At 46.9% G+C, this 968419-nt stretch overlaps 17 protein-coding genes, 2 long non-coding RNA genes, 1 other non-coding gene and 2 pseudogenes across 33 annotated transcripts in view; 10 read left to right on the plus strand and 12 right to left on the minus strand.

Annotated features, from left to right (window-relative positions):
- Positions 1 to 59360: 59360 nt before the first annotated feature.
- On the minus strand, positions 59361 to 61176 carry LOC146207176 (ADP-ribosylation factor-like protein 6). Its single transcript, XM_084606761.1, has one exon. The coding sequence runs from the start codon at positions 61017 to 61019 to the stop codon at positions 60450 to 60452; it is 570 nt and encodes a 189-aa protein (XP_084462887.1). The 5' UTR covers positions 61020 to 61176; the 3' UTR covers positions 59361 to 60449.
- Positions 61177 to 111777, plus strand: LOC146207177 (uncharacterized). 3 transcript variants are annotated; one of them, XM_084606642.1, is made up of 11 exons: positions 61177 to 61679; positions 62690 to 62932; positions 64849 to 65011; positions 68285 to 70268; positions 71390 to 71413; positions 71508 to 71558; positions 72065 to 72268; positions 74323 to 74393; positions 78658 to 78961; positions 107578 to 107678; positions 109607 to 111777. In XM_084606642.1, exons 1-11 carry the CDS (start codon positions 61514 to 61516, stop codon positions 109728 to 109730), a joined length of 3435 nt encoding a protein of 1144 aa, XP_084462768.1. In that variant the 5' UTR covers positions 61177 to 61513; the 3' UTR covers positions 109731 to 111777. The 3 variants fall into 3 exon arrangements, with proteins under 3 accessions (XP_084462768.1, XP_084462620.1, XP_084462691.1); XM_084606494.1 differs by lacking the exons at positions 71390 to 71413; positions 71508 to 71558; XM_084606565.1 differs by lacking the exons at positions 61177 to 61679; positions 62690 to 62932; positions 71390 to 71413; positions 71508 to 71558 and adding an exon at positions 63891 to 63974.
- LOC146207178 (uncharacterized) lies at positions 90159 to 91229 on the minus strand (the record flags this gene model as incomplete). The annotated part of the gene is made up of 1 exon (XM_084587585.1): positions 90159 to 91229. A coding segment is annotated over one exon (684 nt), but the record flags the coding sequence as incomplete, so codon positions are not given.
- Positions 94219 to 94878, minus strand: LOC146207179 (uncharacterized). Its single transcript, XM_084587586.1, has one exon. It carries the CDS (start codon positions 94876 to 94878, stop codon positions 94252 to 94254), a length of 627 nt encoding a protein of 208 aa, XP_084443712.1. The 3' UTR covers positions 94219 to 94251.
- A 37976-nt stretch (positions 111778 to 149753) lies between the features above and the next one.
- Positions 149754 to 156136, minus strand: LOC146207180 (uncharacterized). The gene is made up of 3 exons (XR_014708059.1): positions 155998 to 156136; positions 154508 to 154633; positions 149754 to 149927 (listed from the first exon to the last, which is right to left on the minus strand). It is a non-coding gene; the product is annotated as an uncharacterized LOC146207180 (long non-coding RNA).
- Positions 156137 to 163762: 7626 nt separating this feature from the next.
- hyd (E3 ubiquitin-protein ligase hyd) lies at positions 163763 to 427869 on the plus strand. 7 transcript variants are annotated; one of them, XM_084607224.1, is made up of 47 exons: positions 163763 to 163979; positions 165001 to 165124; positions 165318 to 165394; positions 172307 to 172574; positions 177581 to 177640; positions 186461 to 186557; positions 188152 to 188289; positions 197049 to 197236; positions 206065 to 206178; positions 216767 to 217035; positions 224933 to 225175; positions 229804 to 230113; positions 230381 to 230591; positions 230716 to 230870; positions 231306 to 231500; positions 234637 to 234718; positions 240940 to 241065; positions 256045 to 256123; positions 273306 to 273490; positions 283294 to 283414; positions 289248 to 289503; positions 312566 to 312804; positions 314986 to 315107; positions 322198 to 322448; positions 329621 to 329787; positions 330428 to 330605; positions 330759 to 330902; positions 339916 to 340033; positions 340134 to 340241; positions 345311 to 345553; positions 350933 to 351237; positions 355809 to 356025; positions 360667 to 360890; positions 365376 to 365627; positions 369874 to 370248; positions 375920 to 376113; positions 386594 to 386804; positions 386944 to 387220; positions 391834 to 391968; positions 398329 to 398552; positions 405389 to 405519; positions 405840 to 406052; positions 409164 to 409392; positions 409746 to 409871; positions 425727 to 425871; positions 426871 to 426956; positions 427549 to 427869. In XM_084607224.1, the coding sequence occupies exons 1-47, from the start codon at positions 163918 to 163920 to the stop codon at positions 427759 to 427761; spliced, it is 8487 nt and encodes a 2828-aa protein (XP_084463350.1). In that variant the 5' UTR covers positions 163763 to 163917; the 3' UTR covers positions 427762 to 427869. The 7 variants fall into 7 exon arrangements, with proteins under 7 accessions (XP_084463350.1, XP_084463157.1, XP_084463292.1 ...); XM_084607031.1 differs by having other exon boundaries at positions 216770 to 217035; positions 386567 to 386804; XM_084607166.1 differs by having other exon boundaries at positions 186461 to 186533; positions 386567 to 386804.
- Positions 180474 to 183162, minus strand: LOC146207182 (uncharacterized; annotated as a pseudogene).
- On the minus strand, positions 222106 to 222179 carry TRNAS-GGA (transfer RNA serine (anticodon GGA)). The gene has a single exon. It is a non-coding gene; the product is annotated as a tRNA-Ser (tRNA).
- Positions 244970 to 247213, plus strand: LOC146207184 (uncharacterized; annotated as a pseudogene).
- On the plus strand, positions 285681 to 289086 carry LOC146207185 (uncharacterized). Its single transcript, XM_084607462.1, has one exon. It carries the CDS (start codon positions 286289 to 286291, stop codon positions 288221 to 288223), a length of 1935 nt encoding a protein of 644 aa, XP_084463588.1. The 5' UTR covers positions 285681 to 286288; the 3' UTR covers positions 288224 to 289086.
- A 5483-nt stretch (positions 427870 to 433352) lies between the features above and the next one.
- RpS18 (ribosomal protein S18) lies at positions 433353 to 447255 on the minus strand. Its single transcript, XM_084608097.1, has 5 exons — positions 447123 to 447255; positions 446855 to 446953; positions 446694 to 446780; positions 446399 to 446592; positions 433353 to 433463 (listed from the first exon to the last, which is right to left on the minus strand). Exons 1-5 carry the CDS (start codon positions 447123 to 447125, stop codon positions 433385 to 433387), a joined length of 462 nt encoding a protein of 153 aa, XP_084464223.1. The 5' UTR covers positions 447126 to 447255; the 3' UTR covers positions 433353 to 433384.
- Positions 447256 to 447353: 98 nt separating this feature from the next.
- On the plus strand, positions 447354 to 480182 carry Vps52 (vacuolar protein sorting 52). 2 transcript variants are annotated; one of them, XM_084607641.1, is made up of 18 exons: positions 447354 to 447533; positions 447714 to 447792; positions 447880 to 447932; positions 448029 to 448104; positions 448224 to 448291; positions 448365 to 448478; positions 448571 to 448632; positions 449119 to 449269; positions 459330 to 459563; positions 462340 to 462397; positions 463188 to 463321; positions 467947 to 468102; positions 470582 to 470700; positions 474740 to 474863; positions 474961 to 475164; positions 477249 to 477426; positions 479170 to 479313; positions 479847 to 480182. In XM_084607641.1, exons 1-18 carry the CDS (start codon positions 447507 to 447509, stop codon positions 480119 to 480121), a joined length of 2256 nt encoding a protein of 751 aa, XP_084463767.1. In that variant the 5' UTR covers positions 447354 to 447506; the 3' UTR covers positions 480122 to 480182. The 2 variants fall into 2 exon arrangements, with proteins under 2 accessions (XP_084463767.1, XP_084463837.1); XM_084607711.1 differs by having other exon boundaries at positions 479170 to 479288.
- A 3727-nt stretch (positions 480183 to 483909) lies between these two features.
- Positions 483910 to 533153, minus strand: adp (WD and tetratricopeptide repeats 1). Its single transcript, XM_084607778.1, has 15 exons — positions 533014 to 533153; positions 532130 to 532227; positions 531403 to 531486; positions 521604 to 521650; positions 521418 to 521529; positions 519597 to 519784; positions 513570 to 513765; positions 512986 to 513067; positions 510102 to 510305; positions 509479 to 509629; positions 504099 to 504278; positions 496356 to 496591; positions 491871 to 492063; positions 490287 to 490479; positions 483910 to 485724 (listed from the first exon to the last, which is right to left on the minus strand). The coding sequence occupies exons 2-15, from the start codon at positions 532190 to 532192 to the stop codon at positions 485527 to 485529; spliced, it is 2127 nt and encodes a 708-aa protein (XP_084463904.1). The 5' UTR covers positions 532193 to 532227; positions 533014 to 533153; the 3' UTR covers positions 483910 to 485526.
- A 93-nt stretch (positions 533154 to 533246) lies between these two features.
- LOC146207189 (proteasomal ATPase-associated factor 1-like) lies at positions 533247 to 559420 on the plus strand. Of its 4 annotated transcripts, none has more exons than XM_084607874.1 (11): positions 533247 to 533458; positions 533651 to 533691; positions 533753 to 533856; positions 534230 to 534319; positions 534433 to 534528; positions 537470 to 537620; positions 539300 to 539491; positions 553363 to 553454; positions 556052 to 556167; positions 556401 to 556483; positions 559185 to 559420. In XM_084607874.1, exons 1-11 carry the CDS (start codon positions 533394 to 533396, stop codon positions 559343 to 559345), a joined length of 1191 nt encoding a protein of 396 aa, XP_084464000.1. In that variant the 5' UTR covers positions 533247 to 533393; the 3' UTR covers positions 559346 to 559420. The 4 variants fall into 4 exon arrangements, with proteins under 4 accessions (XP_084464000.1, XP_084464057.1, XP_084464168.1 ...); XM_084607931.1 differs by having other exon boundaries at positions 533651 to 533688; XM_084607989.1 differs by having other exon boundaries at positions 533363 to 533458; positions 533651 to 533695.
- A 3102-nt stretch (positions 559421 to 562522) lies between these two features.
- On the minus strand, positions 562523 to 565644 carry LOC146207190 (peroxiredoxin-4-like). Its single transcript, XM_084608237.1, has 6 exons — positions 565401 to 565644; positions 564947 to 565064; positions 564721 to 564837; positions 564154 to 564276; positions 563899 to 564064; positions 562523 to 562811 (listed from the first exon to the last, which is right to left on the minus strand). The coding sequence occupies exons 1-6, from the start codon at positions 565570 to 565572 to the stop codon at positions 562755 to 562757; spliced, it is 753 nt and encodes a 250-aa protein (XP_084464363.1). The 5' UTR covers positions 565573 to 565644; the 3' UTR covers positions 562523 to 562754.
- Positions 565645 to 567232: 1588 nt separating this feature from the next.
- Positions 567233 to 569946, minus strand: LOC146207191 (CWF19-like protein 1). Its single transcript, XM_084608146.1, has one exon. It carries the CDS (start codon positions 569782 to 569784, stop codon positions 568246 to 568248), a length of 1539 nt encoding a protein of 512 aa, XP_084464272.1. The 5' UTR covers positions 569785 to 569946; the 3' UTR covers positions 567233 to 568245.
- On the plus strand, positions 568474 to 589432 carry LOC146207192 (ADP-ribosylation factor-like protein 13B). Of its 2 annotated transcripts, none has more exons than XM_084608207.1 (7): positions 568474 to 568605; positions 570547 to 570617; positions 580516 to 580768; positions 587005 to 587110; positions 587181 to 587389; positions 588474 to 588576; positions 588776 to 589432. In XM_084608207.1, the coding sequence occupies exons 2-7, from the start codon at positions 570563 to 570565 to the stop codon at positions 589037 to 589039; spliced, it is 990 nt and encodes a 329-aa protein (XP_084464333.1). In that variant the 5' UTR covers positions 568474 to 568605; positions 570547 to 570562; the 3' UTR covers positions 589040 to 589432. The 2 variants fall into 2 exon arrangements, with proteins under 2 accessions (XP_084464333.1, XP_084464313.1); XM_084608187.1 differs by lacking the exon at positions 568474 to 568605 and adding an exon at positions 570161 to 570254.
- Positions 589433 to 591854: 2422 nt separating this feature from the next.
- Positions 591855 to 593232, minus strand: LOC146207193 (uncharacterized). The gene is made up of 4 exons (XM_084608246.1): positions 593041 to 593232; positions 592786 to 592927; positions 592540 to 592697; positions 591855 to 592311 (listed from the first exon to the last, which is right to left on the minus strand). Exons 1-4 carry the CDS (start codon positions 593105 to 593107, stop codon positions 592208 to 592210), a joined length of 471 nt encoding a protein of 156 aa, XP_084464372.1. The 5' UTR covers positions 593108 to 593232; the 3' UTR covers positions 591855 to 592207.
- A 4265-nt stretch (positions 593233 to 597497) lies between these two features.
- Positions 597498 to 601843, plus strand: IscU (Iron-sulfur cluster assembly enzyme). Its single transcript, XM_084608275.1, has 5 exons — positions 597498 to 597742; positions 598236 to 598349; positions 599353 to 599463; positions 599910 to 599988; positions 601605 to 601843. Exons 1-5 carry the CDS (start codon positions 597656 to 597658, stop codon positions 601712 to 601714), a joined length of 501 nt encoding a protein of 166 aa, XP_084464401.1. The 5' UTR covers positions 597498 to 597655; the 3' UTR covers positions 601715 to 601843.
- A 12160-nt stretch (positions 601844 to 614003) lies between these two features.
- LOC146207195 (uncharacterized) lies at positions 614004 to 665015 on the plus strand. The gene is made up of 4 exons (XR_014703313.1): positions 614004 to 614186; positions 623100 to 623221; positions 662759 to 662951; positions 664321 to 665015. It is a non-coding gene; the product is annotated as an uncharacterized LOC146207195 (long non-coding RNA).
- LOC146207196 (testicular acid phosphatase-like) lies at positions 629515 to 645287 on the plus strand. The gene is made up of 2 exons (XM_084587587.1): positions 629515 to 629659; positions 644350 to 645287. Exons 1-2 carry the CDS (start codon positions 629515 to 629517, stop codon positions 645285 to 645287), a joined length of 1083 nt encoding a protein of 360 aa, XP_084443713.1.
- A 50438-nt stretch (positions 665016 to 715453) lies between the features above and the next one.
- Positions 715454 to 968419, minus strand: part of LOC146207197 (metabotropic glutamate receptor 5-like) — a 386410-nt gene continuing 133444 nt past the window's right edge. Inside the window, exons 2-13 of the mRNA XM_084608314.1 lie at positions 958685 to 958913; positions 952677 to 952872; positions 947884 to 948192; positions 933130 to 933319; positions 793817 to 794063; positions 776647 to 776879; positions 772266 to 772509; positions 759237 to 759411; positions 741192 to 741318; positions 739095 to 739416; positions 737226 to 737852; positions 715454 to 716544 (exon numbers count right to left, since the gene is read on the minus strand). Coding sequence (XP_084464440.1) covers positions 715593 to 716544; positions 737226 to 737852; positions 739095 to 739416; positions 741192 to 741318; positions 759237 to 759411; positions 772266 to 772509; positions 776647 to 776879; positions 793817 to 794063; positions 933130 to 933319; positions 947884 to 948192; positions 952677 to 952872; positions 958685 to 958758 — 3696 coding nt within the window. The 5' untranslated portion in view covers positions 958759 to 958913 and the 3' untranslated portion in view covers positions 715454 to 715592. The remainder of the gene's footprint in view (positions 716545 to 737225; positions 737853 to 739094; positions 739417 to 741191; positions 741319 to 759236; positions 759412 to 772265; positions 772510 to 776646; positions 776880 to 793816; positions 794064 to 933129; positions 933320 to 947883; positions 948193 to 952676; positions 952873 to 958684; positions 958914 to 968419) is intronic.

The raw sequence follows: 968419 nt of genomic DNA on the forward strand, positions 1-968419 counted from the left end.
TACAGCACCATGGACAGAAACATTGGTAACAGATCCAAAACCCCTTCCAACCAACACCAAAGGGCCAGGAAGAGATCACCGACAACGCCACATAATTGATACACAAGACCAGCACATCGGTCTCCGCACTTATACCGACGCCGCCCTATATCATGACGATGACACCGGCATCACGTTTGCAACCACCGCTTACTACCAAGAGGGTTCACAGCTGCACGCTACTAGCCACAGTGGTCGCAGGTCATCATCATCATCAGCCTGATTATACCCACTGCAGGGCGAAGGCCTCTCCCATATTTCTCCACTTAACCCGGTTCTGTGCTAGCTGCATCCACTTGACCCCTGCGAACTTCTTAATCTCATCCGCCCACCTAACTTTCTGCCGCCCCCTGCTACGCTTTCCTTCCCTTGGAATCCAGTTTGTTACCCTCAGCGACCATCGGTTATCCTCTCTTCGCACTACATGTCCTGCCCATGTCCATTTCTTCTTCTTAATTTCCACTAGAATGTCGGTAACTTGAGTTATTTATCTGGCCCACTCTGCACGCTTTCTATCTCAATGTTACCCCTACCATTTTTAATTCCATAGCCCTCTGGGTTGCCCTCAACTTAAGTAGAACTCTCTTGGTTAGCCTCGCAGGTACTGCATGGTTCGCAACTGAACTCGAATTAACAGCCATCGACGAGGCCCTTCAACACTGCACCAAAGGAACAGATCGTTTCATCCACATCTACACCGACAGTCAAGAGGCTATAAAAACCCTGCAAGCCCGTTCTTACAAGACCTCAGTACAACACAGCATCAAAGAGTGCTGCCGATACCTGCGAGAGACTTCACAAGTCTCGGTACGAATTCATTGGACACCTGGACATCACGCACAAGGAACTGGGAACAGAATGGCCCACGAGGCCGCTGGCGCGCAGCTAGAGGAAGACCGGCGGCATAGACTTGATGTGGGCCCGTCCAACTCGGACCACCCTTACTGTTCTCCCGTCTCCTTCATCATACCGGACTCTGTCATCACGCGGCTTAAACATGAGCGGAGGGGTTTGTTGCGGGACTTTGTCCCCGGTATTACTCCTCCGATCCCTTCCGGCAGCGAGCCGAGCCGGCGGCGTCCCAGTGTGTGTTTTTCTGCCACAGATGGCGTTGCCCAACAGGTGCGCGCCGCGAGGGGACGTGTGCACCATAACGTGTGTATAGACCGTTTTCGCCGCGAGGAGGAAAATAGCCTCGAAGCGGCGCGCGCGGAGCCGCTCCTCCTCTCCCCTTTCTCGCTGGTATGCGCGGGCGGCAAGGTGGCCATAGCATTTGCATTGAGAACTTGCCTTTCGTGCTGTTTTTTGCGCGATAAAACAGCTTTTACTTGGTTTTCACGCAAACTGTGACCATGAATCGTGAGCCGAGGTCATCAGGATACCATTGCGCTGTTGTTGGCTGCTCCAACAACTATCGTAAGCGAAAAAAAACTAGGCGCAGAGCCATGTGCACAGCATCAACAGCTGCGGCATCAGTGCGGGTGCGATCTGTTTCAACTGCATCGTTTTCCGTCCGATGAAGACGAGCGACGGCGTTGGCTGGCTAGCGTCAACAGAAAGGATTTCGTGCCATCGACCGCCTCTCGTGTGTGCTCGAAACACTTGTTGGTGGACAACGTACTGCCATGAACTCCATACCTATGCTTAAGCTGGACTTTGAACGGAAGGTTTATAATGTCACCACTTGTGCAGCACACCCATGCTTCGTGAAGAACTTTGACTGACTGTGAGGCTTGCACTGGGCATTTCAGCAATGTCAATTGCTCATCTACTGTATGCATGAGCACCGTCCCAACCCAACCACTCTGCAAATACGAGTACGACTGCATGCTCCTGAATGATTTCACCTCCTTGAGGTCGCACGCTTTCTTCTCAGGAAGGTAAAAAATAATGTGTGGCATCTGCACGCGTGGCCACTTCTTTATGTCGTCACTCCAGTCAGTGACAGCTTGTCACCTGCTGTACAGCTTGTCACCTGCAGACAAATATCAAGGGCACATAATCAGAGCAATGGAAGGAAGTAGCGAAGAGAAATAGAAAAAAAAATACACTTCAAAATTCTCGTTGCATGCTATATCACCTAACTACATGCCGAGGAAGCAATGTAACAGCAAGGTTATTACCGCAAACAATGGGCCTTGGCAAAACAAGAGTGCGCTAACTGCCCCAGTGAAGATACCAAAGCCTAGAAAACTCGTGTGAAAAAGCGTAACTTGGAGAGGACTGCAAGCGCTCTAAGTGCTCGCCAAAACACAATAGAAGAAAGGGAGGCGCGGCGAATTTCTACTGCCGCGTAGCTAGTAGCCGCGCAACCTGTGATCTAACTTCACTTGTTCAGCGTGAGTTATTTACTGCCGAAACACTCCTCTTTCATCAAGTGAAAAGAGAACGCTACGTACGAGAAAAAAAAACGAGGCAGAGAGAACGGTCATTGATCGTTCAGTGGCCAAATCCCCAAACTAGCGACGGGGGCATACGCGACGCCAACAAGTGTAGACGTTGCTTTCACTCGGTGTCTACACGCTCTAGCTGAGCAAACAATCTCGTACCGATCACTGGATCTGCTCGTTCGTGAGTATTTATCTCATTGATAACCCGCTGAAACACAGAGCGCACAGAGGATCGAGCGCTTTATTTTAGCACGACACGTATCTCGCCGAGAAGTGCACTGTAGCACGTGTTCGAAATCGTGAATTGTATACCGCTCAGCTTTCACGAAACGAGTTCAGTATCGGTACTGATCAAACAATAAAAATCGCATGTACACACCAAGTGTACTCAAGCAAAGTAAAGTCCCGCTAACGTGACATTCATGAAATAGCTGCGTTATCCTGGCTGGCAATCGTAGTCTACCGAACGCAATTAAATAGCATAAAAGAAGCTTGGCGCTGTCTGTGTCGCTTCCTCGACAGCCGTCGTAGATAGCAGTGCGACAATTGTAGTGCATTAGTTCACAAACTCAATAAAATCCGCTTACCTATGTCAATCATCGGAACGCCGGTAAGAGTGCCACTGCCTCCGGCCCCGTCATCTGCCGAAGTTCCGGCCATCGCTCCACGAAACGGCGGCAGTACTGCTAGAAAATGCTTTGCCGTAATCCAGGAGCTCTTCTAACGCAAACACACACATAAACAGAACAGAAACGTCTATATGCGGCACCGCCGTCCTGCACTGTGGGTATATAACAAATGTGTGCGCGAAATGTGTGCGCGCATACCAGCATGGCGCTAGGGACAAAAACAGAACATAGACGGCGCCACATTTTCAAAGTGGCGACCTCCTAAATAAAATGGTCTCCTCGCCAATATCGCCGGAAGAGGGCAGTCATCGTTCCCTATCTGTATGTGCGCGAAAGTCGAAACGTGCCATGAATCCAGGGGCCCATTAGGATTGATTTCCATCCTGAATTGACACAGCAGTGATCGCCGCGACCAGCACCGATGTTGCTCCGGACTCAGGCCTACCTGCTTGTTGTTGTTGGTTGTTGGGAATTTTTTGATATTCACGGGGGGTGGGGGGGGGGGGACCGGACACGGGTTATGCCGGCCTAATATCGCGGCGGCACTCTTGGTGTCCGGGAGGTGGGGAAGTGGGAGGTTGGGAGGGGTGGGGGGGGGGGAGATCGCCTTGTCGTCGTGGCCCGCACCAAGCAAATAGCCCGGTGAGCATCGGCAGGTCAGTGGTCCGGTGCGCAGCCTCCGGTGCAGCAGCGCTTCTGGTTGTTCCAGACGAAGCCTGGTACTGCGCCTCTGCGAGGCACAGGAAGGACTGCTGTTGACAGCAGGACGCCACGGCGATTGGAGCAACCGCCGCAGCAGGAGGGGACCGCGATAGACTGCTGCCAAGGCAGCAGCGCGGCGGGTGGCGCTGAGGTGACCGTCAGTAGACAGCGCGCCGAGGCCCGCGAGCAGGGAGCCCACGGGGAGCTGTCCCGGAGTATCCAGGTAGCAGCAGGAGGGGGTGCCAGGATTCACGAGAACACGTGGTCCATGGCGGCGAGGTGGAGCCGCCTCGGTGCACACAAGTGGTGCTGCGAGGACGGCGGGTGGCTTGCACGTGGCAAGCATGCTGGCTTGGCTGGAAGCGCGAGCGCAGCGAGGACTGCGGCATCACAAAGATGTCAGCAGGGAGTCACCGCGACGACGAAGTCGGGCGGCAACTGGGGGGGCCGCCGGGAACTGCTGTAGCAGCAGCAGCGCGGCGGGTAGGTCGCCGGATCCACAGCAACACGTGGTCCGTGGCGATGGGGGGAGGCAGGGTTCTCGCGCCACGAGGGTGCAGCGAGAGTTAGCCGGGGTGCGTCCCAGATCCAAGGAGCTGCAGGAAGCCGCGGGCGGTTCTGCAGGCTGCTGTCCATGAAGTAGGGAGGGGGCCGCCGCCGCCGCAGCAAACGACGGCGGCCCCGAGGAAATCCTTTTTCGAGGAGTAGGGCGCCGCGGCCGCCGAAGCGGCCCGCCGAGCTAGGCCTCTAGGAGAGGTAGCGGGTGGCCGCTGACGCGGCCGACTGCTGGGAAGACCTGCTTCAAAGGTGAGCGACACGACACTTACTCATCCTCCTCCCCCGACACTCCCAGTCGAGCGTGCAGCTGCCACGGCGGATCAACCGGTTCTCCCTTCTGTGGGACCATCCCTCCCGCGTTCCCGCACCTACGAAGGCCCGTACGCGAAGATGGGCAAGCGCGCGAAAAACGAACAGGATGGTCCGTCGATTAAATGCGACTGTTGCGACCGCTGGGTCTATCTGGACGAGACGCCTTTCGATAGCGTTGCCTCTGCCACGGACAAAGCTTTTGTCTGTAAAATATGTCTGCGGATGGAGGACATCTCGGCTCGAGTAATGACAATACCAGCTGAATTGTGTGGAACTCCAGAACAGGGTGGATGCACTGGAAGCTATGGTTAGGGAGCTAGCCTCGAGATTGACATTGAAGCGCACAAATACCATGCCACGAGAAATATCTGACACTAGTGATACAAATACCAGTCAGGAGACATTCTCGACAGGACAAGGAGGACAAGTTATGAGGGAAGATCCTTCAGTTCGTGAGACAAACGACATACCAGATAACCAGGACGCGCTGACGTCGCAAACAGTGCAGGATTGCGTCCATGGCGTGATGGGTGGCGATGCCGATCTAGAATCAGAAGCCTCGCCGAGGCAATCGGGTACGATGGCATTAGACACGCTGAAGGACAGTTCAGCTGCTGGTGACGTGTCAAGAACGAACGAGATGGCATCTATCGGGGACACCCCGATGGTGAAAGTGCTAAACCCAGTCAACGTCCAGATGAATCGACGCAGGGATGAAAACCATCCGCACACAGGGAGCCGGGAGAAGGCACCCCATAGCCAGCAAAGGTCAGGACAGCCGCCTCGAAATAGTAAACGACGAGCTCCCAAACAAAATAACAGAGATAAAGGATACCCCGCATCCGATGTGGCACGAGAGATCATCCTTGTCGGTGATGAGAACGTTAGTAAACTCTCAGCAGCCTTGCGGGAAGCGGTCAGTGTCCCGAAAACACTTGGGTTCCTATACAATAAATGTGCGTCAACCGATGAAGCAATAAAACGCATCAACCACTATGAAGACCAGGCCCGACATGTACCGCGCCGATATGTGATACATATAGGACTGGCAGAGGCACTTCAGCGTAAACCGGAGCTTATCACCCAATCCCTGGAAGCTGCCTGGGCGGACCCCCCAGCGGGCCTCATAGTATGCTCAGTGCCCGAAGTTACCACTCGAGGAGGGGAGGTTCGCGCAGCAGTACTGACCGCTAACGCTCAGCTAAAGAGATGGTGCAAGCGAAACCGACATCGCTTCATTGACCTCGGCAAGGGCTGGACCCCAACAATGCTGGACAGGAACGGAATTCACTACACCACCGAGGGTGCCCAGTTCGTTGCAACGAGGGTGAGCGAGGCCACGAAGAATTTTTTAGGCCCGCGCCCTCGCTACGAACACAAGGACAGAATAAAACAGCCGCAGCACACCCGGACACCGCAAGCCCGACAAGTCCAGCAACACCAACAGGCCCCACCCGCAGAATGCACCAGTCAGACTGCAGAGTCGCAGAGTACTCCTCAGCTACAGACAGCAGTGCAACCCCCCCACCAGCAGGCGCAGGGAATAGCCAACATCCACCCTCCCCCGCACTGGGGTGCTACACCAATCCCAGTGTGGAGCCCCCAGGCCACACTACCGACAATGTACGCCGCTGTGGGAGAGTTAATCAGGCACCACCTGATGCTGGCTCACCGCCTGGCTCAATAGGGCGCCGACGAAACCACGCACGTCGCTGCAGACATCCCGCCGCAGTTCGCATAGGCTTCCTGAACCTCGACGGAGCACGAAAAGAGGCAAAGTGGGAATAATTGTTCGAAACACTAAACAACGAGGACTTCAGCCTGTTCGCGGTAGCTGAGACTCATCTTAGGGACTTAGAGGAACCCCCGGTCCACGAACGATGGCAATGGGTTAGAAACAATCGCGAACAGGGGTCCCGCAAAGGAGGAGGAGTCGGGATGCTGTGGAGAAGCGACTCCATGTGGGAAAGACTAATAGGCGCGTGCTGTGAGCACATATGGATTACTGGCACCATCCTGGGTATGCCCGTGATCGTCGGCGTGGTATATCTTGCCGTGACGTGCGGACATCACGATGGGAATTCCCAAATTATGCAGTGCCTCACAGAGGATATTCAGAGGTGGGCTTCCGGTAAAGAGGTGATACTCATGGGCGACTTTAACGGGCATATACAGTCCTTGGATGGCTACCAGGATTACAATGGCCAGATCATGATCGACTGGGCCCACAAGCACGGCCTGGAAATTGCCAACCTGCAGGCCGACTGCGAAGGACAGTTCACTTGGAGTGCCAGAAGCAGCCGTTCAACAATAGACTACGTGCTTGTGTCGCCTAAGCTGGCAGCCAGCATCACGCAGACACACATCGATGAAGATGGCTGGTTTAGAGTCGGTAGGACCACAACCGCATTCGACTGTCTATGGCAACCACCACACACCGCACTTCCGAGATAGGGAACCAGAGCTCGGAAAAACGCTATCTTCGAGTGGTCTCATACGAAGCTGTGGCCAATTTATTTGAAAACAGCAACTCGCGCAGGGAGGCCACCACGTACGCCGAGTACGTCGGAGAGCTGCTGCGCATCATGAACCAGCACGCAGTTCGCGCTACATTTCGGGGAGGAATGCGGCGCAAAAAGTGGTGGGACGATGAGGTTAAGTTGCGATCGGAGCGCGGCGCACGGCCAACCGCCTGCATCGCAGAGCGGTCAAGCAACTCCCTGTGGAAGACTGCCAGCTGGCCTGGCAAGAGTACCTTTTTCGCAAGAGGGAGGCGCAACAACTTGTCCAGGTGAAAATGGCAGCATGCAATCAAAAACAGCTACAAGAAATCACGAAAGCCGGGCGCAACGCTCCACGCAAGTTCTGGGCATATGGGACCTCCCTGGACAGGAAGCCATCAGCTCATGTGCTACGGGACACTAACACAGGTGCAGTGGTCACCGAGCTAATACAACATCTCACAGACCACCTTCACTCAGTATACGGACAGGCTGATCACCGGGAAGAATCCGACACTGGGGCTGAGACACGTGTACCAACATCGTGCGACAGCGGTACTTCAGATCTCAACTCCCGGTCGGTGACAACTAATGCGCTTGACCGCGCCATCGCCCACATGGGGGTTAACACAGCTCGAGGACTGAACGGCATTCCCGCTGGGTTGATTAAATGTCTTGGCAAGGAGGCGCGCGAACAGCTTGCTGAATTATACACTGGAATCATCGCCGGCGACCCTATCCCCAAGGACTGGCTCCGCGGCAAGGTATGCCTCCTCCCAAAAAAAGGCGGGGATCGAGGTTCCATCAGGGACTACAGGCCGCTGACCATCTCTAGTGTATTCTACAGGGTGTTCGCCAAGGTACTGAAGACCTGGATAGTAGCATGGGCCGAGGCGAAGGGCCTGCTTTCGGAGCTGCAAAATGGGTTCCGACGGGGTCGTCGCCTGGAAGACATCTTTGTACTGACGCAATGTATTGAAATAGCGCGCAAAGAAAATCGAGGGCTTGTGGCATGCTTCCTGGACGTAAGTAGGGCGTACGATAGTGTCCCCCACGAGCATCTACTCCATCGAATGGCTTCTATCGGGTTGCCAACAAGATGGACTGTGCTGCTACAGCGCCTATATAGCGACAACACCGTGGTGGGATACTTCGCCGATGCCTGCTCCGACCCTGTCCCCGTACGGGTAGGACTGAAGCAAGGATGCCCAATGTCGCCGATCCTGTACATGCTGTACACAGCAGAGCTCGAACACCACTTGATCCGCTCTGGCGTCGGATTTGCCCTTCCGTACTTGCACAATGGCATTCCAGAGTCCTGGACACTACTGGGCCTGGTATTTGCTGATGACAGTGTGCTTCTAGCCGCGGAGGAAGCACAGCTGCAGAAGCTTGTCTCCATCTCCGCCGAACATCTCGGAAACCTGGGGCTAGCCTTCAATGCAAGGAAATCAGCTGTGCTGTACTTTGCGGGCGCCAGCACCTCACTCTCCATGCTGCGTCTGCCAAGCGGAGAGCCTATACCCCAGACCACCACCTAGAGGTACCTCGGCATGAACATCAGTGCCCAAGGAGATATATATGCAGCACACAAAGAACACGTGCGACGTTCCTCCCAGCGAGCGTGCTGTATTTTGCGCAAACGGTGCCTGTGGGGATGCAGCCGATATGTAATAGTTCGCGAATTGTGGAAGGCTGTGCACGTTCCAGCCCTGACATTCGCGAATGCTGTGGTGTGCATATCGGCCTCTATGCGTGCTTGGCTGGAGCGCGGACAACACGAAGTTGGCCGAGTAGCCCTGGGGTGTCACGGGCGAGTTGCCATTGAGGCAATCCAGGGCGACCTCGGCTGGTCGTCGTTCGAAGCTAGAGAGGCAAGGAGCAAAATTGCACTCGAAGAACTGCTCCGCATATTACCCTACTCACGATGGGCACGACGAGTGTATCGATACCTCTACTTTAAGGGGACCAGAACGCGATGGTGCTCCCGGGTACAGCGGTTGCGCTGCAAGTACAGTCTCTTGGAAAATTCCGCCCAAGAGAGCGAGCTAACTGAACGCAAGAGCGGACGCGCGGTGTGGACCCGGGTGCAAGCAGCAGAGACCGGCCGCTGGCAATCCGCTATGGAGACCAAATCAACGCTCCAGATGTACCGCACTCACAAGCAGACAATTGCACCAGAACTCCTGTACGACAACAGCGGGGGTAGTGCCCTTCTTTTCGAGGCGCGCGCCGGAGCTCTGCGCACACTCGTGTACCGCCGGCGCTTCGATGATTCCGCCGAGGCACAAGCCGCCACCTGCAGAGCCTGCGGGAGACATGAGGAGCTCCTACAACACCTGGTGCTCCACTGCGACGGGTTGTCTCCTCGACACGCAGATGGTGCCACCCTTTTGCGCGCATTGGGCTTCAAGGCGGGCGACAAAAGCGACGAAACGAACGCTGTCGCAACTTCGAAAGTCGAAGTGTTTCCACTACGAAGGCTAGGCTACAAAAGTGGTGGCAAATAACTCGGCGATGACCGCCAAACGACTGAACATCGCACTCAGTGACTGCCACAGCGTGTGTGTGTGTGCCAGTGCGTGAATTTGTGCCAGTGTGTGTTTTGTGCGACAATGTGTATGCGTGTTGTGAATGTTTTTTTTGTTATTTTTTTTTACTTTTTATTTTTTTACAATTTTTTTGGTCTGATCCGGGGGACCCCGTTGATCTCCCGATACGAAGGGAATGACCTCAGACTCATCATCATCATCGCTAGAGTTACTGTATATGCTACCAAAGGTAGCACCTTTGGTAACATATACAGTAACTCTACGCCGTTGATGATGATGATATATCGGCCGTGCCCTTTGCAACGGGTGGACGTCGGGCTAACCGAGTCCGACCAAAATGAAAAATTAAAGTACAACGCCAAGAAAACAGTATGTGCGGTGCTAGCGGTGCTCCGGGCACCATCAGTCAAAACCACGCACCACGGCGCACCACTCAGCCAGGCGGCGCTTGCAGGCTGCTACTGCTGCCGGTTTAACCTGTCCAAACCCGAGAGCTTCTGACGGCGTAGCGCCCTCTAGGGTCGGTGTCTCGAGTCCGCGACAATGGAGGACGAGGTGCTCCACTGTTTCTCCCGCCGCCCCACACACCCGACACTGCGTGCACGACACTGCTGTTTCGAAGCGGCTGCGGTACTTCAGCGTACGGAGAGCCCCAGCCCGGGCCTCGAACAGGAGGCTGCTAGCACCGCTGTTCTCATATAGCGGCACAGGCGCGATGTCTGTCTTGTGCAGGTGGTAGAAGAAGAGAGTGGACTTCTCCATATTTGCAGCCCACACCTCCCGCTCAATGTGTTGCACACGATCTCGCACTTCAGCCGTCCACTTCATCACGGTGTCGGCCACAATTCGATCCCGAAAAATGCCGCAGTCCTTTTCTATCGCGTAGAGGCGACGTGTCCATGCCGTGCGGACGCATGTTCTGCCATGTATTCAAACACACGGCGGGCCCACCGGTCTCGGGGCAGGAACCGCAGGCGGCCAAGGTAGACCAACTTGCTCTTGGCCTCCCGGGCTTTGAAGGTCGACCATCCCAGGTCGCCTTGAATGGCCTCGTTCGCCACCCGGCCATGGCATCCGAGCGTGGTGCGGCCCACATCTCGCTGTCGCCGCTCCAACCAGTCCCGCGTCGCCGCCGAGAGGCACACCACCGCGTTGGCGAATGTAAGGCCCGGCACATGCACCAGCTTCCACAGATCTCGGACCATGATGTAGCGGTTGCATCCCCAGAGGCAGCGGCGGCGAAGTATGGACTGCGCCTTAACAGCGGCCTGTCGTGCGCCTCGTGGAGGTCATACAAGCCCGCTCCTGCGCTTAGCCATACTCCGAGGTATTTAAATGCCCTGCACACCGGGATACTCTCTCCGCCCAGTGTGAGATCCGCCGCTTCCGCATCTCCTCCCGCCAGCCAAACGACGGCAGACTTCCGGCTGCTGAACCTCAGGCCGAGGCGCTTGATTTCGGCGGAGCAGACGTCCAACAGAGCTTGCATGTCCGCCTACGATTCCGCCGTTAGCACCAGGTCATCTGCGAATGCCAGGCCCGGCAACCGGTGGTCCTCGTCACAGCCGCTGGTCGAGTACGGCAAGCGGAAGCCAATGTGTGCCTGCAGCAGGGCCCGCTCAATGCTCGTGGCATACAAAATGTATAGGAGTGGGGAGAGGGGACATCCTTGGCGTAGGCCCTTTGCTACAGTGATGGGAGCCGATACTGCGTCGCCGAAGTGCACGACGATTTCATTTTTGTCGTAGAGGCGACGAATGGTGCGCAGCAATTCTTCGGCCTCGGGCATGTGATGATGATGATGATGATGATGATGATTTATTGACTCTACCCTAGCTTCGTATCGGGCGGGCACCATGTTGGCGCCGCAGTCGTAAAAAAATTCATAAACAATACAAAGTACCGTAGACACAACACCACACTTAACTCTCTCACACACACACACACACACATACACAAAAAAAAAACTACGGCTTGCGTATTGCTGTCCACCACTCCGTTAGTCTCCTTTTGGACGCCTGCACGAAGGGAGTTCTGTTCGCGCCACTCTCGCCACCACCCGGAGGACAGTCCGGCGGGTCAAAATCGAGCGCCTGCTTAGCGCCTGCGCGAGTGTAGCGCCCTCTAGGAGCAATGTTTTGAGGCATGCGCACCGCAGCACTACGTGCTCCATCGTCCCGGATTCGGCACCGCACAGCCGACACAATGTACATGTAATAGTCTCATCGTACCGGCTACGGTGGGCAAGCGTTTTAAGGGCTCCTGCTCTTGCTTCAAAGAGCAGAGCACTGCCGACGCTGTTGTATCGATGCTCCTGAGCTATGTTCCGCTTGTGGTTCCGGTAGAGAGTCAGGGTGGCCTTGCCTTCCATGCTGGCGCACCACTGTAGGCGTTCGGGTTCCACCACACGCTCCCGCACTTCGGCAGCCCACTTTCCAGCCGTTTCTGCCGCTACGGGGTCCTTGAAAAATCCGAACTTTTTTTCGAGCTGGTAGATCCGGGCCGTCTAACTCGTTCTAATGCATGTGGCCAACAAATATTCGAACACTCGGCGTGCCCAGCGCTCCGGTGCCATAAAAATGAGGCGACCGCGGTATCCCAGCTTGCTCGTTGCCTCCCGGGCCTCGAAACTGGACCACCCCAGGTCTCCTTGTACTGCCTCGTTAGCAACCTTACAATGGCAGCCCAGTGCTACTCGCCCCACTTCACGCTGCCGCCGCTCCAGCCAGTTGCGTGTTGTCGCCGAAAAGCAGACCACTGCGTTCGCAAATGTGAGCCCGGGGACTTGGACGATCTTCCACACGCCGATCTTCCGTCGGCGGAGTATTGCTTGGGCGCGCGTAGCTGCCTTTCGCACCGATTCTTCCTGGAGGCTGCAGATTCTACCACTGGTCGAACAGAGTTTCACCCCGAGGTATTTGTACTCCGTAAGTACTGCCAGCCTCTCTTTACCAAGCCTCAGCTCTGCTTCCTCTTTGGCGTGCCCTGCAAAGCGGACGACGGCCGTCTTTTTTGCACTGAATTTAAGTCCCAGGGAGACAAAATCCGAATTGCAAATGTTCAGCATGGCTTGCATTTCCGCTGGCGATTCTGCCATGATGACCAAGTCATCTGCGAAGGCCAGCCCCGGTAGACGGCGATTTTCGTCGATTCCACAGGTGGTGAACCGCAATCGGAAGCCAAGGCATGACTCTATTAGTGCCCGCTCCATCCTGGACACATAGAGCAGGTATAGCAGTGGTGACATAGGGCAGCCTTGGCGGAGACCTTTGGTGACGGAAAGCGGCGCAGACACTGCATCTCCGAAGTGGACGGTCACTATATTGTTCGCATATACCCGAGCGATCGTGGATAGGAGCTCTCCTGGCACATCGAGACTGGCCAAACAGCTGAGCAGGGACGCGTGGGGAACATTGTCATATGCCTTCTCCACATCAAGGAAGCAGCACAACAGCGACTTCCGCTTTCTCTGCGCTATCTCTGCACACTGGGTTAAGATGAATATGTTGTCGTCCAGTCGGCGCCCGGGGCGGAAGCCGCTCTGAAGCTCGGTGAGAACGCCCCTCGTCTCCGCCCATCCACTCAGCCAGTCCCTAACTACACGAGCGAAAAGGCGGTATATCAAGCTGGTCATCGTGATGGGACGGTAATCCTTGATGTTGCTTGGGTCCCCGCCCCGCTTCGGGACAAGCGTAACTCTACCATGCTTCCAGTCGTCCGGGATTGGTGCTTCTTCTTGGATGATGTCCGTGAGGATGTTTGCCAGCTGTTCTTTTGCTTCATCCCCAAAGCATTTGACCACACGAGCTGGCAGACAGTCTGGACCGGTGGCCGTTGCCGCGCTGATGTGCTTCAGTGCACCTTCCACAGTCCGCTTAGAGACCACCCACTGTAGAGCGGTTTGGCTCTGGGTACTTTGATTCCCAGCTTCGGTAACAGTGCGCACAATGTCTATCGGGCGAGGATCGACAGCATCCGTAGACCCAAATACTGCGGTGAAGTGGCCTGTGAGGAACTCTCCAAGTTTGTCCACTGTCCGGCCAGTTGCTGGGTCTGTTAGCGGGGGAGTAGGCGGGGGAGGCCTATCCAGCGACTTAACATACTTCCAAAACTTCTCTGATGCACTCTTTTTATCTGACGACAGTGAATGCATCATACGCAGGTTGTGGTCCGCAAGCTTGGCCTGCACTAAAGTCTGTACCTCATGCTTCAAACATAGATACAGGTCCTAGGCTGCGGCGCATGTTTCACTGTCGGAATATTTCAGTGCCCTTCGATGGTCCCGATTTGCCCATCGGTGCTTTTGCCATGCGGCTTTCACTTCCGCATCCCACCATGGGTTCTTCAGGGTGCGTGCACCCGGCCTTGTGTGTGTCATATACCCATCCATGATCGAGTATAGCGCACTCATAAAGTCCGCATATGACTTGGCTTGTTGTCTACGAGGGCATAGCTCAAACTTCTCCATCACGGTAGTGATGTCTCGACTCGGAAGACGAAACCCGGCCTTGTCCCGTCGGTGGTTGCGTGCGCCTCGCCAACCAGAACAGCTAAAGTCCGGGAGCAGACGATTGTGATCACTGCTCATACTGTGTAGTCCCTCCTCGTCGATGGTGATCTTGTGGAGCAAGGCGTACAGGCCAGTGGACACCAAGGCATAATCGATTGTAGTGGCACTGCCACGTGCGCACCATGTGAATTGTCCTTCACAGAGCGGGTGTAGATTGGCAATCTCAAGCTGAAGGTTCTCGGCCAGCTGCAGCAGAAGCGTTCCATTTCTGTCCGTGTCACCATCCAGCTCACTTAGGTGCCCATTAAAATAGCCTATTATTATGATTTGCTTTCCGTGTGCCCATGTGATGGCATCTTGGCGGATGCATTCAACAAGTTGCACGTTTGTGGCAAACTTGCGGCTAACCGATACGTAGACCACACAGACTGCAGTAGGCATACCCATCACCTCGCCTATTATCCACATGTGGTCGTTGCATGCAGTGTGGTCATCTGCTCGCCAGTCCAAACTGTGTTTCCACAAGACGCCGACACCACCACCTTTACGCATGTTTGCCGCCCTGTTCTTGCCCGCCCACACCCACTTGTTGTTAACGGGTGGCTCTTCCAGGTCACGTAAGTGGGTTTCCGCAAAAGCAAACATGTCCAGATCCTCGGCCTCGAGCGTCTCGTACACCTCCGCCCATTTCTGTGCATTGCGAGCTCCATTCAGGTTTATGAAACCCAACCTGAAGTGGGGCTACTGCTTCCACCTGCAGCGTCGGTGTTGTCGACTTCTGTCCGCCGCTGCATTGGCAGCTGGAGCTCCGACCCGAGGGGCCGCTTGGATCTGCACCTGTCCAGCAGAGTGGACAATTCGCACCGAAGGGGTGGCCTGTCGTGCTTGCTGCAGGGGGCGCGCTCCCACTACTGGGTCAGCAGGGGCCACTGTTGAGAGAGGTGATGTCCGACCAGGTCGGCCACCACTCTGTATAGCTCTGAACTGCTCTGTCTTTCCCACAGAGGCCCCGGGAACTGTTGCGACTGATGCCGTCTCTGGAACAGTGGGGGCATCTGGAGGGCTGTAGGGACTCCATGCGGTGACGTCACGGGTATCTGCGCCGAGACAGTGGGCCATACATTGGCTGTCTGTATCACAGGCTGCGTCTCGTTGGTTGGCTGGTCCCATAGTTGCAGCTGTGTCCCGCTGGGTTGCGCCTGTGCGAGACGCTGGGACGCTGGGGTGTCTGCATTCCCCAAGTTCACCTGGCTGTGTGCCTGGTCCGACTCCCTGGTGCTCCTGTCGGCAGGGCTCCTTTTGTCTTGGGGTGGCCCCTGTTTTCCTCGAGGGGGGCGACCTCGCTTTGAGGCCGGCCCCATGTAGCTGTGGTTCTCTTTCCGCGGTGCCTGGTGTAAACCTAAAAAAGGGCGAGCCACGGATGCCACCTCTTTTGCTACCTGCCTTGCTGTGTCGGCCAGGTAGTGAACTCCATCCTTCGCCAGCCGTCTGTCACCCTCGAGTACGCGAGACACATCGACGAACACGGCCTTCGCCTCCGTACATAGCCTTTTGAGCTGTGCGTTTAGGAGCATCGCTCTTGCCTTTACCTCTTTGCCGCGTGTCACGATCTCTGGGACAGAACAGACTACAATCTGTTGCTTGTATGAGGCCATGAGCTGGTGGATTGTCCGCACGATTGTTTCCGGCTGGGCGTCTTCGATTATGTCCGCTACTCCTACGTGTAGGACTAGCAAGCGACTGTTGCTTAATGCGGCGTCTTGATGCTCGCTCAGTATCCGCTGCGCATCGGTCACTGACATGTGGCGCTCATAGATGCACCTCACCTCTGCGTTCTTTCCCAGCTGGCGGCGGAGTCCTCCAGCTACTCGCTGCGCATTGCCATTTCCGATAATCCACACTTCGCAGGGCGGGCCCCTCTCTGGTCGGGTTTCTCCGGTATGCCTCTTGCCGGGTGGTCGGTTTTTAGGCGGTAGTTGCACATCTGCGCCGTGTGCTCGACCTCTCTTTTTCCTCCAGCGCTTGCTGTTCGCCTCCGGATGGATCCATTGTGGGTGTTGCAGGGGACCGGGTACGATAGACCGAGCCTGAACGTCCGATTCTGAGGCTGCCGTGACTTTTTGCGCCTTATCCGTTATTGCGGGTGGTGACAGGTTCGCGTCTGACTGCCCAGTTCGTGGGCTCTCTTTCGCTTGGCCCTCTACTTCGGCTTGAGGTGGTGCGTGCTCCTGTACCTTCAGACCGTTGGGCTGCGTGACCCCGATCGGGGGGATATCCGCCTGGTCCTCGGAGGCCGCCGCTGTAACGGTGTCGCATCCTTGAGTGGATTACTTTGCAGGGCCCGGAGTTGATCCTGCTCCCCGCAGCAAACTCGGCCTGTTCACAGGCACAAGTTGACACACATGGCGAGATACGAACGGCGTACAAACATTCTGTAGTGATTTAATTTTAATAGTTCATAAAATGTACAGTCAGACATTACATCGCCACAACAATACCTAGTCCGTAGATATATGCAGTGATTAAGTGATTTTACATTTTCATATAGTCAGAAAGCACAATTTAATTCTTTAAGTTCCTGAACTGCATGCTGTGTGATGTGCTGCTGCTCCATTTGCTTTGGTCCTCAGGTTTTTTTGTTTATTGGCGGAAATGTTTTTTTAAGAAATTAAGCTTCAGTTCAATTGGTACTGAAGGAGGTCGAAAGCTAATCTTTCGAAGGGACCTCCTATAATAAAAATCCCAGTATAAATTACACAAAATACATATCCATTTCATTTGCTTTCTTGCTTCAGGGCCAATAGACTCTTCCTGTCCAGAACTGGGAAAAGAAAAGAGAGTACTGAATCTTAACTGACTTTTACGGCGTATAGAATGTAGCCATGTTATAACATGGGTTCAGTGTATGCCTTCTGGCCGTCCTCAACAACAAAGCTGTGACACCACGCAAACGTTTTGATAGCATATGGAGTCCTCCCGAAATAAAAGTGTTTAGCAGCAAAGGTGAAATGCCTTCATTTAATTTAATGCCCTTTTTCACATTGCGCTATTGTGTCTGTGTCTGGTGCTCTTGTTTTTTTGTGTCTGTGCGAGTTTTCATGTAAACAAAACACTTACCCAACAGCTCAGGCAAGTGAGCTATGCATTCCTTTTTTTTTGCTCTCTGGGTGCATGCTACAGTTTAAAATATTGCTTTCATTTGTTCTAGGAAAAACTGGTGATGCATACATACATAGGCACCTACATACATAGATGCATGCATAGGTACATACATAAGTGATGCATCCATATATAGATACATCATACATAGATTTATTTCCTCTTTACATATGTCGAACGAAACCCTTGGCAAACTCAGAGGCAGAAACCTTACCCAGCATAGAAAGTACTCTCAATAAAAAAAAAGGAATGTATAAATCAGGAAAATGATGGTTCTCTTCAGGTGTGTCTATTGGTGAAGAGAAGAAAATGTTTTAGCCTTAGAGGTCATCAAGGAGTTCTTAATATACATATATTATTCTCAGCACTATTTTGTGCTGCTAGTGCATGTCTTGGTTAAAGATATATCTATTGTGTACTCAGTACTCTCAACCTTATGTGACATATTTTGAGGTTAAATTCTTATCCCATAGTGGAAACTGCGCCAGTGTTTTGTAGTCAGTGGTTTGCTTTATTAAACTTCACAAGAAATCATTAAAGCAATGGAACACCTTGCAGGTTGCCAACACTTCCACGGCTGCCCAGCAACTATCCTTTTCCTGTCTGCGCTGCAAACACAACTTAGCGATGAGGGCCACGGGACTGACATCTCACTGGGCAGTCGTGGACTACTGACTGAATACACAGGTATTGTTTGACTGTGCCAAAAACTTAGAGTTACCAACAGTGGGACTTTTTCCTTCTGTTTGAGAGCTCATATATCTAAATCCTGCTTTTGATTTTAATCCTGGCAGATGTGACATGGAAAGCCTTCAACGCCAATGAAACTTAGTTTTGCCGACGTCACAAAAGAGTGGTTGGTGTTTGCCTTGTGACCAAGACCAAGTCCTCATCTAAAGGTGCTGCGCAGCCACCATGAACAGTGCCACAATAGCAAGCAGCTGGGATCAAAGCACCTTCTGTGCTCAGTTACAACTCAAGATTGCAGCATTGTAATTTCTCAAAGATAGGCCTCCCACCTTTGACAGAGAGGAGCCTCCCAATCAAGTGAGCCTCAAAGGAATTCCCCTTTCACCGCAATAGGTGACAAAAAAGAGGCAGTGCAGCTGGTGTTAGTACTGACAACGAAAAAGCTGCCCAGCCTAATTAGCTATGGACAAGGGCTGGAGCGGTACCAGTGTTGAGAACGATCTGATTGGCAGAAAAGCCTCCTTTGAGGGATATTCGCCCCTTCATTCTTAATTTGTAACTGACTGCAGTAGATGTGACAGCCCCGGCAGTTCTTTTTTTTTTTTCAATTTTCTTTGCCCTCTAGGGCTTGTACAGAATAACAGATGCACAACCCATGCCAGCTCCCTCATTTTACAATGCTTTCATGCCAGAATTTTGGCAGTAGTATTCAGACCTTGTTTGGTTTTTTTTTTTCAATGCCTTTTGTCCATGCATAATAACAGACTATTTAGTATAACACAGTCGCACACGAGACAGAGGACACCAGCAGCACTTACTACAACTGTTCAGCGGAAAGCAGCCGCTATACATAGCCTGCTCAGGTGATGCCCACGGGTACAAGGCAACATGGAAAAAGCACCAATTTTGTCAAACTATGCGTGAGAGAAATTTTTGTTCTGTCTCATGTTGTGTCCGAGCTAATTTATTGCTCAGAAGGCATCGGTGTGTCTGCGTTCGCTTCACGGGCATCTCAGCAAGCTTCGTCTGCAGATGCCCACCCGGTCTGCACGCACGCCTCAACAGCCGCTGTCCTCACCCATGGCCATTTCGAAGCGCCGCTTTGGTCGCTTTGTGAAGAAACGGCCTGACTTCCCAAGAAGAGCCTGGCCTGTTAATGACCTACAGAGGGGCGCCGGCGGAGCAAGCGACCGTCGTCGGAGCCGCGCGGTGTCGGGTTACGGTACTCGACATTGGACAAAACGGAGGGAGAAGCCATTGTCGGCTTCGTGCGAGCTCTGGCCTGCTGGCTGAAGTGTTTGCCGCTGAGGGGGAGACCCACAAGGCGCCGGACCAAACAGACAAAAACAGAGGCAAGCCGCGAGAATAGAACGATGGGGGGTCGCTTGTGAACTGGCGATGTGTTTGTTAAAGTGTAATGGCACACGTGCAAGAATGTGTGGGGCGGGGCTCAGTGATGCAGTGCGCAATCTGTCACCTCGCGCTTTGCCATTGGCCCGTGCCAAAGATGAACTAATTCCCTGCCTAGGGACCTAGGGAGAGCCAAGAGAAGAAAACCTGGTGTCAGACAACGGGAGAGGGCTTCCTTCTGAAATCTCCAAAGTGTACACATGTAAATAAACTACTTGTACTCAGCTCTATATGAAAGCTCCAAGTCTCCCCGGTTCCTCGACGCCTCGCCGGTCAACGCTACCCTCGGCTCCGGTCCTGTGCGTCCGGCGTCGCGACAACTGATTGGCAGCGTGGTGGGATCGAACCTGGCTGACTGATGGAGAAGAGCACACCGAGATCACGGAGACTGGCTGTAAGGTATCGCTAGGCACCCCCGGATTAGCGGCTATGTACTCAGTACCTCGTGGGTTTGCTTGTAGCATGAATTGGTGCTGGCTGCGTGCAGACGAGAAGGCGCCGCGAATCACCGGATAAAGCAGGGAAAGCCATTAGAGCGACGAGTGTCACCGGGCGGCTGACAGACGATCGAGTCCCCAAGCGGGGGAAGTTAAGCTGCTTTGTGCATACCTGCAGTATGCTTTTCATACGAGCCGACACGACACCGCCGTCGCGGTTGAAACGTCCGTTCATAGACACGCCGCGTCCAGACAGAAAGGTGACATTCGGCGCCGGGGGAAGAGTGATGGGGAACGTTGAACAAAGGGGAAGACGTCCGCGGGAGGACCGACTGACCGGGCGTCTTTCCGTCGCGCCGCCGCTAAGCCGGAGATCACGGACTTTACAAGTTCTAGGAAGAGCGGGGGCGAGAGATGGCGGCGGTCCGCTAACGACCCTGCTCATTTGCTTTGATGATCTTGACGCGAGAACGCGGCAAGGTGTACATTGGAATGTGGACAGCATGTGACATTTTGTGTTTTGTGTTTTTCTTTCTTTCGTTGTGGGGAAAGGGTTTCACTCACACTGCTGAAGTTGCACGTGGCCACGAACCAATCATGTTGAAGTTCGTGGCGATTGGACGCAACTGAAATGTGGGCTGGACACGGAGGGCTTAAAACCAGGCCGAGAGACCAGTCTGATGTTCTGAGCTATGGCTTGATGTGTACATCTTCGGCTAGGCCGAGCTAGCCAGATCCATGTATATTTTGCCTAACCTTGCTGTAAATATTGTAAAATTTTGTATATAAACTTCAGTTAATCTCTTTGTAACTCTGAATTGTCGTTATCCATATTTCGTCGTCTCTGATCACCGTCTTGGACGGGGCGCGCACCTGTGGTGCAATTTGCCACGTCTTCAAGTCACCGAAAAGAACCTAATTTCGAAAATAACAACGAAAATTGACTGGCGCAGTCGACGAGGATCCTGTGGGAGCACAGGGTAGAGACGACGACGTTCCTGCAACGCAGACGCAGGAAGGAAGCGGCATTCCAGGAGAGCAGACAAGAGAAGCAGCAGCAAGGACAGCGGCAGCCAGGAGGCTACCGCTGAGGCGAGCAGCGGCGCGTCAAAAGGACCGGCTGCTGAAACCAAGATCCTGAGGTGAAGAGTGCAGCGGCGCGTCACAAGGACCGGCTCTAGGCACCAAGGGTTTGATTTGGAGCAAGCAGCGGCGAGTCAAAAGGACCGGCTGCTGAAACCAAGATCCCGAGGTGAAGCGTACAGCGGCGTGTCAAGAGGACCGGTTGCAGGCACCAAGGGCTTGATTTGGAGCAAGCAGCGGCGCGTCAAAAGGACCGGCTTCTGAAACAAAGATCCCGAAGGGGAGCTGCAGCGGCACGTCATCAGGACCAGCTGCAGGCATCGCGATCCTGATCATCGGCTACAAGGAGGCTGGAGACAACGACAGTAGGAAGGACAAGAGAGAGGCGACGAAGGTCGGAAGCCAACTTCTGCTCCGACAAGCGAGTGAGTCCTCTTTGCCCTTCATTTTGGCGTAAGCATTAGTCTGTGTAGGATTCCGAGGGGTGCATGAACACCCGGTTCGCACATTTAAACCCGGACAGGCGAAAGGCGGGAAAAATGAGCGCTACAGATGAGACGGTGCTAACTGAGGACAGTTTATCTGTAACTGAGATTCCCGATAGCCAGACGGCTATGGAGGTGAAAAGGGAGGAACTGAGAGTTCGAGCTCTCGAACTCGAGCTTGAGCTAGCAAAATTTTTAGCAAGTAAGGAAGGAAGCGCGGCTAAAAACACCTCTGTTGTGGAGAAAAAAGACATTCGCGCGGAGTTCGGTCGCTACTCAAAATGGCTGTCAGGTGCGATCCCAAAGTTCCCAGCAGAGGCAGAAGTTCCGGTCTGGTTCGAGTCCGTCGAACATACGCTAGAGGCTTACGCAGTACCAAGGGACTTGTGGGGCCATATTGTATTCCCGCTGGTTGCGGAAAAAATTCATTTCCTGTCAACGCGCTTGACACCGGCACAGCACGCGAGTATGAGGTTCTGAAGAAAGTGGTTTTGGAAGAGCTTAAACTTTCTGCAGGAGAGTACCGCAGACGATTCATGGGGTCTCAAAAATTACCCAACGAAGGCTGGAAAGCGTTCGCAACCAGCCTGCAGAGTTATTTTAACTTCTATGCAGATGCAAGGGGAGCCAAAACGTTTGAGGAGCTGGCCGAATTGCTAGTGGCCGACCAGTTAAAAAACACACTGTCGGAAGACGCCCTTCGCTATGTAACCTTGCAAGAAGGTGAAAGGTGGAAGAAAGCACCAGAGCTTGCCACATTGTTGCAAAATTTTGAAGAGGCCCAAGCAAAGAATAGCGCGGTCAAAAAGCGCAAACCGGGAGGCGCGGGAGGCTTTGGCGGGCGAGAAGGAAGGCGAGACGCGGGCCCCCCTAAGCGAGAGACAGGAACCGAGCAGCGGCCACACGTAAATCAGAGGAACAAAGGGTGCTTCTCGTGCGGCTCAATGGGGCATAGAAAGGCTGACTGTCCACACGATGGGGGACCAGCTGTTCAGAAGGCTCCCCACACAAATGGGGAAAAACTCTCGGCACGCGTAGCGACGCAGGACGGAGTTGTCGCAATGAGCGAATTGAAGCCGATTTCTTTGGCATGCCAGAACCGACGGATTAACGCAATTCTCGACACTGGGGCCGAAATCACAGTAGTGCGCGAGAGCATAGTACCGCCAGAGTTGGTTAAGCCATGTGGAGCTATCGAGTTGATATCGGCTTTCGGGGAGAAGTTGCAGGCCAAACTTGCTAGTGTTCCCTTCACGATAAACCGCGACTCGGGCATTTTCGCTGACATTAAAGAGGCAGTGCCGGTGGTGTGCGCCCTGACAGACAAACTTGGGTCGGGGACAGATTGCTTACTCTCTGAGGAAGCTTGGGAGTCCCTTAGAGACGAAGATGATAAGCAAGGCTTTGTAGCAGCGAGTAAGGCAGAAGCCACAGACCAGATGAAAGTTGACCTGACAGAACTGGTGCCAGGCGCGCAGGGAAGAGCAGCCTATGGGGTCATTATCGCACAGGAAGTAAAGACGGTAACCAGTAAGGAAACAAAAGGCGGTGCTCGAGATACTGAAGACACGGCTCTTAGTACAGCCGGAGAGAGCAGCGCGTATGCAGTTTTCCAGAAGGGGCAAAAGAGTGACCTCACGTTGATAGAAGCTTGGAACAACAGTCGGGAAGGGAGAGGAGGCATGGCAGAGATAGATGGCTTGCTCTATCATAAGGAAAAGTTGCTTGGAGAACAAGTAATTCAGCTGGTGCTCCCGAAATCTCGGCGTCCAGAAGTCCTAAAATTAGCTCATGAAGCTAGCCGGGGTGGACATCTAGGAATCCGAAAAACAAAAGCTTGGATTAAGTACCACTTTTATTGGCCGGGTATTGAAAAGGACGTGCGTGAGTACTGCAACAGCTGCCACGGATGCCAAACGAGGTCCGAGCGTCAGCAGAAAGAAAACTTTAAGGTTAAACCGGAAAAGTGCCAGGTAGCGAAAGGATTAATCAGTTGTTTGGGCCAAGTGGTTGAGTCGGGAACCCATGCTGCCGTTCCCGACAAGTTTTCAGCTATTAAGAGACTGAAGGCGCCGAAAACGAAAAAGGAGCTTCGTAAAGTGCTCGGGTTCTGCGACTACGACAAGGGCTACATGCCTAATTGTGCAGAGGTCGGAACGCCGTTGATGGAACTGACGGGACAAAAATACCGAACACAATATCATGGTCTGCGAGAGCCGAAAGCGCGTTCCAAAAACTCAAGACGGCGCTCTGCGAAGCCGTTACCCTTGGGATGCCAGAACCGTGCAGGCCATTTTGACTGTTCAGAGATGCCTCAGCGGTGGCAGCAGAAGCCTGTCTCGCTAAATGCGTGGAACATGGCTTGGAGCGACCGTTCGCTTTTGCGAGTCGTCGATTCACGGAGACCCAAAGGTGATGGTCAACTTTATATAGATAGAGGAATTCGCAGTGATTTGGTGGCTGGGAAAGTTCGACTTCTGGCTGTTCGGTGCCCAGATTGCGATGGTGTCTGATCATAACCCCCTCTCTTTTCTCACCCGGACCACCCCTCAAGGCGTAAAGTTGACATGCTGGGCACTTGCCCTGCAAAGATGTAATGTGGTGGTGGAACACCAGAAGGGAAGCGCTCACGGCAACGCGGACGCACTGTCCAGGTTAACAAACGAAAACTGGGAGACAGACAGTGGTGATTGCGCCGGGATGCAGGGAAGGGAGGAAACGTCTGATGCTGACAAGGCTCAGTGAGGTGTGACGTGGGGGACACTGTGAAACTGTGTGGAACACGTGACAGACGTGCTGCATGCCTTATGATGCCAGTGTTTGATGTCGACATGCAAGCAACAGAATTTTCCAGTGTTTCCCTTTATTGCATGCACTTGAGTTGTGTGTGCTGTTCGCGAGCAGTACGGGTACGTGCGTGAAAGTGTGAACTGAACGCCGCGCACGAACTTGGACTTCGAACAAGTGTCATGCATTTGTGTGTGTGCATACTATCTGTGTTTCTCACCCAGCAAGGTTTTGTGGAGTGTATGAGTGAAGCTGTAACAGTGGTTACATTCTAGAGCTACGTTCACCACCCTCAGGGGAGTTTCGTGACGTACGCCAATACCTTTTGTTGGTTGTAATTTTAAAGGTGTCATTTGGGCCCCTTGTAAAATCTTGGGAGGGGCGTGTAAGGTATCACTAGGCACCCCCGGATTAGCGGCTATGTACTCAGTACCTCGTGGGTTTGCTTGTAGCATGAATTGGTGCTGGCTGCGTGCAGACGAGAAGGCGCCGCGAATCACCGGATAAAGCAGGGAAAGCCATTAGAGTGACGAGTGTCACCGGGCGGCTGACAGACGATCGAGTCCCCAAGCGGGGGAAGTTAAGCTGCTTTGTGCATACCTGCAGTATGCTTTTCATACGAGCCGACACGACACCGCCGTCGCGGTTAAAACGTCCGTTCATAGACACGCCGCGTCCAGACAGAAAGGTGACATTCGGCGCCGGGGGAAGAGTGATGGGGAACGTTGAACAAAGGGGAAGACGTCCGCGGGAGGACCGATTGACCGGGCGTCTTTCCGTCGCGCCGCCGATAAGCCGGAGGTCACGGACTTTACAAGTTCTAGGAAGAGCGGGGGCGAGAGACGGCGGCGGTCCGCTAACGACCCTGCTCATTTGCTTTGATGATCTTGACGCGAGAACGCGGCAAGGTGTACAGTGGAATGTGGACAGCATGTGACATTTTGTGTTTTTCTTTCTTTCGTTGTGGGGAAAGGGTTTCACTCACACTGCTGAAGTTGCACGTGGCCACGAACCAATCATGTTGAAGTTCGTGGCGATTGGACGCAACTGAAATGTGGGCTGGACACGGAGGGCTTAAAACCAAGCCCGAGAGACCAGTCTGATGTTCTGAGCTATGGCTTGATGTGTACATCTTCGGCTAGGCCGAGCTAGCCAGATCCATGTATATTTTGCCTAACCTTGCTGTAAATATTGTAAAGTTTTGTATATAAACTTCAGTTAATCTCTTTGTAACTCTGAAGTGTCGTTATCCATATTTCGTCGTCTCTGATCACCGTCTTGGACGGGGCGCGCACCTGTGGTGCAATTTGCCACGTCTTCAAGTCACCGAAAAGAACCTAATTTCGAAAAGAACAACGAAAATTGACTCTGGCAGTTGCGGACTGGTGAGTGCTGGCATTGCTTTTGAGTTCCCAGGGTAATAAGATAGATGTGTAATCTTATATCTGGGGAGGCCAGCCGCAGAAGCGTAAATTAAAGTACTTCTGGGTGGAGGCCAGGGCATTGTCACACTGCTGTCATGGATTTGAAAAAACTGCTCAAGTCTCAACTCGTGAGTCTGGGGGAGGAGCTAGACATCAATGTTGGCCCTGAAATGACAAAGAATGAGGTCATGGTGGCAATAGAAAGTTCGGATGCCGAGAGTAAGCATGTAGAAGAGACATGGTTGAAGATTCAGAGAGCCCAGGCGGAAGAGAAAAAGCAATTAGAGCTTGAAGTAGAGAAACTCCGCCTGCAAGTTGAACTCAGAAAGACGAGCGTTGTTCAAGGAGTAGAAGTAGCGGTCCGACAAGATCTTTATGATCTATCAAAGTTATTGCAACCATTCAAGGTTGGGCAGGACATAGGCCTCTATCTTGTGAACTTCGAGAGAACGTGCGAAAAGGCACAGTTTGGTCGCAGCTCTTGGCCGCGGCGTTTGTTAAGTTTGTTGCCTTGCGAGGCAGAGGATGTAATTGCTCGACTCTCTGCAGAGGACTCTGACGACTACGATAAAGTTAAGAGCCTTCTAAAGAGATTTCGTCTATCGTCAGAGGCTTTCAGGCAGAGATTTCGGAGCATTACAAAGAAGCAAGGTGCTAGCTATGGAGAGTTTGCCTATGAGTTAAAGGCAAACTTGACGGAATGGATGGTAGGCGCCAAAGCCAATAATGAGTACCTCAAGGCCTTAGAAATCATTGCTATCGAGCAATTTCTTTCTAAACTTCCTGAGGCAATGAGAATTTGGATTCAGGACAAGGCGACTGTCAGCTCGGTGCAGGCAGCGGCAGAACTTGCGGACGAATACGTCTCCCGCCGAGGGGTGCGAGAGGAGCTTTCTTCCGCTATGCCGACTGATAAGGGAAATAGCGTGACAGGGTCAGGACTGAAAAAGCGCCAGTGGAGTTCAGGATCTAAGCTGGGAAATGTGACAACGGACACTACGAAAACGCTTAGTGTTGAAAAGTCAGAAAGTGAGCCTGAAAAAAAGGGGGCGCACGAACGGTTACGGAGGAAGATTTTTGAAACGCGCAAACCGCCTGTCTGCTATAACTGCCAAGAATCGGGGCACATTGCCGCGGGATGTCGAAAACCCAAAGTTACGTTCGCATACACTTGCGATTTGGTGAAGAATGAGGAAGTACTCAATCATTATTTGTTTGATTTGACTGTCAATGGGAAAAAATATGCCGAGTGCTTAGGGACAGTGGGGCAACAATTAACCTTGTACATCCTGATTACGGGGAAGAAAAGCAGTTCAGCGGGAAATGTGCGTGGATAACGCCGATTCTGGAGGAATCTAGTGTTTGCCTTCCAGTAGCGGAAGTCGTAATCACTGGACCTTTCGGTGAAGTTCGTACTGAGGCTGCAGTTTCAAACAAGCTGCCACCACAGTACCCCTGCTTGTTTTCTAACCGAACGGACCAGTTTCTGAGAGCTCAAGGGAAAAACTTGACAGAGGGAGTCGTTCAGGCGCTCACAAGAGCTGAGGCGCGTTCCCTTGCTGCCAAGCTAGAGAGGAATGAGGCTGACTCAGGGCAGGAGGAGAGAGATGTCGCGGGTGCACAGTCTCCGACATCGCAGAGGAGCGATGAACAAGGGAGCAGTGAGGGGGTGCCAAACCGGCAGTTCAATGAAATGAAAAACAAGCAGGCCCCATCACACTTCGATGAGAGAGAAACGGGAGACAAGTCAGACAATACAGGACAATCGGAAAGTGTTGGAAGCGATTGTAAGGGGTTGTCTGTGCTTTCTTCGATAGTGTCGCTCGATCGAGGACTGGGAAAGGTGAACAGCGAAACGCTCATTAAGGAGCAGCAAGATGACGAAAGTCTAAAAGATGTGTGGGACGCAGCCAACATGGAGGAGGCACAGACTAGGGCGGAAAGTTGCTACGAACGAAATGCAAACTTGCAGTCGTATCAAGAAGGCGCCCAAGTCCTTGTCCTGCGCCCATCGCGAGCGAATAAGCTCAAAGATCAATGGGAAGGGCCGTTCCAAGTGGTGAAAAAGCTTTCAGAGACGAACTACGAAATCGAGCGGAAGCGAAGGCGCCTAGATGTCACTATCTATCACCACCACCTCTTGAAACAATATGAGGGTGAGATTCAGGCAGTCAGCATGGCTTTTAACGTCCGTGAGGAATTAGCCACCGAGATTACTCAGCTGGCCATCTCTAAAGAAGAGAGGAGGCCTATAGCGCATGCGAAAAAGAAGTGGTTGCCTGGTTTGGGCATCCCAAAAATTGGCATGCTACCTCTACGGAACCCCGTTTGTCTTTGTGACAAACCACTGTCCACTAACGTGGCTTTCGCAGATGTCAGGGAAATATCCTCGACTATTCAGAGGGAGCCTTGCGCTCCAAGATTTGAGCTTCAGCGCGCGGTACGAAAAGGGAAAGACAAATGCTAAAGTCGATGGCTTGAGAAGTGCATAATACTCTTTTTACCGCTTCAGTGAACGAGGAAGATACAAATGTACCCTTTACTGTGTAGGGCTCGTGGCGCGCCGCGCATTCGAAGGCCGCGCCACTTCCCGATGCTCCCTGCGCGCGGCCCGTTTCCCTTTCCCAGCTCGTTCGGGGATAACCGGTCCCGCGCGAGGGGGCTATAAAAGAATGCACGCGCCGCCGTCTCGCCATCTGTTGGTCTCTGGCTGCTTGGTCCCTGGCTCTCCGGCTTCGCTCCTGGCGCTCTCCACGGAAACGACCCGCAGCCACCCGGACGACGACACCGACTTCGACGATCCCCTATCCCTGTGAGATTAAAGATGTTTATCATACGGCCCACTGTGTGTTTGTCGTGCGCATCCCTCGGGCAGAAAAATCGCCCACAACTGGCACCCAACTGGGGCTGAATTAGCACCCATGTGGACGATTTTTCTGCCAAAGTGGCAGCGCACGGCAACACGACGGGCCGGTCCTTTGTATGTTAGGCGCGACGCCATTTTGAGTTTAGGGCTATCGTGTGTGCAGATGACACGGAGTGTAGTATAGTAGTGTTTGTACAGTGTTTTAATTTTGGTTTGGGTTATGTGTGTGTTTGTTAGTGTCGGGCGGTTTGTGTTTTATATTTTTGTGCATATGTTAGTTTTATGAAGTGTTTAGCCTTTGTTACTAGCCTCTTGATGCGGGCTAGGTGGTAGTCGTGCGCGTTTAGGCTCCCGACCGGTCTTAGTTGTTGAGTGCAATGCCTCCGAGAAAAGACGTGCCAGATAGGGCCGCCGCTTCGGACGCCAGTGCGTCCGGAAGTGAGGTAAAGGACGCGGTAGAGTCTGCGCAGGTTACCGATGCGGCCGCCCTGATGAGGCAGATGAACGAGGTGTTGTCGGTTTTCACCCTTCAGCTCGGTTCGGTGGCTAGCGCCAACCAAGCCACAGCTGCGGCGGCAGTCTCGCGTCCGCAGATAAATGTAGAGGTTCCCTCCTTTTCCGGTTACACGGACGTAAAGTCAGTCCACGAGTTCCTGCAAGAACTCGAGGATTATCAGACGGCACTGGGTTCCCCAGACGACGTGGTGCTAGCGCAGATAATCCCCGTGGCACTTGTTGAGAGCGCGGCGCGGTGGAGACGCTGCCAGCCGGCCTTCCAGTCGATGGCAGACTTCACAGATCGCTTCCGCGCCGAGTTCTTGCCGCCCGATTACGAACGCCGGATGCTTGAGGAGCTAGCGTTGCGCACACAGCACCCAGAGGAGAGCCTCATCGAGTATGTACGCGCAATGCAGGAGCTCTACAAGAGGGCAGATCCCACGGCAACCAATCTAGAACAGGTCACGCGCGTGATGAGGCAATGCCATCCGCGCTTCAAGCCGTATTTGCGGGGACGTGGTTTTGCAAACCTCGAGGCCCTAGCACAGGAAGCGAAGGTAGTACAGGCGGATTTACTCGCTGAATTGCGCTACCAGCCATCCCCCAGGCCAGCCGAATCGCTAGAGCCGCGATGCGCCTGGGCCGGAGGCCAAGACTCCGTGCAGCGCGCCAGAGTCGCGGACGTAATGACGGTAGGGCAGGAAAGGCCAGCGGAAGGCTCCGCGATTCCTCGCGCTCTTGACCCGTATGCGTTCGAGCAGCGGCGTCGAGCTGGGCTCGCCAGCGACGTCCGCACAAACGCGGAGAGAGGGGAAAGACGTCCCCAGCCGCTTCGTGGAACGCGGCATCCCCCGACCGCGCGGCAGGTGAACGATCGGCTTTGCTGGAATTGCAACCAGCCGGGCCACGTGGCACGAGAGTGTCAAGCAAGGCGTATGCAGGGAAACGCGGACCGCCGGCGGCCATAATTGGTAACACCAGCCTGTCGCCGTCGGCGGGAGAATTTCGTGGTAGCCACGGCGGAAAATGGGAAATGTACTCCCACGCCGCGTCACCGGGCGACCGCCCCGGGGGCGCAGAGGCTTTTGTCCCCCTCGCCTGTAGAGCGCAAGGAATGTTGTCGCGCTCGAGCCCTTTTATGCTAGTGCGGTTAGTTGGTCAAAGCTACTCGGCACTCGTTGACACGGGCTCAACTCTGTCATTGGTCGGTGATGATGTTTTCGAGGCCTGCCGTAGATGTAACATCCGTGTCAGGCCAGCCGAAACCCCTTTGAGCTTAGCAGCAGGAAAGACAAAAGCGGAAGGAGCGGTACGTCTGGTCCTGCGTTTTGACGGCAGGAAGCGGAGGCATCGCTTCGTCTATCTGCCCGGCTTAGCCATACCAGTTATTCTAGGAAGAGATTTTCTTTCGAGCGAAGGCATTGTGCTTGACATGGGGGAGAACGGCTATCGCTACAGCCCCTTCACCCCCCTCATTCCCTTTGTTAGCGCGCCCAAACAGGAATGCGTCGCTGAGCGAGCGAGCGTCCACGCTTTTGTGGCAGACAGCTCCCCCGCGACACTGAATGGTAGCCCATTAGAATCAATTATCGCGTCCTTCTCAGGAACCGGTAGTCAGCGCCGAAAGCTCGTGGAAACTTTACTCCCGTTTTCGGATTGCTTCACAGAGAAACCAGGCAGAGCCGACTTGCTTCAGCACGAGATCGAAACGGGTGATGCGCGCCCTTTCAGATGTAACCCGCGGCCGTTAAGCGCGCATAAGAGACAGCTTCTCGACAGCGCCCTTGACGAGATGATTGATACCGGCGCGGTGAGACCCTCACAAACTCCCTGGGCGTCCCCAGTGGTTCTAGCGCCAAAGAAAGATGGTTCGGTCAGGCTGTGTGTTGATTATCGAAAGCTCAACTCACTGACGCCTACGGTTGCGTACCCTTTCCAGTCGATCGAGGCTGTAATGTACGCGTTAGGGAACGCAAGGTTCTTCACAGTCCTGGATGCAAGCAGAGGGTACCTGCAGATTGAGGTGGCGGAAGGTGACATTCAGAAAACCGCATTCACCTGTCACCGCGGGCTCTTCGAATTTACTCGACTCCCGTTTGGTTTGTCTAATGCACCGAGCACGTTCATGCGATTGATGGACATCGTGCTGGGCGATGCAAGGTTCAACTACGCGATGGCGTACCTCGACGACGTCGTGATATTCTCACAGTCGTTCGAAGAGCATCTCATTCACCTGAATTCCGTTCTTGAAAGAATGAGACGTGCGGGATAACGATCAACCCAAAGAAAGTGCAGTTGGCATCAAAGAGAGTGAACCTCTTGGGATTTGTGGTTGATGATGGCACATTGAGACCGAACGATGACGAACTGCAGGCAATTCTGAACTACCCCTGCCCGACGGACGTGAAAAGCTTGCAGAGGTTTTTGGGAATGGTTGCCTTCTACAGACAATTCATCCCTAGTTGTTCAGAGCTCGCTAGGCCGTTGAACCAGCTGTTGCGAAAAGGCTCGAAGTGGGTCTGGGGCAAGGAACAGAACGACGCTTTTGTTGCCTTGGCTCGCGCGATAACGAACACCGCTAGTTTGCGCCTCCCCGACCTGAACAAGCCGTTTGTCTTGCAGACAGATGCTATTGATGCCGGTGTAGGAGCTGTTTTGTTGCAGGAACACGAGGGCAAGCTGCGCCCTGTCGCGTTCGCTAGCCGCACGCTCACATCGGCGGAGCGGAATTACTCCGTGACCGAAAAGGAATGCCTGGCGATAATGTTCGCATTGTCAAAGTTCGACATGTACCTAGACGGAGCGGTTTTCACCGTGCAGACAGATCACCAGGCACTTTCGTGGTTAAAGAGGCTGAAAAACCCCGCAGGCAGACTCGCGAGATGGGCGCTGACGTTGCAACGTTACGCGTACGCCATTGAGTACCGCCGGGGCAGCATGAATAAGGTGGCCGATGCGTTATCGCGCGCACCGTTGAAGGCTGGCAGAAGCGCAGAAAAGGCGCAGACCAGCATTGCTGAAAGCGGCGTCGCCGCTAGTGGAGAGGAGGAGGAGAGGGCGGACGCGAGTGTCGCGCCCTGCGTAGTTAAAGAGAGAAAGCAGGCGGACAGAGTCTCCGCGCGGTGCTGCGAGAGAGAGAAGGCGCAGCAGCTGGTGGCGGCGACTACTCGCCTGCCAAGAAGCGAGGCAGAGAGAAATCTGTCATGGGGAGTAGCGGTCAGTAGGGAAGAGCTAATTGAGGCCCAGAAAGCAGACGGTCTATGCCAGCGGGTGCTGACAGAGCTTGCGAGTAGTGCAGCTTGCACCGGGAACGCTGAGGGAAAGTACGACGCGTATCTGCTGGGCGATGACGGCTTACTGCTCCGCTACATCCCCCAACTTGACGAGGAAGAGGCGATTGTATCCCCCTTCCGAGTCGTGGTCCCGAGGAAGTTGCGGAAACGATTCCTCCAGTACTTCCATGACTCAGCGCTGGCAGGCCATGGCAGCGGCAGTAAGACTTACGATAAGTTATGCCGTGTCGCGACCTGGCCAGGTATGAGAAAGGATGTGCTGGGTTACGCCCGTACATGTCCTGTTTGCCAGGTAGCCAAGCCTCGGGCGGGGAAACCCGCTGGCATGATCAAGTCGGTAGTTAGCAACTATCCGTGCAAGTGGTCGCGTGCGATATCATGGGACCCCTCCCTCGCTCCGCGCGCGGACACCAATATATCCTGGTAATAACGGACCACTATTCCAAGTGGGTTGAGGTTTTCCCCCTTAGGAAGCTTGTGTCAGAACGGATTTGGGAGGAACTGTTGGAGACATTCATTCGTTTCGGTTTCCCTTCCGACCTGATTACAGACAGTGCCTCGTATTTCACAAGCAAAGTCTTTGTTGATTCCTGTCGGGCGCTTCAAATCCGCCACAGGAAAACGAGTCCCTACCACGCTCAGAGCAACATAACCGAGAGAGTGAATCGGAATGTTAAGAGTATGCTGGTCGCGACGACCGAGCAGCACAGAGATTGGGACGCACGGCTGTCCGAACTGGCTTTCGCCACTAGAACAACCGTGAACAGGTCGGTAGGTATGACACCTGCTTACTTGAATTTTGGGAAAGAGATCGCTTTTCCGCTAGAGAACGCCCTACTTGACGCGGCGGGGCCCGCGCCCCCTCCGCTTACACAGTACGCGGCAAAGCTCCGCGAGCGCCTTGAGGCAGCGCAGCTCGCGGCTCGTGAAAACCTCGATGTCGCGCGCATGAAGCAAGCGGATCAGTACAACGAAGGTCGGCGTCACGTCGTTTTCAACACGGGCGACTTGGTACTGAAAAGAACGCACCCGCTTAGTAACGCAGCGCGTGGTTTCGCCGCGTCGCTAGCGCACAAGTGGGTTGGACCGTTCGAAGTTACGGCACGAACTACGCCACTCACCTACCAGCTGCGGTTTTGGCGAGCGGTGAAACCTCTGGTCCGGTGCACGTCGCAGACTTGAAAGCTTACCACCTTCGCAAGGACGATAACTGCGAAGCGGGGGAAGCTCAAAGCGATGCAGCGATCTCCCCCAAAGTAAGGCGTACAGGTAGCAACCCGGTTCGCAACCGACGCTATAACCTAAGGCCAAGGTAGTGCACTACTTTGTCTAACGTCTTTGCTTCTTTCAGAATGCATTCTGATAAGATTTTGCAGCAGCCAGATGAACCACCGTCGCTGGGGCGGGAAACCGCACCCAGCGCATGGTTCAAGGAGGGGCCACTTAAACAGGGGGCGCCCCCCTAGTTTGTAGTGGTTTGTGGCCCATCATTGTGACCAGCGCGGCCATGCTGGCCGTCTTCAACGAGTCTGGAGTGGAGCCCGCTGCCCAGGCCTGGAGTACGGGCCTCAGGAAGCCAGGTGTGCCCGGGGCGGAAACGCCTGCTGCAATGTGCATCCAGCACGGCGCCACGTGGAAATGGGTCAACGATGTAGAGCAGCAGCTCAGGGCCGCTGCCAGGCGTATCCGTGGCCGAGCCCAGCTGCGCTGTGACCCCGAGGATGTGGCCGCTGCCGGAGAGGGACCAGCCGGAACAGTCCCGCCATGCCTGCTGCTTCTCCCGTCCCACGGACCAGCTGAGATGGCATGGCATCCCGCCAGAGCCTGGCGACAAGGCTTCATATTTTACGCCGACCCGGGCTCGGACATAGACATGGCCCGGCTGTTGGCGGAGCCCGGGTCGGACGCTGAGGGGGGGGGGGGGAAGATGTAGGGCTCGTGGCGCGCCGCGCATTCGAAGGCCGCGCCACTTCCCGATGCTCCCTGCGCGCGGCCCGTTTCCCTTTCCCCGCTCGTTCGGGGATAAACGGTCCCTCGCGAGGGGGCTATAAAAGAATGCACGCGCCGCCGTCTCGCCATCTCTTGGTCTCTGGCTCCTTGGTCCCTGGCTCTCCGGCTTCGCTCCTGGCGCTCTCCACGGAAACGACCCGCAGCCACCCGGACGACGACCCCGACTTCGACGATCCCCGATCCCTGTGAGATTAAAGATGTTTATCATACGGCCCACTGTGTGTTTGTCGTGCGCATCCCTCGGGCAGAGGAATCGCCCACAACTGTTCTAAGTGTTTAAGTTACGTATTGTTGTACTGAAATTTTCTTAGCAGTTTTCCTAAGTGAGTGCATTTAGCTTTTTGTGAAACGAAGAGAGGGAGTCAGATAGAAAACAGAATGGGTGACAGGGCTCGCAAATATGATACTGGGCAGATATTTTTGTTTATCATGCAATAGCCTGGGAGCTTGAGAGCTTTTGCTGGCGCTTGCTTGGTTTGTGGCGCCAGTCTTTGCGATTTAGGAGTGGCCCAACCACCGTACGAAGAAGCTGATCTCTAACGTCGAGCAGCGGTAACTCCTCGCCGTCCGAGATCTTCCCGTCGGCGGAGGAGCTGTTGTGTCCGAGCTAATTTATTGCTCAGAAGGCGTCGGTGTGTCTGCGTTCGCTCCACGGGCATATCAGCAAGCTTCGTCTGCAGATGCCCACCCGGTCTGCACGCACGCCTCAACAGCCGCTGTCCTCACCCATGACCATTTCGAAGAGCCGATTTGGTCGCTTTGTGAAGAAACGGCCTGACTTCCCAAGAAGAGCCTGGCCTGTTAATGACCTACAGAGGGACGCCGGCGGAGCAAGCGACCGTCGTCGGAGCCGCGCGGTGTCAGGTTACGGTACTCGACATTGGACAAAACGGAGGGAGAAGCCACCGTCGGCTTCGCGCGAGCTCTAGCCTGCTGGCTGAAGTGTTTGCCGCTGAGGGAAAGACCCACAAGGCGCCGGACCAAACGGACAAAACAGAGGCAAGCCGTGCGAATAGAACGATGGGGGGTCGCTTGTGAACTGGCGATGTGTTTGTTAAAGTGTAGCGGCACACGTGCAAGAATGTGTGGGGCGGGGCTCAGTGATGCAGTGCGCAAACTGTCACCTTGGCACGTGCCAAAGATGAACTATTCCCTGCCTAGGGACCTAGGGAGAGCCAAGAGAAGAAAACCTGGTGTCCGACAACGGGAGAGGGCTTCCTTCTGAAATCTCCAAAGTGTACACATGTAAATAAACTACTTGTACTCAGCTCTAATGAAAGCACCACGTCTCCCCGGCTCCTCGACGCCTCGCCGGTCAACGCTACCCTCGGCTCCGGTCCTGTGCGTCCGGCGTCGCGACACTCATAAGAAAAACCAATTTGCTGCTGACACAGCTGAAACCTGCTTTTTTATATGAAGGGCTTCTAGTGTTTCATGAGCCATTACCCAGTTTTCACAACTGGTGCAAACCTTACAGTGCAAGACAAGTCGCTCACCTTCATTGTTAATGTCTCTTGCATGTTCCCTAAGTTGGCCATTCACGCATAGTCCTGCCTGTCCAAAATAAGGTTTTTCTACCTGACTGTAGAATTTCATAAATGGTGGTGCACTTTACGAAATTCTGGCCATGTCTCTTCTGACAGCCGACCTGTTTGCTTTCGTAGCTTATGTGATGGCTTAGCTGAGCAAGCTTTCAGGGAGCGGAGGATACCACCTATACATTAAACAGGTTCAAGCTGTCTCAGCGACACCTCCGTTTTTTTTTTTAGGCTGAACAGATATTTTTCTCATACCTGCTTTGATAAGATTGGTGCTGTTTTCCTGTTGCCTTGTACATGTGCATATCAGCAGTGAAAGCTATGTGTCGATTGCTTGCCCCTGAATAAACAGTTGTAGTAATTGCACGTGGTGTCTTCTTGCTTGTGTGTGTCTCCATCATCATCATCATCAGCCTGATTATACCCACTGCAGGGCGAAGGCCTCTCCCATATTTCTCCACTTAATCCGGTTCTGTGCTAGCTGCATCCACTTGACCCCTGCGAACTTCTTAATCTCATCCGCCCACCTAACTTTCTGCCGCCCCCTGGTACGCTTTCCTTCCCTTGGAATCCAGTCTGTTACCCTCAGCGACCATCGGTTATCCTCTCTTCGCACTACATGTCCTGCCCATGTCCATTTCTTCTTCTTAATTTCCACTAGAATGTCGGTAACTTGAGTTATTTCTCTGACCAACTCTGCACGTTTTCTATCTCAATGTTACCCCTACCATTTTTCGTTCCATAGCCCTCTGAGTTGTCTCTGGGTGTAACTATGACAGACATGCAGCCATTGCATTTTTTTTGTGTGTGTCTGTGTTACGCTAAATACATTTTTTTATGTCTGAAAACCAACAATCGCAGCAGTTAACCCTTCTCATACCAGCAGAATGTGAAGAGCAGTACCGTGTGCAACCCTGAATTTTATTCTTTTTTTTTTTGCTGTGCCTACTGTACTCCTCACAAGCTGTTTGCTGCACTACAAAAGGTAAGGGCAGTTTGTGCCATCTTGGCTGGTTCATGCTGCCCTTATCTTTTGTAGTGCTGCAAACAGCTTTTGAGATGGAATATAGTGGTTGGTGTGTACAATAACAGAGATGCAAACCTTTTGCTCCTTCCTTTTTTTTCCTTATGGTGCCTTCTAGTGTTTCTTGTAGAGTGATGTGCGTCCCTTACCTGCTTCCTTTTCCTTAGTGCTTTTTAGTTACGATAGTAGAGTGTAACTATGACAGACATGCAGCCATTGCATTTTTTTTTTCAGTGCATTCTAGTCATGCTAATAGGAACAGCAGCAGTGAAGCAGTCTTGGCTTCCTTTTTTGCAGTGTAGATTTTTAATGGATTTGATGTCGTGCCTAATGCTTAAGTGTTTATACAGTTTTCACAAGATGTAAGTATGACCAGCATTCAGTTGTTGACATGCATGCACATATAGTATTATGAAATGCAACACTGGTGATGATGGTCCTTTGTAAAAGCACCCTTTTCTGTATACTAAAGCTTTTTCATTCGAATTTGTCGCTTTGTTTCATTTTGTACAAACATTATGCAGATAGTTTAACCACTCAATCAGTTTTGTACACTTTTGCATACCTATCCCTGTTTATTTCTTGTCATTTCCTGTTCTTGTTTGGAGTATGGATGTTTTCGTTTTCATTGTTTTTGAAAAGAGATCATTTAAAGCTTGGAGAGAACTGCATTATTATCTTGTCATTTTCATACTACTTGTAGTGTCTAGTTTCTGTGCCTTTAACTTCGTAGTGCATTGTTGAAAAAATCAAATATATGATTTACGCATTTTGTTTAATAGCACCTTTTGCAGTTTTTGCCGAGTCTCCCAAAGAGTACCTAACGATGGCTGTCCGCCGTGCAGTGTGGCATGTTTTGTAACAAAAAATATGTACAGATCTCACCTACTGTTCGCAGTTTCAATGTCTGTGAGAATGAATGACAATGTGCATCATTTCTTTCATGTCATGTGTTCATGAGTTGGCTCTTTCTGGTGTTTCCTTCCTTGGTACAATATTAGGCTTCGGAGAACCACATTTTGTCATTTGTATACTGTTGCTTGTGGCTTTCTTTGCTTTTAACTGTGGGAATTCAACATTACCCTCGCCTGCACGACGCGGCGAACATCCTCTCTTTCTCTGGGAGCCCTCATCTTTCCCCTCTTGGCCTCCTTCCCCTGGCGCTGTGGCGGAGAGGGCGGGGGTGAGAGAACGGCCCCTCCTGCCTCCTCCCCTCTCATCTCGGCGGACAGCAGCAGACAGCAGCAGCACCGAGAGAGACGACGCCGCGACGCCGTAGCGCGCGGATGCCGCTGTGACACCGAGGGAGAACCACTTGAGCTTGCGTTCAGCAGTTAAGAGCTGTCAGGGGTTAGTAGGAAGGCTCATATTTTTTTTTATTATTGTGTCGTAAGAGGGTCGCTAGTCTTATTGAAGAGACAGAACCCCGCGACGATGCAGGCCAAATTGCGCTGTGAAGCCACTTGTACTGTGGTTGGCGTTAGTTAACTCTAGTGTAGCTGGTATTGCTACGAGTGAGTTGGAGACTTCCTGCTGATCTATGATTAAGCTTTGCTACATACGTGCTAGGCAATGACGCCTCAGATGAGGGCAGAAAAGCCGTTATTCGCAAAGGAGCGAGCGCCGATATCGGAATATAGAGCCGCTCTAGGGTGAATATGCGCAATCGCATAACTACCGGAATGTGCACTGGCACGCCATTTCCTTAGCTCTGCGCATGAACGCAAAGGTCGAGACCAATGTCGACGACTACGCAATGTGATTGCGCGAGATTGTGGCCAATGCTAATGGGAAGGCGAACCGCAGCCGCGGTAAGAACATTGCAAGTCCGATGGCTAGCTATGCTTACGCAATCAGCGACGTGAACGCGAGATCGAGACGAGTCGAGCGCCCAGATGGGTGGGACCGTCAGAGGTTGCTGAGATTGTTTGGCGGCTGCAAGCTGAAAGGCCCGATCGAGGTCGGGCGGAATCGACGGACCCATGCCAACAGTACTTCCTTTAAAAGTAACTGTAGAAGCGGACCCTGCATGCGCATAACAGCGCATATGCAAGCGATCCCGAGAGCGGTCTCTACGGGCAGCGCTGCAAAACCCGAATCCAGCGCAGTCGCTGCGACAACGGGAAAAATGCCGCGCAAGTGCAATCACTCAAGCAGCGGCTCTGTAGCACCCACAGCCAGCGAAATCGCTGAAGGATTGTCAAATGCTGCGCATGAGAGATCACGCGCACAGCTACTCCGTGGGCATCGGTATACATCACCCTCCGTCAGCGCGATCGCTGAAAGAAGGGGGAGTGCTCCGAGCGTGGAGGTCACGCACGCAGAGCAGCGCCGGCGGCGTCGGCTGCCTGTGCAGCATGAGCTGATGACGGACAAACTCCAAAAGCGCGAGTTCGCGCGAGCGGATATAAGGGAAGGCAGTCCTTTCCGCGATGATACAGTGCGGAAGGCAGGCGCAGTCGCCTAATGTCAACCGCAAGGGCACGAGCGCTCTCGTGTGAAGTTATCCGGCACGTGTCGATACACAAGCCGGCAGTGTTCCTGTACGCGAAGCCTGTGCTGAGCACTGTTACGACCGTGCATCATCCGCACTTGCGCGCTCTATTGTTCGCCTGTGGGCATGGATAAGTGCTGTGGATATGTGCTGTTGGTACAAGGGCGCTAAGCGAGCCTGTTTCCAGGAATTCTTTTGTGTAAGCCTGTTTTGCTATGTGGACACCCTGCAAATCCAAATTGACCCTGTCAAGAGAACGTCTAGAAAAACACAAAGAAATGTCCCCCTGCGGGAAATAGCCGGAAGTGCTTTCGTTCAATTGTTCACCCTTCCCGTCGAGAAGTGCTATCGTCCAGTGAGGAATGCCTACTGTCCAAAGGAGACGACAGAGTGACACGTCCGCTGACGTACAGGACAAGAAAGGAGCAAGGTGATTACGGCCATTAGAGGATTTCCTGGGAATGCAGGAAAGATTTGCAATTGTTGGAAAGGGACAATGCTGGGAGCCGTATGCGGCGCGCACGTGCACTTGGGTTTCTGGGAAGTAAATCCACTTGCCGGAACCAGCCTATCGATTCTTGGCTGAAGAATAGAAATGTACCTCCTCGCCGTTCCCAAGCTTTTCCCGCCAACAAGTGACCAGGCCCAACGAAACAATGCCGGACCAGTCAGTGCTTCAGACCATCGGTGCAGTGATGTGTTCGATTGGATGCCGATATCTGAGGGGCGTGCCCTGGATTTGGTTGGTCAGCATCTTCAGAGAGGGGCTGGACATAGGGGGTTTTAAGGACGCTGCAGAGCACGAAATGTCGCTCTGAGCCCTGGGTAAACGGCTCATCCAGTCGCTTCTCGCTATGAACTCTTAACGCTTGCCATTTTGCTGATGTACCCTTCTTTTTCTTGTAAATAATCTTGTAAATAAGTTTTCTCAAAGTGCCATTAAACCTGCTTGTACATATTTCACCAACTTCGAAGATTCAATCCTTCATGAACCCGGAGTCTCTGCACGCTACCAAGTGAAGGCCGGGTCGACATAGCCCCAGCGTCACGACAGCACGTTCAGATGGACCTAGCCCGCCGACTGGCCTTATTTATGACACCGGCACTCCGGGCGCATGGGCCACGCTGTCTGCATTCAGGCGGCGGGGAGCGGCGAAGGTGATGTTTAGTCTACCAGCCCAATGGCTGCGCAGACATATAGTGGTTTCCGAAAAAAAAGCTCGAATTCGAGCTCGTTCATAGAGCAGCTCGCATCCGAGCTCGAATTGGAGAAGAACTCGGCCCGTGTAGATATGCAGGCCGGAGTGGTTCCTGTACGCGGAGGGACGGAGCCTGCTGCCCTGATTGACGACCTGGGGGAGTCGGCGCGGTCGTAGGCGATCAGCGCACTGCGGGCGCGCCGGCGGCCCGCAACCGGATGGCGGGCCAGCGGACTTCGCCCCCTCTTCATCCCCGTGACGGCAGCGGCGGGGATTCGTGCGGCCTGCACGCGGAGCCAACCCGACGCGGGGGCGGCGGTTCCTGCTTTGGCCGCCTGTCCTGCGGCATGGACCTGCTGAGGGATCAGCCGTGCAGCTTCAAGGGGGAAAACGGCGCCCAGGTGGAGGTCACGATTAAGGGAGGAAGGGTGTGGGAATCCAACATTTACCTCGCCCGCGCGACCCGGCGAACACCCTCTCTCTCTCTCAGGGAGCCCTCATATTTCCCCTTCTGGCCTCCTTCCTCCGGTACTGTGGCGGAGAGCGCAGGGGTGAGAGAACGGCCCCTCCTTCCCCCTCCCCTCTCATCTCAGCGGAGAGCACCCAGTGAGACGACGCCGTGGCGCGCGGATGCTGCTATGACACCGAGGAAGAACATTGGGCGTTCCCAATAAACAACTTGGCCCGCTGGCTATAAAAAGTTCTGTAGTTTACTCATGTCATTTTCTAGCATTGGGTGCAGTTACTATAAAACTTTCCAAAAAGCATCTAACTGATGGCCGTTAACTGTGAAATGTGGCTCGCTTTGTAATAAAAAACACACAGTTCTCATTAACTAGACAACAGGTGTAGTGTGTGAGAATTAATGATCTAAAATTGTACATCAGTTTAGCTTGCATCATAACTGAATGTGTGAAAGAGCACTGTGGGTGTGTGACAGCAATGCAGGTTTAGTTGTAGTAGCATCTGATGAGGCTATATTTTATGTATGGCAGTGGTGTTGAAAACCTCTGCAAATACATAAGCCTTTCAGACAGTTTTGCTGGAAATAGCAGTGAATAAATAATTTAGAGCATTGCAGGAGATTCTAGAGCTCATTTTAGACATTCAGAATCTATTTTAATGATTTCTGGATGATGTCTTGCAAGATGTCTTGTAGCTTAAAAAAGTGGGTGCATTAGCTGAGCTAGAAGACAGCTACAAGATCTACCAATACATGTATAAAGACGTCATTCATATCTTGTCAAGGCATCTTGTAAATGTCTATCAGCTTTCTTGGGTGCCACTTCAGATGTCTATAAGGTGACTTGTTTATCTTGGGCAAGATGCCTTATAGCTATCTGGTAGACTGACTTACGTTTAGTATGTTATTTGTCTTCCAGATTTCTAGGACATATCTTGCAAGACGTCTTGTAGCCTAAAAAAGTGGGTGCATTAGCTGAGCTACAAGATCACTACAAGAAATATCAAGACATCTGGCAATGTCTTGCATATCTTGTCAAGACATATTATATACGTTTAGTAGCCATCCCAGAGGTCTACTGAGACATCAATCAGGCATCTTGCTTGTCTTGGCAAGACAGTTTATGGCCGTCTCATAGATGGGTTGGTGTTTACTGGGGTAGATGCTCGGGGGGAACACTATCGTACTCCCTACTTACGTCCAGGAAGCATGCCACAAGCCCTCGATTTTCTTTGCGCGCTATTTCAATACATTGCATCAGTACAAAGATGTCTTCCAGGCGACGGCCCTGTCGGAACCCATTTTACAGCTCCGAAAGCAGGCCCTTCGCCTCGGCCCATGATACTATCCAGGTCTTCAGTACCTGGGCGAACGCCTTATAGAATACACTAGAGATGGTCAGCGGCCTGTAGTCCCTGATGGAACCTCGATCCCCGCCTTTTTTCGGGAGGAGGCATACCTTGCCGCGGAGCCAGTCCTCGGGGATAGGGTCGCCGACGATGATTCCAGTGTATAATTCAGCAAGCTGTTCGCGGGCCCTTGCCAAGACATTTAATCAACCCAGCGGGAATGCCGTCCAGTCCTCGAACTGTGTTAGCCCCCATGTGTGCAATGGCGCGGTCAAGCGCATTAGTTGTCACCGACCGGGAGTTGAGATCTGAAGTATCGCTGTCGCACGTTGTTGGAACACGTGTCTCAGCCCCAGTGTCGGATTCTTCCCGGTGATCTGCCTGTCCGTATACTGAGTGAAGGTGGTCTGTGAGATGTTGTATTAGCTCGGTGACCACTGCACCTGTGTTAGTGTCCCGTAGCACATGAGCTGATGGCTTCCTGTCCAGGGAGGTCCCATATGCCCAGAACTTGCGTGGAGCGTTGCGCCCGGCTTTCGTGATTTCTTGTAGCTGTTTTTGATTGCATGCTGCCATTTTCACCTGGACAAGTTGTTGCGCCTCCCTCTTGCGAAAAAGGTACTCTTGCCAGGCCAGCTGGCAGTCTTCCACAGGGAGTTGCTTGACCGCTCTGCGATGCAGGCGGTTGGCCGTGCGCCGCGCTCCGATCGCAACTTAACCTCATCGTCCCACCACTTTTTGTGCCGCATTCCTCCCCGAAATGTAGCGCGAACTGCGTGCTGGTTCATGATGCGCAGCAGCTCTCTGACGTACTCGGCGTACGTGGTGGTCTCCCTGCGCGAGTTGCTGTTTTCAAATGAATTGGCCACAGCTTCATATGGGTCCACTCGAAGATAGCATTTTTCCGAGCTCTGGTTCCCTATCTTGGAAGTGCGGTGTGTGGTGGTTGCCATAGACAGTCGAATGCGGTTGTGGTCGCTACCGACACTAAACCAGCCATCTTCATCGATGTGTATCTGCGTGATGCTGGCTGCCAGCTTAGGCGACACAAGCACGTAGTCTATTGTTGAACGGCTGCTTCTGGCACTCCAAGTGAACTCGCAGTCGGCCCAGAGGTTGGCAATTTCCAGGCCGTGCTTGTGGGCCCAGTCGATCATGATCTGGCCGTTGTAATCCTGGTAGCCATCTAAGGACTGAATATGCCCGTTAAAGTCGCCCATGAGTATCACCTCTTTACCGGAAGCCCACCTCTGAATATCCTCTGTGAGGCACTGCATAATTTGGGAATTCCCATCGTGTTGTCCGCACGTCACGGCAAGATATACCACGCCGACGATCACGGGCAAACCCAGGATGGTGCCAGTAATCCATATGTGCTCACAGCACGCGCCTATTAGCCTTTCCCACGTGGAGTCGCATCTCCACAGCATCCCGACTCCTCCTCTTTTGCGGGACCCCTGTTCGCGATTGTTTCCAACCCATTGCCATAGTTCTTGGACCGGGGGTTCCTCTAAGTCCCTAAGATGAGTGTCAGCTACCGCGAACAGGCTGAAGTCCTCGTTGTTTAGTGTTTCGAACAGTTCTTCCCACTTTGCCTCTTTTCGTGTTCCGTGGAGGTTCAGGAAGCCTATGCGAACTGCGGCGGGATGTCTGCGGCGACGTGCGTGGTTTCGTCGGCGCCTTACTGGGCCAGGCGGTGAGCCAGCATAATGTGGTGCCTGACTAACTCTCCCACAGCGGCGTACATTGTCGGTAGTGTGGCCCGGGGGCTCCACACTGGGATTGGTGTAGCACCCCAGTGGGGGAGGGGGGGTGGATGTTGGCTATTCCCTGCGCCTGCTGGTGGGGGGGTTGCACTGTGGCAGTAGCTGAGGAGTGCTCTGCGACTCTGCAGTCTGACTCGTGCATTCTGCGGGTGGGGCCTGTTGGTGTTGCTGGACTTGTCGGGCTTGCGGTGTCCGGGTGTGCTGCGGCTGTTTTATTCAGTCCTTGTGGATCGTAGCGAGGGCGCGGGGCTAAAAAATTCTTCGTGGCCTCGCTCACCCTCGTTGCAACAAACTGGGCACCCTCGGTGGTGTAGTGAATTCCGTTCCTATCCAGCATTGTTGGGGTCCAGCCCTTGCTGAGGTCAATGAAGCGATGTCAGTTTCGCTTGCACCATCTCTTTAGCTGGGCGTTAGCGGTCAGTACTGCTGCGCGAACCTCCCCTCCTCGAGTGGTAACTTTGGGCACTGAGCATACTATGGGGCCCGCTGGGGGGTCCGCCCAGGCAGCTTCCAGGGATCGGGTGATAAGCTCCGGTTTACGCTCAATTGCCTCTGTAAGTCCTATATGTGTCACATATCGGCGCAGTACATGTCGGGCCTGGTCTTCATAGTGGTTGATGCGTTTTATTGCTTCATCGGTTGACGCACGTTTATTGTATAGAAACCCAAGTGCTTTCGGGACACTGACCGCTTCCCGCAAGGCTGCTGAAAGTTTACCAACGTTCTCATCACCGACAAGGATGATCTCTCGTGCCACATCGGATGCGGGGTATCCTTTATCTCTGTTATTTTGTTTGGGAGCTCGTCGTTTACTGTTTCGAGGCGGATGTCCTCACCTTTGCTGGCTATGGAGTGCCTTCTCCCGGCTCCCTGTGTGCGGATGGTTTTCATCCCTGCGTCGATTCATGTGGACGTTGACTGGGTTTAGCATTTTGACCAGCGGGGTGTCCCCGATAGATGCCATCTCGTTCGTTCTTGACACCTCACCAGCGGCTAAACAGTCCTTCGGTGTGTCTAATGCCATCGTACCCGATTGCCTCGCCGAGGCTTCTGATTCTAGATGGGCATCGCCACCCATCACGCCATGGACGCAGTCCTGCATTCTTTGCGACGTCAGCGCGTCCTGGTTATCTGGTATGTCGTTTGTCTCACGAACTGAAGGATCTTCCCTCATAATTTGTCCTCCTTGTGCTGTCGAAAATGTCTCCTGACTGGTGTATCACTAGCGTCAGATATTTCTCGTGGCATGGTATTTGTGCGCTTCAATGTTGTGGGATTCGGGCTTGCTGCGGCTGCCCTTTGCGCGGCCGCTGCCCGCTTCCCAGTTGTTCTCCTCGTTCCTTTTCTCCCGCCTGAGGCGACGGAGAGAGGCTCGGACAACTTGTCACTGTCGTTCGGGCCACAGCTCTGCCCTGGCGTCCAAGCGGCTGTTCTCATTGGCGCCTTTTGGCGGGAACACAGCACCGCTTCGACGGCCGCGCTTGCGCGACCGTCCGAGCGGAGGTCTGGGAGAGACCCCTCCGAGACATCGCAAGGTGCGTACGCAACTGTTCTTGGCTGCCGGCCCTTGTCCGCGCAGACCAGTGTGTACTCGAGTTCGTCCACTCCGGGTCGTACCTGAGAGCGCAGCTCGAGCCTGTCAATCGTGATCCAACGATCCGCGACGGGCGTAGCTTGCGGTGGTTGCCCACTCTCTCTCAAAGGAACCCTCTGGTCACTGCGAGAGAGAGATCACAGCACGCCCTTGCCTGCTTGTGGCGCGCACTCCGTGTCACTTCGTGCGCGCAGGGGAGCCTTGCTCCTCGCGCGCGCCAGGGACAGGGTGACTGAGTATGTGTGTGTATGTGCGTTTGTATATATGTGTATGTGTGTGCGTGTATGTGTGTATGTGTGTGCCGCTGGAGGATGGCGTTTCAATAAACGTCTCCTTTGTGAACTTGGAGGCTTGTGTCCTTGCAGCGAAGTGCTCTCCTCCCGGTGGAGGTTGAGTGCGCGCTGCGGTGTTTCAGTGTGCGCGTGGTGACGGCTGATCGGGGCTTCGGCTCGCGCAACGCTCGAACCCGCGGTGGTTGATGGCCTATGTCCACGTAGAAACCACAACTGGCGCCCAACGTGAATTGTCCCTGGCTCCATGAGTCGTTGGACAGCACATCGGCCGAGCCGGTCGCCTTGACGATCAAGCTCATGCGCCATGCCTGCCGCCCCCTGCGCGGCACTCGGCAAAGGCACTGAAATAGGCTACATGGTTCTTCGGACCACCCTGCGGTGCGACCGTTGACCATATGCCTCCGCTGTTTCAGCTTTACGCCGTTGCGGAAGCAATGTGCGCGACGCCGCCGCTGCCGGCGTCTCCGCACAACAGCACCCGTACCCCGCTTGCAGTCATTTCTGTTCGGGGAAGGGTGAGGCGTCGGCCGGGCTCCCTCTGGAAACCGCGCCGACAGGGCGCTCAGTTGGCTGATGCGGCTCCGTGAACTTGCGAGCCGGCTGACGCGCCATTCTCTCCTGGTACAGCATTTCGACTTTTCGATGCAGTATCTACAGGGGAGAACGAACGTGGTAGCTGACGCGCTGTCCCGTGCCCCACTCGCCCGCGGCGGCGTCTTTACGCCGGCAGGCGAAGGGGGCGAAACAGCGGACGAGCCGCAGATCGGCACGGAGGGGACGCCCGCAGAGTTCCCCATTCCGCTATCCGGGTAAGCAGCGCTTCGCCAAGCAGGCGAGGGTGAAAGCTCTTTGTGAGCACATCTGAGACGCCGATGCCAGCGGAAGTTTTGCTGCGAACCTGCGGGGGGACGAAACCAGGCTCTCCTTTGGGATAAGTTAAATTGGTTCACAGGAAGGGAAAGGCGCAGTAACTGTCACACTTGCTCTCTGAACACCCGAACCGCGCCGTAAGGGAAGGGAGGAAGGTGGGAGTGAAAGTGGAAAGAGAGAAAGGGGAGCCGTAGTGGAGGGCTACGGAGTAATTTCGACCACCTGGGGATCTTTAACGTGCGCTGACATCGCACAGCACACGGACGCCACTTCGTTTCGCCTCCATCGAAACGCAGCCGCCGCGGTCGGGTTCGAACCCGGGAACTCCGGCACAGTAGTTCCCGGGTTCGAACCCGACCGCGGCGGCTGCGTTTCGATGGAGGCGAAACGAAGTGGCGTCCGTGTGCTGTGCGATGTCAGCGCACGTTAAAGATCCCCAGGTGGTCGAAATTACTCCGTAGCCCTCCTGGGATCGTTTTCAGCCATGAAGAGCTATGACGGTCCAGCAAAATGACCCGTTTTGTCGCGATGTCAGCGACGGTCTCTGGGAGACGGAGCGCCGTTACGCTGCTTGTATTGCAGCGGGCGCAGCGCCGTTACGCTACTTGTATTGAGCGGGCGGAGGGGGGCACGAGCCAGCGTGTGTCGCGGCGTGCCCCGAGGATTCATATTTGCTGGGCCATGACGAGCTCGCGCTGAAATACATAGCCACGGATGATGAGTTCATGAACCATTTTAAGTGGCTATTCCCCAATGTCTGAGCGGCGCTCTGTTGCGTTTCTCTCACGAAAAACCATTGGGAGGTCATCTGAGTGGCTCCAAGGTTTCAAGAAACTGAGTCAATCGGTGACTGCAGCCCGGCATGAAGCACGACATTTTCCGCTGTTGCCGTTCCTGCCATGTCTGTCAAATGGAGAAGTCGAGGGGTGGCAAGCCACCGGGCATGACGACACCAACTGACAGTGTGCGTCCGTGGCAGATGGCCACCTGCGATTTCATGGGGCATTTCCCCAGTAACAAGCAGGGGCTCATTGCTGGAGAATCCCCCTATGTGGAAAGCCAGCCGTGCCTACATCGCAGACCTGAAGGCCCATGCGTAACGGTCTGACGAGCTTGCGCTGGTGCCCATTGTCACCACAGGCAAGTGCCAAGGCACAACCGATGCGGTGGAACGCAGCCGTGCCCCGCACCGGTACAAGGTGAGGCGACGTTCACCTGTGTGATTGAAGCCGGACGATGGGCCTTTTCCGCAACCGAAGGCATACCGCCTCACCGAGCGAGCTTGCTCGTCGAACCCTACCCGGAAGCAAGGTTGGTCTCCCCTTTTCTGGCTCTCTCAATTCCAGCCTGTGTGCTTTATTTTTTATTTTTATTTTTTTGTGTGTGTGCCTCTGTTCCCATTTTTCGCTTTCTTCTGTTTCCGTTCTTGCTTCTTATCTTGTAAATGTTGTACAGCGAGTGCCTTCTTTTGTACAGCGCGTCTTCTCTCCTCTTCTTGAAATTGCGAGGGTTGCTCATATAGGCAGCCCCGACGCGCGGCTTTTTCGGTGTGTGTGGAAATGAAGTTGGGGCCGTTTGGGGACGGGGAGCATGGACGATGCCCCTTTCACCCAAGGCCGCCGCGGTTGCGAAGGTGCTCGGGACAGGTTCGCCGCTGAAGGTATTCCTTCAGCCATGTATTCATTTGGCGCAAATAAAACCATTATTATTATTATTATTATTATTATTAGGTCGGCATCACCCTTTGTTTGGTGTGTGAGTGGCTGTGCGTGTGCGTGCCTGGGCGTGGAGGCGACGACGTCGCGCCATGTGTGTTTGCCGGCGTGTGCGGAGCGCGGTGGAAAGGAAGCCCCGCGCGGTCTTCCCATGTGCGCCTTGGATCGCCACGGAGTCACGGACTTTCCACACCCGGGGCCCCTTCGGCGTGTTCGCTGTCCCTGCACCTAACCTGTACCACCACCGACCGAGGTCGTTTGCAGCCAAGGATGAACGTTGGCCACCCAGAAGTCAACGAGCGGTGAGTCACCGCAGGCTCCCTGAGCTGCACCGACAAACTTTGGGACTTCTGTACATAGTTGTGTTTGTACATAGTTGTTCTGTACATAGTTGTATTCTGTACATGATTGTGTTCTGTACATAGTTCTTGTTACTTAGCCTCCGGAATTTTGTACATTATTCTTCATGCCATCTTGTTCTTGTTTTTTTTTTTGTGCGCCTTGCTGGTGTTTGTCTTTCTGGAGTGTCTGTCTTTTCGAGACATTTTTGGCTGGAGCTGAAGCGTAGTTTACTGGTTGCGTGAGGATAGCATTCTTTTCTTCATCCTGGGGACCTGCCGCGTGCTTTCGCTAATGGGTAGGAGGGCAATTAAGGAGAGGAGGATGTAGGATTCGGGCTTGCTGCGGCTGCCCTTTGCGCGGCCGCCGCCCGCTTCCCAGTTGTTCTCCTCGTTCCCTTTCTCCCGCCAGAGGCGGCTGAGAGAGGCTCGGACAACTTGTCACTGTCGTTCGGGCCACAGCTCCGCCCTGGCGTCCCAGTGGCTGTTCTCATTGGCGCCTTTTGGCGGGAACACAGCACCGCTTGACGGCCGCGCTTGCGCGACCGTCCGAGCGGAGCTCTGGGAGAGACCCCTCCGAGACATCGCAAGGTGCGTACGAAAATGTTCTTGTCTGCCGGCCTTTGTCCGCGCAGACCAGTGTGTACTCGAGTTCGTCCACTCCGGGTCGTACCTGAGAGCGGAGCTCGAGCCTGTCGATCGTGATCCAACGATCCGCGACAGGCGTACCTTGCGGTGGTTGCCCACTCTCTCTCAACGGAACCCTTTGGTCACTGCGAGAGAGAGGTCACAGCACGCCCTTGCGTGCTTGCGGCGCGCACTCCGTGTCACTTCGTGCATGCAGGGGAGCCTTGCTCCTCGCGCGCGCCAGGGACAGGGTGACTGAGTATGTGTATATGTGCGTTTGTATATATGTGTATGTGTGTGCGTGTATGTGTGTATGTGTGTGCCGCTGGAGGATGGCGTTTCAATAAACGTCTCCTTTGTGAACTTGGAGGCTTGTGTCCTTGCAGCGAAGTGCTCTCCTCCCGGTGGAGGTTGAGTGCGCGCTGCGGTGTTTCAGTGTGCGTGTGGTGACGGCTGATCGGGGCTTCGGCTCGCGCGACGCTCGAACCCGCGGTGGTTGGTGGCCTATGTCCACGTAGAAACCACAATGTCAATCTCGAGGCTAGCTCCCTAACCATAGCTTCCAGTGCATCCACCCTGTTCTGGAGTTCCACACAATTCAGCTGGCATTGTGTCATTAGTCGAGCCGAGATGTCCTCCATCCGCAGACATATTTTACAGACAAAAGCTTGGTCCGTGGCAGAGGCAACGCTATCGAAAGGCGTCTCGTCCAGATAGACCCAGCGGTCGCAACAGTCGCATTTAATCGACGGACCATCCTGTTCGTTTTTCGCGCGCTTGCCCATCTTCGCGTACGGGCCTTCGTAGGAGCGGGAACGCGGGAGGGATGGTCCCACAGAAGGGAGAACCGGTTGATCCTCCGTGGCAGCTGCACGCTCGACTGGGAGTGTCGGGAGAGGAGGATGAGTAAGTGTCGTGTCGCTCACCTTTGAGGCAGGTAGGCCTGAGTCCGGAGCAACATCGGTGCTGGTCGCGGCGACCACTGCTGTGTCAATTTAGGATGGAAATCAATCCTAATGGGCCCCTGGATGCATGGCACGTTTCAAATTTCGCGCACATACAGATAGGGAACGATAACTGCCCTTTTCCGGCGAGATCGGCGAGGAGATCGGCACCTACACATGTGCCATAGGAAGTAGTCTCCGGTAGCCGACTTTTTACAGGAATGCATCCGCGCCATCTTGTTCTCCGGCAACTGCCCAATCAGCCTCCGAGATCCGCACCTCCACACTCGCACACCACTCGGCCTCCAAGATCTGCACTCCTACACGCGAGCACATTCTCCTGCGTTTTGAAGCCGTCCAAGCAGCTGTTGGTATCGGTATCGGTATCGGTATCGGTATCGGTATATCCCAAGCAGCTGTTGGTATCGGTAGCGGAGACTATTTTATCAAGTATAAAATCTTCTCAGGCGAGCCTGGAGAGCCTATCCACGAACCAGCGGACGAAAGAAAAGATAGTGGTCATTCCGTATATCCATAACCTCTCGCATAGACTCAAACGTATAGGAAATCGGGCAGGTGTAAAAGTTGTCCTTTCGGCTCCAGATAAATTAGGGAAAATGTGTAAAAAAGTTAATAGTACGAGAGGCATAGGTCAGGGCTGTACCATAAAACACAAAGACCCTTATGTGGGTTGCCAGAAGGGGGTTGTATACTCTGTTCCACTGTCTTGTGGAAAACATTATATCGGACAGACGGGGCGTTGTATTAATGAAAGACTAATGGAGCATCACAATAATGTTTTTGGTACGGTAAAAGAAACTATGGGCATACACTGCAGGGACTGTAAAAGCGACGCTTGCCAGCCATTTCTACAGGAAGCAAAAATAATCAATCGGCATAATGACCAGACAGTACGGGAGATTTTAGAAGCAAAAGAAATCAACAGGATAAAGGAAACTTGTATCAGCAGCCCGTCTATAGCTTTATCGGAACGTGAAGTAAGATTTATGAACACGAGAAAATGATGCGTTGTGAAAATCTGGATGACACATGGTTCGATTGCATTCTTACACTTTTCGGTGTTTGTTTAGTTGTTCTTGTTTCGTTTATTGTGTGAACGTGTTCATATATATGGATGCAGGCATGCAATAAACTTGTCAGTTGAAAGTCAGCGCTCGTCTTGTTGTCTTCGTTCGTCCCTGTCGTGTTTTTCGCGCTGTTCTACACAATGAATTACCAACATGCCCAAGCTTCTGTTTTAACTGCTTCGCTCTCCCGCATCGTTATGCATTGGCTTCCCATGTCGACGTATGCCTTAATCTGCTTCCCGTTCACGTTGGCACTCATGAAGTACTTCTGATTTGGCACCATGCTGCCCACTGTATCGTTGCTCCCTTGCGCGAGGACAGCTGGTTTCGTCCCGTTGATAGTTGTCGAGCCTTTGTTCGAATATCAATCTTTGGTCTCGTGGCCCGATTTTCCACAATTTGTGCATCGCGGTTTACGCTGAGGTTTTGGGCATGCTGCCGAAAAATGTCCGTATGAAGAGCAATTAAAACAAGGCTGTGGCTAAAGGTACGTCGGACGGACCCGATCAATGGTCTTAAAGGTACGTCCGACGGACCCGGTGCGTTTTTCTTCGGGATCCGTCCGACGGATCCGGCAAATATTTTTCAGAGGTACGGCGGACGGACTCGATCGGTAGGGTTCTTCCGACGGACCCAACGCATTTTTCTCCGATATGGGCCTTGGGATCCGTCGGGAAAGCCGGACGGATCCGAGACATGTCCGAGATCCCCAGATGGTAGCCATATGTAGCCAAATCGAAGTTGGTATGAGGTGTACGTGCGAGGTGCAAGAAGTATGTACTACATACTGCATGCGTGAAATGTGAAATTACAAAGAATAGTACAGTGGCAAGAATAGTGCCTAGAATGGGTGATATACTACGTGATGGCATGATGATAGGTTTACGTGAGTTGGACCGCGGCAGGGTGGCAAGCACGACCAGAGCGCAAGCGCATGTAATCGCGGTGTTGACGGCCAGCCCGCGGCCCGCACGCCCGCTCATTTGGTCCTCGTTATTATGTGGATTAACGTCTACGACGGTCGTTATGTAATTATGTAGTTTTGATTCTTCAAAGTTTCCTCACTTCCATCTGTGATGAGATGCGTCACGTAACGCATCGCTTTCTGCTCGCATTGAGGTTTGGTGCTGCAAGTTCTACGTAGTAGGCGCTGAAAAAGCTGGGTGCCGCCGGCGTGTCTCTAGCCCAAGCATCGCGTCATTCGTGTTTGTTGGAGGTGTGGTTTGTGCTTACCGTGAGATGCTGTGATTACGGATTACGTTCTACTAGAGTGCTGTGTGAGACTACGAAGAGTGCTGTGATGAGTGCGCCGATGTCCGGACGGACATCAGTGTGTCCGTTTATGATCGGCGATGTTGCACGTGCATGTCAGTGTTTATTAGGTGCAGTGGTAATTTATTTACACGCGCTGTGCAACAATCAGACGAAAATAAGTCATCGACAATTTGTTAGCCTGTACTACAGAGCTCAAAACTCGGAAAATGGGAATGCACATGATGCAGTTTTCGCATGTTAGAGTGGACCGAAAAATAAGTGCCCAGCCCACACCGCCGGGATGCGCATTACTACAGGTGAAATGGTTCAGGTTTCTGTAAAATAGCTGCCTGACACAGCACCTTTCTAAATGTTCAGACTTTGTACTATTGTTGAAGGCCACTTTATCATTAATAAAGGAACGAATATGCTTTATGTGTTAATGACTAGTGCTTTTTCAATATATTATGTTCATTTTTTTTTTCGTTTTTCCTTAGTTTCCTTTGTTTTTCATGCTAGACAAAACACAAATAGCACACTTTTAAACTTGTCAGTCCAAAGCTGAACATGAATATCTGCCATGCATGTGACAGCTTTAATGCTAGAAAGGTTGACATGTATAGCATGTACGTACACGCTGCGACATCTTAGTGGCACGTTAGACTACTTGCCCCAAGGTCGTGATGTTTAATACCAGTGATGGCAGTTGCACTTTGGTCCAGGTGAAATGCAAATGCTTGTTTTCTGCAAGATGTCAATGCAAAGTACAAAGCCCGGGCAGTCAAATTAGTCTGGAGCTCTCCACTACGGTATTCTTCATAGCTACATATGTCACTTTAGGATGTGAAACCCTACATGCCACAGGTAGGCTGCATTGTTTTTTAGATTTTGTAACCTCTCATCTATGTTTTGCAACATTTGGCTAATTTTAGTTCCCAAACAGTTGCTAAAGATGAAACCGAAGCAGTTCTTGGCATGGTTTGCTGCTTAATTTGCTAATTGCAGTTCTTTGAAACTTGCATCAATGCTGGACAGTTCAAATAGCAAGCAGTTGAATTACAGAAATGATGTGGATCATGCATTCAGTTCTGACAAGTGGAAAGTAACGGTCCCCTCCTTGCATGCATAGGTGCCTTTAGACAAATACATACTCGGGTGTGTGATTGTGACGCATATCAAGGGTCAACAGGAGGCCATGTGGAGCCAGTGTGATATTCTTCATGAAGGCTAAAGTAAAATTGTACAACAGCTGCTGTACCATGCAGAAAAAAATTGATCATTTAGTGTATGATTAACTGACCATGAATAGCATCTTACTCAGAGTGTGATGTGATATATATCTGGTTTAGCATCCCAAAATAACTACGGCTATGAGGAACACAATAGTTGAGGGCTCCGGTATAATTTCGACCATCTGGGGTTCTTTTACATGCACTGACACCGCACGGTGCATGACTGCCTATTGTTTCGCCTCTATTGAAATGCCCCTGCTGTGGCTGGAACCAAATCTGCATCTTTGGGTTCAGCAGCCAAGCACTCTAACTACTGAGCCAGCACAACGGGGCCAAGTATCAAAATGCATGCCATTACATTTCTTTCTAGCCTGTGGTTTTCTTCACAGAACTAATGTATACAAGGAAAAGTAAACAGCAAGAAAACACTAGTTTTATTGCACATTATATTCACATTTCAGCGAACATTCTCTAGGAAAAAATTTCTCATAATGTTTTCATGGAAACCATGAACAAAACAAAACAATGCACTTACTCCACTCGAATTATTAATGGGCAAGGTTGCATCTATGCTACTACACTGCACTTATCACAAAACCACAAGCCCCATCTGCTTTGGCCAATCACTTGATGAAACTAACGGAGACAGATGTCGCACACCACAGACTGGTCGTCTCGCAACATATCTCTGCATATGTTGCATTTCAATTTCATGCCTTTCCACTTAGTTTCAACTGTTGCCAGCATTACTAGTCACCCATCTTTTCTGAAATTCCTTTTTACGCTGTTGGGATCAGCATCCTTGTTAACGATGGTCTCTGGCATTTTGGATGCTATCATTTTCACATCTTCCTCATCTGGAAGAACGAAGGAAATGACAAGCTTTGAGCAGACAAAAAATTAGGGAGACTCCTAATCTCCACCTGTAAGGGTATGGTGTGCCAGCGTTAATGGTTCTCGTCTGCACATCCCACTGTGGATTCTCGTTAATTTACATGCCCTTTGCTACAAACATTATTACTAATTCCTTAATTCATGTCTCTGTTATCTCAGATATACTCATTAGCATACGGTTGTAGGCTGCCCTGTTAGGTGATAGGCAACCTGGCATAGACCTCTGTAAGCCTCAACCTTTCTTAATTGGAGCTGAAACGTTGAAGCTGAAATATTTCAAATATAACTTTGTAAGCTTGGCTTAACAACTCCTGCCATGTAGTGTGGCCTCGTGACAATTGGCTCGTGGCACTTTCGGCTTGTGCACAGGGGTCATCTGTTAAATACTGGTTAACATGCATGAAAAATACATTTTCACACAAACTGGTGGCAAATGGTCAAGTGGTGCACTGCAGATTCTGAAATGTTTACCTATATTCATGCAAGGATCGCATCATCACATAACATGATCAAGAGTTCTATCAGTACCTGTAGTTACATAGCATTTCAATGCCCATTAAAGGACCACCTCAGACAATGGTTGTTATCTCAAGACCTGTTCTAACAGCGTACTGACGCCATTCACTGAGCGATGGACATGTATATGCATACCCTAGATAGCTCATGATTGTGGATCTCATTTATTTCTATGGCTTCGAAGGAGTTCCTGTCGTCAGAAACTTTATGAAATCGGGACAGTAGTCTTGAAAGGTGATGAAAAGAAATAACCAGGTTACCTTGATGCAATGCTAAATTACAGAGGGTGAATATGCTGCATGAAGATACCAAGAAGCTTGTACAAAGAAAAGTGAGCGTGAAATGGCAGGATTTTTGAAACATTCAAATAAACTACAAACTATACTTGTCAAACCTGTCATTAAGGAATGGAAATCATGCAGTAATCAAAAACACAACATGGAGGACATTTTAGGTCATTTTCACAAAACACATACCCAAACCTCACACACAGCTTCATACTTATGAAAGAGGACAAACCAATATGCAAGGAGTGTGGAGATGAACTAACAATAAACCATATCTTACACGTGCGCCAGAGTCGAGAAAAGAGGAAACATTTTGTACAATTTGCAACAGATCCCTTTCCATCCCAGCATGATCCTAGGAGAGACGTGCAAATTTCCTGCATTTTTGGTTCCCTAAAATGTTCCTAAACAAGCTACATCATGAAGAACATTTTAGTCATTACACACAAAATAAATACATTAAACCTTGTTCTTGGTGCATGGCAGCATTAGTCGCTTAGGCACCATAAAAATCAACACAATGCTGTAAGGTATACCTTGGTTAGCTATGTTATATGAGACAAGCTTTCGGCCTGGTGTGGTCCTTATCCACGTGACAGCGCTGTCATGAGGGTCTATATCCCAGCGATCGGAAAGTGACCTATTCCAATAATTTTACAAACTGAAGGTGATTGTACAGATATCTAAAGACTGGAGTGCTCAACTGTTTTATCAACGTCCGCCTGCTTTGACAGCCTGGAGTGAAACTGTTGAAGAGAATACAGTTTTGAACATTTAACGCGTTTCTGAAGGCGTTGCTTTCAATTACGGGGCCCACAAAAAGCAGCTGAATGTCAAACGCCGCCTAGGTAGGCTTTCTAGCAAGACAGCGGTGTAGCGTGGAAAATCGCTCCGCCGGTCCATCGCTGGCGGCGCTGACTTGACAGGCGATACTGACCACGCCTGAAACACTGAATTGCGCATGATCAAGGCAGAATTTCTCTAACACTGAGCACTGGTAGCTATCGATTTCGCGCCCAATATTGTGAAAATCTGTCCTCTCTTCGATCATTGATACGTCCACGGTTGAACATTTATGCGCCTCGGGGTAGGCCAGCCGTGGGAACATGGACGCGTGGTTGTAGCAACGATCACTTGCATGGCACACTCTGCAAAATTCTAAGAGTCAGCTTCTTCAACGAAATGTGCAGCGCACATTTTCTACCGCGTACCTAAGTCCGGCGATGCATGCATATGATCCTGATCGTTTCAAAGCTGCGCGGCCGTTCAGTCGGGTCACGCTAACCTCGAGCATGCGGGGGTTTAAACTACATGTACGCAAACTTCAACGACAAGAAAAAGATGCAGCCTAAGCACTTTAGTCTAGTCTTCCCCTATATACCAAAGAACATTGCTGTTCACAGGGAATTCGGATCATTCACGCTTCCGGCTTTCCGGTTGTGCACTCTTGCGGTTCGGTGCAGTAGGTCTTCGCCTCGACGAGTCGATGTGCAGGCCTCTAGTAGATTCAGCATGTCTTCTGCCACGGCTCTGAGGTAGAATTTAAACGAAGAATTTAGCTAAAAACATCCTGTTTCCTCGGTCTGCATGTGAGGAACGAGCATAATGCCATTTCACATACATACTTTGGACTGCCGAATGTTCAGCTGCACGGCGAGGCGTGTGTTGTGCCGGCGCTAGATCTTCGGAGGTCGATGCAGGACCTTAGACAGCGTAAATGCTAGGAATAGCTCGCTCGCATTACGGGCAGATCGAGGTGATAGTTTAGTGCGAAGCGAAAGCTGCTCGTGAATGTGCGTATCTCGATGCCAGCTGGTGGAGCTGGTGCAGTACGTAGCATATCGCCTGCAGCTATGTGCTTGACAGCGATGTTTGCCGTACACAACCCTAAGTGAAGACCGTGATCTACGTTAGAACGGATGCACTCTTCGTAGCACCTCATCGAGAGTCGCGGCTAGCTGATATCATAGAGGATGAGATCCATTCACGCGTAGCAAGCGGAATGTGGCCGCGTTCGACGTGCATATAGCCATGAGCCTGTATATCGGCGTCCGCCGTATCTTTACGAGAATCGAATGGATACGTCGGACGTACCTTTAGACACTTCGTTAAAACAAAGTGGCTCGCCTTTTTCGTTATATTTCCGTCCGGATGCCTTTGCCGATTCGCCTCCGGTGCGAAGTGGACGTTGAGCAGTTGCCGACGCAGTCGTTGACGCGTCTTGGACGCGGTGTGAACGTCGAGCATCCAACGGCTGATAGAGCGTGGTCTCGTCTGCTTCATGGTGTCCGTTCTGTCGCAGAGCCGTTTCATGCACTAGAGCAACTCATCTGGGCTTACGTAGTCTCGAACGCTGAGGGTCCGCACCAGGTCTTCGTCGTTGAGTCCAGTACTCGATACAAGCCGCTTCACCGATGTTGCAGCGCCTCAATTGCTTTGGCCAGCTTGTCGTAGAAGTACGCTTCGACACTTTCGTGTCGCTCTTTCGTTCGTGATTCCATGTCCCGGAATGTGCGTTGGAAACTGGATGCCGAAGGAAACGCCCTCTTCATTTCAGCTTTCCAGTCGGCCCAAGTTCGTTGGACATCTGTGAGCCCATCATACCACGTTTTTGCGACGCCCTGGAGCTTCGTGAGGGCGAAGCAAGTGGTCTGCTGGTCGCTCCAACTGTAGGCTGCAGCCAGATTGTCCACTTTGTTGAGCCACGTCTCGACCGTTGGCTGATCGTGCAAAGATGGGTCGAATATTGGCACCAGTTGCGCGCTCGCCGTCGCCAATCGTCCATCCGCGACGCCCGATGCACCTGCTGACGGGTTTTGGTTTGGTAAAACTTTATTTCCCACAGTATGGGTCCTGGAGGACACTCGGCTAGGCGCCAGGTGTAGAGGGCAGCTCCCACGTCGGCACAGAGAGCCCGAAGCTCTCCGCCGCCGCGCGGGCCTCGACAGCCCGAAGCTGATCATGTAGTGAAGCACTTTTTAACACTTTGTCCCAACGTTCCTTGTTCTTGGCGTAGACGTCGCTCGATGCACAACCACACAGCATATGCATGGTTTAAGTCTACACGGTCACTGCACCGTTCACACACATGTTGTCCGTCGTAGTCTAGGTCGATGTGCTTCATGCGCCAGGGGTTGGGGTATGAGGTGGTGTGGTGGCGATTGAGCCGATTGCGTTAGCTGGGCTGCTCCCTGCACCTCTTGTACCGCCGTCTGGATCGCCGCCTGCATCAGCGCCTGGAAGTCGAAGGCACTGCAGAACGGGCACTGCTTCGTTGGGGCTGTCCATGTCGTGGCTGCTTGCCGTTGCAGTGTTCATGGATCCCCTTTCGACGCTGGGCTGCGTCTCGCCTTCGTTCTGTACGCTCTCGTTCGTCGAGTGAGCCGGTCGTGATACCTCGCCCTCGGGTCCTCCATTCGTTGTCTTCGAACGTAGCATCATCGTGGCTTTTCGTGGTCGAATAACTTTAGAGGCACTCGTGGAGGAAGGTAGTTGGTTGAAATCCCACTTCTGAGAAAAGTTCTGTAGTCGACACAGTCGTGAAAAACAAAACAACGGAACAGATTTATTGTCCCTTCGTTTACAATACTCGCTCGCACTGCGTACAGAACACACACTGACCGAAAAGGGTCAGTTTCGGTGGCGGCACGGTCCACTCGGTCCCTCTCAGCACACCCTCTCCCACCAGATGTCTGGGGTCGAAATGGCCGAGTAAACCGAGAGCTACAATTCGCAGCGCGGAGCAGAGCACCCCGTCGAGTCCGAGGCGCGGGACCCCGGAGAGGGTCTGCGCGCATTCCGTCCGTGGGCCGAAAGTGCGTGGCGTCTCATGGTCGACAACATTATTTACAGTACAAATAATCAGGGTCACGTGCAACATTCTGTTAATTGAGCATAATTTCTTCATCGACAATAAAAATAAAGCGATTATGTTAGGGCTCTTGTGCTCTGCGGAAAAGTGTGGTGCCACATTAGTTGTGCGAAACGAATTTGGGTACCGGGATATCTGGATGCCACGCGTAACTATCGCAATGTATTCATTTTCGTACTTAATTGTGATTCATATCGAATCTTTACCCTCGTGTCATAATAGGCTGCGTATAATGCAGCATATTGCATAGCCTTTTATATATTTCTTTCCATCGTTTTCCAGGAAAAATATCTCTCTCCCCCACTTACATGTGAGATACTTATATATTGCACACTTCGAAGTATCTATATTCATATGTTGCGCGCCCATCAGTGTATATAATAATTCAGATATGATGTCGCAGCTCAGGAAAAGGAATAATTCGAACGTACACAGGAAAATCTGCCATATTATAAGTATAATAGTTTATAAATTCTGAAATATTTTTAAAAATTACAATAACAATCGTAGGCGTTGAAGCCGCGTATCAGCAATCCAGCTAATGGGATTTTATGGCACATAACAATCCAGATAGACGGCAGGGCAAACAGATTATATATGAGCGAAGGTTCTTTTGTTGATTAGGTGTTCACTGCACAAAACGCCAATCGTGGTTCGGTAAGCAGAGGCGGACGCGTACAGTTGCAGCCAGAAATGTTACTCAAATCCCAAAGCTTCTGCTGGGGGCGCCGCGGTTGCACGCGTTAAAAAGTGTATGACTACCTCTTCTTCTGTAAAAGCATCTGTATTTGTTCGCTAAGCCACTCTAAGCCTTCCTGTAAGCCTTCGCCCGTTAAAGCGTTACTTGCACAAATGTGCCACGGCTTTGTCTTCAAGACATCCAGTCCCAGAGCTTGGCTTACTTTCACACTCGACAAAGCTTCCCTGAGATCCATTTTGTTTGCAAAAAATAGAACTGGCACTGGGCGATCCTTAAAGTCCTTGTGCTGGAGCATCATGTCGAGTTCGTCCTTGGCTACGACCATTCTCAGCGCATCTGTGCTGTCCACGACAAAAATGATGCCGTCGGTGTCCTTGTAGTAATGCTCCCAAAGATTGCGGTATCTTCCCTGACCAGACATGTCGAAAGCCGTAAGCGCCAAGTTCTTCAGCTTGAATGAATCGACGTTGAATCCCACTGTAGGTACGATGTCCATTGCCTTCTGTTCATCGGGTTTGAAATGATTGAGTATGGTGCTCTTGCCGCTGTTGTCCAAACCAACCACCAAAACACTAGCGTGCTTTTTCTTCAAGCCAAGGAAGCTTACAAGCTTGTCAAAAAAGCCCATGCCTTGTAAGGTCCCTGCACAGCAATTGGCGACTTATCTTTCGCAGAGGTGTTGACAACTTGAAGCGCAAAATAACTTCTTTTAGGAAATTTAGATTAATAACGAAAGCGCCGGCGTGTCACAGTAACAGGTGAGCCGTTTGTTGTGTACACACTTTACGTTGCTATGCGACGGTCCCTTCCCAGAATGCGTTATAAAAGCGCCGGTGCTGCCCTCTAATAAACTTTAACAACGAGTTCAGCATGGCGATTTGGCGATTGTCTATTGCTAGTAATGTGTTACGGGGTTTGTTTCGTTTGAAATATGCCGTGGTGGTCGCGTTGAATGTCCTGTGATCGGTTCGTAACCTGTGGTCTGTAATCGTGTCGTCAAGTGTATCAAACATGGCGTGAACTGGACTGTTCACCGTGAGAAGATGCTTGAACGATGCGCTTTGTCGTTCTACGGGAAATATTATAGCGTTGGTCTACTTTTTATGTCTTTTTCGACGTAGAATGGCAGCTCTGTTTAGCCGTAGTGTCCTGAAGGTTTCAGTTGCTCAGATATGTCAAAACATTGGCTGGCATGCCGTGCATCAGTCAACGTTGGAGTTGCTTGCTGACATACTTCATCGTTATGTACTTGAAATCGCCAGGACAGCGCAAGCCTACTCAAATCAAGGTGAGCGCGCTTACTGGCTACTTAGAAATAACCCGGAAACACCCTTCCCGTCTTTTACTAACCTGCTTCGTTTCTATACAGAGGGGATAAACCGGCGATAGTGCCTTCGGTCGCTTAACCGCGCACATGCTATTGTTTGTCAGCGCTTCGGTGCATTCTCAATGGTATTTCGGGTTACACACGAGTAGAAGCGTTTGCAATACAACAGTGCCAATAACATGATCTGTATTTTTACCCGCCCTGTTGCTACCACAGAGTAACCTTGCCCAGTGACTTCGCGTTCTTAGTCGTTGGTAGTGTGGGGTTTCGTTCGCAGTACGAGCGCGCCTTTTTATACATTTGCCGCTCCTTCAATTATCCGCTACGTTAAGGTGCCAAAAGCTCTTATTTATCTTTAGTGTTAACGCTTGCTTTGCAATCTCGCGCCGAGTATGAATCGGTGTTAATTGGTAGATCCGTTTTGTAAACATCGTACACAAAACACTAAAAACATGTCTGAATTGGATTGCCTTCTTTGCATACCTTGTTATTGCATCCTATCAGATTGTCTAACAAATTTTTGTTATATGAACTGATCCTTTCGAGCTTGTAAAGGTGCTGCATGCTCTAGAAAATTAGGGCATAGTATATATAGGCATAATATTATGGTTAGCAGTAGAACAGTGTTCAGTCTGTGTATTTAGTGTAGTGGTTTTAGCATCACATGTTTGAACCATGTTGTCTAATATTGCATTTATATTCTCACTCATTAAGTGCTGTCTAGTAGGGTAAGCTTGGTCTTTCGCAGCTTGCCGTACTCTTCACAGTGTAGCAGGTTCACTAAGCTTTAGATGAAGCAGTTTTTATTCTGGATGCTCTCTGTGGGCACCAGTTTTTTTTTCTCAGAATCATTACATGTCTCAGCCATCATAATTTTCAAGCAGTGCTGTGCCTGCTGCTGTGCTTTAAACTGCGCAGAGATCAGCTTTGTTAGCCTCCTAATATTGGGTCCATTTTTGCCTTCATTGCAGATGGGCGGACCGAGCCCAACTTGGATGACCTTTCGCTAGCATTCAATGACTTGGGCATCTTGCTAAACGAGTTGGAAGAGTATATTAGCAACGTTGAGCCCGTGGCCTTTGCAAAGCGGGTGCCTCACTTCCCTGTTGCTCGGCCCACAACCCTGCAGCACCCAAAGCCTGGCAGCCGTGAGCTGCTGCAAAGGCCTGAGTGGGTGCACGAGTTCCTGCCTCCTATGCACCCTGAGCTGGAAGGTGTGACTAGTATACCGAATCATTAGTAAGGCTTAAAGGTGTAGACACCAAATTCTTGGTTGCCTGTTTGATTTTTCGCGTGATGAGTAGGGCATTACTAAGCATGGATTACCACATGCTCTTTGGCTATGGCGACTAAATAATTTATAATCAAATTTCTTTTCTCACTTGCCTCTGCTTTGGTTTCAACTTCCATGTAATGGCCGTGTTGTCAGAGTTAAGTTTAGGTCACAAGAGGGATGAAGAAACTTCTATATTATTGCTCCGTCATCTTTTTCACTCATTTTACGCAATTTAATTCACACCTCAACAATACGAATCACGAGTGAAACGGCAATGACTTACCGCAGTTTTTTCATCCTTCATAGTAGCCATTGCTCAGCTGTTGAAACTGGAACTGAAATAGATTAGAAAAAATTAATATATAAATTATTTAGTGGTCGTAGGCAAAAACTGAGTGGTGATTCATTTATAGTAAGGTCTTGTGGATCATTAACAACAAAAAAAGTGCAAACAAAATTTGGTGTATGTGCTCCTTTAAGGGTTGCACAGACACATTTTGTTAAGACAGTTGTTTTACCGGTATCCCACAGTGTGATGAGCATGTTGGAGTGTACTGGCGACAGTCCCATCCTGCACGCAAGTATGGCCTAATGTTTCTCATTGTGGCCCAAAATAAAACAGTTGCAATCTATGGATAAAGTAATGATGATAGTTTAGTGAAAGTGTTCTCAAACTGGTTTTGCAAACCCTTAGGTTTCTAGATATACGTGTGCCTCAACCCCCACCTTTCCTGTTACATTTTGAGACTAATCGAGCCGTAATTGCTTATAGCAGCCTGCTTCACAGTGCAGCCCACTGTTGACTAACTCAAACTGAGTATGTTTTCCAAAGCTATTTGTCTGCATAGCATTCTTTTTTTTTTTATGCATATTAGGTAGGAAGAGATGGCAGGCAACACACGCAGGGTTCCTCAGCACCCTTTTGAGAGTTGTTCGGGGCTGCATAGCATGTATGCTTGCATGCACAGGATGTGCTGGAGGTGAATATATGTATGTATTAAAAAAAATCTTGAGTTGTAGTGCCCAAGAATCCAAGAGGGGCATTGGTGGCACAGTGCTGCCAGAAGTGTGCCACCATGCTTCTGTATTCTTTACAACGGAAAACGGAAGTTTACAACGGAAAACAACAATGTTAATAAACAATGTTAATAAAAAATTGTCATATAAATTGTAAGCTTGAAACTATAACGGCAGGATTTATGAAGGGAACACACTGGCAGTTGTGAAATTATTTTGTGTTTCGAAAGTGCACATGGCACAAGAAATTCAAAAAAAAAAAATGCGACCTATACTAGGGGGTAATTCTGTTGGCAAAAAAAATGGGAGACATGCTACCAACTTCACCACCTTGTAAAGTATTTCTTGCTGTGTTTGCCAGTTGGAATAGTAATATGAAAAACATCCTGTTTGCAAGGTGAAGGATGCACAATTTGCCTGAAGCAAAGGAATTAGTGCTAGGTAGAGTGCACCCTGCAATAAGAGCTGCAAGTTTGTAATGCGCAGGTGCAGATATAAGTAAATGGAGTATGCTTTCCCGTTCAAATTAAAGTTACACCGTCTGCGTTAGAGATAAGGAGCCATTATTTATCCTAGTGAAAGCGCACTGACATCTACTACCGGTGTGTACATACAACGACTGCCAGTTTCAATTATGGAAAGCGTGAAAAATTTTAGCAGAAAATAGTGTGCTCCATTTACTTTTGTTCACACCGATACAGAGTTTTCAGTTTTGCTTTTAGTCATTTAGAATCACAAAGTAATATGCCAGTTTGTCAACTATTCTCTTGTTTGTCACCTCTACTATATAGCTTTAGAAACTACTTCAGCCTGTTATTTTTTCTCTCCGCCACTCAGAGGAGGAGAGTATGCTGTTGTCTCCTGGATCTGCCAATGAGGGAATGAAAAGAGACATGGCCTCGAATAGTGCTGGCGAGGAGATGTCATCACCGCACGGAAGTCCACAGCCTGTTAAGCGAAGTACTGATGGTACAGAAACCCCAACATCAAAGCGCTTCAGGTGAGATATGAAGTTGTTGGCTAGTGCACTTGTGTTTCTTGGCATATCAGTTCTTGTTTTATTTGTGCGAACCAGCAATTTAAAGACCTTTATTTATTAAAGAGCTATACCAGCGGGTGTAATTTCTGAAAATGGCATGAGCCACTTTCGTGAGCTAGCCTGCAGTGAGAGTGTATACAAAAAAATTAAGGGGACGCTCAAGCTCGCCTTAAGAGTAGACTCGATAGTGCCTTTTTCGTTATGCAAATTCTTTTGATGGCAAAGTTCATTAGCATGCAGTCGTGTGGCAAAGTATATACACTAGGCACACCTTTTGTAGTCTTTGCGTGACATCTGTACTGCGGCAGTGCAGTACTATCACGGGTTTTCCTGTGGGCACCGCATGCTGGCGCTGATTTTCAAGTTACAACAGTGGAAAACAGCAACGACACTGAAACCGGCTTTTCTGTGGCATGGGACCCTTACGCTACCACATACTACAGTTACGTCACCCTTGCACCAAATGCGCCAAACTGTGCCAAACCAGAAAAGCTGCACCATTTTGACAATAATTAAGAAAATGAAGAAACTCACTTCTCTTGTATAGAGGGATGCTATGTGCCATCAGCTCGGGGAAACGTAAGGTTGTTTTTCACCGCTTTTCAAATTGTTAGTATGCCTTTGAAGCCTTCTTATAACAAGCGTGACTATCTTATGGCAATGAAAATTTTTATGGTGTCGATTTTTGCCAATACACAGGCCACCATCATTCCGGCAAAGTTTAAGTGCACGTTTCAACTTGGTGCCACTTTCTCTCTCTTTTAAAAAACACTAGCAGCGCACTCACTGAGATGGTGGCCGATCGGTGTCCTAAGGCCTGAGTGTCTTTGAATCTAACTTTTGTTGTCATAATTCCAACCAGTTAGCCAATTAGACCTGTTTTGAGTCAATTGATGGAAGTTGCATTTAAATATGATGCAGCGGTAATTTAGTGGTGTAATTCACATGCACAGATATGGCAATTTCTGCTGTATGGCACATTATATCTGCAACGATACTGTCTTTGCTGAGCATTGATAAGCAACATTTGAGGGGAGAGCCTGCGCCGACACTACTTGTGGGTACAGCATGAGCAGCGTTCCAGGCCATGCAGTCAGATTTTCGAATTGAATGACTTCGCAGTAATTCCTGTAAACTCTGCTTGTGGAAACCGTGGCTGAGAACGATCTGCCATGTTCTATCCTCCAAATGTGTCTTCCTGCATTTGCATTTTGACATTCATTTTGGTTGCGCAACAGGGTGACCCTAGTGCTCCGCTGTTTTAAAAATTGAAGACTGAGCACAGATGGCTCTGGCTTGTGTGCACTGGAGGCAGAATAGTGGCAGCCAGCATAAGGACCTGATCAAGACTAGCCTGCCCTACAAGGGTTGTAAAGATCACTGAGCACATGGATAAAACTATCTGACATAAATGGAAAATTGGAGAGGTTTTAATATGGAAAATTTGGAAAGTAAAGAGGCGATTGCATGCCAAGGTTCGGCCGGCACTCCAAGCTATCGCAGGCAACCCCTCACCGCATGCTTTTCACCTTTGCTGTACCAGGCCATGGCTGTAGTCGCTACCAGCAGCGCATCGGTGGGCCAAACCCAGCTACACGCTATCTTGTGCTCTAATTGGCAAGTTAGTCTAGTTAGTCTTTTTAGAAGGCATCTTGCTGTTCGGGCACAAGCATGCATTCCCTTTGCTTCCATCTGTGTGGTTTTCCTGGGTTCTGAAAATGCGCACTCATCACGAGCTGCTTGTTCTTTTGTGTGGTGAAGCCATCTGCACAAGAACATCATTGCTTGGAGGGGTGTTCTACTCTTATTGCTATTCTAAACCAGTTTTGCTCTGTTATTCCTGGCAGCTGACATGAAGTACAGTATAGTAAAAATGCCAAAAAACCATCATTTTTGCATATAGTTTTCACTCAAAAGCTGACCATAGCCAATTTTTTCACCATTTGAACTTCCTACAGAGCAAAACAAGTTTTTTAGTGTTTCAGGATATTTTGTAGCTATTCAATGATTTGACCCTTGGATTATTTTTGCTTTTTTATTTTTTTTTCCCAGCCCTATAATGCCTCAATAAATGTGGTTTTTACTCTTTTGAGAAACTAGGGCAGTATTGATAACCTTTGAAGCACTCATCCAGTTAAAACTGCAGTTCGAATGAATATATCAGTAGTTTCCAATCTTAATTTGTGTATAATGTACTTGTTCACATCTTTTCAATAAAAAAATATAGTTAAAAAATGCTATTTGTATGCATAGATATGTTCATAAAAGAAACAGCATTGTGTTGAATGGACTTCTGATAATCCATACAGGAGGCTCTGGCTCCTTAAGAATTGAATTATAGTCTATTGTGTTTGCCAAAGCTGTCTTCTTAATTATACAAAGTAAATAAAACTTGTAATTGAACACCTCTAAGGTGTGATTCTTTGGTAGTAAGGACGTAGCACTGTTTGCGTCACAGTCTGAAATTTTCCTGCCTTGTTTGCCCACCTAAGAGACTTAAAAACTGAATGCCGTATGCTCCAGGGTGGTTCTTAATCAATGTTTCATTGCTCCAAAGTGGTGCAGCTTTTTAACTTTTATTACTGGCTTAAAGCGTTGTTGGGCTTTTAGGCTTGCTAGATGGCCACTCGGAAATTTAAGTGCTTCAGATTGCTCCTAAATTAGCTGTTCTGTGCTCCAACATTTTCCAAATTAAAAATTTTTGTGCTCCAAAAATTGCTCGAAATTGCATTTTTCACTAGCCTCACCGGTAATGGTTTTCTGGCACCTAAAATCAGATGCACAGCACTGCTGCTGGGCTGCTTCCCTGGAGGAGTGGACTCACACTGAAGCAGTCACTTTACAGGCCTATTCGCACATCACATATGTACAGGGATGCACTACACTGCGGCCACTTAACAGGGCTCTCATCAGTCCAGGTTTCATATGTTAGCTGTTTGGCTTTTTTCGTTCAAGAGGCTCACAATTAGTGTGCATTCGCTCCTTTATTGTCATAATTTTGTTCGCATGTAAATAGGACTTGTAAGGTGGTAGATCTGTTTAGATTTCTTATCTCCCGTCTTAATTGCTTTTCCAGAAGATATTGTGTTCATGTTTTTCTGGGTATATCTATTGTATCGTGTACCGTATTTTGCATTTCTGCGTGTAGGAGAGTTGCCAGTAAGTGGAATTATTTGAAAGCATAAACTTTCCGTGCAATCGAACGATGAGAGTGAACACTGCATTCTCTTTCAGGCTTTGCACAGAGGAAGAAGGCCAGCCTATGCGGGAGGTGACTAGTGTGTTCATGACCCCTTCCGGCTTCATATCACCGGCACGAGAGGGCAAGCTCCCTGAGCCCAGCGCTCCATCATCCTTCATCAAAACATTGCCTCCCGGCATGGCTTTTGACTCGGATTCTTCAGACAGCATTATCATGCCACACAAGGAGGTGAAGCTGAAAGAGCCTAAGAAGTCGCTGAAAATAAAGAAGGAAAGCAAGGATGGCAAAAAGGCCAAGACGAGCAAGAAGGACAACAAGGAGAATGCTGTCAAGAAAGCTGCAGCACTCTACGTTCCCTTCATCAGCAAAAAGAGTTCAGCGAGTAATCCCATGCTGAAGATTAAGAAGAAGCTTGCCAAAGGGCTGAAGCTCTCAAAAGATCTCAAGTTGTCCAAGGATGGCAGCAGCAAGATTTCAAAGATCAAGTCTAAAAGCAAGGAGGGCAAAGTAAAAGAGGGAAAGAACAAAGAGGGGAAGGTCAAGGAAGGCAAAAGCAAAGAAGGGAAGAGCAAGGAAGGCAAGAGCAAGGACGGTTCGAAATCCAAGTCCAAGAGCAAGAACAAAGGGATGGTGATGCCTGGAAGCACAGGTGGTCTAATGGCTGTGGCAGGCCTGACACAAAAATCTGCCAAGATTAAATCGCTCAACAAGTCCAAGAACCTGACAAGTTCAAAAATCTCCAAGGCAGAGAAAAAAAAGCAGGCAGCGGCAGCTGTGGCTGCCGAACCTCCTGTTCCCTTCTTATTTACTCGGTCACCATCACCACCTCCTCCAGCTCCGGTTGTGGTGCCACCGCTGCCGTTGCCACCGCCTCCACCCCCTGCTCCATCCTCGCCCCCAGTTCTGTCCCCACCTCATTTGCCTCTATCATTGACGTCAATGATTCCTCCTTTCATGCTTTCTACCATGACACCACTGCAAGTGATGGCCTGCAAGGCAGAAGAGGAACGCAGCAAACTAAATGCAGCTGCGGCTGCTGCACAGGAGAATGTGGCAGGTGACGATGACCCGTATGCAGGCGAACCATTATCTCGGGAGGAATCTCCTGAGCCGAGGCTTGTAATTGATGACTCTCCTGAAACATTGAGCAAGCAAGAGAAGGAGATGCGGTTAGCTGGCATTGATCAGTGCATTGACGCCGTGATTCAGAAAGCCCGTGAGGAATCTCGGCTTGAGGAAAAGCGGGAGACTCTGGAAGCTGCCATGTCTGGAATGCTGAACCGCAAGCTGGAGCCGCGAGATGTTTATGACTTCACTGATTCAGATTCCTCACCACCTCCAACACCAAAGACGCCAGACCCCGTGGGCTCTCCAGCTCCCAAGAAGGAAACCAAGGAGCCTTCTCCGGAGCGCCCTCCAGGACCGCCTGTCAGCAACGAACACAAAAAGTCAAAGGAGAAGACGAAAGGCAAAAAGAAGTCGGGAAAGAACAAGTCGACCTCAGGGACACCATCTCCAAAGAAGGGCCTTCCAAAAACTCCAGAAATGAGGGCGTCGCCTCTGGTTGCTCTATCTCAGCGGTCAGAAACATCGCCAGAGCCAGCGCCCAGTTTTTCGGGTGTGTTTCCATTTTCCCAACAGCCACAGCAGCAGCCATTACCACAGCCACAGCCTTCAGGCCCGCTGTTCTCACCAAAGTTCCCAGCGTTTGGGTCCCCTCCAACACAGGGTTTCTTGCCAGCTTTTCCATTCTCCTCACAGCTTCGGGCAGGCACGTCTTCCCACTTCCCGACGCCGCCACTTTTCGTGCCCCCACCTGCGTCCCGTGATGACATGTCTCCAGCCTCATCGCCTCCAGCACCACCGGGGGGGAGTCTTATGGGCCCCATGGTGCTTGGTGGAAGCCCCTTTGCTGTCAAGACTCTGGCTGAAAAGAAGGCCATACCTCCCATTGTGCCATCCACCAGTCGAACGGATGAGGACAAAGTCTCTAAACCTGATAAAGATGGCGAAAAGGTGAGTTTAGTTGCAGCCATAAGTTGTTTGTGTATTGCAGCAATTTTGATAACTTTCTGGTGTCAGTTTCATAATGCTGATCATTAATCCCATCAACCATGCTTAATGTGCTGCTTCTGTGGCAGCCCTGATTTGGAAAAGAGGATTAGGTGTGTTGATGATGTCCTGGTGCATTTTACATCACATTTATGGGAAGGCTAGTTAATCCAAAGCATTGCCATGGGGTGTGATTGTGAAAATATGCTACAAATACATTACTTCACAGTACTGAAATGAAGAAAAAAAAAAGTCATGTACAATTCCTTCTTTTGAAATACAAAAATTTCTTTGGAAATGTCTTAGCGGCTACAGATATATAGTGCTATTTATTGTTTGACCAGCCACCACTTTTAGGTCCGTGCTTCTCGACAGCAGTTTCCATTTGGCATCCACTATAAACTACACGGCTGTTGAGGTTCCCAGCTGCTAGCACTGATGGCACAGAACTTGATGTAACAGTGTGTAGGCCTGAGACTGCTCCTGCAACATTGTGAATGAAATTTTCATTATTGCAGTTATGTACAGTCACGTCCACTTCTAGCTGTAACACGCTCACCACCTTCAAAGCGCTGTTGCGTTCGAACCGGCCACACAATAAAGCTAAGTGGCAGGCCATGTGAAGCAGCACATCCGGGTCCCTGTGTGCGTGCATTGATTTGCATCGATATGTGGCTGTTTCGTACGTAATGTCGATTAGAAAGCAGTGTCTGTGTTATAGCTAGAAGTGGACGACCCTGTACATCATTTGTAGAATAGGAAGTATCGTGAGGTGTTGTGTGCTCTTGGCATTGCACATGTGTTGTTTTGACCAGATTTTGCGCTATTTTTGCACACTGTTTGCCTTCAGAGACACTGTGTAGACATTGCATTCATAATGATCCTCAATAAGGAATGTTGAGAAGAAGGAAACTTACTATTATTAAAACCAGCTACTATACCTATGCTACTCTCTGCATACCTGTCTGTCATTAGATGTTTATTCATTCTTTACTTTGTCGTGCATGTACATGTCCAGTCTCACAGAACTGACTGTTGTTCTTTTTTTTTCTCTCTCTCTCTCTCTGTCTTTGTTTCTTGTTCAGTTTTCAATGGACAAATACTGGAAGGTAATATGGCTCACTGATTTCTTTCCATCCTAGATAGTTCACCTTTCATATCCCTTGAAAACTGTAGTAAAATTGATGCTTTTGTTGCAAGCAGCCAGGACTAAGGAAAGGCAGACTGTCGGCAGCTGTAAGGCGTGTCGTAAAGGTTATTACTTACAATATATTTATTCTGTTCTTGCATGACAGTTTGAATTTCTCAGAAACTGGTGGGTGCATGGAACCTGTGTTTTCTCAAGTTTTTCTGGAGGGTTCTTGTATTGAATGCTTTACTTGCTATTTTGGGTGTAGTGTGTTCATTGTTCTGCTGTTCTGATATTCTAATTTCATTTCTGGTGAAAGCTTGGTGACAGCATCCCTGGAAAGAAGCATGTTGCATCTTATTTTAAAATGTGTTTGTTTGCCTGCACACTTACATGGTGCAATTGTTTTTACTTTTTCATAAATTACAGATATTGTCAGTTACAATATTTTTTTCATGCCAATTTGGGAAAAGGTTGTTTACTCTGAACCGCAGTGTCAGAGCAACAAATGGTGTTGCATGTGAGTTCAGGCTTTGGGAACATTAAGCTTTGTGTGTTGTGTTCTCACCTTTGGTGAGGTAATTTTAACATTTTTTTTCTCCTTTGAGACACTGTTCAATAATCATTGCAGAGCAAAGCCAAAGAGAAGAAAGAGAAGAAGCTTGACAAAAAAGACCACACTAAGAAAAAGCTAAAGGAGAAGTTGAAAGAGAAGCCTCCCAAGGAAAAGAAAGAAGGCAAGGCCAAGCTCAAGGCCCCAGAGAAAGCCAAGGCAGAAAAGAAAAAGACAAAATCTGGCAAAGAGAAAGAGAAGAAGAAAACGAAAGAGGAAAAGGTGATTTGCTTCCTAGAATGGCTGATGTAGTGATTTGTAGCATAAAAGCACTTGAGGGGCTTTGCAAAAGGGTATCTCTGGTCTAACCAAAACGAAGCCTACACTGGGCTATGTGGTCGACATCTTTTGCTACTGCTCTTTTTCTCGATAACCAGCAACAGTTCATGACAAGATTAATTTGCCTTTATCTCCAATAACTCTGACAAGGTGTAGTAATATGAATCACCGTTTTTGTGTTCCTAGTCTTGTTTTTTCGTTCCTAAATGTCCATCTTGTTTCAGTTGAGAGCCGGATAAAAGCGGCAAATGTTGCTTGCCTTGGCTCAGTGCCGGAACATTACTGTGGCTTACCACGACCACTGTCTATTTTGTAAACATTTTTGTTCAGTTTCTAGGCACAACGATCGGAGGATGGTGGTTTTGTTGGTCTGGAACCAGCAGCATAATTCTGGGACAGCTATCTGATATGCAAGCATTAATACTTCCCTGTCCGCGGGGAAAGTGGTGGTTTTTGGATGGTGTCAATATTTTTTTTTTTTCTTTAACAAAACTTGCTTGGTACAGGAGTGTCTAGTACCAAATTGTAAAGGAGGAATTCATTTTCACAATGATATTAGTGACAATCAACATATTGTGATGAAGAAAAAAAACTATCAGCAAAAAATTGGAGTTAAAAGCACAAAAGCATCAGTTTCTTGACACAAATAAAAAAAATATTTCTCAATATACACATTTTTTTACAACAGGGACCAATGCAACATTGTAAATTCTAGCTTTCTGTGTACAGTATTCGCTGAGTTAAGAAAGAAAACAGTAGTTGGGGGCGACTACGCCGAGGTCGATCCCTGGCTGTCTTCTAGTGGAAAACATGACTCCCTGCACTGCCGGCGGCAAGTAATACTCCCCAAAAGACATTGTCACTCTGCAGATAACAGTTGTGAGCTTCAGAATAGTGATCTCTTCCGATCAGCATGCAGCAAAAGCAGAAATTATCGGGGGCAAAAGAAACTTATCGGGGCATGGCTGTCGACGTTCCGGGTCTGTTTGACATAGTTTCGCTGTCAGAGCTAAAGTCTGAAGAGCTGAATTAATCTTCCGCATCATTACTGCTGCTGTTCGCATCCAAATACGAGCTCTCCAATGCGTCAACTTCCGCGGAACCGCACCGTTTCCTTGCAGCAGGAGCGCGCGACGTCGACGCAATGACGTAAACAAGGAGTGCCGATCACCTGACTTTGCCGATCACGTGGACGGGAGCAGTGCGGCAGAAAAAATAAAGCCAAAAGCAAAACCTAAAGATGGGTTCCTCTGTTTCCTGCTGGATAACGCCACTTGTCAAGGAGCGCTTCGAAAGCAGGAAAATTCAAATCGTGAAACCATCGATGGCGGTCTATCGATGGGAATAGGCGTGGACAGGAAAGTGTTAACTGATTAACTGAGCTTCTCACTTCCCTGACTCTTGGCATTTGTAGCAGTTTCAGACATTGTTCAATTATGTGCGCATAATTTATCCTAACCATTTTGAGCACAGGAGAGCAAAATGGTGAAACAGCAGTGCAAACGATGAGACCTCTAGAAGAGAATACATCTCGTCCTTTGCTGTTATTTCATCATGAAAAACAAAGCCTCCTGTTTCTTCATCCTGTGTAAACAAAAAAAGTATGTTTTCATGTCGTGGCTCGCCTCTTTGTTCTCTGTTCTTATTTATCCCTAAGACACTGGCCTCTTAAAAGAACCTTAAACACTTTTTGGAGCCGCCATTCGAAAAGTCTGCCCTGATTTCCAAGACCACAGTTTTTTTACTCTCATATTAGTTTTTTTTTTTTTTTTTTTTCTGTTCTCCGCATGCTTCTCCAACCACCTTTTCCCTCCTCCCATCCCTATTCCTATGCAGTTTGTTGTCATTCTGATCTTTCTTTTTTTTAATATGTCTCTTTCTATATGCCTTTTAACTAAACATTGCAGTTTCTGGGTGGTTCTTGTCTCTTTTTCCTTGGCATTTTGTTTTTCTATTCCCGGGTCTCAGTTTCCCCATTTGCTAACATCTTTATGCAGAAAAAAGATGACAGCATTCCCAAGATTACTGTGAAACTTGGCTCCACTCCCAAGCCCAGTGCCACAAAAATGTGAGTAATACTGCTCCTGTGTGGTTTGCATCCAGTTTGGGTTTAGGGTTTTTTTTACGTTCAGGTTCAGTGGCAAGGTAAGTTTTTCTGGTTGTGACAAATTCAGACTAGCTCATGCACGTTTGCGATTTAAAAAAAAACCAGCAATGAGATATTTTTCGGGTGGTGGTTCTTAGTATTAATAAGAAAATTGTGAGATATTTGCTGCAGCCAAAAATTTGAATTTAGAAAAATGCTGTTTCGAAGCTGCCCGAGCTCCTACTTCGGGGCTGCAGCAAGGTTTGCAGCTGGAAGTTGAAGGGCACGGGTGAGGAGATAGGAAAGCTTAGGTTGGAAGAGCCACTGCATAAACTTGTTCGTAGCCAAACAGGTAATCCTGTTGAAATGTTCAGTTTACAATGCACCCTGATGCAGCTATATTCATTTCATAACACTTTTTAAAGCTAGTACTAAGTTGTGTCTAGGTAGAAACGAATACAGATGAGTGAAGACTTGCACTAATTTGCTATAACAATTTCATTCTCTTTCCATTTTATGGCCCTTTTTGTTGTTGTTCTTATTTAACTGTTGTTTTAAGAAACTGCATGCTTTATTATTCTGGGGTTGAGCCAGTGATGCACAAACAAAAGTGGTACAGTTGAACTTCGCTGCAACGAAATTGACGGGATATGCAGAAAAGTTTGTTGTAGTGAAATGTGCCCAAAAACACTTTCAAATTTGACTGCATATTTTGCAAACACAATTTATTTCTGAAAAAAGTTGTTCTTCTTTGTTTGCCTCTGTCCTTTGGATATCAGTGCCGTGTTGCGATGTTTACACTCTGTCAGTAGCTGCATTGCGATGTCGTCGTGCGTGCCAATGAAGTTGCACATGTCAAATGCATTCATTGCATCCAGTGCAGGAGGCGGGGCCAATTTATATTGTGCGTCACACCCATCATCCGATGGCGCATTGTTGTGGACTCGTCATTTAACTCTTCATGAGCAATCCGCCTTTTTCACAAAATGTGGCGCCCTCTGGGAGTGGTTGAAAATTTGTCTGCTACTGGTTGAAAACGTCTTTGGGAGATGCAGCCGCCAGTGAAATGACGGTGTGTGTTCTTGACAGCTACCGCTATCTATCGCATACGCCTGTCACAAATATTAACTACACATGGCCTCCGAGATAAGCTACGGCTGCGCCGATCGCGGAGGCCAAGAACTGCGCATGCGCAGCTTGGGTTGGTGGTTTGTTTTCAACCAGGAGAGAGGCGCACATGCGCAGAGCGGCCTTGTGAGAAAGGCGGATTACATCCGCGTCAACACAATTTATTCATTTATGCTGATGTCCATTGGAACATTTCTGGCGTCCTGAAGAGCTGCCCGTGCCACAGTAGCTTCCGTGGAGGGTGGCTCCACTCTGAACCAAGCATCTTCATCATCCGTTGTCAAAGCTAGCATGCGCAGAGCAGTTTTTAGTATGCTTCGTCGGGTCGCTTGTAGGGCCATGAATAAGTTCACTTTTGTCAGCCGCTCGATTTCACTGTTCAGCAACAATCGCTGAATCAAACGGAAGGAAATTCCATTTTGTCGCCATGCTGCTGTCGAGTGCAGAAGGGACACAAGCACAAATGAAGAATCGGTTGAATTGGGCCAATGCTGTGTTGCCGCCTGCCGTGTTGGCCTGCGATCATGTGATCTAGAATGGATATCGATTGGCTCCCACTTGGCAAAGCAGGCCTGCGCCTTGTTGAAGGTGGCCAGCCATGTCATCCTCACCACACAACAGTGGGGCCCCTCTGTGAGTTTGTTTACGTGGGCTGAAGTGGGCACACATTTTCGTTGAAACTAAGCGGGGTGAATGTAGAAGTAGTTACAGACTGTTGGCGTTGTGCTTAAATAACCTCAAAATAAATTTCCAAGCCAAGCTCACTCACCGAAAATTTCGATGAAGCAAAAACAAGCCTGAAAAATGGTTCACTGTGGCGAGAAATTCGTTGCATTGACTTTGATGGCTAGCTGACGGTGAATTAGAAATATCGCGTTGAAGTGAAAATCTTGTCGAAGTGGCGTTCGTTGTAGCGGGGCTCAACTGTAGAACGGTCATAATATCCTGGCCCTGAAGCATTGTGCAAATCTGATTCAACAGTTTTGAAGGTTCTGTCATGCAATTAGCCAAAAACATTTTGTTTATGCGAATTAAACTAAGAAAGCTGTTTGTAAAACTTTCACCACATAAAGTGGTGTTATGCTGCACAACACGAGAAATAATGCAATATCGGGGGGAAATATGAATGTTATTTTTCCAAGCATAGGAAAGAAACAGCCATAGCGCTGGAAGATAGATGGATATCTCTGCATTTTAATCTCTCCAGATCTGAAAATGATGACGAAGAAGAAGGTGAACCGTGGTAAGCAGAAATAGCTGGCGTCACAAGCTCAGCATAGTTCACACTTGCTTTGCTTCTAGGCCTAACCGAATGGTCATGTTAAAATTACTCTTGTACACTACAACTTACCTTGTAGTCTACAAACACTTTCACACTGTGCAGGCTTTTGTGACACTGTATTGCTTATGTGCTCATAAATGGTTTTCTGGGAGGAAAAAAAAAACCTTGATTCTTTCTGTACTGAATGCTTTGCAGCATTTACTTGCATAATGAATGCAGCCGTATAACAAATGTGCTTCTCGTGTTAGTCATAATAAAGATTTGAGAACGCATTGGTAACTACCAGTGAGATATGAACGCTATAGCATGCGGGGATCTCTTTGCGTAAAACCCTTGTGCGAAACTCCTTAACAAACCATTAGTTGCCCATCTGGGAGCCTCACTTGCATATATCTTTATCTCATGCATTGCCAGTCCCATTGTCTCCTTTAATTGCTTTTGATGAGGTGGCGTGCCTACTTCATCACGAGGAACCCAAGTTTGGTACAGTTAGACCTGCTTGTAATAAACCTCCATGTAGTGAATTCCTCGATGTTACAAATTTTTTTATTCCGCAATGCCACCCGCTTTGAATTGCACATATTTGAAAGCTCCATGTAACGAACATGTTACTGCAATTGACCTTGATATAACAATCTCGTGGCACTGACTACATCTTGGTTAGTGCTGATTTACTGGATATTTGGCAGAACCCTACAAGTTTCATGTTGATAACGCGAAATGACGTGACAAGAACGTCCGTAAGATCGCAGCTAGTGACCACAGTTGATACACAGCATCATGTTTGAGCACAAATGCAGCAGTCTCCACTGCTTTCGACTTTGGAACGTGAACTACAGCAGCTACAACAGTTCGTGCTCAGAATTAGCAAAAAATAACAGGAAAAAAAAAAAAGAAGAAATGAGGCAAGCAGAGAGAGAGTGCGCCCATCGCCACCACATGGTTGCACGCCAACTCTTGCTCATAGGTAGTGGGAATAATGGAGCGCGCCGGCGAAGCGAAACAAGAGTAGGTTTTCTGGGGCAATGGTGGAAAGCGGGCAGGAAAACGCGTGAAGATGCAGCTACCTCCTTGCCCGGTCGGTCGTGTGCACTCTTCTCCCGCACTCTGACTTCTCCGCCACGCTCCTTTCCCCACCCCTCTCCTAGACGCCTCATGCAAGCCGCGATGGAATCGGAGGCTGCTGCCGTAGTCGTGCCTTTCAAGGTGGTTTCCCTTACATTCAGTTCTTAATCTGGTTTTCGTTCTGCATTGTCCTTTCGAATCTTCACGCGGAAACATGGATGTAATGAAATCGCGGACATTTTGCAGTTTCATTAGAGCCAGGTTTAACTGTATTCACTTTCCAGTGATTAACCAATTCAGTTTGTCATGCAATTCATTTCAGTTATTTTCTCACCTGACCCTTGACCCGTGGTTTGATTTCATAGCCTGCAAACCACTGTTGGCAGGTTATCTGTGGCATCAAGGTGAAAGGTAATTCACCATGAGTGGCGTGACTTCTCAGACCTGTTTAGACAATCCACATTTAATGTGACACTGGCTTTAATAGGACACAAGAAGCTTTCAGAAATAGATGATTTGATAAAGCAGCACCTGCGCGTCACTATCTGAGCTAGATTTCAAGATTGTTGCATTGATTAAGGGAAGTTACAAAAATAAACAGTAATGGCAGCATGATGTTTTTGACTGAACACTTGAGGTTATGACTGTTGTCTGTTCAGTTGAGGGCTGCTTTCAAGCCTAAAGCCATGAATGCCAATGGGTTGTGAGTGATGATGTGCTGTCACAGCTTAGTTTGGTTCAGCAAGGAATGCTTTTGGTCCCTGCACACAGCTTGTTCAAGGCTCTGGCCCAGGGGAGTGGTGGCGACTCACCCCCCGACCCATTTGCTGTGTCACCGCCATCCTCGCCACGTGCCCGGAGTCCATCGCCGCCTGTGCTGACGCCCGTTGCTGTGCCTCCTCCTCCTCCTCCACCGCCCCAGCCGCAGGCGAGTGGCCGAGGCAGCAAGGCATCCAAGGCCTCTAAGGGTGCGGCCGCCGCACCCCCTGCCTCCCAGCAACCGCAGCTGGCGGAGGCTACCTCTCCTCTCCCCACGGCCAGGATGGTCATCACAGAGACCGTTGGCACCATTGTGGTAGGCTGTTGCACTTTTGAGGAATTCTTTGTTGGCTTTGGCAGGTGACCAGGTAACTGTAATAGGAGCAGGAATGGTGGTGCATCGGCAGCATATGGGGCAGTTGAAGAGAGGCCTTGTGTACTACACTTTGCTTTGGGGGTGATAGCAACATACCTGCCAACTCTTCCGAATTTTCCGTAAAATGTACGAATTTTGACCAGTCTTACGATTTTACGAATCTTGCGGGAAATTTTACGGAAAATGTTTTATTTTCGGGGAAAAAAAAACGTGCGGACATCTATTAACATCATGGCCTCCGAGATAACACCACACGCGGAAGGGTAATTTCGGAGGCCATGTTAACACTATTATGGTACCTTTGGCGGCCACGAGAGGGCAACACATATTTGTGATATCATCATCAGCAGCTGCAAACATTGTAATGACTTTTATCGTCTACTCGGGGGAACACGAATCCATATCCAAAACTCTATACCGCCTCCGCCAGGCTAGTGGCTGTTCCTTTGTTTACGTGTTTGGACAACTTTGGTGTTGGCCTCTGTTTTTGTGTGATCTGCGGCTGCGTCCGACTCAGTGTGACTCTGAAGTTTTAGTAGTAGCGGTTTCGCAGTGCAATGGCGGGCTCAAAGTCGTGACAGTACTTCCAAGTATTTTTGAAGTCGTACGCGGCAGAATTTCCGTGCTTCGTGCCGTCTAAGAAAGGAGAGAAGTTCGGATTTTGCACCACGTGTGCCTGTGATGTTAACATTTCACATGGTGGCAAGTCCGACATAAAGATCCACATCGCTTCGAAAAAGCACCAAGGGTACGTGCGAGCCGCGGACAGCCAGCCGAGCCTGACAAGTTTTGTTCGCAGTGACAGCGACCTCGGTGTGATTCAAGCAGAATGCCATTTCACGGCGTTTTTAGTTGAACACAACATACCGCTCAGTGTCAGTGATCACGCTGGACCACTTTTCCGGAAAATGTTCCCCAAGTGCGAGGAAGCCAGATGCTACTCCTGTGGACGGACGAAGACAACGGCAATTGTTCGTCAAAAAAGCAGGTATTTTCGATTGCTGTGGACGGAAGCAACAATAGGGATACGCAGCTTTACCCTATTGTTGCGACATACTTCGTTAAAGAGACTAGTAGAGTTGAAAGCCGCCTCCTTTGCCACGGTACAATCCAAGGGGAAGCGACGGGTCAGAAAATTGGAAATCTGATTCTGGACGAAATGAAGTCCCGAAGTTTGCCTCTTGAAAACCTGTTGGCATTGTCTTCGGACAATGCCCATGTCATGATTGGCAAAAAAAAACAGCGTTTTGACTGTGTTGAGGGAGGCCCAACCAGCTTTGATCGGGGTTGGTTGCCTATGCCACCTCATCAACTTGGCCGCCCAAAAAGGAGCTGCATGTCTTCCTGTAAAGGTTGATGAGGCCTTGGTTGACATTTTTTTAACTTAGAGAAAAGCTCAAAGTGGAAACATTGACTGAAAGACTTTCAAAGATTGCACGACGTCGACGTCAGGAAGATGCTGAAGCATTCGCCGACACGTTGGCTATATTTAGGGAAGTGTTTGAAGAGGCTGCAGGACCAGTGGAAACCACTACTCAGCTTTTTCTTGAATGAAACAAAACAGTGCAATAAGCAGAGCTTGTTTTTGGAGTCTTACCAGATTTCCAAGACTTCTCTACAAATCGCCAAGAACCCTGCGCCGGCCTCAAATACTGCTGCACACCTTCCCAAGGCTGCTGCAGGTGTTGGAAAAAAAAACACCGACTGTGATGGACCTTCACTAAAAAGAAAAGGAGTTCATTCTGCACCACAAGCAAAGAAACTGAAACTTCAATGCGAGGCATCTGCAGAAGCTAGCCACGTGACCCGTGAAGAGTGCCTATTTCTTTTTTTGTCATCGGAGCTAAGCAGGGCATGCTGTCTTTTTCTCCAAAATGTTATACCTCTTTGAGAAGACAAACTGCCTACTTCAGTCACAGGCTCCTCAGATTCATGTGCTCAGGGGCCTCTTGAACCGCCTTCTCGTGGATCTCTCGACTCGATTTGTGCGGCCAGGTGTTCTCAAGGGATGCCATTCATAGCCTGAAGTTGCCTATGGAGCTGTAGAGAATCAAAAAGATGATAAAGACATTGTCATTGGCATGACCTCCTCTGTAGTTGAGACGCTGACATCAAATGAGAAAGAGCAGTTCTTCTCAGCTGTACGTCTCTACTTTACTGCAGCATGTGATTATATTCGCCACAAGTTCCCGCTGGAAGACGTCAGCCTGAAGATGGCTGAAGTTGCCCAAGTGCAGGCTCTAAAAACTGCTTCATTGAGCAGTGTACTTCATTTCATTATGGAATTTCCTGCTATTCTGCCCCAGCAGAGTGGGGAAACAAGAGAAGAAACAATTGATGCACTCGAAGTGGAGTTTGCCAACATACAAGCTTACCAGATTCCAGCAGACATACTCTATGAGCCAAGGTGCAACATGCAGTGGTCGCAATTGGGAAGCATTCGAGATGTCGATTGATCGCCCAGATTCCGCAGAATCTCAATGGTTATGCCGGGCATACTCTTCATTCCCCACAGTAACACTGAATGTGAGAGAATATTCAGCTCTGTCAACAAAACTCGGAGTTTCGCTCATCTGTTTCCGAGAAAACTCTAGAAAGTCTGCTGATGGTGAAAGGACACCAGAGTGGCACCTGCTTTGAGCAAGCCTACACAGAGAAGTTTTTGAAGCAGACGAAGTCAGCAACTGCAAAAGCGTTGCACAAATAAATCGGGACACAATGGAGTTGTCGCTCATTACTCTACGAGACACGGATTTTGCTTGTGGGTGAGTGAGCAAGGGTGTCGCTGAAGATAAATTCTTGGAGTAAAAAAAAAAAAAAAAAAAAAAAAAAAAAAAAAAAAAAAAAAAGCTCCCCCCTTCCGGTCGCGGAGATTTTACGAATTTTGAAATATTCAGCTTGGCAGGTATGTAGCAATCTTTTGTGTGCTTTATCCATTTTGATATTGGTGAAGATGGTTAAGCATGTGCAGGCTCGTTAAAACGCTGGTTGTGTGGAAGTACCAGAAATTTCAAATAGTTTTTGTGTAGTATTTGCTATTTGGTTCGATTCGCATTGTACTCTCACTATTCAAACTGTTTGCGAACAGTTCAATGAGGGAAAGTGTGGTTCACAATCCTCCATATGTTCAGAAGTTATGAACATTTAATTGGGAGAGAAACATCACGTTTCCAAATGGCAGTATCATGCACTTGTCGCATGATTTATCTTGCTCTTTTCTCAACTAAGGCTCAGCATGTTGTGGGATATCACTGACGCCCGTAGAGAGGGGGGTTTCCATGCGCTTGCAAGTTGGGAAACAGAGTGGGCCGCCCCACAACATGTCATTTTATCTAGCCACAATGTAGTTGACAACTGGCTGTGATCCTAACTGGCGGCAGTAGTCTCGTTTAAGGGGGGACGAGGGTCTTAAAACTAACTTTTTTAGTTATGGCTAGAATCTCACGAAACTTTGCACACAGATGTGGTTTTCTCTCCTGATTTCAAAAATGTAATTATAATTGAACTGGTGGTATTAGATCAAAAGTTATCTAACAAAGTCCAGAGCATAATTAGTGAATTTCTTACGCAGCTTTAATGAACTTTCTCATTGCATTTCGTTGCTTTTAATTACATAGATTGATAGCCAAAGTCTTCCCATACCCGATGACATCCTTCGTTTTCCTCAAAAAGGCATGTCATTCTCACATATTATGGTGAGAGTAAAAGGTTGCATTATCTGAAACGAACTCATTAAGCTAATCTCAAATTGACATTTATCCATTGCCTAAACTAAAGAACTAAAAATGTCATCGGGTACTTCATTTCTCTCTGAAGAAAATGGTACCAAAGTTATTTGTGTGAACTAAAAAGAAGTTGTCAATACCCTGCGTAAGGCTGTAGAGATCGACCAAAAATATGAAACTGAGAAAACGGCATTTGAAGTTTGACCACATATTATAACTCGAACAATCAGTAGCCTCACTGTGATATTTCTCACCAAAAATGTCATGCTCTTCCCATTTCCAAAACTGTCTTTGGATTTTGAATATGTCAACTAAAACTGGAACTATCACCATTACACATGGCCAAGGTAGTGTATGCCATTAGGAAATCAGCAAACTTTTTGACATGCAATATTATTTTAATGGCAATTTGAAAAAATCTCGATAGAGTGATGTAAGTGTTGGATTACCCCCTGATCTTTTCAATATGACTGCAGTGGTGCTAAATTTGTCATTGTCACTCGGCGACAATGTAGAGAAAAAGCACAGTAAGACTGAGTGCAGTGTCCAGAAACAGCACTGAGAAAAACGTATTTGCATTTTGAGACAACCTTTAACTTTTGCTACACTGCAGCTATGGTAATATAAATGGAATTGTTGTGAGGCTTTGTTCTTTATGAGGAAGGCTATATACTAAACATATAACAGTACCCTTCCCAAATACTGGTAAAAGCTTGCCACAAAGTCTAAATATACCGCCACTAGAACCAGCGGGAGAAGCTTTATTTACAACTTCATATGCCTGTGGCAGTGCCCTTCAAGGCATACAGATACTCAAAATTACGATAAAACGGTCTTGCAATATTAATAAACCTGCATAAAGTTTAAGGCTGAAGCACAGCGGCATACTGGAATGACATAATAAATTGGCTAATGTTGCAAAATGAAACTTTGCTACTTTGCTGTACAGCGCATGCAGGGCCGCACGCGGAGTCCCTTGCTGGAGCTAAAGCTCGAACTTTCACACCCCTTGAGCGCAGCGACGCGATTACTTAGACAATCTGAAAAAAGAAAAAAGAAAATAAAAAAAAAAATGAAAAACACGAAACCGTCCGCGGAAAATGAACGCGGGCAACGGCGCGATGTCAGGCTCGCCTGTTGTCTGAAGCGACGCGATAAAAAAGCAACGAAGTGGTAGCGTCGGTGAGGACCATGAGTATCAGCTGAACAGTCTATCGATGCTATCTTTGATGCCTCTGGACCGCTCGCAAACGATTATATGCCGCCGGACGTGCTGCAGCTAGGTCGAGACCACGCCACGCGACCCTGGCAGCGCGCCGCCGCACTCGTTCTTCGACGCGCACTCGCTAGGCGCTTCTGTTTTCAATACACTCCTGATACGGCTACGTCTACCGAGCTAAGTCTAAAGACCAGCACCGGCTGCGGGAACGACTGATAACGATCGCGAAAGCGCATCATAAACGAGCGAAGCAGCAGCCGCGACGAAGAACGTTAAAAACAAACAAAAAAAAAATGGCAAGTCAGTCGCGCTGGCCAATGGGAAGCGCGAGACGAGGGGCTCGCTTCGCGAGCGCGCGCTCCAGCCAATCAGCGGACCGGAAACGGCTTTCGGAAAACCCGCGACGGTGGTCGTTCTGTTTGAGCGACGTCATTTGGAGATGTCGCAAAATGCGCACAAAGAAACAAGCTTCAAAACAAGTCCAAGATGGCGGCGGCCAGCCGGCTGCTTCACCCGCGGCGCGCGCGGGAAGTTCGAACAATTTTCACCCCTTTTTCGGCCATTTCGAGGCTCCCGTGGCGTTTTAAAAGTCGATTTTACCGCATTTCCCGATCGAATTCAGTGTTGATATTTTGAAGGCTAGTGCTCAAAGGTACAGACATTCCGAAAATGCATTTTTCTCAAAATCAATTTTTCGCCCATTTTTGACCAGTTTAAGACCCGCGTCCCCCCTTAAGATCAGCATATGCGCTTGCATGGAGGTGACCCAGCTTGTGAAGAACAGCATAAGGGAGCAAAACTACAGCTTGCATGTGCTGCTGTGTTTTGTGGCAACTACTTTGACCATTCTCAGTTTTTGTCAGAACCTAAATAATGTGTATCTTAGGCCATAGTGTACAATAAAAAATTTAGTACTGAAATGTCTGGCTCAAAGTCAGTTCACGCAACCACACCTCACACAGTGCAGTGCATGTGCTAATGGCGCACCTAATGGCATGGTTTCATCTTCACGCCTTTGCAGTTCGCAACAATATTTACTTGGCTGAGGTAAAGCGATATGATATGCGATATGCCTACGGTCAGGGGGCGATTCTCGGTGACGGCGGTGGTCTCCTCGGCGGAAATCATGAACTGTGCATGCCCAATTGCCGAATAACCCCGAGCGAGTTGCTACAGGGTCTCCTCGATTTGGCTGCACTTTCGGCACTAGTTCTCAAAAGTGCCGTGCTAGTGCAGCGCCAGTTCTTGCGGTGCGAGTTATGGGGGTGTTACTCCCGCAAGAATGCGCCACGAGGGGACTAGACGCTACAGTCGCCTTCTAGCCCCGACGTGCAGCCCTAGCAGACAGAGCTGTGACCCCCAACCCGCGGTGCGAGAAGTCGCTACTGCGGCGGGTTCGAGCCAGAGGGGACAGACACCGAGTTCGTACTCGAACAGTTTATTATGCTCGAGTACACGGCAAAGGAAAACACACTAAAGAACAACCGCCGTGTAGCGAGCGAAAGCCGCGTACGGGGGTGAAAAAGAACCACCTAAGGGAGAAGCACGCACGAGGAGGGAGAGGTACTGCTCACCTGCGTGCGGCTTCGTGCTCACGGCCCGCGGCAGTCAGTGCGCGCTAGACCGGGAGCAGAGGGTGAAGGCGGCGGTCTCCCGACGGGAATGCTGAACCGTGCGCGTGCACGCCCAACCGTCAAAAGACGCCGAGGGAGTTGCGACAGACGCGCATCTCACCTCGGCTCGGGGAGAGGAGGTTTCCTGGGTATCCGGTAGGAAAGAAGGAAACCCGTGCGGTGTCGCCGCGGGAGCCTGGGAGGATGGGAGGGTGGCCAGTGTGCCCTCTCCTCGCGGTCCTCCCCAAGAGCGCACGTAATCACGCATGGTAACTACGCGCAGCCCTTTATAATGGGGGCAGGGGATTATGAATCCCCACATCCCCCCCTCCTTAAAACCGCCGTACGGATAAAAGTAACCGCGTTCACCCAGAGATATACTGAGTGGGGCCGGCTAGACGCCGCGTAACTTTTAAACCCGTTTAAAGAAAAGCGCCAATATATAAAGAGTTGCAGACAGCTCACAGCCATGGGTGTCGGAGGGGGAGGCATGGCCGATGACCACAGGAGGCGACCATGGAGCAAGGGTGGAAGTGTCGATGACCGCGGTAACCACAGGTCCCGCTTCTTCGCCGTCAGTCAGCCAAGCACGGAAATATCGATGGCCGCCGGCGGGCCTCTCCATTCATCCTTGGTCAGCCAGGGCAGCCCGCCGGGGAACGGTTAGGAACTGCGTCTTCGCGTAGCGTAGCGTGCTGCAGGCCCCCCTCAGCGGGTCGTCCGCTCGCTCCCGGCCGGCCTCTTTTCCCTCCGTCGTTGACGCCGCCGGTGGCGAGGGCAGCGGGGTGCCAAACTGCTCCCGCTGGTGAAGCCACGGCTGCGAGCACCGAACGGCGCCGAGGCGGTACCTTTGCTGCAGCTTTTGTCGTGCTAGACGCAGGGGCCCGTTCCACGAACTCCGGCTGGCTCGCTCCGTAGCCGACCGGAAACCGTTTGTCTTGGCCTGGTTGACGGCGACAGCAGGCCCTAGGTGCAGGAACGCGGCCACTCCTTGGACGGCTTGCCCTTCGCTGCTGCAACGGTCGTCGTGGCCCCCGCCGGCTCCCCTCCTGGCTGGCTGCAAGACTGTCTTTTTCCTAGTTACATTTTTTTTTTTTCGTTTACGGTATTCCTCCCCCTTTTTTTTTTTTTTTTTTTTTAATCTAGCCCCTCTCAGTCTTTTCCAAAGAGAAAGCGCGTGCTTGCTCTGGAAGCAAAATGTACTGAATATCGACAGGGCGTCGCGCCCGTGTTCAGCACGAGAAATTACTCCCTGCGCGTTGGTCAGAGTTACGTCTGCCGTGGGCGCAAGTTGTAACGAGGCGCGATGTTCAAACGACGACATCGGCCTCCCGGTACAGCTGCCTGCTGGCGAGGGAGTGCGTCCTCCTCGGGCCACTCATTCCCTCTGTCAACGTAGGGTTTGAGATCACAGACATGCACCGGTCCGCCGGTCGGTCTTAACTTCAAGTCCGCCAGCCTGTACACGAGCGAAGAGACCTTCTGCCAAACTCGGTACGGTCCTGACCATTTCGGCGCCAGAGAAGCGGAGAACTTCTTACTGGCGTCGCTCAGGACATGACTGCGCCTCAACACGAGATCACCCGGTTTGTAGTGAATTTCTCGGTGAGAGCGGTCATACTGCGCTTTCTGCTCTGCACGAGCAGTGCTCAGATTCCGTCGTGCTTTGTCCAAAGCCTCCGTCATCTTCGCGCGCAGCCCGGTCGCGTAGTCGGCGCGTGCCGATCGAGCGTTCGGGTTGTTGCTACGAACCTGTAGAGTACGGTCTACGGGGTTCGACAGCTCCCTGCCGAGGTTGAGGGCGGCAGGTGTGTACCCAGTTGAGCGATTCACGGTTGATCTGAGAGCAAACCCAATCTCGGGGAGACGGGTATCCCAGTCACTGTGCGTCTCCGCAAATGCAACTAGCATGTGCTTGATGTTGCGGTTCACGCGTTCCGTGGGATTCGCCTGGGCGTGGTACGTGGTTGTTCTCTTGTGCTTAATGCCGAGGGCAACACAGGAGTCCACGAACAGTTTAGCAGTGAAGTACGACGCATTGTCCGTTATCAACTGCTCGGGGTAGCCAAACCGTGTAAACACCTCAACCAGCTTCCCCATGATTACGCGTGCCGTCAGCTTTCTCAGTGGGAAAAGCTCCACCCATTTGCTGAAATGGTCTGTGACAACGAGCAGAAAGTGGTTCCCGCTCGGGGTCCTGGGATAGGGTCCCATGACGTCACAAGCCGCAATCTGCCAGGGAGCCTGGCTATTGATCGGCTGCATAAGCCCAGGTGTGCGTCCACCACGTGGCTTAACCCTTTGGCACACGTCGCACGAGCGGGTGTAGCGAATCACCTCCCGCTTCATGCCAGGCCAGGTAGCGAAGCGACACAACTTAAGTAAAGTCTTAGGGCCGCTCGCATGCCCAGCGATGCACGTGTCATGAAAGTAGCGTAACAACGCCTTTCTCAGCGTGCGTGGGATCACCGCCTTGAAGGACTCGTGGGTATCCTTCTCGGAGGGGAAGTATCTCAGCAGGACGCCGTCAGAGTCAAGCAGATAGGAATCCATCGCGCTCACAGCATTACCAGCTGTGTTCGAGCGCCCCGCACGGGCAGCAATACCAGCTGCCTCCATGTGCGCCGCGGCCGCGCCGCCCGGCTCCCTGAGCCCGTCAAACACTTTCTGACAAAATGGATCCTCTCGCTGAGCCTCTAATAGCTCCCTTCTGCTGAACGCGCTCCCCACTGAACTGATGCAGTCCAAGTGGTTAACGCTTTCGCCCAGGGAAGGCGGGTCGGCCGCGCTTCCCTCGGAGCTATGACCGAGCGTAGCTGCAGTCGCGCTGCTCCGACTGAGGGGCGTCGCGGAGGGGGTAGCAGGGGTACTGCCCCCGCCGCCAACGGGTGCGCGCGAAAGCGCGTCGGCTACCACGTTGTTTTTACCTCTCCTGTAGCGAACGGTAAAGTCGTAACGCTGGAGAAGTAGCGCCCATCGCGCTAGGCGTCCGCACGGCTCGCCTAGGCGTCTCAGCCATGTGAGTGCCATGTGATCTGTCTCAATCACGAAAGCGACTCCATCGACGTAGTAGTCGAACTTCCGCAGAGCGAAGATAATCGCGAGACATTCCTTCTCTGTCACGGAATAATTCTTCTCTGCGGGAGTTAATGAGCGGCTGGCGAACGCCACCGGCCGCAGGCTACCTTCGTGCTCCTGAAGCAGAACTGCTCCTAAGCCCAAGTCACATGCATCCGTGTGGATCACAAATTCCCTGTTCAGGTCAGGCAGCCTCAGCTCTGTGGTTTCCGCGAGCGCATTAGTGAGGTCTCGCAGTGCAGCCTCTTGCTCGGGATCCCAATGCCACTTAACACCTTTCCTTAACAAAGTCGTCAAGGGGGCTTGCAGAGCGGCGCAATCTGGGATAAACTGGCGATAAAAGTTCACCATCCCCAGAAAGCGTCTCAGTCCGCCTACATCTGTCGGCGAGGGGAACTTCCGAATCGCCTGAAGTTTTTCCTCGCACGGCAGAAGGCGTCCATTGTCTAGCGTGAACCCTAACAAGGTTATTCGGGTCGCCGCTATCTGAGTCTTATTTGGGTTCAAAGTGATTCCCGCAGACCTCAGTCTTTCCAGTACGTCCCTGAGATGGCGTAAGTGCTCATCAAAGGTTGCCGAATACACCACAATGTCATCTAGGTAGGCAAGAGCGTAGTGCCACCTTGCATCACCTAGGACACGGTCCATAAGACGCTGGTACGTCGCCGGAGCTCCAACCAAGTCAAATGGCATTCGGGTAAACTGGAAAAGACCCCTGTGACAGGTGAATGCAGTCTTCTCTCTGTCACCGGGATCCATCTCCACCTGAAAGTATCCTCTACTGGCATCGAGCGTAGTAAAGTACTTCGCTCCGCCAACATTGGACACGATCGAGGGAATACTCGGAAGTGGATAGGCATCCTTCCGCGTCACCTCGTTCAGGCGGCGATAGTCCACACAAAGGCGGGTAGTTCCGTCCTTTTTGGGCACCAGCACCACTGGAAAACCCCAGGGGCTGTTTGAACGTTCCACGACGCCTGTATCGACAAGTTCATCCAGAGCGTCATCAAGCGCTTTCCTCTTAGCCAAGCTGACTGGCCGGGGATTGCACTTCCAAGGAACGGCGTCGCCTGTCTCAATTTTGTGCCTTACTAGTGTAGTACAGCCAGGCCGCTCAGTGAATACTGCATCGTACTCGTTCAAGAGCTGAGACAAGCGCGCTTTTTCCTCCCTTGACAAACTGCTCACGTTGTTCAGCAGAGGGTGGGGAGGCCTGCCTTCCCCCGCGGCGCAAAGTGCAACCGCAAAAGGGGCAGGGGGTCGCGCGGGAGGGGAGTCAGTCCCCTCCGCGCCTTTTCTCTCGGCGCGGTTGACCGGCGAATTTGTCTGCCAGGCCGAAGGCGTTTCGAGAAGCTTTTTCGGGCGCTTGTTGCGTACGTCTGCGCGCGTAGCATCTGATAGCAAGTGTACTTCTGATGCTTTTTGAGGTTGAACGAAAGGTTTCAGGGTGCCACATGCTCGCTCCCTATATCCTCCGTTGCAGACGTCAATAACAATGCCCGTCTTAGCGAGGAAGTCTCTGCCAAGAATGATTGGGACCGACAGGCCGGGGAGGTGGGTGAGGCGCTGGCGCCTGACTCGTTTCTCCCATCGCACCACAAGCCGCGCGGCACCGCTCGCGTGCGCCGTGCCGCTGGCTAGTCGGAAGGCGAGGTTGCTCTCTCGCAATCGGATCCCACTCCGACGGAGATGTTCGCATACCTCGTCGCCAAACAACGAAGCGGACGCTCCTGTGTCTAGCAAAGCCATGAACTTACGCCGGACGACAGTAAGCTCAATAAGTGGCACTGGCGTGTCGTTGGGGGGACCAAAACGACAAGCCAACGGGGCCAGGAGTTCGTGTGACTCACTGAGCACCGCTGTTGACGCCGCCGGCTGTGCAGTCGTGCTCAGCGGCGGCTCCGCTCGTTTCCCGAAAGCGCGTACTCTCGGGCAGCGGGGCGCCTGCATTCCCTGGCGTAGTGCCCTGGGTGGTTGCACCGGTAGCAGAGGGCAGTCGGCCGTTGTCGGGCGGGGCTGCTGTCGCCGCGCGCCGATTGACCGTACCTCTCTGCAGGGTTTACCGTTGCAGGTGCGCGTTGCGCTTGCGTGCTCGTGTCGGGATGCCGACCACGATTCTGCGTGTCTTGGCCGGGCGTAGCGTGTGCTGTACGCATGGCATAAGTGTACGGGTCGAGAGCTCGGTCAGACAGGTTCCAACCGTTTCTCGTTTGTCCGTCACTCAATGCAACCAATTCGGCTCCCCGGGAACGAGGTCGAAAAGTGCCTCCGTTCCAGGCGCATCGCGGCTCAAGTGCGTGCGACGCCGGCGGGGGTGGCCGATAGGTGCGCGAAGCGAGAATGTCCGCCTGTATGCGCTTGGCTGCCGAGGCGAGCTCGTCCAAATCTCTGAACTGAGCTCCTCGCAGGTAGGCTGCGAAGGTAGGGTGAGCTTGTCGCGTAACACGCTCTACCTTCTCAGCGTTCGGAGCCGAGGGGTATGCGAGACGATACAACTCGTCCATCGCCCTCACGTACTCGAGCAAGGACTCGTCCGGATGCTGAGTACGTAGCTCCAGCTCGCGCCGCAGACGCCGTTGGTATAGTGCCTAGAATATACTGGCTAGTGTGCCGTGCGGAGGGCTCTCTCAATGGGAGGAGGTGTCCGCGCCGGCGATGCCTTCCAACTTTGGCCGCCAGGGGCGCTGCTCATCGTAAAGGTGCCGTCGACGCCGTCGGCCGCCGGCGCGCCCTTGATTTGCCGCAGCTGCGCTGGCCGAGCCATCAGTGGGTTCGAGCGCCTTGGACGCGTCTACGCTGTTCTTTTGTTTTAGTCGTTCTGTTTCTTGCATTCATATGAGATAATTAAATTTGCAACGACTAATGATGCTAAAAATAAAGCATCAGGGCAGGGAAAAGACATGTTTCGTGTCGCTCTACCGCTCAGGACTAGGTTTCTATGTTCGGTGTGCCATCGGACCCTGCGCAGCTTGCGTAGTGGAAGCGGCTGATTAAAAGACAGGACCGCAAGTTGACTTCAACGTGTGTTGTCTGCGAAAAATATTTTGAGGAGAGCTACATCGAGAGAACGTTCAAAGTGACAGTAAACGGCATCGTCAACGAGCTCGCTAGAGATAGACCACGAATTAAGCCCGAAACCGTGCCAACGCTATTCGACCATTATCCGAACCATCTTCTGCCTAAGAAGACATCGAAAAGAAAGTTGGAACCTCTGTGACCAACCGGCCGCTAAACGACAAAAACGCAGTGCCGTAATATGCCAGTGGTGCAGACGACAGCCATGCACGCACCGTCAAGGATGTTTGACAATGCTTCCAAGGAGCTGGCAGCAGAAGAGCCGAGCGAGAACTCATGCCCGCAGCAGCAGACGTGCAGCTTTGAGCCTCGGGATCCGTTTGACTCAATTTACATACCTGCAACTTGGACCAAATTAACCGAAGCACCTGCTGGATCTGTAGCCTACGCGCGTTATCGAGCCTAAAAAAAAAAAAAAAAAAAAAGAAAAGAAAAAAAAAAGAAAAGGAACTTTGTCACTTTGTACATAGAAAAAGTGATAACTTTTGGAAGCCTGAACGCAGTTCTGTGGACACAATAGTGTATATTCTCGGAAAAGAAAAAAAAAACAAGCGCGTACAATACAACAATATCTAAAGCTGAAGATAGAGCTATATAGGTAGAGTGCACTGGAGGGTCTTTGTTCCGAATGTGGCCTGCAACCAGCTGATTCAGGAAGCACATATCATTCATGGGAATGTATTTTGCAGAAAAAGTGTCGCTTGACCGTCAACTCTGAAGGGGTTAGCTGCGCTTAATGCAAATACCAGCGGAGGCTTACACAAGATGCGCAGAAAGAAGGAAAAAGCATGCAACTAGCCAAATAAATGCTGCAACCTTTCTCGCGCTCTGAGAAGAGCTAAGAGAAAACTGGCATGGAGCGCGGAACAAGTGGCTCTATTGAAAGCGCAAAATGAGGAGCTAATAAGTGAGTCTGCGGTTGAAGCTTTTTTTTTTTTTTTTTTTAATCCCGCGCGTGACCTATACAATTGTGACCGTACAACAACCGCTCGGCTGCTGAAACCGCGAAGCCGAAACTGGTGAAAAAAGTAAAATTAATTATAAATTACTTAGCGGTGGTAAGCGAGAAACCACGTGGAGAATTATACACGAATATCTAGCGCATCATTAGCAAGTGAAAAAAAAAATTAATATACCACCAAAAATTGGTATCAGACTACTTTAAAATTATTGCGGTGTCATATGTGCGGCCTTTCTCCAAAACCTTTAGCGGTGCATTTCTATATTTTTACTTGTTTATTGTTGCTGCGCCTTTTTGCTCAAATTTTACTATATTGTAGACTTTGTAAAAAAAAAGAATCAGTGATACAATCACCACTTTTGTTTCTTGCCTTTCCTTCTGTTACAAAAGAAAGCACACCGCATAATAATCATTTATGTATGAAGCAACAATTAAGTGACTTCCTAATAAAACAAATGAATAAAGAGTAAGAACAAAAACTGAAGTCAGATTCAGACTGCTTGTGTTTATTGTCGCATATGCGATCTTTGAAAACATGCGCGCGTGCAATATACGTTACGAAAAAGCAAGATCGCCCTTCTTTTCTGTAGCATATATGTGACGCTATAAAACGTCACTAACCTGATATATATCACCTTAGCAATAAGCATGACTGAATTGCAGAAACGTCGACGTAACCTATCCGAAAGCATGAGGCCCGTATACGTATTGACGTTCGTAGCACTTGACTGCGGCATCGCGATATACCATGGACCATAAGAAAAGACCGAAGAGTAAATAAAATTCAAAGTTGGATTAATGAACAGTGTAAAATATTAAGGGTATTTTCTGATACCTGTGTCACACGGACAATAACAGTCGTCGTCGATCCGTTCCGGGTTAGATCGCGATTGAGAATATATAGTTCCCATAATTCGGGACAACCACCTGGGCTGACTGAGCGCTCACTCAGAAGGAAGATGCATACGATACCTTACATCCGCAATCGCGATACGTGGATCGCAATCGAGTGGCCCTAGATCAAATAAAATCGTCATCGGAATATTTCATAGCAATATATTGAATCCGGCCCGGACTCGATCGTTTAATCAAAGATTAACAAACTATTGCAACCAACGTGTCAACTTTAGGTGGTTTTCTCAAATTTCTTCTCTCGCTGGATATCAGGAAATCAATATGTGTTCTGCTTAAGACCTTATCCGGTTCAGCTGAATAAATAAAACAGATATATAGCAGACATGGACCAGACAGTATTTGTTAAACGCTTCCTCGAGCGCTATTTGAGCGTATGATTTTCTCCGCACAGTACTAGGACGGTATGAATGTCTTCCACCAAGACTGTTTTTAGACACAAAGTGCGCTTAAACCGTCAAGAGACAGGTTTCGCAGTGAAAAGCGCAGCACGCTATCCGGACCTATATGCCGCCTATGCTGCCGAGGCCGCGAACGCGGAGCGATAGCACCTTAGCTATTGGTAGCGCCGCCCCGCGGTGGCGGCGGGAAGGCATCACCGCGGCGGACACGCCAGCGCGTGCCCTCGGCACACTAGCCAGTATATTCTAGGCACTATACCGTTGGTAATCTGCGGGCAAGAATTCCTCGCGAAACCGCGTTCGGAACTCATCCAGCGTGCTTGACCGGTGGCCAGTGAGGCGGAACCAGCGGGCAGCCTGATCGGTCAGTGAGACTGGCACAACGCGTCTCAGAATCTCGCCATCGGGTAGCCCTGTCGCCTGCTGGTAAGTCAGCATGCGGTCCAGGTACTCGTTGGCACTGACACGATCATGATAACCGCTATAACTGGGCAAAACCACCTCTAACCTCGGTCTCGCAGCTGGCGCGGATGTGTGCAGAGTCGTCTGCACGACACCCGTGAGGCTTTCTATGAGGCGCAAAGCGTCGCGCAGCATAGCCTCTTGGGGATTGGTCTGGCCAGAGAAATCTGGCTGAACGACCGGCTGGGATGTGCAGGGTATCGGCCGCTCCGTGCACTCCATACCTCGCGGCATAGCGCTTGGCGAAAAGTGCCCTGCGTCGCCGCGCGTCTGAGTGAGTGCGTCGGGAGAAGCACAGCTCGGCTCAAACGATATGAGGTCACTGGGGCTAGCGTCGCTAGCGTCAGCCTCTGTGATTGGACCGGCTGTAGCAGATACAGCCGCGCCAGTAGGTTGCCGTTGGGAAGCCATATCGGAAAGCATTAGCAGCGACTGAAAGTCAGGCATGCTCGCTTCCATGGCCTGTCTGTGTCGAAAACCCGATGCACAGACACTCGGTTTGTCACACCTCTGGCCCCACGTTCGGGCGCCAAAATATGGGGGTGTTACTCCCGCAAGAATGCGCCACGAGGGGACTAGACGCTACAGTCGCCTTCTAGCCCCGACGTGCAGCCCTAGCAGACAGAGCTGTGACCCCCAACCCGCGGTGCGAGAAGTCGCTACTGCGGCGGGTTCGAGCCAGAGGGGACAGACACCGAGTTCGTACTCGAACAGTTTATTATGCTCGAGTACACGGCAAAGGAAAACACACTAAAGAACAACCGCCGTGTAGCGAGCGAAAGCCGCGTACGGGGGTGAAAAAGAACCACCTAAGGGAGAAGCACGCACGAGGAGGGAGAGGTACTGCTCACCTGCGTGCGGCTTCGTGCTCACGGCCCGCGGCAGTCAGTGCGCGCTGGACCGGGAGCAGAGGGTGAAGGCGGCGGTCTCCCGACGGGAATGCTGAACCGTGCGCGTGCACGCCCAACCGTCAAAAGACGCCGAGGGAGTTGCGACAGACGCGCATCTCACCTCGGCTCGGGGAGAGGAGGTTTCCTGGGTATCCGGTAGGAAAGAAGGAAACCCGTGCGGTGTCGCCGCGGGAGCCTGGGAGGATGGGAGGGTGGCCAGTGTGCCCTCTCCTCGCGGTCCTCCCCAAGAGCGCACGTAATCACGCATGGTAACTACGCGCAGCCCTTTATAATGGGGGCAGGGGATTATGAATCCCCACAGAGTGCAGCGCGACACTAGCGCTCTTCGTGGCGCGGCCAAATCGAGTGCACAAGTGCAGCAGTGCAAGCCTTGTCGTCTGCTGGGCCCGAGTCGAACGCCGGCGCCCCGGCGCTGTGCCACTCTCCTTTGTTTGCATCGGATTTTGCGTTTGCGACTTGTGTAGCTCGTGGATGAACATGGGTGAAATTGTTCAGTTTGCCATGGAACTTGTGGAGGACGACGAGAGTGACGACGAGTTCGACGCTGAGTTCGAAGCTGCATTTTCTCTTGCGGCGTGCAAGCTTCTGCGTGTGGACCGCAACCGCATCAGAGGTTATTTCCAAAATGTGACCTCCAGGTACTTTGATTTCGAGTTCAAGACACTCTTTAGGTTGTCCCGAGAGACTTTTGACAATGTGTGAACGCTTCAGGCGCTCCTCCTTGTATCGGAAGGCTGTGAGCGGGCGTCGACAAATTTCTGCCGAAGAGACCATCTTGATCGCCCTCAGCTATCTCGGAAGCCAGACTAGCATGAACGCCATGGCAGATCGATTTGACGTTACCGAGTCGTCTGTTGTGCTGGACTTCCTTTTCGAAATCAGCGACGATGTGATCGCTTGACCAGACGATGCTGAGATGGCCCGTAGCAAGGCACGTTTTCTGGCCAATAGTGGTGGGACGACGCTCTGTGTAGGTTGTGTGATTGCCATAGTGGCTTAGTACACCGCAAAACTAGTGCCAAATGCAACAACAGTCATAACGATTGCATGTTATTAACATGGCAAAGTAAGAGGCTGCAGACGCCGCTACCGCAGCTGCCTCACCCTCGCCGTCAAGTTCATCTCGAAAGATTATGCTTACGCGGACGCCGTCTACGAAACAAAGAAAGTGAAGAGAGTCAGCAAGCCACTGTAGTATGGGCAGCATGCCTACCCTTGCCTTCCTAGACAAAAAAAAAGTTGGTTTGTCAACCAAAAAAAAAATGTGTTACTAACCCATCAAAACCAGCACTCACCATCCGTTTCATAGAGCAGTCCTCCTTCGTCTCCAATTGCGTTAAACCCGCAATCATCAAAAACAGGGACCACTTCCCGCTCCACGCCATTCACGTCCACGCGCATCTCAACTGCTGTCGTCTGCTGCACACCTCGTGCACGATGTGAACTGACAACTCCGGGCGTGCAAGCGTGCAAAGAACTCGTGCCCCAAAATGCCTGCACGATGTCAAATCGAGGATGGCAGTGCAGGTGGCGCCAGCTGCACTTGTCAAATCGAGGGCCAGAGTGCAGCACCTGTGAACTAGTGCCGAAAGTGCAGCCAAATCGAGGAGACCTACAGTCGCGCTCCTCGACACAGAACGGGAAAGGAGGTCTCCCGGTTACGCCAGCAGGAAAGAGGGAAGCCCGCGGCAGCGTCGCCGCAGGCCCGGGAGGCGGCGAGGGGTGGCCAGCATGCCCTCTCCTCCGCCAACCTCTCTGCCAGCACGTGTAATCACGCGTGTTAATTACGGGCGGGCGTTATAATGGAGGAAGGGGATTGTGAATCCCCACATCCCCCCATCCTTAAAACCGCCGTGCGGCTAAAAGCAGTCGCGTTCATCATCATCATCATCAGCCTGATTATACCCACTGCAGGGCGAAGGCCTCTTCCATATTTCTCCACTTAACCCGGTTCTGTGCTAGCTGCATCCACTTGACCCCTGCGAACTTCTTAATCTCATCCGCCCACCTAACTTTCTGCCGCCCCCTGCTACGCTTTCCTTCCCTTGGAATCCAGTTTGTTACCCTCAGCGACCATCGGTTATCCTCTCTTTGCACTACATGTCCTGCCCATGTCCATTTCTTCTTCTTAATTTCCACTAGAATGTCGGTAACTTGAGTTATTTCTCTGACCCACTCTGCACGCTTTCTATCTCTTAATGTTACCCCTACCATTTTTCGTTCCATAGCCCTCTGGGTTGTCCTCAACTTAAGTAGAACTCTCTTGGTTAGCCTCCACGTTTCAGCCCCATAGGTGAGTACAGGCAAGATGCAACCGTTGTATACTTTCCTCTTGAGCGGTACCGGTAAGCTGCTAGTCATAATCTGCGAGTGCTTGCCAAATGCGCTCCATCCCAATCTTATTCTTCTTGTTATTTCCTTTTCCTGGTCCGGATCTGCGGTTACTACCTGTCCTAAGTAGACATATTCGCCTACTACTTCCAGTATTTCGCTACCTAATGTAAACTGCTGTTCCTTCCCGAGGCTGTTGAACATTACCTTAGTCTTCTGCATATTGATTTTCAAGCCTACCTTTCTACTTTTTCTGTCTAGGTCATCAATCATTCTTTGCAGTTCATCCCCCGAGTTGCTTAGCAAGGCAATGTCATCAGCAAATCGCAGATTACTGAGGTATTCTCCATCTACCCTTATCCCTAACTGCTCCCATTCCAAGTCTCTGAATACTTCCTCTAAACAAGCTGTGAATAGTACTGGGGAGATTGTGTCTCCTTGCCTAACACCTTTCTTTATGGGAATTTTGTTACTTTCTTTATGCAGAACTATGGTTGCTGTGCAGCCACTATATATATCTTCCAGCACTTTCACGTACGGCTCGTCTACCCCCTGATTTCGCAATTCCTGCATCACCGCCGAGGTTTCAACTGAGTCAAATGCTTTTTCGTAATCAATGAATGCTATGTATAAGGACTGGTTATATTCCGAGCATTTTTCTGTCACCCGATTGATGGTGTGGATATGATCAATAGTAGAGTACCGTTTCCGAAACCCTGCTTGATCCTTTGCTTGATTGCAGTCTAAGGTTGTCCTGATTCTATTAGCGATTACCTTAGTAAATACCTTATACGTAACAGACAGTAAGCTGATTGGTCTGTAATTTTTAAGGTCCTTAGAGTCCCCTTTCTTGTGAATGAGGATAATGTTTGCATTCTTTCATGGTTCCGGTACCGTCGATGACACCAGGCACTGCGTATACAGGGTGGCCAGTTTTTCTAGCACGATATCCCCCCCGACCTTCAGCAAATCTGTAGTTATCTGATCCTCTCCAGTTGATTTCCCCCTTTTCATAGTTTCTAGTGCTTTCTTGACCTCGTCCTTCGTCACTGGTGGAACGTCTGATGGTTTTTCCCTACCGCCAATCTCATTACGGTCCTGACTACTTTGGCTACTGTAGAGATCTCTATAGAACTCCTCGGCTACTTTGACTGTCTTGTCCATACAGAAACGAAAGGCAGGATGGAAATTTGTTTGGACACAGGGCGGAAAAATTTGCGCAAGGAAGACAGATTCATCAGATATGGTAAGAATCACCTGCCAGGAAGATTTGAGCAAAATGCAATAGGACTAAAAATGCTTTTTAAACTCCCTTTCGCGCAAACAGCGATATGGCTACCGCACCAGAGTGTAAATACTATGAACCTGGCAATTTCAACAAAGCACTGAAAGTGCCGTCCCACTACTTCAGGGCATTTTACCTAAATGCTCGAAGCATTAAAAATAAAATGGACGATCTGAGCATGTTCTTTGATGACCTACGAGATAAATTTGATGCGATATTATTCACAGAATCCTGGCTTTCTGTTACTAATAGTCCACCGACAATACCAGATTATATTTATCACGGCATCGTGCGGCCCGCAAACCGAGGTGGTGGAATTGCTATGTTCATCAAAGCCACAATTGCCTGTGAAGTTGTCAGCGAATTGACATGTATTGCACCAAATGTTGAGTGCTTTGTGGTACGGTTAAAAAATATTCTTATAGCAGCTGTCTATAGGCCACCGTTAGGATATAAGTCCCAATTTTTTGTATTCATGGAAACTTTGCTGTCAAGCCTCCATTCAATGCAAGGAGCCTTCTTAGTTATGGGCGATGTGAATATCAATATGCTTGGCGAAGATTCATCTTCTGAACGCCTAGAAACGATACTTCGCACTTTCGCTTGTTCAAATATAATTTCTTTGCCTACCCGTGTTACCGATACCAGTGCCACACTTCTAGACATCTGCATCACCAATGTACCTTGTGACCAGTGCTTATCAGGTGTGCTTTCCCTTGATATCAGTGACCACCTCCCGATTTTTACATGTTTGCCGACAGTGATCGTCAAGCAGAAAGTCACTTTTAGCTCTACTATAGGGACATTAGCTCTGCTTCGCTCGAGAAATTTTACACTGAAATAGAAAATATTCAGTGGGAAGGTTTCTACGCCAAATGCGATCCTAGTCAAGCATAGTCTTTTTCTGGGTATATTCAAGGCCTGCTATGAGAAACATTTTTCCTTGGTGCACAAGTCTAACCGAAGAAAAAAAATACGCAAGCCTTGGATTACGACCACCCTGCATAAGAGAATAAAAGTAAAAAACAAAATGTACCATTCTTTCCTCCGATCACGTGACACTATCCTACTAAAACAATACAAGACATTCCGTAATAAATTAAATGCTGATTTAAGGACTGCAAAAACGTACTACTATCAGTGTCTGTTTGCTGAGATATACAACAACCCAAGAAAGCTATGGCAGGAAGTCGGTAATTTGACCAATAACCTTAAAGCTAAGTGTCCTCTTAATATTGCAGCTTTTGCTGATGGGAAGACTGATATAGAGGCGTTGGACACAATGAATGAGTTTTTTGCTAATGTTGGCGAATACGTTTCCCCAAACAGAGACTGTACTAATTCGTTTTCGAGACTTCGCCCAAGACTTGAGAATTCAGTTATGCTCTCCCCAGTTACTTCCCAAGAAGTCATCAGCTTCGTGGCCAGAATTCGAAAGAATGTCGCGGCTGGACTAGATGGCCTGAGCAGTGTCCCTATCAAACATGTAGCACCTATTATAGCCAAACCACTCGCATCTATAATCAATCAAATGATTGAAACTGGTAATTTTCCTTCTGACCTTAAACAAGCGCGTATAACCCCGGTCCACAAAGGTGGAAGTGTTAGTGATATATCAAACTATCGCCCAATATCCGTTTTGCCCATATTTTCTAAGGTTTTTGAGAATGTTATTAATGCTCAACTTACAAATTTTCTTACTAAATACCATGCTATCAGTGAATCGCCGTATGGCTTCCAGAAAGGAAAATCAGTTGAAATGGCCTTATTACAAATCAAAGATGAAATTCTTAAAAATATGGATAGCAAAAAATTCACTGTAGGTTTATTCATTGACCTCAGGAAAGCATTTGACTGTGTAAACCATAATATATTACTCTCAAAGTTGCAAGATTATGGCATACGTGGTGTTGCTCTTGACCTTATCACAAGTTACCTCTCAGACAGAAAACAATGTGTAAAAGTTAATGACCTGACTTCTTCGATTACAACAGTAAGACATGGTGTACCTCAGGGATCGATCCTAGGACCTTTGTTGTTCATTTTGTATATTAATGATATGTGCAATTTGCCTCTTTCACCGAAACTGGTCATGTACGCTGATGACACAAATATTTTTTTCTCCGCACAAACCGTAACCCAATTGAACACTGTCATAAATAGTTATTTGACTAAACTTGAAGAGTGGTTGCATAAAAACAGATTAACCTTGAATGTTAAAAAGACTAAATATATTATTTTCAAGCCTTATAACAAAGCCTGTGACACTGAGCTAGTCCTAAACTTTCAAGGCACAGCGTTGCAGCGTGCAACTTCAGAAAAATTTTTAGGCGTCTGGTTTGAAGAAACCATGTCGTGGAACACACATGTTAGCAAGCTGGCGATAGAATTAAGCAAAACAGTTGGCTGTCTCTATAAGCTGAGAAAATTACTTCCAGTGAGGCTCAAAAAAGCAATATATTTTGCTAATTTCTACTCTCGTCTTTCATATTGCATTTTAGTTTGGGGAGTTACAACCGTCCATAATTATAATAAACTCGAGCGGCTACAAAAAAAGGTGCTACGAATTCTTGAAAACTTCTATGGAAACCCTAGCCAGCTATCTACTGATCCCTTGTTTACTAAACATAGTATGCTTAAAGCAACTAAATTATATGATTACAAACTGTCTCTCTATATGCATAAACGTAACCTTCCCAATGATACGCACCGTCCCTTGCATGCTTACAGCTTACGCAGGGAACTAACGCCAGTGCCACATACACGAACAAATTATGGCCTGGCCACTCTTGACTACCGCATACCATCACTTTATAATAAACTTAAAGCCCACATTGACTTTACTGCCCCGCTTAACACATTTAGACACAAATTAACAAATTTTATGATGAGGCAATGAATAAATACTGCGATGTTCATATTCATTTCTGATATCTGATGTGTGTATAATTCGTTTGATTTTGATCTCATGTACATATCCATTTTTTGACTGTGTTGTGAAATCCTCTGCGAGATGCTGCCTGTAGGCCCCCAGGGCCCAGTCAAGCTGTCTGTGACAGCTTTTTCCCTGGGGGCCCCCAACTTGTAGGTTGGAAATAAAGTGGATTTGGATTTGGATATTAGTGATGACGTTGCCCGCCTTGTCCCTTATCGCATACATCTGATTTTTGCCTATGCCCAATTTCTTCTTTACCGCTTTAAGGCTTCCCCCGTTCTTTACAGCATGCTCAATTTTCTCCATGTTATACTTCCTTATATCGGCCACCTTGCGCTTATTGATTAGCTTTGATATCTCGGCCAATTCAATCTGGTCTGTTGGATTGGAAGCTTTCATACTCTGGCGTTCCTTAATCAAATCTTTCGTCTCCTTAGACAGCTTACCGGTATCCTCTCTAACTATCCTACCGCCTACTTCTACCGCGCACTCAGTAATGATATCTCTGAAATTATTGTTCCTTGCTTCTAGGGTAATGTCGCCATCCTCAGTTAGAGCTGAATACCTATTCTGTAGCGAGATCCTGAACTCTTCTGCCCTCCCCCTCACCGCTAATTAGTTGATGGGTTTCTTTCTTACTAATCTGATGCGTTCCTTCTTCAGATTTAGGCTAATTCGGGACCTCACCATCCTGTGGTCACTGCATCGCACTTTCCCGATTACCTCTACATCCTGCACAATGGCAGGGGTTGAACACATTATGAAGTTGATTTCATTTTTAGTCTCTCTATTAGGACTTTTCCATGTCCATTTCCGGTTCTTCCATTTGCTGAAGAAGGTATTCATGATTCGTAAGTTATTGCGCTCTGCAAACTCAACTAGTAACTCCCCCCTGCTATTCCTAGAACCAATGCCATAGTCACCTACTGCCTTGTCTCCTGCCTGTTTTTTCCCTACCTTGGCATTGAAGTCGCCCATTAGTACAGTATACTGCGTCTTTACTTTTCGCATTGCCGATTCTACATCTTCATAGAAGCTTTCAACTGCCTGGTCATCATAACTACATGTAGGTGCATAGGCCTGTACAACCTTCAGTTTATACCGCTTATTAAGCCTAATTACGATGCCAGCAACCCTCTCATTAATACTATAGAATTCATCTATATTACCCGCTATATACTTATTGACAAGGAAACCTACTCCTAGTTGTCGCCTCTCTGGTAAACCTCGATAACACAGTACATGCCCATCCTTCAGTGCAGTATATGCCTCATTCGGCCTCCTAACCTCACTAAGCCCTATGGCATCCCATTTCATGCCCTCTAGTTCCTCTAACAGCACTGCTAAACTAGCTTCACTAGTTAGGGTTCTAGCATTAAACGTTGCCAGGGTCAGTTTCCAATGGCGGCCTGTCCAGCGGAGCCAGGCTTTCTTAGCACCCCCTGCTGCGTCACAGGTCTGACCGCCGCCATGGTCAGTTGTTCCGCAGCCGCTGGTGACTGAGGGCCGGGGTTTTATGGAGCTTATCATAGGAGGTTGTGGCCAATTACTGCACCAGGGTGGCCAACTCCTGTTCTGGTCGCGTTCACCGAGGGATATACCGAGAGGGCCGGCTAAACGCCGTTTAACTTTTAAACCCAGAGAATACCGTTTAAACGGAAAGAAAAGTGCCAATATATAAAAAGTTGCAGACAGCTCCCAGCCACGGGTGTCGGAAGGGGAAGGCAAGGCCAACGACCACAGGAGACGACCTTGGAGCTGAGGGCACACGTGCAGCGGCCGCAGGTCCCGCTTCTTCATCGTCACTCGGCCAGGCTTGGAAGTGTCGATGGCTGCAGGCGCGCTACTGCATTCATCGTTGGTCAGCCAGGGGAACCTGCCGGGGGACGGGCAGAAACTGCGTCTCCGCGTTGCGTAGCGTGTTGCAGGCCCCCCTCAGCGGGTCGGCCGCTCGCTTCTAGCCAGCCTCTTTTCCCTCCATCGTAGACGCTGCCAATGGCGAGCGCAGTGGGATGCCAAGCTGCACCCGCTGGTGAAGCCGCGGCCGCGAGCACCGAACTGCGCCAAGGCGGGCTCATTGCTGCAGCTTTCGTCATGCTGGAAGCAGGGGCCAATTCCACGAACTCCGGCCCTCTCGATCGGTAGCCGACCGGAAACTGTTCGTCTTGGCCTGGTTGACGGTGACAGCAGGCTCTGGGTGCGAAAACGCCACTCCTTGGACGGCTTGCTCCTCGATGCTGCAACGGTCGTCGTGGCCTCCACGGGCTCCCCTCCTTGCTGGCTGCAATGCTGTCTTTTCCCTAGTTACATTTTTTTCAAATCTACCCCCACTCAATCTTTTCCAAGAGAAAGCGCGTGCTTTCTCTCTGGAAGCAAAATGCGCTGAATATTGACAGAGCGTCCCATCCATATTCAGCACAAGAAATTACTTCCTGCGCATTGGTCAAAGTTACGTCTGCCGTGGGCGCAAGTCGTAACGAGGTGCGATGCTCGAAATCCCAAGCCTTGCCTCTCGCTGCAGCTGCCTGCTGGTGGGGGAGTGCGTCCTCCTCGGGCCACGCAGCGGGGCTCGAATTGCGGTGCGCTTTGTGTAAAGTCTAGCTCCACCATCTTTGCTTGCAGCTCTGTCGTGCATCGGCGTGTGCCCAACGCAGCAACCGTGGCGTTGTTGCGAACTTCCCATTCGGCAACGTCACCATGCACATCACAAGGCAGCGAAATGACACAACTTGAAGAAAAGTCTTAGGGCCGCTCGCATGCTCAGCGATGCACATGTGCGATATAGCTCGTCTCAGCGTGGCGTGACCAACCTCGAAGGACTCACGTGTATCCTTCGCGTGGGGAAAAATGAATGCGGTAGGTGCTATCGGAGTACAGCCGGCAAAGATCCAACGCGCTCACAGCAATACAAGCTGTATAGCGCCCGCACAGGCAGCAATACCAGTGTGCCCTTATGTGCGCCGCGGCCGCACCGCTCGGCTCCCAGAGCCCGTCGAACACTAGTCGACAAAATAAAATAAAAACAGGATCCTACCGCTTTCTTAAAGCTCTCTTAAGGCTGACTAGGCTCCCCACTGCACTGATGGAATTAAAACGGTCAGCACTTAAACTCGGAGAAGCCGGGTAGGCCGCCCCTTCTCTGAGGCTGCGAGCTATCGCGACGAACTGGCTAACGGGCGCGGCAGAAAGGATAGTAATAACACTTCTCATGCCGTCAACGTGCGCGCGCAAAAGTGCATACGCTACAATGTTGACCGTCCTCCCGTAAAGCATGGTAAGTCAAAACACTACGAGAGAATGCCCATCACGCCATCGTGCGCGTCACCCTGCTGCAGAGCGGTGGAGTCATGTGACATCCTGCTCTCGCAGAAAATTACAAAATCACAGTGGCTAGCGTCAGCTCCTGATCTCTCGCAATAAGAACAGTTAAGGTGGTTTTGCTTGCTTGCCGTTGTGCAATCACCACTGCAGTATTAGAAGAGACTGAAAGGTCAGTCTTGCTCACTGCCATGGCTAGTCTATGTGTCGGCGTCGTACACACACAGACACTCGATCTGTCACACCTCTGGCCCCACGCTCGGGCGCCAAGAATATGGGGGTTAATTCTCGCAAGATGCGCCACGGGGGGGCTAGACGCTATAGTCGTCTTCTAGCCACGACGTGCAGCCCTAACAGACAGCTGTGACCCCCAAACCGCGGTGCGAGAAATCACTACTGCGGCGGGTTCGAGCCAAACACCGAGTTAGGCACTCGAACAAGCTTTAATCTGTCCGAGTAATCATCCACAGCAAATCAACAGTACACAAATACAACTGCCATGTAGCGAGCGAACGCTGCGTACGGGGGTGAACTAAAAACCACCTAATGGGGAAGCTCGCCAAGGAGGTGAGAGGAAGAGTCTTCTCACCTGGCACGGCTTCGCGCTCACATCCCGTTGCGGTAAGTGCCTACGGTCAGTGGGCGATTCTCGGTGACTGCGGTGGTCTCCTCTGCGGAAATCATGAACCGAGCGCGTGCGCGCCCAATCGCCGAAGAATCCCAAGTGAGTTGCTACAGTCGCGCTCCTCGACACGGAACGGGAGAGGAGTTCTCCCGGTTACGCCGGCAGGAAAGAGGGAAGCCCGCGGCAGCGTTGCCGCAGGCCCGGGAGGCGGCGGGGGGTGGCCAGCATGCCCTCTCCTCCGCCAACCTCTCTGCCAGCGCGCATAATCACGCGTGTTAATTACGCGCGGGCGTTGTAATGGAGGAAGGGGATTGTGAATCCCCACACTCTCCAGAATAGAGTTGTCCGTCTTACATTGCTTCATGGCATTGTAAGATGGCAAGAGCCCAGAGAATTAAGGGGTACATGTCCGGGTTCGGTTCAGGAGGGCAACCTTCCATGCCTCTCAGGAAATGGTAGGGGAAGCAGGAAGGTCACGATCTTGAGTACATGCCAACACCAGGTGTAGAATGTACTTGGAGAATGTACTCTGTATTGATGAATGGTAATAAAATTATGTATGCATGTAGGTATGTATGTATGTATGTATGTATGTATGTATGTATGTATGTATGTATGTATGTACCATGTGATAGATATCGTAGATCCCTCTAGAGAGCTAGTGTGAATAGACCTTTTCACAAATTGCACTGCTGCGCCATCCCCTGGCAGATCTGCGCAAAGCATGATGGGAGAACGGAGCGATCCCCTCCCATTTCAGCTGCTGGGAAACATGTTGGCATGCTGCGCAGCTGGTTTCTGCCATTATGCCTCTTCTTGTGCGCGTTGTTGGTGTTTCCATACAAAATGCAGCAAGCACGGGATTGCTTTTATGGTTAACTGCTGGTCTTTCTGTAATTTTGCTGTGACTTTTAAAGCAAAAGCTTCAAGGCAATGAGCTGCGCCGTTCCACAGGTGTTCCACCGCTGTGCTCGCTAAAGGGAGGCTGCTTTTCGTGCCAGCGTAGAAAGGAGCAGAAGGATTGTTTCTGCGCATGAGCACGCCGCCACAGAGACCTGCAGTCAGTGAACGCCGGTCTTTTCTTGTCGGCTGATAATACATGGATTGAAAACGCAACACCCAACTGTGCAACGCGATGCTAACAACAGAAGTAACAGAAAACAGCAGCAGTGCTGAGATGGCAAAGAAAAGTTTGCCTCAAGATATAAAGAGGTAAGCGGCGGCGCTGCGTTTTCCCAGGCGGCGGAATTACTGGAAAGGGGAGCTTGGAGATGGAGAGGTGCTCATCTGCAGAGTAATAGTGTGAGAATGGCGACACTTTGAAATCATTGAGTCAGGTCTCGACTGAAATTGCAAAATTGCAAATTGCACAGCTGAATATATCTGTGTGTGTGTGGAGGGGGGGAGCCTTTTCTGTGCATTTGTGGCATGGTTTTAAATAAAAACAGATTTTTTTTGTTTGTGTAATAATATGTGCCTGAAGGTGTAAATATTTACTTGCATAACTTATCTGATATGGAGCATGCTACTTTATTTAAGGAAAAGCAAATACATGTTAGGAGGTTACTGCTTTTTGACTATAGCTAATCCCTTCTTTGATGACATTGACTCTCTGTGTGAGTTGGTGTCTTATGGTTGCGGGGTGTTGGGGCATAGTGCTTGGGCTGTATTGGGGGTGCTTATTACTCGTATGTTCTGCTTGCAGGATGAACGAGGAAACAAAATCTGGATCTGTCCTGCGTGCGCCAAACCAGATGATGGCAGTCCCATGATCGGCTGCGACGAGTGTGATGACTGGTATCACTGGTATGGTTTGCCTATTTTTAGAGCAGAATCACTGGTATGGTTTGCCTATTTTTAGAGCAGAAGCACTATTCATGTGGTCACACCGAACCAAGAGCGTTGTGGCTTGCATTTGCCAGGCTTGGGCAAAAAAGACCTTTCCGCAGGAAAATTTCTATTCTTTGTCTTTTTCACAAACTGTACTTTAACTTTCCAGCACTTCGAGAAAACCTTCTACGAGCTCCGGTACGATCATCTCGCCATTTATTTAACTCTTTAAGCATACATCGTTTGCACGGCTCCACCAATTCTTTCAATAAATCCTTCCTTCCCAGTGCGATAGAAAGCTGGAATAACCTCCCCGAACACATTGTCATTGAGGCTAATCCTTCTAGATCAGACAGCTCCTAATCGACTATCTCAATGAAAAATAATCTTCCTGTACCTTATGTCAGCTACCAAGCCCTGCAAACTGACCAGCCGGTTTTACTTCCATAGCTGTAATTTGATTTTGTTTTATATTTTTGCCACTCTGCCATGATTATGGTTTGATTATCTGAATTTGTTACTCTTGCCTTTTTTCACCTTGTTTTACCTGCTGTTTCTATTTTGTGTTTTTATCTTATCTTGTTATTTTCTATATTTTTTTCTATACTTCTATATTACTTTTATATTTATGATCATGTATGACTGCTGAACAACCCTGTACCACCACCCTCCCCTCCCCCCCCTTATGTAATGTCCCTAACGGGACCTCTAAGGGTTGATAAATGATGATAAATGATGATGATAAGAGGGCACTCAACTCATGGAATTTCTTGTGGGAAGCGAGTATGGAAAATAGTAGCAATCACTCTCATGTCCACTCACACTAACTTGCACTCACAAATGTGAATGAGTAGATATGGGTGCACTTATGATGCCATTTAATCATATAATAACCAAATCTCATGATATGGATCGATAGATGTTTAGTATATATCCTAAGTGCTCAGACCTGATCAAGTTGACACCTGTACTAGTCTAAAATATGCTTGGTCACCCTACATTTTCTTCATCACAGGCAGCTGCCGATTTCATTCCAGCAGCGGTCATGTTTCGATAGAGGCAGATTTCAACGTGAATGCATACTCTCTAATATCAGTACATGTGTCGGATGTCAAAATTATCCAGAGTCCTCCCCTACAGCATCTTTAGTAGCTGAGTTGTTTTGAGATGTGAAACACCATACCAGATATGGCACATTCAGCGATGCCTCTGCCCTGCTGTGGTGGTACAGTGGCTAAGGTGCACGACTACTTACCCGGGTTCGATCCTGACCTCTGGCTGCATTTCGATGGAGGCGAAACGCAGAGGCGTGCATGTGCTGTGCGATGTCAGTGCACATTTAAAATCCCCAAGTGGTCGAAATTGTTCTGTAGCCCTCCACTACGGCTTCTCTTTCCAGTGGGAGTGAAAGTGAAAAGAGAAAGAAGAGCCGTAGTGGAGGGCTACAAAGTAATTTCGACCACCCGGGGTTCTTTAATGTGAGCTGACACCGCACAGCACACGGATGCCTCTCTGTTTCGTCTCCATCAAAAGCAGCCACCGGCAATTATTATTATCAATTACTATTATTCAGCGATGCCTCTGCTCAGTTCATTATGCTTATTTGACAACACATACACTCACATCCACTCACCACCACTCGCTCCCACACCCGACCACTTCCACTAACTGTGAGTGCGAGTGGATGCTGGTGTGAGCGATTGGCTATGAGTGCACTCATGACTGAGTGTGCCTACCCATGTCCCAAGTAAGTGTTATATCTGTGCATGCCAAGTAAGGTTGCCAGAGTTTGAACTTATGTCTGGCTCTGGGTGAACCTGTGCTGTACAGTGCTTTGGGCAGCCTGGTTGGAGCAAGGCTAACTTCTCAGTGCCCACATTGTTGCTGCTTCTTCACATATGCAGGGTGTGCGTGGGTATCGTGGTGCCCCCGAAGGAAGAGGAGAGCTGGTATTGTAACCGCTGCATTGCCAAGAGGCAGGGGGCGCTGGCCAAGAAAAAGAAAAAGAAGCACCGCAAGGACAAGTGAAGTTGCGGCGCCTCTTTTCCCTGGGACGACGGCAGCAGCAACAGCCCCAGCATGTCGCACCCAGGCTGCGGAAAAGACCCTCCCCCAGCTCACTACGTTTCGCGTCACCCATCTCCTGCTTTGTTTACAAAACGCGCGCCATGGTCACAAGACAAACTTGTGGCTGCACGGTGAAACGTGGTGACCACACCAACGCTACCACGCGCGATGAGCCTTCCTGGTGCCCCTCCTTGTTTGTTTTAAAGGGAACAGTAACACTTCCTTTTGGACTCCCGCCACATGACTCAGAAATGTGTTGTTTTCATCTTGCTGTAATCGGCTGTTGTGGACTTTGACTCTGGAGGTCTCTTAAAAACCTGGTGCCCCACCAGAGACCATGTTCCTTTCAGAAGTGTAACGTGTTGAATGTCCCAAAGGCAAAGTGTGTCATCGTCACTTAATTCACTGTCCCTCCTCTTTATTCTTTTTGTATAGACCTTTGCATCGGGTGAGGAGGTTGTTGAAACACCCCCTCTCTGGACTGTTGCAAACCGGTTCTGCTGCCGCCTCCACCGTGTTGGCGTCAGGCGCACACAACAGCCCAACGAGCAATATGGTGGCGCCTAGGAGGCCTTCGTTGCAAAGGTCTATGCATATATACACATACATACATTCGCACCACTGCTGTTTGTCATTGGAGATTTTTCACCCGGTTTGAAGGCATGCCAATTGATGGTGGAAATTTCAGCTTTGCGTTTTCAGACAGCCGCTGATCTCTTGTACTCCGAAAACCTGAGCCGCCATTCCTCTCCTTGCTGCATTCCTTCTGTTATGCTTGACAATGGGAGATTGTAGTATAGTGCTGATTACTTCATAGCTGACTTTAGTGCTGTGTATACAGTGTTGTGCGTCCTGTGTCTCATGTGTACTTTCCAGTTACATTTCTCCATTTAGATCCTAAAATAGAGACAGATGAGCACACAGTGTTTCAACCATTTGAGGCATCTTTGTAGAAATGAAGATGGCCATAGCGTTATTCAGTTACATTTCTCCATTTAGATCCTAAAATAGAGACAGATGAGCACACAGTGTTTCAACCATTTGAGGCATCTTTGTAGAAATGAAGATGGCCATAGCGTTATTATTCTTTTGTTACTATATCACTAGACAGTGCGTGCTATGTTTGCACCTGTTATGTAATTATGTATTAGGTGGGTTTATTGCCTATGTCACTATGTTGTACTGCTTTAACCTCATAATTACACATTGCGTACATAGAGAATGGATTGAAAAAGCAGTGCCTGTAAATAGCTTGTGCTTTATTTATTTAAACTAAACAGTTTGTTCTGTCACTATCAAAAGCATGTTTATTGGACACGCTTCATGGCTGACATAATGCCAGCTTAAAGCTAAACACTGCAGTTTTAGCTCCTGTTTGTCAAGAAATATGGTTCAGTGTCTCTCTGCAAGTAAAAGGTTTGCACAGCACAACTGGAGGCAAATGGTGCTTGTGTCAGTGGTTAAAAGCTGCACATCGTCACCTTTTGTTGTGATGGTAATTTATTTTTGTGCTGATGTAATTGCATTGGTGATACATGTGTAGGGCACCTAAATGCATCTGTCTCTCGGTTTAAGAAGTGCTTTGTTGTGGCCACTCGTTCTTTACAGGTCTTTGTTTGTTTATATGCATGTCTGTTGCTAGATATCCTTTCAGTCTAGAATACTTTCTGACCTTTAGCTGATGTGGTGCAAGTGTTGCATAGCAGTTTGCATAAATAAGCTTACAATTTGCTCTGTGTTAGGAAACTGCGTATGTGACATTGTAGTGACAACAGCGCTTATGACAGCATTTTTTTTTTAAATTCGTTTCTGCATCTTTGTGCATCTAGGAGAGTGGGGCAGCACATTTTTAGTTGCTTCCACTCCGAAACATTCTCCTGTTCTTTTGTTTTTACTTTTGTTTTATGCTGATGTCTGTTGAAGGATTCTTATACTTTGTTATTAATGCATGCAGAGTTTTAATGGAGGCTGACTGTGGGTAATTGCATTTTTTTTTTTTTTTTTTTTTCAGTGGAGATTTATTTTCCTGAACTGGTCGCAAGAATTCGGGATTTTTAGTAGCCTTGCATTATAAAAGGGAATGCTTCTACATTTGCTAGCAGTCAATACTATTTGCTTTCCAGCCTCATGCCTCATGTTGCAGTTTTATCTATTGCAACGTCATGTTGATGCTTACGCAACAAAAACTGATAAAATATTTTCTTGCCTTGCTAGGTTCTTAGTTCCTGGTATCGTCCATCGTCCCTGGTACCTGTGCGTACAGAATTTCAATTTGTATTGTTTGTGCTAATGGAAGGGTAACTGCAGAAGAACGGAAATCTGAGCTAGTTGGTGCATTGCAAGATCAAAAAACAGCGCGGCTACTTGGGACAAACAGAGAAGGGACAAACAGAGAAGGGCTCTGTTTGTCCCAAGTAGCCGCGCTGTTTTTTGATCTTGGAAGGGTAACATGAAGCCTAAATGTGGATGCTTTGGCCATCATACAGTCTGAATGCTCTTCCCATAATTAACTTGTCCACCATTCCCTTTCGCTCCTATGTTCTTGTAAGCATAAGAATGAAAAGCCGTGTGTTGAATGGAAACTTTTCTGTTAGTTTCTTACACCAACATGGCTAGTAGGCTGAGAACTTGCTCTTAGTGTTGCTTGAAGATGGTTTTGACTGTGAATTATGTATGCAAGTGTACTGTTGTGTTCAAAGGGATCCTTGTCCATTCTTCATTGATGGGCAGACACATCAACAGAATTTGTCGTGTGATCGCAGGGAACCATCTTTAGGTGGTGGCATACTTGCAGTACTGGGCCTTTGTTTTACTATGCATGTGCCTGTGTGGTGGTGTGCTTGAACAAAGTGTTTGCCAGGTCACATTCATAGAGAGAACGTAATCTGTAGATTAATTGTTAATTTGCTCGCTGTGACATTGCGTGCCTCGTGGAAATTGGTTGTGTACGTAAAAAATCACATAGGTGGAGTGCAGTCCTAGTGACAAAACAGGACCTCTGCAAAAGGTTTGTATTGGATGACACTGCAGCAGCTCCCACTGAGTGCATGTTCAGTGGAGAGAAGTAAAGCACCATACTTCAGTGTTATTTTTGACAGCTTAAAGGAACTGCAGGTCATGTCGCCATCACCCTATCCTACTTGAGACACGGAATTCAGTTATTCCTATCTGTGCTGCTGTCAAGGGGCATCTGCCATGATGTTGCATTGTGTACAGGCCTGAAACAGTTTCTTTCAGTACCCAGTTTTTGTTACCAAGGAGCATTTTAAGCTGCCTTGTTTTTTGTTGTCCATTTCGTGCAATTAATTTTAATCACATGAAAACTGGTGATTTTTAAGTAAGCTTTCTTTTTTAAGAAGCTTTTGTAAGAATTGTTTATCAAAATTGATAAGGGTCAGTGACTTAACACTTGTATTTATCTTCTATCTTGCTGTTTATATCAAATCTCACCTCCTTGTATAGCACTCAAGGATGGAATCTTTGTTCCTGCTAGATATTATACTATCTGTTACTAGGTAAGGACAAGTGGTGGGGTTGCATTGTTAACTTTGGCAGTTGGACAGACATTACGCAGGCTTTCATTGAGGCTTTTGTGTTGAGCATTTTTTGGTCTAGTGCAACTTTTTGATAATGATTGGTGGTGAATTTATAGGAATTATACACTTTTATGTAGAGCATAAACAAAATGCTTGCCACATTGCAATTCAATTGAGAGTCCCATACACTGGAATGTATAATGTCAGAGTGTGGTAGCTGTTAGCACTTCTTTGTCGTGTGCTGCAGTAAATATAACTGTTTCAAGGCATCTGACGTGTAATAATAGGCCACTTCTAAACTCTGTAGTTGCAGTGGCAAGCATTAGTTCTGGTGTTTTGGTGTGGAGTTTGAATATGCAGCAAAATAAATCTTGTGCATAGCATTCGTGCCACTTAAATTCATGTAGAAAAGCAGTGATGAACACATATGGACGCTCCGCAAGACTGCACTCCAGATGAAAGACATTCAAGGGCTGAGGAGACCTTTTTGTTTAGTCTTGCTGTTTATTATGCTGGTTTCACCAATTTGAAAAGAAGTGCCCGACGTTTAGAGTAGTGATGCATTTGTTATAACCAAAACTGTTGTGGATGTCCATTGTTGGTCAGAGTATCAAGCAAAATAAGCACGATTCGATACATATTGAAACACATCATCTGCAAAGGACTGTTTGTGGGATGGAGTACGAGATATCAACAAGATAATTACGTTTACAAAACTGTGGATATATGTTCTGTGATGTTAACTGTACCAATTACTTGGGCATCTGGCACTTGGGAAGGAAGGAATTGTAAAAAAACAGCATAGAGAGGAGGAACATTGTGTACATATGAAAGCAACTATCGGTAGCTTTGTATCTTCTTTGTGTGTGTATGTCCGAGTATTGTTGTAGGCTTATTCCTCCTGTCATCATCTGTTAACTTGCTTGGAACTGTTGCAGGAGTGTACACGTTTCACAAATATGTAATTTTTTATAAGTGTCAGCCTTTGGCTCCGTTTGTATGCAATAACTTACTGACAGATTTGGTTTCATTGATTTCATGGTGTGCAGTATCCGTATAACTCTTTCAATTGTTACATTTTGGTTGCACGCAGCGAATTCCAAAATCGGTAGTATGTTGCATACAAAGCTGTTTTCTGTTTGTTGTTTTTTTGTCAGTCTTCGTGTGTATAGGTGCAAGTGGTGTGAGAGGAAGCATTTATTGCGCTCTCTAGAATGAAATTTGGTTACATCTTTGTGTCAATCCTGAAAGTGTATGATGGAAATAGTATAGTATCTTTGCAGCAAAATTATTTAGAAAAAAAAAATGCCTCTATATGTGGAGACTCATTGTAGGTTGCATGCTAATGGGGTGTTCCTCTTAGCATGCTTGTACTTGCTCATTGTCAAGCTTAAGTTCATTCCCCACACTACAGTTCTCGCAATATGCACATACTCCTGTAGATTCACACCATAGCTTATGTACTTATGTCTTTTGTCACATGAATGACGGACTGTCTTCATTCATCCTTTCTTGGTGTGCGGCTCAAGACTCAAGTACATACTTTTTTTTTTTTTCATTTTCAACCAGCCTTTGAATTTACAAGAAGAAATCATCTCAATCCTGAAAATACATTTGTTGTTTAGTTCACTGTGCTGTACGAATGACATTAAAGAAATTTTATGCATTCTATAATAGCAACGTTTTGCCTGTTCTCACTGTTTCATCTTGGCTTACTACGATCCATTGAAGGTTCGAGTTGCGCTGGCACAAAAAAAAAAAGACATGGCAACGAAGCTTTTGCTACGGGCCTGGAGAGTATGTCTTAAAAATTTGGAGGCAGACTAAGCATGGCAGCCCGTTTAGAAGCTGTAACTCTTAAGCTACTCTATAGAAGCCACTGTCTTCTAAGCGACCACTTCATGAAAGTAAATACATCTACCCCTATGACTCAGTTAGGAGAGGAGTTCAAGGTTGCTGGTTTATTGCCTGGTCACACCAGCTACATTTCATATCGATATTAATTGCAAGTATGGTCATATACTAAAGTCGATGCATGTTCAAAGAGCCCCAGGTGGTCAAGTTAACTGATCTTTAATGACAAGGTGGTAAAAGCTTTTTGTTCCTAGCAAGGTGATTGTAAAGTGCACTTCGCATGCAAAAGTGCTGGCACATAGTGCTCTTGAACTTGGATGGAGTGGACTCAAACAGTGCTTCCACACAATAGAAACCATAGTTCATACCGTGTGCTTATTAATGGCTGGCTCACTTGGCTTGCATCACTATCACTCGGGGCTTCCTTTCACACATATTTTGTTTTAGTGTTGAAGAGGCGGCAAAAAAAAATTTGCTCTGTTTTACAATGAATGCATTCTCGAATAATGCTACTCAATGGTGAAAATGGCTTTGTTGGTTTCTCCTGCATTTTTAAGCTCTGTAATGCATATGTGTGTTAAATAGCTTCGGTTGGTCTATATTACCTCTTTTGTGTCCGAACTGCAGGAATTAAAAATTAAAATAGTTTTGATATAAAATTTTTATTTCACTTAACAATTAAGAAGCATTTTATTGTGGGAATATTTCCCTCCATACTGATTTTGATGTAGGATGCTAGGCATTGGTATTTGCGTAAAGCTTCAAACATTTAGCAAGGCCTCCAATATTGCATTTATCACATGTACTAGTTTTATCATGAGAACGTGGTTTTCTTGCTGCATTCATTACAAAACATTTGAAGGATATAGTTCAAAGCCTTTTGAACGTGTGATAGTGGGCACAAGCCTCTGCGGGATAAACATTTAGAGTTACAAAAAAAAAAAAAATGTCCTACATATGGTATATTTTAATCTGAACCGCTTCTTCTTTTACTCCAACATACCTTCCTTCATTGATGCAATTCCCCCCCCCCCCCTACCATTTTATTTTTTTTCTTGAGGCGAGGTGGACTGTTGCCTTCTGATGTTCCGCACCTTCCAGTCTCACTACCTTCGTTTGCATGGCGTAGACGTTGTTTGTTGTGTCCTTGTAACTGCGTCTTTCCTTTTACTGAACCTCATCCCATCCCGCCGCGGTGGTGCAGGGGTTAAGGTGCTCGGCTGCTGTGACCAAGGATGCGGGATTAAATCCCGGCTACGGCGGCTTGCTTTTCGATAGAGGCGAAGAACAAGGCGCCTGTGTGCTGTGCAATGTTAGTGCACGTTAATGGGGAAAGGCTAAAATCACAATTTTCATTTTTAAAAAGTGGTGTTTTTAAATTTTTCTTGTTTTGGATTGTGCATGTATTAAAGAAGCTTCTCGCCAAGTTCGGTTGTGATCTGCCTAGTAGAAAAATTAGAAGTAATTTTTTTTTTATTTTTTTTTTGCGTGATAGGGTTCACTGCGGAGCTCGAGAACCTGTCAAGCTCATGGGAGCTTTTTTCTCTCAATGTTCCCTAGCTCTCATTGTTGAGTAAATAAAATTCATCTTAAACTTCAACTCACTGTCGAAAGCGCCTATAAACGCCGATTTCAAGACGCAGCCACATATATAGTGGCCAAGCAACAACGCGGAGTACATCCCCAAGTTAGAATGCTTGTTTTTCACCCTCTCTGCCAAAAAGGACCTCCCAGTAAAAAAAAAAAAAAAAAAGAAAATCAATGGCTTAATTTGGGAATTTTCCAATTGAAATGAATGGGTCAAAAACCAATTGTGTTTTTGCCACCCATTGGGCCTGACCATTTGATATGAATTGGTGCTTCCAATTGCAAATAATTTACCCATGAAAACCAAATGGTTCAAGTTTGAAGTTTCGTTTATTGTACATAAAAGGTTAACAAAACACGAATACAGAAGGAGGTCCCAAAGTTAAGGACTGTGGACTGGACCTCCTATAATTGTAAAGAAATATATATTGAGCAGTTGCAAAATTTATACAATATTTCGCATCAGTGGGTTGGGGTGAACGAAACGTGAATTTATTACAGGCACTATTGTTGTAATGAAAACGGTTACACACCTAATACATAATGAACATAAGAAACAATTCATAAAAAGATATAACACTGGAACAGTTTACCTTGAAAAATATGATTTGAAATCGCACAATTGGAAAAAAGAATATAGGTGTAACTTCAATGTTTTCTGTCGAGGAGTTAAGGGGCGCTGACTTTTACATAAGTGGACTGAAATTACTAATTTTGTACAGAAATCATGAGACAAGCATGCATAACGCACACGGAGCTAACACAGATTCAATGTATATGTCTGCAAGATACTTAGAGACTTATATACTCCATTCATTGAACAGTGCTGCTATGGGACCAGTGACACATTTCTGTTATCCAGAGGTGACTTGTGTCCACTTACAGTGGACACAAAGTAAGATTAAGCGGCACATACTTTTTTTAAGAACCTAAATTTTTCCCTGTTGTCTCTTTATAGAGGTAGATATATATATATATATATATATTGTGGCAATTCAACATTTCCCTCGCCCGCACGACATGGCGAACACCCTAGCTTTCTTTATCTCAGGGAGACCTAATTCCCATAGAGTTAATACAAAGACTCTATTAGCAATTAACTCTATGCTAATTCTCCTCCTGGCCTCCTTCCCCCCGGCGCTGTGGCGGCGAGAGCGAGGGTGAGAGAACGGCCCATCCCCTCTCATCTCAGCGGACAGCATCCAGAGAGACGACGCCGCGACGCCGTAGCGCAGGGATGCTGCAATGACACCGAGGAAGAACATTGGGCGTTCCCAATAAACACCTTGGCCCGCTGGCTGTGCCTTGGTGTGTCATTCTTCACGGCCACGGCTGTGGTCAGAGATAGCGGTGTGGCTTCGGTTCTCAGAGCAGAGCCCGAGTCCCGTGAGAACCCCCAAAAATGGCGCCCAACGTGGGGCCCCACTGGCAGTCTAGTTGGGGAGGCTAGCTCACGAAGAATAGTGGAATTCCACGCAGTAAGTCGTCCGAAGTCGGCTGGGCGATCCTGGCCGATATGCGAAGCCTAGCCCAATGGCAGGGGCTTCAACCGCTATAGCGATACGCCTCAAGTTAAATCGCAAGTGTGGTGCGCAGAACGAGTCATTCTCAAGGAGATCCTGAGCTACTCGTCAAGCTACTGCCAGTTGCCTACGCTACCCCCCTTACACCCGCTCGGGAAAGCCGGCCCGTACCACGAAACACAAAAAGAGCTAATTGACATCTAGAATATGTCTAGGCCAAGAAATGGGCACTTCTAAAAGAAGACTCATTTGAGACGTTCTGTAGACTCAAGAGCTACAAGCCTTCCTGTAGCTCCGATTTAGCTCTGCTAACGCTACGCCAGTAGAAGTCTTGAAAACTTCTCTCCTAGAAAATTTTTATACTTGTTCTAGACATTGCTTCTAGCTGTAGCTCTGCTATAGCTGTGCTAGTAGACATCTTTAAACCCTCTTGGCTAGAACGTTTCTATTCTTGTTTTAGATGTGTAACAATGTGCAGTTTGTGCTCATTGTCCTCAATTCTGCATGTGAGGTCACAGTGCTCTGCTTTGAGAGCATTTTTTTTCTAAATTTAATGAAATGACACAGTTAACTAGGGAGAAGGCGAATTGATGAAGGCTTGCACTTTGTACAACGCAATAAGACACAGCTAGAGATGGCGAAAAATCAGTTGGGCTGAAGAGAATTAAAATTTTAATTTTTTTATAGAATTTTCAACTTTACTCCTTTAACACCCCACCGATTATGTGCTATCTCTAGCTGTTTCTTATAGCGCTGTAGAAAACGCAAGCCTTCAACAATTCACCCCCTCCCCAGTTAAATGTATTTTAAAATTTAGAAAAAAATGCTCTCAAAGCAGACTATTGTGTGATCTCACATGCAGAATTGAGGACAATGAGCACAAACTACAAATCGCTACATTCAATAGTGAATGCACATGCTGAATGTATGAAGAACACATGCTTCTCCAATCAGAATTTTTATTGCACTCCATCTACAAAAGTAAAAGCAATCAGCAAATAAACTTGTTGACAATATGGATTTGAGAAACCTTTTTTGAAGGTTCTTCTGCAAAAGTAAATTCCAAACAACCTGCACTGGCAAAAAAAGTTAAGTTACAGACATGCATGCAAATGCACTGGTGTAAACTCACTGGAACCATCCGCCCAGAAGGTTCGGCATAAAAATATTTTTTTTATAACTTGCATAGATATATAAAATCATAATGCACACTCAAGGCATTGGCTGATGAGCTAAATTCAATGGCTTATCGTAAGCTCCAGGTTCTGCCTTTTCCAGGGGTCTTTAAGACAGCCCAGGTGGAAATTTTCTGCTGGTTTCTTGCTGGAAGCTGCTGGTTTGTGCTGGAACCAGCAGGTAGCCTGCTGGATTTTTGCTGGTTGTACTGGTTCCAGCAGGGTGCTTGCTGGTTTTCCACTGGTCCCAGCAGGCGACCTGCTGGTTTTCCACTGGTCCCAGCAGGCGACCTGCTGGCTGTGCTGGTTCCAGCAGTGAGCGTCTGCTGGTCTCAGCAGGCAACCTGCTGGCTTTGCTGGTTCCAGCAGGGTGCTTGCTGGTTTTCTTTGCTGGTTTTAGAATTTTGCTGGTTCCCTCCTGGAATGCTACTGGAACCAGCAAGTAACCCACCCAAGTTTACAAACGCATGTAATGGAGTTCATTTACGCACGTGAGAACTTGTTGCATTGCCCTATCGCGAGCTCATTCATTCTACAAAAACGTAGCACGGAAAGTATATACCCGTTTTTACACCATGTTTCCGCTCCGTGATCAAAATATCACCGTAGCTGCGAAAGACACCTTTTTAAAGAAGCTATGCTTTTTTTTTTCGGCCGGTAGCCGCAGTGTTATACCGCTATGAGCTATTGCAAACATCAAAGATGCAAAAAATGTTATCTGATCTTTACGAATTTGTTTATCACGGCGCAATGCACGAGGCTGTTACTGCTGTCACCATTATCTGCTAGCGTAGCAGACGATGCGCCTTCGAACGATCTGGTGCAACGATCAGAGCAGAGCGAATACAATTACGTGTAAGATGGTATACAAATAGTAATATTAGCACAATTTGAAATATTTAAGGAGTATTTTTTCGTAACGTGACAAACGCGCATTTTCAGCGCTTACAACACTATCGTAACCAGTCTCCGGTTGACGCTCAACAAGCCAAAAGAAGCCGTTCCGAAGTTTAGACATTTACATAGTGAGCTGTTCTGTGCTGGCTCGTGTTTGCGAATGCAGGAGTGTTTTGTGCTTTTTACAATATTTAAACGTCGTCGTCAGTATGAATTATTTAAGGCATTTTACCTGAAACATCTACGTAAGTTTGAACCGGTCAAGGTGGTGTAACAACTTCTGTCAAGACTGAGAAATGTGATGTGACATCTGCAAGACCTAGGACCTGCGTGTGTTTGGTAAGTAAAAAAGTGCATCTCATTTTTTTTTTTTTTTTTTTTTTTTTGTAGTCCTCGCGTTGTGTAACGTTTAGTGGATTTGCGAGAGCTTATTATAGGCACAGAGGAAAAGAACAGTGAAGCAAGCGGGAACTGTGACTCAAGCGCGCACCACTGCCAGCGCAGTTCGGCAGTGATGAGATCCGCTTACTAGTCGAGTGACTAGTAATTGACTAGTAAGTGAGCTGGTAATTTTGTCGTCCCTAGTTTAAAATAGGCCATATCATTTTGCCGAAGTATCATTGGTGCTATTTTCGGCAAGTAAAATATCTTTGTCGCCCGATTGTTTTTCGCATTGTACGAACAATGGTGAACAGCCAAGGATTCAAAGAACGTCTAATCGCAAGTTAACACACTGTGCAAGTTAAAACACATTCGATACGGTTCGTTGCAAATAGACTAACTAGACTGTCTTTCCATGCCAATCCATTTGCAGGGTATGGGTGTATGACGAGTGGCATACCAAACAAGGTTAAAAGAATATGCCGCTAAACAGTCATGTCTGGCTAGCAATGGGTATACCTCTGACATCTCTGATTTAATTTAAAGGAGCGAACAGTCTACGACTCCAATGTAAACGTTGGGTATAATTTTTTTTTTAGGGTTGTTGTTATTAACAAGAATGAGTCTCATGATGATTTTGGGAGAAATAATATTGCATGAAAAGCGGCATTGTTTTTCCTTCCACATTTCATTTAATATTCTTTCTCCCTAAATCATCTTAACACTCATTCTTATCAACATCGACAACAAACCTAAAAAGAAAAATTATCCCCAATGTTTACCTTGGACTTCTAGACTGTTTGCTCCTTTAAATTGTATCATAACGAGCCCCTCATTTCATCTAACCTTTCTGGCAATACCACACCAGTTGTTACGTTGCATCTGCCTAAAGCAATGCAGACACTTTCCTAGGAGTGGCGTTCTCATGGTTGAATGAATGAAACGCCATGGGTGCGTGTGGGCATTGGTGCAGCCTGCACAGGCACATGCAAAAGCTAGCCATCCACACATTAGTAGAAGCGCTGCTCATTGAAAATTTTCTCTAAACGTGGTTTGCATCCCACTTGACCAGTTCTCATGTGGATTTGCACCAAATATGTGGTTCTTGGGTAGATGCTTTCAATTTCCATTATTCATATTTTATGTGCAGTAGCATGGTTTTGGTAGCATACTTTTCTGGTCTGTTTTTTTTTCATGCAGCTACCTTCATGGCACCATCCGAGTTGGAGCTGGAGCACACCTGCTGCAGTACCACAGTCTCGAAGGGAAAATGTGTCCATGCAGATTGCAGAATTTATATGGGCATGGAAAATAAAATTAAACTGAGTCATGACTGAAACCTCTGCTGTTGCCATTATTTTCTTTGTGCAGTCCAAGGCAGTCGCTGCACCAAATTCTCGTAGGCTGACAAGCCCCCAGAGAACCAATCCACCAAATTCTGACTATATGCAGCCCTCGGTTGAAACCTAGCAGCCAATGGTTCCAATAGCTGCTGGTCCCAGTGGCTGCTGGTCCCAGCAGCTAGTGGTCCCAGCAGCTACTGGTTCCAGCAGCTACTGGTCCCAGCAGCTACTGGTTCCAGCAGTGCTGGGTTATTAGCACATTCCCAGCAGCTGCTGGAACCAGCAGCTGCTGGTTCCAGCAGCTGCTGGGAATGTGCTAATAACCCAGCACTGCTGGAACCAGCAGGATCCCAGCAGGAAACCAGCAGAAAATTTTCACCTGGGAGACAAGATTCCAGCAACCTGCAAAGACAAAAAAAAACTCAAAATAATCAAACGAGCCAAAGGCAGTGGCAGTTGAGCTACGTGCCTGAGTTTTGTGGGGTTTTTAAAGAAAAATATGCACGGAGAAAGGAAACACCAAAATGCGGTGATACCACTAGCATCTATTCAAAATGCCCGGACCTACCATGAACGCCACTGAAATCATTCACCTAGTAGCCCCCTCCCCCTCCCCCCATGCATGAAAAAAAAAAACACCTAGTAGCCCCCCCCCCCCCCCCTCCCCCATGCATGAAAAAAAAATCCCTCATAGCTCGCACCATAAAACGAGGTCGAGGCAGTGGCCTTATGCTTCGGGCATTGACCTACTGTGAACTGAACAGTCTTTTCTAGTGTGTTTTAAGAGAAGAAAGTTTTAAGCGGGAAACGCATGTGAGCGAAAAAGTGAGCGAAGCGACAAGGCGACGCGGCGTAAGCGATCATGGTTCGCTCCGTCGCCTACTGGGGAAGACGCATGCACGCGACAGCGCGAACCGAGCGAAACGGCGGCAACGCTCTGTGTAGGTTGTGTGGCTGGCATTTGGCTGGCATAGTGGCTTAGTACACCGCAAAACTATTGCCAAATCCAACAACAGTCATAACGATTGCAAGAATTAAAGTTATTTTGCGACAACATGGCAAAGTAAAATGTATTAACAGCAAACCGTATCGAATGTGTGTGAACTTGCACTGTGATCGGCACGAATAGTCACATGACCCCTTGGTTCTATTGTTGTTTCGGTTGCGATTAGACGTTCTTTGAATCCTTGGCTATCCACCATTGTTCGTACAAAGCGAAATCTTCACGCGGTAATGCACAATCACAATGCAACACAGCAAAATAAAGAAAGCATGCGAAATGAGCGGCAGTGACGTACGGTTACTTCCGGGCGAAGGAGCGAAATTTTCTATTTCGGCAGATCCGAGCGACGAGCCAAGCGACACATGCATTTCTGTTCGCGCGAAGGCTTCGCGCGACGCGTGCCGCCGTCGCGTTCGCGTGAGTTTTCGCGTGCATGCGATTCAGCCTTTATTCACCCTGTACATACACAGAAAACCTTAAAGTGAGCTGAGGTTACTGATTTGAAAACGCTACGGTACAAAGATGACAACAAAAACAAATAGCACTCCATATGCGCACAACTACCAACTATTTATTGGAATAAAACGCGAATATTCTACATCTGATGTCAGTGAAGTGCAGGAATTTTTTCAAACAGACTCATATAATTCCACATCTTTAACACGACCATTAGCAACAAAATAACTCCTCAAGATATATTACTTCAGTTCTACATTTGCTACCGCACATAATTAGCACGCATCAGTGAAGTTAACAAAGCCAACACAATACAGATAAGTTGCTTGTTGGGCGAGTTGGTTTGACAGTACGTTAAAACAGCGCTAGAAACATGGACAGATAGAAAGACAAACACGCATTGCTATCACCCGTGTTTCTAGCGCGCTAGTCAGACGCATCTGCGGTTCAATTTCGGCGCATTGCATTCACCATACAAGAGAAGTGGAAAGTTACTTACTGTTGAGAAATATGAGCTCCATATCACAGCGCTGCAGTGGTTGTAAAATACAGCGCGGGAAAGCTGCAAAATCAGCGTAAATGTCCAAGCGCGGGAAACAAAGACAGCACACCGAACACACACCATCAAGAGCACGTTGAGCAACCGTTGAGCATGTCTTCAGACATCTTATAGTAGCGCGAACAAAAACACACACAAGACAGGGTACAGGACGAGCGCTAACTGCCAACTGTTTATTGGAAGAAAAGAGGAACGTATATTTAAACCCTCGGCCACTCAGGTGTTCATAGCCCCCCAACGCACTCACCCCACCCGGTATCAAAATTCATCTATGACAAGCCTAGGCATGTGTGAATAAACACAACAAGGAAGCGATAAATAAATGATACATATCTTAACAACAGTCAAACGTAGCAAAGCATTGTGAAGACTTCAAGCAAAAGCAGTCAAAACTAAACAACGTAAAAATTAGAGCTCACAACAAGGTAATAACCAAAGGTAACTAGCAAAGAGGCAATAGCAGTCAATCCCCCGTAGCAAAAGCAGTGTCCATAGCAAAGCAAAAGCAGTCTAACAAAAAGCCGTAAAAACCAGAACAAACAACAAGGTAACAAAAGCATTTTAACAAAAAAACCAACAAGGTAAGACCAAGGTAAAAAAAAACCAAACCCAAGGGTAACCAACAAAACAAATTGTAGCAAAAGCAGTCAATATCTCGTAGCGAAGGCAGTGTCATGTATACGAAGCAAAAGCAGTCAAAATCTAAAAATTAATCAAGGTAAAAAAATCTATATATAAAAATATATATATATAAAAAAAAAAAAAAAAAAAAAAAAAAACGCCACTAATACCAAAGACAGGTCGTCCGAAGCAGGTTACAAACAGTGGACAATGGAATACTCATTTCAGATCATATTATCGAGGAAAGATACCTCACTGCTGTAGAGCACTACAGAAGACTCACTGATACAGTCAGTCCCTCTTATCTTTATAAAGTACGCTTCCATGATTTCACGTGCGAGTGAATTGCGGCTCTTGCCAAGAATCCTAATCTCATACAGCCGAGGCTGGCAACCCCTACAGGACGCGCAATGCTTAGCCAAATTAGAACCTTCCCCCGTTGTTAATGATAAGTCATGTTCCCGTGCACGATCGTTCACGCAGCGTCCCGTCTGGCCTACATACACCTTTCCACAAGACAATGGTATCTCGTAGACAACTCCGATGGCGCATTCCGCAAAGGGCCTAGCATGTTTCTTGCCACAGCCGCTCTTCTTTGCTCCTTGTTTGGCGATACGGGGGCATAGCTTTGCCATTTTGAAAGGTGCTGAAAACACCATCGGCACTTTGTACCTCCCCGCCACCTTCTTCAAGTTGTGCGACACCTTGTGCACATACGGCATGACTACAGGTTTGCCTCTGCTTTCAGCCCTTTGCCGCGCTTTTCCCTTTATCTTTTGCAGCAATGTCTCAGCCACAGCCGCCACGATCGCACAGGGGAAACCGGCAGAAGAAAGCCTGCCCACCTGATCATTAAAACTTTCCTGCATTTTGTGCGGACATGACTTCATGAGGGCGGATTCCAGGCACAGAGAGACAATCCCCCTTTTAACTATTTTCGAGTGTGCCGAACTATAGGGCAACAGACCCTTCTGAACTCTGGGGTGATACAACCAGCAAACATGGCTGTTCGAAATGATTATGCGGATGTCTAAAAACTGTAGGCAGTCCTTCGAAGGCATTTCATGGGTAAATGTTAAACCTTTGCCATGCTGCCTAAACTGATTTAAAACATCATTCACCGTATCCTGGAACGTCATAGCATGGCTTATGCTCAACAGAACTAGAAAATCATCCACGTATCTGAACACTTTTAAAATCTTGGTGCCATCTAGGGCTGTCGTCAATGACTGGTCAATATGCGATAAAAAGATGTTGGTTAGTACTGGTGCTACGCATGACCCAATGCAAATGCCGCGGCGTTGCAGATAATGCTCTTTGTCAAATGAAATAAAGGTACTGCTGAGGTAAAATTCCAGAAGAGTCATAAAATCATCTAATGACATGCCTACAGAATTCTGGAATGACACTTCTCCATGTTCTTCCACACATGCCCTTACCGATGCGAATAAATCCGCGTGTGGTATGGAGTAAAAAAGGTCTACGACATCCACTGAAAACGCGAACCCGATTGATTGGTTGTGCCCCAGGTACTCTGTTACATCTTTCGAGCTTTTTGTGACGAAAGGGTCAGTTACCTGCAGCTTGTTCAATTGTTTAAGAAGGAACCGACTGACCTGGATCTGCCAAGAGCCCTTTTCACTGACAATTGTTCTAAACGGAATATCCGGTTTGTGAGTCTTGTGGGATTCGGGCTTGCTGCGGCTGCCCTTTGCGCGGCCGCCGCCCGCTTCCCAGTTGTTCTCCCCGTTCCCTTTCTCCCGCCTGAGGCTGCGGAGAGGGGCTCGAACGACTTGTCACTGTCGTTTGGGCCACAGCTCCGCCCTGGCGTCCCAGTGGCTGTTCCCATTGGCGCCTTTTGGCGGGAACACGGCACCGCTTCGACAGCCGCGCTCGCGCGACTGTCCGAGCGGAGCTCTGAGAGACTCCTCCGAGACATCGCAAGGTGCGTACGCTACTGTTTTTGTCTGCCGGCCTTTGTCCGCGCAGACCAGTGTGTACTCGAGTTCGTCTGCTCCGGGTCTTACCTGAGAGCGAAGCTCGAGCCTGTCGATGGTGATCCAACGATCCGCGACAGGCGTACCTTGCGGTGGTTGCCCACACTCTCTCAAAGGAACCCTTTGGTCACTGCGAGAGAGATCACAGCACGCCCTTGCGTGCTTGCGGAGGGCAATTAAGGAGAGGAGGATGTGGGATTCGGGCTTGCTGCGGCTGCCCTTTGCGCGGCCGCCGCCCGCTTCCCAGTTGTTCTCCCCGTTCCCTTTCTCCCGCCTGAGGCTGCGGAGAGGGGCTCGAACGACTTGTCACTGTCGTTTGGGCCACAGCTCCGCCCTGGCGTCCCAGTGGCTGTTCCCATTGGCGCCTTTTGGCGGGAACACGGCACCGCTTCGACAGCCGCGCTCGCGCGACTGTCCGAGCGGAGCTCTGAGAGACTCCTCCGAGACATCGCAAGGTGCGTACGCTACTGTTTTTGTCTGCCGGCCTTTGTCCGCGCAGACCAGTGTGTACTCGAGTTCGTCTGCTCCGGGTCTTACCTGAGAGCGAAGCTCGAGCCTGTCGATGGTGATCCAACGATCCGCGACAGGCGTACCTTGCGGTGGTTGCCCACACTCTCTCAAAGGAACCCTTTGGTCACTGCGAGAGAGATCACAGCACGCCCTTGCGTGCTTGCGGCGCGCACTCCGTGTCACTTCGTGCGCGCAGGGGAGCCTAGCTCCTCGCGCGCTCCCTTGACACGGTGACTGCGTATGTGTGTGTATGTGCGTTTGTAAATATGTGTATATGTGTGCGTATGTGCGTTTGTAAATATGTGTATGTGTGTGCGTATGTGTGTGTGTGCCGCTGGAGGATGGCGTTTCAATAAACGTCTCCTTTGTGAACTCGGAGGTTTGTGTCCTTGCAGCGAAGTGCTCTCCTCCCGATGGAGGTTGAGTGCGCGCTGCAGTGTTTCAGTGTGCGCGTGGTGACGGCTGATCGGGGCTTCGGCTCGCGCGACGCTCGAACCCGCGGTGGTTCGTGGCCTATGTCCAAGTAGAAACCACAACTGGCGCCCAACGTGAATTGTCCCTGGCTCCATGAGTCGTTGGACAGCACATCGGCCGAGCCGGTCGCCTTGACGATCAAGCTCATGCGCCATGCCTGCCGCCCCCTGCGCGGCACTCGGCAAAGGCACTGAAACACGCTACATGGTTCTTCGGACCACCCTGCGGTGCGACCGTTGACCATATGCCTCCGCTGTTTCAGCTTTACGCCGTTGCGGAAGCAATGTGCGCGACGCCGCCGCTGCCGGCATCTTCGCACAACAGCGCCCGTACCCCACTTGCAGACATTTCTGTTCGGGGAACGGCGAGGCGTCGGCCGGGCTCCCTCTGGAAACCGGACCGACAGCGCGCTCAGTTGGCTGATGCGGCTCCTTGAACTTGCGAGCCGGCTGGCGCGCCATTCTCTCTTGGTACAGCATTTCGACTTTTCGGTGCAGTATCTACAGGGGAGAACGAACGTGGTAGCTGACGCGCTATCCCGTGCCCCACTCGCCCGCGGCGGCGTCTTTACGGACGGCGGGCGAAGGGGGCGAAACAGCGGACGAGCCGCAGATCGGCACGGAGGGGACGCCCGCAGACGGGTTCCCCATTCCGCTATCCGGGTAAGCAGCGCTTCGCAAAGCAGGCGAGGGTGAAAGCTCTTTGTGAGCACATCTGAGACGCCGATGCCAGCGGAAGTTTTGCTGCGAACCTGCGGGGGGACGAAACCAGGCTCTCCTTTGAGATGACTGGGATCGTTTTCAGCCATGAAGAGCTACGACGGTCCAGCAGAATGACCCGTTTTGTCGCGATGTCAGCGACGGTCTCTGGGAGACGAAGCGCCGTTACGCTGCTTGTATTGCAGCGGGCGCAGCGCCGTTACGCTACTTGTATTGAGCGGGCGCAGGGGGGCACGAGCCAGCGTGTGTCGCGGCGTGCCCCGGGGATTCATATTTGCTGGGCCATGACGGGCTCGCGCTGAAATACATAGCCACGGATGATGAGTCCATGAACCATTTGAAGTGGCTATTCCCCAATGTCTGAGCGGCGCTCTGTTGCGTTTCTCTCACGACAAACCATTGGCTGGTCATCTGAATGGCTCCAAGGTTTCAAGAAACTGAGTCAATCGGTGACTACAGCCCGGCATGAAGCGCGACATTTTCCGCTGTTGCCGTTCCTGCCATGTCTGTCAAATGGAGAAGTCGAGGGGTGGCAAGCCACCGGGCATGACGAAACCAACTGACAGTGTGCGTCCGTGGCAGATGGCCACCTGCGATTTCATGGGGCATTTCCCCAGTAACAAGCAGGGGCTCATTGCTGGAGAATCCCCCTATGGGGAAAGCCAGCCGTGCCTACATTGCAGACCTGAAGGCCTATGCGTAACGGTCTGACAAGCTTGCGCTGGTGCCCATTGTCACCACAGGCAAGCGCCGAGGCACATCCGATGCGGTGGAACGCAGCCGTGCCCCGCACCGGTACAAGGTGAGGCGACGGTCACCTATGTGATTGATGCCGGACGGCGGGCCTTTTCCGCAACCGAAGGCATACCGCTTCACCGAGCGAGCTTGCTCGTTCAACCCTACCCGGAAGCAAGGTTGGCCTCTCCCTTTTCTGGCTCGCTCAGTTCCAGCCTGTGTGCTTTATTATTTTTTTGTTTTGTTTTGTGTGCCTCTGTTCCCATTTTTCGCTTTCTTCTGTTTCTATTCTTGCTTCTTATCTTGTAAATATCGTACAGTGAGTGCCTTCTTTTGTACAGCGCGTCTTCTCTCCTCTTTCTTCTTGAAATTGCGAGGGTTGCTCATTAGCAGTCCCGACGCGCGGCTTTTCGGTGTGTGTGGAAATGAAGTTCGGGCCGTTTGGGGACGGGGAGCATGGACGATGCCCCTTTCACCCAAGGCCGCCGTGGTTGCGAAGGTGCTCGGGACAGGTTCGCCGCGGAAGGTCGGCATCACCCTTTGGTGTGTGAGTGGCTGTGCGTGTGTGTGCCTGGGCGTGGAGGCGACGACGTCGCGCCATGTGTGTTTGCCGGCGTGTGCGGAGCGCGGTGGAAAGGAAGCCCCGCGCGGTCTTCCCATGTGCGCCTTGGATCGCCACGGAGTCACGGACTTTCAACGCCTGGGGCCCCTTCGGCGTGTTCGCTGCTCCTGCACCTAACCTGTACCACCACCGACTGAGATCGTTTGCAGCCAAGGGTGAACGTTGGCCACCCAGAAGTCAACGAGCGGTGAGTCACCGCAGGCTCCCTGAGCTGCACCGACGATCTTTGGGACTTCTGTACATAGTTGTGTTTGTACATAGTTGTTCTGTACATAGTTGTGTTCTGTACATGATTGTGTTCTGTACATAGTCGTTACTTAGCCTCCGCAACTTTGTACATTATTCTTCATGTCATCTTGTTCATTTTTTTTTGTGCGCCTTGCTAATGTTTGTCTTTCTTGAGTGTGTCTTTTCGAGATCGTTCTTGCTGGAACTGAAGTGTAGTTGACTTGTTGCGTGAGGATAGCATTCTTTTCCTCATGCTGGGGACCTGCCGCGTGCTTTCACTGATGGGTAGGAGGGCAATTAAGGAGAGGAGGATGTGGGATTCGGGCTTGCTGCGGCTGCCCTTTGCGCGGCCGCCGCCCGCTTCCCAGTTGTTCTCCCCGTTCCCTTTCTCCCGCCTGAGGCTGCGGAGAGGGGCTCGAACGACTTGTCACTGTCGTTTGGGCCACAGCTCCGCCCTGGCGTCCCAGTGGCTGTTCCCATTGGCGCCTTTTGGCGGGAACACGGCACCGCTTCGACAGCCGCGCTCGCGCGACTGTCCGAGCGGAGCTCTGAGAGACTCCTCCGAGACATCGCAAGGTGCGTACGCTACTGTTTTTGTCTGCCGGCCTTTGTCCGCGCAGACCAGTGTGTACTCGAGTTCGTCTGCTCCGGGTCTTACCTGAGAGCGAAGCTCGAGCCTGTCGATGGTGATCCAACGATCCGCGACAGGCGTACCTTGCGGTGGTTGCCCACACTCTCTCAAAGGAACCCTTTGGTCACTGCGAGAGAGATCACAGCACGCCCTTGCGTGCTTGCGGCGCGCACTCCGTGTCACTTCGTGCGCGCAGGGGAGCCTAGCTCCTCGCGCGCTCCCTTGACACGGTGACTGCGTATGTGTGTGTATGTGCGTTTGTAAATATGTGTATATGTGTGCGTATGTGCGTTTGTAAATATGTGTATGTGTGTGCGTATGTGTGTGTGTGCCGCTGGAGGATGGCGTTTCAATAAACGTCTCCTTTGTGAACTCGGAGGTTTGTGTCCTTGCAGCGAAGTGCTCTCCTCCCGATGGAGGTTGAGTGCGCGCTGCAGTGTTTCAGTGTGCGCGTGGTGACGGCTGATCGGGGCTTCGGCTCGCGCGACGCTCGAACCCGCGGTGGTTCGTGGCCTATGTCCAAGTAGAAACCACAGTCTTTGCTGTAAAAAATACACTTAACGAGTCAGATTTACACTTTCCAATCGCTGCTGACAATTGTGAAAGGCCCAAGTCTTTGCACAATCGCTCCGCCTTGCTCTTTACTCTTGTAACGCTGCTCCTGACTTGTCTAAAGTTCTTCCTTAGTGCTTCAGTTGCCTTCATATTGAAGATACCGGTGGGTACAACGACAAATCCCCCCTCCTTGTCAGCCTGCATCAAATGTAGGTCATTTTGCCTGAAGAAGCGAACCACAGCTCCCATTTCTTGTCGCATTCTTGCGGAAGAAGTCATGCCAACCGATCTCGACAGAGTATCAACGCCTTCTAAAAGGCACCTCTGCTGGTTCTCTCCATCTGCTTTCCTGGCCACACCTCGATTCACCGCCAGCAATTCGTGGGCTTGTACTGAAGCTTCATAACTATATTTTGGTCCTTTCTTCAGCACACTGGAAATCTTCTCAGGGATAGCCACGTCTCCCAACACCGTCAGGCCATGATTGGCGGTATGCACAGCCTTTCTCGTTCCTGTTTGTTTGAGCAACTGGCTAAGGGTGCAGTTCCACCATCTCTCTGTCATCTGAGCGGCGACGCGTCTATGTACACGTAACATATGCTCGGCAAGCCACCCTGGATGCTGGGCATAGCAAGCTAAACGTAACCAGTCCTGGAAAAGCCGGACTTGCCGCCACATTTCGGACCTTAGTATCTTGCACACACGCTTAACATGCCCCGGTGATGGCTTAACAATTCCAAAAATCGCACTTACATCCCCCGGCGTCGAACCGTTCCTGAGGCAGAAAGTGAGGCTCCTTGCTCGAACCGTGGAAGCGACTATGTACGTGACCAAAGTGTCCACTTGAGGGTAGGAAGAGGAAACACATAAAGATGGGCCCGCAGTAGAAGAAATATGCTTCAGTAAGATGTGTTGTCGGCCTAGTTGGTGCAGTACTTCAGACATCTTATAGTAGCGCGAACAAAAACACACACAAGACAGGGTACAGGACGAGCGCTAACTGCCAACTGTTTATTGGAAGAAAAGAGGAACGTATATTTAAACCCTCGGCCACTCAGGTGTTCATAGCCCCCCAACGCACTCACCCCACCCGGTATCAAAATTCATCTATGACAAGCCTAGGCATGTGTGAATAAACACAACAAGGAAGCGATAAATAAACGATACATATCTTAACAACAGTCAAACGTAGCAAAGCATTGTGAAGACTTCAAGCAAAAGCAGTCAAAACTAAACAACGTAAAAATTAGAGCTCACAACAAGGTAATAACCAAAGGTAACTAGCAAAGAGGCAATAGCAGTCAATCCCCCGTAGCAAAAGCAGTGTCCATAGCAAAGCAAAAGCAGTCTAACAAAAAGCCGTAAAAACCAGAACAAACAACAAGGTAACAAAAGCATTTTAACAAAAAAACCAACAAGGTAAGACCAAGGTAAAAAAAACACCAAACCCAAGGGTAACCAACAAAACAAATTGTAGCAAAAGCAGTCAATATCTCGTAGCGAAGGCAGTGTCATGTATACGAAGCAAAAGCAGTCAAAATCTAAAAATTAATCAAGGTAAAAAAATCTATATATAAAAATATATATATATATATAAAAAAAAAAAAAAAAAAAAAAAAAAAAAAAAAACGCCACTAATACCAAAGACAGGTCGTCCGAAGCAGGTTACAAACAGTGGACAATGGAATACTCATTTCAGATCATATTATCGAGGAAAGATACCTCACTGCTGTAGAGCACTACAGAAGACTCACTGATACAGTCAGTCCCTCTTATCTTTATAAAGTACGCTTCCATGATTTCACGTGCGAGTGAATTGCGGGGGAAGGTTCTAATTTGGCTAAGCATTGCGCGTCCTGTAGGGGTTGCCAGCCTCGGCTGTATGAGATTAGGATTCTTGGCAAGAGCCTGTCGTGACGCTGGGGCTACGTCGACCCGGCCTTCACTTGGTAGCGTGCAGAGACTCGGGGTTGAAGAAGGACTGAATCTTCGAAGTTGGTAAAATATGTACAAGCAGGTTTAATGGCACTTTGAGAAACTTATTTACAAGATTATTTACACGAAAAAGAAGGGTACATCAGCAAAATGGCAAGCGTTAAGAGTTCATAGCGAGAAGCGACTGGATGAGCCGTTTACCCAGGGCCCAGAGCGACATTTCGTGCTCTGCAGCGTCCTTAAAAACCCCCTATGTCCAGCCCCTCTCTGAAGATGCTGACCAACCAAATCCAGGGCACGCCCCTCAGGTATCGGCATCCAATCGAACACATCACTGCACTGATGGTCTGAAGCACTGACTGGTCCGGCATTCATTCGTTGGGCGTGATCACTTGTTGGCGGGAAAAGCTTGGGAACGGCGAGGAGAGGAGGTACATTTCTATTCTTCAGCAAAGAAACCACAGGCTGGTTCTGACAAGGGGTTTTACTTCTCAGAAACCCGAGTGCACGTGGCGCCGCATAGGGCTCCCAACATGGTCCCTTTTCGACAATTGCAAATCTTTCCTGCATTCCCGGGAAATCACTTAATGGCCGTATGAGTCATGCTCCTTTCTTGTCCTGCACGTCAGCGGACATGTCACTCTGTCGTCTCCTTTGGATAGGAGGCATTCATCACTGGAGGATAGCACTTCTCGACTGGAAGGGTGAACAAAAGAAAGAAAGCACTTCCTGCTATTTCCCTCAGGGGGACGTTTCTTTGTGTTTTTCCAGACGTTCTCTTGACAGGGTCAATTTGGCATTTGCAGGTTGTCCACAAAGCAAAACATGCTTACAAAACAGGATTCCTGGAAACAGGCTCACTTAGAGCCATTGGACCATCACCACATATTCACAAAACTTATCCATGCCCACAGGCGAACAATAGAGCGCGCAAATGCGGATGCTTGGTCGTAACAGCCTCCTCCCCCGCCAGAAGAGTCTCGGAGGGCAGCAGTCCCAGCTGCTGCATGAAGAGACGACTTAATGGCCTGCACGTGAACGCTTGAAGCTCGCTGTTGCTTGTCGCGTTGTCTTGATTGTTGTAGGCCAAATTGTTCGAGCTGTCTGAAACTCAACCACATGTCGAAGCAAGCACTCGGCTCCCGTCTGAAGAGACCAGGTCAAAAGAAAACTGCCATTGTTGTTCGAGAAAAGCCCACTCTCAAGACGTTCAGGACCCACGTATTCCTAGAAAACCAAACGTGCTGCTTTACATAGCCACACATATACAAGCGCACGAAAAAAAAAAAAAAAACCTGATTATCAATTTGGATACATGGTGAGGAACATCTCGGACCGCTTAGAAAGAGCGGCTAAGCGCGTCGGCATTCCCATTTAACTTCCCCTTTTTGTATCTTATTTCAAAATTGTACTGCTGTAAAATCAAGCTCCACCTAAGAAGGCGACTGTTCTTCGATGTCGCAGTTTGCAGCCAAGCCAGGGGACAATGGTCCGTCTCTACGGTGAATTTGGCCCCTCCAAGATAGCACTGCAATTTTTGAATGGCCCATACAATGCAAGCGCATTCTTTCTCTGACGCGCAATAAGCCCTCTCTCTAGAACTCAGTTTTCTGCTCAAGTAGAGCACGGGGTGCTCATTACCGTCGTCATCTCTCTGGCAGAGAACAGCACCTAACCCTCGATCACTGGCATCACACTGGACCGTGAATTCTCGGTCATAGTCTGGAGCTCGCAATACCGGACGGCTAATCAGCACAGCCTTCAGGTTTACGAAGGAGGCTTCCTTTTGTTCGTCCCAGACTACATTTGTCGGTTCTGTCTTGCGGAGAGCGTCGGTCAGAGGGCTAGCCAAAGCTGAATAGTTAGGGATGTAGTGATTGTAGTACCCAGTCAGACCCAGGAATGCTCGAATTTCCGTCTTCGTGCTCGGCCGCGGGTAGTCTGCTACCGCAGAAATCTTAATCTCGCTGGGTTTCCTGAAACCTTGACCTACATTGTGACCCAAGTAGTCCACGGTCGCCCTTGCCAGGCAACATTTCTCGGCCTTTACGGTTAGTCCAGCTTGACGCAAAAGGCTCAGTACAGCTCTTAGATGTACCATATGGTCCGCCCATGAGTCGGAAAAAACCGCCATGTCATCTAAGTAAGGCACTGCGAATGTTTCACACCCCTTTAAAACCCTATCCATGAGTCGGGAAAAACAAAATGGAGCATTTTTGAGCCCGAAACTCAACATTGTTGGCTGGTAGCTGCCCGTCGGAGTGACGAAAGCCGCGTATCTGCTGGCGCGTTCAGTGAGCGGTACTTGCCAGTATCCTCGAGTAAGGTCCAGCGTAGTCACATATGCCGCTCTACTGACCTGTTCTACTCTCTCCTCAATATTCGGAATAGGATACACTTGATCCCTGGTGAGAGAATTTAGCTTTCGGTAGTCTACCACAGGCCTAGGGTCTTTACCTGGAGCTTCTACTAAGATCATAGGCGAAGCATAATCGCTTTCCGAGGGTTTTATTACTCCTAATTCCAGCATGCGAGTTACTTCCCTATCCAGAATTTCTCTTTGCCTTGGAGAAAATCGGTAGCACCTTGATCGCACTGGCACGTCTGAAGTCAGCTCAATATCGTGCTCAGTCAAATCAGTTCTGCCTGGCCTGTCCACGAAGCAGGCCTCAAACTCTGTTATTATCTCGCCCAGATCGGACAGCTGGGATTTCTTTAGTTCTCCTCTCTGCTCCGTCTTTTTGAGAAGCTCCTGAGCGTTGCTTCCTTTTCCGCTGAGGCAAATCAAGTTGTCCCCCATCTCCTCGGGAAGGTTTAACGTTAGATTTACCACGGCTTCCCTCTGCACATAAGGCTTCATAAGATTGCAATGATAAATGCGCACTTCTTTACGCCTACCGGGAATTTTCACTGCGTAGTTAGTGTTAGAAAGCTTTGCAACGACTTCAGCCGGTCCTTCCCACTGTACTTCGAGCTTATTCTGCCTTGAACTTCTCAGCAACATCACCTGGTCCCCGATACAAAACGTCCTTTGACGGGCTGTCTTATCATAGTACACCTTGGAACGAGCCTGGGCTGACTTCATGCTGGCCTCAACGAGTTCCTTAGTGTTATGTAAGCGATTCAAGAGGTTCAGAATGAATTCTACTACTGTTGGGTCTTCTCCGCGCCCCTCCCAGGCTTCGCGCACCATTCGCAAAGGTGAGCGCAGTGACCTTCCGTACACCAACTCGGCTGGGCTAAATCCAGTGGATTCGTGCGGCACTGACCGCAAAGCGAAAAGCGCTGCAGGCAGGCAGGTATCCCATTCGCGCTTGTTTTCATAGCACAGTCCCCTCAGGACTCGTTTGAGAACAGAGTGCCATCTTTCTACGCTGTTGCTCTGCGGATGATGGATCGAGCTATGCACTACCTTAATGCCGCATCGCTCGAGAAATGAGGTGGTGAGGACACTCGTGAAAACGCTACCCTGATCACTTTGGACCTCGGAAGGGAATCCAACTCGTGCAAACACTGACAGCAGCGAATCCACTACACTCTCGGACGTCACCTCGCGCAGCGGAACAGCCTCTGGAAATTTCGTGGCTGGGCATAACATAGTGAGGATATAACGGTACCCTGACTCTGTCACAGGAAGTGGCCCAACTACATCTATTACTAACCGGTGAAACGGCTCGGTAATGATTGGTACTAACACCATCGGAGCTTTCCACTTATCTTGCGCCTTTCCAACCCGCTGGCACGTGTCGCATGACCGTACAAAATTTTCCGTGTCCTTAAAACATCCAGGCCAATAGTATTCTTGCAACAGCCTCTGCTTTGTTTTCTTTATTCCAAGGTGACATGACCATGAGCTGCCATGGGAAAGTCGCAGTAAGTCTCCGCGATACTTTTGGGGAACGACTAATTGGTCCCGCTCTACTCCGCGCTTATCCTTGAATAAGCGATACAGCACTCCCTTTCTCATCTCGAAAGAAATATTGTTTGCTGTCTTAGTGGCGCGGTGGCGCTCCCTTATCTCCTGTATCTTGGGATCATTGGCTTGCTCTATAGCTAAGTCCTCTCGGGTTCCACTTAAAAGTCTCGTGAGATTACTAGACACTGGCGGCAAGAGGTTACTCTCAAGAACGTCCTCATTCCGCGTCTCATCAAGCTCCCTTTCAAGTTGACATATCTGAGATGCCTCGCTCTCAAAGTTTTCTGACCTGCTATCTTCCGCATTTACCACTGTTTTAACTGCCGTTTCCTCCGCTGTGGATTTTTCTGGAATGAGCAGTGTAGCTAGTTCTCGCGCCTTTGAACGTGTTAAGGCTTGCACAACTCTGTCTCCGAAAAGGATGCCCCTCTTTCGCAGCAGCATGTCCGATTTGTTGGAGAACAAATACGGATAGCACTTAGGAAGCTTTCCTGAAACGGCAGCCTCGGTTGTTAACTTGCCGAAAGGGCCCTCGATGACCACGTTCGCGATTGGCAAGCACACACTCTGTTCCTCCACTACCTGGCGGATCCATGCACACTGTCCTGTATAGTCGGAAGGCGACACATACGCCGGATGGACAACATCCATCGTTGCGGCCGAATCGCGCAGTACCTTGCAAGGCTTCCCGTTGACTACTAGGTCATGCAGGTAGGGTTCTAAAAGCTGCATATTTTCATCGCAGTCACTGACATACGAGAAAGCAATCTTTTCTTTCCGGCAGTTGACGGCAATGTGACCCTGCTCATTACACCTAAAGCATGTGAGCGGCTTCCTAGCCTCAAGCTTATTCTTTGTGTTCTGTGCGTTGGTCACTTCCCCACTTTTCTCACTGCCGTCCTTTCTAGGGAATTTGCCTGAAGAAACCTTCATTTCTTCGTTTCCAACTCTAGCAAAGTGCCTTTCCTGACGGTTATTCACCCTCAACTTGGGATCGCGGGGCCTATCCACTGCTGGGTTGCTGAATTGTCGGCGCGAAGCATACTCCTCAATGAGTTCGGCAGCTTCAGTTGCCGACTTAATTTCGCCTCGGTCCTGTAACCAATTTCTTTCTTTTTCTGGGAGGCAGTTATAAAACTGCTCCAAAAGAATTCGCTCGACTACAGCGTCCCTATCACTGTAGGAATCAGTGCTCTTTAGCCACTCGCCCAAATTTACTCTTAAATTGTACAGGAATTCAGGGTAACTCTCGTCCCTGGACTTAGTAGCGTTCCGAAAACGTTGTCTGAACGCCTCGGCGCTAAGCCTATACTTTCTCAGAAGGCAAGCTTTGACCTTCTCGTAGTTGTCCGCGTCCTCCTTGCTTAGCCGCGCGACAACCTCCGCTGCCTCGCAGGGCAGAACCGTCAATAATCTCTGAGACCAAGTGTCTCGCTGGAAGGACAGTTTTTCGCAAGTTCGCTCAAAGTTAGCCAGATACAGACCGATATCCCCTGATATCACATATGGCTGCATGTACTTTGACATCTTGAAATCTGCCTCCTTGTTGAGACGAGGTACCGCTAGCTGGGGACAATCGCCCGACCTCTTGCTCAACTCTAGTTCTAATTTCCGGAGCTCAATGTCTAGCTTCTTTTCCGCTCTTTCCCTCTCACGTTCGCGCTCCTTTTCCTCTTTTTCCCGCTCCCTTTCCTCTTTTTCCCGCTCTTTCTGCTGTCTGAGCTGCTCCTTTTTTTGACCGATGAGGTTCCATGCTTCACTGAGCTCCTCATCATCGGTTCCCAAATCTGTGATTGCCTTTATAATCAAAGGTTTTCGTGCCAAACCACTTGTATCAATTCCCAATTCCTCACACAATTGCAACAGTTCCGGTTTCTGCAGCTTTTGTAGGTCCATGATCGCTCCGAGTGTCGGCTACTTCCAAAACAACAGTGCAAACTACCAAACCTAAAGGCGTTTCAACACTTTTTACCAGTTCTAAAATCTAACCCTGTTCTAGAACCTGGTCCACATCAGAAGAAAAGCCAAGCACTCACCCACACATGCGGTCGATGTTCCGAGCTGCTTTCTTGTTGGCCGATTGTTGCTCCTGCTTGTTGCTTGAGATACCACGTCAGATCACCAGATGTTGTAGCTTGTAGATCCAGATCCCACCTCCAGTCATCAGATGTTGTGGCTTGTAGATTCAGATCCCACCGCTGCCACCAGTTGTCGTGACGCTGGGGCTACGTCGACCCGGCCTTCACTTGGTAGCGTGCAGAGACTCGGGGTTGAAGAAGGACTGAATCTTCGAAGTTGGTAAAATATGTACAAGCAGGTTTAATGGCACTTTGAGAAACTTATTTACAAGATTATTTACACGAAAAAGAAGGGTACATCAGCAAAATGGCAAGCGTTAAGAGTTCATAGCGAGAAGCGACTGGATGAGCCGTTTACCCAGGGCCCAGAGCGACATTTCGTGCTCTGCAGCGTCCTTAAAAACCCCCTATGTCCAGCCCCTCTCTGAAGATGCTGACCAACCAAATCCAGGGCACGCCCCTCAGGTATCGGCATCCAATCGAACACATCACTGCACTGATGGTCTGAAGCACTGACTGGTCCGGCATTCATTCGTTGGGCGTGATCACTTGTTGGCGGGAAAAGCTTGGGAACGGCGAGGAGAGGAGGTACATTTCTATTCTTCAGCAAAGAAACCACAGGCTGGTTCTGACAAGGGGTTTTACTTCTCAGAAACCCGAGTGCACGTGGCGCCGCATAGGGCTCCCAACATGGTCCCTTTTCGACAATTGCAAATCTTTCCTGCATTCCCGGGAAATCACTTAATGGCCGTATGAGTCATGCTCCTTTCTTGTCCTGCACGTCAGCGGACATGTCACTCTGTCGTCTCCTTTGGATAGGAGGCATTCATCACTGGAGGATAGCACTTCTCGACTGGAAGGGTGAACAAAAGAAAGAAAGCACTTCCTGCTATTTCCCTCAGGGGGACGTTTCTTTGTGTTTTTCCAGACGTTCTCTTGACAGGGTCAATTTGGCATTTGCAGGTTGTCCACAAAGCAAAACATGCTTACAAAACAGGATTCCTGGAAACAGGCTCACTTAGAGCCATTGGACCATCACCACATATTCACAAAACTTATCCATGCCCACAGGCGAACAATAGAGCGCGCAAATGCGGATGCTTGGTCGTAACAAGCCGCAATTCACTCGCACGTGAAATCATGGAAGCGTACTTTATAAAGATAAGAGGGACTGACTGTATCAGTGAGTCTTCTGTAGTGCTCTACAGCAGTGAGGTATCTTTCCTCGATAATATGATCTGAAATGAGTATTCCATTGTCCACTGTTTGTAACCTGCTTCGGACGACCTGTCTTTGGTATTAGTGGCGTTTTTTTTTTTTTTTTTTTTTTTATATATATATATTTTTATATATAGATTTTTTTACCTTGATTAATTTTTAGATTTTGACTGCTTTTGCTTCGTATACATGACACTGCCTTCGCTACGAGATATTGACTGCTTTTGCTACAATTTGTTTTGTTGGTTACCCTTGGGTTTGGTTTTTTTTACCTTGGTCTTACCTTGTTGGTTTTTTTGTTAAAATGCTTTTGTTACCTTGTTGTTTGTTCTGGTTTTTACGGCTTTTTGTTAGACTGCTTTTGCTTTGCTATGGACACTGCTTTTGCTACGGGGGATTGACTGCTATTGCCTCTTTGCTAGTTACCTTTGGTTATTACCTTGTTGTGAGCTCTAATTTTTACGTTGTTTAGTTTTGACTGCTTTTGCTTGAAGTCTTCACAATGCTTTGCTACGTTTGACTGTTGTTAAGATATGTATCGTTTATTTATCGCTTCCTTGTTGTGTTTATTCACACATGCCTAGGCTTGTCATAGATGAATTTTGATACCGGGTGGGGTGAGTGCGTTGGGGGGCTATGAACACCTGAGTGGCCGAGGGTTTAAATATACGTTCCTCTTTTCTTCCAATAAACAGTTGGCAGTTAGCGCTCGTCCTGTACCCTGTCTTGTGTGTGTTTTTGTTCGCGCTACTATAAGATGTCTGAAGTACTGCACCAACTAGGCCGACAACACATCTTACTGTTGAGCATGTCGAAAGACGAGAAAAGATGAGCTGAACGATCGGTGCGCGCGGGTAGCAAGTAGTCGCTAGCGACTGCAACGCCAAAATGCTAATAAAGCAATACCTGCCTACAAAACCCAACTATTACAAAAACAATTGTGCGTTTAATTTTATTTTGTTTTTCAATTTAACCTTATGCTTTGCAAAGGAACAAAAAAAAACTTGAATTAATAAAGCAATGTTGAAAATTGTAAATTGCATCGGCATCGAGCAGAGCGCCACTACTCAGCAGGCTTCAGCGTGCGGAACGATGTTTGAGCGTACGATCGGCTCTCCTGCTGACTGTTCTCTTGCCCAAGCAACAAATTTCCGGCGTGCGGTGGTTTTCTTGTGCTTCCAAGCAAGCCGGAGTAGAAGGTAGAAGCATGTCATTCGCGTTCCTCCCGTCTTCTTTCAGGACCCGTATGCTACCCCAGTGCGGCCTTACGAGCGGCAATACGGTGGTTTTCTGGTGTTGGCCAGGCAAGCTGGAATGAAGATGCAGCATAAAAAAGTGTTGTCATTCGCGTGCCTCCCTTCGTCTTTCAGGACCGGTGTGCAACCCAGTGCAGCCTTACGAGCGGTGGGTTAGCTGGACCGTAAATGACGGGGCTTTGGTTCCCGCTAGAGGTTATTTTAAAGTGGTCTCTTACCTTCTGTTCCTGATTATCAAATAATCAAGTTGAGTCATTGGAGTAATGCAAAGCGTTCTAACAATTTGTGCCGTAATTATTGCTTAATTCCGTGGCTGCAATAAACCATGCGTAGAAAATGTTCGCTGTGATTCGTGAACATTCTTTGAATAGGGATTCAACATTCTGAACAGGGGAAACATGGAGTATTTTTTTGTGGACTTTTAGAAGTTAGTAAACCCTTTCTACAATAGTATTTGTGAAACGTTTCTGAATAAACATCGCTGAGAGGTCTTTGGAAAAATATCTAATTCATGTCTCCAAAAAACATATCTGAGACGTCTTTGAAAAGGCGTCTTAATATAGACGTGCTAACGAAGTTTTCCAGGAAACTTCTTTCCGTCAACGTCTGTGAGAAGTTTTGTTCTAGAACAAGATGTTTGTAGCCTTCCAGAGCTGTTTAAAGAAGTTTATTAGACGTTATGTGTTTCGTCCAGCTCACGATAAGTGCCCATTTGCCTACCTCCGCCCAGAACCGCCGATGCGGTAGGTCCGTTTTGCCCGTTGGCTCAAAACCGCGCTGTCTGTACAGCGGAGAATGCGGGTGAGAGCGCTGCCGAAGCGCGCCTAGCACAGGTTCAAAGTTCACCGGCTCAGGAGAGTCGAGAGCCAAGTTTACTGGAGCGGCGTCGCATGGATATGCGGTGAGGTCACTCGCATTCGGCAGGTCAGTTCACGAGCAGCCAAATGCCGTTCGGAAAGGGAGCGTGAATTATAGTCGCCTGTGCGATGTCACTAGGAGCCGTTGTACACCAAATTTGCGGAAGGAGGTCGCAGCGGGGAGCGCCCTATTGCGGAAACCTCCAAAACACGTGCATATCGTAAGAGTGGGGACACCCACTTGAGCCCTTGAGCTTGCGTTCAGCACTTAAGAGCTGTCAGGGGTTAGTAGGAGGGCTCATATTTTTTTTTTTGTCGTAAGAGGGTTGTAGTCTTATTGAAGAGACAGAACCCCGCGACGATGCAGGCCAAATTGCGCTGTGAAGCCACTTGTACTGTGGTTGGCGTTAACTCTAGTGTAACTGGTATTGCTACGAGTGAGTTGGAGACTTCCTGCTGATCTATGATTAAGCTTTGCTACATACGTGCTAGGCAATGACGCCTCAGATGAGGGCAGAAAAGCCATTATTCGCAAAGGAGCGAGCGCCGATATCGGAATATAGAGCAGCTCTAGGGTGAATATGCGCAATCGCATAACTACCGGAATGTGCACTGGCACGCCATTTTCTTAGCTCTGCGCATGAACGCAAAGGTCGAGACCAATGTCGACGACTACGCAAAGTAATTGCGCGAGAGTACGGCCAATGCCAATGGAAAGGCGAACCGCAGCCGCGGTAAGAACATTGCAAGTCCGATGGCTAGCTATGACTCAGCGACGTGAACGTGCGATCGCGACGAGTCGAGCGCCCAGAGGGATGGGACCGTTAGAGGTTGCTGAGATTGTTTCACGGCTGCAAGCTGAAAGGCCCGAGGTCGGGCGGAATCGACGGACCCATGCCAACAGTACTTCCTTTGAAAGTAACTGTAGAAGCAGACCCTGCATGCGCATAACAGCGCGTAGGCAAGCGATCCCGAGAGCGGTCTCTACGGGCACCGCTGCAAAACCCGAATCCAGCGCAGTCGCTGCGACAACGGGAAAAATGCCGCGCAAGTGCAATCACTCAAGCAGCGGCCCTGTAGCACCCACAGCCAGCGATATCGCTGAAGGATTGTCAAATGCTGCGCATGTGAGATCACGCGTACAGCTACTCCGCGGGCATCGCTACATCACCCTCCGTCAGCGCGATCGCTGAAAGAAGGGGGAGTGCTCCGAGCGTGGAGGTCACGCACGCAGAGCAGCGCCGGCGGCGTCGGCTGCCTGTGCAGCTTGAGCTGACGACGGACAAACGCCAGAAGCGCGAGTCAGTCCTTTCCGTGATGATACAGGGCGGAAGGTAGGCGCAATCGCCTAATGTCAACCGCAAGGCGATACACAAGCCGGCAGTGTTCCTGTACGCGAAGCCTGTGCTGAGCACGTTCAGAGGGACCAAGCCCGCCGACTGGCCTTATTGATGACACCGGCACTCCGGGCGCATGGGCCACGCTGTCTGCATTCAGGCGGCGGGGAGCGGCGAAGGTGATGTTTAGTCTACCAGCCGGCTGCGCAGGCATACAGTGGTCCCCGAAAAAAAAAAGCTCGCATTCGAGCTCGAATTGGAGAAGAACCCGGCCCGTGTAGATATGCAGGCCGGAGCGGTTCCTGTACGCGGAGGGACGGATCCTGCTGCCCTGATTGACGACCTGCGGGGAGTCGGCGCGGTCGTAGGCGATCCGCGCACTGCGGGCGTGCCGGCGGCCCGCGACCGGATGGCGGGCCAGCGGACTTCGTCCCCGTGACGGCAGCGGCGGGGATTTGTGCGGCCTGCACGCGGAGCCAGCCCGACGCGGGGGCGGCCATCCCTGCTTTGGCCGCTTGTCCTGCGGCATGGACCTGCTGAGGGATCAGCCGTTTCAACGGGGAAAACGGCGCCCAGGTGGAGGTCATGATTAAGGGAGGAAGGATGTGGGAATTCAACATTTCCCTCGCCCGCACGACGCGGCGAATACCCTCTCTTTCTTTCTGGGAGCCCTCAACTTTCCCCTCCTGGCCTCCTTCCTCCGATGCTGTGGCGGAGAGCGCGGGGGTGAGAGAACGGCCCCTCCTTCCCCCTCCCCTCTGATCTCAGCGGACAGCACCCATGGAGACGACGACGCCGTATAGCGCGCGGATGCTGCTATGACACCGCGAGGAAGAACATTGGGCGTTCCCAATAAAGAACTTGGCCCGCTGGCTATGTTTGCCTCGGTGTGACGTTCTTCACGGCCACTGCTGTGGTCAGAGCTAGCGGTGTGGCCTCGGTTCTCAGAGCGGAGCCGCAGCCCCGTGAGAATCCCCACAATATATATATATATATATATATATATATATATATATATATATATATATATATATATATATATATATATATATATATATATATTATGGGGGTGTTCAATTCTCGTAAGAGGAGAATGCGCCACGAGGGGACTAGACGCTACGGTCGCCTTCTAGCCCCGACGTGCCAGCCCTAGCAGACAGAGCTGTGACCCCCAACCCGCGGTGCGAGAAATCGCCACTGCGGCGGGTTCGGGCCAGAGGGGACAAACACCGAGTTGCGTACTCGAACAAGAGTTTATTGCACTGCTCGAGTACACGGCAAAGGAACAGCAATTAAGAACAACCACCGTGTAGCGAGCGAAAGCCGCGTACGGGGGTGAAATAACAACCACCTAATAGGGAAGCGCGTCAAGTAGGTGAGAGGAAGTGTCTGCTCACCTGACACAGCTTCTCGCTCACATCCCGTTGCGGTGCCTACGGTCAGTGTGCGATTCTCGGTGACGGCGGTGGTCTCCTCGGCCGAAATCATGAACCGCGCGCTGCGCGCCCATTCGCCGAAGAACCCCAGCGAGTTGCTACAGTCGCGCTCCTCGACACGGAACGGGAGAGGAGGTCTCCCGGTTACGCCGGCAGGAAAGAGGGAAGCCCGCGGCAGCGTCGCCGCAGTCCCGGGAGGCGGCGGGGGGTGGCCAGCGTGCCCTCTCCTCCGCCAACCTCTCTGCCAGCGCGCGTAATCACGCGTGTTAATTACGCGCGGGCGTTATCATGGAGGAAGGGGATTGTGAATCCCCACAATATATATATATATATATATATATATATATATATATATATATATATATATATATATATATATATATATATATATATATATATATATATATATAGTGGGAATTCAACATTTCCCTCGCCCGCACGACATGGCGAACACCCTAGCTTTCTTTATCTCAGGGAGCCCTCACTAATTCCCATAGAGTTAATACAAAGACTCTATTAGCAATTAACTCTATGCTAATTCTCCTCCTGGCCTCCTTCCCCCCGGCGCTTTGGCGGCGAGAGCGAGGGTGAGAGGACGGCCCATCCCCTCTCATCTCAGCGGACAGCATCCAGAGAGACGGCGCCGCGACGCCGTAGCGCAGGGATGCTGCAATGACACGGAGGAAGAACATTGGGCGTTCCCAATAAACACCTTGGCCCGCTGGCTGTGCCTTGTTGTGTCATTCTTCACGGCCACGGCTGTGGTCAGAGATAGCGGTGTGGCTTCGGTTCTCAGAGCAGAGCCCGAGTCCCGTGAGAACCCCCAAAAATGGCGCACCAACGTGGGGCCCCACTGGCAGTCCAGGTGGGGAGGCTAGCACACGAAGAATGGTGGAATTCCACTCAGTAAGTCGTCCGAAGTCGGCTGGGCGATCCTGGCCGGTAAGCGAAGCTTAGCCCGATGGCAGGGGCTTCCAACCGTTATTATGACTTCCTATTTCGCTATTTTCCTAGCCGCTATTTCGAGGCGATACGCCTCGAGTGAAATCGTGGATGTGGTCCGCCGAACGAGTACATAATTCTCAAGGAGATCCTGAGCTACTCGTCAAGCTACTGCCACTTGCCGACGCTACCCTTTACACCCGCTTGGGAAAGCCGGCTCGTTGGTCCAGCTCACGGTAAAGTGCCCATTTGTGCACCGCCCAGAACCGCCGATGCGGTAAGTCCGTTTTGCCCGTTGGCTCAAAACCGCGCAGTCTGTACGGCGGAGAACGCGGGTGAGAGCGTTCAAAGTTCACCGCCTCAGGAGAGTCGAGAGCCAAGTTCACTACAGCGGCGTCGCATGGATATGCGGTGAGGTCACTCGTATTCGGCAGGTCAGTTCACGAGCAGCCAGGTGCCGTTAGGAAGGGGAGTGTTAATTATGATCGCAGGTGCGATGTCACTATAGGTGCGATGGTACACCAAATTTGCGGAAGGAAGTCGCATCGGGGAACGCCCTGTTGCGGAAGCCTCCAGAGCAGGTGCATCTCGTATGAGTGCGGATGCCCACTTGAGCTTGCCTTCAGCAGTTAAGAGCTGTGAGGGGTTAGTAGGAGGGCTCATATTTTTTTATTTTGTCGTAAGAGGGTCGATAGTCTTATTGGAGAGACAGAACCCCACGACGATTCAGGCCAAATTGCGCTGTGAAGCCACTTAGTGTGGTTTCGGAGTTGAATTCACTCTAGTGTAGCTGGTATTGCGTATTGCTACACGAGTGATATCGAGTTGGAGACTTCCGGCCTGCTGGCCTATGATTAAGCTTTAACCCAGACAACCCACATACATCCCAGGGACATCCCAGGGATTCTGATTATGGGAGTTCCGGATGTCCTAGGGAAGTCCAGAAACGTAACAAAAATCCCCAAAACATCCCAAAGGAAACAAGAAGTGACTTCCTCAGGACGTCCCAAACAATACCGAGGTGGGACATGTTTGGGGTATTTTAGGAGCTTATTGGGACATTGTTTAGGAGACTTTCCTCTGGTTGTTATTCTACGCCCTGTCTTGTCGAGGCCTCGTAAGAAGCATGCAATTATATGAATCTCAGCTCATGTTGGTGTTATGAGCAGACTTAAGTTGCCATCTTTAATTTGTATTGGGGCAATTAGGGCAGGGATGATTTGGAAAGAATTGGAGGTAGATTTGAATTTCAACGAGAAAACCACTATGCTGGAGGTGACCGTTCTCAAAATTTCTAGTTATAATTATTTTGTGTTGAACTAACTATTCAAAACATATATAATAATATTTACCTAAAAAACATTTTACTTACTCGATAAACGCCCATGTGCAAAGCAATATTCGCGGGCGTTGAACACTGCATGCTGCAACCTGTACTATACACGTTTTCTGCATGTGCCTATACTGGGTGTTGCATCATATGAATAATAACCACGCAGCAAAAATCTTGCGCTTCTTGAGAAATTACACACAGAACTTACACACATATTCACTGCAAAGAACAGAGGAGTCACAATTTTGAGATCACCGCACTACTCAAGCACTTCAATATATACTCCACAACAAAGGTGTCCTGATATGTGCAAGCTATACACTGCATATAAGCAAAGCTATATCAAATTATTTCTTGGATAGTTATATATTTTATTAGCAGTACAGTTAACCAAGGTCACATATGTCACATTCTGTTAACTGAGCCTCTTCATTGCTTTGTCGACAATGAAAATAAAGCCATTAGTTAGAGCTGATTTGTGTTCTTCACAGAAGTTGGGCGCCTCGTGCTAGTTGGGCGCCACGTTTAACTATTGCAATTGTCATATGTCCTTTTTGCGAACACGATTCCCATTGAACCTTACTTCTCATATCATGGTAGGCTGCATATAATGCAGCCTATTTCGTGACCGCCTTTTATATATTTTCCAAAGGAACCAAATGCAGTTATGAGCTTACATTCGCTGTTCATATGCTCTGACAAACCGCGATGAACAATCAGTTGCAACCCCCCAAAATAGCCTCTTGGAAAAGCGCAACTAAAATTTAGTTAGCAACTGTTGAGTGTCGTAGCAGGGACGGCGCTAATTTCTAGTTATAGTGATGATGCCTTTTGTTTTTGACATTTCAGGCGAATTTGTGTGGTTTTTGTTCACTAGCTTTCGTGCGACAAGGTGCATGATCCCTTACAACTGCCGTGGAATGTTTAGCATGGTCTTATAAAAGGACAAGTAAACGGGACGTCCCACGGAGATCCTTCTTTGGAGGTTCGAACATAGCCCAGAAGGGAGCTAGCAGGGACGTCCTGCGGATTACCCTGTTAGGATGTGGGAGGTAGGGATTTAAACGGGACGTCCCTGGGAGTTGGTGTGTTGTCTGGGTTGCTACAGTACGTTAGGCAATGACGCCTCAAATGAGGACAGAAAAGGTGTTATTTGCAAAGATGTGTGCGCCGAGGTCGGAATAGAGCCACTCTGGTGAATATGCGAAATCGCATAACTACCAATGTGCACTGGCACGCCATTTCCTTAGCTCTGCGCATGAAAGCAAAGGTCGACACCAATGTCGACGACTACGCAAAGCGATTGCGCGAGATTATGGCCAATGCCAATGGGAAGGCGAACCGCAACCGCGGTAAGATCATTGCAAGTCCGATGGCTGGCTATATACGCACTCAGCGACGTGACCGCGAGTTCGCGACGAGTCGTGCGCCCAGATGGGTGAGATTGTTTCGCGGCTGCAAGCTGAAATGCCCGAGGGCGGGCGGAATCGGCGGACCCATGCCAACAGTACTTCCTTTGAAAGTAACTGTAGAAGCGGACCCTGCATGCGCATAACAGCGCGTAGGCAAGCGATCCCGAGAGCGCGGTCTCTACCCAGACGGCCATAGACGTCCGACGGTCGACCGACGGACGTCCGTTTTCGGACATCCGACGGAAGTCCGGTTATGTTCGATATACGTACAGCGGACGTCCGTCGGACTATCGTTCGTGGATCCGGATCGCGTCCCACGGACGTCCGACGGGCAGCCGGAGGCGGACATTCGGACGTTTCCCGGAACATGCTTGCAGGGCCCGCTATTGGTGTAAAAACTTGCCAATAACATTCGTGTAAAGCTCAGCAAGCATGTGCCATGGAAATTTCAGTCACATACTAGTGCTCAATGCTTATGTCGTGAGAGTAAAGCAGACAATAGAATATGCAACAGGTTCAAGTTTCCTGTTGTCTGTTTCACTTTCACACACAAAGCACTGAACAGAAGTGTGCAATTAAAACTTCCATCAAAGAGGCACATATGCTAGCTGAGCTTTACACAAATGCACCATTCCTGAAAACATGCTAAGTGCATAGGCATACCAGCATGCGAGGTTGTAAAAAAAGCTTTTTTTTGGCTTTATTGCAAAAACTGCATGCATAAATAGTCTACACTAAAAAAATATCGATGTTAAGGAATGGCATGGTAAAATGCAGGCCAACTGGAGTATTAAGAATCTACTTGAATAATTTTTTTAATTATCCTTGGCCGTGACAGCTCTTCCCTTGGGGAGGTGGTGGAGGAAAAGGTATTTATTGAAACCTAATATTTCTGAATTAGCGAGGATCGAGTTCTCTGTGGGCGGCCTCCGCAGGCCGGGATTCCAGGAGCAGTTACTATCCTGTGCATTTGCTCGATCAGCTGTTGCTGGTCTTTCAGGCCTAAGATGGAAAGAGCAGGCTGGGCTCCTCCTGCAATAGAAGGGAAAATGAAATTCAAGTTATCTGTGCTGAACTTTGATTACACATCTCCAAGGGCAACTGCCAGTTTCTCTCAATTGCTTTTTCCAGATGGCACTGTACGCATGCATCTCCATTCAGAACTGTCCCATACTATATAGAAAGGTCACATAACTGCAGCAAAACCCATGCAGAATAACAAAAGATACAAACGTAGTTTGACCAGAACCTGGCATTCAGTATTTTAATGTTTTTATGTCGTCTCTTTGAACATGCCACTCTGACCAAACATGGCATGTTATGCTTGCTGCTATGCGCTCTCAGCAATGCCCAAGACATGGAGTGCACATGCAGAGAAACTAAGCATAAAGGATGCTGTATATGAACATAAAGCACAGCCAGAGCATTGCAGTATTACACAGGTACGCATTGGCGGCAGAAACCTGCATTTTGAGCGGTTTAACAGGCAGATTTCTAAAGTCATTGTTCCTGCTCTGAAAAGAAGTGATCAATAATAACATCATTTAAAATTGTTACCTTTTTGTTCTGTAAATTGCACATTTCGCTGGTTTCCATGTACCCTCTACCGAAGACATTCCCTGGGCGTGTCGGGGGTATATCGACATCAACATCTAGGCTACAAGCGTCTCCTTAGAGCAGCTGCGACGAAGTAACTTATCTGATAACATGCAAGCTGCTGCAGCAGAATAAAGATAGACATTTGACATGTGGCTAAAGCCCAATGTGGAAGCATAGCCCGCCGCAGTGATTGCGCAGTGTTCATGCTTCTAGAAGAGTTAAAAGTAAAGTTATTTGTTTACCCACAGCGCTATATGTGACATTACAATAGCAAGGCTTATAGTTACACAAAACACAAAAAGGTGACAACCACGAGCTCCTGATGTATTACCGGCAGCATGCAGCATGGATGTTAGTTACTGAAATATGGTTGCATAATTCTGGCAACCAGCTGTGCATGTATGTCATGGATTTCTCAACTACGCACAACAAATTACAAAAAAAATAATGGTATTTATAAATGCAGCCAGCTGTTCACAAGAAACACTGTAGTTTTTTTATGGGGAAGGTAGTGGGCACCAAAGAAACTGCCCCTGTAAAGGCGCCTAATTTGCCCCTATGTAATATCGGGGACAAGTGTGTGGACTACACAAACTGCAATCAAAGCACATAACTTTCACATCGACCAGGAAACTCGGACCATACTTGTCGATGTGAAAGTTGAGCGTTAGTTCTTTCATGTGTGCAAGAGAAATAAGGTCACAATTCGTTTACATCGCGATTCTAGTCCAAAATCTCCAGACATATTGTCCAGAGACTTTCGCCCCCGCAGTATAAGCCACCACTTGGGTAAGAGATTAGTAAAAGAAGTGTATAAAAGACATTAGTGCTGTTGGACAGCCATAGCTATAAAAATGGTATTGACATTGGAGTACTGCCTTAAGGCGGGGCCTCGGGCATTACAAAAGCAAGAGTTACGCTGGTCCTCATTTGAACGAACAAAAAGAGGGGGGGGAGGAAGAAATCTACCTCAACTACATGTTTTGAGTGACACCAAGCCACAGTTAGTATTAAAGATATCACACAATTTTGTGGAAGATTTGGGAGCGCTTTGCTGCTTTCTTACAGGATTGGACAAAAGAGCTCACCATCTTCAGAAAGGCACGTTATATAGAAATGAAAATAGTGAATTTACTGCATCTCACCACAACAACTTGCACACGGAGAGGAAGATGAACTGAAAATTTTATACATGAATGTACGTATTTACAACACGTGAAACAATGACCATGATCTATGTCGAAGAGGAAAGAGATCAAAATCTAGCTCAGAACGAGTTCTCCAGGCCGCGGGGCCGTTTCATTAACTTCGGGACTCTGCCCACATTTCTCATCCCCAATGACAACGAACTCACACATGACTGGCTAACAAACATTTTGGCATGTCTTTCCACTTTCATAAGTTCTTCACCCTCTCCCTAATAGAAGCAATGCAAAAGGGACAACAAATTCGTTTTACAACAAACGGAATTTAGAGAATGGACCTCGAAATGATTGGCTCACTAGGTCACATGCCAAACTCTCTCCCCTAGGAAAAAAAAAAAGAAAAACAAAATTAGAACCCATCAAAACGGTGTCCCAAGTGCGCAACCATTGCCCAAAGCTTGCATCCTTGGCGGCTCCTTTTACAGGGCAGTTATTGCAATTATGGGCGTCCGAGTCAGCACCATTGCGGACCACATCAGAAGAGCCAACCCACATCCTCCAGCTCCGCATCATACCGTCACTGTTACACACTTGCCCTTTTTCAACGCCGCCATCTCCCACCATTGTTGACATCCAGGGTTGGAATCCTCAACGAGACCCCACTCAGCGCGCCTGCACTGAATAATTGTCACTTTTATGGGCTCCCCAACAAGGAAGACGGCCTTACACCCTTCAACCTGACAGTGTTTTTTCTTTGAACGATAAGCAGTTCTTCCAAAAGAGGTGCTCGTTTCAAAGCTGTGCTGCCTCCGGGTGATGGGTCCAGTCAGCGTACTAAGGACCCATAGTATGCTTAGTACTAAAGACCCCTTAGTTGTATACTGTTCATAAAGCTCCTTAAATAAAAATGAGCCCCCTACATGACACAGCAACGAGAACAAACTGCCTGTCCCCGCGTCTTCGAGTGCGACAGCAAAGTCCTCGGAAGAGGGGACTTCTTTCCCTCTCTGCCTACGTTTCCGTTAAGCACTGTAGCTGCTACAGCTGCCTCTCTGTGCGCGTCTCTCCGCCTCCTGTCCGAGGGCAAGTGGGAGACGGCCGCAGCTGGGCATTGAACAGGTGACCCAAAAAGAGCAGACTAATAATGGTGCCTAGCATACCCACCGGTCCCTTACAGAAATCATTAAAGAAATGAAAACAAACCATCATATAACGCTACAATGTTTCTAAGTGCAAAGTCGACAACTCCAAGTCATATAAATATATGTAAATCTCCGCACATTAACTAGACAGAAACAGTGCAGAGTGAACTAATAATTCAGTGCCTAACAACACTATTAAAAGGGGATAAAGGCCATGGGGGGCTACGATTATTAGTACCGTTTTGCCTTTAAACTACAATAACATACTTGTTGCAAGCTTAACATCAAAGATTCACACCTGTCCCACCCACAGCAATGGAACACACATCTGACTCTAGTCTGCAAAGAAAGAGCAAGCTAGACTATTACAGACGCACCCTTGGTTATTTTTCTGGCATTTCTGAGGGTGAAGAATCTGACTTGTCAGTAGCATGTATATGAATAAGAATCCTATGACAGTAAATGCATCAGATTTTCTGGAGTGGCTTTTCTTTGCTGACCACATATGAGGTGAGCTATAATTTATCCAACTTGGCCTAGGTTTATTCTATGAATAACAAAGCTATAGCAGGTACACAGTCGTCCACTCAGGCAGAACATGCGAGTGCGTGGCATGCACTTTTTGAGATGCCACTGCATCCATCGCAGCTGCACACCGTAGCGAAGAGGCAGGCAGCGTGAAGTACCAGCCTCTAGTCCCTCTACCACCACTGGGGTCCCAAACTAGGGACCCCTTGTTTTTGTCAGGACAGGCCCCCTCAGGGTCAGCTAGTGAGTAACCTCCTGTATTTGTATCTGATGGCAATGTTTTCCACCACCACCCACAATACGCAGCTGCACATCATAGCAGATGTGAAGCAACAGCTCCTGGTCCTTCTGTGCATAAGCCACTTTGCCTTGATGCATGCCTGCGCGCCATAGTAAAGAGGCAGACGACATGACGCAGCAGCTCATGGTATCTTTACACATGAGCCCCCCCCATTGTACTTCGATACGCACCATAGCAAATATACAGACTACGCCACACAGCAGCTCCTGGTCCCTCTATGCATAAGCCATTTTGCCTCAATACGCACCTGCGTACCTCAGTGAAGAGGCAGAGGTGAAGCTGCAGCTCCTGGGCTCTCCATGCACAAGCCACTTAGCATCAATGCACGGCTGTGCACTGTAGTAAAGAGGCGAAGGACGTTAAGCAGCAGCTCCTGGCCCCTCTACACATCAGCCATTTTGCCTCGATGCGCATCTGCACACCGTAACAAACAGCCAGATGTGACAAAGAAGCTCCTGGTTTCTCTACACATAAACCACTTTGCCTCAATGCACGTCTGCACACCGGAGCAAAGAGGCAGATGACGTGAAGCTGGAGCGGCTGGTCCCTCTACGCACAAGCCACTTAGCCTTGATGCATGGCTGTGACGGATGCATTGCTATTTTGCAAACTGCATGCCACACATTCCCATTCAAGCTAAGAGTGGACGACTGTGTAAACCTAAAATACTGGTTATTTACTTCAATGGACAATGACAAAAAGTAACATGGTGGACAATGTAAAAAGAATTTTCTGCATAAAGTTTGTTGAAACCAGATCTACATCCTACATGTAAACAAGCTAAAACCTTAATGTCGAAGGGATGTCCTGTGTGTTTAAAATCATCACGCTCAAACAACTTCAACACTGACAATCATGATTCAATATTAATAATATAGATAATGATACAATACTCACTTTTAGCCATACCAAAGAAATGAGAATGCAAAGGGATGTTGCTGTTTTTCCCCCGTGGATGACAGTTTTCCATGTTCAAAGTGCTGCTTCCTGTTGGCCTACGAAATCGGCTACAGCAAATGGCACCTGAAAAATTTTTGGAAGCCTCATGCTAGTCTTCAAAGAGACAAGCATTGCCATACAGAAGCAGAACACAAATACTTTTACAACACACTAAAAGCACCAACTGCGGTGCTGTTTTTAGGATGACTAGGTAGAGGTTTTGCTGTAGCAAGCCAAATGTTAGCCTTCAATAAGGACAGCATTCCCATACAGAAACAGAACACAAAAACTTTTACAACACATTAAAAGCATCAATTGCACAAATGCTCGTAAGATGACCAGGTACAGGTTTCTGCTATAGCCCACATCATGTGACCAGCGGTTATCAGAAGCCTTGTATGTGAGCATGATGCCCTAGATTCAATTTATGGCTATCACTGTATTAACAAGCATGGGCTTAAAGCTACTTTAATATGATAATCTAAGAACATGGTAAGAGCTTTCAGTGCGAGACATAAGCTCAGTATCATGCACTATAAGGTGCTGCATGGCTCTAGTGTAGCTTTGGCATTATCTCGCTGTCAATAATGCAGTGAAGTTCTGAGGAGCCTTTGAATATCTGTAAGGACAAAGCAACAACAATTTTGTTTTCATCTCACTTTTGCACAGCTCTCTTTTTCTTTTTTTTTTTGAGCCCGCGGCTTGCATGGTCTCCCAGTATGCCTGTTATGCATAAAAGAAGGCGTTGCAGGCACCAGAGCTCACAGCCCAACTCTATCGCGGCGGCGGTATGTCAAATTCGTGCCAGAACAGCGCAGAACAACGGGTCAAGAAAAAGACAAGTGCTGACTTTTTTTTTTTCTCTCATCTCCTTGTCCGGTTGTTCTGCGCGGTTCGGTCCCACATGCATAACCAACATGCGCAAGGTGCTGTCCTGGTCTGTCAAAGCTGAAGGAGAGTACTAAACCTTTAGTTATTTAGTAGCTACAGCCGTTCCTTCTAGAAACTGTAGTTGCCGTAAAGCTCGAGAGAGAAAGATCAGCGGCTGACCATTAAAAAAAAAAAAAAAAAAAAAAAAAAAGCTCGCGACGTTTTCACAAGTGTAGGCATGTCGCAGGAGTGCAAAAGTTTTCTCGTATAGTTTTTACAACTCAGCACGTTGCGCATGGTTAACAAATTAACTCCTTTAAAGCTCAGGCAGGCACTCCTTTAGCAGAGACAGAGAAGTTGCGCGGCTTACTGGCGCAGCGTCCAGTAATGCCGAGAAAGATGGCCCTCAGACTAGAGGCTGCACTTTAGTTAGTCGGCGCGGAGCCATCCTGTCAGTCTCGCCTAAAACACTCGACCGTTCGGCTGCTGTACAGAGCTGTTTCCTTACCCAAAAGCTCACCACTATCGGTGCATAGAAAAGTTCCACTAAAGAAACAAAAGTTCGGTGAAATACTTACTTTGGAATCGGCGGGTGAACAAAGTGTGCCAGCCGCACCAAGCCACAGCAAAAACAATGCTAGCAGTGCATTACAGCCGTAGGTATTTGTAACTGCGCAGAAAATGCAGAACACGGAAACGTGAAGCCATCTTTCATGACTAAACTTCAACTTGTCAGGTGGATTGGATTGGCTCATTTCAGATTTTTTTGAGGATAGGTTCGGTTTCGTTCTTTTTGAGCTTGCTGCTTGCTGCGTCTATTCAGCCACTGATTAAAATTTCACCGAAGCATCATGATAGAAAAATGTTTAATGGTCATTTAACTTTTAATCAAAAATTTTTGATGGAAGAATTCAACGATGAAACACGCGGAAAATAAAAAAAAACTGTTTAATGGAAACGCTTTCTAGCGCATCGATTCGCTCTGGCATCATATAATGCAGACTTGACGGCATTACTGATTTATACGCAGTTCAGACGAGCACGACATCTACAAACTATATCATAGCTGTGTAAAAGCAAATCCAGTGGCGGACGTACGGCGGCTGTCCGCTGGGCGAACGGATTCGACCATACGCCCCGGACGTCCGAAATCGGCCGCCGAGTTGCGGCCGAGTTCGGTTGTCCGTCGGACGTCAGTGGCCGTCTGGGTATATACGCGGGCACCGCTGCAAAACCCGAAGCCAGCGCAGTCGCTGCGACAACGGGGAAAAATGCCGCGCAGGTGCAATCGCAGCGGCTCGATCTGTAGTACCCCCTCAGCGAAATCGCTGAATCATTGTCAAATATATACTGCGCATGTGAGATCACGCGCACAGCTACTCCGTGGGCATCGCTACAAAACCCTCAGTCAGCGCGATCGCTGAAAGAAGGGGAGCGCTCCGAGCGTGGAGCTCGTCACGCACGCAGAGCAGCGCCGGCGGCGTCGGCTCGGCTGTCTGTGCAGCTTGAGCTAACGACGGACAAACGCCAGAAGCGCGAGTTCGCGCGCCAGCGGATATTAGGGGAGGCAGCCCTTTCCGCGATGTTACAGTGCGGAAGGTAGGCGAAATTGCCGAATGTCAACCGCAAGCCCAGGAGAGGTCTCCTGTGAAGTTATCCGGCACGGCACGTGTCGATACACAAGCCGACGACGTTTACGCGAGGCCTGTGCTGAGCTCGATCAGAGGGACCGAGCCCGCCGATTAGCCTTATTCACGACACCGACACTCCGGGTGCACGTACGGGCCACGCCGTTCGCGTTCAGGCGGCGAGAGAGACGAAAATGATGTTTAGACGGCGCGCGCTGTGGCTGCGCCAGCTTAAAATGGTTTTTTGAGCAGCTCGCATTCGAGCTCGACCGAATAACGAACGGGAGGACGAGGAGATACCAGTGCACTCTGACCTCTCCCGACGCCGTCTGGGATTTCCCGTACTCGAACACGCTGGTTCAACCGGAGAAGAACCCGTCCCGTGTAGATACGCAGGCCGGAGTGGTTCCGGTACGCGGAGGGACGGAGCCTGCTGCCCTGATTTACGACCTGCGGGGAGTCTGCGCGGTCGCGGTCGTAGGCGATCAGAGCACTGCTGGCGAGCCGGCGGGCCGTGACCAGATGCCGGGCCAGTGGACTTCACCCCCTCTTCATCCCCGTGACGGCAGCGGCGGAGATTTGTGCGGCTGCACGCGGAGCCAGTCTGACGCGGGGGCGGCCGTCCCTGCGGCATTGACCTGCTGAGGGATCAGCCGTGCAGCTTCAAAGGGGAAAACCGCGGCCAGGTGGAGGTGTAAAAATAATGTTGTTATCATCATGATCAGAGGTACCTTTAAGAGGTGCGCGACTCTTCTTCATTAAAAAATAAATGGTAGTACCCATCCTGGAATCTAACCTGCATCCTTTGGATCCCCAGCCGAGTTCTTCACCGCTGCGCCAAGCCGCGGGTTTTCTATAATTCGTTTATAGGAAAGGAAAGGCGCTGCATCTGTCACTCGCGGAAGGCAAGCGCCGGCCTGCGGCGTTGGAGCGCACTCGTTCCCTTGTGATCCTCATAGCTGACGCAGATGGGTGACGTCACGTCCTTGATGTAACCCGAATTGATACTTTAGAATTGCTCTTCAATCGCAATATCTGTCACTCGCGGAAACGCGCTATCATCCACACGGTAGAGGAAGGGTGTGGGAATTCAACATTTCCCTTGCCAGCACGACATGGCGAACACCCTCTCTTTCTCTCGGGGAGTCTTTCCTCTCCTGGCCTCCTTCCCCCCGGCGCTGTGGCGGAGAGGGCGGGGATGAGAGAACGGCCCCTCCTCCCTCTCCTCTCATCTCAGCGGACAGCATCCAGAGAGACCACGCCTTAGCGCGCTATGACACTGATCATCCAAGAACACTGGGCGCTCCCAATAAACAGCTTGGCCTGCTGGCTGTGCCTCGGTGTGTCGTTCTTCACGGCCGCTGTGGTCAGAGCTAGCGGTGCGGCTTCGGTTCTCAGAGCAGAGCCCGAGTCCCGTGAGAACCCCCACAAATGGCACAAGAACCGGACGCCCCGCCGCTAGCTCTGACCACAGCCGCGGCCGTGAAGAACGATCACACCGAGGCATACATAGCCTTCTGGCCAAGTTGTTTATTGGGAGTGCCCTATTCTCATCATCGGTGTCGTAGTAGCATTATAGCAGCATCCGGGCGTTGTTGTTGTTGTGGCTGTAGGAAGAAGGAAAAGAAAATCACGGGCCTGCTACTGGCTCTGTAGCTGAGCCATCTCGCTGCCTCGTGCAGACAGAAGAGACAATAGAGAGAGAGAGAGAGAGAGAGAGAAATAACATTTATTGCACCCGTCAAAAGGTTGGTGAGGATCCGAGGCGAAGCTCTGTCCCAACCATGTCCTCCCCCTCAGCCGTCGACCTGGATCCCTTGGATCTGAGCAGCGGCCAGAGCAAGACGGATGACTTCTCGTTGCCCTTTTTCGTCCTGCTTGAGAAGTAGTGCCTCCCAGGACTCATCTGTTCGGTCAGGTTCTCCAAATCTAGGACACGTCCATATCATATGGATCATGTCCGCTATGCCATCGCAACGTTTGCACCTGGGGCTAAAAAATTCCGGGTGCCACTTGCTGTAAAGCTGGGGGTTCGGGAATACTCCAGTCTGTAGCTTACGCCACATAACCTCCTCGCTTTTGGTGAGTTGCTTACACGCTTTTGGTAGTACTGATCTGCCTAATTTGTAATGATTTAGGATATCTTGGTAGGTGTTAAGGTCATCGTCGAACTGCAGGGGCTCCTCATCGCGCAAGGGGTACGGGGTTGCGCATAAGTCGTCACTGGGATCCCGGAATGTAGCTAATCCTCGGGCCAGTACGTGCGCTTTCTCGTTCCCCCTCAACCCCTGGTGCGCCGGTGTCCAAATGAGCGCGACCTGCTCTGCCGGTGGTGAACCACTGGCCAACACTCTTGCTGCTATGGCCGAAATGCGGCTCGCGTCAAAGTTTCTAATCGCTGATTTCGAGTCTGTAACTATAATTTTGACCTGTTGTTGTGTTAGAGCTAGCGCGATGGCCACCTCTTCCGCCTCCGTTGTGGTCGAATTTCTGGTGCTGCAGCATACTACCGAGCCCCCGTCTTCTCTAGTTGCTACTGAAACACGTCCCCTACCGTTCGCGCATTGTGCGGCATCTGTATATAAAACGTCCTGTCTTCCCTCAAAACGGGCTTGCAGCGCTGTTGCTATCTATCACTCCTCCGGCTCTCATGGTAAACGGGGTGCATGTTTTTGGGGAGCGGAGGTATTTTTAATTTGTCTCTAACCTGTCTAGGTACTTTTTCTGTACGTCTGGAGCATGCTTGCGGCTCATACCCCAGTTTTTCCAAAATGCTCCGACCAGTACGACTGCGCAGCAGTCTCTGGTATTGTGAAGTCCTTGCAGCTTCAATGAGCTCTTCGAGGGTATTGGAGACCCCTAGTCTCATAATCTTGTTTGTCGATGTATTGGGTGGTAAACCTGGTGCCGTTTTTATCCCTTTACGAATGAGAACGTCAAGTTTCTCCTTTTCTGCCTTGTGAAGCCGTAAATACGGCGCCACGTAGACTATCCTACTGATTATAAAAGACTGGACTAGCCTAAGGAGGTTAGCTTCTTTCATTCCCGCATGTTTGTTTGCGATCCGCTTCAGGAGTCTACAGGTTTGACTGGTGCTAGCGTCTAGCCTCTGTATCGTTTCCGAGTTCCTGCCGTTGGCCTGAATTCGTAATCCCAGAACTCTAATGGTTTCCACCGTTGGTATAACGTTACCGTTGACCCTGAGTGTTATTTTCGGGTTATCCTGCTTTATACGCCGACGATGGGGCGATCGCATTGACGTGAGAACGAGCGCTTCCGATTTCTCGGCCGAACATCTGAGCCCGATCGGTTCTAAGTATCTTTCTATAACTTCGATTGCCCGCTGGAGTGTCTGTTCAATTTCACCGTCACTGCCCCTGCACATCCACAGAGTCAGGTCATCTGCATATAATGTATGGTGTAGCCCTTGGATTTCGTCTAGTTTTGGGGGGAGACCAATCATGGCGATATTAAACAGCGTCGGGGACAACACCGATCCCTGTGGTGTGGCTTTGTTTCCCAGGCGAATACCTTCTACTGTGTGTCCCCCCATACTGATAGTTGCCGTTCTATCGCTGAGGAAGTCGCGTATGTAGTTGTACGTGCGAACTCCAACATCTAATGCACTGAAATTCTGCAGAATAGCCGAGTGCTTCACGTTGTCAAAAGCTTTTGACACGTCTAGACCAACGATCACCCTGGTGTCTACTGTTGAATTGTGTATGATCTGTTCTTTTAGCTGCAGCATGACATCGCATGCGGCCAAATGCGGTCAAAATCCTATCATGGTGTTCGGATAGATATCGTTGTCCTCCAAAAACCGGTTCAGCCGGGCCTGAACAACATGCTCCATTAGTTTCCCCACGCATGACGTGAGCGAGATCGGACGCAAGTGTTCGAAACCCGGTCGCTTCCCCGGCTTCGGGAGGAATACGAGGTTTGCGGCCTTCCATGTCGCCGGCAGCCGACCGGCCTCCCAACACTCCTGCATGAATGCTGCGAGGTGTCGGATCGACGCGTCGTCCAAGTTTCTTAGCATTCGATTGTTGACTCTGTCCGGACCTGCAGCAGTCTTTGTTCTCAGTCTATTTATTTCTGCCCGGACTTCGGCAACCGTTATCGGGCTATCTAGCTCCGGGTTTTCCTGGCCCTTGTAATCAGGCATTTGTTGACCTATACCCTCTGCACAGTTCAAATACCTGTCTCGGACTTGGGCTATGAGAGTAGCCGCGGTCCCATCAAAGGTATGTATTAGTCTGTGAATTTGCTGCCTGGCCTCCAGTTTAGATTTGTCGGGATCTAGAAGATGCCGAAGTAAGTGCCACGTACTTGCGTTCCCGATATTCCTGTCCAGTTTTTCACAAATGCTGCCCCAGTTTTGCCTCGTTAAAACAAGCGCATATTCTTCAATTTCTTTGTTAAGCACTGCCAATTCTCTGCGCAAGTTCCTATTCCCTCTTTTCTGTGTGAGTCTCGTTTCTAGATCCTTCTTCTTACGCCAGAGCCTGACCATGTGACGGTCTACTCCTTCAATGTCCTCGTCAACCTCCACCTCCTCCGTTGCTTCGTTGACCGACTGAATGACCTTTTTATTCCAATCGTCAATGTTACTTATGCCTTCCTCGTCACCTGTGCGGCCATTTCGGAAAGCCTCCCAGTTCACCAAAGAAAAGGAAGACGGGGAGAAAGACGCGCGGCGCAATAACAGCCGTCGTCCACCACCGAAGCGGTGGCGGGTGCAATGACGGCCTACAACAGATAAAAATTCGGTGGCAGGCTAGCCTACGCTGCAAGCGGTGGCGACCTACCTGCCCCAGCCCCCTCCAGCATCCGGGCGCTCCGGCGACGCGGCGTAGTCTCCGGGTGAAGCTGCTGTCCGCCTAGATGAGAGGGGGTGGAGGGCCGTTCTTTCACCCCCGCCCTCTACGCCACAGCGCCGGTGGAAGAAGGCCAAGAGGGTCCTTCTTCCTCCGGCGCTGTGGCGTAGAGGGCGGGGAAGAAGGCCAAGAGGGGGCCCCGCCGGGGTGGTGCAGTGGTAAGATGCCCGACTACTGTGCCGGAGCACCCGGGTTCGAACCCGACCTCGGCGGCTGCGTTTCGATGGAGGCGAAACGAAGAGGCGTCGTGTGCTGTGCGATGTCAGCGCACGTTAAAAATCCCCAGGTGGTCGAAATTACTCCGTAGCCCTCCACTACGGCTCCTCCTTCTCTCTATCCACTTTCACTCCCATCTTCCTCCCTTCCCTTACGGCACGGTTGCGGTGTCCACAGAAAACAAGTGAGACTGTTACCGCGCCTTTCCCTTCCTATAAATTAAATCAGGCCAAGAGGGGAAAGATGAGGTTGGTTGGTTGGGGTCTTTGGGTTATTCTCGGGGGGGGGGGGGGATACCGACACGGGCTATGCCGGCCTTAATTCGCGGCGGCACTCTTGGTGTCCGGGGGGGAAGGGGAGATGGGATGTTCCCCAACATTTCCCTCGCACGCACGACGCGGCGAATACCCTCTCTTTCTCTCTGGGAGCCCTCAACCTTCCCCTCCTGGCCTCCTTCCTCCGGTGCTGTGGCTAAGAGCGCGGGGGTGAGAGAACGGCCCCTCCTTCCCCCTCCCCTCTGATCTCAGCGGACAGCACCCGGGGAGACGACGCCGCGACGCCGTAGCGCGCGGATGCTGCTATGACACCGCGAGGAAGAACGTTGGGCGTTCCCAATAAACAACTTGGCCCGCTGGCTATGTTTGCCTCGGTGTGACGTTCTTCACGGCCACTGCTGTGGTGGGAGCTAGCGGTGTGGCCTCGGTTCTGAGAGCGGAGTCGCAGCCCCGTAGAGAATCCCCACAAAATGGCGCCCAACGTGGGGCTCCGCTCTGACCCCAAGCGCGCCTTACGTTCTGCGCATGCGCATTTCGACGCCCCAAGCTCCCTGGGGGCCCCAAAGCTTGGGGCCCCCTATTCTAAAACTCTCTATTAGGGAGTTTTAGAATAGGGGGACCCAAGGCTTGGGGCCCCCAAGGAAATAGCGTGCGGCGGCGCAACGTGCTAGCCGAGCGAGTTTTAGAATAGGGGTTTTCCCGACGCAGCCGAGCCGGGCTTGCGTTCGTCGATTGCAGCGGCAATAGTAGCACTTTTTGATGAACAAAATAGCGTTGTTGGCTCTTATATTTTTAAATGCGTTTTCTTGGTTTACCGTCGTGGCGCTGCAATCGACGAACGCAAGACCGGCTCCGCTGCGTCGGGAAAACCCCTATTCCACTCGGCTAGCACGTTGCGCTGCCGCGCGCTATTTCCTTGGGGGCCCCAAGCCTTGGGTCCCCCTATTTTAAAACTGCTAAAACTCCCTATTTATAAATGTGACACGTTTTACACAGATAGAAATGGCCGAGAGAGGCCGTTAGAAAAAAGTTAAAATATTATTATAAATGTGACACGTTTTTTCTTACGCAAGAAACAAAAACTGCATTCATTCCTGAGCGCGAATATTATGTTTACTTTTTAGTTCTTTGGAGTTCTGGCAGATCTTATTTTCTGTGCTCTAGTAATTTGCCTCACAGTTCGCCCTCATCATCGAGTTGATGCCGCTGGCAGTAGGCAGCTGCACGCGTTGTACATAGACCTTGGTACTAACGTTGGGTACTACCGTACGGGTACTCGGAAGCTTTTACGTAGTTAGCCCGGTAGCGCCGCCAAGTAGCCAAGTGGCTCAGCAGGCGAAGAAGCACCGGAAAGGGCTGGAAACGAGAGGGTTTTTAGCGTTTGTTGATTGCTCCTCTTGTGGTGAACGGCGGTTTGACTTCAGTGTCGTCGTTTGTTGATGTGCCGATTCCCGTTTGTGTCGGATGTGTAGCTTGGATAGACTCATGATACACCTGCAGTCATGTCATATTTGCATTTCCTGGCATTTCCTCTCCCGGGAAGTGAAGATCAACTGAACGAAAGGTATGTTGCGGTCTAATGCTGGCGCAGTGCACTTGGGGAAGTTAGGCTTAAAGGCTTTGCGTTTGTCGTTTCCTTAGAAATAAGCTCATGCGTTGACGGAAACAAATGTATGACAGCTTCTGTGTGGGCGATTTGGGCGTTGCCACTAGCCCAACGTTTTCATCCGCTTCGCTTACTGGCAGGTATTGCCAACGTGACTAGTGGATGTGTTCGAATCGGGAGGAGCGAACGTGCGCTCCTGTTTCAGCGGCGAGTTTATGATCTGGATCGCGTCTTGTGCCATCGTTTTTGTTTGTGCGTCACCTAGGAGGTTTCTGTACTATTAGTTGCTAGAGAGTCAAACCTCTCGATGGATAATCCGCACTAGTCTAACTGAAGCGGGGCACTATTGCGACCCGTACACACTACAGGCACGCGTGAGCGTGTTCAGTGATATAGATCGCCGTATTTTGTGGTTTTCAACCTTACATCACGCATTTCACAGCCAGTAACCTCAGCCCATAATCAGGGATAGGTGTAGTTTTCGAATATATGTATGTGTCGTACTGTGTGTACGCGTATGTTGTGCGACCTAAATCGCTGTTGCGGTTATGTAATGCTGTTCAGGTGGTGCTCTGCAGTGCACGTGATGAATAGATCTTGTCATCTTGCTGCGTGAGATCCGCAAGTAATAGAGACATCAGAAGTTATATACGTTACGTTGGAATTTCAAATTCCTAGAGGCCTCGTGATTTAGTGGTAGTCTGTGCTGCTTTGGTAATGCCGAGAGTGGCATTTCACGACGTTAGTGTTTTCATTTTGTCGCATTCCTGGTGAAGATGTTAGTCGGCTTTTCTAGAGCGCTCGCAAAGGCGCGAGCGCCGGTCCAACAACGTTACGCATTCGCCGAGGTCTCCCTTTATATGCCCAGCAGTGCACCTTTGCAGCGTTTCACAAGTCGGGTGACATCTTTACCGCATTAGCACCTTGTAAACGACTTTTGCATTGTTTGTACTGTTCAGTCATACATGATTTTTTGCAGATTAAGAGAAGTTGGTGAAAAGCTTCGCAGTGGATATTCACCTCCTGCTGTTGTTAACAACTTCAGAAATTCTAATGTTATCCAGTGTGTTGTTGGACCATCACACATAGCATTTCTTTTTGAGGTAAGACCCCTGTTGCTGCGTTTGGCAAGATTGACATACTTTTCCATTGCATGACCGAAATTGTGGTTAGGATTATAAATATTTCCATAAATTATTTGTCTTGTTGAGTAGCCTTTGCATTGTCAGGGTGGAATTTTTTTCTGTTTTTGTTGCTGCTTTAAGTATTTTATCAGTTTTGCCTGTTATATTACAGGATGGCAAAGTCTGCAGAGTTGCATTTTCTGTTCTAACAGACCGGCTGGACCTAAGTAAAAATGAAATATCAAAAGTGTAAGTAAATTGTTTTTTGTTTGCATATTTACTTGGGAAAGAGCTCTTCTGGGCCTCCTAAATAGAATTTGTGTGCAGTGTTGGAAGTTTGTCCTTCACAAGTGGGGCAGCTTGTCCACCTCAGCAAAATTTATATACTGAACTTGGATAAACCAACAGAGGCTGTGCTCTAATACAGGGTTATGGTGCAAGGTATGTTATCAACAAGGATCTCCTTGGATATCAAACGGTATGGGGCTGTGGTAGTTGCTGGACTGATTCTCAGATTAAGTGATTTGTAGTTGTCTTCATGGGAATTAGTAAAAAATTGTAAATTGTGGGATTCAGCATTTCAAAGCAACACGTGAGCTATAAGGATGTGCCAATGGAGGGCTCAAAATGCCGCCACTATGGCTGCATCTGAACCTGGGTCCTGTGGCTCAGTAGCCAAGCTTCCAAACTATTGAGCCACCATGGCGGGTTCTTATATGTAATGCCAACTATGTATGTGAACCTAATGTTATATTGGGGTTTTTCACAGCGTTGCCATTGTACTATGCTATGAAACGTTGCTGTGCTGACATTTTACTGTTGGGTGGAAAAAATATTTAATGCATGCCTGCGGTGACATTGTTTTTGTGAGGAAATGGGTGTACATATTAAGGAGCATCTGCACTAACATATTTGCTAACCAAGGTAAGCATTTAGACTTTCACATCCTTGTTATCATGTTGGAGTGTACATGTGGCTTATGAAAGGGCAGACAGTATATTGAGAGTACTTGTCAGTTCAAAAGACAAGTCGAGAACATTGAAGAATCTGACTTTTCTCAGCCCAGAAATGCATACCTGCCAAGTTTTAAGATTTTTATCGTAAAGTGCCCGATTTTCAGTGCCCACTTTTCTACGATTTTTCTCAATTTGTGCGTTGACTAAAAAAAGGTAGCAGGGTTAGACCGAGTAGACGTGCAAAAACGCGAACCCAGCTGGTTTTGTGCCGCGTGCGCCGTCTCATGGCGGGCTGTGTACTCCGCGGCTCTCTTATTTGTTTGCCACATCCCTTGTCGGTGCCTCTTCTCCAATTGGATCATGCCCGTTCAATAAAGTACGGCTACATCGTCATCGTAGTCGACTTTTCGGCTAGTCGAGGCTGTGAAGCTGTTAGTTAGGCTCACTGTGTTGGCAGCGTAGTTGCTGCGGGTGCGATTGTGAGATGTCTACAAGAAGTATTTTCAAGTGTTCATGCCCAAATATTCAAAATTTCAAACGTTTTTGTGCATACTAAAATATATCAAAAGTTGTGGCGATTCCTCTGCCCAAGGGATACGCAAGACACACACACACAGCGGGCCGTGTAAGAAACATCTTTTATCTCACAGTCGGGTGCCCATGCAGATGCGGGGGGGTCAGGGGTCGTTGCCAGGAGAGCAGTTTGGCAGCGGCCAGCGGGTCATCCAAGAGCGAAGAGGGCGAGGCGACGGCGTGCGCCTTCCTTTATAACCTTCGTGCGGGACTGGTTATCCCGGGAATGAGCGGGGAGAGGGAAAAGGGCAGTGCGCAGGGAGTGCTGGGATTTGGGGCGCAGCCTTTGAATGTGGCTGGCGCGCCGCTGCCAGTGGAGCGGGGCCCCACATCTTCCCTCCCCTCAGCGTCCGACCCGGGGTCCGGTAACAGCCGGGCCATGTCCATGTCGGAGCCCGGGTTGGCGTACAATATGGAGGCTTGTCGCCTGGCTCTGACGGGATGCCATCTCAGCTGGTGCGTATGGCGGGAGAGAAGCAGCAGGCATGGCAGGACTGTTCCGGCTGGTCCCTCTCCGGCAGCGGCCACAACCTCGGGGTCAAAGCGTAGCTGTGCTCGGCCGCGGATACGCCTGGCAGCGGCCCTGAGCTGTTACTCCACATTGCTGTCGACCCCTTTCCACGTGGCGCCATGCTGGATGCACCGGGACCCCTTTGCAGCAGGCGTTTCCGCCCCGGGCACACCTGGCTTCCTCAGGCCCGTACTCCAGGCCTGGGCAGTGGGCTCCAAAGCCAGCCTTTTTGAAGACAGCCAGCATGGCCGCGCTGGTCACGATGACAGGCCATAGACCACCACTACAAACTAGGGGGGGTGTCCCCTGTTTAAGTGGCCGCTCCTTGAACCATGCGCTGGGTGCGGTTTCCTGCCCCAGCGACGGTGTTCCTCTGGCTGCTGCAAAACCTTAGAATGCATTCTGAAAGAAGCAATGACGTTAGACAAAGTAGTGCACTACCTTGGTCTTAGGTTATAGCGTCTGTTGCGAACCGGGTTGTTACCTGTACGCCTTACTTTGCGGGAGATCGCTGCATCGCCTTGAGCTCCCACCGCTTCGCAGTTATCGTCCTTGCGAAGGTGGTAAGCTTTCAAGTCGGCGACGTGCACTGGACCGGCGGTTTCACCGCTCGTCAGCCACAGCGGGTAGGTGAGTGGCGTAGTCTGTGCCGTAACTTCGAACAGTCCAACCCACTTGTGCGCTAGCGACGTGGCAAAACCACGCGCTGCGTTACTAAGCGGGTGTGTTCTTTTCAGTACCAAGTCGCCCGTGTCGAAAACGACGTGACAACGACGTTTGTGTACTGATCCGCTTGCTCCATGCGCACGACATCGAGGTTTTCACGAGCGGCGCGCTGCGCTGCCTTAAGGCGCTCGCGGAGCTTTGCCGCATACTGCGTAAGCGGAGGGGGTGCGGGACCCGCCGCGTCAAGTAGGGCGTTCTCTAGCGGAAAAGCGATCTCTTTCCCAAAATTCAAGTAAGCAGGTGTCATACCCACCGACCTGTTCACGGTTGTTCTAGTGGCGAACGCCAGTTCAGACAGCCGTGCGTCCCAATCTCTGTGCTGCTCGGTCGTCGCGACCAGCATGCTCTTAACATTCCGATTCACTCTCTCGATTATGTTGCTCTTAGCGTGGTTGGGACTTGTTTCCCTGTGGCGAATTTGAAGCGCCCGACAGGAATCAACAAAGACTTTGCTTGTGAAATACAAAGCATTGTCTGTAATCAGGTCGGAAGGGAAATCGAAAGGAGTGAATGTCTCCAACAGTTTCTCCCAAATCCGTTCTGACATAAGCTTCCTAAGGGGGAATACCTCAACCCACTTGGAATAGTGGTCCGTTATTACCAGGATATATTGGTTTCCACGTGCGGAGCGAGGGAGGGATCCCATGATATCGCACGCAACCACTTGCCACGGATAGTTGCTAACTACCGGCTTCTTCATGCCAGCGGGCTTCCCTGCCCAAGGCTTGGCTACCTGGCAAACGGGACACGTACGGGCGTAACCCAGCACATCTTTTCTCATACCTGGCCAGGTCGCGACATGGCATAACTTTTCGTAAGTCTTACTGCCGCTGCCATGGCCTGCCAGCACTGAGTCACGGAAGTACTGGAGGAATTGTTTCCGCAACTTCTTCGGGACCACGACTCGGAAAGGGGATGCAATCGCCTCTTTCTCGTCAAGTTGGGGGATGTAGCGGGAGCAATAAGCCATTATCGCCCAGCAGATACGCGTCATACTTGCCCTCAGCATTCCCGGTGCAAGCTGCACTATTCGCAAGCTCTGTCAGCACCCGCTGGCATAGACCGTCTGCTTTCTGGGCCTCAATTAGCTCTTCCCTACTGACCGCTACTCCCCAAGACATTTCTCTCTGCCTCGCTTCTTGGCAGGCGAGTAGTCGCCACCACCAGCTGCTGCGGCTTCCCTCTCTCGCAGCACAGCGCGGTCCCTCTGTCCGCCTTCTCTCTCTTTTTAACTACGAGGGTGCGACACTCTCGTCTGCCCTCTCCTCCTCTGCAATAGCGGCGACACCGCTTTCAGCAATGCTGGACTGCGCCTCTTCTGCGCTTCCGCCAGCTTTCCACGGTGCGCGCGATAAAGCATTGGCCACCTTATTCATGCTGCCCCGGCGGTACTCAATGGCGTACGGGTAACATTGCAACGTCAGCGCCCATCTCGCGAGCCTGCCTATGGCGTTATTCAGCCTCTTTAACCACGAAAGTTCCTGGTGATCTATCTGCATGGTGAAAACTGCTCCGTCTAGGTACATGTCGAATTTTGACAATGCGTACATTATCGCCAGGCATTCCTTTTTGGTCACGAGTAATTCCGCTCCGCCAATGTGAGCGTGCGGCCAGCGAACGCGACAGAGCGGAGGTTGCCCTCGTGTTCGTGCAACAAAACAGCTCTTACACCAGCATCCCTAGCATCTGTCTGCAAGAGAAACTGCTTGTTCAGTTTGGGGAGGCGCAAACTAGCGGTATTCGCTACCGCGTGAGCCAAGGCAACAAATGCGTGTCGTTCTGTTCCTTGCCTCAGACCCACCAAGAGCCTTTCCGCAACAGCTGGTTCAATGGCCTTCCTAGCTCTGAACAACGAGGGATGAATTGCCTGTAGAAAGCAACCTTTCCCAAAAGCCTCTTGAAGCTTTTCACATCGGTTGGGCAAGGGTAGTTCAGAATTGCCTGCAGTTTATCATCGTTCGGTCTTAAAGTGCCATCATCAACCACGAAGCCCAAGAGGTTCGCTCTCTTTGATGCCAACTGCACTTTCTTTGGGTTGATCGTTAGACCCGCACGTCTCATTCTTTCAAGAACGGAATTCAGGTGAATGAGACGCTCTTCGAACCACTGTGAGAATATCACGTTGTCGAGGTATGCCATCGCATAGTTGAACCTTGCTCCGCCCAGCACAACGTCCATCAATCGCATGAACGTGCTCGGTGCATTAGACAAACCAAACGGGAGTCGAGTAAATTCGAAGAGCTTGCGGTGACAGGTGAATGCGGTTTTCTAAATGTCACCTTCTGCCACCTCAATTTGCAGGTACCCTCTGCTTGCATCCAGGACTGTGAAGAATCTTGCATTCCCTAACGCGTACATCACAGCCTCGATTGACTGGAAAGGGTACGCAACCGTAGGCGTCAGGGAGTTGAGCTTTCGATAATCAACACACAGCCTGACCGAACCATCTTTCTTTGGCGCTAGAACCACTGAGGACGCCCAGGGGCGCTGTCGAGGAGCTGTCTTCTATGCGTGCTTAACGGCCGCGGGTTACACCTGAAAGGGCGTGCATCACCCGTGCATCAGGAGAGCAGCTCGGCAGGGCCAGCGGGTCATCTAAAGGCCCAACTCCAACGACATATCCTGGGCGTCGGCGCTCAGCGTCGGCGCTGTTGGCGTATGCAGAAACAGGTTTGAGCATGCGCACGGTACGAGACGCCAGCAAACGTGAGCGGAGCGCCGAGATCTGTCCGCGCTAGATTTCGGCGTCAGCGTTCACACAGGCGCCGAGCTGCTCAACCGCGTAGGTCTCTCATTGGCGCACGTCTAGGCGCCGTACACCAATGAGAGGACAGGTTGGCTGCGACCTCTGAATTTTGAATTTTCTCTCGCGCCGAGTCTTCGCGTGCTTTTTCTTTTTACTTTTTTTTTGTCATCGCTTTGCATCGTCGCACGTGGCCGTGATGGCAAAACCCTTCGCCGCCCATCGGTTGATCTCAGCTGTGGAGGAACAAAACTCAAAAGACTCGTCTCAGCTACGGTCGCGGAAAACGGGACAAATTGATGTTGCATCGATGGCGTTGCAGACTGTATTGAAAAGCCGAGAAAAATGTGGAAAATGTATACGTTTATTTGTGCAGAAGTAGAAAGTGTAAACTGTAATTAAGTTCCATGTCTAAATTACATCTCTTAACGCTTTAAAAGGCAGAAATTATTGAGTGAATATTAAAACTGCAACAACGCACCAGCGCGAATACAAGCGTCAGCAGTGAGCGTCAACTGCGCCAGCGCCGAGTCCCATGGAGATGCGCACCGCTTGTGACGCCCACTGTGGCACGGCGCTGACAGCGCCGACGCTGAGCGCCGACGCCTAGGATATGTCGTTGGAGTTGGGCCTTAAGAGCGAAAAGGGCGAGGTAACGGCGTGTGCCTTCCTTTATAACCCTCACGCTGGACCGGTTATCCTGGGAACGAGTAGGCAGAGGGAAAAGGGCAGCGCGCAGGGAGTGCTGGGGTGTGGCACGGCCTTTGAATGTGGCTGGCGCGCCGCTGCGAGTGGAGCGGGGCCCCACAAAGTGAAAGGTACGCTTTCTGCATCTACTGACGCTTGATGTGAATATTGCGCATGCCGGTCGGCGAGAAATTCTGCTCCATCTCAGTACAAATAAGAATTGAGTATCGATGACACCAACGAGAAGATTTTAATTCTGAAGCCGAGTGTCTCCTCTTCACGGCTTTTCTGAGAAGTAACCATTCAGGGGCGCATAGACAAGCAGGGCACTTTGTTGCCAGTCTTCAGGACATTGATCATACTTTCAAGTATGATAAGCTCTTACCCATGCAGTAATGTAGAGTGTGAAAGAATGTTTAGCCAAGTCAAGAAGACGTGCACCAGGTTTTGCCCCTCCATGTCAAAAAGGGGCCTAGAACAACTGTTAATTGTCAAATAAAAGGAGTTTGGAGTTAGTCACAATCAGGTGTTCGACAAGGACTTCCTGCGGAAGGCACCTCTTCAGTACTATCCCAGCCTTTCACTTCAGATACGTCTTTCTGAAGTTTTGTTTATGTGACTTTTCGGAACTCTAGTTTAGACTGCTCTGTTTTTCATCATTCAAAAAAGATTTTGAGTAATAAAAAGATAGCATTTTTCACCGAATCTTAGTATTTTTTGGCATCCTCTATAATAGATTGAGTATTGTGCGGTTAGCAGATTTGGAAATGCTGTCAAAGCATAATTTACATTATAAAGAAGCACTTTGATCTAGTTGGTACTCATTTTGCAACATTTGCTGCGAGTTTTTGTGGACGTAATCGTCTTAGACAAATGATCGTGCTATTAGTGCACTGCTGTAAAGCTGCTTCAGTTGTCTGATTAGGGTTAAAGAGAGAGAGAGAAAAAAAAATTCTTGCTTACAGGCTGCTGTCTAGTGCTGCATCTCATCATCACTCCCGGCTCAACCTCAAGGGGAGTGGCGGAGCTGGCGGTGCGTCCGGTGGGGGCTCTGGAGCTGCAGCCCCCTCGGGCTCCACCTCCTCCTCGGGTGCCTCTGGATCAAGGTCTGCGGCTCGGTCACGAGGGCGCATCCTGCGCTCCACTGCATCACGCGGCCGAGGTTCTGGGGTCATCATGGGGTCGCGCCCGGTAGTTCCTGCTCCTTATGTGCCAGAGGAGCTTGTCTCGCAGGTTAGCCTCACTTTCGCCTGGTGTGCGTAAGACATTTATCTTACTGCTATTCATTTTAAAAATGCATGTTTTATTTCTGTCCAAAGTTTGCTCAGCCTTCATACTTTGCATATGAACTGGGGCAGAAATTGCACTGAATGTTATAATGCATTCCATTAGAGGAATGCGTGTAATCAAAGCCATGCTGCAGTTTTTGTGATGCTGCTTTGCATGTTTATGTGGATTTGTACAGTGAAAGATCTTTGCCTGTACCAGCCAGGATGGTGGTTGTTCTCGTGATTTGCACACATACTGCAACTGGACATGTTGCTGATCGGCTGATTTGGTGGAACTGTTGACTGCTATCTTATCACAGGGTGCGCACAGGTCCTTGAAACCCTTGAAAAGCCTTGAATTTGGAAATCTGATTTTCATGGCCCTTAAAAGTACTTCATTTATTTTTTAACCCTTGAAACGCCTTGAAAAATTGTTCTAAAGATGGGAATCACGATTCATGCTAAAGGAAGCTTGCAAAACTAGTATAAAATAGAAAATTGTTTATTTTCTCGTCACATATATTTCCACTTGATGTTTGAAAAGAAATCCTTGAAATTTTCACAAGTTTGGTGGATATGCTTTATTGGTTGGTCATATTGAGGTGGTAAAATCGTTTGTTCCAAAGAGTAGCCATATCGCCATCGCCATCACCGACTGCATGGCGTATTGCTGTGTTGCATTCCAGGTGCGTTGGCGTTTGACTAGTTGCAACGATTTTGCATTGACAAGCTTTCAGATATTTCTCTACGTGTGAATGCAGTAGTTCCTCGATGCAAAATAACAATACCTGAAAATTGCAAAATTTCAAAACGCGTGGCTGAGCCACATTGACTACAAGGACTGGGTGGCTCTGGATGCAGTGAATCCTCAACGAGCGAAATGCAAGTCATGCAGGAAATCCTTCGACCTGGTTTCCATGGGTGAGAGTGCATTGAAAAGTCATACGAAAAGTGGGAAGCACAGCACTCTGTCGCGGTCATGTGACATCGACAGCGCATGCAAGGTCAACGAGCTGGTGACAGAAGTGATGAAGTTAATTTCATCCCACTGCTCCTACAGATCGTTGTCTGAAACAGGCGAGCTGTTCAAGTGCATGTTTCTTGACAGTGAGATCGCTAAAGGCTTTTCACGCAGGTAAAAGAAATGTGCTTATGTGACATGTCACGGCCTCCGACCCTTTTTTTTCTGTCATCGTTGTAGTGAGATATAGACCAGTTTAAAAGCTATTTCATACTTTTTGACGAGTCTGCGAACGAGTGCCTTCAAGAGAAACTAATGCATGTACGCATAAGATATTGGGATTCTCGAAAAAAAGTGGTCACAAGATACTACACATCTATGTTTACTGGGCATTTTATGGCAGCCGACACCCGAAAGAAACTGTTGAGTGCACTGGAACCTTTGCCATTGGCAAAGATCCTTGAATCTCAGTGCATGGAATGTGATGTGACCCTTAAGTTCTTCAAAATGCTACAATGCCACTTACAGGTCTTGACTTGGGCGCTTGTGGCCTCCACACAATCCACATTGCCTACAAAGCAGGCATCGTAGTGAGTAATTAGGAACTTGACACCTTTTTGTCTGTCTGTATGCACTGTTTGAGGATGCCCAGCTTGGAGACAGGATTTTTCAACAGTCACTGGGCAGGCAAATATGTTGCGCATCGCTGGGTTGAGAATGTGCCTGTCATTGAAAGAGCTGTGGAACTTTGGAACGATGTGCGGAAATATGTAGAATCTGCAAGGAAGAAGCAAGTGAGCCTGCCAAAGTGTGTCTTTTTAGAACATTGTTGAATTCAGCCGGGGCACATTAGTAGTGGCAAAGCTGAACTTTTCTCTCAGTGTCGTTGCCATACTAAAGCCTTTCTTAATGAAGTACCAAACAGACAAGCCCGTGTTGTTTCTTCTGGCAAGAGACAGAGAAAAAAATCATCAGGAAGTTGACAAAGTCTATGACGTGTTCAACATTCTCTCCAGCTACAGAGAATACTGGCTTGCTGCAGATTGATGTACAAGACCCAATCATGCGCCACTTGAAAAAGTGCACCTCAGTTACACAGTCGAGCAAATTGTGAAGTGCAAAGCAAGTGCACATGATGTATTTCAGTTAGGATGGACTGCAAGCTGTTCCTAGTCGCAGTGACGAAGAAAGTCCTTGAGAAGAGCCCCTTGAGGTTCCAAGTAGTTAGAAGTCATTCCTTTCTTGACCCTCGGCACGTGCTGCAGGCCCAACGAGTGCTTAATAGGCCTCAAGAAACTGTTGGAAGACCTCATAGCAGCAGGGAGATCGACAGACCAGCAGTGAGACACGGTACTTGCAGAGTACACTGAGTTGTTGCAAGAACGACGTTTTGAGAAATCTACCAGTCTTGACACATTCTTCAGTGAGCTTTTGTTGTTGAGGGCTTATGCAGAACTTCGGAAGATTGTAAAATTATTGCTTGTGTTGAGCCATGGTCAAGCAACTGTTGAGAGAGGCTTGAGCGTCAACAGAGAGATCTGCGTAGAGAACTTGAGAGGCCTGTCTTACATCTCGCAGCGAATTTGCGATTTTGAACATTGTCATCACAGAGGATTTGTGGAAGGCTGTATTAGCTGCCAGACATCATTATAGTGCTTACTTGGAAGCCGATAAGAGACACCAAGAACATGTTAAGCAGTCGCAAAAGGGCTGTGCTGAGGAGCAGCTTGACAGTCACAACAAAAAAAAAGTCAATGGTTTAGCTCGGCTATGCCAGGATATACGTAGCGAGAGGTTAGTTTCCCTGGCTGAGCTTGTTGTGGTCATGTATGTTTAGCAATGAGAGACAGTGGGTATACACATCTTTTATTCATTTTGCTTGACAGAGACGAAGATTGCCCGATGATTTATGAAGTAGCATGTAGCGGTCTCAATTTTGCCTATACAGTATTTGGATTTGGTAAAGTCTCCAAACGCAATCTCATACATTGGATTGCTCACTGGTGTCAAGTCCATTTGGTGGTGCCATAGTCTCTCGCACACACTACATGTGTCCAAATGAATTGTTCACAAAAATCTGCTTCAAATGTCTGGGTCGCAGATGCACTTTCGGAAACTTGAATGGAGTGATCAGTCAAACGACGTGCCTTTACATCCTTTTCTGTTGGTTCCCATTGACAACTCTTCCATAGGCCCCATCTCGGCGGCTATGCACCGTCTGTTACGCTCGGCAGTCTGGCATCACAGTTTGGCAAGCCTTTCCTCTCTCTCGCTCGGCAGTCTGGCATCACAGTTTGGCAAGCCTTTCCTCTCTCTGTTTGGGCGTCTCCGCTGCTCTCTTAGCCTTCTTACGCTCATTCTCTTTTTGCTGCTGCTATGTACTGTTTTTTGTACTCTGCCGGTGTCTGCATTTTGATGGAGGTGAAATGGAGAGGCGTCCGTGGTGCTGTGCGATGTTAGTGCACGTTAAAGATCCCCAGGTGGTCGAAATTACTCCATAGCCTCCACTAACTTTCTCTCTCACCTTCCTCCCTTCCCCTACAGCGCGGTTTAGGTGTTTACAGAGCAAGTGTGACAGATACTGTGCCTTTCCTTTCCTGTGAACCAGTTTATTGCTATTATTATTATTACGCTCTGCATCTTGGCGTCTCCGCTTGGCAAGGCATTCTTCTCTTTGTTCGGACGTTTCTGCTGCTCTGTATCTCGGCGTCTCCGCTTGGAAAGACATTCTTTTCTTTGTTCGGGTGCCTCACGTCGCTTTCGATGCAGCTGTGGTTTCGTGCATGCGCACTTGCTGACACAGCGAATTGCGCTGCTGTCTACCGTAGTTTAGCTCTTGCTACAAAAAAGGAAGATCTTTGTAGCAGCAATTGGTGACTTGACTGCATCAGCAGGTGACTATGCTGGGAAGGCAGAAACAGCTAATGACCTCACCTGCATTATAAAATCAAACTCGTCGAGAAACATTGCAAAGGCTAAAGCCGAAGAATAGTTAAGTCTGAAGAAAGAGATGGAGACGCCTTGGCCTGTGAGTGCAATAAATGTGATGGCTATAGTTTCCTGAAAATTTTTTCTATCGAAATTAATAGAGCTGCGTTGTAGGCCTTTCAAAAAACTTCCAGGAAGGCCTTGAAAGTCCTTGAATATCCTTGAATTTTTGTCTCTGGAGCCTGTATGAACCCTGTATCATCTGGCTATTCCAACTGATCTCATTTGAACTTAAGTGCCATGGAACTTTTAGTGGTGGTGAACACTGGTATGTAATGCTGCCCAGCTGTTACTGAAATGAAAACCTGATGGATGATCAGCTACTGGAACTGCCAGTGGAAGAAAATCCAGAGATTGAACAGAGATTGTGACAGGTCTGGGGCAATAAATTTGGAGTCATGCAACATTACCTACTGCACAGTTGTAAAGAATTAACAAACATGGTATAGAAGAGGGATCGCAGGCGTCTCGCTGCTTTTAATCCTGATCCCGAACATTGCTCTCAGTTGCCTTCATGTGCCCCAGACCCAAATCCTCGTCTTCCTCCTCTTCGTTCCGCTTGCAAATGCACTGGCGAACCTTCTGCACATGACAACCAGGAATGATGGAAAAGACGAGTTACATGAGGCTCCGGAGTATGCACTTTACCACTGATTAGTCGTGTCCCAGTTTTTTTGAGGTGAAGCTGTTCCGGCATTGAAATGTGTGTGAACAGGAAGACTATGACCCTGCATTCCACAGACCTGAACGCCAAAGGGTTATGTGCAGTGCCTGTTCGAGACCATCTTGTTTGATGTGTGATATGCTTGCATGATGGGTATGATCTCCCATTTTGGGTGACTTGGAAGCATGTGTAACCTAAATGAATGAACCTTATGCGTATTGTACGTAGACACCGTAGCTTGGTGGTGTTGAAGACGGAGTGGTTTTCTGTATTGCTCAATTTGCAATTGAAACTTGCCGAGTAGACTGCATCATAAGCCTTATGTGGTGGGTAGTGATGTATGATGTTCTCTTGAAAGGCTCAAGTGGTTCTCCAAGGAAAGTCACGGAACCTTATAATTCGAGAACTTCAGCGTACGGTGAGTGTGTCTTCCTTTTTCTTTTCCTTGCATTTTGGTTAGTGGTGTGTGAATATTCGAAATTTCAAATACGAATTGTATATGTTTGTTACTAGATTTGTATTCGAAAAACTGATATTTGGAATTTTTCGAACATTCAAAAGTTGCTGAATACACACAGTTTCACTGCACTGCATGCTTCAACAACAATTCTTGACAGTGTTGACTGTGCAGTGAATGCGATGGAGCTGTTTTGTAAAGGGGGTCCTCTCGTTTTGTGAAAAGGTCCATACTGTACAAAGTAAAGCACTGGATGAAACCAGGAAAAAATTTCGTTCTCACATCTCTTTCATCTCAAATGCAGACAACCATCACGCATATAAAGCCACTGTGATGCAAACAGTTTTTGGCAGCTTTTTCAAGGTCTATTCAATAATGCTTGCTATTTCTTTAAACGAGTATACAGTGTAGTCCGCTTGTGGCTATATTGAGACAACCTGAAGTTGTGATCTTTTTAACCGATGATCGTTATATTTGGAGCAGCGAAAACAAAAAACAAAAACACACTCATATATTTTTCCATGCTACATTCTTGCCTATGATGCGTAAATCGGGTTGAACAACACTAATCATCATAAAGAGCACTAAACACTTTACAGTCGAACCCACATATATCGAACCCGGATATATCGAATTTTGGTTATATCGAACTCACGAAATATCCCCTTGAAAATTCCATGTAAAAGTATAGGAAAGCCGCGTCATATATCGAACTCAATTTCACCGGTCGTTCTATATATCGAACTCCGCACCACGCACTGGAAAATGTGCCTTCCCCAAAGACGATCGCATCATCCTTGGCCGTTTGCCGCGTGACGTTTTCAAGCCATGCGCGGAAGGAATGAGAAGCAACAGTTCGGCGACGGCTGTTCTGGGCAGCGCTGCGCCCATTCCCCAAAGGCGCGCGCATCTGCAGTTATCGTTTCCCGCGCGCCAGCACATCACGTTTGAAAGCCATGTGCATGGGTGTGCCCTTTCTTTTGCCGAGCTATCTCTCTCCTTCAGCACGCGCTACACATGCGCCAAGCCAGCTCAGCCTGTTTTCAGACAGACGTCGGACGCTTACTCCAGCGTGTGTTGCGAACCCTCTGCGCGTAGCGACTGCCGTGGCAATGGCGCCTGCGGACGTTAAGAAGCGGCAGCTGTCTGTTTTTTTTTTTTTGAGAGTCATCCTTTCTTATTGTTGTACTGTTCAGACGTTAAGCGGCGGCAGTTTTTTTTTTTTTTTTTTTGTGGGAGTCGTTTATCCTGCATGTATGAATCAACGAAAGCACGTGGTCAGCTGCTGCGATCATGACGCCAGCCCCAAGCGCGGTGTGGTTTGTGCAATCAAGTCATCACGGGCACTCTGCCAAGTTCGCTCACCGCCACCGCAGGAGCTACCAAAAGATAAACGTGCCCGGATGTTATCGCTGCGCAGCATCTTGAGACGCTGCCAAGAAATGAGCTGTGGATGAGACCACTGACACAGAATGACGCGCGCCATCAACATGCAAGCGAAAACGCTCGCAATTTCTGCCGCGGCGTCACAGAAACCTTGTTTTGAGCTACCGCAGTGGCTCGAGCGTCGAGAGGGACGCATTTCCAACAAGTCTGAAATTTTTCGCTCTGTCGCTGCCGCTCGTCGCTGAGGTCACTCAATCGCTTGCATGTGAGCGAGCTGGCCTTTACGATTTTTTTTTTTTCAAATTCTTGGGTGCAAAAGTGGAGGGTGGGTTCATTATGCGAGTGGGTTGATTACGCGACAAATACGGTATCGTTTTTTCGCATCGTAAGTCCCGTGACAAGCCAATTTTTGTATATCGAATTATCGATATATCGAACTATTTCGCGATCCCCTTCGAGTTCGATGTATCCGGGTTCATCAATAGCCATAAAATAACTTAAGCATACTTTGAGAAGTTGGAAATTCGTGCTCGCTCGAGCAGCTGAAGCTTGACAATTGCTGTGAGCAGCACTTCCAGTAGCGTGTATGCTGGCGGCAGTCCTTTTTGCGTGCACGAAATCGATTAGCGACTGGATGAACTGAAGGACATCCCAGCCTTGATGATCGTTAAAATCGTAGAGTGCGAATGTCCGTATTTTTTCACGAAGCTTCCAACTTTGAAACCCTGCCAAAAATCCCGATGAATTTGCCGTTTCATCCCTTGAGCTATCACGCCGTTCGTCAATATGGTCGCTGCTATCTTCCACGGACACAGAATCGGCGATGGCGATGACGATACGGCCGCAGCGGCACCCTTTGCGCGACTGCGATTGCGATGATGATAGTGCTCATTTCCTTCTGTTTTCACTGCTTATGTCGAGTTTTCACGTCATTGTCTTCATAATATTTTATCTTTTATTGAATATCAATCAAACTTTCTTGGTATACACCTACCGGGCGGCGATAAAGCTATCGCTGTATCCGATGTACCGCCGATAATCGATCTTTATATCTAGTTTATTTTTACATAGGGTCAATGGGAAAAATGATAAATCTCAAGAATTTGATCGTTATAAGCGATATATCGCTATATCTGGTATCGTTATAAGTGGACTGCACTGTAGACACCTATTTTTGAAGCGTCTGTGAGAATAAGATTGCCTTCCTGGTTATACAGAGATGCTCCCCAACCAATCCCAACCTCTCATGGTACCACGAAGATATTTTAATTTGATTTTAAGTGCAAGCCAGGCAAATACTCAGTTTTTCAAAACCCATTGACAGTGACATCTCTGACGAAAAAGCGTACATTGGTAAACAACATGTTGTCAGACAACTGCGACATGGAGTCAGCGAAGCAAAGAGTAGTCACAACACAGGATATCTCACCATGCCTGACTCGAACGCCTTGCGAGTCCAGCCCTGCCCTGCATGAGAAATTTCTGCGCTTCTGCTCACTTGACTCAATGGCCTTTCACACTGTCTTCGTTGGTGCATGTTACAGTTACTTCACCTGCCGTTGATTCCGCGGTCGGCATGTTTTTACAGCACGAAGCTTGGGTATACTTTGCGCATGCGTGCGGATACATCGATCAGAGTCCAGAAAAGTGGAAGCAGGGGAGCTCTTTTCATTTTATGCCCGACTCGTACAACTTGAACTGGGTACATATGTAGACTGGCTGCTATACTCGGGTCCCAACATCATGCCTGCGTAAGTGCAGAGCTTTCGGCAACGGCGCCTCCCACTGGCGCGCCGGGAGACGAACTGCACCGCTTTCCGCCTGCCATCTAGCTGGTTTCACATTGAAGCAGCTATGGATGGCGCTTCCGAACAGGCAAACGCTGTAATAATGTCAGACTTTCGCGCCGCTTTACTGGAAAGCCCATCTCATAATAAAATATTGTTACGAGGCAAGGGAGCAAGGGAGACTCGATAAGGCCTTCGGTAAATGGGGCTGGCATCACCAGTACTGATGCGATGGATAACGAGAGATGTCTGGCCCAAAGGTAGTTTCCCAAAATCAAATATGTCTCTGTACGAAAACAAAAGGTCGGAGAGAGCTCTGGTTTGCTCAGGTGTCAAATCCGCTGCTATCATGGGACTAGAAAGGGTCAAGCGAGAAGCTGATACGGGGGGCTCCGAAAGGGGCACAGGCTTGAGGGCAGAAACTTCGCAGTCAGCCAACGGAAACAAGTCAGCGAGTGCAATGCCATGGGGCAAAACTTGGACGGATCGGCTGAAGTTAAGGATGGGAAGATAGGTTCTGTTATCTGTGACGGTCACGACAGTGTGAGGGAGAATGACGTTACGGTAGAGAACAACATCGGTGATTGGACAAGTGACGTATGTACCATCAGGAATAGCAGGAAACGGGGCCAGAGGAACATACATGGCAGCTTCGGGCGGTAGGCAAACAAACTCGATGGAGCGAAGGCGTGGCTTGATGTCTGTGTGGTCGGAGCAGAAAGGCAGGTCTAAACGAAGGAGGCCACTTGAACAATTAATCAAGGCAGAGTGGGCTGTCAAAAAGTCGATGCCAAGGATCACATCATGAGGGCAGCAGTCGATTACAGTGAAGAGCACTGGGGTAGTTCACCACATATGGTCACGCGCGCAGTGCACAGTCCCACGACGGCAACGACGCCTCCATCGGCGACACAAACAGCTGATGAAGAGGTGGGTGTGACAACTTTTTTGAGTCTGCGGCGAAATGAACTGAGAATGAAAATTTGGGCACCAGTGTCAATGAGGGCGGTAACAGGGACACCATCTACACAGATATCTAGAAGATTGCGGCGATCAGCGAGGGTCTGCAGAGGATTTTTGGCCGGGTCGTCAATGCAGCTTCACCTCCGGGAGCTGCATTGATCAGTTTTTCGGGAGAGGGCCAGAAAAGTGAGGAGATGATGAACGGCGAGGTTGGGGCGAGCGGGAACGGCGGGTCTGGGGAGACTGCAAGCGACTGGACATGCTCAGGGATGGCGAGTAGAAGTCACGAGAGGACGTATCACGGAGAGAGCTTGGATGTGGTTCATAGGTGGCGCTGCGATCATGATAGTAGTGAGGTCGAGGTGATGGGACCCAACGGCTGCGGCAGTGGCGAGAAATGTGACCGGCACGTGAGCAGGGTAAGAGATGGATCAATTGTCTAAGGTCCGCCTTTCTTCCGGGTTGCGGTAGTGGTATCGCGTCGGGAAGGGCGCAGTCGGAGCCACAGCAGCTACCACCGGAACGGTGGGCTGGACAGATGGCTGTACGAACGGCTGACCAGAGTTGAGGCTTACGTTCGCATTAAGGCCTGCATTCGCGAATTCTTGGCAAATGACAGCTTGGATAAGTGCTATGGTAGCGTCCGCTGGCTGAGGTGTGAATGTGATTGGGGCCATTGCCTCCAGCTCTCTGTGAACGATCCTGGTCAAGTTTGGCTGATGGGACGGCTGCTGCAGTGTTGGCAGATCCTCGCACGAAAACGTAGCAACCGTGTTTGGTAAGCGGTCGAAGCGGGGAGCAATACGACAATGTTTAGCTTGCTCAAACCGCTGACACAAGGACGGAGTCGACCGTCGTGCAGTCTTTGCAAAAGAGAAGATTAAAAGCATCGTCAGCAATTCCCTTTAAGATATGGCCCACCTTGTCACACTCGGGCATGGCGCTGTTCACTTTGCGGCATAGAGCTAGTAGGTCTTGTATGTACGACAGATTTAATTCGGTCGACGATTGTGTTCGCGATGCTAGGTCCTTTTTAGCGCCGAGCCTGCGTCCGATCGGCTTGCCAAAGAAATCCCGAAGCTTCTCTTTGCACATGTCCCAGGATGTCAGATCTTCTTCGTGCGTCTCAAATCAGACCCGTGCCGTACCAGCAAGGTAGAATATGACGTTCGCAAGCATCAATGTTGCGTCCCATCGGTTGTGCTTACTGACTCGCTCGTACGTAGCGAGCTAGCCTTCGATGTCGACGTCATCGATGCCACAAAAGGTGCCCGGATCACGAGTCTGCGCCACGACGACTGTGGGCGCTGGTTGTGCCGCTGTAGAAGGGGCTTCGTAGGACTGCATAGTGCTAGCACCAAGCTGGCGACCACTGCGGAGATCCAGATTGTAGTATTGGTTTCGTACCCCGCACCTCCACCAAGATGTTACGAGTCACAACATGAGGTTACGAGGTCGTAGCCGCAACAGTTCGTAGTCAGGAACACACTCGCAGGACCGTCCAGAGCCTAGCTTCAGTGTCTTCATTCTTCACCAAGTCCAGCACTTCGTCGTCGTCCGTGACTGCATATCGTAACAATATGTTCTTGATCTGCACGACGCCTTCAGCAGCGGAGCTAGCTGACGCCATTGTGTGTCGCACCGGCAGCGGCAGCAAAGTGACTGAGAAAAAAAGCTCGCTTGTATCGCTGTACTAACCTTTACCAGCACCTTCGTATTGGCCAAAAAATCCTCCCTATTTAATCGTCATTGATAGTCATTTGTACAAGGACTTGTTATGTAAGCATATAAACAGAGATCAAGCTTTCTAAGGAGATGAAATATTTGATTAAGAAACGCCAGAGTATGAAAGCTTCCAATCCAACAGACCAGATCGAATTGGCCGAGATATCAAAGCTAATCAATAAGCGCAAGGTGGCCGATATAAGGAAGTATAACATGGAGAAAATTGAGCATGCTGTAAAGAACGGGGGAAGCCTTAAAGCGGTAAAGAAGAAATTGGCCATAGGCAAAAACCAGATGTATGCGATAAGGGACAAGGCGGGCAACGTCATCACTAATATGGAAAAGATAGTCAAAGTAGCCGAGGAGTTCTATACAGATCTCTACAGTAGCCAAAGTAGTCAGGACCGTAATGAGATTGGCGGTAGGGAAAAACAGTCAGACGTTCCACCAGTGATGAAGGACGAGGTCAAGAAAGCACTAGAAACTATGAAAAGGGGGAAATCAGCTGGAGAGGATCAGATAACTACAGATTTGCTGAAGGACGGGGGGGATGTCATGCTAGAAAAACTGGCCACCCTGTATACGCAGTGCCTGGTGTCATCGACGGTACCGGAACCATGGAAGAATGCAAACATTATCCTCATTCACAAGAAAGGGGACTCTAAGGACCTTAAAAATTACAGACCAATCAGCTTACTGTCTGTTACGTATAAGGTATTTACTAAGGTAATCGCTAATAGAATCAGGACAACCTTAGACTGCAATCAAGCAAAGGATCAAGCAGGGTTTCGGAAACGGTACTCTACTATCGATCATATCCATACCATCAATCAGGTGATAGAAAAATGCTCGGAATATAACCAGCCCTTATACATAGCATTCATTGATTACGAAAAAGCATTCGACTCAGTTGAAACCTCGGCGGTGATGCAGGCATTGCGAAATCAGGGGGTAGACGAGCCGTATGTGAAAGTGCTGGAAGATATATATAGTGGCTGCACAGCAACCATAGTTCTGCATAAAGAAAGTAACAAAATTCCCATAAAGAAAGGTGTTAGGCAAGGAGACACAATCTCCCCAGTACTATTCACAGCTTGTTTAGAGGAAGTATTCAGAGACTTGGAATGGGAGCAGTTAGGGATAAGGGTAGATGGAGAATACCTCAGTAATCTGCGATTTGCTGATGACATTGCCTTGCTAAGCAACTCGGGGGATGAACTGCAAATAATGATTGATGACCTAGACAGGAAAAGTAGAAAGGTAGGCTTGAAAATCAATATGCAGAAGACTAAGGTAATGTTCAACAGCCTCGGGAAGGAGCAGCAGTTTAGATTAGGTAGCGAAATACTGGAAGTAGTAGGCGAATATGTCTACTTAGGACAGGTAGTAACTGCAGATCCGGACCACGAAAAGGAAATAACAAGAAGAATACGATTGGGATGGAGCGCATTTGGCAAGCACTCGCAGATTATGACTAGCAGCTTACCGGTATCGCTCAAGAGGAAAGTATACAACAGTTGCATCTTGCCTGTACTCACCTATGGGGCTGAAACGTGGAGGCTAACCAAGAGAGTTCTACTTAAGTTGAGGACAACCCAGAGGGCTATGGAACGAAAAATGGTAGGGGGAGATAGAAAGCGTGCAGAGTGGGTCAGAGAAATAACTCAAGTTACCGACATTTTAGTAGAAATTAAGAAGGAATGGACATGGGCAGGACATGTAGTGCGAAGAGAGGATAACCGATGGTCGCTGAGGGTAACAAACTGGATTCCAAGGGAAGGAAAGCGTAGCAGGGGGCGGCAGAAAGTTAGGTGGGCGGATGAGATTAAGAAGTTCGCAGGGGTCATGTGGATGCAGCTAGCACAGAACCGGGTTAAGTGGAGAAATATAGGAGAGGCCTTCGCCCTGCAGTGGGTATAATCAGGCTGATGATGATGAAACAAAGATCGGTGATAGGTTATAGCTTGGGAGCTAGTTGCGGCGGCCACGGCTTTACATGCCCAGTTTGCCTTGACAGCGCCATGTGCGATTGCTTGCACGTGCGATTACAAGCAGACGAAAAGTGCTACCCGTATGCGTCATTGGATTCTGTGGTTACGTGTCACCAGCCTTGCCAGTAAGGGGCGCTCATGTGGCGTTTTCGCATCTTTGATGTCATTGTGCGCTCGTGGTTGGAGAGATGAAACCGAAACTGGTCCTGATAATTGCCCTTATAATTAATTCATTGAGCTGTGTTGGGGGCTTTTTTGGTCACATTTCCTCTGTTCTGGACCATCATGGATTGATTAAAGCAAAAATATCGAAAGTGAAAATGTATGCGTTGAAACTCTTAATTTTCTTTTTTTTATCAGTTATCAGATATTCGATTCAGTATTCCACGGCATTTTTTTCCTATATTCCTATTTGATTTGTATTAAAAAATTTCAATATTCATGCACCCCTAGTTTTGGTTTTTCATCCATTCTCGGGCGTCTAGTTTAATGTTACTGAGGCATCTGTCTAAACTTGTTGATGTGAGCAACAAATAAGTCTTCCTCCTATCAGCTGCTTTCTTCTGTAATGTGTTTTGGAGGATGAAATATTCTTTCCCACGTTTAGCGATTTCACTTAAGGGAGTGGCATGTGGTTTTTTGCAAGCAGTGGTGAGTCCTTTTATTGTTCTATGCAAGTTAGACTCTCTCTGACTCCTGGCTCTTTCTTGCTAATACAACAAGACACTGCTGCTGAAGCGGTATATATATCACAGTTTGTAATGCAGTTCTTGATGGTGGCATGTCAGCTTTACAAATGCTGTGGGGAAGGCTTTGCTAAGTTTCGATGTGCTCCTTTCTTATTCACAGGCTGTGTAACTAATGCTACCTCCGTTGCTCTCATTGTCGTGTTGTGACAAGTATAATATGAGCACTGGATTCTCTTCCAGAACCTTGATGTAAACCTGGCGGTGAACAACCTGCTGAGTCGGGATGATGAAGATGGAGAGGATGTGGACGATGGTCAGGAGTCATACATGCCTGGAGGCTAGTGCCACAGTTTTCACAGTTTGTTCTTGCTGGCTCAGCATGTGTCACTTGAGGGCCAGCAAGGAAATTCATGACCACTAGTTTGGGGAAGAACATTGGTAGTAGTCATTGGGGACATAGCCAAGTTAAAGCTTTGCTTAATCATTATTGTTGTTCAAGACTCATCCAGGTGTTCGCAGCAGGAGTGCTTTATAGAGTCAGTTCTGTCTTGTATTTGTTGTGTTTCTTTGTGAATATTATGTCCCTCGAAAGTGTCTTGACTGCCTTTTTACAAACCCACAGAAGCTGAATGCAGACTGATCTGTACTGGAAATTTTATAACACACAAGTGATACAGTCGAACCCGAATAATTCGAATTTTGGTTATATTGAACCCACGGAATGTCCTCTTGAAAATCCCATGTAAAAAGTATAGGAAAGCTGCGTCGTATATCGAAGTCAATTTCACCGGTCGTTCGATATATCAAACTCTGCACCACCCACGCATCGGACTGCGCGCCTTCCGCAAAGATGATCGCATCACCCTCGGCCGTTTACCGCGTGATGTTTTCAAGCTGCGCGTGGAAGAAATGAGAAGGAGCAGTTCTGCGACGGCTGGTCTAGGGCATGTTTTCCACCACCACCACCCTTTCCCCAAAGGTGCGCACATCTGCAGTGATCGCTGCCGCGCTATCACGTGACGTTTGCAAGCCATGTGCGTGAAGGAACGAGAGGGAACCAATGCAGTCGTGCTGTTCGGGAGAGGGGAGAAACGCAATAGAGTGAAGCGCAAGGGTGTGCCCACTCTTCTGCCGATCTTTATCTCTCCCCTTCCCTCCTCTCTCTTTCCCAGTCTTCGTCCGCAGCAGCACGTACTATGCATGTGCGGACAAGCCAGTTTAGCCCGTGGTAGACGCTTTTTTCTTCTTCTTTTTTTGCGGCTGCGGACGTTAAGAAGAGGCAGGGTTTTTTTTTTTGCGAGAGTCGTTCATTCTTACACCTATAAATCAACGAAAGCACGCGGTCAGCTGTGATCATGACGACTTTTAGCATTGTTCGCTTCAAACGGCATTTACAGCTATCACGCTTTCCAATGATTTTGTGGCAGTGGACTATGCCCGCCCCAAGCGCGGCGTGATAAATCGAACCAGGCTTGTGCAACCAAGCCGCCATGGGCGCTGCCAAGTTCGCTTCCTGCCACCATAGGATCTATCAAAAGTATAGTGAAAAGATAAATACGCCGTGACGTTATCGCTGCGTAGCATCTTGGCGCGCTGCCAATAAATGAGCTGTGGATGCGATGGTTGAAACAAAGGGACGTGCCACCGAACAATTTTTTTTTTGTCAAATTCTCGTGGGCAAAAGTGGGGAGTGGGTTCATTATGCGAGTGGGTTGATTACGCGACAAATACAGTAATGTTTCATTTTTCACGATCGCAAGTGGCGTCACAAGCTAATTTCTGTATGTTGAACTATTTCTTAATTCTCTTTGAGTTCGATATATTCGGGTTTGACTGTATATTGCTATTTAAAGTGGTCCCTCCAGAACAAACTAGTTTCACTTTGCTTTTAACACTAAGTGGGTCGTAAAATGTAGTTTCCTGACTTACAGATGACTTGATATCTCTGCTGGATGCTGGGATCCATGGAGACCACCCCAGTGTGATAATAGATGCTGATGCCATGTTCTCTGAGGACATGTTTGGCTATGCTAATCTGCGAAACCGCACTGGCAGCAGAGGGCGTTCTGGTAGGTTGATATGAGAACTTTGAACTTGGGTAGGGGAATGAGTGTCACATTTGCATACTTAGCAACTTTCCGAATTGCCCGGGAGGCTCCAGAGTTTTGACCGGTCCTCCTGATTCTTCAAACAATTCTTATATCTTAATTCTTTTTGCAGCTACCTGCAAATTTTGGTTGAATGAAAAATACCACCCAATTCACACATTACAGCATTCCAAAGTTGCGAATCTGAATGCTTGACCCTTAAGTGAGGTCATATCGCACTGTGTTTTGATCGGCCGCAGATCGAGAAATATGCTTCTACTGGCACCATTTTGGTCTCGTTCGAAAGATTGTGATTCAAGTTATTTCCATGTCACGATTGGCATTTGTGAGTGTACACCTGAAGCTGGAAACAAAGGGACAAAATTTCAAAAGCATGTGACCCAATTGGCCACTTTTGGTTGGCGGTCGGTGTCAGCTGCTTGTGGCTTAGCGCCATTTTGAAAAAGTCGCGCAGCTGGTTTAGTGACGTTCCGTTGTCACGACCACGGCATAAAACGCTGAAAATTTAGGTTCGGGCATTATAGACCGTTTTCGCAGCGAGGAGGAAAATAGCCTCGAACCGGAAGTGCTGCGCGGCTTCTCCTGTCTGGTATGTGGGGACGCGGGGATAGCAGCGGGGGCAGCAGGGCATTCTACGGAGAAAGGGCACACGTTGCAGTCTTTTGCACACAGAGTGTCTTGAATAGCGGCAAAGTATCTAAGCTGATTAGCTGATGTGAGCGATGTGCTTTCTTTCCCTGTTCTTTCTTCTTTTGCCCCTTTCTTTCCTACATTTCCCTGATCGTTTCATTTCTGCCGGCCGCAGTTTAGCTGCTAAGAGCTGCCGAGTTAGCACAATCTTTTTCTTTACTCAGTTGTTTGCGTTAACAAAAAATAACAACCAAAAGGAGATGATTAGCAGAAGATAAAAGATTAACAGCGGTGGTATGTGCGTGTGGCGCTTCACACTGTTCCACTTGCAACTCACTCAAATGGTCTAAGACGAGCAGCTTCTGAATTTCAAGCCCCAACCAAAAATGTTTAGCTTAGGCAGCCTTTCGTGCGAGTTCCGAACACTGTGTTTGTAGAGTAGCGACCGGGAAAACGGAATACCTGTGCAACAACGGCAGTCTTTGGGCAACAAGCGGATGATATTCCTTGCGGCAAATATTTACGAGATGCTGCCTGGTAAAGAACTATTTTGATTCAAGTCACCTGAGGTTAATGCAAGTATGAAAGAGCCTGTCCCACTTGAAGACGATATATTAATAAATTGGTTGTCAACTTATTTAGTACGAGATGCTGCCAGGTAAAGAACTATTTCGATTCAGTCACCTGAGGTTAATACAAGTATGAAAGAACCTGTCCCACTTGAAGACAACGATATACTAATAAATTGGTTGTCAACTTATTTAGTGAAACAGTGCTGCAATAATTTTTTTTGAAAACACGCATCTCGTGTAAGATTTAGCTGCCAATAATAAAGGAGAATATGATCATAGGAATAGCAGCGATTGCTTGCAGTGAGCAAACCTTGCGACGAAAACTGGACTCTATAATTGTTGACAAAAACAACTTTCGACGAGGTCATTATGGGACATAATTTAAGGTCACTATTCCATAGGTATCAATTGTTCATTTTATCTTGTATTTGGATCTCAGCATGACGGCAGCGTCAGACAAACGCAACTAACGCCCACTCAGAGAAATTGCAGGATAGCAGCTCCCGCCATTGACAAGTCATCGCCACTCCCCGCACATACCGGCAAACAGGTGGTTGAGTCATGTAGGCAATGCTGAAATACGATTGCCTGGTAGTGGGCGCTTGAACACCCTGCCTGAATGTCACCCAACAAAAGTAGCCAGGGTAGAATAAATGGATCCGAAATGGATAATGGATACTTAAGAATAGAACCCCAGTGGAGGTGTGGGAACTCCCGCAGTAGCCGCTCAAGCAGTAAAGAGTATATGAATGAACGGTTGACCCAACAAATGTAGCGTGATTAGCATTGCTCCTAAACGTGACATGAAACGGCTACCGTATTTACTCGCGTAATGAACCCACCTTTTTTCCAGATAAGTTGAAATAAATTTGGGGGGAGGGTTCATTACGCGGGGAAAAAAAATTTAGATATTTTTTAGGTCGAAATTTCATGTCACAATGAAGATAGGAAAATCGCAATCCCAACCTTACCTTTATAGTAAAAACACGTACGCGATGAATGTGAATTAAAAATTCATTTTTATTTTCATGCTGCTGGCTGCTTATGGTCTGTCTCACTCGGGCTCGCTATCTGAATCCACGCTTGAACTCATATCGCTTGCGACTTCGTCGGCGTCGTCGTCTTCCCACAGCGCGTCGTCTTCACTGCCGTCGAGGCTGTTGGAGATGCCAGTCTTTTTGAAGCTGCGGACGACCATCTCGCTGGGAATCACACTCCATGCTTCTAGAATCCATCGACAGAGCATGTCGATGGTGGGCCTTCTAATCTTACCTGCGGGAGTCAGGTCGTGGTTTCCCGCGGCCATCCACTCTGTATAGAGCCGGCGCACGTTGTCCTTAAAGGGCTTATTAATGGAAACATCAAGGGGCTGCAGCACTGATGTCAAGCCACCTGGGATGATAGCGAGGTCCGTGCGTAACTCGCTCATTCGGCAGCGGACATTTTTTTCCAGATGGCCGCGGAAGCTGTCCATAACAAGCAGCGATGGCAGGAGAAGAGCCCCGGGCCGCCGTCCCCAGACTGTTTTCAGCCAGTCGGACACCAGCTCGGCCGACATCCACCCTTTCTCCTGGGCGCGAATGTGGATACCGGCAGGAAGAGTTCCCTTTGGCAGAGTCTTTCTTTTGAAGACGACGAACGGCGGCAGCTTCCTGCCGTCCGCTGTTACAGCTAACATCACGGTGCACCGCTGCTTCTCGGCGCCCGTCGTCTTAACCTGCACACTTTTCGCACCTTTCATATCAACAGTGCTGTTTCTTGGCATGTCAAAGTTTATAGGCGTCTGGTCCGCGTTCCCGATTTGCGACAGCAGGAACTTTTTGTCCTCACGGATCCGAATGACAAAGCGGTGGAAATCACGCACTTTGTCACCACAGTCTGCCGGCAGCCGCTGGCATAACGTAGTACGCCTTCTGAGGCACAACCCGTTCCGGCGCATGAAACGAGTCGTCCAACCACTGGTCGCCTTAAATTCACTCGCGGCAATGCCGTGACTTCTTGCAGTGGCCCGCGCGTGATTCTGTATCAGCTCGTGGGATACGGCACATCCTTCGTTGCGGAGCCTCTTCACATAGCTCAGAACTTCTTCCTCGACGCGAGGAAACTTGCCCTGCTTCGGCCCGCGAAAGGCCCGGCGATCTTTCTTCGTCGCTCTGAGCTCCTCTTGTTGATTCCTCCAGTAGCGCACACGCACGGGGTCTACACTAAAATGCCGTCCAGCCGCGCGATTGCCATGCTCCAAAGCATGCTCCACGACTTTGAGCTTAAAACCGGCCGTGTAGCTAGCGTAACGCCGCATCGCACAACGCGCAGAAAATGCACAGCACGCACGAAATAATGCAAAGGTCGTAGCGAAGCACTTAAACAGCAACAAAATAGGACTGGCGAAATGGCGACCGACGCTGTCCAAGTGCGTTGTCTTTACTTCGTTCTGCCGCCGCCGCGCATGCATGGCGCTATAAGCAGAGGTTTGCTTTGCATTTAATAGATGGCACTCGCAACCTGCATCATCATCATCATTGTAAAAAAAAAATCTAGAGAAGTTTGACAAATTGGTTCGAGAAATACAAAGAAAATAGCCGAGCGTGGTGGAAACTGCCGTCACCCCATTTCAAAGAGGACGCCCCAGTAAAGCCCTTTGCGCATCCACCAACGAATCATGCAAGGTCAATGAACGATCAACGAAAGCGTGCAGTCGACGCCCGCGTCACCCGCGTTCGCGTCGCCGGTGTTCAGCATATTTGGCTTCAAATGATGTTTATTTTATCACTGCGCGATCAGACAATTTTATGATCGTCGACAGTCGACAGCGCCGGCCAATTGAGCCGAGATAACGCGAACATGCTGAACACCGACCCTGCGGGCGGGTGCGCGTTATTTACGCGACGTAAAAAAAAAAATTCAATTTTCGACGACAAAAGTGGGGGGTGGGTTCATTACGCGAGTGGGTTCATTACGCGAGTAAATACGGTATATTCACTTGCTTTCTTTTCTCAAATTGTTACGGTAAGCCATCTCTGGAAATCATTTCAGAATAAAAAGTAGATCGAAAGCTGCCCTCACGGCCTGTGGTGCACCACCGCCTCTCTGTGCCACATAAAAGTTGCACACTAATTGTAATCAGGCTTGTAGCCTTCAGCCAACCTGATCAGGAGCATAATTTTTGTCATTTCTGACCGAATAGCTTCGCTGCTACTGAATTTCTTTTTCTTTCAGCTAGGTACTTTCAGAAAGCACAACATTGCATGCGAAAGCTCCAAAATGCCGATTTGCGCTGCTTGTCGCCTGTTTCGCGGATGGGACCCCACATACCAGCATGGCGGTTGTTTACAACTCGGTCGCCATATACACAAAATGGCAGCGCCCATGATAAAACGGTCTATACTGGCCTAAAAAAAATTAGCTGTGGTATAGCTTGTGGTTAAGCCTGGAGTTACATGAGAGCAATCTGCACGGCTACGCTTAGGTTCTGCTTGAAAGTAAAGGCATGGCTTGTGCACATAGTAGATTACTCTATGGTTTCAGTTTTATTTATGTTATATGGAAATCACTTCATGTAAGACCACCCCTTGCCTCTCATCGTTAACCATCCTCATTCGCATGTAGAAGACTTCTAATGGTACGACATCGTTTCTACGTCAAACTCCGGGGCACGGCCGCTGTCACAACGTTCAAACGAAAAGTCTGTCCTAGCAACTCACGGTTGTTGTTTACCTCTACCAACTACAGAGTTATCTGTCTTCTTTTTTTGCTTCCTCTTTTCCTTTTTCCTTTTCTTCTTCTTTTTCTCTTGCTTTTTCTTCTCCTTTTCCTTTTTCGTCTTCGTACAGGCACATGCTCTTCGGACAGGCACGGCGAAATGGCGAGACTGGGGCACTTTCGACCACTAAACTGCGATGAGGCGAAAGCCTCTATCGCACGGTGGTCTGAGGTCCTCCACTACGGCACCTCTTTCTCTCTGTTTTCACTCCCACCTTCGCGATGCCGCGATAGTGTAAGCTACCAACAAACAAATAAAGCCCCACTTTAACCGAGCCATATGAACATACTTGTGTGGCCTAGGGATAATGGGAATGTAAGGGTTTTGGCAGGCTGATTGTGATATTACCCTCCCATATTAAAGGAGAGGCCCGTGTTGACAGCTCCTGCCAAACATAATTTCAGGAATCCCTACGTCCAGATAGTGCTCAGCCATGTCATCTACCAGCTACCGCCTCCCACTGCTTCTCCTTCTTTCTTCGCTCTTTGGACAGGCATGGACAGGCACCCATCGGCCAGGCACGGATAGGCACGGCGAAATGGCGAGAATGCGGCCAATGTAACTCTCGCTACAAAATCGAAGAAAAATAGGGATAAGAGGCATGCCAGTGACGCAGCATCCTGTTATCCGCAATTGGTGACGAAGTGCCGACGCTCTACGATGGGTTGATAGCTGCATAGCAGGTGGTGCTCAGCACCACAGATAGGAGAGTGAACAATTTCCTCGAGGAGATTCCTGCCGCGTATGAGTATCATAATCGTGATGATGCAGACGTAAAAGTGATATCTAAGCAGTTTTTACGGGCGCGACAGATCGAGCGCTCAGAAAAGGTAGCGGTGCAGCGGCAGCAGCATTGCAAAATGGCCTCACGCGCGACTTGCGAAATCGCAAACCTTGTCGAAATAAATTTTGTTCTGAGTTGTAGGGGCAATTATCTCAACGGGTAAGGTGTATTCATACCGCACACCAGTCATAACTCATTTTATCGACTTGCTGTTAGCCTTGGTAATGCAGAAATATGTCAAAACATTTTTCGCCGATTTCCCAAAATTGAATTTTGGACAAAGTCACCATTTTGGAGGAGCGATATCTTGGCAACTATTGCTATAGTTTTATTTTTGCCAGAAAGATACTCAAACAGGGTGTCTAGCAACCAGGAAAACCAGGAATTGTCAAGGAAATTTTATGCACCGGGAAAAGTCAGTGAAATGTCGAGGAAACCATAAAAAAGTTTGCCAAGTCGGGGAAAATTGCACTATATATTCTGCAGTGCATTTTCATTTTAAGTTGCGCAGAGCAAGTATGTTATTCATGTAGACTTTTTTTGTGCTGTCTCGTCAGCGCGCGGCTGCTACGGTGGCCGCGCCGCAGACTGAAGCACAATGTATTACTTTGACGCCAGCTCATGGCAGAGCTGCCACAATAGAAGAACCAATACGCACATGAGGTGGGTATTCTATAAAATATGCGGAAGCGCTGCGTGAGAGTAGTACACGACAAAAGGCAAGAATAACCGCGCCGACAGCGGGCAGCGCAAAAGTGACAAGCGCACGTGCACGCAGCCATATTGGATTGGATTGGCTCGGCTGTCTGCATGTTCTGAGGCTGGTATCAGTGCGCTTTTCATTTTCGTAAGCTTTTGACATTCTTAACGGCCATTAACACTAATGACGGCCTTTTCACTATTATGAATTGCAGGATATTATTAATAAATAGTTTTTCAGCATGAATTTTTTGTCTGCTCATTATCATCAGCAGCTACACTTTTTAGCCTCTTCACTCATCAGGGAAGTTGAACTGAAACAATCAGGGAAAACTTGGAAAAGTACGGTATTTTGAAAATGGTGGTTTGCTTGACATAAGATTTGCAGCAGTACTGCTTTTCAATCACTGTATTTTTTTTCCTCCAATATTATTAAAATATATCATTTGTCCCAGTCACCACAACAAGTTTTTTTTTTTTTTTTTTTTTGTTGTTGTTTTGCAAGTTTGCCAAGCCATAACTTTCTTCCAAATCATCCTAGAATGTTCATTTATGCTTTATTGCAGTCCTTTGGGATTGTAGATCATTTGAGGATTGAAATCTTCTCCTCAAGGTCTAATGTGTACTAACCATGCTACTTCCGAACAAAAGACCAGTTTTCCTTGTATTTAAAACTACCTGCATTAGTTAAAAACTTTTTGCAGTTTTAGAATGAGCACGAGAAAATGCACAATTGGTGCAAATCTGCCCAAAACATATGGTTCTGAAAGAGAGTTAACCTCTTTTTTTCTAGTTTTCTCAAAACACCCATTATTGACTTTTTGCTCATTTGCGGAAGTGATACATATGCCTTCAATGGAGGCAGAACCATAATTTTTGTCGTGGCATGTAGCTAAAAGCGCAAAGCATACAATGTCAGGAACAGATTTTGCAATTTACATTTCAGTTTTGCTCTATATCGGACAGTAGGGCACCCGCATTTGGAATAGTGAACTTTAAACTGCTATAACATTGGTAATATTTGTTATATCCAAAAAGTGCTCCTAACATTGTATTCCTTATGCTTTCTAGTACCTAGCAAAGTGTCCATGTGAATTTTTTATAGTGTGGTTATTATTTCATTGTTTCTCCAAATTATGAACAATTAATTTCTTTTGAACTAATTGGTCAATTGCAAAAATAGTTACATATTTGAAATCGATGCAAGAAACTGAATCAGAATACCAAATTTTATCAAGTTTGGTCAGAAATTAAGAAAAATAGCTTTCAGAGCCATGTTCCCCCTTAATATTAGTAGCTTGAAATAGAATGTGCATTTTTGGTGCTGATGCTATGGTGTGGAAGCCTTCACTTTAAGCATTCTTTTGATTTAGTGCTTTTCTATGAGCTTTAGTGGCTCGTTTCAGGGCTGCTTGGCCGTTTCCATGTGATTGTTGGGATGCGTAGTGAGAAAGTGGAAGATGGGTGGGCAGGCTTCACTAGAGAGCATGATGGTCGCCAGAAAAAATTAATCGTCCTCACAGTAGTCAAAAGGAATGGTGCAGTGTGCGCAGCCTGCAGTATCATTTGCACTGCTTTGATTTTGCACACGTGAATTCTGCTAATGTGGCTTTTTTCTTTTAGTCCGTTCACTTGAAGACAGATTCGTGGTTCTGTCACGTCTAGCGAGGGTGATAGCCTGCACTGTTAAATAAACTGTCTGTGATGGTAACTTTTGGAGAGAGTCCATTATTACTCAGTAGTATGGTGTGAGTTGTTGCAGCAATCTGTGAATTGTGCTAACATGCTAACAAATTACCTTCAGATGCTTGCTGCCATTCCTTATCTGTGTGAGGTTAGGCTGGGGAGGAAAAAAAAGAAAAGGGCACCAGAGGCTGCTAGGTTGTAACTTGGTATTGTGAAATTTTTTTGGGGAAGCGCTAGTATTAGTAATAGTAGTAAGCATTTTTTTCAGAATACTACTGTGAAAGATTTCTGAAGTAAACTTGTATTGCAAAGTTGAAGAGCGCAGTCCCTAGAATTGTACCTCACAGTCGTCATGTGTGCCTCCCCTCCGCTGATATGGGAACATAACGCACTTGACTCTTTTAAAAATTGGAATTTGAGTTTTCATGACCTTTCATGAGTGTTTTTAAAGATGGGATATGTACCATGCCCCACATTTAATGAAAAAACAATGCGTGATGTCATTTTGGACGGGGGGGGGCTAAAGTGTTTTGCTGTTTTTGTTTGTATGCAGAGATTTTTGCATGGACATTGCTGTTTTGTGATGCAGGTGACCAAGACAGAGACAGAGATAGAGACCGTGATCGTGAGAGCATGTTTCGAGTGCGGGAGCGTCATTATTCTGGCTCTCGGCGTTGGTTGGAGTCGGCATTGCGTGACAGCAGCTCAGATCTTGCTGATGCTAAAAAGATGAGCCCTTTGTGGCTTTCGGAGGAGCCGGAGTACTGGCCTGACAAGGCAAGTGTGACGAGTTCATTTGTGCTTTGTTCAACGTAAGAACTGCACCCTCAAGGGTTACGAGTAGTGCTTAGGAAGGAGACAGCTTTGAGCAATGGTGATAGAACACAACGGTGCATAGCTACAATACCGTATTTATTTTCTTAGGCGCTTTCGTAATGAGCACATCCCCCACTTTTGTCATTAACTGGTTTTTAGGTTTGCTTTTCTTAGTGCAGGGATAGAAGCGCTGCTCCACCCTGCTCCACGAATCACTAATCATATCATGAATCATATGCGCTTTTGCGTTCAATGCCACCCCGCGCTAGGCATAGTGCCATGCACCTTTATGTGCCGGTGCTTTTCTTCTCGCGCTGACACGTTTGATTGAAGAATTTCACATGGTCCTCCTGTTGGTGTAAACCAGTAGGCCACTTCCAGCTCAAACGCGGAACGGCAGCACACGAGTTACCGTTTAGCATGCGCTGCGCTCGTGCCTTTTCGCGTCTATCACCACATGCAGGTACACGTTCTCTGCGCGCATTGTAAGTGCTTGGATTCCGTGTTTTCGTGATCATTGTCTTCGGCAGTATCATATGCCAAAAGTTCCTTGCTAGAGATATATTTCCATGGAAATTCATTTTTTAGGTGCCTCAACGCGTTCATTATTTTGCATTTTCCAAAAACGCGACCTTGGAAATGCTAGTCAGGGGGGGAAGTGGGTCTTAAGGGGAGATGCTACTCGAAGACACTTTCTTTAATGCTTGACTTAGAGCTATGAAACTCTGCTTAATAATTCAGTTTTTTTATGCTGATTTCAAATCTGCAATTAGTTTTATTGTAAGTTGCATAGTTTTTGTTCTGTTCAGTGACAGTGTGTAAAATATACACTCTTTTGCCCCCCCTATTTTTCATACTAAACTTCCATAAACACACATCATCGATGGCTCATTTTGATCCATATAAACTGTAGAGTGCCAAAAACTAATAATAAAGTACAGTGAAACCTCGTTATAACGAACAGTTAAAAAATCTGAAAATAGTTCGCTCTATCCATAATTCGTATTATAAAATTTCATAGAAAATCCATGCAAGAGCAGCAAAATTCAATCAGAGAAGGCACAGCAACTCGGAGGGTGCCTTGTTGGGTCACGTCCGTTTATTTACGCGCAAAGAACTGCGTTATCGCGGCCTGCTTTTTTGTGTTGATCGCGTTCCGTATCACGCCCTCTTCCACAGTTTGCAAACGCTCAACAAGGGCAAACCCACTGCTCTCAGTAGCACTGTAGTGGCGGCGCAGTAAATCCAATGCAGCAAGCGCTTCTTGTGAAGCCGGAATGTTCTCATCGTTTGCACGGTCAGCCTAAGCTTCGTCTGCGGGATGTTCAGAAACTTTCACAGCGATTTCGGCGTTAGTCAGTACAGCCGTGTACTACGTACACCCGCACACCACACTCGACACGGCGACCGACGTAGCCTCCGCCGAACGTTACGACGGCCACGCCGCTCCTAACACTAAAACCAAAAAACTCGAATGGCGCAAAAACCAAAAGAGCAAGTTGTTTCCTTCCTCCATGCAAAAAGGCAAAAAACAACATTCGATCGTGCCGCTGCCGCTGCTGCTGAAGCGGCGCTGTCGGCGATTGTGAGATGCAAACAATTTCTTATGGCCTTCGAGATAACCTCCGTGCGCACAAACAGGCACGCGAAGGTAATCTCGGAGGCCATAGATTTCTTCGGCTGTCAACTCCCAATGCCGTCGTGGCATCTGTGGCGCTGTCAGCGCCTGCGAGGTAATCCTGAACGTTTGCTGCGCCACATAACACACATGTAGTGCAACGAAACCTGCCTCCTGCTATTAAAGTGAGGTTGTGCTTGGCGTCGCGAAGTTCGTAATATCCGTTTTATGCCGAACCGCGTTCGCTATGGGAAGTTAAAAATACATGTTTGACAAAAATATTTCGGAAGAGTTCGCTATATTCAATAATTCGTTATATGCGTGGTCGTTATATTGAGGTTTGACTGTACATATAAAGTATGTAATGACGTGAAAAATTTGAACCTGGCAAGTAAGTCTACATTTTCAAGATACCACCATGTGGTGCTTATTTTTTTTCCAAATATCTGATCACTATTTATTCTTAAAGAGATAACTGCACCCCTCATACCTCAGAGAAAATGTGTGCAATACAGTCGAACCCGGTTATATCGAACCCGGATATATCGAATTTTGGTTATATCGAACTCACGGAATATCCCCTTGAAAATCTCATGTAAAAGTATAGGAAAGCCGCATCATATATCGAACTCGGTTATATCGAACCCGGATATATCGAATTTTGGTTATATCGAACTCACGGAATATCCCCTTGAAAATCTCATGTAAAAGTATAGGAAAGCCGCGTCATATATCGAACTCAATTTCACTGGTCATTCCATATATCGAACTCCGCCCCACGCACTGGAAAGTGTGCCTTCCCCAAAGACGATCGCATCACCCTTTGCCGTTTGCCGCGTGACGTTTTCAAGTCACATTATCGTTTCCCGCGGGCCAGCACATGACGTTTGCAAGCCATATGTGTGGGTGTGCCCATTCTTTCACCGAGCTATCTGTCTCCTTCAGCACGCGCATGCATGCGCCAAGCCAGCTCAGCCCATTTTCATACAGACCTCCGACGCTTTCCCCACAATTCCGTTAACCAATTAAAGTTCTCTCCAGCGTGTGTTGCGAAGCCTCTTGCGCAGCGGCTGCGGCTGACGTGGCTATGGCGCCTGCGACGTTAAGAAGCAGCAGCTTTTTCTCTCTCTCTCTCTTTTTTTTGTGAGTCATCCATTCTTATCGTTGTGCTGTACGCGCAGCGTAGCGTAAGATATGGCGGCTGCGGTCGTTTAAAAGCAACAAGTTTTTTTTTTTTTTTTTTGAGGGAGTCTTTTTATCTTTGCATATGTGAATCTACGAAAGCACGCGGTCAGCTGCTGCGATCATGACGGCCACCCCAAGCGCGGCGTGATAAATCGAACCAGGCTTGTGAAATCACGCCATCACGAGCACTCTGCCAAGTTCGCTCCCCGCCACAGCAGGAGCTATCAAAAGATAAACACGCCCGACGTTATCGCTGCTCATCTTGGCACGCTGCCAAGAAATGAGCTGTGGATGAGACGACCGAAACGGAATGACGCGCGAAAACGCATGCATGCAAGGAGTGACGCATGCAAGCGAAAACGCTCGCGATTTGTTTTGAGCTGCCGCTGTGACTCGAGCGGCAAGAGGGACGCAGTTCCAACAAGTTTGAAATCTTTCGCTCTGTCGCTGCCGCTCGTCGCTGAGATCGCTCAATCGCTTGCATGTGAGCGAGCTGGCCTTAACGCTTTTTTTTTTATTTTCCAAATTCTGGGATGCAAAAATGGAGGGTGGGTTCATTATGCGAGTGGGTTGATTACGCGACAAATACGGTATCATTTTTTCGCATCGTAAGTGCAGTCACAAGCCGATTTCTGTATATCGAATTATCGATATATTGAACTATTTCGCGATCCCCTTCGAGTTCGATATATCCGGGTTCAACTGTATTTCATTCAGATATGAGCATCAGAAGTACCAAAAACAAGAAGGGCAAACTCAGAAAATTGCCCAAAATTGCATTCTGAGAAAAACTCATTTGAAGTTAAAACTGCATGTTTATCTAAAAAAGAGGGCTTCAATTCTTATCAAACTTTGGCAAAAAAGAAGAAAATTGTCCATAAAGCAGCCGCTGGCACTAGAAACTTCCTGCAGATGTCGCTCCCTCACGACCCTCGCGAGTGGACCCTGACGTGCTTTTTTCTTCAGTGTGCGGCGATTTGCGTTCGCTTCCGCAGTCAGCTTCAAAGACATTTGTTTCTGCATTGTTATTTCTCTGGATGTGCCAAGCTATGATGCATTGGCTTGTGGAGTTCAATAATTGAGGAAAATCGCACTAGCTGCTCATATCCAATTCCTATAAAACAGGCCGCCACAGCAGCTTTGACGTTGACGGTGAAGCTTTCATCCGAGCTCCCGTTGCCAATCTCGGCCCGCATCCTTGCTTTCGTCCCTGCACGCCGCAACTCTCTGCAATCAGTATGTTGTGGAAAGGACGCATTGCGGGTAGGCAGCGTTCTCACAGAGTAGTTCAAGGAACGAAGCGAGTCAACGCTTTGCGGCCGGTTCCCGGACACGGGAAGTCCTGAACGCTGGCTTAGGCAAATCGCGCCGCCCACAAGAACGTTCAGCGCTGTGAAGTCATAATGACAGATGATGCCTCATTGCAGGCTAGTTCAAGGAACGAAGTGAGTCAACGCTTTGCGGCCGGTTCCCGGACACGGGAAGTCCTGAACGCTGGCTTAGGCAAATCGCGCCGCCCACAAGAACGTTCAGCGCTGTGAAGTCATAATGACAGATGATGCCTCATTGCAGGCTATTTCCTCACCTTAGAAATGCCCAATCTTTTTTTCCGAGGCACTCATACAATCTAACGCCGCTTCAAATTCCCCGGAGGCATCTGAAACGCTGGAGGGATCGGCGTCTGTTCCACTAGGCCTAACTGCCACAGGTCGAGTTGTCACAGCACTAGCCTTCGCTTTCGATTTTCGCCAGCGTCCTCTATATTTGTGAACAGAACGGTATTTCACTCCTCGATGACTGCGTTGGTTCGATTGTGCTTTATCCATGACGAAGATAAAGTTGCCGAACGATTGTCACTCGGAAACGCACCTCGATGTAGCATGGAGCCAGCAAGTGGGCTTCGCCACATGCGCGCGCACGGCGGCCAATGGCGATGCCCAGTTTATACCACGTGATTTAAAAACCAGTCCCAGCGCTCGCAAAAAGCGACGAAGGCATGCTCTTTTTTTTTTGTTTCTTGCGTTGTAGACCGCCGGGCAACTGTGGTGATTGGGAGAATGTGGCTTGGCTGATCTCCTCACGTGATCCGCAGCGGCGAGAAACCGCGCCATGCCGGCCGCAGGGCGCTCGAAAATAGCGTAGTTTCGGTCATTCAACAGCCACTGTGAGCTCTTTAAACGCAATTTCAGTCCATTTCCTGATTAAATTCAGCCTTGATTTTTATTTTCATGAAAGTAGAGACTAAACTTGACAAAACAAGTAAAAACAAATAATCAGTCATTTTCGAAAAAACCCGCGTTTTTCGACCCGCATCTCCCCTTAAAATAATTTTTTTTATTACAGTAAAAGCTCGTTAATTCGAACTTCACGGGACCGGGAAAAAAGTTTGGATTATCCGATGTTCGAATTATCAAATGGCCTCGTAAAAACAGATAAGAACCATGTGCATTAGGGTAAATTTGCCGTATTTACTCGCATAAAGAACCCACTCGAACCCACCCGCGATTTTTACCTAAGAACTTGAGAAAAAAAAAAGGCATCAGCTGTTAGTGCGTCCCTTTGTTTCGCGCTGCAGCGGTCGAAAAGGCATTTCTTGGCAGTGCGCCAAGATGCTGCGCAGTGATTAACATAGCGATGTGTTTACCTTTCGACGTTGGCTCTAGCAAAGGGGAAGCGAACTTGTCAGAGTGCCAGCGCTCTTCCGGTTGTGCAAGCGTCGTTTTCAGTACGTTCGCTTTATCATACCATAGGTGATTGGGGCGGGCGCCCTCTACTGCCACGTGCTTGGATTTTTGATAGCTGCACTGGTTCAGGGACTGCTGAAGTTTCAAAAAGTAATTAAAAGGTACTTCTTACGGGACATTTTGGCAATTTCGCCTTGCCAAACGCTAAAAGTAAGTGCATTAGCTCGGTGCCAAAGACATGTTCTAGGGGGTGATGCTATTTTTATTCATTTGAAAGCAAATTATAGACAAGGAAACAGACCAGCTCTTACTTCATACACTTTTGCTTAATTATGTCTAATTACAATGCTAATTTTTAATTAGCACAATTGCACTAGTGCAGTATGAATAGCATCACTCCCTAGATCTTTTTAGTGCAATTACAATGATGCCTAATTTGTGAATGTCATTTAAAAGCAAAACAGAAAAAAGCCCCGTTAAGACTGAGTGCAGTGCTCGAAAACACCGAAATGAGAAAAATGCGTTTGAAGTTTCAGACAACTAACTTTTTTTAGAATGTAGTGACAGCAAAGTGAATGACATCAATGTGTAGCTCTGCTCTTGAAGAGAAAGTCTATAGTAAATATGTGAGAGCACCATCCCCCAATATTGCAAAAGCTTGTCATAGAGCCATGTATTACACCTGGAAACAGCATGAGAAATTACATTTATCCTTTCACATGCCTGTTCCAGTTCCCTACAAGGCAAAAAAATACCTAAATTGTGCAGTAATGTTTTATCATCATATTAATAAGCCTGCACTAGGTTTATTCCTTTGACTGTCGAATTATTCAGAAAAATAAAAAATAAAAAAACCCCAGTGTTGAATTTTTTTAGACGCTATGTGTTTAGTGCAGTACCCGTGCGGCAAAAATCCCGCGGGATGGAATGCGACCGCAGTGCCCGTACGGCAAAAACAGTAAAAGGGTTAAGGTCAAAACACTTTGGCATATATTTCTCAAATTGGGAATTGTAGTGGTGTTGAAGTATCAGCGCCAGGTTGAAGACAAAGACTGACGCCACAGTTCGTGGGCGGCGGCATTACCACCAACTGACTCGTTTATTCTGATGACGTTTATATAGAGATGAATGTAGGTGATGCTTGCAACATTAGCGCCCTCTACACACAAGAACAAAAGAAATGCATGCAATAAAAACTCCAAAATTGCTTTAGGCATAAGCAAAAAAGAAAAGAAAACGGAGCACATAACTAGCAACTTCAAGTTCCTGGTGCCGCATGGGCACTTCCCGTTGACGTCGAGGTCTGCGCAGCACTTTCGCAGCCACGTTTTCCATCTGCAAAGTGGTCCTTGTTGTCTGTGTTCCGTTTGCGATCCACCATGCACATTCTGCACCATGTTTGGCGAAACTTCTTGGTGCCTTGTGTCATTTGCCTGCATTGAATCCTGTACCGACTCATGATCATCATCAGCTGCTTTGGTAGTGTCTGTTGCTGCCGAGGTCGTGTTCCGGGAGTGTGGCAAGGCTGTGTCAAGGCCTGCAGAAGACTCAAAGTAGGACAGACCAGTCTCCAAATCAACCTTTCCTCCACAATGCCTCTTCACCTTCTCAACCAACATCCGTGCGTCTTGCTGGCCTCCCAAGGCAACTACTGTCAGCTTTAACGCATTCCACTTGTATTTCTTGGAAAAAGGCCATTGGCGATAAAGCAAGTGAAGCCATCGCGTAGTTGACACGCCTTTCACATGTGATTTGTCAGGGTCCCGTGGTCGAGATGGCAGAACTTCAAACTACAGGCTATCATCGACTGTGCCAGTATGTCGTGGCTGCCAAAGTATTGGCGCGAGGGTGAACAAAGATGCCACAGTTCGTGGGTGGCGTACCACCAATTGAGTCATTTATTCTGATGACGATGTTCATATACAGCGCGTTGCACAATTAGAGGCGCGATATAGAATGCTTCTCCCAGCTAAACCGTGGAATCCTCGCAGTTAAAATTTTGCACAGAAAGGGCATTTTGTCGTTAGTATTTTTTAATACGAAATTTGTTTGAGGTACTTGCCTGATTCGATCAAAAGAAGTCAAATGTTCCCATCTTATGCGGCGGCGACGACGCCAGACGAGCCGCTGCCCCAGCAATGGTACTGGTGGCGCCACTTCATGCTACTACAACAACTCTGTAGCAGGAAAAGAGGGGGCGTTGGGCGAACGTTTCTAGCAGAAGGTTTGAGTTGTTGTAAGCAGCATGAGGTGGCGTCACCAGTACCATCGCTGGGGCTGCGGCTCGTCTGGCGTCGTCGCCGCCGCATAAGATGAGAACATCTGACTTCTTTTAATCGAATCAGGCAGGTACCCCCAAAAAATTTGGTATTAAAAAATACTAGCAACAAAATACCATTTCTGTGCAAAATTTTAACTGTGAGGATTCCGCGGTTTAGCTGGGAGAAGCATTCTACATTGCGCCTTTAATTGTGCAACACGCTATACAGATGAATGTAGGTGATGCTTGCAACAGTAGCGCCCACTATACACAACAAGAATCATTTGTGGAACGATCACCTTGGAAGGAAGGAGAGCATGGTGGGAGCAGAGGAATGTACCACAGTCTGCCTGCAGAAGTGCTGTGAAATGTGTTGCCTGCTAAAGGATCGCGCTGAGCAGCAGACTGGAGAGGTGTGGTAATCGAAGAGTGAGCATGTGTAAAAAACTAAAGATGGCACTTCGTAACTATAAATATGTACAGTCTTTACCAAAAGTATACGGCCCAAGGATTTTTGTTCTAAGCCCAGTAACGAGGCTGGTAAAGCAACTCTAGCGTTATAGATGACAAATCTCGCCTTCATTCTCCTCTAGCTTACATTCATATTCCAGTATTGCTGCCAGCAGCTGTGTTACAGTGCTTAGAATCGAACCTCTTGGGCCGTATACTTTTGGCAAAGACTGTACATGCTGCTCTCGAGTTTTTTACCTTACTATGATGTGCAGCAAAAATGCTCCAAAGAGTAGTCACTTCGTCTCATTTTACACAGTAAACCACCCTGTGAGTTTTTCCCATTTTGAACACTTCATTGTGACAGAAGGGGCAGTGGCGCTGGTACTTCATTGCTGCACAGAATTCAGAACTGAAAATGTTTGCAGTTTCTTTTTCCCTGACCTTGGCAGGTGTGGAATAGAGCACTACTCCTAGATTGTGCTTTACTTTTATACTGAATAGCCTGTTCTGAAGTGTTTGGATGCGCTTTGTGGTTGAGTGTCTTTCCTCTGTGCGGACTGGCACAATGTTCTTTCCCCATCTGTTCCAGGGTGCCAAATTTGTTCACATTGTGGCCCTCTACTCTGAGCTTGTTGCCCTGAGCTCCACGGGGCAGCTACACCAGTGGAAGTGGAGTGAACCGGAACCTTACAAGAACACTGAAGTAAGCACATTTGTCTCTGGAAAATTGAAGGGAGACTTCAGGCATTGGCACTCGACAGCAGGACTGAGTTTTTGTTGTGCGAACATGAGAACACAATGCGTAGTTGTGAGGTGGGAACATGTCCTCGAATGACACTTTTGTCTCCATTCTGTTCTCTGAAAACTGTCAGTCATAGCATTGCTTTGCTTTAATACCTGAAAGGTGGTGGCCTATGTAAAACTTAAATGGGACAAATATATCTCAATTCGTACCCTTTGTTGTATGTGTACCTTGCCATCATCTTAGGTGGTGCTTTGGGGAAGTTAAACCTGCTTATGATTTCATTCTGTGGTTGCTTTGCTTAGGAGATTAAAGTTAGTCTTTTTTGTGCATTGTACCGCCATAGATAAATTATGGGAGCACAACTAACGAGATTGACAGTAATCTGCGAGCACACATGCATTTGATCTTCCTCGACTCTCAGAGGGGTGCAAAAAATGTGGCATTATGTAAACTTGGCCTGCATTATATTGTCGTTTCAGCATCAAGGCCTGTAAGGCCCTCGCTTTGAGACAGAGGAGTAGGTACTACAAATCTTGCTTTTAGAGAGATAACTCTGCATACTCCAGGTGCAAAGCCAGAAAACAGCTCATTCCGTTAACCTGACTTTCAAGATTAGCCAAGGTCAAGCTGGGACTTGGCCTGCTTAGCGACAAGTGTTGCTTGTGTAGCGGGCTATGGGGAACTAGTGCATGACCATGACTTACTGGCTGCTTATGACCGCATGAATGCTTTACTAATTATGCATTGTGATTAATTACAGTTAACTGTGAATAAAAGTCGAACATTATGGCGCATTAAAGAGGGACACGGCTCTTTGTGGCCAAAAATTCGTCTAAAAATCGCATTTTCGATTTCATTTTCGCGGTCCTGAGACGTTTCCACAACTGGTATCTGCAAATTTGGTTGATTATGACCACCTATTTCTCATGCTGCAGCGTTCCAAAGTTGCGAATCTGTACGCTTGGCTCTTTAAGTTGAGGGCAAATTGCGTTGAGATTTGATCGGCTGTGGTTCAAGAAATACGTGCTCCACCGGCATCTATTGATCTAATTCGAAAGAGCATGATTCAGGCTATTCCTATATCTGGATCGGCGTCCGTGAGTGGACACCCGAAGTGGGAAACAAAGGGAGAAAATTGTGCGGAACACATGCTGCTATTGGGCGCCAAAAGCATGTGATCAAACTGGCCACTTTTGCTTGGCTGTTGGCATCAACTGCTTGCGGACTGGGGCCATTTTGAAGAGGTCGTGCAGTTAGGCCTAGCTGGTTTAGCGATGTTCAGTCATCACGACCACAGTGTAAAATGCAGAAAATTTAGATTAGAGTGTCATGTTAGCCTAAAGAGCAAAGAAAGGTAGATATAAGGAGCGCAGAGGTGATGCGGCAATGCCGCATCCTGTTATTTGTAATCAATGATGAAGCGCGGACGCTCCGCGATATGCTAAGAACAATGTAGCCGGCAGTGGTCAGTGCCACAGAGAGGAGCACGAATGATTTCCTCGAGGCGATTCACTGCTGCGAAGGAGCACGAATGATTTCCTCGAGGCGATTCACTGCTGCGAAGGGGCAGCGCAGTTGTGACAGCGCAGATGAAAAAATGATGCCTAAGCAGTTTTCACGGCCGCACCAGAATGAGCAATTGAAAAGCTAGCGGCACGGCAGCAGCGGTGGTCGCTGAACAGCGTCACGCACGGCATGTGAAGTCGCAAATATTGTTGAAATAAACTTGCTCCCGAGTTGCAAGGGCAGGTATTCTCGACCTTAAATGGTGCACCCACACTGGAAACTAGTCGTAACTCATTTTAACGAGTTGCTGTTAGCTTTGGTAATTCAAAAATATGCCGAAAACAATTTTTTGCCGATTTCTGAAAAATTAAATTTTGTACACAGTCATCATTTTGGAAGAATGTTATCTCCGGTTTTATATCAGCTTTCGCTATACAGTAGAACCTCAATATTACAAAGTCGTACTTGCAGCCGAAAATTTCGTTAAATCGCAAAATTCGTTACATTGAGGTTGCTATGTTTTAGGCCCAAATGAAGTAACAGGTTCATGGAACACTGCTGGGAACTTGTAAATTACGAATTCAGGAAATAAGCAAGAAATTCTAGCAATAATAGCGCTAACAAGGGCATCATACGTTATTTTATATATCAGAAGCACATAATGAGTGATAGAAAATGGACGCGAACGCATAATTTTTCTTCTCATGTGCAAAGAGCGAGCGCAGTGCTTAGTACTCAAAGCCGCCGCCAGATGTCGCCACTGGTATCATCATCATTCATTTGCAAACTGAGAAAAGAGCCAGTAGAGATAATACGAGTCTCTAGATCAGCTGATCTAGGGATTGCATGCCTGCATCGCCCATGCGGCTACCTTGGGCACAGCAGTCGTTTGCTCAGGGTGCTATATTTGCTTGCATACGTCCACCTCCCAATATTGTCACTGCGAACTTGAAAAAAAAAAAAGAAAACTTCTTCCTCCATGGGCATAAAGGATGCTAAAGCTGGCGTCGTGATAGCGGCTGACTGCCTACTTTCTTTGATGATTGATGGCTGTGATAAATGACCCGTAAGAAAATAAATAAAAATAATTAAAAAAAAAAAAAACAGAAAAGAAGAATGCAACTTTTCCTGCATATTGAATCCGCCCCTCAAACTAACGTTGATTTTTCTTGAAAAGAAAAGTGGGTTCATTATGCGAGTAAGTATGGTATTGCCAGTATGTCGGTCCGACTGGCCACTGACGCGTCCTAAAGCTTCCACAGCGCGGGTTTTGTATGCACACAACGGATGGCGCAGCGGTACGCCTCTGTCATCATCATTTTGTTTCGCTCGCAGGTTCCAAACCACCAGCAAAATTGGCTCGTAAGAGGGCAGATGTAAAATGCGGTGTGTCAGGGCTAAGTTCGTGAAAATGTACACATTACTAAGTGGCGCTTGACGGTTTCTGAATCAAGTTCGAAGTAAATGCAAGTTCGAATGATTGAAGTCCGAAATATCGATCGGTTACTGTGTTTGAAAATGCTGGATTTGATTTGATTTGCGGTTGTTTATAGCATTTTTTTTAAGATAGTCGATTTGTGATGTTTTGATAATGTCTCCCTTCTGTTTTGCATTTAAGGGGGGACGCGGGGATATCAGATCGCGAAAATCGCGTAAAAAATCGGTTTTTGGAAACCACGCGTTTCGGATTCTACAACACCTAATCTACGTTGTATCAAAATGGTTTGGCTGAAAACGCACTAAAAGTGCCTGAAAAAAAATAATTTGTCAGTGCACAGGGCGAAAAAGCAGCTTTAAATCGCGCAAAATCACCGAAGTTAGCGGAGCCATATCTCGTCGTTCCCGCCATCGAGTGCCGCCATCTTGGTATCGTTCGAAAGCTCAGCCTCTCGCCGTGCTGTTTGTGAATTCTTCGGTCGTAGCCATCTTGTCACAATCGCACAAACACGAAAGAAGCGTGGGTCTGCCGGGGGTGGATCACGCGAGCCCTTCGATGAAAGCGCGCCTCCGATTGGCTGCCGTGTTGAAAGGCGCCTTCCCATTGGCTGCTGCTGTGGCAGTGGGCAAGTTGGCAACCGCAGCGGAACGCTGCTGTGCTTCACGAACCACGCCGGCGTCTTCATTTCTCGCAGCTCCCATAATAGAGATGGATCGTCGCTCGTTTGAGAAGAAATTTTTGACGAAGCACGCCTTCGGAAAACGGAAGCGCAAGCCTCCTACGGCGAGAAAAATACGGCGGCCAGCACGAGACGCGGAGCCGGCGGAGCACCCGACTGAACATGCGGATAGCGTGGCGTGCTATCTTGCACTGTTCGACAGCAGCAGCGAAGCTGGTAATCGCCCTATGCTATCAACGCCGATCACCCAGACGACGAATGACGCACCAGCGGAGGCTCTCGCACCGCGGCGAGCGGCCGTGATAATCAGCAGTCAAGATCGCGTTGTTGCAAGCGACGCTGGTCGAAGGTCACCATTGCCAGCAGAGACGGTGTACTCTGTCTCGGACGCATCGCGTGACTTGGACATTCAGCCTGCGGATGAGCCCCAACCGTCGACGAGCTACAGTGGGGTACCTGAAAATTCACCGGATGATTCGTCACCCGACCGTCGCACCATTCAGGCGCGCCACGAGCCGCGTTTCGTGTCTGCGACGACGGCAGAAGCGCAGGCATGCGGTGTTCGCGACTCCCTTCGCGCAGTGTCCGCAACTCAACGGAAGTTGAGCTTGATGAAACAGCAAGGCGAGGAACAACTTTTGGCTCCTTCTGACAGTGAGTTTATTCTTGTGCAAGTTTCAACAGTCAACTCTTTGCTCGCTAAAACTTTGTGCCCAAATTGTCAACAGCGTTCTATGAGTGTACTCTGCAGTACAAGACTCGGTTTGGCCGTGAAAATGGTGCTGTCATGCACTGCTTGTGGCCCAATCGAGTCCCAGTGGTCATCTCTAAGGAAGGAAGGTGCACGGGTGTTTGATGTGAACATTTGTTCAGTGCAAGCTGTTAAAACAATAGGGAAAGGGCAAACAGCTCCGAACAATTTCTGGGCCGTCATGAATGTGTCCCATCGTGGATTACACCACAGGACTTTCCAAGGTCACTTGAAGGAGTTATTCAAGCCTGCTGCAGAGGAGGCTGCCGACAGAGTCTTTAGGGAAGCCGCAACTGCTGTGAAAAATTTTTACAGAGAGATGGAGGTTGGCTTCACAAAAAATGTGACTGTTGTTTATGATGGCACGTGGTTGACGCGCGGTCATAGCTCCCATATTGGGGTAGGGTGTATTACAGAGTTTTATACAGGGCTTGTGCTGGACAGCATTGTTCTTTCAAACTTCTGCCTTGGGTGCAGTTTAGGGCCAGCAGAAAGTGACCCAACACACCTTCAGTGGAAACAGCAACATCGGTGCCAAAAAAACACGGAAGTTGGCGCTGGCAGAATGGAAGTGGAGGCCGCTTTGCAGCTTTTTGGCCGTTCATTGGCCAAGAACGACCTGCGATATACGGCAGTTGTCTGTGATGGAGACAGCCGTGTTTTCCAGGCATTGCAAGATGAACAGCCCTATGGGTTCATACCAGTCACAAAAGAAGACTGCATAAATCATGTCAAAAAAAGAATGGGCACAGGCCTTCGCTCCATAGTGAGTAAGGCCAAGAAAGGCGAACCACTCGGTGGCAGAGGTGGGCTCACGCAACAGTTGATAAAAAAGCTCACCAACTACTACGGCCTGGCCATCAGCAGGAACACCAATGATGTTTCTGCGATGCACAGAGCTGTCATGGCCACATACTGGCACGTAACATCTACTGACAGTGACCCTCACCATGAACTGTGCCCCCCTGGTCCACTCAGCTGGTGTGAGCAGAGAGCAGCAGAAGCGAAAAATGAAGCACAGCCTGCTCATAAATATAAGCTTATGAGCAGTTGCCCAAGCCATGCTGCCCTTGTATCAGCGCCTTTCAGACGTCCGCTTGCTAGAGCACTGCAAGAATGGAAGGACACAGAATGCAGCTGAGAGTTTGCATTTTGTTATTTGGTCCACATTGTCAAAGGACGAGCATGCCTCACTTTTTGTAGTCGAGACAGCTGTAAATGAGGCAGTCATAAAGTACAATTCAGGGAACCAAAGAGCGTACTCTGAAATGTGTGCCAAGTTGGGTGTACATCCTAGTGCCCTTGCCGTCCGGAGGGCTCAAGAAAAGGACTACGAACGCTCAAAGAAAGCTTCAAAAGCTCACCAAACAAAGAGGCAAAGGTGTAAGAAGATGCCTGACAGCAGTGATGCAAAATATTACAGCCCTGGTGCCTTTTAATAAATGTGCAGTGCTTGCAAAACTTTGCAGGCCGTTTTCTCAATTTCGTTTTTTTTGTCGATCACCTCGCTCATAGAAAGCATAGCACAACAATGGATGAACCGATTTTGATCTAGATTGTTTTGCTGTGATCCTTAAATTGTGCTGCATTTAAAGACAGTCTTGAAATGTTTCTTTATCTTTTCATTATTTTATTATTTCACAACAAGTACATGGCTCTATGCAGTGACGCTCAGTCGTGTGCATGTAATGTTTGATAAAAAATTATTAGCGCTTGAAAAAAAAAAAATCTAAGCATGGGCAAGCATGCAAAGTATTCTTGGCTCTCTACCATGTTTTGTTACTGTGCCAGGCTTTCCACGAGCAGCGAACATATAAATTGCTATAAAACAAACACTAATGAAGATATCTTCATGAAACTTTATATTTGTCTTTTTATTGCAATCTGCAGTTTCTGTGCCAAATTTCAGCCCATTCTGTCAAGAAATAAGAAAGTTAGTTTTGATCCCCTCCTCGAAATAAACGCGAACTTGTTATCGTTCAAAGCGGATTATATTGTTTTTATTTTTTTACATGCTTACTAGAGAATGCAGCGGTTATGTAGGTGCAGCGGCGGCGTAGCGGCAGAACATCCGTCTTGCATGCAAGAGGACCGAGGTTCAAATCCCGGTTCCGCGCAATTCTCCACCAGGGAAAAAAATAAAAAATCTGCATGTCGATGGAATTGCGTAAACAGGTTTGGGGTGCGATGGTGCAGTAATTGGCCGCAACCTCTCATGGTTAGTTCCAACAAACCTGGCCTTCGGGCACCAGCAGCTGCGGAACAACTGACCACGGTGGTGGTCAGACCTGTGACGCAGCAGGGGGTGCTAAGAATTCCTGGCTCCGCTGGACAGGCCACCATTGGAAACTGACCCTGGCAACGCTTAACGCTAGAACCCTAGCTAGTGAAGCTAGTTTAGCAGTGCTGTTAGAGGAACTAGAGGGTATGAAATCGGATGTCATAGGGCTTAGTGAGGTTAGGAGGCCAAATGAGGTATATACTGTACTGAAGGATGGGCATGTACTTGTGTTATCGAGGTTTGCCGTAGAGGCGAGAACGAGGAGTAGGTTTCCTTGTCAATAAGCATATAACGGGTAATATAGATGAATTCTATAGTATTAATGAGAGGGTGGCAGGCATCATAATTAGGCTTAATAAGCGGTAAACAGGCTTATGCACTTACATGTAGTTATGATGACCAGGCAATTGAAAGCTTCTACGAAAAACTAGAATCGGCAATGCGAAAAGTAAACTCAGTATACTGTACTAATGGGCGACTTCAGTGCCAGGGTAGGGAAAACGCAGGCTGGAGACGAGGCAGTGGGCGACTGTGGCATTGGTTCTAGGAATAGCAAAGGGGAGTTACTAGTTGAGTTTGCAGAGCGCAATAACTTAAGAATCATGGATACCTTCAGCAGATGGAAGAACCGGAAGTGAACACAGAAAAGCCCTAATGGGGAGACTAAAAATGAAATTGACCTCATACTGTGTTCAACCCCCGCCATTATGCAAAATGTAGAGGTAATCGGGAAAGTGTGATGCAGTGATCACAGGATGGTGAGGTCCCAAATTAGCCTAAATCTGAAAAAGGAACACTACAGATTAGTAAGAAAGAAACCCATCAACGAATTAGCGGTGAGGGGGAGGGCAGAAGAGTAAATATTCAGCTGTAACCGAGGATGGTGACATTACCCTAGAAGCAATGAACAATAATTTCAGAGATATCATTACTGAGTGCGCTGTAGAAGTAGGCGGTGGGATAGTTAGGATACCGGTAAGCTGTCTAAAGAGACGAAAGATTTAATTAAGAAATGCCAGAGTATGAAAGCTTCCAATCAAACAGACCAGGTAGAATTGGCCGTGATATCAAAGCTAATCAATAAGCGCAAGGTGGCCGATATAAGGAAGTATAACATGGAGAAAATTGGGCATGCTGTAAAGAGCGGGAGAAGCCTTAAAGCTGTAAAGAAGAAATTGGGCATAGGCAAAAATCAGATGTATGCGCTAAGGGACAAGGCGAGCAATGTCATCACGAATATGGACAAGATAAAGTAGCCGAGGAGTTCTATACAGATCTCTACAGTAGCCAAAGTAGTCAGGACCGTAAGGAGATTGGCGGTAGGGAAAAACAGTCAGACGTCCCACCAGTGACGAAGGACGAGGTCAAGAAGGCATTAGAAACTATGAAAGGGGGGAAATCAGCTGGAGAGGATCAGATAACTACAGATTTGTTAAAGGACAGGGGAGATATCGTGCTAGAAAAGCTGGCCACCCTGTATACGCAGTGCCTGGTGTCATCGACGGTACCGGAACCATGGAAGAATGCAAACATTACCCTCATTCACAAGAAAGGGGACTCTAAGGACCTCAAAAATTACAGACCAATCAGCTTACTGTCTGTTACGTATAAGGTATTTACTAAGGTAATCGCTAATAGAATCAGGACAACCTTAGACTGCAATCAAGCAAAGGATCAAGCAGGATTTCGGAAACGGTACTCTACTATCGATCATATCCATACCATCAATCAGGTGATAGAAAAATGCTCGGAATATAACCAGCCCTTATACATAGCATTCATTGATTACTAAAAAGCATTCGACTCAGTTGAAACCTCGGCGGTGATGCAGGCATTGCGAAATCAGGGGGTAGACGAGCTGTGTGGAAAGTGCTGGAAAATATATATAGTGGTTGCACAGCAACCATAGTTCTGCATAAAGAAAGTAACAAAATTCCCCATAATGAAAGGTGTTAGGCAAGGAGACACGATCTCCCCAGTACTATTCACAGCTTGCTTAGAGGAAGTATTCAGAGACTTGGAATGGGAGCTGTTAGGGATAAGGGTAAATGGAGAATACCTCAGTAATCTGCGATTTGCTGATGACATTGCCTTGTAACTTGGGGGATGAACTGCAAATATTGATTGATGACCTAGACAGGAAATGTAGAAATCAAGGCTTGAAAATCAATATGCAGAAGACTAAGGTAATGTTCAACAGCCTCGGGAAGGAACAGCAGTTTACGTTAGGTAGTGAACCACTGGAAGTAGTAGGCGAATATGTCTACTTAGGACAGGTAGCAACTGTAGATCCGGACCATGAAAAGGAAATAAGAAGAATAAGATTGGGATGGAGCGTATTTTGCAAGCACATTAAGAAATGGGAAGCATGCAGAGTTGGTCAGAGAAATAACTCAAGTTACTGACATTCTAGTGAAAATCAAGAAGAAGAAATGGGCATGGGCAGGACATGTAGTACGAAGAGAGGATAAGCGAGTGTCGCTTAGGGTAACAAACTGGATTCCAGGGTAAGGAAAGCGTAGCAGGGGGCGGCAGAAAGTTAGGTGGGCGGATGAGGTTAAGAAGTTCGCAGGGGTCAAGTGGATGCAGCTAGCACAGAACCGGGTTAATTGGAGAAATATGGGAGAGGCCTTCGCCCTGCAGTGGGCATAGTCAGGTTGATGATGATGACTAGAGAATGATAGCATCAGGCAGGATTTTGTCAGCCCATTTTAGCATAAGACAAAGTACTGTGTCAATCAAGGAATTTTCCATATGCACTTGAGTAATTTGGAAATACGGTCGAACCTGGATATTTCGAATTTTGGTTATATCGAACTCGCGGCACGCGGCACCCCAACTCGCGGCACCCCAAGCGCGGCACGATAAATCGAACCAGGCTTATGCAATGAAGCCATCACGCAAGCACTCGGTCAAGTTCGCTCCCTGCCACTGCAGGATCTATGAAAAGTGTAGTTAAAAGTTACACGTCATGGCGTTATCGCTGCGCAGCATCTTGGCGCGCTGCCACTTAATGAGCTGTGGATGCGACGGTCGAAATGGAGGAACATGCCACCGAACATTTTTTTTTTTTTTTTCAAATTCTCGGAAATTTTCGGGGGCAAAAATGGGGAGTGGGTTCATTATGCGAGTGGGTTGACTACGCGACAAATACCGTATTATTTTTCACGATTGCAAGTAGTGTTTCAAGCTGATTTCTGTATATCAAATTATCGATATATCGAACTATTTCGCGATCCCCTTCGAGTTCGATATATCCGGGTTCGACTGTATCAACTTGGTAAACACCCTGATGTGGCTTGCAAACATCATGTGGTTCTGCATGCCAAACGAACGCAGCAGATGTGTGGTTCTTCGGAAAAAAATCGTACTTTCAGGATCTGGCGCTGCCCTAGACAGGCTCTTACGAACAGGTTCTGTGTCGTTCCTTCCACATGTGGCTTGCAAATGTCATGCAACTGAGGGTGATGTGATCATCTTTGGGGAAAGTGCACCTTCGAGTTTGTGGTGCGGAGTTCGATATATCAAGTGACTGGTGAAATTGGATTGAGACATATGACTTGACTTTTCCTGTATTTTTACATGGAATTTTCTAGCGGATAATCTATGGGTTTAGTATAACCGAAATTCGAAATATTCAGGTGTGACTGTATATTGTTGGATAGCTTCTGTTGAGTATAATTGCAGGTCCTAATAAATTGCCATTAATTAGTTAATTGTGGTCAAAAATTTAACTTGCACTACAGCATCAAGTCATATGTTGTTGGATAGGTTATATCGAGTGTGATTAGACTGCACTCATCGCAGGTCTTTGTTTAATGGGATCCTAAAATCGATCATCACTTGATTTTTGGTGGAAAGAGTGTCAAACCCCCATGATTTTTTTTGCAGCAGCCAGGCGTCCACCACCCGAAGACGTTGTCACTTGGCTTGGGTGGGGAGCGGTGCCTGCTTCTGGAAGCACGGTGCGTGCGCGCCACAGTGGTGACAGAGTCGGGCCGTGTGGCCACCTGGTTGGATGACTCACTGGCCCCCGTGGCACCCAAGCTGGAGCAGCCTGCGCAGAGCTTCCCAGAGTTCCAGCAGGATCCTGTGGCGGCACTCTATGTATGCTCGCTCTACTCCTGTGTGAGGCTCCAGTCGGGCGCCCTTTACTGGTGGTGAGTGCTGCACCCACCATGACTGTCATTTCTGCGCTCAGGTCCTAATAGGTATTACTCATCCTAAAGAAAAGAATGTTTTAGAAAAGAAGGAAAATGTGTGCCTATGACTAATATTCAAAGTGGAATACTTATTGGTTTGGATGTTCATGTATCTCAAATTCCTGCCACCAGTATGTAGTGATGGCCGGAGCAGCAGCACAGAGCAAGATTGATTGGTTGGTTTGTGGGGTTTAACGTCCCAAAGCGACTCAGGCTATGAGAGATGCTGTAGTGGAGGACTCCAGAAATTTCGACCACCTGGGGTTCTTTAACGTGCACTGACATCGCACAGCACACGGGCGCCTTGCTTTTCGCCTCCAACGAAAAGCGGCAGCTGAGGCTGGGATTCGATCCCGCGTCCTTGGGAGCAGTAGTCGAGCGCCGTAACCACTGCGCCACCCTGGCGGGGTCAGAGCAAGATTGAAGCAAAACCGGGTGTGGAAACCTGGTGTATGAAAAAAAAGCATAGAGTGAAAAACTTGAATTTGCACCAGGGAACATTAAGCAGAGCATGCATTTGATTAACACTTTCCTTTCCGTTGGGAAAGGGGTGGTTTCGGGGTGGTGTCAATAACATATTTTTTTCTTTAGCAAACTTTGCTTGATACAGGAGTGTCTAGTATCAAATATTAGAGGAGGAATTCCTCTTCACAATGGTATTAGTAACAATAAATATATTGAGTAAGTGATAAAAAAAAGATAGCAGCAAAACTTTGTAGTTAAGGGGGGACGCAAGCTTCGAAAGTCGAAAAATCGCGAAAAAGTCGGCTTTTCAAAAAGTACATATCTCGGCTGTCCATCTTGTGGCGCGCGTCCACACACCGCTGTCCATCTTCTGGCGCCACCAAGTGGCCGAATGTCGTGGCACGTGGCTTAGTGTCGTCCTCGTCTCTCTCGAGCTTCGCTTGATTAAAAAAGGCCAGCTCGGTTGTTCTGCTGCTTGCTACGTGTGTTGGTGACAATATGTTATAAACTACTTTTTCTATAATTATAAACACCTAATTCATCGTGGAACTGCTTTAAATTAAATATACAACTGGGCATGAGTGAATGGCAAAAGTACCCAAACTTCGTGCGCGCCATTTCTTTGCCGCTGAACCGAGCGCCGCCATCTTAGTCTTGTTTTGTTTGTGAATGCCTTTTCCATGCTGCCTTCGCCGGCGGCGTCCGCGGCGTAGCTAGAAGCGTGGCTTGCTTGTGATTGGGGGCCTCGCAGGGATTGTTGAGCTTCCAGCGTCTCGAATTCAGGCTGGGATTGAACGAAGCGCGCTCTCCATGAGAACGCGGGGGATCTCGCGACTGCTATTGGCTGCTGCGCGTGCTGACGTGGTGGTCCCTTCCTGGCGCGTCGTCTGCTCCGGCTGCCTACTGAGCTGGTGTTCTTTGTGCGCTCGCTGAATCGCTTGAAGTTTCACCACTTTTGAGATGGCCGTCATCATCGCTCGTTACGAACTCTGGTGGCGTGTTTTGAACGGTTTTGTGCACCTTATGGATCGTCGCACGGTCGGTCACGATGCGTGCTAAGAAGTTCAAAACACTGCACATTTCGTCATTCTGTGAATGCCGTCCGAATCGCGAAGTTAGCGAAGCGCGTTGCCAACGGTCGCAGAGACGCTTCTAGCAGTACTGCCTCTGCTACACCACTACTAGACCGACTGCGCTGCCACTTCCAACCGGGTATCCTTCGCGTCAACGTAAGGAGACGGCGTTTGAAGCGTGCCTGCTGTACCGATCATGTCAACCTCGGCGATCTCGGCCTCCCGTATCACGTCTGTCATCACAAGCGATCACGCGTCATTAGCGCCGTCCACTATTCGCATGGAAATGCACTTTGCGAGGGAATCGAGGAGGGGGAGGCGCAACCTGCTGCTGTGCAAAAAAAAAATTTAGACTTGAAAATGTTGTTTTAGCATAAGAAGACGGCATTTGAAGCGTGCCTGCTGTACCGACCCTATCAACCTCAGTTATCTCGGCCTCTCTTGTCTGTCATCGTATCGTGTCTGTCATCGCAAGCGATAACGCGTCGTCCACTGTTCGGATGGAAATGCACTCTCCGAGGGAATCGAGGAGGGAAGGCACAACCTGCTGCTGTGAAAAACAAACTTTAGACTTGAAAATGTTGTTTTAAACTTCAAAGGCCATTTTCTCAATGAATTTTTTTCCTGGTATGGTTGCTTATACTCGCAGTATCTCTGGAAGCGCTAATCTGATTCCCACCTTGCTTTTTTTATTGTGTTCCTGAATAAATTTCTGAGGGCAAGACAAGCTTATTTTTCCCCTCCCCTCCTCCTCTTTCTGCATGGCAGCGACGGTGTTCTACGCAGTCACGTTCTCTTGACTCGCTAGCGGCGGCAGCGGCATCCGTCTGTCGCTGCTAGCGCTGCCTCAGCAAGCCGTTTTGAGCCGGATCCATCCATGTGCGGATCCAGTGTTTTGATCGCCATTTTTTGCAAACGTTCCGTTTCGCTGGTGTACCCAGAAGCTGCGTTGGATTCAGGCATTCACCCACAGCACAGTGACAAGATGGAAAGGCAACGGCGCTTTCATTAAGTTATCCTGTTAGTAGAAAAAGAGGGGAACCGGGCAGCATCCCGTGCATTAGATGTCCCAGAGACATGCGTTCGCGATGACCATTTGTGGTCAGTGGACAATGAAAAAGAGCTGTCTTCCGACTCTTGATGGCGAGTAGACTATAATGTTGCCATCTCGTGGTTGTGTTCGTATGTTCCGATTTGTGTTCTTGGGTTCGATTATATGTTTTAGGCAACATTCAGACGCTTGCTGACTGCGTCATTCAGTGTGCGCGGTAGAATTGGCTCCAAGCTGTTTTTGTGGTTTCCGGGCCTTAAATACTACTGCGCGTTACAATCGGGGGTGCGTTAGAATCGTGCAAATATGGTATGCGATAAAAAGTTGCCATCACGGCCTTTTACATTTCTTCAATTTTTTTTATTTTCGAACAGGGCCTTTCCGTAGTAGTTTGTCAATTTCTTTATGAGGTCTTGAGTAAGGCCACCTTTCCCGCCAATAGGTTGACCTTTTTTGCCTTTTGCGACCAGTGCACGAAGGGCTGTGCCCATGCTTTTCTTCACATGGTTCACGCAAACCTCCGTAGTGAATGGGATAAAACTGTAGGTTTCATCTTCGCTGAGTGCATCCTTTAGAGAATGCTTGGCCCTCCTCCCTCGTCAGTTCCATTTTCTACGCAGTTGCAGGCACGGAACTCTGCTTAGCTTGCACTTTCGCGGCGACTTCCTGTGACGCTTCTGGCGATAAGAAGCGTGGCTGCAGGTTTGTCTGGATGGTGCGCCCAGTGCTTATCGACAGCGTGACGACATTCGTGAAGTTTTGAGAGGAGCGGTGCGATGACCTGATGATGTTTCCAGCGACCCAGAGCGCGGCGTGTAAATTTCATCAGTGTCCCTAGTGCTTTCAAGCGATGTATCGTCCGCGCAGGGAGCACTCGGCAGCGGCTCCTCATTGGCACCACAGACACTCGTAGTCGCGCACAAAGCAATCGCCTCCACACCCATAACTTCGGTCACACTCGTAGCCGTGCAGGAAGCACTCGCATCTACGCCCGTAACATTGATGACACTCGTAGCCACGCACATAGCATTCACTTCTGCGCCCGTAACTTCAGTAGAGTGTTGAACATCAGAAGTTCTTGAAACAGATGACTTCATCATTGGCGATTTTCGCTTACGCGTGCTGTAGGCTTGAGCGGTCTTGTTCTTCAGCGGTAGACCCATGACCACCAGTGAAATCCGCTTCCGAAACTCTGTGTCGCGCGTACGTGCGAACATGGCGGCCGCATAATCCGTATTCGAAAGTATGCTCTGTGCAAATAACAAACATGGACAGGTGGCGAGTCTGGGCAAATGACTGGCACGGCGAGCCGAGTCAAGAGGCGCGCGCAGCAGGCGCCGCCGCTGCAGGGGGCACGTGTAGCAGACAATGCTACCGCCGCCGAGGAGCCCGATTGCGGAGCACGCTGCTCTCGCATGATGCACGCCACCAATTAGGGATCATTGCGAGACTCTTGAACTTTTGCTTCTTATGCATTTGGTTCCGCTCAGGAGACCGCTGAAGTGGGAAATTTGAAGCTAAGGAGCTTGCTTTCCATACAGACCAAGATGGTTGCACTCAGTTGGTCTGTTGCAGAGATATCGGGACTTGAAAAATGCCCCTTTTTTTTTTTTTTTTGCTGTTTGGAAGTAGTTTTTCGCTACCTTTTATCATATAAACAGTGATTTGGAGTATTTCTATATGGTTTTCAGCGGCGAAAAATTTTAATTACATAAAACAAGAGTTGTCGAAGCAGAAATTAAGTTTCAAAACACTTTTTGACCATTTTCCACCTTTTGAAAGCAGAGTGCTCAATTAAGTTCAGTGTACAAAGTGTATGTATGAAGTCAGTAAACTCATCAAAATAAATTTTAAATTTCAAAAACAAAAAAATCTGCTCCCAACATGTCACACAGCATACATTCAGCTTCCCATTGCAAAAAAAAATTTCAGCTCTCTGTGCTTTGGGTGCCAAGATATTGAGGCCGCAAAACTGCAAGTGGTCGACAATGCATGTTTTGAGAAAAGAGCAAAAAAGTAACAGTGGAATAGTAACAGGGGATTATTTAATGGACATTTGCTGGTGCAATGCACACATTTAGAATTTAAAATGGCTAGAAACCTTTAGGGATGTAATCTCTTTGCTTTCCAACGTCCAAGTGTTGCCTCTTTCATTTTGATTTGCAGTTGCAGCATGTTAGTTGTCACTTCTTCGGCTGCGCAAGTCACATGCAGGCAGCAGCTTTTTTTTTTTTTTTCTTGTCATTTTGCCACGTTCTCGCATCAAGACCATTGTGAGGGACGTTCATTGTGAAAAAAAATGTCATTTGGAGCTGTTTGCTGCTTTTCAGTACTCTAATAAGGGAGTAATTACTCATTTCATCCACCCAAGCGCAGCCATACGGCTACAAAGGAAAGGTATACAGCTTTCTCAGAAACTTCTTAGTTAAAGAAAAATTCGTCCTGATCCGGGAATCGAACCCGGCACCACCGCCTTTCCGGGGCAGTCGCTCTACCGACTGAGCTAACCAGGACGGTCAGCAGATCAGATGGTAGGGCGAGAGCGAATTGATCTATAACTCGAAGTGGGAATGGTGTTGGTCAAATATTTAGGGGAATCCCCCAAGGTGGAGTAGATTTGTAATAAGGGAGTAATTACTCATTGCATCCAGTACTCTGCATTGCACAGGAGGAAAGTGCATTCACTATGGACTATGAATGTGATCCGATCGGCGCACAGGCGCGGCGAGCCCTATGAAAAGATGTCCCCACAGTTTATGTTCTGGAGAATAAGTTTGACGGCAATTTCTTATTCATGATTACTTTCTTCAACACGAATATCACCGCCGTATGTTTTACACTTCGCCAGCCTCCGGAAACTGTTAACATACTCCAGGCGGACGATTGTGAAATTTGCCTTTCTGACTGTCCGCTGCGCTGCTGTCATCATCAAGAAAACAATCCGACTACCACTTGGTTGCTGGAGTTGCCACGAGTTCAAGTTTTTTCTGTTTTGAGCTCGTCTTTCTGCCCATCTGAGGCCTGCAATATAACTGTCGCGGCGGGTTGTTGGTTGTCTCGGGACCGTTTTCAGCCCAAAGTCGTGCGACTTCGATTATATAAATTGCATTGTGACTGAAATACTGATCCTAGAGATGGAAAACCTTAGCAGATAGGTAGATAAAAAGCTGTTGATTTTGAAAACTATTTTCTAAAAAGTGATTTTTTCGTGATTTTTTTTGTCCCAAAGACTAGCATAGTGTAAGACAAAACAGGGGTTTGGAAGATTTCACATTACAGCCATATGACTTTGAAGACTAAGTGGCACAGGGCATGCTTGCATGCATGATCAGTATGATTTCATACTCCCTTTTTTATTTTTGTAACGCTGTTTACTGGTATGCACCTGCTAGCCGTACAAATTTGTCAGCGAAAATTCTCACCCAGTTCAGTTTCACATGTCACGTAGCTGCTACGGGGGCTGAGGGGTTAGGGTGCTCCTCGGCTACTAAGAACGGGTACCTGGGTATGATCCTGGCCACATTACATGTTTAAGAATCCCAGGATGTTGAAATCGCCTAGATCACAACAAAAGAAACGTGAAACTCGGGGGTCAAGACACTTGCTGACTTGATGACATCTGCTGACAGCTATGCTGAAAAAGCCGATGCCGCAAAAGACGTCGCATGTAGTGGGAAATCAAAGTCTTAGGAGGACTACAAGGAGAAGATGCAGGCACTTCAAACCATTGACCGTGAAATAGCATAGAAAGTTTTCTTATCCAGAGGGTCAGAGCCTAGCCAAATCGCTTAATGCTTGTGACGTCACTGATTGGCTAAGCTGTTTCTTGAGGTCCCAGTCCCATGGCTTCACACGGGTAAACTCTGTTCACTATAGCAGCTTAAATGCGTGAGTCTCCCCGACGAGTCTTACATGTTCACCAGCCGTGCGTTCACACTAAAACCATTGTAGCATATTCGAACTTGGGTACTCTGGTCCAGTATAGCCGAGCGTCTTAACCTCTGAGCCGCTCTAGGAAGGGTTCTCGCTCGTTATAACTAGATTTAAGTATGGTTGAACATCTGCCATTTTTACGGGCGGCTCCCGGATGGCACCACAAGTACAGTTAAACTCGTGGCCTCCATGATCAGGCACTCCTCTGTACCAGAGGTAATGGTTAAACCTCTGTTATTTGATGTGGAAATTCCTAGATAGAACAACATGTACAGCTGAAGTTGCAGTGCACGAGTCCCATAAGCCACACAAAGTTTGTGCAACCCTGCTTTCGCACGATATGAGAATTCTAGCCAGAATTCTTTGTGTTTTTGCGATGTCAACAAGGGCTGAAAAAGCATGAAGGAACTAAAATATGCAGTTTTAATTAATCTTGTGTTTCAAGGCATTGTGCGCTTTTTTTTTTTAACAATATTTATTGCCTCAGGGCATCAGTAAGGTATGAAATGAATAATGAGCTAATGAATAAATGAATGGAAAAAGGTTGGCTGATTTAATGAAGTCCAAGAGTGAGCGATGATGTGGTCCCTGAGTCCAAGCGAGACACGAGGCATGATTGTTGGCTGAAAGGCCAGCTGCCGTCAAGTGCCGGATACGTGTTGGTTTCAAAGCTGGGCAGACCCACAGCAAATGGTGAATGTCGGCTTCAAAATTTCCGTCTTTACATATCGGACACCCTGGGCGGAGATACAAGTATCGAAAATGAGACCACGTCCGAGTGACAGCTGGTGTGAGGGCAACCCCTACCCGGATTCTCCTAAGTGCAACCTCCTCTGCACGGGTAAGACCGCGGGGGAGGGATACCGCACACGGAGGGAGGCGCCGAAGGTGTTCCTGCTTGATAAAAGGAGGGTAGCGTCGTCCACATCAAGGAGCCGTGGTAATGATGAATCTTGAGTCACGAGGCGCGTCGCTAAATCAGCTTGACTTTGTGAAGGCAGAAGGTCTCGTGGGACCCACTGATTTTGTTTTATTTTTAATTTTTATTTTCAGTAAACACCAGGGGTCGTTTTCGAAGGCATGATTTCCTGTTCCAAGGTACTAAAAGCAGCATTAGTTGAAGTCCTTGCAATTACTACATCAGTGCCTTGTAAATACTTGTGAACCTTTGATGTTTTTCCCGTTAAAACTGTTATGAGCCGTGATATTAATCGAGAGCTTCATTTATCTGTTGTGTAACTTTGGCTGTGAGATGCGTATGTCGGTAGAAAATGCAGTGGCCCGACACATGTGGTATAATGTGCTTCTCTTCCCCGTGTTGCTGTTAATGCAGGGGTGTGCTGCCCTTCAGCCAGAGGAAGAAGCTGTGGGAGAAGGCGACCTCGCGGGCCAAGAAGCACAAGGTGTCGAGCCATGCGTCCGAAATTGTGGCTGGGTCGCAGGTTTGCATGCGCAACAGCCCCATGTACCATCCCGGTGCCCTGGCGTTCACCACTGCGGGTGGCTTTCCAAGGGTTGGCCAGCTTCTCTCGGCTGCATGGAACCTCCCTGACTCCTGTCAGTTCAAGATTCTCAGGTGAACTTTCAAGTTATTGCCAGTACAAGAGTACACTGCAAGAAAGTATCCATGACAAAAAGAATTTCCGAAGTGGTAGGCTGCAGTGAGACATCTTGGCGAAAAGCACATGAAATTAGTAAATATTGCCATAGAAATAAATGAACATTAAATGCAGCAAAATAACAAGTAATAAACAAACTAACCAATACACACATCAAAGAATAGCAGAGAAGAACATATAAAGCATATATGGGGTGTGTGCAAGTACTGAAATCATCAAATACAAATCAAATGTGACTTTAAAAAAAAAAAAAAAGTAAACACTGCGACCAAGATGGCATCAATCTCTGCCAGAAAATGGCAGCTGTATGACGCAAAGTAGCAGTTATTTCTTCAAAATTTGTCCGTCTAGAGTAATTGTAGACTTGTAATGCCGCACTTTCGATTTAAGGGGGAGCCGGGTCTTGAAGACGAAAAAATCGCGAAAAAAACGATTTTTCAATTTTGTTATATTTGGATTCCTCACGACTTCCTGCATCTATTACTGAAACTTAATCGCCAAAAGACGCCTTTTTAATTTATTATGCGGCATTAAAGGGCCAAAGTGACGAGAAATATGCGCGAGCAATGCGCGAAAATCTTCTGTTTTGCAGCGTCCGTAACTTCGAAACTAGTTGCCGGATCACGGCCATCTTGGGCTCATTCGAAAGAGGCTCCTTTTGACTTGCTTTCCCGCCAAGTCAAGCCAGTCCAAGCCGCCCAGCAAGCAAAATACAAGTCAAAAGCTGAACGGAGTATAGGGCTATGTTATTGGTTCTCACGCGTCACGTGGTAAATTCTCTGCATGTGATTCGAGCGCAGCCACCGAGACGGCGCCATCTTGTCAAAACATTGATCGCTGCTATGCCTCGCAAATTTCATACTGTGCACAAGTTTGGCAAAAAGCGAAAGAAATGCACCCAAAAGCGTCGCAAACTGCCGGTGTCATCAGTGGTAACCTCTGCGGACCCGCCTGGAACGCCGGAGTGCTCGACGTCAGCTGAACGCGACACGGTAGGCGAGACAGCCGTTGTCGTGACAGTTGCCGATCCGCCGGTTTCCGTAGATGAAAACTTTCAATCAGAGCGCAACAAATGTGCCGAAAACTGGCGCAAACTGCCGCCGTCACCTGCGGCAATCACTGTGGACACGCCTGGAACGCCGGAATGCTCGACGCCAGCCGAACGCAACTCGGGAAGTGAGACGGCCGCTGCCATGAGAGTTGCCGATGCCACGGTTTCTGTCAGTGAAAACCTTCAACCAGAGCGCAGTAGAATTGACACGCACTTTTTAACAAGTGAAGAATGTGATATTTTGATGACGCGAGCCGCGGAAGCAACTACAGAGCTGGCATCTGTTTCGGCGACGGCACGGAAAACAAACAGCTTCTTGCGCCGATGCCTAGTGCGCTGAGCTCGTCATCGACGGCATACACGCTTGTGGATCTCCGCGCAGTGAACAGTTTGCTCGAGTACGCTGCCTGCAGGGTGTGTCGTGGGACAGTAAAATTAACGAAAGATGAGCGGGAGTACGGATTGGCTGGAAAGCTAAAAATGGAATGCAGCAACTGTGGTGAACGATGTACGGAATGGAGCTTTCCTCGGGTCGCAACGAAGTCTGCATCAAACTGCAAGCCATCTGAAATTAATCTACTTGCGGCACGTGCTGTTCAAAGCACAGGGCTGGGGCAGGCAGCTCTAAATGACATTTTTGCAAATCTTGGAGTGTCGCATAGAGGCCTCCACAGAAAGACCTACCAGCACTATTTGAAGGACAAATTAAATCCAGCGGCGACACGAGCATGCAGCGAGAGTTTGGGGGAATGTGCGAAAGCAGTTACAAAACTCTACCAACAGCTGAACTTCGGAAACCCTGGCAACATAGCAGTTTGTTTTGATGGGACCTGGCACACACGTGGGCATTCATCAAATCATTCATCAACAAGCAGCAAATCAGGCCAAATGGAGTCTGAAGCAGCCCTGATTCTGTTTCAGCGATCACTCTCCCGTCATGGCCTTAGATACACAACGATGCTGTATGACGATGACGTGTCCCCGCAGTTTACGCACTGGTTACGCACTGGAAGTTTGACGGCGATTTCTTTTTCATGATCACCATTTTCAACGCGAATATCGCCGCCGTATGCTTTATACTTCGCCAGTCTCTGCAAACTGTTTACATCTGACGATCGTTAACACCGCCTCGCCAAGCGGACTGTGCGCCGCGCTGCCGTCATTGTCACGAAAACAATCCGACCATCGCTTCATTGCTTAGTTGGGACGATTCCAAGCTTTTTCAATTTTGAGCTTATCATTCTGCTCATCTGTGGCCTGCGATATCACCGTTTCGCGGTGGGTGCGACTGCTGGCAGTAGAATTCTCCCGTGCTGGGGAACACGCTAGGCCTACTTCAGGCTTTTACGTTTGATCGTTCGGTGCACGACTTTCGTCGGCCTGAGCGCACTCAGCCGGGGCAGAGCATTACTTCAGTCAGCAATATTTTTTCTATTTTTCTTAAAATCTTGCCGTGAATGCACGTCGCGGTTCGGAACCAAGTTAAAAATGTTCTATTTGATTTGAAGTTGGTTGCCGTTTATATGCGTGTATGGGCCACACTCCCTGTTTCCCAAAACAAATAATTTTCTTTTGAAATTTGTATAAGGGCCGCACCCAAACATTCCTTGACCTACGCAAGAATAGCCTTCAAAATGCACAGCCACAGGAGCTTCCAGATGCCGCCCAAGGAGTGCCCGAAGTCACAGGTTAACATCATCATATTTTCCCTCTGCCACGACTGTGCTTGGCTCGATTTTGTCCGCGTGGAGCTTTGTGTCTACGGATATATTATCCTATAGCTTCAAGGTGATCGGGATTTCAAACAGTATAGACGGGACTGAAGACGACTTGTGGGGTGAACGTGCACCAGAGCACAGCACCAGCTTGGAGTTGAGACTCCGTGAGTGACGATTGAGTGGTAAATAAACGGCGCACATTCACTAATTTGTGATGACCCGAGTTGCTTAAAGTGGTCCCGGGTCCACACTGGGCATGAGGAGATGGAGGCACAGACTCTGGATATAATTTTAAGCATATTTGATTAAAACAATTGGCTCAGTTTCGCTTACGGCTCGCCTTCACTGGGCTGCGTCGCTGCGTTAGCGTGGTGCTGCACGGGCTCTGAAGAAGGGCTGGGTGTTTGTCACGGCGAGGTGGTCTGCCGCAGCTTGCTTGTTTCCAGCTGGCGAGGGGGCGGGGGGGCGGGGGGGGGGATGAGCCGCCGGGCGTGGAGGCAGGATGACAGGGGCCGAACTTGAACGGCGGCTAGACCCCGGGCTCGCAGGTCGTGGCGCAGCCCCAGTCTTCTGCCCTGCTCATCTTCTGTTCGACCGTCTCGTCCGCTGCCTGCGATCCTGTTCCCGCTCTCCCGTTTGCCTCCTCTTTTTAAGCCCTTTCGCTCCATTGTTGCGCCTCCTTTTCATGGGTTGACTGGTTTCTGCGGCAGCCGACTGCCGTTGTTAGCTTCCCTGCGGCTTCTGCCTTTTTGCCCTTGTGGGTTTACTATGTGAGTAAACGCACGTACAGTAAAATCTCGGTGATACGAATTTCGGGATGATACGAATTCGTGAAATTCTCTGGCCAGAGTGCATTGTGTACAATGTGCAAAATTTCGGATGTTCCGAACAATCTCCCGCACCACTGCGGATGATACGAAAGCGCTAACTGCGACCGCAACCTTGACCACTGCGCACTGCTCGCACATTTGATTCCGCGATCGCCAGTCGCGCTGTTTGCATACATCTCAAGCAGTATGTGGTAATGCGTAGTCCGTACTTTGGCGACGTCTCGATTTTCTGTCGGGCTCACGGTGCGAAACGCTTTCAGCGGCGCGTGGCCTACAAACCGCAGACGTCGCCACCGCCGTGGCTGGCGGCGGCGTACGCGGCAGGCCCGCATAGACCAGACATCGCTGGCTCCGCGATAGTGATCCGTGAGCAGTTTGTGACGCTGCGTGGCAGGCATGTCGCGATCTCCCGTCATGCTGTACGCGCCGTGAGAAGTACGTGAAGGCGGGTGGACTGCATATTGCCTGAATCGCGATCGTTTTCCACACCGCAAAACGTTTGCAGCGGTGCACGGGCGCACACGGGCTGCACATCGCAGACTTCGTGACCGCTAGTCGTGCTGTACGCATCTCGAGAAGTCTGCGGCGCCGTGTGGCTGGCACGTCGCCATCTCCTGTCGTGCTGGAGGCGCCGCGAAAAGTCTGCGGAGGTACACGGCCTGCGCGTCGCCGACGTCGCGATCCCCTGTCGCGCTGTGTGCGCTGCGGGTAGCGAGCTGTGACAGTGCGATCGTATTAAACCTTCTCGAACGTAAACAGATATGCGCGACTGCCTTCCCTCTGCTTCTGCATACCTATTTTCGTTCGTTTTGAGGATACAGATGTTCGGATAAAACAAATATTTTCGCGACCCCGTGATATTCGTATCACCGAGGTTCTACTATATTCCCAGAAAGCTATGCTCTACTATTTAGTTAAACCAGATGGCATATATATTGATGCATTATTCTTCACGGAAATTGAAATTTGAACGCACATTTTTGCAGTGAGAAGAAGGCTGACACAAGTGAAAGCTCAGCAGCAGGGAGCAGCGGTGGCAGTAGCAGTACCAAGGTTGGCGCATCCAGTGCGGAGAGCAAGTCATCGGACCGCACGGAGATGCCGCCCCCACCGTCGCCTGCCTCGTCGACATGCAGTGAGCCGGCGCACAGTCCACTGCCACATAAGCGCAAGCATAAGGCGAGCACTTCGTCGTTGGATGCAGCATCCGAGCGCCGAGACGAGGAGGAATGGCACCTGCGGGACGTTGTCTTTGTGGAAGACGTGAAGAACATCCCGGTGGGACGAGTCATCAAGGTGGGCGTCCTCTGTAAAGAGTCAACTGAGCACTTTTTCAAACCAGGCTTTCTGGGGCAGCAAGGAAAGGAAAAGGCATTTTTCATTGCGATCTGCGTTTCGGTTACTCTTTTCTTTTTTTTTAGAGCACAGCACGGAATTCGTAAATTGATTAAGTGCTTTGGTTTTGAGTCTCAACAAATCAGTTTATCTACACTGCTTGTGAGCTTGGAAAGCTCTCATTCTACTAGACTTGGGCATTAACTGTACTGACCATCTACCACCCAGGTGGACGGGGCTTATGTGGCAGTGCGCTTTGGTAGGGAGAGTGGCCCAGGAGAAGATCCCCTGGCCGAATGCCGGCTCCTGCGCCGTGATGAGCTGCAGCCTGTGAGGGGCTCTGCCACGCCGCGCCTTCCAGACTGCCTGCAGCGCATCCCGCGCCGCGTCTGCCTGCCTGATGGTGTGCAATTGCTGGCCATGGCCATTGATTCCCAAGGTGTGTCTTGCAAAATAGTCGTGCTTTTGTGCCTGAAGCGTCCAAGGGGGAACAGACTCGGTTTCGAATCAACACGTCTTCACTGTAAAAACTCCGGCTCTTTTTCTTTTCTCTGCTCAATTAGGCATCCATGCTGTGGTGAAAAATGGAGGTCAGCTGAGCTACATGGTGTACAACATTGTGACTGGACGTGCGGAGCAGGACAGTCCCTTCCCCACTTACCTGCAGTCATTCCTTGGCCTGGACCAGCGCCAAGTTTCCCTGTCTATCAGTGGAGAGGTTTGTCCTAAAAGGAGCAACTTTAATTTTACTTTGTCTGTGTGACTAACGTTGAAGTTCATGTGGGCCTAGCTGACTGTTGTCACTACAGACTCAGTGCGGGCATAAAAAGGGTTGGAATTGGTCTGAGTTCAAATAAAGCGAAGCCTTCTTAAAAAATGTACATCTGCTGATGAGTCCGTAATGTCAGTGTTAATAAATTGAAAGTTGGATTTGATCCTTGTGCTGCCAGGTGGGTACCAGCGACATAACGGCTGCAAGCTTTATTCTCGCCAGGTCCTTGGCATCTCTGGGATGAAGTTCTTGAAAAATGAAGAATGTTGATGAAAATATGTCTCATGTCGTGGTGTTATTTAATTTAACTAAAGCTGCCTTCATTAAACTGGGAATTCGGTTTGAGCAATTGTAAGCTGATGGTAGCCCACCTCTATGCAGAATGAGGTCTTGACGCTGCTTCGTGATGGCAACAGCACCATTTACCCCCTTGCCAAAGACTGTGTGGAGAGCATCCGAGACCCCCAGTGGCTGGACCTTCCTCCTGTTCGGGCTCTGGGCTTGGGCGTTCACCCACTCAAGGATGCTGCAGCCAACCAGAAGAACCAGATAGGCATTGTGGTGCTTGCTCTGGAGGTGAGGGAGGAGCTAGTTTTTCCTCATGGTCCACCAATAGGGGTTAGGACAACATCTTTTGGCTGTATAGTGCTGCAAATGCTCACTAATATGTATTCCATCAAGGGGGGAGGCTGCCCTTGAGCACCAACTTTTTTATTTCTTGAGATATTTGAATAAACTTTTCAGGGTAGGCTCATAGTACAAACATTTGAAGAGCTACCATGTTTCATGGAGCTGGGATCATTGGTTGTCATATCAAGATGGCTTACATAGGTTACTTAGGAGAGGTGTGGAGAATTTGCAAAACGTGCTGGCACTGTGAAATTCATTATAATTATTCCTGGATAGTTAATAGTTAGTTGATAGTTAGTAAGACAATTCTCTTTTTCAAAATTTCTTTGCTGAAAAATTTTAGTACAGCCCAATCATTGTTATTAATCAGACCTGCATTAACCAAGTTTTAATTTTGTCATGGGAGGCTGCCCTTGAGCACCAACTTTTTTATTTCTTGAGATATTTGAATAAACTTTTCAGGGTAGGCTCATAGTACAAACATTTGAAGAGCTACCATGTTTCATGGAGCTGGGATCATTGGTTGTCATATCAAGATGGCTTACATAGGTTACTTAGGAGAGGTGTGGAGAATTTGCAAAACGTGCTGGCACTGTGAAATTCATTATAATTATTCCTGGATAGTTAATAGTTGATAGTTAGTAAGACAATTCTCTTTTTCAAAATTTCTTTGCTGAAAAATTTTAGTACAGCCCTATCATTGTTATTAATCAGACCTGCATTAACCAAGTTTTAATTTTGTCATTAATTTCAGACACAATGTCTTAAAAAAAAAATGAAATTGTCTTGCCCTCAGAAATTTATTGAGGTATGGAATAAAAGAAACTTCATGAAAATCTGATAAGCGGTTCCCGAGATACGGCTTTCCTAAGCAGCCACACTAGGCAAAAGTGATTCGAGAAAATGGCCCTGGAAGGTTGAGAGAACACTAACTTTTTGTTTGTTGAGATATATCAATTAAATTTTTAGAGTAGGCTCATACCGTGGACATTTCAATAACTACCAAGTTTCATAAAGCTTTGCACGCAGGTTCTCAATTTACAGAAGTACATCATATGGGTTACATGGGTCCAGGCCTGGAGAATTTTCGGAATGTGCTGGCATTGTGAAATTCGGATTGGTGTCACAGGGCAAGACAAGGCCCTTTTTCTAAATTTCTTGTTTTCTAAGTTCCACTGTAACGGATGCTAGGATGCTGCAGGCGTCGATGCAGTCATCGGTGGCGCGTTTCGCCATGTGGACGGCCTTCGCTTCCGTCGCATCTCGAGGCATCGTGAGCGACCACGCAACGTTTGACACATTGCACGAAACCGTTCAGAGGGCACGACGAGAGATAGTAAATATGGCCTTCGTAAAAATGGTGAGAAGCGAACAGAACGCACAAAGTACAAAGACAGCCAACAACAAGAGCACAGGAGCAGACGATGCCGCGTGGGGCAGCCGGTGGAGACCATCGTGTCAGCGGGCACAGCAGCCAATAGCAGTCGCCGATCCTCCGCGTTCTTGCGGAGCGTGCGCTGTGCCCATTTGCAGCCTTGAATTCAAGCATGGGAAACTCGAAAGCCGCCGTGAGGCTCCCAATCTGAAGCAAGCCACGCCTCGACAGCGCCAACGTCGCCGCGGCTGAGGGTGGCAAAAGAAAGCGTAAGAATTCACAAACAAAACAACACCTAGATGGCTGCGCTGGGCTCGGAAGGAGAGGAATGGCGTGCAAAGTTTGGGAATTTTCAGTGCTTGCTTGCTACTGTGCCGACTACTGTGCCGGAGTTCCCGGGGTCAGTCCAGATTGCCGGCAGCTGTGTTTCGATGGAGAGGGGAGGCGTATGTGTGCTGTGTGATGTCAGTGCACGTTAAAGATTCCAGGTGGTTGAAATTACTTTGTAGTCCTCCACTACGGCTCCACTTTCTCTCTTTCTGCCTTCTTCCTCCCTTACGGGGCGGTTCAGGAGTCCACAGAACAAATGTGACAGATACTGCGCCTTCCCTTTCCGGTGAACCAGTTATTATTCTGTGCTTGCTCACAGCTCCACGGCTGCTGCCACTTGTTATATAATTAATTTCCAGTATTTCTATGACGAGTAGGGCATTGATAATTTGCGTCCTCTCTTAAAGGTCCACGGAAACGGCCCCCAAGAAGGCACTGACAAACGTGTTGAGTGTGTAGAATACATCCTTTTGTGCATTAACGCAAAGTATAACTCCTTGGAACAAAGCCAGCGATTTATTATTAATTTTTAAAAACAGCGTTTTTTGAAATTCGCGGGCAGAGAGAATGTCGCTTGGCGGTGTCGCATGTCGCAAGTTGTGCATAGAAGCCTTGTTTGTCTCTGCACAACTTGCAAAAGTGCTAGATACATCCTGATACACAAGTGCATCCACCTGTGCTACTACCTCTGCCAGCCCTGGCAGTTCCAATACCAAAGTTATTTGATAGGAGACTGTTAGAAAACTGCGCTGGTAAGGAGGGGGCCCAAGACGATTCGCCATTCTGACATCAGCGAATCCTAAAATGACCACAGTGCCCCGTGCGTAATCTGCTACCTTAGCCCGGAGATAGCTGACTACGCGGATGGGTGCCTGCTTCTTATGTGCTAGTTTGGTGGCAACAGAGTTATATGCTTCCCTGCAAAGCTATCCACACGTGCAGCCAAAACGCATCTGGATGCTTATGGGACACTGAGGACACAGAAATTGGCCTGAATCAGTAGCTCTTATGACTTTCAGAGAAAGCGTTGAGAAGGCCTTAAAAAATTAAATTTGATGTTTTGCCACCCGCTAGCAAACTACTGGGAAGCAAACTACAGGGCATCGAAGTTGGTTTTGGGCATGGATACCCGACACCATGCAGCGGTCACTCAGTCCCTTTTTCCATTGTCGACATGGATATCATTAACTGGAATCTAATGTCAGGAAAATTTTAGGAATTTGATTTTTTCAACAATGAGTGTCTTCAGTGTGACCTCAGAGTCAAGTTTTACTAATAGCAAAAGGCCTAATTGACCCTATAAAGTGGGTGTGCACAATTGCCCCAAGGTTTTTGTTAGCTCGTTATGTGATCTTTGGGGTGCTTGGTCTATTACAGGCACAGACACTGATGTCTTCAATCCTCAGAGGAGATGTTGAGACGGTTCGCCAGACATTGTACAGCTTGGAGAACTCCTGTGGTAAGTTAAAGGCTCTCGGGTGAAAAGGCATCAGTCTTCTTTACAAGAGCGAGGTAGTGCTTGTTGCCCATTATGCAGCCGAACTTCTTTACAACGAACATGAATATAGCGAATTATCGGAGAATCAAAGTGTGATTGGTCTGTGCTTTATTTTTATGGGTGTTCTATCTGTATAACGAAACAAAAGAATAAAAAATTTGACATAAGTTATTGCACTCGCATTGCTAAATATGCATAAAGGAGCCAGGGAAAGATTTAAGAAATGCAATGTATTGATTGTATGAATCGCCCACTGCAGAAGTGCGTTTAAATTACAGCTGAACCTCGTTATAAGAGACAGGATATAACAGACAATCGGGTATACAGTAGAATCTCGATGATACGAATTGCAAGGGAGCACGCAAAATATTCGTATCATCCCGAATTCGTATGATTCAAAACAAGTCAACATCCACATGGGAATGAATTGAAAATGAACCAAAGTTTATTATGGCGAACTACTTGCGGCCGAAAAAGTCCGTAATGCTTGTCTGCACTTTTTTGCTGTTGATGTCGTGGACAAGCTCCGCCTGAAAGGCATAAAGCCGTGCCGCGGTTTCGTCGCTCACGCTGCTGGCACTTACGGTGCGGCGCAGAACGTCCAAAGCGTGAAGAGTATCTGCCTTTGACGGTGGCTGATCACACTCGTCATCAGCGTCACCATCGCTGTCAGGCTCACTTTCGCAATCATTCGCTTCATTGACCAAGTCTTCAATAGACCTCAGCCCACAGGTCGCGACATTGTCGTCCGCGGTAACGAAGTCCCGAACCGAAGCTCCAGTTTCCAGATTGTCCCAGCCATCATCGTGAGGTCTTCGTCTGGCTCTTGACAATCTCCTGCCGAAGCCGCAGCAAGTCCGATGGCAAATCCGCACTTTCTAAAACAGTTCGAGATTGTGTCTGAAGTTACACTATCCCACGACATGGCTAGAAAGTGCAAAGCATCTAAGAGACTGATCCGCAAGTTTGCTTCTTTACGGTCAATTTTTGCCAGCAGACGCCTCACTAGAAGTCCTTTGAAATGATGTTTCACATTTCTAATTATCCCAGCGTCCAGTGGCTGAAGATGGCTGGTAGTGTTCGCCGGCAGGAACCTGACTTTCACGTTATTGAATGTCATTTCCTTTGGGTGGGCAGACCACTGGTCCACGAAAAGCAAACTTTTCCGGTTTCTTGACGCCATTTTCCGATCAAGGCTTGTCAAGAACTCGCGGAAAAAATCTCCAGTCATCCACGTCTTTCGGTTGCCTTTGTAAAATACAGGCAAACGCTCCGCCGATCGGAAACACCTCGGTTTCTTCGAATTACCGATGACGGTAAGCTGGAGTTTCTCTGATCCATCCGAGTTGCAGCAAAAGAGTACTGTTACTCTCTCCTTGCTTTTCTGGCCGCCCTGGCATGCCTGGCCTTTTACGCACAAACTTCTTTCTAGTTGAAGGTTGAAAAAGAGGCCCGCCTCGTCGGCATTAAATATGTCACGTGGCGCGCACTCCGAAATCAGCGCCGGCAGCGTGTTCAGCCACTCATCTACAGCTGACTGATCCACTTTCTTGCCTTCACCTGAGACGACCCGGCAGACAAGTCCGTGCCGCTCCTTAAACCGGTGCAGCCATCCCTCAGACGCTTGGAAATTTTCAATTCCAAGCGAAAGCGCGACGGTGTCGGCTTTTTCACGTAGCACCTTGCTGTCCACGTTGACACCGGCCGCTGTCACTTCGGGGAACCAAGTCAGCAGAACCTCTTCCAGCTTGACATGGGTCGCTGTTTTAGCCTGCTTCATGTTCGCACCGAAGTGCTGCACATTCTTCAAGATGACATCTCGCTACCCAACAATGGTGCAGAGTGTTGACGGTGCCAACCCTAGCTCTTTTGCTAAGTCGACACTCTTCTTCTTAGGGTTTTCGTCGACCCTCTTCAGCACTTCAAGCTTTTCCTTAAAAGAAAGGGCTTTACGCTTCCGCGACATTTCGGCAGCAGCGAACGCTTGCGTCTTTCTAACGTTTGGGCAGTTCACGTCACAACGAACGACAGAAAGAAGCGGCGAACGGAGAACCGGAGAACTACTGTAGCGGCAGCCAGCGTCACAGTCCTCCTGGGAACAGCCGGCGAGACAACTTTTTGATAGACCAATGAGCTGCCAGCGAATGAGTGACGTACACGACTGGGCACGTGCTTCGCCTTGGCCGTCCTTGTCTAGTGCTCGTCGGTTTGCTACGAAAGGGAGGGGGGAGTAGGGTGGCTAGTGGGGTGAGAGGCAGCGGCCGCGGTGGGTACCCTCTCCCCCTGTGAGATCTTGCGCTGAGCTGCTCGGTGGCTTTGTGCCTTTGTACAACGTTCGTTTCTATCATTCGCGGCGGGGGGAAGGGGGGGGGGAAGGGGGGGGGGGGGAGGAGGAGGGAGTTGGCGGCAGCCGCGTCGGTTATGTTACCCTCTTGAGGCCAGCCGCGCCGGCCCGCTCGCATGCACGACTGGTTTGCACGTTCGTATCAACCGCGGCAGGTTCAGAAACTCTTCGTATCACCCTGAATCTTAACGTATTCTATACAATGTAGTCCGTTCAAAGCATTCTTAAAATTCGTATCATCCCGAAATTCGTACCAGCCGTAATCGTATCATCGAGATTCTACTGTAACAGACACCATTCACTCAATTGGCTGGCCGCCCTATGGCTTGATTACTGCCAAAGTGTTCAATGCGGGCTCAATCGCAGGCTCCAAACAGGCTACGCATTAGCGAATGTGGCCTGTACCACGGCCCAGTATAAATAGCAGAAAGAAAAAAATAAAAAAGGAAGAGAGTAGTTTACCGAGCAATGGGCCCATGAGAGAAAAAAAAAAAAACTACAGCGCTTGTAAGGCATGATCTTTTGCATGTTTCTCAAGCTTTTGAGCTCCTTCTTGCTCTGTGCATAAATTAGCCGAGCCCTCGGTCATTGCATCACTTCCAGAAATGTTTACGTACAAGTAAGATTTAGTTACAGTGACAGCTCGTTAATTCGAACCTCGATAATTCGAATTTTTGGATAATTCGAACTAGACTACTTGGTCCGGCCAAGCTCCATAGAGATCTGTGTATAAAAAAGCTTGTTAATTCGAACGCAAGTCGGTTCCGCTACAGATAATTCGAACTAGGCACCGCCACGTCTGGGCGCCTTGGCGCACATCACGCGGCCTAAAAAGAAAGTAAAGAAACACCTCCGCGATCGGAAGGCATAGTTAAAGGCTTCGCACGTCCAAAACGGGGACAGAAGATGGAACCAGGTAAAACCATGGAAAAGTGGGTAAAACTTAAATGGCGCCATGACCGGCGCGGCAGCCGGCGGTGTTGGAGGGAGGGGACGGTGGCCGCGGCAAGGTCAGTGCATGGCCGCCGCGACGGCGGCTGCCTGCTCTGTCTTCTGCACAATGTAGCTTGGAACTAAATACTCGTTAATTCTAACCCTGTTAATTTGGAAATAGGGATAAGTACTGTCTCAACAGAGCAGAGACATTAGTCTGCCAACCAAGATCCGTATAACTCGTGCTATGGTCTTTCCACTTGTGATGTATGGATGCGAGAGTTGGACTGTGAAAAAGGCTGACCGCCGAAGAATTGACGCGTTTGAATTGTGGTGCTGGCGAAGACTCTTGCGAGTTCCTTGGACTGCCAGAAGATCAAATCAGTCGATATTGTCGACCATAAACCCTGACTGCTCATTGGAGGGTCAAATTCTAAAGTTAAAGCTCAGCTACTTTGGTTATCTGATGAGAAGAGAGGAGTCGCTGGAGAAAGATTTGATGTTGGGAAAGGTTGGTTGTTTGGTTTGTGGGGTTTAACGTCCCAGAGCGACTCAGGCTATGAGAGACGCCGTAGTGGAGGACTCCGGTAATTTTGACCACCTGGGGTTTGGAGGTCGCCGGAGAAGGGGTAGGCAGCGAACGCGATGGTTAGATGGCATCCTCGAGGCACTGCAGATGAAGTTATGTGATGTTAGGAAGATAGTGAGAGACTGGAAAGCGTGGCGTGACATGGTCCATAGGGTCACGAAGAGTCGGACACGACTGAACGACTGAACTGAACTGGACTGTCTCAACACACCATGAAAGGCTATGATCTGGGTCGGGCACTACGGGTCGAACTTTTTTTTCCGATAGCCATCCGTCCTTCCAATCAGCATTTCTCAACAGAAGCACGCGAGTCAGCAGCACCGTTCGCTTCCCGCTTGCTGCTATCGCACGTTTCCATATATTAGAGTGGCAGTAGAGGCGCCCGCCCCAGTCGCTCATAGCACGATAAAGATAAAGCACGTACTGAAAAGGAGAAACCGGACAAGCGCTGGTACTTTGCCAAGTTCGCTTCCCCTCACTCTGCTGGAGCTAAATTCAAAAGATAAATATGCCGCTGCGCAGCATCTTGGCCCACTGCCAAGAAATGTGTTGTGGACCGTGACGTGGCGGTTTGTGATGGCCGGAAACGGAAGGACACGCTAGCGACTGACGCCTTTATATTTATATATATATATATATATATATATATTTATTTTTTTTTTCAGATTCGTTGGCACAAATCGGGGCTGGATGAGTTCATTATGCAAGCGAGTTCGTTACGCAACTAATACGACTAATACGGTACATTTACAGTAATACAAATGGTTCTTGTCAGTTTTTTCGAGGTCATTCGATAATTCGAACATTGGATAATTCTTTTTTCCCGGTCCCGTGAAGTTCGAATTAACGAGGTTTTACTGTACCAGTAAAATAGTGTTCTTGCTGATGTGTTGCCGGTATTGAAGCGTAGTCGCACTTTTTTCCTTGAAGGTTTCGGCTGCAGCTTCGTGTTCAGCGAAAATTACGCCCACGGTAGCAGAGCACCATTGAAGAGCCGGCGCTGCTAAATTTGCCAGCGATGCCAAACTCGGCGTGTTAAAATGGTTCCAGTGCACAAAATAGTGCGCATATGCATCCAGAACATTAGCTCGTCTTGTGTTTCTTTGCTCTGGTGCTTGTCTTTTGCGCTGTTTTTCCATCCAATTAGTTGCAATTCGTGAGAGCAGGCAGCAAGCTCTAATGGTGACGATGGTCTGTACACTTCGAAACAGTGCCAACCTTATGAATGCGATCATGACATAACATGCAAAAATGTCCCACTGGTTCGCTTCCTCGGCGTGGCCGAGTGGTTAGCGTAGAAAGCTACGGAGTAAAAGGTACCGAGTTCGAAGCGCGCTAGTGGGGATGTTTCTTTTTTCGCTTAATTTTTTTTAGCTCTTTTTTTAATGTAGTTGAGGTGCTTCGTTACTTTTTAGCTTTTACTTTTTATCCGAGGCATTCTTTTGCTCCGGGCGACCAGTGCCACCAATACGGTGCGTGCCAGTATGCCACGTCCTAGTACGCCCAGTCTACAGCGTCATACTGGGCCCATAATCAGGTATAGCACTGGGACCCATGCGGCACTGGTTTTTGCAATAGGGATGCAGCAGTGGAACACGCTATTTTAGCTTTCATGTGTGCATTGATCCACAGCATTATATACGCAATATTGCTTTGCATGGTTATGCTCGAGTGGTAACTATACGGGAAGCTTGACGCAACAGATTGTCGAGGCTTGTAGCCGCTGGTGGAAACCCTCCTTCCGAAAGGGAACTGCCCAAATTCGCTCGTGGTCAATAAAAAAAAAAAAAAAAAATCGGGTACATGCCTGTTGCTCGTCTGCAATTTTTTTCGCGCGAATAAACTTATTTTGCCTTGATATTTGGAGAAATTGCAGCTGAAATTGCAGACATTGTGTGTAGAAGGCAGTTGTCTTTAAAGGACAAATTAGCCTTAAAGTTTGGTGCTCAGTCTTGCTTGTAACAGATATTTTAAATGAGTATAGAAACATAATTTTTGGATTCAGCTTTTATCCTTTGTAATGATGCCTAAGACATTACTGTACACGTTACTGGGAACTGGGGTAACACTCCTACTTGAGTGTTCAGGTTTGCTGTCCAGCATGGCATGAAAGGTGGGATTTTATGTTTATATTAGGATTTTCATTACAGAATTGTGCATCGTAGCATATTTGCATTGTCCTTACTAGAGTGCATTTTGCTGAGTTTTATTAGCAGACTTGTTTGCAGGAATTAGTGCACATACTAGATATGATCAACAAATTGTCAAGCCCAGTGCTTGTATAATGCTAAGGTTATTGACATTTCATGTTTGCAGATACTGAGGCAGGTCGGGCCACCCTCAGCAACATTCTCAATGAAAGATGGGATGGGAACCGCAACATACTTCATGCTGCTGTGTCAACCTGTTTTCCAACATCCAATAAGGAGAATGAATCTGGAGGTATGATTTTGTGACACATTATTTCAAGTGCCTGTTGGCATGTTCTTAACTGAGTACATCCACCACAGACATTTTACCTTGGAACAATGCCATGGAAAGGGTAGTGAAAGAATAGTATTTTAGAAGAGTTCTGTCATGAGATTTTCACATTATGCAGTTTGTTTGTAGAAAGTATTAGCAAGTACATTGTACTGTATCCTTCTGCCACCTTTTATTCCAGTGTTATACTTGTTGAGTTTAACTTTTCTATGAAAAGTGCATTTTTCATCTTGCAGTCTACAGACTCAAAAATTTACACTGCGATTATCGTGCCAAAACGATATTATTCATTGGGGGACATAATGGAGCTCACATTTCATGCCTTTCGGAAGTATGGAATAATGTGTGTGCACTCACTCCGGTTTCTACAATCAGCAGCAAACTGCGACAGCTACAGTGCCCAAGGGTCTGATTTGTGCTCCTTTCTACGTCATTTCCTGCTCTAAGTAATGGCCACCTTTTTCCTGCTTCAGTTCTTTCCTGCTTCAGTTGCAAGATTCCCAATTTATGCAAGAGATTCCTGAAACCTTCGATGCAATCACAAATACCGTAATTTTTTTTCAATACTCTCTCCATGATGTACTGTCAGCAGCAAAACTTTACACGATGCAGTTTTGCCGTCGCTCCGCCTTGCGCTGGAGATCCCACTAACTTTTGCTACTGGCAGTACTACAGTGCAGTCCACTTATAACGATATTGAGAAAACCCAAAAATTCGATCGTTGTAACCGATTATGGTTATATCTGGACCGCCGAAAAAAAAAAAAAAAGAAAAGGCACACCCACATATTTTTTCATGCATGTAGGCTTGCCTACTTACGATGAGTAAATCGGGTTGAACAAATCTAATCACCGTAAAGAGCACTAAACACTTTATTACAGTATACATGAATAGTCATAAAATAACTTAAGCATACCTAAAGAAGTCGGAAATTCACGCTCTCTTGAGCAGCAGCTGAAGCTTGAAAATCGCTGTGAGTATTGCTGTACGCTGGTAGCAGTCCCTTTTGCGTGCACGAAACCGATTAGCGACTGGATAAACTGAAAGACATCTCCAGCCTTGATGAACGTTAATCGTAGAGTGCAAATGTTCGTATTTTTTCACCGTGAAACCCAGTCAAAAATCCCGATGAATCTGCCGTTTCATCTCGTGAGCTATCGCGCGGCGTCTGTCAGTGTGGTCGCCGCCATCTTCCACAGACGCAGAATCGGCGATGGCGATGACGATACGGCCGCAGCAGCACCCTTTGCGCGGCAGCGATTGCGATGATGATAGTGCTCATTTCCTTCTGTTTTCGCCGCATATGCCGAGTTTTCACGTCATTGTCTTCTGAATATTTTAAGTGAATATTCAATCAAATTTTCGTGGTAAACACCTACAAGGCGGCGATAAAGCTATTGTTGTATCCGATGTACCGCCGATAGCTGATCGTTATATCTGGTTTATTTCTACATAGGGGCAATGGGGAAAATACTAAATCTCAAGGATTTGATCGTTATAAGCGATATACAGTCGCCAACCGATTATTCGGACCTCACGGGGACCGCCGAAAAATCCGAATAAACAGGAGTCCGAAAAAACAGAATCAGAAAAAAAAATAAAGAAAACTTTATTTCTATGCATTGGCATGCCCTGTGCACTTATTCAGGCCCCGCAATTGACTGGAAAAAATCGTGAATACGCTGCTGGACGCTCCTCCGTTTGGGGAGCAATCAGATCGGCTTGAATCTCGGAAAGGGTCGTGCTGTCACTGTAGGCAGCTGCAAGCATCGTCACCGCATTCACAAGGTCCGCCTGCGACGGCAGCAGAACAGGTGGTGCGTCGTCCTCTGACTCAGATTCGTCGTCAGGCGGGACAGCAGACACCTGACGAATTATCTCGTCATCGTCCAGCTCCGCGCATGTGAGTGCTGCACTGTCGGCATTTGAAAAGTTCTCAAATGTGACTGCGTCTGGGATCACCCTGCCGCCACTGCGCAAGTCTTGCAGCACATGTTCGCTATCTGTAGGAAGCATGTCGGACGGGAGATCCTGGGCCGCGGCATACGCTTCACCAACTCCAACAAATCCAGCTTGCCGAAAGCAGTTTCGGAGTGTGGCTGCAGTCACTGCCTTCCAGGCGTCAGCAAGCATGCTGACCGCCGACAGCAGAGTTACAGCATACTGCTTGCCGGCGTCAATGCACAGAACCATGCGGCTCAGCAAGCGTGCTCTGTATACTGGGATGGAAGTGCTGCACCAATTACGCCATTCTGTGCCAATCTGACTTGCTGCGCCTAAACGGCAATTTATGCGATAGGTGCGCATTGCAAGTATACAACGCCAAATTTAGCAGCGTGTTATTTTCAGCTGAGCAACACTGGGCGCTCACTGCAAAAAGTACGCAGCAGAGACATGCGTAGACGTAGCCGTAGCCACATCCACGAAGCTTGATTCATCCATAGGCTCATGGTGCATCACGTGCGTGTCCCAAGATTGCTCTCTGCTCGGCTTTCACGAAAGTCTGGTGGCATGAGTAAAAGTAAGTACTTATAACTATCATCTAGTGATATAACTTGAGCGTGTTGCTAGTATAATTCAATTAACCAGGACAGCAGCTTGTGCATGTTGGTTATTCATTTGTGACGGAACAGCGCGTCTGTCCAGTTCCTTTGTTCTGCGCTGTTCAGTCACAAATATACCGTATATACTCGTGAAAGGGTCGGGCCCACAATTTGACGGCTAGTAATACGTTCAACAAAATCTGTTGCATGTGTGCACAATTTTGGCCGCCAAAAATCGCGACGGCCACGAACGCATCACCCTGCTCGCCAGACTCTGCTTGGAACCCGGACACTGAGCCTCGGCAATGCTAACTCTGCTTGTGTGCTCGGCGTTCGCACCTTTGTCGCCACATAAAAAAAAGTACCCGTAATCAGGGCTGCGTTGCAGTCACCAAATTTCAATGAAAAATGCCGGGCCCGTCTATAAGCCGGACCCCGCCAGGATCACAGAAAAAAGTACGGCCCTTACCCGAGTGTCTACGGTAACTCAAGCACAGCCGGTATTCCGGACTTACCTCGCATGACAAGCTCTATTTATTGTGCAAATAGGAATTTCGGAATTTTCGGAATTTCAAAATCCATAGGTTGGCAATATGCATGTTGTGCATTGATCACTTTGCGTTTAAACTCCGTTTGTTTCGGAAGATTAAACTGACACTTGCTGCTGGTCTTGTTTGAAGCTGTTTTTTGACATTTTGGCTTTATTTCTTGTTTTAGAGCGGTGCACCAAGCTGAACACCGATGTGTTTACGAAAAAGGATGGCAATGGAGATACAATATCGCTCTGGTGTCGGCCAACTTCCAAGGACAGCGATGCTTTTTGCACGCTTTGCTGCACCACTGTGCATTGTGGCCAACATGGCACTGCAGCTATATACCGTCATGCAAGTTCTCAAAAGCACGTAGCACAACCGAAAAGACATCGCAATGAACAAGGTGTCCTCACCAAAAGTGAAATGATTCAAAGCACACTGGATTTACACAGTGCGACTGGGGTGTCATTTCAAGAAAAGGTCACAAGGGCAGAAACTCTTTTTGCCCTCTCTGCGGTAGCAAACAACCTCCCATACACCTATGGAGACGTAGCAACCATGACGTACCCTCACATGTTTCCGGATTCAGAAACGGCGAAAAGCTTCCAGTGTGGACGCAAGAAACTTTCATACATTATTTCTGATGGCCTGGGGCCGTATTTCAAGGCAAAAGTAGTGCAAGAGCTTGACATGCCTGACACATTTTACAGCATTATGATTGATGAGAGCCCAGTCACTGAGGCCAAGGTGCAGCAGCTGGACATGCTTGTCCGGTATTACTGTGCAAACACTGAAAATGTTATAGTGGAGCATCTCCAGTCCTTTCATTTGGGCCATGCGACTGCTGATGAGCTCTTTTCCTGCACTGAGGATGCCCTCTGTGATGTTTGTAAGAAGAACATGATGTTTTTACAGCGATGGCCCTAACGTAATGAAAAGTCTTAAGCAAAGGCTAAAGGCGGAAGTGAGCCCCAACATGGTCGACATCGGTGAATGCGGCCTCCACAAAGCTCAGAATGCTTTTGCTGCTGGGCTGGATATGTTCTGCGTGGAAGTGGAGTCTCTTGTAACTGATGTCCACTACTATTTCAAGTTTGCCACAAGGCATGCGGACATGAAGAAGCTGCTGAATGAGCTGGGACTACTCCAACTAGAGTTTTTGCGGCACGTGAACAGCAGATGGCTGACGCTGCTTCCTAGTATTGAGCGAGTGCTGAAGTCATATGATGCCCTCGCGGCATTCTTCTCCAAAGCTGGACAGCCAAGATGTTCGTCATCTGTGAGGCATGGTCGCCTGTCTTCTGCGTTTTCTGACAAAACACTGCGAACGAAGTTGTTCTTTCTTCAAAACGCTGCTCAGCTATTTGACAGGTTCCAAACACTCTTCCAAAGCAAGGACCATCTCCTACATGTTTTCTATGATGAGATGTTAGTTCTTGTGAAGCAGGTCCTTGGGAGGTTCCTACGCCAAGAGTCATTTGCAAGTGCTACTGGTTCGCAACTGAAACTTAACGTAGAGTGCTCTGCAAATTGGAAGGCAAAACCTGGGATTGGCCTGGACACAGAGCAGTCTATGGCACTGTGGAATCCTACTGAGAAGAAAGCATTTTACATAAAGGCAAGAGCATTTTACATAGCTTGTGCAAAGTACCGGATCTCGAGGCTGCCACTGGACAACAAGCTGTTGTTTCATTTAAGATTTTTAAACCCAAACATAGGAGGGAATTCATTCATACAGTCACTGCGCTATGTGGCTAATGCACTGCCTCAGGTCATTCCACCCAATGATGTGTCATCTCTCACTGATGAGTGGAACTCTCTCATGTGCGAAACCAGTGACTGGGAATTGTCGCCTAATGTTGTCACCCATTGGGCAAGTGTGTTTGCGCTACAGACAGCTGCTTGTCAGCCTAAATACACAAGGATTACTAAGCTTGTGAAAGCAGTGCTTTCACTACCTCATGGCAACGCTGACTGTGAACGAGGCTTCAGCGAGAACAAACAAGCAGTCCACCATCGAAGTAATTTGTCCATAACAAGCATTTCCAGTCTTCGTCAAACCAAGGCCTTCATGAAGCGGTACAGTGGAGATGCTACAAAGGTGCCTCTGACCAGGGACATTTTCAGGAGCGTTGAAAAATCCTACAGGGCGTATCGGGAGCAAACAGAAGCAGAAAAGACGGCAATGTCCCAAAAGTGAAAGCTTGAGGAGGAGGAGGAGCAAACTGAAGTCTCTCAACGAAAGAAGTTGATGGATGAGAAGTCCAGCCCGCAGCAACGACTGTCATCCCTCAAATCTCTACTCGCGAGTGCACAAGAGCTTATAAACAAAGGTGTGGCCATGAAGGACATGCACAAGGCAGAGAGTGGAAATATTCTGTTGGGTGATGTGAACTCTGAACTGCCCTCGGTGCTAGAACAAATCAAAGCTGTTGACTCTGCTCTTGAGTCTATGAAGGCTAAGTGATTCTTTGTTAAGATGACCTTTGTGGTATAAACTGCATTACGCGGCTCTGTTCATGTTTTTAACCTTTGTGTTCAAACTTCATTACGCGGCTCTATTTGTATTTTATATGGCAGTAATGGGTTCTAGTCCACCTTGCTTCTAGTCACTACAGTTACATTCGATAGTAAACCACTTCAAATCAATGCACCTTAATTGCCTCGGCAAATGGTGTGCATATTCATGTTTTTAATGTTTAGCGGCAAGGTCTTCATATTTTGTGTGGCAGTAACTAGTTCTAGTCCACCTTGTTTCTAGTCATTCCAGGTACCACCCGTGGTTCTTTTTGCACTTCTGTTTACTTTTATACATTCCACAGTAAACCAGTTCAAATTAATTACCTAGTTCTAGTCCACTTCATTTTAGTCACTACAGTTACCACCTGTGATTCTTTTTGCACTTATGTTTACTCTTATACATTCAATAGTAAACCAGTTCAAATCTGTTTACCTTAATTTCCTCGGCAAATGCTGTATTCATGTTTTTAATGCTTAGCGTCAAGGCCTTCATATTTTGTATTGTCACGGACAACAGGGCTAGACTTCACTAAAACGCCGGGACGAAGCTGTACCAGCAGGCGAAGTTCGGCACACAGCACGCGAGAGTCAACTTCAGTGTCCTCTTCTTTCAGGCGCAGCAAGAACATGGGGACACCAGGTGGCATTACTCCCCCTCTTAAAAACGAAATAAGGGACGGAGCGCGAGCGATGGCCAATGTAAGCGAAACGAAAGACCAGCACATTGACAGCATAGATAACGGAGGCGGGGTAAGGTGCCCTACGCGACAACGAAACAAGCGCACAGCGCACTACCGCGTGAAATAGGGCTTCATGCGGACAACGTGCACGACCTCGGAGCGTGGTTGCCGACGCGAGGGCTGCACAGTACCCACTGGACGAACTTCGTAAGTCACTTCTGTGACTCGGCGCAGAACTTCGTAAGGTCCGAAGTAACGGGAAATCAGTTTATCACACAAGCCGGGCCGACGCACCGGGGTCCACACCCAAACTTTCTCTCCAGGATGGTATGCGACGTGTCGATGACGGAGGTTGTAGCGGCGTGCATCCGTGCCCTGCTGTTGTTGAATGTGAATGCGGGCAAGTTGACGTGCTTCCTCAGCGCGCTGAGCAGACTGCTCTGCGTCTGGCGTGAGTGGATGATCATCTGTGCAGCTCGGAAGCATGGCATCCAACATCGTCTGAACGTCACGTCCGTAGACTAGGCGAAATGGTGTAAAACGCGTCGTCTCTTGGGTGGCCGTGTTGTAGGCATATGTGATGTAGGGGAGAATTTCATCCCAGTTTTTGTGCTGCGAGTCTATGTACATTGCAATCATGTCGGCGATGGTTTTGTTGAGTCTCTCCGTGAGGCCATTCGTCTGCGGGTGATATGCAGTAGTTTTTCGGTGGCTGGTATGACTAAGCTCGAGCACGTCATGCATGAGCTGTGCCGTAAACGCGGTGCCTCGATCGGTTACGACTAGGGACGGTGCACCATGACGCAACACGATTTGCTGCATAAAGAATTGGGCGATCTCAATTGATGTGCCCCGCTGCACTGCCTTGGTTTCCGCATAACGTGTGAGATAGTCAGTCGCGACTATAATCCATTTGTTACCCATCGATGACAGCGGAAATGGGCCCAGTAGGTCGATGCCGACTTGGCCAAACGGTGACCGAGGTGGAATAATAGGTTGGAGCAAGCCCGCGGGCTTGAGAGGAGGCACCTTTCGACGCTGACACTCGCGGCAGCCTCTGACGTAGCGATGGACAGCGTCAGAAAGTTTAGGCCAATAATAGGCTTGACGAACTCGAGCGAGTGTGCGTGCAAAGCCCAAGTGGCCGGATGTGGGCTCATCGTGGCAAGCAAAAAGGATATCGTCGCGAAGGTCGGCCGGCACGACAAGGAGGTGCGCTCGATCAACAGTGCTGGAGTTTTTCTTGAATAAAACGCCATTCCGAAGACAGAATGCAGACAGGTGCCTTCCAAACTGACGGGGGATGTCAGCAGCGCGACCCTCCAGGTGGTCAATGACAGGTCGAAGTTCTGGGTCAGCTCGCTGTCGGGTCATTATGTCTGAGGCATTCACTAGTCCAAGAAACCCTCTGTCATCCGTGACGTTATCGACAAATCCGATGGGTGCCCGGGAGAGCGCGTCAGCATCTTCGTGCTTCTGATCAGATTTGTACACAATGGAGTAATCAAATTCTTGGAGGCGAAGGCTCCATCGTGCTAGGCGCCCCGATGGGTCACGGAGATTGGCCAGCCAACACAAAGAATGGTGGTCAGTAACGACTTTAAACGCACGGCCATAGAGGTAAGGCCTAAATTTCATAGTTGCCCACACAACCGCGAGGCATTCCTTTTCCGTAGTGGAATAATTTGTTTCAGCGCGGGAGAGCGTGCGGCTGGCATACGCAATGACCCTTTCCACGCCAGCTTGGTGTTGTACGAGTACAGCGCCAAGGCCGATGTTGCTGGCGTCGGTGTGGACTTCGGTGGCAGCGTCTTCATCAAAGTGCGCAAGAACAGGGGTAGTTTGCAGTCGTCTGCGCAGCTCCGCAAAAGCCTCCTGCTGCTCGGCAGCCCACACGAACTGTGTATCATCCCGCGTGAGGCGGGTCAGGGGTGCGGCTATCTTGGAAAAGTCTGCGATGAAGCGGCGGTAGTACGCACACAAACCCAGGAAACGTTTTAAACTCCTCTTCGTGGCAGGAACGGGAAATTTGGCGACAGCGGCAGTTTTGTCGGGGTCTGGCCTAACGCCTGCGGCACTCACAAGATGACCGAGAAACTTCAACTCTTTGTAGCCAAAGTGGCACTTCTCGGGCTTGAGCGTCAAGTCAGCTGACCGGAGGGCGTCTAATACTGCGCGAAGGCGTTCGAGGTGTTCTCCAAAGGTTTCAGAGAACACGACAACGTCGTCGAGATAAACTAAACAGATTTGCCATTTGAGGCCGGCGAGAACGGTGTCCATCATGCGCTGAAAAGTAGCCGGCGCTGAACATAGGCCGAATGGCAGCACTTTAAACTCATACAGTCCATCTGGGGTGACAAAAGCTGTTTTTTCGCGGTCCCGCTCGTCGACCTCAATCTGCCAGTACCCGCTCTTCAAGTCAATGGAGGAGAAGTACTGGGCACGGCGAAGCTTGTCGAGCGAATCGTCGATACGGGGCAGCGGGTAGACGTCTTTTTTAGTGATGTCGTTCAACTTTCGATAATCAACACAGAAGCGAAGGGTACCATCCTTTTTTTTCACCAGCACGACAGGGGACGACCACGGACTGTTGGAGGGTTGGATGACACCATCACGAAGCATCTCCTGAACCTGTGTCTGAATCGCTTCACGTTCCGTCGTTGAGATGCGGTACGGCTGCTGGCGTATAGGGCGGGCATCGTCGGGAGTAATTATGCGGTGCTTCACAAGAGGCGTTTGCCGAATTTTCGATGATGTCGCGAAACAAGCACTGTATTTTAGAAGGAGAGAACGCAGATCGTGCTGCTGTTTTTCCGAGAGATCTGTACTAATATCCAGACGATCAAGGGATGGGCGCACATTTTCAACTTCTCCGAACGTAAAACATTCAGAAACGCCCGCTAAGGCGTCGGCGAATGCGATTGCAGTAGCGCGGAAAAGATGGCAGGGTTCGTTCGTAAAGTTAGTCACCAGGAGTTTAGATCGGCCGTTACGCAGATGGATGAGACTCCGCGCCGAGGTGACGCCGTGGGTGAGCAAAAGGGACTGGTTGCCCTCAGCGACCGCCGTTCCGTCACGTAATTCATCGCAGTTAACAGTCACAAAAACACTAGAACGTGGCGGAATAGAAACGCTCTCGGCAGAAATTCGAAGAGGGGCACGGCTTTGGCGGTCTGCGGTGTCAGTATCATCAGCTTTCTCGGTCGAAAAGGTCACGGTGCGCTTCCGGAGATCGATAATGGCCCCATACTCTCGGAGAAAATCGACACCAAGGATACAGTCGCGGGAGCAGTCAGGTATCACAAGGCAGCTGACAACAAACGTGGAGTTGCGAATTTGGACTCTCGCCGTGCACTGACCGCTCGGAGTTACGACATGTCCGCCAGCGGTTCGAATCTGCGTGCCAGACCATGGCGTCATCACTTTCTTTAGAAGCGCCGCTAGCTTCCCGCTTAAAATCGAAAAATCAGCACCAGTGTCTACCAATGCGCTAACCTTATAGCCGTCGAGGAGCACGGGTATATCCAGCGAGAGTCTGTCTTCACGTGTACGAACTGTTGTCGGGGCCGTCAAGTCGCGGTCACTCACAGGTCGCGTTGTCGGGGGGTCTTCGTCGCGTCGATTTGAAGCGGCCTCGCCCCCTGAGGTCGCTGTCTTTAGTTTTCCCGGCTCGGACTAGGCGACCGTCGCTGCACCATCCCGGATGAGCTGGGCTGCGAGGATAGTCGCTGTGGAGACGGAGATCGTGACTGTCGTCTAAAAGTTGGCGCCATGCGCTGCTGGGCTACGTAGTCCTCAATATCCCGGGGTCGTTGGCCTAAAGGAGGGTTACGCATGTCAATGGGGAAACCCTTCAGTCCCAGTTGTCGATATGGGCACTGTCGATACAGGTGACCAGCTTCTCCGCAGTGGAAGCACAATCGCTGCCGATTTGGGGCACGCCACAGGTCTGCCTTTCGCTGGGGTGGTCGGCGGTTGTCGATGTACGGCTCGGGGTGGGCTGAATAAAGTGAGCCTTGGTCGGGTGGCAGTAATTGCGTGGAATCAGTCGGGGGACGTCGCAAGATTTCCGCATACGTTGGCCGACAGGCCTCGGTGGAAAAGGATGGCGGGTTAGCAGCTGGTACCGAAGGCCGAAGTGCTTGCTGGAGTTCTTCTCGGACAATACTAGCGACAGAGCTGACCGTCGGCTGGGGAGCACCGAAAAGCTTCTGGAGCTCTTCGCGCAAAATGGAGCGGATGATGTCGCGAAGAAGATCCGGACTAGCCCCGAAGGCAGAAGGCGGCTCAGTGAGCGAAGCGGCGAGTACCGGCCTGTCGTAGGTCGCAGACCGCTGCTGGAGCATCCTTTCCATCGTGATTGCTTCCGAAACAAACTCGGCAACTGTGCTCGGCGGGTTGCGCACGAGCCCAGCGAACAGTTGTTCCTTAACGCCGTGCATGAGATGGCGTACCTCTTTCTCTTCGGGCATGGCCGGGTCAGATCGTCGGAACAACCTAGTCATGTCCTCCACGTACATGGTTATGGTCTCGTTCGGCATCTGTATTCGAGAGCGTAAGGCCCTTTCTGCTCGTTCTCGGCGATCCGGGCTGGTGTAGGTGTCCAGGATGCAGCGGCAGAACTCGCGCCACGATGTTAGCACGCCTTCACGATTCTCGTACCAAGTACGAGTGCCATCTTCCAGGCTAAAGAAGACGTTCCTGAGCTTTGCGGCGTCGTCCCACTGATTAAATGCGGCGACCCGTTCAAACTGGGTGAGCCAGTCTTCGACGTCTTCCGTCTGACAGCCGTGGAAAGCCTTAGGCAGTCGTGGGCTCTGTAGAGTGTAGTACGTTGGAGTTTGCATGACAGGTCGAGGGGCGGCTGTGGTGGTGAATTCCAACGGCCCGTGCTCAGGTGGTAGGCCTAGGTTCCTCCGGCTAACGCGGTGAACAGGAGTGTCGATTGGCACAGGACCTGAATCCTGGGTATGCGGAGGAGTGCGGGACATATACTGGGATTGTTGCCCTGCGCCGACACCAAAATATGTCACGGACAACAGGGCTAGACTTCACTAAAACGCCGGGACGAAGCTGTACCAGCAGGCGAAGTTCGGCACACAGCACGCGAGAGTCAGCTTCAGTGTCCTCTTCTTTCAGGCGCAGCAAGAACATGGGGACACCAGGTGGCAGTATGACTCGTTCTAGTCCACCTTGCTTGTAGTCACTACAGTTGCTACTCATGTTTCTTTTAGCACTTATGTTTATTCTTATCCAATAGTAAACCAGTTCAAATCAGTTTACCTTAATTGCCTCGGAAAATGCTGTATTCATGTTTTTAATGCTTAGTAGCAAGGCCTTCACATTTTGTATAGCAGTAACTCATTCTAGTCCGCCTTGCTTCTAGTCACTACAGTTACCACCTGTGTTTCTTTTTGCACTTATGTTTATTCTTATACAATAGTAAACCAGTTCAAATAAGTTTACCTTAATTGCCCTTCCAAATGCTTCACCAGCACCGTGATAGACCTTTGTGTGGTGTTTTTTGCAGCAATGTGCAATGGCATTGTTTAATACATGCAGATAAAACTCTTTCCTAATCATGTTGCTGTGCTTTCTTTTTCTTCTCAGCTGAAAATATTAGCAGCTAATCTATTACAACTGCTGTTTTTAGTAGCTGCATTTGTATTATTTTTTCATGAACTCGAGCAAAAATCTTAAACCATTGACTTCCTTCTAAATAATTTCAGCCAGTGGGATGCAGAATCAATTTTCATTCAGTTTGTGGTCTAGTTTCGAACAACAAAAATGAGTTCAATTGCATTTAATGCCGTCAGAATGCTCCAAAAGGGCTCCAAAATAGCCCATAAATTGCTCCTAGCCTGCTCCAAAATGGTACTTCTGCTGCTCCAAAGCTGCTCCAAAATAGAACTTTTGCTACTCCTGTGCCTGCTCCAAAAAGCTAGACCCTGCATCCATCCCTGTGTATAGCACCTTCAAATTTTTAATCACACCCTGGTCCATGGGTTGAAGGACGCTCGTTGTGTTTGGTGGCAGGAATTCCAACTGAATGGATTCCAGGTCATCACTATGGCCATGTGCACCGCAATTGTCCACAAAGAGTAACACCTTGCGATTTTGGGCCTTGAATTTCCGGTCCAGCTTGCGTACAGAGGCAGCGAAAAGATGCTGCGTAATCCAAGCTTTCGAGTTGGCTTCATACCACACGGGCAATGTTTTTACCCTCTTGAAGCATCTCGGGCTCATTGATTTCCCAATCGCAAGAATCGGGAGCTTTTCGTTTCCCGACATGTTGCTGCCAACCATCACTGTGACCCGGTCTTTGCTATGCCTTCTGCCGTGGCAGGGGTCGCCAGACACGAACAGTGTCTTCTCGGGTAACATCTTATAAAAAAGGCCTGTTTCATCACAATTGAAGACATCATCAGGCGAAAATCGGTCCAGCAGTGACTCCAGTCTGTCAGAGCGGTAATTTGTTACAAGAGTCTGGTCCACGGCACCGCTCTCGCCGCACATCTTGAAAGTGAGGCTGTACCTCTTCTGAAAATTACGGAGCCAGCCATCGCTAAACTTGAAGCCTTGGATGTTCATTCGCAGTGCGAGGGCCTCTGCCTTTTGTTTCAGAAGATCGCCCGACACTGGGATCTTCTTTGCAACTGTCGCACACAGCCACATGTGGAGCGCTTCTTCGAGCTTCGGGTGGCTGCCCTCTCTGAAATTTTTTCTTTCCAGCACTGAAGAAGACTTCAATGATTCGTTCAAAATCTTCATTTTGTTTTTCATATAGTCCGACACAGTCTGCTTCGAGACGCCGAACTCCCGGGCAACTTTGCTCTGCAGGCGGCCATTCTGCACTTGATGGATCATGGCGATCTTCTTCGCCATTGTCATCGTTGCGTATTTGCCGCGCTTCTTAGCTGAATTCCCCGGCGCTGACTGCCTCTATGTTGGTGCCATTCCCGTGTGCTTCGTTGGTCTCACTGCTAGGCGTACACAACACACAAGGAACACAAATAGAATGAACACTGCACACTATAACTACACCGCACGCCGTCACAAAGAAGAAAGAAGAGATGACCGGTCCAGCGGCTACTGGATTTGACCTGGATTTGGATGGGCCAGACCGAAACTAGCCATTGTGCCGAAACACACAAAAACGATGATGATGAGCGGACTCCGCTCCTACCGCCACCTCTTGGAGCGGTAAGGAGGCTCATTCCAAAACAGGAATGGTGCTTCATGCTTCAGACAGCGTCAGTGTGGGTAGCTGCTGTCGATCGAGTTGGCTCGAGTAGGGTCCGAAAAATCAAATGAGAGGTTGTGAAGTGTCCAAAATTTCGGTATTTGTTATGCATTATGGCCTATGGGAAGGGTGACGGTGCCGCGAAGCAGTCCGAATAATCGAGTATGTCTGAATTTTTGGAGTCCAAAAAATCAGTCGGCGACTGTATTGCTATATCTGGTATCGTTATAAGTGGACTGCACTGTACTTTTAGAAAACACTCCTTTTATGGAACCAAACGTTAGTTGCTGTTGGCCATTAATCATCTGTATAGTCTCCTTTTTGCAAGATTCTTGTGAAACCGAAAATTTTCTCATTGCCAGCAATTTAGCTACTCAGAGAGTCAGTTGTAGAATGCTCGGCCACCACTTCACAAAGTACAGTAGAACCTTGGTGATAGGAATATCACGGGGTCTCAAAAAAATTTATATCATCAGAACATTCGTATCATCAAAGGAATGAAAATAAGTATGCAGAAGCATAGGAAAGCCAGTCGCGCATATCTGTTTACGTCCGAGAAGGTTTTTACGGTCATGCGGTCACAGCTCGCCACTCGTGGTGCACACAGCGCGACAGGCGATCGCGAAGTTGGCGACGCGCGGGCTGCGGACTTATCGCAGTGTGTACAGCACGACAAGAGATGGCGACTTGCCAGCCGCGCGGCACCGCAGACTGCTTGAGATGCGTACAGCGACTAGTTGTCGCGAAGTCTACGATGCACGGCCTGTGCGCACTTGCTACGTGCTCCGCCGACTACTACTCACGGCCGCACCACTGTGAACCTTTTGTGACGTGGAAAACGATCACGATGCCGGTGCGGTCCGCCAGCCTCCGCATACTTCTTGCGGTGCATGCAGCATGACTGGAGATGGCGACATGTGGGCCGCGCGGCGCTGCAAACTGCTCGCGGATCGCAATTGGGGAGCCAGCGGTGTCCGGTTCGTGCGCACTCGCTGCGTAAGCCGCCGCCAGCTACGGTGGTTGAGACGTCTGCGGTTTGTGGGCTACGCGCCAGTGAAAGCTTTTCGCGGCGTGAGTCCGACAGAAAATCGCGACGTCAGCGAGGTGGAGATGAAGCGTCGCCGCAAACTGCTCGTGATGTGTACATACAGCGCGGCTGGCGATCGTGGAGTCGATGTGTGGGCAGTGCATTGTTCTCAAGGTTGCGGTCACAGTTTGCGCATTCGTATCATCCATAGGGGCGTGGGAGAGTGTTCGGACCATCTAAAATTTTACACATTGTATACAATGCACTCTGGCCGGGGAATTCCGCGAATTCATATCATCCCAAAATTCGAATCAACTGGATTCTTATCACCGAGATTTTACTGTATATAGCATAAAGTAATTGCTTGCGTCTGGCTCTCTTTCATTTTTTTCAGAAAACACATCTGGTAACATGGACTCCTTAGATCTTCTTTCAACTTCATCTTCGAGCATTGCCGTTTTATCTGGTCGCAAGTAAGTGAATATATTAACAATAATAAGCATGAACTCTGCTTTGATTTTTTGATAGCTTTGCTGCTATGAGACGGTCAGTGCAACTACAGTGAAAGCTCATTAATTTGAACTATGTTACTTTGTCTGGCCAAGATGTCTGTGTACAGAAAAGCCCGTTATATCAACGTGAGTCGGTGCCCCTGCTGTTAAGGGGGGACACGGGTCTTGAACTGGTCAGAAATGGGCGAAAAATTGATTTTGAGAAAAACGCATTTTCGGAATGTTTGTACCTTTGAGCACTAGCCTTCAAAATATCAACACTGAATTCGGTCGGGAAATATGGTAAAATCCGGGAGCCTCGAAATGGCCAAAGGGGTGAAAATTGTTCGAACTTCCCGCGCGCGCCGCAGGTGAAGCAGCCGGCTGGCCGCCGCCATCTTGGACTTGTTTGAAGCTAGTTTCTTTGTGCGCATTTTGCGGCATCTCCAAATGACGTCGCTCAAACAGAACAACTACCATCGCGGGTTTTCCGAAAGCCGTTTCCGGTCCGCTGATTGGCTGGAGCGCGCGCTTGCGAAGGGAGCCCCTCGTCTCGCGCTTCCCATTGGCCAGCGCGACTGACGCCATTTTGTTTTGTTTTGTTTTGTTTCTTTTTTTCTTTTTTTTAACGTTCGCCGTCGCGGCTGCTGCTTCGCTCGTTTATGATGCGCTTCCGCGATCGTATCAGTCGTTCCCGCAGCCGGTGCTGGTCTTTAGACGTAGCTCGGTGGACGTAGCCGTATCAAGAGTGTATTGAAAATGAAAGCGCCTAGCGAGTGCGTGAAGAAGAACGAGTACGGCGGTGCACTGGCAGGGTTGTGCGGCGTGTTCTCGACCTAGCTGCAGCACGTCTGGCGGCATATAATCGTTTGCGAGCAGTTCAGAGGCATCCAAGATAACATCGATAGATTGCACTGTTCAGCTGATACTCATGGTCCCCACCGACGCTACCACTTCGTTGCTTTTTTATCGTGTCAATTCAGACGACAGGCGAGCCTGACATTGCGCCGTTGCCCGCGTTCCTCACCCGCAAATTCCGTGGACGGTTTCGTTTTTTTTTTTTCTTTTGCAGATTACCTAAGTAATTATGTCACTGCGCTCAAGGGGTGTGAAAGTTCGAGCTTTAGCTCCAGCAAGGGACCCCGCGTGCAGCCCTGCATGCGCTGTACAGCAAAGTAGCAAAGTTTCATTCTGGAACATTAGCCAATTTTTTAGGCCATTCTAGTATGCCACAGGGTTTAGGCTTAAACTTTGTGCAAGTTTAATAATTTTGCAAGACCGTTTTTTTCGTAATTTTGAGTATTTGTTTGCCTGGAAAGTACTGCCACAGGCATATGAAGTGGTAAATGATGCTTGTCACGCTGGTTCTAGTGGCGGTATATTTAGACTTTGTGGCAAGCTTTTACCAGTATTTGGAGACTATATAGCTTTTCTCATAAAGAACAAAGCCTCACAACGATTCCAGTTATATTACCATAGCTAGAGTGTAGCAAAAGTTAAAGGTTGTCTCAAAATGCAATTATGTTTTTCTCAGTGCTGTTTCTGGACACTGCACTCAGCCTTACTGTGCTTTTTCTCTACATTGTTGCCGAGTGACAATGACAAATTTCGCATCACTGCAGTTATATTGAAAAGATCAGGGGGTGATCCAACACTTACATCACTCTATCGAGATTTTTGCAAATTGCCATTAAGGGGGGACGCGACATTTGAAAACCGAAAAATCGCGAAACAGTTGATTTTTGGAAGCTGATATATTCCGCTAGTATGTCTTATAAACTACCATTTCTGTAATTATCAATGCCCAACTCGCCGTAGAAATACTCGAAATGAATTATTTAACAAGCGGCGGCAGCCGCGGAGCAGCGAGCAAGCGCCAAACTTCGCGCGCGCGCCATTCCTCTCCCACTGAACTGAGCGCCGCCATCTTTGTCTTGTTTTGTTTGTAAATTCCTGTGCTTTCTTCTGCCACCCTTGGCGGCGGCGGTGCGGTTGAGACGTGGCTTGCTTCCTCTTGGGAGCCTCGTGGCGGCTTTCGAGTTTCCCGCGCTCAAATTGAAGGCTGCAATTGGGCAAAGTGCGCGCTTCGCAAGAACGCGGGGGATCGGGCGACTACTATTGGATGCTGCGGCCGCTGACGCGTCGGTCTCCCCCTGCTACCTCCCTGCGTCGTCTGCTCCGGCTCTTTGCTTGCTGTTGTTGTTGGCTGTCTTTGTACTTCGTGCGTTCTGTTCGCCTTTCGCCATTTTTGCGATCGCCGGATTTACAATCTCTCGTTGTGCCCTCTGAAGGGTTTCGTGCAACGTGTTAAACATTGCGTGGTCGCTCATGATGCCTCGAGATGCGACGTGCGTTCAGTGCAGACGTGGCTAGCTTTTTTTTTTCTTTTTTTTTTCGTTTCGGCGCTTATGCCGCGTAAGATAACCCGGGAAGTCGCTTGCCGCGTTTGGGCCGCTCCTCATTCCTCCGGTGAGATGCCGCCAGAGATAAACCGGGAAGCCGCGAGAAATAAACCGGGAAGCCGCTTGCTGCGTCTGCGCCGCCCATTATGCCTTGGGCGAAATGCCACGGGGGAATCGGGAATGCCGATTGTCGCGGCTTGCAGAGCACAGGATCTACGGATCTCAGCATGTGCAAAGTGGTCCGCGGCACCAAGGCGTTCGCTGTAGCCGATCGGCTAGTCGCACAGATGTTCGTTGTAGCCAAGACGGAGCGCCATAGCCCTAATGTATATTTTGACGGCCGCACTGGACTTGTTCGTGATAAGCGATTGTTCGTCTTAAGTGGGGCCGTTATATGTGGGCTCGACTGTACCTGAATAAATTTTTGAGGGCTAGGGAAGCCCATGTATTCAAAATATTATGTCTGAAATTCGTCATAATTAATTTGATTAATCAAGATAGGTCTAATTGATAACAAAAAATCCAGTGCTATGCTATTTTTCAGCAAGAAAATTTAGAAAAAAGGGCTTTGTCTTCCCCTGAGGAACCTATCTAGGAATCAGCATGACAGATTGCACAATGCCAGTGCCTTTTGCAATTTCTCCAGGCCTGATATAAAGGACCTATTCGAACGAATTTGATATTCTTCTGTAACTTGAGAACTAGCATGCACAATTCTATGAAACTTGGTGGTTTTTCATTTGTTAACCCTTTCACTGTCACGAACGTACCGGTACGCATTCGCGTTTCCTCCCCGCAGTGTCAATAACGTACCCGTACGTATTCTATCTTGCGTTCAAATCTTCGCTCCACACCGTAAAGCTACCGCGCTTGGACTTGCTCTGCCATCTGTTGAGTCTTTCTACAAGCTGATATGCTCGCTCTGCGCCGATAAGACACATATATGGAAGAGTATGGTGCGACCGCGCCCGCCCGTTCTTTGCTCGTGGGAGGGGGCGTGGTCGCTCCGTGACACTACTCTCTTGAGCGAGCGATCCTTCATGGCGCGCGTGCGGTTATGGGTTCAAAGTTTGTTCTGCCATCTGCGGCAGGTTTGGAGGTTTTTATTTTTATTCTTTGTCGCGCTTCCGCTACGGTGTGGTAAGTTCAGGGCCGCACGCGGTTGTCTCTCTCCGACCGACATACGACTCGATTGCTGCATTCGCTCTCTCCACGCGCCCTCGCTTGAGGACAGCTTGCCGTTAGCAGCAGCAGCATACAAGTGTTTTAGCCTCTTTCCATCTTTTTCTCTTTCGACTTCACTACGCGCCGTTTCTCTCCCTTGTGCTGGCCACTGAATGTGCGCCCTCCGCGCGCGCTTACTTTCGGATGGCGGACCGCGCGGGACCTTCGACGGCTGACTGGAGCGATGGCTCTTCGGGTTCTGATTACCAGCCAAGCTCGGATTCGGACTCAGGATCTACCACACTCTGAAGAAGTATTGAGCGTGTTTTTTTAAATTTTATCATATATCATTTATAGTCAGACTGATGATGATGATGTTTATTTAAACACCTGCAGAACACTGAAATGTACAAATTGCATTGACTAATTTATTTGTATACCCATCATAATGCAAAATAAATCTTTATGCTCGTTCCCTGATATGCTCGTTCTCTGAAACCAAGCCGACACTGGGGGTGCGTCCCGGTCAGAAACAGCCGACAGTGAAAGGGTTAATGTCATGAGCCTGTCCTGAAAATTTCACCATAATAACTTGAGAAACAAAAAAGATATTGTTCTCTAAACCTTTGAGAGCTGTTTTCCAGAATCAATTTTTTGCACAGTGTGGCTGCTAGGGAAAGTCATATCCCAAGAACCGCTTATTGGATTTTCATGAGGATTTTTTTGTTACATACCTAAGTAAATTTCTGATCAAAATATTTCATGTGTAACTAGGGGACAACCATTGGACAACATTTTCGGAGCCCACCGAGTGCAGAATTGAGGCGCGATTTGACCGTAAATGGTGAGCTCACCTGCGGTTGGAGTCGAGCGGCGGCGGCGCAGTCTCCGTGGCTCGCCCCGCGCGCTGCCACAGACGCCGTCAAACTTGTGGGGGAACAAAGTGTTGTATGCAGTAAGCTGGGGAGCACTGGAGGCGCGGTGGGACTGTGCGGACATCTGTGCTGCACTCCGCGCATCAGTGGCTTGCATGTCGCCCGAGGGTACGTACGCGCGGTGCTGTCCAGGGAGCGTGTTGGTGTGCTCGTCCTGCGGAGAGATATTCGCGGCCAACAAAGAGCATGGCTTTTGAAACACGTTTTCAATTAGGGCTCCCTACTTGTTTGGAAACCTCACGCGGCATTTTCTTCTGGAGAGTCGAATTCAGTGTGCATGTGCTGCAATGCGCTGCGAAGCAGAACGCATGTTTAGCAGTTCAGCTCGCCTCCGAGCAGGCCAGAGCCATGCCCGTAGGAGTTCGCGGCTTGTACTTTTTTTCCTGTAATATATTTTGACGTCTGTCAAAGCCTGGTAATAAAAGAAAGCCTGTCAAAGCCTGGCAATAAAAAGAAGTCTCAAGCCTAGCAATTACAAAAAGGCAAAGTGGCAAAGGCCGAGCGTAGATCTCATACCAAAAAATAAACCGAAGTATTCACACCATTTCTCGAAGCCTACGTCACCAGCAGCGACTGTTGCCAGATGCAAAAACATTTTCGACCATTCAGCTCACAAAACAAGTTACACTATGCTGTTAACGTCGAAGTCGTTTGCGAAAGTTGTTTAGAAGACTTGACATGAAAAACTGAGCATGTTACACAGTTCAGCACGCAGTTTTCGGGCCAAAAGTTCATCTTAATCTTGTTCCCATATGCCACTTGCGCTGCTCCGAGTGGAGGAGGTATTCTCGAGGAGATCTTGTCGGAGGAAACGCCGAGGGGCGTTTCCTCCGACAAGATCTCCGCTGTATTCTCCGCAAGGAATGGAGGTGGAGCGTCGAGTCGAGGCGCGTTTGTGAATACGGGCGTCAAAATCCAAAGACAGTTTTGGAAATGGGAAGAGCATGACATTTTTGGTGAGAAATATCACAGTGAGGCTTTTGATTGTTCAAGTTATAATATGTGGTCAAACTTCAAATGCCGTTTTCTCAGTTTCATATTTTTGGTCGATCTCTACAGCCTTACGCAGGGTTTTGATAACTATTTAGTTCACACAAATAACTTTGGTACTGTTTTCTTCAGAGAGAAATGAAGTACCCGATGACATTTTTAATTATTTAGTTTAGGCAATGGATAAATGTCAATTTGAGATTAGCTTAATGAGTTCGTGTCAAATAATGCAGCCTTTTACTCTCAACATAATACAGTCGAACCCGGATATATCGAACTCGAAGGGGATCGCGAAATAGTTCGATATATCGATAATTCGATATACAGAAATCGGCTTGTGACGGCACTTACGATGCGAAAAAACGATATCGTATTTGTCGCGTAATCAACCCACTCGCAGAATGAACCCACCCTCCCCTTTTGCACCCGAGAATTTGAACAAAAAAAAAAAAAAAGAAGCGTTAAGGCCAGCATGCAAGCGACTGAGCAATCTCAGCGAAGAGCGGCAGCGACAGAGCGAAATTTTCAAACTTGTTGGAACTGCGTCCCTCTGGCCGCTCGAGCCACCGCGGCAGCTCAAAACAAGGTTTCTGTGTCGCCCCGGCGGCAGAAATCGCGAGCATTTTCGCTTGCATGTCGATGGCGCGTGTCAGTCCGTTTCGGTCGTCCCATCCACAGCTCATTGGCAGCGTGCCAAGATGCTGCGCAGCGATAACGTCGGGGCGCGTTTATCTTTTTATAGCTCCTGCGGTGGCCGGGAGCGAACTTGGCAGAGTGCCCGTGATGGCTTGATTGTGCAAGCCTGGTTAGATTTATCACGCCGCGCTTGAGGCCGGCGTCATGATCGCAGCAGCTGACTGCGTGCTTTCGCTGATTCATACATGCAAGGATAAACGATAAAAAATAAAATAAACATCCGCGCAAAAAAAAAAAACAACAAAAAAAAAAACAAAAAAAACTGCCGCTTAACGTCCGCAGCCGCCATATCTTATGCTACGCCGTGCGTACAGCACAACGATAAGAAAGGATGACTCGCAAAAAAAAAAGAAAAAGCAAAAACGAAGAGAAAAACTGCCGCTTCTTAACATCCGCAGGCGCCATAGCCACGTCCGCCGCCGCGCTGCCGCGCGCAGAGGGTTCCCAACACACGCTGGAGAAAGCGAACGACGTCTGTCTGAAAACGGGCTGAGCTGGCTTGGCGCATGCGTTGCGCGTGCTGAAGGAGAGAGATCGCTCAGCAAAAGAATGGGCACACCCACGCACATGGCTTGCAAACATCATGTGTTGGCGCGTGGGAAATGACAACTGCAGATGCGCGTGCCTTTGGGGAATGGGCGCGGCGCTGCCCAGACCAGCCGTCGCCGAACTGTCCCCTCTCATTCCTTCCGCGCGTGGCTTGAAAACGTCACGCGGCAAACGGCCAAGGGTAATGCGATCGTCTTTGGGGAAGGCACACTTTCCAGTGCGTGGTGCGGAGTTCGATATATCGAACGACCGGTGAAATTGAGTTCGATATATGACGCGGCTTTCCTATACTTTTACATGGGATTTTCAAGGGGATATTTCGCGAGTTCGATAAAACCAAAATTCGATATATCCGGGTTCGATATATGTGGGTTCGACTGTAAAGTGTTTAGTGCTCTTTATGATGATTAGTGTTGTTCAACCCGATTTACGCATCATAGGCAAGAATGTAGCATGGAAAAATATATGAGTGTGTTTTTGTTTTTTGTTTTCGCTGCTCCAAATATAACGATCATCGGTTAAAAAGATCACAACTTCAGGTTGTCTCAATATAGCCACAAGCGGACTACACTGTATACTCGTTTAAAGAAATAGCAAGCATTATTGAATAGACCTTGAAAAAGCTGCCAAAAACTGTTTGCATCACAGTGGCTTTATATGCGTGATGGTTGTCTGCATTTGAGATGAAAGAGATGTGAGAACGAAATTTTTTCCTGGTTTCATCCAGTGCTTTACTTTGTACAGTATGGACCTTTTCACAAAACGAGAGGACCCCCTTTACAAAACAGCTCCATCGCATTCACTGCACAGTCAACACTGTCAAGAATTGTTGTTGAAGCATGCAGTGCAGTGAAACTGTGTGTATTCAGCAACTTTTGAATGTTCGAAAAATTCCAAATATCAGTTTTTCGAATACAAATCTAGTAACAAACATATACAATTCGTATTTGAAATTTCGAATATTCACACACCACTAACCAAAATGCAAGGAAAAGAAAAAGGAAGACACACTCACCGTACGCTGAAGTTCTCGAATTATAAGGTTCCGTGACAGATGCGCGTGCCTTTGGGGAATGGGCGCGGCGCTGCCCAGACCAGCCGTCGCCGAACTGTCCCCTCTCATTCCTTCCGCGCGTGGCTTGAAAACGTCACGCGGCAAACGGCCAAGGGTAATGCGATCGTCTTTGGGGAAGGCACACTTTCCAGTGCGTGGTGCGGAGTTCGATATATCGAACGACCGGTGAAATTGAGTTCGATATATGACGCGGCTTTCCTATACTTTTACATGGGATTTTCAAGGGGATATTTCGCGAGTTCGATAAAACCAAAATTCGATACATCCGGGTTCGATATAACCGGGTTCGACTGTATGTCAGGATGACGTGACTTTTTGAGGAAAACGAAGGATGTCATCGGGTATGGGAAGACTTTGGCTATCAATCAATGTAATTAAAAGCAACGAAATGCAGTGAGAAAGTTCATTAAAGCTGCGTAAGAAATTCACTAATTATGCTCTGAACTTCGTTAGATAACTTTTGATCTAAGACCACCAGCTCAATTATGATTACATTTTTGAAACCAGGACAGAAAACCACATCAGTGTGCAATGTTTCGTGAGATTCTAGCCACAACTAAAAAAGTTAGTTTTAAGACCCTTGTCCCCCCTTAATTCAAACTATGTGCCGCCACATCTGGGTAGCCTTTCGCCCAGCGCGTGGCCAAAGAAATTTCCCTGCGAAAGGGCGGCATAGTTGAGGTTTTGCACATCCAAAACTTGGATGGAAGGAGTAAACGTCAGGTTCTTCTTCTTCTTCAAATCTTCCGCACCTCTCCAAGGGGCTCCTTGATTCGGCAGGCGAAGTGTAGTTCCCACACAAACACACTGTGAGACGTAGGACGACGAACTTGCAGCAACAAAATGAAAATTAACTTTATACGACACAAACACAAGATACAGAAAACTTATTTACACGAGGCAGTGAGACATCCCACTTTACAAAGGAGATTAGGCGAGAGACTAACTGCAAACTGAGCGCATCACTCTTTTTACGACTTCTCAGTCGGGGCCTGCCTGCTACGCTGTCTTCTTCAACGACTAGCCTCAGCACAAGAATGAGAACCGTCGATGGCTGCGTGGCGCGCTCTTAAACAGCCAGCGCAGAGCTGATTTATTTGAAGAAATCAATTATTTTCTTCTGTCGCGTGCAGCAAACACGACCACGCACTACATTACACCACTAGTGCACATACACCTTCCATTTTGTGCAACATCCCATTGGATGTGTGTTGCACCGAGCGATGAAAGTACGAATTTTGTCCACATGCAAAAGAACATCAGAGCTCGAATGACCTCATCTTCAGTGCTCCCTGAAGCTTGAAAGTCTTGTCTCGGTCTTTCAAAATGATCGTAGCGGTCGATGGGGCAATGCTCTAGTTGTCTGCAGAGGCCAATTCGCTTCTTTTCCTTCGTCGATTTTTTTCAGTGAAAGCTGCATTCCTATCTTCTCGGCTCTTCTCGGCACTTCGCTGGCTGCAATCACCGTCAGGCTTCGCACAAACTTGGCAATAAGATAATCAGAGGGGGGGAAAAAAAAAAAAAAGTAGCGTCTTGCACCTGAGAATGGCACGAACGGCTGATCGTCGAACGGCACCCAACACAGGAAAAAACGGCAGGCGGCTAGGCCTGCTCGCTACTGCGTAATGAATCGCAGCTTTGTGGGGGTGCTAGGAGCTGGCACCAGGAGCTGGCACCCGATATGCTGATGATGATAGGTACAGCCGAGCCATGGCGCTTTTTTTTTTGTTCACGCGAGAGTTGTGAACTGCAGGCCGTTAATTTTAGACGAATTCATTTTATTCATGTTCCTAGATTATAGAAGGAAGAATAAAATACCTACGTTATTCTGACATATACGTTATTTTGAAATTCGTAATTCTGAACAAGTTTTACATTGAAAACATAGGAAATCTGCTGGGGATTTTTTAAAAATTCGTTAATTTGAAAAATTCGTTAATGTTGTGTTCGTAGTAACAAGATTTCACTGTATAACGATAACCTGGATGTGATGAAAATAGAGGACACTTTACAGTTTTGTTATAACCAGGTTAAGGGGGGAGGCTACCCTTGAACACCAACTTTTTTATTTCTTGAGGTATTTGAATGAAATTTTCACGGTATGCTCATAGTACACACATTTGAAGAACTGCCGAGTTTCATGGAGCTGGGCTCATTGGTTCTCAAGTTAGAGGAGTATATCAAGATATTTTACATAGGTCCCTAGGGGCGGGCCTGGAGAATTTGCAAAATGTGCTAGCAGTGTGAAATTTGTTATGGTCATTCCTGGATAGTTTCCCCAGGGCAAGACAATTTCCTTTTTCCAAATTTTCTCTCTGAAAAATTTTAGTACAGCAGCAAATTTAGTGTTTAAATTTACACCTGACTTAACGATATTTTAATTGACTGCCCCTAATTACACATGAAATATATTGAAAAAAACGAATTGTCTTGCCCTCAGAATTTTACTTAGGTATATAACAAAAAAAACCTCATGAAAATCCAATAAGCGGTTCTTGAGCTATGACTTTCCCTAGCAGCCACACCGTGCAAAAAATTGATTCTGAGAAAACGGCTCTCAAAGGTTGAGAGAACAATAACTTTTTTGTTTCTCAAGTTATCATGATGAAATATTCAAGACAGGCTCATGACATTAACAAATGAAAAACCACCAAGTTTCATAGAATTGTGCACGCTAGTTCTCAAGTTACAGAAGCATATCAAACTGGTTCGAATAGGCCCTTTACATCAAGCCTGGAGAAATTGTGAAAGGCACTGGCATTGTGCAATTTGTCATGCTGATTCCTAAATAGGTTCCTCAGGGCAAGACAAAGCCCTTTTTCTAAATTTTCTTGCTGAAAAATAGCATAGAATTGGATTTTTTTGTCATCAATTAGACCTATGTTGATTAACCAAATTAATTATGACAAATTCCAGACATAATATTTTGAAGACATGGGCTTGCCTTGCCCTCAAAAATTTATTCAGGTACAGTCGAGCCCACTTATAACGGCCCCACTTAAGACGAACACTCGCAATTATCACGAACAAGTCCGGTGCGACCGTCAAAATATACATTAGGGCTATGGCGCTCCGTCGATCTCGGCTGCAGCGAACATCTGTGCGACTAGCCGATCGGCTACAGCGAACGCCTTGGTGCCGCGGACCACTTTCCACATGCTGAGATCCGTCGATCCTGTGCTCTGCAAGCCGCGACAATCGGCATTCCCGATTCCCCCGCGGCATTTCGCCCTATCATGATGGGCGGCGCAGACGCAGCAAGCGGTTTCCCGGTTTATCTATCGCGGCATCTCGCCAGAGGAACGAGGAGCGGCCCAAACGCGACAAGCGACTTCCCGGGTCATCTTCCGCGGAATAAGCGCCGTAACGAAAAAAAAAAAAAAGGCTAGCCAAGTCTGCACTGAATGCGTGTCGCACCTCGAGGCATCGTGAGCGACCACGCAACGTTTAACACGTTGCACGAAACGGTTCAGAGGGCACGACGAGAGATCGTAAATCCGGCGATCGCAAAAATGGCGAAGCCAACAACGATAGCAAGCAAAGAGCCGTAGCAGACGACGCGGGGAGGCGGAGACCGACGCGTCAGCGGCCGCAGCAGCCAATAGTAGTCGCCCGATCCCCCGCGTTCTCGCGGAGCGCGCGCTTTGCCCAATCGCAGCCTTGAATTCGAGCGCGGGAAACTTGAAAGCCGCCACGAGGCTCTCAATCGGTAGCAAGCCACGCCTCGACCGCGCCGCCGTCGCCGAGGGTGGCAGAAGAAAGCGCAAGAATTCACAAACAAAACAAGACCAAGATGGCGGCGCTCAGTTCGGCAGGAGAGGAATGGTGCGCGCGCGAAGTTTGGGAATTTTCGGCGCTTGCTCGCTGCTCCGCGGCTACCGCCGCTTGTTAAATAATTAATTTCAAGTATTTCTACGGCGAGTTGGACATTGATAATTACAGAAATGATAGTTTATAAGACATACTACCTGAATATATAAACTTCCAAAAATCGACTTTTTCGCGATTTTTCGGTTTTCAAAGGTCGCGTCCCCCCTTAAGCTGTATTTTTGTTCCCGCAGATGTATTGAAGAAAAAGTGCATTAGCTTGAATGTGTAACTTAGACACCTAATCAGCACTGGTTCACTGAATGGTCCACTGAAATGGGTCACCAAGAAGGGTAAACAATGCCATAACACTGATAGATATTGAACCACTCATCATTCTCCCGCACAAATTTTCGATCTAGCTTCTGCAACACCAGAGATATCGGCGATTAAAAATGACCCTTCCAATTTCCCCTCTCAACTCGTATGCCGAAGGGAGCCATAAAAAAATAAAGAATACAAGCAAGTTCAAAGCTCCGCCCAGAAATACGTCACTTCGACGAACTTCCGGTTGCCGCGCGGTTGCTCTCTGGCGTACTCGCGTCAAACCGTCCTCGCTCGCTCACGCCTGAGGAGTTCTCCGGTTCACGCAGCGACGGTTAGTGTAACCACGATCCCGTGGTTAGCCCATGTCACACAGCGGACCAAATCATAGTTACACCACTAACCGCGGTTATCGCAAACCGTGACCTCGGTTTGCGTCGTTAACCGAGGTTATGGCGGCGTCTGTACGGAGGCTACTCGTCGGCGCCCGAGTGTGCGAAACGTACAAGCGGGTCTACTTCACTAAGTTAAATCATTTGCCCACTGTATCACATTTATAACGATCGATGTATAGAATATGGTGCTGCCCGACCTTCGATTACGGCCAACTGCATACTGAAGCCTTGTCTTGCCTGCAGTATCGTTTGAACGGCTTGTTGCTGAGCAGAACGTTAAAAAATGCGCGGCCTTAGCTATGAAAGTACACGAGTTTGCAACGCTTGCAGCACGGGATGTCGCGAGCAGGCTCAGGCACGTTACACAATTACCGCGGGGGTGGGGCGTGTGAGCGCGGTGAACGACGGCGCCGTGCTTGACCGTCCCTAGTCGTCGCTAGGCCTATATTGTTTTGCTTCAAAGCCGCGGCGGTCGGCGCTTTGGAGCTGATCAACACTGTCGTAAATCGTTTACTTATGAAACTGCCTTATGAAAATGCCATAGTAAAATAATTATAGGATTAACTCTGGCGACGCAATAATCGCAGAGCTAGTACGAGCAGATCGGATGAGCCGAAGTGCACCAGCGGCAGCTGGCTTGAGCAGAAACTTGCTTGTATCACGGCTATCGCTCTTACCAGCAATTTGCTGCTGGTGAGCGATCCTCACGAGGGCTTCATACTTGATATTCGGCTCAGTATTCCAGAGGCCAACAAATTTTAGCACGCTTTATTTCGGACATCGGTGCTAACGATCCGCCGTGTCGTTCGCGTACGGTATGCGGGAGGAGGGGCCACAGCGGTGGTGTTTACGGCGGTCGAGGAGGTGCTGCCATCGTGCTGTGCTTGACCGTGCTGTTGACGCCTCGTCGGACGACATTCTGGTACTCCTGGAACCACGTTATATAAATAAGATATTTGTAAATGCAGCTTCGTTCCGCCGATCACTGCGTCGCTTCGCACAGGGTTCGAGCAGCGCACGAGCAGACGACTTTCGCAGCTACCGGAAGCGTGTCCGTGAGGTCATGGCTGCAGTGGCCGCAGCGAATGGCAGCTTCTAGCAAGCCTTGCCAGTCAACTCACCCGTGACGTCACGGTTTAAGCAAATAGTTCCATGCGACACCCCAAGCGATGACCTCTCTGCCCGCGAATTTCAAAAAACGCTGTTTTAAAAAATTAATAATAAATCGCTGGCTTTGTTCCAAGGAGTTATACTTTGCGTTAATGCTCAAAAGGATTTGTTCTACACACTGAACACTTTCATCAGTGGCTTCTTAGTGGCCGTTTCAGTGGGCCATGGAGTACTAAAGTTTATGATATGACCAGTGACCTTCAATGCGTGTACTTTACATACTGGGTAGTTATGCCACACAGACATGCAGGTGTGCGTTGCGTGTGTGCATGCACCCTAGTAAAACGCAAAAAGCAGTACAATCGAACCTCAATATAACAAAGTCCTACTTGCTGCCAAAAATTTTGTTACGTTGAGGTTCCCATGTTTTAGCTGTCCAAATAAAGTAACAGGTTTGTGGAACGCAGCTAGTAGATGGAAACTTGTAACTTATGAATTCAGGAAATAGCAAGAAACTCTAGCAGTAATAGCTTTAACAAGGGAACTGGATCTTCTTTTGTATATCAGGAGCATAATGACTGATAGCAAATGGACGCGAACACATCATTTTTCTCTTCGTGCGCAAAGCAAAGAGCGAGTGCAGTGTCTTAGTACTTAAAGCTGCTGCCAAACGTCATCACTGGTATCACCAACACCACCACCGTTTGCAAACTAGATCAGCTGATCTAGGGACATTAACGGGGACGCTGCCGAATGTTCGCATCGCCCATGCGGGCCCAGCTATTTGGGGTGCCACGATTTTTTGCTCTGGCCTCACGTACACATGCTGGATTACTCACCTTTGTGGCTTAGAACTTTAAAAAAATTAAAAAAATAAGATAAAAGACAATCCTCCATTTTGCGCCTTCGCAGTCACAGAGCATTTGCTGGCAACGGCCAAGATGCTGCGCAGCAGCGCGAACATGATGGTGTGTCTCTTGACATTAATTAGCTCTAGGGGTTGGATAGGGGGGGGGGGGGGGGGGGGGCCACCTTGGCACACTGCCAGCCGCCTTGACAGGAGAGCCGACGGTGGCTTGCTGGGCTCGCGCAAGCCTGGTTTTCAGTACGTTCTCAGTGATTGGGGTGGTAGCAGCAGCTCACTGTGCGCTTTCTTTGCTGATTGATGGGTGGAAGGATGGACGACTTTCGCAAAACAAAAACAAGAGATGTCAACCTTTTTATGTGTACTGAGCCATCCCCTTAAACTGATAGATTAAAAAAAAAAAGTGGGTTTTTTATGCAAGTAAATACAGTATTTCCACTTAGCTCTTTGCTTTTCCGACTGGCCGGTGACGTCATGGCGTGACACGTCCTGAAACTTCCGCACTGCAAATTTTGTATGGACATCCCCATCATCATATTGTTGTGCTCGCAAATTTCAGACTGGCGACAAAATTGGCAGGTAAAAGGGCAAATGCAAAATGCGGTCTGTCTCTGCCAAAGTTCTCATAAGATTGTTAAGGGGGGACACGGGTCTTTCGGACCAAAAAATCGCGAAAAAATCACTTTTTAGAAAATGTGACTTGCGAAATCAGTAGCTCTTTATCTACCTATCTGCTAAGTTTTTCATCTCTAGGGTCGGTATTTTAGTCACAATGCCAATTTATATAATCGATGTCGCCCAAATTTGGGCCGAAAAACGACCCCCGAAACAACCATTTTCCGCGAGGCGTAGCTCCCATTTTGTGCGCGGCACCGTAGCCATCTTGGTCTCATTCGAAAGAGCCGCCTTTCATCTTCTAATTGCTGCCTCTGCTGTTTACATTCGCCCATTGGTCGCATAAAAAATAGCAAAAAAGAAAACGTGGCATTTGCAATCCCATTGGCTTTCGGGGTGCACGTGACGATGAGGCGTCACCGCATTGGTGGAGCTGGCTGACGGCGTCTGCTCAGCGCGCCCGAGCCGCGGGGAGACGGCGGAGACGTGACGCCGGCCGCGCTTGGTTCCGAACCGCGAGGTGCGTTCACGGCAAGAATTCGTGAAAAAAGTTGAAAAAATAGTTGATTAATCATCTGAAGTGATGCCCTGCCCCGGCTGTGCGCGCTCAGGCCGACGAAAGTCGTGCGCAAGCCTGTGTACGATCGTGTGTACGAGCCTGAAGTAGGCCTAGCGCGTTCCCCAGCATGGGAGACTGCTACTGCCAGCGGTCGCACCCGCCGCGACGGTGATATCGCGGGCCGCAGATGAGCAGAAAGATAAGCTCAAAACAGAAAAAAAAACTTGAACTCGCGCCAACTTCAGCAACGAAGCGGTAGACGGATTGTTTTCGTGATGATGACGGCAGCGCGGCGGACAGTCCGCTTCGCGAGGCGGAGTTCACGATCGTCAGGTAACAGTTTGCCAAGATTGGCGAAGCGTAAAACATACGGCGGCGATATTGGCATTTAAAAATGTGGACAGGGATAAGAAATCGCCGTCAAACTTATTCTCCAATGCGTAAACTTCGGAACACGTCGTCTTCGTAGAGCTCGCCGCGCGTTTTCGCCGATCGGACCTCGTTCATAGTCCTTAGTGAATGCACTTGCTTCCAGTGCAATGCAGAGCACTGGGAAGCAGCAAACAGCTCTAAATTACATTTCTTTTCCGCAATAAACGTTCTTCACCGCGGTCTTGATGCGAGGACGTAGCAAAACGACGTACGTAAAAAAAAAAGAAATTAAAAAATAACTGCATGTGACTCGCGCAGTCGAAAAAGTGACGACTGAATGTGCTGCAACTGCAAATTGAAATGAAAGAGGTGACACTTGGATGTTGGAAAGCCAAGAGACTACATTCCTGGAGGTTTCTAGCCATTTTAGAATGTAAATGTGTGCTGCATTGCACCAGTGAATGTCTGTTAAATAATCCCCTGTTTCTTTTTTGCTCTTTTCTCAAAACATGCATTGTCGACCACTTGCAGTTCTGCGGCCTTAATATCTCTGCACCTATTGCAGATAGAGTAATAATTTCTTTTTCAGCATGAAGCCAAATATGTGGAGCACACAATGTTGCAAGTAGATTTTTTAATTTCTTGTTCAGAATTTTTAAAATGGCTTTGTTTTGTGATCATTATATGCTATATTTTGAACTTTGTTATGCAATAAAACAAGAAATAATTGCTCAATCAAAAAACTGCTTGCAACATTGTGTTCCTGATTCTTTCTAGTGTCCAGCAATGTGTTCATCTGAAGTTTTTCTTCAGTGGTCATTTTGTAATTGTTCTTGTAAGAATTAGACTAATTGATGCAATTATCTCATGAAATAATTGGATCACAAAAGAAATAATTGCAGTTTTGGAATCTGCACAAAAAACTACACAAACCCACCAAGTTGCACCAATTTTGATTGGTAAATAAGGAAAATAGTTTTAAGACCAGTGTCCCCCCTTAAGGTGTCTGGTGGCACATGCATGAGTTTCTCGAAGACTTCATTAAATCAGACGTGCGGCATAACATTGCTTCTTATTGTGGAAAAAAATGTATGGTTTTCATTAGGGCAGAAAATGGCAAATAAGAAAAAGATCATTACATTTAAATTGAGGTTCGTATATTGAGGTTCAACTGTAAGTTATTTTAAACCTGCAGCTACTCTTTTTTGTGTGTGGGTATTTAGGATTGATTGCCAAGCCGTCCCTTCTTATTACTTTCATTTGCGGTGTTTGTCAAACAGTCTCAAAACACTGGCACTATTTGCAGCATGTCGCTGTGCGAGATGATGCGACGGGCCACATCAGCTGCGTTAAGCCTGTCAGGGCTGGAGTCTCAGGATGCCGAGCGGGACTCGGAGTTCCCCATCCCAACTCTTACCTGGCCACCCGAGCCATCAGACTCCTCAGCTTCCTCCTCCTCGCCAGGCAACTGTCGCAACAGTAAGGGCATGGGTGAGTAATCTTGTCATTTGCCAGGCTTCAAAGCTATATTGGCTCTCATTGTGGTGGCGAGAGCCACTGAGCATCTGCCATAGATGTCGAGATATGCTAGTTTGGGATCTGCCGAGTAGAAAAACAGCAAAAACAAAATGCTGTTTATGGAAAAATACATCAAAATTTATTCACATACTCTCATTATCAGCTGCTCAAAAATTCTTGGGATGTAGTCATTCTGACTTAAGTAATTGAAATGGCCCTTTTTCAGTGTGCATTGCAAGTTTTCTGCTGATTTGCACTTCTCTATAGACGCACTTTTCCTCTAATCATCCTTTTCTTGCATCCGTTGACTGGGGCTAGGTGATAGACTGAGCTCTTGCAGTATACGAGCAGCAGTTGTTTCGCTTCCTGCATTGAATTTCATCATGGCTTCAGCTGCAGCAGCCTGAACTAAAGAGAGAAGCATGTCGTTCTTTTTGGGCAAGTGCCCATATCGAATGCAAGCACTGGTTGTTGTTTTATGTCCTGTCCCAAAGCCTTTCATAGATAGGTAGTAAAGGTTTACAAACATAGAGAGGAAGATTGTACCTGTGATGTGGCTGAGCTTCGCCTGTGGCCTTTGCCGCATTCTGCCGGCACCAAGAATGAGGTCCTGTTGGACATAGGCTGTGGCTGTAGGTAGAGTCGTTGGACGTCTCATAATGGTAGTTGGCCATCACAGCTTTGTGTGTCGCCTCTACATCTATGAATAAAAGGAGCTCATTTTACTGTTTAAATCTCCCACCAAGTTATTTTCCAAGAACTCTTCTGTTTAGTGACTGTGGGGCTTTAAGGGGGGACACGGGTCTTTCGGACCAAAACGCGAAAAAATCACTTTTTAGAAAATGTGATTTGCGAAATCAGTAGCTCTTTACCTACCTATCTGCTAAGTTTTTCATCTCTAGGGTCGGTATTTTAGTCACAATGCCAATTTATATAATCGATGTCGCCCAAATTTGGGTCGAAAACGACCCCCGAAACAACCATTTTCCGCGAGGCGTAGCTCCCATTTTGTGCGCGGCACCGTAGCCATCTTGGTCTCATTTGAAAGAGCTGCCTTTCGTCTTCAAATTGCCGCCTCTGCTGTTTACATTCGCCCACTGGTTGAATAAAAAATAGCAAAAAAGAAAACGTGGTATTTGCAATCTCATTGGCTTTCGGGGTGCACATGACGATAAGGTGTCACCGCATTGGTGGAGCTGGCTGACTGCGTCTGCTCGGAGCGCCCGAGCCGCGGGGAGACGGCGGAGACGTGACGCCGGCCGCGCTTGGTTCCGAACCGCGAGGTGCGTTCACGGCAAGCATTCGGGAAAAAAGTTGAAAAAATAGTTGTCTAATCATCTGAAGTGATGCCCTGCCCCGGCTGTGCGCGCTCAGGCCGACGAAAGTCGTGCGCGAGCCTGTGTACGATCGTGTGTACGAGCCTGAAGTAGGGCTAGTGCGTTCCCCAGCACGGGAGACTGCTACTGCCAGCGGTCGCACCCGCCGCGACGGTGATATCGCGAGCCGCAGATGAGCAGAAAGATAAGCTCAAAACAGAAAAAAAAACTTGAACTCGCGCCAACTCCAGCAACGAAGCGGTAGACGGATTGTTTTCACGACGATGACGGCAGCGCGGCGGACAGTCCGCTTGGCGAGGCGGAGTTCACGATCGTCAGATAAGTTTGCCGAGATTGGCGAAGCGTAAAACATACGGCGGCGATAGTGTCATTTAAAAAAGTGAGCGGGGATAAGAGATCGCCGTCATACTTATTCTTCAATGTGTAAACTGCGGGACACGTCGTCTTCGTAGAGTTCGCCGCGCGTTTGCACCGATCGGACCTCGTTCATAGTCCTTAGTGAATGCACTTGCTTCCAGTGCAATGCAGAACGCTGGGAAGCAGCAAACAGCTCTAAATTACATTTCTTTTCCGCAATAAACGTTCCTCACCGCAGTCTTGATGCGAGGATGTAGCAAAACGACATACGTGAAAAAAAAAAAAAAAAAAGCTCGCTGCCTGCATGGGACTCGTGCAGTCGAAAAAGTGACAACTGAATGTGCAGCAACTGCAAATCAAAATGAAAGAGGCGGCACTTGGACGTTGGAAAGCAAAGAGACTACGTTCCTGGAGGTTTCTAGCCATTTTAAAATGTAAATGTGTGCTGCATTGCACCAGTGAATGTCTGGTAAATAATCCCGTTTCTTTTTTGCTCTTTTCTCAAAACATACGTTGTCGACCACTTGCAGATATGCGGCTTTAATATCTCGGCACCTATTGCAGATAGAGTAATAATTTCTTTTTCAGCATGAAGCCAAATATGTGGAGCACACAATGTTGCAAGTAGATTTTTTTAATTTCTTGTTCAGAATTTTTAAAATGGCTTTTTTTTGTGACCATTATATGCTATATTTTGAACTTTGAACTTTGTTATGCAATAAAACAGGAAATAATTGCTCAATCAAAAAACTGCTTGCTACATTGTGTTCCTCATTCTTTCTAGTGTCCAACAATGTGTTCACCTGAAGTTTTTCTTCAGTGGTCATTTTGTAATTGTTCTTGTAAGAATTAGACTAATTGGTGTAATTATCTCATGAAATAATTAGATCACAAAAGAAATAATTGCAGTTTTGGAATCTGCACAAGAAAGTACACAAACCCACCAAGTTGCATCAATTTTGATCGGTAAATAAGAAAAATAGTTTTAAGACCAGTGTCCCCCCTTAAGGGGGACACTGGTCTTAAGGCACGAGCGAGCAAAATCCGCTACCGCCGACATGCTCCTTCGTTCACACTTCTGCGCCAACATATCGCCGCCATTGCCGCTTCGACTGCGACCTGACCGCTTGACTGCAGCTACGTACGCCACGAAAAGCATACATATGCTAAGTATCGAAGGAAAAACGCATTATCATTCAATTGTTCACTAAATCATGGCACATCTGACCAACATATACTGCGTCAACAAGGCCTTCAAAGTACCGAAGGAAAAACGCATTATCATTCAATTGTTCACTAAATCATGGCACATCTGACCAACATATACTGCGTCAACAAGACCTTCAACGTGCTATTTGCAGGCGTCGTAAACAAAAGGGGCATACTTGCCGCTCATACCAAGGAGAGCGTCGATATATTGCGCTCATCGCCCGGCGAAAAAAAAGGGCCTCGGGTAAAAAGTAAAAACTAAAAATAACGAAGCACCAGAAATACATTACAAAAGGTTAAAAAAAAAATCGATTTGTAAAAAAAAAAATCCGCCAGTAGCGGGAAGACTCGAACTCGCTACTGCTTGCTCCGTAACGTTCGGCGCTAACCGCTCGGCTACGCCGCGCCACAGGAACCTTGGAAATATTTGTAGTTTTTATGTCATGGCCCCATTTACAATAAAGTGTTTCTGCTGCCGGTCTAAAAATTCTTGATTATCGGCGCACGCTGCCTGCTCTCACGTCTTGCAACTAATGTTCTGGATGCCTATGCGCACTATATTGTGCACTGGATTCATTTTAACGTGTGCAATTTCACAGCGCTGGCAAATGTAGTGGCGCCGGCCCTTCGGTCATGTTCTGCTACCGTGGACGTAATTTTCGCTGAACACGGAGCTGTAGCACAAACCTTGAAGGAAAAAAGTGCGACGAAGCTTCAAAACTGACAAGCGCATCATCGAGGACACTATTTTGCTGGTAACTAAATCTTATTTGTATGTAAACATGTTGGGAAGCGTTGCGGTGACTGAGGGCTCGGTTTGTTTATACACAGTGCAAGAAGGAGCGCAAAAGCTTGACAAACATGTATTGTGCATTACAAGCGGTTTTTTTTTTCTTCCTTTATGGGCCCATCGCTCGGTAAAATACTCTCTTCATCGTTTTATTTATTTCGGCTGAGGCCGTCATTGCGAGTACGCTGTTGCCATGTTGGCCCTTGAGGGATGCGACGCCGCGGGCCGCGCCGGCTTGCTAGTTATCACGGAGTCTCCGCTTACGTCATAGTGTGCGTCACTCAGCTTCAACTACGTAGTCGGAGGGCACTTTTTGAATTCGACCAACGGGAACAAGAAAAAATCTCAACTTCTTATCGCAATATCTCAGCAATTATTCGATTTTTTGCTGCCGGATATGCGGCGACAGTGTCACCAAATGTAGTTTATTAGATTTTCATACCATCTTTGGCTGTTTTTAGTGTCCCTTTAAGGGGGGACGCGACCTCTGAAAACTGAAAAATCGCGAAACAGTAGATTTTTGGAAGATTATATATTCCGCTAGTATGTCTTATAAACTACCATTTCTGTAATTATCAATGCCCAACTCGCGATAGAAATACTCGAAATTAATTATTTAACAAGCCGCGGAGCAGCGAGCAAGCGCCGAAAATTCCCGAACTTCGCGCTCGCGCCATTCCTCTCCCGCTGAACTGAGACTTGAGGTTGATTAGGAGGGGGGTGAGTGAAGAAATTGGGGGCACAGCCCTATAACTGTCTCCTAGTGCAGATTAGGGACCACCGCAACGGGGCTGTGCAGGGGAGGGGTAGGTGAAGAGAAGTTATAAATAGTGAGGGGGAGCGATGGCAAAGGGTGGCAGGGGGAAGAAATGGTGCGGCAATGCCAGAGGGGCTCGCACCTGCGGTGTTAGAGGCGGGGGCGAAGTTGGGTGTCCTCCGGAAAGACAAGGAGGAGGCTGAGGGCAGCAGTTTGGCTGACGGGTGCAGCAGTTCACTGAGGGTTTAGGAGGGAAGTCCCAGATGACGGTAGCCCAGTTGAAGGGCAGCTCGCTGTTGTTGCAGGGAGGGGCAGACACAGAGCAAGTGCTCGAAGGTTTCTTTGGGGGCACTGCACAGAACACACACTGCATTGGGAACATGGTGGAGGCGCGACATTCGTTCTGCAGTCCGCACACAACCGATGCGCAGACGCAGGAGGCATACAAAGTCCCCACGGTCGATGGCTCTCGCGTCGAGTAGTCCGATGCGCTGGTTGGTGGCCACACGCTTGTCAGGGTGTTGGCGGCGAACGTAGCGAGCGATGATGAGTCTCGCTGCATCGTAGTGCGAGGCTGTTGACGAGAGGGGCACGGGGATGTGGTGCGCTTGGAGCTGCGCGGAGCTCAAGTCGTCTTCCAATGGACGCCCTCACGTGCTGGCGTCCATGAAAACGAGACCGCCGCTGAACTGAGAGCTGCCATCTTGGTCTTGTTTTGTTTGTGAATTCTTGCGCTTTCTTCTGCCACCTTCGGCGGCGGCTACGGCGGCGCGGTCGAGGCGGGGGCTTGCTTCCGATTAGGAGCCTCGTGGCGGCTTTCAAGTTTCCTGCGCTCGAATTCAAGGCTGCGGTTGAGCAAAGCGCACGCTTCGCGAGAACGCGGGGAATCGGGCGACTACTATTGGCTGCTGCGGCCGCTGACGCCTCAGTCTCCGCCGGCTACCTCCCCGCGTCGTCTGCTCCGGCTCTTTGCAGTTGTAGGCTGTCTTTGTACTTCATGCATTGTGTTCGCTTTCGCCATTTTTTGCGATCGCCAGATTTACGATCTCTTGTCGTGCCCTCTGAACGGTTTCGTGCAACGTGTTAAATGTTGCGTGGTCGCTCATGATGCCTCGAGATTCGACATGCGTTCAGTGCAGTCATAACTAGCTTTATTTTTTCTCGTTTCGGAGCTTATGCCGCGGAAGATAACCCGGGAAGTCGCTTGCCGCGTTTGGGCCGCTCCTCGTGTGTCCGGCGAGATGCCGCGAGAGATAAACCGGGAAGCCGCTTGCTGCGTCTGCACCGCCCATCATGCCTTGGGCGAAATGCCGCGGGGGAATCGGGAATGTCAATTGTCGCGACTTGCAGAGCACAGGATTGACGGATCTCAGCATGTGGAAAGTGGCCCGCGGCACCAAGGCATTCGCTGTAGCCGATCAGCTAGTCGCACAGACGTTCGTTGTAGCCGAGACGGAGCGCCATAGCCCTAATGTATATTTTGGACGGTCGCACCGGACTGGTGATAAGCGAGTGTTCGTCTTAAGTGGGCTCGACTGTACCTGAATAAATTTTTGAGGGCAAGGCAAGCCCATGTATTCAAAATATTATGTCTGGAATTTGTCATTAATAATTTGATTAATCAACATAGGTCTAGTTGATAACAAAAAATCCAGTTGTATGCTATTTTTCAGCAAGAAAATTTAGAAAAAGGGCTTTGTCTTGCCCTGAGGAACCTATCTAGGAATCAGCATGACAAATTGCATAATGCCAGTGCCTTTCGCAATTTCTCCAGGCCTGATATAAAAGACCTATTAGAACCAATTTGATATGCTTCTGTAACTTGAGAACTAGCATGCATAATTCTATGCACTTCTACTTGGTGGTTTTTCATTTGGTAATGTCATGAGCCTGCCCTGAAAATTTCATCATGATACCTTGAGAAACAAAAAAGTTGTTGTTTTCTCAACCTTTGAGAGCCGTTTTCTCAGAATCAATTTTTTGCGCGGTGTGGCTGCTAGGGAAAGTCATATCTCAAGAACCGCTTATTGGATTTTCATGAGGTTTTTTTTGTTACATACCTAAGTAAACTTCTGAGGGCAAGACAATTCGTTTTTTTTTTTTTTTTTCGAAATATTTTATGTGTAATTAGGGGCATTGAATTAAAATATCGTTAAGTCAGGTGTAAATTTTAACACTAAATTTGGGGCTGTACTAAAATATTTCAGAGAGGAAATTTAGAAAAAGGGTATTGTCTTGCCCTGGACAAACTATCCAGGAATGACTATAACAAATTTCACACTGCTAGCACATTTTGCAAATTCTCCAGGCCTGGCCCTAGGGACCTATGTAAACTATCTTGATATACTCCTCTAACTTGAGAACCAATGAGCCCAGCTCCATGAAACTTGGCAGTTCTTCAAATGTGTGTACTATGAGCATACCGTGAAAATTTCATTCAAATACCTCAAGAAATAAAAAAGTTGGTGTTCAAGGGTAGCGTCCCCCCTTAAGGAGGATGGACTTCCGTCTTGCCGCCACTCCGCGGGTGCAGCATCCTCGCTAGCGACCCGCAGAGGGGAACAAAGGGAAAAGGACGGGGAAGACACAGCGTTGATACTCCAATGCTATTTATTGCACTTGCAAATAATACAGAGCATGCTAGCTAGCTATACATCAACAAGGTTTTCCTTGGAAGGATAAGGCTACATAAGGAGGACTTTTGACTCACCGGCTGGGGAATAGGAGTGCTACTTCGGCGGCGGACATTTGCACGTGCCGTGAATATGGCGGCCGGGATCTCCCGTGCGTGCCACATTCTTCGGACAAACCCATACCACGGCGTCTGCCGTGGGAGGTGGTGAGATCGTGCGATATTTACCGGTCGCTTCGCCATTGGTCGGGCACGATGGTCCTCCCGTGTGTGCTGCATACTCCGTGCCCGCTATCCCCCGGCGTTTGCCGGGAGAGGGTGGCGGGAGACAACCGCTCTCGTTGCCGGCTGGATCCAGAAGCTCTTTATCGTCTTGGCGCACCCATCGCTGGTCTCCTCTTCCAGCCGGCACTGCAACGAAGCTCGTTGGGGTGGTGGTGATCGGTCGCGGCAAAGGGGGAGGCAACCGGTTTTCCACATGACCTGGTTGCAGAGCATGATTTACGCAATCTTCCTTCTGGATTTCGATATATTCATACAGTTCCACTTCTTTCAATGTGGTAAACATGCGATTGTCTCCGTCCGAGAGCATTGTGGTATAACGGAGGTTGTGCTGCTGTAGTGACAACTGAAATAAGATCAGGGCAGACTCGGCCTCCTTCTTGTTTGTATTTTTTGAGATGTAGTTCTGCTTCCTTGCTGGGTATGTAGGGACGTCCTCTTTTGGAGCGGCGCAAATATTGCTTATCTCAACGAAGTTGAGAACAAGTCTCGTGAACAATTCAGTGTGATGGCAAGTCTGTATTCTATTTTGGATTTGTCAATGCTTATGTCACTGTCACACACTTTGCATTTTACAGACGTCTTTATCTCATTCGCTAACTGCAAACTAACAATAGTGGGGGAGTGTGAGTCCTCGAGAGAACAAACTGCCTAATTATTTGATGTTATTAATTTATTTCGTTTTTGGATCTGTTGTGCACATAATGCTCAATATGGCAACAGTGTAATTAGTCCTAACGTTATTAGCAAGGAAGAAAAAAATATGAACGATTGCACGCCACAGGCAGACTTTTCGCGCACATTGCTGTGTCCAGATTTTGCAATGAAGTAAACAAGTAAAGTTATGCAAGCCGTGGTTAATATATTTTGTGCAGTCAAACTATAAATGACAAAGAGTAGGTTAGGCCTTTTTTCGCCATTCTCAAGCAGCTTTTGCTTCCAAGAAAACGTTGATACCTGTGCGAGATTATGAAAGTATCACTAAGATATCTTGTGTAACACATTTTTCTTCTTGTCAACATTGTTTGGTTTTTGTTGTACCTTCCTATTGATTTGGGCTTTTGTCTATAATAAACTTCAGTTGTGAGTTAGCGCTCATCTTTGTTTTTTCTCTCTTGTCTTTGTGTCCATGCACAAACTTCTCAGTATGCATGTAACCAACTAGCCCAACTTTCCGCTCTCATTGCAAGGCTGAAGATGGAAAATCATCAACTATCGCTCTCTTCTGAATCATTCCAGCCTACTGTTTTTTTCATTTTTCACAAACTAGCTCTAGACCATTGCGATTACTGCTATTGCGGCGTCATCGCTTCAAGGCTTGGTGATAATTGATCTCCTGGTGGTTTTCGAAAAAAAAAAAAAAAAAGATTGCTGCGTAGTATCACGCGCAGGTCATGTCACCGAGGATGTTTTCAAAGGCGTTCCTAATGCAAGGCAAAATCTTGCCCAAGCGGCATTTCCGAGTGTATGCGAAAAATATCATGCACCGGGCAGTTCTGAAAATGCCCACTCCCTGCCGAGATCGGCTTTTCTCTTTTTCATGATTATCCTGGTCAAAAAAACGATTACTTAAGCTTTGAAAGCCACACCGCAGAACAACGGGTAGAGACTTGCACGAGTGCGCCTCCCTGAATGAAATCGACCGCGTCGCTCCGCTATGTCGGCATTCCGCTAGCACACGTTTTCCCGCAGGTGGTGCTCTTCCGCCGAGGCGATGGTGGCGCCATACGACGGGCGCCCGGTCCCTATAGGTGTGCGTAAAACTGCTGCTTATCCGTTTGGGCCATGTCATAGCACGTAATGAAATCATGTTTGTTGCGTCCGAGATAGATAACAGCAGAATGCTACTATGCTCAACCGTTTTGCACGCCAACTTCTCTAGGAAATAACAAATGGCGGTCTTGGTGGTTGTATTTTGATTCCATTTAAAGAAAACGAAAGCTGAAGACAAACCACTGTTGGTCAGAAGAGCACATTTTGCCTAAGTAAACATTTGCGCGAAGCCCGCCCGTCCGGTTAAATCGCACCATGGAGTCTGGTGCAAAAATTTGCATCCTCGTGTACAAAATCAAAAAGTAAAAAAAAAAGAAATGATTTTTTCACATGGGTAGCGCAACCCCTCTCTGTTCGTAGAACTGAAATGAGCAATAACTAATTTAGTTAAAATGAAGGGTGTTGGCATAGCGTTTAATAGAACTTCGGTGGGGGGATTTAATAAAGTTCGTACAACTGATTACTTCGTATAAGTGACTTTCGTTCAAGTGGCATTCCTCTGTATCTGCAAAATCGTTTTTTTTTTTCTTTTTGTGTTTTTTTTTTTTTTGCCTCCAAGGTCCCTCTTTCCTTTAATTGCTCAAGTGCAGGGAGAGTTTCACGTGTTAAGGTGCATCGTGTCTCATGATGGCAATGCAGGTCTTCTGCCACAGGCAAGCAAAGGGGAGCACGGGGACCGCAATGCTGCCCTGACCATCCTGTTCTTCCTCTGCGATGCTGTTGCGCTGAGGCTGCACCTAAAGGAGCTGCTGATGGCCAGGTGAGGTGATACTCAAGCACAATGGCTATTGGCTTGAAGGCCTTGCATTAGCTTTAGGGCCTTCAATGATCCTAAACGAGGCTTTGGAACAGGGGGGAACTGGTAGCACTAGTTCAGTGCCTGCTGTATGATGTGTCCGACTGGCTGTTCCTTTCCTTAAGGGGGGACACGGCTGTTTGAGACGAAAAAATAGCAAAAAAATCTATTTTTTGAAACTGACATTTTCAGAATCTGTAGCTATTATTCCTTTAATTCGCCAGGTTTTAAATCTCTCGGTGCATTATTTGGGCCAAAGAATCAATCTATGGCATCACTGTCAGCTGAAATCCGCGAAAAAACGTTTTTTTCCGAGGCGCGTAGGTCATTTTCTACACGCGCGATCACAGCCATCTTGGTCTTGTTGGAAAGAGCGGCTGGTGACGTTGAAATCCGAGCATAAAAAAAGTCCCAACGCGCGGTTCTATTCGTCGAGCTAGCACACGTGATTGAAAAGTGCGCTGTGATTGGCCGTGCAAAGTTGCCGTCGTCTGCTCCTCCGCAGGCGACACGTCTCTCCTTGTTCAGACGTAGGGTTGTGACGAATACGGCACAATGTCGGAAGCAACGCCGAAGTTTGCCACGAGTCACAAGTTTGCCAAAAAGAAGAAACGATCGGCCTACAACTTCAAGAAGCGCTCAGTTCCTTCGGCCGGCATCGAGAATAGTCTGCCGCCAACAGCAAGTGATGCCGAAACCGTGGACAGTACCGAAGTGGACTTAGGCCTAACCGGATCGCCGACGAGTGAATGCATTCCGGACAGCAGCCGCATTCGGCGCGACGCCGAAATATTGCAGCCCCTCACCCTCTTCCAGAGATCACTGCAACGGCACAATCTGAGATACACCACCCTACTCTCAGATGGTGACAGCCGCGCTTTTCTTGCGCTGCAGGATGCCCGGGTGTATGGGTACATTTCAGTTGAGAAAGGAGACTGTATCAACCATGTACAGAAACTGATGGGCACGAGCTTGCGAAACCTCATCACAAAACATAAGGGCCCTGGTTTGGAGAGCCTTGGTGGTAAAGGCAAACTGACCGCGGACCTAGTGGCAAAGTTGACAAGCTACTATGGCTGGGCCCTGAATACTGACACTGGTGATGTGCTAGGAATCAACAGGGCAGTGATGGCCGCTTATCACCACATAACATCAAATGACTTGGTGTCGGACCACAGCTATTGCCCACCAGGACCAAGCTCATGGTGCCGGCAAAATGCAGCAAGAGCTAAGGGTGAGACAGCCCCTAAGCACCGCTAAAATCTGCCTCAGCACGTACGTGAGGCCTTATTGCCCATTTATGTGTGCCTGTCTGATGAAAGGCTTTTTTAGCAGTGCCAACGGGGCAGCACTCAAAACACCAATGAATGTCTCCACTCACTCCCTGATATGGTCACTGGCACGAAAAGAACAGCATGCCTCACTGTTCACGGTGCAAGCTGCTATGGCTGAGGCTGTAATGAGATATAATGCTGGTTGCCAAAACTCCTCTGCAGCAATATCGAAAGAGCTGCACCTCAACCCTGGGACACCAAGCATGAAGCGCATGGCAGAGGAAGACCACTGCCGAGCAGTGGCATCTGTAAACAAGTGTGGACATGCAGCATGCTTTCAAAAAACGCCATTTGGTTGGCCATAGTCAGTCTGACTACATCCCTGGTGCCTTCTAGTCACTTACATTGCAAAATATTGCAGTATTTTCTCTACATTTTTAATTAAAAGAGAGCCAATCTCTTTTTTTCTCGTTTCCTCAAAACACCGATTCTTGACTTCCTGCTTATTTGCAGAAGCGATATCTCTGCTTTCAATGGTGGTAGAACCATAATTTTTGTTGTGGCATGTAGCTAAAAGTGCTAAGCACACGATGCTAGGAGCAGATTTTGCAATTTACGTTTAAAAAATGTTCAAATTTTGCTCTAGGTCAGACAGTAGGGCACCCACATTTGAATGGTGGACTTTGAAATGCTATAACATCGCTAATATTTGTTTTATCAAAAAAGTGCTCCTAACATCGTATACATTATGCTTTCTGGTACCTAGCAAAGTGTCAAATGAATTTTTTTAGTGTGGTTACTTTTTCATTGTTTCTGCAAATTGTGAACAAATAATTTCATCTATCTTTTGAACCAATTGGCCAATTGGAAAAATAGTTACATATTTGAAATCAGCTCAAGAAACTGAATCAGACTACCTGGTTTTATCAAGTTTGGTCGAAAATTAAGAAAAATTGCTTTAAGAGCCATGTCCCCCTTAAGGGGAGACGCGGGTCTTAAAACGGTCGAAAATGGTCAAAAAGTCGATTTTGGGAAAAACTCATTTTCGGAAGGTTTATCCTTTCGAGCATCTACAGTAAAATTATTAACGCTGAATTCGGTCGGGAAATGCGATAAAATCGGCTTTCAAAACACCACGGCAGCGACGAAATGGCCCCGAAAAGAGAGACTTTGTTCGAACTTCCCGCGGGCGCCGCCGGCGTTGCAGCCGGCCGATCGCCGCCATCTTGGGCTTGTTTTGAAGCTGGTTTCTTTGTGCGCAATTTGAGCTATCTCAAAATGGCGTCGCTCAAGCAGAGCGGCGGTTCGGGCCGGTTTCCCGAAGGCCGTTTTCGGGTCGCTGATTGGCTCGCACGCGGCGCGCGCGCGACGCGCGCCGTTCCGCGCCTCCCATTGGCTGGTGTGACCGTCTACGTCATTTTTTTTTTCTTTCTCTTGCGTTCGCCGCTGTGGCTGTCGCTTCGTGCGCGTCTGTTTTTCGCTTCGTGCGCGTCTGTTTTTGCGCTCGTGTTTCTTTACACGCCGTGTTTCCGCCTTGTGCCGGGAGTTTCTCTTTGCGATCGAGATGCCGGGAGACAGTCGATTGAAACCGAGCACGCAACGAGCTTTTGGAAGCCGGAAGAAACGTCCGTGGAACAAAAAACAGCAGGCAGCGGCCACCAGTGCGTCGCCGGGGCCTGCAGTGCCGGACTCGTTGGATCCGCCGGGTACATCAAGCACGCTGCCCGATGACGACACCGCGGGACCAAGTTGCAGCACGAATCGTAACTCGGATCGTGGTACACTTCGTGTTGATGCTGTGTACTATTCGTCGACCGAGCAGGCGCAGCGTGTTGAGCGATCGGCGCAAGCAAAGTCCGTTCTGTCGGAAAAGTCTGCAACCCAGCGCAAGTTTGATCTTCTTGGCGTCAGTTCGAATTACCAGACAGCTGATGCTGGTACCCAATTCGTGATTGTGGACTTGAAGGTTTTGAACAATTTTTTCGCGCAAGCGAAGTGCGGAACCTGCGGCACAGGAAGTCTGCGTTTGAGCAAGGCAGCAGATAAGGAGTACGGCCTTGCTGTAAAGCTTCTGCTTGTCTGCGAAAACTGCGATTTCGAACAGAAGCAGTTCTCTTCCCCAAGAATAAGCGGAGCTGCCACCATCACTCCCTTCGAAGTCAACATGAGGGCAATGAAGGGCATACAGACAATTGGCAAAGGCGTGACTGCCCTTGCGGACTTCTGTGCTTGTATGAACCTCTCACACCGAGGCCTGCACCACAAGACCTTTCAGGGACACCTGAAAACTTTTGTGGAAGCCTGTGAGAGTACAGCGACCGCAAGTGAAGCTGCAAGTGCGGCAGTCGTCAAGAGTTTGTATGCAGACTTTTTGAATCCTGTCGGGAACATTGATGTGATATTTGATGGTTCCTGGATGACCCGTGGTCGTACCTCTCACATCAGTGTGGGCTGCATTGTTGAGCTGTACACTGGTCTCGTGATTGACCACGTTGTATACTCAAATTTCTGCCTTGGATGTGCCTTGGGGCCACAGCCACAAGATGAAGGGTACAGTGCCTGGCTCGCCACCCACGAGTGCCAACGAAACATAGACTGCAATTCTGGCCGCATGGAAGTGGAGGCAGCACTGACTATGTTTCGGAGGTCGCTGGCCAAGCACGGGCTGCGCTACACGACCGTGCTATCCGATGGAGACAGCCGGACATTTCATGCCTTGTCTGAAGCAGAAGTGTACGGCTTCATTCCAATTGAAAAGAAGGACTGCATCAACCATGTCCACAAGCGAATGGGGACTGCACTCCGGAATCTTGTCGAGAGGAAGAAGGCTCTGGGTGAGTCTCTTGGGGGAAAAGGCAAACTGACTCAGGACAAAATGAAGAAAATCACGAACTACTACGGCTATGCCCTGAGGAGCAACAGGAATGACGTTCCAGCCATGAAGAAGGCAGTGGAAGCTACACTCCTGCACATGACATCCACAGACGATGCCCCAAACCACTCGAAGTGCCCCGAGGGTGCTGACTCTTGGTGCAAGTATAATAGAGCCTTGACTAATGGTGACGTTCCACCTCCGCACAAGAGTGCCCTCCCGGCTTCGGTTAGGGCCGCTCTGGAGCCAGTGTTTGCCAGGCTCAGCGATGAGCACCTGCTGGCACGCTGCAGTGAGGGAAAGACGCAGAATGCGAGTGAGAGCCTACACTCTGTTATCTGGACCCAAACTTCAAAGAACGGGAATGCTTCACTGAAAAGTGTGAAACGAGCTGCTGCTGAGGCGGTTGCTGTTTACAACCAAGGGAGAAGGGCAACCAACGTAGCCATCGCTACAAGTCTAGGCTATGAAGCTGGAGATTGCCATGTTCGCCGAAGCATCGAAAAAGATGCACTACGTTTGCGCAAGGCAAATGAAGCTCAACAGAAGAGCACCAACACAAAAGAGGCTCTTGCAAGGCGGCACAAAACGGGAGCCACTGGAGACTACAGCCCGGGACTCCTTTGAAGACGTTAGCGGCCAACCGCTCGAGCATCGCACCCAACGGTCCTTTTCAGGGCCACCCAACTGTTTGCCTGGTGGAGCTCTAGTCTCCTTGGCTCCGGTCCTCTTTCACCTCAAAAAAAAAAAAAAAAAAAAAAAGTAAACCCCTAACTTCTCGAAAGTAACCTCTATAATTACATCACACTTACACATTCGACATTTTTTTTTTAAATGTTTCCTTGGATGGAATAAGACACTTTTTGTTTTGTTTTGTAGGGAAACTGATAGGGAACATCTGAGTAACATCTGTTGTCGAAGATTCTTTCCAATATTTTCTGCACTCGGTGTCAAAACTTCAAATGAGTTTTTCTCAGCTTCATGTTTTTTGGTGACATGACTAGCCTTACGGAACTTTTCATTGGGTTTTTGTGGTGCAATTTTAATAAATCTTATACCGTTGAATTCAGAAAGGTTTGAACTGTGGAGCTATGCTATTTTTATATTGCTAAGTTGAACATATCAAATTTATTGAACAATAGTGTCAGCTAATTATATTTTCGAATTGTGGGGCATCTACATAATTGAATATTTTTATACTGTGATGTACATCAATGATAATATAAATAGCATAGCTCCACATGGCAGGTCTTTGGCTACAACTACATTTTAATCGGAACGAAAAAATATTGAGGGAAACTGTCCTAACGACCCGTAAGAAATTACCAAATTAGGCTTTGGTTATTTCCCAATAACATTAGAACTAATTGAGATAGAGTAAAACTAATTACATTTTTGAAAACAGGAGGAAGAAATACATATACACACCCAATTTCGTTATTATATCTCTAAAAATAAAAATTTTCATTTTAAGACCAGTGTCTCCCCTTAAATAGAGTTGTATCATAGCATCTCCTCGTATCCACGATGCTGCACTGTTCTCTAACAGACACTTCTAAAAGCTTTGAAGACATCTGTCCTGCACTGCAGTCCGCCTTTCTTGTCGTGTTTTGCTAAGAATGTGATGAAGTGCTTGCATGGCTGCGTGCAGGGATGCCCAGGGCTGCACGCCTTTCATGACAGCGGTGTGTGGGCGGGCATACCATGCTGCCCTGCTGCTGCTGGATGCAGCGCAGCGGGTGCTGCAGGACTCTGGCGGAGCAGGTGGAGGGGAGGGGTCATCACGCAGAGCCCTGCAGAACATGCTCTACCCTCCCGGCTCAGCCCCCGATGACTCGCCCCTGCACGTGCTGTGCTGCAACGACACCTGCAGCTTCACCTGGACAGGGGCCGAGCACATCAACCAGGTGAGGAGGACAGCAGAAGGCAGTGAACTTCCTCCACAGTACCGTAAATTGCCGATTACCGTATTTACTCGCATAATGATCGCACTTTTTTTTTTAAAATACTGACGCAAATTTCGGGGTGCGATCATTACGCGGGGTAAATTTTCTACAAAAAATTTTTGACCACCGAAAACGCAAACAAGTTGCAGGTCAGACGTCTTGGAACATATATCTCGATTACAACCAAAAATAAAAGCTGAGTAAGGCTTACCTTCGCAATAAACACGCACATTAAGCATCACATGGAGTGCACAATGCCCATTTATTTTTTTTCGTCAGTACTCTAATCAAAGTCTGAATCCTCACCATCCTCGCTTTCACTGCTGCACGACTCATCGGAAACGGCAGTGTCGTCACTGGGAGCATCTTCACAATCCCACAGGAAGTTATCTTCCGTTCCATCCAAAGCGTTAGATATGCCTGTCTTCTTAAAACTCTTAGCCACTACCTCGTCGGGGATACTGCTCCACGCTTCCGTGATCCACGAGCACAGCATCTCCACGGATGGCCTTCTAATCTTTCCGCTCGGCGTCAAATCATGCTGGCCCATCGCCATCCACTCAGCATAAAGTCGTCGAACGTTGTCCTTGAACGGTTTGTTCAAAGACACGTCGAGAGGCTGCAGCAGCGAAGTCAGGCCGCCAGGAATGACTGCAATGTCTGTGCGCAGCTCTTTCAGGTAACCGCATTTTTCGCGAAGCCTAGTGACGATGTGATGGAAGTCTATCACTTTGCTTTCATACGCAGCTGGGAGCCGCTGGCACAACGACGTCCGCCGCCTCAGGGAAAGTCCATTCCGTGGCATAAAGCGAGTCGTCCAACCGGAGCTAGCGCAGAAATCCTTTGCGGCGATTCCCAGCTTCCTGGCAGTTCTGCGCGCCTGAGTCTTTATCATTTCTAATGACACAGCACAACCATCCTTGCGCAGGTCCCTCACGTATTCTAGGACCGCCTCCTCAACACTAGGGAACTTGCCCGTTTTGGGTCCACGGAAAGCCCGCAGTGTCTTGTTCGTAGCCATCAGCTTCTCGCGTTGCTTCTTCTAATAGCGTATCCTCATTTCGTCCACGCCGAAATGCCTACCAGCAGCGCGGTTGCCATGCTCCAGTGCATAGTCGACAGCCTTGAGCTTGAACGCAGCGGTGTAACTGGCATACCGCCCCATGGTGAAATGGCGTAAACTCTCACAAAAACACAAAGCACGCTACGACGCTGCCGAATTGCAAAATGGCGAACGCCGCAAAGCATGGAATCATGGGAACTCCAACGTTACTAGACTAGGTTGGGAACTCGTCGGAATGCATTCGCTGCGGGATGACTGCAGATCAACCACCAGGCGGCTCCATGTTCGGGGTGCGATCATTACGCGGGGAATTTAAAAAATGGAATTTTGACCTCAAAATTCAGGGGTGCGATCACTACGCGAGTGTGATCATTATGCGAGTAAATACGGTATAAGTCGTCTCCGATTACAAGTCGACCCCCTATTTGCAAAAAAAAAAAAAAAATTAGGTCGACGCTGTCGCACCCTGTGGTCCTAGCTCACACAAAAAGTATTTCAGAAGGCTGAGTCATAAAGAAACATTTATTCGTTCACGAGACATCTGTCGTCGCTTGTGAGGACACAGTCGCGATCATCATTTTATGAGCCACTGCTGCTGCTGGTCGTTGGAAGCGGTGCCGAGATGCCGCATGTGGAGAATGCCGCAGAGACCATGTCTGTTGGTAGTCCATACCAGGCATCGCATCGTTGACCCTTTGAGCCACTTCGCCCAAAGAAGCTCGCTTCAGCCACCCTGTTGGTGTCTGGGTTTTCTTGCTGGAGCCACTCGTTGTAGAATGCACCGATGCAGTCTTTGAATGGCTAGTTCAGCGCCACATCCAGTGGCTGCAGAATAGGTGTCAATTCGCCCGGAATGATGACCAGGTCGCATCCCGCGTACGCTACCGCTTTTTTCAGACGGTCGGTTATGTAGCCGCGGAATGAGTCTAGGATAAAGCGTTCAAAGCGTTCGCTTTATCATGCTGTGAGCGACTTGGGCGGGCGGCGCCGTCTACTGCCACTCCAATCATCGTAGCGAACGGTGCTAAAAGCCGGCGTCATGATCGCGGCTGACTCGCGTGCTTCCGTTGACGACTGATGGGTGGAAGGATGGATGGCTATCGCAAAAAAAAAAAAAGTTTAACCCATAGTGCCCATTCGAGATCATAGCCTTTTATGGGCATTGGCTGGGACCGCGCCGACAGTACTTATCCCCATTTCCAAATTAACAGGGTTGGAATTAACGAGTATTTAGTTGCTAGCTACGGAGGTTGCGCAGAAGAGAGAGCAGGCAGCCGCCGCCGCGCGGCCATGCACTGACCTTGCCGCGGCCGCGTCCCCTCCCAACGCCGCTGGCCGCCACGCCGGTCATGGCGCCATTTAAGTTTTACCCACTCTTCCATGGTTTTACCTGGTTCCTTATTCTGTCCCCGTTTTCGACGTGCGCAGCCTCTAATTATGCCTACCGATCGCGGAGGGGTTTCTTTACTGTTTTTTTTTTTTGCCGCGTGATGTGCGCCAAGCCGCCCAGAAGCGGCGGCGCGTAGTTCGAATTATCTGTAGCGGAACCGACTCTCGTTCGAATTAACGGGCCTTTTTTATACACAGATCTCTATGGAGCTTGGCCGGACCAAGTAGTGTAGTTCGAATTATCCGAAAATTCGAATTATCGAGGTTCAAATTAACGAGGTTCATATTAACGAGCTTTCACTGTATTTCTTGGATCGAAACAGTCAAGGATGAGGTATTAGGCTTATGAAACACCAAAGCATGAAAAAGAGCCATTCAAAAACTTTATGCAGCCGACAGCCTGTCTATTATGCATGTGTCGTCATGGCAGCTGGCGTTATTTCTGCAGTGTCTTAAAGAACTTGTCGATCCTTGTTTGGATGGCGTTCCGCTTGCATGCGATCATTGCGATCCGGCAGCATCTTATAAAATAAGCCAGTTTCGTCGCAGTTTAAAACATTGTCAGCAGAGAACTGCTGCAGCAAAGACTGCAGTTTTTTGTTGCGGTACTGCTCAATAACTGCAATATCGACGACGCCGCTCTCACCGCACACCTTCTTGAACTTGAGGTCATTCCGATGTTTAAGGGGGGACACGGCTCTTTGGCACCGAAAATCGGCCTGAAAATCGGATTTTCAATTTTTTCATTTTCGTATTCCTCGCACTATTCCGCATCTGCACGCAAATTTTCATCCTTATACCCCGCGTATTTATGAAGTTATAGCGATTAAAAAATGCAGTACCACACCCACTGCCCTTTAAATTGTGGACAAACGACACCCAATTTCGATCGCCCGGTGCATGAGAACTACGCGCTCCACCGCGGCGATTTTGGTCTCGTTCGAAAGCGCGCGTTTTCGGCTTATTTTTTCTTTCGGAAAGCAACCCTGTGCGCTCCGCCTTCCCCATAAAAAACAAACAAAAAGATAGCATGCAGCGCGCGCTACTATTGGCCGGTTAAGGCACGTGATCAAAATGGCGTCGTTTGGTTGGTTCCGGCAAGCTAGCCCTGAAATGCGGACTCCCAGTGACGCCATTTTGTCTTTCTGCCGACCACGCTAGTGCAACGCGAGAGTCATGCCAGGCGCGAAGAAGTACCGCTCTTTGCACAAGTTCGGGCGAAAGCAACCAAAGAAACGCGTTAAGAATGCGACTTCGTTGCATATTGTGCAAGAAGCAAGTGCCAGTGCTGCGGGATTGTGTGACGATCACGTTGCGGGCGGCGACGCTTCTCCGATTCCGCTGGACAACGGCGCCGTTCTTCGTGCCGACTGCAGTCGTGTACGTATTGATACCGCGCCTGTCACTAACAGTGACATAACTCAAGTGAGTGCCCGTGAGCAGGCTACGCTTGATAGACTGGTATCGACGCCGGCGACGGCACGAAAGACCGCGCTGTTCGCCGATGCAAGTGGTGCGTCCGCAGAGTCAGATGCGGACGGAACAGCCTCCTATGCGGAAATTGACCTCAGCATTGTGAATATCCTTCTGGATGCCGTGCGGTGCAAAACGTGTCGTGGATGCGTGCGTTTAATTACCAGCGACCGGAGCTATGGCCTCGCCGTAAAACTGATCGTGCTGTGCGACAACTGCGGTGAGATTGCGGCCGAGTGGAACTCGCGGAGGGTTGACGGCGAGAAAAGGTGCAATCCTTTTGAGCTGAATATTCTGGCTAGTCGAGCAATGCTGTCGACCGGTAACGGCCAGACAGCAATGAACGATATCTTTTCGGCGATGGGGTTGTCGCGGCGCGGGATGCACAACAAGACGTTTCAACGGCATCTGAAGAACACACTGCAACCCGCTGCTACCCGAGCCGCCACGACCGCTATGACACAAGCCGCGCAGGCAGTGGCGAAGGTCTACGATGACTTGTGTTTTGGGCATAGGGAGAACATTGCCGTGTGCTACGACGGCACATGGATGACGCGCGGACACTCATCACATATAGGCGTCGGTGCCGTGGTGGAACTCTTCACTGGTTACGTGCTTGATTATGTGGTGTTGTCAAACTTTTGTCTGGGCTGCGAAATTGGTCCCAAGCCAAACACTGACGGCTACGAACTTTGGAAATCACGCCACCAGTGCCAAAAAAACACCAACTCCAAGGCTGGTCAAATGGAAGTAGAGGCTGGCAAAATTCTGTTTGAAAGATCTCTGCAGCGCCACAACATGCGCTACACAACCATGCTATGCGATGGGGACAGTCGCACGTTCAGTGCTCTTAAAGATGCTGCAATCTATGGCTACATTGAAATAGTCAAAGAGGACTGCATAAATCACGTGCACAAGCGTATGGGAGCAGCTTTGCGCAACCTCTTGCAGAGACACAAGGGTGCAGGGAAGCAAAGTCTTGGCGGCAGAGGAAGGCTGACAGCTGATCTAGTTGACAAGCTGGCAATATATTATGGCCGAGCGCTTCGATCAAATGTAGGTGATGTGGATGCCATGCAGCGAGCTGTGATGGCGACATATTACCACATCACATCTACTGATGACTGCCCCAAACACAGTTTGTGTCCTACCGGTGAGAAGTCATGGTGCCGCCACAACGCTGCAAAGGCAAAAGAGGAGCCTGCACCAAAGCACAATTACAGTCTACCAAGAGATGTGGCTGATGCTCTTTTGCCTGTTTATAGTCGTTTATCAGAGAAGAGCCTGCTGCAGAGGTGCATTCGGGGGAAGACCCAGAACTCGAACGAAAGCTTCCACTCGGTCATCTGGACCTTGATCCACAAAGAGCGGCACTCATCACTGTTTGCTGTGGAAGCAGCCACAGCAGAAGCTGTGCTGCGCTTCAATGCCGGCTGCAAGCATACAGCAGCAGCAATTCTGCAAGAATGCAGTACAAATGTGACAGCAACTGGGTCCAGGAGAGCTGAAGAAAAGGACTTGCACCGTAGCGTACGTTCTGCAAAGAAGCGGGCGGCTTCGCTTGGCGTTGCTAAAACAGAAAAAAGAAAACACCGTGACAGCATGCACCCCGACTATGCTCCTGGTGCATTTTAATAGCATGAGGTCTTTGGAGTTGCCCTTCCTGATTAAATGCCGTGAGGCTTGAGTGCTTCCGACAATCCCCCAATTTTGGTAGTGTTGTATTTTTTAAAGATCAATATCTCTGGTCCTGTTCTTGCTATTGCTTTAAAAATTTTTTTTCTAGAAAGGGAATCCTGCGAGTCTCATGAAACCAAGGTAAATGCAGTGACGACAAAAGAAAATTTGCTGAGAAGGTTATGTTGTCTTCGGTACCCAAATGGAATTTTCCTTTCAAGCGTTTCCTATTGCGTAACTTTGGCTCAAATTGGCATAGGCCATTAATTTTCGCTTCAGATCACTTTCCACCTGTTTCTGATCTTGTTGACATATCAATCATTGACATAATTTACACCTACATGCTGTGAAGTGTTTTTCCTCGTTTTCTCAAAACTGCAATTTTGAGGGTGCTGCAATTTTGGAGGAGAGATATCTCTTAGTCTATTTGTGCTATAGCTCTCATTCTTGTCTTGTTAGAAAGAGAAAACCTTCGACAGTGCCGTAGGACAAAAATATGTACAGTTATTATGCGGCAACATTTACCGAATTAATTATCAATCTTAGGTGCCAACCTGGGCTTTTATTCATAAGAGTTTGACTTATTGTAACTTTGGTTCAAATTCTTCTACCACGTTAATTCATGACTAGCGGCACTCTATGATCCTTCTAGATCACTCTGGCAGGGCTATTCTCCTCATGCCATAAAGTGTTTAGTAATTAACTCACCTCCAAACGAAGAACATGAATTAGGGATTATTTTGAAAGCTATTTCATCTACAAGAAAACTAATCAGATATTTGAAATCAGCATGCAAAAGTACATTAATGGTGCAAGTTTCAGTCAGATCCACCCATAAATAAGGAAAAAAGTTTTAAGAGGGGTGTCCCCCCTTAAAGTTTTCAGCCACCCATCACTAAACTTAAAATCGTCAATGGCCATTTGAAGATCTAGAGTTTCCGCTTTTTCTATCAAGACTCCGCCAGAGGCCGGCAACTGCTTTGCAATTATTGAATTAAGCCAAACGATGGGCTTCTTAATACCCAGAAGTGTGGTGCAACAAACACAAACACAAGCGAAGAAACACAACACACGCGCACACTATCAACTGTAATAAGGATCTGAAAACACTTCCTCTTCACCACTCCTCTTCTTCTGCACTCAAGTACATCCTTATTACAGTTGGTAGTGTGCGCGTGTGTTGTGTCTCTTCGCTTGTGTTTGTGTTGCGCCATATTTCTGGGTATTATGCAGCACCAGCTAGCCCCTCAAGCCGTTATTTTGAGATGGGCTTCTTCAAGCCTTGGGTGAACACCTTGGCTTGCATTCTTTTTTTTGGCATTGGATGGTCTTTCGGCCGCTTCCAGGATCTCGCCCTTGTTTTTGAGAAAATTTGAGACTGTTTGCTTGGAAATGCCGAACTCCTTACCCACGTCAGCCTGCAATCGTCCGCTCACAACTTGTTTAATAATGGCGGCTTTCTTCTCCATCGTTAACCGGTACTATTTTCCGCGCTTCGATGCCATCGGCGAGGACGGCGAGGACAGTGGGGCCCATCGCAAGCAAGCAAAATCTTTTTGTTGCGATGTGTTGAAGCACTTAGGCCTAGTGTCGCAGAGCACACTTGACACAATACGTAGCACGTAGCAAAACCATGCACCAGCTTAGCGAAACACCATGTGGTCTGCGGTGAGTCTGTGCAACAAAAAGGCTAAACAGTCGCAGCGTCGATGGCGCTTCCGGAAACTCCGGAAGAGGCGCTGGTAGTGTGATCTAGAATATTGGGTAGTGTGCTCACAGGCGCCGCTCGAGGTGTCCCCGCCGGTGTCGACGGGTAGCGGTGGCGCGCGTCTCCACGGTAGGGTGCCTCGAAGCGCGCGTGCTCCGCGGGTAAAAGGCAGTGCCGCGCTCGGCCGGCGTCGCAGTAGCCGAGCCGACAAATTGAAATATTACTTCGACATTTGTGTGGGTTTTGCTGAAATGGCTAAGCGGACCTTGAATTGAAGTTTACTTCTGCGCTGTGCACATGTTCAAACAACGTTAATCAGTGCACTTGGCTCGTTGGGAGGATCACGTAGTGTATGTCACTCGTGCCTGCATTGTTTCCCTGGAAAGAAATTATAATGCACTGCATATCCGGGGGTTATGCAGCTCTTTCGATTAATGCTTAACGTTATGGGGTTTCAGTCTCGCAAGAGTGCGCCACAAGGGGGGGGGGGGGGGGGGGGGGCTAGACGCTACGGTCGCCTTCTAGCCCCGACGTGCCAGCTCTAGCAGACAGAGTCGTGACCCCCAACCCGCGGTGCGAGAAATCGCCACTAAGGCGGGTTCGGACCAGAGGGGACAAACACCGAGTTACGTACTCGAACAGAGTTTATTGTGCTCGAGTACACGGCAAGAGAATAGCAATCAAGAACAACCACCGTGTAGCGAGCGAACGCCGCGTACGGGGGTGAAATAAAAACCACCTAATAGGGAAGCGCGTCAAGTAGGCGAGAGGAAGAGTCTTCTCACCTGACACAGCTTCTCGCTCACATCCCGTTGCGGTAAGTGCCTACGGTCAATGGGCGATTCTCGGTGACGGCGGTGGTCTCCTCGGCGGAAATCATGAACCGCGCGCGTGCGCGCCCATTCGCCGAAGAACACCGAGCGAGTTGCTACAGTCGCGCTCCTCGACACGGAACGGGAGAGGAGGTCTCCCGGTTACGCCGGCAGAAAAGAGGGAAGCCCGCGGCAGCGTCGCCGCAGGCCCGGGAGGCGGCGGGGGGTGGCCAGCATACCCTCTCCTCCACAAACCTCTCTGCCAGCGCGCGTAATCACGCGTGTTAATTACGTGCGGGCGTTATCATGGAGGAAGGGGATTTTGAATCCCCACATCTCCCCCTCCTTAAAACCGCCGTACGGCTAAAAGTAGTCACGTTCACCGAGGGATATATCGAGGGGGCCGGCTAAACGCCGTTTAACTTTTACACCCAGAGAAACCCGTTTAAACCCAAAGAAAAGTGCCAATATATAAAAAAGTTGCAGACAGCTCACAGCCACGGGTGTCGGAGGGGGAGGCAAGGCCGACGACCACAGAAGACGACCTTGGAGCTGGGGGCACACGTGCGCCGGCCGCAGGTCCCGCTTCTTCACCGTCAGTCAGCCCAGCACGGAAATATCGATGGCCGCAGGCAGGCCTCTGCATTCATCCTTGGTCAGCCAGGGCAGCCTGCCGGGGAACGGTTAGGAACTGCGTCTTCGCGTTGAGTAGCGTGCTGCAGGCCCCCCTCTGCGGATCGTCCGCTCGCTTCCGGCCGGCCTCTTTTCCCTCCGTCGTTGACGCCGCCGACGGCGAGGGCAGCGGGGCGCCATGCTGCTCCCGCTGGTGAAGCCACGGCCGCGAGCACCGAACGGCGCTGAGGCGGTCCCTTTGCTGCAGCTTTTGTCGTGCTAGATGCATGGGCCCTTTCCACGAACTCCGGCTGGCTCGCTCCGTAGCCGTCCGGAAACCGTTTGTCTTGGCCTGGTTAACGGTGACAGCATGCCCTGGGTGCAGGAACGCGGCCACTCCTTGGACAGCTTACCCCTCGCTGCTGCAACGGTCGTCGTGGCCTCCGCCGGCTCCCCTCCTTGCTGGCTGCAATGCTGTCTTTTCCCTAGTTACATTTTTTTTTCTTTTTTTCAAATCTACCCCCGCTCAATCTTTTCCAAGAGAAAGCGCGTGCTTGCTCTGGAAGTAAAATGCGCTGAATATCGACAGAGCGTCCCATCTATATTCAGCACAAGAAATTACTCCCTGTGCATTGGTCAGAGTTACGTCTGCCGTAGGCGCAAGTCGTAACGAGGCGCGGTGCTCGAAATCCCAAGCCTTGCCTCTCGCTGCAGCTGCCTGCTGGTGGGGGAGTGCGTCCTCCTCGGGCCACGCAGCGGGGCTCGAATTGCGGTGCGCTTTGTGTAAAGTCTAGCTCCTCCATCTTTGCTTGCAGCTCTGTCGCGCATCGGCGTGTGCCCAACGCAGCAACCGTGGCGTTGTTGCGAACTTATAGAGCAAGTTTACCGGTTCGACAACGTCACCACCATGCACATCACTAGGCATCGAAATGACACAACTTGAAGAAAAGTCTTAGGGCTGCTCGCATGCTCAGCGATGCACATGTGCGATATAGCTCGTCTCAGCGTGGCGTGACCAACCTCGAAGGACTCACGTGTATCCTTCGCGTGGGGAAAGGATTGCGCAAGGTGCTATAGGAATACAGACGGCAAGGATCCAACGCGCTCACAGCAATACAAGTTGTGTAGCGCCCGCACAGGCAGCAATACCAGCGTGCCCTTATGTGCGCCGCGGCCGCGCCGCTCGGCTCCGAGAGCCCGTCGAACATTAGTCGACAAAATTAAACGAAAAAGTATCCTACCGCTTTCTTCCTAAAGCTCCCTTAAGGCTGACTAGGCTCCCCACTGCACTGATGCAATTAAAACGGTCACCACTCAGAGAAGCCGGGTAGGCCGCCTCTTCTCTGAGGCTGCGAGCTATCGCGGCGAACTGGCTAACGGGCGCGGCAGAAAGGATAGAAATAACACTTCTCATGCCTTCAACGTGCGCGTGCAAAAGTACATACGCTACAACGTTGACCGTCCTCCCGTAGAGCATGGTAAGTCAAAACACTACGAGAGAATGCCCATCACACCGGCATCCGCACGTCACCCTGCTACAGAGCGGTGGAGTCGTGTGACATCCTGCCCTCGCAGAAAATTACAAGATCACAGTGGCTAGCGTCAGCTCCTGATCTCTCGCAATAATAACAGTTAAGGTGGTTTTGCTTGCTTGCCGTTGTGCAATCACCACTGCAGTATTAGAAGATACTGAAAAGTCAGTCCTGCTCACTGCCATGGCTAGTCTATGTGTCGGCGTCGTACACACACAGACACTCGATTTGTCACACCTCTGGCCCCACGTTCGGGCGCCATAATATGGGGTTTCAGTCTCGCAAGAGTGCGCCACAGGGGGGGTGGGGGGGGCTAGACGCTACGGTCGCCTTCTAGCCCCGACGTGCCAGCTCTAGCTGACAGAGCCGTGACCCCCAACCCGCGGTGCGAGAAATTGCCACTGCGGCGGGTTCGGGCCAGAGGGGAGAAACACCGAGTTACGTACTCGAACAGAGTTTATTGTGCTCGAGTACACGGCAAGAGAATAGCAATCAAGAACAACCACCGTGTAGCGAGCGAACGCCGCATACGGGGGTGAAATAAAAACCACCTAATAAGGAAGCGCGCCAAGTAGGTGAGAGGAAGAGTCTTCTCACCTGACACAGCTTCTCGCTCACATCCCGTTGCGGTAAGTGCCTACGGTCAATGGGCGATTCTTGGTGACGGCGGTGGTCTCCTCGGCGGAAATCATGAACCGCGCGCGTGCGCGCCCATTCGCCGAAGAACCCCGAGCGAGTTGCTACAGTCGCGTTCCTCGACACGGAACGGGAGAGGAGGTCTCCCGGTTACGCCACCAGGAAAGAGGGAAGCCCGCGGCAGCGTCGCCGCAGGCCCGGGAGGCGGCGGGGAGTGGCCAGCATGCCCTCTCCTCCACAAACCTCTCTGCCAGCGCGCGTAATCACGCGTGTTAATTACGCGCGGGCGTTATCATGGAGGAAGGGGATTGTGAATCCCCACAACGTCAATAGTAATAGCATGGGATTCATGCCAGGGACAAACGAGGAATGAAGGAGTGTAGGCTGCAATAACTGTTTATTCACAAGCAACCAAGCTGCAGCACACAAAAACAAGAGGGGCATGGCGAATACAGGTAGAATGAATTCATGTAATTCAGACAAAGTAAAAGGAAAGATGCATTATTTACAATTCGCGTTTTTCGCAGAACAAGAAGCGCGCCACAAGGTTTTCGAACAGCATTAAAAGCTACTACATACTTGGTTTTCAAACAGCATTAACAGCTACTGCATACTTATTTGGAGAGACATAAGGTACTGCTTTATGAAACATATGAACAGATTTGTCACCGTTGCATATATTTATGTTCACGCTTTTTGCCGCTTATTTCCTTCACTTGCACCACTACTACACAGCAGCCTTAGCAACGGCTTAGTTTGAGGTGTTTCGCCCGTTCTCGTTTTTCTGCCTTTTTTGAATTAACCCCTTTCACATAAAAATGCAGTCTGGGGACTAAATAAAACCTTATTATTTCTTCAAATAGGCCTTCTGCGTGAACGGGGCAACCAACTTCTTTGTGCAGTCTATTTCTAACTACTTCCAAAATATCAAGAATACTCTCGGAATACAATTCGTTGCAGCTAAAACACTCTGTGAAGAGGTTTTCTAGTTTCGACACAAAGCCATAAAGCTGTGCCGACGGGTACAGCAGTCCTCCATGGTCGCGGTATTTCGTCAGCCTCGCAAGGAAGAAATTTTCATCGGGAGATTGCATTGTAAGCAAGGCCATGCACATTTGGCACTTTGTCTTCAATACACACTTCCGTGCAACATAGCCTGCTACATAGAAAACAAGTCTAGAGTCACTTGTAGCTACGTGCTCATTGTGGTCATGCCCAGGTATGCAGGCTAAACTCTGTTCTTTAGCTGACGGCCTTGACACTGCATTTGAAGGCTACTTATCTGGGCATACTTCATTACATCCGTCTTCGACATCTAGGAGGGAATCTAGCTCTGTCCCAGGATGATTACCTTGTGATACACATTTTACGAGCCCATAAAACGAAAGACAGTTTACTAGAATTGAAAATTGGGTTTGAGTAGGGTGCTGGTTGCATCCTGAAGACTGTCTTATGATTCCAAATAGATTCTCTAGTTGATCACTAGTGGATGCACTCAAAAAACCTCGGCCACTTTTTGCATGCGTCTCCCAGTCGTCAAGGAAAGTTAAAAATGTCTTCAAAACATTGTGATGTTTTGATCCCGGCCGCAGAGCCTCCAGTGGAAACCGGGAAGTCATGGCTTCTATGAGCTCGTGGATCTGTCTGCACCACACAAAATAAAGAAACCCTCAGCACTTGACACGATGATAAACATTCATTGTAGCAGCAGTCTGGAGCTTCTAAACCCAGTTTTACGATGTATATAGGTTTTCAGGTAGTAGCTAGTATTATTGTATTACAGTCGAACCCGGTTATATCGAACCCGAATATATCGAATTTTGGTTATATCGAACTCACGAAATATCCCCTTGAAAATCCCATGTAAAAGTATAGGAAAGCCGCGTCATATATCGAACTCAATTTCACCGGTCGTTCGATATATCGAACTCCGCACCACGCACTGGAAAGTGTGCCTTCCCCAAAGACGATCGCATCACCCTTGGCCGTTTGCCGCGTGACGTTTTCAAGCCGCGCGCGGAAGGAATGAGAGGGGACAGTTCGGCAACAGCAGGTCTGGGCAGCGCCGCACCCATTCCCCAAAGGTGCGCGCATCTGCAGTTGTCATTTCCCGCGCGCCAACACATGACGTTTGCAAGCCATGTGCGTGGGTGTGCCCATTCTTTTGCTGAGCTATCTCTCTCCTTCAGCACGCGCAACACATGCGCCAAGCCAGCTCAGCCCGTTTTCAGACAGACGTCGGACGCTTTCTCCAGCGTGTGTTACGAACCCTCTACGTGCGGCAGCGCGGCGGCGGACGTGGCTATGGCGCCTGCGGATGTTAAGAAGCGCCAGTTCTGTTTTTTTTTTTTTTTGCGAGTCATTCTTTCCTATCGTTGGGCTGTACGCTCCGCGTAGCGTAAGATATGGCGGCTGCGGACGTTAAAAAAACGGCAGGGATTTTTTTTTTTTTTTTTTGCGGGGATGTTTATTTTATATTTTTTTATCGTTTATCCTTGCATGATGAATCAGCGAAAGCACGCGGTCAGCTGCTGCGATCATGACGCCCGCCCCAAGCGCGGCATGATAAATCGAACCAGGCTTGTGCAATCAAGCCATCACGGGCACTCTGCCAAGTTCGCTCCCCGCCACCGCAGGAGCTATAAAAAGATAAACGTGCCCTGACGTTATCGCTGCGCAGCATCTTGAATGAGCTGTGGATGAGACGACCGAAACGGACTGACGCGCGCCATCGACATGCAAGCGAAAATGCTCGCGATTTCCTGCCGCCGCGGCGACACAGAAACCTTGTTTTGAGCTGCCGCGGTGGCTCGAGCGGCGAGAGGGACGCAGTTCCAACAAGTTTGAAAATTTTCGCTCTGTCGCTGCCGCTCGTCGCTTGCATGTGAGCGAGCTAGCCTTAACGCATTTTATTTTTTAAATTCTCAGGTGCAAAAGTGGAGGGTGGGTTCATTATGCGAGTGTGTTGATTACGCGACAAATACGGTATCGTTTTTTCGCATCGTAAGTGCCGTCACAAGCCGATTTCTGTATATCGAATTATCGATATATCGAACTATTTCGCGATCCCCTTCGAGTTCGATATATCCGGGTTCGACTGTATTATGCAATAGTAGTGACCATAATAGATAGCTACCAGAATCAGGAAAGAAGGTTGGTTGCATGAAATTGGCAAATAGTTCTGCTCACCTGAAGAACGTTTGTGTTCCAGCAATAGATCCAAACTTTTTCTTCAATTCTGGCTCGTAAAGGTGAAGGCCTTGCTGGACTTTAATTCCAAAAAAAGCTGGAACGCATAGGAAATCGCACCTTTTCAAAACTGTTCGGCTCAAGGTGGCTTCGCGTGATTCCAGGCATAGCCTTGAGTGTCACAGTGGTGGAATCCATTTTGAATGCCTCCTTCACATGCTCCACAGCTACCTGTTCAAACGGATTGTAGAGACATCAATGTAGGTAGAAACTATTTGAAGCTGGAGGGTGAGAGTGAGTGAAACTTACTTGTCCATCTGGAGTCTGAAATCCAGTCTTCAGAAGGCAGTTCCGTAGGCATTTCAATAAATGAGGAAAATCTGAGATAAAGCACAAGCTCCTTGTGGGTTCCACTGGATGGTGGACTTTACATTTCACGGACTGAGCAGGGCCTTGAATACCCATTAATCGCCACATCTTGCGATTCCAGGTCGCACCATCGCACGTAATAAAGTCAACGAAAAGGCCACTTTTCTCAGTAAGAATAGTAGCTTCTATGACTACCTTTGTCATTGTTTCAGCCTTCATGTTGCCGCTGGTAGCAAAGCAGCCAATAATTTGGCTCCATTTACCCACAAAAGGTACAAAGAGAACGACCATGCCATGATCAGATGGCACATGCTGTCAGATGGTGAAAGGGCCAAGGTCTACAAAGCCTTCAATCAAGCCGCCACGTTTCACAGTCAAGCTTTCAGAGAGCTTCAGCTCATCAATAATAAGGCCACCATGCCTTTTGTAAGGGTCAATGTCAGCAGCCTTTGCCTTGATTTTTCTCAGAACTTTCTCATTGAAAGCGAATGATGATCGGTGTGAAGCAAGGTAACGTTTCAGGGTAGACTTGCTTGGGAGACATAAGATGTCATTTTTTCTTATATGCTGATAAAGCTGTGGGCTCTACATTTTCATTATTATGCATTCAAGCACCCATTTCCTGCTGTAGCGCATTCCCTTCGGTTTTACCCGTGCAGCCGCAAAGCATTGTCGAACAGCCGCTTGCTGCCCTGAAATTTTTTCATTTAAAACGTTCTCCCCTATTGAGGCTGCATGTTTCTGCGCCTTTTCCAAGGTTGCAGTTACACTCTGAAGACGCTTCACAAGTCGCTTGTTCTTCCGTGCCAAAGCTTTAACTTTCTGTGCAGATGACCGAGTTGATCTGGTAATTTTCCGTTGAACCCTTGAACGGCGCGTCAACACAGCTTTTCTAAGTATCGACAGGAGACACATCGTGCACCTGCAAAGAGCAACGCAATACATTATTTCCAAGCGTTTCCAAATGGCGTCAGAATATCTGCAACATGTCAAATGGAAGAAAAGATTCAACGTAAAAAAAGTGTGATTACCTGATTCAGTCACTGTAGTTAAGCAGGTGCTGCTGTAGCATATACAGTCGAACCCGGTTATATCGATCCCGGATATATCGAATTTTGGTTATATCGAACTCACGAAATATCCTCTTGAAAATCCCATGTAAAAGTATAGGAAAGCCGCGTCATATATCGAACTCAATTTCACCGGTCGTTCGATATATCGAACTCCGCACCACGCACTGGAAAGTGTACCTTCCCCAAAGACGATCGCATCACCCTTGGCCGTTTGCCGCGTGACGTTTTCAAGCCACGCGCGGAAGGAATGAGAGGGGACAGTTCGGCGACGGCTGGTCTGGGCAGCGCTGCGCCCATTTCCCAAAGGCGCGCGCATCTGCAGTTGTCGTTTCCCGCGCGCCAACATATGACGTTTGCAAGCCATGTGCGTGGGTGTGCCCATTCTTTTGCTGAGCTATCTCTCTCCTTCAGCACGCGCTATGCATGCGCCAAGCCAGCTCAGCCCGTTTTCAGACAGACGTCGGACACGGCTATGGCGCCTGCGAGTGTTAAGAAGCGGCAGCTCTACTTTTTTTGTTCCTTTCTTTTTTTTTTTTGCGCGAGTTATTCTTTCTTATCGTGGTGCTGTACGCGCGGTGTAGCGTAAGATATGGCGGCTGCAGACGTTAAGAAGCGGCAGGTTTTTTTTTTTTTTTTTTTTTTTTTTTTTTTTTTTGCGGGGATGTTTATTTTATTTTATTTTTTATCGTTTATCCTTGCATGTATGAATCAGCGAAAGCACGCGGTCAGCTGCTGCGATCATGACGCCCGCCCCAAGCGCGGCGTGATAAATCGAACCAGGCTTGTTCAATCAAGCCATCAATGGCACTCTGCCAAGTTCGCTCCCTGCCACCGCAGGAGCGATCAAAAGATAAACGCGCCCAGACGTTAATTGCTGCGCAGCATCTTGGCACGCTACCACTGAGCTGTGGATGAGACGACCGAAACGGATTGACGCGCGCCATCCACATGCAAGCGAAAATGCTCGCGATTTCTGCCGCCGCGGCGACACAGAAACCTTGTTTTGAGCTGCCGCGGTGGCTCGAACGGCGAGAGGGACGCAGTTCCAACAAGTTTTAAAATTTTCGCTCTGTCGCTGCCGCTCGTCGCTGAGATCGCTCAGTCGCTTGCATGTGAGCGAGCTGACCTTAACGCATTTTTTTTTTTTCAAATTCTCGGGTGCAAAAGTGGAGGGTGGTTTCATTATGCGAGTGTGTTGATTACGCGACAAATACGGTATCGTTTTTTCGCATCGTAAGTGCCGTCACAAGCCGATTTCTGTATATCGAATTATTGATATATCGAACTATTTCGCGATCCCCTTCGAGTTCGATATATCCGGGTTCGACTGTGTCATCACGGATGACAGCATGACCTCTAAGGCTTTCAGTGAGGTAGGCGTTGTCGTACTCCTGGGTCTTCAATGCGCCTGTACAGAGCTGAAGCGCGTCAACATGCTCAAGGACACCCTCTGCTTCCAATTTTGAAGAAATCATTTTTTCTTCTAGCAAAACTCCTCTTGCATACACTTTGCAGGGGTGCAATGAATGGCCAGAAAGGAATATCACGACCTTCTCTGAGACAATTTCCATTTTAGAACTCAGTACTGAAGTGCAGTAGAAAACTGAGTCATCCTGGCCCGGGAACACGTGCTTTGCCCAAAACTTCGAGGGCACCTTCAAGCTTCCAACATATTGCTCATCTGATGTGGAGGCAGGAGAATGCTCAGTCGAGACACATGCCGAGGCATGACATTCTGAGTCTGGGCACGCTGAGGTCTGGTCTGTTTCTTTCTGTTCTTCTGGGACCGATTCCTGCTCTTCTGTTACGGATACATCGGGCAGACTTGAAAATTTTGTTTCCGAGGGCCCATCAGTTTCAACACCAGTGGGTTTCCTCTTTCTTTGTTGTCTTTCTTTCGGTATCTTTTTTGAAAGATGGGCCGGCAGATTCGGCAATAGCGTCGGTACGGCATCGGGGGATAATGCTGGCTTCCCACGAGGGATGCGGACTTCTTCCCCGTTCACAATATGAACATAGTCCCGTAGAACGAAACGAGGTTCGAAATGAAGCTCACAAACAGCACAGCTCTCATCCAGCCGCTTGTCCGAGCGACGGAGGTTGATCTCCCACTGCTTCCTTAGAGCGTCATCTTTGGAAGCGCCGAACAAGGCTGTTTTAGGGCCACCTTTAGTATGCACATAGCCAGTCTTGCATCCAGGCGCGTAACAATGGTTTTGACGATGGGCCGGCATATTAGCAGTCTGTCCCAGTGAAGCAACCAGTTAGTACAAGGCACATGTCCGCTTACTCCGTTAGGTGCGAAAGAAAACCGCATATAGTTCTGATCTCCAGGCAGAACACGCATACATCTTTTATTCCGAGCCACTCACCAGCCCAAACGCCACTTCAAATTCTCCGGAAGCATCTGAACTGCTGGAGGGAACGGCGTCTGTTCCGCTAGGCCTAACTGTCGTGGGTCGAGTTGTCACTGGACGAGCCTCTGCCTTCGATGACTGCGCCGGTTCGATTGTGCTTCATCCATGATGAAGATAATGTTGCCGAACGATCGTCACTTTGAAACGCACCTCGACGTAGCATGGAGCCACCAAGTGGGCTTCGCCACATGCATGCGCACGGCAGCCTATGGCGATGCCCGATTTGTGCCACGTTATTTATAAACCAGTCACAGCACTCGAAAAACGCATCAAAGGCGTGCTTTTTTTAATTATTTCTTGCGTTGCAGACTTCAAGCAACCGTGGTGATTGAGAAAATGCGGCTTGGATCTTCTCACGTGATCCACAGCGGCGAGCAACCACGCCATGACGACTGCGGGACGCTCGAAGATAGCGTACTTTCGGTCATTTAACTGCCACCTTGTGCTCTTTAAATGCAATTTCAGCCCATTTCCCGTTTAAATTCAGCTTTGACTTTTATTTTCATTTTTATTTTTATACTAAACTTGATAAAACAAGTAAAAACAAAAAACCTGTTCTTTTCGAAGAAAACCCGCGTTTTTCAACCCGCATCTCCCCTTAAAGCAGTTCCACGATGAATTAGGCGTTCATAATGATAGAAAAGGTAGTTTATAACATGTACAGCTGAGATATGTACTTTGTGAAAAATCAACTTTTTGATGACTTTTCGACTTTCAAAGCCCGCGTCCCCCCTTAAGGGTCTTTTTAAAAGAATTCTGGTGTTTATGGGTCGTTGCCTTGATGTGACCCCCCCTTGCTCTCCTTGTCTGAATAAACTAATGTGAGCCTGCCCATATCCAAATTAATGAGCGTCCAACGCCATAGATTGCATGAGCTTTGGCTGGGACTGCGGTCCTAACTTGAATTATCTGAATTTCCAAATGAAAAGGGTGACATCATTATATTAAAGTCCAACTGTATTGGAACGTGCAGGAAAAGCACCTTAATTTAACCCTTGTTTAGCTTGAAATCCAGATAGAACTGCCACGGCCGCTCTATGGAAGCGCACTGGGTGCGGCCTGCTGCGTCGCGCCGCCGTCAATGGGCAAGCGCGTCCTTGGGAAGTTTACAGTTGCGCCCGCTATTTCTGCTGTGGGCGCCACTGTTCGGGGACACGTCGCCACCGGGGTCGCCGGCTCTGAGCGCGCGGTTTGCTTCCTTTCTGAGCGCGTTCGCCTCGCGTCTGCGTGATAAACGCAAACATTTTTTGTGCGCGCGTGTGCAAGCACGTTAACGTTGAGACTGGATGCGTTTGTTTCTTAAGGCGAAAGCCGTTCTAGGTCCATGGAACGAAAATCTATGCGCAGAAGCTGTGCCTGTTATCTGTGCGTCGCATCTGTGCATTGGTGTGCCAGTCGCAAAAGCGGACGTGCAAGAGATTAGGAATGAAAATGATTGATGGTGATAGGTAATCAATAAAAGTTAGACATTGATAGAGATAATGACTAATGCTAATAAGTAATAATGGTTAATAATGACTAAAATGATTTGTAATGACCAGTATATCAAACTACGACATGTAATGACCGCAATTGATTAGAAATGAGTAAAAGTGCTTAGCAATGTGTGGTAATGACTATAATAGCTAGGCATGACTCATCATTACGGTTAATGACAACGAAATGATCAATATGCGAAACGACATATAATGACCACTGCTGATTCTAAATGAGTAACCTGCTTAGTTATGAGTGATAAGGGCTACAATGACTACGCAGGCAGACTCATCATGACTGAGAAACGACCAATATATCAGACGACGACTTGAAATGACAAACTGTGGCAAACGACGAGAGGCAAATGTTAGGAGAAGGGTAGGCCTTCGCCGTCCTGCGCTTAAGAGACATCTAAGAGACCCTGTAATTTTATCTGCTGAGCTCGCTTCAGGCAAAGACAGCAGCGAGGAGTGGAAATGCACTCGCTTCCTTTGAAGTGAAAGCGGCGCTGCGGTTAAAAAGTCCAGATGCTGAAGCATTATGCCCTATCAGCTGCCATTGAATTTGCTACAAGGGACAGCAGATTGAACTTGTTGGATTAATTATAGGTTAACCGTGCAAACAACGTGATGGGAACACAGGAGAAGAAAGAAGACGGCATAACCGCACTAGTTGTGTCGTCCTCTTTTCCTGTGTTCCCGTCACGTTGTTTAACCTATTTAGTTACCAGGGAGCTGGTCAGTGAACTAGGATTTTTAACTATGTGTTGTGAAGCAGATGAACACGATGAGGTAGCACCAGAAGCATTTCTCGCAGGTTATGTTGCGAGGACATATCAGAAAAAGCTACGAAGGTTTTTTTTATATAAGCATGCAATTTGTTCTAAATTTTGCCGCGCTAGTCTGAGTGGCCTTGCAAGTAAAGGAGCTTGTGCATACAACATTTGTTTATACTGTTGAGACTGTTTGAGCCGATGCGATAAATTGAAAAGCCACGTTCCACAAAAAATCCGGCACCCGCTCTGTCGGCGGACAGTCGGAAAAACACCTCTCTGGTAAGAGGCACTTTAGTTGGTGATATGGCCAGACACCTTTGGCGCAATGAGAACACATGACATGTTCAATGTGGCAGGGGCTGCCAAACCAGAGAGAGTCAATAAAATGTAAGGGTGAAATGGGAATTATTGAAAGCGGGACCCTTAGATCCCAAGTCAGGCACACTATACTCCTATAGGGCACGTTCGTACGGCTGCGGTAAAGAGGAGCTTTATATAGCTATGTGTAGGGTGCTATTTAATATGATGCGGTGGCTTAAGGCTGCATTCTAATGATATGAGACAGAGGCAGCAATTACGGGATACGGTGAATAAGCAGGTAGCAAAGTGCGGGCCCTCTAACAAGGCTCCTCAAGGAGACTTAAGAACCCCAAGTTTTGTTTATCACTACCAGGTTGTTGCTTAATTTATGCGATATTTGGTAATGATTTTGAGGCGACATGTCAGTCGAGCAAGAGCCTGTTGCAGGAAATATAGTCAACTGGACCAGTTACAGGTTAATGAAAACCAAGGACAATGGAGGCTTGATATATACCGCAAAGAAAGTAATCAAGCTTTGTCAGCTTATGAGCACCTTCATTAACAGGATGATGAAGTCTGAGGAGGTCCGGTGAAGTAGCAAGCTGTGTAAACTTTTGGTTTCATCATTGTTTTCTCACTGTACACAGTACCTGCAGCTAATCTATAAAAACAATGATCGTGCCCATGCTAAGGCGCTATGCAAGATATTTTTAAGTTGCTGCTCCCACTGATAGCGAGCTGGGCTGGAAATGTCAACTCAACAGTGGAGCGATGTGTATGGCTGTGGCATAAACCTCTCTCAAGAAAGGTTTTCCGTCTGTGATTGGTAATTTTCTTCCTTTTTTTTTCCGTGGCGATTAAATAAGCGTACTTGGCTGCTCGCTGAATCTCGGCTGCAGTTGCGCTCTGACGCGTGAACATTCTTGTGATCACAGCTAATAGTTTCACAGCAGCAACACTCGATGCGCGTTCTTCCATTGAAAATTACGAACCAGCAAAATTGTATGGGTTTGCTAGCAGCCAATAAAAATATTAAAAACTTTCGGCGCATATACGTAGCACCTTGAGGCAGACCGGCTTTATCAAGCGCGCTTACTTTGTCCGGTCATGCAAAATGCGGGAAGCCATGACGGATAGCGTTCTGGCTTGCAAAGTTTAAGGTCTCCAACTGAGTCGAAGATCCCTGGTTATCATCTAGATTTAACCTAATAAACATCTTCATATTTCTACTGTAAAATTTGTCACAATGAGATAGAAAGGTTGGTTACATGTCGCATTTTCACAGAGGTTGCTCATAGTAGGACATTTTTTTATTGAAAAGCGCTGGCAGCTTAGAACAGGTTGACATCAATTTGTGTATAAAAGCTGTATGCAGGAATGAGTAAATGGTATGAAAATGACACATGAAATTCGCGACACAGTTAAGTGGTTATGCATTAGGCTACCATGGCAGCTGAACAGCTTCGAATTGTTCACAGCCGGGTCACATTTTAATGTGACGAACAATTGGATCCGATGCAACATCACGGTAATGTGAGCTCTCCATTCGAGTGGCCTTCAACCACCGTGACTATAATTTTTTCGGGGTACACTCCAGTGTACATCCTTGCCGAGCAAGCGCTAAGTGCTGACATGGTCACACTAGACATGACAGTATATACTGATTCTTGTTGCCAAATTGTGTGAAGCGGAGCTTTTATATCCTTAAAATAAAGCGCTTCTACCACGAGGACGCCTCCGTCAAAGCGCAGCCAGGCGCAGCCCTCCGCGCGCGGCTGTCCCCGAACGGTGGCGCCGCGGCGGTGGCGACCGGAAGTAGGCGCCTCCCGCCGGTTTCGGGCGATGTAGCAGGCCGCACCTAGTGCGCTTCCATCGAGTGGCCGTGGAACTGCTGTCTCAGTCTTGGCCAATGTCCATGTGAATCTACAGCCTTCGGCGCTCGCCAATTCAGATGCTACAGGCTGTGTGGCTGTTAAATCGAACAGTATCCTGTATCCATGGAAGACCTGCATGATGAGAGATTGTTGAAATATTCCCACTCAAAACTGGAGTTCCATGTTTAGTGACTCGTGTGCCATAAACATGCATGAGATGGCAGGCATGATGCCAAACTGATGGTCTTTTTTCCTAGACCAATTTGACGGGTAATTTTGGTTGCACATTTCTGAGCATATTGTATACCCTCTGCGAAGGCAGCCAGCCAACCTAAACTCAACTGATCTTTATTGACGTTTTTCTGTCCAAAAACGAAAGCCGGATGTAAATCTAGCTTCCGTTCATTCCAGCTGCACTGCTGATTGGTTGCCTGTTTGCGATCAGCAGCCGCAACAGTGGAAAATCGAGCAGGGCTCGTTCGGCCTGCAACTTGCTTTTCCACCAATGTGACCATTCTTGACAGTGGCAAGTGTTAATAGGCCTTTGTTTGCTGGCATTAAACGGATATCTTTTTCTACGAAAGTGCAACCTATGGGACCCCCAGATGGACTTTGAAAAGAACAAGTGGCTGTGTTCTGTGTGTGCAGGACATCTTTGAGTGCCGCACCTGTGGCCTGGTGGGTTCGCTGTGCTGCTGCACAGAGTGTGCCCGTGTCTGCCACAAAGGCCATGACTGCAAGCTGAAGCGCACCTCACCCACGGCCTACTGCGACTGTTGGGAGAAGTGCAAGTGCCGGGCGCTGCTTGCGGGCCATCAGGGCATGCGGGCCACCTTGCTCAACCGGCTTGTCACTGACACCGACTTGGTCACCCTGCCCAATAGCAGGTTCTGTTGCCTCTGCATTCTTGTCGTTTCTCTAAATCCCACTTCTGGTTCGTTTCCCTCTAACCTCATCATTTGTCATCACATTGCTAGAGGAATGCTGCCTAGCTGGAAGCTGTGAATGTAGCTTGGCAGGCTGCCCTTGTGTCACATTGGGACCCACACGAGTGTGTCGAATTTCTCCTTTTCTTTTTCGGTAGGGGTATTGGAATTGATTCAGCAACTTTTAAGGGGGGACATGGCTCTTCAAGCTATTTTTCTTAATATTTGACCAAACTTGATGAAACTTGTTATTCTGATTCAGTTTTGTGCACCGATTTAAAATATGTAACCATTTTCCCATTTGGCCAATTAGTTCAAAAGATAAATCAAATTGTTCATAATTTGCGGAAATAATGAAAAAATAACCGCACTTCAAATTATTTACATGAACACTTTGCTCGATACCAAAAATCATAAGGAATACAATGTTAGGAATTTTTTTGAAATAACAAATATTAGCAATTTTATATCGTTCAAAGTCCACTGTTCCAAATGTGGGTGCCCTACTGTCTGACTGAAGACCTTTTGAAATGTAAATTGCAAAATCTGTTCCTTCCTAACGTTGTGTGCTTTGCACTTTTAGCTACATGCCACAACAAAAATTATGGTTCTACCTTCATTAAAGGCAGAGATATCGCTTCCACAAATGAGCTAGAAGTCAAGAATGGGTGTTTTGAGAAAATGAGAAAATAGAGATTACTCTCTTTTAGAACTATTTTTTTTAATTTATGGTTTTAATTTATGATCTAGAATAGCAGAGGACTGCAATAAAGCGTAAACGAGCATTCTAGGCTGATTTGAAAGGAATTTATGGCTTGTCAAACTTGCTTAAGAAAAAGCTCATTTTGGCGACTTGGGCTATTATCGGCCCAATGCGCGGAGCATTGGCGCTTCGCCACTGATTGTTGATAACATGATGGCGTGGTCGTGACAACTGCACGCCGCTAAGCCAGCTAGGCCTAACTGCTCAACCTTTTTCAAAATGGCGCCAGTCTACAAGCAGTCGACGCCGGCAACCAACCAAAAGGGGTCTGTTGGGTCACATACTTTCAGAGCCCAATAGCAGTGCTCGTTTCGTGCAATTGCGTCCCTTTCAGGTCTTTGCTCACAGATGCCAATCAGGACATGGGAATAGCCTGAATCACAATCTTTTGAACGACACCAAAATGATGCCGATGGAGCGCGTATTTCTCAATCTGCGGCCGACGAAAACTCAGCGCGATTTGAGCTCAGTTTAAAAAGCCAAGCGTTCAGACCCACAACTTTGGAGCGCTGTCACGTGCGAAATAGGCGGTATTTTTCAACGAAAATGTGCAGGTAGTTGCCAAAACGTCTCAGGACCGCGAAAATGAAGAAATCGAAAATCTGATTTTTATGCCGATTTTCGACCGCAAGGAGCCGTTTACCCCCTTAATATGGTAGCTTTCAAAATTCATTACACCAAAATCCCACTGCCAAAAGAGACAAAACAATTTTTTGATTGGTTGAGACAGTGATGACAGCTCATGTAGTTCACGTGACCATGGACTAGTCGCAGAACACCAACCACAAGAGTCAAATCAAAAAATGGCTTTGGCCCACCTGAAAAATTTGTACTGCTAGCTCAACCACCATTGTGTGTGGAAACTTTTGGCTGATGTGAACACAGCAACAGAACTGAAAAATGAAGTGCAGCTGAGAGCTTGGACTGCTATTTGCTCCGAAAGTCTTAAGGGGTCCCATTGTTTTTGGTATAAATAGCTGCATTTTTATGTAGCACATTTCAGCTCAGTTTCCAGTATTTTTATTGGGAACCGCCATTTTTGCAGCATAGTCTGAACCTTTTTATGATGCCCTAATAACATAGGAGGTTTCTGCATGTTGCTTTAGAACTTGATTGATGCACCTGGTTAGTAATGTCTCATTTGCTCACATGTGAACATTGGTTATGCGAGCTAACATGCCATGTTTAGATGGGGAGGACGCTGTAGTTGAATGATGTGTGAAAAGTGATCTTTTAATGGTCGGAGGGAAATGAGACTAACGACACAACCCTTCTGGCTCATTATTCTGTACCATTTCTTTACTTTGTTTTTCTTGGTCAGTTTTCTTTGCCTTAGGTAACCAGGCACCTGCTTACTTTGCAAGATGTGCCTCTTGCAGGGGTGAGAACATCCTGCTGTTCCTGGTGCAGACAGTTGGTAGACAGTTGGTGGAGCAACGTCAGTATCGTCCTTCCCGGTCCCGGTCTAGTGCCCCAAGAAAGATCTCAAACTCTGAGCTTGGTAAGAGATTTAGGCCTTGCCACAAGTTTGCCATCTTGAAAAACAACCTCATGATTGCTGTAGTTTGCATGGTTCTCAGAGTTGGATTGCAATAGTTTGTAAACGTTAAGAATCTATTCAGTGATTATGGCTTCACTGGTTATGGATGGCATGAAAGATACATCGCCGGCCATGTTTTTGTACTCAGTAGGGCCTGGGAAAAGGTCCGAATAATCAAACAGTCCGAAAAATTTGTAAATTGAAAAGAATCAGCTTTCTGTGGACGCAGCTTTCCATGTTTTGTTTATTTGCATAACCGTGATCTGCCACTACTGTGATCAGCTTCTGCGTGCCGCCCATGCACACGCATAAGCATGATCCGATACAGTGAGCGCAGAATGGTGCCGAAGCGGCACGATTGCACGCCGCCAGGAAGCATGCAGCTCACTTAAGCGGTCACCACATGCGCTGGTGCCCCAAAGAAGTGGATCATGCTAAGCTGTAACTACTATAAACCTCTACTTACAATATCTCGGCTAGTCATGCTTTCATCATGTCCGTGCCGTTACACAACGTACAATGACGCAGCTGCAGGTTATGATCATGCCGCGAATGAATGCACACGCTGCACGGAGCAATAACATTCAGTTTCCATGGTTAACAGCAGTAGCGAAGACTGCGAGATTGAACTCGCGGTAAAAATGCAGGCGGAAGGAACGAAAGCCTCCGTGAATGCACCGACAGAGCTCACGTTCCATTTTCATTCGGATTGCACGCTTTTTGTAGGCTATCACAATGACGAGCACGACTATCTTTCACGGCCACGCAAAACCGGTTGTTTATGACAATGGTGCCTGCTCGCTTCTATGTGCAATAAAACGTTGTTAATCCGGATCTCGAGGGACCAGCAAAAACGTTCAAGTTAACCAAACTCCAGATTATCGAATTTACCATGAAAACAAACAAAAAAAACCCAAAAAACTGGCATACACATACAGTTGAACCCGGATATATCGAACTCGAAGGGGATTGCGAAATAGTTCGATATATCGATAATTCGATATACAGAAATCGGCTTGGAACGGCACTTACGATGCGAGAAAACGATACCGTATTTGTCGTGTAATCAACTCACTTGCATAATAAACCCACCCTTCACTTTTGCACTCGAGAATTTGGAGAAAAAAAAAAAGCGTTAAGGCCAGCTCGCTCTTTCTGTGACAATGAATAACCAACTCGCCCAGCAACATACCCTGTTAGTTCGCTCACGTGCAAGCGATTAAGCGATCTCAGCGACGAGAGGCAGCGATAGAGCAAAAAATTATCAACTTGTTGGAACTGCGTCCCTCGCCCTTAGAGCCACCGCGGCAACTCAAAACAAGGTTTCTGTGTCGCCCCGGCAGAAATCGCCAGCGTTTTCGCTTGCATGTCGCACTCTGTTTCAGTAGTCTCATCCACAGCTCATTTCATGGCAGTGTGCCAAGATGCTGCGCAGCGAATAATGTCCCGGCGTGTTTATCTTTTGATAGCTCCTGGGGCGGCGGGGAGCGAACTTGGCATACTGCCCGTGATGGCTTGATCGCACAAGCCTGGTTCGATTTATCACGCCGCGCTTGGGGCGGGCGTAGTCCACTGCCACATAATCGTTGGAAAGCGTGATACAGTAGCTGCAAATGCTGCTTGAAGCGAAAAATGCTAAAAGCTAGTGTCATGATCGCAGCTGACCACGTGCTTTCGTTGATTTACACATGCAAGGATAAACTACTCCCGCAAAAAAAAAAAAAAAAAAAAAAATCGTTTTGTAACGTTATATCTTACGCTACGCCGCGCGTACAGCATGACATTAAATATAGAAGACTCTCGAAAAAAAAAAAACGATTTGCCATTTGTGGTTTCTACGTGGACATAGGCCACAAACCACCGCGGGTTCGAGCGTCGCGCGAGCCGAAGCCCCGATCAGCCGTCACCACGCGCGCACTGAAACACCGCAGCGCGCACTCAACCTCCACAGGGAGGAGAGCACTTCGCTGCAAGGACACAAACCTCCAAGCTCACGAAGGAGACGTTTATTGAAACGCCATCCTCCAGCGGCACACACACACACACACGCACATACATACACATATTTACAAACACACATACGCACACATACGCAGTCACCGTGTCAAGGAAGCGCGCGAGGAGCAAGGCTCCCCTGCGCGCACGAAGTGGCACGGAGTGCGCGCCGCAAGCATGCAAGGGCGTGCTGTGATCTCTCTCGCAGTGACCAAAGGGTTCCTTTGAGAGAGAGTGGGCAACCACCGCAAGGTACGCCTGTCGCGGATCGTTGGATCACGATCGACAGGCTCGAGCTGCGCTCTCAGGTACGACCCGGTGCAGATGAACTCGAGTACACACTGGTCTGCGCGGACAAAGGCCGGCAGACAAGAACAGTTGCGTACGCACCTTGCGATGTCTCGGAGGGGTCTCTCTCTGAGCTCCGCTCGGACAGTCGCGCGAGTGCGGCTGTCGAAGCGGTGCCGTGTTCCCGCCAAAAGGCGCCAATGGGAACAGCCACTGGGACGCCAGGGCGGAGCTGTGGCCCAAACGACAGTGACAAGTCGTTCGAGCCCCTCTCCGCAGCCTCAGGCGGGAGAAAGGGAACGGGGAGAACAACTGGGAAGCGGGCGGCGGCCGCGCAAAGGGCAGCCGCAGCAAGCCCGAATCCCACATCCTCCTCTCCTTAATTGCCCTCCTACCCATCAGTGAAAGCACGCGGCAGGTCCCCAGCATGAGGAAAAGAATGCTATCCTCACGCAACAAGTCAACTACACTTCAGTTCCAGCAAGAAAGATCTCGAAAAGACAGACACTCAAGAAAGACGAACATTAGCAAGGCGCACAAAAAAAAAATGATAAAGATGACATGAAGAATAATGTACAAAGTTCCGGAGGCTAAGTAACAACGACTATGAACACAATCATGTACAGAACACAACTATGTACAGAACCACTATATACAAACACAACTATGTACAGAAGTCCCAAAGATCGTCGGTGCAGCTCAGGGAGCCTGCGGTGACTTACCGCTCGTTGACTTCTGGGTGGCCAACGTTCACCCTTGGCTGCAAACGATCTCGGTCGGTGGTGGTACAGGTTAGGTGCAGGGACAGCGAACACGCCGGAGGGGCCCCAGGCGTGGAAAGTCCGTGACTCCGTGGCGATCCAAGGCGCACATGGGAAGGCCGCGCGGGGCTTCCTTTCCACCGCGCTCCGCACACGCCGGCAAACACACATGACGCGACGTCGTCGCGTCCAAGCCTAGGCACGCACACGCACAGCCACTCACACACCAAAGGGTGATGCCGACCTTCAGCGGCGAACCTGTCCCGAGCACCTTCGCAATCGCGGCGGCCTTGGGTGAAAGGGGCATCGTCCATGTTCCCCGTCCCCAAACGGCCCCAACTTCATCCCCACACACACCGGAAAAGCCGCGCGTCGGGGCTGCCTAATGAGCAACCCTCGCAATTTCAAGAAGAAAGAGGAGAGAAGACGCGCTGTACAAAAGAAGGCACTCACTGTACAATATTTACAAGTTAAGAATGGAAACAGAAGAGAGCGAAAAAATGTGAACAGAGGCACACACAAAAAAAATAATAATAAAGCACGCAGGCTGGAACTGAGCGAGCCAGAAAAGGGGGAGACCAACCTTGCTTCCGGGTAGGGTTGAACGAGCAAGCTCGCTCGGTGAGGCGGTATGCCTTCGGTTGCGGAAAAAGCCCGTCGTCCGGCATCAATCACACAGGTGAACGTCGCCTCACCTTGTACCGGTGCGGGGCACGGCTGCGTTCCACCGCATCGGTTGTGCCTTGGCACTTGCCTGTGGTGACAATGGGCATCAGCGCAAGCTCGTCAGACCGTTACGCATGGGCCTTCAGGTCTGCGATGTAGGCACGGCTGGCTTTCCCCATAGGGGGATTCTCCAGCAATGAGCCCCTGCTTGTTACTGGGGAAATGCCCCATGAAATTGCAGGTGGCCATCTGCCACGGACGCACACTGTCAGTTGGTTTCGTCATGCCCGGTGGCTTGCCACCCCTCGACTTCTCCATTTGACAGACATGGCAGGAACGGCAACAGCGGAAAATGTCGCGCTTCATGCCGGGCTGCAGTCACCGATTGACTCAGTTTCTTGAAACCCTGGAGCCACTCAGATGACCAGCCAATGGTTTGTCGTGAGAGAAATGCAACAGAGCGCCGCTCAGACATTGGGGAATAGCCACTTCAAATGGTTCATGGACTCATCATCCGTGGCTATGTATTTCAGCGCGAGCCCGTCATGGCCCAGCAAATATGAATCCCCGAGGCACGCCGCGACACACGCTGGCTTGTGCCCCCCTGCGCCCGCTCAATACAAGTAGCGTAACGGCGCTGCGCCCGCTGCAATACAAGCAGCGTAACGGCGCTTCGTCTCCCAGAGACCGTCGCTGACATCGCGACAAAACGGGTCATTTTGCTGGACCGTCGTAGCTCTTCATGGCCGAAAACGATCCCAGTCATCCCAAAGGAGAGCCTGGTTTCGTCCCGCCCGCAGGTTCGCAGCAAAACTTCCGCTGGCATCGGCGTCTCAGATGTGCTCACAAAGAGCTTTCACCCTCGCCTGCTTTGCGAAGCGCTGCTTACCCAGATAGCGGAATGGGGAACCCGTCTGCGGGCGTCCCCTCCGTGCCGATCTGCGGCTCGTCCGCTGTTTCGCCCCCTTCGCCCGCCGTCCGTAAAGACGCCGCCGCGGGCGAGTGGGGCACGGGATAGCACGTCAGCTACCACGTTCGTTCTCCCCTGTAGATACTGCACCGAAAAGTCGAAATGCTGTACCAAGAGAGAATGGCGCGCCAGCCGGCTCGCAAGTTCAAGGAGCCGCATCAGCCAACTGAGCGTGCTGTCGGTGCGGTTTCCAGAGGGAACCCGGCCGACGCCTCGCTGTTCCCCGAACAGAAATGTCTGCAAGCGGGGTATGGGTGCTGTTGTGCGGGGATGCCGGCAGCGGCGGCGGCGCGCACATTGCTTCCGCAACGGCGTAAAGCTGAAACAGCGGAGGCATATGGTCAACGGTGGCACCGCAGGGTGGTCCGAAGAACCATATAACGTGTTTCAGTGCCTTTGCCAAGTGCCGCGCAGGGGGCGGCAGGCATGGCGCATGAGCTTGATCGTCAAGGCGACCGGCTCGACCGATGTGCTGTCTAACGACTCATGGAGCCAAGGACAATTCACGTTGGGCGCCAGTTGTGGTTTCTACGTGGACATAGGCCACAAACCACCGCGGGTTCGAGCGTCGCGCGAGCCGAATCCCCGATCAGCCGTCACCACGCGCGCACTGAAACACCGCAGCGCGCACTCAACCTCCACAGGGAGGAGAGCACTTCGCTGCAAGGACACAAACCTCCAAGTTCACGAAGGAGACGTTTATTGAAACGCCATCCTCCAGCGGCACACACACACACACACGCACATACATACATATTTACAAACACACATACGCACACACATACACATATTTACAAACGCACATACACACACATACGCAGTCACCGTGTCAAGGGAGCGCGCGAGGAGCAAGGCTCCCCTGCGCGCACGAAGTGACACGGAGTGCGCGCCGCAAGCACGCAAGGGCGTGCTGTGATCTCTCTCGCAGTGACCAAAGGGTTCCTTTGAGAGAGAGTGGGCAACCACCGCAAGGTACGCCTGTCGCGGATCGTTGGATCACGATCGACAGGCTCGAGCTGCGCTCTCAGGTACGACCCGGTGCAGATGAACTCGAGTACACACTGGTCTGCGCGGACAAAGGCCGGCAGACAAGAACAGTTACGTACGCACCTTGCGATGTCTCGGAGGGGTCTGTCTCTGAGCTCCGCTCGGACTGTCGCGCGAGCGCGGCTGTCGAAGCGGTGCCGTGTTCCCGCCAAAAGGCGCCAATGGGAACAGCCACTGGGACGCCAGGGCGGAGCTGTGGCCCAAACGACAGTGACAAGTCGTTCGAGCCCCTCTCCGCAGCCTCAGGCGGGAGAAAGGGAACGGGGAGAACAACTGGGAAGCGGGCGGCGGCCGCGCAAAGGGCAGCCGCAGCAAGCCCGAATCCCACACATTTCTTTAACGTCCGCAGGCGTCATAGCCACGTCAGCCACCGCGCAGAGGGTTCACAACACACGCTGGAGAAAGCGTCCGATGTTCTGTCTGAAAACTGGCTGAGCTGGCTTGGCGCACGCGTAGCGCGTCCTACTGTGAACGAAGGCCGGGAACGAGGAAAAAGAGAGATAGCTCGGCAAAAGAATGGGCACACCCTTGCGCTTTGGTCTGTCGCGTTTTTCCCCTCTCGTTGCCACCGGTTCTCTCTGGTTCATTCACACACATGGCTTGCAAACGTCATGTGCTGGCATGCGGGAAACGATAACCACAAATGAGTGCGCCTTTAGGGAATGGGCATGACAAACGGCTGAGGGCGATGCGATCGTCTTTGGGAAAGGCACACTTTCCATGCGTGGTGTGGAGATCGATATAACGCGGCTTTCTTATGCTTTTACATGGGATTTTCAAGGGGATATTTCGTGAGTTCGATACAACCAAAATTTCGATATATCTGGGTTCGACTGTACCTTTATTTCGTGAAAAACTGCGTTATTTTTGTTTGTTTCTTTGTAGGAGTTTGGGCGATATCTCATCAAGTGGGCTCACGCTCGCATGATCTGATGCAATATTCCTCCAGCACAGCGAGAGCCTCGGCGACTTCTTCTGCTGTTCCTTTTAAAGCTCCTTTAGGATGTCGAGGCTTCCCACTGTGCTGATCAAATTAAAATGGTGACAACATTGTGCTTTCTCCCGTAGAGCATGGTAAAGTAAAAAACACTAGAAAGAACGCCCATTGCACCAGCGTCCGCGCGTCACCCTTCTGTAGAGCGGTGGAGTCATGTGACCTCCAGCTCTCACAGAAAATAACAAGATAACAGAAGCTAGCATTTAAAAGCGTTTCAAAAAACAATGTCTAGCTGCTGTTGGACTTTCATATTTTCAATGGAAAAAGTTGAATGTATAAACGAGCCGATAAATGTAATTTTTAGAAAACTCTTTCGCATTTCTTCAGAGCCTGACATGCCAGACCATGATTTGGAGCCTCCACGTTTCTCGAGGCGAGCCCTTGAGAGGCTCCTGAATGACTGGAGTGCTATCAAGACCACCATTATGGCTGGTTACAAGGAAGATGAGTCCACGGCCTCCCGTCTAGCCACTGGTGGATCAGTGCCTGATGACCAGCAGCCCCACCTTGTGGCCCAGAATGGCACTGCCCTACTTGACAAATTTGTGCACTGCTTGCTGGTCAAGTGCAGCATTGAGGTAATTCTATTTTTTGGTTCAGTTTGGTTTCATGCTGGGCATGTTGTTTAGAAGCACGGTGAGCCTCAAAGCAGGATCATTGTCCCCATTGGGCACTATCTGGATATTCAGAAACGAAAGCTTCACTACGCTAGGGAAAGCCAAGGTCACTTCGGCCGGGAGTTCGATCTTGAAGTTGCCTTGACCTAATTAAGGGCAGGTGCCCATAATTCCGTGATGTCCACCCAAAAGTATACTCTGTCTCATCAGTAGAGTTAGTTGTTGCGCTAGTTGGTATTCTAGATTTAAGGACATAGTTCTCAGCGCAACATTGCAGTGCTGTGGAAGCTGGGAGCACTTAGAAGCCAATCACGAGGGATCGTTAAGCATGTTCTTGCCTGCAGTGTCTTTTTCATGTGCTTGCAGCTTATGCAGATGTGGTTTTAAAGAGCACAAATTGATCTTGTCTATGTACCAAACTTTGAAAGAACATTTGTAAGCTTTAGATAGGCTTTTGAGCAATGTTATGTTTTTTGCCACATCTGCACAAGTGCATGGTACATAAACAAAGCCGAGGTGGTAACTTTAGCCTAGGGGCGCCATCTGGCAACCATTTTGTCACCAAACCAACTTACTTCTTTAAGCCTGGCAGAGGTAAAATCGTTCACCGAAATTAAAAATAAAGGTAATTTAAACGCTGATGAATGTTGGTATAGGTGAGATGAGACCAAATGAACGACGGATACGCCATCTACAGTCAAAACCCGATTTAAAAAACTCAATTTAACGAAGATACAGTCAAACCTCGTTATAACGAAGTCTCATTTTGTGCGGAAATTCGTTCGTTATATTCGATATTCGTTGTAAAAGTACACACAAATTTCTACAAAAAAAAATTCTGTTCATAAACCCAAGTAAAGGCTACCCTAAAGTGGAAAGCACAGAGCTGAAAAAAAAGCATTTTTTTTTTAAAGTGTGGTATAAGCACGCGAAACCTTACCTTTCATTTTGCGCTGCCAAGCAAAAATGAGCACACAAATCAGGATTTAGGCCACGCAGAACTGATTTATTTAAAAAACGATGTAATCTTCATTTGGCGGCACTTTGGCAGCACTATTCGATAGAATAAATTTCTCAACGAAATCGACACTGTGCAGCGCTTTCCCAATGTCAGCTGATTTGGCCACAGGTAGGTTCTCAAGGTACCTTCTAAATTTCCTCGCCATATCGGCGGCCTCGGTGCTGCTGAGAGCTCGCTCTTCGCCTTCTTTTTCACTCTCATCGCTGCTCGTAGCATCATCTGTAGGAAGCAGCTGATCAACAATTTCTTGGTCGGTCGATTCGGGCGCCACAGCCAAGTTGTCATCGGCAGCAATAAAGTCCTCGAACGTAACATTCGGAACCGCCAGTTGACGCCATGTCGTCTCGTCGAAATTGTCCGCTTCACCTTCAGAATAGTGGGCGTCGTTGGGCTCAATCTCGCTGGTGGATGGGGCTAGGCCAGCATCAACAAGGCAATTTCTTATTGTCGACTGTGCCACTTCGTTCCATGCACCGTACAGCATGTCCAGCGTAGTTTTGAGGTTTATGGTCGTTGATATGCCCCTGTCTATATCAAATACGAGCCGCGTAACCAATCGCTTTCGGTAGCAGCATTTTAGTGAGCGAATGATGCCCCTGTCTAATGGCTGCAGCACTGAGGTCGAGTTTTGCGGCAAAAAAACTAGGCGGACCGCTTCAAGTGGTACAGACACCTTATGGGCAGAGGAGTTGTCCAATATAAGGAGCACTTTCCTGTGCTGCTCTGCCATGTCTTTGTCGAAGGCCTTCAGCCATGCTTCAAAGAGTGACGACGTCATCCACGCCTTTTTGTTCGAGCGATAGTCCGCTTGGACATTCCGGGCGTTGCGCAGGCACCTGGGGCGAGCAGATTTACCAATAACAGTTAGCCGCCTTTTATCTGACCCATCCATGTTGACACAAGCAACAACGGTGACGCGGTCTTTGCTTTTCTTGCCTCCTCGGCACAGTTCGTTCTTCGCAACGAGTGACCTTTCCGGGAGCAGCTTAAAAAAAAGCGCAGTCTCGTCCACGTTGTAGACATCGCGCATCTCGTAGCCATCCAGCTGCATGCGGAAGCTTTCTGCCCACTTCTCGCAGTTCTCTACATCGGCGGCTGCTTCTTCGCCCGACAAGGTGTGGCAAACAATCTGGTGGCGGTCTTTAAATCGCTGCAGCCAGCCACTGCTTGCATAGAAATCATCGTGGCCTAAGACGCAAGCGAGACTTCTTGCCTTCATTTGAAGCACGGCACCAGACACAGGCAGGTTGTGCGCTCTAACGTCCTTGAACCACGCGAACAAGGCATCTTCAACATCCTGGTGGTGACAATACCTGACGCGCTTCCTGTCGTTCTTCACGGCGCCTGCAGAGTGCACGTTTTCTATCTTCTGCCTTGCGCTCAGTATGGTTGACAGAGTGCTAGGCGCAACGCCGAAGTCCGCGGCAAACTCTTTCTTCTTGCGCCCGCTGTCAACCGCCCTGAATATTTATATCTTTGTTTCAAGAGAAACTGCTTTGCGTTTCGGCGCCGCCATGCTGCAAGACGACAGCACGACCTCGAGGAAAGTCAGCACACGCGCGGGTCGGCAAAAAGTTGGGGCAGGGGCATGCGGGCGGTGGTTCGATCACGTGCAGGTCACATGCCAGGCAGCCGTTGATGCTAGATTCACTCGCGGTCCCTAGATGGTGTGGCGTGCGAAAGCGCGGGTGATTCAAACACGATCACGTGCCGGTCACATGCCAGGCAGCCGTTGATGCTAGATTCACTAGATTCATTTGCGGTCCCTAGATGGCGTGGCGTGCGAAAGCGCGAGTGATTCAAACACATTTTAGGTGGAAGCGATTGATAAAACCGAAATTTAGCGTTCTGAAAAATTATTTTTTTTGCTTCTTTGCGGATTTTGAGTCGTGTGAATACGAAATATCCTTCGTTATAACCGATTTAGTGTCAAATTTTCAGTTTTTCATTTCGTTATACAGATAGAACTCCCATAGAAATAAATCGCAGCCAACCAAACTTTGCTTTTACTTCGTTTTATCCGATAATTCGCTCTATCCGTGTTCGTTATAACGAGGTTCGACTGTATCCCGAATCCCCTTCAGACGCCCATATGGGGCAGTGCTTTGGCTAACTCGAAATAACTAAACCAGCTTAGTGATCTGTCCCACTTTAACAAATCATTTTTCTAGAAATGAAGGTTAAAATGTTAATTTCTGGGCTGTTTGGTAGAGAAAGTTATTGATTGTGGATCAACGGCAACATCGTGGAGTGTCTTCTTCCCGTTTTTACCAAACTGCACTGTGCGAAGCAAGATTTATAATTTTAAATTGAATTCGCTTAAGGCGATGGTGGATGCCCATTGTCTGCTGTGGCAATTTGCTGGAACACACGAGGGGACAAAAGGCTTATGGGACACACTTCGAACTTGGAAAGAGTCAGTGCGGTCGTTGCTTACAAAGGGCACGCAAACAAAGATTACCGACATCTTTGCTGGGAGATAAATTGTATTCTCCTGGTGCTGTTCTTGTTAATGTAAGAATTTTTATTGTTTTCAATGCTCGCTAGTGATGTAGGTTGTTTCCGCGGCGGCAGGCTGCAAATTCATTTTCAGAGCTGTTACGATTTGCCAAAGAAGTGCCAAAGTAGCTTTGTGGTTGCCGCTACACTGCATAATTGAATTTATCAAACTAAATAGCCAAGAAATGTCTCTCAACATAAAAAGTTTCCCGATTTAACGAAATAATTTGGAGCTCCCCTCGAATCCGTTAAATTGAGGTTTAACTGTAGGACCAATGAACAAACAAAAAACCTAGTAACAATGACAAGTTGGCAGCGATGCGAGGGGGCCTGCTTTGAGAAACGCCGCCATTTCGAAAACGTGTTTTCAACATAGTACACAACAGCCTCAAATGCTAAACTCTGGAAATAGCTCATGCAAATCGAGTTTATGTTAATGTTTGATATAAAATAGTGGTTTGTGAATGTGTGCTTTAAAGCATTTCCTTCCATATGTTTTATGGCCATTTTATACTAGCACTACTTTCCGCAGTACCTCTGCACTCATCGTAGCTCTGGAAGTGCTGCAAGGAACTACTGAGCTAGAGTATATGCTGCACTTTCCTTTCCTCAGAATGGAGAGGCAGCCCTGTGTTTTGCGACGTGAAAGGCCCCCAGGTGGCCGAAATTACTCGTAACTCTCCACTACGGACCTCTCGCTCTTTCCGCTTTCACTCCTATCTTCCTCCCTCCCTTCACGGCGCGGTTAGGTGTCCACAAGAAGTCTGGACAGATATTGCGCCTTTCTTTTCTTAAAAATCTATTTAATATTTACAAGAAAAAAATATGAAAACATGACCTTGACCTGGTTTGGCACCTTCCGTGCATGTTAAAGAACCCAGGGGATTGAAATTTCCGGAGTGCTCCACTAGGGCGTCTCTCGTAGCCTGATTCGCTTTGGGACGTTAAACACCACAAACCAAATCTTTCCCCAAAGCCTAACTTGCAGAAAAATTATGGAAAAACCACAAATTGAAAAGGCAGTGTTACAGAGGCTATCACTGCAGCACTCACAGCTAGTGCTTTATCACTAGGTTCAAGCCATGCTTAAACCCACACAATTTTATTTTATTTTTTCATAATGAACGAATTTGTTTCGTAACATTTAGAGTGCAGTCCGCTTATAACGATATTGAGAAAACCGGAAAATCCGATTGTTATATCTAGACCAGCGAAGAAAAAAAAAAAAGAAAAAAAAAGACGAAAAAAACAAAAACAAATCACACCCACTTATTTTTCCTTGCATGTAGGCTTGCCTACTTACCAGCGATGAGTAAATCTGGTTGAACAGCGCTAATCATCATAAAGAGCACTAAACACTTTATTACAGGATACATCAATAGTCATAAAATAACTTGAGCATACTTAAAAAAGCCGGAAATTCACGCTCGCTTGAGCAGCAGCTGAAGCTTGACAATTGAGCTTCCAGTAGCACGCTCACTGGCCGCAGTCCTTCTTGCGCGCACGAAACTGATTAGCGACTAGATGAACTGCAGGCATCACATCCCCAGTCTTGATGATCCTAAAATATTAGTGTGCGAATGGCCATACTTTTTCACCAGGCTTCCAACCTTGAAAACCTTGAAAATGGCCTCACCCTTTGCTCAGCAACAGGCAGTGATTGCAATGATGATAGTGCTCATTTCCTAACCGCACACAATACCATTCAAGGATTTCTCCACGACAGTCCGTTTTCGCCGCATTTGTCGAGTTTTCACATCATTCTCTTCTTAGTATTTTATTTTTTATTAAACAGACAAATTTTCGTGATAAACATCTACCATGCGGCCACAAAGCTATCGTATCCGATGTACCACTGATTATCGATCGTTATATCTGGTTTATTTTTACATCGGGCCAGTAGGAAAACTGATAACTCCAGAGATTTTGATTGTTATAAGCGATATATATCTGCCATCGTTATAAGTGGACAGCACTGTATTGTACAAATGACAGTGTAATTTAGCTTGGTTATGATGAAAGTAATTCAATTTCCCATTCTAATTTTTCCATTTATCAGTACAACTTGGGTTTAGCTTTAACTAAGTGCATGATATAATGAAGAGATTTTGTACTAGATGAAAAAAAAGGCATCAGTTGGAACACTTTTATGCCTTTCACGCAAATGTTTATGCTAAAAAGGGCAAAATTTGGCTTATGGCCAGGATTCAGGGTATTCTCTGCACTCTTGCAAAGCGAAAGGTGGCTTCACTGTATTCCTTGGCTCATTACCTTTATGACGATGTCCTTTGGTTCTGTCCTTGAATTGTGTTGACCTGGTAGCGCAGGAGAAAAAAAAAAGGGTAGAAAAGGTGATTTTTTTTTTTATGTCATAGTGCAGTGGCCAACTAGGCCAGTTATAGTTATTGAATTTCTCTCCTCTCAGTTCTCAGTGCAGGGAGAATTAGCGAGAGTGCTGTAGGGCTTGAGAGTGCTGCCCCTTTCCTCTGCTTTCGTAGCTCTTTGCACTCTTTGCGCTTCTTACCTTTAGGATGGCTTTTTGGGCTTGTTGGTTCATAGCTTCAGGACACTGTAGCACAATAAAAGACGAGGACACAACAACAGAAAGGAACACCACATGCTAGAGTGTATTGAAGTCCATAGCTTTGATATCTCATAACCCCTGATTTCGCCTGGACAATTTTTGGACGGCAGATCTGCTAAGCTGTCCCCTTTTTTGGGACCATCTCAGACTGCTCACTTTTGATCCTCAATTTGTTGTCTACATTGTCTTACGAGTCCCAGTACCTCTACAGGCTAGAGAAAGATGTGGTCTTCTATTTTGGACAAAGTGCACTGATGCGTAAAGGAGAGCGATATCGCACAAGTATGAAATCACAACGATAATCAAGAGCCTAAGCTACAAGACGAAATAGGTGATTCGAGACATTTTGGGGCAGCTCTCTGAGTCCTACCTGTGTGTTTGACCTGTGACTCCGGCATCTTCAAGATTGTTTTATTGCGCTCCACTGTTCAGCCAATGAAAAGGAAAAAAAAAAAAAGCATGGTTTTTTTATCATTTGTAATAAGCTTTGGCATAGCAAAGGAGCACGCAACCACCACCAGCCACCTACCGCGCACTAAAATAAAGCAATTCCCATAGAGTGTTACCTTTGATGTTGCCTGGTGCGCGTATAGAAAAAAAAAAAGAGGCCACTAACCTTCCTACGACGGGGGAGGTTTTCTGTTGGATGTGAAAAAGTACCTCGCCTGGTGCCCCATGCCGGCGCCCAAAGGCATCTTATTTTGATGGCGAGTATGCACAACTCCCTACTCAAGAAGGGTGGAGTGCTCCCACGTGTGAATCCAGTGTCAAATGCCAGATTAGATGGCTTTTATGCATTGAATGTGTTAAAGGTAGTTAGGAACAGCTTGACATTGCCAATAAATTTTAATAGTATGCATGTTCATTTCCCAAGGTTTTATCGTACTGTGTTTGTAAAGGGGAAAGCACTTTCAGTTAGCATTTGTTTATTTTTTTATACAACATAGTCCACAGCTGCAGCAGCCATGCTGCTGCAATGTGTTTGGGTTCTGCCCTCGTGCTATTTTGAAGGAATGGGGAATTTTGCAGATGCTGGATACGCTGCTTACCACTCTGGTTCGAGAAATCCAAAACGAAAACATTCCAGGCAGGGCGGCTGAGGCCCGCAAAGTCGCCCACCGCTTTGTGCGCAGTGTGACACGCATTTTCGTAATTCTGTCCGCCGAGATGGCTCCTAATACCAGCCGTAAGAAAAGGTGAGAACATAGATATGCTTCAGTTCATGGAAATGATTTTCTTTCTATTCTTATTTCTCATTCGCTTATTAGTCACCACCTTGTTGCACAGCAGCGAACCCTACTTGTCGACACATAAGTATAACTCCTCTACAGTCGAACCCGGATAATTTTAATTTTGGTTATATCGAACTCGTGGAATATCCTCTTGAAAATCATATGTAAAAGTATAGGAAAGCTGCGTCGTATATCGAACTGAGATGCTTAATTCTTTTGAGGGCTCAAGTCAGCCCAATAAACAGCTAATTTAACTTCCACATCAGCCTATTCGTTTGCTGTCCTTGGTGTTGTCCTGACTGTGACAATAGCATTGGCCAATTTTGGGGTTTTTCCAAGATTGGAACACTCTAATAAGTAAATCACTCATCCATGGCAGAGAGGGCATGTTATCTTCGCCAGAAAATCTGCTGTATACAAAACAGCATCATGTACGTTTCTGCGAGTGCCGCTGGCTGCCTATCCGCTCTAGCGGAGTGACAGTGGCGCTAGGGCCAGGTTGATCTTGCGGCCGATTGCCAAAGTGGCTAAAAGCATTGGGGTTCGCTGCTTTTGCAGTCGGTATACAGTCCTTTTCTCCTTTTAACACTCCTTTTCTCGGCAGCATGTCTGGCACAACTCAGCCACTGATGAAGTGCCGTCGAGTATTCCAGTCCCTGGTGACATTGGCAGTGGAGGAACTGTGTGAGGCAGCCGATGCCCTCATTGCCCCTGTGCGACTGGGAGTGGCTCGCCCAACGGCCTCCTTCAACTTGGTCTCTTCGTGCATTGATGCCATTCAGGTTAGTCTCTGCAATTCAAGCTGTTGCGCTTGAATCTGTCTCATGAAAATTGTGGAGTTTGCTGGTTTGCACGTCTGACACCAAGATTGTGTTTATTCTGGTCTTTCTCATTGTTAAAAAAAGAGAAATGTTCTTTTTTTTTTACTGCTGCAGGGAAGCGAGGAATTGTTTGTTGTGGAACCAATCGTTCCTCGGGCGAGCCAGCCTGAGATGGTGGCTTCACCTACTGAGCCTCCATTGGGCCAGAACCCTCTGTCTGCCAGGCAGCCACTCAGGGACACGTTGGATGACGATGAGGCACGTATCTGGGGTGTTTGGTGCTGGCTTCTGAGCTATATCTGTGAGACCTTTTCTTGTGTGGCTGACATAAATTCGAAATGACGGTGACAGTTTTATAAAAGCTCTGGCAAATGCTGTCATTTTTCCAAAGATTCTTAAGAACTCCTCGTGCCTCAGCCTTCGCCATTCCTGTCTAATACGCATATAAAAAGAAAAATGCTTACACTCACATAATGCTAGCACCCCTAACATTGGGCGTCAAAAATTGGAATTTCTTTTTTTTCTCGCTTAATCATCGCACCACCAATACAGTCGAACCCGGATATATCGAACTCGAAGGGGATCGCGAAATTACGAGCGCACGGGGCATGATATTATCCGCGACTCGGTCGAAATTACTTTTGACCCCGCATATAAGCCGACTTTAAGACTCCGCATATACCGTATTTACTCGCATAATCCTCGCACTTTTTTTCGCAGAAAATCGGTGCGAAGTTAGGGGGTGCGATAATTACGCGGGGAAAATTTTTGAACAATGCTTTGGAGTGTTGAAAGCAAATGTAAATAGTCTGTGAACCGGGGTTCTCAAGCCAGCTATTGTAAATTTAACCAAAACTTCAATTGCAAGCAGGACTTACGTTTGTAATAAAACCACAGAGACGACAAACACTAGCTGCAGAAACACTTTATTTGCGAAGGCTGGCCGCCCGCAACATCACCATCACTCAGAGTCCGCGGAGTCCACGTCGACATTGCCATCGCTATCGCTGGTCGCTGCTTCGTCGGCTTCCTCAGCTTCACCCTCTTCATCTTCGTCCCACACCAAGTGGTCTTCTGTCGCGTCCAGGGCGTTGGAAATGCCAGTTTTCTTGAAACTCTTCACGACCACGTCAGCGCCAATCATGCTCCATGCATCTGCTACCCAGTTGCACAGCAGCTCCGCAGATGGCCTCTTTATCTTGCCACCCGGCGTAAGAGCGTGTTGGCCTTCGGCCATCCATTCTGCATACAGCCTCCGAACGTTATCTTTGAACGGCTTGTTCAAAGACACGTCCAGAGGCTGCAGCATCGATGTGAGGCCACCTGGTATTACTGCGATGTCCGTACGCAATTCCGTCAACTTCGCGCGAACAGAGTCCATGAGGTGACCGCGGAAGCTATCAAGAACGAGAAGCGACGGACAAAGAAGTGCTCCCGGTCGCCGTGCCCACACCGTCTTCAACCAGTCGATCATCAATTCTGCCGTCATCCAACCTTTCTCTTGCACCCGCACGTGTATTCCGGAGGGCAGCTTTCCTTTTGGCAGGGTTTTCCGCTTAAAAATCACATATGGTGGCAGCTTCCGCCCGTCCGCAGTCACGCCTAGCATGACCGTGCATCGTTGTTTTTCGGCACCAGTCGTCCTTATGTGCACAGACCGCGCACCTGTCTGCTCCACTGTAGTGCTGCTCGGCATATCAAAATTGAGGGGCGTTTGGTCCGCGTTTCCGATCTGGGAGAGCAAGAAGTTTCTTTCCTGCCGAATTCGTATCACGAAGCGATGGAAGTCCACAATCTTGTCTTCATAGGCTGCAGGTAGCCGCTGGCAAAGCGTCGTCCGCCTCCTGAGCGAAAGTCCATTGCGCCGCATGAACCGCGTGGCCCACCCGTTACTTGCCTGGAAATCTTGCGCCGAGATGCCTTCTTTCCTTGCAATTACGCGCGCCTGGTTCCGCATCAGCTCTATTGACACGGCGCAACCATCCGCCCGTAGAGCCTTAATGTAGTCCAGGAGTGCAGTTTCAACCCCAGGAAACTTTCCCGTCTTCGGACCACGGAAGGCACGCCGAGCCTTGCTGGTTGCCTTGAGCTTGTCGTGCTGCCGTCTCCAGTAGCGGACACAAAACTCGTTGACTCCGAAGTGTCTGCTGGCAGCGCGGTTGCCGTGTTCCAAAGCGTACTCGACAGCTTTTAGCTTAAAGGCAGCGGTGTAGCTTGCGTATCGCCCCATGGCGAAGCGGCACAGAGAGCACGGTGACAAAAGTAGCACGCACTGAGCGAGGCCTACGAAAGTCTTCGCAAAATGGCAGAACTATGCGCGGAACTCGGGAGAACGTGCGGCGGTACTAGCGGAACAAAACTGACGAAACACCTTGACGTTTCCTTCTCGAGGCGCTCGGAGTGGTCGGAGCTGGTGATGATGATCGTCGGTTGGGTCGGGTAGCGCCTCCTGGTAGCGCACGCACCTAACGGGGCCAGCTAGTTTCAGTAGCACTAGAAAGATGGCGCTCGCTACGCGTAGTCGACTGCCGCGGTGCAACATGTCGACTCTCGCGGCAGTGATGTTGGGGGTGCGATGATTATGCGAGGAAAAAAAAATTCCAATTTTCGATAGGCAATGTGGGGGGTGCGAGCATTATGCGAGTAAATACTGTCGACCACAATTATAAGTCGACCCCCCAACTTTTGGAAGGACATTTAACAAAGAAGTCGACTTATACGCAGCAATATACGGTACTCGCGTAATGTTCGCACTTTTTTCGTGGAAAATTGATGCTAAGTTGGGTGTGCGAAAATTCATCATCATCATCAACAACCTTACTGTACCCACTGCAAGGCGAAGGCCTCTCCCATATTTCTCCACTTAACCCGGTTCTGTGCTAGCTGAATCCACTTGACCCCTGCGAACTTAACCTCATCCGCCCACCTAACTTTCTGCCGCCCCCTGCTACGCTTTCCTTCTCTTAGAATCCAGTTTGTTACCCTCAGCGACCATCGGTTATCCTCTCTTCGCACTACATGTCTTGCCCATGTCCATTTCTTCTTCTTAATTTCTACTAGAATGTCGGTAACTTGAGTTATTTCTCTGACCCACTCTGCACGCTTTCTATCTCTTAATGTTACCCCTGCAATTTTGCGTTCCATAGCCCTCTGGGTTGTCCTCAACTTAAGTAGAACTCTCTTGGTTAGCCTCCACGTTCCAGCCCCATACGTGAGTACAGGTAAGATGCAACTGTTGTATACTTTCCTCTTGAGGGATACCGGTAAGCTGCTAGTCATAATCTGCGAGTGCTTGCCAAATGCGCTCCATCCCAATCTTATTCTTCTTGTTATTTCCTTTTCATGGTCCGGATCTGCGGTTACTACCTGTCCTAAGTAGACATATTCGCCTACTACTTCCAGTACTTCGCTACCTAATATAAACTGCTGTTCCTTCCCGAGGCTGTTGAACATTACCTTAGTCTTAATATTGATTTTCAAGCCTACCTTTCTACTTTTCCTGTCTAGGTCATCAATCATTATTTGCAGGGGAAAATTTTTGAGCAAATGTTTTGGTGCGCTAAAAGCAAATTTAAATAGGTGCGAATCGGGATTCTTAGGTCAGCTATTGTAAATGTGACAAAAACATTACTTTCAAGCAGAACTTACCCTTGTTATAAAAGTACAGGGTCGCCAAAAGCACAAATTGCTAAACCACTTTATTTACCGTACGCAGCCTCATCATCACTCCCCGCGTTCCATGGTATATTGCTCACAGCAGACCATACAGTTCTACTCTTGATCAGAGACTTGATCCGAGTACGTATCGGCACTTCAATCGCAGTCTCCAGTAGCGCACTACGCAGAACTCGTTGACGCAGAAGTGTCTGCTTGCAGTGCGGTTGCTATGCTGTAGCCCGTACTCGAAAGCTTTCAGCTTAAGGGGGGACACGGCTCTTTGAGACGAAAAAATCTCGAAAAAATCAATTTTTTGAAACTGACATTTTCAGAATCTGTAGCTATTATTCCTTTAATTCGGTAGGTTTTAAATCTCGCGGTGCATTATTTGGGCCACAGAATCAATCTATAGTATCACTGTCACCTTAAATCCGCGAAAAAACGTATTTTTCTGAGGCGTGTAGGTCGTTTTCTACACGCGCGATCGCAGCCATCTTGGTCTCGTTGGAAAGAGCGGCTTTTCTTTTCCCATTTCCCGCCACAAGTGCCTCCGCCGGCTTACTGGTGACGTTGAATTCTGAGCATAAAAAAAGCCCAAACGCGTGGTTCTATTCGTCGAGCTAGCACACAAAATTGGAAAGTGCGCTCTGATTCGCCGCGCAAAGTTCCCGTCGTCTGCTCCTCCGCAGGCGACGCGTCTCTCCTTGTTCAGTCGTAGGGTTGTGACGAATACGGCACGATGTCGGAAGCAACGCCGAAGTTTGCCACGAGTCACAAGTTTGGCAAAAAGAAGAAACGATCGTCCTACAACTTCAAGAAGCGCTCAGTTCCTTCGGCCGGCGTCGAGAATAGTCCGCCGCCAACAGCAAGTGATGCCGAAGCCGCGGACAGTACCGAAGTGGACTTAGGCCTAACCGGATCGCTGACTAGTGAATGCATTCCGAACATCAGCCGCATTCGGCGCGACACCGATATATTGCAGCGTACAGAGTTGTTGTTGAGAGAAATGGAAGCCCAAGAAAAGCTACAAGTTCTTTCTTCAACACCGGCCACCAAGCGAAAGATGCATTTCTTCACTCGCGCTGACGATGTTGCGGCCGCACCATCGGACATCGAGACGGGCTTCGTTGTCGTCAGTTTGGACTCAATGAACGCGTTGATGTTGTTTGTGAAGTGCAAGGTGTGCGGCGGTAGCGTCACGGTAGGGAAAGGTGAACGTGAATATGGCCTCGCCATAACGATTATTATCGAGTGCGCGTGTTGCGGTGATGTTGCGTCGGCGTGGAGCTCGCCCCGTGTGAACGGAAAAGAGAAGTGCAGCCCGTTCGTTGTGAACATCCTTGCTGCGCGCGCGATGCAAGCCACCGGGAATCGACAAACGGCACTGTTATGAGATTTAATGCTGGTTGCCAAAACTCCTCTGCAGCAATATTGAAATAGCTGCACCTCAACCCTGGGACACCAAGCATGAAGCGCATGGCAGAGAAAGACCACCTCCGAGCAGTGGCATCTGCAAAACAAGTGCAAGACCACTGCGGACATGCAGCACGCTTTCAAAAAACGCCATTTGGGTGGCCATAGTCAGTCTGACTACATCCCTGGTGCCTTCTAGTCACTTACATTGCAAAATATTGCAATATTTTCTCGGCATTTTTGATTAAAAGAGAGCCAATCTCTTTTTTCTCGTTTTCTCAAAACACCGATTCTTGATTTCTTGCTTATTTGCCGAAGAGATATCTCTGCCTTCAATTGAAGTAGAACCATAATTTTTGCTGCGGCATGTAGCTAAAAGTGCAAAGCACATAATGCTAGAGCAGATTTTACAATTTACGTTTTAAAAATTTTTAAATTTTGTTCTAGGTCAGACAGTAGGGCACCCACATTTGAATGGTGGACTTTGAAATGCTAACATCGCTAATATTTGTTTTATCAATAAAGTGCTCCTGACATTGTATACATTATGCTTTCTAGTACCTAGCAAAGTATCAATATGAGTTTTATTTAGTGTGGTTACTTTTTTATTGTTTCTGCAAATTGTGAACAATTAATTTCATCTATCTTTTGAACTGATTGGCCAATTGTAAAAATAGTTACATATTTGAAATCAGTGCAAGAAACTGAATCAGACTACTCAGTTTTATCAAGTTTGGTCGAAAATTAAGAAAAATAGCTTTTGGAGGCATGTCCCCCCTTAAAAGCAGCTGTACAACTTGCGTACCACCCCACTGCGATGCGGCACCAAGAACACATTAGACTGTGGAACAAAGCCGAAGGAACAATTACAACGAGACGCAGAGACACCTCGCAAAATGTCGACGACTATGAGCATCATGGGGGGAAAAAAAAAAAAAAAAAAAAAAGACTAGCATAAGCGATGATTATAATCTACCCGAGCACGCTATCGCCGCCTGGTAGCGCGATCACATAACGAGGCTAGCTAGGTTCAGTAGCGCTCCAAAGATGGCGCATGTTACTACTAGCAGACGACTCTCGCAGTGGTAACATTGGTGGTGCGATGATAATGCAAGGGAAAAAAAATTCCGATTCTTGACACCTAATGTTGGGGGTGCGAGCATTATGCAAGTAAATACGGTAAGCATTTTTCTTTATATATGCATATTAGGCAGGAATGGACAAAGGCTGAAGCACGAAGAGTTCTTAAGAATCTGGAAAAATGACAGCATTTGCGAGAGCTTTTTTAAAAAAGATCGCCGTCATTTCAAATTTATGTCAAGCAAAAAAAAAGAAAAAACTTTTTCCTGCGTATTGATTTGGTTTTTTTATTTGGAAACCTGTAGCACCCGTCCGACCTTTCATGGGTGTTGGCTGGTACTGCGCCTACGAAATAGTTATTCGTATTTCCAAAGTAACGGAGGTTGAATTAACCGGGTATTTAGTTGCAAGCTTCGGATGTTGTGCGGAAGAGAAGAGCAGGCAGTCTGATCTCCCGCGGCCGCCAACCCCTACCCGCCGACGCCGCCTACCGCTGTGTCGGTCATGGCGCCGTGTAGGCTTTATCTACTCTTCCATGGCTTTACCTGGTTTCCCCTTCTGTCCCTGTTTTGGTCATGCACAGCTTCTAACTATGCCTCCCTGTTGCAGAGGCATTTCTTTGGCCTTGTGGTGGGTGCCGGTCTGCCCAGACACGGCGGCGCATAGAGTTATCTGTAGCTGAATCGACTTGTGTTCGTATTAAAGGTCTTTTTTATACACAGACCGCTGTGGAGCTTGACTTGACCAAGTACAGTTGAACCTCGGTGATACGAGTCTCACGGGGTCGCGAAAAAGTTCTTATCATCGAAAAAAAAATAATTACGCAGAGGCATGGGAAATGTAGTTGCACCAAGTGTCTGAGAAGGTTCATTACGGTCGTGCGATCACAGCTCACAACTCTCAGCGCAGACAGCGCGACAGGCGATCGCAACGTCGGTGATGTGCAAGCCGCGTGCCTCCGCGGACTTCCTCGTGGTGCTTACAGCCCAAGAGATGGCGATGTGCTGGCCGCATGGCGCCACAGACTGCTCGTGATGCGTACAGCACGAGTAGCAGTCACAGCGCCGGCTATGTACGGCTCTTGCGCGTGCGCCGTCGACCATTACTTACTGACGTGTGCCGCTACCACTTTTCTCGGCATGGAAAACGGTCGTAATGCTACTGATGTGAGATCTGCCCGCCTCCGCATACTTCTAACTGCGCGTACAGCACGACAGGAGATGGCGACATGCGGGCCACATGGTATCGCAAACTGCTCGTGGTTGCGACATCTGCGGTTTGTGGACCACGGGCCGCTGAAAACTTTCTGCAGCATGAGCCCTACAGTCAGTCGCAACGTCGGCGAGGTGTGGGCCACGTGTCACCGCAAACTGCTCATGATGCTTACTTACAGTGACTGGTCATCGCGGAGTCAATGATGGGCAGGCAGTCCGTAGAGCTCAGTTGCGGTAACAGTTCATGCGTTTGTATCATCCGTAGTGGTGTGGGAGTGGTCGGAGCATCTGAAATTTTGCACATTCTGCGCAATCTACTCCAGCCGGGGAATGTCACGAATTTGTTTCATCCTGAAATTCATCCTAGCCGGATTCGTATCACCGAGATTTTACTGTAGTGTAGGTCAAATTTTCGAGGTTCGAAATAATCAGCTTTCACTGCAGTTGTAGTTGTCAAATGGTTCGTCCCTATGCCCTTAAGGCACTACAAAAGAAGCCACCGCATTTTTCCTTATGAAGTCATGTTTGCGTGGGAATGGGTGCCTCGTATGTTGGCTCGTTGGCTTTCTTTGATGCTTCGCCCTATTGCACCTAGGCACTGCAGGAAAGCAACTGTGACAAGTGATTGCCGCTGAGCAGTTTTTCACGTCATGAGTGCACTTTTCGCAAAACGTATTGTACAATTAAAATTTGTAGAAATTTCGAATACCGTATACACGCGTGTAATGGCAGCACGCATGTAATGGCCGCACCCCGAACTTTAGAAAGAAAATTGGGAAAAAAAAAACTTTTTAAAAATTTCCCGAGTAAAAGCCGCACCATGAGTTTCAGGAAGTTGGGCAGTGCAGTCTACTGTGCGGTGCAAGAAATACGGAACGTTTTGTGGTTACTGCCGCCAGGTGGGGCCCAAAAATCAAGTGAAGGCCAAAATGAAGCGTAAGGTTAGAAGTAGAATTGCCAATAAGAATTAAGAACAAAATATTTGAGGAAAATAAAAGTCGAGCATGGGGGCAGCGGCCACCATCTCCGTTACAAAGGGGGCGCTCCTAGCCGCAGCGATGCCCGCCCGTTACAAAAGGTGAGGCCAGAAAATCCAATCCAATCCAATCCAAGTCTGTTCGCTCCTCCGTTTTACAGCCATTTCCTGAATCGCCTGAAGCATATCACGTGTGATTTCGCAATCGAACGGGCATCGCTTGTGGCCGTTTGCCACTGGATACTCGATGCGTGGGCCACGGTTTCGTTCGAGACTGTGGAAAAAAGTTTCAAGGTGACAGGGATATCAAACAGGCTGGACGGTACGGAGGATGACCTCATCTGGGACAAGGTCAAGCGTGAAGTCCCGATGAGTTCGGAGGAGGAGGAGGAGGACGGCGAGGAGTGATGTTTTGGACACGGGACGAGCCTGAAATCCCGACGAGTTTAGCGGAGGAGGACGAGGAGCTTTTTTGACAATAATAAAAGCAGGTACCACCGCAAATAATTTTTTTCGCTGTCTTTTTTCTCATGTAATCGCTGCACCCCGATTTTCACACCAATCTTGGAAAAAAAAGTGCGGCTATTACACGCGTGTATACGGTATATTAACCGGGAGAAAAATAGTGTCTCTATGGGATGTTTTACTGCCCGTGAGTTTGAGCGTATGAAATGGGAAATCGCGTGAACCAGGAACGTATCAATGAGGTTTTACTGTACTGTTTATGAAGTAGGTGCTTCAGATTACTTTGCTGAAGGAAGCTAGATACATCAATGAAATGGGATCCAGACCTATCATGTGTCACGGGCAGGATAGCTTGATTACAGGCTACAGAATAAGTGGTTCCCAGTCACTTAAGGTCGTCGCTATGCTGTTCTGCATTTTCTTTTCCTCACGCCTGTTGACCTTTCTGTGCTTGTGTTGCAATTAGGTTGATGTCGTGGATGGCAATGTTGGGGAAGACCCAGACCATGAGGAGAGTGAGCGGGACGAGCGCATGGAGGCTTCAGAGCATGATGGCATACCGGCTCTTGAGCACAATGACGAAGGTATGCAGAGCTGCTTGCTTGTGCTTTTTTAGGAACCAAGCATCTGTGGGCAGGGAGTCTCGACGGGAAGTTTTCCGACTTCCTTCCTCCTTTTGTGCAGAGAGTGACAGTGACAGTGATCCAGACAGTGCATCATACCAGAGCAACCAGGACAATGCCAGTGCCCAGAGGAGTGCTACAACTGGTGCCACGGCAGGGTCTGACGCTGGTGAGCAATCATGCATACAGTAGCTGAAAAGACTACTGTGAAGGAATCCACGGGGCAATTTCAGTGGAAAAAATTTAGTGCAAAAAGACATGGACATAGAAAGAAAACACTCGCAGCACTATTGCTATATGTCTTCTTTCTCTGTTATTTTTCTTTCTGCTACCTTTTTTTTTTTTATGAAATCATTAACCAAAAATCCCAAGCATCTAGCGCTCATTAGATGAGTGCCGCAGTTATTTCAGCTGTCCTTCTCTCACTTGTTTCGTTCCAGAAACAGAGAGGCACTGACAAAGTTGTAATCTATTTTGCCATCTGAGAAGCCATAACCGCTGAGCACTTGACTGCCTCTCCCATTTTGAACTTTGCCCATTGTTTATTGCTGTAGGTCTCAGTTGTCTTAGCTTGGGGAGCCCTCAAACGTTGGGGAAAAACCTTGCCTGTCTTCGGCTGTCATTCCTTCCTCCCAAACATGCATGTGCCTGGCTGCTGAGAAAGTGCTCAAATTTAGTTTATTGTGACTGGCTGCACATTTGAGCAATGCACGGGCTAGAGGTGTGCACGGGCCGAAATATTTACCACGAGTCAGGCCCGGCTCTGCGCTTGGATTTAAGGCCAGTGCTTGGTCACTGACAGCTACCAAAGATCTTTTTACGGTGGGCAGGAAAGGAGGGTCAATGCAGTGAAAGAACTCTGAAGCTCTCCTGTGGGGAGGGCACTGGAAAATGCTGTGCATTCTAGACGCTTACTGCACTATTGCCTTATTCGCGCTTTCGCAAATGTAGCATTGTTCGTGATCAGGCTGTCCGACCTGGTCTGGCCCGCCCAAGACATATATTCATTGGACAGGGCCTGGCCCAAATCCGTGCACACATCCTCCTGAGCCGAAGGCGCCATCGAAACGCAATTATCCTGGGGCCTCTCGAAACACCTTTCTTTTTATTTATTTTTTTTGTTAGTTGGAACGTGGGCTGCTCAGATAAATCAGCATGTGAATAGTAAAACCTCGTTACAAGAGACACTTAAGGGACCTGAAAATGATGTTACTTGTAAGCAAGGTCTCTTGTAACCAAATATATAAAAGCACTGTGTTGGTCAGTTTCCTGCACATCAGCATATAAATACATTCACACGCATTAACAAGAAATTGTTTAGGAAAGCTTAAAGAAGTTATTCATAAAGTTATTCATACTAGTAGTATGTATTTTTGTGAGTGCAGAGTGTATTGCTTCCCGAATTCTGGAGGTAAAGCACATCACTTTGCAAGCCTTCCTGTTGCTCTAATGCCTTTGAATCACTCTTACATGCTTGTCACCCTCAGATGCTTACACTTTTCCTCTGAAATGACCTCGTAGTCACCCTCTATGGCACATGTGCCATTTACTTGCGCGAGAATTGCACAGTCTGAAAGCTCTTTGGGAGCACACAAGATCCACATCTGCAGATACGAATTCCTCAAAACATTATGGTACCTCAGCAGTCTCTTGGATGCTCGCCCATAGGGACCGGACAGCTGAACGGGTGGCGCCGCCTCTCGGCGCATCGCTCAATCGCCGGGGCCGGCGCATTGGAGGGTACTGTTTGTCGTTGGTTTGTGTGGAAATTAGAAATCCTAAGGTTTAGATGACGTTGTGCCTGAATGTATCCTCAAGAGAACAGAAAGTTGGGCTAGTTAATTGTGTGAATATGTCCAGTGAAATGAAGTCTGGTCGAACAAGGCTGGCGAAACGCGGTGCGTTGTTGGCTCCACTGGCAGCTACGCAAACTCGTCGGGACGTTTTTAAGTCGATTCATTTCTACGGGTTTCCACAGAAGCATGAGTGGCGGGTGACCTAAGCATGGTTCTTTGAAAGGCAAAGGCACGAATCTACGTATTTGGTTACTGTGTGGTCATGGAAAGCGCCGAATTTTTAAAATTCCGCTTGCTACCGGATGCTCTGTGCCTTCTGTTCCCCAGGAGTGACGGCACGAGAGTCTCGGAGCCGAAGCCGCACTCCTTAATCTGTAGTCACTTTATTGACAATTGGAAATCGAAGTAACCCAACAGGGTAAGTTACAACGCTAGCATTTCCCCGCCTGTGTACAAGAAAACCCCAGCACGGAAAAAGAAAAGGCAGCTTCACCATCGTCGTTGGGCTGCATTGCGATCTTCAGTGATGGGCAGAGACAATGTTTGTGCGGATACTTTCGCTGACATAGTCAAAGATAATTTACTTTTTTCTCTTAACAGAAAGAGCACATAGGAGACATGAACAATTCCTATTGACATGATCTTGTCATTTTTCCTCTTTTCGTTTGTCAACCAATGAACATGCGCTGAAAGACAATTTAATTTGTGGAAACGAGCATAAACGTAGCATTTTTTTTTTAATTTCGAAGGCCGTGTAGCAGTTTTTTTTTTTTCGCATTCACGTTGCACCTGACACGGCTTTACTTATTTTCTCAGCAGGGTTCATTTCCTGGCCTGCCTAAATACATGTGTTTCTCATCGGCGTTTTAGTGAACGTGAGATTTCCTGATTGTGGCGTAGTATGACAAGACCGTTTTACCTCTCTCAGAAATTGCTTCTAGGTATGGCCAATGTAAACAGATTTAGCAGCAGTCCGGCAAGCTGCAGTGACAAAGTTGTAAAAGGAGTGGCTTTCAGTTATCCAGATTCCTTTACGTGCAAATAGAAAACTACATACATGGTCGTGTCCCCTCACACTCATCAGGTATCGAGGTCAGCTAGGTATCGGCCCCGCAAGTTCGTGGTACGCTGAGAAAGTAGACCACCTTAGCGAACGAGCCATCAGAGTGATTCATTTAACAATAGAACACTCTCTTAGTTGTCGGTGGCTTATCTTACAACACATCACACTGTGCTTTTTTTTCGATTGTATTTAACAGTTTGACAGTATTGGACTATTGCCTTCAGATGTTCAAGGCAGGTGCGGTCAATCGCATTGAACTTTCTGCGCTGAGAGAACGCTAGCAGGAAATTTAATTTTTTTTTCTTTTCACAACCTCCGCAGCATGTCGGGAGAAAGGCATGCATAGTATAATATTTTCTAAGTCAATTATATGTAGCAGCTCCGACGTGTTCAACAAGAGCATTGCCGTATATGTAAAAATGATGCTGAGGTGGTATTACTCATTTGGCTTATATTATGATTAAGTTTGATGGTCTCAAGGCCGAGTTCAAGTGAGCTATTGTGGCGTAATTGTGCAGGAAGTCCTGGAAGTATATCTGTGTTTGCTATTCCAACCATAAATAGGATGCTACTTTAGTCTTGCTTGTTTATTTTTCTCCTTTTACAGCTCTCGTTGCAAGGTTGAAACTGGAATGTCATTTGCTATTATTCTGCTCTGAATCGTTTGAGCCTACCTATTACCAAAAAGACAGGTGCAGCATTTTTTTCATTTTACATGAACGCTGACCATTACAACTACCACTACTACAGGGCTACACGGCTCGGCGGTATTTGATCTTCAGGCAGATTCAGACTAGACCTAATATAAGATAGACGCGCAGTGCAGACGCAATTCCCGTCTTTGAAGTCGCCTTAACAAGTGCCTAACGAAGGTGTTCCTAGCGCATGGTGAAATCACGCGCGCGGCATTTTCGAGTATATAACAGAACTACCATGTGCCGGGCGGTTTCAAAAAAAAAAAAAAACAATAAAAAAACATGCACGCCCTGCCAAGAACGGTCCTTTTCTTTTTCAAGATTTCCCCGTCAAAAAATACTCCTTGCGATTACTCAAAGCAGCTCAAAGCTCTTAAAGCCTCACCGCAAAACGACAGGTATGGACAGGCTCAAAAACGCCTCGCAGAACAGAAACGACTGCGCCGCTCAGCTGCCTCGCCATTCCGCTGTTTCGGCACTCCGCCGCGGGCGGCGCTGTTCCACCGAGGCGACGGTGGCGCCATACAACGGGCACCCGGTCCCTATGCTTCATCTTCAAGGAAGCTTTCTACAGTATCCATATATGGGCCCTCTTACATCATGTCGCCACATATAAAGCCTACTTGTCTGAAACAGTTTTTCACAGCTTCACTTCTCAGGCCATTCCAGACACCTGAAATCACCTGAACAGCAAACTTCGTATGAATTACTTTTGTACAGTCTTGCTGCCTGTCGAGCAACAGGCGTTCTGCCAAACGTGTTTTGTACAACTTGACAGAGCGCGCAATGTCTTTGTCTATTGGTTGAAGTTAGGGTGTGGAGTTTGGAGGGAAAAAATAACTTGGGTGGCTTTGAGCACGAGAACTTTGGTGCTGCAAGAAGCATTGTCCACAAAGAAACATCAGGATTATGAGCTTTCATCTTGTGATGAAATTTTAACAGCGAGGAGTTAAAAATGTTGGATGTCATTCATGCATTTTGGTTAGTTTCGTAGGTGACACTAATCTGATGCCAGTGGCTGAAACAATGGGGTCGTTTTGATCTTCCAATGATAGGGAAGCACTCCTTCTCAGTTTCTGACATATACAACAAAAAAGATGCTGATATGGAACAGAATTTAGCTGATGGAATCGGAAGGGCGTCATGTACGAGTTGGTATGCTTCAGCTGCATTGCATGAGCACACCTGGGTTGTGTCTCTTCTAAATAGTGAAGATTTTACTCCAGGAACCTGAAAAAGTGGTCCTTAGTAACCGAGTGTCTCTTGTAACCATGTCTCTTGTATGCAATGTTGTTAACATGGCAGACATAGGAAAACCAACCAAACCAAACCATTTTTTAAATGTCGTTCTTATAACCTAGTGTCTCTTGTAACAGTGTCTCTTATAAAGAGATTTAACTGTATCCGCTAGAACAGTCTGCTGCTATAAGCAGTTGCTCTGTGGTTACACCCAAAACAAAAAGGGGAAAAGGAAAGAAGCTGGTTGAGGCATATGGGGATTGAGGGGCTCAGTGAACCCAAAAAACACCCGGAGGGAGCTAAATGGTGTTCAGAATACCCGATTCCAAGTATGAGGCATCCCAATATTCCAAGACCCCTGCAAGAATTAAACCGTGCCACACACTGTCAACACATGCTCAGCAGGGCTCCTCTTCTTGCCCTCATCCTCTTTATTAATGTTCAGAGGATGAATCTGCTGAGTCATCCAACATGGAGGAAGAAGAAAGTGAGGCTGGCGACACGGAGCCAGACACGGAGGAGCTGGCTCTGCTGGACGAGCAGCTAGAGCGGCGAGGAGGGCCCTCAAGCAGTGGTGGGGGACCTGGGGGCCTTGGGGGCTCACGTCCTGGAAGCCTGGCCCCCCAGCACCTGCAGTGGGCCTTACGCCAACGGGACCCAGCTGGTCGTTCACATGTCTCGTCTTCTGGTGAGTCCTCTTCTATGTCTACTTCTGTTTTCACAGACAAATGTGTAGGAACCTAAGGCCTGGGATTGTGCTGGAAAGTGGGTCACAATTTGACAACAGAAATTATGCTGAACTTATTTAGGACTACAGTTTTTGTTAGGCTTATCCTATGGGTGTGCGAATATTGCACTTTTCGAATGCAAATATAGTCGCGGATCGATTTTTCGGGCATTCAAGGTGCTTAAAATCATCTGGAAAACCAAGCAGTCCGCAAAAATAAATTTATAGCGGTTTGAAAAACTGGTCAGTCTGTTTCTGTGGAAAAACCGTGCAGCGGTTGGAGCGGCATGATGTTGAAAGAGGCGGCAGACAATGGCAAATTGCTGCTCCCGCGTGACTCAACACCGGCCCTCTTTTGTAGTGAGAGCTGCATTGGCCACAGTCTTGCCATTTCGCTGTGCCTAGTGTCTGTTTGTGGCTATCCGAAGAGTGAAGAAAGAACAAGAAGTTGTGGGAGGCGGCAGCTGGCAGCTGACAAGGCCGAGCACTATCTAGACATAGGGCTTGGTGACATTCCGTTTGGCAGCAGCCAACTCAGGCTTCTCCTTTCATATGGGAGGGTGATACCACAAACAGCCTGCAAAAACCCTTGCATTCACATTGCATTCACTAGGCCACAGAAGCACATTCTTACGGCTCGGTTTAAAATTTTAGAAGGTACTTTGGACCAATAAAGTGTGATGAGGCAAAATCCATTGTACAGTCGCCGACTGATTTTTCGGACTCCAAAAATTCGGACATACTCGATTATTCGGACTGCTTTGCAGCACCATCACCCTTCCCATAGGCCGTAATGCATAACAAATACCGAAATTTCGGACACTTCGCAAACTCTCATTTGATTTTTCGGACCCTACTGGAGCCAACTCGATCGACAGCAGCTACCCACACCGACGCCGACAGAAGCATGAAGCGCCATTTCTGTTTTGGAATGAGCCTCCTTACTGCCCCACGAGGTGGTGGTAGGGGCAGAGTCCGCTCATCATCATCGTTTTTGTGTGTTCCGGCACAATGGCTAGTTTCGATCTCGCCCATCCAAATCCAGGTCAAATCCAGTAGCCGCTGGCCGGTCGTCTCTTCTTTCTTTGTGACGGCGTGCGGTGCAATTATAGTGTGCAGTGTTCATTTTACTTGTGTTGCTTGTGTGTTGTGTACGCCTAGCAGTGAGACCAACGAAGCACACAGGTATGGCGCCAACATCGGGGCAGTCAGCGCCGGGGAATTCAGCTAAGAAGCGCTGCAAATATGCAACGATGACAATGGCGAAGATCGCCATGATCCATCAAGTGCAGAATAGCCGCCTGCAGAGCGAAGTTGCTCGGGAGTTCGGCATCTTGAAGCAAACTGTGTCGGACTATATGAAAAACAAAATGAAGATTTTGAACGAATCATTGAAGTCTTCTTCAGTGCTGAAAAGAAAAAAATTTCAGAGAGGGCAGCCACCCGAAGCTTGAAGAAGCACTCCACATGTGGCTGTGTGCGACAGTTGCAAAGAGGATCCCAGTGTCGGGCGATCTTCTGAAACAAAAGGCGGAGGCCCTCGCACTGCGAATGAACATTGAAGGCTTTAAGTTTAGGGGATGTAAACTGGGGATGTAAACTGGGGATGGGGATGTAAACTGACCTCCTCCAATCCTGTGGCCACTGGAGGGTTGTCCAAATTTGCAGACATAATGTATACAGAACGTTAACAGCGTCATGGTTGAGGTTGAGGGGGAGTAATGCCGCGAACTGTTCAAATCTTTATTTGCTCCTGTTCGACAGCCGCCGGCATGCGGCCTTATCATTGTTATTCTGGCGCGTTTATCAATTCTGTATCCAGTGTTTGTTCATGCTCGTTGTCGCGGTACGACACCTTATCATTTTCTTTGTCGCGAACGATGCGCCGAGATCTGTCTCGAAGATTCCGATCGCTGGCATATGTTTCTACAATGTCCCAGGTTGTGCTACTAGCAGTTTGCGATGTTATCTAGATTGTTCTGAGCAGCATTTAAGTTGAGCGTTGACGAGTGCGACAGGCATTCTTTGTGTGACGATTGACGAGCACGTTTGTTGCTATCGCCGCCGCCGAGTTGCTTAGTTCTTTTGCGGGCGCAAGTCAGTCCAATAAAAAGTCTTCAGTGCAGTCACAGACTCTTCACTTGTGTCATCGACCTTGTCACCACCACGTGACAATACAGTTTATACGGTAGGCGAGCACCGTAACAACTGCAACGACAGGTCCTGGTAATTTGATCCCCATTAATTTGGCTATTTGGATAAATCAATCTGTTGTTGGATTCGTGCATTTCTGCACTAACGATGTCTTACTATCCATTATCTTTTTAGTTCCAGCCCTATACACCATGCGCAACGCTTATAGGGGCGCCACTGAAAGCTGCGTAGCGGCAGCCGTTGGAACCCGAGGCGGGCCTCATGCGGCAAGCAGTGGCCGTGGTGCATGCATGTGATCTGCCGTTTGTGCGCGTCTCGCGGGCACTTCCTCGGTGACAGTGTGCACAAGGGGATCGCACTTTATAATAGTGGACATATGTTCGATATCACAGCCATCTGGAACTACATCGCCTCCATATGCAGTCAAGTGTCTGCTGCAGACGAGCGTCAACAAGGTTGTGTACGAAATGGAGCTCATTTTGAGTATCCCGCTTTTATTGCAACGCCACGCTAATTCGTTCATTCCTTGACCTATGAAAAAATGTTCTTTCTTTGCTTAATGGTACATGCTTGCTTCGTTTACATGCAATATATTGCTAAAGTAGCTAGGCAGCGTCGTCGAAACTGCGGGCTGTTTCGTACCGGTGCGACCGCAGGCAAAGCTAGCGAGCTTGCAAACCAGCATTCTGAGCATCAGAAAAATAGCGCGTATTGGGCTCCTGTAATAAGAGTTCAGATTTTTCATGCTTGCGCTTTATCACTGCCTGTACGGCATAGATTTCACGTATTCCGTCGTCAAAAAAGCAGAGCGGGTAGATAATTCCGTGGGGGAGTGAGATATCAGCAGAGGCAATATCTGAAAAGCTGCATCATCACAGGTTAGCCAAGAGCATATTAGATGTAAATTTTATACCTATCATCTTCATTTCATTTGTGTCACCCTCGCGCCCAACTGCAGAATTGCAGGGCGCTTTAAACAAGCTCTAGAGCCCTTAGTCTGAATAGCAAGTGCAGCGACATGTTATGTTTTCGTAATCTTGCCAGACAACAGGAACACTGGCTCTGGTCTTCAAAGTAATTGCATGGCAAGTTTCAAAACGCATATTGGCAAATACTTGTTCAATAACCCGCCGCAGTGGCTCAGGCTACTGAAGAGGATAGAGTTATCTGGATCGAAGTCGACCGCGCCGCCCGCTCTTTGATGGAGGCGGAACGCAAAATGCAACCGTGTGCTGTGCGATTTCAATGCAGGCTAAAGATCGTCTGCTGCTGCGTATTTCATCTTCCCGGCTAGCGGACGCGATCAAGTTTAAATAAGAAGTGTTCACGGAAGGTGCAATGACAAGCAGAAAACACTGAAAAATAGTTATGACTCAGCTTTGCCACAAGTCAAATTTAATGCCTTTTCCATCAAATCACACTCGTTCAAAATGATATTTGTTTGCTGCTACACGAGATAATATGACATTCGATGAAAACGACACTGGTACTCATCCGAATGCGATCAACGAGGAAATGTGTTGTGTCGACACCAGAGACTCGGTGAGAAGATACACCCAAAATAAACTACAAAAGTGCCACCTGCATTAAATACCACTCTGCTCCCATAATTTTGCAACTAGTCATCTATGAGAAATATGTCATAGCATCGTAAAAAAAAAAAAATAAAAAATAAAACGAAACTGGCATCCATCACTGCCAGCTAACCCGTAACCATCGCACTCAGCGCGGGCGGAACAGGTCACTCGCTGCCGTGGTTTGTCGGTGCAGAGTCGCCGACACAGCGGATTTCTTTTGCCACCTTCAGAAAAACATGCTCTGTTCATCTTAAATAATATGCGCTTAATTTATCTTTACTGAGGAGCGCTGTTATGTAGCTAGATTTTGGAAGAAGTGATAACAGCAATAAAAGCAAATTTCTGCTTTAGCAGCTGCCGCCGGTGTCACGCAGCTCATCCGATTTTGTGCTCTAGCTCCGCAGCTAAGGCGTTGCCGAAGTTCCACTTTCCGTTTACATGTAAGACAATTTGTGAGACAATTGAACTGATAATAAAGCAGTTTTATGAATGGGAAATTTACTATTTCCAAAGCACTTCCAGCTACGGCTTTTATGCAAAACCGTTTAGGCCTAGCGACGACTAGGGCCTAGCACACGGTCAGAGTGCCGTCGTCGGCCGCCTTCACGAGCAGCGTCGTTACGGTAAGCTCGCAGCATCCGATGCAGCAAGCGTTACGAATTTGCGGTATTTTTTCTTGATGAGGCTAAGCTCGAGCATTTTTCGACGGGCCTTAATACGCCAAGGGAACGATTTGGCGAAAACGTACGGGAGTCAACGGGCTGTAGTATGCTGTGCCGTAGGGCGATAATCAAAGGTTCTATTAAATCGCCGTCGGACAGTACACTAGATACTGTCTATTGTACGTGTTGCTCTTGACACTTGCTTTAGGGTGGAAAGTGTACGTTGTTGAAACTCGTACGCGTTTCGCAATCGAGCGCAGACGTGCGCACCTTCCGTACCCTTTCGTAAACAAATGCCGCCGACACAGCCGCTAATTTCTTAATTGACAATCCTAATCGAAAAGTTGGTTACAAGGTATGCAAGACATCAATGTCAATTTAAAGGCTGCTTTCGCTTACAGCGCCTTCATCTTCGCAACATATTGAAGGCACTCCAATATTTGCATATCAATCACAGTTACCATAATGACATTAACCTGAACAAATGTCATTCAGTGCGATTGCTTGCTTTCTGCATCGAACAGCCGCGATTCACGGCCCCCGCCGTTGTCGTGAAGCATCACTGAAATGTATACAAACGTGCTCCTAGCAAGGTTTTATGCGTGTTTAGAAAACCAACTACGCAGTAATTCTTCCTGGACATTGCTAAATGTTGACACCGGCGTTATATCTGTTAAACCGCGACCAACGAGGAAAACACAACGCGCGCGCTTTGACGCTGACGCGAACAGCGCCCGACCGAGCCAGCCTACGCTTTGCTGCTTTGGCGACAGGCGGCGTTGTCGGCGTTTTGCGCATTGCATATTGATAACTAAATTTTCACCTGGCAAATGTGCTTTGTTAATTGCTCGTGCTTAGATTGTATAGAGAGATATTCGAGCCGCTTTGTGTTAACATTGTGAGTGGCGTGTGCAACCCATCCTTACGGTGAGCCTTTGCCTGGGAAGGGTCAGTGTCCTTGGCAGGGACGGGCGGCCTGGTGTACATCGACCCAGGCTCCTTGCGGCGGTCGGCAGCCGTGGCTGCAGCTGCAGCTGGTGGCTCGGGGTCCGGCTCGTCTGTGACTGCTGCCGCTGCGCTGGCTCCAGAGCTGAGCCCAGGCACAACAGCTGTAGGCTTGGCACGGGCCTTTGGCGCAGTCTTGAGGCAGACTGCAGACTTGCTGGGCACGTTGCAGGACAGCCAGGGATCACCTGGCCTGGGTCTCCCCAAGATGCTGGAAGTCTCTTACCAGGAGTCCGTCAACATGCAGGTGAGGTTGTTGAGGTGCTGGCCTTGGTTGCAATCAAATTGAGGCAAAAGTCAGTGCAAGAATTATTGTTTATTCGCAGTTAGTCTAAATGAAGGGGGGGGGGACCATGATCTTTGTGGTTTCACCTGAAAGAAATTGTGGCACTATCTGTAGCTAAAACAGTTTTATACAGTTTTGTACAGAAAGTTAACTGCTGAGCCTTACTGCGCCAAATGTAAGATTGTGCTGAATAGTGTTACAAAATCAAGTTCTTGGCCATTTTTGCTCGACACCTAACATGAGAAATAACTGAAGTTACTGACATTCTAGTGGAAATCAAGAAGAAGAAATGGGCATGGGCAGGACATGTAGTATGAAGAAAGGATAACTGATGGTCGCTTAGGGTAACAAACTGGATTCCAAGGGAAGGAAAGCGTAGCAGGGTGTGGCTGAAAGTTAGGTGGGCGGATGAGGTTAAGAATTTAGCAGGGGTGAAGCGGATTCAGCTAGCTCAGAACCGGGTTAATTGGAGAAATATGGGTGACTCCTTCGCCCTGCAGTGGGTATAGTCAGGCTGATGATGATGTGGTGCCAGCTTCCTGTGCCAGATAGTCATGGAAAAACCTTTGCAAGCACAAAACCCTAACATGAGCTGGAGCTGCCGCATGCTCGCTACAGTCGCCGACTGTCTATTCGGACTCCATGAGGCCACCAAAAGTCGGAATAAACAAGGGTCTGAAAAGGTCATCTGTTGACATGTTTTATGTATAAAAACTGTTTCATGACCACTTTTGAGTTCAATATCAAACCTCGATATAACAAACACGCATATTACGAATGATTGAATTTATCGAACTCTTCGGAAATTATTTTGTCAAACACGTGTATTTTTAACTTCCCGTAGTGAACGCGGTTCGGCATAAAACGGATATTATGAAGTTCGCGACGCCAAGCACTACCTCACTTTAATAGCAGGAGGCAGGCTTCGTTGCACTACATGTGTTTGTGCGGCGCAGCAAACGTTCAGGACTACCTCGCAGGCGCTGACAGCGCCACCTATGCCATGACGGCATTGGGAGTTAACAACCGAAGAAATCTATGGCCTCTGAGATTACCCCCGCGCGCCTGTTTGTGCACGCGAAGGTGATCTCGGAGGCCATAAGAAATCGTTCACATCTCACAATCGCTGACAGTGCTACTTCAGCAGCGGCGTCAGCGGCGCGATCGAAGGTTGCTTTTGCCTTTTTGGTTTTTGCGTCTTTCGCGTTTTTAGTGTTAGCAGCGGCGTCACGGCGTGGCCGTCGTAACGTTCGGCGTAGGCTGCTTCGGTCGTCGTGTTGAATGTGGTGCGCGGGTGTGCATAGTGCTGTGATGGCGGTGAAGGTGAAAAAAAGAGCAGCTCTGACATTAAAGGGAAGCTGCACCGGTTTTAGAATTTGATGCGCTTCAGAGGGTCGAATCTGCAGGGTTTTTATGTTAAGTATACGAAATATTTTGGCTTTAGCTTTTGAAATAGTGACGTAATCATCGATTAAAGTTGCTACCCCGTTCAGGCTTCTCCGCAGTGCACAGCGCTGGAAGGGGGATGTCAGTAGCAGACGACAGGAGTACGACAGGCGGTAGTGACGTCAAGGACGGCGTCTACCTCTCTTCCGCTTCTATTGCCCGAGCAGGCCATGCATCACCTGTCGCTTGCAGGCTACGCAGTGCAACCTTTTTCTTGTCTCGCGCTTGTTTTCTTCTTGCGAACGTTACCGCAAGCTTTTTCAGTGCATCATGCACCGTTCTTCACGAAAAGAACGACCACGCCGTGGTTCTGCGCAGCCTATGGCTGCACGAACACTGGCGGCCGAGAGGATGCCGCGTTTCATAAATTCCCAAAGGAGCGCAAGCTATCAGCGCAGTGGGTTGCCGCGGTCAAGAGGAAGGATTTCAAGCCTACAAAATCGTCGGTGATCTGCTCAGATCATTTTCGCGACAGTGACTATCACCAAAGCTTGTCGTTGATGCGATCTTTTGGGATACCGATCAAATCTGCGCGATTGAAAACCGGTGCTGTGCCTTCTGTCTTCGCACACAAGAGCACCTCTCCGCCGCCAAGAGCTGCTTTCGCAAAAAGAAGAAAACTCGCTATCACTCTGCTCAGCTTGGAGTTTGCAAGTCAAACCTTGCAAGTCAAACCTTAAAGTCAAACCATACTTGTCCTTTTCAGTACACCCACTACTGATGCTATTGTGAATGGTAAAATTTGACCACACCTCAAACGTATGGCAATAAAACAAGAACAGCTCTGGGGGCTGACAATGACTATATTTCAATGTTTCGTCAAGTCCTTTGCTTCTCTCATACTATTGTAACTGTCTTCCCACGGCCCTTTTCACAATGTGATGCAGTAGCAGTGGTGCCTATTTGCAAATGGTCCTTTTGCATTTTGAGGATACATGAGGAACGAGATAGATCAGCATACTTGAACCACGGAGGAAGCATGAGGATGTAAGAGAGGGAAATATACTGAAGTGCTAGAACAGCATTATGCCATTACAGATAAGGTCGGAAAAATCAGTGATGGAGAAAGCAATACAGTCGAACCCGGATGATTCAAATTTTGGATATATCGAACTCGCAGAATATCTCCTTGAAACTCGCCCCGCCGTGGTGGTGCAGTGGTAAGGCGCCCGACTACTGTCTATGGTTCAAGCCCGACCACGGCGGCTGCGTTTCGATGGAGGCGAAGCGAAGTGGCGTCCGTGTGCTGTGCAATGTCAGCCACATTAAAGATCCCCAGGTGGTCGAAATTACTTCGTAGCTCTCCACCTACGGCTCCCCTTTCTCTCTTTCCACTTTCACTGATACTGCGCCTTTCCCTTCCTGTGAACCAATTATCCCCTTGAAAAAATCCTATGTAAAAGTATAGGAAAGCTGCGTCGTACAGTCGAACCCGGATAATTTGAAATTTGGTTATATCGAACTCACAGAATGTCCCCTTGAAAATCCCATGTGGCGTCCGTGTGCTGTGCAATGTCAGCCACATTAAAGATCCCCAGGTGGTCGAAATTACTCCGTAGCTCTCCACCTACGGCTCCCCTTTCTCTCTTTCCACTTTCACTGACACTGCGCCTTTCCCTTCCTGTGAACCAATTATCCCCTTGAAAAAATCCTATGTAAAAGTATAGGAAAGCTGCGTCGTACAGTCGAACCCGGATAATTTGAAATTTGGTTATATCGAACTCACGGAATGTCCCCTTGAAAATCCCATGTAAAGTAAAGGAAAGCTGCGTCGTATATCGAACTCAGTTTCACCAGTCATTCGATATATGTCAAACTCCGAACCACGCATTGGACGGTGGGCCTTCCCCAAAGACGATCGGGTCACCCTCGGCCGTTTGCCGTGTGATGTTTTCAAGCCATGCGCGGAAGGCATGAGAGGGCACAGTTTGGTGACGGCTGGTCTAGGGCAGCGTCGCTCCCTTTTCTCGAAGGCGCGCTCATCTGTGGTGATCGTTTGCCGCCAGCACGTGACGTTTGCAAATCATGCGTGAAGAAACGAGAGGGAACCAATGCAGCCGTGGTGTTCGGGAGAGGGGAAAAACGCGATAGAGCGAAGTGCAAGGGTGTGTCCACTCTTTTGCTGAGCTTATCTCTCCCTTCCTCTCTCTTTCCCGGTCTTCGTTCGCAGCAGCATGCACTACGCATGCGCGGACAAGCCAGCTCAGCCCGTGGCAGTCGCTTCTCCAGTGTGTGTTGTGAACTGATAGTATCTTTGATAAATAAATAAATAAATAAAACGCTCTGCGCGTGGCGGCTGGCGTGTGATGAGCGTCTCGTGTCGTCGTGCTGAACGCGCGTAAGCTACGGCGGACGTTAAAAAGCGGCAGATCTTTTTTCTGTTTTCGTTTTTTTTTTTTTTTTTGCAAGAATCATTTATTCTTGCCGTTGTGCTGAACGTGCGACGTAGCATATGCTATGACGGCTGTGGACATTAAGAAGTGGCAGATTTTTTTTTTTCTTTTTTTGCAAGAGTCAGTCATCCTTGCATCTATGTATCAACGAAAGCATGCGGTCAGCTGCGATCATGATACCTGCTTTTAGCATTGTTCGCTTCAAACGGCATTTGCAGCTATCACGCTTGCCAATGATTTTGTAACAGTGGACTACACCCGCCCCAAGCTCAGTGCGATAAATCGAACCAGGCTTTTGCAATCAAGCCATCACACGGACACTCTTCCAAGTTCGCTCTCTGCCATCGCAGGATCTATGAAAAGTATAGTCATAAGATAAACACACAGTGACGTTATCGCTGCGCAGCATCTTGGCGCGCAGCCAGTAAATGAGCTGTGGATGCAATGGTCAAAACAATGGGACATGCCACCGAAGTTTTTTTTTTTTTTCTTTTTCAAATTCTCGGGGGCAAAAGTAGGGAGTGGGTTCAATATGCGAGTGGGTTGACTACTTGACAAATACAGTATCATTTTTCACGATCGCAAGTGGCATCTCGAGCCGATTTTTGTATTATTGATATATCGAACTACTTCACGATCCCCTTCGAGTTCGACATATCCGGGCTCGACTGTAATAGAATATTATTGCTACAGGCTTATCTGGACTACCACCTGAAGCCCACGTGGGACTGGCTGGTGGCTGTCATGGATTCTACCGAAGCCCAGCTTCGATTCGGCTGTGCCTTGAGCAACCACTCGGACCCTAGTGGCACCCTGGCCATTCCGAGAACACGGAGGGGCCTTTTTGAGGACCGCATGGCTGCGTCTGGGAGCCTGGAAAATCGCCGGAGGAACCGTCTCACTGCCTATGGTAGGGAATGCAGCACTTGGAAGGCTAGTAAGGGGGGGACACCCCTCTTAGAGCTATTTCTTTTTCTTGATAGATCTATATGAAACGTTTCTGGAGAAAAAAACAGGCAGTTTTCAAAATAGTACGTAATCACTGTTTGAAGCATACAGGTAATTTAAGGGGGGACACGGGTCTTGCGGACCAAAAAATCGCGAAAAAATCACTTTTTAGAAAATGTGATTTTCGAAATCAGTAGCTCTTTATCTACCTATCTGCTAAGTTTTTCATCTCTAGGGTCGGTATTTTAGTCACAATGCCAATTTATATAATCGATGTCGCCCAAATTTGGGCCGAAAACGACCCCCGAAACAACCATTTTCCGCGAGGCGTAGCTCCCATTTTGTGCGCGGCACGGTAGCCATCTTCGTCTCATTCGAAAGAGCCGCCTTTCGTCTTCAAATTGCCGCCTCTGCTGTTTACATTCGCCCATTGGCCGCATAAAAAATAGCAAAAAAGAAAACGTGGCATTTGCAATCCCATTGGCTTTCGGGGTGCACGTGACGATAAGGCGTCCCCGCATTGGTGGAGCTGGCTGACGGCGTCTGCTCGGCGTGCCCGAGCCGCGGGGAGACGGCGGAGACGTGACGCCGGCCGCGCTTGGTTCCGAACCGCGAGGTGCGTTCATGGCAAGAATTTGTCAAAAAAGTGAAAAAAAATAGTTGAATAATCATCTCAAGTGATGCCCTGCCCCGGCTGTGCGCGCTCAGGCCGATGGAAATCGTGCGCCGAACGATCGTGTGTACGAGCCTGAAGTAGGCCTAGCGTGTTCCCCAGCACGGGGGACTGCTACTGCCAGCGGTCGCACCCGCCGCGACAGTGATAACGCTGGCCGCAGATGAGCAGAAAGATAAGCTCAAAACAGGAAAAGCTTGAACTCGCGCCAACTCCAGCAACGAAGCGGTAGACGGATTGTGTTCGTAACGATGACGGCAGCGCGGCGGACAGTCTGCTTGGCGATGCGGAGTTCACGATCGTCAGATCTAAACAGTTTGCCGAGATTGGCGAAGCGTAAAACATACGGCGGCGGTATTGGCATTTAAAAAGTGAACGAGGATAAGGAATCGCCGTCAAACTTATTCTCCAATGCGTAAACTGCGGGACACGTCGTCTTCGTAGAGCTCGCCGCGCGTTTGCGCCGATCGGACCTCGTTCATAGTCCTTTGGGAATTCACTTGCTTCCAGTGCAATGCAGAGCACTGGGAAGCAGCAAACAGCTCCAAATTACATTTCTTTTCCACAATAAACGTTCCTCACCGCGGTCTTGATGCGAGGACGTAACGACGTACGTTAAAAAAAAAAAAAAAAAAAACCGAAACGAAAAAGTGACAACTGAATGTGCTGCAACTGCAAATCAAAATGAAAGAGGCGACACTTGGACGTTGGAAAGCAAGCAGACTACATTCCCGGAGGTTTATAGCCATTTTAAATTGTAAACGTGTGCATTGCACCAGTGAATGAGAGCAGAGAGGAAGCGTGCTTCCTCTGCAGCTCTTCAGACTGCAGCAAAACGAAAGCAGAAAGGCAAACCCAATGCAGATTACTGTCCACGAGCCTTCTAGGCCACAGTGGCCTGCATTTCTACAGTTTTTGTTTGATTAAATTAGTGTTTGACATTGCAATTCGTTTTTTCCATTTTTCTCAAAATGAAAATTTTGCCTACCCTTCTATTTTGCGGGTGGCATTGTGGCTCTCCTACTCGTTAGATTGTAATGATTTTTATTTTTACTGGCTCGTGAGTGTTAAAGGAACACAATAAAGCTATTATACAAGGTCTCAACTGCATGAAAAATTTTTAAACATATAAAGATGTAGAAAGGGGGTGGTTGCACTTGTGAAGCTGAAACTTAAAACTTCCATAACTTTGGCTTGTAGTAAGGCAGGAGCACAAAACTTGTTTTATTGTGTTCCTTAGACATTCAGGGACAGATCCATGTGCATTTTAGCAATTTCCCTTCAGTAGATATTTTTACAAGCTTCCCGCAAGTCTGGAACAGCAAAGTTGCTGTAACTACTCAGCAAATTTATGTAGAAGAAAACTAACAACATATTTGAAACCAGCACAAGAATTTACATAAACCCTGCAAATTTCATACTGACAGGACAAATATTAAGAAAATTTTGCTCAAGACCCATGTCCCCCCCTTAAGTAAGAACAAAAGCCACAGCAAAGCTCAGCACATAGAAATGATCTAGAATTCCCACGGAATGCAATAAGACATAAATGAACGTCTTAGGCTCATTTGTGCAGAAGTTACAGCATGTTAAACATTACCAGGAAAAAAACTCAATATGGAGGCTTGGACAAATTGTCTTGTTTTAAAATTTTACTAAATTGTGATTGGTCTTGTCTTAGTCTTTATGCTCACAACGAAAGTTTCTAACAAAAAAAGAACTATGAAGCTAGCCAATCTAGAACTCGAAATATTTTCCCTGCACTACTGCAAATGGGTCAAAACTGGATTTGAGAAAATGTGAAAAACATGTCAAATCATTTTTATGCACACGGATTAACTTCAGACTCATAGATATGCACCAGGGGCATAATCATGACGCATTGCATCTCTTTGCCGCCTTTTGGCTATCTTGGTGATGCCAAGTTTTGACTCGCTTTTTTGTGGAGCTGGAGCTGCGGTGCAAGTCTTTCTCTTTAGCTCTTTTTGAGGCTGTGCTGCTGGTGTTCATGTCCAGCACATCCAAGATTGCGGTTGTGGTGTATTTGTTGCCAGTGTTGAATCGGAGCACTGCTCTAGCAACAGCTGCAAACAGTGAAGAATGCTTTTCCTTGGACACAAGGCTCCAGATCACTGAGTGCAAGCTTTCATTGGAGTTTTGTGTTTTGCACCATTGGCATCTCTGAAGCTGGTTCTTCTCAGCCAGGCGTTCATGGATTATCAGTAGAGCTTCTCCAACATTCGTAGGCAAGTTGTACTGGTGCTTAGGCTGAGGCTTATCTTTTGAATTTGCAGCATTGTGGCGCAACCAAGAACTCTCACCAGTCGGACAGAGGTTGTTATTTGGGCAGCTATCAGTTGACGTTATATGATAGTATGTTGCCATCACTGCCTGTTGCATGGCATCTACATCATTATCATATGACTTCAAGGCACAGCCATAGTATGGGCTGAGGCAGGTGATGAGCTCCACAGTCAATCTGCCTTTTCCGCCAAGGCCTTGTTTTTCGTCTACCTTGTGTTTTTGAACTAAATTGCGGAGTGCTGTCCCCATTCTTTTCTGAATGTGATAGATGCAGTCCTCCTTCTCCACCTCAACATAGCCATAAACTTTTGCTTCCTGTGTAGCATTGAATGTGTGGTTATTGCAGTCACTCAGAATGGTCGTGTAGCACGTGTTATGCCGTTGGAGTGACCTTTCGAAGATAATCGGCCCAGCTTCAATTTCCATTTGTCCAGCTTTAAATTCACTGTTTTTCTGGCACTGGTGGTTGTCTTTCCACTGCACATAGCCCTCACTGTCAGGTTTCGGACCATTTTTGCATGCGAAGCAAAAGTTCGACAGAACGTATCGGCCCGAAAGAGTCGTGTAACATATTTTGAGATGACAGCACAGCATTATTTGTCAGCAATAATTGTCCTGTTGCCACTAGTAGCACCTTAGGCTTTGTCAGATATCTGCTCAAAATCAAGTGCCTCATTGCTTGGCTGGTCATTTAAAAATCAGCTGCTTACCGATTTTTCGGACTCAGCAAGACATAAAAAATAGTTTGAATATCGCATTTACTCGCATAATGAACTCACTTTAAGTTTCGTCCCATGCAGTCCCGCAAACAGCTGCGCTGTAACTTTCCCACTTCACTCGATCTGCCTTTTGTAATGGCAACAGAAGCAGCAGCCGCGTGGCGCCTCCTCGCCCTAGCGCTCTTTTCCTATAATGCCCTCTCCCTCCCCACCTTGGCCGCCTCCCACCAATACGATACTTTAAGGAGGCACTGGCAACCGGGGGTGCGCAGAGACATCCATTTCAAGCAATACTGAAGTATGGCGTAGCCCTAGCCCTACTTTTTTCTGGCAGCCATTACCGCTCCAGTACAACGTTTGCAGTGGCTCTTATTTGCTCATTTTTTGTGTATTGCGTTTCGCTATGGTCCGCAATGTCAGTTACATGGCTGGCTTCAAGTTACAGGCTGTGGAGTAAGCAATTGAGCACATGAATCGTGCAGCCGGTAGGCATTTCGCAATAGACGAAGTCCGCGTCCGTTACTGACGGTAGCAGCACGTCTGAATACTTATACTCTGAAAAATCGATCGGCTATTGTAATCACACTCTTGGTCAACTCAACTGCTTCTGTTGCATTAGTAGGATAATGGGTTTATGGATGGGTAAGGATGTTAAACGTATGATGAATTCTAAACAGCATTCCAGAGCACTCTCCAAATTTGCGAGGGAACAAGATGTCTAAGGAGTCTAGGGACTGAGCTTGTCACAGTCCAATCAAGACTGAGGATTTCAATCCAAAGCACCCTTTGAAACAGTTCTTTGGCTTTGTGGAGCAAGGAAACTTTCTCCAGGTCGTTGCTTGGAAATTGCCATTGTTTTTTTTTAAAATCCCTGTTATCTTGAGCCTTTCAAACCCTTCTGCTTCAGGTTCTGAAGGGGTGTCAGCAAGGAGGGACTTCCTGTCCTATGCGCTCTCACTTATGCGTGCCCACAACAATGAGCACTTCGACTCGCTGCCGGTGATGGACGTTGCTTCACTCAAGCATGTGGCGTATGTCTTCGATGCACTCATCTATTTCATGCGGTCAGGGGCGGATGACTCTGAGACACTGCGTGATGGTTTTCTGCTTCTTGACCCCTGGTATGCTGAGGTGAGCTGTTTGCATGTTGTTTCAGTTTCATTCACTGCTCATTTACGGCTAAGTGCATCTATATTCGCTTTGCTTGATTAGATATAACTAAAGCTGTTCTTAGATGTGAGCACTGGCATGCTGTCGTGTTTGTTGTCTTTGTTTGCTCTGGTTTATGTTCATGTGCGTGCATACACTATAACATGCACCAGTGAACCTACCGTATTTGTGGCAATGTATTTTTTTTTTTAACTTTTACTGGTGTCGCTAAGACCTAGTTAAATTGTGGGGATTGTGTAACTCAAACTACCTAATTTAAGTATAATTAAAGGGGAGCAAGTGCCTTGAAAACTAGTATTTGTCAACATATCTTGTTTAGTCTTAGTATGCAGCTGCAGCATAGAATGCGTATTTCAAGTACAGTAAACCCTCATTAACTTTAAGTTGTAAAATCCGGGAAAACTTTCGAGATAAGCGGAGTTTCGAGTTAAGCAAAATGCCGAAATTTCTGGCAACAACCTCTGGCGATTCGTCGCGCGCCGCCGCTGCCAACACCTGTCGTTGCCGCTGGTGCACACGCACACCGCACGGAGCTATGGGACTCTGTGACAGAGGCACGTTTTCAGCGTTGCTTTGTTACCGCCCCATCGTCGTTCAGTCACGGAGAGTACAGTTACACTATATCCCGTTTCTAACACTATACAGCTTGAGATACAACAACACTGATGAAATTTTTTATGCATTGCGTTAAAAAAAAATAAATAAATAAAAACGGTCTCGGCGCAGCGGTGTGCTGCTACAGATGCATACTTGCATTGCAAGCAGTGGCTTTTTCCTACTCCTTTTGAAAATTAACAATATCTAGCCACTGTAGCCTTTTTATTTTCCTTTACTACCCTACCGTGTTTTTACTGAATCATCTCGATGTGCTCATATATGCACGGATCAGACGAAGTGAGCGTCTGCAGGTTCTTCGCTCAAACCGGACTAGGAAAACAAACTTCGCTCGCAAAAAAACAAAAAACAAAAAAGGCAAGGAGGGCAATTGAGTAGCCCAAAGACTTCTTCGATTGGCTGCCTCGTGAGCTGCTTCCAGGTGAGAGGCGAGATTTTCTAAAAACCCAGAACTTGATCGCGATAGCGATGAGTGAAAATGCTTTGGCGGCTCTCGGCCTGTCGCGCGCCCATCAACGCTTCACTATGCAAGGGGAGCTTTTGTAATAAATGCACGGCGCTCTACTACTGTTCCCAAGGACGCGGGATCGAATCCCGGCCTCGGCGGCCGCTTTTCGATGGAGGCGAAAAGCAAGGCGCCCGTGTGCTGTGCGATGTCAGTGCACGTTAAAGAACCCCAGGTGGTCGAAAATTTCCAGAGTCCTCCACTACGGCGTCTCTCATAGCCTGAGTCGCTTTGGGACGTTAAACCCCACAAACCAACCAGCCAACCGCAAAAGAATTCTCTGGAAAAACTGAATTTTATTATTTTGGAAGGCAAACTGGGTAGTGCTTGCCTGCTTCGTGTTGGCATTTGGTCCGACAAAAGCGTCCTCAAGCTGCTGAACACATCGCATAAGCCGTTGGTCGTCGCCGCTGCATTCATCTTTGTTGCAGAACAAGCGTTGCGGACACCACATACACAACAGAAATCGAAGTCAACGCTTCGTGCACATAGTGCGACAAAACAGAACCACACAATAACTAAATCGCTCTTGCTGCTATGCGCGTGCAAGGGGCAGCTGACCGAACCACGCTGAACTGGCTGAACCGACTGCCTGATAAGACCCATCAGTCCCCGCGCGCGCGAGCGGCGCTCATGTGCTTGCTCCCAAGGCGAAATACGGCTGCATCCACGGGGATTTTGTATTCGCTCTTCGAACGTGACTGTGTTCAGCATTTAGTATAGGAACAAAATGCTCACTCGGAGCCCCTATCACCTTTCGGTAATGACCTTTGCCTTCCGTTGTTCCCGTCAAAATTTCGAGATGTCCGCATTACGCCCGAAAAATGCTTAGATAAACGAGAGCTAATACATAGCACCTATGGGAGGTGAAGGCACGGCGTGGAAAATTTTCGACTTAACCAATTTTTCGAGATATGCGAGTTCGTGTTAATGAGGGCTTACCGTATCTCACCCCTAAGAAAAGATATGGTATTCATTTATGGACATGCAGACATAACAAATATCAGTCGGAAAGAAAATAAGAGTGGCAGTAACTAGGCCAAATTGGATTTTTTGCTAGTAGCTAAGGGTGGGACACAGCTCATTGAGACGAAAAAAATTGCAAAAATGTTGATTTCTTGAAAACCGTATTTTCAAAATATACAGGCAATTAATGCTGGATTTGGTCAGTAAAGTTGGCTTTCGAAAAACATCATGGCAGCCACGAAATGCCCCCTGAGAGGAGGAAATTTGTTTGAAATACCGTGCGCGCCGCGGGTGTTGCAGCCGGCCGATCGCCACCATTTTGTGCTTGGTTAAAAGCTGTTTTCTTTGTTTGCAATTTCCGCTATCTCAAAATGGCGTCATTGAAGCGAAGTAGCTGCGTGTGCCGTTCCGTGTCTCCATTTGGCTGGCGTGACAGGCGAGTCATTTTTTTTTCTTTCTGTTTTGCACTTGCCCTGGACGTCGCTTTGCCTAGCTGGTTTCACATCAAAGCGGCAGCGGACGGCGCTTCACGTTGAACTTTCGCGCCGCTTTACTGGGAAGCCTATCACATAAAAAATAAATTCTTGATTCACAAGACGCCTTGAGCAGTGGAGCTAGCAGACACCGGGCGAGTCGCCCCGGGCAGCAGCAGCAAAGTGGATATGGAAAAAAAATAAAAAATTGCTTCTATCGCTATAATCACTCTACCAGAGCCTCAGTATTGGTCAAACAATCCTCCCAATTTATTCGCTATTCATGGTTCTTTTCTTTGTACGGAGTTGCTATGCACGCGAATAAACAGTGATCCGCAACAGATTACAGATAGCGGAGGCTATCTGTAATCGGAGCCGATCACGACGGCTGCTTTGCGTACCCAGATCGCCTTGACAGCGCCAGATGGCGCCGCATGCTTGATTGGTCCAGACCTGCCGCGTCTGGACCAATCAGCGCGTGAGCAGGTGTGAGTAGGCGTGAGCATGGGCAGCTTTAGCATGATAGCAGGTCATGGTGGCCGACATCATCTAATTAGGCCACGGATTTTTTTTTTTTTACTGATAAAACATTTTTCTTTTCCGGAAGCCAGCTTGGAGCTCACAGCACCGGCAAACTGGACTGAGAGAGCAGCATCTTTATAATAATCAGTACCTTTGTTTAGCATGTCTAACCAGCTGATATTTCCTGCAAGCCAACCGCCAAGCTTTCGTGGCTGCTGTCGGTTCCTGCTTTTTCACTTGAGTCGCTGGCGAGCGGGTCGAAATCAAAGTGCTCGGCAATGTCAATAACATCAGCGCCTTCGGGAGAAACAGCATCGAAGGATTAAATGCTATGTTGAAACACTGCTCGACGATGACAGTTTCTTGCACAAGCAATCACAAGCATACGAAAAACTCCACACGTATGCATCATTAGATTGTGTGTATACGTGTTGCCAGTCTTGCCAGCAGGAGGCACTCGTGTGGTGCGCTCGTATCTTTGACGTCATTGCGTGCTCCATGCTCTGAGAGCTCGAAACCGGAACTGGTCCTGATAAAGGCCCTGATAATTAATTAATTGAGGCGTGTTGGGGCTTTTTGGGTTGCAGTACCACTGTTTTGGATCATCGTGCATTGTTTAAAGCAAAAATCCCGAAACAGATAATGTACGTGTCAATACTCCTTTAAGGTTGTAATAGCTTCTTATTAGCGTTTATTTGGCACGTGTAATGCAGCAGTTGCTCGGGAGACGATAACGCGAGTGGACGATAGAGTGCGTAAATTTTATTAATTCAAAATCCCTGTGGGTGGCGAGTGTGTTTAGTTGCAACGATCCAGGGACAGAAGTGATTGAAAAGTTACGGTAATATTTAAGACTTATGAAACAAATTCTTTTGGATAGCTTCATTAGTAACATGTTTTTTTTTTTGTTTTTTTTTTTTGTTTTTTTTAGCCTGAGTTAAGTTTATCTAAAATATCCTAATTTTCTGAGGGTTTTATTACATATGAAATCAATATGTTTGGACCATGATAATTTCTCTGTAAAGATAACATATCTGCACTATAGGCAGCAGATAAAACAAAGTAGTGGCATCTTCTTGGGGAGTCGACGCATACCATCTTGAGTGTGGACAGAGTCTGCTTATCACTTATCGGAACAGCCTGCCAGAGAAGGCTCTCTGGAGGAGCAGGAATGCCCTTTCCATCTCTTGTGTCTTATGGTGGAGCAGTCGACGGTTGCATAGTACTGTTGAACAGTTGGCCAGGTGTATATAAAACCGAAACCTGTGAAGCAGGCATTCTCGAAACATCACGGCATACTGTCGGGTCAAATGGAATATGAAATATTGTCGCAATTTGTCAGTGGCTGGGCTCTCCTTTGTGCAGGATTACAACGAGAATGAGGACCCCGAAGAAGAGGCTGGGGGGGGTAGTACAGCCATGCAGGTGGACATGGACAGCTGCTGTGAGGAGGACAGTGCTGCGGGAGCCTCTGCAGCAGCTGAAGGGGGTGCCTCGGCCAGCACGGTAGCTGCAGGCAGCAACCGTGGCCGACGACACCCCTTCTTCCAACGCTCAGACTCGACCCTCTGCCTGGGCTGCCAAGCCCCCGACCCCTTTGGCACACCTCTCTCCCAGGTGCACTATTAAGACACCCTTCTTGGAATCATTTCTTTATTTATGGGCAGATTTGCACCAGATTTTTACCACTTGTGCATGTTCTCGTGCTCATTTCAAAACTGCAAACTGTTTTTACCTAATGCAGGTAGTTTTAAATATATAAAGAAAACTGATCTTTTGTTTGGAGGGAGCATAATTAGTAAATATTAGACCTTGAGAAGACTTTGATCCTTGAATGATCTAGAATCACAAAGGACTGCAATAAAGCATAAATGACCATTCTAGGATGACTTGAAAGGAAGTTGTGGCTTGTCAAATTTGTCAAAGAAAAAGCTCATTTTGGTGACTGGGACAAATGATATATTTTGATAATTTTGGCAAACAACCGGTTGAAAAGTAGTTTTATTACAGAACTTATAATTTTATCTTTCTGGCAAAAAAAACAACAACAAAGAATTATAGCAGCAGCTGCCATGATATTGTCCCTCCAAAATGGTGACTGTGTCCAAAATTTAATTTCGAGGAATCTGTTAAAAACGTTTTTGGCATACTTGACTGGTTTTGACTTTGGCATAATTATGACTGGTTTTTGGTGTGAATACATTGTTTCCCATCGAGATAATTGTCCCTGCAACTCTGAAGGAAATTTATTTCTACAAGGTGTGCGATTCCTCATGCCGCGCATGACGCCGTTTCGCGATCCGCCGTTGCCGTTGTGCCACTAACTTTTCATTTACTGCTTCCTCGAACGCCTCACCACACAGCAAACAGAAATAGACCCAGATGTCTAGGAGGCGTTAGTACAGCAGGCATCAGGGGCGTTTGAAATTGATTTACAGGATAGAAAAGGCGCAGTATCTGTCACAATTCTCCGCGTAGACATGTACCATGCCATAGAGGAAGGGAGGAATGTGAAACAGTAGTCACCCTCTTTACTCAAAGCATCATTCACCGCCACATTCGCAACAAATGCGTAGCAGAATGCGGCTCTCAGGCTTTCACCTTTCACCACTTAGTCGCCAAAATGTCTCGTAATTTTTGCGCATGGCCGCACATTCCTCATGTTACCGAGCTGCACTATTCCCGATCATGCCCAACAACTATTGCAGACGGCATTGCGTGTACAGCTGCTGTCTCATTAAAAGACTGAAATGACGGCGGCAGCGCCAATGAGTTCGCGTCGGCTGCGAAGGCGTATAGCATTTGGCGGCGGCGTGCAGATGTTTCAGCGTGATTCTCTAGGGCTCTCGTCTTTTGGTTGCTGTTGCTGCTTATGGGCATGTTTCAGACGTTTAAATTGACAATGCCCCCCCCTTTCCCATCCCTTGGCGCAAATAAAAATCTTCAGATTTTTGATTTCGTCAGGTTGGCAGTTATGGTACTGTATTTGAATATTGCTGAAATGCACCCCTAGCTCGCCATTATGAAACAATGCTTTAAAAAAATGGGAGGCACTGTGCTACGAGCATTGAAAAGGCCAATAGTGTACCCCTTCGGCCCGCCCCGTGGACCGGCTTGTCGGCTGTTATTTTGGCCAGCCGTGTGGATGCTGTTGCGGGCCGGATCGTTCGCGTCTCAGTTCGTGGTCCGTCATCTGTATGCACCTTTAAGGGACACAGCCTTGCTGTGCAGTTGTGTCCTGCATTGTTTGAAGGACAGCTCTAGCATAATTTTGTGTCAGCAGAGTTTGTTATACTTTTTTGTGGCTGCAGCATAAAATGCATTTATTGATTCCAAGTTGAAAAGGTCTTCCCAGTGCTCTGATTCAAGCTCAATTGTCTTCTAGTTCGCTCTGTGTATTTGTGTCCTGCATTGTTTATAGGGACAACTCTAGCATAATTTTGTGTCAGCAGAGTTTGTTATACTTTTTGTTGCTGCAGCATAAAATGCATTTATTGATTCCAAGTTCAAAAGGTCTTCCCAGTGCTCTGATCCAAGCTCAATTGTCTTCTAGTTCGCTCTGTGTATAGCAAGAATTACATGTGTACTGAGACGAGGACAGAACTGCAAAGCTTACGAAATTGGAGCATCCGGAGATACCTCTGCAAAATCCAATACTTATTAAAGATGTGCGACATCGGTGGCACTGCTTAACAGCCGGCAAGAAGATACAGCAGGCTTACAAGGCAATCGTTCAGCTACACTGCAGTTTCGACACTTCAGAAAAATATAAACCATAGTTACACAATGCAAGTAAAAGCAATGAAAAACATTTCTGAGCTCAGCGTGGCACAGTGGTAACACATTGAAGGGCCAAGATTCATATCCTCTTCTATGTTGTTGTTTTTTCTTTCTCTTTCTCAGTTTTTTTTTTTTTTTTCATTTCCTTGATAATATCTGTGATATTTTCAAGTTTATCATACTTCTTTCAGGCCTCGTTCATGACATGACACTGTATTATCTGCCTCGGGTAATCTCTGAGCCAGTGCAAGCTGCTGGCTCAAATTGTTCAGTAAAATTTAATTTGCAAATTATGGCTAAGTTCTGTGAATTATCTGGGGTTTTTATAAACTGTTGCCTGTCATTGGGCTTTTACAGCACATGAAATCTCAACCTTATGCAGTTTCTGCTGGTTTCAAGTGCGCTACAGTGTACTTTTAGTGCTGGTTTTTTAAAACTAGAAAAAAAGAAAGAAAAATTGCAAACGATAATTTTTACATTGGTTCATTATGTACTCAGATAAACAACATGCAAGTGCAATATGTTAAAATAATATCTGGGATCGCATCTCGTTTCAGGAATTGTTAAATCGTTTTTTGTTATGCCTGCTCTTGCTTCTTCATGGAATATTCAAATAGCGCTTACGTCGGCAAAAGAATGTAAGGGAATCGCCCAGACATTGCGCCCTTTTGTTTCATCTGATCGGAATGCCTGTTCAAAAGACCTAGGCAGAGCCCACTTAAGTACACCTGGTTGATACATATTTTAAAATATGTGGGAAAAAACGTATTATCTGGGAAAACATATCATCTGAACTGCCTGATTTTGAAAAAAGAAATAACTTTTGGTTGAGTGAGGAACAGACATTAGAGTTGAGACTTTTACTGCAAAAAAAAAAAAAAAAGGAAGTGTAGGTTAGCATTTTGAGACAAAGTATGAACAGCTTCGTTTTTTAGCTCTTGCAGAATTCTGTCTATATTTGTGTTGTCTGAAGCGTGGAAGAGATTTAGTAACAAGTCCAGTTAGTAGAAGGCAGTGACAAACCAGGATAGCTTTCTTGGTTGCATCTGGATGCTTTGCTTCTTGCATAGACATGTGGAGAAGCCATTGCGATGGCGTACGTTCGTCGCATTTTTGGGCATGCTGCGTCTGTCAGGCAAACATATAGTTGTGGTTATGAAATGATTCACCCCTATGCCCTTATAGGGCCACTGACCACCCTCCGGTCGAAAATATTTTCTTCCCCGGTGACAGTGAGGCTTCGCCCCCAGAACCCAAAGCCGAAAAAATGTTTTTGAAAAGAGTAATTAATAAAGCAGTTACAGCCACCGCAATCACCCAATTCTGTCGTGTTTCTCTCCTCCCGTTCCCTAGCAAACGTTTTTCACTCTCTTGCTTGGTCGTCTAGCCTCCGCAAGCCTAATTCCCCTTCCTCCTCCGCGTTTGGCGGGAGGGTGCATGGCACTCTATGTGCGCGAAAACGAAATGGGCGAGGAAGCGGAGGGAAGAGGGGAGGAGGAGATGAGAGAGCTTTGGTTTGTATTTTTGGTGCCTTGCGGCGCGCGTATCGGTGTAGCATTTTGCACAGACTATCTCCGGTACCTGATCATACCCTGGACAGTGGCCCTTTAAGGCACTGCAATTGAAGCCGCCCCATTTCTCTTTATAAAGGCATGCTTTCGCGGGAACGGGCACGTCCTGTGTTGATTTGTTGGCTTTATTTGGTACTTTGTCCTCTTTGCATCTAGCCACTGCAGGTAAAAAATCACGGTGGCTGGCTGGGCACTGCATTTACGTTTTTTGTCGCAAGTTTTCGTTATCACATATCCGGTTGATCGCAAGATGTAATATGCGACCTTAATTTGTCGAAATATCAAATGTAATAACCAGGTAATCGTGTTATCTAGGAATGTATTAATCGGGAGAAAAATAATTAACTCCATGGGAAATTTTTTTACTTTACTGCCCACGATTTTAAGCATAGGGTTCTACAGTATGCATAGGCCACATCTTCGAGGACCTTTTCCAACCTGGACAAACTTCCTCAGTGGCCTGCATGCAATGCAAGATTTTGTTACGGGTTTATTGGGATTCTTTACTGCAGGCCCTGCCTCTTGCCGACCGTCCACAGCTGCTGACTCCTACGGCAACACGCCAGGAGCTGTTTGGGGCACCTCGTGCTCCGCAGCCTGCCGGAGGAGGCGAAGGGGGAGCCACACCCCTTCTTCCTCCCCGACTGGGCCTCTCAAGGGGCTCGGGAAGCAGCCTGCTGACCAACACGAGCCGCCTGGCTGAGGCCACTCGGGCACCCATCATTGTGGCCGCACCCTCATCGGTACGCAAAGGCCCACCACCTATGGCATTGACGGGTGCTGCACCATCCCAGGAAGGCACCACTGCTGCTACCACCTCGTCAGTGCCTCAGGGAAAATCCAGCGTGATTGTCCTGGCTGGCTCCCACCGGAGCCAAGGGCAGTCGGTGAGCAGCTTTTCTTCCTGGCTACTCCTTTAAGGGGGGACCCGGGTCTTTGCAGCCGAAAATTGGTCAGAAAATCGGATTTTCAACCTTCTCGTTTTCGCGATTCTGAGATCTTGTCGCAGCTATCTCCGAATTTTCGTTGAAAAATATCGCCTAATTTACATGTTACAGCGTACCAAAGACGAGAATCTGCGCGTGTGGCCCTTTAAACTGAGGTCAAATCGCGCCAAATTTCGTTCTCCCGCAGTTCGAGAAACACGCGATTCGCTGGCATAATCTTGGTGTCATTCGAACAATCGCGATTCAGGCCATTCTTATATCCCGGTTGGTGACCATGAGCGAGCCCACCGAAGCGGAAAAAAAAAGAAACAAAATTGTGAAACACGCCCTGCTATTGGACTCGCGATCCGGTGCCATTTTGAAAAGGTTTCTCCTTTAGGCCTAGTCGGCCTAGCGCCGTTCCTTAGCCTAAAAAAAAGTAGCGAGAGAAAATAAACGCGCCGGGGACGCTGCATCGCCGCATCTGGTTATCTGCAATCAATGACGAAGTGTACAATGCACAGAAAGGTTACTAAAGACGCAAAAAACAATCTTTCAAATCTGCCCGCGCGCGCTTGACGAGGTGCGCACTCGACAGTCACAGCGAGCATTCCGGTGCATGCCGTAGCAGGTTTTCGCTGCCGGGTGCCGCCAGGCTCCATCACACCAACGGTCCGGCGCAAGCCGTTGCAGGTTTTGGCTGCACCGCGGTTGCTGGGTGCGCTTTTGACAAGCCTGTTCTCTTTTTGCCCTGTGGTCACGTTGTGTGCACAACGCAGTTGTCGGTGTCGTGCATTTGTTCGTGCCGCGATGGTCCAAGTTTTACCACTTTCGTTGCCTCACCGCTTTGCCAGCGACGACTCATCGATTGTGGCAGCCATGGCAAACCGCGGTAAATACACGGCAAAGGACCTCAAGACGAAAATGGAGATTTTGAGTGAGGTGGAACGTGGTGTCCTATCCAAGACGGATATAGCCAAAAAGTACGACATCAAGAAGAGCACGTTGTCAACATATCTCAGGAACAAGGAATCGATCAGTGCTGCCTTTCGTAAAGACGTTATGGAGCCCTCTCGCAAAAGGCTACGGACGTCGGCCCATCCCGAAGTGGAGTGCCGTAATAGCATGGATAAAAGAAGTTCGCAGCCGGAACATTCCGTTAAGCGGGCCCATAATTGCTGCGAAGGCTGCAGTCTTTGCCAGCCAAATGGGCATCAGCGAGTTCGGCGCGTCGGAAGGCTGGCTGTCGCGTTTCAAGGCGCGTCACGGGCTGACATTTAGAAACGTTTGTGGGGAGTCAGCTGAAGTCGACAAGGAAACGTGTGAACAGTGGGTCTCCAGTGAACTGAAGGAACTGCTCGCTGATTATGCGCTCAGCGATGTATTCAATGCTGACGAGACGGCGCTGTATTTCAAATTGCTCCCCAACAAGACCGTCACTTACAAAGGCGACACTTGTGCTCGCGGAAAGAGAAGCAAAGAAAGAATCACTGTCATGATGTTTGCAAATGTGACGGGCACGGAACGGTGCCGCTTCCTGGTGATCGGCAAGGCAGAGAAGCCTCGCTGTTTTAAAGGCATCAATACGCTTCCTGTTGATTACACCGCAAACAAAAAGTCGTGGATGACACGGGAAATTTTCACCGACTGGCTGCGCAAGCTAGACAGGAAATTCGCTGCACAGAACAGGAATGTTCTCATGTTCGTGGACAACTGTACAGCTCATTGTGACGTGAGTGGACTGACAGCAATCTGCTTGGCATTTTTGCCTAAAAACACGACTTCTGTGCTCCAGCCTATGGATCTTGGAGTTATTCAGAACTTAAAAACGCTATACAGGCGTCACCTCCTAGAGAGACTTCTTTGTTTGGACAGTGGCAAGTCGTATGACATCGATTTGCTTGGAGCTGCCTGCTGGCATCATCGTGGAATACCGTCAAGCCGGAAACTATCAAAAATTGTTTCCGCAAGTGTGGCTTCGGTGACGCCCAGAAGCATGCAGCGCGGAGGTAGCGGAGGCTTCGTCTGATGATGTCTCCATCGTGCTCGACCGTGGCTACGCGGCTTTGTCGGAAGGTGTCGCCTTTGAAGCTTACGTTGACGTTGACAACGGTGTGGAGACGTCTGGGCCCTTGAGTGATGAGGATATAATCGCGGCTGCATGTGCTCCACAGGGCTCACGGGTGGCGAACACGGCTGAAAGCGATGAAGAGTCCGACGAAGGCGACTATCCGGTGCCACCCCCTAGTGCATGTGAAGTAGCGTCGGCGCTCGATCTCGCTGCACGATACTTCTCCGCCGATGAGAATTCGGATCCTGCGCTGGAACTCTTGGGCAAGCTGCAGTCTATGCTTGTGGAGTCGTGGCACAAGAAACGCAAGCAAACGCACATTACCGATTATTTTTCCGTGTAAATAAACATGTTTTGAAGCTCTCTACTCACACGAATGCATTCCAGTTCTTGTTTGCGGCGCATGACTGACCGATTAGTCCCGTTCATTCGCCGTTGCGGCTCGATTGCAAAAATTATCGGAATCGCCCTCCGTAAACGTGCAGTAGCACCTAGCCCTCTTTACTCGTGGAAATGAGTCAACATGTGGGCTCGGCCAGCACGGTGGGCCACGATGGCGCTCATTCCAGTGCCCGACTGTTAATTCGAACGCCGCTTAATTCGAACAATTTTCTCGGCCCCTTCGAGTTTGAATTAACGAGCTTTTACTGTATTGAGGTCGGTACATGTTTGGAGGTGCGATATTGTAACGTAACGTTACACAGAAGGCGCTCTGGCAGTCTGGCACCGAAGAACACCAACAGTCAGACAGGGCAGCCCAAAAGCGGAGCACCGATTCGCTTCGTCGTCTTCTCCGAATCGCCCGTTCAAATCTTCGTCGTCTATGAATGGCATGTGTCATTGCCCCCCTTCTTGGCAGCATCACCTCGATGCTGCAAATGCTGCTTGATGCGATGAGCTGACAGATATTATGCTAGGTTGGTGTGGGATACGACAACACAAAACGGGGCACCAACAGTCCCAAGAATAGTCAGCGGGGCGATCGTGGTAGGGTTTCATCCGGACGACGTGTACAACATCAGTGAACTTGCATCGTCTGCGGCTTGAGGGATCTTGGGTCGCGGATTCAACTTCGTAAGTAACGTCGCTGAGGCGGCGGAGGACACGATATGGGCCGAAGTACCGGCGCAGCAATTTTTCAGAGAGCCCACGATGACGAACGGGTGTCCAAATCCAGACATAGTCTCCAGGCTCGTAGGCAGCGAAGCGCCGTCCCTTGTTGTAACGGTCAGCGTCTACTTGCTGTTGTAGGTATATGCGCTGCCTTGCCAGCTGCCGCGCTTCTTCCGCACGCTGGGTAAAACTAGCGATGTCCAGGTCAAGCTCATCTTCGTCGTCGGTGTATACTTGGTAATTGGTAATTGGTCTTGGTAATTTTCTGCGAGAGCAGAAAATTACCAAGATCACAGTGGCTAGCGTCAGCTCCTGAGCTCTCGCAGTAATAAAAGGTTATGGTGGTTTTGCTTGCTTGCCGTTGTGCAATCACCACTGCAGTATTAGAAGAGACTGAAAGGTCAGTCCTGCTCACTGCCATGGCTAGTCTGTGTGTCGGCGTCGTACACACACAGACACTCGATTTGTCAACACCTCTGGCCCCACGTTGGGCGCCATAATATGGGGGTTCATTCTCGTAATAATGCGCCACGTGGGGGCTAGACGCTACGGTCGCCTTCTAGCCCCGACGTGCCAGCCCTAGCAGACAGAGCTGTGACCCCCAACCCGCGGTGTGAGAAATCGCCACTGCGGCGGGTTCGGGCCAGAGGGGACAAACACCGAGTTACGTACTCGAACATAGTTTATTGTGCTCGAGTACACGGCAAAGGAATAGCAATCAAGAACAACCACCGTGTAGCGAGCGAACGCCGCGTACGGGGGTGAAATAAAAACTACCTAATGGGGAAGCGCGCCAGGGAGGTGAGAGGAAGAGTCTTCTCACCTGACACTGCTTCTCGCTCACATCCCGTTGCGGTAAGTGGCTACGATCAATGGGCGATTCTCGGTGACGGCGGTGGTCTCCTCGGCGGAAATCATGAACCGCGCGCGTGCACGCCCATTCGCCGAAGACCCCGAGCGAGTTGCTACAGTCGCGCTCCTCGACACGAAACGGGAGAGGAGGTCTCCCGGTTACGCCGGCAGGAAAGAGGGAAGCCCGCGGCAGCATCGCTGCAGGCCCGGGAGGCGGCGGGGGGTGGCCAGCATGCCCTCTCCTCTGCCAACCTCTCTGCCAGCGCGCGTAATCACGCGAGTTAACTACGCGCGGGCATTATAATGGAGAAAGGGGATTGTGAATCCCCAAAACACCAAATTTACTTCCATTTAGTAAATTGCTTTACTTTTTGGCCAGAATAGACTTCAGTGGCGTCTCCAGAAGGCTGAGGTCACGAGCGATGCTGCCTTTTATTGCATCCGTTGTTTTTTCAACCTCTTCGATAATATGGAGCTCATCTCAGAGGGTTAGCAGTTTTCGACTTCGCGACATGGTGAATCGTGCTGCTCAATCGGAGCCGAAAATTCCATAACTATTTTGCTTCGGAAGACTCGGATCATGTTCGGATAATCGGCACGAGTGGATTACCAGCAGTGTCCAGCAGATTGATTCAGTGTGGTCGAGCGGTGACAGTTTCGTATCTCAGAAATAAAATTTAGGCGAGCCTAAATTCATTTCCCGCTTGCCTCTTAATAAATGTTGGATTTGTCCTTTATTTTCAACGTCTGAAATTGATCTTTTTTTTTTTTTGTTTGTTTTTTCGTACTAACATAAACACAGCATATTTTTGCCGCTAGAGAGATGGTTACTGGTTTTCAACAACAACATACAAAATAAAATGTCCGTTGAGGGCGCGGTTGCCGTATGGAGCAGTTTGGGTGCGTATCTTGATAGGTGAAGTGATAACGTGCACATGTCATCAACTGGCTGCAGTGAACCTGTATGCCAGCCTGTGTTTGCGGAAGACACTTTTTTAATTTCTAAAAGCATGTCTAAAAGTTCAGCCCATTGGTTCACGAAGCAAACCAAACCAGCTATGCTAATTTTCGGTGACCTGCTGCTTGCATGTCTAGTTCCCATCAGCCTGCAAGAGCTTGTGACAGGTTGCAGGGTTGCTTGACGGGGTTGCAAAGTTCAGCGACGCTGCTTGGTTTCATATTTGGTGAAAATGCCCCCTTTGTTGCAATCGATGCGTCAGTGTGTGATGCTCTGCATTTATACCAACAGTAATAAGTCAAGGTTTTGAGATGTTCTTTTAGTTTGGTCAGAATATACTTTGAGGGTTATAATACTGCTCTACTTCGCAGAAGCTTTATTATGCTACTTTTGCTGCTCGTTTTGCTTGGTACTTCTTCTAAAGTGTCTTAAATCTTGCTTGAGTTCATATCCTATACTGTGCACGGTACTGACATCATGCCCTCTGGCCTTCAGTTTTTGTTGTGGAACAAGTGCTTTTGTGAAAGTGGCAGAACCAATGCGACTTGCGGTGGTCATGAGAGGCTGTAGTGGGCATGGAGGAGCTCTGTCTCTCTGATGCAGCAACTTGCGATGTCATTTTGTTGATTGCTTTCCAGTCACAGCAGTCCTCTGAAGCTCATGTTCCTGCGTCATACTCTGGTGCACCTAGTCCAGCTGCAGAAGTGACCGTCACTTCGAGCAACAGCCTACCACCACTGACCAGGGCAGAGGGTTCCTCCTCCTCGGTGGCCAACTTGGGTACCACGCAGTCAAGTTCGAGCAGTGGAATCAACAGCACCTCTGCTTCGAGGTGTGTCCTGCTACTTTCTCATTTTTGCTAGCACTGGTGAAACAGTATTCGTTTTTTACTGTCAGCGACAGCATGTCTTGCATGACATGCGCATTACTAATGAGGTCCCTTCGATTTGGCTTGCATTGGCTGCCCTAGTTTTGAAAAGAGCTGCAGTGGTGCCAAGTGGTCACGTGAGTGTGCAGTTCCGACAACAGCGTGCTACGGCAACTGCCAAAACAAGTACACAAGTGTAAGACTCTGCAGCCTAGCAGGCGCCGATGTGCGCACAGTACATGGCAATGTATCGCTTGCCATGACACAATCTCTGTGGCCAACAAGGCTGCTATATACCGTTATCTGGAAAGTGACGACTTGACGGCAGTGATGTTGACTGCAACAAGTTCTCCAAGGAACGCACGGCTGCACGATCGTTATTCAGTAAAACCTAGATACATTTTTTTTTTTAAATGCAGGGGAAAAAAAATATGTATTACAGTCGAACCTCGATATAACGAACCTTAATGTAACATAATTCGCAATGCAATGAATTTTTATTTCCCAATCTCTCGCCCATTGAAAACCATGTTTTTTTTTTTTACTAAACTGATTTTATGCTGCATGTTTGATTTAACGAAGGCTTCGTGCATTGCATACATGTACCGGCGGCCACGGTGACAATCTGAGGAGAACTAAAACTTCAGCCCTGACACACCGCATTTTAAATCTGTCCTTTTATGTGCCGATTTTGCCGGCAGTCTTGAAACTACGAGTGCACCAAATGATGACAGGGGTGTACTGCCGCGCCATCCATTGCGTGCATACAAAACCCGCGGTTACTAGCCAGTCGGAACGACGAAGGGCTAACCAGAAATACCATAATTACTCGCGTAGTGAGCCCACTTTTATTGCGAATAATTTCGAGCCTTCAGCGTAGCGTGGCGGTAGCCACGTACGTCTTACCCACGTGACGCTGTGACGTCACACCCCACATGACACTAGGGTGTGGGCTGAGCTACCAACTCAAGCGGTTGGCGTAGCGCGGGGTAGCCATGCCTTACCCACGTGACGCTGTGATGTCACACCCCACGTGACACAAAAGCGAGAGATGAACTCCCAACTCAAGCAGTCGGCGTGGCGCGGTCGGAGCCGCGGCTCAGTTGGCAGGAGCTGTCAACTTGGGTCGCTCATTTCACATGGGATGGTTATGTCAGAATCAGCCTGCCAGGACCCTGGCATTCACGTTACCCCGAAAGACCACTAAGGCACATTCATAAGGCTTGGTTAAAGCGGGGCTTTATATGTGGGCTTAAGAAGAAGAAAAAGAGATGAACACTCGGTCACCCGCAGCTAATGCTTTCGCTCAGTAAAATCGAACCTGGATATATCGAACTCGAAGGGGATCGTGAAATAGTTCGATAAATAGAACTATGTTCGTGCTGCAGAAGGGCAGGGTACTATCGGCAGTTTCTTCTAAAACAATAGCGAAGACAGTGTGATCCGTGCAGAGTGCCTCTTCACAGGAAAAAAGTCAACTGCCAACTTCAATCCCAGGCACCTCAATCTCATCAGCTCCAGTCTCTCTTGGTGCAGCTCCTAAGGGATCTTATGGCTAGGTTTGTCAAACCCTCTGCCACGAAGGCATGTGCTTCACCACTGGAGGTTGACTACCAAGGTATAAAGAACCAAAAAGCCAATTAAGATCTGGTCCTTGGGAGCTGCACATCATCTGTTGTGGAGAGGCTGCCTACCAGCGACAAGGAGCAGTTCTTTTCTGCGGTTAGGCAGTACTTTGTTGTGGCATGTGACTACATAAGGCGCAAATTTCCACTGGAAGATGAAGCCTTGAAGAAAGCAGAAGTCGCCTATTTGAAGTTTTTTAAGGGGGGACACTGGTCTTAGAGCTATTTTCATTATTTTAAAGCCAATCCTGATAAAATCATACCCTCTTGTTCAGATTTTTATGCTGATTTCAAAAATGTAACTTGTTTTTCTCTATGTCAGTTAATTCCCGAGATAATAATATTAATTATTCATTTAATTAGTACTTCCGCGCAAAAAAAACGCCTCTATAAAACATCATTTTTAATGCATGGCGGTACAGTACAATGACCAAAGAGTGCAATGATCAAAGCAGTTTTTCCATTTTACCCTTATTAGCAATTTTGCTGCACTTTGAAAGTTGTCCTTCAAGACGTGCCTATCATGCTTCAATTAACTTGGCAAAATAAAAAATTTTTGAAGCTTGAATAAAGAATTCTGCTTCGATCATTGCATTCACTGCACCTTCAGCTTTATGTAGAAAAAGGAATTACATCTCTATCTGTCCTAGATGCAGAGATATCGACGAACTAAACCAGCCAAGTGTCCAAAATTTGAGTTTTGAGAAAATGGGAAAAAACAAACTAGGCACAATTTATTCAAAATTTCGAAAAGATATATACATATTTACACTTGCAGACAGCTAATATGCACCAGGCATGTAATCTGACTGCTTGGGCTGACTAGAATGCCGCTTTTTCAGTGCCCGATGCATGTTTTCCGCAGAGGCACGCTTGCGTACTGATTCGGCTGTTCGGCGCCTGTCCTTCTCAGCCATCCTCCTGATATTCTGGACGCCAGGGTTCATATTTAGCTCACTCAGTATTTTTGAGCATGCTAGTAGGTTTCCTGCATTGAAGCGGACAACAGCCTCCGCAACAGCTGCTTGAACGGAGAACAGTGACGCATGGCGCTCCTTTGGTGCGAGTGACCATATTAGGGAGTGCAAGCTTTCATTACTGTTCTGGGTTTTTCCCTGCTGGCACCGCTCTAGCAGCTTTGGGTCTGCCAAACGCTCATAAATAGGCAAAAGTGCTTTGCACACATGTGGTGGCAAACTGTATCTGTGCTTGGGAGCAGGCTCTCCCTTGGCTGCAGCAGCATTCTGGCGGCACCACGAGTTTGCGCCTGTCGGGCAGAGGGTGTGATTTGACACGGTATCATTGGAGGTTACGTGATGATAGGTAGCCATCACTGCCTTATGCATTGCCCCAACATCTCCAGCATGGGACTTCAGGGCCCAGCTGTAATACGATGTCAACTTGGTGACAAGGTCGCCTGTCAGCTTTCCTTTGCCACTCAAGCTCTCTTTTGCATCACCTTTATGCTTGGCAATTGCATTGCGTAGGGCCGTTCCCATCCGCTTCTGCACATGGTTTGTGCAATCTTCTTTGCTGATTTCGATGTAGCCGTACACAGCTGATTCTTGCAATGCAAGAAATGTGCGGCTATCGCCGTCTGAGAGCATGGTCGTGTACCTAAGGCCATGTTTCTCCAGTGACCTTTCGAACAAAACAAGTCCGGCCTGAACTTCCATTTCACCGGACTTTTTGTCCGTGTTCTTTTGGCACAAGTGGCTTTCTTTCCACGCCTCATAGGACGGGTCACCTTCTTTGGGCCCACGCTCACACCCAGCACAAAAGTTACTGAAAACTACATAGTCAAGTACCAGTCCAGTAAAAAGTTCTACTACGGCGCCGACACCGATGTGGGATGAATGACCCCGGGTCATCCATGAACCATCGAAAGAGACAGAAATGTTCCCGGGGTTGTCAAGGTTCAACTCGTTATAGAGTTGCCGAACAGAACGGGCGCTGTCTTTCAACACTCCTTCGGCTGCGCGTGTTGCTGCGGGCGTCAGCTTACTCTTTACGTAGTCCTGCCACGTTTTCGTGTGCAGGCCACGATGAGATATGTTCATCGCCGCAAACACATCATTCAGCGCCGTTTGCCTATGTCCGGTACTTTGCATCGCGCGTGCAGCAAGGATATTCACGGCAAACGGATTTATCTTCTGGCTGCCTTGCACGCGCGGCGAACTCCATGCCGATGAAATGTCCCCGCAAATCACGCACGCGAGAGAGAGTTTAACGGCTAGACCATATTCACGATTTCCTTTTGAAATATGGACATCCCCGCCACACACTTTACATTTCACAGCAGACAACAGTTCGTTCAGCGACTCCAAACTCACAACAGTGAACGTCGTATCGTCCGCACGGCAACCGCCGGTCGCGTCAAGAAGACGGGCGTCAGAAGTGGCGATGAAATCCGCTTTCCTCTTCGTCGCTGCGGTTGAACCCAGCTCCTGCAGCATTCCTTCGGCTTTTCTTTTCTTTTCAATCAAGTCCGAAGGCTGCAGCATCGTCGTGTCGTGGCGGACGCGTCCGCTGGGCGTAGGCGCCGCCGAGCTCGCTAGGCCTATTTCGGCCGCGGGGACTTCTTGACTTGCCGCTGGCTCCTGCACATCCTCGGAGCTTTCGGGTGCCGCAGGACGGTTCCGAAAGTTGTCGCCGCGCGCACTCTTTTTCTTTTTGCCGAATTTGTGGCGCGAGCGGAATTTACTGAGGGGCATCGTCTCGCCTCGGTCTCGACTCAGAACAAAATGGCGTCTCGGACGCTTTCAACGGCTGCTGGCCCGCCGCAAGCAGACGACGTGCGATAGAATCAGCCAATCGGATGGCTCAGTTGCAGTCACGTGCGCTCAGCAGCGAATCAGATGCCGCGTTTTCCTTTTTCTTTGTGGTTATTTTTCTCAGTGGCCATTGAGGGCAGGCAAGCGCTAGCGGCGGGAAATTGAAACCCAGAAAGCGCTCTTTCAAACGAGCCTAACATGGCCGAGATCGGTCCGGCGGAACGGCAGTTGCGCGCAACGAAAAATGTGCCGTTTTATCGTCTGCTGCTGCGCAAATTCAGCCCGCGCGATGATTTCAATTCGTTATTATGCTGAAAATACTGACTTCTGGAAGAAGAAAATTGGTGAACTTGTAGATTAATAGCCACAGATTCCAAAAATGCCATTTTCAGAAAATCGGTTTTTTGGTGATTTTTTGGTCCCAAAGACCCGTGTCCCCCCTTAACAGCGCATCGTTCAAGAGCCTTGGCTTCATTGAGTCTTTCCCGCAACTTCTGTCCCAGGAGAAAAACGAGTAGAGAGGAGGCCTTGGATGCACTGGAGAATTTGCAGAGCTCCAGGCATATGATGTTCTTGAAGAGATCTTAAATAAAGAGAGGATTGATATTCAGTGGTCAGAAGTAGGAAGTATCACTAGCATTGATGGAAGAGTGAAGTTTGGCAGAGTGGCAAAGGTGATGCTGCAACTACTTGCCATTCCACACAGCAATGCTGAATGTGAGCGGATCTTTAGCACGGTTAAGAAGAGAAGAACCGAATTCCGGTCTTCGCTTTCCAACAAGGCTCTCGGTGACCTCCTCATGGTGAAGGGTTGCCAAACCGGACGTTGTTTTGAGCGGACGTATTCTGACAAGTTGTTGAAGCCTGCAAAGGCTGCGACTGCCAGGTCACTTCACAAATAAAGTTGCCCCCCCCCCCCCCCCCCCCCCCCCTCTCCACTGCAAGCACCAGGAGTTCAGGGGCTTTCATGAGCCTATAAATAGAGATAATTTCAAAATAAACTATTGGGCCACCACTCTCACCTCTTTCTGATGTTTCAGTCTCAATAATTTCCGAGTTGGTAAACTTGGAAATTTCTCATCTGGGCACCCACCCTTCACCTCTGGCTTTACCGCGGTGTGCTTTTTTTGGGCAAAATTTAGCAAAGTGTCCGTGGCCATAACAGTTAAAACACTGCCTTCTCACACAATGTTCCGCGTTGTCCTGCCTAGCCTGAGCTGCGCTACCCTGTTTTAGCTCAACTAGCTCCTTCTCCTTCGTCAACGCGCTCGCTGCTGGCTTAAACCTTCGGCTCTCTTCAAAGTTTCCCGCCAGCTTCACGACCTCGCTAGGTTTCAAGAAGCCTGGCTTGTCACTGAGGGCGATATGAGCTCTCGCATCTGCACTCGGGGCTTCTTTCAATCGGTCCGATGTGGTTAGTTGTTTGAACCCTTCGAGAGAAGTTACCTGGCAGCTGTCTAGATAGTATTCAAGGTAGTTTTCTAGACGCACCGCAAACTGCTCCCATGTCTCCTTCGCGCCTTTGCACGCGGATGAGAAGGGACGCTTGTCTTCGGCAGCTGTTAGCCTCAGGCCGTGTAAAATTTTGCTTTTCAGGAGCGCATACTCGCTCCGCTCCTCAGCAGACAAATGCGTGAGCAGTCCGCGTGCCCTATCGCTCATTCGGGGCAAAATTAGCCCAACCCACCACTGGGTCGGAACTTCGTACGACGCCAGTGTGGCCTCTGCGTTTTCAAACCACCCTGGCACTAGGGCTTCTTGAAGCGGCATCGGTGCGAGGACCTTATTCAAAAGGTTTGCAAACTTTAACCTTCTGTCCTCATCTGTTCTCCCGTCTGCTTCCGCGCTAGCGCCAAGTCCGTTCGCTGTTGCACTCTGCTTGGAACGCAGTGTTGCGTTTTCCAGTGCCAATTGTTCTTTTTCAACCTGCAATTACGCAATTCATAATTGCATCTGCAGCTCTGTCATTTGCTGCCCCGACGCCATAACTGTAGGAGGAATAGTCTGACTTTCCTTTGTCTGATTCTCAGCTGCCAACTCTCCGCTTCCCGCCCCGTTCTCCATCTCTCCCTGTTTATTCCTGTCGCTCCTCAAAATCTAAGGCTTTGACATAAGCACGAGCCAGACAGAAACAGAAAGGTACTCGCCTGGCTACCGTAGCTCCGCTTTACGAGGCTGTCGGTGCCCCAACATGGATGAAATGGCAGGGAAGTTTGTCGTTGCGCAGCCTGGTCCTGATCAGGGATTCACCTCCTTCACCAGCATTGCCTTTGCCGAATCCAGCTTCTTCCTCACTGGGAAATCGCAGCATCGAGAGAAGACGCAGCATCTCGTGGTCAGCGTCAGAGATGCGTGCGTCTTCACAGCCTTCTTTCTTGTCTCCGTAGCATGGCCGGTCTGCTTCAGTCGGGATTTTTGTCAATTGCGGCAGTTATGCTAAACGAGGTTCTTTTGTTTTCTTATACTTCGTCACCTCCCGATTTAACCGGACCACGTACACCACAACTTGCTATATACAAACGACGTGTATTTTACATTATTTACGAGCTAAGACAGGCTGGACGTCTTCAGGGTACAGCCTCTCTGCACGGCACCCGACTCGCATCGCCTCGCGTCTTGTTTCCTCCAAGTCGTCCTCCCTCCTCTCCGGGTCCTCCTCGCAGCTGCCCGCGATGACTGTGTCTGCATGCGCTCCAAGCCTCGCTCGCTTCTCGGAAGACGCGCGACCATCCCGAAGACCCTCCGCCACTCTGAGGCGTGGACCGCGGCCAGCGGTGCCACCCCCCCACGGGGCCACACACACAGCGGGGCGCGCGTTTGCCGTCCTCAAGGCGCCGGCCTGCAGCCTCCCTCGGCGCTGAGTTGGCGTTCGCCCGTGGTAATAAAACTGGGCGCACCGTTCGCGCACGGCGCACAAACACGAGTCGTCCCCAGCATTCGTTCACAAGCCGATTCGAGGAATCCGTCCACGATGATGATGATGATTTATATAACCTCTGTGAGTAACTTCTGTCAACTGGCAACATCATGCTAAATATATAAAACAATTCAACTAAAGGGCAGCAATATGGCATAAGTGAATTAGCAAGCAAACACTGCCAAACGAAAATTGTGTACACATCAAAAAGGCAACAAAGAAAGAACACTGCACAAGGAGCAAAGCAAGTATGTGTATTTTGATGCAGCTGCTGAAATCATTCGAAGTCTTCTCTCAACATTCTGGTTTTTTTAAGTTTATTGTAATGTAAAATTAAGGGGAGACACTGGTCTTAAAATGAAAATTTTTATTTTTAGAGATATAATAACGAAATTGGGTGTGTATATGTATTTCTTCCTCCTGTTTTCAAAAATGTAATTAGTTTTACTCTATCTCAATTAGTTCTAATGTTATTGGGAAATAACCAAAGCCTAATTTGGTAATTTCTTACGGGTCGTTAGAACAGTTTCCCTCAATATTTTTTCGTTCCGATTAAAATGTAGTTGTAGCCAAAGACCTGCCATGTGGAGCTATGCTATTTATATTATCATTGATGTACATCACAGTATAAAAATATTCAATTATGTAGATGCCCCACAATTTGAAAATATAATTAGCTGACATTATTGTTCAATAAATTTGATATGTTCAACTTAGCAATATAAAAATAGCATAGCTCCACAGTTCAAACCTTTCTGAATTCAACGGTTTAAGATTTATTAAAATTGTACCACAAAAACCTAATGAAAAGTTCCGTAAGGCTAGTCATGTCACCAAAAAACATGAAGCTGAGAAAAACTCATTTGAAGTTTTGACACTGAGTGCAGAAAATATTGGGAAGAATCTTCGACAACGGATGTTACTCAGATGTTCCCTATCAGTTTCCCTACAAAACAAAACAAAAAGTGTCTTATTCCATCCAAGGAAACATTTAAAAAAAAAATGTCGAATGTGTAAGTGTGATGAAATTATAGAGGTTACTTTCGAGAAGTTCGGGGTTGACTTTTTTTTTTTTTTTTTTTTTTTTTTTTTTCTTTTTGGGGTGAAAGTGAGGACCGGAGCCAAGGAGACGAGAGCTCCACCAGGCAAACAGTTGGGGAAGAGAACTGCTTCGCTTATTCTTGGGGAAGAGAACTGCTTCTGTTCGAAATCGCAGTTTTCGTAGACAAGCAGAAGCTTTACAGCAAGGCCGTACTCCTTATCTGTTGCCTTGCTCAAACGCAGACTTCCTGCGCCGCAGGTTCCGCACTTCGCTTGCGCGAAAAAATTGTTCAAAACCTTCAAGTCCACAATCACGAACTGGGTACCGGCATCAGCTGTCTGGTAATCCGCACTGACGCCAAGAAGGTCAAACTTGCGCTGGGTTGCCGACTTTTCCGACAGAACGGACTTTGCTTGCGCCGATCGCTCAACACGCTGCGCCTGCTCGGTCGACGAATAGTACACAGCATCAACACGAAGTGTACCACGATCCGAGATACGATTCGTGCTGCAACTTGGTCCCGCGGTGTCGTCATCGGGCAGCGTGCTTGATGTACCCGGCGGATCCAACGAGTCCGGCACTGCAGGCCCCGGCGACGCACTGGTGGCCACTGCCTGCTGTTTATTGTTCCACGGACGTTTCTTCCGGCTTCCAAAAGCTCGTTGCGTGCTCGGTTTCAATCGATTGTCTCCCGGCATCTCGATCGCAAAGAGAAACTCCCGGCACAAGGCAGAAACACGGCGTGTAGAGAAACACGAGCGCAAAAACAGACGCGCACGAAGCGACAGCCACAGCGGCGAACGCGAGAGAAAGAAAAAAAAAATGACGTAGACGGTCACACCAGCCAATGGGAGGCGCAGAACGGCGCGCGCGGGAAGCGCGCCGCGTGCGAGCCAATCAGCGACCCGAAAACGGCCTTCGGGAAACCGGCCCGAACCGCCGCTCGGCTTGAGCGACGCCATTTTGAGATAGCTCAAATTGCGCACAAAGAAACCAGCTTTAAAACAAGCCCAAGATGGCGGCGATCGGCCGGCTGCAACGCCGGCGACGCGCGCGGGAAGTTCGAACAAAGTCTCTCTTTTCGGGGCCATTTCGTCACTGCCGTGGTGTTTTGAAAGCCGATTTTATCGCATTTCCCGACCGAATTCAGCGTTAATAATTTTACTGTAGATGCTCGAAAGGACAAACCTTCCGAAAATGAGTTTTTCCCAAAATCGACTTTTAGACCTTTTTCGACCGTTTTAAGACCCGCGTCTCCCCTTAACCCCTGAATAGAGTTAGCTTAAATATAATATTCAAATTATATTTCCCTTGCTCGCTTGCTGGCGCTGATGTTCGGGCTGCTCCTTTATGCAGCTTGAAGGCGCTGATGATTGCCTTTTCCGCCACGGCCCCTTATGCAAAGGTCTCCAAGTTTTGTCGTGTAGCTGCATGTCAACCGCCTTCAGAGCAAAGAAACATAACTCCCAAGGCTTTACAAGTGTCCATGTGACGGGCATAAAGCTGCCCAGGCTGATTCTTGAGTTAATCAGCATCAGCTGGATTATACCCACTGCAAGGCGAAAGCCTCTCCCATATTACTCCAACTAACCCGGTCCTGTGCTAGCGGCATTCATTTCACCCCTGCGAACTTCTTAACCTCATCCACTAACCTAACTTTCTGGCGCCCCCTGCTACGCTTTCCTTCCTTCCCTTGGAAAGAAAGTGCACAGTACACAAGTTACAAGAGTGTATAATATGGGTCACATGGGTCCAGTCCTGGAGAATGTGCAGAATGTGTTGACATGGTGATATTCATTGTGGTAATTTCTCGACAGGCATCACAGTGCAAAGCAAGGTCCTTTTTTTAAATTTCATTGCAGCAAATGCTAGCTGTTGCAGGCATCAATGCAACTGTTTGGGTCCCGTGAAGAAATGTGAAGTGTTTGAAAAAAATAAATGGGTAATTAATGCTTGATCAGTTCGGTTTGGCTGATGATGTTGGCAAGCATAAAGCTGTGTGACCTGAGCTCTTAGTGACTAAGCCAAGACGTATTTAGGTTGCACCCTTGTGTTGCAGTCGCGGTGCCCCCTTGTCCTCTGGCAGCACACTGGGCCAGCTGGTGTCCCATGAAGTGCTGCTAAGCCGCTGGCAGCTGACGCTGGAGCTGTTTGGGCGGGTCTTTGTGGATGACGTGGGTGCTGAGCCAGGCTCGGTCATCAGTGAGCTGGGTGGCTTCCCGGTCAAGGAGGTACGCTTCCGTCGAGACATGGAGAAGCTGCGCAACTCCCAGCAGAGAGACCTCACCCTATCCAAGGTGTGTGCCTGTCTCATTTCCTTTTTTCACCTTGCCAGACAAGTTGACCAGGGAAGTTAGTGGTATACAGTTTTCTCTGGGAGCAAAAATAATGCACTACAGTGAGAGCCTCTTGTGACATGCACCATTGCCATTACAGATAGAGCGTGAGCGCAACAGCCTGCTGCAGCAGACGTTTAAGGAGCTGAACAGCCAGTACAGTGCCTTCAGCCGCCGCAGCATGGGGGGCACCCCACCACTGGCCATGAACAGGGTCAAGGTGACCTTCAAGGACGAGCCAGGAGAGGGCTCTGGAGTGGCTCGCTCCTTCTATGCAGCCATTGCAGAGGCCATCCTATCGCCTGACAAGCTGCCCAACCTGGAGGGCTGCCAGGCGGGCAACCGGTCCCTGCAGTACAGTGAGCGTCACCTCCCTTGTAAGATTGAGGGCACGTTGGGGGCTAGCTGGGTTGCTTATGTAGTGACGAAACACTTGCGTGTTAAAAGTGGAGTAGCTTCTCCTTTCGCTGGGTAATTGCTGTCTCCACAATCACTGCTTGGAAGGTCAGTGAAGAAATGATGTACCGTAAAAACCTGCATATAATACGCAGCGTAACTTGGGGGTAGCAAAAATGAGGGGAGTGATTTCCATCTGCATGTAACGCTGGTTGTCGTAGGGTATACATTGTTTTAAAAATCCCTTGTCAGAAACATCTTTCCTTTTTTTGGCACTTTTTGGAAGCATTACTAAAGGACTCCTCGGGAGTACTGGCCCAAGCATGTCTGCATTCCAGGTGCAGGGTGTGGCCTGTTTTAGCCATCTGGCAGCTGTACTACCAACAGGCTTTCCCTACTTCATCCAGTCACTGTAGCAGCCCTTGATGAGGTGTGCTTATGCTTGCGCCAGGTTAATATTACTTTCCTTTTAAACCTGAAAAATTCTTGCCTTTGCGTGGCTTTTTACAGTACTTGAAATAAGAGTAGTTTCCCTATGAAAATGGATGGTGTCTACGTCTACCCTTGTACCATTTGTAGGCCTTTTCCATTCATAAAAGCTTCGTTTTGAGAGAAAGTAGCTTGTTTATCATTAGGACGTGGTACCGAATTGTCATAAGTGAATTCGAATTCGTCTTTTTCGGAAAATACATGCTGCTGCTTCTTACCAGGCTGAAACACTTCGCAAAAAATGAGTTCTGTGCGGCATTTCATACAGTAAAACCTCGTTAATTCGAAGTCATCAGGACCATGAGAAATCTTCGAATTTACCGAGTTTTCGAATTGACTGAACACACCAACAAACATGACTCGGGCAAAAAATTTGTTGCTGGGACACACTACCGTCATTCGGCATATTTCAGATTACTTAAAGTGAGCAGAGAGCGCTGCTTTGCCACGTCCTGTAGTTTGCGGCTCCGAAGGTAATGTTCTCGAGTTGGATAACCAGGTGAAACATTTTATAACTTCCACCATAGCATTCAACAAAACTGCGGGTAATGTTTAGCAATCCGATAACTTCACTCAGAGTGGGTGCTCGAGGATGCTCGTCGCTGTCATCGCGTATGTTCGTAACAGCAGTAACCTCACTCTCTAAGTCCGAGTATCCTGTCTGCTCATAATTCTCAAAGTTCAGATACTCGACAAAGCCAACTGTGTTGGACTCACCATCCTCTGCGCAGAGTTCATTGATGCGGTTGCAATACTCTGTTCCTCCTTCGTCAAGCCTACATGGGTTGTCTTTCATTGCTTTCACTGGAAAAACCAGCGTGTTCAAAACACCGCCTGATCAATGTGGGCTCCACTTGTTTCCAAGCTTATGCCAAGAGGCATATGGCTCCGAGGAGGTCGATGGAGCACTCCTTGCCATTGTAGCAAAGGAGCATGCGCTTGAGCAGGTGGTGGTGAATGACTCCTTGGTCCATCGGCTTTGAGATTGAAGTGATGTTCGGAGGTAGAAATACTATTCTGATGGCCTTAATTGATGTGTGGGATGGGTCCATGTGCCGAGCAGTTGTCGATGACAAATTAGACATTCCTGCCTATGGTTGCGAACTTGCGGTTAAGTTGCCGCACATACTCCTCAGATATTGCACCTGTCACCCAGACTTTCTTATTGTGCCTGTAGATGAGTTCTTCCTTTGAGGCCAGCCACGCATTTTTGAAGCAGCGAGGCTTCTCCATCTTCCCAACAACCAGCAGTGGCAGGTTGTGTTTACCGCACATATTTGTGCCGAACAGCACAGTACTCCTGTCCTTCGCCTGGTTTCTACCTTTGATTACGGTGTCCTTCACTGTGATTGTTTTTTTTTTTTTTTTTTGGCATCATCTTGTAAAAACGGGCAGATAGTCACGGTTGTAAATGTCGTCTGCACCATATTCACTGAGCAGCAGCGCCAAAGTGTGCTTCTTGCAAATCTCGACAACGCTCTCGTTAGCACTACTGCTTTCATCACACACGGTGAGAAGTGTCAAATTACTGCGTTCTTTAAAATGGCTAAACCATCCATTACTTGAATTCTTCGTGCCCAAGCTGCAGAACCAGGTCGTTGGTCTTCTCCTTCAGTATAGTTCCATTGACGGAAAAATGGGCTCTGCTTGCTTTCTGCAGCCAGCGAAGCAGAGCAGTAGTGTTGACAAGCAGAACTTCTGCTGCAGCGTTAAAGGAATACTGAACAAAAAAATTGCCGCCGAGATTTCTAGCACAGATGGTTGCTATCGTATTGAGAGTAACCAAAACAACACACTTTATGAGCAGAAATTAGCGGAAAGTAAGTATTTTAATGAATATTTCTCAAATCGCCGCACCTAGCAGCCTCATGTGAAAGCTCTGACAAAACCTGATATCGCGTCACTTTTACCTGCATCCGCTCATTTTGTTTACTTCGTGAAGCTAGATGTGTTCTTTTTCTGTTAAAGTGCAACGCGTTCTAAAACTGCTGGTCTTGTTCCTACGAGACAGCAGACTCAGTGCACAGCTTTAAACCATGCTGCACGCAATTTATCCTTCCCTACCAGCGTGCAAGCAATTGCCCGCAAAGCGTGCCCTCTGTACGCGTTCCCCTCGACCTCCCTCACCTGTAGCATTCCACACTCCGCAGCATTGTGCATGGCGCAACTTGGGGGAACTGACACTGCGCCTAGCCGGTCAACCAACTCAGGTGCGGGGGCGGCGGGGCCAAACACCCCAGGGCCGCGGGGCCATGATGTTGCTGAGGGTAAATGTGACGTCACATCCTCCGGCTCATAGTTGGGAGCACGCTGCCTCTGACCCGGCGGCCGCTTAGAAAACCTAAAAAGTAAAGCCATCCGCTCAAAACTAACCCGAATTATGTGTCTGCTCAGCCAGGGTGGCGCAGTGGGTACTGCTCTCGACTGCTGTTCCCAAGGAGGCAGGATCGAATCCCGGCCTCGGCGGCAGCTTTTCAATGGAGGCGGAAAGCAAGGCGCCTGTGTGCTGTGCGATGTCAGTGCATGTAAAGAACCCCAGGTGATCGAATTTTCCGGAGTCCTCCACTACGGCGTCTCTCATAGCCTTAGTCGCTTTGAAACGTTAAATCTCGCAAACCAAACCAATTACATGGCTGTACTGGTGTAATAATGTCTTAAGAAGGCAGTTGTGGGGCTTTCTCAATATTCTTAGATATTTGTTCAGTATACCTTTAAAGTCTTGTACTCATTTCGTTCACTAATACAGTCACAAAGCTAGCACTTCTGCACAGCACATAAAATACAATGTCACAGCAGCCAACCCCTTAAAGGGCCTGTCACACTAGCCTGACACGACGGCGATTTGGTCTGCCAACAGCGCGTCTTCCAGATGTCTGCGTCTATGTCACACTGCGCCGACAAAAACAGTCAGCTGACAGTCGGTGTCGGCGCTGCCCAACTCCTATGTCACACTAGCTAGACAGCAGGTGAAACTTCCCCACCGACTAGGCCCTCTCATTCTCACTCCCTTCTTGCGTCATTATACTGTTCCTTTTCTTAATCCTTTTAGTTTTTCTGCCATGCGAAATTCTCCTTTCTGTAGCTACTCCCTATCTTATTTTATTTGCTTTATTCTCATAACTGCTAAGTTAACAAACGCTTAATTTTGATTCTTTTTCATAAATTCGACCATACCAAAACAAGCGCCTCAAATATCGTGGTTATGGGCCGAGATTGAATAGTGCCTAGTATTTTACGGCTGTGGTTGCCGGATCAGAACGTCAGTGTTCGAAAAATATAAGCTGTCCGAGGCGAATTAGAGACAGTGTATATTAAAAAGCTAAAAAAAGAAACGAGAAAAAAAACCTCTACCCGCTGCACTCTATGCGGGATCGAACTTAGACCTTTCGTTTGATAGCCAACTGTGCTAACCACTGCACCACAAAAGTTTTGTGGTTTTTCCTGCTACTGAACTACACGGCATGATTCAAACTATCATAGCCTGAGTTGCTTTGGGACGTTAAACCCTACAAACCAACCAACCATCAAACTATCAGCAGTGTGCTCTCAGCAAGCTGGACAGTCTACAGTTAAGCGGTTAATGTTCCTACTGCCTTTGCGACTTTCACACTGCAAGACGGCATATAGGCTAAAAACATATCTTAACCTCTGAAATCACTAGTGTGGTGCAGTAGGAACATTTGTGTTACGTTTTTTCCAGCATTTAAAAAAAAACAGTATCAACGAGGTTTTACTGTATATGCAAATTTTGGTCAAAAAGTAGCACTTTATCCATACACTACAGCCAAATCTGCATTCTTTAATCGCCTGCACTTAGAGAAATATGCACTATTCCAGCATTAATTTGGTCTTGCTTGGAAGGAAACGAGAGCGATGCGTTTTCTTGCGATGATGCGCTCCCTCCTGGCTTGGGTGCCAGCACGATATGCATCCCACGACTGTGCCGTTTGCTCAGCTACGCTAGGCCTAACATGTGTCATAACGTGCATGCATTGCTAGTTGTAACCTTGTTCTTAGTTTAACGTCAGACAGTAATCTCCCAACAAAATGAAAATCTATAATTGATTTCCACAAGACTTTGACAGCAATATGCACGGAAATGCAGCCCAGGAGAAGGCCAACCCACACCGACAGCGGCCGTGGGTCTCACGCGTGCTGCGCCGCTCCAAATCGTCGATCAAGCCGTCACAAGCGCCGGACCTTAGGAGCATCTTAACTTCGGATCACGTGACATTTGCCAGTAAAGTAATACAGTGCTAAAGCAACGGCTAGCAGCCTGTTTTACTGCGGATGGTAACAGCGCAGGTCGCACCAGAACACGCCGTATATCATTCATAGTTTTAGTGCATTATGTATCCAAAATATTTGCCGCGCCTGCACTGATTCGTCATAAAATTGCATATGACCATGTAAACAATAGGCGCAAAATTACGGCTGTGCTGTAGTCTGGAAATTTTTATGGTAAATAACATTCCCATGTAAAGGCCGTCCCCATCAGAATTACGGGAAAAAAGTGCGGTCCTTATACAAGCGCATACAGTATACAGTAGAATTTTTGCTGATATGAATCTGATGGGGTCTTGAAGAAATTACTGTCATCAGAACAACCAAAAATTTGTGCACAGAAATATGGGAAAGGCATTCGTTTATGACTGACAGAATTTATTTACGGCTGGGTGTTGCTGCGATATTCTCTGGGTATGTATCGCACGACAGGTGATTGCGATGTCGGCGCTGCCAGTTACGGCCTCTCATGCATAATGTGAGTAGCAATCATGGAGTCAACGATGTGCCGGCAGTGCATGGTGCATGCGGTTGCAGCCACAGTTCATGTAAATGACACAGGAGAGTATTAAGAACAACTGGAATTCTGCACATTGTACACAATGCACTTCTGGCGGAGAAATTTAAGAATTCATATCATCTTGAAATTTGCACCAACCCGGTTTGTATCGTCGAGATTCTACTGTAATTACATTCATGCATCATTACTGGCCTGAAAGGGAGTGAAAGGCAGCGATGAGATTCGTGCCGGGGCAGGGCATTGCCACATTCTGTTAGCTGCAAATCAGCCATTACATGCAAACGCTCCGCATTTTTGCGCTAACAGTGTAGTAGCTGGTGGTGTTCGGCCGCGACTGTGAGGAGTGAACACTACCGCCTCAAGATCGTTTTTTTTTTATGGGGCATCGTAAAGGTGGTGATGAGAAAGTGATACCTGGGCTTTCAACCGCGCGACAGAGAGATGCTTCAAGCAAGTTTTGTGCCATTGGCAGCGGCAGTAGCTGCGAAAATCACAAACCTTGGCAAACGTGGCTTGAGCCTGTTTGTCGTACAGTGCAAGATGATCTATAGGTGTCTATCACTAGCTATGGAATTAGTGATTGCAGCCTGATTGGGATGTCTTGCTGCATTTGAGTTTTTCTTTTTTTTTTTTTTAATTCTAATTTTGAATTGCGTAGGAAAACTGCCAAACAAGACTGGGACAGAGGGAGCGCACAAGGATGAGTGCTGCTCCATGCGTTCTTCCTTCGTTCCAGTCTTATTTTTCACTGTTTCTGTGCAATGGATTGCCAACTGGCCCAAGCTTCTGTTTCAGCAAATTTTAGACATCTTGTTGTCTTAGGTACAGTGAGATCACAGCATCCGTAAAAGATAGGTAATTTTGCTTGCTAAAAGAAATTAAAGGTGCAGGGATTGCAATGATAACAGCAGTTTCTTGTTCAAGCTTTAAGAATGAATGATTATGCTAAGTTAAATGCTTGACAAGCATATCTTGATTGTTGATATTCAAAGTTCAATTTAATTACTTATATTAGAAAACTGCTTTGATTATTGCATTATTTACTGTTACTTATGTAGCCATGCATTAAATGTTAATTTATACTGAGCTATTTTCTCTCTGCGGAGGTACACTAGAACCTCACTAATATGTTTCCAGTTCATATTACAGTCGAACCCGGATATATCGAACTCGAAGGGGATCGCGAAATAGTTCGATATATCGATAATTCGATATACAAAAATCGGCTTGTGACGGCACTTACGCTGCCAAAAAACGATACCGTATTTGTCGCGTAAGCAACCCACTTCCATAATGAACCCACCCTGCACTTTTGCACGGAGAATTTGAAAAGAAAAAAAAAGCGTTAAGACCAGCTCGCTCACATGCAAGCGATTGAGCGATCTCAGGGACGAGCGCATCGACACAGCGAAAATTTCAAACTCCCTCTCGCTGCTCGAGCCACAGCGGCAGCTCTAAACTAGGTGTTTGTGTTGCCGCGGCAGAAATCGCGAGCGTTTTCGCTTGCATGTCGATGGCGCGCATCACTCCGTTTCGGTCGTCTCACCACAGCTTATTGCTTGGCAGCGTGCCAAGATGCTGCGCAGCGATAACGTCGGGGCGCGTTTATCTTTTGATAGCTCCTGCGGTGGCGGGGAGCGAACTTGGCAGAGTGCCCGTGATGGCTTGATTGCACGTACAAGCCTGGTTCGATTTATCACGCCGCGCTTGGGGCGGGCTTCATGATCGCAGCAGCTGACCGCGTGCTTTCGTTGACTCCCACACACACACAAAAAAAAAGGAAACTGCCGCTTTTTAACGTCCAAACAGCACAACGATAAGAAAGGATGACTCGCAAAAAAAAAAAAAAAAAAAAACTAACGAACAGAGAGCTGCCGCTTTTTAACGTCCGCAGGCACCATAGCCACCTCAGCCGCTGCGCGCGCAGAGGGTTCGCAACACGCTCGAGAAAGCGTTTGACGCCTGTCTGAAAACGGGCTGAGCTGGCTTGGCGCATGCGTAGCGCGTGCTGAAGGAGAGAGATAGCTTGGCAAAAGGATGGGCACACCCACGCACATGGCTTGCAAATGTCATGTGTTGGCGCACGGAAAACGATAACTGCAGATGCGCGTGCCTTTAGGGAATGGGCGCGGTGCTGCCCAGACCAGCCGTCGCCGAACTGTCCCCTCATTCCTTCCGCGCGTGGCTTCAAAACGGCACGCGGCTAACGGCCAAGGGTGATGCGATCGTCTTTGGGGAAGGCACACTTTCCAGTGCGTGGTGCAAAGTTCGATATATCGAACGACCAGTGAAATTAAGTTCGATATATGACGCGGCTTTCCTATACTTTTACATGGGATTTTCAAGGGGATATTTCGTGAGTTCGATATAACCAAAATTCGATATATCCAGGTTCGATATATCCGGGTTTGACTGTATTTCCTTTCTTATACACGAAATTGGGGGCATTAAGAACCCTCATGCTAATCTGCACTTTTGCACAGTGAAAGTGTCAGCTCTTTATGCATTTGTACCTCATTCTACAGTTATTCAAAGTCAGGCAGCTTAGATCATATATTTTCCCTGATAATACTTTTCTGCCCTCATTTGTTTCTTCAAAGTCATATCAACGAGGTTTTACTGTACTGATTATCTAATTGATATTGTATTAATTGGAAATTATTTTAAAGAAGAAAGTGTCATATTTGGAATCATTGGAAAAAACTCAGCAAGCTTGGTTTAATTTCATTATTATTGGCCCGGAAATAAAGAAGAAAAAAAAAGATTTAAAACATCAGCAACCAAAGCACTGTTGCTTGTTGTTATAGAGTATAACATTATATTAAGCTATCTTGTCAGATGTCTCATAATTCCCGATTGCTTGATAAGATTTGATAGAATCTGAAGGAGGTCTGAATACTGGAACTTTTTAAAAATTCATTGTAACCAAAAGTGAGCTTCATTGTTGTGTTGCAGTTGCTGCAAAAAAAGAAAAAAGTGTCTTGTGACTTCTGCACATAGACATGACCACTTTTGCTTAAATTTCACTGGGTGACACGCTGTTATTAAGCACTGCTGATATTAGTGCTTATTGTGAAAGCTCGTTAATCCAAACCTCGTTAATTAGAATTTTTGGATAATTCAAACTACACTACTTGGTCCGCCCAAGATCCATAGAGATCTGTGTACAAAAGAGCCCATTAATTCGAACGTGAGCCGGTTCCGCTACGGATAATTTGAACTATGTGACGTCACGTCCAAGTGGCTTAGCGCACAGGAAAAAAAAAAAAATAGAGAGAGAGACCTCCCCGAAAGAGTGGCATAGTTAGAGGCTACACACATCCAAAACGGGAACAGAAGATGAAACCATGTAAAACCACGGAGGAGTGGGTTCACGCCGGTCACGCCCATGACCGGCGTGGCAGCCGGCAGTGCCGGGGGGTAGGCGTTGGCGGCAACAGTGTTGGCTGCCTGCTCTCTCTCCTGCGCAGCCTCCGAAATTCGCAACTAAAAACTTGTTAATTCGAGCCCTGTTAATTCGCAAATACGGATAAGTACTGTTGGCGCCGGCCGTCTCAGCCAACGCCCATGAAACCTGGCTATGACTTCGAACGGCCGCTACTAATTATGCGGCAAAACCGTTTTTTTTTTTCCTCCCGAGAGGCTTTCAATGCTTTTAGCATCGTTCACTTCAAAAGGTGTTTGCTGCTGTGGCGCATTGCAATGATAGTGGCAGTAGACGGTGCCCGCCCCGATCGCCCTTGGCATGATAAGGCGAACTGCTGAACACAAGGGTTGCACAACCAGAAAAGCGCTAGCACTTAGCTAAGTTTACTTCCCCCCTTTCTAGAGCTGATGTCAAAAGGTAAAGACACTGTGATATTATCGCTGCGCTGCATCCAAATGCGTTCCGGACTGTGACGACGTGAAGCGGAGAGACGCGATAATGACCGACGCCTTCCTTCCTTTTTTTTTTTTTTCAAATTCGTAGACAAAAATTGAGGAGTGGGTTCATTATGCGAGTAAAGACGGGAAATGACCATAATGCAAATGGTTCTTGTCAGTTTTTTTTCGAGGCCATTAGATTATTCCAACATCGGATAATCTGAACTTTTCCCGGTCCCGTCAAGTTCGAATTAACAAGCTTTTTGGTGTTTCTTGAGCTTAAAAAGAAACAAATGGTATAGTAACAAATTTTTACTTGCAACAGCTTCCAGCACTCACCTGTTCTTCCTAAAGTCGCTCTGTAGTGTTAGTGCACACATTGAAATAGCCCTTTTCTTTGCCTATTGCAAGAGTGAAAAGCAAATTTGATGCAGTAAACACGCCACACTTTTGAGTGGAGCAGATAGGAAAAATGTGTCTGGCAGTGCTAAGGGCATAAGGGTTGTACCATTTAATAACTACAACCATTCGATTGCATACTAGCAGACAGGTCTGGGGAACATAGCATGAGCAAAAATGCGGTTACTGTAACTTATTGTGATGGCTTCTCCACATGTCACAGGTGTAAAGGGACAAAGCATGCGGAAACAACAAGAAGTGATCCCGGTTAGGTCATTATCTTCTACGAACCATGATTCGTTTTTCTCTTCCGCGCTTGAATTCTACAGGTTGAATCCTGCGATAACTACGAAAGGAGCTGTGTGTACTGGATGTCGATAAATGTTAATCTGCAACTTTTATGCAGTGAAAGTCTCAATTCTAAATGCCTTTGTATCTCATCCAGCGGCTAAATTTTAAAAAATCAGGCAGTTCAGATCACGTGTTATGCCAGATAATGTGTTTTATTCTCGCATTTTTTAAAATAAAACATCTCAACGTTGTTCTACTGTATTAATTTTTCGTAAAAATTTTCCAATGGCCTTGCAATTATTTAAAAGTGCAAGCTTTCTGTGCTTCCTTGCAGCACTTTGCAGAGGTAAAGTGGGCAGCATCCTTTGTCACGAATGCCCCCCCCCCCCTCCCCCCCCCCCCCCCTTTTTTTTTTTCGCGTAGCAAATGCTGTAAGTATATGCGAAAAATTGAGCGGTGCGCCATGTTGCCAGCCAATTTTATGCAGACACACTTTTCCTCTGCCAGCTATGTTTTGTTTCTCTCTCTTCCTCGCTATGTAGAATATGAACTAGGTCTGCAAAGCAAAACGATTCCATTATTCTTCGCCTTTTTACATGACAAGTCCTGTGTTGCTATGTTGCTATTTTCATTAGTTGTGGAATATTCCATGGAATTTGTCGTACTTCTCTAGAAAAATTAACCACTTTCATTTCTTGCTACAAAAGTAACAAATTACCTATCCTCGAATGTGCGTTTTTTTTTTCTTTTTCTGGGAAAATATAAAATGGCGCCTGAAAGGGTCAGTGTAGAGAAACGTTGTAAAGAAAACAAAATGGCCATGGTGGCACAATTTATACTCAACTTTGAAAGAACCACCAGGTTTTGAAACTAGTGTTTAATTACAACACTGAGTTAACCCACTCGGTATAAATGAGGCTGCAAGATGTGAGCTCGACTGTTCTTGTTGGCCTGCAAAGAAGAAACTGTAGTCGAACATTGCTGAAATGCCATTGCAGGAGCAATAACAGGAGGACAGCTGGGCCTGACACAGGTTGTTTTTCTGGTGAACCACCAAGGGATACCAAACTGCCATAACCAATTATTTCATTGCTTGCACTTAATGTCAGTGACCTTTCTCCAGCAGTACTTTGCTTGCCTGTGAATTGTGCCTTGTGGTCCTCTCTGAAGATGGTTTTTGTCAAATGTTTTGTGATTTGCCAAATGGCCTTCACCACTCTGCTGCAATTCTCGTCCCCTCAGACATAATCCAGCGGCTGAGGTCGCGTGAACGGGACAAGGAACGGCGCAGCAGTAACACTGGCAGCCAGGCGACCAAGTCGGGTGGCGGCCTGCGCTACGATGCACCCCCATTTGTGATGCCTGGCGAAGCAGGCGGCAGTGGCCAGGCATCCAACGATCACCTGAGTCCCCACCGACAGCAGCTGGGCCAGCGGCTCTACCCACGTGTCCACGCCCTTCGCCCTGTGAGCACACCCTCAAATCAACATGACAGAACACACATACCATCAATACATGAGCATACTACCAATGTAGTGTGTGGGCTGAGCTCATGTGAAGCACAGAATCCTAATTAGGCAGAACACACAGACTGCAAATGCATCCGCAGGACAGTTTGCAGAACAAGGGGCTACTTGCAGCCTTAGTGACTATGTGGAATGGCAATTTCACAACCTTCCGAAAAAGCTCTGTGCCTGCACAAAAGTGCTGAGAGGAATTACCATTTTTGGACAATAGCTGATAGGGATGGTGTGGCGGAACTGGTATGATTATTGGAGATGCACGGATATCAACATTTTGGGTGGGAAGCAAAATTATACAGTGTGAAACGAATAAAACAGTGCTTTTCAAGTACTCCCACTGTAAATTACAGTTAAAATCTTATGTGAAATGTAGGGCCAGAAAAGAAGCAAATTCATTAAAATGTATATGTGAGGTTTTTAGGTTTGAAGCAAACGCAAATAATAAAAATCGGTCACAATTAAGGTGTTTTTGAATGTCGGTACAGACAGTAAAAAAAGTATCTATGTTATAAAAATTGGTGCACTTAATTGAAAATAAAAAAAAAATCTTTACACAGAGTGCATTTTTGAAAAATGTAAATACAGGCATTGAAAATTGCAAACACATTTTGTTTTCAGCCATCATCAGCATGAGTTCTTATACCTGTATGTAAGGCCTATCATGAGTTAAGAAAGTGTTAATCATGTAATAGTGATAATAAAATCAAGTTTCATTGGCTAATCATAATCATCATCATCATCAGCCTGACTATACTCACTGCAGGGCGAAGGCCTCTCCCATATTTCTCCACTTAAGGGGGGACATGGGTCTTGAGCAAAATTTTCTTAATATTTGTCCTGTCAGTATGAAATTTGCAGGGTTTATGTAAATTCTTGTGCTGGTTTCAAATATGTTGTTAGTTTTCTTCTACATAAATTTGCTGAGTAGTTACAGCAACTTTGCTGTTCCAGACTTGCGGGAAGCTTGTAAAAATATCTACTGAAGGGAAATTGCTAAAATGCACATGGATCTGTTCCTGAATGTCTAAGGAACACAATAAAACAAGTTTTGTGCTCCTGCCTTACTACAAGCCAAAGTTGTGGAAGTTTTAAGTTTCAGCTTCACAAGTGCAACCACCCCCTTTCTACATCTTCGTATGTTTAAAAATTTTTCATGCAGTTGAGACCTTGTATAATAGCTTTATTGTGTTCCTTTAACACTCACGAGCCAGTAAAAATAAAAATCATTACAATCGAACGAGTAGGAGAGTCACAATGCCACCCGCAAAATAGAAGGGTAGGCAAAATTTTCATTTTGAGAAAAATGGAAAAAACGAATTGCAATGTCAAACACTAATTTAATCAAACAAAAACTGTAGAAATGCAGGCCACTGTGGCCTAGAAGGCTCCTGGACAGTAATCTGCATTGGGTTTGCCCTTCTGCTTTTGTTTTGCTGCAGTCTGAAAAGCTGCAGAGGAAGCACGCTTCCTGTCTGCTCTCATTCAGTGGTGCAATGAACAAGTTTACAATTTAAAATGGCTATAAACCTCCAGGAATGTAGTCTCTTTGCTTTCCAACGTCCAAGTGTTGCCTCTTTCATTTTGATTTGCAGTTGCAGCACATTCAGTTGTCACTTTTTCGTTTTTTTTTTTTTTTTTTTTACGTACGTCGTTTTGCTACGTCCTCGCATCAAGACCGCGGTGAGGAACGTTTATTGCGGAAAAGAAATGTAATTTGGAGCTGTTTGCTGCTTCCCAGTGCTCTGCATTGCACTGGAAGCAAGTGAATTCCCTAAGGACTATGAACGAGGTCCGATCGGCGCAAACGCGCGGCGAGCTCAACGAAGACGACGTGTCCCGCAGTTTACGCATTGGAGAATAAGTTTGACGGCGATTCCTTATCCCCGTTCACTTTTTTAAATGCCAATATCGCCGCCGTATGTTTTACGCTTCGCCAATCTCGGCAAACTGTTTAGATCTGACGATCGTGAACTCCGCATCGCCAAGCGGACTGTCCGCCGCGCTGCCGTCATCGTTACGAACACAATCCGTCTACCGCTTCGTTGCTGGAGTTGGCGCGAGTTCAAGCTTTTCCTGTTTTGACCTTATCTTTCTGCTCATCTGCGGCCAGCGTTATCACTGTCGCGGCGGGTGCGACCGCTGGCAGTAGCAGTCCCCCGTGCTGGGGAACACGCTAGGCCTACTTCAGGCTCGTACACACGATCGTTCGGCGCACGATTTCCGTCGGCCTGAGCGCGCACAGCCGGGGCAGGGCATCACTTGAGATAATTATTCAACTATTTTTTTCACTTTTTTCACAAATTCTTGCCATGAACGCACCTCGCGGTTCGGAACCAAGCGCGGCCGGCGTCACGTCTCCGCCGTCTCCCCGCGGCTCGGGCGCGCCGAGCAGACGCCGTCAGCCAGCTCCACCAATGCGGGGACGCCTTATCGTCACGTGCACCCCGAAAGCCAATGGGATTGCAAATGCCACGTTTTCTTTTTTTGCTATTTTTTATGCGACCAATGGGCGAATGTAAACAGCAGAGGCGGCGATTTGAAGACGAAAGGCGGCTCTTTCGAATGAGACCAAGATGGCTACGGTGCCGCGCACAAAATGGGAGCTACGCCTCGCGGAAAATGGTTGTTTCGGGGGTCGTTTTCGGCCCAAATTTGGGCGACATCGATTATATAAATTGGCATTGTGACTAAAATACCGACCCTAGAGATGAAAAACTTAGCAGATAGGTAGATAAAGAGCTACTGATTTCGCAAATCACATTTTCTAAAAAGTGATTTTTTCGCGATTTTTTGGTCCGCAAGACCCGTGTCCCCCCTTAACCCGGTTCTGTGCTAGCTGCATCCACTTGACCCCCGCGAACTTCTTAACCTCATCCGCCCACCTAACTTTCTGCCGCCCCCTGCTACGCTTTCCTTCTCTTAGAATCCAGTTTGTTACCCTAAGCGACCATCGGTTATCCTCTCTTCGCACTACATGTCCCGCCCATGCCCATTTCTTCTTCTTAATTCCCACTAGAATGTTGGTAAATTGAGTTATTTCTCTGACCCACTCTGCATGTTTCCTATCTCTTAATGTCACCCCTACCATTTTTCGTTCCATAGCCCTCTCGGTTGTCCTCAACTTAAGTAGAACTTTCTTGGTTAGACTCCACGTTTCAGCCCCATAGGTGAGTACAGGTAAGGTGCAACTGTTGTATACTTTCCTCTTGAGGGATACCGGTAAGCTGCTAATCATAATCTGCGAGTGCTTGCCAAATGCGCTCCATCCCAATCTTCTTGTTATTTCCTTTTCATGGTCCGGATCTGCGGTTACTACCTGTCCTAAGTAGACATATTCGCCTACTACTTCCAGTATTTCGCTACCTAATGTAAACTCCTGTTCCTTCCCGAGGCTGTTGAACATTACCTTAGTCTTCTGCATATTGATTTTCAAGCCTACCATTCTACTTTTCCTGTCTAGGTCATCAATCATTATTTGCAGTTCATCCCCCGAGTTGCTTAGCAAGGCAATGTAATGTCATTAGCAAATCGCAGATTACTGAGTTATTCTCCATCTACCCTTATCCCTAACTGCTCTCATTCCAAGTCTCTGAATACTTCATCTAAGCAAGCTGTGAATAGTACTGGGGAGATTGTGTCTCCTTGCCTAACACCTTTCCTTATGGTAATTTTGTTACTTTCTTTATGCAGAACTATGGTTGCTGTGCAGCCACTATATATATATTCCAGCACTTTCACGTACGGCTCGTCTACCCCCTGATTTCGCAATGCCTGCATCACCGCCGATGTTTCAACTGAGTCAAATGCTTTTTCGTAATCAATGAATGCTATGTATAAGGGCTGGTTATATTCCAAGCATTTTTCTATCACCTGATTGATGGTATGGATATGATCGATAGTAGAGTACCAATACCGTAGCAGTCTGGGCGTGTTGGTTATTCATGATGTCCTTCTCTGCGCTGTATTTTTCCATCATGAGTAGAGTACCGTTTCCGCAAACCTGCTTGATCCTTTGCTTGGTGGCAGTCTAAGGTTGTCCTGATTCTACTAGCGATTACCTTAGTAAATACCTTATACGTAAGACAGTAAGCTGATTGGTCTGTAATTTTTAAGGTTCTTAGAGTCCCCTTTCTTATGAATGAGGATAATGTTTGCATTCTTCCATGGTTCCGGTAGTCGATGACACCAGGCATTGCGTATACAGGGTGGCCAGTTTTTCTAGCACGATATCCCCCCCGTCCTTTAGCAGATCTGTAGTTATCTGATCCTCTCCAGCTGATTTCCCCCTTTTCATAGATTCTAATGCTTTCTTGACCTCGTCCTTCGTCACTGGTGGAACGTCTGACTGTTTTTCCCTGCCGCCAATCTCGTTACGGTCCTTGCTACTTTAGCTGCTGTAGAGATCAGTATATAAGTTCTCGGCTACTTTGACTATCTTGTCCATTGTCCATAATACCTGTTTACAATTTTTGATGCCAGTCGCTGTGTTTGAAAGAAAAGTCTGATAAGTGCAAGATACTGTCATTTGGAAATGTCGAAATGTTTCGCTGCCAGGTTAGGTAATCTAGATACCGTATACCCGCGTCTAATGGCCGCACCCCGAACTTTAGAAAGAAAATTAGGAAAAAAAAACTTTTAAAAAATTTCCCGAGTAAAAGCCGCACCATGAGTTTCAGGAAGTTGGGCAGTGCCGTCTACTGTGTCTACTGTGCAGTGCAAGAAATACGGAACGTTTTGTGGTTACTGCCGCCAGGTGGGGCCCAAAAATCAAGTGAAAGCCAAAATGGAGCGTAAGGTTAGAAGTAGAATTGCCAATAAAAATTAAGAACAAAATATTTGAGGAAAAAAAGTCTAGCATGGGGACAGCGGCCACCACCTCCGTTACAAAGGGGGCGCTCCTAGCCGCAGCGATGCCCGCCCGTTACAAAGGGTGAGGCCAGCAAATCCAATCCAATCCAAGTCTGTTCGCTCCTCCGTTTTACAGCCATTTCCTCTATCGCCCGAAGCATATCACGTGCGATCTCGCAATCGGAACGCATCGCTGCTCTGATTTGTTCTGCGCTCGTGAGCTGGAGATTTTCTTTTTCCTTGATAGGAAAATACGTTAGTTATATCGCTCACTTTAAGCTGAAAGAGATTCACTATGTGAAAGAAGAAGGAAAAAGAGCGGCTGGACGAAAGTTCGGCGTTGACGAAAAATGTGTACGGCGACGGTGCTCCCAAGAAGGTGCCCTCAGGAAAACAAATGGTCAGAGGCGCGCTTTCCAAGGGAAGCAGATGTTTTGGCACGGGACGAGTCTGAAATCCTGACAATAATAAAGGCAGGTACCACCGCAAATAATTTTTTTTGCTTTTTTTCTCATGTATCGCCACACCCTCTGATTTTCACCCCAATCTCGAAAAAAAAAGTGCGGCCATTACACGCGTGTATACGGTATTCATAGTTTCAGCATGTTTATATGTATCTCTGGTTCAAATACAGTGAAAGCTCGTTAATTCGAACCTCGATAATTCGAATTTTCGGATAATTTGAACTACACTACTTGGTCCGGCCAAGCTCCATAGAGATCTGTGTATAAAAAAGCCTGTTAATTAGAAGGCGAGTCGGTTCCGCTACGGATAATTCGAACTACGCGCTGCCGCGTCTGGGCGACTTGGCAACACATCACGCGAAAAAAAAAAAAGAAAAAGAAAAAGAACCTTCGCGATCGGTAGGCATAATTAAAGGCTGCGCACGTCCAAAACGGGGACGGAAGATGGAACCAGGCAAAACCATGGAAGAGTGGGTAAAACTTAAATGGCGCCATGACCGGCGTGGCGGCCGGCGGTGTTGAAGGGAGGGGACGGCGGCCGCGGCAAGGTCAGCGCATAGCCGCTTGGCGGTGGCTGCCTGCTCTCTCTTCTGTGCAATCTCCGTAGCTCGCAACTAAATATTCGTTAATTCCAACCCTGTTAATTTGGAAATAGGGATAAGTACTGTCAACGCGGTTCCAGCCAACACCCATGAAAGGCTATGATCTCAGACGAGCGCTATGGGTTACTTTTTTTTTTTTTTTGCGATTGCCATCCATCCTTTCACTCACTCACCAGTCGTCAACGGAAGCATGCAAGTCAGCCGCAATCATGACGCCGGCTTTTAGCACCGTTCGTTCCGATGATTGAAGTGGCAGTAGACGGTGCCGCCCGCCCCAGTCGTTCACAGCATGATAAAGCGAACGCTTTGAAAAGGAGGCTTGCACAACCGGACAATCGCTGGCACTTTGCCAAGTTCGCTTTTCTCCCTCCTGCCGGAGCTAAAGTCAACAGATAAACACGCCAGATAAACACGGCTCAGCATCTGGCGCACTGCCAAGAAATATGTTGTGGACCGTAATGGCCCAAAACGGAGCGCTAACGACTGATGCCTTTATTATTTTTTTTTTTTCCAGATTCGTAAGCACAAACTGGGGCTGGGTGGGTTCATTATGGGAGGAGTTCGCTACGCGACTAAATACGGTACATTTACCGTAATACAAATCGGCTTTGGTCAGTTTTTTCTGAGGCCATTCGATAATTCGAACATCGGATAATTCGAACTTTTTTTCCGGTCCCGTGAAGTTCGAATTAACGAGCTTTTACTGTAGTGAAATTGCAATGGGAATCGGATGGGATGGCAAGCACTGTTAGAAAGCTATTCAGTACTGGCACACCTGATGAATGCATCTTTCTTGGCATATTGTCGTTTTTGTGAGAAGGTCCTCTTTCCTGGTGATGGGACTGAAGCCTTGTCCTATTCTCAGTCCCTAGCCAGCAAGATAACGGGCATGCTTCTGGAGCAGTCAGCCGCTCAGCTGCTCCTCCTGTTGGCCTCCGAGGACGCCCTACGTGAGAAGGTGGACGAGGCCTTGGAGATCATTGTTTCACATGGACGGTGAGCAGCGTTTGGAGTTGCTACAGGGCTCACAGGCTTTGCTTCATGCAGTTTCTTTAGCAGGGGCTAAACATGTTCTATATCTATAGACACCAGATGTAGGACACTTGTGTTGCTGCCTGGCCCCAGCTGTTGTGCTGCAGCCAGGCATTAGCCTTAACAAAGCATGGGAGCTGCATGTAGCAAAAACCTGAATTTGATGAAAGGTTTTGGAGTTTTTTCTACTTTGCATTGTCTCTTAGCGAGCTGCAGTTGGCTTGCACACAACTACAAATATCTTTAGTGGGTAAAGTGTTTGTTTTGTTAATGGCCCATTACAGAGAAGCTGAGACGCTCCTAGACTTGGATGTGTTCAGCCTCGGGGAGAGGAGTCGGCGGAGTGCGGCAGCGAGACGGAGTGATGCGGAGGAGGAGGAGGAAGATGGGGAAGACTGTAGCCCTCTCGTGTACCAGCCAGGCAAGAGGGGCTTCTACTCTCCACGTCAGGGCAAGTGCACACCAGACCGGCTCAATGCCTTTCGAAATGTTGGCAGGTAAGTGTGCTTCCAGCCTTGTGGTGGTGTACGCTGCGGCAGATTTTTTTCTTGGCTTTAGCACTCTGTATTTTTTTACTGTACTGTTGGCTACCGTTTACAAAGTGTACTAGTAATTATGTCAGTTCCATGCAGCACTAGAGTTAACTGAAAACAGTGCTAGAAAGTAGCATAAGACTGACCAATGGAGGGGGAGGGGTAGAGCAGAAAGAAAGGCATTGTAAATGGGGGCGAAGGGGAAATGACAGACAACAGTCTGGTTACTTCAAAATGAGAAACTGATTAGTCTGCATCGCCATCTTGTTACACCACTTGATTGGTCTGTACTAAAGCAACAGCATACATACAGTCATCGACCAATTTTTCGGACTTGGTGGGACCCGGGAAATGGTCCGAATAATCAAACAGTTCAAAAAATTCATGAACTGGAAAAACATCACTCTAGTGCGAAATATCAGTTTTACAAATCACGATGTTCGCCGCTCCCTAGGTTTTATTTGTAATAGGGAGATTTTTTTTTTTTTTTTTGAAAAATTTGCCGCAAGGCGTAAGTTGAGAAAGGGGGAATGGGATGCAGGAGATAGAAGGTAAAAGAAGGAGTGAAGTCCAGTTCCACTTACGTATTCGCAGAGGTTGGCGGTGTGGTTGTCCATTGTCCACTTCTCGTAATCACAATCGCGGTTCCACCGCAGGCCCACCTTCATGAGTAGCCATTGTCTAAATGGAGCCATAGCTGGACACGTCCAGTACCTGTCAGTCACTGGCAGATCTTTATCAAGCCAACGATGACATACAGATTGGGTCAGAGCCGCCCCTGCCCAAATTCGGAAGGGGGGGGGGGGGGGGGGGGGGGGGGGATAATAGGGAGTTCTAGCATGTTGTGGTCTGCTACAACGACCTCCTTCTGGGCGCCGCCTTGCGCACGCGCTAGCACAATCTAATATGGCGGCGGCAGCAGGCATGCACGTTGCCAGGAAGCATGCAACTCGCTCAAGGTGGTCGGAGCAGTGGTGCCCCGCAAAAGCAGATCGTGCTAACCACTATAGCCCTCCACCTAGAATATCTCTGCCAGTCATGCATTCTTTATGGCTATGCCATTTCACGACGTACTGTGATGCAGCTGCAGGTCATGCTCGTGCCACATACGACTGTACGCACCATTCAAAGCAATAACAATGTTTCCATGGTTAATGACTGCAGCGAAAACAGTAAAATGGAACTCGCTGGGAAAAAAATGCGAGCAGAACGTGACTGCACATCCCCCGCCCTCCGCTTTTGCCAGCAGACAGTGCTCGCGTTTGATTTCAGTTTAATTCTGCGCTCTTTGTAGGCTACTACGATGACGATGATGAACATTCTCTTACTGCCACTGCCTCAAATGCGACGAACAGAGTGCCAAGCTAGTCAGTCCGAATGATTGCTTTGCCTAGCCACGGCCGCACAAAGCCGGTTGTTTTTAGATAGCAGTGCCTGCTCACATCTACATCATGCCAAAAAAAATGAGCTTTTGGCCAAAAAATGATCTCTTAAGTATTTCTGGCAGCAAATTTGGTTCGAAAAATCAAACTTTTGGACACCATAGAGTCTCAGATATCTCTCGTGAAAATTTACACATTCCTATGGGACGCGCGATGACTCCTTAATGAAGTCCGAATTATTGTAGTCCGAAAAATCGGTTGGGTACTGTACGTGGTTGTGACCTGGCATGTTGTTTGCAAACTGCATCGCGCTCATACCTTGCATCTTTTACCATACTGGATGCATTACTTTTGCTGCAGATGTTGATGCAAATACTACATCCCAGTAGTGAGGCAAGCACTCACAAATCACTGGCATGGAAATTAAAGTATGTCGCAAGACACTGTGCAGCATATCATGCACACATTGCTTGGTGGCCTCTTACTGCTTCCATTTCTTTTGTGTGCTTTTCACTTGTTCTCAGAAGTAGCTCCAAGATTGCAGCAGATGAAAACTAAGCCTTGTGAAGGCAGCCACTGCAAAAATGTTGCTGGAGTGCATGCCTTAAGCTGATCGCCAGAGCCCAGGATGCTGTAGTTCCGTCAACTAATTAATGTTTATTCCCAGTCATGTGTCTGATATGGTTAAAAATAAAACAGCGCTAAACACACAGACGAAAGAGAATAACACAACACAGGCGCTGACTCTCAACTGACCTTTAAATGTGTAATGTTGCAGCGGTAGCGCGAGAAGAGAAAATACCCTAGTAAAGTGGAGCCTGGCAGGAGCTTTTTTGCCGTGAAAACGAGCAGCATGTGTGTATGCACACAGATGTAAACTGCTGCAGCGATGGCATGCACTCGTCATCATCGGCGCATTCCAGATAAAATTTCTCGCTCACACGGGAAATGGCAAGACGTTTACTATTGTCATGAAGTATTTATTTAGTGAATGCGTGAGCTATTTGGTGAATAAGTGGTAAAAAGTGAGCATTAAGTACCGAAATCAGTAGCCCCGGGGTCTGCAGCAGACGCGAGACATGGCTGTGGGCAGGGCGAGGTCAAGGCAGCAACGGCTATTGGTCGGCGCGGGCAGTGGAGCATCGCGGCGTTGTAGTGTAATTAGGAAATCTGCCGATGGCAGCCCGATCGCTTCGCTTTCGGCGTCGGACAACTAAAATCCCCGTCGGCCAACCGTCGGTGCGCTGTCGGCGTCGGTGCCGTGCGACAAGCACGACGACGATGCAAAAAACGCGTCTGGCGATGGTCGGCCGACCTAGATCGGCCTAGTGTAAACGGGCCTTTAGCGTGTATGTCTGATTGATCGCAAGATGTATTATACAACCGCAATTTGTTGAAATTTCGACCGTAGTTACCGGGAAATTGTGTCATCCGGAAACGTATTAACCGAGAGAAAAATTGTATACTGTACTTGGGACACGCACACTCAAGTCAGTCTGCAACAGAAAATGTAGCACACGTATAGCTGTGTAGAAAACGGCATATCACTACACATATAGTGCTAGGTAGGTGCATGCAATTGCAAATTTTTACTGTCAACTTCACATTCGGTCTTTTTAACAGGAATTTACGAGTGATTATATCTTTCAATGGAGGAGGGTTGGCTGTGCTCACAGGCGTGGTGCCCTTTCAGGATTGTCGGCCTCTGCCTGCTGCAGAATGAGCTGTGCCCCATCTCATTCAACCGGCATGTCATCAAGTACATCCTGAACAAGCGCATTGGCTGGCACGACCTGGCCTTCTTCGATCCCCTCCTATACGAGTCGCTGCGACAGCTGGTGTTGGAAGCAGAGTCTCGAGACTCGAGCACAGTGTTCTCAGCACTTGACCTCACTTTCTGCATTGACCTGGGTCCCGAAGAGGTGAGAGGTAGCACTGGAAGATTTTAGCGTAGAGATGTTTTGCAGTCAATTTGCCCCAGCTGAACTTCTCCCTCCTGCTTTACAGTTGAATCGCATTTTTCATGACCCTGGATATGGCAAACAGTCAGATACAGTTCATTTCTATAGGAGTTAAAATTGTATAATGATATGAAAAATTTAAAATATGACACTCTTACAGTTAAAATGAAGCAGCTTTTTGTATCCACATGGCCCAATATGCCAGTTAAAACTTGACACAAGGAATGTGCAAGCTCATGAGAAGTGTTCCATTGTGCTGCTACACAATATTCTGTGCTTAGCTATGTCAAAGTCGCTTTATTTTTCCCATTTAGGGTGGTGGCACTGTGGAGCTGATCCCAGGAGGCAGGGAGATGGACGTTACTGCTTCTAATGTCTACCTTTACGTTAGGCGCTATGCTGAGTACAGGATGATCAAGTCACAGGAGAGGGCCCTTGGGGTAAGGCTGAGAGCATGCATTTTTTTCCCCCTTTTTTATATTGCACTGTGAATCGGCTTTTCTGGCTGCATTTTCTCAAAATAAATTAATGCAGGTGTGTCCGCCAATCAAGTCACTGTGGAAAAAAAATATAGTCAAGCCCACTTATACGCACCTGACTGTCACACTATTTGCTTTCGTTATATCTTAAGTTAGTCAATGGACTTATCACACTATACAGACGAATATCTGCGTCTGCTTTTTGAAAGCACACCCTATCACAGCATCTACTAACCTCTCCCCATGTACTCCTCTCCAAGGCCGTTGCTCCCAGCAAACTGTTTCAAGGACGCTTGTAACTAGCCGCTATTGAAGCGCTCATGGCAACTAGCAGCAAGTCAGCGTCCTCAATGTCTTTGTCTTTGCATTCGGCTGCTCGCACTTCACGCACTACGGCTTTATTGGTACGTGGCTCTGCTATCTCAGCGTCATTGTCCACCCCCACGAAGTCAACATCAGGTACGGCCAGTTGCGTGTCAATGATGCGTTGCCACATATTCATCTGTGTCTGATCGCGAGGCAGTTCAACAACCTCCTCCGTCACTCTGGGGCCCATAAACCCAGCATTTTGAAAGCAGTGAGTTCCAAGAGGCTTCAAGCATTCCCATACCTTCAAAGAGATCCAAAATGAGGCTCCGGCACCTGGTCTCTCAATTGCTATCAGCATCTGATGAGAAACCTAGAGTGCATGAATGCCCATGTCCATGGGCAGGTTGCATTTAGTAGCAGGAAAAGTGTAGTCATAGCAGTCAGGGAAGGGTCTTCCTGTTTTCTTTCATCATGTCATGATCGAATTCAACCAGCCACTCGACAAACATTATCATCTATGGGGGTTATTACTCCCGCAGGAATGCGCCACGAGGGGACTAGACGCTACAGTCGCCTTCTAGCCCCGACGTGCCAGCCCTAGCAGACAGAGCTGTGACCCCCAACCCGCGGTGCGAGAAATCGCCACTGCGGCGGGTTCGGGCCAGAGGGGACAAACACCGAGTTACGTACTCAAACAGAGTTTATTGCACTGCTCGAGTACACGGCAAAGGAATAGCAATTAATAACAACCACCGTGTAGCGAGCGAAAGCCGCGTACGGGGGTGAAATAAAAACCACCTAATGGGGAAGCGCGCCAAGGAGGTGAGAGGAAGAGTCTTCTCACCTGACACAGCTTCTCGCTCACATCCCGTTGCGGTAAAAGCCTACGGTCAGCGGGCGATTCTCGGTGACGGCGGTGGTCTCCTCGGCGGAAATCATGAACCGCGCGCTGCGCGCCCATTCGCCGAAGAAGACCCAGCAAGTTGCTACAGTCGCGCTCCTCGACACGGAACGGGAGAGGAGGTCTCCCGGTTACGCCGGCAGGAAAGAGGGAAGCCCGCGGCAGCGTCGCCGCAGTCCCGGGAGGCGGCGGGGGGTGGCCAGCGTGCCCTCTCCTCCGCCAACCTCTCTGCCAGCGCGCGTAATCACGCGTGTTAATTACGCGCGGGCGTTATAATGGAGGAAGGGGATTGTGAATCCCCACACATCCAAGCCTTTCTGTTGTGTGTGCAGCGGACTGGAAGCATCGCGACTTCCCAAGGACAAATTGCAGTCGGCTGTCATACGCGTACAGGACGGTTTTTCAAGACAGCATCTGTTAAGAGTGCAGTTTCATCTGCTTTGTACACATTCCGCCAAGCGTAGCTTGCTATCATTGGAATGTCATACCTGCCAACTCTTCCGAATTTTCTGTAAAATGTACGAATTTTGACCAGTCTTACGATTTTACGAATCTTGCGGGAAATTTTACGGAAAATGTTTTATTTTCCGTAAAAAAAAGTGCGGACATCTATTAACATCATGGCCTCCGAGATAATGCCACACGTGCGGAAGAGTAATCTCGGAGGCCATGTTAACACTATTATGGTACCTTTGGCAGCCACGAGAGGGCAACACATATTTGTGATATCATCATCAGCAGCTGCAAACGTTGTAGTGACTTCTATAGTCTACTCGGGGGAACACGAATCCATATCCAAAACTCGATACTGCCTCCACCAGGCTAGTGGCTGTTCCTTTGTTCACGTGGACAACTTTGGTGTTGGCCTCTGTCTTTGAGTGATCTGCGGCCGCGTCCGACTCAGTGTGACTCTGAAGTTTTAGTAGTAGCGGTTTCGCAGTGCAATGGCGGGCTCAAAGCCGCGACAGTACTTTCAAGTATTTTTGAAGTCGTACGCGGCAGAATTTCCGTGCTTCGTGCCGTCTAAGAAAGGAGAGAAGTTCGGATTTTGCACCATGTGTGCCTGTGATAACATTTTACATGGTGGCAAGTCTGACATAAAGATCCACATCGCTTCGAAAAAGCACCAAGGATACGTGCGAGCCGCAGACAGCCAGCCGAGTCTGACAAGTTTTGTTCGCAGTGACAGCGACGTCGGTGTGATTCGTGCAGAATGCCATTTCACGGCGTTTTTAGTTGAACACAACATATCGCTCAGTGTCAGTGATCACGCTGGACCACTTTTCTGGAAAATGTTCCCCAAGTGCGAGGAAGCCAAACGCTACGCCTGTGGACGGACGAAGACGACGGCAATTGTTCGTGAAATGGCTGCGAACGCAGAGACTCCTTTGCTGGATGCCCTAAAAAAGCAGGTATTTTCGATTGCTGTGGACGGAATCGTGACACAATGGAGTTTTCGCTCATTACTCTGCGGGACATGGATTTTGCTTGTGGGTGAGTGAGCAAGGGTGTCGCTAAAGATAAATTCTTGGAAAGTAAAAAAAAAAACAGCCCCCCCCCCCCCCCCCGGTCGCAGAAGTTTTACGAATTTTGAAATCTTCAGGTTGGCAGGTATGGAATGTTCTTAGAAAGCCATGTGCAGATGTCTTAATGTTCGCTGAGGCTTCTTCGCCGGCGGTGATCTTGAAAACTGTTCCATGGCAGGCTTTAAACTGATGCAGCCACTCATTGCTTGGGCTGAGATCGGGAAAGTCAAATACGGAGGCGAAGTCTCTTGCCTTGGTAAGCATCAGTGGACCACTGACGGGTGACTGGACTGTTTAGGGACGGGGCATCAACAAACTATTTAAGCAACGCATCTTCAACATCCGCATAGGTAGCTTTCCAAAGTGCTTTCTCGGCGTCAGGTCAGCGTTTATGTTTGCCTTTAAGGGGGGAGGCTACCTTTGAATACCAACTTTGTTGTTTCTTGAGATAATTGAATGAAATTTTCAGGGTAGACTCATGGCACAGCCATTTGAATAACTGCAAAGTTTCATGGAGCTGCGCACATTGGTACTCAAGTTAGAGAAGTATATCAGAATGGTTCACATGGGTTCCTTGTTCCATGCCTGGTGAACTTGCAAAATGTGTTGGCACTATGAAATTCATTATGAAGGTTCCTGAATAGGTACCACAGGGCAAGACAGAGCCCTTTTTTTAAATTTCCCTGCCGAAAAATTTTAGCAGTGCATTGAGGTTAGTGCCACTAATTGGACTTGCATTAGCCTAATTTTGATTGTTTATTATAAATTCCAGACTCAATAATTTGAAAAAATGAGCTTGTCTTGCCCTTGGAAATTTATTCAGGCACACCATAAAAAAAACCAGGTGGGAATCCGATTAGCGGTTCCAGAAATACTGCGGGAATAAGCAACCATACCATGAAAAAAATTCATTCTGAGAATATGGCCCTTGAAGTTTAAAACAGCATTTTCAAGTCTAAAGTTTGTTTCTCACTGCAGCACGTTGTGCCTCCACCTCCCCGATTCCCTCGGAAAGTGCATTTTCATGCGAACAGCAGACGATGCTGACGACGCGTTATCGCTTGCGATGACAGACGCGATACGGGAGGCCGAGATCGCCGAGGTTGATATGGTCGGTACAGCAGGCACGCTTCAAACGCCGGCTCCTTACGTTGACGAGAAAGATACGCCGTTGGAAGTGGCAGCGCAGTCAGTCTAGTAGTGATGGAGCAGAAGCAGCACTAATAGAAGCGTCTCTGCGCCCGTTGGCAACGCTTTTCGCTAACTTCGCGATTCGGACGGCATTCACAGAACGACGACGTATGCAGTGTTTTGAACTTCTTAGCGCGCATCGTGGCCGACCGTGCAATAATCCACAAAGTGCACATAACCGTTCAAAACACGCCACCAGAATTCGTAACGAGCGATGATCACGGCGATCTCAAAATGGTGAAACGTGAAGCGATTCAGCGAGCGCACAAAGAACGCCAGCTCAGTAGGCAGCCGGAGCAGACGACGCGCCGGCCGGGGAGGGGCCACCGCGTCAGCGCGCGCAGCAGCTAATAGCAGTCGCGCGATCCCCCGTGTTCTCACGGAGCGCGCGCTTTGTCCAATCACAGCCCGAATTTGAGACGCGGGAAGCTCAACAATCCCTGTGAGGCCCCCAATCACAAGCGAGCCATGCTTCTGCTACGCCGCGGACGCCGCCGGCAAAGGCAATATGGAAAAGGGCAAGCATTCACAAACAAAACAAGACCAAGAAGGCGGCGCTCGGTTCAGCGGCAGAAAAATGGCGCGCGCGCGAAGTTCGGGTACTTTTGCCGTTCGCTCGCGACTCTTGGGCTGCCGCACCCAGTTGTATATTTAATTTAAAGCAGTTCCCCTGTGAATTAGGCGTTTATAATTATAGGAAAGGTAGTTTATAACATATACAGCCGAAATGTGTACTTTTTGAAAAGCCGACTTTTTCGCGATTTTTCGACTTTCAAAGCCCGCGTCCCCCCTTAAAATCTGTCCTTGTCTTTCGCACCTGTTAAAAATGTTGACTTTGACTGAACTTATATGTTCACCCAGTCTCAGCTCTTCGCTCTTTGACCATTTCTATTGCTTTCTGGGTCACCTCTTTTTGTTTCTTCTTCTTCATGGAGATGGGCTGAAAAGTGGAGGAACAGGAGGAGATCATTTTGCCGGCATAAGGGCAAATTTTTCGGCAGCGGGTCAAGTTTGACGCCTTACTTCGCATTCGCTCTAACAGAGTTGAATGGCTGCTGCTGTTCGTTATATCTCAAATGCAGTGCCATTCCTGTAATACAGTTAAACCCACTTATAACAATATAGAAGTGTCATGGAAATACCATATACACACGTGTAATGGCCGCACTTTTTTTTTCCGAGATTGGGGTGAAAATCGGGGTGCAGCGATTACATGAGAAAAAAGACAGCGAAAAAAATTATTTGCGGTGGTACCTGCCTTTATTATTGTCAAAAAACTCCTCGTCCTCCTCCGCTAAACTCGTCGGGATTTCAGGCTCGTCCCGTGTACAAAACATCACTCCTCGTCGTCATCGTCCTCCTCCTCCGAACTCATTGGGACTTCAGACTCGTTCTTGTCCCAGATGAGGTCATCCTCCGTACCGTCCAGCCTGTTTGATATCCCTGTCACCTTGAAACTTTTTTCCACAGTCTCGAACGAAACCGTGGCCCACGCTTCAAGTATCCAGTGGCAAACAGCCACAAGCGATGCCTGTTTCAGTCGGCCGGTTGGAGTCTTCTGGTGGAGGGCCGTTGCCAACCACTCACTGTACGCACGGCGAAATCCACACTTAAAAGGGCGGTTTACGGACACGTCCAGCAGCTGAAGCATGCTGGTCATGCCTCCAGGTATGACGGCCAAGTCCGTCTTAGATGCGCGGAGCTGTTGCCGCACGCTCTCTGTCAGGTGCCCCCTGAAGCTGTCTAGGACGAGTAGAGAACGCGTCGCAAGATTCGCCCCTGGTCGCTTCTCCCAAACACACTTCAACCAGTCTGTCACCAGCTCATCCGTCATCCATCCTGTCCTGTGCACGAACAAAGATGCCATCAGGGAATTTTTCCACAGGTAGACGTTTCCGCTTAAAAACTACGTAAGGCGGTAGTTTTCGTCCATCCGCTGTGATGCAAAGCATGACAGTGCATTGCTGCCTTTCACTCCCCTATATAAGCACACGCACGCTCTTCTTCCCCTTCGCCTCGGCTGTCACATTCTGGGGTGCGTCAAACCAGACCGGGGTTTGATCGGCATTACCAATCTGAGAGAGAAGGTGCTCATGTTCTGTGCGCTTGTTGATAACAAACTTGTGGAACTGCAGAAGCTTCTCACCATACTCCTCGGGTAGACGTTGACACATCGTCGTGTGACGGCGAATGGGCAGGTTTTTCGCTTCATGAAGCGCTTCATGAAACCCATTGCTGGCTTTAAGGGGGGACACTATTCTTTCGGACCAAAAAATCGCGAAAAAATCACTTTTTAGAAAATGTGATTTGCGAAATCAGTAGCTCTTTATCTACCTATATGCTAAGTTTTTCATCTCTAGGGTCGGTATTTTAGTCACAATGCCAATTTATATAATCGATGTCGCCCAAATTTGGCCCGAAAACGACCCCCGAAACAACCATTTTCCGCGAGGCGTAGCTCCCATTTTGTGCGGGCCCGTAGCCATCTTGGTCTCATTCGAAAGAGCCGCCTTTCATCTTCTAATTGCCGCCTCTGCTGTTTACATTCGCCCATTGGTCGCATAAAAAATAGCAAAAAAGAAAACGTGGCATTTGCAATCCCATTGGCTTTCGGGGTGCACGTGACGATAAGGCGTCCCCGCATTGGTGGAGCTGGCTGACGGCGTCTGCTCGGCGCGCCCGAGCCGCGAGGAGATGGCGGAGACGTGACGCCGGCCGCGCTTGGTTCCGAACCGCGAGGTGCGTTCATGGCAAGAATTTGTGAAAAAAGTGAAAAAAGTAGTTGAATAATCATCTCAAGTGATGCCCTGCCCCGGCTGTGCGCGCTCAGGCCGACGAAAATCGTGCGCCGAACGATCGTGTGTACGAGCCTGAAGTAGGCCTAGCGTGTTCCCCAGCACGGGGGACTGCTACTGCCAGTGGTCGCACCCGCCGCGACAGTGATAACGCAGGCCGCAGATGAACAGAAAGATAAGCTCAAAACATGAAAAGCTTGAACTCGCGCCAACTCCAGCAACGAAGCGGTAGACGGATTGTGTTCGTAACGATGACGGCAGCGCGGCAGACAGTCCGCTTGGCGATGCGGAGTTCACGATCGTCGGATCTAAACAGTTTGCCGAGATTGGCGAAGCGTAAAACATACGGCGGCGATATTGGCATTTAAAAAAGTGAATGGGGATAAGGAATCGCCGTCAAACTTATACTCCAATGCGTAAACTGCGGGACACGTCGTCTTCGTAGAGCTCGCCGCGCGTTTGCGCCGATCGGACCTCGTTCATAGTCCTTAGGGAATTTACTTGCTTCCAGTGCAATGCAGAACACTGGGAAGCAGCAAACAGCTCCAAATTACATTTCTTTTCCGTAATAAACGTTCCTCACCTCGGTCTTGATGCGAGGACGTAGCAAAACGACGTACGTAAAAAAAAAAAAAAAAAAGTGACAACTGAATGTGCTGCAACTGCAAATCAAAATGAAAGAGGCGACACTTGGATGTTGGAAAGCAAAGAGACTACATTCCTGGAGGTTTATAGCCATTTTAAATTGCAAACGTGTGCATTGCACCAGTGAATGTCTGAGAGCAGAGAGGAAGCGTGCTTCCTCTGCAGCTTTTCAGACTGCAGCAAAACGAAAGCAGAAGGGCAAACCCAATGCAGATTACTGTCCAGGAGCCTTCTAGGCCACAGTGGCCTGCATTTCTACAGTTTTTGTTTGATTAAATTAGTGTTTGACATTGCAATTCGTTTTTTCCATTTTTCTCAAAATGAAAATTTTGCCTACCCTTCTATTTTGCGGGTGGCATTGTGGCTGTCCTACTCGCTAGATTGTAATGATTTTTTCTTTTACTGGCTCGTGAGTGGTAAAGGAACTTAATAAAGCTATTATACAAGGTCTCAACTGCATGAAAAATTTTTAAACATAAGAAGATGTAGAAAGGGGGTGGTTGCACTTGTGAAGCTGAAACTTAAAACTTCCATAACTTTGGCTTGTAGTAAGGCAGGAGCACAAAACTTGTTTTATTGTGTTCCTTAGACATTCAGGAACAGATCCATGTGCATTTTAGCAATTTCCCTTCAGTAGATATTTTTACAAGCTTCCCGCAAGTTTGGAACAGCAAAGTTGCTGTAACTACTCAGCAAATTTATGTAGAAGAAAACTAACAACATATTTGAAACCAGCACTAGAATTTACATAAACCCTGCAAATTTCATACTGACAGGGCAAATATTAAGAAAATATTGCTCAAGACCCATGTCCCCCCTTAAGGGGGGACATGGCTCTTTGCGGCCTAAAATCGGTCTAAAAATCTATTTTTTTATTTCTTCATTTTCGTGGTCCTGAGACGTTTCCACAGCTATCTGCAAATTTAGGTTGAAAAATACCGCATATTCCGCACATTACAGCGCTTCAAAGTTGTGAATCTGAACGTTGGCCCCTTTAAATTGAGGTCAAATCGCGCCGAGTTTTGATCGGCCGCAAATCGAGAAATGCGCGCTCCACCGGCATCATTTTGGTCTCGTTAGAAAGATGTGATTCAGGCTATTCTCATGCTATGGTCGGCATCCGCGAGCGAACGCCCGAAGCGGAAAAGAAAGGGACAAATTTGCGCGAAACGCGCGCTGCTATTGGGCTTCGAAAGCATGTGACCCAGACGACCACTTTTGGTTGGCTGCCGGCGTCGGCTGCTTGCGGGTTGGCGCCATTTTGAAAAGGTCGCGTAGTTAGGCCTGGCTGGTTTAGCGAAGTTCCGTCGTCACGACCACGGCGTAAAACAGGGAAAATTTAGGTTCGAGCGTCATACTAGCCTAAAAACCGAAGAAAGGTAGAGAAAAGAGGCGCGCCGGTGACGCGGCATCCTGTTATCAGCAATCAGCGACGAAGCACCGACAAGGTCTATGTACAACTGGTCGCGCAACTTGGAAGAAAATGCGTGCAGCTGCCTACTGCCAGCGGCATCAACTCGATGATGATGGCTCCTGCGAACTGTGAGGCAAATTATTAGCGCACAGAAAATAACATCTGCCAGAACTCCAAAGAACTAGAAAGTAAACATAATATTCTCGCTCAGGACCGTATGCAGTTTTTGTTTTTGCGTAAGAAAAAACGTGTCACATTTATAATAATATTTCAACTTGTTTCTAACGGCCTCTCTCGGCCATTCCTTATCCGCTGCGTAGTTGCCCAAAGCTCAGAAATGGCTCAGACCAAGGCTTTTTTCATCCGCGGTATGGGTGCGTCATCGGCCCCGGTTCAACGTTCATCGTTGCATGCTGCGTACAGAGTGGGTTATCTGTACCAAACAGTATTTCATTCTGCTGGTTGTGGTAGAGCTTTACAGCAAGGCGAAGACTGTGTGTGCTCGATGAGAAACTGATTGCCGCTGCATGTGCGCATTTCCGGACGATGGCACGATGGGACAATGCTGCGTCACAGCTCGGCGGCTCGGCTTGGCCTCTCAGGCATGTCGCAAAAGTGGTGGCTTGTTTTTCGGATACACGTCTGCATGAGCGGCGTATCGCTGCATGTTTTAATTGAACGGCGAAGGTGAGATTTTATTGCCCCCAAGACGCCTGTCGCATTGCTCAAAGCCTTCCGTTCCACTCCCTTTGCTGCGTGTTTTGCTTACTGCGTCGTATTACCGCACCAACGTTTGCTGAACGTGCTTTAGCTGCACAATACGATTTCAGAAATCACGGAAGCGGTTAAAACCTCGCAACTTGAAAGACTCAGCACGACGCGAGTGGGAAGAGCTACGCTAAGTAACCTTGGAATAGCCACAGACAGGGGGCAAAAGGAAAGGGTTGACATTGACAGGAAAATCAGGGCGCACCTAAGAATCCCTCCCCTACCCAAAAACATGCACCCTGAGTTTAATAGGGAAAGGCGACAGAAAAGGGCGGAAGCGATAGAAACAATATATCGGAGCAAACCCACAAATGAAGTTGCCTACGTAGATGCGGCAGGAAACAGACACAGTCGATACATGACCATAGCGGCGGTAGATGGGGGAGGCACCCTCATCACGGTGGCTACCATACTAGGGAAAGAAACCGAGATAGCGGAGGAAGCTGCGATAGCGATCGCTTGCGTTGGCACCAAAGCTAGATATATTATTAGCGACAGTAAAACTGCAATCCAAAATTTCAGTAGGGAGAGGGTAAACCCCCTCACCACCAAAATTTTAACACAAGGAGTGATTGATAGGACGATCAACATCATCTGGACCCCGGCGCACGAATCTGTCAGCGGTAACGAGGCGGCCCACAGTGCAGCTCGAGATCTCTACCTCCGAGCTGTACAGGATGGCTCGGCTCAGGCAGAACATAATAGAGAAGGGCGATTAATTTCGTATCAAGACATTACAGAACACTACAGGCAATGCCGGAGGCGTTTCCCCCCACCAAACACGGCGTTAAATAGAGGTCAGGCAATGGCGTGGAGACGCCTGCAGACTGGAGTATACCCAAACCCAGTACTAAATAAACATATCCGATCGGACTGCGAGGACGATAAATGTAAAAAGTGTGGGGCGAGAGGAACCCTCGACCATATAATTTGGGAGTGCGCTTACTCCCCAGGCAGGGCGCAAAACATTAGCAGTAGGGAAGCCTGGGAAACCTTATTGCGAAGCTCGGACCCTGAGCTCCAACTCACCGCCGTCCAACTGGCAGCAGAGGCCGCCGGCGAAACCAAACCGGCCAGCATCTAATGCGACCATCCCGTGCGGCTGGGCCGCTAAGTCCCCTCCCCCTTACAGGGGGGTGAGACAGAGCGGCCCAGGCAGTGTGGTCCTTCTCTGTTGGACAATAAATGTTTTCAACAACAACAACAACAACAAGCTGTTATCACAGTGATGTTCCTATTGTAAATGGGATCTTTCTCATGAACATGTTAAATACTGAAGTTGTAAATTTGTAACCTCACATTGACTCCTCTCAGTGGCAAATGAAGCGCGAGTAAAATAAAGAAATCGTGAACAGGGCGAGATTTATTGGAGCGAAGCTATATCGTAGATATTTTCACTTCTCAGATGCATTAACTTCTAAATACTAGCAATCCCAATTTGAATTGCTTACCTAAGCTCTTAAAGGTTGGCGTTCTAGCGCTAGCGTTAGTTATTCCGTTCGTTTGTTTTTTGTTCTTTGACACTGATATGTGCTTTGTTTCTTAGCAAGATCTTTTACCCTTTTATAATCTCACCGCGTCTCGTTTGAAACCTACGCTCAGGTCATTTTGTTATCACGAGGATTTCATGAAGACTGTGACGAATAGCGGTGGTCGCTTTCCTACACTTAAATATTTCATTGTCGTGAAGCGTTTATGTGAGTAATCTTGAATTAATAAAGCCTGGCTTTCTATGCAGCACAGCTTCACTCATTTATGCCCTTAGTGAAATGCCTCAAGCCATGTGATTCTATCCATGTGCTTGCCGAATTCACTTGAAAACCTTTGTTCACAAACGTGCCCAAAAAAATAAGCCCCAGAATGCGTTTACATGACGCACGACGAAAGACTAGGCTAACGACGACGGAGGCAGAACGATGCTATGATAAGGTGGTTAAAGATGCCTAACATTTTAGTTAACGTGAAACTTGACAGTAGAAATCCATGTCTAGTAAAGTTGGCTGAACAGTTACGGTGTCCATTTTTCTGCCTTACCCGAGCATCGTTCTGCCTTCGTCGTTGTTGGCCTTGTTTTGCGTTCATAAGTAAGAAGACAACCAAATTCCCCGCCAAATGTATGTCACTGTGACGTCACAAGCAACGTCACGTGTTTGTTTTGCCTCACAGTTCGCAGGGGGCGCTGGGAAACTAAAGCCTTGCTCAGAGTCGACACGCAGGCTTCTATGGGAGTTACGCTACCGCTACCATTTGTTCTTCTACCATGGCACCGACGCTCCGTGATGGGCCGATAAGGGCGAAGCCGATGGTGCTCGGCACGACAGATAGGAGAGCGAACGATTTCCTCGAGAAGATCTCTGCCGCGTGCGAACATCATAATCACGACGATGCAGATGAAAAAGTGATACCTAAGCAGTTTTCATGGGCGCAAAAGATCCAACACTCAGAAAAGTTAGTAGCGTGGCGGCAGCGGCAATCGCGAAACAGCATCACGCACGGCATGCGGAATAGCAAACTTTGTCAAATGAAACTTGCGTCTGAGTTGCAGGGGCAATTATCTCGATGGAAATTGGTGCATTCACACCAAAAACCAGTCATAACTCATTTTATCGAGTTGCTGTTAGCCTTAGTAACTCAAAAATATGCCCAAAACGTTTTTCGCCGATTTCTCAAAATTGAATTTTGGACACAGTCAGCAGATCATTATTTCTGGTCCTGCTCTTGCTACAGTTATTTTCTTTTGCTAGAAAGCTAACCTCATGTATCTTTTGACACCAAGGTAAATGTAATAACCGTAGGGGAAAATTTACTGAAAAAAGATTTTCAGATTGTCTTGGCACCAAAATGGACCGCCTTTATTTTGTTTTTGTTTTTTATGGTGAACTTTGACTCTGACCCAAATTGAGATAGAACTTTAATTTTTGCTTTAATTTACTTTCCAACCATTTCTGATCATACACTGATATGTCAGACCTTGCCGTAACTTAAATCTAAATTTTCTGAACTGTTTTTCGTTGTGTTCTCAACAGCACCCTCAATTTTTGAGGGTGCTGAAATTTTGGAGGAGATCAATATCTCCGGTCCTGTTCTTGCTATTGCTATAATTTTTTTTTAGGAAGGGAATCCTGCCACTCTCATGAAACCAAGGTAAACGCAGTGACCAGAAGGGAAAATTTACTGAGTAGGTTATCTTGTCTAGGGCACCCAAATGGACCTTTGCTTTCAAACGTTTCCTATTGCACGACTTTGGCTCAAATTGGTATAGGCCATTAATTTTTGCTTTAGATCACTTTACACTTGTTTCTGATCTTGTTGTCATATCAGTCATTGACATAATTTACACCTACATACTGTGAAATGTTTTTCCTCATTTTCTCAAAACTGCAATTTTGAGTGTGCTGCAATTTTGGAGGAGAGATATCTCTTTGTGCTGCAGCTCTCATTCTTGTCTTGTTAGAAAGAAAAACTCTTGGACAGTGCAATAGGGCTTAAATATGTACAGTTATTATTTCTAGCACCTTAATTCATGGCTAGCGGCACTCTATAATCCTTCTAGATCACTCTGGCAGGTCTATTCTCATCATGCCATAAAGTGTTTAGTAATTAACTCGCCTCCAAATGAAGAACATGAATTAGGTAATATTTTGAAAACTATTTCGTCTACAAGAAAACTAATCACATATTTGAAATAAGCATGCAAAAATATATTAACAGTGCAGGTTTCAGTCAGATCTATCCATAAATAAGGAAAAAAGTTTTAAGAGGGGTGTCCCCTTTTAAACACGGTAGCCGCAATCCTCTTGCTGCGTGCAATGTCTAGCGCTTTCATGCGCAACATCTCAGTCGAAACAGCAAAGCCGTTGCGCCGCGTCTCCGTCACATACTCGAGAAGTGAGTCTTCAACTTCCAGAAACATGCTCTGCTTCCCACGGAAAGTGCGCCTCTGAACATTTGTTTTCCTGAGGGCATCTTCTTGGTAGCACCATCGCCGTACACATTTTTCGTCAACGCCGAACTTTCGTCCAGCCGCTGTTTTTCCTTCTTCTTTCGCATAGTGAATCACTTTCAGCTTAAAGTGAGCGGTATAACTAACATATTTTCCCATCAAGGAAAAAGAAAATCTCCAGCTCACGAGCGCAGAACAAATCAGAGCAGCGATGCGTTCCGATTGCGAGATCGCACGTGATATGCTTCGGGCGATCGAGGAAATGGCTGTAAAACGGAAAAGCGAACAGACTTGGATTGGATTGGATTGGATTTGCTGGCCTCACCCTTTGTAACGGGCGGGCATCGCTGCGGCTAGGAGCGCCCCCTTTGTAACGGAGGTGGTGGCCGCTGCCCCCATGCTCGACTTTTTTTTCCTCAAATATTTAGTTCTTAATTCTTATTGGCAATTCTACTTCTAACCTTACGCTTCATTTTGACCTTCACTTGATTTTTGGGCCCCACCTGGCGGCAGTAACCACAAAACGTTTCGTATTTCTTGCACTGCACAGTAGACGGCACTGCCCAACTTCCTGAAACTCATGGTGCGGCTTTTACTCGGGAAATTTTTTAAAAGTTTATTTTCCCAATTTTCTTTCTAAAGTTTGGGGTGCGGCCATTACACGCGTGTATACGGTATCATTGTTATAACCGAGTTAGGCCGAAAAAACAAAGAAACCATTCTAAACTACACATTTAACGAGGACGAGGTAGCTTACACTTTTTATTTCGCAGTGGGAAGAAACCCGTAATCCATAAGCGTTGTCTTTCACAGCAATCTGGCCGACATCTTTCTGCAGAGGATCCAACTGCTGAACATAGTGCAGTGGAAGGTTCTTAGCAAAAATATAGTCCCGCATGGAGTCTATCATTCTCGAAGCCTCCTAGTGAGACACAACCTGCACAGGTTACGGTTCGTCGTCTTCGCTACTGTCACCGTCCTCCACGTTTCACTGCTGCTACACCAGCCTCGCCTATCAGCTCCTCATCTGTTGCGACTGTATTGTCAGCACGTGAAAATTCCTCAAGTCCTGACATGTCACCGTCACTACCGCTCAAAGTTCGGTCATCACTGTGTCGGCAGAAATTATGCTAAGTGCTTTGTCTTCTTCTCTAAAATCGGGCCACTAATCGGCAGGTTCGCTGCGCGGGCGTTCGAGAACCACTGGTAGAGCGCCTGTTATAAGTGTTTGTAGGCCCAATGTCGAACCCTTTTCCGGCTGCCAACCATTGCATGGGCAACACTGGCATCACTTTTGTTTTCAATCTTGAGCGCATCGCGGATCATTGTTGATACTGTCGGTTTCGTCAGGCCGTACTTGTGCACCAAGTTGCACACGTTTACGCTGTCCTTGTGCTTATGTACAATGTTCTGCTTAACTTCTAGCAGTATTGCCGTTCGCTTCCTCTTCTGCGCCGGTTGTATCGCGCTTTCTGAAGGAGGTTCCTCCATTGCTGTTCACGAAAAATCCAGGACCAGCAAGATCGTGGTAACGCTGGTGGCACACTACAAAAACTATGCTAGAAAGACACATGCACGAACGCTGTTGCATGCCTGCCACAAAACATGTGCAGCAGCTAAGCAGGGGCCTGGACAAAGCAAATAGGGGAGGATAGTGCAGGGCCCCACGGTCAGCGCACCTTCAGAATGGACTGCTCCACCGTGCATAGGCAGAGAGGACGCGAGTTGTCTAGGCCACAAGTGGTGTCGTGCTCAAAGCTCTCCCTCAGAACGGCCGTGCCTAGTAGCAGCGCCTTACGCCTTCCCTCCTTCTCTGCGTGAGGAAGCACTCCGTCCTCCCCCACGTGTCCGCGGCTGAAAAGCTTCCCCTGCGCACCCGACTTACGCATTTGCGCAATGTGCTCTGTCCCAATTTTTTTTATTAATATTGTCGCTGCATCGGCGTTGTCAACGTCTCCGCGTATGCGCGCGCTTTTGTGGTCGCCGTGTTTCCGCGTTGACTTTCAGTGACCATGTTTGACTGCTGTAACCAAAAGCATAATATGACACCATTGTAATAAGCGGTTTATTTTACCATAGAACACGTGACAAACCTGACGGTACAGTGGCTGCCCATTGTTATATCTGTTATAGTATTGTTCAAATTGGTATTATAAGTGGGTTTAATTGTATATAATTTTGATGGTAGCTTTGCTCTCGTTCGTGATAACCAAGCATTCGTTATAAGTGCGCTAAACTCTAGAAAGAAGGCAGTGTGAATTAGGTTGACAAACACAGCTTACAGTATGTTGTGTTTTTTTTTTGTGTGTTTTTTTTTTCTGCAGGCAATTCGGATGGGAGTGTACGATGTACTTCCCAATAACACCCTGGAAGGTCTCACGGCAGAGGATTTCAGACTGCTGCTCAACGGCGTCGGAGAAGTCAATGTACAGGCACTCATCAGCTATACATCATTCAATGATGAAAGCAGTAAGTGCGAAATTCCCCCACCCCTTTTTTTTTGTCTCCTCTCTCTCCGCTCTCATTTTTTACATGTGATTGGCAGTATTGGTCTTTGTGTGGCAACACCAAGTGTGGCCTTTCTTTTGCTCTTTTTTTCTTCACGTGGTTACATATGGTAAGTTAAGCTGTGCAAATGATGTGCCAGTTATGATTGCACACCGAAAACAAAGAGGCAAATGACAGTATATTTAGATTTATATATCTGCTGGCACTATTTCTGGCCACTGAATCTGGATAGCCATGTTTGGAACCATGCCTTCACACCATTAATTTGTGCAACTACAGTCATGCTTGCATTTCCTGTCCATAAACCAGCTTGGTGAGTGCAGCTGCTGTTTAATGTGACATTAGCGTACACATTCAGAGAAAAATTCAGTGCAGTCTTTACCTCGAAATTCCTTTATTGGTTGAGACAGCACACGGGGTCTCTTTATATATCATACCCTGCTGACCTGTTAGCACTCTGCTAGGTCGCATGACCTTATGACATCATCAACCTCTTGTCTAGCGAGGAATTGGCTAGCCCATTTGGCAGACATGGCATGGCTCTGCAGAGTTGTGCTATCATCCACAGGGTTACAATGTCAGCCAAACCACCAGAACACAAAAGAAATGGCACGAACATCAATGTAGCAATAAATTTACAACAGTACTGCATTGCATTTCATTCTTCAAGTGCATTATATTGTGCCCCCCAAGTTTTTTTGTGTGTATGGTATCTGGTCTGTTTATCAACTTAACCTGGAGCATGTACCAAGTCCCCTCAGAAACAATTCAAACTGCATCGCACTTGAGCGGTAATACTGGAAGACTATTCGCAGTTCAATTTTTTTTGTTTGATATGTTGTTCAACTTTGTTTACTATAGGTTCATTTGTTGAAGCTTTATGTGTGCCATTAATTTTGATCGCTGCGTCATGGAGTTTTGCCTGATTACATGTTGATGTGGTGTTCCCCTCTCTTGCAGAGGAGAGTAGTGACAAAATTTTGAGGTTCAAACGCTGGTTCTGGTCTATGATGGAAAAAATGCCAAACCAAGAGAAGCAGGATCTGGTTTGTATTCTATACTTTCCTTTTCTTTTTAAACGGTGCTAAAATTGTAACAATCTGTGCTGCTTTGTAATATTTCTGGATATGAAGCTACCAGTGTATCAGTAACCTGACATTGAGCGTAAAAGAAAAGTTCACAAATTCAGGCATGTGCTAGCAAAGCTTTAATACCCCCCCCCCCCCCCCTCCAGCATTCAAAATAGTTTTGGTGGTTGTCGTTTCATTTATTTCATAAGCACCCTCTAAGCTCTGTCTGAGAAAGGTGCAGGCAAGGTCTCATGCTTGTTGCTGTCCACTGTATAGTCTGCCTTACAATGTCGGAATTCTGGTAGACAATATTCAGTGAATGCAAAATCTTGTGGTCACTAGCCCATTTCTGCATGGTGTGTGGAGCAGACTAAAGATTGTGCATTTCAAATTCAGGATACAGTATACATATTGTGCAATACACTGGTCTTGGAAACAGATGTATAAATAACTCAACGTTTAACATGCTTGTTGGAAGGAAGTGTCATTTCAGCTGTCAAACATTACTTCCTTTCCCGTGCCAGGCTGAGAGAGGGCATGTGGTGAAATGTCTGGCTCTGTTCCTCAGGTGTACTTCTGGACAGGCAGCCCAGCACTGCCTGCCAGCGAGGAAGGCTTCCAGCCTATGCCGAGCATCACCATCCGGCCTCCAGACGACCACCACTTGCCGACAGCCAACACATGCATTTCCAGGCTATACCTGCCACTCTACTCGTCCAAGGCTGTGCTGCGGGCCAAGATCCAGATGGCCATTCGCACCAAGAACTTCGGATTTGTCTGAGGGAGAAGAGTGACCACCAGCCAGTGTATACTTTTGTGTATAGTGCCACCACACCATAACTAAATAAACACTCCAGAGAGTGGTGGCAGCTTCTCTGACCAAACGGGACACTGCTTTTGTGCATTTCTCATTGATAACATCGCCTGTTTGGTCACTGCGCAGAGATGTGCAGTCTTTCACTGCGGTCTCTTCACCATCAAGATGCAGAGAGCTGGTTGTGTTCAAACGAGTCATTTGATTGGACGCCTATTGCAAACTAATAATCCAATGTTTTCAGCAATGTCATAAAACAACATTTTGGGCGAGTTGGTTACATACATTCATTATTACAGGGTAAAGACGGCACAGAACAAGAGGAGGACACAACAGCGCTGACTGTCAAATAAATTTTATTCGAGACAAGTAGGGTTTTTATACCGCCTGGCGATCAGAAGGGGGGGGGGGGGGGGGGGGGGAGAAAAAAAAACTGAAAACGTGAAAGAATAGCAACAGAAATGTGCAAGGGTACAAGAACGGAGGTTAGCCGACACATATCAGATTTCACATTCTAGATATTGACCTCTTTCTGGGACAATGCCACTGATGGTCCTGCAATCTTATAATCATACAAGCTTCTATAATCTGTCTTGCTAATGCGTCTCGGTGTTTCCCTATGACACTGCATTGCCTGTACATAGGTTCACATTGATCGTCACTATCAGGTTCTGCGCAGCAGTCCCTGCAATGTTTGGCTACGTGGCCTGAGGTAGCAACACGTGCGACATTATCACTGTGCTCTTTTAGCCTTTTGTTGAGACAGCGGCCAGTCTGCCCGATGTACTTTTTCCCGCAGGACATGGGCAGAGAATACGCCACACCTTCTTGACACGGGACAAAATGATCCCAGTGTTTAACTTTGCACCTGCGTGACTCGATAGCCGTGCAATTAACTTTTTTGCACATCCTGGAAAGTTTTTCCGGCGCTGAAAATACTACATCAACCCCCACCAGACTTCCAATTTTTCGGAGGTTGTGCGACACCTGATGGGAGGTAAGGCAAAACAACAACCTTCCTTCTTTCCCTTTGCCTAATCAGTTCGCTAGTGTGGCGAGGTCTCAGGTTCTTCAGCTGCTTTTCTGCCACCGAAACTAGCACATCGGACGGATGTTCTTGTTCTGTGCAGTCTTTGCGCTGTAATAATGAATGTCAGAAATGTCAGTTGCACTGAAAAAGCACAGAAATGTGCCAGTGCCATCGGAAGCAGCACATGCAACACTCCAAAAAGCAGTCTTGAAGGAGAATGGTTCTGAAATTCTGGTCATATTGAGTGCCTCAGACTCGGTTGTTTAGTAAACTAGCTGTACAGACATTTTGCTTCACAGCTTCGTATTGTGTACAAAGAAATGCAGCTGTTCAATTTGCCAGGATATTTAGCCTAATGTGTATGTATTCAAGAATACACGGGCAATAAGAGGGAAAGTTTTTAATCATAAAAGATAAGAAATCTTTGTATCTCGCCCTCTCTAAGGCTGTCACTACTTACTTTTCTGAAATGTGCGTTTTTTAAAAGTGAAAGCTTTGCCAGCCACATCAACGAAAAAGCCGTCAACGACGTGTAACTTTCATGGTCTGTCGAGAACAGTCCGAAGGGAGTGACTGAATGAGGAATGTGGCCCTTCAAACAATGCAGTCTTGGGTGTCCAAAGAACGAGCACGCATAGCTGGGAGGAGTCGAATAACAGGCTGCGACGCTTCTCCTACAGCCACAATGCCGGGTCAAGATACATTTTGCAAAAACGTGTTTTTTTAATAAAGGATTCCAGTATCTCGAATGCTTGCATAAGCATGAGTGGCAGCTGTGCCGGCACTGTAGGGTGAACAAATTTTTAAAGGGACAGAACACTGGCCAAAATATATCGAGATTATGGTGGAGATGAGAAGATCTTGCCCCATATAGTATAGGTCGAGCACTACAATATCAAAGAAAAGAGGCTTTATAATTTTAATTTGCCATTGAAAATCTCAAATCTGAGGCGCTATCTAGCGGAAAAACCCTATTACTTTCAGTGTAGTACCCCACATGATTATATGTCAGCAAAATATCACTGATTTTCGTAACTGCACACTGTTCGTTTTTCTTCTAGGAGTGATTGTCATAATTATATGTTGCGCTTTTCCCAGTGCGTCCTTAAATAAAAACCACCCCTCCTTTTGCATTGTGGGAGGTATGCTTTCAGGTTCTGCCACTAGATGGCGCCACAGTGTTTACAATTGAATGAACTGATAGTGCCCACTAAAAATTTTGACGAGGCGTGCGTTATTGTGCCATAACAGCATTAAGTGTGAAACTGAAAAGGACGTTAATCTATGCAAAAAAATGTCTGATTACTGTCTGGCAAGTGAATGTTATATTTGTTTTCGGTACGCCTTTTCTGTCAACCACCAGTCATCACGGTTGCTAGGACTACATAAAATAAGGCGCATAGACTGATCGAAAAATTCCTGATAAATATTTCCACCGTTTCTAACAAAACCGTTATGGAACATTTTAGACGTCAATCTTTCCATTGCACCGAAAAAAATTCGAGACCTAAATTCTAGTGTTCTGTCCCTTTAAGCTCCAGCGGCATTTCAGATGTGCCTGCAGTTTCTTCTGTGTACCCTCGTTCACATGCAGGCATCCCTGACAATTTATTCATAATAGTTTGCTTACATAATGAAAGGGCACTCTATAGGAGATGACACATACAAAAGGAGGAAAAATAAAGAGGGTTATGTGCAAGTGCATCTTGGGAGGATTTATCCTGCCTTGCGCTACGCTGTTCCTTTGTGTTTTGCTTATTGTTTCCCCGTCTTCATTGTTCCACCTGAGGGGCACTCCTGTAGTTTTTAGGTGAACCAGCTGAAGCCTCATTTTTCAAGGACTTATATGAAAGCAGTTTCAAGGGCCCTTCAAACACTTTAGAAGTAACTGGCGATTCTTGCCTACTGTTACAAGCAGCATTGCTGAAACTGTTGTGCATCATGTCCCCAATATCCTGTCAGTTTGATTACATGTTATGCTGGATTTGATGTCCACATTTGCCTCCATATGCACCCGTGAACTTTGTCATCAGGCTTAACTTATGCCATTATGGTGGCATGTTTTGCTTTGCACACCAATAATGGCAGCGAACTGCCACGGAATGTGAAATAGAAACAGCAATAACTGCAAGCTTCTGGTTCCTCAAATGGCAACTGAATGCTTGCCTCATTTACCAATTGCTGTAATGGAAACACAAGCGGTCTTTTCTTCGTTGGTAGTATACATGAAGATGCAGGGCTTCATAAAGAAAAGCATGCAAAAATAACAAAATGACACTTTCCTATATAAGCAGGTTTTTAAGTCCTTTGCTGCTGCCAATTGTTTTTCCACAACTGTACTATTTTCGTAGAAAAAGAAGCTCGTAACTCTGCATCCTTTGGGGACCGAAAAACCCTTACTGCAAAGCCTAGGCTACACACTGTGGTTGTTAGCCAACACGTGGACAGTAGTCGGTGGTAAGCATAGTGCGGCAGGAGAAAAGCAACCTTGGAGAAAACTCACAGAAACAGGCTACATGTGGGAGTAGAAATGGTATTAGAGATAGTGCACTGATGAAAGTGGCACGTGAATAGGTATAAATATGCATGTATAGACAAACACCGAGCTGTGACGTAAGCAAGATGCGGTGGCGCTGCTGTCGCCAGGCTGGGCGGACTGGGGGTGAAAAGAAGGCTTAGCGCCAAGGAATGGATGGAACCAATATATTACGAAGCACTTTTCTAATTTCACAGTACACTTATGTCATTCGGCACACAGTAGAACACATTTTTGAAACTATGAAACCTAATTACAGAGGCAGAGTAGGTATTTTTTGAAACACCGCGAAATGCAGGGAGGATACAAGTCTGGAGCATGGCCCAAAGAAGCATGCAAGCAATGTACGAAATAATTTTCCAATTTAGGAGAGCACCAATGAACACAAATGGTTAAAAGCAAAAAGCAGATGTTTTAAAGAAGTGTGACAAAGTATACTATGTCACTTTGAAGCCAATCAATTTTTAAATTTTATTGATAAATGTGCATTACCAACATACACATGAAAAACTAGCTATCTGCTGAGTGCTTTTCGCTACTGCAATGGCTCCTCGTATTATCCAACATGCTGCCTCATAGGCTACATTCCCGCTGCAATTTACTTTTTAAGGCATTCCTCACACACTACGATAAATAAACAGTGTGCAGCAGTAGACAACCAAAATGGCCAGTCTGCTCGCAGAAATGGCGTTCACAAGATGCCGGCATCGTCCGCGCTCGAATGGAGCGTCGTTTGCGCCACTGTTTGTTACAGTGGGCCATTCTGTTATGACGTTTGAGAAGTGATTTTTGTACTTTTTTGTAGGCTACACACCTTGAACGGCTGTTTTAATAAGCAAATTTAGTGCATACGGCAGCATATTACACTACAAAGAAAACTCCCAGCGGATAGCGAGCCTGTCGGCAGCACGTATGGCTTCACAACGAACTACTATTTCTGGCAGTGTTTTAAAAATATACATTTCTTCATAGCTCTCGCCAACGATTAACCACCGGCAACCTCTGCTGGTGCTCTGTGAAAGTAAAAAAATGTTGTGTTAAGTTCTGTTTACGTGTTTCTACTGGCCGCCTTCAGAACTCTCACCACGTTTCGCGATGTTAAGAAAATACTGCATCTTTGATATAGAATTTGACACTTTCACAATCTATTCTAGGATATTCATGGTTTCTCTGTACCGAATAATAACATAGTTGCCCCGTGAATCTAACAGAACAAACTTGAAATCTTCAATGTATTCCTATCGGCACTAAGCCTACTTTTCACCCCCGTCTGCCAAGGCACTGCGAGCGCATCCTTTGTAAATGATTTTGGCCTATAGCAACCATATACCTGACAGCTGGGGTGAACAGGGCATGTGGTTGTAGAGAAAAAAAGAACAAAGCATCAGAAGTGTCACTCTTCTCCTTCGTAGTAGTGCAGAGGCTGCTCATCCTTGGCGATAAGCACATGGTGTATGTGCCTGTTCATTCACCCCTATGATCTAAGTCAGGAGTGGCTGCTGAAGGCAAGTAGGTAAGGATAAGCACCAGGCAAAGCAGGTTAGTGGCAATGCACATACTGTGGTGTTTAGCTTGGCAAGCATGGTAAAGCATCACTTCAGCTAAGAGTACAGGAATGAAGATGTCTACAACCTCAGTTGTAGCATCAAAGCCCTCAAAAGTTGCATTTTTTAATGTCTGGTCTCGAGGTGACGAGCTTTTGCTTCCAGATACGATGGTCCCATAGAGACCCAGGACTGAGATTGGCAGATGTGATGTGTAGTAAGAGATTTCACGACGGCTCGGCCGTGATGGGAAGTGATTAAGCAGTGGTGTCTAGCTTCACGATGCGCTGCTATCTACTTTGTTGTGCAAGGTTGTCTGCTGAATGAGTCAGCTATCAGTTTATGTGGCACTGCAGAACAAAATGATGGCCACCAGCTGTTCCACAGGGCAAAAATAATATTGCACCTTGGCAGCCCTTGCGAGCTGGTCACAGAAAGAAAACACAAATTGCTTTGTGGAACATTTTACTTGGCAGCCACCTAGTTCTTCTTCTTGGACACACCCACAGTCCTTCCCCTCCTGCCGGTGGTCTTTGTGTGCTGGCCCCTCACACGCAGGCTGCGTACAAGAGCAGAGAGGCAAGTGTTAAAAAGACCCAACACAACACTCCTTTTCCTGCACAATCACCCATGACAGGAGGCAAGCACCCTGTTCAACTGCAGTATTCACTGGCACTACCGTTCCATTCCTACATGGGGTTGCACATGGTGCCACTAGTACTATGACGGGAGTCCAAGACAGCTTCCAAGAGTGCAGATAGTGATAGATTTTCTACTGTGGAAGCCATACCGCTTTCAGGGAACTCAAAATCGCGGAGGCAATGTCCGGCTCTACTATGATGTGTCACACACTTCATTTTGTTCCGTTGCTGTAAAAAACACCACGACCACACAGTTGGCAATACCTGGCCTTTCCTTTGTACCAGTAGCCAGTGCAAACTGTACTGCAGCCACTACAAGCATCACCGGACATTGTGTTTGCACCAATCTTCTGAGAAGTCTCTTGCACTAAGTTTCCTTTTCATACGGGAAAGCGTCGAACTTTTATGCGCTGCAGGGCTTTAGGAAATGAGTCTCTTTATTAGAAAAAATGATATGGTATCATCTTGTTCATGGTTTCAAACTCCCATTGGGACTAACCATCCAAATGCGATAATTAAAGTATAGCAACAAGCATACTCTGCCCACTGGAGCTGAGTGTGTTACTGCAAAACCTTTTCTGTATTCTCAACTGTTTTCAGAAATTTTTGAAAGCATTCGCTGAGACGGCGTGTATGGGCACCGTGCAGGAGTAACTCACATCGCAATGCGAGCGCCCCTCACGGCGGGAAGATTTTTGCAGTGGCGGGTGCACCCAGCCGCGCCGCGGACAGACGGCAGATCTGCTGTGTGTGGTTCGCATTCGCCATTCATTCTTCCTATTCACGGTATTCTATGGTCACAAATGAATTGTTAGGTTGCAGTCGCCAGATTGCACACATTTTAACCGGCTTGATAACATATTTTTCATGTCCCCAAATAAGCTTTACAAATCGAAACGACACCAAGTTTGGATCTCTGCCGTCCAACGAGCGGTGAGTGGTAATCATGCCCGGATTTGCCACGATTTTCTGCGAGGGGTTTTTCCCGAAGAGGACACACTACCTTTACTTACGTTAGCAGCCTTTCTCAACTCAGAAGAAGAAAGAAACGCCATGCGCATCCAGTGGGCCGCTTTCATAATGTAGTTGATCATAGCAGCGTCCAGTGGGCCACTTTCGTAACTGCGTATTTACTATGCCTTGCACTTAGTTTTGCTAGTTTGTCTTGACAATTTTTTCTTCTTTACTTTCATTACTTTTTCCTCCCCCTCAGCTCGTTTCTTTTTCCTTCCATGCTCTGCGGCTTTCCTTCTCCTCCCGGGCAGTTAGTTTTCTTAGCCCAGATGGTTTTCCACTGTGCGCCTCTAGCCAGATTTCCTTGGGATCCCGACATACTAGCGGCTTGTCCTTGTGTCACTGTGAAACAGGGTGGGGGCACCGTCAGGTAACACCTTTTGCTTGATCTCCCCAGGTTTTCATTACTTTCGTAGTGCAAACCAAACAAAAATTTGAAGAAAAAAAAAAGAAAAAAGAAAACAATCTCATTTGAAGTCAAAGTATCAGCTGTCCGTTTCACCCTCCCCTGCTGACGTGATTCATAAACCTTCGTCTGCCATTCTATACACTTTTATTCATTTAGTTGTGCTAACAACATTTTGACGTCTATTAAGCTGTTGTACCTCGAATGATGAACTGTTTCTCATGCCATACAGCTCAATCGAGACTAGTAACCTTAAGAAACACAACTTTTTTTTTTTTTTTACTTATTCGTAGAGGCTCTAAACAGATCTTGCATTCATTCCACGCCATCCTGCATCAAACAAGTGGTCGAGAGGCTGGCTGCCACCTGTTACCTTCCCCTGTCCTAACTCAATTTTGTGGCAGAGCGACTTCAAAGTACAGTTAAAAAGGCAATAAGTATTGCTACAAAGGCAAAAAAATAAAAGCTAGCATTCAAGTCAGGATCTGAGGCAGGACGCTCTTACGACGAAAGAGAAAAGTTTGGTTTGTGGGGTTTAACGTCCAAAAGCGGCTCAGGCTATGAGAGACGCCGTAGTGGAGGGCTCCGGAAATTTCGACTACCTGGGGTTTTTTAACGTGCACTGACATCGCAGGCATGCTACAATCCCTACATGCCCGAGAGGAAAACATGCATGTTTTATTAGAAATTGTAGGTAGCTTGTTGTGCACTGCTGTAATGTGGAGTTTTCCATTCTCATAGCTATAAACTATATCAGCGACCGCATGTGTGGGCATGACGTGGACAGAGCGATAGGGAACCCAACCTCAAGTTTGGCTGCGCGACTGCAGTGCGCGCTCCTCCGCAAGCGGCAAAATTTTGAAGCATTGGTTGGGTGCAGCGCTGATGCGGCGCTTGACCGAACGTGTTCTGGCAGTTTCGTGTGCTGCTCGCGTTACCTCTCTTTGCGAGTGCTCGCGCCAGTCCGTCGCCGTGGCTTCGCAGGCATGCAAACAGGTGTCACAGCTGAGTTTAAAACATGGCTGGAGTGGTTCCGCAATGCTCGAAATGTGGGGAAGTGTATTGTTGTGTTGCTGGCTGTCGCAACAGCTCGCATGTAGACTTTCGTGTTTTTGCGACTTCTGCACGCGGAAGCAGCGTGCGTTCTTTGTCGCTCGCATTGTTGAAAGCTGCTTGCGCGCGTGCGCGCGCCCTGACCGCAGTCTACTCGGTTTGCGCGCGCTCCTGCTTCTACTTTTCAAACTCGCGCTTGGACGAAGTAATGTTTGAAGCGAGTGTGCAGCAATGTACACGCTTCGATGTGGTTTTAAGAAAATAGCCGACAGCGGTGGCTATTTTCGCAGCGCATATGTCAAAAAGGGAGAGCTGTTAGCCATGTGCATTTTGTTGAGCAGATTGTAGAAGACAACGCCATTATCGTGAAGGCTAAGAGTATGTCGCAGGTCAGCGACCACATCGTGTACGACGTTGGATTTGAGGCAAGTATTTTCATTTCATCAAGGCCCAGATGCTCTCTAAAGAGGGCTTCGGATTTCTGCCGCTGGGTTTGCCCCATTGTTGTGCCTGGCTTGTGCAGGACTAATCTTCGTGGCAGTTTATGAAACAGCACACAGCAGCAACATGCTTGCAGCGTCCCTGAATTACTGCCTGGCAGATACACTTAGCACGGGAATTCGCAAGCTGGTGCTTTTCAGGGCATGTCCATGCTAGCTGCAAAGAAACATGTCACATAACAGAGACTGGCCGTTTGGTTCATTTCGAACCAAGCAAAACTAACAAAAGAGAACAAGGATATGCTGCCTCGCAACTCATGCTCAGACGCAAATTGTTACTTCTTTAGAAAGCAGGCACTGAAGCTCCAAGGCAGGATATATAAAATGACCTGTAAGCAAGGATACAATTGCGTGAACATGTTCGTTTAGTTTTGTAGTGTTTAACGTACACCTCAGCGCAGCAAGGCTACGAGGGGTGCTGTATTGGAGACCTATAAAAACTTCACCCCATGGTTATTTAACGGGAACGCAGTTCGCCTCCAGCGAGCGGCGGCCGGGATCAAACCCGCGTCGCCATGACCAACAGTCTCTAATGCGTGAGCCACCGCAGCGGGGCGAGTGATTGAATAAAAGTTATATACCAATATAAAAGCTATAGGAACAATGAAGTACTTCAGACATCTTATAGTAGCGCGAACAAAAACACACACAGGACAGGGTACAGGACGAGCGCTAACTGCCAACTGTTTATTGGAAGGAAAGACGTATATTTAAACCCTCGGCCACTCAAGTGTTCATAGCCCCAATCGCTTCCTTGTTGTGTTTATTCACACATGCCTAGGCTTGTCATTGATGAATTTGATACCGGGTGGGGTGAGTGCGATTGTTCCGAGTATGCAAGTGCACGACAATCGGCATCAAAATTAACATCGGCATATACCGAAAAGCGCGCCCAAGATGCGAACGAACCCATGTATCTTTTATTAAGGGGGGATGTGGGTCTTAAAATTTTTTTTTTATTCTTGGTCCAATCTGAATAAAACTTCACAGCCTTGTTCAGTTTTTCACACTGATTTCAAATCTGTAATTAGATTTGTGATAGCTGCACTGGTTCATGAAATTCTGAGGTTTAAAAGGAAACATTAGTGGTAATTTCTTACGGGATTTTTTGACAATTTCGCCTTTTAAAATGCAAAAAGCAAGTATGTGGCGGCAATGCCAAAGACATGCTCTAGGGGGTGATGCTATTTTTGTTCATTTTAATGCAATTTATAGGCAGAAAACTGGACCAACATTTACAGTGAATAATTTGCTAAAATTTTCTCTCATTACTATCCTAATTTGTAATTAGCAGAGTAATGCTAAAATGATATAAATAGCATCACCCCCTAGCATTTTTCCTCATGATTACAGTGATACCATATTTATTATTGTCACTCAATGACAACATTGAAAAAAGGCCCGTAAGATTGAGTGCGGTGTCCAAAAACATCGAACTGAGAAAAACGCATTTGAAGTTTTAGACAACTGTAACTTTTGCTAGAATGCAGGTACAACAATTTAAATAGCATCATTGTGTAGCCCTGCTTTTCAGAAAGAAGGCCATACTAAATATGTAACTGTAGCTTCTCATAAAATTTGCAAATCCCAGCCATAAAGCCATGTACGTACCCCTAGAGCAGCATGAGAAACTGAATTTAGCATTTGAGGTGCCCGTTTCAGTGCCCTCCAAGATAAATAAATGCTCAAATCGAGTAAGAAAACAGCCCTGCCATAGACAGACAAACTTGCACGAAGTTTAGGTTGAAACATGGTGGCATGTTTATTCAAACAGCTGGTCACCGTCCCAGAATAACCGTTCTATAGCAGACCAGGGCTATATGCAGGATCCCTTGCTGGCTTGTGTCGCTTAGCAAACCTTGCCTTGGCAGCACTGTTCTCCTGGTGTTCCTTCAGAGACTTCTGTAGCCTGTTTCTATCCTTCTCAAGGCTGCGGCGCACCAAGCAATTTCCAGCACTGTAACCGAGCTTCTCGGCAATTTGCGTGCTACTTTTGACGGCTCCCTGGTTGAAGCGGCTGATAGCCTCAGCCACTGCTCTTTCAGTGCTGCGCAGTGAGGCATGCTGACTTTTTGGGACCTGATCCCAGATCATGGCATGCAGACTTTCATTTGAGTTCTGTGTGATCCTATCACTGCACCGCTTCAACAGGGCATCGTCGCTCAGCCTCCTAAACACAGGCTCCAATGCCTCGCAAACGAAGCCAGGCAGGCTGTTTTTGTGTGGTGGCGGCTCCTCATTCATAGCCACGGCCCTGTTATATCTACACCAAGACTGTGGGCCTTCAGGGCAGAATTCGTGTCTTGGTGCCTCATCCGTTGATGACATGTGGTGCAATGTAGCCTGGACTGCTTTCTGCATGCCTGGCACATCGTTTCTGTGGCTCCGTAAGGCATAGCCATAATAACTCGTGATTTTTTTAATCTTTTCTTGAGTGAGCCTTCCTTTCCCACCAAGTGGCTGACCTTGGGCTTTTTTTTTGTCGACAAGGGTGCGCAGGGCAGCTCCCATGCGTTTGTGAACGTGGTTTATACAGTCCTTTTTTTCCACTTTTATGTACCCATATACTTCATCTTCAGTCAGGGCATGGTACGTCCGGCTATCCCCATCAGACAGCATTGTTGTGTATCGCAGCTTGTGTTTTACAAGCGACCGCCGAAACAAGCACAAAGCTGCTTCAACTTCCATCTGGCCAGCCTTGCAGTCAACGTTTTTTTGGCAAAGTGGGGCATGCTGGACCAGCCAGGCTGCATGTCCTTCTTCATTTTCTTAGGGCCTTTTGTGCAGCCGAGGCAAAAGTTTGATAAGACAACATGGTCTATTACAAGACCAGTATACATCTCAACGATGCATCCCACACAGATGTGGGAACTGTGTCCACGAGTCAGCCAGGTACCGTCATACACTACGTCGATGTTTCCTGGCGCGTTGCCGAACTCCGTATATAATTCCTTGATGCGAGCAACGCTAGCGGCCTCGCACTCGGTAGCGGTCGCAGTGCAGGCTTCTTGCATCATCTTCATGTGGCCCTGATAAGTTTTGTGATGCAAGCCGCGGTGTGATATATTCATCACGGCGAAAAAGTCGGACAGGGCTGTCGCTCCCTTGCCGATGCTGTGAATAGCTTTCATAGCGCGCACATTCACCTCAAAAGCGGTTATCTTGGCATCAGTCGCACCGGCCACCCTCGGAGATGAGAAACGCTCCTCGCGCAAGTCGCAGGTGCTACAGGATAGCACGAGCTTTGCACACAGCCCATACTCTGGGCCCGACTTCGATAAAGTCACGCTTTGCGTGCCACACTCAGGGCAAAGCACAAGCCCAAGGAACGTGTTCACCGCGGCTAAGTCCACGATGATGAATTCCGTAGAGTTTTCCTTGTCGCTGTCGCTCACCTGCAGATCGATGTCTAGAAGCTTGAACTTGCGTTCCGTTGCGCTCTGCGACGCCAGATGCTCTTTCACGTCCGCAGCATTTCTCGCGCACTCGGCAGACTCACCAGCAGAATAAAATACCGTGTCGATGCGGTCTTTGATGCCTCCAGAAGCATCCGTTGACGGTTCAGTAACTCCAAATGTACTGCAGCTGGGCTGGCTAAGCAGAGAACAGGCCGGTTCAGATGCAACAGGCGATCGTGGTAGCGCGCCGTCATCCGGGGCAGCTGGCGTCAAGGCAACGCCGTCGTCCTTCGGCCGCGCGTTCCATGGACGCTTTCGTTTCTTCCCGTACGCTTGACGAGTCTTCTTCTTTAGACGAGCGTCTCCAGCCATTCCGGCACAAAACAGAAATGTGCTGTGTCGAGAAACACGATCGGAAACCAAGACGCGCAAAGCGGCAGTCGCGGCGGCGAACGTAGAAAAAAAAGAAGAAAAAGGCATGACGTGCCGGTCGCGCCAACCAATGGGAGGCGCGGAACGGGACGCTTGAAACGCGCGCGCCCCACGAGCCAATCAGCGGCCCGGAAGTTTCCCTCAGAAAACCGGCTAGGGCGGCCGTTCTGTTTGAGCGACGCCATTTTGAAAGGCCGCAAAATGCGCACAAAGAAACCAGCTTCGAAACAAGCCTAAAATGGCGCCGATCGGCCGGCTGCTTTGCTCGTGGCGCGCGCGGGAAGTTCGAACAAATTTTGTCCTTTCTCGGTCATTTCGGGGCTCCCTTGGTGTTTTGAAAACAGATTTTAGCGCATTTCCAGATCAAATTCAGCGTTAATAATTTAATGGCAGGTGCTTGAAAGTACAAACAATTCGAAAATGAGTTTTTCTCAAAATCGATTTTTTGGCTATTTTTGACCGTTCTAAGACCCGCGTCCCCCCTTAAGTTCATAGGCACTAACTAGATTACATCTGCAAGCTCTTCAGAAATTAAAGCAAACAGAGCATCGAATGGTTGCATGCACCTTACAATCTGGGCCTTAATGAAATGGGTATTATAAAAATTAAATATTTGCCTCAAATCCCACGTCGTACGCGATGTGGTCGCTGACCTACGACACACACTTAGCCTTCACGATAACAGCTTATCTTCTATAATCTGCTCAACAGAATGCACATGGCTTACTAACAGCTCTCCCTTTTTGACATTAGTGCTATGAAAATAGTCACCGCTGTCGGCTGTTTTCTTAAACCACATCGAAGCGTGTACATTGCTGCACAGTCGCTTCAAACACCACTTCGTCCAAGCGAGAGTTTGAAAAGTAGAAGCAGAAGCGCACGCGCAAGACAGCTTTCCTTCAGCACGGAAATGCAAGCGCGCGCAAAACAAGTAGACTGCGGTCAGGGCGCGCGCGCCCGCAAGCAGCATTCAACAACGCGAGCGTGCACAAAGCGAGTTGCTCCCGCATGCAGAGGCTGCAAAGACACGAAAGTCTACAGGCAAGCTATTCACTCTGCCCGACCGATTACATGGTGTTGGCCGGAGAGGGCGCTGTTTACTGGCGCCCGCTAGAGTCGCTGAAAAATTTTCCAAAGTACCGCATTCGTTTTCCACGCGCCGCCGGCTCGCCTACTGGCTGATGCGCGTCACGTGACCTCACGTCGCCATATCCCTTCCAAGCGCGCGCGCGGAATACGTGTCTTGTGCTGGAGTTCCTCTTTTTTCGATTGTTTCTCGCAGTGTACAAGTGAGAGATTATGTTGGGCTCTTGGGTGCGGCACCAGGCCTGCGTTAGGAAAGGTGTGTTCTCTGTGCCTGATCGAAAAAAGTGATCTGCATTGGTGATCAGTGTGGCTGCACAGAACTGACCGGCAAAAATTCGTGCCTCAAGGAACACCTTGTGCTAGATACGCTGGTTCATTGATTTCAAATTATTTTCATTTAGCCGCGAAAGAAGCGTAGGAAATACTCAACGTGAACATGGTCCGCCTGATCGCAACATGTGTTTACCTTCCAACGCAGTATATGTGTTTACCTTCCAGCACAGGAATATGCAGCATCCATTTTACTTCAGGAATTTTGCAAAAGCTACTCTCACAGTAAGGTAAATATCTAGCCAGCTGGCAGCAGATACATCTATATTCAGTTGTGCGATATCACACACTCTACTCGTGCATGAAAGCGTATGGGCGCGTGTTCGTAGGCGGATCGATGACCGTGCGCACCTCTTCGTTTTTTATTTCTATTGTTAATGTAAACGTACATAAAGCTTTATGCACAGATTTATTAGTTATTTATTTATAGTGGCACGTTAAAGAAACCCAGGGGGTGGAAATTTTCGGAGCTCTCCACAACGGTGTTTCATAGTCTGAGTCACTTCGGGATATTAAACCCGATAAACTAAACCAACCAACCATATTTGTTGTGTGTTCGCAGCTGGCGACTAAGGGACAATGTGTGTCGACCATCAATGTACGATGTTAATGCCATTTCAATTTTTGACGACAGTTAATGAGCGAGGTTCTGGCAAATTGGCGGCACAAGGTGTACGGCGATGAAACATCAGGCGATACCATGAAACAATGAAATGTACAATGTTCACAACCGCGCGGTGATAGCCCAAAACAATATGCTTCAACAAAGCCTGCTTGGCGTTCTTGGCGCAGCGACGGCAATACTAAATTGTATGTTAGTTTGTTTACGCTGTCTCAGCGAACCTGCTGCTTTACTTCATGTTGCTTATACAAAGCGATTCATCATTTCAGAGCGTGATAACGATCCGCACCTCGCTCCGTGTTTCACCATGTCCAGCCCCGCTGCACCGACGGACTGCATTCTCCACGACTTAACAATATACCTACATGTTCCTGCGACCTTCGCTGACATGCTATTTCACACTCCGTCATTTTATACTGTTGTAACACCACAGCACTGCGCGTAGAAAACAAGTCGATTCATAGGGCCGGGGATTTGCAATAGCAGGTGACCTGCAGTTTTCGCCGATCCACCCACACACTTATTTTTTCCCGTCGATTTCTGACTACGGTATTAAAGTTAGCGACCGCACAATCAGTGTTGGCACTGTCTGAATAAACGTGCCAGAGCCTTCCCGTTTTGTTGAGCACACGTTCCAAGCCTACGGATGCGGTTACTCGCCGTTCAGATAGCGGCCGGACCCGGCGGTCTGGAAGGGAAATGGCGCCCGCGGGCACCTTTGCGGTACAGTAAAACCTCGTTAATTCGACCCTCGTTAATTCTGATAATTCGGACAGCCCATCCGGTCCCGTCAACCGCATTTACTTTTCTATGTCGCAAAACTCTCGTTAATTGGGACAAATTTGGCCGCCCTTCGGTTAATTCGGACAGGCAGCGGAGCTTGAATGTATGTGTAAAAGGCGGCCATGAGGGCGGCTGACGATGATGATGATAGTGAATGAGGGATAAGCCTGGCCACTATAGCACGGGTGGCGCTGGTGTTCAACCGAAATGTAACAGCACCATACTCATTGCTATAAACATCAAATGGGAAAAGGCACGATGGGATACTTTTTTGTTTTCTGCTGCTGGCCGTACTTCGCCATTTTCCCTTTGTTTTCTTTGCATGTGCATCGTAGAGCGCGCTTTGTCTCAGCTGTTGCGAGCGTGTCGTACGCAAGGTGTGCGCTTTTTTTTTTTTTCGCGAGGTGTGTGCGTCAAGCTGGTGCTGAAGTGTGGACAGCAGTCCCCTGTTCTCATTTTTTCCCGTGGAACAAGCCCGATAGCGCTGCGTTCTTAGGCCCCCGCGATGGCTACCGCGGCCCCAGCAAAGCGAAGGTCTTGGGAGAAAAAGTCGAGATATTGAAAGCCGTAAAGGAAGGAATGCCTCGACAAGTCATCATGGCAAAGTTTAACGTGAAGAGGTCCACGCTGAGCTCATACATAAAAAATGAAGCTCAGATTTTCGAAGCCTACGACGGACAGAAGTTCAGCGACAAGCGAAAAAGACTCCGGACAGCAGCGCACCCAAAGCTAGAAGAGGCACTACTTCGGTGGATTTCTGACACGCAAAATGCACAGCTGCCCTTGAGTGGACCCCTCATCTGTGCACAAGCAGAAAGGTACGCACTAATGATGGACATTGAAGCCTTCAGTGCATCAGAAGGATGGTTTGACCGATTTAAGAAAAGGCATAATCTAGTCTTCCGTAGTGTCTGCGGCGAAAAAGGCGCTGTGGATGAAAGCGTCGAAAACGATTGGAGGGCTCAGCTTCCGAGGCGCCTTGCTGCCTATGAGCCCCGCAATGTATTTAATGCAGACGAAACGGCACTTTTTTACAAGGCTCTGCCTGATAAGACAATCACTTTTAAAGGGGACCCGTGTGTCGGCGGCAAGCGGAGTAAGGACAGAGTGACAGTTTTGCTTGCTGCAAATATGACCGGCATGGAGCGGCTGCCACTGCTGGTTATTGGAAAATCTGAAAAGCCGCGGTGCTTCAAGAATATAAAGCAGCTGCCGGTAGAATACCGAGCGAACAAAAAGGCTTGGATGACGTCGGAGATATTTCAAGCATGGCTACGACAACTTGGCCGCGGCTTTTCAGTCCAAAAACGCAAGGTGCTGCTTGTCGTTGACAACTGCAGTGCACAGCAATATGTCCGGGCTCGAAAACATTGAATTACTTTTCCTGCCACCCAACACCACTGCTTCCCTCCAACCGATGGATCAGGGAATTATTCAATACCTGAAGAGCCTGTACAGGAAGCAAGTGCTTCAACGTATGCTCTTATGCACGGAAGCTGGACGCAAGTATGACGTCACACTTCTAAGTGCACTACACATACTGGTGTATGTGTGGAGAGGCACACCACCTGCAGTGATCGCCAACTGCTTCCGACATAGTGGTTTTGGTGATAGCACCGACTCCATCGGTGTGGACGGCCTCGATGCCAATGAAGATGATGAAGACTACGAAAGCGTTCTGCCATCGAATGTTCGGCTGAGTGATTACGTCGCTATCGACAGTGACGTTGTCGTTGCTGGCCACCTCACCAACGGTGAAATCATCGCAGAAGCCTTAGGAAGCGAACAGCCCAGTTCCGAAGACGATGACGATGCATGCGATGAACTGCCGCATCACACTGTGACGGAGGCTGTTGACGCCCTGAGCGTTCTGGAGGACATTTGTGCAGGCTCTGCAGACAGCGTACGTGCACTGCACGATTTGGCAGAGGTGCGTAAGATAGTAGTTGCGATGCAAGTTTCTCGCACAAAGCAGACATCTATAACAGATTTTTTCAAAAAATAAAGGTATGTTGATGTGGGACAGTTTGTTGCGTTTTTTTTTTGCCCCTCTCGATAATTCGACATTCGATTAATTCGGACCTTTTCTCCGGTCCCGCGAAATCCGAATTAACGGGGTTTTACTGTACTCTGAAAATTTTAAAGGGACTCTAGCGCCCGAACACCACCCTGCAATGCTTGGGTCCCCTATCAGCGTAAATCTATCACCCTTTCCTTATCGCTGAGAAAAGTGGCAGCCACCTCACCAGAAAGACAGCTAAAGCTTTTCAAAAGACTTCTGCACAATATAAGTGCCTGCGGTATTGTCACGCCCTGGTAATAGTTCTTGAGTTTTCAGGCTTTTCGCGTTTTTTTTTTCAGGCTCTTTTCTCCTCTTCGGCTCTACCTTCATTCACTGCTATTCTCCCATACTCGATCAAACCTTCTCCGCCACTTAATTCCCCACAGTTTTCCTTTTTCCTCAACCAGTCGCGCTTGGAGCGTTCGAGACTGACTGGGTAAACCTGCACCACATGTAAGAGCCGACGACTACAAAAATCCTCCCGCGCCTACTCGTGGCACTGCCTGTTTGCCGCGAGTGCTGTCCCCTGGGTTTCTGCACAGTGCCTATAGTAGACCTGCCTGTCTTCCTGCCACATTTACTTGCATAAATGAATCACACGCCCCAACTTTGCCTGCAAAAATGAACAATTTTGTCTCCTCATGTGCCTCCCCTTTAATGCACAGTCTGCTGACATATTGCTAAATGCACCCCTGTGTGTGCCAAAACTATGCAATACTGTAAGGGGCAGTAAAAATATCCCATAGAGTTGGAGGACCATCAGAAACCCCATGTGGTCATAAACAAGAGTTTTAATATCCAAAATTAAGGATAGCAGCAACTTTTGGAGCTTGGTTTAGGGTTCAGTGCAGATCTCTTTGAACAGTATTATGGGTTACAACACGAATTGCATTAGCAAGTCTGCCATAAAAATTGTTGGCTATGTTGATATTCTATTGTGTTGAAGTGCTTTGTTTACGAGACGAGTAGCAATGAACCTTTTCTTCACTAACTTGCTAAACCCCTCCAAGTGATGTGCATCATATGCAGTGTACAAAAAATGATCACCGACGGTCTTCGCGTACTGGCGGAAGCACGGATGCATATCGGCCAGTAGTGCGGCTTCATTAAAAAAAAAAATTCAAACGCAGCTTAACAGGTATTAGTATACAAGGCTGCAATACGCACCCCCAGAAATGGCGAAGACCGCGGTGGGCACGGATCTTCTTCAGCCTTTCGAGATCCTCACGGAGCTTGTTCTCGAGGGCGTTGGAAGTGACCTGGCTGTATTTGCCGTCTTTGATGTCCTTTTGCCTGTTGAGGAACCAGTCGGGGATCTTGTACTGGCGTGGGTTCGACATGATGGTGATGAGCTTCTCCACCTGCATAGGAGCGCGCGTCAAGACGTCAACATCTTACACTGCTAGAAAGCACCTACACTGCTAGAAAGCACCGCTTAGTCCTGCGTTTCGAGGTAGCTTACCTCTTCTTCGGACAGCTCTCCAGCACGCTTGTTAAGATCGACGTCGGCTTTCTTGCACACAATGTTGGAAAACCGGCGCCCGACACCCTGCACGCAACAGCTTGGTTGAGCGACGACAGCCGCCATACAACGCACAGGGGAGGAAAAAAAAAATCATGTACCTTGATAGCGGTGAGGGCGAACATCACCTTCCGTCGTCCATCAATATTCGTGTTCAAAACACGAAGAATGTGTTGAAACTTGTCAGGAATCACCAGAGACTGCAATGAACAGCATGATGCATTAGTTCAACTAGAACAAACCTCGCAAATCAACTCAATAAGTAAACTAAGTCACTTTAAACATATTTCGCTTTATCAGTGAATAACATTAGCTGGCAATTCCTATAGATTAAAATCGATTACGAAGGGTACTCCGAATGCCACCTACCATCTTGATGCAGTGCCCTGACTAAAAGGATGAGGTATTCACCCTCGCCGCAGCAGCGCAGCAGCATGCAAACTAAACAGAACAGATTTTTGGGTTTTTGTACAAAGAATAACAGCCAACTACCTTTTACTGCTCTGGTGATACATAACATAATCAATTACATTATTGAGGCATCAGGTGTGTTTTGTGTACTTCTATTATTTTAGATTTTAATACGAAGCTGTCCCGGGTTATTCTGATTCAGCCCCTTAAGTGCCTGAGCTTGAGCGCCTCAACTGCTGCTGTCTGTGCAAGTACACGCTCGAGCCACACAATGCTTGCCGAAAGTTGCGCTCTTATGTGACAAACGCTTTAAATATTCGTTATTGTAAACATCGTACCAAAATGGACTCTCTAAAACAACCTATTGAGGTACAGCTGTCTCTCACACTTTGTGACAACCGTAACATTGCGCCATGACTTCTAAAATGACTCGGTTGTTGTCACCTCCGCTCTTGTTTTCCCTGTTTAGCGTCTTCAAAAAACGTTAAATTGCGTAGACATTTATCACCATACAAAGTTTTTACAGATTCTGTTCTTGCCTGCATACAGGAAGGAAATGGTGACGCCAGTCATGTCTTGGAAACCAACCCCTTCGAGTTGGACGACCCAACGTTCGACGAAGTCGATGGTAAACGAACTTTCTTTGGTGTGGCACGTATTTTTGTCCTTTGTACCCAGTGCATAACAGCTTGACTGTCATTGTTGAATCCACTAGTGCACATACAAGAAAACCTGGAAGATGAGTTCATCCAAGAAGCCTTGCAATCGGTGCGTACCGCTTCACAATCGTCGTATATTGTGCCGTTTTGTAGAGACATCTTATGAGACTATAGTAGTAATACCCCTTTTTTATTTGGAACGCAGGGCATGGACCTGAGGCAGTATTCACTTCAGGTCGAAAAGGATTTAAAGGAAGTTGAAAACGCCTCTATTCAAGATTGTATCCTTTCTGAGCCATCCTTTTTCATTCTCCTCAACATGCAGCACATCTCAGCGGCACAGCCGACTTTGTAGTGTACTTTGGAATTAATTATGCAGTCCCTTAACCTGGTCGCACAGATATCAAAGAGAGTGTGAATATTGCGAGCCTTCACAACCAAATTGCTGCTTGCGATCAAATACTTGAGGTTTGGCTTTGTGGCATTCTCTTTTGCAGACTTGGGTTGCTCGTACATGTCGCTCATTCAGTTACTCTTTCAGCGTATGGAGAACATGCTCAAGACATTCCAGGAGGATTTAGGCAGCATCAGCCACGAAATATTGACCCTTCAGCAGCAATCAGTGTCTATGAACCTGCGCTTGAAGAACAGGCAGGTAAGCATATTTAACTCTACAAAAGACTAACCATATTTATTGATGACTATGTATTCTTTATTGACATTGTGGAAATATTCTTACACTTTCAGGCTGTTCGTGGCGAACTCAGTCAGTTCGTAGATGACATCATTGTGCCTGAGAACATGATACTGTGAGTGCCATTCACTTTTGGGCTGAAGTCTAACATTCTCTGGTTTGCTTCACCAGTATGGCAGGTCTTTAACAGTCATTTTAAGGAATATATGGTATTTGGTTTCATCAGTGAAACTAGACATTTTAGCCCGATGGACTCTGTGCAAGACTCAGTAACATTGCAAATTAGGGTGCTGATAACAACTCAGTAATTAAACAAATTATGAGCAGTTTCTTTCTGTAAATGTCAAATCTCCAAATTTAGGGAATTAAAATATTACTAGTGAACCGCACTGGCTTCCACATTGTCAGGTACATATGATGCTCTTATCATTTCTGGGTTTCTTTAACACCCGCCGAAGTGTGCCAATGCTGTCTTTAAAAACAAAATTGCCAAAAGCGATTTCAGGCCACTGGCATTGCTGAAAGTAATGACAAAAATACACCTCCTGTTCTCATGCTGTCGCCTGTATTGGCAACATCGTTTTGTTCTGTCATTCGTCAGGAACATTCTCGAGACACCCGTAACAGAAAAAGAGTTTCTAGAGCAGCTATATGTCTTGGACCACAAGATCTCCTTTGTCAAGGAGCAGTCCTTCAAGGATTCCAAGTCATGCCAGGATGTCAGGGACATACTGGAAAAGCTCAAGCTGAAGGTGAGGAGCCATTTGTCTAGGGGGGGTTGTACATGTCATACACCATGGAAGGTAGCACCAGCAGTACTGTGAGCTACCTGCAGCTGCACACTGTGGTTAACTTGAAGTAACAGTAATTAATTATAACAAGTAACTGCATCATGCAGCTCCCTGCTATCAAGTATGTAAGATGCGGGACGAACTGAAACTGTTTCGCTGACCTCCGCACAGAGTGTCTCGATGGCAGCCACAACAAGTGCAGGGAGCATCTGTCATTGGATTGCATCTTGTGACAGAGTAGTCTTGAGTGTAGTTTTGAGCTGAAAAAAATAATCATAAATTATATATATTGTCGCCAACACACGTAGCAAGCAGCAGAACAACTGAGCTGGCCCTTTTAATCAAGCGAAGCTCGAGAGAGACGAGGACGACGCTCAGCCACAGGCCAAGACATTCGGCCACTTGGTGGCGCCAGAAAATGGACAGCGGTGTGGCATTGCCCCCTTTCCAAGGGGCATCGACCCGATGCCGCAAGCGTAGGGGAATAATTGAAAAGCGGGGCAAGTTATACGGGCGAGTCTCTGGCTCTGGTTTGGACCCTAAAACGGTTTAACGATTGTAATATGGCTTCATTCTGGCAACGTGAACGATTTCAGACTTCGGCTGCCGAGAGGAGCGGACAGTGCCTCGTGGTAGCACCTCGTAGTTCACTGCGCTGAGGCGGCAGAGCACCTTGTAAGGTCCAAAGTAACGCCGCAGCTTTTCAGAGCGCCCTCACAACCGTATTGGGCTCCATACCCAGACTTGGTCGCCGGGCGTGTAAGTCACCTATCGGTGTCGCAGGTTGTAGCGCTGGGTGTCGTGTACTTGTTGGTGCCGAATTCCCTGTCTGGCTAGCTGGCGTGCAGGTTCTGCGTCATGAATAAATTGGTCAGAACCCACGACAGTGGAGGGAGCAGAATCCAGAAGAAGCATGGCATCCAGCATGAACCAAATAAAATGTAATGAAGCGTGTAGTTTCCTGGAGCGCATTGTTGTATGCGAACGTGATGTACGGCAGAATTCGGTCCCAGTTCCCATAATCGTCGGTTACATACATAGAAATCATATCGGCAATTGTCTTGTTAAGTCACTCAATCAGTCCATTAGTTTGAGGATGATAGGCTGTTGTCTTGCGGTGGGTGGTGCCACTCAGTCGAAGGACCTCGCTCGTGAGTGCTGACGTAAACGAGGTTCCCCTGTCAGTTAAGACTACTGTTGGGGCACCGTGACGGAGTACAATGTTGTGAATGAAGAAATGCGCAACTTCCTCTGCGGTACCACCAGGAATGGCCTTGGTCTCACAGTAGTGGCTGAGGTAGTCAGTGGGAACTGCTTTATACATGTTGCCCATGGAGAACTTCGGGAATGGGCCCAGTAAGTTCATGCCGACCTGTTGAAATGGAAATTTCGGGGGATCAATAGGCTGCAGGTGCCCAGCTGGTTTAATGGGTGGTGTCTTCCGCCGCTGGCACTCACGGCAGGTACGGACGTAGCAGTGCATAACGGCAGCTAGCCTGGGCCAGTAGTACTTTCGGCGTATCCGTGCCAATGTGCGAAAAAAACCGAGATGGCCAGAAAAAAGGTCATTGTGGCACGCACGAAGAACTTCGTCATGAAGCGTTGTGGGTACTACAAGCAGATAAGCAGTTTCTCTTGGACCATAGTTCTTCTTGTAGAGCACACTATCGCGCAGGCAAAATGACGACAGTCCGCGCCTGAAAAGCTGAGGAAGAGATGGCACGGTTCCTTCAAGGTATTCGATGAAAGGCAAAAGTTCAGAGTCAGCCCGCTGCTTTCGGGATAAGGTGGACGTCGTGATAACACCGAGAAAAGCGGAATCTTCGTAGGAGCAGTCCGTGTGGCAGGGAGTAGGGCGCGGGACAGACAGTCAGCATCACTGTGTTTCTTGCCGGACTTGTGAACAATAGTAACTTCAAATTCTTGCAACCACAGGCTCTATCGAGCAAGCCAACCCGATGGATCTTTCAGGTTTGCCAGCCAACACAGAGAGTGATGGTCGCTCACGACACGAAACGAACGACCGTACAAGTACGGACGAAATTTCACGACTGCCCACACAACAACCAGGCACACCTTTTCTGTAATTGAACAATTAACTTCGGAACGGGACAAAGTGCGACTGGCGTAAGCAATGACGTGTTCTGCACCATCCTGCCACTGAACAAGGACTGCACTGAGGCCAATGTTACTAACATCCGCGTGCAGTTCCGTGTCGGCCTCTTCGTCGAAGTGGCCAAGTAAAGGCGTACATTGGAGACGGGACTTGAGTTCCGTGAAAGCTTTTTCCTGGTCTGGGCCCCAAAAGAACGGCTCGGCGTATTTGTCAGGCGGGTCAGAGGCTTAGCGATCTTGGAGAAATTGTTAACAAAGCGACGGTAGTATGCGCAGAGGCCGAGAAATCGACGCAAGCTTCGTTTATTCACTGGTTTGGGGAATGAAGTGACAGCGGCCGTCTTTTCTGGGTCTGGGCTAATACCTCGAGCGCTGACAATGTGGCCGGGAAATTTCAGCTCATTAAATGCAAAGTGGCATTTTTAGGGTTTTAGAGAGAGACCAGTAGATTGGATGGCCTCGAAGACAGTGCGCAAACGTTTCAGGTGCTCGTCGAACGTGTCTGAGAAAATCACAACGTCGTCGAGATATACGAGCCATGACCAGAGAGTGCAGTGTCCATCATTCGTTGAAATGTGGCAGGGGCCGAGCACAGGCCAAACGGTATGGGTGTTCTCACAAGAATGCACCACGGGGGGCTAGACGCTACAGTCGCCTTCTAGCCCCGACGTGCAGCCCTAACAGACAGAGCTGTGACCCCCATCCCGCGGTGCGAGAAGTCGCCACTGCGGCAGGTTCGAGCCAGAGGGGACAAGCACCGAGTTACATACTCGAACAGTTTATTGTGCTCAAGTAATGGCACTGAAAATCGTTTAGCGAGCGAACGCCACGTATGGGGGGTAAAATTAAACCATCTAAGGGGGAAGCGCGCACAAGGAGTGAGAGGTAGTCTGCTCACCTGCGTGCGGCTTCGTGCTCACGGCCTGCGGCAGTAAGTGCGCGCTGAACCGGGAGCAGAGGGTGAAGGCGGCAGTCTCCCGACAGGAAATGATGCTCCGTGCGCATGCACGCCCAACCGTCAAAAGACACCGAGCGAGCTGTGATAGACGCGCTTCTCACCTCGGCTCGGGGAGAGGAGGTTTCCCCGGTATGCTGGGAGGAGAGAAGGAAACCCGTGCGGTGTCGCCGCGGGAGCCTGGGAGGGTGACCAGTGTGCCCTCTCCTCGCGGTCCTCCCCAAGAGCGCGCGTAATCACGCGTGTTAATTACGTGCGGCCCTTTATAATGGGGGCAGGGGATTATGAATCCCCACAACGGGAGCACTTTAAACTCATACAAACCATCCGGCATAATAAAAGCGGTCTTCTCACGATCTCGCTCGTCAACCTCTATTTGCCATAACACTGCGGAGGTCAAGTGACGAAAAGTAAGTGGCATGGCGAAGGAGATCAAGGGAGTCGTCTATACGCGGCATGGGGTACACATCCTTTTTCGTGACGTTGTTGAGGCGTCAGTAATCCACGCAGAACCTCAAGGTTCCATCCTTCTTCGCGACGAGGACGACAGGCAAAAACCAGGGGTTCGTCGACGGTTGGATAACATCGTCCTGGAGCATTTCTGTTACTTGGCGGCGGATGGCGTCACATTCTTTTGAAGACACCCGGTAAGGACGCTGACATAGTGGACGTTGGTCGTCGGCAACTATAATTCGGTGCTTCGTTAATGGTATCTGTCGGACCTTGGAGGTTGATGCAAAACAATCGCAGAACGAATTGACAAGATTCTCTACGCAGCGTTTCTGACTGGGCAAGAGGTGCGGGTTCACATCTTTCTGAATGGCTGTAGACGTCGTATTGTCGAGGTCTGATGTGTTGGATAAAGCGTACTGGCCTGACATTCTCCAAGTTCTTCAAAATAAGCAACCGTCATGTTCGCTGTCAAATGTTGGAGTTCACATGTGAAGTTTGTCACTAGCACTTCGGCTTGCCCACGAACAAGTTCGACAAGGCCCCGAGCTACACGAATTTGTCGAGTTAGAAGCAGTGACATGTTAGCTTCAGCAATGCCACGCGTGCCGGTGCTGTGACCACATTCGACTGTGACGAACTTGCTCGCACGCGGAGAGATCGTTGTGTGGTCGTCACAGACGTGCAACATCATTTTCCGGAAGTCCATGTTGCTATTAGCGGCTTGCTTGGTTGAAAACGATACCATGAGCTGCTCCCGAAGGTCTATAACAGCACCATACTCTTGAAGAAAATTCGTGCCGAGAATCATATCTTTGCAGCACTCTTGTAATACGGCAAATGTGCCAGTGAAAGTAAAACCGCAGATCTCTGTGTGGCAAGTTCACATGCCAATCAGCGTCATCACATGCCCACCGGCAGTATGCATCATTGGCCCAGACCAAGACGTCAGAATTTTATGGACTGCCGTGGCTATTTGGCTGCTCATGACGGAAAAATTGGCGCCGGTATCTACAAGTGCGGTCACATCACAACTGTCGGCAGTTACAAAAATTTCCCCGGAAGCAATGCGTTCGCAGCATGTAGGTAAGTTCGTCGGATCGGGTCGCCGCGTCAAATCTTCGGGTGGAGGCTGTTTAATCTGAGACGTAGCGGCAGCCTCACCCCCGGAGGTTGCCTGGGCAAAGCATGGGGATGACGATCGCGCCTCGGGGATGACGATCGCAACTGCCGTTGCGGTGACGGCGGGTGCATCTCGTTAGCAGCCAGGTATTCCTCAATCTCCTCTGGTCTTTCGCCATAGCGGGGTCGAGGCGCGTTTGGTGGAAATTCTTTTAAACCTATTCTCCAGTATAAGCAATTGCAAAGAATGTGGCCAGGCTCGCAGCAGTGATAACAGAGCGGACGTCTGTTGGGCGTGCGCCTTAGCGGGACGCTGGTCGAGCCGCAGGGGCGCAGATCTTGTTGCTGCTCGACGGGGCGCATGTAGCGAGGCGGTGGTCCGACAGCGGGGCGGAATAGATGTGGCTTGGGGGCAGGTCGATGTAGGACATCACTATAAATCATGATGCATGGCTCCGGTTGTGGTGCTGGTGGTGGCTGCACCGCTCGCCGGATTTCATCACGAATGACGTCCCCGGTAGAATAATTCATTGCAGGGGGAGCACCCAAGTGGAGGTTCTGCAGCTCTTCGTGGACAGTGCTCCTTACAAGCTCCCGCAATGCCTCGTCCTTGGCTGCTGGCACAAACGTGCAGTAGGGTGTGGCCGCTATGCTTGCCTGACAGCCGTATTGGGTACTCCGTTCCTGCACTGAACGTTCCATGCTGGTAGCTTCTCTCGCCAAATCTGCAACAGTTCTTGGAGGGTCGCGAATGAGGCCAGCGAACAGCTGCTCCTTCACCCCGCGCATGAGGTGCCATACCTTCATTGCTCGGGCATGGTAGGGTCGGCCCGATTGAAAAGCCGCATCATGTCCTCGACAAACATGGCCATGCTCTCATTTAACTGTTGAGACCTTGAACGAATTGCAATCTCTGCGTTTTTTTTGCACGCACTTGAGCTGAAATTTGTAAGCAACTCACAGCGAAAGGCTGCCCAGTTGACAAAGGACGCCTTGTGGTTCTCAAATCACGTTTTGGCCGAGTCTTGCAGTGCGAAGTACACATTCATTAGCTTCCGCTTGTCGTCCCATTGATTGAATGCGGCCACACGGTCAAAACTGGCCAACCAGTCTTCCACATCTTCGAACCGGTCACCATGAAATGATGGCGGTGATCGAGGTGCGAGAAGGACGAACGGTGGGGCGTTGCTGGCAGGCTGACTTGTCTGGCTGCTCGTCGTGAATGTCATGGCTCGTAGCGGGGTGGTCAGTGGTTCGAACTTGGGTTGTAGGCCTCGGAGGCGACGGCTCGCTTTATAGACAGGAGTCGCGTCCACGTGTCGATGAGCATCGTCACTGATGTCTTCGGGGGCAACATACATGGGATCTTATCCTGCACATTCTACCAAATGTCACCAACACACGTAGCTAGCAGCAGAACAACCGAGCTGGCCCTTTTAATCAAGCGAAGCCCGAGAGAGACGAGGACGACGCTCAGCCACATGCCAAGACATTCGGCCACTTGGTGGCGCCAGAAGATGGAGAGCGGTGTGGCAATATATTAGAAATACTAGATTTTTTGCTGGTATAAAAATTCATGAAGTTTTGAAATTCAAACTACATAGGGCTGGCTACTAGGAACATGAATTTCAGTCAATTACCATATAAACCGGAATATAGGTCGAGATTTTTTTTTAAAATATGCAAGCTAATGTCGCCGCTCATCTTTTATAGCGATATTTAGCAGAATTTGAGGCACAGTCTGGCAACAAGTGGCGTACCTGCTCGTTGTGGGGTTTCTCACGGGGCTCCGGCTCCACTCTGAGAACCGAGGCCACAGCAGTGGCCGTGAAGAATGTCACACCGAAGCAAACATAGCCAACGGGCCAAGTTGTTTATTGGGAACGCCCAATGGTTCTTCCTTGGTGCCATAGCAGCATCCGCGCGCTACGGCGTCGCGGCATCGTCCCTCTGGGTGGAGCTGCTGTCCGCCAAGATAAGAGGGGAGGGGGAAGGAGGGGCCGTTCTCTCACCCCCGCGGTTACCGCTACAGCGCCAGGGGAAGGAGGCCAGAAGGGGAAAGATGAGGGCTCCCCGAGAAAAAGAGAGGGTGTTAACCGTGTCATGCGGGCGAGGGAAATGTTAAATTCCCGCACCCTTCCTCCCTTAATCGTGACCTCCACCTGGGTGCCATTTTCCCCTTTGAAGCTGCACGACTGATCCCTCAGCATGTTCATGCCGCAGGACAGGCGGCCAAAGCAAGGACGGCCGCCCCCACGTCGGGCTGGCTCCGCGTGCAGGCTACACAAATCCCCGCCGCTACCGTCAAGGGGATGAAGAGGGGGCAAAGTCCACTGGCCCGCCATCCGGTCGCGGGCCGCCGGCACGCCCGCAGTGCGCTGATCGCCTACGACTGCACTGACTCCCCGCAGGTCGTAAATCAGGGCAGCAGGCTCCGTCCCTCAATGCACCAGGCGTCTTGTAGAGCTTCGTGTGCAGCAACCGCTCCGCCCTGCGTATCTACACGAGCCGGGTTCTTCTCCAATTCGAGTTCGAATGCGAGCTGCTCTATTAACGAGCTTGAATTCGAGCTTTTCCGGGACCACTGTATGCCTGCGCAGCCATTGGGCTGGTAGACTAAACATCACCTTTGCCGCTCCCCGTCGCCTGAATGCAGACAGCATGGCCCATGCGCCCGGAGTGCCGGTGTCATAAATAAGGCCAGTCGGCGGGTTACCAAATGTCACCAACAAACGTAGCAAGCAGCAGAACAACCGAGCTGGCCCTTTTAATCAAGCGAAGCTCGAGAGAGACGAGGACGACGCTCAGCCACATGCCAAGACATTCAGCCACTTGGTGGCACCAGAAGATGGAGAGCGGTGTGGCAATATATTAGAAATGCTAGATTTTTTGCTGGTATAAAAATTCATGAAGTTTTGAAATTCAAACTACATCAGCAGCATGCGCTGATGATTTTTGCGAACTAGCAGATGATTAAGAAGAGGCCACTGCTATGTCGCAGCTAGGTTGTGAAGGCTTTGTGAGATCTTTTCCAGCACGGCGCGTGCATGATATGTTCGTGGAACCCTTACGGGAGCATTATTAGAAGATAAGAAGTATACCGCTCAGCTGAGTATAGGCGCATTCAGGTAAGGAGCGCACAGAGCGAGGTTTCCTTCGATGCGTCCAAGCAAGCAATCATCGAAGTTTATATATGGCCTTGTGATTTTGCACCCGCTGCTGCCCCGTCATTTTACATAGTCCTGTCTTCTTTGAGGATGCAAATTATGTTACATATCAAAACGACGAGGCTCTTGTAAGAAAACACATTTTGGAACATAGTTTTCTCATGAAGGTATGGGTGCGGAGAAGCTGCACCTTGGCTTTCAACATACGTCAGCCGTCAGTTCACTAAAGTGTATAGTGAGAGTACGATAAAAGGGAACGGTTCTCTACGTCTGCTAAATGTCTTATGAATCAAGCAGCATTTTGCGCGCATTTGACTTAGTCTCCAGCGCAATGGCCTCGTCAATGCCTCGCACTCATTGCAGAGCTCGGCAACCACTCTTCGCTTATTTTTCATTTGTCTGGTGGACGCTGTGTACTGCTTCACCTTTTATATAAAATTCATCGTTTCCCCAAGGTATCACGACTGGCACACAAAGCAGGATTTGGTACACCAAGCATTGGGTCCATTTTTCACAACTATGACCTTTCAGGCAATGCGGAGGTAGTCGGCTAGGGCATTGTTTGCTGCCCTTCCTTCCTAGGAATATGCGCGCCGAGGTTTCGCTGAGGGCCATGTAGTTTCTGCTAATAATGGCCCACACTACTTTTCAAAATGTCTTACTCTAACCAAAGTAAAATTTTATGTAAAACCTATGCTCCCCACAACGGAAGTGCTACATCGTTTGTGGGTGCATCTGGTAGGGATACATGCGGTGAAAATCCCGATGATCATTCGTGCGGAAATGGCATGCCATAATAACATTCACAAGACCGCAGAGAGCTGCGATCAGCACACAGCGCAGCGAAGGAGCCGCATCGGCATCTTCCCTTGTCCTCAATATGTTGTCACGCGACGTCTTGGCCAATCACAGGCAGCAGCGCAACCCGAGGTGAGCCGCATCGGGCAGGCTTCATATTTCTGCTGAAAACAAATGGCTACTTCTGCTTTCTCCTGCCTAATTTCAATCTGATATTCGAGTTCGCAGCATTGAAAACTGTGTGGGTTTCTGCTGAAAGCCCAATTTTTGCAAAAAGTGCTGCAGTGTCCCTTTAGGACTGAATAACGGCACATGGAAGCAGTTTACAGTGGCTTTCCAGAAAAAGTCATGTTCGCCGAAGCAAACGGCAACATGGCCGCTCTCTCAGTTGCAGTTCAGCGGTTTAGCATGTGGTGCTGCGGACAAAATCAGCTGTACGTATCAGTTTAGTTCAGGCGTTCAGTCGTGTCCGACTCTTCGTGAACCTATGGACCATATCACACCACGCTTTCCGGTCTCTCACTATCTTCCTAACATCACATAGCTTCATCTGCAGCGCCTCGAGGATGCCATCTAACCATCGCGTTCGCTGCCTACCCCTTCTCCGGTGACCCTCAACCTTTCCCAACATCAAATCTTTCTCCAGCGACTCCTCTCTTCTCATCAGATGACCAAAGTAGCTGAGCTTTAACTTTAGAATTTGACCCTTCAATGAGCAGTCAGGGTTTTATGGTCGACAATATCGACTGATTTGATCTGGCAGTCCAACGAACTCTCAAGTCTCCGCCAGCGCCACAATTCAAACGCGTCAATTCTTCGGCGGTCATCCTTCTTCACAGTCCAACTCCTGCATCTATACATCACAACTGGAAAGACCATAGCACGAGTATGTATGCAGCCTTTCAAAAAATGCTGCGTGAGCACCACGCTTGATGGAACTAGATGATACACTCTGGAGGCGGCGAGCAGCAAAGAGTCATGTTTCCACGACACTGCTGAGATCGCTTGAAGTGAGATCGTAGCTCCAGTGATGCAGGGACACAGCTGATGTAAATATATGCTTCTCCACTTTTTTTGTTTCATTTTTCTCTTCTTTTTTTTCACTTCAAGGTAAGGAGGTCGACCTATATTCCCCCTTGACCTATAGTGCAGTTTATACAGTAGTTTCTTTTTTTTAAAGTGCACCGCCTTCTTGACAGATAAGCAGTTTTCCATTTCATTCCTGTGATAGTCGAGCAATTGTAATGAGGTATTAAAACTATTATTCCTCTGCGTTGAAGCCAAGCGCCATAGTTGCTAGCGTAAACTGATAGAGCTCAGTGGGAAAATTGAGCTGGTGATGTTCCCGAGTACAGCTGCTTTGTAGTGAAGGTTAAAAATGTTGGTTCGTGCTGTTCTTTTTTCCTATGCTCAGGCAATAGGCAAAATCAGGGAATACTTGCTGCAGAAGGTGTACCTGTTTCGCAAGCCCATGACCAATTACCAGGTGCCCCAGAATGCTATGTTGAAGCACAAGTTCTTCTACCAGTTTCTCATGACTCACGAAAGAGAAGTTGCACGAGAGATTCGGGATGAGTATGTGGACACAATGGGCAAGATCCTCTTCTCCTACTTCAAGGCCTACACCAACCGGCTGATGAAGCTCCAGGTGACCGGCTGCATCAGTGTTCACTCCTGCCAACAATGAAATTCATTTTGTGGTGGCAGGTAGATGGTAAGAAGCATGACCACACAACAAACAATAGGATTGATTATTCAGCAGTGTGCTTTGTCTCGCATAACTAACTAGTGTTGCTGGTTTACAAAGCAAAATGTGTTAACGAGCTAATAACACTGCATAGTTTGTGCACTACATCATGGAATTTATGTGCAGCTTTCCCTAAAAGTTTGCCGTAGTAGTTAGACATGCAGTGTTGCCAGCTATATGAATTTTTTTTCATAGCAAATAGCATTGCTCCTTGTGTATATATGGAACAAAGGCATTCAAACTGGGTTCCACATGACCCAGGGGCCTTTTGGGGTACCCTAAACTAATACAGTCGAACCCGGATATATCGAATTTTGGTTATATCGAACTCAAGGAATATCCCCTTGAAAATCCGATGTAAAAGTATAGGAAAGCCTCGTCATATATCGAACTCAATTTCACCTGTCGTTCTGTATATCGAACTCCGCACCACGCACTGGAAAATGTGCCTTCCCCAAAGACGATCGCATCACCCTCGGCCGTTTGCCGCGTGACGCTTTCAACCCACGCGCGGAAGGAATGAGAGGGGGACAGTTTGGCTAGGGCAGCTTCGCGCCCATTCCCCAAAGGCGCGCATCTGCTGTTATCGTTTCCCGCACGCCAGCACGTGACGTTTGCAATCTTTGTGCGTGAATGAACCAGAGAGAACCGGTGGCAACGAGAGGGAAAAAGCGCGATAGAGCGAAGCGCAAGGGTGTGCCCATTCTTTTGCCGAGCTATCTCTCTCTTTCCTCTTTCTCGGCCTTTGTTCGCAGTAGCACGCGCTACGCATGCGCCAATCCAGCTCAGCCCGTTTTCTGACAGAACGTCGGACGCTTTCTCTAGCGTGTGTTGCGAACACTCTGCGCGCGGTCAGATCGCAGCTGACCGCATGCTTTCGTTGATTCATACATGCAAAGATAACCGGCTCCCGCAAAAAAAAAAAAAAAAGAAAGAAAGAAAAAAAAGGCCGCTTCGTAACGCCATATCTTATGCTACGCCGCGCGTACAGCACAATCAGCACGATAAAAACAAACGACTCTCGCAAAAAAAAAAAAAAAATTGCCGCTCCTTAACTTCCGCAGGCGACATAGCCACGTCAGCCGCCGCGACAGCGCGAACCGAGCGAAACGGCGACAACGCTCTGTGTAGGTTGTGTGGCTGGCGTTTGGCTGGCATAGTGGCTCAGTACACCGCAAAACTATTGCCAAATCCAACAACAGTCATAACGATTGCAAGAATTAACATTATTTTGCGACAACATGGCAAAGTAAAATGTATTTACAGCAAACCGTATCGAATGTGTGTGAACTTGCACTGCAATCGGCACGAATAGTCACGTGACCCTTTTTTTCTATTGTTGTTTCGGTTACGATTAGACGTTCTTTGAATCCTTGGCTATCCACCATTGTTCGTACAAAGCGAAATGTTTGCACGGTAATGCACAATCGCAATGCAACACAGCAAAATAAAGAAAGCATGCGAAATGAGCGGCAGTGACATACGGTTACTTCCGGGCGAACGAGCGAAATTTTCTATTTCGGCAGATCCGAGCGACGAGCCAAGCGACATATGCATTTCTGTTCGCGCGAAGGCTTCGCACGACGCGTACCGCCGCCGCGTTCGCGTGAGTTTTCGCGTGCATGCGATTCAGCCTTAATCGCTTGCATGTGAGCGAGCTGGCCTTAACGCTTTTTTTTTTTTTTTCCAAATTCTGGAGTGCAGAAATGGACGGTGGGTTCATTATGTGAGTGAGTTGATTACGCGATAAATACAGTATCATTTTTTCCCATCATAAGTGCCGTCCCAAGCCGATTTCTGTATATCGATATTGCCGCGAAACCTTCAAAACTATTCGTTGTTTTTTTAACAGCCGCCGGCATACAGGCTTATCACTCTGATTCTGGACCGCGTATCAGTTCCGTATTCTTTGTTAATGCTCGATGTCGCGAGTCACACCTTTATCAGTTTCGTTGGAGCGCAAGATGCACCGAGATCTGTCTCGAAGGTTCCGGCCACTCGGGTGTCTTTCCACAATGTTCCAGCCCGTGCTGGTAGCTGTTTGCGACGTTATCTAGATTGTTCTGTGCAGCCTTTAAATTGAGCGTTGACGAGTGTGATGAGCATTCTTTGTTCGACGATCGACGAGCACGTTTGTTTCTATCACCGCCGCCGAGTTGCTTAGTTCTTTTGCGGGCGCAAGTCAGCCCAAATAAAGAGTTTCTTTAGTGCAATCATCGACCCTTGATTTGTGTCGTCAACCTCGTCACCACTACATGACAATATATCGAACTATTTCGCGATCCCCTTCGAGTTCGATATATCCGGGTTCGACTGTACATACATGCCACAATCCCCACCTTTCCTTCATAATGCATTATAATGGTAGTAAACATGCAGTTGCCTGTTTCCCTGTACAGCCGTCCTTCTGAATGGAATTTGGGCATTTCTTGAGGTGCCTTATCTCTGCAGGCTTCTTTTTGCATGCATGTCAGGCAGGAAAGCATAGAGGCCAAGACATGCAGGCTTTTTCAGTGCCTTTTTAAAGCTAGTGAGTTGCCAAAGGCTGAAAATGAGAACCCCTGCTGTAGGCAAATTGACATGTACATGCCATGTGGAAAGTGAACTCGGTACAATTCTTTGCAAAATGCAAGAAGTATAAGCATTTAATTCTGCATTTCTTCTCTTGGTGTTTTAGTATGAAGAAGTTCCTGAAAAGGACGACCTGATGGGCGTTGAAGACACAACAAAGAGGAATATCCTTCTGCCTAAATATGCACTGATGCCTTTTCAGTGCTTGAATCATCATGTAATCTGGATAGTCGCTTGGAAGTCATTGGCACTTGTTATAACTTCCAACTTCTGCAGTATGCTACCTGTACACCCAGTTTCTGGCACCCGTTTGTAATAGAAGCATGATGTGGCACCCTTGTCATTTTGTGTAGTGCTTAGTGGTTGAAGGGGCACCACAACATTTTAATCACTACTTATTATTTTGGTTAAATGAATTCTTCATGCATTCCAGGCACCAGTGCAAAGAGAATTATTCAAATTGGAGAGTGTATATAAAAGTTTACACTGAGAAAATTGAAAATAAAAAGGCAGGATTAAAGTGCATTTCTCCTGGCCAGTGTTGAGATCAAATCAAAACTGCACTTGCACAGCAGAAGCTTCTATGCTATTGTTTCTTTTTCAGGGTAGGCTACAGCCATGCATATTGTTTGTCATTCCTCCCTATACATGCCGCAAATAGGCCAGGGGTGAGAAACTCGACAAAGGAAGCTCCCCTATGTTTCTTTGTTGGTAGGATTGGAAGGGACACCAGTTTCCCTGATCTTCACTTCCTTTTCAGCCTTTCTCTTCACATATATTGGCTGAGATGATTGTTTTGGCTTTCCTTCTTTTGATACTGCCTCCTCGACCTAGTTTGGACAACAGCGCTCACCTTTGTGTAAGCTTTAAGCTGAATGTAAAGCAATACCCCTAGAATTTTTCTTAATAGTTGTAGCTTAAAGAGAATTTTATTGCCCTTGACCACACCATAACGTCTGTTCAGCTCCAAACCATCACTCAAGAACAAATCCACCGTGTTTACATTGGGCACTCGTAACAGTGTTCTTACCACCGACTTGGAGAGTCCCATCATTGTGCCTCATGCTGCACAGAAGAATGATGTGCGGGTGAGCTCTCTTCCCAATAACCTGCTGCACCACGGTGCCCTTTTTGGTGCACCAAGGCTTCCACTCCTCTATCTGCCCTCCTCATGACCATGCCTCTGGCAGGTTACATGGCTGAGTACTGATCGGCCAATAGGATGTCATGGCTGAATTTGGGCAGCTCTTTTGACATGAGAATCAAACCAGTCAGGACCAGGCCATGCAGGAACATTTCTGCAGCTTGGTTAGAGCATAAGGTGGCATATGTTGACCGAGATTAAATCAAGCAAAACAATGGAAAGTCAAGATACCAGGGCTAAGCTGAATAATTCATGACAAGTTAAACCATCCAGTCATTTTGAAAAGAGCATTTTGTTTTCTGTTCATATGTACCTGCCTGTGTAGCTACTCACTGATGCATTTTTTTAGTTTCTTGTGGATCCAGCAGAAACCCTCTTCATTGGCTGGAAAATGCCCTTATTTCTACTATTCCCAAAACTTCAAGGATATCTAGTTGTGCACTTCTATTTCTTTGCCTGTGCCCAGATACGACTGCACCTCCACAGATGCTGCATCTTTTACTGTTTTAGTTGCTTGGGGAACTGTATTAAGTTATAGCCTTTTTTATGCATTCTGTATGTGTCACATCTGCCTAGTTGTCTCTTGTTCTTAGATATTGCAGTGATATTGGGAGCACCGTTCTTGTTGAGTTAATAGTATTTCTTGTTGGTGCAGTTGAAAAGTGGCAGTTGATATTAAAATTAGTAACTTAGTAGCAGGAAACGATATCATTTTCTGGCAAAGCATGTGGGGATTCACAATCCCCTTCCTTCATTGTAACGCCCGCGCGTAATTAACACGCGTGATTACGCGCGCTGGCAGAGAGGTTGGCGGAGGAGAGGGCATGCTGGCCACCCCCCGCCGCCTCCCGGGCCCTGCGGCGACGCTGCCGCGGGCTTCCCTCTTTCCTGCCGGCGTAACCGGGAGACCTCCTCTCCCGTTTTGTGTCGAGGAGCGCGACTGTAGCAACTCGCTCGGGGTTCTTCGGCGAATGGGCGCGCAGCGCGCGGTTCATGATTTCCGCCGAGGAGACCACCGCTGTCACCGAGAATCGCCCGCTGACCGTAGGCTCTTACCGCAACGGGATGCGAGCGAGAAGCTGTGTCAGGTGAGAAGACTCCTCCTCTCACCTCCTTGGCGCGCTTCCCCATTAGGTGGTTGTTATTGAACCCCCGTACGCGGCTTTCGCTCGCTACACGGCGGTTGTTCTTAATTGCTATTCTCTTGCCGTGTACTCGAGCAGTGCAATAAACTCTTGTTCGAGTACGCAACTCGGTGTTTGTCCCCTCTGGCCCGAACCCGCCGCAGTGGCGATTTCTCGCACCGCGGGTTGGGGGTCACAGCTCTGTCTGCTAGGGCTGGCACGTCGGGGCTAGAAGGCGACTGTAGCGTCTAGCCCCCCCGTGGCGCATATCTCTTACGAGAAGTAACACCCCCCATATTATGGCGCCCAACGTGGGGCCAGAGGTGCGATAAACCGAGTGTCTATGTATCGGGTTTTCGACACATAGACTAGCCATGGCAGTGAGCAGGGCTGACTTCTCAGTCTCTTCTAATACTGCAGTGGTGAGTGCACAACGGCAAGCAAGCAAAACCACCTTAACTGTTCTTATTGCGAGAGATCAGAAGCTGACGCTAGCCACTGTGATCTTGTAATTTTCTGCGAGAGCAGGATGTCATACACGACTCCATCGCTCTGTAGCAGGGTGACGCGCGGACGCTGGTGTGATGGGCATTCTCTCGTAGTGTTTTGACTTACCATGCTCTACGGGAGAACTGGAAACGTTGTAGCGTATGTACTTTTGCACGCGCACGTTGAAGGCATGAGAAGTGTTATTACTATCCTTTCTGCCGCGCCCGTTAGCCAGTTCGTCGCGATGGCTCGCAGCCTCAGAGAAGGGCTGGCCTACCCGGCTTCTCCGAGTTTAAGTGCTGACCGTTTTAATTCCATCAGTGCAGTGGGGAGCCTAGTCAGCCTTAAGGGAGCTTTAGGAACGCGGTAGGATCCTGTTTTTTCTTTTATTTTGTCGACCAGTGTTCGACGGGCTCCGGGAGTCGAGCGGCGCGGCCGTGGCGCACATAAGGGCACGCTGGTATTGCTGCCTGTGCGGGCGCTACACAGCTTGTATTGCTGTGAGCGCGTTGGATCCCTGCCGTCAGTACTACAGCACCTTGCGCAATCCTTTCCCCACGCGAAGGATACACTGAGTCCTTCTAGGTTGGTCACGCTGAGACGAGCTATATCGCACATGTGCATCGCTGAGCATGCGAACGGCCCCAAGACTTTTCTTCAGGTTGTGTCATTTCGCTGCCTAGTGATGTGCATGGTGACGTTGTCGAATGGGTAGAACTTGCTCTATAAGTTCGCAACAACGCCACGGTTGCTGCGTTGGGCACACGCCGACGCGCGACAGAGCTGCAAGCAAAGATGGCGGCGCTAGACTTTACACAAAGCGCACCGCAATCCGAGCCCCGCTGCGTGGCCCGAGGAGGACGCACTCCCCCACCAGTAGGCAGCTGCAGCGAGAGGCAAGGCTTGGGATTTCGAGCATCGCGCCTCGTTACGACTTGCGCCCACAGCAGACGTACTCTGACCAATGCGCAGGGAGTAATTTCTTGTTCTGAATATAGATGGGACGCTCTGTTAAATTCAGCACATTTTACTTCCAGAGCAAGCACGCGCTTTCTCTTGGAAAAGATCGAGCGGGGGTAGATTTGAAAAAAAGAAAAAAAAAATGTAACTAGGGAAAAGACAGCATTGCAGCCAGCAAGGAGGGGAGCCGGCGGAGGCCATGACGACCGTTGCAGCATCGAGGAGCAGGCCGCGTAAGGAGTGGCGTTCCCGCACCCAGAGCCTGCTGTCACCGTCAACCGGGCCAAGACGGACAGTTTCCGGTCGGCTACGGAGCGAGCCAGTCGGAGTTCGTGGAACGGGCCCCTGCGTCTAGCACGACGAAAGCTGCAGCAAAGAGCCCGCCTTGGCGCCGTTCGGTGCTCGCGGCCGTGGCTTCACCAGCGGGAGCAGCTTGGCGCCCCGCTGCCCTCGCCATCGGCGGCGTCAACGACGGAGGGAAAAGAGGCCGACCGGGAGCGAGCGGACGACCCGCTGAGGGGGGCCTGCAGCATGCTACGCAACGCGAAGACGCAGTTCCTAACCGTTCCCCGGCAGGCTGCCCTGGCTGACCGACGATGAATGCAGTAGCAGGCCTGCAGCAATCGGCACTTCCAAGCCTGGCCGAGTGACGGTGAAGAAGCGGGACCTGCGGCCGCCGCACGTGTGCCAGCTCCAAGGTCGTCTCCTGTGGTCGTCGGCCTTGCCTCCCCCTCCGACACCCGTGGCTGTGAGCTGTCTGCAACTTTTTGTATATTGGCACTTTTCTTTGGGTTTAAATGGTTTTCTTTTGGTTTAAAAGTTAAACGGCGTTTAGCCGGCCCCCTCGATATATCCCTCGGTGAACGTGACTACTTTTAGCCGTACGGCGGTTTTAAGGAGGGGGGGATGTGGGGATTCACAATCCCCTTCCTCCATTGTAACGCCCGCGCGTAATTAACACGCGTGATTACGCGCGCTGGCAGAGAGGTTGGCGGAGGAGAGGGCATGCTGGCCACCCCCCGCCGCCTCCCGGGCCCTGCGGCGACGCTGCCGCGGGCTTCCCTCTTTCCTGCCGGCGTAACCGGGAGACCTCCTCTCCCGTTCTGTGTCGAGGAGCGCGACTGTAGCAACTCGCTCGGGGTTCTTCGGCGAATGGGCGCGCAGCGCGCGGTTCATGATTTCCGCCGAGGAGACCACCGCCGTCACCGAGAATCGCCCGCTGACCATAGGCTCTTACCGCAACGGGATGCGAGCGAGAAGCTGTGTCAGGTGAGAAGACTCCTCCTCTCACCTCCTTGGCACGCTTCCCCATTAGGTGGTTGTTATTGCACCCCCGTACGCGGCTTTCGCTCGCTACACGGCGGTTGTTCTTAATTGCTATTCTCTTGCCGTGTACTCGAGCAGTGCAATAAACTCTTGTTCGAGTACGCAACTCGGTGTTTGTCCCCTCTGGCCCGAACCCGCCGCAGTGGCGATTTCTCGCACCGCGGGTTGGGGGTCACAGCTCTGTCTGCTAGGGCTGGCACGTCGGGGCTAGAAGGCGACCGTAGCGTCTAGTCCCCCCGTGGCGCATTCTCTCTCTTACGAGAATTAACCCCCATAAGCACAGTTAAAGTTTATCTTGCTGTCTAAATATTTTTGCCAGCAACTTGTTCAGTGCAAAGCCTGTGATGACTATAACAGCTTTTTATAGACCGTTCATTCCCATGCCAGTAAACTCTATGAATACACTCTATGGCCATGTCAGGGAGACTGTGACAAGGTGGGTGCCACCCAAAGAAAGATTGATAACATAAAGTTTCAGGGGTTCCTAGAAACCTTGACAGTACTTTTGGAACTGTAGCATATGTGTTGCATTTCTTTGGATTCAGTGTGCTTAGAAGGCTGTTTGTCAACTTCCACTCTTCCCATCCTTTTATTTAAAATGAAAATGATCTATAGAGCATTAGGTTTCGCTCGTAGATGTAGAATGACTGTCTGTTTTCCTTTCTTTCAGTACCCCTTTGAAAGCCTGTTCAGAAGTCAGCAGTATGCACTGCTAGACAATGCCTGTCGCGAGTACCTCTTTGTCACAGAGTTCTTCATGGTGTCCGGGGCTGCTGCTCAGGACATGTTCAATTCGATTATGAATAGGACACTGACCATGTTTGTGGTGAGTGCTGCTGTCGCCTTTGATTTTTGCTTGTGCTAGCTTTTGTTGCTTGGAGTACACATTACGGCATCCCTCATAATCTGAGTCACTTTGGGATCTAAACTTCTATAAGCTAAATGATATGCTGCTGAGAAGAAATCTCTACTGTTGACTCTGGTTAGTTTGTGCTTGCAGTTTATTTAATTGAGCACTGTAACTTGGCACCTGTTGAGGACTTTCAAAAGGATTGCAATTCGAAGTTTTGACTGTAGATTCTAACATGGTGCAATTGTAGTAGTCCAGCAAGTCACCATCACAATGCATTGAAGTCTTATTGCATCTAAATCTGTTTTCATGCATTTTGCTGCTATTTAACCTGTACTGCTGTGGACCACATTTTATGTAAGGAGGTGGATTTCAGGTGCCCAAACTTTTTTGGCAGTAGAGTGCTATCAATGATCACAGTAGAACCTCTGTGATATGAATCCTACTGGGTCGCGGAAAAAAAATTGTATCATCTGAAACTTCATATCATCGAAACGAACAAAAATCAGTATGCAGAAGTATGGGAAAGGCATTCAAGCAAATCGGTTTAAAGCTGCACGGCCACAGCTCACCGCTCGCGGCACGCACAGTGCGACTGGCGATCGCAACATTGGCGATGTGTGGGCCGTACACCTCTACGAACTTCTCGTAATGTGTACAGCAGGAGACTGCGACGTCGGTGATGTGTAGGATGTGCGCCATCACAAATCACTCTCTGTGCGTACAGCACAACTGGCTATTGTGGAGTCAGCAACATGCCTGGGTTGTGCACGCCCCGTGTGCGCCTCCGCTAACTGCTCCCAGTGCATAGCACGACTCGTTATTGTGGCGTCGATTTGGTGGAAACACACAAGCACAAACTTCACGCAGCATGTAGTGTTCTACAGACGATTGCGGCAGTGGTGATGTGCGGGTCACTCGCCTCCACGAACTGCTTGCGGGGCGTACAGTGCGGCTGGTGTTCTCAGAATCAACGATGCGCAAAAGTGTGTATATTGTCCAAGTCTGCGGTTACGGACAGCGTATTTGTATCATCCGCAGTGGCGCAGGAATTTGAAACATCTGAAATTTCGCACACTGTACACAACGCACCCTGGCTGGGAATTGGTATCATCCCGAACTAAGTATAAACCGGATTTGTATCACCGAGGTTTTACGAGGACTATTTCCAGTGAGTGAAGCTGTACCAGAGTAAGGACTCTGGAATTACTAATAGGCTGGTCTTGTTTGAGACGTGATTAACGATGTTTCGTTGTACTGTACGTCCCGCAAGAATAAAAGGCGAAATCGTTCACGGCGCAAGGAAAGGTCCTTCCAGTTAATTTGACGTTTTATATCGGAGATGCTGCTGGGAAATTGTGGTAACAACTAGTTAAAAGCGGGCGGCATGATTCTGAATGGCTTCTATACTATTAATGAGATGCTGTATGGGAGGGTCCCACACAATACAGGCATATTCAAGAATAGGCCGGACATCGGTAACATAAATTGTTTCCCTAACATTCTGTGGGGCTTGTTTGAAGTTTCTTTTAATAAAGTTCATAGCTCGGCCTGCCTTCTGGGTTATACATTGAATGTGACGATTCCATGTTAAATCTGAAGAAAATGTGACACCTAGGTATTTAGCTTCGTTAACTATCGCGACGGGCTGACATGTTGAAATGAAGTCTCCAGCCCGAGCTAGAAGTCTCCTCCCTCTAGAAGCACTAGCCACCTCCCCACTGCCCCTGATTCCTAGCTAGGAAAGCTGCCCACCCACCTGTCCACAGCTCCGCCCCGCCCTCCTATTGAACAGCGGAATGATAAAGCGACGTCCACACTGAATTAAAAGACACAATTGGAATGCCAGCTGTCCTGCAGACACACCAACCGCCTCCCTCCCTTAGCTGGCCACCCATTCACCACCTCCATTCTTCAGAAAAAAAATTCTATCATGGGCATATAGCCTTAGCTTAAAGTAACTGCATTCAGTAGAGTAAAATCATCCCAGTCACCTTTGAGAGTAAATCCAACTGCTTTCACAGGATTGTCTCGTCAGGTGTCTGATCACCCCATAATATTTTCAGTTAACATTGTAGTTTTGGCAAGGAAGGAAACTTGGGTGAGTCGGTAACGATGATCAGTGACGAGTGTGTAGTGCAAAAGGACGAAGGACACAGAAAAGGTACGCAGCACAGGCAAAATATGCGGGACATATATATTCTGTTTACGGCCTTGGCATTTACAGATTTGAAAACGAGATATTTAAGGGTTAGAATAGTGCTTTTTGTGTTTTTATGTGTACATGGACTGGCTTTTTCCATATTTTTCTGCCTCTTGTCGCAGTATTATGAAGGGAATCTACACTTAGCTCTCTGTCATGAGGGAATCTGTTGTTCTTCTTTAAGAACAGTCTTTGATTTCTTTTCCTGGAAATCTCTTCTTTGATATTGTATACTTTCTGGTTTGCTTTCAGAAACATGTGGAGCTGTACGTGCAGGATTGCTACGATTCCATAGCATTGTTCCTCTGCATTCACATTATACACCGGTTTCAATTGCTAATGCATGAGAGATCTGTGCCCGCTTTGGACAGGCAAGTAATTTGGGTATACTGGCTTAATCGTCTCATATATTGTGCAAGCAACAACTTACCGTAAAAACCCGCATATATTACGAGGTGCAATTTTGGGATAGCAAAAACGGGAAGAGAAGTTTTCAGTCGTATATAATGTGAACAAAGAAATATCACCAAAGTATTTATTTGCACTACATTTCACGGCTGCCCCACAAGGCATACTCGTTCCGCAATTTCATGACCAACGCCACCTTGCAACAGGCGTCGGATAGTGCCATGAACCTTCAAGTGCTGGTGCTGGTTTTCCCCCCTTCTCGTGCCGACACACTTTATCAGAATTTCACGCACTGTGAGGAAAAGAGCAGCTTACGTTCGCCCCGCCACTCCTGGACGCAACATGGTCCTTTGGTTGTTCTAAAAATAATGCCACTTCCAGCCCAGATGAGAGACAGCAGAGCACAAACGACCGGCCACGTGAGTCGTGCTTGCCCCTGTCCGCATGCAAGTGCGTGGCGTACGCACCCAGAAAGTGTTCTCAGATTCATGGTTTTCGCGATCATCGTCGTCCGGTATGCGTATCGTCTGCTGAGAGTCCCTTTCTGGCAACATATTTCAATAGAAACTCTTCTTCGGTGCCTCTAAAAGCATTCGATATCATATACTACATTTCTCAAAAGCGCGACTAATGGGCTCCTTCATGGCTGGAGAGACCCGTGCAACATGCGAAATGATCCTTTCGCTATCCCGACATCATGACAGGTGTAATCAACCTCCTTCCTGTCGTGTGTGCATCGCGGGCACCGTGGTTGCGAGAACCGTGGGGACAGCATGGTGCAACCAAAACTGTAGAAACAGTCAGCTGATGCCCCCTCTAGATAGCGCCTCCTCTTGCTGGAAGCCTAATGCTGATAATGCTGATTAATAATGACGTTGGAAGTCTGAATTTAGGCCGAAATTTGTTCGGATTATGTGTAATACAAGGTGTAAATCTGATACGATAAAATTGAAAAGAAAAAAAAAACTCGTTACGCGGGTTTTTACGGTAACCCCAGTTAAAGGACTTTAAAAGCGTTAATTGTTGGGCTAGTTGGTGATCAGTCTCAAAATTCATCTTTTTTAGCTCAAAAGGACAGGACACACAGTAAGAAGACACATACACCACAGGCGCTACTCACAACTGATTTATTGAAGCCTAAAATTCGCATATATATATACTCACTGGCCTGCACTCACAGCCTAGAAAGCAATCTGAGTACTGCACGCAGAAAGTAGTTATACGTGGCGCGAAAGAAATTCCATCTCTGCTTTGTACAGAGCAACTGAGGTGTCGCTAACGTAATCTTGACCTGCTTTTCTGATAAAGAATGCCTCTAAAGAATGCCTCCCCCAAGAAGCTCGCTCAGCTGAGCCACCGCATCACTTGCGAAGACAAAAAGCAGGGCTGTAAAAAGAAGCATGAACAGCGTTTTGTTCAGTGTACCACGAACATTGTGTACGGGATCCCCTTATCCTGTGGCAAATCGTACATCGGCCAGACGGGGCGTTGCATAAATGACCGACTCGGGGAGCATGCAAAAGATCTAAATTACAGGGAGGCCACGCATCTTGTTGACCATTGCCTCGCTTGCACCAATTGTAGACCTTGTTTCCGCAGGATTAAGATTCTAGCAGAAGTGTGCAAAAAACCGCCCGTGAAACTTTGGAGGCATTCTTTGTCAAGATTGTGTTAGTGACACCTCAGTTGCTCTGTACAAAGCAGAGATGGAATTTCTTTTGCGCCACGTGTAACCACTTTCTGCGTGCTGTACTCGGATTGCTTGCTAGGCTGTGCGTGCAGGCCAGTGAGTATGTATATATGCGTATTTTAGGCTTCAATAAATCAGTTGTGAGTAGTGCCTGTGGTGTACGTGTCTTCTTACTGTATGTCCTGTCCTTTTGCGCTAAAAAAGATGAATTTTGAGACCAGTTAAAGGACTATAGAAACCTTATTTGTGGGTTCGTGTTTTATCATTTACAATGATTCCTAGGACATCACTGTACACGGATCACCACATCACAATCGCCTACGACTGCTGAATAATTTATAATCGAATATCGTTTCTCACCTGTTTCGGTTTCGGTTTCAACAGCCGAGTGATGACTGTGACGTCACAGTCAAATCTAGGTCAGGCGAGGGATGAAGATACAGCGATATAATCATTGCTGTGTCATTTGAATTCACTACAATGATAAAGCCAGCCTGCCTCAAGAACAGGAATCATGACAAGTGAAGAATAAGGATTATATCACTGTTTTTCATGCCACGCATCACGGCATGATTGTGACATTACAGCCATCTCTCTGATAATGAAACCGAAACTGGTGAGAAAATAAAATTCAGTTATAAATTATTTAGCGGTCATAAACAAAAACAGCGTGTGGAATGGTATACAGTAATGAGTTATGCATCATTAACAAGAAGAAAAGTGCCACCAAAATTTGGTGTCTATAGTCCTTTAAGCTTGAAGCCATCTCGTATGATCTGTTTGCTAGTTGCTTGCTCTCAAGTGTGGCAAGGATGGGTGATATAAGTTTCAAACTTTGGCTGCTGATCTTTCAGATTTGTTGTTCGTAAGTTGTGTGGCAAATGGAAGCCATTGAAGCTTCTTTACTAGACTTTTAAAAAGGTGATGTGACTAGGAAAATTGGCAAGTGGCAAGAACTAGCATAACTTAATCTTTGTTTCCTTGTATGGTGGATTTCGAATTCATACTGCTGGATTTGCCTTTGCTGTGAGAGGTCTTTGATGTTATAGCTGAGGAAAGTCTTGTGTCTAAGATGTTATGAAGGGAACACATTAGTTTAAAGTGAACAGCTTCAAGGCTCCAATTCATTGGAAAAGGTGGCGTTGGCATTCTATTGAAAAGCCCACGTCACGCTTGTACTGAAAAACCTATGTCACGTTAACGTTGTGCTAGTGAACCCATGTCGCACGTGGATATCTGGATTGAAAATAATAGAAAATAGTACTTCTAACGCGAGTTTAGCACATGCCTCAACTGCCTTAGCTTTATAAAATAATTTGATTTTACATAAAGAAAAATTTCATACGTCTCGGCCAGGATTTGAACTCTCAACCCTTTTGACCACCAGCCTAGCACGCTATCAGCTATGCCATGAAGGTATGCTTGAACAGCTTCAATACAAGCGTGGTTATTTATGTTGTGTGGTCTTTCAAATAAAATTGCTACCTTATGAATGTATGCTATTGAGTATGCATCTAACTAGAGAAGTTTTAATTACAGAAGTAGTAGTAATTAGAGTAGCGAAGCGCATTTGTCATTTCTTCTTTTCTTGACTTGTCATTGTGGCGCTGGCACAACTTGCTCTTGATATGGTAAGCCACTGTCCCAACAGATGCTTCCACTTCCATTTGGAGTGCTCCTTTTAAGTGTTCTGTGTTTGAAGGTGGCTCTTGTCCTCACTCTATTTCCTCACTCTATTTCTCTATGTCCTCACTCTATTTCTCAGCGTGGACAGAGGGGCCTTTTTCATGTCATACCTTTAAGGCAAAGATTGAGTGTCACCTAATTTTTAACATGCACTGACATCGCACAGCACAAGGCACTTGTGTGCTGTGCGATGTCAGTGCACGTTAAAGAACCCCAGGTGGTCGAAATTTCCGGAGTCCTCCACTACGGCGTCTCTCATAGCCTGAGTCGCAATGGGAAATTAAACCCCCACAAACCAACCAACCAATTAGGTACTTAACTTTTATTTTTATTTCAATCTTTTGATGATTTCATGGTTTTTGACCACCTAACTCAACAATCCACCTTATTATTGTTACATTTCAAATTGCAAATGATTTTCACTCTACAGATTAAATGCTGCTTAATTTTTTTCACAGCCACTGGCTGGGAAGAATGCAGAGTATAAAATGAAAAAGTTGAGCGCTGAGGCTTCTCTGCAAGTTTCATTTTTAGGCATAGTGGATAATTGGTGCGATTTACTAGTTTCATTGAAGCAAAAATCCCCTGCCCTCGTAATTCTTGTTTTCCTACGTTCTAAAATATAGGTACTGGGAAGCCCTGCTTCAGCATCTCTATCCACGATTTGAATACATTCTCAAGCTTAACATTCAAAGCATTAGGGACTGTGATCCACAGAAGCTGGGGAGCATTGACATGCGACCACATTATGTGAGTATTTGCTATACTCATGCAATGTTCAACTGTGCATCTGTCACTCTTATTAGGAGGTGACAGCTGGGCTACACATTTCTTTTTATTTCTTCAGATCACGAGAAGATATGCGGAGTTCTCAGCTGCCATTGTCAGCATCAACGAAAACTTTCCCAGTGACCGCGTAGCTTCATTGTTGGCTTCGCTGCAAGGAGAAGTGGAAAACTTCATTCTCAAGATGGCTGCCGAGTTTCAGGGAAGGAAGGAGCAACTCATTTTTCTCATCAACAACTATGACATGATGTTGAGTGTGTTGTTGGTGAGCTTACTTTTTCTTGCCTTCTGCTACGTTTGTGGAAACGAGTATGCTGAATGGTGTGCTTCTGGTGATCACCCTTGGCTGAGCACTAGTGATATGCTCTGGTTAAGGATTCATAAAGGGACACTTGGGACAGCTCCATCTAATAATTCTTCAAAGTGACAAGTGATCCTCTCGTTCTCTTTTTGGATTTGTTGACATTTGTATGGGAGCAAAAGATGCATTTATAATCTAGAAAATTGGATTTATAAATCTGACTACTTGTTGATTCAAGTTTTTGATACTGAAAAGAATGGGTTGCCAAAATTTTGAAGAGTAGTGATGTAGCATTCCCTTTGGGATCCACTTCAAACTTTGGTGCTGATACATGCATTTCACTTTTTAAAATCGATGACGAGACTTGCACTGTGGTTTTTCGTTTTTCTCGCTTGTAAAAGCACCATTTTTGGTGAGAGTGGTCTCTTTGCAGGGTGTTTATTGACCGGGAAGACCATGAAAACCGGGAATCCTCAGGGAATTTAGATAATCTGAAAAAACTCGCGGAAAACTCGAAGAATTCCTGCTTATATTAAGAAAAAGTATTGCAGTTCTAGGGAACTAAGCTTGTGATAAAAACAGACTGGCATTGCATGGGTTGTTGAATACAGTGTTACGCATCCTTTCTTCAGTAACTGCCGGCCTTTCGCGTTGTGCTGTCAAGTGTACCATCCTAGCAGTGTGGGAAAATGTACTGCAGCGCCAGCAGCTCTTTGAATTTGGAAGCATGTTGCAAACTGACACTGCCCCGGTGCTTTGGCCAGCGGCAAAGCATGCGTTTTCTACAAATCACACATGAGCTGTTAGACGGCCTCCTTGTTTTGTTTTTCTCAGTAGACAGCTCCCACAAGGTGGCAGAAAACATTGCGGAATTCGCGACACTTCCTATTTATAATGGGAGCAATGCGAGTCCCAAATGAACTCTTCCTCCCTGAGCACCGCCTTGATGCAAGCGTCCATTTCTGCCACCGGGGGTGCACACACACGATGCCGGCACCACAGCTTTGGGAGGGGGGGATATAATTTCTCAACCTATCGTGAGAGTGAAAAAATTTTTTCTGCGAAAAAACAGCTTTACAAATCACAAACTTCGCCACTCTCCATGTTACGTCTGTATGTCGATAAGAGGGAGTTGCGATCTGCTACTGTGATCAGCTTCCACACGCCGGCCATGGGCGTGCACTGATTGGTGCTGACTCAGCAGGCGGCGTGCGCGCCGCTGGGCAGCATGCAACTCTCGCTCAAAGCAGTCACCGCATGCACAGTGGTGCCCCGTAGAAGCGGATTGTGCCAAAGGATATCTCAGCCAGTCATGCTGTCATCATATCCATACCATCTCACATTCAGCGCCATCTCAAGAAGTAGCGAGAACAACACAGATCTGTTACAGGTCTGAAAACAGATGATACGTGCACATGAAATGTGAGCAAGTGCATGGAGTGATGGGCATTTCTTCCGTCAGTACGCAAGCGCCACCTACTTGCTCCGGCCAGACCACGAGTGTTGTACAGTACCCCGCCGGGGTAGCACAGTGGTCACGGCGCTCGACTACTGTTCCCAAGGATGCGGGATCGAATCCCGACCTCGGTGGCCGCTTTTCGATGGAGGCAAAAGCAAGGCGCCCGTGTGCTGTGCGATGCGAGTGCACAAGAATCCCAGGTGGTTGAAATTTCCGGAGTCCTCCAAAACGGCATCTCTCATAGCCTGAGTCGCTTTGGGACGTTAAACCTCACAAACCAAACCAAACACAAAATAAAGTGCAAAAGGGTTGAGGGGAGTCCTCAATCCGCTAGCCAGTGCTTTGGACTGTGGAAGTACTGGCTGGTGTATTACGGCTCCTGTGAACCCTTTGTTCACTCTGTTTTGTGTTTTCAAGAATCCCATCTTCCTGCCCTCTTTTTACAGTATTGTTGCAGTTTGTTCTATCTTTATTTGGATGTGAGCTACGTCGTAAGTAGCAGCAGGAGTGCCTATGCATTAGCCCCTTTTCCTGGGCTAAGGTTACTGCTCTCATTTGAGCTACACAGAGCACTCATGACCTTGTGCAGGAGAGGACGAAAGAGGACTCCAAGGAGACAGAGAGTTTCAAGGAGCTGCTGCAGGCACGCACACAGGAGTATGTGGAGGAGATCCTGGCTCCCCACTTTGGGGGCATGATCAGCTTCGTCAAAGAGTGCGAACTGCTCCAGGAGAGAGGTCAGGCTGACCAAATGCAGAAGGAAGAAAGTGAGCACACAGCCTATTTTGTCTCTCTCTTTTAGCCTCAAAAGCTGCAAAAGGCTTAGGTGTACCCTCCAGAAACTCGGCACACTCTGTGCTCACTTGTGACAGCAGATTGATGGCTGCACAGTTTAGAGGGACTGACAATTGACCAGGTTGAGAGATTGTAGTTGAAATGAACGCACCTTGCCTCATGTTGGTGCAGTCAGGTTTTTTAAAGCCTAGGAAGCCTAGCCAAGTAAGTTTAGGGATGCTAACCATTTCATGAGCATATGTTCGTATAGAGGGTATCTCCTTTTGTACCAGTCGCTCGATTACCTGGGTTATTGCGGGGGTTATTGTTGCTGCAGCAATCGTGGGCTTAATTGCCACAACGAGCCTGTAAATTTTAACTTTTTTTTCTGTTATCTACATGTAGCAGTGAAAGTAGCCCTGTGCAGTGCCCTCTCGCGGTGCTGACGGATGAACAGCCAAAGGAAGGCTAAAATGTAGCCGTTAAATGCATTCCTGTATTAAAAAGAACGGCTTGTCATTCATGATCAGAACTGGAAATTAGTTCTAAATTTCACTGGCAGAAACTTTTATATTTATTAAAAGCCCTTTCGCTGTCCACCTTCCATGAACGAGCAGTGTTGCATATGTGGCAGTCCAACATATTTAAGGTCCATAAGATAAATTAAGCTTTTTCTAATTTAATGGAGAGCCTAAATTGAATTTCTACTTCTATCAGCTGGTAGAATTAAGTTCTTTTTAGAGAAGCTTCTTTAGACATTTATTGGATGTTTAAATCAACAGGAGTAACTATGCATCAGTGCATAAGCCAGGCGTAAAGTTTCCCTTTTTTTGACCGATGAAATCATGTACACATGCAGTGACAGTATTTATCGCAATGCAAGAAAAAGCGTTTTCCTGTTTTTCTTCACAGTTCCAAAGCCAAGAAAAGCTTTACAACTGAACCCTTAGCACATAGAAGCACGGTTAGAATTTGGTTATGTGAACAGAGTTGACAAGAATTCATAAAGCTCCCCGGCTGGAATGCATTGTGTTAAGTTCACAGGGTTTCGAAACACTCTCCTGTGCCACTACGGATGATATAACATGCAAGTCACGACTGCACTCTCGAGCCCTTCCGTTGCTGGTGTTGCTATTGCTTGTTGTGTGGTATGCACCATGACCGAGTGATGTTGTGCAGCCTACATATCGGCGACATCACGATTGCTAGCCACACAGTATGCACTGCAAATAGTGAGCTCTTGTCATGCGAGTGTAAATTAACTTCATAATAGATCTGTCCGAATGCATTTACTGGGCTGCACAAAGATTTTGTCCACTTGGGACGATCTGGGGCTCTATTCAGAGTTTGCGTCATTATCGAAAGTGTTGCTATCTCAGTCTTCCAGATATGGAAATGCCGTAACCGAAAGTGTGAATGACTTGAGGACAGGGAGATAGCGGCACATTAGATAATGACACAAACTCTTAATACAGTCCCTGAAATGTATATTATATTATATAATATATATGCTAATGGTTCTTTTAATTCTATGACGTTTTTCGCAAGATTCTGCTGTATGCATATTTTTAATGCTAGGAGCAAAAGTGGCCAGCATGAAATTGTGTAGCAATATATATGCTTGATGAGGCCCTTCAATAATGGTTGAGACTGAGCAGTGTTCATTGATGAACAGGGCATTCTAAGCCTATTTGACCTTTTCCATAACTTTCTTTCCCCGTTTTTATTTTTTCCAGAAAAAGTTGCCATGCTTATACGCTCATTCAATTCAGGGTGGAAAAAGTCCATTGATGACATCAACCAAGACATCATGCAAACATTTACAAACTTCAAAAATGGCACCAACATCTTGCAGGTGTGGGACTTGCCTTGGCCTTTAGGTATTGCACTGCAGTTGAGGATGCATGTGCACACCCGCATGCAGTATTGTGCATAAACTTCTGTTCATCTCTTAGCCTTCATCAAGTGTAGTCTTCCATCATCATCAATGCTTCTCACCACTTTCCGGGAAGATCCACACCATATCTAAAATTCACTGGTACAGTCGATGCGCACTAGTGTTAGTAGTGAAGGGGCCCATGCTTGTTGCTTGGTTGGCCAGAGAAAAAAAGTCAAGAGGGCCCCGATTCTACATAAGGCAATTGGATGTTTATCAGACTATGACATAGCTTCTGCCAATTCCTAGAAGCAAAAAAAAAAACCTAAGCAGGAACTTCATTTAGTACTCCTAACATTATGATTACTTTTACTTTTGCCCTTCTGCATTTGTGGTATTTCATCACTCCTTTTACAATACTGTCCTTATGACAGCATATCATAACATATCATATAGCATATCATATCATAACGAGTGATATCCACAGACCACTCTGTCGCAGATGATTAATGGCAGTGTTTTTGTTTGACTGTGCAGGCAGCCCTGATGCAGCTGATCCAGTACTACCATCGGTTTCAAAAGGTGTTGAGCCAGGCTCCCTTCAAGCAGCTCTCGGTTCGCTCGGAACTGCTCAACATTCACCACCTCATGGTAGAGGTGAAGAAATACAAGCCAAATTTCTGAGCAAGCCAAAGAACATGAGTAACTGGACCATTAGTGTACATAAGTCATTGCAGGATGCATTGGCAAGGTCTAGTTGCGAAGAAAGCTTTTTTCACAAGCTAGAACTGAAGGGCAGTGTGCAGCAGTGAAGGACATTCATGGGAAAGTATTAAATTATTGTTAACCAAATAAACTAGTGCATGAGTTATCTTTCAGGTGTCTGTGATATTCGATCCACATTTAAGTAGGACATTGCTCTTGGAAAGAGCGTGGAGTCTTTTAAGGCGCCTCTTTTCATTTCTGAGCTTGTAGCTGCACTGCCTTGTTGCTGATCTTTGTTGTTTTGTTTTTTGAAGATGCCATGTTATAGTGGCACCATTGTGCACTCTCATCCGCACCGCATCCACCAGCGTGGCGAAAATCTGTGCCTGTCATATGCTGTTCACTGTTTTTGCACTGAAGCATCCTCATGTGCGACGCCACATGCAAATAAGCAGTAGCTCTACTGCACTTAAAGAAGCCATGGAGACCGTCATTATGGAGCGATTGTGCTACCGGCACTCCCTACAGTGTGTGTAGTGGCAACGGCAATCCAGAAATAGCTTTAAACAAGCTCTACTTGTCTTAAACCGTAATTGGAGCGCCAGATGATACACACTGTGATGATCACACTGATTAGGTGTCGAACCCGGATATATCGAACTCGAAGGGGATCGCGAGATAGTTCGATAATTAGATATACAGAAATCGGCTTGGGACAGCATTTACAATGCGAAAAAACGATACCGTATTTGTCGCGTAATCAACTCACTCGCATAATGAACCCACCCTTCACTTTTGCACTCGAGAATTCGGAAAAAAAAAAAAAAAAGCGTTAAGGCCAGCTCGCTCACATGCAAGCGATTAAGCGATCTCAGCGACAGAGCAAAAAATTTCCAACTTGTTGGAACTGTACCCTCTTGCTACCGCGGCAGCTCGAAACAAGGTTTCTGTGTCGCCACGGCAGAAATCTCCAGCGTTATCGCTTGCATGTCCCACACAGTTTCTGTCATCTCATCCACAGCTCATTTCTTGGCAGCGCGCCAAGATGCTGCGCAGCGATAACGTCGGGGAGTGTTTATCTTTTGATAGCTCCTGCGGAGGCGAGGAGCGAACTTGGCAGACTGCCCGTGACGGCTTGATTGCACAAGCCTGGTTCGATTTATCAGCATGATGCAGTAGCTGCAAATGCTGTTTGAAGCAAAAAATGCTAAAAGCCGGTGTCATGATCGTAGCTGACCGCGTGCTTTCGTTAATTCATACATGCAAGAATAAACAACTCCCGCAAAAGAAAAAAGAAGAAAAAAGCCGCTTCGTAACGCCATATCTTGCGCTACGCTGTGCGTACAGCACAACGATAAAAATAGACGACTCTCAGAAAACAAAAGTTAAATCTGCCGCTTGTTAACTTCGGTAGGCGCCATAGACACGTCAGCTGCTGCGCGCAGAGGGTTCGCAACACATGCTGGGGAAAGCGTCCAATGTTCTGTCTGAAAACGGGCTGAGCTGGCTTGGCGCATGCGTAGCGCATGCTACTGCGAACGAAGGCCGGGAAAGAGGAAGGAGAGAGATAGCTCGGCAAAAGAATGGGCACACCCTTGCGCTTCGCTCTGTCGCGTTTTTCCCCACTCGTTCCCACCGGTTCATTCACGCACATGGCTTGCAAACGTCACGTGCTGGCGCACGGGAAACGATAACCGCAAATGCGTGCGCCTTTAGGAATGGGCGCGGTGCTGCCCTACCCGAACTGTCCCCTCTCATTACTGCCGCGCGCGGCTTGAAAACATCACGCGGCAATGCGATCGTCTTTGGGAAAGGCACGCTTTCCAGTGCGTAGTGAAATTGAGCTCGATATATGACGCGGCTTTCCTATGCTTTTACATGGGATTCTCAAGGGGATATTCCGTGAGTTCGATATATCCGGGTTCGACTGTATATGTGACGGCCCAACCAGCATATCATGATGCAATCAAGTTTGGTGTATTCTGTTCAGTTATGGATTGCAGAGTCTGCACAACATATGGCAGCGTTGCAAAAGCCAAGAGAATGATGGAAACTGCAAGCATTTTCAAATAGCTGTACAGCTGCTTTGCAAGTTCAGAAAAATGAGGGTCAATGGATTTACGTGCTCAAGAGGTCAATTTAAACTCAATGTGGCTGTGCAAATACTAGTCATTTTCTAGTACGTTGAAAGTTATTGGAAAATATTTATATGCGCTCTGAACTTTTTGAATTAGCATGTAGTTTGAATGAGGCACGTTGTAGTAGCTTTTGTCGGTGATCATTTTAAGTTAAAACATTGCCGGCAGCTGGTAAGCTAGCAATCCCTGCCTTGATGCCCAGTCTCGGAGGCCATAGCCCATAGATCCTGCCCCATATACAGAAGTTTTAGCTCCATTTTGTTAACTGTCCGGTTCAGCGTTCTCAAAAAGCTGAGAAAGCCTGTAGATGCAAAAGAAGAATTTGTGTAGACATTAGAACAGCTCGACGTCATCCCAAAATACAACTAAAAGACCAGCAACGCACTAAGCAGTTTCCGAAACGGCGTGGCTGGCCAGGGCACGTAACTGATGGCTGCAGAGGGATGGCATGAATTCAAGTGAAGCGAAACAAACTGTGCTGCTGGGCTTACTTCGGCCATAGGGCTTGAGGCTGTCGTCGCTCCTGCCATAGCAGGCACTGTTCCATGCAATTCAGGTTTGGGGAGGTCAATTTCGGTGATTGCTGGCTGTGGGAGTCGTGCCTTGACGTGACCCTGCCTGAATTAACGAGCGTCCAAAGCCAACACAGGCACCTGCTGGATTAATGAAACTTTACTGTATCCATGCAGCCCTAGAATTTGTGGATATTCGTACTTGAGCATCCCATGGTCTAAGATGGGCTTCAGGAAGGTTCAGGCCACCTGGGACTGTTATCAGCATGTTCCAAAGTTTTACCACACAAGGATTTTTTTGCATTTTTTTTCTTGTGCTGCAGACTTGCTGCCATGGCTTTTGACTCTTTCCCTACCATGGGGAAATAAAAACATCTTTGTATGTTTCGGCAGAAATACATTAACATGGTTTTTAAGCACATCAGTTTGAATAATGAAATATAAGTTTCAATATAAAATTTAAAAACCAAGTACAAGATAGGGAGAATTTAAGCAAAACTTGTCTGTTAAAGAAAATAGTTAAATAGCATTCTTGGTACAGAACATTAACTGGAAATGCAAAACAAGGCCAAAGACGAAAACAACTAACCGGCGCATGGCACCAATATTCCAGCCTGGTTTCCATCATTATCATCATAAAAACTAGCTTGTTCATACTCTGTGCTGCTCGGGGTGTTGATAAAATCGACCACAGAGGAGGCAAAATCAAGAGAGTTACAGAGTTGGCTATTCTTGCTCCAGACTTGTTTCTGATGCTACCACACCTTCAGAATGCATGCACAAAATGGCACCTCAAGAGAAAAAAAAATTAAACTTCAGTTCGTGCAGTGTCCTTAAAAAATGCAAAAGGCACCATAATCAGCGTGGAAGTAATTGTTAGCGGACTGGCAGATGTACAGAGAACTTGGGGTGCGTTCAAACTATGATGCCATGAGAAAAAGAAAAATTTACATTAAAAACCAAGCTTGAGTTGTCTGGTTATGTGTCAAATGGCACATCGTGTCCATAAGCAAGCAGAATGCTCTAAAATTGTCATAAAAAAGTTTGTTAGTGGGCTGACAATGCTCAGTGGGTGTGGTAGGGAAAGAGTTCGAACCAAGCCTGTAGACTGCAGCCAAATGCAACATACACAGACCATTCACTGAAGGCACCTTGTGTAACATTTACACTCCTCTTACTGGAACATGCTGACAGGCACAGTTCTCAGTATGGAGTCTATGTGAAGTGACAATGCAAGACAAAGAATTACACAAATCTTTTTATTAAAGTAACAAGAGAAGACTCGGTTGACTTGGACACAATACAAACTATAATTAAAGCCTCTTGAGCTAGCTGTTAGTCAAACGAAACCACGCTTCACCAGTGCAACACACACACAAGAAAAGATAATCTCTCACTCAACCACAGTGTGTGTGCATAGCTTTTGATGTCAAAGACCGCAACTTTGTTCTGACATTCTCTAGTCGCAAAACAAAAATATGCAAGGCTCTTATGGCGAGAATGACCTTGCTGCATGGAACCTCGTCGAGTTGACAAGAGGAGGGGGGGTGGGGGGGGGGGGGGGGCCTTTCACATGACCAGCTCCAAATGGCAGTTCAGTCATTTTCAGGGACTGATCCACGTTAACAATCTTGAGGTTTGCCAACAGTAACTGGTATTCGTTTAAATAACTTGCAACATGCACTGCTTTAAACAGTGTGGCATATAAATCACTGGGTCAAACAATTTCTGACCCGAATTTGCGTGAACCAAGTTTTGTCACAACACAATATAGGGTAAGGTGAAAATACACTGCGCAGTTCTAAAAAAGAAAAAAACATCTATGTACATATTTCCCCAATGCAGCACCTCTCATCACTGAACTACCCCCTTCCCCTTTCGTTCAGTCTTTCAAACAACCTCGCAGCAGTAGGTACTGATGAAAACTGTGCCTTGTCAAACGGCATTGGCAGACAGTTGCCTGAACAGGCTGGCCAGCCGGGAATTGCAGTATTCTTATTATGCAGAGCTGGCACCACCTGGCCTGGTTTATTGTTGCTTCTGTGCCGAGGACTTGTTTAAATCTTTTGGTTAAGCACTTAATGAGTAAGAAGCTTTTGAGCAACCCTAGTCGCTCTGGGAAGCAAGTGGTGTTGGAACAATGTGAATGCAAAAGGTTGCCCTTGCTTCACGAAACTTCATTTAATACCTGTGCCACCGTATGGCAAGAAAATTCCACTATGTCATCATGATGCAGTCAAAGCCCCATTTTCAGGAACCCTGCATTAAAACCAATGCATCCAAATAGGTCGCAGACCATATTGATGTGACACGAAACAGCAGCATTCCCGTGGGGCTGATACGGTGGGTCCTGCACCCTGCTTATATTTCCAAGTGTGCCAGCATTCAAGTCAAATCTACACCAGCATTCCCACATAGTAAACCAAAACTGTAAATAAAGGATATTCTTGCCAGCACACTGGCAAGGCAAAAGTGCAAGATGGCTGAGAAAGCTACGCTCTTGCCCACCACAGTCCTGCATTTTGTTGCATGCCATTCTTGCCCATGTCTTATCCAAAAGCTGCAGAGCTGTTTACTTCCAGTAGTGCTGGCTGTGCTTACAGCAGTTTTGCGCTTCAATGAAGCACTTCCTACAAGCACCAGCTTTAGCTCCACCTAGACGCAGTGGCAAAACATATTTATTTCCAACTTTAATTGCTGCTCTTGTTTTACCTCTGCTAGTGATAGCCCAAGCCTGTAGGGACAAGGAAGGAAAAGAAAGAAAGCCATCAGCAAACTTATTCTGGTGGTGCCACTCTTTTGTCAGCAACAAAATCCCAGCCACTGAGGTGCCTGTCATGGAAACTGGGAATAGAGCAGGTCCTAGCTGGGCCGACAGGAGACAACATTGGCTTCGCCACTGCGACCCTCGGCCTCCCCTTCATCGGACTCTAAGAGACCGGGAACACGGTAGCCCATGTTCATGAGCATCACTTCCAGTGGATCAGCGTTCATGCGCCGCTGGTTGGCCACGGCTGCGTCCTCAGAATCTATCACTTCCCGATCTTCTTTCCTCCCATCCTGTGCAGACAAATTAAATTGTAAATTATAAACTGTTGGGTTCAACATCTGAAAGAAACACATTGCCTGTTATAAGATATGTGCGAAGGCTCCAAATAATTTATGCCACCGGAAGTTCTTTAACTTGCACCGACATCTTGCAGCACATGGGCGTTTTTGTGTTTTTCCTCCATCGAAATACAGTTGTCTTGACACCATCATAGGCTGTTTAGAACACTTTTACAGCAAAGTGGAGAGCTGCAGATGAAAGGGTTAAACTCTGGCAGAAATTGGCACATTCGAGGAGGACATGGTGGGTCATTCAGGCAGCTTTAGGGTAAGAAATGCTACAATAATAGAGAGTTTTAGAATAGGGGGACCCTATCGGTTAGGGGGATAGGGTAATAGCGGGGCGCGAGTGCGCATGCGCAGAACCCAAGCAGGCCTTGGGTTTTTGGGTCAGCGGACGACGGTCACCCTATCTCGGCGAAATAGCGTGGACCCTATCGCCGGATAGGGTCTGGGAAAATGGCGGCGTCCGGCCAAGCGGCGGCCGCTCGCCTCGGCACACATTCATCGTTACCGCTCCATGGTGTCACGCGATCAAGGCAAACGAAAGGCCAACGAAGCTTGTGCTATGTCTCATGACGCCCGCACCACCAAATTTAAGCGATAAAACGCCCCATATTTTCTGATTACTTCCGGATTTACCGAGCCGCTAGGCTTAGCGAGTTCGCCTCGTTTGGTTACCATGGGGACCAGGCGTCGGAAAGCGCGGAAGGTTCAAATGAAGTTTCCCGGCTCAGCCTGGATTGGTAAAGATTGGCAGATTTCGTCTTGTCTGAAGAAAAGAGTTTATATAACTGGTATATTTAAGATAGCTTTGTACAATGACAGCAGTTTCTTTTTAATAAAATAGCATTGTTGGCTTTTATATATATTTATATGCTTTTCACGGTTTACCGTCTGGGCGCTGCAATCGACAAACGCAAGCCCCGCTCCGCTGCGTCGGTAAAACCCTATTCTAAAACTCGCCGGTCGGCTCGAACGTTGCGCCACGGCACGCTATATTCTTGGGGGCCCCAAGCCTTGGGTTCCCCTATTCTAAAACTCCCTAATAGCATTGGGACTCTGCACAACCTATTTAATGACTGAGGCAGGTTTCATCAAAGCCTCACTTGTTTACCTCCATATACAGTTGAAACTCGATTTAACAAAGTTGAGGGGAGCCGTGAATTATTTTGTTAACTCAAGAACTTCGTTAAATTGAGAGGCATTTCTCGGTCCTATAATTTGGTGCACTTGATTATTAGGTGCGGCGGTATCCAAAAAGCTACCGCAGCATCATACTTGCGATTCCTTGATGCTCCCAATATGAAATGCGGCCAGCAAAAATGACCGGAGCCGGTAGCATACAAGAAAGAAAAATTGTTACTCATCAAGAAGAACCTGAGAGGACTACAAATTTATTTTCCACCAATGAATTCGGTGATTTTTACCTGCGTGCGCTTTATGAGCAATGACCGCACCGATTTCTCGTAGATCTGAAGTGCTATGTGGCACTGTAGGCATAACAAGCTGAGCTTGTGAGAAGCATGCACTCAAAGGTATGGAAAATTATCTGCAGAAGCACAATGGTGAACGAACCACACGAAGCACTCCACACACACACACAAAACAAAAAAAAAATAAAGTGCAACACCGCCCCTTAACAGTCTTTTTTTTTTCTAACCGCTGGCACCATCTGGTGAACTGAACCGAACACTACATCTCTCGCTCTCTACAAAATAGACCAAAATAGCCCCTTTCCACCTTCATTTTTCGAAAAAAGGTTCGTTAAATTGTGACAGATGAAAAAATTATTTCGTTATTTAGAGTTAGTCAAAGCAGTGAATCCTATGGGCGCCTGAGAAGGAATTATGACATCTTCGTTAAATCGGGTTTCGTTAAATCGAGTTTTCACTGTACAGTCGTGCCCCATTAAAGGGACACTAAAGAGAGAAAGGAAGTGGGTTTGCATCGATAGAATGCCAGTTCCTGATTACAAAAAGACCACTCTTACTAAAAACAGAGCTGTTACAAGGTAGTAAAGAAGAATAACAGAAATACAGGTATCGCCACCACAGCCAAACAGCCGAGGCTCGCAACTACAAATCACATGACGCGCTAGGGATCCCGGAGGCTGACAAATGCGAATTACGTTGCATGTTTGAATGCGGTAGTACGTTTTTTCTCTGTAAAGTATTGTGCATTACAAGCGCTCTATGTTTTTTTTTTCTTCCTTTATGGGCCCATCGCTCGGTAAATTACTCTCTTCATCGTTTTATTTACTTCGGCTGAGGCCGTCATTCCGAGTACGCTGTTGCCATGTTGGCCCTTGAGGGATGCGACGCCGCGGGCCGCGCCGGCTCGCTAGCTATCACGGAGTCTCCGCTTACGTCATAGTGTGCGTCACTCAACTCAGACTACGTAGTCGGAGGGCACAGTTTGAATTCGACCGGCGGGAACAAGAAAAAACCTCAACTTCTTATCGCAATATCTCAGCAATTATTCCATTTTTTGCTGCCGGATATGCGGCAACAGTGTCACTAAATGTAGTTTATTAGATTTCCATACCATCTTTGGCTGTCTTTAGTGTCCCTTTAATATGACCCCCGTTAATATGGATGACCCGAATTATGGACAGTTTTTCTGGGGACGAAACTTTTTCAGTGTATTTATGCCTCGTTAATATAGAAACTCGCTGTCTGGACAATGGACAGGGGAAGAATGCACACGGCCTACTTGGGCCCATGTATTTTTGTCTCGGTAATATGGACAGTGCTTGAAAAAAAAGCAGAGGAGTCCGAACGCAAGTTAAAGAAGGGCCCGCCGCCCGCAAACCTACGCGACAGCCGATATGGCCGGATGCCTGAACGAGTCCTGTAGGGTTGGAAAGAACTAAAGCGGGCATGTCGCCGTTTTAGAGGGGGTGAGCGCAAGAGCGGAGAGGAACATACACAGCAAACCGAGGGTCGACGTAAGAATGACCTCGAAAGGGGGAACCAGGAGATTTCTGGGTGTAGCGGCAGTGCCGCCGCAATCGGGAAAACGGCAACATGTGGTTGCAATAAATTCTGCTGAACATGAACAGAGAGGCCGGTAAAAGCGTAAGAAAGAAATGACATGAAGAAAAAGACAACCGCCTACAGTGGCGGCGGGAACTGAAGTTTTCTTTCCCAAAGCACAGTATGTGTTCCATACGTTAACGCTTTTCAGTAAGAGTTAAGGCACACTCTCAAAGTAGAGCGACAAAAGAAAGGCGACGAGCACGCAACCGGAACCGGGCGTCCCGTCCTGGACGCCCTTCCTTCTCATGCTCCTAGTTTTCGTCCCTGTTGCGCTACCGAACTGCCACATTTTGTGCCCCAGGCGGTCCGCATGTCGGCTTCGCTTTGAGTCAGCGATGCGGCCTTGACAAGGTCTGAGCTCTTCGTAGTCGGCTAGCCGTCGTTCTAAACTGTACTTCAGCTTGCAGTGTTTGTTTTATAGGAACACATAGAAATGGCGCCAAGATGGGATGTTCGATAGCCTTCATGCATAGCAGCTTGCCAACTTGACTCCCTCGCTTCCTTACGGAAACAGTACAGGACAAAAAAAGAGAGAATCAGAAAAACGGAAAGGCAGAAAGGTTAACTAGGCAAGAAAGTGCAAAGCATCGGGAGCCTGTAACCCTCAACTTGAGTCTGGATTTTGGCATGGCACAAAAGAGCAGAGCTGAACGTAGGCGCGAAGCAAGCAATCTGTGAATACAAGCGGCAAAAGCCATCAGTCAATCCAAGCCGTGAGGGACTAGTATCGAGCAGCTACTTAGCTCAGCTACTTTGGTCATCTGATGAGAAGAGAGGAGTCGCTGGAGAAAGATTTGATGTTGGGAAAGGTTGAGGGTCGCCGGAGAAGGGGTAGGCAGCGAACGCGATGGTTAGATGGCATTCTCGAGGCATTGCAGATGAAGCTATGTGATGTTAAGAAGATAGTGAGAGACCGGAAAGCGTGGCGTGACATGGTCCATAGGGTCACGAAGAGTCGGACACGACTGAACGCCTGAACTGAACTGAACTTGGCGACTAATTTGTACAGTGACGACGTCATTTTGAAAGTGGCGGTGAGTAAAGAATCGGACGCTGATTCATTGGCCAGTGAGGAGTTTGTGCTCGAAAGTTCGACCAACACAAAGCCCACCATCACGTGTGTCATGGTACGCGAGTCGCTTCAGACTGCACTACAATTTTTCGAAGACAACAATGATAAGGATAATGCACTCAAAATTGCCGGTGTTCTGTCAAATTTTGGGTCCAGTGCACACCGTTATCTACAAAAGCAGTCATTAATTACAATTCTTTTTTCTCGATAAAATCCTTATCTTTTTTATTCATGACTCGTTATTATAGATGACTCGCTTTATGGACAGTTTTGGTTGGAAACCAAAGTGTCCATATTAACAAGGCACGACTGTATTCATGTTCCTAAGAAAGCTGTGATAGCGTGCACTGATTTTCTAAGCTGTAAGCACCGCACTCTGATGCATAAGGACAAGTAGTCACCTCTGGCTTTGGGCTCCACAGTCTCACTACGGGGTCGATTCCGCTGGTGGCAAGAAGACAAGTGCTGGGGTGTGGTTGCAAGCAGTTGACGATGGAGTCGTCGCCACGCATCACTCGAATAAGATTGGTGCTGTACTTGTCCCACACGAAGAATGAGCCATCGTCCGAGCCTGCCACCACGTACTGACCCGCACTGAAATCCAGAGAACATTTATATTAGCAATACTAGTATTATGCCAGTCTTTTCCCCTGCTGCTCCCAAAAAAGCCACAATATATATCTGGTAAATAAGGAGTGCACTGATAAAATTGATACTGAGCCACCCGTAGTGTAGCACTAGAGAAGAGATAACAGGAGAACCTACAGAAGGAATGAACAACAGTCCAACTCCATTATAGGCAACAAGTAACAAATTGTAAAACAAAAAAATGTTGGCAACAGTTGAAGTTTAAATTCATAATATTTAAAAAACACTTAAGAGGACAGCACTATTTTGCCACTGAATAGACAGAGCCTCAGGCAATCTTTACCAGAAAGGCGGAGACACCTTTCAAAAGCTTTAGCAGTGTTTTGGGATTGCTTCCAGCAATTCGAAGGGCAAAAGAGAAAAAAAGTGCCAGCTAAGGCAGCTTCTCTACAGTACAGCTATGTCACGTGAAAAAAATGGCACGTCAAAGTGAAAGCTATTGTCGCTTTTACCACCTCCGTGACAGCTGACATGAGCAAAGGATAGTACTGCAAGGCTTCAACTGTTCATGCTGCTTGTCAAAGGCACAAGAGGCCCGAACACGTGTTGCCCGCCTGATCTTCCACTGCATGAGAACACTAGTGCAAGGTTACAAGTGTGAACCAGTAGTCACTTGTGCACTGCGGCAAAACCTGGTGTCTGCCATCAAAGCTGGCATTGCATTGCACCAGACAGTTTGATATTGCCGTTTTATGGTCAATCAGATTCAATACATGGTCAAGTATTGCATTTGTTTGTTAAGAGAATATATAATGAATATTTTCTAATATTCATGTTCTTTGTATTGAGAGGTTCAACTACTGCTTCTCTGCAATCTCTTAATTGCTTAACATGACCTTGCACACAAGATCTATTTTGATGAATGAGCTTCTCGATTTTAAAATTTACAACCAAAGTTTTGTTTTTTCCTCTTTTTTCCTCCCTGCAACCTTAGAAACGACAGTGACACAAATGCACTACATCAGCTAGCCCTCATCACTGTCCCCAACTCCCTAGTAAGCTTCTCTAGACGAAGATTAGAATCTTTTAGTAAAAAAATTTTGTTTTAGTAATTTCAGTTATTTAACCATTCACTATTGAGCTCTATCATGTGCATAATGACCGGCTTGGTGTTCAATTAACCTAGCCAAAGGAATAATCAAACGTGAGAATGTGATGTACACAACTTAACAACTAAAAAAGTGAGGTGTTGCATCACATTACTGATTTCACCATATGTGCTAGTTAGGTATATGTTACCAGCTGCACGAACTTTGCAGTTTCTAAGCATGTGTCACGCTTGCTGCACCCATTCCGACCGTCTACATCAACATGTGACTGAACATGTGGCTGCACACCTGCCAAAGAAGTTGGCCTCTTTGATGTCAGTGGTAGTGTTGCAATGACCGCAGAATCTGGACTCGTAGTCAAAGGCCAGGGCACGCCATGCCTTTTCTTGATCCGAGATCTGTGGCTGCCTCCGATGCTTGGGGCTCGAGTTGGCACTGCCATTGGAGCTTTGAGATTCAGACCGACTTCCTTCCTCGGAGTCTGCACCAACCACATATTTTAAGACACTGAGCAGTAAGCAGGAAATCGTGGATGCAACTGGACTCTATTGGGTCAAGACTTCGCTACCATGGTGACATTCTGTGCTCAACAGCAGGTCTGCACATAAAGCCACATTTCATCATCATTGGTCTAGGCTTCAGTTCTGTCTTGACATTGAAATAATAACTTTCAAGTAGTCAAATATGCAGAAATGTGTTCCTTTAGCAATAAATTCGCAGCTTAGCAACAGCCCACACAACTTATGTAGTTGAAAGAAATGTAATTGGAAAAGTTCTGATACAGATCGGGAGACCTGCATACACTTCGCGAGATTGCTGACAGCCACTTGCATGCGCATGGCATGTTATATACTCGTGCTGTACTGGCTAGCAACTGTAGTATAAGAAAGTCAATAATTTTCCACAGCAAGCTTCACGAAATTGTTGGGGGACTATATTCTGCTGCAGAGTGAGCTTAATGTTATCCCCGAGTACAGATACATTATGTCACATTTCTCTGCATGCAATGCAAACAGAACTGCAAGTGGTGAAAATATGCAGCATTTACAGCTCTAGCAATGTAGAAAAGAACAACGCAGAAAATAACAAAAAATTGCTTTCAAAACACGCCTCTACGTAGACAGTCTTAGTCACGCACATACTTTCCAGTCCTGTCATTCCCACTTACGTTTGTAACAATGAAGGTACATTGTTGCCAACACTAATTCCACAAAAACTGCTTGAATCTACAATTTTTCGTGGAATCACGGGTAACGTAAGGACTTGAATGAAAAAAGGCACCTACATAGCGCCTTCAGCTTTTTACGGCGTTCCAAAGAGCTCCATTTTATGGTGGTTAATTCTCGCAAGAATGCGCCACGGGGGGCTAGACGCTACAGTCGCCTCCTAGCCCCAACGTGCGAGAAATAGCCACTGCGGCGGGTTCAGGCCAGAGGGGACAAACACGAGTTGCACACTCGAACGAGCTTTAATCTGTCCGAGTAATTATACACGGCAAATCAACAGCACACAAATACAACCACCGTGTAGCGAGCGAACACCGCTTACAGGGGTGAAATAAAAACCACCTAATGGGGAAGCGCGCCAAGAAGGTGAGAGGAAGAGTCTTCTCACCTGACACGGCTTCGCGCTCACATCCCATTGCGATTTATGTCTACGGTCAGTGGGCGATTCTCGGTGACGGTGGCGGTCTCCTCGGTGGAAATCATGAACCGCGCACGTGTGCTCCCAACCGCCGAAGAACCCCGAGCGAGTTGCTACAGTCGCGCTCCTCGACACAGAACGGGAGAGAAGGTCTCCCAGTTACGCCGGCAGGAAAGAGGGAAGCCCGCAGCAGCGTCGCCGCAGGGCCCGGGAAGCGGCGGGGCGTGGCCAGCATGCCCTCTGCTCCGCCAACCTCTCTGCCAGCACGCGTAATCACGCGTGTTAATTACGCGCGGGCGTTATAATGGAGGCAGGGAATTGTGAATCCCCACATCACCCCCTCCTTAAAACCGCCGTACGGCTAAAAGTAGCCGCGTTCACCGAGGAAGATACCAAGGGGGGGCCGGCTAGATGCCGTTTAACTTTTAAACCCAAACAAAAGTGCCAATATATAAGAAGTTGGAGACAGCTCACAGCCATAGGTGTCGGAGGGGGAGGCAAGGCTGACAACCACAGGAGGCGACCATGGAGCAAGGGTGGAAGTGTCGATGGCAGCAGAAACCACACGTCCCACTTCTTCGCCCTCAGTCGGCTAGGCGTGGATGTATCGATGGCTGCAGGTGCGCTACTGCATTCATTGCCTGTCAGCCGGGGGACCGGCAGGAACTGCGTCTTCGCGAAGCGTGTTGCAGGTTGGCCTCAGCGGGTTGGCCGCTCGCTCCTAGCCGGCCTCTTTTCCCTCCGTCGTCGACGCCGCCGATGGCGAGCGCAGCGAGATGCCAAGCTGCTCCCACTGGTGAAGCCACGGCCGCGAGCACCGAACGGCGCTGAGGTGGCCCCTTTGCTGCAGCTTTCGTCGTGCTGGACGCAGGGGCCCATTCCACGAACTCCGGCTCGCTCACTCGGTAGCCGACCGGAAACCGTTTGTCTTGGCCTGGTTGACGGTGACAGCAGGCTCTGGGTGCGGAAACGCGGCCAATCCTTGGACGGCTTGTTCTTCGATGCTGCAATGGTCGTCGTGGCCTCCGCTGGCTCCCCTCCTTCCTGGCTGCAATGCTGTCTTTTCTCTAGTTACTTCTTTCTTTTTCAAATCTACCACCACTCGATTTTCTCCAAGAGAAAGTGCGTGCTTTCTCTGGAAGCAAAATGCGCTGAATATTAACAGAGCGTCCCATCCATATTCAGCACAAGAAATTACTCCCCGCGCATTGGTCAGAGTTATGTCTGCCGTGAGCGGAAGTCGTAACGAGGCGCGATGCTCGAACTCTCAAGCGTTGCCTCTAGCTGCAGCTGCCTGCTGGTGGGGGAGTGTGTCCTCCTCGGGTCACGCAGCAGGGCTCGAATTGCGGTGCGCTTTGTGTAAAGTCTAGCTCCGCCATCTTTGCTTGCAGCTCTGTTACGCGTCGGCGTGTGCCCAACACAGTGAGCGTGGCATTGTTGCGAACTTATAGAGCAAGTTTTAGCCATTCGACAACGTCACCATGCACATCACTAGGCAGCGAAATGACACAACTTGAAGAAAAGTCTTAGGGCCGCTCGCATGCTCAGCGATGCACATGTGCGATATAGCTCTTCTCAGCGTGGCGTGACCAACCTCGAAGGACTCACGTGTATCCTTCACGTGGGGAAAGGATTGCGCAAGGTGCTATAGGAATACAGACGACAGGGATCCAATGCGCTCACAGCAATACAAGCTGTGCAGCGCCCGCACAGGCAGCAATACCAGCGTGCCCTTATGTGCGCCGCGGCCGCGCCGCTCGGCTCCCAGAGCCCGTCGAACATTAGTCGACAAAAATAAAAAGGATCCTACCGCTTCCTTCCTAAAGCTCCCTTAAGGCTGACTAGGCTCCCAACTGCACTGATGCAATTAAAATGGTTACCACTTTGAGAAGCCGGGTAGGCCGCCCCTCCTCTGAGGCTGCGAGCTATCGCGACGAACTGGCTAACGGGTGCGGCAGAAAGGATAGTAATAACACTTCTCATGCCATCAACGTGCGGGCGCAAAAGTGCATACGCTACGTTTCCCGTTCTCCCTAGAGCATGGTAAGTCAAAACACTACGAGAGAATGCCCATCACACAAGCGTCCGCGCGTCACCCTGCTGCAGAGCGGTGGAGTCGTGTGACCTCCTGCTCTCTCAGAAAATTACCAAGATCACAGTGGCTAGCGTCAGCTCCTGAGCTCTCACGGTAACAAAAGGTTATGGTGGTTTTGCTTTGTTGCCGTTGTGCAATCACCACTGCAGTATTAGAAGAGACTGAGAAGTCAGTACTGCTCACTGCCATGGCTAGTCTATGTGTCGGCGTCGTACACACACAGACACTCGATTTGTCACACCTCTGGCCCCACGTTGGGCACCAAGAATATGGGGGTTAATTCTCGCAAGAATGCGCCACAGGGGGGCTAGACGCTACAGTCGCCTTCTAGCCCCGACGTGCCAGCCCTAGCAGACAGAGCTGTGACCCCCAACCTGCGGTGCGAGAAATCGCCACTGTGGCGGGTCCGGGCCAGAGGGGACAAACACGAGTTGCGCACTAGCTTTAATCTGCCCGAGTAATTATACACGGCAAATCAACAGCACACAAATACAACCGCCGTGTAGCGAGCGAACGCCGCATACGGGGGTGAAATAAAAACCACCTAATGGGAAGCGCGCCAAGAAGGTGAGAGGAAGAGTCTTCTCACCTGACACGGCTTCGCGCTCACATCCCGTTGCGATTTATGCCTACGGTCAGTGGGCGATTCTCGGTGACGGCGGCGGTCTCCTCGATGGAAATCATGAACCGCGCGCGTGCGCGCCCAACCGCCGAAGAACCCCGAGCGAGTTGCTACAGTCGCGCTCCTCGACACGGAACGGGAGAGGAGGTCTCCCGGTTACGCCGGCAGAAAAGAAGGAAGCCCGCGGCAGCGTCGCCACAGGGCCCGGGAAGCGCCAACCTCGCCACAGGGCCAACCTCTCTGCCAGCGCGCATAATCACGCATGTTAATTACGTGCGGGTGTTATAATGGAGGCAGGGGATTGCGAATTCCCACAATCTTCATTCAGACTTGGACAAACCGTAGCTAGTGCTTTTACACAGCCATACAAAACAAAGCTAGGATAAAAAGAAGCATACAAGGGAGGGAGTACCGTTGTCAGTTTTGGAGAATATGGCGGCCTTGATGTCTCGGTCCAATGCCTGGCAGGCCTGTCCGAGAGCACACTCGGGGAAGCGGGCCTTGAAGGCCTGCAGGCAGTCCAGGGCTTCCTTGGTCCAGCGCAGCTCGTACAGGCACCGCACTAGTCGCAGGTGTGCCTTCACATAGCCCGCATCCAGCTGCATGGACACGTGGCAGTCCCGAAGGGCAGCATACATGTCCCCATCCCTGCACATTTCGCAAAAGGCTAGCTATACCATCAAAACTGGATGCCATTATTCAACAGCTAAAGTACACCAAGGAGCCCTGAAAGAGTACTACTAATGCCTCAAAAATCTCTAAAACCGCAGCTTATTTCTAACTAGTACAGACAGCAAGCAACCATCAAAAATATAATCAGGCATCATGCATGCAATTTACTGAAGATGTGTAATTATCAACAAGATGCAGTTCATACGTACACCATTCATGTAAACTATGCACTGACCACATTAATTCCTTGCAAATACAGCAGCACAATAATATTTTTAATCATTTCTATTATGACTACCATGGCCTGAATAATACTAAGCTGCTGTGTTTACAGGCTTTTCAAGCATAGGCACATAGCTCCACCACATTCAAGCTGGCACCCCTTGCAGATTTTCATTCGCTTACATGCACTTTGCTACTCGCTTAATCATTAATTTTTTCATTTGTGCCTCTATTATCCCATGCATAATCATGGGCATACAGTCGTAAGCACCATATCATATGGAAGACGACCTGACACAGATATAAAGCCTCATTTTAACCTAACCATATAAACGTGCATGTGTTGTCTAGGGGCAGCGTGAGGGTCCTCAAGAAATGTATTCCGATTTCATCCTCCCATTTCAAAGGCAAAGCCTGACTTAGCAGCTCCTTCTAATGTGGCCATGTCATGTGGTCTCATAATGTCGCAAAACCTGACAACCAGTTTGTGCACGGCCATGTCACCTGCCAACTACCACCTGCTAGGGGCAAGCCCAAAATCTTTCGTTCACATCGTCGATGCCGGATTATCTGGAGAATAGGGCCGCTATTGTGCTCTTGTGCTCACAGGTGCCTCCGCTTATAATTACATTAAGAGAAGCATCAACACCAGCTTTGGTTGCCTTCATTCAATGTGCACTATGAGTGGCATACTTTTGTGCTCAATGACTTGCACCTTACCCTGTGTATTCAGGGTGCATCTATCATTGATAACACAGGTGTCTGCAGAATAATTTGGAGCACCAGACATGCAGCCGCTTGCCACTGGAGAGTGCAGTCACAGTCTGTGTGTGCATGGCCTTTCTGATAAGCAGGGCTTGTTCTCTTGTGGACCCCAGACTGTTGGAAGGGAATGAAGAAAACAGCGCTGATGGACGAGACAGGAAATAAGGGACAAACACATGCACTATACCCTTCTTTCCTTCCCCATCCACCAGCGCGTTTTTCGACATTCCTTTCCGACATTAACCAACAAACTTGACTCAGCCTTCTTCCTGATAGACAAGTGCTTCACTGTTCCCATTTGGCAAAAGCTCAGGGTACTCTTTTAGTATTGACACAAGAAGGAGATTGCTTAACTAATGCTATGCGCCATTTCGAGAGAGTCATCTACTGACAGTTCAGTTCAGTTCAGGCGTTCAGTCGTGTCCGACTCTTCGTGACCCTATGGACCATGTCACGCCACGCTTTCCGGTCTCTCACTATCTTCTTAACATCACATAGCTTCATCTGCAATGCCTCGAGGATGCCATCTAACCATCGCGTTCGCTGCCTACCCCTTCTCCGGCGACCCTCAACCTTTCCCAACATCAAATCTTTCTCCAGCGACTCCTCTCTTCTCATCAGATGACCAAAGTAGCTGAGCTTTAACTTTAGAATTTGACCCTCCAATGAGCAGTCAGGGTTTATGGTTGACAATATCGACTGATTTGATCTTCTGGCAGTCCAAGGAACTCTCAAGAGTCTTCGCCAGCACCACAATTCAAACGCGTCAATTCTTCGGCGGTCAGCCTTTTTCACAGTCCAACTCTCGCATCCATACATCACAACTGGAAAGACCATAGCACGAGTTATACGGATCTTGGTTGGCAGACTAATGTCTCTGCTCTTTACTAGGCGGGCAAGGCTAACCATTGCTCTCTTTCCCAGAAGCAGGCGTCTCCTAATTTCATGGCTGCAGTCTCCTTCCGAGGTAATCTTGGCGCCCAAGAACAGAAAATCTGTCACAGCTTCCACTTCTTGTCCATTGATGCTCCAGGACTTGATAGGGCAAGACGCCATGATCTTCGTCTTTTTAATGTTCAGTTTAAGCCCAAACTTCTCACTCTCTTCTTGTACGCGCATCAGAAGTCTCTTGAGTTCCGCTTCACTTTCTGCCATTAAAGTGGTATCATCCGCATATCTAAGGTTGTTGATACGTTTTCCAGCAATCTTCACTCCAGCTGAAGACTCGTCCAAACCGGCCTTCCTCATGATGCACTCTGCATATAGGTTAAATAGGCAGGGCGACAGTATGCAGCCTTGCCTCACCCCTTTCTCAATCGGAAACCAATCAAGACCATGCCCAGTTCTGACTGTGGCCTCTTGCCCTTCATACAGGTTCCTGAGGAGACAGATGAGGTGAATTGGAACTCCCATCTCTTGGAGAGATTGCCACAATCTACTGTGATCTACGCAGTCAAACGCTTTCGTATAATCTATAAAGCAGAAGTAAATGGGTTTCTGGAACTCTCTTGCTTTTTCCATGATCCAGCGAAGGTTGGCAATTTGGTCTCTAGTTCCTCTGCCCTTGCGAAACCCAGCTTGCACGTCCGGAAGCTCCCGATCCACATACTGCTGCAGCCTACCTTGCAGAATTTTTACCATCACCTTGCTAGCATGCGAAATAAGCGCGATCGTGCGGTAGTTGGAACAATCTTTGGCACTGCCTTTCTTTGGAATGGGGATGTAAACTGACCTAATCCAATCCTGTGGCCACTGCAGGGTTGTCCAAATCTTCTGACATAATGTATGCAGTGTGTTAACAGCGTCGTGGTTGAGGTTTTGAAGCAACTCAGCTGGAATACCATCAATTCCGCTAGCTTTGTTCTTAGCAAGGCTGGCTAAGGCCCATTCAACTTCACTCTTCAGGATGCCCGGCTCGAGATCAGTAATCACAACCGTCTTATGTTGGGTTTGCACATCCGGGTCCTTCTTGTACAGTTCTTCTGTGTATTCCTGCCACCTCTTCTTTATCTCTGAGGCTTCAGTGAGGTCCTTGCCTCGTTTGTCCTTTATCACGCCCAGCTTAGCACAGAAGCTTCCTTTGATATCTTTGATTGTCTTATACAAAGCTCTTGTGTTCCTTAATTGGCTGTTGTCCTCAACTGCTTGGCACTGTATGTTCAGGAAGGCATTCTTATCTCTCCTTGCTATTTTCTGAAAATTCGCATTGAGAACCTTGTATCTTTCTCTTTCCCCCATACCTTTTGCCATCCTCCTTTCCTCAGCTATTTGCAAAGCCTCTTCAGATAACCAGTTTGCTTTTTTGCATTTCTTTTGCTTTGGAACTACCTTAGTAGCAACTTCTTGTATTATATCACGAACATCAGTCCACATCTCTTCGGGCTCTTTGTCTTCTAGATCTAATTCTTGAAATCGATTCCTCACTTCCACAGCATATTCTAATGGAATCTGATCCAGATCATACCTGAAAAGCCTTCTAGTTTTCTGCGTTTTCCTCAATCGAAGCTTAATTTTGGCAACAAGAAGCTGATGATCGGTGCCACAATCGGCCCCAGGCCTTGTTTTTACTGCTTGTATAGCGCTTCTCCAACTCTGCCGGCAAATAATATAATCGATCTGATTCCTGTACAGACCGTCCGGTGAAATCCATGTGTACAGGCGCCTCTTGTGCTGTTGAAAATGAGTATTCGCTATGGTCAGGTTGTTTTCTTGACAGAACTCTACTAGCCTCTGCCCAGCTTCATTGGGCTCACTAAGACCGAACTTGCCTGTAATTCCGGATATTTCTTCACTCCCGACCTTAGCATTCCAGTCTCCTATGAGAAAAACGACGTCTGATGATGGGGTGCAATCTAAAAGGCATTGTAGGTCCGCATAAAATCTCTCAACGTCAGCTTCTTCAGCAGCAGTGGTCGGTGCATAGACTTGGATAACTGTTATGTTAAAAGGGTGACCTTGGATCCGAAGTGAAATCATTCGGTCGTTTTTGGGGTTGTACCCTAGCACTGCTTTGCCCATTCTCCTGTTTACTATGAGAGCGACCCCAATCCTTCTCTTGGATTCGTGCCCACAATAAAAGACATAATGGTCGCCGGAGTTAAATTCTCCCATTCCGGTCCACTTGAGCTCGCTGATACCCAAGATATCAATGTTCAATCTGTCCATTTCTCGCTTGACGATATCCAGTTTACCTTGCGTCATAGATCTTACATTCCATGTTGCTATGTGACATATCTCCTTGCAACATCGGACTTTCCGGTCGCTTCCCGACACATCCACAACTGAGCGTCCTTTTGGCTTTAGCCCAGCCGCTTCATTCGTCCTGGAGCTACTAGGAATCGCCCTTTGTTCATCCCCAGTAACATGTGGGACGCCTTCCAACCTGGGGGGCTCATCTTCCGGCGCCATATCGATAATGGTATTGTGACTGGCCATAGGGTTTTCTTGGCAGGAAATACTGGAGTGGGTTGCCATTACCTTCTCCAGTGAATCACATTTTGTCAGAACTCTCTGCCGTGACCTGTCTATCTTGGGTGGCCCTACACAGCAGAGCTCACGACTTCATCGAGTTTCGCAAGCCCCTCCGCCACGACAAGGCAGTGATCCATGAAGGGGCATCTACTGACACGCGCGGCCAGAGGAGAGAGTGCTGCCTTTATCTGCAGCCATGGTGTCCAAAAGCCCTAAACCACTTTACAGCATATAAGCTTTGCGGTTTTGCATTAGACTGGCAGCGCCATTTGCTTCAGATGCTTCAAATTATCTTGTGGGTACTTGCACACAGCCCCGACGAGTTGGTGGTGTTGAGCACTTTCCAAAGTCTTTTCAGGTGGTCCTCACAGGCAGATGACAAGACAACGACGTCATCTAAATATACCAAACAAATCTGCCACTTCAGGCCAGCCAATACAGTATCTATCACTCACTGGAACACTGCTAGTGCGGAGCAGAGGCCAAATGACCACCTTGAACTCGAAGAGGCCGTCCAGTGCGATGAACGCAGTCTTCTCGATCTTTTTCGTCAATCTCTATTAGCCAGTAGCCGCTTTTAAGGTCCATCAATAAGAAATACCTTGCATTGCAGAGTTGGTCCAGTGTGATGTTGATGCTGGGAAGGGGGTAGATTCCTTACAAGGTTCAAGCGGCAGTAATTGACGCAGAAGCGATGTGTCCAGTCTCTCTTCTTCACCAGAACGACTGGTGCTGCCAACGGGGTCTGTGATGGCTGAATAACATTGTCTCGAAGCTTTCCACCGACTTGCTCAGAGATGTCCTGGCATTCTCGCGGCAATATGTGGTAGGGGCTTTGGCACAGAGATCGAGCGTGTTCATCCGTCATGCTGCAGTGCTTGGCAAGTGGTGTTTGTTGCATCTTCAATACTGACGAGGAGCAGTCGCAGTAGCAGTAGCTTTGAAGAAGGGTGCATATCTGGTTTTGTCTGCTTCGGAGGAGCGTTGGGTTAATGTCGAACATGGGCCGGTTGCCTTGGTTTGATGCATCATCTCCGGATTGGTCAGTGAGTGCGAAAACGTCAAGTATGTCTGCTAGGTCGTCAAGAAAAGCTATCGTCGTGCCTTCATTAATGCGAAAGCATTACTAGGCTACGTCAGCAAGGTGGCATATGCAGAACATGCGTACAGAAAGTGTCCGCAGCCGTTCTCAAAAGAGTTAGGATTAAACGTATGGCTGCGATTCGATAGAGGATGACGTGAGGGTGCTGCAGAAAGATACTTATGTCGATAGGATGATTAGTTAAATCCAGAAATATAAAAGTAAAATCAATCAGACGTCGAAATAGCCATACAACTAATGTCGACGTCCAAGGCATGTGACATCATGCCAAATGAAAGTGGATGTGCTTCTGATTTAATGAGCATGATAGTGATCAAAAGTGCGTAATGAGCGTTAAAATCTCAGATCAGTGAGATTTATCCGCAAGATGTGTCAGTGAGATTCCACGAATGACACACTGTGCCTTTCCTTTCCTGTAAACCAATTATAGAATGTCGGTGAACTTTGATGCATTCAACGGAATGCTGGCTGTGTGCAGCAGCAATGCTCAGGCTTTCATATTTCTCCACTGCAGATTCTACAGTGCTTTCAGAATTTCCGAGATGCTGGTATTCATCTGTGAAGTTCGTGAGCAGCACCTGACCCTATTCATGCCGGACATGGGCGATGCCCCCTTGCAATTCACGATCCAAGAGCAGCTGGGTGTTGCCTTCGGTGACGCTTTCTGTGTTTTCAATGTCTGTAGCACGCACGGATACGATGACGCTTGATCAGGGCGGTAGGCTTAATTCTTTTTCGAGAATTTTCAGCCGCAGCAGGTATGGCGTTGTGCATCGAAACCTTGATCAGCTTTTTAATATCAAGGAATTTGTTACATTCTCTATGGCACATGAAATGACTCATATTTTGTCCTTGAAGGGGACAAAACAGTCTGTATACAGATGAACCCCTTTACAAATAACATGTACCAGAAAGCATTTTTTTTTTTTTTTACAATGAGGTCTCTTAGAAGCAAAGCTCCACAATGTCATTATTTACAGGTATGCTCCTACTTCGATGTTGTTGCCCAGTGACAGACTACCTCCACAAAAGAAGAACACAAGCATGTTAGCTACAAAGTAGCTGTTACTTTGCATGCTTTCTGAGAACAGTTCTCTACTTCCACTGCACTGCTAAGCCTTCCAGCACCAGTTTCGGCAGAAAAGTACAACGCGACCTTAATAAACAACAAGCTGCAAAACTGTTGAAATATTTCGATACAGGGTGTTCTTAGACAAGCTAAGAACCGATGATTTCAGTGTACTTATTGTGAACTGTAGAAATTTAGGCCTTCCTTCTGATGGGATATCACGGAGCAGACTTCATAGTGCAAACTGACCACTTAGTTATAGCGATAGTAACTCTGCGTCATGACGTGTGTACTACCGTTAGTAGGTCGGAACCACTTTACACAGCAAGTGACATTTAAAGAGACCCTTGCCAATGCTTTGCATTTTGTCGGCCCACTCTGTACTAGTTGCTGGTTCACTATCAGTAAAAAGTGGTAATGTATTGCCATCTCGCTCGAGCATGACACATGCAGGGTTTGTGAGTGATGGAGTTACACCGTGCAGTTTAGAAATATTCGCATATATTTTTTTTAAATGTCCATTACAAGCAAGACTGAGTACAAAACTTAAACACAGAAATAGGGGTGGCAAATTAAGTGGGAAAAAAATTTGTCTCTTTTTCCCGATTGTCCATTACTGGTGTCTCTCTTCCAACAGGGTTCAGAAATTTTTCTTTAAGGAGGAATTTCGATTTTTTTTTTTTTTTTGAAGCGGTATTAGCCAAACAAAAATGCATGACTGACCAGATGTTTCCTCTACTGTGGAAACATGAGGGGAGAGCAATGGTCACAGAAAGTAAATAGAAACAGCAAAGCACTTGCACTGTACCAAGCCAGCAAATGAGATGGTGCCATGTTGACAAGAAAGAGCTCACCATGCTCGCTTCATAAAGGCAGCAGCACGATTGCAGTACAGAATGGGCGAGTCGGACACCAAGCGGATTGCCTGGTTGTACAGGTTGATGGCCAACGTGTACTTCTGCTTCCCAAACTTCTCATTGGCTCTGCACTTGATGGCCTCTACGCGGGGTGGCAATGGCTTGCTGTTCGCAGGCCTAAATAGCGGGGAAAAATGTTCAAGAGCAGGGCTAGTCAAAGAAAGAGATGCAAGCAAGCTCATGCCTTGGCAAGTCCTCAAGGATCATTTTATAAAAGTTAAGTAGTACAATGATGTATTTCAACGCCCTCATTTTTTGTAGGCGGTCAGTACTGGTGGAGTTGCCAAGGTTAAAACCTTGCCCATTAGCACCCACAGTCACTACTAGCTTTACAAAAAAAGAAGTAACATACTTCAATAAGAGTTACAGGATTGAAATAATGCAGGCTAGTAACAACGGCTAACTAAGGAATCGAGGTAGTTTAACTCACCAACCAGGCTACGAACAAGTGTGCACCCATACCAGGACAGGGGATATACTAATCCCTGCCGGCTGGGATAAGCTCATAGGACCATTCCCATGATGCCCTCAATAAGAGTTACAGGATTGAAATAACAATTCCAGCTAGCAACAGTGGCTAGGCTAGGTAAGGAATCAAGGTAGTTCGACTCACCAACCAGGCTATGAATGAGTGTTTACCTATGCTAGGACAGGGGATATACTAATCCCTGCCAACTGGGATAAACTCATGGGATCATTCCCATGAGGCTTTTTCCCGCTGGCAAAAAGTGAAGCTGTGCCTTAAAAAGCAACTCTGTAGGTTTTTGAACATTACGATATTCTGGTAAAACATTTACTGTAGGTTCTTCTATCTTCCCTGACACATTCTACCAAATTTGGGGACCATGCAATAATTCATTCATGCACAGCTCGATTTTAAAATGTGCTGTTTTCATGGCATCAGTTCAGACGCTTTCAGAGGGCAACACTGTGTTTTTGTTGTCACAAACATTATACCGTCTTTGTAAACTCTCCACGTGAACAAGAAATTTCGAGGCTTGAATTAGACTATCTCAGTCATTTTATGAACCCCGTTATAATTTCCGGTTTTTATTTCCATCATCCAACGTGCGTTCATACATTTTTTCAATACTATGTGTGACATCCCTGATTCGTCAACTGGAAAGTTGTTTGTGACCCGTGTAATTACAGTCAAACCTTGATATAACGAACACGCATATAACGAATTATTGAATATAGCGAACTCTTCCGAAATATTTTTGTCAAACACATGTATTTTTAACTTCCCATAGCGAACGCGGTTTGGCATAAAACGGATATTACGAACTTCGCGACGCCAAGCACTACCTCACTTTAATAGCAGGAGGCAGGCTTCGTTGCACTACATGTGTGTTATGTGGTGCAGCAAATGTTCAGGATTACCTCGCAGGCGCTGACAGCACCACAGATGCCACGACGGCATTGGGAGTTGACAGCCGAAGAAATATATGGCCTCCGAGATTACCTCCGCGTGCCTGTTTGTGCGCACTGAGGTGATCTCGGAGGCCATAAGAAATCGTTTGCATCTCACAATCGCCGACAGCGCCACTTTAGCAGCGGCGGCAGCAGCACGGTCGAATGTTGTTTTTTGAATGGAGGAAGGAAACAACTTGCTCTTTTGGTTTTTGCGCCATTTGCGTTTTTTGGTTTTAGTGTTAGCAGCGGTATGGTGGCTACAAGGGGGAGGTGGCACCAGCGCCGGCGTATCCGCCGAGAAAGCGCGATCCTCTGGTTCATGCGCTGCCGTAAAGGCCGCGGTGGCGCTGCGGTCAGCTTGGCGATGCAGTCACGCGATCACGCGCGTGTGCAGGTTCGCGCGCGGTGTATGGACGGTGCGGCAGCGTTCCTGTTTGTTCGCGGCTGCCAGCGTGATCTCTCACTTAAGGCCAGATGTGTTGCGCTGCTGACATGTTAATGTGAGGGCCTAACTTCGCCGAACAGATGAACTCCAGCGCAAAAAAAAAAGAAAAAAAAAGAGAAAATCACAGTATGTCCCTCCCAAGCAAAATTATCAAATTTTATGTTCTTACCAGGCAGCACTTCTATGTTAAGGCCCAGAACTGTAAGCGCAACGCTAAGCAGGGAAGAATGAAAGTGCTGAAACTTAGGAGGGTGCTCTAAGTTGCATATTTATTCAAGATCGAATGTAATATTTTTTTTATTTAGCGGGAAGTGATATCCTTGCCTCCCCACATCTTAGTGCCAAGCGATGGATGCAGTGTTGGTAATCAATGTTTAATGTTTTTTTCTTTCTAATTACACAGAAGCATGTGTAAATGTATCTGTTATTTTGAATTACCCTGAATGTTATGACATTGCTATTACTATGATGTGCAATAAATTTTTGCGATGCTTTGTTTTGCTTGTTTGGATCCCCAATCACATTTTTTAGGAGTAATGCTGATGCTTCGTATTCTTGAAACTGAAGGAGGTGGAAAACATCGACCAAAGAACAGCCAACCTTTTTTCTTTCATTTATTACCCCCTTTTAATTTTCTTCTTGCATATTATTTTATGCCCTGGGGCAAACAACGTTGTGGGAAAAAAATGCGACCGCACGGAGCCGAAACATCCTTCCATCCTCATTCTCTTGAAAGAGTGCGTTGTTGGGCGAGTCGGTCAGACATATCTTCAAGGTATACTGCGCGCACACAAAACAAGGAGGAGAAAGGTACACAACAAGCGCAACACCTGCACTTGTTTTGTACCTTTCTCGTCCTTGTTTTGTGTGTGCGCAGTATACCTTGAAGACTCATTCTCTTGGTCTGTCTTCTACTTTCGACATGCACTATCTCGATCCGATGGGACTCATTCAAGACCCTTCAATTCCTGGAACTGAAAGGAAAGATACGCCCGTATTCTACGCACCAGAAGTATTGGAGTACCAACCGATCGACTTAATTGTTTTGTTTGTTGGGTTTCATGTGCCGAAATTACTCGGGCTATGAGACGCCGTAGTGGAGGACTCCGGAATTTCGACCACCTGGAGTTCTTTAACTTGTACTAACATCGCACAGCACACGAGCGCCTTGCTTTTCGCCTCCAGTGAAAAGCAGTCGCCGCGGCCGGGATGCGATCCCTCATCCTTGGGCAAAACAGTCGAACGCCCTAACCACTGCACCACCACGGCTTAAAATTGAATTCTGTCAGCCGTAATCAGGTTCGATTAGAGTTTAATGAGCTAAACCATTACCTGCAACAACATCACTGAAAGGCCGACGCGTTGCACGCACGGCGGGCATACGTATGTTCAAGTACCGTGGCTGAAGGTGAGCAGCGCGTACCATGCATGGCACTACGGCCAACAGCGCCACCTACACCCGCCTTGAAATGGAAGAGCGGCTTCCGTCCGCTGTTGGCGTCACCTCCCCCTTCTAGCCACCATAGCAGCGGCGTGGCCGTCGTAGCGTTCGGCGGAGGCTGCGTCGGTCGTCGTGTCGAGTGTGGTGCGCGGGTGTGCGTAGTGCTGTGATGGCGGTGAACGTGAAAAGAAGAGCAGAACTGACGTTAAAGACCAAGCTCAAGATAAAGGCAGTTTACAAGAAGAGACTGACTGACACTGTTCTCGTGAAGCTTCTTATGAAGCAGGACTTGAAGATCGACTTGCTGGGAGCATTAAAGCGGCATGGGACAGCGTGAAAGGCGAAACGATTGCCATCTGCTTTCGGCACGCAGCTTTTGTTCCAGCAGAGGCCCGCGCATCGATTAACGATGGAGACGAAGCTGAAGCAGAGCTCCGCGAGCTCGATGAGGTGACATGCCTGCAACAATGACTGTAGAGGACTTTGTAGGCGGCAACGACATCACGGCGACCACGGCTGTACTGACGGACGCCGAAATCGCTGTGGAAGTTTCTGAACATCCCGCAGACGAAGCTCAGGCTAACCGTGCAAACGATGAGAACATTCCGACTTCACAAGAAGCGCTTGCTGCATTGGATTTACTGCGCCGCCACTACAGTGCTATTGAGAGCAGTGGGTTTGCCCTTGTTGAGCGTTTGCGAACTGTGGAAGAGGGCGTGATACGGAACGCGATCAACACGAAAAAGCAGGCCGCGATAACGCAGTTCTTTGCGCGTAAATAAACGGACGTGACCCAAGAAGGCACCCTCCGAGTTGCTTTGCCTTCTCTGATTGAGGTTTGCTGCTCTTGCATGTATTTTCTACGAAATTTTATATTACGAATTATGGATAGAGCGAACTATTTTCAGATTTTTCAACTGTTCGTTATAACAAGGTTTCACTGTATATTACATAAAGTTTATTCTCTCTCCCTCTGGCTATGAAGCCAGTTTCCGTTTCGATTTGCTGAAAAGACCCCACAGAGTAAAGGAGTTTTATACTTTAGGAGTTTCATCAAACCTGTTGTTTCATCAAACCTACAGCAATGATGACTACGCATTGATTACTGTAATGCAAGATGCTCTCAGTGCTTTCATCCAGTAATTTTTTTTTTTCATGACCTCATTACTGCTCTTTCAGTGTCTGCCTTCTGCATGCATTGCATTCTTTTTGGCATCAACCACAGGCAGTGCTAAAGTTATCTGGCTAACAAATACAATCGCTTATTTCTTATATTGAAGTACACAAAAACAGGGATTTGAGACAGGCAAAGAAAACGCCAAACATTTCTCTGAGCAATGGCAGTCCCAAACTATAATGAGTTTTCGCTGGTGCAATGGCTAGTGCTTCATATTTTACCAGAAAACTGAGGAACATAATCAACACAATAGTGCCTGAAAAATTATCAGGGACACTTTGTGTTATGGTGACAGCGCAGCTGCCGACTACCACCACCGCTGGTCCCTTATCAGATCATACTGCATGTGATGTAACACACCACATTACCTCATCAGGGAATGCCATGTGCATCTGCCAGCTGCATGACTCCACTGGCGATGCTCCACACCAGCCAGTCAAAATTTCACGTGATCCCACCACAAGGTCATCATCATCTCAATTGGGGTTCTATGCTTACATAAAACTGAAAATTGATGGGGGCATCAAGAGCAGTTTTTGTCAAAAGTAACCATGCAATAAGGGTTTGTTTCTCAGCTGTGTGGTGAAGCACTGATAATAAGTCCTATTAACCTAAAGTAAAAAGAATTCCCGTCTTCACCTTTTAAGACCTTTGGCCTTATAGGAGTGCTGTAAGAGTTGCACCAAACTCCCCTGCGTACAATTATAAATGTCCTCAACTCTGACAACCTTGCTGCCTGGTCATACTTGGCAAAGGCTGTGCCTAACACTGCCAGCAACAAGGTTAACAAGTACACACAGCAGAAAACCAGAAACATTCTACAGCACGATCAACATACCCCCATTTTGTACTAGATGAACTTGGAGGAGGAGCGTCTGCAGATGCAACTATTCCGTTCTGTTTCATTCCATTGGAAACCATTCCATGGGATATGCCATTCTTGTGTGTACTAAACCCGTTTGCGGGACTACTGGCTCCCTCAGTCAAGTCTAGAAAGCAAGAAATATAAAATAAATAAATAAATAATAATAACAATAATAAAAAATCATCTTGTGCATCTCTGCTCACTGCAGTCAGACATAGTTTCTAAGTTTTTTTGCATGTGTCATATTTTAACTTCTGCATCAGCAGCTCACTCATTGCACAAGCTAAATATTGGTGATGAAATTAGAAATGCACTTACTGTTCCACAAACAATGGTACAGGGAAGAGCACGTAAGTACTATTTCGCCATATGTGAGAATGAACACTAAACAAATTTCTATTTCAAGTTCTCATTGGCAATCAAGCAATTCACCTTACATTTCCATGATTCATAAATGAGAATGTATAAATTCAAAGAAAATCACCGAAAACACAGCTGTACATTTGCTCTGCCATTAAATTTAAAACATGCTCTCAATTTGTCAAATACGCAAGACTTCAGGTGTTTCCACACAATGGAGGCCAACAAGGACTCACTTTTGCACAACCCATTTGAGTGAAGTGATGATGTGAAGCTCTGGAGGTCAAAGCTTTTTGGCTGCCGCGGGTGGTTGATGTTAAATAAGTAAATCTGCTCGCCACCTAGATTGGCAAGAAGCTCGCTGCCGTCAGGGCTGAAGGCAACATAGGTTGAGGCTAACGTGCGATACCTCTTCCTAGGGTACTTTAATGGGAGGTGACCTGAAACAAAGAAACATTGGAAAAAGTAAGACTTGCTTAGATAAATGCTGCAAAACTAAACCATAGTGGGTGTGCAAAATTTCAAATACGAGTAAAGTATGGTTACTTGTTTCATCCTTGATTTGAAAATATGATATTCAATCATTTTTTAATATTCACCCGCAAACGAATGTACCATGCTGACCTTTATAACATGGACATGGCAAAACCAAAATGTCCGTAAATTATATGAAGATTGAGTTTTAAAGAGTCGCACGAACTTTCGTCCACTTTGCCTTCTTGTGGATCGGTCACATTAAGACAATCCTACGCATGGACCTTGTGCAAAATTCCGCACGTAGGCTTTCAACTATTAGCTTCAAATGTCTACATCGTGAAAGTGAGAGTTTTGTACGTCTGATCCTGCCATATTGTGTAACATATCTAAAGCACCCACCTGTTCTGTCACTGTAGCAACTCTTCCAACATGAGCTCTGCCACCTCGTTTTGTTAAACTAGGATCATGGCCTGTAAGGGTGCTACTTTAAAATTGTGGATTTAGGCATTTTCCATAGAATGTGCTACCACAGAATGAATTAACACCCACATTTGCCTTTTTGATGCTACTCTGACTATGGATATTGGCAGAAACAAAAGCATGATGAAAAAATGACTATTTTACCTTATTTGCACGAATACAATGTGAAAGGAGAGCTTCAACACTTTAGAAGTTTAAGTACCGTATTTACTCAAATGTAATGCAAGATTTTAAAAAAGATTTTTGACTCTCGAAGTCTACCCTCACGTTATAATAAAATACTGCAATTCGATTGGCCTAAAGCAGCGCCGGGGTACAGACATATTGAATCCGTCACCACTTGGTTTCGGTTTCCACGGTTTTACGATGTATGTTGGCAACGTGGGTACCAGGGAAGCCAACTCAGCCAAATCCCAATCCATGCAAAGTTGAAACAGTGCGCTTTTTGCTCATAGGCTCAGGATCAAGTCACCTTGCATCTATCTCAGTGGATTAGTGCGATTATTTCTGTTATCACATTTTGCATGATGGCAATGCGCTATGCACAGTACGACACTCGATTCAAGAGAAAAGCTATTCTGATAGAATAAATTGGAAATTCTGCAGCAGGTCAGTGGCTAGAAATTGACTAATCTAACATACATAAGTGGTGGATGCAGCAGGAGGTGATTTTTAAATGTGAGCCTGACTGCAAAGGCTTCCGAAGACATTGTTTGGGAGGACGAGAGTGAAAAGGAAGACTGTTTCTGAAAAGTAGGCCTCTGACGACGACGAAATGAGCATTTTTGTATGAGACTGCAAGGGTCACAATTTTTCAAGTGCTTATCTGGCATTGCATTCATGGTTTTATTTTTTCCATTGGGAAATATGCAGTCGCCCCTCGCGTTACATTCGAGGAAATACGGTACTATTTTAATCATAATGCAAAACTGTTCAGGCCAAGCAGGGCCCATCAAAAGAACGAAAACTAAAATATGTAAAATATGGAATTAACGAGATAGGTTAAAGCTATTTGGGAGGCAACTCTTTAGATGCATGCACTACAAGTGAATGAAGCCAAGCTTCTATACTTTAATACATGCAACCTCCCATGCAGCAGCAGATGCCGTCACTGCTGTTCCACCACTACTGTTTCCACGACATCCATTGGCTACTCTTTGATCTCCTTACTCCATTCAATTATGTCTCAATGCCTTTATCAGCAATTCGTACCGCCTTCGTCCAATATCCATAGCCACCTTCCATGCACTTGCACCCTACTCATTCATTGAAAAGATGGCTTCTCCAAAGGGCTTCTGAGCCTAGTACTGAGAGATGCAGTCAAAGGCTCTCTGTCTTGGTCATTGTCTCTGCCAAGGGAAATGGGCACTGGCTTCGTGCTGTAAACAGCATGCCGAGCAGTTGGGAGAGTGCATCATGGCATACGCGCAGAATTGCTGCATCGCATGGGTTGTGGCGTGATGCCATGCCAGCATTGTATAATTTTACTCCTGTGACAAGCACACAGTATGGACACAGTATGGAGAGGACAAATGCAGCATGAACGTGACAAAAGCATGACTTTGGCTCAAATGCAAGCTGAACATTGGCAAGATTTTTCAGGGCAGTTTAGTTATTCTTTTCTATACTTTGGGCTGTTTGATTATTCTGATTATATCTGGGGCCATAAAAAATAACAGTATCAACAGTTACAGCCATTAATTGCCAATAATGTCAGATGAGAACCTACGAATGCTTCAGCCAAGTACCCACTTTATCAGCAATTCCAATATTACCTGAAAAAACTAAGTTATGGTGGTGAGGTGCCAGTTAATCCTATCCCAGCCTAAAAGCATATAAGCGCACATTCCACACACACAAAGCACTTCTCCTCCACAGCGGCAATGCAAAAAGTACTGTTTACTATACACTATTGTGCAGAAAGCAAGACCATAGAGAATTGGGTGCTCGTGCTAAATGCAGCTCAGGGCAGGTTCCGTTTTCCTCATTCAAAAGCAATATGTGGACCCTCTGAGGCAAGCGCTGGATCAATTAATAATTAATTCAAACTATGACAATATAATCCCCACCACCGAGACTTTCAACCCACCAATTATAAAAAGGGGCAGAAATGCAGCCACTTGAGCACACTCACTTCCAACAGTAAGTGGAATGTGTACATACCAGCGGCAAAATAAGTTACACAGCCAGGTGGGAGGTTGTCGGCCTCCATGTCTAGCTTGGAAAGACTGCTGTACCTTGTGAGCTGCAAGTAAACAACAGCAGTCCGCACATCGCCAAAAGCTCCTTTCTTTCGTCATGCCACAGGATCTTTGCGCCCACGGCAATGAGCACTTCTGAAACAAAGGCCATCTCTAGCATAGCTTATCAACAACACCATGTGGCCTAGACAACTGTCACTAAGTGATGCATAAGCAGTCAGTCATTGCACAATGGTAAGGTCACTATTAACACAAGACTTACTTGCGGTGGCTTGCAGTTATCGGTCTTAGTAACTAGCAAAGATTATTAACGACTCTTCAGGTGTTATTTGGAACCCTCTTAGCACACTAACTACATGTGGCCGTATGCTGCCACACGTTCTCATGCTCCATTGCAAGCTGAAATCTGCACTGAATGCTCAAGAGACAAAAGAAAAGAAGACTTTAATAAGTTGTGTGATGAGAGTCTCTGCATCTACGGCCTCCTTTCAACTCTACATGCTTGTTTGAAGTATTTAACTCAAATTGAACACAAAAAGTTCTCACCTTTGTGGTGCTGATCATACGCCTGTCATAAAGGCGGATGTATGAGTCATTGGCACCCACAGCCACCAAATGTGGTTGGAGTTGGTTAACGGCAATACACTTGGCTTCCACATTGCGCCCCAGGTGGTAGCCAAGGTTCACTAACACATGGCTTGCATCCGCTGTGCACTGGTGTGGTGTCCGGTAGTCAAACTGCCTGCAGAGCCACCACAGCCAAATGTGAACAGTGCACACTTTCTCCCCACCCTTGCAGTTTCCTTCACTCAAATAGGAGCCAGCCAAATCGACTGAAATCCTCGGTCACCTGACAAAAGGCAGTCCCGGCGCCAATTTAACAGACAATCCCTTGCAAAGGAACACCAGCAGACAGCAAAATCTGCCTTCTTTCTCCATAATGAAGGGCACCAACAGCAATGGCAGACAACCCTCTGCAATTACTGCATTGCAAAGTATTTCATAGGGCATCGAAAAGGAGGTTTTGAGAATGGCCATGAAATGAGTGAATTATGTACAGTCATTGCTGCAGAGGCCAACATAAAGCTTGCAACTAAAGAAAGGGGGGTTGCCAGATAAAGCATGACTCTCTGTTTACCAGAAGTTCACTTGGTGTGGTCTACGCTATTCCGATAAGTGTGGGAAGCTTTATGTTGGCCAAGCTAGCCGCTGCATCAATGAGCGTTTGGAGGACCATGCCCGAACGGTATCAGAATTAAAGGACAAGTATGCCCATTCAGTTGCACACATAGTCAAGTGCAACGGATGCGAGGCGCAATTGAATGAGATGAAGATTCTTGGAAAGAGTATGCATAAAATGGCACGTGTTAATTTGGAGGCATATCACATAAAAAGTGTGGCAGTAGGCTCACATTTTTAGACGCTGCTATCCACTAACTTTCTTTTGTTTTTCTGGGTTGCTTCCTTACCTATGCGTTTCTGATGGTCATCTTTGTTCACCCTCACTCCCATTCCACCCTTCTTTTCTCTTGAAATTTCACCTTTTATAAGGTGACTCCTGGGTTCAATATAATTCAGTTGTGAGTAGTGCCTGTGTCTCACCTTGTTTCTTTTATGTGGTCTGCACGGTTCCGCACAATTTTTTTCACCAATTCATGTAGAGGAAATTTCACTAAGCATGCATATTGTGTACAAGTCCTTAAAAGCAGGCTGATAATTTGCAGGGGATTTTTTTTTTAATTCCTACTTTACTGCTTCATCGCAAACCACAGTGGCAGGCATTCACCAGAGTTATCGCACATTGCATTGTTTAGTCAAGGTGATGTCAACAGTGTGGACTGCTGCAGAGTGCTATCACTGGTTCACCAGCACCGCAACAAAGAAGAGGGGATGCCCTTAACTCTAGAGCTTAGGTGCTGCCCTATATATATATATATATTATATATATATAGGGGAGCACCTAAGATCTAGAGTTAAGGGCATGACACAGTAGGATTTCACACACATTGGCTATTTTCACTTTCTTATTACACCAATATTTAACATCAGCAAAACTGGCTTTCCATTCTGAGCAGTTTAAAGGGGCCCTGCAAAGCTTGTCTGCTATACTTTAGATGGATTATTCATGTCACACTGATACCTAACCAAAAGGATTACAGGAATAGAATCGGAGTTATTATGGAATGAATTTTCAAAATAGTACAAGCAAACCAAAAATTGCCCTCAACTCAATTTTCCTGGTCTTTCACTTTTCCGTTTCACTCAACCAATGACGACAAGTGTGTGGCCATCGAAACAGACTACATGAGCACGTCACTACAATGTCGCAGAAGATGTCTTCTCATGGTTTCCCGGTCCCTATGAAATGTTTTTGCTAAAGTTGATGAGGTCTCTTCTATGACACCTCGCAGAAACAGAATGAGGAGCAGAGACCGGGAGCAGGCAGGGGAAGGAGACATACATTCTTTTGTCACCATTCACTCCCAACTACTGTGCTTTTCTTGTGAGCCTGCTCCTTGACCGCCCCTTTCCTTCTATCCGCAGGCATCCTCTACATAGCGAGTGGAGAGGTCATTGAATTCTTTCTAACTTTGGCTGCATAGTCACAGGTAGCTATCCACGTGTAGAGGTCGTGAAAGCAGTGACAGTCTGCGATGCAAAGCAGTAACCAGCACCTCTGTTGGTGCTTTTTGAGTCTCCTGCTTTGCAGTGCCTTTGTGTAAAGCAAACATGTTGGATTCGTTGACTTAGTATAATATACAACAATGCGACATAACAAATCTTTCCTAATGGTTACAATTTGCAGTGCATTTGCTATTTATTTAATCGTCAAATGCGCGCCTGTTAACGTCATATTCGCTGCAAAGAACCATCTTTGTGTGCTGACACCGTCAGTACCATGATTTTTCTTCTCGAACAAATTAAAATATTAAATACCAAAATATGCACTTTAAGACTATTGCTAGTAACATTTCAATAACTCAACAATGGCAACAAACAAGCCAGAACAATGCGCTCAAATTATGTTGCAGGACCCCTTTAACACTTTTGAACACGTTTTTCATGTTTTTCAATTATTTCAATTCATTATATCAATTGCACACACTCTACTTTTTTTAATAAGCATCATCAAGCATTGGCTTTTCATTCTAAACACTGACATTTTTTAATCACTTTTTCCCCATTTTTTTTCATTCCTTTCATTCCTAAATTAATTACGATCGTTTCATCAACTCATCATTCCCTATCACACACCAATCAATTGTCAATCACTAGAATCCCAATTGCCATTTAAGATTTTTTTTAATGCAGCTCCGATTATTTCCAACAAGTAGTGCTGACTACTATGATGACTACTACGTAAACGGTGTTTTGACCAAACGAGCTGAGTAAGTTAACACTTAACAAGAAGGCAATCGAGCTGGGTTGGCTCGTCGTGCTTTCACAGATGGAATGCAGTACTGGTCTCACTCTTTATATTTCTAATGTGAAAAAAATTTCCTGCCTCATGCTGCAGACCACGGGTTGTCAATCATTAATAAGAAACAAAACCATGTCCATGCCAGGACTTGAACCCTCATCTTTCCATGTCCCAGCCAAGCGTGCTAACCCTACTCCGTGCCAAGCAACTCACAATGCTTTTGCATTTCTGCACAAAGGAGACTTAAGTGCACCTCTGTAACTTTCTGGCTCAGGCCAGTGTGAGAGTTGAGAGGAAAAACATAGAGGCCCTAAATAATTGCCATTATCTCTGGTGCTATTAAACTAGATTGAAAATATTTGCAAGATGCTAAAAGTCAATTCGATATCCACCAGTATCATTGATAAACCCCCTTTCAGTGCCTCTTTAAGGCTGTGAAATGAATGTGAGAGCATGCATACTACTGTATGACATGAAATGCTGGCTAATTCTGAGTGAACTGGCTGTGCTCTGGTTAATTCAAACAGGTGGCACAGTTCCCATTTGGCCAAGGCACATGGTGATGATCGTGAATCAGTGACTCAAGACGTGTGGACTATGGAGCAGAGTGGCACTGTCGTCTGGCCTAAATATAGCGGCAACATACTCATTTCACAATCATCAGGCAAAGTAGGATGTGTTTGTGTTTCATGCTGCAATCAGCATTTTGTTTTGTTGTGGTCTGCCAAGGCTCTTCATGTTATCGTTCCACATTATGTCATGAGCACACACACACTAAGTGCCTGTAGGGCAGGGAAGGCTGCTGATGCTCTAAGTAACACTAGAGGATGCATATGCACGCTGGTTCATCTGATGGCATATATGCACTGCACCATTTGCCAGAACAGCGAGGAACAGATATTCCCACGCAAACTGTTTGCATGAAGCAAAAGATAAATTCATTACACGTTTTGTTAAGACATAAAGGCATGTTGATGTGGGACACCTTGTTATGATTTTTCTTTGGTTCCCACAATATTTTGACATTTTACGTAGAAGGGTCACAGCAACTGAAACTATTCTCGTTATTTATGAATAAAATGCAACAAAATTTGGCACAGATATGCGACTGCTCATTAGATTACAGAGATGCATTTAGGTTTGTGCTACCTCATACAGTGGCCAAGTAATTGCAGTTAACACCATCAAAAGTCATTCTTAAGGCGTTAAATTTAACTAAGAGGTACACAAGTTCTTTATGCCAGCATGTTCATAAACCCCTGCTCTCCATAATAAAGATGTTTTAGTTATATTTTTTTGCCTCTAGTAGATCTAGTACTGACAAAATAAGAGTTTAACATGCATATGTTTCTCGCTAATATGCAAAAATAGCTTTTAAAAACAATTGTGCATATACATGCAAAATTGAGAGCTTTATTTCAGTCCCCAATGTATCATGATTCATGCACAATAAACAATCATTCTGCTAGTATCATTTGCTACAAAATGTCAAAGGGAAGAGTGACTGCAACCGTAGAATAAGTATAATCTGAGTACAATCAACCTTAAGATTTATTTGCTAGCTTGTCTCATTTATCAGCTTGTTTTCTTTTGCTTTTGATCAAAAAAATGCAGCATTATGAGGGTCAGATCTCCTCCTGACAGTGATACCAAAATGGTGGGGCTCCACCGTCAGAAAGCCACAAATATGGCAATGTATCTAGACCATTAGAAACATAATTTGCTCAGAAGTTTTCATAACCACACAAAAACGAAACTTTTCTAGATTTTTACTAGTATATGCCTAGCAGTAATGTTTTGCTGTGAGAAAGGTGACGGCATCAGGAAATGATGAAGCCCTTCGGAATGTGAAAAAGAAATCAAAAAATTAGGAATTGTGACAAAATTGCCTACTTTAATTGCTGTGTCATTCCTCATTCAGATATTTTCTTCAGTACCATAAAATCCAAGCAGCTGCAATTCCATTGTACATGCGATGTTTCTATTTGGTATGCAAGAACTGCACAAAGGAGGCTACAGTACTACCCATACAATGCAACACATGAACAATGAGTGACACAGAAAGGCATCAGTCTTCCCAAGCTTTGTCTTGGACAGCAAAAAACAATGTTCCGTGAGCAAGGTTTCCATATGTTATCTAAAAAGTTTTGTTGCAGCTGCTACCATGAAGTTACCAGTGCAGGGGCCTGCAGCCTTGGCAAGCTGTCAATGTGGCAGCTTTGCCTGCAGGTGAAAATTGTGGGATAACGCGGCGTCTGTAGGCGCAGCCTGTGCTGTCCCTGCGACACACGCGAACCCTCTTCCGTGAGGCGCGGCAGTACTTTGTCTCTACCCGGCTGCCCAGTGCGCTCTCCGGGGTGCCGCTCTGTGCCGGCCCTCTCATTGGGCACCATGAACGTGACGTAGGCACGGGGTTGCGTCCTGAAGGCCGGGGTTGCGGGGCGCGGGGGAGTTGGGATGCGGAGGCGACGAGCGCGGGTCACGGATCACGCGTAACGGGGGCCAGCCGCAACGACAAGGTACGTGAGCGACCATTTCCGCTATTCCAAAGGCCTGTGCCGACGGACATTCGCGGGCTTTGTCGGGCTGGTTCTTTCCCTCATATCTGCCGTGTGGCCTCCGCTGCTGGACGGCCCGGCGACGGGGTTTTTCCCGCCGCACCAGTCCACATTCTCCAACCGTTGTCGGGGCGCGCTGCCGCGATGGTCCGTTACGAGGAGGTGGACGCCTGGGAAGAGTTACTTAGGGGTGTATTACCGCACAGTGTTTTTGTACCGTAGCCCTCGGCGATTAAATGTCTGTATCGTGAGTGTCGCTGATTCCCTCGGTGTGAGAGTGCCCTAGCGCGGCTAAAGCAGACCGGACCCCTTTCAGCTCGGTGCTCGAACCCTGCGGTGGGTCTCCCTCTCCGCACGGCGTCGGGATACGCAGAGACCCACTTTTGGGCTGCATGCAAACGCCGGACGTGGAGGGATCTAATTAGACGCCCACAAAATCCAGCCCCATGCATTCAAGATTGAAATAACATTGTTCCTATCATTATGCTTGCCATGACTCTGCCAACTGCCGGCCATGTTCAAGCAAAGTATGAGGCAGTACAGAGGCAATAACAACTAGTGGCAAAACCTAGGGCAAAGTTAGGCACGACTTACAGGATGACACCATCCTCAGCTGCACTCCAGAACACAAAGGGCACACTAGCTGCGGTTGCTAGCCGCTTGACACGACTGGTGTGACAGCTGCAGACCATGGTGGTCTCCCGTGCGTGGATGTCGTGCACACGAATCTTGAAGTCCGCTGCTCCACTGACCATCAGGCTGTCCCCAGAGTAAGGCAGGAACTGAGGACAAACATTTGAAAACCACACAGTTACGAGGAATATACATGAGCTTTGTGTACTTCACTGGTTTCAGGCACTCAGGAATTCCAGCTATCTGCTTGCAGCCAGCAGTACAGTTAAATTAAAAGATATGAGAGAAAATAAACGATCAGTACACACAAGAACTGACAATTTTTGCTGTTCAACTTTGCAATCTGCATTAAAAATTTGCTCAATATAAAACAATATATTTTCTGCTTGGCCTAGTTTTCTAATGTATCAGCTTGCTTCCTCTACCAGCTAAGAAAACTGCAGCACTTATACAGCACTTATAGTCTATGTCAAAGGCAATGCAGGTATGGGAATAAGATAATGATGTGTTCATTATACCCGAGCAAAGGAGCTCTCCCCCCCCTATCAAGTCATCACCACCGAGAAACTCGATGAAATAAAAGCTAGTACAAGAGATCTGCAGTGCATGGTTAGCACAAACTTCCATCTTTGCCCATATGTGGGTGCACCACATATCACAAAAATCCCCCAAAAATATTTGCCTCAATGTGCTCTCAGTACTGGTCTAGGTATAGAAGCCACACCACAGAACTGCTCCTTATTAGCCAAGAGCACCAGCGCCTTTCCTCACCGAGCATTTATGCACAAAACTTTCTAACCTTGTTTCCAAACTTAAAGCTAGGAACTAAATCACTCCCTGCTAGCCTCATAAACAACCTGGCAAATGGCAGCTCTTACTAGCACATATAACTTGTCAAATCAATTTTTTTTTTTTTTTTTTTTTTTTTTTTTTCAGATTTCTTTACAAAGAAACTGAGGGTAGCAAGAAAAAAGCAGTCATTATAACCACTTAACAAGCCTCACCACCCATATGTATGCAGTCGAGAGATTTTATTTACCCTCTATGACAGGATAAGCAAGTTAAAAATCTGGACATACTTATTATATACTTCCTGACCTATTCTCCACCATGTTATTCACAATTCTAATTTTACAAAAATCGATGTTACAGTCAAGTCAATTGTGCAAAAAGGTGATAAAAATATACAACACAATTTTTTTCCTTCTAAACAGTTTCGGTTTCAATTGCTAAACGATGACTGTCGCATTACAAAAGACCTAAGGTCACGTAATGCACAAAAAAAAAAACTGCAGTGTGGTCACTGCTTTGTTCATTTTAATTTACACCAACGCTTATGCAAGCCTACTCAAGAGCTGGAAACATAAAAATGAAGCAGTGTTATGTCACACTTTCTTCATGACTCGTGTGACGTCAACTTATCTGCGACATCGTAGTCATTGTTTGGCAAATCAAGTCAAAAGCGAAACTACAGAAGAAAACATCCAGTTATAAATTATTTAGTTGGCATAATCGAATTCGGCATTGTGATTTATGTATACTACAGTTGTGTGCACATTTGTAAATAAAAACAAAAACATGCATAAAAAGTTTTGGTGCAGACTCCTAGCTACAAAAGACTGTGTGAGTATGTATTTATAGGAAAATGCACCCATGCAATGTGCTCTTAGGCTGCGATGCATTTCTTTCTGTCCTGTCACTGTTGTAAGCATTAACATCAAGCAACAACTCATTACACTTGTGCTTTTCAGTTAAGTACATCTGAAAGCAGCTGAAGCTAACCTTTATTGAGAATATGTTGCCATGATGTCCACTTGGAATTGTGTGAAGCTTCCGATGCCGAAATGGATCCCATAACATTATCTGTACATCATCTGAACCACTGGCAAGGATCCTGTAAACAATCAGCACCCACTGTAAAGCATGGCAGGAATAGGAAAACACTGCGCAGGATGATGTCTCACTTACTCTCCTTTCTGATTCCATTCCAAACAGTTTACACAACCTGCATGACCCTGCAGACAAGACACAATGAAGGAAATTTGGTGAAAGGCTCTCTTTCATACTACACCACATGCTAAGTTTCCACTAGAACACAGTGTATTGCTTAAAACATAAGAAAAAAAAAAAAATCTTTGCTCTGCATTTAAAGAAAGACCCTTACATCTTTAATACGTGGGCAACATTAATATGTGCGCACTTAGCAATTTGCAACCACTGGCTCAGTCCCACCTAACACAGTAGAACGGCTACTCTAGCCATGTGTCGGGCAGCACCTACCTTTTTAAGCAGCGACTTTTTAAGCCTGTTCAGTCATAGCTCTTTCACGGATTTTTCTTCTCTCCTAAACATGTAGCACCATCTTTTATGAGCTCCTAAAATATTGCTGCAAACCATTAAAACCTTTATTTGTTGTTTTAAATAACCACCAGCACGCGCCCTTATCACTGTGATTGTAGTGCACGTTACTGCTTGTTGTCTCCAGACGCGGTTTTATCACCATTCTTGGTAGTGCAAGATGCACATAGATTTTCCTAGTGATCGCAGCGAAGCACGACTATTTCCATATCATAACGGATGTTTTCAGGTTCTTTTCGTTAGTTATCTAGATGTTCGCTATCTTTAAATACAATGTCATCGAAATCTGCAGACATTTGTAGTTCGACGTCCGTCGAGCACCCTTGTTGTTATTCCCGCCGCCAAATGGCTTAGTTCTTTAGCGGGCGCAAGTCAGCACAATAAAGAGTTTATTCACTACTACGTGACAATATGTTTTGTTTCTATTGTAAGGGAAGGTTTAATCTACAGGTCGAGGACGGCGTCGAGGTCGGCGAAGAAGTGCACGATGATCAAACCAGCACGATGATCTGCGCGATCACAATTCCACAGACTGCTTCCTCTTCGTCAGCGTCCAGCAAAAAGGGCTCTTCTTCACAAGGAGTCATCCTGGCGACTTAAGGGGACGAAGATACAATGGGATCGTAGAACGGCTTAAGACACTGCACATGTACAGTCTCGCGGCCACGGTGTCGCAAATCGGAAGATGGCGTAAGCAGCTCAACAATATAGTTCACTGGTGAAGTGCGCTCGACGACACGGTAGGGCACATGATACTTGGAGAATTAGTTTTGTTGAGAGGCCAGGTCTGCCGGATGGAACCCATAGCCACACGAGTGAGCCGGGCTCGAAGTGTGGTGCATTCTTCTGATCGGTGTCATGGCGATATTTTTGCCACCACTGAGAGTCGGTCGTGAATGCGCAGGCAATCTGGCGGCATTCTTCGGCATACTGTGCAACTTCTGTCACTGTAGTACATTCTGATGCGTCAGGGTTGTAGGGGAGGACAGTATCAAGGGGAGCAGATGGATGCAGACCGCAAAGCAAAAAGAACGGAGAGAAACCCGTGCTAGATTGCGTAGCAGTGTTGTATGCATAGGTGATATAAGGAAGGACAATGTCCCAGTTCGTGTGGTTGGATACGACATACTTTGCGAGCATGTTGCCGAGGGTGCGATTAAATCGTTCAGCAAGGCCGTTTGTTTGCGGGTGGTAGGCAGTGCAAGTCCGGTGAATGATTTTTCACTGAGCGAGCAGGGCTTGGAACGACTTCGGATAAGAAAGCACGGCCTCTGTCACTGAGCAATTCACGAGGGGCACCGTGACAAAGAATGAAGTTCTTCAATAAGAAACCAGCCACATCTCGGGCTGTTGCAGCTGGGAGCGCAGCGGTTTCGGCATATCGCATCAGGTGGTCGACGGCGACAATGACCCAGCGATTGCCATCAGGTGTGTACGGAAGAGGGCCATAGAGGTTAATTCCAATGCGGTCGAAGGGTCTAAGCGGGCATGTGAGAGGCTGTAACTCACCAGCCGAACGGGGAGAGGCAGGTTTGCGGCATTGAGACGTCAGGCACGGTCGAACGTACCTGAGAACCGAGTTGTACATACCGCGCCAATAGTAACGAAGACGGATTCGTGTGTACGTCTTGAAAACTCCGGCGTGGCCGCACTGCAGATCGGCATGAAAAGCTGCACACAAGTCCGTAAATGACGTGGAATCACGAGGAGCCATATCCGTCCACTTGAGTTGTAGTTGCGCCGGTAAAGGAAGTTATCCCGAATCTCATAGTGGAATGCTTGGCAGCGAAGGGCGCGTGAAGGGGTAATCGCTGATTGGTTGGAAAGGTAGTCAATAAGAGAGGCGATCCATGGATCATTGTTGTTCGACAGGCATGTCACTGACGTCGATCGAAGATGCCACGGAGTCTAAGACGGAGAGGCTGGCAAGGTCAGCTGGAAGCGGTGAGCAAGACAAAGCGTCGGCGTCTTTATGTTTGCGACCAGATCGGTAAATAACACGGATATCGTATTCTTGGAGACGAAGAGCCCACCGTGCCAAGCGGCCGGATGGGTCCTTGAGCGATGAAAGCCAGCATAGGGCATGATGGTCCGTGACTACATCAAAAGAACGGCCATAAAGGTAAGGGTGAAACTTCGTGATTGCCCAAACAATGGCCAAGCACTCCTTTCAGTTACAGAGTAGTTCGCTTCGGCTTTCGTGGAAGTATGGCTGGCCCATAAGCGACTACGTATTCACCGAAGCCAGAGGGGCGCTGAGCAAGCACAGCTCCGAGGCCGACACCACTCGCGTCTGCGTGCACTTCGGTTGGCGCCTGATGGTCAAAATGGTGCAGGATGGGCGGGGCTGTGAGGAGGCGGCGCAAGGTGTTGTAGGCGTCATCGCATGCTGATGACCACAGCGAAATGTCTGAGTTATTGCCGAGGAGTTCAGTCAGCGGGGCAACAATGGAAGCAAAGTTCCGTATAAAATGCGAAAAGTATGAGCACAAACCCAAAAAACTCCTTAGTTGCTTGACGGTAGTAGGTTTCGGGAATGCAGCCACAGCTCGAAGCTTGGAAAGGATCAGGACGGATACCATCCTTGGACACAATGTGGCCCAAAATGGTCAGCTCATGGGCAGCGAAACGACACTTCTTCAAGTTGAGCAGCAGACCGGCGTTCGCAAGACATGTCAAGACCTGCTTCAATCGAGAGCGGTGGGTCGCAAAGTCCGGCGAGAACACCACGATGTCGTCAAGGTAACAGAGGCACGTCTTCCACTACAGGCCACGCAGAATTGTATCCATCATACACTCGATTGTAGCAGGAGCATTACAGAGACCAAACAGCATGACGGTAAATTCAAAGAGGCCATCGGGGGTGACAAATACGGTTTTAGGGCGATCTTTAGCGGCCATGGGCACCTGCCAGTAACCGGATCGTAAATCGAACAAAGAAAGGAGTTCAGCTCCTTGTAAACAGTCCAATGCATCATCTATACGCGGAAGAGGGCAGACGTCTTTCCTTGTGATTTTGTTTAGGCGACGATAGTCAATGCAGAAGCGAATAGAACCGTCTTTCTTCCGCACTAGGACAACAGGGGAGGACCAGGGACTGTTAGGAGGCTCAATCACTCCATTCTGAAGCATTGTGTGAACTCGGCAATACTCGGCGCTCGCTGGCAGACACTTGATAGGGGCGCTGACGCAGAGAAGCATGGGAACCAGTGTCAATGTGGTGGGCAACAGTTGATGTGCAGCTCAAAGCGGACTGGTGAGAGTCGAATGAAGAACGGAGTGATGAAGCAGCGCGAGAAGTTCTGAGCGTTGAGGTTCAGGAAAACTGGCATTGATGGAGCGGAGGAAAACGTCGACAGAAGACTGGTCCAGCGCAAGAACAGGCGGTGTGAGTGCAGCCATGTCAGCGAGCTGTGAAGCTGCTGTTGCGTCACCAGGGAGAATAGAATCAATGAACTGGATGGTGCCGAGGCATTCACCGCGACGCAGAGATACGAGAAATGAGAACGGATTACAAATCCAGAGCGCGATGAGGCCAGCTGACATAGAAAGTACGGCGTAAGGCAGGAGAAGATTTTTGCGGTTTAGAAAGACAGGCAATGGGATGAAAAGTACATCAATACGGCGGGAAAAAGCACGAGCGGTGGGCACAAGAACGAAAGAGCACGCAGGGAGATCAGTATCTTCAGCAACGAGGACTTTGGGAAAAGGAACATCCGGCGACGGTTCGTCTAGCGCAAAAAACTCCAGTTCGGCACAAGCACAGTTGATCACCGCATTATGACGCGACAGAAAATCCCAACCCAAGATAAGATCATGAGAGCAGGTAGGCAAAATTACGAACTCTATTGCGTACACAACTTCTTGAATGATGACTCGAGCTGTGCACACCGCTATAGGCTCTACAGGCCAATGTTAATAGAACTAAGATCAGTTGCCAAACTATCCGGGCTCTGCATGCTGCTGAATCGACGCCTCAATTTCAATGCGAGTTGGCGCCGCCGTCGAACTCGGCTCCAGGTCGCCGTCGAAACGCAAGCAGACGCCGTGGAACCGGCCGTCCGGCGGAGCATGTAGCCTTCGGGAATGTTAAATTAACTGGCGCCCCAAATGCCGCACTTGCTGTTATTTACGCTAAAGAAAAACGTCAAGTCTGAACCCCGTGTGGCGACCATGCTACAAAACTCTGCTGAAGCAACTTGAGTTGTACAGGTGATCGCTGCTCAGCCAACCTGGGCGGCGGTCATCTTTTGAATGGAAAGTGGTTGTATGAGCTTCGTCCCCGATGTGGCATATATGAGACATCTACACTAAAGGTGCAGGTACGATTATTGCAAGGATCATCTAAGGTCACTAATAAACTTAGGTCAGTGCAAAGGTCTGGCACGTGTTTCTGCTGTTTCTGCACCACCGCATATGTGCTTAACGACCAATTAGCAAGATCTTCACATCACAAAGGGCCGCATTTGCGGCAATCTAAAGTTGACCGCGAGTTACTACGATGTCTGTGGTGCGGTTTTCTCGAACAAGCGGATTATGCACACAGCACTAATTTCGTCAATGAGCATGTATAGTTACTTTAATCCGCGTACCACGCGCAACCTAAGCCGCGAAGGCAGCGAACTCCTTCCGCTTCGCGAGTTGTCTGTTCCTCTCTTCCCTCAAGAAAAGAGCGAGCGTAGAGAGGAGCTTCAGCGCAAACAACTTGAGACTATAAAGTTTAGTCTTTTTTGGGATTCACTACTCTCGGTTTATCATCCCTGGCCAGCACCAGCGTCGCAAGTATTTATTTTGTGATCATTCGCGCGGTGCGTTGCTGCAGACACAAATACAGAGGTGACTCATTCATAGCTGCCTATATACATTACTGTACAAATTATTCACAGTACTTTTCGCACTTTATAAGAATTGTATACATTATACCAGCCGAGACTTAATTATTCCTTCTGACTCACATTACTCCTCTCGGACAGAAATTTTGTGTAAAAATGCATTCGCTTTACCAAATAAAACATCCTTACTTGCACTGTAAGCTGTACAAAGTGTAGGTATCATGCTATCCGTGGTAGCTTCCTGTTTTAAAGCTGATCCACAATCGAACGGATTACATCTCTGGGCAAGTTTTCGGTAGTTTGTCACTCTACCACTTACTAATTGTCAGTTAGAATAGTTCAGTCGCTTGTAGGGTCCTTGAGTACTCCAGGAACACATTAGTGCTTTTCAGTTAGAAGATAATGACACACTTGTTTATATATTTAGTGCTTTCAGCTCCTGAGCATCAAAAATGCCACAAAGCTGCCGCCGTCACCTTCCACTATCTTTCGCCAGCGTGGGGATGATGGTTTAAGGATGCTTCTTCAGTGTGACAGTCCGGATTCACTTTGTTTTTCTTCCATGACTATACCTTTGGCAGTTTTCGCTTCTTTGTAGGCGGCTTCTATAGGTATGAAGGCAGATTAGAAAAAACTGCGCATCCTTCAAAAAAGCTTCATTTACCCCTCTCAATTCTTTACCATTGATAACATGAGTGTACGTTTTCAGTATATCTTCGTGAAAATGAAAGGTCCAAAACACGTGATTTTACAGAAAGCTTTCTGTCAATACGAGGAATCGCGCGATCTCATGCCGCACGGAGGCCCGCGTAATGTGGAGCCGAGAACAAATGCCGCACGGTAGTGTTGCTCCTGTAACCGCTCGCGCAGCCCAGCACACAGCTCGCCGGCTTGACCGTTAAAAACTCTGTATGCAAGCATAGGCAGCACAAACAACGCTCACTACAGCAACCGCGTCGCGAGCACACTGCACTCTATCCTGCGTGCACTCACTGTATGAGCCTAGCCACTGATCCTGGATCCTGGTTAGACTGCAGCGCCACTCAAAACAGCCAGTGACGGCGGCGCCGCGAAACAGCTCCCAGTTTGGCAACTGACCCTATTTCTATTAACATTGCTACAGGCTCGGCACTTGCCGTGCATACGAGAATCCTGAAATAGGTGTCGTCACTTTGCGCAATGAACGGCAAAGACTTGCAGCCATGGCAGAAACAGCAGCGCCGGTGTCGACCAGAGCCAGTACTATAACGCCCTCAACAGAAACTTCAAGCAGATTTGCAGGAGATACGCGAGGCCTTTTACAGTTGGCTCGTTGCACAGTTCTCGCCTCAGGAACTGCGGCATTCAGTTTTCCTCTTGCACAAGATTGGGACGCCGGCGCAAAGGAGATAGGGAGCGGCGACGCGGCGAGGAGCAAAGGTAGTACAGTCATTCGCAACGAAACCTGCAGATGAATCGGCGGCTGCATATTGATCCCGGGTTGGCTGCCAGGAAGCTGAAGTTCGGCGCGATAGAAAATCATCGGGAGTGCGATTTCGGCAGTACCGGGCAATGTGACCAGCACATCCACAAGAATAACAAATGGGACGGTTATCACTTGTTTGCCATGGATTTACAAGATTTGATCAATATTTACAAGATTTGATAAATATTATTCTGTCTGGATAGTTTGCATGGACTACTTTGGAAGCCAAGCTCTATATAGTGCAGCAAAACATTTTAGTTCTTTAGTTCTATGATATATGTACCGTCTTTGCCAAAAGTAACCAGGCTGCTCCGAAGGCTGGCAGAGCAAGCTCGCGGCTGTGTGGCGGTGTTGCACTCGCTGTGGCTTATCGGTGCTCGTCAGCTCCCAGGGTACAAGAGCTGACGTAACTTCGCACCCTCACTCTCACCCGTTGGATGATAAAAACTAGGCGCATATGATGTGTCGGCTGCAGTTTCACATGTGCGAAGCTTGGTTGAGCCCAGCAAGGGCGCTCAGTATAGCGACGGGGCTATTCGCCCTTCTTGGCAACTGCCCTGAAGCAGATAATATGTCGCATTTCTCGGTGTATAATTATACGTGCTTGTGTTCTGTAATCCGCTGCTGAAACGCACCAGCAGAATTGCGCTTTCCTGTGTGTTCAATGCACCTGTGAGATGTCCTCGGCCTAGACACCAGTCTGAGCACCATTCAGAACCGTCTCCAGGAAGCCCGATTGAATGGATGTGTGGCGGCGCAGAAGCCATATTTGAAGGCAAGACAAAAAGGCACAATGCCTAGCATTTGCTCACACCCACGAGCAGAGGACTGTAGACGACTGGCGACAAGTCATCTTTACAGATGAATCAAATCCATGCAATTGCTGGTATGTCCGAATAAGATTAATTTGTGTGAAGTAAAGAGCACAGCATTCTAAAGCACAGTAATCCCTGGGCAAGTAAAAGTAGAGAAATGAAACTGTTTTTCTTTGCTAGTCCTGTTACAGCAATTACTTCAATTCTGTAAGCCGAAAAGTGCTTTTTTCTTTCTCTGTGGCCTGACAATCATGATTTTGAGTTAAATGTGTATTTTTTTTTTTAATCACGCATTACATAGGAGCTGATCAACGCATTATTATTTCGCAAATAGGTACCTGCCCGACTTCACGATGCAAATAATCACCAGTGGTCATCATGCCATGAACATCTGGGGAGCTGTCAGTGCACAAGGCCTTGGTCCTATTATTAGATGCCTTTAAAGTTTAACACAGACAGTTACTGAGACATCCAAGACCACTATCTCATCCCGTACACTATGGATGGGTCATTTAAAGATGGAGTATTCCTCCTGCAGCAAGACTATAGCCCCGTTCACACTGGGCGAGTTGTAAAAGGCTTACTTGAAGAACGGGCTGTGCAGCTATTGGAGTAGACTCCAAAAGGTGCTGATATGAACATCATTGAGAATGTTTGGGTTTGGGGAACTTTGAAAAGTAATTTGTTTTGTATCAATCACAGCACGGGTCCAGATGACCTCTGGGAGGCTGTCAAGACAGAGTGGGACAACCTCCGAGAGCAACCCGAATATGTACTCATTATATGGGTCCCTTCCTCGGCGTATGACTGATGTCATTAACATGAGCGGGAGCTTCACCCATCATTAAACTTTGAGTACACATAAAAAGGGCCTTTGGAAGCTTTTTTTTTAACTGTCTGCAGCGTGTTGCCCTTTTCTCCTTGCATGTTTGCAAAATATAGCCGATCACAGACGACTAAATGAGATATAACCTCGTTTTGTGTTTGTCTTTTTTTTCCTCCAATGTAAGAAAGCAAATCTGCGCCGTGGGAAGTGATCCTTAATTAGCTCACTTGCTATATGTTGAGCCCCTACCTTCATAATGATGACAACGAAGGCAACACATGCATGCTATTCTTTTTTTTCATGCGCTTCCTTGAGCCAAGAAAAAGCTGACCACACTTGCCAAAGCGCTGGACGAGCATTTCTATTCTATAGCTAAACTCGCAGAACACATCATGAGCTAGTTGGTTGTTCATCACAATAAAAACAGCACGAACTTCAAGACGGATGCAGAAAGGGAGGACAACCAAGGGAAGATGATCAGTTGTTGGATCAGCGCCTGTGTCTCGTCTTCCCTTTCTGCATCCTTCGTGAAGTTTGCTCTGTTTTCATTGTCACAAACTCGCCGCGAAGCGAAAAACAAACCACGGCGGTCGTGCAGGCTGAAAATGGTGGCGTTCTTGAAAAAGCAAAAAGCGCAAGCTGCTGAATGCTAACTTTCTACACGGCGCGGACAAACAACAAATGCTGGCATGATGTATTGAAAGTGACCCTGGCGAGCACTGATGGCAGCAGTGCAACTTCGTTCGTGGTGGTGATAACGCGAGCATCAAGCTATCGAGATGGGCCAGCCAGATGCGCCGGTGTACTCTCGCTCTTTGCCGCGTATCTTCTGATAAGAATGCGCTGGCATGCAGCTTTTTCCATTTCGGCCACAGCTTGCATGCTCCGTATTACTTTTGGGGCATCTATACATTCCCCAGTACTGCTACAGGGCAAATCAGCAAAGGATACTTTTTTTTGAAATATTAAAATTTACTGCACGATATCACTGAGAACTATACTAGCGCAATGCTACAGCATTCTGCATTTCACTGCTTTTGAAAACTCAATACTGCAGTGTAGCTGTCAATGTTAAAACACTTTGGTGGACTAGTTGGTTAAGTATCCTGTATGAAAATGTGCAGACAGACAAGTACAGAGGACGTCGGTGCACATCGGTCTTCTGGTCTATTGTGCTTATCTGTATCTGCGCTGTTCCATACAGGCAGTTAATATTATTTGTTACAATCGTTTCTATACTTCAGTTCTGATGCAATTAAGTTTTGGAGGCATTTTTTCACTGGAATAATTTAATGTGCTTGGATTAATGTGAATGGCTTCAACCCATTCTGTTTCCAGGCAGCATTCTGACTTTCACTTGTAGCTCTGTCCAGTGATTACAGCACAAGTGGTACAATTAGATACAGTTTCCAGTGGTACAATTAGATACAGTTTCCAACATAATTATCAATCAGAATCATTAGTTCATTACCTCAAGTTCAGCCTCAAGACCAAGTCTTGCTACCAGATCTTCTGTAACTTGCAGTTTCCTTTGTACACGTGTAATGCATCTGTCCTGGAATGTCAAGACAGTTAGCTGTGACAATAACCAGCTTACAAAAATGCATCATCAACTCCAATAGGACTGAGTGAAAAGAATATTTTATACCACAAGCATGCATTATTTATGTATTCACTGCCCGAGTCAGTTTGGGACATTAACCCCTATTGGCCAAACCCAACCAAAAACATTTAACATGAATTCTGTCACAGTTGCAAAATATTTGCTGTAAAATGAAAGTAACAATGTAGCATCTGGATAAGGCAAAAAAGAAATAAACATATGAGTAATTCCGAGAAGAATGTGGAAATGACAGTTCTGCGGCATTTAATTGCTCGATGGATTATTTTTGTTTTTTTCTTCGCGAATAAAAACGGAGACGCAGGCCGAGAAGAATGGCGTGAAATATATGCGCGACGGAACAATTTGCATTTGCTTACGGAGATGATTTACCATCATGCACACATATTCGGTTACGCCAACATTTCTGCTACTGTAGCTGCATAGCAACCACTTCCACGAAGTAAATTTTACTCTCGTGCAAGCATAAGTAGAGGCAAAATTTTGCGACTAAATGAGTGGCAACGCACTACGTCTGAACAGACAAGCCTACGTTAAGACAACGAGCACAGTGATCGGGTTGCCGCAGGCGACTTACCTTGACTTGTCGCTCGCCAAGCAGCCGCACAACGCTCTCTTCGCCGTTGTAGCGGTACGCCATGGTCTCGGGAATCGCTTAAACGCAGCTCATTCTCCCTAAGAAAATCAGACGCCTGCTTAAGCCAACGGCACGCAGACGTGTGGTATTAATTCGCTCGCGTTTCACGATCTGAGAACAAGAGAATCTCACGCGAAGTGCGCACATCGCGGCGCTGTTACAGTACACGCATAAATACGCGTCTTTGTAGGTCATGTGTACGCCGCTGAAGACACCCGTTATATTTATCAAACCAGGAAGTTCGTTACCCTTATGGAATAAGCTTGTCTAGGTGCAAACGTGCTAAAGTTTCTAGCGTTAGCTGCGGTAAGCTGTCGCGTACTGTGCAGCTGACGAAATTTCGCTACCCTGCCCCCGTAACCATTCACAACAGCAGCACCTTTTGAGATAACGTCAAGAATCTGCTACTAGAATTATATTTATCTGCGGATCCGACAACATCAAGTCAGCAGGGGATGTTATGCTTAAGCGATCGTCTTCTCATAAGCGTTGACAGCATGCGATCCGAAAATTAATCGACTTTCGGATGAGGGTCGGAGAGCTGTGTCGCGGAGCGAACGGCTGTCACGTTTGGTCACGCCCCAAAAGGCAAGGCTGAAGCAGGCTGAAGTCTGTAAACGCATGCGTAACAAAGATAACAGTTTGTAACTATCACCAACAACCACTGCAGGGCGAAAGCAAAACAGATTCCTGTCTAGGCCTACTGAGTGGTCTTGACAGCTGCTAATAATTCACGGTGTTTGACCGAAGGAGAGGTACGCAAGCATTTCGCAAGTTATGCCGCAGTGAAACACATGCAACGCAAAAAAGTGCGGCGCGCTTACCGTTAAGAAGAAATCGCCACAAACGAGCGACATATACAGAGCGGCTCCATGTTTACAAACTACGTCGATCAGCTGACTGACCAATCAATTCAAGACGCCTTCAGCGCGAATGCTTTGAGCTCTCGAACTCGTAAAGTGAAGGCATTTTATCAACTGTATGTTTCATTAGGACGATAACTGAAAAAGAAAAGTGGAGCCTGCCTTTCTTTTTTAGATACGAAAATGTTCGCACAAATGGAATCGATGACGCAAGTGGACGCGATCGCATCCAACGCAAGTTAGCAAGTTTGATTGATCGTTTGGTTGGCTTCGTATGTTCCGTGCTGCGTTCTGCAGTTTTACGTACGTCGTGTTTTAAATCGCATCAAGAGAAGCTGATTATGCAAGTGACTCATATTGAAAAGCCAGTTCTAAGCATTCAATGCAACTGGAACGAGGTGTTAAGGTGAGGAACACGAGAATATCAGGCGATTTCACACTGGGGTTCTTCATGGCACACTGCTGCCACTTTTAAACATGTTATGAACGCGGTGCACTTTACAAACGCTCCCTGTGGCATACTCTACTCAAAAGCTTGTGTACCTTTTTTTTTTTTTTCTTCTTTTTATGCCTATTATGGGTGCTTCTTTTGAAACAGGGAGGTAAATGGAGACGCCTGGGTGACTTGCAAATACCGTGGTAAGTGATAAACACATCTGTGAACGCAAGTTTGTGAGCTTAGTTCGTGATGATCATTTAGGACAACCGGGAATTCACGGCAAGCTTAAACGGACCGGTTGCAGTCCTGATGGAACTCCCACAGTGTCCACCTCGGACAAGTTTAAAGTGACTGGAATGACAAAAGTGAGTATTGTAAGCATATACGTCGGGAGTTCTAGACAAAAGGAGAATTAATGGTGCACAATAAAAAAAAAAAAAAGTCTAAAAAAATGCTTAAATGTAAAACAAGCCAGTGGAACAATATTCCAGTTGGTATTATATGGTATCAGCTGGCTAGCTTAAGCTGAAATCGATTGGTATTAAGCTGTCCTATAAATTGAAATTCGATTGGTTTCATTTGGCTTTCAATTAGCGCAATTGTATTAACTGAAATGTGCTTCATTGTCACATTCGTCAGCCTGTTTTAGTTACAATCTGCCCGCATTGTCCTTACTTTCTCTTTCAATCAAGTATGTGTTGGGGCTTAACATATATACTTCTTATACTTCTTTTTCAGAGCTCTATTAATATTTCTCACACTGACCCAAACTGCCAGACATGCTTCATGGCCCCAACTACAGCATTTGGCAGCATTCACAGCAAAAGTGTAAGATTTCTTTTAATATTGACTGCATGATTCATAGCTTTGCTGCCTTTGTGCAAATGCAGAAAATTTTACGTGACAGTATATAAGGACAGCTGCCTCTGCTTAATCTGCAGGTGGCATGTCTTGATGTTACCTCCGGTCACCTGGGGGTTTCTGCCAGCGGCACAAGTGAAGTACGTGTGTGGGACTCTCGAACAGGAGAAGTTAGGGTGAGGCTTCCTAAATTCTCCATTTTTGAAGTTTAATGAACCCAGATTTCTTCAGGAATTTCGGCCTGTGAATATATTTTAACAGTTTGACAACTGGATAGCAAATAAGGAGCCTTTTTTTTTTTTTTTTTTTTTTTAACAGCAATAAGCTAACTGTAAAGGATGCTAAAGGAATATGCTTGACTTCCTAACAGTTTGTTAGAAAGGGCGCATGATTATTTCATGGTTTTGTTAAAGATACCACAGAAGGGTGGTTCACCACGCTAATACCTACAATTACAAGAAACACAACACTTGTGTGGGTGATAGCGCGGTGAACCACCATGAATCACCAACTAGGCCCAATTCTTACCATTTTACCACAGACGACTTTTTAGGGATTTTTTTTATTAGTGAACTTCCTGCACCCCTTTACTGAAAACTGTTATCAGTGAGTGCAAAAATGATTGCACACTGGCTAAAGTGACAAACCAAGGTATAGCCCCAGCTGTCAAGCCCTGTATACATGGACTCAACAGAGTCGGGTCGAGTAAGTCTGTCGAGTAAAAAACCAGTTGTCGGGTTCATGTATACGCAGTCGGGTCGAGTAAAATAGCCGCGGAGCAGGTCGCGTTAACTCGCTTGCAGGGGGTAGGTTAACTCGCTTGACCCGCTTGTCTAAAAGTATGTAGACGCTGTCGAGTCAGAGAGTCGAGTTATGGCGAACTCTGGGATCAAAAAGCAACCGGAACGGCGAGGAGTGTCAGCGAAGTTGAATGCTTTTTAGCCCTCATCAACGATAAAAAATAACAATCGAAGCTCTCGATAGTAAAAGGCAACGGAATCAAATACGAGTAAGAAACTTGCACGATAACTTCAAATCTCGACGCTACGCGCCGCTGCGATACTTACTCGCTAGAAAGCGAGTTCATGTAGACACCAATCGGGTCGAGTAATGGTGACCTCGCTTACTTGACGCTTACCCGACCCGGTGCTGTCGAGTCCATGTATATAGGGCTTCAGACAGTAATTAGATAGTGCCAGAGTAACGAATGTTATGTTTGTATATATCCACGTACATCTTTATTCACCGCAAATATGACGGCGTGAGGACTCTCAACGCCACCAAGTGCACAGTGGTGCCCTCTAATGATGTCAGCTTGGCAATGCAAATGCAGTACTTCATTCTTTTAATGTATTCAATACTGCCAGCCTTGGTAGGCCCAGGCAGGAGGAGCAGGACAAAATGAAAGTAAACGGGATTATGCACACAATCTAAGAAGAGAAACAAACTGACAGGTACATATGCATGGATATAAACATAAAGATGGAAAATAAGTAATGGCAGTATTTCACATTCAAAATAAAATACTCATAAAAGTAGTTGGTTCCACTCTATTATTGTTTGAAAAAATATATATATATTTAAAAACAGGGCATTTTGAAGAGAGCGTATATTATATAATGAACAAAGTTTAATAAAAAGATTACCCATGTAAAGGTCATGTTTTACTAAGATATAGAGGGACACACTCCTAGCATCAAAATTTCACTGCAAATTGTAGCTGTGGCTCTTTCATGTAATTTGCAGTGCTAGATTTTGATTATAAATCTTCACTGCAAGGGTTTCTGTAGGCTTGGTTTTGTTGAACTTTTTTATTTTCAGCCTAACTCGGCACGTTTTGGTCAGTTGTCAGTCCCTTGAACCTGCATTGATTTTATTTATTTGTACATACTGTAGCATTGATGAGGCTATTGCAGGAGTGGGGTGCAGTCAAGGAGGTTATATAGAACTTCTGGAGTGGTGGCGGTGCGTGAAAAGTGAAGCCGGCGTCCGCCATCTTGCAAGGGGCAAGAAGGAGGTATCGCCAAGAGGCCCTTCCATATATAACGTCCCATTTGCGACTCTACACTACTTTTCACCTGTCTGGATATCTTCACGCTCTTTTGGATTGCATGGGATGAAACTTCAGCTAAAAAAGTTCTGAAAAAGAAATGTATATATTAATGAGCAGCATTATTGGATCCTACGGCACGGCACATTTATAGTGTGTATAAATGTGCTGTGCTGATTATGTCGAGTATAAGAGCCTCAAGTGTTATGTCGTTGAATAGCTTATGCCGAGTATAACTGCACTGCACTTGTAGTCTTAAATGTCATTAATAATAAAATACAACAAATAAAAATAAATTAGTTCTTTGTATTAAATTCAACTTTCCGCTGCAACATCAAGTCATATATCGTTGAATAGCTTGTATCGAGAACGAGATATTGCGCTATAAGATTTGCTGGTATGAGCTAACGTTTCGACAAGTGGACTTGTCTTCGTCTGGGCAGACGAAGACAAGTCCATTTATCGAAACGTTGGCTCATCTGCGAACTGAGGCGTACCCCATTTACCCTTGTTCAGTTCTTTTTCATACCGTGCAAACCATCTTCTCTCTTTCGTTCTACCTGAACCACCACAGCCGGTTTTATTTGTACAAGTGGTGTCACAATGTACTCTTTATAAAGCACATATGATGTTGAGATTAAAAGTGAGGCAAGTTTGCCGTGAGCATATATGTATAAGGATTGAGCAGACACCGTGGTAATTAGAATTATGGAATTGTGTTGTCAAATAAGCTGTGTAGTGCACTGTTTCAGTACACCTGGCTAATTATGGCTATGGGGATCTGATTCATTCGTAGAGAAAAAACAACTTTGGTGTGCAACAGTAAAGAAAGTGAGGCTGGTTGCTATGGAGACATTTTTGGAAAATGCACTGTCCTGTATACCATATATACGAGGGCAGCACGTGTGCTGCTGCTTTTTGTTCTCTAGTCTTCACCTCCTTGTGCTTTGCACTCCTGGAAGTGGCGTTCACATGTTTTGATCATAAGCTTTGATTTTTCATCCTTCCATTTTCCACTGAATTTTAGCATTTGACTGTGATTGATTGTTTGCTTGGCTCTGATACAGAGGGACCTGGAAGGGCACGTGTGGGACGTATACACCTGTCGCTTCTTCCCTTCCGGCGTGGTGATTCTCTCAGGTGGCGCTGACATGCAGCTCAAGATTTGGTCAGCTGAAACGGGAAAGTGCCCCGTCACGCTGAAGGGTCATTCTGCAGGTACTGCGTGCCATGCCCTGGTTTGCATTGCAGCAGCCTCAAAGTGCCTCGTAGCATTAGTGTCCTTTTTGTGCTGGATGCTGTTAATGCTGACCTTGAGGCAGCAGGCTGATGCTAACCATGCAAAGGACTTTTTCAAAGCAAGTGAAATGTTCGTTACTCATCAGCACTGAAATTTTATCCACACAGGAGAGCCATAAGAAACCTGCAGTTGAGAGCGCACCCACAGTCCAAAGCATATGGGACACAATATTAGTGAGAGTTTAAACTCATTGGTGTCTTCACATGTGGAGTCTGGAATACTTGAGTGCATGCTGATTCTGAGTGCACCAATTTCATGGTGCACACAACTTTGATCACTACACCGTGAATGCGAGGAAATTAATTTTATTCTGCAAAGTGATGTCCAATAAATTTATCATGGAGAATGCTATATACAGTGTGACTGATCTGTTTAATTAGTTGTGAAATCAGGCATGTTATTCCTGCTGGGTTCACTCTTAATAAAAGAAAGTGCTTATAGGTATGAATGGCTTCAGTTGTGGGGCATCTTCACCACAAGCTCCTTTTTTCTACTTGTTTTTATTTTGTGTATGTGTGCCTGTGACCAATGGTAAAAATATTTTTATTTTATAAACCAATAATACTACCATGACTAATGTAACTATTTAAGTGTTCAGCTTCACTTGATTGCTCTAGCGACTCTCTTTATTTTGTGTCCTTTATAACCTGAGGCTGCTTAGTTTTAACAATATGATAATGCATTTCTGCAAAACATTTCCAGCTGTTTTTTTTTTTTTTTTGTAGGTATGTACAAATATTTGTAGTTTTCTAATATAGTGAATCAAATATCCTCTGCTACATATGCTGAATAAATTATACTTGCAGAATTTTTCATATTGCATCGATTATGACTTTTCAAATAGCTTTCAAATTTTAGAGTGAGTTTGAATAAGTCTCGTCATATTTTTTTTTTATTTGCAACTGTTCTGAGAGCCGGGCCCACTCCAACAGTGCATGGCATGCCGCAGTGAAAGATGTGCATGACAAGGAGGATTCAGTGCGGTCTGTTTATATGGTGGTAGCTGCAAGGCTCACATGGCAAGATTGGGCAATGTGGCAGAGCTAAGGCAGATTTAGGTCTCCTTCTCTTGATACTCGATTTCAGCATCCATGACTCATCGTAGCTTTTGCCCCTGTCATCATATGAAATATGGCACTAGTTTATTCATTGTCATTGTCAAACTTTTTTTCCTACATATAATGTGACTGTCATAGTTGACATACTCTTCTTTTTGCATACCCCTTGGTAGAGTTTAGTGTTGCAACTTTTTAAAGCTGTAGTCATAACGGCATACATTATACTTCCATACAGCAGTGTCACCATTAGCTCTTGGCAGTACAGCATGATTATTCATTTTATACAAACGTTAGTGCAAGTACCAAATACTAGAAGGATTTTCTAGATTCAGCAGCAAACTTGACTGTTCATGTTCAGTTAGTTTTGGAAAAATGTGCCGCTTACATGCCCCTAATTTCTTGTCCTACATGCACTTTAAAGCTCCATTCATGTCAGGGGTCATATCTTTACCTCACTATCGCACCTACGTGATTGAAAGCACATACAGATTGTTTAAGACATAAGTTTAGCATCTTACGCTTTTGTTTTTTTTCCTCAGCCATTCATGACACCTGCATAGTGGACAAGGGTCGCAACGTCATCTCTGCTAGCAAGGATGGCACTGCCAGACTATGGGATTGCGGCCAGTCAGCTTCCTTGGGCACTCTCACCGAGATCAAGGCTGACTGCATTAACTGCTGTGCCCTTGGACCCACTAGTGTTGACCTGGGCACCCGAGAGGAACCAGCCAGTAAGCTGCCACACTCACTACTGCCTCACGTGCCATGACACTGTCCAGTTAACGCCTGTGGATGTGCATGTAGCAGTGGCACCTGGTATCAGGTTTCCACTGTGGGCATTGCCATAGGACTGTTAGTAGAAGTGATCTTTGAGCTCGGTTAATGTAAACGGGAACAAATCCATCGAAATTTTCTTAGTGAAAATTACTTTGTGGCTCTTTCAGTTGTGATATTTTTCTGGTAGCAAAAGACTTTTATTGCTGAGAAAACTATTTAACAATTTCTTGGCACTTCATTGAAACCTATCACATCTACACTGCAGTCCAAGCAGTTATAGGCCCATAGCACTAACGAGTTGTCTCGCTAAATCGTTTGAAAATGTTCTAAATATCAGGCTCATGTTTACACTTGAATCTCGCAAACTTCTTGACACCCGCCAATGTGGATTTAAAAAAGGATATTCGACGACTGACCATCTTGTGCGCTTAGAAAATATGTTACGAGAAGCATTTAGTATACGCAGACAACACTGCTTTCCCGTATTTTTTGATTTAGAAAAAGCTTATGACACGACTTCTTAGAAATTAAGAAGAAGAAATGGACATGGGCAGGACATGTAGTGCGAAGAGAGGATAACCGATGGTCGCTGAGGGTAACAAACTGGATTCCAAGGGAAGGAAAGCGTAGCAGGGGGCGGCAGAAAGTTAGGTGGGCGGATGAGATTAAGAAGTTCGCAGGGGTCAAGTGGATGCAGCTAGCACAGAACCGGGTTAAGTGGAGAAATATGGGAGAGGCCTTCGCCCTGCAGTGGGTATAATCAGGCTGATGATGATGATGATGATGACACGACGTGGAGGTATGAAATCCTACGAGACCTGAGAGACCTCGGTATCCACGGCAGAATGTTAAAATGCTTGAAAGAGTTTTTGTCCAACCATTCATTCCAAGTTCGTCTCAGTGCTACTTTGTCAAAACATTTCACTCAGGAGAATGGTGCCCCTCAGGGGTGCATCTTGTGTACAACGCTGTTTACAGTAAAAATGAACTCCATAGTAAAAATACTCCCAAAGACCATCATGCATTCAGTCTATGTCGATGACCTACAAATAGCGTGTACAGTCTAATGTATCAATTTGTGAGAGGCAAATTCAATTAACAGTAAATAAACTAGCGACATGGGCAGATAGAAATAGTTTCAGGTTCTCTGCACAGAAATCAGTAGCCGTTTTATTCTCACTTAGACGAGGTTTGCAAGTGGACCCTACAGTTTACCTCAGTGACATTGCTCTACCACTAAAACATGAACATAATTTTCTAGGCATTACTTTCGACAGAAAGCTGACTTTCCTCCCCCACATAAACACTCTTAAAAAGAAAGCCTCCCAATCTTTGAATATACTTAAAGTGCTGTCACGTAAACGCTGGGGATCCGACAGGACATGCCTTCTGCAGATTTATCGTTCAGTTGTACGATCGAGCTTGGACTATGGTTGCATAGTTTACGGGTCTGCAAGGCCCTCATACCTAAAACGACTAGACCCAGTCCACAATCTAGGTTTGCGTCTTTCGACCGGGGCATACAGGACGTCGCCTGTGAGAAGTCTGTATGCAGAAACCAACAAACCATCTCTTGAGGACAGAAGAACCATGCTAAGTTGTTCATACATTCTTAAGATCCGTACACTACCAACACACCTTTGCTACCCCTTAGTTACAAAGTGCCCATATAGAACCCTATTTAACAACAAACCACAAGCAGTCAAACCCCTCCTCCTCCGCTTTGAACAAATGTGCCAAGAAATAACAATACTCGATACACTCCCCGATATTGCACAGTGTCCTGATCCATTACCACCTTAGTATAAATTTCCCTGTGTATGCGACCTTACTTTAACTCAGTTTGAGAAACAGCAAACTCCACATGAACACATATTGCAAGAATTCCTGGCCTTAGAGGAAAAATACATATAAAGACCACAAAACATATTATACTGATGGTTCCAAAACCACCTCATATGTTGGTAGTGGTGTTGTAGAAAACAATCGTCAGAAAACAGTTACGGAAAAAGCATTTGACTCATTTTACACCGCACAGATACCATTCCATCCATCACTTCTCCTAGGAGAGAATGCAATCGTAGAAATTTCATGTGTTTTTAGTTTCTTAGAAGAAAAATTTTTCCTGTAAGCTATAATATCTTAACACTTCATTCCTTCTCAAAAAAAAAAAAAAAAACGTACCCTGTGCTTGGCACATGATAGCCTTAGTTGCTTATGCGCCATAAAACACAGCATACAACAACAACAACAACTTATAACTATATTGAGAAAACTGGAAAATTCGACCGTTATATCTGGACTGGCAAAAAAAAGAAAAGAAAAACAAGAAGAAGAAAAAACACAAACACACGTGTATTTTCCCATGTACATAGGCATGCCTACTTTCCAGCAGTGAGTGAATTGGGTCAAGCAATGCTAATCATCATAAAGAGCACTAAGCACTTTATCACAAAATACATGAATAGCCACAAAATAACATAAAATAGCATACTAAAAAGAAGTTAGAAATTCGCACTCGTTTGAGCGGCAGCTGAAGCTCGACAGTCGCTGTGAGCGTCGCTTCCAGTAGCGCGTACGCTGGTGACAGTAAACTGATCAGCAACTGAATGAACTGCAAGGCATACTCAGCCTTGATGATCGTTAAAATCGTAGAGTGCGGATACCCACATTTTTTCGCGAGGCTTCCAACCTTGAAAATCTGCCAGAAATTCTTCATGAAACGGGCCGTTGTTGTGGTTGGCACCATCTTCCACGGACTGATGATTTGATACTGATGCTGATGCGGGCCCTCCCCTTTGTAGCGGGGGATCACAGAGTTCTGGATCAGGCCAGAACATAAAGGAGTTAAAAAGAGCAAAACCAACACCAAATGCTGTGCATTGGTCAAATAGTCAAAAAAAAAAAAAAAAAAAAAGGAGGGTGAGTTCTTCAACAATCTTCTCTTTTACGCCTCCAGTCTTCAAGATGGCGTTTTGTTGCCACTACTGCTAAAGTCGCTGGAACTGGGAAAGTACCGCAAACGCCGGAGCCGCGTCGCCATATTTTTTCCGGCGCAGCCAGCGCACCTGTGGCTGCATGTTTCTTGTAGCTTTGAAACCTGAGGGGCCCTCTGAATGGGCGCATTTGTTCAAATTTCAGGCCGCAGGTTTAAGAGCTCGTGGCTAGATTGCAAGGAATGAAGTAAAAGGCAGAATTTGGCTTCTGTATGAATAAGATGGGTTGTGAAATGAAACAGTGTAACGATGGCAGTAGCTAAATGCATAGACTGTATGCATCTTATGCATGAAAATAATATCCGAGCAGGAAAGGAAATTATCGCTGGTTGGGGAATATGCATAAACTAGATTTAGTGTGCACATAGTCAGTTCTGGTACTGTGGCTTTTAAAAAGAACAGAATTTTCTGGTATCGTCAAATCCACATGTCACTTTAAAATTACTTTACGCTCTTAAAATTCACGAACCTTGTTGGTGAGATCATAGCAAATGCTAATATACCATATATTTCATGCAACTCCTGTTTGCTTCATTTAATTACTGTGTTGCAATATAGAGGAGCTAAAAAAAAAAAAGAATATTCAGCAAATGTTAAATTGTATTTTTGTTGCTCTTATAAGCATGTGAATTTTGTATGTAAGTTGTTTGTAAAGCAGAAGTCGGGCAAATAAAAATTAAATTAAAATTGTAGAAACTCTGCGAGTTTATCACGCATTACTTTTGCAACAGCTGCTCGAATTCCAACTCTTGTAGAGGTACATTTAAGATATGAATTCAGCAAGCTGGATGGTTACAATTCACCTACATTATAAAACGAAGCTATAAAGTGGGCCTACACGAAGTGGGCAAGCCTACACGAAAAGCATACGTCACGCGACCAGCTAGCAGGAGGTAAGAAAGAGGTACAATAATAAACAAGGGTCGGAATTCCCCTCGTGTTCTGGGAAAAGGGGTGCAAACAGAAATCCGCACCTACCTCCCGGAGTCTTTGCCATTCCGGGAGGTCACTATTTAAAAGAAGACACGCAGTGTGCTGTTTAATTCCTTATAATTCCAATTCCACTTGCCGAGTGCTCAGCGGAGTTGTGTATGGAGAAAACAAATTTTGTGAAAGAGGACAAAGCTTCACAAAGCGGGAACCTACGCCACAATTAAACCAGGAGGAAGTGCAATACATTGTTTTGAAATGTTCGATATTTCAAAATTTGCCTTGATGTTTTTCTTGTTATAACTGTGCTTCCCCGTTCGACAAGCCTCGATTGAATGTTATATTTTGAAGTGAGGCACATATTATGTTCAGTGATTATGACGCACACAGCTCCTTTAAATTTCTATCACCTTGATCTTATAAAATTCATTTCTTCACATGCAGAGCACTATGAAGCACAATGTATATTCAAATACTTAGCTCACCAAGCCTTGTGTTGCTTGTGGGCGAAAATTTATCCCACTTCATCCTGTGTAGCCAAATAGCATGTTGTTTGCTGACCTTTATACTGCTCGGAATGGTAAAAAAAAAGCCTTTCCCCGATTCCTGGTGGTTGCTGAAACCTAAAGCACAGCAACCGGGCATACTTGTGCATTTACAGTCCTTTGCCTTGATTTTGCAAAACACTAAGAGCAAGAGGACACATTGTGGCGTCTGGAGCACTGGTGTCCGGAAAGCCGACGGAAATATTTATGGTGGCACGCTACCACGTGACCGTAGGGAACCATTCGGAGGCACAGCTCAGCGCAACGGCGGAGAGAAAACTGATGAGGTACTTTCCCAGTTTTAGTGACTTTATCTACTACCCTGGCTTAGGTGGCCTCGTTGGGTGGTGATGTCAACTGCAGTCCGAGTGCTGTCAGAAGAATCTCCATCGATGCTGGCGTCGCGGTTGTAGGTAGGGCAGGCCACAGCTTTGGGCACTCGATCACAACGTGCTGAATGGTTTTATCGGCCGCATCGCATCTGGGACACTTGGTATCCAAGCCTTCGGTGTATTTGGACTTGGTCGTCCTTATGCGCAGAACACTGCTCCGTGCCTCGCAAAGTAGCCAGCTGCCTCGTGTGTTCTCGTATACGTTCTTCTTAGTAATGCTGTGTTTTATGCTGGAGCACACCGCCAGAGATGACTTCGCCCATGCTTCACTGTGCCATCTCTTCGTTTCTGCTTCCCGAACCTGGTTGTGGATCTTTTTTCTCTACGCGGGCTGGAATATCTCCGACAGGCTGGTTTGTGGAATTTCGTACTTCTCTGCCAACCTCCACGTTCGAAGCATCCATTTGGTGTTGGAGCACTGCAGTACGATGTATTTGTATACGTCCCTGGACCATCTACCGTCCGGCAGAGCGCTCAGCCAGTGCTGCTTGGCAAACTTGGCGGTGGTCTCACGTGCCTCAAAGGATGACCATCCGAGGTCGCTTTGCACGGCCTTGTTTGTGATGTAACCGTGGACCCTCAGTGCAGGGCGGCTGGCTTCACGTTGCCGTATCTCCAGGGCCCCCTGTGTCGCCAAAGACATACTCAGTACAGAGTTTCCGTAGGTGAGCCCAGGTGTGGCCACCAGCTTCACAGGGCCCTAACAACCTCGAAACAGCTGAAAGCCTACAACGCCCTCGAGCTGAGAAGTGATCTCCTCGCCAATGCCTTAGTGCTGTGCTTTGCCTCGTAGCCTCTCAGATAGGCTCTCTCAGCAGCCAGTTCAACACCGAAGTATCTGTAGACCCTTGTCCAGGTCATCTCGTTTCCCTGCAGTCGCATGGTTGGCTCCTCGCCTTCTGCATTCATACCACTGGTCTTCAGGAGCGCCGATTTTTTGGCGTTGAAACTGAGGCCTAAGCGTGAATCCTCCTCCGAGTATATATCTAGTAGGGACTAGAGGTCCTGAACTGTGTCAGCCATCAGAACGATATTGTCAGCATATAGTAGGGTTGGGATTTGTCGATGTTGAGAAATGCCATTTTCCATGCAGGTAAGATTAAATCCCACACCTTTGTCTACGAGCCGTTTCGTCATATAAGGCACATATAGCATAACAGTATGGTTGACATGGGGCTTCCCTGTCTAAGACCATAAGATACTGACTACAGCTCCGAAAAAATGCTGTCCTATTCTATGATAGCCCATTTTTGTTTGTATATGGCCTCCAGTAGCTGTAGCTATTCTTCCGGCATCTCACTACTCCTCAGCACTGCCCACAGGGTGCAATGGTCAATGGAGTCATACGCTTCAGAGTTGTCAAGCAATGCCAGTAGTAGCTGCCTGTCCTCTTTTGCTGCAATCTTGATGGCCTGGGTGACAATAAAAAGGTTATCCTCAATGCAGCGGCCTTGTCTGAATTCATTCTGTATACTTCAAGCACTTCTGAGTTTTCTGCCCATTTGTTGAGCCGCGAGTTGGTAATGTGGGCAAAGAGGCGGTAAATCACTAGTGTTACCATGATAGGGCGATAGTATTTCACAGATTTCTTGTCACCACTTTACTTGGGCACAAGCCGGACTCGAGTGTTTCCACTCTTCAGAGATGGAGGCTGATGCTATTGCTATGTTCAGGGCATCTCTCAGGAGCTGCCTTGTCTTGGGCCCTGCTGCTGTGCGAGCATTCATGCGTTTTATGGCTGTGTCAAGCTCTCTGCGTGATGAGGTCTCTGTTTCCTGGCTGGATTGTTAGTGAGTGCTCTTTCCATTTCAGACTTATTGGTTTGCTGTGCTCCGAGCTTAAAGACTATGTATTTTGTCACATATTGTAAGCACTGCTTCTCCTTATAGATTTTACCTAGACTTGGATTGGATTGGATTGGTACTGAGGCTTCCCTTTTTTTACCAGATGGACCAGAAAGGTCCTAGCCAATTCAATTCCCTACTGTGACGGAGTCTGCCCCGCCATGGCGCAGCGGCACCAACACTATTTATCTAGTATGCCTTATCCAGTTCTCAAGGCGTCGTTTGGTTGTCTCCACACCCACAGTCCTCTCATCCCGCTGTGTCGCATCACTGTCCACCGCAGTGTCTCCTTGCGGCTGTCCAGACGTGAACCCCAGCACCTGCGGCAAAGTTGACCCGCTAGGCTGACATGGCATGAGCTTTGGCAAGTCAACACAATATGTTCGATCGTCTCTGTCTCCTGCCCGCACACCACACACAAGACATCCGCGTTGTCCTTGCCCTCGATCCACGCGTGCCATTTCTTCGTGTGCAGCACCCCGCACGGGCCTCAAAAAGCAGGGCGCTCCCCAGGTAGTTGTCATGGAACAGCTCCTGAGTGGTGTCCCTCTTGTGCGTGGAGTAGACGCACAATTGGTGATGGCAATGACGATATGGCTGCACCCTTTGCGCGGCAACAGGTAGCAATTGCAATGACGATAGCACTCGTTTCCTAACTGCAGGCAATGGCCACGCTTTTCTCCACGCCAGTCCATTTTCGCTGCTTATGTAGAGTTTTCACATAATTCTGTTCTTAGTTTTTTTTTTTTTTTTTTTGTCGTTTTTTTTTTTATTATTATTAAACATTCAGGCAAATTTTTGGGATAAGCATGCACCGGGCGGCGCTGAAGCTACCGTTGTATCCGATATGTCACTGATAATGAATCGTTATACGTATCTGGTTTATTTCTACATAAGGACAATGCAAAAAAGTGATAAATCCGACAAATTTGATCGTTATAAGCGATATATCATTATATCTGGTATCATTATAAGTGGACTGCACTATACACCGAAAAGGACTCCATGGTAGTATTTTGAAGTGGTGGCATAACCTTGCCTCTGGAATATGCGGCAAAGTGCATCAACATACTGCAATTTGGCTTTTTCGTTACGAGGAGAAAAAAGGCTTTTTTTCTTATGTTTCTGACAAACTTCCATGCCCACAAGTGCTCTTTTCATTGAGCTGCGCATTTTTCCACATTGCAAAATTGTTATGTAGAGTCAAATCTCGATCCCCTTAAAGAAGATCCCAGCAACTGATAACTATGAACTGGTCTGACTAATGAAATCACTGCATGAAAAGATGGACATGGTGAAACGTGGTGAAATTATGTGGTCCCTGAACGAACAACGGCAAGCTTATACTTCTCTTGAATAGCAAATTGCAGACATACGTAACACTTTCTGTAATAGGAAATTCTTTGCACGCTTCTGAGGAACATGCAGGCCAGAATGTTGCTCCTCAGATTGCAGCAACGACCGATCACCTGGATGATTTTAAAGACCGCTCGAGGAGAGAAAACTTGATCTTTCATGGACTTCCGAATGGTTCCTCTGAAACTTGGGCAGATTCCGAAAAACAGATTTGCTCACTTTTGAACTCTGTAATGAATTTAAACGTTGGCTCCAGTGACGAGTGCATAAGTCGCGCGCATATTTTAAGTAAATTTGTTCCTGGGAAGTGTCGATCGATTATTGTGAAATTCATATCATCTGAGTTCATGGATAGCATTCCGGATTTGAAAAAATAAATTCAAGGAATGTAAAATGTCCATCAACGAAGACTTTCGCAAAGCGACGAGGTCATCCCATAAAGTGTTGTACGAGTTTGCAAATGCCAGCAGAGATAAATTTTCCAAACGCCATAAACTTTTTATAAACAGTAAATGGTATGTGTACTCTTCAGCTACCAATAGCATTCGCGAACTGCTCTCGAGCAATGTCCCCATACTTCGCATATGAACTCTGATTCCGAATCAGCATCAAATACATGCTTATGCTAACAAAACGTATCCCAAAAGTAGTATGTACAGTGTGACCACTCTTTCTTATTCTCAAACGTTAGAAGTATTGTTAACAAGCGTGAAGCAGTATCTACTGTCCTTGACTCGTGATCTGCTGACGTTGCTCTTTTCACTGAAACATGGCTCTCTAGTCAGAGAGATAGTGAACTTCTTGACTGTGAAAAGAAGTACTGTTTTTACCGCTGGGACTGCGAAGACAAATGTGGGGGCGATGTCCTTATCACTGTAAACGCCGAACTAGTGTCTAGCGCTATTGTAATTGACTCTCCTTTAGGTATTGTTTGTGTCCATGTTTTTCTAGGTCGACAGAGTTTGCTGTTCTGCTTGTGCTATCGACCACCCAACGCCCCTTCACATTTTTCTGACCAGCTGCATGATGTTTTAAATAACTTAATGCTGCATTTTCCACGCTGTCTACTGTTCTTGCTTGGCAAATATAATCTACCGAAAATTGATTGGTCACAGCCTACCCTGATATATACCCCGATATTTAAAGGCGCATCCATCGAGAGCATACCTTCTGTGAATCTATGCCTTGAGTTAGGTCTAACGCAAATTGTATCGCAGCCGCAAATCTACTTGACCTACTTTTAGCAACTACCTCCAAACTCGTGCACTCGACATTTTTTTCAGACTTGAGTGACGACTGCTTTATCCACTTCATAATGACAGCTAACCGCACACTATGCCCAACTTATGCACCTAAAACAGTTGGAGACTATGGCAAAGCCAATTACAGTACAATTATTCAAGAGCTATAAATCTTTGTCGACACATACATGACAGATTTCTTCGATTGTACAGTGGAAGAGAATTGGATTCTGTTTAAGAACAAAGTTATGGCATTAATCTACAAGTATGTATGCTATTATATACACTTGCAAGGAAAAAGCGATCTCCTTGGTTCACAAGTTCACAACAGCGCTGAAGAGGCTGCTTAACGAGAAAAAAGGCTGTTCTGTAAAGCCAAACAAACCAACAGGTCACGAAACTGGCTTGCATACCATGACGTCATTTCGAAGTATCGCAATGCCCTAAAAGAAGCAAAAATATCATTCTTCACGAATGCTCTTACCTCTCTTCTTTCAAACAACTCCTCTAAATTCTGGTCCCTGATCAATCCGGCCAAGAGCCACACCATATCGCTCTTTGACGATACAGGTCTAGTCATCCCTAATAACCAATGCTGTAGCGTATTGACTGATACTTTTACCGAGTCCTTCTAGGATGCCGCTACTGCTTTAGTACCCGTACCATGCCCTCGCTCATTCTTCCAGATGGACCTATTGTTATAGATTCAGTTGGTGTTATGAAGTTGATACAAGTTTTTCGAAAATTTCGTCCTGCTGTGGTGTTTATGAAGTTAATTTCAAATTTCTGGAAAACACTGAAGTATATTCGTCAATCATTTTGGCAAGCCTTCTTACGCAGTCTTTACAGAAGCACAGTGTACTTGTACCAGGGAGGAATGCAAGGTGGGCAAAGTGGCACCATTTTTCAAGTCAGGTAACGCTCATTCTCCCCTTAACTACAGACCAATCACGTTAACGAGTATCCCTTGTAAATTATTAGAGCATATGATATATTCCAACCTCATATCCTTCCTCCAATCAAATTCACTTTTTAGTTCCGCCTAGCATGGCTTTCGCAAACACTACTCATGTGAAACACAGCTGCTAACAGCATAGCTTCTTCCCTTGACCATGATTTAAAAGTAGTTTGCATATTCCTCGATTTCGTATAAGCCTTTGACAATGTCTCCGATAAGTTACTCCTTCTAAAATGACGCACCTTGAACATTGATCCCAGCATCATAGATTGGATTGAGTGTTTCCTCGTTAACCGTTCTCAGTTTGTAACAGCTATTAACTTTGTATCATCTACTACTCCTGTAAAATCTGGTGTTCGACAAGGCTCCATTTTAGCCCCTTTACTATTCCTAACGTACATTAATTACCTTTCTGATGGTGTTTCCTCATAGATCAGGCTTTATGCCAATGACTGTGTTCTTTATTATGTAATAACTAAGTCTCATGACAACTTGCTCCTGCAGCCTGACCTTGACGCAATCTCTAGTTGGTGTAACAATTGGCTTATGACCCCAAATGCTAGTAAATGTAAAAATATGACAATCTCTTGTAGTACCAGCACGCCTCTACCCTTCAGCTACACAATTAATAAAGTGTCCCTTGAGAATGTTACTTGCTACAAATATCTTGGAGTCTACATAACAAATAACTTCTCATGGCATGTTCATGTAAAATATATTACTAACAATGCAAGTCACACTTTAGGTTACCTTCGCAGAAACTCCAGCCCTAAAACATCTCAAATTACTCTTGTACCAAACTTTAATTCGACCTAAACTAGAATACGCCTTCGCTATATAGGATCCAGCTTTTTGTACCTTAATTGACGATATCGAAACAGTTCAAAATCAATCAGCGCATTTAATTCTTTCTAATTATGCCCGTACCGCGAATGTTTCATTAATGAGGTAACAACTAGGCTTACAAATTTAAACTTTCGAAGAAAGCTCTCCCGTCTGTGCCTATTTCACAAAATTTATTTCACTAACCCATGACTAAAACGTGAACACCTTTCTGAATCTACTTACCTGTCAGCACGCGTCGATCACACACATAAAGTTCATGGCCCATTCTGTCATGCAAATATGCTTTTTTATTTTTTCTTGCCAAGAACTGCAAGAGAATGGAACCACCTGCCCCCTTCCATTGCCTGCATCAAAGATGCTATGAAACATCTCCTTTCTGTATAGCCTACCCACTTTTTCTTTTCACTGATTTTTTTTTTAATGTATTTCCTTCACATTTGAAAGGCATGCATTTTTTGTTCGTGTCCCGAAAAAATTTTTATGTTAATCCCACGTACCCACCCCTCTGTAATTATATGAGAGATAAAATACGTAAAATATATACCAATGATGGAACTAGAATGCACATTCGAAAAACATTTTTTGTCTTTTAACACAAATACTCAGTGTGAATATTCAAAAAAAAATTCAAGAAGCACAAAATTAGTTGGATGGGAATAAAAAAACATGAATTTACAATATAATAATTCTTGAAGAAAATTATTAAAATAAATCCTAGAACATACAAAATGTTTTAAATCTTTCTTGAAATATGCCAGCAAAACCTGAAAGTTATACACGAATGCGTTTTGACTATAAAAGTTTTTTCTCATACTACCTGAAAAAAGCTAATTTCAGCCTTCGATTTGAAATAAATTTTACTCACCAAGAAAAAAAAATAAAACCCCAATTATTTACTTTGTAAAGTTTGATAATAGTAATTTAAACCATTCTCTGTTTCAACTAAGGTCGCTTTTGAGAACACTGGAAAAAATTACAAAAAAAGTAAAGTCGCCCTAAAATTTATGATGAACTCTTGATATTAAACTTGAAACAAAATGCGATGAAATCAAATAAAATGAACCCACTTTTTCGTTTAGCAATAGCCGATTCACAAAGCATTCAATGGCTGTACTGCCGTCAACACGTCATGGATGAATGCACGAGCTTTGTAGAGAAAGCGAACCTGCCACTATGGGTTCGCTGAACCGCTGCGTTTTGTGGATGCTTCACTGCATAGTCCTCGCAATCCCTGCAGTGAAACATCCTCAAATAGCGATGGGGCAAATAGTCCGAAAAAAAGTGCTCATATACCTTAGGTCTAGGGTGCATATCACGGTGCTGCGGAAAAGTCAGAGTAATCGAGCAAATCCGAAAAGTGAGGAATCGAAATTTTCAGTTGGTGACTGTAAATGCACGCTTGTTGGTGTTCAGGTATATGGCCTTTAGAACTGCCACGGGGAAAAAAAGTCTGCTGCTTTGGAAAACCTTATACTGGCTCTTCACAGCAGCCAGAAGGCCTACTATGGAGTGTCAATCTAAGGTCGATGCCCGGAGTAATACGCAACCGAAAAAAAAAATCCTTCTTTGAGTAGGTAGAACGTCATCTCCCCATTTCTTGCCGCAGCCCTACAGGTGACAGCAATGTCAGTCATGAGATATTTTAATCGAGTGAATGAGCTCCAAAGAAGAACAAACAAATGAGGCAGAAATGGAAACGTTTGCACGCTAGCCGCCAACATTCCAGGCTGTTTTTTCGGAGTCTCAATATTGGAATCAAAATTCGAGGATGCAACATCATCTTCTCAGTCGCCACTGCTGATAGCATCCAACAACTCTGCTCCAGAAGCAAAAAAATTTGCCTGAAACAGTTCTTTTGTAAGCAGGCGCTGTTGCCAAGTATGATGCCATGTTGGGAGCATTCCACGCCGCAACCTGAACTTAAAGGTGTTTAAAAAACAGCCGCCACATGGAAAAAAAAATACAAAACACGCCGAAAAAGTACAATCTAGATGGTGTAGCAAGTTTGTCACAGTGGCGTCGCAATGAAAGGGTTCATGCGAAATTAACCGGTTGTATAAGCACCTGTATTTCATTTTGGTGTCTTCCAGCTGCTTCATATTGAGGGAAGCTAGCATCTTGACTGCTCAAACTTGATACAAGCCAATGTCTGTTTATCCTCAGTGCCCATTTAGGTGCTTGTACATATCAAATGAATACTTTGTGGTGAAAGCAGCAGTTGTAAGAGGTGCATCATGTGCACAGGGGTAGCTTAGTTATAATTCTGGGTCACCAAATGTTGACGCACATGAATGGCTCAGGTCTAGAGGTCTAAATCCATCCGTGCGTGCCTCACCCTACACTTCACTTTTGCCCATTTTATTTTGAGTCTTATCATACAGTAATTGCTTATAGCCAATGGTTTCATTATATGGCCAGTAATTATGAACTGATGTCTGCCGTTTTTTTATAGGCCATAAGTCGGCATGCATATCAAGAAAGAAGGGACAGGAGCTCCACGTGGAGAGTTCCTTGGTGCCTTTTGAAACATTTTGGTGCACCCCAAGTCCAAATCATGTTTTCCAGCCCAAGTTGCTCACCTGACATTACGGCATCACAGCAGAATGCAGAGCTCCTATTTTTTGTCTGCTATGCGGTTAACGTACAGGAAGTTTTGCGTCGATGGAATGATTCACAGCAAGGCCTGCATTAGGAAATGATGGCTTCTCACTTTTCAGGTGAGAGAGAAGTGGCAACAGAAGGAAAGCTGCTGATTGTTGGGTCTGAAGCAGGACTACTGCGAGGTATCGCCGTGCATGCGAGGAAGAAGGTGAGGGTCTGGCTCCATGAAAACCGCTTACACCCACTTGAGCAACAGTAGAAATGCAGCTTGAAATAAATGCTGTCATTGCGTTTGTGTGCATGCCTGGTGTTGCATGAACAGCAGCCTCAGTGTTTGAGGTGCCATTTGTCTACAGACTGTGCGCTTTTCTTTTTTTTTTTTTTTAACAGCGACCTTTTTAATGCTACCAATTTTTTTGAGTACAATGTAGAGCTGTCCAATGTAGTGCTAGATATGCCTTCCTTGTGCTACATGCAGACACTATGGTGGATGACAACAAATTAAAAGTTAAGGAGGGAAGGGCTGATAGAAGTATTTCAAATCTTGTTTCTGAGGTTTTGTAAGAGAAAATAAATGAATAAAAGGAATAGGCAGATAGACAAAGTGGAAAGTAGAGCTTTTAACTGCAGCTATTCATTTTTCTTTCATATTTACTATGGAGGTGCTAGAAATAGAGAAGCACGTTTACACATTGTTGTCAAAACATGGGTTCTACTTCAGCCATTATGATAAGCATTAAAACTATAGACACCTGCAATATTGTCACGTTGGCAAAAAGGCATGTGAAGGCCGCAGAGCTGGTAACACAAGAGAGCCCGGTGTTGGCGTATTCCAGGGACGAACGGACCGAGCGCGAGAGAGGAGCTTCATCGTCTTCTGCTTCTCTTCCTTGTCTTCTTTACACTGGCATCATTATCTCCCCCGGTGAGCACCAACGGGAGATCGCCAACTACCTTTCTAACCTGGACTCAGTTTAGCACCACCGATCACCTTCGCCCCGCCGCTACAAATCCTCTGAGCCGTGGGACCAGTCTAGAATACCCCGTAGGGGAAACTAGATGCAGCAGCCTCTGGAGTTTTGGCTGCTCGACGACGAAAAGTACAAGACCCTCCAATGACGCAAACCACTTCACCGACGCTGAATAACCCAGAGACGACGACGACGACGATTACCGAGCCGCCCAAATTAACGGCAAGCAGACAACTTGACCAACTGGGTAGCCTGACTGCTTCTCTACGACACCGCACCTCTTCGACGCACTGCAGCAAAGACCGGACACCTCGACATTACCGCAGCGAGACGCCACCGCCAGCCAATTTAGACCTTTCAGTTAACGGCATTGCCATAACCGCTTTGGTGGATACTGGAGCTGATTATTTCATACTTAGTGGATCATTCGCTGCGGCACTCAAGAGGGTTACGCCAGCTTGGGACGGCCCACAGATACGTACCGCTGGAGAACATGTGATTACACCTAGAGGAATGTGCACAGCACGAGTCACAGTTCAAGGGCGAACCTTCCTGGTAACGTTTGTTGTGCTAGCGGATTGCTCCAGAGACGTTATACCGGGTATGGTCTTCCTGACGGAAAACGCGCCATCGTCGACCTGCAACCTCAGTCGGTTCAGTTTTCGACAGAGAATGCCCTCGAAGTTAACTGTGTTCTGCCGGCGCCGCTCCACATTTTCGATGAGCACGTGGCTGTTCCTCCTCGCTCCAGTGTGATGGTGACCGCCGGTGCGCACCCCCTCCGAAAGTTGAAGGTGTTGTCGAGAGTAAACCGCCTTTGCTTCTTGACCGCGGCATTGCTGTTGCTCGGGCTGTTGTCATTCTCGAAGATGGCAAAGTCGACTTACTTCTCACCAATTTCACCAACGAACACCGTTATCTCAATAAGGGAACAATGGTCGCTTATATTGATGCCATCGCTGAAACTAGGTGTGCGCACAGTTTAACTTGTGATTCTGGATCGGAACAAGAGAAAGTCGCCGACCTAAAGTATGACATCTACCCAGCACCTCCACCAGATGTCACGTTGCAGAAAGGCGTGTGAAGGTTGCAGAGCCGGTAACCAGATTTGTGTGGCCTAGTGGTATGAGCATCTGCCTTCACATGCAGTAGGCTTGAGAAGGTGGGGGAGGTCCCTGTACATCCCCTGTGCCAGGATGCAGGGAGTGGGCACAAGCTTTACCATGGTCTGGGGTGGCTCAGTTGGGGTGGAATGCTTAAAAATGGACCTTCACCCCACCTTGAGTGAAATGAAACTTTTGTCGCGGTGCTCTTTGTCTGAAGCTGCCCTTGTGCCATAAAAACCCATCATCTTCATCATCATCATCGTTTTCCATGTGTCTGGGAAGCCCTTGCATTGCCATAGAGTTTAGACACATTCCAAATTTGAATTGTTTCAGTATCATTTTTCAAAAGTGTGGCCATAATCTCACAAATTTCATTTGTGTATTTGTATTCAGTGCTGCCTTCACATGCATGGAGACTGCCATATTTTTTGATCGGCATTCTGTATTTCTTGCTCAAAGAGCCACTCTTACTTTTATTGTATTAATAGTATCAGGCAGTGTTGAAGCGGTACCTAATTAAGTATGTAAGTTGAATATATTTTGTAACAAGGCTGGCCATTTTCACAGAACAAAAATAACTGCTTTTTATGCCATCTTGTAGCCCTTGGACACAATATGGTCCAAGCTTAGCTTTACTTTGCCAAACTAAGGCTATTGAAATCTTGCCAGCTGCAAGTATGGTTCCTGCAAGAGAGATCACTTTCATGTCTATTCTTAATTTTGTTCAGGCTTTTGAGCTCAAGCATCCATCGGCCATAAACTGCTGTTGCTTCCTTGGACAGAACTGCTTTCTGTTTGGCGCACAGGATGGAAATGTTTCCTTGATTGATGTAAGGCAGACAAGGTAAGTCAGAGTGATCACACTGAACTGAGAACTTTAATAAATTGAGAACCTTGCATTTTTTGGCGCTTTTTATCTTGTGGCGAGCGTAAGGAAAAATAAATTTGAGCACTCAGCCTAGTCATTCTTTTCACTTGTAGTAGCTTACTCTAGGGCAGAAATCCTCCTTTATAATAAAAGGAGCACATAAATTTTCTTTTGCAGTAATTTTAATGTTGCTGTGTTCTTTCTAACAGGGAACCTTCCATTTCCTGGACAAATTCTTCTTCACCAGTTCTGTGCATGTTGCCTTACAAGCACGGTTACATAGTTGGAAGAGGTGAGGAATGAGTTGCTGCTTTCGTGGCTTACAACCTATCGTTGCAACATTTTTCAGCAAATGAAAAGGACAGTCTACTGCTGGGGACGAGTATAATCATATTGGCATATTCTGGGAGATCGTACCATTTGACGGCAGTATCCAGGGAAGAACTCACAGTTTAACAAGAAATTTATATGTTATATTTATCAGGAAAATCAAGTTTTAGCAGATGGTGGCACCATACTGTGGCCTTTGGTTGCTATACTAACATCTTTGGAGCGTCTGAAGTGAATATACTAAATTTTATGACTTAATTTTGTCACAGCATCATACAGACAGGTATTTGTGTTAATATTAACTTCAGGCAGCCTAATCTTTTCTTTCAGTAAATTACAGCTATGTTTATTATTTTATCTTGCTTGAATAAGTTTTAAAATGTCTTCGATACTGAAAATCACATAACCAAAGATGCCGTCATACTTGTAGCAGCACTGCCATCAGCAGTGATGCAAAAACAGTTGTTGGTATCTGCGGTAGATGTCTCATTTATATTTTTAACTACATCAGTGCATCTTAGTCGATGAGACGTTCTGCACGCGACTTAAGCGATGTGGCAGTCGTGTTCATAGAGCTGCATACAGTTGCTATACTAATTGTATGTCGTGTCCATAAGGTCAATGTTTGCAGATGCGGACTACCAGTGAGAAAACAAAACTATTATATGGAAAACTTCCACAGCTCGGTATTCGTTAATTTGCGGATAGAGCTGATCCAGTGAAGCACGAAAAAAAAAAAGAGAGATATTGAAAAAGTCAGTAGATATGTCATTTGATTGTATCCTTCTGTAGGCTTTTCTGTGCTGAATTATTGCTAGATATGGTTTTTATGCCGAGACAGCTGCATGTGTCACAACAGTCCCTGAGAAGCACTTCGCTTTCATGATGCTAGGCATGTAACAACTTGTTTTAAAACAAAAGCCTTTCTTGGCTTATGGTCAGAATTTCGCATGCGTGAGATCTGTGCACTAGATGTGTTCTCAGTGTCTAGCATTCCTACCATCTGCAAATTCCACATTTGAACGCATGCCAAGGAATGCCACATGACAAGAGCAAGGGTGTACCTTCCAAACTCACACTTGCCGGAGAAAGTGTGACAGATGCTGTGCCTTTCCTTTCCTGTAAACCAGTTATATATAGCACTGCAACGAACATGTGCTAAGGAAAGGAAATCTCTACTGCGCATTACGAGCCCTGAGCAGCAATGCTCAGGCTTTCTCATTTCTCCAGTGCAGATTCTACAGTGCTCTAAATTTTTATTTCCTGCATTTGTGCATCATTTTAAAGAGTTACTTTTTGTTGCAAGTGAGAGTTTGAATCAGAGGTAGCGCCTCCCAAGTAGAGCAGGTCATGGCAGTGGCGTCGCTAGGATCACCCGCACCCGGTGCGGAAGCTCGCCCCCCTCCGTGTTTTAAGCACCGGATCGCAACTTCCTTTCTACCTGCTCTGTTCTTATGGTTTACTTTGAAGTCAAGTTCACTCTGCACCCAGCAATGTGAGTGGCTTTGTTTTTTTCTTAATACTTAGATGCAGCGATCGTGCCCCGCGACTGATAATTCTGCAAAACATTACATCAAAAGCACATATTTCCGAAAAACTCAGAAACACTAGCACGTGTAAGTTGCGAGGAAATTCACTGAGCAAGCGGCTTAAGACAGGTGATTTCCCAGTATGAAAGCACGCAATTTAGTTAGGTCCCAAGCAGACCACATGCATAGGTGAAAGCCTTTTACTTTGCATTCTCTGCGTTTAACTTTTCTCCTCTCTTTTCCTCCAAAAGGTGCAAGTTGACTTCCGCATCCAGACCGAAATGTTACCAACGCACATTGATGTCATACCAACAGAAAATATTAGGCGCGAAAATACTTTTTGTAGTAACGCTTTCAGTTGCGTTTCTCCTTTTAATCATGACTTTACCTTTTTCAGAGGAAAAAAGGTAAGACCTGGGTACACTCACTCTCAATTCCCCTTCTAAAGCATCTGGTCTTGCTAAAGGTGCCTTCCTTCTCAAAATTTTTTTTTTTTTTAGTCTGCGTGTAGTGATCATGCTTGCCATTCCACTAAGCAACAGGCATTCCGTGCCTTTTGGAGTTTTGAAAGTGTGGGGTGGATGTGTGACTGGGCCGAGGAGTGAGAAAGGCAAAGGAGATAAATGAGCAAATGAACAAGACAAAATGCCTAAGACTGCCGGAGAGATCTGCCAGTGGTCCTCGCTTGAGAAAGAAAAGCGAACTGCACATACATAAAAAGAGGCGATGCTGCAGCGCGGCTGCCGATGGGTGTTGGCTAACAGGCTCCCGCGCATGGCATTTCCAATGGGTATCGAGTTAAGGCTGGTGTTTCCAGTGTGGTACACGCACGTGCACAGGCTCGGTCCAACGTTAAGATTTCGTGGAGTCTCTGGCATAAACTAAGGCATGTGTTTTCAAGCACTCCTTGCAACAGAATAATTCCTTCTGAGAAGATCACACTTGTCAGTCAGTGTCTGAGCGGCACCAATGCGCATTTTTCCGTTTTTACACTATAATTCATTTTGCCCCCCCCCCTTTCACCTTCCTCCCTCTCACTGCCCAGCTGCACCCCACCGAGCGCTGCTGGATCATGGTGTGTGTTACAGCTTGCTCCAGAGCCATGACGAATTCGTTTTTGTTTGTTTTCCACAGCTGATGGGTCATGCAGCTTTGAAGCGCTGGAAGGAGCAGAGTCCTTCTGTCTGACTGGTCCAGACTGCGAGCCTGTCTATCATGTTGCATTTGATGGCGATTCATTATTCACCGCCTGCAGAGATGGTCTGATCAGAAAATATAGGATGCCCAAGGCTTAGTGTTTACGAGTTGCTTATGGCTACAATTTTGTTACACCTGCCAACATGTTGGTCAATACATACCTTTCCTTAGCATTATTGGTCTCTTGCTGTTCCAGCTTTCTGCTGTATCCTGCAGTCATGTTACCTATTCGCTCATACAGAAGATAATAGTCAGTGTTATGCATCTCATTACAAGAAAACAAAGGTAGGATTGAACCTGTGTCTTACAGCTTGGTGCTCAGCTACTGAGGCAGAGTAGCCACATTGTTTCGACTGAGACTAAATACTACAGGCATCCATGCGCCTTGCTGTGCGACATTAATGCATGTTAAAACAACCCTGCAAGATCTAAATCACTCTGGGGCCTATAAAATCCCTCATAACCTATGTGTAGTTTCAAAGCGTTAAAGCACCACAGTTTACAAAACGATTATTGGCTGACTTTGCATGATGGGTCAAAATATGACTTAGGTGCTTTATCACATGCTCATTATCATATAGTCATACTCATATGCCATATTATCTAAAAGACCACCTGACAAAGTTGTAGCTTCAGAGCATTAAAACACCACAGTTTACAGAACGATTATTGGCCGACTTAAGTGCTTTAGAACTTTGGTTTTGGTTTCATGTCACACATTAGCATAGTCGTACTCATAATATGCCATATTATCTAAAAGACCGCCTGACAAAGTTTTAACCAAGCTGTACGAATGTGCCTGCATAGCCTAAGAATAGCATGCCTGATTGGGTTTCATTCTAATTTCAAATGTGTTGTGCAAGTTGGCAGCTCCTGCCAATTTGCTTAACAGACATCAGTGAAATCAAATTGTAAGCCCTAGTGCACACACTATCATTAGCATACAGTTTTAATGTACCACATTATGTGAAAGATCATCCAACATAAATTTGAAATCCCGCTTAAAGGGGTCCTGCAACATAATTTAAGTGCATTGTTTTGTTTCTTTGTTGCAATTAAGTTATGGTGGTGGTTTTGCCACCAGTCTTGACACGAATATTTCGGTATTTAGTATTTTAATTTGCCAAAGCTTGGCAGGAAACAATACAACGACCTCGTCAGTCGCTCCTCACTATTGTAGTATGCCTGGGGATACTGAAAAAGGGGCAGACAAAGGAGCCGGTTCAATAGTAGGAGGTGCATGGTGACAAAAGAATGTCTCCTTCCCCTGCCTGCTCCCGGTCTCTTTGTTCCTCATTCTATTTCTGCGAGGTGCTATGGAAGAGAGCTCGTCAACTTTAGTAGAAACGTGTTATAGCGACTGGGGAAACCATTGTAAGTTTTCAAATGAAAACGCCATTTGCACACCACAAACCTATGCTGCAGGCAAAGAGGGATGCATAAGAGGGTTTAACATTGACTTCAGGCTCTTAATGAGCCCTAACATGTTGACATGAAGGTACCCAAGTCACATCTGGCATCGAGTTCAGCGCTAGAACTGTTGTTGCCATGAGAATCCTTGCACTTGGCAGTGCAAGTTTTTCGTTAATGGGTTGGCTCAGAACACTGCGCATCACATAGTTTAGCCAGAAAATATGCACCATTAGGAAAATAACAATATTGAGTGTGATGGTATTGTATTTTCTTTTTTGGTAAGCTAGCTCTAGGACTTCCGTGTGCCAAAACGGAGTCTTGTCTGTGCAGTACTTGGTCACCGATAGGTGGTAGTGGGCAAGTGACATAGCCAGGCACTGACTGGTTGGCGAGTTGCATTGCCACAAGGTCATATGTCATGGCCGGGTTTGGAGGAGCTACTAACTTAGGCAGATGTTTTGAGATGGGAATGCTGCCCACCGGGACCCTTGAAAGCCCCACTCAGACACTCTGCCTTAAGCCATGCAGGCACGTTTATACAGCTTGCTTAAAGTGGGGCTTTCTATTTATGTCACGTGATCTTCACATAAAGTCTTCAACTTTCATTTGTGCGCAGTGGATCCAGAACTCACCACTATTGCAGTGTCCACTTGAGGTCCTTTAAATGGCCCCAAGTGTGCTACCACCAAGGTGCCCAACAGTTTTACATGATTACTTCTAATTATTGACATTTCTGTGCGATTACTTATTGATTACTGCTACAGCAGTAACAGGGATGAGGCGAGAAGAATGCAGGCACAAGCACTTGTGTTTACGTCCTTCTCGCCTCATCCGTTACTGCTGCACTGCAATTCCCAGTACGCAAAACCATCTTTGGAAATTCAATTTTTTTTTTTTTGTAACTGATTACCTGTATTGAATTACCTTTTTCGTAAAAAAAAAAAAAAAAAAAAAAAAGCTACAGGGGCAAAGCGTCTGTGACAATATGATCACGTCAAATTGTTTAAAGCACCACCAGCTTTTGACCAATGAAGTGAACCTGCCCTGCAATGGTTCCACACTAAAAGCTTCATCTGATGTTTCAGAGAAAACACCTAAAAAGGTGTTTGTCAGCTTTTCAGCAGCTTTACCTGCAGATTTTTTTTTCACAGTGCCAACTACGAAGTGCAGCACATCATAGAGGACACAGAAACTGGCATCGAAGTATAATGCAACTACACTCAGGTGTATAAGGTATTCATACGACATAACACTGCCCTGCTTTCTAGCACGTGTCGAGTGTTCAGTGTAGTGGCTGTCTTCACAACTAAACATTGGAAAATCAACATCAACTTTGAAAACTAACACTTCAAAAATTGCAAGCTGCGCTAGCTTATTCAATTACTTTTCTGGGGCTTTGACTGTAATCAGTTAATTTCAGATAGAATAATTGTAGTGAATCACGTAACATGTACAAGACTGGACCCACAGCAAGCAAAACAATGGAAAGCAGTGATAAACCGCGCATAACTAAGACTAGCCATGCTAGCGTACAATAATTCATGATTACCCCCAAGCATCACATCACCTGAATTTCTTTAGCATCACATCACCTGCGCCCAAACAGTATGCAGTCTGCTCAGATTGTTTAGACTTCATGAAAAAGGCACGCAAATGTAGCTCGTTATTCAAGACTGTGAGAAAAGCAATGCAGCTGCTGCCAAAGCCAAACTACTGGCTGTAATATCTCTTAGTAGTGGCTGTATGCGTACGCACAACTCATTTTCATAGGTACTCGTTTGCTGTTTGTTTTGTTAGAGTTTCCTGTCATGCAAACCATGTCATGTGTCATGAGAGTTTAAAAAATCCAACCGACAACAGCATTGGCATTAAAGAACTCTTTAATGGTGAAACAACACTGACCACTGTAGGAAGAAAAAAAAAAGCAGGAAAAAACAGTGCTTAGATCACATTAACAAGATACAGACTAGGCAGTCACAGACAACCAAAGTTATCATGGGAACATTTTTGAAGTTGCTATGTTTTTGTGATGAAGATTTCATATGAGTTTAAATGTCCTGTGAGCAGTATCAAGTGTTTGATGCAGGAGAAGTTTTATGCATCACCCATTTTGCTGAAGTACTTCAGCTTGTCTTCTGGGTTAGGAATAATCTGCAAAAAAACAAAAAAACAAATGCAGTTGAGCAAGAGGTTCTGTGGAAGTGAGTTTTCCAATACACTGACATGTGTATTGAAACCAAATGCAGTCTCTAAAAGCTAGTGTATGTGTGTGTGTGTGTGTGTGTGTGTGTGTGTGTGTGTGTGTGTGTGTGTGTGTGTGTGTGTGTGTGTGTGTGTGTGTGTGTGTGTGTGTGTGTGTGTGTGTGCGTGTGTGTGCTCGTCATACTCCCTGCAAGCGGCAGTCGAATTAGTTGAGCGAGGAAAGTGCAATATTTCGCGACATACAGTATTTTTAATATGTGCTTCCCCTTAAAACCTCACAATATTCTAGCCTCTTGCAGCCCCCAGAAGTGGTAGCAATGGCACCAAGAAAGCACATCCAACGTGACTAGAGTTCGTTTTCTATTTATGCCTTGAGGTATTTTAACATTGTAGCAGCACCCTCTTTGGTCGAAGTGAGTGGCAAAAAAAGTGATGGCCGGGCTCCAAGGTTGGTACTCGGAGGCAGAAAAATAAAACCTTTGGTTCAGTCCAAATTTGAATGGTCCAGGTCATGTTTCCCGGCGGCGCTCTAAACATCAACATTTTAACAAGTTGTCAAAGGAAAGTTAAGAACTTAAGGCAATGTCCACTGCTTTTGCATTGCACGTCTTTGTTCAATTTCCTTTTATCACCACTCAGCTAAGATTTGATACAGTGCTAGATTTATATTCCTTGATGCTAGGGAAGAAGTCATCTGCTATGTTGTTTTTACAGGCATGGAATACTAGAAATGCTGTGAGATAGCATTTCAAACATTCGTGCACACAGAAATTTGATCAGAATCGACAGCCACCAACACAGTTGGATCGCTGCAGCATTTTATGCAACGTACAGAGGCCACTCAATGATGACACGTGTACATATTACTTCCGTTTCACGGCTACGAGTAATACAATTTTACATGCTTCCCTTGTTTGCAAGGACTGCTGGCTTCTTTTGCTACTGACTGGCACTCATAACTGGCCTGTCACTGTGAAATCTTGTACCAGGCTTTTCGAATGACTAGTCTAATAATGTACAGACAAAGCATCCATACCGTGTCTCCCCCAGGCTTCCAACCTGCAGGGCAAACTTCGCCATGCTTGTCTGTGTACTGAAAAGCCTGAACCAAGCGTAGCGTCTCATCCACAGATCGGCCAACTGGCAAGTCATTCATAGTGATCTGCCGAAGGTTGCCTTTGTCATCAATGATGAACAGTCCTCTGAAAAGTAATGAAATGTTATAAATGCACACACACACAAAAAGGCACACAAGAGAAGATTGGCAAGGCATTTCATTTTGCACTCTGACCTCAATGTGTGACCGAGATCTTCCAGATAGACACCATAGTCTTTGGAGATCTGGTGAGTGAGATCAGATAGGAGCGGGATCTTGATAGGTCCAAGGCCACCTTGCTTCCTAGGCGTGTTGATCCTGCAAAATCAACAAAATGAACTGTAAGCCAGCAGATGCGTGCACATACATTCGATGCAATTCTATGCCATGTTCCATTTTCTCTTAATGCTTTGTGTTCTCAGAAAACTCGCCATAGTGGCTAAGTAGTTATGGCTTTTGGTTGCCGACACCAAAATCGCAGGTTTGAATCGTGGCCACTTTTTAATAGAGGTGAAGTGCATAAACTGTCGTTTGCTTCAGCGATGCAAGTGCACATTAAAGTGCACCCGATGGTCGACATAACCTGGGGAGCCTTTTCATCCGGCCACTCCTCAGTAGACATGAAGTGCACAAAAACTTGTGCAATGCAGTGGTCAAAATGGCCTAGAGCCTTTCACTGCCCCCCTCCCCTCCCTTCGAGCATGTGCACCTTAGCGACGATAAACGCAACTTAAATAATTTTCGCGAACTCTTACCACGTACCATGCAAGATGGGTGAAAGGCGAGTCAACAGAACACGCCACTACTTCTGTGTTCAATGCCTTGAACTCCTGGATGCGGTCGCTGAACGCTATGATCTCCGTCGGGCACACGAATGTGCTGAAATTAAAAAGAGGCGATTCAACTGAAATGCGAAATTTGACCTTTCAGAATTGATCACGTTCACGATTCAGGTCGACGCGGAAGATGCACCGTAAGCAGTACTCACAAGTCTAGCGGGTAAAAGAAGAACACCAAGTACTTTCCCTTGAAATCGGAGAGTTTCAGCTCCTTGAACTCTCCATTTACGACAGCAGTTCCTGAGAAATCAGGGGCCGGCTTCGAGACTGCGTTGAGAAAAATGGTTTAGAGAGTGCATGTTGTTTCAGACGCCGGCTATGCAGGCAATGTTCCACATGCGACGCGTCACAAGCGATAAATGACTCGCATAACCTCAGCTCCTTTATGATAAAAGTGGAGGAAAATCACCTCGGCCGTAGACATGTCCTCCGGTGAGAGACTGGAGTTGCATATTTAAGATCACGAAGTGACACGGCCGTATCCGCGAAAACAGTAGCGAAGAATGATCTCTGTGCACCACAGAGAGAGCAGGCGAGCACGCGCACGTTTTCGAACGCTGAAGCCGACGCCGGCACGTTACACGTCACGCAGTCAGTACTCACTCTGAGTTTTGCTCCAGTGGAGATTGTGAGCCGAAGATTTCGTGTATTCTTGAGGGTACACTTGGCCGCCGCCGTACGAACGACATGCTTCTTCGGCGCATGTAATAAATTGCAGGCTACCTATGCAGCAAAGAGCAATCAAAAATAACTTCTCGCATCGCCTCGACGCCATCCCGACGCTGCTTGTTGCAGAAGCGCGTGGCCACGCGTACCCGCGCGGCGTCTTTCACCCATTCCGCCCATCTCTCGATTGGCGTTTCAGTTAATGCCGAAAGGAGGCGCAACACACTAAACGGCGCTAAGGCTCCTCCATTTAAACGGCGCTAACGGCACAAAGGCGCTAACGGCGCTAAAGTGGGTGGTGGTGAACTCTTTTATTGCGCCCAAAAACAGAGGACCAGTAAAAGGACCGGTTGCGAGGAGGTCGGCCGGGATCCTTTAGGATGCCGCGGCCTCCACCGCTGCTGGCTCGGAAGTACACAGGAGAGACTCCCACGTCTCTGGGGTGTTTGTGTTGTCTGTGTTGTAAGGCTTTAAACGCCGCGTTTTCAAAGAGAAAGGCGTGTCGTAGTGAAGGGCTCCGGAGTGATTTCGACCTCCTGGGGATCTTTAAAGTGCACTGACATCGCATAGCACACCACTTCGTTTCGCCTCCATCGAAACACAGCCGCCGGCGATCGGGATCGCACCCGAGTACTCCGGCACAGTAGTTGGGCGTCTTACCACTGCACCACCGCGGCGGGGCAGGTTACAGCACGACTGAACTTCTATCTGATCTGACATTTAACCACCATGGCAGTAGCATAAAGCTGTAGATATTGCAAAGGTTGCATGTTTTGACAAATTTTAATACAAGTAATATAATGCGCCTTTGGGTTTTGGCCCATATGGGACAAGATCGTGACAGCCTTCTGAGTCATTCAAATTGATCACTTTAATTTTGCTGCAAAATATTCAAAGGCTGCTTGGAAATTAGTTAAAATTAGCCAAACTAACCTCCCAAGTGACAAGCCTGTAAAGCCGTAACGAAATTTGTGCGCAGAACCCTGAAGCACTATGCCATGTCAGGCATATAGTGGGAAATAATTTATTCATTTTATTATGGTTACCCCTAAAGGTCCTCCAAAGAAGGGTATTTGATGGTTGAACAGATTGAACAGCAGCACATTTTTTGCCAGTCATGGCATCTTTTTCACACTTGAGACCGTAGACTTCAATATATCCATGATTTTTTCTACAGGATAACTCAATATGTCAAATATGCAATAACCTTCTAGCCCAAAAACTTTTCACTATCTGCTATCTAGGTTATATTTTTTCAGAAGCAGTTGGAGACAAAAAATTGATGCCTTGCGGGTGTTTTTGCAGAGACTCATTTACGAGGGTAATGAACAATTACCTTGTGGAGCAAGCCAAGTGTCAAATGCTGACACTGCACTGGCTAAGTTTCCAAGTGTTTCTGCACTTTACCTAATCTTATCCATGGCTTCAAAGTCAAACCACAATGCTTTCCTGTTATTTTTTATGTATCCATCCTTACCAAGATCCCTAACTTGTTGTGCATGGATTAAAGCTAAAGCACTTTGCTGTGTAGTCCCAAAATGCAATGTCTTATTAGAATCGTGTTAGATCGCATTGCAATCCTCTGATAAAATACAAGGATTAATATTGGAGAAAAAATAGGTCAGTCATAGTAGCATGGGCTCAAGGTTCCAAAGTCAGACAGGTTATGAGGGACATTGTAGTGGACAGGGTAGAATGAGAGGAAGAAGACGGCCACACAGAATGAGAGCAAACTGAACAAGGGTTGAGGAGCCTCCGTTTGCAAGCCAAGTCAACGTTTCGATAAGGGTCTAGTCTTCCTCTGGGCCCAGATGAACCCTTCCCTTGTTCAGTTCTCTTTCATATTGTAGTTGACAGCAATTTCTACCAGCTGGGGTTCTTTAATGTGACTGACATAGCATAGTACACAGATGGTGTTTTGCCTCTATTGAGATGGTCACCAGTGCTGGCATCAAACTCTTGTCTTTGGGCTGAGTAGTCAAGCACTTAATTACTGAGCCACTGCAGCAAGGTGCATGTGTTGATGGTTTTCATGACCTTCAATTGCTTTTTGCAAAAGCACACCATGAAAAAAATGTCAAATTTATTTTTGGCAGTACCATTAAAATTTGCAGGCAATGGTAATTCTGAGCTGAACTCTGCTGACATGCTCAGATCAGTAAAGAATCAAGTCAGCATAGAAGATTCTGAAGTGTCACCTCTACCGCGAATACCGTCATTTTTAGACTGCATTTAAAGGATTTTGTTTATTCTATGTATGTGGTAACAAAGTACATACATTTTTTATTGTGAAAGTAATACTACGAGAGCCAAAGCGAGACCCCGGGAGGCCGCAGCTACAGCGTGAAGAGGCATAGCTATGGTCTCCTCATACAAAAATCAGGGCAGAAGCTGCCAACTCGGGTCGCTCCTTTCATATGGGAGGGTGATATCAGAATCAGCCGGCCAGAACCGTTTGCATTCTCGTTACCCCTACGACATGCAGGCACATCCATACGGCTTGGTTGAAGTGTCACTTTATATGTGGGCTGGTAGCTTACGCTCTCGCGTCATACCCTTAAAGGACGAGCTTCAGTGTACCCAATAATGTAGCACCTTATACTGATAGGGTCTGATAGGGGAATAATGTAGCAGGCAAAAGAAGCTTCCACTGCTGCTTTCACAATTCAACTAGGGTCAACAGAGCTAAACCACAACAAATTTTTTTTGCAATGAAGGTTTTAAAGAGAACATGGAAAAAGACAGTACTTTACTATTGTGTGTTCACATGATGAGCAGTACACTACAATGTGAAGTCATAAGGTTCAAACTGTTTTCTAAATTCAGCAACCATTGATACTTCCTCCTCCCTTGATAGTTTGCAATCTTTCCAGTCTGCTTTGTCTGGCACATTGAGAACTTCCTCACAGGCAAGCACTTCTCTCCCAAACTGAAGGGGGAAGTTCTTCTTAATCCTGTGCAACAATTTAGTGCCATCAAATTCCGTATAGAAATACGGTCGACCAGGGTCCACAATCTGGCGCAGGTTCGAATTACGGGGAATTTCGTCGAGGTCCACACCGACTGACTGACCATAGTCAACCAACACAGACTGAAGACCAGGCATCAATGAATCGGGCACAGGCACAACCTGGATCTGGAGGTGAGAACTTTTGTAGTTTCTTTCGAAATACACAGGCCGCTTTCCTTTAGCTTTGAAGAACTGTTTAAGGCTTTCCTTGAACTTGACCACGTCCTCGAGGGTTTCTTCGTCCAGTTCTACAGTGCTCTGATGATGACCAATTGGCAAGATCAACACATGATCTGGCGTGAGTGGGCCTTTGGCCAGTGCCAGGTAACAAGTGTCGCCAACGCTAACGACGAGGTGCTTCTCCACCTCGGGGCTCGCTAGACAGAACCAGCAGGGGCCCTTTGGTGCAGGCGGAGGGCGCTTCTTACGTTGCTGCCCATCAGCGTCGTTGTGGTTTCGTTTCTTGCTCTTCTCCGAAGCTGGCGTGAGATCGTAGAAGAACTGCTGCGACTTGGACTCGTCTTTCAAGTCCGCCTCCGTGAACTCGTAGGGACATTCGGTTACGTCAGTTGGCTGCTTCACGAGCTCTGCATTCGGCAGATCCGACATGGGCGCAATAGAGAACGCGTACAACCACTTCGCTTTCGCCGAATTGCCGACAGCGGCCAGCGAAATGAATCTCGTGGCGTGGCGAGCTTGTTCGCGGAGTACCTTGTGGTTTCTGTACGGCGTCCTCTCGTAATAGCAATCGCCGGAGGATGTGAAGTGATACCTAGGTCGCAAAAAGTAGGCGAGCAGCGAGATGACGTCTGAGCCACTGTCTTCCTCTGCGAACGCAGTGTGAGCATACCTGCTGACATTCTTCGGCCACTGGGTGGTGATGAGCAGATCTACGCCCTTATGGCTCGTGCTCTCGGCGACTGGGGAGAGAAACTCTACAGCATGCTTTTTGGTAAACTCGTCTCGTGAAAGTTTTTCAGTGCTTGCCTCGCTCCCACAGAAATAAGCAATCTTGAGTCCCGAAGCACCGGTGAACATACCCCGAGAGCCCAAGTGGACGACGCAGTCGGTGAGGTCCGACTCTGAAAACGAGTCCGGAGTGGTGCCCACAGCGTAGGTCTGCAGCGGTACCTTGCGATTGCTCAACTTGTACTCTAGCCATCGCGAAGTGTCCGGACCGAAGAAGTCGCCCACACAAAGAAGCATTTCGAAAGGTCCGTTCTTTTTGTTGACGGTGGACACGCGATCGAAGAGCTTGTCAAACTGTCCCTTCACATCTCCGCACACGAGGACCTTCAAGGGCGACGCCATCGCAGTGAGTGGCGACTGGCGCTCAGGCTGGTCAAAAACAACGCTAGCACACACTCACTTAGCAAGGAGGTGTGACACCTGCGAAAAATAGGTACTCGGTATCACAACGGCACGGACGCGTTATAAATGCCGGCGCACGTCGCTTCCATATTCTTTAACGAGATAAATAAAAACACTGGATTGGATTGGACGCCAAAGCAAAGCTTACAAAACGTCGCAATCTAATCTAAATATTTTGTATGAGTAGGCGCAACCTTCTCGATTACAGTAATTTTTACTAGAAAAGTCTCGTTATAGTAAAATGAATTCAATTTTCCCACTGTGTATGCGAGCCAATTTCGGTTTCGGAACGTTCGCCGTTCGGTCCCCTCGCTGGTTCCCCTGGTAACGCGTGTTTCAGCTCGCCTTCTCTTTATTCAAAAGAAAGACAATAATGAAATGGGGGCATGTGTTTCCAGCAAGAACAAGCGGTGAGGTTTACATTCATTTTAGCGCAGAGCAATAACAGAATTATAATAGCTTCGTTATTTCACGCACCACAGCATTATTGAATCTATATCTCCACGCCTCGCATGTTCCTTATTTTTTTGCTCTGGATTTACCTGGTCTACAGCTGATAAGATAGTATGACGTATTTTTGTTTGCACCTTCTTCTAGCAGCGTGTAAACGCCAATGTACTTGCGCAACACTAGGCCACATTGTAGTTATACTTGCTGTTGTTTTACCGCTCAAAGAAAAACGTCACACACGTGTTGTTGCAGGCATATCACACTTCTCATGATTGGTCTTGACGACGCTGGAAAGACATCGACAACGAAGCACCTCCTAAAAGGTATGTACCGGATGCGTTTAATGTATTTATATCGCGGTCCATTGGAATTGTGACTATATCTATAATATAATTGGCTTATAGTGACGAAAATACATATTGATTCTGGACGCACTATTGTGCAATGGCTTCTGGCGAATAAAAAGGCTTGCGCGTATATGGCGCCTTCCTAGAATTAACAAGACTATATTGAATGCATATATCTCTTTCGGAAAGTAGTAAACGCACTCACGTGCCCAAATAGCACAAAATTTTAATAACGTTGTTTATTTGTGTAATGTTCTTATATGTCATTTTCTTCTAACGTTTCTGAAACGTTATGCGCACACGTAATTATAATATTATTCTAACATTATAATAACATTTATTAACAATTCAACAACTTAAAATAATGTTAAAATAACAAGACTGAGTGACCGGACTCTGCATGCAGTTATATTACGCACAAGCACGCTAGCAGCTTCAACCAATTATGCATGAAGAATACTACAAGTGCGACAAGCACAGTGCGACATATATGCACACATATACTGCATAAAGCATGTCACACTGAAGCACTCGCCTGATATGCTGCAACCCGGGCTGATCCTTATGCTACCGATGAGCAGTGCCCTCAAATGTGTTAGTGGTGAAATGTAAAAAAAAATGCAGTTTTTATGTATAATATGTGGCTGGCACGGTGTCAATTGATGTGCTTTATTTTCATGTTACAGCTGTACTTGCTTTCAGTGCTAATTTTCAGTTTTATATGATTTTTAAATGTTTCGAACATAAAAACGTTATTTGCTAAGTTTAAATGCGTTATACATTAGATAAACATTATTATACATAACAAATAAATAACGTTTTGCGCTACCTGCGTGTGTGTGTGTGTGTGTGTGTGTGTGTGTGTGTGTGTGTGTGTGTGTGTGTGTGTGTGTGTGTGTGTGTGTGTGTGTGTGTGTGTGTGTGTGTGTGTGTGTGTGTGTGTGTGTGTGTGTGTGTGTGTGTGTGTGTGTGTGTGTGTGTGTGTGTGTGTGTGTGTGTGTGTGTGTGTGTGTGTGTGTGTGTGTGTGTGTGTGTGTGTGTGTGTGTGTTAACCGGGCCAAGGGGGGCGGAATAACTGGAGAATCATATGGGAGATTGTGCAGCGGGAGCAGTCCCTCTGATGATGATGATGATCTGACAGAAAGCGCATATATAGTTACCGTGGGACGATCGAACCGCGCGTGCTTCTGGATACTTATTAGTGAACCTGCTTTCTTGGCAGGTGGTTGAACCGCAGTAGCCGTTCCAGCTAATTCTTCGGTCCTCTCCTCTGCCAACATCCCTTGCGTAGGAGGAGGAATCAACATTTATTAGGCCCGAAATAATTCGGTGGTGCATGCTTGCACCAGACGGGGTGGTTCCCTAGTTGCGGGACCCATATGTTCCCAGCAGCTCCTAGCCCCTGTCCGTCAGTGCGAGCTGGATGGATAGGGCAGGGCTGGATAACAATGTCTCCCATCGCTCAAGGGGTTGGGGATTGGGGGATTGGCGGGAAGGGTAGGAGGGGGGTTCTTGAGTTTTCTGCATTTTGCCAAAACGTGCGGCAGGGGGCCTTTTTCTTTTTGCAAAAAGGACAGAGCATATCGTGTTCCGCAGGGTACATGCGGTTCATCAGTATGGGATGCGCAAGCGTTCACGCCTGCGCTCGACGTAGGATCGTCTGTTGTTGCCTGGTGAGTTCGGGGTGCGGTTCTGGCAGTCTGCACCTTTCCTCCTTTCCTCTCGGTACATACGGGTTATCTCCCGAAAGCTGGTAACCGGATGCGGTAGCTCTTCCGGCTCGTGCTCGCCCCGGATTGGCATTTCTCGGGCATGGTAGTCTGCGATGGTGTTGCCTGCTACCTGCGGGTGAGCCGGGACCCACACAAGCTCTATGGCTCTTCCCGGAGGCTAGTGCTTGGATAGAATGGCTCGGGCCGCGGAGTGGATTACCCCTCTGCGGGAGCTTATGTAGGCTGTCTTTGAGTCGGTGACCATGGTGTCCACGCTCGGCTGTGCGAATGCGAGGGCCACGGTCGCTTCTTCGGCAACTGCGGGGTCTGTTGTCTTTATGGATGCGCTGACGATCAGCCTGTCTTTTGACGTAACCACCACCTCTGCACGGTCACTGTGTTTTCGGAGCGAGGCGTCCGCGTAGAGGACCCTGGGGTTCTCTTCCAGCTTCCGGACTATGGCTTTGGCCCGCGCGGTGCGCCTCTCGTCGTCCTTGCCCGGCGTCATGTTCCGGGGAAGGGGTTTGGTCTGAATGGTCGTCTTCAAGTCTTCCGGAAGGGCTTCCTTGAGCGGTAGTGGCTTAATCTGCAATCCTATCTTGCATAGGACGGCTCGTCCGTGTTTCGTGTGACTGAGCCGGATTCTCTGATTAGAGAGGTGGGCTTCAATGAGCTCCTCCACCGTGTTGTGGGCGCCCATGTCTAGCAGTCTTTGCGTGGACGAGTATATGGGTATGCCCACTGCTTGCTTCGTTGCCTTACATAGCATCGTGTTTAGGGTGTCCCTATCTTCGTCAGCTGGAGATAAGGGGCGGATTAGGTTATAATTACGCGCGGTCGTGTGTATCCCCCAGCCTGAACCGCGCCTTAAGTGAAGGGAAGAAGGTGGGAGTGAAAGCGGAGAGAGTAAAAGAGGTGCCGTAGTAGAGGGCTATAATTTCGACCATTTGGAGATCGTATGTGCACGTACCGTAACCCAGAACGTTCTTCATTTGCCACGCGGTGCTCGAGCAGTGGGGATGTGGCTGACACCTACCACATGGTGTGGGCTTGCCAGATAGTAGTCATTCCTACCCCCCTATCCCAAACTCCATCCGAGAAAGTCGACTTTGTCCGGCTGCTGCACCCCTGAGGCCCGGCCTTAAATGAGTATAGACACTTCATTTTTGAGATCGTTTTTATCTTTTGTTGCGATGCGTAACATTACTGTGCATGAATCGGCTCATGACATTCGCCTATAGCCGCTGAAAAATTTATAATCGAATTTCTTTTCTCGCCAGTTTCGCTTTCAACAGTCGAGCGATGCTGTAACGTCCAAGTCGCGTGAATGATGAATAAAACGCCCATATAATCGTTTTAATCCATCAGAACATTAAATCTAGCCTTCCTCAAGGACAGGAATTACAAAAGGTGAAGAGCCAGCGATTATCTTGATTATATCGCCGTTTTTTCAGCCCTTTCGTGACGTAAACTTGACTGTGACGTCACAGCCATCTCGCAGCCGCTGAAACCGAAACTGGCGACAAAAAAAATAATAATTAAAAACTACTTAGCAGTTGTAGCCTAAAAACCGCATGGTGATCCGTATACAGTAAGTCTTACGCATTATTAACAAAAAGAAAAATGCCAACAAAAGTTGGTGTCTATAGTCCTTTAAAGCAGCGCGTGCCCGGACTGCGGCAAGCGTCAGTGGAATGCCTATCTAGGCATACCCCACCTAGTGAATGTAATGATGTGACCTTACAGGTCACTACGCCCAACACCTCTCTGTATATATATAGCATGTATTAAATGCTTTTCCCACCACCACCCGTTCTCGCCTCCAAACCAGGCAGCCGGTGGCTCATTGCTTCGCTACCTGTGTACATGTGAAACTGCCACACACCGTACTCCTCTAGAGGGTCCGTGTTCCTGGCGACTATATGGCAGGTTGGGGAAAGCCGAGCAGAATCTTGCGACCCAGACTGGTCAGTGAAAACTGTGATAGGATAGCCCCCATCTAGAGGCAATGCCGATGGCGACGCCGCGCTCAGGCATCATCATCAGCCTGACTCATATATTACTCCAATTAACCCGGTCCTGTGCTAGCTGCCTCCACTTGACCCCTGCGAACCTCATCCGCCCACCTAACTTTCTGCTCCTTCCCTTGGAATCCAGTTTGTTACCTAATTAGCGACCATCGGTTATCCTCTCCTCGCACTACATGTCCTTCCCATCCCCATTTCTTCTTCTTGATTTCCACTAGAATGTCGGTAACTTGAGTTATTTCTCTGACCCACTATGCACGTTTCCTATCTCACCATTTTTCGTACCATGACCCTCTGTGTTGTCCTCAACTTAAGTAGAACTCTCTTGGTTAGCCTCCACATTTCAGCCCCATAGGTGAGTGCAGGTAAGATGCAACTTTTGTATACCTTCCTCTTGAGCGATACCGGAAAGCTGCTAGTCATAATCTGCAAGTGCTTGCCAAGTGCGCTCTATAAAACAGACCAATATGGATGAATCGCCCGTTTCCAGCTTAACGGCACATGTGGTGACCTGGACTACGCATATTTTATTGCGAAAGCAATACAACAGCCAAAGCAAGACCTCGAGTGGCCGCAGCTACGCCGTGAAGAGGCGTAGCTACGGTCTCCTCATAAAAAATCAGCCTGACATATGACAGTTGAATTCACGTTATCCCTATGCCACGGGAAGGAGCTGTCAACTCGGGTCGCTCTTTTCATATGGGAGGGTGATATCAGAATCAGCCTGCCAGAACCGTTTGCATTCTCGTTACCCGTACGACAAGCAGGCACGCGTCCATATACGGCTTGGTTGACTTCATATGTGGACTACGCTCTCGCGTCATATCCTTAAAGGATGAGCGTAAGTGTCCCCAATAACACCTTACACTATAGGGGAATAATGTTGCAGGCAAAAGAAGCTTCCGCCGTTGCTTTCTCAATTCAACGAGAGTTAGCCACAACTATTTTTTTTTTTTTTACAGTGATACTCATGCCCCATCACTACAGATGACACATCTTTTCAAAATATTTAATGGCCCCAGAAATAAATGGCAGCTACTATACTTAGCACCCTTTCGCGTCCGCGATTTCAAGTTTTTTTTTTTTTTTTTAATTTCCTTCCGTTTCTCCTCTCCCAGCACAGCAAAGCCGGCCCTCTAATCAGCTAGCCAATTTTTCGTGACTGCTCGACTGCTGATCCCAACACCGTTAAAAAAAAAAAAAAAAAAAAAAAAAAAAAAAAAAAAAACTTGTTGAAAAATACAAAACTTTTTTGGCAGCTGTCTTGCCAGAAATTTTCTGTTGTGTTATGTGTTCTATTTTTAAATTTTCTATGATTTTACAGTTTTTTCTGTTTAGAAATGATAGAAAATGTTTGTAAATTGACAAAAATTTCTGTTATACGGCGTTTTCTGTGTTTATTCTTCTTTTCCTGACACAGTTAAAAGAACGATGCAAATATGTCTTTTTTTTTTTTCATTTCACATGTTTTTCTGCCTGTGACAACAAAATTGCGTTGAGCGCCAATTTATTCAATGAACACCATTTTTAAGCCGAAATCCTTGCTGACACCATCTCACGAATATCTCTCTGCGCTCATCGTTTATAGATCCTGTAGGCGCTGGTATCGAGGCACCCTATAAAGGTGCCGTCGACGCCGTCGGCCGGCCGGCGTGCCCTTGATTTGCCGCAGTTGCGCTGGCCGAGCCATCAGTGGTTTGAGCGCTTTGGACGCGTCTACGCTGTTCTTTTGTTTTAGTCGTTCTGTTCCTTGCATTCATGTGAGATAATTAAATTTGCAACGACTAATAATGCTAAAAATAAAGCATCAGGGCAGGGAAAAGACATATGTTTCGTGTCGCTCTGTCGGAGTGGCTATACGAATCAGGACTAGCTAGTTTCTATGTTCGGTGTGCCATCGGACCCTGCGCAGCTTGCGTAGTGGAAGCGGCTGATTAAAAGAAAGGACCGCAAGTTGACTTCAACGTGTGTTGTCTACGAAAAATATTTTGAGGAGAGCTACATCGAGAGAACGTTCAAAGTGACGGTGAACGGCATTGTCAGCGAGCTCCCTAGAGATAGACCACGTCTTAAGCCCGAAACCGTGCCAACGCTATTCGACCATTATCCGAACCATCTTCTGCCTAAGAAGACATCGAAAAGGAAGTTGAGGAACCTCTGTGACCAACCGGCCGCTGAACGACAAAAGCGCAGTGCCAGTAATGCCAGTGGTGCAGACGACAGCCACGGACCGTCAAGGATGTTTGACAATGCTTCCGAGGAGCCGGCAGCAGAAGAGCCGAGCGAGAACTCATGCCCGCAGCAGCTTTGAACCTCAGGATCCATTTGACTTAATTTACACCCCTGCAACTTGGACCAAATTAAACGAAGCACCTCCTGGCTCTGTAGCCTACGCGCGTTATCGAGCCGAAAAAAAAAAAAAAAAAAAAAAAAAAAGAACTTTGCCACTTTGTACATAGAAAAAAAATAACTTTTGGAAGCTTGAAGCCTTAACGCAGTTCTGTGGACGCTGCAGTGTATATTCTCGGAAAAGAAAAAAAACAAGCACGTACAATACAACATGTATCTAAAGCTGAAGAGCATATATGCACAGTGCACTGGAGGGTACGTCTTTGTTCAGGATGTGGCCTGCAACCAGCTGATTCAAGGAGCACATATCATTCATGGGAATGTATTTTGCAGAAAAAGTGTCGCTTGACCGTCAACTCTGAAGGGGTTAGCTGCGCTTAATGCAAATACCAGCGGAGGCTTACACAAGATGCGCAGAAAGAAGGAAAAAGCCTGCAACCAGCCAAAGAAATGCTGCAACACTTCTAGCGATCTGAGAAGAGCTAAGAGAAAACTGGCATGGAGCACAGAAGCAAGTGGCTCTATTGAAAGCGCGAAATGAGGCGCTATAATAGGTGAGTCTGCGGTTGAAACTTTTTTTTTAATCCCGCGCGTGGCCTAGACAATTGTGACCGTACAACAACCGCTCGGCTGCTGAAACCGCGAAGCCGAAACTGGTGAAGAAAGTAAAATTAATTATAAATTACTTAGCGGTGGTAAGCGAAAAACCACGTGGAGAATTACACAGGAATATCTAGCGCATCAATAGCAAGTGAAAAAAAAAAAAAAATACCACCAAAAATTGGTATCATACTACTTTAAAATTATTGCGGTGTCATATGTGCGGCCTTTCTCCAAAACCTTTAGCGATGCATTTCTATATTTTTACTTGTTTATTGTTGCTGCGCCTTTTTGCTAAAATTTTACTCTATTGTAGACTTTGTAAAAAAAAAAGGAATCAATGATACAGTACCACTTTTGTTTCTTGCCTTTCCTTCTGTTACAAAAGAAAGCACACCGCATAATAATCATTTATGTATGAAGCAACAATTAAGAGACTTCCTAATAAAACAAATGAATAAAGAGTAAGAACAAAAACTGAAGTCAGATTCAGACTACTTGTGTTTATTGTCGCATGCGATCTTTGGAAACATGCGCGCGTGCCATATGTTACGAAAAAGCAAGATCGCCCTTCTTTTCTGTAGCATAAATGTGACGCTATAAAACGTCACAAACCTGATATATATCACCTTAGCAATAAGCATGACTGAATTACGTCGACGTAACCTATCCGAAAGCATGAGGCCTGTATTGACGTTCGTAGCACTTGACTGCGGCATCGCGATATACCATGGACCATAAGAAAAGACCGAAGAGTAAATAAAATTCAAAGTTGGATTAATGAACAGTGTAAAATATTAAGAGTATTTTCTGATACCCGTGTCACACGGACAATAACAGTCGTCGTCGATCCGTTCCGGGTTAGATCGCGATTGAGAATATAGTTCCCATAATTGGGACAACCACCTGGGATATGAGCTGACTGAGCGCTCACTCAGAAGGAAGATGCATACGATACCCTACATCCGCGATCGCGATGCGTGGATCGCAATCGAGTGGCTCCAGATCAAATAAAATCGTCATCGGAATATTTCATAGCAATATATTGAACCCGGCCTGGACTCGATCGTTTAATCAAAACTAATTACTGCAACCAACGTGTCAACTTTAGGTGGTTGTTTCAAATTTCTTCTCTCGCTGGATATCAGGAAGTCAATATGTGTTCCGCTAAAGACCTTATCCGGTTCAGCTGAATAAATAAAACAGTTAGATATAGCAGACATGGACCAGACAGCATTCGTTAAACGCTTCCTCGAGCGCTATTTCAGCGGCGGCCACGCGAGCGCGCCCTCGGTACACTAGCGAAAGCTCCATAGACGCCCATACGCACAAAACATGGCTGCTCATGGGCTCCAGCGACCAATAAAAATTGGGGGGCCATGACGTCAAATGACGTCACGCATACGTTCACTATGGCGCGAATTATAAACAAGTTTCTTTTCTTTTTTTTTTAAACCGTCGCGTATTGCATTGACGAGCCTGCATCTTTTGAAGGTTGTTGCCTTTCAGCACGCGCCAACCTTTGCCATCTAAAAGAACTCGAGTTTCTGTTGTTTACGCCCTTGTTTAAAAGCAGTTGATCCGGCACAATGAAAGTGGTTGGCAAAGGTGGCGGCATAGAAAGGCAGCAACACTTCCAAATAGAGACCACGCATGCAAATTCATAATACAAATACTGCTGCAAGTCATGCAAGTACTTTGGCCATTTACTTTGTCCCTCAGCACAGTAAGGTGCGGCCAAGAAACACTGGTGCAACAGGGCAGTCGTGTCCAGTTCACAACAGAATGTATACCAAGTGAACAATTATGGTTTTCATATTCATGGTTTATTGCATCAACCAATAACATACAGCAACAAATCACAACAATAAAAATGGATGTCGCAAACAGCACAAACAGTAGCGCTGTTTAAGCGGGCTAATCTTCTCAATATGATCACAGCCGAGGCATGGATAAGGCTCGTAGTGCCTGCCACAAAACATCACCAGATAAGAAACATGCATGTACAGAAAACAAAGCTATGACAGCTGCAATTGAAATAAAAATGTCATGAATTAGTAGGTGGATCAAAACATACGTGGAGCATAGAGCACTGGGATTACTCTGCACATTTAAATTCTTCGGCAGAAAGTATACAGCAGTTTTCAAGGCAATTTCAAGGTTGCACCACTCCAGACAGCTTTAGCACCAACAAACGTGCTTAACACAGGAGCATTAGAGCACTGCCCGCACGACGAAAGCAAGAAAACGCGGCTGCAGGGGGATATTAAATCTCACCAAACGGCGACAGAGCAGCGACCAGCAAGGACGTCGAAATCTTCGCAAAAGGGATATTTTCAGACTTGAGAAATAAATTTATACACTGCGTCTCTCATAGCCTGAGTCGCTTTGGGACGTTAAACCCCACAAACTAACTAAATTTATACACTTTCCCGGGCGCACCAAGGCCCGCACCACAGCAGCCGAGCAGCAAACAGCGATAAGAAACCGTTTCGTGCTTCGTCAGCTTCGTTATCTCCGTTGCCTTGGTTACCTCTCTTTGCCTACTTCGCAAGAACCTAGCAAGGCCCGAAAAGTTTTGTCACGACCGATGCAACATCAAAGGGGCACGATAAGAGTGTTGAAAGATTTTTAAATAAATTAAGAGTGTCTTAATGAAATACTTCACCTCGTTCACACGCAAATTTATTAGAATGTCTATTCTTCTAATGTTGATTGATGCTTTTTAATTTACAGTAGTATAATTTATTACAGTAGTAGTATAATTTATTATTAAGCGGCTGCTAGCGCTGCCTCCGGCGACCCCCCCCCTCCCCCCCTTCCTTTCCTCGTGTTCTCCGGTTGCTGCGCGCGCTCGTGCCCCCATCGTTCGCCGCTGAGTGTGCCCCCCCCCCCACCCCCCTCCCTTCTTGCGAGGCTCTGGTTGCCGAAGCGCCAGCTCGAACTCGGCTCGGGGGGGGGGGGGGGGGGGGATGAAAGGGGGCGGAGCTGGTTACGAGGCCGACGACGCCGACGCGAAGCCCAGGAACGGGCGCCAAAGAGCTGCACTCTAAAACTTAATTGACGATCACATGGTATTTGTGGCCCACAGCTCGGGGCCCGCGGGGCCACAAAATATTTGTGCTGGTCACGAACACTGCTCAAGAGTAGGGTTGCGATATTCATATGGTATGAAATGTTCCGCAGACGGTGACCCCGCGGACGTGGTTCCGACAGTGGGATATTCCAGCGTTGAGACTGAGCGTTGCGGCTTTCGCGTGACGCTGTGCGACCTAGGCGGCGGCTCTCGGATACGCGCCATCTGGGAGCGCTACTATGCCCTCGCTCATGGCCTGGTGCTAGTGGTGGACGCCTCGGCGGCGCATCGCGCGCCCGAGTGCCGACGCACCATCGCGCAGGTGCTGGCCGACCCGCGCGTCAGCGGAAAGCCCCTGCTCGTGTGAGTATTCCATATTTGTTCCATGAATATGCTTCCGCCACAGTGGAATGGTTAACTTGAACTTCCAGTTCATTCCTCCAGGCACACGCATATTTACTACAACAAGGTGGACAACGTTCACAGATATCGATCTTCAGATCATGCAGATTTTGCGTGTTGGCAAAATTTCGCAGCTCAGGTCTATTAGTTCGTTCCGCAGAATGCATATATCATGCGCGGTAAATAGAGATGTCCGATGCGCACTTTTAACTATATTACATCGCGAGGCGGCAATTATAACTAGGGAGCCTATTTAGCCGTGGCACAACATGTAGGCTCCCTAATTATACCTCACTTTGAGCCCGCCCGGTACCTGACAAATTGTGCATGTGACTAATGGCCGTGGGTTTGATTGCGAGGACAGATTTTAATGCGTGAGCATCAATACGATCATGCCGCAGAAGAGCATCCACAAAGTGTGTACAGAAGAGCCTGTCCACAGTCCACAGCCATAACTGGCAAACCAGAAGATTTCGTCCGAATTTGATCAAGATTGATGTCTGGCTTAATTTGTGTATGACCAACTCAGTGCTGCCTTTCACATTTTTGTAGGCCACACCTAAAACTTGAAGGGCAGCATTGAGTTGACCATACCCAAATTAGGCCAGGCATCAATTTTGGTCAAACTCGGACGAAATCTTTTGGTAGGCCAGACCCAAAAGTTTGCCCGCTTCACCCCTAAATTTGACTTCGTCCGAATTTGACCAAAATCGGTGTCCAACTTAATCAGTGGTGACTTCCAAATTTAGGTGGACATGCCCCGAGATTTGGTATGCTTGTGCATTCTCCGCGCTTTGGAGGCTACATGAACTCTTGGTGTGTGCTCTACAAACCAAAATGTGACTCATGCATGTTTGCTTGAAAAAAAAAAAATTAGTTGTGGTTTAACTCTGGTTAACCCTAGTTGAATTGCGATAGCAACTGCGGAAGCTTCTTTTGCCTGCTACACTATTCCCCTATCACGCCCTATCAGTGTAAACTGCTACTTTATTGGAGACACTCAAGTTCATCCTATAAGTTCAACCGAATGTGGAGCAAAAGCATTAGCTGCCAGTGACCGAGCGTTCTCCTCCTCCTCAGCTGTTCAAGGTAAGGTGGTGGTAGAAACATTTCATTGCCATTGGTACAAAAAGTAAAGCGTGGCCGGGACCACGCGACGGCTCGAAACCATTACAGCTATCCAAGATTCCCAGAGCTTCGACACTCTACAGTAGACACACTATTTGGACCCAATATGTAGTCTGAGGGCCAAAGGAGAAATAAAACCTGTCAAAATACAACACATCAGAATGTGCTACATGCGTTTGAATTGAAAAGCCTGTTTAATAATTTTTAGACTTTCAAAATGTGTTAGAGTTCAAAACTAGATTAAAATTACGTTTAGTATTTTTTTTTTTCCATTGTATATACCTTACCTTAAGATGTTATCTTAACCGGCAGCAGTCATGTGATTTTGTATGAAAGTGGTGGTATGGACTGAATCCAAGCAGTTGCACTACACAACCGGCGCTAAAAGTATATGCTTTCAGCAAAAAAGGAAATGCATACTTTTTTTTCTTTCCTCGGTGCCCTACAACTGCTACAAGTTAATGTTTTTAATCACGAGATTACAAACCGACTTAAGCTACTGATTCTAGTCCGAGTCTTTTAAGAGGCATCAACTATTATCTGCAGAAAATTTCGTTTGCTTTATGGGGGTTATTCTCGCAATAGTATATAACCAAAAATACCTCCGCTGCAAGAATAGCGGGGAGTTTCATACTCAGGTAGAGGGCAAACCGGTGCCAAAAGTAGATCAGATCATGATTCTTGGGATGGTCATCCAATCTCACGGCCATAACGGAGAGGTCCTGAAGAAATTAGAAAGTTACGCGATGCAAACCCTTGGGCTCTTAGGAGGGTCCCACTGAAGGAAGATCTTCAAGGAGAGAAATTTACTTAAACTAATCTAGGCATGCATACGTAATAAACAGAATCAGTAACGCCACGCCTTACCTGGACATCAAGGCCGGAGAAAAAGAGAAATTAGACTGCCTGATCCGAAGATGCATTAAGAAGACGCTAGGACTGCCCGTGGGCACCTCGAGTGAACGACTGCTTGAACTCGGGATGCATAACACGTGTGCAGAATTGGCAGAGACAGTGCGAGTCTCTCATTTAGCGAGACTAAGCACGACCGAGACGGGCAGCGTGATCCTTGCAAAAGTAGGCCTCAACTCAGACAGGGGAGTTCAAAAAAAAGTCACAATTAGTAGGGAAAGCAGGAACGCCTTGGTAGTCCCCCCCCCCCCCCCCCCCCCCCCTTCTCTAGAAATATGCATCCAGAATTTATAGTCGAAAGAAGGGCCAAACGAGCCGAAGCTCTACAGCGACGGTTCAAGAACATGGGAGCGAAGGAAGTAGTGTATGTTGATGCGGCAAGTGGCAGAATAGGTGCGGCGGTAGAGGCACTCGATGCCGAGGGGCGCCGGTATCCGCGGCAGCCATCAGAGGCCGCAACACAGAGACTGCGGAGGAAGTTGCGATAGCGCTAGCTTGCGTAGGAACGGAAGCCAAGTTCATAGGAGGAGGAAGAGGAGGAAACAACTTTATTTAACGCATTTCATTAAGCGTTAAGAATGTCCTGGGCCAGGGTCACCAAGGCCAACTGATCTTGCAGCTGGTCAGAGGCTAACCAAGCCCGCCACGTTGGGGGCCAAGTTCATAATTAGCGACAGCAAAACTGCCATCCAAAAGTTTGGAAAAGGGAGGATATATCGCCGGAGGCAGCCATGATCCTCACCCAACCAACCGACCGACCGATCGACCCGGCCGGCCGGCCAGCCAGCCCGCCAGCCAAAACTAAAAAAATTCTAAAGGGCACTTTGGACCACTAAAGTGCGATGAGGCGAAAGCCATTATAGCGCGGTGGATCGTAGTACTCCACTACGACACCTCTATCTTCCTCTCTTCTTTCGCTCCCACCTTCCTCCCTTCCTTTACGGTGCGGTACATGTGTCCGCTGAAAATTCTGACAGATACTGCGCCTTTTCTATCCTGTAAATCAATTTCAGGCACCGCTGATGCCTGCTGTACTAACGCCTCGTATACATCTGGGCCTGCTTCTGTTTGCTGTTGGGATCCTTGCCCTGATGGGGCTGGGACAGGTAAGTCACCGCCGCTTGCGGCGATGGCTAGCCTGCCACTGATTTTTATCTGTTGTAGGCCGTCATTGCACCGCTACCGCTTCGGTGGTGGTGGATGACGGCTGTTGTTGCGGCGCGCGTATTTCTCTCCCTCTTCTTTTTTCTTTCTTGTCTGTTTTTTTTTTCTGTCCGCACGAGGCAGCGGAGGTGGCTCAGCTACAGAGCCAGTAGCAGGCCCGTGCATTTTCTTTTCATTCTTCCTACAGCCACAACAACTACAACGGTAACACCGCACGTTCCACGTCCACCGCTATGTTTGAGGGTGGCGCTGGTGAACACTCTCAACTGATTTATTTATAGACCAACACCGTGTTTACAAACAAAGGGGGCGCTCGCGGCGCCGCAGCCGAAAATGAGCATGATAGCTACTGCTACCACCCCGTTTCAAAGGGGACGCTCCTATATTCCATCCATCCATCCATCCATCCATCCATCCATCCATCCATCCATCCATCCATCCATCCATCCATCCATCCATCCATCCATCCATCCATCCATCCATCCATCCATCCATCCATCCGTCCATCCGTCCATCCATCCATCCATCCATCCGACTGGGGGTGAAAAATAGGCTTAGCGCCCTTAGGAATACATGGAAGCGAAAGATTTCATTTCAGTTTTCTCATTTCAGAGAGCGCATATGATGTCGTTATTCGGTACAGAGCAACCATGAACATCCTAGAACAGATAGCGAAAGTATGAAATCTCATTACCGAGGCGAAGTATTTTTAAAACACCGCGAAACGGGGTGCGAGTTGGGAAGGCGACCCGTAGAAATACAGGGTCTTGAATATTTGGGGGCTGGGATTTAAAAAATTCCTATGCAAAATCGACTACCCCATTCCAGCTGAAATAACGTTCACAAAGTAGCAAAATATCGTCTAAGTTATCTGATAAGTGATTCAACATTGGTACTTGCCTAGGTTTTCCGAAATCGAGGAAACACTGCTTAGGCGGCGTGCACAATTTTCGCAGAAGAGAGTCGAAAAGCTATTTTGACATGATACGTCATCTGTCGAGCAGTGAGACAAGCTCCATCCCGGCCGTTGGCGCGCTAACATGACGCCCATTGAAAAAGCATGCGCCGCTAATCGTTAGGCTGCTCGGCTCCTGGGGGCGGTAGATGCTAGTCGGAACAGCCCGCTTTCTTCGTCTCTTCTGTCGTTTTGTCCCTTGCGGAGCCACCGTACCGAGCAAACCCAAATACGCACTATTGCTACTACTATTATTATTATTATTATTATTATTATTATTAGTAGTAGTAGTAGTAGTAGTAGTAGTAGTAGTAGTAGTAGCAGTAGTACCCGGAAGGATTAATAAATAAAAATGAGTATAGCAAGTTGCTCGATAAAAAAAAAGATTTATAGGAAGGGAAAGGCGCGGTAACTGTCTCACTAGTTTTCCGTGGACACCTCAACTGCGCCGTAAAGGAAGGGAGGAAGGTGGCAGTGAAAGTGGAAAGAGATATAGAGGAGCCGTAGTGGAGGGCTGCGGAGTAATTTCGACCACCTGGGGATCGTTAACGTGCGCTGCCATCGCACAGCACAAGTTGCTCGATAACGCTATCGCGTTCCATACTTAAAGGCGAAGCTTAAGCATCCTCCATTTTTTTTAACTCTCGAAAGCGTGATGCTAACAACCTTCTGACGACAACGATGAGGCATTAAAAGCCTTGATGCATCCGCCGTAGCGAGTGAACGTCCCGCTCGCGTACGGCCGGGGTGAAATAAAAACCCACCAAAAGGAAAAGGAAGTGAGAAGAGTGTTCTGCTCGCCTGACGTTGCTTCGCGCTCACGGCTCGTTGCGGTAGGTGCTTATCGGTGATCGGGTGACTTGGTGACAGCGACGGTCTCTCCGGCAAAAATGAACCGCGCGCGTGCGCGCTCAACCGTCGAAGAGCCCGAGAAAATCGCGAGACGCGCTGTCTCGGATTTTTGCCGGGAGGAGAGAGGGAAGCCCGCGTCGCCGCGGGAGACGATGGTGGGTGGCCAAAGTGTGCCCTCTCCTCCGCCAACCTCCCGAACAGCGCGCGCAACTCGCGTACGCGCTGCCGCCACAGATTGCACCCGATATTTCCTGATAAAAATATAAACTCCTTGTTGTGAGAAAAATGCAAATAAAGCTTCTAAATGGTCCCATATCTTTCCTCTGACATTACCACCGAAAAGGATGAAAAAGAAAAGTATTTGGAGTCGCTAATACCCAACTGTACTATATTTTTTGAAAGCGAACGAAATGCTCTGTAAGAAGGTCGCCAAATCTAAATTCCTCTAAAAACAAGAAAAATGCGAATAAAGCCTCTGAAAATTTACACCTTCCAGCTAGATTCAAAGTTTGAGGGGCTTCCTAAGCGCTGTTATGACATATACATAGCACTGCAGTTATCAACCTGTGACTAAAGTTTTGACGAGCTAACTGTCGCACTACAGCATACCCTTCCTGGCTCTTCCCGAAGTTTTGATGGACTTGTATTCCCAGTTGAGGCGTCAGAAGTACCTGCAGGCACTCCAGTTCGCTTACAGGGCATCGTGCCTCCAATGCTGGTTAGAGTTTTAGAACAGGGGGGACCCTGATATGTGCATGCCCAGTATGAAATCCAAACCCTTCCCCTTTTTAGCACGCCGCATTTTGCACATACGCATTCTCGCCCTGCTACTATACTCTATCCCCATATCCGATATGGTTCCCCTGTTCCGACTCTATTTACAGGCGAAAGAACCCGCTTCGTTGCGGCTGTTCTACTGGCGAAGTCGCACGTGCTCCTTCCTCCGCGAGCAGCTGGCGACTGCCACCACGTCATGTCTTGACGAATCAGGACTTTGTTTTGTTTCCTGCGTCGGGGTTTTTGCTGTGACAACTCTAAAGCTGTCACTTTAAACTGCCTTTTTTGCATACATGGCTGTTACCAGATTGCAAAATCAACTATAAATTTCCATCTTCTGTGTAAACTAAAGATTCATTCCCACAGAGCCGTGAGCTCGAAAAACATATTTCTTCCTCCACGCATGCAGGCTACTCAACAAGCAGGATCTCGAAACGGCCCTTGATGAAACGGAGATGTGCTCCCTGCTGGACCTGGAGAACGTGGTCAACCAACACAAGTGCCCCACTCGGGTGGTATGCGACAAAACCTTAATCATTTTTCTGAGCGTTTTTGCACTATAAGAAAAGGAGTTCTTCGGCGTAGGAAAACTGCTGCGCAATACGGTTTGGTGGCCGCAAATGCAAGAGGGATCCGGGCATTGATGGGGGCTTCCAGTGGCTCCTGGGCCACATCGCCCACAACCTGGATGAGCTCCACGACAGGGTCGGCCGCGACACTGCGCTGCAGCACGCACAGGAGGAGCGGGACAAGGAGGAGCGCGTGGCCAGGGTCCAGAAGGCGCGGGAGCAAAGGTGTATCTTGCGAGCGCATTTCCCTCGTTTTCACATGAATGGTCCAGGGTAGGGCGTCACGGATGTCGGTCGCAGACTTTCGAGCCTCGGGTACCAAACAAGCGTCATTAGGGCAAATAAACTAACAGAATGAGGTTACCCCAAGGTCACCATGGGTAACAAGGGAACTTCGTTCATTCGAATTGCCAGTATATTCGAGGCAAGGCCCCATATCCATTCAAATCAAGCATGTCATATTTTTTGTGGCTCTGCAGTGTGGCTACACAAGAAAGGGAAGGAGACTGGGCCATGGGAAGTTTTTTGGCGTTTGGGGTGGTGCGGAGGGGGAATGGGAAAGGTTGGAAATAAAGGTTGGAAATAAAGTCCCTAGATCCGTTTTTTAACGGATCTAGGGACTTTAGTTGGAAATACAGTGTGTGGTTGTTTTTGTTCTTCCAGCACAAGGACAAGAGCCTGTCTCTTTCCCTTTCCTGCCTATCATTTGCTGCAGAGGCACAGAAAGTTATTCAGAAGTACAGAAAGGCTCCTGTTGATTCTAACTGCATATAATTTGAAGAGAATTTTCAACCTCTTTCGAGTTTGAACTACATTTGTACAGTTCAGAGCAAAGCTGTGACCTGGATATATCACTCTGGTTACCTTTCCTAACAAACACCCAAAAGTGCATTGTCTACTTAGGTCTAACTTTACTATTATCTGCATAACAAAATTCTTGAGTCACGAAGTGTGACATAATACACCAGGCATAAAAAATATGCCTTACATTAACGAGCAGCACTGACGGCTAGTAATTTATTAGTGATTCAAAGTGGCTGCAAAGAGGAGAAAAATGCATCATGAACATGCGACAGCCACGCGTATAGGGACAATCTTGACAAATTCCTGCACTGAAATGGCCACGGCTGGCACAATACATGTCACTGGTAGAGGCTTCCACCTGCAATCAGCTGATCTTAATAACGTTTAGCTTATTTTAAAATTTATGCTACAGTTTAATAAGCAACATGCAGTTAAAAACATAAACATTGTGTGACAAAAGAAAGGCACGTGAATGCTCCTAAATTCTTTCTTTCTGTCTGGACAGAGCAAAGGCCCGCAACCAAATTGGCTGCATACCAGAAGATGAAGGCGACAAGAACGGAAACAAAATCGCCAGTTTCGAATGCGAACCAGAAAAAGTAGCGACGGTAAGGCATGCCTTATGCCCACACTTGAGAGCATGCAAATTTATCATGAGCAGAAGAAAACAAGTGTTTCTCGATTAATTTTCAATTGTTGCCCCTAAACAATGATTAACTCTGTATCGTTAATCACACCTCCCACTTGCCTGCTTCCTCAGTGAAGTTCAAGATTGCCACTGCTTTACTAGCACGCTCAACTTTGCAGGTGGAAGGCCACAGAGAAGAGCAACCACCAGATGAGAGAGAGATGCAGACCCCTGATGGAGCACGCGTAATCATTGTCAGCCCCGTACGGTGTGACGATGCATCTCATGAGCAGCTCACACGTGACCACGAACAAGCATCAAGTGACTGCGAGCACCATTCACTTGACAGGCAGCCAGCCAAACCCATAAATAACAAGACACTGGGACTGTCTCTCTACATGCCGGAGGCATCTTGTCCACCCCTAACTGAAATAGAAATGTGATACTGTCACAGGTGTACAGGGCATGATACATATACAAACACCTGAACAGGTATTCAAGCACCGATGCTTATCACATTCCATCTGCTTTCTTGTGTAGAATGAAGGAACAACAGCCACCGAAGCCAGGGAAAGCGTAAAAAATGTCTATTTTTTTTGTGGTGTTTATTAAAAAAATTACAACCATAGTCATTTTGTGGCTGAAAGGCAAATGATTAGTATGTAGGAGGAAATCAACCACATACCACTTGTGGGATCTCAACATGACATCGGTTCAGTTGTAAGTTTGGGTCGTACAGGTGGCATGCTTTTTCTTCTCATCATCATCATCAGCCTGACTATACCCACTGCAGGGCGAAGGCCTCTCCCATATTTCTCCAATTAACCCGGTTCTGTGCTAGCTGCATCCACTTGACCCCTGTGCACTTCTTAACCTCATCCGCCCACCTAACTTTCTGCCGCCCCCAGCTACGTTTTCCTTCCCTTGGAATCCAGTTTGTTACCCTAAGCGACCATCGCTTACCCTCTCTTCGCACTACATGTCCTGCCCATGCCCATTTCTTCTTAATTTCCACTAGAATGTCGGTAACTTGAGTTATTTCTCTGACCCATTCTGCACGCTTCCTATCTCTTAATGTTACCTCTACCATTTTTCGTTCCATAGCCCTCTGGGTTGTCCTCAACTTCTACTTTCCAGCAAATTATCTTTAAGCCATAAAATGATTACACTACTTTTCGACACAGGACAAAAAGTAAAAAATTCCCCTATGCTTTTTTTACTTATTTACAATACTGTAAGCCCTTACGGGCTATTAAAGGGTGGGAAATAAAGAGAAAATACAGAGGAAAGGCACACACATTACTACAAGTAATGCAATTCTAGTTTTTTCTCGAAAGCCTCAGCTGAGCTGGTGTTATGAAATTCAACAATGGTTTTCAGAAGGAACGGTATTGTTTCGGTAAGTGTTGGCTTCCTCCACATGCATACCACGATGAGCCCGCTTCCTTATCCTAGTCTGCTGTTGTGCAGAATGAATCTACAGGACTCCATATGAAGCATTAGCTGCACTTAGAGTGTGAACACTAAATCACCTCTAGATGTGGCATACACCATAAGCAAGGATCAATTTTATACTTGTGCACTCACATCTTCATACGCTTTTAATGTGCAGCCATCAGAATGCCCATCACAAAAGGTGTCCGGCATGCAAGGCAAAACAGAAAAAAAAAAATCTCCCTCTACACTTCAGGGAGGCAGAGAGGGTGGAAGGTGAAGGAGAATCACAGTAGCAGATCAGGGTCGATGGTTAGGGAGAGTGGAAAGGTGGTAAGACGTGTCGGTGTCACAGTATGATTGCTGGATTAGATCTGAAGAGTGGAAAGGGAACAGGAAATTTTACCCAGTGATTGATGGATTGGAACGTGCAACCCGCTTGCCTGGTCTGAACATGTCAACAGCAGCTCCATCCAGGAGAAACACCAATGATAATGCATACTCTGCCGCATGAAATGCACTGATCGTCTGTGAACTTTTTGTGTTTGAAAATAGTAGAAGGGCAGCAACAGTAATGGCTTTTGGAAGAATTTCACTTGTCTGTTAAATGATCACGGATAAGGTAAAACAATTTTTCGGGTAATAGAGTACAGATTTGATTTGAAATTTTGTACCTGTTAGTGTCTCCATTAGCTGTTATGACTGAAGTTTAAATGCGTTTAGGTTACAAAGGAAATTCAAGCCTGCAGTTACCCCAGTTGAAAACATAAGAAGTTTTGTGTATTTCAACAGGATATTTTGTTTTCCTGATGATATTAATTGGTTTGGTTTGATTTTTGGGGTTTAATGTCCCAAACCAACTAAGTCTATGGGAGATGCCATAGTAGAGGCCCCCGGTAATTTTGATCACCTGGAGTTCTTCAACGTGCACTGACATACACAGCACAAGGGGGCCTTGTTTTCACCACCATCGAAAAGCGGCCGCCGTGGCCGGGATTCGATCTCGAATCCTTCAGCACAGCAGCCGAGCGCCCTAACCGCTGCACCATCACGGTGGGAACTGAGGATATTAATTAAAGTTATGCCATCATCGCTTGGAAGCATTTCAATCCAGCTTTCTATAGTAAAAATGTCTGAATGACAGCGACATTACTGCACTGAAATGCAGCAGCTGCCAAAAAAAGCCCTTTATACGCTGTCAAAGACGCTATCATCACAGTATCTGCAGCACAAGTGCTATGCAAACCATATCTTTGAAAATATTCCTCGTCCCCCCTCGCTCCCCAAAATATCTCAAATGTAAGCATCTCTTTCTAAAATGGGCATCATGCTGCTTGCTGAGGGTGAGAGAGTCTTTTAAAACCAAGAAGGCATAGCAGACAGGTAGGATATGTGGCAGGAAAGCTCAGTGTATCCTGGCAGAAATTGCAGTCAGGTTCTAAAGATTTCTTTATTAGTCAAACTGCATTCTGTAACAATTAAATTTCGTAGGACAAATGGGGTTCAGCATGGATTTCCCACAATAAATGCCTGGCTGTGGGGGTAAACAGCACCCCCGTTTCCCTCCAATAACTAGTGTGAATAAGAAATCCTGATCACACGTGCACAGAAAAACAAGTGTATGCAAATAATGATCTTGGCACAAAAAAAGTGTGCCAGAGACAGAAACAAATGTATGTTCCACAGAAGTGTTGCTTCACTTCTACTATACTCAATCTTTGCTCATCTTCAACAAAAATAGTGTGCAGTTCATAATCTAAACGGTTCTTTGTTTGACCAGTTGTGGTACCGTGTCAGTAGAGAATAAAAAAAGCGACACACATGTAAAAAAGGAACCACCTTTATTTTGGCTAAACCCTAATAAAGTATAATTTTAAATGACTGCAGAGAGGAGTACTTGAAGCTTACACAAACACCCATCTTTCCAGCATTGCGCAAAACAGAGGGAATTCATATTAAAAGGTTATTGTTACATCATAACTGGCGCATGTTTGCAGTCAGCGCCAATGTGCGTGACAAGCAAGAATAATGCGCAAAATTTTCCACTCTGCCAGTGAAAAAAAAAAGTTAATTTCGAATGATGGTCCCTTCTGCATACAGGTAGAGACAAGGATAGTTCTTTGACTAGCACAAGCACACAGTCATGCATGTCGGAGGTTCCTTCCCGGAACTCACGGTCACAGTTGTGCCTTGGTCTCTCGAAGACCGAGCTGGAACTCCTTGTTGTCTGGATCCAAGGAAACAGCCTTTTGCATGTCGGGTAAAGCAACGTCAAAACAGCCTGAAAAAGACGCATTTATGTAAAACTAACTTGCAGCAGTTCAGCACGTAGCTTTGAGCTACTGTGCTGCGCTCATCAAATAGTGAGAAAAAAAAAAATCAGCACCCGAAAATTAAGTGATCCTCCCAACTGACGTTTGCGTTCGAACGATACCACGGAATGTTGACAGCCGTAAAGTTAAGGTCGCCACAAAAGGTGTTCTACGACACGTTGTTGAAGACGCTTTACCCATTCTATAACGTATTGTCCCACGGTTAAAGTAGGCTGCAGCCAGCTTGTCGCAGTAGTGGATAGCTTCAGTGTAATCTTCTACGGCTTTGTCGAATTCTATCATCCTGTACAGCATCTGTCCTCGCTCGTTGTATGCCAGCGCGAGTTCGTACTTCCTGAAAGGGTAAATAAAGCAAGTAGTTATATTTGCTGACCTCTCGACCGCACAATGAAACTTTTCAAGGGATAACCGTGGTGATTCACCTGTTGTCAAGGTTTTCTGCGTTCCCTGTCTCGGTTTCCTGGCTCCTTTGTGCATTTTGGAGGAGACGAAAATACTCGCTCCTCTTCTTTTCGATCAGATCGTCAAGCTCGACCTTCTTCTCGAGTTTAGAAGGAACATCTCCTGTATCAGGACCCATACCGACAGCTGTCGGACGGCTCCGTGCGAAAGCTCACACAAATTGCGATCGATTGAGATACGAAATGCCCACGAGACATCCGTATGAGCCACCATACCATGCCACTGCACATGCCATGACTTGAACTGTTTGTCACTGTCAGCTGTCCAGCATGATAGCAGCATAAGCGTCAGCAAGGTATATGTACTTCCGCCATCCGCCTTGCTTCCGCCATGGCGTCAGCAGCGCAGATGGGCCGACAAGGGGGCCGGCAACGCAACATGAACGCAACAAGGTATTCTCCGCCATGAACGCAACGCTATGGGCCTAGTGCGCTGGTATGGAGGCGCCACTGCTCCGGAACAAGTAGCGCCACCTCCCGCCGGCGCACCCATATGTGGTATGTCTGCTCGTCGAAGAGAGGCGGCGGAGTGAACGCGAAGTCTACTCTTCTCGGCAGAAACCTTGTGAGAAGAAAACTTTTGTCGGTCATTTCTTGCCTCGTGTCACACGCGTACATAACAGACACATGTACCATGTGTGCGTGTTGAAAAATAAACCAAAAACAAAGCGAAGAAAGCCGCTACCCATTCATGCCGTCTGGGAGAAGGCCGCCGGCGCTTTGGGCGCAGCGCATCGTAGGCGCGCGAGCGCTTATGCTGGCGGCTCTACGGTTTTTTTTTCTCCTTTGAAGTAGGAATTCGGAACCCGAACAATATGGCACTTTGAAAGTAAAGACATAAATAAAACAAAAACTAAGCCAGTGTGCAATGCGCAGCACTGGCTTTTCCCCTCGGTGGCAGTGTATGTGGAAACGGCATGCTAGACCCCCCAGAAGCGACAGCCGAGAGCTGGGCTCCGTTGGTCAATAGAAAGGCTCTTAAAAAAAAAAAAAATCACGTCTTCCCCAGGACGGGACGAGCAGGCTGTATATCGAGATGTACCCTAAGGCGTCGGGCCTTGCGTGCACGTGCTTTTTCGGCGCTCGGCAGTTCTACCGTAGTTTTTATTTTCTACTCGATGCGTCGAAATAAGTGGTGACGGTTCAGTGCGCGGAAAAACAGCCATAACTGAGCAAGCTCCACAGCGCGTGCTGTTCGGGGGATTTCGCGTGATCGGGAATGTTGAGACTTGATTTAAGAATAACTGCTTGGTGCGCGGTCAGAAACTGTACGAAGCCAGCACGTGCGTGGAGTGCGCGGGGAACTTCACAGTGCAGAAGGGCCCTCGGATATCTTCAGAAAATGCGCTAACGAAATGAAAACCGCCTTCTACGACGTCAGCTTGGAGGTAAGTTTTATTCGGCCCTTTCGGCGTCTTTTTACCACATATGTAATCCATTTTTTTTTAATGTAGTTGTTGGCAAACCCACGCAATATCACGGATGCCAGTTGCGTCTGCAAGACCTGGTGCCACTGTTAACGATGCGACACTTCGCTCTCGTATGATTTCCAAGGAAACCGAAAAAAAAAAAAAAACGATTTTCGATTGCCTGCCGACGGTTTTTTTTTTTTTTTAACTATTATGACACCCATAAACATAACAACAGATCGAGCTGTTAGTTTAAAAGGACGTTTTCTCTTTGCGGGGAGCCATGAACGTGTGTCAAGTCAGCAAGCGCGCACTCCTGCAATGTGCTTCGCTCTCCATGTCGTGCTTCTACGTCTTTCACGTCAGGCTAGGCTTCCCAAAAGCGAGCACCGAGAACAGCTGGAAACTATCATTAGGAAGTCGTTAGAAAAAAAAAAAAAAAGCTCTCGTTGGGCAGGAAGGCTCCGCGCTCTCTACAACACAGGCTGTGTCCGAAAACCTGCCAGCGCTGGTTACAACTTTTAGTAGTTGTTACGACTTTTAGAGCTCGAGTTGGGTCCAGAAGTAAAATAAAAAAAAAGACCCGTTTTTTTTTTGTGTGCGTTTTTCGCGTGTTCCGCGCTCGATACAAACAAGCGATCGCTCGTGCATGCTTGAAAGAAATCTAGCGTCGAGTATTGTACAAAAAAAAAAAAAAAAAAGTGGGAAATGCGCAGCCGAAACGAAAAGCAATGGGTGAGATATGAGATTCGAAATGACTAAGTAAGTACAGGCCCTTGTTTTAGTCGCTGTTTATTTTTTATTCTTACGGGGAACCAAAAAGAAATCGGAACACAGCGTCGGCGCTACCCACGGTTGCGGATCCAGACAGCCGCCTTTTACAGCGGCGCCTCCCAGACGGCGCCACATGTTCGGCCAAAGCTGCAGCGCACCAGGCCCATAGAGCTATAGTATATTCTAGCCTCTAGGCACTATAGCCATAGCAACGCCAAGCAACGCCCAAGTCATAGAGCGTCATGTTTGTAAACAAAGGTGGCGCTGTGATCGGCAGCGACATGGGGTGTAGGCAAAAGCGCAGCGTGCCTACACTGCGCAAAGCGACGCTGCCTTCGAAACCAGTCCGCGCGTGCGAATATAATGAGATGTAAGCTTCGCTTATGCGTAGAAATAGCTTGGTTTATGCCTGTAGAGTATTTCGGCACATTATCAACCGATTACAGCTAGAATTACTTGGCGAAGAGCGCTGCATTGGCTTCCTTCTCCGTGGCCTCAACAGCGCGCGGCTGCGGTACGTGGGCGACGGACGTGAGTGATTAAGTTAAATAAAAACGAGAAAGCGCAATGTATAAGAAAGACTAATAGTCAACCCTGTTCAACTACCAGGCCTATTCCTAGCGCATGCAAGGAGGACGACAATAGGAATGACTGGAAGTGCGTTTTTCATATGACGAATCTATTGAGCTGCCTTTTTCTGTTGCTTCAAGCACTCACTCTAAAGAACAATATTATCGGCAATCACATTTCTAGCTAACTTTACCGCAACTTAAGTCATAGAATTTCGTATCTAATAAGAAGAACTCAATCTTTTAGATCTTTTTAACATGTTGACAAAGTGCACTGCCAACTTGTTTTCGCCTGCCCGATAAAAAAGACGTTGACGTCTATCTCATCTTACAAATGTAGCAAGGTCATTCACATGTTAATATGTACAGGGTCCTTCAAAATATGTGCGAACACGGCGAAGCGTACCCGCGCTCCGTGAGCGTCAGCGCATCCGGCGCGGTCGCGCATCGAAACAATGTGGCGCATGCGCACGCTATGTGCGCATGCGAACGCTTCGAATATGTGCGAATATGCGAATATGTGCGAACGCTTCGCCGTGTTCGCACATATTTTGAAGGACCCTGTACATGACGGCCAGTACGAAAGCTCTCATTTTGTTCTCTATGATCTATGAGAGACGCATGAGTGCAGATGAAACGTTCTCCACGATCGCTTGCAGCGAAATGTGCGTGATCTGCTGAGCTTTTTTAATTATACTTGGAAATTGTTTTTTCAAATGCGCATCATCTTATTCTGCTTATTTTGCACCCCTCATAGTCGATTCCTCGTCGACATTGAACTCCATGTACCATATATATACTTAAATATATCCTGCTCGATCAGAGCCAGATTGTACGTGGATATTTAATTCGTTCGTCGGGATCTTGTAATGACCTCCAAAAATAAAATTTAGAAATGAGAAATAATAATGCGGGACTGCCCGGATCATAACAATGTTTACTATAGAACCGGTGATGAAGAGACTCGTTGAAACTCGTGAAAGTACAAACAGAGAAAAGCTATACTTTACAGGTCCGGGCCTGTTATAGCCAGCAATATCGCACTGGAGTGACCGCGCTCAAAGTAATTGCAATTACCTTCACAGCAGCGTTTTTGTCCTTTCTGTGTGAACGTATGCACGGGCAGCACTGCAAGTGAATAGAACTCACAGTGCAGCCAGTGCAGCTTCCCTGCGGGATCATACGCACACGGAATATATCGCGTCTGAACTTCTTACAACTTAATAGTAATATATCAAAATGGGCACGAGCTGCAGGCGTTTGTTCTTGCGCTATTCGTCGTACCGCCGAAAAGCAGTCATGATAATTAAGGGTTGCAAACGAACTGATCTAGTTTCGGTGAAGAACTGCAACGCATATATATGTTAGCCGCGAAGGCAATCCGTCACCGAAGAGTCTACTTGTCGCGCTCAATGCCGCTGCCCTTCGCTCTCATCTTTATTCTACCGCAAGAAACATGTTAAAACAAGTGCCATTTTGCTTTTTGTGCCTCGTGGCGCAATCAACCGCACCACAGCTCGTAGAAATATTAGGAATTATGCCCGAAAACACAGCAATCGCCGCGCATCCAATGCAGACGGCCCGCGCTTTTGCCTACACCACGAAAGTCACTGCTGTCGCCAGCGCCACCGCATCTCCGCTGACGTCACGGGCTGAAGCAACGCCGCGCAGCTGGCAGCTGGTACGAATGAATGGATGAAATATAAAAGCGTCCCCTTTGAAACAGGGTGGTAGCAGGCAGTAACTATCATGCTCATTTTTCTCCCGATATCTTAATTATTGATTTAGATTGATTAACTAAACCATTATTTTATTTAATAAATTTTTGTTTATACATTATTAACATTATGTCACTTCTCTGCTTTTAAGTCACCAATCTTCCCACCCAGTTTGCAGCGCTCCTGGCGGCCGTCGCCGGCATTCATCGTTCGAGGTGCCACCCGGGGAGGCCACGGTCGGCACACTAGCCCAAATGCACTAGCCATACTATAGTACGGCAGTCACCAGGAGCGGCGAAGGGGGTACAGTTGGAGCAGACGCAAAAAATTGTATCGCTAAAGCGATCGTGGTCTGAGCCGCATGATGCTTTTGCGGACACTGCACAGGTCTCTGTCTCCGGCAAGGAAGACATTAGCCGTTGTCCCCTCCTCAAGCTACCACGAGAAGGCAAGTGGTCATACGCACTACATGCGCGTAACCGTGTGCATCCTTTACTACGCATTGCGTTTTAATTTTTGGTTTTTAACTGGGCGAACAAATATCAGTACTTGCAATCGACGCACTCATGTTTAGAGCTAAAGCACTCTCTTTCTGACCTTGAGAACTAGGCTGTTGAGCGCTGTTGCACAAATTTCACTTGGTGAAGATCTCCTAAGGCATACGATGATGTTAATGGTCGACTTCGATACAATTTCGAAAATGATAAAAGGCAGATTATCGGACGACTTTAAACGACATGGGTCGGCTTGCCTTTTGGGTGGACACATTTTATTTTCGCGATGATCCGTTGACAGTGGAAGTTCCGTTAAATTGGTCCAAGTATTTGCTTTTGTTGCTCCCCTGCCGGCGTGAACTTAAGGGCATCGGTTCTCTCGCTCTCGTGTTACACGGGTGATACGGCGTAAAAGGCGCCGCTTCATCAGCCGTCTTATGTTGACAGGTTATTGACCACTACGAAAATCCCCGCAACGTTGGATCGCTGAATAAGGATGATAAAAATGTCGGCACCGGTCTTGTCGGCGCTCCGGCCTGTGGCGACGTGATGAAATTGCAGGTGGGTTCTCCTTATATATTGCAAAAATAGCCAATGGTACGTTTATACTTCTGCGAATAGACTAGCGTATACGCAGTGCTATCACTGAGGCTGCAAAACACGCTAAAGCATGCACATTTCATTTCCTCCTGTGCTGCTGCAGATTTCTTACACGATTAGAGAATCCACAGGTATTAATTAAAAGGACATTAGCTTTGGTAGTATTTCGTTACATTCAGCACAAATATAAGCATGCTACAGAAATATTGAACACATTGTTATTCGATATGGGTAGGAAAAAACTGCATAGCGATAGAAAGCATATGACAAAGTGACAGGCACAAACATATGAAAAGTTCTTCAGCCACTTGGTAATAGTCATAGCCTCTTATATCATTTGGTGCTTCATGACAAAGTTCGAGATGGAGTGCCACGAAATTACTTGATGTACCCCCTTCATGTACGAATTATGATTGTAGTGGAGGGAAAATTATCATATATTTTTCAAGGAGCATGTCAGGGTTGCTCAGAAACTATTCCGACCTTTCCCAGATATTAATTATGCAATATCTATCAAGTCTTCATATATTTAAATTGTGATTTGGTACTATCATTAAAACCTTAGCTGTACTTTTGACTTATTACTGTTATAATATGTTGTTATATAAACAGATCGACACATTTTAGGCACTTCAAAGCATTTATGCGCAGAACACAATAAAAAAAATTATATACACTCTGGATCCATAGCAGGGCTGCCATAAAAGGCAGAGTCATCCATTAAAAAAAAAGGAAACAAGTTTCTGTGTTCGTTCTGTGTGCCTTCCTCAGCACCTTGCTTTACAAGATTCTTCCGCCTTGCATAATATTGCACCTGAAGGGGTAATTACAATTGAATGTGTATTACATACACAATTAAATACACTCCCTTAAAAGTCTCGTTGCAGAAAATTCAAACGTGTAAACTTTTATGTCTTTCATATGTCATATTTACATATGTATGTGAATCTTGAATTCACTCTAGATCAAGGTGGATGATTATGGCAAGATTATTGATGCCAAGTTCAAAACATTTGGCTGTGGGTCAGCCATTGCATCCAGTTCCCTTGCGACAGAATGGATAAAGGGAAAGAATGTGAGTGATTGAACAATGATTATTCTGGTTGGGTTTGGTTTATGGAGTCTAATATTCTAAGTGACTCAGGCCATATGAGAGATGCCATAGCGGAGAGCCCCAAAAATTTTGACCACCTATGGCTCTTTAAAGCTCTGTTGCTGGGGTCTTGGCAGTACTTTGTTAGCTTTGTGCAGTCATTATAATCACTAGAGTTGTGGTACTTGAGGTACGGTTTCCTGAACAATAGAAAAGATAGAATTGGCAGTTTTATCGGGCTGTTAAATTATTCACATTTGGTCTGTTGAGCCACTGTTGATGTCATACGTATTTTGTCACGCGCCTTGCAGTACTTCCAAGCAGTGCATAAAGATTTTCATTACACTTTGACTTACAGATAGCAGTGCAAGAGTTCTGTATAGAAATTTGGCTGTTAAGTTGGCATGTGCTGGTTTCATTTATTCTAGGTGACTGAGGCTATGAAGATAAAGAATACAGATATTGCCAAAGAGCTGAGCCTACCCCCTGTCAAGCTGCATTGCTCAAGTAAGCTTAGTGTTGTTGTTTTTTTGACACATGAGTGGTCGGAAAGAAATTGTCCAGTGGCGGCGGCAACCGTTCATGAAGCCCCATAGCCTTGAAGAACCAAGATCATGCAGATGGTAGTTGACAGGCAGTATGGCCAGGCGCTGTTGGGCAGATTCTGTGATGTCAATAAACCAGATGGCTTGCTCAGGTTGGAAGGAGCTGTCCAGTTGTCATAGTTCCTTTCATATTAAATTGTGAGATAAGAATTGGACATGACCCTTATTTATCCCGTTTGAAGCCTCATGGTTGTAAAAAAAAAGTCATTAGCGTGCTTCTGTCGGGTGTTAAATTGGCAAGTTATATGGCTGGCCACTGGTTGGTTGGAGGTACACTTGACAGTGAAGAATAAATGATTCAGAAACGAGTATTAATGCCTCTATAATTTCTTGCATGGATGATTTACATAGGCAATAACGTAATGACATAGGACATTGTAGAAAAGTGGTGCCCACACGAATCTGCCACGCGAATCTCGTTAACTGTAAATGTTTTTTGCCTGCAGCACCCTTGTCATGTTTCTGCACTCGCAGCTCTGACATTGTAACATTTAAAAGTTGTGGAAGGGCTGTAGGTTGTAAATGTCACAATGCTAGAAGAATGGTCATGTTATTTCATATTGGCAGGTAAGTGAGTGGTATGGGAAAAATTCCTGTCAAATGATGATCATTTTGTGCTGACATGAAAATTGGATTTCAGAGTCGCTGTTATTCAAAGTATTATTGTATCACTACAATTTTTACACAGGCTGAAATGGTTGCAAGACATTCAGTTTTAGTTTGTCGTGCGTTATGGGCTCATTGTTCCCTTAAAGGGCCACTGTCCAGGGTAGGACTTTTTAAGCAAAGGAGCCTAATGCTTCGATCAGGTACTGGAGATAGTCTGTGCAAATGCTACAGCGATATATGCGCCGCAAAGCAGCAAAAATACAAATCAAAGCTCTCTCATCCTCTCCTTCAGGAAAACAGCTTCCTCGTTCTCTATGCTGCCGCTAGGCTGACATTGGGATAGAAACGACATCCATTGGTCCATCTTGCTGACTGAAGGGTGAAATTGTGTGCGCCGCTCGCCGGACGCTTTTCCTTCACCGCGGCTGGACTGAATGCAGTGGTGCGCGCTCCCTCGCCCGTTTTATTTTTGCACACACAGAGCGCCACGTCCCACCTCCCGCCAAACACAGAGGAGGAAGGGGAATTTGGCTTGCGGAGGCTAGACGACCGGGCAAGAGAGTGAAGAACTTTTTTTTTACAGAATCTGGTGATTGCGGTGGCTGTAACTGCATTATTAATTACTCTTTTCAAAAACATTTTTTCGGCCTTGCGTTTTAGGGGTGAAGTCTCACAGTCACCGGGGAAGAAAATATTTTCGACCGCAGGGGAAACAGTGGCCCTTTAACGTCAACCAGGTTTGTCAGATACATTTAGTATTCGAAGAGTGTTTGCTTTACACTGATACATGTATATGTGCAATGTTTTTGTGTAAAAATTGTAGTGTTAGTTTGCTGGGATTCCGTTTAAATTCTTGGGTTACCTTTTTGTGGAGCACCCATTGTGAAGGACCACATTTTGTCTTTTCAGTGCTCGCTGAAGATGCCATTAAGGCGGCTCTCAATGACTACAAGCGGAAGCGCGGTGAGCCAGAGGCACCCAAGGGAAATGCAGATGCCTCTACAAGTAGCAATGGCTGAAGGTCTTCACTTATGCTTAGCTTGTAGAAAAATTCACCTTGTCAGATGTATCAGCTGCTTGTAGCTGCATATATGATAAAGTAGAATAAAACCCTATTTGCTGAGGTGAACTTAGTTCACTGAGATAAATTGCTTGTGATATGGTTTTTCACAGGTATGTCAATACAGCACAACCAAGCACAGCTAAAAGTCGGATCGAATGAGGAGCTTAGGAGGTTTAGCGGAGTACAATGATCAAGACATAAAATAAGGTGGCAGTAATATATTTGTTTGCTTGTTTATTGCTGTCACACCCTTGTTAACATGGCATTACAGAGGACATTGGGAAAAATGACAAATATAGGTGGCTAAGCTACATTATAATGGACTAGAGTGGGCTTATAACCAAAACAAATATATACATTTGAGACCATATGGCATGCTTAAGTTGGAAGGAGCTGGTCAGTTGGGCAGCTCCTTTCGTATGCAATGGTGAGATGAGAGTACAGTGTAAACGTAAAAAGAGGGAAGGAAAGAATACGAAAACAGTGCGAACAAAATATACTAAACAATCGGCAACAAATTTGGACATTAGAATATTGGAAAATTGGGGGAAAATAACATGTTACAACAGTGTAGTCGGCTACCTTTGTCAAAAAACTGTATTTTGCTTCCAAGCTATGATTGTAAGACAGGTCAGTGAAGGTCATTGCGAGAGGCCTTAGTCTTGCAGTAGACAACTGTGCTGACAATAATGGTGGTTTGCACACCTTGTTTTAGGCTGGTGACAAAGCTCTGGAAACAGTGTTAATGTGTTAGTGGTAGGCTGCATTTATAGGTTACTGTTTTCTGTTCAGAATTTATTAAAGGTGAAAGCGTGAGGCGGAAAAGTGGCATTCGAGTGTGTCACCACAAGTTTGTCCATGTTTTGCAGTTGAATATTCGCCAATAAAAAAAATCCTCTCCATGCCAGGGCCAAACCACCATCGTTCTGTGTCCCAATCGAGCATGCTGACTAGCTAATCACTACTCTACGCTGACTTTCTGTGCACAAGTCCATTAATTTTCCTTGCCCAGCATAAGGACACTGAAGGGCGTTGACGGAAAGGGGAAAAAAAGACTGATAATTAAAGTAAGTGCGTAAGCAAAAAATGAAAAATAAATCGCTTAAAGAAATGCTACAAATAACAAAATACAAAAAAAAAAGACTGGTAGGAAAGTAAAGTAATTAAAGCAAAGTAAATGTGTACACATTGGAAAACCAATGGAGCTCGGAACAAGCTCGTAACAGAACTAGGCCCAGAACTTGCAATGCTTTCACATTTATGTAAGGAGGCAAGTACAGCCCTCTTATTTTTTCCCCTTGTCTTTATATTACACATTATGCTTATATTACACAAATAAAAAAATACCGCCGCTCAGTTTCCCCTCTCTGCCCCGCAACCGCTCTCCCTGTCCGCCATCCGGAAAACTAAGTATTGCAGTTTCCGGAGGTCAAACTGCACTCTGCGAACTTACTAAAAGTCTTCCTGATCGCCCGTATAACGTGATTGCTGTTATCGCTGAAGGTTTATCGGTCGAAGCTTTGATTGATACAGGGGCTGCAATTTCTGTCATTCACGCTGATTTGTGCTACCGTTTGCGAAAAGTGACAACTCTATATGATGGGCCTGAACTCCGTGGAGCCAATGACGTCCCTTTGCGCCCTTCAGTGAAGTGCACCGTACGAGTTGTTATCGACGGCATCCGCCATCATGTGCAGTTTGCTGTGCTCTCACCTTGTGCGCATCTGATGATTTTTGGATGGGATTTTTTGTCAACCGCTTCAGCGTTAATTTCTTGTGGTGACCGTGTTATCCATATGACAGACAGCGATTTTTCATCTGACTTTTCTGAACGACATCATCCTCTCGTTGCCGCCGCTGATACTGTTTTGCCTCCTCAGTGCGAAAAACTGCTTACTGTTGTTTCTGACCGCATAACTGACGGGGACATACTCATAGCACCATCATATAGTCATCTTGCACGTGGCATCGCCTTCCCGTCAAGTCTTGTCCGCTTCCACAACGGCTCAGCGACAGTAGTGGCCACTAACACTTCACGTGAATCCCTCATGCTCCCAAAAGGAACTTCTCTGCATTGCATGGTAGATGTTCAACCTTTTTCCCTGATGGTGCTCACCGCCCCTCCGCCTCAGCAACGTGTTTCGTCAGACGTCTCTCTTTCTGTTCTCGCAAAGACTATTAATCCTAAACTCACGCCGAACCAACGCCAAGAACTGCTGACATTGCTTCGACACCACCAAGCCATTTTTGATGCCACTTCCGCACCACTGGGACAGACTAGTGTTGCGCACCATCGCATCATTGTAACTCTATCGTTCGCCGACGGCCTTATCGGGTTTCCCTCTCTGAACGAAAAGTAATTGAAGAAAATGTAAATGACATGCTCCATTGCAATATAATTCGTCCTTCAACAAGCCCATGGTCCTCCCTAGTAGCGCTAGTTAAAAAAAAAGGACGGCTCGGTACGCTTTTGTGTTGATTACCGTGCACTCAACAAAATTACCCGCAAAAATGTATATCCGATGCCGCGAATTGATGACGCCCTTGACTCTCTCCAAGGCTCCGAATATTTCTCGACCTTGGACCTCCGCTCGGGTTATTGGCAAATACCTATGCACGAGGACGACAAAGAAAAAACCGCTTTCGCAACACCCGATGGCCTTTACGAATTTAATGTTATGCCTTTCGGACTTTGTAACGCACCAGGAACATTTGAAAGAATGATCGATACTGTGCTTCGTGGCCTAAAATGGAGAACCTGTTTGTGTTACTTGGACGACATTGTTATCTTTTCGGCAACCTTTAATGACCATCTCACGCGCCTAAATGAAGTCCTCACCTGTCTCGCTTCGGCAGGTGCTCAGCTCAACACCAAGAAGTGCCACTTTGCACAGAAGGAAATTAGAATATTGGGACATCTGGTCAGCCATGACGGCATTCGCCCAGATCCTGAAAAAATCATCGCGGTCTTGAACTTTGCTCGTCCACAACGGACTATGGATTTGCGCAGTTTCCTCGGCCTCGCGTCCTATTTCTGTCGATTTATAAGGCATTTTGCAACTATTGCTGCACCACTTCATGAGCTACTTAAAGCACGCAGCCCTTTCGTGTGGACTGAACAGTGTGAAACTGCTTTCAAAGACCTAAAGCACGCCCTTACATCAGATCCTGTTCTTGGCCACTTCAGTGACAGCGCTCCAACTATCCTGCACACCGATGCCAGTGGTCACGATCTTGGCACTGTACTTCTGCAGCGTGATGCAACATCGCGTGAGAAAGTGATTGCCTTTGCCAGTTGGACCTTGACTCCAGCTGAGAAAAACTACACCATTACCGAGCAGGAGTGTCTTGCCGTCGTCTGGGCTGTCCAAAAATTTCGCCCTTACCTATACGGTCGGCACTTCACAGTTGTGACCAACCACCATGCTCTTTGCTGGTTGTCTTCACTCAAAAATTTGACAGGCCGACTTGGCCGCTGGATTCTACGCCTGCAAGAATACGATTTCGACGTCACTTATAAATCTGGTCGCCAACACCAAGACGCCGACGCTCTCTCTCGCTGTCCCCTTTCGGAATCAACTTGCTGTTTTTCTTCCCAATGCATTTCCACCTCTGACCAGAGCCGACCGTCTCTTTGCCCGACGTATATCACAACCGTTTGTTTTGACGACTCTGAAAACAAGCACGCTCTCCGCTCACAGCAATTCGCCGATGCCTACTGCCGTCCTATCATCGACCGCCTTATCGGCGCTTCGGACCCGCCCAATGCTAGGCTAGGCTTCGCCGACAGCTTCGCAATTTCAAGCTCGAAGATGGCATTCTACTCCGCTATGTGTATTGCCCTGATGGAACTCGCTGGATCCCAGTCGTGCCACGTGTGCTTCGCCCACGTATACTGGCGGCTCTCCACGATGACGCTACTGCAGGTCACCTTGGTTTTGAGAAAACCTACGACCGCGTGAGAAAACGATTCTTTTGGCCTGGCTTATCATCCACCGTTGCCAAATACGTCGCATCCTGCCCTCTGTGCCAACGTCGCAAACGGCTGACTTCTTCGCCCGCTGGCCTTCTACACCCTCTTCCTTGTCCCGCCACGCCATTTGACGTAGTCGGCATCGATTTATATGGTCCCCTACCTCTCTCCGATGGGGGGTAACCATTGGATTATAACGGCTGTCGACCACCTCACACGCTACGCTGAGACAGCACCTGTACCGACTGGTTCCGCTGAAGAAGTAGCAAATTTCTTTTTGCGATCAATTGTATTGCGTCATGGCGCTCCTCGGGTGCTCCTAAGTGACCGCGGTACAGCCTTCTTATCGAAAGTTGTTGCCGAAGTTCTTCACGCGTCATCCACCCTTCATAAGACAACCTCAAGTTACCATCCCCAGACTAACGGTCTCACTGAACGATTTCATTGCACCTTGTCGGACATGGTATCCATGTACATCACACCAGATCATCGAAATTGGGATACTGTTCTACCATTTGTCACATTCGCCTATAATACAGCAGTACAGCGAACTACCGGTTACTCTCCATTTTTCCTTGTTTATGGCCGTCCTCCCACTACAATTCTCGACGCTTCCTTTTTCTCTACGCCCGACTACTCCACATCAGTACCTGCCCATTTTTTATCTCGTGTGGCCAGATGCCGTCATCTTGCCCGCCTCAACACGGCAGCGTGCCAGGAAGACCGCAAGACTTGCTATCATTCTACACATTGAGTGGTCTCTTTTCGTCCTGGTGACGAAGTACTGCTTTATACACCATTGCGCACCCCCGGCCTTAGTGCCAAATTCCACCACCGCTACGTAGGTCCCTATGAGGTCATAAGCCAAACTTCCCCAGTGAACTACAAAGTGACGCCTGTTAATCCCCCAGCTGACCGATGCCACCGTGGTACTGAAATTGTTCATGTGTCTCGCTTGAATCCATTTGTGCGCCGCGATGCATCGGTTAGTTAGGAGCGGCCAGGCTGGCCGCTTCTGACCCGCCGGGCAGATTGTGTGAGCCTTCTGTGGACGTTCTTTAATTTGTACATGCCATGATCTTCCTCTTTCATTTGTACATACCATCATCATCGTCCCGCGGCACCGGCGCTGGCACGCGCCTGGGGTTTGTCATCGGAGTAAAACGCCAGACACGGCATCCCTTGCCTTGCCGTCTCGACCTGGCCTTCTTCCACAATACCTAGGCATAGTAAGGAAAAAAAAAAAGGTTGCTGCTTATTTGAAAGGGCTTGCAAGTGGCACATTGGGCAATATATACTAATTTTATGTATCTTTACAATGAATGCATCTGCCTTGTGCTTCTCTGACATTGACTTAAGGACTACCTGAATTGTATAGCTTCACAGGAAAATTGGAAAGGTTGTTTTAGGCATTGCTTGCATGACTTGCATTATTTTTTCAGAATAAAATGGTAAACATTGGTGTATGATCGCACCTTCTTTTGCATGCCATGTGGTGAGTTCTACGTGTCACAGAGAGCATTTTGCCAAGCCAGCTTTCTGGCTCAGATGAGGGATGGCCTGCACTTAGCTGCAATGAGTAGGACTGGAGCGCAAAACAGAAAAGATGTACCTGCATCTATAGATGTATTTCATGTAACAACTGTAGGACTGGAGCGCAAAACAGAAAAGATGTACCTGCATCTATAGATGTATTTCATGTAACAACTGTGGATCTCGTATCAGATAAAGGTACTATAGCAGAAAAGTATTTGTTGACGCTGATCAGGCATTTAAATTCAAATTCGTTGCAGTTTCAGGTAAAGCAGTATGGGTGGAATGTTTGGGTACTAAGACTATCTGTGCTGAGCTTATGTTGTGTATGTATAAATAGCAAAAATGAACTCTTGCATAGTGTCTGGTTGCAGACTGCAAGTTTTATCTTTTGACTAGCTAATTATACATGGGTTTTGTCTTTCAATTTGTCAAATTTCCATTTCTGGCTGCTTTAAGCATGTGAAATGTCTTATACAGTTGCTTTCTGTTTGTTCATTGTGTTCAAACGTACCATCTCATATATCAGTACCTATGCTGCTTCACACGTGCAGTCACAATCTTGGCATTGCACATGGAAATATTGGCTTGAGTTGTTTACTGTAGGCTCATTCGGTTGCTTTTTGACATATCATGGAGCTGTGCATGTGGCAGATGGAGGAGTGGATATGAAGACATTGCTGTGTTTAGTGACTGGAATACTTTTTCGTCAGTAACACCGTGTCCTGGGTAAATGATGCTTTTTATGAATGTGCATGGTTTTCTGCAGGTGCCTTAATGCAGGTTGCAACCAGGGTATGTTTCAATGCAAAACAAAAAAGAAACGGTAATGATAGTGGTGCTGCTATATTAGTAGCAAGTTGGCTGCAGCTGCACTTGGAAAAACAATCTAATTACTTCCTTGATCCACTGCAATGTTTGCAGTGTGAGCTTAAAAGGTGGAAATAGCCCAGACGAGAGTGTGAGCTATGCCACCAGGTCAGGGGTGGCAATGCTCGACGATGGCACCCACCTGCACTTGCAATAAACCTGTTACATGCTGTCACAAACAGGTGATTTTTGATGAAAGGGCATCAAAGTTGCACCAAAATACTATTCCAGCAACCTAGAGCTCAGGAGAATCTGGAGAGGCTGAGACTGCCACCTAATGTGCAAAGGGATGACTTCGCTTCCTTCACCCGATGTGAGACGTGAAGGATGACGGACGGAATCTAACAACATTGCTTTTCCTTTTTTCGTCTACTGTTACTACACTATTTGCGTGTACTTTGCAAATTGTGCCGCTTTGGATGGAAGCACTGCCAACACTGTCCCAGATGAGTGGAATGAATGCGCAGGCATAGGAAAAAATTTTATTTAGAGACAAGTAGTACTACACTGGGTCCTGCTAGACTTAGTAGGCTGTTGCACAGCACTGTCACATGTGTTGGGAGTTCAATGTAAGACTGCAAGAAAGGTTTTGGACAGATTGCAAAGACCTCTGTTGCACTCGCTGTAACAGCACAGCCAACATCTGAGCTTTTGGTTTGTTTGTACAGTAAAACCACATTCATTCGAGCTTTCAGCATGGAAAGTGAGTTTGTATGAATCATCATCAGCCAGATTATACCCATAAGACCTCTTCCATATTACTGCATCCACTTGACCCCTGTGAACTTAACCTCATTACAGGTCTGACCACCGCTGTGGTCACTGCTGTGGGGGACTGAAGGCCCGGGGTTGTAACTAAATTGAGCAATTTGTACACAAGCGATATCTTAGCTTGAGCCATTGCTGGGTGTCTTTGCCTCACAAGGTGGTATTATATTATAGCACGAGCGATATCTTAGCTTGAGCCATTGCTGGGTGTCTGCCTCATAAGGTGGTATTATGTTATAGTGCAGGGTAGTCTGAATGAATCTCTTCGTCACAAAAGCTCAAAGAGTAAGCAGCTAGGTACCTAGGTAGCACACAGCTAATAGGCACAGCTGTGTTGTATTGCAAGAAAACCATGACATTCTGTGCAATGGCATTGACATGGTTGTGTTGCTGCATCAGCATCACAACTCTAAAGAAACGAATACGTGGCAGTCATCCCGGGGCTTCAATTGAAGTTTATTTGAGATGCGTTGGCATCGCACCGCAAAAGTATAGCCGGGTCAAGTTTTAAATCTATTCCATGTTATATTGAATAAACCGACTGAAATGGGTATTCCTCAACATTCTCTGCAACTTTTGCATAGAGAAATTTGAGAATGTTAACAATATAAGCAACACTCATTTCTGTTTCTAAAACAGCAGACCTGGCTAAAGTAACTGCCTAGAATCTTGTGGCATTCAAATCTGTGATGTGCATTCATTTCTTAAGAACTATCGATATTCACATTTTTATGCTATTTCTCAGTCTCCAACTTCTGCAAAACACGAGGCTATATCAAATTGAATTTTCTCCTTCTGCAAAGCCAGCTCTAAAGCTTCCACCACTGGATCAGACACACCAGGCGAGTAAAACAGCTTCCAAAAGAAATAAAATAGTTGCGTCCAGGTGGTCTGATCTTCAGCTTTGTGAAAAATTCAGTTAACTTGCTGCTTTTTGTCGTCGTCAGTAAGGTAATCCAATTATCTGGTTGATGCTGAAACCTATATGGTGAGAAAGCAATTTTTGTGCAGGTTATAAGTATAAATTATGCAATAAATGGAATTTTCATACAAGGAATTGTTTTATGAAATAGTCATTCTTGCCATCGAAGAAAGTAGCCACGAAGCCGAAATCGTGGATTGTTTCTTTTTTAGTGCGTGGCACTACTAGCCGCAATCACGGATTTCGGCGATGTCTGTCCGAAGGCGCTCAATCTTTCTCTTTTCGTGTACTTGAAGTGGAGGCAGAGAAGGAGGCGGAGCGGCCGCACAGCTGCAGCAGAAGTTGCTCTCTCTCTCTTTGTCCACCCGTCTCTCTGTGAACTTAAGAGGAAGAAAGGAAAGTGGCGACGCCCAAATCACGCAACTTGACACAGGGGGCACAGCGACTGCATATAAAACCGCTGTATCCTTCGAAAAGTACTGCCATTATTAGATCTAGGAAGCACAACATTGAGGTTCACGGTGTTCCCGTTTCCCCAAATGAAGACTTGCTAACCGAACTGAACAGCATCGCTAAAGCAATCAAATTGCCAGATCTGCAACCGAGCGATATCGACAATGTCCACAGACTTCCTGCTAAGGTGGGAAAAATTCCCACAATTCTGGTGCGGTTCTCTAAACAAACGCTTCATGACAAATGGCTCGAAGGACAAAAAGCTTTGAGAGCTGCGGAGGCATCTGCTTCCATATCTGAAAACCTGACTAGGTACAACAGAAACCTTTTGCAGCTAAGTCGAGACTGGGCAGCAGCAAATGGGTATCGTTTCACGTGGCATGCTGGCGGTCGTGTATTTGTCAGAAAAGCGGAAGGGGGGAGCGCAGTTGTCATCCGTAGCCCAGATGATATCTTCAAACTGGAAAATGCATGATGCAATTGTCGTTTTGACATTTGTCTAGTTATTGTCTGTTTTCCTTTTCAATGTCTGTTTTTCTGTCAAGCCCAGTGTGTACATCGGACCTCGCTTCTTTCTGCGGAAATTTCCAGCAATCTTTAAATATTGTTCATTTTAATCTTCGCTCAGGAAGAGGGAAGCAAGATGACATTGAATTTTTTCTTGCTGAAGTGAAGTTGTCAATTCATGTTCTTATGTTTTCGGAAACTTGGTTTTGTAACGAAGACGATGCGTTCAGCATACCAGCGTTTAAGAGCTACTGCTTGAATCGCCAGGTTAAACGAGGTGGTGGCGTATCCATGTTGGTTAAAAATGACATAAAATGCTAACTTCTTGACGAATTTTGTGTAGTTAGCGCCCATTACGAGATACTTACGCTCAAAGTCCGCTCATACCTGTTTGCTGTGTGTTACCGCCCTCCTTCCGGCAATACAAGTGTTTTCTTTTCTTTTTTAGATTCTGTTCTTGAATTTGCGAATCAGCACAAGTTGAATATTGTCCTTGGAGGCGACCTGAATATAAATCTCTTGTCAGATAGTACTGCGACACGGGCATTAGATACACTGTTAAATGTTTACTGCTGTATGAATACTATAAATGCCCCAACCAGAGTAACAGAAGAAACAGAAACATTATTAGATGTTTTCATTACAAATAACCAAAATCACTTAACATCCGCAGTAATCCGTTTGCCGATTAGCGATCACCTCCCTATATTTCTGTGTGTCAGCCACACGTACCTAATCTCAAAAGGAGCTTGAAACAATACGCTTATAGGGACATCAATTCGTTTACGCTTTATAACTTTCCTGAGCAGATAGTCGGTGCAGACTGGAGCGACGTTTTCAACGAAACCAATCCTGAAGCAGCGTACGATAAATTTATCACATTATTCAAACACATATATTCTACTTGTTTTCCCCGCAAAATACATAGTCGTCCACGGCGAGCTCGTAAGCCTTGGATCAGCAGTACGCTACTTAACCGAATAAAAGAACGTGACAAATTGTACAGCCAATTTCTAAAAACGAAATGTCCTGATGCGTTAAAAGTTTTCAAATCTTTCAGAAACATAATGACAAAAGAGCTTCGAGCTGCAAAAAAACTGTATTATGAGAATTTGTTTGTTTTTTCGAGGAATAACCCGGAGGTGACTTGGAAGAAATTGAACTCTATCATAGGGCATATAACAGAACCAATTACCAAACTTATTCTTGATGGTATAGAGGTTGAGCGACATGAACTCGCTAATGCTTTCAATGATTTTTTCACTTCTGTTGCCCAAACTTCATTATCTTGCGAAGAGGTACCGCTCAACTATTCTCGCAATAACTCAACAATATTTTTGAATCCAGTTTCAGAGGGAGAGGTGGTGGCTGCTTTCAACAGTCTTAACAATGGCAAATCTGAGGATAGCGCGGGTGTTCAGATAATGCCAGTAAAATTTGTTATTCTTGATATATCAAACTGCCTGACACATATTTTCAACTTATGTTTATCAAAAGGCGTGTTCCCACGTAACATGCAGTCGGCGAGGGTCACAGTATTTTACAAAAAAGGCGATAAAAATGACCTTTCCAACTATCGCCCAATATCTATCCTGCCTACCTTCATAAAAGGATTTGAAAAGTTAATTCTTGCTCGTCTTACGTCCTTTATTAATCATCATAATATTTTAAACCCCGCTCAATTCGGGTTTCGGAAAAACAGATCTACTGAGCTTGCCCTTCTCGCTCAAAAAGAGTATTGAAGAACTAATTTTGAAGAAAAGAAACTCGTCTTGGGCATATTTTTAGGTTTCTCGAAAGCTTTTGACAGCATCAACCACAAAACTTTACTCAATAAACTAGACAGGTATGGCATACGAGGCACAGCCTACTCTTTAATATCTTCCTACATAGCCAATAGGACACAATATGTTGAAATAAACGGTTTCTCCTCTACAGTCAAGCCAGTCATCTCGGGAGTTCCACAAGGCAGTCTTTTAGGCCCCCTTCTTTTTATTCTCTACATCAATGATCTTGTTTCCACAGATTCATCTGCAAAACACATTATTTACGCAGATGATACAAGTCTGTTTTTCTCTGGTCACTCAGGCATAGAGCTATCCAGTCGGGCTAACATAACCTTGGAAAAAATTGAACACTGGGCGTGTCAAAACAGTCTGAACCTCAGTGTCAGTAAAAACAAAAGCCGTTCTCTTCCATCCTAGAAATAAAGCATTCGAGCTGCCTTCTCTTGCACTCAGTGGCACGAAAATAGAAATTGTTCACTCTGTGAAGACGTTAGGCGTGTACTTCTCAGAGCACATGACATGGGACGTTCACATAGAATATTTAGTAAACAAATTATCACGCACAATAGGTTCTCTACGCCGACATTTCCGTGTATTTCCACTTACTATTAACATTATGCTTTATAATTCACTGTTTTCGTCTATTCTGAACTACTCCTTGCCAGTATGGGCAACAACAACAGCAGAAAACATTACAAAGTTACTACTCCTTCAAAAACGTGCAATAAGAAATATTACTAAGGCTTCTTACCTCGAACATACAGGAACAATATTTAAGCAGCTAAAAATAGTTAAAGTAACATCTTTGTATAACTACAGGCTTTTTCGATTATATAAACAAGGCATCAGTAAAAAGGACAACACACTAACACTCATAGCAGCACTTCAAAACAACATAAACACATACGACACCCGTAATCCGGAGCACTGGCACGTCACAGCGTGCCGGACGAACTATGGCAGGCAGATGCCTCGCTTCAGGCTTCCTACCATATTAAATCAATACTTTGCTAATAGTGATCAAGATTTCTCTCTTCCTCCCATTAAATTAATCCACGAAATGTTTCTATAAATACATATTTTTAAGTTAGGTGTTCTGTCTTGCGGCGTTTGTTTTATTTTTCATGTATTTTTCCTGATTTACCTAGTGCTTTTTTGTAGTCTAATTATTTCTCCATTGATTGTTTATTCACTGTGTGGGCGTGACTTTCTCTGCTGTGAAATGCCGTCATATGCAGGGGCAGCCGCCCCGTCAAGCTACTCTTCGAAGCAGCTTTTTAGCAGCTGCTCCTTTCCTTTCCTTGTAGTAAAGGAAAAATAAAGTATTATTATTATTATTATTATTATTATTATTATTATTATTATTATTATTATTTATTATCTTTCCGCCACCGCGCTCTCCCCGGAGTTTCCTCCTCGTCGCTTCCAGCCTCTGCTCTCCCATTGGCCAGTGCGTGTCACGTGTAATCGCGCGATGCGCTTTTGTATATTTTTTTCTTTTCCGACGCGCGCTGGACGCCATTTTCGAACCAGCGCAAGGAAACTGCTGCACGTGAAAGCTTCATCGCGATGCCGTGCTGCTGCGCCTTCGGTTGCCGCAACCGACAAATCGAAGGTAAAAAGGCTTTCTTTGTTTTCCATCCGGCCAGTGCAACGCAAAAAGAAAAAAGTTTGACTTCAAGGAAATTGAAAAAAAAAAAAAAAATGCACGGCTTTGTGAAGTGACATGGTTCATTACTTTTTTTTTTTTTAAACCTTGTGGAGTCCTGCCTCTTTAAAAAAGCGTTTGCATGTGCCTATGCTGGGTTCGGGTTTTAGCGCATTTGAGTTGACCTTGTTCTCACGAGAGCTGCGACATAATTAGAGCGACTTTATTCAGGCCATAATTTCAGCTCCATTATCGACACGATTGCAAGGCTCGTCTTATGAATACACTCGGTTAGCTTCCGCGTACGCTCACGCGTATTAATTTGCTTTGAGGTCCCGAAGCAACTTAAGCTATGAGGGAGGCTGTAGTGGACAGCTCCATATTATTTAGGTCACCTGAGCTATTTCACGGGCACTTTGATCGTATACAGTACGTGGGCATATTGGACTTCGTTCCATCACACTACTTCGTGACGCGACTCTGAATCGGAGGGAAGAGTGGCTGCTCGCACGTTTTGCGTGTGGGTTTATCATAACAGAGAAATGCTGTTAACTACCACATGCCCCTAGTATGGATTAATAGTTTTGCTGTAGTCTAAAACTTCTGCAGCTTTCCTTTCAGTTTAGTTGTTTTTTGTTTTTGTTTTTTACAAACACATTACCTTAGAATGCACTTGATTAAGAAACTGGGTTTCGTATACGCCATATGCGCTTATGTTGCCTTGCATCATGGGGTGAATTCTCTCACTGTGATAGCTTGACATAGTAAATTTATCGTTGTTTATTATGATGTGCGGATGGAGTCGTTGTGGAAGCTGCGCGCACAGCAGTCATGTACGTCATTTTTTCAATGCAGTATTGAATTCTTTTTTGTTTCCTTCTGTTTTCATTTCCTGGGTCATTTCAAGTTTACTGCTTGCATGGGCAAATCAATCTGCCCTTTATGAAAATTTGAGCGTCTACTCTAATCTGCGCTATTAAATATAATCTTTAATTAACTCACTTGGTGCGTTTTCTCAACTTTCTCATTTGTCTTTTTTACAAACAATAAATAATGATACATCTATTAGTTAGCTCTGGTTTATTTTTTATCGCAAGCCTATCATCAGTTTTTCATGATGGAAAATAGCGCGAAGGTACACGAAGGACGGAAGGAAGTAAGACACGGACAAGCGCTTGTCCGTGTCTTACTTCCTTCCGTCCTTCGTGTACTTTCGCGCTATTTTCCATCATGAATGTTAACCAACTCGCCCAACTTTCGGCATTATCAGTTTTTCACATTCACTGCTACTTGTTTTGAGTCGTCGTACGTTTCAGATGGCAATGTTTCGAACGCACGCTTCCAGGTGTCGTGGTGGTTAGCGTGATAAATATTGAGCACATGATTTTTCCTTTCATTAAAACAATTATTTGTCTCTATTATGTCCAAAATGGTGTTTTAATTATGGGGACGCTGCTTCTCGGCGAAAATTTACATTGGGAAAGAATGCAAGTGCACGCGGTGCACAGATATAGAATTAGCACTTCAACAAAGGGTTACTGGTGCTAATGGGGAGATCGTTTTTTATTTTTTAAATTCCGTCCAGTTTTCTTTTTTCACCAAGATCGACCTTGGTATCAAATTCTAATCATTTGCACTGTAAATAAATAAGTGATATCTTGCGCTCCGAGAACAGCCTGTGTATTGTTCGCATTATCGATACCGTCCACGAGTGAAAACATTGCTCATGATCGCCAGAACTGGCGCATCAACTTCACATCTGTAAGTCACAGAGCAGCAGCGGCCCAGCTGCTGCAGTATTGCTGACCCAGGAAAGTTAACCTTTTACGCGCCGGGCGAGCAAAATTCTGCTTGTACAACAGGTACGCAAATAAGCCTTCCCAACCACATTTACCTACTGCCATGCAATCAAAACTTCAAACTCTACTAATTTTGCGACATTGCGGGCGTGTTTGAGCATACCGCGGGTATGCGTCGTGCTTCAACAACGCGCACTCTGAATTTGCGGACGCTTTACGCCTTAAATGATGGTCCTTTTTACAAGTTTTCTTGCGCAATTCTTTTAAGGAATTATTAAGGCCAGAGGAATAAAATTTCGCTTCAAAAATGTCGGCGCAGGGCTTCAACAAAGTTTTTCGCGTTTTCCCTCCGGTAGCGCGGCAGCGCACGTTAAAGACCCCTCCGGGATCTTTAACGTGCGCTGACATCTCACAGCACACGGACGCCTCTTCCGGGGTGGTGCAGTGGTAAGACGCCCGACTACTGTGCCGGAGTACCCGGGTTCGAACCCGACCTCGGTGGCTGCGTTTCGATGGATGCGAAAGGAAGAGGCGTCCGTGTGTTGTGCGATGTTGTGTTCTTGTTGTTGCTGTAGGAAGAAGGAAGAGAAAGTGCACGGGTCTGCTACTGGCTCTGTAGCTGAGCCACCTCCGCTGCCTCGTGCAGACAGAAGAGAAAATAGAGAAGAAAGAAAAGGAAGAGGGGAAAGAAAGACGCGCGCCGCAACAACAGCCGTCGTCCACCACCGAAGCGGTGGCGGGTGCAATGACGGCCTACAACGATAAAAATTCGTTGGCAGGCTAGCTCCCGCCGCAAGCGGCGGTGACCCACCTGCCTGCCCCAGCCCCATCACGATGTCAGCGCACGCTTAAGATCCCCAGGTGGTCGAAATTACTCCGTAGCCCTCCACTACGGCTCCTCTTTCTCTCTTTCCACTTCACTCCCACCTTCCTCCCTTCCCTTACAGCGCGGTTGAGGTGTCCACAGAAATCAAGTGAGACAGTTACCGCTCCCTTCCTATAAATCAATTAGTTTGTTTCTCTTCGTTTCGAGACTGCATTTATCGCGCCTTTCGGAGAGAGGAGAAAAGAAGGAAAGAGAGAAGCGCGAGCGCTTGTAAAGAAGGCGTTGCTCCTCGTGCCCTGGTCGCGCGCATGGCCCGAGGAAGGTCCAGTTCCGAGGTACGCACGGCTAGGCATGGCTAATGGAGCGGCCGTGCGTCCGTCCACTAGGAGGCGGTGCACAACGTGTACACAACATTCCTGACATTACGTTTGGCAGGAGCTGCCAACTCGGGCAGCTCCTTTCATATGGGAGGGTGATATCACTATCAGCCTTGCATTCACGTTATCCCTAGGGCACGCAGGCACGTTCATACGGCTCGGTTAAAGTGGGGTTTTATATGCTGGCTGGTAGCTTACGCTATCTCGTCATCGCGAAGGTGGGAGTGAAAACAGAGAGAAAGAGGTGCCGCAGTGGAGGGTTTCGGATCATCGCGAGATAGAGGCTGTCGCCTCATCGCACTTTAATGGTCAAAAGTGCCCCGATGGCATAAATAAAGCTGGAACCATAGAATCAACTAATATGTGGAAAAGCCATGTTTTTACCGTCAAACCGAACCTAAGCGTAGCCACGTAAATAGCTCTCGCGTAACTCCAGGTTTAAGCACAAGCTAAACAAACAACTACTTTTTTTTTGTTAGCTGGCGAGCTCCTTTCTTGGAGTCAACTGGCCTCGGTCTCATACGCCACAGGTTAGTAGCAGTTTAGTAGTACAAGACTTTATTGAGGCGCAACACTTAGGCACCTGATACATCGATGGCCTGCTGGACGAGCAGGCGCTGTTCTTCTTCACCCTCAGCACCAAGCCAGTCCACCCAGGTCCAGATAGTATGGGAGGAGCTGGGAAAGAATCCCGATTGCAGTGCAACCGGACATGAAAATAGCAGTGTGAAAGGTTGGCATAAGGGGAAGGGCTGTTGGGGCATGATGGATCGCGACGGAATTTGTACAGATATAGCCGGGCAGGGGTTATGAGTGTGTTAAACTGTATTTGCCGAAGGATATGAGCCTCCCGAACGGAAAGATTAGGACGAGGGTCGGGGTAGAGCTTGCGGTCTAAGCGAGCAGTATTGTAGTATTCGCTGATGGTGGCGCGAAGAGACACTCTCGGCCCGCCCTCCAAGGATCTTGGCCAGGGGATAAACGGTGCCCGGTTACGAGTTTCACGGGTGAGCTGGTTCGTCAGCTCATTGCCGTCAATCCCCGAGTGTCCAGGGATCCATCGGAGGAAGACGTGGGGCAGGGCTGCAGCGCAACGAGTGCAACCTCGAGCTCCGTGGACAGATGACGTGTTAGACTTTTAGATTGAATGGCACGGATAGCAGCCTGGGAGTCAGTGTATATTGCCGCGAAACCTTCAAAACTGTATTTGTTTTTTTTTTTTTTTAACAGCCGCCTGCATACAGGCTTATCACTCTGATTCTGGACCGCGTATCAGTTCCGTAATCTTTGTTTGTTAATGCTTGATGTCGCAAGTCACACCTTTATCAGTTTCGTTGTAGCGCAAGATGCACCGAGATCTGTCTCGAAGGTTCCGGCCACTCGGGTGTCTTTCCACAATGTTCTAGCCCGTGCTGGTAGCTGTTTGCGACGTTATCTAGATTGTTCTGTGCAGCCTTTAAATTGAGCGTTGACGAGTGTGATGGGCATTCTTTGTCCGACGACCGACGAGCACGTTTGTTGTTATCGCCGCCGCCGAGTTGCTTAGTTCTTTTGCGGGCTCAAGTCAGCCCCAATAAGGAGTTATTTCAGTACCATCACGCCTGTGTCTTCTTTTGGCGTGTACGGCCTTGTCACCACTACGTGACGATATAATATACTGAGGCACAGGTGGGAGAGAATGGAAACTTTGAATTGCATGAATGATGGAGAGGACCTCAAGCGAGATAATATCCGGAGGGTGGAGAAAGGGGCCGCTAGTGTGTGTAACAGGGGTAGATAGACGAGTATGAAAGAGGACCTGGCTTCCGGAGCCGCGAGGAGCCACATAAGAGGCATCCGTGTAAGCGACTCCATGGGTATTGAAGGGCGGACTATGATGAGAGGCAGCAGTATATACTGTAAGGTAGCATTTGCACGAACGTCTGTTATTTTCTAGAACCAGCTGGCTCACAGCGCGCGACGCTCTAAGCAGCCGTCAGCGATGATGATGATGATGAATCTATACAGATGAAACAGGTGAAAGTTCGCGCACTGCATGCGCTCACACAAATCCCCCCGACAAGAGAGCGGCCAAGCTGGTCGCTGATTACAGGGATGAGGTACGACGGGCATAAGGCTTCATGCGCGAGACGTGGACGATCTCTTCGGAGCGACGACGTCGACCTGCGACGGTGTGCGAGGGAATAACGCGATAGTTCACCGTAGACGTTTGTTGGAGTACTGTATAAGGGCCAATGTAACGATGAAGGAACTTCTCACACAGGCCAGGAATGCGGACTGGTGTCCACAGGAGAACTTCATCACCGGGGTAAAAGGAAGGAGTTCTGTGGCGTTGATCATACAGTGCTGTGCGTTCTTGTTGGGCATCTTCAGTGTTCAAACGGGCAAGTTGGCGACACTGGGCCATACGAGTGGCAAATTTTTCGCCCAGAGATTCAGACGGAGAGGAGGGAGCAGAGAAGAAAGTAGTGTCGAATACTGTCGATGGTGGGCGGCCATAAACTAAAAACAAAGGGCTATAACCAGTGCGCAGAACAGCGGAATTGTAGGCGTAGGTGCCGAAAGGTAAAACGTTGTTCCAGTTTCGGTGGTCAGGAGCGATATACATGGATATCATGTCGGACAAAGTGCGATGAAACCGCTCGATGAGTCCATTGGTCTGAGGGGGGTAGCTAGAAGAAGTCTTAAGGACGGTGTTGGCTGCGCGCAGCACTTCCTCAAGGACTTGAGAAAGAAATCTCTTTCCACGGTCGCTAATGAGAATACGGGGAGCTCCATGACGCAAAATTATCGCACGCAGGAAAACATCGGCGACTTCAGAGGCGGAACCGGAGCGAAGAGGGACGGTTTCAGCGTACGCGTTAGATGGTCGATAGCAGTGACAACTGAAGGGTTGCCGTCTGATGTCAAAGGGAGAGGCCCGACAAGTCAACGGCGACCGTGTCAAAAGAAACAAATGGGCAAGGTAGAGGTTGCAGTAGTCCAGCAGAAAGAAATGTTGAACACTTGCGAGGCTGGCAAGACGAACAGGATGAAATGTATTTGGCGACGCTGGCAGAAAGTTCAGGCAAGGAATAGCAACTCTTGATGTGGTCGTAAGTTTTATGGTGGCCTAAATGACCAGCAGTGGTGTCGTCGTGGTAATCCTTCAAACTTTTAAGACGAAGGGAGCGAGGTACAACGGTTACCCAGCGTTGTCCCGTAGGGTGATAAATGTCGCGGTAGTGTTTCATGTTGAAATCGGGACCGACGAAGCTGACGGCGCAAGCGACTGTTTGGTGCCACTGATTCATCACGGAGACGAGCGATGATTGTGCGGCTGTAGGGTTTAGCTAGCTGCAGGGACAGGAAATCACCGTTGTTCTTGAGTGGGGTCATAGCGATGAGTGCAACATTCAGATGGCCAGCAGAAGGCTGACTCGGATGGCAGGTGGAAGAGGAGGCCGTAGGTGGAGCCGCGTCAGTAGGAAGCAATGGGCAGCGAGAGAGGGCGTCAGCGTCGAGGTGTTTTTGCCCAGATTTATAGGTGATGGTGTACTCTTGAAGACGTAGTACCCAGCGACCCAGTCGACCCGATAAGTTTTCGACGTGCGGCAAAAACGCGAAGGGGATCGGCGTCGGGAAGGACGCGAGGGCCGTGAAACATCGGTGGAATCCGGAGGAGAGGAAGAACGCCGGTAAAAGTCTGATTAGGGCAGAGTAGAATAATCAGGCTGGCGCACGCGGGTACGTTCAAAGGGAGCATAACCGCGTTGCTCGTTTTACTGGCGGCGGCGACAGACACGGGCAATGTGGCCACGTATCCCACAATATAGTAGCACACAGGGCGAGAGGGGCGCCAGGCTGGAATAGGACGGGGCACTGTAGGATATGGTGCCATTGCAGCGACGTGACCGCACACGGGTGCCGAACAAGTCGGGGAAGGCGGGGCGGGTGGGCGTGAAGTAACCTCGGCATAGGTTGGCAAGGGAGGTTGGGAGGCGATGGGAGGTGGAGCAGGTGCCCCAGTGCAGTTGAAATTGGTCAGTTCATCTTTGATGATGCTGCTCAAATTCACGGTTGCTGGCGGAAAAGTTGGAGATACAGGGGGGGGGGGGGGGGGGGGGGTTGGTGAGGCCGCAGAGCTCCTCTCGGATCACGGTGCGTATCAGGGAACGCAATTTTCCATCTATGAGGGAGCCGCCATCACTGGGGTCTTGCATGAGGCGGCACGACTGTAGCTGGTCCAGACGTTGACATGTGGATGCCATGTCAGACACGGACGATTGATTCTGAACCACGAAGGCGTTGAAAGCAGCAGTGTTGATGCCCTTAATTAAGTGGCGAACACGCTTAGGTTCAGGCATAGCAGCGTTGACACGGTGACAAAGGGCCAGAACGTCCTCGATATACGACATATAGGACTCGCCGGGCTGCTGGAGACGAGCTTCGAGTTTTTTCTTGGCCTGCTCTGAGTGACCAGCCGGAGTACCGAAAATTTTCTTAGCTGGTCCGTGAATGTAGGCCAGTCAGCGATGTCATCCTCATGATTGAGGAACCAGGTTTTGGTGACGTCGGCCAACTAAAAGACGACGTTGAGCAGTTTGTGAGCGTCATCCCAGCGGTTAAATGTACTGACCCTGTTGTAGTTGTCGAGCCAGTCGTCGACATCTTCACCGCGAAGGCCCGCAAAGATTTGGGGATCGCGCTGGCGGCTGGTGACTGTCCAGGCAGGGTCAGCAGAAGACCACCTCTGATTGTTTAGGGTGCTCGACTATAGGGCGATCGTCTTTCCAAGTGACGGCCGCGCTTCGACTGAGGCAAAACGCGCCCGTGCAATGTCAATTCACAAACCAGAAGTGGCAGAACCTCACTACGGCGTCCTTTATAGCCTGAGTCGCTTTGACACCTTAAGCACTATAAATCGAACGAAACCAAGTTGAAAACCAAGAATGGATTAACCGAACTTACTATATAAAGAGTATAGCTAAGGTATAACTCGAATGGGTTATAACTCGAGTGGGTCACAGAAATAACTCAAGTTACCGACATTCTAGTAGAAATTAAGAAGAAGAAATGGACATGGGCAGGACATGTAGTGCGAAGAGAGGATAACCGATGGTCGCTGAGGGTAACAAACTGGATTCCAAGGGAAGGAAAGCGTAGCAGGGGGCGGCAGAAAGTTAGGTGGGCGGATGAGATTAAGAAGTTCGCAGGGGTCAAGTGGATGCAGCTAGCACAGAACCGGGTTAAGTGGAGAAATATGGGAGAGGCCTTCGCCCTGCAGTGGGTATAATCAGGCTGATGATGATGATGATAACTCGAATGAACCTGGTTATACGGCTCAAAAGCTCGGTTAAACATGGTTGGACACAGTTTAGCTTTGGTTAATCTCTTATTGTTCAAGCCTTGGTCAATCTTTATTATTTGATGCTGGTCAAACTTGTCTTTTATGCGAATAAAATCAACGACTACCATATGATCGGTGAAGTAGTTCGCCACAGTTCGAACGTCCGAAACTTCTAGGCAGGTCACGTAAGCAGAGACTTGTGGAACACTAGGTTCAAAGCGGATGATATCTGCAGAGTGGTTAGATTCTGCGTCTTCCATCACAGCCCAACGACTAGTACCTGCAACCAGTATAATGTCGGACTCGCAACAGGCCTGCCGAAATTACTCGCCCATTGGCACATACGAAAAATTCAAATTCGGCTACTAGTAAAAAACAGGTTATATGGGTGCCCGGTCACCGGGGGGTGGAGGGGAACGGGACCGCTCACGCGGCTGCCCGAGCGTTCCTCCCCCAGGGTTGCACTCAATCCTCCGGTTCTACCGAGGCAACCATACCAATCTCGCTCATAACTTATGCGGACATTAAAAATTATTTACGCCTCTGCAGGAGGGCACCCCCGGGATCCACCAAAAGGTCTCGACAGATCTGAAGAATGCCACCTTAGACGGCTCCAAACCGGGTGTTTTCTAAATCCCGCCATACTAAAACAATGGACCCGACATTCACGGGTAAGTGCAAATTCTGCGGGCAGTATGCTGACCTATACCACATGGTGTGGGCCTGTCAGCAAAATACGAATATAAAAGCTATAAAACAGCCAACTAGGGAGGGCTGGGAGGCGGCCCTGTCTAGCTCGGACCTGGAGGCCCAGCGCGTCCTGGTCCAGAGCTGGGGCAGCGGCGGCGGCCAATGGCGTCCCGGAATAGGGTCTGTCACTCAGCTCCACAACTAAACGCACCTCTCTTCCCAAATCATATCATCGTAAATAAATGTTTTCTCCTCCTCCTGCTTACGTCAGGCGAGTCACGGGACGCACCTGCCGACGAGCGCTGGCTCTGTTAGGGAAGCGCGGCACGCTCCTTTCAAGGTCATTTTCTCGATGCGACATGACCTTCAGATTTGCATGTTAAAAGTGGAGCTTCGCTAAAAAAAAAAAAAATCCAATTTCGGCTCGAAAGCGAGGAAGAGCATATTTTCATAGATGTAGATTCTTTGCACGCTGACACTGACCACAACACGACAAGAACAAAAGCTTTTGTCTCGATCGCGCCCTTTTGTCGGCGCGATCTGAGAGGTTTCTCTGGATTTGCTTCTAAAATACGCAACGTGGACATTTGGTCTCTAGCGGGCAGGTGCGGCTTCGGGCGTCGCACCCTAGTGGCCTGCTGGGAGGTCGTCAGCAGGCAAAAACAGTGTTCCCTGCTAGGCTAACTGAACACGCCACGTCATTTAGCCTCTGGTAGGTTAAATAAACTCAATTCCGGCCTAGATAACGTGATTTACCAGTGTAAAAACAACATGTTGAAACAAATTTGCAGTATTCACATCTCATCAATTAAAACTAGCTTTTATTCCGCCTATCACTATTGTCAACCAAAATATGTTACCATCTAACTGTTCCACGTTTCTCGGTGCTAAACTCGACAGTGGCCTCAAGTATCATGATCATATTGCCTTTATAAATAAGAAAATTGCGCCTGGAGTTTGCATCTTTACCAAAGCACGCCCATACTTTAACCTTAACATTAATCACATTGTATTACTCATTCGTTCACAGCCGCAGAACTTATCCTATAACATGTTAGAGAAATACTCATGGCTCATGCCACTTTGGTTCAGGTGAGTCAGAACAAAGCCATTAGATTCATTACATTCAGCCCACGAATTGTTAATGCCACTACTTTACTCCATGCGAATGCTATTTTAACTCTCACTGGCCTCTTTAAATTTAATTCGGCTATTTTACTCTTAAGCTCATCAACGAACAAGTAACAACTTTTACATTCACAATACCTAGCCTTACAAGTTCCAGCGTTACCAGGTGTGCCTCTAACAACAATTTGCTCTTCCCAAAAGTACGGACTAACTATAGCAAGCAGACTTTATTTTCGTCGGTAGTGATATGGAACGCCCTACCTTTAGAAGTTAAAACACTCCCGTACATTACGCCGTTTTAGACACAAACTTAAATGCCACCTAAAAAAAAAAAAAAAAACAAAAAAAAAAAAAAACGAAGGAAGGAAGGTTCAGCTCCGCCTTTAAGAGCCCGACGCGATAGCGTTTAAATCTCAATGCTGTGAAGATGATGGATGTATGTATAAGGTTTTGAATCGGGCGGCGGCTTCCGCCATCTGTTGCGGCAGCGCCGTACTATCGAAGGCATTTTCCAGTGAGCGCCGCATCGCATGTAAGAAAAGCGGAAATGTTATTTGCTACTTGCTTAACTATTACTTCAGTAATTAGTTTCTTTCTAATCATGCACCTAAACATTAGCTGACAGTCATAAGGCAGTGGGTACATTAGGTCCACTTTTATTCGGAGATAATGCGGTTCTGGGGCGGAATTTGTAAGAAAGAAAAAACAAACAAAGGTTCTGTGGCGGAGTGGTTGCGTGCTCACCTCGCACTGCTAAAGAACCGGGCTCGAAAAACTCATTGTTTCTTTAATTTCTTCTGATTTTCGCGTTACAACCACAACGCTGACACTGGCTTTTCTGTGACACGGGGCCTTTAACGTTGCAGCGTTAGTACTAGTTACGCACGTTGTTATTTACTATGCAAATCTTCTCTAGGTAATCACCGGAAGCGTGCTATTCCTTAATATACGGACGTTTTCTCTATTATTACTTTCATATATTTTCATGCTATACTCTTTTTGTTTAAGGAAGAGTTGAATGTACTAATATTTATACATTACGTGTACAATACTTACGTGTGTCTCTTGATTGCTTATACGCTGCGTTTTGTTTCACTTACTGCATGGTTATTTTGTACCGGAGATCCCCTTCCACTCGTCAACTATGAGACATTCTTATCATTTTTGTAGCACAACTAAAAAAATGACTAATGAAATTTTGATTCTGATTTTGAACTTCGCCGTATATTAGCGAAGTCGGCAGGCGAACAGCACGCCTGCAAGGTAAAAGGTAAACTTCACTACTTAACCTAATTATTTTTATGTGAAGAGGCTTCACAGCAGTGCGCTGGTACAAGGGGAATGCGTACGTCAGGCTCACAACTACTTTTTGTTTTGTTGGCACATTTTGAACTTGGGTTTTTTTTGCTTGCTTCAACAATATATTTTAGGTGTTTGCATGAATAAAGCTCAACTGACAAAACAGCTCTTGTCTTGCTGTTTTTTTGTCCCGTCTTCCGCACTTCTTGATTCGAATACAAAAAATATCGATCGTGTTTAGCTAAAAAGTTGTCTTTGCCACATGCACGCAGTGCCAGCGGTGAAGGCAGCTTTCAGTAAAACTTTGAAGTTCAGTTTTCACGTGAACCAGCTTTCTTTTCTTTTAGAGCGCAGCTCTCTGTCGTCCGTTTCTGGGTTTCGCGGCGTCCGCATCGGCCTCGTAACCAGCTCCGTCCCCCTTTCAGCCCCCCTCTTCCTCCGTGGCGGCGACCGCGCGTGTTATCGGATTGCTGCAGGCGCTCTTGCCACGCCCGCTCGGCGCTGCGTATGCCCCCCCCCCCCCCCCCCCCCCCCTCTTTCCTGCGTGGCGGCGAGGACGTCCCTCTTTCTTCCTGCGTGGCGGCGACCCCGCACGTGTTCTCCGATTGCTGCGCGCGATCCTGCCACACCGTTCGCAGCGATAGCTTATACAGCTGTTCGGCCGAAAAGCCGTCGGCGTCGTAGTAGTATAGTTGTAGTTGCTGTCCGCACCTCGTGCCGGAAATAATCGGGGCCTGCGTAAAAAAAAAAAGAAAATCTCGGTAATTTGTGGTTCTAGGGATTGATGATTGATTGATGTGTGTGATAGGCTAGATGGGTTAATGAAACCCTTTAAATAATTGATGAATTGAATAAATAATAACATAAGAATTGGGAAATTGGTGTTTAAAGGTGTCAAAATGCACAGAATGAAATGGCAGTGGTCTATGATCTCAAATAAAAAAAAACTTCAAGCGTGTAATCGTTGAATTAATTGAAATAATGAAAATTTGGAGAAAGTCGTTTCAAAGCTGAAGGTATCAAATTGCTCAAAATGAAAAAAAAAAACAACAATGTTTGCTGATGGTAATTAAATGTTTTTTTTTTACATTTGAACTTCATGCAACGATTGGATTCTACGAAGGCTGTAGATAAAGCGCGCGAACTGGTTTAGGCGCTAGCATTTAGAATAAGGACAAAATCACAGGTTAAACGTTTATTATTCTCGTCAGTTTGCCCGTATAGTGCAGAGAAACTCGCAATGACGTCATTGTTGCCGAATTTCATATTTGGGCTCTCTTAGCCCGCATTTTTTCGGGAGTCGTCCGATGCCACCAAACAATTCTTCATGCTCTATATATTGCCGCAACAGTCTGCGACAGCAGCCGCTGGGCGGCTCTTCGCGGGCTCTCCGGTGCCGCCCGGGTCAACCCCATTAAAGCCTTCTTGGTACAAGCCCAAACGGCTTCGTGACACTGTAGGCGGTGCGACCTTGAAACCCATGGTCTCGGATCTCTAGCAGCCGCTCAAGTCCCGACCGTCTCCCGCTCGTCTCTACGCTCCTTCATCGCTGCATCCTACGCCTTCGGGGCGGCAGCAACCGCAAAACGACTGTTACCCGTTAATAATTATAAGTTATGAACGATGCGTCACAACTGGTGCGCACACTCCGAGACACCCTTAGAGTATGTAGGGCAGCTGTTCCGGTCTCAAAGGAGATGCCCTCGACTTGCGTGGCAAGCTCAGTCGGAAGTAAGCTACGTGTAATGACTGAAGGGGTGGTCGTTTGGTGCCCAACTTTCGCCGGTTCAAACCAGAGTAAGGGTCGGAGTCAGAATTGATAAACAAAAACAAACTTTATACACAGCAAGAGACGTGCAAACACTGTGGGGCGAGAGGGTCCTTCGACCACATAATTTGGGAGTACCCACAATCTCCAGGGATAGGACAAAATATTACAAGTAGAGCAGCCTGGGATACCCTGCGGCGAAGCGCGGACCCTGCGATCCAGCACTGCACCGTCCATCTGGCGGAAGAGGCCGCAACAAGCCAAGGGCTACCTGCCAGCCTCTAATCCGCGGGCGCACGACTCCCTGTCTTCCCCGGCACGCGTGCCGTGGGCGGAGAAGAGGACGCCCATTTCCGATGGAAATAAAAGTTGTGCAACCAACCAACCAACCGGTACCTGCGAAAGTCGTCTGCTCGAGTGCTGTATGCGGTGCATGCGTGAACCCTTAAGCTTGGCGCTTCGGTTCGCGACGGTAACCGAGAAGGTGATGGCGTCTGACAAAGTGCGCGTCGGCGCCGGAGGGCGAAACGAACACGAGATGGACCGATTCAACATCCTACCGACTGCACACTTCTGCTTCAGATCATATTTCAGGAGCCGCACATAAAGTAGGCTACGTCAACCTTTCTAGCTGTACCGACCGACGGCGCAGCAACATCGTACTGTAGTCCCGCCTCGTTTTTGCAGCATCGACCATTTGTACAGACGGTGTTGATATTTAAATTGAACGTGCGTGAAAAAATGTCTGCCCTGAGCTGCATCGCGAAAGTACACACATTCGCACCAGTTAAGTGCAGCAGCGGATGCCGCAGGTTACCGCAGAGATGCCGTCCGCGAGCGCTGCAGCCGACGGCCGTGCGCTGCTTCAAGGTCGTCGCTAGGCCTTATTTGGCATGAAGCATGACGGCCGGCATTTTGGAATTGGCCGCTTCGCTGCCTCTCTAGCGTATCCGCTCGCGATTCTTGCGTGTATAGCTGCGGACAACCTGCGCTGCCGAACTGCATGTGCCGAGTTGCTTTGCTGATGTTTTGCGTTGTCGATTCTGGCTCGGACAATGCATATATACACATGAGATAAAACGCGCGTGCACGTTACGCATTGACACTTCCTAAACGATGTGCGAAAGGAATTAAAAACAAATTACACTACACTATACCATTTTGTTGATCTTAATTCTTAACATTCGCGGACGAGTAAGTGCTCACAGCTGTAGTCCTATATCGAAACTTTACAGCGACCTCTTGAAATGATTAGTTCGCGCTCAAAAATTCGTTATGCACCGCAAGAGATGCCGGCCATCATGAAAGCGCTCATTCTGGCAAAAACGGCATGTTTGCACGCGTGCAACTCTCTCGTCTGCCAGCATTCACGCAGAGTCGTTGCTATCGTCAACTCCGTGAGGCCGCCATTGGTCAAACCGCAGAAGACTGTACTGGGGCTTGATAGTTTGACCAGGTGGACGTCGGAAGGGGAGCAGCAGACGAAGAAAAGCGTTTGTGTACACTTTTTACATGGTGAAGTATGTACAGAAAAGAACGGAGCTAGCTCATCGCGGATACAACTCTGTCTCCAGATAGGAAGCTAGGGAAATAGTGTTCATGTCGAGCAGTCCAATCAGGGAGACACGAGAATTCGAGGTGCCGACGATGGTGCTTGAGCCTCCTCGCACATCTTCATGCGGAAAGGGTGAACGTTCTTAATTCTTGGATTGTCACGAGCACTCCCGTTCCGCGAAAAGCAATTTCCTTGTGGTCATCCCGGTGAGCGCCAGGTGGGTAATTATACATGAATGGGTGGCTTCCCGGAATGGTTGGCGTCCAGCGAGGTGATTGACCGCCACAACACGTGGCTACGATATGGCCGCAGCACGTGGTGGCGATATTGCCGCCGACACAGTGCCTTCAGGGCTGGTGGTCGCAGGCCTGGCTTGGTTCCTGTCGTTGGCCGCTGGAGCCTCGGCTGGAACCCCCGATCATACCAGTACCAAAGAGACACGGGAGACTGACCGGTAGTGCGAGAGAAGAAAGGGGTCTTGTAGAAAGCCGCACTCGGCAGGAGCGTACGCGAATTTGCGCTCAATGGCGGCCGCCGGTGTGGACAGTAGCCTGCTCATCTGCTGGCATGCGCTCGCGAACAACCAGGCTCGTCCGGGCTGCTTTCTCACACAATTCCGAGAGGTCAAGAAACAGCAGAAGTCGGCGGCCGAGGAAGACTCGAGACAAGGTTGAAAGGTATGTAAGAACAGACAGGAAGGTAAACGCAGAGACCGATGAATGCGGGGGCGACGCTCAGGAAAACGGGCGCGACAACCAGATGTCTGCGAACCGAGTGTCACCTGATGACGTTTCATGGGCGGGGCGGAGTTTCCGTGCTGTTTTCTCCGTTTTTTTTTTTTCTGATGTCTCGAAGTGTTAAGTTGAGGGGAGAGAGAAGGAGCGCCATTTTTAATCGCCGATATCTCCGGTAATAATGAAGCTAGCTGAAAAATTATTGCTACGAATTGACTAATGACGGAGTACCTATATCTCTCGACCGATTTGCTTTGCGTCATTTTAGGCATTTCATAGTCCTTTTAAATTCCTTATTTTTTGTATTTTCTGCTCCGAGAGTAGCGTGGTTAGGGTAATAGAGTGATTTCAAAGGAAAGGGAATCTTAGCCTAGGGTTGTAAACAGGCCACTGGGTGTTAAAATGAAAAAAATTTGACAGGATAGGTCGGCCTCAGAGGAATCATGACAAGGGTGACCTAGTCGTGTAGTAGCTTATCCGTTGTTGGCATTGCTGCCATGATGACTGTCAAGAAAACTATTTCTGCGCATTTCAAGGCCGGCGGAATTCACCTACTTGACATTGCTTTTATTCTTCTCACCTTGAACGGATAAATACGGTAAGTCCACTGAATCTTCCTGGCTGCTTGATTACGGAGCCACCTTCAATGTGACTCTGTCGTATGAGAAAATCTTTAAATGTTATCCACACGATTATATTAGGACAATGTGAACGAAAATGGTAACGTCGAAGCTTTGCGTTTTATTTATGGGATGAATAAGCTAATTTGAACCAATTTTACGATTGTCCATTGTACCCGCATGACGTGTCACTGTAATAACCGATGCTCCGCCGCCAATCAGCCGTTCGCACGGAAAACTAACGGCCGCAGTTCCGGAGGCAAGAACTGCGCCATCAGGGACTAACTCAAGACCAGTTTCCGTACCAGCCAATATTATTACCGTATTCATTGAGGGAGTTCCTGTCGAAGCACTTGTAGACACTGGCGCAGCCGTTTCAGTTCGTAATTACGCCCTCTGTCGCAAACTCAATAAGGTAATGACGCCGCTTCCTGCCGTTTTTCTTCGCGCCGCCAGCGCTCAGGACATTCGACCATTAGCCGCCTGCACCGCCCGCCTTGTCATCGACGACGTTCAATACACAATAGAATTCCTCGTCCTCGCCCGCTCATCACACGACGTCATCCTTGGTTGGGACTTCCTCTCCAATCATAACGCCATAATAGACTGCGCCCATGCTCAACTTGAGTTATCACCCCTCAGTGAGACTTCTTTCGACACCTCGGCGCTGCTGCCGCTACCGTGCACGTCGCAGAGAACAACGACGTTCCGCCTTTCTCCTCAGTGCTTGTGCCTCTTTATTGTGCTGCTCTTTCCGACGCCACTGTTATCTACACACCCTCGTTACGATGCGCTGACCAAAATCTGTGTTGCTACCCCATGCTGTGCTGACAATTTTTCGCAGCTCAAGCGCTATTTTTGTTTGTAACCCGGGCTCCTGCCCTACCACTTTGCTCCGTGGCCAGTCACTGGGTAGCGTTGCTTTGCTCGATTCCACTCCCACATATCCTTTTGTCGATACCACCGCCGGCCTTCACATCAGCGCCATAACGCCTCTTCCTATCACCACTCCATCTTCCCTCGAAGATTTCCACCGGTCCATCGACGCTGGCCTGACGCCCTTACAACGAGCCCAGCTTGTCGCCATCCTACAACGTTTCGCCGATTCGTTCGACTCCCAACAACCTTCGTTGGGGCGCACAGCTATCGTTACTCACCGTATTGATACCGGCACCCATGCCCCTTCGCGCCAGCGTCCGAACCGTGTTTCAGCCGCGGAGCGCCGCATTATTGACGAACAGGTGACCGATATGCTCCAGCGTAACGTGATCCAACCGTCGCACAGCCTTTGGGCGTCTCCGGTCGTCCTGGTCAAGAAAAAAGACGGTTTCATCCGATTCTGTGTAGACTACCGCCGACTGAACAAGATCACGCGCAAGGACGTTTACACTTTCCCTCGTATCGACGACGCCCTTGACTACCTGCAGGGAGCTGAGTTCTTTTTTTTCAATTGAACTGCGTTCTGGCTACTGGCAGGTGCCGATGGCAGAGGCCGATCGTCCAAGAACCGCTTTTGTCACACCCGATTGGCTCTATGAGTTTAATGTCATGCCATTCGGACTGTGCAGTGCCTCTGCCACATTCGAACGCATGATAGACAACCTACCAAGAGGGCTCAAATGGCACACTTGCCTTTGTTACCTAAACGACATTGTCATCTTTTCTAAGGATTTTCCATCTCACCTCCACCGCCTTTAGACAGTTATGCGATGCCTGACCGACGCTGGCCTCCAATTAAATTTAAAGAAGTGCCGTTTCGGAGCACGGCAGCTAACCATTCTCGGACATGTAGTCTCCAAGGATGGCGTTCTTCCCGATCCGGCAAAACTTCGCGCTGTGACAGAATTTCCCAAGCCCACTAATGTGAAAGAACTCCGCAGCTTCGTCGGCCTCTGCTCTTACTTCCGCCGCTTCGTTCGCAATTTCGCCACAGTCATCGACCCTCTCACCAAGCTTCGGTCCAGCCACAATCTTGCAGCCTCCGCACTGTGATGATGCCTTCGCGACACTCCGCCACTTTCTTACGACTCCGCCAATCCTTCGTCGTTTCTTCCCTTCTTCTCCCACGGAAATCCACACTGATGCCAGCGGCGTCGGCCTCGGCGCAGTACTCGCTCAGCGGAAGTCTGGCTTTGACGAGTACGTTGTCGCTTACGCCAGTCGGACCCTGACAAAAGCTGAAGCAAACTATTCCGTCACCGAGAAAGAGTGTCTCGCTATCATCTGGGCAATAGCAAAATTTCGCCCCTACTTGTATGGCCGTTCTTTTGATGTCGTCACCGATCATCACTCCCTCTGCTGGCTGTCTTCTTTGAAAGATCCTTCTGCTCGACTGGCCCGTTGGGCTCTGAGGCTCCAAGAATACGACATTAAAGTCATCTATCGCTCTGGCCGTAAACATGCCGATGCTGATGCTCTCTCACGTTCTCTCTTGCCGTCTGAAGCCACTCCTGCTATATCCGTTCTACATTCCACCGACATGCCCACCGATATGACTTCCGAGCAACGCAAATACGCATGGATCGCTTCACTCCTGGAGTTTTTATCTGGCCGCGCGTCACGACCTCCTTGCCTCGCTCTCCGTCGCCAGTCTCACCATTTCGCCATCAGAGACGAGCTCCTCTACCGTAGGAATTACCTTCCGGATGGTAGAAAGTGGCTGCTTGTAATTCCGACCCATCTGCGCTCTGTGATTTGCTCCCATTACCACGACGATCCCCAGTGTGCCCACGCCGGCTTATTGAAAACCTTCACTCGCCTGCGACAGCGGTACTACTGGTGTGGGATGTACTGTTATGTTCGTCGGTTCGTCCAATCCTGCCAAGTGTGTCAGCGCCGAAAACGCCCACCTCGCCAGCCCGCCGCTCCTGTGCAGCCGCTGACTTGCCCAGCTCAGCCCTTTGAGCGTGTTGGAATCGAACTGTACGGGCCCGCTTCCTAGCACATCAATAGGCAATCGCTGGATCACCGTTGCAACTGATAATCTCACACGCTGCGCTGAAACGGCGCCTTTGCCATCTGCTGCCGCCCAAGACATTGCCTCCTTCATTCTCCATCACATCATTCTTCGCCACGGGGCTCCCAAAGAATTGCTGAGTGACAGAGGTCCCGCCTTCCTTTCCGAAGTTGTCGAAGCTGTTCTTAGAGAATGCAAAATCGTTCACCGCGCCACCTCCGCGTACCATCCGCAAACAAATGGAATGGTTGAGCGTTTTAACAGCACCATGGGCGACATACTGGCAATGTATGTCGCTTCCGACCATTCCAACTGGAACCGCGTTCTTCCATTCGTCACCTTCGCGTATAACTCTGCCACTCAAGCAACCACCGGATTCTCCCCATACTTCATCCTGTACGGTCGTGAGCCCTCTTGTACTATGGACACCATTCTCCCATACCGACCGGATTCTTCCGAATTCACAACTGTTTCACAAGCTGCAACTTATGCTGAAGAATGCCGCTAGCTTGCCCGGTCCTTCACTTCTCACGCCCAGCAACAGCAGAAGACCACCCGAGATCAATCTGCACTTCTTCCTACTTACCGTACAGACTCTGGTCTGGCTATGGGTACCTTCCTCCAGTCCCGGCCTTTCATTCAAACTTCTGAGCAAGTACAGGGCCCCTACCGTATTGTCCATCAACTACCTCATCGAACTCTTTTACATTCTGAGAATGCATTTATTCAATCAATTCTGCTTGGCAGCGACGAGATCGCGCTCCTTGTATCTTCGCAGTTGTCTACGTTTACTGTTGTATGGTTGATTTTACCGGGTGCGCGACATTAATTAGCAATTAATTATTTAATTACACAATCATCACTAATTAATAAATGGTAATTAGTCAGAAATGAATTAGTAAATAATTAGTTATTATCACTTAGTCGCGAACAAGTAATTGATTGGTAATTAACCATTATAATTACTCAGTCGTTAATTGGTAATTGATCATTGATTGGCATATGGCCATATAAGGCACGCATTCGCGCATACTGTGGTGGTCCTCTGTGATTGGTCGAGACCTCCATTACGTCATCCCGTCTCGACCAATCAGAGCCGCCACAAGCGTGACACTTTTGCTGACGACTACGATGAGGTAAAAAGGCTTTCGCCTTAAAAACAAGCGTCAAGACAGGATCTATAAATGTGCGCCATAACTGCCTGCGCCCACAGTTCGTTGAAAGACTGCAAGTACTGTTTCCCGCACGGAACAAACTTGGAAGCTTGCTAACTCAGACGTGAAGAATTAATGTCTGACAAGAATCGGAGGAATGAATCCATGGTTTGTAGAAACTGCTCAATATAGTGTAGTTCCGCTGACCATTGGAAAGCGTGTTTAGCATGCTTGAGCATACAAATTTAGACTATGCATAGCAGTGCTAATTTGCATCATTCTCCAACTTTCTCTTTTTCTTAACTTTTGCTTCACCTTCCTTTACTTTTATACTGAGCAGCAGGACGGACCTATGTGCGTCAGGCTGTCTCCTATTTAAACGTTGTACGCCGCTTTCGCCATCTCGCGGAATCTCCATCAGCGGAATCGATAGCTAAGGAAACTTTATAGAGATGGCGCTAGCACGCTGCGTTGTGGGTTTCTGCAACGAAACCGCAATTACTCGGTGGGATCGGAGACGGTGTAAAGGAGGAACTGCTACTGGCTGCTGCCTCTCCTCTGCATTTTAAGGCCGCTATGATGCTTTTTTGTCAATGAATGTGAGCATTCAAATATGTTGATGGAGGGCTTTTGCGCTAGGCAGGAGTACAGTGAACTAGAGTATTTCACCTTGCTATATATATCACCTTGCATACGATATCTTCATGCTGTGGCAGCATGCAGTGTCAGAATCACTCTAGTAGTTCGTCTCCCATCTTAAGAATCATCACAGTAGCATTAAATTTACTTCTCTGCATTTGTAATTGAAAGTCGGTTTTCTCATTGTCACGGTGTCGGCGGAAAATCTATGGAAAGCTTAAAACTTACTCGCACAGCAAGGTAACGGATCCGCAACAGTACCCATATTTTACCAGGCATCATCCGAAACATTGTAAGTAAAGAATAGGAAGGAAAGAAGGTAAGCTTGTGAGACAAATTACTGTGCCTATATATTTATGTCATACCTCTTCTCATTCGATGACAACGCGGCCAGAATCCAAGCTGACACCGCCGCCGAGCAAAGTGACAACGGTGTGCCTCAGTCGCGACCTCTGTATACCACGGAACCGATATATGGCACCAAGGCTCGCATGCAATGAGAGGACGCGAACAAGCGTCCTTGAAGTTGGTGTCGACAGAACACTCAGTTGCTAGCATTGCAAGAGGCAACGCCCATTTTCTGATAGGACAACCTGGTAATGAACTTCACCAAATAATGTACGTATCTCAACTAAGAGCACGACGCTCGCTTTCCTCGAGAAGCTAGTAGACACCCAAGATGTCTTCGCACTCCTCGATCAGCCCGCAGACGATGCACCTACGGGAGGATATCAGCCCACGTTCAATGTAAATCCAGCACTAGCCCGGAGAAGACAAGACCAGATTCGCACTCTTCTTTAAAGCTACAGCGAGTGCTTTTCGTCAGCATCGAAAATGCGACAAACTCCGTTGGCAAAACACCGTATTATATCTGACGAACACGCCCGGCCTATTCGCCAAAGCCATTCTCGTGTCGCGCCAAGCCATCCGCGAAAAGTCGATCAAGTGCTCCGTGACGCCGTCATCTATCCATCGAAGAGTCCCTAGGTGGCACTCATTGATCTGGTGAAGAAGAAAGGCGGAACGCTTCGTTTCGACGCTGATTACCGCCGCTTGAATAGAATAACAAAGAAGGATGTTTATTAGTTATCAGTGCAGCTTGTACTCATCCTGTGTGTTTCTTTCTGCGTCCTCGTTGTTTTTGATTCTGCTGCTTCAAAAACTTCAAATGGATGTTCAGTTCAGTTCATTTTATTTCCTTTCAAGTGAAAGTGGAAGACGGAGCAAAAGGTATGCAGTTCGGCAACGCCGCGTCTTCTATGTGTAGCTCGCAGAAGGCAACAATTTCAAATTCATCCAAAGGAACATTCGTGGTTAATACACTCAGTGCAAAAATATATTTAAGGCCCACCTGAACACACAATGCAGAGTGAAGATAAACACCACTTTTGCAAAACAAAGAAACAAAGAAACAAAGAAACACAAGACAGAATGTGACAAAGCATCGGTGTGAGAAAATAAAATGAAAGACGAATCAGTGTCTAACAGGGATTGCATGGCGACATAAACCGCAAAGAAAACAATCACAAAGAAAACGAGAGCTGATAGTTCGCATTCGTGTGGTTGTACGTATACTTGCATTAAATGTATTCTGTGTTGTCATTAGGAGTGCATATACGCGACTTTTAATGACTTCAATCATAACATTACGTCAATGTTGCCATCATGAAGGTTTAAGTAACCTTACTACTTGATTTCCTGTTTTCTATAATTGGTTTTGATTTTCTTATTTTATGTGTATGGGTTCGAAATCTAGTGTAAAGGTTTTTTTTTTTTAATGGATGAATGGAGGATTGGCTGGTTTGGCAGGTCACTTATTCTTCCTTTACCGCCTCCCCCTTCTGCTTATCTGCTCCCCCGCATGGACGACAAACTATATCGGCTCTGCAGAGCTAAGTGCATCTCGTCGATGGACCTTAAGAGCGGGTACTGGCAAGCTATCGACGAGAGACCACCAGAAAACCCCGTTCTTCACGCCAGACGGCCTCTTGTTCAAACACTGCCATTCAGCCTCTGATCTTCCACGCCAACGATGTTCCAGCGAGTAATGGATACAGTGCTGACCGGCTTAAAGTGGCAAATTTGTCTGGTATACTTAGACGACACCGTTGTCTTCTCTCCGAAATTTGAAGACTGAGAAGGCTTCGGACAGTGCTCTACGCAATCAAGTTGTCAGGGTTAACTATGAAACCAGAGAAGTGTCACTTCACTTAAGAAGAGCTGTTGTTTCTGGGTCATGTCGTAAGCAAGGAGGTAGTTCGCTCCGACCCACAGAAAACAGTTGCGATCACACAATATCCGCAGCCCGGTGACAAGAATGCTGCGCGCCGATTCCTTGGAATGTGCACGTATACCGACGGTTCGTCAAAAACTTTTCGCGCCTTGCCGAAAATTTGACGCATCGTAAAAACAAATATGCGCCATTTTCAATGCAAATCACCGCGGAAGCCTTCGAAAAACTTGAGCCGCTTATACTCCCCACCTGTCCTCGGGCACTTTGATTGAAACATTGAGGCTGAATTTTATACCGACGCAAGCAGCGTTGGTATATTCGCCGTCCTCGTTCAGAGGAATGCTGGAGTGGAAAAAGTTATTACTTACACTAGGAGGTCCCTCTAAAAGGCCGAAGCTAATTACTCGACGACTGACAACGAGTGCCTCGCGATCATCTGGGCGGCATCAAAGTTCCGTCCGTACCTATACTGTCTACCATTCAAGGTGGTAAGCGATCATTATGCGCTCTGCTGGGCAACCTTGATGGATGGAGTTTACGCCTCATAGAAGTCGACATCACAGTGGTCTACAAGTCTGGTCGCAAGCCTTCCGACGCAGACTGCCTGTCACAGGCCCCTGTTGACTCTCCTAGAAAAAAAAGATGACAACGGCGCCTTCTTGGGACCAATAAGCGCCGTCGGTATGTGTCATTTTGACTAAGCACATCATCATCATCCTCATCATAATCATCATCAGTTCCGTTCAATAGCAGTGCTCGGACCCTGAGTTGAAAGACCGAGCGGATTACTCAGAAGGTAAGAGGGCTTCCCCTCATTCTGTGTTCAGGCGTCAGTCGTTGTGCTTCGCTTTGTACAACGAAGTCCTCAAAGAACTTCACACCTAAAAGGACCGCATACATACTTGACATGCCTAAGGAACGCCGAAATTTGCAGGCTTTTCACGATGACCCGACAACAGGGCATATCGGGATGGCACACATGTTGCACTTGACTCAAGTTATTACTGGCCGCGATAACCTGCCGGCACTGTCTGATACGTAAAAACATGCCGTAAGTGCCAGGGACGTCAAACCAGCTCGGCTACTGAACCCAATACCGTCCCCTTTCAACAAACAGGTATCCTCAGCCCCAATCTCATCAACTACGCCGAAGCAAAAACCCTGCCTAATGGTACTGCATCGGAAGTTAAGTATTTCGTTGAACGTATTCTCCTGCGACACGGCGCCACCGAAGTGCTCCTAACGGACAGGGGAGTAGCATTTATGACGAAGCTGAGGCAAGCCATTTTGACTTAAGTCACACAAGCCACCGACGTACAACGGCGTACCATCTCTAGAAGAACGATAGACCTACGGAGTGTCTCAGCAAAACGACCGTGAACATGATTGCCATATACGTCGAGCCAAGCAAAATACGTGGGACACCGTTCTATTCTACATGATCTTCGACTGTAACACCGCCGTCCAAGAGACAGCCCGTTCGACCACGTTCAAACTTGTGTATGGGAGGGAGCCCACAACGACGGTCGACGCAATGCTACCGCACAGGCGAAGCGAATCTTGACTTTTCCCCTACCTGCAGATTTTTCTCGACGACTCGCCTAGCTGCGCATTAAACGCACCGACACCCGACGATACATCTTGCGACGATGCGATGCAGATTACAAGTCAGGAGAGCAAGTGTGTATATAGACTGAGTGAAAAGTTATGCGGTGGTACTTTGGCCCCTACAAAGTCCTTCGACGCATCGGAAAAATTGACTACGAAGTCACTCTCGACGGCGTGACCATATCCCAGCGGTGCGCCCAGAAATCGATGGCCTTGTCACTACCACGTGACAGTATATACCGACGAAAAGGACACTACAACCGACAAAAGCGCAGCCGCCACGACAATCGGCGATCTTGTGCTAAAGTTACGAAGGCCGCCGGCTCCCGCGCGAGACCGGAAGTGTAAACAAAAATATTTAAATAAAGATGCTACACCTCCATATCTTTTATTTGTATAAACTAAATGCTAATATTACAACTTGTTTTTACTAAGTTCTAGTGTATAATAGATGCGTGACGTCCGCAGGAAGCTCACCAATTACCATTCAAAAACCTTAACACGTAGTATAGCTTTGCACAGGGGGGAAAAAGCGAATGCAAAAGTCGAAGAGGAGAGCCCGGACAGTGGGCTCTATACCGTGCGTAGAGGTGTAATATTTCGCTTGAATGTTCACTGCAACACGCTCTAGCAGGTAGGCTATGTTACAAACAAAGCAAGGAAGGTGTTTCAGCTCCCCTTTAACGTCATCCACCCCCTTTTCGGCCGTCCCTTGCTACGCTTTCCTTTCGTTGGAATCCAATTTGTTGCCCTTAACGACCATCGCTTATCCCGTCTTCGCACTACATTTTCAGCCCATGCAGTGTTCTTCTTATTTTTGACTAGCATATCATTAACTCGAATTATTTCTCTAACCCAGATCTGCACGCTTCCTATCTCTTAACATTGCACCAACCATTTTCGGTTCCATATCTCTCTGCGTTGCCTTCAACTTAAGCAGAACCATTTTCGTTAGCCTCCATGTTTCAGTCCTATAGGTGAGTATCGGCAAGAAGCAACATACTTGACAGTGGCTAAAAGTACGTCGGACGGACCTGGCACATTTACATAGGACATATCCAACCGCTGTTTCTTGATGCTGTGGCTAAGGATACGTTGGACGAACACGGTACTTTTTTTTTTCTACGAGTACGTCGGTTTTCGAAGTTGAAGTATCACGCGAGGCATTCACATTAGTTCGGTATCACATGAATACAACGGTGTGTTTCAATCGTAACTACAGGACAAATGGGCACAATTGCAAAAGTACGAGGCGTACTGTGGCTAGCTTAAGCCTTGTATTCCCGGGTATTTAGACGCTGCCCGAATGGGGCGATTAGCATCCAATGCGCGTATATACTTGAGTGTGACAACAAACTGCAGCATATACATGAAAAACAGCACGCCTTTCTATTGTATACTAGCTGCTTGGCAGACGTCTCTGGGCAGCAGCGTTGAACAGCAAATTTACTCCTGGTTATTTCCTTGCAAACATGTGATTTTCTTTTGTACCGAAGTCCGGCGCCACACATATTCCGCTCGTTAGTAACGACAGTGGCTCATGCTAACCTCGAACGTATACGCGGGTCTAAACACAGTGTATGCGACTTTCAACCAGAAGGTAAAGCTGCATGCTGCTCAGCACTTTATTGGGTTGTCCGGAAGCGGATCATTCACGCTTCCGGCTTTTTGTTTGTACACTTATGTATTGCGACAGGTTCGCCGGCCTGCTGGTCATCGCTGCTGTATCAGCTATGCAGGCCTTTTGTAACCTCGGCATGCCTTGTGCCATGCATGGTTGCGAGATAGAATAAAAAATTGCCGACGATTACGTTACTTCCTAATGCGAGATTTGAGCGTAGAGTGCCCTGCTCTGGCTGCGGAGCTGGTTACGAAGGACAACGCCGAAGGCGACGACAACGTGAAACGCAGGAACGGGCGCCAAAGAGCTGCGCTCTAAAAGTAAGAATTGAATGATAAACATTCCATGCCTTCAGTCTGCATGTAAAGAACAACTAGAATAGCATATGTCTTACGGATTACAACGGACGGACGGTTTTTCTCCACGGGCGCTCGATCTTCGAAGGTAGGTGGAGATCGAAGAGAGTGCTAGGAACAGCTTGCTTACATTGCAAGCAGATCGAGGGGACACTTTCACAGTTAAGTTCGATACGAAAGCTGTTCTATCATGAATATGTGTATCTCTGCTGGTGTGTATAGTGTAGCGTCGCCTGCCGCCGTTGCTCGCCTGCAACCTGTGCGTGTGGCAAGCGGTACTCACCACACAATACCCTGAGCGAAGGCAATGGTCTGTATCCTTGTGGAAACTTACTACATAAGAATGGACGAACTCCTTGAGAGTCGCGAAGGCTGAGCTTCATATGTGCGCGCAGTAATCAGCAATCAGGGACTTTAGCCAAGAGCCTATATTGACGTCTGCCGTACCTGTACCGAGGATCGAATGCATAGAGTTCCTTACACTAACTAGAGGGAAAGCTGAGGGCGCTGCCCTTCAGCCACCATGGGCGCGCTAAGAATCATGGGCCGGTGTGTTACTTGTTGCGGGACAGTCGGTTTTTTTCGGGTACGTGGAGTGGCGTTACTGCAATGTTTCTTTTTCGTCATCATCATCATCTGAAGGTGCGTACATAGACTGCGAAAGCCATAGTAGCGAAGGCGCAAAAGCAGACGTCGCCAATAAATAGTTTTTGTTTCCCGAAATGCCACTAAAAACTTCCTTAAGTGATTGCACAACCATAAATATTTTTATAACGTTTTTCTGTTTCAAATTTTGCCTATTAAGTGCAAAATATTGGTATTTGTGCTGCTCAAAACTAAGCCAATAGGAGAAAGAGCCATCGCCTATATTGGATAAATATCACACTGACATGCTGTTTCTCTACCTTTTTGCAATTTATAGTCACAATATTCAATCTTAGGACATTATTTATGGTAGAATAACGTTTATCTTTGCATTAGTTTTGGCCAAAAGTTGTAGTTCTGCACTCGGTAGCTCTCCGGCCCATGATGCTTTGAGCGCCCATGGTGGCTGAACTGGCCGTCTGGAAACTCCATGTAAACTCCCATAGACGGCAGCACAGCTTTCCCTCTAGGTAAGAGTAAGAAACTGTATGATCGAATGGATACGTCGGACGTATCTTTAGGCACTTCGTCCTCTTGAGCGATACCGGTAAGTACTACCATATGGTGTGATGGCTCTTATCCTGCATAACTTTCGGAGGACAAGAATGCAGGCCATTCACGGCGATGGAAATGTTCGCTCTACGGGCGAAAATTTCATTTACAGTGTGATTTACGTTCTCACAACTGAGCCCCCCCCAAATGGTTGAGCCTGCTTGACAAATTGGCTGCATTGAAGGTTTAGTGTTTGGCATGTCTCTCTATTCTTTGCTTCCTGCATGTGTGATAAAGCAGGCAATAAACAAAAAGCTTCCGGGGACGCAGTGGATGAATGCTACATTTTTGAATGCCGAAGACTACGGTTCGGATCCACTCGTTCTGATATTCGTAGTATTTTTTGACAACTTACAACAAGCGACTAAATTGCTGGCATATTCCACGGTGGTGTGCTCGCTTTTATGTTGCATTATGGAAGGATATTTCATCAAAACAGCTCTAAAGCAAATGATGAACACAGCCAGCAGGCGATAGCTAATGTTAAATCGATGGCTTGCAGGGCCCTGGAGCAGGCACACTAACTGGTAAATGCTGGTTCTAATGCTTGTTCTAGGCGCACCATGACAATTTAATGCTACCTTTTGATGGTATTTTAGGACTTGCGCTCACATATTCAGAATGAGCTTTGTTGGGAACAACATATTGTATTGTTGGAAAAGTGACAGCTTACTTCAATTGCGTTTTTCTTATTTGCATAACTTTGTGCACCACACTCAGATAGGTAGATATACGAGGTATTTTTATATGTTGCTATTAGGTGACAATAAAAATATTTACCACCCCTGTATTTGTATTTAAACGGTCTGTGCGAAGAAGGTATTTATGTCACTCTACCTATATATTTCAGAATTACAGATAGATTAGTAGCGGGAAATCATTGAACAAAGTACAGGAAATGTCAGTCCGCTCTTTTACCTATGTATTGAATTGAGACAAATAGAAACGTCTTCACCAAATGAAGCATTTCTTTGGCATTGAGACACTAGCGTATTTTTGGGTTTGAAGAGATGAAATAATTGAAAAGCCTTTATAGAAATATATTTTAATATATCTCTAAACCCTCATATTTCATCAGCTGCTGAATCTAAGAGAGGATCTAATTCCAAGTGCGACATTAGCGCCAACAGCTGATGAAAGTTGTTAAATTGCATTCACCTTGAGCGAAAAATTAAAAACATTAAGACCCACTTTCCCTCTTAAGACGCCAGGTCACAAGTTACGGGCATCATGAATAACTCGACTTAAAAGAGGCTTGAATGAATTCGCTAACTGAAAATATAAGATTTTCACGAAATATTTTTACAGTACTTGTAACGCTGTGAATGAGAAATCCATGTTTCTGGAAAACTAATTTTCGGTTACGAAATCAACACGATGCTTAGAATATCTATCCGTTGCAAGCATTTGGTAAAACCGGGTTTTGCCCGAGAGCGAAGATCCCCAAAATAGCACTAGAGTAATGGTCAACAAGAGACAGAAAAAGAAGTGCATGGGGAACTGAAGGCCCGGCAGGTTCTTTATTTCATCATCTGCATTGTGTAAGCGACAAAGAAGAAAGTCACGTGCCAGGAGAAACTTATGCACCAGATTACCAACACCTCAGATGGCCTTGGCGTGGCCGCATGTGTGTTTCAAGTCTATGGGAAGTGCCTATGACTCTCTTGCGCTACAGATTACCGAAACTAAATCTGTATGTATGTCTTTCGGGGCTATCCGTTGCTAACCTTTGTGAGTCTTGCAAAGAAATTGAATCCATAGATCATTTTCTTCTCTTCTGCCGGAGGTTCGCATCTCTCCGCAAAATTTTCTTAGCGACTCCCCTTTCGAGATTACGCCTTCCACTAACCATTCCAGTTCTCCTCTCCTTCGGGGCAAGCGTCAAGGGATATGCCTTAAAACCAGTGTGCGATTCTATTCATGATTACATAATTTTAACAGGTAGATTCCTATGCTAGGTATGAATTCATTACTTTTTCTTTTCATTTTTATTTTTTCCAAATTCTAGTTAAACGTCTATATTTATCTGAATACTCCAGTCCTTGAACATATATATTTACAATCTACAGCGCACCCTGGCCAATCCCCCGCCGTGGGTATGTGCCATTTTGTCTGAGGTCATCATCATCAACATTATCAGTGACGATTACATGGTCTAGAAGAAGACAAGAATTTCTGTACACGACGGTTCGCGATCAGTTCAGCAGAAGATGTCAATTCCTAACTCCGTTGTGTCAAAAGGCGTGCAACCACCAGGCAAGCTGCTTTACGTCTTCATTATAAGTCGTCACGGCCAGAGGACCCCCATATTATGCTGCAAGAAGCTGCCAAAGAGCGTCCCCGAGGACCATGGTCAGCTCACGAAGACAGGCCACGAGCAGACATTCAAGCTCGGCCTATTCCTGCGATGTCGGTACCAGGGCTTTCTAGAGTCCGACAAGCCGGGGCAACTGCTAGCTACTCACGCCCGCTTAGACCGGTGTCGCGAGAGCCTGGCGGAGACCATGCGGGGCCTGGGCATCCCTGGAAGCATGGAGGTCGATCCGACGCGGTACGACTTGCTCTTTCAAGCTAGTCTCATCGAAAACTTCGACACTTTGCAGCGAGAGCCTTGTCCAGGCCAGTTCATGACCATTGGGAAACTGCTCGATTTTGTTATAGAGAAGACGGAGGCGCCATCACGGGAGAAGAGAGAGAGGTTTCTCGCCATGGACAGCCTGATGACGTACGTGAACAACGGGAATCCGATCCCCAGCTGGGCTCAACCGTTCTGGAACGACTTAGTTTGGGCCGACCGCAAGATGTTCGGGTTGGCGCTTTCGGGCCACGAGCTCTGGTACGCCAGCAACGTGCTCAAGCACGTTCTGGAGACCCTCTCGCTAAAGTTTGAAGAGGGAGTCGAGCGACCGGACAAGATGCACCTCTACTCGATGTCTGACTCAAGCCTGTATTCGGTGCTCAAGATTTTCAGCCAGTCTTACGACGATCACCCGACTTTCGGCTGCAGCGTGATCATCGAGGTGTTTGAGAGTGACTCCAAAAAATGTGCGCAGATTCTCATCTCGGCAGAGGATGATCTACGGTTGTCGCCTGTGGACAGTCTCAAGAACCCCACTGGACTGAAGGACTTTTTAGATTTTTTGCGCAGCGTCCTAAAAAACAAGTTTGTGCCAAGTTAAGGGCGATCAACATCACGATGTGCAACAGAGGCGTTCTCTTTATATCTTTGCTTGCTTGCCTTGTTTTGTGTAAGGCAATACTGGGCTCGAGCTGTGGCTCCATGCGCATCCATTAAAGATAATATAACTTCAATTCCGACTGACTGTCAATGAACAAATTATATGTTGGAGGGGAAGGGGGGGGGGGAGGTATAAGATGAATAGCGTTAACGTGAGAAGTTGGGCGAGCTGGTAAATGTTCATAGTGTAATCGAGCACGAAAAGGCAAACACGGCAGAGAAGACAACACGATGCAAGCGCTCACTGGGGTTTTGTTTGTATTTGCCCCTCTTTTATGTTCTTGAGATGCTTTGCCCTAGTAAACCATTCAGTTGCGAGTGAATGCTTGTGTCGTATTGTCTTCTCGGCCGTGTTCGTCTTTCTGCGCTCGATTACTACGAATATGATGAATGACTGCTTTGAGTCGAGGAGATGGAGGACGGCAAACGATACAACATTCGTTTGAATATCGCAAAGTGGTTTCGTTGATGCGGCTTAAATCGTTCTGCGCTTTCCTTTACCATGCGTTAGCGATCGTCTTTTTATTACTGCGCAATTCCTTCACCTGGGCGGCGGCTGTCCGCCCCTTGGACACTGAGTGGTGCCGTCGACCCGACCACCGCTTTGGCGCACGTGCCTGGATTTCGACGCGCGCATGCAGCATCGGACCTTTCTTGCATCGCATGAGGTGAGAGAGTGCGATTCGGGGAACGCCAGGAGTGCGAAGTGCGTGAGGACTGAGCGGTGCAGGGAAAGCGGACGCTAGAAAAGTGTGTGAACATGCGTGTGCGAAACGAAGAGTGTAGTTGTGAACTTTTAATATACCCATTGCACTTTTTCGTATTTTATTTGTGTGTCCAGTCTTTTCTTTCACATCTTTCGTTCTAATGCCTGGTAGTGTACTCATACAGCTGATGCATGAACAACGTTCCACGTGGCGTTATTATAGTGCCCATCACTATGTACGAGGGAGGCGCCGATGAATGCTCAAGATGACAAGCATTGCAATCGTTGTTTCTGCCAACAACGCTGGCATGCATCATTTTGTTCGCAGCGCTAAGAGAAGCTCTTCATGTCATTGACGAGCCGAGAGACGTATTTATCACTTTTTTTGTAGCGCAAGACTGCGAAAGATTGTAGCCAAACGCAATTTCTTCCGCATTGTTGCAGATTGTTCTAACTTTTTAACCCGTTTATTTCGATGTTTCTTCAAATTGCCGAATGTATTCTCAGTTCGACGAACACGCTTGCTGCTAGCGCCGCTGCAGAGTTCTTTTGCGGGTGATGAGTTCGTTCTGTTCATGTGTTGCCTGCGGCAGCTGAGGGGAAAAAAGGAAAGAAAAAGAAAATATAGAAAGCAGGCCTTTACGTGTATGACTGTCGCCGCCGCGAGCCCCATTATAGATATCTGAGGCACACCTTCCACGCCGTCTTTTTCGCTTGCCGTCGTATTAAGATCATCGCTCCCCACAGTGGCCTCGTCTTTAGACTGCTGCTCCGCACGTCCGCTGCGATTCCGGTTTTTTGTACACCAAGAGCCTACAACTCCGCTCTTAAAAAGCATTTGCAGAATGTTTTTAAATTGTGAAATTTACAAGCCATAAATAGGCAGTCCTCTTTCTCCGCTTTCATCGCTTCTACTCTCTATAGCTGCCAGTTAGACTGTGGAATAAAGAGGAGAACAAAAAAAGCTGTAAGCTCTTGGCTCCTTATTTTGTTATCTGTGAATATAAGTCAACAGGGGCGGGCGTTTGTCATTCGTGTCCAAGAGAAAGCCAAAATATTCCATTTTGCACCGTCCTTCATATTTCTTCTCTGCTTCTGTTTTGGCGCATTTACGTTTTTTTTTTTTACGACTACCGTTCACCACATACATTAAGATTTTTATTTTTTTTTTTCAAATTTCAAGGGAAGCTTCCATATCGGCATTTATCACGAGTCGGATGCATACTAGACGCACAATGGAGGGGCCTCCCGTCGCCTTGACGGGTCACCGAAGAGATTTATTAAGCTCGGCTGTCCTTGTGGCCAAACCCGACAAATCGCAACACTGCCGAGCATCACTAGACGAAGCCGCGTTACGCACGAGGCAAACTCGTTTCTGCATTAAAAAATCGGTCGAAAAAAGACCACCACTAAAGCCCGCCTCTCCTCTCCTCCTAGAAAGAAAGAAGGAAGGAAGGAAGGAAGGAAGGAAGGAAGGAAGGAAGGAAGGAAGGAAGGAAGGAAGGAAGGAAGGAAGGAAGGAAGGAAGGAAGGAAGGAAGGAAGGAAGGAAGGAAGGAAGGAAAGAAAGAAAGATAGAAACAAAGAAAGAAAGAAAGAAAGGAAGGAAGAAAGAAAGAAAGAAAGAAAGAAAGAAAGAAAGAAAGAAAGAAAGAAAGAAAGAAAGAAAGAAGGAAAAGGGACTAGAGGAGAGGGAGCAGGGGGTCGTAGAAAGAGGGGAGTGTACTTGGCGTGCCTCTTATTTTTGTAGTATAAAGTTGACCGCATATTTAAGAACTTACCTTACGGGATCTCACATACTTTTTAGTTACGTACGGGGGAAAGAAAGTGTTTTGTGGCTTGAGTTTGCGCGGAAGAACACGTTATTTTATTCGTCGTCACATGGTAGAATAACTGCTCAAAATACTTGTGTTACAAATGAATTTGCATCTGATGCTATTACAAGGCGTCATGAACTCGACATACATCCCGCTTTTTTGATAGGCCTGCACAGGGATAACGAAGGTAAATCAGAGACCGTCGCATTAGAACACTGTCGGCATTATTACCCAAGAAAAATAAGCTCGGCATCCGGCAACTCGTTAGTAGGCAAGGCATATACAGCCTTTGTGGAAAGTTTGGGGCAGTTGATTGTGCCGTGCGGTATAGGCGGAAAATCACGGACATGCCGCAGGTGGCACGGCTGATTGGTCGGCTGGTTGCGCAACGAGACATGACATGGTCGAGTTGGCGGGGGCCACAGATCGGTATTGAAGTTATCTACTCTTTTGGATCCCGGGTGAGATATACATTACTTCTAGGCAAAGCAGGCGCGTTCGCACGGCTTCGTTAAAGCAGGGCTCTATATAATATAAACTATGTCACATGAATGGTGTCTCACATAACGTGGCATCTTACGAATGTGTGCAAATCAGTTTGTGTGAGAGAACAGTTTAAAGACATATCAGCGAACGAGGAAACCGCAGAGCCATTGACGCCGTCATCGCGTCATAATCTTAAAGGCGGAGATTAAACTTCTGCCAAATGTTTGGCCTCGACCCGCAACGCGGGCTCTGTTGATCATTAAAGAGTGACCTTATGTTTAATTTTACCAACCTTGCTAATATCTCCTGAAATACCAGAACCTCATTCGCTCAAGTCGTTTAGTAATTAACAAAGCAAGTACAAGCGATACTGAGCTAACGGGGAGATAATTGAGACTCCTAATCAGCTGGTTGTACTGCTCAGGAGTTAATTTTATGGAGCCCTTAGTAAGCTGCGCCTCAATTCCGGTGTCTGCCATTGGCCTTGCTCGGTGCGGCTTGTTACTGCACGCGCCTGTCGACTTCTTTATCGGGTAAAAGCAACTACGTACGCAAAATTAGTCGCCATAATCTTGTCCCTCTCTACAACCTTGCTAATTAGCCTACTGTCTTTAGACTGCACAGACCCTTTAACGGTCTCGTAAGACCTTTCTACTAAGCCGGGGGAAGAACATACGTCTTTAGAGCCATCTATAGTTCTTTATTTGGTGTTCTCAGCACCCGCAACAACGTTTATGGAATTAGTAGAAGCCGGAGACTAACGGCAAGTGGCCAGGAGGGGAAGGGGAGGGGTGCGGATAAATTATACAAGCAATGCACTCAAAGCAGCGCACAATAAACCAAGATTATGGCAATAGCGCTATCTGTAATATTTGGAGCGTACAACATAACATAAATATCCTACTTTGAAAAAGAGTCCTGTAAGGTTGGCGTAATGCGACTCTAGTAATTGTGAATCCTGTGACTTCGCATGTTAGAGCTGTACGCATAAAAAAAAAAAAATAATTGCCAGTCTCGTTTCGCTTAGCTTCAGACAGCTCCATAGTTTTAACTAGATCTCGCTATCCAATCTGCAGCGTTCGTTTTATTCGACATCTAACAAGGTGCTTCAGTTTGTACCCGATAAAAGCACCCAGGACTGATCGAGTGCTCGTCTTCTCCGCATTCAGGGCCGTAAAAGACAGGGCACCTCGTGCTCATCTATAATCCCTGGTGCACCCGGTAGCTCTCATCTGTGCCCCACAAACTTCTGAACGATGGAAAAATTTACAGGACGTGTTGTAAGAGAACAAACAGTGAACGGAAGAGCGGTGGTCATGCGTCCGCCACCTCGGACCATCAAGTGCCCGCCTGAGGTTTCCGGGGGTCTCAAAAGCGGCTTCTTCCAGCCGTCGCGCCCATACGCGAGGCTTCGCCGAAATGGGCTGACTAATTGGATTTGTCATTAGGAGAAGGTCCTTGAATTATATTCCCGGCTAATTACGGTATCCTCGAACTCATCGGAGCCCCACGAGAAAGAATACCTTCGATGCGAATTCCCTCCACTCAGTGTTCGCTCTTTTCCGTTTCCTTTAGTAGCGTAAAAGCCTGCGTGAGAGGCCTAATTTTCTAAGGTTAGTTTTTATTACAAACCTCTCTTTCTATCATTGTCTTGTTGTGCGTCTTGAACGCTTTGCTTTTTTGATCCAGTAATTCTTAATGCGAGAGAATTAGGACGGACTGAAGGCCAAAATTGCCCGCCGTGTATCTGAAGCGTCGGCAAGAGCTGACTGCCTTTTACCACGGTTGGTGCACGAAAGCCACCTTACCACGGTTGGCACATGGATGAACCTGCCACGATTGATGCGGCCTGCGGGCAGCACGGACAGTCAGCGGAAGAAGAGCGTCGCTCCTGAAGACATCCGGTAACCAGAATTTGTAACGGTGGGGGCCTGCACCAGCCGCAAACAGCCGCGGCGAAACGACGGGGGAAATGAGGATTCCCCAGGAGCGAGGAGGAGGGAGCGACTTTGAAGCGTTCGAGCGACGCTCGTTTCGGGTGCCGTGATGAGAGGCCGCACCCTGACAGAAGTCCAGTTTTGCTGCAATGTGTATATAGCTGTAAATAAATTATGTATTCTTCAATTAGAGTGATCGGTTCATGTAATCGGCAAGAAGAAAAGAACTTGATGTTTAACTTAGGGCCACCTGGCAGCTCATCATCAAACTCTTTAAATGTTTTGATGATTTCCTTTGAGCGTGATGGACAAAAGGTGCGACAGCATAGAATCTAGGAGCCAAATGCTTAGAACGGGAAATGCTGTCTTTGAGTACACGAATTATCGCTGCTTCAATGTAGCACCATGCGAAAGTTATTGCACGCTCGTTTGTGGCGGTATCTTCGGCGAGTTTACCTAGCCCATTTTTCCATATTTATTTCCTACAGAGACTTCAATCTGTATTTTTTCAGCATGGTACTCTACATCTTTACAATCACTCCATCGTTTGCAGTTGCTGGTTCCAAAGTATTAACGGTTGTATACCTTCATACTTTCTCTTGCAAGCTTAGCTTCGAGTAGTATTGCCCTCAATGTTATGGGCATGGCGAAAAGAAACAGCCAGAAAACCCCTAAATCTGATGCGCATTCTCTGTACCGAGTGTCTTTATTGCAACAGGCCAAGTGTTTAGATTTTCTCGAAGATGTCTTTTGAAAAGCAGGAAAGGATCAGGCGCTGCGAACGGGCTGTCATTATGAAGCAACAGATTCACGTTGTCCGAGTGATATTTACTGAACCTTTGAACTCAAGGAACGAAATCCCAGCACTTGTCGTGCGCGTTAAGATATACGTCATGCAACAAGGTATCCCCCAAAAGAACGCGACTTTTCGCTGTCGCGAACAACGAAAACGCCGTTCCGAATACTTCACCTTCCGCTTTCCCATCCTGCTCTTGACCCTCTCTCTATAAGCACGTCTATGACGCTCTTGGAAGAACAACGGCTTGAGGCAACTATACCGGAAACTTTTGGCAAAGCTGAAGGCAACTGCGACGCACCTCATCATTATGTGCCCCGCACACATCCAAGCACGCTCCAAGTACACACGCATAGGCCGAGTTAAAGGGAGCGGTGCGTGCAATCCAATCGAGCCCTGTAATCCCCGCTTCGCATAACTAGATTAACTGCACGGTGGCCACTGCCTCCGCTTTCGGGGAAAGCAATCGTCAGCACACGGCTCTTTGAAAGAGCCTTGTGGACCCGAACTCACGTATGGTGAACAGCGGTATGATGCGTTCATGATTTCGGACGTGTCTGCGGGACGTCCCAAAGGCTCAGATAACGAACATTCGAGGCATGGGGAGTCTTTCCCATCGGAAGATTTCGGCCACTAAATGGACTTGGATAGAGACCTGCAGTTTTGACGCAGATGCCAATCGAGTGGCTTAGACGGAGTGTCCAGGCTGCTGAAGGGAAACGCGTGATTGGGCTTACGTGGGACGTTCAATATGAGAGTGGGCGCTTGCTAATGCAGAATAACACAATATTTAGAAGCAGAACGTCTCGTCTGTGTAACCGCGGGAGCAAGATTTTTTTATGGCGTGCGCTGTGGCGACCGGGGCAAGAAGTAGCGCTGTTTTCGTTGAAGGTTTGTTTGCCTCAAAGAACGGTTTACAAATTAGTGTACAAATTTTCTAGGACTCCCACAAATTGTTTAGGGGTCTGTGAGCAATTCGCGTTCAAATGTCTATACAATGGCAACACTGAAGAGGACTTGAAGCTGTTATAAATAAATTGTTATTCTTAAGAGAACACTGTAATTCAGGACAAAATTTAATCACTTTGTGAATAAATATGCAATGGGGGCTGACATCGGAATATTAAAAATAGATGTTACGGATTGCACATTGCTGTTTCAGAATAAACGTAAGGATTCCTGGTAAGGAGTCGATTTCAAGAATTAGATCTAGAAAATCTGAAGAGATATGGACTGATGTTCGTGATATAATACAAGAAGTTGCTACTAAGGTAGTTCCAAAGCAAAAGAAATGCAAGAAAGCAAACTGGTTATCTGAAGAGGCTTTGCAAATAGCTGAGGAAAGGAGGATGGCAAAAGTTATGGGGGAAAGAGAAAGATACAAGGTTCCCAATGCGGATTTTCAGAAAATAGCAAAGAGAGATAAGAATGCCTTCCTGAACATACAGTGCCAAGCAGTTGAGGACAACAGCTAATTGAGGAACACAGGAGATCTGTATCAGACAATCAAAGATATCAAAGATATCAAAGGAAGCTTCTGTGCTAAGCTGGGCGTGATAAAGGAGAAACGAGGTAGGGACCTCACTGAAGCCTCAGAGATAAAGAAGAGGTAGCAGGAATACACAGAAGAACTGTACAAGAAGGACCCGGATGTATAAACCCAACATAAGACGGTTGTGATTACTGATCTCGAGCAGGGCATCCTGAAGAGTGAGGTTGAATGGGCCTTAGCAGCCTTACTAAGAATAAAGCTAGCGGAATTGATGGCCACAGAAGGCGTCTAACGGCAAAGCCTTCAAAGCACTTATGTGTTTTATGAGAGACACAAACTTGATTGAGAAACTGTGACTGTGCTCCTCGCCGCCTTACCTTTCCTATCATTCTCTTCTATCTTTCTCCTTTAAACTCCTCATTCCCCTTCCCCAGTGCAGGGTAGCAAACCGGAAGCTTTCCTGGTTAACCTCTCTGCCTTTTCTCTCTTTCTCTCTCTCTAGCGGAATTGATGGCATTCCAGCTGAGTTGCTTCAAAACCTCAACCATGACGCTGTTAACGTTCCGTATACATTTTGTCAGCAAATTCGGACAACCTTGCAGTGGCCACAGGATTGGAGGAGGTCAGTTTACATCCCCATTCCAAAGAAAGGCAGTGCAAAAGATTGTTCCAACTACCGCACGATCGCGCTTATTTCGCATGCTAGCAAGATGATGTTGAAAATCCTCCAAGGTAGGCTGCAGCAGTATGTGGATCGGGATCTTCCGGGCGTGCAAGCTGGGTTTCGCAAGTGCAGAGCAACTAGAGACCAGATTTCCAACCTTCGCTGGAACATGGAAAAAGCAAGAAAGTTCCAGAAATCCATCTTCTTCTGCTTTATTGATTGTGCGAAAGCGTTTGACTGCGTAGATCACAGCAGATTGAGGCAAGCTCTCCAAGAGATGGGAGTTCCAATTCACCTCATCTGTCTGCTCAGGAACCTGTATGAAAGGCAAGAGGCCACAGTCAAAACTGGGACTGGTCTTACTGACTGGTTTCCGATTGAGAAAGGAGTGAGACAAGGCTGCATACTGTCGCCATGCCTATTTAACCTATATGCTGAGTGCATCATGAGGCAGGCCGGTCTGGACGAGTCTTCAGCTGGAGTGAAGATTGCTGGAAAACGTATAGACAACTTTAGATATGCGGATAATACCACTTTAATGGCAGAAAGTGAAGTTGAACTCAATGGACTTCTGACGCGCGCACAAGAAGAGAGTGAGACGTTTGGGTTTAAACTGAACATTAAAAAGACAAAGATCATGGCGTATTGCCCTATCAAGTCCTGGAGCATCAAGGGACAAGAAGTGGAAGCTGTGACAGATTTTCTCTTCTTGAGCTCCAAGATTACCTCGGAAGGAGACTGCAGTCATGAAATTAGGAGACGCCTGCTTCTGGGAAAGAGAGCAATGGTTAGCCTTGACCGCCTAGTAAAGAGTAGAGACATTAGTCTGCCAACCAAGATCCGCATAACTCGTGCTATGGTCTTTCGAGTTGTGATGTATGGATGCGAGAGTTGGACTGTGAAGAAGGCTACCCGCGGAAGAACTGACGCGTTTGAATTGTGGTGCCGGCGGAGACTCTTGAGAGTTCCTTGGACTGCCAGAAGATCAAATCAGTCGATATTGCCGACCATAAACCCTGACTGCTCATTGGAGGGTCAAATTCTAAAGTTAGAACTCAGCTTCTTTGGTAATCTGACGACAAGAGAGGAGTCGATGGAGAAAGATTTGATGTTGGGAAAGACTGAGGGTCACCGGAGAAGGGGTAGGCAGCGAACGCGATGGTTCGATGGCATCATCGAGGCGCTGCAGATGAAGTTATGTGATGTTAGGAAGATAGTGAGAGACCGGAAAGCGTGGCGTGATATGGTCCATAGGGTCACGAAGAGTCGGACACGACTGAACGACTGAACGACTCAACTGAACTGAACTGATCCTGTTTTACTAAGGAGCCGGTATTTCATGCTTCTTGAAGGAATGGAGGGTAGTTATGGCTAATGCTGCTGGAGTTAAATTATTCCTACATTTAAACCTGCAAATTCCAAGGTGTAACAACCATATAGTAATGAGAAATTTTGAGGAGCTGATACGGCGTCATTTTGCTCAGAGTGCACGCGGACGAAGAAAAGCTAAGGTTTCACACAAACAAGCGCTGGTGTGTGTGCAACCTTACTCCTTCTGTCCGTCCGTGTGCGCTCTGAAAACAACAACAACAACAACAACAACAGGAGCTACAATGATTAGTCCTTATTTTTAGTAACAGATAGCGATTACGTGAAAATAATTAGTTGAGGCCGACCTAAGACTCGAGATTCGTTTGTACATAACATACTACTAACGGCATTAATGTGGAACAACAACGGCAGCTTTAAAGTTGTCAGAAATTTGTCACCCAAACGATTTTAGAAACCCAAACGCACTTTCAGTTGTTAAACTCGAAAGACGTGTCTTAAAAGCGAGAAAACTGTGTATTCGCATAATTTCCCATAATCTCAATATAATTGCCTCGAAGTATATGGCGTTCCGCGCTGTGCAAGCAGTCACATGTGTTCAGTCTTGTAGAAGAAGGGCCACGTCACCGTGATAATTGCCAAAGGAAGCAGCGACATGAATATATTTCCTTGTGCATAGGTGTCGTCTACCACTCAGATGGGACAGAGTGTACATCGGCCAGAGGATTAATGAACGCCGCAGGAAGCACGCACCTTCATCGGAGGGCGAAAGCAGTGGATCGAACCTTCCCCTCAACCGCAAGACTTGCTCAGGCTGCTTCCCTGCGATGCACAAAACTACTATCGCGGGACGCGGCAAGTAACTCTTCGAAAGCGAAATATTCGAATGCTCGCTGACTCACGGCTTGGGTGAGAAGTGCGTCAACGATACCTAAGTGAAATTGCTGCAGAAATTGTTGCTGTTTATGAGCAAAGAAAATTAGCAGTATGACCATTCTCAGTGTCCTTTTATAGTATGCACGTGTTGCATCAATCCCTTGGCTAGCTGTTGGTTGTCAAGAAGCTTTTTATTTCTGGCGATTGCGTTACGCTAGTCGTTGCTTTATGCGTTCCTGCAGATAGACTGGTCACCTTAAAAAAAAGGTTCAGAATATACACAGCTGCAAGCAGCGTTGGTCCCGTCCACTTCTCTCGTCCTTGTTTTTCCATGCGCTTTCAAATTTTAGGGTACTAAAATTTCCTGAAAGGAAAGAAGGATTGCGGGAAATGCTTGCGTCTTATTCTTGGACATACGCATGCACTCCTGTCTTGTTCAGAAACAAATAAGTGGAGCCTTACCTTTCAGTGTAAATAAAAAAAAAAAACAACAACAAACAAACAAAAAAAAACCCATTCAATTTGTCTACTCCAGATGGTTGAAACTTTCGGAACCCTGCACTACGATGTTCCTCATAAACTGAATTGCTTCGGGACTTTTAACTCCTTAAACCAAATCAAAGCAATTGAGATAAAGAGAGAGAGAGAGAAAAAAAAAACTCGATAACTTAGCTTAAAATGCACTTCATGCGCGCTATAAAGTATGCAAATGTTTTTGCAAGCACGGCTGCCAAAACGTGTTTTACGAAGTACTGCCTTATTGACTAATTTCCCTAACATACTTCATAGAGTTAATGCAAAGCAGTATTTCAGGAACAAAATTCACAGAGTTGAGCTTTGTTACCGCCTGCTATGCTAGTCACGTTGATCACTTCGTATGCTGCTGATTAGTCATTTGGCGCCTTCTACTTGGAACGGCCGTTGTGTTTTCGAAAAGCTTAACTGTAATGCTATAACGCCTCCTTCAAATATCTTCTTCCTGCCTTTTGCAAATTGAATGTAATTTTCCTACACAAAAATTTTCAGCGTTAACAAAGGACATAACAGATGGCACAGATACTAGCGTCTTTCTGTCCCTTCTTTGAGCCCAAACATCCGAGGGCCTGTCAGAAATCATTTCATTCTTAACCGCAGCGCGCAACTTGAGAGCCCGACGCGACAAGTATAACGAGGTCTGAATGTTTCTGTGGAAGCTCTCGCGGCCGCTGCCTGGTTTTGTCGCTTATCTGCTATTTGAGACCCAACTGAGCACGTTTTGCTGCTATTCTTCTCGCCGTACAACTCTTTTAGGGTCGTGAAATTTCTCTCTCTTACTAGTCAGTCATGACAGTTATCAGCATCGCAACAGACAGCTGAATGGATATATATATAATTTCATGCTCGAGTCATTAACGGAACGCATAGTTTCTTGCTCTTATATAAATTGAACAAACGAAAGAAAGGTCGCCTTATTCTCCACGAGTACAAGGCAGTAACCGCGCACGGCGAACAAAACCCGTAAAAAAGCGACTCAGAGACACGAACCAGCGAGCGAGTGCGCACACACGTACACATTTTTTTTTAGGAGAGGACCCCATTTCCTTTCCCCAGGCCTGAACTTTAGAAGTGCCGGACAGGGTGCTCTTATTTGTGTCAGCTGCCGAGGAATGTGTGGCGACACGAAACGTGACTGTGGCTCCTTCTGTGGTAGAACAGAGCAGAGGAGAACCCGTAGTCCTGCACCCGTTCGGAAGGACGCGTGAGAAATAAATAAAGAGTCAGCATGGGTTGCTACTCTATCTTCAAGCTTCATTTTTTTTTAGCCTAGCTGCATGTTCGAAGATCGTTTTGGGCACTGCCGCGATGTGGAGAAAATCACGAAAGCAGCATTTTGGAATCGCTGCTAGCGCAAATACTGTTTTTCAGCCATGAGTCTTGCTTTCTTTTTTAAAAAGCTAGGTTGGAGAAGGACATTGGCTTGACACATGCGTTAGAGAAATAAAATAAACGAGTCGAATAGAAAAGCGTTCACTGCAGAATTATATATTCAGTTTCATTTTTTATTCCTTATTGGAGCCACATGGGTTACTTAATTTCGCAGAAAAGGGCAGATGGTAGGCGCATCAACATAGGGCACAATTAATTCTGCTATGTTGGAGTTAAGTTTGAACAAGTTTCAGGTGCGGTCATGACCACTCCTGAAGCGTGGGTCAGGGTCTAATTAGGCCAATAAATGAATTCTAAGGACGACTACGATACTCCCTAATGCTAAATTTGAGTGCGGCTATTTAAGCGTTTTCGGAAGATATTCAGGCAAAATATTGGAGACATGCTTGTATGGCCAGTTACCCTTATTTTCCCTATGAGCCAAAGAGAATTCGTTTGGAAGAAAAGGAGGCACGGCGCAGAACGCTATTGCTTGTTTTATTGTGAGAAATTCTATTCGACTTGTGGGTTACACCATCAGCGGCTAAACCGCCGAACAATCTATTAAATGCGTGGTCGTCAGAGCAGATGAAGAATGCACCCTTGTTATCCATGTGGGGGAGATGCTGTCGTGAATGTTTTCCACCCAGACGAGAGGGAGGTCGCATTTTCATGTTGGTCATATGCGGCTTGTAGTCCTATGACCTTCTTTACAACGTGGCATGTTGACGCGCTACGACGACACTAACGACACCTGCAGAGCCTCGTGGAGTTTTTTTTTGTGAAAACTAAGGAAGAGGAATCCGATTGTCAGGAAATCCAGAGAAACTCAGAAATCTGAGGCCATGTAAAAAGACGGAGGCGGACACTTTCAAAATTTCATGAGATTCGTAGCGAGCAGAAAAACAACAGCAACTGAGCACATAACTCCGAGCGGGATGCGAAATCGCACTGGCGCAGACTTTGTTTTTCGATGCCTTTGTGACTACTCATCCACCCCCGCAGCCTTCCGTGCTGCATGTTCCTCCTCCTGAATATGCGCCCCTTCTTCCTGCGCTGCGAATGTTGCTGGAGGGGCCGCGGAATTCAGTCGGTCCAGTAAAAGATAGAAAGAGTCAAATATATTTCAACGATGGTATATTTATGTAGCTGCACACAAAGGTGAGTAGGCGGAGGCCTGATGCGTATATAGCTATGGCTGGCGAAGAGTAGCCAAGGGCGCCAAAGAGCACAAAACAATAAGACGTCTAGCCGTCACGAAAAGCAGAAACGGCAGAACTATAAAGCACAAAGCGGCGAAGGAAGCCGAAAACCATCTTCGACTGAAAAATAAAATAAAAATGCTGTGGTTTAACCCTGCTAAACCCAGACGAAGCGAAAGTTTGTAAGCGTGGTTGGGTTTCTTGTTACTAATCATTATAATCATCATCACTATTGCTACTGTCACTAAGGCTACCGTTATTGTCATCGAATAGGAGGAGGAAGTTAGAAAAAAATGTTGATTTTCTATCGTTACATGCCCTAAGTGGAATCCTCAGTCCAGAGCTCCATGTGCCTCCAGGATCATGCAGGCCCACCAGAGCAGCTGTTGTTGGTCTTCCCGGTTGTTGCTGGTGAAAGCGGTGTGAGCAACAAATATTAAAGACTCAGTCGCTGGCCACAGCTATTCGTTCGGTCCGCTCGAGCCGGCTTTGGTCAGTCGGCTCTGTGCGGGACAAGGCATCTTGCCTAGAAGAGGGAGTGGGCAGAGTAATGGGCGGTTTTTTGCAGGTCCGAGCAGAGTGGTATAGTGCAGGTTGGTGTTGTTGGCAGGTAAGACATTTCACTGAGAAGGGGATGCGGAACAAGAGGTGTTCATAGCACATGCTATTATACGCATGAGTCGGAAGCTGATGCCATGCCACAGCTTCGGTCTTGGTAACAGAAGTAACAAATAAAAGTAACAAAATTCCCCAAAACAACGGTGTTAGGCAAGGTGACATGATCTCCACAGTACTGTTCACGACTTGCTTAGAGGAAGTATTCAGAGGCTTGAAATGGGAGCAGTTGGGGATAAAGGTAGATGGAAAATACCCCAGTAATCTGCTATTCGGTAATGACATTGCAATTCTAAGTAACTCAGGGGTTGAACTGAAAAGAATGATTAATGACCTAGGTAGAAAAAGCAGGACGGTAGACTTGAAAATATATATAGATAGATGGATTTATTGAAAGGAAAAGGCAGATAGGTTGGCCCGGATAATTCAAATCTGGCCTGCTACTCTGCACTGGGGAAGGGGAAGGAGAGAAGAAAGAAGGTCATGATGGGTGACGATGTGGGAGAAGGCATATGAAATATATATACAGACACAGCTGCTTGCTTTACAAGCGCGAATCAAGTCCGCTGGCGCTCAAATAACGGCAAAGAGCACGCACTGCCTGGACGCCCTTCCCCTTGTCCTGCCAAGCGCCCAGCAGCAGTTTCTCCGACAGAGGCCTCTTGTCTAAACGCTTCAAGGAAGCAGCTAGCACATTTCTTTCGTTCGCATACTCTGGGCACACCAATAATACATGGTCCACAGTCTCTGGGATGCCATAAGTTGAACATTCTGGTGAGTCCATCTGTCCAATTAAAAGTAAGTACTTGCGCGTGAAAGCCACGTTTAAACGAAGTCTATATGTATCAAGCATGCCTGATGACGCGGAATATCACGCGGAACACTAAATTTAAATGTACGATCGAGCCTTCTTAGACGGATGTGTCGGGCGTCTGGTTGAGCGCAGTAAGCTGCTGTAGCAATATTCATACAACTCTTTAGAAGACACGTCGTATCCGCTCTTGAAAAAGGCACAGCTGTTTGGAAGCCATTGATGAGTGCGCTTTTCGCTTCAACATCGGCCTGCTCATTCCCATGGAGCCCGCAGTGGGCAGGGATCCATTGAAACATTATCATGTGGCCTTGCAGCTGGGAAGATGTGATGAGTTCCATAATGTTTAGTGCCAGGGACTGATAGGCAGTGTGGCGTAAGAAGTTTTCCAAAATTTGGAATGCAGTCTTCGAGTCCGTGAATATACACCATTTTTGAGGTGGCTCCCCACATATATAGCGAATAGATTCCCGAATGGCTACAAGTTCGGCAGCGGTTGATGTAGATGTATGTCCCAAAAGGAAATGCAGAGTCATTTTCTGAGCTGGTATGACCACAGCTGCAGCGGATGCCTGTGCTGACACAGATCCATCGGTGTATACGTGAATATGATTGGGATATTCTGACCAGATGTGTGCCAGAGTAAGTTGTTTGAGTCCACTAATTGGTACCATTGATTTCTTTAGTATTCCGGGAACACGAAGGTGCACCAAAGGTTTATCCATCGTCCATGGTGGTTGGGTGGGACGATATGGGAGGGCATATCCTGTCGGTACTTGCGACTGATGGCAGCGGAGTGCACTTGTAAAACTGCAGTCCGGCCTCTCATCCAGAATCTTGCTGAGTGGGTAAAAACGGTGTCTTGTAAGTGCTCGTAAATATACACGAAGTGGTTCGTGTGACAAGTATATGGACATCGGGCGAGCGTGTGCCTCTTCAATTGTGCCTTTGTTAGAGGTGCATCTGGGCAGTCCAAGGCATATTTTTAGTGCCTGCGCTTGCACGCTCTCTAAAGTCCGCAAGCAGGAAATGCTCATACTAGAGAGTACTGGGAGACTGTACCGGATGTAGCCAACAAACAGAGCCTCGTAAAGCCGTATTAAGGAGCGCTCAGTTGGACCCCATTTGATGCCAGCTATGGAACGAAGTACATGGCAAAAATTAATTAGCCTCTTCTTCACCATAGCAATATGTTTCGACCAAGATAGTCGGTGGTCAATAATTACTCCCAAGAATCTGTGCCTGGAGACGTATGGTATTACGACTCCATGAAGGGTAATCGGGTAGCGGCTGACACATTTTCCCGTAAACGCGAACACTGTACACTTTTCTGCCGCTAAAAATAAACCTTGACGCCGTAAGTACATCGATGTTGATGACACAGCTCGTTGCAGTCTCGCACGTAGTTGTGGGCGCGTCGAACCAGAGGCCCAGATGCAGATGTCGTCAGCATATGCACTTATGTGGATGTTAGTTGGTAGTTCACTCACCAGGCCAATTAGCGCAACGTTAAATATCCTGGAGACTAAGGTAATGTTCAACAGCTTCGGGAAAGAACAGCAGTTTATGTTAGGTAGAGAATCACTGGAAGTAGTAGGTGAATATGTCTACTTAGGACAGATAGTAACCGCAGATCCGGACCATGCAAGGGAAATAGCAAGAAGAATAAGATTGGGATGGAGCGCATCTGGCAAGTACTAGCAGATTATGCCTAGAAGCTTACCAGTATCGCTCAAGAGGAAAGTATGTAACAGCTGCATCATACCGGTACTCTCCCAAGGGTTTGAAACGTGGAGGCTAACGAAAACTGTTCTACCTAAGTTGAGGACAATGCAGAGTGCTAAGGAACGAAAATGGCAGGGGTAACGTTAAGAGAAAGAAAGCGTACAAAGTGGGTCAGAGAAATAACTCAAGTTACGGACATTATAGCGGATATCAAGAAGAAGAAATGGGCATGGGCAGGACATGTAGTGCGAAGAGCGGATAACCGACGGTCGTTTACGGTAACAAACTGTATTTTAAGGGAAAGAAAGCGCACAACGGGGCGGAAGAAAGTTAGGTGGGCGAATGAGGTTAAGAAGTTCGCAGGGGTCAAGTGGATCCAGCTAGCACAGGGTCTGCTTGATTGGAGGAATATGGGAGAGAGAGGCCTTCGCCCTGCAGTGGGTATAGTCCGGTACGGCCGATGATGATGATGATGATGATGATGAGGAGGTGGTGGTGGTCAGGGATGTTGGACAGCAATTTTCTAGAAATTAACGGTCGCCCTTCAATACTGGTACCTGTAATTGAATACTGGAATCCTGAGATTTTCGAGAAAGTAATGAGGTACGAAATATGATAACAAGGAACTTGGCAATCGATTCAATATATCGTTTCAAAAAAAAAAAATATTCCCAAAGTTGTCAGGAGCATGTGAAGATTTCCATGCCAGAATATGAAATAAAATTCACTTCAGATGGGTGAAACATTTTGTCATCAGATGAACAAATGCTAGAATCAGAAAATACACTATGAAAAACACATTCTGTTATTTTCGGGTGATCAGTAATGATTTTTGCACCAACGCAAATTTGTGATACTGGAATGTTTTTCTTTTCGCTCAAATAATTCCAGAACTTTTCGGGCTGTTCAACAATAAATATTAGAGGATCTCTTAGATGTCTCAAGAGGAGAATGACTAAAGCTTACCTTTCCTCTCCTATCATTTGCCTCTCATTGTTTGCCTTTTATCGGTGTTCGTTGTAGTGCTACATATAATTATAATTGGTTTACAGGAAAGGAAAGGCGCAGTATCTGTCACCCACTCTCCGACAAGTCTGCGTTTGGACGGTACATCCCCGCTCCTGTCGCGTGGCGTTCCTTGGCGCGCTTTCAAGTGTGCGATTGCAGATGGCTGAAAGATGAGACTTCTGGATGGTCGCTTCGAATTTGGCGGCTGGTGACGTCACTCCTCTGTCGACCAATCAGGTACGCCGCTCGCACGGACAGCTTTTGTCGACGGCAGTATGAGCCATTAAAGGCTTTGGCGTATTGGAGTAGCGTTCCTGCAAGGTCCGTGCTGCACGCACAAGGTTTTCTTTCAGTTCATTAACCTGATCGAGTAGTAAGCGGTTTTTCTTTATTCCTTTTGTCTTGAGGAACATGTCGATAATTTCACGTAGCATCCACGGATTTTGTGTGCGTTATAGTTTGCATTTAAAAGGCACAATTGTTATCAATACAGACCTGACATGTCTTAAAACGACGCCAAAGTCTTATCGCGCCACTGTCGTTAAGGTCTATTGGACATATTTCCATGTGTTTTATAAGGACTGCGTCATTTGCACGAGAGTAGTCCTTGAAGGAACGCTTGACAGGTTTCTCAGATGGGTTAGAAGTGACTGTGGGAACACTGGTACTGACAAGCGAGTGATCAGAAATACCTTTTTGCAACTGCAACAGTATATTTAGTTAGCATTCTGGAGAAGAATACTAGATCAAGCACAGATTTGGCTCCTGAGCTATTTGAATTAAATCATGCTTAGCATTATGTCAAGCATGCTGTTTAAATGTTGAGCTGTCCGTGAAAGTGCTTGCAAACGCTTCCAACTGATGACAGGTAAGTTCAGGCCACCTACTAGTAACAATTTATTTGACTTGAATTGAGTCATATTTTCTTGTAGCTCGACAAAATACTCAGGAGGTGCATCGGGAGGTCTGTATATTAAATATAAAAGAAATATGTTGTCCCTACACTTGACTTTTATGCATAAGCACTCGAGGCTTAGATCGTCTTCAAGAGAACAGCTTATATAATGATTTAATTAGAGTTCCATTCAATTCTAATTCTTTATGCGCTTTATTTGCCCCATTTTTTCTAGCTTTTGAGGAATCAGACCAACGGCTTATATCAAGAATTGAATATAATCGAACAGGAATGAATGTATCATACCAATGTCGTATTAATTACATGCCTTCTATCTACTGCATAAGCACAAGTCGAGAGCTCAAGGAAAATTTCATCATTCCAAGGCGGCTTACGCGCGGAACAAGTGGCCGTATCGTTCTCACTCTCTATTTGGAGATAAGACTGTTAAGCCATATTCATAGATGGACAGGCACGAGGTTAAAAAATTGCGAGCAAAACAGAAAACGCGAATGGATACTTTTTACTCGTTTGAAACTTAAGTGTCAGTTAACATTGCCGCGGACTGTTCAAATCTCTGTTTGTTGATTTATTAACAGCCGCAAGCATTCGGCCTTATCACTGTGATTGTAGCGCACGGATCGATTATGTACAATTTGTTCTTTATGCTCGTTGTCCTGAGACACGGCTTTATCATTTCCTTTCTCGCAGAAGATGCACCGGATGTACCTCGAAGGATTCCAGCTACGCTCGTGTACTTCTACAATGTTCCAGGTTATGTTAGTCATCGTTTTCGGTTCTATCTCGATGCTTCTTCGCCGCCTTTAAATTGAGCGCTGACGAGTGAAACGCGCATCCTCCGTTCGACGACGAGCGAGCACGTTTGTTGCTATCCCCACCGCCTAGTAGCTTATACTCGGGGACAACTTTCTGTGGCAATGGAGCCAAAGAAGCTGCGAGGGCGGGGCTTTCCTAACTGTATTACTACGCCATGTAGTTCCAAGTACCTGGCTTCGGCTGCGGTATCGGCAACGCGCACGACGTACGCTGCCAAAAGCAGACGAGCGATACGAACGCGCGCAGAAATGGGCGGAGAAAAGCGGCCGACGCATCCCACCCGGCCCCGCCTACGCTCTTGTGCTTTACGAGATTTTCGACAGGCCGCGCAGCCATCGACATGAACGCTGTCTATTAAACTCCCACTGTACTGGCTAGTACTGTAGTTTAAGCCTGATACAATAATAAGCTTAATAGTTCCATAATGATTTAACATTCCAGAGCATCCACTGCGAAATTTCTGGAGGCACTATATGGTTGTGCGGAGTGAGCTGGTGCGTTTCGGCTTTTTCGGCTCCGTAGCTTCCACCACATTCATTATTGATATAAACAGCGCGAACACGAAAACAAGGGACAAGAAACAAGAAAGCCACAGTACATGCGCTGACTCACAACTAAGCCTAAGCCGTTTACTGCAAGGCCCAGAAAAACAAACACGAAGAAAACGAAACAGTCACGTGAAAAACCCCTGGGTTCACCTGCTGCATAAAAATTACTTTAAAAAATCACTTAAAAAAGACACCTCTTTGCTTGAAAGAGCAAGAGACGTCTTGCTGACACATGTATTGTCCGTTGAAATAAAATACGCTTCCACTATCTCTCTCGTTATCTTCTGTTTGTGGCGATATAAAATCTTAACACTGTCAAACTTAGGAGTGCACTTCTTCTTCTCCTTCTTCATTATTTCACATGACTGGCATGGGATACTAGAAACGTTTTGTCCTTTCCAATTTCCAAGTTGTTACAGTGTTCCTGTAGTCTCTTATTTATACACCGTCCGGTTTGTCCTATATAACTGGCTCCACAAGAGAGTGGAAGCCTATACACAGCACATGTCTTGCATCCAACATAGGGGTTTCTATGTTTCACCCCACATTCTTGCTTCTTCTCTTCTCTTTCCCTTTGAACAGCCGGGCAGATCCTCTTCATCTTGAGCGGGGCGGTCAGTGCGACGTCCACATTATACCTCTTGCCTACATTTTTGAGGCCATGCGAAATCCTGTGCACATACGGTACCACGGCAACCTTCCTCTTCCTCTCACCCATTCTAGGCAGGGATTTCAGTTTGGCGTTCTTTTAAGGTTCTTCAGTACCCGGCAACTGGCCTCAATAATAACTGACTCGCGATAACCGGCCTTTGCAATTCTCTTCACTTGTCTTTCAAAACTCTTGCCCATGCCGTGGTAACAAGATTTCGTCAACGCACTTAATAAGCAAGTGTTTATCATCCCATTCTTCACTAACTTGGAATGTCCTGAATTGGAGCCTAGCAACGGCTTCATCGATCTCGGGTTGTATTCCCAACAAACATGATCATCACCGAATTGAATCAAAATATCTAAATACTGTAACTGATCGTCCACTGGTTTCTCAACAGTAATGTCCAGGCCGGATCCACACACAGTAAAAACATCCATAATGTCCTTCATTCTTTGATTGAATCCCTCACGGTCTGTTAATACTAAAAAGTCGTCCACATACCTGAAGGTAGAATAATGCAAGCCCTCCAAGTTATCCTTCAGGTGTCTGTCCACGTACATTAAGAAGATGTCACTCAAGACCGGTGCAACACTCGATCCAATGCATACTCCAGCCTTCTGCGTATATAGCTTGTTCTTCCATCCTATGAAGGTGGATTCCAGGTAGAACCTCAAAAGTTCAAGGAAACTTTCAACACTAACACCTGAGGCGTCAATGAAGTCACATTCATTATTGTCTTCTGTAATGCACATTTGTACTCGCTTAAGGAGGCAGTCATGGGGAAGGCTATAATATAAATCCTTGACATCCATGCTGAAGCCGACACAATTTCTTGGGTTGTGTTCTTTGAGGAACACGACAAGGGCTTCAGAGTTAGGTAGCCTTAGAGGGTCTGATAAAGTCAACGAGGAAAGGTGCTTCTGCAAATACTTGGACACCAGGTGCTGCCACGTGCTCTTCTCAGATACGATGGCTCTGAACGGAACATCTGGTTTATGGTTTTTTGTCTGAAGCCCTTGTCGTGGGAATACAACCCGAGATCGATGAAGCCGTTGCTAGGCTCCAATTCTGGACATTCCAAATTAGTGAAGAATGGGATGATAAACACTTGCTTATTAAGTGCGTTGACGAAATCTTGTTACCACGGCATGGGCAAGAGTTTTGAAAGACAAGTGAAGAGAATTGCAAAGGCCGGTTATCGCGAGTCAGTTATTATTGAGGCCAGTTGCCGGGTACTGAAGAACCTTAAAAGAACGCACAGACTGAAATCCCTGCCTAGAATGGGTGAGAGGAAGAGGAAGGTTGCCGTGGTACCGTATGTGCACAGGATTTCGCATGGCCTCAAAAATGTAGGCAAGAGGTATAATGTGGACGTCGCACTGACCGCCCCGCTCAAGATGAAGAGGATTTGCCCGGCTGTTCAAAGGGAAAGAGAAGAGAAGAAGCAAGAATGTGGGGTGAAACATAGAAACCCCTATGTTGGATGCAAGACAGGTGTTGTGTATAGGCTTCCACTCTCTTGTGGAGCCAGTTATATAGGACAAACCGGACGGTGTATAAATAAGACTACAGGAACACTGTAACAACTTGGAAATTGGAAAGGACAAAACGTTTCTGGTATCCCATTGCCAGTCATGTGAAATAATGAAGAAGGAGAAGAAGAAATGCACTCCTAAGTTTGACAGTGTTAAGATTTTATATCGCCACAAAGAGAAGATAACGAGAGAGATAGTGGAAGCGTATTTTATTTCAACGGACAATAAGTGTGTCAGCAAGACGTCTCTTGCTCTTTCAAGCAAAGAGGTGTCTTTTTTAAGTGATTTTTTAAAGTAATTTTTATGCAGCAGGTGAACCCAGGGGTTTTTCACGTGACTGTTTCGTTTTCTTCATGTTTGTTTTTCTGGGCCTTGCAGTAAACGGCTTAGGCTTAGTTGTGAGTCAGCGCATGTACTGTGGCTTTCTTGTTTCTTGTCCCTTGTTTTCGTGTTCGCGCTGTTTATATCAATAATGAATAAGTACCAACTCGCCCAACAAAGTATCTTGGTTCCACTACATTGCCACAGAACGTTGTCCCCGAGTATAGCTCTTTTTCGGGTGGAAGTCAGCCAAATAAAGAGTTCATTCCAGTAGTACACCTGTCTGTTCGTTTGTGGCCTAAGGCATATTCACAACCACGTGACAATGTAATTATGGCCTGACTTTCTGCTAAACAGAATGACAAATTGGGTCTTGCCTGTTCGATATGTTAGACGTCAACAATTGCGCTTATAGTTAATCCACTTACTTGCTGCACAAAAGTGACCGTCGCTGAAGTTATTGATTTTAAATTACCTGCACGGCTCGGCCGCCTACTGCTTCACTTTTGCGCCAGCCGTTCCAAATGTCGATCCCTCTCTTGCGCTCCGTTGTTTGGCACCCATATTCAGAAAGAGTGTGCATTTTGAAACCTCACACGAAGTTGCACGGGTTTTCGAAAATTTAAAGAAAAGCTAGGCTGATCCTGGAAGCAGCCCTCGATGACACCGCCATATTGTGTCAACGGAGGAGCCCCCTCTGAAGGTCGCCAGAATAATGCGGCTCTAAAACCAAATCATGAGTAACCGAGGCTGTACATATTATGCACGTACGCCAGCTCTGTCTGCAAAAAGTGTGATTGCTGCTGGCGATACACATATAGCGAGCTTTAGCATAGTGCACACCGTCTACATGCATCGTTTGCCGCCAGCCAACAGTGCGCATGCGCTGAGGCGGCGGTAGCGCCATGCTTTATGCTAAAACTGTCCACTTGCATTCTTCGCTCCAGTTTACTTTAGCGTAATCCGGGCCGCAAATCTGAGAAGCTTCATAGAGTCTGGCAAAAGGGTGGGAGAAGGAGGATTTACCGCTTGGGAGGGTAGAGAAGTGAGGGGGTGCTTGACAGGGGTGGATAGAGGGAGCACCGGATGTGCCCGGACCACACCGTGCTGCATGATTTACGACTGGCCAGAGTCGACGCCGGTCGCTCACCGCTGTCACCTCTGGCAGCTAATAGAGAGACGAGAAAGACGCACGCACAGGCTACGGGTGAAAATGCGCGCTTTATTTTACGGCTGGCCTTGCGCGCGAACTGCAAGTCTGTCCAGGCGCCATCTATAAATCTTCCATGGCACAACCTCCGCGCAATGGCTCGAAACAATGGAGGTCGGAGCGAGTGACGCGGGCTGCCGCCGTCGTTAGAGCGAAAAAACGAATAACCCCACAGAGAAAGAGAGACGCACTTTTATTTTTCTTTATTACGCTTACATTTATAGCCGCGAGGTTTCTTATTCTTCCTTCCTCGTGCCGCACTTTAGTTTCCCGCGCTCCTGTGCAAAACGGTCAGTGCGGCCACTTCTTGCGGCTCTATTGTAGGCCTGACTCTGCAGGCCAGGCGAGTCTCTGCCGTATCACTCCCCGTTTCATCCGCATTGTTGTGTCTAGCGAAGCGGGAAAAGAAAAATGGCCGGAAAGTGGCCGTCCGCACGAGCTTGTAAGTCGTAAAGTGCGGGATGCACTTCAACGCACGCGTTAGCTCGAGCGCGCTGTCGTCACCAGGCTTATTTGCATGTCAGATTCCTCTCGGGTTGCTTCTTCTTTTGCAACTCCTCTCAGTCGGGCCATGCTGTTCGGCCGCGGTTAACAGCTTTTGCGCAAGATGCGCGGTGCTTCACCGTCTGTACGGGAGGGTAATCGCCGCTGGAGGCGCGGGACTTCGGGCAGAGGTCTTTTTATTTCGCCTCTGTTCTTTAATATATGGGAGCAGCGCCACAGTTTCTTTATATAGGGGCAGAGCCGCAGGGCCTGGATTGCCCATATGCGAGAGGCGTGGTGTCGTTGGTGTTTGCCTATCGCCTCTGCGGCTGCTACGAAGTCCACATATAACATCCAGTACCTGTGGAAAAGCGCTCGTTCCAACAATACATTGAGGGTGTCCGATTGTGTTCCAATCGAGCTTGCTGTTTCAATCTCAAAATGTTTTCACTCTAAAAGACATTTTTTTTTTGAACACGTCTACGTTTATTTGTGCTCCATTTCTACAAATTCTGTGTCCCAAGTTTCCTGTGCGTGTATCTGAGCTATTTTTAAGTCACAATTTTAACGGCTCACTTTCCAACTTTATTATCCTTCCCGCTTACTGCATATTAAGACCAAAACACGGTAATTCAACCCCCCTTACTTTTTACCTGAATATCTGGCCAGTTCGCACTGAGAACTGGCCGGAATAGCCCAACCTATATCGTCGTACTTCACTGTGATCCATTAACTTTTAGACCACTATCTCACCAAATTATTTTTTACGTAACCCTACCTTCTAGTAATCTCCTTTGATGTGAAGTGTCTATGACTCTCTTGCGCTGCAGATTACCTAAACTAAATCTGTATTTATGTCATTCGGTTCTATCCGTTACTAATCGTTGTGAGTGTTGTAGAAAAATTGAATCCATATATCATATTTTCCTCTTTTGCCGGCGGTTCGCATCTTTCTGTAAATTTTACTCAGCGACTCCCCTTTCTAGATTAGGCCTTCCTCTAATCACGATATATGCTTTGAAGCCAGTGTGCGATTCTATTCATGATTACATAATTTCATCGGGCAGATTCCTATGCTTAATTGCTTTTTCTTTTCCTTTCTATTTATTCCAAATTATAGTTAAACACTCATATTTACCTAAATACGTCAGTCCATATCTACAATGTACCCTGGCCAGTCCCCCGCCGGCGATGTGTGCTATTTTGACTGAGGCCATAATCAATATTATCATCATCATCATCATGATGTTCTCTGCCGAAATGAATGAATCGGCCCTTGGCCGAGGTACTGTTGCGGTGTCTGCCGCCAGTAATACTTACTGTATCATCCTTCCCCGCCTGCCTGCCGGTAAGCTGGTTTTCAACTCCGTTTTTTTTTGTTTTTTTTTGCATGCCGACATCGCCAGCCGTCTCTACCGTGCCCAGGACTTTTGAGACGCCTTACATGGCGTCATAGACCTCAGTGATATTAGTTCAATTGGACAGTTCCAGATGTCCCATGTGTGATGGTGACAAGCAAGACAGCGCTGGCCAAAACTAAGCTCGTGAGCTCCGGAAAGTTACAGGGGAAAGGCCGTCGGTGTCTTGCTACTGACACTGAGCCCGTGTGCTGTGCGATGTCAGTGCACGTTAATGAACCCCAGGTGGTCGAAATTTCCGGAGTCCTCTACTATGGCGTCTCTCATAGCCTGAGTCGCTTTGGGACGTTAAACCCCACAAATCAAACCAAACCAAACCAAACCAAACATTGTGAAACTCAAGCTTCTTTGGCTCCCCGGATATATGAAATACGTTTACATCCGTGACGCTATATCTTTGTGGTAAAGTTACCTCCATCACAGTGGAGCATTGGAGAGTATCGGATGCGGACTCTGAATCGTGACATTACCGTGACTTTTGCTGATGGCGTCACTGTGAACGATGTGCCCCATCTTTTGACAGTTTGTGGTCTGCAGTGTCTTGTTTTAGTACCAGGTAGGCCTCCCTTGTGTCTTCGCTGCCACAAGGTTGGTCATATACGACGACACTGCCGTACTCCTCGTTGCGATGAATGTCGGCGATTCGGCCACAGAGGAGTGCGTAGGGTCGTACGCGGAGAAACTCCGCAGTAGTAGCCATGTTTAGATGCTGCTGGTGGCATGACAGTAGTTAAGTCTACTGAATCAGCGACTAGCGGTCCAATGACCCGTGAGGAAATTACTGCTGTGCAGTGTGAGCTTACCAAGCCTTCACACTCGGATCAGCAGTCAACAGATGTGTGCCAGAGTCTGGCGGGCCAGACGCCTGTAATTCGTTGTGACACTGATGGCACTCCTGGTGCGCGCGCATGTACTGTGCGCGAGCCAGGAGAAGACAGATAAGCTGTTGTGGCTGCGGTGCCGAGTGGCTGCGCTGCTGAAACTCTTAATGCCACTGTCGGATCCACTCTCGTGGAAGCTATCTGCCAGTCTGGTAGTGACGGCATCTGCGGTTTGGATGTGTCATGTCGAAGTGGGGTCTCGAAATGTGGCGTGTCAGCTTTGTTCTGCCTCCTCTGAAGGAGACGTTGTCCCTGTAAAACTCAAGTCCCGCCACCGGACGTCGAAGGGCAAGAAATCTCCTCGCTGCTCTAGATCGACGAGAAAGGGCGCCAGTTCCAGGGAGGTATCACCGTCCAGATTGGCGCCAGACATGGTGGATGCTTGGCCTAATTGCACATTGGTCCCCATGGCAAGCGCCCAGCAGCTGATTGTTGCAACCCTCGACGTATGTGGTCTCTGGTTTAAACAGAAACAGATACAGCTGTCGGCTGCTTCGGGCAGTCGACTAGACATCATCGCTGCTGAGGAGACTAAGATAAAAAGTGAATTGGGACACGGAGATAGCCCTGCGAGCCTTTTAATGGATTACAACGTCTGTGTGTCTCATTCGGTAGGCCTTTTGGAGGGTTGCTTTATGTTCTTTAAAAAGAGTCTCTCTGTTTCTGACTTTATGCATTAGGTTGACACACAAGGGCGCCTTATATGTTGTGATTTTAGGCTGAATGGCGAATCGTGGAGGTTTATCGTTGTGTATGTTTCAAATAATCGAGTTTAGCGAGCAGCATATTGCGCAACTCCTAGAGTGCGATCGGGTCTTGGTATTGATGGATGACTTCAACTGCGTATATGCGACCCACATGAACGTATGGGCCCTTCAATATCACGAAAAGAGCTCTGGTATTTTATTAACCACTGAAAGCGCAGGTTTAATTGATACTGGACTGTCATCCACATTCACATATAATAGAGGAGCTTCACATTCGCGTCATGATCGCAATTGCGTCTCTGCGGAACTTCTTAAGCAGCGCATTTCATGCGATGTCAGACCGATTTCGTTCTCTGAACATTGCATGATCACTGTGGTATTGGGGAAAATTCCCGTCCAAAGTTTCAGCCGCAGTGGGCCCTGTGGAAGCTTAAAGTTTCGTTTTAAACGCGGAAGAGCGTGACAACAGCTTTGGATTCTTGTTCCGTCTTGAGTCTAACATCATTTGCAACTTGGCAGTTGTTTAAGCAACGAGTTCGGGACATTGCTATAGAGACTGGTTCACTCAGGCCTTACTTCAAATACGGTGAAAAGAAAAAACGGCTGCTGCAGAACGTTCGTAATTTGAACGAGCTTGAATATGAGGCTCCTGGCTTATACATAGAGAAAATTGTTATTGTAAAATGCCGCCTTTAAAAGTTCGATGCAGAGCGCTTTCAGGCGGCCCGTGTTAGGCTCCGCAGCAATTGTTCTTAGCAGTCTAAGGAGTCCACTAGACAGTCGTTGCTTGACGAGCGTCGCCATGCGGCAGCCAAACGAGTCTCTTAATTCTATTGTAGTGGTGCCTTGCTCAATAATTTTGATGCAGCAGTAAGCGAGTTAGCAAATCACTACACCTGTCTATTTTTCTGCCACTACAAGCAATGCCGATGACGTTCATGAAAAGCGCCTTGTTTCAATGATTAAACTGCTTTTTCCGAGGATGAATGTTTGGGGCCCCACCGTCCCTTTTAGTGTTTCAAACCGCGCGCGCTTTTTTCTGTTTGTGTTTGTGTCCGCCCGGGCAGCGCGAGTACGCATGAGCGAGCTGCCCGGAGCGGGGGCGGAATGTTATCGGCGCAAGACCGAGGGAAGCATGGCTCGGGGCTTTTCCGCCGGGCGGCCCGGAGCGAAGGGCGGCGAGGCAGCGTCCCAGGCCGGCGCGATGTACACGGACGACGGAGTCCTGCGAGACGAAGACGGAAGCGGCGCCTACAAGAATGCCTTAGGAATGTTAGCGTGAGTGCTGCCACGCGAGTAGCAATGCGTTTGTACCGTCATCAACGCTTTGGCCCTTTGGCGCTTGTCCATGTCTTCTTTCTTGTGAATGTGTCGTTAGCGATTTGTCCTTTTGTTAAAAAAAAAAAAAAACACCTTTTCCGGTCTGTAAGTGCTGGTGGCCTTGATCTAGTCCGCCTGTATGTCCGGCAGATAGTTTATCGTTTCATGTTTTTTCCGCGACGCTTCACAACTGATAGTACGCACATTTTCGCAAGCTACTCTGTAGTTCATGTTTTACCGAATCTTATTGTGTCTTCTAACGTTTCTGATCGTCCGTGCTTATGAAGTGTAATGCATGAGGTGTATTCATCTCTCCGATTCCTACTTGTTCGTTTCTCCCCACAGTTCCTGTTTTCTGTATCGTAAAAACGTTTGTACAAAGATTTAATTTCAATGCTTGTTCCTCCAAGCATGTACCATTCTGTGTATTTTGGTTTACCGGGACATGATGTACTCAAAATAGTACGGAAAATGCCGCTCTTGACATGTACGAAGACTTTCTTTTATAAGTTACACACTGAGACCTTCGCTGTTAAAACGGGGTTAAGGAAAAGTGGCATTTTCATACCTACAGTAAATTGCCGCCATTGTGATTCTTCGGAAAACATTGAGCACTGTTTCATCAATTGCAAAAATGCAAGCCTGTTCTGGGATATTTTGCAACGGACACTGAAAAAAAAAAAAAAAAGATGATTTGACACCGCATTCTCTACTATATTTCACTGCATTGTCATTTGTTGATAAGCCTTTAGACATGTTCTTTCTAATTCTCTAGAAAACGCGCATGATGGACAGAAATTGTGAACCTGTTGTTTCTGCAAAAGACCACTTCTGTAGGATGATTGTCCATTTGAGGGAATTGTATGTACAGGCTAACTTTGTACCGGAGTGGCACTCACTCTTAGTGATGTGCTCTACATTACCTCTTGTTTTAAAGTTTTGCTGACTTGGCGTATCTTATTGCGCACTACGTTGATTTGATGCTCTTTTCTTAAATATTTTTACAGTCGTGACCAAAAAGGGTATACAACACGCAGGCGGTGATGGACCTCGGGAAAACTGCATCTGAATGCCATCTAGTGACAGGGACAGCGACAGCGATATATGTATGTCAATGAAATGGAGCACCGTCACAAAAGTCTTGATCTAAGATAGCAGTTGCTAGATAGCGTTAAATTGCTGTTTTCCAGAGCTTCACCAAAAGCTGCGTGTTGTATACCACTTTTTGCTCACGACTGTGCATAGTGCATATACATAAGACATTGTTTCAGTGTAATAAATACCATGCTGAAAAAAAAAAAAAGCTTCTTGGGCGCATTGTATTAATACTACTTATATCTGCGCTCAAAACAACTGTTCGAACCTCCTGAGTGCATTTTGTTTTCCGATTTCGTTTTACAAATCATAACCTTAAAATAAATGACTAACAACCTTCCTGGAATGTCCGTTTACGCTGCATTATGTCATGCTTTTGGTTCTTTTTAGCGAAAAACCAGCCATGAGCAGAGCCACGAGGTGACTGTATGACAACGGGTACACTATGCAGTTACCTTCACCGTAATCAATTCCTACCTTCAGTGAATGTATGTTACTTTTAGTAGAGTCCCTAGAAATATTCGTTTAGGTTGCGTTCAGAGACAACTTTCAACAACCGTCGCCTTTTAACTCCCAGAGAGCATCGTCTGCTCGACTGCTCCTACGGGATAAGGTTTTCAATACGCGAGCAGGCCTTCTGGTCTCAATAAACCTGGTCCGCCAAGCCCGACCGTACAATAATATATATATATATATATATATATATATATATATATATATATATATATATATATATATATATATATATATATATATATATATATATATATATATATATATATATATATATATATATATATACATTGCGAGCCTTCCGTGGATGTTCTTTAATTTGTACATGCCATGATCTTCCTCTTTCATTTGTACATGCCATCATCATCGTCCCGCGGCTCCGGCACGCGCCTGGGTTTTGTCATCGGATTAAAACGCTAGACAAGGTATGTCTGGCCTTGCCGTCACGACCTTGCCGTCTCAACCTAGCCTTCTTTCACATGTGGTGGAGGTCAAATTCGACCCCCTTGCTGCCTTGGGCCCTGCCTCTCGCTGGAGCTACGTTGCGGTCGCCGTTTGGCAACTTCCACCATAATCATGTCCACCGAGAGCAATATCTACCCGGCCGGACCCTCTACCTCGGCTGCACCGACGCCTCCGACTCTGCCCACACGTCAACGCGACCCGCCGCTGTTCGCTGGTCGTCGCGACGACGACGTCGATGACTGGCTCGACACATATGAACGCTGCAGTGCCTATAACCGGTGGGACGATGCTTTAAAATTCCTCAACGTTTCGTTATATCTCATTGAGGTCGCCAGAAACTGCTTCATTATTCGCGAACCCCACACTACTAACTGGGCCACTTTCAAACAGCAGTTCCGCAGTATGTCAGGGCTGTGGAGTCCAAGAAAAAAACATTTGCCAGCATTACAGTGGCGTCCCAGTGATTGTACTTGCTCACCCGCTGGTAATTGGTGAGCCAGTCGTCCACGTCTTCGCCAGCCTTGCCAGAAAAGGCCCACGGCTCACGGTAATGCTGCCATGCGGGTGCCGCTGGACCTGGCTGCCGTGCATCGCCGTCTTGGATTATTGTGGTGGTCAAAGGGGGGAGCCCAGTGAGTCGTCGGCTCGAACGAGGTAGAGAGGAATCCGTGGTGATCTTTGCAGCACCTCCACCACACTGTTAAGGTTTATTTACAAAGTGGTTCTGCCCCTTAGCCTGATGTGCTAACCAAGATATAGTGAGCTCCCTCTTCTTCCACTTCTATTCCGGAGAGCCTCTTTTTGCACTTCCTTGTTCTCTTCTGTTCGCATGCCTGACGATATATATATATATATATATATATATATATATATATATATATATATATATATATATATATATAAGCAGATCAATCAAGGGGAAATGAGGGTGCTCGTTATAATACATGAAGGAAAGAAGCCAACAGTCGGCGAGGCCAAGGAAAGCGTTGGGGATGGTACTTTGCCTTTTTTTTTTTAATGTTTACTTGGATAATCACAGAAATTAGTAATGTAATCTGTCTAGGGGAAATATAATTAAACACAAAGTAGAAGAAAAAACAACGTGCCGATGGTGGGATCCGAACCCACGACCTCCGAATAACGCGTCCGGTGCTCTTCCAACTGAGCTACATCGGCCGCTGTCCCCCCTGCTACTTTCTTGGGTATTTATGTTGTGTGTATACGGACCTTGAGAGTGTTCACCAGCGCCACCCTCAGCCATAGCGGCGGACGTGAGACGTCCTTTGTTACCGCCAGCGTCACGTAGAACGTGATCAAGAGCGAGGGCGAAAGCTGTGCTAGAACCCTCTTACGTTACCTATGGCTTCAAGACTGCCAGAACCGAGACCCCCGTAAGCTACAAGCAGATCAATCAAGGGGAAATGAGGGTGCTCGTTATAATACATGAAGGAAAGAAGCCAACAGTCGGCGAGGCCAAGGAAAGCGTTGGGGATGGTACTTTGCCTTTTTTTTTTTTTAATGTTTACTTGGATAATCACAGAAATTAGTAGTGTAATCTGTCTAGCGGAAATATAATTAAACACAAAGTAGAAGAAAAAACAACGTGCCGATGGTGGGATCCGAACCCACGACCTCCGAATAACGCGTCCGGTGCTCTTCCAACTGAGCTACATCGGCCGCTGTCCCCCCTGCTACTTTCTTGGGTATTTATGTTGTGTGTATACGGACCTTGAGAGTGTTCACCAGCGCCACCCTCAGCCATAGCGGCGGACGTGAGACGTCCTTTGTTACCGCCAGCGTCACGTAGAACGTGATCAAGAGCGAGGGCGAAAGCTGTGCTAGAACCCTCTTACGCTACCTATGGCTTCAAGACTGCCAGAACCGAGACCCCCGTAAGCTACAAGCAGATCAATCAAGGGGAAATGAGGGTGCTCGTTATAATACATGAAGGAAAGAAGCCAACAGTCGGCGAGGCCAAGGAAAGCGTTGGGGATGGTACTTTGCCTTTTTTTTTTAATGTTTACTTGGATAATCACAGAAATTAGTAGTGTAATCTGTCTAGCGGAAATATAATTAAACACAAAGTAGAAGAAAAAACAACGTGCCGATGGTGGGATCCGAACCCACGACCTCCGAATAACGCGTCCGGTGCTCTTCCAACTGAGCTACATCGGCCGCTGTCCCCCCTGCTACTTTCTTGGGTATTTATGTTGTGTGTATACGGACCTTGAGAGTGTTCACCAGCGCCACCCTCAGCCATAGCGGCGGACGTGAGACGTCCTTTGTTACCGCCAGCGTCACGTAGAACGTGATCAAGAGCGAGGGCGAAAGCTGTGCTAGAACCCTCTTACGCTACCTATGGCTTCAAGACTGCCAGAACCGAGACCCCCGTAAGCTACAAGCAGATCAATCAAGGGGAAATGAGGGTGCTCGTTATAATACATGAAGGAAAGAAGCCAACAGTCGGCGAGGCCAAGGAAAGCGTTGGGGATGGTACTTTGCCTTTTTTTTTTTTTTTAATGTTTACTTGGATAATCACAGAAATTAGTAATGTAATCTGTCTAGGGGAAATATAATTAAACACAAAGTAGAAGAAAAAACAACGTGCCGATGGTGGGATCCGAACCCACGACCTCCGAATAACGCGTCCGGTGCTCTTCCAACTGAGCTGCATCGGCCGCTGTCCCTCCTGCTACTTTCTTGGGTATTTATGTTGTGTGTATACGAACGTTGAGAGTGTTCACCATCGGCACGTTGTTTTTTCTTCTACTTTGTGTTTTATTATATTTCCCCTAGACAGATTACATTACTAATTTCTGTGATTATCCAAGTAAACATTAAAAAAAAAAAAAGGCAAAGTACCATCCCCAACGCTTTCCTTGGCCTCGCCGACTGTTGGCTTCTTTCCTTCATATATATATATATATATATATATATATATATATATATATATATATATATATATATATATACTAGCAGCGGAGTGTCAGGCGTGGCGAATCAGCAAGGCAGCGACCAATTTCGTCCTCGAGCGCGCCAGCACGCCACACAAGGGCGTTCCTTGGTATGCTCCCTAGATAACATTCGCTGCAGCATGCTTTTCTTAAAAACCTCCTGAAAACTTTCTTCGTCTGATCAACTGCTCCGATTTTCCTAGGAGCCTTCGTATTCTTCGCACACTTCAGCTTCGAACTGGGCGGACGAGACGTGTTCAATCAGATTATACTGCAGATAAAATAAAAAGAAAGAAGAGAATAGGGTTTGGGGATGCGGTCACCAGATCTCTTCCATCGTACTAGGCGATAAGTAGCAAAACGCTTATAAGACGGTAAGCTCAGCGTGGGTGTTTCATTTTTCGAGCGAGAGGATTATAAGCCGGCTCCTGCGAGGAAAAGGCTTAACTGGTGAGCTTGTAGGGAAGTGGGAGGCAGTGGTGAGTGAAGATTGCCGGTAAGACGACTCAATGCAGGAGGCGACGCGGTATCTGTCCTGGCGAGAGGTACAAGCTGCCCACGATAATAACGTATTGAACAGAAACACAAGAAGTACACGGGACAGCGCAGTACTAAAACTGAGGTTTAGTCCAATAAGCGACCGGCCAAGGAACCAAGTTACATATGCGTTTCAAACGCTCTTAGGAGGACCGAGTATTGAGATGACACTGACAGTCATGCATGGGCACGCAAGACTTGACTTATGTCGCTTACTACCTACATACGCACACTGTTGTTTAATAACCTAATCTCTTTATTGGTGAGTAATAGTGACTGTGCACTAATGCACTTGTCTTGCATCCTAATCTGATAGGCCTCCACAAACTCTCCTTCTTGCCTGCTCTTTACTTTTCATATTACTGGAATACTGTCAAAGGAAGGAATACAATTTTTACATTCTCTGCAGTGACGAGGGAGCTTATTTTGGTCTGACAATTTTTTGTGTGAGTTTACACGTTCACGTGCGTGGTCATTCACGCACCTGTCAGTTTGACCACAAGAGAGGGGAATGACACGAGTGGCACAAACTTGTCGGTATGCTTGTCAGAGCACCCATTGGTAGCTTGCTTTCTTGCTCTTGGAAATTTGAACACAGGTTTGAAAGCTTATAGGGTGCCGAAAAAGACCACTTTCACACCACGCCGTTGTGCTACCTTTCTTTAGGTTATGGACTTTTTCATTCTTAGTACCTTTTGAGCCCATCCTGTTCTCTGTTTTCTACAGCAGCACTCCCTTCAGCCGAGAGTGCAGCGATGAGGCTGCAGCCAACCAGACCGGGTACGTACACTTGGCCGCGCTGTTGCCGCAGCGCCCCGACTGCGTGATGCCAACGCTCCCGCCGCTCGAGTGACAGCGCTATAGAAAGGCACTTTGGAACATTGTCTGCTTAATCGTCGCATACTTGATCCTTGCGCCTGTCTTGCGTCTCACTTCTCCTCATTTTGCCAGAGTGGACCTCCAACTAGGAGGTGTCATACTGTGAATTTACTCGCAGCCGCTCAGCATAAGCGAACGAAGCCCTCTGAAGGCAAAGAGAAGTGCATGCTATTGAAAATGTCAGCCATTTACCATCCTCACAGGAGGCTCAGTGACTCCTACCCGTCGCGCCGCAAATGCCTGTTCCTTATGACTGCTTCTGTGTGTGGCCCTACTTCAATAGTCGTTCCTCCAATGCCCTCTGCTACACTCGCTTTCCGGGAGATATTTCTTTTGGCCTCAGCTGCAACCGAAAAACCTCGAAGGCTGATCGAGTGTGGCAGGCAGGAAGGGACGGCCCTGATATCGCGCTTAAGCTCCATTTCATGCAGCGCTGTTTGCGTTGCGGTACCACTCAGTTCAATTTCCGTGCGTCCTGTAAATAACAGTCCATGAACGTAGATTTATGTCAGCGCTCATCTACGGAGCCAATACTTGGTGGTTACCGAATCATCTCAAAATCATAACTATTTAACTATGCAAAGAAAATTTGAGGGTACCTTAGTATTCCAATAGTTTGATGCGATAGTTTTGACGCATGCAGGCTGCCGAGTAAATGATTTAACGAGTTGCTAGTCTGCAGTAATCTGTAAGTAGTAGACCCACGTAGAAGTGCTACTTAGGATGTCTGCTTAGTATTCCTACTGCCCTCAACTTAAACTATGTGTTGCTGTCATGTAATGTGCGGCTGTTGTCTTCCTTACGGTATCAGGCGGTCGTATAACGAGTCTCCGACGTATCGCACAGAACGAACGCCTATCAGTGGCTTAGACGTAGCATGCCTTGGTCAAGACACAAAGGGCAACGGTTCTTATGTCTGATCACTTTTTGCGTTTCAGCAAAAGGGCTTTTTGTCATTCAGAAACACTCTGTAATGCTCCTAAGCAGAGGTTGCGACTCAGCGGATGCCTTTGCAAACCTGCAGATATATACTATGCCACCTGCCACTTGCCAGACCAGCTTCCGAATCAGCTAAGAAACTCTGTGGTTGGTCGAACGGTTCATGACCAGAGGTGGGCATTTGACCTCAAAAAGTTCAACCTCACCTCAACCTCAATAAAAATTTCCTGACCTCACTCAACCTCAACCTCACGCTTTGAGGTTGAGGTTTGACCAGGTGACCTCACCTCAATTTTTCTGATGCCACCACCGACCTCACTCAACCTCACCTCAAACTCAAACTGTGAGTTTGAGGTCGGTTGCTCGACCTCAAAAAAAAAAAAATAGAAAAGGTTTTTCACTTGAGAACACTAATTATAAACGTCATGGCACAAGTCCTGTGCGGTGACACGCCAGAATGACGACATAAATTTTAAACAACATTGAATATGATGAGGCTTACTTGTAAAGTAAAAAAATTGAAATGAACATTTGCCAGCGGGGCTACTGATTCATAGCAGGCTGACCTAATAACGGCAGTATAATCGGTCAGTTTTAACTCTTCAAATTTTATTTTTATATGTTTTGATGTGATGACTTTTGACCTAATTCCCGCTGTAAAGCTTTTGTGTCCTTGGTGCTGCTGGATGCGAACCCCCGAAGGTCTGCAGTGAAACGTCGCACATATCTGTGACCGTCAAATAGTGTTTCCTCATGACAAGCAAGTCATAATTTCTTGGTGAAGACATTTTCCTGCGATTTGAAATCGAATCGGATGACAAAATCACAAGCAATCTAATGTTTCTTCAGTGTTACGTCTCAGTTACAAGAAAAAAAAAAGTCGACCACTTACGTATATATGGAAGTTGTAGTACCATAACATTCTTTTATCAAATGGACTTCTAACGTGGGTTTTATCACAAGAGGCGGACAGAACAAGATGTTGCCATATGCAGAGACGCTTAGTTAGGAAAAGGTAAAGCGTGCTTGACTTTTGACATTGCGCTACTTTCGATAATCCTGACGAGTGGGTCGTGCTGTATAGAACAAACCCCGCGACAAATTATTGGAAAGATTACCCTCCCTTTTACTTATATTAACTAATGCAGCCCCAAAATATTCCTTTTATCATTGATGTAAGTTAAAGAAATAATACGTTGGATTAGGGATAATTCGCACATCACCTTGAGATGCCGAGAGAAGTTCAAAAGCGGCTTTCCTTGTCCACACAGTTTCTTGTCGCAGTGAATGCATTCCAAGTTTACAGTGTTTTTCGTTTCTTTTGCGTGGATATTGTAACGGGAATTGCCTTCGATGTTTTTGTCAATTCGACAACTGCGCGCGCACACATCATTATTGGCATATTTATATTTTTTTAGCTATATCTGCCATAATAACCGCAATCATGTCATGCACCCTCAACGCCGAACGCAACAATGCGATAGACCTCGAAGAAGAACGCAGACCTCAGCTGGAAAGGGCGGAAACTTCCGTCATAAATTACAGCAAGTCGCCGACCACGGCATGGCTGCGTGTCTTTGCTGAAAAAAGACGGCCACAGTAAATGGCGAAGAACACATCATGTTGTTTAGATGCGGCCTTTTTTTTTGCCGATTTCGGGCGGCTCACCGACACCGTTTGGGAGCGACTTCCAAGCAGACGTTCCAGGAACGATTGGTGTCGATGAGAACGTGGGGCTGAGACACCAGCTTCTAGTCGCGACGAGAGAACCACGCCCACTGGGAGAATGAAGCGCGAACACTTAACCCATGTTGCGAGACTTGTTTCGTTTTTCTTCGACTGCACAATATCCGTCAAGAGAGGAAGACTAGCGGGTGGCGAGCAGGGTGGCGACGCGTCTACACGGAGGAAGAGCAGAGTTTGAACACTGGCGTGTCCCTCCTGCGAAACGATGAGATGCCTGCATGGTCGACAAGCGACAGAAGTCAGCGCAGCCGCCGCGGTGTTTCGAGAAGCAAGAAGGGCCTGTCTTTATATTTCTTTAGACCAACAGGAATACGCCAGTCGGAGGTAGCGCACAACCAAAAGCCAAAGAAGCAAAAAAAAAAAAAAGAAAAGAAGTGTTGCTAGAGGAAGATTCTGAGAGTTGTCTCTTCTGATTTTTTTTTGTCTTTTTTTTTTCTTAGGCGGAAGGGGGGGGGGGGGTGACGATTCGCCGTACCGCAGAAAAGCGGCCGGTTGTGAGTAAACGCGGGTGCGCAAACGCGAGAGGGGGCACTGGAAATAAGAAGTGAGGAAAAATTGAGGTGGTGCAAGTGTACTAAAAAACTAAAGAGAAGAGGAGACGCAGATCTTCACTAGCGCATTCACATGCTCAAGCACCGCGCACACATCTCGCTCTCTCGCCCACACTGCCACTGTTCTGGTAACTCTCGGCCCGTTGACAGAAACGCACTTAAAAATACCTAAAACTCACAAACTCCCAGAAGGAACCCCAAAACAGACTGAGGCGCGCTTATGTGCAGTGGCTTACTTTCCAAGAAATGCCGAGGGGTTCCCGGGTCCGCGCTTTGTCCGCTAGCTGAGATCGGACACCGGCTTTGGAGCCGAAAGAGCAGAAGCCAGCTTACGAACAAAAGGCGCGCCCGCCACTTTGGTTGCAAGCTGTAAAACGGAGGGGAGGCCCTCGATAAACAAACATGTAAATGAAAAAGACGCAAGCTCACGTAGGGTATGAGAAAGGGATGACTGCAAGCAGTTGTCAGTCACCTGTCTATCCAATTATTCTTCGAGAAGGGCACGTTAAATTTATTTTTTTATCTAAGGGTTAATTTAATGTCTAGTGACTAATAATAATAATAATAATAATAATAATAATAATAATAATAATAATAATAAGAAGAAGAAGAATAAAAGAGTAGATTGCACTGATACAACTACGATCTACCGTCCTATTGCTTTCTTTCGTTTTAACTCGTGCCATATACAATAGCAAAAGCAGATTTTATTTACTAAAATACAGTCTTCGTGGGGTGACTTCTAGTCAAGCCATTTATCTCTCGTCTCTTCTGCATCCTTGTTCTTTCCATATGCCTCTCTGAAACCTCGTCTCTCGTGCCATCCTCCCCAAGCAATTCCTTGGTTGCTGGATCTTGCGCTTCCCTCTTTTCTACTATTCTAGCTTTTTTTTTTCGAGAAGTCGGCACACCCACGTAGGTCTGGAAACCCTTCGATTTTGCGCAGACTTTCTTTACTTACCAAACTCGCTCGGAATGGTGGCGGGATCTTGTTTCACCTTCTTTCGTGCCTGCAGCCATCGTCCGACCCTACTCGTTTGCCGCGCTGCACTTTACGCCCCCCCCCCCCTCCTTTTTTTTTCGTGTCGAACGTAAACGCACGGACGCAAACTGTTGTTACGTGCGCGTTGGTAGCCAAAAGAGTGTACACGACAGGCATTATTAAAGGTGTTTTGTCGGCTATTTTATCGATGTGATTTGACTGAAGATGAAGCGCACGGGAAGACGCACACAAGAGAAGAAGACACAGGACACGCGCTATCGTGTCCTGTGTCGATGTGGGAAACAATAATTTCGACCTCACAAGCCGACCTCATTAAGTTACGACCTCACTCAACCTCAAACTCACGCATGAGGTTGAGGTCTCATTTGCTGACCTCACTCAAAAATATTTCAGGTGTTACCGACCTCACCTCAACCTCACCTCACTCCGTGAGGTTGAGGTCATTTTGAGGTTGACCTCATGAGGTCGAAACCTCATGAGGTTGCCCACCTCTGTTCATGACATCATAAGATCACTTGAGTTGGCCGAGCACTCATTGGCTGCTACACGCGAGACGTTACGAGATCACGTGACTTCTCTAGACCGATCTGGGAATTTGTCATACACGCCATCGGGAAGTTAATCGAATTGTGAATTCTAATGTTACATGCATGGTGTTTGGCTTAGGCCGTGACCCTGTAGCGGTCGTCACAATCCTGCCACATCCCCTGCCAATTGTCCCCTGCCAGAACACCTGCCAACTCGGTAACAAAATTATCTCATTGGCTGAAAGATTGGGGACGTCACAGTGTCATAGGGACCTGACTGTGCTCTGAATGGCGGACGGGGTGAGTGATGTCACGAGATGTGATCTCTCACTACCGATGAGGACACACATCGGTGCGCATTGGAGTTCTGTAGGCACACAGCTCTAATGCTCTCTCACAGAAAATGAAAGGTACAGCCATGAAGGGAGAACAGCAGGATTACAGAAAAACCTCGAATTATTTACATCTTTGCTCAAAAGAGAATAAAATAAATTTAGGAAGGTCAAGTATTGTTTAGAATTGATAATTGATATACTACTAGGATAGCGCAGTAAAATCAAAGGAGTGAAAAGCCTGGTTTAGAACAGCAGAAGGCTAAATAGTAGATTGAGCAGGGCTGGCTAAGCACTATTGTACTATTGTAGATTAGCAGGAGAAACGTTTATTCTGCTATGCACGTAGTGTGGTTTATGATATAACAATTTTCATGAACACAGTTCTCACTGCACTAAAGGTTTTCTCTGTTCAACTCCACTTTCATTTTTGTCATCGTCAACCGTCAGCCTACACCCACACCAGGACCGAGATCTCCCTTATGTCCCTAAGGGAAACAAAGCGCACAGAACAGAAACAGAAGACGAGAGAATGGGACTGACACGGGCACGACGCAATGATGGACACACGTGGCATTACTAAGCAGAAGGATAAACCTACCGAGAAGTTTATGAAGCATTTCTGGTTAGATAAGGAGGTGAAGCGCGTGTGAGCACCCCTTGGGTATTGTTGATGGAAATAACCGTTTACAGAGCCGTGCGTTTCTTACTGTAAATTTTCGGCCGGTTCCTTTTTTGCTTTACCTATATGCATATAAATCAATACACGTGCAATAAACCTTCAGCTGTAGTAGTACCATGTCCGCACCCGTGTCTTTATTACATCCTGATTTCTGTCTAGCACACCGGTTTATTTCAAGAAATCAAATGGCAACTCGAACCCTCACCCCCTTCAACTTGACGTCGATTCGCATATCCCCCAGTTAATATTGTCCTGTATCAGCTTCACAAGCTTCCACAAATTTCCTAATACCATTCGCTTCACTTCCTTGCTTAAACTGCTATGCTTGCGTTCTTTTGGAATCCTTAAAATTTAACAAGAACGTATCTCTAAGCAATTACTCGTTCACCATTTTGTGCGAAGCGATCCGCTTTTTTTACCAAACAGCAGCGAAAGCGTTGTCCGACCAAAGACTTCCGGCTTAGGAGGAGAAACTCGCGTAAAAAAACAGTAACGTACTTGCAGCACGTAGGCGCACCATATTTCAAACGCAACAAATACGCTATATCTTTAATTGGATGTCGTTTGCTCCTTTCTGCGGCGTACAGGGAAGCTCATGCTTAGAGCTCTCCGTGCGCGCACATAATTGGCAACCAAATCACTCAACGATTGTCTATATGCATTCTGCTGCTGCATCTGAAGGATGGCTAATGTCATCGTCAATTTCTCGTTTAGTTCGTACTTGTTTCACATCTCAGCCATTTCTATCGAATTTGTTTTGTTTGGTTGTCGCGTAAACGAAGGCGAAATAGTTCCATGTTCGTCTATATTCGTGGTCCCCGAGAAAATATGTTTTATGACGAAGAAAGTGTAAAAAAAAAAAAATCCAAAATTAGAATTACTAAGTGAGTGGTTATGAAGGAGCACTGAGATAGGAAAGGGCAAATACAGTAGTTAAACTGCACAAGGCAAGAAGAGGAAGGAAATAAATATCAAAATGGGCGCAGCAGACCCAGAGCGGCTTAACGATCCACCACGCCGAGGTGTGCATTCGTGCGAGCTAGGCACTAGGGGAAGGAGGATGACCGAAGAGCAAGAGAAGAGGTGGGAAGCACGCGAGTGAAGCAAGAGACACCGGGCCGCGAAGAAGCAGCCATCAAACTAAGCTCCCCGCTGAGGTATTGATGAGAATTCTTCGCTCTGAGGGGTCATAAAATGCGAATTCCTGGTCGGTTGAACTGGAATAAAGGCAAAAAAGAAGACAACAGATACTTTTTTTATTTGTTAAGGTGACTTCGCTTTTAACTCACCGCCCAGGCTATTCGTTTTGCGTACTTCGAAGCGCTTTTGATTCCGTTTTTTCTTTTTCCTCTTTAACCGCCCACTGGCGTACAAAGCGGCAGCTTTACGCACCCGAAAGAGCATTAAGGTCGCGGGAGGGCAGTATTATCGAACCCTCTCCTACCCTTTGCACCATTTTGTCCCGTTATGAACTTCCTTTTCTCCCTTTAGAGCTTTTGAAATCCACAGAGCTGGTCGCCGCTTCCCCTCTCTGACCAAATTCACTACGGCATTGGCGATGCCTTTTAGGCTTACTGTGTATACGATAATTCTTTACAACTCGATCGCATTCTTCACTCTTCACGCACGACCAGCTCGGCTCGGGCGCATTGGCGTATATAGGTGCACCGCAGTCGAGATAAATTAAGTAGATTGAGAAAGAGTAAGAGATAGGGAGAGAGAAACTAGGAACGAGTACTGTAAATAGTACTACTTCGTTTCCAACGCCGCTTTGCGATTCTGTTGAGAGAGATCATTGTCTCGCAAAAGGAGTGCGAACGCTTTTCACTCCGTCTCTTGGCGAAGATAGAAGCGCGCCTCCTCCTTTAGGCGACGATGTCATCTCTTGGTGGCCTCGAATACTTCATTCAATTGATTTTCTCGGAAAAGAGTCCGAGCGCGTTCCTCGCCTGCACTACTGCGTTGTATGCGTGCAACAGTGTCGAGCAGACGAAGGTTCTGCTATGGAAAATCCGTTATTCGACCCGTACTCAGCTCCCATCTTTTGTTAATTAACGAATTTTGGAGAGATAGAGAGGAGGAGACTGTAATTGTATAAGTGGACCGAAAAAGTACTTGTACCGACTATACAGATCCGTGCTCTTGATAGGCAAGACTGTGGTTTGGCTCCATGTAGCATTTGCTTCGCTTGAATATGGCTTGCAGACTGACTGCATCCTGAAAAAAATTTTGAAAAAAAAAAAAAATCGGGCAGTCTGAGACTCCTACTTCTCCCAATATGTACTCGACTTGAAGTCCTTGAGCGCGAAGTTTTCATCTGCACTCATTTAACGTCAGCACTATACAGTGCGCACAGGAGTGCCTTGGTAAGAAGTCAATTCATCACGATTAGTATCTGAGCGTTACAGCAGATGTCAAAGGTTTGTTACATTAAGGACGTGCTTTTGAGCCGTGCAGTACGTGCAAATTATAGGGTTCAACGAGGTTCGGACTCCGCTTTCAGCGCCAAAATGCCACGCCTCTAGCTCGGGCCACAACCATGACCGCGAAGAACGGCACATCGAGGTACAACCAGCGCGGGCCAAGATGCTTATTAGGATTTTCCTACGCTCAACGGTAGTAGCAGCGTATCCGCTCGTTCCGACGTCGCTGAGTCGTCTCCCTGCGCTGCAGAGGCTGCACTTGGAGGTGAGAGGGGAGTTTTTCTTATCCTGAGGCCAGTAGGGGAAGAAGAGAGCTTCCCTTGAAAGAAATCAGGTGTTATCTGAGGGGAATATCGAATCACCACAAAAACTTCAACGCAAGTCTCAACTTTCGGAGGAGGAGAATGTTTTCGTTTTCAAGATATTGAGAACGCTGGCGGGGCGTAACGCCCAAGTTCCAGCAGGGTGAAATAAACTGGCCTCTAAACTTTTGATAAGCGTTGCGCATAGCCCGCTTCCATGTCTCTTCCTTCCTTTTTTTTACGGCAGCAAAATATATTGTTTCGTTGGGTGACGTGCTTTGTTCTACAGTGACAGCGCAGAACCCTGATACAAACCTGAAGCGTCAAAAATTGTCTTTGCCTGCATCAGTTTCCTTTCATTTGTCACTACCGCGTTCCTATAACGTGAGCATTGCATATTATCCCTGTGACCATGCCTCGCACAACAGCTCCTTACGGAGCGCCTAACAATCGAGTATAGTCGGTAGGGTGGCTAGCTCCCATCGAGCCTCGCAAGTTCCACGACCTTAGAGGGCGCTACGGGAAATGCAGTATTGCTGCCTGAAAGCTTGTCCGGCTAGTTGGCGGCAGCGCGGCTACGCTGGCAGAGGCTGCATTAAAATTAAAGTGCGGTCGTGATATTTTCAGAGCGCAGCTCTTTGGCGCCCGTTCCTGCGTTTCGCATCGTTGCGCCATCAGCGTCGGCGTCGCCGTTGTCCCTCGTAACAGCTCCGCAGCCGGGACAGCGCGCGCTTCTGCAGCCACCGTCGCCGCTGGTAGTACCCCCCCCCCCCCCCCTCCCTCTTTCTCCGTGGCGGCGGCCACGCGTGTTTTCCGATGCTGCGCGCGCTCCTGCTGCTACCGTTCGGCGCAGCATGTTTGCATACCAGGGTGACTGGTCTGGTATGCAAACATTCGACTGCTGACGGCGCGGAGCGGCAAGTGCGACTTTTATAGAGGCGGCTGCAATCGCGCCCCGAAAGGCGGCAGATACACGTGCGCCGAGAGCAACCGAGAAAGTTTACGGCTCTTATCCTATTCAAGGTGGACGCGCGCATTTCAACATGAGACACACACCATTGCAGGCGTAAGCCGACATCGTAATTAGTGGCCTCACTCGATTTAGTATATGCGCCGTCGCGCCTTGTTGCCCAGACAGGTAAAATGCATACAATCGTGGCAGTGATAGTCTGCAGGGCTCATTATTTTAGAGCACCACTGGTAGGCATCGATTTCGAATGACGCACGTTGTGAACATGCCCCAACGAAAGTATTTTTCAGCAGTGATTGCCTGATAATCGGAGTAATTTCGTCTTTATCAACTTCCTGGGTATAACAAAGGCTACTACTAGCAGCCGATGTCGCCCCACGTAGCCCGAAATTTGTGCACATTAGTAGCTACTGGTTGCAAACATTGTACAGAAGGAATCGAGCGGGAAATATCCATTTCATTTCTTACAAAGTGCCTGTACGCTCTTTTTCGCAGCGATTGTCGTTAAACAAAAATGTGGCCCTCAAGAATGGTTCACAATAAGTGCCCCTTGGGGATGCATTGTACTGTGTGCAGCCGAGATGTCGCAAGTCAAGGATGTTTTGGCGTGGTGTGAAGGACGACGACACTGAAGTTGGAAACTTTCTCGAAATTCTTTAAGTGGCGTTCATTGAAATTATTATCATTTTTATTGAATTCAGAATTTTCATGGCTGCATTGTTATAGTTCTTTACATTCTCACTTTGCGCCAAGCTTGTGCCTGTAATCAAATTGTGTCCGACACTATACCTTGGCCAATCCCTCATGGTGGGTACGGGACACTTTTCAAGAAGCCAACGACTGCATCAACTGTGGTGTTGGTGTGAGCACTGGTATTCCGGAGGTGTTCCTGGCTTTGAAGTGTGACTCTTTCAGCTCGGAAACTCTCCGTAGCGATTTGGTGGAGTGTCTGTGTGTGTGTGGAGGGGGGGGGGGTACAACTATTCCTGGCCCACAATCTCGAGCTCCGAAGTGGCCGCCAGCTTGTTTTTTCCAACTATGCCACCTACACATCCTCATTCACAGCGGCAACAACAGCACCGACTGTTGTCATGGCACAGACTCGGAAACCGGGAACCTTTTGTAGCATCGATGAAGTTGATGTCACCGACTGGCTTTTCGTGTATGAGCGGGTAAGCAAGCACAATCGTTGGGATGTTACTGTCATGCTTGCCAACGTGATTTTCTATAGAAGAACGGCTGATTGGGCGAGTTGGTGAACCATGATGGATAGTAATATACGTGCGCAACAGAGACGAGACAAAGAGGAGAAGTGGACAACGATCTGAGCTGTCGTTGTCCACTTCTCTTTGTCTCGTCTCTGTTGCGCACGTATATTGCTGTCCATCGTGATTTTCTACCTGGCGAGAACGGCGCGTGTTTAGTTCGAGACCAATGAGGAAACATAACATCCCGGGATATTTTTGAGTAGAAGCTGAAATACTTATTTCAGCTAAATGTAAAAAAATAAAGGTCTTGCTGGTGAAGCGCAGTCAACCATGCACTGAGTCATGCGTACCGTACATTCAGGTTGTTCTAGCGCTGTGCTGTAAAGTAGACAGCGCCATGTCAGAGACCGACAAGGTGGGCCCATATCCTGAAATGGATCGCAGACGACGCATTTAATGTTCAGCTCTGCAAAGAGTGCACCACCATCGACTCCATCATCCAGGCTTGTCGTAAGTTTGAATAAGCCGAACCCCACCGAATTGCTCCTCGTTTTGACTGACTTCTCAACACGGCTGCTACGTCCTCGTACGAGGACGTACCTACACTGCACCAGTCTTCGCATCCAGCAAATTAAACCAGGATATTTCGCAGGGAACTAGATGCACTCCTAAGCTCACAGAAGCCACTGCCCAGATGAAAGCAGTCGTTTGCCAGGATTTGCGAACGCTGGGCTGAACGACAAACCCTTTAAACGATCATATTACCCACACTCCACACCAATAGTTGCTGCTGCTCCCACTAAGCTCTTCCCTGTGCGCTACCCCTTTGTAATCACTGAGAATGGCACACCTCGGACGGACGTCCCATCTGGTTCCACTGCTCACGCGCCGGCCAGATTTCTTGCCATTACAGCAGCCACTGGTTTTCGCCTCCTCAGACTCGCTACTCTTATGATCGACGCGACGACTACGGACTCCGCCAGCCAACGCCGCATGATGACACTCCTGTCGCCTGCAACATTTCCGCTGCGGGCAGGTCTCGTTGCTGACTATCGCCTCGGAGGCCGCAACGTTGCCGCCCATCCCATCCCCACCATTCTGTATCCTTTACGGAAACCTGACCAGTGCTATACCTGGAGGTGACGTTGCATTGACGACTCGGCCCGAAAATTCTCTCCTGACCATGGCTGATCGACGCAACCTTCTCGACCTTTATGTGGACGGTGTATCTGTAACCGCTTTAAACGATACTGTTCCTGTCCTTAGTTTATTCTTTCGTCGACGTCTGAAGAAGGTTTTGACCCCCACCGCTTCCTCTGCCATTCGTGTCGCCGATGGCAAGGCCGCTGCTGTCGTTGGAATGTGCACTGCTCTTGTAAATATTGCCGGCCGTGCTACTCCCGTGCTGCTCACCGTTATAGACAGCTGTCCTCATCATGTAATTATCTACATTTTTTTACCGACCATGCGGCCCGTATCGAGTGCTTCACTGGCATTCTACGCTTGGACTTCCCGCCCTGCTCCGACAGCACCTCTCAGAAGCTCCGTCTCCGTGCTGCTGAATTTGGTCGCCTGCCACTCGAAGCTGTCATCTATATTTCCATGTCTCCGTTTCACTCTGTCACTGATGGCGTCTCCCTTATCTGCCCTATCAGTAACGTCTGTCTTTAGCGCAAAGTCATCCTGCCTCATACTATCGTTACCGTCACCGCCAACTATGCACCTCCTACCTTTCAATTCTGAATTTCAGCCTCTCGGCCCAAGTCTTGTCCCAAGACATCTCACTCGCGGATCTGTTTCCCCTCACCGATTGTACCCCTTCTCTGTCACACCAGAGCTCCAACCTGGTCATTGTGCACGCTTGCTCTCGGCCACTTCCCTTTCCGACCTTACTTTTGCAATGAACGCTACAGATCTACTACCATACCAAGCCCGCGCCTTCTCCCAACTCTTGGAGACCTACCAAGACATCTTCAATTTCGGCAACTGTCATCTCGGCCAAATTCCTGTTTGGTTTGGTAAAACGTTATTTCCCTCAGGAGGGGTCCTGAAGGACACTCGGCTAGGCACCAGGTGTAGAGGGCAGCTCCCAGGTCGGCACAGAGAGCCCGAAGCTCTCCGCCACCGCGCGGGCCTCCTGGACAGCCCGAAGCTGATCATGTATCGAATAACTTTTTAACACTTCGTCCCTCTGTTCCTTGTTCTTGGCGTAGGTGTCGCTCGATGCACAACCACACAGCATATGGTTTATGTCTACATGGTCACTGCACCGTTCACACACATGTTGTCCGTTGTAGTCTGGATGTGCTTCATGCGCCAGGGGTTGGGGTATGAGCTCGTTTGGAGCAAGCGTAACGTGACTGACTGGCTGCAGGTCAATTTCTTATCCGGGAGGGGACATGTTCGTCTGCCTCGATAAAAGTGCTTAGTGAGCTCGTTGCACGTGAATAATTGATCTCTGTACTCGATATGTGGAGTAGCGGGGGAAACCGGAGGGACGCGGTCGATGAGTCCTCGCGCCGCCTCGTGTTCGATCTCGTTGAGGTTCCGCAGGCCGCCACTAAGCTGCCCATGTGTGCCGGAAACTGTACGATGGAGTGACCCATCTGTTGTGACCCACCGCATCAACACCGGGAATGGTAGCCCGGTCCACAACTGGCCGTATCGTGCATCTCTTCCTGACCGCGAAGTCAAATAGACTTAAGGGGACAAGATGCTGGCGAACAACATTATCGAGCCTACCAGCAGTGCATAGGCCTCACCTGTTGTCTTATTGAAAAAGAAAGGCGACAGTTGGAGATTCACGGTTCATTACCACCACCTGAATGCGATCACGGAGAAAGATGTTAACCCTCTGCCGCGAATAGACGATGGGATGGATTGCCTGAATGAAGCCAGCTTTTTCTCATCAATTGGCCTACAATCGGGATACTGAAAAATAGCGGTAACGAACGTGATCGCGAGAAAAACCCCTTTGTTACCCCTGACGGCTTGTACCTATTCAAATTTGTGTCCTTTGGTCTTTGCAGCACACCTCCGACCTTCGAGCATATGGTGGACTGCGTGGCTTCAAATAGACCACTTTCTTATGCTACCTAGATGACGTTTTAGTATTCTCCCCCACATTCGAAACCCACCTCTCTCGTTCTACTTCCGTCCCTTCCGATTCTTTCTATGTTTCGCCACGCCGGTCTCCAGTTGAATAAAAATGCAACTTCGGCCAACGTCACAAAAAGGTCATTGGCCACTTGGTTGGCGTTTAAGGAGTCAAGCCTGACCCTGGTAAATTTAGTGCTGTCTATGATTTCCCAACTCCGCATTCCACAACTGATGTGCGCACTAATCGGCTTATATTTCCATTTCCGAAGGTTCATTCAGAACTTCGTCGACGTTGCCGTTCCGCTTATAACCGCTCTCCTCAAGAAAAACGCGCTTTTCTCTTGGGGCAAAAATCACGACTTTTAAGCCCTGACTTTTCATTTCCAACCGTGAATTGAAATCACAGTAATTCAAGAAATGATTTCAATTCAAGCCGTAATGAAGGCTTAAATAATGGCCCTCAAGCCGTGATTTTTGCCTTCACCGCTGCACCTGTTTTAGATCATTTTAACCCTTCGGCACTTACGGAACTTCGCACCGACGCCAGGGGTAATGGCATTGGCGCTTTTTTTAACTAATACCAGCATGGCATCTCCCATGCAATTTCCTAAACCAGCCCCCTACTATCTGCATCCGAGCGCAACTGTTCAACTACAGAACGGGAATGCTTTGCCCTTGTTTGGGCGTTGACAAAAATCCGCCCTTATTTGTTTGCCATTCTGCTTAGTAACAGGTAACTGTGCCTTGTGTTGGTTGTTGTCACTTAAGGATCCTACCGGGGTTTTAGGTCGCTGGGCCTTGCGATTACAGGAATACACATTTAACATTGTCTACAATTCGAGCCGATTGCGTCAAGACGCTGACTGTCCCGCCATCCCTTCGATTCTCTTGAATTACTCGACCGAACTGCTGACTACTACGTTTTGTCCATCACGGACTTTCTGCACATCGGCGCCGAACGGAGTCTTCATTCTTCTTTTCTAAATCCCGCCATACTAAAACACGTGGACCCGACATTCACGGGTAGCGGGTAGGTGCAAATTCTGCGGGCAGTATGCTGACCTATACCACATGATGTGGGCCTGCCAGCAAATTATAAATATAAAATTTATAAACCAGCCAACTATGGAGAGGCGGCCCTGTCCAGCTCGTACCTGGAGGCCCAGCGTGCCCAGAGAGCTCAGGCAGCGGCTGTGGCCAATGGCGTCCCGGAATAGGGTCTGTCACTCAGCTCCACAACCATACGCACCCCCCTTTCCCAAATAATTTCCTTGTAAATAAATGTTTTCTCCTTCTCCTCCTTACGACCCAATAATTTTAAACTAGCTTCAGACCGATGACTCTGATCCTTTCAGGAATATGTTCGTGCTGCGTGACGATGCATTGTTCCGACGCAACATGAGCCCAGATGGCGCGGACCTTTTGCTCCGTCGTCCCTACTCTGGTTTACATCTTTGAACCAACTTCATGACGCCTCTACAGCAGGGCACTTAGATGTGTCACGCACGTATAATAGCGTGTGCCGAAGATTTTTCTGGCCTGGCCTGTATCGTTCTGTACGCCGCTGTTGCAGTTTGTGAACTGTCCCAACGTCGGAAGAAGCCGCAGCTTCAGCTTGTGGCCACCTGCAACCCATCGAAAGTTCCTCCTACCCATTTTCCTGCATCGGTTAGACCTCCTTGGCCCTTTCCCGACATTTATTTCCGGGAACAGATGAATTACAGTCGCCACTGTGTACATCACCCGGTACGCTATCACGTGAGCTATCCCGATCAGCTCTGCCTCCGACGTCGCTGATTTTCTTCTTCGCGGTGTCATGCTGCTTCATGGTGCTCCCAGTCAAATACTTACGGACCGATGTCCCTGTTTCATTTCGAAAACTGTTCACGACTTTCTCCAGTCATGCTCTTACCGCCACAATTTCACGACGACGACCTGTATTCGCCTTACTGAGCGCCTTAATTGGATGCTCTCCATGTACGTTTCTGACCACCATCGTGACGGACGTCCAAAAACCTTTCGTCACATTTGCGTACAATTCATCCCGTCGAGATATTAGTTACTCTTTCATCTCCTCTTACCTTTATGCCTTTCCTTTCAATAAATTCTTCTCTCTCTCTCCTCTTTGGCCGCGACCCTCTGCTGCCTTTAGACAGTTTGCTGCCTGTCGAATACCTTGCAAGTAGTTATGCTCCGATACCATAGCACGCACCGAAGCTACCCGAAACATTGCTCGGAATCACCTCATGGCTTCTCAGATGCCCGACAATGCCGTTACGACTATCACTATCGAGATGTTTGCTACCACCCGGCTCCCCCGTCCTCCTAAGGCTTCCGGCCTGCCGTGTGGGTGTGTTAGAGAACCTCATGCCTTGTTACGTAGGTCCCTACCACGTCTAGCGGCAGCTGATTGACATGACCTTCAGGATCACGCGCCTGATCCACCGGAGAGCACTCCAATAAACGGTTATGCCCTTTAGTCCTCGGTGTTCGGGTTGTTCATTGGGGCCATTAGTGTGGTCTGAGCTAGCGGTGACGTTTGACTCTGACAGCAGAGCTGCAGTCCCCTGGAGAACTCCACAAACTGCAGTCTGGGTATGAAGTTTTTCGGTGCTAACCTTGGTTACCCAGGAAATATGAAGTAGCGCAGGCACGAATAAAGGAATAACAAAACATCAAGAAGCTCTAATCATGTCGTTTACTTATTTATCTTCGTGCCCGTTCTTTTTTTCACGCTGCTTTAAATGTTCATGTCTTCTATAACTGACTTGCCAACACGAACATTTGCAATCCCACTGCATGAACTGACGACCTTAAGGAAAATTGTGCATGGAGGCTTATTTCGTCTTTGGCCACAGTTCCAGTGCTGCGCGAAAATCAGAAAATTTAAACTCGGAAACTGCATTTTTGTTTTGCTAGACGCATGTGTGGACTTTATAAACTCGGAAACTGCATTTTTGTTTTGCTAGACGCATGTGTGGACTTTATAATAGCCTGCGGTTACGTAAAATACAGCATTGGAACAGACTGGCACGCTAAAACCATGTAAAGCAACACGCGATGCGACAAGCAATATGAAGTTGGTCTGGAGGCGCCGCATCAAGCTGGTTGCCTCCTCCGCTAGTACCCTCCGGGCGGTTCCAGAAGTAGCCGCTTGGCGGCGGCACGTTCCAGTGGCCAGATTGAAACCGACAGGACGACGGTGGTTCGTGTGCTCGCTCCACGTGGTAAAGACATCGGGCATTAGCTGCTCGGGTCGTCAAGATCGCGGAGGGGTGCAACCAGTGTGCAGCTGGCGGTCGCGACCGGCCAGTGGCGGCGAACCCTCAGCCACCATCGCATGTCGCTAACCTCAGAGAAGTTTTACGGAGCCTGCTGAGCAGCAGGCGCATCGTGGTCGTCGTCACCGTAAAAGGGCGAGGGGATTCGACTGCCGAGAAAGGGAAGGGAGCTTCCACAAAGGGTGCATCGATCGGCGCGCAGTGACTCGTGCGCGTAATGGATGCCCTAATGCTCCCTAATGAATCAGCTGGCCCGACATAACGCGCCGGCGGCCCAGCTCAGCGTCGTTGTAGTAGTAACGCAGCCACGAGGGATACTTCATCAAGTGACCGGGAAAAAGCGCTAGCTTCCATGCGGGCTTACGCCAGAGGACTGCGGCTGCTACCCCCTCTCCACCTGGCCCTCCCGTCTGGTCAATGCTGGGGCGGAGGCAGCAAAAATAATTCCAACAGTTCTTTTAGAATCGTGGCTTTTTGAGGGCTGAGTGAATATGGTCGGCATTGGCGTCACCATAAATGCGACCCGAAAAATCCTAGCTTGTACAGCTTTGTAATTAAATTGCTCTGTATGCCCTTCATCTGCGAAGTGAGTAGATTATGGCTTCTCTGAACAGCTAGCAGAAAAGAATCCTCTACCCTCATCTTTTGATAGGCTTTGTCCTTCAAAAGTGCAGCAAGGGCTCCACTATGGGACACAGATGCGAACCACGTGGCGCCTAGATTTTTCGTTATGGACCCCATTCAGCGGGAAACATAGAGTTAATACAAAGACTCTAGAGGGAAAGCTGCCCGTTCACCCAATGCATTCGAGGGGTTACCGCGTGATTGCCGCCATTATCCCACTGTTCATTGGTTGCCAGATGAATTTTACTTGCTAAATCTGGCACATGAAGATGGTTTGAAGCTGGCAACTTAGATCGTGGGAAGATGGCGGCGTGCAGTTAACCGACGGCGGGCGGCTACTGTTCAGTAGGTGCTGTAAACAACGGCAGAATCGTCGCGTGTGGAGCATTTCTTGTGATATGTTGCGTCGCGTACCTACTGTAACATCACATAGGTGTCCTGATTCTTCTGAGTTGTTATCGCAAGGCCGGCCATCCCTGCGATTGTTCCGCGCTTCGCATGCATTTCGTCCGTCGAGCGCACATGCATCTCCTCTGTGCCCGATCACCTGAAAGTATGTCAGAAATTTGCTTTGGCGCAAGACGACGACCACAGTATATATAAAAAAAAAAACAAAAAAAAAAAAACTGACGAATTCCACAGCAACGGCCCTTGGTCTATCCGGGATGGCTAGTGCTGCATACAGTAAATGTCAAAGGATGCTCGCGTGTGTTTACTGTTGATCTGCTAGGTGGTCTGCTCACAAACATGGTTTCCAATTGTTCTACATCATTCCTTTATGGCTAAGAAGGTGCCTGAAAGATTATATAATATGCTGGAAACTTGAAAACAATGTATAGAAATTTCCTACAGTTGTGTTATCGGCAGCGGTTTTTAAAACTTTTGTTCAAACCTTTGTTCATTTTTGACGCAGTGAGCAGAAACTGTGCTGGCCACAATGATAAATTTGATGATGGCAGCGAACCAGTGAGAAGCTCGTTTCCCTGCCCAGCTTTCCCTCTAGAGTCTTTGTATTAACTCTATGGCGGGAAATCAGGCGTTGGCGATGTTGGTGTGGCCAGCGAGATATGATCAGTATGGTGGCAGGTGGCATGGACAAGCGCCGATTGGTAGGCAGGTTGTGTGACAGCAGGGTATCACGTGACATGAACGAGTTAATTGACTGGTGCTCTTTACAGGGAGTAAGATAGGAGTCGAACCTTTTCATTATGAGTCAGACACGCTACCCTCATCCCATGTAGGTCGCACAGCTTTGTTAAAACGGCTTTATTTCTGGCGACCTTTCACATAATGTGTCAGCTTGCGACTGTATACTAATGGATATGCGCAAGCAAATAGAGGCACAGATTAAAGGAGTAGCGAAGTGGATGGGACCAAGGGGAGCCGCGCACGGGAGCCAGTAACCCTTAAGGATGGAGCTTAAGTATTCATTAAATATTGCCATACATTTTGATCCTTACTGTGCCCGCGATATATGTTCCAAGCCTCGATGGCTATGATGGGTGAGGGCACTTACAAGAATGCATGAGAAGTCAGAGTGAGTTTTGGGAAGTAGTTCGCTCTTTTGGTCTGCCGCTCTGCTGCGAAAATTATATCGCGAAAAGGTGACGAACGGAGGCCTCTCGATGTCATGCCGACCAAACTTCGGAAAGGAGGCAGCGGCCTGCCCTCTTCAAGGAACGCTCTGCTTGCATTTGTTCGGAAACACCAAAGGGGCCGAGAAGAAATGAGCACTAGCGACCAACAGCATTCACGCGCACTGCTGTACTATTCCCGGTTTCAATATCTGCGGATTATATTTCTGCGATTGAATAGCGTAAGAGTCCTTCCACGCTTCAAACACTTGATGGCTCTGATAGCGTGTTGATTAGATTCAAGTATCCCGAATGCAGGAACGGACTTGCTCCCAAATTCCCACTTGCGAAACCATTTATTAGCTCTGGGCCCCACGCGAACCTATTTGCAGCGTGTAGATGAGAGTGCCCCAGAATACGGCATATACCGATCAGCTGACTCCTGACGATGGCGGCAAGTTGCGACGCCTGTTGAAAACGTGGTCACTTGCGAGGGCGGTCAGCTCGGCGAAAAGAGAGCACGCCTATTACAATGCTTCTTCCCGATCATACAGTATTTACAGGATCGTTTCGAGGTAGAGACCGATGAACAGAGAGAAGCTCGCACGGACAAGAAAGCCACACATAATAGAGCTTACGCTCGGATAGCTAGGTTTAACCAGGATAAACCTGCGCAGTTTTCTTTCAAACAGTTGGTGATAGGGCCTGTGATTGTTCTTCCATATTTTGCTTACCTTGACTAGTTCACGTAGAATTGATGTGCTTCTTCTTTTGACCTTACGTTAATGATGATGATGATGTCCTCTGTCAAAATGGCACATACGCAAGGCGGGGGATTGACCAGGGTACATTGCAGATATTAAATATATGTTGACAAGGAGTGGAGTATTTAGATAATTATGAATGTTAAACTAAAATTGATTAAAAAAAAAGAAATAAAAAAAAGTAAATAAAGTCTTACCTAGCATAGGAATCTATCTGATGAAGTTATATAATCATGAACAGAGTCGCAAACTGGTTTTAAGGCATATCCCGTGATGCATTCCCAGAAGGAGAGGAGAATCGGAATGGTTAGAGGAAGCCCTAATCTAGCAAGTAACTTTTAGGGAGAAATGCGAACCGCCGACAGCAGAGGAAAAACAGATACATATATGGATTCAATTTCTCCGCAGTACTCACAGAGGTTGATCAAGGATAGGCCGGAACGACATAAATATAGATTCAGTTGCTGTATTCTGCAGCGCAAGAGAGTCATGGACAGTACAGATTGCCTCGAACTACATATGCGCGCACGCCAAGGACCTTTTAGGGGTAGGAAATCCTCTAAGGGTAGGAAATGCAGCAGCAGCAGCAGCAGCAGCGGCGGCGGCGGCGGCAGCAGCAGCAGCAGCTGCTGTGAAATGCTCAAACATTAGAGAAATAAATCTTCGCAGTACCTGTTACACTAAATATTGCATATTACACGTAGATCAATGTACACTGGTAGCCCGACCATTAGAATCACCAGAACCCTTTTCGCCTGTGCTGTCTTTCGAGCAAACTGGTTGTTTCTGACAAGGGGAATAAAATAGCTTCATATGGGCTTAACCATCAGTGTTTATTCGGGAATAAATACATATTTATAGTCACATGACAGTCACTAATTCGTAGCTTGTACTTTAACGTTACTGAAAATTAATCGCTGATAGTTCTAAATTTTGTCAAGTGTGTAAAAGTTCTGTCACATGGTGAAATTCATTGTCATTGAATGAAACATAATCACACTACTACGTTACCATTTATAAACACCACACAGATCAGAAATTCTTTATACTTTCCTCGGTTTGAGGAAATCAATTAGAGTCCTTTCACAGTGCAGCACATAGATTATCTGCCGCAAGAAGCATCCGCCTTGTTGTGAGCTCGGCAAACTCAATTCACTAACCGCTCTACACGTGACCACTTTCCTGTGCGGCAAGGTTTCCTGTATAGTGTCGGCGTAATCTCGGTCATTATTGGGGAATACTTGTGCCTGGTTGTCTAGCCAGAGTTGATGTCCACTCAGTCTACGGCAGCCCGCCGAGCAGTACGCTGTCAGTGCTGCATTTCACCTGCTTAATCCTCGAGTCAAGTACGATATAATGAACCAGGCTGCATCGATTCGATCTAAAGTACTGCAGGTCAGAGCACGAACCTTGATCTCCGCGTGGGCTTGACACTAAGTTTGCCAGTCTCACTCGTATAGGACACGCGCACGCTGTTGAAAAGGCGATATGTCATGTACAGGCCCAAGCATCACGCCTTAGAGCGCCGTACAATGCAAAAAGCAGGCAAAGCGATGCCAGTAAATCTAAAATACAAGTGGTCGCGTTCTTTGTTTTCCTCAAATCCGCGCATCTTTTTTTCTTCTTTTTGCTGCATTGGCGAAATCCACGGACGTTTTTGTTTTCTGTAATAGTGGAATACTCTAAACAGTAAATCGCTAATGCATTGGATAAGACACCATTTCATCGCTAAAACACCCGCCTTAAACTCGAAAACAGACATTACGCCGCGTGCGTTTCTGCGAGCGCCGCCGGCTGCCGATCCCCACTATCAGAGCGACGGTGGCGCCACCTCTAGGTCGATCTCGCGGCGAATCGCTTAAGAGAAAAATGTAGAACACATGCATCATACCTGCACTCACCTATTGGGCTGAAACGTGGAGGCTAACGAAAAGGGTTCTTAACTTGAGGACACCGCAGAGAGCTACAGGACGGAAAATGGCAGGTGTAACGATAAGAGATGGGAAGCGTGCAGAGTGGGTACGAAAAAAAAAAAAAAAAGAAAGAAGCAACTTTCCGAGAGTGAGAGAGAGTAAACTTCAATTGGTTAATGGGATTGTGGGTGGTTTCCTCAGTCCAGGATACCATTGGCTTGGGCTGCCTCCCGGGCCCTGGTGAGCAGGCTGCGCTGCTCAGATAGACCCATGTAGGCCAGCTCTGCCTCTGACTCCGCTCAGCTGAGTGCTCGAGCTTTATATCTCTCTAATTGCTCTTTGCAGTTCCATATCATGTTAAGGATGTTCGGGACTTCACCGTATGCAGTGAATGTGTTATTTTTGAATTTTTCGGCAGCACTGCAGAATCTGCAGTGGAGATGAGTGGGGCTGCTACGCATGGTATGTCACACCTCTTTGAAAAGAGATTTCATACTGCGGAATTTATGATACCAACTGCGTCATTGACGAAAGTGTGTAGCAATCTGCGCATGTTCTTTTATTGTTTTAGGTGAGAGCCTTTCTAGGCTCATGATGAACGCAAGGTTTGTCCACGAGATGTTCCAGCGAGATTCCGCTTCACAGGTACTGCGCCTTTCCGTTCCTGTAAACCAATTATAGAACGCCGGTGAACTTTGGTGCGTTCAACGGAACGCTGGTTCTGTTCGACAAGGAGCGCGAGATGTACCCGGTGCAGCAGCAACGCTCAGGCTTTCGCATTTCTCCACTGCATACTCCGGGCTCTCGAACACAATGACGTCACATCCTGACGTCGATATAACTACGTCGCTATTCCGACGTCCTCATAGGTCACGTGACCGAAAGTGACTTACCGCGTGGCCGGAGGTGAGGTGTCACGTCGTCACTTTGGACGTCGTCAATACTACGGTTGCTACTTCGATGTCACATTGACTTAATTGGCTCTAATTAAATAAATAATGACTCCACATACAGCAAAGTTCTTACTCTGTCGACTACAACCATTTACTTTTTTCTATCGCACCTCAATCCTGGCGACCAAATTCTGGTGACAAACTCCTCAAACATAACCACTTAATGCCTTAATAACTTGAGTTAATTACATTCTAGTGGAAATCAAGAAGAAATGGGCATGGGCAGCGTATGTAGTGCGAAGAGAGGATAACCGATGGTCGTAAAGAGTAACAAGGTGGATATCAAGGGAAGGAAAGCGTAGCAAAGGGCGGAAGAAATCCAGGTGGGCGGATGAGGTTAAGAAGTTCGCAGGGGTCAAGTGGACGCACCTAGTACAGGACCGGATCAATTGGGAAAATATGGGAGAGGCGTTCGCCCTGCAGTAGCTATAGTCCTACTGATGATGATGAGTACTGATACGCCGATACTCGCAAGCTTAGAAGTAAGTGTGGAAAGCGTACTGCGTATATTTGTATTTGAAGCGCGTAAAATCCGCTAAAGGTGTCTCTATTTCCTGCGCAGAGGTGCAGTTAAACGCTGTCATATTTCCGAGGCATCCCAGCGAGGGTGAATACGCACTGCATCAGAAATCGCGTAAAATAGCAAATGTAAAAGAGGGCGTCTTGGTCGATTCCACAGAATGCTGTTCTTCAATCTCCGTGCATAGACATCACTAGACTGCCTTGTGCTCGAGCGTCCACTGTCACCAAACTATATCTTTCGCAACTTCCGCAGTCAGCAAACGAGGACAAAAAAGAAAAACACACTGTAAGTGCACACCGTGCCACGAAAACAAAAAATCATTTGAGCCCGAGCAGAGTTAATCACCAGCTTAAATTTGAATGCAAGTCCGGACTCGCTCACAGCTCATATCGTGATCTGACCTTGCGTCGCAACTCACTAACGTCACGTCGCGAATCATGACCTGAATGTGTGCGTGAGTGAGCTAGAATGATTTGACTCTTGATGATTCTAGCGCCCTATGCCAACCGCAGACTGATAACTAGTATGTACTTTGAGCGGGCACCAGCTGAGGCTTTGGTTGCGGAGAGTTAAGGTCATCCCCGGTTGCCCACAGTACGGATATGAGTCGAGTGCACAGAATTAAATTGTAGGAATTGGACAAAGATGTCAGTCGGTGAGGGAAAAAGAGACACAGTTTTTTTTTTTTCAGTCGTATAAACCAACACTCCCTTTCCGCCTTTATTGTGGTCTGTAAGATGTGCACAAAACGACAATCACATTTCAAGGAGAAATAGAGGCAAAATAGGAGCAAGCGGCGGGAGACACGGGGAATCATACCTGTTCCACAAAGTACCGACAACAACAAGCAACAGTCGTCTTTCTCTCAACTACATATGTACAGACCAAGCACGAACATTTTTTTTTTGGTTAACACCTACATCGAGTATATTGCAGCTCGGAAAACAAGTAAATAGTGTTGGTGGTGACGCAGCTCTCCGCTTGAGCGCCGCGTTCTCGGATCTCGGAGGCGTATCCAAACAAGCAGGGTGACGAGATGCCGAGATTCATTTTTCGCAACGGCCGACGCGAGGACTCGCGACAGGTACAACGTCGTTACAACCTCCCCATACAGTCGTGACACTACGAACAGATGAGATAAACAGCTGATACAGTGAAAGTAAGAAGAAGACAGTGAAGGTTAATCGAATTTCACTGCCAAGTATTTGTAAGCGTATACGTTTTGTTGAGCGATGACCCCGTATGCCTGCTACTGATTCGCGATGAAATGTGTAACACAGGAGCGCAGCGAATCATAAAAAAGAATATAACTTATAAAAGAATAAAAAAATTTATCACTTTAATTGCATGCAACAAACATGTGGTCGAAACAATAGTGAATATTCACCGCAGCTTTCAGGGCAGGTCAACAACAGTAGAAGTGAAATACAAAAACTTGACTATGATAAGGTTGGTTATAATTATACCCTTGATGCAGCCGAGGTTCAGAAGGTCCAACATTTTTAAAAAAGGGTAGCGGGCCTAAGATTTATTTTAGCTCTTGGGCTATATCTACATCAGGTAAGACGCAGAGTGCTTCAACTAGTTCGATAATTAAATAAATATGTCAACAATATTCATTTTAGATGGTCTGTTGTACCCGCAGATCCGGAGCTCGTCCTCCAAATAGCATATCCAAGGGAAACAAAATTCTTAAAGAAACTAGCTCTCGTCACAAGGTCCAGAGTTGTCAGCCTGATCCGAGCCTGACACAGCGCCCACGAGCGCGCCCGGCGTAGATAGCTCCGCCTAGGCGCTCTGAGGCCAGATTACAAGCGAAATGCATTGGGTACCGACACGGCAGCTATCAGTGACGCCGCGGTAACTGACTCCGAACCACCGCTCCCGGCTGCTGTCTCTGGCTGGAGTAATCGACGTCACACGCGCTAAGATGGGAATCGCGCTGGCATCTGTGAGCCAACGTGTCATACCATTTCTTTAAAAATTCGTTTGGAGGACGAGCTCCGATTCTGCCAATTCAACTTAAGCATTTAAAAGATCATGAACGTATTCGGTTATATAGCGAACTAATTGAAGCAGTCTGCTTCTTACTTTCTGCCCGAAAACCAGTTACATAGAAAAAAAGAACATTAAAAAAAAATTCTGGTATAACCGCATGTTCACAAAAAGAAACTAGACGCGCTCGTAAGATCTCGTTGAATTGAACTCTCTTTCATGTGAAAATTCAGGCAGACGCCCGCCATGCTACCATGGCTTATCTAAGCCTGGATCGGGCATTATGGGAACAAGACTAGGCCTTTTTCATACAAATGGACTTCATATGGCTCAAAGCCCTACAGTTTCCATGTTTTTCTTGAAAGTTGGTTCTGAAAGAATGCGTTGGCCTGCTAGCGTGGCCTTCTGTAGACGTCACAAACCAGTGCTGAGTTTTTCTACAAATTTTCTGCTCTTGTTGATGAAGCGAATTGTGAATACGGATTCAAAGAGAAAGCCAGTAGCCCTGGAAGGTCACTCACAAGACAAGAGGCAATGCTGCACGATCGAGTAATGGTAGCGCAATTTACAGCGCCTGCAGTTTGCGGTGCTGGGTACGCAAGCACTTTTGAAGAGCTACAGTGCTTCGTAACTTTATTCGCTTAGGGTTATCTACTAACCGTGTAAGTCAAAAGGGGGTCTAATTCTGACAGAGCACCGTCAGTAAGGATATGCTTCATGTTTTGCAATTGTGAAACAGTTACCAGGCGGCAAGTGAAATGTCTACCACGAAAGAGCAAAGTTCTTTGCGCCAAATGCTCTTTTAGACTCAACAAGACTGTATACCTGAATTCAAAGAAAAGTACACGCGACTTCATCGCGAAGCCTCAGAAAATGTCACTCCGCACAATGTTTCGGATAAAAAACAACAACTAAAAATCAACAACTGTGAACTCTTGTCTCGCCATCGCTGTATAAATATCGAAAGCTGACAGCTGTACTCAAAAATACATCTGTATCACTATTGCGGTGAGGCTTCTCAAAACAGGCGTCACGCCCCAGACTAAATAGAATCATGACTTTGTGAATTAATTCAGTGCACATTAAAAAAATGGTGCAAAATAGCTGGCATCTTGTGAGGGCTGGCATGCACGTTTCAACACCACTTTCTATTCAGTTTTGTTTACACGATAAGAAAAACGACAGGAGGATCTGTTCACGTCGCATGATTTAGTGTTATGCGTAGCGAAACATAAAAAGAATAATAATAGAACAGTGGATGTTCCTGAATAACAACCCTGTGCGCTTTCTACTTGCTCTAAAAGCAATGGAGTAAAAGAAACACGGTGTTCCTAAGAGCGGGAAATATTATTCCGCTTAAGAGATCAGCTATTGTTTACACAAGCGATCGAGAAAAATGAGCAAATGTCGCAAAAATGTTTTTTTCCCCCTACCTATAGCTCGCGTTCGAGGGGCTCTGGCGTGCCCTGCTGTAAATTTTACACCGTCGAGAGACCTACGGAAGGTGCAACGCCCGAGTATCGTCCACAAATCGTCTGTGTTCGCGTGCGTCGTTCTCCTACAGGAGAATCCCGAATATCCCAGCGAGCCCACCTGGGAAGAGTGAAAATTCCTAAGCTCTGCATATGTCGACGACAGCGGCTTTTTTTTTTAGCAGGACACTGAGGACCAATGAAAGTTGGCCTATATCGATTGAATAGAGCGTCATAATGACAATCATGTCGCTTTCTATAATAACCTACCTTTTATAGCCCAAATATGAAATATAGGTGTCGCCCCTGCCTGCAGCGTTAACATCCAAGATTTATTTCCCCGAATCTATGAGGGTAGGTAAATGTGTTGCTCAGGTCCAAACATCACCAGTGCAGTCTAGAGAAAAATTAATGTAATGAAAGGAGGCTTCAGCCAAATAACGACACCTTAATAAAAAAAAAACAAAAAAAAAATAGGGTGCGGTTGTCCTCAGTGCCTTGTTGAGGTTCAAGGTAAAAAACTGATGCATGGCTCACGACCTCCGCAGAAAATTTTTACGCGTTGCTTCAGCTGGTTCCTCCGCCTGTATAGATCCTCGCGGACTCAACTTTGTACCCTTTCCAGGTGCGTCTTTGGACTGCGGTAATATGACGGGTTGCTTGCGGGAAAGAGTGTGCGTGCGATACGAGAACCCCAACATATGAACCCTCATCTTCTATTCGAGGAGAGAAGAAATAATTAGAAAGAAACCAGGGGAAAACAAAGGGAACGACAGACACTCGCGCGCAGCGATAACATAGTAATCGCGAACCAGCGGAAGCTCGTGAAACGCGCCATCGTGAAGCAGGTTTGTGAGCTGCAACAAATATCCTTTTGGAAGCATTTCAAGCTATGTGTTTTGAAAAGCGCGAATGTCCATGCAGCACCCCATCTTCTGTATTTCGGCTCGTTCAATGCAGACAGGAATGACGGGCTACTGTAAAGAGCAGTTAGTGGGTACACGCGAAGAGAAATCGCAAGGCTTTTCAGCGAAAGGGTGCAGCACAGTTTTAAACACAGGCTTCTGTAGGGCTCCTAGAAGCGGTCACAGTCATCATAGTTTACCTGTTTGTTTCTTCAGAATTAAGGCTATGGGTATTAACCGCACACCAAGTAGCACTAATTGCAGCCAAAGCCTAAGAATTCAGGGAAGTCGCGCACTTCGAGGGCCAAATGATGTGGAATACATGAAAAATATCGGCGTGCTTTTTAAAAACTTTCGCTGCAGTTCTGAAGCAACGGTCGCATCTCTCGTAACTGGTCAATGTTCAATCGCGAGATGAGAGGAAGATTCAAATAATGCAAAGAGATTCGTCTTGTCATTTTCTGGAGAACTCGCTTGTCTTGAAATCCGAATAATGAAAACCACCCAATTTTACCGCACCTTGTGACGTTTCGCGTTGGACGTCTTTACTGCCTTGGGAGAAACATGGTCCCCTGAAAATATTTAGTCTGCCTGTACTGAAAACGTTACACGATAAGATCGTATTTCAACCTCTAGGACGAATTTATACTATTTTGTCGACGACATCTCAATTTTCTACTGAACTGCTGGACGCGCAAGTGGCTTCTATATTGGCGCTAAATGTGAACAGGAGAGGAAAAAGCTATAGGCACTGGAAATAAACGTAACTAAACGCAGCGAATGTAAAAATCAAGAAGAAAACAGGTCGCTGAGAGTTGGGTACACAGTAAACTGCGAAAGTTGATTGTGCCCGCTTGTCCTTTTCTTTTGTCGCCTTTGTTTTGCTCAACATACAGATGAATACACTCACAAATGTAAGCCCAAACCCGCCGAGAAAAACAAGACTGAGACAGAAGAACGTATAGAGAAATGTGCGAGCGAATATACATATGTCGATGAGGTGGAATATGGATTGCGCGCGCATGGTAACGGGTTACCTCACCGCGTGTTTCATGATGACTTGGGCTTAGTGTCGCCATTTGCACACCTACAGCGCAACGAGAGCAATCGCACACGTAACGGGCAGCAACCTGCCGAGGTGTACACATACACTACGACGTTTCTGGGCATAAAAAGGGGGCGTCTCCCTACACGCGCTACTAAACACGAGACGACAAATGACTCCGTGTTTGCGAACGACAAGGTTGATGAGAAGGATTCACAGTGCGTCCGGGTGAAATCATTGTGGGGCGTGCAGAAGGTGGGGACATGCAATGTATTTAGTGCTCTGTACAAGCGAGATAATGGATAATGTGAATGGGACATTGCAGACACAGTTATGAGTGGCTGCACTGGTAATCCACTCGCAGCCTCACTCTCAGTGCCGGTTTCCCAGACGCATTTCGGCGCCTGTGCTTCTTAAATGAGCTCGGGTTAATAAATCCGATATGACTGTGTTACTGAACGTTACGAGGGTCAGTTGCGCACTCCTTGCAAATCACACAAAACTATGTATACGTGCAAGCAGCCAGTACTACTCGGAGAAGCGAGGCTTGTATAAAACAGTACAATATTAACTCCATGCAGCGAACTCCGATGGATGATTTAGACATGAATCCGCGTCTAGCATTAAGGAGTCGACCCGAGGGAAAACTTGCGTATTTCCAGCAAGAAGAAAATTGAGGTAACAGACAAGTAAATTACGTTATGAATACGGTGACAGGCCATCGACGTTAGGAAGGTAGCTAAAGAAGGAGTAGGAAATAGTTATTAAGACGAAAGCCTTTAATGGCTCATGCTGTCGTGGACAAAATGCATGTGTCCCGCTTTTGGGGGCAGCTCTGATTGACCGAGGCGGGATGACATCATAGAGGTCTCGGCCAATCACAGAGCACCACCACAGTATGCGCGAATGCGTGCCATATATGGCCATATGACAATCAATGATCGAATATTAATTAATGCTAATTTATAAATTATTTAAATAATGATTGAATAAATAATTGATTGATTACCTACTTAATGACTAATTGATTAACCAATCATTATTGGTTCAATGATGACTAATTACTGCCAGTTGCGTAGCAGAATGCGGCAATAGTATCGCTTACTGAAAACTTTGAAAGGTTTACGCCATACAAATGACCGGTATCGAAAAGGAATGCTAGGCGGTATCGTACCTATGGAGCTGATTCTGGGGCGGTGAGATGGCGGGTTTCGAGGTCCGTGACATCTAAAAACTTAATTTGAGATAGCGGCCACCAAGAAGGCGATTGAAACGTGCACGATGCTAACCAGCACGTTTTTTTAATAAAACTAATTGTCATCTCTTTGGGAAACTGGATAAACGTGCTCTTCTAAGGAGTGGCCTGCTTGAATTGTGTAGGCAGTGCTAAACTCACGCCAACCTTTACTTGCGAAAGCATTCCCACGCCACGCCTATATTGCGCTACCTTAACTCTGAATGGGTTACCTACCAAAGAAGTAGTGGCTGCAGTGTTGGACAACATGGGATTTCAAAAGAATGGCGCTAAACATTGCTCTTTGTTAGTCTCACTGAAAAAGGAGACCTTTTTGGCCACATTGAGTCTACTATTTGCGGAGACCTGTACTGACACTGGATGTGGCATAAGTAGACATTGGACAGTACAACAAACTGGCGCTGATATAACGAAACGCTTTGTGGCGTGCACACGAGCAGCTGAAAAAACAAACAAACAATATAACAAAACAAGATAGCATTGCTGTTGCGAACGGCGCAGCATTGAAGGAAGAAAGATTTGCATAAATTTACAATGAAATAACTTGTTTTCGACCTGTTGCAATCAGGAATAGCTTGCTTGACGTGTGCAGTTTTGTGACATCAGCGATCGGTTGATACGCATCCCTCAGACTAAGAGTGATAAATTTCTCACGCTTGTTGCTCCATTACACGTTTCTTAGTTTTTGCAATCGGCTGTAAGATGGCGGCGTTTCTTTTGGTATATTTAGAAGTATGCGTACATGAACTGTAGATTTCTGTGCGCGTTTAAGACTTTCGCCCTGGGTTAAAATTCGGACATTTTTGCAGTACAGTTGTTCCTTGTTTTGTGTGTTGGAGCTACTGGCTTTTGTATCCGGACTCATCTTAAACACCTAATACAGTTCAATAAACACTCGGAGGTTTGCCATTTCTTCAGAAATACCCGATCACAAGTGCAGAGAGAAATAATTTTACTGATGAGGTCAGGGAATAGATCTGTATATGGATAGCTGTTCAGCTCTTTTGAACAGCAGACATCGAACCTGAACCCCATTATATACCTTTAGCAGAGTACAATTATTGCTTAGCACACAACGGTTATGGTCATAGTAATAACATGCCACAAGTTCCCGAAATCAGTTTGCTGGAAACTGCTAAAGCTCTTGATGCCGTTTACGAAAGTCTGTAAACAACAACAACAACAACAACAACAACACCCTGTTGCTGACTGCGTCGAAGCTTCAACTAACAGCTCGCTTGAGGCGTTACAATTCCATTATGAAATCACCAGTAAACTTCTTGTTTAGGCGGGGTCATCGCTCATTTAATATTACGAAGTTGAACGTTAAATGTTTGGTAACACATTGGCAGTTGCTCAACATGAAATTTAAATCAGTATAAGTAAATAGCGGCAAGATATAACAGGTGTGTGAACACTAATCTGTGTTGAATTTCGCAGATTGAGATGTGTTGTTCCTCACTTAAACTAGAGATTCTTATCCTAGTTAAGCAGGCTGACTTAGCGTAGACCGGAAACTTTGTCAGTCTTTGAGACACGATTCGGACATATCATCTCAATCATTATGCCAACAGATAAATTGCACTAGATTTTTCATCACGTTTAAAACAGCTGAAAACACGAAACAAGCAATTGTCTTAGGATCACAAGAAAATATTTGGCACAGAGGTAGGTGCACCCTTGAGCGACATACATTTCTAAATGTGTTCAAACAAATGATGACATCGACCTTTTTCCTTTTTGTGATATCTTAAAACATACAGTCCTATATAACCATTTACTATTTACACAGAAAATTGATCTCGTTTTTCATCTTAAATAGATTATGTACAAAACATATATATATACATTCCTTTTCTCTTACAACACTTTGACACGAACTTGACATGTTTGCACATACTTCAAGTATGCCGAAACACATGCAAAGTGAAAATCGTCGTCGTCGCTAGCACTCGGTTCAGCGGTTTTATAAATGCATTGCGGGTATAGCATCTCGCCTGAAATACAAGGAGACAGTGCTGGGTCAACGCTCTCGATTTTAGATCTCTTCTAGCATGATGCTGTTGCCTATAAAAACAGACTAAGTCCTGGACAATCATATAAAATCTTACGGATCTTTTAACGCGTTCGCCACAAATAAATTATTGGTGTCATCTGTTTATTCATCCTTACCAGATGCGTAGGGCTTCGTAAACATATTCGCCGAGCTTTGGTTCTTCGAAGGTGCATGGGTATATCAGGACTCACTATAAAGTACCTCCCTCGAGACTCGAGCAAATTTCTGCGCTCACGCTCAGGTCTTAGGAGATGACCTCTCATTATCATGCGGAATAAATACATTTCAGCCATATAATGTTTTTTTACAGACTAGAACAAGAGTTTACTGAATGTTGTCACATTTATTTAGTCAGCGTTTCATAGGCTACGGCGATCTCAGCTTCTGTTTTTTCTTTCATGCTCTCATGTACGTAAAAGGCCGGCGACTAGATACACTTCAACACGGATGGGCGTCGGTGTAAATGGGGAAGTCATTGACTACGAAGGTCCTCATAGACACACAATATAACGTGCAGTTAGGCTCGTGATATAAAACGCCGTCGCATTTTCAAATCAGTGAACCTGTACACACTGAGTATAATGCGAGCATTACAGTGCATACTTCACACGTGACTTCATGTAGTATATGTCACGATAACGACTGACACTTGGGAAGTATTGGCTAAAACTTTCGGTGCGGGATGGCCACCAGGAAACAAACAAATACCACTAACCCCAAAGGTTGTGTCGCTGCGCAAAATAAAGCCCCTAATCACCCCTTAACAAACAAGAAATGCCATGTCACGGTAGAAGCAGCAATAGCACAACACTTTCGGCGTGAACACTTCAACTCAAATAAGCAAAAGGAATTAGATAAAACGGAGAAACTAATTTCGCCACACGCTGTTTCTCCGACGAACAAGCATGTACACTCCCGTACGCAGTTTGATCCAAGCTTGAGCTGTGTCAAGAGCCTGCGAGGTTCAGGAAAGAGAACTAATGAAGCCCTCTAAACTCCCTCCCCAGCATCGTTGCCGGAGATGGAATCTTCTCTTTTGCATCTTGCTGGACGAGAGTACCTTTACTAGTAATTTCGCTCTTTCCAATGCTTTTATGGCCACTCACTTTCTCAGGGTTATTCTTGTGCAATTTGTTCAGACGTTGACAGCTAGAACTGAACCGCCATATATTCTCTATTCTGCAATGCATATAAGCGAAACAAAACAAAAGCTCGCCACCAGCGCTTCTTTTGTTCTAGTCGCATGGTATACAAACTGTTGCGCTTTCTCCTGCCACCCCAAACCATTACCTCTCACTCACAGAAGTTCACGTGTAAAAATCGAAAACAAAAACGGCAACGCTAAACAGACTAGGTCTTCAGAAGGTACAGATTCGCCAAGGCGACGGGTTTTTCTGGCCAGCCGGTTTGAATAAGCAGTATAATATCCCAACATGAGCACCACTCGAGCCGCTTTCGTTATTCACAACATGAGGCGTTTCGCATAAGCACATGTAAACGGCTCGAGCTGCAGTTGGGATTGGGCAGGATTACAAAACGCCCTATAATTAAAGTACGATGGCTTGAAGTTGCATATTTATACCTGCTAAAACTCACAACACATATGCGCACACGTGGAAACAGTCAATTACAATGAGAAAGAATAATTAAATTATTTCACCTGAAAGGTGGGTGGGATAAGCATAGATGAAATACAAACAGATTCTGCTAATTAACGAGGTGCCGACAAAAGGATGGCGTGTGCACAATTTAATTGGACGCATGCCAGTACTGCGCACGTCCGGCATTCAGGGTGCCAAGAATCCATTAGGCCTTAGTCTACTTTTTATTTAGGGGCTCCTTCTTAGCAGTGTCTAAGAAATACATCATCATGTATGCCAGGTATCACAAACGAGGGTACACGGTCTTTGGTATATGGTAGCTCAAGCCTTGGAGATAGCATGTCGGCTTGTCAAAACGTTTGCGCGGGGCCAAGACAGAGCCACCATTGTCGATAATTATAGCTATCGTAAGTGCTTTTTTACATTACTCTTCCCTTTTCATTAGGAATGTAACGTTGGTAATATTGATGAACAAAAATCTCGAATGATAAAAGCATCCTTCGAAGCTATCACAGTGTACTCAGAAAACATGCTATATTTTATTTTCTGAGGTCAGTTTTTCTACCGTTTTAAGAATTTCTTTCCTGCTCATTAAAAATCTAATCTTTGTCACAGGGTTGTTTTCTTCTCATCGCACAGTCATGACTGTTAGGAAATGATAGCTGGTATTAAGTTCGGCCTTCTCACAATTCTGTTTGCCTGCATGCGCTTTTGAGCTCAACATTCTTTTTAACTATGACGTTTGACATTGTGCTATACGCATAAAATCAATGAGAATAAATTAATAGAAATGAAAATGAGCCTGTAACTGCGCACATAACATATAAAGCCGTATCACGGATTACCGATTGCATGTACAGTTTTAAAGTGCGTTAATTGGAAACAATGCGGATGTGCATATATGGTGGCTACAATGTCTCAGATATGCTATGTAATGTTGAGGGAAGCGACATGCTACGATGCTACGGATTCATAGGTGTTACACCTACGAGTGGCTATAAAGAAATGGGATGGTTTTGTTCATTACGCTCATGAAACATACACGAGAAGGAATGTTGCGAAAAAAATCGGGCCAAACGTAAAAACAGCTTGGCCGCGTTGCATTTGGCATCAATCTCAAAGGTGGAAAGCAAAGCACAAGTGCTGGCATTCTTGATTCGGTCTTACGACGAGTGGATTCCAGTGATGCTGTGGAGCACGATGCTAACCATGAGGTTGAACCGCCTGAGCTTTTGCGCGTCTGTGCATGCTGGGTTTGTATCGGGGTCATGAGAACTCCGTAATCCTAGTCTACATATTACAACAAGTGGCTAACAGGTGCAGTCCTCTCCATTGAAATTGCCCAAGGAATGAAAGAAGCAAAATAAAAACATTGTGTCGCGCCAAAGTATGGCGCGAAAGGAACAAAACAACACTCTTTCCTGCTTTTGTTTTTGCTGCGGTAGAATTGGAGGACACCATTACCGCAGACGTCAACACACCGGCTCGAAAATGGTTACGAAGCAACGATGGAACGAGGGAAGCTTCAAGCTTCACACGGATACTTCACATAAACAGGAAGACCTGCCTGGGAGCTGAACATCTCGCGAGACGAAGACAACGCTGCGACTGCTTAATTACAAAGCCGTGAGACATGAGACTTTTGCGCGTCCGTGCCACCTTACAAGAAAACACACCGGCAGTGGTAACAGCGCCATCTGTCCACAGCCGCAGTGACTAACGCGGGCTGGAAGGAACTTGGCTGCCCGACAACGCATGTAGAGATACATAGAGCAGTGGTTAGTGGGCCATTTCCAAGGGCAGGAGGGGAATGAAGTGGAAACACACACACAGCACGAGACGTCTAGATGCCAGAAATGGCAGGGCAGGAGGGCGGCGGCGGGGCTCACTTGCCGAAGCGTTCTTGGTCTGAGCATCCTGACGACGGGCCGGCCCAGTACACGGGCTGCTGGCCGGTCCCTTGAGCATTGCCGTTGTACGACCTGAGCAGAAGTTGGGCCGACACCTCGGCCCACGGGGACGACGAAGTGGAGGCTGCGATGTCTTCGCCGCTGCTCCTCCGATGAGGAGTCATCACGGGCGAGGCGGGAGTCTGACGCACGCGCACCGCATCCGGACTACCGAGGCTGATGATGATGTTCTTGTAGACAGCGGCGTCCTCGCTGCCGCTGCTGGCGCTCTCTTCCACGATGGATGAGGCGCCCTCCAAAAGGGACTCGTCGCTCTTGAAGGCCGCCGCCGCACTGCCGGAAACGGCACTTGCGGCGCGGCCGTGCCGGGCCGCACCACCGGGCTGATGCTGCTGCAAACTGCCACCGCGAAACACGACGTCCAGCACCTCGTCGTCGCTGACGGTGGGCACATGGCGGCAAAGCTTTCGGTGTCGCAGCCCTGGCGCCAACTCGTAGTCCTCGTCGTCAGGTGACAGCGTGGACATGAGCGTCTCAGAGCGAGCAATGCGTCTGCGCAGACAGGGCATCCACATTTCGACCAGGTCGTCGGTCGTCTGGCACGACACCTCGCGGCTAGAGGCTGAGGCCGCACCGTACGCGGCCTGCTGGAGTGCTCCCCCGACTAGGCGCTTGCGCTCTTGGGCGCCGGGAGGCGAGTCAGAGGTGGTTCGCTGCGCGGGGACCTTGTTGGGACCAAAGAGCGGCTCGACCGAGTGGCGCAGCTGGGTACGCCGGTCGAGCGCCTCGGCGGCGCGCACCGCGCGGATGTGCTGCGCCACACTGGCCGCGATGCGGTCTTGCTTGCTCGCCCGGAACCTTTCCAACAGGTTCAGGCTCTTGGTGCGCGTCGGCGGTGGCTTGAGCACTGTCTCTCCGGAGTGGTTCCTGCATCCGCCAACAAAGCGACAAGTGAGAAATTAGCCGCGGGCACTCACTCGGTCGTTTTAGCTAGACATGTTCGTCCTCCACGCGTCGCTCCACGCGTCGCTCCACGCGTACAAGACACGCTATCCAACTTTCTGTTTTTACCACCTCTGTTCTTATCCGTCAGCTCCGTCGCCTTTACTTCCGCGTCCTGAAAGGTTTCGCGGCTCTTGTAGCCTCCTCTCCTCACTTGACAGACCATTCTAGACTGACAATCAACGTGAAGAACGCTTGAAACGACGGGCTGCACAATCGCAAGGCGAACACAATATTAGGGACGTGCAAGACATCGTTTGGTTAATTGTGAAATACGCTCAAATTCCGGATGGGGATACCAATGAGGCAAATAATCTCGAGGAGAAAAAGCGATAAGCCAGAGAGCACGTTTTACGTTAGAGAACTTGAACTTTACCGTCCGTCTAATCGTGTCCTGATAAAAGGCGAATCAGCGCATTAACGACGATACAGAGAGAGGCGGGTAAAAAGGAGTGTCATCTTCTGCCTCCTAATTATTACTTTTTTTCTCACCTCGTGAAAATTAAGAAGCACATGTCCGAGATAGGAGATAATCAAGATTCTCTGGTGATCGTCGGCGGTGAAGTCTTCCCTGATAGGCTTCAAGTCTCTGTGTTAATTTCTCGCCGAATGAAAACCCTTCCACAATAAACTACATTTCCTTCTGAGGACAACATGATGTAACAGTTAATCTTCTAAACGAATTTTCCCTTCACACACTTCAATGCAACAGCTGATACGGTATAACACAGCACACTTTGAATAGCCATCTGCGAATGCGTTTATGCGACTCCTGCCTAATGTTCATTTCAGTAAGTGATCGGGAAGAGGTAGTAAGGGTTACGGCGCTCCGGCTGCAAAACAGCGAGCCGGGGCACTTCAAGTCAAGCCAATAGTCGAACTTTTAGTTAACACGCGAACAAAAAAAAAAAAAAAGCCTCTGAAGAGCGCGCCATACGAGACATGACCTCGCGGTAGTTTAACCTACTGTACGCCTTTATCGTTGCGTTAGCGGCATAAACGTCAGTGTTGAGCTGTTGAAAGAATACTATTTGTACTTTTATGTCATGCATAGTGCAGTACGGCAGCACGATGCAGAGGGTTAGAAGCAAATAACTTCCCGTTGCGATTGTTCCTTCCTCTCTTTTCTAGTCTTTGCTGCAGCAGCATGGACAAGACTAGGAATGGACTAGAATTCGGCTCTTTGCTTGCCACGTGCTGTGAATTTATTATTATCTTCGGTGGGTCAGTACCTGCTGCATTCTATTCCCTTACTGTTTCTTATTTTCGTGGAGGTAATCCAAAAGAAAAACAACAACAAAGAAAACGCCTTTTTAGGAAGGTTTTACGCCGCGCAGTGGAACATACTGTGTCCAAAATTATTTCGGGCTACTTTCTCTGAGAGGCATCCGTGTAATCTACGCATGGATTTAACAGTTAAAAATAAGGTACGAATCACCATGGTGGCTTAAGGGCTTTGGTGCGTTCAGCTACTCAGTCTGTGCTGTGTGATGTCAGTGCATGATAAATAACTCTAGGCGGGAGAAATTATTCGAAAACCCTGCACTATGCCGCCTCACAAAGCTCATAAATTTAGTTTTGACATGTTATGCCCCACCAGCCGTAGAATATATTATCGGTTGCATATACCTATACTGCAATCAATACCTGTAGTAACAGTATCAACGTTTATTCTCCGCACTCATTTTTCACACTTGCCATTCGGTCCATATGAACGCGCGTCGTACCATTTCAAGCGCTGTCAGGAGAAAAGTGAAAAGTACCCCCCCCATCTCTATTATAAGTTCATAGCCTGGCAACTCTGTATGAAAAGCAGTGGTCAGCCCTAATTGCAAAATGCAGAAGAACTAATCAAACATTTCTTTCTTTCAACCAGCTCGAGACAACTTCTATCGCAATATCATCGCCAATTTTTTCAGTTTCTCGTGGTTCTGAGAGAGCGAAGAAAGATACCAATGTGTCTAGGCCTCCATTTTTAGTCTCTTCAATTGCAACGCATTCTGCTCAAACAGAAGGCATTATTTGATTTAAAAGAACTAAATAAGGAATGTCTCTAAATTCGTTTATCCCGCTGTGACCGCGATAATAATAACAAATAATAATAAAAACATCGTGCTAAGCTTGGGCACGTTGACTCTGAACGCGCACATGTGTAAGAGAGAGCAAAACGTAAAAGTAAAACAGCTGTAGACACACCCGAAAGTTTACCTACAAATATAGAGCTACTGTTATGCTCGCTGTTTCCGGAGTATACGGCCTCGAGGGGATTAGATTATACTTCGCTCGGAAATCTCGCTCCTGATGCTTGTTATAGAGAACCGACAGTTTTGCTCTATACGTGGAGTCTTTCCGAACTTGAACGGTCATTCGGTATGGATGCGACACCCAATGCTCTGACACAGCTTGTCAACGTGGTATGTTTTTCACATATGACTTATGCACACGGAGCGAAATGTACGAAAGAAAAGTGCAGAAGCGTGCCTACGTGGCCTGAGACAGCACGGACGCAGCACAGGACCCACCGAATTTCCCGACGTTATTTGCAGTTCGAGACGGACAGCGGCCCTTGTGTACCAAAGGCAGGGCGAGCAACGGAGCATCATGAATCAAGCTTGTTCGTTTGGGGGCTGCTGTCGATGAAGTTTGGTACTGACCAGGAAGGAGCCTGCATCAGCGCCAATGCCATCACTACAGCCTCCCCTAGAGTCGGGAAATAAATCCTTTCGTCTCACTTTCTCTCTCCACACGCTGCTTTGAGCGTGGCCGGTTGAGATGCGAGTTCGCGTCGGCTGGGTGCAAACAATAGCGCGTGGTGAGGATGCAGCCCCTGTGCGCACGGAGCGGCGGCGTACGTCCTCCACAATGTTTCGCCCTCAAGTGTATGAGAGCGTTACCTAAAAGTACACATGTTGAAGGGCTGTGCAACAGTGAAAAAAAGATTCTCATTCCTAGATAACAATATACTCGCCTTAGATGTCATATTTCAGATATTGTAAACGCGGGGTTCAAAACGGGAACGGTATCTAAGCCCGCAAGGTGACGGGTATTTCTATCGAAAGGGGAGTTTGAGATGAAACGCGTCTCAGCCAGATTTTGTATGCATGGCTTTGAGGCACAACCGACTCGTCTGGAGTGGAGGAGAGAAGTCAGCCATTTTATGTGAACGCCACACGATGACGTTTTACGCGCGATAGGTTTTTGTGCCCACAATCTCGTCACCTGTCGGTGCTGCCTGTGGCCTTAATCTGCAAGTGGTCCTTCATCAGCAGTTTCTCCGCCTCTTAATACAACAGAAATGTCTATCTCCCCACTGGCCCAGCATGTCAGTTGCCTACTTGCTGCTTCTCATCTCAAATAAGGCTTTCTACCCTGCACAGAGCAATGTTGCAGAAGCCAAATAGGATAATTTCTGTCAGAAATATTTACAGCGCAATTAAAAGTAATTGTTTATATTTGTTTCTCGGCGTATTGAATTAGAGCTGCGCCTCAGAATGCATGAAAAATAAGTTAGGGGCATTTTATATTTTTAGTCTTTATAAATAACATTGCGCAAGATATTGAATGCAAATTGACATTATATGCGGATTATTGTGCCATTTACGAGAACGTAGAAAATGATCATTATATTAGCAGTTTGTAGAATGAACTAAACAAATTTCATGTTTGATGCACTATGTGGTGCATATCTTTGAACAGTTCTAAACGTCGACTTGTGTCATTTAACCGTAAACGCATTCCTGTGAGATCAGTCCATAATTTGGACACACTACTTCTTGAGAAGGTCCAAGATTACAAATATTTCAAGGTCAATTTTTCAGAACATTTTCTATGAAATAGACATGCTGAATATTTAATCTTAAAGTCACCTCAAATGCCAAACCATTGTTAGGCATAATTTTCGTAATCCTCCCCAAAGTAAAATAACTGCTTTACATGTAATAGGGTATGCTTGCGCGGCATGGGACCCTGAAGGGTCTAATCTTGCAGAAAAGCTTGAACGTACCCAAAGCCAAACTGTAATATTTGTTTCTGGTAATTATTATTTCCTTAGCAGTTTTAGATTAGTTAAGGAGAATCTTGGATGAAAAAACTTGCACACCACCAATTAACTGCAAGATAAGAATGTTTCTTGAATTTGCTTTGGTCTCACAGGAATAAGCAAGAACTTGTACAGTTTCCCTCTCCACTTTATCTCTAAACTTTGAGACCACGAGCTGAAAGTTCTTGAAACGCGCTGTCAAACTGATGTCCACCGTAATTAATGTTTTCCCCATACACTTCCGCTTACAGGAATAGGCTGCCAAAGAGCACTGGTTAATCCGAAACGTGCTCCTAGTTTCATTATTTTCTCTAGCTGTCTGCCGCACACTCATACTATTTCGTTTAGTTGATTTCTTTTTGACAGTATTGCGCTTTATATGACGTTGTACGCTGTCTATTTACTCTTTTGCGAATTTTTGCACCACGATGCTTCGAAGACCATTGCCATCAAGGTGACTTGTCGTTGTTGCGTATATTGGTATCTTATTGCTATAAACAACTATGCTTAGCCATTTTGCTTTCTTCTGACAATGTTCCTTTAGAGCATATGTTTCCCCGCAATATCTCCCCTGCAATATTGCCCCTGAGGTGCTGTAGCTGCATACATAAATAAATAAATAAATAAATAAATAAATAAATAAATAAATAAATAAATAAATAAATAAATAAATAAATAAATAAATAAATAAATAAATAAATAAATAAATAAATAAATAAATAAATAAATAAATAAATAAATAAATAAATAAATAAATAAGAATTCAAATACCTTCCCTAGAAGTCGATTTATCTCGGCTTTATTCTTTCAACAAGCAAACAAACAAACAAACAAACAAACAAAAAGAATGACCATTGAACAAGTCATTCAGTAGTTGTCCGGGAGATTTTTTTAGGTTGCAACTTTAGCGGTGCATTCCCACTACTTTGGAACCAAAGGTACCGTTTAAATAACGATATGTACATCAATAATTTCTCCTGTTTCCTTTACTTTGAATTACTAGCATATAAATTATTTTCTATTTACCCAGTTTCTCAGTTGCCTTTTAAATAATACTCTGAGACGCTCTGCGGCTGATATGACGCTACATAATCGTCCTTCTAGGCGTCTCGTGCTCCCATCCGCATGTGCCGGACGTGGCTTTCAAATACGCGCCCCGAATATACTTGTCTGGCTATTGCAGTGTAGGTAGCAGAACCATAGGCAAATTAAAGCTCATCAGGTCGACTGTTTCTTGACTTGTCTCCCCCTACGAAAATTGTAGACAAGGGTAATAGATTCTGGCCCAATTAAGAATGCCATAAGTGAACTCCGAAGGCTAAAACTTGGCCTCGTTCATCGTACCTCTACGAGCGTATTTAGCGCACGTGCCAAGAGAAGGAGGCCACTCCAGGGGCGGGTGCTTTGTGTGCATCCCTGTGTGCTGAAACAAACAGCTCGACGCACGACACGGTTTCCAGCGACTGGAGAGGCCGCGAGACCGAGGCAGGCGACAGCGAGCGAGCCTCATTAATTATGCGTGACTTCTCACGAACAAGGCGAGGAAAAAAGAAACGCTGATCGAAGACAACAAGAAAGGGTACACTCGGAGGTAGAGGGGCGAGGGAGGAGGTGAGGCGAAGGGACTTTGGGTTCTCTTGTCAAGGACCATTAGCCTCGGCCAGGATCGATGAGGTTCAGAAGGAAATAAAGGGAAGTGGAGAGGGGGGAGTAAGGACTATGTTCACCACACGAAGACGAGCCACGGAGTTGGTCGCGGCCTCTGCAGCTCTAGAGTAGAGAGAGCGTGTTGGCAGGCGGCGCTAAAGATGCCACCGCCAGCACACTGTCCAAGAAGCTTCTCCTCCCTTGCCTTCGCTTCAGCTCACGCGATGAGGCCCGCCCTACCCCCTCGCCAATGCTCCCGGGAAATCTGCGCAGTGTCGCAGAATGAGCGACTGCTGTGCGATCACACGTCTGCGAATCGGCCAGGACAGGTTGTCAGGACAGATTTTCCTCTCCACGTTCTTGTTTGTGTCTGTTTGACTGGGTTTTCGAGTTCAAGTGACGTGTGGTTCTGGATTAGCTGAAAGCGACACCGAATGCTTCGAATGCACGGAACCGCATGGGGCGTACGGGCTTTTATACTCACCCGGCATGCAATGCATTGCTATGTGCGCCTTACGAAGCAAGGCGCAAGGCCGAGGTACATACGCACCAGCATTTGAACTTTTAAACCACAGTCCCTATCGCGAACGAGGCGTTTTCAGTGTTGGTTAACAGAAAACGAAGCACTGTAACCCCTCTTTTAAAGAATCCCCTGCCCTGAAACCTAGTCTTCGTTATCGGCATTAGCCAGTCTCCATGCAGGGACAGCTACTACCGTTAGCTGGCCTCCACTGCCATTCTAACCGAAACTGCACTTCATCAAATCTACGCTGCTTGGACGCTCAATATTACCATGCTCAGAGACTTTCGGGGCTTTCTTGTATAATCCGGCTGACTGATTTCAAGCTAAAAAAAAAAAACTTTATTGCGACGAGGGCAGAGCACAGCAAGCTTGATTGTAGAGCATACATGGAGCGCTCATGCTTGCCATTGTTTTCGGCCTCTGTGAGTGCTTCACGGAAAAAAAGAAGCGCAGACGAGAGCTAAGTGCTGTAAAGGGAAGTCAGAAACAATAGCGCAAAGCATTGCACTGCAAAGCAAAGCCTAACCAGGCGAGAAATAGCGATTACATTAGAGGGTTGTTAAATAGTACAAAAACAGGGTCCACATTGTGAAAACTAAAATGAAAAAAAAAGGAAAGATTTTTAAAATATGATTTTATTTTATTATCAGGAGGTTTAACATTATGGAAAAGTCCCCTCGCGAACTGGAAGTGCAGGCGGCGAAACGAACCGAACAAAAAATAAAGAAAAAGGTGAAATAAACACAAGAAAAGTAGAAGGCGTATAGACTGTTTTTCTCTATCGGAAACTCTGGTATGTCTTACCTGCCGCCGCGCCAACTGCAAGATACGAGTTTCCGAAGCAATCTCGGCGAGGCACCGAGATTGCTGGTAATGTTTTCATACGGAGCGCGTAAAATGAATTTTCCCATTTCTGCAGTACGCACTGAGCGTGCCTTCCGTGACGGACCGTTCTGCTCTGGGACGCGAACGGCTTTATATGTAGATATTTCTGTTCCAGCTTCTGCTTGGGATCAAGTGTAGAAAAGAAAGTAGGGTATTCTGTGCAGGCGACGGTATTGCTTGACAAGGATGTATGCCGGCACCAACGGGCACGTGATATATACAGAATCTACTGACGCGCCGTCTCCTTCTGGCCTTCTCCCTTGTATAGGCGTTCGTTTGCAGACGTGTTTCCTCTCGAATCGATCGCATGCATCTGGCAGGCACGCCTAAAACGTTCCTTCGAGTCCCGCGCTTCTTGCAATTTAATTTTTCCTTTTCCCGGTCGGCCAAACGTATCGCCTTCCACCTACACAAACGCGTAAAATGCGTCTTGACAAAGAGAGCGAGTAAAAAAGTTAAACAGAAACAATAAACTGTGACTCCATCTGTCACTTGCCTAAGTGAAAATCTCGTTCAACTTCGCGCCACGGCGATGTGACCTTTGTGAAAGTCAAAACATCACTCGAGATGCATACGTAACAATGACTTTCGCATATGCGCTTTGTAGATGCTGGCCCGGAAAACTGCTAGTGTGTTTTATATCTCTTTCGAATGCGAAGGTACCCCGCTGTCGGACTGCCATCATGCGTGTGGCCCAAAACGCGCAATATACTGTGATGTCTTTCCAGCTTTCCAACGTCTTCGACGCATCATCGAAAGTCTCCTCGATTTCATCAGAGGTGGAGATGTATATTCCTGGGGCTTCACGGAAGGATTTCCATTTTTTACTGAAAAAGCGAACTGACTCCCCTGACTGGCGCCGGTATTCTGCGAATGCCAGCGCGTGCATTATGGTTAAGAAAAGTAATAGCTTTCTCCCTAGTTCCGCCCCATGCCGCATTTTATGGGAGGCACCACGCGACGATGCACACCTGGTGTTGAGACAGGAAAACCATGCAGGTCGCGACAAAGACCGACTGTAATAAAGACACGCACAGATAGCACTGCTCCAGCGCGCACCTTTTAGTTCATTCATAGCCTTCGCCGCTAGCGAAAAAACACTACGGGCAGCCTGGCGCTACATTAAACCTGTTGATAGTTCAGTCGTTCAGTCGTGTCCGACTCTTCGTGACCCTATGCACCATATCACGCCACGCTTTCCGGTCTCTCACTATCTACCAAACATCACATAACTTCATCTGCAGGGCCTCGAGGATGCCACCTAAGAATCGCGTTCGCTGCCTACCCCTTCTCCGGTGACCCTCAACCTTTCCCAACATCAAATCTTTCTCCAGCGACTCCTCCCTTCTCGTCAGATGACCAAAGTAGCTGAGCTTTAATTATAACATTTGACCCTCCGATGAGCAGTCAGGGTTTATGGTCGAAATATCGACTGATTTGAACTTCTGGCAGTCCAAGGAACTCTCAAGAGTCTCCGCCAGCACCACACTTCAAACGCGTCAATTCTTCGGCGGTCAGCTTTCTTCACAGTCCAACTCTCGCATCCATACATCACAACTGGAAAAACCATAGCACGGGTTATACGGATCTTGGTTGGCAGACTAATGTCTCTGCTCTTTACTAGGCGGTCAAGGCTAACCATTGCTTTCTTTCCCAGAAGCAGGCGTTTCCTAATTTCATGGCTGCAGTCTCCTTCCGGGGTAATCTTGGAGCCAAAGAAGAGAAAATCTGTCACAGCTTCCACTTGTCCCTTGATGCTCCAGGACTTGATAGGGCAATACGACATGATCTTTGTCTTTTTAATGTTCAGTTTAAGCCCGAAATTCTCACTCTCTTCTTGTACGCGCATCAGAAGTCTCTTGAGTTCCACTTCACTTTCTGCCATTAAAGTGGTATCATCCGCATATCTAAGGTTGTCTATACGTTTTCCAGCAATCTTCACTCCAGCTGAAGACTCGTCCAGACCGGCCTGCCTCATGATGCACTCAGCATATAGGTTAAATAGGCAGGGCGACAGTATGCAGCCTTGTCTCACTCCTTTCTCAATCGGAAACCAATCAGTGAGACCATGCCCAGTTCTGACTGTGTTCTCTTGCCCTTCATACAGGTTCCTGAGGAGACAGATGAGATGAATTGGAATTCCCATATCTTGGAGAGCTTGCCACAATCTGCTGTGGTCTACGCAGTCAATCGCTTTCGCATAATCAATAAAGCAGAAGTGGATGGGTTTCTGGAACTCTCTTTCTTTTCCATAATCCAGCGAAGGTTGGCAATCTGGTCTCTAGTTCCTCTGCCCTTGTGAGACCCAGCTTGCGCGTCCGGAAGCTCCCGATCCGCATACTGCTGCAGCCTACCATGGAGGATTTTCAACATCACCTTGCTAACATGCGAAATAAGCGCAATCGTGCGGTAGTTGGAACAATCTTTGGCACTGCCTTTCTTTGGAATGGGGATGTAAACTGACCTCCTTCAATCCTGTGGCCACTGCAGGGTTGTACAAATGTGCTGACATAATGTATACAGAAGATTAACAGCATCATGGTTGAGCTTTTGAAGCAACTCAGCTGGAATGCCATCCATTCCGATAGCTTTGTTCTTAGCAAGGCTGGCTAAGGCCCATTAAACTTCACTCTTCAGGGTGCCCGGCTCGAGATCATTAATCACAACCGTTTTATGTTGGGTTTGCACGTCCGGGTCCTTCTTGTACAGGTCTTCTGTGTATTCCTGCCACCTCTTCTTTACCTCTGAGGCTTCAGTGAGGTTCTTGCCTCGGTTGTCCTTTATCACGCCCAGCTCAGCACAGAAACTTCCTTTGATATCTTTGATTATCTTATACAGAGCTCCTGTGTTTTTCAATTGGCTGTTGATCTCAACTGCTTGGAACTGTATGTTCAGGAAGGCATTCTTATCTCTCCTTGCTATTTTCTGAAAATCCGCATTGAGAACCTTGCATCTTTCTCTTTCCCCCCTAACTTTTGCCATCCTCCTTTCCTCTGCTATTTGCAAAGCCTCTTCAGTTAACCAGTTTGCTTTCTTGCATTTCTTTTGCTTTGGAACTACCTTAGTAGCAACCTCTTGTATTATATCACGACCATCAGTCCATATCTCTTCAGGCTCTCTGTCTTCTAGATCTAATTCTTGAAATCGATTCCTCACGCCCACAGCATATTCTGATGGAATTTGATCTAGATCATACCTGAAAGGCCTTCTAGGGTTCTGCGTTTTCCTCAATCGAAGCTTAAATTTGGCAAGAAGCTGATGATCGGTGCCACAATCGGCCCCAGGCCTTTTTTTTTACTGCTTGTATAGCGCTTCTCCATCTCTGTTGGCAAAGAATATAATCGATCTGATTCCTGTACAGACCGTCCGGTGAAGTCCATGTGTACAGGCGCCTCTTGTGCTGTTGAAAATGAGTATTCGCTATAGTCAGGTTGTTTTCTTGACAAAACTCTACTAGCCTGTGCCCAGCTTCATTTATCTCACCAAGGCCGAATTTGCCTGTAATTCCGGATATTTCTTCAATCCCGACCTTAGCATTCCAGTCTCCTATCAGAAAAAGGACGTCTGATGATAGAGTGCAGTCTAAAAGGCATTGCAGGTCAGCATAAAATATCTCAACGTCAGCTTCTTCAGCAGTAGTGGTCGGTGCATAGACTTCGATAACTGTTATGTTGAAAGGGTGACCTTAGATCCGACGTGAAATCATTCGGTCGTTTTTGGGGTTGTACCCTAGCACTGCTTCGCCCATTCTTCTGTTTACTATGAGAGCGACCCCATTCCTTCTGGATTCGTGCCCACAATAAAAGAGTTAATGGTCGCCGGAATTAAATTCTCCCATTCCGGTCCACTTGAGCTCGCTGATACCCAAGATATCAATGTTCAATCTGTCCATTTCTCGCTTGACGACATCCAGTTTACCTTGCCTCATAGATCTTACATTCCTTGTTTCTATGTGATATATCTCCTTGCAACATCGGACTTTCCGGTCGCTTCCCGACACGTCCAGAACTGAGCGTCCTTTTGGCTTTAGCATAGCTGCTTCATTCTCCCTGGAGCTACTAGGAATCGGCCTTTGTTCATTCCCAGTAACATGTGGGACGCCTTCAAACCTGGGGAGCTCATCTTCCGGCGCCCTATCATTAACGCTATTGTGACTGGCCATAGGGTTTTCTTGGCAGGAAATACTGGAGTGGATTGACATTACCTTCTGCAGTGAATCACATTTTGTCAGAACTCTCTGCCGTGACCTGTCTATCCTGGGTGGCCCTACACAGCAGAGCTCACGACTTCATCGAGTTTCGCAAGCCCCTCCGCCACGACAAGGCAGGGATCCATGAAGGGGAAACCTGTTGATAAGAAGGGTTCTGTCATTTTTCTTCGTCGCTATAGTTTAATTATCTGTCCTCGCTGTAATGCCCAAGCACTTGTTTTGCGCATGGGCAGCGGGTAACTGCAGTGCCGTCGCACAAAGCGGAATCGCGGTATGACCTCTGGCGAGAGAAAAACATTATAGAAATAAACACTCTCCGCTAAAATACAAAAAGGAAAAAGTTTTGAAGTATAACTCGGAATTTTTTTTTTTTTTTAGAATTTAGTTATGGCTTGTTTAAAAAAAATTATAATTTGATGATAATGACAATGGCAGGCGAACAGGTCAACCGAGCGCCCTCAACGGCGAGAAAGGTAACGAAAGTTGGCGTACGCGGTCCCATAGGACCCTGTTTTCTGTGCAGATCTCTATTTCAGTCGGTTTTGGTCTCGACACCAGTACTACATATGTCAGGTGGCATCCCCATGCATAGCGGCACTGTGCGAAACTCGAAAGGGACAACTGTCAATTTTCCACATGACGGTACTTAAAGCTGTTTTATCGTGCTTAAAAGATGAGGAGGTGAAGACATTGCTTAATGGCCACGATAAATGATCGCCTGCTAATCAGCCTGGCAGACTAAGTTGGATTACTAGGTTAGCACTGTCATATAGGGGCCTCGCTATAGGCTTAGATACAACAATAACACCTTAGATTTAAATGTTGCTATGCGACAGCTAGCTCCCCAAATCTGCGCACTTCTGAGGAGAAACCGTAAGAGCTAAGCACCCTGAAAACAAAAAGAAAGAAGTTCCTTTCGGTGTGATTTCATTCAGAGCGTTTAATACCCCAAAGCGTAAGTGCTCAGGCTATGAAGGACGCCGTAGTGAAGGGTTCCGGAAATGTCGACCACCTAGGGTTTTTTGATGCGAACTGACATCGCAGCGAACCTTGCTTTTCGCCTCCATCGAAAAGTGCCCACCGCGGCTAGGATTTGATTGTTTTATCCTCGCAATTTCTCACTAAGGCGTGGCCTGATGTCGCATGAAAAAGTCAAGATTGGAGCAGTGTTTTCTTTCGCATCAATCGCTGCTTCTTTAGGGTTTGCAAACACTGGTTGCGTGATAGACGTACGATCCTTCCCTGATCAAAGTGTTCCGCGTGATTAGCAGCCGTCGATATCTTGGGGCCGATCGTGACTGAGCCATTTTATTTTGGGGTGTCTACTTGTAAAGCCGGGATTTATAAGAGCTGTGAGGGAAGTCGTTGCGGCGCCCAGTTGAAAATGACGACGAAGTCAATTAAGAATATATGCTATAACTGCAGGTTTTTGTAGCATTGTGGGGATGGATTATGTGACCGCAACAGGGCCAGTGCAGTTGCAGCTACAGGAGAATGTGCGATTTTATACAGGGTGCAGTCGATTAAAAGTTCAAGTTATAAAATACTGCGACAATGTGTGTTGCGACTGTAAAACATTATCTGTTTTTCGGCTAAGTGTAAATAAAGCATTCCTAGCAAAGCTTCAGGAGCTGCTCATTCATGGCCGCAAACAAAGCTGGACAAGAATTACATTCCTACCGAAAAAAACCAAGAGAAATCTATATAAATAAACTCATACGTGGGTGCTCATACTGAACTGACAATAAACTTGTACAAATCTCACATCCCCACATACAAATATCACGGTTTATGCGTTTGTTATGGGAAAATATGATGATATTGTTCTTCATAGTCTTTTTTTCTCTTTTTTTTTTTGGGGGGGGGGGGGGGGGCTGGGATTGTTCCGCAAAAACAGCAGCCGGTAGCCTAGATCGGCCTAAAATTGCACAAAAACGAGTTACTGCGAACAAAGGACGGCGGGCCTGTTGCCATAGCACCGCCAGCTACGACAACAAAAATCGTGCGCGTAAAATCCGGCGGACATCATTAGCGAAAGGGAACAGCAGCAGCAGCGGACCGTCAGAGAAATACGAGGATTAGAAGAGGGGAGAAGGGGGGGGGGGATTGGAGTGGAGAACCAGGGAACAAAATGGCGAACTGGCTGGAGTAGCCATTCTGCACAGACGTCGCAGTCGTTTGAAGGAAGGCACGTCTCGGTGAAGAGGAAAAAAGAGAGACTGTACTGCCAGAAAACGAAAGCATGCCGATGATAAGAAGAAATAATATCGAAAAGAGTTTTTGAAGACGGGGAATTCCACTTCTCATATCGACAGAACTACAATTGACAGGCCTGGAACTCTGTGTAGGTTCACCCTTTGGACTCTTGCAATCCTTGTTCCACCAGGTACTGCGACGGCATTGTTTTTGTTATCTTCTATATTTTCTCTCAGCGCGCATCTGCCTAAAAGTTGAACACTGCGTTGTTTTTTTTTCCAGGACGCTGAAGAAAGCCGCTTGAGAAAACAAAAAAACAAAGACAAGCATTGCGAGACTGACATCCAGAGTTTGCGTCCGTTTTGGCAGCTGGAAAGAGTGAGCGCGGAGGAGGCCGAAGTGAATAACGCGTAATTTAGTTAACTTTCTTCCAGTCCTACTCACTTCTTGCTCTTCATGGTCGCATTCGTTTATGATATTATGTTTATTGAAATTGAAATTCCTTTATTCACCCCCGTACGTCATGGCTGGAGCGTGGTGAAAAAGCTAGCACGAACGCTGGCTTGAAAAATACCACAACCCTAATTACAATGAAGGCAGTAAAGGCGTCATTCCAAAAATGAATACATGCACAAGATAATCTTACAAAGAAATTAAAAAAATACAATGGACGGCATTATTTGCAATAAGGTATTCTAATCATGAAATAAGTTCGATGTTTTGGAAGCCGAAGAAAACAAAATAAATGACTAGTCTGTGCCTAAGTCCAGGAAGTAACATATATGAAACATTGACAATAGAAAGATGGCAGAAAGAGAAGAGGGTAAAGCAAAAATAAGCCCAGTACATTGCGCGTTCCGAAGACTGTTAGATCACAACACATCAAATAAATACAGCAATGCATGAAATGGAAGTAATAGAAATCGTAGTTCAAAATGAACACTAATATGTGAGGCAGTGAATTTTCATGAACGAGGTGAAAGGAAATCGACGTCAATACCCAGTAAGTGTAATTGGTTTAATATATGAGGTAATTGGTGCTTTAATCTGTGCTCGTCGTAACTGGATCTGCTGAATGAAAGATACCACGGCGGAACGTATCGCAACGGTCTGTTTTTTTTTTTTTTTTTTTTTAAATACACAGCGCAACAAGCATAGCACAAGCGAGTAGACGGGAACAGCGCTGACTATCAACTGCATGAATTATTGAAAGAACACGAATATATACAAAAATGCTCTGAAAACCAAGTGCGCATGCTCGCAGATAAAACAACATTTCACTTTAACCATTTTCGTCAAGATATGAGATTTCTAGGGGATGATTGATAACAGATGGGGTGCTTACGCATGTGTCAGAATTCTTGTGTATGAGATAGGCCTATTTTAATTCTCGTGTTAATTTATCTCTGTGTTTGTACAACACTGTAGTTTCTTTGAGCAGGGGAGCGCAAGGAGGGCGCGAAGGGGGCTTTGGCTACATTCCTTGTGGTGTAGTGCCAGGTTCGATGACGGGGCTTTTTCTAGGGAGTTGTCATGCTCTCTTAGCTTTATGTTAAGACATCTTCCTTATTCTGAGGTCTGAATTTCCTGCTTGGCGTTAGTCTAGCAGTGTGCTCTCCTAGGGGCGGTTTGTTGCTTGATGTAATCGTTTACCCTGTACTCCTAAACAAGTGTATGGGAATGACCCTGTGTTGATGGAATAGGTGTGTACTTGGTGAGTCAAATGGCACGTTATGAATGATGCGCATTGCTTTTTTCTGCAAGATCCTAATCTTATTCAGGTTGGCCTGTGTCGTGGTACACCATATTAAGTTACAGTATGTCACATGGCTAGAGAAAATTGAGCGATAAATGAGCAGATATAGATTTTGAGGCAAGAGGTGTCTCAATTTGTTCCATACACCGCATGCTTTAGACAATTTGATTAATAATGAATCAATATGCATTTTCCATGTTAGATGTTCGTGAATGTTAGAAAGCAGAACCAGGTATGAAAGACTAAAAACTCTTTACCTCAATATCAATAATTACCTAAAAATTAATAAATCAGACTATTTTGAGATCAAAACTAATGAGACATCAAGGCATCGTCATAGTAGGTTCATTCTATTGCCGGCTATAAAAAATAATTGCTTCAAGTTTAGTTATTTCCCGCGAACTTGTAAGGACTGGAACTCTCTTCCAGATTCTGCTGTTCGATCATCATCATTATCTGAATTTGTACGCCATTTAGAAAATTTCATCTATGGCTCTACCACAGGGTGATGAGGTTCTATTGCTGTTGTGTAGGATGGCTGTTGTTCTGATTCCTGTGTAATTCATTTTTGTTTTGTTTGTGTGTGTATTCAGAGACAACTTTTGATTGACTATTCATCGTCTTCTATATTGCTCATTTTTTGTTTTGTATTTTCCACTCCTGTTAGAGCCCCTTATGGTGGCTGACAGTATTAATAAATGAAATGAATGAAATGAAATGAATGAAATGAAATGAAATGCGACTCCGAGTGTTTTTACATTATTCACAGAGGGTATACCAGCGCTAGCGAGAGACAAGCTTGGGGTAGCGTTTAGTACGGTTTAGTACGGTATTTCTGGTTCAGTTGGTTTCTACCTTCCCCTCCAGCAAGCTGAACCGGCTGCCGTGGAAAGATAGTTGCTCACATGGCTTGGTGCAAGAAGAGAGGCCATGAGGGTTGGCATGACACCGTACGACCTGTATGACACTGAATGACATGATATGCGGGGTTTAACGTTCCGAAACTGCGCTTCGCCCATGATATAGGCTTCGTATAGTCAAGGGATTAATTTCGGCTCCCTGCAGCTCTTCTGGTGCACTGACATTGCACAGCACTAGGAAAGCCTCTGCGCTCCATCAAAACAAGGCCGCGGCTTCTGGAATTTAACAGCCCGACGTTGTATCCCGAAGCTGAAGGCCATCATGGCGGATACAAGTGAGTGTGATTAGGCAACTCACCCAGTCAGGTTGTTGAACTAATTCAGTGCTAATAGGCAGTTTTTGAATTTGCACACCTAGCAACACCGTTCGCCCTTTCATCACAGCGCTCTGGGCACGCGCACTCGCTTTCTGCTATTCCCCTAAACGGTCGCACATTCTGCAACTCGCTACTTACCAAGCGAACGCCACAGAAAGAGCGTGAATTCAGCCACTACAGGAGCCTACCTCCGCGTAGAAATTCGATGCGTCTCAACCTGCTTTCGTTTCAGATGTCGGAAGGTGTAAATTCGTTCTCTTTAAGCCTGTACGATAAGCTGCCCCGCTTTAGCTAAAACTATAGGTAGTTAAATTCATACACCAACCATACTCCATTTCACCGCTTAGGGAAATATCAAACATGTCTTTGCAATAATCAGCGTACAGTAGTCTGTGCAAGGAATAATAAATAACCTTCCGTATGTTGGCCGTGAGGTGAAAACGAAAGCCATCTGAAACTAGTTAGAGCACAATTCTTATGGCCGAAACGCGTTAGATAGGCATGCGATTGGTAGAAATCTGCATAGCGCCCGCCGACGCTAAAAAGCGGAGGCGCTGAGATCAGCGTTACCAGCCCGTGTTAGAAAAAAATAAAGATGTACAGCGCGTGCTCGGAGCGCAAGCACGGCACTGAGCTGTTCAGAATGAGAAGCTTGCCACGGTGGTCATCTTGCTCCGCTGCGACCCTGCAAATTCGCAACATGTGCATTGTTGTACGCCTTCCCATTGGTATACGATCGGCAAGCGCCGTACTGTCGGACGAGAGCCTTTTACAATGACAATTTTTACGACCCAGGTGATGGTATGATGGCTAGGCGAAATGGATTTTGTGCCTCTGAAAAACCCACAATTTAGCAAAGTTACGCCTGGAAGGAGGCCCCGAAGTGGCACGAATTAGCTTTCTACATCTCATGCGTAACGCAGAACCACGATAAATATACTCGTACATACTACGCAAGCACGGAGAAATTGTTTGATGCCAGTAAGCAGCCATTTCCGTTTGCTGCAATGTTGGTGCCCTTGAGAGAAGCAAACTCCTTTTAAGTTATGTAAAAACTCACAGTTAGCCAACGGCTGTTGTGGTAAAGGTGGCCACAGTGCGCGAACCGTACATGCCGGAAGTTTCGATCCCGCCTCCGCTGCGTGGAACACTTGAAGCAAGGTTTCACCTGGACGGTTAGCTATCATCTATCCGCCAACGTCTGAGAACAAAAGAAAAACTAACAGAAAACGCAAATGTGCATAAGAATTGTAGACACCTACTCATATGACATAAATACAAGTGCGACGCGCACACAAAACCGAGAACTGAATACGCGGGCGCCCAACCTCCATCGCAGAGTTCCATGGTTTTTATGTCGCCGTTTCAGCCGCCTCTGCCTCCTGTTAAGGTTTTCAATTTGGTACCACAGCGTACGTTCCTGTTTGTGAACACCGGATTCATCCCCTTCTAACCCTCCTTTACACCTGTACCGTTCGCCTTTATCTAAGTCCTCTCCTCCCCCTTTTCCCCTCCCAACTTTCCCCTCGACAGCACCTTGAATTTTCTTCTTCCTCCGTCTTTCCTCTCGCCTTCCTGTCTCCCAACGCGTGGATCTGTATTTCGATTTCTGCCTCGATTTCCCTGCCTCGCCGTGCTGACCTCGACGGAGGGACGGAGAATGCGCTCAAGTTAAAGGGTGAATAGGGAGCCGAGGGGAAGAGGGAGAGGGTGGTGCGCTGAGGTCACTATTCAAGCTTGTTGCATGCGAGGCTGGATTTGAAAGGCAAGATGCGGAGTCATGAAGCATGCATGCATACACCTTCTTTCGGCGGCCTCAGGGACAGCTGCGAGTGACGCTGTTTCCTAAGGATCGAAGAATAAAATATTTCCCCTTTCTTTTCCTCCCTTTTCTTTCTGATCACTTTCTTCTTTTTTTCTGCAGAAAGAATGACGGTGACGGGAGTGGTTGTTTTCCATGTGCTTGAGGGAAGATTTATTATTTCTCCGCTTCCTTCTTTCTAGCTTTTATTTTTGCTGTTTGTCCTCTTTGCTCACGAAGTCGGTAGGTGCGCTGCCAGGTATGCATGCGACCGTGAAGCCGCATCTGGAATTTAGCGAGGGAAAATAGCTTTTCGAGAGTTCCCTAAACAAACTGGCTTCGTGGACTTGTGTGCCCTGGTCGCGCATAAATATTGAATGTTGCACGCGAGGGCCTCAGTGCGGATGTGTCGCTCATTGTATATCTATATTTGTTTGCAAGCTACAGAGCGTGATCAGAAACCACGCGAAGTCGAACTGAATTTTAGCGCCTTACTTATTTCTCCAATCTTTTCTGCTGCGGTCAAGGAAGAAACTTGATGCCGGCATCTCGCGCAACTTACGTTTTGCTATAAACCGAATTTATGACATTTCGTTCCTCGTACAGCGGCATCTCGAGTTGAAAGTAAAATTGCAATAATTTTTGACCCATAGGTTTCTTCAATAAAAGTGTAAAGTATACCTGGTTTTTCGTTCAGCCCCTTAACGCAACGCGTTATCCGAGACGCAAATGGCTACCTGGTTACACTCAAAATACAAAGGCAAGAACCCATATGAAATACTCATGTTTGGAGTATAACAACCTTAGGTGCTTATGCGTCATAAGACCAACAGCAACCCAATCCCACCAGCTAGCTAACCAACGAAAAAAAAAAAACATCATTTTCAGAGGATCATCACAGACACTGACCTAAGCTCAGTTCCTATTTAGAGAACAATGACGCAGTTTACGCTGCGGTATGCGCTAACTAAAACAAGCAAAAGAAGATTAGAGTATTTTTTAAATTTCAGGTGCCTAATAGACGCTTCTATTTGGTCGTGCTGTTTTCTCATATTTCGCCCTTGCGAATGCATCATATATGAATAAACAAAATACTCCATATGTTCTCTATCAAATCATAAGCCTACGTAAAGTGGTTGAATGGGAGGAGCGGGGACGGGTTTACGCCATGCCAAAACATTCCTCTTCCATCTATTGTTCCAACAGTACGTAGGCGCACAGCTAACGGTTTATACATGAACCGTTATTGAGACCGTTTTATTTTGTCAGAATTCCTGGCATTTGCCAAATTCGAACCTTTCATTAATGCATCACCGAAGGCCCAGTCAGGCTACTTCAAGCACGAACGCATGATGCTAGCGCAAAGCATCGTAGTAAAGAAAACAACGCTCAGTTAACGATCAACCTAAAGCAAACAAGACGACCAAGCTTACCGCACATAACAAGAATAGTTTAGGAGCCAAAGGTTACAAAGTTGGTTTTGGCCTTACCTAATTAAACTAAAAAAGTTATGCCCGGGCTTCTTGCTAATTATAAAGCGACCAACGCCGGCTAAAGCAAGGACTTATATCAGCGTCGCGGCCAAAGTTTTGCGATTTGTATTGGCTCAACATGCTTAAGACAGGAAAATAACAGCGCGAAACAAATCCATACACGGAAAGAAATGACGCAGGACAGGCGCTATAATAGGACTAGCGCCTGTCCTGCGCTGTTTCTTTCAGTGTGTGTCTTTGTTCCGCGCTATAACTTTCCTTTGTTAAACTCAAGGACCTTTTGCGTGTCTCTCCACGTCTTGTGCATTGAACCGCAAAACGGAAAGAGCTGCGATAACCGGCTGCCAATTTTTCAAGCGTCGTATGTTCTGGTATGTAATGCATATGTATGCGGGTTTAGCAAACCGAAGCAACTCAAGCTATGAGCGACACCGTAATGGACGACTCAGGATTGATGTAGGCCCCCTAGGGCCTTTAACGTGCACTGACATTACTTAGCCAATATAGTGGTTTGCTTCCATCGACATGCGGTTACACCGGCCGGGCTCTAACCCATGTGATCAGACTCACTGGCCTAGCGCCTAAACATGAGTCACCATGGTGGTTAATTGACAAAGTTCGCCTCTTTCATAGTCACATAGGCCATATGACCATGCTAACCCACTGGTACGCATTGCATGTGTAAAATTGTCCGTTCCCTTTAGGATTATGTTAAGGAGTGCAAGAACAAACCTTTTCTTTAGTCAGCACGTGAAAGAGAGGGTGACGGCAGACAGTGGAAACGGCGACTCTAATGAGGCAAAGAAGCGTGCAACTCACCTTGGCGACTCCATGGAGAATTCGGAGGCCGAGTGGGAAGAGTTCCTGGAGACGGCCGAGGCAGCCTGAGCGGCAGCCATGTTGGAGTTCATGTAGCCAATGTGGCAGCGCACGTCCTTGGACGTGGTGAACGCGCTGCGGTTGTTCTTGTCCGGCCGGAAGAGGATTATGTAGACGCGCGGCATGAAGAGCAGCACCAGGGCCACTTCGGCCGAGAAGCTGATGCAGAGGCACAGTGTGATGACCTTGTGCTTGCTGCCGAAGTAGATGGGCACGAATGCGGCCCAGATGACCAGCGTCGTGTACATGGTGAATCCGATGAACTTGGCCTCGTTGAAGTTCTCGGGCACGTTGCGCGTCTTGACGGCGTACACGGTGCACATGGCGATGAGGAAGAAGTCGAAGCCCAGCGGTGCGATGATGCCCAGCGTGGTGGTGTTGCAGATGAGCTTGACGCGGTCCAGTGCCGGGTAGGCGAACATGAAGTCTGGCGGCTCGAGCACCACCATGGCTCCGATGATGGCGGCCTCCACCGAGATGAGAAGCCACGTGATGACTACCTGAGCCGTTGCGCTCATGAAGCGGGGCTTCTTGGTGATGATCTTCTTCTTGGATCCGGCCAGTATCCTGCGAGCGTGATGAAGTGCTTGGTTGAGGACTTGCACCGCCTGTCTTGAAGAGAAGACCGCGGGCTGTGCAGCTGGCCTCCCGGACGCGAGACCGCTTCACGAATCCCCGGCAGCTTACGATCGCCAGCAATACAATACTAACGTGCCGGAGAGCTAGATAGCTTCTGACGTGGGAGCCGGACAGTTATCAAACGAGCTGCGTCATTCCTGAGTTGGCGAGTTCGCGCAGGAAATGTTCCTACATAGCGGTGGAAACGGAAATTCTCGCGATATTCGATCTAATAGCGCGCGCCAAAAAGTTCATAATCAGTCTTGTTCCCGGCAGTAAGAAACAATTCCACCAGAGATGTAACGTTCCGCCTTAATGCATTAAAATATGCGTTGTGCAGAGAAACTACGTTATCCCTTGACTAGTTCGCTTGTTTAGGTAGAGCGCTGTCTATGGGTTGGCAGTAGCCCGCTAAGGAACGGCACCAGATATGTGACTGCTTATACGTTAGTGCTAACAGTCTACTTCTTTGAAAGCGTCAGGGGCTTCAAAACGCTTTAGAAATGGGAACAACAGACTTTAACGTCATATAAGATTCCGATACTATCGTTGGCTAAAATTTCAGAACAGCTCAATTGACTGAGTTTTAATGTTTAACACTCGGACGTACCAGTCACATGGCGGCCGTCTCTTCCCATGACAGCAATGAGGCGAGGTCTCAGAAAAATCGAGTGGCACCGTTTACAGGTAGTGCGTGACGTGAACAGCCAAAAATACAACGACGAGAGATCCACAGTTACACTTGAGACTTCCCCAGAAAGGTGAGAATTCATCCTTACATTGCCTTCTTTATTACGCTTAAAAAAAAAAAAAAAGAAGCCTGCTTTAGATTAGTACCTGAAAGCATACGCATCTCACCCCATGCGCGATTCTGATATAGGCAAGTAAAACTGATTGCTGGGCTAGTTTTTGCATTGTTCATAAAAGGAAAGATATACAGCGCAACAAAAAGACACTCACAATTAGGCAGCGCCTGTCCTGTGTTCCTATTTGTTGCGCTGTTTATCTTTCCTTTTATGATATAGGCATGTACCGTACCATTACACTCGTAGTAAACCGGAGAAAGGGCACCTTAGTGTTCTATATTGCGTCAAGGCTTTGAGAAAATCGCTGCCATCTGGATAGCTCAACTATATCGTCAACAACGTCTCTACATCTCAGAGAGCAGAGTTCGAAACGGAGACGTGGTACCTGGCGATCCGGTTCGTCTTGGTGACCAGGGCCGCGTAGATCATGGCGAAGCTGAGCCCGGGCAGCACGCGGGTGACGAAGCAGGTGAGCGCGGTGGGCTTTGCCAGCAGCGCGAACGTGGTGCCGTGGCAGAGGAACATGCCGACCAGGATGATGTAGGACAGTTCACGCGTCGAGCTCTTCACCACCGGCGTGTCATTGTGGCGGATGAAGATGATCATGGCGGCCAGCGTGGCGAGCAGGCCCAGGCAGGCGATGCTCATGGCCGCCAGCGATTGGCTGTCCGTCCAGCGGATGTACTCCTCCGGGATGCGGTCACAGCCTGTGCACGACCGACCATTGAGGTCAGAAGTAGTATCTAAGCTTATTTAATGGTCTTTAAAAAGAACTTTTTCACTTCAACAAATGTGAGGTTGATTGCGTTCAAGAATTGGAATTCGCGATGACGTAGAATACACCGGCTTTGCTATTGCAGCGAACGCAAGTCAATCTTCACCCTGGCTTGGTTGAGTTGAATGGTGGCGCCAATTAGCTCTTGAGCCGGTAAAACTCGCATGGGGTCAGCGAAGTGCATCCGATATTTAGTAACCATTATTTTAGTAACACCACCAGAGCGAAGGTTTATGCGCTAATAGCGCTCCGGGAATTGCACAGTGGTGTAGTCTCCTTACACGTCTGCCGATAATTACCTTTTTTTTTTTATGCGGTTCTTAAATTTTTGAACTCCGCACATATTAAAGCAACGGAGAAAAGTATGAAACATGCAATAAAAACTTGCTATTTGTCTAGGTGAGGTAAACGTTCCTATGATCAATTTTCAACTCCGCGAAATGCCTCTCGGTCAACATTTACTGCTTCATCAACGCAGAGGTTTTATTAAGTTGCACGTGTTAAATACAAATGCAGTGACATGTTATTTGCACGAGCCCGTGACAACGTAGCAAAATCTACTCGCTAGCGCTTTAAACAGCTCTCGACTGTGAGCGTGACAAGAAAGCATGCTGGGACACGAAAGCAAAGCTCTCAGATATCATTAGTTACTTAAACACCATGTTAATAGAAATGGTCTAAGCTTCCGACGCCGAGAAAAACTTGCCTTTGAAAGTTTTTCCAGCGCTCGCAGACAAAAGTCAACTTGAATAATTCTGAGTAAACTATGGAGTTTTGTAAGATACTTTATTGAGTGCACTGTGATAGAGATTATCCAAGCTTCTGGTGCATAACAAAATTTCGCTCCTTAAGTTTGTTTTGCGGTCAGAAAATTTAAGACAGAGTGCCATTGAAAACGAAAGGGACACGTTTTTGAAAATTCAGAGCCAAGAACCGAAAACCTACGGTGGGATGAGCTGCAGATATATTAATTTTCATAGTCATGTTGACCAACGTGAGAAAAAAATACGTTCCAAAACTCCTTGCTAGAAAATGTCCAAACTTTCTCCGTATAGAACATGTGAAAGTTGTTTCCGCACCGCAGCGCTTACTGCATAAAGTTTGCTTCCATTAGTGATATCACGACACACCTTAGCAAAAATGCCTTACCAAGATACTTTTTTGGGCGAGTTGGTACTTATTCATTATTAATTTAAACAGCGCGAACACTAAGACAAAGGACAAGATAAAAGAAAGCCACAGTACAAGCGCTGACTCACAACTATGCCTAAGCCCTTTACTCCAAGGCCCAGAAAACAAACATGAAGAAAACGAAACAATCACGTGGAACAACCGCTGGGTTCACCTGCTGCACAAAAAATCACTTAAAAAATACACCTCTTTGCTTGAAAGAGCAAGAGAAGTCTTGCTGACACACTTATTGTCCGTTGAAATAAAATATGATTCCACCATCTCTCTCGTCATTTTCTCTTGGTGGCGATACAAAATCCCAGGGGTTGTTTCACGTGATTGTTTCGTTTTCTTCATGTTTGTTTTCTGGGCCTTGGAGTAAAGGGCTTAGGCATAGTTGTGAGTCAGCGCTTGTACTGTGGCTTTCTTTTATCTTGTCCTTTGCCTTCGTGTTCGCGCTGTTTAAATTAATAATTAGCAAAAATGCGTCTTTGGAGAAAAAGGCGGCTTCCAATGATTGGCTTAAAAGTGCTTCACCTGTGAGGTTTTCGTTGGGCCACCATCCTCTCTCGCAGTCCAAGCACGTGTATTCATCCTTTACGTACTGGTTCTCTTTGCAGGCCACGCAGTTCCAGCAGCACTTCATTGTCTCGGAGTGAATACTCTGGAAAAACAAGGCACAGTGGTGGTCTCGCCTTTCTCTCGCTACCCCACACAGCCACCCACACACAACTGAAGAGCGTGTGAAAAATGCAGCAATAAAATAGACCGCCTTCTGGCTTCCGCGACAGAGAATTAGCAAAAGCGGCTTATAAGGAAACACGGGTTTCGAAGACTGGTTCACAGCGCAAGCGTTACGGACAGCGTTTCAGTAAAAAAGAAAAAAAGAAAAAAAAAAGAGAGAAGAGGCATTAAACATGCTCTGTTTTTTTTTCTTTTTAATTCTATTTTGCAACGGCAACTGTAGATAGAATTTTTTGTAAGCTAAGAGGAATCGGCTGTCAGCAGGTATGAGATTACGAAAAGCTAATCTGTTGACCTGCTAATGATACTGTTCAAGTGGGCTATGAGTTTGGCGCTATCGGGAGGTACCGCTCAGTACAGTGCTTTATCAAAAAGGCACTATTCCCTGTATCTTCCCTCGCACACACATGAACATAAGGCATATAATCACATCAGTTGAATAAATGGGGTTCAGTTGTGGTACCACCTATGAGGGTGCCGCCACATTTGGCGCGGTCGACAAGCTTAAAGGCGACAATTACGCTTTTGTGTTTTACACCTTATGTAGTGCTGAAAGCGCATGAGATTTATTTTTAACGAATGCTCTGTATTCTAGAAAACTATTCCCGAACGCAAAGAGGAGATCTCGCCAAGACAAAAGATAATAAAACACAACGAGTTCGGCATAAGATGCACAAAACAGATGGTTTACATTTTTGTTACTAGCCAGCGAGCTCTATATTTACATATGGGCCATTAGGCTCATAACGTGGCATACGTGTATTATTTTTTCCTTTTCATGGTTTAGGTATCGTTCATGAGCAATAGTCGCTGCACCCTCGCTAATCAGGCAATATTTTGCGTTACAGCATGCATCCGCTCACCAACACCGACCAAGAACCTTGTCCGATCATTGTGTCGTCGCCTCGAATGGCTAAGCTGTTTAGGGAGGTCACTTCCATCCGACCTTGTGCGGATAATTTTAACTCCGATATAGCGGCTCCAACGCCGTAGCCGCCCCGACGGGTTTTCAAGTTCGCCATCTAACAAACAGAGTTATGGAGTCTATGAATGAACAATAACTAACCATAGTCTCTTGCAGTGCTTCACACTGATAAAAAAAAAAATAGATAAAACAATCTGAGTCGATTCCGACGAATCTTTGCTTGCCGAATGTGGAATGCGAAAAGCGCACCGATGCCGAAGAAAAAGAAAATAACACGTGTTTCTTACGCGCACCACGTTTCGCACAACCTAAAAATGCCAGTAAAGCAGGCATTAGGTTGGCTTTTTTTTTGTTCAGGAATAAACTAAGCGATTTATGCGGACGGGTGAACGAGGATGAAAAGAAGAAAATAGGCTGCCAAGGGAAGCACAGAAAAAAGTCTGTTCCCTGTTGCATTGGCGTTGTTTATAAGATTCCGACGTAATGGGGTCGGTTTTACATCGGTGAGATTGGACGCTGCATCAGTGACAGATTACGGGAACATGAAAATCATAGAACAGGTCACGCAGAAACCATTTGGCCATGCATTGTGCAGAATGTGAAGATTGTGAAGCTGATCTCAATCGAATTGTTATCATCGCCCGGTGTCAACAAGAGACTACGAGGCTCATTTCAGAGGCCCACAGTATAAAAAGCTAAGTCATCTGTGCATCAGCAGCCTGTCGATAGCTCTCTCCGCAAAAGAATTGCGTACCTTGATCATGTTGATGGGTTTTCAATCGTGTGTGTGGTTGTGAGATTGCTTTTTTCCTTGTTTTTTCATTGTCCTGTTTTTTCTTATATGCTGCCGCACATGAAGAAGTAAATCACATGGTTGCTTGCAGAGCATGTGTTTTGTCTGCTCTTCTGTCCCATCTCAGTAATACTGTTTCTTTCCATTCGCGACGAATCAGATTCGAACCCGGGTGCTCGGGTTCAGTATACGTGTTTCTTAACCACGGAGCCACTGCAGGTTTTTCTTTATTGCTATACGTACATAATTTAATCAGGTTTATGTAGGATAAACATGCCATTTGGCTCCGCAAACCCGTGGCCTCCGCGATCAGGCGCTCCACCAAGTGAGTGAGTGAGTGAATGAGAGAGAGAGAGAGAGAGAGAGAGAGAGAGAGAGAGAGTGAGTGAGTGAGTGAGTGAGTGAGTGAGTGAGTGAGTGAGTGAGTGAGTGAGAGGTCCTGATCCTTTTTGACTCAGGGCAGGCGTTTGTCAACGCCACAGGAGAAGTGAAAACTTAAAGAGGTCCTGCAACATAATTTGAGTACACTGTTTTGCTTGTTTTTTTTGAAATTGCTGAGTTCTGGCGATGCTATTACCATCGGTCATAATGCGCATATTTCGATTCATGGTACTGACGGTGTCGGTACACAGTGGTGGTTTTTGTAGCAGATATAGCGTCAACAGGCACGCCTTAAAGACTGAATAAAGATAAAATGCATTGCAAATTGTGTCCATTACAAAAAAAAAAAAAAAATAGCTATGTTGCGTTGTTGTTTTTATATTAGGTCAATGAATCCAACATGTTTGATTTACGCAAAGGCACTGCAAAGCGAGTGACTCAAAAGCACCAAAAGAGGCACCAGTTACTGCTTAGCATTAAAACTTTTCACGACCCATACACGTGGCTATCCAGCCAAAGTTAAACAGGAAATAATTCAACGACCTCGCCACTTGCTCCTCGCTATTCTAGGATGCCTGCGGATAGAGAGAAAGCGGCAGTCAAGGAGCGTGCTCAGGGGAAAAGAACAATAGTTTGGGGTGCATGGTGACAAAAAAATGTTTCTTTCTCTGCCTGCTCCTGTTATCTTTGTTCCTAATTCTATTTCTGTGAGATGCCCTCACGGTCTTAGCCATGGGAGAAAGATAGTCAAATTTAGCAAAAACATGTCACAGAGAACAGAAAACCATGAGAGGCCGTCTTCCCCGACGTCGTAGTGACGTGGCCACGTAGGCTGCTTCGATGGGGAGAGTTAAATGGGAAAGCGAAAGACCGGGAAAATTGAGCTGAGGGCAATTCCTGGTTTGCTTGTATAGTAATATTCATTCCTTAGTAACTCGGGTTCTAGTGCACCGATTCCCATATTTCTTTTTGATTCATTATCTGCGTGACGTTAGTAATTAATCTAAAGCATACCGGACAAGCCTCGCGGGGCCCCTTTAGGAGCAAAAAAAAAAAATGAAAACAGATAAAAACAGAGCATCTTGACACGGCGACTCCCAGATGGTGCCACATGTAGAGCTGAAAGAGCAGCTGTCCATGCTTTCACACTATAATTGGTTTAACAGAGGTAAACCTTGCCAATTTTCTTGGTTTGGTGTCACACGGCCGCGACCAATCCAGTTTACCAGAGCTACCATGGCAAATAGTAGCCTTCTCCCGGGTTTCACTTATCTTCGTGTCATTACCCCGAAAAGCAATCAACCGACCAAACTAGCTGTAACCCAACTTCGGGTAAGAAATTCTCCATTCAGAGCACTACCAGACGCGGCAACGTGCTTTTAGCACTACACTATACTATGCCCATCAGAGCTCAATCGAGCCAGCTCAATCAGCAACCTTCTTTCTTTATGTGGTCTTTACCTTTCGACACTGTTTTGCCGCTGGCGAGATGCTGATAAAAGGGGTACAGTAGATGGGAAGTAAAAAAAAAAAGCAAGAAAAGATTGACGGAAGCCGTGGTTGCAATACGTTTTCCCATTAAACCATCCTAGGAAGAGAATGACGCCAAGGGGAGGCCACAGCAGACCCGCGGCGCCTACCTTATCGACCCCGCAGAGTATAAATAAATGACGCGCGCTACAGAACGCCACCAGAGTCTCCTTTGAAAACCCCCGCTACCCATCGCGGCATCCGTTACCTTGTGGGCCGCTGATACGGAAAGCGGAAAGAAGTAGAGTGGCGAGCGGATTAGAACGGATGAAGAGACGAAAGGAACGCGAAATGCGGCGTTCGGCGCCCTCAACTCTGGGCGTGAGCGGTTTCGCGTTGGGAAGCCTGTTAAAGCGCACTTTCAAGTATGATACATAGCGGTAGTATTCAATTCACAAAAGCTTTCTTTTTTCTTTAATGTTTATTTAAGAATATATAGGTATTGCCTGCGAGGTAGGATTAAAGGAGAGAAAAGGTCTCCTGACCAGGTCCTAACACAGCAGGGCGTAGCAGAGTGATGTATTTATTGGTACAAACGATATATCACATGTATAGAGTAGAATGGACAACCCCAAGAATCATCCAAAAACACTTATAACATGTCATAAATGCAAGACAAAATGAGTGAGTTTCGGATCATAAAATGAGAACATGATTGTGTTAAGAATGCAAGACAGAATTAGAGTCATAAAATAGAGAAAAGCAAGCTAAACATACAAATGAGGGTCAGTGATACAAGAGTGTATTGTTTGCAGAAGGATAGAATACAACAAGAATAGAAAGAAGATTTGGCTTATTCAAACTAACAATGGGACTTATTTGTACAACTTATTGGAAGATACATAAGTACTATATTAAAAAAAAATGACGGAGATGCCAAATTAATAATGTGTAGTGTAATCACGCAGCGAGCGAAAGAAGCCCGCATTTTAAATTCCCAGTTTTGGGCTATGCAACTCCTTTTTGATGTTTGAATTATGTTTGGATATTCTTTGCATAAGAGCACGATCAGATGGGCAGTATTTTGCTTACCGTAATTAGTGCGTGGAATGTTGATAATGATGGAAGTTATACGTAAGTAATTACCTCTGCTGTAATATTGAGCCATAAATGTGTTCTATTCGGCTTTAACTTTTTAGAATATGTACATAGCCTATGCTATATACAGAACATTGCTGTGTATTGGAATATTATGTGCATGCCTGAATTGTGTGGCAGTCCTGCGGAAGCTGGAGTATGGAGCCTGTCTGCGCCAGTGCAGTTGCTGCATGTTCCCCATACTAATGCTCAATAGCTCAGGTGATAGTGAATCATTTAAAAGTAATTTTGGTTTTTGTTTCAGCCTCAAGGGTAAAAAACAAGTTTCACTGTGTGCAACAGACCAATGGATTTAGCTATTCTTACAGACACGTTCTGTATATGGCGTGACCAGCTCAAACTGCACTGAAAGATAACTCCAAGGAGGGAGTGATTGTCTACGATTTGCAAAGGAAAGCCACCGTAAAAGAGGTTTATGCTGCAATCCACTGTCTTACTCTTTGAATGAAAAAGATGAACTTAGTTTTGTTGGTACTAAGTTCTAGCTGGTTTAGAGAGACCCATTGATTTAGACCCATTGAGACTGCTTCAAGAAAAAAGAAAGACGTTTGCGTCGTCCGCGTATATAATTTTACCTTTCTTGCGAATGTCTACAATGCCATTCATGTAAACGAGAAATAGTAATGGGCTTAGAATTGATCCTTTGGGACTTGATAACATTTTTGCAAGAATGAAAACCATTCAAAATACGCATACTGAAAGCGAGACTCAAGATAACTACAAATGGGATTATTTGCTGAACTCCTGATACTAGATAATGCTAGTTTTTCTAACAGTATGCCGTGTTTTGTGCAGTCGAAAGTTTTCCTGTCGTTAAGAAACATACCAATTGTAAAAAGACGGTCTGAAATGTTTTGCAGAACCATATCTTTCACCTGTGCAAGGGCGGTCGCAGCGCATTTTCTTTACTAAAAGCCATAATGTTGTTCAGAAATTAAATGTCTAGCTGAAAAAAAACAAACAAGAAACAGCCGACAAACCTTGTGTACGGTAGGCGTTGTTAATTTTGAGAAACGTGGCAGCACTGATTCTAAAGTTAAAGCTCAGCTACTTTGGTCATCTGATGAGAAGAGAGGAGTCGCTGGAGAAATATTTGATGTTGGGAAAGGTTGATGGTTGCCATAGAAGGGGTAGGCAGCGAACGCGATGGTTAGATGGCATCCTCAAGGCACTGCAGATGAAGTTATGTGATGTTAGGAAGATAGTGAGAGACCGGAAAGCGTGGCGTGACATGGTCCATAGTGTCACGAAGAGTCGGACACGACTGAACGACTGAACTGAACTGAGCTGGCAGCACTGATATTGGTCGGTAATAATATAGGTCGTTAGACTGGCCACCTTTGTGTATGACAGCTACACGGACAATTTTCAGAGCCTTCGGAAAAATACCGGAGGCACTTCCACATCACACATTAAGTCGAGAGCAAGCCACTACACTTAGGCGCCTACAAACAAACACATATTCACACAGAGCCCCCTGCCACAAGGTATGGCCAACACGATACAAAATCAAATGTGTCTGGTGCGGAGACAATGCTACATTATACCACGGAACATGTGGATGCTTGCAGAAGCCATGGCAAAACGGCGTTAAAAATCACGACATAAAAAAAGGACACGTAGCACCAGAGGAGCGCCAACTATCAACTGATTTATTCAGGATCTGAACCCCTAAATATGAAAATTCTGCGCATGCGCGCAACGTACATGCGCTACAGACCATGAAACACGTACCTACTCATCATAGCCTAAAAGACAGATTTCAAAAAAAAAAAAAAGCTAATTCGTTTTTGTACAGGCCAACTGACAAAAACGAATAAGCTTTTTTGAACTCCGTCTTTTAGGGTATGATGGGTAGGCACATGTTTCACGGTCTGTAGCGTATGTACGTTGCGCGCATGCGCAGAATTTTCCATATTTAGGGGTTCAGATTCTGAATAAATCAGTTGATAGTTTGCGCTCATCCTGTGCTACGCGTCCTTCTTTTATGTCGCGTTTTTAGCGTAATTTTACCATGGCTTCTGTAGACAATAACCAACTAGCACGACAACAGCTTTTGCTAAAACTTGGGGATGTAGGGCTAACCCTGTAATGCCTAAAATAGATAGCCCTAGTCCTGAAAACTGGGAGGACTTTCTAGCCGACTCGAACGCGCAGCATCAGCTCATGCTGGTGCAGCGAGCCAGAGCCGGCGTTGAGGCCAACGGACTCCTGGATCCAGGACTGCCGACCATTGCTCTTTCCGAATCCACTACTTCTCATCATCATCATCATCATCATCATCATCATCATCATCATCATCATCATCATCATCATCATCATCATCATCATCATCATCATCATCAGCCTGATTATACCCACTGCAGGGCGAAGGCCTCTCCCATATTTCTCCACTTAACCCGGTTCTGTGCTAGCTGCATCCACTTGACCCCTGCGAACTTCTTAGTCTCATCCGCCCACCTAACTTTCTGCCGCCCCCTGCTACGCTTTCCTTCCCTTGGAATCCAGTTTGTTAACCTCAGCGACCATCGGTTATCCTCTCCCACTACTTCTAACCCCCAATTTTTCCTAATAAAGTCAATCAATCAATCAATCAATCAATCAATCAATCAATCAATCAATCAATCAATCAATCAATCAATCAATCAATCAATCAATCAATCAATCAATCAATCAATCAATCAATCAATCAATCAATCAATCAATCAAATCCAAAATTTTGTTGCATATATGCGTGGGGGATGCGCGATTTCGTGTGCGACCTCTTTAGTGGGAAAAGGCTTGATATTATCATTGCCAGCAGCTGAGCTATTGTCGAGCGAAAGTAGCAATGCATGGATTTTATCTTCAAAAACACGTCTAAGAAACAAAGTGTACGTAATGTAGTGAATTAAGAGCGGATATCACGAAGACGAGGAAGAGAACGACGAAGTGCCGCTGCGCTGCTCGAGCTCGCTGGTTTGTGCCTAGACGGATTGTGTTCTTGTGCGGTTTGAAGTGCAGCTTACAGAGGGCTATATTCCCAGTTACACCCTCGGTAAAACCCCTTTCAATAATACTATTTTTAATATAACTTATATAGTCATTCTGAAATCAACATTTATGAAATGGTAATTGAACAAATTTGCCAGTGCTAAATTGGAGGAACGTCGGTCATCAATTTCTAACTGAGGAGACACACCATTTGTACTAGGAGTGTTTAATTGATTAAAAACTTTCCAGACTTTGCAGCTGTTGCCGACTGAAGTTCCAAACTTTCGCATATGAAAGGTTGATTTCTCTTTCCTGAAGTCTCAGTTCAATTTATTTCGAAAATGCTTGAACTCTTGCAAACCTACGGGGTCACGTGCTTTCAGAAAAAGTTTAACACCGCATCGTTCTCTATACATTGATAGAGCCGACGGGCTACCCATCGGTAACGGTAATTTCTTGTATTTAACACTAGAGTCCTAGGAAAAGCAGCTTAGCAGAAAATTTGCATGGTTTTCAAAAAGGAGTCATATGCTTCGCAAGAATATGTTTATGCATAAACTTCGGCCCAATTCGAGTTTGCAATATTGGACCTCAATAATGAAATTATCTCATAAGTTATTTGTCTTGAAGCACCAGCTGAGGATTGCGAGCGGACATTTAGTGGTAAAATCGTAAATATTTCAGGGTGGCCACAAATTCCTGAGCCGAGGACTCCCGAGTAGGTAGACACGCGTGGGAAGTTTGTTAAGTACAAATCGATTAAAGTTTCTGTACTTGCTATCATTCGAGTGGGTTCTTTGATAAGGTTTTCAAACCCACTACTTTGCATAGTTTCCCCCAAGTCGACCTTAGGCAGTGCCACAGAAAACAGGTCCACAATAAAATCGACAATTATTACTACGTTCAATTTGCGAGCATTCGCTAATTCTATTAGTGAATTAATATATTTGATAAGAGGAGATAGTGTACCAAGAAGCGGTCGGTTAGCAGCAAGAATAAGAAAATTCTTATGCAGAATAACCACAAACTCAAAGTCTTTATATATACCAGTCATTTCTAATAATCGTTCGCTGACATTGTTCTCTCGAATATATAAAGTTACGCCACCTTTTCGCTTATATTTTCGGTCAATCGAAACATGAATGTATTTTTTAAATGTGTGTACATCCACACTACATGTATACCATGTTTCTGTGAATGCTAAAATGTCAAAGCGACATTCCAGCTGAGATAGGTATGCATCGATTGACACGTGCTTGTTTCTCAAGTTTCTCGCGCTCATGCGAAATAAGGAAAGGGCTTTGTTCCGAGAGCAGCCTACGTTCTAAACCAAGGCATTGTGTCCAATTGTCGAGCAACTAGTTCACTTACTGGCTTCACAATATCTAGGTTAAACATCGTTAAGTCTAGCTGCATGACGGGTGCAGGGATTTAACTCGCAGTACAAAACCCGTGGACATAAAACCGAAGAGGAACGATAAGATTTGTGCTAGCCTCATGAAGCTTCACTTAGTTTCTTAGCAGCGTGGATCCCAGAAACTGCCCACATCTAAAAGCAGAAGAAAGGAAAGCGGAAGAACATTTCAGGTACAATATGTTGGGTCCCAGTTCTATTGATTCAAATAAAATGGATGTGGAAAGTGTATTAGTAATATAGGTTTTTTTTTGGTAACTAAACCCTGATGTACAGAGAGGCTGTCCTCCAAAACATGTTTTCATTTACCGTCCACTGTGGCACATACTTCAAGGATGATGTTACTGAAGAAGAGCTCCAATAAATCCTTTCCGGCCTCTTCGGTGCGCGTTTTCAAAACCTTTAGGAAGACGGTTGAGCCTCCAGGAGTAGTCACATATCTATTCGCGGTGCTTCTGCCAGGCGGACGTTCTTGACTTTTGGCACCCATAGACGGTGTCACCCACATGTCCACACGCGTAACCCCTCACTCCTCTCCCCACCGACAGCACCCTTTTCTCGTTCCGATATCCGGTAATGATTACAGTCAGCAGAAAAGTAAACAAAAGTAACCAAGTAAAGAGACTAATGCGTGGCCCCGCTCCTCAATCTCTAGGATTTGGGTCGCACGAAGTTGGTCGAGTGGGAACTCGTTGCAGAGGCGATTGTTATTTGCTGGCCGCCTTAGTGTCTCCCGGGATCATTCCACTGGCTTCCACGTGCCCCGGCTGCGCAACACGGTTTTCGGCCACGCGGTACCTTGGGGAAAAGGAGGAGGAGCCCACTTCTTTTTTATTCGTTCGCTGGGGAAGACTTCCGCCACTCTCCAGGAGCCCCAGACAGCCTTTCGTAGAGGGAGCTTCTTGGGAGCTATAGTTTTAGCCTCGGCACGCTTCTGTACATCTTCCTTCGTTTCTAGGAGGATCTTTCAAGTGCAGCCCTCCGCCGATCTTTTCTAGCTCTTATCCCTCCCACGCCTGTAGAAAGCAGCCATCGGTGCAAGCCGTGGACAGTCGCCAACAGGTTGTGACAGGTCCGGCGTTAGGAGCGCAGCGTTAAGGCGCGGATGGAGTCGGCTCCTCGGTGTAAGGGATGGAGAGGTCAAAGCACTCGGCCGTGAAATGAGGTCGGACGTCATTGGCATGAAGATTTTAGACGAAAGGAGAAGAGGTGTGCCAAAACTGACGACATACACGCTGGGATTAATGGCCTTTTACGTGCCGATGCAAGACTTCGGATAGTAAAACACGCAGTAGTGAAGAGGGGGGAGGCTTTGCATTAATTCCAATGAGAGAAGGGGAGAGGGTTCTTTAGCGTGAGCCAATACATATCAGCTACACGGGTGTTTCTGCATACCGGATCGATCGGTACGCGGCCGCTGCTGCCGGTATCCATCCTGCGACCATGATTTCAGCGGGCTCTAAGAACCCTGGAACACAGCCACCTGGTGACTATCTTCAAGCCACTGCGGTATGAAGGAACGATAACGCCGTCGTTCTTTACCGAAAGGTTAAATTATTTAAAAGGCAGGAGGTACACTAACAGAACACGCATTTTAGCTAGACAACGGTCTAGTTAAACAATCGGCGGGAGCCGATGGCGCGCCCTCCTGCACGGATTTTGTCAGAGACGGCAGGTGAAGGTTCGTCCTCACTGCGCTGTTTCCGACGCCACTCGTGCCGCACCATGCTGCGATCGGCTTCTCTCGTGGCAGCGAGAACAACTCGGTCTCGCATGCGTACGCCGATGTCGAGCCTCTCGACACCTGAGCGTCCTCACCCGTAGCACTGCGCGACGAAAGCTGCTGTGCAGTTCGCTGGCGTTTTCAACGCGACGGTGTTAGCGGCCCCGTTCTGAAGAAAATCCGCCGGGCAAAAGATCGCAGGCATGGCTTGTCAGGTGGTATAGACGGCAGGTGACATGGACGAGTCGCTGGGTTGTGTGATGTAATGATACCACATGCTGTCACAATGTTGAAAGGAGCTGGCAACCCGAAATGCTCACCTCAGGTGAGAGGGTGGGACAGGATTTAACCTTCCAGGTCTATTTGAGGCCTAGTCAGGCGCGCTTCTCTTAGGTGATGCGGGAAAGTTGGTGCAGCTTGGTTAAAGCGGGGATTTATATCTAGTCAGGTGGTCGCTTACGGCTGGTAGCCGGATTAAGTGGTAGCTTAGGCCTATGTATGCTAATAACAATGTGCGAGATATTAGAGGCACAAATTAAGGGATTGGTAATTAAATGGGTAGAGATTACAGAAAGAAGGGGTGCCGGCTGACAGAAGCCATTAACGCTGTAGCGTTGTGGAGGTCGCAAGACAGGGGCGACCGCGGCCGCATTTATTTGAGGAGAAGCTGAAAAGGCGGCGGCAGTACCGTACGGCCGAGTCGAGGGCGTTCCGAGGCTGTCTTGGCGGCACTGCTTCCTTCTCTTTCGGCACGTGCCTCTTCCTTTCAGGCGCCTGTAGGATCCACTTCGTCTTTGGGCGTTGGGCGGACGCGTGATGCTACGCGAGTCGCTACAGGGCCCCTCCCCTAGACGATTAGTCAAAACACACAAAAAAACTCGCAGTCTAAGTAAACGACACTACTGTAAAAACTAGGAAGAAAGCTGTACACATTTGTACATGTTCATCTCCAATTCGTAGTCCAAGAGGCAAGCAGGTTTATTCAATGACTGTTCAGGGGGTCGCGGTGAGTAAAACGTAGCAGTAGAGGAGGCGGGTCTGTTGAGGAGCTTGCGGAAGCACCTTGAATCCTCTGCTTGTCAGAACTGAAGTTGACTGGAAACGTTAGGACGCTGCGCGCGCATCCAAGATCTGAAGCAATTGGGCAGGCTGTGTCTCTCATGGAAGTTTGGTATGCTGAGTGGCTTCCGCCTGCTGCGAAGGTCGGCTGACCAAGAATGATTTGAATGGGGCGGACTAGTTGCAGTAGGTTCACCAGAGTGTCAGTGGCTCATGTGACGGCGCTGAAGGGGAAGCGTTGTGTTCACAACGAACTGGCCGAATAGAGACTGCAAAGCACTGCGGCGAGCCAGCTTTGGGGAGCGAACGTGACGAAGAGCTATTGACAGTCCTAAGCTTGCAGCCCTCGAGACAGAAATTAGCCGTGATGATGACAGCGACTGTGGGCTGTGATGTACGTACACACGGGCCACTTGCGATAGGCACAAGCTGACGACATGTTGTTGCCGCCTGAATGGGGCTTAAAAAAGCGGGAAGTGAATAACAAAAGCAAAATGAGTGGTCATATGCTTTGTGACACTAACCAGAGATGATGCGTCGCATGGCGCGTGGTGTTCGAGCGAGGTGGCTGCGGAGCCCATTGATGCGCCATCGCGGTAGAGGGCGATTGAAGACGACGAGCAGCACGCTTGGTGCGAAACCTTGAGGTACATGCTGAAGTCCGGTGCTGCTGCCTCACACGAATCGCATGCCAGCACTTGAATGACTGCAAAGTTTGTCAATGATATTTGGAGTGTAAGTGACAGCGCAGGAGAACGGGACAGCTGAGGCTGCGCTTCCTGTGTCATAGATGATACGTGTAGGAGAGTAGCCGGGTCGGATACGCTTGGCAGGAGTGACAGGAAGCTGGCCGGGGTCAACTGTGGAGTGCCCTGAGGATACAGCCGTATACGAGAGCGATGCTGGTGCGGGCGCAGATGCTGGCGGCGGTGAAAGCAGGTCTGCCGCGTCGTTGAGCGGCAGCGGGCAGTGTATTGTCGCATAGCGATCTACGTCTATGTCGCGCGCCGATTTTCTGACCCGTACACAGCCGGGGAGCAGTCTTTTTTCATACCTGCGCGGCGTGGCAGTGCTTTCTCCCTCGGGGGTGCGCGCCATTATACGGATGGCTTTGCTCACGCCGGGGCGTGGTGCGGCCTCCCTTGACCTCTCTTCGGGGATATTCTTCGCGATCCACGCCGTTCCCCACCGGTTGACATTAAGACACCTGAGGGCTTGGGGGCGACGGCTGAGAGAGCGGACGGAGCCTTGTGTTCTGCACCGCCTGTGGCTTTGCTGCCCGTGTGTTTTTAGTTTACCTTTTGTGTATTTGTGTGCCAGGCGGAGATGCGCCGCGTCTTCTTGAAATTCACGCGGTGCTCGCGAGGAAACAACCTCGTGGGCACCGGCATCCTATTGGTTCCACAGTTTCAAAGAAAGTCTTCTCATTGGCTCCGATAAGCGCATTTTCTTCTGGTAACAAATACTGCCTCGAGAATCCCGAAAAACGTTGTGCAGGGGGGTTTTGGCGGCACGTGAAGGAGGACGGCGACCATACGGGCTGCTGCTCTGGACCCCTGCTCAAGATGTCGCGTGTGTCTGATTTGTTGTTAGTCTGAGTTTGTTATTTAATTGGTACCACTTGATTCGCTTTAATTAATGTTCGTGCTCATCTTTATTAAATTAAGTTAACTTATGTCATCAATCGGAATCGCCTGCTCTCTTTCTTCAATGCGGCGGAGCCGTTGTGCCGTCCCGGAAGTCAAACTTACGAACACTTCGTTACAAGCGGTGGAAGGTGCGTGGTAACGACGACCCCGCTCTACTGGAGATGCGCCCCCATCTCAGGAGTGATCCGGACATGCAGGCGACAACTGACTTCGCTACGATGATGAGCTTTCAACTGAGGCTGTCCACCCCCCCCCCCCCCCCCCCCCCCCCCCCCCCCTCCTCTTTTTAAGGGAACCCCTGAGGAGTCCGTGGCGGAATGGCTGACCTGCTACGAGCACGTCTCATCGTTGAACGCTTGGGACGACGACACGAAGGTGAAGGTTTTGTACCTTGCTCTCGATGGCGACGCGAAGAAGTGGTATACCACAGAACTGCTTACCGGTGCGCCAATTTCGTGGAGTGATTGGGTGGCGAAGCTCAAGACCTGCTTCAGCAGCCGCCACGCATCGGAAATCGCTCACCTTCGGCTACAGAATCGAGTATACCTGCCGTCGGAGTGTCCGGAGCAATACTTCTATGATGTGCTGCAGCTGTGCGCCAGAGTCGACTCCAAAATGCCAGAGGAAGACAAATTGCGTCATCTGCTGCGGGGCCTGCAACCGGCGACAATGGAGAAGATGATAATATCCAATCCGTCCAGCTGCGCCGACTTCCTGCAGACACTGCAACGCCTCAGTCAGGCCGCGCTGATGGGTTTGACTTCCCGGGTGCTGCCGGTCGCCCCAGCAAACACCACCTACTTGACAAGAGGACCCTGTGTTTGCAATTCGAACATCTTGCCAACAGCTGGAAACGCTAACAACGAGCCTCGTCCGTCGACTGCGCTGGGATCTGGGCAGCCCCACCTACACTGCTGCATCCCATGGTCAACAAGAAAGGCTCGCAGGTGAGCAAGCTTTCAAGGCGATCGCCACCTCCCTAGAATCATTGTCCAGACGCCTAAAGGCAATGGAAGAGAAAATGTTTCGTAGGCGCGCGCCATGGCCCCAGAGAACGGCACGGGACGACGATGAACGGCCGCGATGCCACTACTGTAACCGAAGCGGTCACATAGCTCCAAACTGTCGCCAGCGACGAGGACTACAAGCAGAGAAATGTGCGCGGCGAGCAGGCTTTCAACCCTGGAAACGGGGACGGCCGGGCCGAGGTGGTCAGCCCGGCCGATCCTTGCGCGCGCCGCGCATGGAACAGCCCCTGGCAGTCCCAGTCAGAAAAAATAACTCGACCACCCGTGACACACTTAACTGACGACAGAGGAAAATGGCCGAGACCGAAAAGCTTCCTGCTGCAAAAAGAAAGAAAAGAAACGGGCACATGCCTTTTCGCCTGCCACGCGAACCGGCACCGGTTAGTGAAGACAACTTTGCACCGCTGCTTGTGCTAGGTCGCGTGGATGTAGGCAGGAAGCAGAGGGAAGACCCTTGGAAGAGAAAGGTGATAAAGCACCTTGAGAACCCTGAGGCGCCCGTAGTCAGAAAAAAAAAAAAAAAACGGCACGGTGCTTTCTGGTGATTAACGGTGTACTGCACAGGTGGAGAAAAGAGCTCCAAGAGCACTACAGTGCAGTAGTACTCCCAGAGTGTATGTGACCCCTGGTAGTGAAAACTTGCCATGATGATTTAACGGCAGGCCACCTCGGAGTCAGGCATACATGGAAGAAAGTAAGCAGGCGCTACTTCTGTCACGAGATACGTGCTCTCTTGCCCTGATTGCCACACACCAGAAGCCCCATCAGGCAAACCAAGCGGGTTTCAAGTTGATGAAGGAGCAGTGAACGCTCCCGAAATGGTACAGCGACTTCGTCAGGAGCGCGAAATCGTACCTCAACCAGAGGGCAAGCAGAACAAGAATCCGTACGTCTCTCACCGCGGGACTTCGTCGACGCCGAGCGTCAGAAGCCACGATCATTTTGCTCCCGATGAGGACACCGACGACGAGTCAGCGAAGAGTAGTAAAAGGGGTGCATGCGTTTGAGCGCAGTGTTCGTGTCTCCGAAACGTGCAGCGGCCTCTACCGCGAAGAACAGTAATCTCGGAACTTCCAATAACAGTGCGACTAAGGCAGCCACAAGTCGAGACTTCAGTGTAGACACACGGGAACTCGCACCGAACCCAAAACAGTAAGGACCGACAACGACAAAGAGATCGAGGTGTACTACAGTGCCGACGAAAGTGTGGATTAATCCGCCGTGACCCCCTAAAGTTTTTGTGTTTCGTGTGAATACGTGCAAGTGGACATTTTGAGTGTGCCCTGTAACATTTTGACTGATATGCCAATAATTTAACGCGTGTAAGTGTTCTTCTCTACCTTCCGGGTTGTAATCTGTTTCACCTGACATTTATATTTTCTCCTTTCTTCGGCACTGCGTATGTTTTATTCAGTTTTGGTATTGTTGTGCTGTCCTGTCCAGCGGGCCTAATTTCATCTTTAAACATTGTACTTATCGAATTGTTCACATAATTTCATTGCGGTTGATCTGTATAGGTGATTGTGACCGAGTGGGGCACTCTTTTTTGTAGGGGGGAGGTGTCGCATAGCGAGCCACGTCCATGTCGCGCGCCGATTTTCTGACCCGTACACAGCCGGGGAGCGGTCATTTTTCTTGCCTGCGCGGCGTGGCTGTGCTTTCTCCCTCGGGGGGAACTCCGTCTAAGGTGGTCTCATTAACTCGTAAAACGCATAGCCTTATTTGCCCTTATTTTGTGAATTCTATGGCCTTATCTAATGTTGATAAAATTATTGACCTCGGTGTACCTTTCGACCCTCACCTTCTTCTCTCATACTAAGCGCATTGCTCAGCGAGCTATGCGTACACTCATCAGCAAGCTTTCGTTCCGTACTCTGTTTTCTTTCTTAAAGCTGTACTTGTCCGTATGTTCTTAAAATACGTGTCAGGTGTTTAGAACGGCACCTGCAAATCGAACTATGACGAAGTAGAAAGAGTACAGCAATAGTTTTTATGCATATTTCAAGATCGCTTTTTTTTTTTTTTTTTTTAAGTCGATATTTATTGCCTCAGGGCATCAGTAGGTTATGAGATGAAGGATGAATAAATGATTAAATGAATGGAAAAAGGTTGGCTGATTTTATGAAGTCCAGAAGTGAGCGATGATGAGGTCCCTGCGTCCAAGTGACGTATGAGGCAGGATTGGTTGCTGAAAGGCCAGCTATTCTCAGGTGCCGGAATCGTGTTGGCTTGAGTGCTGGGCAGTCCCACAGCAAGTGGTGGATGTCGGCCTCGACATCTTCGTTTCCTGCACGACGTCCAGCTCTCGCCGTACACAAAGTAACTCACCACACCTTCCTTCTCTTAACTGCTGTCGGGTCAGGGCAAATATATTCTTGAACTGCAAACTCCTCCACATTATATGCTCTGACATCTTGGAGTGCGTTCCACTGCGAATTGCTCGGAAGAGGGAATTCAGACCATTTCAAGTCTCTCCGCTTCTGCATTCTCACTTCTCTGTGGGCAGAATGCAGAAGCTGTTTAATTCTCTTTGTCCTCATGTCGATGTCTTCGAAAACTCGCTTTCTTCCTTTTTATTGGAAGTTCTTAGCGTCTTATTCTGAACGGTCCTCGGCAACGACGACGAAGCGTTCGTTGGCTGGAGAGGCGCGCTGGGGCTGAACTCTAATATCAGTGCTGGAAGCTGACCTAATTCTCGGGTTCTCGACTACCTGTATACTTTCACGGCCCCTTGGGGCTTGAGTCCCTTCCTATGTCCGAAAAAGGACATAGGAAGGAACTGGCGCGCAATTTGAAAGTACCGAAGACTAAAATGGGTAAACAAGAAGTGAATTAATGTGACGTAGATGACGTGACGTCACGCAATCGGAAGTAGAACCGAAAAACGGCATAGGAAAGGATTGGTACGCAATTTGAAAGTATCAAAGACTAAAATAGGTAAACAAGAAGTGAATTAAGCAACTAGAAGCAACCAGAAGCAACCAACAGCAGTATCCATGCTTTCGCATTACTCCAATGCAGATCCTGCATTGCTCTTTAAATTTTTGTTTAGAGCGTAAGTTGAGTAATCTGTGCGTTGCCTTGTATAGTTCATTTTTTTTGTACTGTATTCTACTTGTGATAGCACAAGAAGGCTATATAGGCAATCCATGCTCCATAACAAGCCAGTTTTTTTTCCACATTTGAATTTGCGCATTTTTCTTTAATACTGAAACAGCTGGGTGTAAAAACGCACAGTTCCGCCTGGCAGGCGGTTGCCACCTACCTTGACCTTTCCCTTCTCGCAAGGAAGCGAGCAGATGGACACGGGCGGCGTCTTTGGCTGCGCGTGGTGCCACTGGACGTTGCCCGTCATGGTCAGCTCTCCGTTGACCCACGAGCCCACCTGGACATAGTCGTAGTGGTGCTCGCCCAGCTGCTGGTAGTTCATCAGGTCGTACCTGCATAACGAAAGGAAATATCTCAGTGGAAATCAGGTGTCAGCATGACTCAGCCTACTGTCCTGGGTTAATTGTGTTTTATTGGAACTGAATGTCTAACAATGAGAGAAATGTAAGATTTCATTTGCAGATGTAGTGGTCTATCACATTGTCAGGAACTGGTAGCTGTCGTCTCGATATCTTTTGCTCTCCTAAACTCTCTCCTCAAATGGCCAACTTTCGTGCAATCTTGTGATGCTTTGTTAACTCTTGTTTCTACACATCAAATGTCTCCTATGTTGGGCTTCCGCTCTCATTTCGACACCTTTGACACTTTATGCTTCCATTAAATTCTCAGCGATCGCCACTTCAGCATGCTGTCAGCTCCAGATCGAAGCAAGTAATCTTTCTTCCACTTTCGTCTTTTCCACCTTGGGTCCAACGTAGTCACGCTGACATCTATAAGGCCAAAAAACATCACCGGTACAGAACTTCTGATCCCTTTCGGGTGCTGCATGAAAAAGTGTGTAAATGCTATCGAAACAAAGCCAAGAAAGATGTTTCCCGATTCCTTACAGCGACTTAATTCGTGCTGCAAGACGACGCCAGTATTATGTTGGAAATGTTCACTTTATTATGCGTTTCAAGAAATGCAGATTTCCTTACGTCGGGTAGGAATAATCAGCTTTGGTAGGCCTGTTTGCATTTGTTTGCATTGATGAGCACACCGAAAGACAAGGAAATGAATGCGCCACCGCGTAAGATGCGTAATTCGACGCCTGAGCTTTGGATTTTACGTAGTGACATTTGCTGCTCTTTCTCTTTAAGGGTTCTAGTTCTTCTTTAGACATGCAAATATGTGTCTACCTAGTTTAGCGCCGTTACAAGCCGGCGCTAGCGAGGAAGTATGCAAAAACGGAATGCGCGAACTTGATATAAAAATCGGGCTTACTGAATATTTTTAGAATAACACACAACTTCAGTTAGGTTACACGCTCTCTCCGACCGACCCGAAACCTTGACGTTCCCGTTCGCGTGCATACATGTCGCTAGCTTTAATTTTTATTGCTTTCTTCTCATCTCGAAAAAAAAAAAAAAAAACAACTCAAAACATTTTGTGTTGTCACAGCAATATTTCTGTGCGGGTTTTGTCAGTGAATTTGCCGTGACAACAAAATATTTGTAGTAACATCAGAATTTTGCATAGTTACAACAGGAAAGTGCTACAGAACTACAGACGGCAGAAAAGTACCCCTCAAAAATATCACAGAACATACAGAAAAACCTCATGTTACGACAGAACTACTTAGTCGTATTTCTGACACGGTCGTGTAGTTCGTTTCGAGTTGGTCTTGCTGATATAATAACTCAGCCTATTACTGTTCCCTTATTCTGCACAGCTTGTGTATTTACTATACGATCCTCGTTTCCCTAAAGGCAGGTGAGTTTGTCCTTGAGTCTAACATTAAAATCGATGTGTTTCCCTTCAGATATCGGGACTATTATTTTTTCAGGATGCACTTCCTGTTGGTCCAAAAATGTGACAAACGAAAACATTGCGGTGCGACCTTTCCGCATTTTTTGCCCACCGCGGCTACGAACCCAAGGAGGCGCGATCCGTTTTTCGAGGGAGGCCAAAATCAAGGCTGCGTGATGTTAGTGCATGCCAGAGAAGAACCCCAGGCGGTCAAAACGTCGACCTCTTCTATTATAGCGTCCGTCACAGCCTGAGTCATTTTGGGACGTTAACACTATAAAACAAACTGTCGACATTTTTTAGGGTGTTTAGCTACTCCCAAACAACGTATGCTTTTCAGGTACGAAGTCAGTCCCACTTAGCGTGAACACGTCTCCGCGTGGCCACACACGTGATTTGATCCATCGCACATAACCCGGTTACGAATCAAATGCAGAATGGTGTATAAGTACAGAGACCAAGCGTCATGCGCGATTTTACGATATATATATATATATATATATATATATATATATATATATATATATATATATATATATATATATATATATATATATATATATATATATATATATATATAGTTTTTTGTTTCCGCTGGGTCACGAAGGATGTAAATAGTCATAACTTGATCGGAATCTCTTCCGAAAGGCTACAGCTGCTTCAGAGTAGGGCATGTGCAAATTTCTGGCACCTTGTTTATTCTTTATTGCTTCTTTATCGAGAACCTTTTGCTTGAGGGCGTGTAATCAGGGGGGAGGAAAAAATATGAGTAAAAAAGAGAGAAAGATCTTCACTTGAAGAGCACTTGGTTAAAAGACAATCGATTCCACTGTATTACAGATCAAGAAAAAATAAATTACTAAAAAGGCTCATTCTATAATCCAGTATCCTCGTATATTAAAGTCGTGGATTGGTTTTTAATATATATATGGGGCGGGTTTTCTGATTATGTTGTTATGTATCCGAAATAACAAAATCAAGCGCAATGTTTTTCGGCGAGAGGAGAGCTCTTCCCACTCTAGTTCATTTTTCATTTTAGCATGCATCTCTCCTTTTGCCTTTACCGCCCTAAAACAAATCTTGTCGCTCTAATTTGAATACTTTAGCTTTGGTAAATTAAGGTTTTCTGGTCATAGTTTCGCACAGAATAACCGTACTCCAGGATCGGTCGAAAAAAATAAAATATAAGCAGTGTTTTTAGATAAAATTTCGCGCTTTGGCAGCCTTTCTCAGCAGAAAAAAAAAAAAAAAAGTGCAGAACCGTCTAGAAGTTACGAAAAAAATATCTTGTAGTTTTGTCACAACGTTTTTTTCTGCAGTACATTTTGTATTTCTGTAGTGGCTATGTATTCTGGAGTTCTGTTACTTTTCTGTTATGACTACAAAAATTATGACGATACTACGGAAAGTTCTACTGGCACAACAGACACAGCATAGAAATTCTGCTGGGACAACTGAAATTTTTCTCCAGATTATTTTTTCGACTGAGTTGCAAGTGCATCATTCACATGGGCATTCAAAGAACAATAATTTAAAAGCGTTCAAAAAATAACTGCCTTCTAGTTTTGGTTACTTTCGGGAAGGACATATTGGCACATTCTTTCGTTTTTGTTTTTTGTTTTGCATTTAGTTCCATTTTAGACTTCTCGCAACCTTGACACAATGTCTTTGAGGTCAGTCTGTAACAGATAGCTTCCATGCATTTTTAAAATGATTAGTTAACGACGCAGTCATTGCCAAACGAATAAACGTATAGATACCCGGCAAGAATATCGATAATAAAAGCTAAAAATAATAGCGACCCTAAAACTGAGCCCTGATAAACACCAGATGTGACTTCGACCCAAGGGTCAGTAAGGGATATTATGGTGCACAATATTTCTGTATCTCCTTATGATTTCATATTTTTAATATAAGATGGCGTTTTTCCTTCGACTAATATAGTCTACCGTCTTATGATCGTTACCGAAGCCTCCTACCAGCATCACCCACTCACCATCAAAGCCATCTTCTTCAGCACAGCTGCCGCTCTCTGCAAGGCAAATAGCTCCCTAAATTATCTTCCGTTAGTCCTGCCTAGTGCCAGCTGTGGAACAAATTCCTAATCTGCATAAATTTTGTCTCCCCACTATATTATTCTGCCCTACTGTTAGAATTCATTCCGTTACCCCAAGGGATCACTACTGACCTCCGCTTATTCTTGCATCCTTGTAATATGCGTTGGCTTACGAAAAATGTTGTCAGCAGTAGTCGAAGGTGACACTGGAAGCCATGGGCCGTTCAGTGCTGTTAGGTTTCCTCTGCGACATAGAGCTCTTAACAAGTACAGTTGAGAAACACGAAAGGTTTCACGCACCGCCGTGGCTTGCCGTTTCCACACTGCCTCGTAATTTAGCTTGAAGTAAAAATTGCTTGCGTACAAGAAATTGAAGGAAGTAACTACTGAAAAAGGAACAAAAGTAGCATCAAGTTCGTTTTCCCCGAGCACGTCCAAAATTGCTGCCGTAATCGAGCAGTTCTTCTGATGAAGGAAACCGCTGCACGGAGCGAGAGACGAACGGATGTAGACTCGGCTGAGTTCGTAAGAAGTACAAAGAGAGAAAAAAGAAAAAGAACGGAAAAATGAAATAGAAAAAAGAGAACAGCTGCCATGAAGAAACTCGCCTAGGTTGAAAGGGTGCATAATGGGGTGAGAACGAAGAGAGTGGGGGGAAGGGGTGGGGCTGACGACTTCCGCCGTTAGAAGTGATCGCTAATTGCCTCCTGGCGGTAGCAGCGGAAGAGTACGGTGCGCCCCGCGTTGTGACGTCAAGAGGCCGCGATGTGGAGGCAGCGTGGGCTCGCGTCGCCAAGAGGCTTTGTCTGCCTCTTTTGCCTGGTTTTAAGACTCGACGTATGGACCATACGAAAAATTTGCTAGTGGGAGGTCGCAAACATGAAAGGGTGGACGCAGACTTGCGTTGGGACCGTTACTTGTCGTGAAAAGAGAGAATCCGGCACTTCGGTACAGGGCAAGGCAGGACAACGCAAAGTTTACTGTTTAATTGGAAGTTTACGGGGCTAATGGGGCCTGTCTAAATTTATTTTGGCGACTCGGAAACTGTCATATTTGTTGTCCGTGCAAGCAAGGAAGACATTGCTTTTAAATTCCTGCGCTTTTCGATCCACCCAATATAAATTACAGTAAGCTAGACTTTGCAAAATCTTATGCCAACGATGTTAGGTTTGAGCGCTACACTCCGGTTTCTATCGCAAATGAATCGAGAGGGCTGTCATGAACATGGGAGACACCTAAGTGAACCGGCGCGAAGGAAAATGCGAACTAGCAAAACCTTCAGAGTCACCTTTCAGATTGTAGTTGGCAGATGACACTGATAAGTCGATGGATTGCGTGAAGAAACAATACCACATGAAGTTGGAAGGAGCTGTAAGTTGCTCATTTGAGGTGGACATTCCTGTGCTCTTGGATGCTGAGTCAGTCACGCCCCTCTGAGGCAACGCCGGTACTTTCATACGGCTTGATTAAAAAGGGGGCTTATGCTTTGGTCGGGTGATCGCCTACGATCGGTAGTGATAACTGAGGCCGGTATGCTAACGTGACAAAATAGCATGATCACTTTGTATCAAGGAGTCATTCAAGGAGCTAGCAATGCAACAAAATTAACGGTGGTATAAGATCACACAGCAAATGTAGAGAAAACAAGTTCCTGAAGCAAAGAAAGCCAGCGGAGAAACTCCAGAACAATGAGACGAAGCTTACAAGGATTGAAGCCGAAGGGCTGCCTCCGCGCCTACGAACGGAAATCCTATAGCACAAATACGAAGAGCTATCGCTCAACCTTCGATTTAACCAAGTTGAGCAACTGCTAATTTTTCACTTCCGCCATCGACTGGCAGTGCCTGTTTCCCAACCCCTGACCTCATTCGCCATCAATGACCTAACGGCCAGATGAAATGAAATCTAGATGAACCCGTTACAAAATAGGCTCTTAAGTTCACCTTTTATCCGAATATGCGCGTACCGCATTTTCCAAAAGTAACTAGAGGCTTATCATGTATTTCGTGAGGCACTCCTAAAGATCAAAAATATATGGAGAAGCTCCGCCTTTAAGGATGTGACGCGACCAGCGTAGGCCAACATATAAAGCTTTAACTTAGCCGTGTGAACGCGCCTGTGTGACAAATCCAAAGGATTCGTTTGGGTCAATGGGGTACGAGTCTTTTTGAGGGTATCAGTTGGGATTGTGGCCCCCTACACTATCTGTAGGGGTTCCTCAGCATCAGGTTCGCAACAGTGAGGCCCACCTGGATTCAGAAACCGTAGCTGTTAGGCGAGAAACTCGGGCAGGGATGGGTCGGGAACTTTCAGTGTTTTCTCACGCGAAAATCTGCAAAGCTTGCCTACGTCCTGCAATTTCTACACTGTGCGAAAAACAAAGTGCAGACAGTGCACAGAATATTCGCAGATTTCGTGTGGTGCTCTCAGTGGGAACGTATGCGTCGTGACAACTTGTTCTTCCCATAAAGTTCTTTCGCGTTTTTTTTCTTTTTCAAATTGGGAAGCCATCCCTTTGTACTATCTGTGCTTATTAGCTGTCTTAGTTCTCACGTTCCTTATCTGTTCGCATGTAGTAGACAGGCGCATGAAGGGACTTTAAGGGGATTTCTTAAGGAGGTTGCGGACGCCTTCAGCTTCGCGATCTTTTTTAGATTGCCTGTGTAGATCCAGAAGGCAGATGAACGAGGTTCTTACGGAGTCTTTGTTCCCCACACCTTTGTATCGGCAGCCGTTTTAGGAGTTTCTTGGCATTAGCGCTTTAAAGCGTGTTAAGCGTATGCTCATTTAGTCTGCTGCAAATCGTTCTTTTTTAAGCCGCACACATCAACGCTCTCTGATAAGGCATGACTTCACCCCAAGGAGACGTTTGAGCAAGGCCGGTGAATATCCGCCTGTGTTAACACGCCAGATACCATTGACCGCTGCTTTATTCAGTGCCGTGATGCTGTGTTTTTCTGGGACATATTGTAGCGGACGCTAAAGACGGGCCTTGAAATCAGGTCATGTAGTATAGCACTCGTTCTTTGCCTGTTTGGAAGAAGCGTGATGTGCCTTATGATTTGTTTATGTTAATGGATATATTTAGTTTATGTAAAAGCATGACGAACCGTCACGCTGAACCATCACGATCATCGAAGCGTTTATTCCGAGAGCAGTAAGCTTTGACGCGGGGAGTGTATCTTGACGTGGAATAGCCGCCTAGCTGGCTAACTAATCTCGATTCTTGTGTTTGCCTTCCAGAGTTTTGACGTTTGCTATGATGGGGGAGTACTGGGTTATAGCGGGATTGCATTATGCAGCCCGGTGATTTGAGGCATGAGCTGTTTCTGTTTATCTTCCTCGGAAGTTTTCCCATGAAATCAAGAAAAATGCCTTCGAGGCATGGGATTAGCGTGTCCGAATCGGCATCTAAGAGCACTGGAAGGCTGTCTCCACCTTCTCAACTCAAATAAGGCAACCGAGTTGGCAGCTCCTCCCAAAGCTCTGATATCACGTGGTCTCGTTATATCGCATAAGCAATTTAAGAATTACTGCTTGGCAATGTGCGCTGCCAGTTACCACCTGCCCATCCTCAGGACCTACACGGCGGATGAATTTGTGTCGTAACCCCCCCAGAAAGGCACGTTTCTTGTTCAGTATAATAGCAATATCTAAGTCACAACACCTAAAAAAAAAAGTCTCGTCATTTGTGCGAAAGTGTAGTTATATTGCCCAAAATAACATTGAGTAATAGAGTTACTATTGAGAACCCCTTGGCGTACAATTAAAAAGCACCAACAAGACACCCTAGGAGAAAAATTAAATGCTGAGTGTATATCTCAACCATCGCCTCTCCTTCTATGCAGTAATAGTCAGTTTGCATAAAAATATAGTAGTTCTACTAAATCTCTCACAGTCAATCTTTCCAGTACATACAAAGGGCAAATTATCGAGCAATAGTAAAATATACAAAATGAGAACGCAACCTAGAGATTAAAAAAAATGAAAGAGGATAAAAATGTACCAGGAAAATTGAAAGAAAATTTATCGCTATCTTCAGACACCTCCATAACTTTGAAGAAAACTCCCCCCCTCCCCCCCCCCCCCACACACACACACCCACACACACCTTTTTGTTTCTCCTTTCATTTTTTTTTTATTTTCTGCAATTCAAAATTTTCTTTTTTGCCAATCGTTTATTTTGTATTGGTTTAAGCCCATTAAGTTTTTGGCGGTGAGGGTTATTTTTATTTCTTTTTTAATAGCCCACGCAATGCCCATGATGTTTCGCTTATAACGCCAACGCCGACACCAATACCGGCACTGACACGGACACGGATGCCGGATTTGTGTAATGAGACTTTTATTCTTATCGCGTTAACTAGGCTTCGAAAAGTAAGGACAAGAATTCTTACCTTACTAGCATTTATTTTATTTATTTAATTATTTAAAATAACCCCAGGGCCAAACGGCATTAGAGAGGGGATGGTTAACTATAGTAATAAAACAAACATAACAATAAGAGCATAATGTTACAAGGTCATTATAGGCTATACAATTTTTAGCTAATAGATTCATGGAATAAACGGTCTTCACTGATTAGTGCCAGTGATCTGGGAAGGTGATTCCACTCATCGGATGTACGTGGTAAAAACAAATGAAAGTAGGTTTCCGTTTTGCAGCAATGTACTCCAACTTCGTGCGAGCGATAATTCCGTGATAACAAGTACGGTGGCGGTGAAATAAATTCTTCTTGCAAGTTAGAATGATGAACAATGTTATAGAAAAGGCGAATATGAAGTTTTCCACGACGAGATGCCAGGAAAGCAAAACCGAGTGTCTTTCATGCTGGATATGCTTGTAGTTCTGTTTTAATTGGAGAGGGTGAACCGAACAAAATTATTTTGAACCATTTCCTGTAAGTGTGTTGATTTGTAGAATAAACGTTTCAGAGAAGAAGGCGCTTTGCGAAAGTTACGACAGAGATATCCAAGTGTTTTGCTGGCGTTGTTAACAACATGTGTAACATGAACAGTCCAAGTAAGGTTGTGAGAGGTGTGAACACCGAGGTATTTATACGACAGCACAAAATCTAAAAGTGTGCCATTAATGTGACAAGAGGACAAATTATTATTTACTCTACGCACGCACATGAATTAGCACTCTTTAGCATTGAGGTTCATCAGCCATGATTTGCTGAGATGGAATCGAGGCAGATTGAAGAGTTAGTACGTTGCCATCACATTTTGTTTCTTTTGATATTACGCAGTCGTCGGGGAATGTCAGACAAAATGTGGGAAGGTAAATCGTTAATGTAAATAAGCAAAAGGAGCGGACCAAGTACGGAACCTCGAGGAACACCGAAATGAACCATAAATCATTCCAGGTAAAAGAGCGCTACAAAGGCTTTCCTACGAAACAAACTGTTTGTTTCATGCTTCTGGCAGAGCTTTTAAGAGAGAAAAGGCCGACAAAGCAAGGCCTTCTGTTTCGAGGGTAAGCAGGACACTTGCGCTTTCAGAAGGATCAACGCAGGCAGGGATTGCGGGAGGTGTGCACCAAAATGGTGGTGAGAACAGGCCGCGAAAAAGGGGCCAAGAGCGCGTACGTGTTGCGAGCATGTGTGGAGGGGCAGAGTGAGTGCAGCGCCGGAAATGACGCGTCTGAAAGTAAAGACCCGTTACGGTAATTAGTCACGGCTGCTGGAGAAAGCGAGCTGGACGCGTGGGAAGTGTTCCGCCCTCTTGACCCTCTCTGTTCGAGTGTCCCTTAGCCGCAGAGCCTTATCCTTCACTTCTTTTTTCTTCACTTTTTTTTATCGTCAATGTATTCTGCGTTCAATGGCTCCATTATAACTAACTTCTCGTTTAACTTGGTTCAGGCGCAGGCTATGGAGTCCTCGCTGAAGGCAGCTGGTACACAAAACTTTTACGGAAAGCAGACAGCAGTAAAAACTTTTTGAGTTCACCCGCTTTATTACTGCGAATAGATGACTGAAACGCTTTTTAATTTTGCTTACGTCAATTTTTGCAGTAGCAGCCAGGCGTAGGCTTTTCTGACGGCATGTTTAGTTTGTTTTCGCACAGTCATCTACTATTCTTAATTTTCTGGACGAAGAAAATCCCTTGAGCAGGTGGCATTGAGGGCTATGTCATTTGAGAGCTTAAGAGTCAAAAGAAAAAAGAAAAAGCTAAAATAGTTGTCGTTGGAGTAGCATAGAGAAACATACTTACGTAAAGAGCGGGCACTCGAGCCATTTCGCGGCTGAGCGAGTAATGATTTGACCACCTGCAATGTGCGCTTTCACTTCACCTCAAAGGTTTGTCATTACAAACACTGGATTGCATCTACGCATCCCGTTTTCGTATAAACTTTGATGCGGCGCTGGTCATGTGCGACCGCGATTTTCAACGCGTCGCCTCGCTTTGCCGTTAACTTTTATTTTGCTTGCAGAATTTTGGTGTTTCTTGAGCTGAGAACGCTGTTAACAAGTCATTTTGTTTTGTACTGCGTGAGCGTATTTTGCACGTGTAACATAGAATATGAGCCGTGACGCACTTTTAGCTTGCAGCCACTGTTTGTTTTTGCGTCGTGTTTTTTGAAGAACATGTGCATTGCTTCCAATGCGTAATTTTCTAAAAGTCACTCTCAGCCCCTACGGTTTAAAACGCAGCATTTATCAGTGGCCGCCATAACCCAAACATTTATTTGGCAAGAAAAGTTGACTGCGCATTCGGGATCGTTTGGGAATTTTGTTTAGCTCACTGTATATGCACAAGGCCGATTCGTAAGCACCGTTTTTGCCTTCCTTGTCATGGATAAAATATCCTCGTTGTGGTCGAAAAAACGCTGCTGACTGTCCGTGACCTGTATATCTGAGGACATTCACTGCTCACGTACGCTTCCTGTTTGTCACACGAACAGTAGGCATACTATTGCGGCACTATTGCATATTGAATATGTTGAGTTTACATTGCTTAAAAGCGCTCAAGGCTGATGTTGTATAGAAATTCCGAGCGGACTGCATGCGCCGTTTTTTCCCCTTACTTGTATCTAGCCGTTCACAACTCCTTTTGTGTTGTTCTCACGGGTGATGTTTTAGAGGAGAAACATGCTGCGGGTAGACGCTTTTTTTTTCTTTGTGACATTGAGCCACGTTTTTTACCAACCTTCCCCCTGCCGGGGTGGCGCAGTGGTTACGGACTGTGCCCAAGGCCCGGCCTCGATGGAAGCGAAAAAGCAAGGCACTCGTGTGTTGTTGTGCGATGTCAGTGCACGTTATTTCCGGAGCCCTCTCATAGCCTGAGTCGTTTTGGGACACAACCAAACACAAAAGTGACCTTTGCCATACCTTCTATCTTGTTACTCTTCGTAACTGACGAATTTTATGAGGTGTTTGAATCCAGTATTCTTTCTGTACAATCAGTAATGTAAACAAGAAAAATAAAATTAGCTGTGGTGTAGCTTATGGTTAAACCTGGAGTTACGCGAAAACAATCTGTACGGCTACGCTTAGGTTCGGCTTCAAAATAAAGACATGACATTTGCGCATAGTAGTTTACTCTATGGTTTCAGCTTTATTTATGCCATAGGGGAATCACTTTACGTATGAGCACCCCTTTCATCTCCGTCGTTGACCATTCTCATTAGGATGTAGAAGACTTCTAGTGGTATGACCTCGTATCTATGTCGACCTCCAGGGCACACTGCCGTCACAACGTTCGAACGAACCTTCTGACCTAGCAACTCGCTGTTGTCGTTCTCCTCTACCAGCTACCGAGTTATCTGCCTTCTTCTTTTACTTCTTCTTCTTGATTTTTTTTCTTTTTTCTCTCCTTTTCCTTCTTCTTCATCTTTTTCATTTTCTTATTTTTCTTCGTTTTCCACGGTCAAACGGTAACACGGTGCCACGGTAACAAGGCGCCACGCCGGCGGCTTGAAAACCTAACGCAATGTAGTTCTCGCTACAAAACTTTTTTTTTGTATAAAACCACTGCCTCCTATTGTGTGCCACTGTGAAAGGCGGCTGAATAAAGCGTCAAAAATTACAATAAGAAAAGTTCCGATCATATTATTCCAACTTTTCTAAACCAAGTCAGCAGCGCTCAGTTTCTGCGGAAAGCTTCGCGGCATTTCCAGTACCTAACATGTTTTCGATCCGCCGCTTTATTAAGTCTGTAGGTTGCAATTGCATGCTTAGAAAGAAGCATGACAAACGTTGCGCCCCACTACAGACGACGTAGTTTAATATTTTAATAGTCAAAAATAAATTAGAATCGGAAGCATTGCTGTCGGAACCGAAACTGAAACAGAGCAAAAGCCTAAAATCTCAGAGGACGAAATTTGCGGTCTGGCCAGCCGCTGGGCGCTGGGGGCATTGTAGTAGCTCGGCCGCAGGGCCCCGTGGGAGTGTCCGCTCTTTACGTAATATGTTTCTCTATGGGAGTAGGAACGGATTATTTGCTTTCAGACATATAACAATCTACTCGCGATACTATCAACGTGCCAGGTAAGCCCCGATGAATAGTTGCTTTCAGTACGATATGCAATGCAACGGTGTTAACCGCACGGCGGTGTTCGCCTTAAGCCGTTAAAAAAAAAAAAGACAAAAAGGTCATAAAGCAAAAATGCATTAATATTGAACTAATACTGCACGTGAATGCTATTTTTCCTTTGCTTCCACATATAAGCGGTAATTAATTTATAAATCCTCTGCTGAAATTTATATTTTGCGGATATCTCTCTTTCGGAGTGGACTTTAGTTTTGCTGCTTTAGTGATAAACAACGTCAAACCTTTTCATCAAGAGTCAAATAGGCATCCTATCAACGTTTATGGCTATGTGCAGAAAACTTTATGCGCAGATTCACGTAAGTTTGGGACGTTATCGTCATGCCCTGTCGACCAATCACGCGCGAAGGGACACTGTGTTTTCTAATCAACTGAAGCCTTACTGTTGGCTCTTTTTGTGTGCCCTAATAAGCCTCTCAATTTTCCTACCTTTTTCCGCTACATTTATAGTTTCCGCTGGCTTCCGCACGTAAGAATTGAGTTGGAGAGTAGACGCTCCTTCGAGACACATATATTGTCGACGTTTAGGCTGGACGTTGGCACCTGTCTCGAATAATTGTCTACTCCTTTCAAATATAGCTCGTCGTTATATCAACCTCTAATTATTTGTTGTCGAATTCATGAAATACCACCAATTTTCCCGTCAAAACAGGAGCTTGAGAATCTCCTCCCCGAAAAAGAAAAGCGGCAATGCGATACTTTTACGCCGAATTTAGAGAAGATCGAGGTTCCCCAGAATTCGGCCTCTAAATATAGTGAAATGTAAATTGAAAACCAGCATTCCGCTCACCGTCCTGGAGGATCTCCATTCTCGTGGAAGAAAACAGTCTCGTTGTTCCAGTGGAAAGTGGCGTTCATGAGGTACTGGAGGAAGACGGAGCCGTTGACGGGCACCATGGAGGGGCAGACGCCAGAGGTGTTGGGGCACAGGTCGCGGTGCATGTTGTGTAAGCCGTAAGCCATGGTGTAGATAGACTTCTTCACGAACTCGACTTTGGTGTCTTGTTTGTGGCCTTCGCGAAGCTGCTCTTTGCCTGCGAAAAGACGTGGAAGGGGTTCAAGACAAGCTTTTGTGCTCTATGCGACAAGCGTTTGCGTACGTTTCCTATTTCACTGTATCGTCATAGCGGCGATTAAGTCTTGGCTCCACTTACCCACTTGTGCAAACCAAAACACGCTTGGGATCAACGAGGGAAACGCTTTAAACGACACCGCGACATGACATCTAGCCAGATAGGTAAAGAGTTGCCAGGGAGCTGGAAACGCCAAAATCATGCATGGGTTAGGAGTCTATCGCTGATTCAGTTACATGAACTTCACTTTCTTCCAATCCTTGGCCTCAGGAAGATCACTGTGCCTGTATGGAGGTCTGAATGTATGTTGCCGTATTTTGATAAACTACCTAGAGTTGTTTGGAGGATTTACCGTACAGTACACATGTGCAATCTTCTTGGTTAAATTTTTTTCTGCAGCCTCAAATTCCAAGAAACCTCGGCTCTAAGATATCCTGGGAGTAGGCTGCTTTATCGTTAGTTGTAATAAACCTCTTCCTTATTGATTTTTTGTTTTTGGTTTTTATTCATTTTGTGTAGGTCTTTTGTCTGCGTTCTTCTGCAATAAGTGTAGTCAAATCCCACCCGGTCGATACTTTCGCGACGCCGTCTATCGAACACAACACAAAGCTCTTCTTGGATCACGCATTACAATACAATACAATACAATAATGTTTATTTAACATCTTGAGGATGTTGGGTGCGCCGGCAGAAAGCCAGTAGAAAGGCTTGACGAGGCCGACGCACCCTACAGAGGCATTGCAGTGGCTCAAGTCTGTTTTTCTTTCAGCTGTAAACTGCATACCACTTGGACGCCTGTTTTCTTTTCTCAAAAACCTTTGCTGCCGCAGAGCAACATAGACTTGGACAGGGGGCACTGCACTCTGTGCATGCTGTGAGTCGGTGACTTCTTAGAGATGTGAACAGAGGTATGGCAATGTGAGCCTATTTCTTGTCTGTGTGAGGACCAGAGCACATCGCAGCATCAGGGCGAGCAAACGCATTGGGGCAATACACCACGCTGTGTCGCCGTCTGCGCATTCACAGGTTTAACTTAACTTCCACTTCCAAAATAGCAGTAATTTTATTGCTCTTTAGTCGGCGCATCTGTTTCAGTTCGATTTTTGTCATTTATTCGGGGTAAAATGGACAACAGAGTCAAACTCGCTGGTAACCCGACCAGTATGAACGAATGTATAGATAATGAAAAATTGATTGTTTTATGTTTGTTTTTGTTTCTAAAAGTGATATTATGCTATGTACCACTCATTTTCTTTTGCGCTTAACAACCCCTACGAGCGTCAGTTCAATTCCATCAAGGTGTAGTGTCACTTTGAAAAACTCTGGAAATAAGGCGGTTCTGATTAAAAGTGACTCCTTCAGATTGTGGTAATAGTTAGAACCCCCGAAATATTTGCGCAACAGACCGCCTTTTCGCTTTTGCCTCGTTTTCTACTGTTAAACGACCATAATTTTCCGGCAGCTGCTAATAAAACGACGTCTGCGCAACCATGTACCGATTGATAGATATTTCTATATCCCCTCACTGAGCCTAGAGCGCGGGCACTAGATCCACGCCTCTGCATATGACGTTGCCTATCCAGTGGGGCAGATTTCAACTCGAAATAGAGTAATAATGCTAGACAGATTTGATCGTGTTGCCGTTGTAGCGACGGATGTTCACTGAAAAACAGACCAAGAATACCTAGGTGTAATTGCTGATGGTGGCCGCCGCTTCCGATATTTGCGAAGCTATTGCCAAGCAACCTGAACATTTGGGGGGGGGGGGGGGGGAGAGAACTTATATATTCTCTCTCCACAAATAGGGAAAAATATATCGTGAAGTGTGTTGCTTCTCTGCTAAGATTCTTTTCATCGTCTGTGCAAACCGCCAATTCCAAACTGAATATCAGGCCTCGTCAAGAAAGGGGCTGGGTATACATTTCGAAACACGCGAATTAAACTGTCAAACTGGAAATGATTTCTTTTTTACGTGAAAATGCCAAAGAAGGCGCTGCTTGTGCATCTTAATTCAGAAGATAGGTTCGCCACTAGCCAGAACACTAACGATAAATATATGTATGATAAGGAAAGCTAGTGGTTATATTCATTCTGTCCGATAACCGGAGAAACGGAGTAAAACTACAGGTGGATACTGAATGTACACTGCACGATTTCTTTCTTTTTAATATATACCACGTAACTGATTTTGTAGAGTGATTGTTAATAATGGGCAGATTGCGTGAACTTAAGTGAAGCCGAAAGGAAAACGAAAGTAAGGGAGGATGCCGGCGTACCATGGGTACCTTAGCGATTGGCAGCAATAGGAAATTTTAGAGCATGGGGATGTTATCGGTTAGGGGATAGCGGGGCAACAATGCGCACGCGCGTAGAGCTGAGATGAATGGGCGGGGGGGTGCGCTATCACTCTGAGCATGTGCACTTGCATCCCGCTATTACCATATTCCCCTAACCGATGATGTCCCCCTATTTTAAAACTCCGCCATGACAGCTAAGGAGATTACAGGAGGTGTGTCGGCTGTTTGTCAAGCGATGCGGAGAGCCATGCGTCAATCTAATTATCGCTCATGGTAGATACGAAACGCTGAGTAGATCTGGATTTATTGACAGACCGTACAGAAGAGCCAGCAGGCGAACAACAGCATCGAGAACGTAGAGCGCAGGTTACGGGATCTCCTGCCTCACATATGTGCTTAACTTACGGGATCTCCCCGCTCCTCCGAGCATGCTTCGACATGAATCTCCGGGGCAGCGACCGGCAAGCGCGCGTCCTTGAGGATGGGCGCAAACAGCCGAGAGTATAAAGACGGACTGCAGCACACCCGTGACAGTGCGCTCTGGGAAGATTGAGACTTCCGGGCCTCTCTCGCGGCCGCTCGTTTTGAAAGTGTCTTTTGTTTTTCACCGAGCCCGCTATCAACTCATCGTTTCTCCTCATCTTGTACGGCCGCCGCTACCGATCAACTCTGCGACTACGACACCTCATCTAGAAGAAAGCCGTGCGAATTCCTTCTTTTTTTGCCACAGACTGTCTGTTAAATGAATATTGCCGCGAAACCTTCAAAACTGTATTTTTTTTCAACAGCCGCCGGCATACGGCCTTATCACTCTGATTCTGGATCGCGTATCAGTTCCGTATTCTTTGTTTGCTAATGCTCGATGTCGCAAGTCATACCTTTATCAGTTTCGTTGAAGCGCAAGATGCACCGAGATCTGCCCCGAAGCTTCCGGCCACTCGTGTGTGTTTCTACAATGTTCCAGCTTGCGCTGCTAGCAACTGCGACGTTATCTAGATTGTTCTTAGCAGCCTTTAAATTGAGCGTTGACGAGTGCGACGGGCATTCTTTGTTCGACGATCGACGAGCACGTTTGTTGCTTTCGCCGCCACCGAGTTGCTTAGTTCTTTTGCGGGCGCAACTCAGCCCAATAAAGAGTTTCTTCAGTGCAACCACCGACTCTTCATCTGTGTCATCGACCTTGTCACCACCACATGACAATATCATTTTCGCCTTTGTTTAACCTTGAAGTGGCTAAGTATTTTTTTCGCCGTGTTTTCTGTGTAACGTTCGCCCCTAATACTATCTTTGGAATGCTTGCTTTGTTACCTTTATAGTCTTCTTTAACGGAGGGTTTTGTTAATTGTCGGGTTTTCCCTCTTGTCATTTACCGAGTCGTCTTTTATCACTATCGTGCTGTGCCGATTTTTTTTTCTGTTTTATTATTATGCAGTATAATTTGGACTACTATCTATAAATATCCAATCGTTCGTAAAAGAAAAAAGTGACTTTCTTGGACTTATTCCTCAATCACACACTGACATTCGTACTTCACGGGTTGACCGCCCCAACATTTAAACTGTGTTCTCAAACTTCATAGAGGGATGACGGGTAACCGTAAATGGAATCCCGCGCCTCTGTTGACCCTAAAGGTGAGTGTTTGTGACAGTAGACAAGGAGGAGGGATTAACACAGCAGAGGAAGACAAAGACTGAATTGAGACCAAGCTGTGGTTTCAGCTGGTGTAAAATTTAACAGGTGCTTAGCCTTGACGTTTGTCTGAACAGTGGACTTGATGTGCAATGAAGTCAACGAGTATTACCTGTGCATGTGCGATTGTAGCGTCCCGATCCAGGGCCCAGACCGAGGGAGCAGTTGAAGCGCACTTCCCAGAATTCTTTGAACCAGGGATTCCGCAGGTTGGTGAAAGGGTTCAGGCTGAAGTAGTACCGGTCGAAGTCGTGGTCGTAGTTGGCGTGGAAGCGGATGGAAAGGCTCCCCACGGACGCCTTCTCCTGGTTTTTCACCACGTCTTGTCGGTCTGACCAGCCGTCGCTGCAAAACAGAAATTAAAAAAAAAGAAACAATGCGGAAAGTAAGCGAAACTTACGCCAGACATATTTTCGCGGCTCCACTACGACGTCTGCCATAGCCTGAATCGCTTTGGGACGTTAAACCCCAGAAACCAAACGTAAACAAAAAATATACTTCAGAGCACTGAAGAAATGAGCATGGGCAGGATATGTAGTGCGAAGAGAGGATAACCGATGATCGCTTAGGGTAGCAAACTGGATTCCAAGGGAAGGAAAGCGTAGCAGGGGGCGGCAGAAAATTAGGTGGGGGGATGAGGTTAAGAAGTTCGCAGGGGTCAACTGGATGCAGCTAGCAAAGAACTGGGTTATTTGGAGAAATATGGGAGAGGCCTTCGCCCTGCAGTGGGTATAGTCCGGCTGATGACAATGATGACGTAGAATCTGCACTTGAGAAATGCGAAAGCGTGGCCGTCGCCATTGCATACGGTATCGCGCGTCCCTTGTAAAGCTCTTGCTAGCAAGGCAGGGGCTCGTGCAGCATAGTGGAAATCTCCTTTCGTTGGAGCGCGTTCGTTGCAGTGCTATTTAAAACTATAATTTGTTTACAGGAAAGGAAATACCCAGTATCTGTCAGACACTCTCCTTCAAGTGTGAGACTGGACAGTACACCTTCGCTCCTGTCGCGTGGCGTTCATTGGCCGCGTTGGTTGCAGTGCTCATTATTGGCGATACGGCGTCGCTCCTATTGCGCGGCGTTCTCATAGCCATGTTTTATCTGACACAAGTCGGAAGCGCCTGAAGCAGAGGCGAGGCGCAAACTTTCTCGACTAGGTTTTTGTTTTCTCCATCACGCCACTCATCCTCTCCCACGACGTCATCGCGCCACTGCCATCTCCCATGACGTTACGTCGTTGCTAGGATGCGCCATGACGTCAATGGCAGCAGTCTCCATAGAAGCCGCGTTGGCATGACGTCACCACAAGCGCACTCCTGTTTTGACATGTTTTTCGTCAAATTGTGCCTTAATTATCGTTTTTCTTTGTTATTCATAATAATTAATCACTTTTTAAACTATTGAAACCCTTTATTCGTCTTGATCGCACTTATTGTGCACAACTTTGACGATTTCCACTCTACTCTGACGTCACTACCGGTTTTTATTAAGAAAGAAAGTTTAAGAAAGAAAGTTTGCTTATTCATGAAAACAGGTATTACATAAATAATACCGAAGGAGGTCCCAGAGCTCAAGGCTGTATCGGGACCTCCTGCGCTATATCAACGTTTAATTCATATTTTGCCCCTAATTAATTAACTGAGCACTCCACGTCGACCAAATTTGGTACTGAGCGACGTTCTTTAACCCTCTACCTCATATAATTATTTTTTTTTCTCCAAAGTCTTTACTGAACAACGCCAATGCGCCGACAAGTTTTGCGCCCACTTTCTGAAAAAACAAACAAACAAAAAACAAAAACAAAAACAAAACAACAACTGTTTGTAGTGTTGATGCCCTGCACACGTTCTTTGCAGTGCGCAAAAGATGTGAGTCACATAATGCCCTAGCATGAAATAACATTTAGTGACTGTGAAACATGGAACTTGAAGAATGATGTTATTACCACGAAAGACTGACCTGTGCTGACAGAGTTTCTCCAAACAAGAGTTATCTCTCAGTATTTCGCGTGAATTCAGACCAATGATGACGCACGATGGATTAGCCCGCGTGATGCTCCGAAATTAAAGGAATACTTAACGTGCAGGAAGTGGTTAAGAGGTTGAAGCCCGACGTACCTCTTTTTAAGCCAGAGTAAACTATAATGCACCAAATGAGTGCAAATCAGTCTCAGCGTGTTCAAATTCAGCGAAGTAATTGTGCTATTTGCCCTCATTCAGTAAGCACCCTTAACCTTAGTCAAAATCCAACTTGTTCAAAGTAATCGGTTGTTGTTTTGAAAGCGTGAGAAAATCTTAAAGAAAATGTTAGTTTGCCAAATGACTGCAATTAGTTGAAACAAAAGACGGGACTGCCTGCCCCTAAAAGCACTACAGCGAAACCTAAATTCTGGACGCTGAATTTCAAAGGCCTCCGCTAAGGTGAGAAAATCTGTTTATAAAAGCGCGGGTACGGTGACAAAATAAAGATCTTTATTTCTTTACAAACGAGACGCGGCTACTAACGTTTGAATTTCAAATTTGGGCTTTCGCTTACAGAGATAGGTTTATTTTGTTCGTCTTTTTTACCGTCCGTATTTTCGATACCTATTTTATCATATATATTTCGTTATGACACTTGTTATAGAAACGCGAGAGACGTTTAAAAGAGGGCGTGTTTAGAGCTTCTATCTTCTTCGCGCGATAATTGCCTCTCTCTTCGAGCAAATGCGAGGATGAATAATAAATAACGAAAACGAACAAGGCACAGTCCAAGTCAGAGCGCACACATATACAGGTGTGCTGAACAACAACGGGCTTCAAATATATTTCTTTTTTTTTTTTATGTTCAGTCTCGTTTTCAAACATAAGATCGCAGCTCTCTCACCAGCACATGCCTATGGGAGAGGCAAAAGTTTTGTCCTTTGAAATGTATAAAAAAAAATAGAATAGGAGCAAACAAAAATTAAAGGAAGTCGCAAGAAGAAAAGGCAGGTGAAAATAAATAATCGCTTCCACATAAGCGAGCGAAGCCTCAATCCCTCGCTTCAGCGTCGGCGGCAGCTGCGTGGTACGACGCGATTGAAAACAAAAGCCCCGTGCCAATTCGCGAAGCGCTATGTGCACCGCCGTTTCTTTATTATTTCTGGATCGACTTCTTTAATACTCTGTTTTCTTTAAAGCCGGTATGGCGACATCACCGGCGACGGGAAATTCGAGGCGCTAGCATGGAGTTCCTCGAATGGCTTCCAACTCTGTATTTTTATTCCGAATACTGCCTCCGCTTTCATTTTATGCTCCGAACGGATAAAAGAACGGGAGCTGAAGCACGCGTGGGCATGACTCGAGAGTAGTGATGATTTCGCAAACGGTGACGAATTCTTAAGAATGCCGAAAGTGCCTCGAGCCCGGTTGGCGCGAACTTATTCGTGAGACGATCTTTCGAGAGATATGGTTCAGGAAACCATTCTGCCGGTTTAGAGCTGAAGCGAAGAAGAGACCGCTCTCACATCGAGCGGCAGTGTGTATCGTTCAACTGTATAAAACCGGATCGTGCTTTTGTTTCTTTGCTTGCAAGTCACTGTCCTCAGTTTTGCTTTAAATCACTTACCTCAGCTGCGATTCCCGATAGGACGGAGGTCATGTAAGCACTTAAACCTCTTGTACTCCGAGATTTATTTGAATAATTGATATAGGTACCGTAGGTCTTTTCAGCCCCATTCAACGACGTTTACTATGTATTATTCATATGAAGGAAGGGAACGCACACACAAAAAAATATCTCGAATCTTAAACAAATAAGGGCATCCATAAAAATACAATTCAATTTATTTAGTTAATTAACAATCAATCAACAGGCGGACACTTTCCAACATCTTCTGGCGATTTGTCACAATAAAAATGTGAGTTGAAAAGAGAGCGTATACCTGCTTATATTCCCACTGGTGGCTATTTGATGGACTATTTTATCGTGGTTATTATTTGATGAGGGTGAAAAAGCAGGATTATATGCTTAGGAAGTTGCCAACAGTAATGGTGAGCACAGATTAAAACATTATTTACTGGCAGTGTGGCTTGAATAATAGAAAGTTAGAAGATAGATATGCGCATTTCAAAGTTCACGCAGCTTTATTTATACAATTTATACAAGTACCTGCAGCGCCCAGGGGCATTATAGCAGGGGGGGGGGGGGGCAATAACGGTAAAAAAATACCTAAAATGAGCATGTTACAATACTGAAAGTATTGAAAGTAATGGCCTTCGGCAATTATTTTTCATGGTGTCGCTTGCATTATCTACGATGAAATAAAGATAAGATTTTTGCATTTGGTTACTTTATACGATGTTACCACACCTAAAGACACCAAACCAAAAATATAAACCACGAGAAGGCCAACTCATGAAGCTTTAAAATGCGTATTTTTAACGCTTAGTATATTGAACCACATTAGTTCGGTTTTGTTTCATAAGGTTTGACATGCCAGAGCGACGAACTATCAGAGGCGTCATAGTAGAGGTATGCGGGAGTGTCGATCACCTGATGTTCTTTAACGCGTTATGACATCGCATAATACAATGGCGCCTTGGTTTTTGCTTCTATCGAAAAGCAGCCTCCAAAGCAGGGCTCGAACCTTGAAGCCTAGTTGTACGTTAGGCGCAGGCAATAATAATAACACAAAAGAACGTCATAGTATCCTCATGGGCCTCGATAGTCACTCGGTACCTCTTTGTCGCTCCTTGTCACTGTAGCCACGCATATTACATCATCATCAGCCGGACTATACTCACTGCAGGGTGAAGACATCTCTCATATTTTTCCAATCAGCCCTGTACTGTGCTAGCTGCATCCACTTGACCCCTGCGAACTTAACCTCATCCGCCCACCTAACTTTCTGCCATCCCCTGCTACGCTTTCATTCCCTTGGAATCCAATTTGTTACCATAAGCGACAATCGGTTATCCTTTCTTCGCACTACATGTCCTGCCCATGCCCATTTCTTTTTCTTGATTTTCACAAGAACCTTAGTAACTTGAATTGTTTCTCTGACCTTCTTTGCACGCTTCCTATGTATTAACATTACCCCTACCATTTTTCGTTCCATAGCCCACTGGGTTGTTCTCAACTTAATTAGAACCCTTTTCGTCAGCCTCCACGTTTCAGCCCCATAGGTGAGTACAGGTAAGATGCAACTGTTATATATTTTCCTCTTGAGCGATACCGGTAAGCTGCTGGTTATAATCTGCGCGTATTTGCCAAACGCACTCCATCCCAATCTTATTATCCTAGGTATTTCTCTTTCATGATCCGGATCTGCGGTTACTACCTGCCCTAACTAGACATATTCATATACGGCTTCCAATGATTCTCTACCTATTGCAAACTGCGTTTCTTTCCCTAAGATGTTGAACATTATCATAGTCTTCTGCATATTGATTTTTAGATCCATCTTCCTGCTTTTCCTGTCTAGGTCATCAAGCATTCTTTGCACTTCATCCCCTGAGTTACTTAGCAAGACAATGTCGTCATCGAATCTCAAGTTACTGAGATACCCCCTTATCCCTAACTGCTCCTATTCTAGATCTCTGAATACTTCCTCTAAGCAAGCTGTGAACAGTACTGGGGCGATCGTGTCTCCTTGCCTAACCCCTTCCTTTATGGAAATTTTGTTATTTTCTTTATGCAGAACAATGGTTCACATATGGCTCATCTACACCCTGTTTTTGCAATGCCTGCATGGCTGCCGATCTTTATACTGAGTCAAATGGTTTTTCGTAATCAATGAGTGCTATATATATAAGGGCTGGTTATATTCTGAGCAGTTTTCTATCGCCTGGTTGATGGTATGATTATGCTCGATAGTTGAGTACCCTTTCTTAAAGCCTGCTTAATATTTTGCTTGATTGAAGTCTAAGATGGTCCTGATTCTGTTAGTGATTACCTTAGTAAATGTATACATTGTATGTAACGGATAGTAAGCTGATTTGTCCGTAATTTTTCAAGTCCTTGGCATCCCCTTTCTTATGAATTAAGATAACGTTAGCGTTCTTCCATGATGCCGGTACTATCGATGACACCAGACATTGCGTAAACAGGGTGACCAGTTTTCCTAGCGCGATATCTCCATCGTCCTTCAACAAATCTGCAGTTACCTGATCTTCCCCAGCTGTTTTCACCCCTTTTCATAGTTTCTAAAGCTTTTTTAACCTCGTCCTTCGTCACTGGTGGAACGTCTGACTGCTCCTCACGACTGCCAATCTCATTAGTCTCCTGGCTACTTTGGATACTGCAGAGATCAGTATAGAAGTTCTCAGCTACCTTGACTATATTATCCACATTCGTGATGACCTCTGCTGTTTCCTTTAGCGCACATATCTGATTTATGCCTATGCCTAATTTCCTCTTCAACATCAACTCCTTGTAAAGCGTGCTTTGTTGCAAGCACGAGCTTATTGTAAAGAAGGCAACTTTACGGCACTGCAAAAGGGCGACGCTACAAAGCTTTTGTCTAAGTTACTGTAATGTATGCTTTGCTGCCAAGAAAAGCTTACTGCAAACAAGGCAACCTTACAAATCCGAAAATGCGCCACAATGTGACATGTTAACTTCCTTTAAAACGTGCTTTGTATGAAATAGAGCACAATCGTTTAGCTTCTGCATATTGTGAAGCGCGCACAAGCGTACACGCACGCTCAAAAGAGAATTTGCGCAAATGAAATGCCATGGGTGAGAAAGCGAAACAGCCTCGGATTGATTTTGTCTACAAGCGATGAATACAATCGTGTCGAAATGTCGGTACAAGAGCATTTTCGTATTTCCCCGCAACCGAATTGTGGCTACAGCCGCCGTGTTTGAAACCACGAACAGTGATCAGCAGCAAAATGCAACGCAGCCAATGAGCCGCTCAGTGGATAAGTAAAGCGTAGTGTGACCATGCGTACACTAAGTAAAACCATAAATCAGCGTAACCCAAATACAGCCAAGCAACAGAAAACCGAACATTAGGGTCGCCCACAAACAACGAACTCAGAACGTGAAACAAACAAGAAAAAAGAGCACACGTACAACCATCATACATGACGACCGACACGTGTGTAGGAGTGGTCCAGCCGCGCTATGAATGATTGATGGGGGCCCACGAACGATTTCCTCTTGTTCTTTTTCTGCTCTCTTTCTTCACCGTGTTTCCCGCACACACTCGCAAGCATAATGCGAGCTCCTCGGAAGAGCCAGCACATGAGCTGGCTTAGAATGGAAATGGCACAGAGCCGATTTGGCAGTCTGGTGTCATTTAAGTTCGAACTTCAGTGTTTTACTTCACAGAAACACATGTATGCAAAGCGGAAAAGAGCAAGAAAAAGACGCACGATGGTTACCTTTGCGTAACGCGATATTCAGTGACAGGCTAGTATTCGCAATGCACAAAGTACACCAAGTCAAAAAGATGAGTGCGACGTGCATGTACAAAGTTATAAAACACTCTTGTTAGTTCTTCACCTTCGCTCCTTCCTGCGACCAGTGCTATGCGACGTACTGACAGGTGTACTGAAATGTAACTGAGAAGTACTGCGCTGCAGAGTCTACATTTCGAGGAAGGGTACTTAAACGCGCGAAACACGTTTATTATGTAAAGTTTTCTATCACTTTTTTGGCGTCTTAAAACCTTTATTGTTAGCACTGTTCGTTAATGCGCTTCGTCACTGTTGTCTGCTTTCTGGATAGAGGTGTACGTTGTACGTCATGGTAGCGAACATGATGTTCCAATATATACACCTAACGATTAAACAGAACAATGCAGAATATCCTTACTGGGGTGTCACGTAGCGATTTTAACATCTACTACGGGTCAAAATATTCTGAAACTGAAATAGCAGCGAAAAAAATTCCATATAGCAAGCCTGATATATGGCAAAATTACTATTGAGAAAGAACTAATTACATTACTATTATAACACGGAAAGTTGAGCTAGTTGGTACGTATTTTCAAGGAATAACAGCGCGGAGACGAAGGACAAGGAAGAAGACAACACCTGCGCTGACTATCAACTGTAGTTTATTAGAAAGAAACACGTAAAATATACTCTTTTCACAACCAATAACGCATGTGCAACACCAATCGCCAAACAGATACCTCAGTCTTTTGAATCAAGATAGATTAGTTCACAGTCATGAACAGATACAGAAGGGGTGCTTACACAGGAGTCATGATTTTTATGAATATGAAAGGCTTCACTGATTTCCCTTGTTAGTTTATCTTTGTGTTTGTACAGAATTTTTGTTTCATTAAAAAGGGGAACACATGAATTTTTAGAACAATTCAGTTGGTTGTTAAGCGGACAGTTCCTGTAGTGCAGAGCAAGATTTGAGGATGGGGCGCCCTTGAATGAAGTGTTGTGGTCACGTAAGCGGTTATTTAAGCATTACATTACTATTACTCTGCAGGAATATAGCAAAGGTAGTCATTAAATTACATTACCAATTACTGATACCAAAAGTGAATTGCGTTACAATTACTTCCGAAAAGTAATGAAATTACTGCTAAATTGCTTCTCAGTCAGCACGTATAGAAAAACTAAGAAAATTGTGAGAACGAAATTGCAGCTCTCTCCAGATGCCCCGACGCAAATGTATTCGTCTTTCCGCAAAATTACGTCCCAGACAACTGTTACCTCCCTCTTTCTTCCTATAGCACACGCCACTAGAAATGTAGGCTACGGCTATAAAACAACGAAAACAGAAACATGGTCGAACGCTCTTCACTTTCACTGCGCTCAAGAAGAAACGAGGGCAACTAAGCGCATTTGCTGCCCGTGGCTGTCTTAACGTGTCGCCGAGGGAGGTTACTTCGTTGTTCCCAGGAATCGACCTCGGCAGCTTCCGCCCGGCATTTCTGCCTCTTCCCCATTTGCCTCGCACGGAAAAAGGCAATCTTAGACGAGTGCAACTGAGCGCTCCTGACTGGCTTCTAATTCCGTCCTGCCCCTATCGGCGATTTCAGACGCGCAGTTCTACTCAATTCTTACCTTACTAATCCATTACAAGTTAGCCGCACTTTGTCCTTGCTTCCGTTGTTCTGCTTACACTAGGAGCAAATATGCCTTTTAGTAAAATTAATTACGAAAAGAATTAGTTCAATTTGCTACGGAATTACTTCCCCAAAGTAATCATCATTTTACTAAATTACTAAACCAAGAAAGTAATTCACTACATTACCAATTGGCAGTGAAATTATTGAAATTACAGTAATTCAATTACTGTCATGCTTGGCAAGCCTATATATCTTATATATATATTTAACTGCTTGAAAGATGAACATTGCTTCATATCTAAACATTTATTACAGCTACGGTTTGGCCAGAATTTTCATATAAGAATGAAAGAAGCCAACAGTCGGCGAGACCAAGTAAGCGTAGGGGACATTTTTCTACTGTATTTTCGTTGCTATTGGCCTGAAATAGTAATGTAATGACTTTAAGGAGAAATATAAATACAAAGTATAAGAAAAAACAATGCACCGATGGCGGGAACCGAACAAATAATCTCCAAATATAGCGTCCTGTACTCTCAACAGCTGAGCTACATCAACGGCTGTCCAAACTTCTTTATCAAAATCTGTTTAAGCTCACTGATGCTATCAAAGTACATGAGCTGGGCCCATATGCAAGCCTTGGACAGAGACAATATATTTTTTTCAACTCTGATGATCTTTTAATACCCATACAAACCTGCATGGTTTCCATAAGTAGTGGATAAAAAATCAGTACTTTCCCCTTTACAGACGCTTACTTGAGTGATGCAACTTTGTGGACGGCCAAAAGATCAGGCGCAGCACAAACCTGTGGACTTGTAGAGACAGATTGTAGGACAAGAATTACTTTTCAGAGAAAAAGAAATTATAATTATTTCTCTATTATCTCCCCTAGATGCTTGACTCTGCAAATATTGCAATGCCTACCTGGCGTCAACAGACAGTCAACCGGTGCACCCATGTGCCCCAGACCATCCTACTGCCCAAACACTTCCCCTGTAAAGAGCGTATAACTCCAAAACTTTCATGACTCCAGTGGTAAAATTTTCCAGTGCAACACACACTGGAACTGAGTTTTTGCACGCATACATTGTGCCCAAAGCTGATGAATCGCAGCATGATAATCATTTTAAGCTGATCAAAGCCACGACATTTTCAAAGCGGCTCCTATCGCTGTAATCTCAAATCCTTACGTAGCATTTAAATAACTTCATCGTCATCTGCTGTGACTTATGTGACATCCAATTTGGGCCCAAATATTGAAACTAGACGCGTGGGTAAGTGGGCACGAATCTTCTGGGCAATACCAAACAAAACGTTGGGAAGAAATTGAAATCAAGGAATGTGTAAGCTGGTATCGGAGGAGCACCGCAGATGGAAAAGAGGCTTGAACACCCGGGCGAAATGTACTTGCAACAATGGCTAAGAGAGTCATGGCTCGTATCTAGTGCGTTTTGGGACTTCTTGCTGTTTGTGTGCCGTTCGTAAAGGTTTAGCGCGGTTCTTCAAGATGCATAACGAAAAGAACCGTCCTTCAAAAACAGGGGCGTGCGCCCGATGCATGGAATGATAAATAATGTAATGTAAGATAACGTAAGATGGTAGATAATGTAAAGAAATATGTGCAGAAAGACAACTAAAGAAAAGGAGAATAGAGAGGAAAATGAGGTACAAAAGAAAAAAAAAAAAACAGAAGCTCCGCAGGCCGATCGCAACGAAATGAGCAAGAGTGGATCGCCACCTCCTCAACACCAGAATCGCATGCACTGCGCACGACGCAGTGGGGCAGTAGAGAAGAGAGGATGAGTGAGAAATCTCGGCGGCACATATTGAAAATCAAAACTGATCCAGGGCCAGGCCGCATCTTTTCACACACGCGCGCAGCAAAAATCTGAACGCGCGCACCGGAGATACCAGAGGTGTACGAGGGTGGAGCAGCGGGTCATCGATTGGATGTTTTTTGCACTCTATATGATTCCTGCATCAGAGGTCAGCGAGAGGAGTGTCTAGAGGAGGGAAGCAGCAGTAGGAGAAGACGATGTCGGCGGGGAGTTTCACTTTCGGGGAAGAAGCTGCTGAGAGTAGAGCGTTACTCTACAAGCAAGCGACAAATATCCAGGCAACACTATAAACCAGAAGGAACAGGGTGAAAAAAATGAAATGCTTCTTGACAGTGGGTAGCAGAAGCATCCCGATCTTCTGGAGATTTCTATAAATTATTATACGTCTGTGTGAATGAAAGAAGAGGGACGAAAAAAGGCGAATTCTAAGGATTCAGAAGTCTTCGGTAACCACGACGCAGCGGAATATGTCGTTTCATAGCCGTAGGTGGCCAGTATTGGTATTTACTATTTGGTGTCCGTTCCTTGGTTTGTATTTACGTTTGTCTGCATTGCCAATCTGCCCTTCAAACTTGATGCAGTTTGAGCTGGGAACTAAAAAGAGAAACAACACGGATGCAAGCTGTACTTCATGCATCGATAAATCTAAATACGAATCGCTTTTAATAAAATGTCACCTTTGAAAAAAGAACTACGGAGCAACAGCTGCTCCGTCTTCACAGAGACAGGTGCTGCATATACTTTTCAATGAGCAAGGAAATGTAGGTTTAGTTTTCCCTAACCGCTTGTGTAATTTTTGTTGACACTCTTTCAGCACACGTGGAGATTAAGACATTTCCGCTGTATCTTTCTTTAGTTGTCCTCTTTGCCTGCATCTATAGTTTGTTCGGCCAAAAATTACAATACAGTGTCTGTATTGATCAAGGAGACCTAAGTTATTGTTGTTACTGCCTTTTCACATGTTCCTGCACTTTCTTTTCACTGAGGTTTCTTCTTCGAGACGATGTTGTTTAAGTAGATTATTGTCTGTGGAAACCAGCCACTTATTGCGGTGGTTTCTTAGGGCTAAACATACTATGAATTTTTATGCAGTCAATGTCTTTCTTTACTAGAACAGAAATTTGCAATATTTAGATAAGAATTCACGGATAAGTTTGCAAACGGAAATATTCATGGGAAGTTACATTTGATAATAAACCGAATGTGTTTTAGGAAGAAACGATTTATTCTGATTTGATACTTGAAGTGCTGTGATGTGTGAGAATCTTTCTTTTCTAGCTTTCTTCCGTGTGTTCCTTGATTCCTTAAAGTATAAAATAAAGAAATAAAACGTGTTGTGATAATGTGCCGATTCTTAAGATGACAGTGAAGCTCAACCTTTAAATCAGAAGGAGAACAGCGTTGCAGCTTTTCAATGATACAAACGTTTTTGCTTCCTTTATGAAACGAGGAACCCAGCCGCAGTCAACATTTCATAAGCTTTCAGGAATGCATAAATGCACTGTGTACGGGATTAGACTTGCAGGCTGACGTGAGTAGAAAGAAAAAAAGTCGTGCTCATTAGCTGTTCGTTAGGAACACGAAAGATGACGTCTGATTCATGAGCGGGAAGTAGTCTCAGGTTCCCTGTCCTCGTGGCGCGGTCACCGAAAAAGATTAAAGTTGCGGGCCCAACCACTGCGGCACAGCCTGCGCAAACTGAACCCCCCCTCCCCCCCCCCCCCCCCCCCCCTTCCCTCGTCCTGTTCCACTCGTTGCCTCAGGCTCTGTTTTCGGTCATTAGGGTATGCTCCTGACAAGGCCCAGATTATAGGGGAACGTGCAGGTCCCATCTGCAGCTTAGTCGGTTCATTGGTTCTCGGAATGCTGTTCGAAAGGTCGGCAGGGCATTTTGTACCTAGCTACGTGCATTCCGCTACCGACGGTTGCCCGTAGTGAGATCAGCGCGTCAAGCTTGTGAAATGTTCGTCATGTCGTGGTGATGGGTAGCAAGCTTTCAGATAATTAGATGACCACCTATACTTATTTTAAAAGCTTGCAGCAGTTTTAGCTTTCTGTTCATCCATGTCTGCAGGCAAGCCAAGTATGCTGCTGAGATAAAACTTTTTCTTCCGTCCAAAAGATGATGAAGATTCTGTGTGAAGTCTCAGGCGAGTTTGAGCGCAACCACGGTTGCACTTGGTCACGGTTTTTGAACCACAAACTGTCCAAACGAGTAAGCTTGGCGTTCCTTTTTGAGGCATAAATACATAAGGCAAAGGAAATATTTAATCAAATCAGCCTCCGGCGGTGAATTCAGACTCGCATTACCTTCTCTCGTTTCGTATTCTCTCCATGTACACGGTTTCTGCGGCTCCTTCCTACTCAAATCAAATCAAATCAAATCAAATCAGTTTATTCAAACATCCTATGATGCTTGAATGATGCTATGCTATGATGCTATGATCCTATGATGCAAATATCCTATGATGAGACACGAGTCACGGGTATCCTGACACGAGTCAGGATACCCGTGTCTAGAGCCACAGCCCTACTTTACACGGTTAAACCCTACTAAAAAATGTTTTTTCTTACATAGGCCGTGCTCGCAAAAAAAAAAAAAAATAAAGAAACCCATCGTAGCGGATTCCAGCCCGAAAATTTCCCGTGGGAAGCTAGTACACTACCCCGCAGTCATCGCCACAGTCACTCAACCCATGGTATTGTCGGCCACTCACCCGCATTATTCATTTCATGTTTTTTTTTTTTCGATTTTTAAGAAATTTAATCAGTGAGAAATAGATAGAAACACACCACGTTCATATATTGCCCTCTCGAGGTGCGTTAAAGGTGAGATGCGGTTTGAATAATAGGCTTGGCTCACCTTCAAACTATATATTCGCAATTCGAAAATTGAGATGACCCACGTTCTGAACTAACTTGACCCTATCCTGACATTTTGGTGACTCATCCCCACAATTGGTCCCGAAGCTCTGTAAATGTGAAAGAACAGCCGAGATTTTAATGCTTTTGCACAATACTGCGTTGGCTGGAGGAATCAAACCATCTATTTTTTTTTTTGTTCGCAGTGATTATTCCAATGTAGACGCATGCCTGATGCAGAAGTCATCAGAAGCGGTAGATATATGCCCGAAGAAAATTTGAATAAAAAATATATTAAAATCATCACACAAAAAAACAACAACATATATTTTGCTTTCTGCGCACATAGATGAATTTTAATAAAACAGTTATCTGGATACGTGTCAAGTCACACTGGAACTTCAGACATCTTATAGTAGCGCGAACAAAAACACACACAAGACAGGGTACAGGACGAGCGCTATCCTGTACCCTTGTGTGTGTTTTTGTTCGCGCTACTATAAGATGTCTGAAGTACTGCACCAACTAGGCCGACAACACATCTTACTGAATCACACTGGAGGCTTTCAAAGCATGATTCGACATTAATTAGCAACTTAGCGCTTTAACAGTTATCTAAAAATTTAAGAATGTCAGAAATATTTCTCTTGTTTTAAAATCTTTTGCACTTGTGCAGTCGTTAAGTATTAGAAGTGGGTGAGCCATGCGGATTCAAGCACTCAAAGAGGTCACGATCTGTGATCTAACTTCGCTTCTAATTGTACTCATCATCATCATCATCCGGACTATACGAACTCCAGGGAGACGTCCTCTCCATATTCCTCCAATTAGCCCGGTTCTGTGCTAGCTGCACCAGGTCCATGCAGGCCTCTTAACACCATCCGCATACCTAATTTTTCTGCCGCCACCTGCTACAAGGGAATCCAATTTTTTCATTAGAGACCATCGGTTATCCTCCCTTCACAGTACATGTCTTGACAATACCCACTTCTTCTTTTTGCTTTCGACTGGAATGTCATTAACCCGAGTCCATTCTGTACGCTTCCTTATCTTTTAACGTTACACCTACAATTTTCCGTTCCGTAAGTTTCAGCGTTGTCCTTAACTTAATGGAAACATTTTCGTTAGCCTCCACATTTTAGCCGCATAGGCGAGTGCTGGTAAACACAACTGCTATATATTTTCCTCATGATCTGCGAGTACTTTCCCAAAGCGCTACATTCCAATCTTATTCTCCTAGTTATTTCCCCTTAGTGGGCCGGGTCTGCAGCTACTACCTATCCTAAATAGACATATTCTGATAGCATTCCAGTGCCTCGCTAACTATTGCAAACTGCTCTTCTTTTTAAGGCTGTTGAACATTACATTAGTCTTCTGCATATTAACTTTAGGCCTACCCTTCTACACTGTTTGTCTAGGTCAATAACCATTAATCAAAATTCGTTCTCTGAGTTACTTAGCAATGCAATGTCATCAGCGAATCGCGGACTACTGAGATGCTCCATCAACCCTTATCCTTAACTCCTCCCATCCAGGTTTTTAAATTAATAACTTGCATAAGCAGGCTGTGAGTAGTAATGAGGAGATCTTGTCTCCTTTCATTGCGGGAATAATAATACTTTCTTTATGGAGCACAATAGTTTCCCAGCAGCCAGTACTTTCACATCAGGCTTATGATTCGCAATGCCTGAATGACTGCTGAGGTTTCCACTGAGTGAATGATTTCTCGTAGTGAATGAACGCTATGTAGAGGGCTGGTTATATTCCGAGCATTTTCTATCAACTGGTTGATAGTATGGATATGATAGATGGTAGAGTAACCGTTCTGAAAACCTGCCTGGTTCTTTGGCTGACTGAAGTCGAAGGTTGCTTTGATTTCATTAACGTCTGCCATACCTTGTACGCAACGGATATTAAGATGATCGGCCTGTAATTTTTCTAGTCATTAGCGTCCATTTTCTAATGAATTAAGATAATGTTAGCGTTCTTCCAAGATTTCAATACTGTCTCCGTCATGAAGCGCTGCGTATGCAGGGTTTTCTATCACGATTTCTATGACTGTTCTCTCCTCGCTTCTTAAGTTGTAACATAATTGAAATGAAGTTAATAGTGTACCGACGAGGTACCGTGCTTGGTTTTCAAATATGTTCTAATCTTTTTGTCGTCCTAGTTCCACTAATCTCCTCCCTGATGAAACAAGCAAAAGAGCAAGAAAACAGCACTTTTCCTTTTGTTGCGAAAGAAACACTACGCTAGGTCTGAGCGATTTCGCGGAGCCCTGAAGAGCCTCAATTGCGCATGCGCGAGGAGCGAGTGACGTCACACGGAGCACAGCCGGAGAGCCGCATCAGAGCCGCCGCCGACTCCTTCGCCGCGCGAGTGACTCACAGGTGCCGTCGCCACCGCGCCAGCTGCGCATGCGCCAGGAGAGAGTGATGTCACTGGGTGCACAGCTGGCGTGCCGAGGCCACCACCGACTCCTCCGCGGTGTCTCGGAGAAAGGCGAAAGCCTACCCTTTCTCTCCTATCATTTCTTCTCATCGTTTGCCTCTTATCGGCTTCGTTGAATAGCTACACATATAATTGGTTTACAGCAGGGTGGTTTACAGGAAAGGAAAGGTGCAGTATCTGTCACACTTTCTCCGGCAAGTGTGTTTGGAAGGTACATAAACGCTCCTGTCGCGTGGAGTTCCATAGACGCGTTCAAGTCTCCTCCGAAATGCTGACAGCACCCCAGACTGCAGCGCTCAGTTTGGCCCCAGTGGCTTTTATGCTCGGAGGGCCACCCCTCTCTATGGAAAGCGGCTAGAAGGAGAGGTGTGATATAAGCGGCGCACTGCCGCGTTCATCACACCTCTCCTGCCACGCACAGCCGCGGTGGTAAGTGATAACGTGCCAGAGTACCCGGGTTCGGTCCCGACTGCCGGCGGCTGTGTTTCGATGGAGGCGTAATGAGGTGGCGTCCGTGTGCTGTGCGATGTCAGTGCACGCTAAATATCCACAGGTCATCGAAATTACTCCAGAGCCCTCCACTACGGCACCCCTTTCTCTCTTTCCGCTTTTACTCCCACCTTCATCCCTTCCCTTATGGCACGGGTAAAGTGTCCATGAACAAGTGTGACAGATACTGCGCCTTTCCTTTCCTGTGAACCATATTATTATTATTATTCTACCCACAGTACCATATCGTAGGTCCACGGAGTAATTGCAACCACCTGGGGATCTTTAACGTTCATAGACATCGCACAGCACACGGATGCCTGTGCGTTTAGCCTCCTCGGGTTCAAGCCCGGGTATTCTGCCCAGAACGCCGGTGAACTTTGATGCGCTCAACGGAACGCTCGTTTAGTTCGATGCAACGCTCGGTCGCCAAAGCTTTCACCCCACATTCAGTTCTGCAGCTTTGAAACCTTCAATTTTTTTCGTAGCTTTTTGATCCTCCTTTTATTTTATGCGAGGCCTTAAGCAGCGATTCGGACAAAAGTCGCTGGAATAAAGTCGACTTTTTTCTCTGTCTCCACCACGTAACTAGCGACAATTGAAATATGTTCGCAGGGGGCTAAGGTGAGGGTACTTGCCTTCCGAAGAAGATGTACTTGCCGGCCACCCTGAGCCTGGCTGTGGCGTTGATGAGAGCGCGCACGGTGAAGCCCTCGCAGAAGCAGACCACCACGCGGGCAGTGCCGAATTTGTCCAGGCTGCGAATCACGTTGTCGTAGTCGTCGTCGTCCGCGTCCGTCGGTATCGCGTGCGAGTTGGCCACGCAGATGCCGGCGTCCTTAGCGCGGCTGGTGAACTCGTCGATGCCGTTGTAGCCGTAGTTCCCTGCAGAACAGGAGAGACACCGAGCGCATCAGCAGGAGCGAAATATTTATGGGCACTGAACGTAGATAAAGGCGACAAACGCACTGCACGCAAATGATCTGTATACAGAGACGACGACAATCCGCGGTGTGCTGAGCCACTATGTGCCTGAATGAATGCTTTCTGTCGCGGAAATTGATTTCTCAGCGTAGCACTAGTCATAAATTCACTCGCAAGAAGCAAGAACCAGAAGAGAGAACATCTTTCCGGCGTGATTTCCGTAGCACTTTCGGTGGAAAACAAAGTGAAGCTGGAGAAAACAGTTGCGGCATGAGAAAAAAAAAAAAATCAGGATGGCAAGTACTTCAAGAGAAGTCGCAAGAGCTCCGTTATCATGCATTCTGATTCCGCGTTTTTTTTTCTTTTTTTTTTTTTACATTTAAACACAGCCACACAAGTTTGGCAAAATGCTAAGTCTTCATTCGATGTGGAGGCTGGGGAAAATTTTATTCTGAATGTAAATACTGATTTGTGATGTATTTGTTCCTTAGGATGTATCTTATGTGCACTTTCATTTGTTATTAATCATGTGTATTTCCTGTTTTGGTCATTTGCCGCCGCTCATGTGAATGTCTAATGTGAACATCTAATGTCTAATAAAACTTTTTCTAAACAGGAATGTGCAGTATCCGCCTCACTTCACGTTGGGCAACTACATTTGCAATTAACGGCATACAATCGGGGGTCTGTTCGAATCCTTATCGCCTCCAACATGATAGGCAGACGGAGGTTAGGCGGGAAGCGAATTAATATGAAACCCCCCTGAACGCTACAGAAAAAAAAAAAGGGGTTGCCAGTTACGTCACAATTCTGATACGAAACACGTCCGTATATTCTACGACACGTTTTCCTCAATTCTGGATTGCGGCAGAGCCCTTTCGAACAAAGGAGCTGTGTACGTTGCCGCGTAAAGCTTTTAGAAAGAACACTGCCTTTCGATAAATGAGGAGGACGTTATTAAGCTCGTCAATCAAACGAGGTGGACATTTACCAGATTAGCGCTCCAGGTAAGGTATGCTTCAAAATGAAGGGCGGCGAAGGGTGGACTGCTCATGTTCAAATGAAAGAGGCCATATGGAATTAGGAATACTCATCGTCCGTCTCTGACATTCTCAAAATGACTCCCGTGCTTCAGTGCTGCCTGTGAGGATAATATGGGCGCGGTGTCTGAGCAAATCCATGATGAGATAAGGCTTGGGACGTGTTTGAATCCCGTCGTCATGTCAGAAAAACTGGTTATGCTCGAAGCGCTCATTTTGCGCCCGGATTTCACTGCGCACCTGTCTAACAGGCGTGCGAGAAAGACATGAAAGAATTAATTTGTAAATAATAATACCTCACGTTCCCACACTGAAAATACTCACACCTTCCCGCGAGTATAATACAAGCGCTCATCGCCATTACCCAATTGCCTCGCGAAAAGAGAAAACGCAGAAATTAACTTCCAGCACAGATGAAGGGGATAAATAGCGACATGTCTTAGATTTAGATCCGTTGTTAGCTTCTCGAAGCAGACACAAAGCAACGCGGCGTAGTAATGAGCTGTCATTACTCTAGAAGACGGTATACAGTGACTGTTGCACGACGACGTGCCTGTCACCGTATCTCACTGCGTATTTTCCACAAAGAAAAAGCGCTGAGAAAAGAGCAAAATATCGGGCGCCCGCTTAAACAGCTCCGCCCCTCCCCCGTGAGCACTTATTATTTGGTTCACAGGTTGGCAGACTTTCATAAAGTGCGAGTTTTCTACGCCATGACATTTTTGGCGGACACCTTTCTTTCGCCCGTGCCATGAGAGTGGTAGCGCTTTGCGATGTACATCCGCGCAATATTTAGTCAAAGCGGAGAGGCGACGAAGAAGAAAGAGGGTGAAAGTGGAGGCACCAGGCAAACAACCTGCCCCGTCTCAGACACTAAAAATGCTTCTGAACGGACTCGGTTATAACTGCGCCAAGACGCCGACAGCGGTCTATACAACGGTATGAAAGAAGGCAGCAACAGTGGCTCAAAACATATACATGGAGAGATTCGCCGACAGCGGACAGTGTGGCGAAGCTCAACGAAAAATATTAGAAGGTCTCTCAGATATCTCTTAAAGGGACCATGACACCATTCTTGGATTATAAACTGTTTATTGAATCTTATTCCCAATGTGCCAAGCAATTAAACCTTAAATGGTCAGCTCTACCGGAGCTGCAGGAGATTTTGAAACCAGTAATTTCGTTTCTTCGTGAGCAGCCTGCTGATCTGGCCACCGGCGTAGTCGATGACGACATAACGCCTCCTTCGTGTTCTGTGCATGAGCAGCGTCAACGGCGGTTACCGCAAACTACTTTTGGATCTCAGTTACCAGTGGGTGGGATTCAAGAGCACGAAGGCCGCATGAGCTCGAACGACGTACGCACTGTAAATCAACAAATGAAATGAGTGCCGCCCGACAGCCCTTTTGTACAATCTTCGACTACCAACCGACAGCGCCTAGTGTGCGGCACCCATGCAATACCTCGTTCTGTCTAATCGCTGCTCGTTGCCGCATTATAAATGTAGACGATAAGCTCACGAGGCTTATGATACCGCAAGTTTACAGCAATGGTGCTGCCCACGACGGCGCTCTGACCGTCTGCTTCTCCCTAATCGTCGTTAGGCCTACATTGTTTAGCATCGAATCCACAGCGGACAGCACTTTGTAAGTGATCAGCGAAGCGTTTTAGTAAAAGGACCACTCGATCATGAAACTTCCTCTCAACGCCACTGTTTTGTAGTGAAGGAAATTATTTTCGGCCACTTCTTGTCTGCGGAGCTAGCGTACAAGAACACGACCCGGCACCGCGCCTGCGGAAGGAAGCAAAAACTATCATCGCACGGCTCAACATTTCTAAAAAAAAAAAATCATTTAATTTTTAAATTCTTTTTTCCTGGGCCTAAAATTATTGTGAAGAAAGAAAAGCAAGCTTTAGTATGCTTTTCTGGAACAGGTGCAAGGGATCTGCCGTATCGCTGGCGCGGACGGCTTGTGGCAGGCTCGAAGGGCACGGCCGGCGCGGCGGTGTTTATGGCGGTGGGGGCGCTGCTGCAGCGGACGATGGCGGCGGTCGCACTGAAGGTGGATGTGTGGGCAAGAAGTAAATCGCGCTTCACTGAAGTCTGTGGCCTGATTTCAGAAACATGCTGAATACACTCATTGGGAGTCGTTCTGGTCTTTGAGCAAGCGCGAACATAGTGAAGTACCGGCAGCTTATCGGCGCCGGCACAGCAGCAGACGACGCGGAGTCAGTCTGTGACCTCACCAATCGTCTCAGCATGATGGTCGCTGTCGGTGGGAGGAGCTTCGTTGTCTCAACTCCAGTCACTTCATTTGCAATAAAGAATGCGTCTAGGGCTCTCAAATTTCTGATATAAAATAATGAGGTCCAGTGTTATCTTTCAGACAATAAAACACAATATATTGGATGATTATGGCATGACTCATTGAGAGGAGAACTGCGAAAGCCCCTACTTCCCCTCCAATCATTTGCCTTTCATCGTTTGCCTCTCGTCATTGTGGCCATTACAAGTCGTCGTTTGTCATACTGGTCGTTCCGTAGTCATGCTCAGTGATGCCTAGTCATTTCAGTCCTTAATACTCGCAGCTAAGGATATTTACTCATTTCCAGTCATTTGCGGCCATTATAAGCTTTCATTTGACATACTGGTCGTTCCGTAGCCGTGCTGAGTCATGCCTAGTCATTGCAGTCGTTACCGCTCGTAGCTAAGCATGTTTAGCCATTTCCAGTCAGTTACGGCCATTAAATGTAGTCGTTTGACATATCGGTCATTCCGTATTTAGTAGTCCTTATCGTTACTTATAAACGGTATCGATATCTATAGTATAAGGTTTATTCACTACCAATCCCCATTAATCGTTATCATTCCAAATTTCCCTCTTCGTACACCCGTTATTAGTAACTGACACATCAGCGCACAAATCCGACGCGCAGATCCCGCACACAACTGTAGTGCGCTACACTGGCGCACAAGATTTCGTTCCATGAGCTTAGAAATAATAAAGACACGCCCAGGTATCGGCAGCCCAAGAGCTGAAATCGTAGCGAAACGCTCGATATGGTTTCTCTGCTGTGCCGGCGGTGACACATCGCTGTGATTTGTGGATCCTTCTCCAATCGGCGAGGGAGAGAAAAAAGAAGATTTGTCTCCCCAACGAACTCAAGTAAAAAAACATTCTCGTGCCCTTCCTCACTCATTCCGCTATATCTATATTTTATCCTTCTCAATTTCGTTCTTTCTGTGTGTCTCTCATATTTTTACGAAAGGTTGGATGAGCTGGGGGAGGGTTGGTGCGCTTGGGTCCGGTAGCTGTTCGGTGGTGTGCGCCCGTAGCAGCCCGGTCTAGGACGTATAGCGGCGGCGGTTGGCTTGGGGCCAGGAAAGACAGCGGCCGTCGGTCCATTAAACGCTTTTTCCACGAGCGCTTTGGCGGCGAAGCGCTCGTCGCTGATGCCTCCTTTTTATTTGCTTCCCTTTATCTCTCTTCGCGTCGTCGCCGGTTGCACCGCTGTCGCTTTCCGGATATCAAACCGGGTTTGGTCAGTTTGGAGTCCATGCTCGCTAGGAGGAGAAGCTTCGTAGCTTAACGAAAAAGCTAAGGGCGCCTCCAAAACGTGGCGGATCTTTACGGCGAGTGATGCGAAAGAGTTGAAAAACACATGGTGTACTGAATGTTTTCGAATGCCTAAGCAACGATGAATGGAACATATGAAATCAGTATACGTGTATGCACGTGCGTCGCTAGAGAAACGTTTCATTAAGGCCGCGAGACACGAAGGGGCCATGCTAGACTGGTGCGACTGACTGAGGCAGCAGTTGTTGACGACGTGCTGCTAGATTAGATTAGCGTCTTCATTCGATCACCGCTATTTCAGCGCAGTGCGTGCAAAGGTGTGTAGTGACGTCGTCTTTTCCGGGGGTAAATTCGATCTGACGACCTGCACGTGGTCCCCCCTGCAAGTTGAGTGGGCTAAGGTGGTTTCGGCTGCCTGATTTTGCTCAATGACTGACAGCCAGCGGTCGGTTTAGCCGGGATTGCACATCCCCGGGGAGGCGTATTTCCTTGATATTGTGAGCATTCCATGCACCGGATGCGGCGGAAGCTCCAGAGTGGGTGTGGGCGCGTGTAATCCGGAAAACTGAGTCCAATATTTGAGTCGGTCGGCAGGCCAAGGGAACACCCGCTGCCAAAGGAACGGCGGCGTAGCTGCGGAGTACGGTTAGGAAACGCAGCTAGCTAACCTAAAAACCAACCTATACGGGGCAGTCGGTAGACCGAGGGAAAGCCCTGCCCGCTGCCTAGGGAAAGGTGGCGTAGCTGCGGAGTACGGCTAGCAAAGGCAGCTAGCTGACTCTGTATGTTCGATTGAAACTTCCCCTCGTACTGAGAGGCATTAACCTAGCCACAAACGCGTTGGTGTATGTTGCCGAAGAAACTGGTGCCTCGACGGAAGCCTGGCGGCTGGGGTGAACGAAGCTTGCGTTCTGGGGAACTTTCCTTTGGCTTGAAAGAGAGAAAAGGACAATGGAGATTAACTAAAAGCTAGTAAAACGGAAACTTGGGAAAAGACTGATGGAACACAGCTGAAACGCCTAGTACGGAAAGATCTAAGAGTAGCATTCCCCCATTCATTTAATAACTTCGAATAAAAACCCTTGTCCAAAAGACCTATTCATTTATCTTGCCAATTGGCACATAACTACCCGCGATACATTAGTGTGAGGGAGGAGTCTGACTTTGGACGCCATCTTAACCTATGTCGTCTTTTCCGAATTGTGACCCGCCATATACACTGAGTCCACTTCAGCAGAACCAGGAGTTATGCTACCCGTCTGGGTTACAGAACATACACGCCGCTGTATACTGTCTCACTGACTGCCACCGTGTTCTACCTTTGGCCCATATTTGCTATCCCTGCTCCAAAGAAAAGAAGAGTAGGGGAGAAAAAACAGCGAAAGAAATGGGGAATTAAGGAAAAAGCTATGCAAGGTTCACATACGCTTGAAGCTTACCGATATTCGCATCTGCGTGCGTCTAGATGCTCGCCTACGTACATTACTGTCTCAAAGCACACTTTGACTTTTTGTTTTCGTTTCAACGTCCTCTCAGCCAATCCAGGCCCGTAATGTGACTCAGTGTCGTATTTAATACCTTAATTTTCGGACGTCGGCAGGGAATATACTTTGTTAAAGAAAGAAAGCGGGCTAATGTAGTTTGTGTTAAAGCGGTGCATGCACACTGGTTCTATGACCCTTGTGAACCGAGGCAGACATTTGAAACTCCGCTGTGGTACCGAAAACACTGAGATAACAGAGGGCTCGGGATGCTTATTCAGCCATGAATTACGCATTGTGATTATCATCATCATCATGCATAATCACCCGTTACAGAGGGGAAGCCATATATCCAAATCCAAAATCATAAGTCTCTAAGATATTTCTCCAATAAACAGGTCCGGAGCCAGGTGCGGCCATTTTTTCTCTTAAAACTTTTTAATCAGGTCCACTCACGATACCAAGATACCAGTTGCTTATGCCCCATTAAACAAAACACGACACAACAGCCACCTGACTTGGACACGAAGGTTCTAACTTAGCTACGGTTAGACGCCTAGGTTGTCAAAGTGGCAAGCAGCCTCGCAGATATCTCCGAGCTTCTCGAATTACGCGCCTCCCGGCTAACAGCTTGATAACAGAATAGTGGTGGCGGATTCAGCTGCAACTTTGCAATTGCTGTCACGTTGTGCCAAGCCAAGCTTCAGACCAGAGGACGACTTCAACGATTAAGGGAGTCAGGACTTAAGACGCACACTTGGAAAGGATGCGAAGAAGGGTCGGAAGGTCGCTGGGAAGGGAGAGGCCTTAGACGAGCTTAAAAGGTAGCACATTATTTATTTATTTATTTTGCAATCACTACACTCAATTATAAATTATTGCAGTTTTCTGTGGCAAGAAGAGGGCTCCAAGAGGAGGAATGAAGGGGAGCTATGGCGGCGAAGGAGTAAGAATGGTTAGAGAGCCAAGCCCAAGGAATGGGCAATTTAGGCTTAGAAGAGGCCTGGAATGAGAACAGAGAGAAAGTCCTGCAAAAGCAGCGAATAGAAGGAAGAGAGAAATCAGGACACAGACAGAGTAGCTAGAGAGGCGCTGCAACCAGGAACAATGGCAGCATCCACGCGCCGACAATAGCAAGGGCCACTGCTCTTCATCTTCCGCGCGGCCATCTGCTGGCAGCATTGAGAGATAATGGAGTGGATAAAAAAGAAATCGCGTCCAGGAAAGAGGAGAGGAAACTAAGAGTGAGAGGATGAGAGAGGGTGAGATAGAGTCTGCAGGGAGACTAACATAGAACAACGTTTAAACAAACGCCGTCGGGGAGGGTTACTACTGTGCGCGACATTTTCTATAGAAAACGGCAGCAGCAATGATAATACCATAAGACGGAAAAAATAACAGAACAAAAAACAGAAGGCAGCTCTGAACACAATGCGACAGAGCTAAGCTCGATGCAGCAGCCACATTCCCGAGTCAGCATATCCGCTCCTGAACGAGTGGGGTGCTCCCGCTAAAGAGGACAACAGGGCGCAGTCAACTTTTCTTTCTTTCTTTCTCCCTCCCTTCCCCTCTCTCTTACTTGAAAAAGAAGCAAAATAAAACCCGGAGCTATTGCAGCGGTTGCAACACAAAAAGCCAAAATTAAGAAAGGAAAGATATCCGCTCTAGACGCCCTTCCCACGCAGCAAGTTTCGTGATAGATGGCGGCCGTATAGTTAAATATACGCTTACGAGGTCCAAGAATTGACAGCAGAGGCACTGAGAGCAGTTTTGAGCCATACTCAAGCGCTCGAACCGCATCGTTTGTTTTTGGTGTCACCTTCATCGTCCATGAAACTGCACGCCTCTTGAGGGGGAGGTGCATCAAAGCCCCTTTTTTCTTCCTATCCTATTTGGATTTTTAATACAGCAGTGGAGAAAGTAACGCGCCAATGAAGATATGGAGCTGACCGCATATAATGCGCATAGGCCGCCGCATCGCGTCTGCGTCGGAGAGACAAATGAGCCTCTGGGAGCGCCGCTTCGAGATGGGTTCGTAGCGAGAAGCGAGGACTGGATGTTGACATAGCGGAGACCACGGCGCTCTATTGCCACCTGCGCGTTCAACTTTGATCTCTTTTATGGGTCTTTCGCTTATTATGTACGCATGTTTTTTTTTTTCCTGCATGAAATATGCACCGGAAACAGGAATCGAAAGAGTGGGAAATTAATAACGGGTAAAGGAAAAAAGTGACCTATATTGATGTTTTCAATAAAGGTCATGTCGTTATTTCACACTATGAAGGAACAAATATATCACAAAAAAAATGCACTATCCCTCGATAAAATTTTCCCCTTCATTTAGTTCTGTTTCTACGCGAATAATGCCGGCACCTGTCGCTGACTGTTATGGTTTCCTCTGGCCGCGGTGTGACAGACTGCCTCCCCGGACGCCTGCGTGCGGACACGTAGGTGGCTGCTGCACCATATTCGGCGGAAATAAATGTTCTTCCTCCTCCTTTCTCTGAGGAAGGATAAGGAGGAGGAAAAACATTTATTTTGTTTATCCCTTCATTCCAGAGAGGAGCCATCAGTCCAAGGCTTCATGTGCCACAGTGAGCGAGCGAGCGAGCGAGGCATGCAGAGCTAAGCCGTATTCCTCCTCTGTTTCAACATTTTCTTCCTTCCGCGGTAACCTCATTTCACAGGAGCTACCACCTCGCGCGGTTACTATGCCAGAGTGCCGTACGTTAATCCGGTTACTACTAAGGCAACACTGACCGAAGAAACAGGCGCCCAATAGATAGCTGCTTTTGAAAGAGGGTGGTGCAGTGGTCTCTGTTCGACTGTGTTCTCCGACACAGGACGTGTCGGAGAAAAGCCGGCGTCATAGTCGTTGGTGGCTGTTTGCGAAAAATTATGATCGAAGCTAAATTTTAATGAAATTCAGGAAAATACCAAAGAATGTTCTGAATGGCCCCAAAAATATGGGCAGTTCCAGCAATCAAAGAAAAGTAATTGGGCTTAAAATAGCATTATGTTATTAGGTTGGCTGGTTTGTGAGGTGAGGTCTATTGACCACGATGTCTCTCTTTTTTTTTTTTGTTCTATATACCGCCAGGATTTAACAGACATCAAAATAGATTGCAGAAAAAATAAAACCGCCAAGGCCACGACACCTCGCTGGTTCCAGTTAATTCGCGGTGGTATTTGACCTGGTGATTGTCATAAAGACAGTTAGACAGTTATACGATTATCAGTAAATGCAAGTGTGTAAACAAGGAATCAAATCATTCCGCAAAAAAAAAAAAAAACAAAAGAAATTATAGCGCGAGGGACAGAAATGATCTGCTACGTATAAGTTCAGCAGACTCCGCTGCAAGGCAACCCATAGGCGCTGGAAATAAAATGACAATTTCCATTGAGGAAATAAAAAACGCAAGAACATTTTTACTAACCCTCGCGTACCCCCGAACCAAAACGGTCGTAGTGATTCCAAACGCACGTAAACTTTTCCGAAAAACATTACCTGTACGACCTTAGCAAGCATCCAGCGTTATCGCACCATCCCGAGAGAGAAATAACATTTATCTGCACCCGTCAAAAGGTTGGCTACGGTCTGAGGCACAGCTCGGCCCATCCTCAGCCGTCGACTGGGATCTTCTAGATCTCAGCAGCGGCCAGGGAGAGACGGATGACTTCACGTTGCCCTTTTTTTGTCTTGTTTGAGAAGTAGCGCCTCCCAAGACTCATCTGTTCTGTCAGTTTTTCCAAATCTAGGACACTTCTTATCGAGTGGATCATGTCCGCTATGCCCTTGCAACGTTTTCACCTGCGGCTGAGAATTTCCGGGTGCCACTTGCTGTAAAGCTGGGGGTTTGGGAACAGCTCGGATTTTAGCTCACGACACAAAACCCGCAAATTAGAACACGCAGTAACTCTAGTATGGGTCCCCGTCCACCTGTTACAGATATAGCGGAGACGTGCTGGGTACGCTTCCTGACCAGCGTACGTCTACGAAATAAGCATCCATGGAGAGTTCTGGAAACGAGGTGGCCGACCTTCTAGCGTGATGTCTAACAAACCAAGTGGCAGACACCGGGTAGTGGGCGTTTTTGGACGAGGCGCCAATCTTGTATCCTGAAATCCTTGTCCTGTATACCGCGAGCTAGGACGAATATATCCAGGCCCGTATGGCGACCTCGGCGGTTGCCACAAATCTTCGGAGATTTCAAATCAATTCTCGCCTCAGTCTGTATCAACTACGCCTCATAACAAATAGCGAAAATACCCCACATGTGGATTGTGACACCGTCGAGCTGGAAACTCAAGATCACATTCTCTTTGGCTGCAATTGCAAGGCCCTCCAACACAATCTTCTGCAGCTCCCTCTACGGAGGAATGCGACAAACTCTTTGCCCGTCCAGACAAGACCTGGACCTGAATACATGGGCTCTGGAGTTCGTCCCCGAAAGGAAGCTACCAGGCCTGGTCACACCTGACCCCCACTTTATGACAATAAAGATGCTTGCCCCCCTCTCTTTCTCTATCTATCCATCTCTCTCTACTAGATGGACACTTAAAACGCCTGCTCGCTTGTCACTGATATTAGTGGAAAGTTTAAACTGCACGTGGGGGTTAATAAGGGGTACTCCGGAGCGAAAAAGATAAAGAAGAAAAAGGAGGAGGAGGAAGATGAGGAGGAAAGGCAGGGAGGTTAACTGGTAAAGGAACTGGTTTGCTACCCTGCACTGGGGGAGAGGAGTAGATGGGTATAAAAGTTGTGGGTGAGAGAGGGATGGGTGATGACAGTACAGTTACATCACAGACACGTCACATCACATCACTGCACAGTCATATCACGTAACATAAAAAATTATAGCCTTTCGATCAGTCCTGTGCTTTTCATAAAGCGGAGCAGTGCCTGGGAGGCCTTCACCGCAGACGATCGCCGTGGCCAGGGACCTAGGATCTCAATTTCAGTTAGTGGGCGTCCATCTAGACGCTCCAGCGCACGGCATAGGCACTGTCTTTCTTCGCTGTATATGGAGCGCTCACGAAGAATGTGGACTATAGTCTCTTCGCACCCGCAGTTTGTGCATGCAGGGCTATTTACCATACCTATCACAAAAGAATAAGAGTTTGTAAATGGTACACCGACCCACAGGCGGCACAGCAAAGTTTCTTCACATCGGGGTAGGCCAGGTGGAAGCCGGAGCTTCAGGTCAGGGTCCAGGGATTTTAAGCGGCAGTTCGCAAACTGGTCAGAATTCCGCAAGGAGAGCGTGTGTTCCCGCGCAAGTGCGCGAAGCCTGCCCTCTGCGTCTGCCCTGGAAAATGGAATCAACACACAATCGCCGCCTTGGTGGGCTGTTCGTGCGACCTCGTCCGCCCGGAGATTGCCCGCTATGCCGCTGTGTCCTGGAAGCCATTGGTAGATGATGTCATGTCCTCCATTTATGGCATAGTGATGAAGTTGTCATATTTCCGCGGCGAGATGCTCATGGGTTCCACGGCGAAGAGCCGCTTTTAAGGCTTGCAGAGCTGCTCTTGAATCTGTGAAAATAAACCATCGTTGAGGGCTTTGCTGACTGATATGCCTAATAGCGACACGTAGAGCGGTTAGTTCTGCGGCTGTTGAAGAAGTACGGTGAATTTTCCTAACTTTTATCTCTGTAGTAGTTGCGGGTATGACCATGGAGCCTGAAGAACTCACGGCATTCACGAACCGTCGGTGTAGACGTGCATACGATTTGCATGTTACTCATGAAAGTATTCAAGAGTGATTTGTTTTAGTTCTGTTGGCGATAGCTCGACCTTCTTCCTGATGCCGGGTATTGAAAGAAGCACGTGTAGTTGATGCAGGCTCCACAGTGGAGAGGACGGTCTAGATGCGGGTGTAAACTGGGACGGCTAAATAGCGCGATGCGCATCAACGGTCTCTGTAAACGATGTATGCGGCCTGATAATAGGAAGACTGGCCAAATGATGACAGGGAACCCGGGTGATGTGTCGGAAATGGGCCCTGAGGGCGTCAAAAAGAAAGAGAAGAAAAGATATGTGTACGATGAGAAGCAGGTCATGATGTAGCTTAAGCATCCCCCAAGTTTTAATGAGACAGCGCTCATACACTTGTAACCTGCCACCAAGAATCTTGTCAGACCTTATTTTTGTTGTCGCTCTGATTGGCTAAGCTGTTTTGTGAGGTCACAACCACGTGGCATCGCGCGGATGTTCGTAAAGTGTTAGTTTAGTACCTGATATAACGCGCTCTGCATTGGTGTTAGGCATGGTCTTTTCACATTGTTCTCTACTTGGTTGCATCGAGATTTTTGAGCGTGTTTTTTTGTTGCGAACAGATCAGTTCCATTTTTTGAAGCGGCACCGACAGGACGGCACCGACAGGACGATGCTTGTGTTTTGTTTATTGTGTTCTTGCTTTGTAGTCTGTACTACCCTTATATCGCTCCTATATTGGTCTTGTCCAGACTGATAGTACATCAAATAAATAAATAAATAAATAAATAAATAAATAAATAAATAAATAAATAAATAAATAAATAAATAAATAAATAAATAAATAAATAAATAAATAAATAAATAAATAAATAAACAAATAAATAAACAAATAAATAAATAAATAAATAAATAAATAAATAAATAAATAAATAAATAAATAAATAAATAAATAAATAAATAAATAAATAAATAAACCTGACAATGACTTCTTGTAGTGCTATCACACAAAATGTAAAATCAGATTGGAACCGTTCGGGATCGAACCCGGTACTCGGTTTAGTTAGCCGAGCGTCCTGAACCACTAAGCCACCGCGGCAGGACCTTTCGCTCGTTATACTCAGGTTTACGTAGAGTAAACCACATGTAATTTCACAGAGAGGCCCCTAAATGGCGCCACAAACTTGTTCCTTCAGCGATGAAGCACGCCGTTGAACCGGTGCTCATTTCGGAGGTTGCCGTTTGACGCTCTCAAATGGCACATAATGTACAGCTGAGATTGCAGCCACCCGTGCAGAGATAACCCTGGCAATGTTTTGTCAATACCGAGTTGCCCGAGTTCAGTTCGGGTTTAGTTCACGAGTCCTTAACGATGAGGCCGAATCTAAGACTACCATTGAAATATCTGTAAGAGACTTCTCGCACATCGTGAGCAGCTCTTGAAGTAAAGTCAGCGCCGGTAGCGTTAAAAGAAGGGTGCGGGTCAAGGAAAGTGGTTTCGACAGAAAGGAACGACACCAGGAAAAGTTGAGTGCGGCTGCGTTCCGGTTCAAAAAAAGAAGCAGAGTAGCAGAGCAGCTGATTTCCTCGCACGAGGTAGCCTTTTCCTATTCTTTGTTATTGCAAAGGCAGCTCAAACTCGGAATTGATTGGTTTCCATTGATTCAGAGAAATATACCTCACGGGTTATTCGTCGTGGTTTATCGGCACATACCAAAAACATGGAACCATAGTTATACATCAGGTAATGTGCTTTGAACGTTGTCCTTTGACCTTGTCTTCACTTCGGTTGCTGTGCTTCAGGAATGCAAGCAAAAACAAAAAAAGTTAAGAATAAAACAAGATATGCCGTCAATCAGCAACATACAAGCGACTGTCACGTCACAGTGACGTCACAGTGCTTCATGCCCAAAATAATAACCTCCTTCGTTGTCTTCGTATCACGGGCGAAGACAAACGGGGAGAAAAAACAGAGCAATACAAATATGCAAAAACAAATAACTGTCGGAGACAAAAGGGGACCTCGAAGGCAAGAGCAAGGCTATCGCAAACACCGCGTCAAGCAAACACTTCGCGCCGGATGCGAGGAAAGGAGTAAGCGTTAAAGCAAGCGGCCAACCACTAGACTCGTCGGTTTCTTCAAAGGCTCCCGTATTTCACGGCTGCGAAAGGACAGAAGGGTTGTAAAGGAGGAGAGTGAAGGAGTGAGAGCAGTGCCCGTACGGCTGCGAGTGCTCTGGAGCGACAGACCAGGATTGTGACCCAAGGAGAAAGGCTGCGAGGAAGAGAGAAGGGCGGTGAACAGAATCACTCGAGCAGCCAACGGACGGCGCGACCGGAACAAGCAGTGGGTGGGCGTTTCAACGCGTGTGCCGATAGTCGATGGGCACACCGTGTAACATATCGAAAGCCAGAAAGAGCAAGGACACACCAAAACCTACGCGGATGCGCACATAAGCCCAAGGAAGACGGGGAGAAGGAAGAGTTTAGGACAAATGCCTAAAATAAAGTCCAGAGGAGTGTCGGGATGAGGAAAGCGCCCAGAAATAAGGTTGCGAGGAAAGAGCATGGAGACAGAAAGAAAACAAATATCGCACGCGTGGAGAGACACGAGAGAGGAACGGTGCTTTTATTCCAAAAGGGAGAGAAAATAGACGGACATGCGAAGCTGAAACAAATAAAGAAGTAATGCGAGCAGGGATGATACGGTGTTTTTAGGAGGACACCAACACTGCAGGGGAATGAATCGCATTTCATTTGCTCGCCTGCAGGAATCGAAATTGAAGCCGCTGCTGCCATCAAGAAGGCTCAAAATAGTCCATATTAGTACGATTAGAGCGTCTCGCATCAATCTGCACAGAAAAGATAACAAAGCTATGTATTCATAGCTGAATGGACGGGGTAGCGAAGAAACGCGCGCTAAAAAGACATACTGATGGTAATTTTAGAAATACTGATTTAGAATGTCCTCTACGCCGTTTAAATGCAGTTTGAAAACGCTTGCAGATACAGAATCCCGTTGCTTGATGCGAATTAGTGAGAAATAAGACTGACGAGTGGTGTGGGAAAATTAACTTCGTTCTACTAAAGGCGTTTCAGCTGAGAGCGCGATAGCTAATGGGGAAAGCCGCCACAAGTGATAAAGACAAATCATAAGCAATGAACAACTTGGGAACAAACACTACTCCTGAGTGGCACCCAGCGTTTGTTTGTCCAACACCCCTTTAAAACTTGTGGTGACATGAATATCCCATTCGATAAAGTCCAGTCCAAAATTTCCTTTTCAAGACTCGCGACGTTCTATAGTTGACGAAGTTTTGGGGGGTACATCCGTAGGAGTGACCGACCAATTTAGAATATCATCCTAGCATAATGAACGACACGTCACGCTGGGCTGACACTATTCCAACCATAGTGAAAGACTTATACGAAATATGAACCCATGCTTTTTACCGTATATGAAGGCAAACGCCTACAGGATACGCAAACGGAAACCGAAGCGGATACTTCTACTAATCAGCGGTGGTTTGAGGCCATTCTCTGACAGCTAAAGTAGGGATTATGGGTACGAATTTTCAAATGAGGCGGCAATTGAAATAATCCAGAATTACCTTTTGTGCGCCCGGAGACTTCTGTCTTCGATAGTATGCTCCCGTTCCTTTTTCTTCCGCAAAAAACAGAAAAACACGCGTGACGAGCACTATTTACCGAATTTCTTCACGCTAGACTTCAATTTACAAGAACAGTGGGTAATTTAAAATACTAAAAATAACGCAGGGAACAAGTCAGGGATTTTTCAAGGTGCTGCAAGGAAAATCACAAACTTTTATGCCTGAGTAAGAGAATATGCAGCAAACCGGAGAGAATATGCAACAACTATGCAACAAACTGGATTCCAAGGGCAGAAAAGCGTAGCAGGGGGCGGCACAAAGTTAGGTGGCCGGATGAGGTTGAGAAGCGCGCAGGGGTCAAGTGGATGCAGCTAGCACAGAACCGGGTTAATTGGAGGAATATATGAGGGAGGTCTTCGCCCTGCAGTGAATATAGTCAGGCTGACGATGATGATGATAAAGAAAATATGCGCTTACGGCATGGAACCTCTCTGTGAGTGCTGGCCGTAGATCTTCCATATGGTTTACTGAACTGTCTAACTGCGTCTGCGCAAATAATTAAAAATGGCCGCGCAAGCCAAGCGGCATCTATCTTCTTAAAGAAAAAAAAAAAATACTCCGGACCACTTTCAGCTACGCTATATCAATCAGAAAAAGCTATCCGGAAAACCTAAGTAGCCCTTTAAGATCAAACCGTTCAAACTGAGAGGTTTAAAGGAACTATACCAATCCGAGAAATAAATTTCTGTTTGGAAAACTTGTCATACAGGCATGTGAGGTCAATCAGAGCTTGAGATGCGCACAAACTTTGAGATATAGACAAATGAGACTAAAAAATTAAGCTGTTCGCGACGGAAAAGCATGGCGTAGTAGTGCACGTTCAGCATCATTGTCCTCATCAGCTGCAGTATGCCCCCTGAAAAGGCTCTCCCATATTCCTCCAATTAATCCGATCCTGTGCCAGCTGCATCCACTTACCTGGCAAACTTCTTAATTTCGTCCGCCCAAGTGAATTTCTGCCGCCCTAAATAGGCTACACTTCCTTTCTCTTCGAATCCACTTCGCTACCTGCAGAGGCTATCGGTTATCTTGCCTTCGCATTGCATGCCATGCTCTTGCCTTGTAAATTAGTTACATTACTAATTCTGAGGACATTTCCTCCTCTTTGGAAGAGGGCATCGACCTCTTGATACATGTCCATGTAAATAAATAAGAAACGAGTAGTCGATACTAACCCAGGGGTCAACACTGCGGCGCAGTTCAGAGCAGCTTTCTCAACTTTGACAAAAAAAAAGAAAAAAAGAAAAAAAGAAAAAAAAAAAAAAAAACGTCTACGGTGCAATCATCTCAGACCATGGAAGGGCAGCGGTTTTGCCTGACGTATTTCGCAAGAGCAAGCCTCACCTTGACGTCGGCTCACCTGCGCAAAGAACGTCTAAGGTATAAATTGCAAAACTGTCAGGAGCACGTACGCTCCTCCCGCGCACCTGGGAGACCGGGGTAGGTGGTCCAAGCGGCGCAATTTCGAGCCGTATCAGGCATGTGGGCGAAGCGGCTTAAAAATGAACGCCGTCAGTTACAGCCGGCGCGTGGCCGCCGTCAGGCCTAACTTCTTTCCCGACGAAGCTATCGGACCTGAGCTCCCCTTTCAGCCTCCCTGCTGATCTTGCGTCTTTTCGACGTTGGATTAGACACCATGATATTCTCGAACTTTGGGCTGGAAAAACAAATAGGAGTTTGGGGTCACTCAAGCGAATCAGAACTGCTAAATCTTAATGACTGAGCTAAAGCAAATTGAAACAGGGCTATGAAGAAAAGCAAACATTTTAGCGGAAAAAATCAACCTTTCTTTCTCCCCCTCCCTCTCTGTTATTGCTGGGGCAGTAGAAAGACGCCGATGAAATACTGCGTAAAGCTGGCAAACGAGAAAATAGCTGAGATAGAAAAGCAAAGCGGAATTCCGTCTCTAAATTCGCGGGCTACTTGTTCGCAGGGAAGAGCAGATTGCATCTGATGTTTCACGCACCGAACAACGTCGTTGTGAGCGCACTGTTCACTATTTTTACAGTTGTCTATTCATCTCATTATTATTTCTCAATATTTCTGGCCTCATTATGAGATCGCAGCCGGTGGGAAGACTTCATTACACAAAATAAAAAAAAAAAGGCTTCTATTTTATAGGGTTTAAGTCTCAGAGCGACTCATGACGGACGCCGTAGTGAAGGACTCCGGAAATCTCTACCGCCTAGTGTTCATTAACGCGCACTGGCATCGCATTTACACCGTTTTCGCCCGCATCAAAAAGCGGCCGTCGCGACTGCGATTCCATCCAGCGCCATTGGGTGTAGCAGTCGATTATTCTAACCACAGAGCCACCGCAGTGGGGCAAACATAAAAGACATGGTAACAAAAAAACAAAAAAAAAAACAATGGCACTCAACTTCGCAACAATTATTCGATAACTTTTAAAAGCAAAGCAGTAATTAACAAAAACTTGGAACTCTCTAGCAAATAAAAGCAAGCAAAGTAGCAGTAGCTCATGCTAAAAATCATGGCGGTCTCTGGAACAATGCGCCTAGCAGTAAATAGAAGCAAGTATACGAGTTGCTTTCTCCTTAAATGGCACAGTCAGCTTTAGTGTAGAGGTTGACGGAGCGAAACTAGAACCTTCTTCCTCGTATTGCAACTCATCAGTCAGAAAAAAAAATGAATTAAAAACTTCAAGCTTCGTTGCTTAGTAAAGATTACCGATTTGCTACTCAGTGTGCTGCTCTGCACTTTCGCTTACATAGCGTACGGCAGCTACGGAAAATGAGCAGTACGCGTAGTAAAGGCGTGTAGTAAGGACGGGTTATATTTTGTTAGAAAAAATTGGAATGTTAGAAAATTTAGACGGCGTTTCAAATCCGCTGGCTTGCTACTCTATACAGGGAAAGGAACTGCAGGGAGAAAGAAGGGAAGAAAGAAGTGCACGAAATTAAAAGGAATAAAATGAAAAAGTTATAAGGTAATAAAATATGAGACGAGATGGTCAAAGTGGTATGTTAGAAAATAGTAAGAGGGTTTGTGCAATGCCATACAAATAGACTGACATCCATGCGTAGAGACTAGCTGCTCAATGCTTACGAGCGTGGATGTTTGAAAGTTTGCCCAAGAGTGAAATATCATCCAGATAGAGAAGTAATATTGCTAAGCATTACGCCATTACCAGCGCGATCCCATCCAGCTGCGCTACAGACGTCGCTGATTTCCTCCTCCACGACGTGATACTACAACACGGTGCCCCTCGTGAACTACTCACGGATCGTGATCGCTGCTTCTTCTCCACAGTGGTTGACCAGCTACTTCGTGTGTGCTCCGTCCTCCACAAATTTACCACCGCCTATCATCCTCAGACCAACGGCCTCACAGAAAGCCTCAACCGTACGCTCACAGATATGTTATCAATGTATGTCTCCGGCGACCATCGAGATTGGGACATTAATCTACCCTTCGTAACTTTTGCCTACAACTCTTCTCGTCATGATACCGCTGGCTACTCTCCCTTTTATCTGCTCTTTGGCCAACACCCATTACTACCCTTTGATACATCCCTACCCACTACTGATGCCGCTCGTGATGCCATCTCCCGCGCTAAAGATGCTCGCCATATTGCTCGCGAAAGGCTCTTTGCCTCCCAAGTCTCCAGCAATCCCGTTATAACAGTCGCCATCGCGATGTGCGCTATGCCCCAGGCTCTCTCGTTCTGCTCTGGCTCCCATTACGCCGGGTGGGCTTGTGCGAAAAACTTCTACCACGCTACACAGGCCCCTACCGTATCTTGCGCCGAGTCACCGACGTCACATACGAAATCGAACCTTTGAACCCGAAGTCTTCTGCATTACAAGCTTCCGACATTGTGCTTGTGACACGACTCAAGCCGTATTATTCAAGCCCTGCTTCGTTTACCTAGAACGCACCGGGACTGTGCTTCTGCGGCGGGGGTAATGTTATGTGGTGTACCATGCTAGCATTAAGCAAGTGAAGAAAGAAGTGTCTGGGTGTGTGAACGAAGACGACGCTCAGTGTTGAGTTGTGCGGCTAAGCGGTGCCCAGCGAGTTTACAGTGGTGTGAGCCATCGGTGCGTGATTTCCACTCGTAACAATATTGACACATGCCATTAAAAGAAGACGACGAAGAATTGAACGGGCGATTGGGAAACGACGATGAAGTGGGACTGCTTCGTCTCGTGCTGTCCTAACTGGTTGTCGGTGTTCCTCGGTGCCACAGTGCCTTCTGCGTAACGTTACGTCACAAGCCTGGTGGAGGCATTGCCGGGTATCGATCCAGTCCTGCATAACAAGCTTGTCACTACGGAGCTTACCCCGGTACATCAGCGCCTCGGCCGCCGCCTACGTGGAGAACCCCTGGGATTCGTACCCCTTCCGTCCGCTACCAGGATGACGCAGCCTCAGACGGCCGTAGAACCTGCTGCAATGACATCTGAGACCAGGCTTCCCACGCACATCCTGTGTCATCAGCCGCGAACACCTCCGTCTTTTCATGACGACGTGTTCGAGGACGCCGAGGACTGGCTTGACATCTACGAGCGAGTCGCTCGTTACAACGGGTGGACCAATGAGCGTAAGCTCCACAACGTGTACTCCGCTCTTGAGGAGTCTGCACTGGCATGGTTTGAAAACCATAAGGCTTATTTTCCATTCTGGGAAGCCTTTTGTTGTGACCTGAAAGCCACATTTCTTAGTGCCGACCGCCGGGAACGAGCAGAAGCTACGCTACACTCGCGCAGTCAGCGCCAGAACGACACACCTCTTCAAGCGCGCAGACCCGCACATGCCGGAAGTGAAGAAGCTGCACCACATGATGCGGGGCGTCAAGCAAGAACTCTTCGCGCACTGTAGCGGAGTTTCTCAGAGAGGCTGCGACCATGGAGACAGCGCCGCAACACCGGGCCCGTCAATACAGCCGTGACGTGATTGGGTCCGGCGCACTCCCTATGCATGTCGGCAGCGACATGGATGCATTACGCAGCCTCACCCATTCCGTAGTGCGAGAGGAACTGCAAGCCCTTCGGATGCCTTGCAACACGACATCCTTTCCTTCACTGGCTGAAGTTGTCCGGGACGAGGTGCGTATGCCAGCTGAGCAACTGCCTGAAGTTTCCCAACAGTTTGACGTGAGACCCACCTACGCGTTCGTCCTACGCAAGGCTCCCACGCCGGAACAAGGTATCAACGCCGCAGCTCCAGCAATGGAGCCGCAGGGTCTTCGCAGGGAGGACCTCGCATGGAGCCGCATGGAGCCTCGCTACTCCCCTTTGCCAACCTACCAGCGACCACGTAAAGGTCAGGCATGGCGGACCCGGGACCGTCGACCACTCTGCTATCATTGCGGTGAAGCCAGTCACCTCTACCGGGCGTGCCCGTACCGCCGCGTCAACATGCGGGGTTTTGACCCGGGCGACCCCTGCCCTCAAAATAGCGAACGACCTACTGAGGTCGCAAGCAACTTTGCTCCGCGACAGTATCCCAACTAGTCCGGTTATCAAGAGCGTCGGTCTACGTCCCCGACAAGCTACCGCTCGCCAAGTCTCAACTATTCCCGACGCCGCTCTCCCAGCCCTCGCCGGGAAAACTAATACCAGCGGCCTTCGGAGGCAGGGTCGCTGATGTCGGGAATTGTGAAGAGCCTCGGTCATCGTCAGGCCGATCCGACGAGATTTCCCTGGTGACAGGTAGCGACAGCATCCGACATAATATCTCTGATTTGTGCGTAACGATTGATGGAGTAGATCTCACCGCGTTACTTGACACCGGTGCCGATTATTCTGTAATGAGCCATGGTCTCGCGCGAGAATTGAAGAAAGTTTTTACGCATTGGTCCGGCCCGAAAATTCGCACGGAGAGAAGTCACTTGATTGCCCCTGCAGTCAAGTGCACAGCGCGGGTCGGCATCCGTGGTTTTGTGTATGTCGGAGAATTCGTCGTACTTCCTGAGTGCTCGAAAGACTTGATTCTTGGCCTAGACTTTCTGCAGACCAACGGCGCTGTCATTGACCTGAAAGAAGCGCGTGTGACCTTTTCGACAAAACGGGCCGTGGCGCGCATTGAAAACGAGGATCCGGAACTGAACGTTTTGCGTATAGTTGACGATAACGTGAGGGTGCCAGCCCGGTCTAGTGTGCTGGTTATTGTGAGGCATGATTTGTTTCACGATTACGAGGGCATCGCGGATGGGCACCTCCCGCTACTACCCGAGAAGGAATTAGCCGTTGCTCGAGGACTCGTTCAACTGCAGAACGGTTGTGCTACGGTTCTCCTGACAAATTTTGCTAAGGCGGCATCTTGCCAAGGACACGGCTGTTGCCTTCTTTCACGATGTTACTGCCTTTCCTCATTTATGCACCACCGGGGCAAACCTTGAAGAACAGGCCGCACCTTGTCATGATTTTCAAGCCGTTAAAATCAGCCCGGACTTGAGGCGCGAGCAGAGGAATCTTCTCTTGGCTCTTCTGACCGACTTCGCAGACTGCTTCGCCACGGGCTCCAAGGTCGGTCGTACTGCTGTCGCCAAGCACCGCATCATCACCGATGAGACCCCGTTACCGGTATGCCAGTGCCCGTACCGGGTTTCTCCTAAGGAACGCGAAACCATTAATACACAAGTTGATGAAATGCTTGCGGATGACGTGATCCAGAATTCGACGAGCCATGCATGGACATCGCCAGTGGTCCTTGCCAAAAAGAAAGATAGCACCTTGAGATTCTGTGTCGATTACCGAAATCTAAATAATGTGATCAAAAAAGACGTCTGTCCGCTGCCCAGGATTGATGATGCCCTCGACCGACTACGTGATGCCAGGTACTTTTCCTCATTAGACCTCAAAAGCGGATACTGGCAAATCGAGGTGGTTCGGAGAGACCGAGAGAAAACTGCATCTGTGACGCCGGACGGCCTATACGAGTTTAAGGTGCTTTCGTTTGGTCTTTTCTCTGCGCCGGCCACGTTCCAACGTATCATGGACACGGTTTTATCAAGTCTGAAGTGGCAGTAGTGCTTGGTGTACTTAGATGATGTTATTTTCTCGCCTACTTTAGAGCAACACCTGGACCGGTTGCGCATTGTCCTTCAAGCACTCAAAGGCGCGTAACTAATGATCATGCCTGAGAAATGCCACTTCGCTTTCAAGGAACTACGCTTTCTCGGCCATGTTGTTAGTGCATAATGCGTCCTCCCTGATCCCGACAAGACTACGGCAGTGTCAACTTTTCCACGCCCTACCGACAAAAAGGCACTTCGGCGATTTTTGGGTCTTTGTTCTTACCACCGACGCTTCGCCCAAGATTTTTCCAAAATAGCTGAACCACTGACTGCACTAACCAGAGAAGACATACCCTTCCTGTGGGGAGGCGATCAAGAACAAGCTTTCCAGGAGCTCCGAAGTCGCCTACACAGACCCCCAATACTGGGCCACTTCGATGAAGACGCCGCAACCGACGTACGTACTGATGCCAGCAACGTTGGCCTCGGGGCAGTACTCATCCAGTGGCAAGGCGGAGTAGAACGGGTTATCGCTTACGCGAGCCGAAAACTCTCACGATCGGAGGCGAACTATTCGACCACAGAGAAGGAGTGTCTTGAAGTAATTTGGGTCATCAGAAAGTTTCGACCATATCTGTATGGACGACCCTTCCGTATTGTCAGCGACCATCATTCGTTGTGCTGGCTGGCAAGTCCTAAAGACCCGTCTAGACGCTTGGCTCGATGGAGCCTCCGTATTCAAGAGTATGGCGTTACTGTTGTTTGTAAGTCGGGACATAAACACCAAGATGCGGATTGCTTGTCACGCGCGCCTTTGGACTCCACTGCAGTGGAAAACGTCGACAATTTTCCCTTTATTAGGGCGACTACCCAATCTCATATGGTTGACCTTCAACGCAAAGACCCGGAACTGGCACCGTTCATCGAGTATCTGGAAGGACGGGGTGGTAGGGTACCGCTTGTGTTTCGTCGTGGCTTGCAGTCATACGCTTCACGAAGTGGAGCTCTCTACAAGCGCAATTTTGAAAGATCAGAAGAGGCATTTCTACTCGTAGTGCTCCTGCCATCTTGAGCGCTTGTCACGACGAACAGTCCGCCGGCCACTTCGGAATTAGTCGTACGCTAGCAAGAATTCGAGAGAAGTACTATTGGCCGAAATTATTACCTTCAGTACGAGCTTACGTCAAAACCTGCCGTGACTGTCAACGCCGAAAGGCTCCACCCGTGAAACTAGCCGGATTTCTTCAACCCATCGCTCCACCGAAACTTCCTTTCCAACAAATGGGAATGGATCTTCTTGGTCCTTTCCCGAAGTTAAGTAATGGAAAACGTTGGATTGTTGTCGCGACAGACTACTTGACTCGGTATGCTGAGACCGCGTCGCTCACAAATGGAACTGGGATCAAATTTTTCCATATGCCACGTTCGCGTACAATACAGCACTTCAAGAGACGACGCGGCTCACTGCCTTTGAACTTGTCTTCGGCCATCAAGTGACGACTCCCCTGGATACAATGCTGCCCGTATACCCCGACTACGAACCTGAGCTTGACCTGGACGTCGCTAGTTGTACTCAGCGTGCGGAAGAAGCGCGGCAGCTGGCAAGGCAGCGCATATACCGACAACAGCAACTAGACGCTGACCGCTACAACCAGGGACAGCGCTCTGCTGCCTACGAGCCAGGAGACTGTGTCTGGATTTGGACGCCCGTTCGTCATCGCGGACTGTCCGAAAAATTGCTGCCTGGTACTTCGGCCCATACCGTGTCCTCCGCCGCATCAGCCAGGTTACTTGCGAAGTTGAATCCGCGACCCAAAACCCCTCAAGCCGCAGACGACGCAAGTTCACTAACGTTGTACACGTCGTCCGGATAGAACCCTGCCACGACCACCCCGCTGACTGATCTTGAGACTGATGAAGTCCCGTTTTGTGTTGTGGTGCTCTCATATCAACCTAGCACACTATCTGTCAGCTCATCGCATTTGCAGCATCGAGGCGTAGCTGCCAAGACGGGGGAATGACACATGCCATTCAAAGAAGACGACGGAGAATTGAACGGGCGATTGAGAAACGACGACGAAGTGGGACTGCTCCGTCTCGTGCTCACCTAACTGGTTGTTGGTGTTCCTCGGTGCCAGAGTACCTTCTGCGTAAAGTTACGTTACAAATGTTTATTGCATATCTCTTCTGCCTATGCGAAGGTAAGGTTCCAAAAACTCAGCCCAGTGTTAATGGCACTGGAGTGGCGAAATTCATAATGCTCACGCTTTTAAGCATACGCTGGCCATTCTAACGAAGTGTGCTCTGCTGTTTCTACAGCGGCGACGTTGTCGCAGTTTGGAATGCTCACTTGCCCTAAGGGGAACCGTATTCTATTTGTGAACTCAGCATTGAGGCACAGTCGGTCATAAACAGTTTCCACACAACGAGGAAATCGGTTTATGCTATGACTAAAGTGCTCGGCTGGGGACCCGAGGTATGGAGGTTATATTCCCAGTGGGAAGATGATTTTCATTTTTCCGATGACATCATCGGGATTATTGGCAAGTGGCAATGCACAGATCCCACTGGAATTCGTTCCATGAGCCTAGAAAGGCTTGCACCTTAAGAAACCGAAAAGCTCATCGTTCCTTCCGTAACCAAGTCCAGGATTGTGAAACACCTTCGAATTGTATGGCAACTGCGGGACATTGCAAGACACTGTTATGCACACGTTGATGGTGAGAATGGCCTCTAAGCTTCAAAAGCGCGGCAGAAATGACTTTCTTCTATTACAAAAATGAGCATTGACAAAGAGTTGACAGACTGTGGACAACTTGTGGAGTCAACAGCTTCCGCACAGGTTGTTGCCTGTGATCAACAAGTGTAAATGAAATGGATATTTGCCTTTAGTCAACAGAGTAGTTGCTGGCTAACATTTGTGCAAAGTTTGTTAACCATGTTTTGACCTAACTAAATACATATAGTTGTTGACTAACATGTGTGTAAGTTTTGTTAACTATGGATTGACTGGCTGAAACATTACGGATGATCTTCAAAAATTCTCAGGGAGACCTTAGTTCATAGCTTGACTCCGTTAGCTTCTTTTCTTGCTAGTGATTTTGCTCTTGCTTCCTTTAGTGCTTTTTGTCAGCTGATGAGTATGCTTCCATGTTAATTTTATTCAACAGCCAAAAGCGCGTAGCAAATAATTACAGATGTTTGTGTTTGCTCGCGCGCACTTTACTTATGCAAAAAATAATAGAATCAGATGTAATTCAATAGCCTGTTAGCAAGTAATTATCGTTTATTATGCTCAGAAAAAAAGAGCTTCCGAGGAGACGGCCCTATATACTCACGAATACGCCGCCTAGCGCCGCCAAGCTGAGAAATTACCATCGCGTGATTGACATATACGATGCATGATTTCTGATATATCTCATCATGACAAATCGTTTGGTACCACTCCCGTGTGTCTACGGGTACCCGTTACAGAGTTATGTTCCCCTTAGTAAACGTCCCAAATAAAAATCTGAATCGTTTGGGGGTATCGGCGGTCCATAATTTGGTCACTAATTCGATATGTTTACGTTTTAACTAACAATTGGAAGTATTCAATGTGTAGGTTTTATTTAAATATAGTTTTATTTGTATACCACCAACAATAGGGTTATATTTTCAAACCAAATTCGGTCTACTACTGTTCCACGTAATGTTGTTCGTATGGGGGCAGTCAGGCTGCATCAAAATTCACTGATGTTCACAAACGCCGGTATTTGATATCTGTGGCCTACTGCGTAATCCCGTTGTCACTTGTTTGTTGTTACGGCTGTGCAGTGTGTGGTTCAGCGACTCTGTAAACAGCACTTTGTGTTTATGTTGAAACAATGGCATATTATTGCAATGAATGTTGTTTGAAAAAAAAAAAAAGATAACTGATCAGACCTGTCTCACATATATTGAAACATTTGCAGTGTGTCACTTGGTTAGTACTACACAATAGCTGCAGTCAGCAATTTGGATGCCCACAGAGCAAGGTTGACATTTTAGGTGAAGTTAAGAAATATGATACACCTTGTAAACTCCACAACAGCAGCACACTTAGTCAACAACTTGAATGTAAATCGCAGAATTAGTGCTGTTTTGACAGTAAGTGCTATGTCAACAACATCAATACAATTCGTCAGTCAACAACATTAGTACACCCAGTCAACAATTCGGAGTGCCACTATTTGAAAGGTGTGGACCGGATATCAACAACATTTGTGCGTCCTTTTTGTGAGACATTTATTGATTGACTTCACGTAGGTAAACAACTGGAACACAAACTTTACACACTAATTTTGTAAGGGGAATTCTTTTTCCTCGGGCTTACATGAGTAGCTAAAGCTGGCGGAAAAACCAATGCGTTGCGTGATATAAAATACTTGTGAGAGTGCCGGACATACGTTTTTATGAATTACTTGAATAGAAATGGTGCGAGCTTCCAGCACGTACAAAAATGTTGCTTCTAAAACGGGCTCGAAATGAGTATTTAAGACTGCCATATAAAACAAATGAGGCACGTTTTTGAAAAGTTTTAGCAAAAAATACTATCTGTGGAGGAATGACGTGCACATATTTTTGGAGTGGTAAACAATCTGTGAGAAAATTACATCAAGGTAATGTAGAAAATTGGGGCTGAGTGATTAGGAAAAGTTTAGGAAGAGAGTGATAACGATGAGCACCTCTCAGCACGCAAGAACTCACTCAGAGCCAAATGTTTGCTGCATGCAGATGGAGACGATTCCTCGCGTAGCTGACAATATCCCTGGTGATCCCTTCGTGGACATCTCAGATTCAGGAGCGAAGAAAGTATTCGCAGACTCTCAAGTATTCCCAGCACGCAGCACGTGTAGAGAAGATACCCACCATTCCATGGTTTCTCATACAGCACGCACGCACAGTGTCTGCTCGCTGAACCGAAGGTCCGCATCCGAGGCTCACGGTGAAGTTGCAAGCCTGGCAGTGAAAGAAGCGCGCCTTTCTCCTCCTTTGTTTCCTCTAGCCATCTTGTATACACCCTCCCACTCCTCCTGCCATGCATGGGCGCGTCACGCAGCAAGCAGAACCTGCGATGCGTGCGAAAATCTCGAGCACGCAGGGAGAAGACGAGTGCGATCGCGTGAGCGTGATCGCTTCGTCACCTTCTTTGCTCTCCGGCTAGGAATCGGTGGCTTTGCCGGCATCCGAGTCCACCTCAAAAGGGGCAAAAACAAAATAGAAAAACAGAATACCAAGCACGACGAAGCGGGCCAGCAGAAAGCGGCCCAATGAACGACAGTGAGCGCACGGACATACGGGCCCCGGAGAACAAAAGCGGACGGAGGCGGAGGGAATGTGAAAAGGAAGAGGTCAGCTCTTCTCCGCAGTTCCGGAGTTCTCGCCCACCGAAGGCTCGGGCCGGAGGGCACGCAGAGGTACACAGTGGGAACAGGCAAAAAAGAAAACAACAGCAAGGAAACCCAGGAGAGCTGGAGAAGCACTGAGCCGTAAATAAAGAGAAATGGAATGCCCTTTACTGCAGGGACAACGGTGTGTGTGGAGGTCCACAGCCGCCGTAGCCGAGAGAGAAGGCTCGGGAAAGAAAGTGGAGGTTGAAAGAGGGGTACGAAGGAAAGGCCGGGCACTGTTTTGTTGGGGGTCATTTAGGGGCGTGCTCTGTGGAACTCAAATGGCGATTCTCACAGAGGTGCCCTTGTCGCGTGGCACGTGAGAAGGGAGCCGCTCCTCCTTTTCAACGCGAATGACCCGCTCACACTTTATTATCGCGAGGTTTCCCAGGTGTGCAAAGGAGCGGCACGCACGCGCAAGTTTGGGCGCGTAGTAAAGACACCCTTGTCAAGAAAAGAGTTGCAGAGGTCTCCCTTCCCCGCCTAAGTGGAGCTTGAAATGCAAAGAATATTATGACTCGGTTCAAAACGTCACCCTTGCGTGTGACATCGTTTCTTTCTTCCTTCCTTTGTTTTTGTTCAGGACAAATATTTCGAATGGAAGGTGCAGGTTTATTCCTCTTTTATGACCGGCAAGGGAGAGACCATACAGGACAGCAGGAGCCTTCTTGTTTTGTTCGCCTTATTTTGAAACTATTTTAGATTAGCATACGTTTATCTGATCCAGCCGTAATGTATCATACTAGGCGGTGACATTCGTACTCAGTTTGACCTGCAGTTCGGCCTTTCTGGACGTAATGTGTCGCTCTTACGATATTCCATCTTTATTTTTTTTTTGTCCTATCTGTTTCGTTTGTTCATTTTTCAGCTCAAAACTAAACGGCACCATATCAGGGACTCTGATTGCAGAATGTATCTCATCGTACGGGGAAAGAGGCTCGTCTTCCATGCGACCGTAACGGAGTTTGCCAAAAGAGCGTGCCGCAAAAGTGCCTTGGAGTTCTTCGCTCACTTAGGCGCAGAAACGCGCGAAACAGCTGGTCAGCTGGTCCCGTGTTTCGCCAGACGCTTAGTTCATCATTACGAGCGGTGCAGATTCCTAGGGCAGCTTTGAAGTAAAGATTTCTGCTTGAGAGGACTGAGTGTGTTATGGCAGAATCATTCGCACTCTGTTTCGAGTATTTATCTTATGAAGTTTCCAAAGCATTAAACGGTGTGATTTGTGGACGTAGAAGACGCTCTGAAAACTCGCAATATGAAAAATCCATTGCTCGTTTATTCAGCCTGATGGGCATTTTATGCTCACGTAGGTTCTGAGGTCACACCTCTTACGGCCCAGACAGGCATCATAAAGTACTTCTTTATACATACTCATTCCACCTGATATATTATTACTCACCACTGCTTTAGCGCGTATGGGTCTTGCAAGTACTTGACTAGACTCAGTTCTTACTCAAATGGAGCGGGAAAAAAATTTGAATGGTTTACCGAATGTGCAGAATTTCAAGCTTGGTAGCCAGATGCACAGAGCAAACGTGCTAGCCTTAGACCGATATTGCAAACGGTTTCAAATTTCTGACCTCAGCTGCGCTAACTAAACAATCTTATACGGAAAAATTACGAATGTAACACACATATTCCCGTCCGTACGTGGTGGTTATCGCCCTCGACTGCTGAAACCAAGGATGCGGGTCCCGACGAGGCGGCCGCTTTTCGCTTGTGGCTAAAAGCGAGGCGCCCGTAAACTCTGAGAAGGGTATTCGAAATTTACGGAGCCCTGCACTACGACGTCCCTCATAGCCCTTTAGGGCATTGAACCCTATAATCCCCAACAAATGAATACAATCTTTGTAGGTCGCCCTTAGCAGCGTCCTTGGTCGAGTACACTGACGTCGACTTCTTTTGCAGCTCACGAAGAAAACGCTCGTGACTGGAAAGCACAGAAAAAAAAAAAAAAACAGTTCTGCACTCGCCATCAAAATGCTGATGCGGTGCTAAGTGCCGTTTACAAGAGGATGTGCGGTCTGTGTGCATGTGCCTGAAGACAGTTTTCTCCTCGAGAAGCAGGCAGTGTAGTCCAAATGGGACATAGTGTCGTCGGTCAGCATCGCAATCTTCAGAAGTCATAGCTCAATAAACATCGAAAAAGGCAGTAATACTTGTTTATGCCAATATTTATCAGTGGCATGCCGGCACAAACCCTCAGCGGTGCCTGCAGTTACTTCCGAGGAGATCAGGAGGTGAGTGAAAATGGCGGCAGGTGCAAGGTAACTAGAAGGAATTGAAGATATGGGTAATCGTCGTCTTCCGAAGCGTTGACTGCATGCATGACATTGATAGGCGCTGAAATAAATCTCACGTACACGTAGCAGATACGCTAGCAGTGATATGATGCACATATTTATAAAATCCCGCTTTAACCATTGACTGAATGTGCTCATTCCGGAGGCAGCGTACCTGACTTGATTTCCAGCTCCCATCGGATAGGAATTGTTCGAATTGGCAGCTCTTGCGAACTCGGCCATCTGGTCTTCACATAACCCGAAAAACAATCAGTGCTTGAACGTGTCACCTCCCAGAGGCATGCCTTCTCGCTCACAACGTCGACACTGGATTGTCGGTAGACGGAGCTGTCAACTGCGTTGGAAGACGACGCGGAGCCATCTGCTCTCGTCGGCGCATTGATGCCGCCACGCTGCCCACCCCTGAAACGTGCAACAGCGAATCCCATCTAACTTGCATCATTCAGCGTACGTGCAAATTTTGTCGCATTGTGCGTAGGAAACTTCGCGGACAACGAAAGCTTAAAAGGTTTCCAATAAATGTCATTCCTGCTTTATTGCGCACAAATGATGCCTATCTGCTTACGTGAATTCATAGTTTACATTAGACCTGTTTCTTGTCAGCAAACTCAGTGTTTTATATTTAATAGTTCTTTTATCCGCACACTCAGTAGCAAAACAGAAAAACATAAGAAACATACGGGCGGTCACAGAAAAGTGTGCCTCCTTTCAAGAGGCGTGTGATACTTGTCCAAGTAAATGCCCATTTCGGCCTGAGTATGAAGACTGCGCAACTTTCCATTTCTATTACCAAACTCAGGCAGAAGATGGATGGCCGAACCTTCGTTCACGTTATTTTGGCGGCGACTATGCGTTATTCTGTGCCGCATAATTTCTTTACACAGTGGACGTGTGCCGCACGAAACGACACAGACTGTCCAACGAAAAGCGAAAACTTTAGTAGCCCCATTGATAGAAAGGGCCATTGGCGGCGTTGCCACATCCACGGTATCCAGCTGTTCGTCGGCAGCAGTATTGAAACAGTGGGCACGCGTGGAAAGGGAGAAATGCGGCCCTTCGATGCATACGTGCCAATGGAGTAATAGTAGCTGGAGTCATCGTGCCAAGGACACCCTTTACGTGTGGGCTTGTGCGTTGCTCACATTTATACGTCAGCACATGCATGAAGAGTGGATCATCCACATTGGCTTGGTCTGCGGGAGGGCGTCTTAACGGGTCGACGTGTGTGATGTTAAAAAAAAAAAAAAAAACGCACGCATTCTCAGTTCTCGATTCTGTCGGCAAGCGCTTCAGGTCATTTCTCTGTACTTGACCCGAGTGCCAACGAACGAGCTTTGCTAGTGGAATCCAATGTGAGAGTGCTCGCATAGGCACGGGCTTGGCGGCCGTGCCCGCGCTGTAAGGTGTAATGCGAGGAGGGTCCTTTGACCTTCGCGGTCGGGCTCATGTTTTCGCGTTACCAAAGTTTACTGTTCTAATGGCAGAAATAAGAAATGAGGAGTTGTAGAAATTAAACGAATTGTGGCGATGCTGGGGAGTTTCAGTATTGAAAACGTGTGCTTCGTATTTCTGCTGCTTTTACTTCCTCACGACCGCGCAACAGAGGGTGGCGAAATAATTAAAAGCACAGTTTTTCCGAGTACCTAACAAACAAAAGAACTACATTTGGTAGCTCCATAAGTTTTCCTGCATCAATGGAAAGTCTGGAGCGAAGTGGCTGCCAAGTAAAGCTGCTCAAGCATACAGCTGGAAACAAGTAAAATACAAACAGAGCATGACCAATACAAAAGCGCCCTCTGCGTACATCCGGAACACTGCAACGAAACGGAGAAGTTCGCCAGTCTCGTGCCAGGAAAGTGAAGCACGAAACGAAGGAAAACATTCAAGTGAGGGGCTACAGGAGGAAACGCCGGAGACATTTAAGCCTGCTCGGAGAAGAGGAGATGCGGCGCAGCGCCGTAAATAAGGGCCGTATGCGCTTCGAAATATCCACACGAGAAAAAAAGGGAAGCAGAAAGGAGGGAATAATAAAACGAGGCATCATCGCATGAGGAGTATGCTGTGTCGTTTATATACGGCGTGTTGTTGAGCGCTCGACACGGAAAAAAAAAAAAATTGAGATCCTTCCGAAGAAAAAAGCCTGTCATGCGGAGCTTAGATGAGACGAGGCGGAGAAAAAAAAAATAAAAAACAAATGAAACATGACGTCAGTTTCGGGCCGGTTTGTCACGCGTGTCGCCTTGTAAGATAAGGATATGCGAGAGGGATAAACAAAAAAGGACCCTTCGGCAAATGTAATGCGCTCCTAAAGTATGCAGAGGAGAACATGATACAAAAAGTAAACAGAAAAAAAAAAAAAGTGACGGCGGGCGGAAAATACTGAACCAAGGCTTAGCAGAATTAATGCGACGGAACTATTTTCCCGAGACGGCGCTGCAATCTCTTCTGTAACATATGTCGCATGAAGACTGCCGAGAGCCAGAGATACATGGGTTTGTTGTCGGCCAATCTTTCTCTATTTGTCTGTCCTCCTATATATTTCGTGTGTGCTCCTGTTACCAGAACGTCGCGATCGCACAGTGTCTGAACGTTGCAACAGCTTGGAAGTCGTGTCTCATAAAGTTTATTCTCTTTCTCTCCTCTTGACTTTTTATAACGAGGAATAAAAGAAATTTCACACTTTTGGAAGGAAGAAAAAAAATCGACAGGTGAACCACCGAGTCGCAGTTATTCATTTATTACAATTAGTTATTTACAAGCTAATGGTATTTTTGTCTCGTTGGTGCTCGCAACTGTTTCCTTTTTTAACTTATGGAAATATTTAGGGCCTTATTGGGTAGCTTTCATTGACGTAGCTGAGGCCTAGAACTTTGGACATACGATATTTCAATTCCTGAAGTGCTGTTATAATTGCTCGATAATGAATGGCCTGCGTTGATGGAAGGAATACAACTTCTAGGAGAAAAAAATGATCCTCTTTTCTGCAAGCTGTCCAGCCGCAGTGCATTTCCTTGACTGTTCCCCGCAATCCCACCGAGAACCACTTGTGTTTTGCGAAAGGCTCCAGCGAAATAGGGATCAAACTGCAGCTGAAGGGACAATCAATACCTGAATGTGGAAGTTGAGCCCAATGCTGGTGTAGTAGCTCTTCGAAGTACATTAACGACAGGTGCGTTATTCGTCATGTAAGTGGACATAAAACACGGGAACGTTAGAAAATCGGCCCACTTTTTCCGGTGTTTACGGCAGCAAGCAATGCAAGGAAGTTCCCCTTTCCTAATCATTTGCTTCAGTATGTCCGATGCGGGCGCTAGCATGAGCCGGTTCGTCGCAGTGGGCGATGGCATGAGCGCCCGATGAATTTAGCGGCGCGCAAAAAGACGAAGGAGCAAGACTTGGCACGAAGTAGATTTCCCAAATGGCCCCATCAGCTATTCGGCACAGCGGAGTGATGAAAAGCGATATGTTAGTTCACATGTTTCTATGTAAGGATACTACAGCTTAGCTGCGTGCATCTACTTCTGTAACCGCCAGGAAAGAAGCAGCGGAAAAACTGTCTTATGAAGACCACCATAGTAAACAATAAAATAAATTGAATTAAGCCGACGACAGCGCGAGTAGATACTGGTTCATCTTAAAGAGCACCGGAGAAGAGAAGAACCTTGTGGTTGTGCCTTTGTATCATATGGCTGGTATTGAAATGAAAAAAGAAAAGCAAAGACAAAAAATCACGGTGATGACTGACATGAACTCGGATTACGGTCGATAAGGGTACCGCACAAGCGTCGTCCGCGGTGGCAGCTTTAATGGGATATTCGAACAAAATTACAGCACGACGCATTCTTCAGCCCTCGCAGAGCCATTAACATAGACACATTGTGTAGTTGACAAAGTCGGCTTTGATAGTCTCGTAAAACAACATTTCAGAAGGGAAGGAAAAATTGGCAGTGGCTTAGTTCGGCTATGCCAGGATATACGTAGCGAAACATTCCAGGCCTCCTGCTTAGTAGAGTTGCCGCCGTCCATGCTGCCGCCTCAACTGTGGTTGCGGCGCACGCGAGCTCTCCTTTTCAATCCTCCGACACGTTATCAAGAATGCGACACTGCTGGCGAAGCGAGCGGAGGCATGCGCAACGACGAGGCGGCGGCTTCGGGGCGAGGTGCGTGGTGTTGGCGTGGCAAGCGCGCGCCGTCCGCCAACTGCGGCGGTTGCTAGGCAACGGATCAAGGTCCGTCTTGTGCCTCCTCGGAGCACCGCCACACCGAAATCGCAGGTTCGTGGCCAATGTAGCTTTCGCTACAAAATCTCTTTCGTAACTCAATTATACCCTACTTACAAATCTACGCGTGTTTCGGAGCATATTGCAAATGCACTGAAGGGCGCCGGTAACGTGGCCAACTAGGAAAAAAATCCTACTAGCTGAAAATATTTTCTGTCATGTGCCGGAGCGCACAACTGCTTTCGATATTAACGTGTAGCTTCGCAAGCGTACCTCCTGTTTGCGAGTTACGAACAGATTTCTTTTATTGCGAAAGCCTAATAAGCCAGGTCTAACCGCTAGTCGCTGCGTGCCGTGTACGAATTAAAAAAAAAAGAAGAAAAAGAATGCTCGGTCTCCAGCAGCTAAAGCTTTCGTTCCATATTCAGTTCAGCAGCGTTGAACCCTTCTTAATTTTTTGATCGAATATTTAGGGGAATCCCTCAAGGCGGAGTAGATTTGTAGTAAATGAGTGATTTTATTGACACCCACTCAAGCGATCAACACCATTCCTACTTCGAGTTATTGATCAATTCACCCTCGCCCTACCATCTGATCTGCTGACCGTCCTGGTTAGCTCAGTTGGTAGAGCGACTGCCCCGGTAAGGCGGTGGTTCCGGGCTCGATTCCCGGAGCAGGGGGAATTTTTCTTTAACTGCGAAGTTTCTGAGAAAGCTGTATAGCTTTCCTTTGTGGCCACATGGCTGAGCTTGGGTGGATGTCAATGAAATTACTCTCTTATTATAGGTTTTTTTAATAAATCAATAAACGGCTGCTAACAATTAGCCAACATCTTCGGCTCTTGGAGGCGACTTCAGTACACTGGAAATTACTGTAATGGACGGGCCAATCTAGATAACTCCGATAAAATAAAAATTACGCGTGGAAAACTTATTGACCAGGGGTAAAGAAAAAGCGAACGCATCATGTGCCCCCTCCACCTCGCGACACGAGACCACTACCTCTTTCTTTCAAATGCACCCTTCCACGTCGGTTCGCGTAGCTTCGCAGCGACTGAAACCACCGTTACCTCTACAGAAGAAGGAGGGCAGACACCAGGCCGTTTCTAATTTTCTTTATTGCCTGGCTGTTCCCCCATATGCAACATGGCGCTCAGTCTCCATCGTGCGCCCCAAGTTCCCAAACCTCGTCTTCTTCCTCCACCTTTCGCTTGCAGATGCCTGCGCGAATCTGCAACAGTATCGCCAATGCGCCCTCACATAACTTCGGCGTCGTATCTTTCTCCGAATGACATGTGTTTGTCCCGGAAGGTCCTGTCATCGTGCTTGCAGGCGCGAGCCAGTGGAAGAAGCCCGCTATGACAAAGAAAAACGAGAAGTGTATGGGAGGTGGGTTGAAGGGTCTCGCACAACCGAACGAGCACGAACAAGAGCCCCCTCCCCACTTAAGTCTCCTACTGTCCTGTCAAGGACGCCAGCACGAGAAACGAGATGGGTGAGCGGTTACAAACGGTGTTGGTAGCCACGGACGACGTCGGCAAATACGCGTTTTCTCGCGTCATCGCACACACAGCTCGAGAGAGTAGGGCTATTGAGAGAGGCCGATAAAGGTTGACAGCGTAGCTCGGTGTTGCATGAAGTGTGAAGGTACGTGTGCTGGAGGTGAGCCCCTTTGCGTATGTAGAGGGTAAACGTTAGGGATTTGCGCAGGTTGTCGCCGAAAGCGGGCTCACGAAGCTCTAGAATTTGGCCATTAGAGTCCCCAGGAAGAGCTGTACAAAGCAGCGGCGCCCGTCTTCACTTGGAATGTATTGACCTGGATTATTCGAACTGAAACAAAATATAGAATTTACGAGATTAGTATAAATGGTTATTATCCTTTCTACAGTAACGAGATAACCTCGAAAAAACTGCCACGCAGTGATGCTTCACCCGTACTTCTCAATGCTTTCTTATATTTTTACACCATAATGCTTTGAAAGATAAAATTCAGTTAGCATAAAATTTATTACTTTTTTCTATCTCTCAGATTACGCCAATAGATTTTTGTTCACTCCTTAGGTGCTATTGCTTCTCTAGGTTCTAACGATTGCAAACCAAAAAAAAAAAAAAAACGCAAAGACCACTTGGCCCCATTTCGGCATTCGCCAATTTGCACCGACTACGCAACAGGCAGAGTCAGGCAAGCCCCTCGAACCAAGATAATAAATGAAACGACGTGCACAAGTGGGCGCACATATCCTGCAAGGGCATGAGCGGCCCATGTAGATGTCATGGTAGCGGAGTTTTGAATGACTGGGCTGAACTATACGGGCGCATGGGCCGCGTGTACAAGGCGCGCCTCCGGGCTTTTTTCGTAGCTGGGCGCACCCCCTCTTGAGAGAGCAATTCTCTTTAAGCGTGGCGCGGCTCTTTTGAAGTTTGAGCAGTGCCGTGCTCTTATCGAAAATATATCTGGCGACAGAAATCATAACGTCTTTAGCTTGACTCGCTTCTTTCTTTTCTCCCACCGCTCATACGCACACTGTAGGAGATGAAGGGGGGGCGGGGGAAGGGGGGGGGGGGTGAAAGGACACTTCAAAACGAACCACTCGATGAAGTTCTCGTTCACTCGACTCCCTCCAGTCGTCGATAAAAGCCGAGTACACTCTGCTAAGAAAACAAATTTCGCTGGTACGTCGCTACTTCCTCCCTCAGAGCTGTTATCTTTTTACCGCTCTCTTATCCACCTTCCTCCATTTTTTGCTAAGAACTCAAGAGTTTTCACTGCAACCAACACAAGTCGTCGTTGTCTGGGAGCGTGACTGGCCGCCCGGCTTCAATGCTGCCAGCGAATCGAGAGGGCCGCAAACGAAGAGGCGTCGTCGCAATTACTACAAAGATCGCTCGTTCTTTAACTTAAATTTCTATATCATTTACAAAGAAAAGAAAGAAAAGAAAAAGAAAAAAAAAATAGATATAATGCGTCATTTCTTTCTTTCTTTTTCGATGTTTCCTTTTGTAGTCGGGAGCAGGAGCCAGTAAGAAGACAGCAATTTCAAGTTTTTGGTATAAAATGCCATTTTTTACTTTTCGCTTTTTTTTTGCTCCTCCCTAACTAGATGGTTTGATTGCTCTCAAAAGCCCTGCAAGAACAAAAATAAGAGGTGGAAGGAGAAGAAAAAAGAAGAGCATGGCGATTATAGTAAGTCTTGGAAATACTCCCTCACGGCTCGACGTCCTCGTACGTTACGTTGCTTTGTGGCTGAACGCTATTTTATACCGCAGCGAATGGACATCACTAGGCTTGGTCATTCGAGTCACACCGTTGCCTGTGGTCTACCTCCACAGCGCCAGCGGTGCATAATGGCTAGTGGAACACCTTACAGAGAGTCAGATAGCAGAAAGCAGTACCGACCAGTGGATGTGAGAGACGCCATAGTGGAAAGCTCGAGAGTGATTTCGATTTCACAAATACCGAAAGCTTGAAAAGCTGCTTCGTTCATCCCTAACGAAAAGCTTCTTCGTTCATCCCTAACAAAAAGCTTCTTCGTTCATCCCTAACGACAATACGAATTGCGCTTAGTAGACATCGCCGTAAGACGAGGCAATCACGTTCAGCCTCGAATTCGTGAGGTACTAAATTTGACACGCAGATTAACAGAACGATGTTTTGATAGTGATGCTTCAGAGCATGTTAATAACGCCTAGCTATCTTTCCAAATATGTATGTATGTATGTATGTATGTATGTATGTATGTATGTATGTATGTATGTATGTATGTATGTATGTATGTATGTATGTATGTATGTATGTATGTATGTATGTATGTATGTATGTATGTATGTATGTATGTATGTATGTATGTATGTATGTATGTATGTATGTATGTATGTATGTATGTATGTATGTATGTATGTATGTATGTATGTATGTATGTATGTATGTATGTATGTATGTATGTATGTATGTATGTATGTATGTATGTATGTATGTATGTATGTATGTATGTATGTATGTATGTATGTATGTATGTATGTATGTATGTATGTATGTATGTATGTATGTATGTATGTATGTATGTATGTATGTATGTATGTATGTATGTATGTATGTATGTATGTATGTATGTATGTATGTATGTATGTATGTATGTATGTATGTATGTATGTATGTATGGATGGATGGATGTACGTACGTTCCTGCGAGCGAACGTCGTCTGTGCAGTCGTCTGGCAGAGTTGAAGCAAGAATCGACGTTGATGTGTTAGAGAAAAATTAATTAGGAATAAAGGATATTGCAAGAGGCGAAGCACAAAATAACATAAATGAAAAGCATGTTTACTCAGCCCGGCACGTGGACTCCTCATCTCTGCACGAAGAAGAAAAACTAAAGAAAGAAACAGGCGTTGAAAGAGAAGTCGCTGTTCCCGTCACCACGTAAATGGAACTCGCCATTAAATTTTCACGGAACGCTTGATTCGAAGCCGCCGTTCGAGGCAGTCTGCGAGACGGCGGCGGCAGTCTGCCAGTTCGACTCGAACTTCGGAACATTAAAGGTTCTTCGACAAGGAATACTTGATAGCTGGAGCTTTCTTTCTCTCTATCACTCTATCTCTACCCTCAAGCGACGCGCGAACTGTTTGTGTTAAGAGAGTTTCGCAAATTGCAAACCGAGGCTGTGGCGGAGAGGAACGAATCCGAAGGAACAAACCAGTCGGTTCGATAGGGATACGCGCTTGAAAACAACGCGAGCAACTACGCCATTCCGTCGTTTTTTTTCTGCTCGGTTCCGCTGGTCGGGCGCGAAATTACGGGCGCAAAGCTCTCCCTGCGAAGTTTGGCCCGACGTAATCCCAAACTTGCTCCTACGCGTTGCAATAACTTCACCATGGTTTCTCTACCTTTGTTTTGTTTTACCGAGCGTGCGGTTTTTGTTGCGTGGTTTGCCCGACTCTCATTTGAGTCCCAGACTGTCCTTAGCTCGGAATAAAATGAAGCAACTGAAACGACACGTGCCGGAGGCTGGCTACAAACATTTCATGCATTTGGAGGTTTCTTGGTGAATTGTGTCATTATCGGTTTGCGTGCAGGGGCATATTCATTCTGTTAAAGTGCACACTAAATGCGCTTTGCATTTTAAAATGTTATGACCTTCATTTATCCGCTTGGATCAATGACGTCACGGCGGAACTGCACTCCCACACACGTCCAAATGTTAAGGACACACACCACTAACTCTGGCCACATGTCTAGTTGGCCTATTGTCGGTGACCCGGAGCCGAACTTTATGGTACTGCGTTTTCCCAAGTGCCAAGGTTTTTTGTTGATCAAAAAGTGATGGCGTCATCCTGCATTCTATTTGCACTCGCAGTGTCTGTTGTAGAAAGTCATAAAGGCCGAGGCATTTACCCTTCTTGCATACTGCTACACCGTAATATTTTCTGGTATCGGCTACTGCTATAACGCTGCAAATTTCCCAAAACCTATGGGACTATTCCTTTGAGAATGCCCACTGGTGAAAAAGTGAAGTTAACTAGTAAATGTTATGTATTTTTCTGGAGAAAGTGAAGTTTCTACATCGTGTCTTGAATTCACAGCGGAGATCTGATCATTGCCAGAGTGGGGCTTCTCGGAGCAAAATAGAAACGTGGGCGCTTATTTACCCTTATGACAGTGTGTTAATAACACTGGTTCTTTTTGCATTTTTATGCCAATATAAAAATTTTGCTGAATGTTTATTTCGACCCCAATAGCAAAAAAAAAAAAAAATTGTTGTGGTTTAGCTCTGGTTAACCCTAGTTGAATTGCGAAAGCAACGGCGGAAGCTTCTTTTACTTGCTACATTATTCCCCTATCACGCCATATCAGTGTAATGGGCTACTATATTGGGGACACTTAAGCTCATCCTTAGGGAGAATGACGCGAGAGCGTAAGCTACTAGCCCACATATTAATGAGAAGGGTTCAATGCTGCTGAACCGAATGTGGAGCGAAAACATTAGCTGCGGGTGACCGAGCGTTCTTCTTCGTCGTCGTCGTCGTCTTCTTCATCGTCTTCGTATTCTTCTTCGTCTTTTTCGTGTTCGCCTTCTTCGCAGCTGTTAGAGGTCAAAAGTGGTCCTTCCCAGGACTACGCGACGGGCCGAAACCTGGCGTATATAAAATGTGTGTGCGCGTGTGTGTGAAGGGGGGATGTTTTTCCTACACCCGCTGGGATAAAACGGGTTTGCCTCACTCAAAACAAAATCCTGCCGACGTCCATGCTTGTAATCATTTTAATTTCTGCTTATCCGTTCCCACAAATTTCCTATATCGCTGAGCCATTCGCATCAATTTTAATCTTTGAGGTCATTCTCAGTAGTTTTCCTTTTAAGGCTCTTTCCAAGTCAGCCACTTCAATTACGGCCTCTCTCGTAAAATCACCCTCTCCACATCCGTCACCTGCACCTATTGACACGTGACGAAGTGGCACTACGCCGAACACTGGCTGTTCTTCAAGCTGGGCTTCCAATGTTGACGAAATTAGCTGCGATTGAGCCTCTTTGCAACCCAGTGGTTCTTCGCGCATAGGTGATATATGAAGCTGCGTTTGATCGTTGTCTGTCTTGAGCGCAGATTTACCAAAGTTGAGAAAGATCGTAAAACCTTTTTGCTTCCAAAAATTGTCCTGAACTGAATGAGCCTCAAAACGGCTGAAGTTGTAGCTTGCTCAAGCGAGATAAGGACAACTCTGGTGCATAGAAATAAAGAACCCAATATCATAGTGATACCACGCTGAAGCGTCGATCGTGTGTTTAGTAGCGGTTTAATACGAAATATAAATGCTCTTACAAAAAAAGCAAAAACAATAAAACGGGCGCTTACTTTTATCGAGATTAATGTTTTTGCAAAGATGGCGAAGCTTTAAACACCTATTATGCTTGAGACAGTAAATGCCACTATTTTGTCCAGAGGAGCAAAATATCCATGCGGCTTTTCAAGATTTTGTTGTGGAGCTGTGAGAACAAGTTTCCATTGATATTCGTGAGCATCTTTCTGATTCATGTAGGCATTTATTTACAGCTCAAATGTACTTTAGCAAAGTGCACTGGCCTTCTCTCCGACGCGAACAGCGCATTCAGCATATCGTCGCTCTCGTTTTTTTCTTTGTTTTCCTTAAATTGAAGGTGGCTGGGCTCCCGGTATGGGGCGCATGGAAATTTATAGCCTTAAGCTTTTCCTCCTTCCTACGTACATCCGAGAACGTTGCTACAGGATGAAATTTTCTTGCTTGCTTTGCTGTGTACTTTTGCTGCTTTTATGCATTCTGCCAGTGTTGCCGGCACAGTCAGGTTATAGTCTTCGAGCCGACAGCGTTTTGATTTTGCTGTTCCTCTGGGATTTACTCTCTCGTTTTATAACGCCTCGCTGTCCAGACACCTGCTGAAGGCCTTTCCCCATCGCGCGCAAAAAGCTTTCTTTAGCGAAAAAGAACAAGAAAAAGGGAACAAGAAAGCAGAAAATCAACCACGAAATAAAAAAAAAATAAAAAAAAGGGCGAAGCTCGCTCTGAGTGAGGCCGAAAAGTCTGTCATTTTCAGCGCACCGACCCATTTTATCTCTTGTTTTCAGCCCAGCCGGTGATTGGCAAGAAAGCGATCGTTCCTGCACCGTGATCGTGCCTACGGGGGAACAAGCCGAAACAGAGACGGCGCAGAAACAGGGCTTCTGCATAATCCCCCAAACCATAGCTAGCTTTTCAAAGTGAAAAATAAAAATCTAAAGAGGGATAAGAAAGAAAGGGGGTGAAATTGAGGAAAATAAAAGCTAACCTCACACTCGTTCCATAATCGTTAGTGTGCCAAGTGAAAGCAACCACGATGGGAGCCTATACAAGCGCATGCGACGCCGAAGAAGAGCCATTTGAAGCCGCTTCATGCTAAGCCACTCACGAACAGGTTTCTGGAAAGGAAAAAGACGTAAAGACGAAAAAAAAGTAAGGGAAAGAACACAGGGGATGTGGGGAAGTAGGGAAACTTCTACAGTGAAGGCTGGTTGGACGATAGAGCTTCCGTTGCAGGAGAGAGGCGGGAGTTTTGCTTTCAAAACTTCTTGTCTGTCGCTTCCGTATCTCTGCTTTTATTCCCCTTCACGCAGCCCGGAGAGTCGCATTTATGTCCGGTCCAGCAGCACACAACCACTTAGGTTTACCCTTCCTCTTTTTCGTGCAGCCTCGGTTGGACATCAGCAGTGGTCTTTTTCTGGCCTTTTATTCATCCTCGTCACTTGATCTTTCCTTTTGTTCTTCCCTTTTTCTTGCGTTCCCGTCTATCTTCGTGCATCAAAAAGCAAACATAGATACTACTAGTGCAGAAGAGATACTGCTGGAAAGCTGTTCTATACAATTTCGTGAGTACACGGTTTGGGGAGCATGGCCATATCTGCGCGGTATGTTTGGTATATTGCAGCGCTCTGTTGCACAGAAAGAGACGTAAGGCATGGCTGTTGTGGGCGCCCACTCACACATTCACGGATAACGACTTATATTTATGCCCGTTTCAGATGCAGAAGTGAAGGGAAGAAACGTTGAAGACTGGGAGTGTGGCTCTCAACCCTGAATAACTACGGGGTCAATTCTGGTTTTTAGCGCTGCTTTCAATATTTCAAAGATATTGGTATAGATCAAATAATTATGACAAGAAGTGGGAAGCGCTACCTTTACAATGCGTTTTTGGTTTGCTTTTCAGCTGAGTGAAATGCCTTTTGCCAATATGGAATGGTATGCGACAGAGAGCGAAAACGAACTTCCACATTAGCTGATCTCGGTAATCCTGGGCTGGGAACCTAGCGGCCATCGCCCTTTCCGGCGGAAGCCTCTTGCTACCGGCGCATCTGTTATGTATGCCGTCATTGCACTCGCCGCCGCTTAGGTGGCGGGTGACGACTGTTTTAGCACGCGTTTTTCCCGTTCTATCTTTCTCTTTCCTCTAACCTTTTGTATTCTCCTCTGTCCGCGCGAAGCAGCGGTGGTGGTGGCTCAGATAGAGTCAGTCGACAGGCCCGTGCATTTTTGAGCTTGCATCCTTAGACCCCATAATCTGGGACTGCGCGGAGAATCTGGCTCCTGTTGATCTGATCACATTCATTCACTTGAAAAATGGAAAGCTGTTCTCGTCGGACGGCCACCTCCGAGCCACGGCAAGAGGCAAGGATCGCCGAAAGTCCAGTTGCCGGCCAGCTGTAATGACTAAGAAGTTCGACTTTTAAAACCTCAATGGCAAACAAAGTTTTCCTGTCTCCTTTTTTGTCCCCTCAGTTTCTACAACATGAAAATCATCATCATCATCAGCCTGGCTACGCGCACTGCAGGGCGAAAGCCTCTCCCATATTCCTCCAATTAACCCGATCCTGTGCTAGCTACATCCATTTGACCCTTGCGCACATAAACAAAGTAACAACATTTCTATAAAGAAAGGTGTTAGGCAAGGAGACACGATCTCCCCAGTACTATTCACAGCTTGTTTAAAAGAAGTATTCAGAGACTTGGAATGGGGGCAGTTAGGGATAAGGGTAGATGGAGAATACCTCAGTATTCTGCGATTTGCTGATGACATTGCATTGCTAAGTAACTCAGGGGATGAACTGCAAAGAATGATTAATTACCTAGACAGGCAATGGAAATATAGGAATGAATTGCGGCGCTCGAGCACCGCCGCTACACGTCCGTTGTTGTTATGCAACTGTCATGCAGTCACATGATATGATTCCATTTCGATCACGTGCTATGGTACTGCCGTGGTCGCGAGGTATATATACGTTGTTGTTTTTTGCGACGCACACACTGTAAATTTGAAACTATGGCTCACATGATTTTGGATTGCGGAAAACATGACCTTGGGAAGCTTAATTAGTGGAGCTCGCTCTAAAAACGCCAAGGCACGGGTCGCTGCGCGGTACTATTCTTATTTAAGCAGCCAAACGTTTTCCGACTCAATCTCTAGTGATATGCGAGCCTTCACGCGAAACTCCGCGAGACTTTGCGAGATATTAGAAGAATCATCGGAAATAGCACCTGTGAAAATTGTTGTCTTGATAGTGCGAAATTATTTTAATATTACAAAAGCGACGAAGGAAAGAGAACGACAGTGTCGCCAGATAAAAAAATATAGATTTCAAGATTGCTCACGGCAGGGCTGGTTGAGAGTATACGACGCGATAATCGTCTCGTTCAGCACAGAAGGGCATGGACCACACAGTCACCTTCCATACGTTGTGACCGTCCGCTGAATGAGCTGGGTTTGTACAGAGCAGAAGCGAAGAAGAAAAGAAGAAAGAAAACAGCTAGACGATATAGATTCCCAATTACGAAAAAGAAGTATTTTCATAATGACATTCTGAACAGTGCTGCCGAAAGTCCGCATAAATATCCCGCCGATTACGTCACACCGTCAAATCTTCCATCGTGAACAAGGCGGGCATTTTTTTAAACAACATCGTAAACAGGATTGCGCTCATCGTACTGCAAAGCACACCTCAAGACGAATATTTTGCAAAGAATTTCAAGTCACATCTTGGCTCTATTAGCGAGTTCGTGGCCTCCGACAGTGTATTATTTTCAGTGGCAGCAATGATGTCACTCTAACGGCAGAGCCTTTAATGGCTCTCTTAAGTGCATTCATTGATTACTATTGCGGCTAGAATACCATCGAGTCACATTGGCTAATGGACGCTTCACTGGTGTCTTTGAGCGGCGAGTCCATTTCCCCCTCTATTTCTGCTCTGTCCTAAGTCTTATTTTTAGCATAAGTAGACCGTTCGTTGACCAGACTATGCTACTGAGAATGCGGGGCTTCTCAGCGTCGAGCTTGTTATAGACTGGTAACTTTATCAACTCTCTTTGTTGGCAAAGAACAAAATGTAGTGAGTACATTATATGGAAAGGCAACGCTGAGCTGGCCAAAACTCACGCCTGTCGTCAGCCGAGCCGACCACCACAAGCGGCTAAAGGAAATACGAACGCGAAGACGAAATGTACCCTACATATAACATCGGGCAAAAAGCGACCCACAATCGCCGTTCAGAAGGAAGTATTTCCCATTTTCCTCCAGGGATTCGCTCCAAACGCATATCCACAGAGGAACGAAGGTGACCAGGAGAAATTTATGCACTTCCTTCCAAATCACCTTGACAAAACTCCTTCGTTGAGAGAAATATAAAAGACAAGAATTACAGCGCCCTCATTTCCTTTTTTTTTTTCTTTTACTAACACTAGCATATTGCCTCTTTGCCTCGTTTCCCTCGCTTTTTCTCTCTCCACGTCCATGTGCTCTTCAATTTTCCTTCATGACAAACACAGCTGGAGGGCGCATCGTAGAAAGGGCAGCCGCGATGCCCGGCTGTTGAAAAACCCCTCTTGAGACCCGGGCCATTGGCGCTGAATCATTATGCACACCACACGGGAGGCTGAAAGCGTGCGTAACCGCGCTTGACAATGGTTATTGGTCTTTGCAGTGAGAACCTAGCTGTGCCGTGCGTAGATGCCACTGTGGAAATAGAGTGAGCTGTCGAGTACCTACGGCGAAACTTCAAATAAATAACAAAGTGGAGGAATGATGCGGAGAACTGATCGTAAAACAAGAGAGAAAGAGTTTGGCTTGTGGGGTTTAACGTCCCAAAGCGACTCAGGCTATGAGAGACACCGTAGTGGAGGATTCCGGAAATTCCGATCACCTGGGGTTATTTAACGTGCACTGACATTGCACAGCACACGGGCGCCTTGCTTTTCGTCTCCCCCGAAAAGGCCTACCGAAGCCGGGATTCGATCCCGCACCCTTGGGCATAGCAGTCGAGCGCCGTAACCACTGCGCCACCCCGGCGGAGCAGAGAGAAAGAGTAAGCAAGAAGAATAAATAATGGTAACTGTTACGCCGGTTGAGGAAATTGCGAAATTCAGCCTGGGCTAGAGTACAAATAGTCAGTTTCTAGTATCTGCACCTTTACTCTTTTATTTATTACCCTCTCTCAGAGCACGGTCCAAGTGTACTCTGGAACAGTGTGAGCTGAGAAACATCCCTAAAGCATTGTCATGAACACACTTGTGGAAATGGTCTATACATTCCCATTTGTAGCAAAATCTTGCTTTTACACTATAGTGTCCTGTTGTCGCACTAAGTAGTTAAGGCTGCCATAAAAAAACACAAAAAAACAAAGGGGTATATTTTTGAAAATAGATGGCAAAAAAAAAAAAGAATCTGAAAGCGTTCTAAGAAAGAAAGGCATCATATATTGATTGTTATGGCACACTCTTCGAATAATCGTGAAAACTGCTTACATCGACAAATGTCCGCTGGAAAAATGTGCTTATCCAGAAGTTTGGGGACGAGGCCCAGACACAGTTTTCTGAATACCGCGGGAACGGTACGTGGCGGTGAACTACAACTGTGTGCAGCTGGGTCTCTGGCGGAGCGGATAATCCATCTAACTATGGATTAGAAGGGTTCGAATACTGGCACGTCGTTACTGCTTTGTGGCATGCGTCCAGATAAAATATGTTCCCGTGTGTGGAAGGCATCTATGGCAGTCGGTCGAAGGATGTCGCACCTTCAGCTCTCGTTCCAGAACGTTTAGAAGACGGACACAGGTCTAGCCAACCAAATGCGCATGCTTTCGCGCAAGTAGTGTCCGCTGAATGAGGCAACATTTGCCTTATACACGCCTTAAGTGCTGCAAGAAGTGCTGCATTCAGAGCGGTACCGGCAGCCGTGGCCACCACTTCTGCTAAATCGCTGCCCTCGCTTGTTGCAGGCGTCCGATAAGAAACGGTCGTCAACAGCAAGGACATCAGGAGCTACGCGCATGCGCAACGGACGTCATCATCAAGACACGTGCCTTTCTACTGCGGCGGCCCAACGTCTGGAGGCGTCACCTTCACCTATATAAAGCCATGGATCATCGACCGAGGCACATTCAGAGCGGTACCGGCAGCCGTGGCCACCACTTCTGCTAAATCGCTGCCCTCGCTTGTTGCAGGTGGGAAAACAAAGTTATTATCTGTTCTGTTTTTGTAGTTTATGGCTGCTGGGCTGCTCTGAATTTGCCAATGTTGTCCTCTCGCACACGCTGTAAGCGGTACACCCTGCAACGATGGGAAGCAAAACCAGGGATGTTTTAACCGAATTTGCACAGACACTTGCCGAAAAAACACCAAGTATAGTATAAAAGAAATAGTCAGAGTTTTGACTGATATGACTTCCAGATTCGTGGAAGTTATGACAGAACTAAAGAATGAGGTAAAGAAGCTGCAGTCATCAAACACAGCTATACAGGAAGAACTCACATCGGTCAAAACAGGAATGAACTACATCAACGAGAACTTTGAAGAATTCAGGGCCGAAGTAAAGACACTCCGTAAAGAACTTGAAGATGCAAAACAACTGAGCCTTGAGTGCCAGAAAGAAAACCGAAAACTAAGTAACGAACTCAGCGACACCAAAAAACAACTGATCGAACTGAAGCAGTACAGTAGAAAGAGCAATCTCGAACTGAAGGGCATACCTGTCGCTGAAAATGAGGACCTTAATAAGGTTGTTGAGGCAGTCGCTTCATGTTTGTGCACAGAACTATCCAGCCATGACATTGAAATCGCACATCGTGTGCCTACAAAAGCTAAAGGGCCACCAAATGTTGTTGTACGGTTTGCCTCACGGGCTAACCGAGATAGATTTTTGCTGGCGGCAAAAAAACGCGACTGAACACATCGATGCTTGGATTTGAAGGAACGGATCCTATATTCGTCAACGAACACCTATGCCCAGAAAATAAGATACTGTTGGGAAAAGCAATTCAAACTGAACGCGCTAAAGGCTGGAAGTTTGCTTGGGTCTCCGACGGAAAAATATTAATGAGGAAAGCCGAAAAATCGAAAGTAGTCCACGTTACCTGTGAAGCGGATCTGGAAAGAATAGCCAATGTTTCTGGCGAACAGCTACTAACGATACTAGCTACACCGACTCTAGCTCATGATGGCTCCCAGGAAAGGCATATCTGTACTTCACAGTAACGTTCGCAGCATAAACAGAAACTTAAACTCTTTAAATTCTTTTATCGTCAGCAATGGGGAGTTTTTTGAAATCATAGCGACCACTGAAACGTGGCTCAGGAAACATGAACATATATCAATTCCCGGCTATGCAACAATATCACGCCCACGGGACACGCAGTTTCGCGGTGGCGGTGTGGCATTATTCGTGACAGAAAGCCTTCACTACACTATCTTATCATCAGTCTCTTGTTGTTCACCCGAACTTGAAGCCTTATTTGTGAAACTTGAATGCGGGCTTATAGTGGGCGTAGTCTACCGACCTCCGAATTCAAATCTTGCTGATTTTTTTTTTGATAAACTGAAATCAAACTTGTCCTCTTTAACTAAAAGCTACAAAAACCGAGTTATTATCGTTGGTGACATGAATATTGATACTAGTTCCACGAGTGCCCCAGATTACACATACCTTCTTCAATCATACAACTTCCGCAACTTGATTGCTTCTCCGACACGCATAACCACCCTTTCGGCAACATCTATTGATCATGCACTGACAAATATTGACACCGGTGTACATGCTGGCGTCTACCAAACACCAATTTCGGACCACTTGCCAATTTTTGTTAAGGTAGACACACCTACAAAAGTAAAAGGTATGAAACCAAGAAATACAACCAAGTTAAATTATGAATTATTCCGTAACAAATTGTTATTACTCAATACTGACTTAATATATCATGAAGATGTCAATATAGAGTTCTCTAACTTGATTAGCGCTCTGGTTGACCTTATAAATCGCAGCAGCCAAAGTGTAGCGTCTTCCCAGCGTCATAAACCAATTTGTCCCTGGATGACCGAAGAAATATTGAACATATTAAGAAGAAAGGACTATTGGTATCATAAATGGCTACATCATAAAGGCAACGAATATTATCTGTATCAGTACAAATGCGTGCGTAATAAATCTGTGTCCTTAATGAGAGCCCGAAAAAAAGAATATTTTACTAGCCGAATCAATGAGGTCACGCAATCAATGAGGTCACGCAAAACTTGAAAAGATGTCCCACACTTCCCTCTAATATCACTGAAAAAACTGTTTATGAATTCAATACATTTTTCACAAGTGTCGGTCCAGATCTAGCTGCAAACCTTCCTGATGCCAGTGCAGACAATAATCTTCCAGCGTCAGTTGTTAATTCTTTCGCTCTGCACGAAGTTGAAATCAATGAGGTGTTGTCGGTTGTCATGGAGTTGAAAACAAACAAGGCAGCAGGCTTGGACGGCATTCCTGCAAAGCTTATTAAGGAAAATATTGATATCTTAGGACCCATACTATGCCGGCTGTTCAATCATTCCCTGCTGAATTACACATACCCATCACCCTCAAAGGTAGCCCGAGTTACCCTGTATTTAAAGATGGTGACCCTTCTGACCCCTCTAGTTACAGGCCTATTTCCGTACTTAGCGTTATTAATAACATATTTGAAAAAATTCTGTCCAAACGTATTCTCCTTTTTCTTGAGAAATATAACATTATCTGCCCCCAGCAACATGGATTTCGCCCAAAGCACTCTACTAGCTCAGCAGTCATTACACTCACCCAGGCAATTAACAGTGCATTAGATAACAATGAGCTGGCCGCTGTTATATTTCTGGACATAAGAAAAGCCTTCGACACAGTGAACCACGGCATCATGCTTAATAAATTAAGAATATATGGATTTCGTGATAGGGTGCTCGACTTTTTTTCTAGTTACCTTACTGATCGCAAACAAGTTGTCTCAATGAATAACCTAACATCAAATGTGCGGTGCTTATACACAGGAGTGCCGCAAGGGTCAACACTCGGTCCGTTACTGTTCTCACTTTACGTCAACGATTTTCCTCAGATATTATCCTCAGCCAGTGCTCTCATGTATGCTGATGACATTGCCATTATCGTTACTGCTTGTCATACTGCCGAACTAGAAAGCATCGCAAACACAGAATTGAAAAAAATTGCAGACTGGTATCTCGCGAACAAATTAACATTGAACACTAAGAAAACTAAATACATATTGTTCCATTCACGGAAAAAATCACTGGACTCGAGTGATATTAGATTAACTATCAGTCAGACCCAGCTTGAACCAACCACTGTCTTTACGTACCTTGGAGTGACCCTAGATAACCATTTACATTGGCAACATCAGATTGACTCCATTTGCACGAAGATTGCATCGGGTTGCTATGCTCTTCATCAATTTCGCCAATATTTTGATGTCAATATTCTGAGAGTCCTTTACTTCACATTAGTACATATTCACCTGTCATACTGCATTGAGTCGTGGGGTTGGACGTACAATACTTACCTAGAACCCATTAGACGTTCACAAAAGCGAGCACTTAGAATAATCTCGTTTTCAGACTACTCTAGATCCAGCAAACCACTATTTATTAAACTACGCGTGCTGCCTTTTGACCTGCTTCGTCAGAAAAACACTGCTGAATGTATCCACAAAATAGTAAATAACAACCTCCCCTTCGATATATCTATATTTAACATCCCGTCACGTGCAACCCGAAGCCACACTTACGGAAATTTTAATTTACCCATAAAAAGAAACGTTTATGGTGAGCGTATGCTGCAGTTTAGGGGCGTCAAAATCTGGAATTCTCTACCCTGTGACGTAAAGCTTGCCAAGAACTTTTCCATTGCAATAAAAGAATACTACCTCAAAATGAATGAAACACTTTGAGTCCATACTTGCATTTGCCTACTGTAACCTTACATTGTTCGCCTGGTATTACCCATGTAACCCCTACATATACCTGTATTGTATCTGATGCGTTATTTCTCCGCGACATGTGACATTATGTATTGTTATAGTGTGGTGACATTATGCATTCATCTTTCTTTGCTTTAATTCTTGTATAAGTTCTACGCGCTTTTGTTTGATTTGTGAGGTTTTAGTTTATATTTCATTCTCTTCATTGGTAGTTTTACGAATGAATAAGCGATAACTAACTTTGTTATGTTCATTGTAAAGTTACTGCTTCTGATGTCTCTTAACTTTGACGATTGGGTGCCTGCAACCTACGAACTTTTTCCATTCGACCCTTTACTAGCCGCTGACTATGGGTCCAAGCAGTGTCTGCCTATTTTCCTGTAGCGCACAAAAAAACAATAAATAAAAAAAAAGGATAGACAGCGGCTATCGCAAAGGTTATCGATACTCATTCCATTGAATGACGCCGGAGGCTGTTTCACATCGCACTTAGTCTTGCAGAGCGATAGTCTGTGACATAAAATGCCGACCAGCTACATCAGCGGCTTCCCTATCACTTCTGTCTATGTGGCCACAGAGAGCGGATCAAGGTCATCGATGGCTATTTCAAGCACGGGAGCCTCAATGCAAAGGATGGATTATTGCATAGTTATGGCCCCTATTTGATTGCTTGGTGGTCGTCTTCCTAGCCTGCGGTCTTCGGTCACGGACGCAATCGTATCAGACTGAAAGCCTTTCTCAACTCAATTTGCTTCTCGGTGTCTTTACACACTAAGCTGACGACGTATAGTTATCGGCGAAGGGCGCGCAGTGGAGTGCTGTTCAGGGGCGGCTTCGGCTGCGGGCTATTATTTGGACCACTAAAGACTGCAATGCACGTTGACACGTGTTTGAAGCTTGGAGGGGCATTAAGAACAACTCCATCGAATCCCTGACCTGAGAAACATGTGATTAATGGGTGGCGCATTGGACGTTTCCTAGGCAGCTGAATACTTGTTAATGGTTTGTACGTTTTGAGTTCATTATGTGAGTTTTTCCATCACTCTATGTTGAAACTAGCGACGGGAATGTTGGTTTTTCAGAGCCGTAGGGGCTCCACGATGCCCGAATAAAAGTGGGTGGCGTTCAGAACACTTAGGTAACATCAGTTGGGAAACTGCGCTTCGAAAAGTGACGAGTCCAGGGCCACCTTCCGGACGGCACTGAGATCTGGAAGCGCCCAATGAAAGATGTTGCAGGCGTTGCGATTACCATCTGAAAAGCGTTACTTTTTGGCTTGTTTTACTTTAAAATCCCTCAAGAGTAATACATATACATATATATATATATATATATATATATATATATATATATATATATATATATATATATATATTGTTACGTGCTTTGTACGCATGGGGGGTTTATTTACAGGGATCGGTACAAAGAGGACTGCGGCGAAGCGTACAAACGTTCCTCTGCCTTTGCTCTTTCTCCTTCTTCACCGATCTACCCGACCGCTCTTTTTCATCTTCCGTGGACGTTCTACGAAGGCGCGTGACAATACATATATATATTATCATCATCAGCCGGACTATACCCATTGCAGGGCGAAGGCCTTATTTCTCCAATTAACCTGGTTCTGTGCTAGCTGCATCCACTTCAGCCCTTATATTTATATAAGGATTGCTCCTTACCTGTACTCAACTATGGGGCTGAAACGTCGAGGTTAACGAAAGGGCAGGGAGCTATGGAACGGAAAGTTGTAGGTGTGACGTTAAGAGATATGAAGCGTGCAGAGTGGGTTAGAGAAATAACTCGAGTTAATGACATTCTAGTTGCAATCAAGAAGAAATGAGCATGGACAGATCATGTAGTGCGAAGAGAGGATAACCGATGGTTGCTTAGGACAACAAACTGGATTCCAACGGGAGGAAAGCGTAGCAGGAAGCGGCAGAAAGTTAGATGGGCGTATGAAGTTAACAAGTTGACAGAGTTCAAGTGGATGCAGCTAGCACAGTACAAGTTTAATTGGAGGATTATGGAAGAATTTGTCGCTTTGTAGTGGGTATAATTCGGCTAATGATGATGACTTGGAAGTTTATGTCTGAGACCGTTACTTTTTATGGATCTTCGTCATTGAAACTGTTTTAATGCAAAAAGCGTTATAAGGTTTATTGGCAATGAAACCCAATCGTTACCGTCCAGAAAAAAGTGGCGTCTAAAATCCCGGTGACGTCACAGCCACATGATCACACGTGAGAATTCCGAACACCTCAAATCACTTAAACTGTATGTCGCACGTGGAATGAAACACAGCCTGAAGCTTGAATTACAGGCTATGCTAAATGTCTCCAATGATCTAACGTTATGACACAATTGAGTTCCCTTGAAGAACAAATTTTGCTTAAAGGCAGGATTTACACCCATAATCCTTGAGTTGTGAGCCAGGCGTGCTGCTGGCAAATCGACGGAAGGCACAGTTCTACGGCTCGGAAGAAGCAGGATTTATGTGTAGTAGAATTGTACGTGATTGATTACAGCATTGATCGTCTCCACTGTCTGGCACGTGCGTCATACGCTGGTTGACACTGTCTTTAGAAAGGTATTGCAAGAATGAGACGAAGAAGAAAACAAGGTGAGGTAGAACAGAAGAAGGTACTGGTTGTAACGCTACACCCAGAAAAGGTAATAACCAGGTATATAGGGGAAGCGGAACTTTATGTAAGCCATTGACTTTTCGTTTATTAAATCGAATGTTCGCAGTTGCCTTGACATTGTTGTGGCATGATTCTTGTTAGTGAGTGCAAATGACAGAACAGGTAATGTTGCTTGTTACAAAGGTTTTCTTCGCTCAAAGTTTGATTTTTCAAGCAAGAGCAAGGGATAATATCGCATACATACAGTGTTCAAGCGATCAGTATACTTCACTCATGACTGCCCTAACGTCTGTAGTTGGACTCTCATTACTAAAACCATTGCTATCTGCATGCCCGCACACGTACTTCACGGATTCCTATAGCGCCATTGTCGTCTTCGTACGCCTAAGCCTTGTTTGTTCCTAAGCCTTTCCGCGATCGAATGCGTCACGTGAAAAAAAAGAAAAAAGAAAAGAGCTCTGTGCGGTGGCCATGCTGTTGAATAGAGAGCTTGCGTAAGCTGGAACTGATTTCGTCGCACTTACAATGCTAACCATGGCGGCGAAAGAGAAGAGTTTGGTGACAGGCAACTGCCTACCGATACAAGGTAGAGAGGAAGAAGGAAGAGTTTCCTCATCATCGAATGGTCGCAGATGCGCAGCACAAGATGATACAATGGCCAGAAATGAGAAGACACTAACCGATCTAAAGAATGCTCTGGTTGACGATGGCAGGATACATAGAGAAAGGGGAAAAGAGCACGCAGCATGAAGGCCCTAGACGACGCTACAGCATTCTTGAGTTCCGTGGTGCAACCTCGTCTTTCCCTTGGAGCGCGGAAACGAGACGGAGAAATTCAATAGCGGCCCGCTCCAAATGATTCATGGGCAAGCCGCCGAGAAAATTACGGTAATTCATCTTTTGGACCTCACGTCTTCTTCCGAAGCCGCTGTTTTCCTTCCTTCTTCTCCCCATCTACAAAGGAGACAGCCTTCCCCCGCTCACGCTCAACTTGTCCTTTCCATAGGCCCATATCCCTATATACTCTCATGCTATTTACTTTTCTCTGGAACCATCACACCCACGTACCCTACTGTTCTCTACAATTCCTTCCTCCTCAGAGCATTGGATACATTATGCCTATACTTTCTTGATCCTTCTATTTATTCAACTTCATGCTCCAAAGATTTTCATTATTATTCTTTCATGCCTTCTGCCACTTTGCAATCCCTCGCCTAGAGCACCCTTATTGCCCTCTCTCGCCTTTTTCACTATCCCACTTTCACTTTGTTCTCCCTTCGCTTTCATTCGGCTCATGCCAGTCCGGCGCGCTCAGCCGCTCGCTGCGGCCGCCATAGCAGTCATGTCCGGCTGACAGTGCTGCCTCGTTGTGGGGAAGTCTTTTCTATTTTCTCGCCATCCCAGAGGCGGTCTTGTGACGAGATCAAAAGCGGCCATCTATTTGCCTTCAGGAAGGGACGATGGCGTTCCCTGTTGGGCAGACGCTGTCATTGGATGATGCCACACGGTCGCGACATCATTGATCCATCTCCTCCTTGCTGTCATTTTATCCTCTTCTGCTCTTTTCCTCTCCTCGTTCGTGTCGCGTTAATTGCGTTCTCGTTTCCAAGTCTCTTACCTAATACCTCCCTGACGATGTCGCAAGTTCTAGGCCGCTGCCCTTGAGTTGGCGAGGAAGAAGTCTAAAATGAACAGCAAACAAGGAGCTCAAAATAATTAATCTACCACATAACTTCATTCGAGCAAAAAGGCGATTCAAAGAATGTAATTCAGTTAGAAAGCATGAATGAATGAATGAATGAATGAATGAATGAATGAATGAATGAATGAATGACAACACACAATGTTACCGTCGCGCACGTCTTCCCAATTGCCGACAAAAGTAGTGCTATACATGACTGCTATTTAAACAATTATGTTCCGTTTTTGCGCAAGAGGAGACTTGGAATATGGAAAATTTACTCCTGGAAGTATTCTGGCGACGTAGAAGGGGGGTGGCAACTAGATATATATAATTCGACACCGTTTTCGGTCGCCATTCGGGCACTTCGTTTGTTACTTGCTCCTCATATATTTCTTTCTGCCCTCACACCGCGGTGTTCGTGATCGTCGAGCTCTCATTCTCGTGGCGCTGAGAATCAACGCAATCCGCTTCGCTGAATTTTTAAAACGGGTAGAATGTTTCATCGAAGTGTGCCGAGGTAGGTATACTGAGCTAGATATGCTGGGAACTTCTTTAGCTGTGCTAGTAGAAACGCTTGCAAGCAAGACAATTTGGATTGCTTACGCTGTGATGTATACTTCTCTGGCTTCAAAACGTAAATATTGTTACGTGGTGTCATGACAAGCGATGGAACACGGCGACACAACAGAAACAGAACGACGTGATGACATGACGATGAAATATGCATTACCCGGGGCCACCGAGCGATCGTTCCGATCGATTGCTAGAAATACAATACATGACGTGACGATGAACACAGACACAGGATTGGGATATGAAACGCTGGACACCACAATCAATGCGAAGATGGGAAGAATGCTTGCACCGGAGCATCAAGTCCAATCTTCACCGTTTGCAGAAGGCCGAGGCTCACAGACACGAGGAACGGCTTGGGCAGGGGTGCTGTCTTGTCTCGAGTGGTCGTGAGGTCGCTTCGTCGTGGGGTCGGTAGGGTCGGTAGGTTCGGCTTTGGGCATTTCCTGGTCGTCGTATGTTGTGGTCAAGGCTGGGGACGGGGCTGGGGAGAGCGGCTGGTCGGGTCTGGGCACAAAGGGCTGGGGCAAAGCTGGGCGGCGATCTCCATGGGCTCTCGGCCGATGGACCCGGCGTACGGTTGGCTTCGACGGTGCAAGGCGAGGATGGGGATGAACCGCACCTCCAACCAAATGTTACGTGATGGCATGACAAGCGATGGAACACGGCGACACAACAGACACAGAACGACGTGATGACATGACGATGAAATATGCTATAATGGCACCGGGTTAAGTGGACAGATATGGGAGAGGCCTTCGCCCTGCAGTGGGTATAATCAGGCTGATGATGATGATGATGATAATGGCCAGCGGGCGTGGCGCTCGCCACTGCCCGCTTCGTCATCTTCGTAGCAATATCAAAATAAACACATATGAGAATTGTATGTACATCTTTAGTAAATAGAACCTCAAGCTTTTACTTCTGAATCATGTGGCTCGTAACGCATCCTCAGTGTTGTAAATTTCTTCAAAATAAGATTTTTCCTTCTGTTACCCCGGTGGGTAGGATTTAAAACAAAATAATTCGCCAGCGGTGGCATAGCGGTAGAACGTCCGCCTCGCACGCAAGAGGAGCGGGGTTCAAATCCCGGTGCCGCGAAATTCTCCACTGGATAAAAAAAAAGAAAAAAAAAACCCCGCGTGTTGATGGAATTGCATAAACAGGTTTGGGGTGCGACCTGATGCCGGTGAACACTTCCGACAATGCAGTCCCTCACCAGAACAGGCGTTGGCCACCCTGGTGCAGTAATTGGCCGCAACCTCTCATGATAAGCTCCATAAAACACCGGCCCTCGCTCACCAGCGGCTGCGGAACAACTGACCACGGCGGCGGTCATACCTGTGACGCAGCAAGGGGTGCTAAGAACTTCTGGCTTCGCTGGACAGGCCGCCATTGGAAACAGACTCTGGCAACATTTAACGCTAGAACCTAGCTAGTGAAGCTAGTTTAGCAGAGCTGTTAGAGGAACTAGAGGGTATGAAATGGGATGTCATAGGGCTCAGTGAGGTTAGAATGCCGAATGAGGCATATACTGTACTGAGGGATGGGCATGTACAGTGTTATCGAGGTTTACCAGAGAGGCGACAACTAGGAGTAGGCTTCCTTGTCAATAAGTATAACGCAGGTAATATAGATGAATTCTATAGTATTAATGAGAGGGTGGCAGGCATCGTAATTAGGCTTAATAAGCGGTATAAACTGAAGGTTGTACAGGCCTATGCACCCACATGTAGTTATGATGACCGGGCAGTTGAAAGCTTCTACGAAGATGTAGAATCGGCAATGCGAAAAGTAAAGACGCAGTATACTGTACTAATGGGCGACTTCAATGCCAAGGTAGGAAAAAAGCAGGCAGGAGACCAGGCAGTAGGTGACTATGACATTGGTTCTAGGAATAGCAGAGGGGAATTACTAGTTGAGTTTGCAGAGCGCAATAACTAAAGAGTCATGAATACCTTCTTCAGCAAACGGAAGAACCGGAAATGGACATGGAAACGTCCTAACGGGGAGACTAAAAATGAAGTTGACTTCATAATGTGTTCAACCCCCGCCAGTATGCAAGATGTAGAGGTAATCGGGAAAGTGCGATGCAGTGACCACAGGATGGTGAGGTCCCGAATTAGTCTAAATCTGAAGAAGGAATGCAACAGATTAGTAAGAAAGAAACCCATCAACGAGTTAGCGGTGAGGGGGAGGGCAGCAGAGTTCAGGATCTCGCTACAGAATAGATATGCAGCTCTAACCGAGGATAGCGACATTACCCTAGAAGCAATGAAAAATAATTTCAGAGATATCATTACTGAGTGCGCTGTAGAAGTAGGCAGTAGGAGAGTTAGAGAGGATACCGGTAAGCTGATAAGGAGACGAAAGATTTGATTAAGAAAGACCAGAGTATGAAAGGTTAGTTGGTTTGTGGGGCTTAACGTCCCAAAGCGACTCAGGCTATGAGAGACGCCGTAGTGGAGGACTCCGGAGATTTCGACCACCTGGGGTTCTTTAACGTGCACTGACATCGCACAGCACACGGTCACCTTGCTTTTCGCCTCCATCGAAAAGGGAGTATGAAAGCTTCCAATCCAACAGACCAGATCGAATTGGCCGAGATATCAAAGGTAATCAATAAGCGCAAGGTGGCCGATGTAAGGAAGTATAACATAGAGAAAATTGAGCATGCTGTAAATAACGGGGGAAGCCTTAAAACGGTAAAGAAGAAATTGGGCATAGGCAAAAACCAGATGTATGCGATAAGGGACAAGGCGGGCAACGTCATCACGAATATGGACAAGATAGTCAAAGTAGCCGAGGAGTTCTATACAGATCTCTACAGTAGCTAAAGTAGTCAGGACCGTAATGAGATAGGCGGTAGGGAAAAACAGTCAGACGTCCCACCAGTGACGAAGGACGAGGTCAAGAAGGCATTAGAAACTATGAAAAGGGGGAAATCAGCTGGAGAGGATCAGATAACTACAGATTTGTTAAAGGACGGGGGAGATATCGTGCTAGAAAAACTGGCCAGCCTGTATACGCACTGCCTGGTGTCATCGACGGTACCGGAACCATGGAAGAATGCAAACATTATCCTCATTCATAAGAAAGGGGACTCTAAGGACCTTAAATATTACAGACCAGTCAGCTTACTGTCTGTCACGTATAAGGTATTTACTAAGGTAACCGCTAATAGAATCAGGATAACTTTAGACTGCAATCAATCAAAGGATCAAGCAGGTTTTCGGAAACGGTACTCTACTATCGATCATATTCATACCATCAACCAGGTGATAGCAAAATGCTCGGAATATAACCAGCCCTTATACATAGCATTCATTGATTACGAAAAAGCATTTGACTCAGTTGCAACTTCGGCAGTGATGCAGGCATTGCGAAATCAGGAAGTAGACGAGCCGTAAGAGCTTGAGGATATATATAGGGACTGTACAGCCACCATAGCTCTGCACAAAGAAAGTAACAAAATTCCCATAAAGAAAGGTGTTAGGCAAGGAGACACAATCTCCCCAGTACTATTCACAGCTTGCTTAGAGGAAGTATTCAGAGACTTGGAATGGGAGCAGTTAGGGATAAGGGTAGATGGAGAATACCTCATTAATCTGCGATTTGCTGATGACATTTCCTTGCTAAGTAACTCGGGAGATGAACTGCAAATAATGATCGATGACCTAGACAGAAAAAGTAGAAAGGTAGGCTTGAAAACCAATATGCAGAAGACTAAGGTAATGTTCAACAGCTTTGGGAAGGGACAGCAGTTTACGTTAGGTAGCGAAGTACTGGAAGTAGTAGGCGAATATGTCTACTTAGGACAGATAGTGACCGCAGAACCCGACCATGAAAAGGAAATAACAAGAAGAATAAGATTGGGATGGAGCGCATCTTACAAGCACTCGCAGATTATGACTAGCAGCTTACCGGTAACGCTCAATAGGAAAGTATACAGCAGTTGCATCTTACGTGTACTCACCTATAGGGCTGAAACGTGGAGGCTAACCAAGAGAGTTCTACTTAAGTTGAGGACAACCCAGAGGGCTATGGAACGAAAAATGGTAGGGATAACATTAAGAGATAGGTTGCGTGCAGAGTGGGTCAGAGAAATAACTAAAATTACCGACGTTCTAGTGGAAATTAAGAAGAAATCGGAATGACTCTAAACTTTTGAAAGGTACAAATGTTTTTTGTTCTGCGGTGTTTAGCGTCCCAAAGCGACTCAGGCTATGAGAGACGCCATAGCGGAGATCTTCGGAAATTTAGACCTCCTGAGGTTCTTTAACGTGCACTGACATCGCACAGCACACAGGTGCCTTGCTTTTCGTCTCCATCGAAAAGCGGCCGCCGAGCCTGGGATTCGATCCTGCGCCCTTATGAAAAGTAGTCGTCGAGCGCTGTAACCGCTGCGCCACCCCGGCGGGGTTGAAAGGTAGAAATGAACGCGGCATTGTCAAGCTGATGTTCTTCGATCCGATTGGAAAGCAGACTGAAGTGTTCGCAACAAGTGCAGCTAATGCGCCCTATCACATACAGTAATAAATATTTGGCCCAGAAAAGCATGAAAGAGAAGATGTTAATGATGTCAGTAGGCAGCTGTACCGGACGGTTTGTACAGGATTCAGATCGATTATATTCTTTGCCATCAGAGATGGAGAGGCGCTATACAAGCAGTAAAAACAAGGCCTGGGGCCGATTGTGGCACCGATCATCAGCTTCTTCTTGCCAAATTTAAGCTTCGATTGAGGAAAACGCAGAAAACTAGAACGCCTTTCAGGTATGATCTGGATCAAATTCCCTCAGAATATGCTGTGGAAGTGAGGAATCGATTTCAAGAATTAGATCTAGAAGACAGAGAGCCTGGAGAGATGTGGACTGATGTTCGTGGTATAATACAAGAAGTTGCTTAAAGTAGTTCCAAAGCAAAAGAAATGCAAGAAAGCAAACTGGTTATCTGAAGAGGCTTTGCAAATAGCTGAGGAAAGGAGGATGGCATAAGTTACGGGGGAAAGAGAAAGATACAAGGTTCTCAATGCGGATTTTTAGAAAATAGCAAGGAGAGATAAGAATGCCTTCCTGAACATACAGTGCCAAGCAGTTCAGGACAACAGCCAATTAAGTAACACAAGAGCTCTGTATAAGACAATAAAAAATATCAAAGGAAGCTTCTGTGCTAAGCTGGGCGTGATAAAGGACAAACGAGGCAAGGACCTCCCTGAAGCCTCAGAGATAAAGAAGAGTGGGCAGGAATACACAGAAGAACTCTACAAGAAGAACCGGGATGTGCAAACCCAACATAAGACGATTGTGATTACTGATCTCGAGCCGGGCATCCTGAAGAGTGAAGTTGAATGGACCTCAGCCAGCCTTGCTAAGAACAAAGCTAGCGGAATTGATGGCATTCCAGCTGAGTTGCTTTAAAACCTCAACCATGACGCTGTTAACATTCTACATACATTATGCAGAAGATTTGAACAACCCTGCAGTGGCCACAGAATTGGAGGAGGTCAGTTCACATCCCCATTCCAAAGAAAGGCAGTGCCAAAGATTGTTCCAACCGCACGATCGCGCTTATTTCGCATGCTAGCAAGGTGATGTTGAAAATCCTCCAAGGTAGGCTGCAGCAGTATGTGGATCGGGAGCTTCCGGACGTGCAAGCTTCGTTTCGCAAGGGCAGAGGAACAAGAGACCAGATTGCCAACTTTCGCTGGATCATGGAAAAAGCAAGAGAGTTCCAGAAACCCATCTACTTCTGCTTTATTGATTATGCGAAAGCGTTTGACTGCGTAGATCACAGCAGATTGTGGCAAGCACTCCAAGAGATGGGAGTTCCAATTCACCTCATCTGTCTCCTCAGGAACCTGTATGAAGGGCAAGAGGCCCCAGTCAGACCTGGCCATGGTCTTACTGATTGGTTTCCGATTGAGAAAGGAGTGAGACAAGGCTGCATACTGTCGCCCTGCCTATTTAACCTATGTGCAGAGTGCATCATGGGGAAGTCTGGTCTGGAAGAGCCTTCAGCTGGAGTGAAGATTGCTGGAAAACGTTTCAACAACCTTAGATATGCGGATAATATCACTTTAATGGCAGAAAGTGAAGTGGAACTCAAGAGACTTCTGATGCGCGTACAAGAAGAGAGTGAGGAGTTTGGGCTTAAACTGAACATTAAAATGATAAAGATCATATCGTCTTGCCCTATCAAGTCCTGGAGCATCAAGGGACAAGAAGTGGAAGCTGTGACAGATTTTCTGTTCTTGGGCTCCAAGATTACCCCGGAAGGAGACTGAAGTCATGAAATTAGGAGACGCCTGCTTCTGGGAAAGAGAGCCATGGTTAGCCTTGACCGCCTAGTAAAGAGCAGAGACATTAGTCTGCCAACCAAGATCCGCATAACTCGTGCTATGGTCTTTCCAGTTGTGATGTATGGATGAGAGAGTTGGACTGTGAAGAAGGCAGACCGCCGAAGAATTGACGCACTTGAATTGTGGTGCTGGCGGAGACTCTGGAGAGTTCCTTGGACTGCCAGAAGATCAAATCAGTCGATATTGTCGGCCATAAACCCTGACTGCTCATTGGAGGGTCAAATTCTAAAGTTAAAGTTCAGCTACTTTGGTCATCTTATGAGAAGAGAGCAGTCGCTGGAGAAAGATTTGATGTTGGGAAAGGTTGAGGGTCGCCGGAGAACGGTGTAGGCAGCGAACGCGATGGTTAGATGGCATCTCTGAGGCGCTGCAGATGATGCTATGTGACGTTTGGAAGATAGTTATAGACCGAAAGCTTGGCGTGACACGGTCCATAGGGTCACGAAGAGTCGGACACGACTGAACGACTGAACTTAAGTGAGGCAACTATATTAACATTTTGCACTTCCCCTCACTTTCTTCCTGGGTGAACTGCTATACAACAGAGCCACATCTCTTAAGGGAGTCTTTAAGATGAAATTTTTCGGTGTGGAGAAAAATCTAGCGCTGCTGCTCGATTCATTATCACTCTGCGTTTCCGCCGAAAGGGAGATACGACTACTGTTTCGGCGCAAAGTGAGGTAAGGTCGAGCTTATACGCGTTTTAAAAATAATGTCTTTTTGCCGCATCCGAAAACGGCGACCGGGTTGCAAAGACAAACCGAGAAAAAGAAAGTGGAACGGTCATCAATCTCGCTATCTTCGTGCTTGCCTGCATCCATGACTCTGCCGGCTGCTGCTGCGCAAACAAGTCCTCCTTCCCGGCTCTTAAACCTGGAGAGAAGAATGCGAGCTTTACCGAGGGAAACGAGCACGCCGCGTGCAGAGCGTACGTGCGTCGTCAGGGCGAGAATACATAAATCATCTTCGACCGACTCCGGTATTTCAGCCGGAAAGTGTCTTTCGAGAGCTTGTGTTCCATATTCATGAGTATCAGCGTCTACTGAAGAAGCAAGAATACTGTACACAGAGAGCGTGTGAGTGAGTGATAGGGAAAGAAACAGCGTACACAAGAGCTTCACAGGCCTTTTCATTGAACTCGCTGATGCTTCTTCAATTCTAAGGCCTCTCACACTGGGAAGTAGGCTTGCAGAAGAGGCTTTAAACTTGCAAGGCTGTAATGGAAATAACTATGAAAAGTCTTAAAACTACACTTCAAAGCGGCGTCTCTATAGAGCGTTCTCTTACGCGCTAAACTTCGTATCCGTCCCAGCGAACGCAGCAGACCAGACCCTTTCCAGTGCTGCGGACAGACTTCATTGTAAGAAAGAAAGAGACAGGGAGGGCAGAAGGAAAACTGAAAGTGAATCCGTGTGAAGCGCGTCGGTTTTTGCGATCTTTTCGTCGTCAACCGCGGTATGAAGCGCGCCTCGGGGCTCGCGAAAGGATTTTGAAGAGACGACAGAACTTGGCACTCCGCGAGTGTTCAGGTGCCTTGTGCGTGAGGGTATTCGCGCGCGCGAGGTGACGTAGACAGAAGAAACAGATTCAGGACTGCGCGTTAGCTTCAGGATTACGTTTCCTCGAAACGTTCTCACGTGGAGCCAGCGAAACTTGGAACACTTGGAGCCGTGTTGCGAGAAAGCCTAGGCGAGGCAGCAACACAAACTCCGCCGCCCAAAAGCGCTCGCTCGCTCGGAACGGGATCTTTTGCATACGCTGCAAGTGAGGCTTGACTGTAGTTCCATGCCACAGCTCCAGAGCCCCTCGGCTTAGCTGTAGTTCTAGGTACTACGTCCTCATTTTTCCCGCGCGTAACAAACTGGAATAGACCGCATTGAGCTTTAAGGTTTAGCTGGAAGATAAAGAGTGAGAAGAGCACCGCTTCTACCAATGAAGACAAGCTGTTGCGCTGCATTTGGTGAGTCCGTTGGTGTTGGCGCGTCAACTTAATCCGCCGCTGGTGGGCGCCTCCTTTTGAAACTGCCCGCTCGAAAGAGCAAACCCTTCGAAACGTCACTAGTCCGGAACGTGACCTGCTGCGACACTGAGCCACCTTCCTGCTTCTTTACCTAAATACAACGCCGGTTCACCTCTCTGTGATATAAAAAAATGAGAGCAGTAGACGTTTCATCTTCGCGCGTGCCTGCGTAAAGAGTAGGCTTATAAGCAACGAGATGAGGCCGAAACCTGGCCTTGGCCACTCTTTCTGCTGCGCAACAGAGCGTTCGCGGCTCAGGCTTGTGGAAGCGCCCTTTTACGGTCGTCCGCCGTTTGAGCGCGGGAGTGTGTACATGACCGGTCTCCTCATCGCTTGCGCTTCTTCAATCGAACTTCCTTTTCCTGCAGAGAAAGCTGAAAATGGGAGGAAGGAGGGACGTATAGGGGATAAAAAACACGAGGAGAAGAGGTTGACACGTAGGCGTCGTGGCGAAGAGATCTCTCCTGCCAGCTTCTTGGCATGTCATCCCTCGAGAGCTCCGCTTGTCGCTTGAAGGTGTTTTCGGCCCAAAAGGAGCAAGACATCGAGGCCAGCCGAAGTTTTTCTTGTCTCAAGTGACGGAGAAGAAGTGTGCGTAAGTCAAGCGAGTGAGTGGAAATACCGAGGTTTCAATCGGAAGCGCTGAGGGCATTAAGCTCGGAAGGGTGGCGTGTTTAACAGAACCGCAGCTAAACGGATGGAGGCGCTGTTATGTAGCACACGCCACAAGGCCCAATGGAAGAGATGGAGGCACGATGGGCACTGAAACACAGTGCTTGCGCACTCGGTCACCTTGTGTCGACTTACGGAAAAGATAAGAATGAGTTCACTTATACCTTTCTGGTTGAAAATAACTCTCTATTATACTCTATTTTATTCCAGACTTTCGTGCTGCATTTTGGTTTGGGGTAGAACCACTAGTAAAAATAACCTCCGGTTACTAAAATTACAGAAGTGCGTACTTCGGTTACTTGAGAGGTATATTGGACACCCACAAGACTTATCAACAGGTTCACTGTTCGCGAAGTGCCCTTTAATAAGAGCTGATGATTTCAGGTCATTTCAATATGTGCAAAAAGAAACTCTACGTAACTGGCAATCCTGCCGATACACACGCACTCACCCTTCGCAGAGAAGTGAACAGGAAGCCTTGAACGCGCACAAATTATGGTAAACAGCATTTAGATTACCAAATTTCACTTCTCTTAAATAAACTGCCACATGATGTCAATTAGAGCAAAAGAATGAAGAAAAAACTGTTAAAGCACTGGTTATCGAGGAAGAAATTCGACACCAGTCACTTTTACTTGCCATTCTTGCATAGCGTCTGTAAAATAGTGATTTTTCTTGGGTTTTGATGTTACCTTTTTGCACTTTCTTTATCTGCACACATGTCCGTCAAGATGACTGAGCTTTGCGTCTGTGTTCATCCTTCTGTTTTTTGTTTTTTGATACCTGCACGGCAATAAGTCTTGTATGTATTTGCATATATACCCATGACGAAAGTCTGCATGACAGAGAAGTGTTTTTGATTGTATTCTAAACGTGTTTCTCTGTGATGCTGCCGAAACTGTACGCGGAGGTAAGGCCTCGTCAGGCTAGCAGCTTTTAGCCTTCACTTTACTTCGCTTTTTTTTTTTTTACAGGAAAGATACCAAAAATAAACTGCAATTGTCAAACTGTCAACGTTTCACCGCTTGATTCCGATGATCTGCTGTGATTTTTCAATATGGCGCTCATTTATGTGTTAGTGGCAACAACGGGATGCAGGAAAAGCACCGAGTGATCATTGAAAAACGACAACAGGAAGGTTTGCAAAAAACGGAAAAAAAAAAAAAAAATATATATATATATATATATATATATATATTTTTTATATATATATATATATATATATATATATATATATATATATATATATATATATATGAGAAGAAGAAGAAAGCACAGCAGTGGCAATGTGCAAACAGAAACGACCATCGGTGAAATCGGTATTCACTGGTATTCACTCTTTTCACCAATTTTGTCCTCTTAGCTTTTCCGCACTTTGGCATTCTCCTAGAGAGCATTCACGTGGGACCGCTGTCATCAAAATGTAGTTCTGTAATAAAATAAAACGCATTCTACATCTTTCAGTGTATAGCTTCAACACTTCAATGTTCCTAATTTCGATTTCGTGTATGAGGGAAAAGTGTTTATTGTAAAAGAACGGAGTTTTCTTGCAATTATCCCTTCCTGAAGAAATTTACGCATTCACAAACAAATCTTCACTTTTCCTTGCTCGTAGCTTATGTATAGCACCGCTAACGCCCCGAATTCATTTTGTAAATGTATTTAACTTTTTCGAAACCCGCTGAGATTAAATTACACGCCTAACTTACAAGTGAGGAAATAGGCAATGAAATAAAGTCCTTTGTTTTTTCATCTGTTTCAACAACCACACAACTCTCTAATAAAGAAACCGTACCAAGTTGTCATGCAACTAGTAGCAAAGTAAATAGAATAGCTGCACGCGCCTGAAAGAATTGCTTGGAAAATTGCCTTTTGACCACATCTTGTGTAAAGAAAACTACCCTGTTCTATGGCGCCCGTAGGCGAAAAATATATTTACCCCATACAAATATATCATCAGTATCACTTCCATGTGGCCGGCATGTTTGAGAACACATGCACGGCGCAAATGTGTTGTTTTTTTCCACGGCGCTTACCAGCACGTCTTCTACGTGTTTCGTCGACTCCCGTGGCATAATTTACATCACAAGCGGGCAGAGACGCGTAAGATCCAAGTTTCTAATTGCTGTAAGTCATATTAAAATAACAATTTTCGCAGCGCGCAGCACGATGAGGATCGACAGAGCGCGGAGGAACACATAGGAGAAACAATCGCTGATTTTTCAGCGTTCGTATGACGGGACAGAAGCCAGTAGGACAAAAACCAATAAAGCCCCTGTAGCAAAGCCGTCCCCCCCCAAACAAGCCCGAACTCGTGTCCACCGACAAGCGCTTTAGCAAATAGGAATCCGCAGCCTATTCACTCGCAACGAGACTGCGTTTCGGTAGGCAGCCGACTTAAATCCAACTAGCTCCCAGATTTAACGACCAAGCACGGAGTTCAATACGTTTCTCTTTTCGTTGAGAGTCTCGTCTGGCGGCAAGCCGTTTGTACACTGGCTTTGTGCGTATGGTCGGCGCAGAGTTCCGACCGGAACGGATTTGAGCTCAAATCCCGACGGACAAGGCAATTTCCATTGGAACTGTTCGTTGAAAAAAACGAGCACGAAATAGAAGCCTTTCATTCCGACCCCTCAGTCGGCGTTTCTATGCAAGCTAATATCGCTGACTTTTTTTTTTTTTTTTACTCACGTTCATCGCTCGCAGCGCAGCTTATTTAAGAACGCCTGATATTTACTTTGTGGATTGGGAGCGAGGCACTTCTCATCCAGGCTCAATTCCACTACGAAATAATGAACATCACTTTGGACACTTTTCTATTTTGACTAATGCGCAGTGAGTGCACACGCGCAGACAACACATGTGCCCTTCGTTCCCGCTTCTAGAGAGATTAGTAGAAATTAAATGGATGAAAATAATATATGACAACTACCAATACGGCTCATTAGTCTGTGCAAATTTTCATTTAGAGTGTTGCTTACCTGTAGTAGTTTTTGGTAATATTAAGCAGTCTGAGTGGTACAAAGAACCTTGCACAACGTAAAGCAAATGAAAGGCTGATAGATATTTTGATACCTTAATGATGAATATCACACGTATTCAGTCAGATTCAATTCTGGCTGATGCCGATCCATAGATCACTCAAATACGAATCCCTGTTCCCGCAATAATATATATAGGTAACGTAATCCTTGACTCGATTTGGAGTTCGGCAAGAGAAACCAGCTGCATACAGCTGCCAGGCGTCTTGCAAAACCAAGAGCCTTTTTTTTCGTTATGACATTAAATAATCAATAATTCGGTTAATTTTCCCAATTTTCTAAATATTGGTTTTAGTCAATATATGTGATTTACAAAGTTGGAGAGTACCTTCAAAAACCCCTCTTTCAATATTTGCGATAAAAAAAGCTTCACGCGTATTTTTTTTCTTTTTCGAGCTCAAACGAAAGCCCGTGGAATACAAAAGAAAAAATTCCGGTGGTTTAACTTTGGTTAACCCTGGAGGAAAACGAAAGCCCCATGAACATGGCTACGCTCATTGCCAAGCTTAGATTAAACACGTTTTGCGTTTCTCCTAACGGAAAGCCCGTTCTTGATCGGTCTCTTCGGCACGCCGACTTTTTAGGGCCTCATTCGGACGTGCCTTCTTCGAGTTCCGATGCACTACCGTAGCAGGTGGCCACTTGGTGGCCTCAGTGACTATGCCCGAAAGTCACATGGCGAAGGTGATCTTGGCGTTGACAGTGGTCACTACGTGGCTATGCCCCAAAGTCACATGGCGACCAAGAAGACTTAAGGTTGACCTCTAAGTCTCCCTCAAGATGGAAACCCGACGGCTCGAACTACGTGGCGCAGTGAAGATTTCATGAAAAAAAAAAATGCGTGAATAGCGCTCTTGCGAGCCCTGCATTAAACCGGGATTTCGGCGAACGAAATCAACAGCGGCTTTGGTGCGACGGCGCCGTTGCAGCGGCAGGCCGATATCTTGGCGGTGGTTTCTTCGCCCGCGTCAGTCGGTTGCCACACGTGAAGTGACGATGCAAGTTGCGCAGCGCGATGCAGTCAGGATAATGATTATCAAGCTAGAAGAATACAAATTAGAGGCATATAATCTGCCAGTTACAAAGAAATATAATGACGGTTCGTGGCTCGGCTGCGCGACGATTAAAGCCGGGGACATTGGCTGCCTCAGCCCATTTCATTTCGATTTGTTACCAATTGTTATGATAGGTCGCCTTGCACAACGATACAGCTCCGGCTTCTTGTTTCCAAATGATCACTGCGTTTTGTACATGAGGCATATTCAAGCAGACTTCCCTTATTTTATCTTTCAGGTCTTACGGTGCGGAAGCTATTGCGCTGTAAACTTTGTCATTGATGTAACCCCACAAAAAAATAGTCCAGAGGTGTCATAGCAGGTGATCTAGCTGACATATTCACCAGAACTAGTTGTCCTATCAAAATTTTCGAAAATGCAGCGTCATGTGTGAGCCTTGTCGCGGCTGGGTACGGGGGTACCGTCGTGCTGAAACTATAGATCTTTGACCCTGGTAATTGGCAATCCGAAAGGAAGTTGTCAACTGGCCTTTTGAAGATCATTGACGCGCTCTTTTATCAGCGTCTGGTCGAGAAAAACAGGCCAGAGCATGCCACCTTCGAAAATTCCGCACCAAAATCTAAATTCCCATTGGTGTTATGTGAAATCCAGTGCCGATTTAAGTCGCTCCAGTAGTGAGCATTGTGTACGTTATATGCCTGTTCACTTCGCCAAAAACTCGCATCGTCGGTCCATACCACTTCACTCAAGAAATCCGCTCTTCTTTCATTTTTCTGTCAAGGTCCAATTAGCAAACTTTGTCCTGCTTTGAAAGTCCTGAGGTGGCAGAATTTGATGCAACTGTACATCGTACAGATACAGGCAGTTCTTCCGCAGAATCCGCCAAACTGATGACTTGAAAACTCCAGTGTTTCGACTCACAGTAAGGACGCTTGCTTGGTGATCCAAAGCGAATAACGATAAAATATTCGTCTCGACAGCCTCCCCCCACCCCCCCTCCTAAAAAAAAATAAACAAAAGTGCTCTTTGACGTGTGAATGTAAAACAGCCCGTCCATCGCAGGGGCTCGAAGGTACGCAGGATCATCATTAGACTTGGCCGCCTACCTGGATGCCATGGTTGTACAAAATCTGCAACGCGCCTTCTGTTTGCATGAGATCGCCTAGGCAAGAGAAAAGCAGCTTCTCTTCATTAGTAAAAGGCATGCTTTTTTTTTTTTTCGAAGCGTTTGCCACAAGGCATAAGTTGAGAAAGGGGGAATGGGATGCAGGAGATAGAAAGTTAAAAGAAGGAGTGTAGTCCAGTTGTGCTTATGAATTCGAGAAGGTTGGCAGTATAGCGATTGTCCATTGTCCATTTCTCATAATCACTATCGCGATTCCACCGCAGGCCCACCTTCATGATTATCCGTTGCCTGATGTGCGTTGTTGATGGACACGTCCACAACAAGTGGCGCACATCGCAGACGTCAGGTGGAGTGTCACAGTGAGGGCACCTGTCAGTCACTGGTAGGTCTTTTTCCCGCCATCGATGTCGAACAGATGGGGTCAGAGCCGCCCCTGCCCGGATCCGGCGCACTGTCACCTCCTCCTGCCGAGTAAGACTACGGGGGAGAGGGTGCGAACACGGAGGAATGAGAGCGCGTGTTCGGTGGCGCAGAACTTGCGAATCGGAAACGTGGGACAGGAACGGATCTGGGGGAAGAGGGGAAGGTGGTGGATCGTCTGATGCGTTTATATGCGTCATAGCATCTGCTTGTATGTTATGGGGATCGCGAGCATGGCCGCGAATCCAGTGTATGCGAATAGGACATGGGTACTTTGAACATAGCAAATGTATGGACTGTGTTATTTGGAATGTGCGTCGAACGGCCTTAAGCTGTTTAAGGGCAGTGAGAGAGTCTGTGTAAAGATGAACTGCATTGAATGTAGGAACTGGTGGGAGGGAATGTATAGCATTGTAAATTGCTTGGAGTTCCAGTGCCAGAGGGGTGCACGTATCCGCGGTATATGTCACGTGAGTGTTGAGATGCGGATGAGAGGGACTATACACGGCAGTAACTCCTCGCTCTGCAGTATGTGATGCATCGGTATATAATATGCACCCTTCAGGCAGATGTGCGGATGATACCGACGGGGAAGCAGTGGGGCGATTGTCCGTGAGCTGGCAGTACGACCATGGAGGTAGTGTCTTTAAATGATGTAGTTGTAAAGACTGTTTGCGAGCTCTGTTTGCCATCCGCTGATCAACGAGTTCAGTGAGCGTATTTAGCTGGGCATACTCCTGAAGTACTGGTATGGGTGTTAGGCGGGGGAGGTACGTTATTGCACGCATAGCCTCACGATTGATGGCCTCAAGGGAGTCCCACTGTCTGCGGGTGAGGCGTTGAAACTGTGCCTGGTATATTATACGTGGCTGGAGGACAGAGCGAACAAGCTGGCGGGCCGTGTGAGCACGCGCGCCGCCAGAGCGCATAGCTATGCGACGAATGAGGCCTAAAGTAGCGTGAGCGGTCTTACGGATGGCTGTCAGCCACGGTGTGCCAGTCCCAGAGGAATGTAGAAGAAGACCAAGAATGCGAACGGTTTGTACCTGAGGAATTGGGGTATTATCTATCATAAAATTTATATTGGGAGCTTTCCGTAAGCCAGCTTTATTTCCAATTCGAATGAAACAGGATTTTGTATGCGAAAGAGTTAGGCCCAAAGGAGAGAGGCGAAATGTCGATATATCCAGCGCATGCTGGAGGGCCGCCTGATGGACAGACGTATCTGGGTGACAGCACCATAAGGTTATATCATCGGCATACGCAAGCACCCGTATAGAAGGGATGGCCTCTAGGGCTCGAATAAGTGGAATGAAGGCCACATTAAATAAAGTAGGGGCGAGAACGGAGCCCTGGGGCACTCCTCTGTTTGAGGGGAAGTGACCAAAGGGCTTTCCATGGACACGCACACTGAATGTTCTATTTGTTAGAAAGGCGTGAATGGCGAGGAGAAACCTGTGAGGAATACCAAGAGTTTCTAGGGAGGCAAGAATGGCTGAGTGAAGGATGTTATCATATGCCTTTGTTATATCTGTAGCGATCACAGTTCTAACAAGATGACTGTGCGGAGAGTGGTGAAGCACGTCAGCAGCCAAAGTAGCAAGACCGTCCTCCGTTCCTATTTGCGGGCGGAAGCCAATTTGGGATTCTGGATAACAATCATGGGATTCCAACCACCACGATAAGCGAGTGGCGAGAATGTTTTCGTAAAGCTTGCAGATTGTTGGCGTCAGGGAAATTGGACGAAGGGCCGAGAGAGAAACTGGAGGATGACCTGACTTCGGTATTGGAACGACAATAGAATGCTTCCACTCGTCCGGCATGACACCAGAATGCCACACGTCATTGAATGCATCAAGCAGGGCCTGCAAAGCAGTCCCTTCCAAGTTGCGGAATAAGGAGTTAGGTATGCCGTCGTGACCGGGAGCAGAGTTAGATTTGAGGCGTTCAATGGAGGCCAGTAGCTCTGCCATGGTTAGGTCAGAAGTAATCTCATCGGGGGGTTCGGTAACCGGTAAGCAAGGTGGAGAAGTTGAGGTGGAATCATAGTGGGGAAAAAACTGTCTGGCCGCCTGTTTTGCAAATGTGTCCTCATCTACATTCATAGCAAGGCGAATGCTCTCTGTGTAATCAGAAACTTGAGAAGAGCGCTCCATGGCGTGAAACACTCTCCAAAGTTGTCGATTACTCTGCTTGGAGGACAGGCGCTCACACCATGAAGCCCAACGTTGCCTTGCTAGACGCTTTTCATACCGCCTCGCACGCGCGGTAGCCCGGTGAAGAGCGGGGATAGCCGATGGGTCATCGGGGTTACGAGCAGCATAATGATCTGCCTGGCGACGCAGAGCCCAAAGATTTAGGAGGTGGATGTCCGGGTTTGGCTCGTCTTCATTTACAGTAGTGGTAATCGTGTGGGACGCAAGAACAGCAGAGAGAGTAGACAATGCTGATGATGGGGTGAAATCAGATAAGCGATTGTCTGCGCGTACAGAGTCCCAAGATGTTATTCGTACGCTACGGCGTATTTTACGTATCCGCGAAGGAGTGAGAGAGATAAAGATAGGACTGTGATCACTACCCCAGGTATCTGGTTCAACAGCCCAACGAGGGCTACCAGGGCCTAACCACCAAGTCAAATCAGGTGAATAAGGCCCACCTCGTGGACGGGTAGATGTATGCGGGTGGTTTAAAAGGTGAAAAGAATTATCTGAAAAGCTTCCCTGGATGTGTGCACCCCTGGGAGAATCCGATGGGTAACCCCACGAGGTGTGTGCGCCATTGAAGTCTCCACCGACTAGAATAGAGATACCCGAGTAGGTAGAACGCAGAAAACGAACCCATCCAAGATTAGGAGATGCGGAACCAGGACGGCCATAAAAGGAAACTAGTATAAGTGGCGTGCGCACAGGCTTAACTAGGAGTGCTACCACCTCTTGGCGTGTGTTACACCAGCGTGAAAGGTCGATCGGTGTGTGGGGAACTGAAGTGTGAATATAAATTGCAGATTTACCTGGGCTGTGGGAAGAGGTGATGCAACGGCGATCAGGAATGGAAGGTGAATGGTAAGCGCAGAATCCTGAAAGGCGAGGAAGTGAGTTATGCTCTTGAAGTAAGAAGGCCCACGCCTTTAGCTTTTTGTCGCGAAGACGGATGTTCACTTCAGAGGCCTTATTCGCAAAGCCTCGACAATTCCACTGCACCACCAGAGACAGTGCATTATCCATTGCGAGGCCGAAGAGCTACTACGATGAGGGAGGTCACCTGCTCCATAAGGGCTAATATTTTATCCACTGTCGGGGTATTCGGGGTTAACGTGTTGTCTGCACGTGATTGTGGTTTGTTGCTTATTCGAGGGGATTCATTTGAAATCTTATCATGAGGTATTATAGTTCTTCGAGAGGGGTGAGAGCGACGCTGTTCTCGGAGCTGGGTGAGTTCGTCTAGACGTTGGCGAGCCTCTGCAATGGCATTGTCTAAAACAGCGTCTTCATCTGCGGCATCCACATGTGATTGGTGCACTGGCCGTTTTGGTGTACCATTTGATCCACGAGGGTGGGTCGCTTGTGCGTATGAACCATGCTGAGAAGACGTATGATGAGCAGGTTGGTCAAGTAAAGGAAGTGCAGGGAAGTCGGTTTCTTCACATGTAAGAGCAGCGAAGCGATTACTTGTAGGAATATCTTCTTTTCCAGGCGGCTTGCGCGACGGCCTCGTTCTCTTCTTCTTTGGACAAGCGGGGGAGCGCATGTCATGGTCCGCCGATTTGCATAGGGCACAAAGCGCTATTGGTTCATTCATGTCGGCCACAGCTGCCGGATTAGGGCAGGTATTTTGCATGTGCCCTTCTTTATGGCAGTGGTAACAAAATATACGACGAGGTCGGAAGGGCTGTGGTTTGATAATCGCACCATAATAGGTTAGGTACTCAGGCAAAGTCAGCGGGCCTTGTAGAGTGAGTAGGTATGAACCTCTGCGCCCCAGAGGCCGTGCTTGCAACACTGAGTGAGTTGAACAGCGAATGTTTGCTCGCACCTCCTCAGAAGGACTTCTGCTGTCAACATGGTAAACGACGCAGCGGAGGGTGTCAGGGCCAGAGGCAAAATATATTTGCACTGGGACATGCTCATTCGCATCCAGGGGAATTTGAGTAACTGCACACATTTTCTGGGCGTCCACCAAGGATGGCAAGTTCACCGTAATGGTGTTCGATGGGCGATGGACAACAAATCCACAGTAGTTAGTAGAACCTAGAACTTGGTCAATTGTGGCTTGGACACACCGGGGAGGGATAGTCGTTATATCAAAGCGCAATGTAGGCTTGATGGTGACGCGGAACGAGTTAGCAGCAAGTGGAAGCGAGGCTCGACTCACTGGCGGCATCTGTGGTGGTGTCAGGGGCTGACACGCTGTAGTTGGCCTTGGAAGGGAAGACTGAATCGGTGCGACGGGCACAGTTCCTTGAGGGAGGGCTACAGGCACCGAGGCGGCGGTGCAATCCATGGGACAAGCCGAAGTCGTTCCATCCGAAGACGAAGCAGACTGGGGGCATGTAAGCGTTGATGATTGCGTGGACGTGGATGTTGCGCCAGGTTGTAACACAGCGGAAATCCGCACACCTGTCGTCGGCGGAGCAGAATCCACGCAGGCGCGTAGCCCAGCCTCGCTCGGCAACGCCGAGCTAAGCCTAGCCTGCGCCTGAGGGATCCGGTTGGACTTTCTTACTTGAGAAAGGGCCCACCGAGTCGGAAATCGCTCCACAGGGGCGTCTTCGTCATTCGTTCTTACGGAGGGCACTGTCCTACCCACACAAAACGACAGTTAATAGGCGAAACAAGATAAAAACACAGAGCTCTAAGCGGACACGTATCAGCTCAGGCGCTTCTTCTTCCTTCATTTAGTGTAGGAAGCTTTAGTGTAGTGGTTTACAGCATTGCAAAGGCATGCTTGCAATGCTGTAAACCACTACACTAAAGCTTCCATCTCACATGTAACTGGAATCGGGAAAACTCATGACAACTTCGCCTGACCACTGCTTTGAGCATTCAAATGCCTCTTTACGAAGCGACTCCACTTCCGCCAACTCCTCCCGATAAAAAGTATGCGTTGTATTTCATTTTTGCTTCTCAGTGAGAAAGCAAACTCGCCATCTTGTCAGACTATATTCTCATCGCAAAAGGGCGGCGCGCTAACTGAAATTTGAACTGTAACGCGTGGCAAGTACCTGACGCGGGCGAGAAACCATTGCCAACATATCGGCCTGCAGCTGCAACGGGGCCATCGAGTAACGGCTGCAGTTGATTTAATTTGCTCAAATGACAACTGAGGGCATCACAGTCGTGGCGCTCGAATTTGCGAGTTACGTGATTTTGTTTGCATTTCGTGATGTTTCTTTACAGCTCAGAAAAAAAAAAAAAACATGGAAGGATTTGTTCATCGCAAACATTAGGATAGTGGTCTCCGAAGGTGCTCTCCAACATTGCGAATCACATTTATGGTCTAAAGTCAATATTTAGGAAATTAGATAAATTAACCTAGTTAAATAATTGATTAGTTACAAAACAATAACTGCCGATGTTGCGCTAAATGGCTGGCAGTTGTAAGCAACTGGTTTCACTGGCTTACCTAAAATTATTATTTTTTAACTCTTGGTTCAATTTAACTAGGACACCTGTTGTGCGTATGTGTGTGTGTGTGTGTGTGTGTGTGTGTGTGTGTGTGTGTGTGTGTGTGTGTGTGTGTGTGTGTGTGTGTGCGTGTGTGTGTGTGTGTGTGTGTGTGTGTGTGTGTGTGTGTGTGTGTGTGTGTGTGTGTGTGTGTGTGTGTGTGTGTGTGTGTGTGTGTGTGTGTGTGTGTGTGTGTGTGTGTGTGTGTGTGTGTGTGTGTGTGTGTGTGTGTGTGTGTGAGTGAGTGAGTGAGTGAGTGAGTGAGTGAGTGAGTGAGTGAGAGAGAGTCAGTGAGTGAGTGGAGGGGGTGAGAGAAACTATCTTGAAAAATATAGTTGTGTTATTTTTGCCATAACCGAGAAATGAAAGAATGTTATTAAGAACTCGATTGAATACCACTGGGCGTCGCAATAAATAAAAATACAGGTTAAAGAAAAAGTTCAGTCGCCGGTTGCTTTCTCCCGTGAAATTGCAAGAAATGGCGAATGTATGGCAATCATAAGCTTTCATCAACCCAGCAAACAACCGTAAAACGACTTTATAACCTTTGAAAAGGCTTTGGATAGTGCATAAGATAAAATACAACTAAAATGTGCAAATATTAAGTCGATTGTTTTGACGCCTACTCCATAAGGAGAAGCCCTAAGCACTTCCATAGAATGAAAATATGCGTTCAATTTTAGATTTATTGTAACATTGTCACTTTACATAATGCGACATATTTAGTGCCAGATATTTATAAAGCACTTAAGATTGCTTTTAGCAGATTTCGATAAGAATCGAAAATGCGTAGTTTTTAAAATTGGAATCAGAGTTGACCATTTTATTTATAAAACTAATTTGGCCGAATTCAAAATTATATGGAGAAAGAACAGGCGGCTCTAGAGCATAAAATTTTTCCAGGAATAAGGCAAGAGGCCTCATATAGAGAAAACGTTTCAGTGAAAACACTTTGGTGAGTCGTGCCAATGTGTAGGGTTGAATATTGGCAGCTTTCAGGTCGAGCGCTCAGTTTTTTATTTATTATAAATGCAACCCCTTTTAGTGCGTAGTATGTGTGAGGTACAGGGGACTGCTTAGAGAGATTTTAATAAATATCAGAAATGTTTTCTCCTGGAATTTTTTAATCAAAATTGCCGATTGTTTTTTTTTTTTTTTTTTTTGCTGTTTTCGAGTTTTGGGCGATTTTGATGCGTTCTAAAGAACACATCTAGCAGTATAGAGCTCCAAATCTTGCCTTAAAGTAAAATCATAATCTGCATAATAAAGAAAAAAAGCTTTAGTACAAACAATGTAATGCATCATACCAGGAAACTGGACTCTCTTGCAGCTCATCGGGGGTGTTCCGGCCTTTGTTAATACATAAGTGCTCAAGCTTTTCGTTCTGATTCTTAAGCGGAACCGACAGCCTCTTTTCGTTTCACTGCAGTAACATTTTTAGAGCGTAGTCTTAATCATCGCATTGCAACTCCCAAGGTCATTCACTTGTGCGCCTTCCCTTGAGCAGCCGGAGCGGGCGTAGCGCCAGCTCTCCTACACACGCCACTGCCCACGTCTTCGTCGTACGTAGCCTTATTCGGCTCCACCGATCGATCGTCCCAATAACAAACACGGAGGCACTCTACTGAGATAGTGCTCGTGACTGGGTGGGAATTTAACTACTTCTCAGGCGCTTGGTTGCTCAGTCTCGCCGCCGTGAATGAGGTGCCGGTCGGTGTGCGTCAACACTTCGGCCAGGCGTCAGGCTGAGTCCAGCCGATATAGCTCAGCGAGAAGCAACAGCGAAGAGGAAGCGTGATCGGGTCGAGGCAGACGAAGAGCTAAAAGCTGGCAGAGATAAGAAACGCCAGTTAGCCACACATAACGGAGCTTACGACCAGAAAACCAGGACAAATCTACGCATTTATTTTTTATTCCTGGGACAAATAAGTTGTTTTAAACTGGCGTTCATCTGCTGACGTTAGTAACTTCCTGAATGTAATGATGCAGTTGGGACAGTGTGATAATCATTGTTTCTAAATTTCTTTTTTCTATCATGAAATTCCTCAAGTTCTTATTCACGCTTTGTTTTTTTTTAAGTTGTAATTTTCATGGACGAAGCAAACGGTGTGAGCATGAATTCGGTACGCCAAGGAATCCGGCGAGAGCCCCTTAAAATCTTGAGGCATTTCCTCAGTGTCGTTGAGTCCATGGGGGCTAAGTCAGTGTTAAAGAGAGCCCGTGTAGAGGCACCAGCGGCCACACCTGAGACGGGGTCGGCTGGGCGCATGCGTGGTTTGCTTTCAATCTATACTTGGCATCCTGTGGACAACGCCGTGTTGCAGACATCAATATTTATGGGCTTATAGCCGCGCATTTCAGCCGCAGTTAATAATAACGGCGAGACAGGCCCAACCGAGCTCCTTCTCCAGGATCGTGCATTAACGGACGCACATACGTGCGCTCGCATACATGCAAGCACATCGGTATGCATTTAGCCGGTGTAAATTTGCGATGCGTCTTTATGCACGTTCCGGAAGAGTTTTCCTCCTAGGGCTTCGGCGCTCGCGAACCGTCGCATGCAGCCACACGTCCCTTTGTCGACAAGACACCAGCTTTCTATGTGTTTAGCCAGGAACGAGCATCACGGAGAGGATTGCGGAGGACGAACAATTCCGAGGTTTAGTACGCCGATTACGTTACTGTCAAGGAAACGCATTGAGTTCAGGCGTGTGGTGCTCAAAACACAGTGCCTATATATTGCTTCTTTGTTTATCCTTGTTTAGGCATTTTAACCACACTTAACGCAGAAATTACAGCACCGCTGCATAGAGAGCGTGAGAAACGCGCTCTTAAATTAGTTCGGAAGCGCCGCACCAAAGAGCCTAAAACAATCGACTGAGACAAAATCGTTCATGATTAAACTGCGTGAAAAAAGCACGGACAGAGACAGAAAGCACGTACACACACAGAGCGCAGTTTAATCATGAACGACAAACACCAACTAGCCCGCCAGAAAACCCTTCTTGAGACAAGATGTATGGAAGAAAAGCACGTTTCACGTATTCAGCCATCTCTTCTTCGACGAATTGTCTTGACGCGTTCCTCATTCGAAATATATTGACACATGCCACTGAAGACGAAGGAAAAAGACACCTGAGATAGGGGAAGAAGGCGAAAAATTTGCAGCTGTTCCCGCTGGTTCTTGCTTGGAAGGCTGTAGTAGTTCGTCGATCCCCGATTGCCTTTTCTGTGTAACGATACGTTACAATATTAACAGCCACCAGGTAAAGAAAGACCTAAATATGCGACAAAAGTAGCCCGGACAGCCTTGGTTACTGGCGCGAAAGTTTTAACGCACAGTTCTTAGGCGCCCCTTTCTGGATTGCGCGTATAGTAGTCGTCGGCAGCAGCGTTGTCGGCGTAACACGCCACCTGGATGGAAGGCTGGAATATATTAAGAGCGTTCCATTTGAAACGGGGCGGTGGCAGCTGCCACCATGATGACAGCCGTGGTAGGCAGCAGCCGTAGTGCGAAACGCCACCCGTTTCGACTTCTTAGGTGGTAGTGTTCAGAGATGGAAATTAAAAGACGCATTCACACTGGGAAGTCGCGAAGGTCGCGCGAGTTTCGTCAACCTGCTACAAGTGTCGATAAATACCGATTGTTCAGACTGGCGTGCTTGGTTTGGTTTATCGAGTTTAACATCCAAAGGGACTCAGTCTATGAGAGACGCCGTAGTGGAGGGCTCCGGAAATTTTCACCACCTGGGTTTCTTACATCGCACAGCACACGGGCGCCTAGCTTTTCGCCTCTATTGAAAAGCGGCCGCCGCGGAAGGGATTCGATCCTTTGGACAGAGTAGTTAACCGCACTAACCACGGCGGGGCAGACTGGCGAGTGGCTCGCCTCCTGACACCCCTATCTCCGAGCGAGATTTGAACGAAGAGCCGGATTTTACGCCTTTTAGGCCTCTTTCATCTGCCACCAAGCTTGACGTAGATCAATTTGGACTTTATTCAGACATGGGCCATTATTTTAGCAAGGAATATATCATGGTTGTGCAGAGATGTTTAAAAGGTCTACTTCAACGAAGATGGAAGCGGCGGTGGCGAGCCCTTGTTCGCGACCTCCCGAAGTTGCATGTCGTGAAATCGTATCATGCCCACGCGCATGACGAAGAGTACGATTACAAACGCAAGCGATTAAGCTTCACTCTCACAGTGATCTCCGACATGTATGCCCAACTGCGTGCGCAGCAAGTCGTACACACGGCAGCATAAACTCTTAAAATTTGCCGCCATAGTAATAGCTTGGAAGTGGAAAAACGTCCTGCAGCACCGCGGATTGGCTGAAAAGTTCTGCGAATTGAAGTCTCGTCGCGAGAAATGTGCCAGTGAGCGATACTCAGGCGAGTCGCTGGAGACTTGTTTGGGTCTCGCCCTCCGTGACAAATCGCCCCACCATGTCGAATAGAGTCGCGCGCCCTTTGCTACTCGCCAGTGTTAAAGATGGCTCTGTCAGGCCAACAGGTGCCATGCCGACGCAACCGCCGTGTTTCTAGACCTCACCTCGAATAGCGCCCGGCCGACGCGGGTTCTCTTCTCTCCTAAACGATCCTACTTCATTGTGGCTGCCGGCGCACAGCGCAGACCCACCGTAGCGCCCACTTTAAATGTCCGCCTTTCCCTTTACCGTGTGGGCGAGTCGGTGACGCAACCTGGAGAGGTCCGGCGCAAAGGAAGCAGGGACGACAAGACACAACGAAAAGACACTGCGCTAGTCCTGTTTTCGTTGTGTCTTGTAATCCTTATTTTCGTTTCGCTGCATCTCTCTCTCATTCTCGCCCTCTTGTTCGACTCTCATTCCTGCGCCCTCGCCATATCCTTGTTTGCTTTCACGGTAGTGCACCTTTCGGCTTCTAGCGGCTCCACCCTCAGGTTGCTCATGCTTCAGCCCTCGTCCCGACCTCCCCACCCTTCCACCGCCTCCCTTTGCGCTCCGCTCTTGCCATATCCCCTAAATCTCCTAGTCACCGTTCTTGCTCACCCTCTATTCCTCTTCACCATGTGCATAGAAGGAATTTCCATCTCTACTATGGCGCCTGCTGGTCGCTGCACGTTTCTTCTGCTACAACCCCGACGACGCGAATTCAAATAGGAATAGCTTAAAGCTACGCTTTAAAAATTGCGGGAAAGCTGCGTAAGTAACTACGTCCCTCTTATAATGGTGGAACGGTCAAGCGTTTTCTTTTCTACCGCAATGAGGATAGCTACCCTCCTTACTTCGCAGCCGCATCTCTTTCCCCGGTCTTTCATCATCGCCTTCCTGTGGTGCATTTATACGCTTTCGTCATAACCTTCTGCTTTTCTTGTAGTTACCCGTCGGCTCCTTCTCGAAGCATCCCTTTCAAGCATCCCCCTTCGGTCCTCGTTATAACCCTCCGCCGTCCATGGCAGCCATCCTTCGGTGTCCTCCTGAGACAGTCACCTTACGGTTGCTCATTTCTCTGCCCTCGCCTTAACGCTGTAGGTACTAGGTAACCTGTTGCCCCCATCTCATTTCTCTCTCCCCTTAATTTTTTGGGGCGTATTATGCATGTCTAAAAAACGAAGTGCAGTTGTGCGTTTGCACATCGTTAGCCCTTGAGCGACTCTTTTTTTTTTTTTTTTTTTGCATGTAGCCGCCTCAACCTTACGGTGCTTTTCATTATTAGCATTATTATAAGGAGCCAGCACCAGGCGGCGTCGGCAAGCGTCGGCACAAAAGAAAAGAGGTCAAATTTCTTTTCCTTCTTCCTACAGCCACAACAACAAAGAGGTGAAGAAGACGAGGCACGTATGAGGCACGTGCTGGATGGTCAATGCCTTGTGTGGGTATGTGCCATCAGTTTAGAGGAGAACAATAACAAAAACAGAGGCGCGTGTACAAGAGAAAGGTGGAGCAGCACTGCTGGAAGATAGGCGGCAGACACGGGGCTTCGGCATATCGTGTCATACCAGGCCTACGAAGAGGCGATCCCTCCTACCCCGGATGATCAGACCTGGGCCTGTCTACTGACTCCAGCCCTGTTGCTGCGCCGAGTGACCAGAGACTTGGGCTTCGCCTACTCCAGTCGTGTTCGTGAACTCGGGCGCAGAGCCCGCACGCGCGTTCGGCGCCGTGCCGAGTTCGCTTCTTCGGGTGCACCCGAATACCTGGCGCACCTGCTACTTGCCGGAACCAGAAGCCTCTCTCCTTCGCCGGGTACCTTCAGGTTGCCTAGCCGCTGGTGGCCTGACCAAGGCGCACCTGTGTACTTCAGCGCTCTCACCTTCCTGGCCCACCCGGCCGACATCGTAAGGGGAAACCACGTACGGGTTTCCACCTGAACGCTGAGGCGTCGCCCGGCTAATAAGGCAGTCGGACGCATTTAAGACGGAGCCCGACGCGGTCCCGGTGATCTTGTGCCCGGTGACTTCCGATAATCTGTGTTTTGTCTTTGTCTTATTCAGTAGTCTTCCTCGTCATGTCATATGTATGTGGATAAAAATACGTGTTCTAGTTTGGCCGGTCTGGTGTCATGAAATCGGCGCACATTTTTATCAAGCCGGCGCGGTGCGAGGCCCGCGTGTCGCTGCATGAAAACTTCCACAAAGTTCGAGGAAAAAACCTCCTTCCCCGCGCGAGAGACGCGTAGTTGTGTACGCGTCGCCGTCTCCCTCTTTCTCATCACCCGGCGATGACGGGGACTAATCAGATTGGAATAGGCCAGAGATCTCGAGAAATTTCTACGGGTCCTAGCCAATGACGAAGCGCGGCTCGACGGGAGGAAAAGGGAGCGCTTTAACCAGCGAAGCCAAGTGTGTGTGCACGCTGGCTTTAGCGCGCCTTAACAGACAGACGCGGCGCGCCCTATTTATGGAGGCCGCGCTGTTTATGTAGTCAGTCAGTCAGTCAGTCAGTCAGTCAGTCAGTCAGTCAGTCAGTCAGTCAGTGGTTGCGGCGTGTTCGTAAGTGCGACAACTAGACTCCCGGGGATCATCCGCTGCTGGCAAGCCGACGGACCTGCGATGGAGCGGCGCTCGTCTTGCATGGCGGCCACATCGTGACTCTCGAGGCATCGAACTGCAACAGTGCCCGGTGAACAATTTGGTGTTTGTTTATGTGACTCTCTCGTGTTGGATTTGTGTTGTAAAGCCTCTGCGTTATTGTATACCTCTGTAGTTGCATGCTTAGCGTTGTTTTTGTGAACCTCTCGAGTCTCTTCTGTGCATTTCAAGTGTTCTTGTGTATTCCTCTGTATATATCGTCTCTTGCTGTGTATAAAGTGTGTTTTGTTTGTTACTTCTGACTCCGAACCTTACTCTGGCTTGAGTCGGCGACAGCTGGGCACCAAACGGCCACCCCCTTCTGTCACTACAAGGTAGTTGAATTCCGGCTGAGTTTGCCACGCAGGTCGAGGGCATCTCCTTATCGACCGGAACAGTTACCCCCACTCAGTCTGGGAGTGTGCGCACCGTGAAGGGCGCATCGTTAATAATCCTCCATAATTATTAACGGGTGACATCTGGTCGTGCTTTTTTATTGTCCTTTCGAAGCAGTCCTTCGGTGGTGACTGCTCATTAAAGAACTTCCTCGCAACTGTGCAGTCATGATGCGATTTGTCGACTATTATTAGGCCGAGAAAAAGCTTTTCTTTTATGACATGCTATAACACGAGAAGGCACACAAACGATTATGAAGCACTCAGAATAAAAAAGATGAGAAAGAAAAACGCATTCTCACGCTAGTGTACGCGATTCCAAACCAAGCGTTCAACCCTTGGATGCATTTCGCTGCAGAATGAAGTGAATTTCCTCTATAGTGAGGCAGGGTGGTGCAGATCAGGCCGTTTAGCGTCGTTAAATGCAAACACTCTGAAAGACAACTTTTTGACTTGACTTATTTACAAGGCGAGGTGGGCGGTAGAGCTATAATCAACATCCGAACAAAAGAAAAAACTTAGCTGGGGCTTAGCTTTAGTTAAGCCCGGTAGGTTGCGAAATCAATAATCGCATGGCTACGCTATAGTTCAGATCGTAGTGTAGCCAATTGTGGTGTACCATGTTGACCATACGATTAACACAGGACACACATTGGCGATTACTGTTTCTTGACTGCTGAGTGAACACGTCGACAAACAGTCCTCACTGTTCAAAGCCTCCATTACATTACATTCGGAGTCGTCACTGGTTGAGGACGATTGAAGGGCGACGCGCTCGTCTAGCTGCATCTTGAGCGCGCCGTCGAGCGAGACGCTGTTCCCGTTCTTCATCTGTCTCTGTAGCCCGCTGTCGTTTCCTAGCTTCATCCAGACGGCGTGACTTTTCTATTCTGTTTATTGGGATGCATAGCGAGTGCCTCAGCGTAGCAAGCGCGAGCATTTGTATACACATCGTTTTCCTCCTCCTCCTCTCAACTGCGAGAGAAGAGGTGACAGCAGCGCCTCCACTCGGTAGCTGCGCGGCTCCAGCTGCAGCGCGCGTGCCTACCGACAGCCGCCACCCGACGACTCGACTTTGTAGCCCATCATCTTGCAGCTGGTATGACCTCACAGCCATCTGGGGTCATTAAAGGTCAAACGTGCCTACCGACCGTGGTTACGCAAAGGGCTGAAAATGGGAGTAGTATTGAATAAAAAAACATATCGGGTGAGTTTTCTGCTGTTTACAAATTTTTATTTAAATTTATAAGAGAAACCTAGGTTCAGTTTAATTGCGCAGGTGGCTATTACAGCAAAGCAGATATTATCTATATTACAGAGCTGAGCGATGACACCTGTATTGCTATTTTAGGTCTCGAAGGGGCAGACATATATTGCCATCAGTCTGAAAGGTAAATTTTGTTTTCAAATTTTCTCAAGCCACATTGTGGCTAGAAATATCGAACTTCCGACATTGCAAACGAAAGCGTTCACTGGTGACACGTCATTTGTCAGCCCGAACCCTGCATATAGTGAGGCGGAAATAGACGCCACAGCACTTCGCGTCTCCTTAGTACCATTACGTGTGTTCCACAGTGTCAAACAGACCCTGTTCTGAACGAGCCCGACTAAACGCGGCAGCCCAAATGCCTGGTACCCGCTTTCCTCAAATGGGGAGAATCCTAGGAAAGAGGCTCGGCCATCGATCGGCCATGCACGTGGCGTGCCGGAAGGGAGCGCGCCACCTGCGGTTTATGCGCTTTAATAAAGCAGCGCGCAGTCTTCGCCCTCCGCGCCCGCGTGCCCTGGGCCGGCTTATCCGGTTCCTGCAGGCGGCCAAGAGAGTTCCTCTCTTCGCCCTCTGCATTCCTACGTTCGCACTCCGAACAAGAGAAACAGCAATGCGAAGGAGACCTTCTTTTTTCTTCGACACGTAGCTGACGGTTAAAAGAAAGGGCAAAGCATTCGCATGAAAAGAATATTTCGAGGGCAGAGCGGGCTCTATGAAATTAGAAACGACTCGAAAGAGAAAATGTCGGGATAGAATGAAGGCTATCATTATACAGCACCAGTCCCTCCCTCCCTCCCTCCCTCCCTCCCTCCCTCCCTCCCTCCCTCCCTCCCTCCCTCCCTCCCTCCCTCCCTCCCTCACTCACTCACTCACTCACTCACTCACTCACTCACTCACTCACTCACTCACTCACTCACTCACTCACTCACTCACTCACTCACTCACTCACTCACTCACTCACTCACTCACTCACTCACTCACTCACTCACTCACTCACTCACTCACTCACTCACTCACTCGGGGATGTTCATAAGGCATTGGTTACTTCAGTGTTCCTGAAACAGTTTTCTCCTCGGGCAGAAAAAAAAAAAAAGAGTAGTTTTGCCGCGCCCACCCAAGGCCGAGAAGGGGTGCCCCAAAAAACTAACATCTTTCCTCAGTGAGGTTAGATATCGATATAGGCTGTTTTCTATACCTCCCACGTATATCTCGACGATGTCCTCAAACAAAAGAAGTCAATATTTGTGGGCGCCTGCATCAAATGCGCCCCTTACACAGCTAACGCTGCAATCTATGGTCTTCAATGGGAACCCGCTTTACGGGTAACTTACCAGAGGAGCACTCAGCCATTCGATGGTATCCTTGCAAAATTAATTTTCCCGTTGGCCTCTATGAAAGCTCTATTAAAACGTTCGAAATGAAATGGTAACGATTGCACTTAGGAATATATTTTATACAGTTGGATAATCCATGTGTAGCACGGGCTTACCTGCAAGATCATTTTTTATGAGTGAGACTTGTCGGAAAGCTTTGCTTACAGTGCGCATCGGTCGTATGTAAAGCTCTCGAAAGACGGGTTCACAAAAAATAAAAATAAATAAAAGACGATGTCGGGTCTCATCCGCCAGGTTCAGGGACAATGTTTGCTTCCAGGTGCTGCCGCATGGACGTACAAGAAAGACGGACACTCACACACGCTTTACATCAAGCTGACTTGTCGCTGCTGTAGTCCCATTTATTTTTTTTTCTTTAATGCAGTTTTTTCGAGCGCACACAAGTCTGACGTGCTTTGTGCATGTAATTTGGTAAAGAAGGCATCCTTCGTTTGATTTCTCCGCGCTCTTGCCAAGAACCGCTCTTGAGCAATCACGCATACGGCGAGAAACAAGCTTAGGAAAAAAAAAAGCAAAGCCTAACACCATCACACTAGCCCCTAAGTTACGCATACAATCTCCACATTCTTTCAGAAAGCGCGCGGACATGCATCAGGCTTTTTCTAACATAACCTTCGAACATGCCTGCTGTTCCGTGACAAGGTACTCTGAAGAAAGAAGGTGCATAATGAACGAATATTACGGAAGAAAATAACTGGAGGCAGCAGCGCTTTTCATTTTGTGATTCATCTGACTTTATGGTTATATTGCATAAGGGGGAACGTTTATTTTTATTTCGTTTATTTGTCGTAACGTAATTTTTGTTCTTTTTATTTTGTCGTTATTTGTAGTCAAAGACAGCAAAGAAAAAAATCCTAAAATAGAGAGGTAGTGATACACCAGAAACACAAGCAGCATTTATAAGAAGACTAATTTTATCGCAGGGCCGTCCTCTTGTTTTTTATATGTTAGAAATAACTTTCTGAGCGCTATTTCCATACACCGGGTCTATGTTGGCGGCCTTAAATACCAACGGTGCGCACTTCACAGTGCTTTGAGGCTTGGCCCAAAAACGCGTACACGGCGCGCTCTACCCTGATCGTGACGACCGCAGTGCTCAAACACTGTACGCCCCAGTGGTCTTGAGCAGGACCCGCTGTTGACACTTGGGCTAGGCAAACACAGCCGAGCGCGGCCGACCAGAGCGGAGAAACGGGCACCAGTGCGACCGTGCAGAGTTCGACTTAATCCGGAAAGAATTACGCAGCGGTGTCTTGCCCACTGTCGGTAGCGTAATCGGCGTTATCCCTCCTTTCGTGGCAATTGTAAAATTGCTACGCTGCTCCAAACGCTTGTAAACACGCCCGGACTGGCAACCGTCAAACAGCAGCGCTTTCATTCGCCGCATACAATGTTGTCGTCTTAAGCCCCAATTACGATAGCCCCAATCAATCTGACGGAAGATACATGTGGAGAAAAAAAAGTTCCACCCCCTTTAAAAATCAGAACTGTAAAACACAATCGAAGATTAGAAAAAAAGAATATCTGGAAAGGACAGAAAAACAGGTAAAATAGATGCGGAAAATCATCATCATCATCATCATCATCATCATCATCATCATCATCATCATCATCATCATCAGCCTGATTATACCCACTGCAGGGCGAAGGCCTCTCCCATATTTCTCCACTTAACCCGGTTCTGTGCTAGCTGCATCCACTTGACCCCTGCGAACTTCTTAATCTCATCCGCCCACCTAACTTTCTGCCGCCCCCTGCTACGCTTTCCTTCCCTTGGAATCCAGTTTGTTACCCTCAGCGACCATCGGTTATCCTCGCTTCGCACTACATGTCCTGCCCATGTCCATTTCTTCTTCTTAATTTCTAATAGAATGTCGGTGACTTGAATTATTTCTCTGACCCACTCTGCACGCTTTCTATCTCTTAATGTTACCCCTACCATTTTTCGTTCCATAGCCCTCTGGGTTGTCCTCAACTTAATTAGAACTCTCTTGGTTAGCCTCCACGTTTCAGCCCCATAGGTGAGTACAGGCAAGATGCAACTGTTGTATACTTTCCTCTTGAGCGATACCGGTAAGCTGCTAGTCATAGTCTGCGAGTGCTTGCCAAATGCGCACCATCCCAATCTTATTCTTCTTGTTATTTCCTTTTCATGGTCCGGATCTGCGGTTACTACCTGTCCTAAGTAGACATATTCGCCTACTACTTCCAGTATTTCGCTACCTAATGTAAACTGCTGTTCCTTCCCGAGGCTGTTGAACATTACCTTAGTCTTCTGCATATTGATTTTCAAGCCTACCTGTCTACTTTTTCTGTCTAGGTCATCAATCATTATTTGCAGTTGATCCCCCGAGTTGCTTAGCAAGGCAATGTCATCAGCAAATCGTAGATTACTGAGGTATTCTCCATCTATCCTTATCCCTAACTGCTCCCATTCCAAGTCTCTGAATACTTCCTCTAAACAAGCTGTGAATAGTACTGGGGAGATTGTGTCTCCTTGCCTAACACCTTTCTTTATGGGAATTTTGTTACTTTCTTTATGCAGAACTATGGTTGCTGTGCAGCCACTATATATATCTTCCAGCACTTTAACGTACGGTTCGTCTACCCCCTGATTTCGCAATGCCTGCATCACTGCCGAGGTTTCAACTGAGTCAAATGCTTTCAACTGAGTCAAGATGCGGAAAATAAAGCGAGTCTATTAAAAACTACTTTCATGGGGCCAACTTCGACAAAAAAGAAATGGCCAAAGGAATAACATAATGAGAAAGGAGAGGATAGCAGTGATGACGTGAATAAGCTTGGAGACGCATATGAAGTCTGGCATTCGATATACAATGAAGCGCAGTCGAATGACATTGACTCGAAATCAGGCAAGTCTTTTTCTCAAAACAAACAAACAAATATAAGAAAGTTCTTTTCTCAAAGTGTGACATATATAATCAGGGTCCACCTATGTGCATTTCATCACACCGCACAAAATGTTTCGATTGAGTGCCTAGACTAACTCGTGGACATAATAGAGGAACGTGTCTGTTGAAAGGCGGCGCAGCACCCGTGACCGGGATTGAAAAAAGTGAGGATAAATTGGCCTTGTACCCACTCGCACCCCGTCGAGCAGTCCGAGACATGCGGGAGTCCAAGCAAGGAGAGGGGGGGTGGGGGGGGGGGGAGGGTGGAAACACATTTTTTTCATATGGGGTACAGAAAGAAAAAAAAAAGCGGAAAAATTTACAGGAAAACAAAGTGAAGTGGAAGCAAGGCGGGCGCTATTCGGTTTATGCCCCATACGGGCAGAGACGCGCGCTACTATATAGTGAAAGGTTCGTGTGCGGGAGGAGCGACCATAATTCGACATTCGCCACACGCGCGGCTGGCCTAACAGCGACGCTCGTAATCCCGCGGGACGCTGAGGCCGCGCTGCCATCTTCCCAGTAAGGCGGGTGGCCTGTGTTGCGTTCCTGTTCCCTTATTCCGAACGCTAGGCGGGTTTTGTGGCCCCGCATGCACGGAGACGCGCACCACTCACGGCACCTACCGAGCCTGGCGCAGTTGCAACACCGGCCGAGCTCGCGAAAAATACGCACTTTCGGAACGGTGGGCGAAATGCTGCGGCTACACCGACTGCGAGCCTCAGAGCGCATTTGTGACAGCTGGCGCGACACGTGTGAGGACGCGTGTTTTTCAAAGCGATGTAGTGCGCGTTATGACCAGCCGTCGCCCCAACGTCGTCTCGCGTTTGCGTTGTAGATTATGATAAGAGCAGTCGCCGCTTTCGATTAACATTTCCACATAAAATGAATATCCTCCGAGAACAATCGCTAATTTTTGTTTGAAAAGAAGAAAAAAAAAACGCGGAAATAATTACAGCGGAAATAAGTAGAGGTGAATGGGAAAGAAGATACGAAAAGCAGGGAGCTTAGCCAGGCCAGCATAACTCTCATTTCTACTGAATGCATGTGTGGCTAATCCCCCTCGTGCCATTATCTGTGGCCACAACAACTTAGCCAGGCCCGGCTGGCTACTCTTACAATGGGAGTTGGAAGGGCGAAGAAGTTTGATTTTAGGTCGCTCAGTGAAGAATATTCATGTAGGATAGCTTCTTAGGGGAAAGAAAGAAGGCATAAAAATGGAAGAATGAAGGTATGGAGGGCAAACGTAAATAGCTTATTTGAGCTGCCGAAGCCAGAATGGGGGTGCATGGATATGGGTAGTTTTGAACAATTTTCTGGTACCAGCAAGTACGTGTGACATGGATGTTTTAAAATATTACGCCGCCTTTACTACAAATTACGTGCAACTGCGATCTGTAGACGTTTGTACATCATGTTTCTCGTAAATATTTACAGAATGCCAGTGTGTGGGGTGCGCGCCTCGTTGTTCAGTTCGAGGAGTGGCTTATATTAGAATGTAGGCCACTAGGCTTGCAGATCATACCGTTCCTGCAAGAAGTTGTTGGCGCAAGTAAAAAGAAAGACTAAGAATTAAAACTTCAACGTACATCTTTTCATGCATAGCTTGGCGGTCTGCGGTCCACACCACTGCTGAAGCGGGCATAAACACATTCAAAATGGCGGCCACTGCATCCGTCTATGAATAGAGATAAGGCACGGAATTGTTGAATAAATAAAGCAGTTGTACCGGGTGTTCAAATTATTAGGATATAGCATAAGACTAGTCGTGACTCAAAATCATGAAGCGGTCGACAGGGTCATGCCGTCGGAGCGTGTCACCTCGCGTGAGAATCGAAAACATCCCATTATGCCATGATAAACGCGTCAAATAAAACAGAATAAAACATGACAATTAATGTAATATAAAGCGGGCCGCGAGTATCTAATGATTCAACTTAATCGGTTTCGCTTAACAAAAAAGTTTAGGTATCTGGCAGGATTTCTACCCACGAATTCTGATTTGCAATTCAGACACGCTATCGACTAGGTCGCGCAAGGCAAGCTTAAAGAGAGTGGGAAGAAGCAGGATTTCAATGCATGTCGTGTTGTTGTTTTTAAGTAAAATGGTATCTTGCGGGTATATGCTAATACCTATGTGTGTTATTAAAGAGGACCACAGACATGTACCGCGTCAATACCCTTAATGTTGAGCTTAATAGTTGTAAATTTTCAACACATATTTGTATTTTCAAAGCCTTGAAAAATACTTCAGCGAAGACTGTGCATGTCGATTGTTCAATAGGGCATACAAAGTTTACGAGACAGAGTATAAAAGAAAGACAGTTAATCAACTATATTAGGTATTTAATTTTCTTATCTTTGATTCTAGGGTAGTTTACTAAATTTCGATCTTCGAGGCTGTAAAAGCCAAAGATGAGCCCAGGTCTTATAGCTCCATGTTCAGCAGTGTTGTTTGCGGAATTCGACGTTAAACACGGTTTTTGAAGCTTTTCAAGTTGGTATTGATACCCAACAGGTTTTTAATTTAGCCCACTTGAATGAAGTACAGATGCAGTTTACGCCCTTTATGACGTAAAACAGGTGTACGAGATTCCTGTGACCATATCTTGCGCAGAGCAGTCATATTCGCCTATGTGCCCTACTACAAAGAGTGCCTGCATTACAAAAAACCTACATTGCATGTTCGATATTTCAAACCACTGCGACAACACTGACGTTTTACGAACTGGACATGCCTTCAATACTGAAGACCTTCATTTTCACTACGTATTCGTTTGCTACAAACTCAACAAGTTTTATGCTGATCAGTTAGTTGGCTTAATTATCGATATTTAATTACTTATTGGAGTCTACTGTGAAAGTAATGTCAGCCTTGTACAATTCACACGAAGGCACTGCACCGGCATGTCTTTCATCGCTCTTAAAGAAAAAAATCGGTACTGAATGATTTGAGGTACCCTGTGCATTGAGGAACTAATATGCCATCGCTGAAAGTAGGGAGTAAAAGGTGGCTTGAAATGCAACCTCGTTCAAAACCTGTAACGAGATCAAAATAAACGTTGAAACGATTGCGCCCGCGCAGATGGGTACAATTGTGCATGCAAAAGCGTTCTTTGTGCGCGCTCCAAAGCGGGCTTTTCCGCAAGTAGATAGTTAACGTTAGAAAGCCAACTTTACAAACAAAGCGAAATTTCAGTTTTGATGAAAACACCTCAAATAGAGGCCAACAAACCTCGAAAACTAAAACGTTGGCTGTGGTTTAGTTCTGGTTAACCCAAGATGAATTGCGAAAGCAACGGCCGCATGGCTACGCTTGGGGCTGTAGCTTGTGGGTAAGCGTTTGGTTTAGCTCTGTTATATAGACAAGACAAACTGTTCAGGTAACAACTAAGCTTTCATTCTTTATATCAATGACGGCGCTGCGATGACCAATGAAGTTCTGAGACAGTTTACACTCTGCATACGATGTGCTCTCTATCTGCCGAGGCTAAACTGCTTCGGCAATGTGTGGTGGTTTGAGGTTGGTGCTGGCTCAACTCGAGTAGAAACCGCTCCTCTGCATCTTGAAAGAAGGCGGAGTTCTTGCCTTTAATAAAGTCCCTCGTCACGACAACCAACTTCTTTTCAGTTCGGCTAGGCATTCCAGTGGTCAGAACGTCCAACGCAGTTTTAACGTTGGCCTGGGGAGATATATACACACCGGTTACTACGACCCCCGTCTCGCACAGTTTTACACAGTGACTGCAACGGCGTCGACGGCGGCGCCATCTGTTGGAACGCGTTCCGTTGAACCATCGTTCCGATTAACGCATCAAAGCTCACGAGCGCAGTGGTAAAGGCGTTTATTGTATCTAAATATGGGGGAAATTTAAGCTCCGCGTATAAGGATAGGACGCAATAGCATAGGCTACAAGCCCACACATAAAGCGCCGCCTTAACCAAGCCGTATGTACGTGCCTTAGTGGCCTATAGAGGTAACGTGAATACCAGGTTCCTGGCAGGCTGATTCTGACATAAACATACCATGTGAGACGAGAGATCCAAGTTGGCAGCTCCTGCCACGGCTTCGTTGCTCCTGCCAGTTGTGATTTCGGCATACGAGCATACGCGACGAGGCAAGATGGCTGGCGTAGTGCTGCTTTCGGAACAAAAAAAGAAATCAAGCACATATTCTGCATAGTAAATACTAAACATTTATTGCACTTTGCACTTAACAGCAAAACTGCACTATGCTGTACATACGTTCAGATAATGCGAACGGATGGGGTCTTCAGGCTGTCTACCAACGCTTTTTCCATAGTGCTCGCGTGTGCGCGACACACACACACACACACACACACACACACACACACACACACACACACACACACACACACACACACACACACACACACACACACACACACACACACACACACACACACACACACACACACACACACACACACACACACACACACACACACACACACACACACACACACACACACACACACACACACACACACACACACACACACACACACACACACACACACACACACACACACACACACACACACACACACACACACACACACACACACACACACACACACACACACACACACACACACACACACACACACACACACACACACACACACACACACACACACACACACACACACACACACACACACACACACACACACACACACACACACACACACACACACACACACACACACACACACACGCACGCACGCACGCACGCATGTACGCACGCACGCACGCGCGCGCGTATTATGTATAGTGGAGTTCTTCTACAGGACCGAAACTTATTTTCAGAACTAAAGCTGACTTCCCTTAGATCCATATTAGCCGTGAGCCTTCCTTCTCTTCGCGGTCAGTGTGGGAGGACGCCGCGTTATCACTTTCTGGCATAAAGAAGAAAGCTCGGGTACCAATGTCTGCCTTGCAACAAATGACGCTGGAGCACCTTCATTTTAAGCACAATCACAGAATACATGTGTACACGGATGGCTCAGTTACGTCAGCCAGCTCCGCGGGGTCAGTGGTAGTATTGGCAAGGTCCGTCCTGATAAAGCTAACGACTACACATCTCAGCTCTTCGACTGGTGCGGAACTAGCTGCCCTACGGACTGCAGTCGAATACATCAGCCAGGAACTCCCCAAAAATGGTCAGTTTTCACTAACTCCAAAGCAGCGCTTCAAGGCATGCAAGCGGCACCACGCCGCGGTTCAAATGAACAACTCATCGCAGAGATCCGCACGCTGCACCACGCTGCAATATCCAAAGGCCACGACATCATCTACCAGTGGTTGCCAGGACACTGTGGCATTTCAGGAAATAATCAGGCGGACGACGCTGCCCTTTCTCCCCACAACGACAAACTTCCAGTCCAAATTCCGTTAACGAGAGCCGACGCAGCGAGCCGGCTTCGCTGTTTAGCTGTGGAGCTGACACATTCAGCGTGGAACACCGGGGAGTTCTCCAACCGTCGCCTCAAGGCATTGGACCCCGGACTGCGCCTGCGTATTCCCCACCACACAACACGTCCTGAAACAACGTTACCGTGCCGCCTATGGCTTGGCGCTCCTTTCGCAAACAAATACGCCTTCATGATCGGGATGGCTGACAGCCCTGCTAGTGAACGATGTGGCGTTGACGAAAAGATTGTGCATCTCCTTTGTGATTGCACTGTTTTTGCAACTGAACGACATACGCTGCGTACTGCATTGGATCGTCTGGACGCTCACCCCTTAACGGAAGGAAAGATCTTGGGACCATGGCCACAAAAGCGTCTGCGCTCAAAGCCTACAAGGCAATTCTTCGCTTTTTAAGAGAGACTAGCCTGATTAACAGACTGTGCCTTTCTCACCTCCTCTCCTCTTCTACCCTCCCCCTTTAATCCCCCTTCCCCAGTGCAGGGTAGCCAACCGGGATTATTTCTGGTTCCCACCCCTGCCTTCCGCCCTCCTTTTCTCCTCCTCCTCGTAACCCGAGATGGCAGGAGATTTATCTCGCATAATCGGCAGCCTCTCCCAATTGCTTCCGTTATGGTTCTGGTCTTTCTTTGGCCGGTGTGTCTCAACGGTTCCTCGCCTGGTTTAAATTCAGCGTTACCGAGGGCAGCTGGCATTATGCAGTTCGACGACCTTCGTGCACGTTTGCTGCTTTCAGTGTTGTCGAGCTGTGCAGTTGTTTGTGGATGCATATCAGCACTACATTGATTCCATTGGTACTCAGCTGCAGTCCAGACTAAGTGAAAATATTGGGCTTTGCGGCTGGCAGCCACTCAGTATAGGAAGAGGCAGGATAGCTTAATTAAACGCCAATAAAGTTGTGCTTTATTAACTCTCTTGTTTTGATTTTAGGAGCGCGGTGTACTTACAGATTTGCGTCTTGTCTTCCAAATAGTCTTGAAAAGAGATATCCTCAATAATTTATTAGCTGATGTTATGAGGCGAAAAAGAGGTCACCCGGTGCGTGGCGTTGAAAAGTACACGACAACTGTGAGTGCGTCGCACGTAATACGTTCCGTCCTGCACTTCGAATTAGAGTGGGAGGGAATTTTGGATAGAAGCGGACTAAAGCTGTAGGCACCTCTCGGACGACTAAACTTATAAAAGACATCACGACTATAAACGTGCTTTACGACCGCTAATGCAATAAACAGTGTGCAGGAGGTTGGCAAATAAAACTAAAACTGCACAATCATGAAATAAGTTGAGAATATTGAATTTCAGTGAGACGTTCTTGTCGCGAAAGGCTGTCAAGGCCATAATTATTTAGAGCCTGGTTCCGACAGTGTGTGAAACAATGAGGTTCTCATAAAAAGTTGGCCAATGAAACTGCGTTAGTGGTGGTTTCAGCCCTTCAAAACTTGTGAAATAAAGGGTCAGTTAGTGTTGGCTTAAACCAAAATGCAGAAAGGGGAATCAGGGAGACTGAAGTAGAGAGGGAAGCTTTGACATCTGGCCATTCTCGGCTGCTTTCGCCGCCTGTATCATCTTGTCTTCGACTGTTGCATTCTTGATGCATAGAACTACAAGAACACGCAATGAGGACTGAAGTTTTGCGGCGTTTCTGTTTCAGGCGCAGCACATGCGGCTGTTTACTCATACTCACTCACAACGCCATGTTTCAGCCTGATGAAATAGCTCAGACCTCTTTTTCATGCAACCCATATGTTTTCGCTTTCTTCAGCCTTCTGAACAAAGTCCCATTCGAGAGCTCCCACGTCGTTGTCGTGCGCCCATTCCGTTTTCAGGAGGATGCGCGCTCCTCCATCTTCCGGCTGCTGCTCGTCTATATTCCATCTCCGTCCTCCTCGCTGTTCTCTTTCGTGTTTGCCTTTATTTATGCGCGCCTAAGAGCGAGGTCTTTCGGGGGCTATTCGCCTTTCCTTTTCCCAATTTTCCTTCACCTTCCACACACCACCCGCACAACTAGAGTCCGTTTCCCTAGCTTCACTCCCCCCCACCCTCCGTGTCAGCTGCTGCCGAGTCACCGCCATCCTTGCCGTATTCCGCGTTGAACCGGAAGCCTGAATGCGCGCTTCCGCTCTGAGGCCCGGAAACCACTGCTCGGAAAACTAATTTCCCCATGGTAATGGCCACCGGACGAATGACGGCGACGAATGCGTTGTACTCGACGCCCCGAATCCTCTTTCTTCGGGTCGCGCTTTGTCCCCTTTCTCCCCATTCCCGGTTTCTCATCTGGTCCGCATCTACAAAACCGTTGTTGGCAGTGGCCCCTATCCTCCTCTTCTCCGGCATACTCCACGCCGGTTTTATTTTCCCTTTTCCCGATCCTCCATTCTAAGGTTCCGCAAACATTCCTCGCTCCGCGCAGCCGCTTATAGAGCTTCCAGTCGCAGGTCTTTGTTGAGCCCTCTCACAACCTGCTCGACAGCAAAGCGGAGGCTCAAAGCATCTGAAAGTGGAGCCCATGAGCGTTGCCTCTGCCATAAAACGATATAACCAATGCAATAGAAAGACCTTGTTTAAAACGATAAGTAGGTTGAGTTAGGAAATCGAATTGCAGGACACTGCACCGACGTAGAGGAATAGAATCAGAACAAAAACGCATATGACTATTGCTGGATTGTCTTTTTACTCTTCTCTACATAGCACGCGAACTGTTTTAAAGCTGCTATCAGTCTAAACACACGCATTTTGTCTTCTATTTTTGAACAATGTAAATCCTAAACGAAGTACAAAGCAGGCAGATGCCCCAATAAAAGTTGGCTTTTTTTTTTTTTTTAGCGTTGCCTTTCGTTACTTTCAAAATAGCAAGCCATGGAGTATAACCTGGTTAATATATGAGAAAATGATGCCAGATGTACAAGGAATAAAGCACTTTTCGACATGAGCACTTGTGAAATCGATCTGCTCATATCAGCTATGTCGTGACTGCGTCCCTATACAGGAGTTCAGAGGTCCCGGTGGTGCAATTCTTGACTCAAAAGTGCCGCCCAGTTAACAGCTTCTTCCACGGCCAGCTTTACGCAGACGAAGAGGCAGACAAGCAGTGGCAATAACGCTGAGTAATGGCTCTATCCAAGACAAGTTAGCACAAAACAGGACGTACACAAGAGATAGAGACATGACGACACGCTCGTCGAATATGCGCCAGCCAAGCCAACAAAAAACTTTACCTCGGTGATTCTACAGTTAGCGCACTAACCGGCCCTAGAGGCCTATTAACTTATTTCTGTCTCCCTGAAGCCGTGAAGTCATAGGAGGCACAGGCAGGAGCTACCAACCTGAGTGGCCCTTTCCAGATGGAAGTCTAACCAACCAGGACTCTTGGATCTCGCTACTTTTAGGCCACACAGGCGCGTTCGTATACAGCTCGGTTAAAGTTTGCACCTATGCCGGGTGGTCTTTCGCGCACCGTCGTAGGCTGTTTGCTAATAAGTATAGGCTACACGAAACCGAAATCGAAGTGCTTGCAAACTGAACTCACATCTGGCATAACTGTGCTAATTCAGCAGCCTTGTTTTTGTTTGACTGCAAGCTTAAGAAGGAAGAGAAGAGTACATACCATTTTCTTATGTATGCACAGGAGCAAACAATTTTGGGGCCGTTATAACTTTTTATGTTAATTTCAGACCTGCGTTTTAGATTTACGCAAAGTCATCTCCATAGAGGCAAATTAGGTTGGTTTATAGGGTTTACCGTCCCAAAGCGACTCAGGCTATGAGAGACGCCGTAGCGGAGGCCTCCGGAAATTTCCACCACTTGGGGTTCTTCAACGTGCACTGACATCGCACAGCACACGGACGCCTCTTCGTTTCGCCTCCATCGAAACACAGCCGCCGAGGCCGGGATTCGATCCCGCTTCCTTGGGCACAGCAGTCGAGCGCTGTAACCGCTGAACCACCCCGGCAGGGCCCATAGAGGCAAATTAAATAAACGTGGTTTTGTGAGTTTAAACGTCCCAAACCGACTCGGGCTATGGGGACGCTTTAGTGGAAGGCTCCGGAAAATTGCTACTACCTGGGGTCTTTAACGTGCAGTGATATCGCGCAATACGCAGTTCCTCGCGTTTCGCCTCCATCAAAACGGGCCACCGCGCCCTAAATCGAACCAGGGCCCCAGACTGTGAAGTCGAGAAATTAATCAGGTTATCACAAAGCAGGTTATCACAAAGCTCTGTCTAGCGCTATATATGTAACAACTGCACGCAAGAAAAAAGTCATACTTCAGCACACATACTCACGTGAAAACATTTATTGAAGGACTACCTTTCAAAGGCTATTAAGTAAAGAGAAAAGCTGAGAGCATTATTACGCTCGCCAACGCCTCAGGATCGGCAAAATCAGAATACTTGTTGGATTATTTGTTATAAAATGACCATTGGATGAGCGGAAGCAGCCATCGAAGAGAGGGAAAGCTGAGAAGATCAACGTATGTGATTATTCCCTCGTTTGTAGCATCCTATTCTTTTGCCTTTGGTGAAAGGAATGTAGCACCGAGACCAACGTAAGAGCTGATCTCCTGTCTCCCCGCTCTATGACAATGCTATAGTGATAGTGCTTCGACATCGAAAACAGTAGAACGGGCGATGCGCTCGCAGCATCAAAAGCGGATTCGCTCTCACTTTTTGACGACGATTATTGACACAAATATGATTGTCTAAGTTTGTACGATATATTTCCTTTTAACTATTGCTCTCGACGCAGAAAACGCAAGGTTTAAAAACAAATAACTGAAAAGTCGAACAGTTTTACCAAGCTAGCCATTTAATTTTGTCGCATTACCACGTAGAAAACGTGCTATAAGCCGTAGTGCACAGCCGTTAGATCCCCAGAAGCCTTGTAAACTTAAGGAACGCAAGCAAGCACCACTATACTAAACGTAACATCGAGGCCCTTGAAATGATTCAACGCAAAGCCGTCCGTTTTATTTTTTCAAAGTATCGTGTAACAGACTCACCAACGACACTCATGAGAACTCACGGTATTGAAACATTACAGCTGCGCCGGAAAATTCAAAGACTGAAACTAACTTTTCTTACTAAAAAACCATAAACTGTCTATGAATGCAGACCCCTTCCTTAAACTTAACACTACGCGCCAAACATGAAATCATCATGCACAATCATTAACCCCTTACAGTGCTAGGATTAACGCCTTTAAATACTCATTTTTTCCACGCACCATTGAGGAGTGGAACAGGTGTCCGCCAGATCTTTTAACCAGAGCTCATTCTTTTGACTCAATGTTTTCGTCACAGCATTTAATTTGAGAGCCATTTATTTCTACGTTTACTTTTTGTATTTTGCATATGAGCCTTGTATTTATTGTTGTATTTTGTGTTACAACTTTTATTTAACATTTTTCAATTTTGCTAATCCTGTTCTTTTTGCATAAATTATGTATTCGCCCCTCCTGCTTGGGCCTACTGTAGGCCTGCAGTATGTTCTAAATAAATAAATAAATAAATAAAATACCGACATTCAGCTCAAAATCGAGCATCAAACACGTCAGATGAAGCTCATGGATGTTGCACTGCATCAAACGTATCCTTCGTCTGCTCGCACGTCAATGACTGGAGGTGGGACACTCGCAGAAAAAAAGACGAAAGAGAAAACCCTCCAGTCTAGTTTGTTGTATGTGGTAACCGAATACCCATTCTTTATATGTTCTAGTGCATGCAAACTTTCAAATATTTCAGCGAACTCAAATCGTTTATTACAGGGTGTCTTTGATGTGTGTATAGATTCCGTGTTGATTTCGAAAAGAATGTTATAGCCTAGGGCCGGAAAACGACATTCTCTAGAACGTTTTGGATACTCACGTGATCCAGAAGGGTAGGCTCTTCTACGAAACGAAAGAAGGGGAGACTATCGCTCTCATTTGATTCGCTCAGGGGGCAGGGGAATTTTGTCAGCTATTTGTTTTTATTCTGCACGCAACGCTACTTACGAAAAGTGTGTGCACTCCACCCTGGCTATCGCTGTTGAAAATCAACCCTGCCTGCTTTCCCTTGTCTTTTTCCCGAAAATAATAAAAACTAGGAAAGACGAAAGAAAGAAATAAAAAGAAAGGCGGAAGACAAGCAAGGGAAAGACGCTGGGGTCCCCCGTGCGGCCCAAGCAACAGGCAAAACGAAGGGTTGGCAGCCGGTTCTCTCTGAAAGCAATTAGAAGCGGCGGGACTTCACACCGTCCCACTCTCGAGGGGGTATTTAATTTAGGCCGTGTGTCAACTGGAGTGGCACTGGTAAAACTGGAGGTAATTAAAACTGGTTCACGTTTTGCCGACGGGAAGCAAACGATGTTGAAGAGACAGACAAAAATTGATAAGCCGAATGGGCAGCAAATGTACTGCTGTTCCCGTTCACAACGACGTAGACTCGATGCCCGACCGCGGTGTCGCCTGCACACGGAGCAATGGTGGCTGTGTGAAGACATTGAGAAAAATGCGATGCCGAGAATGACGGTTCGTGCTTAGACATGCGAAAAGCCACTCCTACACAACTAAGGAGAGAACGTGTATCTTTACGTCATCATTTATTAAACCGAAGAGATCTGAAATTTTACTGCAAAGAGTTTAAACCAATTGGGCACATGGTAGTTTGTCAGTAGTATGTGGCGTTTTGGTGACCGGTGCAGTACATCGAACTCTTTCGCTCACTTTCGTGCAACTCGGATTCACTCGCATTCATTTGGATCACTTGGATTCATCAGGAGACCACTTTCCAGGTTCACTCCAGCCACTAGACAACTAGAATATGAAAGGTACATTTAGACTAAACGAATACGCCTCAGCAATATGGAATGAGGATTTTACAAAAAAATAAAAAAGATAAGCTAAATCAAGAACTTTTATAATCCACGCCTTCTTGTCTTCACGGACACCCATTAGGATACCGTGATTTCTCTCTCTCTCTCTCTCTCTCTCTCTCACACACACACACACACACACACACACACACACACACACACACACACACACACACACACACACACACACACACACACACACACACACACACACACACACACACACACACACACACACACACACACACACACACACACACACACACACACACACACACACACACACACACACACACACACACACACACACACACACACACACACACACACACACACACACACACACACACACACACACACACACACACACACACACACATGTTGGGAACAGGAGCATTTCAAGTCAGGGATTAAATTGTGGATACCACCAAGAGTGTACGGATTAAAAAGGGGAATCACTAGTGTGAAGTTTTCGGGCAAGTTCGGAAGCAAACGCACCTATTAGGTGGCGCGAAAATTTATGCAGTTCGCGGACTTACGCCAATTGACTGAGAAAATAGTGTGAAGTATAAGCCACAGGAGATTGCACTACACAAAACCACTGCAGATTTGGCGCTTTTCCTGAGCTTGTTCTCGTATGATCGCAAGCCTCCAGGGAATAATGCCGCGCGGTCGGCACTCTGCAATCCTACAAAGGAATGATGCACTTCACTGACATCGTTTGCGCTTCCCCTGTCAGTGCAGTGTGTTGAGAGAGTTATCACTCATCACTATGGCAAGCACGGGCCACGCATTAGTCAAATAATAACAGCGTATGTCGACGCTTAATGTTAATTTGTCCAAAGATCGTATAATTATAGTTCGTTTCTATAACTAGCGTACGTATTGCACCTTTTCAAATCATGTCCATATTCTTCCAATTTGTACCTTATATAGTGAAACAGGATATACGTTGTGAATAAAAAAAAAGAAACTAAAATTATTTATATCTATTATAAAGTAATACCATTCCAAAACGACGTGTTGATTGCTTATCACTGTCACTACTGCTTCGCATATACCGACTAGATGAGAGCCGTTCTGCTATTACTGCCTGCTCAAGCATTCTAAGCGCTCGAAATCGTCGATCAATGGTAAACGAGAGAGAGAGAGAGAGAGAGAGAGAGAGAGAGAGAGAGAGAGAGAGAGAGAGAGAGCGTCATTATTTCTGTCAGTTTAATAAAAGAATAAGAAGTTAACCTGAACGCAACACAAAATGAGTCAAGACTTCATGACGTGTAACAAATGGGTCTCATATTACTTAAGGTGGAATGCAGTCTTGAAAGTAATTTATTGTGAGGCGCACTGTTAAGAAGGAAGTGTCCATGAGCTCTTGGAGAGAAAAAACAGATTTAAAACTAATATACTTTGTTTTTGGATGGTATGACATGACATGGCATGACAGGGCATGGCATGGTATGTTATAGTATGGTATGGTATGGTATGGTATGGTATGGTATGGTATGGTATGGTATGGTATGGTATGGTATGGTATGGTATGGTATGGTATGGTATGGTATGGTATGGTATGGTATGGTATGGTATGGTATGGTATGGTATGGATCAGATGATGTACCCGCTCCCGGATGCTACCTTTATTCAGCCGACTAGCGCGCCGCCACGCGAGGGCGAATTTCTTGGGGACTGCGCGCGGGCGGCGGTATCGCCGCGGCCGCGCCTGCAACGGTAGCCACGTTTAGCTAGCCTTCGAGTGCTAGAATAGATCGTCAAAAATATTTTCACCGCACGCTTGTGTTAGAGAGAGTTTGTTTGCATTGTCGTGGTAAACTCAACTTGTTAATTATAGGATTTAGTTTGACGTTCACTTTAACTGTGTTGGTAGTCACTACGCACTGCGCTAATATTGCCGTTTCGGCCCGTTGCTGACGATAAAACGTTGCTGAGCAATTGCAAACATTTCTCTTGCGAATGAACCGCATAGAATTCCCATGCGCTCCTCTTCCTTCCTGCCAACCAATTCAAACCTCACCAATTAGACTATGTTGTCGTTTGCGTGGTGTGTACCAGTCACATCAACAAATTATCGCTGTGTTCATCTGAGTTTACAAGCTAACGGCAGGAAAATTTTGTTGCGCTTTAGTTGTGAGCACGGCTGCATTAGGATCGTTATTTTTATCCCTGGAACTGTATACCGCCTTCCAAACTGTTGCTCTTGCATGTCAAGCATAATACACCTTTTAATTTATATCTTGCTGCTGCTGCCAAAGAAGCAACAGCAAAGAATTGCTAACTGGAGCGTAACAACTCAGTTTTCATATGGTATATGGAGTTTAGCGTCTAAAAATGGCGTTGGGTATGAGGTACGCTGTAGTGGAGTGCTCCAAAAATTAATAGACTGCCTGTTTTTCTTTTTTTTTTTTGGGGCGATGTTTATTGCCTCATGGCATAAAAGGAATGTTACGATGGATGAAGGGTGTGGTCAAATAAATGAAAAAAGGTTGGCTGATGCAATGAAATCGAGGAGTGAACGATGATGCGGTCCCAGTGTCCAAACAGCATATGACTGCGGATTATGGGGGGAGAGGCCAGCTGCCACCAGGTGCCGGATCCGCGTTGGCTTCAACGCTGGACAATCCCACAGTAGGTGATGGATGTCAGCTTTTTTTTTAACGTGCGCTGACATCGCACATTACACAGGCGCTTCAACTTCGTCTTTATTGAAGCGCGGTCATCGCTTCTGTGATGGAACCTATAACTTAGTGCTCAGCATTCAAGAGCCCTAACAACAGAGTCATCGCTGGAGGGCACAACCCCGTTTCGCTGTATTAGACCTTGAACAAATATTCACACAGCAGCCAGCTCTCGCTTATTTTGCAGCGAAAAGAGGAGTATATTTCATTTCGATGTTATCAGTGTGTGTGTGAAACCACTGCTTAGCAGTTTGAACCAGGTCATATGAAGTAATGAAATCGAGTTTGTCACTTCCGAGGTCGATACTAACAGCAAAAAGCTACTACGCTCGACCGTTTTGCAAACCGACTTCTCTCTGAAATAAGGTAGTAGCAATTGGGTGTCCTGGTAGCCGTACTTAGATTCCCTTAAAAGAGAAACGAAAGCCTAAGACAACTACTTTTACCGAAAAAACAAGCTTTGCCTAAGAAAACTTCAGCGCAAGGCTCGTCGATCCTGTTAAATCTCACACCACGGAGTCAGGTCTAAAAACCTACATCCTTGTACGTAAAATCAAGAAGTAAAAAAAAAGTGTGGATTCATCAGATGTGAAGGAAAAAAGCTAAAAAAAAAAGAAAAAAATCGCCACGGCTGCGCATAACTGACGATTTGCAGTTCGTAACCATGCATGGTAGACTATCCTCGTATATTGCGTCACCGAGGGAACAGTGCGCATTAAACTACTGTAGCACTCTCCGGAACAGACGCAATTGTGAGTAGCGATGAAGAGCGCACATCTATATGCCTATGCGGCAGAACGTGTTAACGCCAGAATTGAACGCTCGCTCACAAACACGTATTCTACGCCAGGCGCCCGAGTGACCCGCAGTCCCCTGGCCGCGCGCACCCGACAGAAGGCGCCCGGATGTTGACAGTTGATGTATGTATGCAGACGATATTGTGCTGCTAGCTGAGAGTCTGGAAGAATTGCAAACTCTAGTTAAGTATTGCGGAGACGAAGGGAACGCTGTAGGCTTCAGTTTTAGCGCAGTTAAGTCGGGTCTGATGATTTTCAACGGCTCAACTGATCAGGGTCTTAAAATACAAGGCCATGAAATACCTAGAGTAGAAGAATACAAATATCTGGGGGTATGGGTAAACAAAGGATTGGCATACATTGGAAAGCATGAGCAATCACTTAAGGCCAAAGGGCGAAGGAATGCCTGGATAATGAAGCATAAGGCATTGTGGGGATACAACAAGTATGAGGTTTTGAGAGGTATTTGGAAAGGAATTATGGTGCCCGGACGTACTTTCGGAAATGCGGTTTTGTGCCTAAAATCAGAGGTACAGTCGACATTAGAAATAAATCAGAGAGCCATTGGACGATTAGCACTAGGTGCCCACGGCAAAACCACAAATGAGGCGGTACAGGGAAATATGGGCTGGGCATCTTTCGAAGTACGGGAAGCTCAGAGTAAAATATTATATGAGGAACGCCTGAGGAAATTGGACAGTAACAGATGGGCAGCTAAGGTATTTAAATACCTGTACCTAAAAAGCGTTGACTCACAATGGAGGAAAAGAACTATGAAACTAACTAGTAAGTATGCTAGTCATAAGGACGGAGAAATAAAGCATTAAGCAACAGGTGAAAAACACAGAAGGTAAAAATTGGTTAAATGCGATGGAAAAGAAACAGAGTGTGGAATTATACCGAAACTGGAAAATGCAGATCAGGAAGGAACATTTCTTTGATAACTCAAGAGGCAGTGCCCTACTTTTTGAAGCTAGATCAGGGTGCCTTAGAACACGCAGCTACAAAAAGAAATTTAACAATGGAGATGACACATGTGCTGTATGTGGTAACTCCAGTGAAACAATTGACCATATTATACTCGAATGTAATGGTATTCATCCGGACGTTGGTGCAGGCGCAATCACTGTTCCTGAAGCTCTGGGGTTTAGAGATACCAGTGGCCGGGTGAATAAACCGGCGCTTGGAACTAGCAAAAAACGACTGGAAGATTGCTGGCTTAAAAGCAGAGAAGTGACATAATGTTAGTAATGTGGAAACAAAAATTTAATAAATAGACTGATGATTTAGTTAACCAATCTAAATCATTAATTAAGATATAGGGAGAAAAATGAGCACGATAGCTACTGCTACCACCGCGTTTCAAAGGGGACGCTCCTATATTCAATCCATCCATCCATCCAGGAGCGCGCTAGCAGCCTGCGCGTGAGAGTAAAGACGTCTGGCCTATATGGGGTTTAACGTCCAAAAGCAACTTAATCTATGAGCGATGCCGCAGTGGAGGGACCCAGAAATTTCGACCACCTGAGATTCTTGAACGTGCGCTGACATCGCACAGCACACAGGCGCCTTGCTTTCAGCCGCCACCGAACAGAGGTCGCCGCGGCCGTGATTCGATTCCGCAAACTTGGGAACAGTAGTCTAGCACCCTAACCACTGCACCACTACGGCGAGGACTTGAGTTTTGTGCAAGCATTCTTGGCGGCACTGACATTCGTTACTTAAAATACAGAGCTCCCTAGAATGTCGTTCAAAATTTCCAGGCTTATGAGCGCTGAAAAAGCGAGTGCCAAAAGAACAAAAATAGAAGATAAACCCCGGGAAATGAACGAAGTGTCGCGAGAAGATTAAGAAATCAAACTGGGCGAAAAAAAGTGAGAGCGAACTTCAAAGTGCGCGCGTAATTAGTCCCGCGCGCACAGGAAAAAATAAAAATAAAAAGTTACGCACCGAGTTCAGCATGAAAAATGAATCTCTATGAGCCTAAATTAAATGACTGCATGATATGTTTCAAACAGGCGCGAAAAAGATAGCTTGCAGAACTGTCTAGAACGTCTGAAAAACCATATAGCGAAAACAATAACTTGATAAGTCTGAAGCTGGAAATGATGTCACGGGAATGATACTTGACTTGAATAAAAAAAGTATAATGTTTTAAACAAGAAATGCTGGCCTTGCATAATCTGGTAAATATATCTGTGGCACAGACAAACAGCAAAGAATAAAAAAAAAAGACTGTTGAAAAACTGTTTTCAAGTATCGCGGAGTGTGCAGGCTGCGTGTTATGAAATAAACTAGTAAAGAGTTATCTGAACGAATTTCTCTTCCGGCGAGCCGACAAAATGTAAAAATTAATAATGAAATTGGAACTATAGTAAACACAAAAACAGCCTTATCCTGCCGCTTCTTTATATCCACCCTGTATTTGCAAAAAGTCGTTCTCAGAGCACAAATCTCGGGCAGCTCTTGTTTCTTCTCATCCGAATCCTCGTTGAGGCGCGACACCTCCAGGTTGTTTTTAATGGTCCCCCGCTCATCTAGTGCACGGACAGATTAGTTCGCGGAATTCGAAATCTCAAAGCAGTGAATATGTTAGGAAGATCACGTCGCCCATTAGCGCGACTAAAGTCTGTGAAAGATCGTCGCACACATACCAGCATTACTAAAGGCTTCCAACGATGATTACCGCTCGTAGAAACGCAGCTCATAAGAAGCATTGCCCTCCACTTTCTGTTTCTTTTTTTTTTTGTCTGTATCTGTAAACATCAGCAAAATTAAGAATAAGCTGCTTTACAAGTCGCCCTGTCAGGGAAAAAAAATGCGAATACAGAAAGCTAGAATATTTACACAGTGCAAGTGCTGTTGAAAGAAGAAAAAAAAAAAAGAAAGAACACGGTAAAGAACAGCGTCGGAAGGCATCCGGAGCTTTTTCGCAGGGCGTGATCCTTTCGTACCGCAGGCTCGTTTTCCTCGCTAGGTACGCGTGCCTTAACAAGGCTGAGATTGGATGCGCTGCTTAACGAAGTGCCGCGAACGCTTTGTGAGGAATCCTCCCGCCGCCGCTTCGTTAGCGAGATTCATCGCAGGGCGAATTCAGGCACTTGGAATGAAAGCATGAAGAGGAGGAAAAACGCGGCCGTGTTTTGAAGGATCAAGAGTAAATCACAGTTCCGAAAGTGATTCCGTATGAAATTAAAAGACAATGCCCCTCGTGTAATCAACTTCCTTTTGTTTTGAGGAAAGAGCAGTAATGATTATGTTCTGTTGAGCATCTGTCATTGATTATATACATAAAAAGTAAAAAAAGAAAAAGAAATACAACACAAAAAGGTCAAATGCAACAGGAAGCCGGTGCGTAGGAAGCCTAAGATACAGGTGCGTTCTCCGCCCTATATCCAGTATACAGTGTGCAAGAATGAACCGAACTCTTGCCAATACTGAACCATTTCGGTTACACGTGTACCGATGCTTGCCTCGCAATACCTTTAAGTAACTAATATATAAGTAACCCACGTTGTGGATATTGCTGCACAGGGCGTGTTATTTTCGTCATTACCGCTTCTTTTGAAGATCAAGTTAATTTTGCTACGTTAAGAATGGTTAAGAGTGTTTGAAACTATCTTACGGGATGACTTTCCCAGTGCCTTCAAATGGGATTCCATACCCCTTGGTCTCCCTTTATCGACTAGCCTGATGCAGTTCCCCTATTCCTGCTGCTGAGGAAGAAATGTAGCTGGTGGCCACTCATCGTTGGCTGGTCCTCTCAGAAGCAGCGCCATCTCCCGTCGACCTTGAATAAGTAGTGACTACAACGGCTTCTGAAAATGGATTTTGTTACTGGTATGATCAAACAGCTTTTGCGAGGCCGTTTACACTGAAATTAGTTTTAGGCCTAGGGCATAAAGAGAAGTTTTAGGTTACGGCATACGAAGGTCACGACGGCATCAACCCGTTTCTTTCAGAAACATTACTATACACAGCATGCTCGATCGAACGAACGATTCCGGGTATTAAATCAAACAAATAAACTCTGATGCAATAAAGTGTAGAACGAATCCAAGCGCTCGTCTTATTTTCCCCTTCAAGGCTGTCTTCGTCATGCCATTTATTCGCACTGTTAGCGCAAAGCATTTATGGCCTACTAACATGAGCTCCGCATTTAATCCGAGAATATGAGCGAAACGTCTAAAGGAGAGGCCTTCTTTAAAGGTGCGTCTGCATGAATATGCAGGATATTTTCTTCTCTGTGATGAAATTGCACTGTCTCGAGACGTCTGGAGATCGGAGTTCGGATCGGAAATAGACTCAGGGCTTTTCAAAGTTGGCTTGGTTTCAAGGAAACGGCTCCAGCTAGGTTTTGTAACCAAAATACCCTTTAATGAGAGCAATGACAGCTTACTAAAAGCGCTGCTAAAAAAAAGAAAAGCAAAATTAGGATAATATTTGATTTGGGCTGATGAGGAGACTCTTTAGCGGAATTTTCTTTTTCGCTGTCGTGAACTACATAGTTATGTCGAAACATTGCTGTTGTCGCGTGCTGACCAGCGACAATAATGATACAAACCACAACAACAGAAATGGAAAGCTTTCTTTCCACGTGATAGCCACGACCATCATTATATTAAGACACGACCACATTATATTAAACCACAACCATCAATATTTTTTTTTTGTATTTTCTTGTTACAATTTCGCAATACAAGACATGCATTAAATGGCAATTTCAACCTGCCTGCCTGCCACAATGTGTACGGAGAACGTTTGGTGAAATTTTCTGGAGCAAAACAATGGAACACGTTGCCTATTAATGTGAAACTTGCAGATAACTTTAAGATGAGTTGCAGAATTTTCTTTATTGACAGCCAAGAAGAGTCATAATCCCCCCGCCCCCCATTTGTTTTTTGTGCGCTTGCGTTTTGTATTACTCGCCTGATAATTGTTTGCTGAAATGTATTTTCCTCCATGCGTGTCGATTCTTTTTGTTTGTTTGTTTCATCTTTGTGTGTGTGTGTGTGTGTGTGTGTGTGAGTGTGAGTGTGAGTGTGTGTGTGTGTGTGTGTGTGTGCGTGTGTGTGTGTGTGTGTGTGTGTGTGTGTGTGTGTGTGTGTGTGTGTGTGTGTGTGTGTGTGTGTGTGTGTGTGTGTGTGTGTGTGTGTGTGTGTGTGTGTGTGTGTGTGTGTGTGTGTGTGTGTGTGTGTGTGCGTGCACGCGCGCGCGTGGGGGGTGGGTTGGTGCGTACGTGCGTGCGTGCTCATTACGGCTGCCTAATCAAGTTTATTCTGCACTGCACCGTCTACTACCCCGCGGCTATCGGTCCAAATATTCTTTATGTATTTCGTTACATGCAAATAAAGATCGCTTTGATTGATAGGATCGATCGATCGATTGTTTGATTGACTGATTGATTGATTGATTGATTGATTGATTGATTGAAGTACCCTTAGCTTCTTAGGATCTTATATCGTTAAAGTTGCCGTACAGTTACAGACAAAAAAAAAGTGATTTATTCATTACGAGTATTCCATAACTGGCTTCGCAATTCCGTGATTTATAGGCGTGCTTAGCAACAGCCCATAACCTACGTCTAGGAAGCGGTACAAGTTAGTGCTGCAGACTGTCTTGGTCGAGCATTAATGTTGATGCCCTCAACCTATCTAGGGGGCCCATAAATGATGTAACACTTTTCTGCGCCCTAAACATACATTAATCAAAAGCCTGACACTGGTCGAACGAAAAAAGGCAACATCCTAGACGTACGTACACAAGATGGTCACACGAAAGAGCAAATTCGTTTCGCTTGAAGGACAAGTGGCCCCGGAATAAATTTGCTGGTGTTGCAGGGCTCTGCGAGTCTTTGACGCAAATGGATTGAATTTAGCTAACATTCGCGTGTAACTGTTTCAATGCAAATATAGAAGAAACCACACATAGTAGAGGCAAACTCGTCTGTCGAGACGTTGACATATTGACATGTACATATTGTTGCATGTATCTGAATGACAACTCTCTCTTTGACGAACATTATTCTTTTCCGTCCTGTCAAGTCTATCACTGGATACAGAAAACAGCAACACCAAATTTTTACTTCTTCTAATTTCTGCAGTTCTAATACTGTCTTTGCAGCTCAGAAAACAGCCGTATATTTATCTATTACATTCTAAAAACCTCGGTGGCATGACCGAAATACCAACAAGGAATGAAAATAAAAATAAAATAACAGTCACCGGACTGAGTTTCAGCTTTTGTGCATGTGAAAAGAGGTCAAAACAAAAGAGAAGAATAAAACAAAAAACCGCTCGCATTGAAGAAAGAAACAGAACTCGCATAGCATAATGCATGATAATGCCGGAAATAAACGACCAGTAGGTGTAGAAAAGGAAATACTATGTAACAGCACAAACAAGAATAAAAAAGTTTTCTTTCTTGACTTTTTTTTTTTTAGGAAAAATACAAAAGAAGCAAAAGAGCCAATTTTTCTGTCTGCATACAACAGGAACGGCTCCAAACCACGCCACACAACGAAAATGTGACGGGAAGACAAAATGAACACGGTTATGAATGAAGTGAATCAAGATACTTCGCCGGACACCGTCAGGGAGAGAGAGAGAAAGAGAGAGAGAGGGGGGGGGAAGCACAGGTGAAGATCTGTCAGTCAGTTCACCAAAAAGTCAGCGACAGTAGAGTGGGCCGTCAGACTCACTCGCATAAAAGCGGCTACGGTGAGCTGAAGGTTAAAACACCAATTGCAAAAGAAGTAAGGAAGTATCAAATAAGAAAAGAACGCTTGAAATGAAAGAATTAAAAGAGCTGCGCAGGTTTGTCAACGCAGGAGTTTCAAACAAGGCACGCGCGCGACTGGGACACAGCGTCGCCACCGTCGTCTTCGGAGTCAGATACAAAAGAAACAGTCCCTGTGCACTCGAACGTCCATCACTGGAAAGCCGGTGAGCGCAGAGAGGCGACGCCATTCGTGCTCATCGGAAACGCAGAATTACCCCAGGGAGCTCGTGGATCGAGAAGGATGGGGAGAGCGCTCGAAAGGCTAAGACTGAGAGAATGCGAGTTGAGGGATAGTGAATCGAGGGTGGCGAAGAGGGAAAGAAACATGGGTATGGAGTTTGGAGCCAAACGCAATGAAAACATTTAAAGAAGATGTAGACAAGAGAAGGGCATCAAGCAAGTTCCATATATGAATAGAGACTCGAAGGAAAGGGTATATGAACGAGGGAGAGTGAGCTGAGTTTAAATTTAGGGAAACGCGAGAAATGAGCAAGGCAGAAATGAGGTTGGCAGAGCGAAAAAAAACACGGCCTTATAGAAACGAAAATAGGAACGCGGGACGCGAGGTAATAAAGCATGGGAAGGCTGAAGGGAATATGTGGAAAATAGTACATAAAGGAGAACGTAGAAGTACGTAGAGTGCGTGGTTATTCGACGTGTACAGAAAGGCAGAATAAATGTAAAGTGAGACGTACAACGGCTGTATTATTTCCATTTTCGCTGCCTCACATTTTGGAAAGCAAGGAGCGAATCCCTCCCTCGTGCGGAGTGACAGAGCTGTCAGTGCCTCGGCCGATTATTATTATTCCCCTTTCCTTGGGCGGAATGCGAGCTCTCATCTCTGCTCTTGGAAGTGAACACAATAGAACAAGACCTTGGGGACATTAAATCAGCGAAAGAAGAAAAAAAAGAAAGGAACGAAGGAAGGAAAGCAATAAAAAACGATGATGAATAGAAATTAATCTATCCACAAACCTGGGGCTCCAAGCCACAGCCGACATGCACACTATCTACGGCGAAACAAAGGCGAAGAAAAAGAACACGGATCACGAATGACGAGAAAATGGCACGAAGGAAAGAAAATGCGAAGAGAAAATATTTGGTCAATGGGAGAGGTGCAAGGAGGAAAGCAGATTGGCGAAAAAAGAAAGGAGGCCATCATTTCCACGGGCTATGACAGATTTTGGCGCATATAATGAGGCAGTGATCAGAATCTGCGCCAAGACTTAGCATAATCTTCTCTGTCGATGTTCGCGAAGCTGCTAATTGAATTTTTCTCGCAAACTCATTAGGTGGCGGGAGTCTTTTTCTGGTCCATTTTCGCTTTTCTCTTCGTCTCGCCTTCCGTACAAGCCCGATGTGATGGCGACAATGAGCACGCGAATTTCGCCCGAAGCGAGGCGCGGATTTTACGTAAATTAATAGGATCGGAATGAATTTTTTCCGTCTTAGAAGCGGACTAGGGCCCATTCTTCACGAAAGTCGTCCGGCAAGCTTAAGTGTCTTTTGTTTAATTAAGCATACTTAAGGCGCTGCAGGCAGCCATGCTTTAATTTTTCTTTTCCTATAGGCCGTCCGTCGACACACGAGATGCGTGCTCAGGCCACGGCTCGAATGCACCATCTTTCTGACAAAATGCGGTAAACGAAATGGGATATATTTCCTAATCTACAGAAAATATAGAGGCATTTTGAATGAATATTTTGTGTACCCCAAGAAAATAATTTCTTTTATTGTAGCACAAACACAGCAAAATTTATGGAGTAGTGGTAGAAACTTCCACATTCTGAAGTTAAAAGCTTTCTTTCGCTGTAAGCATAGCCAACAAAACAGGCAACTCTGACGAAATGCAGTTTTCAACTTAAGCATCATACTGTTTCAAAGTTTTTAGACTGCTTTAATTGTTCACTATTATTTGCTGATTGATCATTATGCTGACAGTCATGCAAAATAGCTAACTGATCAGGCTATGAGTACATAACTGATCAGCATTTCCCACAAGTGCTCGCTCAATGAATCTTTCACCTGCTGCAGCAGTAGAAGACAGCATACCAGTGATCGCCAAATATTGTCTGCTTCCTCTCGGCGCTCCGTGTTTGCTACAAAGAATATTCAATCTCAGAAGGCGTTGCAACGAAATCCCGTCACGTCGTCGGGTCGCCCATTCGTTGAATAACAAAGCGCTGTGGCTCATCAACATCGTCGCCTCCGTGCAAGCTGGTTACGCTGTATGCGGCGGTAGTGGAAATCGTTCTATTCTTTTTTTGTTCTTTCGCGTGTGTCGGTGACGCGACGAAGCGGTAATGTAATGTTTACACATGCCGTCGCTCCGCAGTCACCTGGGTACCTCCGAAAGGAGGTAATAAAGAGTAAGGACAAAGGTCCTGCCCTTAGTTTTATGCCGTTAATGCTCCAGTGAATCAGATTCAGCAGCACGCACACGTACACATAAACTCATTCAATCACTCAATAACAGCATGTGTGTGTGTGCGTGTGCGTGTGTGAGTGCGTGTGCGTGTGTGTGTGTGTGTGCGTGTGTGTGCATGCGCGTGCATGCGCGTGCGTGTACGCATGTGCGTGCCTGCGCGCGCACCCGCTTTAAGTTTCGTTAACTTTTACTGGAAACACTACTTAATATGCTAGTTGCGGATTAATATTTATTAGACTGAAACGCAAGAGACAGTTTTTTCCCTTAGGTAGCTTGAAGTTGAAGTATCTTTGTTTTAAACGGTTTCCTTCAGAACGAATGTTAGCAGAAAGCGCATAATTGCGGAAGGGTTTTTAAGGCGAGAAGCCACACTCCGAGATGCGCCTCGCCCCTTCGTTTGCGCCTTATGTGATGATCGCAGAAAATCGCAGAAAATCACTGCCAACCACCGACATAAATGCTCCAGTTGATGAACGAGCAACTGACCCCCTTCTGTTGTTGCTGAAGACAGAGAGAGGAATCATCGGTGAACAGGAACCATGAACTTCACGCTAACGTCCTTGTAATGTTTAACAGAAAGCAAGAAAAGGTTGGTCTGAAACGCGCTTTGCCACTGAAGAATCATTTATGTGGCCAAAGCAAGCTTTAGCAACAAAAAGACATGGGTGAGATGAATTTTCTTGTACTGCAAATCACTGACCATTTCTGGGGGTAAATTATTTGGCGCAATGACACAAGTGATGGATTGTCAATTTGTTTTTTGAATAAGATTGTTTTAGGGTGCTGAGAGTATAATCGGAGGGTAGATACCGCAACACTCTTAACTTTGATATCAATTTTGTTACTGTTAGATAAAAATCCACACTTTGTTTTAGAAGCAAATTTGCCGATGTTTTCCTGCATTATCTTTACAACGAACTCAACAGACGGCGAAAGGGACACCTAGAAAAACGAGAGCAGCACTTGAAAAGTTCAAACTCCATTACTATCATGAGAATGAAGTACTTTGTAGAAAAGTTGGGAAAAATCCCGCACTCATTATATCAGTAGGCAAAGAAAAAAAAAAACGCTCTGAGACTGCTTGAATTGCATTTCGTATTAACGTGCAGTGAATGCGTGTCTACCCTTTTAAGGAGGACAAGCTGTCAGGCTAGTTGGTTTTCCATCGTTTTAAGGATCAAGCAATGAGGTAATTGCTCAGAGTTCGTGCATCTCTGAGCTTCACAAGGTATAGTTTGTTCTACTGGCCAAACTAGCGTTCTGCTAACTTAACCCAGCGCATTATTTCATTTTAAGCCTTGGAGAACATGATCCCTTTAGCTATTGCGTTGACCGAATGCAGTGAGGTACTGCCGATACAAAAATGAACACTCATTTTCCAGTCCCGGAAAAAGAGAATTGCCGTACGAAATATGTTAATGAAGATAAGTTTGTAGCAGTGCACGGGGTTCATATATTTACCTTCTTGTGCTTTGAAGAGTTGCGGGCGAATATCGTTCTCGAGCAACTTATGGTAATTTGCCATAGGCGGCGTCAGTGGAATGACTGATGCCCAGCTAAGCTAGAAATGCAGACTGACGGATCCTTGCACTGTATAACTGCTCTGCGAGTCACGCTGGACGCGTGAGCTATGGAATAAAACCAAGGGCTTTGTATTCTGTGAAGTAAACTTAAGCAAAGCGCAACAGAGACACCACAATCAGACAAGAGAGGGCGCTACTTGCAACTGATTTATTCGGAACAACGAGGACGCCTTAAATACTAAAAGATTGAGACACAATGATTGTGTCTCGGATTGTCTGATTGTGGTGTCTCTGTTGCGCTTTACATAAGTTTACGAGCATGAACCAACTAGCCCCGCTACGCATTTTACTGGAATTCTGTGAAGTACATGGAAATATTATTGCTTCGGTTCTTTGCATTTCCGTTTAATGAAACGAGGCTGCTTAGGCTAGCTGTAAACCTGCGGCTGCAAAAGAACAGCGCTTGTCCTGTCCGTTCTTCTCCTCCGTGCACGTCTTTTGCGCTGTTTTTCTATCATGCGGCTGCAGCCTCACCAAGCGACCGCCATGACTATGTATCCATCACTGCGGCTTATGTTAATAGTTCTAAGACAGTAAATAAATTCTCTGTCACGTTTTTCTGGCTGTTTGATCCATTCGGGAAGTGAGCGCTCCACCAACAATATGAACCACGGCGCGGTTTCTACATAATCACGTACTGTTTGATAAACACGTGTGAACAGGCACACGCTAATCACTTAAAAACTGTTCTCTTCATTTCCCCGCATACATTTATGAGCAATCTGAGGTGGGTGATAGGGAAGGTGGTAAAATCTTATACAATTCTACCGAAAAGGAGCTAGCAGCTGTCAAAATGTGCGCCGCCTCAGCGTGCCGAATCCACATAGGATGTAGTACAGACAGACATATTGCCGCCGCGCGGTATCAGACACTTCGTGTCATACAAGCCGCCAGGCCAGGCACAATGCCGATGGCGCGGCGAAGGCGAAAGGCTGTTTCTGCTCTGTCTGTGTGCCGACACGCTCCGGAGACCCGGAAAGGCCGATTCCCCGGAGAAGTGTGTTAATGCCTTCGCGGTTCGACCCCGCTGCTGCCACCGCTGCTGGCTTTTCGCTCTCACCTCTTCTCTCGGTCTTCATTGTTTTCTGTTTGTTTCGAGTCGTTGCTTGCTTTTCCTTTCTAACGTGCACGCTCTCTTTCTCCCTCTCTGGCCTGTTTTGTTCCGCCGGCTACGACAGGGTCGGCGAAGCGAGTAAGCACGTCGCCCGGGTGGAACCGACGATGCAGACACCGAACAGCGTTGGGGGCTGACGACAGTACTTTGCGGGAGGAGACAAAGCAAGAACGAAGGGGGAGGAAGGAAGCAATGCGCGTGATTTCGGATGCATTGGCTTTCGATCCGACAGGTCCTTTCCTCCCATTCCGAAATCTCCTTTTTCTCCACTGCACCCCTCATGTTTCCTTCTATGTGGCTTGAGAGCTTCTTCCATAAGAAAGAAAACTTTCTTGCGTGTCTTCTTGAAGCATTTAGTGACGACCACGTCACGAGGGAGTAGGAAGCGTGTACGTGTACCGTCTTGTTGCCATATAAATAAAAGAAGCAAGAGAAAACGAAGTGCGAAAATTCTATTTTCGGGTCGATTATTTATATGTGCCCAGAATACTACGTGGTTGAAGGGCCAGCGACTTCTCTAAACCGGTTTTGGCGAATCTGCCGAATCAAGCTGTGCTGGTCTACGACGAGAAAATTGACGCGGAAAGCAAATCCAGACTTACGTCAGAGATATAGTGGAGCTACCAAGGCTCATGCTCGGAGCCAGCTTTTCAACTCGGAGAGAAAGAGAGACAGAAGAACAGAAAAGCGAGGAGGTTAGCGCCCAATTGGCTACCCGACCCCTGGGAAGGGGAGTAAAAGAGGAGAAAGGAAAGGTTTTTTTTTTTTTTATGTAGGCAGAAAATAAGAAAGCAGAAGAAAATGAAATAAAAACTGGCCAGAATAACCCAGGGCATTTCCTCATTAACGCATTCGAAAACAACACATAACTGTCGAAATTTTCTTGCAACGGTATTTTTTCTTTGTCGGTTGTACGTTGCAAACAATAAAGCAAAGGTACACTGAAAAGAAGTCTCGGTCACGTTTGCAGTCACCTAGTTGCACCGCGACCTATCTTTTTCTACTACTATTCGCAACTAACCAGCGCAGCTAACATCGACTCAACCTTGCAAGCGTTGAGCCTAGTTCCCAATGAACATTGTAGGACACAACAAGAAGAGAAACAAGAAAGTGGAAGAAAATGCGCGGCGAGGCGCCGAGAGGTGTACCACGGACGTGCGGATTTTCTCTACGGCGAGCGTCACTGAATATAGTTCGCGCTTTAGATCCCAGGGGGACTACTTGCCATTTTGCACGTACGTGGTCCATTAACCTGCCTGTTGTCTGTTGTTGCTTTTAACGTTTGCAGTAACGAGAAAAGTAGGAACACAAGAGAGAGAAAAAAAAAAAATTGGCAGTAAAACTATACGACGCGTGAGTGCATTACGCTTGATTTACTTATATATGTGTTAAAACAAACGAGAGTGTAAGTAATAATGCTGTGCACATGGCCTCTTTTCCCCCTTAGAAAACAAAGGCGAATAGTTAGCTTTTAGAGTGATAGGCTGATAAAGAAGTATTGTTTTTTAATGCGAACAAACAATGATGAGATTGCGCGTCTATTCAATGCTCAGGATTGAGCAATTATGGGCCCTGATACAGCATGGCATATATCAAGTTTATCATGTCTTCTCTAAAAATATCCAGTTGCTTTCCCGGCTGTCCAAACGAGCTGCAGGCTATTGATGAAAGGTAAAAATGTGAACACCACAGCTAAAATGGTTCCCATTGCACGAAATCTAACAGATATCCCGCGTGAAATTCTATAAAAGATACCTTCGAGGCATTGTGCACATAAGAACACACTTCAATATTTGACCTCTAGTTTTATACCTTCACAAAAGTTTTACGCAGATTTTAAATTTGGTTATCTCTTATATTGCACGGCTACTTTCTTTTGTTATGCCAGTTGTGTAAGTACCTAGAACTTTTATACTGCTGTGAAACTGGAGCTCTTCACAGTTTTTCATTTCCTATCAAACTTCTTCGCACATCAATAAGAAAAAGCAGATATGTTCGATTGCAACAACAAGCAATCTCGAAAATAATGTATTACCTTGTGTCAAGAAAGCATTAGCAACTATGAAAAGGGGAAAATAAGCTGGAGAGGATCAGATATCTACAGATTTGCTGAAGGAAGTGGGGGGATATCGTGCTAGAAAAACTGGCCACGTTGTATACGCAGTGCCTGGTGTCATCGACGGTACCAGAACCATGGAAGAATGCAAACATTATCCTCATTCATAAGAAAGAGGACTCTAAGGACCTTAAAAATTACAGACCAATCAGCTTACTGTCTGTTACGCATAAGGTATTTACTAAGGTAATCACGATCAAGCAGGTTTTCGGAAACGGTACTCCACTATCGATCATGTCCATACCATCAATCAGGTGATAGAATAATGCTCGGAATATAACCAGCCCATATACATAGCATTCATTGATTACGACAAAGCATTTGACTCAGTTGAAACCTCGGCGGTGATGCAGGCATTGCGAAATCAGGGGGTAGACGAGCCGTACGTGAAAGTGCTGGAAGACATATATAGTGGCTGCACAGCAATCATAGTTCTGCATAAAGAAAGTAACAAAATTCCCATAAAGAAAGGTGTTAGGCAAGGAGACATAATCTTCCCAGTACTATTTACAGCTTGCTTAGAGGAAGTATTCAGAGACTTGGAATGGGAGCAGTTAGGGATAAGGGTAGATGGAGAATACCTTAGTAATCTGCGATTTGCTGATGACATTGCCTTGCTAAGCAACTCGGGAGATGAACTGCAAATAATGATTGATGACCTAGACAGGAAAAGTAGAAAGGTAGGCTTGAAAATCAATATGCAGAAGACTAAGGTTATGCTGAACAGCCTCGGGAAGGAACGGCAGTTTACTTTAGGTAGCGAAGTACTGGAAGTAGTAGGCGAATATGTCTACTTAGGACAGGTAGTAACCGCAGATCCGGACCATGAAAAGGAAATAACAAGAAAAATAAGATTGGGATGGAGCGCATTTGGGAAGCACTCGCAGATTATGACTAGCAGCTTACCGGTATCGCTCAAGAGGAAAGTATACAACAGTTGCATCTTACCTGTACTCACCTATGGGGCTGAAACGTGGAGGCTAACCAAAAGGGGTTCCACTTAAGTTGAGGACAACTCAGAGGACTATGGAACGAAAAATGGTAGGGGTAACATTAAGAGATAGGAAGCGTGCGGAGTGGGTCAGAGAAATAACTCAAGTTACTGACAGTGGAAATTAAGAAGAAGAAATGGGCATGGGAAGGACATATAGTGCGAAGAGAGGATAACCGATGGTCGCTGAGGGTAGCAAACTGGATTCCAAGGGAAGGAAAGCGTAGCAGGGGGCAGCAGAATGTTAGGTGGGCGGATGAGATTAAGAAGTTCGCAGTGGTCAAGTGGATGCAGCTAGCACAGAACCGGGTTAAGTGGAGAAATATGGAAGAGGCCTTCGCCCTACAGTGAGTATAGTTGGCTGATGATGATGATGACCTTGAGTATTTTTATATCATCAGCATAAAGAAGAAACGAGGAGTTCTCTATCGCCGAGGAAACATCATTAATAAAAACGGAGAAGAGAGGCGGGCCCAATACCGAACCTTGAGGAACTCCACTGGTTGCAGGGTGAACGAAGGAGGTCTGTCCATTGACACTGACAAAGCAAGAGCGATCAAGGAGACAGTTGCGTAGGAGAGCTACGAGTGAGACTTCGACGCCAGAGAGTAGAAGCTTTTCAAGAAGTAATGAGTGAGTAACAACGTCAAAAGCTTTGCTCATATCACACTACACAGCGTCAACCTGATCTCTCTGAAGGACTGCTGCAGAGGCATACGTCATAAACGTAGGCTGGTAGAAGTAGAGCGACCCGATATGAAGTCATGTTGATTCGGTACTATGATATGTTTGAGATGGAAGGAAAGTACGTTGGGCAAAGCTAATTCGAAAAAGCTTAGAGGTTGCACATAGAAGAGAAATCGGACGTTAATTAGAAACATCAGATTTGGTTTTTGACTTGAAGACAGGAAACACGCGTGCCATTTTCCACACACGAGGAAAGGCAGCATTTTTTAAACAGCTTATTAAATATGGCAGTCAATACTGGTACAAAAATACAACTGAAGGCTTTTATTATGGCGGCTGGAATGCCATCAGGTCCAGGAGACAAAGATGGCCTCAGACGCTTAAGGCTCGCAGTTATCAACTCCTCGTCAAAGAGAACGGAATTAGATGGTGCACCAGATGGGAAACAAACGGAATCACAATGTGGATGTTTGTAAACGGAGGAAAAATGTTGGGCGAAACTGCCGCCAATATTTTTATTTATTATTTATTTATTACAACCTTAAGGGTCCCATTGAAGGGGTATTACATAAGGGAGTGGGTTTCAGGGCATAATATTGCTTCAAGTGATGGTTTGAACAGTGATGGGTCTGTATGGAGCACGACGTCGGCAGGCAAGTCATTCCAGTCTTTTGCTGTGCGCACGAAAAACGAATATAGATGCGCAGATGTACGGGCTTGCGGAGGATGGGTTGTCTTTTCGTGGTTCGTGCGGCTGAAGGTGCGGTATGCAGGGATGATAACAGATTCGTGCGAAACTTGATAATAGAATTTATGAAATAGAGATAGTCTTGCGATGCTACGCCGGTTAGCTAAATTTGATAGATGAGCATTTGATTTTAGTTTGGTGATACTTTCATGAAAGAATAGGCAGATAAGATGAATCTAGCGGCGCGGTTTTGTATTGCTTCTAGCGGGTTAGAAAGATTAAGTTGATTATTGTCCCAAATAGCGCATGCATATTCTAGTTTGGGCCGTAGAAATGTTACATAGGCTAGTGATTTTAACGATGGTGGAGCTAGACGTAGTGTTCGCCGATAATACCCCAGAACTCGATTTGCTTCTTTAGAAATTTGAGGTACGTGCTATGTCCATTTAAGATCATGTGTTAAGTGAAGGCCAAGGTATTTATATGTGGTTACAGCTGCAATTTCTGAGTTAGCTATTAGGTACTTAAAAGGTGGTTCAGAGGGACGCCCGTCGAAAAGAAAGTAAATAAGTTTTTTTTCACGTTAAGAGACAGGAGCCAATTACTGCACCAAGTTAAAATGCAATCTATGTCAGATTGAAAAAGTTAGCGATCACTGTGAGTAATTATGGGACGGTACACAACAAAATCGTCTGCAAATAGGCGTATGTTAGAACATATGTCAGTTGGCAGGTCGTTTATATAGATGAGAAAAAGTAGGGGCCCCAGCACTGTGCCATGGGGTACTCCAGATATAACAGAGGAGTGAGAAGAGGAGCATTTATTAGCCAGAACAAACTGTTGTCGGTTAGTTAGAAAGTTACGAAACCAGTCAAGTACCAAGGAATTGAGATAGAGACGTGGAAGTTTCAAAAAAAGCCGCCGGTGGGGAACTTTGTCAAACGCCTTTTCGAAATCTAAGAAGAGGGCGTCCACTAGAATGTTGTGATCAAGGTTAGTGCTTAGGTCATTAATAAATAGAGCTAACTGTGTGTCACAAGAAAAGCCCTTTATAAAACCATGTTTGCTAACGTTGAATGAACAGATTAAAGAAATTTCATGATGTGAGAAAAGATTACATGTTCCATTAGTTTGGACGGGACGCTAGTAATGGATATAGGACGGTAATTATTACGGGAAGATGAATGCCCTTTTTTTGGTACTGGAATGACTTTACTCACTTCCCAGTCGTGCGGTACAATGCCTGATGAAAGCGATTGCTGAAAGATATGAGAGAACAGGACCCTTGTGATATGTTTTGTATTTTTTAGTACCCTTGCGTTAATGTCATCAATACCTGCTGATGATGCTAGTTTGAAAGAATCAATTATTTAACAATGCTGTGGGGTTCGAATGATATATCGGGCATAGCAGGAAAACCAAAGGATGCAAAATCCGGCAGGTACCCATCTGGTTCACGAGTAAATACAGAACTAAAGGTCAGGTTTATTACTTCAGCAACATCATGTTCCGCAACTGTAGCCATGACATCATCATGATGTGTTATTGGGTTGCTAGGGTTAGGATTGATACATCTCCAGAATTGACGAGGGTTTGTGCGTAGCATTGTGGGGAGCGTGGTATTAAAAAACGATTGCTTAGCTTTAAAAACATGGGCGCAAAATTTTTTTTTGGCTACGTAATACTTCTGCCCCCCTTCATAGATCACTGCCTTGTCGTGGCGGAGGGGCTTGCGAAACTCGATGAAGTCGTGAGCTCTGCTGTGTAGGGCCACCCAAGATAGACTGGTCACGGCAGAGAGTTCTGAAAAAATGTGATTCACTGGACAAGGTATGGCAACCCACTCCAGTATTTCCTGCCAAGAAAACCCTAGGACCAGTCACAATAGCATTAATGATATGGTGCCGGAAGATGAGCCCCCCAGGTTGGAAGGCTTCCCACATGTTACTGGGAATGAACAAAGGGCGATTTCTAGTAGCTCCAGGACGAATGAAGCAGCTGGGCTAAAGCCAAAAGGACGCTCAGTTGTAGATATGTCGGGACGCGACCGGAAAGTCTGATATTGCAAGGAGATATATCACCTAGCAACATGGAATGTAAGATCTATGACGCAAGGTAAACTGGATGTCGTCAAGCGAGAAATGGACAGATTGAACATTGATATTTTGGGTATCAGCGAGCTCAAGTGGACCGGAATGGGAAAATTTAATTCCGGCGACCATTAAGTATTTTATTGTGGGCACGAATCCAGGAGAAGGAATGGGGTCGCTCTCATAGTAAACAGAAGAATGGGCAAAGCAGTGCTAAGGTACAACCCCAAAAATGACCGAATGATTTCACTTCGGATCCAAGGTCACCCTTTTAACATAACAGTCATCCAAGTCTATGCACCAACCACTACTGCTGAGGAAGCTGACGTTGAGAGATTTTATGCTGACCTGCAATGCCTTTTAGACCGCACTCTCTCATCAGACGTCCTTTTTCTCATTGGAGACTGGAATGCTAAGGTGGGGAGTGAAGAAATATCCGGAATTACAGGCAAGTTCGGTCTCGGTGAGGCAAATGAAGCTCGGCAGAGGCTAGTAGAGTTTTGTCAAGAAAACAACCTGACCATAGCGAATACTCATTTTCAATAGCACAAGAGGCGCCTGTACACATGGACTTCACCGGACGGTCTGTACAGGAATCAGATTGATTATATTCTTTGCCGGCAGAGATGGAGAAGCGCTATATAAGCAGTAAACACAAGGCCTGGGGCCGATTGTGGCACCGACCATCAGCTTCTTGTTGCGAAATTTAAGCTTCGATTACGGAAAACGCAGAAACCTAGAAGGCCTTCCAAGTTTGATCTGGATCAAATTCCATCAGAATATGCTGTGGAAGTGAGGAATCGATTTCAAGAATTAGATCTAGAAGACAAAGAGCCTGAAGAGATGTGGACTGATGTCCGTGATATAATACCAGAAGTTGCTACTAAGGTAGTTTCAAAGCAAAATAAATGCAAGAAAGCAAACTGGTTATCTGAAGAGGCTTTGCAAATAGCTGAGAAAAGGAGGATATGGCAAAAGTTATGAGGGAAAGAGAAAAATACAAGGTTCTCAATGTGGATTTTTCAGAAAATAGCAAGAAGAGATAAGAATGCTTTCCTGAACGTACAGTGCCAAGCAGTTGAGGACAACAGCCAATTGAGGAACACAAGAGCTCTGTACAAGCCAATCAAAGATATCAAAGGAAGCTTCTGTGCTAAGCTGGGCGTGATAAAGGACAAACGAGGCAGGGACCTCACTGAAGCCTCAGAGATAAAGAACAGGTGGCAGGAATACCCAGAAGAATTGTACAAGAAGGACCCGGATGTGTAAGCCCAACATAAGACGGCTGTGATTACTGATCTCGAGCCGGGCATCCTGAAGAGTGAAGTTGAATGGGCCTTAGCCAGCCTTGCTAAGAACAAAGCTAGCGAAATTGATGGCATTCCAGCTGAGTTGCTTTAAAATCTCAACCATGACGACGCTGTTAACGTTCTGTATACATTATGTCAGCAAATTTGGACCACCCTGTAGTAGCCACAGGATTGGAGGAGGTCAGTTTACATCCCCATTCCAAAGAAAGGCAGTGCCAAAGATTGTTCCAACTACCGCACGATCACGCTTATTTCGCATGCTAGCAAGGTGACGTTGAAAATCCTCCAAGGTAGGCTGCAGCAGTATGTGGGTCGGGAGCTTCCGGACGTGGAAGCTCGGTTTCGCAAGGGCAGATGAACTAGAGACCAGATTGCCAACCTTCGCTGGATCATGGAAAAAGCAAGAGAGTTCGAGAAACCCATCTACTTCTGCTTTATTGATTATGCGAAAGCATTTGATTGTGTAGAACACAGCAGATTGTGGCAAGCTCTCCAAGAGATGGGAGTTCCATTTCACCTAATCTGTCTCCTCAGGAACCAGTATGAAGGGCAAGACGCCATAGTCAGAACTTGACATGGTCTTACTGATTAGTTTCCGAATGAGAGAGGAGTGAGACAAAGCTGCATATGTCGCTCTGCCTATTTAACCTATATATGCTGAGTGCATCATGAGGAAGGCCGGTCTGGACGAGTCTTCAGCTGGAGTGAAGATTGCTGGGAAACGTATCAACAACCTTAGATATGCGGATGATACCACTTTAATGGCAGGAAGTGAAGTGGAACTCAAGAGACTTCTTATGCGCGTACAAGAAGAGAGTGAGAAGTTTAGGCTTAAACTGAACATTAAAAAGACAAAGATCATGGCGTCTTGCCCTATCAAGTCCTGGAGCATCAAGGGACAAGAAGTGGAAGCTTTGACAGATTTTCTCTCCTTGGGCTCCAAGATTACCCCGGAAGGAGACTGCAGCCATGAAATTAGGAGACGCCTGCTTCTGGGAAAGAGAGCCATGGCTAGCCTTGACCGCCTAGTAAAGAGCAGAGACATTGCACTGCCAACCAAGGTCCGTATAACTCGTGCTATGGTCTTTCCAGTTGTGATGTTTGGATGCGAGAGTTGAAATGTGAAGAAGGCTGACCGCCGAAGTATTGACGCGTTTGAATTGTGGTGCTGGCGGAGACTCTTGAGAGTTCCTTGGACTGCCAGAAGTTCAAATCAGTCGATATTTCGACCATAAACCCTGACTGCTCATTGGAGGGTCAAATTCTAAAGTTAAAGCTCAGCTACTTTGGTCATCTGATGAGAAGAGAGGGGTCGCTGGAGAAAGATTTGATGTTGGGAAAGGTTGAGGGTCACCGGAGAAGGGGTAGGCAGCGAACGCGATGGTTAGATGGCATCTTTGAGGCGCTACATATGAAGTTATCAGATGTTAAGAAGATAGTGAGAGACCGGAATGCTTGGCCTGATATGGTCCATAGGGTCACGAAGAGTCGGACATGACTGAACGACTGAACTGAACTGATTACTTCTGCCATATATTAGGGTGATTATTTCGTCTGGCTGTTCGAAAAAGTCTTTTTTTCTTGTTATTAAGACATTTTAATGTATTATTGAACCAAGGGGTATTAACGCGCTCGCTTACAGTCGCGCTCGCAACATCCCGAATTTCTGACCCCTGAAAGTCAACTAAGCTGATACTCAAATCTGATTTAATGGAACGCTTGCGAACGTATCGCCAGAACATACGATTTGAGGCGCTCCTCTCTAAAGACTCAAGATAAGAGTCGTGGTCCCGCTTGTATAAGAGTTTGCAAAGAGAACGCAAGCGGCGAAACTCATCTGCCCAATTGTCAAACCTAGGGCGTTTCGCTTTACGATGGGCCCGTTCCTTAAGTTTTAACGTCATTATCAGTTCCCTTGAAAACCAGGAATGAAGCGTCCTACGCGTAGAAGTATGCAGAGGTATGTACTGACGCATACCATCTAGATCTATTTCAGTGAAGCGACTGCACTTGTCCGTCGGAATCATTATTGCCATTTAAAAGGGACCAGTCGACGGAAGATAAGAAATTGAAAAGACCGACATAATCCCCACGTGCATACGCGAAACGGGGTGAATTCCTTACCCGATCTGAGTTATTAGAAGGTCAGGCAGAGACAGCAGTAATAACTAGAAGTGGAGGGTGAAATTTGTCACAGCGAGTCAGCGGTATGTCTGAACTTGAGAGTCGAACACTTTCAAAATTCGATAGACAGATGTCAAGAATATTACCACAGCTGTTTTCAATAAAATTGTGTTGCTGCAAAGAGTTAAAGGCTATAAAATCAAGTAGAGTGTCACACTTACTTAATATGTAATGATTGTTGTGAGAAGAAGTGAGAAGAAGAATCTTATTATTATTATTATTATTATTATTATTATTATTATTATTATTATTATTATTATTATTATTATTATTATTATTATTATTATTATTATTATTATTATTATTATTATTATTATTATTCGCAGTTAATAACTGCGAGCCTTAAGCGTCTGAGACCATTTTGTCTCTCGGACCTGATGGCATTCCAGCCGCCATAATAAAAGCCTTCAGTTGTATCTTTGTACCAGTACTGACTGCTATATTTAATAACTGTGTGAAAAATGCTGCCTTTCCTCGCGTGTGGAAAATAGCACGCGTCTATCCTGTGTTCAAGTCAGGAAACAAATGTCATGTTTCTAATTATCGTCTGATTTTTCTTCTATGTGCAACGTCTAAGCTTTTAGAATTAGCTTTGCATAACTTTCCTTCCATCTCAAACATGTCATCATACCGAATCAACATGGCTTCATATCGGGTAGCTCTACTTCAACCAACCTAGTTACGTTTATGACATATGCCTCGGCAGCAGTCCTTCAGGGAGGTCAGGTTGACACTGTGTACTGTGATTTGAGCAAAGCTTTCGACGTTTTTACTCACTCATTACTACTTGAAAAGCTTCTACTCTCTGGCGTCGAATTCTCACTCGTAGCTCTCCTACGCAACTATCTCCTTGATCGCTCCTGCTTTGTCAGTGTCAGTTACAGACTTCCTTCGTTTATTCTGCAACCAGTGGAGTTCCTCAAGGTTCTGTATTAGGCCCGCTTCTCTTTTCCGTTTTTATTAACGACGTTTCCTCCGTCATCAAGAACTCGTTGTTTCTTCTTTATGCTGATGATATAAATATATTCAAGGTCATACATTCTTTTCAAGATTGCTTGTTGTTGCAATCGGACATATCTGCTTTTTCTGATTAGTGTGGGAAGAATCGACTTACCCTCAATTCTTCCAAAACTAGGGTTGTCTCATTTACTCGTAAAACGCACAGCTTTCTCCACCATTATTCTGTGAATTCTGTGCTGTTGGACAAGATTGATGAAAGTAATGACCTTTATGTACTTTTTGACCGCACTCTCAGCTTCTCCTCTCATACTAAACGCATTTCTCAGCGGGCTATGCGGACACACGGATTCGTCTGCAGACTTTCGAGAGAGTTTCGTACTCCACTTCCATTCCTAAAGCTGTACCTGTCCATATGCTTGCCGCTTTTGGAGTATGCGTCGGTTGTTTGGAATGGCACTTGCAAATCGAACTTGGACAAGGTTGACAGAGTACAAAAAACATTTTTACGGATATTTCATTATCGCTTTCCTTGCGCAACTTCCCCCTCTCGCTCCACCAGGAGCGCCCAACTGAATCTTTCTTCTCTTAACTGCCGTCGTGTCAGAGTAGATATAATTTTTCTATACAAGCTCCTTCATGGCTACATTATGTGCGCTCAGCTCTTAGAGTACATTCTTCTGCGCGTTCCGCGAAAGAGCATGAGGGAATTAAGACTGTTTCAAGTTTCTCCATTTCTTCATTCCCATTCCCCTTTTGACAGAATGCAGATGTTTAACTCTTTTTGTCTTCACCTTGACATCTTCCAAAACTCGCTCTCTTCTTTTATATTGGACGTTGGTAGCTTTGTACTCTAAACTGTATTTATCACATATAACTTCCACTTTCTAGCCTAAGTATTGTATTTAATTTATTTCACGTTTTACTTTTTCTCCTGTTCAGTACTGTTTAAAGTATCTTGTACTGCTTTTTATCCGTTTCTTATTTATATTTTAACTTTAAACTTTGTTTTCGAATCTTACTGTCCAGCGTTCAATTCTATATTTTTATTGTATTTCCCTGTATTTCCAGCCTGTGTTTTAAGTACGACGCACTCATTGTGCCTGGAATGGTTGTTTATGTTATGTATATTTCTATTTACTATAATCAATTTCAGTTATTTGCTTTTTTTTCTCACTCTATCTATTTTTTTTTTTTCGTGATGTGCTCTACGATTCTCTGACTGTGTATATAAGACATGCGACTCATTGATTTCTTTCTTTCCGTGACACTTTTCGTCTCAGTTTCATTTCATGGGTTATTTGTTTCTTCTTTTGTGTTCTATCTGTGCGTGTGTAAAACTTGTCTGTGCACTGTCATTTTTTTTGTGCTGCAGCATGAAGACCACATTGTTGTTCCTGCGCACATTAAATAAATATTGATAGATTGATAGATTATTATTAGTTCACAGCATATGAAAGGAGGATTATCTGTCACATTACTGTAATCAAATCGGCTCTTTTCTTTCGCTTCTTTCGAAAAGTGCCCCCGGAGGCTTACTTTTGATTGGAATCTCGAGCTCGTTAGAAGACCGAGACCGTTTAAAAAAAAAGATATTTTACACAATTTACTTAGTGATCAGCTGGACAACTATGTACTAGTCGGTCGTTCATGTTGCCGCTCAGCACTGTGGTTGCTTTAAGATTTCCAAACAAGGGTACGAAAGGCACTTGCGTTCTGCATACTCATATTTTAAATAGCGTGTACCTACATGTAGAGAGAGGCATAGAAGATGGCTACAAAGACTGAAAGGTAACCTAACAAGGATTGAGGAAAAGCTTCATTTTGCAGCCAACGTTTAGAAAAGCGGCAAAGGCCGGTTCTGCGGGAAATCCGCCTTTGTCGGCCATGATTCTGGCTGGTGGTAACATGGCCGAGTACTAATTCGCTGGTGTGACGTAGGAAGACGACATGATATCCCAGAGAGCTAACTTAGGTTTCTGATTCGATGTAGACGCGTGGGAAAGAGCAACTAACTTTCAGGTCTCTTGGATAGCAAGCGAGGCGCACTTCTCGTATACCGCACAGGCATGTTGTGACGTCTTGGCGGACTTTATATCGATATCGAGTGGTCGCTTAGGATCAGTGTCTAGATGACAAGGTGGCTTAGGGCTGTGTATTGCAATAACAACGTGCGAGGCATTAGAGACACAAATTAAGGGATTCGTCATTAAACGAGGAGAGACTACAAGCACGCGAACGAGAAATCGCAAGTTGAGCATCAAGTGGGAGCCACTTACGCTATCGCGTCACACTATCAAAGGTGGCGCTTAAGTGCGTGCCTACAGAATTTCTTCATATTGTGCATAGATGTGTTTTCAGTAGTTGAAGGAAGATGATTGAATACGATCTTGGAACGGACGGCTGACCACCGAGTAATCGAATGCATGCGTCTTTCTGTGGTTGTTATGAGGCTTGGAATGTTGAGTTGCAAGCGGCATCGCAAACCCAAGTCGATGCGAGGCGCCTTTTGCTAAATGCGATGCCATGTGCTCGCTGATAACTGAAAAATCTCGACCCAAGGCTTTAGCAGGCTAGAGCAATCGTGCAAATGAGCCGCGTGTCCATGCGTTGCAACATTCCAATAAAAACACCACAGTAGTTCATCTGGCTTCTAGAGTTAGCGCATTAGGACGTGCATGAGTACTTTTTTTTTTCTCCTGTTTTATCAATAACTGAAAAATTAGATTTAGCTTCTTTTTCCTCGTATCACTCGACGCGACCCGACGCGCACGTCCGAATACTTGGGAATCCAACTGTTAATATTGCTGGTTAAACTCGATCTACAAATGACATAGTTGTGCCTTCTCTCAGTTAGCGTTGACGAATAATTGCCTAGAAATATATAAGAGAAGGGTCTTTAATTTTTGAGGCGTTCTAACAACGAGATAAAACAAAGTGTTAGTGCTTTTTATCACACGAGAAAAGTTCGAACATCAGAAGACACTGTTGTGGCTCTGGGGCTATGGCGACCCGGCTTTCACTTGGTAGCGTGCAGAGACTCGGGGTTGAAGAAGGACTGAATCTTCGAAGTTGGTAAAATATGTACAAGCAGGTTTACTGGCACTTTGAGAAAACGTATTTACAATATTTACATGAAAAAGAAGGGTACATCAGCAAAATGGCAAGCGTTGAGAGTTCATAGCGAGAAGCGACTGGATGAGCCGTTTACCCAGGGCCCAGAGCGACATTTCGTGCTCTGCAGCGTCCTTAAAAACCCCCTATGTCCAGCCCCTCTCTGAAGATGCTGACCAACCAAATCCAGGGCACGCCCCTCAGGTATCGGCATCCAATCGAACACATCACTGCACTGATGGTCTGAAGCACTGACTGGTCCGGCATTCATTCGTTGGGCGTGATCACTTGTTGGCGGGAAAAGCTTGGGAACGGCGAGGAGAGGAGGTACATTTCTATTCTTCAGCAAAGAAACCACAGGCTGGTTCTGACAAGGGGTTTTACTTCTCAGAAACCCGAGTGCACGTGGCGCCGCATAGGGCTCCCAACATGGTCCCTTTTCGACAATTGCAAATCTTTCCTGCATTCCCGGGAAATCACTTAATGGCCGTATGAGTCATGCTCCTTTCTTGTCCTGCACGTCAGCGGACATGTCACTCTGTCGTCTCCTTTGAAAAGTAGACATTCCTCACTGGACGATAGCCCTTCTCGACTGGAAGGGTGAACAAAAGAAAGAAAGCACTTCCTGCTATTTCCCTCAGGGGGACGTTTCTTTGTGTTTTTCCAGACGTTCTCTTGACAAGGTCAATTTGGCATTTGCAGGTTGTCCACAAAGCAAAACATGCTTACAAAACAGGATTCCTGGAAACAGGCTCACTTAGAGCCATTGGACCATCACCACATATTCACAAAACTTATCCATGCCCACAGGCGAACAATAGAGCGCGCAATTGCGGATGCTTGGTCGTAACAGCCTCCTCCCCCGCCAGAAGAGACTCGGAGGGCAGCAGCCGCAGCTGCTGCATGAAGAGACGACTTAATGGCCTGCACGTGAACGCTTGAAGCTCGCTGTTGCTTGTCGCGTTGTCTTGATTGTTGTAGGCCAAATTGCTCGAGCTGTCTGAAACTCAACCACATGTCGAAGCAAGCACTCGGCTCCCGTCTGAAGAGACCAGGTCAAAAGAAAACTGCCATTGTTGTTCGAGAAAAGCCCACTCTCAAGACGTTCAGGACCCACGTATTCCTAGAAAACCAAACGTGCTGCTTTACATAGTCACACATATACAAGCGCACGAAAAAAAAAAAAAAACCTGATTATCAATTTGGATACATGGTGAGGAACATCTCGGACCGCTTAGAAAGAGCGGCTAAGCGCGTCCGCATTCCCATTTAACTTCCCCTTTTTGTCTCTTATTTCAAAATTGTACTGCTGTAAAATCAAGCTCCACCTAAGAAGGCGACTGTTCTTCGATGTCGCAGTTTGCAGCCAAGCCAGGGGACAATGGTCCGTCTCTACGGTGAATTTGGCCCCTCCAAGATAGCACTGCAATTTTTGAATGGCCCATACAATGCAAGCGCACTCTTTCTCTGACGCGCAATAAGCCCTCTCTCTAGAACTCAGTTTTCTGCTCAAGTAGAGCACGGGGTGCTCATTACCGTCGTCATCTCTCTGGCAGAGAACAGCACCTAACCCTCGATCACTGGCATCACACTGGACCGTGAATCCTCGGCCATAGTCTGGAGCTCGCAATACCGGACGGCTAATCAGCACAGCCTTCAGGTTTACGAAGGAGGCTTCCTTTTGTTCGTCCCAGACTACATTTGTCGGTTCTGTCTTGCGGAGAGCGTCGGTCAGAGGGCTGGCCAAAGCTGAATAGTTAGGGATGTAGTGATTGTAGTATCCAGTCAGACCTAGGAATGCTCGAATTTCCGTCTTCGTGCTCGGCCGCGGGTAGTCTGCTACCGCAGAAATCTTAATCTCGCTGGGTTTCCTGAAACCTTGACCTACATTGTGACCCAAGTAGTCCACGGTCGCCCTTGCCAGGCAACATTTCTCGGCCTTTACGGTTAGTCCAGCTTGACGCAAAAGGCTCAGTACAGCTCTTAGATGTACCATATGGTCCGCCCATGAGTCGGAAAAAACCGCAATGTCGTCTAAATAAGGCACCGCGAATGTTTCACACCCCTTTAAAACCCTATCCATGAGTCGGGAAAAACAAAATGGAGCATTTTTGAGCCCGAAACTCATCATTGTTGGCTGGTAGCTGCCCGTCGGAGTGACGAAAGCCGCGTATCTGCTGGCGCGTTCAGTGAGCGGTACTTGCCAGTATCCTCGAGTAAGGTCCAGCGTAGTCACATATGCCGCTCTACTGACCTGTTCTACTCTCTCCTCAATATTCGGAATAGGATACACTTGATCCCTGGTGAGAGAATTTAGCTTTCGGTAGTCTACCACAGGCCTAGGGTCTTTACCTGGAGCTTCTACTAAGATCATAGGCGAAGCATAATCGCTTTCCGAGGGTTTTATTACTCCCAATTCCAGCATGCGAGTTACTTCCCTATCCAGAATTTCTCTTTGCCTTGGAGAAAATCGGTAGCACCTTGATCGCACTGGCACGTCTGAAGTCAGCTCAATATCGTGCTCAGTCAAATCAGTTCTGCCTGGCCTGTCCACGAAGCAGGCCTCAAACTCTGTTATTATTTCGCCCAGATCGGACAGCTGGGATTTCTTTAGTTCTCCTCTCTGCTCCGTCTTTCTGAGAAGCTCCTGAGCGTTGCTTCCTTTTCCGCTGAGGCAAATCAAGTTGTCCCCAATCTCCTCAGGAAGGTTTAACGTTAGATTTATCATGGTTTCCCTCTGCTCATAAGGCTTCATAAGATTGCAATGATAAATGCGCACTGCTTTACGCCTATCGGGGATTTTCACTGCGTAGTTAGTGTCAGAAAGCTCTGCAACGACTTTAGCAGGTCCTTCCCACTGTACTTCGAGCTTATTCTTGGGATCATTGGCTTGCTCCATAGCTAAGTCCTCTCGGGTTCCACTTAGAAGTCTCGTGAGATTACTAGAGACTGGCGGCAAGAGGTTACTCTCAAGAACGTCCTCATTCCGCGTCTCATCAAGCTCACTTTCAAGTTGACTTATCTGAGATGCCTCGCTCTCAAAGTTTTCTGACCCGCTATTTTCCGCATCGACCACTGTCTTAACTGCCGTTTCCTCCGCTGTGGAATTTTCTGGTATGAGCAGTGTAGCTAGTTCTCGCGCCTTTGAACGTGTTAAGGCCTGCACATCTCTGTCTCCGAAAATCAGAAGGCAAGCTTTGACCTTCTCGTAGTTGTCCGCGTCCTCCTTGTTTAGCCGCGCGACAACCTCCGCTGCCTCGCAGGGCAGAACCGTCAATAATCTCTGAGACCACGTGTCTCGCTGGAAGGACAGTTCTTCGCAAGTTCGCTCAAAGTTACCCAGATACAGACCGATATCCCCTGATATCACATATGGCTGCATGTACTTTGACATCTTGAAATCTGCCTCCTTGTTGAGAAGAGGTACCGCTAGCTGGGGACAATTGCCCGACCTCTTGCTCAACTCTACTTCTAATTTCCGGAGCTCAATTTCTAGCTCCCGCTTTTTTGCTTCTCTCTCAAGCTTCTCACGTTCGTGCTCCCTTTCCTCTTTTTCCCTCTCAAGTTCACGCTTTCTTTCCTCTTTTTCCCTCTGACGTTCGCGCTCCCTTTCCTCTTTTTCCCTCTGACGTTCGCGCTCCCTTTCCTCTTTTTCCCTCTGACGTTCGCGCTCCCTTTCCTCTTTTTCCCTCTCAAGTTCACGCTCACGCCTCTTTTCCTCTTTTTCCCGCTCTTTCTGCTGTCTGAGCTGTTCCTCCTTTTTTTGGGCGATGAGGTTCCATGCTTCACTGAGCTCCTCATCATCGGCTCCCAAATCTGTGATTGCCTTTATAATCAAAGGTTTTCGTGCCAAACCACTTGTATCAATTCCCAATTCCTCACACAATAGCAACAGGTCCGGTTTCTGCAGCTTTTGTAGGTCCATGATCGCTCCGAGTGTCGGCTACTTCCAAAACAACTGTGCAAACTACCAACCTAAAGGCGTTTCCACACTCTCTTTACCAGTTCTAAAATCTAACCCTGTTCTAGAACCTGGTCCACATCAGAAGAAAAGCCAAGCACTCACCCACACATGCGATCGATGTTCCGAGCTGCCCTCTTGGCCGATTGTTGCTCCTGCTTGTTGCTTGAGATGCCACCTCCGATCACAAGGTGTTGTGGCTTGTAGCTTCAGATCCACCTCCAATCACCAGATGTTGTGGCTTGTAGATTCAGATCCCACCGCTGGGCACCAGTCGTTGTGCTTGTAGATTCAGATCCCACCGCTGATCACCAGTTGTTGTGGCTCTGGGGCTATGGCGACCCGGCTTTCACTTGGTAGCGTGCAGAGACTCGGGGTTGAAGAAGGACTGAATCTTCGAAGTTGGTAAAATATGTACAAGCAGGTTTACTGGCACTTTGAGAAAACGTATTTACAATATTTACATGAAAAAGAAGGGTACATCAGCAAAATGGCAAGCGTTGAGAGTTCATAGCGAGAAGCGACTGGATGAGCCGTTTACCCAGGGCCCAGAGCGACATTTCGTGCTCTGCAGCGTCCTTAAAAACCCCCTATGTCCAGCCCCTCTCTGAAGATGCTGACCAACCAAATCCAGGGCACGCCCCTCAGGTATCGGCATCCAATCGAACACATCACTGCACTGATGGTCTGAAGCACTGACTGGTCCGGCATTCATTCGTTGGGCGTGATCACTTGTTGGCGGGAAAAGCTTGGGAACGGCGAGGAGAGGAGGTACATTTCTATTCTTCAGCAAAGAAACCACAGGCTGGTTCTGACAAGGGGTTTTACTTCTCAGAAACCCGAGTGCACGTGGCGCCGCATAGGGCTCCCAACATGGTCCCTTTTCGACAATTGCAAATCTTTCCTGCATTCCCGGGAAATCACTTAATGGCCGTATGAGTCATGCTCCTTTCTTGTCCTGCACGTCAGCGGACATGTCACTCTGTCGTCTCCTTTGAAAAGTAGACATTCCTCACTGGACGATAGCCCTTCTCGACTGGAAGGGTGAACAAAAGAAAGAAAGCACTTCCTGCTATTTCCCTCAGGGGGACGTTTCTTTGTGTTTTTCCAGACGTTCTCTTGACAAGGTCAATTTGGCATTTGCAGGTTGTCCACAAAGCAAAACATGCTTACAAAACAGGATTCCTGGAAACAGGCTCACTTAGAGCCATTGGACCATCACCACATATTCACAAAACTTATCCATGCCCACAGGCGAACAATAGAGCGCGCAATTGCGGATGCTTGGTCGTAACAACACCGAAAACCAAACAAAAATAAATACCAGTAAATCAGCATTAAGTAAGTTTTCTCTCGGCCCCCAACTTCCCTCTGTTTCATCCGCGGTCTTGCTAGAACTCCCCAAATGTACTTTATTCAGTAATTAAAAGGCAGGCGCAGCCTCTCTATGTACTGGCCCTGCACACAAAGCCTCGAACCAGCATCATAGAGCGCCATGGACTGGCACAGGCCCGGTGAAACATCACATTTTCCGTCCAGAGCAAAATACAATGCTCAAATCTCTGCGCAAACGACATTATGACACGAACAAGACATTTGATTATTAATGTAAAAAGATGACATGGTCATATTTCCTGAGCCCAAACAGTATACGAATTAGCATTAAACCCGAATGACACTTACATTAATAGCATGGACAAGATATTAAAAATTAAATCAAGAAAAATAAAGTGAAATCGTCAGACATTATGTCACAGGACCTGCTTATTGAAATTTTGTCCTGAAGCTCGTCAAATGCGGGGGTATTTTCTGGAAAGCCTCTTTTTTATTACCTCTTCATCCCAGACTTTGTTTTTACAATGCACAGTTTCCGTGAAAAGTTTCCGATTTTCACTTGGTGTGGGGCATAATGTATTCAAATTTAATGCGCACACTTATTAGAAGGAACTCATGAGTATTACTACAGACGAGTTTTCTATACCCAAATTGAACATCTTTTTTTATTGCCAAATATAACACTAGTAACCGAACTCTGTAATGTCACATTAAACCAGCATCCTGAACGAATGCAACGAAATAAAGGCTAATTTTTAAAGATGTTTCTGAGCTTACACGGCCTAAAAACATGTTGTACCCAGCACGCAATAGTGACTTCAAGTATGTGCCTTTTTTACAGGATTAATTATTAAATTCGTAACCTTAGTATCTACAAAATAACAACATATGTCAATACTACACACGATACAATGTTCAAGGCCTCGATATACACTTGTGGTTGTGGTATACCTTCTGAGCAGACGCTTTTCCAAACACATTTGTTTGCATAGTTTTGTTGTAAGCACACCCTTTGTTTACTTCCTCGTGCTATTACCTAATTTATTTTTCGCAAGAATATTATGCAGGAATTTTCTCCTATGTACCTAAGCACCATGTTTTTTGTTTGTTTGTTTTCGGTCTGTACTAACTGAATTCTTTTGTTTTTCTAGTGGGTGGTCAATGCACTTTGTTTTCAAGCAGATCAGGATTCTTTAGGACTTTCTGGGCTTTTTTAGGCTTTCGTTAGGTTTGGTAAGCCTTAGTAAAGCTGTTTAGGTGCGTCCGAAACATTACACCTTAAGCTGAAATAAAGGTATTTGTTGCGTTGCATCGAAATGTAACATGCCCGTCAACGAAGAGCTCGTGCAGTTTCGCTCGCACTTGGGCGCAAAGTTCGAAATAGTAAAAGGCCAGATGTACTGTGGTTTTTAGAGGCACCAGACGCACGGTAATTAAAATAGTGCAGAGTAATTAGGGCACACTGTGCTTTGTAGATATGCGGCTATGTTGTGTAGAGCACCTAGAACGAGTACTTAGAGCACATAGACTCCAAAGAGGAAACACCATTTGCAGCTTGCACCTACCGCACACCTTGTATGGTTGATTAAGTAACTACTATCGGGACCTTTTTCGCATGATACATGGTGGCATGATGGTGAGTCGAGTAAATACATAGTTAACATGTTATCATAAAATTATTAATGTCACATGCGACTACGAGTATTCGCGAAAATAAAAGTCTCTGCATGAAAACAAGGCCCACAGCCACTAGGAGCTGGCCGAGCACACTAAATCGCGACATATATAATTACATGCGATAATAATGGTTGTATTTTGTAGACAAATGCTCGAATAAATTAAATGTGCCACCAGGCCACTGAGGGCGAAAACTGCTTGAGGCACCTTTTCAAGTTACTTGGGATAGAAATAACTTATATGCCGAAATTGCACCTTTTAGTGCCACTGAACGCAGCAGCTAGTATGAAATGAAGCATGGAACTGTCGACGTCACTCAAAGCGTGATCGAAAGCAAACACAAAATAGGTTGCAGTTCGTAGTATGGTTCAAGGAACAATAAACCTCGTACTGACACATATAACTTACTTAAGTGTGCTTATTTTCGACTGCCGCAATAAGTACTGTACAGCTATTTAACCTGTTGGTTCCGTTAATTTCCCAGCCAGGCTTTACACCTATGCGTGAGAGCAAGGGGAGCGGCAGGGTGAATTTCTCACAGATCCCGAATGAGCCTTACGAGATCTCAACATGGCAACAGTGTGATCTCCTACGTAAAGCACTCGACGTCGCTCGAAGAAGTGACACGACTAAGATTCGTGCAAAGCTACCGTACAAGTGGTTAGACCCTCGTCACAGCGGCCAACGCCGGTCACTATAGGAGTCACTCAAGGCTTCTAATGGACGCAGAAGGAAAGGGTAATCAACGCTGATCCGCCGTCGTCACCATCGACTACAACACATCAGCTGTTAGTGTCAAGTGGGCGAGTGTGACTTACCTTCGGTGTTGACGGTCGAGATGTAGGTCCAGTTGTACATTAGCAGAGTGTCGACCATCATCTGCGACTGGTACTGGTCGGAAGGCACCACGCGCAGGAAGTACTTGAAGAATTGCTTGTTGCTTAGCTGTCGCGATGTGGCCGAGTAGCCGATCTGCGGGATGTTGAAGAGCTGCAGCAGATTCTGAACCTGCAACACGATCAGGGTGAGGGAACAGATCAAGATAATATTGTGGCTGGTAGTGAAAGGCAGCAAGCAATCTAGGTTGAGTGACGCAGCCTAGCATCTGTACTGAACCGCTATTGAACTAGGTCTAGAGCCCTCCATGACGCCGCTAAGAACGGCGAAGCAACTAGAGACCGAGTACAGTTGGAGCGCTCTATATATGGCCACGTGGTCTGGCGATCACGTGGCCGGAGAAGCAAATGCACGCTCACGGACAGCGGCTGCTCGAGGTCATGGCGCGGCTTACCTTGAAGCTGTATCCTGGGGAGCAAGAACTTCAAACTTTAATTTGAATAGCAGACTTTACGATTTAAATGCCTAATAAATTTGTCAGTATTTAACTTTCAAGTTTAAACACTTATGTACTGTGGTAATTGTGATACAGTTAAACCACTGTAAAACTATTAGTGTCATCACGACATCAATACCAGACACTGAAATCGCCGCTTATAGCGGCTTAATTGTTTTACGCAAAGCGTATTCAGCTCGTTCTGTCGAAAATCCGTCGCTCGACTCCAATTTCTGCGCGGATGTTGTCACGAGCTATCGCAAGTGTTCAGAACGTGGCAGAAACAATGGAGGCCTGCAGTTGACTGATAACTACTGGGTACTAGATGGGAAGTGTAACGGGTGATTGCTGGTTAGCACCCAAGCCATAATTGATTGGTTTATTATCAATTATTCAAGATACTAAAATGAATAATTAAGAAATAATAAAAAAAAAAAAAACAGAAAAACTAGAAAGTTCAGAGTCATTGCGTCGTATCCGCCGTAGTGAAAAAATTGCAAGTATGAAGTCGGCATGTAGTAGCCTCTCGTAAAAAAATAATTCGAAGTTGTTTGTCATTGTGCCGTAGCCCGCCGCACTAAAGTGCTGGGACATGCGTCGTTTTCCGTCGTCGATAAAGAGTAGACGAAGCAAACGAACGCATGCTATCACGACTACACCTTGTTACGACCAAGCATCCGCATTTGCGCGCTCTATTGTTCGCCTGTGGGCATGGATAAGTGCTGTGAATATGTGGTGATGGTCCAATGGCTCTAAGTGAGCCTGTTTCCAGGAATCCTGTTTTGTAAGCCTGTTTTGCTTTGTGGACACTCTGCAAATGCCAAATTGACCCTGCCAAGAGAACGTCTGGAAAAACACAAAGAAACGTCCCCCTGCGGGAAATGCAGGAAGTGCTTTCTTTCTTTTGGTTACCCTTCCAGTCGATAAGCCCTATCGTCCAGTGAGGAATGCCTACTTTCCAAAGGAGACGACAGAGTGACATGTCCGCTGACGTGCAGGACAAGAAAGGAGCATGACGCATACAGCCATTAAGTGATTTCCCAGGAATGCAGGAAAGATTTGCAATTGTCGAAAACGGACAATGCTGGGAGCGGATGCGGCGCCACGTGCACTCGGGTTTCTGAGAAGTAAAACCACTTGTCAGAACCAGCCTGTGGTTTCTTTGCTGAAGAATAGAAATGTACCTCCTCTCCTCGCCGTTCCCAAGCTTTTCCCGCCAACAAGTGATCACGCCCAACGAATGAATGCCGGACCAGTCAGTGCTTCAGACCATCAGTGCAGTGATGTGTTCGATTGGATGCCGATACCTGAGGGGCGTGCCCTGGATTTGGTTGGTCAGCATCTTCAGAGAGGGGCTGGACATAGGGGGTTTTAAGGACGCTGCAGAGCACGAAATGTCGCTCTGGGCCCTGGGTAAACGGCTCATCCAGTCGCTTCTCGTTATGAACTCTTAACGCTTGCCATTTTGCTGATGTACCCTTCTTTTTCGTGTAAATAATCTTGTAAATAAGTTTCTCAAAGTGCCATTAAACCTGCTTGTACATATTTCACCAACTTAGAAGATTCAATCTTTCGTCAACCCCGAGTCTCGACACGCTACCAAGTGAAGGCCGGGTCGACGTAGCCCCAGCGTCACGACAACTGGTGTCCAGCGTTGGGATCTGAATCTACAAGCCACAACATCTGATGACTGGAGGTGGGATCTGGATCTACAAGCTACAACATCTTGTGATCGGAGGTGGCATCTCAAGCAACAAGCAGGAGCAACAATCGGCCAACAAGAGAGCAGCTCGGAACATCGATCGCATGTGTGGGTGAGTGCTTGGCTTTTCTTCTGATGTGGACCAGGTTCTAGAACAGGGTTAGATTTTAGAACTGGTAAAAAGTGTTGAAACGCCTTTAGGTTTGGTAGTTTGCACTGTTGTTTTGGAAGTAGCCGACACTCGGAGCGATCATGGACCTACAAAAGCTGCAGAAACCGGACCTGTTGCTATTGTGTGAGGAATTGGGAATTGATACAAGTGGTTTGGCACGAAAACCCTTGATTATAAAGGCAATCACTGATCTGGGAACCGATGATGAGGAGCTCAGTGAAGCATGGAACCTCATCGGGCAAAAAAAGGAACAGCTCAGACAGCAGAAAGAGCGGGAAAAAGAGGAAAGGGAGCGCGAACGTCAGAGGGAAAAAGAGGAAAGGGAGCGTGAACTTGAGAGGGAAAAAGAGGAAAGGGAGCATGAACGTGAGAAGCTTGAAAGAGAAGCAAAAAAGCTGGACCAAGAAATTGAGCTCCGGAAATTAGAACTAGAGTTGAGCAAGAGGTCGGGCGATTGTCCCCAGCTAGCGGTACCTCGTCTCAACAAGGAGGCAGATTTCAAGATGTCAAAGTACATGCAGCCATATGTGATATCAGGGGATATCGGTCTGTATCTGGCTAACTTTGAGCGAACCTGCGAAAAACTGTCCTTCCAGCGAGACACTTGGTCTCAGAGATTATTGACGGTTCTGCCCAGCGAGGCAGCGGAGGTTGTCGCGCGGCTAAGCAAGGAGGACGCGGACAACTACGAGAAGGTCAAAGCTTGCCTTCTGAGAAAGTATAGGCTTAGCGCCGAGGCGTTCAGACAACGTTTTCGGAACGCTACTAAGTCCAGGGACGAGAGTTACCCTGAATTCCTGTACAATTTAAGAGTAAATTTGGGCGAGTGGCTAAAGAGCACAGATTCCTACAGTGATAGGGACGCTGTAGTCGAGCGAATTCTTTTGGAGCAGTTTTATAACTGCCTCCCAGAAAAAGAAAGAAATTGGTTACAGGACCGAGGCGAAATTAAGTCGGCAACTGAAGCTGCCGAACTTATTGAGGAGTATGCTTCGCGCCGACAATTCAGCAACCCAGCAGTGGATAGGCCCCGCAATCCCAAGTTCAGTGTGAAAAACCGTCAGGAAAGGCACTTTGCTAGAGTTGGAAACGAAGAAATGAAGGTTTCTTCAGGCAAATTCCCTAGAAAGGACGGCAGTGAGAAAAGTGGGGAAGTGACCAACGTGCAGAACACAAAGAATAAGCTTGAGGCTAGGAAGCCGCTCACATGCTTTAGGTGTAATGAGCAGGGTCACATTGCCGTCAACTGCCGGAAAGAAAAGATTGCTTTCTCGTATGTCAGGGACTGCGATGAAAATATGCAGCTTTTAGAACCCTACCTGCATGACCTAGTAGTCAACGGGAAGCCTTGCAAGGTACTGCGCGATTCGGCCGCAACGATGGATGTTGTCCATCCGGCGTATGTATCGCCTTCCGACTATACACGACAGTGTGCATGGATCCGCCAGGTAGTGGAGGAAGAGAGTGTGTGCTTGCCAATCGCGAACGTGGTCATCGAGGGCCCTTTCGGCGAGTTAACAACCGAGGCTGCCGTTTCAGGAAAGCTTCCTAAGTGCTATCCGTATTTGTTCTCCAACAAATCGGACATGCTGCTGCGAAAGAGGGGCATCCTTTTCGGAGACAGAGTTGTGCAAGCCTTAACACGTTCAAAGGCGCGAGAACTAGCTACACTGCTCATTCCAGAAAAATCAACAGCGGAGGAAACGGCAGTTAAAACAGTGGTAAATGCGAAAGATAGCAGGTCAGAAAACTTTGAGAGCGAGGCATCTCAGATAAGTCAACTTAAAAGTGAGCTTGATGAGACGCGGAATGAGGACGTTCTTGAGAGTAACCTCTTGCCGCCAGTGTCTAGTAATCTCACGAGACTTTTAAGTGGAACCACAGAGGACTTAGCTATGGACCAAGCCAATGATCCTAAGATACAGGAGCTTCTCAAAAGGACGGAGCAGATAGGAGAAGTAAAGAAATCTCAGCTGTCCGATCTGTGGGAGCTAATAACAGAGTTTGAGGCCTGCTTCGTGGACAGGCCAGGCAGAACTGATTTGACTGAGCACGATATTGAGCTGACTTCAGACGTGCCAGTGCGATCAAGGTGCTACCGATTTTCTCCAAGGCAAAGAGAAATTCTGGATAGGGAAGTAACTCGCATGCTGGAATTGGGAGTAATTAAACCCTCGGAAAGCGTTTATGCTTCGCCTATGATCTTAGTAGAAGCTCCAGGTAAAGACCCTAGGCCTGTGGTAGACTACCGAAAGCTAAATTCTCTCACCAGGGATCAAGTGTATCCTATTTCGAATATTGAGGAGAGAGTAGAACAGGTCAGTAGAGCGGCATATGTGACTACGCTGGACCTTACTCGAGGTTACTGGCAAGTACCGCTCACTGAAAGCGCCAGCAGATACGCGGCTTTCGTCACTCCGACGGGCAGCTACCAGCCAACAATGATGAGTTTCGGGCTCAAAAATGCTCCATTTTGTTTTTCCCGACTCATGGATAGCGTTTTAAAGGGGTGTGAAACATTCGCGGTGCCTTATTTAGACGACATTGCGGTTTTTTCCGACTCATGGGCGGACCATATGGTACATCTAAGAGCTGTACTGAGCCTTTTGCGTCAAGCTGGACTAACCGTAAAGGCCGAGAATTGTTGCCTGGCAAGGGCGACCGTGGACTAGTTGGGTCACAATGTAGGTCAAGGTTTCAGGAAACCCAGCGAGATTAAGATTTCTGCGGTAGCAGACTATCCGCGGCCAGGCACGAAGACGGAAATTCGAGCATTCCTGGGTCTGACTGGGTACTACAATCACTACATCCCTAACTATTCAGCTTTGGCTAGCCCTCTGACCGACGCTCTCCGCAAGACAGAACCGACAAATGTAGTCTGGGACGAACAAAAGGAAGCCTCCTTCGTAAACCTGAAGGCTGTGCTGATTAGCCGTCCGGTATTGCGAGCTCCAGACTATGGCCGAGAATTCACGGTCCAATGTGATGCCAGTGATCGAGGGTTAGGTGCTGTTCTCTGCCAGAGAGATGACGACGGTAATGAGCACCCCGTGCTCTACCTGAGCAGAAAACTGAGTTCTAGAGAGAGGGCTTATTGCGCGTCAGAGAAAGAGTGCGCTTGCATTGTATGGGCCATTCAAAAATTGCAGTGCTATCTTGGAGGGGCCAAATTCACCGTAGAGACGGACCATTGTCCCCTGGCTTGGCTGCAAACTGCGACATCGAAGAACAGTCGCCTTCTTAGGTGGAGCTTGATTTTACAGCAGTACAATTTTGAAATAAGATACAAAAAGGGGAAGTTAAATGGGAATGCGGACGCGCTTAGCCGCTCTTTCTAAGCGGTCCGAGATGTTCCTCACCATGTATCCAAATTGATAATCAGGTTTTTTTTTTTTTTTTTTTTTTTCGTGCGCTTGTATATGTGTGGCTATGTAAAGCAGCACGTTTGGTTTTCTAGGAATACGTGGGTCCTGAACGTCTTGAGAGTGGGCTTTTCTCGAACAACAATGGCAGTTTTCTTTTAACCTGGTCTCTTCAGACGGGAGCCGAGTGCTTGCTTCGACATGTGGTTGAGTTTCAGACAGCTCGAGCAATTTGGCCTACAACAATCAAGACAACGCGACAAGCAACAGCGAGCTTCAAGCGTTCACGTGCAGGCCATTAAGTCGTCTCTTCATGCAGCAGCTGGGACTGCTGCCCTCCGAGACTCTTCTGGCGGGGGAGGAGGCTGTTACGACCAAGCATCCGCATTTGCGCGCTCTATTGTTCGCCTGTGGGCATGGATAAGTGCTGTGAATATGTGGTGATGGTCCAATGGCTCTAAGTGAGCCTGTTTCCAGGAATCCTGTTTTGTAAGCCTGTTTTGCTTTGTGGACACTCTGCAAATGCCAAATTGACCCTGCCAAGAGAACGTCTGGAAAAACACAAAGAAACGTCCCCCTGCGGGAAATGCAGGAAGTGCTTTCTTTCTTTTGTTCACCCTTCCAGTCGATAAGCCCTATCGTCCAGTGAGGAATGCCTACTTTCCAAAGGAGACGACAGAGTGACATGTCCGCTGACGTGCAGGACAAGAAAGGAGCATGACGCATACAGCCATTAAGTGATTTCCCAGGAATGCAGGAAAGATTTGCAATTGTCGAAAACGGACAATGCTGGGAGCGGATGCGGCGCCACGTGCACTCGGGTTTCTGAGAAGTAAAACCACTTGTCAGAACCAGCCTGTGGTTTCTTTGCTGAAGAATAGAAATGTACCTCCTCTCCTCGCCGTTCCCAAGCTTTTCCCGCCAACAAGTGATCACGCCCAACGAATGAATGCCGGACCAGTCAGTGCTTCAGACCATCAGTGCAGTGATGTGTTCGATTGGATGCCGATACCTGAGGGGCGTGCCCTGGATTTGGTTGGTCAGCATCTTCAGAGAGGGGCTGGACATAGGGGGTTTTAAGGACGCTGCAGAGCACGAAATGTCGCTCTGGGCCCTGGGTAAACGGCTCATCCAGTCGCTTCTCGTTATGAACTCTTAACGCTTGCCATTTTGCTGATGTACCCTTCTTTTTCGTGTAAATAATCTTGTAAATAAGTTTCTCAAAGTGCCATTAAACCTGCTTGTACATATTTCACCAACTTAGAAGATTCAATCTTTCGTCAACCCCGAGTCTCGACACGCTACCAAGTGAAGGCCGGGTCGACGTAGCCCCAGCGTCACGACAACCTAATGCGAAGATTACGCGTCCTTCTAATTTTTATCTTTTACCTAAATATGATGGCACTCGAAGCCATAACGAGCACACTATAATGTTTTTCGAACAGCACGCTAAAGCTCCTGACTTTCCGAAAATGTGCCGAATGTTTTCGCGCAGTAACATTCGCTATTGAATATGATACTTGGATGAAAGATGACTGCGGTACCTAGGATGATAGTGATCAGAATATATATAATCTTATGTAAGACATTATCTTATGACATCAAATATGGCACGAAGGTATCTTGTATTTGATGCCATGTTGCGTCACAATTTCATACACGAGTCTGATGTGAAGCTGATGCGGCTGACACAAAACTTCTTTTCTTTTGTGCACTTTGAACTTTAAGCCTAGAACAATTTAGCACGTTCATTTACTGGATTTAGAGATCTCTGTGGAATGCGTAGGAGCAGCATTGATAAAGAGAAGTGATAACATTTTAAAATTCTGTGATTACCGCCAACTTTCGGTTCCCTTAGCTCAGCTCGGCACTCGACTGTCTAAGGAGGTCAACTGTTCCGTTAAAATGAACGAAGCAGCTTCCAAGCAGTGCTTCGTCGAGCAGTGAACATTGTCGATTCAGTTTAAATACAAAATAAATTTGACAAGCGAGCTTGAACTGTGGAATCAGGAGCGTTTTGTAAGGCAGCATGGAAAGGCTTTAACGCGGACTAGCAGCTAGAGGAAGCAGGTGGTTACGAAAGCACTGCCGGCGGGCAGCGTTATGAAATTTTAAGCCCGGCTACGAAAGCCAACTGCGTAGTCAAACCAGAAAATTCAAGATTGCGCATCAATGCATCGGTCCTGCGAAAAGCCTTACTATATGGTTCTCACTTACAAAAAATAAGCAAAAAACATGCCTTAGCTGTGTTCACTGCTGACATCGTTGAACATGAAGGTGAACCACATTTTTTAAAGGTCACATTGATAGCCAAAGCGCCCTATATAAATTATATTATTGTTAAGCGGGGATCCAGGCACTGGTAGTGGGCACTGGTAGCGAGTAAGACCGGAGCGGGAGTGGCTCAGCTTGTAGACAGCTTCTCCGCAAAAGGCACTTCCTCTTTCTCGGCGATCTGTCCGCCTGATTGGAACTTCCTCTTTACAATCTTGCCCCCGCAGAAAAGAGGAGCCATCCTGGCGACTCAAGGAGACGAAAGGATAGCGGGATCGTAATAGGGTTTCAAACGGTCCACGTGAACAATCTCACGCCCACGGCGACGAAGGTCGGTGGAAGCGGCTAGCGGTTCAACAAGGTAATTGACGGGAGACGTCTGTTGGAGCACTAGATATGGTCCGTGGTATTTGGCAGTAAACTTGCTGGTAAGACCTGGTGGTGTCGATGGGACCCAGAGCCATACGTGAGCACCGGGAGAGAATTGATGCACAGGGTGGCTGCTGTCGCTGTGCGCTTTCTTCTGGGCTTGCTCGTCCGAAGTAAGCGAGCGAGCCAGCTTGCGGCATTCTTCAGCGTGCCTGGCAGCTGCTGAAAGTGATGTGTACTCTGACATATCAGGACGGTAGGGGAGGATGGTGTCGAGTGGAGACGAAGGTTCACGCCCGTACAGCAGAAAAAATGGTGAGAATCCGGTAGTTGCTTGAACGGCGGTGTTATAGGCATAGGTTACAAATGGGAGAATCTTGTCCCAATCGGAGTGGTCGGAGGCGATGTACTTGGACATCATGTCACCCAGCGTGCGGTTGAAGCGCTCTGTGAGGAAATTGGTTTGAGGGTGGTACGCGCTGGCTGTCCGGTGGATGGTCTGACATTCGCGTAGGAGCGCTTCGACAACCTCAGATAGGAAAGACTTTCCTCGATCACTTAGAAGTTCACGAGGGGCCCCGTGCCGCAGAATAAAATGATGAAGAAGAAAGGACGCGATGTTGGGTCCGGTGGCATCCTGAAGTGCTGCTGTCTCCGCATAGCGAGTAAGGTGATCGACGGCCACGATGATCCAACGATTCCCTGCAGGTGTATATGGCAGGGGTCCATACAAGTCGATGCCAACACGATCGAATGGTCGGTGCGGGCACGGAAGATGCTGTAGCGGAGCCGGCTGATGGAGAGGAGAAGGCTTGCGACGCTGGCAGTCGATGCATGAACGCACATACTTGTTGACGAAGGTGTACATACCGCGCCAGTAAAACCGCTGTCGCAACCGTTCATAAGTCTTAAATACACCCAAATGACCACACTGCGGATCATTATGGCAAGATGCGCATATATCACTACGGAGGTGGCGAGGTACGACGAGCAGCCACTTACGGCCATCTGGCATATAACTGCGTCGATAGAGAAGACGGTCACGAAGGGCGAAATGCTGCGCTTGACGACGAAGGGCGCGAGGAGGCGGTGAAAGTGACGAGTTAGTAAGAAGATCGATTAGTGATGTAAGCCACGGATCCTTGCGCTGTTCTGATGGCATGTCGTCGATGGACAAGGAAGACAAGGCGGAGCTGGAGGCAGGGGACAACGGAGCGTCAGGCGACACTGGCGAGCGAGATAAAGCGTCTGCGTCGGAGTGCTTACGCCCTGTACGATAGATGACTCTGATATCATACTCTTGTAGTCTAAGCGACCAGTGGGCGAGACGGCCGGTGGGGTCTTTTAGTGAAGACAACCAACACAAAGCGTGGTGGTCTGTAATAACATCGAATGGGCGCCCATACAAGTATGGCCGAAATTTCTGAAGCGCCCAAACAATGACCAGGCATTCCTTTTCTGTCACCGAGTAGTTGGTCTCGGCTATGGTCAAAGTTCGACTTGCGTACGCCACAACGTATTCATCAACACCGGGTTTTCGTTGGGCAAGAACAGCGCCGAGGCCGACGTCGCTGGCATCGGTGTGCACTTCAGTAGGAGCAGCCGGGTCAAAATGGCGCAATACGGGGGGTGAGGTAAGTATCGTGCGCAATTTCGTAAAAGCAGCATCGCAAGCCGGCGACCAGGCAGAAAGATCTTTTTGAGCGCTGAGAAGTCGCGTCAGAGGGGCAATGATGGTCGCAAAGTTCCGAACGAAACGCCTAAAATAGGAGCATAAGCCTATAAAGCTGCGTAATTGCTTGATAGATGTTGGCTTCGGGAACTCAGCGACAGCGCGAAGTTTAGATGGATCTGGAAGGATGCCATCTTTGGACACTAAATGCCCTAAAATAGTGAGTTGGCGAGCGGCGAAATGGCACTTTTTCAGATTGAGCTGTAGACCGGCGTTGCTAAGGCATTGCAAGACAGTTTCAAGGCGAGTTAGGTGGGTCGCGAAGTCGGATGAAAATACAACAATGTCATCCAAGTAGCAGAGACATGTGTGCCACTTCAAACCGCGGAGAATATTGTCCATCATGCGTTCAAATGTGACGGGCGCATTACACAGGCCAAATGGCATGACGTTGAACTCATAGAGCCCGTCGGGGGTGACAAAAGCTGTCTTAGGGCGATCGTCCTCAGCCATTGGAACTTGCCAGTAGCCAGAACGTAAATCGATTGAAGAGAAAAATTCCGCTCCATGCAAAGTGTCCAGCGCGTCGTCTATGCGTGGTAGCGGATAGACGTCCTTTCGTGTGGTCGCATTAAGGCGTCGGTACCCGTCTTTCTTCTTGACTAAAACGACCGGGGACGCCCAAGGGCTACTGGAAGGCTGAATTACACCCCTACTGAGCATCTCGTCGACTTGCTCATCAATAATGCGGCGCTCTGAGGCTGATACACGATAAGGGCGTTGGCGTAATGGGGCGTGCGTACCAGTATAGATGTGCTGAGAAACAGTTGATGTACGACCGAAGGATAGCTGCTGGATGTCAAAGGAAGCTTGGAATCGGTTCAGTAAGTCGAGGAGCTTGGCGCGTTGATCTGGAGCGAGAGCACTGTCGATGGCTTTGTCGAAGGTAGCCAGAGGCGGTGAAGAAGACGAGGAAGGAGGTGGGCTAAGGGCACTGACGTTGGGGGATATTGTGTCGGCACAGGTGGAGAAAACCGGTGGGACGGTCACAAAATTTTCTGACCGAACAGGCTCAGCATGCCCAACGCACTCGCAACGTTGCAACGTGAGTGGATAGAACGAATCGTTAGTAATGGCTAGTTCGGTGCGTCCACTTCGTACACTAAGGACGGCGCAGGGCAGGGGAAGACAGCGTCGCGAGACGAAGAGGGAAGATGAGGTGAAGAGCACTGTACAGTCTTGAAGAGAGGGACAGTTTATAGGCACAATCGCAGCAGATGAAGGCGGGATATCAGTAGCATACGCAACGTGGCATTTGGCTTCCCCAAGAACGTTAGCGGCAGTCGGTGCGGTGCACAGCGGAAAAAACTCTACTTCGGCACGAGCGCAATGAATTACGGCGCGATTGCGACACAAGAAGTCCCATCCTAAAATAATGTCATGAGAGCAGTCACGGAGAATGATAAAACTGATGACGTAGAGAACGTTCTGAATGGTGACTCGAGCCGTGCAGGTACCGATCGGTTCGATGTGCTGAGCAGTGGCGGTGTGCAATGAAACCCCAGAATATGGCAGAACAACTTTTCGTAACAAGCGGCACAGTCTAAGGTCAATAACCGACACAGCAGCACTAGTATCTACAAGCGCAAGAGTACAAACATTTTCAATGGTAACTTCTATTAAATTGTTCGGTGGCGAAGCAGGACTTTCACTGTTCGACGAAAGCGCAGTTCTTGCCTGCGGAACTGCGTCTAGTGGTTTTCCGGCATTGGCGAGGTAGAACGGCGGCGCATCGGCGACGGAGAGCGACGGCGCGGAGAGGTTGAGCGGTTGCCATAGGTTGAGCGGTTGGCATGCGAGAAGTGGTCAAAGTGAGAGGAGGGCTGAGGGGGCGCACGGAGAGGGGACGGCGGCTGCGCGTAGTTGACCGGGCTCTGATTGTAAGCGTACGGTGCCGAGCCACGGCGGCACAGGCGTGCAACATGGCCAGGGAGGCCACATGCAAAGCAAATCGGCCGATTGTCAGCTGTGCGCCAAGGGCGTAGAATAGGTGGCGCACGACGCTGAGTGAAAAATGCCCGCTGAGGCGAACCGTACGATGGAAAAGGCGCAGGAGGGGGTGGTCTTGCGGTAACCTCAGCATAAGACAGTGGACTGGGTCCGGGCGTCGGGACAGCGTCGGCATGAATGAGCGGAGCTGTCAGTGGAGCGGCATGAAGTGGTGGTTGTAGAGTGGGCGGAAGTGCTTCGGCAACTTGTTCCTGAATAACCTGGCGTATGTTCGAAGCGAGGTGTGAGCTGGATTGCGGAACGTTTGAAATTAATGATAATTGCCGGGCAACTTCTTCCCGTACGAAGTCTTTGATTTCCTGGATAAGTGTAGAGCTGACAGTGCCATCAGACATAGCCGTGATCGTGCCTTCAGGTTGTCGAGGGACGATGCGTTGGCGACGAAGTTCGTCGTAGCTTTGACACATCGTGACAACATCACTTACAGTGCGGGGCTCTTTGGCCATGAGGATGTTTAATACGCCTTCATTGATGCCCATCATGATGTGGCGAATCTTCTGAGCTTCAGTCATCGATGCATTTACACGATGGCACAAATCTAAAACGTCTTCGATGTAACTTGTGAAGGTTTCGCCTGTCTGCTGCACCCGCTCGCGCAAACGGTGTTCAGCGCGAAGCTTGCGGACCGCAGGGCGACCGAAGACATCCACAAAGCGAGATTTGAACGAGGCCCAAGTTGGAATGTCAGCCTCGTGATTTGTGAACTACAGCTTTGCGACTTGCGTAAGGTAGAAGATAACGTTGTTAAGTTTCAAGACGTCGTCCCACTTATTGTGGGTGCTTACACGCTCATACGACGAAAGCCAGTCCTCCACGTCCTGATCGTCGGTACCGGTGAAGAACGGCGGGTCCCGCTGTCGAAGCACTCCGGAGCATGGAATTGAAGAGGCCGAAGAGGCCGAGGTAGCGGGGCCGGTGGTGTTGGTGCTGGAGTCAGTCATTGCGGTTGGAATTCGGCGGCTGCGGAGCTACAGGGCGAGAAAGTAGAAGAGAAATCCCGCGACCTCCACCAAGTGTTAAGCGGGGATCCAGGCACTGGTAGTGGGCACTGGTAGCGAGTAAGACCGGAGCGGGGGTGGCTCAGCTTGTAGACAGCTTCTCCTTCTTCTTCTTCTTCTTCTCCCTCGTTGTAATGGCACATACCCACAGTGGGGGATTGGCCAGAATTCGTTGTAGGTGACATAATATTTTTGATAATGAAGATTTGACTATATGATATAAATAACCTAATAATTAGGAGCTAGTGTTGCTGAAAAAATTTGAAATTTTGAGGCGATGTAATAGAAAGCAATGAAAAAAGGAATAAAAAGGAATAAAGCTTCTCCGCAAAAGGCGCTTCCTCTTTCTCGGCGACCTGTCCGCCTGATTGGAACTTCCTCTTTACATTATATTATATATATTCCGATATAATTTGATTACATTTCCGAACCAAGAGCATTTTGTCTCCTAGATTTTAGCTAACAAGCCATTAATTGCTGATTGCCCCAATCCGCTCTCAATCTTACTTCAATCATATTTTCTTTTACTCAATGGTGGGATGTCCGTCAGCCTTTTGTTAGTGCGTCCACAGAAAATACGTGGATAGTATATTCCGAACGAATAATCGATACGTTTGAGCTTTCACCATAACCTGCGAATCAGCATCCCTTCCTGTTTTGTATCGATGTAGACGTACGTGTAATTTTCCTTGGGCCCTTTAAATGGACATGTTTGAAAGCTGTTCAACTTGCACTGTGCACACGCATGCGACGATTAAATATTGTTGTGTGTCTGCGCGGCGAACGTCTGATTTTGCGTGTCTGCCAGCTTTTAACGCTGATTAATTACCTCAGTTTGTTTTCAAGGCTTTCAGTAAATCTCTACGTTTCTCAATTGTAGGTGCCCACTTGATAAACAAAAAAAGATATCAGCTTGTAACGCTGATTACAAATGATCCAGAAATGTATTTTCACCAAAAGCTAATGAAAACAACTTTATTTACAAAGGTTGCTAAGTTTATCCAGTATTCATTTTTTTTCTCATATTCCTCTTTTTTCAGCCCATTTTTAATTACATGTATTATACGTAGCATTCCAATCATTTGTACGCTACAAGGGGTTCTATTACAGGAATATTTAAAGACAGGTCATATTTTTATTCTTCATTGCTATCTGTTTTGCCACTTTTTTCTTTATTTTTAAATTATTGTTACTCAGCTCGGGAAGGACTTGGACTGCTGTCTAGAGCATTTCCTAGACGCGAACGCAGAGGTAGGGGAAATCTGGTCGGCGGGCTCCATATAATGACTTTGTGGGTTAAAAATAAATTAATCAATTTAGGGCCAAAGTTGACGTCGGAATGCAAGCGAGCGATATGTGCTTCAGAGCGTTATGAAAATCACTCTTTCATGGTTGGCCAAACTGGTTTCTCTGCAGTGCTGCTGACGTTAAACAAGGGTCACTTGCAACCAGTAAAACCAGGATAACGCGCTGAACGCGCCTGATAATTATTCGCAAGTGGGGATCTTCAAGAGAATTACCCACTTAGTATACCATATGGCGTGCCAGCTTTATGTCACTGCGGCTGAACATTTACGAAGGGGCCAACTGGATGAGCGAAAAGGCGAGGACTAGCCTTACCTGTATAGTGACGGCCGACGAGCCTGGCCCGATGACGCCCACTAGGTTCTTGACTCGTCGTGCGGGCCCCTTGGGGCAGACGGCGGGCAGCTCGGTGACGTTTGCGCCACCGACGCCGCTCGTCTCCTGGGCGCTGATGGCGTCCCGGATGAACTCGATGCTCTGCTCGAGCGCTGTGGGCGAATACCAGCACGAGTCCCGGATTTCGATTCCCAGCGTCACGTTGGGCAGCAGCATGTCGCTGCGATTGATGTCGTCGATGGTTTGCAGCGAGGCCTCCACGCGCTGGATGCCGTAGTGCTCGCGGACCTGCATTGTTGCAGCCACATAGAAGTGAGTGCATTCACAGACTTTATTTATTTATTTTACAAGTGCTGCCAGACTTGTTATCAGGCCTTTGGCAGGAGTGGGCAGTTCAAGTGAACAAAAGCAAGAACAGCAAACAAGATACTAGACACTGAAGAATAAATCATAACAAAAACGCAGGAGAATATTTACATGATGAGGTCATTTGACGAGGAGAGGCACATGTAACTATGGATTGGGCGCAAGTGCGCAGAGGAATGAAGAAATAGTTGGGGAATCAACAGTCTCGGCGGGCAACGCATTCTATTCACAAATAGTACGTGAAAAAAAAAGGAATTTTTAAATGCGTTAGTCCTGCACGAATCAGCACGCTAAATGTGAAACGTTGTAGCGACGACCAAGAGCTACTAGTGACGCCGTGTAGATACGAGGACATGAACTAAAAATGAGCGAAAGATAAGCACGAAACTGCACAGGCGAAGTACGCCTTGATCAGCATGACTATTGGATGGACACTTAAGCTCCGCCTTTAAGGGTATACGACACAATAGCATCAGTGGGTGCCGACAGTGGCAACCCTCGCTCTCGTGCACTTACTCCTTTCCCCAGACAGGCACTTTCTCCGTCCACGCTAGTCCCTTAATCAGCGAATCTCCAATCCCACACAAAATCATTATCATATAGTCGTAAGATACCGTACTATGTTGAAGACTGCACGACATACGCATAATACCCGATTGAACGGGCACGTGGGCTTTAGGTGTCGGAGTCGGGATCCAAAGGCATGCATGTCAACCTGATCTTTCTTTTCAGCGCAATGCGTTCATTTTATGTATTTATATTGCTGACATGTTCTAATGACGCCTAAGTTATATCTTACTCAGCTGCAACCATAGTTCATGCGATGTTTCACTCAGTTTTGAATTACGCCGTTCCACGCGTGACTTAAAACCTGATCGACCATCCAGCGTTTCCTCGACACGCCACAGGAGCCGCCTGGTTCTCCGCTAAAGGACGGACCGACAAGTGCCAGTATGAGACGAGGGTTTCTTCCGCCTTGCATCATCGTTTCCCCCTTCTTGAGAGCCTCCTACTATCGCGAGAATGCTTCATCACGTTTTGTTTCTTCTGCTTCTTCACGATATCGCTAGTCAATCGGAACTACGGAAGAGCTTTTCCACGCCAATGGAGACACAGGAATCAATTTTTTGCAGGTATTGCCGATTCGTGTTCTAATGGTCGCACGGAGGGGCAGGTACATTAGGTTGCCTGGGATTGTACGAGTGCTTTTTATTTGTGTTCCTACGCATTTTGTCCCGTAAGCTACCCACGTTCCATATTTTAGAATGCTTTATATCGTGCGGACTTTCTACAGAGCTTCTATTAAATTACAATATTTGTAATAAAAACATTCAAACAGATTTATGTTACAACGATTTGAAAAGAGAAGTCCTAAAATCAGCAGGAGTTTATCATCATTGTCATCATCATCATCATCATCATTTATTATCCCTTAAGGGTCCCTGTCAGGGTATAACATAAGGGGTAAGGGGTAGGGGGCGAAAACAAAACAAGATATTGAACAAAAGGCCATGATAAATATAACAAAGTACCACAAAGCACAAGAAGCAAGGAACGCGCTAGTCATGACCAAGGCTTATCAATATGCGAAGAACATCACACTCGCTGGCGAGAGGTTCAGGCTGCAGGGCAAGTACGGAGTAATTACAGAATAAAAAGTCAGTATAAAAAGAAAACAATTTACACGAATATGAACTGAAGCAAGAACAAGCAAGTAAAGCCAGCGTATATCCTAACAACATCTCCTTAAACCTAGCCGTGTCATGTTCATTGGCATTTGGTTCGGGCAGTATGTTCCATTCTTCAGTTTCGCTCGGTAGGGACTTTTTAAAAGCGTTAGTGAAGCCATGAATGAAACAGGCGGTGTGACGCACAAAAGGGAGCAGTTATAAGCGAATCACGGAGCTAGGGGAAAATGAAATATTACTTATGGAACGAACACCGGTGCGCAATCTTGCGTCTGAGAGCTAAAGGAGTGAGGTCAAGGTGATTATTTGATTCCGCTTACGCTGGAATGAAAGTTGTAAATTGACGAAATGAAACTAGCGGCGCGGTTCTGAACAGATTCAGGTATGGGCTGATGGGGACTCCAAATCGCGGATGAATATTCAAGCTTATGCAAACAAACGTTTCATATGCCAATTCTCATATGTTAGGAGGGAAAGTGGAAAGTGGCCTTCTGAAAAAACCAAGTATGCGTTAAGCGTTGAAAGTAATTTTTGTGATATGGCCTAAAATGTTTGTAATATGTGTGAAAGTTAATCAAAGTGCTTTATGAAGTGCAGATGACAGTGGGCTCATGTAGAGAACCGAATAATAGACTGACTTATTAGAAACGAAATATTGTTGTTGCTTGTTACAACTGCAATCATCCAACGAACTTCCATCCTTTAATGAATGTCAACACTAAGAAGAGCTCAGTAAGGAGAGCGAACTGAAATGAATACATAACGCATTCTCAGACGGGGAGGAATCCGTAAATCGCTTGCGTAAGATCAGAATGTTTTACCATTTTTTTCCCTAGCCTTATTTCAAAATGAGCAGAAAAACGAACAATAATGTGCATTGAAGTTACCCTTAAAGGAGACTAGAAAAAATAATACTGGCAAGCTAACTTCCTGTATAGCAGATAAAAGGAAGAAGAAAAACAGCGTGCCTACTAGTGCTAGACTCTTGAAGCCAAGGCATTCCAGTATACACTACAGCGCACGCCCCAACATTTAATACAGTGGCAGGAACTGCATTGTAAAGAGGCAGGTGCAGTTGACATCACAGCAGACATATCTTTTTCGTTGACTTTACAAACAGTTTACCTCAAGGCGCGGGGGGGGGGGGGGGGGGGGGGGTATTAGCGCGTGCAGTCACTGATAGATCCGAGAAATTGTGCGCATAGTAGCTTGGTCATGGCTCCATTACCGACAAGAAAGGTGCGCAGTCACTCGCAGGGGCAGCAACTTTCTGGGCCATGTCGACGGAAGTGGAGGATGAAGCAGACAGGGAGAGTGCCTGAGCCGCTATACACATCCACAATTCGAAATACTACCGCACATAAAGAACAACACAGAACCCAACTGTGGTCAAAACAGAAGCCACGGCTTGGCGCCAATTTAACACGCACACATATCCAAACCTCTACCGTAGACACTTTTTCTTCCCTAGCACCAACCGCATTGACCCAAACTCTACCAATCGGTCTGGATCTGCCAAACCACACCTTTTATGCAAATGCACATCATCTTGGAGGATACCACTAAGCGATGGAATTACTCCTTTACTGTATGCACCGATCCGGCCCACCTTGTTATCTTTAATAGCAGTTAAGCGACGAGCAACGTCTGATATTGTAGAACCACTGGTGTTTACTTCCACCCCGTCTCGTCTCGTCTGTTGTCCGCCCAGTTGTGCCAGTACCCATGGTATCGAACTTGCTCTCGACACTTAGCTACCTCGGCTTTCTCTCTCCGACGTTATTTGTAGGCCTCCTGCGCTTGTTTTCTCGTTCAGCGGTTAGCTATGGGTGTAAGCACTGGGTAGTCGATTCGGCATTATCACCCACATGGAATTAAATAGAAAACAGCAAAAATTATTTCATATACAGGACACGAAACGTAATGTGCAGTACCACGAAACTGTAAAAAAAAAAACAAAAAAAAAAAAAACAACAACAACTTCGGCTGTGGCTTAGCTCGGCCATGCCAGGATATACGTAGCGAGAGGTACGTTGCCCTGGCTGAGCTTGTTGTGGGCACTGTATGCTTAGCAATGAGAGGCATATGTATGTTAGCGATGAGGCGTACGGCAAAGCGCATGCCGCACCTGCTGCTCTCCGGTTGCCATGGTAACGGCGCGTGCGAACAACTGGCCTCTCCGGGCCGCCGCAAAATGCATGGCTGGTAGCCCTCGCTACAAAAAATACCTGATGTACAGGACACTTCTCTCACAACGTCGAGCAGACTAGAAAGGAACAATTCCTTATGTGAAGATAAGATGGCATTGTCCTCCTGGGACTCACTAAGAATTAGTCAATTTTGCTCTGAATAAAAACTATGCGATGAGCAAACGTCGAAATTTATAATATAATACAAACAAGGCTTACATCTTAGCGCCACCGTGCGCCATGTCGCATAACCCTTAACAAAAGCTTGACTCCCGCTCTTAAATTTAATTTGCTTATTCTTGGCCGAAAATCGGGGGACCTCGCGCTAATCTCAACCCTTCAACTCTTCTCCTGAATCACGGGTATTCGGACACTGATTATGCCTACCTATATTTTTAGACGTGATTGTATTCGCTCAATTTCAACCAGCTAGCGTCACGGCCCCAAGCACTAGACATGCGTGGTAGCCAAGCAGCGCCTTGCCCTATCTCTCGTGGGCCCTGTCGCACGATGCCTGCGAAGTGCGTACCTCCCCACAGGTGCGCGTCTGTGCATTCTTGGCGTCCGGTGACTGGTGCACGGGAAAAAGGGCGCCGATAATGAAGTCCCCCGGAATGCTGCCGATGTGTCGCTGCGCGCTGAGCGGCACGGCGGCCACAACGCCGCCCTGGTGCCGCTCGGCCGCCATCTGGAGCAACAGCAGGCACACCTGCAGCAGCAGTCTCCTGCGGAAAAGAAGGCACTGCTCGCACCGTAATGAACTTCATTTAAATTGACGGCTGTTCAACGATGATTGAACCGAGTTTGACGAGCGACAGCTAGGTTTTACATGATTTTTGCGTGCTTTTGGATTCTACTGGTGGAGACGCTGTAGCGTGAATATCGTTATTTATACACATTTAACTGTTCAAAGTCCAAGGTTGGACGAAATCCCGTCCGGTAAGAAAAATTCATAGCGACGTAACAAAACATACCTCCCAAAAGGTTGAAAAAAGGGGAGAAAAGGATAGAAGTTGCGGCGCCCCCACGGGTTCCTTGATCATATTGAAGCCAAGCACGGGAAGGTTAGCTCTATAAGGTCGATATCTCGACAGGAGTGGATGTATATTCTTGGGTGATTGCCTCGTGTCCGGTTTATCATATGCATCATTGATTGAATGTACAGTGAATAAATGAGCAAACGTTTCAGCAAGTTTTTCCTTGGCAATAACACGTACCGCGTCCCAGTCGATGACACGGCCAGTGTTTTGACTGTGTTCCGCCAAAACGTATTGAGCGAATTTTGCCTTCCCCGACGTCAATGTGGTTTTGCTTGAGACTTCTCTTTAAATTTTCCCTTTTCACCGATGTAAGCAGCGTCACAATCACGGCAGGACATCTTGTAGACACCTCAGGTAGATAGCTGTGTCAGTGGGGTTTTTAACCCGCAAAAGATGTCTTAGTTTGCTTGAAAGGCCCACGCGAAAGTCGAAGTCATTAAAAATGTGAGCAAGCTTTTTCCCTCACCCCAACGGGCATAGGCGCTAGCTTCTTTACGCATGTCACAGTTTGGTTTCATGGGGAGAGGAGCATTGCTCCTGCGATTGAGTTAACTGAGCCACTCCGTATCGTCTGACCTGTTTCACTTATTTTGCTTTGTGTCTTGGACACGAACATACTCTGAAAGCGCGGTTAAGCAGTGCCGATGCGTCTGAGCGCTTGTGTGCGACGGGAGGAGATCACTGAATGTGCCTTCGGGTATGAGCGGGCTTGCGATAAAGCGTGGCCTGCAGAGAATGCGCCATGAGTTCGGGAAAGGCTGTGCGGCCGTCCACTTCTTCCAGGGTGAGCTGGATTTCCTGCTGGAACGTGTTGAGGTGTGACAGAAAGCTTTGAACGTCTTGCCGGTTGATGATGCAGAACATCCTTCGACATAACGTACAATCATCTGAGGTGGAGGCTGAAGCATGAAAGTGCAGCGGATACTATGCATTCTAGAGTAAGGTTGGCACATAAAAGGGAGGCGGAGGCATCCATGGCTGTTGAGAAAATCTTTCTTTAAAATGGTTTATCTGAGGTGGAATATGTCATAGGGAGAATTTCAGGAGTCGGCATAGGTCGTCAGTTTCAATCGGGGTTCGCTCCGGCAATGCCGCGTCTTCATTCAGGGCTTTTTTGCAACACTCGCCCACGAGAGGGGACCGTGTAAAAGTGCACAAGGTTCACACAAGGTGGGCACACTGCATGGTCCGATTCTGGATCTCACGCGGTCACCTTTGAACAAGTTATCCGGCTATCTCCACCGGGTGCTTGCCCCTCTAGGCGGAAAGACAACTACGCGCGTTCTGGGCGCTGCCGACTTTGTCGGTAAGCTAAAGGACGCTTTCCCAAACGACAACCAATAAATGGTATCGTTTGATATGATGTCGATATTCACATCACTGCCTGCTTATGTATTTTGCGGTCGAGCGTTGCAAGAAAGCCCTGAAAGAAGAAGCGACATTGCCTAAGCGATTTCCGAGTTAAACTGACGACCTCTGCCGAGTCCTGAAATTCTGCCTCTCTAACAAGTATTTCACCTTCAATAAGTCAATTTATTGACAGACTTTCGGAACAGCCATGGGTGCCTCTGTCTCAATTTTATGTGCCAGCGTTGATTGAGAATGTATAGAATCCGCTCCACTTTCATCTTCGAACCCCCACTTCAGATGTTTGTACGTTATGTCGAATACTGCTTCTGCATCATCAATAGGCAAGACGTTCAGAGCTTTCTATAACAGCTGAACACGTTCCAGGAAAGCATCCAGTTCACCTGGAAGAAGTCTACGGCCGCACCGCTTTTTCCGATGTCCTCGTGAAACTCACGGCGCATTCTCTGCAGACCACGCTTTATCGCAAGCCCGCTCACACCGAATGGCACCTAAATATTCAGTGATCCCATCCCATCGAACACAAGCGCTCAGTCTCATCAGCACTGTTTAACCGCGCTTTCAGAATATCTTCAAGTTAAAAACGTGCAGCAAAAGAAGTGACAGGTCAGGCAAGACCTAAAAATTACGAGGGACTTTATAGACTAAAGTAGTGAAAGGCGAAAGCCTAAGTGCCGCATTCTGCTAAGCAACTGCCACTAATTAGTAATTAATAAGGCATTAGCTGATAAGTTACTAGGCAGGAAAAAACTGATTAATCATTAATCTATTAATTAATAAATTTTTAATTAGTCATTGATTAGTAATCAATTGGTCATTGATTGACACATGGCCACATAAGACACGCATTCGCGCATACTGTGCTGGTGCTCTGTGCTTGGTCGAGACCTCTATGACGTCATCCCGCCTCGGCCAATCAGAGCCGCTGCAAAAGCGGGAAACATTTTGTCCACGACAGCTTGAGCTATTAAAGGCTTTCGCCTTAAAGGGACACTAAAGACAGCCAAAGATGGTATGAAAATCTAATAAACTACATTTGGTGACACTGTCGCCGCATATCCGGCAGCAAAAAATCGAATAACTGCTGAGATATTGCGGTAAGAAGTTGAGGTTTTTTCTTGTTCCCGCCGGTCGAATTCAAACTGTGGCCTCCAACTACGTAGTTGGAGTTGAGTGACGCACACTATGACGTAAGCGGAGACTCCGTGATAGCTAGCGAGCTGGCGCGGCCCGCGGCGTCGCATCCCTCAAGGGCCAACTTGGCAACAGCGTACTCGCAATGACGGCCTCAGCCGAAATAAATAAAACGATGAAGAGAGTAATTTACCGAGCGGTGGGCCCATAAAGGAAGAAAAAAAAAACACAGAGCGCTTGTAAAGCACAATACTTTACATGTTTCTCAAGCTTTTGCGCTCCTTCTTGCACTGTGTATAAACAAACCGAGCCCTCGGTCATCGCAACGCTTCCTGACATGTTTACATACAAATAAGATTTAGTTACCAGTAAAATAGTGTCCTCGCTGCTGCGTTTGTCAGTTTTGAAGCTTCGTCGCACTTTTTTCCTTCAAGGTTTGTGCTACAGCTCCGTGTTCAGCGAAAATTACGTCCACGGTAGCAGAACATGACCGAAGTGCCGGCGCCACTACATTTGCCAGCGCTGTGAAATCCCACATGTTAAAATGGAACCAGTGCACAATATAGTGCGCATAGGCATCCAGAACATTAGTTGCAAGACGTGAGAGCAGGCAGCATGCGCCGAACTTGTAATTTTTAGACTGGCAGCAGAAACACTTTATTGTAAATGGGGCCATGACATAAAAACTAAAAATATTTCCAAGGTTCTTGTGGCGCGACGTAGCCGAGTGGTTAGCGCCGAGCGTTACGGAGCAAGCAGTAGCGAGTTCCAGTCTTACCGCTTCTGGCGGTTTTTTTTTGTTTTTTCTTTTTTTTACAAATCGATTTTTTTTTATCCTTTTGTAATGTATTTCTGGTGCTTCGTTATTTTTAGTCTTTACTTTTCTTTCGAGGCCCTTTTTTTCGCCGGGCGACGAGCGCAGTATATCGACGCTCTCCTTGGTATGAGCGGCAAGTATGCCCCTTTTGTTTACGACGCCTGCAAATAGCACGTTGAAGGTCTTGTTGACGCAGTATATGTTGGTCAGATGTGCCATGATTTAGTGAACAATTGAATGATAGTGCGTTTTTCCTTCGATACTTAGCATATGTATGCTTTTCGTGGCGTACGTAGCTGCAGTCAAGCGGTCAGGTCGCAGTCGAAGCGGCAACGGCGGCGATATGTTGGCGCAGAAGTGTGAACGAAGGAGTGTGTCGGCGGTAGCGGATTTCGCTCGCTCGTGCCTCCGAATGCTCAAATGGGAACCATCAAGGCGCATCTGCTGCTCCAAGCTCGTAATTCAGGCACTGCAGGTTCGAACAAACTATCCGAGTGCGCACGAAATGCCTGAGCCGAAACATAACCAAAACTGAAGTGGGCGTCTGTGGCGCCTCCAAGTATATTTTTGTATTTGCCTTGCAACGTTTACGTTGTCTTTTCGCCGTCGTTTACGTATGATAAAAGCGTGTTATCATGTTTGAGAAAAAACATACTACCGCATTCAAACAAGCAACGTAATTCGCATTTGTCAGCCTCCGGGATCCCTAGCGCGTCACGTGATTTGTAGTTGCGAGCCTCGGCCGTTTGGCTGTGGTGGCGATAATTGTATTTCTGTTATTCTTCTTTACTACCTTATAACAGCTCTGTTTTCAGTAAGAGTGGTCTTTTTGTGATCAGGAACTGGCATTCTACCGATGCAACCCCACTTCCTTTCTCTCTTTAGTGTCCCTTTAACACAGCTTGGCTACCCAGCTCAGTTATTGCGGTCACACGAGCAGCGCGCACCTGCCCCACCAAACCGAACTGTGATATGCACAAAGAAGCTGGAGCCTATACCATATGCCCATGGCTTGAGCGAAAACCTTGCTGGAATTTTTAATGACTACGAAGTTCGCGCGGTTAATGTACATCCCTGCGCAAAAGCGGAGAGACCACATGAACCGCTGCAACTATTATTTTTCCGTACGAAAATATGCATCTGACAAATTTGCTTGGGCAAGATGACAAGCATATTAGTGAGGCTACTCTACATAACTTAGAAACAACCGCTTCACTGCCAGAAAAAGCTGGCTCGCAGTTTGGTCAAAACGCGTGGTCTCTCCACTTTTGCGCACAGGTGTACATTCAAGAAAACTAAGACAACATCTCTTGCTAGTCAAGGACTCATAGCTATCTACCTAAGGGTTGTATACAAGACAACCTGTCGTGAATGCGATGCTGTCCAACGTCGGCGAAAAAGGAAAATTCAAAACGAGGCTACAGCAACAGCAAAATAACATTTCCCAAGGAAGAACTCGCTCAGACGATCTAGCGGAGCACAATCAAAACACTGTGTGATTGCCTAGGAAAACATCATAGTCGAAACGCTTTTTCATGCAATCACTGTACATCGAATCAACGCGACATACGCTAAACCGAGCACGAGGCAACCTCTTAGAGATATACACCCACTATTTTCTATATATTGCCCTAATTAATCTTCTCGTGTTTCGCTTCATTGTGATCAGGGCACCCGTATGATCGCAGAAACGTCAATCTTTTTCTTCCCCTTTTTCAACATTTGGTGAATGTATGTTTTATGACGTTACAATTGGCCAATTAATAGTAATTATTACGATCTGCAATTAGAACAGTGCAATCGTTCTTGGCATAAGCTATCCAGTGATATATAACATGACACTGTAGCGTAAAGTTCAATTTGCAATCACAATTAACAAGTTTACTGTAAATAATTACAAAGAGTAATTACTAAAGCTCAGTTATACTCAGCATAAGCTCTCCAAGGATATAATAGTGGTGTTGCTATTTACTCGACATAATTTGCGATGGCTTGATACGGTGGTATGACACTGAGGCTGAGCTTAAGGTCATATGGATGCAGTGCGCCGGTTCTCCAATTTTGCATCTAGTAGAGCTATGTCGCACTAGGTTCATTTAGCCCCTCACATTCCCTTCACAGACAAAGCGCTCACACTTGGGAAACAGGAGCAGCAGTTTTGCCGCAAAACGCCCATACCTGGCCGGCGGCGTCCGCCAGGGCAGCGCTGCCGGAGCGCGGCTAGTGGGCGGGCCTGGCCGCATGGCTGCCATCCTGTGCGTTCCTCCGAGTGGCCTGGGTCAGGGCGCCCGCAGTCGCCGGCGTCGGCGCTCGCGCGCCGGGCCGCACCAGCTCTGGCCGGCGATCCGCGCCGCGCCACCGCCCGAGGGCATCGAGCACAACCGGGGGTCCGGGCCACGAATACCGGCTGCGCCAGATGAAAAGCAAGGGTCATGGCGTTGTACGTAAGTAAACAAAGGAACTACCATCGCAATATTGCCGTGGATACAGTATACACGGACAAATCACGCGGTAGTACATGTGAGGCCTGTCACAAGAGCACGTCATCCTAACAAACTTTCCGATGGCCTCACTGATAAGTTGAGTGGAAAAAGTTTTGAGTTCTGAACTTCCATCTCTGAACAGTTTGCAGATGTGCGTGTGAGCCTATGCTTTACCCCTTTAACCTGATCGAAGAAACATGTGCACTTCGCGATCTTGCGCACTATTTTTAACCTGAACGCAAGCTTCCTGCATTATGACTCCATGACCTCCAAAATCGCTCTACATTTCTGTTTTAATGCAGGAAGGCATTTCAAGGATGCATTTTCACATTTATATGCCCGTCCGTCCGCCCTGACGGTGAAGAAAGGCCTAACTCAAATGATCCACTTAAAATTGAGGATTTATAAAATATTCACACGGACGCGAATTTTATCACTGGGCTTTCTGTGACTTAATGTATGCAATTCACCTCGATATAAAATTTGTTTAATTTCGATAAGATGGAAGTCCAACTCAGGCCCTTCGTACTGTAAGACAGTCACACTACGGTAAGGCCACTAAGGATTTTGGTTCAAGCAGAATAAAGGTGGTCCCAGTGTGTTGTGTGATGCGAACGGGAGGAACCCCACAGCGCTATCGCGTTTAATTCTTAAGCGAACATTAAAAAAATATATTCTTTCATGAATGAAAACCAAATGCAGGCCTTGAAACGGTACATTTAATCATTATCATTTTATGTCATGCTATGTTTCTGCTTTCCATCACGGTTTCGTAGCCTCTCTTGCACGTGCTCTTTCCGCGCTGGCTCGTACTTGCAGTGCCTTGCTTTTTTTTTTTTGGTGTGTGACTATTTTTGTGTATCTGGTTGTCACACCGCGTGCATAACACATCTGCAAAGTATCCATCTGTGGCGGAAATTGCGAACACGCCACATGGCGAGGATTTAGCGCCGGTTGCGTTGTACAACAGGTGAAGTGGAGAGGTGAGGAGCCTATTCAGGCAATAAGTAATGTCAGACAATGGCCTACAAAGAAATATCTACGACTGTGCTCATACGCCTGATGCCGTCAAAGGCATGAATACACAAAGAATCAAAATTACCGCAGCATCTGTCACTGAATCTGGCGTTAAACAGTAGCAACCACCAATGTTTGTCTTTTATACGCCGCGCACATTAGTCAGTCACACAGAATCCAACTGTAATAAATGTATTCCATGTGACTCTTCGTTTTGAAGTGGGAGTCACCTTCACTGAGGAATCACTATCTAGGCTGAATGTAGGCCAATAACCACACCTTAGTGCCCAACACAATGCGATATCGCTTCAATGAACCCCACCACTCGCGAGAATAAAACACGCGCTATTTGACAAATTGTTTTTCTTCTCTCTCCGTTCGCAATTCTAAGCACAGAAGTAGCTACAGCCAGTTAAAAAATAATAAACAAACAAACAAATAAATGATGCTTTGATTCGCATGGCTCCAAGCGCACGGCCTGCGAGCTTAAGCAAACAACACGCGCATTAAGGAAATACAGAGCCAACAAGACAACGACTTTTTGTCTTCCCGGTTTCTCTCATTTTTTATTCCCAATGCATTCAGAGAAGCGGAGAAAAGAGAGACAAATCACCGATTTCGAAAAAACAAAACAAAAAAAGAACAAAAAAAAAAGTAGCAGCACTCATAATTTTTAAATTCAACGACATGGAGGGGGGGGGGGGGGGAAGTCGTTCTCTTTGTCCCCCTTTCCCTTTGCGTCTCTCCGCTTCTTCTCCTTACTGCGGCTTTGATCACCCTTCATGCATTCCCGCTCCATTCAGCAACCCCAAGAAATGTTTTTCTCTCCGATCTCCCATTTATAAAGGATTTTGCCTCCCTCGCCTAACTACCGTCGATCTCGATCATACAACGGCCAGAGCAGTTGCGCGGCGCAGAGCGCGCAACAATGGCTCGGTTTGCGGCAGGAGAAAAAGCAGGGTAACGTCGTATACAGCAAACGCACATACACACCCTTGCCATTGCGCTTATTCAGTCAGGACTGCAAGTATTGAGAAAGGAAAAAAGAAGTGTCAGATGGCGAGGACGCGCCCTTTCATTTTCCTCTTTTCCATTCTATATCAATGAGCAGCAAAATGGTGACCTAGCCGTCGTTGATTGCGAAGTGTTCGACTCGGTCGCCGTTTCCTGCTAGACCTGATTGTTTTCAGCGATGACGCAAGGAAGCGTAAACGTTCATCGCGACGACAACCGACTAACAACAATAAGCATCTTCCAGTCGGCCTCCATCCCCGGTCCACGCTTTGAGCAAAGAACGGCGGCAGCAATGTAACCACGCCCCCAGTTCCTTGTTGCTCGCTTCATTTGCTCGCGTGCTGTTCGACTGCCTGCAAAGTGAATGGCGCACCCTTTCGCGCCATTGGAGAACAAAATAACCGGCTGTGAAATGGCGACACACTTTCGGTGAAGCTACTCACTTTCCGCAACGATAAAGTTTGGAGTTACATAATCTTTATTTTTGTTATCTTGAACGTTTCATCCTCTCTCTCTCTCTCTCTCCAGAGCTTTTTTTTTTTTTTCTTATTGTGACCCCTTCGTTCTCTGTGACAAATGGTGCGATGCCGCAAGTCAAGCTATATAAAAGGGAACGGGCAAGTGGATTCCGGATTGAGAGTGGTTGCACGCCACTGGCTGCTACAAAAACTAAAACCACGTCCCGCCACCTAGCAACGTGCGTGTCACTTATCAGCAACATTGGAAATGATTTCGAAAACAAGTCGTACATTTTAGGGTGACAGTGTGGCGAACGAGCCGTTACCGCATCCTGCTGTCCGGTTCCTAAAAATTGGTACACAAAGAATACAGTTTACGATGCGCAAGGATAACAGGGTGCACGGGCTCTTAAATATTCAAAAGTGCCTCAGACGCGCTGCCGCTCCTCGTTGATCGCGCTCGTGTGTCGCGTTACTTGAACACTGCACGCGTACGGAGGCCAACAAATGCTGCCTGTTTGATACAAACTGTTGTGACTTTCTGTATTATATTTCGATTTTGAAACAGCCACACAGTACACAGTATGATTGCAAGTGTGTAGCGTGAATATCTGCGCGTTGGCCGTAGTGTGACAAAAAACATTTCATAAACTAGTTTAATTTTTGTTCTCGCAAAGTCAGACAGCCAGAGTGGAATCGGGGCCAATATTCTCAACTGAACTCAATTGAAACACTTGCGCCAATTCCAGCTGATATACGTACGTTCAGACTCGCTCGTTAAAGCACACGAACATATTTGAACACCTATGCGAAACATGAAGCACCTTTGCAGCATTAGATGCTGGATTCGCCGACGAAAAGGCGGAGCGGAGTTCTTTCTAGCGCATGTCTCTAAAGAAGCCAGCTGTACGGCGATTAGTTTCGGTGAACCCCCTCTTTAGCCGAAGTAGACTTCCAAGCCAGTAGGCAGCCCTTCGCCTTTTTCTGTCTATCTCCTCTAAATGGAGAGAGAGGAATTTTCTCCGCAAACATTTTCACCTACTAGCCGGGCCAGGTGGCGTGAAACCGGGAAACGAGATGATGAAACTGTAGCATGCCATCGTGGTCCAGCCGCAGAAGAAGACGACAGCCTCACCACAGGGGGATAAAGCTGAGACGAAAATAGTTCTCTCATGTAGTGCCGCCATTATTAAACTAATCACTGTGGCCAGCACAGTTTTTTCCTGCGATGCCAAAAATGAGCGAAGCTTGGATTGGAGATTTAAAAACTGCGGTAGATAACGCAGCTTTACACAATTTTCACGCGCTTTTCACGCGCTAGAACACTTTTCAGACAAAGTTTGGGGCTTAAGGAGTTGATGCAGGACAACTGTGGACATGTTCCCGAGGAGACGCTCCGAATTTCGGTTTGAAAGTTCGGTTTTCGACTGTCTCTTCAGCTTTAAGTTGCAAGATGAAAGCATTCAAAATAAGAAGCTGTTCGCAACAAAGAGGCGCTTGCGCTCTTATGCATCTTGATGTAACTTTCATGCGTTGTATGGAAGGCCAAAACTCCAAAAAGATTCGCCACATCGCCTCACGCACATGTCAGATCATCACAAAAGTTCCGGACGCGAAGATTTTGCCGTTGTTTACAGCAGCTACGTTACTGCAGCCGTCGGTTAGCTGCGCGCTGCCATCTTCCAACGATCTATGTTGCCAGGTTCAAACCTCGTTCATCGGCCAGGTTTAGCAAGCAAAAGTCACTTGGCAACCATCCAACAGTTTGATGATGGCGGCAATCACGCGGTCACCGCTTGAATGCATTGGCTGAACAGGCAGCTTTCCCTCTAGAGTTTTTGTATTAGCTCTGTGCCTCACCCGGCCTGCTAAGCACGCGCAGATAGGTTTTGGCGGCTTCAGAACTGAATGCCGGTGGTTCGCTGTCCCGTTCCCACCCGGCCCAGCGGGTTCTGCCAAATAAATTTGTGGAGATAAATCACAGACACAGTCGATGTCGGGTCTCCGCAAATGCTAGGGAACAGGTAGTCACGTACGCACAGAATGGCTTACGGTTTCTACAGTTTATGCTATGTACAACTGTGCATTGCATTAATGGGGAGCACTAAGGTACTAATGCTTAAGAGCCGACTCTGAGAGAGATCTTCGGTCACATCAACCTAGGCTTCTTCCTAGTCCCTTAATCAAATTTAACTATGATTGGTCTAGAATTGGCAGGGCGCCTAAATGCCGCTATACATGCGGCAGATAAAAGTACTGCTATGAGCTGAGACCGAGAAAAAGTCACAGAAAGTTAATTTGATTTACTACTGTTCAGACCAACAGTTTTCGAAGAGACACGAAAATCCGTGCAATGAGCATATACGTGCACAGGTACGTTTTCCGTGCTTGAAAGGTGATGCATGACGAAAGAGAGAATGGAAATGTCTAGGATAGCCGCTTCATTTCGGCGCTGTGCTCCGTTGAATCGCGGTCACGTTTAGAGTTTCGTTTCATTGCAAGCGTCCATTTTCGCACCAAATTTCTTCACGTACACAAAGCTTGTACCCAACAACTGCTCTTACACGGTGTGTTGCAATGCGCTCCTGTTGTCTTCGCCTTATCCGGTTTGTTCTTAATTCCCCCTCCGTGAAATGTAAGCATGCTAACTGTATAATCCTCCCTGAATCCACTGCATTGCTTTCAGATAAAGAGAAAAGCTGTTGTTTCTTATATATATATATATATATATATATATATATATATATATATATATATATATATATATATATATATATATTGCCAGGGGGCGCTCAGAGTGAAAGACGACGTTGAAGTGAATCGGCTCCGGACTCGCAGGACGTATCTAAGCCTTGGACCGTGTGATTCTACCTGTACCGGCTCTGTTAATCTACCCCCTGTCGCCAACACCGTGACAAATCTGGTGGAGGTCAGGTCTGATGTCCCGTACCCCTACGCTAAGCAGGAGTGCTGGTCATATATTCGTGGAAACGCCCGTTCACCGCACTAGCCGCAGGCAACGAGGCCTACCACCTGAGTATTCCCCCTAGGGCATGACTACCAGTAGCCACGACGTCGTCGCAATGCCTGGCACGACCCCCACCTACGTGACGTTGCAAAACCCCCGCGTCCCAAAGACCTTTCACGGGGACACCTATGAAGACGTCGACGACTGGTTGCAGCACTACGAAAGGGTAGCTACATTCAACCTCTGGGATGACGCCGCACGGCTTCGAAATGTGTATTTCAGCCTCGAGGATGGCGCTCAGACGTGGTTCGAGAACCATGAAGAGCAGCTGTCGTCTTGGAGTGAGTTCAAACGTCATCTTGCGGCAACTTACGGAAGCTCAGATCGCCGCGAACGGGCCGAACGCGCTCTACACACTCGGATCCAAATGCCTAACGAAACTGTAGCGGCGTATATCGAAGACATGACGCGCCTGTTTAAGCGTGCGGATCCTACGATGTCCGAGGACAAAAAGCTGCGCTACCTCATGCGTGGCGTCAAAGAGCAGCTTTTCGCTGGCCTGGTGCGCAGCCCGCCGAAAACTGTTGCAGAATTCTTTGCTCAAACATCCACTATAGAGAAAGTGCTTCAACAGCGAGCTTCGGCACGGGATCCCACCATCCACGCCGCCTCCGTCTCTGCTGAGTTCCCATCGCATAGCATGGACACATCGGCGCTACGGGAGCTCATACGTTCCGTTGTGCGCGACGAACTCCGACTGATGTATGGCACACCTCAACCAGCTCCTACCTCCATCGCCAGCGTTGTCCGCGACGAGGTACAGCAAGCGCTCCGGCCTCCATTTCCAATCGGTGAACCTGGCCCTACTCCTCCTCCTGCACCACCAGAGTGTCACCGCCCTACATACTCCCAGGTGCTGCAATACTCTCCGCCCTCGTCGCCGTCCCTGATTCCTCCGAACGTAGCTGGGCCGAAAACAGCAGCCCCCGTGATCCAGTACGTCACAGATTCTCGACCGCCTACACGGAAAGCAGACGAGTGGCGTACCCCCGACCGACGGCCGCTATGCTTTCACTGCGGCGAACCGGGTCATGTCTATCGGCGCTGTCCCTACCGTCGACTAGGTCTCGAAGGGTTTTCCGCTGATTCTCCGCGGCCTCGCTACGGCGTACGGCCTCGAGCCGTTGAAGATTTCGTCAATGATCAGCGCCGGATCGTTCCGTCTCGTCTGCGACCATCTAGATCACCGTCACCCAGGTCTCGCCCGTCGCCATCTGCTACGAGTTCCTCATGGGCAGCGCAGGGCCGCTCGCCCAGTCCCCAGAGGGAAAACTGAAACCAGCGACCTTCGGGGGTAGGCTCGCTGGAAATCGCGGCGCGGGAGACCCCCCATTGATGCGGACACGGAAAGACTACGCATCGACATTGGAAAAGTCCGCGGTTACCGATCATACCGCCACCTCGACGCCACCACGACGCACCTGCAACCACGACGAATTGCCGGTGGAATCGACGACGAAACGACGCACCCGCAACGACGACGAATTTCCGGTGGAACAAACGACGCAACCACGCACCCGCAACGACGACGAATTGCCGGTGGAACAAACGACGCAACCACGCACCCGCAACGACGACGAATTGCCGGTGGGACACATGACGCAACAAGGCACCCGCAACGACGACGAACTGCCGGTGGAACGGACGCTGCAACAACGCACCTGCAACGACGACGAATTGCAGGTGAAGCAGACCGCGTACACCAACGCAGAGCACTCAAAGACTCAGAAGCCTGACATTCGCGAGCAGATTTCGTTGGACATACCCGTAGTACTGGATGGTCGCCATGTTCGGGCTCTGTTGGATACTGGCGCTGATTATTCTATTTTGAGCAGCCAGTTTGCCGCAGTTCTCAAGAAGGTTTTGACTCCGTGGGCTGGCACAAACGTTCGCACCGCGGGTGGTCATCTGATTACTCCTCTGGGCATGTGCACGGCCAGAGTTCAAATTCAAGAATCAACATTTGTGGTAAGCTGCCTTGTTCTGAAAAGCTGTTCGCGTGACCTGATTCTGGGCGTAGATTTCCTTCGTGAATATGGCGCAATTATTGACCTCCGGAATTCTAAGGTCTCGTTTTCTACTGAAAAAGCAGTGGCCCTCAGCGGTGCAAAGCGACCACTCAATGTGCTTCGAGTTTATGAGGACAGTGTCACTCTGCCACCCCGAACCAGCACCTTCGTTAATGTCAAATGCAATGCCCTTAACGATGGTGACGCAATAGCCGAAACTAACGTATCGTTACTGTTGACACAAGGAGTCTGCGTGGCCCGCAGTTTGATACATCTTCACCGTGGTCATTCCAAGGTACTTGTTACAAATTTTTCGCACGAGTATCGGCACCTTTTTCGTGACACTTCCGTAGCTTTCGCCGAACGCATATCTGATGTCTCCGAGTGCTTGTCCGCAGAAACCGTGCCACCGCCCACATCCCTCGACAATCTCGATGTCAGCTCAGAGCTATCGGTCAGCCAGCGCGACCAGCTGTTTTCATTGTTACTCGAATTCAAAGAGTGTTTTGCATCGTCGTCAAAAGTGAATCAAACTCCCATCGCCAAGCACCAGATCGTGACGTTCGATAATGTGCGCCCAATCCGCCAGCACCCCTACCGCGTCTCTTCGACCGAGCGCGAAGTTATTAGGTCACAAGTTAAGGAAATGCTCGAAGATGAGGTTATCCAGCCTTCCAATAGCCCGTGGTCCTCCCCGGTCGTTCTAGTTAAAAAGAAAGACGGCACGTTACGTTTTTGCGTCGATTACCGCAAACTCAACGCCGTAACCAAGAAGGATGTCTACCCCTTGCCGCGGATTGACGACTCTCTCGACCGCCTTCGGCGTGCAAAGTATTTTTCGTCCATCGATCTAAAAAGTGGCTACTGGCAGATTGAGGTCGATGAGCGAGATCGTGAGAAGACGGCCTTCGTCACACCCGACGGCCTTTACGAATTTAAAGTTCTACCTTTCGGCCTGTGTTCCGCGCCGGCCACATTTCAGCGGATGATGGACACTGTCCTCGCCGGCCTTAAATGGCAGTGTTGTCTAGTCTACCTAGATGACGTGGTGGTCTTCGCAGAATCATTTGCACAACATCTTCAGCGCCTGCGGTCAGTACTCGAAGCCCTTCGATCCGCTAACTTGACACTTAAGCCACAGAAATGCCACTTTGGCTACCGAGAGCTTAAATTTCTCGGCCATGTCGTCAGCGCCGCCGGCGTGAAGCCCTACCCTGACAAGATTGCTGCTGTTGCGGAATTTCCGATTCCACGTGACAAGAAAGCTGTTCGCCGATTTCTCGGCTTGTGCAGTTACTACCGGCGTTTTATCGATAACTTCGCTGATCTCGCTGAACCGCTGACTCAGCTCACCCGGGGAGACACCCCTTTTGTTTGGACGCACGAACAAGAAGCTGCTTTTGCCGAGCTGCGTCTCCGTCTCCAATCGCCGCCTGTTCTGGCCCATTTCGATGAGCAGGGGGAGACAGAAATACACACCGACGCCAGTAACATTGGCCTTGGGGCGGTTCTCGTGCAACGTCAAGAGGGTGTTGAACGAGTCATCGCCTATGCCAGCCGTACTTTATCCCGCGCCGAGACGAACTATTCAACTACTGAAAAGGAATGCCTCGCCATTATTTGGGCTGCTGCGAAATTTCGCCCCTATCTTTATGGTCGCCCATTTAAAGTTGTCACTGACCACCATTCTTTGTGTTGGCTGGCCAACCTGCGTGACCCATGCGGCCGCCTGGCGCGATGGAGCCTTCGCCTACAGGAGTTCGATCTCACTATTGTTTATAAGTCCGGACTTAAGCATGAAGATGCTGACACGCTCTCCCGCGCGCCTGTCGAGCTCGCTCCACCAGACACGGATGACGCTGACAGTTTCCTCGGAGCTGTTGATGCTTCCGATATGTCACATC

The sequence above is a fragment of the Amblyomma maculatum genome, chromosome 1 (assembly GCF_055883805.1).
Source record: "Amblyomma maculatum isolate TAMU_Amacu chromosome 1, ASM5588380v1, whole genome shotgun sequence".
Lineage (NCBI taxonomy): Eukaryota > Metazoa > Arthropoda > Arachnida > Ixodida > Ixodidae > Amblyomma > Amblyomma maculatum.

Bases quoted from the DNA above. Each gene is read 5' to 3' on its own strand.
- LOC146207176 (XM_084606761.1), bottom strand. From the start codon at position 61,019: ATGGGCTTTTTTGACAAGCTTGTAAGCTTCCTTGGCTTGAAGAAAAAG.
- LOC146207177 (XM_084606642.1), top strand. From the start codon at position 61,514: ATGGCAGCTCTGTTTAGCCGTAGTGTCCTGAAGGTTTCAGTTGCTCAG. The intron at 61,680-62,689 runs GTGAGCGCGCTT...CCTTCATTGCAG, and splicing joins GCAAGCCTACTCAAATCAAG to ATGGGCGGACCGAGCCCAAC. The intron at 65,012-68,284 runs GTGAGATATGAA...ATTCTCTTTCAG, and splicing joins CCAACATCAAAGCGCTTCAG to GCTTTGCACAGAGGAAGAAG.
- LOC146207179 (XM_084587586.1), bottom strand. From the start codon at position 94,878: ATGGCTTCCCAACGGCAACCTACTGGCGCGGCTGTATCTGCTACAGCC.
- hyd (XM_084606954.1), top strand. From the start codon at position 163,918: ATGTCATATTTGCATTTCCTGGCATTTCCTCTCCCGGGAAGTGAAGAT. The intron at 365,628-369,873 runs GTGCACTATTAA...TCTTTACTGCAG, and splicing joins TTGGCACACCTCTCTCCCAG to GCCCTGCCTCTTGCCGACCG. The intron at 406,053-409,163 runs GTAAGTGTGCTT...GTGCCCTTTCAG, and splicing joins GCCTTTCGAAATGTTGGCAG to GATTGTCGGCCTCTGCCTGC.
- LOC146207185 (XM_084607462.1), top strand. From the start codon at position 286,289: ATGCCGGGAGACAGTCGATTGAAACCGAGCACGCAACGAGCTTTTGGA.
- RpS18 (XM_084608097.1), bottom strand. The intron at 446,781-446,854 runs GTACATGATTTT...TGTTGCGTGCAG, and splicing joins TCGCCCTCACCGCTATCAAG to GGTGTCGGGCGCCGGTTTTC. The intron at 433,464-446,398 runs GTGCGTATTGCA...TCTTGTACGCAG, and splicing joins GGTCTTCGCCATTTCTGGGG to CCTGCGTGTGAGGGGCCAGC.
- Vps52 (XM_084607641.1), top strand. From the start codon at position 447,507: ATGGACTCTCTAAAACAACCTATTGAG. The intron at 447,534-447,713 runs GTACAGCTGTCT...GCCTGCATACAG, and splicing joins CTCTAAAACAACCTATTGAG to GAAGGAAATGGTGACGCCAG. The intron at 479,314-479,846 runs GTATTGCACTGC...TTGACTGTGCAG, and splicing joins GGACTTGCCTTGGCCTTTAG to GCAGCCCTGATGCAGCTGAT.
- adp (XM_084607778.1), bottom strand. From the start codon at position 532,192: ATGGCGTACCGCTACAACGGCGAAGAGAGCGTTGTGCGGCTGCTTGGC. The intron at 509,630-510,101 runs GTGAGTCCTTGT...CTTGCTTTCTAG, and splicing joins CTCAAATGGGTTGTGCAAAA to ACTTGACTGAGGGAGCCAGT. The intron at 492,064-496,355 runs GTACTCCCTCCC...TGGTTGGTGCAG, and splicing joins ATTCTCCAAAACTGACAACG to ACTCCGAGGAAGGAAGTCGG.
- LOC146207189 (XM_084607874.1), top strand. From the start codon at position 533,394: ATGCAAGTGACTCATATTGAAAAGCCAGTTCTAAGCATTCAATGCAAC. The intron at 537,621-539,299 runs GTACTGCGTGCC...TTTTTTCCTCAG, and splicing joins GCTGAAGGGTCATTCTGCAG to CCATTCATGACACCTGCATA. The intron at 556,168-556,400 runs GTAAGTCAGAGT...TCTTTCTAACAG, and splicing joins ATTGATGTAAGGCAGACAAG to GGAACCTTCCATTTCCTGGA.
- LOC146207190 (XM_084608237.1), bottom strand. From the start codon at position 565,572: ATGGCGTCGAGGCGATGCGAGAAGTTATTTTTGATTGCTCTTTGCTGC. The intron at 565,065-565,400 runs GTGAGTACTGAC...TTCTCAACGCAG, and splicing joins CCACTGGAGCAAAACTCAGA to TCTCGAAGCCGGCCCCTGAT. The intron at 564,277-564,720 runs GTACGTGGTAAG...TTGATTTTGCAG, and splicing joins CCTTTCACCCATCTTGCATG to GATCAACACGCCTAGGAAGC.
- LOC146207191 (XM_084608146.1), bottom strand. From the start codon at position 569,784: ATGGCGTCGCCCTTGAAGGTCCTCGTGTGCGGAGATGTGAAGGGACAG.
- LOC146207192 (XM_084608187.1), top strand. From the start codon at position 570,223: ATGGGGGCATGTGTTTCCAGCAAGAACAAGCG. The intron at 570,618-580,515 runs GTATGTACCGGA...AATGTTCCGCAG, and splicing joins AACGAAGCACCTCCTAAAAG to ACGGTGACCCCGCGGACGTG. The intron at 587,390-588,473 runs GTGTATCTTGCG...CTGTCTGGACAG, and splicing joins CAGAAGGCGCGGGAGCAAAG to AGCAAAGGCCCGCAACCAAA.
- LOC146207193 (XM_084608246.1), bottom strand. From the start codon at position 593,107: ATGCTGCTATCATGCTGGACAGCTGACAGTGACAAACAGTTCAAGTCA. The intron at 592,698-592,785 runs GTGAATCACCAC...TTACCCTTTCAG, and splicing joins GCAGAAAACCTTGACAACAG to GAAGTACGAACTCGCGCTGG. The intron at 592,312-592,539 runs GTAAAGCGTCTT...CGTCTTTTTCAG, and splicing joins GACAATACGTTATAGAATGG to GCTGTTTTGACGTTGCTTTA.
- IscU (XM_084608275.1), top strand. From the start codon at position 597,656: ATGATGCTTTTGCGGACACTGCACAGGTCTCTGTCTCCGGCAAGGAAG. The intron at 597,743-598,235 runs GCAAGTGGTCAT...TTATGTTGACAG, and splicing joins CCTCAAGCTACCACGAGAAG to GTTATTGACCACTACGAAAA. The intron at 598,350-599,352 runs GTGGGTTCTCCT...AATTCACTCTAG, and splicing joins GCGACGTGATGAAATTGCAG to ATCAAGGTGGATGATTATGG.
- LOC146207196 (XM_084587587.1), top strand. From the start codon at position 629,515: ATGGCGGCCGCCGGTGTGGACAGTAGCCTGCTCATCTGCTGGCATGCG. The intron at 629,660-644,349 runs GTTGAAAGGTAT...TTGTGTCAAAAG, and splicing joins CGAGGAAGACTCGAGACAAG to GCGTGCAACCACCAGGCAAG.